The sequence below is a fragment of the Heterocephalus glaber genome, unplaced genomic scaffold, assembly GCF_053883595.1.
Source record: "Heterocephalus glaber isolate CG9 unplaced genomic scaffold, H.glaber_assembly_v1.0 deba00001504, whole genome shotgun sequence".
NCBI classification, from domain to species: domain Eukaryota; kingdom Metazoa; phylum Chordata; class Mammalia; order Rodentia; family Bathyergidae; genus Heterocephalus; species Heterocephalus glaber.
In genome coordinates this window covers 16060097-17213529 of record NW_028258324.1, presented here as the reverse complement: position 1 = coordinate 17213529, position 1153433 = coordinate 16060097, and the positions used below count along the sequence as shown (strand labels likewise).

Genomic DNA, 1153433 nt, shown 5'->3' with positions numbered 1-1153433 from the left:
TTTCTCATCTGTCAAGTCTGACTAATGGTGTTTAACCAGTTTGATTTAGGGGTTATTGTGCAGCCCAAAGGAGAGAGAATCTGCAGAATGTCTTTGAGATATATCTTTGTGATCACATGAATTTGTATTTTTAATCTTTTACCACTGGAATATGCAGCTTACTTCTGCTGTTCCCAAGGAGGATTTCTGGATTTAGTGTGAGCAGCTGGGCTGTGTAATTTAGGGGACTGTTATTTGGGGTCTGAAGGCCATGGTCCTGGTTGTGGACAGCTCACTGAGCATGCTGAAGTCCCAGAATGGCCAAGCTCTGTGCACTCATTACCCCTGACATTTGCCGACCTTGACATACTTGCTTACAGAAGTTTCGAGAATTGAGAAACAAGCCTCTTTTGGATGAGTGTCAAAGCTTTTTATTTTCATTCTTTTTTTCTTTGAGCTGCTAGGAAACTTTCTTCTTCATTAACAGTGTCACATAGAGAGCTTGTATGCCGCAGGCTTTGATCTGAAACTGTTTAAAGTGAAAGCAGCTGCTTTTGCTGAGCGATCTTACTCCCAGGTCCCCTGAGAATGCAATGGATAATGAAACTCAAACAATTGGACCAGTGCTCTGCTGGTAGAGATGCCCTGCCTGCCTCAGCAAATGTGGGGCTGTTAAAAGCCTTGCTCCTCACAGCTTCTCCAAAAGGTTCTCTCTGTCTCCAGCTGCCCCCTCCCAGTTGTTAGAAGCTTCTGAGACCCAAAATGTCCACATGAACTTGAATTCTTCCCCCTTGCTATTAGATGCTTTTAGACCTTCATTGTTCTCTCATTTCTTCCCTATGTCCACTCCGCTCTCAGTGGTTCAGATAGCACCTCGCAGGTACAGTACTTTCCAGCTACCTGCTGACCCCCAAGTGACTTAGTCTGCTGGGCTCTGGATCCATGTTTTCCCTAATGGGTCATTTAGTTTTAGCAGACTCTGCCATGTTGAACACCATCAGGTCCAAAGTGAAAGTCATCCAGCCACTGCGCTAGTTTCTCGCCCAGCTTTGGTATTTCTTTTTTCTTTACTTTTCTTCTTTTTTTTGGTACTGGGGATCAAACTCGGGTCCTTGCGCTTGTGCAGCATGCTGCGAAACCACTGAGCTAAATCCCCAGCCCCTCTTCTTCTTCTTTTTTGAGACAAGGTCTTGTGATGTAGTCCAGGCTGGCCTTGAACTTACTCTGTAGCCCAGGCTGGCCTCAAACTCAGGACAGTCCTCCTGCCTCAACCTCCTGAGTGCTGGGATTACAGTTGTGTGCCACCATGCTCACCTTGGCCTTAGTTTTCTTATCTTTCTACTCCATCTTTTTTCCTGGATCTCAGGCGCCAACTTTACCTTTCTCTTTGACTTGCTTTACAGGTCAAGACAACACTCTGTCCTGGTGATTTGTTGATTGATTGCTTCATACAACCAAATTACCAAGGATTCTCTGTCAGGTCCTGTGTAGGTTCCAGGGAGATAGAAAATAGAGTTGCTGTCTCTCGGTCTAGTGCCTGGAACACTGAGGCAGAACAGTTATGCTTCTAGCCCAAGGCTAGATGAATGCTTCTTACACTGTTTTTCTTTTTTGTGCAATTCATTTCTCTGGTAAAAATCCATCATGGCTCTACTGTTTGTACAACAAAATCCAGCTTTAGTCTGGAGCTCTCCTATACAGCAGCAACTAAACCATGTGCAGCTATGGAGCCCCTGAAATATGGCGAGTCTGAATTGAGATAAGTAGCAAATGTTAAGCACATATAGGATTTGAAAGTCGTGGTGTCATTAGATTTTCTTTTAAAAAAATTTTTTTTTATTTTTATTTTTTATTTTTGGTACCGAGGATCGAACTCAGGTCCTTGCGTTTGTGCAGCAGGTGCCGAAACCACTGAGCTAAATCCCCAGCCCAAATTAGATTTTCAATTACTTCTCAAAATTTTGGGGTATATTGGGTTAAATATTGTTAAAGTGATTAAATTTTACTTAGAAAATTTTGATGTGATGTATAAGGATTTTCTAGAGAAATAGGATCAATAAGGTAGAGAGGTAGATACAGATATATAGGGGATTTATTTTTGAATTGGTTCATGTGATTACAGAGACTGAGCTGACCATGAAACTCTCTGTGTGCACCTTGGAGAACCAAGGAAACCAGTGGAGGAATCGAGTCTGAGGCTCAGGCCTGAGAATCCAGGAAGCCACAGGTGTAAGTCCCAGGGTCTGAAGAGCTCAGATTCTAGAATTCTGATGTCCGAGAACAGGAAAAGACAGGGAGATGCTCCAGCTCCAGAAGAGAGATTGAATCACTCTGCCTTCACCATGTTTGTTCTAGCCATCTCTCAGTGGATTGGAGGATGCCTGTTCACATCGGTGAGGGTGGACCTTCTTTACTCAAGTCTGCTGATTACAATGTTAATCTCTTCCAGAAACACCTTCACTAGAATTACATTACCAGGTTCTGGGTATCCCTTAACCCAGTCAAGATATAAAATTAACCATCACACATGGCTATTAGAAAGCCCAGATTTACATTCATGGCTTTCATTATGTTTTCATTGTCAGCACAGGCCTATAGAATATGAAGTTTCCCATATCTTACCCCTCATGACTTAACATATATTATCTCATGTCATCCTCACAACAGGCAGGTGTAGTTTGAATTATACCATTTACCAATAAGAAAATTGAAGTTCAGTGAGGTGTGGGAGACTAAGTAACATATGCCCGAAATCCCACAAGCCTCAGGAGAGTCCTGCATTGCACCATATCCATGTTGTCTACACATCATGGTACTATTGACCCTCTCTACCATTTCCCAGTGGATATGATACAGAAAGAGGGCAATAAAATCGTAAAACCATGGTCAGACAAACCTGATTCTGGAGGAAGACTGACTGTGGAGTATTTTATGTAGAATGACATGTCCAGTGAGCTTTAGAAGCTAGTCTGCTTCAGAGATTTTATGATGAGCATTGTTAGCCTCCCACCACACTGGAGCTGGAGAAATCAGCCAGTAAAATGACTTTGTCTAGGGAAGAAGGAGCCCAGCATGGTGAGCTGGGCCCTTGGTGTCTCCCTGAACAAGCTAATCTAGCTGATGGTTGGCATGTGTCTGGTGAATATGGACAGGGCTACTTGGGTCCCTGCTAGTAGCCAACCACTTTAGTGTTGGGAAGCACAATGTAGCTTTCAGGAGAAGCAGATCAACCAGGGTCACTTTGCAAGGTTTGGAGCTTCTGCATTAGACGGTGGGTGACAGGAAACAGTGAAATTTGAAGCATTACGGTTCATGTGGCATCATCTGTTCCCATTGGCCCCGGAGATTTGGGGTTTCCTAAGGTGCTTGGGCTGTCCTTAGTTGTCTGTTGAGGTATGGGGAGTGGAAGGAGGAGAGCTGAACAGTGACTCAGTGTCTGGAAGCTCAGTTCGTCTAGAACCCATGAAGATATTCCTGATTCCAGTAGATCCTGGTGTGGATCCAGAAGCTTTTGGATTCCAGGGCTTTTGCCTTTTATTTGATTAGAGGGCAACATCTTAGTTTTGAAAGATTATCTGCTTTCAAAAAACCACCTGCTCAAAATTAATTTTTGAGTTGGTCTAACCCCAAAAGCTTTTGGGATGAACTGCTCTCTAGCATACTTGCCACATCTCTGGGTCAGATGGTTTTCTCTCCACTTTCTCTTCTCTCCTTTTCCTTTCTCTCCTTTCTGCTCTCTCACTAGCAAATCTTTTCCACTAAAGGAGATCATTTGTTGGAAAAAATTCCATGATATGGGCTTGTCCAGTCCCCCTGCCTGGTCATAAACTCTACCATATTTATGCTCAAATGATTATAATCTGGTGATTGAGTGAACTCACAGTCACATTCTCTCTCCTCTTTGAGGACTATTTCCAGCCAATGTCAAATCTGAGCTCACTCATTGGGCCAGTTGCTATGATAAGGTACAAAATTATTTTAGTGTTAGTTGGAGTCAAGTTGAGAATGTAAGATTTTAAAAAATCACATGTTCTCATCACAGTCACAGCTTCTCATTCCACAGCCATTTTTTTATTAAGCATTTGTCTGGCTCGTTTGCAAGTCAACAACTTACAGAATATCTACAGTGGTTCCATTTAGCTGGATAATAATACAGGATCTCTATTTTGAAACTCTGTATCTTTGCTATTTTTATGTGTAATTTTCATGTGTTATAATTCAATCATTTATAGTATACAGTTTGATGGTTTTTAGTATATTCAAAGATATGTCCAATCACTACCATATCAATTTTAGAAAATCATCCTAAGCACATAAAGAAACACCACAGCTATTAGCACTAACTTCCCATTTTCTCCAATGCTCTCATCTACTCACCACTAATCTATTTTCTACCAATGCATTTGCCTATTCTGGACATGCTGTATAAAAGGAACAATTAATATGTGATCTTTTGTGACTAGCTTTTTTCACTTAGCTTAATATGTTCAAGCGTCAACCATGTATGAATATATATTGGCACTAAGTTTTGTTTTATTGTCAAATGTTATTTCATTATGTGGCTGTGTCTCATTTTACTTATCCATTCTTCAGCTGATGAACATTTGTTTTTCTCATTTGGCTATTATAAATAATGCTGCTATTCACATTTGTGTACAAATTTTTTGTATCAACACATTTCAGTTCTCCTGCATATATACCTAGGAATGACATTGCCATCACAGGTAACTTTACCCCTTTGAAAAACTGCCAGACTATTTTCCAAAGTGGCTGTTCAATTTTTACATTCCCATAAACACTATATGAGGGTTCTGGTTTCTCTACATCCTTATAAACACTTGTTATTATTTGTCTTTTTCATTTTAGCCACCTTGGTGGTTGTGAAATGGTTATTTCATTGTGATGTAGATTTGAATTTCTTCAATAGATAATGATGCTGAGAATATGACACTAATTGGCCATTGATACATCTTCTTTGAAGAATTGTTTATTTGGATCCTTTGCCTATATTAAAATTAGGTTATTTGTCCTTTTGTTGTTGAATTTTAATATTGAATGTTGTATCTACATATATATATATCTACATATATATAGTGTTACACATAGATTAGATACAAGTTTAGAGTATATATACAAGTTTTAGAGTACTGATACTCTATTAGATGGTTCGAAAAATTAATTTTAGCTTTTTATCTTTATTAACCTCACATTTTTTCTTAAAATTTGTTATTTGTTTAAAATTACTTGAGCTAGATGTTTAGTTCATATTTTAATTTTTAATATTTTGTTTAATAACTTGAATATTTATTTATTTTTTTGGTACCATACCTTGTGCTTATGAGGCAGGTGCCAGAACCACTGAGCTAAATCCCCATAATAACTTAAATATTTGAATATTTCTCTGAGCATTATTTTAGTTCTGTCTTCTAGGTGCTGCTATGTAATGATTTAATATAATTTGTTAAAATTCTAAAAATTCCATTTTTCGTTCTCTTTTTGGGCTAGGGATGAAGGGTTAAAATTTTCAAATTCTTCATCTCTTGTTTTCTGATTTTGTTATTCATTTCTAGTTTTATAATTATTGTGATCAGAGAATATTGAGTGTTCATTTCTCTGTGTTAGAATGTATTGCCTTTTCCTTTGTGACTCACATTATGTTGGTTTCATATGTATCCCATATTTTAGGTGACATATATATGTATACATAATATATACATATATATGTAAACATAATATATGCATCTACGTATGCATAATATATGTAAACATAATATATATGTATATATAATTTTTTTCTATGCTAAGGCTCCAATCCAGAGCTTGTACATGCTAGACAAGTGCTCTACCACTGAGTTACAACCCCAGCCCACAGATCTATTGAATATTTATGCTATTTATATAATCTATATGTTGATTTAATATCTTTATTCAGTTTATCATAATTGGAGAGAATAAAATCTCCTTATCCTTCAACTGTTTTCTTTCAGCCTATTTCTCCTTGGAGCTGATATAATTAGTTTTTTGACTGATGCTTTTATGTCTCTTATTGCATAGATATTCATATTTGTTATATATTCATTGTAGTTTGCACTCTCTAACCTTATAAAAAGTGCTCCTCTTTGTATTATTTAATGCTGTATGCTCTGAGTTTAACCTTGTCTTGTATTTAGATAATGCCCTCTGCTTTTTTTTTTGCTGTTGATTTGCATTTTTCTGTTATCTTTGCCCATTCTTTTATTTCTAGTTTTCCCGAATCACTTTGTGTTTTGTGTTATCTCTTGTGTATAAATTAGGATTTCCCTTTGTTTTGTAATAAAATCTGAGATATATTTGTTAAATAGATAATTAATTCCATTTACATTTATTAAAATAGTAGATATATTTGACCTTAGCTAATATTATTTTATGGCGTTTTCTTTTTTACTGTTTTTCAGTAAGTCTTTATATTATAAACTTTCTTTGACTTTTACAACAATGGTAGTTCTGATAGAAAGATCTGTATTTTTGTTTTCATGCCAATCATATTTTTATGCAATACTGTTTTCTATTTTTGATAGTATCAACTAGTATAATTTTTTATAAATGAAAATCTTTTTTTCATTCAATATTAGTTGCCTTAATTTCTACCACTGTCTTGTTAAAGATGCTTGTACCCACTTCTTACTTGGTTTGTTGGTTTTGAATCATAGTCTTTTGCCCCCACTATTAGAAATGCAACAATATACCATTGTATCTACCTCTTCTTTTTCTTTTTCTCACTTCTTTTGCCCTTTTTTCTTTTTCTCACCTCTTTTCCCCTTTTAATTTTTCATGAGTTATATTATTTATACATTGTCAGGACACACAGCATTTACACTGTATCTGCCACCTCCAACCTTTGCTTTATTTAAACTTAGTTTTGTTGGGCTGGGGATTTAGCTCAGTGGTGCTGCCGCCTGCCTCGCAAGTGCAAAGTCTGGAGTTCCATCCCTGGTACCAAAACAAAAACTTAGTTTTGCAATTATAGTGTATAGTGCCCATCACCTATCTTTTTGCTGCCTTTATTTCCTCCGTTATCTTTTAGTTGGCTGATGTTTAAGTTTTTTAGATTCCTCTGGAAAGGCTCATGGGACAATATTACATAAATTGAAATATTTCAAAACAGCAGCTGTGTTTACTTTCTGAAGGACATTCTTTGCTGAATATGTAACCATTGGCTTGTAAGTCACTTTCTTTGGCTATCTTACAGGTGTAAAGTACAATATTTTCTTGTTTTGCATATTGCTTTTGAGAAATCTGAGACATGTCTGAATTTCCCCCAATTTAATGGCTCATGTCTTTGCTTGGATAGCCAGAGAGAATTCTTTTTCTCCCTCCCTTCCTGGTCCCTCCTTCCCACACTCTATCCTTTCTTTCTTTCTGCAGCTTCAAAGGATGTATCCTATTGCTGGCTGTTTTGACTGGATTTTCTTTGCCTGTGGCATGCTCCTTTAATATGTAGGGTCAAATCTTCTTTTTATTTACTCAGTTTCATGGTTTCAGTTTTATACTCTAACTATGTGCATGTTGGATTTACTCTGACTATAATTTTCTCTCTAATCTCCTTTAAATTTATCTTATTTCATTTTAGTTTGGTTGCTTTTCTTGTCTCTGTCCTTTATATCCTTTGCTGTTTTCTGTAGCGTATAATCTACCTTACATTTTCCAATGTTGGCTTCATTTCTCTCATCGTTTTTACTTTTTGTCAACCGCTTTCTAGAATTTTGTTAGTTCAAAGTTCATTTCTTCCTATTGTCTTGCTACATCTTCCCTGAATTCTGAATTTCTATTTTGTGGTATTTTAAAGATGTGGCTACTTCATTACTTTTTAAAAAAATTCATGGTGACATGTTTATGTCAATGTTTTTCTTGCTTCCTAGTAACTTTTTGATGAATGTTGTTCATTTATTGGTAAATTCTGCAACTTTCTTCACATTTTTAACCTTATATAACTTTATATATATGCTACACCAGTTCACTTTTTAAAAAATCACTTTCATTAGCTTGCTGAATATTTTTCATCTCCAGCTATCTACATATGATTTCTGATGGAATGCTTTACAACCCAGACTGTCCTTTTTCCTCATTGACAAAAAATGTCTGATTTGTAGAAATAAGTGTCATTCTTTGTTATTCTTCCTCTTTTTCTTTGGACTCCAGGGAACTCCACCTATGAGTTCTGGTTCCTTCCATCCCTGAACTTCATTGCAAATAGAATATATAACTTGTACACTTCAGGGTGAGGCCTGGCCTTCAGGAGATTTCCCTTGCCTCACCTCAGATCTGCCATCAGTGGTTCTCTCACGCGTCCATATTCCTTCCTTTTTCTTTCTTCCCATGGAGTTTCTTTCTGAGTGCAGCTGATTTTGTCAAACTTTAAGCATATTTTGAAGCCTGCAGATTTTATCTGGTTCCTACTTTCACTGAAGGTAGAGTTTGTGAAATTTTTTTTCAATTTCCCTTGCTCCCGCCATGTGATTTTATGGAGAAGAAGGGCACGTAGGTAGTATATGTAACCATGTTTATTCTGGAAGCTCTGACTGGTTTTAATACTGTTGTGGATTTTTTTCCTGCTGTGAAACACTGAAGGACTGAGTTTGAGAGTTCTTAGAAGAGTTTTTTTTTTTTTCTGACAATGATATAGGAAATTTTAGCTTGTTCTGAGATAAAACATTAAGCACTAAACTTTTCCATTTGGTCTGTTTTGGAAAGAAGTCCTTCTAAACACTAATGTATTTCTTGCTTTTTTGGATTTAAAGAACCAGCTCTGTGTGGACTATTGGAGGCTACGGGAGACTGGGGGTTATTATGACAACATTGTACTAAAATGTAGTTATTCCATTAAAAGAGTAGAGGATGTCCACCTCTGTATGAAGAGGTTTTAAAATGTTGTAAGGTTTTTTTGTTGGTGTTGTTGTTGTTGTTGATACATAACTCCTCCCCTTTTTTTGTTTTGTGAGTAGATTTTCTTTAGGCTCCCTTTCTTGTACCCATTACAGTGTTTGCCTGTTATGATCATGCTTAGAGTTTAGTGAAGACTCAGAATCCTGACAAAGAAGATTGCTGGAATTCTTTATAAAGTAAAAGTAAGTACACCTTGACCATGGGATGTGGGACTATCCCCAAAATAAAATACATCCAGTGCACAGACCCCATAATGTCTGCTTTAATTGCTTGGGAATTTTGTTTCTTGGATCTCAGCAACACCGGGACCAGGAAAAGATGTTGAATTTCTGGCAAGTCAGGTGCTTTTTTAGTTTTGACTTTATATATGTTTAGTAATATTATTGTGACATTATGAGTGTAATTTAAAATGCCATATAACCTCTTTTCTCTGGGAGTATAATGGAAAATGCTAAAGAAATCCTTGCTACAGCCTCCTCTTGCCTTGCAGAGAAGGGAGTTTTGTGTTCTCAGTGCCCAGTTGTCCTAGTGTGGGGTGGTGGTGGGGGGGAGGCGCAGACGTTTGCTATGCAGGTGGAGTACATAGGAAAGGTTCTAAAGTTGTTAAGTGCAAGCTGCAAGATTCTAAGATTAATTGTGCTTCACTCTCCAGTGGGATTAGTGTATTATAAATCATAGAAGCATATCCCATCAATCTGGTGCCTGGATGCAGAGAACATGATAACCCCTAGCTCAGCAGAAACGTACGTTCCATCCATTATGGTGTCTCTCCTGGAATAAACCATGCGCTTCTCAGATAGAGGCAGGGCAATGGACAGCATTTAAAAGGCATCTTTGAGATAGTGTGGTTTCTCTTACAACAGGGAAACCACTTCTATGGCTTCTTGTTTTTTTTTTTTTCCTATAACAGTAACATTAAACAGGATATGTTCAGAGAAATGTTTTCTGGGGCACTTAGGATCTGCTTATCCCTTGGGTAAGTTCTCTGGGGTGTACAAAAGAAAGAAAATAGATGATCCCTAGTCTCAATGAAACTTCTGTTTACCTGGGGAGAAAAGACATACTCATTTGAATAGTGTGACTTTGATGCCAATAGCTAGTGTTTATGAAGCACTTATTGTATGCATACTAATAGACTATCCTAAGAGATAGAACATACTGCAAAATACATGCTGGAAGGCTCATAGAAAGAAGAGCTACCTGCTGGCCAGAGTAGTCTGGCGGGTCCCTACAGAAGGCAGGCCTGTGCCTGGCCACATTGGGGGAAGGCATTAGAGGGGTGAGACAGGTGCCTCTTTTCCCAGCATTGTATGTAGACTGCATGAGAGAGGTGAGGTTAAAGAAGCAGTGAATGAATGCAAGAGAAAAGGCTTAAAAATAGCCAGCAAAACCAGACTGAGCCAGGGTCTCTTGATGTGTCCCTCTGTGTCTTTCCATGCCTCCTCTGTCCTCAGAGCCAGCTTCATTCCGATTTGGGGCAGTCTGCTTTGTGGAAGGTTCCTGGAACCTCTCAGCAAGGAGAGTGGGGAAGTGGATGATGGAGAGGCGGGTCCTGTGGGTTACACTGAGAAGGTCAGTTGAATAGACTGTGCCAGCTGGGTTGTGTGTGTGGGTGCTTCCAGAGCCCAAGTTAGTTTACCAACATCTGTCAGGGAGATGAAATGGTATGGCTGAGTTGCTTTTAGAAGGCAGGGTCTGGTCAGAAGAGGCAGGTCACTGGAGGTGTGACCCGGAAGGGTTTATTTCCCTTCTCAACTCCTCCCTTCACTCCCCACTTGTGGACTGTCTTGCTGTGACCAGCTCTTCTCTGCTATGTTCCTCTGCGTGCCATCCTACCTTGGAGCCAGCCAACTATGGACTGAAATGTGAGCAAAGACAAACCTCTCCTCATTAAAGTTGTGGACATTGGGTATTAAGTCCCGGAGAGGAGTAAAGTGACTAAGACAGAGCCATTATGCTAAACCAGGCGGCCAGGGCCTCTCTGTTGAGGTGGCAGTTGAGCAAGCACTGATGAGGAAAAGGATGCTTTGTGTGGCTTTCTGGAGTCAGGGCAGAGGAACAGCTAGAGCATAGGTTCTCTGCAGAAGTGTGCTAAGTGTGTTCAAGGAACCGTAGGAAGGTTGCAGAGGTATTAACCTGTTAACATCAGGCCTTGTCCCCAAGGCAAGCTTTCCATTTAAGAGGATCTCTTAGGCTGTTGTGTGGAGATCTGACATTAGAAAGGTGAGAGTGGAAACGGAAAATCAACTGAAGGAGAGTGCAGTGGTCCAGGGAAGAGGGCACCTTGCCCAGCATGGGGGCATGCCAGGGTAGATGAGAGAAAAGTGGCTAGAATATGTATATACTTAAAAGATAAGATAAACAAGCTTGCTGATGATTTGGATAAGGATGTAGAGAAGAAAGAGGTCAAGGTGACTAGAAGGATTTTGGTCTGAGTCACTAGCAAAGCTGATTTGTAGATCAAAATACAAGCATGAATTTCAAGGGGGAGTGTGAAAGTTGCTACTTCAAAGGCAGGTTTAGGTCACTAAGGGAGTGAGTCTAGAGAGAAGAAATAAAGCTTGAAGCTTGAGACCTGGGGCTTCCATTGTTTAGAGATTGAGGAGATGAGAAGGATCTCATGAAGGAAGTTGAGGGGGGTCAGCCAGCGAGATAGGAAAAATAAGCAGCATGTGCTGCCTTGGAAGGGAAGAGGGTTTCAAAGAGGAGGGAATGGTGGCTTCTGTCAAATGCTGCAGAAAGGCCAACGGAGGTGAAGACCAGAGGTCCCTGGGGACTCTCCACAGCAGGTTTGATGGGTGATGGGGAAAGACCCGGATGAAGTGGGCTTCAGAGAGGATGTGAGGAGGAAAGTGGAGACAGCTATGAGTGTTACCTCTCCATGGAGTTTTGCCACACAGTGTGGCAGAGGGATGAGGCTGCCCTTGGGTTGGGTAGGGGGGTCAAGGGACGATACTTCTAAGATGAGAGAAAAGCAATAGGTTTATTAGAAAGATCCTGTACAGAGGGGAAATAATGACACAGGAGTCAGAGACAGCTACAGGGACGATGACCTCTAGCAAGTGAAAGGGTGTGGAATGTGGTGACCAAGTGGGCAGGAGGTGGCAGTTTCCTCCTGTACAGGAGGGCAGGTGGGTAGGAGGCCTGGGGTGACAGCAGAGGAGCCATCTTCTGATGGCATCAAATTTGTCTGTGAATTGAGGAGCTGGGTCTACAGCTGCGTGTGAGGATGGAGGAGGAGGGATAGGGAGAGAGGAGGAGGAGCAAGGTGGCTGCCTCAGGTCAGGAGAGGACACCAAGGGGGCAGGTGGCATGAATACAGGGCAGCACTGAGAGCCTCTGGAGGAGGTGAACTTAGGAGCAATCCAGTCAAAATGTCTCAAGATAGCATTTATATGGTGAATCAGATATGGGGCTTATTAAACCAGGAGGGGGACATTTTTGAAGGATTCCCATTGCTCTCAGTGTCCTGCTGTGTGTAGGAGTCTACTTCTAACAAGCAGCCTCTAGTCACAGCTCAATGAGCCAGGGGCCTTAGGGGACTTCACACAGACTTTAGTTTTAGCTGGACAGACATGCTGAAAGGTATAGAAAAGGTACACATGCAGTGTTTTTTTCTTTTCATCGTCACATAAGAATTTGGGTCACAGCTGAGTGGGCTGACACATTAGAGCCCATTAGGGCACAAGGAGGTGGCCACCAGAGTGGAGAGGAAGGAGGGCCAGATGCAGGCATCTGTATGGGTAATGGCTAGAGGGAAGACATTGGGAAAGGGACTTTGTGGGGCTGAAAGTTATGCTGCCACCTTTCCAGTGGGTTACACAATTCCAGCAAGCACTATCTCAATGTATTTTATGTTTTCTTCTTGAGTCAGTTCAACTTGTGTATCTTCTATGACAACTCTTTTTCTGCTTCAAGCCATATTCACTCTCCATTCTCTGAATTCCTCGAATAACTATAGAGTAAGGTGGCCAGATTTAACTCTATACAATGTCCCATTTAATATTACACATAACATGTACTAATAATTATTGTTTATCTGAAATTCAAATTTAGTTAGTCATCCTGTATTTTACCTGCAGCTCAATTAGAGTTGGAAACAAGCATCCATTCAACAAGACTTTTTAGAGAAAGGACATTTGAGAGCCTTTACTGGACACTGGGGAATGGGATTTTGTCCTTTGAGCTTGGAGTTGCTGTAAGCTGATCAGATCTGCATTTAGACCTCCAGCCAAACAGGAGCATGGAAAAATGTTACAAAAATTTCAGTTTAGATAAACTCTTCTAGTCTTTGCAGTTATTATTTGCAATGATACATTTACAGAAAAACTTTTAATTTCAGCATACATGAAAAATTTGTGATTTATTTTCATTTAATTCTATAATTTTCAACTTTAATGATAAATGGGGAAGAGGTATCATTATCTTTTCAATGCTTAGGAGATCCAAAAGTCTTCATTACAACTCATCTGCCTATGAGGAGTTTGTCACCTGTTATTAATATCATCATCATCATCAACATCATCATCATCATCATCATTATCGCCATCAATAAGACATGGCAGCTGTACGGCTAAGGTGGGAGGATGCCACGGTTAAAAGCATATGCATCCTGGCTGTACCAGTCACTGCTTTGGGAAGCTATATAATCTCTCTGTGCTACTGTTTTCCCACTAGCAAAATAAAATATAATAATATCTACTTCAGAGAGATTGGTGAGGAGGTTAAAGAGTTACAACATGCAACGTTTTTATTGCAGTGCTTAACACATGGTAAGTGCTACAGAAGTGTTGACTAGAAATTATTTTAAAATTATTTTTAAACATATGTTGTATGGGCTGCTGTGGGAGCTCAGAAAAGTGAGTGGCCTAGAGAGCAGTCCTGTATTCCTATATGTCCCTGCCTCCATCTTCATCTACATCCTTAGTCCCCTCAGCTTCTCCTTACATGGGTGAACAGAGGTTCTGTAAACATGTGTTGTTGGGTCTACAGACACTATTGCCAATGTAAAAGATGTTCCTGACATTTATAGATGATGTTTTCCCAGGTCAGTGAGTTCCACATACTCTAGGCACCAATAATCGCACTATTCCTGACTCATTTGTAGAGACTAAGGAGAATGAATTTAATTCAGGATATCTGAGGTGAACTGTATAAATACCCTAGAAATTCGAGCAAACTGACACCTCATTTGACATCCACACCCCGGTGTACATTACAATGTGTCATAATAATAGTAGTTACAATTGATGGAGCATTTAATAAGTGATGAATATTGCTTTACTTACTTAATACACATGCACTATCTGATTTCCCAAACCTTTCTGAGGGCTGGGTGTTATTCCAGACAAGGAAGTGGAGGTGTAGAGTGTTTAGAAAATTGCCTGAAGTCACTTACATCAATTAGTTGTCTTGAGCTGAAGTTCAAGATTGTCATATTTTACAATCCATGCTCAAAATGAATAAACATGCTTCTCAAAAAACTAGTGGAGAAGAGAGTAGAGATGAAGACTAAATGGTTAATTCATTTGTCCCAGTGCAGCATCTGTGGAGCTGCAAGGCACAAAGTCTGCCCCCTGGGGGGAACACAGTCACACAGAGCTGGGGGTAAGAGGATGCACTGGGTGCTCGAGCACAGGGGCTCCTAAAGCACCCAGGTTACACAGGAAGCATAATCAGTGGTACTAAGGTCCCAAGGAAGGCATCACAGAGGAGGTGACATCCTACAGAATTGTGCAGACCAAGTAAGAGAAAAGTGCTTATTTAGGTCTTTAAATAGATTTTCAATTACTATCACTTTGCCTTGATTACATGGAAAAGAAGGAAACATATTCTTGAGGGCCTACTAGATACAAAGCTCTGTACAGGGCACTATTATAGAGTGGGTAGCTTCCTGACAACCGTCTGAGGTGGCTACTCTAATTTCCATGAGACATACAAGAAAATCCAGACTCAGAGTGGTCGAGACTTGTTGAAAGTAAAAATTAGCATGCATTCAACAAGTCCACTTATCTATTTACTCACTCAGGAACTTGTTGAACATTTACCCTGTACTGGGCAATGTGCTTGGTGCTGAATAACAATGGGGCAATCAAGGAGAAATAGATGTGTTGCCTTGAGTTTACCATCTAGTGGGGGAGATGAATAGTAATTAAATTACATGTGTGTATATGTGTGTCCTTGTGTGTATGTGGGTGTGTATGTATATGTATATATATGTATGTCTTTGCTTTATATATATTATATACTTTATATATACATATATATACTTTATATATATACATATATATGCACACTGTTTTTTTGGTAAAAGCCTCCTCTGAGAAGAAATCTTGGTGGTGGTGACTGGGGAGCACCCTTGAGTGTCCTCTGGCCTCCCCTCCACAGGCCCATGCCTAGGTACAGGAGGAGGGCTGTCTGTGGAAACCTTTGGTGCAGCTCCACTGAGCACTTGGGCATCTGTGCTCTGTGTCTGCGGGACCACTGTGGGGAAGCAGAGCAGAGGGGAGGACCCTGGAGGACTGCACAGGGTGAATGAGAACACTACTCACATATGCTTTTGTGATGCCTTCTGTAGGTGTGGTAGAGGGAGGTTTAAGTGCCTGTAGATCTATGTGGGGGCAAAACCTGATCAGAGAAAGTTTAGTGTCTTTATTCTAGTGATAATTTTAGTCTGATCTTTTCAGGGGTCAGTGCTAGGGGATACAGGCTTCTAGGAGGTGAAGTAGCCTGCCATGTTGATTGGGAGCATGGTACCACGGAGTTGGGCAGACAACGCCCTTGTGGCAAAAGGTGGTTCTGGGAGGGTTCCATGCACAGCAGCCTCTGCTGAGTGCAAGAAGTAAGCACTGGGCTTCAGGAAGGCTCAAAGATAGGCTCAACATTTCCTAAGATCAACTTTTTTCTCTTAGCAATCTGAGAGGGGCTAAACCCAGAAAATATGTTATTCATATTTTTTCAGTATAGGAGTTTTGATTATAAGCCGCAGAAACAGATCTTGTCTAATATAACCAATTTATGGAGAAGTCTCAATTCTGGATTATAGCCACCAAATGTTTTATTTCCTCCACTGCACCTGTGCTTTTTGAACTTTAATGTGCGCATGACCTGCAGGAAGTCCTGCAGGTGCTGATTCAGCAGTCTGGGCTGCAGCCGAGATGGTGATTTTTTGACAAGCTAATGCCGCTGGTCTGCAGACTGTACTTGGAGTAGTGAGGAAATCTACCTGTGGGATCATCCCAGCCCATCTGTCACTCTGACAACGTGGCCTTTGCTCTCTTTAGTAACTTTCTTACACTCGAAGGTTGTACTCTTTCTGGAAGTCAAAGCTTATTTCTGTTCATTATTGAAAAAATTTCAGCTCTTACAAAGAATTGTTCAAAAAGTTTGAGACTGAAAGTTTTTCGATAATGAACAGAAATAAGCTTTGACTTCCAGAAAGAATACAACCTTCTAGTGTAAGAAAGTTACTGAAGAGAACAAATAAATAGGACAGACTTGTGTAAATACCAAATAGTTTCTCTGGTGTGAGAAACTGAAAGTGTAAATAAGGATCAAAAGGCATAATAGATGTTGTGAAATAGGAAGAAAAGGTCCAAAGGGGAAGGGGAAGTGGGAGGGGTTGGGGAAAAGAAAGAAGGGAATGGAATTAATATGAGAAAATGAAAAAGTGGAAGCAAAAAGTCATTGTAAATAGGGAGGGATAGGGGAATGGGGAAAAATAAGAACCAAGATAGAACTGTGATCCTGCTGCCTCTTTAATGGAGAAGGGTGTGTAGGGGCTGGTCCAGAGATACATCCTCATTTCACTAAGTGCATCTGCTCAGGTCCTCAGAGACAGGGGAGAGAGGTGGGGATGCGAAGGCTGCCCCTTGTCTCCTTCATGTCAGCCGTGGGAAGTGTCATGGGCTCCAATCTGCTTCAGACTGCTCCTTAGCTTGGGTCCTTTGCTGGTTATCTCTCTTATGCTGCAGTGTGGGGTTCTGAGGCAGTGGTCACCAAGATCCCTTAGGAACTTGCCAGGCTTGCAGCACTACCTCCCTTTAGCTCCTGGAAGTGAAACCCCACTGCCTTTTTGCCAGGCTGAGTGTTGTCTCACATGGCCCTGGAACCACCTGTCTTATTGGTGTGGCATCAGTCTTTCTTCTTGAGCTGGATCCTCGCTGTGAGGTTGGGTTATGGGATAGCCATTTCTACTTCTCCCATTGGTGAAAAACCTTTCTGAGAAGAAGTACAGTGCTTGGGTATTTTTCCTGGGATAGCAGGCATCTCACTGCAGCCTTCCAGTACTAGATGGGAAGAGGAAACCGTGGATGAGATTCTCTTTGCCCACCCCATGTCTCGTTCTGTTCTTCAGATCCACTCCCTTCTCTTTCCAGAATAATCCCTGGAATTCAATCAATACATGTGGCTCAAGGCTTATTTTTCTTTTTGACATTTTTCTTTCAAGATGAACTGATTCCCGAGAAAACAGGGCCAGGAAAGGGGTGAGTCTTACCACATGGTCCTTGTAGTGCTGGTTCTGATGGCTTTTATTTGTTGATGGCTTTCTCTTTGCCTCATGGTACTCAGAATAGGATAGATGTTTGGAAGCAAATTTCTCCTTAGTTCAATGAATTGCATTCCACAAGGTAGCAATGTTCTCTTTCCACCCATGGACAGAACCCGGGCTGCTGGGCACAGCAGCTAACCGAGGTAGGCATTTTTGATACCCTGTTGTGTTTTGGGCTGTCAGTTGCTCTCTTTCTACAGCAAGTGGCATCATGGTTGTCACCTTGGTCTCTCAACCGGAAACCCTCACATATTTATCTGGAAAGACCACAAACCTGGGCCATTAAAGAGCAGACAGATCTTTGTATTGTGAAAGCTCACGATTAATATTTTATGGGGAAAGGATTAATAAAACATCATGCAATTAGCTGCTTCCCTTCAGCAATCACATCTCATTAAGGGTAGGAGGAAGCAGCCAACAGGGCTCCTTGGCAAGCATCAGGCTGGGCTCTGACTTGCGGTGCACGCTTCTGGTTTAGGAGAGTGACAGCCCCCATTCTGCCTTATTTGATGAAGAATTTTCTCCTATAAATGGCATGATAAATAGGGTCTGCTCTCAGCGGGTGACATGATCTGTATCCTAGCATTTTCCACTAATTTATTCATTGATGTTGTGCTCTATATCCTACTGTGCAGTGGTTAGTATTTCCACCTCCACAGATTTTCATTTTCCCTCAAAACTAACCGGTTTACTTGCTCTGCTCTGTTTAGGCTTCTAGCCCGTGAATATACCACTGAGTAAGTTCTGCCTTCTGTGGTCCCTTCCTAGACATCATTCTCTGCCCTTCAAAGCTGTACAAAGTGACCCCATTTTCCTTCACCCTTCATGAAGAACCACATGGAAAAGGCAGAGATGAGAGCCATTAAGATGGTGTCAACACTTCCTCAGCTGAGCTAATGAAAGTCACTCAAACCTCATCTTTCTCAGCTAAGCCTTTCCCCTTCTCCTCTTATCATGTTTTTTTTTTTTTTAATCTGAAGTATAGTAGTTGGCAGAGAACAGTGGGTTTATATTTGAATCTGAAGTTTAACAGAAGCTCACAGGTAGTTATGGGCAGGTGGCCTCATCTTTCCAAGCCTCAGGTTCTTGTTGTTTGAGTAGGATCACAGAATCTATGACATGGTGTGCCATAAGGAGTCAAGCAACACACTTTATTTATTTATTTATTTAGTTAGTTAGTTAAATTCTTTTATTGGTACATTTTAGGTATACAACACAATTACATTTCTCATTGGGAATTGTACCTTTACATAATACATCCTGGTTCTTATTTTTTCCCCATTCCTAGCCCTCCCTTCATGCCCTCTACTCTCCCCTATTTACAAAGACTTTATTTCCATTTTTCCCATTTCTCATCATTTTTCCTTTCCTTTCTTTCCTTTCCCCTGCTCCTCCCACTACCCCTACCTCTTTGGACCTTTTCTTCCTATTTTACATTATCAATTATTCATTCTAATCATTGGTACATTTTAGGTATACAATATAATGACATTCATCATTGGAAATTTGCACCTTTACCTAGTCTCTCGGTTCTTATTTTTCCCCCTTGCCCAGCCCTCCCTTCAAGCCCTCCAGTCCTCCCTATTTACAAAGATTTTGTTCCTATTTTTCCATTTTCTCATATTAATTCCATTCCCTTCTATCCTTTCCCCTAGCCCTCCCACTTCCTTCCCCTTTGCTCCTTATCTTCCTATTTCACATTACCTATTATATGTTTTAGTCCTTATTTATACGTTTAGTTTCTCACACCAGGGAAACTATTCAGTATTTACACATGTGTGTCCTATTTATTTCACTTAAGAGTATCACCTCAATGTGCATCCATTTAGCTATAAATGTCTCTAATTTCTCATTTTTTATGGCTCAGTAGTACTCCATTTTATAAAAAAACCACAGTTTCTTTATCCAGTCTCCAGTTGATGGGCATTTGGGCTGTTTCCAAGTTTTAGCTATCACAAACTGTGCTGCTATGAACATGGGTGCACATATATCACTGTGGTATGATTCTTTTAATTCTTTGGGGAAGATCCCCAGCAGGGGAATAGCGGGGTCAAATGGGACTTCCAGTCCTAGTTCTTTGAGGTATCTCCATACTGATTTCCACAGTGGTTGCACCAGTCTACACTCCCACCAGCAGTGGAGCAGGGTTCCTCTTTCCCCACAGCCCTGCCAGCATTTGTTATTGGTTAATTTCATGATAGCAGCCATTCTTTCTGGAGTGAAGTGGAATCTCAGTGTTGTTTTCATTTGCATCTCTCGAATGACCAGTGATGTTGAACATTTTTTCATATATTTATTTGCTATTTCTACTTCTTTGCCTGAGAAATGTCTGTTCATTTCAGATGCCCATTTTCAGATTGGGTCTTTAAATTTGGGAGGTCTGATCTTTTTAAGTTCTTTATAGATTCGAGATAGTAGACCTTTGTCTGACGAAGAGCAGGTGAAGATTTTTTTCCCACATTGTGGGTTGTCTCTTCACACTTCTGGTGGTTTCTCTTGCTGTGCAGAAGCCTTTTAATAAGAAGAGATCCCACTTGTTGATTGTTTGTGCTAGTACATGGCCAACTGAGGTTTTGTTCATAGAATCTTTTCCAATACTGATGTCTTCTAGAGTTCTACCTAACCTCTATTCCAACTGGTTCAGAGTTTCTATTTGAATATTTAGATCTTTAATCCATTTTGATTTTAGTTTAGTGCATGGTGAGAGATATAGATCTAGTTTTAATCTTTGGCAAGTTGAAACTGAATTTTTCCATCACCATTTATTAAAGAGGCTATCTTTCCTTCAGTGAGGGTATTTGGCTCCTGTATCAAAGGTGAGATGGCTGAGTGTGTCTGGTGTTGTTTCTGCATCTTCTAATCTGTTCCACTGGTCCTCAGGTCTGTTTCTTTGCCAGTACCATGCTGTTTTTATCACAGTAGCTTTGTAGTACAGTTGCAAGATGGGGATTGTGATACCCCCTGCCATGTCTCTGTTACCTAGAATTGCTTTTGCTATTCTGGGTCTCTTCTTGCTCCAAATGAATTTTTGGATTGTTTTCTCAAGGTCCATGAAGTATGCTGCTGGGATCTCCATTGGAATTGCATTGAATCTATATAGCAGTTTTGGAAGTATGGCCATTTTCACTATATTAATTCTTCCTACCCAGGAGCAGGGGATGTCTGTCCATTTTCTGATATCATCTTCAATCTCTCTTTTCAGAATGCTATAGTTTTCAGAGAAGAGGTCTTTGATTTCTTTTGTTAGGATGATTCCTAGGTATTTCAGTTTTTTGGATGCTATTGTGAAAGGAATTATTTGCCCCATTTCTCTCTCAGTGAGTCTGTTTTTTGTGTACAGAAAAGCTATTGAGTTTTGTGTGTTGACTGTGTATCCAGCTATTCTACTGAATTTGGTTATTAAGTCTAGAAGACTTTTGGTGGAGTTCTTGAGGTCTTCTATATAGAGTATCATGTCATCTACAAATAATGACAATTTGACTTCTTCATTACCTATCTTTATTCCTTTTATTTCTTTCTCTGGTTTAATTGCTGTGGCTAATGTTTACAGAACTATATTGAACAGGAGAAGTGATACTTATCTTGTTCCTGATTTGAGTGTGAAGGATTTCAGTTTTTGACCATTTAGTATGATATTGGCTGTTGGTTTTTCATAGATGGCTTTTATCAGTTTGAGGTAGAGACCATCTATTCCAATTTTTTGTAGGGTTTTTATCATAAATGCATGTTGGATTTTGTCAAACGCTTTTTCTGTGTCTATGGAGATAATCATATGGTTTTTGTCCTTGGCTCTATTGATATAGTGTATTACATTGATTGATTTTCATATATTGAACCATCCCTGCATCCCTGGGATGAATCCCACTTGATCAGGGTGTATGATCTTCTTGATGATCTTCTGCATTCTGTTTGCCATTATCTTATTAAGGATTTTTGCATCTATGTTCATTAGTGAGATTGGCCTATAGTTCTCCTTTTCAGTTGGGTCTTTCTCTGCTTTGGGGATCAAGGTGATGCTTGCTTCCAGGAATGAATTTGGGAGTATTGCTTCCCTTTCAATTTCATTGAAGAGTTTAAATAGTAGTGGCAGCAGTTCCTCTCTAAATGTCTTGTAGAATCCAGCAGTGAAGCCATCAGGGCCCGGGCTTTTCTTGTTGATACGTTTTTAATTACATTTTCAATTTCATTTGTTGATATTGAGTTGTTCAGAATTTTTAGGTCTCCTTCGTTCAACTTTGGTAATTCATATGCATCAAGGAATCTGTCTATTTCTTCTGTGTTTTCCATCTTATTGCTGTATAGGTCCTGGAAGTAGGTATTGATGATCCTCTGGATTTCTACTGGGTCTTTTGTAACTTCACCCTTTTCATTCTTAATTGCATGGATTTGGGCTTTTTCTTTCCTTTTTTTTGATAAGGTTGGCTAAGGGTTTGTCAATTTTGTTGATTCTTTTGAAGAACCAACTCTTGGCTTCATTGATTTTTTTGTATCATTCTCTTGGTCTCCATTGCATTGATTTCTGCTCTGATCTTTATAATTTCCTCCCTTGTATGAGGTATGGGGTTGTTTAATTGGGCTCGTTCTGTTTTCCTAATATGCATATTCACTGCTATGAATTTCCCTCATAAGACTGCTTTCATTGTGCCCCATAGATTCCGATATGTTGTATTGTCATTGTCATTTAATTGAAGGAACTGTCTGATTTCTTCTTTAATTTCCTCTGTGACCCATTGGTTATTCAGAAATGTATTGTTCAATTTCCCCATGTTTATGAAATTTTTCCAGTTTCTTTTGCTATGGATCTCCAATTTCATCACACTATGGTCTGATAATATACAGGGGATAACTTCAATTCCTTTGCACTTACTTAAACATGTTCTATGTGTGAGTATGTGGTCTATTTTGGAGAATGACCTATGTGCAGCTGAGAAGAATGTGTATTCTGATTTTGTGGGGTGGAACACTCTGTAAACATCTTTTAAGTTCATTTGTTCAAGAGTTCGATTGAGTTCTAATATTTCATTGCTTACTTTTTGTCTAGTTGATCTATCTATTTGTGACAATGGGGTGTGCTGAGTTCCCCCACTACAATAGTGTTAGTGCATATATGACTTTTCATGACCGTTAGTATTTGTTTTATATAGTTGGGTGCACTAGTGTTTGGTTCATAGATATTTAAGATTGTCATGTGTTCCTCTTGAACTGTTCCCTTTACAAGGATGTAGTGTCCTTCTTCATCTCTCTTCATCAGTGTTGGTTTGAAATCTACTTGATCTGCCAAGAGGATAGCTACTCCTGCTTTTTTTCGGGTTCCTGTCGCATGCAGTATTGTTTTCCACCCCTTAACTTTCAGTCTATGAGTTTCCTTTTGAATGAAGTGTGTTTCTTGTATGCAGCATATTGTTGGAGTTTGCTTCTTGACCCATTCTGCCAGTCTATTTCTTTTGATTGGTGAATTGAGACCATTAACGTTGATGGTTATAACTGAAAGGTATTGACTTGTCATTGCCATGACTTTTTCTTTTTGTTGGGTTCTCCCCCTTTACATTTAATTTCTTGTCATACCAGATGGGTTCATTCTGCTTTGCTTCCTGGGGTTGTGATCCTCAATGTCTGTTCCTAGGATATTGTGTAAAATTTTTGGAGTGCTGGTTTGGTATTCATGAAATTCCTAAGGTGCTCTTTGTCATGAAAGTATCTTATTTCTCCATCCATTTTGAAAGATAGTTTTGCAGAGTACATCAATCTGGGTTGGAGGCTGTTTTCTTTTAGGGCTTGGAATATGTCACTCCAAGGTCTTCTTGCCTTGATGGTTTGTGTTGAGAAGTCTGCTGTGATTCTGATGGGCTTTCTTTTGTATGTGATTTGTTTCTTTTCTCTGACTGCTTGGAGAACTTTGTTCTTCTGTTGTGTTTCTGGAATCTTAACAATTATATGCCTATGTGAAGATTTCTTTTGATCAAGGCTATTTGGAGTCCTATATGCCTCACTTATCTGTATGTCAAGCTGTTTTCCTCTGCTTGGGAAGTTTTCTGCCATTACTTCTGTGATGAGCTTTTTCATGTCATCTGCACTCTCTCCTGTTTCTTCATTGACTCTAATCAGTCTGATGTTATTCTTCTTTGCATTGTCTAGCAGCTGCTGGATTGATTTCTCATCTTCCCATATAATTTTGAAGCAATTTTTCTTTTCCTGGTCATTAATTTCCATCTTATCTTCTATATCTGAAATTCTGTCCTCATATTGGCTCATTCTGTTGTGTAGACTTTCAATGGAGTTTTTCATCTTCTGGAAATCTGTTTGCATCTGTTTTATGGATTCCATTTGTTTCTTATGTTGGGATTCCATCATGTTCCTCAGCTCCTCTCTAGATTTATTAATCATGTCTTGCACTGGGAGCACAATTTCTCCTGGTATCTGGGAAATTATTTCTGATTTCCTTTTTTCCAGATCCCCTTTTGTTGCCAGTTCAGTGGGCCCAGGTCATTGAGTATCAGAGTGCTCCATCTCATTTCCCTTTGGGGTTGCTGTAGGTAATCTGCAAGTCTAGTTTTGAGATTTATTTATGTGTTTTCTCATTTGAACTGGGGGTATGGGGTGGGGGTGCTGTTGGCCCCCACAAGGCTCACCTCCTCTGAGCTGGCAGAGGTGGGGCAGGGGCTGGGAGTGGTGGTAGGGATGGTGGCCACGAAGCCCCTTCCTCTGGACCAGGAGCAGTGGCATGGAGGCTCAGAAGCCCCTACTTCTGGGCTGGGAGTGGCGGGATGGATGACAGCCTGGAAATCCCTTCCTCTGGGTCGGGAGTGACAGGATTAATGATGGCCCCAAAGCCCTTTCTTCTGGGCTGGGAGTGGCAGGAGGGATGGTGGCTGGGATGCCCCTTCCTCTGGACTAGAAGCAGTAGGAGGGCAGCTCAGAAGCCCCTACCTCTGGACTGCAGGAACACACTTTATTGGGGGGAAGCTGTGCTTGTTAAATTTGGGCAATTTTGGGTAGCACCGAAGGTTCTGGGCTGAGTGACCAGCTCTTCTAGCCCCTAAGGCATGGCTTTTCCTGGTGTGCAGTGAACTAGCAGTTTTCTCCATGACATGCTGTCATCTTCAGTGGTATCTCTGCCTGTCTCACACTATCTCTGCTTCCAATCTGATGTCCTTGTGTGCAGCTGTGGGTTGGTCAAGGTTCAGCATGTTGACGTGGTCCCATGGTCTCTGGAGGCAGAGCTGACAGCACATTCTGATTTCCCTCAGCTTGCATTAACTCACACCCTCCTGAGAAGGCTGGGATCATGAAGTCCAATTAGACATGTGGGATAAAAAACATCAGGCTGGGATGTCTCACCTGGCAGCTTGACAGTTTACCCATGTGCCAAGCCACCTTCTCTAAACCTCTCAGGGTTGGAGAGAAAAAAAGAGGGCCTCAGCGACAGCATCTTTAGAGCCAAAGTGGCAGAGGAGGGGACACTCTCATTCATTTTGTTAGATCTACCATTCAGGTCATCTGCGCCATGTTGTTCCTGATATCCTAAAATAAACAGATGGAAAGAGAATTGTCTTTATGATTGCTTCCACTCACCAGCCTACCTCCTCTCTGTGGACCACAGGGAGAGGGGGAGTGAAAGTGAGGGGAACAAGAGTCAGAGAGTCATTAGGAAGGTTAATTTGATTTGGATCAGATTGTGGTGGTGGTCCGAAAAGAAGGTGGAGAGTTTCGGCTAAGTGCCCTCCCATCCCATGCCAGTGGAGTTGGAATCATTCGACAGTTTTAATAAAAGATATGATGCAGGGCCGGGGATTTAGCTCAGTGGTTCCGATGTCTGCCTTGCAAGTGCAAAGTCTCAAGTTCAATCCCCAGCAACTCCCCCCCCCAAAAAAAGACATGATGCAAGTTGGTAAGGTCACTGTAGGGAACTCTGTTAGTGCCTTATCCAAATACTTTCTTCATGCTCGTGTCCCATTCCCAGCTGCTGCGAATATTTGCTGCTACCAACTCACAGCTATCTCCCTTTCCAAAGAATTGTCCTTGGTCAAATTATTGCTGATCTTCCCTGCCTGAAAAATGATGTCTTCCTCCTTCCTGGCCCCAAGTCAAAGGCTAATAGTCACAGGGAAGTAATCTACCCTGTCCCAAGGTGGGGCCATCTCTTGGTCAATTATATTCTTGAACTTACCTGAAAGATCAAGCTTAGTACAGATCCTTGCTGAATTTCTTCCTCTGCCTCATCTTACTTCTCTTATCTCCCAGTAAATCCCTCAAACAAGAACCCCCATCTCAGGTTCTGTTTCTGGGAAACCTGACCCAAGACAGTCATTATGCACAGAACCGTGAGGACCCAGTGCTCAGGAGATGGGTAGGAGGCTCTGCCATGGCTCTGGCATAAGTGAACAAGGTTGTGATCTGGCGAGGAGGCAGTGAGAAAAGAAAGGAAGAAAGATGTACCAGAGCTATCAAGATGGAAGACCTACAGGACCCCATACCTGGCTGAGTAAGGGGGTGAGAGAGGAAGCAGATGGGCCTGGTTATTCAAGTTGAGATGAACAAGAGCACAGGTGGTGAGACCACTGATGAACAGAAAAGAGAAGTTTTCCTTTTCCCTCTTCTGTCTCTGTGAATGGCAACCACCTCTAGCTGACTTCTCCCTTCCTGCTGGGCCGGCACTGCTGCTCTGCCCATGGCTGCTCTACGCAGCCCGGCAGAGTCTGTTCTTCATGTATGCCTCATCTTTCCAGACAGATGTTGATTTCTGTATTCAGGGACTGTGTTGTAGTCTCTGTGGGAGCTCCATGTATGTTTTGCAGGTATAAAAGGAATTTAAAAAGTGTGTATTGGTTGCTATGATGGCTCTCAAAGCCCCTCAGAACACTGATGAGACATAACAGTACTGCCTGACTGGGCAGAGGGCTTCACAATCAATCATGTCATTACTTACAGATCTCTGTTTCTGAATCATTCACTTACTTCTTTTTCTTATCAACTTTATTGAGAAATAATCTATGTAAGAAAAACTACATTTGTTTAAAGCATATAATTCGATAAGTTTTGTCAGTTATTACATCTGTAAAACTATCACCCACGCACAAAGCAAAAAACCATTTTCATCACCTTCTTAGAACTTCTTTGCATTCCATCCCTTCCTACTCCTACTGGGCTCAAACAAACACTCATCTATTTTTTTCACTATAAATCATTTGTATTATATGAAATGAGAATAGGTTGCATTTTGTAACAGTGGAATTATATAGTATACATTTTTTAATGATTTTGAGATTCACGTATTCACATATGTTACGTATGTGAGTAGTTCATTACTTTTTTAATTAAAATTTTTATTTTGACATGATTGTAGAGTCACATGTTGTTGTAAGAAATAACACAGCAACTGTGTATACTGTACCCAGTTCCCCCACTGGTAACATTTTCCAAAAACAGAATATGTTATCAAAACCAAGATACTGAAAATGATACAGTCAATCAATCACAAGGAAATAAATCCCTCATGTTGCCTTTTTCTAGCCACACCTATGTTGCTTTTTGGCTGAATTCTTTCACTTAGATATGTATTTTAAGTTATTTCATATCTTTCATGGCTTGATAATTTTTTCTATGTGTGCTGAGTAATGTTCCATTGTCTCGAAATACCACAGTTTATGTGTCCATTCACCTACTAAAGGATATCATTGTTGCTTCCAAGTTTGGGCAATTATATATAAAGCTGTTATAAACATCTGTGTGTAGTTTGTGTGTGTGTGTATGATTTGGATAAATGCCAAGGAGCTTTATTGGTGGATCGTATGATATTTACTAACTTTTGTTACATGCTGCCAAACTGTCTTCCAGAGTGGTTGTATCATCTTGCTTTCCCACCAGTAAGGAACGAGAGCTCTCATGGCTCCACATCCCCATGAGCATTTGGTTGTTAGTATTCCAGATTTGGTCAGACTGATAGATGTGTAGATAGATGTATTTTAATTTGCATTTCTCTGGTAACATTTGATGTGAAACATCATTTCATATGCTTATTTGCTATATATGTATCTTGTTTGGTGAGGTGTTTGTTAAGATCTCAAAACCACTTTTTAATTAAATTGTTTTTGTTCATACTGTTGAATTTTAAGAGTTCTTTGTATATCTTGAGTCTTTTGTAAGATATGCATTTTACAAATATTTGCTCCTAGTATGTGACATGTCTTTTTCTCATAACAATATGATTTACTGAGCAATATTTTTAATGAAGTCCAATCTATCATTTCTTTCATGGATTATGTCTTTAATGTTATATCTAAAAAGTCATTTAAAAACCTACAAGCATCTAGATTTTCTCCTAGGAATTTTATAGTTTTTACAATTAAGTCTGTGATCTATTTCAGCAGTCTCCAACTTTTTTGCCACCAGGGACTGGTTTCATATAATACAACTTTTCTACAGACTGGGGCGAGTGATGGGTGGAGGGATAGGGATGGTTTGGGGATAATTCAAGCACATTCCTCTTAATGTGCACTTTTTTCTATTACATTGTGGTATATAATGAAATAATTTTACAACACACCATAATGTCAAATCAGTGGGAGCTCTGAGCTTGTTTTTCTGCAACTAGATGGTCCCAGCTGGGGGTGATGGGAGACAGTGAGACCAGATGTGTGTTGCTTATGTCCTGGCTACTCTGTTATCTCATTTTGGTTGCTGCCACTGCTTAAAACCCTGCCTCACTGGAAATCGAAGCCGACTTTTCAGGGAATCTCTGGATATTCTGCCTTGACTTTAATCCAGAATATATTGAGATTTGAAGTTGTCTCAAACATACTTTTAAGCCCACCATCATTTGCTATCTCAAGCAGTTGATTCTCCTTTATGATGGACAAATTTGCTCATGTGGCTTATTTTATTTTATTTTTTTAGTTCTTTTATTGGTACATTTTAGGTATACAATTCATTTACATTTATCATTGGGTGTTTGCACCTGTACATGATATATATTGGTTCTTATTTTTTTCCCCATTATCTATGCGCCCTTCACCCCCTCTCCCCTTCCTATTTACATAGATTTCATTTCCATTTTTTTCTTTACTCATAGTTGTTCCTTTCCCCTTCCCCTCCCTTCACTCCTTTGTCACTGGACCTTTTTTCCTATTTCAAATTATCAATTATTCATTTAAATCATTTTAACCCTTGTTTATCAGTTTCTCACACTAGTGAAACTATTTGGTATTTACACATGTGTGTCCTATTTATTTCACTTAAGAGTATGGCCTCGACTCTTAAGTGAAATAAATAGGACACACAGGTATAAATACTGAATAGTTTCTCTGGTGTGAGAAACTGAAAGTGTAAATAAGGACTAAAATGTATAATAGGTAATGTGAAATAGGAAGAAAAGGGGCAAAGGGGAAGGAAGTGGGAGGGCTAGAGGAAAGGATAGAAGGGAATGGGATTAATATGAGAAAATGGAAAAATAGGAACAAAATCTTTGTAAATAGGGAGGACTGGAGGGCTTGAAGGGAGGGCTGGGCAAGGGTGAAAAATAAGAACCAAGAGAGACTAGGTAAAGGTGCAAATTTCCAATGATGAATGTCATTATATTGTATACCTAAAATGTACCAATGATTAGAATGAATAATCGATAATGTAAAATGGGAAGAAAAGGTCCAAAGGGGTAGGGGTAGTGGGAGGGGCAAGGGAAAGGAAAGAAGGGAAAGGAAAAATGCTGAGAAATGGAAAAAATGGAAATAAAGTCTTTGTAAATAGGGAAGGGTGGAGGGCATGAAGGGAGGGCTAGGAATGGGGAAAAAATAAGAACCAAGATGCATTATGTAAAGGTACAAGTTCCCAATGCGAAATGTAACTGTGTTGTATACCTACAATGTACCAATAAAAGAATTTAATAAAAACAGGAAAAAAAAAGAGTATGGCCTCGATATGCATCCATTTAGCTGTAAATGACTCTAGTTTTTCATTCTTTATGGCTGAGTAGTACTCCATTTTATAAAAAAACCACATTTTCTTTATCCAGTTTCCAGTTGATGGGTACTTGGGCTGCTTCCAAGCTTTAGCTATTACAAACTGCCGCTATGAACATGGGTGCACATATATCACTGTGGTGTGATTTTTCAAAATTCTTTTGGGAAGATACCCAGGAGGGGAATAGCTGGGTCAAATGGGACCTCTAGTCCTAGTTCTTTGAGGTATCTCCATACTGACTTCCACAGTGGTTGCACCAGTCTGCACTCCCACCAGGAACAGAGAAGGGTTCCTTTCTCCCCACAACCCCGCTAGCGATTGTTATTTGTTGATTTCTTGATAACAGCCATTCTTTCTGGGGTGAGGTGGAATCTGTGTTGTTTTCATCTGCATCTCTCAAATGATGAGTGATGTTGAACATTTTTTCATATATTTGCTGCTTTTACTTCTTTGTCTGAGAAATATCTATTCATTTCAGATGCCCATTTTTGAATTGGATCTTTGAATTTGGGGGGTCTGATTTTTTTCAATTCTTTATATATTCTAGATAGTAGTCCTTTGTCTGAGGTACAGCTGCTAAAAAATTTTTCCCATATTGTAGGTTGTCTGTTAGCTCTGTTGGTGGTTTCTTTTGCAGTGCAGAAGCTTTCTAATAAGATGAGATCCCAGTTGTTGTTTCTTTCAGCTAGTTCCTGAGGTTTTGTTTATAAAGTCTTTTCCTATGCCAGTGTCTTCAAGAGTTCTACCTAACTTATCTTCCAGCAAGTGTTTCTGTCTTAATATTTAGATCTTTAATCCACTTCGATTTTAGTTTAGTGCATGGTGATAGGTATGGGTCTAGTTTTAATCTTTGGCAGGTTGAAATCCAGTTTTTCCAACACCATTTATTAAGTAGGCTATCTTTCCTCCAATGAGGGTGGTTGGCTCCTTTGTCAAAGATGAGGTGGCTGAGCATGTCTGGTGTTGTATCTGCATCTTCTGATCTATTCCACTGATCCTCAGGTCTGTTCCTTTGCCAGTACCATGCTGATTTTATCACAGTAGCTTTGTAGTATAGTTTCAAGTTGGGGATTGTGATACCCCAGCCATGTCTCTGTTGCTTAGAATTGCTCAGGGCCGGGGATTTAGCTCAGTGGTTTCACTGCCTGCTGCGCAAGCTCAAGGACCTGAGTTTGATCCCCGGTACCAAAAAAGAAAAAAATTCTAGAATTGCTTTAGCTATTCTAGGTGTCTTATGGTTCCAAATGAATTTTTGGATTGTTTTCTCTAGTTCTGTGAAGTATATTGTTGGAATTTCAATTGGCATTGCAGTGAATCTATATAGTAGTTTTGGAAGTATGGCCATTTTCACTATATTGGTTCTTCCTACCCAGGAGCAAGGGATGTCTTTCCATTTTCTTGTATCCTCTTCGATCTCTTTTTTCAGAGTGCTGTAGTTTTCAGTGTAAAGATCTTTTGCTTCCTTTGTTAGGTTGATTCCTAGATATTTCATTTTTTTGGATGCTATTGTAAAAGGAATTGTTTCCCTAATTATTCTCTCAGTGAGTCTGTTATTTGTGTACAAGAAGGCTATTGTTTTTTGAGTGTTGACCTTGTATCCAGCTACTCTACTGAATCTGTCAATTAAGTGTAGAAGTCTTCTGGTGGAGTTTTTAGGCCTTCTATGTAAAGTATCATATTGTCAACAAATAAAGACAGTTTAACTTCTTCTTTTCCTATCTTTAGTCCTTTTATTTCTTTCTCTTTTCTAATTGCTGTGGCTACTGTTTCCAGATCTATATTGAACAGGAGTGGTGATAGTGGGCATCCTTGTCTTGTTCCTGATTTTAGTGTGAAAGTTTTCACTTTTTGATGATTTAGTATGATGTTGGCTGTTGGTTTTTCATAGATAGCCTTAATCAGGTTAAGATAAAGGCCTTCTATTCCAATTTTCTGTAGGGTTTTTATCATGAATGGGTGCTGGATTTTTTGAATGCTTTTTCTGCATCTATTGAGATGATCATATGGTTTTTGTCCTTGGCTCTGCTAATATGGTGTATCACATTTATTAATTTACGAATGTTGAACCATCCTTGCATCCCTGGGATAAATCCGACTTGGTCAGGGTGTATGATCTTCTTGATGACCCTCTGTATTCTGTTTGCCAGTATCTTGTTGAGAATTTTTGCATCTATGTTCATTAGGGAGGTTGCCCTGTAGTTCTCTTTTTGGGTTGGGTCTTTCCCTGGTTTTGGAATCAAAGTAACACTTGCTTTCAGGAGTGAATTTGGAAGTATTGCTTCCCTTTCAATTTCCTTGATGAGTTTAAAGAGTAATGGCATTAGTTCTTCTTTAAATGTCTTGTAAAATTCAGCAGTGAAGCCATCCAGACCTGGGCTTTTCTTTGTTGGTAAATTTTTTATTACATTTTCAATTTCACTCATTGTACTTGGGGTGTTTAGAATTTCTATATCTTCTTCATTTAACTTTGGCAATTCATATGTATCTAGGAATCTGCTCATTTCTTCTGTGTTTTCCATTTTATTGGAGTAGAGGTTCTTGAAGTAGGTATTGTTGATCCTCTGGATTTCTGTTGGATCTGTTGTGACTTCACCTTTTTCATTCTTAAGTGCATGTATTTGTGCCTTTTCTTTCCTTGTTTTGATAAATTTGGCTAAAGATTTATTGATTTTATTTATTCTTTCAAAAAACCAACTCTTTGATTCATTGATTTTTTTGTATTGTTCTCCTAGTCTCCAGTGCATTGATTTCTGCTTGGATCTTTATAATTTCCTCTCTTGTGCGAGCTTTGGATTCATTATGCTCTTTTTCTAGGAGCTTGAGGCTCTGCATCAGGTTATTTATCTGAGTTTTCTCTGTTTTCCTAATATGGGCATTCACTGCTATGAATTTCCCCTGTAGAACTGCTTTCATTGTGTCCCATAGATTCCTGTATGTTGTACTGGCTTTTTCATTTACTTGTAGAAACTGTTTAATTTCTTCTTTAATTATTTCTGTGACCCATTGGTTGTTCAAGAGGGTGTTATTCAGTTTCCATGTGTTCGTTAGGGTTTTGCTGTTTCTTATGTTATCGATCTCCAATTTTATTGCACTATGGTCTGATAATATACAGAGGGTAACTTCAATTCTTTTACATTTACTTAGATATGTCCTATGAGCGAGCATGTGGTCTATTTTGGAGAATGACCCATGTGCAGCCAAAAAGAATGTGTATTCCAATTTTGTGGAGTGGAACACTCTGTAAACATCTATTAAGTCCATTTTTTCAATAACTTGGTTCAGTTCTAGAATTTCCTTGTTAATTTTTTGTCTAGATGATCTGTCTATTTGTGATAGTGGGGTATTGAGGTGCCCCACTACAATTGTGTTAGTGTTTATTTGTTTTTTCATGTCTATTAATAGTTGTTTTCTTTTGTTGGGGGCATTTGTATTTAGTGCATATATATTTAGGATTGTAATCTCTTCCTCTTGGATTGTTCCCTTCACAAGGATGTAGTGACCATCTTTGTCTCTCTTAATTAGTTTTGGTTTGAAATCTACTTTTTCTGCAAATAAGATTGCTGCCCTTGCTTTCTTCTGGGTTCCTGTGGCATGGAGAACTGTTTTCCATCCTTTTACTTTCAGTCTATGAGTTTCTTTTTGAGTTAGGTGTGTTTCTTGTATATAGTATATTGTTGGATTTTCCTTTTTAATCCATTCTGCCAGTCTATTTCTTTTGATTGGTGAATTGAGACCATTAACATTGATGGCTATAATTGATAGATATTGATTTATCTTTGTCATGATGTTTTACTTTTGTTGGCTCTTTTATTTCTTATTTTTTCTCCCTTTCCCTTTAGTGTCTTACCTTGCCTGGTGACTTCCCTCTGTTGGTCCTCATGGAGTTGTGAACTTCATCACTTTTTTCTAGGATATTATTTAGAATTTCTTGTAGTGCTGGTTTGGTGTTCATGAAATTTCTCAGGTGTTCTTTATCTTGGAAGTATTTAATTCCCCATCGATTTTGAAAGATAATTTTGCAGGATACAACAGTTTAGGTTGGAAGTTATTTTCTTCTTGGGCTTGAAATACTTCACTCCAGGCTCTCCTTGATTTCAGGGTTTGTGTTGAGAAGTCTGGTGTGATTCTGATGGGCTTTCCTTCGTAGGTGATTTGTTTCTTTTCTCTAACTGCTTATAGGATTTTGCTTTTCTGTTGAGTTTCTGGGATCTTGACTATTATATGTCTACATGTAGATTTTTTTTTGATTGTGGCTAGTTGGAGTTCTATATGATTCACTTATCTGTATGTCCAATTCTCTACCTCTATCTGGGAAGTTTTCCACTATTACTTCTGGGAAAAGTTTTTTAATGTTAATTGTGCTTTCTCCTGTTTTTTCATGGACTCCTATCATTCTTATGTTGTTCTTCTTTGCATCATCTAGCAGTTGTTGGATTGATTTCTCATGGTCCCTTACTATTTTTAAGAAATCTCTATTTTCATGGTCTCTAACTGTGATCCTGTCTTGTATATCTGATATTCTATCTTCAGATTCCCTTAATCTTCTGTGGATACTTTCAATGGAGTTTTTGGTCTCCTGAATATCTGTTTGAATGTTTCATGGATTCCATTTCTTTCTTATATTGGGCGATCATGGTTTCCATTTCTTTCTTATGCTGGGTATTCATGGCTTCCAGCATGTTTCTGAGCTCATCTATTTTTTTTATCTGTTTCTGTTCTAGATCCTCTAATCATGTCTTTCACTCTGCTCACCATCTCTGTAGATATCTGGGAGATTATTTCTGCTTTGAATTTTTCTAGAGGCTCATTTATCTGTTTTGTTACTTCCTGTGCTATCAGTTCAGGGTATCCAGGTGGTTGGTTATGGGACTTTTCCATCTCATTTCCCCCAGGATTTACCCTTGGTGGGGTGGAAGTCTGAGTTTGTGCCTTGCTTAAATGTCTTCTCATTTTTGTTTTTGGTACTGTCCTTGGCTTAACTCCTGGGTTGATAGTTTGAAATTGCTTATTGTAGGTATCTTTGTTGCTTGTAATTAGAACTCTTATGGAATGATTGCTTCTCAGAGGCATCTTCCAGATATAGCTGGTCTTTAAGTTTTGAGTCTCTAATGACTCTAAGGTTATCTCATTTTCCTTATACTAGGAAGATTCATTGACTAGATACATACCAACACCTTAGCCCAAGTGATACAATCAGCAACAGAATTGCATCAAGTACATCTTTGAAAATGACATTTTGTGGTAGTTATTAATCTATCACCTTTGGCTGTGTGAATTAAATCAAGATCGAGGACATATGTTTATAGTGAATAAACTCTTCAATATAACAACTTTACCCTTTGGGATGGGGAGTTAGAAGGGGTTGGGGAGGGAGGGATAGATGGGATGAAGGATAGGGGAAGGTTAGCAGTGTGGCCAGAGGACACAGGTGAGAAGGAAAAAGAGAATAATAGGAAAATAAAGAAGAACTCTGAATGAGGACCAAAACAGGGACAGAAAGGGAAGATGAACAATGTGGGAGAGCAAGAGAGTGAGTGTAAGAGAGAGAGAAAGGAAAGAGAAAAGAAAGAAGAAAATAAAAGAAAAAAAGGAGAGAAAAACAAATATTTGCAAAGAGTAGGGGAAAAAAATTAAAGATAAGAGGAGCAAAAGAAAAGAAAAGAGAAAAAACCAAAGTAATAAAACCAATTTTGGGAATAAAAAAGAACCATGAAGATGAAAAGCCTCTTTTAGGGTATGTCTCTGCTGTCACAATAGATAACGTGCGTTGCAGTGTGCAGATATAAGTCAATGAGTCTCAGCAAGCTAGTCGCAGACTCATGAGATTCAGGCAGATTTCTGGCTGCATGTCCCAAGCTGAGCTCCCTGTCCTCCTGTAGGGTTGAACTCTGCAGAGTTGTATTGCAAGCTCCAGCTGCCCTTCCCCTGAAGATAGTCCCTGTCCTGATGGGAGGTGAAGATGACTCCAACTTACTCAGTACAGTGGTCTGGTGGTGTGGCGTCTTCTGCGTCTTTGTAGTGTGTAACCAGGTGGCTGTACAGAGGAGCCGGGGGCAGGGTTGTCCAGTGGATTGCTGCTGGGCCACAATCTGATTCTCTGATTCGTTGCATTCTGCGCGACTCCCGATGTTGTTACGGCGTCCGCAGACCTGCCTGTCTGCAGCGGGCTGATTCCGCACGTTCTGCGCAACTCCTCATGTGGCTTATTCACAAATGGGTTGCAGATCCATTCCTTCCCAGTTTGGGGGACTTTTGTGGTCGGGAAGTAATGTTCAAACTCTTTGGAAGCTGATATAGCTCATCGTATACCAGCTGGGAGAAAGAATGCCCTGGCTTAGTCTCTTTCAAAAATCTCTGCTAGTGTTTGAAACGTCAAAAATCCTAATGTTCACTTGTTGCCCCCAGAATGCCAGTTTGGCTTGGAATGCAGCTACTTTATTTGCCAACTAAAGCCCAGTTGTTATTTTCTCCTAAAGTAACAGATTGAGTTCGCTGAGCAGGTTGAATATGTCACATGAGTAAGGAAAGTTTTGTGATCCATTCAGTGTCACTGCAATGTGCTGCCAGTAGTGATTTTTCTAAAAGAAATCTCTGGAGTGGCTCTCATAACTCAAAAAATCTGGTCAGTGACCTACCTATAGAAAGAAATGTCATTTCTGTTTATAAGGCAAGACGTGTGCTCTGCATCCATCTCCTCACAGAACAGATGTATGAACAGATGTGAGTTAAGGGCATGTACTTGAATATAGTTAATAATTTTAATCATATCCTGCAAAATGTTGTTAAATTCAGGTGACACTGTTTGGCAGCATTTCTTTATGGATGACACAATGCGTAGACTCAGATTCAGAAGCAACCTCTTTGATCTGAATAATGAAACCAAAAGTCGTCTAGCCATGGCAGCCGTGTGTTCGTGCACATATTGTCAATCTCTGGTAATTTGTTATAGGTGCCTCAACTGATTAAGATAAAAATATTCAGCCTTCTTATCATAATGGAATATATCTCCATTTAGTTAGTTCTTATTTGATTTCCTTCATCAGAGTTGTGTAGTTTTTTCCATATAGGTCTTGTAATATTGTTTTAGATTTATACCTAAATGTTTTATTTTACTTTTGGGTGCTAATGTCAGTGAGATTGTGTTTTAACTTTCAAATTCCACCTGTTCATTTCTGGGATATAGAAAAATGATTAAGTTTTGAATATTATATTAACCTCGTATCTTGCAGCCTTATTATAATCTAATTGTTTAGTAGTTTCATGAGGTTTTTTTTTTTGTAATTTCCTTTGGATTTTCTACATAGATGATTTTATCATTGACAAACAGTTTCATTTCTTCTTTCCCCATCTGTGTAACTTTTATTTCTCTTAGTTTTTAAGTTTTTATTTTTACTACAACATGTTTGCCATACATCATGATTACTTTTATCATGGGCAGTTCATATATGTACATAACATATTTTAATTCTTTTTATGCCCCCCCTTCATCTCTTGGTTCCCTTTGCATTTGCAAATCATCTATCTCCATGTTTCCTTTCTTACCTTATTATTAAAACTTCCACTATGATGTTGAAAAGCAGTGGAAGAGAGAGAAATTATTACCTTGGTCCTTATCTAAGTAAGAATCCTTACAGGTTTTTGCCATTAAATATGATGTTGGCTGTAGAATATTTGAGATATTTATCAATTGAGAATATTTCCCTCCATTCCTTGTTTTTTGAAAGTTTTTATCCTGGAGGGTGTTGGGTACTTTATCAAATTCTTTTTTGCATCTATTGATATAATCATGTGGGCTTTCTTCAGCCTGATGGTATGATGGGTTCCATTAATTGAATTTTTTTTTTCTTGTACTGGGGATTGAACTCAGTACTTTGTGTTTGCAAGGCAGGCGTGGTGCCACCGAGCTAAATCCCCAGCCCCCATTTATTGAATTTTTAACATTGAACCAGACTTACACACCTGAGATAAATTTCACTTGGCCACAGTGCAAAATTGTTTTTATAAATTGTTTGTTCAACTTATTAATATCATGTTGAGGATTATTGCATCCATGTTCTTGAGAGATATTGGTCTATAGTTTTCTTATAATGTTTTTTTTTTGGTATTGGGTAGTGCTAGTCTCATTGAGTTAGGAAGTATTTTCTCTGCTTTCTTTGAAATAGAATGTAGAGGGTAAGTATAAGTTCTTCCCCAAATATTGATAGAATTCACCAGTAAACACATTTGAACCTAGTGCTTTATGTTTGGAAAGTCATTAATTATGGATTTAATTTCATTAGTAGATGTAGACCTGTTTAGAAGAGCTATTCTCATGTGAAAGAAATTGAGTCATTTCATCCAGGTTGTCAAATTTATAGGCAAAGAATTGCTTATCCTTCTAATCTCCATGGGATTTGTAGTAATGTATGAGTACCTTCTGCATTCATGATAAAATTTTGTCCTTTCTCCTTTTAAATTTTGTCCTAAGTTATCCCAACTAGGGGTTTACTGATTTTATTGGTCTTTTCATAGATCCAGTTTTTAGTTTGATTGTTTTTTTTCTATTGATTTTCTTTTTTTTTTCAATTTTACTGATTTCTGCTCTAATTTTAATCATGTATTTTCTTCCACCTAATTTGAATTTCATTTGTTTTTCTTTCTTATAATTTCCTAAAATGATTGATTTTAGATCTTTGTTTCTAATATATGCAGTGTTATAAATTTCCCTGCAAGCACTGTTTTTATAGCATCCTATCAATTTTGATAAGTTGTGTTTTCATTTTCATTTAGTTAAAAATATTTTAAGATTTCTCTTGAGATATCTTCAACTCATGCCCTATTTAATGTGTGTTGTTTAATCTCCAAGCATTTTAAGATATTACATCTTCCTATTTATTTTTTGTTTAATTTCATTGTAGTCAGAGCATACAATGTTTGATTTCTATTTTTAAAAATTTGTTAAATTGTGCTTTGTGGCATGGAATATGATCTATTGTGGTGACTGTCCCATATGAATTTAGAAGAAAGTGTGTTCTGCTGTTTTGGATGAATAGAATGTAGAGATCCATTTTATCCAATTGACTAATGGTTTTGTTGAATTCCAACCTATGTCCTTATTGATTTTCTTCCTACTGGGCATGATAATTCTGATAGAGCTATGTTTTTTTTTGTTACTGTTATTGTTATTTATTATTTATTTTTTGCTTTTTTCCCCCGGTACTGGGGATTAAGCCCAGGGCCTTCACATTGAATTGCAGCCCCAGCCCTTTTATTAGTTTTTAAATTTCTGAGACAAGGTTTTGCTAAGTTGCTAAATTGCCAGGCTGAGCTCAAACTCGTGATCCTCCTGTCTTGGCCTCCCAGAGTACTGGGATTACACAGGTGTGCCACCACTCCTGGCTGATAGAGGGGTGTTTAAGTTTCCAAGTACAATAATGGATTCACCTGTTTCTCCTTGCAGTTCTATTGATTTTGGCCTCTTGTATTTGATACTATGTTGCTAAGTCATATATATTAAGGACTGTTACATCTTCCTGGAGAATTAACCCTTATGTCATTATGTAATGCCTCTCTTTTACTGATAATCTTCCTTGCTGTGAAGCCTGCTCTATCTGAAGTTAATGTAGCTACTATTGCTTTCTTTTGATTAACTTTAGTGTGGTTTATCTTTATCTGTGCATTTACTTTTAATCTATATGTGACTTTATACGTAAAGTGGGTTTCTTGTAGAGAACATAAAAGTATGCCTTGTTTTTTGATCCATTTTAACAGTCTTTGTCTTTTAAATGATTTAAATCATTTGATGTTCAAAATGATTACTAATATAGTTGGATTAATATCTATTATATTTTTTCACTCTTTGTTCCCATTTTTGTCTTCCACTCTCCACTCTCTTTTGCCCCTTTGTCATTTTTATTGAGCTTTTTAAAATTTATTTTTTTTCTCAACATTAAAATATCTCACTCCATTCTCTTCTTGCTTGCAAGGCTTCTGAATTTTAGATGTAATTCTAATCTTTTTTCTAGGGAAGGTGTTTTTCTCCTCTCTGGATTCTTTCAGGATATAAAAACTTATCTCTGGTTTTCTGTAGTGTGAAAGTGATATGCTTAACTGCATATTTTTCTGATGTTCATCCTGCTTGGTATTCTTTGAGTTTCCTGGATCTGTGATCAGTTGTCTGACATTAATTTTGGGGAAAATTTCAGATATTATTGTATAACTATTCTCTTCCTTTCTCCTTGTATTTTCACTATGTGTATGTTTCACCTTTTGTAGTTTTTGGATATTTTATTCTATTTTCTTTCAGTTTTCTTTCTTTGCTTTTCTGTTTTGAAGGCTTCTATTGAGCTAGCCTCAAACTTTAGAGGTTCTTTCCTCAGCTGCATCCTGTCTGTTAATAAATTCATTAAAGGCATTCTTCATCTCTTTTACAGTGTTTTGATCTGTAATACTTCTTTTTGGGTTTTAGAATCCGCATCTCTCGGTTTACACAGTCCATCTGTTCCTGTGTGCTATTTCATCCACGAGAACATGGGGTATCTTAATCATAATTGTTGTAAATTTCTGGTCTGCTAATTCCAATATACCTGCAGTACCAGCCACATTGTTTTGATGTCTTCAATCTACATTTTTTCCCTTCAGTATGTCCTATAAGTTTTTAGACACAATGCACTGGATAAAAGGAACTTCTGTAAATGCACCTTTTGTCACGTGGTGATAAGGAGTAGCGGGAGGCCAAATGTGTTGTAGTCCTTTGATTAGGTCTCAGCTCTTCAGTGAGCCTGTGCACTGGATTGTGAACTTTAAAAGTGCTGCTCATTCCTCCTTCCTTAGGTAGAACAGGATGGCTAGAGTTCTAGTTGGATATTCTTCTGGGTAAATCAGGCCCTGACAACCCCCCAGATTAGGCTAAATAATTTCTCCTGAGAACAGGTCTTGTTAAGAGGAACAGAACGCTCACATATTTAAAAATAGTTCCTTTCTGAGCCTGCTGCAGACAGGCAGGTCTGTGCACGCCCTACCGAGGTCCTGAGTCACCTGGAAGACACCGAATCACCCCGCTACAGACAGGCAGCCACCTGATTCCACACTACAAAGACGCAGAGGACACTAGACTACCAGACCAAGGTACTGAGTCCCACTGTTCCCGGCCCAGAGGTAGGGGCTTCAGAGCCATCGTCCCACTGCTCCTGGTCCAGAGGAAGGGGCTTCCCAGTCACCATCCCTCCCGCTGCTCCCAGCCCAGAGGAAAGGGCTTTTGGGCCACCTTCTGTCCTGGTGCTCCTGGCCCAGAGGAAGAGGCTTCCAGGCCACCATCCCACCCACTGCTCCCGGCCCAGAGGTAGGGGCTTCTGAGCCACCATCCCACTGCTCCTGGTCCAGAGGAAGGGGATTCCTGGCCACCATCCCTCCCGCTGCTCCCAGCCCACAGGAAAGGGCTTTTGGGTCACCATGCCTACCTCGGCTCCTGGCCCCTGTCCCACCTCACACAGCTCAGAGGAGGTAATTCGTGCAGGTGCTAACAGCCCCCAAACCCAGTCAAAATGCGAAAACATGTAAATAAGTCTCAAAACCAGACTTCCAGATCACCTACAGCAACCCCAAAGGGAAATGAGATGGAACACTCTGATACTCAACAACCTGGACCCACTGAACTGGCAACAAAAGGGGATCTGGGAAAAATGAAATGAGAAATAATTGCTCAGATAACAGGAGAAATTGTGCCCCTAGTGCAAGACATGATTAATAAATCTAGAGAGGAGCTGAGGAACATGATGGAATCCCAACATAAGAAACAAATGGAATCCATAAAACAGATGCAAATAGATTTCCAGGACATGAAAAACTCCATTGAAAGTCTACACAGCAGAATGAGCCAATGTGAGGACAGAATTTCAGATAGAGAAGATAAGATTGCAGTTAGTGACCAGGAAAAGAAAAATTGCTTCAAAATTATAAGGGAACATGAGAAATCAATCCAGCAGCTGCTAGATGATGCCAAAAAGAATAACATAAGGCTGATTGGGCTCAATGAAGAAACAGGAGAGAGTGCAGATGACATAAAAAAATCTCTTCACAGAAATATGGCAGAAAACTTCCCAAACAGGGGAAAAGAGCTTGACATACAGATAAGTGAGGCATATAGGACCCCAAATAGCCTTGATCAAAAGAAATCTACACATAGGCATATAATTGTTAAGATTCCAGAAACACAACAGAAGAACAAAGTTCTCCAAGCAGTCAGAGAAAAGAAACAAATCACATACAAAGGAGAGCCCATCAGAATCACAGCAGACTTCTCAACACAAACCATCAAGGCAAGAAGAGCTCAGAGTGACATATTCCAAGCCCTAAAAGAAAACAGCCTCCAACCCAGATTGATGTACCCTGCAAAACTATCTTTCAAAATGGATGGAGAAATAAGATACTTTCATGACAAAGAGCACCTTAGGAACTTCGTGAATACCAAACCAGCATCCAAAGAATTTTACACAGTAGCCTAGGAACAGACATTGAGGATCACAACCACAGGAAGCAAAGCAGAATGAACCCATCTGGCATGACAAGAAATTAAATGTAAAGGGGGAGAACCCAACAAAAAGAAAAAGTCATGGCAATGACAAGTCAATACCTTTCAGTTATAACCATCAACATTAATGGTCTCAATTCACCAATCAAAAGAAATAGACTGGCAGAATGGGTCAAGAAGCAAACTCCAACAATATGCTGCATACAAGAAACACACTTCATTCAAAAGGAAACTCATAGACTGAAAGTTAAGGGGTGGAAAACAATACTGCATGCGACAGGAACCTGAAAAAAAGCAGGAGTAGCTATCCTCTTGGCAGATCAAGTAGATTTCAAACCAACACTGATGAAGAGAGATGAAGAAGGACACTACATCCTTGTAAAGGGAAGAATCCAGGAGGAAGAGACGACAATCATAAATATCTATGCACCAAACACTAGTGCACCCAGCTATATAAAACAAATACTAACACACATGAAAAGTCATATATGCACTAATACAATTGTAGTGGGGGACCTCAACACCCCACTGTCACAAATAGATCAACTAGACTAAAAATAAGTAATGAAATACTAGAACTCAATCAAAATCTTGAACAAATGAACTTAACAGATGTTTACAGAGTGTTCCACCCCACAAAATCAGAATACACATTCTTCTCAGCTGCACATGGGTCATTCTCCAAAATAGATCACATACTCACACATAGAACATGTTTAAGTAAGTGCAAAGGAATTGAAGTTATCCCCTGTATATTATCAGACCATAGTGCGATGAAATTGGAGATCCATAGCAAAAGAAACTCAAAAAATTTCATAAACACGTGGAAATTGAACAACACACTTCTGAATAACCAATGGGTCACAGAGGAAATTAAAGAAGAAATCAGACAGTTCCTTCAATTAAGTGACAATGACAGTACAACATATTGGAATCTATGGGACACAATGAAAGCAGTCTTACAAGGGAAATTCATAGCAGTGAATACACATATTAGGAAAACAGAACGAGCTCAATTAAACAACCTGATGCTGACACTCAAGCTTCTAGAAAAAGAAGAGCAGGACAACCCCAAAGCGCATACAAGGGAGGAAATTATAAAGATCAGAGCAGAAATCAATGCAATGGAGACCAAGAGAATGATACAAAAAAATCAATGAAGCCAAGAGTTGGTTTTTTGAAAGAATCAACAAAATTGACAAACCTTTAGCCAATCTTTTCAGAAAAAGGAAAGGAATGGCCCAAATCCATGCAATTAGGAATGAAAAGGGTGAAATTACAGCAGACCCAGCAGAAATCCAGAGGATCATCAATACCTACTTCCAGAATTTATATGCCAATAAGATGGACAACACAGAAGAAATGGACAGATTCCTAGATACATATGAATTACCAAAGTTGAAAGAAGACCTAAAAATTCTGAACAATCCAATATCAACCAATGAAATTGAAAATGTAATTAAAAACTTATCAACTAAGAAAAGCCCAGGCCCTGATGGCTTCACTGCTGAATTCTACAAGACCTTTAGAGAGGAACTGCTGCCACTACTGTTTAAACTCTTCAATGAAATTGAAAGGGAAGCAATACTCCCAAATTCATTCCTGGAAGCAAGCATCACCTTGATCCCCAAAGCAGAGAAAGACCCAACTGAAAAGGAGAACTATAGGCCAATCTCACTAATGAACACAGATGCAAAAATCCTTAATAAGATACTGGCAAACAGAATGCAGAAGATGGTCAAGAAGATCATACACCCTGATCAAGTGGGATTCATCCCAGGGATGCAGGGATGGTTCAATATACAAAAATCAGTCAATGTAATACACTATATCAATAGAGCCAAGGACAAAAACCATATGATTATCTCCATAGATGCAGAAAAAGCATTTGACAAAATCCAACATGCATTTATGATAAAAACCCTACAAAAAATTGGAATAGATGGTCTCTACCTCAAACTGATAGAAGCCATCTATGAAAAACCAACAGCCAATATCATACTAAATGGTCAAAAACTGAAATCCTTCACACTCAAATCAGGAACAAGACAAGGATGTCCACTATCACCACTCTTGTTCAATATAGTTCTGGAAACATTAGCCACGGCAATTAGACAAGAGAAAGAAATAAAAGGAATAAAGATAGGTAATGAAGAAGTCAAATTGTCATTATTTGTAGATGACATGATACTCTATATAGAAGACCTCAAGAACTCCACCAAAAGTCTTCTAGACTTAATAACCAAATTCAGTCAAGTAGCTGGTTACAAGGTCAACACACAAAAATCAATAGCTTTCCTCTACACCAATGACAGACTCACTGAGAGAGAAATAGGGCAAATAATTCCTTTCACAATAGCATCCAAAAAACTGAAATACCTAGGAATCATCCTAACAAAAGAAATCAAAGACCTCTTCTCTGAAAACTATGGCACTCTGAAAAGAGAGATTGAAGATGATATCAGAAAATGGACAGACATCCCCTGCTCCTGGGTAGGAAGGATTAATATAGTGAAAATGGCCATACTTCCCAAACTGCTGTATCGATTTAATGCAATTCCAATTGAGATCCCAGCAGCATACTTCACAGACCTCGAGAAAGCAATCCAAAAATTCATTTGGAGCAAGAAGAGACCCAGAATAGCAAAAGCAATTCTAGGTAACAGAGACATGGCAGGGGTATCACATTCCCCAACCTGCAACTATACTACAAAGCTACTGTGATAAAAACAGCATGGTACTCGCAAAGAAACAGACTTGAGGACCAGTGGAACAGATTAGAAGATGCAGAAACAACACCAGACACACTCAGCCATCTCATCTTTGACAAAGGAGCCAAACACCCTCACTGGAGGAAAGATAGCCTCTTTAATAAATGGTGATGGAAAAATTGGTCTTTAACTTGCCAAAGATTAAAAGTAGACATGTATCTCTCACCATGCACTAAACTAAAATCAAAATGGATTAAAGATCTAAATATTAAAATAGAAACTCTGAACCAGTTGGAATAGAGGTTAGGTAGAACTCTAGAAGACATCAGTATTGGAAAAGATTCTATGAACAAAACCTAGTTGGCCATGTACTAGCACAAACAATCAACAAGTGGGATCTCTTCTTATTAAAAGGCTTTTGCACAGCAAGAGAAACCACCAGCAGTTTGAAGAGACAACCTACAATGTGGGAAAAAAATCTTCACCTGCTCTTCCTCAGACAAAGGTCTACTATCTCGAATCTATAAAGAACTTAAAAAGATCAGACCTCCCAAATTTAAAGACCCAATCCAAAAACGGGCATCTGAAATGAACAGACATTTCTCAGACAAAGAAATAGAAATAGCAAATAAATACATGAAAAAATGTTCAACATCACTGGTCATTCAAGAGATGCAAATGAAAACAATGCTGAGATTCCACTTCACTCCAGAAAGAATGGCTGCTATCATGAAATCAACCAATAACAAATGCTGGCGGGGCTGTGGGGAAAGAGGATCCCTGCTCCACTGCTGGTGGGAATGTAGACTGGTGCAAGCACTGTGGAAATCAGTATGGAGATACCTCAAAGAACTAGGACTGGAAGTCCCATTTGACCCTGCTATTCCACTGCTGGGGATCTTCCCCAAAGAATTAAAATATCATAGCACAGTGATATATGTGCACCCATGTTCATAGCAGCACAGTTTGTGATAGCTAAAACTTGGAAACAGCCCAAATGCCCATCAACTGGAGACTGGATAAAGAAAATGTGGGTTTTTTTTTTATAAAATGGAGTACTACTCAGCCATAAAAAACGATTAATTAGAAACATTTATAGCTAAGTGGATGCACATTGAGGCGATACTCTTAAGTGAAATAAATAGGACACACATGTGTAAATACTGAGTAGTTTCTCTGGTGTGAGAAACTGAAAGTGTAAGTAAGGACTAAATGTATAATAGGTCATGTGAAATAGGGAGAAAAGGGGCAAAGGGGAAGGAAGTGGGAGGGCTAGGGGAAAGGATAGAAGGGAATGGGATTAATATGAGAAAATGGAAAAATAGGAACAAAATTTTTGTAAATAGGGAGGAATGGAGGGGTTGAAGGGAGGGCTGGGCAAGGGTGAAAAACAAGAACCAAGAGAGACTATGTAAAGGTGCAAATTTCCAACGATGAATGTCATTATATTGTATACCTAAAATGTACCAATGATTAGAATGAATAGTCGAAAATGTAAAATAGGAATAAAAGGTCCAAAGGGGTAGGGGTAGTGGGAGGGGCAGGGGGAAGGAAAGAAGGGAAAGGAAAAAATGCTGAGAAATGGAAAAAATGGAAAAAAAGTCTTTGTAAATAGGGAAGGGTGGGCTAGGAATGGGAAAATATAAGAACCAAGATGCATTATGTAAAGGTACAATTCCCAATGAGAAATGTAATTGTGTTGTATACCTACAAGGTACCAATAAAAGAATTTAATACAAAAAACATAGTTCCTTTCCTTATTACCTTGCTGGAAGCATGCAGGGATTGTTCTCTGATATTCACTATGAGAACCCTGTAGAACTCCAGAATGTAACTGACAAAAATGTGGGGACTGTCTCTTCGCTAAGTCTATGAATTTTCAGTCCATCAGAACTGCCCACACTGTCTCCAGGAATTCATTAATCACAGTTCAGGTTTTTCTACCCTGGAACTAGTTCCCACAGAGGTTTCTGCTTGTGGATTTCTGCCCTTTTAAGTTGTGATTCTCTACTCACTTGTCCGTCGCTCCAGTTTTGGGTCAACAGTTTTTTCCCCCCTGTAATTTCAGTTGTTACAGGGCCATGAAGAATTGTTGATTTCAATTTGTTACAGTTTTTGCTCGTTGTAACGAAGTGGCAACTTCCAAGCTTCTGGTGTGCTAGAGAAAGATTCAGAAGTTTCATACCTGCTCTTTAGCCCCTGGAGATCACTAATTTGTATTTTATTTCTATCTTATTTAAACAATTTTATATTTGTGGAATAATTTGTGTTAACAGCATGAACTTTTTCTGAGAATCCATTGTTGTGTTTTTGTTTTAAGGTAGGATCTCATTATGTGGCCCAAACTGGCCTTGAACTCAACCGTATTCCTGCTTCAGCTTCCCAAATAATTTGGATTACAAAATGCCTCTCTTTCCCCACTCAGTGTTTCGCAGAAAGCTATTCAGCTTGTTGCTTTTATCAACAATTCATTGCTTTTTATTGTTGAGTAATATTCCATGACATGGCTGTGTTATAGTTTGGGTCTGTGCCCATTGAAAGACATCTGGTTCCCTCTAGTGTTTGGTATTAAAAAAGAAAAGATGTTATAGACATTGATGCACAAGTTTTGTGATCATAAGATTTCATTTTTCTGGGATAAATTATCAGGAGTGGAATTTCTGGGTCTTATGGCAGTTGCATGTTTGGTTTTTCCAGAGTGGCCATACCATTTTACATTCCCACAAGAAATGTGTGAATGATTCAGTTTCTCTATATCCAAGATAGTCTTTGATGTTATCATTATTTTTTGAATTTAGCCATTGCAATGGTTGTGTAGTGATATATCTTTGTGGTTATAATTTGCATTTCTCTAGTGATTAATGATTTTAAATATCTTTTATGTGCTTATTTCATTTTCATAAATTCTTGAGTGAAATGTCCTTTCTTTCAGGTCTTTCCTATTTTTAATTTTGATTTATTTTTTACTGTTGCTTTCAATATTTTTAATATCATCAATAGTAGTCCTTTGTTGGATTTATTATTTGCAAATATTTTCTCCCAGACTAGAACTTTTCCCCTTTTCATTTTCTTCACAGGGTCTTCACAGAGCAAAAGTTTTAAATTGTACTGAAGTCTAATTTATCAAATTTTTCCTTTCTGGGTTATGGTTTCTGCTCTTATTCTTTTTTCCTAAAAGTTTCATAATTTTATATTTTACGTTTAAGTTCACTATGATAAATTTTGAATTAACTCATTAATTTTTATATGAGACTTGGGTCCAGGTGGGTTTTTTTGCCTATAGGTGTCTAATTTCTTTGGTACTATTTGTTAAAAGAATATTTTTCTCCATTGAAAAGTTACTTTTATACTTTAAAAAAAATCAGATCTTTTCAGCTATTTGTGTTGCTCTATTTCTGGATTCTCGGTTCTGCTCCATTCATCTGTGAGAGTATTTCTTCGATAGTCTTGAGTTCTGTACTACATAATAAATCATACAATCAGGTAGATGGATTTCTTCCACTTTCTTTTCCTTTTCCAAGATTGTTTTAGCTGCATATTTCCTGTAACTCACCATGTACGTTTTGTAATTATCTAGTTTATATATACAAAAAAATTCCAGGATTTTGATAGGAATTATATTAATCCTGTATATCAATTTGCGAGACTCATCCTCCTTACTATGTTGAATCTTTCAATTCATGAACACAAAATGTCTTTGTTGCTCCATTTATTTAGATCTTCTATTCCTTTCTTCATTGTTTTGTAGTTTTCAGTATAAGTGTCTTTTGTAGGTGTTTTAAATCTGCACCCAAGGTTTTTTATTTTTAGTGATTATAAATGAGTATTTTATTTGTACAGTTAGTATCCATTTATTTATGACTAGCACAAAGAAATACATTTGATTTTTGTATGTTTACCCTGTGTCCTACCACATTGCTGAACTCACTAATGAGGAGATTTTTTTTTAAAAAAGATTATTTGGGGGAGACATAGTTTACCCTTGATCCAGAGCACCTTGGAGGTGGTGAGTGAAATTATTCAGGTCTGCAATAAAAATGGTTTCCAATAAAACTACATTACAAAATAATGGGAAATAAATCAAATTTAAGGAGTAAAAAAGTTGAAGAGACAGATTTTGAAGAATCTGTGGTGAAAAAAAATAGAGAACTGACATACAATGAATGTGAAGGTAGAGTATATCCTGAAGGGCAAAGAATTTATAGATGCTAACCAAACTTTGAAAGTTAAAGAAAATTTATATTGCTCAGAGTTCATCAAAGTACTCTTTAATTCTCAAAAAGCTGGAATGAAAAAGATGGTATAAAAAGAAAATATCTGATGTTAGCAAGTCACAGAAGGGAAGAGGTACTGCTGACAAACTAAGAGGCCTTCCCAGAGCACTTGATCCTGAATAAATAATTGGTGCCACAGATAGCAGTGAGGAATCGTTGCTTCCCATGAAACAGAAAGACTAAGATGAGGCAGACTTGGTGCAGGCAAAAGAGGCAAATATTAAGTGTCTTCAAATTATATTCTCTTTTCATGAAGGGACACTAACTTAGTATTCTTTTCCAGAACATGAAGCTCAATAGTTGTTTGCATTGATGCATATAGAAAATCTGCATCTTGGCTTTTGATTTACTAGTGTGAAGAAGTAACTACATTTTAATTAAAATTGATTTTGATATGTTGGTTTCAAAAGTGGTATCAGTTTTTTTCCCCATCAATAATACTGGTTACTTTGAACAATTAAAATAGAAGCTTTCTGTAGTAGCTTCCTTTATGAGAAAAGACCATTTGGTACTGTGGTATATTTCCTCTGCCTTAGAGAACAGGTCTAAATTTTGGGGAAAATTTCCATTCATTTATTACTCAACCAGAATTTGTTTTTAATTCATGTACTTAAAGACCATCCTGGGCTCTCTGTCTCTGTCTCTGTCTGTCTCTGACTCCCCCACTCCTGCCGCCATGTGATATGCACATATAAATGGCTTTTCTTTTGATGTTCACCAAAACAAAAACCATGTATGGCAAGCCTATGTTTCTGAAATGCCATTATTCTGAGCAATCTAAGCAATAAATCAAGTTAAAATTTTCCTTAAGGAAAAATTTTTCCTTAAGTCATAACCTTTCAAATTAAATAAATGGTTCTGCAATTTGATAATTTAAAGCAGCCAGATCACAATCCATATCTATACCTATGTCATATAAGTGTAACAGTTTAAAGATTCCTGTAAGGAAAAATTTTATCACTAGTAACATCCTCCCCACTCAGATGAGGAAACTAGACTAATCCTGGTATGTTTTAATTAGCTAAGCAAGACTTACTTAAATGGACATTTGAAGACACCTGTAGTAAGTCTTTCCTTTATTCTTTTGCAGCAATGGGGATCGAACTTAGCACCTTTCACACAATAGGCAAACTCTCTATCACTGAGCTACTTCCACAGCCCAAGTCTTTCTTTTCAAAAACTTAAGATCTATGTGCTATTTGACTAGAAGATCATGATAAGACTAAGCTCGTGGAAGCCTAACCAGCTGGTTAGAGATGTTGGCCATTCAGGACTTGCTGGCATAAGTGGCTGAAAAACTTCTATAATCTGAATTATTGAACTGCATATTTTTTCTTACCCCAAATTCATTCTTTATGTGTAGACTCAGTCTTTTCAGTATTTGGGTTACTGGTTTGGCAGAAACCAAGAAAATGACAGTAATCAGAATGTTACTTAACTATATATTGTTTACTTTGTTATAAATACTGGTGAATAATGGTCAATGAATAGTTTTATATTCCTTTAAAAAACTTTTTTGGTATTTTCTACATTGACAATTATATTATCTACAAACATGGAGAGTTTTATCTTTTCATTTATCATCTGTATGGCTTTCATTTCTTTTATTTATCTTATTGCACTGTCAGGAACAGCCAGCACCATGCTGAGTAAGTGGTGAGGTGGGCAAACTTGCATTGCTCTGAATCTTGGGGAATCACTCAGTTTTGCATGCTTAAATATAATGTCTTATACTTATAATGTATAGGCTTTTTTTTGGATAAATGCTCTTTTTAAAGAATGTTCTCTTTATGTTTGCAAAGAGATTTAAAAACATTACAATTAATAGGTATTGAATTATATCAAATTTATTCTCTGCATCAATTTATATGGTAATATAATTTTTTCCTTTAGTCTCTTCAAATGATGGATTACATTGATTGAGTTTTGAATACTGAAGCAGTCTTCAGTCCCTGGAATAATTTCCATTTGTTTATGGCATATGATTTTTCTTATATATTTGAAGACGATTTGCTAATTATTTTGTTTAGGAAAATTTTTTTTTGAGACACTGTCTTGCTTTGTAGTTTAGGTTGGTCTTGCTCTCACTATGTAGCCCAAGCTGGCCTCCGACTCAAGATGATCCTTCTGCCTCAGCCTCTCCAATGCTAGGATTATAGGCATGGGCCACCACACCTGGGTTGTTTAAGACTTTTGTGTCTCTGTTCATCATGGATTTTGGCTCATGACTTACTTTTCTTGTATCATCTTTATCATCTTTTAGAATTAGGGTAATACTAGCATTACAAAATAAATCTGAGAATATTTACTCCTCTTCTATCTTCTGAAAGACTTTTATTATTTCTCTCACTACTTTCAAAATTTTTTCACTTTCTCAAAGTTTGATTATGATGTACCTTGGTTTAATTTCTTTGTATTTATCTTCTCTGGGGCTTGTCCATCTTTTACAAACTACAATGGTACCTCAGTTCACAAACTTCTTTCTATGATTCTGGTTGCAACTGAATTGGATGAGAACTGAATCAAATTTAATGGTTAGGTTCATTGTTAACCTTTTCAGGAAATTTGATTCCATTTAGAAAATTTTCGGCACGCGCTACCAAGGTCCGGAGTCATGCGGAACACGCCGAATCAGCCCGCACCCCGGCAACAATCCACTGGACAACCCCGCCCTGCTCCTCTGTACAGCCACCTGGTTCCACGCTACAAAGACGCAGAGGACACCGGACCACCAGACCACGGTACTGAGTCCCACTGCTCCCGGCCCAGAAGTAGGGGCTTCTGAGCCACCATCCCACTGCTCCTGGACCAGAGGAAGGGGGTTCCAGGCCACCATCCCTCCCGCTGCTCCCGGCCTCGTCCCACCTCTCCCAGCTCAGAGGAGGTAATCCGTGCAGGCGCTAACAGCCCCCTCCCAAGTCGAAATGAGAAAACACGTAAATAAGTCTCAAAACCAGACTTCCAGATCACCTACAGCAACCCCAAAGGGAAATGAGATGGAACACTCTGATACTCAACCACCTGGACACTGAACTGGCAACAAAAGAGGACCTGGAAAAAATGAAATCAGAAATAATTACTCAGATAACAGGAGAAATTGTGACCCTAGTGCAAGACATGATTTTTTTTTTCAATATTAGATAATTTATTTTTATTTATTTATTTTTTTATTAAATTCTTTTATTGGTACATTGTAGGTATACAACACAATTACATTTCTCATTGGGAATTGTACCTTTACATAATGCATCTTGGTTCTTATTTTTTCCCCATTCCTAGCCCTCCCTTCACCCCCTCCACCTATCCCTATTTACAAAGACTTTATTTCCATTTCTTCCATTTCTCATCATTTTTTCCTTTCCCTTCTTTCCTTTCCCCTGCCCCTCCCACTACCCCTACCCCTTTGGACCGTTGCTTCCTATTTTACATTATCGATTATTCATTCTAATCATTGGTACATTTTAGGTATACAATATAATGACATACATCATTGGAAATTTGGACCTTTACATAGTCTCTCTTGGTTCTTATTTTTCACCCTTGCCCAACCCTCCCTACAACCCTTCCATTCCTATCTATTTACAAAGACTTTGTTCGTATTTTTCCATTTTCTCATTTTTTTTGTATTAAATTCTTTTATTGGTACATTGTAGGTATACAACACAATTACATTTCTCATTGGGAATTGTACCTTTACATAATGCATCTTGGTTCTTATTTTTTCCCCATTCCTAGCCTTCCCTTCACGCCCTCCACCCTTCCCTATTTACAAAGACTTTATTTCCATTTTTTCCATTTCTCATCATTTTTTCCTTTCCCTTCTTTCCTTTCCCCTGTGCCTCCCAATACCCCTACCCCTTTGGACCTTTTCTTCCTATTTTACATTATCGATTATTCATTCTAATCATTGGTACATTTTAGGTATACAATATAATGACATTCATCATTGGAAATTTGCACCTTTACATAGTCTCTCTTGGTTCTTATTTTTCACCCTTGCCCAGCCCTCCCTTCAACCCCTCCAGCCCTCCCTATTTACAAAGATTTTGTTCCTATTTTTCCATTTTCTCATATTAATCCCATTCCCTTCTATCCTTTCCCTTAGCCCTCCCACTTTCTTTCCCTTTGCTCCTTTTCTTCCTATTTCACATGACCTATTATACATTTAGTCCTTATTTACACTTTCAGTTTCTCACACAAGAGAAACTATTCAGTATTTACATATCTGTGTCCTATTTATTTCACTTAAGAGTATTGCCTCAATGTGCATCCACTTAGCTATAAATGTCTCTAGTTTCTCATTTTTCATGGCAGAGTAGTACTCCATTTTATATAAAAACCACATTTTCTTTATCCAGTCTCCAGTTGATGGGCATTTGGGCTGTTTCCAAGTTTTAGCTATCACAAACTGTGCTGCTATGAACATGGGTGCACATACATCACTGTGGTATGCTTCTTTTAATTCTTTGGGGAAGATCCCCAGCAGTGGAATAGCAAGGTCAAATGGGACTTCCAGTCCTAGTTCTTTGAGGTATCTCCATACTGATTTCCACAGTGCTTGCACCAGTCTACACTCCCACCAGCAGTGGAGCAGAGTTCCTCTTTCCCCACAGCCCCGCCAGCATTTGTTATTGGTTGATTTCATGATAGCAGCCATTCTTTCTGGAGTGAAGTGGAATCTCAGCATTGTTTTCATTTGCATCTCTCGAATGACCAGTGATGTTGAACATTTTTTCATGTATTTATTTGCTATTTCTACTTCTTTGTCTGAGAAATGTCTGTTCATTTCAGATGCCCATTTTTGGATTGGGTCTTTAAATTTGGGAGGTCTGATCTTTTTAAGTTCTTTATAGATTCGAGATAGTAGACCTTTGTCTGACGAAGAGCAGGTGAAGATTTTTTTCCCACATTGTGGGTTGTCTCTTCACACTTCTGGTGGTTTCTCTTGCTGTGCAGAAGCCTTTTAATAAGAAGAGATCCCATTTGTTGATTGTTTGTGCTAGTTCATGGGCAACTGAGGTTTTATTCATAAAATCTTTTCCTACACCAATGTCTTCAAGGGTTCTACCTAACCTCTGTTCCAACTGGTTCAGAGTTTCTATTTTAATATTTAGATCTTTAATCCATTTTGATTTTAGTTTAGTGCATGGTGAGAGATACAGGTCTAGTTTTAATCTTTGGCAAGTTGAAGCCCAATTTTTCCAGCACCATTTATTAAAGAGGCTATGTTTCCTCCAGTGAGGGTGTTTGGCTCCTTTGTCGAGGATGAGATGGCTGAGTGTGTCTGGTGTTGTTTCTGCATCTTCTAATCTGTTCCACTGGTCCTCAAGTCTGTTTCTTTGCCAGTACCATGCTGTTTTTATCACAGTAGCTTTGTAGTATAGTTGCAGGTTGGGGATTGTGATACCCCCTGCCATGTCTCTGTTACCTAGAATTGCTTTTGCTATTCTGGGTCTCTTCTTGCTCCAAATGAATTTTTGGATTGCTTTCTCGAGGTCTATGAAGTATGCTGCTGGGATCTCCATTGGAATTGCATTAAATCGATACAGCAGTTTGGGAAGTATGGCCATTTTCACTATATTAATCCTTCCTACCCAGGAGCAGGGGATGTCTGTCCATTTTCTGATATCATCTTCAATCTCTCTTTTCAGAGTGCCATAGTTTTCAGAGAAGAGGTCTTTGATTTCTTTTGTTAGGATGATTCCTAGGTATTTCAGTTTTTTGGATGCTATTGTGAAAGGAATTATTTGCCCTATTTCTCTCTCAGTGAGTCTGTCATTGGTGTAGAGGAAAGCTATTGATTTTTGTGTGTTGACCTTGTAACCAGCTACTTGACTGAATTTGGTTATTAAGTCTAGAAGACTTTTGGTGGAGTTCTTGAGGTCTTCTATATAGAGTATCATGTCATCTGCAAATAATGACAATTTGACTTCTTCATTTCCTATCTTTATTCCTTTTATTTCTTTCTCTTGTCTAATTGCCATGGCTAATTTTCCAGAACTATATTGAACAAGAGTGGTGATAGTGGACGTCCTTGTCTTGTTCCTGATTTGAGTGTGAAGGATTTCAGTTTTTGACCATTTAGTATGATATTGGCTGTTGGTTTTTCATAGATGGCTTCTATCAGTTTGAGGTAGAGACCATCTATTCCAATTTTTTTGTAGGGTTTTTATCATAAATGCATGTTGGATTTTGTCAAATGCTTTTTCTGCATCTATGGAGATAATCATATGGTTTTTGTCCTTGGCTCTATTGATACAGTGTATTACATTGATTGATTTTTGTATATTGAACCATCCCTGCATCCCTGGGATGAATCCCACTTGATCAGGGTGTATGATCTTCTTGATGATCTTCTGCATTCTATTTGCCATTATCTTATTAAGGATTTTTGCATCTATGTTCATTAGTGAGATTGGCCTATAGTTCTCCTTTTCGGTTGAGTCTTTCTCTGCTTGGGGATCAAGGTGATGGTTGCTTCCAGGAATGAATTTGGGAGTATTGCTTCCCTTTCAATTTCATTGAAGAGTTTAAACAGTAGTGGCAGCAGTTCCTCTCTAAATGTCTTGTAGAATTCAGCAGTGAAGCCATCAGAGCCTGGGCTTTTTTTAGGTGATAAATTTTTAATTACATTTTCAATTTCATTGGTTGATATTGGATTGTTCAGAATTTCTAGGTCTTCTTCGTTCACCTTTGGTAATTCATATGTATCTAGGAATCTGTCCATTTCTTCTGTGTTGTCCATCTTATTGGCATATAGGTTCTGGAAGTAGGTATTAATGATCCTCTGGATTTCTGCTGGGTCTTTTGTAATTTCACCCTTTTCATTCCTAATTGCATGGATTTGGGCCTTTCCTTTCCTTTTTCTGACAAGGTTGGCTAAAGGTTTGTCAATTTTGTTGATTCTTTCCAAGAACCAACTCTTGGCTTTATTGATTCTTTGTATGGTTCTCTTAGTCTCCATTGCATTGATTTCTCCTCTGATCTTTATAATTTCCTCCCTTGTATGAGCTTTGGGGTTGTCCTGCTCTTCTTTTTCTAGAAGCTTGAGTGTCAGCATCAGGTTGTTTAATTGGGCTCATTCTGTTTTCCTAATATGCATATTCACTGCTATGAATTTCCCTTGTAAGACTGCTTTCATTGTCCCATAGATTCCAATATGTTGTCCTGTCATTGTCATTTAATTGAAGGAACTGTCTGATTTCTTCTTTAATTTCCTCTGTGACCCATTGGTTATTCAGAAGTGTGTTGTTCAATTTCCACGTGTTTATGAAATTTTTTGAGTTTCTTTTGCTATGGATCTCCAATTTCATCGCACTATCGTCTGATAATATACAGAGGATAACTTGAATTCCTTTGCACTTACTTAAACATGTTCTATGTGTGAGTATGTGGTCTATTTTTGAGAATGACCCATGTGAAGCTGAGAAGAATGTGTATTCTGATTTTGTGGGGTGGAACACTCTGTAAACATCTGTTAAGTTCATTTGTTCAAGATTTCGATTGAGTTCTAGTATTTCGTTACTTATTTTTAGTCTAGTTGATCTATGTATTTGTGACAGTGGGGTGTTGAGGTCCCCCACTACAATTGTATTAGTGCATATATGACTTTTCATGTGTGTTAGTATTTGTTTTATATAGCTGGGTGCACTAGTGTTTGGTGCATAGATATTTATGATTGTCGTCTCTTCCTCTTGAATTGTTCCCTTTACAAGGATGTAGTGTCCTTCTTCATCTCCCTTAATCAGTGTTGGTTTGAAATCTACTTGATCTGCAAAGAGGATAGCTTCTCCTGCTTTTTTTTGGGTTCCTCTCCCATGGAGTATTGTTTTCCACCCCTTAACTTTCAGTCTATGAGTTTCCTTTTGAATGAAGTGTGTTTCTTGTATGCAGCATATTGTTGGAGTTTGCTTCTTGACCCATTCTGCCAGTCTATTTTTTTTGATTGGTGAATTCAGACTATTAATGTTGATGACTATAACTGAAATGTACTGACTTGTCATTGCCATGACTTTTTCTTTTTGTTGGGTTCTCCCCCTTTACATTTAATTTCTTGTCATGCCAGATGGGTTCATTCTGCTTTGCTTCCTGTGGTTGTGATCCTCAATGTCCGTTCCTAGGCTACTGTGTAAAATTTTTTGGAGTGCTGGTTTGGTATTCACGAAGTTCCTAAGGTGCTCTTTGTCATGAAAGTATCTTATTTCTCCATCCATTTTGAAAGATAGTTTTGCAGGGTACATCAATCTGGGTTGGAGGCTGTTTTCTTTTAGGGCTTGGAATATGTCACTCTGAGCTCTTCTTGCCTTGATGGTTTGTGTTGAGAAGTCTGCTGTGATTCTGATGGGCTTTCCTTTGTATGTGATTTGTTTCTTTTCTCTGACTGCTTGGAGAACTTTGTTCTTCTGTTGTGTTTCTGGAATCTTAACAATTATATGCCTATGTGTAGATTTCTTTTGATCAAGGCTATTTGGAGTCCTATATGCCTCACTTATCTGTATGTCAAGCTGTTTTCCTCTGCTTGGGAAGTTTTCTGCCATTATTTCTGTGAAGAGATTTTTTATGTCATCTGCACTCTCTCCTGTTTCTTCATTGAGCCCAATCAGTCTCATGTTATTCTTTTTGGCATCATCTAGCAGCTGCTGGATTGATTTCTCATGTTCCCTTATAATTTTGAAGCAATTTTTCTTTTCCTGGTCACTAACTGCAATCTTATCTTCTATATCTGAAATTCTGTCCTCACATTGGCTCATTCTGCTGTGTAGACTTTCAATGGAGTTTTTCATGTCCTGGAAATCTATTTGCATCTGTTTTATGGATTCCATTTGTTTCTTATGTTGGGATTCCATCATGTTCCTGAGCTCCTCTCTAGATTTATTAATCATGTCTTGCACTAGGGGCACAATTTCTCCTGTTATCTGAGCAATTATTTCTCATTTCATTTTTCCCAGATCCCCTTTTGTTGCCAGTTCAGTGGGTCCAGGTGGTTGAGTATCAGAGTGTTCCATCTCATTTCCCTTTGGGGTTGCTGTAGGTGATCTGGAAGTCTGGTTTTGAGACTTATTTATGTGTTTTCTCATTTCAACTGGGCCAAGGGGCTGTTAGCACCTGCATGGATTACCTCCTCTGAGCTGGGAGAGGTGGGACAGGGGCCGGGAGCAGCGGTAGGGATGGTAACCCAAAAGCCCTTTCCTGTGGGCTAGGAGCAGCGGGAGGGATGGTGGCCAGGAAACCCCTTCCTCTGGACCAGGAGCAGTGTGATGGTGACTCAGAAGCCCCTCCCTCTGGGCCAGGAGCAGTGGGTGGGACGTTGACCTGAAAGCCCCTTCCTCTGTGCCAGGAGCAGCTGGACAGAAGGTGGCCCAAAAGCCCTTTCCTTTGGGCTGGGAGCAGCGAAAGGGATGGTGACCAGGAAGCCCCTTCCTCTGGACCAGGAGCAGTGGTACAGTGGCTCAGAAGCCCCTAACTCTGGGCCAGGAGGAGCAGGACTCAGTACCTCGGTCTGGTGGCCTGGTGTCCTCTGCGTCTTTGTAGTGTGGAACCAGGTCTCTGCCTGTCTGCAGCGGGGTGGCCCGCCATCTTGCCATCTTCTGTGGGACTCTTGACCTTGGTAGGCCGTGTACAGACCTGCCTGTCCGCATCGGGCGGACTGGGTGTGTTCTGTGTGACTCAGGACCTCGGTAGGGCGTGGGCAGACCTACCTGGGTGGTTCTTGATATGGACTCATGGATTATGCTGCCATGGGATTCAGGCCCTTGGCTGGATTCTTTGGTCTGTAGCACACAGACAGATCTTTCACACTCTTCTGCATTTGACTTTTTGGATGAATATTATAAAATAATCCTATAAATTATGTGTCTTGTATTAAATGTATTCCCTTGCAAATCCTGACTACAACAGAGAATTAAAGGAGCAGGGATGGGAGGGGAAGGGAAAGGAAAGGGATTTTAAAAAAATAAACAAGATGTATTATGTAAATGTACCCCGTCCCCAAGATAACTATAAAATGGATGTACTGCAAACATGTACTAATAAAAATAAAAAATTGATAAAGTATAATTTAAGAATCCTTGTACTTAAATAGGATAGGCTAAAACCATTGCACCCTAATTTGGAAAGTTTGTTACATAATCACAGTGGGGAAGGAAGACTATCGCTGTCATTCTTTTGTTTAAAGCCCCTTTGTTTAGCAATCCTATCTATGTAATGTTTTGCTATGTATGTAGTTTATATCAAGAGGAATTTGTACTTGGCTTTTACCTCAGGACTTTTAATTTTTGTTTTATAAAAAGTATTAGAGACACTTGTTTTTCTGACTCTCAAGGCAAAAAGAAGTTGTAACTGGAGTTTGCTTTGAATCCATAAAGTTGCTCAAAGAAAATAATAAAAAGGTCACGACACTCAAATTCCCGTTTTCCCAGGAGAGTTTGTCAGACTTGAGGAAATTCAGCTGTAAATTACACGCAGCTCCTTCACCACTGGCTTTTGTCACTAAGGGGGAAGTGTCAGATCTGGTGGCAAGGACTTTTAGATTAGTGACTATTCTGTAATTTAGGGGAAGAGTTGGGCAGAATGCAGGTAATAAAAAGATATACTTAAGCTTTGCACTTGACAGACTTCAAAGACATGTGAAATCCCTTGGCCAGTCTCTGTCTTATAGAGTTTTGCAAACTTCCATTTTATTTTAATTAAAAAGAATTGAAGTACCATTTAGTCCTGGGAAAAAAAAGTGGCTTCAGGGTGAGGGTCCCTAAAGCATTAGACATATCTAACCCTCAGAAGGATTTCATTTCCTCCTTGGGGTCCTTCCTGAGGCAACACTTTCTTTTCGTGATCCTCAGGGTGACCTCAAGTTTCAAGAAGTGCCATAATGAGCTTTAGGAGGAAAGAATTTCAGAAAACCTACATTCATGCTTTTTTTTTTTTTTTTTGCACTAAGCAGCTCACTAAAGGGTCCCCAGACAGCATGGCTCAAGCCCCTTGGTACAATGTCAGTGTCGTCTATGGATAAAATCTTCCCCTCTCCCCAAGGGTCAGAGTGCCAAGCAGGAGCCTGGTCCTGAGAGGGGAATTCTTGCAGTGGTCTTGGGGCAGAAAGAATTATAAACTAATGTCTCAAAGTCAGTATCAACACCAACAGCATGGTGCAGGTGCTTAATAGACAATCAGGAGCCAGGCTGCAGGTGGAAAAAATGAAAGTGGTTCAGGACTAAAATGGGGTGGTCCTAGGTGGTTCCTGGCAATCAGTGCCCTTGAAGTTAGCATTTGTTGGATATAGAGAAGTAAAACAGATAAGGGTGCAGGACTGACGAAGACAGACATGTTAATTGGTCCTAAAGTTACAGGACACAGTCTGCCACTATTGAAGAGGTTTCTTTGGCACTTTATTTCCTTTCTTTTTTGCTAGAGTTGTGGCCATAGAATTAGTCATAAAGAAATATTTTTCAGTTTGTCAACTTTTTCTTTTTTATAACTATAAATATTATTTAAAAATCTTTTATTTTTCCATTAAATTGCTAAGTGATAAAAACAAAACAACCAATGAAAATTTGGAAAGCACAAAAAAGAATTGGGAGGAAAATTAAAATGCACCAGTGATCACACCTCCTGGAAGTAGCTACTGCTGGTATTTTAGTGAACTTCCTTCCAGTCTTTCTTTGCTAAACTAAGCAGCTCTTTCATGTTAGATTCATTTATTTAAGAATATGGAATGAGGCTTACATTGTGTTCAAATCTGTTAAACACATGGTGAGGAGAAAGATGACAGAATCTTTGTCCTTCCTTGGTGACCTGAGCTGAAGGTCAGGGGAGACAAACATGAGCAAAGTGACTAAGATTCATGGGAGAAAATAAGGTAAAAAAGGGCAAGGACTCTTGGGCATATCAAGAGTTGCAATTTTAAAAACAGTCACTAGGGAAAGTCTCCTCCAGATGGTGTTGCTCACTTGGATGATGTAGTTTATTTGAATGGACACCTAAGGTTGTGAGGATGCTATACACATATATAGAGTAATGGGGAATAGCAGTGCAAAGGCCCTGAGGTGGGAGTGTGTATGGTCTGTGAGAAGTTTCAAAGGGGCCAGTGTGCCTGGTGCAGAGTGTGAGGAGGGGGCAAAAGACACAGTCAGAGAAGAAGCAGCCAACTGAAGCAACTTTGACTTTTATTCTGGACATGATGAAAAGCTCATGGAGCATTTTGAATGGAGGAGGCATGTGACTTGACTTACATTTACTAAAACTGCTCTGGTTACAGGGTACATGTGTATGGAGATGAGAAAAGCAGTTGATAGATCAGAGAAGAGGCTGCGGTGATAATCCACAGGGGAGAGAATGGTAGCATGCTCCAAGTGACAGCACTAGAATGATGACAAGTATTGGGTTTGAAGGTATAAGTGACAGAGTGTGGTCATGAACTAGATGTGGGATGTGAAAGAAGGAGAAATTGGCAGTGACTTGGTACGTGTGGCCTGACCAATTGGAGAGGAGCCATGACCATTGATTAAACCCACAAGGTCTCTAGTAGGCTCCTGTTTTGGGGGTGCTGCTGATTTTTGTTTGTTTGTTTGGTTTTTGGTACCAGGGATCGAACTTGGGTCTTTGCGCTTGCAAGGTAGGTGGTGGAACCACTGAGCTAAATTCCTGGCCCTGGCCCTGCTGATTTTGAGATGCCTATTAGGATTCCAAATAGAGGTGCTGAGCAGGCAGTTAGGCATTGAGTCTTGAGTTTAGGCACAAGGTCAATGCTGTACATGTAATTTGGGGAATCATCATCAGTGTGTAGGTGGGGTGAAAAGTCATGAGATCAGATAAAGTCATTAAGAGATTGATACAGTTAGAGAAGTGGAAGATCCAAGGATTAAAACATGGGGAAGGCTGCAGTTACAAGGTCAGGGAGTTGAGGAATCAGAAAAAGAGACTGCAAGATAGGAGAATACCAAGGAAACCCAGGGTCAAATGGGCAAATGAGGGGTTGTTGAAGGAGAAGGGACAATGGAATGATCAAGTGTTCAAATACTGAAGATAGGCCATATAGCCTAGGTGCAGGGTATGTGGAGAGGAGGAATGTGCTTGTGTGAGAGGTGGGCTTTTTAAAAAGACTATAATGTGGAGAATGAAGGGTAGAACATTTCAAAAAGTGGCTATTTGAAAAAAATCAAGAGAACTGAAAGTGCATGTTTTCATTGGAGTGTCAAGTAGTTCTGGGTACAGTTTGGGAGATGTTAGGAGATAAGGCTGGAAACCACCAGAGAGCCTTTAAATGCTCTGCTAAGGAAGAGGAAAGAAGGATGAGATGATCATATTTTAACACTGACCAATAATCAATGAAATGTTAATTTTTGTGACAAAACAACCAGGTCAGCATTCTTGTTTCCACTTTACAGGTGTACAGTGAAATTAGAGTAAAGTAACTTGTCTTGCACCTTACAACTTATAAGTCATTGAGCCTGAATTCCACCTTTGCTATTTTCAAGTACTCATGCTGCTATCCTGGGAGATTTAATTGGTGGTGTCAGAACTAGGGAGGGATGCATTTTGGAGCAATGGAGCAGTGGTTGGGTAGGTACTGGAGGCAGTGTGGGGCATGGGATTGGGGCAGCCATGCTCTTTGAAATCACTTCACATGGGTGAGCATTTGCACTGTTTACTTGCACTTTGAATAGTGGCCGTGTATTTTCAACCAGGTCAGCCATGCCAGCTAGGTGAACTATACCAGTGAGGTGAGCCACACCATCTGGAGCAGGGAGCACATGCTGGGGTGTTGTTGGAGAAAACTTCAGAAACATTGCCCTTAGTAGAAGTACCCTGTTAGTGGGCCAACATTATTTGGTCAACATGTGGGGCATGTTTCACCGAATGGAGCATCTGATACCATTTAGTCAAAAGACTTGGGAGAGCAAAGCTCATAACAACCCAATTAAAAGAAGCTGCTCTGCTTCTCATGCAAGTCTAAGGAGATCTATTTTTAAGTCAATGTCATTACAGTGACTCAGTGGGGAAGCATAATTCTCTGAGCATCTTCTGCACTAAGACCTTATTATGATGATGGGTGTAAAGAAATATCTGTGAGATGTGCACATCCGAGGACAGCGAGAACCCCAGACCATGACATGTCCAATGAACTGTTTAATTGGAAAGGATTTTACCGGAGACAGTGGCTGACTTTCTGGCTCTCCAGTTATGATGGGAAGTTATGTAGTGTCGATCATCATCAATGCTGCCCACAACTGCACATTCTGCCCAATGGCAGAATGAAATCATATAAATGCAAATTATCCTGTAATTAAAGAGGAATGAGGCAAGAGGCAAAACATTTAGCTGAGTATGGCCTTCAGAGTCCTCCACTGCCTTTGAGAATCCAGCAGGCTCTTAGGGTTCTCTTTGAACTAATCCTCTTCCATGGTGGATGGGAGCAGGAGGTTAGTGAGGAGGACTTTCAGAATGGTTGTAGGGGAGCTGGCAAAATGCCACTGCCCAGGCAGTCACTCGTTGGGTGTCAGGCCTATGGGAGTCTCACTTCTCATGCCGGGGCAAGAGCAGGCTCTTGCTGTCTACTGTTTCTCCATACCACTGCTTATTACCATATTTTAGGGACCCAGCACTAGGCTGTTATGGAAAAGGAAGAGAGAACAGGAGTGTTCTTCAGATAGAGAGGAAATACTTCTAAGATGGTTGTCATTAGCTGTAATCACATCTATTTTTAAATTTAATTTTAAAAGTAGTTCCAAAGTGAAATGAAAATACTGTATAAACACCTGAAAACTCCTTTCTACTTTAGGTCTTGTCCAATTCTCCTTAACTTCTAGCTTTAAACCAGAAACCAGTATTAGTGTTCTCAATGTCTTTTTCAGAGTGCCTTTGTGCTTAAATAAGCAGATATTAAGATATACTCTAATTTACCCTCATTTTTGTGTAGAAGGTCACATACTTTATGTGCTAACTGCTTTTTCATCTATGTCATGAAGCCCTTTCCATACCAGTACATAGAAACATCCTAATCCTTTTTCACAGCTGCTCAGTATTCTGTGGGTGAACCATATTTCACTGATCTCATGTTCATGGGCATTTAATTTATTCTTAGTATTTTGCTACTACAAAAAAATGCCAGTGACTGGCCTGTCTGCTTTCTCACTGGATTCTCTTTTTTCCTTTTTTCTTTTTACCTTTTCCAGTACTGGAGATCAAAATCAGGACCTTGTGCTTGCAAGGCAGGTGCAGCGCCACTGTGCTAAATCCCTGGCTCTCATTGGATTCTTAGCTCTGTGAGGGCTATGGTATCACTTTGGTATTCAAAACATATACTACAGTCCCTAATGTATAGTAGATGCTCAGTACATGGAATTTAGTTAACTCAAACAATTCCATATCATTAGCCATAATGAACATGGCTACCATCCTCCAATAGCTGTTTAGTTAGCTGCCCATATATAGTGATTTCAGGAAGCCTGGTTAAGACTTGCATTCCCTCCTCCACCCAACTCGAAGGCTTTTATATTATTTTTACTTCTTGCTGTTACTCTTGTTAAATGGCAAACGTTCTACCTTTCTGTTGCATCACTCACCTCTTTTTTTTTTTTTTTTTGCTACCAGGGATCGAACTCAGGACCTTGCACTTGAGAGGCAGGCATGACACCACTGAGTTAAATCCCTAGCCCATTCACCTCTTACTAGGAGTCTTTGGACCTCTCTCCATACATTCTGCCATTTTCAGTTAGCATGAGACACAAGTCTTGGGATCCTGAGAGACAGATACTTACAACTGCAGCCCCAAATCATAACTGGCTCACATTCATGCTGACAGATGAGTGCTTACCCAGTTGGTCAGGGACCCAGAAACTCAAACTTAGATAGTGTGTTTGTCTACTCTCTTTTGCTGTGACAAAATATTGAAGAAAAACAAAGGAGGAAAAGGTTATTTTGCATTATACTTTCAGAAGCTCCAGTCCATGGTTGGCTGGCTCCATTATTTTTAGGCCTGTGGTAAGGCAGAAACATCATAGTGGAAGGGTGTGATATAAATAAGCTACTCACTTCTGAGGGTAGAGAGGGAGAAGGAGGGCGATGACGAAGAGGAGGAGAAGGAGGAGGAGGAGAGAGAACAACAGAGACTAGTAGACAAGAGGAAGGGAATAAGAGGGAGGAGGGAAGGTAAGGGAGGATGAAAATGATCAAAGTATGTTATAGAGATGTACTCATTATTCTGTAAACCAACAGGCATTAATATAAGAGAAAACTGATATAGCTATATTAAAATCACATAACGATTGAAATGATAAAAAGGCCATTTCATAGTGAGAGGCTACATTTCAGTTTAAATATCTCTGTAAAAGATTCTGAATTTTAGCCAGGTTAGTGAGCTATTTTCTTAGAACAGCTGTCTTGTTTTTGAGAAATGTATTTTTCCTTTTATCTCTCATCTCTCTCATTTAATATCATTCATTTATTATAAAGTACTTTATCATTTATTTTCTTGTAAAACTTCTTTGCAAAAATAATAAAATCAATTTTAAAGAATTGTCTATAATTCCACCCTCCTAATAAAACTTCCTTCTTTTTACTTTGTCCCTCCATAGTCCTGGTCCACAAGCATGTGCAGTTTAGGTATTTGAGTTTACAGCCTGGACTAAAATTTTGTGGTTTTTTTGTCCACTTATACTAGCAAAACACCTTGTTTATGTTGCATATAACTATGGCAAGTTGTCTCAATTTCAAAACTATTGACATTTTACACCGGATTTTCTTTATTAGTGCATGTTTGCAGCACATAGTGATGAATTCATTGTGGGGAGTTGGTACATGTACAAAACACATTTTAATTCTTTTTTCCTTTCCCTCATCTTCCTTCCTTTCTCTCCATCTTGAGATCCCTTTCCCACTTACAATAGATATATCACCTTGTTTCCTCTAATCCATCCACTTTTTGCTTTTTAAAATTATTTATACATTGGGTTTCTCATATAAGACAAACCATGAAATATTTAAACTTGTGCATCTGATTTATTTCACTTAAGTTTATAGTCTCAAAGAGCATCTTTGTTCTTACAAACAACTCAAATTCATCCTTCTTTATGGCAGAGTAGTACTTCATTGTGTATAAATAGCACATTTTATTTATCCATTCATCTGTTGATGGACATATAGGCTGCTTCCAAGATTTAGCTATTGTGAGTTGTGCTGCTATAAATATAGGTGTGCATGTGTCACTGAAATACGATGTCTTTAGCTCTTTCAGGAAGATACCTAGAAGAAGAATAGCTGGGTTGAATAGAATTTCTGTTTTTAGTTTTTTGAGAAATCTCCACACTGACTTCCATAGTTTTTGTACTAGTTTACATTCCCATTCCATGTAGAAAGATTCCTTTTTCCTCACAGTTTTGTCAGCATTTGTTATCATTTGATTTCATGATGATAGCCATTCTTTCTACAGTAAGATGAAATCTGTATTGTTTTTATTTGCATTTCTCTAATGGCCAGAGAAGTTGAACATTTTTAATGTATTTATTGGCCATTTGTACTTCTTCTGAGAAGCACTTATTCATTTTAATCAACCATTTTTGATTGGGTCTTTTTAAAATTAATTAATTAATTAATTAGGTACCGGGGATCGAACTTGGGTCCTTGCTCTTGCAGGGCAGGCAGCGGAACCACTGAGCTAAATCCCTGGCCTGGGTCTTTTATTTTTGGTGCTCTAATGTTTTTAGTTCTTTGTATATTTTAGATATTAGTCCTCTCTATGAGAGGTAAGTAGCAAAATTTTTTCCCATTCTGTAGTTTGTCTCTTTAATCTATTGGTTGTTTCCTTTGAAGTATAGAAAATTTTTTAATTTGATAAAGTCCCATTTGGTCATTCTTGGTGTTATTTCTTGTGCAATTGGGGTTTTGCTCAAAAAGTTTTTTCCTATGCCTGTATCTTCAAGAATTGTATCTATTTTGTCTTCCAGCAGATTGTTTCTGTTTAACCATTTAGATCTTCGATCCATTTTTATTTTATTTTAATACAGCATGAAATATGTGGATCTAGATTCATTCTTCTGCATGTAGATAACCAATTTTCCAACCATGATTTTTAAAAGAGCCTGTCCTTTCTTCAGCATATATTATTGGTTCCTTTGTCTAAAATCACATGGCTGAATGTACCTGGGGTTTCTGCATCCTCTGTTCTGTTCCATCGATCCACATGTCTGTTTGTCTCACTATAGCTTTGGTAATATAATTTAAAATCTGGCATTGTGATGCCTCCTGCTTCGCTCTTGTTCCCCAGAGTTGTTTTTTGGTATACTGGGTCTCTTTTAATTTCATAATTTTAGGATTGGTTTTTTCTAGTTCTTTGAGGAATGTTTTTGGTATTTTGATTGGGATTGCCTTCAATCTCCTTTTTCAGATTATTGTTGTTTTCATTATAGAGGTCTTTCATACCCTTGATTAGGTTTATCCCTATTAATTTTTCTTGGTGTTATTGTGAATGTCTTGTTTTCCTCATTTCTTTCTCAGTGGGTTCATTATTGGTGTACAGAAACATTACTGTTTTTTTGTGTGTTGATTTTGTACCTTGCTACATTGCTGAATTTTGTTATTAGTTCATGAGTTTTTTGGTGGATTTTTGGGATCTTCTTTTAAAGGATCATGCCATCTCCAAATAAAGTTTGTTTGACGTCTTCCTTCCTGTACGTATCCTTTTAATCTCTTTCTCTTGTCTGATTGCCCTAGCTAAATTTTCCAGTAGTATGCTGAACAGGAGTGATGACAGTGGACATCTTTGTCTTGTTCCTGATTTTAGAAGGAAAGCTTTCAGCTTTTCCCCATTTAATATGATGTTGGCAGTAGTATTATCATAAGTGGCTTTTATCAGATTGAGATAAGGTCCTATTTTCTTTGGAGATTTTCTCTCTCTCTTTTTTTTTTTTTTTTGGTACTGGGGATCGAACTCGGGTCCTTCCACTTGCGAGGCAGGCGGCGGAACCACTGAGCTAAATCCCCAGCTAGAGATTTTCTCTTTTTTAAAATTTTTTTATTAAATTCTTTTATTGGTACATTGTAGGTATACAACACAATTACATTTCTCATTGGGAATTGTACCTTTATATAATGCATCTTGGTTCTTATTTTTTCCCCATTCCTAGCCCTCCCTTCACCCCCTCCACCCTTCTCTATTTACAAAGACTTTATTTCCATTTTTTCCATTTCTCAGCATTTTTCCTTTCCCTTCTTTCCTTTCCCCTGTGCCTCCCACTACCCCTACCCCTTTGGACCTTTTCTTCCTATTTTACATTATCGATTATTCATTCTAATCATTGGTACATTTTAGGTATACAATATAATGACATTCATCATTGGAAATTTGCACCTTTACATAGTCACTCTGGGTTGTTTTTCACCCTTGCCCAGCCCTCCCTTCAACCCATCCAGCCCTCCCTATTTACAAAAATTTTGTTCCTATTTTTCCATTTTCTCATATTAATCCCATTCCCTTCTATCCTTTCCCTTAGTCCTCCCACTTCCTTCCCCTTTGCCCGTTTTCTTCCTATTTCACATAACCTATTATACATTTAGTCCTTATTTACACTTTCAGTTTCTCACACCAGAGAAACTATTTGGTATTTACACATGTGTGTCCTATTTATTTCACTTAAGAGTATTGCCTCAATGTGCATCCACTTAGCTATAAATGTTTCTAATTAATCATTTTTTATGGCTGAGTAGTACTCCATTTTATATAAAAACCACATTTTCTTTATCCAGTCTCCAGTTGATGGGCATTTGGGCTGTTTCCAAGTTTTAGCTATCACAAACTGTGCTGCTATGAACATGGGTGCACATATATCACTGTGGTATGATTCTTTTAATTCTTTGGGGAAGATCCCCAGCAGTGGAATAGCAAGGTCAAATGGGACTTCCAGTCCTAGTTCTTTGAGGTATCTACATACTGATTTCCACAGTGCTTGCACCAGTCTACACTCCCACCAGCAGTGGAGCAGAGTTCCTCTTTCCCCACAGCCCCGCCAGCATTTGGTATTGGTTGATTTCATGATAGCAGCCATTCTTTCTGGAGTGAAGTGGAATCTCAGCATTTTTTTCATTTGCATCTCTCGAATGACCAGTGATGTTGAACATTTTTTCATGTATTTATTTGTTATTTCTACTTCTTTGTCTGGGAAATGTCTGTTCATTTCAGATGCCCATTTTTGGATTGGGTCTTTAAATTTGGGAGGTCTGATCTTTTTAATTTCTTTATAGATTCAAGATAGTAGACATTTGTCTGAGGAAGAGCAGGTGAAGATTTTTTCCCACATTGTGGATTGTCTCTTCACACTGCTGGTGGTTTCTCTTGCTGTGCAGAAGCTTTTTAATAAGAAGAGATCCCATTTGTTGATTGTTTGTGCTAGTTCATGGGCAACTGAGGTTTTATTCATAAAATCTTTTCCTACACCAATGTCTTCAAGGGTTCTACCTAACCTCTGTTCCAACTGGTTCAGAGTTTCTATTTTAATATTTAGATCTTTAATCCATTTTGATTTTAGTTTAGTGCATGGTGAGAGATATAGGTCTAGTTTTAATCTTTGGCAAGTTGAAGCCCAATTTTTCCAGCACCATTTATTAAAGAGGCTATGTTTCCTCCAGTGAGGGTGTTTGGCTCCTTTGTCAAAGATGAGATGGCTAAGTGTGTCTGGAGTTCTTTCTGCATCTTCTAATCTGTTCCACTGGTCCTCAAGCCTGTTTCTTTTCCAGTACCATGCTGTTTTTATCACAGTAGCTTTGTAGTATAGTTGCAGGTTGGGGATTGTGATACCCCCTGCCATGTCTCTGTTACCTAGAATTGCTTTTGCTATTCTGGGTCTCTTCTTGCTCCAAATGAATTTTTGGATTGTTTTCTTGAGGTCTATGAAGTATGCTGCTGGGATCTCCATTGGAATTGCATTAAATCTATATAGCAGTTTTGGAAGTATGGCCATTTTCACTATATTAATCCTTCCTAGCCAGGAGCAGGGGATGTCTGTCCATTTTCTGATATCATCTTCAATCTCTCTTTTCAGAGTGCCATAGTTTTCAGAGAAGAGGTCTTTGATTTATTTTGTTAGGATGATTCCTAGGTATTTCAGCTTTTTGGATGCTATTGTGAAAGGAATTATTTGCCCTATTTCTCTCTCAGTGAGTCTGTCATTGGTGTAGAGGAAAGCTATTGATTTTTGTGTGTTGACCTTGTAACCAGCTACTTGACTGAATTTGGTTATTAAGTGTTGAAGACTTTTGGTGGAGTTCTTGGGGTCTTCTATATAGAGTATCATGTCATCTACAAATAATGACAATTTGACTTCTTCATTTCCTATCTTTATTCCTTTTATTTCTTTCTCTTGTCTAATTGCCGTGGCTAATTTTCCAGAGCTATATTGAACAAGAGTGGTGATAGTGGACATCCTTGTCTTGTTCCTGATTTGAGTGTGAAGGATTTCAGTTTTTGACCATTTAGTATGATATTGGCTGTTGGTTTTTCATAGATGGCTTCTATCAGTTTGAAGTAGAGACCATCTATTCCAATTTTTTGTAGGGTTTTTATCATAAATGAATGTTGGATTTTGTCAAATTCTTTTTCTGCATCTTTGGAGACAATAATATCATTTTTGTCCTTGGCTCGATTGATATAGTGTATTACATTGATTGATTTGTGTATATTGAACCATCCCTGCATCCCCGGGATGAATCCCACTTGATCAGGGTGTATGATCTTCTTGATGATCTTCTGCATTCTGTTTGCCAGTATCTTATTAAGGATTTTTGCATCTATGTTCATTAGTGAGATTGGCCTATAGTTCTCTTTTTGGGTTGGGTCTTTCTCTGCTTTGGGGATCAAGGTGATGGTTGCTTCCAGGAATGAATTTGGGAGTATTGCTTCCCTTTCAATTTCATTGAAGAGTTTAAACAGTAGTGGCAGCAGTTCCTCTCTAAATGTCTTATAGAATTCAGCAGTGAAGCCATCAGGGCCTGGGCTTTTCTTAGTTGATAAGTTTTTAATTACATTTTCAATTTCATTGGTTGATATTGGGTTGTTCAGAATTTTTAGGTCTTCTTCGTTCAACTTTGGTAATTCATATGTATCTAGGAATCTGTTCCTTTCTTCTGTGTTGTCCATCTTATTAGCGTATAGGTTCTGGAAGTAGGTATTGATGATCATCTGGATTTCTGCTGGGTCTGTTGTAATTTCACCCTTTCCATTCCTAATTGCATGGATTTGGGCCTTTTCTTTCCTTTTTCTGACAAGGTTGGCTAAAGGTTTGTCAATTTTGTTGATTCTTTCAAAAAACCAACTCTTGGCTTCATTGATTTTTTTTTGTATGGTTCTCTTAGTCTCCATTGCATTGATTTCTCCTCTGATCTTTATAATTTCTTCCCTTGTATGAGCTTTGGGGTTGTCCTGTTCTTCTTTTTCTAGAAGCTTGAGGTTCAGCATCAGGTTGTTTAATTGGGCTCATTCTGTTTTCCTAATATGTGTATTCACTGCTATGAATTTCCCTCCTAAGACTGCTTTCATTGTGTCCCATAGATTCCGATATGTTGTATTGTCATTGTCATTTAATTGAAGGAACTGTCTGATTTCTTCTTTAATTTCCTCTGTGACCCATTGGTTATTCAGAAGTGTGTTGTTCAATTTCCACGTGTTTATGAAATTGTTTGAGTTTCTTTTGCTATGGATCTCCAATTTCATCGCATTATGGTTTGATAATATACAGGGGATAACGTCAATTCCTTTGCACTTACTTAAACATGTTCTATGTGTGAGTATGTCGTCTATTTTGGAGAATGACCCATGTGCAGTTGAGAAGAATGTGTATTCTGATTTTGTGGGGTGGAACACTCTGTAAACATCTGTTAAGTTCATTTGTTCAAGATTTCGATTGAGTTCTAGTATTTCGTTACTTATTTTTAGTCTAGTTGATCTACCTATTTGTGACAGTGGGGTGTTGAGGTCCCCCACTACTATTGTATTAGTGCACATATGGCTTTTCATGCCCATTAGTATTTGTTTTATATAGTTGGGTGCACTAGTGTTTGGTGCATAGACATTCATGATTGTCGTCTCTTCCTCTTGGATTCTTCCCTTTACAAGGATGTAGTGTCCTTCTTCATCTCTCTTCATCAGTGTTGGTTTGAAATCTACTTGATCTGCCAAGAGGATAGCTACTCCTGCTTATTTTCGGGTTCCTGTCACATGCAGTATTGTTTTCCACCCTTTAACTATCAGTCTATGAGTTTCCTTTTGAATGAAGTGTGTTTCTTGTATGCAGCATATTGTTGGATTTTGCTTCTTGACCCATTCTGCCAGTCTATTTTTTTTGATTGGTGAATTCAGACTATTAATGTTGATGACTATAACTGAAATGTACTGACTTGTCATTGCCATGACTTTTTCTTTTTGTTGGGTTCTCCCCCTTTACATTTAATTTCTTGTCATACCAGATGGGTTCATTCTGCTTTGCTTCCTGGGGTTGTGATCCTCAATGTCTGTTCCTAGGCTATTGTGTAAAATTCTTTGGAGTGCTGGTTTGGTATTCACGAAGTTCCTAAGGTGCTCTTTGTCATGAAAGTGTCTTATTTCTCCATCCATTTTGAAAGATAGTTTTGCAGGGTACATCAATCTGGGTTGGAGGCTGTTTTCTTTTAGGGCTTGGAATATGTCACTCCAAGGTCTTCTTGCCTTGATGGTTTGTGTTGAGAAGTCTGCTGTGATTCTGATGGGCTCTCCTTTGTATGTGATTTGTTTCTTTTCTCTGACTGCTTGGAGAACTTTGTTCTTCTGTTGTGTTTCTGGAATCTTAACAATTATATGCCTATGTGTAGATTTCTTTTGATCAAGGCTATTTGGAGTCCTATATGCCTCACTTATCTGTATGTCAAGCTCTTTTCCCCTGCTTGGGGAGTTTTCTGCCATTATTTCTGTGAAGAGATTTTTTATGTCATCTGCACTCTCTCCTGTTTCTTCATTGAGCCCAATCAGTCTTATGTTATTCTTTTTGGCATCATCTAGCAGCTGCTGGATTGATTTCTCATGTTCCCTTATAATTTTGAAGCAATTTTTCTTTTCCTGGTCACTAATTGCAATCTTATCTTCTCTATCTGAAATTCTGTCCTCACATTGGCTCATTCTGCTGTGTAGACTTTCAATGGAGTTTTTCATGTCCTGGAAATCTATTTGCATCTGTTTTATGGATTCCATTTGTTTCTTATGTTGGGATTCCATCATGTTCCTGAGCTCCTCTCTAGATTTATTAATCATGTCTTGCACTAGGGGCACAATTTCTCCTGTTATCTGAGCAATTATTTCTGATTTCATTTTTTCCAGATCCCCTTTTGTTGCCAGTTCAGTGGGTCCAGGTGGGTGAGTATCAGAGTGTTCCATCTCATTTCCCTTTGGGGTTCCTGTAGGTGTTCTGGAAGTCTGGTTTTGAGACTTATTTACGTGTTTTCTCATTTCGACTGGGGCTGGGGGCTGTTAGCACCTGCATGGATTACCTCCTCTGAGCTCGGAGAGGTGGGACAGGGGCCGGCAGCAGCGTTAGGGATGGTGACCCAAAAGCCCTTTCCTGTGGGCTGGGAGTAGCGGGAGGGATGGTGGCCAGGAAACCCCTTCCTCTGGACCAGGAGCAGTGGGATGCTGGCTCAGAAGCCCTTCCCTATGGGCCGGGAGTAGTGGGAAGGGTGGTGTCCTGGAAGCCCCTTCCTCTGGGCCAGGAGCAGCAGGACAGAAGGTTGCCCAAAACCCCTTTCTTCTGGGCTGGGAGCAGCAGGAGGGATGGTGACCGGGAAGCCCCTTCCTCTGGACCAGGAGCAGTGGGACGATGGCTCAGAAGCCCCTACCTCTGGGCCGGGAACAGCGGGACTCAGTACCTTGGTCTGGTGGTCTGGTGTCCTCTGCGCCTTGGTAATGTGGAATCAGGTGGCTGCCTGTCCGCAGTGGGGTGATTCGGTGTCTTCTGCGTGACTCAGGACCTCGGTAGGGAGTGCACAGACCTGCCTGTCTGCCGAGATTTTCTCTTTTTATCATGAATTCATGTTGGGTTTGTCAAAGACTTTTTCTGCATTTGTTGAGATAATCATTTGACTTTTGTCCTTGCTTCTGTTAACGTGATGCCTCAGATAATTATTTGTTTTGAAGAGTTGTTCAGAGAATGATCGGATGCAATGTAACATTCCTGGTCTCTTTACATTAGATCATGATAGGATCCAATCCCCCCGGTGTGATAGTCAAAAATGCCCCTAGACATTGCTAAATGTTCCCTGGGAGGTAAAGTTGTCCCTGGTTCAGAATCACTGAATTCTGAGAATCATTTTTATTCACTGCTTAACGTTATATACATTTAATTGATGACTCATACTTCACCAAATTAGGTATTATTTCTGAACATCTATGTTTCTTCCAACATTTCACCATTCTAAATTCTACTACAAAAAGCATTCTTATAGCCAGTTTTATATTTTAGACTATTTATTTCCTTCATACTCCCGTCATGGAAGAGGAGATAGGAGTTATAGGGCATCTAACCATCCTACTGGAGCCTTTAAGAAGAGTGGTTCTCAGATTGGAAACTTGGGTTTTCTATGGTCTCATGCTCTGAATTAGTCTCATCCAATTTAAATTATCTGAATCATTTAGGACCTAGCTATGTCACTGAGAAAAGTGCTTAGTGACTTATACATTTTGGTTGACAAATTAGTTACCTGAGCTATAAATTACTGCAATGATCCATAAATCAGATCTATATTATATAAATCAAAGGACACTGACATTAGATGGGAATTTAAGAATACTAATTTATAAAATGCATTATGATAGATTGGTCCATGCAATATAGAAAAACTGTGATGCATCCATCAATGGCTCTTCACCTGAGACAGTCAATGCCCAGATTGGCAGGGAGGGTTCCAGGAAGTAATTAAATGCCCACAGACTTTGCATGGAAGGGGAATGTGCAAAAAAAATTAGTGGTTCCTGAAAAAGAAAGAGATTGCTGATGCATATTTTAAGTTTTAAGGCATTTCTAATGTGTAGTTTTTCTTTTTTTTCCAAAGTGTTTGATGTCAGAGAGTGTAGGAGTTTAAACATGGGTTTGGAAAGTAGGCAAGGTTTTCCCTGTCTCTTGTGCATGCTGCTTCTCCTCCTGTTCACTCTGCTACTTTATATTCATTTCCAGTTCTCATTTGTATGACCCTTCCTCAGGGGCACCTGTCCTCATATCCCCAGTGGCTCAGCCATGGGCTCCCATCACTCCCAGTTCTCTTTCATGGCTTATGTCTAGATTTTCATTCATGCTCCAGAGGGAAATAACACTGTCTGTTTTGTCCTTTTCCATGTTTCTAGCACCTAGTGCATTGCCTAATGCAGGAGTGTTTCTGGAATGAACAGGAGATAGGAGGGTCCCACAGCTGGGGTCTGGGGCCTGGGGGCTACAGCCCTGTCCCTGGCAGATGCCAGATCAGTGATGCATAGGGCAGTAGTTTCTAAACAACCTTAGCTGTTTTATGAAAACTTATTAAAGGCTCTAAGGAAAGAAGCATATTTAATTTCCCTCTAGGAGCGCCAAGGTGCTTCATTACCATAATGAAGGCTTTTCAGGGACTTCTAGTTAAAAATGTTAAATGGTTTTAAACTGATGTCAGGGGTTCCAGAGGGGAGGACGGTATTTGGGTTGTGAATTTTTCTGGATCTGACCACCCTGACCACTTCAGATTTATTAGGTGTCTTAGGGCTCCCCACACTGTACAAGGTGATGCCAGAGACACAAGCTTCACTGTCCTTTTCCAGGAAGAGATCACATCTCCTTGGGAATATACATTCTTACCTTCAACTGGAATCTTAGAGCTCTCTGGCCTACAAAACAAGATTTATTTTTCTCCAACTATAGCCTTCAAATACGGTCTGTTGATTTCCTTTTCCTAGCCCTCAACTACACCTCAGGCAGATCCTGTAATTTGTGACTTCTTTAGCTATAGCAATGGTCATGTTGATGGTTGAGACATTCAAGCAGCAAAAGGCCTTTTCCAGACAAATTGCAACTGCAACCTCTCTTCTGTCGAAAGCTCCTCCCTCCCACCCTCAGGCCTGATCTGTGTGATTCAGTTCCTTTTGTATTCTCTCTTCACCTTCAAGATCTTACAGGGGTGAGCAAGGGTAGAATTAGAAGAAATGGGTCAAAGTCCCTTTACTTGCAGGCTCTGCTGATCTGATTGTCTCTCTGTTCATAGGGGCTGGCCATGACCAGTTATCTCCAGTGCCAGGCAGGAATATGCACACTCTTTCAGGTACATGTTGGGGCTTTTGGAAACCTGTCAGAGGGGTCTCCTCCCTGACAAGGTTCCTGATCTCCAGTTGAAGCACTCCCTGCATGACCTCTTGTGCCCTTCATGCCCACATCCTGTCTATACAGTCTTTCCTTGCTGGGATTCCTTGGGCTATGGGAGGTGCACCCTGTCCTGCCACACTCTGTGGTTCTCACCTCATGGACTTCTCTCCTCAGTGTTCTACCTTCAGAACTGGTGAGACCAAGGAAATGATGGCTCCTCTCCTGTAATGTTCAGGCAACCCTTGTTCAGGCCCCCACAATAGTCTTCCTGCAACTGGGTCCACCTTGGGGTAAGGTGGAGATTTCTGCAGTGCAGCAAACACCCGGCTGGAGAAGGATGTCCTGCTCCTTTGCTGCAACATCCTCCACATCTGAGCGGTTTCCCAAGAGTCTTCCTGGCCCAGGTCAGACAGGGGAATTCACCTCCCCTTTCACAGCCATGTTCCCCAAGGACTCTCTCCCCCATAAATGGCCTCCTTTGACCTTCTAGTCTGTTTAGGGAGGCAAGTGGGTGGGGTCATGGTTGCTAGACCACTTGGTTCTTTTTTAACTAGCATCTTGGTGCTCTCTTTATAATTGGGTACATTTAACTCTGGCAACCCTCAGCCATGGGGATGATTCTGAGCCAAGCAAGAAAATTTTGTTTACCTTCTGTTCATGCACAGATGGATGGATGGCATAAGATAAGACTGGCAATGGATTAAACTTGGGGGTCTCTGCTCTGCTCAGCAGGTGGTCAGAGATGAGAAAAGATAGCAGGGCTGGGAGTATGGGAATGCTAGAGGTGGAGTCTGGGCTGAGCCTTGAAGAATTTTATTTTAAACTTAAATTATTGTGATGTGAAAGTAATACATGTTTCCTATTAAAAACAACTGCAAAATAAAATCCTTTTCTCCACTCTCTCTTCCCCAGAATGACCTTCCATAACAATTTTCTCTGTAGCCTCCCAAAGTTTATTTTATGTACACACAACACAAATAAAATACATTTTTTCAAGAGCATCCTATGTGTACTGGCTTCAGGGATTTTGAACATTCATTCATCTAATATTTGTATGCTCCTGGGGCTTGGTGTGACACTGTATTAGTCACCAAGGGGAAGAGGAGATAAGGAATATTGTCCCGAGGCGGAGGAACAGGGCTTCTGGAAATGGTTGTGCAGGCTGCACTGTGTCCATGGGTGCCAGAAGGAGGGGTCTTCTGGGATTGATTACCAGCCCATGTCCTGCAGGGATCCAAGGAATGGGTGCTGAAGGGATAGAGGCCTTTTCCTAATCACAATGAAAGAATTGGCTCTGTGAGAAAGTTTTAGGTTTGCTGAGGAAACAGAAGGAACAGAGCAGTGGAATGGTGGAGGGAGGCCTGAGTGTGACCCCTGCTGCTGTGTGTAGAAGTGTGTGTGTGTGTGTGTGTGTGTGTGCGCGCGTAATATGAAAAGGCTAGAGAACTGCATACCAACAGCATTAACTGTGGGGCCAGTGCCTATGGGGACCTAGAGCGCATAGAGCTGACACACCTGAAATAAATGGAACAAATGCCAGGGTGCAGGGTACAGCTGGTGTTATAGATGTTGAACTTCTTTCTGTGGACATGCTCTTGCAGGCTTTCCAAAGGTCAACATCACTCTGCTGTCTAAACCTTCACTGCTCTGTCTTCCATTATCTTCAGGGGAAAGAAATCTCAAACTTCTTTGGAGGGCACTGTATTAGTTATTTTGCCGTCACTGGGATGGACAAAGGACTCAACCCCTGCAACTGAAGGGAGAAGAGGTTTATTTTGGCTTACAGTTGCAGTGGGTTCAATCCATGGTCAGTTGGCTCCAAGGCAGAAATGCCATGATAGATGACATAGTGAAGGAAAGCTGCCACTGCATAGCAGCCACAAAGCAGAGAGAGAGAGAGAGAGAGAGGAGAGAGAGGGAGAGAGAGAGAGAGAGAGAGAGAGAGAGATTCCAGATTACATCCCCAGTGATCTGCCCCCTTCAGCCAGGGCCACCTCCAGACATGATCCTTTTGGGGGACATTTTGGATCTAAACCATAACAGACACATAGGGAGGGATCTTTGAGATCTGATCCTTGCCCATTGCTCCTGCCACATTTCCTGACCCGTGAGTACTTCCACACTCTCCTCATATATGGAGCCACTAAGAATCCCCCCAAGAAACTGTCTTGGCTCTGTTGTCTTGGTCTTGGCACATGCTGGTCTTTCAGTCTGGTGTCCTTCTGTGCCCATTTGTAGCCTTCTCCAGCTTCCCTTCTCTCTTCCAGACTAGCCCTTTCTTGGCTCCAACCCAATGTGATGCTTGAATGGCCTGGGAATTTCCTTCCAAAGACTACTGTCACTGTCACTCTTCTTTCATTTGGTGGTGACATGCACTCTCTGACTCTGGCATTGACTTCTGAAGCTTCACAGGCAGACATCAAAGAGGAGAGGAGGTCCAGGTAACTCAGCCCAGCTCTAAGAGCAGGAGGCCCCAGGAAAGACATATTGTATCTTTGTGCAAATTAAACTTTACATGCAGCGACAAACCATTACATGCTCTGCTGAGGTAGAAAATGGCATTTTTCTCTAAGCTCTGTTATGTTTGAAAGTTATTTGAATAATAGTATACTTGCACATCCAAATCAATTCTTTGTTAGAATAACTCTGTACTTTTGAAACACAGTCTTTCAGGACACACATGTTTAATCTCAATGGAATGTCATCCATTTGCTACCATCATTCAGCTTCAGTGTTCAACTGCAGTTGGAATTAATATGAATGAGCTCCTAATTGTGTTTTTTGAACCAAAATCTAGAAAGAAAGTTAAAAATTTGCCTCAAAAAGGAAATATAGATGGTTCATTCTTGGTACCCTGGAAATCCTGAGATTGCCAAGCAGTTTAGGCCTTGTGAACCAGTGTTCACTATGTGAATGATGTATGGATTTTCCTTCCTCAGGAAGGTGGATGATGAAAAATAGTGACCTGTTGCTTGCACAGAGTCCTTCCATGTGCCCCTGCTGCCTCTATCTTTTGCTCTGTGAAATCCATAATGTGCTTTCCATTCTAATGGGCGTTCCAACCCAAACAGTAAAAACCTATCAAGCCAGGGCAAGGGGAGCTACTGCTTGTATCCAATTGTGTTGACTTCCCACTAACATGCTTTTTCTACCTTGCTCTCCGCTTCCTTTGATAGAGGATATAAGGAACTGATTGGTGAAACTTTCTATGGTATTTATGGTAGCTTGTTGGTGAGGATATTGTCCACTAAATCAGCAAGTCCTATTTGAAGAACCATATGAAAAATTGAAGTCTTGAATATGAGAAAGGCATTGTTTCATCCGAGAAACTACTATGCTTAATTTTTTTTGTGTGGACAGATTCAATTTTGTAATTAATAGTTCTTCTTTAGCTGCCAGGAGACTCAAAGCATATTTACAGTCCAGCTTTTTATCATCAGATGACCTTGTGAGCCCCAAATTTATGTATACTGTCTTTTAATTCACCTTTCTATTTTATTTATATGTCTTTCTAATTTTATTGGATTTGTATTTATATTCCTATCTTTAGTTCTAGCTCTTTCTATCACACAGAATGATTTGAACCAAACAGGGCACTTGCAGGAGACAGGTATTTATATGTGTTTATTCTTTCCTACCACTGTCCTATCAAACCTGCACTGTGGGCCATTCTTTCTTGCACCTTGGATGAAATCACCATGAAGTTTTATCATCATTCTTGTCACTGTTAGGGAAAACCATCCTAGTTTACTTTCAGTTGCAAATACAATCTCATCTTTTCAAAATTTCTTTAAGTTGGCACAAATACTCATCTCATCTTACTAGTTGCATTGTCCACTCCTGAGTAGTAACCGAAAGTTAGCATTACTTTAAGATTAAACTTTTTGAGCTTCAAGTCTTCTGTAGGATGGGAAACCATGAAGAGTGGGGAGCTGTGGATACAAGCTGGGATAAAAATATGGCTAATGTTTAAATTAAAAAAAATTATAGTAAGAAAACACATTTCCATTGATCTCCCTCAACGTACTCCTCCTCACTTTGAACACACTTATTCCATCATTCTTGGCACTTCCTACAGCAGTTCTGAAAGTCTTCTTTTGTGGGTATCTTTTCATGCTTGCCTGGATGTCCTGATTCAAGGCATGTACATCAGTTTTTGTCAAATAAAAACATTATGGTGTATCCTTATCCATCTTAGTCAACAGATCTGGCATCATGTGACTTCTGGCTATCCCTCGCAGTCAAAATGACCATAACAGGTAAATATTTTGAATCAATTCAGGACATTGAAACAGCCAAGAAAGCTTGTCAAAAGACACTCATGAAAGAGCACTTCCAGTACTGCTTCAGAAAGTGGCAAGAACAATGGGATTGATGTGTTTGACCTGAGAGGAATATTTTAAGGTGGATTAATGATAATGTGTTCTTTACTGTAATAAATGTTTTAAAAATTTAAATATTCACCGTATATTTTGATCATACCTTGTATAGTCAGTGCCTAGAGTCAGCCTCTCTCTTTCCATGAGTGGCTCCTCTAGCCACAGGCTTCTTCCCAGACCACTTCTTGTGTTTCCAAGTAGGGCAGAAGATGGCGAATGAGACCTCTTATCTGATGGGGTTCCTTGTCTGAAGATAGAGAGTGATCTTGGATTTTTCAAAGTAGTACACACAGTTTGTACCTCTGCTCCACTTCAAGGGTTGGCAGTTTGCTCTAGCTATTTTGGTCAACACTAACACAATTCTCTATACCTAGGCATCCCAACTGCTTCTGTACTAGTCACACACCAAAGGCACAGGTCACATCCTATGAATGGTTCTTGCAATGTGCTTTTGGATTTTTCCAACTTCACAGTTTGGCTGTGAGCCAGTTTATCATCCAGGAAAGATGAGCCCTTGATGCACTTGAGGAGAGTTTGGTAAAGGGACTGTGGACAGAGTGATGACAGGATGAGGACAAAATACAGTGAGGCTTCTAGATACTAGCCCCATTTCCTGAAAAGGATGGGAGCCAGAACAATGTACTATTATAAAAGACAGGCCCTTGGATATGTGTGGTGGCTATGAGGAACCAACTAGAGCAGTGACCAGGCAGGCATGTGTATGTTAAATTATGTCCTAGTAATTTTGGAGTTCAAACTTTTGGTACCTATGAAAGTGACTTTACTGGAAGTAGGGTCTTTGTAGATGTAATGAAGATAAGAGAACATCATATTGGATTAAGGTGGCTTCTGGTCAAATATAACTGGCATTCTTATAAGAAAAGTAAAAGAAACAGTCTGAAGACTCAGAAAGAACAATATGTACAAATAGGGGCAGAGATTGGAGTGACACATCTACAGATGGAGGATTGCAAGCAGCCACCAGAAGCCAGGAGAGGGGCATGGGACAGGCTCTGCCTCAGAGCCTTCAATAGGAGCCAACCATAATGACATGTTGATTTCAGATTTCTCTTTTCCAAAGCTGTGACAGAATACATTTCTGTTGTTTTAAGCTATCCCAGTCTGTATCCCAGGCCTAGGAAACTAATACAGGGCGGGGAAGAAAAATTCCTATGCTCCCTTCTTCTTCTCTCATGATGGTGCCTATTATTGAACAGACCCAACTAGAAGCCAGAGAGCAAAGATATCTCAGGAGGTATGGTACCTAGAGGTTAACCCTTGGCTACAATTCAGGGTGGAGATATGGTAGGTGGTGGCAGGTAGTGGATTCCATCTTCTTCAAGTTCTGATCCAGAAATGGGAAGGGGTCAACCCTGGAGCCACAGGGGAAAATGTTGCTTTGGCCCCTATTTTCTGCCCTTTATATCTGGCTCTGTTGAGAGCACAAGCAACCTCTGAACACAGCTGGCTCCTCAAAACTGTGTCTTGGATCAGAACTTGACCTTCCTTGGAGAACAACAGTATGATAAATTGCTGAGAAGTGCTATGTATATGCTGAGGAAGAAGATAATGTACAAGTTAAAAGGCTGGGGAGCTATAAACATGAAAAACTGTTCAACCTAATTTGTAAGCAGACCAATTCAACTCAATGTAACACAGAGATGAATTAAATTGCCACCCTTTAGTTTTGGCATAGATGGAAGAGACCGCTTGTGAAGGTGGGGGATGTTAACCTACTGTTATTTAACAAATACTTTTGATCATCAATTTAGGAAGAGAAAAGATTTATTTTGGCTCACAGATTTGGAGGTTTCAAATTAGCAATGATTGGCCTCATTGCTATTGGGCCTCTGGGGTATGTGTGTGTGTGTGTGTGTGTGCATGTTGGGGGTGGAGGTAACATTTCATAGCGAGTGTGAGGCAGAGGGATACCATGTACCTCATGGCCAGGTGCAAAAGAGAGAAAGAAGAAGAGATCGAGGTCACACAATCCTCTTTGAGGGCATCCTTCCAATGGACCTAAAATCTCCCACAGGCCCTGCCTCCTAGAGTCCCACAATCTTCCAATAGAGCCAAACTGGGGACCAAATCTTTAATAAATGGACCTTTGAGGGACAATGTAGGTCTAAATTATACAGCAGAAAAGTGTTTTTCCCTTCAGTACTGCTTTCAGGGCAGGCACCCAGTAGGTGCTTATAATTTCCTTTCTTTAGGCTCAACTCCTCCCCATCTGGGCTTGTAAAAACTGAGACACTGAAGACCTAGGGCTCAGCACTGGTGGTCAGTATGTGCAGTGTTCTCTGCACAGATTAATCAGTCGAATTTCTCATAGTAGAGCTAGTTCTGGCCTAGGTACATGTACAGCTGAGTATGCTAGGCATGAACACTCCCAGATTTTCCACCAGTACAGCTGGAGATCTGCTTTATATTTCTGAGATATGCTTTTTATTTCTGCCTTTTAAAAAGTTCTCATGAGAATCTGCAATTTAGCAACTGACATGTTTGTGGGGGTTATTTGTTCTCCCTACACCCTCACAGAGGTGTTGGGAGGAAAAAAAAGGGCAGAACCATGCCATGAAATGGGAAATACAAAGAACACTGACAGGAAAGTAGATTCTAGCTCTTACGTGGCAGTCTGGCTGTGTTAGCTGTTAGCACAGGTCATGCACAGTGTGGACAGGGTTTGACGACCCTGGCTTTAGGGAGAGGTTTGAAGGAAAGTCTCTTAAAAGAGTCAAATAAAGATCTCAAAGCTTCCTCCATTTCCTGTATCTAGGTGGCCTTGGAAGAGTCCTTTGAATGCCCTCTATTTCTTCTGGTTTTGTTAGCTGGGAAAGATCTATTTCAAAATCCTCCATCTTTGTAGTCCCAGTTCCTGTGTATTGTGCTGTTTTGATCTCAAGGTGTATGGCCAGTGGGGGCCAGGGCTGGGGTAAGAATTGTGCCTTTCCAGCTCCCTACATTACATGTGCATGAGGTTAGGCCCTACTCCAAATTTCTACCCAATGTGTTTTCAAAACCTTGGCACCTGTGGAGGAATTGAGTTTTCTGAATTGCCATTAACACTGACCTTTTCAAAAAAGTCCAGAAAGGTGCAAAGAGGATTTGTCTCTCAATTTCAACCCTGTAAACTTCAGCTTGAGAATTGCATTTGGGGAGCTTGTTCGTCTTAAGCCTATTACAGAAATAATACAGCTACATAATTGCGGGAGGAAAATGAAATTTTATTCTCTATCTGTGATGGCGTTGGGGGAAAATAGAAGCACATAGGAAATTCTCTACTTAGGAAAAATAACTAGAACCTCCCCAAAGGCTATGTAATTTAGTTGTGTGGGTCTTTGGAAAAAACAGACTATTTATCTTAAGCCCCAAAAGAAGTGTCTTTATGGAGAGATTATGCTATAAAAATTTATTTTAAGGAGTTAAAGAACATCGGTTTTTTTTACCACCTATTAATCAGATTTTGTTTGATGTTACTTTGGTTTCTCTTTAGTTATGGGTAATTATTTTAAGATAGCTGATTGCTTGCTATAAAGATTGGATTTTTATGTTATAAAAATATTTCAAATGATCCGTTGGCCTTAAGGCTGTTGGGGAAGCCTGGGACTTCTCCTGCAGGCAAATTGCTTTAAAGTTGATTGGGCTTGGCCTGAGCTGTGACAGAGAAGAATGAAAATGGGGCAGCTTAGGAGGTTTGGTTCCCAGGCAGACTGTTCTTCACATGTGGTGGAGATTTTAAAGGTGGCAGCAGATTGGGCTGAATCTCTGGATGGTGTGCAGGACCAGACCACTTTGGCGGAGACCCAAGGTCACACAGCTTGCTGGAGAGGGACCCTGTGCTCCATCCCACAGCATCTGCTCCTTAGGCTTCTCCACAGCTTCCTCCTGCCCAGAGCCCCAGAGACAGCCATGCCAAGAAGAAAAATCCTTACAGGCCTCAACATTTTTCTCTGGGAGAAATAATGCCCCTCATTTTCCCAAAGTAAAATATCAAGGCAGATTGAAAGGTAAACAGAGAAGGACATGGTGACATGTACAGGGAGACCTATATGGCATAGACGGAGGTGACCTAGCATCAGGCTGATCTTACGTACATGTGGTAGGAACCTCAAACAAGTCAGATAGGTGTTCCAGGTCTCTGTTTTCTCACCCGTTCAGTGGGAGAAACAAGCACGCTTGCCGCCATAGGGCTGTTATGAGAAGCCAATGAGGTGCTGCACGTAGAGTTCAGCCCAGGGTGTGGCACTCAGTGCATGCCATTATCACTGTTTGTTCAATGAAGCAATAACCTCCATTTCAGATCTATGTGTTGTGATGATTAAATGAGTAAATTAAGTATGATACTTAACATAGTGTCAGGCACACAACAAGCTCTCAACATAGTCATTACAGTTTGGATCTTAAAAGTTCCCAAAGGCCCATGTACTGAAAGCTTGGTCCCCAGTTATTGAGAGTGGGTCAGAGCCTGCTGAAGGTGAGGCTTAGTGGAAGAAAGTTAGGTCACTGGAGGCATGTCCCTGAAGGGGATAGCCCTGTTCTTTCTTTCTTTGCTTCCTGGCTATCCATGGTGAGCAACTTTGTGCTACAATGTGCTCCCTGCCATGATGTTCTGCATCCATAGAGGTCCAAAGTGATGGGACCAAGTGACCATGGACTGAAACCATGAACCAAGGTAAATCTTTCTCCTTTTTAGTGGTTTATCTCAGTTTTTTATAAATCACTGCAACAGAAATTAGACTAGCATAATAAAGTAACCATTAGCATTAAGTGTCAGCAGTTTTGACTGGGAAGATACTTGATCAGGTCCTTGTCCACCTTCCTGACCTCATTTCTACCCACTCTTGTCCTTGTTCATAGTGCTCCATCACACTGGCCTCTGTCTATTCCCCTGACTCTCCAAGTCTACTCTTCTGATGTATCTGCACCTCCTTTTGATGGCTCTTTTTCATCACTCATGCATCAAGTCTAAAGTCATCTGCAGAGAAGCCACTTGGGCTACAGAGTCTCTACTGCCAACCTGTCCTCCTTTGACCCCTTCTTGGCTATTGTCTTGGCACCGTGGAGCATGAACCATTGATTCATTTGTTTCTCCTCCTAGTAGACTGGAAGTTCCATGAGAACAGGGATCTCCCTTATCCACTCCTGACCCCCGGGGCACAGGACAGTGCCTGGCACAGATTAGATACTCAAAAATTACCTTTTTCACCTTCACTCTGTTGAAGTCACCATTGAGAGCCCCCCATCCATTTTAGAGTCAATATCTTGGTGCTTTGAGAATGTTCAGTATTCCTAAGAATAAGCCACCAGCATGAGAAGAAACCTCCCCAAAGAATAAAGAAGCTGAATCTGTAAGTAGGATTTGGGGCAACTGAGCTGGATACATGAGGGAGCTCTGTCTTCTAGAAAGGAGGTGGTGGCAGCAAAATTTTCAGGGGTACCCTACTGCTCAGGGAGAGAGGTGAGAAAGACTCTTACTTACTTCCTCAGGGTTGAGTGCTACACACGTTGCTTCACACAGCAGGACCATGGAAGGGCCTGTGGCCTGGAGTCCAGCTCCCAGGGATGAAGGAGGGAAAGATGTGCAGAGGCCCACATTCAGCTGTGGAAGGGCAGTGCATGGGCTCCAGCAGTGGCTCAGTCTAGAAGGTACAGGTGGCTTTGGGGATAACAATGGATGTGAGAGACAGGAGAGAAGGGGACAGTGTTTAAGGTGGCGAGAACTGGCTGAAGTAGAGGATTTAGAGGAGAGCAGGATGCATTTCTGTGTCTAACCAGTGTAACAAATCTATCATTCCATCATTCTATTCATCCATCCAAATACAGTATTCTTTTTCCTTCCTCCCTCCTTCCTTCTGTCATTTTTCTTTGCGTATTTCCCTTTCCTTCCTTCTATCTATCATTTAGGCTAAGAGCTGCATAGAAATGGGAGAAGTGACCTGCTGGTTGTTGAGGTGCAAAGAAATGGCAAGTTCTCAATGACCTCACAGACACACTGGGGAGGAGACAGACAGGAACAAGCTGGAGCATGAGATATGTTTCTAAAATTTTTTTTTAAAATGTGCTTCTTCCTCAGCCCCCCCCCCCCCGCCATTCAGTAAGTTCACACTGATTCTATTGCATAATAATAGTCAGCAGCCACAGTGTGGCCTGGGGGAGCTTTGTGAGCCTGGGCCCCTGGACGTAGAAGTGCACACTCTGAGTTCCCTGGCAGACTCATCCATTGGCTCAAGCAATGCAGACAGGTCCAGAGTCAGAAGCAGGATGCTGGATTCTGGGCAACAAGAGCAAGACAGGAGGGATTATGATACTGGACTTATATTACAAAACTACAGCAGTTAAAACAGCATAGTGCCAGCACAAAAAAATAGGCACATTGACTAATGGAATAAAACAGAGGATGCAGAAAAATACCCCTTCAGATACATAATTTTAGACAAAGGGGCCCATACTATATGCTGGAGAAAAAGACAGACTTTTAAACAAATAGTTTTGGGAAAACTGGTTGTCCACATGCAGAAGAATGAATTTAGATCTATATGTCTCACCCTGCACTAAAATAAAAATGGATCAAAAACCTATATATAAAGCAGAAACTCTGAATCTGTTGGAAGAAAAAAAATTGATTAAACTCTTAAAGGCAAAGACATGGGTTAGGACTTTCTGAACAGAACCCCAATTGTACAAGAAATAATACCAATAATCCACAAATGGGGTTATATCAAATTAAAAATTTCTGTACAGCAAAGGAAACGAGTAAAGAGATAATCAACAGAATGGGGAAAAAGTTATGTCAGCTACTCCTCAGACAGAGGACTAGTATCTAGAATATAGAAAGAACTAAAAAAATTAGACTCCTCATAATAGATCCAATCAAAAATGGGCAATTGAAATGAATAGACACTTCTCAGAAGAAGAAATACAAATGGCCAATAAACACATGAAAACATGTTCGGCATAGGGCTGGAGGTGTAGCTCAGTCACACAGTGCTTGCCTAGCATGGGTGTGGCCATAAGTTCTATCCCCAGCACCACAAAAAACTGTTCAGCACCTTTGACCATTAGGAATATGCAAATCAACAGAACCCTGACATTCAACTTACTGCAGTAAGAATGGCTATTATTATTAAGAACTCAAAAAACAATAAATGCTGGTGAGGTTGTGGGAAAAAAGGACTCCTTCAACATTGTAGGTGGAAATGTGGAATAGTAAAACCATTTTGGAAATCAGTATGGTGATTCCTCAAAAGAAGAAAAATAGAGTGTCTTAGTCACTTTCTTGTTGCTGAGACACTGTACTGGGCAGCTGCAACTTAAAGGAGGAAATGTCTATTTTAGCTCATGTTTCAGTATGATTGGTGGGCTCCAAAGAAGAAACAGCATGGCAGAGAGGCCTGGTGGAGGACGGCTACTCATATCATGGCACCCAGGAAGCAGAGATGAGCTGGGAAGGGAGACATAACCTTTTGGGTCATGACCCACCTCTTGGGACCAGGCCCACCTCCTAACAGCAAGTCAATGATAACACTTCTGTAATCCAGTCACCTCCCAAAGTTCCCAGCTATAATCATGTGAGACTTTAAGGGGACACCTAGATATTAACCATAACATAGATATTCCATTTGACCCAGCTATACCTTTCCTGGTTATCATCCTAAGAGAGGAAGTCATCGTACCACAGTGATACATGCTTTCCCATGTTTATAGTAGCATGACTCATAATAGCTAAATCATGGAAGTGGCTCCTGTTGAGGCCCCGACATCCTCAAGTCCCCCTTGTCAGAGCCAGGCAAGAGTGACAGCCCCACAGCCATTGCAGTGGAAGCAATGAGTCTGTGGTCTTTCCAGAGGAAGATTTTCTTTCCTTTCCCAGTGTGCTTCCCTGGGAAACAAAGAACCTCCAGGGGGAGCTGAGGGTCTGGGGGATGAGATGGGACAAGCTGTAATGGATAGAGTGGGGGAAACACTGTGATTAAACAACCATTACATAGTTGATGATGCCAGTATTTCCATCAACAAAGACATCACAGAGCAAACTCTTGAGGCATACTGTGTTTCATTTATACAAGTTTACCATGAGGAACTGATTGAAGCTTGCAGTGGATTGGTGCTGCTGGGTTACCTTAGTATCTTCCTGGAGAAACTCTGTACAAGTTACTCTTCTTGCTAACAAACACTGCATATCTTTTGACTACCTACTTGGGAATAAAAAGACCACACTGTCAAGGAGCATTGCCCTTCCTGGAGAAATCCCTGTCTTTCCTGAGATACATGGGTGTGCTCACCGGGAGACTCATCACAGGTCTTCCTGGGCCCACAGTTGCTGTTGAGGCTCCCCTATGTGGGCATAACTACCAGCAGGGGACTCTGATATCTCCCCAAGGAGGGAGGTACAATCATATGAGTCCTCTTTCCACCCTCACCAGGGGGTGCTATTTTCTAATGCTTTCAAAGCATTTACCAAATATGCACATATATTAAAGGTAGAGTAGAGTAGTTTAGAAAACAAAACACATAGATAGTGAGGCCAAGGCCTGAGTTTGAATACTGGAAATATCTTCCCTAGTAGCTAGGTGATCTTGGCAGTTATGGTGGATAGATTGGCCCTCCATAGATAGAATCTATGTCCTAATCCAGGTAACCTTTGAATATGCTGTTTTAGGTCTCTGGAGATGAAGTTAAAAATCTTGTGATGAGATTATACCGGAATATCCAGGTAGATTCATGTAATCACAAAGGTCCTTATAAGAAGGAGGTAGAGTTAGACAGGTGAGGTGATGATGGAAGCAGAGGAGGGGTGGGGGAGGAAGAAAGAAAGAGAGACAGGTGCTGTACTATTGGCTTGCTGGCTTTGAAGCTGGAGGAAGGGGCTCTGAGCCAAGGGAAGGCGAAAAAGGCAAGAATATACAGTCTTCCTTGGAGCCACTGAGGACACTGGCCCTGCTGACATTTTGATTTTAGCAGAGAACCCTTTAGCTTTCTGACCTCCAAAACTACACATAATAAATTTATGTAGCTTTAAGCTACAGCATTTGTGGTACTTTGTCATAGCAGCAGTAGGAAACCCACCCGGGCATGCTGCTTTCCTTTTTTTTTTTTAGCTTCATTTCCCTCATTTGTAAGAAAAGAACAGAAGATCAGGTAGGAATTGCTTTGCCTGCAAGGCCATCATGTGTGAAATGCTGCAGAGAATTTGCAGTGGTCAGGGAAGTGGGAAGAGAGGCGAAGCCGCAGAAAAAGGCCGGTCAATGCTGCTCTAGCCATTGTGGTGAAGCTCTCACACCCCTACCTTTAATAAATTTCAATCCATTGTGGATCAATACTTTTGTAATGTACAATAAAAAGGCATCATTATAAAAATGAAATAAAGACTCACAACATCCAAACCCTGTATTTTTATTATTACTTTCAGTAGTCAGAAGATGGTTCTGTGTAACTGCTCTGAAAATGTCTCCACTGTCACTTCGTGAGGGCATCTCACTTTCCATGGGTGGGCAACAGTCTGGTGACCAGCCCTGGCCCCAGCTCCACTCTGAGCCTGCAGTTATGTTCTCATAGCCTGGGAAAGCCAAGGGGTTGACAGAGGAGGCAAAGGCCAGACCGAATTTTGAAGCATGAATAGGGGTTTACCAGAAAGAAAAGAGCAATCAAATGGTGAAAAGCACCAGGACAAAGGGCATGTTATACCCCATTGTGAGCTTGCGGGACAGTGTCTTTGATAGACAGTCTGATGAAATTTGACCTGTTCTAGAACCTCAATAAAGTGGAGAATAAAGCATTCTATGGACTTAGAGGTGAGAATGAGGACAGAAGAAATAAAAAGGAGACAAATCAAGATTTTTAAAATTGTACTTAAGAAAAATGGTAGCTTCAAGACAAGTTTTTTTTCTGCTTCTAGAGGCCAACCTAGCTTGTGATCCTCCTCCTTCTGTCCTTACAGAAAATAGTGTTAAATTCCTAAAGGCCATTTTATAATAGCTGGGAAATCCCTGGGCACTGGACCCGATCCTTTTCACCTGCAAATTTCGTTTCCTCCAGCATAGGAAGCAGCTGTGTTGGCAACAGCGTATCTCAACTTCAAACAGCATATCTCAAATACATGTAGATGGCTTGCACTGTAGCCTGACAGACAGTGAGAAGGCATGTCCTAGATCACCTGTCTTGAAGACACCCTTTAAATGTGCCTGACCCCAGCTTGTCATGTGTTACCATTTCTCTGGGCACACTCCATTCTTTGAGTACATCCTAATTCTCTATCTCTAATAAGCCTTCTCATGTCTCTTTTTTTACAAGCTGAAAACTCTTTTTCCATGATGAGAGTCAGCAAACCTATAAACTTTTAAAAAAGTTTTTTAAAAGTTAAAAGGGTGAGATAGGTTCTTTATTTCAGCCATGGAGACCTCACAGATGCAACCTGGTGAGAATGGGATTGGGTGGGGTCGGTAGGGTAAACCCTAGCAGAAGAATTTGTCCTCCTGCCTAAAAACTGTAGCTGACATTCAGAGGGCTCCCCCTCCCCCAAACCTCCTTCTGTGGTTTGTGGTGAGATCCAATGATCACAGGAAATGAAGGAAATTTTCAGACCACAAGAAGAATCAGTGAAGTGAAGATTACACTTTCTAGAGAAAGTCCTAATTTATCCAAGGGAACTAACTTGTTCCTGCTCAAAATTTTTATTATGAGAATGTCCTAGATATTTTTTCAGGTAGCCACAGAACCATCACATTTGATAAGGCTCTGTTCCGTAATAGTAAAACAACAAAAATGAACAAGAAACACTTGTAGTGAAAAGCAAACTGACAACAATATCAAGAAAACAACCACCCAACCCAACTGTACAACCAAGAATCTTCCTTAACAACTTCCTTTACAACTTCCTTCTAGGACACATATAAAATACAGAGGAGCAGGGTCTTGCAAGTATTAATTGCTCTTCACATGTTAGCTAATGTGACTTTTGTCCTCTAAGATGCAGATCATATCCCACGGTTTGGCTTGGCAGGAACTGTGGCTTCTTGGAGCAGGCAGAACAGTTGTAGCCTTGGGAGCAGGTGCAGAGTTGGGATTCAAGTTGTTTGATGGGCCCGACTGGATATTCCATTGTGGATGTGACAGCCAAGGAGGATTACCCAGACACCTCCCAGGTGCCTCTTCAATCTGTTTTCTCTGTTGACCCAGTTAGAGGGAAGACTTCCAGACAAGGATGTAAGAAGTGACAGTATCTGCCTTTGTTGGGTGGCAATCATGGCTTCATTGGACTGTGGATTCCTCAGGGCCAGTGGCCTTGATGGTCCCTAGGGAAGGATGAGTGCTCAGTCAGCCCTGTAGAGGCTCACTACAGCCCTGTAGAAGAGATTCCCTATAGAGACCAGTTCACAGTCCCTGAGAAGAACATGGATATGGTAGAAAGAGGTGGACAGGAGGAGGACCCAGTACTAGGTCTGTGGTCTCTCTGAGCCTCTCTGGATCTCTCCGATCTTCCTGACTTCCCAGAATTTCAGTAAAAATCAACTGAGGTGATTGAAAATGGTCTCAAGGAGGAAAGCTACATAAAGGTGACTCTGGAGTTATACAGGTTAAGTATATAACATGTCTGTCATTTGACATGAATCTGGTGGTGTGACTGTGGATCAGGGTTTTGCTTTCTGACCTGAGTGTTTTCTATAGAAAGAGCATTTCTTTTGGAGTCATAGAAATTCAAGTTTAATTTTCTACTTTTACATTTTGAGTGCTCACTATTTCTTAAGCCCTGTGCTAAGCACCTCCTATAATACTACAATATCCCTGTGCATTGGCTGGCCCCAGACCAGCAGAGCTAAGTACTGGCTAGTACGGGAGGATGATGATAGAGTTGGACTGTCAAATGAGACCACCTGGGTTGTGTCCTTGCCCTGCTAACCAGCTGTGTGACCAGGGTTCCTGTCTGCACACCTGTGAATAGAAAGACTAAGGGTTAGAGGGTCGTTCTCTGGCTATCTGGAAAATATGTGGGACTCAAGGATGACAGGAAGGGGTAAAAGCCTAATTTCTTTTTATTGTTGGCAATATTTATCTGATATTTATTTACTGATTTATAATTGTGATAAAATAAGCATACCATCTTACTCATTGTTAAGTGTACAATTCAGAAGTATGAGAGTCACATACTTGTGCAGTTTCCAAAGTTTCTTTCATCTTACAGTACTGAAACACTGTACTCATTAAACAGTGACTACTCTGTCCTTTCCCCAGTCCCCAGCAACCACTTTTGGGCTTTCTGCCTCTGCGACTCTTGGTACTTCATGTAGAATAATACAGTACTTGTCTATTTGTGACTGGGTTGTATCATTTAACATAATGTCCACAACGTTCATCCAGACTGCATCCACGTAAGAATTTCCTTATTGTTTAAGGAAGAATAATATTCCAAGGTATGTAAACCACATTTTGTTTATTCATTCATCTATTAACAGACACTTGGCTTGCTTCCACATTTAGGTTATTGTGAATAATGCTGCTATTGTTGCAGAAATCTCGGAAAGAAATACACAGAGACACAGAATTCAGATAAAATAATAAAATTTCTTCTCGCCAGTGGACAGGAATACCCGAAACCAGTCTGGTCAATATCCGCACCCTTTGTTCAGCTTTTCCCTTTTTATATCCTTTTTAGCAATTATCTCATCCCTAGTGGTCTTTGATATGTAAATACAATTCCAGTTCCTATTTACAAGTCACAGACATAAGACAGACCATATACATTGTAAATTCACCCTGGCACAGTAACTTTGTTAGGTTAATGAAATTACTGGTTAGAGTCAGATAGTCTTCACCTTAAACAAGGAGTTACAGGAAAAACACATCTTTTTTTTGTTTTTGTATTAAATTCTTTTATTGGTACATTGTAGGTACACAACACAATTACATTCCTCATTGGGAATTGTACCTTTACATAATGCATCTTGGTTCTTATTTTGTCCCCATTCCTACCCCTCCTTTCACGCCCTCCACCCTTCCCTATTTACAAAGACTTTATTTCCATTTTTTCCATTTTTTCCTTTCCCTTCTTTCCTTTCCCCTGCCCCTCCCACTACCCCTACTCCTTTGGACCTTTTCTTCCTATTTTACATTATCGATTATTCATTCTAATCATTGGTACATTTTAGGTAAACAATATAATGACATCCATCATTGGAAATTTGCACCTTTACATAGTCTCTCTTGGTTCTTATTTTTCACCCTTGCCCAGCCCTCCCTTCAACCCCTCCAGTCCTCCCTATTTACAAAGATTTTATTCCTATTTTTCCATTTTCTCATATTAATCCCATTCCCTTCTATCCTTTCCCCTAGCCCTCCCACTTCCTTCCCCTTTGCCCCTTTTCTTCCTATTTCACATGACCTATTATACATTTAGTCCTTATTTACACTTTCAGTTTCTCACACCAGAGAAACTATTCAGTATTTACACATGTGTGTCCTATTAATTTCACTTAAGAGTATTGCCTCAATGTGCATCCACTTAGCTGTAAATGTCTCTAATTTCTCATTTTTTATGGCTGAGTAGTACTCCATTTTATAAAAAAATCACATTTTCTTTATCCAGTCTCCAGTTGATGGGCATTTGGGCTGTTTCCAAGTTTTAGCTATCACAAACTGTGCTGCTATGAACACGGGTGCACATATATCACTGTGGTATGATTCTTTTAATTCTTTGGGGAAGATCCCCAGCAGTGGAATAGTGGGGTCAAATGGGACTTCCAGTCCTAGTTCTTTGAGGTATCTCCATACTGATTTCCACAGTGCTTGCACCAGTCTACACTCCCACCAGCAGTGGAGCAGAGTTCCTCTTTCCCCACAGCCCTGCCAGCATTTGTTATTGGTTGATTTCATGATAGCAGCCATTCTTTCTGGAGTGAAGTGGAATCTCAGCGTTGTTTTCATTTGCATCTCTTGAATGACCAGTGATGTTGAACATTTTTTCATGTATTTATTTACTATTTCTACTTCCTTGTCTGAGAAATGTCTGTTCATTTCAGATGCCCATTTTTGGATTGGGTCTTTAAATTTGGAAGGTCTGATCTTTTTAAGTTCTTTATAGATTCGAGATAGTAGACCTTTGTGTGAGGAAGAGCAGGTGAAGATTTTTTCCCACATTGTGGGTTGTCTCTTCACACTGCTGGTGGTTTCTCTTGCTGTGGAGAAGCTTTTTAATAAGAAGAGATCCCATTTGTTGATTGTGGTAGTTCACGGGCAACTGAGGTTTTATTCACAAAATCTTTTCCTACACCGATGACTTCAAGGGTTCTACCTAACCTCTGTTCCAACTGGTTCAGAGTTTCTATTTTAATATTTAGATCTTTAATCCATTTTGATTTTAGTTTAGTGCATGGTGAGAGATACAGGTCTAGTTTTAATCTTTGGCAAGTTGAAGCCCAATTTTTCCAGCACCATTTATTAAAGAGGCTATGTTTCCTCCAGTGAGGGTGTTTGGCTCCTTTGTCAAAGATGAGGTGGCTGAGTGTGTGTGATGTTCTTTCTGCATCTTCTAATCTGTTCCATTGGTCCTCAAGTCCGTTTCTTTGCCAGTACTATGCTGTTTTTATCACAGTAGCTTTGTAGTATAGTTGCAGGTTGGGGATTGTGATACCCCCTGCCATGTCTCTGTTACCTAGAATTGCTTTTGCTATTCTGGGTCTCTTCTTGCTCCAAATGAATTTTTGGATTGTTTTCTTGAGGTCTATGAAGTATGCTGCTGGGATGTCAAATGGAATTGCATTAAATCTATATAGCAGTTTTGGAATATGGGCATTTTCACTATATTAATCCTTCCTAGCCAGGAGCAGGGGATGTCTGTCCATTTTCTGATATCATCTTCAATCTCTCTTTTCAGAATGCTATAGTTTTCAGAGAAGAGGTCTTTGATTTCTTTTGTTAGGATGATTCCTAGGTATTTCAGTTTTTTGGATGCTATTGTGAAAGGAATTATTTGCCCTATTTCTCTCTCAGTGAGTCTGTCATTGGTGTAGAGGAAAGCTATTGATTTTTGTGTGTTGACCTTGTAACCAGCTACTTGACTGAATTTGGTTATTAAGTGTAGAAGACTTTTGGTGGAGTTCTTGGGGTCTTCTACATAGAGTATCATGTCATCTGCAAATAATGACAATTTGACTTCTTCATTACCTATCTTTATTCCTTTTATTTCTTTCTCTGGTCTAATTGCCGTGGCTAATGTTTCCAGAACTATACTGAACAAGAGTGGTGATAGTGGACATCCTTGTCTTGTTCCTGATTTTAGTGTGAAGGATTTCAGTTGTGACCATTTAGTATGATATTGGCTGTTGGTTTTTCATAGATAGCTTCTATCAGTTTGAGGTAGAGACCATCTATTCCAATTTTTTTGTAGGGTTTTTATCATAAACGCATGTTGGATTTTGTCAAATGCTTTTTCTGCATCTATGGAGAGAATCATATGGTTTTTGTCCTTGGCTCTATTGATATAGTGTATTACATTGATTGATTTTCGTATATTGAACCATCCCTGCATCCCTGGGATGAATCCCACTTGATCAGGGTGTATGATCTTCTTGATGATCTTCTGCATTCTGTTTGCCAGTATCTTATTAAGGATTTTTGCATCTATGTTCATTAGTGAGATTGGCCTATAGTTCTCTTTTTCAGTTGGGTCTTTCTCTGCTTTGGGGATCAAGGTGATGCTAGCTTCCAGGAATGAATTTGGGAGTATTGCTTCCCTTTCAATTTCATTGAAGAGTTTAAACAGTAGTGGCAGCAGTTCCTCTCTAAATGTCTTGTAGAATTCAGCAGTGAAGCCATCAGGGCCTGGGCTTTTCTTAGTTGATAAGTTTTTAATTACATTTTCAATTTCATTGGTCGATATTAGGTTGTTCAGAATTTTTAGGTCTTCTTCGTTCAACTTTGGTAATTCATATGTATCTAGGAATCTGTCCATTTCTTCTGTGTTGTCCATCTTATTGGCGTATAGTTTCTGGAAGTAGGTATTGATGATCCTCTGGATTTCTGCTGGGTCTGTTGTAATTTCACCCTTTCCATTCCTAATTGCATGGATTTGGGCCTTTTCTTTCCTTTTTCTGACAAGGTTGGCTAAAGGTTTGTCAATTTTGTTGATTCTTTCAAAAAACCAACTCTTGGCTTCATTGATTTTTTTTGTATGGTTCTCTTAGTCTCCATTGCATTGATTTCTCCTCTGATCTTTATAATTTCCTCCCTTGTATGAGCTTTGGGGTTGTCCTGCTCTTCTTTTTCTAGAAGCTTGAGGTTCAGCATCAGGTTGTTTAATTGGGCTCATTCTGTTTTCCTAATGTGTGTATTCACTGCTATGAATTTCCCTTGTAAGACTGCTTTCATTGTGTCCCATAGATTCCGATATGTTGTATTGTCATTGTCATTTAGTTGAAGGAACTGTCTGATTTCTTCTTTAATTTCCTCTGTGACCCATTGGTTATTCAGAAGTGTGTTGTTCAATTTCCACGTGTTTATGAAATTGTTTGAGTTTCTTTTGCTATGGATCTCCAATTTCATTGCACTATGGTCTGATAATATACAGGGGATAACTTCAATTCCTTTGCACTTACTTAAACATGTTCTATGTGTGAGTATGTGGTCTCTTTTGGAGAATGACCCATGTGCAGCTGAGAAGAATGTGTATTCTGATTTTGTGAGGTGGAAGACTCTGTAAACATCTGTTAAGTTCATTTGTTCAAGAGTTCTATTGAGTTCTAGTATTACATTACGTATTTTTAGTCTAGTTGATCTATTTGTGACAGTGGGGTGTTGAGGTCCCCCACTACAATTGTATTAGTGCATATACGACTTTTTATGTCCGTTAGTATTTGTTTTATATAGTTGGGTGCACTAGTGTTTGGTGCATAGATATTTATGATTGTTGTCTCTTCCTCTTGGATTCTTCCCTTTACAAGGATGTAGTGTCCTTCTTCATCTCTCTTAATCAGTGTTGGTTTGAAATCTACTTGATCTGCCAAGAGGATAGCTACTCCTGCTTTTTTTCAGGTTCCTGTTGCATGCAGTATTGTTTTCCACCCTTTCACGTTCAGTCTATGAGTTTCCTTTTGAATTAAGTGTGTTTCTTGTATGCGGCATATTGTTGGATTTTGCTTCTTGACCCATTCTGCCAGTCTATTTCTTTTGATTGGTGAATTGAGACCATTAATGTTGATGGTTATAACTGAAAGGTATTGACTTGTCATTGCCATGACTTTTTCTTTTTGTTGCGTTCTCCCCCTTTACATTTAATTTCTTGTCATGCCAGATGGGTTCATTCTGCTTTGCTTCCTGGGGTTGTGATCCTTAATGTCTGTTCTTAGGCTATTGTGTAAAATTCTTTGGAGTGCTGGTTTGGTATTCCCGAAGTTCCTAAGGTGCTCTTTGTCATGAAAGTATCTTATTTCTCCATCCATTTTGAAAGATAGTTTTTCAGGGTACATCAATCTGGGTTGGAGGCTGTTTTCTTTTAGGGCTTGGAATATGTCACTCCAAGCTCTTCTTGCCTTGATGGTTTGTGTTGAGAAGTCTGCTGTGATTCTGATGGGCTTTCCTTTGTATGTGATTTGTTTCTTTTCTCTGACTGCTTGGAGAACTTTGTTCTTCTGTTGTGTTTCTGGAATCTTAACAATTATATGCCTATGTGTAGATTTTTTTTTGATCAAGGCTATTTGGAGTCCTACATGCCTCACTTATTTGTATGTCAAGCTCTTTTCCCCTGCTTGGGAAGTTTTCTACCATTATTTCTGTGAAGAGATTTTTTTATGTCATGTCCACTCTCTCCTGTTTCTTCACTGAGCCCAATCAGTCTTATGTTATTCTTTTTTTGCATCATCTAGCAGCTGCTGGATTGATTTCTCATGTTCTCTTATTATTTTGAAGCAATTTTTCTTTTCCTGGTCATTAATTGCAATCTTATCTTCTCTATCTGAAATTCTGTCCTCACATTGGCTCATTCTGCTGTGTAGACTTTCAGTGGAGTTTTTCATGTCCTGGAAATCTATTTGCATCTGTTTTATGGATTCCATTTGTTTCTTATGCTGGGATTCCAACATGTTCCTGAGCTCCTCTCTAGATTTATTAATCATGTCTTGCACTAGGGGCACAATTTCTCCTGTTATCTGAGAAATTATTTCTGATTTCATTTTTTCCAGATCCCCTTTTGTTGCCAGTTCAGTGAGTCCAGGTTGTTGAGTATCAGAGTGTTCCATCTCATTTCCCTTTGGGGTTGCTGTAGGTGATCTGGAAGTCTGGTTTTGAGACTTATTTACATGTTTTCTCATTTTGACTGGGCCAAGGGGCTGTTAGCGCCTGCATGGATTACCTCCTCTGAGCTGGGTGAGATGAGCCCGGGGCAGGGAGCAGTGGTATGGATGGTGACCCTAAAGCCCTTTCCTGTGGGCTGGGAGCAGCGGGAGGGATGATGGCCTGGAAGCCCCTTCCTCTGGACCAGGGGCAGTGGGATGGTGGCTCAGAATCCCCTCCCTCTGGGCTGGGAGTGGTGGGAGGTTTGGTGGCCTGGAAGCCCCTTCCTCTGGGCCAGGAGCAGTGGGACAGAAGGTGGCCCAAAAGCCCTTTCCTGTGGTCTGGGAGCAGCAGAAGGAATGGTGACCGGGAAACCTCTTCCTCTGGACCAGAAGAAGTGGGACGATGGCTCAGAAGTCCCTACCTCTGGGCCGGGAACAGCGGGACTCAGTACCTTGGTCTGGTGGTCCAGTGTCTCCTGCGTCTTTGTAGTGTGGAACCAGGTGGCTGCCTGTCTGCAGCAGGGCGATTCGGTGTCCTCTGCGTGACTCCAGGAAAAGCAAATCTTAAAAGAACACATTACTTATTTTGCTTCCACAACTACCTTAATATTCAATCTATTAAGTTATCTAAAACTTTTCCATGTCACTATAAACTTCTCTTTGAGATTCTGCTTTGAATTCTTATGAGTTTATACCTAGAAGTGAAATTGTAGGGCCGTATGGTGATTCTATCTGTAAGTTTTTGAGGAACCACCATACTGTTTTGCATGGTGGGTGCATGGCTTTACATTCCTACCAGCAACACACATAGGTTTTTGGCTTCTCTATATTCTCACTAACACTTATTTTCTTCTTCTTCTTTTTTTTTTGGTTATCGTAGCCATCTTAATGGATACAAGGTAGTATCATATTTTGGGTTTGGTTTGCATTTTTTAATGGTTAGTGGTGTTGACAGTATTTTTATGTGTTTCTGGGCCTTTTGTGTATCTTCTTTGGACAAATGTTTATTAAGGTCCTTTGCCCGAATAAGGTGTTTGTTGCTGTTTAGTTGTAGAAATACATAATTTTATTTTCTTTATCAGTTCTTTTTTTTTCAATTCAAGCCAAATTTACCAATTCAGAATATAAAGAAGACTTTATTTCCCCAAGCATTGCAAAACAAATTCACACTTTCTGTTCATGGATTATCTTATTTAATCTTCATGGCAATCTATGAAGTTATTGCTATTACCTTAACTTTAAGGATGAAGAGACTAAGGCCCCTAGGCTTCATTGTCCTTGACCAGGCTCACAAGTTGTAACTGGCAAAGCCATCAGGGCTTTCACCTAGGTGCTTCAGAGTCCAGAACCTGAGCTTTGAAACCACTCCTGTCTGCCCTTTGGCCTCTTTAGAGATCCCAGGGTGACTTCTCATATGAATGACACATTCCACACCCTCCAGATAGTGGCTGGTCATTGATGTGACCCAAGTATGCAACTCTTGACATATCAGATCCTAGGTACTGGATCAGAAATGTGACATGCATTTAACATGTACTAGCTGAATACCTACTAGGTTTCAGAGATTATACTGGATTTGGGGTTCCAAGATAAATAAAACTCACTTCTTCTCAAGGTGCACACTTCCAGTGGAGGAAACAAATTCAAAAGGCATGTGAAATTAGACATTTTGTCAAACATTATTCTGGGTGTATATGCAAAGGTGTCTTTGGATGAGATTCACATCTGAATCAGAGAGCAGAGTACAGAAGATTGCCTTCCCTAATCAGAAAGGGCCTTATTCACTTACAGTCCTGAAGGGAACAGAAATGTTGTCCTTTCCTTGAATAAGAGGGACTCCTGCCTGACTGCCTAGAGCTGGCGCACTGGGGCTTTCCTGCACTGGATAAAACAACTGCTTTTTGTGGGTCTCAAGCTTGCCAGCATTCAGACTAGAACTATACCATCATCTTTCCTGGGTCTTCAGTTTCCAGATTGCAGATCCTGAGGTTTCCAGTCTCTACAGTCATATGAGACAACCCCTTATTATAAATCTCTCTCTGTATATGTGGGCACACACATAGTGTTGGGTCTCTTTTTCTAGAGAACTCTGACTAATGCAGCAGAGTTATGAATTCAAGTGATCAGAGCAGTTGCAGAGATCTAAATACTCTGTCACAGGGCTTTACCAAACCAGGCAAGTGGGCCTAGGAGTCCTCAGGATACATGGCCTCCTCCCTGGTTTTGAACAGTCCTGGAAGGACAGTACTATCCTGGCCAGGCAAATTCCAGTAACCCTGGAGCCCATAGTGTTCAGGGCTTTAAGGGGCATTGCCAGGTATATGGCCTTGTTCATCCAGAAATAGTGCCTTGGGCACACTTTGTGGGGTGAACCCTGTTCTAGGAATATAATACAGTCATGAGAATGCAGATTCACCAGTTGCTTTTCCTGTGGACCCACAGTATAGCAAGGATGGGAGAGCAGGTAATAAGGAAATAGTGATAAATTGCATGAAGGTTATCAATTAGATATTGTGTTGGCAGTAATATTAGGTGAGATGCATATTCCAGGAAGAAGGAAGAGCTGGGGAAAGATGGGCACAGGAAAGACAGTGACCTGCTGAGGCAGGATTGTCCAAGGTGAAACTGGACAGCCAGATTAGTTCCCTCACTAGTGATATAGAAAAGTTTTAAATAACTTAATAGATTGAATATTAAGGTAGTTGTAGAAGCAAAATAAGTAATGTGTTCTTTTAAGATTTGCTTTTCCTGTATCTCCTTGTTTAAGGTGAAGATTATCTGACTCTAACCAGTAACTTCATTAACCTAACAAATTTACCATGCCGGGGCGAATTTACAATGTATATGGTCTGTCTTGTGTCTGTGACTTGTAAATAGGAACTGGAATTGTATTTACATATCAAAGACTGCTAGGGATGAGATAATGGCTAAAAAGGATATAAAAAGGGAAATGCTGAACAAAGGGGGCATGGATATTGACCAGACTGGTTTCTGGCGTTCCTGTCTGCTTGCAAGAAGAAATTTTATTACTTTATCTGAATTCTGGGTCTCTGTGTATTTCTTTCTGAGATTTCTACAACACTAGGAATGGCCTCTTGGCCATGGGAACGAGTTTAGATTTTATTGCAGGTGAGAGAGGAGGTCTCTGGAGGGGTTTGAGTAGGAGAACATTGTGATTAATTGTGGAGTAAAATGTCCCTCTTTTGCAGCTGTACAGGTAAGAGATGACCCGAACTAGGATGAGGACAAGAGAAAGGCACAGGCATGAACAGGTGTGTGGTATGCTTCAAAGGCAGAGGCAAGAGGGATTGCAGGCACCTACTGGGGGAAGGAAAGAAAGAATGGACATAAAGAGGTGGTGGCCCAGCTGTCTTTGAGGTCAGCAGATTGTGGTCAGTGATGGTACTTGCCACAGAAAGGGAAAAGCTGATAGGTTTTGAGCTGAGGCTTGTTTTGGCCAGTCCCTCCAATTCATCTCAGCATTGGGTTAACACTCTTTAATTTCCTCTTTCACTGTCCCACCAGCTGGACCACAGCTGGATCTGAAAGCCCTTCAGATTACCAAGGAAACACAGGACGGTTGCATGCATCCCTCCTCTTCAGCCCTGCCTACCATTCAGGGCACATTGCTGGGGTAGGTTACTCCTTGGTTCCTGGGCAGAGGTCAGTTCCTGGCCTGGGTGGGAATGGGCAAGTGGATATACTCTTGCTTCCTCATACCCTGCCCCATTGTTCTGGTCTTTCCCCTTCTCCAAGGACTGTCTTCAGGCAACACCACACATAGGCTTTTCTGACAGCTTCTCCTGTCTTAGCCTCCCCTCTGTGGTGCCCACAGCCTCTGGTTAATATAATAATCGTCCCTTTACTTGACAGTCATGCTGCATGAGCTGATGATTTTCTGGAGGGCAGGGTCTATATTCTCTTCCCAGCCCCCTAGCCCAGGGGCCTCAGTCATTGTTTGAACAGAATTAGCAAAATGAATCCATTGTTGGTCACAGCAGCAACAGATTGGGAATAGAAATTTGACTTTTCCAGAAGCTTCTGGCTTCCCCCCCATAAACCACACTTCATGCAGCAGCAGAACAATGATAATAGACTCTAACTTTACTTTCATTTCCCTGATTAGGAAAACCTTGTTTAGAATTAAGGGAGTAAATGAGGTGCTGTGACTGTTCCTTGAATAAAGACCAAAATTTGCTTGAACTTAAGTGATAAGTATTTTACTTTTATGACATGTTTGACATTTTATTCAAAGCTGAATAAATTACCTGTTCCTATAGTACAGACTTGGTGTTGAACTAAAATTCAAATGTTCTCGTGCTAATGGGAAAAGTCTGTAGGCTTTAATCACAGCTTGTGATTCAGCCTGATTGACAGTGTTTCCTTTTTTTAAAGTCCCTATTTTTCAAGTGAAATGAATGACCCCTTTTTCATTTTGCTCCTATAATAGGAAATGTTCTCATTGTGGAAAGAAATCTCTACAAGCAGCTGATGAAACAGTAAAGTGCCACTGCTGTGCCTGAGTGGAGTTATCATCCATGGGGAGCACCAGCTCATAAGGTGTACAATGCTGAGTGTGTTTTCCTGGATTGTGGTGCTGAGAGGCAATTTGTTCATCATCTGGGGAGATAAGCATTCAACATCATTGTCCTTCCTCCTCCAAAGGAACCCTTTGTTTTCATGTTAGTTTTGCTCTTCTTCACGCCAGCCATTCCATCTCCTTCAAGTGCAAGAGGACCTTGTGGGAAGAACCTCAGGGAATGTTGCTCAGTCCAGCCTGGGAAATGAAGGCAGGCAGCATGACTAGAGGCATCCTGCAGAGCTGCCCTAAGCCAGGGAGGCATTACTCTGTGCCATTTGATCTTGTTTCTCTCATTGTTTTTCTGCCTTTCTATGGTGCAGCCTTCTTGGTTCCCCAGTTCTCAGGGTGGAACATGATCACTGCTACCAGCTTTCAAATTTACATGCTGCAGACTAGACACTAGCCAGAATCTGACCTCTTTCTCCATCCAAACACAGTGTTCTTCCTGGGCCCAGTTCCTGGAAAGCAGGAGTGGGCTGTACTATCACATGCAGCTTCTGCTGCAAACCTCTGAGTGGGGTGAGGGATGGTCAGTTGCCAGAAAAGTGTAGTACACAGATGATCCAACAGGTGTTTGTGGCATTGATTCAGCTCCACAGATTCACTCCACAAATGGATGACAAGCTCAGAGACTCCTTCTTTGTTGGAACTCACCTTCTAACAATGAGATCTGAAAATAAGTATTAATGAAAAAGGGATTACGGAAGACAGAGAACATGTATTTCTAATTATGTAGAGCTGCAGTCAGACATAGGTCCCAAACACTTGTTACTTATTCTTAGAACTTGTGCTGCCGAATTATCTTGAGGATGCCAACCCTTCCCCCCAAACCTGGTTCCCTTTTCCCTCTTCAGATTTGTTCCTCTATAGGCAATGTCTACCATGGATCTGGGGCCTCTACCCTCACTGTTGGAGCTGCTGACCCTCAAAAACATTGTTCATATATATTTTACAGATATGGAATTGAGGCTCAGAGAGGCTGAACAATTTGCTGAAATCAAACAGAGGATTGAGAACTGGCATTCACATTTTTATATCTCTAAAATATTATTTCATCACATCACACTGTTCCATCCATGTAGAAACACATCTCAAGACCAAGTTGTTAGTAAGGAGAAGACAGAGGGAGAGTGATAAAAACAATGGGCCTGCAATGAGAAAAGTAGAGACACATGGATGGACCAGTGTCTCGCCCACAGCCCAGATGTGCTGGGCAGTGGATTGAGTTACCAAGGCTGAAGGACATGCCCAGAGATGGCTTGTGAGAGATAAGGTTTATTAAGAGATTAACACAAAAGGATAGTGTTCATTGAGACTGACTAGCAGAAAAGGATAGTCTGGTGGTGGTAAACTGGTCAGGACAGTTACCAGAAGGCCCAGGGATAGTGGGTCAGAAAGGGAATTCTCTTGAGCAAATTTGAAGTATTGTGGAATTGCTGGACTACAACACTGCATGACATTTTTCCATACTCAGTTATTACAGGGAGAGGGTTTTATAGATTAAACTACATAACAGTGAGATCATTTGTTGCTTTATTCTCTTGTATGTCTAGCATTCTGAGGAGCTTAGCATGTGGGCAGGATGCAGTTTCTACAGATGACACTAGTTGTCCCAATTCTCAATGCCCTCAGGCAATTCTTATCTGGACATTCTGGTCCCTGCCACTTACAATGTCCCCTTGACTTGGCAAGAGTCTTAGGAACACAAAAGGGTGCTAAATGCCCTAGTTTTTCTCAGGGATGATATACTCCACCTGCCATGTGCTTGAATGCCCTTATGATCTTATCACACTTGTTTTTTGCAATGTCCCTCAAGCAGCACATCAAGATGTACAGTGCAACCAAATCCCACGGTGACAGTACGGAGAGAAACAAATCATAGTAATCCCAATTATACAAGCATACAAACTGGATGAAACTTTCCCTCAAGTAGCAGGAAGAAATTGCTACTAATTGGAAATAAGATCAAACCTGTTTATCTATAGCGGTAATGTGAGTTTGTAATGTATACAAATTAGAGACATATTATGAATATTTATAAATATATATAATTTTATTTTGCAAGTGCCCAGTTACCTCCTTGTGTTGCTGTGAGCTGCCCTAGACCATCAAATACAATATGCCTTAGCAAAGGCTTAGTCATATTTATTTGTTTCTATACAAAGTGAAGGATATATATTTGGTGTCATCAAAAGAAGGTGAATTTGAGTTCAAGCTCATAGAGCAATTGTCCAGCTGTGTGTGTGAGCAGAGGATATTACTCCAGCTTCACATTTCTGTCTGTTGCATCAGTGCAGCTGGTTGTATATGTCATGGGAGGACAGTAGAGGAGGACAAAGACAGCTCACTGTATACTCAAAATCAATTTTAGTTTTCCAGGATTATCATCATACACCAAGCTTTTTGTTGTCTTTGGTCTATAAGATTGTTTTCAATGTGAATATTTTGAGATCTGTATTCTCCATTGGTAGTTCTGTGGGATAAGGCTCAAATTGGCTCAGGATGAACTTAGGATATTCCTTGTGATAATTATTATCAGGCACTCAGGCAGAAGAATCCTTCCTTTATAACCTCCTGGCTTTCATTTTTGGGAGGACTGACACAAGGGACAACTCTTGTTCTTTCCTTATACCTCTTCTTGTCTGAGAGTCTTTCAGAAGGCATTGCTGAGAAATCATCCAGTAGTTATGTTCTTCATTTGTTCCTCATTTCTGGATTGTTGTTCTGTTGTTGGTCTTATCTGGTCCCATATTAGAGAGGAAGTGACTGACAGTTGAGAGTTGGTGCCACAACCTTTTTACTCACATTTAAGCAACAGAGGTAGAAGGAGTAGCTCTTAGGCTAAGCTCAGCTAGAGTCCATTGTTAAGTTAATTTTATCTGTTCTTGTGATGGCTAATAACTCCAAACATTGAATCAGATTTCTTTGTTAGGAATTATACTTCTATAGGATGTTTAAATGATAACAGTCACCAAGTTTTCAAGGAAAATATAGAGCAAAACTAACAAGAGCAAGACAAATTCAGTTTGTATAACAGTTTTGAACCAAGAAGCATAGTTTTTTGTTATCCTAATTTTTTTATTATTTATTTATTTATTTATTTCCCCATTAACATTATTGGTACATTTTAGGTATAAAATACAGTTACATTCATCATTGGGATCTTGTACCATTACATGAGTCTCTTGGTTCTTATTATTTTTCCCCTTCCCTTGCCCTCCCTTCACCCCCTCCACCCTTCTCTATTTGCAAAGACCTTGTTTCCATTGTTTTCCTGTTCTCATATTTTTTCCTTTCCCTTTTTTCCCTTCCCCTACCCCTCCAAATTCCCCTGCTCTTTTAGACCTTTTCTTCCTGTTACACAATATCAGTTATACATTTTTAAAATTACAATATTAAGATCTAGGAGACATTACCACAGATTTTACAGAATTTAAAAGGATATAGAAAGCATATTTCAAAAATCTGGTTTGAAATAAATTTGACAACTTCTAAGAAGCACCTTGGAAGACAAATTAATGAAACTAACTCTGGAGGAAATATAAAATATGAATAGCACTTATTAAAGAAAGTATATTCCTAGCTTGAAAATCTACCTATATGACAATAGCAGGCTCATAAACATTTTAACTGATAAATTATATCAAACAATTAAAGCAGAAAAAAGAAGGAACACTTCTCCCCTCATTTTAGGAACTCAACAATGTGCTAATCCTAAAACTGGATAAAGATAATAGAAGAAAAAAGTATGAACATAGATAGAAATTTGTTTAACAAAACAAACTATTGGAAGTCAGATCTGGCAGGATGTAGAAAGTAGTTTTATTATAGGGATGACAGTGTTGGTTCAACATTGGAAGATCCATCCCCAAAAGTCATCATTTTAACAGAGGAAAGGAGAAAGCCATATGATCTTGTCACTAGTTGGAGAAAAAGTATTGGACTAAATTCTACAGCTGTTCATGGTAAAAGCCATCAGGAGACTAGAGGTAGAACAGAAACTTCTCAACAGATCAAAGACATGTACTCCATACTTTCAACAAAAACTCCTATGAATGGAGACGATACAATGCTTTCTCCCTAAAGTGGGGAACAAGGGCATATATGCTTACTCTTCATCTGTCCATTAGACTTTGAGACATAGGTCTAAACCAAAATAGTCTGGCAATAAAATGACACAACTAGGATAGGATTGGCATGGCAGAAGCAAAATCTTTATATGTAGATGAAATGATCATCTACAGAGAAAATACTAAGAAATCTCTAGGAGCCCCTAGAACTTGTACTTGAATTTAGCAGGATTAGAAAACACAAGGTATATATAAAAATTCAGGTCTGTGTGTACTTACTATATATGAAGAATTAGATATTGAAATTTAAAAGTTATGTAGGAGTACAAAGGACCTAGAAAAGTTAAAAAAAAAAACAAAAACAAAAACAGTGTTGGAAAACATTTAGTACCTAATTTTAAGACTTCTTCTAAAGCTACAGTAATCAAGGCAGTGTTGGTGTAAGGAAAGACATATAGATCATTTGAATAAAACAGATAATCTAGAAATAGAACCACACATATACGGTCCACTGAGTTTTGAAAGATTATTTAACATTAGCATTTTATAGAATATAAACTCAATTCAAGAGCCGAGGAAGAGACAGTGTCTTAAGCAAACGGTACTAGAACACCTGGTATCCGTATATAAAAAATTAACCTCAACCCCTTTTTTTCCATACATGAAAATAACTTGAAGGGTTTCAAGAACCTAAATAAGAAAGCCTAAAAGTATAAAACTTTAAGAAGAAATTATAAGGGAAAATATTTATGAATTCAGGGTAGGCAAGAACTACCTAGGATACAAAATACATGATATATAAAAGAAAAAAATTGATAAATGAGATTCCATCAAAATTTAGAACTTTAAATGACATCATTAAAATGAAAAGTAGTCCTTAAACAGACCATATTTACAATGCATATAACCTATGACCAGAATATATAAAGAATTCTTAGAGCTCATTAATAGACAACTCAATTAAAATGTAGACATAAGAAGATGATAAATAGCCAGTATAGCACAAGGAATGGTGTGCAATTCTAGAATCAGAAAAATACTATTCAGTACAATAATAAGATTGAATTATACACTCATTAGGGAGATGAAGTCAAAAATTTTGAAAGCCTTGTCATGACTTTTTCTTTTTGTTGGATTTCCCCCTTTGCATTTAATTTGTCATGCCCAATGAATTCATTCTGCTGGGTTTCCTGGGGTTGTGCGCCTCATTGTCTTTTCCTAGGGTATTGTCTAAAATTTTTTGGAGTACCAGTTCGGTATTCATGAAGTTCCTGAGGTGCTCTTTATCATGAAAGTATCTTATTTCTCCATCAATTTTGAAAGATAGTTTTGCTGGGTCCATCAATCTGGGTTGGAGGGTGTTTTCCTTTAGGGCTTGAAATACATCACTCCAAGCTCTTCTTGCCTTGAGGGTTTGTGTTGAGAAGTCTGCTGTGATTCTGATGGGCTTTCCTTTGTATGTGATTTGTTTCTTTTCTCTCACTGCTTATAGAATTTTATTCTTCTGTTGGATTTCTGGAATCTTAACTATTATATGCCTATGTGTTGATTTTTTTTTTTTTATTAAGGCTAGCTGGAGTCCTATGTGCCTCACTTATCTGTATGTTAAGTTCTTTTCCCCCGCTTGGGAAGTTTTCTGCCATCACTTCTGTGAACAGTTTTTTTATGTCATCTGCACTCTCTCCTCTTTATTCATTGACTCCAATCAGTCTTATGTTATTCTTCTTTGCATCATCTAGCAGCTACTGGATTGATTTCTTGTGTTCCCTTACAATTTTAAAGCAATTTTTCTTTTCCTCCTCATTAATTGCAATCTTATCTTCTATATGTGAAATTCTATCCTCACATTTGTTCATTCTCCTGCGCAGACTTTTGATGGAGTTTTTAATCTCTTGGAAATCTGTTTGTATCTGTTTTATGGATTCCATTTGTTTCCTATGTTGGGATTCCATCATGCTCCTCAGATCCTCTATTTTTTTTATCTGTGTCTTCTCTCGATTTATTAATCATGTCTTGCACAGCACTGTGGAAATCAGTATGGAGATACATCAAAGAACTAGGACTGGAAGTCCCATTTGACCCCGCTATTCCACTGCTGGGGATCTTCCCCAAAGAATTAAAAGAATCATACCACAGTAATATATGTGCACCCGTGTTCATAGCAGTGCAGTTTGTAATAGCTAAAACTTGGAAACAGCCCAAACGCCCACCAACTGGAGACTGGATAAAGAAAATGTGGTTTTTTAATAAAATGGAGTACTACTCAGCCATAAAAAATGAGAAATTAGAGACATTTATAGCTAAGTGGATGCACATTGAGGCAATACTCTTAAGTGAAATAAATAGGACACACATGTGTAAATACTGAATAGTTTCTCTGGTGTGAGAAACTGAAAGTGTAAGTAAGGACTAAATGTATAATAGGTAATGTGAAATAGGAAGAAAAGGGGCAAAGGGGAAGGAAGTGGGAGGGCTAGGGGAAAGGATAGAAGGGAATGGGATTAATATGAGAAAATGCAAAAATAGGAACAAAATCTTTGTAAATAGGGGGGACTGGAGGGGTTGAAGGGAGGGCTGGGCAATGGTGAAAAATAAGAACCAAGAGAGACTATTGAAAGGTGCAAATTTCCAATGATGAATGTCATTATATTGTTTACCTAAAATGTACCAATGATTAGAATGAATAGTCGAAAATGTAAAATAGGAAGAAAAGGTCCAAAGGAGTAGGGGCAGTGGGAGGGGCAGGGGAAAGGAAAGAAGGGAAAGGAAAAAATGGAAAAAATGGAAATAAAGTCTCTGTAAATAGGGAAGGGTGGAAGGCCTGAAGGGAGGGCTAGGAATGGGGAAAAAATAAGAACCAAGATGCATTATATAAAGATACAATTCCCAATGAGAAATGTAATTGTGTTGTATACCTACAATGTACCAATAAAATAATTTAATACAAAAAAAAAATCATGTCTTGCACCATGAGCAAAATCTTTGCTGTCATCTGAGTAATTATTTCTGATTTCATTTTTCCCAGATCCTCTTGTTGCCAGTTCAGAGAGTCTAGGTGGTTGAGTATCAGAGTGTTCCATCTCGTTTCCCTTTGGGGTTGCTGCAGGTGATCTGGAAGTCTGTTTTTGAGGCTTGTTTATGTGTCTTCTCATTTCCACGGGGGAGGGGGGTGCTTCTGGCTCCCGTGTGGCTCACCTTCTCTGCCCTAGGAGCTTGGGATGGCAGCGGGGGAGCTTCCTTCTGGGTGCTGGGACTGGCTAAGCTTCTCTGCCCTAGGAGCCTGGGACGGCAGCGGGGGAGCTTCCTTCCGGGTGCTGGGACCCGCTGAGCTTCACTCTGTTATCCTAATTTTTAGCATAGATAACCAAAGAAAAAATTATCTGCAGTACTTGTTAGAGTCTTTTCCATGAATCTGTGAATGCTTCAGAGAAGAATCAGACCTGTGGATGCAGAAGACTTGAAACAGCCGTAGCTAGAATTTTGTTAAGAATTCAGCAATTGATGAGACATTTGTTATTTTATTTTGTGCAACATTTTAAGATAATGATCATGACTGACAACATTATTGGCTCTCCTTTGCTTACAGATATATTCCCCAGGTGACTAGTATCTAATACTTTAAATTATCAGAATGGCACTGCCTTTAACAGTTTTACAGAGATTTATATCACTGGCAAAAAAATAAAGACTAGCCTCAGACTTTTTACAAGTTTAGGAAATGGTGATAATGACCACAAACAGACTTATCTGATGTGTCAGTAAATACATATTCAGTCAAAGCAAACATGTATGCCACGTTTTACATAGTAGGAATGTCTTTTTAAACATTAATTTTATTGGTACATTTAGGTATACAATATAATGACATTCATGATTGGAAATTTGTACCTTTACATAATATATCTTGGTTCTTATATTTTCCCCATTCCCCACACCCCCTTCAACCCTTTCACCCCTTTCCATTTACGAAGACTGTTTCCATTTTTCCCTTTTCTCATATTAATTCCATTCCTTTCTTTCCTTTCCCTAACCCCTCCCCCTTTCTCTTCACCTTCCCCTTTGGACCTTTTCTTCCTATTTCACATTACCTATTATACCTTTGGTCCTTATTTACACTCAGTTTTTCACACCAGAGAAACCATTTGGTATTTACACACATCTGTCCTAGTTATTTCACTTAAGAATATCACCTCAATGTGCATCCATTTAGCTATAAATGTCTCTAATTTCTCATTTTTTATGGCTGAGTAGTACTCCATTTTATAAAAAACCCACATTTTCTTTATCCAGTCTCCAGTTCATGGGCATTTGGGCTGTTTCCAAGTTTTAGCTATCACAAACTGTGCTGCTATGAACATGGGTGCACATATATCACTGTGGTATGATTCTTTTAATTCTTTGGGGAAGATCCCCAGCAGTGGAATAGTGGGGTCAAATGGGACTTCCAGTCCTAGTTCTTTGAGGTATCTCCATACTGATTTCCACAGTGGTTGCACCAGTCTACACTCCCACCAGCAGTGGAGCAGGGTTCCTCTTTCCCCAGAGCCCCGCCAACATTTGTTATTGGTTGATTTCATGATAGCAGCCATTCTTTCTGGGGTAAGGTGGAAATGACAAGGTTTCCCCCACATAAGCAAAAACTAATAAGAACAGCAGAAAACATGAGAAATTATTTTGATAAGATCTTTGTTTCCCACGGCAATACTTATAAATTTTATTCACAGAAGATCAATTTTAAGCATAGAGGATTAGATTCTGGTTTCACATATGCGCAAAAATTTGATTTTTAGAAAACTCTTACTGTTTTAGAAAACTCAAAAAAATCTTTTTGTTATGACCCACTTAACATACAAATTTTCTTTCATAAGTTTCATCTTCCACAAACCTTCCTCAACTTAATGTAACCGTCTGAATTTTCCCTCCTTACCTGTTCTTTTTTTTTTGGAACCCTGCAGTCATTTTACTTCAGGACAAAACCTTATTTTGCCATACAAAATCCTTCCTTACCAAAAACACATCCTCATATGTATAACTCTCTACATTTCCTCTGTTCTACTTACTGGCTCCCTTCTGTTACATGCTTGCAGCTCCTTGGATTTTAAAAAGACCTTTGTCATTTTTGTTCTCCTTTTGGCCTCAGAGACACTATGTTTCTGTTAAGTTGTTTTGTCCACAGTCCAAGGTGCTGGGGTAGTGGAGCTGGCTTCTCAGAGACCAAAGAAAATATTCATAGGTGGTTTGTGAGAGACATGGTTTGTGAAAATATTAAAAGAAAATGATAAGGTTTGCTTAGACTTATTGATTTAGTAGCAGAAAGAACATATATATTGAAGTCTTCACTGACCTGGAGTGACAAAAACCATCTTAGCACAAGCAGAGAGCAGCAGAAGAGAGAAGTAACCCTGCAATTGCAGTTTAAGAGCTATCCCAAAGCTATTCACAAGAAGTGTTTTAGACACATTATCTTACTTTCTTCAATACTGGGACACAAAACCAAACACCCACAACTAAAAGAAGGAAAAGTTTATTTTGGCTCAGTTTGTAGAGGTTTCAGTACCTAGTGGGCTGGCTCCAAGGTAGGGTGGCATGGCAGAGGGGCATCACAGAGAAAAAAGTGCCTTCATAGCTTGATAGCAGGAAGCAGAGAGAGAGAGAGAGAGAGATCAAGGGAGATGGGAGGGAGTTAAATCCTTCCAGGCCACACCCTCAGTGACCCACCTCCTCTGACCAGGCTTCACCTCCCAAATCACACTTAGCTATTAACTCATCAGTGGACTAGCTCTCAGATGAGTATCATGCCTCCATGATCCAATCACCTCCTAAAAGCCTCACTATAAGCACATGAGAATTTGGGAGGATATCTAGATACAAACAGTAACACATGTCAACTAAACAAAAAATCAACTTAAATGATACAATCCAAAAGCACATTTATTGATCAGTCAAGCTGTGCTCTATTGGGTTCTTGTTAACTCCTCACAGGCTGCCAAGAAGGCTTGTTACCCTTCCCTGGTACCCTGAGACAGGAGTCAACCCCAGCCTTAGCACCACCATGACCCAGCACAAAATGGATGCAGCCTGTCCTACTGTCAAATTGGCTTGGGGTCAGGCTCCAGCTTGAGTTCAGTCTGGTGGTCCAGACCCTCCTCCTCCATCTCAATCTTCCTGGAGGGAAGAGAGGGAAGAGAGGGAATCCTCTCCCAGCATTATCACTCTAATAGGTTTCTCCCAGCTTTTATTTCTCCTGCAATTATTTGGCATAGGCTTGAGCTTGGAGCTCAGCTTCTGCTGTCATGAAGAGAGACCACCACATGATCGTTGTGATCATGTATGATCATGTATGATCATACATGAATGCAGTGGTTTCCAAACATCCATAATAGCCACCCCCTACACCTGAAAGTGGATGGCCTTTCCAGGATTTCTCTCACAGCTTTTATCCTTCTTTTAATCCTCTCTAGCTTGCCAGTTGTCTTGTCCACAGCCCAAGGTGCTGGAGCAGTGGTGTAGGTTGCTCAGAGACCAAAGAAAATACTCATAGATGGTTTGTGAGAGACACGGTTTGTGAAAATATTTAAAGAAAATGATAAATTATTTAGACCTGTTGATTTACTAGCAGAAAAGGACACAGAGTCCCGTGGCGGCAGGGTAGACAGGACAGTTTTCATAAGGCCTAGGAGCAATGAACTAGACAAAGAAATAATTAGAGAGAACTTCAAGTGTCCAGTGGAGGTCACAGGACTACAATACTCCATGGTGTCCCGTTCCACACTCAGTTATTGCAGGGAGGTGGTTTTGAGATTAAGCTACATAGCAATGCCATAATTAATTGCTTTGTTCCATTGTATGACCAACATTCTGAGAAGTGGCTGACAGCATAGAATAGGAGCAGAAAGGCAATTTCTGCAGAAAACACTAGTTTTCCCAGTTCCCGGTGTCACTCAGATAATTCTTATCCAGATATTCTGGTCTCTGTTCGTAATGTCCTCTTGACTTTGCAAGAGTCTTAGAAGCATGAAAGAGGCATGTCAGTGACATGGTGCTAAATGCTCTAGTTATTTTAAGGATGATTCAACCATTCCTGCTGGAATTCCTAGCTGCTAGAACCCCAAATTGGCGACAAACCCCATTCCATGCCTTGAGTGAGCTTATATTCTGCATTGGATCCATAAATTCTCAGGGGTCTGATGTGTCCATTTTCTCCCTGCTGCTCATATTCTTGGGCCTGGGGATGCTTTCTCTATGTGGCATAGCAGCAATTGAGATGTGGAGAGACATTCATGTGATTAGTTAACTCCCTGACCCTAAGTAAATCCTGTACACATGAAGCTTTCACTAATATAAATGTAGCAGCCATATAGACAGTCTAAGTGTGAGTTATGTTATCTGCTCTGGGTTCACAGAGGGCCTCCTTCCTTTTCATCAGGCAGTCCCTGACTGAATCCCTGAGATCTGCAGTAGTACAGCCCACCAGCCTGCCAGGCCCTTAAGGGAGGAGTTTTCCTGCTTTACTATTTACCATTGTTTCTCCAGTCCAGAGCACACATGGCTTCAGGAGCTGGATACATGTGTCCAGAAGAGATGCTTCCAAACAAAGGACCTTGAGACCACAGGGTGGCGCCATTGTTCCAGCCAAAGACTAAGTAGCTCGTTGAGAGGAGACAGCATGGGGCTTAGCTTTTGAATCCAAACTCCCGGATATAGCTGTTGGGCTCCAATCTCAACGCAGCGATATGTTCTCATCTCATAACATGGGGATTAACAACACCATTGTAGCTAATTTGAATGAGGAAAATCTCTTTCAGAAAGCAGAATTCCAAGATTGTTCTTTCCTGCAGGTGGCTAAGAAGGGCCCAGCATGTTGGTAGGGACCAGTTTTGTACAAAGTGGCAGAAAGCTGCAGGCTGGTCTGCCCACACAGCAGCCCATGGCCAGTCTGTTTACAGAACTCGAGGAGTGAGCCCAGCATTCCACCCCTGTGCACCATCTTGGTGGCTGTCACAAAGGCAGCTGGGGACAAGTGGATGAAGAGCCCCTAGCCTGAATTTCCGTCACTCCTTCCCTAGCACTGTTTGCACCAAGCTCTGTACTTTTCCCCATGAGTACCTGTTCCACTCCTTTCTCCAAGAGCCAGTTCTCAGAAGGGCCTTTTGTGTACCTCCTGTCTCTATGATCAAGAGCTCTGAATTCTGGATTCTTCTTGACCAAGGGACACTGAGGAAGATGACTGTGACCCACGTTTTCTGTACCTGTTGTTTCTTGACTACTCATTGTAGTGGTGATTTCCTTGGGTTAAACTCTATTCCTTGAGTGTGTGGTATTTCTTCACATAGCAAGTACTCAGTAGATATTTATGGGTGTTGGAGAGCATAGTAAAACATATTGCTCCATATTCAAAGGGCTGGGAGATGTTTAATAGCAAACATAAAAAGGAAGAGTATGTGGACCATTACTCTTGTTCTCAGACAGCTAAAGATTATGACTTTAGATCATAATCTATAAACTAGCAGTGTGACTTTGTTAATATTATTATTAGAAATAACATTAACAATAGGCACATTTATTGGGTGTCTTATATATAGTAGTCATTGTGCCATGCATTTTACATATGTACTTCATCCAGTTTTCCCAACAAACCTAGGAAGTGTTATTTCCATTTTCCATTTGGAGAGAAGTAAGATTCAGGAAGATTAAGTGACCCGCTCAAATTTCTAAGTTAGTGCTGGCTGAGCTCTGTGGGATTGGAAACCCAAGCTGCTTTCCCGGATCCATGCCTACAGGGATTAGACCCCATGGTGGGCCCTGGGCTTCTGCAGAGGTGCCCTTAATCAGTTCTGACTCCTCAAGGGCTCTGCAATGTGGCTGAAGGAGCAGCAGTTTAAGGGTGGCCAGAAGCAAGCATCCTGGAAACCTGGATTGAAGTGAGTTCCTCACATTCTCTTTCAGTAAGAATCAAACAAGACCTGAGGTAAAATGCACTTGTGCAGCAGAACACGTGCAAAGAAGGTGGCATTGTCTATTTGGTTGACATGGGGGACTTGCCTGTTCTCAGATATCTGCCTCTCTGACCTGTTATTGAGCCTCTAATGTCACTATTCGTCCTTATTTTCTTTGAGTTTAAACTTTTTCAGTCTCAACATCCTTCTTGATTCATCCAACTTAGCAAAGGATGAGTTGAGAGCCATCTGGAAGGAGGATGAGTACCTGGAAGTGGCAGGGGACTGGTCTGGTCCTTTGTCTCCTTAGCTGCTGATGTAGCCAGAAGGCAGGCAGAAAGTCACAGAAGGGGTCCCTGGAAGGAGGAGGCAGAGACAGAGACAGAGACAAAGAGAATCAAGCTTTCAAATTTGGACAGCAAAGAATTCAGGACCCTGTTTTTCACCTGTTCTGTATACCCTGTCTCCTTGAAGCTGCTACTTCTGCAGCTGGGGTCCTAGATGCCCCGTGTGTTCAGCAAACATAGCAGATGTTGCTAACAGTAAGAGATGGAAGACAGAGAAGAGTCCTCAACAAAACTTTCACCCAGCTGGAGATACTGACAATGAAAATGTATTTTCTAGGGAAGGAAATCGCTGGCTCGACACTGAATATTTCCCTGGTGAGGAAAAAAGCTAAAAGGGCCTCATCAGCTTCCAGCATGAGCAGTAGGAGGCTCCCAGTCACTTTTCTGTAAGGACAAGATCTTTCATCTTATTATTAAAAATTAGGCTGGGGCTCCAAGGCCTCAGAAGAGTGAATTACTAATATCCTTCTCTCCTGAGAACAAATTGATGTGGAAGAAAGGAAGAAGAGGATTGAAATGTGAGGATGCCAAGCACCTGAAGAGAGCAGGCAGGTGGCAAGGCAAGCCAAGGCATCTGGGAAGTCTGCACTTTTGGTGATTTATTTAATGACTGTGTTATGAGTTGGCCTTCTTTATACAGGTCTGTAGTGTGTTTGCTATTTCTCAGGATATAACCAGGAATATTTAGAATCTTTCTAAGTTGCTTTCCTAGAGTGGCTCCAAATTTGGGTGGCTCTGTTTGGTTTAAGAAAGTCACGTAGAATTTCTCTGAACTGGATTGAAGATAATGGCATTCAAAGGTGTCCAGGCTCTAATTGCTAGAACCCATGATACTGTTGATGGGAAAAGAGCCTGTGCAGATGAGTGTGTCTTGAGATAGGAATGTTATCCTGGTGGCCACTAAATGTAATCACAATTTCCATATAGGAAGAAGGGAAAAGAAGTCAGAACACAGGAAGGTCAAGCAGAATCAGAGCCAGAATCAGAAGATGCTGATTTTGAACATGGAGGAAAGGACGAGGATCCAAGGACAGCAGCTGTAGAAGCCGGACAAAGCAGGAAAGAAAGTCTCTATTAGAGCTCTGGAGAGAGTGTGGCCCTGTCAATACTTTGAGTTTATCCAGTGAAATCATTGTTGACTTCTGACTCCTGGAACTATAAGAAAATAAATGTGTGTTATTGTAAGCCATCACATTTGTAGAAATTTATTATAGCAGCCATAGGAAGCTATAGGTCAGGGTAAGAATTTTCATCCCTGGGTTCCTGGTCTATAAGGAACTTTGAAGTTAAGAGCTATTTTAGTCAGGCTCTCCAGAAAGACAGAACTCATGGGAAACATAGAGAGAGAGAGCTGAGAATAGATTTATTAGGGGGTTTCTCATTCAGTTATGGAGACTGAGAAGTCCCCTGATAGACCATCTGCAGGATGGAGAATCAGGGGATCTGACTGTGTGGCTCAGTCTAAGTCCAAACGCCATAGAACCAAGAAAGCTGATGGCATAACTCTAAAACCTTGGCAAAGGCCTGATAGCCCAGGGGTCAGGGCCCAAAAGCCAGAGAACCTGAAATTCTGACATGAAAGGTAGGAGAATAAGGTGTCCCCAGAGGGAGGGGTGAGGAGGGAAAATTAATTTTTCTCCATCTGTTTGTTCTCTTTAGGCCTTCAGCTGATTGGATGGTACTCGTCCACATTGAAAAAAGATTTTCCCCACTCATTCCACCAACTCAGAGACCAATCTCCTGCGGAAACACCCACAACAACACACCTGGGAGACCCAGTCATTGCAATTGAAAAAAAAACCCACCTTAATCCAGTCAAAGATACCCCAATTCAACCATCACAGGAGGTGTGAGGAGACCCACAGGCATGTTGCATGCTAACCATGCTCAATAGTATTTCCTTCTATGCTTAGTCAGCAGTGGACTGGAGTAGTAGGAACCAAATGGGTTTGAGTTCAGAGAAACCTAAGTCCAATTCCTGGTGCTTCAGTGGACTGACCTTGAGAGTGTTCCCTGAACTCTTGACTTCTGTGGCCACATCCTAAAAGAGAGAGAAGAATACAGGCTTCTGTGAACAGTAAATGAAATAAGGGCTGTGATAAGTCCTCACTAGCTCAGTGCCCAGTCCACTCATTGTAAATCCCTCTTTCTTTTCCCCATAGATACACACACACACACACACACACACACACACACACACAAAACAATGATTTTTTTGTTAACTGATGAGATAATTGAGAATTAGTTTAAAAAAATCAAAAGTCTAGACTATTTTAGAAAAAAGCCCAACAATTTCATTTTACAGATAGAGAAACTTGTTAATGTGGTAACTTGCCTAGGATCAAATTACAACTCAGAGGATGGCCATATCAGGTTCTGCCAGTTGAGTGCTCTATACCATTAGCAAGATATACTACTATATGATCTAATACTCCTTTTCCACATATCAATGACCAGAACATATGACTCATTCTTTGTCCTTTAGCTTTCTTCCCTCCCACAGGTGGGAGGAGACAAAGCCAAGGATTAGGCACAGAGAGAAAAATAAAAAAGTGTTCTTAAATAAACTTGGTGTGAACTTTATTGACATTAGGAAGAAGACTGGATTCTTAGTGATGTAATCTACTGTAGCACATGGGATAATGATGTGTAAAAGCATAGCCCTGATGATCCTGATAGTACAAATGCTTCATTTTTCTTGACTATAGCTGATGTTTTTTTAGGGGGGTACCGGGATTGAGCTCAGGACCTTGCACTTGCCAGGCAAGTGCTGCCACTGAGCTACATCCCCGGCCCAGCCCTGTAGCTGATTTTCTTTATGCAGACCAAAAAAAGAAAGAAAGAAAATGAAAAGAAAACTCCCTGATTCTGTAGGATCTAAACTGATGGGCTTGCATGCTCATGAGTGAGGGGGTGTGGATAAGCATGTGTGTGCTTATGCCCACGAGACCTGGCATGTATGCCAGGTTGTCCTCTATTAGCTTGGATCAGAGAGTTTCAGAAAGCAGAGCCAAGACAAAGGTTTGCCTGCAGTTCAGTTCTTTTGATAAGTGATTGCAGGGAACAGAAGTGGGGGACTGATAGAAGAGGAACAGAGGAGGTGGGAGAGCCAGTCCAAGGATGTGTCATCAAATTGGTCTCTGCTGGGTTTCACTATGCTGGAACTCCCTGTAGCATTCTCCAGTATGTGTCTTAGAATGTCTACTTACAGGATGGGAGAAAGGGGCATTATTATTATTATTATTATTATTATTATTATTATTATTATTATTGTGGGCACAATAACCTTTTCTTTCCTAGGTTTGCTTATGCTTCAGAGTGGATGTTGAGTTGGGATGTTGAATGCCCCCCCTAAAGAACCATATTTTAAAGGCATGATCCAGAGAAGTATTGGAAGATGGTGGATGCTTTAGGAAGTGTAGCCAAATGGAAGGTCATTAGATCACTGGAGGCATGGCCTTGAGGAGGACTGTGAGATCCTGGTCTTGTTCTCTTCATCCCTTTTGCTTCCTGACTCTGGATATGAGGACTCTGCTCTACCATGTGCTTCACACCATTGCCATTCCACAATCCCCCAGAGGCTCAAATCAATGGATCCACCTAGTCTTGGACTGAAACTTCCAAAACCATGAGCCAAAATAAACTTTTAAAAAATACATTATTTATGAGGTGTGATTGAAAAGTATGGTTAATATTTTTAAATTATTACAGTAGAAGACACATTGTCATTTATCCCCCTCAAAATACTTTCCCTTGGTTCCAAAGCATTTATTCCATCATTATTGTCACTTTCTGAAGCTGTTTTGGAAGTCCTCTTTCATGAGTGTCTTTAGTTGTGATGTGGCTACTTTGATGTCATTTGACTTTGGGGAGGAGGCAGAAGCCTCATGGTGCCATATCTGGTGAATAAGGTGAATGAGGACACTCTTTAATGTTTTCATTTCATAGAAATTGCCATAAACATTTTGAATCAATTCAAGACATTAAGACAGCCATAAAAAGACATTCAAGAAAGAGGATTTCCAGAAAGCTTCAGAAAGTGGCAAGATCAATAAGGTAAGTGTGTTCAAAGCATGGGGGAGTATTCTGGGAGGAATTAATGGAAATGTGTCTTTTACTGTAAAAATTTTTTAAAATTTAAACATTCACTGTAATGTTTGATCTCACCACCTGTATCAGGTATTTCATTACTGCAACACAAAGATGACTAATACAGAGGATGACCATGTTGCCATGGGAGTTTCATAGGCAGAGGGTGGGAAAGAAAGGGGCCAGAAAGAAGGAAATACTGAGAGACAGAGAAAAATCAAGAGGGAAGCAAGAGCTTTCTGAATATGTTTTCTTGCAATGACTTCAGTAAATAAAAAGCAAGGAATAAAAGGAAGGCTAACAGGATGTGAAATGAGGCACATGCCATGTCTGATACATTCTCTTACCAGAACATTATTTTTTTACTGTTGAAACCTCAATCTTATGATATTATTAAAAGCATCTTCCATGCAATGGAGACCATTAGAGACCTGATGGGTTTTGTCCAAACCCAGGGCACAGTTTAGGACCTTTCCAAGCTAAGTGTCATATTAAAAGAGTGATATTGACCCAGGATCTCTGATTTATCATAGGCTTCACTGGACAAAGACAGGAGGAGATGAACATAATGTGAATTCCTGTCATAGCTCAGTGGGGATGCTGGCTGATGCCAACCAGGTGGGGGTTAGAACTGCCTTCAGCTCCTCAACTTATAAGAATCAGCACACACTTCTCAGAACCTGATTCTTCATTAACAAGAAGAAGATAATAGTAACTTGCCCAGAGGACTGATGGAGGAGTCACAGGATAGAATGAACGTACACAGTCTACTTAGCCCAGTGTTTAATATGGTTGCAGTGAGAAGCTTGCTTTCCTGTGGGAGGATATGAGCCCAGGAGATGACTGGGTGCTATGCTGATGTCTATGCTAGAGGCAAGCAAGGTGGAGGATGAGTGGAAATGTCTTAGCTACTTTTCTCATTGCTGGGGTGAAATACCTGACACCTACAAGTTAAGGGAGGAAAGGTTTCTTAGTTCACAGTTTGTAGAGGTTTCAGTTTATAATTGGTTGGCTCAAGGTAGGGTGGCATGGCAGATGGGCATCCCAGAGGAGAAAGAGTTCATGGAAAGGGATGCAGCAGGCAGCAGTCTGCCTTCTTTCTGCCCCTTTATATTCCATCCCAGTTGCAAGCTTATTGATTGGTTCCACCCATACCCAAGGTGGGGCACCACTGATTCCAGTACCATACCTTAATCCACATTCACATACCCTAATACTTTGGGGGGATATCTAGATACAAGCCATAGTAGAAGGCTTTCTAGAGAAATAAATTGGTGGTATAAATATACAAGAAAAGATGGAGTAAAAATGAGCAATTTTGAGCAAGCATTAGAATTAGAAACAAGTTCAGAAGTCTAAATGCTGAGGAGTAAACCAAACAAGGGAGAAGCCCTGTCCACACAAGAGAAGGTTTGAAGTAACAGACAAACACACTGTGTTTCTAAATGGGAAGAGACAATAGTTAAAATATGGCATTTCTTCTCAAATTACTGTATAAATTTAGTAATTCACATTCATTGTTAGTGTAAAATTCATTGCTACCCCTCATTATTGGAAATAAATTTGTCAGTATTTGCTATATCATATCTTTTGACCAAGAAATTCAATTATACATGTGTACCTTTCAGCAATACTTAAATGAACACAATATGTTGAAGATTCATTGTAATAGTGCGTATGAGTAGAAATTAGAAATCTTACTATTCTACATTAGGGAATGATCACTTCATATTATGGAATGCAATGCAATGGCAAATGAAGCTTTTGATAACATATGTTCACAGACAGGGAGGTGTTCTAAGACATTGAGCCATAGAATAATATGTAGAGTATGATTCCAATAATGTAGAAAATGTGGCCATATATATGTGCACAAAATGGAGAAATGGGCCTGGGAGGACACTGGTGGGAATTATATGTTAAACAGGGACTTAATGCTTTCTTTCAAATAAAAGAATATTAGATTTCAAACCAACACTGATTAAGAGAGACAAGGAAGGACACTACATCTTTGTAAAGGGAACAATCCAAGAGGAAGAGATGACAGTCATAAATATCTATGCACCAAACACCAGTGCACCCAACTATATAAAACAAATACTAACAGACATGAAAAGTCATATATGCACTAATACAATTGTAGTGGGGGACCTCAACACCCCGCTGTCACAAATAGATAGATCAACTAGACTAAAAATAAGTAATGAAATACTAGAACTCAATTGAACTCTTGAACAAATGAAGTTAACAGATATTTACAGAGTGTTCCACCCCACAAAATCAGAATACACATTCTTCTCAGCTGCACATGGGTCATTCTCCAAAATAGATCACATACTCACACATAGAACATGTTTAAGTAGGTACAAAGGAATTGAAGTTATCCCCTGTATATTATCAGACCATAGTGTGATGAAATTGGAGATCCATAGCAAAAGAAACTCAAAAAATTTCATAAACACGTGGAAATTGAACAACACACTTCTGAATAACCAATGGGTCACAGAGGAAATTAAAGAAGAAATCAGACAGTTCCTTCAATTAAATGACAATGACAATACAAAATATCAGAATCTATGGGACACAATGAAAGCAGTCTTCTGAGGGAAATTTATAGTAGTGAATACACATATTAGGAAAACAGAACGAGCCCAATTAAACAACCTGATGCTGAACCTTAAGCTTCTAGAAAAAGAAGAGCAGGACAACCCCAAAGCTCATACAAGGGAGGAAATTATAAAGATCAGAGGAGAAATCAATGCAATGGAGACTAAGAGAATGATACAAAAAAATCAATGAAGCCAAGAGTTGGTTCTTTGAAAGAACCAACAAAATTGACAAACCCTTAGCCAACCTTGTCAGAAAAAGGAAAGAAAAGGCCCAAATCCATTCAATTAGGAAAGAAAGGGGTGAAATTACAAGAGACCCAGCAGAAATCCAGAGGATCATCAATACCTACTTCCAGAACCTATACGCCAATAAGATGGACAACACAGAAGAAATGGACAGATTCCTAGATACATATGAATTACCAAAGTTGAACGAAGAAGACCTAAAAATTCTGAACAACTCAATATCAACCAATGAAATTGAAAATGTAAATAAAAACTTATCAACTAAGAAAAGCCCAGGCCCTGATGGCTTCACTGCTGAATTCTACAAGACATTTAGAGAGGAACTGCTGCCACTACTGTTTAAACTCTTCAGTGAAATTGAAAGGGAAGCAATACTCCCAAATTCATTCCTGGAAGCAAGCATCACCTTGATCCCCAAAGCAGAGAAAGACCCAACTGAAAAAGAGAACTATAGGCCAATCTCACTAATGAACATAGATGCAAAAATCCTTAATAAGATACTGGCAAATAGAATGCAGAAGATCATCAAGAAGATCATACACCTTGATCAAGTGGGATTCATCCCAGGGATGCAGGGATGGTTCAATATATGAAAATCAATCAATGTAATACACTATATCAATAGAGCCAAGGACAAAAAGCATATGATTATCTCCATAGATCCAGAAAAAGCATTTGACAAAATCCAACATGCGTTTATGATAAAAACCCTACAAAAAATTGGAATAGATGGTCTCTACCTCAAACTGATAGAAGCCATTTATGAAAAACCAACAGCCAATATCATACTAAATGGTCAAAAACTGAAATCCTTCACACTCAAATCAGGAACAAGACAAGGATGTCCAGTATCACTTCTCCTGTTCAATATAGTTCTGGAAACATTAGCCACGGCAATTAGACAAGAGAAAGAAATAAAAGGAATAAAGATAGGTAATGAAGAAGTCAAATTGTCATTATTTGCAGATGACATGATACTCTATATAGAAGACCCCAAGAACTCCACCAAAAGCCTTCTAGACTTAATAACCAAATTCAGTCAAGTAGCTGGTTACAAGGTCAACACACAAAAATCAATAGCTTTCCTCTACACCAATGACAGACTCACTGAGAGAGAAATAGGGCAAATAATTCCTTTCACAATAGCATCCAAAAAGCTGAAATACCTAGGAATCATCCTAACAAAAGAAATCAAAGACCTCTTCTCTGAAAACTATGGCACTCTGAAAAGAGAGATTGAAGATGATATCAGAAAATGGACAGACATCCCTTGCTCCTGGGTAGGAAGGATTAATATAGTGAAAATGCCCATACTTCCAAAACTGCTATATAGATTCAATGCAATTCCAATTGAGATCCCAGCAGCATACTTCATGGACCTTGAGAAAACAATCCAAAAATTCATTTGGAACAAGAAGAGACCCAGAATAGCAAAAGCAATTCTAGGTAACAGAGACATGGCAGGGGGTATCACTATCCCCAACCTGCAATTATACTACAAAGCTACTGTGATAAAAAACAGCATGGTACTGGCAAAGAAACAGACCTGAGGACCAGTGGAACAGGTTAGAAGATGCAGAAACAACGCCAGACACACTCAGCCATCTCATCTTCGATAAAGAAGCCAAACACCCTCACTGGAGGAAACATAGCCTCTTTAATAAATGGTGCTGGAAAAACTGGGCTTCAACTTGCCAAAGATTAAAACTACACCTATATCTCTCACCATACACTAAACTAAAATCAAAATGGATTAAAGATCTAAATATTAAAATAAAAACTCTGAACCAGTTGGAACAGACATTAAGTAGAACCCTTGAAGACATTGGTGTAGGAAAAGATTTTATGAACAAAACCTCAGTTGCCCGTGAACTAGCACAAACAATCAACAAGTGGGATCTCTTCTTATTAAAAGGCTTCTGCACAGCAAGAGAAACCACCAGAAGTGTGAAGAGACAACCCACAATGTGGAAAAAAATCTTCACCTGCTCTTCCTCAGACAAAGGTCTACTATCTCGAATCTATAAAGAATTTAAAAAGATCAGACCTCCCAAATTTAAAGACCCAATCCGAAAATGGGCATCTGAAATGAACAGACACTTCTCAGGCAAAGAAGTAGAAATAGCAAATAAATACATGAAAAAATGTTCAACATCACTGGTCATTCAAGAGATGCAAATGAAAACAACGCTGAGATTCCACTTCACTCCAGAAAGAATGGCTGCTATCAAGAAATCATCCAATAACAAATGCTGGTGGGGCTGTGGGGAAAGAGGAACCCTGCTCCACTGCTGGTGGGAGTGTAGATTGGTGCAAGCACTGTGGAAATCAGTATGGAGATACCTCAAAGAACTAGGACTGGAAATCCCATTTGACCCCGCTATTCCACTGCTGGGGATCTTCCCCAAAGAATTAAAAGAATCATACCACAATGATATATGTGCACCCATGTTCATAGGAGCACAGTTTGTAATTGCTAAAACTTGGAAACAGCTCAAATGCCCATCAACTGGAGACTGGATAAAGAAAATGTGTTTTTTAAATAAAATGGAGTACTACTCAGCCATAAAAAATGAGAAATTAGAGACATTTATAGCTAAGTGGATGCACATTGAGGTGATACTGTTAAGTGAAATAAATAGGACACACATGTATAAATACCGAATAGTTTCTCTGGTGTGAGAAACTGAAAGTGTAAATAAGGACTAAATGTATAATAGGTAATGTGAAATAGGAAGAAAAGGGGCAAAGGGGAAGGAAGTGGGAGGGCTATGGGAAAGGATAAAAGGGAATGGGATTAATATGAGAAAATGGAAAAATAGGAATAAAATCTTTGTAAGTAGGGAGGAATGGAGGGGTTGTAGGGAGGGCTGGGCAAGGGTGAAAAATAAGAACCAAGAGAGACTATGTAAAGGTGCAAATTTCCAATGATGAATGTCATTATATTGTATACCTAAAATGTACCAATGATTAGAATGAATAATCGAAAATGTAAAATGGGAAGAAAAGGTCCAAAGGGGTAGGCATAGTGTGAGGGGCAGGGTAAAGGAAAGAAGGGAAAGGAAAAATGCTGAGAAATGGAAAAAATGGAAATAAAGTCTTTGTAAATAGGGAAGGGTGGAGGGGGTGAAGGAATGGCTAAGAATGGGGACAAAATAAGAACCAAGATGCATTATGTAAAGGTACAATTCCCGATGAGAAATGTAATTGTGTTGTATACTTACAATGTACCAATAAAAGAATTTAATAAAAAAAAAAGAATACTGTGTTAAAGAATAGATGAAAATGAATGAAATATATTTTCTTAACAGGAATAGTCCCAAGATAGTTTTGATATGTAATTGTTCCAAAATTTGATTCTTAGCCGATACTACTAGTTTTATGAAAACAGCATAGTCATCGAGCAAAAGCCTAAATGAAGTTATTCATTTCTATTTTTCTTGACTTATGACTTAAGATTTAAAATATAGTTTTTAGTCATGATCATTGAATACTGACTTTTTCAATTTTCTTTATTTTTAGATTAATATCCCTATTCATATAAAAATCAATGTTTGGGTGACATTAAGGTTTTATGTTTTTTAATTCCTTGGTCATCCATATTTTTTTTCTTTTTACATAAATAATACTTGAATGCACTTTTGATTTCCAGTTTTACTTTACATCCCATCTTACCATTTAAATTTGTTACATAGCCTTTTAGTTATGCTCACACTCCTGTGAGTCATTTTCTTAGTTGATGGAGTCCACAGTCACAACTGGGATTTCAATGCCAAATGCCCCTTCTGTAATGACAGAGTCATTGACTAGTTCCTTATGTTCATAGTGGTGGGAGTTCAGGAGCTTCCTCAAGCCTCCAAATAGTCTTTCCTCCCTTTCTGCCCTCCTCTCTCAGGCCATGCTGAAGAGCTGGAGTCTGATGCACCCTGAGGAGCTTAGAGTTTTCCATTTTCTAGGGACCAACAGAACAAACAAGGCTTTCTCTTCCTAGCATTGCCAAGACTTGCTTCCATGGTCCATCTTATTATTCTCTTTCCAGGAAGCAGGTAGATGGGAAGGAAAGAAAGCTGAAAGAAAAAGAAACACTCCTTCTACCATGCTGTGGAATGTGAATTTGAGGATGAGCATGAATTTGCCACATGGATGAGTGGGGGCCAGTCTAGGCAGAGAGGGTGGTCAGAGAAGGAACAAATAGGGAGGGCAGGAGCCACACAGCTCCAGTGCTGGACAGCACCATTGAGTGGAGCCTTGTTGGAACCATCTTAGCTTCAGAGGTTGCTCTTTGCCTCAGTTTCTTGACCTATAAAATGAGGATAATAATAGTGTATACTTTACAAGGTTATTGTAAGGGTTGAATCAATTAACATTTGCAAAGTGCTTTAAACAGTGCCTGGTGAGTGGTATGGGCCATGTCAGCGTATGCGTTATGCACAAGCTATGGTCTTTAATGGGTAGAGCAATTTCCTTAAATATAATTTATCTGTTTTTTATTTTCCTTAGATTTTTATTTCAGTTCACAGAGAGAAAGGAATCTCACAACTCTGTAAGTTTAAATAACATAATGGTTTGATTTCAGAAACAGTCTCTGTTATCCTGTCCTGGCCAAAAGCTTTTTGGCAGTTGGGTTCATTTGATCCGATAAAAGGTTGGGTGGCCTCTGAGCATAGTTTCTCTTAGCTGTTTTTCCCTCAGGTTGGAAGAAATCAATGATGGCTGGCCATCAGAGGGCCCTTGGTTGGCTCCGTTAACTTGTCAAAAAGCTCTACTATGGAGGGAAGCCGTGCTTTAGGACCAAAGCTCCCCCCAATGTCCAGCTTCCCACCTCTGTAGACTCTGGAGGGGCTGGGTGGTTGGGGACGGTGTCGGGGAGAAGTGAAGTCTGCCAGCATGAGCGTGCTGGGAAACCAGCTCTGAGGGCTGAAAGCTTTGGTTTACAGTGTTTTGTGATTACTGTAGTGTAAAATACTCCCCCAATTTAAGACTACCAACAATAGGTTGGAAGTGAGGGCCACAGTCAGCTCTCACAAGCTACTCATAGCTACTCCCATACCAAAGAGGCTGAGCAAGTGAGGCTGGGAATGTGGAGGAAAAGCAGGAGAGAATTTGCATGAGCTGAGCATCTCCTGAGTATGTTCTGAGCTGGGTGCTTTGCAGACATGATCTCATTTGATCTTTGCAATGACATTGTGAGTCAGCTAACTTCAATCTCAATTTCATATGAGGAGGCAGAGCCTCAGAAGAGTTAAGTAACACACACACACAAGGTGACAGTCAATAGTGGTAAAAGGATAGTGACTCTTGGAATTGAAAGCACCAGAGAATGCTAATAAAAAGTTATAGGGAATGTTGTGGGGTGAATCTATTTTAACTTTATCCTGCCACTCTCACATGAAAATCTTTGATTTAAGGGCTTGGAGGAAGTTTTTATCTAGCTCAACCCCTCACCAAGCAGATGAGGGATGCGAACTAGAACACTTAATTTTAGCATAAAATGGTGTTAATGTGAAAACACATGCATGCTGCAGATAGTGAGGAAGGTGTGCTGTTCTTGAGGGATAAAGAGCCTGAGAGGAGGTGGTTTTACTCTCCCAGACCCATGCCCTTTGGGCAAAATACAAGGGCACCAATGCCCTAAGTCTAGGTAAAAGAGAATAATTCCTGGAACCAGGATTTTGGACAAGCCCTTAGAGAACTATGCAACTTTTCTACTCTCCCTGGTCTTTCCCATGGACTCCGGGGACACAAATTAAAGCTCAAGGACAGGGACACTCCTTGGGCATGCTGATAACTTCAAGTCTCTGGGCAGACTATTCCTTTAGGGCACACACTCCATGGTGTCCATCTAAGAAGGGCCACTTTTTGTGTTTGTGTATGGTAATACAGATTGAACCCAGGGCTGTCACACTGAACTATACACTTGGCCCTTTTTAAATCTTTTATTCTGAGAAAGAATGACTGCTATTATGAAATCAACCAATAAAAAATGCTGGTGAGGCTGTGGGGAAAGAGTAACCCTTCTCCACTGTTGGTGGGAGTGCAGACTGGTGCAACTACTCTGGAAATCAGTATGGAGATACCTCAAACAACTGGGATTGGAAATTCCATTTGACTCAGATACTTCCCTACTGGGTATCTTCCCAAAAGAATTAAAAGAATCATACCACAGTGATATATGTGCACCCATGTTCATAGCGGCACAGTTTGTAATAGCTAAAACTTGGAAACAGCCCAATTGCCCATCACCTGGAGACTGGATAAAGAAAATGTTTTTTTTTTTTTTTAAATGAAATGAAGTACTACTCAGCCATAAAGAATGAAAGATTATATAGCTAAATGGATGCAAATTGAGGTGATACTCTTAAGTGAAATGAATAGGACACACATGTGTAAATACCGAATAGTTTCTCTGGTGTGAGAAACTGAAAATCTAAATAAGGATCAAAAGGCATAATAGATAATGTGAAATAGGAAGAAAAAGTCTGAAGGGGAAGGGGAAGTGGGAGGGGTTGGGAAAAGGAAAGAAGGGAATGGAATTAATATGAGAAAATGAAAAAACGGAAACAAAGTCTTTGTAAATAGAGGGGGTGGAGGGGTTGAAGGGAGGGCAAGAGAATGGGGAGAAAATAAGAACTAAGATAGATTATGTAAAGGTTCAAATTTCCAATGATGAATGTCATTATATTGTATACCTAAAATGTACCAATAAAATTAGTAAAAAAATTTCTTTTGGTACTGGGGATAGAACTCAGGACCTTCCACTTGTGAGGCAGGTGGGAAAAACGTTTTTTATTCTGAGACAGGATCTCACTGTCACTAAATTGCCTAGGCTGGGCACAATCTTGTGATCCTCCTACCTTAACCTCCCAGAGTGCTGGGATTGTAGGCATGTTCCACCCCAGAGGGCCATGATCAGGCTTTGTCTATAAGGCAGAAACAGAGTGAGGACACTTCAAACCCATTGTCCATCCTGCTTTGACTCCTCTGATGGTGTGATTAGTTAGGACCACGTTATACGGGGTGGTATTTAGTAGGGGGAGGGTGCTATGTCTCAGTCTGCAGGCATGCTTCTCTGCTCACACCTGGGACCAAGGGCAGTGGGCTCTCTCTCCTTACCTGTAGCTCATGTGCAAGTTCACTAAGGAAAGGGATGCTTCTTCAGCATTGGGCCACTGCAGTCTTTTCTCCAACCCAGACAGGTGGGGAGGTGGGTGAGTAAATTCAGAATCACTTTTCAGAACTGGAACATTATACTGGAGGCATAAAATAGGGCTCAGTGGTGATGAATAGAATTTGTTATTTTCCTACCATACTGTCTTCTGGGGGTATTGTATATCCTATAAAATGTGCTGTTGTGTTACACAACGCTCATATACTCATTCATTCTGTTTATGCATTTGTCAACAAGTACTTTTGGGCCAGGAATCTGCTGGACTCTTAAAGAGCCCATGCCTTTCGCTCTTCTCTTTATGCTCCATAGGCCCTGATTTGTAGCTGGTCATCCACAATTATGGTCTGTCTTGGGCTTTAGCTTCTGGGGTCGATTGGAGTTAACCAGACCTGCTAGGGTCTTCAGATACTCAGTTGCAGGCTCTGCACCTCTGGGGCCAGACTTCACTCCTCAACCATTGCAAATGTTATACTGAACCATGAATCTCTGGGATTTCAAAAGATTCCAGCTTAATGACCCAGCTCTGGCTTGTGTCTATAAAAGTCATGGAACCTTAGCTAAGCCAGTCAGCACAGGTGGCTGAGAGATCCACAGAGAAATGGGGTGTCAGAGCTGCAGAGAGGACAGAGCACAGCTGCTTCTGCTGTGGGAGTCCTAAGGGTCTGAGCCAATGCAGCAGGGAGGGACTAGTACTCAGGCCTTAGTGATGGATGGATGATCCTCATTGTCCCCAAAGGCAGAACAAAGAGCTGGGACTTTGCTGGATGGAGCCAGTGGTCAATTCTTTTCCAGTGAAAGGGCAACTTGTCCGAGTGAAAAGAAAGGAATTGTCAGCATGTGAAGTCTTCAGCTTCTTGAGGTAGAATTGGTCAGGAAGTGGCTGTCTGGGGAACCCTGAAGCTCAGGCTGAACTGAGGGGTCTACAGACCTAAGTTCAAACTTTGGCTTGGCCACTCTGATTTTATAACCTTGGATAAACATATAATCTCTGAATTTTAGTTGTCTTTTCTTTATAATGGGGATCAGGAAAACCTTCCTAATGGGGCTGTTGTGAAGACTTAAGTGGTATTTTTGACACAGGGCAGGGACTTAGTAAGTGGTGGTCTTTCTCTTCTCATCCTAATGTGACCATGTTTCTGTGCTAGCTGGTCTCCAAAGATGGCTGTGTTAGTCAGCTTTTCATTGCTGTGACAAAATATCTGAGAAGAATGAAAGAGAAAAGATTTATTTTGGTTCATGGTTTCAGTTCATAATCAGTTGGATCCATTGTGTTTAGGCTTTTGGTGGGGCAGAGACATCATGGAGGAAAGCATGACAGAGGAGATGTACCACCTCATTGTAGCCAGGAAGCCGGGAAGGTGAGGGGTGTGTGTGTGTGTGTGTGTGTGAGAGAGAGAGAGAGAGAGAGAGAGAGAGAGAGAGAGAGAGAGAGAGAGAGGAAGAAGAAGAAGGAGGAGGAGGAGGAGGAAGAGGAGGAGAAGGAGGAGAAGAAAAGAAAAGAAGGTGGTGAAGAAAAGGAAGAGAAAGGGGAAAAAGGAGAAGAAAAGAGAAGAGAAAAAGAGAAGAGATGAGAAGAGAGAGAAGTGGGGAGAGTCAAAGAGTAAGGTGCCAGAGATGAGATGTAATCCTCAAAATCATATCCCCATGACTCATTCCTTTGAGTCATGCCTCACCTCCCAATAGCCCATTCAGCTATGAACTCATCAGTGGGTTAACCCTATGTAACCAGGGTTAACCCACTGATGAGGTTAGCACCTTTTAAATCTGATCACTTCCCCAAAGCCCCATGTCTTAATGTTGCTGTATTGGGAAAGAAGCCTTTCATACAATGAACATTGGAGGGGACATTTTAAATCTAAACCATAACAATGGCTCTCATAAGCCAATCCTCCTGACATTCACACTCTTGGATGTGGCCTGGCACAAACCAACAGAATGCAGGGGTAGAGATATTGTATGATTTCCAAGGCTAGGTTACCAAGAGCTGAAGCTCTGCATCTTCTACTGGGCCTTTTGGAAAGCTTGCTCTTAGAATGTCCCTTCTTATAACCAAGCTATCATGATCACATGAAGAGATCAATAGCCCCAGTTAAACTTTTAGGCAACATCCAGTCTCAACTGCGAGCCATGTGAGCATGCCATCTTGGATGTCCAGTCCAGCTGAGCTTTAGATGCTTCCAGCCCCTACCACTATGATTATTATCCGCTAGAGACCACAAGTGAGAACTGTGCTTGCCTGCCCCTTTATCAGTTGGTCACTGGCCCCATGAGGATGGTAATGTAGTCTCTCCATGTCTCTGAGTAAAGCAGCTCCTGTTAGCCATAGACAATTCTTCCAGGATTCAAGATTTTCAGTACTGAACCTGAAGAGTTCTGGGTAAACTGGAGTGAGCTGTCTACACTATCTGATATTGAAGGGGACCTAAGTGGGGGACCAACACTATTTACTGTATTGACTGGGGATCTTGATGTGTGAAAACTACCCCTAATAATGGAGGCGCAATGATTACTGCTGAAAAGACATGGTACCTGTCCTTAGGGACCTGTAGTCTAGCTGGCAAGACCTACAAACATGATCATGACTGCACTGAGTGGAAAGAAGCTCTGGGGGCCTTGGGGATTCAAGAAAGGGACACTTACCCATTATGCTGGGTGGAGTTTGGGGGCCACAGAGCTTTCCCAGAAGAAGATGCCCAGTAAGGATCCAAAAGCTATGAGGGACTTAGCCAGCTGAAGAAGTCGAGAGAGAAAAGGAAGAGTGATATTCTAATCAGGATACAGAGGTAAAAGACAGAAACTCAGTTACACTAAGGAAAAATGGAATCACCAAGCAGGGACCCAGAGGTGCTTCATATATTTGCTACCTAACATTGAGAAACAAATTATCCAACACTGTGACTCAAAACAACAAGCGTTTATTATCTTACAATTTCTGAGGGTCAGGATTTAGGAGCAGCTTAGCTGGGTGGTCCTGGATCATGGTCTCCCTGGGAGTTTTGGGTAAGACATAGTCTCTGTGGCATCTGAAGGCTTGGCTAGAGCTGGAGGTTCTATTTTGGAAGTGGCTCAGTCACATGGCTATGGGCAAGCCACTTCAGTTCTTTTCTGATTAGTATAAAGGAGGCCTTGGCTTTTTACCAAGTGGGTCCTTCTACAGGACTGCTTGCATGTTCTCTGATATGGCAGCTGTCTTAACCCAGAGCAAGTTATCTGAGAGAGAGAGAGAGCAGGCCAGAAGTAGCAAAGCCTTTCGCACCCACTCTCAAAAGTACCACTCTGTAATTTCCACCCCATTTTGTTAATTAGGAACATATCACTAAATGTAGCCTACACATAGGGAAGGGGAATCAGGTTCCACCTGTTGAAGGGAAGAGTGTGAAATATTTTGTGGGCATATTTTAAATTCACCATACCTTAGGTTTGACTGGGCCCAGGGACAAAATGAGGTGTCATTCTCTCTCTCCCTTCCTCTCGCTTTCTCTTCTGCTTCTTTTTCTGCTTTAGCTCCCAGAGCCAACAGATCACTTTACACTGGCACAAAGAAGAGAGACTGGCTTCTGGATTCCTGTCTTATATTAGCCTGGCTCCCTGATCAAAAGGTTAAGGCCTAACCTTCTTCATTTAGTGAAATCACAAGGAAAGGCCCTGATTGGCCTCATTTCAATCACATGGTCATGCCTATATCAATGTTTTTTGTTTGTTTTTTTTACCAAAGGAAAGTAGTTCTCTGATTGGCTGAACTTGGCTCATGTGTCCATTCTTATGTTGGGAAACAATAAATGTTGTTCATTGGTTCCTCAGGAGGAACATGTTAATGCTGAGGAAGAAAGGTTTTTTTTCCCCCAGACCACAGTTTCTCTTATATGAGATGGAGGCAGCGGACAACTCCTGTATAGGTGACAGGTAAAGAGTGTAATGCTTCCATGCTAGCCAACTTGGGAGAACTTGAATGTTGGTTGGTCGGAAGGAGCTGGAGGCAGCAGTCAGACAGGCTAAAGAGAAACTTTATGATCCTGGAAACCTCCCATGTCCCACCAAGTGTATTAGTCAGCTTTCTTGTTGCTGGGATAAAATATCTGACACCTGTATGTATTAAAGGAGGGAAGGCTTCTTGGTCTCACAGTTTCAGAGGTATCAGTCCATGGACAGCTGGCTCCAAAGCAGAAACATCATAGTGGAAGGACATGGTAAAGATGAGCTGCTCAATTCCTGGTTAGTAGCTGGGAAGCAGAGAGCAAGGGAAGAGGCCAGAGAGGGAAGGAGTCAGGGACCAGACATAGCTCTGAAGGTGACACCCCAATGACCCACCCAGACACAATTGTAAGTGTGCTGTAATAATCTCCTAGTCATCTCTCAAGTCAATCAAGATTAATGGTCACATCTAGGAACCAGTATCTGTCTTGAAACAACTGGCGTTAGAACAAGGGTGTGGTGTGATCATCTCTATTTGTAGAGAGATTATTAATAATTTAGACAATAGTTTAGAGGTTGGATTGGAGGAGGCTGATTGGAGATAAGAATGCTGGCTCAGAAACTATTTCAATGATACATCTAAAAAAACTTTCAGTAAGAATTTTAGATGTCATGTGTAGTAGAATTTTAGTTATTCTTATTGGGATTTTGGAAGAAGATTCTGGGTAGGAGAAATTTTTTAAAATTTTATTTTATTGGTACATTTTATACAATATAATGACATTCATCATTGGAAATTGCACCTTTACATAATCTCTCTTGGTTCTTATTTTTCACCCTTCCCCTGCCCTCCCTTCAACCCCTCCATCCCTCCATATTTACAAAGACTTTGCTTCCATTTTTTCATTTTCTCATATTAATTCCATTCTCTTCTTTACTTTCCCCTACCCACATTCCCCTCCCCTTTGCCACTTTTCTTCCTATTTCACATTATCTATTATACCTTTTATTCCTTGTTTACATTTTCAGTTTCTCACAACAGAGAAACTATTTGGTATTTATACATGTGTGCTCTATTTATTTCACATAAGTATATCACCTTAATGTGCATCCATTTAGATATAAATGTCTCTAATTTCTCATTTTTATGGCTGAGTAGTATGCCATTTTATAAAAAAACCACATTTTCTTTATCCAGTCTCCATTTGATGGGCATTTAGGCTGTTTCCAAGTTTTAGGTATTGCAAACTGTGCTGCTATGGATATGGGTGTGCATATATCACTGTGGTATGATTTCTTTAATTCTTTGGGGAAGATACCCAGCAGGGGAATACCTGAGTCAAATGGAACTTCCAATCCTAGTTCTTTGAGGTATCTCCATACTAATTTCCATAGTGGTTGCACCAGTCTACACTCCCACCAGCAGTGGAGCAGTGTTCCTGTTTCCTTACAGCCCTGCCAGCATTTGTTATTGGTTGATTTCTTGATAGCAGCCATTCTTTCTGGGTTGAGGTGGAATCTCAGCCTTGTTTTCATTTGCATCTCTCGAATGACCAGTGATATTGAACATTTTTTCATGTATTTATTTGGTATTTCTACTTCTTTGTCTGAGAAATGTCTGTTCATTTCAGATGCCCATTTTTGGATTGAGTCTTTAAATTTGGGAGGTCTGATTTTTTTCGGTTCTTTATAGATTTGAGATAGTAGACCTTTGTTGGAGGGACAGCTGGTGAAAATTTTTTCCCGCATTGTAGGTTGTCTCTTCACACTGCTGGTGGTTTCTCTTGCTGTGCAGAAGCTTTTTAGTAAGAAGAGATCCCATTTGTTGATTGTTTGTGCTAGTTCACAGGCAACTGAGGTTTTGTTCATAAAATCTTTTCCTACACCAATCCCTTCAAGAGTTCTACCTAACCTCTGTTTCAGCTGGTTCAGCATTTCTGTTTTAATATTTAGATCTTTAATCCACTTTGATTTTAGTTTAGTGCATGGTGAGAGATATAGATCTAGTTTTAATCTTTGGCAAGTTGAAGCCCAATTTTTCCAGCACCATTTATTAAAGAGGCTATCTTTCCTCCAATGAGGGTGGTTGGCTCCTTTGTTGAAAATGAGGTGGCTGAATGTTTCTGGAGTTGTTTCTGCATCTTCTAATCTGTTTCACTGGTCTTCAGGTCTGTTTTTTGCCAGTACTATGCTGTTTTTATCACAGTAGCTTTGTCATACATTTTCAAGTTGGGGATTGTGATACCCCCTGCCATGTCTCTGTTACCTAGAATTGCTTTTGCTATTCTGGGTCTCTTCTTGTTCCAAATGAATTTTTGGATTGTTTTCTCAAGGTCCATGAAGTATGCTGCTGGAATTTCAATTGGGATTGCACTGAATCTGTATAGCAGTTTTGGAAGTATGGCCATTTTCAATATGTTGATCCTTCCTACCCAGGAGCAAGGGACATCTTTCCATTTTCTGATATCCTCTTCAATCTCTCTTTTCAGAGTGCTATAGTTTTCAGAGAAGAGGTCTTTGATTTCTTTCATTAGGTTGATTCCTAGGTATTTCAGTTTTTTGGATGCTATTGTGAAAGGAATTGTTTGCCCTATTTCTCTCTCAGTGAGTCTGTCATTGGTGTAGAGGAAAGCTATTGATTTTTGTGTGTTGACCTTGTATCCAACTACTTGACTGAATTTGGTTATTAAGTCTAGAAGGCTTTTGGTGGAGTTCTTGGGGTCTTCTATATAGAATATAATATCATCTGAAAATAATGACAATTTGACTTCTTCGTTTCCTATTTTTTATTCCTTTTATTTCTTTCTCTTGTCTAATTGCTGTGGCTAATGTTTCCAAAAGTATATTGAACAGGAGAGGTGATACTGGACATCCTTATCTTGTACCTGATTTGAGTGTGAAGGATTTCAGTTTTTGACCATTTAGTATCATATTGACTGTTGGCTTTTCATAGATAGCTTTTATCAGATTGAGGTAGAGACCATCTGTTCCAATTTTTTTGTAGGGTTTTTATCATGAATGGGTGTTGGATTTTGTCAAATGCCTTTTCTACATCTATTGAGATGATCATATGGTTTTTGTCCTTGACTCTGTTTATATAGCATATTATGTTGATTGATTTGCATATGTTGAACCAACCCTGAATCCCTGGGATGAATCCCAATTGGTCAGGGTGTATGATCTTCTTGATGATCTTCTGCATTCTATTTGCCAGTATCTTATTAAGGATTTTTGCATCTATGTTCATTAGTAAGATTGGCCTATAGTTCTCTTTTCTGGTTGGGTCTTTTTCTGCTTTGGGGATCAAGGTGATGTTTGCTTCCAGGAATGAATTCAGGAGTATTGCTCCCTTTCAATTTCATTGAAGAATATAAACAGTAATGACAGTACTTCCTCTCTAAATGTCTTGTACAATTCAGCACTGAAGCCATCAAGACTTGGGCTTTTCTTAGTTGGTAAGTTTTTAATTACATTTTCAATTTCACTGATTGTAATTGGGGTGTTTAGAATTTTTGTGTCTTCTTCATTCATCTTTGGTAATTTATATGTATCTAGAAATCTGATCATTTCTTCTGTGTTTTCCATTTTATTAGAGTACAGGTTTTAGAAGTAGGTATTGATGATCCTCTGGATTTCTGCTGGGTCCATTGTAATTTCATCCTTTTCATTCCTAATTGCATGGATTTGGGGCATTTCTTTCCTTTTTCTGATAAGGTTGGCTAAGGGTTTGTTGATTTTTTAAATTTTTTCGAAGAACCAACTCTTGGCTTCACTGATTTTTTTGTATCATTCTCTTAGTCTCCATTGCATTGATTTCTGCTCTGATCATTATAATTTCCTCCCTTGTATGAGCTTTGGGTTTGTCCTGCTCTTCTTTTTCTAGAAGCTTGAGGTTCAGCGTGAGGTTGTTTAGTTGGGCTCGCTCTGTTTTTGTATTCTAGAGCCTCTAATCATGTCTTTCACTCTGCTCACCATCTCTGTAGTTATCTGGGAGATTATTTCTGTTTTGAATTTTTCTAGATCCTCATTCATCTATTTTGCTACTTCCTGTGCTATCAGTTCAGGCTGTCCAGGTGTTTGATTATCAGACTTTTCCACCTTGTTTCCCCCAGAATTTCCCTTTTGTGGGGTGGAATTCACCTTATCTAAATGTTTTCTCATTTTTTGTTTTTGTTACTGTCCTTGGTTTAGTTCCTGGGTTAATACTTTGAAGTTGCTTATTGTAAGCATCTTTGTTGATGTATTTAGAACCCTTATGGAATGATTGCTTCTCAGAGGTGTCTTCCAGATATAGCTAACCTTTAGGTTTTGAGTCTCTAATGGCGCTGAGGCTGTCTCATTTTCATTGTACCAGGAAGGACAACTGATTAGATCAATCACAATACCTTAGCCCAAGTGATACAATTAGCAACACAATAGCATTGAGTACCTCTTAGAAAATGGCAATTTGTGGTCGTTATTAATCTATCACATTTAACTGTGTGAATTAAATCAAAATCAAGGACCAACCCAGCATATGTTTATAGTGAATAAACTCTTCAATATGGCAACTTTACCCTTTGGAATGGGGAGTTAGAAGGAGTTGGGGAGGGAGGGATAGGTAGGTAGAAGGATAGGGGAAGGTGAGCAGTGAGGCCAGAGGACACAGGTGAGAGAAGGAAAGAAAAGAAGAATAAAGAAGAAATATGAATTAGGGCCAGAATAGGAACACAAAGGGAGATGAAGAACAATGTGGGTCAGCAAGGGAGAGAAAGAGAGAGAGAGAGAAAAGAAAAAAGAGAAAAATAAAAAATTTTAAAAGAGTAGATAAAGAAGGAAAAAAATTAAAAAGAAGAGCAAATCCCTTTTGTTGCTTTTGCTGTCTCAGCCCACAATGAACTGATGTTTCTCCTCTGCCAATGACCCTCTGCCATGTGCCACTCTGCCTTGGAGCCAAGCAACTATGGACTGAAACTTCTGTGAACTATAGGCCTCCATTCCACCATTCCTAGGGCAAAGGAGGTGAGCCGTGTGGGCACCAGCAGCCCTCCCCCCCGACTCTGGAAATGAGAAGGCACATAAACAAGCCTCAAAAACAGACTTCCAGATCACCTACAGCAACCCCAAAGGGAAATGAGATGGAACACTCTGATACTGAACCACCTGGATTCCCTGAACTAGCAATGAAAGAGGATCTGGAAAAAATGAAATCAGAAATAATTTCTAATATAACAGCAAAGATTGTGCCCATAGTGCCAGATGTGATTAATAAATATAGAGAGGACACTGGTAAAAAAATAGACAATCTGAGGAACATGATGGAATTCCAACATAGGAAACAAATGGATTCCATAAAACAGATGCAAACAGATTTCCAGGAGATTAAAAGCTCCACTGAAAGTCTGCGCAGCAGAATGAACCAATGTGAGGACAGAATTGCAGATATAGAAAATAAGATGGCAATTAGTGACCAGGAAAAGAAAAATTGCTTTAAAATTGTAATGCACCACAAGAAAGCAATCTAGCAGCTGCTAGATGATGCAAAGAAGAATAATATAAGACTGATTGGAGTCAACGAAGAAACAGGAGAGAGTGCAGATGACATTAAAAAACTGTTCACAGAAGTAATGGCAGAAAACTTCCCAAGCAGGGGAAAAGAGCTTGACATACAGATAAGTGAGGCATATAGAATTCCAACTAGCCTTGATAAAAAAAAATCTACACATAGGCATATAATAGTTAGGATTCCAGAAACCCAACAGAAAAACAAAATCCTATAGGCAGTTAGAGAAAAGAAACAAACCACATACAAAGGAAAACCTATCAGAATCACAGCAGACTTCTCAATGCAAACCCTCAAGGCAAGAAGAGCTTGGAGTGATGTATTTCAAGCTCTAAAGGAAAACAGCTTCCAACCCAGATTGATGTACCCTGCAAAACTATCTTTTAAAATTGTGGAGAAATAAGATACTTTCATGATAAAGAGCACCTTAGGAACTTCATGAATACCAAACCAGCACTCCAAAAAATTTTAGACAATATCCTAGGAAAAGACAATGAGGATCACGACCCCAGGAAGCCCAGCAGAATGAATCCATTGGGTGTGACAAATTAAACTCAAAGGGGGAGAATCCAACAAAAAGAAAAAGTCATGGAAAGTCTTTTAAAACTTTAAACTTCATCTCCCTAATGAGTGTATAACTCAATCTTGTTATTGTACTGATTAGTATTTTTCTGATTCCAGTGTTGCACACCTTTCCTTGTGCCATACTGGCTATTTATCACCTTGTGTCTATTTTTTAATTGGGTTGTTTATTAATGAGCTATAGGAGTTCTTTATATATTCTGGTCATAGTTTATATGCATTGTAAATACGGCCTGTTTAAGGACTACTTTTCATTTTTTTTTGGTACCAGGGTCAAACTTGCTTGTGCTTGCACAGCAGGCAGTGAAACCACTGAGCTAAATCCCTGGCCCCGACTACTTTTCATTTTAACAATGTCATTTAAAGTTCTAAATTTTGATGGAATCTCATTTATCAATTTTTTTCTTTTATACATCATGTTTTTTGTATCCTAGGAAGTTCTGGCCTACCCTAAATTCATTGACATTTTCCCTTATAATTTCTCCTTAAAGTTTTATAGTTTTACTCTTTCATATTTAGGTTCATAGATCCTTTCAAGTTCTTTTTATGTATGGAAATAAAGGGTTGAGGTTAATTTTTTATATATGGAAAAAAATAAGAGCAAAAACCATAGTGGTAATTTTGAAAATAACAAATAAAAGATAAAAATGAATGGACTCCTTCAGGGTATGGCTCTTCTGTCACAATAGACAAGGTGGGTAGAAGTGTGCAGTTATAAGTTAATGATTCTCAGTAAGCCAATCACAGACCTGTGAGATTCAGGCAGATTTCTGGCTGCAAGTCCCAACTTGAGCTCCCTGTCCTCCTGCAGGGTTGAACTGTGCAAGGTTCTATTGCAGGTTCCAGCTGCTTTTTGCCTGGAGATAGTCCAGGTTCTGATGGGAGGTGATGATCCTTCTAACTTACCAATTAAGGTGGTCTGGTGTGCCTTTACTGCAGAAATTCTCTTCACTTTTCCAGTGGGCTTCAGTTATCATCAGCGAGCCCAAGAGAGGCACTCTCTCTCTTGTTCACTTTCGCAGTTCAGGACAATGGCCTTTATGTCCCCCTGTGCCTCTGTAGCGTGGAATGAGGTAGCTGCACAGCCAAGGGGCCAGAGGTGTGTGTGTGTGGAGGGGAGCTGGCACTGTTGTTCTTGGTGCCCTTCGGCTCCAAGGGTGGCTGGGGGGGTGCCCGAGGGGTCCTTACAAGCCCTTGGTCACCAAGTGGGCGTAGCCAGCTGGGCAGAGCTGGGCTCAGTCCTGAGCGCTCTGCTCCCTGCACACCTCTCACTCTGTTTTTCTAATATGAGTATTCACTGCTATGAATTTCCCTTGTAAGACTGCTTTCATTGTGTCCCATACATTCCAATATGTTGTATTGTCATTGTCATTTAATTGAAGGAACTGTCTGATTTCTTCTTTAATTTCGTCTGTGACCCATTGGTTATTCAGAAGTGTGTTTTTCAGTTTCCATGTGTTTATGAAATCCTTGTGGTTTCTTTTGCTACTGATCTCCAATTTCATTGCATGGTGGTCTGATAATATACAGGGGATAACGTCAATTCCTTTGCACTTACCTAAATATGTTCTATGAGTGAGTATGTGGCCTGTTTTGGAAAACGACCCATGTGCAGCTGAAAAGAATGTGTATTCTGATTTTGTGGGGTGGAACACTCTGTAAACATCTGTTAAGTTCATTTGTTCAAGAGTTTGATTGAGTTCTAGTATATCATTGCTTGTTTTTTGTCTAGTTGATCTATCTATTTGTGACAGTGAGGTATTGAGGTCCTCCACTACTATTGTATTAGTGCTTATATGATTTTTCATGTCCATTAGCATTTGTTTTATATAGTTGGGTGCACTAGTGTTTGGTGCATAGATATTTATGATTGTCATCTCTTCCTCTTGGATTCTTCCCTTTACAAGGATGTAGTGTCCTTCTTTGTCTCTCTTAATCAGTGTGGGTTTGAAATCCACTTGATCTGCAAAGAAGATAGCTACTCCTGCTTTTTTCCGGGTTCCTGTTGCATTGAATATTGTTTTCCACCCTTTAAATTTCAGTCTATGAATTCCTTTTTGAATTAAGTGTGTTTCTTATATGCAGCATATTGTTGGATCTTGCTTCTTGACCCATTCTGCCAGTCTATTTCTTTTGGTTGGTGAGTTGAGACCATGAACATTGATGGTTATAACTTGTATGTATTGACTTACCATTGTCATGACTTTTTGTTGGATTCTCCCCCTTTGCTTTTAATTTCTTGTCGTGCCTGGTGGATTCATTCTGCTGGGCTCCCTGGGGTTGTGATCCTCATTGTCTTTTCCTGGATATCGTCTAAAATATTTTGGAGTGCTGGTTTTGTATTTATGAAGTTCCTAAGGTGCTCTTTGTCATGAAAATATCTCATTTCTTGGGTAGGAGAAATTTTTTGGCCTCCTCATCAAGGCTTTTTAAAAGAAATTTCTTGACTGTTCTTGTTAAGTCCTTCCCTTGTGTCCCTCATTTACTCAATCAATGTTTATGAGGCACTTAGATATGGCAATAGTTAAGCCAAAGAACTGAATTTCTAATGATAAAATAGCAAATGTTGTAAGGTAGGTAAGTAGGTAAGTAGGGAAAATATTTTTGGGTAAAAAGAATGATTACTTCCTCATTCTATGCACAAAACTGCCTTATCCCATGATAATTAAACACAAAGGATCTCTGCTTTTTGCATCTTTTCAAATTTCTTCCTCACGGTGCTTACTGTTATGCCATCCTATATGAGCACTGAGGACCTGGATGTTTGAGTGGACAGGGTTTGACACCTGTCACACCAGCAGCAGCAGCGATAGCAATTTAAAACATTGTAGGCACTGTTCCAGGTGCTCTGCACATATTATCTCATTTGATTCTCACAACAGCTCCAAAAGATGAGTACTCTTATTATTCCCATTTATGCAGCTGGGAAAGCAGAGGCTTAAAGAAGTCAAGCAAACTGTTTCAAGTCACACACTAGGAAGTGGTGGTTTAGAACCCAGGCAGTATGATTGCTGCTGTGTGGCTGTACCTGCTCTGCCATGCTGTCTCAGTAAGCACCAGAAGGTAAGGCAAGAGCACCAGCCTTGGGTGCACACTTGCCAGTGTGGGAGGGATGAGGCATCTGCATGTGCTCAATGGAGCTAGCAGATGGATACTGTTATGAGCCCTTTCCTCGGGGACATTATATTCTCTATGAATCCCCAGGCAGGGTCAGGATTTTTGCTTTTTCATTTCCCGGGGAAACATCTTATAAGAAGAAGCAAATAAAATCTTGTAAAAAAAAAAAACCCAAACCAAAACTCAAAGACAAAAACCCTCAACAACAAAAATAACAACAGAAATCAATGCAGCATCTTAGAATGGGAGAACATAGCAATATGGGGCACAGTTTTCTCTCCATCATTATATAGGTGCTGGTGCACTGAGAAGAACCTCTGAAAATGTCCTTGAGTAGGATCTTGGAAAAGCCCCATCCCAGTGTGGCCCTTAGGAATGCAATTCTCTGGTATCTCTAGCTCTCCTTCTCCTGGGGTGTGACCAGGTTGCTCCTGCCTCAAACCCTTTCATGTAGATGTGCCAAGTGATTTGTGTTGGACCCAGCTGACTTCTTAAAAGGTAGTATACAATTCTCCATGCTCCTTCCCTGAGCCATGGTGCCCAGCAAGGCTGCAAATGGCCCATGTTCTCAGAGTGTGTCTCGGAGCAGCAAAGTCCCAGCCAATGTGTGGCAGAAATTTTCCAGGAAAGAGTAACATATTTCTTATCTTACAGCATTGATTTGGGGATTTTGGTTCTCAGATCTACCATGCCATGGCTGATGCATCAAGTCCGTGCCGCCAAGAGTCCTGTGTTCCTCTGCTGAAGGAATTACCTTTGGTTTTTATTTGCAGTTTGGCTAAAAGGTCATTCAAGGGAGACCATATAGGTGGGTTTTGACATATTGCTTCCCTCAACATCGTACTAAGTGGGCTTGCTGGGTAGCTCAGAGACAGAGTACTGGCCTAGCATGTAAAGGCCCTGGGTTTGATCCCCAGCACCAAAAACATCACATAAACCAAAGTAGATTAAAAATGGAATATCAAAACAAGAATCATAATGGCACTTGTTAGAGATGCATAAAAATTTAACTTTTCAAAAAGTTTCTGCATTTATCATACTTTTAACCCAGAATAATGACAAAACAATATGTAGCAGATTCCATTTTTCAAAGATGGCCTTGACAATGTCTGTCATCCTATACAAGCTTCTGCGGTGTGGCCTTGTCACTTGCCCATCAAGAGGTGGAGTTGGGTTCTCCACCCTTGAGTTTGTATGGGCTAGGGTTACTTTGACCAAAAGAACATTCCCAGAAGTCCTCTGGCTCCAGTTGTGGAAAAAGCCCATCTTTGGAGGCCAGCTTCTGTTTCCTGTCTGCCCCATGGTAGGGGCAACCTCCATATAAGAAGCCTGACTACTCTGAGACCTTATATTAAGAGGAAGCCAAGTGTCATGTTTAGGCTATGGGGTATGATGCCATCATGGAAGTGAATCCTCCAGACCCAAGGCCCCAGCTAATGCCACATGAGAACAGATGAAGCAGTTCTCTGAGTCCTTCCCAAGTCACTGACCCACATAAACACAGCAAAATAGTCGTTTTAGCCAGTATGCTTTGTGGTAGTGTTATACAGCAATAGACAAAATATTAAACAACAGTAACACTTTCTTATTTTAAAGATAGGGAAATTGATGCTTACAGGCAGTAAATCATTTTCTTGGGATCCTAGTGCTTCTTGGAAGACTAGGAAGAACTAGAACACAGCTGTTGTGATTAGCACCATAACTCAGGGTTCTCCCACAACAGATCATATCCTGACACATAGAATGCTTGGGGTATATCCTAGAGAAGATCCACAGGAGAGGGAAATAAAGCCAATTGAGTCTGAGGGCCTTGATTAAGGTCATACAGCAAGTCTGGGCCACTGACCAGACAAGAATCCTACCTTCTGACTCCAGGGTCCAGTTCTCTTCGCTGCAGAGTTCTGACTCCTCCAATATGTAAAACAGGAAGAGCTAAGCTGCTTGAACAATTAAAGTGTGCTTTTGTTGCTTTTGTTTCTTAGCAATACTCTATAAATGCAAGCCATAATTCTCAGGAGGATATTAAATAAAAAACTATAAAATGCCTCATTGCCACAGGCTGAACATTTGAAGGGAAATTTTCTGAAGAATATACTGTATTGTTAGAGCAAAGGGAACAAGGGACAGGAGAAGGCTTGGGGTCCGTTTCTATTTCAGAAGCCCCCTATCCACAGAAAGTCCTGGCTTAGACCCATCACTAATCATTTGCTTTCTTCCAATAGAAACCATAACAGGAATCTCTTTACAGACATGCTTAATTTATCATATACAGACAGTTTTCCAAGTTAAAGATGAACTGGGTCTCCTAGGGGACTATGGGGGGACTGGAGGGCATGGCACTTTTCACTCTTTCTCGCTCTGCCATCTTTTCACTGCCAGCTCCTGTACTCTCCACTTTTGCCCATAAAGGTGCACTCAGGCTCTTACTAGTGGGTTCCCTCCACCTGCCAGAGAGCATTTGGAGCATGATTCTATTAGAATGATTCCAACCCTCAAAGTTCTGTGGTGTCCACTTGACATACATAAGAATCTCGCACATCCTCACCCTACCAGATGGTGACAGTGCAGCCTGCCCAACTTGGTCTCATCTCTGTCCTGAAATGATGAGCATTGTATGCTAGGTTCTGCATTCATAATTTTCCAGACAGGGATCAAACATGAGTCAAACTCCCAGAGGAAATGAGGAAGGTGTCTGAAGAATTCTTTTCATTACATGTGTTAGCTATTGACACAATAACACTTTCTGACAGACTACCCCCAAATGCAGACACATGTAGCAGTAGGCATTGTTCCTCACCCTCATAGCTGAAGTTCAATAGATGCACGCTGGTCTTGCTGGGCAGCTTGGCTGCAAGTGGTAGTGGTTCCAGGTGGTCTGAGCTCCTGACTGTTAGGCTTGGATTTGCTCCATGTGTGTTCCTTCTAGGTCAAAGGTAATGGAGAATCATCTGCCAGGGGGAAAGCAACACCCAGGAGGTGACAGAAGTACAAGGGAACAAACCACATTGTATGCACGCCTTACCTCTGAGTGCACCTTATCTGCTTATAGCTCATTGGCCAGAGCAAGTCTCAAGACTGAGTCCAAAGGGCAGGGATGAAGAGGTTCACAATGGAGCCAGAGCAAGTCCCATGAGCAAGCTCAACATTAATGGGGTGGGAAAACACTCCCATGGAGATGGCTGGTGGGAGGGAACATTTTCTCAAAAGAATCTAGTTTTCATAGTCACCAAGATGGGATTCAGTTTCTGCAGCCCCACTTCTAAGCATCCCAATCTCTGGGCGATTCTTCTCCTCCTTCCTTCAGGGGGACACTCCCCCCCCCCCAAGACAAAGAAAGGGAGGAGAACTGACTCTCCCTCATGTTCAGTGAACTCTGTTTAATGAATCGTCTTCTCAAGTATAACCAGGGTGGGGCAGTAGTCACTGGGTGGCTTTGCTGAATTTCAGCAAGTCCTGTATGGATGTCAGGATTTTGATAGTGTGTGTGTACATTATTTTCTGTTCTCAGCTTTTGAACTTTAGCTAAGCAAAGAAAGATTCCCAGAAAAAGTCTTTTCTGTAGGATTCTGCTATAATTCCTTTTACATTATCTGTCACCCCCATATCGATTAGTGGATATCTTTCCATGAAAAATTGAAAGGACATCTTAAGGTCAAAACAGAGACGACAGCAGTCCCTGGGATGTACACTCAGTAGCAGCAGTTGGTGCCTGTCCCTGAGACAAACTAACATAGAGTGAAGGGATGAAAAAGACGTTCACTCAGATGCCCAGCTGCCACTTAATGGGAGGAGTGAACTATCAATTGTGATTGCATCCAGAGTCCCTGAATGTATCATGTGCACCATGGAACATATGCCCTTACATTTACTGTTGATAAAGGTTGTATCCAAGCCTCCATGTTGCTGTTTGTATGACTTTTTGAGTAATTCTATTATATTGTTAAGAACTTTAAAATATTTTCAACATTACTTTTCTGATTATTAAATAAATGCATTGTCTTTTGAAAGAAGAGGAAAACCATAAAAATACAGGAAAAGATTTACTCATAATCCCACCATCTAGGAGCTTATAGAACAGATGTTGGTGTTTTGGATTTGATACAAATACAGTTGACCCTCTTATCAACAGGTTCTGCATCTGAAGATAGAAAATGTTAAAAAAAATGCATCTGTACAGAACAGGCATGAATTTTTTCTTGCCATTATTCCTTAGATACTACAGTATAACTGATTTATATAGCATTTATATTAGGTATTCTACATAACTTAGAGATGATTTAAAATATGTAGTGGGGCCTGGGCATGGAAGCGCACACCTGCAACCCCAGTACTCTGGGAGGCAGAGGCAGGAGGATCACAAGTTCAATTGCCTGGGCAATTTATCAACGTAGTGAGACCCTGCTTCTGTATAAAACAGTTAAACAGGCTGGGGATGAAGCTTCATGCAAAGACCTTGGGTTAAATATCCAGTACCTCAAAAGGAAAGTATATGAGAGGATGTTACATACAGATACTATGCAATTTGTAGAAGGGACTTGAGCATCCACAGATCCTGGTTTCTGTGGGGAGTGTGGACTGGGGCTGGCTGGTTGGGTGGGTCCTGTATCTACCACCCTATAGATAGGCAAGAAGCCACTGTACTTTTGGTGGGTCTGCAGTACTGAAGAACCACCTGTGTTGAATGTTTCCTGAATTATGGGCACCTCAGGTGATCAGCCATTTACAAAGCAAGGAAGAAAAAGAAGTGACAAACTTGTTCACTTTCAAGACAATAGCCTATAGAAGCTTCAGTAGAGAGAGGGGAGAGTATGGGAGAATCACAGGCTTGGAACCAGAGGAGCAATGCTTGGGGATGAAGGACAGGGCTTGGGAAAAAAACTAATTCATTCAAACTCTTGTTTTGAGGCATCTCTGCTCATTACTATTGTTAAGCTCATTACTATTGTTAAAGTTCTTCCTGTTTCCATTGGCTAAAGCATAGGACACCGAAACATTTTAAACTTGCCATTTTGAGTGAGTAATGGCATGGGTACAAACTGAAATAGGCTCCCCAAATTTGAACATCAAGTAAAGTTATTTTTAAAATGTAATTTTAGCTTCTGTGACTTTGAGAGAGTGAGATAAAATAAAAAGGAAAGGTGAAGAAACTCAACCCAGGCCTTTCTCTTCGTTCTGAGAGTTGATATATGGTAAGTCCCCAAGTGGCCATGTGCAGTGCCTGTGACCTAGGAGCCCAAGAGATGAGGTTTACTTGCTAGAGTTAAGTAAAAGAACCCTTGGATATGGAATGATTTGCTCTGCTTAAACCATGCTCTAAAGGTTTCCACTTTATATCAGCTGTGACAGGACGCAGGTTGCTCTGACATTGCCTAGGCAACCCTCTGTCACAGATGCCCATCCTGGACAGGGGCCAGGGAGAGGCGGCTGGACACAGCAGGGATTTCTGACCCTGTCAAGTTTGAGGGTCTCCTGAAATGTCAACATATTCCTGGTATCCCCATGGGTGGAAGCTTGTGCTTTTAGTGACTCTTTGCATTTTGCATCTGTTCATTACCATAGCAGTTTCCTACCGCTGAAAAACACAAGCTTTCTTGTGGTATAAATGCTGTGGTTTTCTGTCTGCACTCGGGCTGTGCAGGCTGATTCCTGAGGCTCTTTGGTTGCTCTCTGGCTCACATGTTCAGTCTCCCTAGGTTGAGAGATATCTGTAAACTGTTATGATAGAGATGGTGACAGGCCTCCCTAGGCTGCCCTGGAAAAAAGGCAGAGGCTACCTTTACTTGGATCTCAGTGCAAAAATAATGAGCTCAGAGATAGGCCAGTTCCCTTGAGTGCAAGGCCTCCTAATTGATCTTGGAAGCACTAGATGATTTCAGCGGAACAAGTTGGGACTAAGGGCTCCTCGACACCGCTGAAGTCCTGGGCAAAATCTTGTGTGTACTATATGTCCTTTCCTCCAGGGCCTGTCTTTATTCCAGAGTCTCAGGAGAGTCAGGAACTAGGCAATAGTTCAGAACTCTGACTTGAAAGAGGCAGCCACTTGAAGATTTCTAGCTAGAAAGATGGCATCACTAGGATTATCACTGGGACTGATCTCATAATAGGGCATCTGCAGCAGGCTAGGCCCTGAGCTGTGGGCTATGTTCTCATTATTCACTTGGATTTTCCTGTCCCCTTTTACAGAGAGAAGCCCTGAGGCCAAGAGAGTATAGATGTATTGATAAGCTCAAAGTCCTACAGAGATAGCAGAGACACGCACACAGGCTGGGAGTTGGGAGCTGACATCACTGCTGTCTTTGGGCACCAGCCTAGGAAGGTGACAGTCAGTGCCCTCCTGGGATCCCAGAAATGCTCCAGGGACTTTCTACCTTGCTGTTTCTGGGGAGCCAGAAGAAAGATCCCATTTTTGTAAGCAGAGACCAATTCAGGAAGAAATCTGCTCCTCATGGACAAGGGGTGATGGGAGGCCCCTTCACACCAGCAGACACCAGAAGCACTGAGATTCTGCTGAGGGAAGCTGACTTTTTTATTTCTCCAAGCCAGAGCTGATCACTTTTATCCACACTAGTCTTGTGCCTTATTTTAAACAGGGAAGAAAACATTGTAGTCAGGGGCACTGAAGGCCTGACCATGAACATCGGTGGCCTTTCTCTTACTGTTCCTGTGTGAAAATGGATGCTAAAACTCACTAGTGAGGGGAGGCAGCAATACAGGGGACAGAAAAGAGATTGGAGGAAGACAAGAAGTGTGCAAGAAAGGCCACAGGTTCAGGAGCACGGAGCAATGGGGAGGGGCAGTTGTCTTACCTTTGTCCCCTTGGCAGTCTCCCTGATGTCCCCAGCATTGGTACAGTGCCCAGCACTTAGTGCTGCCGAGAACGGCAGAGTCTTTTAGCTGAGCTTGATCCCAATCTTATATTAATAAAGGGTGGAGAGGAAGCACTTGGCCAGGGACAGAATCCCTACTCCAACTAATTTAAGCTACAAAAGAGGACCAGAGAGGATAGAGTTAGCTCCTTTTTGTGGAACCAAGACTATGGCCAGGCCCCCCGCCGCCCCTCACCTGAGCTCCTCTGCTTCGGACCTTCATTCTCCTGGACTAGCTGTGGGGCAGTGCACGTGGAGCCATCCCGTCACAGCCTGCAGGGCACAAGCTCTTGGCTGTTTACAAGTGGGGTCTCGTCGGGGTAGACATTTAACCTTTCTGCACCTCAGTTTCCCCATTAGCAAAATGGAGAAAAATGTGTCAACCTCATTGGGCTGTTGGGAGAATTAAATGAGCTGATATGTATAAAGTGCTTGGTACAGTGCCTGGAACAGAGTTATAAGTGTTAGCTACTACTGTGTACTCACTACTGTAATTCACTTCCAGCTCAGTCATCAAGATAGGATCCTCATAAGCCACAGGATAAATCTGAGATCTGTTTTTCTCTGACCTTTACAGTGGAAGCACCTAACAGCCCCTTCCAGGCCTCATTCATTCATACACATGACATGTGAGTTCAGGCCCTGCACCCTGGTTCAGGCTGTCCCCCTACCATGCACGCCCACATCCTGTTTCTCCATTCCTCTAATTCCCTTCATTGTGCACAGCCCCAGTTACGTTCCACTCCTTCCATAAGACTTGGCTCAGATGCCAAAGCCTACAGAGGGGGAGACCTGATTTTACCTCTACCATTTCCAGCACATAAGCCTGTGGAGGGCAGAGCTGCTTTATCTGCTCCAGATGCTGAGAGCTAGGCTGGTGCAGCACTTGGTCAATTTGTATTGAGTGAATTTGTTGTCAGAGAGAAACTTCTCACGTCTGGCTTTATTAAGATGAAAGACTCTCTTAATTATGGTTTTCTTGGAAGAAAAAAGAATCAAAGGCATAAGCCCTGAAACAGCTACAGTTTTATATAGAAAGCATTATTTCTGAGCTAAATGATTTTTTTCCTGAAGGAAAATTTAGAAATTATAGCTCCTGGTGGAATTAAAGGAATGGAAATGAAGCCATGCACAGATTCACAGCATCTGAAGAACTCTGTTTTGAACCTATTTTGTTAACTTCTATAACTCAGTATAAACAACTCAAGCTTCTGAGCCCAGTTGAGCTTTGCAGTAACACATGGCCCTCGGGCAGATCTACAAATTGCCTTTCCTTCCTAGATTTAGTTAGATATTTGCCTTAGAATGTGGTAGTTTCTCTGAGAATGTCTATACAACCTGATTCTTTTGGTTTTTCATTGGCAGAGAAATTCCTTGATTTAAACCAAAAAGGTCTCACAGATCATTTGGAAGTAGGGGGGACAGGAAAATGTCCCATTCCTCCCTCTTTCAGTGGGCCAACCCTGCCTTCTTTCTCCTCTGCCCTTCTGTGGCAAGTGTCAAAGTGGCTCAGTGGCTTTGGATGTGTGTGTGGGTGAGTCCAAATATATGTTCTTCACTGGGGAAGAGGGGCCAAGTGCCGCAGCTGGCTATGGCTATGGACTAAGCAGGGCAGGTTGTAAATGCTTCCTCCCATCACCTTGGAGTCATGCTATCTTCTAGTCTCCTGTGTATCCCCCTTGCCCCATCTAGGAGGTCCCTTTTCTTTTCTCCTAGGCTTCCAGATTAAATTCAGGCACTTCTTATATTATCAATTAGACATATATGGAGTGGAATCAGATTCATTTTATTCATTTTGGAGTGGAGCAACTGTGCAAACGATAGGAACAGTTTAATCGATAGCAAAATTTCCCCCACAAACCCTGCTTCTCATGGTCTCAAAAGACGAAGGTATTGTATGTTAATTCTGAGTTTAACTACTCAAATCAGTGAGCACTTTCTGAGTCCTCTGTGCCTGATTCCTCCTTTTTTCCTGCCTTCCTGTCTTTTTCAAGCTGCCTCCTCCTCATGGAATTCTCCTTTGGCCCCTTCCATGTCTAATTACTAACTCTGGTCCTAACACAGCCAGGAATCAACTTCCAAAAACTTGTGTCACAATCTAGAGGTCTCTAGTGCTTGTTAACTTGGTCAAGAGCTTCTCATTAGAATCACCCAAAGGCTTTCAGAAGACTCACATATCCAGGCCCCTGTCCTGTAGACTCTGATCAGGGAATCGAAGCTCTGTATTTTTAAAGGCTCCATAAGTGATTTTAGTGCTCACCTGGGTTGAGAATAGAGGCCATGTCACATACTCCAGTGCCTACTTGGTCTTAAGTTGTTCTTGCAGTTGTTTTGTGTTCAGAAAGCAACCTGAACACAGAAGTTTTATGCCTTTCTGGTCTACCCTGTGCAGCCTAGCTAAGTTCAGGGCACTCCATATCTTTCGCATTCTAACACAGTCATACCCATTGAAGTTTCCCAGCTTGATGTACTCAGCTCAGGGCTAGCCTTTGAGCTCCAGTCTTTTTTTTTTTTTTCACCAGTCTTGTGTAGTCATGCTGACTATGAAGTTGGAACTCTGTCCCAATCTGCCTTTGTACACCCACCTATGATGCTGAAGCTGGAATTCTACAGATGTCATCTTTCCTTTGCCCACTGGCCTTGTTCGGTTGTACTACCAGAGGATTCCAGAGATATCCTGGCAGCCTGGAGGCGGAGAAGGAAGTCTTCTGTTCAACACTCTGGATGGTATCAATGCAGCTACAGTCTTTCTGGGCAGTGGCAGTACAGCTCTGGCTGTCAGTTTTCTGCTTTCCCTCTACATTCCTAGAAGTGACCCCTTGGAATCCCCTCATGTACACTAGTGCCTGCCAGGCAGTGGCCCCTCCTCAGAGATCTGACTCCCAGCTCAGAGCCCCTTCTCAACAGTATTTGCCTCTAACAATCCCACCCTTTATCTTTTCTCCATTTCCCCATTCCTAGGGGTGATAGTGGCTTCCTAAAGTTGGTCTCTTTGTTATCCAAATCTGTCCTCAGTCCTCCAATACCTATTTAATGCATCTCCAATATTCAATTCTATCTGTTAAAATAACTGGTGGGTGGCTGGAGGTATCACAATCTCCAACTTGAAACTATACTACAAAGCTACTGTGATAAAAACAGCATGGTACTGGCAAAGAAATAGACATGAGAATCAGTGGAATAGATTAGAAGATGCAGAAACAATTCAAGACATACTCAGCCACCTCATCTTTGACAAAGGAGCCAACCACCCTCATTGGAGGAAAGATAGCCTATTTAATAAATGGTGTTGGAAAAACTGGATTTCAACCTGCTGAAGATTAAAACTAGACCCATACCTATCACCATGCACTAAACTAAGATTGAAGTGGATTAAAGATCTAAATATTAAGACAGAAATACTAAACTTGCTAGAAGATAAGTTACGTAGAATTCTTGAGGACATTGGCATAGGAAAAGCCTTTATGAACAAAACCTCAGTAGCACAGGAACTAGCACAAAGAATCAACAACTAGGATCTCATCTTATTAAAAAGCTTCTGCTCACACCCTACCAAGGTCCCCAGTCCCGTGGAACACACGCCGAATCACCGCACTGCAGACAGGCAGGTCTGCCCATGCCCTGCCAAGTTCCTGAGTCCCACAGAACACACTGAATCAGCCCGCTGCAAACAGGCAGGTCTGTGCACACCCTACCGAGGTCCTGAGTCATGCGGAAGATGCCGAATCACCCCGCTGCAGACAGCCAGGTCTGCCCACACCCTACCGAGGTCCCCAGTCCTGCGGAACACAGGCCGAATCATCCTGCTGCAGACAGGCAGGTCTGTGCACGCCCTACCGAGGTCCTGAGTCGCGTGGAAGACACTGAATCACCCCACTGCAGACAGGCAGCCACCTGATTCCACACTACAAAGACACAGAGGAAACCAGACCACCAGAACAAGGTACTGAGTCCCACTGTTCCCAGCCCAGAGGTAGCAGCTTCTGACCTGTTGTCCCACTGCTCCTGGCCCAGAGGAAGGAGCTTCCCAGTCACCATCTCTCCTGCTGCTCCTAGCCCAGAGGAAAGGGCTTTTGGGCCATCTTCTGTCGCACTGCTCCTGGCCCAGAGGAAGGGGTTTCCTGGCCACCATCCCTCCTGCTACTCCCAGCCCACAGGAAAGGGCTTTTGGGTCACCATCCCCAGCTCTGCTCCCCGCCCCTGGCCCACCTCACCCAGCTCAGATGAGGTAATCCGTGCAGGTGCTAACAGCCCCCTGCCCCAGTCGAAATGAGAAAACACATAAATAGGTCTCAAAACCAGACTTCCAGATCACCTACAGCAACCCCAAAGGGAAATGAGATGGAACACTCTGATATGCAACCACCTGGACCCACTGAACTGGCAACAAAAGGGGATCTGGAAAAAATAAATCAGAAATAATTTCTCAGATAACAGAGGAATAGTGCCCCTAGTGCAAGACATGATTAATAAATCTAGAGAGGAGCTGAGGAACATGATGGAATCCCAACATAAGAAACAAATGGAATCCATAAAACAGATACAAATAGATTTCCAGGACATGAAAAACTCCACTGAAAGTCTACACAGCAGAATGAGCCAATGTGAGGACAGAATTTCAGATACAGAAGATAAGATTGCAATTAGTGACCAGGAAAAAGAAAAATTGCTTCAAAATTATAAGAGAACATGAGAAATCAATCCAGCAGCTGCTAGATGATGCAAAGAAGAATAACATAAGACTGATTGGGCTCAATGAAGAAACAGGAGAGAGTACAGATGACATAAAAAAATCTCTTCACAGAAATAATGGTAGAAAACTTCCCAAGCAGGGGAAAAGAGCTTGACATACACATAAGTGAGCCATATAGGACTCCAAATAGCCTTGATCAAAAAAAATCTACACATAGGCATATAATTGTTAAGATTCCAGAAACACAACAGAAGAACAAAGTTCTCCAAGCAGTCAGAGAAAAGAAACAAATCACATACAAAGGAAAGCCCATCAGAATCACAGCAGACTTCTCAACACAAACCATCAAGGCAAGAAGAGCTTGGAGTGACATATTCCAAGCCCTAAAAGAAAACAGCCTCCAACCCAGATTGATGTACTCTGCAAAACTATCTTTCAAAATGGATGGAGAAATAAGATACTTTCATGACAAAGAGCACCTTAGGAACTTCGTGAATACCAAACCAGCACTCCAAAGAATTTTACACAATAGCCTAGGAACAGACATTGAGGATCACAACCCCAGGAAGCAAAGCAGAATGAACCCATCTGGCATGACAAGAAATTAAATGTAAAGGAGGAGAACCCAACAAAAAGAAAAAGTCATGGCAATGACAAGTCAATACGTTTCAGTTATAACCAGCAACAATAATGGTCTCAATTCACCAATCAAAAGAAATAGGCTGGCAGAATGGGTCAAGAAGCAAAATCCAACAATATACTGCATACAAGAAACACACTGAATTCAAAGGGAAATCCATAGACTGAAAGTCAAAGGGTGGAAAACAATACTGCATGCAACAGGAACCCGGAAAAAAGCAGGAGTAGCTATCCTCAGTGCAGATCAAGAAGATTTCAAACCAACACTGATGAAGAGAGATGGAGAAGGACACTACATCCTTGTAAAGGGAAGAATCCAAGAGGAAGAGACGACGATCATAAATATCTATGCACCAAACACTAGTGTGGCCAATTATATAAAACAAATACTAATGGACATGAAAAGTCATATATGCATTAATACAATTGTAGTGGGGGACCTCAACACACCACTGTCACAAATAGATAGATCAACTAGACTAAAAATAAGTAATGAAATACTAGAACTCAATTGAACTCTTGAACAAATGAACTTAACAGATGTCTACAGAGTCTTCCACCCCACAAAATCACAATACACATTCTTCTCAGCTGCACATGGGTCTTTCTCCAAAAGAGACCACATACTCACACATAGAACATGTTTAAGTAAGTGCAAAGGAATTGAAGTTATCCCCTGTATATTATCAGACCATAGTGTGATGAAATTGGAGATCCATAGCAAAAGAAACTCAAAATATTTCATAACACATGGAAATTGAACAACACACTTCTGAATAACCAATGGGTCACAGAGGAAATTAAAGAAGAAATCAGACAGTTTCTTCAATTAAATGACAATGACAATACAACATATCGGAATCTATGGGACACAATGAAAGCAGTCTTACAAGGGAAATTCATAGCAGTGAATACACATATTAGGAAAACAGAACGAGCCCAATTAAACAACCTGATGCTGAAACTCAAGCTTTTAGAAAAAGAAGAGCAGGACAACCCCAAAGCTCATACAAGGGAGGAAACTATAAAGATCAGAGGAGAAATCAATGCAATGGAGACTAAGGGAATGATACAAAAAATCAATGAAGCCAAGAGTTGGTTCTTGGAAAGAATCAACAAAATTGACAAACCTTTAGCCAACCTTGTCAGAAAAAGGAAAGGAAAGGCCCAAATCCATGCAATTAGGAATGAAAAGGGTGAAATTACAACAGACCCAGCAGAAATCCAGAGGATCATCAATACCTACTTCCAGAACCTATACGCCAATAAGATGGACAACACAGAAGAAATGGACAGATTCCTAGATACATATGAATTACCAAAGTTGAACGAAGAAGACCTAAAAATTCTGAACAACCCAATATCAACCAATGAAACTGAAAATGTAAATAAAAACTTATTAACTAAGAAAAGCCCAGGCCCTGATGGCTTCACTGCTGAATTCTACAAGACATTTAGAGAGGAATTGCTGCCACTGCTGTTTAAACTCTTCAGTGAAATTGAAAGGGAAGCAATACTCCCAAATTCATTTCTGGAAGCAAGCATCACCTTGATCCCCAAAGCAGAGAAAGACCCAACTGAAAAAGAGAACTATAGACCAAACTCACTAATGAACATAGATGCAAAAATCCTTAATAAGATACTGGCAAACAGAATGCAGAAGATCATCAAGAAGATCATACACCCTGATCAAGTGGGATTCATCCCAGGGATGCAGGGATGGTTCAATATATGAAAATCAATCAATGTAATACACTATATCAATAAAGCCAAGGACAAAAAGCATATGATTATCTCCATAGATGCAGAAAAAGCATTTGACAAAATCCAACATGCATTTATGATAAAAACCCTACAAAAAATAGGAATAGATGGTCTCTACCTCAATCTGATAGAAGCCATCTATGAAAAACCAACAGCCAATATCATACTAAATGGTCAAAAACTGAAATCCTTCACACTCAAATCAGGAACAAGACAAGGATGTCCACTATCACCACTCTTGTTCAATATAGTTCTGGAAACATTAGCCACGGCAATTAGACAAGAGAAAGAAATAAAAGGAATAAAGATAGGTAATGAAGGAGTCAAATTGTCATTATTTGCAGATGACATGATACTCTATATAGAAGACCCCAAGAACTCCACCAAAAGTCTTCTAGACTTAATAACCAAATTCAGTCAAGTAGCTGGTTACAAGGTCAACACACAAAAATCAATAGCTTTCCTCTACACCAATGACAGACTCACTGAGAAATAGGGCAAATAATTCTTTTCACAATAGCATCCAAAAAACTGAAATACCTAGGAATCATCCTAACAAAAGAAATCAAAGACCTCTTCTCTGAAAACTATGGCACTCTGAAAAGAGAGATTGAAGATGATATCAGAAAATGGACAGACATCCCCTGCTCCTGGGTAGGAAGGATTAATATAGTGAAAATGGCCATACTTCCAAAACTGCTATATAGATTTAATGCAATTCCATTTGACATCCCAGCAGCATACTTCATGGACCTTGAGAAAACAATCCAAAAATTCATTTGGAGCAAGAAGAGACCCAGAATAGCAAAAGCAATTCTAGGTAACAGAGATATGGCAGGGAGTATTACAATCCCCAACCTGCAACTATACTACAAAGCTACTGTGATAAAAACAGCATGGCACTGGCAAAGAAACAGACTTGAGGCCCAGTGGAACAGATTAGAAGATGCAGAAACAATGCCAGACACACTCAGCCATCTCATCTTCAACAAAGGAGCCAAACACCCTGACTGGAGGAAAGATAGCCTCTTTAATAAATGGTGCTGGAAAAATTGGGCTTCAACTTGCCAAAGATTAAAACTAGACCTATATTTCTCACCATGCACTAAACTAAAATCAAAATGGATTAAAGATCTAAATATTAAAATAGAAACTTTGAACCAGTTGGAACAGAGGTTAGGTAGAACCCTTGAAGTCTTCGGTGTAGGAAAAGATTTTATGAACAAAACCTCAGTTGCCCATCAACTAGCAAAAACAATCAACAAATGGCATTTCTTCATAATAAAAAGTTTCTGCGCAGCAAGAGAAACCACCAGCAGTGTGAAGAGACAACCCGCAATGTGGAAAAAAATCTTCACCTGCTCTTCCTCAGACAAAGGTCTACTATCTCGAATCTACAAAGAACTTAAAAAGATCAGACCTCCCAAATTTAAAGACCCAATCCGAAAATGGGCATCTGAAATGAACAGACATTTCTCAGACAAGGAAGTAGAAACAGCAAATAAATACATGAAAAAATGTTCAACATCACTGGTCATTCAAGAGATGCAAATGAAAACAATGCTGAGATTCCACTTCACTCCAGAAAGAATGGCTGCTATCATGAAATCAACCAATAACAAATGCTGGCGGGGCTGTGGGGAAAGAGGAACCCTGTTCCACTGCTGGTGGGAGTGTAGACTGGTGCAAGCACTGTGGAAATCAGTATGGAGATACCTCAAAGAACTAGGACTGGAAGTCCCATTTGACCCGCTATTCCACTGCTGGGGATCTTCCCCAAAGAATTAAAAGAATCATACCACAGTGATATATGTGCACCCTTGTTCATAGCAGCACAGTTTGTAACAGCTAAAACTTGGAAACAGCCCAAATTCCCATGAACTGGAGACTGGATAAAGAAAATGTGGTTTTTTTAAAAAAAATAAAATGGAGTACTACTGAGCCATAAAAAATGAGAAATTAGAGACATTTATAGCTAAGTGGATGCACATTGAGGCAATACTCTTAAGTGAAATAAATAGGACACACATGAATAAATACCGAATAGTTTCTCTGGTGTGAGAAACTGAAAGTGTAAATAAGGACTAAATGTATAATAGGTCATGTGAAATAGGAAGAAAAGGCTCAAAGGGGAAGGAAGTGGGAGGGCTAGGGGAAAAGATAGAAGGGAATGGGATTAATATGAGAAAATGGAAAAATAAGAACAAAATCTTTGTAAATAGGGAGGACTGGAGGGGTTGAAGGGAGGGCTGGGCAAGGGTGAAAAATAAGAACCAAGAGAGACTATGTAAAGGTGCAAATTTCCAATGATGATTGTCATTATATTGTATACCTAAAATGTACCAATTATTAGAATGAATAATCGAAAATGTAAAATAGGAAGAAAAGGTCCAAAGGGGTAGGGGTAGTGGGAGGGGCACGGGAAAGAAAGAAGGGAAGGGAAAAAATGATGAGAAATGGAAAAAATGGAAATAAAGTCTTTGTAAAGAGGGACGGGTGGAGGGCGTGAAGGGAGGGCTCGGAATGGGGAAAAAATATGAACCAAGATGCATTGTATAAATGTACAATTACCAGTGAGAAATGTAATTGTATTGTATACCTACAATGTACCAATAAAAGAATTTAATACAAAAAGAAAAAAAAAAAAGCTTCTACCCTGCAAGAGAAACCATCAACAGAGCTAAGAGACAACCTACAGTGTGAAAAAAAAAACTTTAGCTGCTGTACCGCAGACAAAGGACTACTATTTAGAATATATAAAGAACAGAAAAAAATCAGACCTCCAAATTTAAAGACCCAATTCAAAAATGAGCATCTGAAAGGAACAGACATTTCTCAGACAAAGAAGTAAAAGCAGCAAATAAACATATGAAAAAATGTTCAACATCACTGTTCATTTGAGTGATGCAGATGAAAACAGCACTGAGGTTCCACCTCATGCCAGAAATAATGGCTGCTATCAAGAAATCAACCAATTACAAATGCTGGGGAGGCTGTAGGGGGAAAAGAACCCTTCTCCATTGTTGGTGGGAGTGCAGACTGGTGCAACCACTGTGGAAATCAGTATGGAGATCCCTCAAAGAACTAGGACTAGAGGTACCATTTGACCCAGCTATTCCCCTGCTGGGGATCTTCCCCAAAGAATTAAAAGAATCATACCACAGTGATATATGTGCACCCATGTTTATCGTGAAACAGGTTATAATAGCTAAAGCTTGGAAACAGCCCAAGTGCCCATCAACTGGAAACTGGATAAAGAAGGTGTGGTTTTTTAAAAAATAAAATGGAGTAGTACTCAGCCATAAAGAACAAGAAACTAGAGACATTTATACCTATGTGGATGCATATTGAGGCCATACTCTTTAAGTGAAATAAATAGGAAACACACGTGTAAATCCTGAATAGTATCTCTAGTGTGAGAAACTGAAAGTGTAAATAAGGATTAAAATGAATATTTGATCATTTGAAATAGGAAGAAAAGGTCCAAAGGGGTAGGGGAAGTGGGAGGGGAAGGGAAAAGGAAAGAAGGGAAAGGAAAAATTATGAGAAAAGGAAAAAATGGAAACAAAGTATTTGTAAATAGGGAAGGGCACGTGGGTAATGGGGAAAAAATAAGAACCAAGCTACATCATGTACAGGTACAAGCACCCAATGATAAATGTAAACATATTATATACCTAAAATGTACCAATAAAAGAATTTAAGGAAAAAAATAACTGGTGGGGTTTCAGTTTCTTGACTCCATCAACTGATGTATTATTCATACGCCACCATTAGATTCTATTGAGCTGTCCCTCAAGGATTTCACACTTCATGCACCTAAAGCACTGTGGAGTTTTCCTGAAACTTGCTTGTTTTCCCCTATCTGCTTGCAAGATCTACCCAGTACTTATGGCTGAACATTGGGCATCACACTTGATTTCTCTCTCTTGTTCATTCACACTCAAGCCATTGGTTAGAGAGGGCTGTCAGTTCTACCATGAATCCCTTTGCAGCCTGGCTAACCATGCTATTTCTAGCAACCCTCCTGCCTTTTCTCTTGGCCCTCACATCTTATTTTCCACAGAAGCAAAAGCAATTTTATTGAAGATAAATATGCTTGTGACATTGCCTTGTGTTACCTCCTCCCTGAGCTTCCTGGGGTGCTCACCCTCTGTGATGGCCTACCAGTCCTGTCGGAGACATTTGTATATTCCTTGTTTCTTGTACTCCAGGCTCCCAGTGGTGTAGATTTTTGAACCTGCCAAGTCTTTTTCTGCTTCAGGGTCTTAGCATCTGCTACCTTTCTGTCCCGAATCCTTTTTACTTCTGCATATATGTGCTGGCTCCTTCTCATTCTTGAGGAAGTGGCTTTAAGGTCACCTTTCTGGGGAGTCCTTCACTGACACCCTCTTCAGAATTGAAATTTCCCAGCTCCATGCTGCTTTCCTTGCTAAGATTTCTTCTCATTTTCAGTCACTGTGTGTTTTTACCTTTTTTTACACGATCTGTTCCACCCGTTAGACTGCAAGATCTGTGGGGCAGGGACTGGGTTGGTTTGATTCACTGCTGTGTTCCCACGGGTCTCATTATCGATGTACTAATGAAAGAATGAATCTAGAATGGATATCAAAAGAAAAAAAGAGGGGCAAGAAAACAGCCATTAATGTAACTAGCAGGTGTTCTACCACACTGAGAGATATTCTGAAGTCTCTGCCACTAATTATCTGTTCCTTAGCTATAGATTCTTTTCTAAAGAAAAGTTATTAGGGTTGTTGAGCTATGTGGATATACAGAGGGGTATATGGTGGGGTATATTTGTAAATTTATATCTACCAGGCTCCTGGTTATATTTAGCATACCTATACAGGTACCTATATACATATATGTCTTCAACCTCAAGGACAGTCCTGAGATTGGGGTTTCCATGTGACTCACAACTTCAGAGACCAAACAATGGGCAGGGGTGTCTGTGCTGTTTAGAAATCCCTGTTAGAGGGATGAGAAATCTGAGTTTTAGGAAAGGTGCACAGCTTTGAGTGGCAAGGCCAAAGTGCGTGCTTTAATGCCAGAGCTCCTTTCCATTACTGTGTATTATGCCTCTTTCCAACAAGGAGACTAAAATAAATTTAAAAAAAAAATTTTTTTTCAGTACCAGGAATCAAACTCAGGACCTTGCACTTGCCAGTCAGGCTCAGCACCACTGAGCTACATCCCTGGCTCTCTTTTTCTTTTTTTTTTGAATCAACAAAAATTTCAAAAGGCTAGTATTAGTTTCAGCCAGTGTTATAGTCAGAAGAACAAAGTAAGCCAGGCATGGTAGCACATGCTTCTAATCCCAGCACTTGAAAGGGTGAGGCTAGAGGATCACCTCTAGTTTGAGGCCAGCCTAGGCTACACAGGACCAGCCTAAAGTACAAAGTGAGGCCTGTCTCAAAAAAATAAATAAATAAGAGAAGAATCAAGTGGTATATGTGGGAAAGCAGCATGGTCTTTAGGGTTGCCTGTCACCTGCTTTGCATCATGGGACTTTTAGTGTGACCCAGCCAAGGGTCAGCAGGCCAGTGTCCTTCTGTTGCCAGGCAGTTGGAGCAGAACCCAGTGAACTGTACTCTACCCAAGCAGTTATGCTCTTCGGTTGTCAGGAGAGCTGCAGGATGCTCCTTAATTTATCTTTTTTGCCCTTCAAATAAGGAAACTATTGACTCATTTCTAATCTCACCTCTTCTGGACAAAGGTGTTTTGATATCTGTAAGACAAAATGGAATCAACTCCTTTTAATAGAGGACAGCAGACTTCCCTATCATTCAGGGTAACGGCCAAAGAACTTTCTCTTATCAACAAGAACAAGTCACCAGCTATTATGGAAATATTCTCCAAGTTCCAGAAAGCAGCTGAAGAGGCTAACATGGAAAAGAAGAGAAGTAACACTGAAAATCTCCCCCAGCACTTTAGACAGGGAACCCTGACTGTGTTAAAGAAGAAGTGGGAGAACCCAGCACCTGGAGCAGAGCTGCACACAGACCCAGTTGGAAACAGCAGCTCTGAGATTAGGCACAGAGTCGACCACCCTCCTGGCGAAGTGACAAGCAACTCCACTTCTGGAGCTGGAGCTGATCACGAGGGACAGACCCAGCCCAGACCTAGATTTGGATCCCATCCTGATCCAGGTATTCAGCGTTGGTATTCAGCCTTGGTATCAGCCTGAGGATAGTGAAGATCTTAAAGACCACACACCCGAAAGCGAAAACATGGAAAATTGTCTGGGAGATTCCAGACATGAAGTTGAGAAATCTGAAATCAGTGAAAACACAGAAGCTCCAAGGACAATAGAGAAATACAATGTCCCACTGAACAGGCTTAAGATGATGTTTGAGAAAGGTGAACCAACTCAAACCAAGATTCTTGGACCCCAAAGCCGGAATGCAGGTAGACGAAGGATCTCTGAAAACAGCTATCCTCTGGGTGACCTGGAAATAGGCTCAGGCCATTTGCCATTCTCTGCATTCAACTTGGAGAAAAATGGGAGTAGGCGAAATCTGGAACTCCCACACCTCTCAGAAGCCTCCATACAGGATCAAATGGCCAAGTACCAGGCAGCTGTGTCCACACAAAGTAGTTCAATCAGCTATACAAATGAGTTGAAAGTCAGTGGTGGTGAAATCAGAACTCATAAATTGGAACAAAAGGAGAATATGCCCCCAGGTCCTGAGGTCTGTGCCTCCCATCAGGCATCAGAAAAGATTTCTGCAACTGAGAATAGACTGGCAGTCTGTTCCACCCATGCTGAAGATGACTCCTGTAATTCTCAGGTTAACAGCGAGGTGCAGCAACCTGTGTACCCCAAGCTGCTGAGTCCAGATGCCAGAGCCTCCACCCTTTCTGAAAGCTCTCCTACCAAAGCAGTGAAGAAGTTTCAGGCACCTGCAAGAGAAACCTGTGTTGAATGTCGGAAGACAGTCTACCCCATGGAGCGTCTCCTGGCCAACCAACAAGTGTTTCACATCAGCTGCTTCCGTTGCTCCTATTGCAACAACAAACTTAGTCTAGGAACATACACATCTATACATGGGAGAATCTATTGTAAGCCTCATTTCAATCAACTCTTTAAATCTAAAAGCAACTATGATGAAGGCTTTGGGCATAGACCACACAAGGATCTGTGGGCAAGCAAAAATGAAAATGAGGAGACCTTGGAGAAACCAGCCCAAATTCCAAGTGCAGGGGAGATGTCCCAGAGCCCAGGGGTGGAAGATGCACCCATTGCCAAGGTGGGTGTGCTGGCTGCAAGTATGGAAGCCAAGGCCTCCTCTCAGCCAGAAAAGGAAGACAAGCCAGCTGAAACCAAGAAGCTAAAGGCCACCTGGCCTCCCCCAACTAAATTTAGCAGTTCTGGAAGTACCTTGGAGGAAGGAATCAAAGTATCTAAACTCAAATGGCTTCCTGAGGACAAAGTCAGCAAGCCAGAAGCTCCTGAGGATGTAGATCTGGATCTGAAGAAGCTAAGACAATCTTCTTCGCTGAAGGAAAGAAGCTGCCCCTTCACTGTGGCAGCTTCTTTTCGAACCTCTTCTGTCAAGAGCCCCCCAAATTTGTCCCCACCTATCAGGAAAGGTTGGAGCATGTCAGACCAGAATGAGGAGTTTGTAGGAGGGATAGAAGCAGAAAGAAAACAAATGGAAAGTGCCAAGGTTCCTGAGAAGAATGGGAGCATGGACAAAATGACCTGGCAAAATAAGGTGCCTAAAAGAGGAGAGGCAGGGAGAAGAAGTAAGGAAATTCATAGCTTTGAGATGGGGAGTGAGAATCTCGTAGAAAATGGTGCAAACCTAGATGATGATTATAGCAACCTCCTCAAAGAACAGTCTCCAGTAGAACCCAAGTCTCCAAATTTGTCCAGCTTTGCAGATAACACCTTCAGTAAAGAATACACTACTCAGGATCAGAAACCACAGGATATGGGATTCTGGGAGGGAGAAGAAGTCAAAGAGCTGTCTGTAGAAGAACAGATAAAGAGAAATAGGTACTATGATGAGGATGAGGATGAAGAATGACAAACTGCAAGAGTGCTGGGTCTTAAATTCATCTTAGTATTAGTGAGTCACTGCCCTTTATCAAAGTGATGCAAGAAACAGCAATCCTAACATGAACTGTCATTTTTGTGGAAGCAACTTTGGAAATGAATTTCTGCTACCACAAACAAACAAAACCGTAGGCAGTAAACCAGTTCTAAGTGCAAAAGATAACATTACTTAAATCTTCCATTTTATCCATGATGATATAAATAGGTGCTTATAAATAGGGAGATATTCCAACTGATATAATCCAGATTCCACTGTATTCCCAAAAGATATTAAAGTAGATAGATGATTAGTAGTGCATTTTTACATTGTGGAAGTAAGAGAACATACAGAAGGGATTTAAGGGTCTAAACATTATGACTGAATGCACTTTAGTATAAAGGGCACAGTTTGTATATTTTTAAATGAATACCAATTTAATTTTTTAGTATTCAACTGTTAAGAGATCAAGTATTTAGTCTTATAAGATTTTTTAGGTTAATTTTCTTACTATGATTACATAGAGAATTTATTGCTTTGCATACTATTCTTTACATCTTGAACTGAATTACTGAGGTATAATATAGCCACCTTTTCATAGCACCTTTTGAGACAATTGAAGAACCAACCTACAAGCTTTGGTGCTTGGGGAGATCCACTGTCTCCCAAATATGCTATGGTATTTGCCAATGAGTTTAACTACACCCCAAGTGATTGCTTTCTTTTTTGTGGTGTCTGTGCTTCTCACAATTTATTGAAGGTTGCAATATTTTTGTAATGCCTTTGGATCTTTATTCACCATGCTCCATGTTAGAGCATAGTGAGTTCAAAGGAAGAGTAAGGGAAAGAAATGCCTTCACCCACTTAAGCTCAGATCTCCAAACCTTATTTCACTTCTGATAGCCCCTTTTTGAGACACTAATTTTTAAATACTTGTCAGTTCTGAAGTGTATTGATTTTTATGGCAGACTGTATTCCCAGAGGGAAATCAAACCAGCAATAGGCCTTTTTATTGGGATAGTTTTCTTTAGTATTAAGGCTGGGAACATATGAGCTTGAGTACATTTGTTGTACATAATTGATATTCCAAATTGTGTGCAGGGGAGGAAGAGGTGTGTACTGCATTCATAGAGATTTAGCTTTGATATTTTTTAGAGATGTAAAATAATGTTTTCTTACTGTCTTGCTTAGTCTGGGACATTTTTATTCAATAAAGCTTTTAATTTACATTAAAAAAAGAAATGCCTGTTACATTTGATAGAATTTGAAGAATCCAGCTTGAAGGCAGGTTTCTGTGTTCTCTAGAGAGGCAAGAGCAGGGTGCTACACCTTACTTAATTCTGGTCTAATCCTTACTGGTGCCATGAGTAGGTGTGATCATTATAATGCACTTTCATGCACTGAAAGTTTTTTAAATTTAATTTCATTTTAATTTTTTTTGAACTTACAAATCAACTTTTATTCTGAGGAACTGACTATACAGTGTCTAAAGAGAAAGTCATATGGGTAAGCAGCCTACTCTTTCTTCCACCTCACTTGTGTGTATGTGCATAGGAATTCGTGGGAGAGAAGGTCAGTAAATGGATGATGTTATCACGGAGCAGGCTGAGGGGAGCCAGGTCCAGGGACCTGGGAACCATTTGCTTTCGGAATCCCTGGAGCTGGAGGAGGGCTGTCCCCAGCTTCCTGTTTCCCCCCACAGGGGGCACTGCCCCCAAGTGGAGAGGGGGAAGATGAGGTGGGAGGAACTGCAGAAGGATGGGAGGGAGGGCCTCCTTTGCCATCTCCTGTTGGGGTCAGTGAGACCACGATGTATTTCTGGACGCTGTGCTGGGGGGTGCAGTGGAGGCGGTGGAGACCAGCTTGACAATGGGGTGCATGCTGGGGATTGTGGTAGTGACAGGAGAGGTAGTGGTGGAGCCTGAGCCAGGGGCTCAGGTACTGAGGGACAGGACTTGCTGGGTGGATGAGGTGCTGGAGGACGATGACACTACAATAAACTTGGTTGGAGGAGGGGAAGGCTGAGGTGGGGCAGCAGCTTGTGCAGACACCAGTGTCTGGACCGGCAGTGCGATGGAGCCAGGGACCTTTAGCAAGCCGGGGTCCGAGGGCCAGACTGAGGGGCCTGAGAGAGTGTCAGCGTGGGTCGGGGCTGTGTGATGGTCATTGTAGCCCTGCTGACCTACTGTGCCTGCAGAGCAGCCTGGCCCTGGGCCTTGACCACATGGGAGCAGAGGAGGGGCCCAAGGGACCCAAATTCTGCCCGATAGGCATCCTGATTGTCGGGCAGGGGGTGCAGCTTAGCCAGTACAGGTGCACAGTATTTCAGAAGGAGGCTCTGCACATGGTCAGCTCCAATTTGGTCGATGTTGCCCAGCACTGGGTCATCCAGGATGCTTCGGATCCGCTCCCCCTCCTGCTGCAGCCATGGCAGAATCAGAGTTTTAATCACATCATGTCTCAGCTCTGCCAGGCCTACAATGGAGCCATAACAAGTTGTCTAGGGAGTCTTCTCATCCACCCAGCTCTTAGTAAAGGTCTTTGTGATCCGGGACTGGATGTTGTTAGTGGTTGTGCTGAAATGCTTGCAGACCTGGGCCACTAGGCGGGCAGCAAAGTCCCGCAGCACCCAGTGACTGTCTATGTCCATGTCAGGTCACAGGCACAGGTGTCTGCTCACAATGCAGGTCATCACGGCTGGAATCAGCTCATGCACATATTTTTCTAGATACAATGTAGGGTTGTCCATCAGTGCCTTCACCATGCGCATCAGATAGATGAGCAGGGCCAGGTTATTCTGAGCCACATTGACGCAGACCCTCTCGGAGATGAAGGTACTGAACCTCGGCAGCATCTGATAGAGCCCTGGGTCTGTGGCAATGCTCTGCAGAGCTTCCACTCTCTCAGCCTTACAGGACCCCACATAGGCTTCAGTGATCTCCTTGTAGTACAGCTGCTGCTGTACAGAGAGTTCATGGATACTGTGAGGCTTCAGGTGCAAAGAGGCCCCCTCCAGCAATCGTGGTGCCTTCTTCTCTTTCCTTTTGCTGTCAGCTGGGGTGGCCCCTTGACCTTTGCCTTTCAGGGGTCCATCTTTCTCCTGGCCTGGCTTTGCTGACTTCAGGGGTTCTGTGGCCTCGACCTTCTGCTGCTCTTTGGGAGCTGGGGGTGGATTCTCAGGTATAGCTGGCTGGCAGCCTTCCATGCTCAGCCAATGAGCTTTGAGGCAGACATCTAGAGGCATCTGAGGCAGAGGGATATTGATGATGTCACTTAGATCAACCTCCTTCTCCTCATAGAAGTAGAGCTCTCAGCCCCCACCAGATGCAAAACGGAAAGGAATGAATTCCTGAGCATGGAAGCCATAGAGTGGCTCAACATTCTCCAGTTTCAGTGCATAGTCAATATCACTGGTGGTGAGCTTCTGTCGCTTTCCCATGTGCATGAACTTGAGAGCATCCTGTGCAATCTCTTTGATTCGGTAGCTGACCTCATCTGTCAACAGCTGGCAGGTTTCCTCCTGAATCTGAGCAATGACCATTGATTCAGCCACGACCTTCATGGACTTAGAAGGCAACACAGTATTGCTGAGCTTCAGCTTCTTCTCCTCAGCCATGCTGGAGTGCCTCCTCCTCTCCCTGGAAGGATGTGGCCCCAGGGTGGGGTGATGGAGACCCACTGCCAAAGCGCTGCTCATCCGGCGCTCGGCGCCATCTCCAATTTCATTTTAGTTTATCAGTAGTAAAATCCCTGCTGGCATGTCATTTAATTTGCTCCCCATGCTAATGATGATTCTGAAGCTTTTTACAGAAATGATTATATGGTAATATCAAATCTGATAGTGGATTCAAGCTATCATTTATAGTAATGGGATCATAACAAAGCTCCCTGGGGTAACTGTTCTTGTAATACTGTAATATAGCCAGGGGTCTACGGTTCCTCATTTGCTCAGGAGCACAGAGGGAGTGAGGAGAAGAGGGAAGGCATATAGTCTTTATGGCCCAGAGGCATACTGCAGAACAAGGGGTGAAAGTTATGGAAAGATACATTTAGGCTCAATAATTAGGAAGAGCATTCTTACAGTGCTGGTTAAACTTACTACTGAAATAGATTGTGTGGTAAGGTATGAGCTCCCCATCAATGAGTGACTTACTCAAATACCCAGAGCAAGTAAGCATTAAAATGCATACCCAAGGGACCCAACTGTAGAGTCCTCTTTTTAATACCCAAGGGATGATGTTTGCCATACCCAACACCACAGACTGCTGAGCCTCTGCTGGACCTGAGCTGAAGGAAACATACAGATTTCCTGACTGTATCTTAGTTTCATCAACATGGACAAAGAGCAGGCCAGGAGGTCATGATGTCAGGCATTTCTTTTTATTAGGTCTCAGAAGACTCCTGCTGGAAAACTTAGTCCTGGGAACTTTCATCTACAACCTCCTTGGAGAATGCGGTGAGAAAAATGCAATACATAGGTACGTATATGTATGTATCTTCTTTTTGGTGTATCTTGGAGGGGGCTCCGCAGGGGCTCAGAAGCGATTCTGGAGGGCAGACTGAATATTTTTCAGGAGGCCCCACTTAGCTCGGTTCTTCCCATGCCCATCTGGTGTCACCACCTGCAATGAGAAACAAAAAGCTGTGCTACTAGCCACAAAGGAGCTGGGGCTCCCAGGAGCCCAGTGCGCTCCTGCTAGAACAGAACTGTACACATCATCTCCTTAACTCCTTACAGCATCCACAGGAGGCCACTGCTCTCAACCCTGCTTGAGAGAGGAAGAAACCTCAGCACCGAGGCGGTCACAGCTTTGACAAAGACCCGAAGCTGGTATGTGGAGGGGTTGTGATGCCATGGACCAGGTCCTGCTTCCCTTAAGGCAGCTCAGCACTTGCTCAGTATGTGAGTGCTGAGGACTGGCAGGCTGGACCCAGGTGGGTGTCACCACAGAGTACCCCCTGGATCTTCCTCCATCCTCTGGCACTTGTTTCTTTCATAGCTCTTGTCAGTTGTAAGTTTCAGGTGCTAAGTTTGACTTTCTTTCCAGACTGAGAATACCTTGAAGGGGGTGGGAGGATGATTGTCTCTCATCTATATAGTTCCAATACTACTAGTTATGGTAAAGAGAATGTTCTTAGAAGAGTAGACAAAAGATGAATAGGCTATAAATTATAAGTCAAATGTTTCCCTTTGGTACAGGCAGGAATCAATGGATGCTCAGTAGTACGCAGGAAAGGCAAATTGCACTGGGCATGAGGGCCAGGCAGGATCCAATTAGAAATCTCACCAACTCCACTGAGATGTGGGGCTCCATGTCTAACCTGGAAGGTGGTGCATTTTTCCATGTCTCTGGTCTGGCAGCATTCTCATTCTTTCCAAGTACACATTTGCTACAGAGGCATTTATGGAGTGAAGTTGGAACTCAGGAATGGAGGAGTTCTGAGGGCCAGTGGGCTCTGTCCAGAGGAATGGGGACTTGCAGGGCAGATAGGAGAAGATGGAGTTGGGACGGTGAAGAGGAATGTTTCCATGAAGCACAAAGTCTCTATGTATAAAATTTTTAACCTTTTATTTTTATATACAAAGGGAAAGGACAAAAATATAGATACTCACTAGCATTATGCGGTCTACTTTTATAAAATTAGTTTTGGTTTCAGAGAAAACAAAGCTGCATGCAAGGTAAAGGTCATATTATATAGTTGACAGATTGCCTAGTTCCTAGGTAAAAATGGAGATAATGCATAGCTGTAACCCTGACAGGAAACATAAACAACATATATACACCGAGCTACCAGGGGGCAATGAACAAAGGGTAATAATGGTATGAGGGCCTAAGAACTGAATTACAGAGAATAGAGAATTTGAGTACCTCAAACTATAGCCAGGACTTTGAAAGAAAAAGACCATGTGTGACATGTGAATGAGCCAGGGAGGTTGAGGTGTGTGTACAAACAAGGTCATCAGATAAACAGAGGACAGAAGAAGCAAAAAAGACAGAACTTGATAGTAAAGAAATGGACATGATAGCTGATATCCATTCCCTTGCCTCAGGTGCCCCAAGTTTCCCAGGCTCAGATTGCTTTCCAAATGAATTCTACCAAACTTCTAAGATAGAGCTGCTCCAGAAAATGGAGATGAGAAAAAGCATTCCATATTCTTTTATTAAACTAGTGAAATATTGGTTTCAGAAGTAGGTAAAAGCAATATAAGCAAAACATTATAAGCCCAGTTCACTTATGATCATAAACATAATAATTTAAAATAAAAAATGAACTAGCTGAAATAGTTATTAGAGACAGTATTAAAAAATAACACATGGACAATCACATAGGGTTTATTTCATGAATTCAAGTAGAGTGTAGTATCAGAAAATCATTGTGGGCTGGGGATATAGCTCAGTGGTAGAATATATGCTTAGCATGTATAAAGCCCTGGGTTTAATCCCTAGCACTCCCAAATCAGTTATTGTAATTAACTTTATTAATAATAGCCTAAAGGAGAAAAATCATATGATTATCTCAGATAATGCAAAAAAGTTAATAAGGTTTATTATTTATGCATAAGCTCTCAGAAACCTAGAAGTAGAAGGAAATTTCCTTAATGTAATAAGTAGTATACACAACAAAAACTAAATAGAAAATAACTCAGTAGAGAAACTTAAAGATCAGGAATATGACAAGAATATCCACTATCACTGTTACCATTTTATGTATAACTGAAGGTCCCACCCAAAGCAATTAGGGAAGAAAAACATAAGTTCAAGGACTATAAGGAGGGCAGGGGGATGTAGCTCAGTGGCACTGCACCGGCCTGACAAACGCAAGGTCCTGAGTTTGCTCCCTGGTACAAAAAAGAAAAAAAGATTGTATGGAAAGATATAAAACAATAATTTAAAGTGGTATATGTCTGGAAAAACAAGCATAGTCAACAGATTGACTCTCAGAATAATAAGAGAGGTTTTGTTCTGTCCCATGTAGTATTTTTTATTATTTATTTTTATGAAAAATAAAACAAATTTTCATAACAAAATAATGAGAATAATAATAGTTAATACACAGGGTATCATCATTTTCAAAGTAGTTAGAATTAAGATGAATCTACAAACAACAAATCTTTATTCTAAACAAGGAATCCATTAGAAAATAATAATAAAATACAAAACAACATTCTTAAAATCAATAAAGTCTGCAAACTATTTATTTTTATTGGATATATGAAGGTGTGCCAAATGATGTTTTGATACACATATATGAAGTGAAATGACTACTACAATAAAAAAGATTGGTGTATCATCATCCCACATAATTACTGTGTGTGTGTGTGTAAAGAGCACTTAAAATCTTGGCAAATTTTTAGTATACAATACTATGTGCTCATGCTGTTTATTAGATCTCTAAAGTATAATACTTTAACCAAGAAGGCATGGTAACTCTATAGAAAAACTTAAAAACCCTGGTAAAAAAAAGGATAAAATACTTTTAATAAATGCTCAAACATATTTCAAATACATCAATTATCTCTTAATTAAAGACTCAATGACTTCCTCAAATTCTGTCTGCATTTTAAAGAAAATTAAATTTACTTACTCCAAAAGTTATATGGAGCAATAAATCTGCATGATTATCTACACAGAACCTAAGATAGAAAAAGGGCTAATGTAGATACTTACCTTAGCAGTTCTTCAAGACAAAGCACAAAGCTAGGATTGCAACAGCAAAACTAGTGTGGTAGTGACAAAGGGACAGACACTGTTATGGCTTATGTTTAGATGTCCCCCTAAAGCCTCATGTGATCATGAGCAGTGATTTTTCAGAGGTGGCTGGATCTAGAGTGTGTGATGCCAGGATTGATTCATGGTGCAGTGCTAGACTCAAGGGCACTAGGATTAAGGGTGTGAGTGCTACCTGCCCTAAGTAGTCTGGATAAGATAAAAGGGGCAGAAAGATGCTATTAAGGTCCCTTGTTGCTTTGTTACCATTTGTATGCCATGAACTGTTTGCCCCTCTGCCATGTGCTACCTGACCTTGGAGCCAACCAATTATGGACTGAAACCTCTACAAACTGTGAACTAAATAAACCTTTCCTCCTTTAACTTTGGGTATTGGGTATTTTTGTCTCAGTGACAACAGAAAAGTAACTAAGACAGACACACAGACCAATGGGACACCAACACACAGATCACTGCATAGACCAGCGGTGTACCCATAAATACATAGAAACTTAGGATAAGATTAAAGCAGCACCTTTGTTATATACTAATAAAGAAAAGATATTGCTTGGTAGATGGCATTGGGAAAACTGGCTCACCTGATGGCAAAATAGGTACATCTCTATGTGATATTCAAAGGTAGAATCTAAATTTGAAAGGTGAAACTAAATTTTTATAAAAGATTAGATGGAAGATTATCTTTGTGATCTAAGTTGAAGAAATAACTTTTAAAACAAAGCTTTAGGAAGTCAAAACATAGAGAAAAATAATTGATGACTTTGATTGGATCAAAATTGAAGATCTCCACTATTTCATGAAGTACTGTACACTATGAACAGAGATAATAAATGTCAGAAGGGGAGAAGATATTAGCAATGTATAAAACCATTATCTAGAATATATAAGGACATGCTGAAAATTACTTAGGAAGAGAAAAATACAGTAGAATAACAGACAAATGATGTTAACAGGAAATTCTTAAAACTTATGAGTATATGAAATGAAATTTAAAACAATAAAAATATATCAGTTCATAACTATTAGGTTAGCAAGATAGAAAGATAGATTTCACTGAATATAGGTGAATGTTAGAAGATAAGGGCCATCATTTATTCCTTATGGAAGTATTCACAGATGTGATCAAATTCAGTGTACACCTTCTCTATGACCTGGCAGTTTCACTCCTGGTGTATATCTGATATGGGCTGAATTGTGTCCCTCCAAAGTTTGTATGTTGAAATCCTAAGCCCCAGGAGCTCAGAATGTAAATCTATATTAGGAGATAGAGCCTTTAAAGAGGTGATAACATTAAAACAAGGCCATGAGGGTGAGCTCTAATCCAACCTGACTGGTGTAAGAAGAGGAAATTCAGTCCCTGAGATCCCAGGGATGTGTGTGCATGAGGACACATAAGAGGTGGTGTCTGTAAGCCAAGGGGTGACACCTTGGGAGAAATAAACCCTGCTGGCACAGAGATCTTGGACTTCCAACTCCATAGATGTGAGGAAATAAATTTCTATTGTTTTTGTGGACCACTCTGTAACATGTTGTTATGGCAGCCCTAGCAGACTTTACAATAACCCAGAGAAACTTTCACACCCCCATTCCATCAACAAGGTGCCATAGTTAAGGCTGCTCACAACAGCGTTATTGGAGGTCACCTGGGTGCCCATGAAGGGACAAAAATGCCCATAATAGCTTGGGTAGATTATAAGAATACACAATTTAGTGAAAAAATGGGCAAGAAGCAAAGGAAACTATGTAAGGCAACACTGTTTGTGTAAACTAATAACATTGAAAACAATATACATTATTTAAGAACACATTAAAACAAAAGGATACACATGAAATATATTAGAAGGGACGTCAAAAAGGGAATATATAAACAAGAACAGGACCTTACACAGATTGGGGTTGATAATGGACATAAACTGAGGTGTATCATTAATTAAATCCTCTGGTTGTGAGGTTAAAAAAGCCGGGTCCAGCCCGCTGCAGACAGGCAGGTTTGCTTACGCCCTACCGAGGTCCCAAGTCATGCTGAACACGCCGAATCAGCCCGGTGCAGACAGGCAGGCCTGTGTATGCCCTACCGAGGTCCCGAGTCACGTGGAAGACACCAAATCAGCCTGCTGCAGACAGGCAGATTGGCCCACGCCCGACTGAGGTTCTGAGTCGAACTGAACATGCCGAATCAGCCCACGCTCTGGCAACAATCCACTGGACCCCCCACTCCCCTGTACAGCCAACTGGTTCCACACTACAAAGACTCAGAGGACACTGGACAACCAGACCATGGTACTGAGTCCCGCTGCTCCCGGCCCAGAGGTAGGGGCTTCTGAGCCGTCATCCCACTGCTCCTGGTCCAGAGGAAGGGGCTTCCCAGTCACCATTCCTCCCTCTGCTCCCAGCCCAGAGGAAAGGGCTTTTGGGCCACCTACTGTCCTGCTGCTCCTGGCCCAGAGGAAGGGGCTTCCAGGCCACCATCCCTCCCACCGCTCCGGGCCCAGAGGTAGGGGCTTCTGAGGCACCATCCCACTGCTTCTGGTCCAGAGGAAGGGGCTTCCAGGCCACTATCCCTCCCGCTGCTCCCAGCCCACAGGAAAGGGCTTTTGGGTCACCATCCCCAGCTCTGCTCCCCGCCCCTGGCCCACCTCTCCCAGCTCAGAGGAGGTAATTCGTGCAGATGCTAACATCCCCCTGCCCCAATTGAAATGAGAAAACATGGAAATAAGTCTCCAAACCAGACTTCCAGATCACCTACAGCAACCCCAAAGGGAAATGAGATGGAGCACTCTGATACTCAACAACCTGGACCCACTGAACTGGCAGCAAAAGGGGATCTGGAAAAAATGAAATCAGAAATAATTTCTCAGATAACAGAAGAAATTGCGCCCCTAATGCAAGACATGATTAATAAATCTAGAGAGGAGCTGAGGAACATGATGGAATCCCAACATAAGAAACAAATGGAATCCATAAAACAGATGCAAATAGATTTCCAGGACATGAAAAACTCCCTTGAAAGTCTACACAGCAGACTGAGCCAATGTGAGGACAGAATTTCAGATATAGAAGATAAGATTGCAATTAGTGACCAGGAAAAGAAAAATTGCTTCAAAATTATAAGGGGACATGAGAAATCAATCCAGCAGCTCCTAGATGATGGAAAGAAGAATAACATAAGACTGATTGGGCTCAATGAAGAAACAGGAGAGAGTGCAGATGACATAAAAAAATCTCTTCACAGAAATAATGGCAGAAATCTTCCCAAGCAGGGGAAAAGAGCTTGACATACAGATAAGTGAGGCATATAGGACTCCAAATAGCCTTGATCAAAAAAAATCTTCACATAGGCATATAATTGTTAAGATTCCAGACACACAACAGAAGAACAAAGTTCTCCAAGCAGTCAGAGAAAAGAAACAAATCACATACAAAGGAAAGCCCATCAGAATCACAGCAGACTTCTCAACACAAACCATCAAGGCAAGAAGAGCTTGGAGTGACATATTCCAAGCCCTAAAAGAAAACAGCCTCCAACTCAGATTGATGTACCTGCAAAACTATCTTTCAAAATGGATGGAGAAATAAGATACTTTCATGACAAAGAGCACCTTAGGAACTTCGTGAATACCAAACCAGCACTCCAAAGAATTTTACACAATAGCCTAGGAACAGACATTGAGGATCACAACCCCAGGAAGCAAAGCAGAATGAACCCATCTGGCATGACAAAAAATTAAATGGAAAGGGGGAGAACCCAACAAAAAGAAAAAGTCATGGCAATGACAAGTCAATACGTTTCAGTTATAATCATCAATGTTAATGGTCTCAATTCACCAATCAAAAGAAATAGACTGGCAGAATGGGTCAAGAAGCAAACTCCAACAATATGCTGCATATAAGAAGCACACTTAATTCAAAAGGAATCTCATAGACTGAAAGTGAAAGGGTGGAAAACAATACTGCATGCGACAGGAACCCGAAAAAAAGCAGGAGTAGCTCTCCTCTTTGCAGATCAAGTACATTTCAAACCAACACTGATTAAGAGAGACAAAGTAGGACACTACATCCTTGTAAAGGGAAGAATCCAAGAGGAAGAGATGACAATCATAAATATCTATGCACCAAACACCAGTGTGCCCAACTATATAAAACAAATACTAACGGGCATGAAAAGCCATATATGCACTAATACAATTGTAGTGGGGGACCTCAACACCCCACTGTCACGAATAGATAGATCAACTAGACTAAAAATAAGTAATGAAATACTAGAACTCAATCGAACTCTTGAACAAATGAACTTAACAGATGTTTACAGAGTCTTCCACCCCACAAAATCACAATACACATTCTTCTCAGCTGCACATGGGTCATTCTCCAAAAGAGACCACATACTCACACATGGAACATGTTTAAGTGCAAAGGAATTGAAGTTATCCCCTGTATATTATCAGACCATAGTGTGATGAAATTGGAGATCCAGAGCAAAAGAAACTCAAAAAATTTCATAAACACGTGGAAATTGAACAACACACTTCTGAATAACCAATGGGTCACAGAGGAAATTAAAGAAGAAATCAGACAGTTCCTTCAACTAAATGACAATGACAATACAACATATCAGAATCTATGGGACACAATGAAAGCAGTCTTACAAGGGAAATTCATAGCAGTGAATACACATACTAGGAAAACAGAACGAGCCCAATTAAACAACCTGATGCTGAACCTCAAGCTTGTAGAAAAAGAAGAGCAGGACAACCCCAAAGCTCATACAAGGGAGGAAATTATAAAGATCAGAGGAGAAATCAATGCAATGGAGACTAAGAGAATGATACAAAAAAATCAATGAAGCCAAGAGTTGGTTCTTTGAAAGAATCAACAAAATTGACAAACCCTTAGCCAACCTTATCAGCAAAAGGAAAGAAAAAGCCCAAATCCATTCAATTAGGAATGAAAAGGGTGAAATTACAAGAGACCCAGCAGAAATCCAGAGGATCATCAATACCTACTTCCAGAACCAAATGCCAATAAGATAGACAACACAGAAAAAATGGACAGAATTTCTAGATACATATGAATTACCAAAGTTGAATGAAGAAGACCTAAAAATTCTGAACAATCCAATATCAACCAATGAAATTGAAAATGTAATTAAAAACTTATCAACTAAGAAAAGCCCAGGCCCTGATGGCTTCACTGCTGAATTCTTCAAGACATTTAGATAGGAACTGCTGCCCCTACTGTTTAAACTCTTCAATGAAATTGAAAGAGAAGCAATACTCCCAAATTCATTCCTGGAAGCAAGCATCACCTTGATCCCCAAGCAGAGAAAGACTCAACCAAAAAGGAGAACTATAGGCCAATCTCACTAATGAACATAGATGCAAAAATCCTTAATAAGATAATGGCAAACAGAATGCAGAAGATCATCAAGCAGATCATATGCCCTGATCAAGTGGGATTCATCCCAGGGATGCAGGGATGGTTCAATATACGAAAATCAATCAATGTAATACACTATATCAATAAAGCCAAGGACAAAAAGCATATGATTATCTCCATAGATGCAGAAAAAGCATTTGACAAAATCCAACATGCATTTATGATAAAAACCCTACAAAAAATTGGATTAGATGGTCTCTACCTCAAACTGATAAAAGCCATTTATGAAAAACCAACAGTCAGTATCATGCTAAATGGTCAAAAACTGAAATCCTTCACACTAAAATCAGGAACAAGACAAGGATGTCCACTATCACCACTCTTGTTCAATATAGTTCTGGAAACATTAGTCATGGCAATTAGACAAGAGAAAGAAATAAAAGGAATAAAGATAGGTAATGAAGAAGTCAAATTCTCATTATTTGCAAATGACATGATACTCTATATAGAAGTCCCCAAGAACACTACCAAAAGTCTTCTAGACTTAATAACCAAATTCAGTCAAGTAGCTGGTTACAAGATCACCACACAAAAATCAATAGCTTTCCTCTACACCAATGACAGACTCACTGAGAGAGAAATAGGGCAAATAATTCTTTTCACAATAGCATCCAAAAAACAGAAATACCTAGGAATCAACCTAACAAGAGAAATCAAAGACCTCTTCTCTGAAAACTATGGCACTCTGAAAAGAGAGATTGAAGATGATATCAGAAAATGGACAGACATCCCCTGCTCCTGGGTAAGAAGGTTTAATGTAGTGAAAATGGTCATACTTCCAAAACTGCTATATAGATTTAATGCAATTCCAATTGAGATTCCAGCAACATACTTCATGGAGCTTGAGAAAACAATCCAAAAATTCATTTGGAGCAAGAAGAGACCCAGAATAGCAAAAGCAATTCTAGGTAACAGAGACATGGCAGGGGGTATCACACTCCCCAACCTCCAACTATACTACAAAGCTACTGTGATAAAAACAGCATGGTACTGGCAAAGAAACAGACCTGAGGACCAGTAGAACAGATTAGAAGATACAGAAACAACACCAGGCACAGTCAACCATCTCATCTTCGATAAAGGATCCAAACACCCTCACTGGAGGAAAGATAGTCTCTTTAATAAATGGTGCTGGAAAAATTGGGCTTCAACTTGCCAAAGATTAAAACTAGATTTATATCTCTCACCCTGCACTAAACTAAAATCAAAATGGATTAAAGATCTAAATATTAAAATAGTAACTCTGAACCTGTTGGAATAGAGGTTAGGTAGAACCCTTGAAGACATTGGTGTAGGAAAAGATTTTATGAACAAAACCTCAGTTGCCCGTGAACTAGCACAAACAATCAACAAGTGGGATCTCTTCTTATTAAAAGGCTTCTGCACAGCAAGAGAAACCACCAGAAGTGTGAAGAGACAACCCACAATGTGGGGAAATATCTTCACCTGCTCTTCTTCAGACAAAGTTCTACTATCTTGAATCTATAAAGAACTTAAAAAGATCAGACCTCCCAAATTTAAAGACCCAATCCAAAAATGGGCATCTGAAATGAACAGACATTTCTCTGACAAGGAAGTAGAAATAGCAAATAAATACACGAAAAAATGTTCAACATCACTGGTCATTTGAGAGATGCAAATGAAAACAATGCTGAGATTCCACTTCACTCCAGAAAGAATGGCTGTTATCATGAAATCAACCAATAACAAATGCTGGCGGGGCTGTGGGGAAAGAGGAACCCTGCTCCACTGCTGGTGGGAGTGTAGACTGGTGCAACCACTGTGGAAATCAGTATGGAGATACCTTAAAGAACTAGGACTGGAAGTCCCATTTGACCCCGTTATTCCAGTGCTGGGGATCTTCCCCAAAGAATTAAAAGAATCATACCACAGTGATATATGTGCACCCGAGTTCATAATGGCACAGTTTGTAATAGCTAAAACTTGGAAACAGCCCAAATGCCCATCAACTGGAGACTGGATAAAGAAAATGTGTGTTTTAAAAAAAATAAAATGGAGTACTACTGAGCCATAAAAAATGAGAAATTAGAGACATTTATAGCTAAGTGGATGCACATTGAGGCAATACTCTGAAGTGAAATACATAGGACACACATGTATAAATACCGAATAGTTTCTCTGGTGTGAGAAACTGAAAGTGTAAACAAGGACTAAATGTATAATAGGTAATGTGAAATAGGAAGAAAAGGGGCAAAGGAGAAGGAAGTGGGAGGGCTAGGGGAAAGGATAGAAGGGAATGGGATTAATATGAGAAATTGAAAAATAGGAACAAAATCTTTGTAAATAGGGAGGGCTGGAGGGGTTGAAGGGAGGGCTGGGCAAGGGTGAAAAATAAGAACCAAGAGAGACTATGTAAAGGTGCAAATTTCCGATGATGAGTGTCATTATATTGTATACCTAAAATGTACCAATGATTAGAATGAATAATCGATAATGTAAAATAGGAAGAAAAGGTCCAAAGGGGTAGGGGTAGTGGGAGGGGGCAGGGGAAAGGAAAGAAGGGAAAGGAAAAATGCTGAGAAATGGAAAAAAATGGAAATAAAGTCTTTGTAAATAGGGAAGGGTGGAAGGGGCGAAGGGAGGGCTAGGAATGGGGAAAAAATAAGAACCAAGATGCATTATGTAAAGGTACAATTTCCAATGAAAAATGTAATTGTGCTGTATACCTACAATGTACCAAAAAAAGAATCTAATAAAAATAAAAAAAAAAGAATTGAATTGAAAAAAGCCAGGTCCACTTTGATCCTAAGTGATATTTGCTCCAAGGTTCCATATTATTTGCAGGGTGTGTAGAGAGAAACTGGTGAAGTTCTAATTACATGAAGGGTAGCAGCTTTTCAGAAAACAATAAACCCAATGGAGATAAAGAATACAAAGCATTTATGTTTCAGTTCAGGGCTTGGAGCCACTGCCAGTATGTGGGTGGCCATAGGGCTAGTTCTTCAGAATGTGGAATAGCAGTGGTCACTCAGGTTGCCCCCCAGCCTCAGCTCCTGAAGATGGATGGCTCAGCCTGAAGAGAGGGTCTGCAGCAGGGAGCGAGGAAGAGCAGAGGGGGATTGTGTGATGGCCAGGCAGCCCTGCTGTGTGGCTGGGCTTCAGTGGGGGCGTGGGCTGAGCAGGGGGACAACAGCACTGTAGAGACCTAGGGTGGCTGCACTACTTTTGATTACACAGACATACAGGGGCTGGTGGACAGAGCAAGGCTTTAAGAGGATGAGTAGGGCTAGGCATTTCTGTATTTTCTGACAAGCTATAGAGAATACTTCAGAAAAGTACCAGCTTGTGACTATTGTTGAGCCTGAATTTTTACCTACAAATTTAATATAATCCAGAACATCCAGTTTACAGATTATGGTCAGCAGAATAATGTCTACTTCCTAATCCCAGAACATTTGAAAATGTTATGTTTTATGGCAAGAGGCAATTAAGGTTGCCAGTCAGCTGGTCTTGAGGTAGGGGGGTGGTCCTGAGTCATGAGGTGGGCCCCATGTAATCATAAAGATCCCTCTGCATGGAAGGTACAGGCAGAAGAGATGGCAGCCCAAGGACTCAGCCCAATGTTGCTGGCTTTGCAGGGGCTGCAAGAAGGTCCCATAAATCAAAGAATACAAGTGGCTTCTAGAACCTGGAAAAGGTAAGGAAATGGATTCTTTCTTAGACCCTCCAGAAGGAATACAGCATTGCTGGTACTGTGATTTTTCCCAGTGAGACCCCTTTTGGACTTCTGAGCTCCAGAACTATAAGGCAATAAATATTTTGTGTTGTTTAAGACACTAATTTGTTATGGAAGCAAAGAAAAACCAACACTCAGATTGTCATGAGATGACTTCAAGGAAGTTGGCTGAAATTTGAAGTGAGAGAGAGAGACAGTGGGCCAAAGTAAGGGGACCATAATGAGAAACAGGAATGGTGGCCATCAGGTGTGCTGAGGGTCAGAAGAAGATCAGGAAGGGAAAGTGAAGTCAGAGGGTACCTTTCCTAAGAACATGTCTTTCTATCCCTTCAAAATTGGCAAGTAGGCTCTTTGCTGCTAGAGGCTCCCAGCTGGGGATTGTGAGCAAAGAGGGATGAAGACCAATGTGATGTCCACCCTCATGGAGCTTGCAACACAGTGTAGTTGGGATTTGGAGCCAGGTACATGAGCCAAGATGGAACACTTTCCTAAATGCATGATATTCCCTCTCTCTCTCTCTCTCTCTCTCTCTCTCTCTCTCTCTCTCTCTCAAACAAAAACCCCCTAAAACTTCAGTTCTCCCTACTGCTGGCTGGGTTTCACATAATTCTCCTGGTGTGCGGCATTATGACTCCAGAGCTGAGACCAGATTGCTCCAGACTTGGATGCATCTGAGTATGATGCAGAGGGACAAAGAATTCTGGCTTTAGCTATAGATTTGGGTTTCAACATAATCTCTCCCTCATGTGATGTGAGACCACTTTCACCCTCCGAGCATTAGTTTCCTATTCTGTAAAATCTAGGCAATAACTCCTTCCTTTCTGGGTGGTTGGAACGATGAGTGATAATGAATAGCATCTGGCATAGAGCTGACCTTCAAATGGGACCTTTGAAAAGCCTTAATTTTCTTGATACATGTTCTCTACTCCAGAGAAAATCTCTTAAAATCAACAAGTCTTAGACTTAACGCAAATCAAATATAAAAGGTGTTATTTCACTTCTTTTACAAAAGTACACATGATGGAAATATTGCATTTTGGATAAGAAATGATTCTGGTGCCTTACTGCAGCATTTAAATGAAATGCAATGCCAGCCTAGCACTGATGCCAAAGGAAAAAAAAAATCTCGATTTTATAGAAGGGAGCTAAAGTCATTACTTTTATGAAGCTTTATAAATGTCATTCAAACACACCATCTTATTTTCATTTGCTATTGAAGCCTTTACTTATGCAAATGATGACAAATGTTAAGGAAATCAGTGTTTCCTCTGGAATGCTAATATAACCACAAAGAAGGGAGGAAGAATTTCTTCTGAAGGGAAAATCTATACTGCAGCTCCTTGAGTCAGATAAAAATGAAACTTCCAGAAAACCTCATTAATTAGGGCTCTGCTCATTTAGATATTGTGTTATAAGCAAAGGGCCTGGAATGTATTTCCTTCTCTTACAGGGAGGGCAAATTAATCGCACAAACAAAATTTTAGAGAATGATATTTCTTGACTGATTGCATAAAACACTTGGCTTTCAGGCTTCTTGTGGTACTTTATAATTATTAATTTTATTTATCAATTTATTTCTTCACTCTTTAATTTAGATATCCATTCATATATTCATTTGATTGGTCCCATTTCCTCTCATCTCTCCATTCAATAATCATTAAAAATCTGCTATATACAAACTGCTGGGGTAAGCACTGTGGGAGAAAGATGAGCTGTGAATTTTTTTCTCAAGGAGTCTACAAAGTGAGAGAGCAACAAAGCATCCCCCCAGGGTGAATGGCAGACTGATAACACACTTCTGTCTCTCTACCCAGTGCTGATCATCTAGAAATGACAGAAGGTGCATTTAACAAAATTAATAACAGCACTGAGTGCCCTTCATGGGCAAGATGTGTCTGAGGGATTTCTAAAAAGATGGAATTTGGTAAAAGGAAAAATTCACAGTTAAGAAGACACACTGCAAAATGTGTTAGCAGCTGTTGGCATTCCATGTTCTGAAGGAAATGGTGCCAAGAACCAGAGGACTCAGGGGCAATTGACCAACAACAGGATGGTAGCTGAGGTACAGCAGGAGGAGTGGCCAAGTAGGCCTTCCAATACTAGCCAGTGTCTGACCTCTGTGAGAGGGAAGGGTATGCATGAGGGTGCTGGGTTCCAGAAGCAGAGCATGGCCCCCAGGAACTGGCCATTAGGATGGAGTAGTCTCATCTCACAGACTGGCTACCCAGCGAATAATCCTGCCCTACCCCACCTTCTGCTTTCCCCTTGTCACTAGAGGGAGTGAGAGGACATATCAGATTCTTATCCTCAAACATTTTACCAGGGAGACAAACAATGTAGCTAATCAGATGTTGGTATTGGAGTTAAAATTACACATGAAGGCTGCAAGCTGATTTTAGAGGAGCAGAAACTAAAGGCTAGTCAAAATTGGTGCAGATTCAAAGAGAAACAGAGATGGGAGGGAGGAGAGAGAGAGAGAGAGAGAGAGAGAGAGAGAGAGAGAGAGAAAGAGAGAGAGAAGTGTTATGAGATCCCTGTCAGCTGATCTGATACCCGTGGGTATCAGATCAGCTGACAGGGATCTCATAACACCCCCCCCCCATACATTTTCCCTTTTCAAAAGCTGAAATGAATGGACTTGTCCTTTTGACTTCTAAAGAATCCTTGATTGAGACATAATCTACTCTGATTCCAAAGAATACCATCATAGTTATACAGTATGATAGCTCTAGGCAGTCTTAATATTTTTCTTCTCTTTCTCCTTTTAATATCAATAAAATTACATTGACAAGTGTGTGACCCCCTGGGTATATAAAGAAGAACCAGCCTTGTATCACGAAGAAGAAAGAAAGAATCTATTTTCTTTTTTGGAGCCTACCTGACATGTTCAGTGGCTATTCCTTAATTTTCAGATAAAAATTATTTGTATAAAGAGATCTTAAATAGTATGTGGAATATACTTATACTAAAATTTTTATTTGTTGTTTGTGAGAAATTCAAACTTAAGTGGTTATCATATTTTTATTTGTTAAACTTGCATTATCTTTGCCTGAGGATATGATCCCCTTTTTACTTTTTCTTACATTATAATTATTTCTTATTTTCTCATACAAAAATTTACTAGACCCTGAGAACCTTGAAAATAAGGATTATGCTTTATTTTCTTCTCAATCTCTGCATCCTAACACTTCCTAACAAGGCCTAGAACAAATATAATTTTTTAAATAAAGCACAACTTGACAACTCTCAGGTTGTATTTGCAAAGTGTGCTGGAGGGCAGGAGCCTTGTCTTTGGTCCTGTGTTATCCAATTTTCTGGGTGGAGAGGGAGAGTTCCTATGGGTTCTGTGATCCTATGATAATCTTAACAGAGTTGCACCCAGAATCTTTCAAGAAAATCTGTTGAAGAAACAATGTGCACAGTACCTTGCAAACGTCACTCCATTGGCCAGGACCGTTGTCATTGATAGCTCTCACTTTAAACATATACTCAGTATTGGGGGTGAGGTTGTGTAGCTCCAGACTCTGCTGCATTATGTCCTGAATTTGTCCACAGAGCTCTGTCTGCACATTGTTAGGAGGAGTAGTAACAAGTTCATAGAATTCCATCTCAAAAGAGTCCACGTCTTCTGCTGGGCATGTCCAGTAGACCTATGGAAGAAATAAACATGCTGGTTTGGGACTAGTACACCCTGCTCAGCTCTCTTCCTGTGAAGACTTATGCTGTGTCTTTCTGGGGGTCAAGTTTAAACTGACCACATCCCCTGTTGCTGTTGAGGTCTTTGAGTCATAGTCTGTGCAACAGTAGAGTAAGGACGTGTGAAAAGTCCTGGTGTGATGCTTTTGATGGACTCCAGGAGCAGAAGAGTGCTCCTCTGGGCTCTGTTACTCTTGCTCAACCTGGAGGTGACAACTGTCCTTCCAACATCACTAGCAAAAGTAGCTATGCTTTACTGAATACCTATTGTGCATCATACTTATCTTAGTCATTACCATCCCTAGTTCATGTAATCCTCACAGACTGGAAGACAGATTGTACTATCTTTTTCACAGGATCCTAAGGGACACTGTTAGCAAATTCCAGTGGAACCACAGAATACTTGAAGGTGAGAAAAGTATCTATTCCAACTCTGATTGGAAGGAAATATCCAAAGAGATGAAATGACTTATCCAATAATGGGAGATATATGTTCAGACCCAAAGCATAAAATATCAACTTCTAGGAAGGGATATATTAATAAGCCTCAATTAGCAGAGGGTGTCTGGCACATAACTATTTTATAACACTTGTCTTTGTAAACGTCACCATGTAATGATTAAGTTTTAATAAACATAAAGCTTATGAGAATAAAGTTAATTTATAAGTGTATAAATTTTACAAACAAATTTTTTTTTTGTACCAGGGATCCAACTTGGGTCCTTGCGCTTGTGAGGCAGGTGGTGGAACCACTGAGCTAAATTCCTGTCCCCAAACAAATTTTTAAAATAATAAAATTTGAATTTTTTTCTGGTTATCAAAATAAGAATACTCACTGTAACATAGTTAGAAAATACAGAAAAATTATAAGGGAAGAAAATAAACCACTCACAACCCTGGAATCTAGTTAATTCATTATTATTTCTTTTCAATTTTGGAGTACACATAAACATACAGATACATATAATTTGGATTATGCTACTCTGATTTCTTTTGTCTTTCACATATTTTCATATATTTTCTTTACTATATTTTATGTATTTTACATATTATTAAAAATTCAGAAGTGTACTATCTTAAAAAAAACTGCCCCATAAATAATTTATCTTATAGTTGAACATTTAGGTTGTTTCTAATTTTATACTCTCATAAATAAATGCTGCAATGGATACATTTGGGTCTGAATCTTCATCTGAATTTTTAACCATTTTTAAAGGAAGGAATTTCTAGAAATAAAACTCAGTTTAAAATTTCTAGAATCTTTACAATACACATTAATAATTTATAAGGTTAACTTTAAAAAGGAATAACTTTAACAGGAATACCCCGGTTCACAAAGGCTTCTGTTTGCAAACAAAAGCATTTGGCAAAATTTTGCTTACTTTGTTCACAGACTCTGCATAGGGTGACAAACACAACCACAGCCATCTTCCCCTCCCATACACAAACACAGCTATCTTCCTCAAAATCATAAAACAAATTAAGTTTGTAAACTGAGGTACCACTTGTATTTTCTGTGCCAAATATCCTAAAGATTTGAGAGAGATATCAACACAGACATGTCTTTTGCATTACTGAGCATTATGATTCCTCAGACCCTAAAATAGGGACCAATGATATTTTTATACCAACTGTTACTGTATGACAGTAGGTTAGGTGTCCTCTCTTGATAATCAATGACTTGACTGGACTGTTTTGTGGAGGCCTCTTTCTTGAGTTTATCCAGGAACAACTAGTAGGTGCCATTGGGTAAATTTTCCCAGGCCCAAGTATAGGCCAGATACCACCAGTGCTTTCACTTTAGAATAGGGAGCTGTCAACTCCCTACAAAGTCTGGATTGATACAGAGATGAGACCCTGCTGTCATCCGTGACCTGATGTTACTTACACTGTGGGCCTTGCTGGTTTGGTATCATTTTGTGTCAACTGCTCAGTCATGGCCATCTCTTAAGTGAAGGTCAGGGAAACCTCACTGGGTCTGACAGCTTCTGTGCAGTCATTCTTGGTGTCAGTTATAGACTTCAAAACACAGATTACCACATTTCAGGTGAATGAGGAAGTGAAACTTGGCCTGTGTCTAGTCTTCATTTTTTTCTTTGTTTCTAGGTAAACCCTTTAGACCAAAGTGTGATCTATAGATAACAACATTAAAAGTTTGTGAGAAGACTAAACCTACTAAAACAGATTCCGCATTTTAACAAGATCTCCAGGTGTCGGGAGCAATGCTACATAATTTTAGGGTAAAATCATTTGGTTAGCCTAGTTCTCTTGCCTACAGCCCAGCTACGGAATAACTCCATTTTGGCCTCCAGTCACAACTGAGACCTCAATGATCTGGCGATGCTGTGATTCTCCAGGACAAGAAACATCCTGGGAGCTGAAAACATCCTGGGAGAACAAACATCTACTCAGTTCCTCATTGTTCTTGGATTGTTACATCTTGTTTTCCCAGGATGTACTGAACTCTCTGCAAGTCATTTGTTACATTTGTTTCTCCCCATGTACTGAATAAAAGGTGCAGTAAACTGGGGGCTTTTGTCTTTGCCGCCCAGAGCAGCACTGATGAGACCCAATGCTCAGTTTCTTCTCAGTCTCATTTTTCTATCTTTCCTGTAATTTGCCTTGTGCTGCCATGGCTCGCAGGAGACTAGGGCTTACTGCAGAGGTTCTGGTAACATCCCCTTCCCCATTCCCTATATCCAGGTATACATTGATGTTTGAGAATCACTAGTTTAGGCTCCAAAGGTGCTAACACTTTGGGGATTATGAATCATATTCTTAGATTATGGGGCTCTGTCACAAGGAAGCAGGCCATAGGCTGGCTTGGAAGGTGGTCCTTCAGGAACCCCAGAGGAACAAGACATACTCTAATGGAATATGTAGTTATATGTTAATCTTTATGTCTCTCAGTTTTACAAGGTATCTCATAAGCAATTCAATTGATGTACAGCTGGACTTGAAAGATCATTTGTCCATTTTAGATTATGAAGGCCAAAAGGGAATCATTTCTCTTGAGGTCAGGTTACAGAATCTGTAGAGATTTACGAGACCTCACTCTGCACCTTTCCCCTCCAAAAAAAAAAAAAAAAGTGACTCTAGGAGGTAAGAATTGGAATTATGTTGTGGATTATCCTTCCAATTTTTTCAAATCACAAAGTCTATATATTTTCTTTGGGAAGAAGGAATCAATAGCTGATAGGTAACTGAGTTTGCATTTCTAATTCTATAGTCTATATTCTATTACAAGCATTCCTTTGAGAAACATTACATTCTCAAAGCAGTCTCTTCAAATTTCTTTGGTTCCAATGTGGTTCCCTTTGGGTTATGGGTGGGATATTCAGATGTGTTTGTGAGGATAAGTTAAGTATGTTGACTAGTTTAAGCCAATCTTGGGTAACTGAAGGCTTTCAGTGGGCTGACCACAAAGTGTCCAGAGGAGCAGGTTTAAGTGACCAGATTCTAGAGGTCAAATAAGTTTGATCAACCTTTTATGACTACTCACTTCCATTCTCTGACCTGTTTCCACCTCTTTCTTACCTTGACGGCTGTTGGATATACCAAAGTCTGGTAGATTACAACTGGCCCTGGGGTGCTCACAGAGGCTTCATTGAATGAGTACCAGTTGTGGAAGCTGTTGCTGTCCTGAACAAGCTGGTTTTCTGCCTCAGTGGTCCGGTAGGTGTAGAAGCCATCTGTGGGTTTGGCAGGTGCAGCTGACTGGGGTCTTCCATATGCCTTCAGGCCCATCTTGGCCTTCTCACTGGCAGTGTTGAAAGACAACAAGGAGGAGCTTCGTTGGCATATCTGCTGGTTGCCAAAGCTGTGGGGGCTGAATGTGACCTTCTTGGCAATCATCATTTCTGAGTGGCTGGGATAGGGAGAGGGCAGCAAGTCCCCTGAGGAGCGCATCTTCTTGGGTTCTGTGGGGAAGAGCTTATGGATGGCACTGGAGAGCTCAGCAAAATCCAAGGGCATGCAGTGCGAGGAGTGGAGCCGTAGGTGGGGGTCAGGCCTGTAGGTGCTCTGGATGCCGTCCTCAATCCTGTCTACAAGAATCTTGGCTGACTGCAGGAATGCCACTTGGCCTGTCTCCTTCAGTGCTTCCTTCGAATAGGCGATTAGGCCATCCATTTCATTCACTTTCAGGTTTGTGATGTACACATATTTTTCTATCTCCTTCTGCCTGGACACTTCCAGATTCTCTATCTGTTCCATGATGTTCTTCTCTTTCTCATGAAGGATGCTGCGCAGCTTGAGAAATCCATTTCTGATCTCTTTTCGCTTTGTCTCCTTGGCAGCTTTAAAGTTGTTTTTTAAAATGTTGAATTCCATTAGGTCATTATCAATTTCATATCGGACTGTAAAACAACCACATTAATTATGGTTACAATTTTCATCTCCCCAGATGTCAAAACAATAGAAACTGGAGCAAATTATATTGGGATCCATGGAAGTGAGTGGAGAGGGAGGGAAGGCACTTGTAGGTGGGCAAAACAAGCCAGCATAAGTTTACAAAACAAATTTCCTTCTCTCTCTCCCTTCCTCTTCCTCTCAAACTTCCCTCAGGTATAACCCAGCTTGCTTTCCTGACGTACTTCTGTTGTGTAATGGTGACCATTGTGGCCTCAGATCTGAGGGTGAAAGTTTATGGCCCCTCTTGACATTAATTTTCACCACACTTCACTTGTTCGCAAGTTGGACTGAAGATGAAATGAAAGGTAAGGTTTCACAGAGGTAGGAAAAGAACTAAACTTCAGATGATTTCTTCTAAATGATGCCTTGCCCAAGAATTCTATTTTTTGGGGGGGGGTACTGGGGATTGAACTCAAGACCTTATGCTTGCAAGGCAGGCAGTAGCACAACTGAGCTAAATCCCAGCCCTCAAGAATTCTTGCCATACAAAATCTACCCCTACACATGCGTGTCCTATTTATTTCACTTAAGAGTATGGCCTCAATGTGCATCCATTTAGCTATGTCTGTAGTTTCTCATTCTTTATGGCTGAGTAGTACTCCATTTTATAAAAAAAATTTTCTTTATCCAGTCTCCAGTTGATGGGGACTTGGGCTGTTTCCAAGCTTGAGCTATTACAGACTGTGCCACTATAAACATGGTTGCACATATATTGCTGTGGTACGATTCTTTTAAGGATCAAAATGTTTACTGGATAATGTGAAATAGGAAGAAAAGGTCCAAAAGGAAACGGGAAGTGGGAGGTGTAGAGGAAAGGAAAGAAGGGAAAGGAATAAATATGACAAAAGTAAAAATTGGAAACAAAGTCTTTGTAAATAGGGAGGGGTGGAGGGGTTGAAGGGAGGTCAGGGGAATGGGGAAAAAAATAACCAAGAGAGATTATGTAAAGGTAAAAATTCCCAATGATGCATGTCATCATATTGTATACCTAAAATGTACCAATAAACTTAATGAATAACAAAATCCCCTAAATACCATATGGTATCTCATTTGAGTACAGCAAAATACAAACAAGGATCTCAGTAGAAGTTAACTAGAAGGAGACAAAGGGATGGATCTCTTTCAAATGGGAAGGGTGAGACTAAGAGATCAAGAGTGGAGAGTGAGGGGGAGCGGAAGGGGAAATGAGTAGAATAAAGGTGCAATGTTCAGGAACCTAATAACCTCATTGAACGTACCATTATATGCCATAAGCATAAGTTAAGATTAATAATATCAATAAGAATGACAATGAGAAAAGGGGAACTTAGAGGAGGAGGAGGGAGGGAAGGGGAAGAGATGGGGAAAGGGACTTAAAAAAGGAAGCAAGTTTTATTGTGTATGTGTACCCACTCCCCAAGATGACTGTAAAATGCACGTACTGCAAACACATACTGACAAAGGAAAAAAAAAGAGAATCTAGCCCAAGCAAGAATGGGAAATCAGAACAGTTATCCTTCACTAAGGCAGCTCTCAAATATCTGTTTTCCTCAACTGGGTGTCTTTCTTGGTAGCTCAGCCATGTTCCCTCTCTTGCCTTTCCCCTATGTCTTCCCAAGAAAGGATCCATTGCTCCCCTTGAAGGAGAACCAACTCACCCAGGGTCCTCTCACATGCTATTTGGAGTTTAAGTTCACTTAAACTCACCTTAGAGTCCTATGTATGCTGCATGCCAGTTGAGGTATTGGGGATACAAGCAGGAGGAATATGAGGAGGTTTCTATGCTTCAGCACTCACAAATCCATCAGTGTTGCAACTGGAGGGTGCTGTGGCAAGGGAAGTACCTGGCATGTCTCTGTCACTCAACACCTTTATTAGCTTTAAGGGGTTTTAGGTACTAGGCAGCAATTTAAAGATCATCAATTTTTGATAGCAAATACTATAGTTAAGATCCTCCCCATGGAAGGTCAAGGCTGCAGTGAACTGATGAGTTTTAAATTTTACCAAATTTAATTCAAGAGTGAGGATGATCAAATAGTTTTGCACTTGATTCTTAACATTACCCTTGGTCCACAGAAAGCTGGTCTTCTATGGATAGTGGCTATGGTAATAATGAGGTGCATTTGAGTAAAAGAAACCTAGGGTCCTGTCAGACCATGAGAAAAGGCATCACAACTACCTTGGTTACCACTGTGACCAGTGTGTATAGGCAAAAGGTGCTTTGTTTTCTAGCATTTTGGAGGTCAATACCAGCAATATCATTTTTTTTGCCTTTTCTGTAATGACTCCATTTCCTTTGCCCATCTCTTCCTTCACAATGGCCTTGAGGCAATGCAGGTTGGAGAATAACAGGAAAGTATTAGTTTGCAATTTCAGCTTAGCTGTAAGGTTCTCCCTGATCTCCCCCATATGCAAGCACGTTGTGACTTACGGCCGCTGAAATTCCATGTTACACATTATTATCTCTGACTGTTCAACAGTTACCCACTGCTAAAGAAATTTGGAGAGAAAAATTCTAGCTTTGTTAGAGATTAGTTAAGCTTATGTACAGCAAAGTCCTGAGAGATAGAATCAGAATTTTTCAGACAAGGGAGAAGAGGCAGTGCCAGGAAAGGAGAAAAGAAAGAAGGGGCCAGAAGCACTCTCACTCCAAAACCTTATAAGTAGGATGGCTTAGCAAGAGTTGACCTTAGAACAAAGTCAAATCAAGGTATTCTTCAGATAATATACTAAAAACTAGCTACTATTTATTATTAACTAGATCCATATATTATGAACCAGGTCTTTATATTATCATATATTATATTATATGCATCTTTCTGTATAATAAAAAACTATTACAGGAAACTGAAGTTCAGAGAGGTGAATTCACCGCCCAGAGTCACATGCTCAGTACATGGGAGAAACCAGACCCTGTCCCTGAATTTAACATCAAGGCCTAAATTTCTTAATTTCTCCAGCTGTGGTTCTCAGTTCTCTATGAGTGCTGGAATCACTTGAGTAGTTTGTAAAAAAATGTTTTCTTGGCTTGATGTGCTGAGATTTTGAATCAGTTGGCCTGAGATGGGCTCAGGCATCCAGATGAGGCAGTTTTCAGCTAGGTTTAGAATCAAATCCAGGAAATCTCCTGAGCATCTTTGCTAAAACTTCAGATGCTGATGCAATAGGCTAGATGGGCTGACATTCTGCATTTCTAACTAGGTGATACTAGCAATCTAACTAGGTGATACTAACATCTTTGGACCACATTTTGAGTGGCAGGGAGCCACATTTCTGAACTCTTAATCTAGTTCTCAATCTTTGCTACACATTAGAATCACAAGGGGGAACTTTAAAAAAAAATCCATTGATCAGCCTGTGCCTCTGTAGTAATGGAAGAGGGGCATAGGTTGTTAGTAAGGTTCCCAAACTGAATCTTCTATCAAGGTTTATTTCTCAGTGTATGTTCTCAGACCACCAACTTCTAAATATCTAGGGATATGTTCAAAATGAACATTTATGACGCCTCCCTAGAAAGTGCTGAAGAACAAGTTTGAAGTATAGTTTAAAGTATTATTTTTGTTCCTTTAGGAATGAAGAACAGGGTAAGTTCTTTACCTATATCAGATAGCTAATTTACCAGTAGCTCTGCTCTCCTCCCAAGTGCTAGACAGTCCTGAAATTTATAGTGGTGTTGTGCCTCAACTCTGACCAGAAGTTTGCTATCTGAACTTTAAGTGCCCTGGGTCCTGAGAAAACTATCCTAGGTCTCTCCTTTGTTGACACCCAGATTCCCTACAGCTGTATGGGAGCCACAGCAGGCTCTAGGTAGCAGCTCCTTCCCTATGCTGAAGCCCAAGAATCCATCTAAGTCCTGGCCTGGGCAGGCAGTGAGTATTATCTTAAAATGACCCTATAGGAGCCAACAGATCTAATTGTCTTCTTGGTGATATGCCTCAAACAGAGTTTCTTCAATATGAGGCTTCCTTGGTGGTGGCTCCAAAATGGAATAATTTTCCATTCATACTGTTTCCAGGTATGTGGCAGTTGAGAAAATCAAGGTATTCCTGAAATATCTAGGCTGGTGAGAAGTCGCAGGTGACATGAAAATTAGCAGTCTTGTTTCTGGTCATATCTCTACATCCAATGGGAGCTTTCTGGGCAGCTCAGGGAAAAGCTGCCTCCTTCCTCTGTCTGGGAATGTCTGTATGACAGAGACTGTAGTATCTGACAAAGGTAAGGGGCTGTCTGGAGCTGGTGGACCTTGCTTGGCCACTGACAGTGGGCCATTCCTTAAGGACATGGACCATGGGTGGTATAGTTTTGCACCCCTCATGGCTCTATTTTTAAATTCTGGTTATCATTTAGCACAGAGTACTTGTGAAATGAATGCTGTGCAATTAATATGGGCATTGGAGTCAGATAGCCTAGATCTGGTGCTTACCAGCTGCTGCCTTGTGCTTGTTATTTCTTTGAACCACAGTTCTTGTATCCATGGAGGCAATTTTAAGGCCTATACTGTAGAATTATTGAGATTGGATGTATGAGATTGGATATAATGTGTTTCAAAGGCCTGTATAGAGTTGGCTTTTATATAAGGTGCTATTCTTGGAAGTGAAGGGCCTTAAAAGGATCCCTAGGGTCCTCCTGTCTATCCAGGTGGAATCACATACAGAAATTATAGAGCCTTTTATTGAACTCCTTGAAATATTATTGTACTTGGTTCCATCATAGAGACCAGGGTCTATTTCCCTTATAGAACTATAACTTTATTATATGTAGCCAATATAAACAAATATGAACAGGCATATGGAGGAAACACAAGTTGTTGGCCAGAATGTTATTAGCTATTCCTGAGTTTTCCTGTTATGTGTTTGTTGTGAGTTCATTTAATTTATTCTGTAAAACTTTGGGGAAGAAAGCTCATGAAGGAAAAATTTTAAATTGGGATGACTTTTGGTATTAACTTAATCTTTTTTGGCTGAAAATTGGACAGGGTGGGTGGGTGGGTGGGTGGGAGATCCAACTTCAGGACAAAACACCTTAGAAATGTTCACAGAACTTCAGGAAACTAGAGAATCAACTTAATTTCCAAAGAGGAAAATGAAGCCAGAGGACTTGGAGATTATAGAATCTTTATGCACTTACATGCCAGATCTTTTTTTTTTTTTTTTGCATGCTTTACATAGAGTAACTCATTTAGGGTTCACAACAGTAAATGAGAGAGTTACTTCTATTATCTCCATTGTACAGAAGAGGAAACCAAGGCACAGGGAAGCTAAATGGCTGGTGGCAGCAGCCAGTGTGAACACAGCCACAGTGACCACAGGCCACCGGGGAGTTCGGTGTTTCCCAGGGCACTATTGCTCTGGTGGGCAAAGGTAAGGCTGTCATTAATAGATGGTTCCAAGGCACCTTCCCTATCAGTTCCTGAACCAGGAGCTACTCTGGAGGGGAGAGACACACACACACTAGCACCAGGACCTGCTTTGAACTTGGCGATGGCGCTGAAGAGTGCGGCAGACCTCTCGGAGCAGGCGTCGATGAGGCTGACGGTGTCGTGGCTGCTGTGGAAAGCCATCTTGCAGAAGGTGCAGAGCAGCTGGTTGTCGCTGCGGCAGTACTCGCTGATGCGGCTGGACGGGTGGTGGATGCACATCTTCTCGTCCTGGTCCTCGGCGCTGGTGTCCACAAAGACGTGGTCCTGCATGGCGATGTCCGAGTGGAAGGCCTTGAGGCACTCGTTGCACAGGTTGAGGCGGCAGGTGATGCAGCGCTTGTAGGCGATGCGCTGGTTGCGGCAGACCTGGCAGAGGATGGGCCCAGAGGAGCGGTCGAAGCGCCACTTCAGGAAGCCGTGCTCCTGCATGTAGCGCTTGGTGAGGCGGCCGCGCAGGTAGTTCTCGGGCAGCCGCATCTTGTGGGTATAGGGCATGCAGTGCGAACGGTTGCAAACCGGGCAAATGAGGATGAAAAAATTCTCGGTGACTTCGGCCTGTTTTTGCAAGCGCCGCAGGCACTTTTCGCACAGGCTGTGGTTGCAGGGAAGCATAAACGAGTGCAGGCGCAGCCGGTTGCACATGGGGCAGCTGAGGTGGTCGACCAGATGGCTGTTCGCTGGTATCGACTTCAAGTTATCCACCTGAGTATCGCTGCTCCCCACATGCAGAGTGGTCTTGGACCTGCAGGGAGAAGGAAACAGGAGAGCTTGCTCTGTCTCTCAGGCATGCCAGTGGGATGGGGGAAGATATGGGCTCCTGCCAGGGTGCCTGGCTTCTAAGCTGCCTCCTTCATCGTTTAACTGGGTAACCTCTCTGCCCATTCCTCATGCAATTGGTGCCCATGCCACAGAGTTTTTTGAGAATAAAATTAATTTAATAACTCTAAGGACTGAAAGCACTCCTTGGAAGAGATCTGCAACTGCTAGATGCAATTTTCCAGTAAGAGTAAAGCAGCAGACTGGAGCAGTGATCTGGGCCTTGGTGTTCCTTTGATTATCGGTAATGTCATGAAACACCCACATCAGACACCCACAAGGGCACTGTGATTGTGATGGATCCAAACAGAGCAGAACTGTTTCATAATGTTGGAACTCAGACAAGAACATTGTGCAAATCACAAAAATGACCACTCTCTCATATGGATCAATAGAAATGACTGTCACTAGTTCCTCTCCCCCATGGGCACCTCACCTCCATTGCAGATTCTGGCTCACTCATTCTGTTCTTCCCATCCTCTGTTAAGATAATCCTCATGTTCTCACCTACTACCAGCCAAATCCTATCGTAATTCATTGATGCTTTCTTATCCAGGCACTTCCCACTGGAACAACAACAAGTTGCCACTTGTTGAAACAAGTCAATAAACCCGAGCTTGCTCAACTGCGAGTGTGTTCTTGATGGGTTGTGCCTAGGGGGCATCAACATTATTATTACTGAACACAAGAAGGAACACAGAGGAAGGTGATTAAGAGTATTTCCCAGGACACCAGGAGGTCGATACCTGAGCCAAGTCTAGAACCCACCCATATGATCTCACTCCCAGACCAACAGGTAATGATTGGTACATGTCATTGAGAAGAGTTTCTTAACCTCCCTCATATCAGTTCCTTTATCTTTAAATCAAAGCTCACAATTTGACTGACTTCATGAGGTTTTTTTATAAAACCTAAATGAGCTAATCCATGCTAAGTGCTTAGCTGTGGGCAGATCATAAGCATTGAACAAGTGTGCCCCTATAATTACTCTGTCTGCTACTAGCAATGTATGTCCATAGGAGAGGAAGATTCCACAGTAGAGGAAAATAGTGGTCAAGTCCATGAAGGCATGTACCTCTGTTGGGGTATGTGTGCTGAGATTTGTCTAGTATCTGAGCTTGATTTCCTATATTTATCTGTAAGAACAATGAAGTGAGAAAATTAAGTTTATGGTCTAAAAAGTTACAACTAGGGCAAAAGTGGTTTATGAAAATAAATGAATTGGCTCTGAGAATGGAGGTGTAAACAGATGCATGACCTGTGGCTATTTCTGTCTTTTTTCTGTTCACAGCAATGTTTATGTATGTTTATGTATGTTTATGTGCTAACACTGGGCTGTATTCTCTTTTGCCTTTGCCTTTCCCTATATCTCTGTCTCCTTCCCTATTCTCTTGGCAAGGGACCTATGTCTCAGAGTCCAGCCCCTCAAAGAAGCTCTCAAACATACTGTAATGAGTGGTGCTGCGGTGACAGTTTCCCTCCGGTAGACTCAAGCACATGGAAATCTCATCCCGTGGTGGTGGTGAACCTATGGCACATGTGCTGCAGTGGGTTGTTTGTTATCATTGAAAGCTCTAAAAGGTTCACTGTCACGGCCCTAGGATTTGGGATGCTGGGCCAAACTCTTCTCTTTGTTTCCTCTCTGCTTTTCAGCCTTCTCCATGGGGCTGAAGGGCCACCTGGAGGTATAGGTCTGCTAGATATGTGGTAGCTGGATGAAGTTCCTTTAGTTTGGCAGAAATGTAAGACTCTGAGAATCAGTGTGTACCATAAAGGGAGATGTGGTGAGAAATCAGAAAGGGAAGGAGGGAAGAAAGGAGAGGTTGTGGAAGGGAAAGAGCAAACATAGGTTTGATCAGAGGTCAAAGTAAGCTGTGGTAGAGATGAGAAAGGAAATAACAAAAAGAATGAGGCTGAGATGATGAGTGAGACTAGAGTGATGGAAGCTGCTGGTCAGAAGAGGGGAGCAGAAGCACAGAAAGCAAAAGGGAGGCCAGTTGGAAGTTAAGCTCCAGTATGCCAGAGCTGGAATTTGCAATACTCCCCGCTGCTAAGACTCAGGTGTGAAATGGGCATTCAAAGGGGCCTTGGTTCTATGTCAGAGAAGTCAGCAAGCCCAGCAGCCTTGTCTTCTTGCTGGGTATCTTGTCAGATTCAGGCCTATTTTCTTTGTATCTGGGTTCTCACTTGGCTGGCAAGGTTCCCAGATTCCCTCCTTGTCCACTCTAGGCCATTGTGTGTATTAGAATCACCTGAAGGTGGCAGAGCTTTTACTATTTTGATGCACAGTTTGTACTTTTAGACTAATAAAAATCATAGTGTTTAGGGGTGGGGACAGGCATTAGAATATTTTAAAGATTTCCAAGTGATATCAATGCACAACAAAGTCTGGGAGCCACTGACGCCTGAAACGTCTTCCCAGAGCTCCAATTTCATCCTTACCCAGCTGAAAGAGACTCAGTGGCTCTTTGTGGCTGGCGCACAGAGAATGGGGCAGTGGAGAGAAGATTCACACCTTAAAATTTCTAAACTTGCATTCAGCATCTGTAACTTCTTTCTTATGCAGACAGCATAAGAGGGCTATGGGTAGTGATAACAGTTATTAGACATCTGCTAAGTGCTTAATTGTGAGGTAGATCATATTCTTCCCCAGAATCCAAACCTTTGCTCACAGAATTGCTTTTCCATCCTTGAAAGCCTTCAAACCTGCCTCCCATTGTTCTCTGTCCTAATCTTGTCATCTGGAAGTGCTAAGTTATGTTTTTTCTTCCTCTGAGAAATCTATCTGTACTATACCAGACTCCCTTTGTGTATGTCATAAGAAAACTAGTTTGGTAGAGCAGGAAGAGGATATGCAGTGACTGACAAAGAGGGTTACTGCCACAAATGAGTAATTAAGAGCCTACCTGCTATGATTTCTGGATGGGGAAGGAGAGAAGGCCAGCAAGAGTTCATGGATGTCTAGGTCTAGGTATTTATATAAATTGCCAGGGTCAAAAGTGGCCCGTAGAAGTTCTCACTTTTTCAATAAACATTTCAGATAGCAGAAGTTCATAGGAAGGAGGAGAACAATTTATATTGTTCAGATTCCAAAGCACATACATTAATCCTCATACCTAACCTATGATGGAAAGTATCATTGTCTCCATTTTTTAGTATATAACATTTTAAATTTATGAGCACAGATTCTGCACTCAAATCCTGACTGCATCTTATGAAATCTGTGATCCTGGGTAACTTAACCTCAAGACTCAGTTTCCTCAGGGCTACCTTGGGCACAGGATGAGGGTGAAGTGGGGTTATGCATGCAGCACGTGGCAAGTTGCTTACACACTAAGTATAAGCTCTCACTATCTGATAAAGTCTTAAGAGTTGGGGTTCAGGAGGGTTCATTTCCATAGTTAATGGAGCTTGAGTTTGGAACTCAGGGTCTAGACATGGCTTTTTAGGATAATCTTTTTTTTTTTGGTACTGGGGATAGAACTCGGGACCTTGTGATTGCAAGCCAGGCAGTGGAACCACTGAGCTGAATCCCCAGCCCTTTTTAGGATAATCTTAATTGCTACAAAATTCTTGGACTCTCTTTCAAATAAAGAGGTGGACTCAGAGAGGCACTGGCCAGTTCTGGGGACCCCACAGCTGGCATGAAGTCCCCAGTTTTCCTGAGCCAATGTGGTCCCATCTTGAGTGCCAGGTACTTACGAGGTGCGGATGCTCTTGAGGCAGCCCTTGTGGAATATGATGGTGGCATTGCGGCAGCAGCGGCTCTCGTAGTAGTAGCACGTGATGTTACTGCTGGCCGTGCAGCAGCACTTGCAGTTGGGATCATTGGCCCAGGAGCAGCAGCACCAGTGGCAGTTGGGGTTCTCTGCACAGGTACAATGGCAGAACTGGCAGTTACGCTCATCCTTGTAAGGGCAGGGGAAGCAGGTGCAGTTCCGTTCCGAGGTGAAGATGAACTTGCAGCACAGGCAGGAGCACAAATGAGGACAACATCTTTGCCATGTACAGCATGGGGAGCAAACACACATAGCAGTCTCCATGATGTCTATATGATTGCCACTTGGTCCCCGGGGCTCTGGACACCTCCTATACCAGAGTTCTGTGGTCAGTTCTCAATGGAGGGGCCACTCTTTCTGCTGGTGAGGCCTTCAGCTTGGGGGTTGCAGGAAGTTGGCTGCAACCAACTCAGCCAACCACCTGTGAGGCCTTCACAGGTGATGTCCCTACTAGCAAGCTCATGGGCTGGCATTTACATATATCTGCTTGAGGGCATTTGCTTATGCCACAATCCCTGTCTCCCTAGAGACATTTGCTTATGTCACAATCCCTGTCACCTAGAGAAGGTGACTCCTGGGAGCAGTGACACAGGTAAGTTGATGCCTGTGCTAGTGGTGGTGAACCTATGGCACACGTGCCACAGTAGGTTTCTAGTTATCATTGAAAACTCTAGAAGTTTTGCCATCATTGGTCTGTACTTTCATGGGACCAGCTCCAGAGCAATATGATGCAATATGGACCTTGGACCTTTGTCACTTGTCACCTTTCAGGTTATGGGACTGGTTTTATAAGATATTTCTTTTTGCTTGATGCTTTGACTGGAATTTGGCAGGTTGACTAGAGCCTATGTCTTCATTGACTGAAAGACTGAGTTATGTTTAATTAGAAAAGTAGATTCACATGGTTTTCCTCTTTGTGGATTTTTTCTGCACGGTTATAACTCTTTATTTGATGAACAAACCATAGCACTTACAAATAATAGTCACGTCACATTTAAAGAGATATCACCATTTGGGAAAGGAATTAAAGGAACAAACAGTATAGGTTCACTTAGGTACTTCTTTCAGTAATCATTGATCTTTTTTTTTCCTTTTAAATTCTTTTATTGGTACATCTCAGGTATACAATACGTTTACATTTATCACTGGGTGCTTGTACCTGAACATGATGAATCTTGGTTCTTGTTTTTTTCTCCATTCACTGTGTGCCCTTCATCCCCTCCACCCTTCCCTATTTACATAGATTTTGTTTCCATTTTTTTTCTTTTCTCATAATTTTTCCTTTCCCTTCTTCCCTTTCCCCTTCCCCTCCCACAACCCCTACACCTTTGGACATTTTCCTATTTCACATTGTCAGTTATTCATTTTAATCCTTATTTACACTTTCAGTTTCTCACACTAGAGAAACTATTTGGTATTTACACATGTGTGTCCTATTTATTTCACTTAAGAGTATGGCCTCAATATGCATCCATTTAGCTATAAATGTCTCTAGCTTCTCATTCCTTTTTTTTTTCTTAAATTCTTTTATTGGTACATTGTAGGTATACAACACAATTACATTTCTCATTGGGAATTGTACCTTTACATAATGCATCTTGGTTCTTATTTTGTCCCCATTCCTAGCCCTCCCTTCACCCCCTCCACCCTTCCCTATTTACAAAGACTTTTTTCCATTTTTTCCATTTCTCAACATTTTTCCTTTCCCTTCTTTCCTTTCCCCTGCCAGTCCCACTACCCCTACCCCTTTGGACTTTTTATTACTATTTTACATTATCGATTATTCATCCTGATCATTGGTACATTTTAGGTATACAATATAATGACATTTATCATTGGAGATTTGCACCTTTACATAGTCTCTCTTGGTTCTTATTTTTCACCCTTGCCCAGCCCTCCCTTCAACTCCTCCATTCTTCCCTATTTACAAAGATTTTGTTCCTATATTTCCATTTTCTCATATTAATCCCATTCCCTTTTATCCTTTCCCATAGCCCTCCCACTTCCTTCCCCTTTGCCCCTTTTCTTCCTATTTCACATTACCTATTATACATTTTAGTCCTTATTTACACTTTCAGTTTCTCACAACAGAGAAACTATTTGGTATTTATATATGTGTGTCCTATTTATTTCACTTAAGAGTATTGCCTCAATGTGCATCCACTTAGCTATAAATGTCTCTAATTTCTCATTTTTTATGGCTGAGTAGTATACTCCATTTCATAAAAAAAAAACACATTTTCTTTATCCAGCCTCCAGTTGATGGGCATTTGGGCTATTTCCAAGTTTTAGCTATCACAAACTGTGGTGCTATGAACATGGGTGCACATATATCACTGTGGTATGATTCTTTTAACTCTTTGGGCAAGAACCCAGCAGTGGAATAGTGGGGTCAAATGGGACTTCCAGTCCTAGCTCTTCGAGGTACCTCCATAATGATTTCCACAGTGGTTGCACCAGCCTACACTCCCACCAGCAGTGGAGCAAGGTTCCTCTTTCCCCACAGCCCTGCCAGCATTTGTTATTGGTTGATTTCATAGCAGCCATTCTTTCTGGTGTGAGGTGGAAGCTCAGCGATGTTTTCATTTGCATCTCTCGAATGACCAGTGATGTTGAACATTTTTTCATGTATTTATTTGCTATTTCTACTTCCTTGTCTGAGAAATGTCTGTTCAATTCAGATGCCCATTTTCGGAATGAGTCTTCAAATTTGGGAGGTCTGATCTTTTTAAGTTCTTTGTAGATTCGAGATAGTAGACCTTTGTCTAAGGAAAAAGAGGTGAAGATTTTTTCCCACATTGTGAGTTGTTTCTTCACACTGCCTGTGGTTTCTCTTGCTGTGCAAATAGCTTCTCATTCTTTATGGCTGAGTAGTACTCCATGTTATAAACAAACCACATCTTCTTTATCCAGTTTCCAGGTGATGGGCACTTAGGCTGTTTCCAAGATTCAGCTATTGCAAACTGTGCTGCTATAAACATAGGCACACATATATCGCTGTGGTATGATTCCTTTAATTCTTTGGGGAAGACAACCAGCAGGGGAATAGCTGGATCAAATGGGACCCCTAGTCTAGTTCTTTGAGGTATCACTATACTGAATTCCACAGTGGTTGCACCAATCTACACTCTCAACAACAATGGAGAAGGGTTCCTTACAGACCACACCCCTGCCAGCATTTGTTATTGGTTGATTTCTTAATAGCAGCCATTCTTTCTGGAGTAAGGTGGAATCTCAGTGTTGTTTTCATCTGCATCTCTTGAATGACCAGTGATGTTGAACATTTTTGCATATATTTATTTGCTGCCTTTACTTCTTTGTCTGAGAAATGTCTGTTCATTTCAGATGCCCATTTTTGAATTGAGTCTTTGAATTTGGGGGGTCTGATTTTTTGCAGTTCTTTATATATTTTCGATGGTAGACCTTTGAGGTACAGCTGCTAAAATTTTCTTCCCACATTGTTGGTTGTCTCTTAGCTCTGCTGGTGATTTCTCTTGTAGTGCAGAAGCTTTTTAATAAGATGAGATCACAGTTGTTGATTCTTTGTGCTAGCTACCGTGCCACTGAGGATTTGTTCATAAAGTCTTTTCCTATGCCAATGTCATCAAGAGTGCTACCTAACTTATCTTTCAGCAAGTTTAGTGTTTCTGGCTTAATATTTAGATATTTAATCCATTTTGATCTTAGTTTAGTGCATGGTGATAGGTATGGGTCTAGTTTTAATCTTTGGCAGGTTGAAATCCAGTTTTTCCAACACCATTTATTAAAGAGGCTATCTTTCCTCCAGTGAGGGTGGTTGACTCCTTTGTCAAAGATGAGGTGGCTGAGTATGTCTGGAGTTGTTTCTGCATCTTCTAATCTATTCCACTCATCCTCAGGTCTGTTTCACTGCCAGTACCATGCTGTTTTTATCACAGTAGCTTTGTAGTATAGTTTCAAGTTGGGGATTGTGATACCCCTAGCCATATCTCTGTTGGATAGAATTGCTTTTGGTATTGTAGGTTTCTTCTGCTTCCAAATTAATTTTTGGATTGTTTTCTCTAGTTCTGTGAAGTATATTGTTGGAATTTCAATCGGCATTGCATTAAATCTATATAGTAGTTTTGGAAGTATGACCATTTTTATTAAATTGGTTCTTCTTACCCAGGAATAAGAGATATCTTTCAATTTTCTTATATTCTCTTTGATCTCCTTTTCCACAGTGCTGTAGTTTTCAGTGTAGAGGTCTTTTGCTTCCTTTGTTCGGTTGATTCCTAGATATTTCATTTTTTTTAGATGCCATTGTAAAAGGAATTATTTCCCGAATTTCTCTCTCAATGAGTCTGCTGTTTGTGTATAAGAAGACTATTGTTTTTTGAATGTTGACCTTGTATCCAGCTATTCTACTGAATCTGTCAATTAGGTCTAGGAGACATTTGACCAAGTTTTCTGGGTCTTTTATATAAAGTATCATATCATCAGCAAATAACAACAGTTTCACTTCTTCCTTTCCTATCTTTATTCCTTTTATTTCTTTCTCTTTTCTAATTGCTATGGCTAATGTTTCCAGAACAATATTGAAAAGGAGTGGTGACAATGGGCATCCTTGTCTTGTTCCTGATTTTAGTGTGAAAGTTTTCAGTTTTTGACCATTTAGTATGATATTGGCTGTTGGTTTTTCATAGATAGCTTTAATCAGGTTAAGATAAAGACCTTCTATTCCAATTTTTCTGTAGCATTTTTATCATGAATGGGTGTTGGATTTTGTCAAATGCCTTTTCTGCATCTATTGAGATGATCATATGGTTTTTGTCCTTGACTCTGTTAATATAGTGTATTACATTTATTGATTTACAAATGTTGAACCATCCTTTCATTCCTGGGATAAATCTGACTTGGTCAGGGTGTATGATCTTCTTGATGACCCCCTGTATTCTGTCTGCCAGTATCTTGTTGAGGATTTTTGCATCTATGTTCATTAGGGAGATTGGTCTGTAGTTCTCTTTTAGGGTTGGGTCTTTCTCTGGTATTGGGATCAAAGTAACACTTGCTTCCAGGAATGAATTTGGAAGCCTTGCTTCCCTTTCAATCCTTGATGAGTTTAAAGAATAATGGTGATAGTTCTTCTTTAAATGTCTTGTAGAATTCAGCAGTAAAGCCATCAGGACCTGGGCTTTTCTTTGTTGGTAAATTTTTATTACAGTTTCAATTTCACTCACTGTAATTGGGGTGTTTAGAATTTTTATGTCTTCTTCATTTAACTTTGGCAATTCGTATGTTTCTAGGAATCTTTCTGTTTCTTCTGTGTTTTCCATTTTATTAGAGTACAGGTTCTCAAAGTAGGTATTGATGATCCCTGGATTTCTGCTGGATCTGTTGTGACTTCCCTTTTTCATTCTTAATTGCATGGATTTGAGTCTTTTCTTTCCTTTTTTGATAAGGTTGGCTAAAGGTTCATCGATTTTATTTATTCTTTCAAAAAACTGACTCTTTGATTCATTAATTTTTTGTATTGTTCTCTTAGTCTCCATTGCATTGATTTCTGCTCCAATCTTTATAATTTCCTTTCTTGTACGAGCTTTGGGTTTGTTGTGCTCTTCTTTTTCTGGGATCTGGAGGTTCTCTATTAGGTTATTTATCTGAGTTCTCTCTGTTTTCCTAATATGGGCATTCACTGCTATGAATTTCCCACATATAACTGCTTTCATTGTGTCCCATAGATTCCTGTATGTTGTACTGGCATTATCATTTACTTGTGGAAACTGTCTAATTTCTTCTTTAATTTCCTCTGTGACCCATTGATTGTTCAGGAGGGTGTTATTCAATTTCCATGTGTTTGTGGGAGTTTTGCAGTTTCTTATGTTATTGATCTCCAATTGTATTGCACAATGGTCTGATAATATACAGGGGATAACTTCAATTCTTTTACATTTACTTAGACATGTCCTATGAGCTAGCATGTGATCTATTTTGGAGAATGATGCATGTGCAGCTGAAAAGAATGTGTATTCTGATTTTGTGGGGTGGAACACTCTATAAACATCTATTAAGTCCATTTGTTCAATAGCTTGGTTCAGTTCTAGAATTTCATTGTTATTTTTTTTCTAGATGATCTATCTATTTGTGATAGAGGGGTATTGAGTTCCCCAGCTACAATTGTATTAGTGCTTATTTGGTTTTTCATGTCCATTAATATTTATTTTGTATAGTTGGGGGCATTTGTATTTGGTGCATATATATTTAGGATTGTCTTCTCTTCCTCTTGGATTGTTCCCTTCACATGGATGTAGTGACCATCTTTGTCTCTCTTAATTAGTTTTGGTTTGAAATCTACTTTGTCTGCAAATCAGATTGCTATGCCTGGTTTTTACTGGGTTCCTGTTGCATGGAGAGCTCTTTTCCATCCTTTTACTTTCAGTCTATGAATTTCTTTTTAAGTTAGGTATATGCCTTATATATAGCATATTGCTGGGGTATGCTTCTTAATCCATTCTGTCAGTCTATTTCTTTTGATTGGTGAATTGAGGCCATTAACATTGTTAGTTATAATTGAGAGATATTGACTCATCCTGGTCATGGTGTTTTACTGTTGTTGGCTCTTTTATCTCTTATTTTCCCCCTTTCCTGTTAGTGGCTTCCCTCTGTTGGGCTTCATGGAGTTGTGACCTTCATTGTCTTTTTCTAGGATATTGCTTAAAATTGTTTGAAGTGCTGGTTTGGTGTTCATTAAATTTCTCAGGTGTTCTTTATTGTGGAAGTTTCTAATTTCCCCATTGATTTTGAAAGATAATTTTGCAGGATACCATAGTCTAGGCTGGAAGTTATTTTCTTTTAGGGCTTGAAATACTTCACTCCAGGGTCTCCTTGGTTTGAGGGTTTGTGTTGAGAAATCTGCAGTGATTCTGATGGGATTTTCTTTGTAGATGATTTGTTTCTTTTCTCTAACGGCCTGTAGAATTTTGTTCTTCTGTTGGGTTTCTGGGATCTTGACAATTATATGTCGAGGAGTAGAATTTTTTTGATCACGGCTGGTTGGAGTTCTATATGCCTCACTTATCTGTACCTCTGTCTGGGAAGTTTTCCACTATTATTTCTGTGAACAGTTTGTTTTCTGTCAATTGTACTTTCTCCTGTTTTTTCGTGGACTCCTATCAGTCTCCTGTTATTCTTCTTTGCATCATCTAGCGGCTGTTGGATTGATTTCTCATGGTCCCTTACTATCTTTAAGAAATCCCTATTTTCATGGTCCTTAACCTCAATCCTGTCTTCTATATCTGATATTCTGTCTTCAGATTCTCTTAGTCTGCTCTGCATGCTTTCAATGGAGTTTTTAATCTCCTGAATATCTGTTTGAATCTGTTTCATGGATTCCATTTCTTTCTTATGTTGGGCCATCATGTTTTCCATTTCTTTCTTATGCTGGGCATTTATGGCTTCCAGCATGTTTCTCATCTCATCTATTTTCTTATGTTTCTGCTCTAGAGCTTGTAATCATGTGTTTCATTCTGCTCACCATGTCTGTATTTATCTGGGAGATTATTTCTGCTTTGAATTTTTCTAGAGCCTCATTCATCTGCTTTGTTCCTTCCTGTGCTATCAGTTCAGGGTGTCCAAGTGGTTGCTTGTCAGACTTTTCCACCTCATTTCCCCCAGAATTTCCTTTTTGTGGTGTGAAAGCCTGCGTTTGTGCCTTGCTTAAGTGTGCTCTCATTTTTGTTTTTGGTACTGTCCTTGGTTTAATTCCTGGGTTGATATTTCAAAATTGCTTAATGTCGGTATCTTTATTGCTTGTGTTTAGAACCCTTGTGGAATGATTGCTTTCCAGAGGTGTCTTCTAGATACAGCTGGTGTTTGGCTATTTTATTTTCCTTATACCAGCTAGGAAAATGACTCTGAGACTATTTCATTTTCCTTATACCAGGAAGGAAAACTAATTAGATCAATCACAACATGTTAGCCCAAAAGACACAGTCAGCAATACCATAGCATCAAACACAGCTTAGAAAATAACAATTTGTGGTAGTTATTAATCTATCAATTTTACCTATGTGAGTTAAATTAAAACCGAAGACCAACTTAACATAAGTTGATAATGAATAAGCTCTTCAATATAGTATCTTTCCCCTTTGGGTGGGGAGTTAAAAGGAGTTGCGAAGGGAGGGACAGGTAGAAAGAACAGGTAAGGTTAGCGGTGAGGCCCGAAGACACAGAAAGATCACACAAACTCTAAGAAGTTGTTAAAGGCAAGAGAAAATGACAGAATGAAAGAACAAAGATGTGAATAGAATCACCTAACAGCAACAGGGAGGCTAGATACCAAATTTACTTTCCTTTAAACCTAATGATAATCAAGAGAAGGAAAAAGAGAACAGAAAAACAATAAGGGAGAAATTCGAATTCAGTGCAGAAAGGAACAAATGGGGAGATGAGGAGCAATGTGGGACAGTAAGAGAATGAGTGAGAGAGAGGGAAAAAAGATAAAAGAAAGAATAGAAAGAAAAGCAAAACTTTGAAGAGTAGAAAGTAAAATTTAAGAATTGAAATTAGGAGAAAAAAAATTTTTTTTTCTTTTTTGAAAATAGCACTAGAAATTATGGGCCTCCTTCAGGGTATGTCTCTGCTGTCACAGTAGGCAACGTAGGAATCCCTGTGCATATAGGAGTCCACGAGTCTCAGCAAGCCAGCAGCAGACCAAGTACAGTGGTCTGATGTGCCTTTATTGTAGGGATTCTCTTTACTTTTCCGCTGAGCTTCAATTTTCATCGAGGAGCCTGAGATGTCCTCTTTCTGTTACTAACTTCTGCTCTATCTTGTGGCGCTCAAGGCAAGGGTCTTTATAATCTCCTGTGCCTCTGTAGTGTGGGACCAGGTAGCAGAAAAGCCAGAAGGCCAGAGGTGCACGGGGGTGGGGGGGATTGGGCCTTGAAGGGCGCCCACTCGGCTAAGGGGACCTCACAGTGGCATGGGCGGGGCCTGGGACAGCTGCGGAGCTTCCTGCTGCTCCTCTCAGTTAGCCTGTCCAGCTTAGAGAGCATTGGATGGGGGTTGGGGTGCAAGACGCCCCCTGGACCTCAACGTGTCTTTTTATTCTTGAGTTTTAAGAACTATATAATCTGGATCCTAGATACCAAATGCACATTTAAAAATTATTTTCTCTGGCCGGGGATTTAGCTCAGTGGTTTCGCCGCCTGCTGTGCAACTGCAAGGACTGGAGTTTGATCCCCATACAAAAAAAAAAAAAAATATTTTCTCCATTCTCTGTGTTGCCTTTTCATTTTAAATAGTGTCCTTTTGTAGGGGCAGGGATATGTAGATGAGAAAACAAAATAGGGGCCTCTTTAGGTCTTACAGCTAATCCTGACTAGACTAGATGAAGTTAAAAACAGACTACTGGAAAAATTCGCCTGGGAAGCAAGTCAGGGACAGGTGTAGAGAAAGAGAAAAAAATCAGGTAAAGAAAGGCACCAAATTGCTAAACGTCTTCTAACACTGTTTTTGTTTTTGTTTTTGGCTTTTCTGGTTCCTTTGTACTCCTACATAACTTTTAAATTTCAATATCCAGTTCTTCATTTATAGCAATACACAGGCCTGAATTTTTATATAGACCTTGTGTTTTCTAATCCTGCTAAATTCAAGTACAAGTTCTAGGGGCTCCTAGAGATTTCTTAGTATTTTCTCTGTAGATGGTCATTTCATCTACATATAAAGATTTTGCTTCTGCTGTGCCAATCCTATCCTAGTTGTCTCATTTTATTGCCAGACTATTGTGGTTTAGACCTATATTTCAAAGTCTAATAGACAGATGAAGAGTAGGCATATATGCCCATGTTCCCCACTTTAGGGAGAAAGCATTGTATCATCTCCATAGAAGGAGTTTTTTTGGAAGTATGGAGTACGTGTCTTTGATTTGTTGAGAAGGTTCTGTTCTACTTCTAGGCTCCTGATAGCTTTTACCATGAACAGCTGTAGAATTTAGTCCAATACTTTTTCTCTAACTAGTGACCGGATCATATGGCTTTCTCCTTTCCTCTGTTAAAATGATGACTTTTGGGGGTGGATCTTCCAATGCTGAGCCAACACTGCCATCCCTATAACAAAACCACTTTCTACATCCTGCCAGATCTGACTAACAATAGTTTGTTTTGTTAAACAAATTTCTATGTATGTTCATACTTTTTCTTCTACTATCTTTAACCAGTTTTAGGATTAGCACAATGTTGAGTTCCTAAAATGAGGGGAGAAGTGTTCCTTCTTTTTTCTGCTTTGTTTGATGTAATTTATCGGTTAAAATGTATATGACCCTGTTGTTGTCATATAGGTAGGTTTTCAAGCTAGGAATATACTTTCTTTAATAGGTGCTATTCAAATTTTATATTTCCTCCAGAGTTAGTTTCATTAATTTGTCTTCCAAGGTCCTTCTTAGAAGTTGTCAAATTTATTTCAAAAAAGATTTTTGTTATATGCTTTCTATATCCTTTTAAATTCTGTAAAATCTGTGGTAATGTCTCCTAGATCTTAATATTGTAATTTTAAAAATGTATAACTGATATTGTGTAATAGGAATAAAAAGTCTGAAAGAGCAGGGGAATTTGGAGGGGTAGGGGAAGGGAAAAAAGGGAAAGGAAAAAATATGAGAAGAGAAAAAAATGGAAACAAGGTCTTTGCAAATAGGGAAGGCTGGAAGGGATGAAGGGAGGGCAAGGGAAGGGGAAAAAAATAAGACCCAAGATACTCATGTAAAGGTACAAGATCCCAATGATGAGTGCAACTGTATTTTATATCGAAAATGTACCAATAAACTTAATGGGGGAAAAAAAAAGAAAACGCATCAGACAATTTTTCTTTTCCCGAAGTGCATATACATTTTTTGGCAGGCTCTTTATATCTAAAGGAAGTAATATTAATATGTTGAAGAGTCATCTCTACTCCCATGTTTATTGCAGTCTTATTCACAGTTGCCAAGAACTGGTGGAAGAAAGAAAAGGAAAGATAAAAAGGACTGTAAACAAACTCTGAACTGACTGGTTAAGGAATAAACAAAATGTAGTACATGTATGCCATGGAATACTATTCACTCATAAAACAATGAAATTCTGTCATTCATGACAATAGACTAGAATTGGAGATCATTAAGTTAAATAAGCCAGGCACAGAGAGATAAATACTGCATGATCTCACTGTAATGTGGATCGCCTACACATTGAGAGTGCAGTGGTTTTTATGGCTTGTTTTTAGATCGCCCCCAAAGCCTCATGCAGATGAAATGGAGCTTACTTTTTCAGAGGTGGCTAAATCTAGTGTGTGATGCTGGGATTAAGGGCATGTGATGACTAACCACTACACTTGAGTGATTGATTTAGCACTACTCTAATCCTGGTAGTCTGGATACTGCCTCATACAGTTTATGATGGCTATTATAAAAAAAATAAGCAAGTAAAACTCAGAAGATAACAAATGTTGGTGAGGATGTGGGATAAAGGGAACATTATGCTGTTGGTGGTAATTGCTGTCACTATGGAAAACAATGTAGAGTTTCTTGAAAAATTTAAAAATAGAACCATTGTATGAACTGGCAATCCCATGTTGGAGTATTTGTCAAAGAAACAGAAATAAAGATCTCAAAGAAATATCTACATTCTCATATTCAGTGGAGCATTATTTACAACTGGCAAGACATAGAATAAATCTTTATGTCAATCATTAGATGAATGGATAAAAAAAATATCACCCAGAACTATTATTCAGCTTTACAAAGAAGGAAATCCTGGTATTTAAAACATGAGTGAGCCTGAGGGAGATGACAAGTGTAATAAGCCAGACACAGAAGGAACAAATACTACATGATATAATTTCTATGACGAACCTCAGAAGTCTCACAAAAGCAGAGCTTGGAATGGTGGTTATCAGTGGCTGAGGGAAAAGGAAAACAGAATCATTAAATGACATTGTTTCAGTTATAAAATATGGGTAAGTCTTTGAGATCTACTGTACACCAAGAGAAAAACTCAAATAGACCAAATTGCACATGGGAATTTAATGTGTAATCTAGACAACATCTCAAAGTAATGACGTAAAAGATAGGGATTTAGTATGTCAGGTTAGGAAAGTTGGGTTGCTTTATGTAAAAGAATGGATCTATTCCTCATACTATACACCAAGATAAATTCTTCAGGGATTGGAGATTTAAATGTGATAAAAGATGAAATCATACAGGTAGTAGAAGAAAACATGGATTAACTGGTTTATAGCCTGGGATTGGAGAAAACTTTCATAATTATGACACACAATTTAAAAGCAACAAAGAGAAAAAGGTTGATAATTTTACTGTGGGAGATTGCAATGTTAATTATACCCAAAGAAGGCTGTAAGTAGTGCAGGGTGTAAAGCGTCAACCCCAATATTGGTTTATTTATAGAAGTGAGTCCAGCCAAAGCCTACATACCAAGATCAGAGTAACTTGCACCCAGATTATGTTCCCACAATTAAAACCTTCTTAACTAGAAGGACAATGTTCTAATTACAACCATATATTGTCTTTATTCTATTCCTAATTTAAGAATGCTTTGTCTTGTCCTTTACTAGCCTTGCCTCCATTAGTTTCCCTAGAAATTACATTATTGCATGCCCTTGTGTGTAGTCCCACCCTCAAACATAGCTTACCTTTTCCCCAGTTGATTACTTATAAAAATCAGTGGCTTAGATGGACCAGTGCCTTTGCTGAATGAGCAGCATTGTTCATCCCGGGTACCCAGTTTCTCTGTCTCTTTAAGTTCTGTCTTTTAGTTTTTTCTTCAGCCTGGAGTTGTACACTGAGCAGGAGACTGGAACCTACTGCAGAGGTTTCTGGTAATGTTTCAGGGGTTTCCAGTATTTTACAATGTAAAAATAATTTAAAGAATAAAACAAAGAAAAACAAAGCTCTCAAAATTATCAACCCCACTAACAATGTAGAAAGACAATGGATAAATTGGAAAAAAAAATCTATAACTTATAGGAAAATATTTGATGCCTAGAAATTTTCTAAAAATTTCAGTGGAAAATATTGTCTTTTATAGAAAAATATGGTAACAATAGGAAGATTTTAGAGAAAAATTGTAAATAGATTGCAACCATATATAATTTTGCTCATAATAAAAGAAATGCAAAATAACACTACACTGAGATACCAGTTTTCACCCATTAAATTCTCCTAAATTCCTCCCAAACTAAGAGTGTAATTTCTTGACAAACCTCTCAGGAGGAAGTCTTCTAAGAATGTTAAATGGCACAACTCTATAGAGGGGAATTTGACATAACTCTCAAAATAACATTTACCTGTTGACTGAATAACACAATTTCAAAGAATGTCTCCCAAATATAACTGACAAAAATACTTACTCTTGGACTTAAACATTAACATTTTTTTAATAGATGTGATAATTGTTGATGTTTATGAGGTACAATGTGATATTTCAATACATGTATACAACATGTATTGATCAAATCACAGTGTTTAATGTTTCCATCTTCTTATCAGTACTTTGTGATTGGAGTCTTTGAGTTCTTTCTAGCTATTCATAAAATCCATAATAGTTACTATAAATTATAATAATTACAACTGCGTTGTTAAACCCTAGAACTTATTCCTTCTATGTTTTGAAACACATTATCCAATCTCTTTCTATCCTCTCTCTCAGCCTCTGTGAATCACCATTCTACATTGATATTGATATTTTTTATCATTCATATATGAGACAGACCATGCAGTATTTATCTTATTGTGTCTGAATTATTTCACTTAACAAATAACTTCTAATTTTATTAATTCCACTGCAAGTGATTGGTTATAAGTTTTTATGGCTGAACAACATTCCATCATATACACATAACACATTTTCCTTATGGATATCTAGATTGATTCCATATTTTGACTATTGTAAACAATGTAGTAATAAACATGGGGATACAGATAGTTATTTGAAATACTGATTTCATTTCCTTTGGATATACAGCCAGGAGTAGGATAGCTGGTTTGTGTAGTAGATTTACTTTTAGTTTTTTGAGGAACCTCCATATTGTTCACTAGATGGTTGTACTCATTTATATTCCCACCAATAGTGTATAAGAGTTCCCTTTCCTGTACAAGCATTTATTAGCTTTCCTCATAAGAATTTATTAGCTTTTATCTTTTTTATAATGGCTATCTTAATTGAGGTGAGATGATATCTCATTGTGGTTTTGATTTGCATTACTCCAATGACTAATGATGTTGATCATTTTTTTTTCAGAAATTTGTTGGCTATTTGAATTTCTTCTTTTGTGAAGTATCTATTTGTATCCTTTCCTTGTTTTTTTTGGATTATTTTTTGGATTGTTTGAATTCCTTATACATTATTGAACTCTTTATTAGATGAATAGTTTGCAAGATTTTTTTTTCCAGTTTGCAGGTTGTATCTTCATTCCTCATTGTTGTTCTCACTGTGTAGAAGCTTCTTAGTTTGATATAATCCTATTTTTCTATTTTCCTTTTGTTTCCTATGTTTTGGGGCCTCATCAGAATCAAAATTGCCTTTACTGGAATGTTTTCTCTGTTTTCTTCTAGTAGGTTTCATAGTTTCAGATCTTACATTAAGTGTTATATCCAGTTTGAATTGATTTTTTTTTAATATGGTGAGACTAGGAGTCATGTTCTAATTTCCTATATGTGAATATGAAGTTTTCCAAGCTCCATGTAGACAATTAATTACAGCACTATTTATAATAGCTCAAAAACTAGAGACACTCTAAATATCCATCAATAGGAACTGATGACATAAATAAGGTACATCCATACAATGATGCCTAGCGTACCAATTGCAAGAATGAGAAAGACTATGTCTACAGTTCTAGACTGATTCTTAAGTTATATTACTGAGAAAAAAAAGCAAAGAGTAGAAATGTGTAAATAATATATTTCCTTTTATTTAAGGAAAGGCTTTGATCTTTGATTCATATTTTATATGATATGGAAGATAAATGAAATGTTTAGATTTATGAGACAGAACAGGAACAAGATGGATGGGACTATGTATCTTAATATGTAAATTGCTTTTAAAACATTTAATTATTTTATGTAAGTATAAGACAAAAGTAAACTAGTAATCTAAAAATTGAAGCAAAATTAAATGAACTTAACTATAAAATGAGTTGATGACACACCCATACAAAAGAAATTATTTCACATTCACTTAAAGCGTAATAGTTTGACTATACTTCCTCAGTTTCATTTGTTTGTCCTTAAGGACAAATAAATCAAACCAAAGTTAAAATAATAATTTCTTTCAGTAACCATATTGTTTTGGGTAGTTTGTTGCTGTTATTGAGAAAACATTGTATGTGTATTGTACAACAAAGCAGATGAGAAATTATGTTGAGGTTCATGAGACTCAGAACTTCTGGCACAGAGGAAAAGGCATAGAGGACCCTTCACTGAAGTTAAACCTCATCATCTTGAATCAGAAATATCAAATCAACTTATGTTGTATCTTGCCTAGATAAAAAAAATTCCTAGTTCTGGCCACAGCAAAAGCCCTGAGGCCATGACTTACCCAATATGATGAGACCTTTCGTCCCCCTAGACTGTGATTTCTAAATATCACTAAAAGGAGATAGAATTCATTGGAAGAAGCAGTGACTCCAGATGTGGGCAGGAAATGTATAAAAAAAATGTGTTTAGCTCTACATTTTATGACACTGAATGGGTCCCATCTGGAATCAGTGCAGCTTTGCTAGACGATATAGGACAGAAATGACAACATGCCATCAGGGCAGGGTCAGATGCGACAGCACAGGAGGGAGGGAATGAGACCCAGTACATGGGTATGGTGATGTTGTGGTGCACTGCCCAGGTACCATGGTAAATTGAGACCTCATTCCTCCAATTGCCTGGGGTGTTGGCTGCTCACAGTTCACAGCTGGGTCTTTCTCTGGGAACTGCTTTCAGTGGAGAAGGTTTGCCTTGCCCAAGATTATGCCTATTCAGAGAACAGCCCTGCCTAAATTGAGACAACTTTAAATAACCACACCCATTAAAGCAGTTCTTTTGGATTGGGTGAGGTTTGCAGCTGAAATTGTATTACAATTCAGTTTTCCTCCCTTTCCAGTTCTGTTTGTCTCACTCCTCAAGAGCAGTCCCTAATAAACCACCTGTGCACAAACCTCAACCTCATACTCTGTTTCTTGTGGAATCTGGACTAAACAAATGGGTATGGGAGCAATTTGGTTTGTACATCCCATTGCCCATATGAGGCGTTGTCTTTATTTCCTCCCATGGGAATAGCTTCCAGGGGTTTTAGTGAGGGACATGTTCAGTTACAAGAATGGACTACATTCAGAGAAGCTCACAGTATGGATTCCCAGTAGGTATTTATGGTACATCCACTGTCCTCCCAGACCAGGTGTACTTTAATTACTAGAGGTCATTTTTACCATAAGCAATGTTGCCTGGTAACATATCTGACTTTCCACCTTTATTAGTTTCCAGGGGAACACAGCTAGAAAGTTAACCCAAGGTCATTTTCCTTAGAGAAAGAGAATGAGTTTTGTTAACTCTTTTTTCACATTTAAAGACCCATGAGTTCATAAAAATAATGGACACAAAACAAAAATCTCAACAACCCTCATTTAGGAATACTAGAAAACGAACTCATTATTTTGAAACCTGGTAAATAAAGGGAAATGACAATTTATCTAAACTTTGTAATACATACTGTGCCTGAGGATAATGAATGACTTGATAAAAGGAATGTTTTCTTTATAGAAATATTCCAGCTAGCTAATAAATGAAGAAAGATAGAATTAAGATATCACTCTTTTGCAGCTTCTACTGAAAAGATGATTGTAAGACTTAATCATTAGTGATGGCTGATAGCACCACAGGGAGACAACTAGACATTCTGTGCCCCCTGATGGAAGGGCACAGAATGATATAAAATATTCTTGCAGAAAATTCTAAGTTGAGTCTGATCAAGCTTCTAGCTCTAAATACCAGTTTATAGTGAAAGAGGAATATGTTAAATGATACTGTCGTGATTAAATGTTCAAAATCCAGACTGTGGAAAACTGTATATGACAAATGAGACAGATGACTTGGTTTTTTCAACAAAGATGTTAAAAGAAGGAAGGGGAGGGGGAGAGGGACAGAGAAAAAAGGAGGGGCAGAGGTGTGGGGGGATTTATGTATCTAAAGAAATGTAAGAGACAAAGTGCATATTAACCAATTGCAATGCATGCACTTTATTTAGATCTTGATTCTAACAGCCTGTAAAAAATCATGATTCAATTGAAGAAATTTCAAAACTGACTGAAGGCCATATAATAGGAAGAAATGATTATTAATTATTAGATGTTTTAGTGCCCCTTATCTAGAATGTTTGGGATCACAAGTGTTTCGGATTTTGGCTTTTGAACATTTTGGAATAGTTACATCTACATAATGAGATATCTTGGGGATGAAATCTAAGTCTAAACAAGAAATTCACTTATGCTTCATATACATTCTATATACATTGCCTGAACATAATTTTATCCAATATTTTTAATGATCTTGTTCATAAAACAAAGTTTTATGGTATAGAATTCCGTTTGTAGAATCATATTGGTGCTCAAAATGTTTCAAATTCTAGAGCATTTCAGATTTAGGATTTTTGGATTAGGGATATTCAACCTACAATGGTGCTGCAGTTGTTATTTAAAAGAGTTCTCAACTTTTAGAGATACAGACAATTAAGTTACAGATAAAATAATGTTTTTCCCCCCCGCAAAAGAATCTGTACTATGGGAAGTTGGTAATGGATTAAATGAAACCAGGTTGGGCATGAATTAGTATTTGCTGAAGCTGGGCAGTAGGTAGATAGAGTTCAATATACCCTTTTCTTTAATGTTATATGTATGAAAATTCTCATTATAACAACTAGGAAATATATACATTTACTTTTTAATGTAATAATTGCAATCCAGGGAATCTATCCATAGGGATCATTTCTATAAAAATATTTAACATAGCAATACTAACTAAAAGGAAAAAATGCTTAAAGTAAACTGAGTACTCAATAATGACATATGATTAAATAAATTGTGGTATATTCATGTCATACAGTCATTAAAAAGAATAATTTAGATCCAAAAAATTCACTGGGAGGAGTTTGCAGGAGCATTTCAGAGTGAAAAAACCAAGATGCACATATATAAGTCTGTGACCCTAGTTTTAAAAAATAAAAAACCCTACATGTATATATGCATAATGAGGGTGCCCCACAGGTTGTTAGGATGGGTTTCTTGGAGTTGGAGGAGTGAGAAAGTGTTTTGGTGGGATGGTGGGTAGATGAGATCGAAAAACTACATACGTGAAAAGAAGCTGTGGTATGGCCTGCGTTCTACTGGTATTGTGGGTGGTGTGTTAGTTGCCTTTCCATTGTGGGACAAAATATGTGACATGCACAACTTAAATGAGAAGAGGTTTAGTTTGGCTCATGGTTTCAGAGAGTTCAGCCCATGATTAGCTGGTCCAAAGGTAGAAACATCATGGTGGAAGACTGAGGTGTAGGAAAGTTGCTCACTTTATGGCAGCCAGGAAACAGATAGCAAGGCAAAGAATTGGAGAAGAGATAAACCCTACAAAAACACACCTCCAGTTACTTACTTCTTGCAACTGGCCCAACCTCCTAACATCTCATTCACCTAAATAAACTCATCAGTGGGTTAACGTCCTCTTTATTCAGTCACCTCACTAGACTCCACCTCTAAACTGTTACATTGGGGATCAAGCCTTTAATATATGAGCCTTTGAGGTACTTTTTAAACCATAATAGGCTGTATGATCACAGTACAGGCTGTGGGGTCAGGTTGTCCAGCTCTGCCCCTTCCCAGTGGTGGGTGACACGGTGAAGGGTTCAGCTATCTTTGTGGGGCACTTACTGTGTACTCCACCTGGACAGACAGCTAATGATACACAAGCGAAGAGGCCACTCTTGCCCCATAGAAGCTGTCCTGCTAAGGTCAACATTGTATGCACAGGATGGTACAGGCTTGTTGCTTGACTTTAGAAGCCTCAGATTCCTCATCCATAAGATGGGTTCATAGGGCTATTATGAGGATTAAACATGTGCCACGCGGATGCAACTGCAGCCTCTTGGGCCACACTTCTCTCATCATAAGGACCAAACCAGCATGCTATTACTGTCTCTAAGGGTAGGAGGATGGGTTACAGGAATGGGTAAGATGAGGTGGGCAGAAGTCAGGGAAAAGAAAGTCTGAGAGCGAAGGCATAGGAGAGTAAGGTAGGATCTTATAATGGTTTCTTAAGAACACATAAGGAAGGAGGTAAATTTATTCATTTATTCAACAATTCAACAGCATTCATTTAATACTTACTATCTTGTACATCATTAAACAAAATTGTCTTGGCTATAATACAGAAGGTGGTGATAGACAACACACATTGAGAAGAAAAAAAGTAAACATGTAGTATGCTAGAAGGTTCCACTGAGAAAAGAAAAAACAGAGCTGGCAAAGTGCATGTTTGCTCGGGAAACTGTAACAATGTCCCACTGACAGACAGGTTTGCACTGAAAAGATATATTCTCCCGGAGACTGGAAGTCTGAGAGCAAGGTGTTGGCAGGACCATGCTTTCTCCTCTTGAGACTCTGGGGAAAGATCTGTTCTGAGCTCCTCTCTCAGCACCTGGCAGTTGTTGGTTTGTGGCAGCACAATTCCAATCTTCTCATGGTGCTCTCCCAGTGGGCACATTCATCTCGGTATGCAAATTTCCCCCTTTTAGGACACCAGTACTGTATTCCAGTGTGATCTTATTTTAAGTGATTTCATCTGCCATGACCCTATTTTCAAATAAAATCTCAATCTAAGGCACCAAGTCTTGAACTTCTACATATGAATTCACATAAAAAGAGAGATTGAAGTAGGGAGAGGGCTGCAATGTTAAATAGGGAATTTAGGGTGGACCTGATTGAGGAGGTGACACTGGAGTGAAGGCTTGCAGGAGTTAAGGAGCGGGTCATGGAGACACCTAGGGAAAAGCACTCCAGGAAGAGGGGCAGCCAATGCAAAGGTACTGAGGCAGGAGTGTGTTTGGTTCCCCTAGCAGAAAGCCAGTGTGGCTGAGGTAAAAAGAGAATGAGGAAACACACCAGGTAGTCAGAATCTGGATCAGACTGTGTGGTTCCTGGAGGCTTGTGAAGGACTTTGGCATTTACTTGGAAGCATAATGAGGATTTATTAAAGGTTCTGAGGGAGTAGAATTAAGATGTGGCTTATGTTGTGAGAAGGGAATCAGTAGTGTTTAGTTGGAGGATGCACTGAGAGTGGATGGGAAAGCCATTAGAAAGCTTGGTCTGTGATATACGTGAGAGAGGACTGAGACAGGAGAGCGTGGAAAGAAACCTGGGGCAACATCCTGTGTAGAGAAGTAGGGTGGCATCTTGTACTCAAGAGAGGGCCTGGGTTTAGAAGTCTGAGCAGGGTACCCAGCCTCTGTAAATATGTGTAATTTAAATGCTCTCTTATTGGTTATTTAAAGAATCTAGTGAAATACTTGATGGACAAAAGGCTCCCAACAAAGGTCAGTTTCTTCTTTTGATTTTCCATCCTCCTGTGCATCCATCCCTCACTTCTCAGTTCCTAATCAGTCAGTTTGATGTCTGCCTGCTCTTTAATCCTTAAAGAGTATGAACTGGTACTGACTTGAAGTAATGTACTATGAATGGTCATCTGAGGATGCCTAGGTTTTTAGGCAGTGTCTCAGGACCCTGGAAAGGGTAAAGCAGATGCTAAATGGAGAAACTCCAAGATATCGCTGCTCGTTTCCCCACCTGTATCCCTGACTCATACGGAAAAGAATTATAGCTATGGTTTGTGCCTGGGGGTTTATTAAATAATTTTATATTTTTTAAAAGTCCCATGTCTTTAAGTATTTACCATCTGAGATATTTTTACAACTAAAAATGTGGACCTGTAGTGGTAGAATTTTAGGAAATGGTCCTGCTTGGTTTTGCCGCATGTACTTCATATATTTTTCAAATAATGCCAATCACAGTAACTAATATTATTGAGGGCTAAAGTTGCCCTGGTTTAGGATTCTGCCTAGGAAATTGTAAAACATAAAGCTATGTATGGTCACAATTATAGATTCATAAAGCCATAGAATGTTAGAGATTACAATGCTCAATCTAATTTCAACCTCCCTTTATTAACAAATTAATGAGAGAAGTGTTGACTTCTTCAGGGGCATCCAAGAACAACTTGGCCTAGAATCTAAGTGACTCTAATCTAATCTGTGTTCTAGGCCCCTGAGTTTTCCATTGTATTCTGCTGGAAGGCAGATGTCCTCAGACTATGATAAGGAGTGCCATGGAGCAGCTGTTAGAATGAAGGATAGACAGAAAGCCTGTACTAAAGACATTTGCTGTGACATTTACCATTTCTGGGAGTTCAGGTTTACAAGCTCCACCACATTTAAGAGCCTTTTAAGCTCACTAATTGCTCATTTATCTGATGTTACAAAAACAGTCCCTACAGATACAGACTGACAGGTAAATAGCTTGTTGAAAATTTATTTAAAATAATAAACTAACATAATGCATCTTCTCTGAAGAGAATTATTAAAGGCACAGGAACGCTCCACAGTTTATAGCAATATTTCTTCTGTAGTCACTATTGGCTGCAACCTCCTAATTTTCTTGGGGAGTATTTCATTCCTTGATCCATGAATTACTGTGCTGTAAGTAAAGTTGGCAGGTCCTGTGGGGGCAAGTAGATCAGAGCAGTTTGGTGAAGGTTATAGAAATCATTTCAGGGGTTGATTAGATCTGGTGAAAATTCTAACTCTGTCTCTTAGATCTGCCCTATTTGGGCAAGCACTTAAGTACGCTCACTCTGCCTGTTTTCTCTTCAGTCAAATGGGAATTATAATATGTACCTCATTGAATGGTTGTGAGAATTAAGTGGATTATATGTGTGTAGCATCTTATTCTGTGCCTGTCTTCTTATAAGTGCTTATAGTGAGCTTCAATATTGTAGAGAGGCAGAATAGAGCACAGGCTTGCCCTCCAGGTGTAGTGCTTGCACCAACACCCTCTGGGGTGCACACTGGTGTGGCTTTAGATTCCACCAAGCTGGGATTAAGTTTCACTTATGTAGTTTTGGATGAATCACTTAATTTTTCAAAGTTGCTCATCTGTGAAATAGGGAGAATGATGATAAGAGTACCTACTTCCTGGGTCAGTTTTACATATAAATGAACTGCTAGTGAGTTCTTACACAATGTTGGGCAGATGACTAAAATTTTTATTATGACTTTCTAGAAACTGCAATAAGGTCGAGGTAAAGCAAAACCAAACCAAACCAAAACAAACCGCCATTTTGTTTGGAATAAGGAAAGGTATTTGTATGTGTCTACCTAAAAGTAATGCATTAAGGCGGGGATTTAGCTCAGTGGTTCCACCGCCTGCCTGGCAAATGCAAGGACCCGAGTTCGATCCCTGGTACCAAAATAAAAAGTAATGTGTTAGATAATGTCACATGTATGTTATAACGCTCAATCCTATTAGTGATTAACACACTGTTTGGGGACTGAGGAAGAGGTGAGGAGAGAGAGGACTGGCATGTTGGCTTGAGCATGCCCTCAAGTAAGAACTGCACCAGCAGGGCTAGAATGGACATTAGGAGTCATCTGCTCCAGCCTTCTGTTCACACGAGGATACTCTCCAAGCTATGTTTTCCAGCTCCTTTGTGTACTCTTTTGACAACGGGAAACTTTGTTGTCTGCCCAAGGAAGTCTGTTTCATTTCAGCCTGGAAGATCTCTAGCTATTGGGAAGTTCTTGAACTAATATGTGGTAATCCCTCAAGAAAATAGTTACTTGCTCACTATGTACCAGGGTTAAGACTAGGTTCTTTGAAATATTGCTTTCATTTTACAAAATCATTTTTAATTGATTTCTTATTGACCAACCAATTTTGGAGGGCATTTGTACTCCCAGTTGGTGAGCCAAAGTATTTTCTATGACATATACACATGTTTAGTTTACAATAAGAGATTTTTTAATTTCACAGGAAAATGAGTATTTTCTTGATTAAATCAAGAAAACAGACTATTTATTTTGTATTAGCTCCAAGCTACACTCAAAATCTTAAATTCCCTCTGTGCTAACTTTTTGAAAGGGAGCATCAGCCTTGATGTGACAGTCTTGAGTTTTCTTAACAACAGCTGGTCAACGTCATTAACTTGAACAATCTGAGTCTTTGCTAGCCCTCAAGACCCACCTTTTTAGGGTAGAAGAGTTCCATATCAGATATGGGCACTCCCTGCTGCTACTCAGTCTTCGCTGGAGAGTCAGCATTAATCATCGCGGGCAAAATAATAATCCACTTATTTGCCTGTTCAACCACTAGCAAGCAGAGTCCAATAGGACCAGGTCTCAATCTTGACTTTCAATTTAATGGAACCATTGTGTTGTCCAGTGGCAAGACTTTTCTTTTGGGGTTTAAGATTTTTTAAGGTAGTGTAACTTTGAAGGTACAGGGATAAGAAGTATAAATTCTTTAAGTGGATCATCCTGGGAAATAATGAGAGGGCTTTTTTTTTGCTACTTTTTTATTCCCTGAGCCATGGACATGAATTATAGAGGACATGGTACCATCTAATGGATGTGGGTTCAATAGCATCCTTTAGGATCGTCCTTCAACCCTGCAGGGACTGTTTCTCACCTGGCTCTGTAAGAGTCCTCAGCAGGGCATTCTATGATTCTATCAGTCTAACTGCTTCTAGGTGATGGGATATGCTGTAAGGCCAGTTGAAATTCTATGAGAATAAGCCAGTTTTTTATTTCTTTGGATGTGAAAATGAATTATTTGGTTAGAAGCAATGTTGCAAGGGATAGTAAGACAACGAATAAACATTTCATAAGCTTATGGATGGCTGTGGGCAGAGTAGGCTGATCCATATTCAGTAGAAAGGTCTATTTCAGAGAACACAAATTGTTGTTCCTCTGTGATTGTAATCAGTCCACTACCATGTAACTGGTTGGTTCCCAGGGAATGGCATCACACTGGACTTTCAGCACTAATATCTATTGTGGGAAAGTGATACTCAGCAGTGGTGGTAGGCAGATGAGACTCAATGAAGGGAGATCTTTTTGGAGCTCATTCATAGCCTCTGTCCTGTCACTATATTCAGGGGCCTATCGCACAACCTCTGTTGTGGATACAAAAGAGGCTTCCTGACAGCAACAGATTTCATTTTGTCCACTCAATTATGATAACTTCTTGTGAATGAACAATCACACATAACAGAGATATGCACAATTTGTGCCCATTTTGAGAGATCCGTCCTCCAGACCTCCTTGTAGTCAATCACCTTTTTCTCCAAACATTGACCTTACAGCCAAACCATAATCTACTGCTGATGGATCAATGCAGACCTAAATTTCTGGTAATCTTACCCAGAAAAAGTAGATGACAAAATATACCATGTAGTGATCTGAGTATGGGGAAGATCTCCCTTCATTACTATCTTTGGAGATACTCTTGGCTGGGGTTAATTTTAGCTTCTGCAAGTATTTCATGTGGTAGCATCTGTGAATCAGACTTAAGTTTTTATTTCTTGACAGCTGGTCAAAAAGATTTTCCATGATGGTGAAGATTTGGGGTGAGGGAGAGATGACACAGGAAACTCAGCTACTTGCTCATGCAATTTACTTGTGCTCACAGGATTTTCTAAAAATAAGTTTTGTGCACAGCATTTTACTGCATGATGGAGCTGGTCTTGTGGCTTTTTGGATCAAATGCTACCAAGTTCATGAATAACAGCTTCTATCTGCTCCTTTGTTGTTTTGTACTCAGGTATTCAGTCTCTCCTAGGCTATTAGCCAAAAGTTGTTTCTCAAGAAGCTTAATGGTTAACTTCATAGAGAGGTCATGGACTTGATCCCAAGCCCTTGGATCTTGTGCTATGATCTTCCTTTGGGAGAATATCAGTGCCACATGATCTAATTGGCAGAACAATTTGAACTTCTCTGGACCTCCTAAAGCCTTCATTTACCTCTTCTGTCACATAAAACTGGGGGTGGGGGTGGTGTCATGTGAGCTATTCAGTAAATAGTTCAGAAGAACAACTCAAATGTATATATTGCCATCAAAATTCAAGAGGCTTATATAACGTCAGATCTTTTTCATTCTGGTGGGCAATGCATGACAAAGAATCTACTTTTATCTTGGAGGATGTATCCTAACAAAGTCTCAGACCACTAGGTCCCCAGAAATTGTATAAGTTAGTTTGTTTCTTGGTTTTTATGGCATTTATTTATTATCTACTAGGCTTTATAGTAGTAGGTATTTTCTATTTCCTTTTCATCCTGTCCAATCAGCCTGAATGTCATTTGTATAATGGATCAGTGTAATGTTTTGTAGAATGTTGTGAGGATTAAGTCCCTGTGGCTAGATTATGACAGAAAGCAAGAGAGTTAATATAGGTTTGAAGCAAGGTGGAGAAGGTATATTGCTGGCTCTAACAAGAGAGCAAAGGACTTCTTTAGGAAAGGAGGGGAAAGAGAGATAGAGAGAGAGGAGAGAGAGTTGTTAGATTAATAATTAGGTTAATGGTTGCCTTGCACAGGTGCCAAGGACCATATTGGTTTAGTCCATTAAAAACTTAGTATATTTAGAACATCACCTGATCAAGTTCATAAAAAATCTAAGATCCATTCATCTTCCCTATGGGCCAAACAAGTGAGTTAAGTGAGGAATTACCACTCCTACATTGATAGTGTTTGAATCACTGGTTCCCGATGGGATTCAGTGTTTCTTTTGCATAAACTATTCTGGCAGAGAGAGAAGTCCCAGGGGCTCCACTTGGCTTTTCCTACCATATTGGTAACCACTGTACAGTTCAGGGAGTCAGTGTGGGGATTCTGACAGTTGCTGAATATATCTATGCTAATTATACATCCAGACAATGGGGATAACCATAGGGTGAGCTTGTAGATCTACTAGAAATACTAGGAGATATTTTCAGGGCAAAACTATCACTAGGTCTTCATAAGTATTAAATACTGCACCACAATGGTTGAATTATTAATCTCAATTTATAGTCAATATCAAGTAATTCCAAATGTTCTACATATTTTCCTTCCATTGCAAAGCTCCCCTAATAAAAGGCCACCAGTCTTTTTGGGCAAGGATTGTGGAAAGATTTACAATGCATATTTGTAGGTATGTGGCAGCAATCTTCTGCAAGAGACTGGACCTTGCTTTCAAGGAGCTTTGAGTTTAGGAACTGACAAAGAGTATAACTTCCCAAAAGGCAATACACCAGGCTTCTTTTTACCACATTAGAGTGTTTCCATTTATGTAGGTACAGTAATTCTTTATTATGCTGTCAACCTATTTTATTGCCATAATCAATTAGCCATTACCAAACTTCCCCCAGAGTCAAAACATTCTGATAGTCACTTTGTTTCCATTTTCCAGTATGTTAATTATACCAACCTTACCTGTGGCATTTAAATTCTAACTTTTGGCCTCTGCTACATCTAGATCCCTTTACAGTAGTACCTCCTTTCATGAATGCTTTTGTTTGCAAAAAATTTGGTTCAGGGGCTGAGGATTTAGCTCAGTGGTTCTGCTGCCCGCGTCGCAAGCACAAGGACCTGAGTTCAATCCTGGTACCAAAATAAATGAAAGAAAGAAAGAAAGAAAGAGGAAAGGATCTGCTTGCTCCAGCTTGCTCCACCAGCTTGCCACCAGGACAGGGTGAGGAGAACCACCCCCCCGCCCCGGGCAGGCCCACCAACCGATGGCTTGGCCAAATGGAGCTGGGTGGGGCCGAGAGGGGCCCAGCGGTTGCAGCAGGCCCACCAGCCCACGGCTTGGCCATGTGGATGCCTCCAACAACCCCCCATCCTTGGCCTCTGGCCTTTTGGCTGTGCAGCTACTTGGTTACACACTGCAGAGGCACAGGGGGACATAAAAGCCATTGTCCTGAGCTCCAGAAGTGAACAACAGAGAGAGCACCTGTCTCAGGCTCCCAATGAAAACAAGCCCACTGGAAAAGTGAAGGGAATCTCTGCAATAAAGGCACACCAGACCACTGTGATTGGTAAGTTGGAGGGATCATCAGTTCCCATTGGAAACTGGACTTTCTTCAGGGGAAAAGCAGCTGAAACCTGCAGTAGAAACTTGTGGAGTGCAACTCTGCAGGAGGACAGGGAGCTCAACTTGGAACTTGCAACCAGAAATCTGCCTGAATCTCACGGGTCTGGGACTAGCTCACTGAGACTCATTGACTTATAACTGCACACTGCTGCTCACATTGTCTATTGTGACAGCAGAGACATACCCTGAAGGAGGCCCTTTATTTTTTAAAGGTGATAGATTAATAACTACTTCAAATTGTCATTCTCTTAAGAGGTATTTGATGCTATGGTGCTGCTGATTGTATGACTTGGGCTAAGGTGTTGTGATTGATCTAAACAGTTTTCCTTCCTGGGATAATGAAAATGAGATAGCCTCAGAGTCATTAGAGACTCAAAACCTAAAGACCAGCTATATCTGGAAGACACCTCTGAGAAGCAATCATTCCATAAAGGTTTTAAATACATCAACAAAGATACTTACAATAAACAACTTCAAAATATCAACCCAGGAACTAAACCAAGGACAGGACCAAAAACAAAAGTAAGAAGACATTTAAGCAAGTCACAAACCCAGACTTCTACCCCACAAAAGGGATATTCTGTGGGAAATGAGGTGGAAAAGTTTGATAACCAACCACCTGGACACCCTGAACTGATAGCACAGGAAGTAACAAAGCAGATACATGAGGCTCTAGAAAAATTCAGAGCAGAAATAGTCTCCCAGATAACTACAGAGATGGTGAGCAGAGTGAAAGACATGATTAGAGGCTCTAGAACAGGAACTGATTAAAAAAAAGATGAGCTCAAAAACATGATGGAAGCTATGAATGCCCAGCATAAGAAAGAAATGGAAATCATGATAGCCCAACATAAGAAAGAAATGGGATCCATGAAACAGATTCACAGATATTCAGGAGATTAAAAATCCATTGAAAGCATGCAGAGCAGATTAAGAGAATCTGAAGATAGAATATCAGATATAGAAGACAGGATTGCAGTGAAGGACCATGAAAACAGAGATTCCTTAAAAATAGTAAGGGACTATGAGAAATCAATCCAACAGCTGCTAGATGATGCAGAGAATAACATAAGACTGGTAGGAGTCCACAAGAAAACAGAAGAAAGTACAATTGACATAAAAAAACTGTTCTCAAAAGTAATAGTAGAAAACTTCCCAGACAGAGGTGGAGAATTGGACATACAGATAAGTGAGGCATATAGAACTCCACCCAGCCATGATCAAAAAAATCTATACCTAGACATATAATAGTCAAGATCCCAGAAACCCAACAGAAGAACAAAATCCTACAGGCAGTTAGAGAAAAGAAACAAATCACCTACAAAGGAAAGCCCATCAGAATCACAGCAGACTTCTCAACACAAACCCTCAAATCAAGGAGAGCCTGGAGTGAAGTATTTTGAGCCCTAAAAGAAAATAACTTCCAACCTAGATTATTGTATCCTGCAAAATTATCTTTCAAAATTGATGGGGAAATTAGATACTTTCACGACAAAGAACACCTGAGAAATTTCATGAACACCAAACCAGCACTCCAAACAATTCTAAGCAATATTCTAGAAAAAGGCAATGAGGGTCACAACTCCATGAGGGTCAACAGAGGGAACCTACCAGACAAAGTAAGAAACTAAAGGGAAAGGGGGAAAAAGAAATGAGACAACAACTGTAAAACATCATGACAAGGATGAGTCAATATCTCTCAATTATACCTATCAATGTTAATGGCCTCAATTCACCAATCAAAAGAAGTAGACTGACAGAATGGATTAAGAAGCAAAATCGAGCAATATGCTGTATACAAGAAACACACCTAACTCAAAAAGAATTTCATCGACTGAAAGTAAAAGGATGGAAAATGGCTCTCCACACAACAGGAACCCAGAAAAAAGCAGGTATAGCAATCTTATTTGCAGACAAAGTAGATTTCAAATGAAAACTAATTAAGAGAGACAAAGATGGTCACTACATCCTTGTGAAGGGAACAGTCCAAGAGGAAGAGATGACAATCCTAATTATATATGCACCAAATACGAATGCCCCCAACTATACAAAACAAATATTAATGGACATGAAAAACTAAATAAGCAATAATACAATTCTAGTGGGGGACCTCAACACCCCACTATCACAAATAGACAGATCGTCTAGACAAAAAATTAACAATGAAATTCTAGAACTGAACCAAGCTATTGAACAAATGGACTTAATAGATATTTACAGAGTGTTCCACCCCACAAAATCAGAATACACATTCTTTTCAGGTACACATGGGTCATTCTCCAAAATAGAACACATGCTAGCTCATAGGACATGTCTAAGTCAATGTAAAAGAATTGAAATTACCCCCTGTATATTATCAGACCATAGTGCAATAAAATTGGAGATCAATAAAATGAGAAACTGCAAAACTCCCATAAACACATGGAAATTGAATAACACCCTCTTGAACAACCAATGGGTCACAGAGGAAATTAAAGAAGAAATTAGACAATTTCTACAAGTAAATGATAATGCCAGTACAACATACAGGAATCTATGAGACACAATGAAAGCAGTTATATGTGGGAAGTTCATAGCAGTGAATGCCCATATTAGGAAAACAGAGAGAACTCAAATAAATGACCTAATGCAGAACCTCAAACTCCTAGAAAAAGAAGAGAATAACAAATCCAAAGCCCACACAAGAGAGGAAATTATGAAGATCTGAGCAGAAATCAATGCAATGGAGACTAAGAGAATGATACAAAAAATTAATGAATCAAGGAGTTGGTTTTTTGAAAGAATAAATAAAATCAATAAATCTTTAGCCAACTTTATCAAAAAAAGGAAAGAAAAGACTCAAATCCATGCAATTAAGAACGAAAAAGGGGAAGTCACAACAGATCTAGCAGAAAACCGGAGGATCATCAATACCTACTTTGAGAACCTGTACTCTAATAAAATGGAAAACACAGAAGAAATGGACAGATTCCTAGATACATAAGAATTGCCAAAATTAAATGAAGAAGATATAAAAATTCTAAACACCCCAAGTACAATGAGTGAAATTGAAAATGTAATAAAAAATTTACCAACAAAGAAAAGCCCAGGTCCTGATGGCTTTACTGCTGAATTCTACAAGACATTTAAAGAAGAACTAACACCATTACTCTTTAAACACATCAAGGAAATTGAAAGGGAAGCAAGCCTTCCAAACTCATTCCAGGAAGCAAGTGTGACCTGATTCCAAAACCAGGGAAAGACCCAACCCAAAAAGAGAACTACAGACCAATTTCCCTAATGAACATAGATGCAAAAATCCTCAACAAGATACTGGCAAACAGAATATAGCGGGTCATCAAAAAGATCATACACCCTGACCAAGTTGGATTTATCCCAGGGATGCAAGGATGGTTCAACATTCATAAATCAATAAATGTAATACACTATATTAACAGAGTCAAGGACAAAAACCATATGATCATCTCAATAGATGCAGAAAAAGCATTTGACAAAATCCAACACCCATTCATGATAAAAACCCTACACAAAATTGGATTAGAAGGACTTTATCTCAACCTGATTAAGGCTATCTATGAAAAACCAACAGCCAACATCATACTAAATTGTCAAAAACTTAAAACTTTCACACTAAAATCAGGAACAAGACAAGGATGCCCACTATCACCACTCCTGTTCAATATAGTTCTGGAAACAGCCACAACAATTAGAAAAGAGAAAGAAATAAAAGGGATGAAGATAGGAAAAGAAGAAGTTAAACTGTCATTATTTGCTAATGATAGAAGACCCAAAAAACTCTACTAAAAGACTTCTAGACTTAATTGACAGATTCAGTAGAGAAGCTGGATATAAGGTCAATACTCAAAAAACAATAGCCTTCTTATACACAAATAGCAGACTCACTGAGAGAGAAATTCGGGAAATAATTCCTTTTACAATAGCATCCAAAAAAATAACATATCTAGGAATCAATCTAACAAAGGAAGCAAAAGACCTCCACACTGAAAACTACAGCACCCTGAAAATGGAGATTGAGGAGGATATAAGAAAATGGAAAGATATCCCTTGTTCCTGGGTAGGAAGAATCAATATAGTGAAAATGGCCATACTTCCAAAACTGCTATATAGATTTAATGCAATGCCGATTGAAATTAAAACAATATATTTCACAGACCTAGAGAAAACAATCCAAAAATTCATTTGGAACCAGAAGAGACCTAGAATAGCAGAAGCAATTGTGGGCAACAGAGACATGGCTGGGGGTAACACAATATCCAACTTGAAGCTATACTACAAAACTACTGTGATAAAAACAGCATGGTACTGGCAAAGAAACAGACCTGAGGATGAGTGGAATAGATTAGAAGATGCAGAAACAACTTCACACATACTCAGCCACCTCATCTTTGACAAAGGAGCCAACCACCCTCATTGGAGGAAAGATAGCCTATTTAATAAATGGTGTTGGAAAAACTGGATTTCAACCTGTCAGAGATTAAAACTAGACCCATATCTATCACCATGCACTAAACTAAGATCAAAGTAGATTAAAGATCTAAATATTAAGACAGAAACACTAAACTTGCTGGAAGATAAGTTAGGTAGAACTGTTGAAGATATTGGCATAGGAAAAGACTTTATGAACAAAACCTCAGTAGCATGGGAACTAGCAGAAAGAATCAACAACTGGGATTTCATCTTATTAAAAGCTATAAATGTCTCTAATTTCTCATTTTTTATGGCTGAGTAGTACTCCATTTTATAAAAAAAACACATTTTCTTTATCCAGTCTCCAGTTGATGGGCATTTGGGCTGTTTCCAAGTTTTAGCTATTACAAACTGTGCTGCTATGAACATGGGTGCACATATATCACTGTGGTATGATTCTTTTAATTCTTTGGGGAAGATCCCCAGCAGCGAGATAGCACGGTCAAATGGGACTTCCAGTCCTAGTTCTTTGAGGTATCTCCATACTGATTTCCACAGTGCTTGCACCAGTCTACATTCCCACCAGCAGTGGAGCAGGGATCCTCTTTCCCCACAGCCCTGCCAGCATTTGTTATTGGTTGATTTCTTGATAGCAGCCACTCTTTCTGGGGTGAGGCAGAATCTCAGAGTTGTTTTCATCTGCATCTCTCTAATGACCAGTGATGTTGAACATTTTTTCATATATTTATTTGCTGCTTTTACTTCTTTGTCTGAGAAATGTCTGTTCATTTCAGATGCCCATTTTTGGATTGGATCTTTGAATTTGGGAGGTCTGACTTTTTTCAGTTCTTTATACATTCAAGATAGTAGCCCTTTGTCTGAGTTACAGCTGCTAAAAATTTTTTCCCACATTGTAGGTTGTCTGTTAGCTCTGTTGGTGGTTTCTCTTGTAGTGCAGAAGCTTTATTTATTGACATTTATAGCTAAGTGGATGCACATTGAGGCAATACTCTTAAGTGAAATAAATAAGACACACATGTGCAAATACTGAATAGTTTCTCTGGTGTGAGAAACTGAAAGTGTAAATAAGGACCAAATGTATAATAGTTAATGTGAAATAGGAAGAAAAGGGGCAAAGGGGAAGGAAGTGGGAGGGCTAGGGGAAAGGATAGAAGGAAATGGGATTAATATGAGAAAATGGAAAAATAGGAACAAAATCTTTGTAAATAGGGAGGAATGGAGGGGTTGAAGGGAGGGCTGGGCAAGGGTGAAAAATTAGAACCAAGGGAGCCTATGTAAAGGTGCAAATTTCCAATGATGAATGTCATTATATTGTATACCTAAAATATACCAATGATTAGAATGAATAATCGGAAATGTAAAATAGGAAGAAAAGGTCCAAAGGGGTAGGGGTAGTGTGAGGGGCAGGGGAAAGGAAAGAAGGGAAAGGAAAAATGATGAGAACTGGAAAAAATGGAAATGAAGTTTTTGTAAATAAGGAAGGGTGGAGGGTGTGAAGGGAGGGCTAGGAATGGGGAAAATATAAGAACCAAGATGCATTATATAAAGGTACGATTCCCAGTGAGAAATGTAATTATGTTGTATACCTACAATGTACCAATAAAAGAATTTAATAGAAAAAAAAGATGAAGTCAGATTGTCATTATTTGTAAATGACATGATACTGTATATAGAATACCACAAGAACTCCACCAAAAGTCTTCTAGACTTAATAACCAAATTCAGTCAAGTAGCTGGTTACAAGATCAACACACAAAAATCAATAGCTTTCCTCTACACGAAAGACAGACTCACTGAGAGAGAAATAGGGCAAACAATTCTTTTCACAGTAGCATCCAAACAACTGAAATACCTAGGAATCAACCTAAGGAGAGACATCAAAGACCTCTTCTCTGAAAACTATAGCACTCTGAAAAGAGAGATTGAAGAGGATATCAGAAAATGGACAGACATCCCCTGCTCCTGGGTAGGAAGGATTAATATAGTGAAAATGGCCATACTTCCAAAACTGCTATATAGATTCAGTGCAATTCCAATTGAGATCCCAGCAGCATACTTCATGGACCTTGAGAAAACAATCCAAAAATTCATTTGGAGCAAGAAGAGACCCAGAATAGCAAAAGCAATTCTAGGTAACAGAGATATGGCAGGGGGTATCACAATCCCCAACCTGTAGTTCTACTACTAAGCTACTGTGATAAAAACAGCATGGTACTGGCAAAGAAACAGACCTGAGGACCAGTGGAACAGAATAGAAGATGCAGAAACAATGCCAGACACACTCAGCCATCTCATCTTTGATAAAGGAGCCGAACACCCTCACTGGAGGAAAGATAGCCTCTTTAATAAATGGTGCTGGAAAAATTGGGCCTCAACTTGCCAAAGATTATAACTAGAACTATATCTATCACCATGCACTAAACTAAAATAAAAATGGATTAAAGATCTAAATATTAAAATAGAAACTCTGAACCAGTTGGAACAGATGTTAGGTAGAACTCTTGAAGACATTGGTGTAGGAAAAGATTTTATGAACAAAACCTCAGTTGCCCATGAACTAGCACAAACAATCAACAAATGGGATCTCTTCTTATTAAAAAGCTTCTGCACAGCAAGAGAAACCACCAGAAGTGTGAAGAGACAACCCACAATGTGGGAAAAAAATCCTCACCTGCTCTTTCTCAGACAAAGGTCTACTATCTGGAATCTATAAAGAATTAAAAAGATCAGACCTCCCAAATTTAAAGACCCAATCCGAAAATGGGCATCTGAAATGAACAGACATTTCTCAGACAAAGAAGTAGAAATAGCAAATAAATACTTGAAAAAATGTTCAACATCACTGGTCATTTGAGAGATGCAAATGAAAACAACGCTGAGATTCCACTTCACACCAGAAAGAATGGCTGCTATCATGAAATCAACCAATAACAAATGCTGGCGCGGCTGTGGGGAAAGAGGAACCCTGCTCCACTGCTGGTTGTAGTGTAGACTGGTGCAAGCACTGTGGAAATCAGTATGGAGATACCTCAAGGTTCTAGGACTGGAAGTCCCATTTGACCCCACTATCCCACTGCTGGGGATCTTCCCCAAAGAATTAAAAGAATCATACCACAGTGATATATGTGTGCCCATGTTCATAGCAGCACAGTTTGTAATAGCTAAAACTTGGAAACAGCCCAAATGCCCATCAACTGGAGACTGGATAAAGAAAATGTGTTTTTTTTATAAAATGGAGTACTACTCAGCCATAAAAAATGAGAAATTAGAGACATTTATAGTTAAGTGGAGGCACATTGAGGCCATACTCTTAAGTGAAATAAATAGGACACTCATGTATAAATACTGAATAGTTTCTCTGGTGTGAGAAACTGAAAGTGTAAATAAGGACTAAATGTATAATAGGTCATGTGAAATAGGAAGAAAAGGGGCAAAGGGGAAGGAAGTGGGAGGGCTAGGGGAAAGGATAGATGGGAATGGGATTAATATGAGAAAATGGAAAAATAGGAACAAAATCTTTGTAAATAGGGAGGAATGGAGGGGTTGAAGGGAGGGCTGGGCAAGGGTGAAAAAGAAGAACCAAGAGAGACTATGTAAAGGTGCAAATTTCCAATGAAGAATGTGATTATATTGTATATGTAAAATGTACCAGTGATTAGAATGAATAATCAAAAATGTAAAATAGGAAGAAAAGGTCCAAAGGGGTAGGGGTAGTGTGAGGGGCAGGGGAAAGGAAAGAAGGGAAAGGAAAAAATGCTGAGAAATGGAAAAAATGGAAATAAAGTCTTTGTAAATAGGGAAAGGTGGAGGGAGTGAAGGGAGGGCTAGGAATGGGGAAAAAATAAGAACCAAGATGCATTATGTAAAGGTACAATTCCCAATGAGAAATGTAATTGTGTTGTATACCTAAAATGTACCAATAAAAGAATTTAACTAAAAATAACAAATAAAAAATAAAATAATAAATTAAATTTTTGTCAAATAATTTTCTTCTACTGAGACAAGTAATACTTTTTATTTTCTTAATTTATTAGTGAGATGATCTGAGTTTTCTTAGCAGGAATTTATTTTAAAATTACAAATCAATGTCTTCAGTAGTTATGGACCAACTCATTTTATATTGACACTTGTCAGTTATTGCAGGTTGTGTTAAAAACATTTTCTAACTTGTTCAACATATTGACATAGTTATTCATAATAATCTCATTTTTAAAAATGTTTGTAAGATCTGTAATGCAGGGCTGGGGATTTAGCTCAGTGGTTCTGGCACTTCTCTCACAAGTGCAAGGTCCCGAGTTCGATCTCTGGTACCAAAAAAAAAAAAAAAAAATCTGTAATGATATTCCTACTTGGATTTTTAATATTGGAAACATGTATTTTTTTTCTCTTTGTTCTTAGTGGAGGTTTTAAATTTATTATTGCTTTCAAAAACCAATTCTTTAAAAATTTTTCTTTATTACATATTTTCTATTTTATTAGTTTCCATTCTTATTTTTATTATAACTTTTCTTCTACTTTGCCATGTAATAACCTGAGTTAGTTTGCTTATTGTTTTCTAGCTTGTACAATGGAAGGTTAGATTTTTCATTTTAAAAGCTTCTTCATTTTTAATGTGAACATTTGAAACTATGTGTTTCTTGATCATTGCTTATGTAGCTGTATCCCATTAATGTTCACCTATTATCATTACTATTAATATTTTAATCTTGTGATTTCTCTTTTGACTCAAGTTATTAGAAATGTATCAATTTATAATGGTCATTGTTTTTCTAGATATATTGGTATTAATTTCTAATTTAATTTTATGGTGATAAAAAATATACTCTATAAGCTTTCAATCTTTCCTAATGTTGCAAGTCTTGTTTTGTCACCCACCACTCTGAGAGAAGACCACATTGTAAGTGTGAGGGTGAGATAGGTTGCATTTTGGCCACAACAATGTCTCCCACCCCATATTTTTGTCTTAAAATGTGAACCTGCTATTTCATTCCCCCTCTCCTTTGTGCATTCTTGGGGACAGATTTTAAGATATTAGGGGGGTTTTGGGCCTAAAATCTTTTATTGGTACATTTTAGGTATACAATATGTTTATATTTATCAATGGGTGCTTGTACCTGTACATGAGGCATCTTGGTTCTTTTTTTTTCCCCATTCCCTGTGCTCCCTTCCCTATTTACAGACTTTGTTTCCATTTTTTCCTTTTCTCATAATTTTTCCTTTCCCTTCTTTCTTTTCCCCTTCCCCTCCCACTTCCCATACCCCTTTGGACCTTTTCCTCCTATTTCAAATTATCAATTACTCATTTTAATAAGATATTAGTTTTATCTGCATCTTAAATATTATTAGAATTCATTTGTAAAATCTCTGGCTGAAGTATTTTGAATGGATGGGAGACATTGATAGGGTAGCTTTTGACATAATTTTTAGTTTCTGTCATAATTTCTCTCTCTTATTTTGCCAGTCTGGGAATTTTATATTTTACTTTGAAAATTCATACATTTCACTCATATTTTCAGAGTTACACATTGCTGAGTGAAATGTCCTATTATGTGTCTTTAAATTTCCTTTGCATCTGTGTCTTTTTACTTATTCTTGATTTTATAATTTTGTATTTTTTTCTTATTCTTGGCTAGGCTAACTAATGACATATTAGTTGCATTGATTTATTTCTCCAAACAATTTGCTCTTAAAACGTTTATTATTTGTTGATTATCATTTCATTTTTTGAGTTTATATTTTTCACAAAATATTTTTTCTTTTTCTTTTGATTTTTATGTTAAATGGTTTGTATTTACATTTTATTTAGGCTGAGAATATTAATTTTCCCCTCATCAAAATTTTAAAGGTATCAGTTCTAATTTCTAATGTTATGGTTTTTAATAAGATATTTAACAATTACAATGTATCTATTGATTTTGACCTGATAGTAAATTAGGAGAGAAGCTTTCCTCCTCTTTCTGTTTGCTTCTTCTTTATTGCTTTATTATATTGTAATTTTAGAATGTGATTTATATTATAAGAGCTTGAAATTTATGCCTAAGTGATGTTAATTTTTGTACATGCACCATAACAATCTAGATAGTTTTTGTTATATTGTTGACATATTTTAGCTCCTTATTCATATTCTTCATCCGTCAGAGAGATAAGAAGTACATTGAAGCCTCTTATTACTTTTATGTTTTTGTCAGTTTCCTTTTGTATTTCCAGTGGTTTTACTTTACACTTGATCTCAGCCAATAGGCCGAGAAGCGATTTCAGTGGTTTTACATTAAAAATGTTGATGCTTTGTTATTTGATTCCTAATAGTTGATGATTGTATTATCTCTATGATTTTCAGCTTCTGTTATCATAAAGTGGCTGCTTCTATCCCCATGCAATGCTTTTATCTTGGATTCAACTTTGTCTAATAACAGCATCACAATTCCTGTCTTATCTCCATTCAAATTTCTTTTCCAGGTTAGCAAACTGGTTTAAAAAAATAGAAGTGGTGTGGCTGCCCATTTCCCTTTTAGTCCTGCCTGCATTATTTCTCCTTGTCATGGAGGAAGAACTTCCTACAGCTGTCCTTGCTTCTCTCCTTGCCCACTGAAACTCAGTATTTCTATCTCTTCCAGGTGAGAGCCCTTGGGATTCCTTTTTTTTTGTTCTTTACTGAGTTTTTTAAGCGTTGAGGATGTAGTCATCAATAAGATGCATATTCTGAATCCATTTTTTCCCTGAATTGCTTTATTACAATGCACACAAAAGCAGAAGCAGCAGAAATATGTAAAAGGAGTCTATGAACATATAGGAAAAATAGGTGAAAGAAATTACTTGAACATGGAGTGCTAATTACATGTCTTAAAGCCCTCTCGCTTCAGTGGAGACAGAGGAAGAATTCATGGTACAGAGCAATAGGAGTTGAAATTGATGCAGTTTCTGCTCTACGTAGATGGATGTCATGGGAGCCAGACAAGGGGTACCTCCTCAACTCACTGATGTAGAGCAGAAGGTGCATGTGAGGAGCTGTGGCCCCTTAGGAGGTGACATGAGCCTGCATATAGGGCAATAGGTGTTAGCAAAGCAAAAGGAAAGGGACATGTGGATGCTGTTATTAAAGCCATGAAAGTAGATATTTACATTCCCACTTCACAGAGAAAGTAGTTGAATTTCAAAAGACATAATTAGCCAAGGAAACAGTAGGTGGTGTAGTCAAGACTTGAATCTTGGTCTTTTTGTCCTCAAAGTCTATGCTATCACCCCGCTGCCAGTGTCACTTGCCCAAATATAAGTCCTCAGTGGTGTCCCATTTCCTCATCTTCATATATTTGCATTCCTAGTTTTTACAGTTTCCCTGCAATGACAGAGCTTTCACACAGCTCTGTAAAAGACTGATGATAATTAGTGTCAGCTACTTTATTTCCAAAGACATTTGTATTTTAATGATAAAAGTCAGAAACTAAGAATACCACTTACAGCAGAGAGATTTTATCCTTTGTTCAGAAAAGGAGGTTCTGAGATTATCTTACCAGAGCCTAGATGTTTCTACCACTTGATATGAATGAAATGCTGGGTTTATTCTGAACATCTCTCCTTTTCTTTAGTTTTCTATTCTTAGTGTCTTTGTGCTCACACTAATCCCCAAATCCTTCATACAGAGGTGTTTCTGACCAATTTCCTCTGTGACTGAAGACATGGAAAGGAAGCTCTGAGAGAGAATACAGGCTGTGGTAGATAAGAACAAAACTTTGCTCCCATTTACAGGTTTCTGAAGCTATTCCTTCTCATATCTCAGTTCCTTCTTCATTTCCAGGTCTTGTGGGGATGCCTCTTTCTTGGAATTCTGGGCCTTCTTTGAATGAAAGGAGTTTCCAGGATGATTGGTTTGCTAGCATCAGGAGGAGGCTGTCAGGGATCTCAGGTGCTTCCTAAGCTCTTTCCATACATTCATGCTGCCCCTTTCAGTGCATACCTCTACAACCCTTTGCAGTGGGAGACTCAGAAACTGTAAGTATGATTGTTTATCGCTCCAGAAGTCTAAAATTGAGGACCACAGAGAAGAACTTTTCTTTGTGTTTAGTCTGTTTTCTGCTTCAGGGATACAGGTTACCTTGCTAAGAGCCTGGTCAGTGAGAACCACCATGCTTATTGGGATTTTATCCTGTAGCTCAGGTTTTAGTGATCTCAGCTTATTTACCATTGATTGGCAATTGTGTATTCACTCTAGAGATTCCAGTTCCAATGACTGTTGCTTTGAAATCCAGGGATTTCCAGTTGTTAATATTCTGTCTGTGTGCATTCATTCAATCAATCAAACACACACATGGAATCCAGGGAAGCTAGGGTCCAGGATGTGTTAGATATTTTAGGAAACATAGAAATAGAAGCCCATTAACATATAACTTGGTTTATACTTTTACCTTCATTGAGTATGTTTTCAAAATTTAAAATCAGAGTACATGGTGGGAGATTCATGGCTTTCTGTCTTACCTTGCAGTAAAAGAATACCGGGTCAAAACTTACTTAAGCTGGAAATATCTTTTTTTTAACCCATTTAACTCCAAAGTCCAGTGTTAAAATGATTTTAGGTACACCTGGGTCTAAGAGCTCAAATATCGTTCTCAAGTTCAGTTTCTATTCATTGCTCTCTCAGCATCAGCCTCAAGTGCCACATAGTAACATGATGCTAACAACAGGCTACATTCTGTTCTCCTTCAGATTTAAAATGAGATACTTGTTTCTCTCCCAGAAGTCTTGGCAGCATCTTAGTGACTTTGCTTGAGTCATATGACTATCATATGTGGCCAGGAAGATGCAGTGTGCTGATTGGCTTAAATCAGTTACACAGTCACCCTCAGAGCTGAGGATGGCCTGAAGATGGACTCAGAGTACATGGACTATGGGAAGAAGGGGTTCCAGAGGGAGACTGGGTTAAGTTACCAGCACAATGGCAATGGATGGTGGGAGGCAAAAGCTCCAGATACTCTCCACACTCTGTTTGGCCAAACGTTTCTGACATCTGGATGTAAAACCTGATTAGAAGAAGTAAGATGATACCAGTGCATTGCTATTTCTAGGAAATACTTTTTTTTTGGCAATGATAAGTCTGTCACAGAAAATCAGTGATTTATGGTCACTGAACCACTACTTCGGCCTTTATAGTCTTTATAATTATTTTGTCATATCTCCCAGAGGAAACAAACAGAGAAAAAATAGTGGGTTACTCAGTCTAGATACTGTTGGCAATTTTTAGAGATACTGTTTTGAAAACCTATTTATTATATGTGCTGAGAAACTATAAATTTCTTTCAACATTTTTTAGAGAAATGTGAAGTACTCTGGAGGCTGTCAACAAAATGTCAAGTCAATCCACTGACAGCGAAAGGAAGAGACATTATGTTTCACATTAGCTTACATCCTGTCAGAATTTCAGCAGCTGAACTGAAGAAGGGGATGGGAGAGGGCAAAGAGATGAAATGCTGAGTAAGACCCTTACTAACGGCTTCAGTGGAAGAGATGCCAGCCTTATCATTGTAATTTTAAGGAAAATAACCACAGCTTCAAAGACATGCCTCTGCTTGCATAGCAAAACTTGTAGATGGCAAAGAGATATCAACACAAATTTCTTTGGGCATCTTTTATGAAATGACTATGGATAGCCAACTGATTCCTCAAAATCTTTACAAGTTTCCAAGAGGCAAACAAAATTATTAATTATAAAATATTCATTTCTGTTTTTGTACATATTTTAGGAAAGAACTGGACAGTGAAGTTGCATCAGGACAGTGATCTGGTGGTGTTGCAGGGAGAGAACTATATTACACAGATTAGAAAACAAGGCAATGGAGGATTGGATGTAAGTAATTTGAAGCCATTAAAAACAAGAGTTTACAAGGAAATTTCTCTTCCAGTTGATGAAACTCACTGATAGCTAGGGGAAGTATTTGGGCAAAATCATTAAATGCACAGCCATGGTAAGCATTCAGAGAATTAAAATGGATCCATTAAATCTTGGGTGGCTTTTGCCTTGGGGCCTTAAGTGGTAAAATCAGTATGGTGGAAGGTTTTTTTTTTCATTTCATTTTTGTAAATTAAATTCACATGATGTGTATTTTTTTGGAAGTATTTTGTGCCAAAAGTCCATCAGTCATTCCAATGTCCTATGATCATCTGAGGGTCAAGCTTGGGGGCTTACATGGTCAAGGAGGAAGTAAGAAGCAGGAGAGGCTGGTGGTCTCTGATTCAAAGCTGTAAGGGCCAGTGTGACAACTGCTCTTCATCTCTCTCTCCTTCTTCCTCTCATGCTTCATTTGCTTATATGTAAAGGTCAGTGTACTTTCTTCCTGGAAATTGCTTCATTCAGAAAGGTCTAGGTCAGTGATGGAGAAACTTTTAGAGATCAAGTGTCCAAACGGTGAGAAACTTTTAGAGATCAAGTGTCCAAACTGTAACCCAAAACTCACTTATTTATCGCAAAGTGCCAACACTGCAATTAGAAGAAAACAACTCATACACTTGGCTCACATGCCAACTGAGAGGGATCTGTGTGCCCACTGTGGCATACATGTCATAGGTGGCATACATGTCAGGTTCGCCACCACTGGACTAGGCTAAAATGGGAAACTCTGCTCTTGATATTAGAAAATCTTTCCTCAATTTTTAGATGTTTTCTCTTGGGATTACCTTTTGTCTCCTTGGAGAATCAAGCTCTAGAAAGGAAGTCTCCTATGTGGCTTTGGTATAGTTGCTTCTCTCTCAGGTAAAAGATCCCTCCACATGGTCTACCCTAGCTTCCTGGAGGGCTAGAGTTGAATTGGGGCCAGGATTTTCTCATGCGAATACACATGCTATCTTTATAGGATACTGCTCCTGGGATATATGAATCCTATGAGGGAGGGTGGGGAAGCAGGAACAAGTGGCTATACAGAAGTAGATCTAAAATTTTAATACCCTTGTTTCAGAAAAATTCAATCTTTCCATCCATCATGGCTTACTTATGTAGAAATTACACCCAGGTCAGTCTGATATCAAAGCTCATGTCTTTTTGCCTAAACCTTTGCCACTCAGTAGGACCGAGAGAATTTAGAAAGTGAAGATATGGAGCAAGAGGAAACAGGAGAGGGCATAAGAATGAGAACAGGCATAAGGGTGAGATAACACTGGGTGTACTAGGGTAGAAAATGGGAGGGTGACTGAGACTTCTGGTACTGGGACAGAGTGGTGTTCATGGAAAAGTCATGGTGGAAAAATGGCAAATGGAAAGGGGCTCTATGTTTGGGATATGTAGCAGTAGTGTCAAGGGCAAAAGCCTGGTGGTTGCTGTGGTCACCAGATCAGTTAGTCTGCCTCGGATCCTTCATAGACAAGCCCATCCAGAGGGTTCCATCTCTATTATAGCCACTGAGAATATTGTTCTGTTGGCTCCCTCTGCTGTCTTTGTACATTGCATGTCCAGTGGTTGAGGAGGTACAGCCTCAGTTCCCTGCCTTGGTGTGGTCAGTTGGAGGGAGTTGAGAGAACAAAGGTTCCTGAAGTATAGTCCCCATAGCCAAATTATGGCCCAATTAAGGTCTTTATGTTGAGTCACAAGTGAGGGAGGGAGGGAGGGATCCTGAGTGAGGGAGAGATGCTAGAAATTGAGGAAGGTGAGTTTAGGAAGAAAAAGGGCTCCTTGTTAGTTGGTTTATGTCACAAATGTGCAAAGAAGGCTCCTGGAGTTGAGACTACATGCTGGATAAACAAGTGGGGAAGAGGATTTCCATAAAATAAATTGCCTCAACCTCTCACTCTCCAATTATCTTTATCACTTTTGGGGATAGTATGGCAGAATGCATTTGGTGTCCAAGTAATGGAAAAGAGAAAAGCAAACTGGTTAAAGCAGTGACTCATCTGGCTGATGTGTCCAGAGGTAGAGAGCACAGACCTTCGGTGCAGTCTGACAGTGCTCTGGTTCCATTTCTCTGCCATTTGTTCTGCTCTGCTGACTTGGGGGTCTGCTATGATCCCAGGCTGCTCCACACACTGCTCATTCAGAGTGAGAGAGCTTCCGTTTTTCAAACCATCACAGGTCCTGAGTTTCATCCTAATTGGACCAGTTACACTGGTGAAGAAAAGGGGTTACCCTGAAGGGGTTTGGGGCCCAAGGTCAGGAATGGGGTGATCTATCCATCTCAGTCAGATCTTGCCCCTGCTACACAGTGTAGTGTGCAGTGGTCAGAGACAGTCATTGGAGGGAGAGGGCAGCAACAATGTCCTCTCCAAGGTTGACTGTTTTCTCACTAGAGCACAGAATAAGTGTACCCATTCTGTGGAAAGTATGTGGATGAGGAAAAAATATGTTTACTTCAGCATTAAAGACCCAGAGCCACGTCTGGATTGGGTATGGCATTGCAAAGGAAATGCCATACAATGCAGCACCTATCATTCTTTTTGAGATGAATGCATTATAAACATACTACTAGAAATTCATATTAAATAGTAGTAGGCAGGTGGGCCTGGTGGCACAGGCCTGTGACCTCAGCACTTTGGGAGGGAGAGGCAAGAGGATTGCAAGTTCAAGTTCAGCCTGGGAAACTCAGTGAGATTCCGTTTCAGAATAAAAAATAAAAAATGGACTGGTAGTGCAGTATGAAAGCCCTAGGTTCCATCCCCAGTACCACACACACACACACACACACACACACACACACACACACACACACACGTGATAGGCACTGGGTATGGTAGTGCACATCTCTAATCTCAGGTACTTAGGAGGCTGTGGCAGGAGGATCTCAAGTTTGAGGCCAATGTGGGCAATTTAGTAAGACCCTGTTTTAAAATACAATGACCAGGCCTGGGAATGTAGCTCAGTGGTAGAGCACTCGCCCAGCACGAGACCCTGGGTTTGATCCCCAGAACTGTAAAACAATGAAAATAATAATATCCTCAAATGTTGTTTATAAATGTACTTACCACTTGCTGAAGACAAGATATTATTTAGGTATATAATATTTAACTGGGCGTTTGAGTTGAATAATAAAAATGTAGTATGAAAATGAATTATTTAAATAACTCTTCCTTATTTTTTCTTTCATTTGTTTGCTTTCAACAGAAAGACAAGGGTTGGAAATTCATCTGCATTTTCTTAACCTTGTCACAAAATAGAAATAGATTGATATATAGAGAAGGGGGAGAGAGGGAGGGATAAAAGGAGGAAAGGAGGAGAGAGAGAGAGGGAGAGAGAAAGAGAGAGATTTCTTCCCTTTTGATTGGACACAAAGGAGTTGATGCTAGCAAGTTACTGATACAAACCACAGTACATTCTCTCCGTGTAAAGTTACTTGGAGAAGTACCATGCCCTTCTTGCTCTTTTTGTATCTTGATGGTGAATTGACTCAAGTGGGCCTGCTCATTGCAACAGTCCCAGCAGAAGGGAGGGAGGGCTGCCACACCCTGGCCCCTTCCGGGTGTTGGAGGGACTCAGGGCCTCTGCAGATGTACAGAGAGGCTTCTTTGATGTCTGCAGAACTGAAAATGAGAAGAGTATGAGATGGTTGGATTTTTACATCCCCTTGGTTCAGTGTTCAAGCTTTTGAGATATAATCATCACCAGCAATGACAGAACAACAAAGAGACAGGTCTGAGCAGGTCCTGGGGTCAGAACAGCTCAAGGAATCATCCAGACTAGCGTTTTTTAGTTTGTGGCTTTGGTCCTGGTCAGGGCCAGGACTCTATGGAAGCATCTGGCACCCTAAGGGTGTGCCCCGCTCTCTCAGGGACTGAAATTGCATTTTAAATTGGAAACTTAAAAAGAGAAAAAAAATTTGGTGCTGCTATCTAGACTTACTTGATTAAAAGAAGTCTCAGAACACAATATTACCCTTTCTTTGGTATGACGACTCTATTTTGTTTATTTTAGTTTTTCCCTCTTGTTTCACAAGCCCACTACAGTTACCTTATTCTCTAGATGCTTATTTTAGAATATTTTATGTGCATACTTGCAATCCATCTTCCACATGTTTATTCAGATAAGTCTATTCTTAAAAATATATAATGCAGTGTGTTTTAATTTACATAAATTGTTCTGTGCTATAGAGCTCATTTTGTTGTTTACCTTTTCTACTTAGTATATTTTGTAGATGTATCCATGTTGCTGCATAAAAATTGAATCCATTTTCATTCTTCCTCCAGGATATCATTCTATTATAGGTAAATGCCACAATTATTTTTCCAGACAGAGGTAAAACTGGGCTGTTTTCTTTTCTTGCTGTCACAAACAATCCAGTGCTAAACATTACTGTGTGTTTCTCTTTGTCCTTGGGCTTTCTTGCATGTAAGTACCAAAGCATGGACTGCTTTCTGTCACTCATGCCTGCTAGATTGACTTCAAATGCAGGACCATTTACTCTTCTCTCAGCCAGGTACTAGATAATCATTGTTTAATTTTTGTTGATAATTTTGTATTTTACTGCAACATCAGCTCTTTTGTGTCTCAGACACAACCTGTAGGCAACCAGAAAGCTATGAATGTTGAGATTATTGGGTAAAAGACAGTGTGTTTTTCGTGTACATTTCTCTGGTTACCAGTAATGTTGAGAATTTCTTCATATGCGCACTAGCAATTTGGGGTTCACTATATCATTTATCTACTTTAAAAGTAGGAAACTTAAACCTACAAAGACTTCTTATCTTCCTTATATTTTAGAGGAAATAAAAGACAGAGGTAATGTAAACTATAATTTGTTTAACCATTGTCTTATTCCAGTTTGAGATAAAGCAGCAGATTGGTTTATTATTTGAAAACTTGTCAATTTACTTCACCAGACTAACATAAACAATTTCTTCGTCTTATTAGAGGCAGAAAAACATTTGACAAAATGGCACTTCTTAATGAAAACTCTCAGAAGACTAAGGATAAAATAGAATTTCCTCAACTTGATAGAATGTTTATGAAAAACCTGCAGTTAACTTCATACTCAATGGTAAAAGACTGAATTATTTCCTCCTCTCCACTTTAGAAGACAAGGGAATAATAGCCACTCCTGAAGTCACAGCCAGTGCAATAAGGCAGGAAAAAGAAATGAGTCACAGGTTGGGAAAGAAGAAGTAAAACTGTCTTCACAAATGACAACTGTCTCTATAGGAAATTTTAAGAAATCTATACAGAGACCTATTAGTACTGTGCTTGTAGAACATAAGGTCAATGCAAAAATAAATTGTATTTCTATATGCTAGCAGCAAAACCTTCAGAATTGAGGTTAAAAATACCATCTAAAATAGCATCAAAATATAAAATTGTTTAGAGAAATCAAAACATATCTAGGGGAAAATACAAAAATCTGTATATACATAATATATTTTCAGTATACTCCAGAATCATTACTGGAAAATGTTTAAGAGGTTCAAGAAATGGAGTAATATATTCTGTTCATGAATTTGAAGATTTAATATTGTTAAGATATCAGTTCTTCTGAAATTGCTTTATAGAGCCGATGCAATCTCAAGTAAAATCTTAACAACAATCTTTAAAATTCAGAATCTTATTCTACAGTTTCCCTAGAAATGCAAAGAACATAGACTAGAAATCCATTTATGCACAAGAGTAATAGTGGAAGACTCCTGGCACCTGATATCCGACTTAAAGGCATAGAGATAGCATATAAATCAATGGAATAAAGTCTAGAAATAGACCCATACATAATCATAAGTCTATGTCAACAAAGTGCAATAATAATTCAGTATAGAAAGGCTAGTCTTTTCAACAAATGTAGCTAAATCAATTGGATAGTTGGATTAAAAAAGAACTTTAATGCCAATCATATCATATACTAAAGTTAATCCTAAATGGATTATACTTTCATATGAAAGTTAAACCTATAAAACTTATACAAATAAGTAGAAGAGAAAATCTTTATAACCTTGGCTTAAGTAAAGATTACTTAGATAAAACATGAAAAACAGAAATTATAAAAAGTAAAACAATTGATACATTGGACTTAAAGAAAACCAAAATCTTTTTGTCCTTTAAAAACTCTAAAGAAAATGAGGATCTAAGCCTCAAACTAGGAAAAAAATATATTTCAGCTATATTTTGGCTAAAACCTTGTATCTAGAATACATAAATGACTCCCAAAACTTAGTAACCCAAAACTAAACAACCCAAGTAATAAATATACAAAAAATTCATAAGACTTTACCAAAGAACATAGATCTCTCTCTCTCTTTCTCTCTCTCTCTACACACACACACACACACACACACACACACACACACACTATATATATATACATATATATATATATGTATATATATATATGGCAAATAAGCATGTGGAAAAATGCTTAACGTTACCATAAAGGAAATTCAAAGGAAAATCTTTGCAAGATATCACATTAACATGATCAGATTTAAAAAGGCTGACAATATCAAGTGTTAAAGAGAATGTGGAAAAACTCTTGTACATTGTTAGGGGGAGAGTAAAATGATATAGACATTTTGGAATATGATAGTTTCTTATAAAGTTCAATATACACCTACCATATGCTGAAGCTATTCTAATTCTAGATACTTATCCTAGGGAAATGAAAACTTACACCAGATAAAAGTTTGCACATGAATCTTCATAAGCAGCTTTACTCAACATAAAGAAAGACTGGAAACAATCCACGTAGGGACAGGTGAATGGATAAGTAAATTGTGATATCCTGATACAATAGAATACTTCTTAGCAATGAAAAGGGTGTGGTAGTGCCTGTCTGTAATCCCAATTCTCACGGGGCTGAGACAAATTTAGTGAGATCCTGCCTCAAAATCGATCAACCAATCAATCAATCAATCAATCAATCATCTTTGGCTGTAGTTCAATGGCAGACTGCCTCTGGGTTCAGTATCCAGTAATAGACAAACACACACACACACACGCACTCATAAGGATCAGCTTAACAATATGTGTAATGATATAGATGAATCTTAAATGTATCACCTTAAGTGAAAAAAGCCAGACTCCAAAGACTATATACTCTATGCTTTTATTTTATCACATTCTAGAAAAAGCAAAACTGTAGTGACTGGAGGCAAATGTATCAGGATATCATAGTTCACTTATCCATTCACTTGTTCCTATGTGGGTTGTTTCCAGTCTTTATGTTGAATAAGGCTGCTTATGAAGATTCATGTGCAAACTTTTACCTGGAGTAAGTTTTCATTTCCCTAGAGTAAGTATCTAGAATTAGAATAGCTTCAGCATAAGTCAGGAGGTTGCATCAACCCAGGAAGTTGGGGTGAGGCCAAAGGGAACTTTTGGGGACAATAATCTATATTTTGAGTGTAGTGATTACAAGATCATACTCAACTTGTCAATAGTCTTCAAACTATATGCTTTGAAATAGGTCACTTTTTGTATGTAAGTTAGACTCCAGAAAATATCCTTTAGAAACTTGAAATGTCTGGTGTTGTGTTGGTCACAAAGTTCTCATGCTATTGCGCAGTGGGTCAGGTATCAGGCTGTTTGGGGGCCTAGATGAGGACACTTTGTAGAGTATGATTAAGAGAGGGAAGCAGCCTGGGTTGCAGAAGGCACCTGTGGGTGATGTCAAATTTCTTGCTATTGGAGAGCCCTTTGGTATCCTGAGACACACTTTTCAGCACATAGGTGAAGCTTCCAACTCCTAGCTGGTGTGGAGCAGCAGGCCCAAAAGAAGTTTAAGAAAATGAGAAGAAAAATATCAGTATTACTGTGGAGGAGAGACAACAGCGTTCTGGAAGTCAGGCCTGACTTGGCTTCTCAGGGCAGGCTGAGCCAGTCCTCTGTTAACCGCCAAGGCTGCGCTGTGATGTCAGTTTGTTCTAATTTCCAGGACCTCACAGCCTAGGAAGAAAAGCAGGCATAGACATAGACAATTACTATTCATGCATCTGGCAAGTGCTGTGATATAAGGCAGTAAGTACACATGACAGTAGCAGGGCTGGGGTTCTCTTGAGTATCAGCGACTTCATCTGTTAAATATGCGTAATAACAATAGCAACCTCCCAAGATCATTGTGAGAAATTAATATCATATTTTAAAATGTGTTCTCAGACTATATATTACACATATTGCATAATCAATGGCATGTTTCTTATCCCTACTAGGCCCCAGCTGAGTTTAGGCCCTTTTTTTTTAACCAAATGGAGCATGGCTTATGTCTGAACAAACTAATCATTATAATAGCTACCAGGTGCTGTGCAAACATTATATAATTTAATCCTCATAAACATCATGCAGGATCCATACCGTTAGCCCCATTTTACCCAGGAGAAGAGTGAGGCTCCTGAAAGTTATAGAACTTGTCAAAAGTCACCCAGCCAGTGAACACTGGCGTTAGTGGAAGACGCTTAGAAAGCCAGAATTCCTTTCATTTTCTTTTGTTTCTTTAGACTTATGCTAGCTTGGCAGTACTTGTGTTATCACAAAGGACAAAAAACCCAAACTTCTATAGTAGCCAGGCAGGTAATGTAAAATGGGCAAGATCTGAAGAGCAGAACTTTGGGCAAGCAGAGACTGTGGGGAGCTGTGTGGCAGGGAATGTTCCTGGTTTAAAGATACCGGCAGCTCCCCAGCTCCAGCCATGATTTGACAAGCAGAACTGCCAGCTCTCTTGTGTGGCCAGCTCCCCTGATTTTCCAAGTGAGGCAGAAATCTGAATTTAAAGGTGAACCGAAGAATGAAATATCCTGATTTTCATTGTCAAATAGTTTTAAAATTAATAAAAATTTTGCATAGGTCTAACTAAAAACATAATGGGTTATATTTACCCATTGCATAAAATTATATAGGTTGCAGCATCTAGCCTATATAATTTTCTTTTAGGAGAAAGCTAAGAACCAATAGGGAATTTTGCTATAGGCCAAATTCTATGATTTGGCACATTGTATCAGATTTTTGGATGACATGCTACTTTAAGCCATCTTGCTCAATAATATGTGAAACTGCTAGCTACTGTAACAGATGGAGCTGGGCTTCTTTTTATAATTTGAAATTAAATATATAAATAACAGATACATAAAAACATAAAATTGTACTTATTTCTATAATACCATGTGATGTTTTGATGCAGGTGTATACCTTGCATAGCATACATGATAAACACCTCTATCTCTTCAAATATTTTTCATTTTTATGGTGAGAATTTTGGAAATTCTTCTATATTTTTTCAGTGCATTATTATTATAGTTCCCCTACTGTGAAGTGTAATACCAGGACTTATTTCTCCTAAAAAGGAAGACCCAATGGCCAAACTTCCGCATTCCTCCCTTCCCTCTACTCTCCTTAACCTCTCATAAATACCATTTTACTCTCAACTTCCACAAGATCATCTATTTTAGATTCCATATATGAGTAAGATTATGAGATACTTGTCTTTCTGTACCTTGTCTCTCTTAACATAACGACCTCCAGTTTTATCTATGTTGTTGCAAATGACAGCATTTCATTAATTTCTATGGTGAATAATTTTCCATATCCACTGTAAATAGTGCTGCAGTAAACATAAGAGTACAGATGTTTTTTGACATACTGATTTCATTTGCCATGGATGTATGCCTAGCTGTGGAAATGCTGGATGATATAGTAGTTCTATTTTTAATTTTTAAGGAATCTCTGTATTGTTTTCCACAGTAGCTGTACTAATTTACATTCTCACCAACTGTGTATAAGAGTGTCTTTTTCTCTACATTCTCACCAGTACTTGTTATTTTTTATTTTTTTGGTAACAGTCTAACTGGAATCAAATATTATCTCATTGTCATTCTGATTTGCACTTCTCTGATGATTAGTTATGCAAAGCATTTTCTGATATATTGGTTGGCCATTTGTGTATTCTCCATTGAGAAATATCTATTTGGATCTATTGGCCAATTTTAATCAGAATTATTTTGCTATTGAGTTTCTCACAAATTCTGGATATTAACTACTCAGATGTATAGTTGCAAATATTTTCTTTCATTTGGTAGATTGTCTTTTTTCTCTGTTGATTGCTTCCTTTAATGTGCAGAAACTTTTCAGTTTGACGTAATCCTACTTGTCTGTTTTTACTTTTGTTTCTTGTGTTTTGGGGGTCTTATCCACAAAATCCTACTAATCCCAATGTTCCAAACCATTTCTATGTTTTCTCTAATTAGTTTTATAGTTTCATGTCTTGAATTTAAATATTTAATGCATTTTGAATTAATTTTGTAACTGGTAAGAGATAGAGCTCTAGTTTCATTCTTCAGCATGTGACCATCCAACTTTTCCAAATAGCACTGCTTATTGAAGAACTTGTCTTATTCCCAGTGCACATTCTTATTTTTGTTTTCTAATTGCTTTATTTTTTTAAACTGTATATCCTTTTATTGGTACATTTTAGGTATACAATATAATAACATTCATCATTGGAAATTTGCACCTCTACATACTCTCTTGGTTCTTAATTTTTCCCCTTCCCCTGCCCTCCCTTCAACCCCTCCATCCCTCCCTATTTACAAAGAATTTCTTTCCATTTTTTTCATTTTCTCATACTGATTCCATTCCCTTCTTTCCTTTCTCCTACCTCTGCCACATTTCCTACCTCTCCCACATTTCCTTCCCCTTTGCCCCTTTTCTTCATATTTCACATTATCTATTATACATTTTAGTATAATAGATATTTATTTACACTTTAAGTTTCTCACACTAGACAAACTATTCGGTATTTACACATGTGTGTCCTATTTATTTCACTTAAGAGTATCACCTCAATGTGCATCCATTTATCAATAAATGTCTATAATTTCTCATTTTTATGGCTGAGTAGTACTCTATTTTATTAAGAAAACACATTTTCTTTACCCAGTCTCCAGTTGATGGGTAATTGGGTTGTTTCCAAGTTTTAGCTATTACAAACTGTGCTGCTATGAACATGAGTACACATATATCACGGTGGCATGATTCTTTTAATTCTTTTGGGAAGATCCCCAGCAGTGGAATAGTGGGGTCAAATGGGACTTCCAGTCCTAGTTCTTTGAGGTATCTCCATACTGATTTCCACAGTGCTTGCACCAGTCTACACTCCCACCAGCAGTGGAGCAGAGTTCCTCTTTCCCCACAGCCCTGCCAGCATTTATTATTGTTTGATTTCTTGATAGCAGCCATTCTTTCTGGAGTGAGGTGGAATCTCAGTGTTTTCATTTGCATTTCTCAAATGACCAGTGATGTTGAACATTTTTTCATATGTTTATTTGTTATTTCTACTTCTTTGTGTAAGAACTGTCCATTTCAGATGCCCATTTTTGGATTGGATCTTTAAATTTGGGAGGTCTGATTTTTTTCAGTTCTTTATAGATTTGAAATAGTAGACCTTTGTCTGAGGGACAGCTGGTGAAAATTTTTTCCCACATTGTGGGTTGTCTCTTCACATTGTTGGTGATTTCTCTTGCTGTGCAGAAACTTTTTAATAAGGAGAGATCCCACGTGTTGATTGTTTGTGCTAGTTCACAGGAAACTGAGATTTTGTTCATAAAATCTTTTCCTACACCAATGTCTTTAAGAGTTCTACCTAACCTGTGCTCCAGCCGGTTCAGCATTTGTTTCAATATTTAGATCTTTAATCTATTTAGATTTTAGTTTAGTGCATGGTGAGAGATATAGGTCTAGTTTTAATCTTTGGCAAGTTGAAATCCAATTTTTCCAGCACCATTTATTAAAGAGTCTATCTTTCCTCCAGTGAGGGTGGCTCCTTTGTCAAAGATGAGGTGGCTGAGTTGTTTCTGCATCTTCTAATCTGTTCCACTGGTCCTCAGGTCTGTTTCTTTGCCAGTACCATGCTGTTTTTATCACAGTAGCTTTCTAGTACAGTTTCAAGTTGGGGATTGTAATACCCCCTGCCATATCTCTGTTACCTAGGATTGCTTTTGCTATTCTGGGTCTTTTCTTGTTCCAAATGAATTTTTGGATTGTTTTCTCAAGCTCCATGAAGTATGCTGCTGGGATTTCAATTGAGATTGCACTGAATCTATATAGCAGTTTTCAAAGTATGGCCATTTTCACTATATTAATCCTTCCTACCCAGGAGCAGGGGATGTCTGTCCATTTTCTGATATCATCTTCAATCTCTCTTTTCAAAGTCCTATAGTTTTCAGAGAAGAGGTCTTTGATTTCTTTTGTTAGGTTGATTACTAGGTATTTCAGTTTTTTGGATGCTATTTTGAAAGGAATTGTTTAACCTATTTCCCTCTCAGTGAGTCTGTCATTGGTGTAGAGGAAAGCTATTGATTTTTGTGTGTTGACCTTGTTTCCAGCTACATTTCTGAATTTGGTTATTAAGTCTAGAAGACTTTTGGTGGAGTTCTTGGGGTCTTCTATATAGAGTATCGTGTCATCTGCAAATAATGACAATTTGACTTCTTCATTTCCTGTCTTTATTCCTTTTATTTCTTTCTCTTGTCTAATTGCCGTGGCTAATGTTTCCAAAACTATATTGAACAGGAGTCGTGATAGTGGACATCCCTGTCTTGTTCCTGATTTTAGTGTGAAGGATTTCAGGTTTTGACCATTTAGTATGATACTGGATATTGGGTTTTCATAGATGGCTTTTATCAGATTGAGATAGAGACCATCTATTCCAATTTTGTGTAGGGTTTTTTTTTTTATCATAAATGCATGTTGGATTTTGTCAAATACTTTTTCTGCATCTATTGAGATGATCATATGGTTTTTGTCCTTGGCCCTATTGATATAGTGCATTACATTTATTGGTTTGCATATATTGAAGCATCCCTGGATCCCTGGGATAAATCCCACTTGGTCAGGGTGTATGATGTTCTTAGTGATCTTCTGCATTCTATTTGCCAGTACCTTATTAAGGATTTTTGCATCTATGTTCATTAGTGAGATTGGCCTATAGTTCTCTTTTTCAGTTGTGTCTTTCTCTGCTTTGGGGCTCAAGGTGATGCTTGCTTCCAGGAATGAATTTGGGAGTATTGCTTCCCTTTCAATTTCACTGAAGAGTTTAAACAGTAGTGGCAATAGTCCTTCCCTAAATGTCTTATAGAATGCAGCGGTGAAGCCATCAGGACCTGGGCTTTTCTTAGTTTGTAAGTTTTTAATTATGTTTTCAATTTCATTGATTGATACTGGGTTGTTTAGAGCTTTTAGGTCTTCTTCGTTCAACTTTGGTAATTCATATGCATCTAGGAATCTGTCCATTTCTTCTGTATTGTCCATCTTATTGGCATATAGGTTCTCGAAGTAGGTATTGATGATCCTCTGGATTTCTGCTGGGTCTGTTGTAATTTCACCCTTTTCATTCCTAATTGCATGGATTTGGGCCTTTTCTCTCCTTTTTTTTGATAAGGTTGGCTAAGGGTTTGTCAATTTTGTTTATTCTTTCAAAGAACCAACTCTTGGCTTCATTTTCCCAGTGCACATTCTTAACACCTGTGTTGAAGATGAGTTGGCGTAAATATGTGGGTTTACTTATAGATTTTATCTTTGTTTCATTGGCTGGTGTATCTTTTTTATGTTAATACCATGATCTTCTTATTTCTGGTATATTTTGAAGTGAAGAAGTGTAATGCTTTCTTTTTGTTCTTTTAGATCAAGATTGCCCTCACTCTGAAGGCTTTTCTGTGGCTCTCTATGAATTCTAGAATTTTTGTCTAGTTCTATGAAGAATGTCATTGTTATTTTGATTGCGATTGAGTTGAATCTATAGATCATTTTGTGTAGTATAGACATTTTTATGATATTTATTCTTCCATTCCATGAACATAAATACCTTTCAATTGCTTGGTGCACTTATAAATTTCTTTCATCAGTGTTTTATCGTTTTCAGTGGTGTGGTACTTCACCATTTGATTAAAATTACTCCTAGCTTTTTAAACAAACAAAAAGCTTTTGTACATGATACTGCTTTCTTGGTTTTTTCAAATAATTTCTATTGGTGTATAGAAATGCTACTAACTATTCTATGTTCACTCTGTGCCTTGCAACAAGTTTGCTGAACTCACTCATTAGTTCTAATAGTGTATTTTAGAGAGTCTTTGCAGGGTTTTATATGATCATGCCATCTGCAAACAGTGAACATTTGGCTTTCTCTAGTCCAATTCATATGCCCTTTATTTCTTTCTCTTGCCTGATTGCTCTGGTTGTAACTCCCAGTACTATATTGAACAAAAATGGTAAAAGTTGGCACCAAGGATCTTATACTCAGGAAAGACATCCTATAAAAATGAAGGAGAGAAGAAAACATGCCCAGTGAAACAAAAATTTGAGTGAATGTCACCACCCAACCCATCTTACAAGAAGGGAGTTCTTCAAACTGAAAAGAAAGACACTAGTAAGAAGAAAACATTGGAAGATATGAAACTCCCTGTAAGAGAACTATCTAGACAAGTTCAGCATGTTCTCATATTGTAAACAGGATGCATAAACCATTAATATTTTAGTATGAAGATAAACCAAAAATAATAATTACATCGTCATGTTAAGAGATGATATACAAAGATATAATGGGACAATAGAAATTAGAAATTGGAGAGGACAGAGTACATGGATAACATTTTAAAATTAGCATTTTCATTTTTATTTTCTTTTCCTCCATTTATGACAAATATTATGTTGTCATTTCAGAAAAACTTATTATAACTACAAGATAATTTTTGTGAGCCTCATGGTAACCATTAGGCAAAATATACTAAAGGTTAAGAGTTGTCTTTTATATTGACAAAAAATTAATAGGCAAGAATCAAAACCTTAGTAGGAAAAGATACTTATTCACAAGGAAGACTATAAAAGAGGGAGAAAGAAAGGAACTACAGTGTACTAGAAAACAAATAACAAAATGATACTGGTAAGATCTTACTTAATGATAATTGCCTGAAATGTAAATGTAATAAATTCTCCAATTAAAAGACAGAGAGACTAAACAGATTTAAAAAATACCAACTATAGGCTACTTATAAGAAACTTATTTCACCTCTAAAGATATGCATAGACTAGAAGGTAAAAGGATGAAAAAAGACATTCATAAAAATAGAACCCAAAAGAAAGCAAGAAAAGCCCTATTTAGAATATACTTTAAGATAAGAATTGTAGAAAGAAACAAGGAAAGTCATTTTTTTCTAGACTTTATTTTTATTTTTTTGAGATGTTTCTGCCTTTTTTTGATATTGGCACTTATAAACATCTCTCTTAGTATTGTTTTTTTGGGTGCAGGCATTATTATTTTTTACTTTTTAATTTTGTATTAAATTCTTTTATTGGTACATTGTAGGTATACAGCACAATTACATTTCTCATTGGGAATTGTACCTTTACATGATGCATCTTGGTTCTTCTTTTGTCCCCATTCCTAGCCCTCCCTTCACCCCCTCCACCCTTCCTTATTTACAAAGACTTCATTTCCATTTTTTCCATTTCTCATCATTTTTCCTTTCCCTTCTTTCCTTTCCACTGCCCTTCCCACTACACCTACCCCTTTGGACCTTTTCTTCCTATTTTACATTATGGATTATTCATTCTCATCATTGGTACATTTTAGGTATACAATATAATGACATTCATCATTGGAAATTTGCACCTTTACATAGTCTCTCTTGGTTCTTATTTTTCACCCTTGCCCAGCCCTCCCTTCAACCCCTCCATTCCTCCCTATTTACAAAGATTTTATTCCTATTTTTCCATTTTCTCATATTAATCCCATTCCCTTCTATCCTTTCCCCTAGCCCTCCCACTTCCTTCCCCTTTGCCCCTTTTCTTCCTATTTCACATGACCTATTATACATTTAGTCCTTATTTACACTTTCAGTTTCCCACACCAGAGAAACTATTTGGTATTTATTCATGTGTGTCCTATTTACTTCACTTAAGAGTATTGCCTCAATGTGCATCCACTTAGCTATAAATGTCTCTAATTTCTCGTTTTTTATGGATGAGTAGTACTATATATTTTTTTTAACAAACCACATTTTCTTTATCCAGGCTCCAGTTGATGGGCATTTGGACTGTTTCCAAGTTTTAGCTATTACAAACTGTGCTGCTATGAACATGGGCACACATATATCACTGTGGTATGATTCTTTTAATTCTTTGGGGAAGATTCCCAGCAGTGGAATAGCGGGATCAAATGGGACTTCCAGTCCTAGTTCTTTGAGGTATCTCCATACTGATTTCCAAAGTGCTTTCACCAGTCTACACTCCCACCAGCAGTGGAGCAGGGTTCCTCTTTCCCCACAGCCCCGCCAGCATTTGTTATTGGTTGATTTCCTGATAGCAGCCATTCTTTCTGGAGTGAAGTGGAATCTCAGCGTTGTTTTCATTTGCATCTCTCGAATGACCAGTGATGTTGAACATTTTTTCATGTATTTATTTGCTATTTCTACTTCTTTGTCTGAGAAATGTCTGTTCATTTCAGATGCCCATTTTCGGATTGGGTCTTTAAATTTGGGAGGTCTGATCTTTTTAAGTTCTTTATAGATTCGAGATAGTAGACCTTTGTCTGAGGAAGAGTGGGTGAAGATTTTTTCCCACATTGTGGGTTGTCTCTTCACACTTCTGGTGGTTTCTCTTGTTGTACAGAAGCCTTTTAGTAAGAAGAGATCCCATTTGTTGATTGTTTGTGCTAGTTCATGGGCAACTGAAGTTTTGTTCATAAAATCTTTTCGTGCACCAATGTCTTCAAGGGTTCTACTAACCTTTGTTCCAACTGGTTCAGAGTTTCTATTTTAATATTTAGATCTTTAATCCATTTTTATTTTAGTTTTGTGCATGGTGAGAGATACAGGTCTAGTTTTAATCTTTGGCAAGTTGAAGCCCAAGTTTTCCAGCACCATTCATTAAAGAGGCTGTCTTTCTTCCAGTCAGGGTGTTTGGCTCCTTTGTCGAAGATGAGATGGCTGAGTGTGTCTGGCATTGTTTCTGCATCTTCTAATCTGTTCTACTGGTCCTCAAGTCTGTTTCTTTGCCAGTACCATGCTGTTTTTATCACAGTAGCTTTGTAGTATAGTTGCAGACTGGGGATTGTGATACCCCCTGCCATGTCTCTGTTACCTAGAAATGCTTTTGCTATTCTGCGTCTTTTCTTGTTCCAAATGAATTTTTGGATTGTTTTCTCAAGCTCCATGAAGTATGCTGCTGGGATCTCAATTGGAATTGCATTAAATCTATATAGCAGTTTTGGAAGTATGGCCATTTTCACTATATTAATCCTTCCTACCCAGGAGCAGGGGATGTCTGTCCATTTTCTGATATCATCTTCAATCTCTCTTTTCAGAGTGCTATAGTTTTCAGAGAAGAGATCTTTGATGTCTTTCCTTAGGTTGATTCCTAGGTATTTCAGTTTTTTGGATGCTATTGTGAAAGGAATTATTTGCCCTATTTCTCTCTCAGTGAGTCTGTCATTCATGTCGAGGAAAGCTATTGATTTTTGTGTGTTGATCTTGTAACCAGCTACTTGACTGAATTTGGTTATTAAGTCTAGAAGACTTTTGGTGGAGTTCTTGGGGTCTTCTATATAGAGTATCATGTCATCTGCAAATAATGACAATTTGACTTCTTCATTATCTATCTTTATTCCTTTTATTTGTTTCTCTTGTCTAATTGCTGTGGCTAATGTTTCCAGAACTATATTGAACAAGAGTGGTGATAATGGACATCCTTGTCTTGTTCCTGATTTGAGTGTGAAGGATTTCAGTTTTGACCATTTAGTATGATATTGCCTGTTGGTTTTTCATAGATGGCTTCTATCAGTTTGAAGTAGAGACCATCGATTCCAATTTTTGTAGGTTTTTCATCATAAATGCATGTTGGATTTTGTCAAATGCTTTTTCTGTGTCTATGGAGAGAATCATATGGTTTTTGTCCTTAGCTCTATTGATATAGTGTATTACATTGATTGATTTGCTTATATTGAACCATCCCTGCATCCCTGGGATGAATCCCACTTGATCAGGGTGTATGATCTTCTCCATGATCTTCTGCATTCTGTTTGCCAGTATCTTATTAAGGATTTTTGCATCTATGTTCATTAGTGAGATTGGCCTATAGTTCTCTTTTTCAGTTGGGTCTTTCTCTGCTTTGGGGCTCAAGGTGATGCTTGCTTCCAGGAATGAATTTGGGAGTATTGCTTCCCTTTCAATTTCATTGAAGAGTTTAAAGAGTAGTGGCAGCAGTTCCTCTCTAAATGTCTTGTAGAATTCAGCAGTGAAGCCATCAGGGCCTGGGCTTTTCTTAGTTGATAAGTTTTTAATTACATTTTCAATTTCATTGGTTGATATTAGGTTGTTCAAAATTTTTAGGTCTTCTTTCAACTTTGGTAATTCATATGTATCTAGGAATCTGTCCATTTCTTCTGTGTTGTCCATCTTATTGGCATATAAATTCTGGAAGTAGGTATTGATAATCCTCTGGATTTCTGCTGGGTCTTTTGTAATTTCACCCTTTTCATTCCTAATTGCATGCATTTGGGCCTTTTCTTTCCTTTTTCTGACAAGGTTGGCTAAAGGTTTGTCAATTTTGTTGATTCTTTCAAAAAACCAACTCTTGGCTTCATTGATTTTTTTTGTATGGTTCTCTTAGTTTCCATTGCATTGATTTCTCCTCTGATCTTTATAATTTCCTCCCTTGTATGAGCTTTGGGGTTGTCCTGCTCTTCTTTTTCTAGAAGCTTGAGGTTCAGCATCAGGTTGTTTAATTGGGCTCATTCTGTTTTCCTAATATGCATATTCACTGCTATGAATTTCCCTCATAAGACTGCTTTCATTGTGTCCCATAGATTCCAATATGTTGTATTGTCATTGTCATTTAATTGAAGGAATTATCTGATTTCTTCTTTAATTTCCTCTGTGACCCATTGGTTATTCAGAAGTGTGTTGTTCAATTTCCACCTGTTTATGAAATTTTTTGAGTTTCTTTTGCTATGGATCTCCAATTTCATTGCACTATGGTCTGATAATATACAGGGGACAACTTCTATTCCTTTGCCCTTACTTAAACATGTTCTATGTGTGAGTATGTGGTCTATTTTGGAGAATGACCCATGTGCAGCTGAGAAGAATGTGTATTCTGATTTTGTGGGGTGGAAAACTCTGTAAACATCTGTTAAGATCATTTGTTCAAGAGTTTGATTGAGTTCTAGTATTTCATTACTTATTTTTAGTCTAGTTGATCTATCTATTTGTGACAGTGGGGCGTTGAGGTCTCCCACTACAATTGTATTAGTGCATATATGACTTTTCCTGTCCGTTAGTATTTGTTTTATATAGTTGGGTGCACTAGTGTTTGGTGCATAGATATTTATGATTGTCATCTCTTCCTCTTGGATTCTTCCCTTTACAAGGATGTAGTGTCCTTCTTCATCTCTCTTCAACAGTGTTAGTTTGAAATCTACTTGATCTGCAATGAGGATAGCTACTCCTGCTTTTTTTGGGGTTCCTGTCACATGGAGTATTGTTTTCCACCCTTTCACTTTCAGTCTATGAGCTTCCTTTTGAATTGAGTGTGTTTCTTGTATGCAGCATATTGTTAGATTTTGCTTCTTGACCCATTCTGCTAGTCTATTTCTTTTGATTGGTGAATTGAGACCATTAATGTTGATGGTTATAACTGACACGTATTGACTTGTCATTGCCATGACTTTTTCTTTTTGTTGGGTTCTCCCCCTTTATATTTAATTTCTTGTCATGCCAGATGGGTTCATTCTGCTTTGCTTCCTGGGGTTGTGATCCTCAATGTCTGTTCCTAGGCTATTGTGTAAAATTCTTTGGAGTGCTGGTTTGGTATTCACAAAGTTCCTAAGGTGCTCTTTGTCATGAAAGTATCTTATTTCTCCATCCATTTTGAAAGATAGTTTTGCAGGGTACATCAATCTGGGTTGGAGGCTGTTTTCTTTTAGGGCTTGGAATATGTCACTCCAAGCTCTTCTTGCCTTGACGGTTTGTGTTGAGAAGTCTGCTGTGATTCTGATAGGCTTTCCTTTGTATGTGTTTTGTTTCTTTTCTCTGACGGCTTGGAGAACTTTGTTCTTCTGTTGTGTTTCTGGAATCTTAACAATTATGTGCCTATGTGTAGATGTTTTTGATCAAGGCTATTTGGAATCCTATATGCCTCACTTATCTGTATGTCAAGCTCTTTTCCCCTGCTTGGGAGGTTTTCTGCCATTATTTCTGTGAAAAGATTTTTTTATGTCATCTGCACTCTCTCCTGTTTCTTCATTGAGCCCAATCAGTCTTATGTTATTCTTCTTTGCATCATCTAGGAGCTGCTGGATTGATTTCTCATGTTCCCTTGTAATTTTGAAGCAATTTTTCTTTTCCTGGTCACTAATTGCAATCTTATCTTCTGTATCTGAAATTCTGTCCTCACATTGGCTCATTCTGCTGTGTAGACTTTCAGTGGAGTTTTTCATGTCCTGGAAATCTATTTGCATCTGTTTTATGGATTCCATTTGTTTCTTATGTTGGGATTCCATCATGTTCCTCAGCTCCTCTCTAGATTTATTAATCATGTCTTGCACTAGGGGCACAATTTCTCCTGTTATCTGAGAAATTATTTCTGATTTCATTTTTTCCAGATCCCCTTTTGTTGCCAGTTCAGTGGGTCCAGGTGGTTGAGTATCAGAGTGTTCCATCTCATTTCCCTTTGGGGTTGCTGTAGGTGATCTGGAAGTCTGGTTTTGAGACTCATTTATGTGTCTTCTCATTTCGACTGGGGCAGGGGGCTGTTAGCACCTGCATGGATTACCTCCTCTGAGCTGGGTGAGGTAGGATAGGGGCCGGGAGCAGTGGTAGGGATGGTGACCCAAAAGCCCTTTCCTGTGGGCTGGGAGCAGTGGGAGTGATGATGGCCTGGAAGCACCTTCCTCTGGACCAGAAGCAGTGGGATGGCAGCTCAGAAGCCCATCCCTCTGGGCTGGGAGCGGTGGGAGGGTTGGTGGCCTGGAAGCCCCTTCCTCTGGGCCAGTAGTGGCAGGACAGAAGGTGGCCCAATAACCCTCTCCTCTGGGCTGGGAGCAGCAGGAGGGATGGTGACCAGGAAGCCCCTTCCTCTGGACCAGGAGCCGTGGGATAGTAGCTCAGAAGCCCCTACCTCTGGGCCAGGAACATTGGGACTCAGTACCTTAGTCTGGTGGTCTGGTGTCCTCTGCATCTTTGTAGTGTGGAACCAGGTGGCTGCCTGTCTGCAAAGGGGTGATTTGGTGTCTTCCGTGCAACTCAGTACCTCGCTTGGGCATGCACAGCCCTTCTTGTGTTCCGCGGACTGATGGGTTGCAGGCATTATTGCTATAAATGTCTCTCAATACTTCTTTTCCTTTATGCCATAGGCTTTGGTTATGTTTTGTTTCCATTTTCATTTGTTTTAAGAAAGGTTGAGGTAAGAAGATTTTAGCAGCTGTACCTCAGACAAAGGTCTACTATTGAGACTAAATAAAGAACTGAAAAAAAATCAGATCCCCCCAAATTCAAAGACCCAATTCAAAAATGGGCATCCGAAATGAACAGACATTTCTCAGACAAAGAAGTAAAAACAGCAAATAAATATATGAAAAAATGTTCAACATCACTGGTCATTCGAGAGATGCAGATGAAAACAACACTGAGATTCCACCTCACCCCACAAAGAATGGCTTCTATCAAGAAATCAACCAATAACAAATGCTGGCGGGGGTGTGGAGAGAAAGGAACCCTTCTCCATTGTTGGTGGGAGTGCAGACTGGTGCAACCACTGTGGAAATCAGTATTAAGATACCTCAAAGAACTAGGACTGGAAGTCCCATTTGACCCAGCTATTCCCCTACTGGGTATCTTCCCCAAAGAATTAAAGGAATTGTACCACATCGATATATGTGCACCTATGTTTATAGTGGCACAGTTTGTAATAGCTAAAGGCTGGAAATAGCCCAAGTGCCCATCAACTGGAAACTGGATAAAGAAGATGTGGGTTTTTTTTTTTTTTAAATAAAATGAAGTACTACTCAGCCATAAAGAATGAGAAACTAGAGTAATTTATAGCTAAATGGTTGCATATTGAGGCCATACTCTTAAGTGAAATAAATAGGACACACATGTGTAAATACTGAATAGTTTCTCTAGTGTGAGAAACTGAAAGTGTAAATAAGGATGAAAATGATTAAAATGAATAATTGATAATTTGAAATAGGAAAAGGTCCAAAGGTGTAGGGGTGGTGGGAGGGGAAGGGGAAAAAGAAGAAGGGAAAGGAAAAATTATGAGAAAGAAAAAAAATGGAAACAAAGTCTATGTAAATAGGGAAGGGTAGAGAGGGTGGAGGGCCATAGGTAATGGGGGAAAAAATAAGAACTAAAATACATCATGTTCTGGTACAAACACCCAATGATAAATGTAAATGTATTGTATACCTAAAATGTACCAATTAATATATAAATTAAAAAAAAGAAAAGTTGAAATTTCTTCATTTCTTCCTCAATGGATTCGTTGTTGAATAGTATGTTGTTTAGTATCTATGTGTTTGTATAGTTTCCAAAGTTTTCTTGTTATTCATTTCGAGTTTTATTATATTATATGGTTGGAAAAACATACTTGATACAATTGTAATTTAAAAAAATTTGTTGAGGCTTCTTTTGTGGCCTACCATATGGTCTATCCTGGAGAATGTTCCATGTTGATTTTCTGTCCATTGGTGTCTAATTTTGAAAGTAGGTGTTAAAGTCCACTACCATTGTTGTGTTGGATTCTATTTTTCCTTTTAGATCTGTTTTTATTAAATTTATGTGTTGAAGTGCTCTGATTTTGAGCATGTATATATTTACAATCATTATTTCCTCTTGCTGTATACTTGACCTGCTTGAAACTGGGTATTTGTATTTTTCTTCTTCTTTAACATTTTCAAGTTCCTCTTAAACCTCAGTAACTGGAATATTTTTCCTTTAATACTGTCCCAAAGTTTCCATCAGATTTCTTCATTCCTTTTCATTTCTTTTTCTTTTGTTAACTTTTGACTATATACTTTCAAATATCCTACCTTCAAGCTCACTGATCCTTTCTTCTGTTTGATCTATTCTGCTACTGATACTTTCTATGCTGTTTTTCACCTAATTTAGTGTACTTTTCAACTCAAAATGTCTCTTTAACTTTTAAAAAAATTACTTCAATCTCTCTGTTAAGTTTCTCTAATAAAGTACTAAATTGTTTCTCCATGTTTTCTTGAAGTTCATTGAGCTTCCTGAAAACAGCTATTTTAAATTATTGAATTTGGGTGTACTGGTTGCTATATGGTTTATGTCTAGTGCCTTGTTTGTTAGATGAAGTCACGGTTGCCTGAAAGTTCTTGATGCTTATTGTCATAATGACACCTGCACATTGAATAATTAAGTATTTATTCTAGTCTTTGCAATGTAGCTGTTTGTGCTTGTCCTTCTACACATTCTAAGCAGATGTTTACTCTCTGAGCCTGTCATCATTGTCAATATTTAAGCTTGGTAGTATGCTAAGTCCAAGTTTGCTTCTAGTCCATAATTTTTGTTTCAGTGCAAGAGGGTGCTCAGCCCAAGTTTGTCCCAAATCTTCAGTTGGTATGTTGTTCAGGATGGACTGAAAGAGTGCCTCAAAAAGTTATCCATCTCATCAAGACTTCACCTAAGGCAGAGGCAGGTCCCAAGTGCTTTGTTCACATTCATTATTTTATAGTCAGGTTTCAGGGATTCTGCCTGGCACTGAGCCTCACCATGGAAAATCTGGCCTTATGTTTACCTCTTTTCTCTTCTTCCAATGGGACAATGCCTCCCTCCATGTTGTGTTGCCTGGGGTTGAGGGAGAAATGTAGTGGGTAGTCCCACGGCCAGTAACACTACAATGTTGGGTTATATCCAGAGGGGCTGGGGTTATTTTGGAGTCTGCAGCAGTGATGATCTGGGTTGTGATCAGCTGACCTGCATTTGAGGATTACATTACACGCAAGTGCAGAGGAACTGAAACACAACCCATCAAAATCAATAGGAAATAAGAAAATGCAAGTGTTAACTTGTCTTTCAGATTCTGCAGACCTAATAAAATAGCTTTCAAGGGAATGGCTGCAAGAGGAGTCATATACTCTCACTTGGAACAACTTCATTAATCAGTATTGGCCTTGGGTTCAAGGTACAAAAGCTGAAGACATCACTAAAACTTCAGATTTAGTGAATGAAGATTTTTATCTGGCTACAGATCTATTAGTAATGCTAGGCAAAAGGACAGGAAGTCTTGACTTGTGTATTATGAGCCAGAGAAACCTTCATTTGTTAGTTCAGACTTTAAATGGGAAAAATGGCTGCCTGCAAAACTGTAGGTTCTGTGGAAGAGCAAGTCATAGTCCTTCTTTGGATCCATTGCTACTGCTCAGAATCCAATCTGTGTCCTGCTATACAGTTTTAGGTGGTTCTGCAAGATCAGGGATGGGAATCTGTGCTGAAGGGCTGCAGATGTAGCTTCTAGCCCTGGACAGTTCCTGAGATGTTAGGGATATGAAGTAGCTACTTCTGCCTTTGGCATCCTTATCTAATAAATAGAGTTTTCTGGATGAGCTTTTCTTACTACATATGTGGCGTCATACTTGGTTGCTGTTACATATGTCAATAATTCTGTAATATCATTATTTATTTTATTTTACTTATTTTTTAAGATATCATTATTTATAGAGAGAATTAAGTGTTTTTCTCTGGCATGGTTGTTCTTAATTTGCTTTTTATTAGTAATAGTATGAGAAATATTTCTTTTATTGTAACACTTTAGTTGTAGAGAGCTATGTAAATGTTTAGAGCTATTGTTACATTTGGAATCATTTAATCAAATTTCTTTTATACATGTTTCATCTAGCGATATATGCTTAAATATTTTTATATAACATTTTAAAATTAGACAGGTTAGTCTTTTGTGTAATTTTTACTTTTTGAGGCATCTCCTTTGTCTTGTTTTCTTTAATATTTCTAAGATTTTAGTCAAATCAAATTGATGTGCCCTCAGAGGAATTGGCTAAAGCATCTTTAAAATGCCCAAAACAGGCAAAATAGAAAAATAATGGGAATGAAACAATGCTTTAAAGGAACTACAGGGGCCTCACTGCATATGAAGAACCACATGCATATGAATATTTATAAAATGTGGTCACCTGCTGCCTGCCTGGTGGGGGAATCCACATAGTGAAATCAGGCTCTGTTTTTCAGCCAAAATCCTTTAGACACTTCAACAGGCCACTGGGTAATTGAGTCTCTCAGTCTCTGCCCATCCTTCTTTCGTGCATAGAAATGGTACTAAGGATAGAAGCAAGAAAGAACTTGCAACGGGATCCTGTCTCCTTGACTTTCATATGGAAAAATGATGCTTCTCCTTATCAGCTAGTATACTTCTTAGTAATGGAAACTATAAATATTGCACAGAATATACTTCCCTTTTTGTTTTAGCCACTTGGAATAGCCTATCAAACCATCTGACCTTAATTAAATAAAAGCCTATGTGACATGCATTTTTAGGAATTCCGGCTTCAACACCATGTCTAATGATTGCTAGTCCATTTCTCAAATCCTATTTGGAAAGAAAATAGAAATATAAATAAAAGAAAGATGATATTTTGGAAGAAGAATGGTTGAGATGTAGATGAGCCAGAGGGGTTGTGCATTTAAAATTTGTGATGAGGAGGGGAATGAGTTTTGAATATTGAAGGAAATGTAGAGAAGAGGGTGACAGCAGGAGTATGAAATTACAGATAGGATCAAAGTTTGAGAGGATGAGAGAAAAGACACTGTGCTGAAGTCAGAGTCCTGAAGAGGGTCGTTCAGGAGGAGAAGGCTGGGTCTCAGCTTTGCCCCAGGGCAGCCTCATTCCCACATCTTATTTAGTTAGCAATCTTTTGTCTTGTTTATATAGGTACTTTTCAGATTTTTCTTTGTCTTTTTTGCTACAACATGCAAATTTTGGATTCATTTTTATTTATCTTTTGTGTACTCAGAGCAACCTTTTACTATAAGAACTTAAGTTTGTCTTAAATCCCGGAAAGTGTTTCATTTTAATCTCTTCAGATGCTGCTTCCTCATTATTTTTCATATCCCTTAACTGCTCTTTCTGATATTTTTATCTTTAGTATAGCTCTCTTCTGGGTCACTTCTGAATCAGTTTTATCCTGTGACCAATATACAATATATATATATCACCAATTGAGTTTATTTCTATAATATATTTAATTTCAAGATTTGTAATCTGTTTTTAATAGCTTTTTAAAATTTCTTCTTGATTTACTCCTACTTTCTGTCCTTTTTGTTGCTACTCTCACATTACTTAAAGTCGTGTCAAGTTATTTATAATTTTACTTTTGTCTAGAGTGCCTTCCTGTTTGGTCATTAGCTTGTTTTTTGTCTTTGCTTGCATATGATTTTCTAATGTGTTTTGGAATTTTGGTTTGCAGGCTTATCTTAAAAGGGAGGACTTGCTCTACTTCTCTATCTAAACACACACACACTATTTCAGTTAGGATACATTTTACTTCATGTAAGAGGAAACCTAACCAATAATGAATTTATTATTTACTTCCAGGATATAGAGGCTGAATGTTCCAGAGCTTACTGAGAGGTCCAACGATGTCAGAATCCCAAACAAGTAGAAGAGATCTTTTCCTGCACAGTTGCAAGAATCTGTCTCAGCTTCAGGCATTCTGTCATTGCCTCAAAGGTACGCATAAAATGGAAAGTTTTGCCACAAAATGCCTTTTTGTCTGGAAGAAAACCTTCTCTAGAGGATTCAGACAAGGCTCTCTAACCCGGCATTCAACACATGCATTTCCCATGCATGCTGCAGAAAGAAAATTCTCAGACATCTCAGACTAATTGAGAGCTTAGCAAGACAGCAGTTCCAGTATCTACTCACCAATTTTGATTTCTCTTCTATTTTGTATCCACAGACACAGTCATCTTAATGTTGAACTTGGCTGTGATATTATCAGTTTCTTTTTATATTTCACCTGTTATTACTATGTGCTCAGGTTGGAGAAAAATGGCCTTTCTAATGATGTACTTACAGTACTATCTAGATCCATCCATTACTGTTTTAAATTATGGGATATGAGTCATATAATGGGTAAGGGACTAAACTCAATCAACCAAAGGAAAGTTTACCTGTCTTGAAGGAAGTAGGCCAGAGGGCTAAGGAAAAGGGCACCTTTTGCAACCCTTCTGGAGATGTGAGGCACAAGTGAAGTTCAAAGCAATAACACACAAATAAACATTTTCAAAAAGATATATAGTCACCTTTATCAGATGTACCAGCACAATGAGTTTATTAATATGGGGAAGTGGTTGGTTACAGGGATAGCTTTTGTAGCCTGGAAATACTTTCCATGTGATATTAAAAATTCAATCTCCAAAGCAGGGATTTTTATTTGGTAAAATCTGAATTAGAGTTATTGTAGCAGTTGTAGAGAGTACCGATACTTAGTCTTGGTTATTCTTTATATTAATTAACTGGAGTGTGATTTAATCCTTGGAAGCAACAGGAGTGAGGTATCACCACCTTGACCCACAGAACCTTTTTGCTTGATGGATGGAAGCTTCATGTCTATCCCATTAGGCACAGAGTGGAGAGGGGTATTGGTTGGCATATTTTACAGATTAGTTACAATAGCAAGCAAATAACACATTTTGCTTTAACTACAACTATTTATTCATCATTGGCTTTTCTAGGCTGGCTGGACCAGTTTTTGAGCAGAGATGGGGTTGTTTCAAAGCCCTTCTTTGAAAGCCTTTATTTTCAGGACCCATTTTCCCCTCTTTGTTCTAAGGAAAAAGAAAGGGTTCTATATGATTTGTTTACTAGCAGTTTTTTCAAGGGTTTGGTTCAGCATCTCAAAGGCCTTGTTTCAGAATCTTTTTCTTTCTACTTTTTTCTTTCCAAAAAGAAGGGGGCATATGGAGAAAATTTTAGTTTTATGTATTTGCCAATGAAGTTTTCCTTAAGGGTATTAGAGGGCAGCTTCTAGGAGGGCATTGCCAGGTCTCTCCCAGGTTCTTGTCAGCTGCTATTCAAGAAGAAAAGGGCTGTAGCCTGTGGCTTTTTTCTGCACCTTCCATGTCATTGTTCCCTACCCTTACTCTGGGGTCCAGCCTTATAGCTGTTCAGCTTCTTCTAGCTGCTTGCACAGGTCCCATCTCAGCCTCTGACCATTTCCACCCTCATGTCCATAGTTTTGTGGCCTGCTGGCCTGGTTTGAGGCTGGTCAAGGACTGTCTCAAGCCCTAAACTCCTCTGTGTGCACCCGGTATGCCACACCTGATCTCCTCACCTTTCACCTAAGAAAGTGGCCTTTGAAGGCATCACCTAGCTGCAAGGTTGCTCTCCTTCCAGTAAGTTGAGCTCAAAGCTGTTAAGGTTCTGTCTCCTGCAGCAGCACATGGACTCTCAGCCTCTACGTGTCCTTTGCCACTTTTAGAGAACTATTATTGTGTGCAGCAACTCAGCTTGTGCCAGGAAGAGGGGGCTATTGTGTTAATTGCATGAACATCATGGGGATCACAATAGATGTTGGCAAAAACAAAACACCAGTTTATTTAGCTTTAAAACTATAAGTAGACCAGGGCATATGGAAAGGAAGAGGGCATATGGAAAACTATTCAACAATGGGAAAGGGGGGCGTGTCTTTGTCATAGTGCTTTAGGGAGCCTGCTATACTCTAGAGCAGGGTAGGGAACAGTATGGCCCATGAGCCAGATTTAGGGTGTTACCTGTTCTTATAAACGACTCAAACATGATCACATTCATTTACACATTTTCTATTGCTACTTTCATGCCAGAGCCCAGTGGTGGCAACAGAGATTATATGGCCTGTAGTCCAAAATGTTTATCATATGATCCTTTGCAATATAAGTTGACCAATTCCTGGTCTCCAGTCTTTTGAGTGAAAAGACTTAAGCCTTCTTGCAAAGCTCTGAGAGATTAAAGAAGTCCTAAGGTCTGTCTGTCATCCTTTATATCTGTTCTGGTTCTTATATTCATATACCAATATAATTCTAAATGCATTTAACTTTGCTTGTGTATGACAGGCAAGTTTTTTGTGCTCCATTAATCCTTTTTAATAAGAAAGGACAGAATTTGTAGTCATCTAAAGAAGATATTGCACAATTAGGAAAAATTAAATAGTTGTGATCATTCGCATAGTCACAAAACTTTTTGGGTGTAGCATTATTTGCTTTAGTGCCATCTTACTAGACATAGCAAGGTCATTTAAATCCCTTGACTGCTCATCATAGCACATTTAGACATGCTCAGAGCTCCTTGGTGGTCTCAATGTCAGGGAAGTCAAGCAGAGCTGTGGATGCTGGAATTGCTGTCAGCCCAAGCCAGTCCAGAAGAACCTCTACATTAGAAGAATAGGTTGTGCCTCCCTTCGTTGCAGGGTTTCTGCCCAGTTTGCCCCTGTTACCAGGTGCAGCAGCCAAAGCAGTAGAGGGCAGCAAACATTTATACTGAGTCATTTACACTGGTCATTTACACTGAGTGCCATTCAACAAGTATGCTGCACCCAAGAAGTTTCCAAGCACTTGTATGCAGGAAACTGACTTTCCTTTACAACTTCCAGAGCATTTTCAGTGATTGGTGTGCAGCTCTCAGGGGACTGAAAAATTACTTAAGGCAAACATGTAGGCAGATGTCCTTTTAATGGTTAATAGCCTACAGCAAAGATTAATTATCTATGAGAATGTACCTGTGTTTGACCTTGCTATTTACTATGTAGAAGAGCCCAGACATTATGAAATTACATGCTAATTTCTAGTTCTATTTAATAGTAAATGCCCCCATCCCTCCCCCTCCGGTTATGGTTTTACTAACTTGTTGGAGTATAACTGATTTTGTATCTGGCCTAGTGATCTTTTCTTCTTTATCCTTCTTTTTCTTTTCCTTCTCTTTTTCCCTCGTGTTCTTCTTTTCTCCTCATCCTCTCTCTTCTCCCCCTCTCCTTTCCCCTTTCTCTTCTTTCCTCTCCTTCTCCTTCTTCTCCTCCCCCCTTCCTCCTCCTCCTTCTCCTTAGTAAACTTTTGTGAAATGCCTTTTATTGATGGATTATAAAAATCTGCTCATCACATACTCTTAGAAGGAGCTCTACCATCATACTTGGTGTACTTCTGGTGAAAATAAGCCCAACCCTATCATATCAAGTTTCTCCTCCTTTAATACACTCTAACAATCCCATTGGCCCAAGTAATCACAACCAATCAAGGGCAAGGGAGGAGATAGAAGTGAATATTAGCTGAACAAATACCCAAAATGTTACAATGGATTATCTTGGGCACTTCCTTAGCAGAACCCATCGTAGTGCACCCATTGTCACATTCTTACAAAAAATAAAAGCAGCAAAGTACTACATTTATATGTAAAAGCATGTAAACTATTTCTCAGAAAAAATGCTGATGACAAACATCAACTTTGTGAGCATGATGCTAGGTTGGCTGAGCACAGTGGGGCTTTAGTAAGTAAACCCAGCAGATCCAGATTATTATAATGGCATAATCCTAAAGGGAATAACATATGTAAAATTTACTTATATTTAGTGGAACTGGGAATGAAACCCAGGCTTTTGTACTGAGCTATATCCCCAGCCCATTGTATTTTTTTTTTTTATTTTGAAGACAGTCTCGCTAAGTTTCTTTTCTTTTTTTGGCACCAGGGATCGAACTTGGGACCTTGCACTTGTGAGGCAGGTGGTGGAACCACTGAGCTAAATCCCTGGCCCAGCTTGCTAAGTTTCTAAGCTGCCCAGGCTGGGCTGGAACTTTTGATCCTCCTATGTTAGCTTGTCAAAGAGCTGGGATTACAGGTGTGTGTCACCATGCTTTTTTTTTTTTGTTAAATAAATGCCATGGTTATAACTTTGTAGAGAAATAAAATACAGTTATAAGGCTGCTCACAAAAGACTAAGCATACAATTATTGCAAAGACATCTATGCTAGGGGAAAAAGATTGAATCAGACAGAAGTGTGAGATAACAGTGTATGGGCTGTGGTCCACACTCAGTTTTTGTAAATAAAGTTTTATTGGCACATAGACACATACATTCCTTTATGTGCAGTCTATGTCTGCTTTTTTAAAAATTAAATTCTTTTACTGGTACATTGTAAGTATACAACACAATTACATTTCTCATTGGGAATTGTACCTTTACATAATGCATCTTGGTTCTTACTTTTTCCCCATTCCTAGCCCTCCCTTCAGGCCTTCCACCCTTCCCTATTTACAAAGACTTTATTTCCATTTTTTCCATTTCTCAACATTTTTCCTTTCCCTTCTTTCTTTTCCCCTGCCCCTCACACTACCCCTACCCCTTTGGACCTTTTCTTCCTATTTTACATTATGGATTATTCATTCTAATCATTGGTACATTTTAGGTATACAATATAATGACATTCATCATTGGAAATTTGCACCTTTACATAGTCTCTCTTGGTTCTTATTTTTCACCCTTGCCCAGCCCTCCCTTCAACCACTCCATTCCTCCCTATTTACAAAGATTTTATTCCTATTTTTCCATTTTCTCATATTAATCCCATTCCCTTCTATCCTTTCCCCTAGCCCTCCCACTTCCTTCCCCTTTGCCCCTTTTCTTCCTATTTCACATGACCTATTATACATTTAGTCCTTATTTACACTTTCAGTTTCCCACACCAGAGAAACTATTCGGTATTTATTCATGTGTGTCCTATTTATTTCACTTAAGAGTATTGCCTCAATGTGCATCCACTTAGCTATAAATGTCTCTAACTTCTCATTTTTTATGGATGAGTAGTACTATATTTTTTTTAAAAAAACCACATTTTCTTTATCCAGGCTCCAGTTGATGGGCATTTGGACTGTTTCCAAGTTTTAGCTATTACAAACTGTGCTGCTATGAACATGGGCACACATATATCACTGTGGTATGATTCTTTTAATTCTTTGGGGAAGATCCCCAGCAGTGGAATAGCGGGATCAAATGGGACTTCCAGTCCTAGTTCTTTGAGGTATCTCCATACTGATTTCCCCAGTGCTTGCACCAGTCTACACTCCCACCACCAGTGGAGCAGGGTTCCTCTTTCCCCACAGCCCCGCCAGTATTTGTTATTTGGTTGATTTCCTGATAGCAGCCATTCTTTCTGGAGTGAAGTGGAATCTCAGCGTTGTTTTCATTTGCATCTCTCGAATGACCAGTGATGTTGAACATTTTTTCATGTATTTATTTGCTATTTCTACTTCTTTGTCTGAGAAATGTCTGTTCATTTCAGATGCCCATTTTCGGATTGGGTCTTTAAATTTGGGAGGTCTGATCTTTTTAAGTTCTTTATAGATTCGAGATAGTAGACCTTTGTCTGAGGAAGAGCAGGTGAAGATATTTCCCCATATTGTGGGTTGCCTCTTGACACTGCTGGTGATTTCTCTTGCTGTGCAGAAGCCTTTTAGTAAGAAGAGATCCCACTTGTTGATTGTGCTAGTTCACGGGCAACTGAGGTTTTGTTCATAAAATCTTTTCCTGCACCAATGTCTTCAAGGGTTCTACCTAACCTTTGTTCCAACTGGTTCAGAGTTTCTATTTTAATATTTAGATCTTTAATCCATTTTGATTAGTGCATGGTGAGAGATACAGGTCTAGTTTTAATCTTTGGCAAGTTGAAGCCCAATTTTTCCAGCACCATTTATTAAAGAGGCTATCTTTCTTCCAGTGAGGGTATTTGGCTCCTTTGTTGAAGATGAGATGGCTGAGTGTGTCTGGCATTGTTTCTGCATCTTCTAATCTGTTCCACTGGTCCTCAAGTCTGTTTCTTTGCCAGTACCATGCTGTTTTTATCACAGTAGCTTTGTAGTATAGTTGCAGACTGGGGATTGTGATATCCCCTGCCATGTCTCTGTTACCTAGAATTGCTTTTGCTATTCTGGGTCTTTTCTTGTTCCAAATGAATTTTTGGATTGTTTTCTCGAGGTCTACAAAGTATGCTGCTGGGATCTCAATTGGAATTACATTAAATCTATATAGCAGTTTTAGAAGTATGGCCATTTTCACTATATTAATCCTTCCTACCCAGGGGATGCAGGGGATTTCTGTCCATTTTGTGATATCATCTTCAATCTCTCTTTTCAGAGTGCCATAGTTTTCAGAGAAGAGGTCTTTGATTTCTTTTTTTAGGATGATTCCTAGGTATTTCAGTTTTTTGGATGCTATTGTGAAAGCAATTATTTGCACTATTTCTCTCTCAGTGAGTCTGCCTTTCGTGTAGAGGAAAGCTATTGATTTTTGTGTGTTGATCTTGTAATCAGCTACTTGACTGAATGTGGTTATTAAGTCTAGAAGACTTTTGGTGGAGTTCTTGGGGTCTTCTATATAGAGTATCATGTCATCTACAAATAATGACAATTTGACTTCTTCATTACCTATCTTTATTCCTTTTATTTCTTTCTCTTGTCTAATTGCTGTGGCTAATGTTTCCAGAACTATATTGAACAGGAGAAGTGATACTGGACATCCTTGTCTTGTTCCTGATTTGAGTGTGAAGGATTTCAGTTTTTGACCATTTAGTATGATATTGACTGTTGGTTTTTCATAGATGGCTTCTATCAGTTTGAGGTAGAGACCATCTATTCCAATTTTTTGTAGGGTTTTTATCATAAATGCATGTTGGATTTTGTCAAATGCTTTTTCTGCATCTATGGAGAGAATCATATGGTTTTTGTCCTTGGCTCTATTGATACAGTGTATTATATTGATTGATTTTCGTATATTGAACCATCCCTGCATCCCTGGGATGAATCCCACTTGATCAGGTTGTATGATCTGCTTGATGATCTTCTGCATTCTGTTTGCCATTATCTTATTAAGGATTTTTGAATCTATGTTCATTAGTGAGATTGGCCTATAGTTCTCTTTTTCAGCTGGGTCTTTCTCTGCTGTGGGGATCAAGGTGATGCTAGCTTCCAGGAATGAATTTGGGAGTATTGCTTCCCTTTCAATTTCATTGAAGAGTTTAAAGAGTAGTGGCAGCAGTTCCTCTCTAAATGTCTTGTAGAATTCAGCAGTGAAGCCATCAGGGCCTGGGCTTTTCTTAGTTGATAAGTTTTTAATTACATTTTCAGTTTCATTGGTTGATATTGGGTTGTTCAGAATTTTTAGGTCTACTTCATTCAACTTTGGAAATTCATATGTATGTAGGAATCTGTCCATTTCTTCTGTGTTGTCCATCTTATTAGCATATAGGTTCTCGAAGTAGGTATTGATGATCCTCTGGATTTCTGCTGGGTCTGTTGTAATTTCACCCTTTTCATTCCTAATTGCATGGATTTGGGCCTTTTCTTTCCTTTTTCTGACAAGGTTGGCTAAAGGTTTGTCAATTTTGTTGATTCTTTCAAAGAACCAACTCTTGGCTTCATTGATTTTTTGTATTGTTCTCTTAGCCTCCATTGCATTGATTTCTGCTCTGATCTTTATAATTTCCTCCCTTGTATGAGCTTTGGGGTTGTCCTGCTCTTCTTTTTCTAGAAGCTTGAGTGTCAGCATCAGGTTGTTTAATTGAGCTCGTTCTGTTTTCCTAATATGCCTATTCACTGCTATGAATTTCCCTCGTTAAGACTGCTTTCTTTGTGTCCCACAGATTCCGATACATTGTATTGTGATTGTCATTTAATTGAAGGAACTATCTGATTTCTTCTTTAATTTCCTCTGTGACCCATTGGTTATTCAGAAGTGTGTTGTTCAATTTCCATGTGTTTATGAAATTTTTTCAGTTTTTTTTGCTATGGATCTCCAATTTCATTGCACTATGGTCTGATAACGTACAGGGGATAACTTCAATTCCTTTGCACTTATTTAAACATGTTCTATGTGTGAGTATGTGGTCTTTTTTTGAGACTGACCCATGTGCAGCTGAGAAGAATGTGTATTGTGATTTTGTGGGGTGGAAGACTCTGTAAACATCTGCTAAGTTCATTTGTTCAAGGGTTTGATTGAGTTCTAGTATTTCATTACTTATTTTTAGTCTAGTTGATCTACTATTTGTGACAGTGGGGTGTTGAGGTTCCCCCACCACAATTGTATTAGTGCATATATGACTTTTCATGTCCATTAGTATTTTTTTATATAGATGTGCGCACTAGTGTTTGGTGCATAGATATTTATGATTGTCATCTCTTCCTCTTGGATTCTTCCCTTTACAGGGATTTAGTGTCCTTCTTCATCTCTCTTAATCAGTGTTGGTTTGAAATCTCCTTGATCTGCCAAGAGGATAGCTAGTCCTGCTTTTTTTCAGGTTCCTGTCGCATGAAGTTTTGTTTTCCACCCTTTCACTTTCAGTCTATGAGCTTCCTTTTGAATTAAGTGTGTTTCTTGTATGCAGCATATTGTTAGATTTTGCTTCTTGACCCATTCTGCTAGTCTATTTCTTTTGATTGGTGAATTGAGACCATTAATGTTGATGGTTATAACTGACACGTATTGACTTGTCATTGCCATGACTTTTTCTTTTTGTTGGGTTCTCCCCCTTTACATTTAATTTCTTGTCATGCCAGATGGGTTCATTCTGCTTTGCTTCCTGGGGTTGTGATCCTCAGTGTCTGTTCCTAGGCTATTGTGTAAAATTCTTTGGAGTGCTGGTTTGGTATTCACGAAGTTCCTAAGGTGCTCTTTGTCATGAAAGTATCTTATTTCTCCATCCATTTTGAAAGATAGTTTTGCAGGGTACATCAATCTGGGTTGGAGGCTGTTTTCTTTTAGGGCTTGGAATATGTCACTCCAAGCTCTTCTTGCCTTGACGGTTTGTGTTGAGAAGTCTGCTGTGATTCTGATAGGCTTTCCTTTGTATGTGTTTTGTTTCTTTTCTCTGACGGCTTGGAGAACTTTGTTCTTCTGTTGTGTTTCTGGAATCTTAACAATTATGTGCCTATGTGTAGATGTTTTTGATCAAGGCTATTTGGAATCCTATATGCCTCACTTATCTGTATGTCAAGCTCTTTTCCCCTGCTTGGGAGGTTTTCTGCCATTATTTCTGTGAAAAGATTTTTTTATGTCATCTGCACTCTCTCCTGTTTCTTCATTGAGCCCAATCAGTCTTATGTTATTCTTCTTTGCATCATCTAGGAGCTGCTGGATTGATTTCTCATGTTCCCTTGTAATTTTGAAGCAATTTTTCTTTTCCTGGTCACTAATTGCAATCTTATCTTCTGTATCTGAAATTCTGTCCTCACATTGGCTCATTCTGCTGTGTAGACTTTCAATGGAGTTTTTCATGTCCTGGAAATCTATTTGCATCTGTTTTATGGATTCCATTTGTTTCTTATGTTGGGATTCCATCATGTTCCTCAGCTCCTCTCTAGATTTATTAATCATGTCTTGCACTAGGGGCACAATTTCTCCTGTTATCTGAGAAATTATTTCTGATTTCATTTTTTCCAGATCCCCTTTTGTTGCCAGTTCAGTGGGTCCAGGTGGTTGAGTATCAGAGTGTTCCATCTCATTTCCCTTTGGGGTTGCTGTAGGTGATCTGGAAGTCTGGTTTTGAGACTTATTTATGTGTCTTCTCATTTCGACTGGGGCAGGGGGCTGTTAGCACCTGCACGGATTACCTCCTCTGAGCTGGGTGAGGTAGGATAGGGGCCGGGAGCAGTGGTAGGGATGGTGACCCAAAAGCCCTTTCCTGTGGGCTGGGAGCAGCGGGAGGGATGGTGGCCTGGAAGCCTCTTCCTCTGGACCAGGAGCAGTGGGATGGTGGCTCAGAAGCCCCTACCTCTGGGCTGGGAGTGGTGGGAGGTATGGTGGCCCAGAAGTCCCTTCCTCTAGGCTAGGAGCAGGGGGACAGAAGGTGGCCCAAAAGCCCTTTCCTCTGGGCTGGGTGCAGCGGGAGGGATGGTGATCAGGAAGCACCTTCCTCTGGACCAGGTGCAGTGGGACAATGGCTCAGAAACCCCTACCTCTGGGCCATGAGCAGCGGGACTCAGTACCTTGGTCTGGTGGTCTGGTGTCCTCTGTGTCTTTGTAGTATGAGGGAACCAGGTGGCTGCCTGTCTGCAGCGGGGTGATTTCGCATTTTCCTCATGACTCGGGACCTCGGTAGGGCGTGCACAGACTTGCCTGTCTGCAGTGGGCTAATTCAGCATGTTCCGTGTGACTGGGGACCTCAGTAAGGTATGCACAGACCTGACTGTCTGCAGAGGGCTGATTGGGCATGTTCCTTGCGACTGGGGACCTCAGTAGGGCGTGGCTTTGTCTGCTTTTGTGTCCAATGCAGATTAACTATTCATTGCAGAGATTTCAGGGCTCAGGAAGCCTACAGTATATATTCTGACTTTTCACAGAAAGTGCTTGTACTGGTGCAAGACCCTTGGTGCAGAAGAATGCCACAGTTGTGATTTGTGTCTACTCTTTTTTTTTTTTTGGTATCAGAGATCGAACTTGGGACCTTGTGCTTGGGAGGCAGGCAGTGGAACCAGAGTTAAATCCCCAGCCCTATTTGTGTCTACTCTTGAGCTGTCTCTGATATCACGTAAGGTACAGGTGACAGTGAGGTGCTGGTGGAGTGGCAAGGATGGCAGACTGCCATTTCTGAGAGCCCAGCCTTCTTCAGGACTGCAGAGTGAACTCTAGCAGAAACCCTGCGAAGGGACGTACTGAGAGTTTTTTCTTCCTTTTTTCTTCTCAGGCTTTGTAGGAAAAAAGTTGTGTGGGAGAAAATGTTCTGAGTGCTCCCATCCCCCACCAAAGGGAAACATTTACCTTCATCACACACTGCGTACTGAAAACAAAGGATGTTTATTTGCGAATGTGAAAAATTCACTTTGCAGTAGTAACGACAGGAACATGCTTTGTTAGGCTGCTTTCTCCCCACTGACATTGCCAAGATTAAAAATAGCTGTTTGGTTTGTCCTTCAGCCCTGTATTGAAATGGAGCCTCCAAGCCCGTTCTCCATAGCTTCATGCTTAATGAAGCATAATTTGTATTAATAGCAGCTATTAAATCTAGAGTGCTTAATAGGAATTCAGAGTGGAGGCCCTGAGTCACCAGGCTCCTCAAATGTGGTCCCCTGAGAGCTGAGCTCAGGTCTCAACACTAGCAGCAATGAATCTTGGGCCTGCTAAGTGGAAGCAGCTGTGGTTGGACAGGAAGAGGAAGAGAAGGAGGGAGGCAGGGCTCAAAACTTCAGACTCAGCAAGGTCTTTTCACTGACTCCCAGTCCTGCAAAGTTGTCTGTCCCTCAGTCATGTGACAGCTGCATTCCAGGATTGACAGTGTTGGGGGCTAGAGTGTATGTGAGCTACTGAAAGGGGATTGGTCCTTGGGGCTTCTATCTAGGACCTTGCTGTCTTGAACAAAGAACTTGAAAAGACATGCAGAAAAGGCACCAAGGCTGTGGATTTATTGAAGAAGAAAGAAATTACACTCCCACAGGGAAGGCATGGGCTGGTGAAGGCCCACAACTGCTCCAAGGATAAAAAGAAAAGGAACCTTTGTGTTCAAAATACCTGGATTGGTCACACCTTATGTATATACAGCACTGGGGCAATTCTCCCGTGAAGAAAATCTCTTGGTCTCACGTCAGATGTAAATGAAGGATCAGATCAGAACAGTGCCTTTCCCTTGGTCCTGCTTAGATGTAAATGAATGATTGGGAATAGTGCTTTCTGATTGGTCCACTGAACAGCACAAGATTCAAATGAAGGATTGGAAATAGTGCTTTTTGATTGGTTCTGTAAACAGTGCTCAAGAGCTATAAGTCTGGAGACACTTGGGTTCTGTTTTCTGCACATCTTCTCTCTTTAGAAAACACCTTGCTCAACTGGTTAGTCCTTGGCATTTTATGATTTGTGACATATTTTGCCAAGTGGGTTTTCCAGTTTGCCCCAATCCTAACCTCCTACCTCATATAGACTCAGCAATTTTGCAGATTTGTTCTGTCTTAGTTATTTTCTACTTGGTGAGGCAGAATATCTGATACTCACAAATTTAACAAGGAAAGGTTTATTTTGGCTCACAGTCTGTAGAGGTTTCAGTCCATAGTCTGCTGGTTCCAAGGCAGGGCAGCATGGCAGAGGAAAGACAGCTCATGGCATGGCAGCAGGAAGCAGACAGCAATAAGGTGAAAGAAAGGAGACAGACCCTTCCAGACCACTCCCCCATTGACCCACCTCTTCCCATCATGCTTTACTTCCTAATATCACATTTAGCTATAAACTCTTCAGTAGGCTAATCTATTATCACACCTACACAATCCAATTATCTCCCCAAAGCCCCACATATGAGCACATGAGGCTTTGGAGGGACATCTAGATATAAAGATTAACATGCACACAAATATAGGTTCTGCTGTGCGAACTGACTTTGGTCTCTTAAGCTCTCTGAACATCAGTTTTCTTGTATGAAGAATGGATAGAAAAGAGAATAATATAATGGGCATTGCTATGAAGAATAATAAAGACACAGAAATGAACATTTGATGTTGGCTCTGCACCTGTTTTCCCATTCTTTTCTACAACTAGCTCTATTTTACATATAATCTGGAAGGATTTTTTTGGTAGAAAATTATTTTGGATTTCAAAATAGCTCTTTTTAGACCTTCATTAGTAAATATTTGTCTGACTTGTTTTCCCTGGATTGGTACTCCCCTGTTCAAATTCTGCCTCTATCCCTCACTCTGCCCCAAGAGAACTAAATGTGGCAGGAGAAAATATTCTTTTCTCATCTTTGACTCCCATTGCTTATTTGTAGGACTCTAAATAGGCATGGGATCACTGTTATTTTATAATCAATTAAACATTTCAGACATAGGATCTTGTTTCAGCATTACCAGCAACATGGCCTTGGAAAATTAGTCAGCCTGGATCCCAGTATCCACATCTGCAAAATGGGGTTAATAATAGACCATCCTCATAGGTTGTTGAGAGAATTAACCTTAAAAGTAAAGCACATAGGCAGTGCCTGGACCCTATATTTACTTTCACTACAGCAGGAAAAACTGAGCCACCTTCAGTGTGTCACCAGGTGCTTATCCGGACAGTTGTACACTTGAGGCGAAAATGTCTTCTCTGACTGGGCTGTGGGTCTGGTCCACATGATGGATGTCTGGTAACATACATTGCTTCTGCTCAGCACTTGAGGAGGGGGAGACAGAACAGATCATGAACACTCAAAGATGTTATTGAGTTGGGCAGGGTGCCTTTGGAAGGTACCATTTGAGGAGCCATTGCAACCGTGCCCCAGGCTCATTTAAATGTGCCTAGGAGAAAATGTCTTTCACAATTTACTGAAGCCCTGAAGCAAGAGGATAATAACAGCCCTTCCCTTGCCTTGAACTCAGGCAGCCAATAGTAAAATACACAGTTTGGAGACCTGGCCACACTGAAGCAATTGGAGCCTGAGAATCCTTACTAAGCATTACTTGTCCTGGGAACTGGGACTTGCAAACCAACAGGCCTATAAACTGTGTGCAGAGTGGGGACATGCAACATGCTCAGGAGATTGTTCATTTCTATGATGGTGGCTCAACTGCAACCACCAAATCATGAGATGGGATTGCTTTTCAAACTCATGGAATGCTCAGTACTTTTGGACTGTGGCTGACCATGGATAACTGAAAATGTAGAAAGAGAAACCATAGATAATGAAGGATCACTCTAATTCTCTTTTTAAGGCTGACTTATATTCCATTACACACACATACACCTTCCCATATGTGGTATGATAAAAAAATACTGTGAATGTTTAAATTTTAAAAATTATTACAGTAAGACATATTAATCCCCCTCAAAATATTCATGTTGGACACATTTATCCTATCATTCTTGCCACTTTCTGAATTGGTTCTGGAAGTCCTCTTTCATGTGTGTCTTTAGTTGTACTGTTATGGCTGCCTCCATATCCCAAATCAATTCAAAACACTTACCTGTCATGATCATTTTGACTTTGGGGAAGAGCCAGAAATTGCATGGTTCCATATCCGGTGACTAAGGTGGATGAGGACACTACATAGTAGATTTACATGCTTGCCTTTCCATTGGATGATACTGTGCAGCAGTATTCACTGTGTTTTTGATCACATGCCTCCTAAAGACACTCAAGAAAGAGGCCTTTCAGAATTGCCTTAAAAAGTGGCAAGAATGATGGGATAGTGTGTTTGATGTGAGTGGCAATATTTTGAGGGGGATTAATGACAATGTGTTTTTTAATGTAATAATTTTTTTAAACATTCACTGTATATCTCTGTGTGTGTGTGTGGGTGTGTGTGTGTAATTTTGTTTATCCATTATCCCTTGATTTTTTTATTGTAGTAAGAATGAGTAAAATGTAGAAGAAAGAATGGAGTAAAGTGAGACCTATATTCTTACCAAAATTTTATATATTCAATATAGCACTATTAACTATAGATACAATGTAGTTAACATATATGTAGAAATTACTCATCTTGCATAACTGCAACTTTATACCTGCTGAATAGATGCACTAAACTGCCCCTTTCCCCAGCCTGTAGCAATTACCACTCTACTCACTCTCTCTTTCCATGAGTTTGTTTAGATACTTCACTTCAGTGGAATGATGACAGTACTTGTCCTTCTGTGACTGGATTATTTCATGCCATATGTCCTTTAACCTTCATCCATGCTGTTGCACATGACAGGATTTTCTTCTTTTATAAGGCTGAATATTATTCCATCCTGCCACACTTTGTTTATCTCTTCATCTTTAAGTAGATGCATAAGTTGTTGCATATATTGGCTATTATGAATGAATCCTGCAATGTGCACATCAAGTGCAATAGTCTGTCAATTTTATGACTTCAATTATATATATGTGTGTGTGTGCACTATTCTTTTGATTAACATACATTGATTATACATTTTAGTGAGAACCAGTACAATATTTCAACACATCCATATTGTGTGCACTGATCAAATAAGGGTAATTAGCATTTCCCTTTCTTTGTCATTTCTTTATATTGGGAGCCTTCAAGTTCCTCAATTCTAGCTCTTCACAAAAGATATACTAGGTTGCTCTGAGTTGTAGTCATCCTTGTGTGATTTGGAACATCAGGACTTCTTCTGTATTTTAGTGTCCCTTACCCAACTTTTCTTTATCTGCACTCTCCTCTACCTTGCATACTCTTTCCAATCTCCATTTATCACTATTCCACATTCTGGTTGACTATTGTTTAGCTTTTACATATGAGAGAACATGCAGTATTTATCTTTCTGTATCTGACTTATTTCACTGGCTTATTTCATAATGTCCTCCAATTCCATCCATTTTGTGCAGGGAACAGGATTTCATTCCTTTTATGGATGGATAGTATTCCCCTGTGATCTGTACCACCTTTTCTTTATCCATTTATTCATTGATGGGCATACAAGTTGATTCCATATCTTGGCTATTGTGAACAGTGCCACAGTAAACATGGCTGTGCAGGTATCTTTTTGATATGCTATTTCATTTCCTTGAATATATAACTGGAAATGGGAGAGATAGATCATATGATACATCTATGATGGTTATATTAATTTTAAGTCCTACCAACAATATATAAGTATTCCCTTTTCTTCACATCCTCACTAGCGTTTGTTAATTTTTTTTTATCTTTAATAACAAACTGTCTAGTTACATTTCTTCCCCAAACCACAAACTTGGTAGTTACTGAGTCCCTAGGCAACATATTCAAAGCTGAGAAGATTAAAAATTTAAAAACAAATAAAATAAGACCTCAGGTCCAATTAAGAGAGCCCTGCTACATACAGGCCTATCTATACCAGTGATACTGGTTGACTCTGGAGGCTGGAAGACATCCTAAATAACCCCATGTGGAATAGTTATTTCAAGTAGCCTTTTCCCAGTTTCCAACTTCTGAGTAAAGATAATATTTTGTTAATTCTATTTCAGAAAACTTTTTGCAAGTTGTTTTATTTACAATGCCAACTTTTAAAAGCTCACTAATGTCAACTGGACAATAAATTAGGAAGAAATCACTTTACAAAAAGAGAGAAAAGCTCAAAATGTCAACTTTCTACAGAGAACCCACAGTTTTGTTTTATTCAGAGTATTTGCTCAGACCAGAAGAAATTCAGCCATTGGTTTGGAATCTGTACTGAAACTACACATGCAATGAAAACAATATTATGCTAGTACAACTGATTTGCTGCTGCATTTGTCTACTGTTTGTTTAATATTAATAATTATAAACAGAGCAGTGCAACTAGTATTTGGAACAATCCTTATAGTGTTACAGTGTCAGGCACAATGTTTCACTTCTCTTCACACCACTAGTTCTCCTTGCGTACCTGGGCTTCTTCCTCTTCAGTAAAGTCATTTTTGATATTGAAGGTCTTAGGAATCTCCTCAGGAGTTTTCTCCTTGATCATATTGGCATCAGTCTTGCATGTAACATCAAGCAAACCTTTGATGTCTAGGTAGTTTGCTGCCAGAATAAGTTCAAAAAGGGTTCCTTGGTCAACTTTTAGGAATTCTTGGTCCCAAACAGGGGTATCATCTGTTAGCTTTTCTTTGTTCTCATCATCCTCAGGAGGAGGAGGGTCATCTTTGTGATGGATACACCATTGAGCAATCTTTTTTAATATTGCTGCATTAACATTTGGTAGAGGAACTGGGTCATCATCTCCTTCATCATCCATTCCCAAATCTTCCAACATGGTCTTGATTGTCACAGACTGTTTGGCAATTTCAACATCAACTTCAAATATCTCTCCATCAGAACTATGCAACTTAATTGAAGCCATGGTGCTTGGTCTCTAGAGGACGGTGGGCCCGAGGTAGACATGAGCAAGTAGCTGAGCCCACATGCAGGAGGACGGCGGCAGACGAAGCCACTAAGCATTTGTAGTAGTCATTCTAACTGGGACAAGATAATATCTCACTGTAGTTTTGATTTGCATTACCCTGCCATCTAATGATATGGAACATTTTTTCATACATTTTTGGCCATCTATTTGTCTTCTTTTGAGAAGTATCTATTCATGTCATTTGTGGATCTTAATATTGGATTTGTTGTTGTGGTTCTTAAAGTTTTTTGAGTTGCTTATATATTCTGACTATTAATTATTGTCAAGTGGTTAGCAAATATTTTCTTCTATAGATCATGCCTTCATTTGGTTGATTGTTTCTTTTGATGTGCAGAAGCTTTTTAGTTTGATATAATCCACTTGCCTGGTTTTGGTTTTGTTTCCTATGCTTCTGAGATATCATGCACAAAATCCAATTGCTCATTCCAAAGCCCATCACATGATCATGAGGACACAGTGTCAGGAACAGTTTCTCACTGAATGAGGATGTTGTCGGGGCCCCTGTTGGGGCCTTAGGAAAAGCTGAGCAAGTGAAGAGCACTGAAGCTCAAACATCCTCAGGTTGAAGGAGAATTGAAGGAGAATCCACCTCTATCCCTGACCATAGAGAACTCATGGTAGATGAGGCTGGAAGAGAGAGGCTGGTGGACAGGCAATAGCAGGATGAGATGATGAGGCTCTGTTAGAGGGAAGATTAGAAGAACAGGTTGCTAGGCCAGTTTAGAGGGCAGGGAAAGTATCTTTGGGAAGTGGTACACAGGCCCAAAGAAGAATAATGACTAGGGCTTAGGTAGATGAACCAGAAGAGAAAGGCATTCCAGACTCAGAGCACATTATGAACAATCATCCAGAGGTAAAGGAGCACACTAAAGCCACGGGTACACAAGGAGTTCTGTATAGCTGGAGCTCAGATACCAAGAAGAGGAGTGGAGAGAAAACAGGCTCAATAAAAAGTAGGGACAAAACCACAACAGTGCCAAAAGGGGCTGAAAAGCATGGTGGTGCAGGCAGCAGTGGTGGTTGCCACTGGCCAGTGCTGGTTACAGTAAACATCATTCAAGATGTCCAGCAAAGGGAGCGGCACAGATGGTAGAACAGACTTAGCTAATGGAAGCTGGTCTAGCAGTCCAGAGGGGATGTCTGGGGCAGAAGAGGGGAGGGAGACATCCTCAGGCATTGGAGTAGAGGCCTCAAACCTGAGTTTGACTGGAGGTGAAGATGCGCCAACTGTACCAGTGCAGAAAGTCATAGCACAGACAGGAGAGCTCAGGTAAAGAAAAGGACTCTGACCGGTTGGAGTACACTGGTCATTACTCCATCAATGATGAAAGCTAAGTTCATGACAGCTGTGAGGAAGAGGAAGAAGAGGAGGAAGAAGGACATCCTTGGCACTCTGTACAGTGCTAGTGGGCCAGTGTGACCAGGACTCATCAAATGATGAGCAGGCCCTGGAAGACTGGATGTCCTCAAAGACAACAGTTCTGCTGCGACCTCACTGGCAAGCCCTCTTACCCTTTGGGAGTGCCCACTTTGTGTATGAGGTGTGTGGAGCCAGAGTCTTTGTACAGCATTTATGCTTATAGCATGGGGTTGAGGGTCACACTGGTTGTGTCAACACAACACCCTGCACTTTAACCAGCGTGGCACCTGGCTGGCCAGTGGCAGCTATGACCCAAAGGTGGTGCTGCGGGATTGGGTGTGACGGCAGCCAGTGCTCGACTTTGAGAGTGGTCACAAAAGTGATGTTTTGCAGACCAAGATCCTTCCCAACAGTGGAGATTCCACCCTGGCCATGTGTGCCAGGGAAGGACAAGTTTGGGTAGCAGAACTGTCTGCCACACAGTGCTGCAAGAACATGAAGCATGTGGCACACAAAGAAGCATTCCACTGGTTGTCCCTGGAACCAGACTTTTTCTGTCTGCAGGTGAAGATTCAGTTGTCTTCACCAAGATTGGCCAGCTTTGAAACTGGTGGTGACAAAAGAAAAAGAGAAGAAAGTGGGACTGTATACAATCTTTGTGAATCCCGCTAATACCCATCAGTATGCAGAAGGTGGATGAGATCAGTTTGTAAGAATTTATGACCAGAAGAAAATTTATGAGAATGAGAGCAATGGAATACTCAATAAATTCTGGCCTCATCACTTGGTGAACAGTGAGTCCAAAGCAAACATCACCTGTCTTGTGTACAGCCACAATGGGACAGAGCTCCTGGCCAGTTACAATGATGAAGACATTTACCTCTTCAACTTCTCTCACAGTGATGGGGCCCAATATGTTAAGGGCCACAGGAATAATGCCACAATAAAAGGTGTCAATTTCTAAGGCCCCAAGAGTGAGTTTGTGGTGGGCAGTAGTGACTGCAGGCACATCTTCCTCTGGGAGAAATCATCCTGCCGTATCATCCAGGTCATGGCAGGAGGCAAGGGAAGTGTGGTAAACTGTCTTTAGCTCCACTCTCACCTGCCTGTGCTGGCAACCAGTGGCCTAGACCACAATGTGAAGATCTGGGCACCCACAGCTGAAGCTTGCACGGAGCTGACAGGGTTAAAGGATGTGATTAGGAAGAACAAGCGAGAGCATGATGAAGATAGTTTGCACCACATTGACCTGTTCGATGGCCACATGCTCTGGTTCCTTATGCATCACCTGAGGCAGAGTTGTCACCATAACCAGTGCTGGACAGAACCTGGGGTTGGGGCCAGAGATGTGGTCTCTCACGAGTCTCCCAGCTCCTCAGACACTTCGGATGAGGAGGAGGGCCCAGACTGGGGCCAATGGATGCCATCCTGAGGCTTCACACCTAGGAGGGGTGGGCTGGGGCTGCCAACTAGATCCCACCTGGGCACCCCTTTCCTGTCCCAGGCCCTTGCATTCAACAGAAATACACTTTGGTCCTTTTGTTTAGATAAAAGAAAGGCATCTCTGGAGGACAGACCAGAGAGAAATGAATGAACCAACAGAGAGCACCTAGGGGAGGGAGTTGAGCCCTGGAGTGGGGTTTTGTGTTGAGATGCATAGGACTCAGCAGAAATTGCCTCTCTGCAGCCTTTTTTCTGGGGAGAGAGAGAGAGAGCCTGTTTTGCTAACTTGTTTAGGATAGGGAATGGGGCTTCTTTTTCTGTATAATCTCCCTTGTTTCTGTGTGGGGCGTGGGGGGAACAACTGGTTGTTCAGTACCAAGGGGCCAGAGAGGAGGGTAGGAGGTAGGAGTGCCATTCTCTCTTTGGTTTAGGTTTTATACCTTTTTTTGTTTTTAAAGAATTCTATGACAGTTTCATCGCCCCTACCCCTGCAGCCACCCCACCCCAGGATCCTGTATTTTCCAGAAGTCCTTAGAGTCCCTAACCATCCCACACTCTTCACTGTCCTCTCCACTCCAGTTATTCTCCATACTTTCACAGTGTTTTGCGCTTGACTACGTATCCTTCACTCTCTTCTCATCGTCCCATCTGCCCCTAAATAGGGCTGGTGAGAGAGGTTGAGGAAGTGGTGGGAGCGGCAGGGGTGGAGGAAGAATAGGAAGGATGTTACCTCTTATGTTATTTTTTTTAAAAAAGGTTACTTGGTGGCAGTAATCTCCCTGTTTCTACCACTGTTAGAGGCCTAATTTTATATCTATAAATATATCAAAAAGCAAGTCAAACTTAGATGTACAAGTTATATTACTGTCAAAGTTTAAATGCCTATATATTCTCTATGAATGCAATAAAGGGACTTAAAGGAAGAATGAGCAAGAGTACTGATGCAGAGGCCACACCTGGCTCATCTTCTCCTTTACAAATGGTCAGTAAAGCGCCAGGCTTACCCATAGGTGTCAAAGGCTCAAGAATGGAAGAATCCTCACTTCTTCCCTTCCCTGTCTTTGTGGAAGAGTTGGGAAAAACAAGAAATTCAACTCTGTCTCAGATCTCCCAGCTTTCCTTAAGTCTTGTGGGAAGCTCCCAGGATGGCTCTTTTAACCAGAGGCTGGCCTGTTTATAAAGCACTTCAGGAAGGGCACTGCCATAGCAGACTCTTTCTTGGTACTGTGTGTGATAGAAGGCACACACTCTTTTTCCTTTAGATGCTTGATTTTTTTTAATGCTATCCAGTTCAACCCACTAGCACCCTTCCTAATGAAAGACTGAAAGGAAGAACTTCCACTGTATGACTTTATGCTTGTCAATTTCTTGATATCTTGAGATTGAGGACAAGTCAATAATTTAAGAATTGATTCTGGTGGCTGGGGCTTGAATAGTTGTTTTTATTACTGGTCAGTGTGTTTGAAAGTCCCGGTTGAATTCTTGGTCTTAAATGCTCTTGCTGCTTTTTTTTTTTTGCAGACTGTAGTGTGTTTAAGGGCTCTGTAACATGTCTGGGGCAACTCTGCAGGCCTGCGATGCCCACTGTCCGGGGGACTGGCAGCTGGACCTCAAGGCCCTCATGGGGTAGTGACAGGAATTCCGTCAGCCCCAGGTGGGACCAGGGCACGGGTCTGGGATGCGACGGATGGCAGGTGGAGGGGTCCTCCTGGCTGTGATGCTGTGCCCAGCCTGGCACTAACCATGGGTCTATCACAACAGCAGGACAGCCCTGGGCTCTCTGCTCAGTCTCCACCGCGGGCGCCGTCCTCAGAGCTCATTGTGCCCTGTCCTGGAGACCCTGCTGGACAGGTCCTGTAAATGCCTCTTCACCTTGTAGCCCAGCTCCTTGGTCCTCTCCTCCAGCAGGGTGTACTTCTCCCTGTTGTGGCTGACGTGCTCCTGGTGGCCGATGGGCTCCATGTGCTTCAGCTTCTTGTGCGAGATCTCCTGCTGCTTCTGGTAGTGGTTGTGCTTCTCAACCTTGGCTTCGAAGTGCTTGAGCTCCTCCTTCGTGTGACCCCCGCACCCAGGCCGGCCTGGATTTGAAGCCCCACTGTCACCATGGAGCGGAAGAGCCAGGTGCACAGGGACTCTTTGCAGCCTCTCGGCCGCCTTCCTCTCAGCCCCCAGTGGCCCGGTCACGGCAGTCGCCCAGGCAGCGCCCGGCATGGGCAGCACATACACGTGGTCCCCCCGGAAGGACTCCAGCTCCTTCTTGGTGAAGTTGGCGGTCTGGGCCAGGTCCCACAGGTCGATCACCCGCGGCTCCTCGAACTCTGCGGCGGGGCCCTAGCCCTGGTGGCTGACCTTGTGCAGGCGGTCAAAGCCCCGGTTGATGCTCTGCAGCTTCTCCTTGAGCTCCCTGTGCTTCCCGTACAGGGCGTCGCCCTTGCCGAGGCTCAGGTCCACGGGGCCGACGTCGTTGCTGTAGGCCTCTTCGGTCCTGCTCAGCGTGTCCAGCAGCACGTTGTACTCTTGGACCTTGGCTTTGTGGTGCAGGAACTCCCGCCACAGCTTGTCCAACTCTTCACTGGAGAACTTCCCCGAGCTCTTCGCCTTGTGCCACAGCTTCTCCAGCCGGGGGGGGATCGTCCAGCCCGTCGTCCTGCATGTTGTCGGCCAGCGCGTTGCTGTGCACCACCTGCGTGTCCTTTCTCCCGTCCAGCCCGTACCTGGCCAGGAGGACGTTGAGATTTCGGACGAGCAGGGCTTCCCTCTCCCCATCCTCGTCCAGCCCTTCCACCTTCAGCTTCTTCCAGTTAAGCTCGTCCCGCTCTTGCATCTTCAGGTCAGCGTGCAGCTCGGCCAGCTTCACAGGAGAGAGATGGAGCCTCCGGGCCTTCTCCCACTGCTGGTTCAGCTTCTCCATGCGGAACTCCTCCCCTGGCTTGTGGGACGCGGGTGGCAGCGGATCCAATCAGGAATTCTGCATCCTGGGAAAGTTGGATTCTACTAACCCAGACCAAGAAAGAGGAGGAGGAAAGAGAAGAATATAGTATTCCCAGACACTTCCTCCTCCTGCCCCTTTTTCTTAGCAGCTTTCAGACCAGGTGCTAGTTACTATACTTCCATCCTGAGATAGAAATGTGTAGTGATTGAGGGTCTGTGTCCCTAGTGGGGTGAAGTAAGCTAAAAACCATGCACTCTGGAATTTGTTGTATTTTCCCAGTAATCCCCCCCGCCCAAAAAAATCCCACAATAGCCTGAGTACCATGCTAAAGGGATTGTATCCTGTGGAATGGAGAGGGATTGAAAAAAATGCAGATGTGGTTAGCATTTAGAGAGCTTACTTGAAGCAGTGGTGAATTGGACAAGAACAGGGTAAAATGGGCTGGTGCAGTACTGTGAGTAAGTAGGTGTGTATCAGAAGCCACGAGCATAAGGAAATACCTAGTAAGTAGAGGGGGAAAAACCTTGGATGAGTGGGAATTTCCAAGGATAACAGTTCAGCTGTCTGAGTTGACAGTGATGTGGAGAGAGAGGGCAGAGGAAGAGGAGCAAGTTTGGAGGAAGATGATGAGCTAGGACACCTGAGAGGAGATGCCCCATGAGGACCAGATCCCTGTAGCCTCCTGAGGGATCTATCATGTGGAGAAAGTTTGGAGTCAGTGAAGCCAGACAGGCACAGACTCTTCAGGAGAAAGTGTGGCATAAAAAGGGTTGAGGACATGAAACCAAACCCTGAGACATAGTACATGAAAGGCAAAGAAGAGGAGGAGAATGCAGAGGAGACCAGGAGAAGTGGTCAAACCATAGGGGAAATATCAGTCTCCAGGACAGTTTGCCTGAATTTGGCCATGGTCTGAGAGCAGGATAGAATTGGGCAGAGCTTTCAATGAACACTTGGTGTGGGTGAAGCCCAAATAACAACAAGCATGTTTTACATTTTATAGTTCCAAGTAGTTTTCCATATTGACATCATCTGATTATTATGCTGGTAATTTGGAGGGAGAAACAACTTCCATTCTCTTTTTATTTTTCCTCAGAAGAACTTGAAGACATACAAAATCATGACTTTCAGTATCTACTATAGGCCTTCCATACAACTAGTACAGAACATATTCAAATACAAAATACTGGGATTTTTTTTTTTTTTTTTGCCTAAAGTTACCCTACAGCTCTTTGTCTCTGCAGCCTGAAATATAAACCTAGCTTTGCATATTCAGGCGCAATAACAAATGTTATTTAGCTCTTATTCTAGATAGTTTTGTGAACTCTCTTTAAGTGAATGAAGATGTTATTTACCTCAGTTAGCCAGAGAAATGCTATATAGTTTATCATCATAAAGACCTCCCACTCATTGTTCATAGCTGCCATGGACTGACTCACAGCTGCTCATGGACTCAGGCTGTCAGAAGGTCCACCATGTGGAAACTGTGGCTTGGAACACTTGGCTTTTCTCAGCAAGGAAAAGAAAGACACTGTGTCACATCTTCAGCTCTCCAAAGCTTTGTCTCAGAAGGTAATCATACCACTTTGATCCTCAGCACTCAGAGCAGGACTAGCCATGCAGCTACTTCTCAATGCAGGGAGGACTTCACTTGCCGTCTGCAAATGGTGGGTGGTATTCATGTCAGACAAGCCAGAGTTCCAAAAGCCAAGTGAGGTGCTGAGAAAACAAACAAATTAACGATACCTTTACAATTAATATTAAAAAGTACTACTGAAATACATCTTTTGAAAATTATCTCAACCAAGTAAAAATGAAAATACATCAATATAATTTTCCAATGCCTGGTTTTAGCAGAAATAATTTATTTTTAACTCATTTATATTTTGGGATACTGTTTGCAGTATTAGTTGTAATGCCACATTGACATTAGATTTATAAGTTTTCCAATGCATTAAGACTAACTAGACTTAAAAAAAAAAGACTAACTAGACTTTTTATTGCTATTTTTATATGAAAATAAGTAGAAGAAATTAAGAAAATCACAGTCATAAAAAGTTTTATTTGCTTTGCCTTTGCTGTAAAACTTAATTTTGGCATAATTAAAATGTGTCATGATATATTTCTATCCTTGCTTATTATAGTAACCACACAAAGATTAAAGAGATAAAACATAGTCATTTATGAGGAATTGAGTTTCAGCACAAACTTAATTTGCCAATAGATATTTTTCCTTTTCCAATTCACAAGAAAATTACTAGACTATGAATTGTTAAATTTCAAGTTTTAGTATACAATACAATTTTTATTTCTTTTGAACTAAAAGCATTCAATAAAAAGTTCCTAAATTTGGAATTATCAATCTTTTAGAGAAAATAAAGCTCATAAGTAAGCTTTGTTTTCTTGTAAGAAAAGTCAGGAAATAGTTTTATTCTTTTTTTAAAATTTAGAATCCACCATTTCATAGTCATGATTAAAAATTAGTTTTCCCCCTTATTTTTAAAGAAATACTTTTAGCTCTATAAGAACTTTTCATGTTATTATATGTTTTTCTTAAGCCCCAGTTATTATACCTAGCTTAATTTTAGAATGGTACCAGCTTTCATAGCTATATATTACTTCCTTTTTGAAAGATTGTATTTAAAAATAAAATTAGTAAGTAAAGCATAGTTTAATCATAACAGGATCTGATATCATGTGTTTGAATTTCCCTTGGAGTTGATAAAAGTTGTAAGTTGTAGTTTTAAACAAAGAATCACATATGTTTTATTTCTCAATCAGGAGCTATTTGTATCTCAGGTGGACTTTTTAAAAGAAGCATTTGAAAAATTTTTTTCAATGGGGATTTAGATTTTTAATTATATATTTTGTATTGGATATTGAGAAGAAACTTTTACTTATCAATCTTTCCACTTACAATCTCTGGTTATCATTTTAAAACTATAAACTTAAATCATTCCACAGTAATGTGTTGAATTTTTTACAGGCATATGTTAAATTATAGAGCACCAAGTTTACAGCTTTTTAAAAAGAAAACACAAGTACTTGTATTTGAAAAGTGCAGAAAGATTAATATGGTATTAGGAATCCATTCCTCTGCAAACCAACTAACTTGCCTAATGGATAAGCAGAAGGTAAGAGGAGTGGTGGGCAGTAGAGAGTCCAGGCTCTGACTCTGGTTTAGCAAAGGCACCAGAAACCCATTCACATCTTTCCATTTTGTTACCCTCAATGCTCAGACTTTCTGTCTCAGACTTGGCGCCTTTTGGTTACACAGTGGCGCTGCCTTCAAATCCTCTCATCAAAGTTCCAGGCAAGAACAAAGAAGGAGGTGAAAGGCCCAAGAGCCTACCTCTTAACAAAGCTTTCTAATTCAGAGGACATCTTCTTCCAGGGTCTCCCATCTATATCTCTGATCGGAACAGAGAAAAGTGGCCTTGCCTAGCAGCAAAGGCAGTTGGGAGGCTGAAGAGTAAGCTAGAAAGAGGAATGGCTACCGAATAGGCAGTTGATTAGTAGAGACATCTCACAAACTCAACATTAGTTAAAATAAAGTCACTTACATAATGAAAAAATTAACATATACATATTCTAGTGTATAAACAATATTAAATGTTAAATGTAATTAGCCTCCCCTTTCTATTTTACCTCTCATAAAGACAGCCATATTAAAGTATTTTTTTCAGCTTCATTTTTTATAATTTTCTACATCTGACAGCGGGTTATACAGCTCCTTAGCCCTTGAAAGTCTTTGGTTACAGTCTACATAAAAAAGGGAAGTTTCTTTTTGTTAAATTTTGGAGTAAAAGCAGGCAGATGTAAACAGTTCTAACATAGGATATGCACAGGCCTTAGCAATACACCCAAGCATTTGCTACGGTTACTAGATGATGGAATGCTTTGCTCTACAATGTGATTTAGTTTCTTTTGAGCTTGCTCATGTCAAACCCAAAACAAGTGTTCTGATCTGCAGGCATCTCCTTTAAGGTTTCCCTCCCCAAGCTCTGCCATCTTCCACAGAGGATTCCAAGGCCACATGGTAATCCACACCCAGTGGCAGAGAGGAGAGAGCTGGAGGACAAAAAAAGTCACATAACTGGTGCTTGAAAACAAGATTTCCGCACTCTATCAGTAGCCACTGTTCCAAAGGCCTTGAGTGGAAGGGCCACTTGGGGCAGATACTCACATGTCCTGAGTCAGGGCTGGCCAGTCCTAGAGCTGGGTGATGTGATGGAGAGCTCCAGAGAGTAGGGCTCAAGAGCCAATGGAGCTCTAGATCTTTCTAGAGGCAAGTGGTGTGCTGTTCTTTCTAACCTGTGGTTAATATGAGGGCCTTGCCATCTCTGTAGACAACCAGATAGCCTGAACCAGCATCATTTCACCATTTAAAATTATTCAATTGTTATTATTGGTAGTAATAGTACTAGCTTGGACCTCAGATATGACGGGATTTATTTAATGACTCCTTTGGCTCACGTCATGCTGTCATCACTGGTCTCTGCTCAAGGCCCCTTTCCCACTCCTGTACCCACCTTCCTCACACAGGCAATCAATCCATCAGTGTGATGACGTACTGTATGTTCTTTTAGAGATATACATTCCTGATAACACATATACTCTTGTGTGCATCTATTATTAATTTGCATCGATACTACTATGTCAGAGATGGTAGAGGTTAGTGTGAAGAGAATTCACTGGGACACCTATGTGCTCCAGAATCAACTCTCAGGAAGAAGAGAGGGAAGGAGGTTTGGGCATGCGGAGGAGCTGGGTGGTGAGGGGAATCATGGTGGGCTCCCACACATCTGACTGCTGGTTATACAAACCCCTCCCCCTTAAAAAATCTTTGATTACATTTTATATAAAATGGGGAGGGCTCTTTTGGTTAAATTATGAGTAAAAGCAGGCAGATATTTAAAAAAATCCAAACAACAACAAAAAGCAGGCATATGTAAACAGATCTAATACAGGAAATGCAGTGGCCTTATCACATAAACCCAAGTATTTACAACAGTTACTAGATGATGAAATGTTTTGTGCAATAACATGATTTAATTCCTTTTGAGTGATTGGCCTGACAGAGTTGCTGTAACTTAATGCAAGGGACCAGTTATTAGAAATGGGCTAGGGCCGGCGATTTAGCTCAGTGGTTTCGCCACCTGCTGCGCAAGTGCAAGGACCCAAGTTCGATCCCCAGTGCCAAAAAAAAAAGAGAAAGAAATGGGCTGCCCTGGTGGGATGACCTGGAGACATTCTTGAGGGAGCTCAGATACATTTTCAGAGGGAGAGTCAGCTGACAACCATTAGTGGCCACACTTCCAGGAATGGGGATGAGTGTCTCAGTCCTGGAAGAAGCCACAGATGGGAAGCACAGTGAATTTCCAGTCTATGTGTGAGTCAAGTCTCTTATTTTCCTCTTCTGCTTCACATGCCACCATATTTGTTCACTGTCCATTTCCCCAGGGGATCTCAGTTCCTTGGTAGGGCAATTCATACTACAACAGACATGCCTTGTGCACATGCATATGACAGAGCTGCTTTGGGATTGTTCAAAGGGCCTTTCTGGGCGCCAGTAATGCTTGCTCCAGAGCATGGCCTTCCAGCCCTGCATATATCCCCCTCGCCCGCTGCAGTACATAGGGTTTCTGGACCCCACCATGGGGGGCGCTATCCAGATCTCCAGTTGTGACCAATTTGATGGGTCTGTGATGTCTGATTTTGGTTTAAATTTGCACTTCTACAATTACAAATTAGTTTGAGAATATCTTCATGTGTTTTTAGTCTCTTGAATCTCCTCTTCTGTGAGTTGTCTGTTTTCTTTGTCAGTATTTCAATTGGGTTTTGAAAAAAGTATTTCTGACTCTCTTTTTAGTCAATAAATAAACATTCCATATAGATTTTGCTAGTGATATCAAAAGAATTTAAGCAACCCTCTCGGACTGTGGAGTCTCTATCAGAATATTTTGAGTTTTAACCTAGCTACATTTCTCTCTCTCTCTCTCTCTCTTTCTCTCTCTCTCTCTCTCACACACACAACATATATATATATATACACACACACAATGCTGTTTATAAAGAAATATTTTTGAAGAAATTATCACTTTGATTATATAACAATCTGTCTAGTGAGGTTTTAACTGAAGATTTCTTTGTAGTGGCTCATTTTAAAAAAAAACTTTGTGTATATATGTGTGTACACGTATATGTGCAAGTGCCTACTATAAATCTTTTTTACTTTGGTTTTTATTTGTTTTTTCTTTTTTTTGGTACTGGGGATCAAACTTGGGACCTTGCGCTTGCGAGGCAGGCGGCAGAACCACTGAGCTAAATCCCGGGCCCTCTTTTTTTTTTTCTGAATTGACAGAAACTTCTACTTTCTACTCTTTCTGTGTTACAACTCCCATTTTATAGTCAGTTAAGTCTATCAGGGAACTTGAGAAGGTAGGAGGGCTGATTTTGCTAACTTCTCTCCCTTTCCTTTGGCTCTCTCCACCCTCCCTTCTTTCCCTCCCTCCCTCTGTCTTTCTCTGGTATATTAATTAGTTGAAGTAAGAGTTCCAGAAATCAGAGTTTTTCCATTTGAGGGATGGTTTTAATGTGCAAGATTTTATCTAAAACAGATTTAATTTGAGAAAAATATTTTCCTCCTCAAATCAGTGAAGCCCTTAGCCATAGGATGTGCACACAAACTGCACCAGTCTCCTGGGCAGGCACAACCTCGAGCTGTTTTTTCCTACTTCATCTCTCAGGATGAAAGCACTCCCAATCTAGTCCATGTCAGCTCTCCCCAGGGTGTGTTTATGTCAGAGGAAGAATACATTCTTACAGTCACCTATCTTGGGTTAAGATTTTCAGTGTGTACAGGTCTAATCTGAGGGTCCTTATTGCAGAAGCCCAAGTTGTCTATGATAGGCTGACATTGCAGACTGAGCGTGCTCAACTCTCCCCCAGGAAAATTTGGGAGTTCAACCCTAGGCAGCACAGTTTTCAAAGTATTACACTTCTAGCTGAGAAAATAAATTTAAGGTAGCATCCCCCAGGGGAGACCCACTCCTTGACATCACCTTTATCCTTGGATCTAGACACAATATTTACTTTTTCATGCCTGAATGAGTTGAAAAAATCTGGCAGCAGAACGGGTGCATACATGCTGGACACACACATCCCCACACAAACAAACAAAAGCTGCTCATCGCTGAAACCCCTCACCAATTTTCTATTAGTGAGAAGTTTGTCTCAGTGCCCCACTGTCAAACACAGTTTGTGAGCAAGAGGCACCTTCTAGTGGGGGAACCTCCTTCAAGTTGTGTTTGGGTCAAAATATGTTAGAAATAAGCATCAGTGATTGTGTTCCAGATACTGTTGAGCTGGCGGGGGGGGGGGGGGAGGGGAGAGCACACAGAGGGCCTTTTCTGACCACGGCACTCTCCTACCAAGTGACAGAGTTGATATAATTTTATAACGTGAACATTTACTTCATTATTCAGCCACAGAAAAAAAATCCACAGTGCAGTTTTTCCAGTTTTTAAACATGGTTGGTCAGAGGAGGCTTGTGGCTACTTATCACCTGTGCTGTACATTTTCAGAGAGAAGCCTACTTCTTGTGATGACTACAGCCCATGCCTAGCTCAGTCTAATGGACATGTGTTGAGATCTGGATGCACAGTCCCATGCAGGCAAGCATGGTAAGCACATGTCTGTGGCATGGGGTGGTGGGCAGCTTATTGCATGGGAGTGGTGACAGGTGTTGGGCAGGGGCATGCTGGTGATCTTGAAATCAAGGAGCTCTCTTGGATCCTGAGTGGGGAGCAGCAGAGGATTGAGTGATAAAAGCTGAGCCCATATGGGAGTTGATTGTCTCCATGCCTGTTCCACACACTCAGGTGCTCATTCCAGCTGGGACAGACAGTTCAGGAGGAATCATGGGGAGATTTTAGAGTGAAAGTCTTTGTATTAGTAACTTTCCCACTGTTGGGACAAATACCTGATGCCCACAACTAAAAGGAGGACAGGTAGTAGTTACAGGACTCAGTCTATGGTCAGCTGGGTCCAAGGCAGAAAGGACGTGGTTGAAGACCGTGGCAGAGGAGAGCTGCTCATCCGATGGCAACCAGGAAGCAGAGGGAGAGGGAAAGAACAGAGAGGAGGTAGAGACAAGAATACACTTTCCCAGGCCACGCCCCCAGTGACCCATCTCCAACTAGGACCCCCTTCCTAATAGCACTTTCAGTTGTGAACTCATCAGTAGATGAATCCATGGAGGAGCATAGCCCACCATGATCCAAACACTATCCAAACACATGAGACATTTTGGGACATTTTTGATCTAAACTGTAATAGTCTTAGACAAAACAATGGAGTGTGAAAGGCAAAGATCCTTCTGGATCATCAGCCCATATGCTTCTCATGCCCCAGTTATTTCTGCTGAGAAGGCCCTGCTGGAGGTATTTCAGGAAGCTCAGGCTCTCCATCATCCCAATGATCCTGAGAACAATCTCATATTCCTCCACAAGTGCCTGTTGCCTTCAACTAATTCAAGATGACCTTTTCTTTTGCAGCTATGAATATTCATGTCTCCTTTCTCTTTCTCCCTCAACTTGCTCATCACCTGTTTAGAAAACCTATGGTTTTCCTGATTATGGCAACTTACTCTAACACGGATGCTCGTAGCTCCAGATGTGCCTCCTTTATAAATGCAGTTATGCACTTATTTACAAGATCATTTAATAATTATTCCTCTCTTCCACTAGACATGAGCTCAGGGAAAGCAGGGACCTGGTACTTAGTAGAGGGTATGTCTGGTTTATAGGCGGCATTGAGTCCGGAGTTGTGGAAATCTTTAGGCAGTGATAGTAAGTGAATGAATGAAGGCACCCCATTGCTCTGTGCCTGCTGAACCCCTATAGGTTTTCGGGACATGGAGCTGGACAGAGACAGTAGGGATTGTTTTCTGGTTTTTTTTCTCTCAGAGAGAAAATCCATTTGCCTTGTTTCTAAGAGAGTTTTTCCCATAGTTTCCTCTCCTGCTGGTTTAGTCTCTCCTTGGCTTACAGTATTTTCTTTTATACTTTTGCAATTTATTTTTATTTTATTTTTGGAATTTATTTTTGGAATTATTGCTGTGGTGCTAGGCCTTTTCAGTTTCTGTCTGATGTGTATTTTGGGACTGGTTTTAGCCCAAGGTGCTCAGAAGGAAAACGGCACCTATTGCTGAGCTCTGCCACCTGCACACTTTGCTTTTTCACTTTTTCAAAAACATCATCTTACTCTTAGAGGCTGGATATTCCCTGCTGCTGTGGGTAGGCATTTGGCTCCACCATATGAGCACAGTATTCAGAGCACCACATCTGTGGTGGAATCTAGGCTCTGCTCACCTGCTGTGTGACTTTGGAGAGGAGACCTAAACTGTCTAGACTTGCTTTCTTCTAAAATAGGAGTGAAGAGTCTTTCCATATGGGGTTATTGGAAGGATTAGATTGGAAAATATCATTGCAGTCTTGATTCAAACAAATCCTCAGTAAATCTTTCTAAATCCTCTCTCTCTCTCTCTCTCTCTCCCCCTCTCTTATAGATGTAATCCATGGCATCACACATGTAAGGCAACTGCTCTTCCACTATTTATATTCCCAGCTCTTTTTTAAAATTGCATTTTGAGGCAAATTCTTGCTAAGTTGCATAGGCTGGCCTAGAACTTGTCATCCTCTTGCTTCAGCCTCCTGACTGGTTGGATTATAGATGGTGCCACAATCTCAGATCTTTTCTTCTCTTCCTGAAAAAAGCCTATATTGAGGAGATGGCAAGTCCACCCATGAGAATCTCATCTAGGCTAGACATAAGAACCAGTCAGTGAATGAATGAAATCACTCAATGTGTGACTAAAGGAAGGTCTGAGTGGTGGAAGGTAGGACTCCCACTATCTATTACTAGGGGATATTGAAAAAGCAGTGGTGACAGTTTTTATGTAGTGAGTTCCCAAAGGGCTGGACATTGTTGCACACACTTGACAGAAATCATCTCATTTAATTATTAGCAGAGCCCTTTTTTTTTTTTTTTTAAACAGGGTCTTGCTGTGTAGTTCAAGCTGGCTTTGAACTCACTATGTAGCCCAGGCTGCCCTCAGACTCACAGCATTCCTCCTGCCTTAGCCTTCAAAGAGCTGGGATTATAGGCATGTGCCACCACAGCTGGCTATCCGTAGAGACCCTTAAGAAAGGCAAATTGTCACCAATTTTCAAATGAGGAAATGAAAGCTCAGCAGGATCATTACATAACATTGGTGCCACAACTAGTAAGTGGCTTTACTAAGGTACCATGAAAACCAAAGGCTGTAGATAGGTATGTGTCCATAGATAAGTGCATTACAGTTGTATGCATGTGATACTTATTCATGTATGTGAGCATGTAGTGTTTGTCCTAAGAAAGCAGTAGAACCCAGGCCTTGATTATGTGATTATTGAATGACTGTAAATGTTGATTGTAATGAGTAAAGGCAGAGAGAAGGGTAGAACAGGAAGATAGTTTTGACAATGTAAACTTGGGAAAGGGAACACAAAGTCAGTGGACACTTAAGTCTTCTGTGCTCACCTTCTTGTCCTTTAGAGAAGAGAGCAGTGGGATGAGGGTTCTGAGCAAGGTTAGAGGGCTGTGCTCATGGATTCAGGAGCCAATGCTGGTACATCCTGGGGCATGTGTGGCAATCTGAAATGTGACCCAGGTGAAAATTTTCCTAGTGGCTCAATGGTGACAGTACTGACAACTCACAGGACATAGACACCCACTTCTGGATGACCTGCAGCAGGCTGTCTTGAAGTGCTGTGTGGGTTAAAGATACCAGTTTGGGTTGGAAGGTTTCTGGGTAATGCTGACCCCTGGCATCATGCTGCCTCATATTATTGGCTTCATTTTTTCATGTTTAGCAGGGGGTATAAATGTACTCATCCAATAACATTTCTTTGAGGTTAGAATGAAATGATGGATATAAAACACAGCATAGTTCCTGGCACTTGGTTAGTTCTTAAAAATTATGTAGACTAGTAATGATTTCCATGACCTTACAGCAGAATACATTTCAAAGCTTTAGTCCACTCAACTCTATTTTAAGATCACTGCAAAAACAGACATTGTTTGAAAGGTTTGCACCTTGGTTTACTTTGCTAACGTGCTCTGATAAATTTAGTGGGATTGACGTCCAGTTGTGATCCTCCAGTGTCACTGCTCTGCTGAGCAGGGCCAGTCCCAGGGGCCCTCACACCCATGCTTTGGCACCTTCTAATCATTGAGCCTCTCCATTCTTGGCCTCACAGATTTTTTTTGGCCTTTGCAGTGGGTGGTCAAGCCTTGGGCGTGTGAGGCATACTCAAGAATATGAGAGCAGGTGGGCTTGAAGGGAAATGAAGCAGCCTCTTCATCCTGAGAGTTATATCTCGGTTAATCTAATTGCCTGGTTCATCATGGTTGTTCCAATGAGATAATGACAAGAGGAAGAACCTTGCATCTTGGCTTCAAGCCCTTGTCTCCAGCTTAAGGCAATAATTCTAGAAAAATTTTAGATTGAATCCTGCTCCTAAAGGTGTTTAATGAGGTAAAGTGTTCTACAGCTAAATTAGTTGGAAGAACACTCACATATTCTCTAGATGTTTCATAGTATGCATTCTGAGGATTCCTGGAGTAAAAGAAAACTGTTCAGTACATTATTTTCAAATACAGGACTTTATCATGGAACTTAAAAAACTAGCATCAGTTAAGGAATAGCCTATGGAATGTGTACTCCATACAGTAAACATTAGGATATCCAGACCCAAGGAATTATTGGAGCACAGGTGGGGACTCACTTGTCATATCTTCCTACCCCTTTTCTTCTGGTGAAGATTCTCTGTGTCTTCTTCGATGAATGCTCCTCCTCATTTGTCTCCTAAATACATACGTGCTTCTGACGGGATGGAAGGAGGCAAAGGGAGGGCTGTCCAACATGGACCATAGTCCCAGGCACACCATGGGAAGCATCCTGAGACAGGTTGGCCAAAACAGTGCCTAACCAAGACTTCAATTGGTACTGAGGAAAATGAGCCCCTTCCTTTCCTGATGGATAGCAGAGATGTAAGCCTGGCAGCTGCCAGCTGGCACAGATCTCACCTAGTAGGGAAACTGGTCAGGAAGAATCAGCCAATATGCAAGACATGAGGGGCACCTAGTTGGTTTCTAATAAATTATATATAGTAATAATATGGAAATATAAACATATTGATAGTGTATATATATAATTATATGGTCATAGTAACTATAGGTAATTCAATTATATTAATATAATTTTCCGATATGTACTTACATTTATATAATATATATATATGTTTACATGTTATGATTATGTATACAATTATAGCTTGCTGGTATTAATATATATTATAAATAATGTATATTATAATTAATGTATACTTACTCTAAGAATGTAATATAGATGATTACATAAGTACAACTATATAAGTATACAAAAACTGTATAATAAAATATTGTAATTTAACATATTCTAACATATAGTATATAGATAGAAAATAAGTAATTCCACATAATTATATATAATATACCATTATATGTAAAATATACAAATTATACAAATGTAAGTGTACAGTTATAATTAATACATCATATGTAACTAATATATATTAGCTCCTTTAGCAAGTGCTAATAGTTTTATCTTATTTGTAAATACAAAATATAGAATATAGAAATATACAACTGTAAATACAGTTACATGGAATTATGACATATATATCATCACATCAGCAAGGCCTAGGCTTCCAGTCATCAGTGAAGCACAGCCACACCCAAACGCTTCTCAATCTTGGGTGACAAGAGCCAGGCCGATAAATCCTTTTCCTTAGCCTCGTCCAGCTGGCCTCCATGAGACTACTGATGAGCAGGGTGGCTTCTGTAGAGACCTGCTTGTCCACTGAGCTGCACACTTGTCCAGCTTGGTCTCAGATATGCCTGCTGATTCCAGAGAGGATTTTAAGATTCATTAAAGTATGCAAAAGGTCAGCACATAGGAGCACAGCAGGTCAGGCCTCTTCTGAGAATTCTCTGTCCTTTAGGTGGGGACCTGAGATGGCACTCGACTTCTCTCTGAAGGGCCTCATTTCCTATCTCCCAATACTGTGCTCCTTTCACTCCTCTCCATTCCTGACCCCTGGCTGTGTCTCACTTCTCCATCCTGAAAATCCTGAAGGTAGCTGCATGGTTGGTGCTGGAGGAGAAGCAACGTGGTTACTTGCTGTCTTTTCCTCCATCCGGGCTCTGGCACGTAGCCAACCTAGAGCACTCACTCTTCATTCTTGCTCCTCCCCTGCCACATACTCAGTCTTCAGTGACCAAGCCTAGCTTCATGGAGCCAGCAGCCCCTCCTCAAGTGAGTTTGCAGTTACTGGGGATTTGAGGCAGGAATGAATGTAGCAGAGTGTCAGACCTGGTGAGTGGTGAGGCTTTGATGCACGCTGTGAGCCTTCCCAGGGCAAGGCTGAGACTAGGAAGGTGGCAGCTCTATCCCTTCATGTTGAAAGGAGCTCTTGGGTTTCTTTTTGAGACTTGTCCCATAAATAGTGGTGTATTCCAGATCTGGCCAACAAAAAGCATGGTTAGCTTTTCTTTCAACTCTGAGTGCAGTAAAGTCAGATTTAGTAACTTGGAGAACTTACTCCACAGGAGTCAACACGTATTACAGATTTGGCCTCCCCACTCTCACAGGTGGTTGCTGACTGTGTACCAGCATGTCACTGCCCAGAAACCTGGTCACCTGGCTATACCACTGGGAACTCACATGACCAATATTTGCTTTCTTCATCATTGTCCTTCTGCCCCTGTACAGTGGCATTTAAGAGAACTCTTCACCCACAAGCTCAAAAAACCCAAATTGAAGAGTTGGGATGATTTGTTTTTCTGGTTAGTCAGAGTCATCCGGTCCACAGTAGTACAATCTAGAGCCATGTGTCTGTGTATTGAACTCAGCCTATCCATACATTTTATTTGGCCCACACAGAATTTGTTTATAAAATGTGAATTAGCTGCTTACATTTAACAACTAGTAGATTTTGGCAAGGGCAAGGCCCTGAGTCTGATTCCTGGTACCAAAAAACAAAAACAAACAAACAAAAACCTAGTAGATTTCACATGAGAACACGTGTGTCTGATTGTTCTTAGCAGAACGCAGAAGATCTGGCAATCGGCAACCATCCTTGCTCTGGAACAATGAGCTGAAGCAGAGAAGGAACTCCCACTCTGGACTCAGCATGCACTTTTCTCTGCATCCTAGGCCAGCCAGACAGCCGTGGTCACTTGCACTGCCTGCCTTAGCTGTGCAGGCGTTTGGGTTTGTTTTAGAACATGTCCTGTATCCTGCCTTCTCCCCCTTCCATGTGGGGCACTTAAAAATAATGCAGGGCATGCTTCAGCGTACAGAGCATGGTAGGGTTACATTCCATTGGGAAGTCAAGCAGGGCTCCTCTGATAAATAGTTCTGCAAGTCAGAGTGGGGCCTTCATTTAGGAATAAGATTTCTATGGCCTAAGGTGGGAAAGGATGGATGCTGTTCTGGCAAGAGAAGCAGTAGTGGCAGCAGCACAGAGACAGGACTATCTGCCAGGTGCTTTGGGAGAACAAGTCCTGGGCTTCATGCTAGCCAATTGGACTATAAAAGGATTAAACCTTAGGCTGGGGGTGGGTCATGAAGACTTTGGATTTGAGGTTTTATCCATTTAAATGAATTCTTTCTTATCCCTGGCTTTTTACATGAGAATGAATGCAGTTAGGATCATGATAAAACTTATCCCTAGCCCAGGTCTTTGATCTGTAACTTAAAAATTTGTTTTTATTATTATTTATCAGTGTTTGTCATGAACCCATATTCCAGCCAACCAAATATGAAATGCTATATTCAAACCAGCCAAATTGGGACTTTTTCAGATTAAATAGTTTAGCTCATTTGCCACTGGGGCAAGGGAACCCCTACAGACAAGGGCTCTTCTTTGAATGTGTAAGTCTCCATGGCGTGCTGTGTGGGAGGTTCCTTTCAGGGGGGCTCTGGCCATGTCAGCCTCATGGTGTATACAATCTGAGAGCAAAGAGCAGGAAGGGAGGTCACTGTGGTGACTACATAGTGAGGGGATATTTTTGAGAAACAAGAGAGATACAGAAAGCAAATGAAGAGCTTGTTTTACAGACAGCAAGAACATGAGCCTGGATTGTTTTGGGAGTAAGAGTGGTAAGAAATGTCAAGGGTCTGGTAGTAAGCCACTACCTTGAGGTCTAGGGAAGTCCAAGGATTAGTGTGTGTGTGTGTGTGTGTGTGTGTGTGTGTGTGTGTGTATGTTTGTGTGCCAATGGAAGTTACCAAGGTGAGGTATGGAAAGACTACTTAACACACCAAGCCTTCTTGTGCTTTTTGTTGATTCTGTGGGATGTAAAAGAAAAACATTCTGCATGATAAATAATGCTGTCTTAACATTAGGCAGAAAACGTCCTCTCCAGATGTGAATGATCTGTGTACTCAGGAGTAGATCTTGACCAACCACTTGGGATAGGAGGATGGGGCTAGGTTTTGGCGGGAGACCAGGAAATGAAGAGAAGTTGATAAAGCTGCTATTCCAAGAGACAGGGAAAAGCACTATTTTTACATCCATCTGAGAAGGATGGAGAGAGACAAGAGGGCGGGCAGATGGCACAGGCTGGGGAAGGTGGCCAAAAGGAGTTTGAAAAGCAAGAACACCCATTGTGCCATGCAGCTGTTCAACATGTCATGTGCAGAGAGACTTCTGTATGACCCCAGCACTCCTCTAAGAACATCTTTCTTGAATTTTCCCACCTTACCTCTGATACTCAGCAGAGGGTAGTGCTTAACCTTGGCCCACCGTGAACCAGGAGAAAGAGGCCATGGTAACTGTAACATGCAGAATCTGAAGGAAGCACTCCAAATCTTCACTAGATATGGATGGTGAGGGCAGCCATGGGCTTCAGGGAAAAGGTGGCCCCGGGATTTGGATATAAGAACAGTTCAGTTTGGAGCAGCAGGAGGGGCCAGGCTAGGGAAGGGGCCAGGCTGTGCTCCATCTCACTTACCCACAGACAGTGCTCTGGAGTCCTCTGGGTCTCATTTTTTCATAGTTAATAGTAAAAATGATCTACTTCGAGGATTAACTAGGTCACAAGCAGCGCACCCGCACTTTGTAAGTGCTCACTAAATGCCCCGTATAATTAGAGTTCTCTTTGTACTAGTCTCCAGTGAAAATGCTGCCACTCTGGGTGTAACAGAGTGCCTTTGCTGAGGCTTGATAGGGCCCGGTCTTTCATGTCACCACTGTCACATACTACATGTCACTCTTGTCCAGGAATGGATTTAAGAGTACTGATTCAAAGCAGTTCTTGGTATCTTACCTCATCAAAACGTCCGAAAAATAAAAACTCTCAGAGGCCATCTTTACTGTGAAATTCTAAAATCATATTTATTCACCAATTCACAGAAGTGTCATAATGATCACCAACATGAATCAGTTTGTAGGCATTTACAAGCCAAGGCTGAAAATAAATATCTGTCTGTGTTAAATAGGCATTTAACAAATTACTCAGAAACTGCAAGAATCATAATTGTTAGAAATTTAAAGTTTGTGATTCAAACATGGATAAGATCACAGTCATGGGGAGAAGCTCAACAGACTCCTAGATGGTTCTTATTTTCTTCCTATATCTGTATGTACGTGTGGCCCCTCAGCACCCCCCCCCCCACACACTGCCTGGGTTTGAATTGGGTATCGTAGCCCCACTCTGCAGGGCCCAGGGTGCCCAGGGGTGGGGAGGGGAAGGGCGCTTTTTCTGATGCTCCACAGCTGGGCCACCTTGTCCGCTAAGACAAGAGCTCTTCTAAAGGTATATTTAATTTTCTATGGATTCATAGTCTTTCTAATGAGATATCCCACAGTTTGCATTGTATCGCACTCATACACATATGATAGTATATTTAGCAAATAAACACATTTTCTAGACTAAAAAGATCCATTTTCTGAGACAGCTCAAGGAACTGAGAAGTTACCATGTGTCAGGTTCACGCGAGCCCAGGCCGAGGGAAAACCACCCAAAGGGGAGACGCTTCAGTGATGGGCAGGAGCTTCCCAGGAGGGAGCAGTCACTGGAGGCCACTCCGTAAAATGAGGTCCCACTTCTTCTTCTCTACTGGGAGAACACCACCGAGGCACCAGCAGCAGAGAGCACACTGCTTTACCTCAGACCTTTCCCACACACTTTGGTTGAGGATCTAGGGATAATCAGGCTTCTAACTGGTGGTGGCATCTAAAGAGATGGGAGGAGGGAAGGGCTGAGATCAGAAAACCGTAGACCTAGTAGACTGGCTGAACCTAGAGGCTTTATGTTTAGTTCCAGAACAATACCCAAAAATGACAAACTTAACAGCATTTTGCCAAGTGTTTAGGAAATGGCAGAGATAATAGGAGGAAAGCCCCTGGACCCCTATCCTGCAGGAATAGCATGTTGGGTGTTATTCAGAAGTGGTCTAAGTGTGCAAATACCCACTGTGTGCAACATCCCATCCCTGTGCACTACTAGAGAGACAGACCCAGTGCCTGCAGCTGGCTGAGTATGCATGGAATTTGAATTCACAAAGGCTCTCCTCAGCAGATGGGGCACATGGCTGCCCTTCTCCTCTGTGGCTCACTCATTTTGGCCTACAGCGATATTACTCAGTCTCCACCAAGTAGTGACAAGCTGGACCCTTCGTTTCCAAATGTTTATCAAACTCCTGCTATGTCCTAGGCATTGTTCTCCATGCTTTGAGAGCTAAAAGCAAATAACAAGAAGAAAAATATATAACATCCAATCTAGTGCTTCTAAAAAATGTACAATGTTTTGGAACCATTGATCTCTTTATTCCATATCTTACTTCTGTGGTATAGATATGTATATGACATATGTATAAGTATGTGCATATATGTGTGTACACACACATATATATTATCATCTGTCCTTATCCTAGTTATCTCTGATATTTTATATTTAATACCTTAATTTCTCTAATTAATGTCCTACCAAATCATTCTGACTGTCCTTCTTGCACACATTATAATGTCTATGCCAATACAACAACAAACCCAACTTGAATATCTATAGATTTCCTGGAAAACAACCAAACCCTACCTACAATTTCTTTTCCAAACTCACCAACTGGATTTCCCCAATCTTCTGTCAGGCCTGTCCAGCTCTAGGCATCAATAACCTTTTTTGGAAGCCACTGGGGTCAGGCTGAAAGCAATCAGGTGGATTGATCCATCATGACTAGCTCAAGTGAGAACTGAAATCACCTTCCAATTGGTGTGACTCCTACTGTGGCCATATAACCAGATTTATCCATAATTTATTTGAAACTTTGAGTAATGCTTTAAATATAGAGCTGTAGTCTAGCTCCCTAAGTGATGAGCTGTTTCTGTTGTTGCCACTCCTATCCAATTTTCCCATTCCCTTTCAAACTCTGAGTTACCTTCTCCTTCCTTATCTCTTCTATTACTCTTTGAGTGATCGGCACTAGGTGTCCTCTCTAACTGCCTCCCCTCCAGAAACTTTTGCCTTATTTCTACCACCTAAAGTGTGGCTCTTTTGAATCCTACATGCCATTGGCTCCTCGGTAGATACATAAGGGAGCTGGGGGTTGGGTGGGGATGGGTGCCAGATCATTGTGCTTCATGTTGTCTCTGGCCTCCAAAGATGTATGTACACATCATACTTTTATCTGTGCTCCAAAGGCACAAACCAGCCCCTCATGCCCAAGGGCCTAAGGAATCCTTCCATAGGGCAGAGGCTGCTTCTGCATGCCTTCCCTGCCCTTTCCCATAGGGGTGTTGGAGTCTGTGGCTGAGACCTGTGGGTTGGTTTTCTACTTCTGCGAATAGAAGGGTTCATTTTGCTGACAGCTCTCTTTCTACTGGAGAAAAAAAATCCCCAATATTTGTGTGTGTGTGTGTGTGTGTGTGTGTGTGTATGTGTGTGTGTGTGTCCTTTTTCTGTTCTCAAATACTCAGTGAAAAGGGTCCAGGTAACAAAGATGCATTTCAGGATAGAGGGAAAAAGACATTAAAGCCAACATGTCCCTGTTGTCGGTGATTAATATACAATGCCTGTGTTCTGGCCCCTCTCAAGTCTGTTGGTCTTTTTTCGTTAGACTATGGCTAACTGAGCTTCATGTTGATGAATCTCCTCTGCAGTAAATCTGATAAAAGGGACTGGAGAGCAGTATGGGTCTGGGGTCTTTAACAAATTAAGGCATTCTTTCTTCAGCTGGGATGCTGCCCATGACCCTTAGAGTGGAGCAGAGCTCATCAAGGCCTGTGTATCCTTGCTTCTTAGCAGATTCCTTTCCTGCTCATAGCTAGGTGGGGCCACTTTCCCAACAAGCACACTCCTATCCTCCTTCCATTTGAAGAGAAGAAATTTTGTCATCTGTCAACTGCATTTTCTTTCCTCCTCCATATGATTTTATAAAGAATTTTTTTTTTTCAGTAGCAGGCGCGGCGCCATTGAACTCAATCCCTGGTGATTTTATAAAGAATCTTGACTTACAGAGAGAGAGAGAGAGAGAGAGAGAGAGAGGGAGAGAGAGAGAAGAGGGGAAACGGGAGAGGGGAGAGGGCAGAAGAGAGAGGATGAAGAGTCTTTTTCCATTAAGATATCCTAAGTTTTCAAACCAAGTCAATTCTTGGAAGTCAAATGATCTCTGAGAGTCCATCCAATCCAATGTTTGTGGAGCCTATGCTATGGGCCAGGTGCTGTGCTTGGCACCGAGAATGTTGGGATAGATTAATTATTATTTTTGCTTTGGGGAGGTGACAAGCAGAGATGGAGAGTGTTGAGCATCCATGCTAGCCTCACTCACAGGACCATGTTTTTCAGGGGCCCCATCAGGCAGGTGGGAAGGAAGAACTGTGATTCATTTCATTCAGCTCAAAGATCTTGTGGAGTGGGGCCCTGCTGTGGTGATAGTGCAGAGGTGCCAGCTCCTCTCTGCTCTTCAGAATGAGAGGACTGCTCTAGGCAGGATCCAGGAGACACCTAGCCTGGTAATAGGATGAAGTTCTCTCCCCTGTTTCTGACAGATGAAGTGTAAGTGGCTGCTCATGCCTGCCTGCTGATCCACATTATGACTCATCTCTGCTCTGCCTTCCCATGAATGCCCCCACTACCCACTTGGGGTCCTGGCTGGATCTGAGTTCCTGACCCTCAGGCCACAATGTCTCTCCACCCTGCCTAACCCAACTCCAGTGCAGATCTGCCAACAAGAACAGGGCTCAGCCCACTTCCAGAACTGCCTCCCCATCATTTGCCATGTTGTCCCATAGGAGGCTTTTGCAATAAGTGACTAAGATGAATGCACAAAATTGTTTTAAGTCTTGGAAGAGAAATACGTCACCAGAGAATTCACTCAGGGAGGCTGGACTGTAAAGAAAAACTCTATCTGGTTTCTGCTATGCTTTCTCAGAGGCAAATGTCTAGCAAGTCTTTCTCTTTTTCTCCTTTCTTTCTTTTTCTTTTCTTTCTTTCTTTCTCTCTCTCTTTCCTTCTCTCTTTCCTTCCTTCCTTCCTTCCTTCCTTCCTTCTCTTTCAGCAGATTCTAACTTCTTGAAATGAGTTGTTCTCAATATGATTCCTGTGTTGGTCTCAGGAGATTGGCTGGGCATCTGATCAGAAGTCATTTTTCCAAGCTGGGCTGGAGAAATGGAGGTTTCCCCTGGGGTATTTGGGGCATTCACTGAGGAGACTGCTGGGACAACCAGATGTGTCTTTGAGCAGGACAGCATCTGGGTTTGTAGGAACTTGACAGCAAGGTTCTCCTGGACCACATGCTGCACTCTTTCCCCATCTGTCCTTCCTCTGTGCTCTGGACAGATTGGGAACCACAGTTAAGTGAAAATGACTAATAAAGCACTAATGAGTTCTTCCCACAGGTTTTTGGACCTTCACAGAGTTTAAGCCATAAATTAGTGATTGGCAGACCTCGGGCATCTGGTAGGTTGGAGATCAGGCATTGGCGGCACCTGGCACTTATATAGGCCTTGAAAATGAGGGTGTCTAGACAGACTCACATTGTAGATAAAGCTGCAGTTTTGTTTTTGGTTATTGGTTTTCTACTTTTAGTAACATGAATTATTGCTTTTTCAAGAAAAGCTATCTATTCCCCATCTAATTTAGTGTTTGAATTGTGATGCTTCGTGTCCCAAGTCCCATTACAAATGGACAGTGCTGTGATATCCTGGCAGTGTCCTTGAATGACCCTGTTCACTCTCTACCAGGTTCTACCAGGTCCTCTCAATGCATCACTAGCACACAGGATTTGAGCAAAGCAGTCCCTCTTGTGGTCTTGGGTCATAGCTGCAATGTTATTTCTCCATTCAATACAGCCTTTAAGGTGCCTGCTCAGTGGACAGGAGATTGGCAGGTGGCCTCCCTAGGTGTAAGTGGCCTCACTAAAACCTCTCCTGGGATGTTTCCTTCTAGGACAGAAAGGGAACATGGGTAAGAATTGTTTCATACTTGAAGAGAGGAGAGGGATTAGAACTAAGACCAATGCTCCCTGAAACCAGTGCTCCATGAGTATAAACTGGAGTCAAGAAAGCCCTCGTGGTAGAGTTGGTGATGTGTGTTCTGCTAACCCCCTACTCCGATTTGCCATTACTGTACCAGTGATTGGTTATTTTACCTTCTTTGTTAATAGCAGCTCCTCCTAATGCAGATTAAGCCATTCTCATCCTCCATATTAATGGTTCTCAAACTTCAGCATGCCTCAGAACCTCATTAAAGGAAAAATTCCTGGACCCTCACCTCCTCTCTGATTCAGTAGGTCTGGAGTGGGCTTTGTGAATCTGTGTTTCTCACTGGTTCTCAGACCACACCTGGAGAATCACAGCTCTGCAGCATCTACAAGTCCTCCAGAGTAGATCTCCTTTCACCTGTCAGCTCTGAGGGTTGCTTCATATCAGCCAGGTCAAGCCTTTAATCTTGACTGACATTAGCACTCCCTACCTGGATCACCCTAACTTGCAAGGTCTGCCTGGCTGCTATTCTTATTTAAGAACTTCCTCTGGCTCAGTCATCAATCATGTTTCTTCTTCTCAGTGGGTAGGAGACCGGCTCCTTTCTACATGTGAACTGAATCAGGCTTGGGTACCATTAGGGGAAATGGAGGGAAACATTACTCACATCTCTAGAGCTCTCCTCAGTCTGCCTCAGTAAGGAGTATCAGTATCCTTGGAATCACTGATTAGATAAGTTATCCCATCTCCTCAACCTCAAACTTTTCCCCCTTAGCAGTCCTGACTGCTTGTGGACAGCCTCCAGCTCTGAGAAGAAAAGATCCTCACAGCTCACAAGACCAAGAGATCCTCATAGGCTGGGCTCTGTATCATTTGCTCTCCCTCCCTCGTTCCTGGCAGGACGCCTGGAGCACACGCGGGTGCCCAGTAAGGACTTGCTGAATGACATCGAACGTGGCTGCAAACACAGACTCCCATCTGTTCACTGACTGCATACAAGAACTGTCTGATTGCTTTCTGGGGTGCTGGTGGAGGTAACTTCTGTCTCATTCATCTCCCTGGGACAAAGTGAAGCTTGGCTCCTAATCTGCAGACCCTGTAAAGCCAACTCTCCTTTTCCAGTTGGTTCCCAAAGGAAAACTATAGCAAGATCTGTGGAGCAGATATAGAATAAATTCATGAAGTAAAACAAATCAAGTCAGGGAAATGAGGATGCTGGAGTAGACTTCAAAACTTTCACTGCTCATTTCCTTTGCCTTTAGCTGGACAACGGAAAGTGGTTACATGAAAATTAAATTGTGCCAAGGGCTTTGGCTTGTCAGCCTTGATAAATGCCGGATGCAGATAGAGAATGGTGTGCCATCCCCAGCCTGCCAGGGCACATTGCAGGAGGCTTAGGAGTCCCAGAGGCCAGAAGATTATTATATGTGAACATCATGTACTTTCTACTGACAAATTCTTTCAAAGAATTAGACATACTCCCTTACTTTTTGGTAAAACCTATTTGGTTAATTTAAATGAGACAATGATTAAGAAAAAAATGCTGCTTTTCTTCCTCCTGCTAATATTGAGTCATAGAGCCAAGAAAACTGCTAATTTTAAAGTGTGCTGGCTTGTGCTCTTGGCTGATTATGTTGCTATTGATTCGAACAGTCACAAGTCTTTAGGATCATTTTTAGATCCATGGCATGCGCAGAGCTGAAATGAAAATCAGTCTGAGATAATGAACACTCCTGCTTAGAAATCCTCATGTGCTCAGCCGTGCTGGGAAGATGCTCGGCCTGGGGAGTTAACATTTGCCTCAGTGGAGTTAGTGCTCAGTAGTAGTAAGTACCTTGGATCCAAGGCCTTCAACCCTTAGGAATATTCATCTGAATTTGTCAGTTCAAAAATAATAAGTGTTTTTGTTTTGTTTTGTTTTTGTTTCTCCTGGAGCATGAACTTCTAAAAGCAGTTAATGAAGAACTATGGAGTTCTCTTTCTGTTCAATTTGGAAGCAAAGACTATTAAGTTGTTGATGAAAAGACTGAGATAGTAGTTTGCTTTCTTCTAGGAAAGGGAAGGTTTTTCTCCTTCCATATATGCTGCAGCCCGAAGACCACATCTGGTCATCTCATTGACCACTAGTTTTCATATGGCCTGTGGGCTAAAAAAAGGTTTTCATGATTTTGAGTATTTGGAAATAAAAACCAAAAGAATAAAAACAATCATGACATGAAAATTATATGAATTTAGATTGCCTACTTTTCCATTGTCCATAAATAAAGTTTTATTGGTGCATGGATAAATAAAGTTTCACAGGAACATTCATTTGTTTATGTGTTGTCTGTGGTTGCTTTCATGCTACTAGGCAGAATCTAGAACTTGCAACAGAAACCACATGGCTTGAAAGCTCAAATACTTACTATTTGGCCTTTTGCAGATAAAGTTTGCTGATCTCTGACACACAGGAGTGGAGAACATTGTTTTTCAGCAGGAGCCCCCCTCCTGGAGAATCCATGTTACAGGGATAACTTTTGTTAAATATGGAGGGGTTTGGTCTAAACTTTGCATGACAGAATGATTAAGTAAATTCAAGACAGTGGTAATGAAAAGGGAGCCCATGAAATTTCATTTTTGTATCTAGAAGAATTTGGGCCCTGGCCAGATTTAGAGCATTTGATTAAATCTGTCAGAATATACTTTAAGTGTTCCATAAGACAGTTCACCAACTAGTTGATTACTTTTACTCCACTGGGCAACTCATTATGTCCTGGTCTTTCTCAATCTCACCCTCCTTTCTCTCCTTTTACCTGCTGTCTGAGTCACCTGAGAGGTTTCATCCTTGTTTTCTAGCTCAGAATAGACTGGTGGCATCATTCACTTAGTACGGACAGCAGTGTACTTGTTGGTGGCCAACCCAGTCAGCTCCTCCTCATGGGTCTGAGACTGTATCTGCCTGGCTGCTGACATCTGAATGAGAGGTCACAGTGTGCCAAGGCCATCTGATAATCGTCTTGCTGCCCAAAATGCCAGCACACACAGACTGGAAAATGCCAGACTGATTAAAGATATTTTTTCATCTATGGCCAGAATATCAGCCACAGGGAAAATTATATTACCAACCACTCTCCTGGATACTTCCTGAAGCTTCTGTCAGTCCTATATGACCTCTGCCATCTTGTTAGCCTGTGGTAATGAATAGGGTACTAGGAACAGGAAAAATGCCTGTTGACCCAGAAAAATCTTTCAAGTGCCTCATCTTTGGAGTTGGCATGCACAGTAGCCTCTTGCAGCAAAAGTAGAGGGAAAGGGCTCTGCTTTGTTGTTGCCACCGTTTCTTTGAGTCCAGTCTCCAAATGCTTCTTCAATGATACAACCTTTCTGCCTTATCCAAGTGTCACTTTCATCTGCCACCCCAACCCAAACACATATAGGTTTCCCAATGCTCCAAACAGCCTATCCCATCATAAAACAGTGATAAGAGACAGCGTAAGGATACAAGAAATGCCCTTCCCATCCAATCAAGCTGGAAACACAGAGTGGAAAGAAAAGTGCTCTCAGAAACCCTAGACTTAAATATTTACAACCAAAACCTAATGCAAAAAGGATTTAGTTTTAAACATGTAAAGTCTTCCTTTTTCTGCCATAATTTTGATAGAATTCAGGAGTATCTAAATGCCTGACTGAAGAACCTCTTTTTATTGAAATAGTGGGTTGTACAGCCTGACCAATCCTGCAGGTTTTTTCACTATGAGTGTGGAGACATGGCCTGATAGAAATGGCATATGTGATTGGGATAATTCACAAGAAATGTGTTTATTTCCTGTCAATGAATAGACGCTCTCAAGCTTCTTCCATTGTTATTCTTAAGGGAAAAGAGCACTGCTTGAGTTGTGAACATGTCCCTCTTCTTCCCATGACTTCTCCTCTCCCTTCCTCTGCCTGTACTGTATAATTTCTAGGCTTGCTTCTATGCCCCTTCTATGGTGATCAAGTCCTGTGTAGGGAGGGGCTTATCTCATTCAGCGATATCCAATTCCCACAGCTTCTGGTAGAATTCTTCGCATAAAGTAGCTGCTTAGAATGCCTGTTAAGTACATCAGTATGAACATGAAGTAGAATACCAGATCAAGTGGAGGGTGGGAACCTAGTCTTATCTATATCTCTGAACAACTATGAACAAGACACTGAATCTCTGAGCCCTAGTTTACTCATCACAAAAATGTGTCTAACAATGGATGTGTCAAATATTTCACAGGATTATTGGGAAATTCAGGAGGGAAAGGATGCAAAAACACTTCAGGAATGGAAAGAGCTGTCTAAGGTAGCTCTTGCCAGCAGAAGGGTGCAAAGGCCGCTTGTGGATCCTTACTGAGTGGAGGTTGGACTAGAGGACATTGGTAGTGGTCCCCTTACTTAAATTCTTGGACTGGATGACACAGAAAAGACACTGAGCAGAGGCTGAACTTTCTGTTGAACTTGCATGCCATTGGCTGGGGACTAGCTTTGTGCCTGTGCCAAACCAGTATGGGATGGTCTTGGGGTGGAATGGGAGAATGAGGACAGCTTGTACATTCTAGGACAAAGAGGAAGCCAAGACATTTGAAATAAGCATGTCCTTACAGCCTCACTGAAGACCTGTAATAGCCTTAATTCTTGCCTGCTATTCTCTTGGCCACAAAGATCACCCACTAGTTAGTTACTATAGCAACAATTCTCTTCACAAGGTGTCCATGTTAGAATGGAGATGGAAAAGACTTCCTTATTGAAAAAAGAAGAAAGAAAAAGAAATTGGGGTTTTGAATATATTTGCCCTCTATTCCTCCTTTTATGAGAAAAGGAAAGAAACAAGTGCCATTGTTACAAATGCGCTTCAAATTCCTAACAGATTTCCAAACTTTCATCTTGGACTTGTGGAATTCATATAGGTTCTAATACATTTGAGAAGGGCATGTTTTCTTAAGAGTAAAACATTGTAGGGCCAGGGATGTAGCTCAGGGGTGTCACACTTGCCTGGGAAGCGCAAGATCCTGAGTTCGATCCTTGGTTCCAAGGGGAAAAACAAAAAGTAAAACATTGTAACCCAAGAGATAAGGGAGCATGAGGTGAGGTTGTGAGAGCCTTATCAACCTTGGGGCTGCCTTGGTCCTGGGATGCCCAGCCTCCCTCACCTGTCTCCCAGCTCTGCATCCTCTATGAGGCCCTACTGTGTCATCCATCAGCCCTTCTTTCTACTCCTGGCTGTGACCCTGGTGTGGCTGTCACCAGGGCAGTGCCTGGTGGAATGCTTCCTGACATCTGGTAGTTTTGTGTGGTGAATACCCCGGGAAGGGCAGCCACATGGGTCTCAGTGCTTCTCAGGTAGGCAGGCTCCTTTGGCTGAGGATAGGCTCTGGTTGTGGCCAGTGACCAATCCTTGGTTTTGTATTTGTCATGTCAATATATGTAGCCTCATAAAGAAGCAAAGGGGAAGGCTCTCCAAGCTGGGAAGTATGTGTGTGTGTATCTTTCCCTGTAAACTCAATTCTGCCTTGACAGGGGCTTTCCATTCAAGCATGTGGCCCTAAGACCCTAATGCATGAAGTTCTACCTCCTTCCTTGTAAAAAGGAACCTACAGAGTGAGCATAGGGGGGACCTGCTGCTATGAGTGGAGAGAGATGCACAATGGGAGTTGGAGCCCAAGGGCCTCAGGAGAGCTGAGCCTGGGGAGGTTAATGACCTAAAGGTGGACCTTGTCCTTCACAGAAAAGAGGAAGGTGTTCAGAACTCTGCAGAGTGACTCACAGGATGCTGGGTGAACCCAGGGCAGGAGGAGTTGTCGCTACAGGACAAAGTACACCCCGAAGTCCCCACTGATGATGACACAGAGCTTCGGGGAGCTGCCCCCCACACAGGCTCGAGGAAGCTGCAGAGGCCTCCCCGAGCTGTCACGGAGAGGTGAGTGTGATAGGGTCAGGCAGACGCTGGGGCGGGCGGGCTTCACAAAAGGGACACGTGGGCTGGGCAGTGGACCTGCAGGCACTAGTAGGGCAGGGTGGAGTCATCCCACTCCAGCTGGGCTTGCCTGGTGCCGCTCTGCCCGTGTCTGCCTCTGCCCATCTCTTCCTCCTCCTCCCCTTCACTGTTGTCCTCGCTGCTGCTGGAGCTGATGTCCTCCTCTGCTTCTTCCTCCTCCTCTTCTCCCTCAGTCTCATCTTCCCCGTGTCCTGGTTCTACATGTTTCTGGATGTCAGGAAGAGAAAGAAAATACTCATCAGAGGCTGAACAGAGCTCACTTTGAAACTCAGTTTTCACCATCAACGAAACATTTAGGCCCTCTTGGGATTCCTTTCTCTTAATGCTGACTTCCTGGGCCGGGAGATAGACTTTCTGGAAAGGTCTTCTGGTGAAAGGAAAGGCAGCAAGTTACAGAGAAGGGCTTGATTTAGGAGAAAACTCAAAGACGTGAACTCAAGGTAAAATATTTGTACCTGATAGGGTGGCCATTTAAGCCAATACTATTAGTCATTTTGGAATTTTTCAGGCCCAGGCTTGTTTGCTGGCCTTTCTGGAGCCTATCTAAATGGAACTTTCTAATCTCTAAGTGTTTGCTTCCTAGTAAAAGAATGACATTTAATCTTATACTTCTTTTCCAGGTGAAAACATAATGTCCCTGTGAGCAGAAAGCCCTCGCAGCCAAGACTCCAGTGTTCTGTCCCTTGAAAATATTCCTTTGGAAAAGAAGAACTTCACAGTTGTGCTCTCTATGCCTGCCCATTGAACCCTGACTTGTGTCCTCAAACTGTATCCTACCTTTTCCAGTCCCATTCTACCCTCTTCTAGTTTTTTAGTGTTTCCAGCAAAATCATTTTTCTAGGTTTATGTTTCAAGTTGGGGAGTGAGGGCATAAAAGATGTGTCTCTTTGCTTGGCTATACTCCCTTACTAAAATGGCTTCTATTTTACCTTTTCCTCCTTCATAATAAACCAAGTCTTTAAGGCTTCCCTTAGGTCAAACTACCCCAGGGCTGTTTCTTCCCCAAAGGTTCTTTTTACTCAAGCCTCCCTAACTCCCAACACTATCAGGCTGACCCCTGTTAGGCTTGATACTGCCTGGTCCTCAGCCTGCTCTTCATTTTCCATACTCAAGGTTCAGGTGTTTGAGGATGGAAATGTTGGTGTCTCCACAGTGGTGAGCTCAGCACTGTACCTACAGCACATGCTTAGAGAAAATGAGACATATTGGTGATCTGGCTTTGAAATCAGAGGATGAGACCAGCTGAGGGAGAACTGGGACCAGGCTAGAATGATCCTGGTTATTTCCCAATGACTGATCTCCCCCTGCTTCCTTAAGCTTGTGTCTGCCATTACTCAGTGCCTGTGGGCAAAGAGCACGATGTCCATGACTTTCCTTGATAGTCAGTTTCCAAGAAGGTGCCTTGCAAATCGTGGGTGGCTTCCAGGAGCTATTGGATAACTGAAAAGATATAAACTTTAGAATTACAGTCTTGAGTTTGAATACTGGTGGTGTGTATTTGAGCACTTCTCTCAGTTGGTTCCTACCTTGGTAAATGAGGATGACGACTCCTAGTTCACAGGTTGTTGGCATATATACAGCACACTGTACAGTCTGGCATAATGGGGGCTTAAGAAGTGGTAAGTGTTGCTTGCATTTTTGTTTCAACCTAAACTGAGCCTTGAAGTGAGCTCTGTATGCTATATGGAGTAAAGCCATCTCATTTGCACTGTTAATAAAGATTTCAATACTGAGTTCCGAAGTGTTGGTCAGCTCTGAACTATGCAGGAGGCAAGGAATAAGATACCACATGGCTGCTTGCTTTAAGAAATTTCTGGTTTTGTTCATGGGGTGAGAGCAATTCACACATTTTTAATCACGGAATGTAGTCGATGGGAAAATATGGTCTGTTCATGTTGAGAAGGTTGCAGAAGCTTAGAGACAGGAAGATAGTGATGGACTAGGAGGGCCTAAGATGGACTGAGAGGGGTGCTGGAGAAGGCTTTCACACAGGAAGAATTGAGCTGGGTAGAGGGAGACGCACCCCACCCTGACCCCCCAGCCCAACATGAGGATCACCTCCATGGGGTTGACGGTGATAGTCAGTGCAGAATCATCCCAATCCATTTCGGCCTCCTTGGCAGCCTCAGTCTCTTGGATGAAGTGCTGGTGGGCAATCCGAACTCGGTACACACCCATGGCCACAACAAACACTAGCATGCACACGGAGATGATGATGACAACCGTGGCGATGCTTGGGACCACTGGAACAAGGAAGGAACCCACATGACATGATGAACAAAGCTTTACCTCATTCTTATGATGACACATGAACAAAATATCCACGTGAAGGATAAAATCTGCCTTTCCACTTCCCAGCGGTAGGACTTAGGGTCAGCACCTCAGCTTGCCTAGGTCACACTTTCATCCTCTATATAATAGATCTAATAATTCTTATTTACAGGTAATTGTGAGGAATAAATAAAATAATCTATTTTAGTTTCTGCATAAGCACAGAGTGGGTGTTCAGCAAATGCATATTCTCTTCTATCTCTGGATTTTCCCCTCAAACAATAGGAGAGATCCCACTGAAAGCCTGGCATTGTAAAGTGTAGTAGGAACAGACACAAATGCCATATTTGATGACATAATACAACAAGTACCAAAACAGAAGTATGAGTAGAAGACTTGGCAATAGGGTCCACATGTGTGTATATAAGGGGTCTGTGGAAAGCTTCATACAGGACATGACTATGTCCTGGGCCTGAAAGAACTGTCTCTAATGTGCTGGCCATTTGTATCATGTGTAACTTCTTGCTTAGTTCACTGATTCCCTGTTGAAGCTAAAAGTGCCTCAGAGGCAGGGCTTATGCCTTCTCCTTTGCAGAATCCCCTCAGTTCTGAGCACCGATGGCTGCTGCAACATATCTGTCTCTTTAGTGGATAATCTTGAATCACAATGACCACCTGTATCCTGAGATCCTTCCTCTTAGATGCCCTACCTGAAGTGCGCTGGATGCTACTCCGGGATTCAGGGTGATGGGCAGACTGGAGGAAAGGAGGCTGCACGATAAGGTGGTTGACATGCTCCTTGTCTGGTACTCTGACTTCATGTAGCACACTGACCTGGAAAGAGCAAGGAGAGGTGCTATTGACCAGGAGTGCCAGGCAGGCCAGCTGAAATAGCTCTCTTGAAAGAGTGAGTGAATGAACAGGTGAGGCAGGGCTTCCCTAACAATGGCAGGACTCACTCACCTCCAAGTTGAACTCATTGCTAGTGTAGCGCCCATTGAGTTCTGAACACTTGATTCGGAACCGCCTGCCCTCAAGGGAGCTCGGGTGCCAGTTGCGGTAGTAGATGTGACGCAGCACCTGCTCGTAGCAGCTCATGGAGCCCACACCTGTGCCAAGAGATCATGCTATCATCAGGTGGAACAGGAAGAAAAGGAAAAGGAGATGGGGGAGTCAGGCTAGGGCTATTGGGGCTTGGGAGTTTTGTGCAGTAGTAGCTTGAGTAGTTTATGGGTAGATTTTGTGTAAAAGCTGCAGTTCTAAGGAGCCAATTAAATTGATCCACAGGATTTCCATACAGACGGGGGTCTCTGACTGGAATGTTTGTCCTCAATCTGCCACATTGTGTAATATTTTCTGAGATCAAACATTATAACAGAAGCTTCTACAGATTTCCCTAAGAGTGGAGATGTAGGCCGGTCCCCCAAATGCTGGAGGAACTCTCCAAAGTCTAGAAACCTATGTCCTGAGATCAAGGGTCTCTGATGACTGGGGATTCACACTGCACTGCTGCAGGTGCCATTGTATTCAAAGCTCCTGGAGAAGGCCATGCTGAGAGGACACCGCTGGGTAGAGGGACCTTACCATAGATGGAGTAGCCTGCAGTAGAGTTTGTGGCATCCAGATGCCTTTGGTGGAGCTCACTGTGGTTGAGTTCCAAGCACTCCTGTCTCGGGTCCAGGTCCCCTCCAAGCACCAGAATGTCACAAAAATCCAAGTTGTGAAGCATTTCTTCTAAGACTGATGATTTGGGGGCTGTGGGAAGGTAGATGCGTGGGAAACAGACATGAAGAGCAACTTAGAAAATAGTCCTCGCTCATCACCTGTCTCCTCTGTTACTACACCCAGGTTAAAGTCAAGAGAAGATGACTGCAATCCTGAATACCATGCCCACTGCTAAAATGTCAGGCAGCCCTGAGGCTGGGTGGCATGAATTAGTGGGAAGAGTATGAATACTACAGTCAAAAGATATGACCTTAACTGCGTGTGGTGGTGCATGCCTGTAACCCCAGCTCTGTGGCAGGCTGAGGCAGGAAGATTTTGAGTTTGAGCCCAGCCTGGACAACTTAGCTACTTCATGAGATTCTGTCTCAAAAATAAAAAATAGAAGGGCTGGGGATGTAGCTCAATGCAAAGTGAATAGGCTCTGGGTTCAATCCTCAGTGTTGCTTACAAAAAAAAAGAAGGCTATGAATTTGAACACAGACCTGCTACTGAGAAGCTACAAAAATCCCATTTTCTAACCTACAGAGAGAGCAAGTCTCGAGAGTATTGAAAACACTGTTCCATTCCGGGTAAATGTATCATAAGCAACAGCTCTCACTTAGTGGAGAGCTAAGTGGCCTCCCATCATGCGCTCATAGCTTTCTTCTGTGGTCACTGTGTGTATCTGTGTCCCCATCAGGCTCTGGAGCTCTCAAGGGCAGAGGCACCTGAGCAAATCCTTAGTGCCTGACACAGGAGTTGCCATGGAGCAGTTATCACTGTACATTGCTCAAGTACAGCTGGATCATTAATTAATAACTAATTAAGTCAACACGATAGAACCAATAATTAACTAATAATTGATACACTAGTTAATATGCTCCCAGGAAGGCATATTAGCAAGTTGGTCGATGTAATGGTCTTTGCCTGATTTATAACTCCAAATTTCTGAAAGGAATGTCTGAGTATTAGAATGTTGGGCAGAGTTGAGCAATCCTAAATTAAAATCTCATCCTCAAGATGCAGGTTTTGGTATTTACGTGGTGTGTGGTATATGCCAGGTACTGTGCAAATACAATCCTAATGGACAGACATTACAGAGGGTACTATAATTATTCCCATCTCACCAATGGGGAAGTGGAAGTTAACAGGAAAGTGAGGTGCCCAACGCTGCATAGAAAGTGAGAGGAGGAGCCAGGAGAGAAATCACTTTTTCTAATATCAGAGTTTGGACACTTGTGATCTCTAGGCCTGTGATCTTCCAATGTTCTTGATCATGAACCTCTTTATTGAAAGATTTGTGCACCAAGATTATTTACATAAGTATATTTACTTATTTATAAAGTGGACTGAATATATCTTTTGCATTGTAAAACAATTATGAAAATAAAAATTTAAAAGGACTCAAGAATGTGAGAATTATCTTAAATAATTAGTTTATTTTGTTTAGCTTTTTCAGTGATACCAAAATACTTTGGCTCTCATTATATACTATTATAAATAATTTCTATATGCTTAATTTTAACTGTTTATCAACCACAATTGTTTCCTGCATCATTAGCAAGATCTAAAAACACAATAATATAAACTAAACACAAGGTCTGTCTGTCATTAACAGTAGCATAAGTGTAATTTCAGATGAGCTTCATGTAGTGCTTGGGGGTTTGTCAGATTCTCCTTAGGAGGCGTTAAATCACTTTGCTCCTATCTTCTGATGTGACTGACAGAGCTAGTACTAGGTAGGGACATGTCCTGGCTGCCTTTCCTCATTCTTCTCTTCACTTGTGCTATGGTACTATCTTCCATCTACAGGTTTCTTGATTCCACTGTGTTGAAGGGGCTGCTGGGCTCAGGAATCCAGAAGCAAATCAGCCATGGTTGAGCCCTCAGGGAGCTCCTGTCTGGTTTCATAGACAAGCAATCATCACAAAGGGCTGAAAAATGTTGTGCGCTAGAGGGAAGCAGCAGAGCTACAGAGGGCAGAGCAGGAGACCAGCCCAGCCTGGGGGTCAGGTGGTGGTAGGCAGAGCCTTCTGGAGATGGCATTGAAGGCAGAGAGGTTTGCCCCATTAAAGGGAGATGGAAAAGGAAGGAAAAGGACCTTCCAGGCAGAGAGGAGAAAAAGTATGGACTAGCACAGGCTTGAGAGAGGATGTATGTGTGTGTATATGTGTGTAGATGTGTATATGGAAGTGTGTGTGCATGTGCATGAGTGTGTGTGTGTGCATGAGTGTGTGTCTGTCTTTGCAACTGAGATAACAGAAAGAGCAAATCATTGGGCACAGAAGATGGTGCTGGAGCCAGTCACTGAGATCCAGTAGCAAATGCCACTAGCCTGCTTGTTTAAGATACCCATAATAATAATTATCCCAACAACAATAAGAGGGAAATTTAAATAATACTAATAATAGCTCCCAGGCACTTGCTCATGTGATCTGCATGCACCTCTCATAAATAGAAGGTGAAGTGTGGACCCAGATAATTGCTTTCTCTGTATTCCCCATATGCTGGTATCAGATGAAGCAATTCCAGATGCTCCTGGGCTGCAACCATGGAGGTCAACGGGGCTTCCTTTTTCCATCTGATTGTAGCCACAAATGAGAGTGGGGAAGCAGGAAGATCACACGTCCTAATTCACCTTGGGGTGTAATTAGGAAACCGCCCTGCCCAGATAGGTGGTGAAACACCATTTATTTTTATAAGCTCAGGAGGGCTGCCTCTCAAGTGCCCTACTAACTAGGGACCAGTGTGGTTTAAGGCAGTGGGTAATTAGGATTATTATAGAAGCAGATATTTAGGGACTTAGGTCTACTGGCCCAGCACATCATTAGCAATGGCTTTTGGAGGGGGTGAAGGCAAGTCGAAAGTGTTTTCTTAGAAGAGGTAGCAAAGAACAATTTTCAAATGGACATTTCCTCCTCTTTTCCCTCTTCCTCTCCTTTCCTTCCTCTTCCCCCAGCATCTCCTGTGGCTTTCAGTGTAACTGTTTCTCCTTGGCAGATAATTTAAATTACTGTTTCCCTAAGCAACCCTTCCAAAAATGAAACTGTTAGAAATAACAACTTGAAAATTTCCAGAGAGCTTAGAGTAATATTGCTGAATGAGACCTACCTTTTGCTGTGTATACATTAAGAAGTATCTATATTTTGTTCTTTATGTACCTTTTAGCTTTTCTTTTGATGATCAAGATAATATATGCTCAATATATGACATTTATTTGCAATTGCAGAAGAGGGAAGGGAAGCAGAAACAGATGATTGGCTTTGCCTATCCTTCTCAGAGAATAGCACTGTAGCATTAGGCATCTTTCCTTTTTGGCTTTTTTCTTCTTACATAGTTGAGCTCATGCTGTATGTAGATACTATGTATTTATGCATCTCACTTTTTTTCACTTTAGAAAAAAATGTCTTCCTTTTGACCATGTATCACTTATATGTGTACATCCTAATTTGGTAAGCTATCTATTGCTCTGCTGTTGTTCATTTTGATTGTTCCAGCTTTGCTTGTTTTGCTGTTATATATTACCCTGTCACAGAAAACAATGCTATTGTCCCCTGTATGATTTGCATTGCTGTAAGAAGTTAAGGCACACCTTTCCCACAACCCCCACCTGTACCTGTGGTTTTCATGTCCCCAGTGGCCTCAGGTTTGGCAAAGGTGCTCACAATTTTGATATCCTGGAAGAGGACCACACCTCTGGCACTTTCGAATTGGGCAGCTTGTCTCCATAGGTGATCTGTGCCCTGCAAAGTGATCTGGGGCTCCATGGCTTGCAGGACCATCACATAGGCATCCACATCGGGGATGCTGATGCACACGTCTTCCCCAAAGCACCTGGGAAGACAGCTTCAGTCACCACACTGGGAAGCAAAGGGTTAAGCTGTCTGCAACCTAGCCTCAGGACAAGGAGTTGCCACTTCTAGTCCTGGACAAAGCATTCTGACTGCTATGAGTCTCTGAGGATGTCAAGAGAGCTTTGGATTTAAAGCCACATTATAATCCAAACTACTAGTGATGTAGGGACTTAAAAGACTGGCTCCTGGAAGGAATGGGAATTTTGTATGTGAGTAACAAGTAAAGTTAAAGCTTTCATTATCTTTTAATAAAGCAATCAATGACAACATTAATTAGATAGCAACTGGTTGTTATGTCCATTAGTATTTGGTAAGCAAATTGTTGTCTAACTGGTTGGTTACTATCTTTCTAAATGAGACTTCAGGGGTAAACTCTCCTGCCACAGTGTATACACTGTGTCACTAAGGGAGAATCACACCAGTGTGACTCCTCTAGGGGCAGGGGCACAGTTCCATTGCAATTACCCTCCTTTCCCCTAGTACAAGGCCAAAAAAGCATCCAGAGGCAGCAGTGATATGACAACAAGAACAAAGCCTGAGAAGTTAGCCAAGGATCCACGGCCTAGCTCTGCCACTCCTGAGCTGGCAGACAGAGGGTGGACAGGAGGTGGACAGAGGGTGCTCAATCGCTGTGAATCTCAGTCTCTTCATCTATAAAATGGGATAATAATAATTTTACACTAAGGTGGGCATGGTAGTGCATGCCTGCAATCCCAGCACTTGGAAGGCTGAGGCAGGAGGATTGCTGCGAGTTCAAGGCCAGCCTAGGCTACACAGTGAGTTCAAAGCCAGTGTGAACTACATAATGAGAATGTCTCATCCTCCCCCGCCAAAAAAATTACTCTATAGTAGTAAGGATTAAGACTCCAGAAAAGAAGCTATCCAGTGCCCACATCACGATTTCAGTTCAGTAAAGGTTAGTTGATCTGACTGTGTCATCAGAACTCCTTGGACCCATGTGTCAGTGATACATTCCACTGTCATTGAGGCCAACACTGGGGATGGGAAACCTTGGGCCAAACAGGCACGGTGGGAATTCTGGCTGCATCACTCTGGGGGCAGCTGTCATCTTGCATGCTTTGGGATGGTCAGAGGGAAGGAGTCTGGGGGGGTCTTGTGCTGAGCCTCCTCATCCTCTTTTGTGGAGTGGACAAGATGCAGGACCTGTGGTGGGTTCCTGCTTGCAGATTTGTGTTACCTCAGCCATACCAACCCCAGTGGGCTCCACTTCCCTTGAAGCTTACAGAAGCCTGGTCTCAAAGCTGGGCACTGGCCAGTCTATCACCTTTCTTTGCTCTAACGTGGAGCTAACTCAGAAGTGCCTGTTCCTTACATCTAGGCTTCTGAAAGTGGGAGCGCCCCTTCCATTGCCCTGTGGAATATAACTGTCCTTGCTGGCACCTCTCCCAGGACTCAGCCGTGTGGCAGTAAACAGATACATCTTTCCCAGGCTGTTCCTCTCTTTCTGAGTTTTCCTGTTCTAGGTACCTGGGGACTCCACCTCCTGAGGTCTTTCTGGCGTTCCCTTCCTAGCAGTCTTCCCAGGCAGCAGCTGTGGCTAGAAAATGATGTGATAGCCCAGTGGGTGAATTATATTGAGGCTTTAGTAGTAATCTCATCTCCTTAGCTCAACTCTGTTCCCTGGGAACAAGAACCAGGCCCTCTCTTTCTCTGGCTTACGTACAGTATTTAGGAACTCTGTAAAGTTGGGTTGGATAGTTTAATTCAGTTTAATAAACATTTCTCAAGCACCTATCCTCTTTGCACCAGGTGGTATGCCCTTAAATTAGGCTGACTCAAGGCCAGCTTTTAAAGAATCTATAGAATTCTCAAACAGAATAAAACAGAGAACGGTATATTTGAGCTGGACAGACATCACAACATTTTCCTTAAGAAAGCCAAAAGGGAACACAAATTTATTCTGGCATCTTTCTTAGGATAACAGTGAAGTCCAGTTCAATCCTGCTTTGTAAGGGAGATTTCCCAGTGAGTTATCCCTGCTGCCTCAGGCAGAGCCTAGGCTGACTGACATCTACTCACTGGACTTTGGAGGAGACTCTGAGGCGTCGCACGCCTGCTGTCGGGAACTGCCTGGAGTTGATGTAGGAGACCTTCTGTAGGGCACGGTTGACGTTCCCAATGTCATCTCCTTCCATCACTAGGATAGACTGTGAGGGGTTGAAGTGATACTGGAAGACAAAAGTGGGTATTGCAGGAGAGAATGGTGAGTGATAGACAAGAGTTCCCTGGAAGCTCTACAGCCCCATGAAAAGGCCACCAAGGCCACCACAGAAATATCCAGAACATCTGCCAGTGAAGCAGTTGTGCACACAAATAACCATTTCTAATCTTTCAAACAATTCCTGCTACTCTGTAGTGGACATCTGGACCTTCCACGTGAGTTTTTCCGAGGTAATATTGGTAATATTGGCCTGAGTCACAGAATGGAATTCTGAAAGCCCAGTCACAGTGTTCTTGATGCCCAGGCCTTACTAAGGGTAGTTCAGGCTCTGTGCGACCCAGCTAGTTTGTACCAGTAACTTTCAGCCCTTGGACTGCCTACTCCTTGATCTAATATCCTCAATACTCGGGTGCTGGCTCCTTTTGCTGTTCTTGTGTTTGGGCTTGAACTACTCCCTAATTCATCCTGAACTTTACTTCCTTTACCTTCCCATGATGCATACTTTTCGCTTTCAACCTTGGAGCTCAGTTTTTCAGTTACTGTCTTTCCTCCTCTGCAGATTTCACCTATCCCATGAGCCTTATTCATCTTCTCCTTACCTGTGGGTTCATTATCTACCCACTGCATCCTGAGCCCCTGGTATCCCATTCTTGGGAAAGGCTTATGTGCTTATCATACTCCTTACTGAGGTTCCTCAAGCTGATACAGACCTTTGTTCCTTCCTGTGTCCCCCTAGCATTTAGTCTTCTTTGAATGAACGTGAAAAACTGTGAGTTACTAATCCCGACACCCTTCTGTTTCGTAATTATTTAGAATTATTATCAATAAAGTGGCAAGAACATATATATGGATTCAGACTATATATTCACAGTTTATGTCATAGGTAAGGGGAGTAGACATATTTTCATTTTATTTTACCTGACAACAATGATTTACTTTTCTGAATAGATAGTATTATACACATAATTCAAATGTATGTATGTGCAAAGTGAAAAAATGCCCTCTTATTCCTCTTGCCATCCATCCAGTTTCCACAATCCAATCCCACAGGTAATCACTCACTATCATATTAATTTCTTGTGGAAAATTGCATTATTTTACATAATTAGTGGTTTCTTCTCCTAGTGGGAGGTTCATATGTGCCTGCCCTATTGTCAACAGGCTTGACAATGTGACTTGTGTTACCTTTCCCCGCAGGATAGATGTGGGATAATCTAGTCTCATTTCCCTCCACTTCATTGATCTGCAGCATACTAGGCGGAAGCCACAACTCACCTCTCTGCCTGGGTTAAGCCGCTAAGGCTAAGCCATTGACATTTTGGAGTCATTATCGCAATAGCATAACCTGTCTGGAGGAAGTCAGCCTTTCACAGCCATGATTCTTACTTCTCCAAGGCTATATGGGATCTTTGAAAGGCTTTGTGGAATGTCACATTCCAGCTCAAGTACAAACTCCAGATACAACCTTGGATCCAAAGTCATATCCTCCATCTATACTTCACTTAAAATAATGGAGAAATTAATATCCACCTATCTGAGGTTTAAGTGACAATACAGTTGAGTATCCCTTCTCTGGAATCCTTAGGACCAGAAGTGTTTCAGATTTGAAATATTTTGGATTTTGGAATATTTGCCAATTTATACATAATGAGATACCTTGAGGGTGGAACCCAAGTTTAAACATGAAATTCCCTTATGTTTCATACATACCTTATAGAAATGGTCTGAAGGTCATGTTTTACAATATTTTTAATGTACCTGTATGTTGACTATGATCTGTCACATGAAGCCAGGTGTGGCTCAAAAAGTCAAAATTTTGGGTTCTGGAGTCTTTTGTATTTCAGATTTCCAGGTTAGGGACACCCAATTTGTGTAACATTTCTAGCATTTACAAGGTGTTCAGCATAGGATACCTTTGGTTATAATTTGAACACTGCAATTCTGTCTGAGCTGAGTCTTTGCTTGTGGGGGTGCCCCTGCCTTCTCTATGATATAGTTCCCTCTTCCCACTCAAAGCCCTGGTAGGGTCTTTCTGAGCCATGATTTCTGGTCACAAGCACCATTCTCTTTTGCTAGATTTGGGAGCACCCAGGCATATGCATCACTGTCAGCCTGTGGGTTGGTGTCTAGCCACAGATGCCTCACTTGTGTAAGGTGCTCAGCCCTGGAGCTGTCACATGTTAGTGAGCCATAATTAGTTCTAAGGTGTTTTGCAAGTCACCACTTTCAGACTTGAGAAAATTCAGTGTCATTCTTCTAAAGACACCATTTATTGCTGCTTGGCGTGACCAGCCAGAACAAGCGGGGGAGCCAAGCAGCGTGAAGCCCCCCTGCTCCGTCCTGGGCCCCGCCCATGCCACAGTGAGGTCTGAGGCACAGCTTGGAGCCCCGGCCCCATTCAGTGCTATGCTTAGAGGCATGGGCACCTGCAAGGTCCAGTCCCACTCCCACCACCCCCCGCCTCTGGCCTTCTGGCTCTTCTGCAACCTGGTGCCACACTACAGAGGCACAGGGGATTATAAAGGCCCTTGTCCTGAGCGCCACAAGATAGAGCAGAAGTTAGTAACAGAAAGAGGGCTTCTCAGGCTCCTTGATGAAAACTGAAGCTCTGCGGAAAAGTAAAGAGAATCTCTACAATAAAGGCACATCAGACCACCATACTTGGTAAGTTGGAGAGATCATCCATCACCTGGGACCATTACCTCCCATCAAAACCTGCACTATCTTCAGGGGAAGGGAAACTGGAACCTGCAGTAGAACTCTGCAGAGTTCAACCCTGCAGGAGGACAGGGAGCTCAACTTGTAACTAGCAGCCAGAAATCTGCCTGAATCTCACAGGTCTGCTGCTGGCTTGCTGAGACTCATTGACTTGTATATGCACATGGATGCCTACATTGTCTACTGTGACAGCAGAGGCATACCCTGAAGGAGGTCCATCATTTTTATTTTTTGCTATTTGCAAAAAAGAAAAAAAATTTTTTCTCTTAAATTCTTAATTTTTACTTTTTTCTACTCTTTTCAAATTTTTACTTTTCTTTCTTTTCTTTCTTTTATCCTTCTCTCTCTCACTCTCCCCCCGCATTGCTGTCCCACATTGCTCTTCATCTCCCTATTTGTTCCTTTCTGCACTGAATTCAGATTTCTTATTTATTTTTCTTTTCTTCTCTTTTTCCTTCTCTTGATTATCATTAGTTTTAAAGGAAAGTAAATACAGTATCTAGCCTCCCTATTGCTGTTAGGTGATTCCGTTCACATCTTTGTTCTTTCATTCTGCTTTTTCCTCTTGCCTTTAACAATTTCTTAGAGTTTGTATGATCTTCCTTTGTCTTCTGGCCTCACTGCTAATCTTTCCTGATCTTTCTACCTGTCCCTCCCTCCCCAACTCCTTTTAACTCCCCACCCGAAAGGGGAAAGATGCTATATTGAAGAGTTTATTCACTATAAACATTTATTGGGTTGGTCCTCAGTTTTGATTTAATTCACATAGTTAAATGTGATAGATTAATAACTACCACAAATTGCCATTTTCTAAGCTGCACTTGATGCTATGGTATTGCTGATTGTATCATTTGGGCTAACATGTTGTGATTGACCTAATCAGTTTTCCTTCCTGGTATAATGAAAATAAAATATCCTCAGAGTCATTAGAGTCTCAAAACCTAAACACAAGCTATATCTGGAAGACACCTCTGAAAAGCAATCATTCCATAAGGGTTTTAAACACAAGCAGCAAAGATACCTACATTAAGCAATTTTGAAATATCAAACCAGGAATTAAACCAAGGACAGTACCAAAAACAAAAATGAGAAGACATTTAAACAAGGCACAAAGGCAGGCTTCCACCCCACAAAAGGGAAATTCTGGGGGAAATGAGGTGGAAAAGTTTGATAATCAACCACCTGGACACCCTGAACTGATAGCACAGGAAGTACAAAGCAGGATGCATGAGGCTCTAGAAAAATTCAAAGTAGAAGTAATCTCCCAGATAAATGCAGAGATGGTAAACAGAGTGAAAGACATGATTAGATTATCTAGAGCAGAAACAGATAAGAAAATAGATGAGATCAGAAACATGCTGGAAGCCATGAATGCCCAGAATAAGAAAGAAATGGAAACCATGATCACCCAACATAAGAAATGGAATCCATGAAACAGATTCAAACAGATATTCAAGAGATTAAAAACTCCATTGAAAGCAAGCAGAGCAGACTAAGAGAATCTGAAGACAGAATATCAGATATAGAAGACAGGATTGTGGTTAAGGACCATGAAAACAGAGATTTCTTATAGATAGTAAGGGAACATGAGAAATCAATCCAATAGCTGTTAGATGATGCAAAGAAGAATAACTTAAGACTTATAGGAGTCCATGAAAAAACAGGAGAAAGTACAATTGATATAAAACAAACTGTTCACAGAAGCAAAAGTAGAAAACTTCCCAGACAGAGGTGGAGAATTACACATACAGATAAGTGAGGGATATAGAACTCCAACTAGCCATGACCAAAAAAAATTTACACCTAGACATAATAGTCAAGATCCCAGAAATCCAACAGAAGAACAAAATTCTACAGGCAGTTAGAGAAAAGAAACAAATCACCTACAAAGGAAAGCCCATCAGAATCACAGCAGATTTCTCCATACAAACCCTCAAATCAAGGAGAGCCTGGAGTGAAGTATTTCAAGCCCTAAAAGTATTTCCAACCTAGACTGTTGTATCCTGCAAAATTATCTTTCAAAATCGATGGGGAAAATAGATACTTTCACGACAAAGAACACCTGAGAAATTTCATGAACACCAAACCAACACTCCAAACAATTTTAAGCAATATCCTAGAAAAAGACAATGAAGGTCACAACTCCATGAGGCCCAACAGAGAAAAGCCACTAGGCAAGGTAAGACACTAAAGGGAAAGGGGGGAGAAAATAAGAAATAAAAGAGCCAACAACAGTAAAACATCATGACAAGGATGAGTCAATATCTCTCAATTATAACTATCAATGTCAGTGGCCTCAACTCACCAACCAAAAGAAATAGACTGACAGAATGGATTAAGAAGCAAAACCCAGCAATATGCTGTATACAAGAAACACACCTAACTCAAAAGGAAATTCATAGATTGAAAGTAAAAGGATGGAAAAGAGCTCTCCATGTGACAGGAACCCAGAAAAAAGCAGAGGTAGCAATCTTATTTGCAAAGTAGATTTCAAACCAAAACTAATTAAGAGAGACAAAGATGGTCAGTACATCCTTGTGAAGGGAACAATCCAAGAGGAAGAGATGACAATCCTAAATATATATGCACCAAATATGAATGCCCCCAACTATACAAAACAAATATTAATGGACATGAAAAACCAGATAAGCACTAATACAATTGTAGTGGGGGACCTCAACACCCCACTATCACAAGTAGACAGATCATCTAGAAAAAAATTAACAATGAAATTCTAGAACTTAACCAAGCTTTTGAACAAATGGACTTAATAGATGTTTACAGAATGTTCCACCCCACAAAATCAGAATACACATTCTTTTCAGGTACACACGGGTCATTCTCCAAAATAGACCACATGCTAGCTCATAGGACATGTCTAAGAAAATGTAAAAGAATTGAAGTTATCCCCTGTATATTATCAGACCATAGTGCAATAAAATTGGAGATCAATAACATAAGAAACCTTAAAACTCCCACAAACACCTGAAAATTGCATAACACCCTCCTGAACAACCAATGGGTCACAGAGGAAATTAAAGAAGAAATTAGATAATTTCTACAAGTAAATGATAATGCCAGTACAACATACAGGAATCTGTGGGACACAATGAGAGCAGTTCTACATGGGAAATTCATAGCAGTGAATGGCCATATTAGGACAACAGAGAGAATGGAGATAAATAACCTAATGCAGAACCTCAAGCTCCTAGAAAAAGAAGAGAATAACAAACCCAAAGCTCATACAAGAAAGGAAATTTTAAAAATCTGAGCAGAAATCAATGCAATGGAGACTAAAAGAATGATACAAAAAATTAATGAATCAAAGAGTTGGTTTTTTGAAAGAATAAATAAAATTGATAAACCTTTAGCCAACCTTATCAAAAAAAGGAAAGAAAAGGCTCAAATCCATGCAATTAAGAATGAAAAAGGTGAAGCCACAACAGATCCAGCAGAAATCCAGAGGATCATCAATACCTACTTTGAGAACCTGTACTGTAATAAAATGGAAAACACAGAAGAAATGGACAGATTCCTAGATACATACAAATTGCCAAAGTTAAATGAAGAAGATATAGAAATTCTAAACACTCCAATTACAATGAGTGAAATTGAAAACGTAATAAAAAATTTACCAAGAAAGAAAAGCCCAGGCCCTTATGGCTTCACTGTGGAATTCTACAAGACATTTAAAGAAGAACTATCACTATTACTCTTTTAACTCATCAAGGAAATTGAAAGGGAAGCAATACTTCCAAATTCATTCCTGGAAGCAAGTGTTACTTTGATTCCAAAACCAGGGAAAGACTCAACCCAAAAAGAGAACTACAGACCAATCTCCCTAATGAACATATACGCAAAAATCCTCAACAAGACACTGGCAAACAAAATACAGAGGGTCATCAAGAAGATCACACACTCCGACCAAGTCGGATTTATCCCAGGGATGCAAGGATGGTTCAATATCCATAAATCAATAAATGTAACATGCTATGTCAACAGAGTCAAGGACAAAAACCATATGATCATCTCAATAGATGCTGAAAAGGCATTTGACAAAATCCAACACTCATTCATAATAAAAACCCTTCAGAAAATTGGAATAGAAGGTCTTTATCTCAACCTGATTAAGACTATGAAAAACCAACAGCCAACATCATACTAAATGGTCAAAAACTGAAAACTTTCAAGCTAAAATCAGGAACAAGACAAGGATGCCCACTAGCACTACTCCTGTTCAATATTATTCTGGACACATTAGCCATAACAATTAGAAAAGACAAAGAAATAAAAGGAATAAAGGTAGGAAAGGAAGAAGTGAAACTGTCATTATTTGCTGATGATATGATACTTTACATAGAAGACCCAAAAAACTTGGTCAAAAGTCTTCTAGACCTAAATGACAGATTCAGTAGAGTAGCTGGATACAAGGTCAACACTCAAAAAACAATAGCCTTCTTATATGCAAATAGCAGACTCATTGAGAGAGAAATTTGGGAAATAATTTCCTTTACGATAGCATCTCAAAAAATGAAATATCTAGGAATCAACCTAACAAAGGAAGCAAAAGAACTCTACACTGAAAACTACAGCACCCTGAAAATGGAGATCGAGGAGGATAAAAGAAAATGGAAAGATATCCCTTGTTCCTGGGTAGGAAGAACCAGTATAGTGAACATAGCCATACTTCCAAAACTGCTATATAGATTTAATGCAATGCTGATTGAAATTCCAACAATATACTTCACAGAATTAGAGAAAACAATCGAAAAATTCATTTGGAAGCAGAAGAAACCTAGAATACCAAAAGCAGTTCTAGGCAACAGAGACATAGCTGGGGGTATCACAATCCCCAACTTGAAACTATACTGCAAAGCTACTGTGATAAAAACATCATGGTACTGGCAGTGAAACAGACCTGAGGATCAGTGGAATAGATTAGAAGATGCAGAAACAACTCCAGACATACTCAGCCACCTCATCTTTGACAAAGGAGCCAACCACCCTCATTGGAGAAAAGATAATCTCTTTAATAAATGGTGTTGGAAAAACTGGATTTCAACCTGACAAAGATTAAAATGACTCATACCTATCACCATGCACTATACTAAGATTGAAGTGGATTAAAGATCTAAACATTAAGACAGAAACACTTAACTTGCTGGAAGATAAATTATGTAGAACTCTTGATGACATTGGCATAGGAAAAGATTTTATGAACAAATCTTCAGTAGCACGGGAGTTAGCACAATGAATCAACAACTGGGATTTCATCTGATTAAAAAGCTTCTGCACTGCAAGAGAAACTACCAGCAGTGCTAAGAGACTACCTACAATGCGGGAAAAAATATTTAGCAGCTGTACCTCAGAGAAAGATCTACTATCGAGAATATACAAAGAAGTAAAAAAAATCAGACCCCTCCAAATTCAAAGACCCAATTCAAAATGGGCATCTGAAATGAACAGATATTTCTCAGATGAAGAAGTAAAAGCAGCAAGTAAATATGTGAAAAAATGTTCAACATCACTGGTCATTTGAGAGATGCAGATGAAAACAACACTGAGATTCCACCTCACTCTAGAAAGAATGGCTGCTATCAAGAAATCAACCAATAACAAATGCTGGCAGGGATGTTGAGAGAAAGGAACCCTTCTCCATTGTTGGTGGGAATGCAGACTGGTGCGACCACTGTGGAAATCAATATGGAGATGCCTCAAAGAACTAGGGCTACAGGCCCCATTTGACCCAGCTATTCCTCTACTGTGTATCTTCCCCAAAGAATTAATAGAATCATACAGTGATATATGTGCACTTATGTTCATAGCGGCACAGTTTATAGTAGCTAAAGCTTGGAAACAGCCGAAGTGCCCATTGACTCGAAACTGGATAAAGAAGATGTGGTTCTTTTTATAAAATGGAGTACTACTCAGCCATAAAGAATGAGAAACTAGAGACATTTATAGCTAAATGGATGCATATTGCGATACTCTTAAGTGAAATAAATAGGACGCACATGTGTAAATTCTGAATAGTTTCTCTAGTGTGAGAAACTGAAAGTGTAAATAAGGATGAAAATGATTAAAATGAATAATTGATTAATTTGCAATAGGAAAAGGTCCAAAGGGGTAGGGGTGGTGAGAAGGGAAGGGGAAAGGGAAGAAAGGAAAGGAAAAATTATGAGAAAGAAAAAAAAATGGAAACAAAGTCTATGTAACTAGGGAAGGGTGGAGTGGGTGAAGGGCGCACAGATAATGGGGGAAAACATAAGAACTAAGACACATCATATTCAGGTACAAACACCCAATGATAAATGTAAACATATTGTATACCTAAAATGTACCAATAAATATATTTTTAAAAAAGACACCATTTATGTTCAAAAATAGTTTTCTGCTGCCACTTGCTCCCTTCTCCTCTGCACCATTCCTCCAATGGCCGAATCTCATGGTGCTCTTGCTGTCTGTGTGCATCCTGCAGCTGGGGTTGACTGCCTTTCCCCCAGGATTGCCACAGGGTCTAGCACACAAGAAGCACAAGATAGATGATGAGCCTTGCAGAAGAGGCTGATCTCTTGAGTGTGCATGAGTGACGAACAGGAAAATCATGCTGTTTCGGAGGGTTGACTGGCAGTGTCTCATGGCAACCAGTGGCGGGTGCATTCCCACTGCAGCCACTTGGCGAAAACACAGGTTAAGAAATGTGCCAGATCTCCAGTTAATACTCTGATCTGGATGTTAGAGCATCCAGTGGGCTATCACAGGGCACAAAGGTAGGTGCTGGCCTACCCATCAACACAGTTCTTGCAGGTTCAATAAAGTTGAACCTCAAAAGTTGGTTCTCACATTTTTCCAACTGCAGTATCCCTGCATGGTGTATGAGTTTGTGGTTACACAGAACATGTGTCTGTACAGGCAGACACAGAGGCAGGAGATCATGGCATGCTTGGTGGCTGGAGAAAACAGTGGAAGGTAACAGTGCTCATTCACCCATGGGAAGCTGTGTTGTGGTGAAAGTGAGCCAAGGAAGTGCTGGACAGATGGTTCTTGCGGAATGGTCATCTTTTCTACAGCTCAGCTGTTGTCTCCAGCCACCTAGCAGGCTGGGCTATTGAAGTCCTTGCCCAAAGTCTTGGATACCTGTTCCTTGTGGGTAGGCTGGTCATGGCTCTTTAGGCATCTTGCCATTCTCTTGGGAACCTGCCACGTGCCAGCCCCTCTGGGCTGGATCGAGTCAAAAACTGGCAATTTAGAGGCTCTGTTGCTACAAAAGGACCTGTGATTTGCTAAGAGCCTACTAAGTTTAGTTTTTATATCACATGAGAAAAATAAGTGCATTGTATGCAAGAGGGATTAGAGCTTAAAGGATTAAAATATCCCAGGAGTGTCTTGTTCTAGAATCTTTACTGTTTCTCGCTCTTTCACATTGGGAAGATTACAATGGCAGGGATTGTGTGAAAAAATCAGAAAAGGTATTCTTTAGGTATGTGGATATTCCACAGTACCTGTTATGGATTCAAGAGAGCAGCCACCACAGCCATTTAAAGACTTGAGACATGCTGGAGAATATTCAGAAACAGGTGTGATCTAGAGGAGGAAAAGTAATTCCAGGAAGCTGTTCCAGGGCTATGAGCAGATGCAAGTAATTCCTTAATCGCAGGAGGGCCTCACTTCTTTAGACTATCCAGAGAACTGGGAGGAGGCCAGTTACCTGGCAAATAAAATGATAGTCATAACTCAGGACAGGAAGGATAAATGCAGGTGGAAAGAAGTTAGTTTAAATAATTTTCAAGAGTATCTTCTAATCTGAGTTGCTAGGGTGGAGGGAAGAGCATGGATTTATCTTGGACAAGTCCCTGAGCCCCAGTCCCCTTATTTTTGAAATGAGGTCATAATATTTAATTTGTTTTGAGAAGCAGGGATAATGAATGTAAAATAGCCCCCAGTGGGTGTTCTGTAAATTGTGTGTCTTATTAACTTCTCACACAGTGCTCCAGTTCTCACCAGCTGTGCCCTAGGGATAGAAAAGGATCCTTTGCAGTGACTTGGTTGCGAATAGGTGGTATCCTGAAAAGCCAAATTAGCCTCCCCCAGCCCCCACACATTCTTGTACCATGTATTTTAGCATCTCCCCTTTTCAGAGGCTGTACCTACTCAGTGGAAATTGCTACACTTCTTAATTTGTAATTCTAAAAACACATGGCTTTTCAGGCCAGCATCTTTGGTTTATTGCTGCTCTATGGTGCCTTGAACTCTGCAGCTGTGGTCCCATGGGTTGTGCAGAGCAGAGCAGGTGCACTTGGAGGCAAGGAGCAAACCCAAAATCAGTAAAAGAGAAGAGGTTTGGAGGACAAGCTCTGCATTAGCGGATGGATAAAGCCCCAAGAAGACAACACATACAGTAGGTCAAGACCATCCTTTCCAATATGGGCTGGTCTTGTGAGTTTCCTTCAATGGCAGGTGATTAGCTATTGAGTGTATGCGCACTCAGATACACTCAGAGTGTATCTGAGCCATGTTAAACAATGATTTGCAAAGACCCATTGCCTTGCCATGCCTTCTACATTCCTTCCATCTTCCCCCTTTGATCCAGTGTCCACAGTGAACACCCCAAACCCTACGTCATCAAGAGCATGCTCCCTGCTTCAGCCTTCAATGACTCCCAGATACTGACACTAAATATAAACACCTAACATGGTTAAGAGGCCCCATAATATGGCCTCTGCTACCTCTCTGGTCCCTCTTGCTAACCTTCCCTCTTATAATTTGGGCACTTATAACCCTGGCCTTATGGAAGTCCCAGTGCTCACTGTGATGGACCTCACCCTCCCGCCATTGCTCATATTTCTGGATCTTCCTGGAATGACTGCCCTCTTTCCCACTTCCCTTGCCTTTTTCCAGGTTGGTTCCAACCTAATCTTACATATTCTGCTCAGGCCTCATCTCCTCCAAGGAGCCTTCCCTGACTGACATTTACCTGAATCTGGAGCTCTGGCACATGACAGCCCAGCTTCAAGTCCTGGCTCTGCCCATTCCTAACTTGCAGATCTTAGGGGAATTTCCTTTCTCCTTCAGTCTTCAATTCCTGATGTGTAAAACTGGAATTTTGTCAAGGGGATATTCCTGGCAGTAATGCGCATTGAATGTTTAGACCAGTGCCTGGCACTTGGGAGACCCTCAGAAAAAGTCAGTGCTTGTCATCATTGTAGCAGTCATCAAGCATAATCACAAATGTCCACTTGGGCCACTGAGTTCCCTGAAGACAGCAGACTGGAACACTCATTTTCATATTCTAGAACCCAGCCCAGAACTGAATACATGAAGGTCCATGCTGAAGTTACTGCAATATAATGCACAGTACGAGTGCTCAGAACACCATTAACCCCTCCAAAGCTATACGGTGTCAGAGCCTGGCAAGCAGGAGGTCCTGCAGGGGATTTCTGTTGGAGAGGACTCCCTGTCCAGGAGAGGCAAGGCCAGGGCAGGACTGCAAGGTACAACTCCATGGCAGCACTGGTTGGGGATGTGCTGCAGGCTGGGCAACTTCTACTGTAGTCAACCTCCCTCGGGGAATGGTCAAGAAAGGTGACTGTCACAGTTCTGTGGAGGAAGTGCTAGATCCACCCCCAGGAGGCAGAGGACAGTGAGTGAGTTGTTCAGCTTTCAAAGAGGAGCTGAGGAATTGCTTTCCCACAGTGAGGACCGTGATGATTGAGCAAGGTCTCTGATGATGTTGACCCTTCTCTACATTCAGGACCCCAGAAACTCAGTACCAGCAGGAGCTCTTTACATCCAGGTGAAGCAAGAAAATACCCTGGCTCCCAGGGAGATGCTTTCTGAGGCCATAGTTGGTCACATCCTTTCGCGCTCTGCTCAGAAGGAGCTTTTCTCAGAATATACCTTTGATTCTCAGGGACAATGAAAATCTTGAATCTGTTCACGTTCCTTTTGACTGCCAGAGATTGCTTAGAGCATAATCTGTGCCTCACTGTAACTGTACAAGACCCCATGACCTCCTTACCTGCTTTCCAAGTCTACCTCACCTCAGTCTTTTCTTTCCTTTCTAGCTTGTATTTTACAGAGTCCTAACTTCTTATTTGTTTTTCATGCTTTGGCAATGTATTCTTGAATGCTGCTCCAGTTCCTTCAGGCAAATAAACAAAGCAACAAACCAACCCACAAGCAAATGAGGTACAATTTCCTCAGGCAGACATTCTGTATGTGCCGAATGTCGTATGTGATTGGACACAAGGACTAGACCTAGGAGTTTCAGGAGATGGCAGCACACATCCAACCTGGAAGTCAGGGTCACTACCTTCCCTCCATGGCAGCACCTTTGCTGTGGTGCTATTTCTGTGTAGTGTTACAGAAACAAATATTTCCTGGCGTGCTTGGGTACTGGGTAGCCTCGGTCTCATACATCAGTGTCTCATCGGGTGACACCAGCTCTTTCCTTACCTTTATTCCTTGCCCGAGGCTTTCCAAAGAATTAATATCCAGCCCCTCTTTGCAGGCCTGCAAGCAGGAAATCACCTTTTGGCTTTCCATTTTCCCAGGGCGGATGGTAAGACTGGCCAGGCTGCCATGGAAGAATTGCGCAAATCGTGGTTTGGCAACTTCGCCTCCTGAAAGAAAAAGAAGCACTGTCACTTACCTTGAGGATACTGGGTAGGAATTATGTTGAGGTTCCAGCTGGCCATTGGGCCAAGGTCACACTAACTGTGTCCCATAAACCTGAAGGAGTGCGTGTGTGCTTGGGGAAGTCTTGAGTCCTGTGGGAACCCCAGTCCACTATCACCCACATGCAAGTGTTCAGAGTGTTATGTTGCAAACCCTTCCTGGCAGCCACATCTTTCCATCTTCTCCCTGGTTTCCAAGTCAGGCCTCCCCTGAGGTCCTATTGCAGGAGGCTCCTCCAGGCAGCCTTTCTCACTGGCTTTACTCTCCACCTCTGGACAGTCTACATACACAAAACTTGTCTGGATCTTATGTGAATATTTGTTCAGAAAGGAAGCAGAACAAGGAAGAAATAGGGAGCTGGACTGCCTTACAGCTTTGCTAGTTTCCTGGAAACATTTCTGTAAGCTCCATGAGCCTCTTTGGCTTACAGGACACACTCTGGGTTTTGCATCTTGTTTCCCTAGGCCAGTGATGGCAAGTCTATTAAAGGATGAGTGCCCAAGCTGCAAACCAAAACCCAATTATTTATCAGAAAGTGCCAGCACTGCAATTAAACCTGCATATTGAGGTTTTAGTTTCGAAAAAAAAATAACTCATACGTTTGGCTCGCATGCCAAAAGAGAGGGCTCTGCATGCCCCGTTCTGGGATGTGTGTCATAGGTTCACCAGCACTGCCGTAGGCTGTCTCAGCTAAGGAGTTCCTATGGCTTCCCAAGCATTCTGTGGTTTGGTAGCAGAGTGTGCTGCATGGGGACACCCCTGTGAGTGGCTTCTCCAGCTCCCTGGAGAGCAAGTTTCCAGCAAGCAACACCATGGAGGCCTTTCTGCCCTTTAGTGAGTCTTGCTGTGCCAACAAAACTTAGACTTCAGTGTATGGAAGGCAGGCTCTCCCTGGGGCGCTCCTCTCATCCCTGGAGGTAGTGAATAATCCTCACATGCACTATTTTTATATTCCTTAGAGTTCTCTTTACTAGAGAGTAACTCCTTGCTGCTACAATCCCCTGTTAGATTTAGTACTGCTTTATGATTTCCTGTTGAAATGAATCTGGACTCTCTCCCTTGATTGCATCAAGACTGATGTACCACATATCTTCATTTATCCTTGTTCCTCCTCACAATGAGACTCCTCCTACACTGCCTCCCTGTGGCTCAGATTAAGAAAATTTTAGTTTCTTTCCCAGGCCCCTTAAACTCCCTATCTCCAGTTGCTCACTGAAATCTTTCCCAGATCCCCTGTCTACCATGTCCTCTCCTACCCTGAAACCCTTCCCCACCACACCCTGTCTCTGCCCTGAGCTCTGCTGTGCCCTCTCCCTGCCTTAAGCCTTGGGCTGGGGATGGTTGATTTTAATGTATCCCCCACCACTTGGCTGGTAGGAAAATGATTTACATGTATGTGTATTATGCCCTCAACAGCCTAAAATTGAGTTTTTCAACCTTGGCTATGTTTGTCAATCATCTGGGGATCTTTAAAAAGATAAGCTGATGCCTGGTGCTTGGTCCCACCCTTAGAGATTCTGATTTAATTGGTATAGGACATTTTAAAAGCTTCTTAGGTGAATCAGATGTAAAGCCAAGGTCAATAACCATTGAGCTTTAAGCTTCTTGAGGTTTTGCATACTCCTCATGTTTTCTGTCTCCTTGATGCCACTCGCAGGCTTACCATTCACACGCTGTTATAATTTATTAGTTTAAGTCTCTGTCGCTCTCTCTCCTGGATAGCAAGGATTACTCATGCATTATTCATTTTAATGAAGACAATACTGAGCAAGTATTAGGGGCTGAGGGTTGCACCAGGCACTTTGCAAACATTGACTCATTTATTCTTCCCAACAACGCTTGGTCTCTTCTATCCTCTTGGCATCCTGCACTCTGCCTGGTACACCACAGATATTTTATAATTGGCTGCTGAATTGAAGGAAGTGGTAAGTTGAATACTAGCAGATCAGAGGTTCTTATGACTGTCTCACCAACATCAGTCTCCTTCTTTCTGTCTTGCTAAGGCAGCCTAGAATACTAGGGAACTGACTCAGTCTCCAGGAGCAGGCTCTATTTAATTTAAGCTAATTAGTATATGTCATCCCTGTTGCTCCAGGGACGGATTCGAGGGTGGAGCTGAAACTCAGTACCAAGAAGCCATCAGCACATGGCATTCAATAAGCCATAGAAATTGGTCCAGGAATAATAATGGGACCAAGTGTAGGCTAATGTTATGAGAGTTGCTGACTGGCAAAACAACACAAAAACAACTTTCCACTTTTCTCTCCAGAAAGTTTGCAAACTCTTGCTGTCTTTCCCTGGAGATCATTAAGATGGAAGGCCAAGGGCCACAAGAGCCTTCTTGCCCTTAGACTGGGGACAACAAGGGCAGTTCAGGGAGGAAGGCAGAGCCAGGTGAGTCACGGCAGGATTGAGCAGAACCAGTGGACATCCTCACTGCTGTGCTTTGGGATGTATTCCGCTGTGGGAGTCATTCATCTATCTTCATGGGTTAAGCAATTTTGAGTCAAAATGCTGTTTGTTGCTTGATAGCCAAAGATTCATTCTGGAAATGAATGATGTCTCTTTTGAGACATTTAGGAATTTTGAATGATGTCTCTTTTGAGACATTTGGGAATTTTAAATAGATTTGGCTTTGAGGAATGGCCTGAGATGGTCCATCGCAACAGGGAAGCCAATTTAAGGTGTCTAATCTAGGACCTCAAAGCCCCCATGGATAAAGTGCTCCTCCAAGCCATTAGCATGTCCCTGCCCCAGCAAAGGGGTATCTTTGTTGACCTGCAGAGAGAGAGCACGAGTGTGGGTGTGGATAGGTGCTCCTCTCCAGGCTCCCAGATGGCCTCTCCCTTGTTTTGTCCTTATCTTGGAATAGCAGATCCATCAACTATCATTTATTGGGCATTAAATACATACCCAATCCCATGTGAAGTACTAAACATACATATTTCATTGAATTGTCATAAAGCCCCTGGGAAGTAAGTACTCATTCTGTATTTATAGATGGGTGAATTTAGTGTTAAAGGGGGAAGTAAGTGGCCAAAGGCCACATTACAGGAAGTTGTAAAGTGTATGTCCCTGTAATGTGTGTATATCCATCCATGCACAGCACCAAGTAGGTGTCCTGGTGGTGCTGGCCAGCCAGCCTGGTCCAAAGTGAGGCTATGATCTTTCATCCACCCCTCCTCCACTTCTCACTTAGCAGCTCCATCCTCTAGGGCCACACTTTGTGACTTTTTGGATGTTATGACATTTTCCAAAACACATTCATGTTTTGTATTTTTTATTCAAAATGTGATGCCCTCTATTTATTAGTGACAAGGCTCCAGGAAATCAATTCAATTAGCATTTTGCAATGGTAGGCCAGCATAAAATATGAAATATATGTGCATCCAGTGGTGGTTGTGATGTGGGATTCTAAAAAATAATATATAACATTGAAAACTTTCTGTTTAATATCTAGGGTATCTACATAGACTGCATGGCTCCTATATTAACATTTAAAATAAGAATAGTTATGAATCACTTTAAGAAAGCAAATAAAACCCAATTTCTTCCACAAAGTACTTTCTTTAATTGTTTGCAAATGTGATTTTGGATTCCTGAGGCTAGATTGACACCCATTTTAAAAGCATTTTCTGTATGCCTAGTATTCTTAGATACAGCTAATTACAAAATGTGGAACATGTTCTTCAGAAGCTTATTTTGAATTGAGAGAATGAAGTAGAGACACTGGTGAAGTAAAGTAAAAATATAAGAATAAATTGCTAGTATAATAAATATTCTAAGGCAATGCATGATTTATTTTCAAATATGTGAAATAGGTTAGAGGGAGAAAATAGCCACCATTTGTTAGGTCTGAATGTGGCAGGTTTCTTCATATGCTATGTTATTTATTCCTTAAGTGGTGGGGCAGCAACTTGGAGGTCTTAGCCTTTTTTTTTTTCTTCTGTATTTCTCTCATCTCACTTCCATTTAAACACACCTCTGGTCTGCCATAGGAAGGAACACAATGAAGTGTAAGCTGTGTTTCTCCACTGTGGTTTCCAGAAGCCTAAACCCTTAGGAGGGCAGGGAAGACCAAGGAATAGATCCACAGTGGGGGAAGAATAGAGGAAAAGAATCTGGCTCCTCCAGATGAGGTGGGGGCGAGGGTGGCAAGGAGGAGGTAGAGAGGTTATGATATCAGAGCTGCAGAGTGAAGGCACCTGAAGCAATTTCCTGGGCAAGGGTGTATGCTGCCCTGGGATAGCTGGGCAGATAGACCACAGATGGATTTACAGAGAAAGAATGAGGAGCAGTAGAAGTTTTAGTGTACCCCAAAGAAGGCAAGGAAATACCAGGTCAGCTGCCAGATCTGAAGGACCATTAATGACCGAGGGCTGCCAAAAACGGTAGTCACTATTTCAACGGGATGCTTGTGAGGGAAGGTGCCTTGGGCTCTTCAATACCCTAGCACTATACAACACCCTCTTTTTCTCTTTGTGAATTGAGATTCTCACCTGCTGTATTTAGAACTGCTTTTATAGAGCACAAGTTTTGATAACATTTGTAGGGCCTCCTAGCCAGATGTGAGTGAAGCCAAACTTCAAATTCAGGTCTTTCCCAAGCCTTTGTTCTGCACATCACATAATGAGATGTGTCCAGGGAGGGTCAAGGAGGGTTTCTCAAAGAGGGACAGATTGGGACTGACCTGACACTGGGGACAATGCCTGACCACAGTGGGCTCTGTAGACACCAAATGGTCTCAGCAGTGACTCCCAATGATTAGTGTCAAGTTTCTGAGAGACATAATTATCTTGAACAACAGAAGTGCCGTTGGCCCTCTCTATCCACAGGTTCCATGTCCACAGATTCAACAAGTCACAGATCGAAAACATTTTAAAATATTTTTTTCTTTTCATCAACCTTCTTTTTTCTTGTTGTCATTTTCTAAACAATACAGTATAAAAACTATTGCGTAGACTTTATAATATATTAGGTACAGTAAGTAGTACAGAGATAACCTGAAGTATAAGGCAGGGTGTGTATAGGTTTTGTGCATATACTATAATGTTTTATACATGAAGCTTGAGCCTCTCTGAATTTTGGAATCTGCAGAGTGTCTGAACCAATGCCCTGTAGATACTGAGGGCCAATTATATTTTGCAAACATGATTTAATGTACCCTGTCTAAGCTTAAGCCAGAGCTTGGATTGGAAAACAAAGAGCTACATATCCATCCATTCCTCATCTCCCCAGCTTTCTTTCATCTCAGAGGTGGAGCCTCATTACTATAAATGCAGCCTTCGAATCAGTAAAATTCATTTTGCTCTAAGCATAATTTGAAGTAAATTATCTACGGAATGTGAATGTATGAAGTCTTCTGCCTCTACAAGGTGTATTCAGGGCATCGCTCCTGATGTTTTCTGCTGTCATTCTCACTGCTATTTAGTCTAAGAAACACACAGGAAAGAGTGGGGGCCATGTTCTCTCTTGCTTGAGTTGGATACTGCTCTGTGCAAGGTTGCTGGATGGGGATACCCCTCAATGAACACAATTTCATGGATGGTTGGGTGTCAATTTTGAGCAATGCAAATGGCAAGACTCTCTGAAACCTTGCTTTCTCTTATTTCTTCATTTCAGTGATGTAGACACCCATGGAACACAAAGCCTAAGTGAAGTGTGTAATAGACCCCCATAAGCTGCCGCTTTAAAAACTCTGTCCACATAACCTCTAGGGATGCTCATGTACCTGTAGGTCACAGGTGATTGCCGAGAAAAATGATCTGTCATCATGGCTGGCCATGATGCATTCTCAGCAGGCTTTCTCAGCCCTTTCACTTTTATGTGCCATGTTCCCTGCTTTCCCAGTAAACATTTTTATGATATTATAGTGAGCAAAACATACAAGTTAGGGATTACCTCAAACATAAACACTCTGGAGTTGGGGGCCTAAATTCATGGAGTTGTAAAGTCCCTCATACATCATCACAATATTGCTTTCATTGTCCTGATGAAAGAATTGAGAGTCTGAGAGAGACAAGACTGTCTTCAAAGACATGGGGCAGATGAACAACAATTGTGAGTTGTAAGGGTGTGCAGTTCCCCTCTACTGACTCCATAGTCATCATCTGCACCCCAAACCACGATGTCTTATGAGCCTGTAGTTTTGTTTTGTTTTTTGATACCAGAGATCAAACTCAGGATCTTGTGCTTTCCAGGCAGGAGTGGTGTCACTGAGCTAAATCCCCAGCTTAGCTTGAAGTTATTTTTTAGCCTCAGCTTGACTTTGTCTAATCTGTGGGGAAATACTAAAAAAGTTTGGGCAAATGATTTGACCTTAGATCCCAGAATCCTCTGGATTTCCTGACTTGGTTGTCAAGGTTTCTCAGGCTACTTACTTGTGTGCATCCCCGTTGCACAACTATACATTCAAATTTCAGCTCTATGTGACCCTTGGTGGTGTACTTATCTTCTTTAAGTCCTAGTTTCCTCATATGAAAAATGGGGTTATCATTATACCTACCTATATAGCATAGGGTAGTTGTGAGTCAGAAAGGAGAGCCTGACTCAGTACATTGACTGGTATAGCCAGCAAGTGAAATGTGGGGACAGGTACAGTGGTAGCAAGGTGCCCAGGAACCCTGAGATGAGATGTGCCATGTGAGTTTCCTGTTTATTTTATTCAGTGGTCTTTTTCCTCCTGCAGCATGTCTCTAGGGGACACTGAAATTATATTTTTTGCTTTAAGACTGTCCTCAAACTCTTCAAGTAATATAATATTCATAATAAGAAACAAAGTTAGAGTTATAACTTAAACTTTTTCCAGACATGATTCACTGAAATTTAAACCAGATTCCACCTCTGTTGTCTTTAAGTCAATTGCACTCCTATGTCAAATTGACTCCAAGGCTTATAACAATCTTTTCTTGATTTTGAAGCTGCATAATTCTGAATTCAGACACTCTGTTAGGCACCTGTTTGTGTCATATTGGGGCACATACCTTGATCAAAACAGCCTCACAGCTAGATTGTAGTACAGCGATTGCAGTACTTTTTCCAGGTCCTGGAATCTGAGAATAGGGAGGAGCTAAGGATCTTTGACAACAGACAGTCCTTACCCCGTGCAAACTCTCAACTGAGTAGGGGGTGGAGATCTGCATTAATAACTCCAAGGGGATGTTTCCCAAAGGATGCCCCAGGAACACTGGTTTACAGAGTAAGTTCCATGGTGAAATAATGCTGAGAAACATGAGCTGAGTAGTGTCAAAGAGATTGCTTTCTTAGGGTGCCTCAGAGAGCTTTTAATAAGCCAAGGCCCATCATGACTCCTGAATGTGGTGGAATGGGGATGGTTTATGCTGTGCTTTCCAACCTTGACCTTGACCCCTTTATGAAAGGGGGATCCTGTGGAATTGGAGCTTCATGAAATCCTCCCTAGGAAATGCTGTCGGAATGTAAGGCAGACTATGATAGTATGCACCTCTTTCTCCCAACAGCAGAGACCCTAGGGAGGTAGGGTAATTTTGAAACAGACTTTATTGTGAGAAATCTGAACTAAATTAGACCAAGCTTATTAAGTGCTAGCATGTATTCCAAATGTCTGCAATAATGCCAGTGTCTGGCAGAAAAATGACCTGAAAACAAACAACAGATCCCAGAGCCACATGTGGCTCCCCTTCCTCTATCTGAGAATCATGAGCTATTGATAACTACAACTCTCAGGGTGTATGTGTGTGGGGGGGCTATTTCTGTGTTTTTATCCCTTCTGGGCCATTTCTATTCTTTCCTTTGACTCTTCCCAAAAGCTACAGTGGGGGTTCCTTGCCTGTCCCTTACCAATTTTTGAGTTTTAGAAACTTGCCATCTCAATTTCATGCTGCCTCAGTAGGAGTAAGATTCAGCAAGAACAGGATCTAGGGTACATGTAAGAACAGTGGATGTCATCACCATGAGTAGGCAAGGCTTCTTATGAAGGCCAGGGTCCTGAATATGGGAGGAGAGTCCCTGGGCAGGGACAGGAATGAGATGGTCACAAGGAGTAGAGCCATAGGTAAGGAACTCTGTAATGAGATCCACCAAAAATAGATGGGCATCAGACAAGGAGCAGGATGGTGTCTTCTTAGGCATGTATGGAATGGTGCTTCTTCAAATATGTTTGGCTATTTCAGTAAAAGAACTCCTGCCCAGACAATCTAACACAAACTAGGTAAAACAAGCTTCTCTTCTCAGAGTGGGGAGAGTTGTACTGGACTGCTGAGCAGCATTTCCTAGAGACCATAGGACTCCTCAAGCCAGTGGCCTGCCATGATCAACATCCTTGCTAATTCACTTCCTTGCACTGCTGGCTTATAGTACCTGGGTGGTTAGGTCCAAAGACAAAGCAGGTGTGAGTATACAATTTTTATTCTTGATGTGCAGAACTTGAACTTTTGTTGTTAGAAATTGGATGAGTAAGAAATTTGAGGAAAAAGAGGTCAGTTTTCTAAGTGATACCTTCTCCCACTGTGACCTGCTATAGTTTGAGTTTGTCCTCCACAGGTTCTTGGGGTACAAGTTTAGCCTCTAGAGAGGCAGTATTGCCAGGAGAGGGGAACTTTAAGTTGTGGACCTTTGTGGGTGGTCATAGGATGGGTCCCTCCCTGTTTTCTGGTTTTCTGTCTCACTTTGTGATCTCTCACGTTTGCACGTGTCTCATCATTGTGATAAAGTCCACCATGAAGTCACGTAGCTTGGCGGGGCATAAGAGCCAGCACAATGCTGTTTGGACCTTCAGCCTCTCAAAATGTGAGTTAAATAAACTTCATTTCTTAGAAGAAGTTAAACTGTCATTATTTGCTGATGATATGATACTCTACATAAAAGACCCAAAAAAACTCTGCCAAAAGACTTCTAAATTGATAGATTGAGTAGAGTAGCTCGATACAAGGTCAACAGTTAAAAAACAATAGCCTTCTTGTACACAAGTAACAGACTGACTGAAAGAGAAATTAGGGAAACAATTCCTTTCACAATAGCATCCAAAAAAAGAAATAGCTAGGAATCAATCTAACAAAGGAAGCAGAAGACCTCTACACTGAAAACTACAGCACCCTGAAAATGGAGATCGAGGAGGATAAAAGAAAATGGAAAGATATCCCTTGTTCCTGGGTAGGAAGAACCAATATAGTGAAAATGGCCATACTTCCAAAACTACTATATAGATTCAATGCGATGCTGATTGAAATTCCAACAATATATTTCACAGGACTAGAAAAAACAACCCAAAAATTCATTTGGAATAAGAAGAGACCTAGAATAGCAAAAGCAATTCTAGGCAATAGAGACATGGCTGGGGGTATCACAATCCCCAACTTGAAACTATACTACAAAGCTACTGTGATAAAAACAGCATGGTACTGGCAGAGAAACAGACATGAGGATCAGTGGAATAGGTTAGAAGATGCAGAAACAACTCTAGACATACTCAGCCACCTCATCTTTGACAAAGGAGCCAACCATCCTCATTGGAGGAAAGACAGCCTCTTTAATAAATGGTGTTGGAAAAACTAGATTTCAACCTGACAAAGATTAAAACTAGACCCAGATCTATTACCATGCACTAAACTAAGATCGAAGTGGATTAAAGATCTAAATATTAAGTCAGAAACACTAAACTTGCTGGAAAATAAATTAGGTAGAACTCTTGAAGACACTGGCATAGGAAAAGACTTTATGAACAAAACCTCAGCAGCATGGGAACTAGCACAAAGAATCAACAACTGTGATCTCATCTTATTAAAAAGCTTCTGAACTGCAAGAGAAACCACCAACAGAGCTAAGAGACAACCTACAATATGGGAAAAAAATTTTAGCAGCTGTAACTCAAACAAAGGACTACTATCTAGAATATATAAAGAATTGAAAAAAATCAGACCCCCCCCCAAATTTAAAGACCCAATCCAAAAATGGGCATCTGAAATGAACAGACATTTCTCAGACAAAGATGTAAAAGCAGCAAATAAAAATATGAAAAAATGTTCAACATCACTGGTCATTGAGAGATGCAGATGAACACAGCACTGAGATTCCACCTCATCCCAGAAAGAATAGCTGCTATCAAGAAATCAACCAATAACAAATGCTGGCAGGGTTATGGGGAGAAAGGAACATTGTTGGTGGGGGTGAAGACTGGTCCAACCACTGTGGAAATCAGTATGGAGATACCTCAAAGAACTAGGACTAGAGGTCCCATTTGACCCAGCTATTCCCCTCCTGGGTATCTTCCCAAAAGAATTGAAAACATCATACCATAGTGATATATGTGCATCCATGTTTATAGTGGCACAGTTTGTAATAGCTAAAGCTTGGAAGCAGCCCAAGTGCCCATCAACTGGAAACTGGATAAGGAAGATGTGGTTTTGTTTTTTATAAAATGGAGTACTACTCAGCCATAAAGAATGAGAAACTAGAGACATTTATACCTAGGTGGGTGCATATTGAGGCCATACTCTTAAGTGAAATAAACAGGACACACATGTGTAAATACCAAATAGTTTTCTGGTTTGAGAAACAGAAAGTGTAAATAAGGATTAAAATGGACTAAAATGAATAATTGAAAATGTGAAATAGGAAGAAAAGGTCTAAAGGGGTAGAGGAAGTGGGAGGGGAAGGGGAAAGGAAAGAAGGGAAAGGAAAAATTATGAGAAAAGGAAAAAATGGAAACAAGGTATTTATAAATAGGGAAGGGTGGAGGGGGTGAAGGGAGGACAGGAAATGGGGAAAAAATAAGAACCAAGATATATCCTGAAAAGGTGCAAGTACCCAATGATAAATGCAAATATATTGTAAGGTACATCTTTATTTTACTGCATACCTAATTTAACTGTATACCTAAAAGGATTTAAGGAAAAAAATTTCCTTTCTTTATGAAGAACTCAGACTCAGGTACCTTATTATTATTACTTTTTAATTCTTTTATTGGTACATTTTAGGTATACAACACAATTACATTTCTCATTGGGAATTGTACCTTTACGTGATGCATCTTGGTTCTCATTTTTTCCCCAATCCTAGCCCTCCCTTCACCCCCTCCACCCTTCCGTATTTACAAAGACTTTAATTCCATTTTTTCTATTTCTCATCATTTTTCCTTTCCCTTCTTTCCTTTCCCCTGCCCCTCCCACTACCCCCACCCCCTTGGACCTTTTCTTCCTATTTTGTATTATCAATTATTCATTCTAATCATTGGTACATTTTAGGTAAACAATATAATGACATTCACAGTTGGAAATTTGCACCTTTACATAGTCTCTCTTGGTTCTTATTTTTCACCCTTGCCCAGCCCTCCCTTCAAACCCACCATCCCTCCCTATTTACAAAGATTTTGCTCCTATTTTTCCATTTTCTCATATTAATTCAGTACCCTTCTTTCCTTCCCCCTACCCCTCCCACTTCCTTCCCCTTTGCCCCTTTTCTTCCTATTTCACATTAACTATTATACATTTGGTCCTTATTTACACTTTCAGTTTCTCACACCAGAGAAACTATTCAGTATTTGCACATGTGTGTCCTATTTATTTCACTTAAGAGTATCACCTCAATGTGCATCCATTTAGCTATAAATGTCTCTAATTTCTCATTTTTTATGGCTGAGTAGTACTCTATTTTATTAAAAAACCCACATTTTCTTTATCCAGTCTCCAGTTGGTGGACATTTGGGCTGTTTCCAAGTTTTAGCTATTACAAACTGTGCTGCTATGAACATGGGTGCACATATATCACTGTGGTATGATTCTTTTAAATCCTTGGGGAAGATCCCCAGCAGTGGAATAGAGGGGTCAAATGGGACTTGCAGTCCTAGTTCTTTGAGGTATCTCCATACTGATTTCCACAGTGCTTGCACCAGTCTACACTCCCACCAGCAGTGGAGCAGGGTTCCTCTTTCCCCACAGCCCCACCAGCATTTGTTATTTGGTTGATTTCATGATAGCAGCCATTCTTTCTGGGGTGAGGTGGAATCTCAGCGTTGTTTTCATTTGCATCTCTCAAATGACCAGTGATGTTGAACATTTTTTCATGTATTTATTTGCTATTTCTACTTCCTTGTCTGAAAAATGTCTGTTCATTTCAGATGCCCATGTTTGGATTGGGTCTTTAAATTTGGAAGGTCTGATCTTTTTAAGTTCTTTATAGATTCGAGATAGTAGACCTTTGTCTGAGGAAGAGCAGGTGAAGATTTTTTTCCCACATTGTGGATTGTCTCTTCACACGGCTGATGGTTCTCTTGGTATGCAGAAGCTTTTTAATAAGAAGAGATCCCACTTGATTTTTTGTGCTAGTTCATGGGCAACTGAGGTTTGGTTCATAAAGTCTTTTCCTATGCCAATGTCTTCAAGAGTTCTACCTAACCTCTGTTCCAACTGGTTCAGAGTTTCTATTTTAATATTTAGATCTTTAATCCATTTTGATTTTAGTTTAGTGTATGTCGAGAGATATAGGTCTAGTTTTAATCTTTGACAAGTTGAAACCCAATTTTTCCAGCACCATTTATTAAAGAGGCTATCTTTCCTCCAGTGAGGGTGTTTGGCTCCTTTATTGAAGGTGAGATGGCTGAGTGTGTCTGGTGTTGTTTCTGCATCTTCTAATCTGTTCCACTGGTCCTCAGGTCTGTTTCTTTGCCAGTACCATGCAAAGAAACAGTAGCTTAGTAGTAGAATTACAGGTTGGGGATTGTGATATCTCCTGCCATGTCTCTGTTACCTAGAAATGCTTTTGCTGTTCTGGGTCTCTTCTTGTTCCAAATGAATTTTTGGATTGTTTTCTCGAGGTCCATGAAGTATGCTGCTGGGATCTCAATTGGAATTGCATTCAATCTATATAGCAGTTTTGGAAGTATGGCCATTTTCACTATATTAATCCTTCTTACCCAGGAGCAGGGGATGTCTGTCCATTTTCTGATATCATCTTCAATCTCTCTTTTCAGAGTGCTGTAGTTTTCAGAGAAGAAGTCTTTGATTTCTTTCATTAGGTTGATTCCTAGGTATTTCAGTTTTTTGGATGCTATTTTGAAAGGAATTGTTTGCCCTATTTCTCTCTCAGTGAGTCTGTCATTCATGTAGAGGAAAGCTATTGATTTTTGTGTGTTGAACTTGTAACCAGCTACTTGACTGAATTTGGTTATTAAGTCTAGAAGACTTTTGGTGGAGTTCTTGGGGTTTTCTATATAGAGTATCATGTCATCTCCAAATATTGACAGTTTGACTTCTTCATTTCCTGTCTTTATTCCTTTTATTTCTTTCTCTTGTCTAATTGCTGTGGCTAATGTTTCCAAAACTATATTGAACAGGAGTCATGATAATGGACATCCTTGTCTTGTTCCTGATTTTAGTATGAAGGATTTCAGTTTTTGACCATTTAGTATGATATTGGCTGTTGGTTTTTCACAGATGGCTTCTATCAGTTTGAGGTAGAGACCACCTATTCCAATTTTTTGTAGGGTTTTTATCATAAATGCATGTTGGATTTTGTCAAATGCTTTTTCTGCATTTATGGAGACAATCATATGGCTTTTGTCCTTGGCTCTATTGATATAGTGTATTACATTGATTGATTTGCATATGTTGAACCATCCCTGCATCCCTGGGATGAATCCCACTTGAACAGGGTGTATGATCGTCTTGATGATCTTCTGCATTCTGTTTGCCAGTATCTTATTAAGGATTTTTGCATCTATGTTCATTAGTGAGATTGGCCTATAGTTCTCCTTTTCGGTTGGGTATTTCTCTGCTTTGGGGAGCAAGGTGATGCTTGCTTCCAGGAATGAATTCAGGAGTATTGCTTCCTTTTCAATTTCATTGAAGAGTTTAAGCAGTAGTGGCAGTAGTTTCTCTCTAAATGTCTTGTAGAATTCAGCAGTGAAGCCATCAGGGCCCGGGCTTTTCTTAGGTGATAAGTTTTTAATTACATTTTCAATTTCATTGGTTGATATTGAGTTGTTTAGAATTTTTAGGTCTTCTTCGTTCAACTTTGGTAATTCATATGTATCTAGGAATCTGTCCATTTCTTCTGTGTTGTCCTTCTTATTGGCATATAGGTTCTGGAAGTAGGTCTTGATGATCCTCTGGATTTCTGGGTTTGTTGTAATTTCAGCCTTTTCTTTCCCAATTGCATGGATTTGGGCCTTTTCTTTCCTTTTTCTGATAAGGTTGGCTAAGGGTTTGTCAATTTTGTTGATTCTTTCCAAGAACCAACTCTTGGCTTCATTGATTTTTTGTATCATTCTCCTAGTCTCCATTACATTGATTTCTCCTCTGATCTTTATAATTTCCTCCCTTGTATGAGCTTTGGGGTTTTCCTGCTCTTCTTTTTCTAGAAGCTTGAGGTTCAGCATCAGGTTGTTTAATTGCACTCCTTCTGTTTTCCTAATATGCATATTCACTGCTATGTATTTCCCTCGTAAGACTGCTTTCATTGTGTCCCATAGATTCTGATATGTTGTATTGTCATTGTCATTTAATTGAAGGAACTGTCTGATTTCTTCTTTAATTTCCTCTGTGACCCATTGGTTATTCAGAAGTATGTTGTTCAATTTCTACCTGTTTATGGAATTTTTCCAGTTTCTTTTGCTATGGATCTCCAATTTCATCGCACTATTGTCTGATAATATACAGGGGATAACTTCAATTCCTTTGCACTTACTTAAACATGTTCTATGTGTGAGTATGTGGTCTATTTTGGAGAACAACCCATGTGCAGCTGAGAAGAATGTGTATTCTGATTTTGTGGGGTGGAAGACTCTGTAAACATCTGTTAAATTCATTTGTTCAAGAGTTCGATTGAGTTCTAGTATTTCATTACTTATTTTTAGTCTAGTTGATCTATCTATTTGTGACAATGGGGTGTTGAGGTCCCCTACTACAATTGTATTAGTGCATATATGACTTTTCATGTCCATTAGTATTTGTTTTATATAGTTGGGCACACTAGTGTTTGGTGCAGAGATATTTATGACTGTCATCTCTTCCTCTTGGATTCTTCCCTTTACAAGGATATAGTGTCCTTCCTTGTCTCTCTTAATCAGTGTTGGTTTGAAATCTACTTGATCTGCAAAGAGGATAGCTACTCCTGCTTCTTTGAGGGGTTTCCCATCACATGGAGTATTGTTTTCCACCCTTTCACTTTCAGTCTATGAGTTTCCTTTTGAATTAAGTGTGTTTCTTGTATGCAGAATATTGTTGGATTTTGCTTCTTGACCCATTCTGGCAGTCTATTTCTTTTGATTGGTGAATTGAGACCATTAACGTTGGTGGTTATAACTGAAACGTATTGACTTGTCATTGCCATGACTTTTTCTTTTTGTTGGATTCTCCCCCTTTACATTTAATTTCTTGTCGTGGCAGATGAGTTCATTCTGCTTTGCTTCCTGGGGTTGTGATCTTCAATGTCTGTTCCTCGGATATTGTGTAAAATTCTTTGAGTGCTGGTTTTTTCATTCAGGAAGTTCCCTAGGTGCTCTTTGTCATGAAAGTATCTTATTTCTCCATCCATTTTGAAAGACAGTTTTGCAGGGTACATCAATCTGGGTTGGAGGCTGTTTTCTTTTAGGGTTTGGAATATGTCACTCCAAGCTCTTCTTGCCTTGATGGTTTGTGTTGAGAAGTCTGCTGTGATTCTGATAGGCTTTCCTTTGTATGTGATTTGTTTCTTTTCTCTAACTGCTTGTAGAACTTTGTTCTTCTGTTGAGTTTCTGGAATCTTAACAATTATATGCCTATGTGTAGTTTTTTTTGATCAAGGCTATTTGGAGTCCTATATGCCTCACTTATCTGTATGTAAAGTTCTTTTCCCCTGCTTGGGAAGTTTTCTGCCATTACTTCTGCCAAGAGTTTTTTTATGTCATCTACACTCTCTCTTGTTTCTTCATTGATTCCAATCAGTCTTATGTTATTCTTCTTTGCATCATCTAGCAGCTGCTGGATTGATTTCTCATGTTCCCTTATAATTTTGAAGCAATTTTTCTTTTCCTGGTCACTAATTGCAATCTTATCTTCTGTATCTGAAATTCTGTCCTCACATTGGCTCATTCTGCTGTGTAGACTTTCAATGGAGTTTTTCATGTCCTGAAAATCTATTTGCATCTGTTTTATGGATTCCATTTGTTTCTTATGTTGGGATTCCATCATGTTCCTCAGCTCCTCTCTAGATTTATTAATCATGTCTTTCACTAGGGGCACAATTTCTCCTGTTATCTGAGAAATTATTTCTGATTTCGTTTTCTCCAGATCCCCTTTTGCTGCCAGTTCAGTGGGTCCAGGTGATTGAGTATCAGAGTGTTCCATCTCATTTCCCTTTGCGATTGCTGTAGGTGATCTGGAAGTCTGGTTTTGAGACTTATTTATGTGTTTTCTCATTTTGACTGGGGGGGCAGGGGTGGTGCTGTTGGTGTCCATGTGGCTCACCTCCTCTGAGCTGGGAGAGGTGGGCCAGGGGGCTCAGAGTGTCTGTAGGAATGGTGGCCCAGAAGCCCCTTCCTCTGGACCAGGAGCAGTGGGACGGTGGCTCAGAAGCCCCTACCTCTGGGCAGGAATTCTTTAAATGCTGAGAACTTGATTAGCTCCAGTACAGTGGTCTGGTGGTCCGGTGTCCTCTGTGTCTTTTTAGTGTAAAACCAAGTAGCTGTACAGAGAAGAGGCCAAAGGAGCAGGGAGGGTAGGTCCAGTGGATTGCTGCCGGGGCGCAGGCTGATTTGGTGTTTTCAGTGTGACTGGCAACCTTGGGACCACGTCCGAAGACCTGCCTGTCTGCAGCGGGCTGATTCGGTGTTTTCCGCATGACTCCTCAGGTACTTTATTGGAGTAACAGAAAAATACAATAATACATAACCCATAGAGAAACAAGGATCCTGGTATTTGAGCAGATGCAGCCATGTCTGAATCAGCACAGGGTGGGCTTGGCTGTGAGAGAGGGTCTCATTCCATCCTGAGAGTACTATGCCACCCTGGACACAGAAATGATGGTATTATAGATAGATGAGCTAAGTAGAAATGTTATAGGCAGTCAGATAGGGCTTGGTCCTCGAGAGGGTCAGGATAAAGGTGAAGCTTACCACAGCTGCACTGGAGACACATTGGCTGTAAACCAGGCCTCAAGATAAGGACACAATGATCAGACTTACATACTTCCTTAAAGAACAAACACTGGGCCTAAAGAAGTCTAGATAGATATCAACCACCCTGCTGGGTGACCAGAGACCCCTGGACCCACCACTTCCTAGGAGAATCTTTGTTCTTTCCATCCACGCTTGTTACATGACTTGTTTCCCAATTGGACGACCATTACCTACGTGGCTATACTTCCTTATTGGATGTTCATGGCTGTGGCCCATGTTGCACCCACGTGGGTTCCACCCTATAAAACTCCTCTATAAAGTGGGGTTCCCCAGGCTACCCGCTCTGGACTCCTTCTGTCCCTCAGGAGCTTTTTTATCAATGAATATCTTCCTACTCTTAACCTCCATTGTTCCTAGGACTCATTCTTCGATTTCTAGAGAACAAGAACTCGATGGATCATACAGTTAACAGGCTGGGAGATATCATATTTCATATTTCATTTCTGATATTATTTCCTGTAACAATGGCAATGTGGTGTGCATCAGCCACACAAAAGAAGGAGAGCTCTCTTGTGATGCAACTCCTATTCTGGCTGCAAATGTCTATCTCCACAATTATAAGACACTACATGCTCTAGGCTTACTGGCAACATTTCTTAAGTGTAAATGAAGCCTCATTTTTTTAATTACTGGAAAAATACCAACAAAAATGAAGTTCCACTGAACTGGCTTTCAAATTCGCTAACAGGACACAGTAGTCTAATTGGGGTTGCAGAACAGTGCCCAGCAGCAGTGCTGAAGCTAACTCCCAGGAGAGCCCAGCAAGCAGCTGCTATCAAATCATCTTCCATTCCCACTGTTAAACTCAGATTGGAAATTTCACAAATGAGAGCTTGTTCCCTTGCCAACTTCAAAAGCACCTGAAAAGCTCCCCACAACTGCAGGACCAAAAGCAATTAGAGTTTCACTCAGAGAGCTTATCCTATGCATATAAGTTAGGTGGCAGAAGGTTTAGGAACATGTGAAGATAAGGGCTGTATTGCAGGCCATTAATTTCACAGTGCTGCACCTTATTGAAAGATCTTTTGATGCACCTATTCCAGACAAAAGTGTGGCTTCAAGAAGGATGTAGGCATCAAAAATTCAAACTCCTTACGAAGGTGTTATGATGTCCCAGGGTTTAGTCTGTACTCCTTCCAGCCTCTTCTCCATTCCTTCTGGGCCATGAATGTTCTAATGGTAGGAACCCTGAGCGTGACCAGGCCAAGCTTCTCTGTTGTTGACTTGAGAAATCTTACTCATCCTATAGAGTATTTTTTAAAGATTTTACAGAATTTTTTTTCATCTGCTGAAACTTTGCAGATATGCTATCAGTCTTCTCAGGGAAGACGCCCAAATCTATATGGCTGAAAAGACTGCACATTCAGGTTCCTGCCCTACATTTCAAGGCCCACTTTCCAAAGCCTAGCTTAGGACTGACTATTCTCCAGTTCACCAACTTTCTTTCTGACTCTTATATGGACCTGGTAGGACAGGGTCCATGTGTGAGGTTCAGTCCTTGGAGAGGGGGTATAGTCAGGATATCCTTCTCCTTAAGAGTGAGGAAAGTGGGCCGGGGATTTAGCTCAGTGGTTTCACAGACTGCTGTGCAAGTGCAAGGACCCAAGTTCGATCCCCAGTACCAAAAAAAAAAAAAAAAAAAAAAAAGTGAGGAAAGCTGAGACCACAGAAGCTAGAGCATGCTGATGCTTTGCAGACCTTCTGAAGTGTTGTGTTCAAATGAATGAAAAGAGGAGGGGATGGAGGAGAGGCCAGGAGATATTTAAAAATCTACACAATCATTTCAATAAAACATGCCAAGCATACTTGATGTGCTCAGAACCTAATCCTTATCGTAACTCCATGTGGTAGATTATACTCTTATTTTACAGAAAACAAAGTTAAAGCTCAGAGAAGTTAAGGATCCTACAAGGTCCACATAACTAGTAGTGGCAGAGATGAGATTTGACTCAAACTCAAACTTTTCTGACTCCAAAGCCTAAATTATTTTCACTGCTCCTTGGATGGTCACTTAAGGGCATATATAGCAAGAGGAATGCAGTATTTTTGTTTTTCTTTAACCACAAGGTTGTTGGAGTCTCAAAAGGTTAAGGATTTATTGCATTTGTATCAGTACACATCAGCTCTTGCCTTTTTCCGAACACATAATTACACCAAAAAAATGATCACCTAACAACATGGAGCAATGAGCCACAGTGAAGAAAGTATAGGTATTGGAGACCTGGGATTGGAAAATTTTAGTTGGGTGAATTTGAGTAAGCTACTTTACTTCTCAGAGCCTGGCCTTACTTGTCTACAAATTGGGACTAATCACACTTTCTCACAGGATTGTTAACACCTCTATGTATATGAAAGGCCTCTTTGAAACAGTAGCTCTTAAAGCTTCTACCAAGGAATGACATAAAGCAGTTCCATACACAGTTAAGTAGGCAAAATAAGACACATGACTATACCCGCCCCCAAGGAAGAGCAGTCCTATACTTGTGAACACACTAGTGCTCATTCTTTCTACCAAATAAACACCCATGTGGGCTTTATATATTTGAAATATTTTTTGTGGAATGGCTTTTAAGTAAACTGCAAACATATATTAGGACTGGTATTTAGGGAGTGGCAATGCCCTCATCAGATGTGGCGATAGTGGAGAAGGAAACATCTCCCAGTGAATGGAGTCAAGGGCCACAAATAATATTCTCCATCTTCATGTCATCTGCCTAAATGGATTTCTGAACTGCTATGGGTCAAGACTGCTGTATTTCTAGTTTTCCCTCCTTATCAGCAGAAGTGCTTTTTTGGTTATTCTGTCTCATTCCATTGTTTTATAGTGGTGTGTGTGTGTGTGTGTGTGTGTGTGTGTGTGTGTGTGTGTGTGCTGAAAGGAGCTATCCTGGTTGTGGTGGCAGCAAGTGATTTGTCCTAACAGTGTGCAGGTCTCCAGATCAAGTGGAGCCACATGTCCACCTGCCCTAGAGTTTCCTTGGGATCTCCCACTGAGGAACAGGTCACTATGAGTCATTCAGATGAGATGCTTGGATCCAGCAATAGGTGGGACTTTCGTGTTGTCTTACTTAGGAAGAGTGGGTGCATTGCTTATGTAAGCAGGAGAATCAACAAATATTTGTCAATGGTGTGTACAAACTCTTGTCTATCAATATTATTTGTTCATAAAATATTTTGAATATTTCTTCCAGATATCCTTGCAGATATCACTTTCCAGCAATGTTGAAGTTAGCTGTAGCCATATTACTTGCTTTGGCCAATAAAATGTGAATAAAAATGATTGGCATCTCTGGTAGGTGGAAGATTTAGGAACTTGTGCACAATTTCCTGTGCTTTCTTTTCCTATTTCTGAATACCCCAAAACATGGCTGTTCTGTTTGCTTGGGTCCTACACTGAAGAGAAAATAGAGAAGAACCTCTATTGATTTGCAGTGACTATGAAATGAGAATTATTTTAATTAACTTATAACTGGGACTTGTTTGTTTCTGCAGCACAACTTAGCCTACTCTAAATTGCTCAAGGATTATCTTAATTGTTTATACAACCACTTTATATTTCTCCACTCTGGGAAGTAGGCATAAGGCAGGGTAATGGTACTTGTAGCTGGCCTTGCAGAGGTGGGCAGGTTTCTGTTGCAGGCTGGGCCTACAGGAATCCAGATGTAGTTTCTGAGGTCCTGTAGGGAAGAATCACAGTAGGGTTCATGGGATGTCATGACTGGGGCCCTCTTTCCTTGTGGGCATTCTTCAGGTATGTCCAATAATATCCATAGTAATATCGGGCTAGGGCAGTGAGCCACACCAAGAGACAGCATTCTTGCACAGCTGTGTTTAATGGTTCATGATTTCTGTGCAACCTCTAAATCGGAAACTTGCTGTACCAATTAAGTTTATGGTCTTCTGCTAGGTGACACAATCTCCTTTCCAGATATCCTGGAAAAGGCTGGTGTACTGTAGAAACTCTCATTTATTGAAATTCTTAATGAGCATTTCACTATAACATGATAAATGCCAGACATCAAGTAGATGGCCTCAGCTCATGAGCATCTTCTCTTCTTTCACCTTTATCTCCTTCCTGGGTTTTGCATCCTCAGTGCTTGTCAGCAGCACTACATACCCTTCCATCGTCTATCCATGCCCATAAGTCATCCTTTGTCTAACCAGAGGGGCCTGTGTTTTCCTTAGTTTGCTCTCAGGTCACCTGGTCCTCAGCAGACATATTCTTACACAAGTGCCCCTCCAAATTCACAGTGTGGTGGTGAAGCTTGATTGTGTCAACTTCATTGGCTTGGTAGCCGCCCATGGGATTGGTGGAGCACAATTCTGGGTATGTCTGGGTGGGTTATGAAAGCATAACCCTGGGTATTATCTATGATCCCTGGCCTTTTCCTCTTTGGTGCTGTTCCCCTGCTCTGCTTCCTGCCAGGAGGCAGGTTTCCTTCACCATGCTCTTCCACCATGCTTTTTTCTGCTTTGGAGCCAGCCAGCTAACCATGGAATTAACCTTGTGAAACCATGAGGCAAACAAATCTCTCCTCCTTTAAGTTGTGGTTGCCAGGTATTGTGTCTCACAAATTTAACTAATGCACACAAGTTTTGTGGATGGAAAAAAATGTTTGAAAAAATTGTATGGAACACTTACAGACTTTTTGTCATCATTACCTAAACAATATAACAATGATTTATGTAGTATTTATGTTGTATGAAGTGTAATAAGAAATCCAGGGATTAAAATACACAAGAAAATGTACATAGGTTGAACACAAGTACTGCAATATTTCAAGTATACTTGAGCATCTATAGACTTTGGTATCCACATGAGGTACTGAGAGCAATCCCCTGGGAATACTGAGGGATAATTGCACTGTAGCTCACTTCTTTTAGTCTCCTGTAATGAATGATTCAAGTCACAAATCTTGGAAGTTTTCACAGAATCTATCAACATAAGATTGGGTCAGATTTCAAATTACTATTCTGCTTATTTGGGAGCATCTTTCTTTCCCTCTGCTCTTTCATTATGTTAAAAAAAAAAAAAAACACTCTTAACTCTTTAGGGACCTGAAACAAAGACTCTCCTGGTCTGTGTGAGAGACAGAAAGGTTATGTGCAGTCATAGAAAGCTCATTTTCTTGCTTTCAGAAAGGAGGTAGGCCTGGATTTGGGGATTGGGTGTCTAGGGATATGTTCTAGGGCTGAGGTGACCTTGAGAGTAGCCTCCTTCCCTGTGGGCAGATTGCTTCCCACAACCCTGGGCATTCTTGAACCCCATGAACAGAGGGTTATGGGCTTGGAGAACTTGCATGGGGATAAAGGGAGATTTTTGGTTTCTGACCATCCTTGCATGCACCAGAGCCAATTAGCAATTTTAACACAATATTCACATTCAGCCTTTTCTCCATACAATCCCTGTTTGGAACCAGATAAAATTTCAGAATAGTGAATGGCATTAGCAACTCAGAAACAACCATGGCACTACACATGTTGATTGAAATAAAAATCTAGCCAAGTATTTCATTATTATACAGGTTTAGTGTCTGTATTGGTACTTATAAGTCCTGTTTTATTAGTAAGTGCTGGCAACTTGTTTTGGGCTAACTCTCATACCACATGGTTTTCCTTTTTCTCTATGAGCATCTTTCCTAGACTGTACACAGAGGAGGGAGAAAGGTTCCATGTAAGGTTACCTTGCCAACAAGCACCGACAGTAAGCTGCATGGCAATGTGAGATGGATGAATGGGCCAGTCATTGGTCACCAAGTATGGTTCATATGTCGCTCCATCCATGTAGAGGGTGACCACAGGAAACTCCACATTGATGACATAGTAATGCCACTCTTTGTCACAAATCTAATGAAAAGAAAGGGAAGCAACACTTAAAATCAAATATGCAATGCAACATCATACTTTTTAATTCTAATTACAAAATGAGAGAAGAGATTTTCAGGTCAAAATTATTATTACTGAGAATATAAAGAACATAATGATTGACATATACTGAGGTTATAGAAGCTCATTGTCAAACATGATAAGAAATTGCTTCTGGTGTTTCTGAGAATCTAATCATCAGGTAAATATATCACCCTTCAGAATTCAGAGGATTGACTTCAGGACCTCCTGTGGATACCAAAGTCTGTAGATTCTCAAGTTCCTCATATGGAATAGCATATATTTTCATATAAACTGTGTATATCCTCCCATATACTTTAGGTCATCTTTACTTGTAATACATAACACAATGTAAATATTATGCAAATTGTTGTTATGTATTGTTTACAGAATGATGACCAGAAAAAAACGTCTCTTCTTATTTAGTGCAAGTCTTTCTTTCTTTCTTTTCTTTCTTTCTTTCTTTCTTTCTTTCTTTCTTTCTTTCTTTCTTTCTTTCTTTCTTTCTTTCTTTCTCTCTCTCTCTCTCTCTCTCTCTCTCTCTCTCTCTCTCTCTCTCTCTCTCTCTCTCTCTCTCTCTCTCTCCCCCTTTATTTTTCTTTCTTTCCTTCTTTCGTAGTGGGGATTGAACCCAGGGCCTTTGCACTGAGCTCCATTGCCATAAATTTTTTATTTTTTATTTTGAGACAGGGTCTTGCTAAGTCAATAAATAGGTTGACTCCACAGATGTAGAAACTGCAAATACAGAGTGCCAACTGTAGGCAGATTATCTTGGTCACAGAATTACCAGCTCTCTAGGCTGACAAGTGTTTGGTAAATAGGTAGTAGCAATGTCGGCTTAAAATTCTTTGAATAAAATTCTCCTAGTTCTTTAGCAGAGAAAAAAGTTCAGTTGGAATAATTTTCCTAAGTTTGGGGCTAGATATGGCTATAGATCAGGTATAAGATTGGAAATAGAAATAAAGATGAAGATAAGGGAGGGCAAGAGGAAAGAAAAGAGAAAGGGAGAGAAGAAAATGGAAGAGGAAAGAATGAGGCACTAGAAAGGAGTAAGAGGGAAGGCCATGAAAGAGAAAGACAAAGAAGGAATTGGATCCCCTAATTCTTTATCTATTTAAAGGCCTACTGAGGAGCTGGTATAATCTCATGGACCTTTCAATTCAAACAAAATAACTTCCAGTGGAGATAGTCTTCTCAGTAGGACTCAGTTCCTCCCTGCTTTGTACCTGAAAAGGAAGAAAAAGACCACAAAAGGAAGCTCCTGAGTTGGATTTGGTGGAGGCCATTCAGTCACACATGTCCTCTCATAGTAACCCATGACTTCTACTCGTAGGGCTTGGAAACAGCCTTGGTGGGTTGGTGAGAGATGTTGGTTAGAGATGTCTGTAGAGGGTGGAATCACAATCCATGACCTCAAGAGAATGATTTATACACCATGATCCAAAATAGGAGTGAACCCTGGCATGTCTCAAGACAAGAAACAAGAAGCTTAAGAGGTAGCAAGACTGGAGATAGTGTCAGCAGGCTCTGATTCCCTGAGTGTGCGCCTTGGAGACACACTGGGCTCTCTCCTTTACACTCCCTCTGGACTCCCTCTGTGCCCCATGGAGTCTTCCTCTGAAATGTCTCTCATCTGTATCACCTCCATGGCTCCTGCTGTCTTTTGCAGAGCAGACAAATGAGTTCTGTGTGAAGGTGACCCCAAGGTGAGGGCATCAAAGCCCTCTCTATATCCCATTCTGGATTAAATGTGCTGCTTCTCATGAATAGATAACACCAACAGGGATGCTAAATGATCTTTTTCCTTTCATTTTGAAATAAGACTTTTTTCCTTAATGCTCTTTTTATATTGTCCTGTCTCATGTCTCAGAAAATTACTCCTTTTGAAGACCATTAGCCTGATAAAGTCTGATGAATATTTTATGGGACTTTGGAGGGTAAATTGAAGGGGTCCAGGCAGGTCAGTCCAAAGTCTTGTAATACTTAGTGAGAAGCCCAGCCTCAGTTTATATTCCTCTCCTACTGAATGTCTTGGACCACACCCTGGTTGGGTGCAGGGTTGATGAGCTGGGCCTATGACTTGGGAGGGATGACCTGGCTCCTAGAGGTGAAACAAAGCAAGACCTGGAGACAGATTGTAGGGCTGAGGGAAGACTGAGGGGACTATTTGAATAGACTATTGAGAATATTTCAACAGAGTTCCCAATTAAGGAGGCCCACTGTGCCTTGGACTTGGAGTTTACAGTTGAGGGTAGTCAAGCAGCAGGGGAAGCCTGGAATATGGTTCACATACTGGGGATGTTCCCAGAGGCATCTGGAAGCCTGTGGTCAGGCCCCAAGTGACAGTGAGGTGCCTCTAAAAATACCGCATGCTCTGCAGATTGATTGTACACACAGCACCAAGAGGCAGCCAGGTGGCACCTGAGGGGTCTCCTACCCTGGCCCCGTCACCACTCTCATAGCACTGGCCGCCTTCTCCATGTGATTAAAAGGGTGGCCGTGTTTCGGCTGATTCTACAGTGCTCTGCATCTGTCCGAGTTGGATGGAGAATGGCTCTCTGGCTTTCTTTATTTTCCCTGTTAGAAAAGACAAAAAATTCCAAGGAAAAAATAATAATTTCATTTCTTAAGAGCGGCCTAACTTTTCAATAGTACAGCTGTTTCTTAGGCATTTTTCCTTCAGGTTTGCTGAATTATGTTTCATTGATCAGAAACTTCCAGAGTCCCACGTCAAACAGCGACCCTGCACATTGAGCTGAACTTCCTGGGGAGAGGGGTCCGTTCTCGTTAGCATATCCAAGGCTCCCAGCAGCCTCCAAGTATTGTCCTACAATAACTTTCAGCCTTGCTGGAAGATGGAACATTTTTATTTATAGCATTCCTATAAACATCCTGTGAAGAACAACAGTTGGGAAAGGTCTATATGGATCACACTGTATAACAGTTCCAAAGTTTGCATGGATTTTTAACATCAGCTTTAAAATACATTCAAAAACTTTATTTGAAATGGCTATGTAAGATGAATAAGCTGCAAAATACTTAGCTACTCCCTTATTACCAGATATTAATTATCTACCAGTTCTGACAAATGATGCTGTCATAAATTTCTTATTCATAAATCTATTTGAATTTCTGATTATAATCATTGGAAAGATCCTGGAAATGGAATTACTGGGTCAAAGGTTGTAGCTATTTATAAGGCTCTTGCTACATATTGTCACTGTTTTTCTGCAAAAGATTGTGCTTATTTATATTCCTACTCACAGGATATAAGAGCGCTCATGAATTTACTCTTGCCATAGTAAGTACTAGAGAAAAAAAATCAATGCAGTACTAGAAATTTTAAAGGGGATCTATTTTGATCTCGGTTTAATATGAATTACAAAAGATGGCAAGATTTATATTCTCTGAAATCAAATGCAGGGTGTTGTGGGTGTGAAGAGCAGTCTGAGCCAAGATTCGGAGTCAGGGAGCTGCCTCATGAGCCCCTAATAAGCATCCCACAACCCTTTATTTTGTGCAGAGCTTAGGCCTCTAGACTTCTGCCACCAAATAACCTAATGCCAGCAGCTAAAGGAAATGCCTAATTAGGGTTTCACAAATGTGGATCTATGGTCAGAAAGAGACCTGAATTGACCCTGTGCCAGAATTGCAGGGACAAACTGTAATTGAAAAATGATCAGGCCAGGAGGCAACAAAAATATGTCAATGTATGCATTCATAGTTCAACCAGAACAGGAGGAAACTGGACAAAGTGACCTTTCCTGGGGAAAGAGAGGAACTTTAATTCTTAACTGCCTGTGAATCACTGTTGAACCCAACTGGCACCAAGCATTTCTCAGCCCATCCCCTGAGATGACACTTATGGCCTTACCCAGACCAAAGACTCTTTGTTCTCTGCATATTTGCAAATGTGTTTTTATGTTAGGTAGCTGTATCTGCTATTTAGCTGGTGAGTGAGTCAGAGGCCAGAGATCCGAAAAACAATTTGGGGAAGGGTAACAAGGACAATGCCAAAGGAGGTCTGAATTAGGAGTGGGCTGGCATTCTAAGGTGAGCTTGGGCCAGGGAACTCTTTCATGGGATGAACAAAGACCAGATGAAAGGTTATCTGCATAGCTGCTGACAGCTTGATTCAAATGCCATAGAAAGGGACTGATTGGAAGTTCTGATTTGGTTTCTCCAAGAGTCAAATATTTTTGAATGTAACCACCAACACAAGGTCATTCACCTACCAACTACTATGTATCAATTGCTATGTCTGCTAGACACTTAAAGAGATACAGCGCTACTCATGTTTATAGTGGCACAGTTTGTAATAGCTAGATCTTGGAAACAGCCCAAATGCCCATCAGCTGGTGACTGGATAAAAAAGATGTGTTGTTTTTAAATAAAATGGAGTACTACTCAGCCATACAGAATGTAAAGTAGAGACATTTAGAGCTAAATGGATGTGCATTCAGGTGATACTCTTAAGTGAAATAAATAGGACACACATGTGTAAATACCAAATAGTTTCTCTGGTATGAGAAACTGAAAGTGTAAATAAGGATCAAAATGAATAATTGTTAATGTGAAATAGGAAGCAAAGGTCCAAAGGGGTAGGCGAAGTGGGAGGGGTAGGGGAAAGGAAAGAAGGGAAAGGAAAAGACATGAGAAAAAATGGAAACAAAGCCTTTGTAAATAGGGAAGGGTGGAGGGGTTGAAGGGAGGGCAGGGGAATGAGGAAAAAATAAGAACCAAGATATATCATGTACAGGTACAAGCACCGAATGATAAATGTAAGTGTACTGTACACCTAAAATGTACCAATAAAAGAATTTAAGAGAGAGAAAAAAAACAAGAACCAAGATATATCACGTACAGGTACAAATTCCCAATGATGAATGTGATCATAATGTATACCTAAAATGTACCAATAAACTTATGGGGAAAAAAGAGATACAGTGTTTATGAGATATGTTCTTTGCCTACAAAATTTTCACTCTAATGCGGGGGGCATGGTGTACCAAATCTACAAAATATTCAAATGTAATAGGAATTGACATAGGTGTTGTAGCCTAGGTGTAATGCACTGTGAGTTCCCAGGCAATGGTGGAATTTGTTCTAGCTGGGAGAAGGTAGAAGTTAGGGTGACAATTGAAGGACTGTTAAGATTTCATTAGGAATAGATAGTGAAGAATAAATTCCAAGCTATTGAAGCAGCTACCTCTCACTCATTTGCTTTTTCTATTGCTAAAAGTACCAGGTTTGGGGGCATATGGAAAATCACTCATACATTCATTCTGCAGACATTTACTATAGTATATATATTTAGAGAACAATAGCAAAAAGAAAGCTGCCTTTATGGAGCTTTCAGTCTAGTCATGGTATTGATAAAAATGTGTATAACACATTGTGACTCACAGCTGTCACAAATTTGTCAAGATGCCAGGTTAATGAGGTGGAGGAGGAAGGGATGTGTGATGCACCTGGAAGGAGAGAAGAAGCAAAGACACGGAGCTGAGGAGGCCAGTCAGGAGGGGTTTGGGAAAGGTGAGGAGTATGAGATAAGGCTGCAAGGATAGCTTTGGAACTGAGGACTGAGGACTTGGGTCGGTTTTATTCCAAGGCTGGTAATAGGCCTGGAGGTCTCTGGGTGGGAGGAAGGGAGGGTAGTCATAACAACAATCAATCTTAGAGTATACTTTTCAATTTGAAGCAGGATTTCATATTCTTCCTTATGCTATTCAGTCCTCATGCAACCTTCTAAAGTAGGAAGACTGCTTCTGATCCAGGTAGACTTTTGAAAAACAAAAACAAAGAAATGACATGGTTTTTTATCTCTAGGAACTTACAGTCTTATTGGGAGTTAGAAGTAACGCACAGGCCACATGGGCTTCCACATTTGGTCTCTCATCTATTGGTTTCACACACAACCAGTGGTTCAGCTTCACATATTACCAAATCTTGGGCAAAGACTTAGCTCCTGAGTAGTGGACTTGGATCTCAGATCTTCCCAGGATGGCCCCAACAGGATGTTTTGAAGACACTTGAAATTCATTGTGCCCCAAGTTGAGTCCCCTCTACACCAGCCTAACTTGCTCTTTCTCCTGTGTTCCTGTCTCACAATGTTCCCTCATAAGATCTCTCATCCAAGCCACACTACTGGGCATTGGTTTAGACTTCTCTCATTCCCCTTCCCTCCAGTTACTCTTCTGCCAAGTTCTGATGTGTCTTCGGTCTTGGTCACTCTCCCATCTCTACCTTCACTCCTTCTCAACACTTGCAATGCATTCTACAGAGGGCAAATGCATAGATGAAGGGGTAGCTGATTGAGAAAGGGTATGTGGGACAGGCTAGTGTAAAGTGGAAGGCATCTGAGCAGAGCAGAGGGCCACTTGGGGCAGTGGGATGGCGAGAGAGCTTTGGTGTGAGTGTGAGTCAGGAGACATCAGCATTCCACTAGTGACTGGCTGCCCTGGGGCTGGAGGCAGCCACAGAATAAGACAAAGTAGCAAAAGGAGAATACAGGAGGGAGTAGTGCAGGCCAACTCTGGAGTAATGGGTTGAGTATCACACCTTCTTTATGAACTTCTGGGGAATCCTATTCTGGACTTTGGGGAAATCATCTTTGTACTACTTTGTTGTCTCATCTATGCAGTGAGAATAATGACAACAGCACTGACTCATAGAGTTGTTGTGCCCATTAAACAAAAGCGTCTACAATGCTCAGCACATATTCCCAATATTTCCTTTTCCAAATACACTGAGGTGCTGGCAATATGTAACAGTAACAGTAACAACTGAAAAGATAAAGCAAGAGAGCTAGAAAGAGAACACTTTAGGTAACAAATGCAAAGGAACCAAAGCTGTACCTGGGAGTTGCCACTGATGGTTGCTGGGAGAGTGTGGCCCACTTGGCCAGTGGGAATTTCAGAGCTGTTGAGGAAAGAGGAGTGGACCCCTAGGGTCCCTGCACAAAGAGCATCTGGACTTTAATGTCTGCCTAAAGCTTGCACCTGTGAGGGGATTGCCTGTAGCCTGGTTATTGGGGACAAGGTAAGCACCAAACCTGGCATAGCGGAAGCTAGCCAAGCACCACTCTCAGGCCTGCTCTGTGCATGGGCATAAGTTGAAACGCACACAGCTAACATGGTACGGAGGCCCTAAGCTCAAAACTAGTGTAAAATGCACCAATGAAGTCTTTAGGCCTTTGGCAAAGACAAACTCGAAACCACTACATATAGATACACTTAGAATTTAGGGCTTCAGAAAGCCAATTCCTATTAGAGAAAATTCCACGTAAAAAATTACACAACAAAGAAGAAGAAATTCTTTGCATTTGTCAGAAAAAGGCATGACAAGTTATCAAACTGATGTAACAGGATCTATAAAAAATGGAGCAATGGAAAGGGAATGGAAGAAGACAGGGTTGAAAAGAACCAAATAAAAATTCCAGGAATGAAAGACACAGTTCTTGAAGCAAACAAAATCAACAAATAGGATAAACAGAGATGAGAACACTGTTGACAGAAGTAGTGAAAGGAAAGGCAGATGAGATTATATAGAAAAATAAAAATATTGATGAAGTTAAGACATATAGATTTTACAGATGAAAGAATGATCAATTTCAGCAAACATCCTGAAAGGCATGTGTAGCTGAAGATAAGGCTGTGTTCTAGAAGGCTTGTGTACCACATTGTTATGTTATTTTATTTTAGTGCCTTGCATTCTGGGAAGTCATCCTTCAGCAGTCTTATCCCACATTACATTCAGATGGTAATGGTTAATAGTTCTGCATAAGTCACTGTTCCTCAGAATGTGTTTGAAGGGTTGGTCAAAACTGACATTTCTTTCATGCAATGGAGAGCAGTATAATCAAGGTCTTGAAACTGTGCAAACCAGACTCTCATTACGGATTCGCAAGGTCCTTTGGACTCAGGCCATTGTCTTGAAATATTAGAAAACTGAGGTTTTGGTCAGAGCGAAGATTAGCTGCCTGCCAAGGCCAAGATGCTACTCTTATTTGCAAATCTGTTTAAGATCCTCCCAGGAGGTTGCCTGCACTTCTGAGTAGTCAGGAAGACAGTGTGTGTTCTGTGAAGGTGATTGTGACAGTTCAGAAAGCACCTGCTGAGCTTCCTGTCAAAAGGCCAAGGCTGACTCAGGGGTGTGGAGCCAGGGAGCAGGAAACAGAAAAGGCAGCCTGTGATAGAGACCACCGTACTTGAGCAACATTTAGGCAAATCCCCGAAATAAGCCTGAAAACTGTCCTTGTAATTTGTGTTTGGAGCACATAAATTAAGTTGTTCAACACCCAGGACTTAAACTCCTCCATGGGAAGAGAAAGCACACCTCTTTATCACACACTGATGTGTGCTGGGCACCCTGGCACCATGATCTGATGTCTGCATAATCAGTTGGTTTATTTTCTGTTGTCAGCGTCTTTAAGCAGTGTCAGGCCTCCATTCCCCACTGCTGAGTGACACCCATGGCAGATCCCTAAATATTTCCAGTCATTATTTTCATGTAAGAAGAAATCTACTGCATTCAGTCTCTTATCTAATTCAAAGCTTCTCCCTCACCAGCTTGGGGCTAGTCTGCAACTTCTTCAAAGCCCCAAGAAGGAAGGGTTGACAGGTTGGGGTGGAAGCCAAAGCCAAAGTAGAGGAGAAAATCTACTCTCACTGAAGCTTGGGTTGTGCATTCCCAGTGCTTGGTCTCATCTTCCAGGGCAGGAGTGAGAAGGAGGGATGGGTATCCAAGGGAGATAAGGGCTTCATTAATTCTCAATTGGGGACATGTTCTTCTCAGGCCCTTTCAGGCTACTTTTCCCAACTGGGATTCTGTAAACTGCTGCGTTGTAAGATGTACCATGAACAAAGCAGTCCAGGGTCAAAACTCTTAGGGAAAGCTGCATTCAACACAATCCAACAGGTTTTTCTCAGCAGGATTCCGAGCAGCAGAGGTCCTGGCCCAGAGGCATCAGAGCATTCTCCAGGAACTTAAGAATGCAGATTTCCCAGGTCTACTACAGAGGCACATGATCAGAATCTCCAGAGCTGGCATCTGGCAGTCTGTGCTTCACCACACCCTCTGGGTGTCTCTGGTGTGGCTAAGGCTGAGAACTGAGCTCAGGGAACATAATGCAGTAAGGTCTGGAAGAAAGAGGGCTGTGTACCAACATTTTGGACTTTATTTGCTTTGTCTTCCTGCTGAACACCTATGACTATTATCTGGAATAAAAATTCCCAAAGACACATGCTGTGAAATTCATTCAGGGAACCATTATGTTTCAGGTACTGCTGGGCATTGGGCATGTGACAGAGAGCTAAGAAGATTCCAGCCCATCCCCTCCCACTTCCCAGTACTGTACATGCGATTGTCTGACTGATTGTCTTTCCGCACCATCCCCTGTCCCACCTGAAGCTGCCTTGCCTTGGCCCACACGTTCTTCTTTTGAGAATTCCTCTCACCCCCAAAGGAAAATGCTTCTCTTAAGCCTCCAAAACTTGTTCTTCCTCCCAGGCTTTTGCTTTCAGGATGAGCCACAGAATTCACCTGGGGATATTTCCTCATGAATTTCCTGAGCCAGATGACATCTGTCAGGGCTCTGGGGCACAGATTCAGATGCGCAGAGGCACTGCCTAACTGCTGGAAGTTGTAAGCATCCATGTACAGAAAGGGTTCAATATTTTAACAGACCACGAAGCACATGTCTTAAATTTGGCAATTAGGAAAGGGAGTATTTCTCCTCAGGTGTTCCTTCCCTGAGTATAAGCAATTGCACTAAGACTAAAGCCAAGCATGCACTCCAACCAGGAAAGGTTCTGGAAGTGAGTCATTTTAGGATGGGGCAAGACGGGTGGAGTCCTACCCATGGGTCCTCCCCTTGCTGCAGAAGACTCAGCTTCTCATGGTACAAGGGACACGGCAGCTACTCAACCATTAGTGTTTATTGACAGACAGACTGATTGAGTGCACAAACAATTACCAGAGGAGCCAGAAACACTGGAAGAGGTTCCTCTAGAAAAGAGGAGCAGATGGAGCCTATTCATGGACCCAAGGTAAGGCCATATATGGGACAAGTACTTGGAATTCTAGCAAACTTGCCAGTGCCTTCTGTCTAAGAAAATAGTGCAGAAGCCCTCAGTAGAACCAGAAGGTTTAAGACCAAAGACCAGAGCTGTGGAGGGGAAGGAAGGAGGGAAGGCACACATCATCAGGAATGGGTGAGTCTCAGTGGGACCCTGGCTAGGGAGGGTGACTGGATCTCTTCCCTAGGCTCTGGCTTTGATGGATGTCCTGGGGGTTCTGATACCTTCTGCATGTCCCTGTCGAGGCAGTGGCTGTCAGCAAGTTGGCTCCAGGAAAGTTTCAACTCTGCTACTCATTTGCCTGGTACTGGGCCAAGTTTCTGAAACTTACCAAATGTCAGTTTCTTCATCTGTAAAATGGGTATAGCCCATTGTGCAGGAAGATCGGATCAATAGGCATTTGTTGGTACCAGTAATAGATCAGCATTGTGCTAGGTTCTGAGTGTACAAAATGAGCAAGAACACAGTTTCTTCCCTTCAGGAGGATTAGGAAATAAAGTACTCACATAATGGTCTACATTATGTTGCAAGAAATCCTTTGGGTGGATGTACAAGTTTCCAAGGGGAGATTAGACCTAGCTTTGGAGATCGTGAAGGAAAGGAAAAGGGTAAATGGCCAATGGGACCAGGGCATTCGAGGCAGAGGGCAGGCTTGAGTATGAGGGCAGAGGACCTGGAAGAGCAGACGCCAGGGAGCCATCACCCATCTTCCACTCCTGTTGCTACCAGCACAAGCTTAGGTCTACCTCAACCTCCTTCCCAGCTCAGCCCAGACTCTGCCCTGCCCCAGACGTGTGGAGATGCCTATTCTGACCTAGCATAGGGATACAATAAACTTCTATGTGGAGGCTCTGAAGCCAGACCTCCCTGATTCAAAATCTGATTGAATCTCTTGCTGGCTATGTGAACGCAAGGGGAATCACCTTCCCTCTCTGTGCCTCAGTTCCTTCATCTAAAAATGGATATGATAATAAAAATAGCTGTCTCATGGGGTTGTGAAAATTAGTGGAGTTAATAGATGCAAAATATTCTGAACACTTCTTTGAGTGCTAAAAAGGGTAGGTGTTACTATTGGTGTTTGTTCATTCCTCAGCTCATGGCCCTGTATGACTTACACTGTTCCTGGCATGAGCCCATTGTTGTCCTCCAGCTCAGTCCAAGAGAGCTCCCTCTCCTGGTGCGCCTCACACACTACATGGACCACTTCCACTGCACCAGCCTGCACCATCCGCTGCCATTATTAATGGCAATGACACTGGCTCTTTTCCATTAATGAAATAATACTTTATTATTTTAAGAGACTGCGTACTATTATCCCATTTTCTTCTCAGTCCCCCTAAGAGGACAAGTGTGTGAATATTATAAGTTTAAAAAAAAAAAAGGCCTGCAAAAGTGCAATGGTTTCATCAAAGGCAGGTTCGGGGGTGGGGATGCCTGGGAACAGAGCGCAACTCTCCCAAATTCTAGATGACTTTTATTTCTTGGCTGGTTTTCCAACCAATGCAGTAAGCATGAAAACCAAATCAACACTAATCATCAAATACAGCACGGAAGAGAATAGGTCAGCACTCTGAGCTAGGAACACGTGTCCTAATTTCTCACTCTAGCACAGTTCTTATTTCAGATTCATGACTGTAGAATTGGCCTAAGTGTTTGCTTTGTTTTGATGGCAAGATTGCCTATATGGTTTTTTTACTTTTATTTTTATTATACTACATGTTTGTGGTACATAATGAATACATTCATGGTGGGAAGTTGGTACATATATATAGCACACTTAATTCTTTCACATCCCCTTTCCCTCTCCTTCCGCCCTCCACACTCTCTATCTCTTACTCCCTTCCCATTTGCAAAACAACTATCTCCCTATTTTAAGTGATATACCTTTTATTTTGCTCTTTCATTGATTTATACTTTGCATTGAAATGCATTAAATGTGATTGCATTAAATTTATATATCTGTTATGTGAGAAACCACATGATATTTAAGCCTGTGCATCTGATATATTTTACTATGGTCTCAAGGTGGATCCATGTTCCTATAAATGACTCAAATTTATCCTTATTGTAGTAGAGTAGTACTTCATTGTGTATAAATACCACATTTTCTCTATCCATTCATCTGCAGATGGACACATAGGGGCCTTCCAAGATTTAGATATTATGAATTGTGCTGCCATGGACAAGAGTATGCATGTGTCACTATAATGTGAAGTCTTTAATTCTTTTGGGAAGACTCTTAGAAGGAGAATAGCTGGGTTAAATGGTATTTCTAGTGTTCTTTTGACTCTCCATACTGATGTCCACAGTGGTTGTACTAGTTTACTCTCCCACCAATAATTTAGAAGGGTTCCTTTTCCCCCACAGACTCTCCAGCATTTGATTTCTTGATGATAGTTATCATTCTGGAGTAAGATAGAATCTCAGTGTTATTTTAATATGCATTTCTCTAATGGTGGCAATGTTGAACATTTTTTTCAGGTATTTATTGGCCATTTGTATTTTTTCTTCTGAGAAGTGTCTATTCATTTCAGTTGGCCATTTTTTGATTGGGTCTTTTCTTTTGAAGGGTCTTTTTTTTAGTTCTTTATATATTTTAATATTTGCTCTATTTTCAAGGTATAGCTGGCAAATTTTTTCCTCATTCTATAGGTTGTCTTGTCATTATGTTGGTTGTTTCCTTTGCTGTGCAGAAGCTTTTTATCATGCCATAATTCCATTTGTTGATTCTTGATGTTATTTCTTGTGGAATTAGGGTTCTATTCAGAAAGTCCTTGCCTATGCCTATCCCTTCAATAGTTTTGCCTATTTTATCTTCCCGGAGGTTAAGTGTTTCTGTTTTAATATTTAGATCTTTAATCAATTTGCTTTTACTGTAGTGCATAGTGAGAGGCATGTGTCTAGATTCAATCTTTAGCATGTGACTAGCCAGTTTTCCTAGTACCTTTTGCTAAAGAGCCTGTCTTTCCTTCAATGCATGTTTTTGGCCCCTTTGTCAAAGATTAGAGGGCTGAATATGTCTGGGGTTGTTTCTGCATCCTCTATTTTGATCTATTCGTCCACACGTCTGTTTTGTGCCAGTACTTAGCTGTTTTTATCACTGTAGCTTTGTAATATTACTAGAAATCCAGGATTTTGATGCCTCCTGCCTGTTTTCATTGGCCAGGATTACTGTTGTTATTCTGGGTCTCTTCTGGTTCCATATGAATTTTAGAATTGTTTTCTCTAGTTCTGTGAGGAATGCTGATGGTATTTTGATTGGGATTGGGTTAAATTTATGTATCTGTTTTGGATGATGGCCATTTTGAAAGTTTATCTTCCTCGGATATTCTGAGTACATTTCTAATTTTCAAGTATGCTTTTCCTCCCTATGGTCATATATGTGTATATTATATGTATGATCCGTTTGTTTTCTCAAGTGCCCTGATTTTTAGATTTGCCTGCCCCCTCAGTGACAGCCTTTGCATTTTGACAGGGGTCTTAGGTATTCATATCCCAGTGCACATCAAGAGATAACTTCAGGCACTGGTGCATGCCAATTAGATATGCAAAGAGAAACATTGGAGGCTGGAGGTGACACTACCACCCAACACCTCCATGGGGCAATTTTGCTAGTGAGGAGAGCTGCCTTGCACAAAGGCTGGGCTAATTATCTTCCAATACTCCCCAGAACCCCAGCTCATAGAGGTGCTCAGCAACTATGTGGGCCTTTGCTTCTTAGCTTACAGTTCCTTGGTTTTCAGCCCTGAAAAAGAAAGAAAAGAATGCCCAAGCCAAAGACATCCTCCCATACCCTTGGTCCGTGGCTGACAATGTAATTACAAGATCCAGTCAGACTAATTAAATATTAGGGACCTTGAAGACATAATGTAATTAAAGGCCACATCACTGCTGAGTTCCAGAAAGGTATGTTGTTTTTGTCGTAGTCAGTAGAGGGGGCTATGAGTCATGCAGTTCAAAAAGCAAACCTCAAGACCAAGGGAATTGGAAGAAAGAGAAGGATTTAGAGATGGCAAACTGTAAGGGATCAATTTTGGGTTGATGGAGCTGCTTTGTTTTTCAGAGTCCAGCAAGTAAATAAATGAATAGATCAGGTTTCTTTATCATATTCTATAACTGAGCCACAGCTGGTTAAGAGTTGAGTTCTTTGAAGATTAAACAAGGCAAACCAGGTAATGCAGGTTTGGACCCATAGTAAATATGTTTTTTAAAAAGCTATTATTGTGGGCCAGGGATTTAGCTCAGTGGTGCTGCCACCTGCTTCATAAGCACAAGGTCTTGAGTTTGATCCCCGGTACCAAACAACCAAACAAACACACAAGCTATTATTGTGACATAATGATTGTTAATTGTTTAGTTTAGTGCAAAGAACTTTTACAATGCCTGAAATTGTGCTCAGTGTTAGAGATTTCAATGGCATGCTGTCCTTCTACCATTTTGGGGTTCTGATGACAAATGTAACCAGGCTGAAAAGAAATGCCTTGGCTTGAGATGTTGAGTTAAAGGCTACCATGTTTTTTGCAGAGGTGATGACAACAGCCAGAGGCTCTGATGATCTGTCCTCAAGTACCCATTTTTGCCACTCTTGGGGTCACCTTGGGAATAAAAGAGGAGTGCCTTGAGGGTACATGGCTTATTGGAGAGACCAGATTAGCTCACTGCAAATAATTTTTGTATTTTATTTATATTTTGACCCATCCAAGTCAGACTGAATATGGCTTGTGAGGATAAAAATCAATACAAGATTTTTTAAAGTCAGGAAATAGAAGCTACAGAAGGAAAATGTGGGTAGGAAAGTCTGTCACACACTTCTGTGAGTCCCCTCAGGCCTTGGTGCCCTTTGGGACAGGGAAGGTTTGGGAATGACCATTTGCTATTCCAACTTTCTTCACTGCAAATAATTCCACATGGTACACCCAGCCACTGTCCAGTGGTAGACTTCCCAAGGCACAACCAGCAGCACTTCACACCATGGTAGGGCTCCCTAGTTGTCTTTGGGGGTACTGCAGAACTTGTACTCATGCCACCCAGATATACAAGGGAGGTAATACTCTGGAGGCAAATCTTGGGTCAATGTAGGATGATGCCTGTACAAAGACTCTTCTTATTCCCTCCCCTCACATCAGACGTAATAGTTAATTATTTTTAGCTAATAATTGCTTTGAAGGGTAATCAGCCAAGCTTGATGACAAATAATGTCCAGCTTGTTAACGTACTTCTCTGTATACCTTCCTCATTCCCTTCTCCCTTCCAATTCCTCCCTTCATCTTCCTGGGCTTGCATTTCTTGCTGTAAAAGAGAAACTCATAAATTTTTGTGTCAGGCTTTGCTTTCTCAGGACCCAGAGTAAGCCACAAAGTTAAGAAGACACCTCAGAGGAAGTATGTATGGGTTTTGCCCTAAATATATGCTAAAAGTATCTGCATTCTTTAGCAAAGGGGCAGACAGTGATCCTAAGCTTTATTAAAGCCCACGCAAAGATAAAAATTGACCTCATTTTAGCATGTCCATAAAATGAAAAGATACTTGTTTCTAAAGAGGAACACAACTTTTCTTGTATAGAGTCTAGACAGAAATCTCTTTGTGGATCTTCAAAAGAGGGTCTTCTGTGATGTATAAAACATTGTCCTGAACATTCTTTCTTAATCTAATAATGGGTTTGGGGGCCTGATTCTCATAACATCCTTAGTGAGGTCTGAAAGGTTAGCATGAAGGTGCACCCTTGTAAGAGGAGGATTTTAGAGAGATGAGCAGTTCAGGAGCTGTGTGACTTTCCACAAGGCATTCAATTCTCTGGGCCTCTGGGCACTCAGCTGTAACACAAGGTAGTGATTCTTCTTCACCAGCTGTGTGATGATTAAAAGAGTGAATGTTTCTAGGAATATGGATATTACATGCCATAAACGTAAACTAAGATTGATAATATCAGTAAGAATAAAAAGGTGGAGAGAGGAATTAGAGAAGGAAGGAGGGGGGCAGGAGAAATGGGGATTAAAAAAAGAAACAAGCTGTATTATGTACATGTACCAACACCCCATGATGATTGTAAAATACATGTACTGCAAATATGTACTAATAAATAAGTAATAAATTAAACAATTAAAAAAGAGTGAAGGTAGGCAGTGTCTATAGCAGATCCTGGCAGAGGGAGGCTTAATGTTTGTTCCTTTGACCCTACTCTTCCTCTTTTTGTTACATTATGACTTGGTAATGTCACCTAGCCCCTGATATGATAGGGCAGGAGCTTTGCTAAGTGTTTTTTGTTTTGACCCCCACAGACCCTAGTCTAATGTTTAATATAAAGCAGCTATACACAGTAGGTGTTGCTGACAAAATATTTGACTGAAGAAGCAAACTTGCTCTTATGTTGTCTGCCTAATGCTACCATTGCTGCCATTACAAGAACAGCATGACTGAGATTCCAAAGGAACACTGTCATGCATGTAAATGATTCCTCACCATCCTAAACAATAAAACAGATTTAATTAAAAACACTGCATAAACATCCTTTCAAAACCTTGTCCCAAACCTCTATTCCTTTAACAGACTCTCAATTTGCTGACTTGAATGTGATTTTTGCTGAAACCTCTGAATGGCAAATCACATTTTCATCCCAAAGTGTCAGAGATAAAACCATGTGAGATAAAGGAATAATTAAAGGCCAAAGAGGTAAACCCAGCCAGGAGTGCAATGGAAAAACATAAGCAAGGAAATGATGTTCACAGACTTCTTTTTATTTCCTTTTGTTGATTAAACCAAAGGTCTTGGTTGTAAATTAGAAACTTGTTCTCTTGCAACATTAATCTATGTCTTAAATATTAGAAGTGTAGGGTTGATAGTGATAATTCAATCTGTTGGTGAATGTCCTTGGCAAAGATGAGTAAAGTTTCTCAGACTCTTTGTGGAATATTCCTTACATGGTGGGAGGTCCCCGCCTCCAATGGAGGCAGTTTGTCTACAGATTCCTAAACTCAGGAGAAGGGAACATCCAACCATCCATCCATCCACCCATCATATGCTTATTGAATCCCTACTACAAGTACCTACTGCTAAGCACTACTTTCACCTTGAGTGATACACAATAAGAAAGACAAGGTTCCTCTTATGGACAAAAACAAATTGCTTACATAAATAGAGTTATAGAATACAAAAACCAGGGTTGTCTATACTGATATTGATTCAACCAAATTTCCTTGAGCAAAGTGCAAAAGGCCTAGGTTTCTGGTTGCTGAGGAAAGCGACTTTGATTTTCTGGAAGAATGAGGCCACTTTTGATGTAGTTCTGTGGTGTACAGCATGAAATCCACAACACAGTAACACTCAGAAAATGTGTGTTCAATGACAAGAATCTACTATTCTCAAGAACAGAAAAAAACTAGACCCCCCAAAACAAAAGAACCAATTGAAAAATTGGCAAATGAACCAAATAGACACTTCTCAAAAGAAGTATAAATGATCAATAAATAAATGAACAAATGCTCGTGAGCCCTTAGGAAAATGCAAAACAAAATAACACTGAGGTTCCCTCTTACTCCAGTCAGAAGAGCTACCATCAAGGACTTAAGAAACAACAAATGAGGGAAGATGTGGAGAAAGAAGAATACTTTTGCAGCTTTGATGGGAATGGAAATTGGTATAACCACTATGGCAATCAGTATGGAGATTCCCTAGAAATCTAAAAATAGAAATTCCATTTGACCAAGTTATACCTCTCCTGGGCTTTTCCTAAAAGAGTTAAAGATATCATACTATAAAGGTATGTGTGTACCTATATTTATATCACCACAATTCACAACTGCCAAACTATGGAAGCAGACTAGATCCCCAGCCATAGACAAATGGATAAAAAACGTGGTATATTTACACAGTGGAGTATTATTTAGCCATAAAAAGAATATATTTGGATCATTTTAGGAAAATGAATGGAACAGGAGACCAGACCATAATGTGAAGTAAAATAAACTGGATGCAGAAGGTTATTACATGGTTTCTTTTATATGAGATACCCAAAATATAAATGAGTTAAAGAGTAAAAAAAATGGAGAGATAGTGAGAAACAGGGAGATGGATTTCTTGGAGATGGTGAAGGGGAGTAGGGGTAGAGGAGGGAGGGGGAAGAAAGGGCATTGAAAATTTTATATATATATATATATTTCACAAAATGAATGTAATAATCATGTATCACAAACATTTATCAACTAAAAAAGAACAAGAGCAATACTTTATTTACCTTTTCATAGAACACTACAGAGTAGGTTTTAATTCATTCAAGTAGAATTTTCTGGGATCTATTTGTTTATTGAACTGTGTTCATGTCTTTTAGTGAACACGTGTACATGTTTGTGTTGGTTAGACAACTAGGAATAAAAATGTTGTGTCTGTTTTAGATATTGCTAAATAGTTTTTTAAAGTGGCTATACCAGTTTCTGTTCCAACAAGCAATGCAGAAGACTTCCAATTGCTCTGCATTCCTCCAAACCCTTGGTATTGTCTTTTGTTTCTGTTCGGTTTCTTTCTTGTTTTAGACATTCTGGTTGATGCTTAATGTATGTCATTGTGGATTTAAAATCTGCATTCTCCAGGTGTCTAATAAAATTGAGTACCTTTTCATGTGTTTACTGGCCATTTGAATAACTTCTTCCATAAAGTATTTGTTTGGGTCTTTTGGAGGCTCAGGATTTTTGTGTGCTTTGTTGTATTCTCTGGCTCCAGAATAATGCCTGTCAGGTGGTGGGCACTCAAAGTAAGCAACTGTTCATAAATAAATAAGCAAATTCCATACCTCTTCTGCTCTCATCTTCTTAATACTTTTCTTTAAATTGACTCATTTTTCCTTAGCTGATAAAATAATTTTGTAGATATGAAGTCATAATTTAATATGCATTACAGTTTTTCTTAAACTCATTAAAATAAATGGATAACTTAAAAATTTAAAAGTCCATTCATGACTTTATAATATCTCTCCCATAATGTCATTGGTGATATCTTAATAGTCCCCAAATCAAATAAATTGTTTTCCTTGAAACATTCACGTGTTCAAGACATGTTAGCTATGATCGACTTTGTAAGCAAACCAGGGTAAGGGTGAGCTGAGATCTGGGAAACTGTGTGTTCTGGTCCTAGTGGTTTTCTACATCACTGGGGAGAGCAGCCCAGTGGACAGATGGCTGGAAGGGTGCCAGGCTGGAGAGACCACGGAGACAGGGAGACACAGATTAACACTTGACTCTGGTTGTGACATGCAGTGTGTTTTTCAGGATTTTCAGTGACTGATTGTGCTTTATTCTGCAGATAAAAAGCCTTAAGCATATTAAGGACAAATGAATCGTAGGGGGTTAAGACTCTGTAAAATCTTATTAAATAAACAGGCTTTCAGTGTCCTGATTCTCTCTCCCCAGATAAGCTTTGCTAGATGAATGAAGAGATGGAACAGCCCCAAGTAATAAAGTGTAATGAGAAGCCTTACAGGCTTGGCTCTGCTTAATGGGCTTTAACATGAATACTCTCTGACTACCCATGAGCCAGTATTGGACATCACAGCCAGGCAGGCTAGTCCACGGGAACTTTAGGATGTGTGAGGTCTCCTTCTGGTCCCCGAGCAGATGATGGTGTCAATGTCCAGCTGTGATGCTGCTCTGTGAACAGACCGCCCATTACCAAAAGGTGGGAAGTCACAGAATCCTGCTTTGAAGCCATGACCTTACACAGAACATGGTCCTCAGGGATAGGCCTCATTCTGAACTGGTCCTGAGCAAATGGCAGTGAGGATGAGCACTTTCTCTGGAATGAGTCAGTGGGTTGCTCCTAGTCTGGGTGGCAACTGATTCTGTGGTGTTGTCACTACTGCTGCTGGGGAGGGGTAAAACACACACAGGCCCAGAGAGAGAGGAGAGGAGGGACTTCAAGTTCAGTCCCAACTCTAGTAGGAAGGGATCCTTAGTTCCCATGGAGATTAAAAGTCCCCTCCCATTTCCATGGGGGTAAAATAATGTGTAGAGATGAAGATGGATGTGGAGCTCATGGGGTCCACAGAGCATCCAGTTAGACAGGCTGCTATACCTTCCAGGGTGCTGGACTGAGCAGCAGAAGAAAGCAAAGCCTGGGAAAAATGACTTCAATCATTGGTAACTTTAGACTGCATTGAATCAGCACTCAAACAAAGGCCAGACCCTCTGCAGCCGTAACAAGGCTCTCAAGGCAGGAACTGAAAAGCCCAGGGTGGTCATCATGAGAGGAGAGCAGCCTGTGATGTCAGGGCTGTCTCCAGGGCACAAGGGACACTCTGCTGGACACTTGGGGAAGGCTCCTCACCACCTTAATGGACAGAACTGGAGTCAGAAAGCTCCACTACGTGTGATGTGCTGTCTGAACACATTCAGTCCTCCCAACCCTGTGGAGTAAATGACATTTTCCAAGTGGGGCCATTGAGGCAGAGTGAATTGAAGCCATCCAGCTCGTAAGGACAGAGCTGTGATTCAAGCCTATATGTCAGGTCCCACAATCTATGAGCTCAACTAAGCCAGGCTGCCATTCCTAACCAAGTACACCAGAGGGGATGGCCTCTTATTCCATGAATCCTCGAATTCTAGAATCCTCCAGGACATGCTAGAATTAATTAAACAAAGACTCTGATCTCCAGTATGGGACAAAACAAGGTAAAAAATAATGAAAATTATTAAACAGTGTAATTTAGTGATTGTATTGTATGAATTAGGTTCTTTACGCCTCCATCTAGTGCTTGTATGACCCATTTTATAGATGAGGCCATGAGGGCTTGGAGGGGTCCAGTGATAGTCACAAGTTCCCACTGCCAGAGGGTGGTCATGGTGACATATGAACTTAAGATTTTCTGCTCAAAGCCTATGCTTTTGCTTCTACATACTTTTGTTTGTCTTCATAAAGCTTTGTATTTTCTCTAAGTATACCACATGTGCCACTGTCCTTCCTTTTCCAGGATTATTTAAACATGAAACCTTGTCTGTCTCCTGAGAAGAGACTGCTAGCTTCAGAATGATCCCTGGCAAGCCTGTGAGCTAATTTATACTTGCCCCCAGGAGCATATTCATTATGCACTTTTGCTAGACCTTGGTATTCTCATTAAAGCAAAAATAAAAATCAATTTTCTGCTTTACTTGTTAAAATTCTGTGTGTGTGTGTGTGTGTGTGTGTGTGTGTGTGTGTGTTACTGGAGATTGAATCCAGAGCCTTCATACTGATCTACATCCCTAGTCCTTTTTTTTTTTTTTTAAACGTCCTCTCATCAAGTTGCAAAGGTACCCATGCTGGGTGCAAACTTGCAGTCTTCCTGCCTCAGCCTCCCAGTGTACTGGGATTACAGGGATTTTTAACTTTTAAAATTTATGTATTTCCATTGTCACTTTCTTTAAGTCCTGGTGTGGGCTTTGCACTCCTACCGACTGATGAACAATATGTCTGGGGCCCTGGATCCCTACTTTCCTGGCAAGATAATGTTAACTTGGTTGAATCTCAGGTTTTCTATATTCTGGCCAGTGGATCTAGGGCCATTTGAGTTTTAAACTCTCCATGCCTGGTTAACTCACATCTGAGTAATGGGTTAATGATGCTTGGCAGGAATTAACTGAAACACTGAGGTGAGGATGTGTAGACTGCATAGAAAGGTCCACAGCTTGCATTCCTCACAAGCTTTATGGATTCTCCTTTAGAGCCAAGACAACGTCAAATTCATCCTGTATCCTTGGAATGGGTCAGCATGTGGTGTTTAAAAGTTTTTGGTCCCATCTCTGCTGCTCAATCTAACACTTCCTCCCTCTCCAGAGTAGCTAAGGTGACCCTTCCCAGTCAGTCTTCTGTATTTCCCTCTCTTCCAGTTCTCTTTATGCTACTGTAATTGTCTCACACCAAGCCTTAAGCTTGAGGGCCAAGGTTGAGCCTCATCCATTGTCATGGCACCTGGCAAAGTCTCTGTCACACAGTAGCCCTCAGACATGCTGCTTTTTCCATTTAAGTTATCTTCTTCTTTATTTTTTTTTGGTACCAGAGATCAAACTCAGGATGGACCTTGCGCTTGAGAGGCAGGTGGCAGCACGACTGAGCTAAATCCCTGGCCCCATTTGTTATTTTCCACTGTAATAGAAAATAAGACCTAGGTAGAGATACAAAATAAGTACAGAACCTCATGAACTAATGTAGAGTGGACATCATTATAGTCACACTCAGACCAAGAAGTAGAAGCCTAACAGCTCTGCAGGAGCCCCTTCCCTGTGCCCTCTCCCGTTCACAACCTCACCCTCCTCCTAGAAGGACTCACAGTCCTGGTTCTGCAGCCTTCACTGCTCCACCGGTTCAGCATTTACGTTTGTATCCTCAGATACTATAGTTAAATTTTGTTCACTAAAATTGTACTCATGCTTTTCAGATCTACAGATTCCTCCACTATCACTTTTTTTCTGTATAATTTATCTGTTGAAGAACCAAGAACCTTTGACCAATAATTTCCCAGTCTGGATCTTGTTATTTGCACATTCATGTAGAGTTCAAAATGTTCTTCCGTTCTAGTATTTCCTGCAAATAGGCAAATGGATTTAGATTCACCTTGTTTACTCTTTTTCCCCAAGCCCCAAACTAGTTAGTTTTTCAATAAGCACTAGTTTCTTTTGGGGGAATTGTATTTTAAGACCACAACCTGGATAATGAAATCAGGAACCTGTTATAGTTCTTGGCCCCACTATATGCCCTGCTCTCAACAGGTCAGTGCTGGCTATGGAGCAGCTGCTGACAAAAAAGCATGTGTTCCATGAATTCAGCAGCAGGATAGTGTTTATTCCATCCACTTCTACTATCTATCTTCTGTCTATCACCTCTCTATATTGTCTATCTACTATGTATCATTTATTTATGTCATCTATCTCTACAGATATATGCACATGTGTGTGCATTAACTGTTCTGGCCTAACAAAATACTTCCATGGATCAAATGTTCTGCTGTCATTACCTCAACAATCTTTTTTACACTTATTATGATCATTAAATTCTTACAATTACCTATGAGGAGTTTATAATTATCCTCATTTTATGGATGAGGAAGTGGAGGCTCAGAGAGGTGAAGTGACTCACTCAAGGTCACACAAATAATGAGGGACAGAGCTAAGCTACCAACTCAGAATTTGAGAGACTCCAAAGCCTATGCACATGCCTTTCATTGGTCCTTGATAAATGAAGACTTGTCCCTGAAGTCTAAGTTTATTTTAAATTTGATCTTGTTCAAGACTTAGTGAAGAATGAGCAGCTGAGTGAATGAGTGACTTCACGGGGCAGAGTGAACATAACCTAGCTCTGTGTGTGATCCCATTAAAGAATTCTTTTTCTTCTTCTCTGGGTTCCCAACATGACACATTTTTGCTGGATATGACAGAGGGATATTTTTAGTATTCTGAAATAAACCTGAAGGTATATTTTTACTCTTGGCTTATAAGGTTCATTTTATTCATATGTTTCCAGATGGAAAAATAAGTGGATGATATCAGATAATTTGTTAAGTAATTCAAGCTCCAATTCACATTGATATGCCAATTATGGGCTCACTTTTTACTGGAATCTAAATAATAGGTATAAGAGTCTCTCTTTGCTTTGTGCCCACATGGCCATAGTTTGGTTGTATTTGTGACTGTAAAAAAACCCCTCTGTCAAGGGTGCCTGGATGGAAATGTTTGCAGCCCTTTGAACAGAATCAGACCACAGGAGAGGCTGATGTCAAATTCTTGGTTTCTGGGCTTTTAAGCAGAAGGAGAGGGATGCTCAGCATCTAAACCTTCATGTCATGGCAAGGAGGCACAAGTCAAGCTTTCCTACTGGGCAGGGGAGCCCTCTTTGCTGAAGAGAAGGCAGACATGTGGATTCATGGACTTAAACACAAGGAGGGGCCTAGTCCTTTGTGTTCATCTTTGGACCCAGAGTCAGGACACTGTTGGAACAAATGCCAACTCATCCCCACTGTTAAAGAGGAAAGAAGGCCAAACTATGGCTGTGTTTAATTAGCATAGACTATGATAAGGAAATTGACTGGAAACAGATTTGGCTCTTGATAAGAAAATGACCAAATGCCTGATGGTAAGCAACAAGGATTCAAAGTAATTCCCCAATAAATATGGGAAACCTGTAGTGCTAATGAGCGATGTTTTCTGAAATCTAGTGGACACTCTAATTCATGATATTACTTATGATCTCCCTTCACACCTCTAAATTATGGCTCAAGCCATCACTTTCACAGACACTTTCCTTGGCTCACTTCCACAGGCAGCACAGACCATGTGAATAAAATGTTATCCCTCTGTTTATAAAGGGAAGAGGACTTCAACCCACTCAGGCCATCTTAACCTTCTGGAGCCTTCACAGGGTTCGAACAGAGACAAGATTGCTATCTCTGCACACAGTCCTGAGAGAAGTGTACTCAACACTCCTAGGGCACTCTCTAAATCCCTTAGACTTACATCCATCATCATTCTTCTTTACTTTCTCAGCCTGAGACCTCATTATTTTCACCCCAGCTTCCCTAGAATCTTGTTTCACAGCTGATAAAAACCCTTACATCCTCAAGTACTGTGCCTAACTCTCAGTTCAGGCTTAGGAGGTGAGATGGTTCTTCCAATCATCATTCATTTCCCCTTCAGAACATTCTCCTTCAGTAACGTCTAGAAATTCCCAGTTCAATTTGTGCCTTCCTAGTTGTGGGCCATGCACCATAGATATGCTTTGCACCTATTACCACCTGCCCTTTTGTCTGTCTGTATGAACAAACCTACCATCCCTTAAACTTGGGATTTTTTGCCTGAGCTTTAGCCACACAGACTCAAACCTTCAGGAGGCTTTTCTTAATATTTTTATCATATCCTAGTGTATTTATAATTAACATCATAACACTTCACATAAGATATAGGAATCTTATTTAACATTCTATCATTTATCCTATTTGTTCTATTATTTCTTTACATCTATTCACATTGTATGTCCCCCATTTCACTGGTGTAGTGATTGCATTTATAGTAACAGTCATACAAAAATTTAAGAAGGAAGAAAATTTACTCATATATTTACTCACATATTCACTATTTCCAGTACTCTTCTCTCCTTACTATGGGTTTCTCCTTCAATATCATTTCCTTTCTACCTGAAGAACTTTCTTTGTAATTATTTTGTCTTTTGGTTTCCAAAGTTTTCAGTAAAATGTTGGTTGTTATTCACATTATTCTATTCCCATATGTAATATATCCTTTATTCTCAGTGATTTCAAAATTTTCTTTCATTTTTGATTTCAAAAGGTTAAGAATAATATGAATAGGTTTTGTTTTCCTTGTATTTACTTAACCTGTAGCTTGCTAATCTTAGTCAATCTTTACAGTGTTATTTTGCATTGTATTTGAAAAATTGTCTGTCATTACTGCTCAATTCTTTCATGACTCATGTACTTCCTTTTCTTCTGTGGCCTTTTTAAGATTTTTCTCTTTCATTCTCTTCTGTTTTAAACCTATCCTTTTCTTGTAGGCATTGTATTTTCCACTCTAGATTTAACATTTAGTAGTTTCCATTTCCACATTCTTTTCTTCAATTCATTCATTAGGACATTTTTTACATTTTAAATTTTAAAACATATTTCATGAAGCTGCGTTGAACTTATTTTCTGTTAATTCCAACACCTGTGTCATCACAGTGTCTGTTTCTCTTCAATGATTTTACTTTGGAATTTAAGTTATATTTTCTTGTTTTCTCGTGTCTAATATTTTTATTACACATTGGACATTGAGTGATACGTACTCAAGACACAGAATTCTGTTATTATTCTCTGAGATTGTTAATTTTTAAAAAATTACTAGATGATCACATGCACTTGTGGATGTTTGGCTTTGTATTTTACAAGGGTATTTTTTTTGGGTTTCTCCTTAGTCCTGGACCAGTCCTTTAATCCTGGCACATAGCCTTTCTTTTAAGATGTATCTCTCCTGACATTTTAATGGAAAATTCTCAATATTTGCCTAACCCTTCTTACTTGGAGGAATTCCAAAATTTGCCTCCTTGGCAGTGCACAGTGGCTAAAATATCTGCTCAGTTTTTCCCCCGTATTTTCCAGTAGAGCTTTTCACTGGGCTTTTGGAGTTTTCCCTATGCTTACACGGTTCAGGGTACAGTCAAAGACCTGAGGGATTTTAGGGGAGTTTGTGTTCAGATTTTGGTTCCTTCCTGCTTCTCTATCATTTCTGGTATTACCCTCTCATTTTCTAGCAACTGCAGCACCACTTAAAGCCTCTAACACCCCCCGCTCAAAGAATGTAGCTCTCTGTCCTTCCTTTTTTTCCTTCTTATTCTTCCTCTCTCTTTCTTAAATTCTTATTTTTAATAGTGTTATTGAGGTGCGATTTAACACACCACAAAAATCACTCTTGTGAGTGTGCAACTCAACAGTTTTTAATAAATTTATTGAGTTGTACAATTATAACCACAATATAGTTTTAGAGCACTTCCATTACCAAAAATGTCTATGTCCATTTTCAGTTGACTTTTGCCCTGACCTCAAGGCCTAGGCACCATGGACCAGCTTTTTGTCTCTATATAATTACCTGTAATGGACATTTCATGTAAATGAAGTCATAAAATATGTTGTTTTTGTGTCTAGGTTCTTTCATGTAGCATGATGTCTTTAATACTCAACCATGTTTCTGTGTAAATCAATAATTCATTCATTTTTTAATTGTTGAACAGCATTCTATGTACAGATATCCAATCAGTTATTTATAGGATAGCTTGTTGTTTTCTGGAAGTTATCTTTTGCAATATTTCCCAGATGATATGCAGTCAAACTCCTACTGGTGAAACTAGGGCCCAGTGTTTGAGAACCAAGTATAAAAGATGATATAATTTCATTTAGATACTTTTTAAAAATTAAGAAGCTTTATTGAACACATCTTTGTGTTAGACACTGTAGTGGTGGAAATGTACCAGTGAACAAATAAATATAATAAAGTGTGAAAGCTACAGTGATAAAAGTCTTTTCTGCCCATACCCTTTATGGAAGTAAGGTCAATTTTCTATTGAGAAAGAAGTATAGGAACGTCTTAATCCAAGATGTGGCCCTTGAGTAGCACATTGAAAGACACATAGGTCATTGGCTAGCCAGATAGTGGAAATGACTTGCCTGGCCATGAAGCATTGTTCTTTTATTTGCAGGTGGGGCAGACAAGTTCAAGTTCACAGAGAATGTTGTCCAGTGTTCACAGGCACACTCTGACTCTGCTATTGGGTAATGTATGGTAGCAAATCATTCCTGTGAGTTTCTACTTAGATCAACAAATGAAGAAATATAGTGAAGGCTTGATGGATATGCAGGTTCTGCCAAGCTAGGCAAACCTCAACAAGATAATTTTTAAAAAGAAATGGAAAGCAAATGGAGCTTTAGAGAATAGTGGACTTGATCCAACACTTCTGATAAATTACTTAGCTTTTTAGTCTTAATTTCAATTTTTATAAAATGGTGTTAAAATTTGATTTCAAATTAACTCTGTGACTTAACATAAACCAAGAATTTAAGGATTGGAACACAACAGCCTCTTTAAAAATGCTCATCTCACTTTTTTCTCTCACACATGTAATGTGTTACTAATTATTCACCATTCTTGCACCAAAGGCCACAGGGAATTAATGCAATCACAAAGGTTGTCTTTTGACTCCGATTTCTACTGCCTTAAGAAAGCTACCATCTTCTAAGTAGCCAAGGGATGCAGTGGCTGCTTCATAATGAAGCCTTTCTTCTTTCTAAATATGCCCTGATTGTCAAGGTGATGGAGGAGGTTCATTATTTAGAGGCATAATTAAAGGGCACTTCCTTTAGCTAAACTAATGAACAGTAAGTGCAGCAATATTTGCATGTTCAGACATTAAGGATGGAAACAGATGACTCCTAGGAGATTGGGAGGCAGTGGGGAAGGTAGAACAAATTAATCTTGCTGCTGGGCCTCTAGGGTTACTGATTTTCAAGTCTTCCTCAAAAGAGTGGTCTTCTCTCTAAAGTCAGCTTCATTGTCTTCTCTGGTTGTATGGAAAGAATGACTGTCTCATCACCATGTCTCAGGAGCAAGCTTCAAAAAAGGGCCAAACATTATTACTGAAAAACTGAGCTTGGAATCCATTCCTGGGTGGACATCTATTCTAAACACTTAGGTACTAGCTTGGATATCATCTCATTCTTATCATCTTGGATATTTACTAAGGTTGTAAGTTCTCCCATGTCAACAATGGTTCCTTTGGGCCGGGGATTTACCTCAGTGGTTCCGCTGCCTGCCTCATAAGCACAAGGACCCAAGTTCAATCCCCAGTACCAAAAAAGAAAAGAAAAGAAAAAATAAGAATGGTTCCTTTTACTCTCTCATGTCAAGAATGTAATTTTTAAGGTCATGTTCAGGATCCTTCCATTTGTCAGATCAGAGCTATGGAAAGCAGCTCTGCTTCTTCTTCTTTATTCCCAACAAGGTTGTTATTTCTAAATTGAGTGGGTGTTTTTTTTTTTTTTTTTTTGTACCGGGGATCGAACTCGGGTCCTTGCTGTTGCCCAGCAGATGGCGAAACCACTGAGCTAAATCCCCGGCTGTTATTTCTAAATTGAAAACTTTTGATAGCATCCAAAGACAGTGTCCAACATGACATATGAACTGAAGTAATGCTAGTTCCAAGTCTTCTCACTGCCTAGTGACCATTGCCTGACCTCCTGTCTCCTAAGTACAGGGGATTAGCATGAAAATTGACCACTTTATACTAGCATTCAATTTTGCTAATTTCTTGCCTTTCTGCGGTGTGGGAGTGAAGGAAGAAAATATCTTTCATATAACAAAAGCAAATATTTTGGTTCCATGTCAGGGAGTTATCTCTCCCCTCTCCCACTGGTACCAGCTCCTGAAAGAAAACTAAAAAGAGCACAGCATAGCTAGTGCAGTGACTGGAACCATGCTGTCTCCAATGGGACCACCCTGGGGCTCAGGCAACTCAATTCATTATTGAAAAGGTTATTTGCTTTACTGAGCATTTTTAATTGTGTTGACATTTTTTCTCTTTTAACAGCAAAATAACATTCTGTTTAGTGTTGACATTATTTCCTGTTTTTTAACACTTAGTTTAAATATGTATTAAGGGATATCTACTGAAAACATGTATTCATTGCCTCTGAGCAGATGTTCAAGCTAAAACACAAATAATGATTTCACAGGAGTAAAAGGAATTGCTGAGCAGGTGCTTGTCAGGGGAAGAGAGACAGAGATGAGCCAGGTCTGCCAACAAAGGCAGAAAAAGACTAATATAATGAGCACCTTTGATCAAATAGAGCTTCACAGTTATATAGCCTCAGACTTCAAGACAGGAAGAGCAAGCAGAGGGCAAGGAGAGTGTGGCAGGGAAGAGAATGCATCCCTGTAACTGTACTTTGAAGACAAGTTAAAGAAAATTCTCTGAGCAAAATGGAAATCCACGAAAGCCCCATGAAACCAGGTCTTCAAGCAAATGGCTCAGAATACCTGACATATAAGCCTATGGAAACCGTCAGTGTATTTGTGCAGTCTGTTTCCCCAAGAAGATGCAAAGGGAATTACGTACTTGTCAGATTTTCCTATTGGTTGGGTCTGCAATAAGCTCCACCAGCATTTGGAAACACTGTTCTGGACTTCACTAAACTGTTTTTACTTTGTGTTATTCACTTCTCCTTTGTGTGTTGGTGACTTCCTCTTTTTCAACCTAGTTCTTCCTCTAGAACTCTGCAGGAGTCTCTGGCTTGCCAGTAATGACAGTAGTTAGTTTTCACTAACTGCCTCCTGGTGATCTGAAACTTCACTTGTGCTCCAGGGCTGACTAGAACCCAGAGTTCATTTGGGAGGTGATTCCAGGAAGAAGGAATGATTCAACAGGGAGACTGAGTTAAGGATGGAAGAAAAGCTAGTACAAGGGAACTGCTGATATCATTGCCATGGCAGTGGAGGCTTCTTCCACTGAGACCCCTGAGAAAATGAAAGGTGCTGCCCAGAATTGCTCCCCACCTTCAGGATTGGTTGCTTCTGCACCCCTTTGGGTTGAGGGGTGCTCCTAGATGCAATAACACTACCATATTTTTGGGCCATGCTTATTGGAACCAAGCAGGCTCCTCAACTTTGGTTGTGACCCTAGGGTAGCAAGAAGGGCACAGTGGTATGCGGTGTGCACTGCAGAAGGGATTATCTGGCCCAAGTGGATTTTTGTGCTTCATGGGAAAAGCAGATATTATTTAGAGAATTTAACGCTCAGATCACCTTGGTTAAGTGAGGAGATGCTGTCAAGAAAAAGAAGATTTTCTAGCCTTGGTTTAGCATTTCCAGCATCAAATACAGGGCACATAGTGAGTCTTCCCTAATGGCAAAAGTCTCCTTTTCCGCTTCCAGCTGATGAGGATGCTAAACACCTGAGGCTAGAAGAAGACTATAGCTCACAGAGGAAGAGACACAACAGAAAATCTGTAATGGAGGTAGGCAGACACTCCAATGAGTACAGCCAGAATGCATTCTCTGTACGAACATGGGGACCTTGCCCTGAGGCTGGTGAGGAAGCAGGCCTAGTGAGAAGCCAGGAACAAGCAATGAATGGGGTTAATACCAGGTGGCCTTCTCCTCCCTCCTTCCTAGGGTCACTCCTTGAAGGGGAGAGACTCTGTGGAGACCTGAGGCTGAAGTACATTACACTAGTGTTCAGAGGAGACTATGATTCTATTTGGAAACCCTGGCCCAGGGTCACTTCAGTGAGGTGTGGGAAGACTAGACATGGTTTGATTTATGAGGCGGAGGCCCCTCCAAGGCTCATAAGTGATATATTAGTTGCCTATTGCTGCTATAACAAATGACCACAAACTTTGTAGCTTAAAACAACACAGATTTATTATCTTATAGTTTGGGAGGTCAGAAGTCTGAAATGAGTTTCACTGGATTAAAATCAAGGTATCAGTAGGAGCATATTCCTTTTGGAGGTTCTAAGAAGGAACCTGTTTCTTTCCGTTTCCTAGTTTTTAGAGACTGCCATATTCCTTGGCTCACGGCCTCCTATCACTCCATATCATATCACATCACATGTGATCACATCACGTTGGCTGTCCACTTCCACCTTTTCTTCTCCTTCTCTGGCTCTAACCCTCCTCCTACCTCCTCTCTTATAAAGATGTTTGTCATTACATTGGGCCAATAAGAATGTGCCAGGCTAATTTCTCCATCTGAAGATCCATGTAAGACAACTTATTCACAGGTTTCAGAGATTATGAGGTGGACATTTTGGAGGACATAATTCTGTCTGCCACTAGTGGCTAACAGGGACTCCAGAGATGCCAGGTGATATGCATGGCAGAGAGGTAGTGAGAGGCAGCTGTGCATGCATCAAGGACTCTGGGCATCATGAAAGGCTGAGTGGAAGGGGCTTCAAGAAGAAGGGAACATAACTTGGGCAATAGGTTGTAGTGGTGGGTGCCAGCACCATCTCTCAAAGAAAACATCATGGGCAGATTACGTCAGCAGCCACCTTTCCAAGAGAGCAGACCACCAAGCCACTACACAGTCCCTGCCTGAGAAGGCCCTGAGGTATGTCCCTCAGGGTCTGAGCACACATCTCTGTCAGTATCAGGAAGCTATGGAAGCCACCTCTCCTCAAAGGGCCAGAAGTTCTCTCAGAGACAGAAGGGCACAGGGAGGGGGTCTGAGAGGACTGGAGACTCCCCTGGGGACCCATGTATATAATAGAGAAGTAAACAATCTCGGTGTGCTTTGCACATGTAAATGAGAATCATTGTGTTTGGATCCTCCCCACATATATTATTGATTCAAAAACCCTGCAAGTTGACATCTTAGAAAAAGTCATTTGACTTAAAACAGAGAAAAAAGAGGTTCTGAGCATATGTCCCTCTTTGTTTAGTACATCTGATCCTAAAGGAAAGCAGGTCTCCCTGCAGACAGTATACAGGCAGGGACTCTTAGCAGGGTGGCTGCATTACATAAGAGACATAGCCAACATATCAAAGAGTTTGTTTTTAACAGCAGAATTAGAGTGCTGACAATGCCCAATTATTTTGCTCATTAAGGTGACTGGTCTGGACTGGACTGACCATTCTCTAATTAACTCCTTGGCACTTGGCTATAATAATGATTGAACTAACCTATTTGACCCCCAGTATGACTGAATGGGCAGATGCAAGTAAACTGACTTTGGATCAATCTAACACTCCTTTTTTTTTGTCTCCCCAAGAATAAAGGATTTAGTTACTTTTATCTTCCAGGAGCTTCAATATTCTGTGTAAATAAGAAGAGCTCCACAAGCAAAGGCTTTGACGTAAGACAAATGTGCTCACATCTTGACTCAGGAAAAAGTTGGGCTGATGACTTACATTTTCCTTTGTGGAGTAGGAGAAAGATCACATGGGTTGAAGGGACTCTGCACACACATCTGCTCTCTCCCTCTGGGTGTGGGGCTGTTGGGGACCAGACATGCTCCCTACTCCGGGGATTCTAACATTTTCTATGGGGTGGGTCATCGGGCTGGGAGAATGTGAAGCATTACCGAAAAAGAAGAGCCTCTGGTAGGAAGATCCAAATCTCTCAAAAAACACACATTATTATGTGGTCTTCTTTTATCAAAATAATAGTTTTCTCGATCAGCAGTCCTGAAGTGCCAACCACAGAATAAAGAGGGATTGCAGAATATTTAGTTGAGTGTAATGTTATTCTTTTTCATGAGAAAACATTAAAAATTGAGATGTTTTACAGGAAAATCTGATTTCCAACTTCTGGACAATTGGAAGTGCAACACTGGGCTTGGATTCTTGTATGGCCTAGAGCTGTGGGGCAGCTGAATCTTTCATTCACTCAGCCAGGTGTCTGGCATCACATAGTCAGGCATCTTCACTCATTCTCGCTACATCTCCTGGTGGCCCACAGTGACTAGAGTCAGGCTCCTGCAGGAGAATGCTACTGAGAATACATTGCCCAGGGCAGAGTCATGTTTGTCTTCTCCCTATTTCCCATGCTTATTGTGCATCCTGGCACTGAGGACAACGACCAACTAAATGAATCTGACTTGTGCGCTTTGTGTTCATTGAAGTTTTTCAGAGATGCATGTTTTCCCTCCTATGAATGGGAAGCACCTATGCTCTTGCGGGTTAATTGCAGCTGTCACTTGAGCTGCATCTTCCACTATATGGGAAATGCTATTTAACACCAGCAGGATTCCATCTCAGCACCAGCAGGTCCAAAGAGAAGATCATGAGAATTTGCAGCACTGAGTCAATCATACCCGAATCATATTAAACCCAAGAGGGGATACAGATTAATAAACCTTTTCTGTGTGTTCTGGAAGCAGAGTGATCTTCTTTGGTCCTGTCTGGGTGTGCACACGACTGACTAACTGTAGGCTCAAGGGATTTGCATTAGCAGATCATAAGTAGAAATCCTACGGGAATGATGCTCTTGTTCTTGCAATCCTTTTGGTGAGATGCACTGGATTGTCAGGAGCATTTCCTGGAGCTACCTGGTAATGGATGGTTATTCTGTGGACCCAGCAAGGGGCTTCTAAAGTGTGGGCTGAAAAGGGGATGAAAGCACACAGTGTCTCTGGGGCAACTGCCTCACTCACTGGACCACTGCAGGTAAGTTGTGTGGAAACCATAGCATATCCTACGTCTTGGTTTCAAGGCCTTGAGGAGCTAACTCTTCAAACACCTGTCTAGTGCTGGGTTCCCTGGTATGGATACAGGAACAGGAAGTGGGACAGTGTTTCTACAACCCCTGCCACTGGCCCCAATGAATGGCCTGGATTGAGTTGTATTTGTCTAAACTTGGTAAGTGTGATAAATGTCATACTAGCGTTCTTCACATTTGCTCATCTTGAACAGTCACAGTCTCCTATTGAATAACAGATGCTTTAACTGTGGCTCATTTCTTTGGAGATAATGATTCAACTCAATAATGTAAAAAGTTACCTTTGATTTAATTCTCACCCTTTCCCCCACTCTTAGGTTCCAACACTTTCAAAGTCTTTTTCTTCCACCCCATGTCTGTACCTGGTCTGCTCACTGTCTGCCCTCTTGGATGCCTGGTCCTGCACTGGGAAGTTCTACACTTCACTGAGATGTCCCTCCTTAGGTTTCTCATGCTCTTAATCCTAGGTCTCCATCAGGTGTCTCTTCACAGTTTCCTATATCTGGTCCCTGCCTTCTGCCCCAGAAGCTATTGCAGAGACTGTAAACTGTTTGTGTTTGTGCTTGCTTGACCCGTAGATACTTCTAGAGTCTAGAGGCTCCTATTTCATCTGCTGATTCCAGGTACCCAGCCCAGGACCTCACATATAGTTTGTGTCCAGAATAAGCCGCTGAGTTCAAAAATAAATGAGTGCCATCAGGCATTAAAAGAGATACGATGCTTCTAGAATTTCTAAGTGATCCAGGAGTTTAAATACCACAATTTATTAGATCAGCTGAGTCCTTTTTGGCCAAGGCCTGTTCTAGATTCTCTACAATAAATCCAGCTCAGTCTTTGAAATAAGATATCAAGATCAAAGATAAACAGTATTTGAGAGATAGAAAGTAAACATGGTAAAGTTTTAAAATGCTCCATCAATTGAATCTAAAATAGACAGGCAGGAAACCAGAAGGTAGACTCTTGGAAATGGGTAAGGAGACCAAGGGAGGGGGAATAAAAGGGATTAAAATTACCAAGAGCCAAACATAGCATAAATGCCTACAATCCCAGAACTCTACAAGGCTGAGTCACAAGAATAATAAGTTTGAGCCTAGAATGAGCAACTTTGCAACTTAGCAAAACTGTCTCAAAAATTTTCCTGGAAAGAGATGGAGATACGTTCCTCAATGTGAAGGCCCTGGGTTTAGTCTTCAGTACCCCAAAAAACAAAACAAAAATAAATATCAAGATACGTCATATGCATTTACTAATGTACCAATTTCCCCAATCTAGCATTACTATTTTGTATGACAAATGTGCACTAAAAAAGAAAAAGAAAAGAAAGATTAATTGGGTACCATGATGTTTTAAAGATCTTTAGATTTTTTTCTCTTTCTCTCTTGTAGTGGTTAAGGTGGATTGCTAACTTGATTGCCTTGGGAGCTGCTCAGAGAACTGGTGGAACACACTTCTGAGTGTGTCTGGGTGGGTCATAGGTCTATGTCTGGCCACCTGCCTTTTCCTCTCTGTCATTGGTACTGTTCCTCTGCTCTGCTTTCTGACCACCACGAACTAGGCCTCTCTGCTCTGCCATGCCTTTCCACCATGATACTTCTGCCTTGGAGATAGCTGGCCATGGACTGAATCCCCTGAAAATGTAAGCCTTTAAATTATGGATACTGGGTATTTTTTCCCTAGCAATAGGAAAGCTAACTAATACACTTATCTACTTCCCTCCTTCCCTGCCTCACTTTATCTCTCTTTTCTTTTGATCTCAAGGTTCATTCACTGTTAGACAAACATTTACTAAGCATCAAGTACATGCTCATGGCTACAACATACACTTAACAGTTGGACATGAGCAAAACACAGTCTTGCCCTCTAGGGTTCAGTTCAAAGCAAGCAGACAGGTGAGTAACTATACTACAGTAAGTACTGGGATGGAGTTCTACATGGAGTCTGATGAGTGGAGGGAAAGGAAAACCCCCTGAAGGGTAGCCAGGATGTTTTCCCCAGGAGGAGGCTTCACCAGGTATGTATATTGTAAGTAACAAGTGATTTATATCCAAAAAACTTCTGGTAAGATTCTGACCACTCAGGGAGTTGGGTAAAGAGAAAGATCAATTCAGACTACTGAATTTCTAGCACGTGCAGTATGGAAGTCTCTACCCTATGCTCCTATACCCTACTCATTATGGCTTTCTTCAGAGGGATGGAAACTCTCTGGGTGGGCTGGGGCTTCTGATCATCAACAGGCTCCTTTTCTCTTCTCTTCTCTTCCCTTCCCTTCCCTTCCCTTCCCTTCCCTTCCCTTCCCTTCCCTTCTCTCTTCTCTTCTCTTCTCTTCTCTTCTCTTCTCTTCTCTTCTTTCCTTTCCTTTTACTTCCTTTCCCTCCCTCTCTCCTTCCTTCCTTTCATCATGCTAAGGATTGAACCTAGGGCCTTGTGCATAGGAGGGAAGTGCTCTGCCACTGAGCTATTAACCTCCAAAGATAGTCTTTATTAAAAATATTAATTTATTCAGACATGCTATGAACTAAATTGTGTGCTCCCAAAACTCACCTTGAAACAGTAACCACCAATACATTTGGAGATAGGGCTTTTAGGAGGCAGTTGAGGTTAAATGAGATCATAAAGTAGGGTTTTGGTTTGACAGCCCTGATTCCTTGTAAGAAGAAGACCAAATACCAGAGCGCCCCCACCATCTGTCTCTGTCTTGTGAGGACACAGTGCTAAGGAGGTCCTCCAAAAGTCAGGAAAAGAGCCCTCACCAGGAAATGAGTTTGTAGGTACCTTGATCTTGGATTTCCCAGCCTCCTTCATTGTGCAGAAATAAATTTCTTTTGTTTAAGCCACTCAGCCTGAAGCATTTTGTTATGGCCTCCTGTGCTAAGGCAGAGTTGAAGACAGACCTTTAGCAAAATGAAGATTTGACAATTTCACAGTTTCCTCAAAACTACAAATATTTTGTATTTCACTGACAATTATGGTCTACAAATTTTAACTTTAAAAATGTTTAAGTTTTAAATTAGCACGTGCTCACCACAGAAACAGGATAGCATAATGGAAAGGCCAGGTGCTGGTTGTGTTTTGCCGTGTGACCCTGGGAAAGTCACTGGGCCTGAGTCTCTTGCCTCACAATGCCCATTGGGAAGGCCTGCAGCAGAGCTGAGGTTGGCCTCACACATACAGTGTTCCTAGCACAGAACAGCCACTCTCTGGTAAGTGAATGTCAATGAGACCAGAATAGTCTGGGAGATGTTCAGTGAATTTCAGCCCCTCCTTAAACTCACTAGTTTAGGAGCAAATCTCAGATTTGCTAGATTTACTATGTATTTATATGTACAACCAGAATTCATTGTCTATTTTCAATTTCAAACTCTGTGACTTCATTTTTCTATCTCTGTGCTTCTCAATCCCATCTCAAAAAACGCTGCAGGGTATCTATAATTATCTTCACCAATATGGCAATGTTCATATTAAAATAGCCCTCATGATATGGAATTTATTTTAGTTCACTTCACTTTGTATTATTTATTTTAAAACATCTCATAAAAGCCATCTGGCCCTTTAGGACATAGCTGTGAGGTTGCTGAGAAATCATATAAACAATGTCAAGATTTTACCATTACTGCGAGAACTAGAATTCTTAACTTAGAGGAACACAGACAAATGCAGATGCCATCTTTTCAGAATTCTGGGATCCAGCAGGAGAGGATTTATGGGAGTGGGCTCGGCAATGTCCCTCAAACATCTCCTGAGCTTGGCATCCTTGATCCTGTTACGCTGCCTGGAGTTCCACTGGTGAGGACTCGCCAGGGTCACTGAATCTTGCTTTAAAGAGTGTACATTTCTACTTCTATGAGGATGAAAGCACTCACTGAAACTCAGTGTGAATTAATTCTGAGACCCATCCCACTGGAGGGCTGGGGATTTAGGAAGAGGATGGGTTAGAGATGGAGAAACAAGAAGACAGAAAGGACAGGATAAAGAAACATTCAGCTCCAGTCAAGATGTCTCAGATAGTGCACATGATGGGCTTTAAGGAAGAAAAAGCAGACTGACAACCCCAGAAATACCCAGTTCAGGATATGGGTGAGACAGAATAAAAGCCAAACAAGGTTCTGGGGTCCCCAGACAGTAAGGAAGGGTCATAAAATGAGTATTATTTCATCTGTTTGCTTAAGCAGCATTCATTCTACACTCCTACTATTGGCTGCTGGACTCTCTCTCTTTTGATATTTTAAAACCATTTTTAAAGAAATGAATCTGGCCCCTTGAAAATCTAAGTGAAGACCAACTCTAGGTTTGCTGCATAGACTCTTCTGCAGTGGCACAGCCACCCAGAGAAGTGAGAGCTCCCTCCACAGCCTTAGGATTGAACAGTCCTCAGAAACACACCCTTTAGGACTCTGGATTTAAACCACACACTTCATGTGTCATTGACAAGTGTGATGCAGTGGCCCCTTTGATCAAAAGTCATGAGGCTCTGGAGATGATCTGATTTTGCACTTCAGAAAAGAACACTCATTGCTCATGGTGCTCTGTCACTGACTTCAAAGTACACAGGTCCTTGAAGTGCTCACAAAGATCATGGAGGGGCCTGGGGACCAGGAAAAGCAGCTTCTCATGAGCTCCACACTGAGCAAAACAGACGAGATGCACATGGGCAGGTCCACTGACCCTGCCAGTCTTGGTTGGCAAATGTGGACCTCCTCCCACCAACTGACTTTAAGGAAGTCGGTTCCATCCTGACTTTAAGAGACTGTGTACCCTTCTGAGAGGATTTTTCCAAAACTCAATGAGTGATCAGAACTCGAAGTGCCTACCGGCCCCGTCCCTGCAGGAACATGCCAGCCCCCTGCAGAGCTGTGAGTGCAGGAGGTGCACCAAGAGCCTCACCTGGTCCAGCTTCCAGTGGAACTCTGCAGGGCGAAAGGTGTCGGCCTGGTCAAAGTCCTTCCTCAAGAGGAAGACGAGGCGGCAGTTGTGCACATATAGGGCATAGTGGTGCCGGTTCATTTCTGAAAGGCAAAGAGGAAGGACTTGGGGAGTGAGAAAATCCCTGTCAGTCTCTGCCAGAGGTCTTCCTGCTATCTTGCCTAGCACATCTCAAAGGATAAAGAAACAGGCACTCTGGTTTTCTCCTTCACAAGTGGTCTGATGAATGCTCTGGAACACACCTCATGGGGTTCACTGAAATGGAAGAAGAGGACTCAGGAGAGCCCACAGCAAAACTGCTGCTGAGAAGCCACCTGGGCTTTAACATTGACCTTCTATTCAGGTCCTGCATCAGACCCAGGGTAAAGTTATTCAGGTTGACAAGCTTTTTTTGTGGTGACAAACATTTCCAAGAGGCTTGAGTGTGCTCTCTGCCGTTGCCGTCAGCTGATCTGGACTCCTGTAGCATAGCTGGTTCCTGTTAGAGTTCTGAGGTTTTGTTTTATTTCATCGGGCTGACAACAGTGATCACAGAGTACCTGGGCCTTTGTCTACCTAACCTGTGTTAAGAGGAACTGTCTTGCTTTTAGCTGCAGGGAAGACGAGATAGATTGATTTTTCAGCAGTAGACATAATTTTCTAACTCTCCAAAGAAATGAACAAACATCTTCTCCCCATGCCCAGCAATCAATGAAGGGGACATTTTCTCCTCTGACATAAAAACTTTCTTTCCTGCCTAAGAAATCTTATGTCATGGCTATAGCTATGATGCCACCAACAGGCAGAAGAGGAGCTGTTCTTTGACCAATACTTAGAGAACTCATATGTTATTATGTTGTAGTGCACAGGAAAATATACCAGGAAGGACTAGATTCAGACAGACTTTGGATGAAGCTGTATCATTGAGTGATGTTGGGAAAGTTATTTGCCCTCTCAGAGCCTTGGTTTCCTTAAATGCATCATGACAGTGATGCTGGGCTATCCTAATGTAGCCTAAGAATAGGATATTGTGATCATTTCCCATATATCCTCTCTAAACCTTACCTATGTTACATGAGTTGTAAGTATATGCTGTATTTTATGTGCATAAGTATATATAGGTTATATGCATATGTTGTGTACATATCAATGTATAAGTTTTAGTATATATATTGTATAAGTTGTGGTGTGTAACTGAGAGATTTGGAGTGGCTACAGCCATATTTGTCAACCTAAAATTGATACACATGTGGGCACAAATCTGAGAAAGGGCACAGAAAAGGAGCCAGGGCCTTTACCACACCTTAACTTTAGGATGACTTTTTGAAACCATGATAGCTCTGGATGTGTTCATCTACAAGAACCCTACATTCCCTGAATTCTTTTGCTTTTTCAGTTTTCCAATATCAGTTTAATTTGGACTTCCCATTCCCTGTAATGGAAAGCATCTTAATTGATACAATGAGGAAATGCGGGTAAAGCATATGCCCAGAACAGATGCTCAATGACTGTTAGTGTTATAAAGACCATCCCTCTGCCTCATGACCACGGCAACATGGCAAAGCAGTGTCAGATGCTGTGTTCATGTATGCATTACAGTCCTCCAAAATGTAACCCAAGAGAGGCAGGAAAGGGGATGGTCAGTTGCCAAGCATGGCAAGACTGGCCTGGGCCACTGTCTGAGTGAGCACTCTTAGCCTGTGGCTAGGCAAAACACTCTGACCTGGTTATGAGGAGTCTATCAAAAATTTCTTATCTCTCTCGTAATTGTTTATCTGATTTTCTGTAATTTCTGTTAATAACTGTAAAGAAAATACAGAAAGAAAGAATTTTTGCCTTTATTAGTTTTACATGCATTCAGGAGAGGTTAGAGGTGAGGAGGTGGACCAGGAAGAACGAAAAAATAGATTGCCCTCTGCCAAAGCATCTTCTAGCCTAGGAGATTTCTCCCTCTCTCTGCCTTTTTGTTGCTCTGGATTCCTAGAGTCAACGTACACACCAAGAAGCATCTGGAGCTCAGCTAATAGGCAGTGAGAGTGAGGTTCACACCCTTTCTCTATAACAATATCAATCCTTCCGAGTGGTTTTCTGCCACTTCCAGGGTATAGGCGCACCCTTTTCTTTCCCAGCAGACACAGCAATCATCCTAGCACTTTCCACCAGACTGAAACCTCTGCCATTCTACCTGGTACTCACTGGATCAGGTTGGTCCTCTCTCTTGGAAAGCCCAATAGGGAGGTAGCTAGCTCTGTGTGTAGCCACTTATCATTCATTGTTTTTCCACTGAACTCAGAGGGAGCAAGAGAAGGCTGCCTGCCAGGAGCAGAAGACTCAAGTATCAGGAACAGATGTGTGGGCAGGAGGATTATGGAGATAGGGTGGAAACTGAGGAGGGATCAGGAAAGACAACAGGAAGAAGCATTGTTCGCACAGGGAGTGGAAAGGTAAGGGCTAACGAAAGTTGGGTTGGAGTAGGCACAAGTGTCCCACATGGCAGAGACACCGCTATGTGTTCCCTTAGCATGTTCCCTTTGTTCCCAGACACATAGCTAAATGCATTTCACAGCCTCCCATGGTTATTGGGGGTGATGTGACCAAGCTTTGGCAAGTGGAAGGTGATTAGATATAAAACATGTCGCCTACTGTTCTGATCAATAAAAGCTTTCTGCACTCAAATGTATTCTAACCTTCTCTTCAGTGGCTGAGAACAGCAGTCACAAAGGCTGCAAAGGTTCTTGGTCTCAGAATGCCTGGGCAAAGCAGAGCTTCCCCACCCTGCAGACTCAGGGCCACTGGGCAATGATGCATGAGGGGACACTTTGATGAGAGAGTGTCAGCCACTGAGACTTTAGTTTTTTGGTAGCAAGGAGAGTGGCTTTCTCTTTCTCTTTCTCTCTGTTGCAATCAGCCATTGCTGACTAGTCAATTCTGTTATCCAACTATTTATAAATTACTTTGTAATGGACAAGAATTAATGAGTTTTATTTGTAACGAAGAGAAATTAATGCGATTTTCATGAAGGAAAAATTCAACATTTTACCTTAATAGCTTTCTTACTATTTATATTCTTTGATTTAATAATTCAACTTCCAGTCGGAAAACAATCAGAAATATCCAAAAATTATATATCAGAATACTCACTACAGCATTTTTTCATTTGCATTTAAAAGGAGACAATTTAAATATCCCACAAAAAGTAGCAAGTTAAATGGAATATTATAGGTCCACATGGCAGAGCTTTAAACTGCCATACAATTCACATTTTCAAGAATATCTTATCACATATAGAAATGATCTGGATAGTTATATAAAGAAAGCAGATAATAGTGTCACGTGTATTATAAAAATAGATTCAAATTGTGAGAATATTCCACTATATGTAGAAATAAAATAATATTTTAATGAAACACACTGTTATCAAATGAGATCTCAAGCATTCAGATTTTAGGTGTCTTTTGTATTTTTATACAGTTCTGTGTTTTTTTGTACACCTCATATAAAGATGTGTTGCCTTTACAACTGGAAAACATTTATGATATAAAACAAATCCTAATAAGTCTTCAGTTTATTCCCAATTTTAAAATTTTTATTTAGGATAAGGATATAGTTATAGACATTTTTTAAAGCCAGAGAAGTTTAAAAAAATCTTTCCACCTCTCTGTCCCAGTCTTGAGGTAAGTGTGATTTTCTATAAGGCCTGAGCTGCAGAGCCCCAGGTCTTGCTGGGTGGGAGCACTCAGTGCCTGTAGCTGGGCTGCAGTGATGACAGGAGGCATTGCTGTCTGAAGCACAGTGTTCAGCTGTGGCTGCCTGTAGCACCCCCCTGAGTTTTGGATTTATGGAACTAGGGTGGGGTCCTGGCATCTACATAGTCTTACAAATGCATTCGTTTATTCTAACCAGACCTTTGAGACAATAGTCTGGCCCTGGAGCTTCTGATAAGCAGTCCTAGCCGGGGATTTAGCTCAGTGGTTTCGCCGCCTGCCCTGATAAGCAGTCCTAGGTCCAAGCCTGCTGTTTTTGGTAACCGGCTATGTTATCCTGGGGCCATTATTCGACCATCCACGTTCCTCTATAAGAAGGAACATTTATATCTGTCTGCTGTGCCTGCTAGGGCTACTTGATACATCTCAGAAAGGACTGTGTGTGTGGCCACCGACCACAGCTTCACGTTTGTCTACACAGTGCTAAGCTGTTGCTTCATCATGACTTTGGCTCTAGAACCATTTTGCGCCTGTACCACAAGTGCTGCCAGGGCCACAGTATAAAGACTGGACCCAAACCTCTGTGCCACCTCAGGAAATCTATGAAGGTCCCAGAGAAAAACTGTTGTTGGCACCAACTCCTCCTACACAGACTTGTGACTAGGGGAAAGCTAGGTAACTGTATCTCAGTTCGTCTTCCAGAAAATACATTGTTTATTGTAAAGCTCAATTGAAGTAGATAACTTGGAGGCTCTTGTAGCACCATAAAGTAGAATAATACTAGAATTAGTAATAATAATAATAATAATAATAATGGTACTGTCAACATCAGGTAAATTAATAGAGTGCTAAGATCTGGCACTTCTAAGTGATTTTATACTTTATTTCATGTTTATTGTCCTTGTTTTACACATGGAGAAACTGAGGCTCAAGGAGATTAGCAGTTCCTCCAAGGCTACACCTTATGGGGTGGTCTAGCTGAGCTGGGAACTTCGGCTGTCTGAGAGCAGAGGCTGAGCTCTTAGGCATCCTTCCATATCATCAGCTGTTAAGAATAAGTGGTTATTATTTATTGTAGGTATTTTAACAAAAGTTGTATTTGAAATGGGAAACTGAAATTATAATTAAAGATAGAGTTGCAATTTTCCATATGATCTCAGAATATTTGCATGTGTGTGATGTGGGGGTGTAGTGATAAGAGCACAGGGCTTGAGCTAAGCTGACATTCCAGTTCTGATCCCTACTGCATGTATGAGTATTTGGGACATATTACTTAACCTCTTAAGGATGTTTTCATATCCTTAAGATGAGAAACCCAATAATACTTGTATAAAATGGTAAAGGCATGAGAAACTGTTTAGAATAGTAATAGCTAACATCAATCACATGTTCAATGTGCCAGGCACTGTTCCAAGCACTTCATGTATATTAAGTCATTTAATCCTCATAAAAACCCTATGAGGAAGATAATACTATAATACCCATTTTATAGACTGGGAAAGTGAAACACAGAGAGGTTAAACAACTTGCCAAAGGTCACATAGTTAATAGGTGGTGGAGCACTTTTAACCATAAACCTGAGAACTGCCTGACCCAGAATTAGCACACTGACAATGCCAAAGAACTATTAGCTGTTCCTAAGACATATGGTGGTGATTTTCGTATTATGACTCTAAGTTAGCAGGACTCTTATTTAAAAGAAGTCTTTTGGAAATCTTTAATTATATATTAAAGGTGGAGTTTCTTTGTTGAAGTACAGGTGAAAATTTCTCTTCCACCCCTGGCTCATCTATAGTAGCCCTGAGGTACTTCTAGGGATGCTGCCTTTCTGAGAAGCCCAGTTTGAAGACCCTGATTCCTGCTCTTGCACTCACTGCATCTGTATCTGTATTTCCCCTCTTTCTTGCTCCTTTTTACCACAAACCCAGCAAATCAGAAGTCAGAAAACCAGAGACCAGAATATATTCCCCCCTCCACACATTCCCATTTCCCTCACCCCTCCTCCATGTGAACAGTTGGGACACAGGGGCTGTGCTAGAGACTCACCAGTTTTATCTGAGTTGCAGAGGATGGTTTCCTTCTCAGCCCTCACACCGGGGCTGGGGCCATGTTTCATCCACATGGTGATGGTGAACTGGTCCGTCAGGTTCTTAGGCACAATTCCATCTGGAATCTTGGCACCCTGTCTGCCATCAAACTTAAAGATCATCTCACTGCTGTCCACCAGCAGTCCTGAAGTCCAGTTGGTGGCAGTGCTGGGAGATGGCAAGAGGTCGATGATGCCAGAGGAGGCTCCTATAGGGGGCAGGAACAGAAAGCACAAAGGCTCATTCCTCTAGTCTAAGTAATTGGGAAAAGAGGTGCCACACACCATTCCACTCTGAATTGCTTCTAACTTACAAATAAAAATGATGCATGTGGCAAGTTGGGGTGTGACCAACTATTATATACGGAAAAAGTGTTGGATGAGTTTAGAGGGTTAGTAGAACCCTGGAGACTTTTATTAGAAAGTTCCTGGAGTTTGATGAGCTGGGTGGATTCGTTCATGTACTTACCCATTCATTAACCTTTCAAGCTTTTATTGAGCACTAAGCATGTGCCAAAACCCCTGCTAGGTGCTGGTCACATGAAGCGAAATCAGACACAATCCTTGATCTGCAGAAACTCAGAGCCAACATGTTGAGCTGCTGTTATCAGGACTGTGAATGGGGGAAAGTTCTAGATCTTTATCCCACAGGAAAGAGTGTGAGCCACTTTGTAATCACACTGTTTTATAACCATATGCTGAGGCCAAATGGTACTGTGTGGATAATATGGGTTCTGAAGTCAGCAACACTTGAGTTTGACACCCGGTAGCATGACTTGCTAGCTTTGTAACACTTGTGACTCTATTTCCTCTCCCTGGTGTCTGGGGACTAAATGATAATGCATGTCATCTTGCAGCAGCATGCTTGCCACAAAGTGAGTGTTCACTCATGTTTGCTCTAACTATCATTAGCATTATTATTATTTCTGGTACCACTGTTATTTTCCAGGGTAAGGTACAGGGACTTACCCTGAAACAGTGAAAGTGTATGGGCAGATTACTGTTGGCGGAGCATCCTGGGGCAGCTCTCTGGACCATAGGCTGAGGTGAGAGGGAGTAGCTGGCTAGGCAGAGAGGCCTGGACTGCCCTGCTTGGAGGATGTCAGGCCCTGTCACTCTCTATAGAGGCTGTAATGCAGAGCTCTTGATCCCGATCCCTACAGAGGCACAGCTCCCTATGGAGGCACAGCTCAGCCATTCAGGGAGGAGGAAGGGCTGGGAGCTTGCTGCTATGTTCAACTAATAAGAACTGGAGGGTCTTAGGTGTGCTGGGGGCTGGTGTGTGGGGCTATTTACTGACATGGTACTACCAGCTAGTTATAAACTCTGATGCGAGGAATGGTTTTGTGTACTATCTGCTGCTTGTCACATTTAATTTTTGACTTTACAGCAGAGCCTCATTTCACCTAGGGTTTGAATTTCAAGGACAGCCACCACACAAAAAAATCTCCTGCAATTAAAATGACCCTTGAAAGCACGTACAGAAGATATTTAATGACAAACACCCTTTCCCCACCTCAGTTAGTGCCCTCCATAGGTATTTGTAGTAAAGCCATTGATTGAGATGGTATCAAAGAGAAACTTGTGAGTGGTCTGGGAATGGGAGATACAGGGTACTATGGAAAAAGTTCATTTCTCTAGCACCTATATAATAATATTATGACAGTAACTTCTTTCACCCACAAATACATTGGGTCTGACGGAAGGATTTGTCCAGTATGAAGACAGCCAGTGATTGGGACACACAGAGTGTGTGTTGGTTCCTGAAATCTGGGGTGGGCATAGAGATGCAGGTTTCCTGTTCAGGGCTCCTGATTTCTAGTTCAAGCCAGCAGTGTTAATATTGTCTAGCAGACCAAGACAGAGGTCTACACGTGGCATCTGCTGAGGTCTGCTGTACCATCAGGGAGCAGCCAGGACTCCACACAAGGTGCCCGGAGGACAGCTTGACAGGGCATGAAACTCCTTCGTGTGAGCATCCTTCTTTTGGTGAAGGACTTGGCTGTGCCTATAGAATTCACATAGCAGGTAACACTTTAGAGTATGAAGGAAATGATCAAAAATTTGGCCCCAAACAGGTTTGGATAAAAAGATAATAGGTACAGACCAAGGCCTAGCAGAGGGTGGTAGGAGAGAAGTCAAAGGAAGGTTGGGAGACAAAACTGGTTATAGAGTAACTCAGCTTGGCCAGGGATATCCTATGAATGTAGTTTACATTTACAGAGCTTTGCTTTTAACCTTTTTATAATTTTAACTACTATTTTATTAGAAACTATTTATTGGACAACGAGTACATGCCAGATTGAATTTAGTAAGTACTTTCCATGCTCCTTTCCAGTTACTCGAGTGGCTAATACTACTAAGATTTCAGTTTATAGACAAGAAACCCCAGGCTGTGTGAGTCCAGGATCACATTCAGCTAGTGAGTGGGCCCATCACCAGGCCATTCTATCCCCAAAGCCCAGGCTGCACACTGCACCACTTCAGTTGAGTTTGGAGAGAGAGAGCTTATCTTATAGCTTCCTGTGCATTTTGTAAACATAGAAACTGAGGCATAGGTAAGGGGACACTACTGGATCAAGACTGCACAATCACACAGCTAGCTAGAGGCAGGTGCTGCTCTCAGACACCCAGCTCATGTTTTTTATCCCACATAGTAGCCTCCACTCAGCTGACCTGCCAAGCGCAACCCAGTCGCCTGGCATGGCACCTCCACATTCAGATCGCTCCTCCCATGTTGAAGACATCCTGTGCCCTGGCAAAGTCATTGACGTGGGGCCCCCCTGTCTTCCTTGTGGAGGGGGAATGACAGGCCACCCTTCCTATTCTACAGATGTTTCTGCCAGAAAGCATGAAGCTGCATTTAGCCAGATGGTGCACACTTTCACAAATTTAACAGACTGTATTTCATTTCTTTGTACACTTAAACTGAGAAAGATTTACTTTCTCTCAGAGTTCTGTCTCTTCTCTCTGAGGGATCCCACAGGAAAGCAGAGGGTAAACAGAATGCATCACTTGCAGAGATGGTATGGCATCATCTGCACATCAAGATGTATTTATAATTCTCCTTAGGAATTCTCTGTGACAGTCCCTGGAGCCCTTAGTGGCTGAGAATTCATGTTGATCTGGTGCATAGCAGCAGCAGCTGGAGTGCTGGTGGCTTTGAACAAGAGGGAGGTTCTGATTTCAGGGGCTCTGCCAGGGTGGAGGAGCTGCTCTGAGACAGAAAGCAGACAGACACAGGAGGAAATGAGGCAGATTTGAGGACCTACTATGGGGCCTAGGGGTGGTGGTTGTTGTCTGAACTTAGTTTATGGGTTTACATTCTGGTCTGGGTGATTTGATCTTGGTTAGGGCAGACAGTGTCCTTAGCACTTCAAGATAGGCCTGTGGCAGAGATGAATGACATGGAGCCCTCCAGATCCACCACAGGACATGGGCAGGAGTGGGTGTAAGTGGGAAGGTCTCAAGGAGAGGAACCATTGTAATTGAGGAACAGGGCTCAGTTTGACAGTGTTCCCTCCATGAAAAATACATATGGTGAGCATGGCAGTTGTGCAACATCATTTCTACATTATTTCAATAAATGTTTATGCAATTTTCAAGCTTAGCCAGGCATTGTCATGTGAGTGCAGCCACAAATCACAGAGAAATGGCTCTGCTTTGGGGGACCCAGTAAGGCTTTTGCGCTCTAGAAGGAGCAGTACAGTGGGTACAGCAGTTCAGTAGTAGGGAGAAGCCAGGAAGGGACTCTACAAAAGTTTTATGGACTACCAGTCCTGTGAGATGGAAGAAGATATCTATTCACAACATAATTCTCTGGCCCATGGTATCATCTTGGTCAAATGATCAATGAAATATGAGTGTGAGTGATGTGTCATATCAGGGCAGAGGCTGGAGTAGCTAGTGCATGGCTCACCATGTGTCTCTTCCATCTGCCCTGAGTGTTTTAGACAGAGACTGCTCCATTAGCCTGGGTCCCGGTAGGGAGCCAACATGGAGTACAGCTATAGACAATTGAAGGACATGTAGTAGGAATGATAAACCTTTGTTATTTTAAGTCAATGAGGTTATGAGAGCATTTGTTACTGCAGCATAACCTTTCTTATCCTGACTCATTATTGGTGTAAGTGATTAATATCAACAGCTACAATTCTCATTTCTCTATTTGCATTCCAGAAATACTGGCAAGGAGGATTTGCTGATATCTTTTCATGATTTCAAAAACTGTTGGACCTACAATCAGACTATCATTCCATCTCTAGAATCTTGAATAGGAGGTATTCCCTTGAGGTCTTGGAACCACAAATTTGAATTTCTAAGTGAAGAAAGTTGGGCTATGGATGAAAGGTGACCAGAGAGATTCTCTGGGCAGGGCTGTGGATACCTACCCAGTTGCTGACCAGATTGGGCAAGGCCACTGCAGGAAAAATCCTCCTTCCTAATAGAGGAGGGCATGTAGTATGGTCATTGCTAAATGACTTCCAAGAAATAAGTATATCCAGAAAGAGGCCCTCTGATTACAATCGTCATCCCTGAATCATGGTATGCAGCTCTTTGCTGACACAATTAGTGATTTAGTCTGAATTCCAGCATGTGTTCCCCTGTTTTCCTTCAGCTCTGATCATGGAAGCAGTGGCCATGACTAAGGGGCTAATTTTCTTACTCCTAGAAGCCCCAGAACTTTGACAGTATCTTGGAGACATTCACGATAGCGTCCTGGGCTTTTGCTCTTCTGAGGGTATCAAAGCCTCTGATAGTTATTCTTAGAACAAGTTCTTTTAAACTGCAAGTTATACTAGAAAACTACTTACTTTCAGAGTTCCTAAAAAAATTGCACCGAAACTTTTTAATATATCTGTCTTCCCCAGGAGACTGAACTGCTAAGTAGTTTTATTAATCTCTATATTATTTCAAGAATTAGTGGGCTGGGGATTTAGCTCAGTGGTTCCATCACCTGCTTCACAAGTGCAACAACCCGAGTTTGATCCCCGGTACCAAAAAAAAAAAAAAAAAAAAGAATTAGTTCAGCATTTGGACAGGCAACCAATAGTTGCTGAAGTAAAATTATATGACTGAATGGATATATATGTCCTCTATGAAAATCTCTTGGCTAATAAGTGTATATATCCCACAGACAACTTAAGGTCTGGTCGCTTGTACTGCTCTGACATATGAAGCACTTGATTTTAATGGCACCCACACACTTTGTGGCTTTTCCTTCAACAGGAATTTTCCTGGAAGTCTTTGCTCACAAACAGAGCAGCTGCACTGGCATTGTGTGCAGGAAGTAGTGGCCAGCTGCCAGGAGCCCTGTGGTCACTGGAGAAGCAGACCCCGACTGTGGTGCTACAAAGGGCACAAACATTACAAGGTACTTTTCTATTTCCTGTAATGAGCAGTGATGTAGGGTCATTGAAGTGGACCTTTTCTTGGATAGTTGTTAATGTCAAGTTTAATTTGGCTGAGAGGTATCCCTGAAGGATTCTTCATGCTTTTCATACTCTACGCAGCACTGTGACAATTCCCCTCTGGAAAGCCTGGTTCTGAGATGATAGGTTCTTCACTTATGTCCCTGAATTTGAAACAAGTCACAGGTAGTTGGCCAACTTCTCCAAGAAGCCTGGGTTTGTATAAAGTTAGGGCAGTGAGAACAATCTTAGGTTACATTTGGTCCACATGTAAAGGAGACACAGGCTCAGGGCCCTCCATTGGCTTTGTCTACAGCCAAATGGAAGTGTTTCCAAGTATTAATCTCAGGAAGCAATATTTCTGACATGCAGACCCAAATAAGCCATTTCAAGGCTGCTGCATCTGCTCAACCTTTCTCATGGTAGGTCTGATACCCACTATTGTTTGCTTTCCCCTTAAACAGTGTTGATTCTCTTGCTGCCTTTCATGAGTTGACTCTACCACAGGAGGAATTAGCAGGCAGTGACCAGGTTACTGAACAGCTACAGCATCATAGAAAGAGCTCCAGAACTGTAGCCACCACAGAAACACTGCAGGGCAGACCCCTGCTATACATAGAAATAGGTGACCAGTGATTGCAGGGAAGAACATTTGGGAGGAGAAGAGAAGAGAAGAGAACAGAAGAGATCATCTTGTGGTGGAAAACATGATCACAGGCTTGGGGATGAGAACAAACCCAACAGAGAGACCAAAGCGGAGGACAAACCAGGCTATAACAATGGATGAGGTGGGGGAAGACAGATCATTAGGAGGGCTAAGAGGCAGGGTAAACTTTGGCACTCACACCTGTGTAAGGTGTGATTGTCATAACTGTGCCCTATATCTGCTCTCATTTCTGAATTTCTAGTTTTGGTTTACCCTCATCCAGGTAGATGCTTAACTAGAATCTGCTTAGATTCCTTCTTTCTCACTCTTGACAGCTAATCAATCATTAAACTTCGCTGATTTTGCCTCTTAAATCTGTCTTAAATTCATCCCTACTGCCACTCCCCTGGTTCAGAACTCATTATCTCTTGCTTAGACTATGGCAATAACTTCCTAATTGGTCTCCCTGTTTCCCTCAAAAGTCAATACAGATTTGTAGGATGAAAAATGCATGAATGCTGAGGCTTAAAGTGTCATGGCTGCTCTCTAGTTGGGAAGCATAGCAAGAAGCTTTTCCTTCATCCCATGAATACACACAGAAGCTTGTCTCTAAAACCCACGGTGCCCACAGGAGTCAGTGATTTGTGACCCAAGATCCATCTTGGGAGACATCCAGCCTGCATTTTCCTCTGAGTTTGGAAAGAGCCTGGGCTCTGGGGTTTCACTTCTTTGCTTCTGCCCTTTTTCCCTGGGCTCTCACCAGTGCAAATCAAGAGTCATTCTCCTGACATGAGGCTAGACTGGCCTGGCCACTAGAGCTACTGGGACAAGGTTCCCAGAAATGTGGTGGGCAATGCTACTAGGAAGGTCATCAGAGAGGAACCAGATTTTTCTCACTCAAAAGGCAGCTCCCAGCATCAGATTAAGTTTCACCTTGCAAGGAAGCTGAGTTAGCCTGCTTTTCTGCAAGGCCAGGCTGGCAGCCCAGATGGAGTGTGCTCTGAGAAAACACCACACACAATTTGGCTCAGAAGCATCTTCCCTTAGAACATCCTTCTTACCCTCTGTATCTCCTATCTCTCTGCAGAAACATTCAAAATCACATCACAAGCCAGTGGCCTTGGGCCTATCTGATCTTTAACAAGCTGATTCCATCATCTCCTTCTAACCTGGAGGAGTTTAGGAAATGACTCTAACCCACAGTGGCATGGGGTTGGGTTGACTCATAATCCAGGTACTACATGGGAAATGAAATGGGATATTCATTCAAAGTAAGAGATCGTCTTAGATAGCATCTGTGCATGCAGAGGGAAGGAGAGGACTGGAGGCAGTTTTCTGAATATTGCAGTTACCTTATATCGATTTTTATGAGGTGTTTTTTTGTAATATTGGAGTTGTGGTGTTTTCTCCAGGCAGCTACCTGGTTCCTGAAGGGTCTGTATGCCCACAGGCCTTCCCTGTCAGCCTGGTGACATGGTGAATAGGATGTGATGACACCCAATCGATTTATTTTGGTTCTAAAGCTTTTACATGGTTATTTGTGAAAGAGCAGTGTCAGTGAAAGGGTATGAGTGAGGGAGAAAACTACCCCAAAGATAATAGGGGTGGGGATCTTTCCAGGGACAGCAGGCTACATTATGCATTGTGGAGTTTCCCTTTCTTCTTGAGGAGGTGCAGTTACCTCCAGATACAGTTCCAACATAGGAGTAATCCCTATACTAAGCTCCCATGGCATGGTTTGGGAGTTAAATATGAATCCTTGCATATTCTTGAAGAGAATAAGGAAGCAATGAGCTGTGCACAGGTGTGAGATGAAGGGGGCCCGTCAGCAGTCTGGCTCACCCAGCCTGTGGGGCCATCCCCACCTCATAGGATGCACATCCTCTCCTTCTACAGATTCCCTGGAGAGTTGTATTCTAGCTCCCGGGACCTGGCTGGCCCATGCAGTTGCTGAGCTAAAGACTTAACTGCAAGTCCTGGCTGTCATTTTCTGTCTGTGTAAACTTAAACAAGTTATTTCATACTCCGGACTCTAAAGTTTCCATCTCTAAAATGGAATGAATAACATCCTGCCCATAGTGAAGGGGCAGTGTTTTTTTTTTTTAACTCAATTAAAAAACACACACAGGGCTTGGGGTTTAGCTCAGTGGTGCTGCCACCTGCCTAGCAAGCACAAGATCCTGAATTCAATCCCTGATACCAAAAACACAAAAACAAAAAACAAAACAAAAACAAAAAACCACACATAAAGAAACTCACAACAGGCTTTAAATAAAACTAGGCTTTCCTCACACTCATCTTTCATAGCATCCTCCATTAGCTTGGTTTCCTAATTCCTGACCTGCAAAAAGCCCCCCAAGCACACATGAGTATCTTACTCTCCCACTCCCACCCCCACCCAAGCCCCTTGCTGCTGTGGATAGCCAGACCTTCCTTCACTGGCATGTGACCTAAGCAGTTGCACAGGGTCCCAAGCTTAGCTGTAGGCATTTGGTTTAATGCTTTGCTCTTTCCAAATTTTTAATAATTTTTGAACAAGAGTTCTACATTTTTTTTTTCGGTGAGCCTTGGAAATTAGGTACCTGGCCAGGTGGAGTGGAGAACAACCCCTTCCCCAAGTGCCTGACAGTGCTCTTCATACTGGCCCTGGCCAGGTGGTTCTCTATAGCAGAGCAAAAGGGAGTGTGCTTGCCTTTTGGCTCTGAGCTAGGTGTTTTTAAACATGCTGTGCTCTTTGATTCCTCTTTTACTAATGAAGAGCAGAGATTTCACCTTTCTACTTGACCAAGGCCACACAGCTAACAAATAGTCTGAATCAGCCCTGATGCCAAAAGCTAGGCTGTCTCATTCTTTGCTATAAGTAAACATCTACCCAAGAGTGGCATACACTGATGAAAGTGGGGAGGGGTGATTATTTCCTAATATAATAAGAGATCCTTTTTGGTATATATCATTTAACAGCAATTCATTCAACAAATCCTAACCAGGAAAACCTACCACATAATTTCTGAAGGGATCTCTCGGAGTATGTCTCCCGGTCACAGCCCTTCCCAATGTAGTTGGTCTGCAGCTCTGCGGTGACCTGGAGAGAGGACACAGCTCCATCGCACGTCTCCAGGTGGATGCTGGGGAATAAGGGCAGACTCCCCGAACCAGGCTGGTACTCAATCCTCTTGGTCCAGTCTGAATAAACAAGGAGATAATGAAAAGTAAATGAGATGTGGTCAGTCCTACCAGAACACCTGTTTCGAAAATGTGAATGGGTTCCAATAAATTATTTGTCTCAACAAATATATTAAGGAACAGTTTGAGGATTATGGAAATTTTGTATTTACTGATATAAGATTTTGACCCTGAGATAGACTATGCAAATACAGAAAGCTACACCCAGCTGAACTGAGCCCCATAGGAATATACAACACACAAAAGTGCACATCTCAAATATTTACCAGTTTCTTAGTTCACCATGTACTATGCAAGAAATAGAACGAGGTACAACCCTCAAAAGCACCACCAGTGATGAATCAAAAAGGGAGAAAAAGAAAATGTTAGCACAGTTTTACACAAGTGCTACAATGAATATGGTGCTTGACCTTTATTTGCTGGTGGAAGTGGAGCTGGCAGGGTTGCAGCTGCTGTGTTGTTGTGGAGGGTAAGGAGGTTCTCGGGAACAGGTAGAAAGTTGTGACTGCAGGTGTGGATGTGTCCATTTCCATCAGCAAATATCAAGTCTGCTCAAGGTCAGGTGCCATACTGCAGTGCTTGCATAAAACTGCTGTCTGTCTTTTCCCCTTTTTATACATCAATGGTGACATTTTTGAGTGCTGTGCTTCTCTCCCTATCCCCTCCACTTTGCCTCACTTGATGATTTTCAGAAACACATATGTCATATTTTAAAACAGAAGCAAGCATAGTCATTTGAGGATGAGATGAGATCACAAAGCAGGGTGCAAGGATACTCAAACAGTCAGGGCTTTGACTTGCTGAGGTAGGGCTGATGATCTTATCATCAGTTTTCTGTGGAAAATTAATTGGAAGACAATAAACCATAGGAGAGAAACAAAGGCACAATGAAAATGGCACCATACAAGAACAGTGCAATGAACAAAAATAAACACTAAGAGTGTGTGCGCACAGGAATGGATTTGATACATAAAAGCAGCAATGACTGAGAGTCAGAGACATCCAAGGTGATGCACAGAGCCTGGTAATGCATGCTTATTGACAACATGGGCACTGCATGCTTGGCAAGGATGTGGTTCTGAGAGGCTGTGCAACTGCCCTCAGCCAGACTTGAGTGTGAAACAGTGAATGGAGCCATCAAGGAATGTAGTTATGAGTACTATCCATTTACAGACCCCAGGTGTTTGTCACATACAACATTGCCATCAGCAACCTTTGGCCAAATTAGAATTGAAAATGTATAAAATTGCCTGTTCTCACCCATGAGAAACTCAGTAAGTCTTGCATTTGTGGGACTCTGTGTCAGTCTGAAGCCACCAGGAGCCTGTGCATACTCCCAGCGGGCCACTGGCAACCATCATGGTGATCCCAGTCCCGTGGAGAAGGCTGAGCTTAGGGAACAGCCAGAACAACCACTTATTTGGGGATTCCGTGTGCCAGGTTTTCCTTGGAGTACCAAGGGACATAGCAGCAAACAGGTGAGGAACCAGGAGAAAGAGCTAGGTAGTGAATAGGCCTGTGTTCTCCTATTATAAGAGAGTAAGTGCAGCAGAAGGTGAGAGACAGGGGACACTTCAGATGCAGAGTCCACATCTGTACTGAAGTCTGAATGCCAAAGATGAACTTGCTCCCAGGAAGCCTTGGAGAAGCACAGACCACAGCGATCTTGGTTTGACCCTAGGAGGGCAGGAAGTTCGTGGGCAGGTTACTGAAGGCCTCCAAGCCTCAGGCACCATATCAGTAAAATAAGGACCATAGCACTGACCTCACAGAGTTGGAATGAGGATAGAGTGTGACAGTGGATTCTGGGTACATAGCAGGTACCTGATCAATGTCATCCCATGACAAGGAAGAGGGGAATGCCTCCCTGTGCTGCACCCCTGCCATGTTCCAGATAAATATATAATCTGGGTTTAAGTCTGAGCCCCTTTGTCTTATGGCTGCACTTTTGGGGGTTTTTCAGAGTATGCATGAGCAGAGTTTGCACATCATGGTTGTGAGGTTCATCCCTAGGGAACTTACAAAGGAAGGATGTTTGGATGAGTGTGACTGCACATGAAAGGAGAATATACCTGATCACAGCCCCCAGGAGTTGAGGCCTGGTCACTAGGCCATCACCTCCTGCAGGATGAAAGCATGGCCCCAAGTTTCACCCTTAGTACAAACCACTGAAGCAAAGGAAGGCTTCTTGTCAGGTGTATCTGAAAGTCACTGGGCCACAAGCAGTTGTCCACAGCCAGCCAGGTGTGTAGCATCCTAGGTACAAATTATTCATGCCTGTGTGCATTTGATCATGCTGTTCCTTCTACATGGAGTTTCCTTTTCTTTCACCTTCCCTCTTGTCACCTCCTCCATGCAGTACTTCTTCAGTCTGAGTAAGTGTACTCTGTGCCCCCACAGCATGGGCAACATTAGACTGCAGCAGTAGACCCAAGCTTTGGGATGACTCCGAATCCCTATCATGCTGCATGGTCCCTGGCATAAAGTAGATGCTCACTGGCTTGCAGTACAAAGTGTGAATAAATCATATAACATATGATAGTGAGAATATCCATTCATGTGCCTATCTCCCTCAGTAACTGTAGACTCCTTCACAACAGGGATTGTGATGTTTGCTTTTGAACCCTCTATAACATCAGAATGCACAAAATACTTGCAGGCGGATCTGTGGAGCCCCAGCCACCTCACCCTGACTGCTGCCCACCCACCCCTCCTTGAGCTGCAGATAGAATCCAGGCTTGTTTGCAGCTCCTCTGCACTGACCCTATCTACCACCTTCAATTTACAGATCCATCCATCCTCATAGAAGCACACAACATGTTCAGTTGTCTTTGTTCTTGAGAAGGTGATTGGTCCAAAACTGAATATGGTGTTCTGCTTCCCAATAACAAGAGATAGCACCAAGGAGGGAGCCTATTCTCCTCCCCACTCCAGGATCATTCACTTTCTATAGTGTTGCAAATTAATAAATGGGGAGCCTCAGTGTGAGCCCCAAAGAACTAGCCCTTACTTTTAGCCAGTAAGAGCCCTGTCACAATATCTGTTCTAGTTGGTCACAGGGTAGGGAGGTCTTGTCCCTGAAGACACCCAAGACACTCTTGGTATTGATTCCCTTTATTCCATAGGCTCTGTAATCATTTCTTTTGAATCTATATATTTTGGTAGGTATTTCTGATGCAAAATTCCATCTCAAATCTCTTTCAAGAAGAGTGCAAACTAACCAGCATCCAGCAAGTAAATCACAACAGGAAAGCCTGTGAAAGCACAATCCTGCAGTTTCCATCCTCTGGCCACGCTTGGCTGGGGGTAGGGTCCTCTCTGCCTTCAGGGAGAAATCAGGTGTGGAGGAGCTTTATTCCTAAAGCTGCCAGTTACTTTGGTGACCCCTTGAGGCTTGTTTTTGAGGGTTATGAGGCACTGGCAAAATTGCCACTATATAGTAAAAAAAAAAAAAAAAATCAATGAAGCTTTCTGAGCACAATGTCCTTGAGAGAGTAGGAAGTGTACACAAACACCTTCCACTTTTCCAGAAGGAATTTGAGTGGGGATTAAGAGAGCAAGAGGCAAACCACCTAATTCAGCCCCTTGCACATGAAATGTCTATTCCTCTTCATTTTCAGGAGGCTAAGACAGCAAGGTAGTCATAGGTATGACTTTGAAATTCAGCAGACTGGGATATAAATCTCAGACTTAGCACTCACTGTAAAATTTTTGGCAAATCATTTAGCCTCCTGGAGTCTCAGTTTCTTCTTCTGTAAAATGTATACCTACCACCAAGATTTTGGGGGAGGGGAGATTAAATGAATGGTCATTTCAGCACCAAACATAAAGAACATGTTCAATAGATGTTATTTTAAAATGATCATTTATTAAATAATACTAATTTCAAGAAATAACAAATGTTAAGCACCTACAACATTATCAAGCATTTTATATCTACTCTTTTGTTTAATCCTCTGAGGCTCCAGTGAAGGGGTATTACTACCATAATTGTACAAATAATAAAACCATAGCTGAGTTATTGTGACTTGGCTAAAGTAACACAACTCTTTTACAAAAGCTCTTCTATCTGGGGATTTTTCAGAACCAAGAACAACTATAACTCATACAGATTCCCTTTTGAATATTCAATTCACACTAACTTTTTTAAAAGGATAATCCTGATGTTGATAGATGATAAGGAGTGTGGTTGGTCTCATCACTGCCTGGCTTTGAGTGCAATTTGTAGGGACTGGAGCTTTGCTTTGATGCTTAAGTCCCCAGTGATTTGGACTTGAACCTCAGTTCCCCCAAATGCAGTTTTATAAACTTGTCAAAGCAATTGTCATCTCATAGCCTCCATTGTCTTGTCTGCAGATTCCAGATAATTTCCTCTGTTCCTAGGCTTGTCTTGAGCATTAAAGGAGATAACAGAGGCTGAGGGCCTGTGAGAGTGAACTCCCCATGAAGCCACGTGTGATGGTTGACTGATTGCGTCAACTTGAGTAAGAAACACCCACCTAAATTGGCTCAGCATAACTCTGAATGTGGGAGATCCACCTTAGGGAGGATTATCCCCAGAATGGTATAAAAGGGAAAGGAAGAAGGAAGAATTGCTTCTCTTCCTTCAGAGGAGCTCCAGTCTTTGCTTTCACCTTGGACATAGTCTCCTGGGTTCCAGAGCAGATTCTTCAGCCTCCAGTACCATCTGCAGCCTTCTGGCATAAACCCTTCAGCCCTCACATGAGACACTATAATGAGCTCTAGGCCTTCAACGGGATCCTTCGGATCCTCAGTGCACAGACAGGCCTTTTGCACTCTTCCATACCTGACTCTGTGGGTGGCCATTGTAAGCCAATCTTGTCAATTCTCATATATCTGTATAGCTTGTATTAAATGATATACCACATTAAGGAACATCCTAGCTGGGCCTAGTGGCACATGAGCAATTTCAGCGCTCTAAGAGGCTGACACAGAAGGAGCATAGGTTTGAAGCCAACCTTTCAACTTAGTGGCTTAGCAAGACCTTATCTTAAAATAAAATAAAATAAAATAAAATAAAATGGGCTAGCATGTAGCTCAGTGCAAAGGGCTTGGATTCAATTGCTAGTACTTCTAAAAAAAATTTCCTTGGTTCACAAGCTTCCCAAACTTCACTAAACTACCCTGCTTGGAAAGAAAATCTTCATAATTTATAAAAGGTTCAGAGACTAATTTATGAATCATGGTTTGATTTTTTTCTTAAGTGAACAGAAAGGAAACAGACTGCCTGCTGTTTTAATAATCAGGCCTAAATTGCCCTGTAAGTATTCCTGAAAAAGCAAATATTAGAATGCCATTGGGATTTAAGGGTCTTCTTTGTGGATTAAGAATTTAGAAACATGATGATTTTATTATAACTCCTGCTAAATTTGGGGGAACGTATGTTTTCTTATCAGGAGAATACTAACAACTCGGAACTTTCATATTAGCTGCCTAGAGGTGGATAAAAAGCTAATCTGAGACTTCTGGACAGCGCAGGCTTTGGGGGCTCACATAATTCAAGATATTCAGGTTTGTTGTTCCAATTCTGCAGGATGAAAGGGATGAAAGGAAAAGATGTAGGCATGTCAAAGACTCTTCATTCCTTAACCATGCTCTTCCTGACCTCAGCTTTTAGCAGCTGAAGAAGCATTAGGGTTTCTAGGAAATTACTGGATTTACATAAGGTGGGTGGCTGGATATTGGGATGCTGAGAGATGGGGATGGGAAAGGGGTCCCCTGAGCATGAGCTCCTCAAGAAGCTGACATTCTAATCAGGTCATGCAGGCATCAACCATCTGACAGCTCTCTAGCCTTTCTGTAAAGGATGGGTAGCTTTGATGTGAGTACCCAGATTCTTCCCCTTCTGCTGGAAGAAGCTAAGGTAGTGTCATTGTTCAGCAGGGAGCACATCATCTTTACTGGCTATCAAGTGCATCCAAGTTGGGGTGGGCTGGTTAGGAATAAGAGATGAATTGTAGAGGTAAGTGGAAGTTAGAGGGTATATGCTGGCTAAGAGATTTGGATTTCAAGTCAGGACCAGGCCAGAGCCATAAATAGGTGTTTAGTGAGGGCATTAAATATCCAGACTGAGCTTTGGAATGGTCAGTCAACACCTGAGTTCTGCCTACTGTTCATTTAGAGCTGCAGAGCACTCCTGATAGCCACCCATTGATCAATCTACCATATGCAGGTTGTTGCTTCTGATAGGACCATGCAAAGGGATGCTCCGTTTAGTTAATTCAATTCATTTCAATTCAAGAGTGTTAACTCTGTAGCTGGACAGACTCCAGTGTGAGCTCTGGCTCTGCTGCTTGTTGGTTGTGTGGTCTAGAATAAATTACAGAGCTTCTCTGAGCATCAGAAAAATGAAGATAACCTAAGTCTACATTGCAGAGGTGCTCTGGCAATTGGAGGGGGCTCCATGCTTGGATTATTGGATTGCTATCACTGTTATTGTACGTTCTTAATAATTTCAGAACAAAGGATCCATATTTCCATTTACACTGGGACCAATGAATTATGGAGCTGGTCTTGCCTTGCCAATTGACTGACCTTGGGCATGTTTCTTAACCTCTCTGAGCCTCATCTGCAGAATGGGAATATTCATTAATTATCACAGAGGGAGGCCTCACTACAGGACCACTAGGAACTAGGGCTTTGGGGTCAGTCCTGGGTGTGGATATCAGCCCCGCTCCTTAGTATCATGTTCTGCAAGTCATCTCCTTTCCTGTCAGTTTATGGATGCAAACCCTTATTTCAGAGTCATTTATAGGGTTTACATGAGTTAACAAATGCAACCTACTTAGCCCTGTGCCTGACACATAATAGGCACATACATTTTGAGCATTAAATTATTTGGCATTGTCTTTTCCAATTAAAAACAATTACACACAGGCACCATTTAAAAAGAAACAAATACAAACTCTGAACTCAATTACAAATACAAGGAATCTCCTCTCTTCCTTTATTACTGACCCTTTTCCATTTACCATATTTTATTTTCACCACTGCATTTTATTACCTTTTAATTCTATTACAAAGAGATAATTAACTACAAAAGCAAAAGTGGGAGGGGATGGATCTGCCTGTATCCCTATCTTTGGTTCAGCCTTCATCCCATTGTTCTTACTATTCCCTCTGCCTGGAGTCTAGTCCCTGCCCTTCCTGTGGCTGACCCTTCCCTCCCTTCAGCCATCTCCTGGGTAGCTGTAAAGGAGGCCTTCTCAGGCTCACCTTGATGAAGAGTCTGCCCCAGGCCCCTCCATCATACACTCTCCCCCAGATTATTTACTGATGTGTTTATGTCCCATTCCCACTCTGGAGCAGGACTTGTCCTATGAATGTAATAGTGAGTCTGATCTTGCTAGGGTCAGGCATCACCTCTTTAAAGCCTGTGATAATCCTCTCCTTCCTCACACCCTGGTTCCAAGCCCTCCAGTGGGGCCGTGGGCTCAGCAGCCAAAGCTGAAGTGAACGATATGGTGTTCAGGAACCAGGACAGCTTTCTACCTTGCTTTCTCAACCCTTCAGCCCTGAAGACCCTCAGCTCCCCAACAGAACATGTCTGAAAGGATCAGTGCCGTAAATGTGCAGAAAGGTGCATCAGGCAGTTTAGAGCAGTTCTTCTGAAAGATAATTCTCCCACAGGGGAAATCATTAACTCAACCAACTAGGGTACTTTCTCTCAGATTTATAGAAACGCTTCTCTCTTATGTCCAATAAACATGAGCATTTTCCAGGCGATTTTCTTATCTTGAGACAAATGTATTATTGGTATTAGATGGAGCAGCTGTTCTTTAAGACTCTTTACTTTTATGCCTTTGAAAAGCCTCTACAATGGAAAAGAATAGTTTTTCATGCACATTTTCAGTCTTTTTTAAAAGATCGCTTATGTATACTTTTCATACTCTAGTTATATAAATCTCTTTAATCTAATGGTTGTAAGGTTCAAAACTGATTTATTTAAGTAAAGGGACCTTGACTGTAGGTGGTACTAGAGTGAAGGACTTTCCATTCCAGTGAACACTTTACCATAGGAACCAAATTCTCACCTCTTCAGAAAATACAGCCCAAATGCTGAGTCTGCTGAATGCATGGAGACCCTCATGTCTATGTGTGTGTGAGGGGGAAGGCAGCTCCCTCCCATTGCTGGGGCTGGGGTAAGCCATTAAAACTGTTAAAAGATGCTTGGCAAAATGTGTCTTGGGCCTCAAAATACCTATAGACTTTGGCCTGATAGAAGCACTCCTGAGAAGCTAAGTTAAAACTTAAACAATTACTTTTGTACTATATTCATTAATATATTAAAAAGAAAACTGGGGGCCAGGGATTTAACTCAGTGGTTCCACCACCTGCCTCACAAGTGCGAGGTCCCGAGTTTGATCCCTGGTACAAAAAAAAAAAAAAAAAAAGAAAAGAAAAGAAAACCAGAGCCAGGCTAGCTCCTGACAGTCACACAGCCACACCTAACTACAAGGACATGGTCAATCTGAATATGCCTCTTAGGGAATATTCTGGCCATGGAGGGGCAGTGTGCTGTTGTGAAGTGGGGAAATGAACATGACATAAAGTTAAGTGGAAAAAGAACACAAAGTTCAAATGACTGAATGATGAGAGAAAACTCTATTATAATGTTGATAATAGTGCATTATTAGATTATAGGGGATTTTTATTGTGATTTTTATTCTGCCATTGTTTATCGTTTCAAAGGAGGACAAACTATAACTAAAAGCGTTAGTGGCCTAACTGCCACCCCAACAGAATGCAGAGCTCATCTAATTCACCTGAAAAACATCTTTTTCCCTTTCCAGAAGGAACTTGCCTGGGCAAAGAGCCATAGCTTCCCCTGTCAAAAGGGAAGTGTGACTCCTGCCCACACAATACACATAGAGTTATTTGGTGTTTAGTGAGGCCAGTGTTATAACCCACAGAAGCTAAAAGCTAAAGAGCAAAAGCCTTGGAGACCAAGAAAGGGGACAACACGGTGTTAACATTACTTCTGGGCCTGTGGTCTGAGGGAAGGGCTGATTCCCCGGGAAGCCCAGGGAAGGTGGGAATTTCAGTACATGTGAGGCTGACATTACCCAAACCTCCCATGCAAATGAAAACAACACTGAGATTCCACCTCACTCCAGAAAGAATGGCTGCTATCATGAAATCAACCAGTAACAAATGCTGGCGGGGCTGTGGGGAAAGAGGAACCCTGCTCCACTGCTGGTGGGAGTGTAGACTGGTGCAACCACTGTGGAAATCAGTATGGAGATACCTCAAAGAACTAGGATTGGAAGTCCCATTTGACCCAGCTATTCTCCTGCTGGGTATCTTCGCCAAAGAATTAAAAGAATCATACCAGAGTGATATATGTGTACCCATGTTCATAGCTGCACAATTTGTAATAGCTAAAACTTGGAAGCAGCCCAATTGCCCATCAACTGGAGACCTGGATAAAGAAAATGTGGCTTTTTTTAACAAAGTGGAGTACTAGTCAGCCATAAAGAATGAGAAATTAGAGATATTTATAGCTAAATGGATGCACATTGAGGTGATACTCTTAAGTGAAATAAATAGGACACACAGGCATAAATACCGAATAGTTCTCTGGTGTGAGAAACTGAGAGTGTAAATAAGGCCTAAAAGGTATAATAGATAATGTGAAATAGGAAGAAAAGGTGCAAAGGGGAAGGGGAAGTGGGAGGGGTAGGGGAAAGGAAAGAAGGAAATGGAATTAATATGAGAAAATCAAAAAATGGAAACAAACTCTTTGTAAATAGGGAGGGATGGAGGGGTTGAAGGGAGGGCAGGGGAAAGGGAAAAATAAGAACCAAGAGAGATTATGTAAAGGTGCAAATTTCCAATGATGAATGTCATTGTATTGTATACCTAAAATGCACCAATAGAATAAAATTAAAGAAAAAAAAACAAACCAAAAACTTCCCAGCGGTAGGAAGGGCCCTTCCTAACCTCACCTGCCTGTGTGACCCAGGGATACAGAGTCTCAGGTCAGAGACAGATCCTGGAGTTGGGAGATGCAGAGGGGAATCAAAGCTGTCCCAGCTTCTGTCTTTAAAATAAGACCAACCAAACAATTCACTTGTCTTGAACCTTGAGGTGAGTTTACTCAGCGTTGATATCCACCAACCATGCTATTAGCAATGAGTCCCCAGAGGGAACTAGGTTTGAGAGGCTCCAGATGGTGGGTGTTCTGAAGGTACCTGGGCCATGGGGACAAAGGCTGGCTGGCTCCATGAGAAGGCAGGGTTATGGTTTGTCTCTCAAAGGCTTGAATGTCAGAAGCTTGGTCTCCAATGTAGCAGCACTGAGAGAGGTAGGGCCTAATGGGAGGTGATTAGGACATGGGAGTAATGATTTTCCTTGGAGAGAGATTGGGCTAGGTCTTGAGGGAGTGAGTCAGGCCTTGTAGGACTGGGTGAGTTACCGTGAGAGTGGTTTGATAAAAGGGAGATCTGCTTCTCCTCCCTCTCTCTCACACATGTGCTCCTCTTGCACATACTACTTCCATTTCTGCTTTCTACCATGTTGCAATGCAGCATGAGGACCTCACCAGAAGCCAAGTAGATGCTGGCACCTTGTTCTTAGACTCCAGAACTGTCAGCTGAAGTGAACCATTTTTCTACACAAGTTACCCAACTTCAACTATTTTGTTATACCAACACAGAATAGAATAAGATAGGGAGGGCGAAGTGACCCTCCCTGCCGAGGCCTTCCTACCTTATCACCTTGGGCCAGGAGAACTCTGGTTATTATGCCTCACAGAATTTCTCTGTCCACATTAGAAACAAACAACTTGCTCCAGCCTCCTGACTCCTATCAGTAATAAGATATATGATGTTGAGGGGAGTAGAGGTAAACAGATCCCCAGGAATTATAGTCATAAAGGACCAAGCTGTCTTAGGGATACTTCTCCCTGCTCCTTCCCATCCTGCCCTTCTCCACCCACTCAGGGAACTTGGATAATTGCATTCATCTTTAGGTTTCAGCTCTGGTGTTGGCTCCTCTGTCTTTCTGATGCTGCTCAGGCATCCTGCTCTCTGGTATCCTAGCCTGGACTTGGCTGGTGACTGCTCTTGTACTAGAGTAATCTGTTCACTCTCCTACCCTTACTGCACCCCTCCAGTTCATGGTAGCCAGGGACTCATCACTGGCCTGGGAAAGAATAGCCCTGGGTGAGTTTCTTCAGTAGAATGGAAGCTTTGGCAGCTTCTCAGTTAGGCCCAGAACCACAGCCCCACCTCTGCATGATTAGGTTGGGCTCAGGGCTCCACTTCAGAAATGGCACTGTGTTGGTCATGTGTTGTGCAACATACATGAATCCCAGGCTCTGAGGCAGACCTCAGCTAACTCAGAACTCCCAATCCTGTCCTTCTAAACATGAGTCATGTGAGAGAAATATGGGAGAAGGGGGCTGTTAGGCTCACTTCAGAGAAAAGAACAATAAGGCAAGGAAGATAGGAACTGTGGGTCATGCTCATTGTGAGAATCCATATCTCACTGCTGTACAGATCAGATTGGTGTCCAGGATGGCTGGCCTGCCCAGCTTTTGGTAATGCAGAGCTGGAAGGAAGCTTCTATTTCATAGATCCTCTGCCAGGCCTCTCATAAATCCTGGCATTCATCTGAGGATAGGACTAGCAGGAGGCTCACTTTCTCACTAAGATGTCTGAGGGTGAAATGACCCACCCAAGGTCATACAACCAGTAATAGCACTCAGAGGCTAGTCAGGCTCCCCATGCTACCTTAGTGGCTTCTAGTTATTCACTTCCCTATCCATTTCTTTCATTGCTAGTATTAGTTTGCTCTTTCCTACACGCCAAGCACAGTTCTTCCCCAGGACAACCTTCCAGGATAGTTACTGTTAACAGCCTCATCTTGCAGATGCTACATCCAAGGGTTCAGAGAAGCTAAGTAACTTGTTCAATGTCCTTGGGCCAAGGTGTGGTGGGCTCTGGACTTGAACTCATGTCTTTCTGGCTTCAGAACTTGCACAGTAAAGCCCTATGTGCTGCAAACTCCCTGGAGGAGACATCCTAAGGACTGGAAATCTTTTAAAGAGTGAACAGTGGAGTAAGTCAGTTGACTGCCTGTGGCTTGGGGCAGAGTCAGATCCATGGAGAGATGAGGTAGAGTGTGGGGACCCGACTTTGGCCGTGGTTCCCCCTTTCAGCATCTGCGAGTTCTTGGACATGGCTTGCCTTCTTTGTGGATCCCAGGAGGTCATCTAAAAAGGCTGAGACATAGATGGCCCTGTTTTCCTGGCTGAATGGCAGGTCCTGGTGGTGGGCCTGTGTGCAAGCAGTAACATCACCCCCATGTGCGCCATCCTGAAGGTCACATCTTCTCTGAAGACTGTTTTGTCCAAGTACAAAGGGGTAAGGTTTTAACTGCAGAATTTCTCTATAAACAACTTCCTTCCAATGCACTCAGAATATGGCAGTGCTTTCCTTTGCTTTGAAGGATATTGTAGGTGACTGAGCAAGAGCTCCATGTTTGCAGGGTGATGAAATGGCCTGGATATTACTAACTCTGTGGCGAGAGTCTTAACTTTAGTGTCCTCATCTGTAAAATGGGAAGATAGCACTGAGGGTTGGGCAAAGGCCAAATGAGAGAATGCATGCAATACCCTTGGATGGTGCCTGGCAAACAAATAGTAAGTGCTTAAACAGAGGTGACTATTATTATTATTATTATTACTATTATTATTATTATTATTATTACTTAGTACTGTTTGCATTGTTAGCACTTTGTTCACACACTTGTCCTCCTCAGGGTTAAGATTATCGAACACAGAAAGTCCCCAAGGTCCACTTCCCTCTAGGCCCAGGGGAGCCAGGCATGGGCATGGTGATCTTACAGGTCTTTAAGCACATTAAGGTACTGCTGAGTAGGTAAATCAGCATTCTGCATAGAGCCATTTGCTGCACCCTAATGATCAGCTGTGTCAGGCATGTCAAAACAGGCCATTATTCACAGAGGAACACCCCATGAGGCTCGCTTGTTCTCCTGGTAGCTCAGAGCAATCCTGGAGCTCATGGTCACTGTGCTGCATCCAATGCAGTTCAGCCACTGCCAATTATTTGAGAAGGAGAAATGTTCCATTGTGATTTTAAAAATCAGAATAAAAGGACTAAAGAAAAAGAGCTTGTGCATACTGAGCCCCACCTCATAAGGTTCTGAGCAAGGCATTCTACTAGCAGCCTTGCACACCCCCGCCCCCAAGAAGGCATTTTACTCTGTTTACATTTAGGGACACCTAAGCTAGAAGCAGTGGCTCTCATAAGTGAGTTACAGCTGAGCTGGTACTGAAACCTGGGTTCCTGCCCCCCAGAACTGTGCTGTTTCTACCCCACTGTCTCTTTTAAGCACTTTCAATCTTAAATGTCTCAGTCTTAAGCACTAAGATTCCAGACATGATCTCAGGCCACCAACCTCAGTCATTTCTATGGGTTTAAATGTGTGTGCCTGTGTGTGTTCATTTATATGGTAGCATCTCTTTTCCCAGTTTTAATCATAGCATTATTTGCATAATGATTTAAATTTTGCACAGTATCTTTATATTGGAAGCTCTTAGGCTCTTAACATTCATACAAAATAGTTTAGGCAAGGATTATGATTCTTAATTTATTGTTGAGGAAACCAAAGGCTCTCCTTATCTTCTCTGGCCCACAAGGTAGCCACAGGCCACTTCAGATTCAGCAGACAGTAGCTGAGAGGTGGGCAGTCTGAAAGTGTGGGCTGAATTTTGAAGGAGTTGCTAGACCATCTTGATTAAGGAAATGTATATACTGGAAGGCACAGAGAGGCATAAGAATTGATGTTGCGGTTACCTCTTGGTTGTTTCATAGACAGTGTTTCATTGACTCTAGCTACCTTTGCCAGGCAAGTCTCACCATCACCTTATAGAAAAAGTAACAGGTAGTTCATTGCCTATGGGTACCCAGATCATGTCTTTCTTCTAAACAATTTTGTGAGATAGCCTTATGTAAATTGGTAACACGCCCCTTTGGAAATTCCCAAATCCTTTTTCAGTCTTCCTTCTTATTCTTAATGCCGCAGTGTCTCAGTGTCTCCTGGATTGGACAGACATGAATCTGAATTCCATTTTTGCCATTTTACAACTGTGAGATTTGGGTTTAGTCACTCGATCTCTCTTTAACCTTAGTTTTCTTTGTAAAATTGGCTAAAATTGCTTATCTCACAAGGTTGTTCCTGTCCTCAATGTGGTTTGCTTGCTTTTATATTTATACACCATGACTCTGTCCAAATATGTCCACTTGATACCCCAGTCATTCTAGACAGTGCTAAGTAATCCAAGACATGACTTCCTACTAAGGTGTCAATAGACCATAGGAGCTTTATATCGTGGTCAACAAAACTTGTAAAGGGCCAGAAATAAAATATTTAGGCCTTGAGGTCCATATGGTCTCTGTTACAACTACTCAGCTGCACTGCTGGAGGGCAGGCAGAGACAAAATATAAAGGAGTGTGTGTGGCTACATTCCAGGGAGACTTTACTAGTACCAAGACTTGAATTTCTTGTAATGTTTGTGTTCTATGAAATAGTGCCTTTTGATTTTTTTCAACCATTTTAGATGTAAAATGCATTTTTGGGGCTCACATCTGTACAAAAACAAGTGGTTCACTAGATTTGCCTGTAGGCTATACTTTGCTGACTCCTGGCTTGATACATTACTCTTGCAAGAGGTATTTCCATTTTAAGTGGGGATTATTTATTAAAATACAAAGTTGGTACTGTAAAGATGGAATCTTAGATACCTAGCAGGGCACTGGAAAGGCAAGGAGTCCTCCTTTAGTATATCTTTCCAGGGTTGTCCTGTGCAACACCCTGCAAGGGTCACATTGTCATTCAATCCTCTGATAGATGCAGCTCTGCTGTCTGAGCCCTGCCCAATTCTGTATCCCTAGGCCAATATGGGCATCCTACTGGGCTTACATTCTTGATTTGAAATCAATGCTTTCATGCAGTAAAACCTAAGCCAGATTTTTAGTTTTCTCAATCAATAATTAATCTGACTTTTGGACAGGCAGAGGGAAGCCAGCTGACTCCTGGGGCCTGGGATTTTTTTCTCCTTGTCAGGGTGGCAGGATGTAGACAGCTGCAGAAGAGACTGCAACATACGTTTGACAAGGCTTAGCAGGAGCCTTGTCTACCTGACACACATGACTGCTAACTTTGTCCCCTTGCCCGTGGTGTTTCATGATATTTGCCTGCAAATCTAACCTCCTTTGGTGCCCAGCACCTTAAGATGATTTTGGAATAAATACTTGACTTTAGATACTTTTATGAAGTATGCCACTTAAAGGGGGACTCAGTAATAATCATTCTTTGCAGCTGGTCTCCCTATACCCAATCTTCACTTTTCAGCCATAGTCTATGTGGTTGGCAAAGGAATTCCTAAGGTCCTCCCTAACCATGCTAAGATATGAAAGTCTCTGGTTCCCCCATTGGTAAAGAAGCTCTCCCTCCATGATCTGGTCCCCTTTAGTCAGTCCAATCTTCTTCTCCCATACCCTACCACGATGAACTCTCCCCTACCTCCCTAGCCCCTGTTCCCTAGTCTATAACATGCTTCCCCTCAGTGCTGAAGACTTCTTTCTTTTAGTTCAGATCTAGGCACATCTCCCATCAGGGCCCTTCCCTGGTGTGAGTTCAGTGTCTCATTTGTGTTCCCATAGGTCCCTTACACCATGGCCTCTATCCTCAGTATAATCACCATCTCTTCTGTGCTGTGAGTCCTGGCAGGTCATATTTGTCCCAGTACACCCAGCCTTCAGCACACAGAGGGCTTTCTATACTGAGGAAGCACATTCACTCCAAGAATATTTCCCACGGTGTATGTGTATGCCAATTTCAGTTCTCTCTCACAATGCAAACAACTTGGGGAAAATTAACCTCAACCAAGCATCTTCATGATGCTCTTTTCAACACAAAAGGGTTAGATATTCTCTAAGTGTCTCTGTAAATATTTTCTGCACGATTTTCTTACTCAAAATGAAGTCTATGGACTGGCAGGATCCAGAACTACCATAGATATATTAAATTGGGATCTGCATTTTACCCAGACCTCTCAGTGATTCATGTGCATATTCAGGTTTGAGAAACATTCCCCTGAAGGATACTATCCTTCCTTCCTCACAATGGCCTCATGGCTGAAATGGTGGAACATTTTACAATTTGATGCACCTGAAGAACCATTCAAAACCCAAAGAATAGGAAGAAAGTGTATCAGTTATGTAGCTGCATCTCCTTTCATTTTTATGTTAAATAGGTTGCCTCACTGTGAAGGTAAAGGGAACGGCAGTTGGCCTGATCCATGGGGAACTCTTCCAATGGTGTTGGATGAATGCTGGACAGGGAGGTATAATTAGTTGCTTTAAATCATGCTCCAGGATGAGGTGAGCACTGCTCCCACCAGTCCCCAAGGATGCTCCACCCCTGCAGTTTGCTAGTCCACATATGGGTGCAGATCTTGCTGCATGTGCTCATAGCACACACAGGCCAGGGTGGCACAGTTTTACCATTTGGCAAGAGGGAAACACACTGAGAAGATGGCAATCCAGAGACCTGGCAGGAGATGCAGGACACAAGCCTTTATTCACCATGTGGACTGCTGCAGGTGTACCTCTCTCCTGGTTCCTAGTATAATCTTTCATCTCCATGACTTACAAGTGTCTCTAACCACACCATGAACTCTCACATCTCAGGAGAAAGCAAAGATGTGGTTTATGCTTTGAGGCCCCTCATCTCCCCTGTCCAGGTGAGAATGGGATTATTCCCTTTAGCACAGTTCCACCTAACCCTCAAGAGTGAGCTGAACCTTACTGCCTGTTCAGAATTACAATCTCAGAATATGGCAGAGCAGACAAAATTCACGTAAGAGCAAGATGTACAAACCCAGCACACTGGGTTCATTTTGAATCCAAAACCTTCCTTCCTCCTCTTGCTGCCAGCTTAGCTCCTCAAAACCCGTCCTCTGCCCACTGGTGACTAGTGCTAGCTAGCAAGTAAGCTTTTGGTTTATACTTCTCTGGTGATGTCAGAGGTGGAGAGAAGTATGGCTCTGCCCTCAGGGAGCCCACATCCCTTCTGAGGCATCACTGGAGTCGGGGAGCAGGTTCCTATGGGCCTGGGGAGGAAGGCTCAGCCATGAGCAGGGCTCTTGATACAGAAGCTGCTGGAGCAAAGCCTGGGTGAGGTATGGATTGGGTACACTCTGAGGGAGACAGGAGGCTCCGGACATGATGGATTGCTTTCACTGTACTGCAGTCCCCTCCAGCCTGAAGGGAAATGATTTCAAATAGGTACAAGAATTCAAACTGCCAAACTGTATTTGCTTGGTGACTTGAATTGCTTGTGAGAAGTCACCTTGGGAGGGCTCTCTGTTCTTCTGAGGAACTACAGGGAATCTCATCTGGAACAGGCATACAGACCTTCTCAGCTGAGTCTGGGGGCTTGAGACTCATTTCCCTGTGCTTACATCTCAGCCATCTACCTGCCCTACCCTCGACCTCTCTGACCTCTCTAATCTTACTTCCCACATCTCTCCAGTCACAATCCTGTCTGCAGCCAGACAGCTTTCCTCATACTGTTCTCTGGGTCCCTAAATGGCCTCCTCTCTTGATACTCCCCTTCCACCTACAAGGTGCAGTATTTATTCCACATCTGCTCCAAGAAAATCAACCCTTCCTTCAAGGGCACCTGCAGGTCTCTCACAGAAAGGGGCAGCCTTCCTCATCTGCAGGTAGCAAAGAGACCAGTAAGCCATGGCTCCTCCTAGTTTGCTATACAAAGCTGGAAGAAGGGACCAAACATGAGACACACATCTGGGTCTGGTATAGTCAGTTCTTCCCCAGAGAAAGCTACACTTCCAGCTAAGAGGGTGCAGGCCGAACACACATAGAAGAGCGAGCAACACCAGGATGGGAGGGTTAGAAGTGAGGGTGCCCCAGTGGAGGAATAAAGTGGACCAGTGTGCTGGAAGGAAGAGAGAAGGCTCCTCTTCAGCTCTGGACTCTGGAGCATAAATGGCAAGAAATCACTCTGCCCACTGCTATGTGTATGAGAGAGCCTGATGAGCCTAAGATCTAAAAACCTGCTTAGGCAATGGCTGGGTAGGGACTTAATGATTGTACACAGGGCTAAGAGAGAGGGGAGAGGTCTCAATGGAGAATCCATTGGCAGCTTTTGCCACCACAGATTGGCCAGCTAGAACAAGGAAGCCACCATGAAGTAGTTATTCTGGTGCTGTACATGGCTTAAATCACTCTGCTTGACATGATGTTGGGAATTTTCATTTTCCTCTTTTCTTTGTTCCACAGAAAGGTACATTTTTTAAACCAAGGTATCACTGCCCATTCATTTATCTGTTCAACACCACCAGTGCCTGCATTATGTCTTGTCCTGGGCTGGACGTCCGCAGGCACTGGCTCCCTAGAAGCACTGTCAGGAGCTGCCCATGGATGGCACTGTCCACTGTAGAGAAAGTGCTCAATACATTCTTCACAGTAAGAGTTAAATGTTAAGACCAGGTTTTGTCTTTGCATACAGTTAATGTTGTATTCACATAGATCTGCAAGTACATATTCTGTAAGGAAATTACATTTAAATACAGGTGTAAACATGCAATCCCAAATTTGAGGGTGCCTCAATTTTCAAAGACTGAAAAAAATGGGATCATTCTCTAGATATGGCTTTGTCTTTTGCTTTCTCCACTTAAAATTCCACTCTGAGCATGTTTTATGCTTAGAAAGCATACATATCTTTCTCATCTTTTTCTTCAAAGGCCAGACCTTTACTGCTAATCTTTTTAAGTTAAAATTAAACAAAATGAATTTGTCTTTATTCAGATAGCTTTTTATTCATTCATTCATTCATTCATTCAGTGACTACTCCTTAGTACCTCCTTTTGGTGTCATATTGTGGCAAGCTAGAGAAATTCAGTGGTGAATAACACAGAATTCTGCCTTCTAGATCCTTAAATCTTGCGAATGATATGCCAGGAAGGAACACTTTGAAAGCTGCCTGGTGAGTGGAGGGATCCCAGATAGCTTGCCAGACACAGGTGACTTGCTTTGTACTTGACCAGCCTGATCCTGATATATTGGATTAGGAATGAGTGCCTGACCAGGGACCCTAAGGTGCCCGCCTGATAAAAATGTGGCTGGGCTGGGGATTTAGCTCAGTGGCACCATGCCTGCTTTGCAAGCGCAAGGTCCTGAGTTTGATCCCCAGTACCAAAAAAAAAAAAAAGAATGTGGCTGACTCTCATAGACTCTTTCTAGGGTAATTTAAGTGTGTGGAGGGGGGGTGGAGGGGAGGGGACAAGAAAGAAGAGGAGAGGAGGGGAGGAGAGGGGAAAGGAGGGGTGGGTAGGGGAGGGAATATGAATAAGAGGGGCTCTGAAACTTAAAGACAGATCAAGAGAAGGCAATAAACACAAAACACAGTGGGGAGGGATGCACAAAGCACTGTCACTGTGAGCTAAGAAGAGTTATGAGTAAGCAGCAGTGTGCACCATCATGACACGCAGAGGAGACAAGTAGTCTGGCACAAAAACAAAGGCACAGAGATAAACAGTAGTGTCTCTTCTCAGCTACCGGAATGGTGTCACCACTGGAGCCATTATTATTCCAAAGACCACCTAATTCTCTACAAGATCCGTCTATGCAATTGTCCCTGACTTCCTTACCTACCCTCAGATCAACAACAGACTCTGCCAACTAAGGATGACTTGAACACGTTCTCTGTTGGGAAAACTCCACCTCCACTGGAAGCCATTGTTTCTCTGTGCCTTCAGTCAACCTTTTTAAGACCCCTAACCTAGAGGCTGGATTCTGGATGTTCCTCCTCTGCTGGTATGTGATCTGTTCATGCACAAGAAACATAATGACCGTCCCAGATGTTGGGCAGTGGTGTACAACTCGCAATGCATCGACTAGGCTGAGCACCCTTGGCGAAAGTAAATAGTCACTGCCAGTTTCTCCAAAGCATTGTGGTATAATTACTTATTAATTTAAAGACATCATGAGATTTGAGAAAGGGAGCACTGATGTTAGACTAGTTGCCTCTGACATTCTCAACTGTGAAATGGAGATGATATATCAATAAGAGATGTGAGAACAAACAGGTATGCTATTTCTTGCAGCAAAATGACTAACTTTAAAAATTCCTCTGGTTATGTGTTGTGATGATTTGCAGACATGCCTAGCAGCCTGTACACACAGAGCCAAGCTCTGCCTTCACACAAGACAGATAAAGGCAGCCCACCTTGCCATCCAGGCTTGCAAACGGGCTTCACGTCCACCTGCACCAGCGTATCCTGAGCAGCAGGTTTCTGTCCACAGTCGTAGGCTGTCACTAGGATCTCATACTGGCGCTGCCTGTCATAGCTCAGCTTCTCAGTGTTCCTGATGTTGCCTGAGGAAGAGAGGCATTCAGAATCATCTCAAGGCTAGTCACTTTTTCAAAATCCCTTCTCTACTCCATCACCTTTAAAAGGATGAAATGGCCCCTTTCTCTATTTTTTTTTTGCAAAAACAAGGGCAAAAAGGAATATAACCTCTACCTGTGGCCTGCGTACACTTTAGTGGTCAATTCCTGGACCATTGGCTGGAGCAACCTTGCTGTGCAATGGGATGATGGGAGTTCTGAGTAAATTATGGAATCCAAAAGACCTGTGCTTAAAGAAATGTCTCCAGGAAACTCCTTCCTAAAGTGCACTCATGTAGCCTTGTCCCTGATGTAGGGCACAGAGAGCTCATCTGCCATGAAATTTCTTGGAAAAAGACAGAATTCAGAAAATATTCTGATACACATTTTTTAGCATCTGGGCTTGTTGCCAGGAATGTTCACTGCCTCTTCTCACATTATTTTCCTACTAAATAGGAAGTGAAATCAATAAGAAAACATGTGACCTCCCTTCCAAAAGCTACACCAAGTAACAGATTCCTTGCCCTGAGGAAGAAGGCATTTTTCTTCTCCAGGAAAGAACAAACAATTTTTTTAGAGCCATTTTTATGTTTTTGTTTCTGTGGGTTCGATATGATTCATACATAAATATTTGGTAATTAATGAGCAAAATATTGTCTATTTTTGCTGGACTACAATATTGATTTGAAAGAATGAATAAAGACTCAAAGCTCACTTAACATTTTTAAGTTTTTTATTCCAAGAGATTAAAGTTTTCCTTTGATGAAAATAATTTCATTCTTGCTTTATATAATTACTTTTGATGGAGGAATTGACAGAAAATTAAAACTCAAGTGTTATCTTTTAACAGAAATGAAGAAAATGGAAATTAAAAACACAAAATAGATCAATAAAAATCAACAAACATAGTATAAGAATTGTAAACTTAGATTTACTTTCATATTTTATCAAAGCAAAAAGATTACCTGAGTGAATTTTCTTCCATTCCAACTGAGGTAAATTGTTCATGTAATTAAAGACAGTGTGAGCTAAAACAAAACTGTTTGGAAAACTGGAAAAGCCGAATAATGCTTTCAACATTGGAAAAGCTGATCCACCACTCACCTGAAACAGTACTCTGGGCTGGAAGACAAGCAGGGGTTACAAATAGGAGTATGTCAGGGTGAAGTTTCGGCTGGTTAATCATGAGGTCAGAATACAAAGTCACCCACGACATCCAACCAAGAATTAGAATAATCTACTCTGGCTGTCTGTTCTGGACCATTTCTAAGAATGCAACTAACATCTATTGATCTGAGGTAGCATTTACTTCAACAAAGTCTGACAAAAATCTCAATAAAAATAGGTTTTATGTATTTCTGGCTTTGTCTCTGGTGTTCAAAATCTCTTTCATTTTGTCCTAATATTTGTTTTCTTCTCAATTCAAGGCCTGCACAGGTCTGGAGTGGCTGGAAATTGGGTTGGTAACACTCTCCATGGATTGTGTTAACAAACTTGTTCATGGTTATAGTCAACACAGGGGAGGAATTTTTTCAGGTGGAAGCGCTTTAATATAACCATGAGAAGTATGTTTCAGCAACATCAGATTGAATTTTGAACAAAATTTTTAACTTTCTCTTTCTCTAAAGTTAAATGGCTCTCAAAAGATCCCCTTCTTAGAAGAGGAAGGCTTGGGTTTACAATCCATGCGACACTAAGTAGACCAAACACTATTGATTGTGGAAGAAAAACAAACACGCAAACTGAATCTTCGGCTCAATTTGTTGCAGTTCCACTTCCATAACAAGTCTTAATGAAATTGACTGAGAAACTAATTTACTTTCTCCACCACTACCAACTTCCTACACGTGAAAATAGGTTTCAAAGCACAGAATTTAAAGCATTAGGTCAGAAATAAGAATATAATATTGTGAGCAGTTGTTTGTGGGAAGGGGTCGTGTTTGTATAAGACACTAATTTAAAACCGTTTGAAAGCCCAGAGAAAGCCATCTCTTTCGTTTCTGTTGCATTTACATCCTTTTCTCCTACATTTAAATGTGCCTTCTCAAGAGACCTGCACCTACAGTCAATTTAGGTGAGCTGCAGCCTGGTTCCCAGGCTTCTATGGTCAGGTCCAAACGACATCTGGGAAATTAATCCTTATAGAACAATCAGTACCTACCTAGTGTAGCAATGAAGGTTTGTGTTTTTCTTTTAACCCAGGAAGCACGGGAGGGAGTGGGAGTGATGAGGTAAGCACACTGACCAACACCCGCTTTCTGGTGGAATTTGAATGGAAACATTCTGGAAGGCTCCTTGGCAATCTATATCAGTCACTTTGAAATTGCTCTTTCAATGTAATTCTTCATGTAAAAACTGATTCAAGGAAATGATAAAACTGCAACTGAATAGTAGCTGTTCAAATGTGTCCATCTAAGTGTTATGTATGCATTGAAATATAGTCTGATAAGGAGAAGAGGTAAATATAGAATGTTAATATTAAGATGAAATATTGTTCAGCCTAAAATGGGGATTATGAAATTATTTTGGAGTGGGGAAAGTATATATAATTGAATTTTAAGTGAAAAGGGGGAAGGAAAAGAAAACAAGGCAGTGTGGTTTTAATTTTATTTAGGAATTTCATGGAAAACCTGTTGGAAATATGGTAAACTCTTAATAGTGGTTTTCTTTGGCAAAATGATGTGTGATTTATTTCCTTCTCCATACTTTTGTGTGCTTTCCAAAGTTCACACACAGGGCTTATCTTACTGGCTGAGGTTGGGAGCTAGCCAGTGAGCAGCCAGCGAGTCCTTGTGAAAGTAAAATGCTATTTGAAAGCTGGAAAAATCTGCCAAGTGGTAATTGGGTGTCACTGTGTCACCGAGAACCCTGCTGTTTCCTCTGCTGACATTCCCTCACATTGTGGCTTGTGGCATACATACACTCTAGTGAGCACACTGTTTGCATTAGTTCAGGTAACAATGATACCACACGGGTACAATAATTAATTCATATTTTATTGATTAGGAGCTTCAAGTAATTTGTCAAAGACCACACACATACACACACACACACACACACACACACACACACAGAATGACAAATGTAGGCTTAGACAAACTTTGTGGGTTTTCTTCACATATTTATTAAGGTATGATTGACAAATAAAAATTGTATATACAATGTGTGTATGATGTGGTGTTTTAATCTAAATGTGTGCTATGCTGTACTGTAATGACTGTCATGATAAAGCTATGTAATCATATGTATTTGCTCACAGTTCTCTGTGTGTGTGTGTGTTTGCGTTGTATGTTACAAGAATACTTGGGAGCTACTCTCAGCAAATTTCAAAAATACATTGTTATCTAGTTTCTAGGTTTGTATTAGGTAGCCAGCACTTACTAATTTTTTATCTGAATGTATCCTTTCACTAATATTTCCCCTTCTTTCTCATCCTCAAATTCTTGCTAACCACCATTCTATTTCATATTAGCATGAGTTCAAACTTTCTTTTTGGATCTATGTATAATTGAGATTCTGCAGCTCTTGTCTTTTAGTGTCTGACTTATTTCACTAAATATAATGTCCTCTGGATTTGTTCAATTTGTTGCAAATGGCAGAATTTCCTTTGTTTTTTTAGGCCTGAGTAGAAGTGAATTTTTCTATATGTGTGTATATGTGTATCCTCCCATGATTTTTGTATCTACTTATCTGTCTGTGGACACAGTTTGTTTCCATGTCTGGTCTGTTAAGAATTACGCCGCAGTGATTATGGGAACACAGATGTTTCAAGATAGAAATTTTATTTCCTGGGATATACACTCAGGAGTGAAATTACAAGGTTATATATTAGTTCTATTTTTAAGTTTTTGAGGAACTTTCATATTGTTTCCCATAATGGCTATAGCAATTTACATAACAAATAACAATGAACAAGAGCTTCCCTTTTTCCAAATCGCATTGGTACTTGCTATCTGTTGGCATTTTGATAAAAACCATCCTAATAGTTGTGAGGTGATATTTCATTGAGGTTGATTTGTATTTCACTCATGGTTAATAATATTGAGCATTATTTCTATACTTGTTGACCATTTGTACATCTTCTTTGGAAAAATGCCTATTCGAGTCTTTTGCCTATTTTTAAATTAGATTATTTATTTTGTTGATTTTTCTTTTGTTGTGCAAAAGCTTTTTCAGTTTGATGAAGCCCATTTAAAATGTTGTTGCTTTTCTTACCTGTTGTTTTGGTATCAGATCATTGACAAAAAATCACTTCCAAGGAAAATGTGAAGAAGTTTCCCCTTAGGTTTTCTCTTAGGAGTTTTATGGTTGCACTTCTTATGTTAAGACTTAAATCCATTTTGAGTTGATTTTTGTGTAAGAATCCTATTTCTTTTATTTTTAATTTTTTAATCCAGGTTTTCCCAGCATTGCTTATTAACGAGCCTATCCTTTCTCCATTGCATATTCTTGGTGGCTTTGTTAAACATTAGCTAACTGTATACAGGTAAATTTTATTCTGGGTTCTCCATTCTCTTCTGTCAGTCTGTCTGTCTGTTTTTATACTGGTATTATACTGTTTTGATTTCTATAGTTTTGTAATATAGTTGGAAATCAGAATGTGTCATGCCTCCAGGTTTGTTCTTAAGATTGCTTTTGCTATCCAAGGTCTTTTGTAGTTTCACATAAATTTTAGAATGTTTTTCTGTTATTCTGAAAACTACTATTAGAATTTTGATAGGGATTGCACTTTAGGTGGTATGGACATTTTAACAATATTACTCCTTCCAATCTATGAACATGATAACTCATGTTCATGTTCCTTCCATAATTTATGCCTTCTAAAATTTCTTAATCAATGTTTAGTGTTTTAAATATACAGACATTTCACTTCCTTGGTTAAATCTATTCCTAAGTATTTTATTCTTTTTGATGATATTGTAAATGGGATTGCTTTCTTGATTTCCTTTTTGAACACTTTTCTGTTAGAAACACGATTGATTTTAATATGTCTATTTTGTATACTGCAACTTTACTGAATGCATTTATTAGTTCTAATAATTTTTTGGTGGAGTCTTTAGGAAAAAAAATATATAATCTCCATTCATCTCCTGAAGACACTTAGTAAGGAGAAGAAATTTTCATTTTTAGTTAGAAGTAGATTGTTTTAGGGTAACTTTTTAACAGTGAACACTTAGGTTTGTTTTATCATGTTTTTAGCTTTTTTGGGAAGATACCTAGGAGGACAGCAAATGGACCATATATATATATATATACTCATGGCATCATCAAACAGAGTCATTTTCATTCTTTCTTCCTGATTTTCATCACTTTCATTTCTTTCTCTTGTTTGTTTTGACTAGGACTCCCAGCACCATAAATAGAAGTGGCAAGAGGGGGCATTCTGGTCTTGTTTTTGATCTTAAAGAAAAAGCTTTACATTTTTTACTATTGAGTATTGTGTTAACCTTGAGTATGTGCTATATCCCTTTATTGTGTTGAGGTGCATTACTTTTCTATTTAATTTGTTGATAGTTTTTACTATGAAAGAATATTGAATTTCGTCAACCAGTTTTTCTGTGTTTTGAGATGATCATGTGGTGTTTGTTTTCCATTCTGTTACAGTGATATATCATATTTATTTGATTTTGTATGGGTGAAACTTCTTTGCACCCCAGGGATAAATCCTACTTAATATAGCATGATTCTTTTGATGTACTGTTTAATTTGGATTGTTAGTATTTTTTAGTATTATTTTTACTTCTCCATTATTATTAAGGATATTGGCCTATAATTTTCTTTTCTTGTAATGTCCTTGTCTCACTTTGGCATCAGGGTTATGCCAGCCTTGTAAAATGATTTGTAAAGTATTCTACTCTCTTCAGTTTTTTAGAAGACTTTGAGAAACATTGATATTTTTTAAATGTTTGCATGAATTCAGCTGTGAAGCCATCAGGTCCAGGGCTTTTCATGGATGGCAGATTATGTTATCCAATTGGTTGGTATATAATTGTTCTTAGCAATCTTTTATGATCCTTTGCATTTCTATGGTATTGGTTGTGATGTCTTCTCTTTCATTTCTGAATTTGAGTTCTCTCACTTTTGTCTTAGTTTAGCTGAAGGTGTGTCGTTTTTGCTTATCATTTCAAAACACCCAAGTCATCACTGATTTTTTTTCCTATTATTTTTCTTGTCTTTGCTTCATTTCTTTCTCTTCTGACCATTGTTATATCTTCTGTCTACTAATTTTATTGCTCTTTTTTTCAGTTCCTTGAAGTGTAACATAAGTCATTTACTTGAGTTTTTTTTCCCTTTTTAATGTAAGCCTTCACTTTTAAAATTGTTCTTTACTACATCTTAGGATTTGTATATTGGATTTCCATTTTCATCGCTTGAAGACATTTTTTTAATTTCCATTTTGATTTCTTCTTCAACTCATTGATTGTTCAGGTGCACTTGTATAATTTCTACATATTTGTGAATTTTCTTGCTCCAGATTTCCTTCTGTTGTTGCTCTCTAGTTTCATACTATTGTGATTGTAAAAGACAGTTGGCGTGCTTTCAGTGTTCGTAAATTTCAAGGCTTGTTTTATGGCCTAACATGAGCACTGTCTTACTTTCTCCTTGCTGGGATACAATACCCGACACCAACAATTTAAGGGAGGAAAGGTTTATTTTGGCTCACAGTTTGAAAAGGTTTCAGTCCATACATGGCTGACTTCAAGGCGGGGCAGTATGGCAGAGGGGCATGGCAGAGGAAGCTTGTTCATTGCAGGGCAGGGAGAGGCAGAGAGAGATCAAGGGAGGAGGGAAGGTAATAGACTCTTCCAGGACATGCCCCCAGTGACCCATCATCTCCTCCAAGGAGGCTTCACCTCCCAAATCACATTTAGCTATAAACTAAGTAGCTAATCCACTGATTTGTATCACACACCTATGATCCAATCACTTCTGAAACTTCCACCTATGAGCACATGAGGATTTGGGGGTCATCTAGATATAAACCATAACAAGTATGTTTCATGCCTGCTGTGTATTCTGCTGCTATGTGATGAATTGTGATTTACATGTCTACTAGTTTCATTTGGTCTGAAGTATAATTCTTGTACAGTGTTTCCGTATTGATTTTCTGTCCAAGTAATCTATCCATTGTTGAAAGTAGGGTAATGAAGTACCCTGCCACTATAGCATCATTTTCTATTTCTCCCTTCAGGGGTGTTAGTATTTACTTTATATATTCAGATGCTCCAAAGTTCAATGTATGCATGCATGTTTATAACTGTTAGAGCTCTTTGAACTGATCCCTTTATCATTATGTAATGATCTTCTTTGTCTCTCATTTTCTAAGTCCAGTTTTTACTCATTCAGTCATTTTGCATCATTTGATTAGGGATTTAGCTCATTTACTTTTAAAGTAATTTTTTTAAAGCAAAACATTTATTGGTACATTTTAAAGTAATTTTAATAGGTCACGATTTACTATTGTCATTTTATTGTTTTCTACTTTTGCAGATCTTTCACTCCGTTCTTCCCTTTTTATTTTATTCTTTTGTTATTTGATGATTTTCTGTAGTAGTATAATTTGACTCTTTTCTTTTGTGTACGTGTGTTTACTTTCTGGTTACCATGAGACTTACCTGAAATATCTTACAGTTATACCAGTTTATTTGAAGCTGCCTATTTTATGTTTCAGTTGTCACAGTTTACATGTTTTTAAATTCTGTATCAATTAACACATTATTTTAGCTATAGCCATTTTTAGTGCTTTTGTCCTTCAACCTTGAAAATAGACTTTTAAATGATTTACATACCACTATTACAGAATTAGAATACTAAATTTCATATATACTTATCTTCACAAGTGAATTTTATACTTTCATATGTTTTCATATTACCCATTTGCATTCTTTTGTTTCAGCCTGAAAAATTTCCATTAGCATTTCTTGTAAAGACAGATCAAGTTGTGATGAGCTCCCTTAGCTTTTGCACGTCTGAGAAGGCTGAAAGACAATTTGTCAGGTTATGTATTCTTGGTTGGCGGATTGTTGTTTTGTCACTTTGAATATAACATCTGATTCTCTCCTGGATTGTAAGGCTTCTGCTGAACAATCCAAGATAATTTATTGAGGCTCCCATGTACATGATATGTTTTTCTCTTGCTGCTTTCTAAAGTCTCTGAGTCTGGATTGTATGTGTGTGTTCCTTTATTTTGGTTTGGGGGTTCAACCCAGTGCCTCACACAGGTAAAGCATACACTATACTACTGAGATACACACTCAGCTCTTGACCCTTTGATTATAATGTGTCATGTTGGAGTTTTGAGTTAGATATGATTAGTGAATTTTGAGTTTCATATACCTGGATGTCCAGATCTTTCCAAATATTTGGGAATTTTTTAGCCATTATTTCTTTATTAGTACTAACATATTCATTGTACAAATTAATGGGGTTCACTGTGATGTTTTTATTCGTGCAAATAGCTCACAATGAGGTCAATCTACCCTTCTTGTGCACTTGACCCTCTTTTCTCTCCCCCAGTACCCTTCATAGTTCTTAGAAGCTCCTTTTAATTTTTTTTCTATCTCCACCTCACCCTTCTTTTCTAGTGACTACTACTCTACTCTATACTGCTATAAGTTTGATTTACTGGTCATGTGGTATTTGTCTTTCTATGCCTAGCTTGTGTCAGTCAACGTAATCTCTCCAGAAGCTCTTCAGTGAATAAAGTAAACACAGTACATTTATACTACTTTGCCTTAAAAACTACTATCATTTGCAGCAACATGAATGGGACTGGATGTCATTATTTCTTTTCTTTTTTTTTTTTTTTTCTGTTGATACTGGGGATTGAACTTGGGACCTTTTGCTTGCAAAGCAGGTAGCGGAACCATTGAACTAAATCCCCGGCCCCTAACAGTCATTATTTTTTTAAATTTATATATATATTTATTGGTACATGTTAGGTATAAAATACATTTACATTTATCATTGGGTGTTTTTACCAGAACATGATGTATCTTAGTTTTTATTTTTTCTCCCATTACTTGTGCACCCTTCACCCCCTCCACCCTTCCCTATTTACACAGTTCGATTCCATTTTTTTTCTTTCTCATAATTTTTCCTTTCCCTTTTTCCCTTTCCCCCAGTCATTATTTCTTAAGAAGTATTCTACCACTTTCTGTCTTCTCCATCTCCATTCATGATCCAAATAACTTTTGTGATGGTGCTTTATAAATCTTATAGCATTTCTTCATTTCTTCTCATTCAGTTTTCTTTTTCTCTGTTTTGACTGGACAATTTCATGATCTATCTTTCAGTTTACTTATTCTTTTTCCTATTTGATTGAGTCTGTTATTGAAGATTTCTGTTGAAGTTTTGAGTTCAGTAGTTTTGTTCTTTGATTCCAATGTCTCTGATTCTTTTTTACATTCTATATCTCTTTGTGGATATTCTTATTTTGTCCTTGTATTATTTGCCTGATTTAGTAAAATTGCTCATGCATGCTTTCTTGTAGCTCATTGAGCTTATTTAGAAAGAACTCCTTATCAGACAATTTGTACCTCTCTGGTTCATCTGCATTGGTTACTGGCAGCTAATTATGTTCCTTTGGCCATGTCCCATTTCCCTTTCCCTTTGTGGTTCTTATAGCACTGTGTAGGTATCTGAGAATGTGAAAAAGCAGTCACCTCTTGTGTACTTTGTAGACTGGCTTTGGTAAGGAAAAACATTCACCTGTGTGGTTGAAGAAGAACTCTAAGAGAGCACTGTGGCACTATGCCTTGTGGCTAGCATGGGGAGACTTCGTATCAGCAATGAGGGGATGGTGTCTTTTTGGTTCAGGAAACATGGGTCTGGAACATCAGCAACAGTGTGTACCTTGGTGTGGCAAGGACTATGGGAGGTCTAGGGTACCTGAGAGAGCTGTTGATGATTTCAGTGGTGTCCCAGGGTACAATGACAAGGGACTGATGCAGTGGGGGCTGAGGCCAGTGGTTTGCATGCACCTGGATACAGGCATGCACATGGTGATAAGGGCTGTTTCAGGGCTAACTGTGGGGACACAGGTGCTCTGTATGTGTGTGTGTGTGTGTGTGTGTGTGTGTGTGTGTACAACTAGAGGACTCAAGGCTCATAGTGCACATGTAAAGTTGGAGGAGTCAGCTGTAGGAATCCAGTGGTGGTGGTGGGGGACAGCAATAGATTAGGCCAGCTGCATATATGTGCACTGCTGTGAGATTCAAGCTGGTGATGTGTATGTATGCAGTTTCAGAGACTATCTGTGGGTGCAAATGGGGGAGTGTGGCAAGCGATGGAGTAAGTGATGGAGTGGTGGGGCTGGCTTCATGATTGTGTGAAGCTGTAAGGACCAGCTGTGGGCAGATGGGTCTGTGGCTGTCCAGGGTAGGAGTTGGTAGGTCCACGTGCATGCACAGCTGCTGAGACTATAGCTAGTAGTATGCACGTGTATGGCTAGGGGACCAGCTGTTAATGTATGCATGGCAGTAGATGCTACTGAGCGACAGCTATTTATTCAAGTGCCTAGAAACTGCAAAAGTTAAAAAAAAAGTGGGGTTTTTAAGTGGTGAAATCTGAGAGTGTCTGCTGCTGAGTTCCAGTCCCCATATTGCAACAAGTGTGGCAAGGTATTAGGGGAAGTTCTTTGTGCCTTAGGACTCAGTTTTTCCGTTTGTCCAATAGAAACAGAGATCCAGGCTCCGCTTATCTCAGAGAGCCTGGCCAAGTGCAGATGGGTGCCTATATGGCATCTGAAATGGATTAGAAACTTTACCAGAGGATGTAAGGTCTCAAGTCACAGTCACATGCCCATAATTTCAACCTAGAAATCCATGGAAAGTGAATAAACCTCATGTCCCAATCACTCAGACAAATATCTAATAATCACAGCACTATTATAGAGCACTCCCCATATGGCAAGTACCCTGAAAACATTATCCCCACACATTGCTTCTCCTTGAGGCATCACAACCACAGAATGAAGTGGGGACTATCATTGTCTGGATTTCATGGAAGTGGAATTCAAAGGGAAGGAGTTGAGTCTCTAAAGACAGGTCAAACTGACTCCACATAATGTCTTCTGCTCTTCCTTACTTCCCTCACAAGCAAAGAGCTTGCCAGGTTGGATGGACAAGGAGGCATCTACCTAAAGCCACAAAGCAAAGGACATGGGAAACCTAGGCCTCAATGAGCAGACCCCAAATTCAGCTGCACTTTCCCTGATATGCATGTATGCAAAGAACTCCTCCAAGAAGCTAAGGTCATCCAGAGAGGTGATGGATAAGGGCTAATTGGCAGCTCATTAGAATGGAAGATGCTGCTGTGTCTAACCCTAGGTCCTGCCTTCATTACTTGGAAAATTGTTTTTGGAAACCTCACTGTTGGGGCCCACACTCCCCAGAAGTGCCTACTCTCCTCTTCATCTTATGTTGTAAACCAAAGTTGGAGGCAGAGGCCTGGCAAAAGCCCATTACTCACTTTTAATGAGACAGCCAGGGAAATAAATTGGCATATGTTAGTGAAATGGCTCATCAAGGTGAGTAATTATCTTCATGGCTGGGACAGTTTACCCTAGATGAAAGAATTTGCATATCATTTCTCACTGGGCTCTGGTTCTTCAGAATAGGGCAGGAGGCCAAGTGGAACTTGACCACTGATCACAGATATCTCCACTTATCTGGTCTTGCAACTCACTGTGGAATCATCACTTCCCAAATCTCAATGCTTTCATGGGGATAGACTGCACATAGAAGAATGGAACTCCCTCCAAAAAAACCCACAAAGCAGTTGTTTTCTATTTTATAGAGGGGTGTGTGTGTGTGTGTGTGTGTGTGTGTGTGGTGGGGACGGGTCGGGTATTTCACAGGATCTGGGAAAAACTATTAGGGAGTGATTCTGACAGACTGTACTAAGTAAAATTATTTTCTCGTTTCTGAAGCAAATTTTAACTGAAGTTCAGTATATCCTCCTTTATTTTCTTGTGCACTGATTTTGTGCCCGGTACAATCAGCATCTAGTGATGTCTAGGTATGGAATTTTCATTCTCAGGTCTTTTAGCCTTTTATGAGGAAACTACTGTGTTACTATTTTTTCTGTCTTATAAATATGTTTGTCTTCCAGAACAGAACATCAGCTACTTCTGGTTAGGGATGAGGGTGTCTCCTTGGCCCCCGCCCCAGATGGAATCTGCTATAGTTCTTAGGATACAGATTATAGCATAGAGTAAGTTTCGCTATGGCCTCAACATAGAGAAGCATTCCTAAAGATCTGTAGGCAAGTTACTGATGCTATTTCTCTCGCGATATTGGCTACTTTTTTTTTTTTTTTTTTTTGCCTAACTCTGGTTCATGGTATGCTTTGCGCATGAATTTCACCCTTGATTCCCTGGACTCTCTTTATTTTCACTAGACGGTAAACTCCATGTGATTAGGCCTACATCCCTTTGGAATTTCATTCTGTCTCCATTCCAAGTGTCTAGAACCATGCCTAATACACAGTAAATATTTAGAAACACTCAGTAAATAATTACAGAGTGCATTAATTTCAGGTCTTGCAGCTTTTGCATCTTTGTGTGGAACTTAAATGTAATTTGAAACAAGATGGGAAAAATATACACATTAACACTAATAATTAAAAATATATCTGACAAACATCATTTCATCATACTCAAAGTACGGAAAATTATATTCAAAAATGGGTTCAGTTGATTGGGACTGTGGTTGTGGTGTTTACACCATGAGTTCCATATTAATGGTGATGGAGAAATATCCAAATGCCTTTATAGGACTGATTTCAGTTTAGTTCAATTTGGAATCAAGGTTCTCATTAGGGCTGAAATTCTCAAAAGGGACACTGCCAAGGGCTTAAAAGTTTCCTGAATGTATCTGTGGTTTGGAAGGTGGTTCAAAATCCCCATCTGCTCTGATAGAATTTCTTTGGAAGATGAAGGCAGATTTTTGTGGTAGAGTCATGACATAACTTGTCATATAGGAAAGGGATCTAGATATGGTCAAAGGATGCCAAGAGTCACATCTGGATGATAAGTGGAAAATTCTGCCAGAAGATTAACCCTCTTCAGCATACAGAGGTGTAGCATTGTGAATTCAATAGACTATATTCAGTGAGTAGGTTTTTGAGATTTCCTAAGGAATATTTTAGATCTGGTAGTGCTGTTGAGGGCCATTTCTTTGAGTGCAGGACTGAGTTCTGGGTCAGGAGCCTAGATCAAGAGTCTCAAGAGAGGCAAGTACATTCAGAAGCTCTACATGGTCTCAGACTTACGCTGATTTCCCTGATCCTAGTGGGATTCTCTCAGGACACTCACCATTTCTGTCGATGGCAAAAGGCACGTCTGTTGTGACGATTTCATAGTTGCAAATCTGGCTGTACTGAGGGGAGCAGTCCTCATCTATGGCTTCCACCTGCAGTATGCTGTCATAGATCTTGCCCTCTGTTACAATGGCTTTATAGGCTGGCTCTTTGAAGGTGGGAGCAAACTCATTGACATCCTTTACCTGGATATGGACCACGGCCCTGGATCACACATTGAAAAGAAAAGATGATGGTAAAGATAGAATCCTACCATCTTTTCATACCTCTGTGGGGCGCTGACTCAGCCCAAGGTCAAATGTGTGGAAAACCCACAAGCCATTCAGGCCACAGACTCCTACCTGTTCTCTGACCTTCCGTCTTACCCACCTTTTTTTCTCTTCAACTTCTCTTTCTCTATTGTTTCATCCATTCACTCACTGCCCTATTCAGTAACGATTTAACTTCTCTTATTCTATGACAGAATCTGAGACAGACACCATAAAGGGGAAAGCAGAGACAACTCACAGTGAGAAGTATTGTAGCAGAATAAAGCACACAGGGAAAAATCCCAACTGGAGCTGCTGGAAGGGTCTGGCTTACGAGAGAAGTCATAGAAGAAGTGACACATGAACTCAGTCCTGAAGGTGGCCTAGGAAGTATCTTCCAGCAAGGACCAGTGGGTAGACTCTTCCTGGACTAGAATATAGACTGTCCAGATTTCTGCAGGGACCTAGGGAACTGGGAAGACTTGGGTCAAGGATGGGGCATGAAGATACCTAAATGTTAGCCCATGGATGCAATGAGTGGAGGTGGTGGGCCAGGGTGGGACTGGGGCTCCAGGGAGCTATGATGGGCCACTCACTTGTGTGACTTCTTCCAGGCTGTCTCCCGGGGCCCGGCGCCACAGTCATAGGCTTGGATGATGAACGTGTACTCCTTCTGCAGCTCACAGTCAATGGGACTCCTGGCGCGGAGCCGGCCCTCCCCGGACGTCTTATTGAGCACCACAGCCTCGAAGGGCAGCTCCTGGCCATGGATCTTGAAAGCACAGATTTCTCCTGCAGAAGGATGTAAGGCAGTGAGTGGGAGCCCTGGGAATTGCCAGATTGAAGATACTACCTTTACTGGGCCAGATTCATAGACCCAAAACTCCAAGCAATTTCCTTCATAAACAGAATTTTCAAGCCAGAATTGTTGGTCTCCAGAGATCCACACCAACATGTTCATTTCATGAAGAGTAAAATAGAAATGAAATGTCACCCATTAGATGTATCCTGGTGGGGAAAAAGATGAGTCATCGTTCTGGAGAGCTGGCTGATTTTCCCAGTTTTCCCGGCAGATTTCCCACTTGTCCTTTGCTTAGTGTGGAATTAGGGAACTTGCCTACAGTCAAATGACAAATGACTGCAGAGGGAAGGACTAAAACAAAATGCCAAGGCTTTTCACATCCCTTTGTCCTGTGACAACATTCCCAGCACTTGAAACTGTGGTGCGTGAACCAGGAACATAAGCATCACCGGGAGCTTGTCAGAAATACAGAATTCCAGAACCCAACCCGACCTCCTGGACCAGAGTGTTCATTTTACCAGGATCTCCAGGAGATTATTAGAGCAGCATTGCTCTCCTCTTTGCTTTACTAGTGTTTTAAACAGTTCACATCACTGCAGCTGAATTCCTTCCACCTCTCCAACCATTATTTCTCTCCACCTACTCCTTCCCAGTGGTGACAGAGCAGCCACTCAGAGTGGCAATTTTCTCTCTTGAAATAGCGGAGGTGAGTCTATGTGAGTTCAGGATTCCCTGTGGAGCCTAAAAAGCTAACCTTTTAAAGAGCTAAACATGTTGTGAAATTAATGCATTTCTCCCCTTCAGCTAGGTTAATGCTTATTATAACTATTTCTCTGCATTAACTAATAAGGCCATGTGAACACCTCTTTTTTCCTGCATTGATGGATATTTATTTCTTGAACCCTGACTGCAAGCAAACCATTTAGTGAATGCCTTGTGCTAAAAATTTGAGACATATCTTGTTCCTGTATTGAAAGAGTTTACAGACTTGTTGGAGAGATGACATACAGATGTTCAGAGAGACAATTCCTCGCAAAAGGGCTAAGAGAGCATAATGTGATATGGGCAAGACAGAGATTGGCTATGGGCTGCTTGGGGAGTAAACAGAGGCTTAAACTGAGAGTCCAGACCCGCATTCCAGGATTGCCACTTACTAACTGATAGGTTTAAACCAAATGAGATTGCTTTTCTGGGCCTTAACTGTGTCATCTGTGAGATGGTCTGGGAGATGGTGTTGAGGAGGAGGGCATCGGGACCATGAGATGCCTCAACCTTTGGCGGACACTGCCCAGCTATACTTCCTGGACCAGAGAGAGGCAAGCAAAGCACTTAGGGTGCTACCGGAGGTCTTGTTCTCAAGGTGTCCCAAGTGCTTGCTTGCCTCACCCTAGTCCAGGTCCTATCCAACTATTTATATGAACTGACACTATGAGGAGAGGGGATAACATGATTGCATGCCTGCTTGGGCGTGTGGAGCTTTGTACCAGTATCAGTGGTCTCATTTGACCTTTGAAACAAATCAGTAAGATGGATGTTTATACGAAGTTATACATAACTACAAGACAGAGGAGGAGGAGGAGGAGGAGGGCGCAGCGGAGGAGAAGAAACATGACCGAGGAGATGAATTACTTGCACAAGATCACAAAGCTAAAGTTGGGTATTAAACCCAGGTATGGCTAATGTCGGAAAACCATGGGCTTTCTACTTTACCACACCATCTCCAGACAGTTCTGTAACTTCAAAGGGGACCACTCGGGGTTGTTTCCAAGAACATTCAATATTCCAATTTAAGTCTTGCTCAGAGAGAAATCCCGCATTTTACATATAGAAAGCATGCCCTGATCTCTCACTAACAATGTTTTCTAAGATGTTCAATCAATGCCAATCTTACCTTTAGGCTTTTATTTTATTACTATTTCTTCAATCTTCAATTTCATTATGACATTCTATTTTCACTACCTCTCCTCCCGGTTATTTCTCTAATGTAGTTGTAGACTGATGGACAAGACAGACAAGTTGTGGAGCAGGTTCTAACAAGAACATTGGTGTTGCTCAGGAGCACTGGGCATTTCAGTCCTGCCCATTCTTACCAGGCTAGTTCTGTAGCCTTCAGGGCAGGAGAACAGGTTTCATCTGATCCTCAGTTTTAATTTCTTCTCTGAATTAGCTGGGATTGAACATACTAGCTTCTGAAGTGCCTTCCTTGTGATTTTATTCCAAGATCAATGCCAATGTGAGAATATTACATTGTCCCCAGACTGGTTCTGGGGCATTCTTTGGAGTGCCCAACTACTTCTATGATTATAAGGCTAATCAGACCATTTCTCTTTAAAGAGCCAAATTAAACCTAAAATAGATCAGGGTAATTTTTTATTGGAAAAATCTGATCACAAGCAAGGCTGTTCTCAAGACTCAGGAATCCTTAAGAAGAGAAAGGAGAGGAGGGGAAAGGAGAAAGTGAAGGAAGAGGAGGAGCAATGGATGACTTCAAGGTCACAAATTTCTATCTAGCTCTAACATTTTTTCAGAGCCAGCTACTGGGCCTAGAGATACAAAGATAAATGACTTCGGCTTCTTAAAATATAAGGATCATATATTCTCAAGTACTTCTTATTTAGTCATAAAGGCAGACAAGCAAACAAGGGCAATGCTGTGCTCACTCATTTTTCACCAGTTCAAACTGAAACAGGATTCAGCACCCCTAGAATAAAACCTAAAATTCATGTTACTCTTGTTTATTCCACTTTACACCTGAAACTTGTATTTCTGCTGCAACAACATTCACTTGTTAAATTATCCTTTCATTGACATAGTAAATATTTATTAGGAACTACATACTGGACACTGGTGGAGCAATCATGAACAAAGCCAGACCCATACCTTGCCTACAAGTTACTTGCAGTCCAGTGGGGGAAGGAAATAAGCAAATATGTAAATGAAGAGTGGTGACTGTGGTGTGTACATTGATGGAGAGTTACTTTGGGCCCAGAATGATCTGGCCTGGTGTGAAGGCTGGACCAAGATAACAGGAAGAGAACGAAAAGACACTCAGGGCACAGGGAAGAATCACATACCTTCAGTAGGAAGGAACACAGTGAGACTGTAGGGTCCAGCATGGCAGGAGTCAAGGCCATGGAGAAGGGGCCAACTTCATGGGTGTGCAACCCTAAAGCTATAAGTCTCTTGTTCTGAAGGGCCCTGAATGTGGTTTAAATATATGCTGCCTAATTTGAAATTTTCAGTACTTTTATCTGTGATCTTGTGTTTGTGCATGAAGTCTTCTGAGACAATGGAGCATGTCACGAGCAGAGGAGTCAAGCACAATATGTTTCATGCCCACTGTGTTTTGTTGTCCCATCTACACATAGCATTCTGGATGTCCATGAGCATAGAATAGTGGTAGGCCTAAAACACATGGGAGTTCAGCGGGTCTCAGAGAAGAAGCAGGTAAGCATTTATGTTTTTGACTGAGCTGGTCACCGACAGCTCCAAAGGGATCTGCTTTCAGTTTGAACCAAAATTGTTCTGCATGCAGAAAGAAGGCAGTGGTGCTGTGTGAGACATGATCAGCCTAAGAACTCTGCTGTCTTTTTCATTTACTTTCCTGTTTGATCCAATCACTCATACTGAAAATGATGGCAGAAAGGGAAAGATAAGAAAATCCACAGATCTTTTTCTTTCCTTGTGGCCCTTACTATCAGCGAGCCCATGATAGAAAGTGTTGGAATAATGTGCACATGCGAAGAAGTGAAATAAAAACAGCTGAGTCTGTGTGCATATACATATATACACACACATACACATACATGAACTGTAAAATACAAAGTCTGTAATTTTAATGATCCTACATACCATTTAAATGCTTATATTTTCATTTAAAATGGATATTACCTAATATAGAGACAAATGATAAAATTCAGGCTGATCATTTAAACTTTGAATTTTTCTTTAATTAAAACTACATCAAATACAAAATTTAAAATACCACAAGTTGAAAGAGAGAACAAAAGAGGGGTGGACACAGAATGGAGTCCTGGGAAGAAAAATATTTAAAATTTCAGTTCTCACTTCAGGGTATGACACTTTGGGCTATCTTGATTTTTTTTTTGTTTTTTTTTTTTTTGTACTGGAGGATCGAACTCATTGCAAGGCAGGTGGCGGCATCACTGAGCTAAATCCCCTCCCCCAGGGTTACCTTGATTTTTTGTGAGAGCTGTCACTATAATTTATTATTACTAATAAAGCACAGCAGTGGGAAGAATGATGCATTTAAAAATTAGGGGAAAAAAGCAAGCCTAATGGTTTCTAGATACCGCTATCAAAATAACACCATCAAAATCTTGCTTTCCAGCATGCTTTCTTGGATATGAGCTGCTGTGCCAGGACTTGTGTGTGGGACACGTACAGGTGAGCAAATATGTCAGGCCAGCAATGGGCCAGGGAGGAAATAGGCTACTGGGCCTCTGGGAGCCATCTTGCACTCACTGTGGCCTAAGGTGGCTGAACTCAGCTTCGACAAGAGCCCCTCTCAGGGCCAGACTCCAAGAGCAGCCCCTGAAGTGCCAGATGGGTATGACACTCCAACTCTTCAGCTCCCCATCTGTCTCCTCAGTCTACCTTCTCCTCAGCAGCATCGCACCTCTTCAGATACCAGCAAGAATCACTGTAGTTGTCTCTTTAGGCCTCACATAAGATTGGGGGTGGTGTCTTTAAACTGATTTTCAGAATATATTTTGCTTCTACTGTTGAAAATCCTTGAACAAAAAATTGTATTGATTCCATTTTTCAGGTGAGAAAATATAATCTTAAAGATATTAAGTGGCTTATTTTAGGTCAAACTTTTTCTAGCAGGACAGCTCCCCCAAAGTCAACATGACCATCACATTACACTATGTTATTTGACCTTTTCACTGTGATAACATTTGCACTGATTATATACTAGGAATGGCAAGTAAGTGTCAATAACTAAGTAGCACTTAACTGAATTTTTCACTACAACATATTTAGCTTTTTTGAAAGCCAGTTTTACTTAACAATGACTTAATCTCAACCCTCAAATTCATGTCTTTTTAATATTCTGCCTCCTGTGGCAATGTCTCTAGGAAAAGCATTTTTATGAATTGAGTTAGTAGTAAGCTAAATCAGAAACTCTTCATGGACGGCTATTTCTGACTTGAAAGAATGATTGACAGATAAACTGTGTTTATTCAAACTTTGAGCGTGTGGCAGACATTTTTGAAGTAAGCCTGCTACTTCAAGGAAAATAACTTAGTATTTGGTGCCAATGATAAAATCTGAGCTTTTGATTTTGGAAAACTTGTGCCTACCACAGTGAGTTTAACAGGTTATCAATATTCTAATATTTTCCTGATGAAATGGCTAGTGATATTGATGAATGTAATTTTTTTATATTGTATAATGAGATAAGTCAAGTTTTTTTTTTTTTTCAGTACTGGGGATTAGACTCAGGGCTGTCACATTTAGTTACGTCCCCAGCCCTTTTTGTATTTTTTATTTTTAAATAGAGTCTTGCTAAGTCACTAGATTTTCCATGCTGGGCTCAAACTTTGACCCTTCTGGCTCAGTCTCCCAGTGCTGTGACAACTTTTGAATGATCTACCTAACAATGACCTAATATATAACCAAGGGCCAATGAAATGTGACACAGTCACATATGGATAAAAGATTCAAAGTGCAAGATAGACCACTGTTTTTTAATGTAGCCATGTGCAATGGATTGAATATTTATATTTCTCCAAATTCATATGTTGAAATCCTAAACTCTAGGGTGATAGTATTAGGAGGTGGGGGTCTTTGGGGTTTGATTAGTTTGTAGGGGCAGAACCCTCATCTTGCTCATCAACTTGATTGGATTAGGTTATGCCTAAGAAGGTTAGTAAGGTATACTTCTGGGTGTGTCTGTGAGGGTCTTTTGAGAAGCGGTGGGCATATAGGACAGCAAACTGAGTGGGGGCACTTGCCCTGAATGTGAGCAGCATTATCTGACAGGGTGGAGGCCCAGATGGAACAAAATAGGAAGAGGGAGGTAACATGCTGGCACATGCTCTACCATTCTTCTTTCCTTGCTACCATGACATAGGCAGCTCTCCTCCACCACATGCTCCCCAACATTATGATTCAGTCTCAATATAAGCCTAGAAGCAGCAGAGCAAGTGACTACCTACTGAAATCTCTGAAACTGTGACCCCAAATAAATTTTCCTTTTTAAGCTTTGATTCTCAGGTGTTTTGTTACAGCAATGAAAAGCTGATTAACATAGTGCCTTATAAAAGAGGCTCTAGAGAGATGATTGCCCCTTCTGCCTGTAAGATTACAGGGAAAATGTACATTTTTGAAGAAATGGAAACTTGATAGACACTAAATCTTCCAGCACTTTGATCTTGGTCTTCACAGCTTTCATAAATTAAGTTTAAGAACAGACTAGTGAATTGGTAAGGCATAAATTTCTGTTTCTCTAAGATACACAGTTTATGGTATTTTGTTATAGTAGCCCAGGTAGACTGAGACACAATGTATACATTAATATAACTTCAGATTCTTTATTTTGTCTAGCTTTTAAGAAACTATTCCTTGTGGAGATCTGGTATAGTTATGAGAATACTATCTATAATTAACAGAAAAGATTATTAAAACACTTCCTTTTCTAGCTACATCGCTGGGTGAGGTCATATTTTCTTCACATCTTATCATAAACAACATATCACAACAGATTGAAGGCAGAAGCAGATATGAGGATCTAGCTATCTTCCATTGAGCTAGGCATTAAGGAGATTCCAAGACCTGGCTCAGTGGTTTGTGTCTATAGTCTTAGCTATTAAGGAGGTAGGAAGATCACTTGAGCCCAGAAGTTTGAGACCATCCTGAGCAGTATAGGGAAACCTCATCTCAAAACAACAACAACAACAAAAAGCCACAAAAATATTAGCTATATCTTTGATCTTACTAATTCATGTTTGCTTGGAAGATATATTTTTGTCAAATCTTGTTATTTATGTGAACATGTAATAAGTTTATTATTTTTAAGTGAATTAATGTAAGTTTCAATGCTTCTCAGTTTTAATTTCTAATACAGTAACTATTGATAGATAATCCATGTAAAGGAAAGCTCTTAAGGGACCTGCTTAATGTTTAAGAGGGTAAAAAGATGATAGGAACAAAACTCTTGGGACCGCTATTCTTATAATTTACCAATCATATTGTACACTCACCCTGTTTTTGATACTCAAAACATGACCATCACCTGTAGACAACTCCTATTCGTAGAGCAGCCCAGTCTGCTTTGTATCTCATAGCTGGGGCATTTGATGCAAGAATATCTAGGCACACTTTTACATCCATGTAATACAGTGCTGATGGTGGGGAACTTTGTTTCCACATGTTCATCCAAATCTGGGGCCAAGCAGGCTGGATTGGAATTCTAGCTCTGTGATTAACTACTTATGTGACCTTGGGCAAGTCACTTAGTATATTGTGCCTGTTTTCACATCTGTAAACTGGGATGATATTAATCATATTTACCTCATAGAGTTGGGAAGATTGAATCAATTGATATACACAATGTACTTAGAGCCTGGCATGCAATAAGTGCAATAGAATAGTTAGCTCATCAATGTCATTATATTGACGAAAGTCACACACTGTGACAAACTTCCTGCTTCTGTTTGAGAACTGGAGAGGCTGAATGTGTAGCTCATTTCGCCCTCACAGTGTGTGTCACATGTGTCAATCAAAAACAGTCTGGCTCCTTGAAACACTTTGCACCTACAAGCCACAGCTCACATGCATATTTTTCCTGAATGTCAGTGGCCAATGACAACATTCCATATCTTTGCATACTCTCATTCAGGGTCAGTAGTGCTCCATGGGGGAGTATAACATGGAGAATATTTTTGTTGACTGTTCTTTCTCATCTCGATGCCTGGGGTTTACTAATAGCCTTTACAGGGCAAGAGCCAGGGGTGGTAAATATCCTTCCCTAAGCATACCAGTCCTATATCACCAGGAGCTATCTTACCCCTAGACAGTCAGAATGTCCCCTTCAATGACTCTGTGCTGCAAACATGAAGTTAGTCTCCTTGGAGCCGTCCCCTAGCCTGGCCCACGCTCCCAGGTTGAAGGAAAAAGACAGGCCTTGTGAAGCCCTCTACTCTGGACGGGGGAGGTCCCTCCAGATGGATGTTGACACCATCTGCTTTCAGCTGCACACCATGTCCTCCCTAGTATACACTTCGCAGATGGTCAACAATGACCACAGCACCAGATGGTTGGTCCGAGGAAGTTTTTCAAGTGTGCTATTCGCCTCTACATAACGTCTGTTGCTTCAAATATAACAAAAAGGAAAAGCACATGTGCTCTTCTCATCAACAGGTAGACATGCCCCAAATAGCAAATTTGGGCTGAATGTATGAATCTATAGAGAAAAAAAAAGAATCTAACCATCCCCCTACTCCAGATAAAAATCTTTAAAAGCAGAAAATAAAGGGAAAATTTTGCTGGGTTGTCTCTTTGAGTCCCTCACACAGGTCAGGGCACTGGGAGATGCGTGGCCAGGCCTTGCATTGATTCTCATCTTGGTTCTTCTCAGCTATATGACCGTGAATCATTCCCAAGTTCCTTTTCATTACAGATGGAAATACTAATCATGCCTAATCCAGAAAGTACCATGAGGTTACAATGACTCAGTGTAGAACAGCTTTGGGAATCATAAAGTCTATCAGCTTTTTATTATTACAGTTATAATAAATCCTGTCTTCCAGCCCTTTAAGCAGCTCCATACATATTGTCACCCCACTGTCATTCCCATTAGAAACCAAAGGGAGGAGGTGAGTATCAGTGTTTATCACTTTCTGTCTTAGAACTGAGCAAACTAAAACATATACCTTTTTTTTTAAATAAAAGTCATTTTCCTAAAGCTTTGTGCTGAGATCAAAATCATCCTCTTTTTAGAATGTTAACATAGCACAGTTCTAAGTTTCTGGAAAAGACAAAGCATTTTTCCATTTACAGCAATATTTGTTGAATGAATGACTGATTTAACAATTAATACATATGCTGGGGGATGTGGAGAGGTTCCTGTGGCTTAGCTAGTCCTAATTAGGTCAAGCAGAGCTCGAGCAGATGTTGAATGGTCATTTGGTCTTCCTGGTGCCCAGTGATTCTGGAGGTAAAGAACTTCAGGTATAAAAACAGTGTATTCACTCAGTAGGCGAATCTTCCTTGAGTATAAAGAATGTAATAAGAAAATAATATTAATTTATAGGATTCACTATTGCTGACATTTATTGTTTATTTAGGGCCACAGAACACAGTGATGACACTTTATACCTCCATACACAGTGACACAGCTGGCTAGAGACTGGAGACTTAGTAGATGAAGCAGAAACCAACTATGTCTTTGCAGACAGGAGGAGTCAGGCAAGCAAATAGTCAGTCCAATGACATGCTACAAAGGCTGTAATAAGTGTCTTTCCTGGGTGTTGTGACAGCAGAGATGATGATGAATTAACCTCTCCTCCTAATACTTCCTGAATCAGATGCTTGCTGTCCTATCACCGCTACATAGGAATCCTGTGACTGCAGGTAGGAAGGACTTCAGCCTAATCAACTCCACTGAGACAAACCTTGTGCCATGGACATTGTCATGCCTCTCTCTATGGTGGTGTTTCAGCCCTTCTACTCAAAGGCATTGCAGATGATGTAGGTCAATACCCCAAAGTCTGGTAAACCTAGACTCAAACTCTGACTTCCCACTTGTCATCTTTGCAACCTTGATAAAGAACCTCCCCAGACCTCCACTTCCCCATCTGTTTAACAGGAATAAAACCATCTTCTTGATTATAATTGAACTTTTTTTTTAATCTGAGAATTTTCTATGGCAGGAGCTAGGTTCAGTAATGGGTATAGAGTTATTTAATTTAGCTCTCATAACAGTTTTATGCGGATGCTAGCTAGCAGCAGAACAGAACAGATAGGTTTTTCTCCTGGTCTGCTGTTTTCCTTTACCTATGCTATTGATTGCTAGACTCCTGCTCCTTCACTGGTCGGTCCTGAGAAGTCTGCAAGTCTGGTCAGATGTAGTTGAATACAAGGAGGAGGAGGAAGCCTTGAATAAGACGATGACTGAGCCTGTGATGGCAACATTTGTTAAGCAAGTATGTTTTAAGACCTGTGTCTTGAAAATTACAGTCTTGGGCCCAATTAAAAAATGAGGATAAACACCCTGTCAAATAAAGTTAGAAAGTCTTACTGGAAAAAAAAAAATGAAGGGATCTTGTTTACTCACAGCTCTTGGGCCACCATTAAGCCACATCTGCTCCAGGACCATTTCCTAGAATGTAGCTCCCTTAAGGATTATTTGTCCTTTAGGAAAATAATGGATCTTGAAACACCTTGGGGAGTGAAAAAGTCCTGGACAAAAATAATGGCCCCATATTCCTGTGCTATTATGTATCTCCATCAACAAACAGTTTGTAAGGATCTACTCCATGGAGGGAGGGAGTTTTGGAGGGTGCTGAGGTTCCCAGAATCCTATAACTCTGTCCTTGTCCTTCTGGGGATATAGTTGTGTTTCGGAAATAGAAGCTATGCCTAGGACCAAATGACAAGGGTGTTTGAAGTTAATGAGTGCCAATGAGTCCAGAAGATATAGGGGCTTCCCACTTAAGTAGAGCAAGACTTAGGACTCATGTAGAATGGGTCAGAATCATGCAGAGCGATGAAATCTTTGGAATCTCTTCCTGTGTCCTTTTTTCTCCATGTCTAAACAGAGGCTGACAGAGGGCCTCAACACTGAACCACCTACAATTTACCTCAGGGCATTGTTTGTCCTATCCCTTAAAAACAAAATTTTGTCTTCTACTTCATTCTATACTATCTTTAAGAACTCAGGGAGAGGAAGAGTTTTCCTTCAAGGATATTTGTAAAATATTCTGTATCTGTATTCCAGTGTGGAAGCTACCAATCACAATGTGGTTCGTCAGTGTTTGAAATGTGTCTAGTGTGGCCAAGGAGCTAGATTTTACATTTTATTTAATTTTTGTTCTTTTAAATTGAGAACAGATATTACATTCATTTACTGGAAAATTATTTAGTATATTTGGTATATGAATCAGTTGTTTTTAAACTATAGATTATATGAAATCTAAATACAAATCAAGTATTCCTGATGAAAATTTAGAGTCCACAGTGTCTTGTAAGTATAAAATATATACAATATTTGCTAAATTTTCAAAATGAAGAACAGAATGAAAAACTTTTCATAAATTATTTTTATTTGATAACATGTTGAAGTGATAATATTGGATATTTGGGGTGAATAGTTTACTAAAATCAGTTGTATTATTTCTCTTTATCTTTACAATGTAGTTACTAGAAAACACACAAGTATGTACATGACTTGAATTATGTTTCTGCCAGACAGTCCTGCTCTACATAATTAATAGTATACATTATTAAAGACTGATTTTCCCATAGAAATAAATAAAGAGCAGGGAGGATGCATTCCACAATTATAGTTATTCTACTTTTATGCTGATCTTTATTTTTTGGCATTATTCTTAATATTTAGAATAATACTCCCTCTTGAAAGAACAGCCTGTTTGACCTTCCTCAGACATGAGTCACATTTAACTTCGATTTTCAAGCTGCTGATTTTCAGGCTTTGAATTAGTCATGCCTCTTAATGGTTGCTTAGATGGCATTATTGTAGAACACAAAAATATTTTAAAATGTTAACAACATTTAACATTAAAGTGGTACACTGGTAACTTGAGAGATCAGATCTATGTTCTGAGAAGTGGCTTTCACTAAACTATAAGCTAAGGTGGAAGGAAGTCTTTTGGCAATAGGACTCTTGTTTATTACTCAGTTACCAGAATTGAAACTAGGTAAATCTTTATAAATGAAATTTTATTACTCTAAAATAAAATAGATGTAATAATATTATATTAAACTTTTAATAATAAAATAATTTAATGAAATATGCATATATTGCATATCAAGTCATATTCTATCACTATTTTGATCGCATTACTTCTAACTAGAATAATTCATATTCACACAAAATGTCATGCACTGTGCACATTTAAAGGAAATGGGAGGCTAGAAGCAAGTAAGGGTCTTGGGGAATTCTGTATCCGATGTGGATATGTAAACTCTTAACACAGGAACCTGCCCATGTAGCACTGTAAACCTGGAAAAATACCCATCCTTCCCCCAAATACCTATGGGCTCTGGAGAGTGATTAAAAATAGAATTTAGAGGGAAACTGAAACTTTCAGGAAATCACTAGTAATGGATGAATTTTCTGATGTGATCTTCGTCCTGAGGGCAGCTGCAATTCTGTGACTCAGGTTGGCTAAAACTTTCATAGGAAGCCTGCTGTCTTTATAGCTTGGTGGATAAAATTGCTAGACTGTTAGAGAGGGATCAGGGAGAGGGGCAGGTTAGGAGGAGAAAGCTAGGATTCTCTATTTAAACTCAATCCAAGTCTCTGGCTGGCCTCAGAAGTCTGCAGGTGGGAGGCACACCACAGGCCCTTTGAACTATGGTCTCAATTAGATGTCACCACAGGCAAGAGACCGCTGGCAGTCTGAGTTTAAGAAATTAGTGATTCATTGAAAGAAAATACCAACAATTTTTGAAGGAATATAGCAATCCACAATCTTCCCAACATAACACTGAAACTGCCCAGAGTACAATCCAAACATTGTTGACATACTAAGGGCCAGGAAAAAGGGACACTTTCCTAAGGAAAAAGAAAAGAGGCCAACCCCAAGATAGATTAGGTATTCGAATTCTCTAATGAATGGATAAAATAAGCTTTTATTTGTGTGCTCAAAGCACAAAAAGCAAACTTGGGCAAAGTTAAAGGGAGAAATAGACAATTCCATTATCATAATAGGATCATTTTAACATCACTATTTCTGAAAGTAATAGAACTAGACAAAAAATCAATAAGGTTATAGATAATGTGACACTTTCAATCATATTGTTATAGGTATAGATGATATAGATATAACAATATATTCAACTATAGAATGCTCATTCACTTTATATGTTCATAATGATTGTAAGCTGAGTCATAAAACAAATCTCAATTTGCAAGATTGAAAATATACAGAGTATGTTCTCTTACCACAATAGAAATAAACCAAAGATAAACATTAAATAAGAAAAAATCTAGAGAAACTCCAGATATTTGAGAATTAATACACATCTCAAAACATGGATCAAAAAAATTGAAGGGGAAATTAGAAAACAATTGCAAGTGAACACACAGTAATATGAACACCGCATATCAAACTTTGTGGGATCCAGTGAAATCTGTGCTTAGAGAGAAATAGATTGGTTTAAAAGCATGTTTTAAAGGATGAGTAATCAAAATCGAGAAGCTAGAAAAAAAGCAAAGTAAGCCTAAAGTAAATAAATGAAAAATAACCTTATTATATTTAAATCACATATTAAAGAATTTAAATGTTATAGTGTACATAATGTATTGAGATGTTAGTAAGCATATATGTATTTGCTTAGGACATATATATATATATATCTTTTATACAGAAAACTATAGATTTAAATTTAGGTGGTTTCACTGGTGAATTCTGTTATATATTCAAAGACCATATAATACTAATCATACGTAATATATTTTTAGAAAATAGAAGAGAAAGAGATGGTTCTTTGTTTTAAACTATTTTTAAGTGGTTAACATTACTCTGATACCAAAACCATACAAATATTAAAAGTAAAGAAAATTAAAGACCTGTTTGTCATGAACATAAACGCATAAATCTTTAAACATATGTAGCAGATTTAATACTCTATAAAAAGATCAAGATCAAAAATGGAGTCAATCAATATCATTCACCATATTAAGAAGAGAAAGGAGAAAAATTAAAATCATTTCAATAGATGCCAAAAAGAATTGCCAAAATTCAATACCTGTATGTAATATAAGCTAGTAAACTAGCAAGAGAATTTATTCAAACTGGTAAAGGGCATATAAGAGAAAAATAGAGTTAACATCATACTAGTAATGAAATATTAAATCCTTCCTTCCTAATAGGATCAAGGCAGGATGCCTGCTCTCACCATTAAATAGTTCTTGAGTGCTATGCCAATGGCTTTAGAGCAACCCTTTTTGCAAGTAGCAAGTTTTCTATCACACCAATGAAGAGATGGAGGCACAGAGTGGCTAAGAAACTTGACCAATGGTCACAAAACGATTATAAGCCAAGGCGTAAATTCAGCTTTCCCTGACTTTAGAGTCCTTCTTTTAATTACAACTGTTCTCTTGGCAATAAAGTCATCATTATTTCCGGAATCTAGAGGCCAGTGAAGCCTCTGTGCCTGGCTATTTCCTCACACTCTCCCTTCCTACAGGCCCCAGGGCAAAAGTAACCTCTGATGCTTGTTCACCAAGGACTAAGCAGATCCAGGCTAGTTTGTGGTTTCTAGGAAGTGCTAGAAAGACAGCTGCCTGATTTACACTGCTCCATCAAAGGCGCCATGCTATTTGTTAATAGAAATACTCAAATTACAATGGTGTTTAGCAACTAAAAGTGAGCCTAATTTGCTCATTTTCATTATTTAGAGGCAGTTAATTAAAAACCCAGCAGATATTTATGTTGCTGCTTTCACATCACCAGTGATTTCTTGCTGCTGTGCTTTCACAGCATTACAGTTTTATGACTTAACATGGCCTAGTGTGAGTTTCTTATAGTTATGTCTCCCATTAGTTTAATTTCAAACAAGACAATAAACCACTGTAAGATTTCTGCCACTGTGGGCGAAGTGTGAGGAGTGATCTTGATGCTTGACTTTGTGAAACTGCAGATATGGCTCAATTGCACAGTGGTGGATGGGCCCTTCCAGAGGGAGAGTGTGTGTCCAAGTGTTACGCCGCCCCGAAGCAGGAATTCTGCACCAGAGGCCTGTGCTGCCATTTCACCACCTTCTGATGGGAGAGAAGGAATTGCTATGCCAGCAAGTGGCTCATGCCAACTGTGACATCTCTCAGAAAGTGAGGCTTTTAGTTTTTGCCATGTAAATTTTGCAACTTACTCTATAAAGTATTTAAATATCTTTTAGTATGAAATTAAATCTGCATCTTTGAGTGCCATGTTTATCTGGTAATTCTGCACCTTCTTGAAGAGGGCTACTTCAAGCAGAGAGAAGTCCTGCTTTGGAATTGCTGGTGGAAGGCTAAATATCAGCTAGCCAGTAGACAATGAATGAGCAAGATTTTTAGTTTGGAAATTAAGAAAGAGCAAAACACATCAAAACAAGATGGATTGTTCAATTTATCTGCACATAGCACCCTAGGTGGAAGCAGAAAGGCTTGCAAGCTGCCCAGTTGAGGAAATAATAAGCAACTATTAGGGTTATCCATAGTCTTTGTTGCCAAAAAGTGAGCCTTCCTTCTGGGCCCAATGGTGCATGTCTGTAATCTCAGTTACATGAGAGGCTGAGGCAGGATTGTGAGTTTGAGGCCAGTCTGGAAAGGGAAAGCACCATCCTACCTCTCTTAGTCAATTATCAGAGAATTCTCCTCTATATCTAGCAGAAGAACTCCTACACAAGCTTCGGAACACAGGTTAGTCATGCTTCTACTCCAGCTTCTCAAGGTGAGGTGGGCACTCCCTCCTTGTGCTCCACTATTCCCTATGCTTTCCTTCTGCTCTGCACCTTCTTGCTGCACTGCCAATTATGTCCCCACATCTCCTTTCAATTTAGAGTTCCCCGAGGCAAGAGTCTGTACTTGTTCATCTCTCTGACTTCCCTGCCTAGTTTAAAGCTTGGCTTCACATTGGAGCTCTGGGAATTTTTGTTGTGTCTCAGAGAAACTAAGGCTCAATAGTTCCATAAGAAGCATGGTATAATGGTTAAGATAAGACCAGAGTCTTTGGAATCAAAATGACTTGGCTTCAAGGACCTGCTCCAAAATTACTACTCGAGACATTGGTTAAGGTGCATTTTATTTTCTACCATCAATTTTCTCTTCTATAAAATGGGAATCATGACATTTTCTACTATATAGGGCTATTTTGGAATTTAAAATTGACAAGGAAAAGTGACTAAAGTACTGTGTTAAATGCTGACAAGAGCCAGTACATGCCTGTAATCCCAGCACTCTGGAAGGCTGAATTGGGAAAATTCCAAGTTCAAGCCCAGCCAGGGCAACTTGCTAAGAGACCCTGTCTCTAAGAAAGTAAATAGATAAGTAACTGTTTTTTTAAAAAAATGCCTGGGGATGTAGCTCACTGTGAAGGCTCTGGGTTTAATCCCCAACATCCCCCACTCCCCAAATGCTGACATAGAGAAAGCACACAATAAATGCTGGCAATTACTAATGTTATTGGCGGCACCTTCATGCCATAGCTAAAACTCAGTTTCTTCTGATTTTGATCTCATAGGGCAGAAAGACCCTAAAAGCAGGTCACCTTCATGTGTCCAACAGACCCAACAAGGCCATCACTAGAATCCTGCCTCTTCCCTTCTTGGCAGCTGTCAACCCTCAGCTTCTTTAGCCACCCTCATGGCAAGGTCTGTCTGGCCCACACCCTCAGGTTCCTGCTCATCTCTGGAACCCTGTGCAATGAGATGTCTCTGGTGGTCCCTAGGTATCAGGGCCCCTCTCAGGAATGGCATCTTCCCTCAGCTCGGGGTTGCTGGCTTGGTGCTTGCAACCTAGTGACCCAGCTGGATGCAAAGCTTAATCCTCAAATTGATCACCAGTCCTGCCTGACCTGGTCTCTCATTTTGCCAATAAAACTTCTGCTGTGGTGTTCAATTATAGAAGAGTCAGATGAGGCACATAGCAACAAAATGACTTGTTCAAGGTCACATGGGGACCTGCCCTCTTGTTTCCCTGGCTCTGGTGCTCACTGTGCAACCAGCAACCTTTTTTTGGTAAAGGCCCTGAGATGGATGAACAACTGTGAGTGTATGAGACTTCTTATTTCCACTCCCTGATAAGTCTCACTGTAGTCCATATGCTGTACTAAAGTTCTCAAATGCTCAGGTGGGGAACCCCAATGGGGCACAAACATATTTTAAATGTTTAATTCAAGTTAAGGCCAGTGTCAGGAAAATCCATATTTTGAGCTGCAGAAGAAAGAGGAATGGCAGTCCAATCAATATTACAGAAGTATATGGACTCTTTTACTGTTCTATCAATTCCTGGGGCTAATATGTCAGCATCTTAGGGGACAGTTTCATAGTTTAAAGCAAAAGTTCAGAAGTCCACTGCCTGTCCAGCATGACTCCCACGTGCATCCCTGTCCAGGTGAGTGGGAGGTGAGTGGGCTTCCCTTCCACAGAGACCAAGGGACCTCTGGGTGCCTCTCATCAAGGCCAAGAATGCTCAATTGATAATAAGTAGCTCCAAGGTGGCCGGATAATTTTTCATGTCCTTGTCATCAATACCGCCTGCAAAACCCTCACAGAAAGCATGCAGATTAAAATGTTAAATCAAACTCAGAAGAGAAATTTGAAAATCAATTTTAGGTTCCTGTAGAAAAGGCCAGGGAGGATAATTAGGATTCACAGCTCCCAGATTCAGCTGCTTCATTTTCTAATTCTGGAGCAAAACACACACACAGACACACATACACACACACACACACACACCCCCCAAAAACCAAACAACCCCAAAGAACAATTATTTTCCAAAAAATATGCTGGAGAAAGAATGAAGTGGTGGATATAAGCGTGCTTCCTGTGCTGAGAACCAGGATTGCTACAGCATTCCCAGTTCAGGGGCATGCACTCCAGCCTGCTGGCCTATCCACAAACTACTCCCAACAACTCTCTCATTTCTGTTTCATGTACCTTTTTTGTTTTTTTACTTTTGTTGATAACATAAAGCCAATGCAAATATAAAAGGTTGGTCACTTCCAACTTTACAGTAAATAACTTCAAAGAACTGTAAATTACCCAAGCCCTGGATGTCAGGAGCTAATGCCTTCTAAATGTAACCCATTTCTAGCAAGAGCTGAACTCTGCTTTGACATTTTCCTTTGCTGCTCACAGATATTTGTATTATAGGTACTTTGTTCTGGTTTTAATTTGCCTATTGTGATTCACATGGACCAACAACACTAATAGGATGCTTCATTTACCCCCTGGACCAATGTAAGATAAATTACAGCCTTATGAGCCATTACATTGTATAGTAAATACTCTTAAGCTACTTCTTACTTTCCATGCAAAATATCTGGGCATGTGGCTCACTTTTTAGGCTTCTTAGAAGTGGAATTCCTCTTTCTTTCTATGTGGGGGGTATTTGAAGAAGATCCAAGAGGATTAAATTCCCTGGCTTCTAGCAGGGAAGGTCACATGATTATACTTCCTGGTGAGATCCAAAATTCTGCATAACCTAGAAAAATGAAATAGAATCATTTTTGTGTCTCCTTGGAGTTGCCTATTTTTTTATTGATTGGGAGTCTGAGAGCCTGTATTGCCTGTTTCTGCACAAATTTATCGGCAGTAGTTTTTCATTCTATTCCTTCATGGCAAACAGAATTTGGCCCAGAGCTTTCATGATAAACTTAGAATTCAATCACTTATATCTTTTGTCACTTTTTCTTATAGCCAATAACTCTCGTGAATAGGATATTAGGAATAATCAGCATCTGTTATATACCAGGCACTGTGAAAGAGGCCAAAGAAACATGATTCCATCCCTAGCCTTCAAGCTGTCTCCTTAGGAAAGGGAGCTGGATGCACATAACATCCCTGAGCTGAAGAACCCATTTCACCTGGGTTCTTCACCATTCATTTTGCTTGAATGTTATATAGCAGATAACTCCCTCAACATTAGAATTGGATTTTCTTCATTTCCCTTCTTAAGGAATAGACTCATACTATACCCACAGAGCACATGTAAAGTATGCTTGAATGCTTGAAGTTTATGCAGAGAAGGGCAGCCTCTGTGTTCCCTTGTTTGACCTCACTTTACCTTGGAAAGCAGTTATTGCAGGGTTACTGCCATTCTCTGAATGTTTATTTCCCCCAAGATTCATTTGTTTAAGCCTAATCCTCAATATTGATGGTAGAAAGAGGGAAACCCTTTAGGAAATGACCAGATCATGAAGGCAGAACCTCATGGATGGGATTATGACCCTTATAAAAGATTCCTCAGGAATCTTGCTTGTGGCTTCTAAGTTTTAAGGGCACAGCAAGAAGTCAGCAGTCTGACAGATGATGGCCCTCATCAGCATCTGGCCATGCCAGCGCCCTGGTCTTTAATCTTCTAGCCTCCTGAAGTATGAGAAATAAATTTCCATCATTTATAAATTTCTGAGTTTATGGTGTTTTTGTTAGAGCAGTCCTAACAAACTTAGATAGTTATCCTATTAGCCTGAACCCCCAAAATTTAAGAGCTTAGGCACTGCACACAGATGTAACATTGGCACTGGATTCAGAGGTGTTTATCAACTTCCAAGGAAATGAATTGAATTCCTTGACAAATAACACTGATTTAAATAGGACTCAGTTGAAAGCATGGCCTATGAATTTTTCATTTTCCCTTGTTTTGAGCTTCTGTAGATATCATGGGCCCATACATCTGCAGAAATAGTGACTATTTCCATCCATTAGATATCCATGGAATAGTCCTAGCACCTGTAAAAGTGAAAAAGAAAGGGGATCTGAACATACTGAGGGAGGGATCTGTGACATGAAAAGAAATGGAGTGGTAAGTTTGAATACATCATACTTTCCAATTGCAGACTTTCTGGACTGACCCTCAATGTATTCTTTTCTTTGTAGTATTTAGCAGGCATCATGGCAAAATGGCTTCTGTGAGTTTGTTTTGAAATGGCAAGTCTCAACTCACTGAGAGAGAAATAGGGCAAACAATTCCTTTCACAATAGCATCCAAGAAACTGAAATACCTAGGAATCAACCTAACAAAAGAAATCAAAGACCTCTTCTCTGAAAACTATAGCACTCTGAAAAGAGAGATTGAAGACAATATCAGAAAATGGAAAGGCATCCCTTGCTCCTGGGTAGGAAGGAGAATACAGGTTCAATGCAATCCCAATTGAAATTCCAGCAGCATACTTCACGGACCTTGAGAAAACAATCCAAAAATACATTTGGAACAAGAAGAGACCCAGAATAGCAAAAACAATTCTAGGCAACAGAGACATGGCAGGGGGTACCACAATCCCAATATGAAACTGTACTACAAAGCTACTGTGATAAAAACAGCATGGTACTGGCAAAGAAACAGACCTGAGGACCAGTGGAACAGATTAGAAAATGCAGAAACAACTCCAGACACACTCAGCCACCTCATCTTTGACAAAGGAGCCAAACACCTTCACTGGAGGAGAGATAGTCTCTTTAATAAGTGGTGCTGAAAAAATTGGGTTTCAACTTGCCAAAGATTAAAACTAGACATATTTCTCACCATGCACTAAACTAAAATCAAAATGGATTAAAGATCTAAATATTAAAACAGAAATGCTGAACCAGGTGGAACAGAGGTTAGGTAGAACTCTTGAAGACATTGGTGTAGGAAAAGATTTTATGAACAAAACTTCACTTGCCTGTGAACTAGCACAAAAAACCAACACGTAGGATCTCTTCTTATTAAAAAGCTTCTGCGCAGCAAGATAAACGACCAACAATGTGAAAAGACAACCCACAATGTGGGAAAAAATTTTCATCTGCTGTTCCTCAGACAAAGGTCTACTATCTGGAATCTATAAAGAACTTAAAAAAAATCAGACCTTCCAAATTTAAAGACTCAATCTGAAAATGGAAATCTGAAATGAACAGACATTTCTCAGACAAAGAAGTAGAAATAGCAAATAAACATATGAAAAAATGTGCAACATCACTGGTCATTCGAGAGATGCAAATGAAAACAATGCTGAGATTCCATCTCATTCCAGAAAGAATGGCTGCTATCACGAAATCAACCAATTACAAATTCTGGCAGGGCTGTGGGGGAAAGAGGAAGCCTGCTCCACTGCTAGTGGGAGTGTAGACTGGTTCAACCACGGTGGAAATCAGTATGCAGATATCTCAAAGAACTAGGACTGGAAGTCTGATTTGACCCAGCTATTCCCCTGCTGGGGATCTTCCCCAAAGAATTAAAAGAATCATACCTCAGTAATATATGTCCACCCATGTTCATAGCAGCACAATTTGTAATAGCTAAAACTTGGAAGCAGCCTAATTTCCCATCAAATGGAGAATGGGTAAAGAAAATATTTTTTTTAATAAAAAGGAGTACTACTCAGCCATAAAAAATGAGAAACTAGAGACATTTATTGCTAAATGGATGCACACTGAGGCGATACTCTTAAGTGAAATAAATAGGACACACGTGTGTAAATACTGAATAGTTTCTCTAGTGTGAGAAACTGAAAGTGTAAATAAGAACTAAAAGTTATAATAGATAATGTGAAATAGGAAGAAAAGGGGCAGAGGGGAATGGGAAGTGGGAGGGGTAGGGGAAAGGAAAGAAGGTAATGGAAATAATATGAGATAATGAAAAAATGGAAGCAAAGTATTTGTAAATAGGGAAGGATGGAGGGGTTAAAGGGAGGGCATGGGAAGGGGGAAAAATAAGAATGAAGAGAGATTACGTAAAGGTGCAAATTTCCAATGATAAATGTCATTATATTGTATACCTAAAATGTACCAATAAAACTAATTAAAAAATTAAAATAAAACATTATACTATATATTCCTGGAGAATTGAATGTAAAGATGCAGTAATTTTAGGAGACATATCTTATTTTTATTCTACAACTCAAGATCTACTTGTAAAAATTGAACAATGAATGATACTCTGTTTTGTAATCTGAGTAACATGTTTTATCATGTGTGTTAATGGAAAACTGTTATTTTATTATCAAGTGGGACTTCAAAATGTCATTTGTATTAGTTCATTAACTCTATTAAAAGTTTTTTATTTCAACTGAAAAAAATGGCAAGTCTCAATTGTAGGGTTCAGCAAACTTTGATACAATTCCAGCCTGTGTCCAGCATTGTGCTCTTAGAGGGCACACCTAGCTGGTCAGCCTAGGAGCCTCAGCTCAAAGCTTCTGCCTTGTGGAGTCAGGGCTGTAGCGTCAGTGTGGCTGACTCAGGCCAGACCATCACCTGGGTGGAGTAACAAAGTGGCTGGTAAGTGGAACAATGGGAAGTCACATCTAGGATGAGCTTGGTATCAATCAGCCTATTAGCTTTTTATGCATTGCTTCATTTAGACCTTCTGATGACCACAAGAATTAGGAGCTCTTTTTCCTCTCAATTTATAGAGTGCAACATGGCTGAAATTCAAAAAGGTTATGTGATTTCTAAGGCTGCACAGTGGTGGTCAACTGTGGGAACTGCTACGGGTTGAACTGCGTACACCAGAAAATAATATGTTGAGCCCCTAACTTTAAAACGGGATCTTATTTGGAAAAAGCCTTTACCAGGCAGTCAAGTTAAACTGAAGCCATTAGGGTAGGCTGTAATCTGGTATGCCTTTTGTGTTTATCAGAAAGGGAGATAGGGACATAGGGAGACAAGCCCGGAAGGAAGATGGAGTGAAGGCACACAGGGAGATGATGGCCTCGTGAACGGACTGAATCAACACCCACTGTGCTGCCACCACTGAAGCTAGAGAAGACAAGGAAAGATCTCCTCTGGAGCCATCAGAGCCTCTGTTAATACCTTGATTTCAGACTTTAAACTTTCAGAACAATGAGACAAGAGATAATAAACTTCTGTTGTATTAAGCCACTCAGTCTTCAGTGTTTTCTTATGGCAGCATCAGCAAACTAATACAGACACCACACCAGAGGCAGATGCAGTTTGCTTTCTGAGTTGCAAAACCTGTAACTATACATTTTCCTCAGCTGCCCATCAGATCTGTCTGGGTCCAAGGCAAGTGTCATGGAAGAAGAAAAGGAAGAGAAGACCCTAGAAGGCACACAGGCCTAGGAGTAGATTGTGAGATACCCCCTCCACCCTCAGTCTGTGTGAGAGCAGATGGCTCTGGCAGACAGTTCAGCTCAAAGCATGCTTGCTAAATGCATGAGGAATTATGTATCAGAGTTGGTCAAGGAAGCCTGATTAGTGGGACATAGAAAAGGGGTCATTGTGGTGTCTGAAATCAGCAGCAAAGACACTGCAGAGATTGCTGAAGGTGGTTAAACAGACTTCATGCCTCTGACAAGTTTTCTTAAGAGGATATGAAAATAATCATTGTTATTATTCCCAAAACATGGAGGAATTGCGAATTTAAAAAAAGGAAATTCTCAAGTACTTTAATAAAAGTGCTATAAATAAATCTGTTATTATTTCATTGTTATATGCTCTCCCTTGAGGGGCCAATATGATAAGCATTCCAATTTACACCTAGTTGGACAGTCTTAGATCACACATGGACACATTATTTGCTATTTTCAGGAAACAGTGGGAGCTCTTCCTTCCCCTCCGGCCCCCATAACAGAGGGCTGATTCTGAGGGAGTCTCCTGACTGCCACACACATGCACTTCCTACTGTCCCTCACAAACAATGTTGGCCAGAGCCAGCACTGTCAAAACTACTGAGTGGTCTGTTCCACAGACCACTGTCTGACTGGGGTCATTCAACAAGCAAAAGATTGTTCTTACACTAACAAATCTCCCCCTGGTGGTGCATGAAACTCTACTAAGAAAGTCCATGTCTGTGGGTTCAGCATCATCCTCATTGATATTTGTTGGTTTCATTTTTGTTTTATTTTCAGTTTTTATATTTACTTCCAGTAGATAAAGTTTAGAAATACAAAAAGGCAAAAAAGAATAGTAATCCTACTTCTGGGAGGTGATCAACAATAACTTTTAGCCATATTTATTTCCAATCTTTTTCAGTGAACTTTTTTTAAAAAACAGTAGAGATTATGCCTTATATGTAATTCTGCATCTTGTATCTTTATTTAATATTATAAGAACATTTTCCTAAGTTATGATCCCTTATAAGCATTACATTTATGGTTTTATAATATTCTTTTCCATAAATATGTGTATTTAACCTGTATTCAAAGTGTTGAAATATAGATTGTTTCCAACTTTATACAATTATAAGTAGCACTAAGATGGACTTTTCCATATATTTAAAAAATTTCATTGACAAAATAATGATGAATTCCTAAAAGTGGATACATTGGATATGAACATTTTAAAGTTCATGCTATGCTTTGATATTTTACTTAAAAGTGAAGACTCCCATTTCTGCCTTCCCAGTAAAAGAATACACTGTCCAAAGCACCACGACTCTAATGTCAACCTTCAGAGAAATGGAGCAAACCTTCCCATTCTAGAGCCAGTAGTCCCATAATCCCTGACTGGATGATCTTCCCTTGATCTATAGAAACAACAATGAATTACTCTAGTGAGACACGGTTTCTTCCCTCCCTTTCCAGCAACTTCCAGAATGATGTGACCTCCCTGGTATCAGTCTTCCATAACACTGAGAGTGCATTCAGCTCAACATGGCCCAGAGGTCGTTTCCTTTTTTTTTCTTGGATCCAGTTGGTATGCAAGACTTTCAGCAGAGAAACAAAAGGTGCTTGCTTGCTAAGCAAGATGATTTCAGCTCCTCCTGGCAACCACCCAGCAAGAACTCAAGGGAAGGGGACTCATCTGTGCCTTTTCATTCTCCAGGATGCTGGGGTACTTTGGAAGTTTTCAATTAGCACCTCTCTCACCAGACAGCAGGTTCTGAATGGAGTAGTGTGCTATCACAGGGGAGGCCCAGCTGCTAACGTAATGCTAACAGTGACAATAGCTGAAGACTTCAGCCCTTGAGCACATTTCAGAGAAGAGCAGACAGGCTGGGGCTATGATTTAAGTGAATTGATGGCTGTAGAAAGAGAGAAAGGATGGGTGGGAAAGCCATAAAGAACTGAGCATTCACTATACGTCAAAGACTAGAAGTGGCATTTCATACACATTAGCATACTTAATCCTGGCTACACTGAGCTATTTTTGCTAAATTCTAGAGAAAAATAAATTGAAACTCAGAAAGGTTATGTGACCCATCTAAAGCTACACAGACGTTGGGTAACCCTATTCCCATGCACATACTTCTGGGTGTCAGTCCAAAGAAGTGCTTCCTACTGGTTCTGCACAGGCTCTCTGTTGTTTTCCCCATAGCCAAGTTCAGATGAGCAGTAGGATTCCAGTGCCACAGTGGTGGGAAACCTATGGCATACATGCTGCAGCTGGCTGTTTGTTATCATTGAAAGTTCTAAAAGGTGCGTCATCACTGGCCTAGGTTCTCAGGTCTCTGGCAAATGAATATCACAGCCCAACAATAAGTAAACAAACAAATTTACTGCGTTTTGAATTCTACCTTTCCTAGTGCCAGCAATACTCTTCTGTTTTTTTAAAGGGGCTCCATTAATTAAGGAAGGCTGTGATCCTTGGCTCCACAGAAACTAAGGTTCTAAAGTGCCTGAAACATAATAAATATGTGGAGGTATTACTTCTCTCTCTCCAGTAGGGTCAGATAGCTTTGTTCATTCATCAAATATTAACTGAGCATCTACTGTGTGTTATCTGGAACAGATGATAAATGGAGTATCAGCACATGATACAGATACAGATGCAGATGCAGATACAGATACAGATACAGATACAGATACAGATACAGATACAGATACAGATACAGATACAGATATCACTACCTGGAAATCTTCTGAGCTTTAGCCAGTTTCTATACGGACCTAGTGCCAGGAGAAAGGAGTAAGGGAGCACTCATGACAAATTCATGTCTCTTTCCTTGACTCTATCTGGCAGGAAGATGGCTACTGCCTGCTTTCAAACCTCATCAAGACAAGTTTACAAAATAGTGATACAAAGCAGTTTATGGTCTTTTCATTTTACTTCCATTCAAAGAATTTTAGGGAAATGCTACAAATCACATGGTGGATTATTTCAACTAAACCTGGATACTTTGTCCTGTTGGCAAATTTGCCAAAGGTGATTGTACAGTTAGATAAGACCTTGGATTTAGAATGCAAATTCTCAAAGGTGTAAAGGGAACAACACTTTTGTTCCAACATTTTACAACAACATCTTGCTTTGGGAGGAGGCTTTGAAATTATAGGCAGCTGTGTACCAGATTATGTAACTAAATATTTATAAAGTGAAAAGAAATAGAGGGACAGTACAGAAAGGAGGGAGTCTTCGGGAGGGGGCTGTGATACTGCTGAAGGAAATACACATCCAACCTGCCCATCAGCAGCCTTTGTTAGGAACCTGCCTGCAACAGCCTGGAAGGAACACCCTTAGGTATCACTTGCCATCCTGCCACCTACAGCTGGTGGAGTGGGGAGAGGGTTGGGAGCTGAAACTGAACCAAATATAATTGGCCAATCAGATCTTCTCTCCCTGGTATTTGGAACTGGCTAACAGTGAAGAAGTCAGCCAGATAGTAATGGGTCCTGGGTTGCAAGGTATGAAGAAGAAGTTATGGTGAAGCCAGGCTTTAGGAGAGCAACCCTTGACTACTTGGAGAGCACCTGAAGCATAAGAGTAGAGAGGAGTCCAAGTGAGAGACAGATGGGATCATATTGTGGACAAAGAATTTCCACTTCTGACATTTGCATACTCTTTTTGCATTTTGTCTTTTTGACATCTGCACCCTCCCCATAACCCTTCACTGTTAGCAAGAGTAACCTGCTCTTTTGTTTCTAAACACTGGACAATGCACACAGCTGGTCTCCTCATGACTCTGCCTCAGACTGTTCTGTAATTAAAGACCATAAAAGACAATAAAGTAACAGTGAGCTATCAACAAAAAGATGAATCAAAGAAAAAGTCATTTAAAACAGCATAAAAGGCAAATAACAAGGCTAAAATAAAAACCAGTAATATAAAAATAAAGCTCAAAATAAAAGCTGAAGTTGATGAGAGAACTAGATAAAATATAAGCCATAGATAAAACTAAAAGTGAGATAAAAAGAATCATTAAATCATACATCAGCTGAGGACAATTAAAATACAAGAAACAAAACAGCAAAGTGAATACTGAAAGAATATAATCTACAAACTATAAAAGTAGGATAATCAGTCAATAAAACAAAATAAAAAAGAAGTCAGCTCATCTGGCCTTGAGACATGTGCCTAAGGCCAAGTACCCAGAAGCCAAGGGTGTCATGGCCTTTCCAGCCAAGTTGGTCACCACTGGTGACCACCATACCTGTCATCCCATAGGAACAGGACCCCAGGCAAATGTCCTGTGGGTAGTGATCTCAGGGGTGAGAGAGTAGGACTTCCTGCAGGGCAGGCACAGGAAGAGACAGGTGCTGGGAGCTGTCAAGGCCCAGGGACGAGGGCATGTGTCAGGACCCTGCAGGGCAGCTGGACAGAAGGGTCGGGAGGCTGAGTGGTCCGGAAGAGGAAAGCCCTGAGGGCATGTGAGATGTCAAGTCTGTCTGGGAGGGCTCCAGAAAGTTCTGGAAGGTGTAAAGGGCCCATTTTAGCACTCTGGTGTGAGCACATTAAGAAGATAAATTCCACCTTGCTCTCCAAAGAGATGATTACATCTTTCTGACATTCCAGCTGTCAGAGCCTCACATGTGACATGTATGTAGGTCAGTGTGATTGTTCCTTTGCCCTAAAATAGAGCTCTGTCCCTCCTGAGTACTGATTGCCAGTGTCCTTTGCCCTTAGAGAGCTCTTTCCCCTAAAGACAGACTCTGCAATCTGGACTCGTAGTCCCACAGCCAGAACCCAGGGACGACTGAGAGATTGGTTCTGGGCTTTTGGGCCCTACTTCTGCTCAAAGTGACAGACAGCACATCAGAGAGCAGCAATCAGAGTAGACCTTTTGTGGGAGTGCAGTGAAGCAGAAATCTGATCATTTTCCACTTGAAAATAGAGTTGTTAACTTTGGGCATGTATTTTTATGCCTGGTGGTCATTTAAGAAGCAGTAGGGGGGAACAGGTCATCTTTCCTAGTGACTGAGCAATAGCTTCTCCCAAAAACAAGAAACAACAATCCTCAGAGTTCTAATGTGATTGTTTCTTCTATTAGCAATGTTGGAATAGAGTGTGCATTGAAGTGTGCTTCTGTTCCTTAATGGTGTTAATGTACACCAGTTTTCCCTTTGTTGTTGTTTCTGTTTTTTGGTACCGGGGATTGAACTCGGGTCCTTGCACTTGAGCAGCAGGTGGCAAAACCACTGAGCTAAATCCCTGGCCCACTAGTTTCCCTTTTATGGCACCTCTGCCTTTGGAAAGTGACCCTAAATCCTCTAATGTCATTAAGTTAGCAAAATGTGTACTCGAGTGTCTACCACTTCTTAACTACTTAGTTCTTCACTCTTTCTTTCCCCTAAGTTTGCCCTTACAATTTTTTTTAAAAAGGATAAATAATTTGAACTAAAATGTAAATGGCTGAATAATGTTTATTAGGTAGTCTATGTCCACAGGCAGTCATTTATTCGCTCATTCAATTATTTAAAAATAATCAGTACTGATTTCGGTAGGCATTGGGAATGAGGGCAAAAAGTAAAAGATAAATCCTGACCATGAGAAGATCAAGTGGGAGAGGCATAAACAGAAAGAGGAAATTACTCTTCTGGATGATATACTGTGAAAGAGGACACACCAAGATTTTGGGGAGTGGACAAAGGGCACTTTGGCCATCTCAGGTGCAGAGACTGCCCACCCAAGGAAGTGTCACTTAACTAAGAAGGTGGGTAAAGGTACTCCAGCAAACCAAATAACATGAACCAAGTCTAGAAAGCATGACAGCATGCTCTGCATGGAAAGTTGCACAGTCAGTGAGATTAAAGCATTACTTTAGAGACATGACTGGAGGTGAGACCAGGAGGAATGTAGGAGCTAAGCAGAAATGTTCCCAGGATGGTCTGAGGAGAATGAATTTCATCCTGGAAACTATGAGGAGCTTTGCAGGCAGGGACAAAGACAAGAGTTTCCAAGTGTTGAATTCCAGGCAGAGCAACTGCCAACTGATCCCTTGCTACTCTCTCCCAGCTCTGGTCAGGTTTAGGGTCAGCTTCCTATACACTCATCCTAGTCTTTGAAGGTGGTCCTGGTCCATCCAGAGCTTCAACAAGCTCTGTTGTTTTACAGGAGTTACTGGCTTGGTCTTTCTGACCTGCCATATCCATCATGAAACATCAAGGTATTGATGGGCTCTGCCCAGGTAGGAAGAGATGGACATTTCAAGTGTGGTCCTAGGATGAGGCTCAGTTTCAGACAGCATGCCCACTTACTGGTGCTGATTATCCTAAAGTGCCCTCAACATGTACCTTTTGAATACACATCGCCTATTGTTGAACAAGAACTAGTTTTTACGGATAACTCTGAAATTAATGAATGTGTGGCCTTAAGCTAGTCCCATAATCTTCCCCGAGTTGTAGTTCCATGGCTGAATGTAAGGATCTAATTCCCTTTCAGAGTTTCTTTAGGAGGGATTGGATGGGGTAAAGAGTATCGAGTCTGACTCTATGGGACTCATTGGCCCAGGCATAGACTTCCCCCTACAGAGGGCTGATTACAGGAAGGTTCCAGGGACAGTCATTGAGCAGCCAATGATAAGGTTGAAGTATGCATTAGTTCTCTGGAGCTGCTATAACAAATTACTTCAAGTCAGTTGCTTTAAACAGCAGAAGTATTTCGACTAAGTCCTGGAAGCTAGAAATCTGAGATCAAGCAAGATTAGCAGGGTTCATTCCTTCTGGTGGCTGTGAGGGAGAATCTGTCCCATGCCTCTGTCCCAGTTTCTGGGGTTTCCTGGTGCTCACCCTGATCTCTGTGTCATCTTCACATAGGGTCTTCCCTGTGTGCATACCTGTGTCCAAATTTCCCTACTTTCTAAGGATATCAGTCAGTCATTTGGATTAGGAGTCCAGCCGACTCCAGCATTATCTTAACTGATTATATCTGTAACAACCCTATTTCAAAGGAAGGTCATGTTCCGAGGCACTTAGAGTTAGGACTTCAGTGTATGGATTTCAGGAGACCAATAACAGGGAGGGACATGAGACACTCTGGGAACCACAGAGCTTCATATTGTCTGTAGCCCACATCACGCCAGTGCTGGGGACAGACATTATGCTGTGGACATATTGTATGTTCTTAGTACTGTTATAGGATCCCATTTGCGTCAAAGACTGGTGAAGCCTGGGGAAACTGGCCTATGTATACAAATTCCTGACATGTATCCCATGTTTATTACATGTCAGTTTCTTGTGTCACCCCCTGCTCACCCAACCCCCATCTTTCTGTGTCCCAGCTGAGCAGGTCCTCTCCTTAGTCCTCTGTAGATTTTTGGAAACAACATTCTAGCACCATGTCTCCCCAGCCTAGCATCATTCCTTAGCTAATTGCATCCCTAAGCCCCTTGGCTTTCCAAAGACCTTTCAGGTCCCTGCCTCTAGAGGTAGCTGCTGGGACCTCTGGAGGGCCTGCTTCACCTGGCTCCCTTAATCCTTTAGCAGCTTCTGTGCCAGAGGAATTGCCAGTGAAATATGTCACCTCTGAGAAGTGAGAAAATTTCTGCAGAAGGTGTTTGCCAGAAAGACAGCAAAAGGTGTTGTTTTTGCTTAGCAGGTGTTTAAATTTTTATGAGACACAAACTTTGTGGAAATCACAGGCCTTCACATAAGTGTTTGATATCTGGAGTCACCATGCTTTCCTGACTGAGTCACTGGAGACGGGTGTAGTGTGCAGGTTCCTTGGTGTGTGTGTGTGTGTGTGTGCGCATGTGTGTGTGCTGAGATTCTCAGAGTATGCTTGTGGGTCCAGTATGCTTGTGGGTATGCTTGTGAGTCCAGTATGGTCCACTGGAAAAAGCTGTGCAGTCCCAGAAGACAACTCAACCTTGAAATATATGTTTGTTCTTCTGCAGGCCTGAACAGCTGCCTTTTGGCAGCTGTGTACTTCCCACTTGAGTTCCAGTCTAAACTGCTTGGGTCAGGGCATGCTGAGTTCTCTCAGGCCAAACCCAACACAGTAACCATGTTCTAGAACTGTCAAATCAGTGTCCACCAGTGGCAACTCCGACTGGTGACATGACCCCACAGCTCCGTAGAAGTAATCCTACCAACTCCAGAATGGTTAAGTTCTTTTACATTTTGATATTCAGCAAGTGCAAGTGTACGTTTGTAACAAAAAGTGAGTCCCAGAAATAACTGGTGGTGGTTGGAGGCCTCCTGTCTGCTCTGCATCCTGCTATCCATAGCACCACCATCTGTGTCCATCTAGGAGCATGATCCTCCAGTCTGTAATTAAGGGTTTTAATTCCTGGTAAATAATACAGGACTACAGGTATAGATAAGTGAAGAGGGCTGAGTGAAAGATGAAAGCTAGCGGAGTGGACTGGGGTCACAGGAGCACTAATGTTAAACCCAAAGTGGATAGGCTATTATTTAGCTCCAGCTGATGCGGCCAAGCAGGAAGTGAGGGCTTGTGTTGTCAGATCTTCAGGTTGTATTGGAAAATTATTACATGAAATCTCCAGAATTTTCAATGCTGAAAGCTAATTAACTTTTTGGAGATATGAAAACAAAGCCAAACCATAATAGGCAATGTGACTCAAACCTCTCAACTGATTGGAATCCATTTTGGGGTCTAGTGAATAGCAAGTGAATTGCCCAAGTGGGGTTCCATTGATGTACAGACCTCCTGGGGTGAACGGGCACAGATAGCTTACACTGACCCTAAACTGAATTTGTGACACATCAGAGGCAGGAAAGCCCTATAGTTGGCCTTCCTTTACTGTGTGCTACGAAAGCCCAGTAGCAAGGTCATTAAGACCTGGGAGATGAAACTATCTCTCACTTTCACAGTGTTGACTTATGATGGCACCTAGTGAATTTTCCACAAGACAATTAAGTAGTAAGCTGTAACAACTAAAGTGCCTAAGATCCAATTCATGAATTTGCTAAGTGTTCTTTTTCGTCAAAACAAACTCATGTGTTGCTAAGTAACAGTGCAGCCACTATATAGCTAGACATTCATTCACTTATTTAAAATTAGCTCCTGAGTCTCTGCTTAAAGTGGACACTGTGACCTAGAGGGACAGCAAGCTCTTCCCTCAAGGAGTCTGTACAGTCCTAGAGGAGAAAAGTAAACAGTTAAAATGTCTGAACTCTGCACTGTGAGAGAGGTCATCTAACCAGATTCTGAGGGAAAGATTCTTTGCCTTTCTAATTGCTTTTATTTCAAAGCCTACCCAGAACACTGAGAAAACTTATGCATGATGATGCTATAAAAATAATTTTGAAGTTGCCCTGCCAAATGAATAGCAGGCTTTGGGCACTCTGCAAGAAGAGGGCTCAGCACTAAAGCCTTTATGCAATGGACTCTGCCTACTCCTCCTGCTGAAACACCCACCAGGGCCTCTGCCTCAGTCTATATTGGCCTATTCATGTGGTGGGTTTCTCTTTACTTCCTCTAAGTGCAATTTCTCTGTGCCAGAGTCCCATGAAATCACAGGAGAGGTGAGGGAGAGACTCGAGTGTAGAAAAATCATTGAGGATTCAGCAAGCCAGGGACACAAATACCACCCCTGAGGGATCCACTTAACAGAGCTTTTGGCTCTCGGTCAAGGCACTTCCAACCTGCACTGGTCAGGTAGGAGGGCACCAGAGAAGTGGGTAACTTGCATCTCACTCCTTCCCCTGAGCTGGCTTCTCTGGATGAACCAACAATAAGCCAGTGGCCAGGAGTCTGTTGATGGTGCTTGCTGTTTAAGCCCTGGTGAAGGCACAGAGGATGGGGAGGGTTCTGAGGGAAAAACAGAGTCTGATGGACATTCTACTAGTCCTTTAATATCCACCAAGGCCACTTTATCTTGGAGTCCTCCCTGGCTACCACGATCCCAGGCCTTTTTAGGTTTTCCTCTTCTATACTTCCAGAGCTCTGGGACTGGCTCATTTTAGGCTCTCTGTAAAGGTGTGTTGAACAAGTATCTGCATGTACACTTATCTCTTGGTATCCCTACTGGATTGGTTCCAGGACACTCAGAAGATACCAAAATCCATGGATGTTCAAGTTCTTTATTATACAATAGCATAGTGTTTGCATATAACCTACACATCTGTAGATCACTTATAAAGTCCAATACAATTTAAATGTTATGTGAATAGCTGTACTATATTATTTAGGGAATAGGATGTGAAAAGAAAATGTAAGTGTTCTCCAACAACTTGGACAATGGGCTTCATATGTTTATGATATTCTATCTTAATTAGGATTTCTATTTCAATTGAGATTTCTCCAAAACTGCTTACCTGGAAGTTTCTGATGCCCTCCTTGGCTCAGATTTAGGGGCCTAGAGGGGAAGTTTGTTTCCCTCTTCCTACCCAGAGACATAACATGGGCTTTGTCTGCCTCCTCCTGAGCCAGTCCATTCCTATGACAGCTCTGTTCATGGAGATCCACTGTGCTCCAGGTCCTGGGCTGAGAAATGAAGTAAGGCTTACCTAATGTAAGCAAACATCACCACAAGGAGCTACTACTATTCTCATATTTTTTTTTTTTGGTACTGGGGATCGAACTTGGGACCTTGCACTTGAGAGGCAGGTGGTGGAACCACTGAGCTAAATCCCTGGCCCTATTCTCATTTTACAAATGAAGAAGTTGAGGCCCAAGGAGGATCCCCACAAGATCCAGTGATACAGACTTAATAAGAGCAAAAGCCAGGATTGAAATCAGAACTTTAAGGACCTTGTGCATTAAAAATGCTATGGAGCCCCACAACCTTCATAATTCAAAATATAAACAAATAGTACAAGACAGAAATGCAAAACTCTGGTAGATATTTGAAGTAAAATAGTTTCCAAGTTTTATGGTCCTAAAGTTATAGATAGTGAATTTTTTTGTGTGCCCTCTAAGATTTCCCTCAGTGTACCTATGGGCTCCCCACCACTGGCTGGGAGGGCTGGTACCCAGGGGCGGGCTCAGCATGAGTTCTTCATAGCTTGAGTTCTGTTAGCTGGCTATAGCAGGCCATCCTTCTGGGCCCCCCTGGGGTTGGCTCATCCTTCTCTGCTGTGGGTGCTGCCCAAGCCCCGCCCAGTGCTGGTACTCTGGTTTGCCTTCGAGAGCACCCACCTCATTCCCTTGCACAGGGCTCTTGCTCCTGGGGTCCTCTGTGCTTCTGTCTAACATCAGCCCCAAGGGGTTGGTCTACTGCCCATGCATTTTAAGTGTTTTGCTTTTAATTCACATACTTTTTTTCTATGCATGTGATGTTTACTTTCTTAAATGTTCTCTTAAGGAAAACCAAATCCTGTCTCTTGCCCTTCCACAGTAGCTCACAATCAATTCCAGGAGAAATGAAATAATGAGACTGATGGCTCCAGACCAGGCTCTGCCTACACGTGGAGTCTAGCATTCTCACACCCAGATGGTGTCTCTGTTCACCCAGCAAGGCTTTTCCAGCATGAATTTTAAATAGTGGTTTCTAGGAGGGGAAGGGAAATGGGAACACGGTGACCATACATCCCATAGGTCAGCACGATCAGGGAACACACTCATGTGCCTCTCTGATGCCAGCAGACTGCCTGGCAGGCAGCACAGCAAAGGGATTGTGCTGACCCCTCCTGAGTAAACTTGTCTTTGGCAGCTGTGTGTGCAGAGGGAACCTTCAGGTTCGAGGAGTTCCAGCCTCTTTCTGGGAGTCACAATGAGGAGCTGTCCTGGGCATGATCTCCAGGGAAGCAGAATACACACTCCTGGGGGAAACACTTTTTCCAGGCCCAAGGGATGGACTTACATCTTGTTTCCTCTTTAAACATTCCCAGGCCCTTGGCGAAGCTCAGTGAATCACAAATAAGAAACATTTTCTTTCAAATATGCATCTCTCTGCTCCCATTTATCTCCAAAGCACCAGGCCTTGAACAGAGCATGGCATGCTGCAGGCCCTCAGTGAGGACTGAGAGAACAAATGAAAGAACAGTCCTAGGTGCAGATTTTGAGTCCTGACTCTGGCCTTTATCACTGTCTGGCCTGGTATCAGTCCTTCTACCTCCCAGGGTCTCTGTTCCCCTCACATAAACCTGCTATAGAAAATCATGCCAGCCCCATTGTTCTCCCTGGGCTGTGGGAAGGACATGAGATAATACATAGAGATAAAGGGCTCTGTAAATAAGATTGTTTATTTATTGATTGGTTTCTAAAACTGCCTAAGTCATATCCTATTTTGAAGATACTAAGACTTTTCTGCTTTGGGGACCCTGTGAGGGGTCTCTTTGAAGAAAGTATTTAAAATGGGAAGATCTTTCTCTACCATGTCATCTCAGCTTAATTCAGAGCCGTCCATCAGAACTGGGGCTGCCCTGGCTCCAGACACTCAAACATCCCCCATCTCTATATCAACATTGAACAAGCTTTCAGCTCTACCTATTTCAGGGAGCAGTATGCATGATCAAGTTCATGTATTAATCCCTTTCTCCAGGCAATCTGTTTTGCAGAGATTTCCTTGGTCTTCCTAACTGGACCTTAACGGTCAGCTCTCTACTTGGAACAGGTTCTTCTCTCCACTGTTTTGCTGTTATCTTACACTCTTTGTTCAGGGCTGAGCTAGCAGCTCACCTCCTTCAGGAGCCAATCCCTTGGCATCCTCAACTTTGGATTAAGTGCTCCTCCTAGGTGATCCCTTAGCCCTTGGGCTTCCTGAGCATTGGACCTTGTTGTAACTGCTGTTTTTATTTGCCTACCCCATTGGACTATAAATGCTGTAAGAGCAAGGCTCTTGTCTCCCTTATTCACTACTGTGACTGCATTGGATAGTTACACCAGTGTCTACCGTGAGGCCTGGACAACTGTGGGCCCTCAATCAATGTTGAATGGATGGATGGCTGAATGAATGAATGAATGAATGAATTTCACTTAGGTTGTAATCTAATTTTCCTCAAAGGTAAGTGATAGTGTGACATGTGAATTGAGGACTTTCGTGCCTTTCCCAAGGTCAGGCTCTGCATCTGTTCTGGCTCTCTGCCTGCATCGTTATTCCCCATCTTGAGATTGGACCCTTCACTGTTTTTTTCTCGAAAAAATTTTTTTGGTACTGGGAATTGAACTTAGGACCTTGCACTTGCCAGGCAGGTGCAGTGCCACTGAGCTACATCCCCGGCCCTGTTTTTTTTCTCAACTACAGTCATTAGCCTCTTACTCCCTGCCCTGCCCTGTTTCCTTCCCTGGCCCCCTGGACACGGGACCCTGTTCCTCAGTTCCACATCTTCACCCACCTTCAGACAAGCAGTGGCCTCATAGATACATGCTTTAAGGTGGTCACCAGAGGGTCAGATGAGAGATCAAACACCACACAACAAGAAAGTTATGATTCTAGGGACCACAGGCAGTTTCCATGGTAACTAGGATCCTGTCAAACTCCTGTTAGCAGCAGAACATACAGATGGAGCCCTTTGATAGTCTAGGACAGAAACCATCAAACCCCAGGACCCTGGCCTGAGGCCTTTAGGACAGAGAGAGCAGTCAATACCACTAAACCTCTGGGAATTCCCTCCTAGACCTTCACAGGGAACTCTGGGTGAGTGTATCTGATGCTTAAGACTGCCTGTTTCACACCACAATAACAAAGTCCACTCCTTGGAATTGACTTATGGGAATGGATAAGGCGGGTGACTGAAAATGTGCTCCTGGAGACCTAAAATCAGGACTTAGGAAAGAAAAGCACACAAAGAAGGACATTACAGGGACATTCACTGATAATCACATATGGGGTATAGGTGACCCTGTGCCAGGCATGGGGAATGGAGCTGAGGTCCTGTAGTTTACCCCTTAACAGTATGCAGGTGTGAGGGCATGGGAGCTTCCAGCTAGCTAGGGACATGGAGCTGGTGAGCATCAGGACCAGTCTGATTCTCTCAGTCAGGGTTTCTGCCTCTAATCTCTCCTCATTTCTCAAGTTTGGATATTGCCAGAGTGACCCACTTGCTCTCCTACCCTCTAGGTCCCCTCTCTTTACTTCATCCCTTATCAGATGGCTTCTGTGAAAGTTAACTTGAATCTTATTCCCTGTAGGGTTAAAGTCGTGGGTGACTGATCACTGTCCTCAGGATAATGTCCCAAGCAAACTAGTACCCACTATCCCATTGTTACCCACTACCCTACCTCTGCCCAGAGGAGCTCTGCTTGGGTGGAAGGTGAGGCGGGGAGAGACACAAGTGAAGGCACAGCCTAAGTGCTCCTTAGATCCTTCTGACTGTCAGGCATTTCCACTATCAGCTTCTAGCAAGCCTAGTATTGTTTGAAAATCAGACAATTTTATCTGTTCACTTTTTCTTGCAGCTTCGCTGAGGTATTTATATGCACTAAAATCTACCCAATGTAAGTGTACATATGTTTTTCATATCTCTTAGATAGATTTATACAGGAATGGGGTTTCTGGATCATTTGTGAAGTCTACGTTGAACTTTAAAAAATTTGTAGTATGTGTGTATACTAATCATATTCATCTTGAGGAGTTGGTATATAAACATATTACAGCATGAAGTGATTGTATGATTTTCTTTCCTCCATCCTCTCTTCCTTTCCCTTGGATGTAAAAGGGTTGCCATTGCTTCACATCCTTCCTGACTGGGTTGTTATTTTCTGCCCCCTCACATACCCTCATCTGTGCTCAGGGGCTTGAAGTAATAGCTTGCCATGGTTTTAATTTGCATTTTCCTAATGACTAAAGGTGTGGAGTACTGTTTCATGTGATTTCCGGACATGTGTCTATCTTCTCTGGAAAAGTTTCTACTCAAATCTTTAGCACGTTTTAAAAGTTGGGTTGTCTATTCTCTTACTATTCAGTTGAAAAGATTCTGTATATATTCTGCATTCAAATACCTTATCTGGTGTATGATTTGCAGATATCTGTGCCCTGTTTGGGGGCCTGTGGTTCATTTTTTCATTTTCTTAATAGTGTACTTTGATGCACAAGTTTTTAGTTTTGATAAAATCTACTATATTGATTTGATGAATCAAACCTAAAATTTTTGTGTCATATCTAAGAGTTCCTTGCTTAACACATGCTCATGAAGAACTTACTGTTTTATATACATACACAGTTGTATACATGTTTTATACACAGCTTTATTTTTTAATGTAAGTTAATTAATGGTCTCTTTTGAGTTAGTTTTTGTGTCTTTTGTGAAGTAAGGACTTAGGTCAGTCATTACAATGACAAATATACAAATTTCTTTGCACTGTTTGTTGAAGACTACTTTTCCCCCATTGCTTGGCATCTGTATTGAAAAATCGCTTGATCACAAGTATAAGGATTTATTTGTAGATTCTTAATTCTGTTCTATTTATCTGTATTTTTATCTTTAAACCAGTATTCCACCATTCTAATTACTGTAGATTTATAGGAAGTTTTGAAATCACAAAGTCTAAGATTTTCAACTTTGTTCTTCCTTTTAAAAATTGTTTTGACTATTTCGGATTCTTCCATTTCCAGTCAGTTTGTGAGTTTCTTCAAAAAATCCTTATGGGAATTTGATATGGATTATCTTGAATATATAGGTGAATTTGTGAAGAACTGCCATTATGGTAACATGGACTCTTCCAATTCATGAAATACGATTGATTCTAGTTATTTAGATGTTTCTTATGTTTTCTAATGAATTTTTTGTAGCTTTCAGTGGACAAGTCTTGTACTTCTTTTGTTAAATATATTCCTAGACATTTTATTATTTTTGATACTATTTCAAATATATTTGTTTTCTTAATTTCACTTTCAGATTGTTCACTGCTAGTGAAAGTATACAGTTGACTTTTATATACTGTTTTTATATCTGTAACTGTGCTGAATTTGTTTATTAGTTTCATTAGAATTCTGTTGATTTTTGAAGAATTTTTCACATTCAGGTTCATGCTATTGTAAATAAAGACAGCTTCTTGTTTTTTCTTTCTTAGTTTTAACGTCTTTCATATTTTCTTCTTTTCCGGCCTTATTTTATTGTCTAGAAACACCAGCTCAATGGTGAATCGGAGTGTGGGGAGTGGGGAGTGGATATCTTTACTTTATCCTATACTGGGGAGAAAGCTTTCTATCTTACACCATTAAGTATGATTAGCTATAGATTTTTTTTGTTAACTATTTTTAGAGGTTAAAGAAGCTCTTCTATTCTTACTTTGAGTGGTTATATTTTGCATATGATTTTTTTCTACTTCTTTTGAGATGACTGTGTCTGTATGTGTGTTTGTCCTTTTCAACTTACTCATTTGATAAGATGGTGTGTTATATTGATTATTGAATATGAATCAAATTTTTGGTTCCTGCGATAAAGCCAACTTATCATGTATGATTCACTATTTTTGCATGTTGCTGGATTTGATTTGTTAATATTTTGTGGAGAATTTTTGACTCCACATTCATGGGAGATACTGGTCTATGGTTTTCTTGTAACACTACTGTCTGATGTTAGTATCAGGGTAATACTGATCCTAAAAAAAGTATTTCCTAGGGCTGGGGATTTAGTTCAGTGGTTCCGGCACCTGCCTTGCAAGTGCAAGGTCCCAAGTTTGATTCCCGGTACCAAAAAATTAAAAAAAAAAAAGTATTTCCTCCTCCTCTGTTTCTTGGAAGAGTTTTTTCTGAAGGATTGGCGTTATTTAGTCTTTAAATATAGCTTAGAATTGACAAGCAAAGGCATCTGGGCCTGAATTTTTCCTTGTGAGAAAATTTCTAGTTACCAATTCAATTTTACCAATTCAATTTATTGCTTACTAAGTTCTGTTCATATTTTTTGTTTCCTTTTGAGTCAATTTTAATTACCTATGTCTTTCTAAGGGTTATTCCATTTCATCAAAACTGTCCTGGGGGTGGGTGCTATAGAATTGTTCTTATTCCCTGAGTTTGTTATTTGCTTTTAGTCAGTTTCCAGAATCCTAAAATGTTTTTTTTTGTGTGTGTGTGTGTTTGTGTGTGTGTGTGTGTGTGTGTGTGTGTGTGTGAGAGCTCCTTTAGCTGTCGTGTTCTTTTTTATGGAGAGGACATGCTGCACTCTCCACTCTACTGTTTCTGAAGTGACACTGTTCTCTCGTGGGTTTGACATGTGGTAGAGACTGTGTAGATGACTTCTTCAGTCATTTGAGTTTCTATTCAGTTGAAAACTCCTCTGAGAAGGATTTCTTGGCTGCTCTCATCTCAAAAGCCTCTCCTCCTCTTCCCTAGGTACTTATGACCACATCAACCAGTTTTATTTCAGCACAGTGCTTATCATCACATTGATTTTTCTATTTATTCAGTCACTTTCTCACTTATTTATTGTCCATCTTTGACTCCATGCCCACCTGATCCTCCTTCTAAGCTGTCATACCATGAGAAGAGAAGCTTTCTTTATGCCTGTGGCTCATGAGAAAACCTGAGAAATGAATATCTGTGCATTAATGACTGAAGAAATAAAGGGATCATGAAAAGAAGCATCACAGGAGGATATAACCCCCACACATGGATAGACTGATTTCCAGGGCAGTAGTTTTCCAGTGTATACTCCTAAATTAAAAATGTGTTTCCAGGGTGGGAGTGGAGGAAATGTTTTGGGGAGAAAATAATCTCCTGAGCTTCTAGGGTCTGTAGAGAGCTGGTTGACATTTATTGCACATTTCCAAGCCTCTCTTGCAGTTAGGTTGGGACAAAGTGACTAATTCTGGCTATGAGGATATAATTGGAAGTGAAAATATTATATCATTACTATCATAACTCAGCAAATAGATATTATTGTCCCTGTGTAAGCATAAGGCTGGTGAGTGTTAGAGGTTAAGCACTGTGATCAAGCTCATCCAATAGACCAGAGGTGGAGCCTTCCTTCTAAACCTAGTTCAATGTATTTGAGATCCTTCTGTGTTTTCACTGCTCTGGGCACCTTACACAGGGGTAATTATGTCATTAAGCTATTATAAACAATTAACACCATAGATGGCTTTTTGTGAGCTAGGCAGAAAATCAAAAGCCCCATTCCTTTTTCTTTTTCCTTTCTTAATGTGAGTACACTTAATGTTTAGCATCAGTACAGACCTGGCTAACTTTCAAAATTATTTTTATGCTGACTCAATTAAAATTTAGGGCAGAAGAGCCAGTTAAGCATAGAAATGATCTCATTATATGATACAAAGAGTTTAGATTGAAGTCTTCTATGTAAGTATTTCAAATGTTTTTGCTCATTCATTCACTCACCCACTCAACATTTTTCCTGATTTGATTTCTTCTAGCAGGGGCATTGATGTGAGGTGACTTAACCATTCCCCAAGAGCTTAGAGTCTAAAGGGGGAGCCATAACTAAAGTCTTCATGCCAGCAAATGAACTGCTTTCTGCTTCTGGCAATGATCTGCGGGATAGAGGTTGTGAGTGGGTCTGTAGGTGATCACAGGCTCACACAGGCACCTTTGGACAATGGGCTTATTGCTCTGGGTGTCGATGTCTGAATGATCAGAAAAGGGTTTAGACACTGACCCTTCTCGGGAGAGTGATTTACCCATGGCCTCTGCTCACCTGCATATCCCATACACCTTGGTGTATACATAATGAAGTCTCTAATATTCTATGACCTCTATGGTATCGTCACCTACAAACCAAAAAGGTGGACCAAAATCAACCTTTTCCTCCCCAGGTGCACATCATCGGGGCATTTAATAACCACCCCATGCTGTTATCCCACCCAGACTAACAGAATCAAACTATGGAAACCAGGGCTTTAGAGTAAGGAAGTAGAGTTGGCAATAGAGGACTGACTTCTATAAATGCTTACTGGTGATGCCAATGAGCTGCCAGGTTGACAACTATAATAATATTAATCTAGAGTAATCTCTTGGGACCTTTCTAGCTCTGTGCAGATTCAAATATGCAAGAAAGGGTCACGGTATCAAATCTCATTTCCATGGCTGAAAGGCATTTCTAATACCTTGATTTGAGAATGCCTTATGGTTTTTAAGTGCTTTGGTATTCATTAAGGGAATAGTTTTTAAATACTAATAGTAAGGTAGATATTTTAGGAATTTTATGCACGAAAAATTTTCTACAAGAAAAATTTTCCCAAAAAAGGATAGTTTAGTCTCTCTCCCAAGGCCTCCTGCTATTTAGCCACGTGCTGGAACAATAACCTAGACAGGTTGCTGATCCCAGCCCAGAGCCCCCTTCAGGAGGTCGCATTGCTCTGCAAAGATGGGAAACTTCCAGAAAGTTTTCCAAGAAGAGATGCAGGGGATTGACCATGTCTCCCTGACACTCCTGATAGACCAGAAAATCAGGCTTCACAGAATTTCAGGCAGAGCAGACCCATCAGCTATCTTTGACACACAGAGTGTGGGGAGCCCTGGCCTGCCCAGTGGGCACTGTGCCAGCTGTCAGCTGTGATGGGGGATCAAAGACAGTTTAACCCCGATGACATGGCATGAGCAGCCTTCCTCAGCATCAGCCTGGCTTTGTGCTGTAACAGGAAGAAACGTTCTTTCCAGGGCACTTCATACTTAACCCTTCACTATTGGATAATAAGCTGTCAGAATCCATAGAAGAGTCTGCATTTCTGCCATGTAATCCAGAAATCTATCATTTTCTCCTAAGTATTAAGTTGTTGAGGCTGGTCAGCTCAGCACTGGCCTACACAGCTCTGATGGAGAAGTCTGAGCCTTAAGAGCACTCTGGTGATTTTGGCTATGCCAAAAAATAATGACGTCTAGATGCCCCCTGCCCGTAACCTCATTTTAAAGGCATGTTGAGAAAGCACAATATGAGTAGATGGTAGCATCTCTGCTCAGTTATCACCCCTGCAAGCAGTATCCTGTCCAGGGCTCAGTGTCTCTCTCACTCTCCTTTCTCCCTAGCATAAGAGGCCATCATGAATCAAGAAATCCAGTGTTACAACAGTAATAAAAGTCCCTATACTGAGTTGGCACATTTCTGGGACACCCATGTGTGCTGTCAGGGTAAGGAAGGGGTGCATAGCAACAAGACAGCCCCTGTCTGGGGCCTTGGCCTGCTCCCTGGGGTGCCCATGAGTTCTCATTTTGTCTTTAGGAAGCACAGAGGGAGTCATTCAACCCCACAGCCAAGCTCTGGGGAGGGTGCCCTGAAATTCTCATACTTGAGGGAGGCAGTCTGATTTTGTGTTTGGGATCTTCTGTGTCCCCTACCCCAACCTTAGGATTTGAGTTCCAGGGACTCTGGGGCTCTGTGCTTACACCAGATTCTGCTGCTCTCTAGGCCACTTAGGCTCTCTGACAGGGCCTCCTGAGCACTGAGAATATATGGCTGAGTGCAGGATGCCACACCCATTCTCAGCCAAGGCCTGTTCCAGCTGTGATCAAGAGGCTGCTATCCTGAACCACATCTGGGTCCCTGGGAGGCTGGATGTGTGCTCACCGAGACACCAACCCACCATGCTCCTCTGAGGGTTTGTCCAGCTTTCCACTACAGATGGACTTCTAGGGAGTTGTTCTGCTGGGATGGAGGAGAGGAGAATTCCAGGTTGTGGCATCCTCTCTCTCCCAAGCCGCTGTGAGCCTCTCCATATCTAGATATGAAGGAATAACAGGTATGCAATGTCTTTCTTAAACAAGAAATGCTATTCTAAGATATATAATTCTCATACCCAGGCACAGTTCAACACAATGAATCTTTTTGTAGAACACCTCAGACTTGTACAACAGCTTATCCGCTCTTCTGACAACATAGTGAGCACTAGCAGCAGTGTCTTCCCCCAAACATCTAATTCTAGATCTCACAATGTAGGGGACCAGGCCTCATCTTTTTTTAAAGATACCTCCTGGAGTATGGCACAGGGAAAAGTGAAGGAAGGTGCCAAAGAATTGCCCCTCTCTCTGAAGAGTGTCCTTTAACAGGTGGGATGGACTGAGGAGGTGAGGTGCAGCTTTCTCCAGAAATGCTGCCTTGTAAGGCAAAAGTTGATCCGGTAGCCATGAAAACAGAGATGGAAACCCAGAGAGAAGGAGTGAGAAAGCAAAGTTTCTATTCAATTCTCTCTTATACAGATGGGAATTAGAAGGGGTGGCTTTTTGTGTGCCTGATTCCTACCAACTAAGAGCCAAGCCTACTGCTTGTTCTCCAGCTCCACATTATAACCCAGACATCCCTGTAGCTGCCTACAGGCTGGGGCTGCATTGTTTGGGAAGGGTCTCGTCCCTTATGTGACTTGGGAAATGTTCAAGGAGGGGAGACAGGGAAGATTGTGGAACAGGCAGACATTGTCTTACCAACAGCATCACTTGGCAACTTGTCAATTTGTCAAGGTGGGTCTAAAGTCAACATGTGTGCAATCACAAATAGAGCAGCACAGAAATAATGTCCATGTGATGGGTATAAAGGTACCCATCAAATGATAGTTAAGAGATGTAGAGTTTCTTTGCAACTCACCATCAAGAAAGGATAAAAGTTTAAGGTGATGGAAATGCCATTTACCCTGAGTTGATTACTACCCAATATGTGAATGAATCAAAACATCACATTATACTTTATAAATATTTACAAGTATTGTGTGTCAATTTTTTAAAAAGCTGAACACATTCAACAGCTTTGCGAATTAGGAGGTGGTGGGAGTGCATTATTCTGCCTATCCCAAATGTCTAATTCATCAGTTTTGTTTGATTATCCAAATCAAATTCATTTTATCAAAGTTTTAGAAAAAGGATATAGAGTATCTTTAACCATAATATACAGACTCTTTTTTTTTTGGTACCAGGGATTGAACTCAGAACCTTGCGCTTGTGAGGTAGGTGGCCGAACCACTGAGCTAAATCCCCGGCCCCTACAGAACCTTACAAAGCTAGGTACACAAACAGGAGCCTCATGCCCAGACGGGGGTATAGAGTCCTCGGGACAATGAAAGTTCCACTCCACTCTGTGCACTTTGGGGTGATATGGGCACATGGAGACAGGTGTGGTTAGGGGTGAGAAGCTCTACTCCCATTTTCAGGAGGGCCTTTCATAAATCACCTTCTCCATCCCTTCTTCCGAAGACCCTTCAAGGCTATGTGACTAGGTGCTTTCCAAATGCAAAATGCCACTGCAAAATAAGCCAGCACATTTCTGAGTGATTAGTGTGTGAAGATAGAAGGTGACTGAATAGCAGGCTGATTTCCCAGGATGAATGCTTTCTAGTAGGTTCAGCCTTTAAACCTGCCTTAGGTGCCATCACACAGTTCAGCATTTCTGCAGTCTAATGTGACCTCAGCAATTTGGTGCTTTCCCTCTGCCAAGATCACAAAGTAGTCTGCTTGACTGAATCCAGGCAGAGGCAGACAGCACCACATTTGTGTCATTACTCTCTGGGTATTACTATTTGGAAATGAAAAAGAAATATGTAAATGGCCCAGAGTAAATATTATCATTATTTATTAATATTTTATTCTGGTCATGTGAGTAAGCTTGAGAATTGCTAACTGGGGTAGATATTACTGGCAATTTGAGGTGAGGGAGAGATTGCTTTGTGAAAAGAGGGCGTCTGGCTGAAGATACCAGGAGTTGGGTAGAAAGATGGATTCCCGGCTGAAGGAGATAACTGGTCCCAGTTAGGAAAAGAATTCCAGTAATACACATTATTTTAAAGAGCAGCTCTGGGTAAGCACAGGAGAGTGCTGACATGAGCATCAGTGAAGGAGGCTACTACTGTGTACTTAGAGAATCTTAGAGGTCTTAATGAAAATGTAGGAATCATTGCTACTTAGTGCATCCATTGTTGAAATGCAAATGTGGCTACTAACTCAAGCATCTTTCTCTAAGTACACTAGTTGGGTCGTTTTCACAAGGTAATTGTCTCTCAAATGCATATAGTTCATAAATTGCTACCAAGGTAGATAGGGATGAGAGGATTTTTAATGGGAATTCCATTAAACTCTGGGCTTTTGAGCCTAGCAGGACATGGAGGAAAAGAATGAGCTGTTTTAGGACAAAGTCTCTAGGACCCAGGATCATAAATGAGAAGGAAATGAGCAACAGGAGTGTCCAATATACCTTTGTGATCTCACCACCTTGGCTTTTCCAATGAATGATTATGGGTTCATCTGTAGCTGGAGGACCTTCCTTTAGCTTTGATTGATGAGAAAGAATAATGACAATTTGGCATTTGAAGCTATCACTGATTGAATACTGGGCCAAAGATCGTGTCTTTTGACTGTCACAGCAATCTCTAGTAGGTCCAGTTATTACTTTTATTTATGAAGTAGGAAAACCAAGGTTTAATAAGATAAGCTCAGGCTTCTCAGCTCACTAACTAGAGTTAGATCCAGGTCTATCTCTCTCTCCTTTGTCCAGGTATGTTACTCAGGGACACTTAACACAGGTTACAAAAAAAGTGGATTTCTTCCTTAATCTTCACCTCTCTCTGTAATGCTAATATATTCATATTAGTACTCTAGGAAATTTTTATTGCTTATAACTTCCCAAATACAGTGTGTGAGCTCAAGCCTTGATGCCCTTATATTTGCTGTTTTTGGTTTAAATTTATTAGGAAAAAATATCAAAACTTATAAATAAATTAAACAGATGATTACATGACCTTTTAGGGTCACAGTAAGGAGGCCATCAGAATTCCATAGTTTGCAGGCCAAATACTGCCAACTACCTGTTTCTGTAAATAAAGTTTTATTTAAACACAGCCATTATTTTAATTTTATTTAGGACTGCACTTGTGCTGCAGTGGCTGAAGAGAATAGCTATGCCAGAGGCCTAATGGACAGCAAGGTTCAAGATCTCCACTATGTAAACCACAAAGTTTAAGATACATACTACGAGGGAAATAGTTGCCTCCCCTACTCTGGGGGAACATGACAGTATTTTATTTGCTGTTTACTATTGATAAGGACTCAGATATTTGGTATTCTGTTAAGGTTAGTGCTGAACTTGTAATTCTGACAAAGAGAAATGTTGGTAGAAGAGACTCTTAAAAGTTGCAGTTTTATTGCTCCGCAAGATGACCCAGCTTTATATCTAACTGAGCTATCTCTTCTCAGCATTCCTTTTATCTCACTAAATTATAAAATTACCAATTTCTCTTTTGTACTGATTTTGTCATCCTGCTGGTTGCCTCATTGAAAAGTTAAATAAAACTGCAATGTAGTCTCTGTTCTCTCTCTCTCTCTCCCTCTCTCTCTGTCTACCCCCCATCTTTCACACACATATATTTTGTGACTTTATTTCGACAAGCTCCTTTATCCACTTTCCATCATATTTTACTACTTAGCCAGTTGTCCCCTCTCTTGATGGCATCCTATCATCCTGTCCTCATTACAGACTTCTCTGTATCGGAGACATCCTGAGTACCTTTTCCCTGATGCTAATTCTCTCAGTTTGTGAGTGAGGCAAGGGATGCTGAGCAAACAAGAGTGATTTCTACATAAAGATCTGAGAGGAAAAAGAGCTCAGACAAGTACTGAGAGGTGGGGGTATGGACTGGTGCTGTGGATCTAGTGCTTGGTAAAACACCAAATTGGCCTTTTGACCACTGTACTCATGATTTTTCTCCATCTCAAGAGTCTAATCTCAAACTCTCCAGAACTCTTGAGAGCATCAAGCTCCAGTGGCCACAGCAAAGCTGTGTGTTAGAGGGAGAAATCTGTAGTGGGCTTCTTAGTTTCTACAGAATACATATCTGCACTTGAAAGTTTATTTTGCATGGGTGAAAATCCTCTAGCTATTATTATCTCCTGAGATTAGTGTGGATTTCTGGCAGGTAGTGTTCTTGGCATCATTAAAGACTTAGGTTGCTGAGATGTGCTCCTCTCCACCTTTAAAAGTTATCTTTCTTCTGTTCACATCCACCCTAACCTGCCACCAAGGCAAGAAACAAAACCATACTTGCTGTCACAGCCAGCTCATTTTCCCTGGGGCCTATTGGATATGTGGTATAAGAAGAAAAATTTCATTAGCCCTCTGCCTCTGCCTGACTCCTGCTCTTTCTGGACTTCAGACAAAGTTTCAAAAACTGTTGTTCAAATGATCCCTTCAGTGTGTGAGAGATGTCACCAAGGCAAGAAGCAGGGAATTCAGAGAAGGATTTGGAGAGAGATACCATGATGCTAGGTGCTGCCTCTGCTCAGAAATCAGCAAGCAGCACAGGGAAACAGGTGGATGCTCACTCTTCCCAACCACATGCCTTTTCAGTCTTGTTAGAGAAAACTATTCATGGAACCAAGGTGGAAAATTAGTGAGCACAGGGTAAATAGGTATCCATTGCCATCAGTTTTGGTTCGGGTTACTTTGCAATTAGATTCAAACACTTAGACTTTCAAATGTTTGAGCAACCATTTCAAAGTCTTTGTAGATTTGTAGATTTCAGATCTGGTCATGCAGAGCCCTATGCTTGCTGCTGCAGTCATAGATTGGGGTCCCACTGGAATGTCAACCACTGTCTTGGTGAATCTACAGGACTGTGGAGAAAGTGAACAGCACGAGTTTCTCAAATAGATAAATGGATTGTTCCTATTGCAATGGGATTTTCATTTTACGAAAGGAACATGGGATTTTTTTTTCTACACTGAATTCCATCTATACATTTTAAAAGTAATTGGGTTCTGACTCAACAACAAAGCAGAGCACAAACATGGTGTAAAGTGAAGGAAACACAGTTCAACCACAGTAATAACTGGCATTCAGTCTTGAAAAAATCACTAGGACCCTAATTGCGCCAGAATAAGGGCCTGGTAGAATAGAGAAGTGACTAGCTAGGCTGCAGGGATTACACCCTTCATGCAGGGATGTGTCTTCAACACAGGGAGACCATTCAGAAAGGAATTCTCTCCATACAGGTCAAAAAGCTGCAAGGCCGGCCTCACATATTAGGCAGATTAGATGCATATGTGGTGTGACTTGGAGCATAATGTAAAGGTCTTCCTGTGTGAAATTATGTCACCTGCTACTGACATAATAGAGAGAAGTCAGTCCTTAGAAACCTTTCAAATGGATTCTTTGAAAGAAAGAAAAACAGAGAAGCGCATACTGAGATGCCTATGATGACTAGGTTATCCTTTCTGGAGAGCAGATAGGTACTGCTGCAGGTGGAGGGCAGGGGGGCTCAGCCTCGATACAAGGACAAAGGAGAACGCAAGGATACTAAATATAGTCTTTGTTGATCTACACAAGTTAGAGCAAGAGAAATCCCTTTGAACTTGAGACAGATGTGTTAAAAAATTAAAAAATTTAGTTTGTGGTCCTAGGACACAAACTGCAGAGTTCAGCTTTGCAAATCTAGGAAACCAAGCTCAAACACACCTCCAGTGACATCTCATTCTTTTTTTCTATCCAAGTGAAAGCATGAATTCACCAGAGTACCCTTCCTACTGAGCCAATATTAAGCCTCAGAATAGTGTATGTGTGCACGCACATGCATGTGTGTATGTATAACATGGGGCCTTCATATTGAGCTATATTCCAGGCTACCCATCTATCTATCTATCTATCTATCTATCTATCTATCTATCTATCTATCTATCTATTTACTTACTTATATTTTGAGGCAAGGTCTCACTTTCTTAACCCAGTTCTCCAGGGTGTCAGAATTAGTTGATTGGACTTAGCTCTTGGGCCAAAATCTATTTTCCTTTCTTGTTCAAAAGGAATAAAGAATTTCCAACTATAAATTCTGCAAATGTAGCCTATTTATACTTTCTTCCTTGAAGAGGCAGTACATAGTAGTATATTCTCAATATACAGTAGATCTGTGAGTCTGAAAGAAAGTCCACGTGAAAACAATAACATTCAATCAACCCATTAATAATTCCTGAGTGTGAGATGAAAGAATGCATCACCTGGAGATCATGAAAGCATATTTTCTATGATTTCTCACACTCTGTTGTCTCTGGAAGAGAAATGATCCACTGAGGCCTTATCCGCACAGATCTCCAGCCATGCTTAGCAAGAAGAAAATGTTGTAGTTTTGATTTTAATGATGAATCAGATATTTGCCTTACCAAAAAAGGCAGAATCTTAGGGTGTTCCTATGTCCATAGCAGGTGACTTTGCTCAATCTCTGATTTAGGCTTTTGGAGAAATGACTTGAGCTCACTTATGTGGTGCACTTTGGAGCATCTCTTTGCCAGTAGCATCTACACAAAATCACAGCAGCTCCATGTTTCACTTGTCTTGCAAAACCTGCTCAGGGATTTCATTTCACTTTGCACCACTAGGAATGACCTAAACTCTCCTGTTTATTAAGAAAAGGTTGAAGAGCAAATATACTTTTTAAATTGCTGGTCTAGTTAGGAGATGTTACTCAATGTTTCAGTCAATGTTGTTTTGTGCAAAAAACAAAAAAGAAAAATAATTCTGTCCCAAATGTTTGTGACTCTTAGAAGAAAACAATCTGAGTTCCTTTTAAGGAAATAAAACAAATTTTTAGTTGGGTTGTTGAAATCCCTCTCAGGAGAGAAAATTTAAAAAAAAACAAAGGTTAGCTGTGTCTGATGGTGCACGCCCACAATCCTAGCACTCTGGGAGACTGAGGCAGGAAAATTGCAAGTTTGAACCCAGCTTGGGCAACTTAATGACTTAGTGAGACACTTTCTCAAAATTTTATAAAAAGGGCGGGAAAATATGCTTCAGTGCAAAGGTCCTAGGTTTAATACTCAGTAGCATAAAAAAAAAAAACTAGAAGAAAAGAAAAGTATGATGGGCTAAGATACCATTTCACAGAAGTTTATGCTGTCATTTCTGGTGGGGTAAGTGCATTCCAGATTCTGGCACATCACTGCATGCTGCTTATATTTTGCTTAGTATCTATATCTATAATTCTCACAGCCAAATTAAGGTCATTCCCATGTCATTTTTTGTAGGGGGGCATATGACTTATTGAGAGATGAAGTCATTGCCCAGGAATCACTGCGGAGAAGGATGCTTGCTGTACAGGGACTCAAAAGAAGTTTTCAGCCTCTATTTTTGATAAATAAAGACTGGTGATGCCTCTGTTTAGAACTTCTGCATGTTTGACTCTTTATCTCAATTTGCTTACTTAATTTTCTTAATTCAATCCCATAATTCTATCTCCTCTGTTCAAATGATTTGTGCCATTAGGGGACACTTCCTGGGAGATCTGAATGGGCAGAACTGAGCAGTTAGGTACTGAAGAGTTTGTGGATCCGTGGGGTATGGTGGGGTGAGGTGGGGAGCAGGGGCTGGACTCTGGGCCACTAAATATAACATGGGGTGCCAAGTAAACACCGTATTTATCTCACATCTTTTTACTCTAGCTCCCTGTAGTCCTTAAATGAAAACACTCAAAAGAAATTTATTTGAGCCATTATATGTGGGATTACTGCATGGATTTAGTTAGAAGAGATTCTAAATTTGAATAATTGGTATGATATCTTATTGTATGAATTTTACAGCCAGTTCAACTGGCACGAAATAAACACCTTTGAAATGATGAGAATCATCTGAATGTTTGCACGCCTAGCGGAATTAGAGATGGCACAAGAAGAGATAGCAGGGTTTGGGGCTCTGCCATTCCTGCCATTTCTCATATTCTGAGTATTGATTTGGAAGAGGCTTCTGAGTCTCTCCATGCACTTGTTTGGATGAAAACCCAGCCTGGGAAACCATGCGTGGTTTCAGTAAGCTGAGATGATGGGCTATTATATCTAAGAGTACCATACTGAACCAGCAAATACAGATAATTGAGTTACCTTCAGAATGATCATTCACAGTGAAAGGCTTTGGATTTCTTTAAATGAGGAGCAGCTGTGACTTTAAAGTACCACCCAGCAAACATATAAATTTCCATTTCCAGCCCCATTGTGAAGAAACTGAAATCTGGAGTGGGTTGAAAACAGCCAACAAGTCTGTTCCTCCTCCCTCCCTCTTGCCTCTGGAAAAATCCAAACAGAGTTGAATGGCAGCCACACATGCTACAGCACTTAAACACATTGCACAGCCTCCTGCTCCATGTTCCCTTTACCACAAAATCCACACATGAACACAGTGACAGATCCTTTATGAAAGAGCCAATGCTTCTCTGTTTTGAATCCCATAAAATTTCTATTGGGGAGCAAACTGGCAGGAAAACAGAACTACTACTCATGTAAAGCAAAATTCAGGGAACAAAAGGCAAAAAAGGGCCAATGAAGATAAGACGCCATTCAGAACAGAGCCTAAGCCACATGGTCTACACTAATTTCCCAGTCTTGACATGCCCTGAAAGCAGATGGCATTTGTTGGACACAGTCACATGTGCCCAGACGGCTTGCACAGTTCATTCCAAATGGCCTGACACTTGGAAATGCCAAAGTCCCATTTATTTCTATGTTTCTGCAGAGCTGTCATTGTAGAGAGGCCTGAAACCCTTTACCCAACACCACTAATACCAAATGCATTCACTCTTCAAGTCCTCTGAGACCTGTGCTGCATGCTGCAAAAATAAGAGTGAATAAAATATCATACAATATTCATGCAGTGACAGGGGAGGTAGACAGATGCATTTACTTTGTGCAGTATAGTGGGGTCCATGTGGGCAGACTATTAAGTGATCTGGAAGAGAGAAAAGGAAGCTAAGTATGTTATCAGAGAAGATGTCCCAGAGGAAGTGGTCACTGGTGGAATCTTGAAAAATGAATAGGAATTAGTCAGAAACAGGTTGTTTGATATAAAAGGGGAGGGATCAGAGGCCAGAGAGAGCATGGCATTTATAGAAAAAGTACTGGATGTGACACTTTAGATTGCTGTTTAGAAAGTATTCATGTGCTCTGCTTCTGTGCCAGGGATTGGCCTCCTGGCATGTAACTGGGCTCCTTGATTTTGGGCTGGGAAGATGCCTTGTTTGGGTCATTGGTATGTTAGTGAACAAGAATACCATATATTGGAAAGTTCTAGACCCTCAAACACTGAGGTGTGTAGAGCAGACACAGATTGGATCTCAGCTGAGCTCAGCACAAAGAGCCAAAATTCAAAAGATAATGGAATGTTAATTAACTGTTTATTATTGCATATCAGTGAGCTCTGGGTGGTTTGTTACACAAGATTACTGAAAATATAGCACACTGATACTCTGAGCAAGGCAGAGAATGGGAGGAGAGGAAATGGGAGAAGGAAAGAACTGTTCTACCCAACTAGAAACAAACACAGCAAAGAACTAAAGGGAGGAAGAAGTGGCCCTGAGACATTGCTTTTTTCAGACACTCACCTTTGCCTGTAATGTCATTTAAGCACATAGCAGCTGCTAAATAGACAGTTAAATGATCAAACTAAGGAGTCCTAAGCCAGGAAATAGGACATGCATATATCAGCATCAAAATACTCCTTACAACACTGGATTACATAGGGCAAAATTTCAGCTTTGCACACAGCCTAAAAACTCTTTCAGGTTAGCAGAACAATCACATAAATTTAAAGTAACCAGAACTTGGATAAATATGAAAGATGAGTCAAGATTCATAAATTATATTTTATCTAAACATTCCAGGCTCGAGAAAAATCATACAAGCCTTTACTATAGATAATATTTGGTTCAATAAAGTGCCCAGTTACTGAGATCATAAATATGCATTCAGTCATTTATTAAGTACCCAGTATGCATTCTACATTGGCAGATCCTGGAAGATAAAAGCTAACTCTTTAAAATAGTCCTTTAGAAATAAAGATGTACATGCAATTTTATTTCAAGTATACCAACACCACAATTCTTTTTGAGCTAAGCTTACATGAACCAGTGATGTGGCTTTTGCCTTGAAATGAATTTTCCCTTGAGTGAAATGGAGTTACCTATTCTTAAGGCCTCTACATTTGGAAGCCAAAAGGTTCTCAGAATTACTGAACGTATTTAAAGAAAATATACCAAACACCAGCATCTTTCTCTTCTAGCACAGCTGGAGAATAATTTTCATTTTAATCTCACAAGGTTCTATGGGGGAATCTGTGTGCTCAATGAATGAAGAGCAGAGAGCCAGGGCCATGGAATAAGGTGAGGGACACCTGGAACACCCTACAGAAAGGCAACATCAGGGAGGGGACTGGGACACATGCCACAGCTGCAAATTCTGTTCCATGTCAAGGACACTCCCTTAATCCCAGCATCACACACTCTAAGTCCAGCCACCTCTAAAAAGCCCCACCTATACCCACATGAGGCTTTGGAGGGACATCTAGACACAAGCCACAACAAGGGCTGTGGCCAGAACTTGTACTCAAAGCTTCCTCAGGCCATCTGGGCTTCTTCACCACATGGCAGCCTCAGAGCACTCAGGTACTCACATGCTTTGTACAAGGTGACCATGATCCTTCTCCCATTTGGGAGGGCTTGTGACCATAGAAGAAGAGATACCATGTGAATTCCAAGGCTTGATCATAAAAGGCCATACAGTTTCTACGTGGTTCTTCTGTAATGGAAGCTTGTGGAGCCCAAGACACCTGTGAGGATCTGAATGCCTAAGGGTGGGTAGCCTGGATAAAAATATAAGGGGCAGGAAGACAGCTGCAACTGTCTCTTGTCTCTTGTTGCTTGTTGCTTGGGTGCTTTTGCTTCTTTCTTCCTGCTATGAACTGTTTCTCCCCTGTGATGCCCCTCTGCCAGGCCACCCTGCCTTGGAGCCAGCCAATTATGGACTGAAACCTCTAAAAACTGTGAACTAAATAAACCTTTCCTTCTTTAACTTTGGGTATTGGACATTTTGTCTCAGCAATGAGAAAAGTAACTAAGACAGCCCTGGTTTAGCTCCAGTGCACAGCAAGCATCAGGCATATAAATGATGAGAACTTTGGATGATTCTAGGTCCCAGGCATCAGTTTACCCCAGCCTTTGTATATTCCCAGTGAGGGTCCCAGAAGCAAGGGTTGGTCATCTGGTCATCTCCAGTGCGCTCCTTCCAAAGTCTGCAGGATACAGACATGGTAGCTGCTTTACCTCACTTAAGTTTGGGACAGGAGTGTGATGGCAACAACTTCCCTCATTTCTTCTTGTACCTGCTGTAGTTAGTGCTAAGCAGGACATCTACCCTACATAGGCAGGAAATGCCCCCAACATCCACTCCTCAAGTGAAAACAAAAGCACATAAAAGTGACATAGATATGTTGAACTACACATGACCTGGAAAGATGCTCATCTCTTTAAAATAGTGGTTCTCAACTGAGTGTAATTTTTCTCCCTAAGGAAATTTGACAATATCAGGAGACATTCTTTATTACCAAACTTGGAGTTTTGCTTCTATCATCTAGGGGAGGGGAGAGGAATGCTGTTAAACATCCTGCAACAGAGAATTATCCCATCCCCAATGTCAATAGTGTCAAGGTTGAGAAACCACTTCAGAAAACAGCAAGCAGTCAGAGCTTGGTAATTTGTTAAGAATGTTCTGTTTTACAGAAGAGTGTTACCTGGAGCCAGGAAGACAAGGCTATGACAAGATGTGATTGAAAACCCTTTTACTCTTTTTCAGCTATTAAATAAATGAAGCAGCATTCTCAGGCTATCTCAGAGTATCCTCCTACACACACACACACACACACACACACACACACACCACCCTCTCTGTGCCTGCCTTCTGCATTAGGTTCCCTTTAAAGCAGGACAATTAGCCACTTGTTCTTAGATTCACTCTGGAAGACTGCATCTTGGAAAACTATGGATATTCAATAAGGATAGTGAATTTCAGGACAGTACATTTGCTGCAGGTAGCCAGGAGCACACCATTACTATCTAATTCTGGCACATAACTCACTATCTATCTTTGCCAAATGCTGTTGGAGCTGTGGGGAGGTGGGACTGCTATGATTCGCTCATTTATCCCCTAGTAATTTAACGCAATGAGTCCCTCCCAGTGCTGCATGTTTTCAGTGGAAGGAAGTGTGGGACAGGCTGTTCTAAAACTCCCTGGATGTTTTCAGGTGGCAGATAAAAACCTTCATCAAGATTTATGTCCTGTTTACCTCCAGCAGTGAGGAGAAAACATGGCTGAAAGTCCCCTTCACTTGTACAGTGAGGGCAGAGCCTCCCTGGATGATTTATGGGTCTGCTCATGTGCGTGATATCTCCCGAAGTTACCCTGCATGATACACCCTTGATGGGGTAAGCAACGTGGGGCTGGGTGCCAGGACACTCAGCCAAAACCCAGGATAGGGACCAGACAAATTGCCAACAGAGACTTCTGAAGGAGGGCTTTAAAATAGCCTTGAAAACAGGCCCAGGACAAAATGTTAAACATGGATAAAAGTCCTATGAGACATCCATTTTTTTCTAAAATGAATATAGTTTTTTTCTCCCGTCAAATAATAGAAAAGAATTAAAAGATAATAAGTCTATTACATGGAAAAGGCAGGGGGAGGAAGTTTGTTTCCGGCAAAGAAACCTAACAAACACTGCCCCAGCCAGGGGTCAAGGTCACACCAGCAGTGGTCAGTAAGTCAGGTACCTTGAGAGGATGCAATGATCAAGTCACTTTACCTCTGTGGTCCTCCTCCACCAACCCCACCATCCCAGTCTTAATCATGAGAAAACCATGAAGCAAACCTCAATTCAGAAGCATTCTCCAAATGACCTGGCTAGTTATACTTCAAAACTGTCAAGGTCATTGAAAATAAAGTACTGTTACAGCCCAGAGGAGTCTAAGGAGACTTGATGACTACTTGTAATGTAGTATCCTGAATGAGATTCTGACTCAGAAAGAGGACTTAGTTAAAAATTAAGGAAATCTGAATGAAGTGCCACTTGAGTTAATAATGATGTATCAATATTTGTTCATTCACTTTATCAAACGTACTCTGTTGACATGAGACGTTGAGAATGGGTATATGGGAATACGGTTGATGGAAATTCTATGTACTACCATTTGAAATTTTTCTGTAAATCAAAAACTGTTCTTTAACAATTTTTTTTAAAAGATGTGCATTGTTTTGCATACCTATAATTTCAGCACTCAGGAGGCTGAGGTAGGAGGATTGCCATGAATTTGAGGCCAGCCTGGGCTGCATAGTGAGTTCAAAGCCAGCCTGAACTACATAGTGAGACCTTGCCTCAAAAAGAAAGGTTTTAAACAACAAAAGGAAATAAAAATCATCCATAATACTATTAACAAGGTTTACAGCCATCTGTTTGCATTTATAATCATTCTATATGCATACATAATTTAATTATTTTAACCAAAACCAGAATTATCCTATACTTAGAGTTATTGAACCCCAGCATATCTTACTACTATGTTCCATATCCAGGAGAAGGTGAAATGTGCATAATAAATATATTAGAACCTTTGAAGCTCAGCTGTACTTCACAAATTAGCCTTTGCCAAGAAAAAATACTTATTTCAGGAGGACATCTGTTAGACAAGAACTAGTTCACACCAAATTTTAAAGGATACGTTCAATCTCATTGGAGAAGGAGTAGAAGAGCCCCAGCTTGTACCAGCAACATCACAGAAATCCTGTGAGATTGACTCAGTCGCCCCCATTTTCAGGAAAGGAAACTGAGTTGCTGAGAAATATCTGTGCCTTGCCCAAGTCATATACCACTTGGTACGTGGTACAGCAGTGGCTGAACCTAAGTACAACTCACAAACTTGGGCTTTCCCTTCTGCACAATGTAGCACTACAGTTGGGCCAGGTCAAGCTTCTAGATACCAGGAGACCTGAGCTAAGTGGGTTTATGAATATCCACAGTTCCACTCCCAGAACAACATTCATTAACCATATAATGTGTAATTGTTTTTACAGTCTGAATATCTGAGTGGTACAATAGCTTTACGTGTACCTTGGGGAACCTCAGGGTAAATGCAATTCAGCTAAGGTCTAAAGGGTCTAGGGCTCTGTTTACAGACCCCCAGCTCTGTGGAAGCAGGATGCCAGGCGGGGTGAAAGATTCTGGGTTCCTAACCCCAGAGATCTCATTAAGTAGGTTTAGTTTATGATGTGGGAATTGGTTTCTTTTAAAATTTCCCAGGTGATGCTAATGCACAGAATTGCAAACCACTAAGATGGTTGGTCCCTTTTAGCTTTAACATTCTAAGAGTAATTGATTAACAAATCAAATCCCTGTAATTACTCTTTACAAATCTCACTATAATTCCAAAGGGCTTCTTGTGGTCTTCTTAATATCTTTTCCTTGGAGAGTGGTTTGAGGAGTGCACAAAAGAAAAGGAGAGAAGAGAGAGAGAGAGAGAGAGAGAGAGAGAGAGAGAGAGAGAGAGAGAGATTCTTCTGGCCTCTACATAGAACACTGGTCATAGGGGGCCATTTGCTTCTTGGGATTTCAAAAGAGCAAAAATAGTCCAAATGGGAACAACATTACTGTGATCCTTCAATCCAACCCTTATGGCACAGGCAAGGTACAAAGCTCCAAGGGCCTTTTTCAGACCTGGACTGTCCACTTTTAGTTTAAAGAGCAGATGGTATGGCTGTCAGTCATGTCTGTGGACACAGGGCAGCTTGGCTGAGATGAGCCACTGCATAGTGAGACACATTTTTGCATGTGTAGGACTGTGTCAGGGGGCCAGAATCCTCATCACTGCCCCCTACCTCATTAGATAGAGTCCATAAAGCTCACCCCACTGTCTGTCAGGAGAAAGCAGACAAGCTCAGTGCACATTAGTTTAAGATAGCAACTGTTGAAGCCATGGGGGATGGGAGTGGGGGTAGGGAATGCAGCATCTGTACACAGAGCACTTTCAGGCCTGGAGGAAGGAATGATCCACACTTCCCCTTCTGTTCTACAATGTGTGTGGTCCCCTGGTCTCAGGCAGGAAAAGCCAGTTGGGGACTAGTACTCAGACCTACGCAGTAAAGGGCACTAGCTTTCATACAGTTATCAGACAAGTTCACAGTGTCCCCCAAAATATGGTCCCCATGAACAAGTACCTGACAATTATGAAAGAGGATCTCTTACTGTGTCAGTGCAGATAGGGATACATTACTTAATTTCTTCTGAAGAGAGAGAAAAAGAGAGACATGGAGAGAAAGAAGTAAGAAAAGCAGGTGGAAAATCAGGAACTCCTACTACCCAGAGGCCTGAAGTCAATGATTGTCTCTGTCACAATTTCTACATGTCTCTTAAAATCCAGACTGTGAGTTTCCCTTTCACATTTACTGACTTAGAAGCTCTGGAAATTTGCACTTTCAAGAATTTGGGGTTGAGAGCTCAGACTCTGGAATACAGAGTACAACCTATATTCCCTGGCTTGTACACTTGTGCAAGAGAGCTTCTCTGTCTATAAAATGAGCATCATTTGAGTTCCACCTGGATAAGTCTGCCTTGTGCTATTATATATGAACTAATTAACTTATAAGAGAAAAGGTTTATTAGCTCCCAGTGCTGGAGGTTCTAGTCCACAAACAGGTGGACCAGTGAGCCTCCAATTCCTGTGCCAGATGGCAATGCAGGGAGTATGCATGGTGCAGCAACTGCTCACCTCATGTCCAGGAGGCAAGTAAGTAAGTAAGTAAGAAATAAATAAATAAATAAATAAATAAATAAATAAATGGACTAGGCAGGATTCCATAATTCTCCTGAAGGCAAACCCCCAGTGACTTAAGGACCTTCCATAAGGTTCCACCTCTTAAAGTTTCTGTCACCTCCACATAGGCCTACCCTAGAGACAGTCTTTAAACATGGGACTTTGGGGAATACTCTTCCAAATCAGAGCACTGCTCCATGTGGAAGTTACTCCATGTGGAGAGTCATACCAGTTAACATATGCAAATCCCTTCAACTACTGCTAGACCAGGAGTAAGAGCCCAATCAGTACTTGAGGGATTCTGAAAGGTAAGTGCTGATTAAAGGTCAACTAATGGAGTTCCAGGCTCCCCAACACCCTAGAAAGGATTCATTAGTTGCAGGCCCATTCCAGGGCTCAGGAAATCAGACTGAAAGCAATTATCTTCATCTCAGAGAAGGCAGTCCCTCCAGCTGAGTGATAACCATGAACTGTGATATCCTACAGCATCCACTTTTCCCTGTAGATTCAGGCATTAAGGCAAAACCCTGACTGCCATGAGTTGAATTGTGACCCCTAAAAGAAAGATGGACTCCTTAGAGTCTGTAAATGTGAATCTACTTGGAGATAGGGTCTTTGTAGATGATGGAGTTAAAGGTGGTCCCTAATCCAATATGATTGGAAATTTGAACACAGAAAAAGACACACTCAGAGGGAAGACAATGTGATGACACAGAATTTCATCTACAAGTCAAGGAACCCCTGAGGTCAACAGGAGCTAGGAGAGTCCTTAGAATAGATTCTCCCTCACAGCCCTCAGAAGGAACCAATCTTCCTGACGCTTTGATGTTGGACTTCCAGGTTGCAGAACCATGAGACAATAAATTTCAATTGTTTAAGCCATTTAGTTTCTGTTTGTTTCAGCAGCCCTAGAAAATTAATTATTCATAGGCAGTAACTGGTGCTTTAGAATTAGACTCTGAAATTTCAAATTTCAGAATTTCTGAAACATGGATCCTAAATCTAGTCTGCTAAGCACCGACTGGGGCGATGGCCCCTTGAGAGACAACAGCAATGTTATTGATTGGGAGAAGGCAGCTGCAACCTTCTTTCCACTGTTCATGCTCTCAAGCAAGAAGGAGGTCATGAGAATTGTAAGGACCATTAGCCCCTCCCTCATCTGTGAGAAGCTGTGCAATTTAGTTCATGTTGACTGAGGAGTGCTCAGTAGCCTGTTAGACCATAGTCCAGTGAGTGCTGACAATGAAAGCCTTTGGCAGCCAATTCTCTGCAGCACAATTCATACATACCAGCAGCAAGTGGTTCCATGAAAGAAAACATAAGAACCCTCCCACCCCCCACCCCAAACTTCAGCTTTTGACACATCGAAAGCAGTTGGTGTTTAACAAAATCCTGGCATGTCTACTCTGGCTCTGGCAGGCTGATGGAAGCTGGGGCACTGTGTGCTTGGCAGAAGGTCAGTTCCCAACCCCATCTCAGTTAAGCGGGGGCTCAGTGCCAGGCAGCACTCCCCTGGGTGCTGAGCAGTGGGGAGCTCAGCCATGCCACTGAACTTGCCATACTTCCAGGTGTACTGAAGAGGCTGCCCCCAAGGAGATCCTGACAACTAGAAAGGAGGAGATCTAAGCTGCCTAGAATGGCTCTCAACATCTTCTGTGATTCCTTTGTGGCTGAGGCTTAACCTCATCTCCTTTTCTCTACTCACATGCTGGGTTTCAGCAATGCTGGGCTACTAGTTGCTCCACCTGAATTCAAATCCTGTCTGCCACATTTCTACTTTGTGAGCTCAGTTTCCACCACTGAAAAATGAAAACATAAATATCAGACTTTCTGTGATGATTATAAGGATTCTAAAGGACCTCACAGTGCCCAACACATAATCAGCACTTGGTGGTAGCTATTAATCACCCTTAGCTCATGCATCAATAGTTGAACTTACTGGTATTCAATTTGCAAATAACTGCCAATTGGCAACAGATTCACCCATAATCAAAAGAGCAGTGATTGCCTCCTTTAACTTTGTTACTGCATTACATCCAAAGTTTTTTAGTGCCTAGTTTAAGATAGAGGCTAGTGTGGCCTGGATTCCCAGTTCTGAGAGGAGATGAGTTTCAGTAGCACTAGAGGTCAGAAGAGAGGAACCACCGTGGGACTCTGATCCCTCATTACACACACACACACACACACACACACACACACACACACACGCACACACGGTCATAGTCAAATGTTTTATTAGTTCATTTTGCCCTTCTTCTGAGAAAGACGGACTTCTTTAAGCTTCCAGGCCCAATATGAAAGATGTATGATTAAATTAATATCAGCACTGCAGGAACATCAATCATCTGAAAAAATCCTTTTAAAATACTTGTACTCTCCCTTCTGTCTTTATTAGAAATAATGGTCATCAGTGGGAAATGCAATCTCAAAGCTTTCCAGTCTGATTCATCCTATCTTTAACTGTCTTTGAGATGTTGGTTGTTTTAACCCAGGTGCAACCAGAGAAGGCTTCTGTATTTTAACACATTGTAGACTTGGGACCTGTGTGGGAAGAGAAGGCCTCAGAACTGAGGGTGGCACTAAACCCTCTGATTCAGGTCAGAGAAGAGCCATTTCAAACTGCAATGACTTTTTGTCTTTCATATATTCTGAGCAAGAGCACACAGCTCTGAATTTCCTCAAAAATTTCTCTCCTACTTACTGCCTTCCATAATTGATTTTTTCTAAGAATGAAAAGTTGAACTGAAGCTTGTATTTTTCTAACTATTACTACCAAAATGGTACATGATTTTTAAATAATGAATAATTTTGTGCTTTTACTCCATTTTCTGTCACCAGATGGGTCATCAATCCTGAAGTTCCTGGGTGGCCAGATACAGGCTGGGAAGCCTTTTCCGCACTTGGATTTTAATCAAGAAAAGGATGCAACTTATTATCCACTGAGCCAGAGCTGCAGCATTATTTTCCCAATTAGCCAATGAAGATTCCCTGACTTTTCAGCCACCATGGAGCAACCTTCAGCCAAAGAATGCCTGGTCAAGGTAAAGAGCTGGTCATTCTTTTGAGAAGGCACACAGCCCTTCCTCTATGGGAATCTGTATCCTCCTAGATTTAGCCACCTCCCGGGGGGACTCTGGGCCTGTGTCTGCCTACCTGAAAAGAAGTAATAAACGGTAACCAGGATGGTACATTCTTGGGGCTCTGGAGTATATAAAAGACTGATATCCAAGATCAGCTTTCAGACTGCCAGCTTGACTTTAAGCTTGTTGCAACTGGATTCACATGCAACTTCTGCCTGTTGACAGTCGGCCCAAATTCCAGGGCTCATCTGACTGCCCTCTTCTGATACCCCTACCCCCTCAGCAAATACCTTAGCAATCCTTTAAGGCTCCCCTTACCTGCTACCTCCTCCATGAAGCTTTCTTTCTTATTCTAGATGATGCAGCCATCCTTCCCTCAGCCTGGCAGAATCTCCCTTCATTCTGACAAGCAGCAGAACACACTGCGAGTCTTCTTGTTCTTGGTCCTTCCAACATGGCTGTGAAGGTCTAGGGACCTGGTCCTTCTGTTTGTGCCTCCCCAGCCTAGCCTAGGGCCTGACACGGAGCCGGTCTGCATGTTCTCCAGCTGTACACAGAGTGTTAAATGTGCACATAGCACATAGCAGAAACTTTCAGTTGGGCAATGACAAATGAAGCCACCAGACTGGTTTTTTGCATTTTAATGCATTGGAGCTTCCATACATCCTCCATTTATTCAGGTCACACTCATGGAATGAGTCATTTCTCAATGGCTAGAGTGGGTGATGGGTTTTGCTCCTTCTAGAAAGCTTTTCTTTGATGAATGATAAGCAACAACTTTGTGATAATACTCCTTCTTTTGGAGCAGCATTTGGATGCTTTTCCAACGCACCTGTTAAGGCAATATCTAATTCTGGCTGTGATGCTCTTCCAGGAATTGGAGCATTTGCATTTTGCAGATGAGGAAACTGAAGCTGAGAAGTTAAGCAGCTATACTCAAGGTCAAATAGAGAGCTAAGATAAAGTCAAAATGAAGCTTCTTCTCTCTGCCTTATTCTGTTGCTCCTTCTACAACACCAGCCTGCCTTCCCTTGATCAAAAGGACATATCATCTAGACATAAAATCCATGTGTAATATGTTTTTACATTTTACCAGCCTTTTATCTGAGCTTCTCCTTAACAGCCTTAACAGCAGGCTGTTTGTGGAGCTGCCAGTATTTCTGAGGCCAGTGTTTCAGCCCTAAAACAGTCTGTAAGGCCTGGGCTAATTAACTCACCAACTACTTCTCTGATTATGTGCAGAAACATTCTTTGTCTTCCTCTCAGTAATATCCATACATAACGAAGTTTCAAATTAACTCATCAAAAATATCATTGTTTGTCTCCTCTCTGCCTTGTACCTTAGTTGCTGTGAGGATAATGAAGTTGAATAAAGATGACATACCTAATGTAGTAGGGTCCAAGGCGGTAGTGGAGAATTCTACGGGTATTAGAAGGAAGGGATCTGGATGGTGGAAGAGAGGAAGCAGAGGGGTGATGAGAATAAAATTGTGTCAGAACATCAGGCCTGGGCTCTGGGAGAGCTTATATAGTTTGCTAAGACATTTGGGCTTTATTTTATAGATAATGTAGAAACATACAATCATGAACTCTTGTAATATGAGATCTAGGAGGAATCTCAGAGATAATTTGGTCTGTGAATCCATTTTACAGATGGACACACTGGGACTCTGAGAGAGGGTATAACTTAACAAAAGTAACATGGTGAGTTATTGGCAAAGGAAATGGTTATCGACAGTTCTGATTCAGGAAGTCCATTGGTAGAAGTGGATCAGCCTGCAGGGAGAGGGAGGAAGTGGACAATGCTGATATGCCTTGACATGGAGCCTGTGCACTTACAAAGAGGGTGACAGAAAGGGGTGAAAAGAAACCCACAAAGGAGAGACAGGTGGAGGAAACGATCGAACATCCACTGCGCTCCATCCTGGGTCTCACTCAGAGTCAGGCTCTGTGCTAAACATTTTCTGCTGCATTGTCTCCTTTAATTGTTTTAATGACCCAGTAAGGAAAGGTTCATGAACTCCTCTGAGAAGCAGATTTAAGGTTTGGGAAAGTTTGATAACTTTCCTAATCCTGCACGAACTTGGTTCTGAATGAATGTCAATAAGATATCAAAACCCAATCTCTTTCTGCTCAGCTGAGTCTTCTTAAATTTATCAAAGTCCTTCTAAGATTCTGAGGAAAAGAACAAGGATTGAACTCTGCCACCCAGCCCCCCTACTAGTCAATTGCTTGCTTTTCCTGTTCTTCTTCCTTCCTGTCTGCCAGTTTTCAGGGCAAAAGGACTCTTGGTACAGATTTTCCTACTGGAAAAGAAAATTGAATTCCCTTTGGAGATGTGTAGATCCGAAAACTCAGCATCCAATCTGTTAAAGGGATGGGAGTCAGCAGAGGTCATCACAGACACTGAACTCCTTCATTGACTCAGTATCTTCCACATTTGAAAGACCAAGATTAGGTCCACAACACTTCTCATCCATTCATTATGGCAAAGTGTTCATCAAAGCCAAATGAAACACCCATGTTCCTATGAAGTAATATACACAGATTCTGAAAAAAAATCATTATATTTCTATTACTTGTAAAATAAAAGAAAGTGCAAAGCCCTTGTTGACTACCTGGCATGTCTTCCTGATCCATGCAGGATTGAGTATAAGCAGTGGGCCTTCCCCTAGAACAAGCTTTATTTTTCCTTGACACTCAGCTTCATATCTTTTCCCTGACTCTAATTTTATAGCAACACTAAACAGCCTCGTGTACATTTCTTGTCTCTGTCTCTGCACCTGTGGATCCCCCTTGGACTGTCCTCTACATTTCCCTCCCTCCCCTTTACCTAGATAACTCAAGCTATAACCTGTCACTGCCTCCATGAAGTTAAGACTGTCCTCCAGGCTGAGGGAGGGACCTTGTACCTGCTCTCAGAGCCCTCCATTCCCTCTGCACTTCTCTCAGTCACCGTGCTGTCTTTGCCTCTCTGCTTATTTTGTTCTTCTCCTAGAACAGGGATAGGACCGATTAGTGTCTACAGACCCAGAGCTAAGCTATTCTAGAAGAATCAACATACAAATAAATGAACAAATGGATGGATTTCAACAAGCACCATACTGGTTTGGAAAGAAGAAACACAAGTATGTGTAGAAGCTTATTAGAATCACTGGAAACTTAAAGAATAAATACTGAAGAACGTGGACACACCTTTAGGAGAAAAGGAAGGGAATGGGTCAGAAGTAAAAATGTCATATGGGGCATGAGAGAGAGACTCTCTGCTTTGCTTTATTACACTATTAGGGTCTATGGATAAAAGTAGTCAGACATAGGGCAGAAGTCAAAGCAACTGAAGACCCCAGTTGTCCTATCTGATGCCTTTGAGTGGACTGGAAAAAGATGTTCCAATTTGAAGCTGTGGGCCTGAGGCAATGGTCAGTACCTTTGTATTACTAAAAAGAGACTTCCTTTGGTAGATGCAGCCCAGCACTTGAGGATGTAGCTTGGTGGCACCGCAAGTGTTGAATTTTAAGCCTCAGAGTTAAATGCCTTCCATAATGTCCAACTGCACAAGCCATATGCAGTTGCCTGACCTTGGGAGTCCTGGTAAGATGTGTAGGAAACAAGGACAACTGGAGCCAAATTTTTCTCATACCTCTATTTTAGAGATATATGGTCTCTTCTTGGTGCTGCAGATGGAATGCAGGGCCCAGGGTAAGTGCCCTACCACTGATCTACACCCTTAGGCACCCCTACTTGGCCTTTTTTTTCAGGCCCCAAGATCCAAAATCCACTTTCCCCCCCAGAAATCCTTTTCATAACTGTGAGCCCATATCTTGGTGAGGGTTCCTCTGCAAGGAGAGCCTAAGACAAGAATTTAGATCACCTGATTTATTTGGGAGGCAATCTCAAGAACCCAGACTGAGGGGCAAGAAGTAGTCAGGTACAGAAGCGAGTTGGTTACTGCTGTGGATAAACTGGAGTCCAGTCATGTAGGGGATACTTTGAAGAAACACATGGAATGTACATTAACATTTTCTTTCCAAAAGACCAGCAGTTAGGATATTTATTGACTACCTCCATCTCTCACCATAAATTAATGGGAGTTGCCTGCAAGAGCAGTGCCTTCCTTGAGCTTTTGGGTGGCATCTGAATGTGAGCTGAGAGAACTCAAATAGGTGTGGAGATGCTGCCCATGTGTATTAACCTCTCCACCAGAGTTGCACTGAAATCAAGCGGACTGAAGGGATCTGACATGGGCATGGAAAGTATCTGTTATAGCTTAACCACAGGCCAAATCACACACTGAGAATCTCCTTGCATGAATAGTGCAGGAAGAGGAACAGTAGATGTTGCTGAAAGGCTTGACTCTTGGCCATTGATTTCTCTTGCGAAAGTCAGCATCATAGTACTCCAAAAAAGGCACCACCATCCATACAAATAATCAAGGTGCTGGCACTGCATTGCTCTGGTTCTTGGGGGCAGGATGGATACTCAGGACCATTCCTCTCTGAACAGTGGGAAAAGCTCAGCTCTGGCTCTTGGGTAACATTAAATTACTTACATTTAATATTTTTTGGCAGGCACAACGACATAAGCTGCAGTCTTCAGCATCTATTAGAAATGAAGGAACATTTATATTTTAGTGGCACCCTGTCATAGATTCCCCATGACCATTTTGCTGGGGTCATGCCATGAATACAGGAAGTCAGATGAGAGGCCATTGATCAGAGCTTGGATGTTAACCCCATAAATATGGCCCAGAGTGCTTATGCCTATAAAATCAGAGGAAAGAGTGACTTTTTATGAGGTTGAGCTGAACTTCATTTTTAATTCAAGGTGTGAGTCACATATCTTTAGAAGACAAACCTGAATCCCTTCACTAAGGGTTTGGAATTGATCTGTGGATTACCTAGTTCATTAAGACACAGATGTGGTGAGGAGGCATCAACCAGAGGGGAAGGCAGAAAATCCCAGAATCAGCCACTTCTGCCCCGTCAGGAACCAAATCATACGGTCAAAAGATACAGGACAGAAGAGGACTTGTAGATGATTTATTCTAAATCTACTGCTGATACAAGGAGGAGAAACTGAGGCCCCCAAAAGAAGCAAATTAAAGTCATACATCAAATTGATGGAGAAACCAAGGCTAGAATTTAGATCCTGACTTTTCACTTAGTTTTGCTTTGAAATATCTCACATTAACTGTCTTCAGTAGAAAACACTGCACAGTGTTGATGAGAAGCTTAGTGAACACATGCTATACGTCAGTCATTATTCTAAGACACTTCAGTAAATTAACTGATTAAATGCTCTCAAAGACCCTATGAGGAAGACCTGCCATATATTTTATTTTACTTGTGAGGAAATTAAAGTTGAAAGAGGTTATGTAACTTGCCCCAAGTCATTCAGTGACAGGGCCAGAGCTTGAAGACTTTGGCTCCAGAGCCCAAGTCTTATCCTCTCTTTGTGCTGCTTCTCTTACAATTCTCCTCATCTTGTGTTTCAGAGCAACCTCCCCACCTAGAAAAAAGTATGAAGAGCTCTTTTTTTTTATATAAAGCACTCTATTCTCATCTACCCAACATGTTTGTGCTGAACTCTTTGAGGGCTTCTCTTGAGCCATACTGGGGAAAAAGAGGCATGGAAATCATGGGAAGATGCTTCACACATGATTCTGAAACCCCCATGTATTTTGGTAAGGCAGCAAGGCAGGCACTACAGGAAGGAGTCTGTGTGGACTGGGAAGCTTACTGGGCTTCTGCATGGAAAGCGAGTCTGCCACTGGTTTTGAAGAATGAATAGGATTTGGCTAAAGGAAAGGGTCTGTGTGCTGATCTTCTTGGTGTGTGGTGCCTTGCTAGGAATTGTGGAGAGAAGTTCAACAGACAGACACAAATTTTATTTACTTCCTAAAATGGCAGGAAATATCTGTCTGCTCTGGTTTGTGAGCTGAGTCCAGCTCTGGGAACTTCCTACACTAGGGATGTTGAAGATAACTAGCTCCCTTCTGAAGAATTTAAACCAGAGTAAGGCTGGTGTACGTGGAAGAAGGCAGAATGATTGCCTATCACTACTGGCAGAGCATCTCTCTGTTATTCCTGTGAGCATCTGGAATGCTCCTGGTCTGTGGGAGTGAAGGACAATTGGCTTGACTTGCTGAGACTCCAGGTCTCCCACCCCACAGCTCAGCTTTTAATTAGTTTTCATGTTGGTTTAACTAAACCAGTGGCTAAAAATCTTTGAAAACTAGTCAGATATCACCACATTACACTGAATTCTTCAGACTCCACAGTATTCTAGGAATGAGTGGCAATGAAGCAAACACTTAGTGAATACATAGTACTTATTTTAATTAATTCCAACAAAAACATTAGGAGGTAGGTTTTGCAGTTCCATTCACTTTATAGATTAGGAATCTGAGGTTCATGTATGTGAAGTGACTTGCTCACCATAGCACACTTGTTTGCTGGTGGGGCCAGGAGTTGGGCATAGTGTTCTCTGCCTAATGCCAAAGCCCATGTTCTCTTGAGTCATTTGGCAGCACAAAAATAATTTCCCCCAATTCCCTTTTCCAAAGTTTGAGAATAGGTATAAGAAATATCTGGCTAGTGCCCTGGTGAGATCAATATTCCAAACCTGAGTCCAGCAGGACACTGATTCTATCTAGGTACAAGATGGCTTTGGGCCCCTCTCAGACATGACAGTGCTTCATAAACTGCAGGTTGCTAGGGCAACAGGGGCAGATTATGTGTTTGGAGTTATTCTCTCTTATTGTCTTTGTGGAGTATGGGATAATGACTATGAAGAACAATAAGAGTATTTGTTACCATAGTGCCTAGCTGAGAATCAGATTTTGATTGAGTAGTAGTAAGCCTGGGTTCAGCTAAAATTATTCTCAGTTTTCTCCCTCAAGAATTAGCCCTGGCTCATTCAGCTTGTGTGTGTGTGTGTGTGTATGTGTGTGTGTGTGTGTGTGTGTGTGTGTGACTGTCTGTCTGTCTCTCTCTCTGTGTATCTGTGCATGGATGTGCACAGGTTTCTATGGGTTAGATTTCTCTCCTTTTTATTCTGTGTACTTTCCTTCATTGCTTTAATGATAGTGACCTGTTTACCTAGAGCTACATGCAGAATCACTTTAATGAGGTATGTTTTTTTTCCCTGTGCAATAGATAACTTGATTGTATTTTTCAGTTATTCTTCAGGGCAAACAGTTTGTATTAATCTTAGCAAGGATGGATAAAAGGTCAGGTTTAAAGCAGTTTGCATCCAGAAAGTCAAGCTTTCATTCTTAAAAGAGATGTCTAAAGCCAGTGTGGTTGTAGAGGGCACTTTGGAAAATGTGTTACCAAACTGCCCAGATTATAAAGAGAGCTTTGCCTGACAGTGCAGCAGCAGAAAAAAAAAAAGGCTGTAGATTTTACCCAGGTCCAGACCCAAGCTATTTCTTGAGTCCTTCCTCATTGGCATAATATCATGACATTAGACCATGGCCAGCACGATGGCAAATCCTTCCTGGATGAAAGTGACATCTGTGGAGAAAGTGTGGTAACTTGAAGAATCCTGTCTCTCAGGTCCTTGGGTCTTCAGAAAAAATCTCATTTGGAGGAGTAAACCACAGCCTCGAATCTCATATCTGTCCTGTATTAATATGGAAACCTCCAAATTCCTTAACTAAGTAAAGCTGATATTCTTCTGAAAAATCAGAAAAAGCTGGGATGACGACATGATATTGTGTATAAGAAACACCAACATATTCTAGGTTCTCTTTCCCTTGGTTTCATGAAAGAATTAGGTAATTCACAGCCTTGGATAGCCACAAAAACTAATGGGAACAATGATCTCTGGAAACTTAAGGGACAGACATGAAAGGGCTGTGAAGAATTTGCCTGTCGGGATCCTTCCTTTTCCTGTCTTGCCTCTCTCACATCCAGAAGTCTTCCCTATTGGTAGGCAAATGACTAATCCATGAGCTGCTGCTGACAGTGACATAAAGAGTATTCCTATAAAAGGAAAGTGTGCTGAGGAAACTTTAAGAAACTAAGGACTATCCAAGGCTCAAACGAATCAAGCTATTATGGTGGCATTTCAGGTACAGTGCCAGGCAGCAGGGGAGACACATGGAAGATGAAATCCTGACAGTGATCGCAATACACTTAACTGGCACTTCTTGTCTCTAATACTTCATCAGGGGCAGGACTGTGAAAGCAAAGATAAATGTTTAGCTTCTGAAAAATTTTGATCCATGCATTATGGTCAAGGTATCTAGAGAAGGGGGCTATGCATGAGCAACCTACACACAGTGCAGTAAACTATGTGGTCCGTTTACATATCATACCAGTCTGCTGGGGACTTTCTTCATACTTTCCTATTTACCTTGTCAAACTTTTCATTTCAGAGCCATCTTCAATTGCTTTGTAATCAAAAGTAAATCTTTTAATAAGGATACATGTAAATCCTCTTTAATTTGTCTCAGATATGAACTGTGATTTCCCAAATCATAAGCATTTTGTGACACATTTGCAGTCCCAGGAAAGTCCCCTAACATGCACTTCTGGGGGTGCCATCCCCACAGTATCACTTCTGGTTTATGTAGCCCATTCTCAGGGCAAAAAGGTTCTCTCCCTCATCTCCCACTCATTTCAACAATCTGCTTAAAATGCATGAGATGCAGGGATTTTCACACACAGTCTGGCCTGCTTCGCCACACTGATTTGGATAGAATAGAAAGATATAAATATACATGTAGATCCATGCCAAGAAGGCAGTCTTTGCAGTCAGGCTAAGCACCATTATTTTTAAAAATTGTTTTTCTCCCTGTTAAAGGAGTAAACATGTAGATTACAGAAATTTTAGGTCATTGCAAGAAAAGAAAAAGGAAAATCAATTGACCAGCTTTCCAAAATCTTAGAAAAATTGTTGTCAAAATTTTGGCCTAGTTTCTTGTCGCAGATTTCCCCCCTACATATAATTTCATTTTGTACATACATTTACTTTTCTTGGTGGAAAAAATTTGGTGTATATGCATCTTTGTACTATCCATTCAACATTGCATAGTAACATTTTTACATGACACTTAAAATATTATTTTAATGCCGTAGAAGTAGAAGATTCGTAACTACACTATGACTAAACAATGAAGTTGTTTCTTTTTTACTTTCTTTTAGAAATTACACTAGAGTAAACAGCTTTCTACATAGAGAATAAATAATGCTCAGCATTATAATATTTGAATGACTGAGCTCTTCATCACCTGTTTTTGTTCAGTAACAACATTTTAAGGAAGGCCTAGTGTGTACATATTTTTCAAAATGGTATGGAAGAGATTTGGCGGTATAACACCATGTCCCTATCCTTGAGCCTTTTTGAAGAGGTGTGGCAAATAGTTTTACCTGTCCTGCCCAGCCCTCTGAGTTCTACTCCTCACCTTTGAGAAAGGATTTCAGTCTGTTGACCTCAGGACAGCTCTACTTTTGGGTGTGGCTCTGAACATGGTTGGGTGAGAATGTGATAGTGCGAATGGCTGCATCCATTTTGTGAAGAAAAATAAGAGACTAGTCTTGAACAAAGCCAACCCTGGAACCTAGATCCCTGGCAATGTTGCTGAGCTGCTTATTCAATTCATCTTCATGTCATCCTATCACCACATTTCTTATTAAATAAGAAAATGTATTTCCCCATTCTTCTAGTTGGGTTTACTTTTCTGTTACATGCAGCAGAAAGTATTTTAACTGATACAATAAAAGCAACGTACATAGGAATAGTGGCTACCATTTATGAAGTCCAGCACAGCCTTTAGTTTTAATCAGACAGTAATTCCCTCTACGGAACAAATGAAGAGACTGATGTCAGAGACACTATGCAACTTATCCCAAATCTCAGAACTAGGATTGGAAACTGTATTTGTCTTAGTCTCTAGAGCTTTTTGGCTAGAGTAAAGAGTGTCAAGTACATTATTTACGAAGCTGAAATAGAACCCAAGTCTCCCAACAAGTGGCCCAGACCCTTCCTCTAAAGCCTGGGCATCAGTGCTGGGAAGAACCCAGCAAGCCCACTGCTGGGGAAGCCTGCTCAAGGAGAGGCACTTCCCTCCCTGATTTTCTGTCTTTGGTACCCACTATTTAATGTTATTATTTTCTCAAGCACAGCATCTACCCTGTGGTGCTGTTAACACATATAATACAACAGAGAAAGAATTACTAATATTTATGGGTATAATAACGTCCCATCCAAAAAAGGGCATAGATCAGATCATTAGAGAAAATCAACCCAGCATGAGGTGTACTTTTTATCTCTCCCTTAGATTTTAATTCAGATAATGTACATGATTTTCTGGGGGTGAGAAACTTCTGCTTAGAGAAACAGGATTTTGCATGGCAGGGATGCTGGTTTGCAAAGAAGGGATTTCTTTTTTGATTCATTGATTCCATCAGAACTTTGTAACTCAGAAATCCCTTGAAGGCTTTACAACCAGGACTCAGAGATTCCAGGAATGATAGTATTCTGATGAATGTGGGAGTCTGAGATACTCTGGGCCTCCTTTTTCACATACTCTGTCTCTTTTACAACCTGCAGTTTGGGAAACCTTTTGGTTACTGTATTTTTTAAGGTTCAACAAGAAGTAATAACAAAGGAGTTATTCTGAAAGACTCAGCTCATTGCCACCTGCTCTGAGAGTTTCCCTGACCACCCCTAACCCTCAGGTCGGTCTGAGGTTTCTCCTGGACACTGCGATCCCCACTCAGCATCTGTCACTCTGTATTGGATCTGGCTGTGTTCTTGTCTGTTTCCTCCACCATATTCTGAGGTTCTTTAAGCAGAAACTGCATCATATTTGTGTTTGCATCTCCAGTCCTCAGCATGGAGCTTGCCATCTGGGTAGGTTCTCAATACATAGTGATTCAATGACTCCTAAATGGCATACAGGAAAATGATTCAGTGTTGGTTCTTATCTTAGGGTTCAGGCTGAGAATTTGCTGCCAAGCTACCTGAGATTCTGGGTGAGGTAGCCTGATGGAAACCAGCAATGTGTGACTGAGTCTGGGGAAAGCCCCAGCCTCTCCCCAACATGCAGTTCACTAGAAAAGGCCTTGTTCTGGAACTCACCTACAACTAATGCTCCGTGTCTGAGAATGGTGTCAGCTGTGTGCTACAGGGGTTTCCTTCTCCTGCAGGTCTGGGGCCGGGAAAAAGGGAGCCGCAGAGGACAGTGGAAGATAACAGTGAAGTTCCTGGGCCTGCCCTACAGCTAAATATTAATTAAGACTTGCTGAGATTTGAATGTGCCCTTTGAAACTCATGTGAAATTTGTCATTGCTGCCCAGCATGGTGACACACACCTGCTCTCTCAGCACTCATGAAGCTGAGGCAGGAGAATTGTTGAGAGTTTGAGGCCACCCTGAGCTGCACGGTGAGTTCAAGTCTAGGCTGAACTGTATAGTGAGACAGTCTCAAAACTAAAAACAAAAACAAAAAATTTGCCATGTAACAGTGTTGAGTGGGACACTGAAGAGGTGAGTAATACGTAGAAGTGCCACCATCATGAGTAGATTAATGCCATTATTTAAGGATAATGTTATAAGAGTTATAAAAGCAGGAGTCTGTCCATCTGTCTCTCTCTTTTTAACATGCACACACATACATATGGTGCCTTTTGCCCTGTTATGACTTAGCAAAAAGGCCCTCACCAGCTATAGCCCCTGGATCTTGGACTTCCAAGCCTCCAGAACTATAAGACAAATCAATTTCTATTTTTTATAAAGTACCCTGCCTTGGCTATTCTGTTATAGCAGCAGGAAGTGAGCCAAGGTAAGGCCACTGTACTCGAGTGCCACTCTTGAACTACACAAGATGGCAGCCTTCCAGTCCTCCTTCCCTTGGAGCCTGGATTCCCAAGGAGGCTGGGAGCAGGGAAGGCACTTTAAGCACCCATCTCTTTGGGACAGTAAAATAGCAGAAGTGAGGAAAAGCATATATATCAGAACTCTTTTCATGGAGAATAGTCTGATAACCTCCAAGAGTGGTGTGGGACCTAGGAACCATGCATAGCTTCTGACTGACTGCCTTCTTGGGAAGATGACTCAGTTATCAAGGGCTGCAGCTTCTCAGTGGGACAGGCAATGCCTTGGCTCTTTCCCTGCACTTATCTTTACTTCTAAAATGTGCAGCAAAAATGTAAGCATCATCAGCTTGGAGGAGTTAGTTACGTTAGCACACTTCTGCTGAGGAAGGTGGTGGCTTGAGCAAGAATCCACACCTAAGGGTACAGGAAGCAAGTGAAGAAGGACACAGTGCCAAGACTGGACAAACACAGGTCAGGAAAAGGAGGAACCAGGTGTGGGGCTGAGGGACATTCTCGTCTATGAGGAAATTACCTAGGTTTGGCTGATCCAGCAGGGTTGGATAGAAAGTAGAGGCAGGCTGAGAGGCTTCCACATAAACTAGACTTCCTCTGAGAGCCTGAAGATTTGGAGGCTCCTCAGACAGAGCCTTTGTAACCTCCTCCTCCTCAAGGGCCCAACTCCCCTATTCTAGGAACAAGCTGTCCTCCGCCCTAGTGGACCCATATGCCAAAGGAAGCTACCCCTTTTCGCAGTAATTTGCATTGTCTTTTACCCTTTGTAAACAAGCCCTTTGATTTTAGCCCAACACTCCTGAAGATAAGAGAATATTCTTTGATATATATATACATACATACATATATATATTTGTAGAATGTTGCTCCTGGCTCCCAGTAAAACATTGAGCTTAGATCCTATTTTCTGTCACTTCTGTTCACCTTCTATCAAACTAACAAGAAAACAGAACCTGGGCTCTTAGGAACAGCATCTTTCCTGCTTCTGCCACCTAGTTCAACATTTCTAGAGCTGCCTGAGACTGCATTTGCTTCCCCCAAAATGCTCCTTTCCTCCTTTTAACATTGGTCCTGTATAATCCAAATGGTAAGTACCCTGCCCCCCACACACTCACAACTGCCCAGCTGCAAGTGGGACCCGCTTTGTACCACTTGGCTCTCAATAACATCACTAGCCCAAGGTGTCTGCTCAGTGCCACTAGAGGCAAAGTGTACCCTGGAGCATGTGGCACCCACATCTGGTATTTGCCAAATCATGACTATCTTTTGTCATTCTATCATTTGCTTTATCGATCCTGCCATTCTCTCTCCTCCTTTAAGAGAAGGTAGTTAGGTTGTAACTTTAACTTTTGTGGCCAGGAAGGAGACTCCTTTCTCTGTGCTCTTCCTTACTCAGTTTCCCCATTTTCTACCTGGAAGCTACAAATGTGGGGTCAACCCTGACAAGGACTATAAGCTCAGAGTCTGTGATGTCCCCATGTGGCCATTGCCCTGGTAACCCCATTCCACCAGAGGAAGTTTTGGGTTCTCAGAGTCTTATGCTGAATTGTACCACACAGGGTTTCTGAAGGGATCTTGGCCTTAGAGCTCTCCAAGCAGCTGAGCTGAGGGAAGGCATGATGCATGGTTGCCCAAGTCTGTTTTGAACATACTTCATGCTCTATGATGACACTTCAGATGTGAACGTATCTCATGGTGGGACAAGGACATTTGCTTAGGACACTGCCACATGACATTGAGAGACTATGAATATTGCACTTGCAGTAAAATGGAGAAACCATAAAGCAGCCATGAAGAGTTTACAGTGAGAGTGGCCTTTTCTCTGAGGTGACTGAGTCACCACTTCTCCAAAGCCTCAGCAGAATGGCATGCCTGGAGCATGCTTCAAAAGAGCAGAGTGAGTATGATTTGAAACAGAGATAGGCAGAAAATCCTAGAAGGGTCAGCACTTTTGCTTATTATTGGAGTGATCTGCAATCATGCTAAGGCACATTCTTGAGACTTTCCATATGCAATCTTCTTACTCTTCGTGACAAAACTTCATCATGGTACTTGTGGTGGATGCTGTTACTGGATGCTTTCCCTGCATCCATTTTCTTTCCCACTTCATAACTGGATCCTAATTTGCTTTGTAATCAGCCCATCCCTAACTTCACAGGAGCAGCTTGATTACTTAAGAAGCAAATCAGTGCACACCATTCCCCTTGTCCATTGTCACTTGCCTGGGAGGAGATGTACAACTATATTTCAGACAGACTGAGAATAGGGACACATAAGCCATGGTTGGGGAATGGCTTTTGTCACTGTCTCATGCTGGTTCAGAACAGAGGCACATAGAACAAGTGCCACTTGAGACTACTTTGGGATCTCAGGGGAACTACCCTTACTTAGTGTGGTACCCATGCTAAGACAAAGACAGCATATGGACAAGAAGACAAGGGTCCTTGATGTCATCACTGAGCTGCTGGATCTTCCCTCTAGGTATCTTGTGAAACAATACATTTTCTTAACTCTTAATTTAGGGTAAGTTAGAACTACTCTTACACTCAGAAAAATCCTAAATGATCTAAGACTATTATTATCCTCATTTTACTGATGAGGAAATGGGCTTGAGACTAATTAACTTGCCCAAGGCCATACAGTTAGTAAACAGTGTAAAATCCAAAGATGACTTGGCTCCAATGTCCAAACTCTCGATTGCTCTGACATACAAGTTCCTAAAATACTATGCAGAAATTCTACAGTTCACTCTCATTGAAGGGAAATTGAAGGGAGCAAATATTGTCCCCTAAGAACTCAGAGGATAAATTGCTTTGCAAGATAGATTACTTTAAAAAATTATTTTAAAGTTCAAATCTTCCACTTTAGTTTCTTCAGATTCTACCTCAATTTTTAACTCAGTGCTAGGTACAGAGTAGGCACCACATACATTTATTAAATGACAACCTAGGGACCCCAGCAAGAAGTGATGGCTCTGAAAGGGACCCTCAGGTTTCTGGATCCTTTCTTGCCTCACAGAAACTCCCTGAGACTCCAGAATGTGGAGACATTCATGCCAAGGTCTGTTCATTCAATAGTTTTAAGGAAATAATCACCTTCCAGTCATGGCAAAGTTTTTACAATTAATCATTACTATTTAGGTCATGACCTGAGATCTGAGAGGCTCTTGATAATCTCCTAGGAACAGACATCCTGGAGTGGACCCTCAGTAGCTGCTCTGCCATGCTAGGCACCATGAGCCAGCTTCTCCATAAACACAGCCTCCTGCCACTACCCTTTCTTTGAAAACCCATCTGGGCTTCCTGATCTACCTGCTCTGAACCTGACACTGCTCTTTGCTCTCCCACAGCCTTTAGAATTTATCTCACCTCTTAGCTTTCCAGGTCTCTCTTAGTCAATGGGACACATGCCAGCCTCTGATAAAGGTATCTTGAATTATGTGGGTAGAACCACTCTTGCAAGACTGCTCCAGAGTTGACAGAGTGCAGGTGTTAAGACCCTGGACTTTGGAGTCAGCCCTCATGGCTCCATCACTTACAATGCAGGGCATGACAGGTCACCTATTTCTCTGCATCTCACTGTCATCATCTAAGATTGGAGGAGGCATCATTTCCCCCTATATGGAGATAAATATGCAGTGCCCAAGGCAGCAAAGTAATGAATGAGTTGCACAACTCCAGAGGGCATTAATGATAGGATACATAGCCTGCACATGGGCACAAAGTGGTCCTGGATTTCATGTAGCGAGCAATTAATACATAATCTTATCTGCACCAAGGGATTCAGTCTATAAAAGCCTTGATTACAAGAGTTACAAAACTATAAAAGGCACCATGAATCTTTCTACAGAGCTAAGCAGGTATGATTGTGAGGAAGGAGAACACAATTATATCTTTAATATAAATTTCAACATGGACTCATTTCTTTAATGACTGTACATTGATTCAGGTAATGGTGGCAAAGCCTTACAGGATTCAAAGAGTGAGTCAAGTCTCAAGATTTTTCATGTATTTTGAGTCTTAATAGTCCTGAGAAAATATAGGCAGATAGATTTTCTGTTTTGCATGTGAGGAACACAAAGTATGGAGAGGTTGGTGACTCCTGACATAGCTGGTCATTGTCGTGTCTGATACTGAAATTAGGGGTCTGTTGCCACCAGGCAAAGGGGAATTTTCCAGAAAGTGAAGCAGACTAGGGAAAAGTGAGGGCTCTCCTTTGGGGAGACAGGCCGGCCTGGGAGGCTGCCAGAAAGGCCTGGCTTTTAAGGCTACAGCCCCACCTACTTCCCTGATCTGTGCAGGTGTGGTGGGATCAGGAGGCTGTGGCTTCCAACTGCATGAGGCAACTTAGTAAATAGATGAGCCCTCCCAGAAGACTCCCTGAACTAGTACCACCTACACTTTCAAAGTATGATGCCAGAAGTGACAATCCTGTTTATAACTGAGCTATCTGGTCCTGTCAATACTTCTCCCATTTAATTCATGGAGTTGTCTTTGGTTGGTTTATTTATTTGTTTTGGTTTCATTTCTTTTTTTGAAGCTCAGCTTTATTATAAAGAATTGTTCTTCCTAATTGGGGAAATCATCAAAATGTTCAAATGGCAATATTTCTAATAATTCACTTTACTGTGACTCCTCCTAACATCAAGAACTTATATTCTTGATTTCCTGGAATCATCTTTTAAGTGAGACAGTTTCCCCCATCAGCTTCCTGACAGGCTACCCTACATTATTTCACCACAGGTTTTTTTGTATTCACAGTGAGTTTAAAACTTTGAGTATGATGGAATTAATATGAGGTGTCTCTTAAAAAGTGGAGTGGTGTAACAATTTAGTAATGTCTTCACTAACTATCTGCAATGAAATATCAGCTTCACAAACACAGTGACAGATAAGATTACCATTCACCTCCGAGGCCATTACAGCTTCTGATTCCACATGACTATTACCCTTGGGAAATGTGTGAGCCCTTCTGTCAGTCATGCCCAGGTTTGCATTGAAGTTTGCATTGAGTGCTTGTTTGTGCCCCATACCACTCTGAGAAATGAGAGACAGTTCTTGGCCTTAAGGAACTGACATACCAGCACAATTAACCAACAATTAAAATGTCATGCAGTAGAGAGACAAAATGTTTGGCAGAGACACTAGTTGATATTGAGAAAAGACAATGGCAGGGGTGTGAAAGGGGTCCAAGGAAAGCTGGGAAATAACTGCCAGGGATATAGGCACCGTTTAGCAAGTGATTACTTGTGTTAGCACCATGCTAGGCATCTGAAATATGCTACTGAGATTAGACATGATTACAACTCTGAGATGAGCCGAGCTCACTTAAGCTCAAACAGTGCCATTGTTGAAACAGGCATGCCCTTGGTTCTCCTCTAAGGACTTGCGATTTGGGGTTCCTTCCTTGATGATCTCAGGTGAGCTTGGAATCCCATTCCCTGTGCTTCTTCATGTGTGGGGCTTCCTTCCCTCATGCCATTGCTCACATTGAATTGTCATCATATGTTAATTTGTCAGTTCCCCATCTGGGCTGCTAAGAATATGTCTGGCTTTCATTTATCACCATATCCGTGACACCTAGAGTGGAGCCTGGCACAGAGCTGGCCCTCAGCAAATACTAACCAAATGAGAAGTAGAGGCTTCCACTTGCCCCAGAACCAGACCAGGGGTAGACACACCCTCTTGGAAGCTTTGGCACTAAGCTCCCCACCTCCCTTATCCATGCCCCAGGGACAGAAGCCTCTGCAGACAATTTTTATCCTTCTACCCCTCTCTACCTGACCCTGTACCGCAACAAGCCCATACCACACGCTCCAGAAACTGATTATAACAGGTGGGATGTGATCTTGCTGAATGATACCTGCCCTGCTTGGGATTATTACTCAGAAGTGGCAGTTAGTCTCTGTGGAAGCAAAATTGATAGGAGCCCTCGTCTTGCAGAAATGGCCATTCAGTGGAACCTCCTCTGCAGGACACTTGAATCTTTTAATATTCCTTCACTAACTGAAAATCAGTTTTGTAACTAAAGGACCCAAGAGAGGGAACAATGGAAGGTCTCACATTTGGCACATGTAGAAGGCAAAAAACCCCCCACAGCAGTGAGAAGATAATAGCATCCACATGAACAAATAAACATTTTCATAATTTGCCTACTAATTAAAACAGCAAATACAATCAAATCCAATTAACAGGGATTGGTCTGTGGGGTTTTAAATCAGAGGAGCCTGGATGATTGCTCTGGAGTTATTAATTAGGCCTGACTTGAATTCTTCCAACCAAACTCTCTTGGCATCCTCCTTTCTCAATTACAGGATTCATGCTTGACTCAGCGATCACAGGTATGGAGCTGGCTTGAAGGGCCTATGTCAAGAGTCTCCCATCACATTCCACATGCTTTTATTTTCTTGCAGTAGAGATGGATTCCTAGCTTCTGAATCTGGTGATGTGATTCTAGGTCAGACTCTAGGACTCTAGGACAATGGTGGTGAAACTATGGCATGTGTACCGCAGTGGGCTGCTTGTATCACTGAAAGCTCTGCTATTGTGTTTTTCTTTTAAGACAAAAGATGTTAATGTATGAGTTGTTTTTCCTAAGCTAAAACCTCAGTATTCAGGTTTAATTGCAGTGTTGGCACTTTGCAATAAATAATTGGGTTTTGGGTTGAAGTCTGGGCACTCCGTCTTCAAAGGTTCACCGTCACTGCTCTAGAATGTTAGTGAAAGCCATCCACCCTGATCCTTACCCCTTCTCTTGTTGGAAGTTGTAACAAGGAAAGCATAGTGGAAAGTGTGTTTGGATAAAACAAAGTAGTTTAACTAAAGTATCTGTGCTCTACATCTTCCCCATTCATCCTGGCTCTGCTCAGAAAGTGTCCATAATTTTTAGAACACTCTAATAATTTCCTTGGCATAGACTGGAAAGTGGTCTAACTGCCTCACCCACCTGATGTCACAGGAACTTCATTCAGCCATGGGCTCTCTCAGGGATCTTTCCTCAATGCTTTGTACCAGAGCGCGGCCATGGCTAGAGCAGGGGGCCCTGCCCTGAGGAACATAGGCTGGTTTCCTTCAGGGAGATAGATATTTACAGATGTTCACAGAGATGGTTACTCCACTGCCCCTGGGGTCAAGCTGGGCACAGCACCAACAAGGGAGCCTGATGTAACACAAACAGGGAGGGGTAGGAACTATAGCCAATGGAAAAACATAATGATAGTTGTGGCCTGAGTTCTTGGGTTTACTCAAATGTTGGGAATCCAGATTATTAAGCAATGGTCCATTTTTGTTATTGTTTATTTTATGTTTTAAGATTGAATTATCTAACATACACACATACATGCAAGATGATGGGTCAGGGTATGACAGAAGCAGAAAGGAGTGTCTTTCTACCTCTAAACCCACAGGGTATGGGACACAGAAAGCATCTTGACAATGAGCAGCTCTTGTCCAATTCAGGAGGGTGGGACAGGTAGCAGGCACAAGAAACAACAAGTACAAAGTTACAGGTTCAAAGGGATTAATTGATGTCTTCCAAGGCCAAGGATCTTGGCATTTAAACCATGACCACAGAAGCATTTATAAGGCAGCAAGAAAAGGGGACCATTTGTCAGGAGGCCTAGAGTCTCTCACCTGTGTTCAAAAGTATTTGTCCTTGAATTAAACTTACGAGACTTTATCTCTGCCTATCCTTCCCCTAAGAGCTCAGGTTTGAGATAGCTAGTTAGTTTCTCAAATAGAAGCTGAAGATAAGAACAAAATACTTCATAGGTTTGTTGCAATGACTCCATGAGATGATATGTGGGAAATGTCCAGGGCTTGCTGCTGCTTATGTATGCCCTACAGGTAGCAGCATTAATTGTTTCCAAACACCCCAGAGGACCCAAGCACACCCTTTCCTTGTACCACCCTTTACTAACGCACTCTACTCCCCTGGCCCTGTCTGTGGCCACTCAAGAACTGGGACCGGGTGAGTAAAAGAGCAAAAAGGACCTGTCCTTTCTACTTTGAACTGCCTCCTTCTTTTTAGACTGACTGACATTGCCTTCTGAAAGGCCACAGGACCAATGGCAGGCAGAGTTGCTGGTGCACTGGCTGTGATTTGGAGATCAGTGCACTGTGCTTTGTGTCGCAAAGCCATTATGTTGTCTTGACTTTTTACCAATGACACACTTCACTTTGTGGGTGTAGAAGTAGCTTCTGAGTAGCTGCTATAGATGCACTTAAAAGCTGTAAAAGCTTGGCTGTCAATCTCTGAGTCGTCTCACTCCTGGAATCATTACGCCCCTTTGTTACAACTTTATAACCCATTTGTGCTTCTTCCAAAGTACTGACTGCAGCTGCCACCTCCTTCAGGTACTCTTGGGTGTCTCTATTCTTGGCCTCTCTCAGCAGTAATTTGTCATATAATTCAAAATGACACTGAGCTCTACTGAATGGCCATCTTATCTATGGAGCCTTTCATAAGGCCCCTCCCCAAGTAGAAAGGATTGCTCCTCTTCTGGCCTCCTGTCAGGGCCTGAAAGCTATTTGAGGAATGGAAGGAGCAACACACTTTGGAGTTATAAAGCTCTCCATCCAGCATTACCTTGTTGTGTCATCCTGGCCTGGCAAGTCTCTCTGAGTCTCAATTTCCTTATCTGTAAAAAGAAGGAACATTCTCTAATTTCCAGGGTTAACTGGAAGATTCAGCAGCATGAAATGCCTGGCATCTGATGTGTATCTGGGTTCCATGGAGAGCTGTGAGACCATGTGTCACACTTATTCTCCTGGCTCTTCTGTTAGAGTTCTAGGACCTTGAATTGCCCATTATTTGATTCACTGAATGTAATTGCCTGAATTTTATCTCTCCCCAGAATCCCTGCAATCCTTCTTTAAAATGTTTCTTTTACAATAAAAAAGAAATTAATAAATATACTAATAACACAAAATCCAAGTTGCTCAGGATTAGGGTGGGGACCTTTGGAGGAAAGCTAACAAATAATCCAATGGTTGAAAATGTCAACCCTTGAAAGGTTTTGCTCTCAATTTTCAAAAAAATGCAAATTTTCATCTCTTTTTCTCCTGTTTAAACATTTTTACATTCTAAAACTAAGGCAAACCAAATTGTGTTTTTTTGAAAACTCCCAAATTTTCCTTGACCCCAATTAACTACCATCTCATCATGGTTTTATAGAGTTAACCTCACTGTTGATCGCAACATCCCAGCTTATCTTGGGTCCTAAAAATACTAACACCAAGACAGGAGGAGAGACCCAGAAGAAGTGTCCAGCCTGTGTGTTTCTCATTATTTTTTTTCTTTTTAAAATTTTTAAAAATTTTAAATAACTTTATTATCAAACACACACACATACCAAAAATTAAAACCATTCAAAGAAGAACAATGCAAGGGGAAAAAAACTACAAATAATATTCAAATACAGTAGAACTCAACCAAAACAAAACTGAAAAGCACTTCAGCATTTTTCCATATAACTTAAAAAAGCATCTCAAGCACCAACAAGACACCAGAGGATGTGATTTGTTTCAGAAAGATCCCCAAAACCAACACTGAACAAATAATGATCTGGAAAAAAACTCCAGTTAGTTAGCAGACTCCACATAAGCCAAACTTCTCCCTAATTTAAATTTCGATACAGTCATATGACACCTGATGGAAACACGATCCGAGAAATATGTTATTAGGCAATTTCATCCATGTGTATCCTTATTTACACTCTCAGTTTCTCACACTAGAGATAGTATTCAGTATTTACACATGAGTCCTATTTATTTCACTTAAGAGGATGGCCTCAATATGCGTCTATTTAGCTATAAATGTCTTTCGTTTCTTGTTCTTTATGGCTGAGTAGTACTCCATTTTATAAAAAAACCCCACATCTTCTTTATCCAGTTTCCAGTTGATGGGCACTTGGGCTGTTTCCAAGCTCTCGCTATTATGAACTGTGCCACTATAAACATGGGTGCACATATATCGCTGTGGTATGATTCTTTTAATTCTTTTGGGAAGATACCTAGCAGGGGAATAGCTGGGTCAAATGGGACTTCTAAGCCTAGTTCTTTGAGGTATGTCCGCACTGATTTCCATAGTGGTCGCACCAGTCTGCACTCCCATCAACAATGGAGAAGGGTTCCTTTCTCACCACACCCCCACCAGCATTTGTTATTGGTTGATTTCTTAATTGCAGCCATTCTTTGTGGGGTGAGGTGGAATCTCAGTGTTGTTTTCATCTGCATCTCTCGAATGACCAGTGATGTTGAACATTTTTTCATATGTTTATCTGCTGCTTTTACTTCTTTGTCTGAGAAATGTCTATTCATTTCAGATGCCCATTTTTGAACTGGGTCTTTGAATTTGGGGTGTCTGATTTTTTTCAGTTCTTTATATATTCTAGATAGTAGTCCTTTGTCTAAGGTACAGTTGCTGAAAATTTTTTTCCACATTGTAGGTTGTCTCTTAGCTCTGTTCGTGGTTTCTCTTACAGTGCAGAAGCTTTTTAATAAGATAAGATCCCAGTTGTTGATTCTTTGTGCAAGTTCCCATGTCACTGAGGTTTTGTTCATAAAGTCTTTTCCTATGCCAATATCTTCAAGAGTTCTGACATCGTCCAGCAAATTTAGTGTTTCTGTCCTAATATTTAAATCTTTAATCCACTTCTATCTTAATTAAGTGCATGGCATTAGACATGGGTCAAGTTTTAATCTTTGGCAGGTTGAAATCCAGTTTTTCCGACACCATTTATTAAATAGGCTATCTTTCCTCCAATGAGGGTGGTTGGCTCCTTTGTCAAAGATGTTTCTCATCATTTTAAAGGAGGGCTTACTTAGACATTTCTTGCTTGCTTCAAATGCAGTGATTCCTTCAAAGGAACTCAGTTCAGACTACAGAAAGAGTTGTAAATTGAAAGTGAAAAGCATGGCTGTCAAAACAGCTTGCTTTTTTCCCTGGGGTAAAACTACTGGAAGAAGAAGAAAACAAAAGAAAAAAGTCTGACTCCTAACATGTGATGAGGATGGAGCAGGTCAAGGACCAAGACAACTCAGTCTCCAGGCTGCAGCTCCTCAAGCCAGCCATCACCAAGAGAGGCCCTTACCACACAGCACTCAGGCACACCAAGAGCCCAGGGAGAGGAAGGCGCTTATTTTGTAAAACTGGGAATCCAGTTTGTAAAGAATCCCCACCTAGCTATCTGAAGCCAATTACCTGTTAGCAAAAGTAGCCCAGAGCGAACAGCTTCCAGGAGGAGATGTGAGCTTTTCGTCTTAATGAAACTCTTGGCTCTCTCATTAAAAATAAATGCCGGCATTGCTTCTAAACATTTGGGGACGACATCCACGTATGGCAGGAAGAAAGGGAAAGCGCGCTGTGAGCGCTGATGCACTACAGACCTCAGAGCCAGGTTTAATTGGATTACCTCTAATTAGGTGACTCTACTGGGAAGTGAAGAATACTGAGAATGCAGTCATAAAGAAAGGACAGAAGGATCCTTGTAATTGGAGACAACTGGTGATAAGGCATCTCGCTGCCTGGGTGCTTTGTTAGCAAAACTTTGTTCCTCTGCCCGCCCATCTACCAATGCCAGAGTGGAAACCCTGGACACAGTCTGGGCACACTTCCTAGCCAGGTGACGTGTGCAAGTCACTCAACTTCCTGGGTCTTGATTTCTGCCTTAGCTGGGTGGTTAAAATGACACTTACCTTCCTTGGTTGTCAGAAAGATGACATGAGTTACCACTTATGAAACCGTCAGAATAGTGCCTTGAACCTAGGAAGCGCTCATAAATCCTAGCTATTAGGGTTAACTCTCACACTCATCATCTATTCATTCAAACAGCATTTCTTAGGTATTTTCAACATTACCAATTTAAAGCCAGGTAAATCTACTGATTGGAGCATGGAGTCAACAGCTTCCTGTTACTTTAAAATAAAGACTCCTTTGACGTCCAGCCACGTTTGTGGAAGATGAACCTGTTCTTTCCTCCCTCTTCTTTAGCAGAACTGGCCTTTCTTCAGTTTCTGACGAGCCATACTGCACCCACCTTCCTTGAGACCCTTGCCCAGGCTACTCTCACAGCCTGGGATGCTCCCGGAGGGAAGAGTCTGTTTTCATTTGTTCTTGAACCCAAAATATCTAACACAGAGTCTGATTTGCACTTGGTGCATAGTTAATAGTCATTGAACTAATGAATAAATTAATTAAAATTTAGAAATATTAATACATATGAGAGTGGATAATGCTAATCAATATTTATTTAGTGCTTGCTCTGTACCAGACACAGTTCTTAGAAATTTTCTTGTAATACAGCAGAGCTATTTTATCTTGAATGGAATGAAGTGGAAAGGAGAGGAATGGAATGAATCAGAAGAGAATACATGAGGAATGGCTGGGCTAGGCTAAACTAGATGATCCTAGCTTAGGTATATAAGGGAAGGAGACCTGTCAAGAAACCACAGAAATTAGTAATTTAAGCTCCAGGATGGAGGAGAGCAGACGGCTCTCGGGCAGCCAGAAGTGGCATTCCAATTGTGTTTGCAGATATGAAGGCCTCAAGAGGGCCGGGGATTTAGCTCAGTTGTTCCGTGGCCTGCCTCGCAAGCTCAAGGTCCCGAGTTCGATCCCTGGTATCAAAAAAAAAAAAAAAAAAATTAAAAAAAAATTAAGAGGAGACCAAATACTGAAAGGGGGGCTAAAAGGCCAGTGGGAATTGTCTGAAAGAAGTATGTGGGGCTTTTCAAGAAAGGGGAAGGACTGAGGGGACCTAGGAAATGGAGCTAGAGTGTGAGACCAGGCCAGAGGGAGGGTTCAGGGAGAGGCAGGGTGAGAGTGGGAGGTGGGCAGGGCTGGAAAACTTGGAGGGGGGTGGCTGTGGGCCAGCCAGAGTGCTCCCTGAAGGCTTTAGAATAGACAGCCTGATCTGAGGTTCCTAAATACATCTCTGGTGCAGCACTATGTCTAGATGGAATGAGACCCACCAGGAGATAGGAAGGAAAGTCAGGAGACTGCTTCAGTAGCCCAGGGGACAGTTGTTCAGACTTGAGCTTCTGTAATAGTACAGTAAGGGAAGGGGGGCTGGATTAAAAGAAGATGGAGAAGGAAAGGGAGAAGAGGGAAGGCTGGGACTCCAAGACCAGACCTCCTCTGAGAGTGTTACAGGGCAGACAAGGGCCCAGAAGGATGAGTAGGCAACAAGCAGTGAGAGTGAGAGGTGTCAGTCCCATAAAACTCCAAGACTTCAGTCTTAGGAGAATTGGGGGGGCGGTGCTTGCATGTGCGGGTAGGGTGGGGAGTATACAACTGAGGCCTGTGAAGGTGGAAGGACAGGACCAGGCACCAAAGCAGGATGCAGACATTAAGATACCACAGTGTAGGAAAGGACAAGGGTTAAGGGAAGACCTGGTCATGGTAGGGTGGCTATGGTGGCTGCCTGATTCTTCCAGCTGTGACCTGAAACCCTTGCCAATTGTGAGACCGTATTGTGTCCCACAAGTCTGCTAGAAACCCTGGTCTTTGTGTCCTAATGGGTCTTTCTTGTCACCACCTGTGCCCTCCCTAATATCGTGAGGACATTGGTAAGACTAGGCTCTACCACTTCACCCACAGCCCCATGGGGCAGCTGCCTCTCTGCCTTCTTTAGTTACCCAATGTCTTTCTCATCTTCTGTTTTAGAAAGAACCAACTCCTCAAAGCAGTTCCCAGGGGTGACCAATGCCTGGCAGGCCTGTATAACCCAGCCCTGCATCATCTGGGACCACTTCCTGGACTAGGTACAGCAGGTGGATCAGACATCTTCCCCTCACCTGTATGTCCCAACCAACAGCTCTTCACAGGTGTATGAACCATCCTCCTACTCAGCCTTCAGTTTTGTCTAAGGAGGTCTTCTCAGAGAAGCTTTCCCTTGTCCTGCTCAGCCAGGACAGCCAGTCACATGTTCCTAGAACTTGGTATTTCTGTTTCTCTCACTTGTCAGGATTGTCATTCAAGTAATTATTTGTATGTAATCACTATGTACCACAAACATGTACTAATAAAACAACCCAAAAAATCTCAAATAATTAGTTGTATAATCATGGCTTTAATGATGACTCCTCTGCCTGACTTTAAGTCCTACAAGATTAGGAAGCAGGGAAAACAGAGCCAAGCACATAGCATCTCCCCAATAAATACTACACTTGTGCAATAAACAAACGAATGAACAACTGATACAACCATGACTCCAAGATTGCACAGCTATAAAAAAGTTAAATCAGGATTGAAATCACCTGTTCTGCTGAGGGTTCAGGCTGGACCAGTTAGGAAATTATTCCTAATGGAGAATTTGTCCCTGTATGTACAGTAGAGCTGCCCTCAGGGAGGTGGAGGGATGGGGAAGATGTCTAACATGTCGGTGAAAGTCAGTTTTCAAAGAATCCTGGATAGCGCAGCATAAAACTGGAGTGAAGATTGTGCTTCTGAAATGTTAAACATGGTTTAATAATTTGGCATTGTATGATGAGAGGTTTCTGTCAACATCGAACATACAGCACTCCAGCTGGCTGAGAAATGAAAAGGGGTGGTTTTGAAAAATTCACAGGTTCTCTTGGGAAAGGCCAACTAATCTGATTTTAATGCCTCACACAATGCTTTGGAATTGTACTCATTCACTTCGAAATGCGCTCACTAGAATTAACTAGGTGGTGTCTCCCAGAGGAGATGCAGAATCCTCCATAAACACCACACATTTATTTATTAGAATGGATAGTGCATTCCAGGAGGGATTTCAGAGGATTTATGACAATCAAGATCATTTATGGAGAGCTCACCTTCTCCCTCACCTGCACTTCTCCTTCCTCAGTACCGAACAACCCTGTCTGAACTGATGACCCTCACACCTGCACCATGTTTATGTGACTTGCCTGGGTCTCAACTTCTCTAGCAGAGCTGGCCTGGGAGACTGAGGCTCTTTCTGTGTGGTTCTGGGGTTGATACTTGCAGTGGATTAATTAATGGTCAACTTAAGCGGGAATGCCCAGCTAAACTGAGCCAGCCTGGCTCCAGGCATGGAAGACCCACCTGCAGATTGATGCCTGAATGGCATAAAAGGAGAATAAGAGGGGAAGATTGCATGCTGCTGATTTTCCTGAAGAAAGTGCTTTCTGGAAATTTTTCTTCAAAGGAGTTTTGGCTGTTGTCTTCCTTCAGGAGAGCATCAGTCCTCATCTTCATCTTGGACCTCACCTCCTGGCTTGGAGTGCAGATCTCTCAGCCTTCTGGCACAGATCCTTTACCCTGCTAGCACAGACTTTCCAGCTTCCACCACTGGCCCTTGGTCCTTTCTGGTGCAAATCTCTGATAGGGACTTGCATGAGACATTGTCATGGGCTCCAAGACCTTGACTGGATCCTTCAGGTCTCCAGAGTGCAGACAGACGTTTGCACTCTTCTACATCTGACCCTAGTAAGCATCGACTAATATGATCCCAGTCCTATCAGTGTTCCAGAAATGAGGAGTCAGTGGCTTTCTGTAGATGCTAAGAGCCAATTCTAAACTGACTGGCCACCTCCTTGAATACACTTTCAGAAAGAGCCTGGAAGAGAGTTGACAGGCTCAGAGCTCAGCACGTGTAAGCAAAGTCTACCATGGTGTAAAGAGTTGCACCTTCCACATTTCAGAAGAGCCTCATACTGAGGCCTGCTGCCCCATCTGCAAAGGTTACACCTTTGGACCCAGTTAAGTGTGTACTGCAGAGGAAGCTTCACCCTACAAGTCTCAGTGTTAAATGCAAACACAGTAATGTGCCGTGGTGTTGATTCAGCATATATCAGAAGGCTGAAATGTAGAAATAGCCAAGACCCCTCTGCTCACAAAAATGGTAGAAGGCAGAACATTCACAAACTAAGGTTCAGTGGTCCAGCCCTTTTAGGAAAGTTGATTTCAACAAGATAGAAGGAATGGTAGGAGGGATAAACAGGAGGAAACAACCATCCAATTAAAAAAAATTCAGTCAGAAAATATGGTATAAGCACTGTGTGCCATGTCCTGAGTAAGAAGGTACAACTCCATACACAGGACTAAGCTAGGTCCATAAAATTTTTGAGCATTTACTATGTACCACATACTTTATGGCAAACCCTGAGAGGAACATTTATAGACTATGAATCACCATTTTCGGTTTATATAGAGTGGGGAGATGATACATGGATATAGGAACTATCTGGAACACAGCTCACTTCCCTACTAAAGGGAACAGAAGCAGGGATCAGGAATCTCCACGAAGAAGAGTCAGGAGGGTAAACGGGCTGGCACTGGTCTACAGAATTGGCAGCCAGTAGCTAGTAAATGAGTTGGGAAATGTTTTAAGGGTGATGAGTTGAGTTACTCAGGGTTGTTCATGTAGAAATAACAAAATTTTTAAAAGGAAATAAAAATAAAAAATAAAATGTGCTCCAGATCACTAGATATCTGATGTGTTAAAACAAACTGCCTGAATAAGTAGAAAACTACTTCAGTAACCGAGACGTAATTCCCCAGGAAAACCACATTATGTGAGTGCTGAAACCAGAGCCTCCAAGCAGGGGTGGGACTGACTCGAACACTCAGAGTGAACCAGGGAAACATGCTCTATAAGCATATCAGGGGTAGGACAAAGAGGAAGGCCAGGGCAAACACTGAGAAGCAGCTACCTTGTGGCAAGCCCTATCCTTTTTACATTCATTTTCCCTAATTCTCGAATCCTGAAAAACAGCTTCTGTGTCTTACTTCCATGTTCAGAGGTAGAACCTGGAGCTCAGTGTTAAAACTTTCTTAGGTCTACAAAGTGGTGGAGCCAGAACCAGCTCACCATAAAATATGAGGTTTCCCCTAAACTGCCGTCCTCTTAGAGCAATGATGGTGGAGAAGGATTACATCTTCTCTAATGAGGGAGGTGACTTTGTAACCAAGGGAAACAACAAGGGAGTGAGTCTTCACGACATGGAACTGATTGATCCAAAGGCTGCATGTGCACAGGCCTGTCCTGTGCCATCATGTTTAACATTAGCACAGTGGTGGCCCTATGGGAACAAAAGTGGTGGCAGAATGTGTGCTGGGAGTATATGTGGCAAGGGCAATCTGGAGTATACCGAGCCTTGAAAGGTGCATAGGATGTGGATATGTACAGAAAGGAAGACAAGTTTCTGTGGGAGTGCAGGAGAACAGCATGAGCCTCCTCCAGGGTTGTGGATGAATAGTATACATGCCCTGTTCTTGCTCAGAGGAAAGAGATAAATATTTCAGAATACTACTCCTTCCCTGATTATAAAAGTAACATATATTTACTGTAAAAATCCTTGAAAAGGCAGGGAAGTCTAAAAACAGAATTAAAAAGGTATCCATCATTTTTGGGATCTATCCTGACAGAGTTTGTTCCATGCCCTTTGAAAAAATAAAGCGCATTCACAATTGGATTGCATATACATGGTATATACCATGTCATTGCTCTTTTTTTTAACTTAACAAAATACTGAGAGTATTTTGTTCTCCTAATATGTTTTTGAACAATCTGGATTTCACGACTGGACAGTGCTCTGTTATGGGTCTCCCGAGTTCTTTTTTGGTCCTGTGAACATGTCAACCTGTGCTAGAGAATGAAGACTATGGCTGTTTGGGATGAAAAGGGGAGTTCACTAAGGCTTCCTAGTTCTTCTTGGTACTCAAGGCTCTGGGGACTTTCTCCTGCTGCCTGAACATGTTCACTATCTTTCCATGGTGTGAATGGCCTCACTGGGACTGAGGTAAAAGGAAAAAAGCACTACTTTCCTTTTAGAGGTAAAAGATCAGAAATGCTTCTACCCCTACCATGCTATAAATGCAGTATTTTATGGATTTTAGAAGACACTATCTAGAGATAATGAAATTTAAAGGAAACAGTTTCAGATTTCTGGAAGTACTAAGAAATGTGATTTCTAATTCAGCTGCATGTTGGGAATGAGCACTTTCAGGCTATTAATATGTAAAGACCCTGTCTTGTGTGGTGACAGCTTGACTCTATTTACAGGACCCATGACACAGGCTGGAGGATCCCCAGAGTGAGAGAGAAAGGGAGAAAGAAGACAGGAAGCACCATTATACTGTGTGTGTGTGTGTGTGTGTGTGTGTGTGCGCGCGTGTGCGTTTGTATGTCTGATAGCTAACCTGATTTTATCCTCCAGGGAGAAGGAAACTATCATGCATAGCTCACCTCTCACATGACATGCAGGACAGTGGACAAGTGCTGTAGGTTATTTTACTTTGGATTTACAACAGTAGGTAAGGAGTAATTGCCAGCTTTATCTACTGGAGGAGACAGAAAAGCTGAGCATTTTACCCAAGATGACACAGTTAGAAAATGGTGGGGTTAGGGTAGGACTCTGATCAGCCTGATCAAAACTCAGCTTTCTTTCCACTATACACCTCTTCCCTCCCACACTGATTCAATGAGAAAAGATATTTCTTCAATGTCTCCATCACCACCCAAGCCCCCAGAGTCATCAGCCATGTTCAAAGGTCAAGCACCGTGTTATGGATGGAATTTCTATGTCAAAACCCTATCCCCTAATATTACTGTATTTGGAAGAGGAATCAATAGGAAGGTAATTAGATTAGATGAGATAATGAGGGTGTGGTCCCCTGATGGGGTTTACCAAACAATCATGTGCTGCATAATGATGCTTCCTTCCGAAGGATCACATATACAATGTGGTCTCATAAGGTTATAATGGAGCTGAGAAATTGCTTCCTTCCCGAAAGAAGTAGCCATTATAACTGCAAAGTAAAACGTATTAGTTGTGTTTATGTTGATACTGGTATAAACACACCTACTGCTCTGCTAGTCATAAAAGTACAGCACAACAAAAAGTATAGCACATATAATTATGTACAGTACTTAACACTTGATAATAAACTGGTTTATGTATGTACTACACATTTTATCATTACTTTAGAGTACATTCCTCCTACTTATAAAAAATTTTACTGTAAAACAGTATGTCCTGCCTGTCACAGTAGCAGTAGTTTTATACATCTTAAGTTCACAGTATCTCTTGATTGCATCTTCTTACACTTGATCTGATCTCATGTTGTTTTGTTCAGGGTGGCCTTAGGAGCAATACAACACCATATACATACACTATGTAGATCAGGTACCTAGTAGGCTATCTCATCTCAGTTTGTGAAAGCACAGTTTACCATGTTACACAATGACATGACTGCCTAATGACACATTTCTCATTATCGTTAAGCACTGCATGAGTGCATTTTGTTATGGCAGTCTGATTAAAACACAGGCACTCAGAGATCCACTATCTGCAAAGGATTCTGTTTGGAGCTTAACCTAGCATTTTATATCATCAGTGATGAGGAAGAAACAAAAAGGGTTTCTAGGTTAGCTACAGTTATCAGAAGACTCAAATAAATGAAGTTCATATAGGTATAGCCAGCAGTTCTTTCATCTTTCCACTGCAAATTTCTGAGATAACCACTTTGCATATATATATATATATATATATATATATATATATATATCCTTTCCTGAGTTTTATATATATTGTCTCATTTAATCCATATAAGCATGCTACTGAGTAAACTTTCTGATGCCATTTCAAAGACAAAGCAAAAGAGACTCAGCAAAAGTAGCTTGCTTTAGAATCATAGGGAAAAATGGCACTGCTGTGAAATTCATTTTCCCCAAGCCTGCAGACTCTTAAAATGTCAAAGCCACAGATCTTGTGCTGTGAACAGTGGCCCCATTGAAGCTCAGAGTGAGAGTCATGGTCACAGCTGGTCTCATGTATGTGGCTAGAACAGGTTGACACCTCCTGAGACACAGGGGCAATGTCTACCTCCTACTGTAGGGCCCCTAGGCTACTGGAGCCAGGTCACAATGACAGAGGTCAAGCTGGGACACTGCATGGTCCCTTCAGGCTCAAACTTATTCTGAAATGTTTTACAGGGATTTCTAGAAATTACCATCACTTCATTTGCCCCAAATGAGCTGGGTACATTTTAAACTTTGGAAGTAAAAAGAGATTAGCAAAGTGTAGAGACCTCAAAATTGGGAGGATGCTATTATGCTATTATACTTGGAGAAAATCTTAATGAACTATTTAAACATCATCTCTTTTCACAGGTGAAAACTGTCTGAATAAACTAAGCAACTTATCAAAGACTATGAGGCTGAGCAGTCGCAGAGCTGACACTAAAGCCTGACTTGTTTTGGATTCAAGTCAGTGAAGCAATATCAGAGCAACAACTGGATACCTCAACATCTTGCTGGGGATACAGCAGAGGACGAAGATGCAGCCCTGTGAATGGGAGAGACAACATCTTTGTCTTCTGTGTTCCTGCATGCATAGAGGTGTGCTCGACACAAAAGAAGCACTTAAGAAATACAAGCTGAATGAATCAATGGTGAATCCATGCATATTCTTGGTCACTGTTCCTCTCACAAGCAATCCGCACTTAAACTACCTACCAGAAATATGAATTCATCAAGAATGCTTCAGAATTTCTGGTCATCAGTTCCCCTATGTTTATGTGCATCCCTAACAAGACTGATTGGTCTTTGAAAATAGAGACCTTGATCCTGCTCTTGCCCAATATGCTGTGTGTATTAATAGGGTGGACAGAGCCTGGGCACTCCAAAGTGGCTGAGGCATCACAGACTTGCACCATCTCCAGAGATGACCCACTTTTGGTCCACACCAGAATGCCAGAGTCCTCCTGGAGACACCTGAGCCCACTTGGCTCCACACTGAGAAAGCCCCCTTCCCCATCTCTAGCCCTACCACCTGGCCAACCACAGTGGCACATTCTTCTCTCTGCTCTGCACACCTGCAGGCTCCCCCACTGCACAGTGGGCACAGTGAGGGCAGTGTTTCTATATCCCCAACCACTCCAACATCTACATCAGGGCTTTGCACATGGCAGGTACTCAATAAACTTGTGTTAAACACAGTAAACATTTTAACCACACATGTTTGGCTTGTTTTTAGCCAAGGTTTATTGGCCTTTGAGAGTAAATGCTTTGAAGACCATATTTTTCAAAGAGCTCCTACGCAAACCCAGAATTAATAAGCATCTAAATTACAAATCTCTCCATGTAGAACAAATTGGATTTCTTTTCATTAATAGCAAGGAAGCAGAAAACAAGCCCAATCCCTAGGGAGGTAAATGAACATAGTTATTCACCATTTTCTCTCTCATTCTTTTTTTTCCACCTATAAACCCATCTTTATTCAATTATATAGCTCATAAATATGGCCCCTGTATGTCAGCACAGTTACAAGTTGTCTCCAATGTCAGGGCCAGCCTTGCAATAACAGAGTCACAGCTTTGGTTCTAGGATTTTTTTAAAGGAAGCATAAACCAACCAAAACTAGCAAAATTTGACCAAGCCCCAAATGATAACAGTATTCCAAATATTAAGATGAGGCCCTGGTGGCTTTGTAATCGAATAAATGTTAATGTTGTTCAGTTAGCAACATAAAAACCACCCTGTTGATGACAAACTCCAAACCATGCATAGAATATTTTTATATTCACCTTCTTAAAAACATACTAGCTTTAAATGGAAGACTGGAGTTTTTGCTCAAATCTGCACACCCTCATAGCAAAGACTCTTCTCTAAAAAAACACTGTGAGGGGTTCAGAAAATTCCACTTGTGCCTTGAAGTTTCTCTTGTACATTTGCCATTGTCTGAAAGGTAACTGGGCAGGGAGAGGGGTGGGAGCTGCAGCTTGAAAGACTCTGGGCTTCCATGAAAAGCACTTGGTCTCCCTGTCTGCACAGTGGAGGCTGTCATTTTAGCAGATTGTAAATTCTTGAGCTTCTTCTCTCTGCATCAGAAAGTCTCATAGTATAATCCAGGAAATTCTGGGGTTCCCTGTGGCTCTTTGGGGGAACAATCCATGAAGTCAAAACTATTTTCATAATTCTATGAAGACACTTTTTGCTGTTTTTACTAATTCTCTCTAGGCTGTACGGTGAAATTTTACAAAAGCCACATGAGGTATAATAGTGTAACCAAGCAAATGTAAAAGCAGAAATAAGAATCCTGCTGTCTTCTGTTAAGTGAGGCATTAAAAAGATTTGCAGTAACATAAACCAATGCAATTCTTCTCCTTGGATTTGCCTTGTTTTAGAAAATATAGTGACTTCTTAAAATTTTTTTCTTATGTTAACATGTAACGGTTTTGCTCTGATTAATTTCTAAAAATAAGCCAAGTAAGTATTTTCTAAATACAAGGTTTCATTTTTAAAAAGGTTAGGCATTGATGATCCTTAATTGTATGTACCAATTTGATTGAGCCATCAAATGCCTACATTAAACATTTTTTTAGGGGGTGAGTATTTGTGAGGGTGTTTCTGGGTGAATTAGCATTTCAAATGGTGGATTCAACAAAGCAGATTTTCCACCCCAATATAGGTGGATACCATCCAATCTGGTAAGGGCCTGAATAGAACAGGAAGGGGAGGAAGGTTCCTGCTGCCAGTTTGAGCTGGGACGTCAGTCTTCCCCCATCCTTAACTGGGATTGATGCCATCAGCACTTCTTATTTTCCAGCCTTCTGATTCAGACTGGAATCATCCACTGGCTTTTGTGAGTCTTCTGTTTGTAGATAGCAGAGGGGAAACTTTTATCTTCTATAATGGCATCAGCTAATTCCTCATAACAAATCTCTTTCTATGTGTATCTACGTATATTCCAATAGTTATCTATCTATCTATCTATCTATCTATTTAACATCTATCTATGTATCATCTATCTATATTATACTGGTTCTGCAAAGTTCTCTGCAGAACTTTGACTAATACAAATCTACCATGAATAAGTTCTTTATGGTCCTCAATGCTCATTTTTAAGGGTGTAAAGAGGTTCCAAGTTGAAAGCACATAAGACCCCTAATCTAGAACACCCCTCAGCCCTTCATGGGCCTGGGCTGCTCCTTCAGACTCATATCCTAGACACCTTCTGAAAGAAGCCCTTCAGAGTCCCTGCTTTCTGTGCTGGCTCTAGAACAGAGGGCCTGCCTGTTTCCCATCCAGTTGGGATCCTTTTGTATTGCGTCCTGGAGCAATTCAGCAGGGCTTGCTGCTGGAGGGAGTATCTGACATTAGACTGTCAAAAAGTGACAGGAAGGGAAAAAGTCAGCATCTAAGCCTACTAGACTAGGGTATAGGGGAGGATAGTCAGGGCCCAGCATGTGCTGGGTGCTCATTATGTGAACTGAATGCTCCCTTCATGAGATACAAGGCAACACCCCCACCCCCGCCCATTTGACTGAGGTATATCCCCAGCCCTTTTAATTAATTAATTAATTAATTAATTTACTTTTATTTTGAGACTAGGTCTTGCTAAGTCACTAAGTTGCCTAGGCAGGCCTTAAACTTGGAATCCATGGCCTCAGCATCCCAGAGAAAGTCTCTTTATCTTAAAGGAGCTGCGTCTATTTCCATTCAGCCATTCACAGATACTGATCTAAACCTTTTTCCCAGCCCAGCTTTTGCTCTGGCCTGAAGGCCCTTCTTTGCCTCCCAGTATTATTCTCATTCTTTAGTCCAGCTCCAGAGGGGGTTCTCTCCTGGGTGCCCTCATGGGTCTCTACTGGCTTGCCTCTTCACTCCAACTGTGTAGCCTATTTCCCATTTTCTCTAGGTCCTGCCTTCTATTCTGGTTTCTTGTGTGTTCTGCACCACTCCTCATTCCATCTGCTGCCCCACTGGGCAGTGAGCTCCTGGAGGAAATGCATTGAGCTTTGTGGGCCAAATAAGGATTTGTGAATGAATGAACAGCCTAATGAGTCTCCCTGTGTGTTCCTGGGCAAGTTATCTCCCCTCCCTGGGTTTCAGTTTCCTCATGGATGAAACCTGGCCATTGACCATGGCCTCCCAGTGGGAGGTAGGAGGGCTTCCAGCCCTACCTTCTTAGTCAGTCAGTTTTTTCTGCTCTGCACAGCCAGTTCCTGGCCCAGACCTCCCTCCATAGGCCAGACACACTACAAGCAGCTTCCCCCTGCTGGTCTCTATTGTGGCCCTTAGAGGTCTTCAGCATTTCTTCATGCTTACTGAAGCTTTGTGCTTCTGTTTGTCACTGCTACACTGTCAGCTTCTTGAAGGCTCATAGGCCAAAAATAATAATAATAATATTATCGTTGTTGTTTCTTTCCATCTAATGAATACTATATTCCAGGCATGTTTAAAAATCTTTACAAAGATAATTTTCTTAAATATTCATGAGTCCAATGAACTATTATATACACTTTTACAAATGAACTACATTTGACTCACTTTGTAGATCAGGAAGCTGAGGTTTAGAGATATTAATTGACTTGACTAAGATTATACAGCCTGTATATCTCAGGACCAGATATTGTGTGTAGGCCTGCTTAAATTAACACCAAAGCCAGAGCCTTTACATCACACCATGTCTTAGTATAAAGTCTAGCACATAATAGAAGCTCAGAAAATTGTTCATGAATGAATGAATGAATGGATAGTACATGGAGTCATGGAGATAGAACTTGAAAGCCCACATATTGTCTTACATGGTCAAAATAAGATAATTTGCATAGAGAAACATAACTTCCCAGAGCCTCTTTTTTACCAGCTAATATTCTACCAGTCACAATGCTGTACATTTCGGATCAGCAAACTAAAGCTACAGGCAAATCTAGTCTTTACACCCATTTTTATATGGCCTGTGAGCAAAGATAGAAGGAATCTAAAGCAAGACTCTAGTCTTTCAGAATAGTTGCTCAAATTGCCTGTTGGCTTGCAAAGTCTAAAATAATGGTTATCTGGCCTTTTACAGAAAAACAAGTTTGCTGACCCCTACTATATGCACTGATTATTTCACAAGCTCTTTGTGGGAATCAAGCAAATTGTGTTGGTGGAAATCTTTTGAAAGGGAAGATGTAGTTACAGATGCACTCATTTGTCTATTCATTACTAGTATTAGCTATAATTTTGAAGCCAAAGGTAACCATTTTTTCCAAAGTCCTTTGTGCCTATTTCCAAGCAATGAGCATGAGATTCATGTCCTCAGCACCCACACTGGCCACACATTTTCTGTGTAGGATTGACTCTCAGAGCCAATGCAGAGAGCACTTCAAGGACTGAGGCTGGCTGACTAAACACCAAAATGGCCTAAAATACTTGGCAAATAAATGAGTTGAATTGTGTCTAAATGTTTCTTAATTAGTAGAAAAATTCATAAGGAGTTAATTACTTTTAGTAATTCCCAGAGACCTCTTCATAGATAAGCAGCTAGAGAAACCAAATTTCACCTGAAGGGAATCAAGCACACTTTGGAATGGCTCCCAAAGTCCAGAGCTCATCTGTCTGTCCAACTATCTGTTTGTCCAACCATCCATTTGGCAGAGTGGATGGAGCAGAGGCCAACTGCAGTGTGGGCTTGATCGCTCCTTCTGGCTAAGACGTTACTTTCCTTTAACTTTTTTCTTGATCTTGGGGTTCTAAACCTATAAATATAATTTTTATATTTTTCTTCTACACATAATGAGAAATTCCTCTACATAACAAGGAATTAATGGAAAAGTGGTCAGTATGATCCAGCCTGTTCTATGATTTTAAACAATAAAAAATAGCATACATGGGAGAGAGGATCAGAGCCAAAACTCATCAAATTGGCTGTTTTCATTTTATTAATTCAGCATCCAACCATTCAACTAATATCTATTAAGCTCCTATTATGAGTCAGACACAACATGAAAATTCAAAAATTTCTAGAGAAAATAAATTAAAAGGCAAATACATTAAAAAATTGTATTATATATAATGAACAAAGGATTATCATTAATTTATAAAGAACTTTTATGAATCATAAGAAAATGATGAGTATTCCAATCAAAGTAGAAAAGATTTGAATTATGCAATTCATTTAAAAAAAGATCAAGTGAGCTGTAAATATTTGAAAAGATGCTCAACTTTGCTAATACTCAAAGAAATGCAGATTAGAATCCTGTTTTCTGCTTTAGCAATGTAGGAAAGGTGTGATAATGTCTAATGTGGGCAGAACTGTGAGGGAATTATGAGACTATGAATTTGTTCATTTTCTTAGAGGGCAATTTAACAGTATCTGTCAACATTTTAAATCTACCTACGCCATCTCTATTAACTTTCCATAGGATGGCTTTTTGGGAAACAGTGATTTTGAAGGTCCTCTTCAGAAATAAATACGTAAGGACTTCCAGACAACTTGAGAATCGAAGAGGCAAGAACAAGGACATGGCTCTCCAGGTGTTAGGACAGTTTGAGAAACTGTAGTTTGTGGATGTGTGAAAGGACAAATGGTCAGGAGAACACCATGGAGAACTCATAAATAAGTCTAGTACAAAAGCTGCATTGAAAGTTAGAATGAGACAGGGTAGAGAGAACTTGGGGCAGTTGCAGAACTCCCCAAGAAAGAGTAAATCCAGATCTTTATATTGCTTTTAAAACCAAAATAAATTTCAGATAGATCAAAGATTTATATGCAAATAACACTAGTCCATAAATGTTGGACAAAGATGTGGGTAAATATTTTTCTAATACTGAGGTAAGAAAGGCAGAAGAGAAAGGAAAGTCTATGATAAACAAGGTTGAAAGATAAATTTTAAAACCATGGAAAGTAATTTTTGAGATGGACAAAAGCCTGAAATTCCAAATATGAAAACTGATTTTAAAGCTACAAGGAAAAGTTCAATGTCTCAACAATAGATAAAAATATACAATTTTAGAAGAAATATGAATAGTTAATATGCATAAAATTAGGATAACATGATCATTCTCACTTATAATAAAATGCATAAAAATCAATTATCACTGTTTCCTAGAGCATTGGTAAAACACTATGTATGAAAGCAGAATTTGGTAGAGATTTTTAGAGAGGAAGAGGGAAGGAACTGTGTACTGAATGTTTGTGTCCTTTTCAAAATTTGTATTTTTGAAATCCTAAACTTCAATGTGACAATGTTTAGGTGGTGGAGCTTTTGGGAGGGAAACATGCCGTGAAGATAGAACCCTTGCAAGCAGGATCTGTGCCCATATAAAGGGTACCCCAGAGAGTTCTCATGCCCTCTTTCTGCCATGTGTGGATATACGAAGAAGGCAGCAGTTTGCAACCTGAAAGCACATCTTCAGCAGAAGCCAATCATGCTGGCATCCTGATTGCAGACTTCCAGCCTTTAGAACTGTGAAAAATGAATTCTGTTCTTAATAAGCTGCTCTGTCTCTGGTACTTTGTTACAGCAGCCCCAGCTTACTAAGGTAGAAGAGCAAGGGGAAGAGACAGAAAGTGAATGACAGGGGCTTGACATATTTACACGTAGTGGGGGGTGAAACTTAGTCCTCTTGTGTCATGCAGTTCCCGTCTACCCATTGGCAGAAAAGCATAAGGACAGTAGCCCAATAGCTATCTGCAAGCACTATCATGAGAAATAAGATGGAATAATGGTGGCACTGCTTGACTATAATATGCTTTGCATAGGGAGGAATTATAGCTGTTCTATTGCTGGGGAAGGAGTAACTAAGGATCAGGATTTTCGCAAGTTCCTACCATAATGACTTTATTCTTGCTTCATTAACAAATAAGCTTATTTCAGCCTCAGAGCATTTGTATCTGCTGTGTTCTTTCCTTCTTCATCTCCTGCCTTGCACTCAGATTCCTGCTCCAGAGAGGACTCCTGGAAACAGACCTGAACCAGTCTCTCCGGTGGGAATAGCTGCTTTATTGTGTCAAACCTGCTTGACACATTTGGCTGTGTGGAAAGATGTGGCTTCTCCAAGATTTCAGTTTCTCTGATAACGCCTATGGACCCATCACGTGACAGCAATACTCCACTGAACACATTCAAGATTGTTTTGTTGTTGTTGTTGTTTTGTTTTGTTTCTTTGTCTTTTTCAGGACAGGTTCTTATTTTGTATTTCAGGCTGGTCTTGAACTTATGGCGAGCCTCCTGTCTCAGCCTCCTGGGTGCTGGGATTACAGGCGTGTATGACCACACCCAACTAAGTACTCACAAGGTTTGAGACACACTTCCACGCCTTTTGCATTTAGTTCTCACAACAACTTGGTGAGGGACTACTATTATTATTTCCATTTCACAAGTGAGGAAATCAAGACACAGAGAGATCTCAGGACTTGTTTGTCTCTAGTTAGTGGTGGAGTTGAAATGAAAACACACAGATTCTGAACCAGTCACAGTTGGTCCTTTGTGTACAGCTAATGGCCTGGGTGGGTGACAAGATCTACATCTGTGCCCGTGTTCACAGGATGTACGCCTGCATTTCCATGTCTATCCTAGACTGTCTCAAAAAATATTTCTGGATCTTCTAGCCACAGGAAACAATAGTGCTTTTTCTGTCTTCCTTTTAAGAGATGGCCATGTAACTTGCTTTGCCCAACAAATCAAGAGTAGAAGTAACAAGTGTCATTTCTTGACAGCAGCCTCAGGAGCTGGGGAGCAATTTGCCACCTTTCCCATGACTTCAGTGGTGGAGGCCACATCAACCTGGAGCCCCACGTGTAACAGACTTGAAGCAAAACCCATTATAGTTACGTAGCATGAGAGAGAAATAAACTTTTATTAATTTAAAAGGTTAATACTTTAGCCCATTATGACTATTAAGGTTTTACTTAACTTGCATAATTACTCAATAAGTTTAGGCATTTCCTCTGTTCACCAGCCTAAACTGAGACAGAGAGGCTATGGGACTTCATGGTCACAGTAAATGGTCGAATCCGTATTTCTCATTTTATAGACAGCATTCCATTTTCTACATGTAACACATTGTACTGCCATCCAAAAACCACACGTTAGAAGGTATCATAGAGATCTCAAAGTCCAATTTCCCCACGGGAGGGTGGGTACATGGAGGCTCAAGGGCAGTGGTTCACATGAAACATAAAGGAACTCTGGGTTTTCTGACATTTAGGCTTATGTTCTTCCCATGATTCTGGTTTGTACCTCATGACTTGAGATGTGAACATCAATGCTTGGGTCCAACAAGCCCGAAATCATATTGTAAGGGTGCCTCAGCACCTCTGTGCCTATCATTTAGTAAATGTAATCCTCTCAACTCCTCCTCTTCTTCATCCACTCCGTCATCAAAGTTCTCAGGTGTCTTCCACCTAAATACCTCTTGATTGCATCCTTTCCCCCATTCCCTCAAGCCACCATCCTCACAGGGCAACTCAGCCCCTTGATCGTCTCTCTGATTTATCCAATGGTGAGCATCTGGGAGAGGTGGATGGAGGAGACAGGCCCCCTGCCACTGAGTTGTCTCTTCCATACACTACCTGTGCATAAGGAGGGACCTAAGGAGGGGCTCTCACTAGTGCCTGCCCCATGCTGCCCCTCTCCTCCTTTCATCAGCATCCATCTCTTGGTCTACATCGAGACCCTACCTGCTTATCAACCTGTGAACCATCTTCACATACCTCTTCACAACCCATTTATTCCAGGAAAGTGTAGTGATTTTCTCTCCTTAGGACTCTGCCAGTACAAATGGACTGAAATCCTATTGTTAAACAAAAAGAAGGAGGAGCAATCATGCTTGCTTCCGGTTCTCTTTGTTGGGCTTCTCTATTCCTGTGTGTGCCATTTGAGCTCTGAGCTCTAATAGCTTTTATCTCATATCTGCTCTAAGCCAAAGGAGACAGTTTTCTAACTGTTTGGACACTGAGGACACAGGTGATTCCAGACCAACCAACCAGAGGCTTGGCCTCATTCTTTTGCTAAATAACTAAACATTCTCGTAGCCTCCCAAAGTTGAAATCTGTGATTTACTCAGTAATTAACTACTATTTGAAATGCTCCCTGCAATGTTTAAAGCACAAGGGCACACATTATCTTGTGTAGTTCCCCCAGTAACCCTGTGAGGAATATTTCGTTATTCTCACATTCATTTGACAAATGATGGAAGTAAGCCTAAGAGAGGTTAGGTAACTTGCTTAGTGTCACTTGACTAATAAAGGTTTAAAAGTTGATTTACATCTGTGTTTTTGACTCTGCATTTGGCATGATCCTCTGCTCTGGGCAGTAATCCTAATTAGCACTCAGAAATGCTGGGGTAAGTAGAGATGAATGATGCTGGGTATGGGGTGGGGAGTCCATTTGTTCATTTGCACCTCTTGCAGTACACAAATAATTGAGGACACAGTAGTATTAGAGTCAGGTAACATTTCTACACCTGGGATGGGGGTTCTTTAGTAGGGCAAAGAAAAAAGCAACATATGTCAGTAACATAAACTAGGAATCAGAGAGCATCTTAACTGGAGGAGATCCTTGGGTAAGATATTCATAAAGCAAGGAAGCAAGTGACTGACATGGGAAGAATGAAGCAGCAGAACTTAGGACAGGGAGCAACATGTGCAAGACGCTCCTGTTGGATGAATGGAGGGATGTTGAAGGTCTAAGTGTTATTAGAATGGAAAAGAGTGGTGAGAAAAGAGCTCAGGAGGCAGGTCTCTGACAGGACATGAGGGGTAGGTGGGCCATGGAGGGAGATACTGTCTTTTGGGTTTTTTTTAACCACAAAGACATTAAAAGGTTTTTGAATTAAATAAGAGAAAAAGATGATCTGGGCATTGCTTCTTAAAGATCCTTTAGGTCAGTGGAAAATGCACTGAAGAAAAGACAAGAAGGCAGCGGGAAGACCAGTGAGAACATCATGGGTCCTCTGGGTGGCAGAGGCCATGGCTCTGTAGATCTTGGAGAGGGGCACCAATGTGAGATATATGGAGGTTTCCCCCCAAAAAAGTAGATACATACTTTAGCAGTTCAGCGTACTAATAAATGTCTGGAAGCTAATGGCCAGCACTCAGAAAACCTCTTGTAATTGTAGAGGCCAATAGTAACTTGTATTAATCTCATGATGTCCCAATAAATTTAGTATTAAAATATTTATACAAGTTTTTCTTTTCCTGTTATACACATTTTTTTGTCAGAGTCTGTACTTTGTACCTGCAAGTGGTAAAATTTGTACTTTGGCATAGATGGGCAGAGAGGAATTAAAGATGATTCTGAGATGGAGGGGCTGGAAGCTCATCTTTTTAGGTGGGTAAGACTAAGACCCAATCATTTGAGATGGGAAGAGGGGACAAGGTCTGCTATTGATATAGGGATCAAGGTGTCTGTGAGGCAATGCAGTAGAAATGTCAAACAGGCAGAGAAATATGCAGGTCTGGAGTTTACAGGACGTCTGGTCTAGAGAGGGTAGAAGTTGCCAGTGTATAGATGGGACCAAGAGATAATTTTGAGAGGAAAGATAAAAACAATGAATAAAAGATTCTCCAGTATATGTCTGTGTGGTGGAGGATAAAGAATATCAAAAGTAACTGAGAAGCAAGTTCCAAAATGACAACTGCAGGACAAAATCTAGAAAGAAAAGTCTTTCAAAGAGAAAGAGGCAGTCAACATTGTCAAGTAATATGAGAGGACCACCAGGGAGTGGGAAGGGAAGCATTTATCTGATTTAGTTTCATGTCTTTTTCTGGTGACCTTGACAAAAGCAACTTTAGCCACAAGTTAGGGAGGGAGGACAGACTGGAAAGGAGTGAGGAGTAATGAAGGAGGAGGTGGGGCCAGCAGTACAGGTAACTTGTTGGAGATTAATACCTGCTAACACATAGTGAAAGCCCTCCATAAGTCAGGCCTTCTATATGCCTTGCAAGGATTCACTGATCCAACTCTTTCACAACATTATGAGACAAGTATTAATAGTGGTTCCTTTTTGAAGACCAGAAAACTGGGGTACAGAAAGATGAGTGATGTTTAGCTGGGAAGAATGGCAGAGACTTCTGATGTAGCTAATGGTGATGTGAAAATGAGAGCAATTGTTAAGTTTTTGTTTTTGTTTCTAGTATTAGGTAGTTGATCCTGTTTGTAAGAATGATCCACTAGAGAGGGGCTTGACAATGAGAGTATTCTTGCAAATCAGTGAAGGATTGGGCCAGAGGCACAAGGATACTTCTACTAAAGGATGGAGATTAAGGGAGATGTATTCTGACAGCTTCTATTTGCCTGAAAAAGTTTGGGGTGTCATCACCAGAGAGAGGCTAATGAAGGCTCTAGGACAAAGGAAGAAGTGGGAATTGGAATACTTGCTTATATAGTGAGTTATGCACTCCACACTCCAGAGAGGACAATGAACCAGCACTCTGGAAGTTCACAGCCAAGCACAAGCTTTTCCCTGTCAGTCGCAGTTGGGCTCCAGTATGTTTGGTTGTGCTTTTGTGTATTCCCACCATAGACTTCGAACTTTTGAGAAAGCATGGAGATTTCCTTTTCTTTTCTCCTCCCTCCTTCTCTTCATTTGCAGGACTCTCTCTGCCTGACCCTCAATCCCATCTCAAAGGCCACCTCTTCCAAGAGAACTGAACTGATCTTCAACAGTGACATCAGAAAATTCCACCCTGTGCTCTGTAGCACTTTGCCTCTGACTTCCATATTAATTCTCACATCAGATGGGAACTCCCCTGAAGGCAGGGCTCTGACCTCTTACTCACCTCTGAAGCTCTCTGTATTACCAGTCCACCCTGCCCCTATTCCAGGGCTGAGTACAGATCCTGGATCATGGGATGTGTTCCCTAAATGACTACAGAATAAACTCAATCACATACCAAATCAGCATCAAACATTTTATAAAAATGTGCATTTCAATGCAGTTCTAAAATCTATCACCTAAAAATGCAAAGACGTAATGAAGATCTTTTCTAATGCCTATTAGTAAAACTAGAGCTCTAAAGGGAATTTTAATCCTTATTTCTCTACCTTTTACATAAAATTTGTTTTAAAAGTCTTAAAAGTAGCTGTTCAGTGACCTGTAGACTGTTCAATGACACTTCTGAGATGATTTTACTTGCCTCCCAACCCCCCTTTCTACTTTGAAAACACAATGTTGCCTGACTCAATATGAAACTATGTCATCATTCTATATATGAGGATCCTGGTAAAATATTATGTTTTGGGTTTTAAAATCTTGTCTGATATTTAAGAAATATGTCTGTGAGACTTTTGACAAGGTTATCTTTTAGTTCATGATCAAGTTGGCAGGGATATGATTTTGGAAAGGCAACAATGGCTCAACTCTGTGTCTTCAAACAGATGTACCTTGGAGGGAAGCATGCATTCATTTACTCATTCATTCATTCACTCATTCATTCATTCAGCAAATGCTAATTTGCTCAGAGTATGTCAGCTTCTGTCTGTGAAAAAGGAAGGGTATAAAGTTTTGTTAAAGTATTTGTCCTTGACTCTGAGGAAAAGAAGGCGCCACAGATGGGCCTGGAACAAGACAGGGTTCCACTGCTTCTGTCATGGGTGGGATTGTGCAGTGGAATTAGGCTATGACTGCACGGTGCTCTGATCTTTCAGTTTCAGTCTCTCTCTGGTCAGTCACCTACAGAGATTACCTAGGTACTGAAAAGACTCCAATTTCTAAAAGTACAGCTGAATAGAGGTTAAAAAGCTATAAAACAGACTTTGGATCAGTCTTGCTGGGTTTGAATCCTAGAATCCCTGCTTTCTAAATGTGTGAGCTTGGACAAATAACTGAAGAGCTCTGTGCCTCACTTACCTCACTTATTTAATGGGACTACTAATACAGCTTATTTCAGAGTGCTTAAGATTGAAGGATTGGATACAGGTGACACCTTAGAACCATGCTTAGTGCACAGAGTATATTAGCTCTACCTGAGCTACCTAACACTGTGTGGGATCTTGTGGGTCCACAGTGGATCACCATGGACCTATCTTCAGGGAGCAGCTGTGGAGGCCCTAGAGCATTTCAGCACTGTGATTGGGACAGCAGTGAGCACCAGCTGCCAACCCAGGTGAGGAGGGACAGAATGAAGGGGTTTCCGGATGAAAGTGTTTGGGAAGGTGGCCCAGAAAAATGGACCAGTATGAAAGCTGGATAGAAAGATTTCAACTCATTCAGTGAACTGGGGAGAACGGCACAGGTTGCTTGTAATTGGCTGAGTGTTCTCCACTTATAGATTAATTCATTAGTGTCCAAGCCTGGTTCACAGTCATTTTCATATAAACCCTTGGGAAGGCATTAATGGGACCTTTCTGGGCCAAGATGATAACATCATAAGAGGTTAGTCAGTGGTGTTGGTCAGAAGCAGGAGATACTACCTGGAGCATGGTGAGAAGAAAGATAATCAAAACATTCGATCTGCATCTCCTCAAGCCAAGATACAAACCTCAGGAATTATATCTTGCACTTGGGAATCTGAATTCTGCAAAAGTACCAGGGGAATTGAAGGCTCTTCATCAGATATGCTATAATATCAAGCAGCACTGCCCAAAACTCTAAAACGTCTAGGAATGGTGATCTGTAACTGCAATAGAATCTCACAACAGCTGAACATCTGAGAAGATCCCAGGACATCAACCACCACTTCTTACTGCTAAGGGTTTTGGGTAAAGAGAAACACCTAAGGGGAAAGATGTCTGGACTCTACTCGAATTTCAGCATATGCCTGAGTGTGGAGACTTTTTCTCTATCTCTTCTACCTCTTTCCTTGCTTCCATTTCTTCTTCCTTCCATTCCCCCCTCCTTTATTACTTTAATAAATATTTTACTTTTATTTTAGTTCATGTTTTATGTGTTAATGATTAAACAAAGATAACAACAGGCACACATTTGGAAGGCAAACTGCCCCCACCCATGTCTGACCTTGCATGGCCTGCTTGGCCAGGACTGGTTTTTCAGACTAAGGCTATAACTCATCTACTGACAAGCAGGCATGATCAGAGAGAAGCTGGTTGAGTTGAAAATTTAAGCTAAAATCGCCTTGATAAGCATAAGGTGGTCTTCTCCTCCAACTCAAATCCATCTTGCAAGGTGAGAAATGGAGTCTTTTGAGGTTTTGGAATGTTATTTAGCTCCATCAGTTGGAGGGGCACAGATAAATTAAGAGGAACATGGGTTTAGGGATCAGGTTGAATTCTAACTCTGCCCATCACTTACATGTGTGGTTCTGGGTCACTGAATATCTGCGAGCCTCATTTTAGAATTTGTAACATGGAATTTAATACCCTTCTCACTGCACCGTGTGTAAATTTCCTTTTACTTAGAAACATGTTTACTCAACCTCCACTATTGTTAGAATATCCCTGTACATTAACTAGACAACCTTTCCTTTTAAAAAAACACTTCAATAAGTTCTAATTAAAGTACAGGAAACTGCACACATTTGAAGGGCACAGTTTGACCAGCTTGGGCAGATGTGTATGTGGTGAAAGCATCTCTACAGCCCAGATAACTAGCATTTTCCCTACCCTCAAAAACTTCCTCACACCCTTTTACATTCCACCCCTCCTTCTACTCTCTAGGCAGCTACCAATCTGCTTTCTGTCTTTAGTTTACATTTTCTAGACTTTTATATAAATGGAATCATATAGAATACCTTTTATAATTTTTTAAGTCTGGGTTCTTTTACTCAGGATAACTATTTTGAGATCTACCTATGTTATTGTGTATCAATAGTTTACTGCTTTGTATTGCTAACTAATATTTCATTACCTAAAGTTTTAAGCTGTTGAGACCTTCCTTACCAGATCATATAATATCCACCCAAATTAGAAACCAGAAGATCTTTTCATCTCTGCTTCCCAGAAACTTTTGCTCACTGTTATGTTCCACATTGACACATGCTATCTGCTCCTCAGCTGGGCTGGTAAGGCCCTTTAGCATCTGGTCTGTGGATTGAGCAAGCCTCTCTCCCCTCCCCTGCCTTGCCTGATTCCTCACTGCAGCCCATCACCTGCACTTCCTGGGATCTCTCCAGCATTTGTGCACTTGCTACTGCTGTTCCACAGCCTGGAGCACGCTCTCACCTCCCATTCTTACAAAGTCTGCTCACCCTCTGCTCCAGGACCTCCACTGCTCCCCCAGCTCCCTGAGGCCCTCATTCCCACATTCGTAACTATGTGAAGTTTGGGATGCACTTGCTCCCTTCAGTGAACAACTTCTTTACACAGAGGGTCCCATCTATGCCAGCCTCCGCTGCACCCCAAGCTCCTGCTTTATCCCTGCTTCTCTGATATAAACTGGGGGCATCTATAGGGTCCACCTACACCCACTGCAAGTGTGAGGAAATAACAAGCTCAGAAGCAACCAGAGCTGAAGCCAGTGGATAAGGAAAGCCTCTTTCACCCTTCAGATCGACAGCTTAGAAGCCCAGTTTATACACATGACCAGTGGTCACAAATGGCTACTTAAAAATTAAAATTAATTAAAGGAGTAAATAAAGGTGTCAACATTCCAACACCACTGCAGCTAGTGAGTACAATATTGGAAAGCACAGAGAACATTTTCAGCATCACAGAAAATCCTATCAGACAACTCTGTCCTACATGGCTCCCTGGAAAAGCCCAGGGAAACTGAGTCACAGTTGTCCCCAGTGGTGACCAGCTAGAAACCACACCTTTATGTAAGTTTTTCTTCCTTCTCTGTCACACCCCATCCAGTCTCCCAATCCTCTTTCCTGGAATAAACCCACAAGGAAGCCTTTATTTCTGGCTAGCTTTCTGGAGTGAGGTGGGAAGTTGGGGTGACAGCCTAGGACAGGGAATCCCTCCTAAGTCCCAGCCTCTGTCTCTGGTGCCGGCTCTGCCTGTCCCCATCTCCACTGTCAGAATGAGCAGGTCGGGGATGTGCCAGTTGCTGCCAACGCAGGAAACACAGGCTGTTGATGGAGGAGTTTTCACACTGAGCAGTGTAACCTGAGGATTACAGAGAACAAAGCCTGAACGAGCCGCTTTAGCCAAGGGTTTGTCTTGACTTTGAGAGAGGATTCGTGCTGCTGGAGCATTTTTTGTCACAGAAAACAGGCACCCGAGGCCAGGCACTTTCTGATGGAGTGGCTTTTAAGCTAGGAAATCCACAGTGACAGCACACAGAGCTGGCTGGAGGACACCATCGCACAGTCCCCTGCCACTTGTGAAGAATGTGATTTTCTTAGAAAAGAAACCACAGTTACGTTTTCTTTAGGACTCTATCAATATTCCATATGTGGAACAGCCTTGCAATTGGCTGTTTTACCTTAAAGATTGGTTAAGGGTGATAGTGTTTTGACATCTTTTCAATTCAGTTCAGTTTGACAGGTAATTATGGAGAGCCTAGCCTGGTGTTTATAGGCCACCAATAAATTACAAGTTCAATTTATTGCTTCATTTAAAAAATCTAGCAGAATTTATATTTTAAAAAATATATGTAATTCTTCATTTTGACAAAACCTTACTGGTTTCCATATGTTGTTGCTGGATCTTTGGAGTAAAGGCTTATTTCAATAATAAATATCTTACTGCTTTCTCTTAAAAAAAAAACCCTGCTCTTTTGGATGACCATTTTATTTGGTCAATAATTGCACCAATTCCTGCCAAAAGCATATACTAGATGCTCAAGGTGGAATTTAGCTGCTTCCAATTTCTAATTAGCCTGTATGTCCTTTATATTTGGTGCTTCTAACGAGAATTAAAGCAAAGTAACTCATTGAAGAAAGGCAAGTCATGCAGAAAATGCCAATATCAATTTCCTAAACAAGTCATAACTTAAATGCCACCCACCCAGTTCCTGGCTCTAAGCTTTATAGGGAGAAGCAATCAAAGAAACTGATCAGGCAAGGCACATTATCAATTAAAGGGAGAAGTAAAAGGAAAAAAGAACACATTAAATAAATTGGAAAAACGAATTCTAACCAAGGCTTGATATTTTCAGCCTGAGGAGGAAAGACTTTTTCATTAGAGCTCATCTTTTCTCGGTCATAATTGAGCAACCCTTAGCACTTAGGAGCCGTGGTCTCAGGACTGAGAAGGAGGATATGTCTGGGGGCCAGGAGGAGGAGGTCGCTGGCTGCAAGGCTGGCCCCATCTTTTGGCTGATCTTATACTTATCTCCAACCCCTTCTTGACATACATGTTCCTCCTCTGCAAAACAGTGGTGAAATAATCAGCCCTGTGGACTCTATGAGTTCACTTTGTAGGTTGATCCAGATTGGGGGCTGCAAGTGAAGCATTAATCAATCACCTGTTCTGGGTACCCACAACTGATGCACAAATATGACTGAACAGGTGCACCAGTATGTGCACGTGTGTGTGTGGGGGGGTAGCCTAAAACAGTATAAAGTCCCTAGTTCTCTGAAAGAAGATGGAATGTGAGGAGATAGTAAATACCAAGTTCCAGTTGCTACATACCTTCGGAAGTCTTGGTCAGAGGAGCACATGGGCTGCACTTGACCTGGTAATTTTTGTTTTCTTAAACTGGGTAACAGAAAAGCAATGCTTATCAAATAATTCTTTGAACTTTCTCTCTCTCTCTCTGTGTGTGTGTGTGTGTGTGTGTGTGTGTGTATATATATATATATATATATATATATATATATATATATATGAAGGGCAAAGGAGTAAGCCTCTGCTTGCAACAGGAAAACAGGAGCTTTGATTTAGAAATTGTACCTCACCACCACTTCCACTAAACTGTACCTGTATGTTACTGCTAGATGTGGATAGATGGGGTAGATGGTAGTTTGGTGTTAATAGAGAAAGCTTTTTTGAGGAGTTGATAATCACTCTCCCTTTGCAAATAGGAGCTTGGAGGCTTTTTGTGCAATGGCAAAGTTCATTGTTCAGCTTGGTCAGCATGGGCCCAAAATGGCAAAAGCCAGGATGCTCTCAAAAATTTTGTGTTGTGTGCACTATATGTCAGGATAGGGAGAAAAATCTGAGTTCCTTTTGAACTCAGTGCTAATTTCCAAACTCTGTTTCTCTGGCTACCACCTCCAGGGGCTTTGGCAAATCAGCAAACCACACTATAAGCTGGTTTCCTTGTTATACACAGGATAATAACACCTCTCCAAGTAGATCACACATGGGGTGACAAATGTGAGGAGGGGAAGAATACATGTGCGCACACACACATACCCCTTTCTTTGGTCTGCAGGGTGTTTTAAAAAATTGAATCAGTCACCAGTATTGTATACATGGGAGATTTGTGACTCTCAGTTTTCTGGAGAATGAGAAGAGCCTTTCCACCAGGCCTTTGTCCCCATACCCAGTAGAGTGCAGGGCACTAGGTGCTCTCTAGCCTCCATGCCCCTAGACCCACTACAGCCACTGTGCCACCTGTATGCACCTGGCCACTCAGCGTGAAGGCTCCTCTTAGTGTGTAAGGAGAGTGTATAGAACCGAGCTCAATAGTGCATCTTGGTCAAATTTTCCCTGAGAGTTGCAAAGGGTGCTCCAGGAAGCACCAGAACCAAGTTGTTCTAGAAAGATGAGCCAGGAAGAGTCAGCTCATTTGCTGAGCAGAACATCAGCAAAGTGGGGAGGTTTGAGGTGTATATACACCCTACTTAAATATGTGCATATATACACATGGATACACACACATGTACAGCTTCTAGCTAGTGTGCCTAGGGTCCCCAAAAATCCCACTATTAAATTTCATTTCACTGGGGTTAGCATGGCCAGTTGCTTGACTCCTGTAGGAAATGCCCTGTCATGTATGCTGGTCCTCTTTGCACCAGTTAGTTAAACTGGTAAAGCAATATGTGCCTGGAGGGTTCTTGAGAGGGGTAGATAGCAACCCTACAGCTGGGCTTTCATTCCTTTCATGTCCTCTTCATGCTTCTTGTGGTTTTCAGGCTTCTCTCTCATTCTCTCTTTGATAGCTTCATTTCTGATGGCAATCAGAGGATTCCCTCTAGGATTCTCCTTTCCCTACACAAAACTCAAATCCTGCTGTTTCTAATCAGCTGTGGGTTGAGGAATAGATAACCAACCTTTGCAAATCAAAGATCTTACTTTCCATTAGATCTTAATGAGTGGACTGTGAATGAGAGCCTGGTAACCTGTCCCAAATTTAGGCAATAAGATAACTGGAAGGCTTTTCTTTTTCGTCTTTCCTGAGTTTTTGAAATAAGAAATATAGGCAAAATATCATTGACTATAGAATTCTCAGCCCGCTCCACCATAAGTGAAAAGCTACTTGGCACCAGCTGCCTTGAGGCTGATGTGATAAGGGCAAGTAGAGTATTTGTTTCTGCCTTCATTTCTGAAAGTTTTTGAAAGCCCATGAGCCTGCTGAGGTCAAGAACTCTCTGTTTCCTAGTACCTCACCATGCCCTGCATATTTGTGGCACTGCAGAAATATTTGTTAAAATGAAAAGAATTTGTATATATTATATTTCAGTGCTCATTAATTGAGATTTTAAATATTTAATGATGCATCATGCTTCCCCTTGTGAGGTAGTCTGCACACACAGGGACACATGGGGACCCACATGAACACTTTGACTTTGAGTCTAAAACCAAAACTTGGAGAAACTGAACTCTGGGCACTTTGATCTCTGTGGCATCTAGTATAGACATTTCTAATTGTGTCACTCATGTAATTCTTTCTTACTGAAGCTGGATCCTACCTCAAATCCTTGTCAAAACAATATTCTAGAAGACTCTATCAATTAGTCAGAATTGGCTCTTGAGTGAAAGTTAATTCTCCTCCTAGATCAAGTTCAGTATATCAAAGTTTTACAAAGTTCAGTGTATCAAAGTTCTCATTTTAGACCAAAAATGACCTGAAACATAATAGATCATTTGTACAGATTTTCACAGTATCTAAAGCAGTCCTTCCCCTCCCACTTAGTGTTCCATGAACCCATTCGTCGCTTGGAAGGAGAATCATTGCACATGAAGTCCGTGGGAATCCTGTCTGCCCAATGTGCCATCCTGCACCACCATGCACTGGAATAAACACTAGTGCTACACCTGAAAAAACTCAGATAAATTTATGTGTCTTCTGAGAAATCTTTCAAGGAGGAATTCATCCATAATGCACAGAAGAAAGTCCTTATCATTCTCTTTATCTCTCTCCATTTCTCATAGGTATGGCAGCTGCTTCCCAACTACTTTTCTCATTCTTTTAACTCAAACCTCTTCCAGCCAGCTCTCATTGCCTCATGTGTGTACCTCTCCTTGTACCTTCTGCATATCTCCTACTTGCTTCCACCAGTAATTTTATGCCTGTTTCAATGCAAATAAGTCCAGGCAGACTTTCTTCCCCTCAGTTTCCCACTCACTCATTACCATAATTCTGCACAAAAAGACTCATTACCCAAAATGACAGAGTCAGCATCTTGCTTATGGGGCAGGGGATAGGGAGAGTATGTGTATATTGAAATGGCAATATTTATTTTTTTGTGCACAAATCTTTATGTAAGATTCAGGAATTCCAGAATGTAACCTACTTTGAATATTTCTTCTTCCTTGTTTAACACTTCTCTTTATTTAAGAAAAGACATGGATATTTCAGTTTGAGCTGTTCTTATCTGGCCCAGACCCTGTGCTAGGCCTGAAAGCACAGAGGTGCACCCAGCAAGGCCCCTGGCCGAGGAACAAGCACACCAAACAATAGAGCAAGACATGGAATGATGACTGGTGGGTGATGGTTGCTGGGGGGATAGGGTGAGAATGTGCTGGTGGTTGTTCCCCAGGGCAGCATGATAAAGAAGCAAGTCATCATCTTAGATAAGGGTATTTATAAGGAGTAAAGCATAGGACTATTGGCCCATTTATTCCTTTCTGTATTCCTTTAGCAGTAACTTTACTGAGAACACAACTGTGTAAAAGCTATTTGATAAGTGTCAGGAATACAGGGTACTGACCTGGAGAAGCTCACATCCACTGCAGGTGAGAACTTTCTGCCTAAGCAGAGTCAGAGTTGCATTATCACAGTGATTGACAAGGTGGGTCAATCAGAATTGTGGCTTCGAAGGGCAAATCAGTAATTTCAATAATATAACCATCTGCCCATACCCACAATTGACAATGTTTTCTCCTCCTCTATTTATCTCTTGGCTCATGTAGACTTTCCTAGTTTTACATACCCCAGGCTGCCTTTTCTCAATGAACCAAGGTCTCCAGCAACTTCATCTTCTAAGCCTAAGCCAAGTTTTCAGAAGTCCTGCTTACTTAGCATGACTTGACCACTGTTTTGGGCAACCAAGATCTTCCCAGCCTTCTTCAGCCAGTGGGATTTTACTTGCAGTCCTGAGTATAGGCTCCCTCAGTAGACATTCACGTGGAAGAATGGGACAACTTTGCTGACAACCTCAGAGCACATCCCCATGGGATGAGCCTTACAACAAGTTGTTGAGGGAAGGAAGCCAGACACAAGAGTACCTGCTGCATAATTCTATTTATCTAGAGTCCAAAACAGGCAAATCTGACAGATCTAGTTATAGTATAGATCTAAATGTCCTCTCAAAGTCTCATGTATAAAAAGTGGGGCTTCTGGGGGTGATTTTTTCATTGGAATGCCACACTCATCAGTGGATTAATCCATTGATGAGTTCATAGCTAAATGTGGTATTAGGAAGTGGAGTCTGGTTAGAGGTGGATTATGGGCGAGGTGACCTGGAATGGTTTATTCTTGTCCCTGGCTCATTGCTTCTCTCTCAGTTTCCATGGGGTAAGCAGCTTTCCTCTGTTATGCCCTTCCATCATGCCATTCCTGTTGTAAAGTCAGACAATCATGGACTAAACCCATTAAAACCATGAGCCAAATAAACCTCTCCTCCTTTAAGTTGTGAGTATTGGTTATTTTGTGCCAGACATGGGAAAATTAGTACCAGGAGTGGGGTAATACTGTGCCTATACCTGATTATGTGGTTCAAATGTCTTTGGAACTCATTGGCAAAAGGAGTTTGAAAAAGTTTGAAGATGCTGGCCAGAGAAGCCCCAGAATACTGTAAAATGAGCTTAATGGATGACTCTGGTTCTAGCTCAGAAGACCAGAATGCTGATAGGCATACATACAGTAAAGGCCAGGCTAATTAGGATTTAGATGGAAATGTGGAGTGTATTGCAAACTGGACTAGAGGCCATGTATGTTTAATTATAGGAAAGAATTTTTCTGCATTTTGTGCATATCCTAAGGATTTGTGTGAGGCTGAATTTAAAGGTAACAGACTAATTGATCTGGTGGAGAAAATTTCAAGGCAGCCTAACATTCAGGCTGTGGCATCAGTACTTTCAGCTGCTCTTAACTAAATCTACAGTACTAATAAAGAACAAAGAGCACAGCTAAAGGATTTGAAAAAATTGCAGCTTGGTCAGAAAGGAAATGCCAATAAACTTGGGGCCAAAGAGAGTATGGTTGTTGAAAAGATTAGCATTCAAAAGAAGCCAAGTACTTTGTATCAGGATAATAGGAAAGATGCCTTGAAGGCATTTCAGGAAATGGTCAGACCACACTCATCACACAAAAGGGTATGAAAAGTAAATTCCTTTGAAACATTTTGCTTTGAGAAGAGGCCAAAGGTGTCTTTCTCATTCAGGACTGCCTAGGGAAGTGTTTCCCCAAGTGCAGTCATTCACGTGCTCTGATGCCACTGCAGGTATGGTCCAAGGGGGCCAGGCTACTGCTTGACCCAGTGGCAGACCTTGGCTCTTTCACGTGGTGCTGGCATTTTAAGCATGCCGAATGAAAATTTATGAGGCCATAGAGGCTTCCACCCAGATTTAACAAGAAAGCCTGTGAGGTTTGGCAAAAATGAGTGACAAGGTCACAGTTCCTGCCAGGAGCCTGAGGAAAGGTCATGCCTGAAACTGTGAGAGTGAAGCTAAAGATGTAGTGATGACTGCAGGAAGTTGGAGATGCCAGGAATGTGGAACATCTGCTGAGGAAAACTGCAGGCAGCAAGCAGAGTCAATCTGAGAGAGAGGCCATTTGGGCTCCAACCCTAAAGACCATAGTGAAGAAGCTGTCCAAGCCCTTTGGTACTCACTTCTCACCACAACCTGCTCTGGGTGCTGGTCATGGAGTTAAGGATTTAATGTTTGCCCTACTGGGTTTAAGTCTTCCTTTGGTCTGACTCCTGTCTCCCATACCTCCCTTTTTAAATGGGAATGTTTACCATGTGTGATTGTATTTTGGAAGTATTTAACTTTTGTTTTGACTTTTTTTTTTTGGTATCAGCACCTTGTGCTTGCAGGCATGGTGCCACTGAGCTAAAGCCCCAGCCCCTGTTTTGACTTTTATAGGGGCTCATAGCTAAGAGTTTGCCCTGAGTTTCAGAAGAGGCTTTGGACTTACACTTTTCAGCAATGCTTGAACTGTTAAGATTTTGGTGATTCTTGGAGATTAACTAAATGTATTTTGCATAATGAGATGATCATGAGCTTTTTAGGGGGTAGAGCAGAATTTTATGGTTTAGATCTAAAGTGTTCTCCAGAAGTCTCATGTATGTCTCAAAGGTGGGGAGTGATTGGAGAGTGACTGAATTATGGGGGTGCTATAACCACCAATAGATTAATCCATTGATGAGTTTATGGCTGACTGCACTGTTAGGAGTTGGGGTCCAGTTGGAGGTGGTCACTGGGGGTGTGACCTGGGAGAGTGCATTTTTGTCCCTGGCTCCTCCTCTTTTTGCTTCCTGGTTGCCATGGGGTGAGCAGCTGTCCTCTGTCATGCCCTTCCACCATGTCATTTCTGTCTTGGAGCCAGACAAATATGGACTAAAACCACTAAAACCATGAGCTAAGTAAACCTCTTCTCCTTTAAGTTGTGGGTGTCAGGTATTTTGTCCCAGTGACATGAAAGTGACTAATACAAATGGTGATAGAAATCAGAAGGTAAACTACTGTGGGTATTCTGTGAGTGAATGGGAGCAGCATAGGCTGAAAGTTACAAGTGGGAGCTCCATGGACAGCTGGATATGTTGTATACTTTTATGTGTACAGTAACTACATGATTGTCTGTATGTGTAATAAACACACTGTGTCTATAGAGTTAGTGTACTTTACAATACATAAATTACATCTCAATTTTAAAAAACACATCCTTGTAGCATTGGGAAAGAGGCCACTGTACATGTGCACAGATAAATTCACCTCAATCCACTTCAGTCAACACAGAGTTTCTGGCATTACTCTGAGCCACCCTCCCCGCTGGGTCCTGGGAACATACATGAAGAGGCCCAGTGCTCTTCCTTACACAGTTCAGGGTCTGGTGGGGACACAGCTGTGTAAGCTGCACCATGAGATGACAAGGCAGACTTTGGAGGCCCAGAGACAGTAGCAGGTTGAGTCCTGAGTGTGACTGCCATTGGCCCAGGAAATAAAAGAGAAAGGCCTTCACTGGCAGCAGTGGGGAGTAGCAAGAATCCATTCACAGTCTAGAACATCAGGGAAAGGCAGGCAGAGAGAAGGCAGGGACCAGATGGTGAGGACCATGGCATACCTCAGAATAATACTGTGAGCATCAGCTGGGGCTGTTCCCACATCTCTCATCTCACTATTTAGACTCTGATTGTCCAGGGATCTATGATTTAATGTGATCCAATTTAGAGTCATCAGCCTTGAATAGCAAGTAATGAAGGGGCTCAGGTATGGGTGGTCTCAGATCAACTTCCTCCTGCTCGCAGCCTTATCTCTGCAGGGTGCAGGCAGGTCAGCAGGGAGGAAGGTCTGCAGCGGGGGAGGTGTCTCAGACCCAATGTTTGGTCTTTAAGGAGGACGTCTCCCAGCACTGGCAGGAAGGGCCTGGGCTGCCTGGTTAAGATGCAGGTTAATCCTTCCTCTGAAACCACAGCTATCATAGCCAACAAAGAATTATTACTTGTCTACATGTATTGTTTATTTCCTCTTTCAATAAAGTCTAATGGAACATGGACATTCCTTCATTTCCATTTCTATTAATTGGAGTGTCTTTGAGGTGAATAATAAGACTGTGCAATCAATAGTAATGATGGAACCACCCAGTGCAAACAATATCTTCTCCACCATCTCTCCCTCAACATCTATCTGCTTTATTAAGTGGAAATGTACATTATTTTTTTAAAGAAGTGTACCAGTAGGAGGGACAAATGTGCAAATAATTATTTAAAAAATTAATTGGTGTTATAATTCAATTATGTAGCACACAATGCAGAAAAGTTCTCTTAATTACAATAGAATCAAATAGAACATTCTTCAGCCTTAACCTTGTTATTTTTCAAGGTGAGTTATTACTATCTAAATTCTAGGATTGCTTTCAATAGCCTCTCTTTGCAGCACACATCTGCAGGACCATTCAGAAGGAATCTTTTTGGGACCATATGCAATTGGAGATTGCTGGAGGTTAAAAAGTTAACTGAGGCAGTGTGTGAAAAGTAAGGAACAGGGGCTTTTAGGCTGGGCATCCTTGGGGGAAGTGACTTAACTTTTTATTGTTATCAGACACTAGAGCCAGCCTCCACCTCTGACATTCTCCACTGTTTCCCACGTGTGTGAAGCTATGTCCAAGGAGAGAAGAAAGACGCATGCTTTGCTCTCTGGGTAGAATATGAAAGGCAATCTCTGTATCCAGGTTCAGTCAAGTTTCTCTCCTCAAGGGTTGCTAGTTGGGCAGTGTACTGTAGCTTTACTTATGGTGTGTTTCTGCTTGCAGTGCTCCCTCCCTCAGCCTCTCTAACTCCTATCGTTCAGACCAGCTGCACACCCATAACAGAAAGCTCTCCCTGACTCTCCCATCCGCACTGACCTTAAGGTATGTTCCATTTTCTACTTTACTTTGTGTGGTTTTTGTGCTGCTCTGCTGCTGCCCAAGCTGGAAGCAAGGGTCAACTGCAAGGGACCTAGCATAGTGAGGAGAGCTGCATGGGTTGCACATGAGGAGCCCAGAACCTGCTTGTGAGTTGCCAGACCATCAAAGATCCTGAATCAGATGGCCTCTTACACAAATCTCCCCAGAAGCAGACCCTAAGATTCAGGTTCTTATATAAGTTATTGACTAGGCTTCATTAATAAAGGCTCCCAGGGGAGACCTATAAGGAAGTGTGTTTGGCAGGACAAGGTGGGGTAGTGTTAGGCAGTGTCCCATGGAAGATGGCTTCAGTCTGATCCTGCAGGGGAACTCTAGCATGTAAGTTACAGCTCAGAGTTGTCCCAATCTGGAGGCAAGGGAGTGGAACTTTCATATTTCTCCCTTGAACAGTCATCAGTTAAGGGAATTCTCGGGGCAGGATAGATACCCAGACACCTCCATTCCTGCGTCTACAGACACAAAGAAAGTCCTCCAAATAGAAGACTCAGGGGCTGACTTCTGAAAGCCAGCATCAAAGAGCCAGCCCACCCCTAACCCTCTCTCTACATGGGCAGAGCAAGCCTGCCTCCATGATAGACAATGTAATAGTTTTTAAAGGAAGTCAAAACAGGTCTTAATCTGTTTTACACTAATAATACTGTCAAGATTAGCTGAATGGTTAGATGTGGGGTAGCTTCAGCCAGACTCTGAAGTGCTGTTCAGCCAACTTCAAATGCCCACAGGGGCATGTGAGAAGGTCCAAGATACACTAGGATCCCAAGGATTAAGCCCAGTATCCTCATGCCAAATGTGTCCATAGCAGTTACCTCCAGCGCCATGGTTTGGAGAGTGACCTTGTCCAGGCTCTTGCCCTGAAATTGAGAGGAGGCTGAGCCACAACCTCTGCCCAATACATGTCACTTGACGATGTTGATGGTGAGCTGATGGTGAGTGCACCATCAAACATCCTCTGAGGTTTTGAGAGCTGGTCCAGTCCTGTCTCTCTAGGCATTAAGCCAAACCCCTAAAGAGTTACAGTTAATTGATTCTTTTTAGTGATGTGAACTGATCAACTACAAGATACCTTTCTGTGACTAAATGCTGATACTGAACTTGCTGAAGGCTATTCCAATGCTCTGACATCCTCTACAAGTTGATAGAGTCAGCGGGGTTCCATGAAGAATTGCTCTCATGGTTTTGTGAGGATGCCCTTGTTGGAGTTGAGGGGAGAACAATCAAGCACTAGCACTCATTAGGCACAAACGTCATACCAGGCCCAGGGCTCTGACATAGCAACTCATTTCATCACACAACATCTTACATAGATTTTTTTTCCTCAGCACATTGTTATTACCACTAATTATATGTGGTATAGGAAATATGAATTTCACCGTTATTCTGAGGCTATATATACCTATGAAGCTTTGGTTTCTGAAGCTGAGACTATTGTGAGAATTAATTGAATTTATCATGCAAAATGTAATGTTGAGCATGGCATGGTAGATGAACAATAATTTTAAGCAGGGGGAAATAAATCTACTTCCCAAACCATAGTAATCCAAAGGTGGTGAGTATAATTCAAAGGCAAAGTCATCCTTGAGGAAGTGCTCCCCCAAGAAATGAAGAGGACACTCCTCTCCTCTTAGGTTCTTTGTCTTCATATGAGCATCTCAAAAATGCCTGAGGAAGGAATTGGGGGCACGAGGAGGGGTCTAAAGGTGAAAAGCACCATGCCAATGCATGTAAGAGCCACTTCCTTCAAGATTTCTAAAAATTTAGGTAAGATTAAAAGGAATATGCCAATCACAGACTTTCTTACACATTTGCTGATATTCCCATCTAGTAATCAGCACAATGAAATAAAATATACTCAATATCCAAGTTGAAGCAGTCATTCTAGTTATTATAAGCCAATTGATTGGCCACTGTATTGCACACACACCTTTCCCATGTGGAAATTGTGTTCTCCAAATTTACCCTGCCAGGTGTTCATGGCTGACCTTCACGGCCTGCACACATGGATTGCACTGTTACTCTGTGTCTCATGACAGAAAAAGAGAAACTGAGACCATCAACAATAGGTGACTTGCTGAAGGTCACTGAGCTAGTCTTAGAAGAGCCAGGCTGTGGACCTAGATATAGCTTGTTCAAAACATGCTATGTTTTCTTCTCCATGTCACTCCACAGCCTTTCATGAATCTAAGTAGAACCAATAAAAACAAAGAACTTCATCCTTTATTCAGCTTCAACCTCTCCCCGCTGCATCCTGCCCATCCTGCTCCTTCTAGAATGGCAGAAGGTTGATGGCATTTCCATTGAGAAGCAGCAACAATAGCTTCTCTAAACACTGCTGCTATCATAACTAATGAGAAATAATAAGGAAGGAGATTAGAGGATTTAGAGTTGGTGTCTTCTTGAACTTCTAGAAACTGTGCTCACTGGTTTAGGTAAACACATTGTGCCTCCTCTGAGAACCCACACATATTTGGATGTTTGCATTATATAAGCACATTTAGTTTGAATTTCACAAACTTTAAAACTAGTTAGGTCTAGCAAGTAGCTTCATGTGCTAATGAACACATAGACCTTCGTGATGGTCTAAATGTTTGTGTTCCCCACCCCAAATTTGTATGTTGAAACCTAATAACCAAGGAGATTCTATTAAAAGGTGAGATTTTTGAGAGATGATTATGTCATGAGGATGGGGCTCTGATAAATGGAATCAGTGCCCTTATAAAGAAGCCTGAGAGTATTCATTGGATCCTTTCCTCTTCCACTGTATGAGAACACAGAGTAGCCACCATCTGTGAGAAACAGGCCACAGTGAATCTACTGTTGCTTTCATCTTGGACTTCCCAGACTCCAGAATTGTGAGAAATAAATAATTTGTTTTGTTACAGCAGCCTGAACAGATTAAGACACTTTTCAAAGAAATAAATAATTAACCTGAAGAGGAGGTGGGCAAAAAGAGCATTAACCTGCCAACCACTTGTCCTTTCCTGCGGGGGCATTTGCTGGCATTCTGGCATCTGCTTTTTTGTGTGCCTGGGACCCTGGTGAGCAGAGGTGACCTTTGAGTGATTCAGGGATAAATGATCACCGAATGCACGGTACTCATATTGACACGATTGGAGGCAATGGTGCACCACACCATCAGCTGTTTGTTGATCCAGTGAAAAGTGATGATTCTGCTCCTCAGGAAGGAAATCACCCAGAGACACTGCTGAAGAATTATCTGGCATGTTAGGAAGTAATTCCTCTTAAATGATTACTTTGTTGCAAGACAGTAGTGCAAATTGTCTTTCTGCTAGGATGAGAGGTAGAATGTGGACATCTTACTAGATCTGTTGGAGACCAACAGACACAGGGAGACAGCCACCAGGCCTGCCAGGGGCCCCACACTGCTCTACACCACAGGTTCCAGATTCTACTCTCAGCAACTAGATGGTTATACCTGTGCTTTTCAAGGAAAAGGGAAGCTCCAGCCACTGTTTGGGTTGTAGTGGACTCATCTGGAGATGTTGAGTGTTCCTGTGGCACTTGCTCCTTCCTGGGCCAAAGTTTCTGACTCTAGATCTAGAGACCCACAAAATGGATCCTCCACCCACTGGCACCCCCAGTTCCTATCCTTCCATGCACACACAACTGGGCCTCATGGGAGACAATGCATGTTCTTTACTGACTGACCCAATGTGTGAATCATTTGTGTGGGAGATACTGGGCTTGACACTGGGTCACAGGTGGTCTTTCTTTGTTCCTAGCTTGTTTTAGGGTTGTGAATTCTTCCCTGGTAAGAAGACTGCAAGCAATCCCAACCAAGGATCGTGTCTCATTTTGTCACGAAGTTGGCTGACAAAGTGCACCACTACCATCTTTCATTTAGTCTCCTCACTTCAATAAAGGTCTCAGGCAATTGGGCTCAAGGCAGAGTGGGGTGGAGCCTGGGCTCTGGCCAGTTGTACTTGGGTGTGAGCCTGGCTCTTGCATGAGCTCTAACATATCTCTTGACCTCTCTGAGTGTCCATCTTCTCACTTGTGCCAGGAGTGTCCAAGTATCACTGGTGAGTAAACAAGACAATGAATGAACATCACTTAGTGACCACATAGTTGGCCAAATAGTAAATAGTAAACAACCCTCACTCACTAGGACATTTGTTTAGCTCCAGTCTGAGCTCTTTGCTAATTTCCTTGGAATGTCTATCCATGAACATGGGCTTAATAGCATGCACATCATATACTAGCTTTGAGGCTTAAATGTGTTCCTTCCTGTTTATAGATGTGGATGCCCAGTAAGCATTTGCTTGATTAACTAACTTGTATTCCTTCCTTCTTGTTTTCTTCTCTACCACTTTAGACAACAATAAATCCTCCCAGAATCTTTGAGACATATGTACAACTATGATCACTTTTTTATTAATAAGAAAATTGAAACTCGGATTAAGTGACTGTGTTGGGATCACATAGCTAGTGAAAGATGGGGTTGGGATTTGAATCCAGCAGTTGATGGATGGCTTCTATTAATACCTCTTTAGACTCTGGGGCCAGAAGTACCATGGGGGCATGTGTGGGGAGCTGCATTTCACATAGTCCTAACTTCCTACAATACTTGGTGTGATTCTCCATTAGTTCAAGAATTGGGGAGATGCACATGGAGTTTCACTCATTTCTTCCAGAAAAGATCATCATTTAATTTCCTCCAGTTCTGCCAATGCACCACAAGCTTGGGCCAATCTGCCCCAAATCAGTATTGGCCATTAGATTTCCGTTAATTAATATGAAGTTTAATCTTCTTTGATTACAAATATTGATTGTCGCTGATTTCTCAGCTGTCCCTGCCAGCAGATATGTACCTCAGTTCCAAAACACTCAGGCGCCATTGTGCCAGGAGAAAGGTGAAATGAAACATTAAGCTGGGTTTATGGTCAATTTAATTAATGCAAATGTTCAGCTCGGTTCTTTTGGCCCAATGATGCTTTCCAATAAAGCTACTGGGGATAAACACTTCCTGACTGTTTATTTTCTACATCCTCTTTTCAAAAAATACTTTCTGCAAGAAACTAAGCAATGTATGGCCCAAAGGACATAATTATGTTATAAGCTGTATCCAGGGAAAACCCACCTCTTGCCTAAAACCCTGAAAACAAGTGTTTTTTTTTCTTTAGTAAAGAAGGAGCAAATCTATGAATTGGCAGGCCTAATGGTGGAAGACAGATGTGTGTGTGTGTGTGTGTGTGTGTAGAAAGAGAGAGGAGAAAGCAGAGGAGAAGAGGTAGGGAGGTGATCTGGAATGTTTACCCACTAGTAGTTTTATCTACTAGTATATTTATTAAAGGTTTCTCTAATTGATCAATCAATAAACAAATAGCTATTAAATAACAGTGTTTAAACCTTCTACGGCCCAGAGCTGTAGTATATACATTATCTCTTTTGATTTCTGCTCACAACAATCAAGGTAGGCACACACTATATTTTCCACCCTGCACTTCAGGATACAAGGCTCTGAGAAGTCAAGTGAGTTGCAGAACAAGACACAGCATCAAAGCCAGGATGCCAGCTCTGTGCTCTGCCATGGGGGCACTATGTGCAGTTGTGCATATTGCATCCTCTCTCTTACTGGCCAAGTCAACACCATGGTAGATACTGAGTCAGCCCAGATGCTGGACCTGTTTTCTAGTTTATACGATGACATGTGTCTCTTTGCCAAGCCATGTGGCTGTGGGTGGTGTCTTCCCAGAAGAGCCATCATTCTATAATGTTCTCCAAAAGCCACATGGAGGCATATAGCACCCAAGCTTCTGCCCAACAGATCCATCACTGCATCCATAACACTATAAAGTGCACATGGCTTCTGCTCCAGGACTTCCTGAATTTCCTAAGCAGAAGAACTGAGCTTTAGTTATCTCTATGTTCTCAGTACCCAAAATGTGGTATGTATTGGTGAATGAATTATGGGCAAAAGATCAGTGAAGGAATGCACAGGTGTATATCTTGTGCTCCCTTCTCTACATATTCCCTCGGCCAGCCCTGAATGAGCCTTCACTTTTCGGAAGGCCTGAGCTCTCCAGGATCCCTCCATGTGGGGTCTTATATTCATCTGCACACTTAGGAAATTTCCCTTTACCAGACACTAAGCTAAGTGAGGGCAGCCACTAGGTTGTGCTATGAGCCCTTTCCACATCAAGCTCAGAGTCTGGCACCAAATGCTGTTTCCTTCCTCTTTTATTCTGCCTCTAATTCCTCCTGGATTTTTATGTCATCTGTTTTAAGAAAAGAAATGGTAATCTATGCAACAGAATCTAATGAATGCCAATGCAGGTGTAATTTCATTTCATTAAGTCAATCTAAGAATTGTTCTAGAAATCCAGTCTTCTGGAGTGGTGGCTGAGGTCTCTCTTCTTGTCCTATCCTTCCTGTGTTCTGGCTTTGGAGCCATTCTACAATTTTCACACTACCAAAACTCAGTGCAAATTGAAGCTGAAGTACCAAAAAGACAGCAAAACGTTTCTGCCAGCCAAACTAGAAGTCACTGAGGTGTTTTCCTTATACTTTCAAAGGTTTGCCTATTTCCTAGCCTGGGACACTACAAGACCTCCAAATTTGTGTGAAGGAAGCAACACAGTAATTTAGATGGGCGTCTCTTGAGAAGGCAAGTATTTTCATGGGGGAAAGTATGTGTTCACCTGTTGTCAGCTTCTTTCAGTAATTGCTATTGTCTGAATCTCTTTGCTTTGTGAGGTCCTGCTTTTCTCCTGACGTTCAGCTTGCCCTACAACCCAGAGATTTGCATCAGATCAAGGAAATGAAATCTGTGGGTAGAGATTATTAGACTTGGACAGAGGTGTTTTACATCAGAGACACTTTACAGAGTAGGGTTATATAGCCAGGTTTGCTCCAAAGTCTCCTTTATCTGTATTTGCTTATTTAGCTGAATTCTTATTCTTTTTAAAGCAAAGATACATGGCTCAGGTGGGTGATAGACACTCATAGAAACTTTGGCAGATTGAGAAGAGGAACCAGTGTGATGTAACTGACAGGAAAATACACTTTACCAGAATTATACCCTCAGCCTGATGGCCTGATAGGAATACAGTCCATCTCCATCCATATTAGGATTCCCAGGTAGACTTGGTTTCCAAATCTTGCAGCTCTAGTTTAGGAATAGAAAACATGGGAGTCAGTTGTCCCAGTTTTCTCCATTAGTACTTACGGCAGACACTGTTAATTGATCATAATTCTATTCCTTATTGTGTCAACCTCAGCCTTGGAATTCTTTCCACACAATGTTCCAGACAGTAAGCAACAATCAGAGTTGACACATGAAATACCATAGCTCCCTTCATGCTTGCCATATAAAGAAAAATAATTGGTTAACACTCACATCCAGGTAGAACAACAAGTGAATCTATGGGCTGGGCGTCTATTTAAACTTACTCTGAGGGGTAATAACTCATTAGACTAGTTAAGATCATATGTTGTGAACATGAGTACAAATCTAATTTCTCGGAGCTTTAATGCCTGTCATAAACAAAATGAATACAATCAAAACATAACAGTGGAAATCCAGGCATATTTTCATTTATGCAGTGTCTACTGAAGGCAGAATGACCTTAAAACCCATGATGACCTTTAAGAATAGTTAAATAAACAGGATACTAATGGTGCATCTTCAAATTTCTCTCTCCAGTAGGTGAGGGTTGGAGTTTTCCTTTAGGCAAGCACATATGGTTGCTAAGAAAGGCATTCATTAAACTTAGAAGAAGGAAAGTTGAATGATCCTATCTCAATTTTTAAAGAGTACCAAACTACATTCTTATATTATTAATTTAACACTTGTATTAAGTTTCTGTTATTTTGTATCTCACAGTTGCTATGGAATTTCCTGTCATTTTACTTTATTTCATTTTTTTGCTTATTTATGTTTTGTATTGTTTTAAATCACTTACATGATTAAGAACTTAAGTACTTCCACTCAGGGACCAATATCTTCTCTGCATTCTCTTCTCCCGTCAGAGTGATCATAGGACAACATGGGAGCAGGTGATACAACGTGGAGAGAGACAGAGCAGAAAAGTCAACCCCCACAAGCCAGAACATCTGTTTCCAGGGTTGTGCTACTGAAGGTGTCAGGGGCAGCACAGGGAGGTTTGTGAGGAACACCACCAATCACAGTGGGTCTTGCTATAGCTGTGCCAGAGTAATGTAGGTTTGATGTCTGCATTGGGTATTGCTACCGAGTAAGGGGCTCAAAACCCTAGGGCCTAACCCCTCATTCTCCCAGTGTAGGAACGCTTTCTGAATTTAGCAGCTTGGATCACAGGAGGGAGACTCAGACTGGCCCAAATGCCTTTATCTGCCTAATTTTTCTCAGAGAGAATATCCCTTTGATGAGTAACACTCTGCTGACCTGCAAAATTTCTTCTTTAGGAGTTCCAAATGGGAGTGGGAAGAGTGATGAAAATCTAGCCCTTATCTAAGAAAACTCAAAGCACTGATGGTTTTATTTTTCTTCCTGATAAAAGTGGGTTTTATTTCATAGAAGCAGCAAGAGAATCACTTTTAAAACTCAATGCCAATGGAAAACACAAATTGCACTTAAACTTCTTGATGGGCTTAAGCCATCACAATGATCACTTCTTTTTGACAAAAGCTTGTTTTCTTGAAGGCTGGCCTCATTGGGCCCTTGATGTCCCGTGCACAGTTTTAGCTTAGAACTCTGATCCCAGGGAGTCTAGGCAGTGCTAGAATCTCAGAGCCTTCTCTCCCCTGCTGAGAACCTAGTTCACACCTTCTCTCTCCTATTAGAGTTGAAGTTTCTGGAAATGAGGACTGGCCTTGGGCTCCTCTTCTGGGCTCCCAAAGCCCCTGGCTACACTTATCAGTAGAAATACCTAATATTTGGAACTGCCTTTGCTTCCACATTAGTCTCCCCAACCTGAAGGGTGGTGTATGCATGGTTATCTGAAGCTCCACTGTGTGGGTCTAGTGCCTGACTCTGCCATGGTCTGAGTGAATGTAGGCAAGTTATCAACTCAGTAACTTCCTCTAAATAATGATAACAGCGTTAGGATTCCTCAAAGGGTCATGATGCAAATCAAAGGAACTGACATTAACGCACTACAGCAGTGGTAGCGAACCTATGGCACGTATGCCAAGGTGGGATGTTATCATTGAAAACTCTAAAGGTTCACCATCACTGCGCTACACCAATGGCCATCCAGCACATACTCAACACTTTGTAAGTGTTGGGGGTGAGAGAGAGAGGCATTGATAAAGGACCATATAGTCCGGCACAGAGAAACCTCTCAACAAATGTGTTACACATATGCCTGTACCCTTAGATCTCTCCCACTGGTCTGGCTTTTAATCAATAGCAGTGGTTCAATGAGAATCACCATATTTAAACTTCCTGTAACCCACTGTGCAATTCTCACTCCTCTTCTGTCACATGCTTCAGGGTCACTTATCTTAGTCTTGAAATTCTCTCTGATAGGTTAATGGAAAGCAAAGCAAGAAAATCATCATTAACTACAGCTAATTCTCATTATTTGTAGTAGTTATAGTCTATAAGGTCATTGCAAATGCTGAATGAGCAAATACTCTATCATCAATTCTGGGAAAATACAGGATTAATATATTCAAGGCTCTGGTTATATGTTTGTCAACTGATCATTATATCTTATCTTATGTCACTGTTATGTATTATGTATGACTATGTTTAAAGATATCTTGTACAATATATATTGTCAATTCATTAACATTGAAATCACCACAACAGCACTGCATAAGTCATGCCTGCAGGAAGCTTATCTAACACAAGGTTTTCTCTCTAAGGTACATCACAGCATTCTTTTGCTTATAAACACTAGACAGCACTTCAACCTTCTGCTTGGAGGCCATTTTAAACTGCAAAGCACCAAAGGAATACAAGTTCCATAAATGTAGGACTTATTAGGCAGTGAACAGACAGATTTGCTGTATGAGAGCTTAAAGGAGAGAGCGGAGCCTTGTTTCATTTGATCTCAGCTAAAATCATGCATGTGAGTCAAGTCAAATTTTTACTGCCCTGCACGTGTCCATGAATGATTGTGAAAGAACTACAAGTACTAACACTGGGATCAAAAGTAATTTTATCAAGTAAGAAAACTGGCAAATACAGAATCCACAAATAATGAATATCTACATATCTCTCTATATATTACTATATATGATTTTGCAATAAGGAAAGAAGATACTTATATGGTAATCATAATGAATGCTTGCAGGAAGGACTCCAGCTTCAAATGTTTTTAAACTGCCTGAGTTCACTTTAAAGTGATATTATCAATAAACAGTTAATATGCTTTTTTTTTGTTTAAATAAGGAACAAGTTTTCTGGAAAGAGAATACTTAATTTTAGCCAGTTGTTCCAAGTTAATGGGCAAAGGTGACTTGCAGCCAAAGAAGAAAAAGGGAAGAGGTATAAGGTTGGTTTTTTTTAAAGAATCTATTCTCTGGTGCAAGTAGTAATTGGCTTTATGTAGTGTTTCTGTCTCATTAAGTCTGGTTAATTGGGAATTATTAACAGATGAAGCTACAGAGACTCAGTCTCCCTAGGCCCAGGGATACCCCTTCAGGGCAAGCTGTCTGAGTGAGGAACCACTGCACCCTATGGGGGTGATTCAGAGACTGACTATCCTGTCCACATCTTCCAGCTGGCTGCCTATATACAACCAGGACCAATCCCACTATTCTACACAGCCCTGCTCTCTTCAGCCCAAGCTTCCCATGTCACCTCTAACCACCTGCAATAATCCCCATATGTAGGCTCCATATACTTTCTACCCTGAACCAAATTCATGCTGATCTGAGTCTTTCTACTACTGTTGCCTCTGTGACTCAGAGTTTGTCAGTGCCTTACTCTCTTGTATTCTTTACTTCACCAAATTGTTCCTTCCTCTTTTTATGACTAAGCCAGTGTGTCCTCTGAGGATATCACTTCCCATGCAGTCTTCTCATTGGGAGATTTATTTGCTTATCTATATATCTATTTATTTATGCAAGTATCTCTCGGACAATTCAAACTATTTCCTTTCCTTCTTTCTTCATAAATCCAGGCTTATTTCAAGTTTATCCTACTGAACTTTAAAACCGACCATCCTACAGTTGTTAGTTATTCATCTCCTGTTTTCTGAAGAAGGAAGCTTCTGGCTTAGTGTCTCCATTCTCCATGTTAATATTCTTACAAAGAAACCATCCTACACCCTGGCCTCTTTCTTGACTACTTCCTCCCCCAAAATCTTCATTCTAAGCCAGCCACAACTTTCCATTCTCATGGTCATACCAAAGATGCTGCCATCTCTGACGATCACACTACTTTCGTAATGTAGATAGAAAACCCTCTGCTTTCTCCACACCATCTACCATATTTCCACTTTAGTTGCTTAATAAAACAATTCCTGCCAATCCATGGACCCCTAGAAAGGTCCCAAAATTGTGCCACTATTTCATTCTCCATCTCCAAGATTATTTCTTCACATTCACTTTTACAAGTTAAAGTTCATGATTCACTATTGAAATAATTTCATTTCCAACATTCTTAACTCTCTTCTACCTTTCTTTATTGCTCATATCTTTATCAAGCCAAACACCATCCACAGATACATACTCTCCTCCTCTATGCTTCACCTGAGCAGGTGAGTGTGTGGGGAGCCCTACTGCCATGCTGTATCCTGTGATGAGGAAAGATGTGTCTATTTTTCTGAAAGAGCAGCTATTCACCTTCTCTCCAGTCAGCCCCTCTTGCTTCCACATATCATTTTTTTCATACTCTCCTAGATCATTCCCAGCAGCAAATAACAATTCCTGTAAACATAATATATAGACACAAAGCCCTGTAAAGTTTTTCCTATAACCTTCATTTTCTAAATGGATAAACTGAGCCTGAGGGACATTAAGAAACTTACTGAAGTCATACAGCTATTCAGGAATAACAGGGTGATATTAAAAGCTGAAGTTTTTATAGCATCATACTAACTAACTTGATTGTATGACTGTCTTTGAAGTAACTCTCAATATCAATGATAACTGATAGATCAAACTCTAAAAACATTTTGGTATCTAGGATAAGCCATAAGAAGTATAAGGAGGCCAAGATAAAATTATAAAAAGGATTGATCCCAATGTGTGAGCAATGATATGCTACAGATACCAAATTTGTGTGGTTATCTATTTATCGCAAAAACATATCCATGTGTGTAGTTTACTGTCTCTTCCACCTAAAAAGCCATGATGCCATTTTCATTAGTGAGCAAGTAGGTTCTCTGAATAGGCTTTAAAGTAAAGATAATTACAGAGGCCCCTTCTTGAGTATTCCATGTCATCAGAGGCTTTTATTATTTCTAGCAATCACGTGGCAAATATCAAAATAATGGAAATTTCCAACATATTGTTAAAACTCAAAGAGGTCTTGGATCCCATAGAAAACAGTTGAAAGATATTAAAATGGAATTTCCCACAAAAGATGTTAAAGGAAAGGAGGATATGAGCAAAGAAGAAGTAATGAAATTAACTGTGAGTAGGAAATGTATCCTTGATTCAGCTTTGAACAGAATACATATCACAGCCACAAGTGGGAAATGAGAAACCTCCCATTGAAAACCTGACTTCTCTTTCTTACTGTGACACATGTATAGTTTTTCCAAGAATTTGACTAAAGACAGCTAAAGAAAAAAAAAAGAGAAAAAGACAAATGAATTAGAAATTACTTCATCCATAATCTATGCTCACATGGAGGAAATAATGCTTTCTCAAAAGCTGGGCCATGGATTAACTGTCAAATGAAAAACCTATGTATAAATATTTGACCTAAGCATGAAGTATTAAAGTAATTTCAGCTACATATGTCTATAGAAAGTCAATGCTCAAAGGAATTAGCAAATTGGTAGATGTGATAGCCTTCTTAATCCCAAGGTCTGTTTAAACAACTACTAAAGAGAGCTTAGCATAATAAAAGAGGCTGGAAAGCAAGGAAGAGAGAATGTGTAAAAGAGGAAATTAAAATTGTAATTAAGCACTGGGGAAAGTGCTCAGTCAATAATTAAAGAATAACAAAACAAAGATGAGATAATTTTGCCACCAAAATAGAAAGAAAAGTGCATGCGCGCGCGCACGCGTGTGTCTTTGTGTGTGTGTATGTGTGTGTATGTGATAACAGATAACACAGGATTCTTGAAAGAGAGGATATCTTTGACAGTGTTAATGGGAATGTAAAATGACAAATGTGAAAAGAATATATGTCAAGTGTCTTAAAAATGTAATTGCCTTGGACACAGCTATTTGTTTATGAAGAATTCACTTTAAGGAAAGAATCTGAGATGGAGACTGATATTTTGACATAAAAGTGATCATTGTGCAATAATAGTCATTGCACTCAAAGTGATCATTGTACTACTTTTAATATTTTAAAAATTTATTATTACTATTATCTTTGATAATCCTAATTGTATACATTTGTGGAGTAAACTGTGATATTTAATGTATAAAATATTGAAGGATTAAATTAAGCTAATGAATACATCAATCACCTCATTAATCTATCATTTTTATAATAAGGCATTTGAAATTTACCCTCTATTATTCTAACATATATAAAACATTATTATTGATTAGTCACTCTGTGGTGCAACAGATCTGAAAATCTGTTTCTCTCTTTTATCTGAAACTTTATATACTTTTATCAATAATTCCCCATTTCCTTACTTCCCATCTCACCCTTAGCCTCTGGGAATCATCATTCTATTCTCTACTTCTGTTAAGTTAGACTCGATTATGTTCCACATAGAAATGAAGTCATGTAGTACTTTTCTGGCATATTTCATTTAACATAGTGTTTTCTAGATTCATCCATGTTTTTGCAAATAATGAGATTTCCCCATTTTTAAAAAGCTTATCCATATTCTGTGGTGTATATACTACATTTTCTTTATTTATCTATTGATGGACACTAAGGTTTGTTCTATTTCTTGGCTACTGTGAATAATATTGCAAAGAGGTAAAAGACTTGCGTACTAAAAACTATAAAACATAGAAAATTAAAGAAAATACAAATAAATGGCAAGATATCCCTTGCTCACGGAGTGGAAGACTTAATATTGTGAAAGTGCCCATAACACCCCAAGCAATCTATGGATTTAATATAATCCCTATCAAAACACTAATGCTACTTTTCACCTAAATGAAAAAAAATCAACAAATTCATAGATACCAAATAGTCAAAATAATTTTGAACAAAAATAGAACAAAGTTGGAAGCATCACACTCCCTGATTTCAAAGTATATAATAAAGCAACTGAAATTAAAGCAGCATGGTACTACTCTAAAAATATACATAGACCAATGGAACAGAATAGAAATAAACTCATACATCTATGTTCAGTTGGGTTTTGACCACAGTGTTGAAGACAACGCAGAAAGGACTCTCTTCAATAAATGGTGTCAGGTAAGCTGGATATCCCTATGCAGAACAATGAAATGATACCCTTATCTTAAACCATACATGAAAATCAAGTCAAATGAATTAAAGACTTAAAAACAAGACTTAAAACTAAAATTATTGGAAAAAAAACATTGGGGGATATCACCACACAAAGTGGGTTGAACAATCATTTTTTAAAATAATCTCAAAGCATGACAAACAAGAGTAAAAATTGAAAAATGAGATTATACCAAACTAAAATGCTTTTGCAAAAGGAACAGAAAAGTGAAGAGAAAACTCATAAAATGGGAGAAAATATTTGCAAACCATATATATAATAAGGGATTAATATCCAAAATATATGAGGTCAACTCAACAAGAAAAAAATAACCTGATTGTTGGACTTGAACTGACATTTCTTGAACTGACAGGACTTGAACTGACATTTCTCAAAAGAAGACATACAAATGGTCAGTAAACTATCTGTAGATATGAAAAAATGATCAGTACCACTAGTCTTTAGAGAAATGTAAAGTAAAACCACAATGAAGTATCACCTCACACTGGTTAGACTGATTTCTAACAAAAAGATGAAAGATAAAGATAGTAGAGAATATGCAGAAAAGGGAAATGGTACATATCAGTGGGAATGTAAATTAGCATAGTCATCTTGAACAACAGTATGGAGGCAACTTAAAAATTTAAAACATACCTACCATATCATTCAACAGTCTCACTTCTGGGGATATAGTCAAAGAAAATGAAATTAGTATGTCACATTTCAATATTCTGTACTTTTAATATTTATGTTTATATCAGCAAAGGTTTAGAAACAATCTACAAGTGGAACAACAGGAGAATTGTTAAATTATGACATATATATCTGTCAGAACAGTTTTAAGTCACTTAGAAACACATTTTCAGGACATTTTTAATGACATGAGAATTCTCTAGTATTACATAGGAAGTAATTTTGTACATAGAACGTGACCTCTTAGCAAATAAACACACATATACACTCACATATGCAGCTGGAAATAGGCTAGAATCCTAACAGTGCTTACCACTTCACATTGGTGGGACTACTAGTGATTTTAATTTTCTTCTCTATAAACTGAGCTGTAATGAATTTAAAATACATGAGGATTTCATTATGGTACATATGATCTATAGTAAATCCTTTCAATCATTTCTCCAAGTAATGTTTGTTCTCCAAATAAAAGCCTTTCTTCATTACACAGGCAGACCGTGTTACTGTTCATAATATCTTGTCCACTGGGTCTTGGTTTCCTATTTTTCACATGAAAGTTTTTCCTTATTAAATCATTTTAATCTTTTAAGTGATCCCCAGAGACTTTTCCCCGTGCAGCACATACTGAGGGTTATTTATGAAGAATACACTTGATTATTATAAGGTCTTTCATTACCATGCAGCATATTTGCTTGAAATCTTTGAAATGGAACTGCTGTACCCTTCTTGAACTGTTCCAGTGAGCATTGAACTTATTTTCATGAAAAAAAAATGTATCTTCAAAGGTTGATTAAATGTCTTTCTGGACCACACCCATTGTTTTCAAAAGCTTCCTGTGAATTAACCTTGTTTCCCTAGCAAGATTTGAAAGTGGGAAGTCCAACTTTTAGCACGCAGGCTGGTGTCAGGCATAGAGCCAACACAGTCCTATGTGTGGTTGCTTACGAAGACGTCCATCTGTTGAACTCAAATGTACATAAAACAAACAAAAAGCATTAAGGCATTATAAACTTTGTGCAATGGTTCCTGATGATATTTTAGTTGATGATATGTATTTGGCTGGCTGTATGCTAGACTGATCAAATAGAAGTCTTAATCAGAATGTTTAACCTGGGAACAGCCCAGCTCAAAAGAGAACTCTGAGGCCTTGAGAAACTTTCCTTTCCTAGAATGTCAGGTTCAGTATATGTTTTTCTGGGATGTAAATGGGGATGACAGAAGATGCAAATGCAAACCGGAATCTAATTCTACAGGTTGTAAAGATAAATGATCATTTTGAGGTCTATTCTGTGGCAAGCATAGTAATGGTACTTTTCACATTTTGTCTCATTAAATCTGTACAAATAACCCAGTGAAGTTGGTGAGATGATACCTATTTTAAAAACTTCAGAGAGGTGAATGTCAGATTTCCACTCATATATTGGAATACTTTACAACCAATATAATATACACTTTGCTCTGAGGATTGGTTAGGTAATAAATTTAACAAAACCCCATAGCATTCTGTAAGTTTGCTTCTGGAGATAGCATGCTTCAAAACATAGTTTAAAGTCCACCTGGACCTAAATGGAAGCAGGCATTGGCATGTGGACAAAAGATGCCTCAGTTTCTAGGAAAGGACTGAGGTAAAGAAAGGGGGAAGAGACTGCTCTATGTGTTTTTGAGGAAAGGCTTCTTTTGTCTTCAGCTGACTTACCTGAAATTAACTTGGATCTGGAAATAGTTTTTTTTCATTTCACACTACCCATGATGCTTGTGTCAGAAAAATGTGGGGAAAGGGGATATTAAGGTTGGCAGTGATGTGATTTGTACACACAGAAATCGATTTGCCAGATTCAAGATTTAAAGATCTTAATATTTCAAAATGTTCAAAATGTTCTGGGTTATGTAGATGGAACCAATAATTTCTGTTCTCAAAAGTCACTCTGGAGTTGAAAGCATAGGAAGCAGAACTCTGGATATGTGTTCAGCTTCTAAGACACGTGATCAACAAGCCCTGAACATTCCTATTGCTGCGTCCTCTCACTGAAACTGAAGGTCATAGTCTGTCTTCCCCTATTCATAGGGAGTACATGAGGATACATCTGGAGACTCCTTAAACACTTGAAGCTGAAAAAAATCTCTAAATTCTTCAGCAAATTTAATCACAGTTTTTTTTTCTTAAATTCTTTTATTGGTACATTTTAGGTGTACAATACATTTACATTTATCTTTGGGTGCTTGTACCTGTACATGATGAATCTTGGTTCTTATTTTTTCCCCATTACCTGTGGGCCCTTCACCCCTAAACCCTTCCCTATTTATATACTTTGTTTCCATTTTTTTTTCTTTTCTAATCACAGTCTTTGGAACTTCATGAATAACATGGTTTTTCCCACAAAAAGGTACAAATGCACATATACAAAAATTGTACCTACATTATTTCAGAGAGTTTGTGGAATCCCTGTAGCCATAAAAAACCCTAGATAGAGAACTTGCTCTATAAATTTTCGGGATTGCTCTCCAAAAAGTCCCCTTGGACTGGGGATTTATCTCACTGGTGCTGCCACCTTCCTGGCAAGCACAAGGTCCTGAGTTCGATCCCTGGTACCAAAAAAAAAAGTCCCAAGATCTCCTCATCTTTATAAGTGATGCCTTCTTCTTGCAGGAAGCCCAGAAGACTAATAATTTGAGTATTTCCTATGATGCTTAAGGTTTGCAAGGATCTGAATGCATTGACCTCAGATTTCTCATGTACTTGCAATGAGAGGTGAGAACATTGGAAAGCCTAAATATTTGTAAGTTAGTCCTTCCTTATCTATTTATTATTGCTAAAAAAAGGATGATAAGAAATATGCCCAAATGAGGTAAGGTACCTACAATCTGTACTCCAAGGAATGATCCAAGAAATCAGAACCTGGCTTCCTGACCCCTGTGGAAAGTTATCTAGTTATCTTTAGCAAAGGCTGAAGGTTTGGAGCAGAATCCTGACAGCTCACCCTATCACCGGCCATGTAAGCTCAGAGAGTATCACTGAATCTCACATGTGTCCCAGGATAAAATGCCAACAGTCACACCTGGTGGTGCTTTATCTGAAAGAAAAACAACACAAGGAAGAGCCAAGTGCTTTGGTGGATCCCTGTCTCCTGGGATCTTGAACTTTCTTCATGGTATTAGAAGAATTAAAATCAGATCTCCTTACCATCCAGTTCGGTTTAAGGGAACAGTGTCTGATTCTGGTAGACAAAGAAATCATATTTCCAAGGTACCTTTCTGGCTGTTTTCTGTGTAGTATCAGGAAAGGCTGGAATGCTGACAAGTCTGGGACCCCTGGTTATACTCTCCTTGCCTGCATTGCATTTTTAACTGCTTTGCAGTTAAAAGAACTGCTTTGCATGTTTAAGTGAGTTATAAAAGAGCAATTATACAAACTTGATTATGTAACATCATAAACAAATATAGCTGCTGCCAACACTAATTAAGGAACATCAGATTCTTCTGGTGCCATGTGCCCAGTGGACAGACTCCAATGAAACTGACAGATTTCCTTGGGATGGATAACTCCTCCATTCTACCTCTGAGCTACACAACTGGCAGGGACCCTGCAGGGCTCACCTGCTGATCTTGACTACCACCACCTTACTCTTACTTGTACCTATGACCAGGATTAGCTGATTCTGTCTCTGGAACTGTCCCTGTGAAGCCTTGAATCTCAGTTCTGCCCTTTAGTGCTCTGCCTTGGCTACAGGTGGGGCTCCCACTGTCACCAGCCTGGTGTAACTGGTCTGACTACTTTCACCCCATTGATCAAACTCACACATGAATCTGCTGTCTTCTTAAGTAGAAATGCATGATCAGCTGACAGTGAGGTCTCTTGGTGGAAAGAATGAGGGATGAAGAGCTGACAGCTTTTTCCAGCTACCTCAGTATATCCCTTCAAGACTGAGCTGCCACTAACCTTTCATGACCTACTGCACAGCTGTCCTTTCCACTATTCATGTGGATTTGGGTGACTCAGGGAGCATGTACACAGGCAGTAGGTCTGGGTGGGGCTGAGTCTCTCCATTTGTAGCAGGCTCCAAATGAGGCCCATTCTGCTGAGCTGTGGACCACACTTTGAGTAAAGAAGGTCTCTGGATACTAGTTTAGAATTTTCAACTTTCTTGGATTTCTCAAAATCTTTACACAGGATTCGAATTTTATCCTTGAGCTCCATTGTGGAATCTGCTCTCCATCCCCCTCCCTTCCTCCTCCATCAAACCTGGATTTTGCAGTTGCATTCTGATTGGCCTCTTGACACTGGTTAAATGTCATCCATCACTGCTTTCCTCAATTCTGTTTTCAAACTTTTCTTTGAAAATTAAGCCACATTTTATTGTTACTCTCTTGCTTAAAATTATTCAATGCTTCCCATCATGCTTAGAAAGCAAATATTTTTTGTGTATGTTGTATTGGGGATTGAGCCTAGGACTTTTACACTGAGTTATATCACCAGCCCTTGTTTTAATTTGCATTTCTTATTTTGGGACAGGATCTAGCTAAGTTTCTAAGTTGCCTAGGCTGGGCTCAAACTTGTGATCCTCCTGCCTTGGCCTTCCATAGTACTGGGATTACTGGTGTGTGCACAACCACGCCCAGCTAGAAAGGAAACTTCTTAATATGACATGTATGACTTGTTTTGATCTAGGCTAGTGGCAGTGAACCTATGGCACGTGTGCTGCAGCAAGCTATTTGTATCATCGAAAACTCAGTTATTGTGTTTTTTTGGTAATGTAGCTGTTTTTTCTACACTAAAATCTCCATATTCAGGTTTAATTGCAGTGTTGGCCCTTTTCAATAAGTGAGTTTTGGGTTGCAGTTTGGGTGCTCAGTCTCTAAAGGTTTGCCATTACTGGTGTAGACCCTGTCCTTCACTGCAGCCTCATGCCTCCCCACTGCTGTCTTCCTACCATTGCTTCCCAACAAACACTGCTATTTCTAGCTGCAAGAGGGATGATTGCATCCAGGCTCAAAGCAGGTTGCTCTGCATTTCCAACTGTCTTCCTTCCGGCCTATCCCCTTCTCCACCAGTGTGATCCTCCCCCTTCTTCAGATTCCACTTCCTGCAAATATGTGGACCATTCTTACCTATGGTCTGTTTCCTTTTTTGTTTCCTTTACTGATGGAGCCTCCGGAAGGCAGAGGAACATCTTGTCTGTTATATGCATAATGCACTGTTAACAGCTCAGAACATTGGGGTTTAATGCCAATAAAGTGCTTAGTAAATATTCAAGAAAAGAAAGAAGAAGCAAGCAAGCAAGGAAGGAAGGAAGGTAAAAATGAAGGAAGGAAAGAAGGAAGGGTAAGAGGGAAGGAGAGAAGAAGAAAGAAACTCAGCCACCCTTATTGATTTTCCTCTTCTCCTGCCATCCCATTAGTCACCAAGCTAGAGTAAAGATATTGTCCCCAATCTTCATGAAACATTTTTAGCACTTCCTGCCAAAGATTCTAGGAAAGCAAATTAGCTCATCAGTCAGACTCTTAGTCATGAAACATGCATTTAATACTAAAGCACATTACCAAAGTACAGAAACAGATGCTGAATAAATCATATGGGACATGGCAATTTTTAAATGGAAGAAGACAATTATGATTATTCTATCCAAATTTCTTACAAATGGCATACTCAGTGATTGCCTTCTCCCAGGAAAGATGCCAAAGTTTAGTTTGGTCATGTGACCAGTGAAGTCAATTCATGGACTGTCCCTCTCTCCCTCCTTCCTTCTTCCCTTCCTTACCTTCTTCCCTCCTTCCATCCATTCTTCCTTCCCACATTTTGTCCTCTTTTTCTTCCTCGTTCTATCTTTTGTCACAAAACATGCATTTCATTCCTCCCTTTCTCCCTTCCACAAACAGTGCCTGAATATCTATGGGCTGGACTTAGAGAAAGTCATGCAAAGAAGATGAGGCTGTGGCCCTTGAAACATTCACAGAGAGGACCACACACTCATGAGATCCCCACATGCAAGCAGCCAACATGCTTCGACCAAGCATCACGGCATGGACACATTTCCACCAGACTGTGGGGAAAGGCTCTTCTCGGAATTAGGAATTCGGCTGCTTAAGAAATCCTTTATAATTCCACACTGTCGGTTCTGGATTTATTAAAGGTCACAAAAACCAATATTCTTTTCTACCAGAAAAGCAAGCTCTGAATTAAGGTCTGCCTAAAACTACATTTCATGGTAATGAAGACTGTATTATTAAAATGGATTTTAATTTCACTGTTTTACTCTGAAGTTTGGAAAAAGAGTGATTAATTAAAGAGACTGCTTTTCTTTCTTTTCTCCCCTTGGGTGGGTTTTCACACCCATTTGGTCTAATTATCCCTGGCCAGGGGCCCATCCGATTGCAGTTGAATGCATCTTGATGATCCCAGCATGGAGAAATGTCTGCTTGCTCCTCCAGGGCGCAGACACTCACAGGGAGGGAGTGGCTCTGACACTTCTGGTAAGCCCATCATGTGTAGCATTACATCAAATGATTATGTAAATTTGACTTCTAAGAAGTAATTGAAATAGATTGTTCTCATTTTTCCTCTATGAAAACTTCATGAGACATTAGTTGCAATCCCCCAAAGAGACACAGGCGAATAGTTGTGACTCTCAGCTGTAACTGTGTGACATGGAAATGTTCTCCAGCTTATTCTCAAAGAATCCAGCCCTGTTCCATCAAGAAGCCTGAGCTCTTTGAGAGCACGACCTAATCTGGCTTATTCAGTTTTCCTGACCCCAGTCCTTAGCACAGAGTGGGTGCTGTTAAACACTGTTGAGTGAATATACGATCCCTCAAGGCACGTTTGCTGGTACTGATCATGTGGTGGCTGAATAATGCCTGTCTTTTTTGTACTCTGTTACTCTTGTCTGGCTCTATCTTCACATAGCAAAAATAATTCCCATGTTTCTAATAAGAAATTACACAAGTACATCTGGACAGGGGCACTTGCTAGTTTTTAAATAGACACGACTCTTATCCAGCATCTAAGGTCCCACTGCTCGTCATTCTGCAGGCCACCAGCCAAGATGGAGAGTCTCATTAGTGTTGATGCTGCTTTCAGCTGTGGCTGTGCTAGGGGAGGCTCTCCGGTCACCACCCCAAACTCATACCTTTGCAAAACCTTCCCTGGTATCTCTGAGTTCCTTGTACTACGTATTTCTCTGGCTTGGGACTCATGAATTAAAATAGTTTCCAAAAATGGTAGGTGAAGTGATGATAGCTAAAATTCAGCATGTAATAGAGGACAGAAAGCAGGCTTTCATATCGGATAGCCTGGGGTACAAACTACCTGCCCTTATCAGCCTCCCTAAGACTTAGTGGTCTCATCTATAAATGGAGATAAAAATGTCATAGAGTTAGTAAGAGAATTAAATTAGGTAAAATGTACAAAGTGCCTGCATGGTCCCTGAAACACTGCAGTGTCCACTACGGAAGCCATTTGTGGTTAACCCCAAAGCCCAAGTCATGCCTGTTAGTGAGATCACAAAACATAACCCTTGACATCCCTCCCTACCATTTTCTCCAGAATGCTCCAGCCCTCAGTCAACATATTGCCGGGTAAGTGTTGTGCTGGGTGCAGACCCAAAGCTCAGCTTTGTCAGACTTCTTAAACTCTCCGTTGTGATACTGACTAAACGTTCTTGTGAGAGCTGCAGGGCAAGTGCTCCAGTCAGAACATCTGTCGGTGTTGATTTATCTTCATCTGGACTCAGATTCTCAGCTGGTATTGATTGAACAGAAAAATAACTTCAGAGACTGGATGGTCTCTTTCCAGGCCTTGTTTGTTAGAGTAACACCTTACAAAACTCAGGTGTGACTTGCACTAGGCCGTGTGGCATCTCAGGACGTCTGTGGCTCAGGACCCATAGGGAACCACTGGGGAGAAACAAGGAGGGAATGAGGGGCTCTGATAGGGATCAAGAGACCCATACCCCAGATGTTCCCTTCCTCCTTGTGTCTCTCTTTCTCTCTATAGGTAACCGAACTTAAAAAACAAAAATGAATTCCAAATGTCAGTGCTTAGAGATTATCTAAATCTACTCTTATTTTAAACTGAATAAATGGAGCCTCAAACAATGAAAGTGACTTATCCAGGGTCACATACTTGATCAGTAGAAATGAATTCAAAATCTGACCTCAAAATTTCTACACAGTAGTTCCTCCTATCTCTTATGTGTAGATAAAATTTTTATAATAAAAATAATCCTCAAACATATTACAGAAGCACTGAATTGGAGAAATTCTATAAAGACCCTTCATTCATTTTTTAGTCTTGTACCGGGTGAACTGGTAATAAGTTGTCGCCAGGCCTCAACCCCTACAGATCTTTATTAGCTAATGAGTTCTTCAGTCTCATCTTCCTCTCTGCAGGATGCCAGTCGTCACTCTTGACTGCCGGTAGATATCTTCCTGGGTCCATATTGCTGGAGGTTCTCAGATCGACTGCCACACAAGCCAGGGCACTGAGTGCACTGTGGCCCAGCCTCTTTCCTTGCTGAGGCCTGCTGCCATTTGAAAATAATTCTTAGTCTCCTCTGCTGCTACCCAAAACTGCATCTGTCTTCTATTCCTCCAGGCTTGAGGCTGCTGCCACTCTGCACACCCAGTTGTCTGCTGCCTGTAGGGATCAGGAGAAGGCTCTTTGCTTCTGATGAATGGCACTTCTTCATGGGACTACTAAGAAGTATAGTTTGTGCCTGCACTTCAAAATGGTGCCTTGGGCTTCACTTCTACCTCATTGTTGTGTCTAATGTCAAATCCAGTGCTTTGCTCTACCCAAGGAATGGATATGACAAAAATCTTCCATGCTGCCCCTCAGCGACCCGCAAGATAGGTTTTTGAAGTTTCCCTCCCATGTGCTCAGCTGGTAGATGCCTGGCAGGGAGCAGGTCTGAGCTGTAACTCGTATTTGGAACCACCTACTGCTCTTGCATCCTGCTTGATAAGAGAAGTGACCAGGTAGCTTATTAGCATCACTGTAGGAATTTCTTCCAAGGCATCCTTTTGCCCACTCCATTCCAGGATCAGTTGCATCAGATCCTTTCTGGGTGTGGCCTGGAATCTGTGTTGGAACAGCTGTAGACTAGAGGAAGAGCAGTCCCCTGAGGAGTACTTCTTAACTGGGATGGGGTACTTTCCAGGAAAGCTTCCAGGGTCCTGGGGATGCTCTATATCTTCATCCTTGGAGCACAAGAGGATGAAAATTTTCACTGGGGAAGTCAATGGGTGGAGATGTCATCACTGTCAATGCCCCTTGTTGCCCTCAACTGCAGTATCCTGCCTTTCCCACTCAAAGGATGCCTGCTGGAGGAATGAACAAGCATGCTTCAAACCTGGAAAGGAGCACTGCCACAAAGGAAATAAATCACTTCATTTGGTTTTATTTTAGAGACTTATGTGTTCTGTGTTCTTGAACTTGTTCTTCAAATGAAAGAAATTTATCTAATATGCCAGTTTGAAGGTGTTTTTAGACTTCGATGAAGGGAGATGAATGCTAATGTCATTCTGGGCATTGTAAGAAGGCCAGGGCTTTGTGAAGGTCACCTCTTATTTGTAGGGGGACAAGACAGGAGAATCAGCCATCCAGTTTCCCTGGCATAAACAGATGCCCATGAAACAGAATTTTTAGAGCTATGTCTTTGAAAGTCCCAAGAATACTTGGACAAATTAACCATTCCACCAAAAAGTGCTGCTAATAGTTGATTAAGGTTTCATAGTGATCACAAAGGAGATACAAGATTAAGAATTTGAGGCTTGTGGGATACGATACTACTGACAGCTAAGTCCAGACCTCAAGGTCCATGGCAAAAGCCCTCTCATGCTCAGCTCAGTTTTCTGGAAACCACAACCACTTGATATCCTATCCCTCATCCTTAATTGGAAGAGGAAAGTTCACAAACCTATAAGGCAGAAGTGTTACTTATTTTGTGTTTCTGTTATCAATGGATAATTGTGGCCTGCAGGTATGGAGTATCCGAATCTTGATGATACACTCATCTGTGATTAAGAATTCTTACAATAACTGATAATAGCATAATTAGTCACTTTTTAATAACTTGAAGATTATAGCCCAAGTCCATCTGAATTCATAGCCCATATGCCATGTGTACCATGCTGTGTTTCAGAAGCAAATGAGTATACCTGATATATCGGCAGTCCCCAGACAGCTACTAGAGAGCCCAACATGCCCTAGAATTTCTCCATACTTATTCCTTGCTTTCTACCTGCCCAGTTGTGCCTCTCTTCCTGGTTCTTGGAGTGATTTACTAGCTTGAGATTGTCCGCATTTATTAACAGAATTACAACAGTAGTAATAATAGCACTATGTGTGGGGCATTTTTTTTCTATTCACTTTACAACATTGTTTCATGAAAACTTCATCCTGTAAGGTTGCTTTCATGCCTACTGTACAGTTGAGGATACTGACTTAGAAAAATTAAATAATTTATCAAAGTGTGTTCAGCTACTAAGTGATACCGCCAGGTATCAACTCCATATATATCTGATTCCTTCACTTGGCTCAGATAGGCAATGAAGCAGACGGATCTCTAGAATGTTTCCGTGGACCCCTGGCAGGAAAAATTTCCCCACTGCCCACAAAGAACCATAATTATTTACCAGGAATACCCTCTGATTGAAGGGGCAGGAGATGCATTCAATTAACATTTCATGCAGAGTCAAAATTCATGACTCTCCTGAGGAAAATAATAAAACATCACCTTAATCATAATTAAAAATGATACTCAGCTTCCATCTGATATGCATCTAAATCTATTTTAGTGTTTTTAGTGTGGAAACAGATTCTCCATCAATGTCATTCCTGGCTCATAAATAAGCTAAAGTAAAAGCAAAATAAATTTTAAGTTGGAAGAATTGACATAAATGCATTTTCACAAGTTGTCTTATTTAGTCACAGATTCAGTTTATTGAGTACAAGCTTTCAAAAAAATAGACACATATCTGTACTACACAATAAGAAGTATTTAAGAAAATAAGAAAACCAGTGATACATATGTCTTAACCCAGTCCCACCAGCCATTCCGATTAGAGCAGCAGACAACCAGAAATATTCTTTCTTAGTTCCCTGAAGAACAACAAACAAGTGGGGACTCATAAAGGATGAGGTCACTGTCGAAAGCCACTGAGAATCTCTGAAGTCAGAAAGAGTGGCAACGTTCACAATCGTAATGGGGCGCCCTCCCCACAGAGCTGCCCTGGCTCTGGAGAAGGGAACCGTACATGAAGATTGAGGGCATTTTCAGCTTTTACGTTTGTCAGTTATCCCATTTTTCCTTTCTGGACATTAACGTTCTGTGAGGTGTGGTCTGGGAAAGAGTAAACTTTCTCTCTAGACTGCCCTGTCTGTCCCCTTATTGTCATTCTGATAAACTCACTATTATCCTTCCACAAATCTATTCCAGTCACCTTTTAGGTTAAGCCTTAAACACTCCTCTTTCTTTGCAACTTCAAAGTGTTGTTCATCCATCAGTATTTTGATTATTCACAATTGGGCAATTTCCTTATTTAAATACCAATCTCTCCTCTGAGCCTTGGAACTTTGGGGGATTGAGCTGAGGTTCTTTTCTGTCTGCATTTACCGTGCTTAGCACAATGCCTGGCACAGAAGCAGGTACCTGACCATATTCACAGCATTGAACTAGAATTTAATTTAGTATATCTTACCCCATAATTCATGCCTGCTTTATTTTCTCATAGGCATACTTTTGTCTAGTTATTCCTTCAGAACACATTCCTTGAACACCTACTAAGCCCTCAACTTTCGGGAATAAAAGCCAAATACAAAAATTGCCAGCCCTGCAATACAGAATTGTCATGTCAAAAAAAATGATATGCATGCCAGGACAAGGAGATCAAGGCCTTCCAAAGTGCCTTTCAAGAAAGAAAAGCAGACTGGAGAAGAGGATCTGCTGCTGAGGGGTAAGGGAAGCTTGGGGCATGTCATGCACCATCACTTGCTGCAGAGGCACCTGCACAGTAGCACAGCTAAGTTCTGGGAGGTCTGCAGCAAGCAATGCTGAGGCATTTTCAAATCCTGACATTTCAAAATTTACTAGGCTACATAACTCTTTAAATATATGTATATATATGTATATATATATGATAAAATTAACATTCTGTAAAAGCAACTGTTGTACAATTATTGAAATAAGCATCAAACTGCAATAAACATCAAACTAAAACTGCAAACCTAATAAAATATAAATACAAGTACAGAAGGAAATATGTCTGGGAAGGGATTCAGTAGGACTGATCTCTCCTTTGGATAAGTGAGGACTTGGTCTTAGAGAAAGGCCATTCTCTTACTCTAAAATTTGCATCAATAAACGTTTATTAAGCAGCTATTATGAGTCACACATGAGCTTTGGGGCTAGAGCTATCGACCTGAGCTGTACACTGGACCAAGTGTAAAGTCTAAGCCTGGTGTTTAGTGTGTGTGTGTGTGTGTGTGTGTGTGTGTATGTGCGTGCACACATGCGCACGCGCATGTGCATGTGCACAGTCTAAAATAGGGATCCTTTTCACAAATATCACTAACTATCAGTCAGATAGTTAGTTATAAAGAAGAAACAGAGGAGATGCCATTTCCCGAAGGGAGTCAGGCAGGTCCCACATAACGTAACATCCTAATGGCAGTGATGTGAGTTTTTGACTCCTAATGTAATTTGCTTCCTGCTGACTACCACAAAGCAAAATCTATCCCCAGTAAGGGTTCCTCTCTCTGTCCCCATCCCATCCCTTGCTATGCCACATCAGTCAAGTGTGTGGTTCCAGAGGGGCACACCCAGGTGTAGACAATATCGAGAAGACCTCTGGAACGTGGCTACAATATCCAGGCCTGACAATCCTGTTCCTCTTAGCCAAGTCTGGGCTTGGATATGAGTGCTTCCCCCTTCATGCTCCATGTAGGCATGCTTTCTGTCTGTCTTCTGGCACTTATTATACAAATCTTGCCCCTAACAGGGCAAGAATAGCATGAACATGGACCTCAGTTGCATAAAGAGGGCTAGGTGTGCTCTGTGTTTTACTGGGACTGAATAGTACCGCCTCTGATGTGGCCTTCATCCAAGTTTCTTTTTTCACCTGTGCAATGCAGGGAGATAAACTCAACACAAGGAGCTTATCCAACATGAACCTGCTCCAGAATCACCTGTAAATTATGGAAGAATATAAAATCTGACAAAGTAGATTGGGAACCTAAGATCCTGCATGCGCAGCTGTCTCACAGGGGACACTGAAGCTGCTGTTCCACATACTCTACTCTGAGAAGTAAGACTCCAAGCTCTCTTCCTTCTCCCAGAGTCTGCAGTGCCCAAGTTCTCGGCATTTGTGTTGTAGACCTTGCACATCTACAGTACAGTCATCATGGGTGTTCTTCAGTTGTCAAGCCAAAATAAGTCACTTTCACTGTGTCTTGGCAGCCACCTGGGGAATATTGAGCATCTATGCCACATGCAGTCCTTCGCAGATATGTACGCACAAGTATACATGATATATCTTCTCTACCCTGTGTTCACCTAAACCTTCCTTCATCTGCCAAAGATGGGCAAAGGAAAGCGACATTACCCCGGTGTCTTAGGACACCAGGACCCACTTATGATGAAGCCCACTTCTAGGCACTCATTTGCCCATCCATGGGTTTCTTTCTGGAGTCTGGATTGAAATACTGAGTTTAAAATTAGTCTTTGGATAGTGATATCCTGACTTGAGAAGAGAAAAGCAAAGCACATTTACCCTCATCCTTTACAGATGGGCTTTCATATCCCTCCTGTGTTGCTGTCCTCCTCTGTGGTAGGAAAGGATGTGATATGAGACAGGAGAAGTGCTTTGGCCCCAGGCTATCATTTGGAAAATGTTACTTTAGCAGTCGGCAAACACAAGCTTCTGAGTTTCAGGGAAGAAGCAAAGTGCAGGGGGCTGTGATTGCTTAGCAAGAGTCAGAATTTAACAGTAAGTAAGTCAGAAGAAACAAAACTGGCTGCTGATAAAAAGAAACACACAAAAAGTGCAATAATCAGGTGTAGAGTCTCAAATGAGTGACAATGTAGGTCAGTTCAGGCCCTGCATCCCAAGAAGGTGTGTGTGTGTGGGGGGGTGGTAATATTGCAGTCTCCTAGGCAGAGAATCTCTTGAGGAGTGAGCACATTCCCTGCACAAGCTGTTGGGCAGCCAGGACTCTGTCAGGCCCCATCACCTCTGTGAATGCCATACACAGGCAGTCTGGGGAATGGGAGTTTTGTCCTCTCGTAAAGTTCAGAGTCTCAGGAGCTGTTACCGCTTGATAACAAACTCTATGGGAAGGCAAAGGCAGAGTGTCAAAGCCCTTGAGGCCCATAAAAACACTGTTGACTTCAGCCAAGCGGAGTCAGTTAGGGTGAAGGCTGTGTCCATGCCTCGTATTCGGAAAAGTTAACTCCCAGATTCTGGGAGGCTGGGCACAGGGAATAGATATTCAGACTGAGGTGCCTTGGACCTCCAAAATGGTTCTTAAGTAAAAAATACTCCAGTAGGTGACCCGTGGAAATTGTAGGGCCACCTTTTGTGTTATCTTCAAATGTGCTTCATATTTTTGCTCATATGTCTCCTGAACATGTTTTGGTGGACAGTACTGAAGATGCACTTAAAATGATAACATGTTCTGCATGAGCCTTTCTTAAGGAAAGCTTCAGTGGTTCCTGGATTGGATGAGGCCCAGATTTCTCCCATGTTTATTTATTCACGATATACTGCACAGGTCCCCTGTAGCACATAAGGCAATTATATTAAATAACATATGTGGTTGTTAAAAGTCTAATTTCCTTCCTGACAGGAAGACTCCAGAGACTCCATTTGTCTTGTTCACTGATATATCCCCAGATTCCAGTACCATCTCTGGTACACAAGTGTCCAATGAAAATTTATTCCATGAATGAATAAATGGTGCTAATCAATTGTGCCAGAGAAGACTAGGAAAGCAGGATGAGGGAAAGATGCCTAGGAACAGTTATAGGATATAGGTATGAAAATTTGACCCAAGTGCAGCAACCAACCCTCCTTAGCCCACCTCTTACACATTCATTCATCATATCCAGATTTTTACTAGTGGCCTAGATCATAAGGTCAGTGGATTCATGAGTTTGAAGTCTCCTCTCCTTCATCTATGGCAGATGTTAATATTTATTTTTGCACACAACATTTGATCACTGAACATGGACATATCTTGAGAATGTTAGCCACCAAAGCATTTCCAGCAGGCACTGCCAATTGATTGGGAATGACAGGAGATGTGAAAACCATTTCCCATTCTGAACATAGATGTAGGAATGAGTGAGCAACACAATTTGACAAAGTAGGTATAAGACGCAGCACAAGATGGCACTCTTAGTATTCTTTCTTCCTTTTCTTTTCTTTGTTTTAAGAAGTTTGTTGTCTTGCTACAAATATTGAGAAAACATCAGATAATAACTACAACCCATGTTTTCTAAGTTAATTTTATTGCACTATCATTTTTCATGTTCTTTTACTTTGTCAACAGTTACAATCTCTCATCTCCTGGAATCTCAGTACATTGTAACTTGGTGCCCAGGGATACATGACATTCCTCTCACTCTCAGCCTCCTAGATAGATGATGGTTAGCATGTTATCCAGGAAGAGGAAGGTTCTCTGACGGAGAATACAGTGCTACTTAAGATGTTGGCTTCCTCTTTTGTTCCAGTTCCAGAACCCTTGAATTCCTGCTTTTTCTTCTTGAAGCTGATATATTTCAGTCTTGTTTTCTGGCTAACTCTCTATTCTCCTGCTTTACTAAGAGCAAGGTCAAAGATCATCTACCATTAACCAAGCCCCTGACTCTTGGCTTGTGGGAGCATATCACCCCACAGACAGTGTGGGTGTGATTCGTGTGTGCATCACATTACATCTATATCATTGCTACCACATCTGCCCTCTCAAAACCCTGCTAAAGTAATATTATTATCACATGATCATTTTCAGATGAGAAAATTAGGTTCAGAGAGAGTATGTAACTTGCTCAAGGTCTCTCTGCTGGTAAAAATAGAGCTAGGTGAGGGCTCAAATCTTCTCCCTCTGTTTCCAAGTCACCTTCTTTTCCCCAATGTCATCCAGATTTTCATGGTTATTTTCTTTATTTATGATAATTTTCTCAGTAAGTACTATCATAGAAAGCATGCCTCATCCAGGTGTAATTAAGATAGACCTCCATGGCCAACCCTGAGGCTGGGATTTGGGAAATGCCAAGGGCAGAGATAAGTCCACAGATGGAATAATGTAACTGGGCTCATAGGTATAAGGGCTATTCTATTATCCTTATTATCCTATCCTCTGGAGTAAGATCAAACAAGAAGATAGAATCTCTCTCTCTCTCTCTCTCTCTCTCTCTCAAATATATGAGTGCACATATATACACACAAACATATATGCACAAAAATACATTTATAATTTTATATCTTCTGTACTGAATGTCTTTTTTTTCATACTTTTTTAAATCAGTGATCCCAATCTATAGCCAACTGGTACTCAACAAAAATGCAAAGATCATGCCGGAGATTTAGCTCAGTGGTTTTGCCGCCTGCTGCACAAGCTCAAGGACCTGAGTTTGATCCCTGGTACCAAAAAAAAAAAAAAGATGCAAAGACTATATATTGGGGAAAGAACAGTCTCTTCAAATAAATGGTGCTGAGAAAATTGGATCTGCATATGCAAAACAATGAAACTCGACCCCTTATCATGCACTATATATAAAAATCAACTCATTATTTATTAAAGACCTAAATATAAGGCCTGAAACTATGAAATTACTAGACAAATACATAAGGGAAATGCTTCAGAACATTTAACTGAGCAAGAATTTCTTGAAAAGGATCCAAAAGCATAGGAAACAAAAGCAAAAAGAGATCAATGTGATTGCACCAAACTAAAAAGCTTTGGAACAGCAAATAGAATGATCAATAAGTGAAGAGACAACCTATAGACTAGGAAACAATATTTCCAAATTATATATCTGATGAAGGGTTAATATCTAGATATATAAAAATTCAAAAACTCAATAGAAAAATATCTGATTTTAAAATGGTCAACAGACAGAAATAGACATTCTCAAAAGAAAAGATACACACACGACCAACAGAAATATGAAAAAATTCTCAACATCACCAATCACCAGGAGAATGCAAATGAAAACCACGAAGAGATATTACCTCACTCCAGTTAGAATAGCTATTATCAAATGAGGAAAGATTTTTTTTTTAAAGTGCTGGCAAAGGTGGGTATAAAAGGGGGAATTTACACACTCTTGGTGGGAATGTAAAGTAATATAGCCCTTGTGGAAACAGTAGGAAAGGTCCTCAAAAACTTAAAAAGAAAGAACTACCATATAATCCAGCATTCCAGTGCTGACTATATATCCAACAAAAATGACATCAGTGTGTTGGGCAGATACCTTCCTTCTTATGTTTATTGTAACACTATTCACAATTATCAAGAAATGGAATCACTTAAATATCCATCAACAGATGAATAAAGAAAATGTGGTACGTATACTTGCCGGAATACTATTCATCCATAAAAAGATGAAACTTTGTCATTCTTTACAATATGGGTAGAACTGGAAACTATTATATTAAGTGAGATAAAATAGGTAGAGAGACAAATATTGCATGATCTCACTCATATATGGATTCTAAAAAGATTGCTGTTACAGAAGTTGAGGGTACAAAGGTAGTTACCAAACACTGGGGACACTGGGGACCAGACAATGAGGAGAGCAAGAGTAAGAAAAGTTGATCAATGGGTACTAAGTTATGATCAAATGGGAATAAGAAGCTCTGATATATGATTGCACGGTAGGGTGATAATGCTCTATATTTCAAAATCTAGAAGAAAGGAATTTGAAAGTTATCACCATAAAGAAATGATAGATGGGCAGCACACTGGAGAGAGGTCCAGGGCTGCAGGGAACCCACCCCATCCAGCCCACGCCCATGGGGATGATCCACTTAGGCCACCCCGCCCCCCTCTGGCCTCTTGGCTGTTCTGCCACCTGGTTCCACACTACAAAGACACAGGGGACACCAGACCACCAGACCACCATAGTGGGTAAATTGGAGGGATCATCACCTCCCATCAGAACCTGGACTATCTTCAGGGGAAAGGCAGCTGGAATCTGCAGTACAACCTTGGAGAGTTCAACCCTACAGGAGGACAGGAAGCTCAACTTGGGACTTGCAGCCAGAAATCTGCCTGAATCTCACCAGTCTATAACTGGCTGGCTGAGGCTCATTGACTTATATGTGCACACTGCTGCCCACATTGTCTATTGTGATACCAGACATACCTTGAAGGAGGCCCTTCATTTTCATTTTTATTTTTTATTTCCAAAATTAGTATTGTTGTTTTGGTTTTTTTCTCTCCTCTTTTCTTTATTTTTTTTCTACTCTTTGCAAATTTTTGGTTTTCTCTCCTTATTTTTCTTCTTTCTTTTATCTTCCCTTCCTCTCTCTCTCTTACACTCACTCACTTGCTGTCCCACATTGTCCATCTCCCTTTTTATTCCTGTTCTGGCCCTCATTCTGATTACTTCTTTATTTTTCTATTATTCTCTTTTTCCTTTTCTTGCCTGTGTCCTCTGGCCTCACTGCTAACCTTCCCCTATCCTTCTACCTATCTATCCCTCCCTCCCCAACTCCTTCTAACTCCCTATCCCTAAGGATAAAGTTGTTATATTGAGGAGTTTATTCACTATAAACATATGTTGGGTTGGTCCTTGATTTTGATTTAATTCACACAGTTAAAGGTGATAGATTAATAACGACCACAAAATGTCATTTTCTAAGATGTACTTGATGCAATGGTGTTGCTGATTGTATCACTTGGGCTAAGGTGTTGTTATTGATCTAGTCAGTGGTCCTTCCTGGCATAATGAAAATGAGATAGCCTCAGAGTCATTAGAGACTCAAAACCTAAAGACCAGCTACATCTGGAAGACATCTCTGAGAAGCAATCATTCCATAAGGGTTCTAATTACAAGCAACAAAGATACTTACAATAAACAATTCTGAAGTATCAACCCAGGAATTTAACCTAGGACAGTACCACAAACAAAAAAGAAAAGACATTTAAGCAAGGCACAAACTCAGACTTCCACCCTAGCAAGGGTAAATTCTGGGGGAAAAGAGGTGGAAAAGTCTGATAATCAACAACCTGGACACCCTGAACGGATAGCACAGGAGGTTACAAAACAGATGAATGAGGCTTTAGAAAAATTCAAAGCAGAAATAATCTCCCAGATAATTACAGAGATGGTGAGCAGAGTGAAAGACATGATTAGAGGCTCTAGAACAGAAACAGATAAAAAAAAATAGATGAGCTCAGAACCATGCTGGAAGCCAGGAATGCCCAGCATAAGAAAGAAATGGAAACCATGATCACCCAACATAAGAAAAATGGAATCCATAAAACAGATTCAAACAGATATTCAGGAGATTAAAAACTCCATTGCAAGCATGTAGAGCAGATTAAGGGAATCTGAAGATAGAATATCAGATATAGAAGACAGGATCATGGTTAAGGACCATGAAAACAGAGATTTCTTAAAAATAGTAAAGGACCATGAAAAATCAATCCAACAACTGCTAGAAGATGCAAAGAAGAATAACATTAAGACTGATAGGAGTCCACAAAAAAACTAGAGAAAGTACAATCGACACAAAAAAACACTGTTCACAGAAGTAATAGTGGAAAGCTTCCCAGACAGAGGTAGAGAATTGGACATACAGATAAGTAAGGCATATAGAACTCCAACTAGCCATGATAAAAAAAACTCTACACCTAGACATATAATAGTCAAGATCCCAGAAATCCAACAGAAGAAAAAAAATCCCACAGGCAGTTAGAGAAAAAAAGCAAATCACCTACAAAGGAAGGCCCATCAGAATCACAGCAGACTTCTCAACACAAACCCTCAAGTCAAAGAGAGCCTGGAGTGAAGTATTTCAAGCCCTAAAAGAAAATAACTTCCAACCTAGACTGTTGTATCCTGCAAAATTATCTTTCAAAATCGATGGGGAAATTAGGTACTTCCAAGACAAAGAACACCTGAGAAATTTCATGGACACCAAATCAGCACTACAAGCAATTTCAAACAATATCCTTGAAAAAAATAATGAAGGTCACAACTCCATGAGGCCCAACAGAAGGAAGCCACCAGGCAAGGTAAGAAACTAAAGGCAAAGGGGGGGCGGGGAGAGCCAACAAAAGTAAAACATCATGACAAGGATGAATCAATATCTATCAATTATAACATCAAAGTTAATGGCCTCAATTCACCAACCAAAAGAAATAGACTGGCAGAATGGGTCAAGAAGCAAAATCCAACAATATGCTGCATACAAGAAACACACTTAAATCAAAGGGAAACCCATAGACTGAAAGTCAAAGGGTGGAAAACAATACTGCATGCAACAGGAACCTTAAAAAAAGCAGAAGTAGCTATCCTCTTTGCAGATCAAGTAGATTTCAAACCAACACTGATTAAGAGAGACAAAGAAGGACACTACATCCTTGTAAAGGGAAGAATCCAAGAGGAAGAGATGACAATCATAAATATCTATGCACCAAACACTAGTGCATCCAACTATATAAAACAAATACTAATGGACATGAAAAGTCATATATGCACTAATACAATTGTAGTGAGGGACCTCAACACCACACTGTCACAAATAGATAGATCAACTAGACTAAAAATAAGTAATGAAATACTAGACCTCAATTGAACTCTTGAACAAATGAACTTAACAGATGTTTACAGAGTCTTCCACCCCACAAAATCGGAATAGATATTCTTCTCAGCTGCACATGGGTCATTCGCCAAAATAGACCACATACTCACACATAGAACATGTTTAAGTAAGTGCAAAGGAATTGAAGTTATCCCCTGTATATTATCAGACCATAGTGTGATGAAATTGGAGATCCAGAGCAAAAGAAACTCAAAAAATTTCATAAACATGTGGAAATTGAACAACACACTTCTGAATAACCAATGGGTCACAGAGGAAATTAAAGAAGAAATCAGGCAGTTCCTTCAATTAAATGACAATGACAATACAACATATCGGAATCTATGGGACACAATGAAAGCAGTCTTACGAGGGAAATTCACAGCAGTGAATACGCGTATTAGGAAAACAGAGTGAGCCCAATTAAACAACCTGATGCTGAATCTCAAGCTTCTAGAAAAAGAAGAGCAGGACAACCCCAGAGCTCATACAAGGGAGGAAATTATAAAGATCAGAGGAGAAATCAATGCAATGGAGACTAAGAGAATGATACAAAAAAATCAATGAAGCCAAGAGTTGGTTCTTCGAAAGAATCAACAACATTGACAAAGCTTTAGCCAACCTTGTCAGAAAAAGGAAAGCAAAGGCCCAAATCCATGCAATTAGGAATGAAAAGGGTGAAATTACAGCAGACCCAGCAGGAATCCAGAGGATCATCAATACCTACTTCCAGAACCTATACGCCCATAAGATGGACAACACAGAAGAAATGGACAGATTCCTAGATACATATGAATTACCAAAGTTGAACGAAGAAGACCTAAAAATTCTGAACAACCCAATATCAACCAATGAAATTGAAAATGTAATTAAAAACTTATCACCTAAGAAAAGCCTGGGCCCTGATGGCTTCACTGCTGAATTCTACAAGATATTTAGAGAGGAACTGCTGCCATTACTGTTTAAACTCTTCAATGAAATTGACAGGGAAGCAATATTCCCAAATTCATTCCTGGAAGCAAGCATCACCTTGATCCCCAAAGCAAAGAAAGACCCAACTGAAAAAGAGAACTATAGGCCAATCTCACTCATGAACATAGATGCAAAAATCTTTAATAAGATAATGGCAAACAGAATGCAGAAGATCATCAAGAAGATCATACACCCTGATCAAGTGGGATTCATCCCAGGGACGCAGGGATGGTTCAATATATGAAAATCAATCAATATAATACACTATATCAATAGAGCCAAGGACAAAAACCATATGATTATCTCCATAGACACAGAAAAAACATTTGACAAAATCCAACATACATTCATGATAAAAACCCTACAAAAAATTGGAATAGATGGTCTCTACCTCACACTGATAGAAGCCATCTATGAAAAATCAACAGCCAATATCATACTAAATGGTCAAAAACTGAAATCCTTCACACTCAAATCAGGAACAAGACAAGGATGTCCACTATCACCACTCTTGTTCAATATAGTTCTGGAAACATTAGCCACGGCAATTAGACAAGAGAAAGAAAGAAAAGGAATAAAGATAGGTAATGAAGAAGTCAAATTGTCATTATTTGCAGATGACATGATACTCTATATAGAAGACCCCAAGAACTCCACCAAAAGTCTTCTAGACTTAATAACCAAATTCAGTCAAGTAGCTGGTTACAAGGTCAACACACAAAAATCAATAGCTTTCCTCTACACCAATGACAGAATCACTGAGAGAGAAATAGGGCAAACAATTCCTTGCACAATAGCATCCAAAAAACTGAAATACCTAGGAATCATCCTAACGAAAGAAATCAAACATCTCTTCTCTGAAAACTATGGCACTCTGAAAAGAGAGATTGAAGATGATATCAGAAAATGGACAGACATCCCCTGCTCCTGGGTAGGAAGGATTAATATAGTGAAAATGGCCATACTTCCAAAACTGCTATACAGATTTAATGCAATTCCAATTGAGATCCCAGCAGCATACTTCATAGACCTTGAGAAAACAATCCAAAACTTCATTTGGAACAAGAAGAGACCCAGAATAGCAAAAGCAATTCTAGGTAACAGAGACATGGCAGGGGGTATCATAATCCCCAACCTGGAACTCTACTACAAAGCTACTGTGATAAAAACAGCATGGTACTGGCAAAGAAACAGACTTGAGGACCAGTGGAACAGATTAGAAGATGTAGAAACAATGCCAGACACACTCAGCCATCTCATCTTTGATAAAGGAGCCAAACACCCTCACTGGAGGAAACATAGCCTCTTTAATAAATGGTGCTGAAAAAATTGGGCTTCAACTTGCCAAAGATTAAAACTAGACCTATATCTCTCACCATGCACTAAACTAAAATCAAAATGGATTAAAGATCTAAATATTAAAATAGAAACTCTGAACCAGTTGGAACTGAGGTTAGGTAGAACCCTTGAAAACTTTGGGGTAGGAAAAGATTTTATGAACAAAACCTCAGTTGCCCATGAACTAGCACAAACAATCAACAAGTAGGATCTCTTCTTACTAAAAGGCTTCTGCACAGCAAGAGAAACCACCAGCAGTGTGAAGAGACAACCCATAATGTGGGAAAAAATCTTCACCTGCTCTTCCTCAGACAAAGGTCTACTATCTCGAATCTATAAAGAACTTAAAAAGATCAGACCTCTCAAATTTAAAGACCCACCCTGAAAATGGGCATCTGAAACGAACAGACATTTCTCAGACAAAGAAGTAGAAATAGCAAATAAATACATGAAAAAATGTTCAACATCACTGGTCATTTGAGAGATGCAAATGAAAACAACGCTGAGATTCCACTTCACTCCAGAAAGAATGGCTGCTATCATGAAATCAACCAATAACAAATGCTGGCGGGGCTGTGGGGAAAGAGGAACCCTGCTCCACTGCTGGTGGGAGTGTAGACTGGTGCAACCACTGTGGAATCAGTATGGAGATACCTCAGAGAACTAGGACTGGAAGTCCCATTTGACCCCGCTATTCCCCTGCTGGGGATCTTCCCCAAAGAATTAAAAGAATCATACCACAGTGATATATGTGCACCCATGTTCATAGCAGCACAGTTTGTAATAGCTTAAACTTGGAAACAGCCCAAATTCCCATCAACTGGAGCCTGGATAAAGAAAATGTGGGTTTTTTTAATAAAATGGAGTACTACTCAGCCATAAAAAATGAGAAATTAGAGACATTTATAGCTAAGTGGATGCACATTGAGGCAATACTCTTAAGTGAAATAAATAGGACACATATGAATAAATTCCGAATTGTTTCTCTGGTGTTAGAAACTGAAAGTGTAAATAAGGACTAAATGTATAATAGGTAATGTGAAATAGGAAGAAAAGGGGCAAAGGGGAAGGAAGTGGGAGGGCTAGGGGAAAGGATAGAAGGGAATGGGATTAATATGAGAAAATGGAAAAATAGGAACAAAATCTTTGTAAATAGGGAGGACTGGAGGGGTTGAAGAGAGGGCTGGGCAAGGGTGAAAAATAAGAACTAAGAGAGACTATGTAAAGTTTCAAATTTCAAATGATGAAGGTCATTATATTGTATACCTAAAATGTACCAATGATTAGAATGAATAATCGAAAATGTAAAATAGGAAGAAAAGATCCAAAGGGGTAGCGGTAGTGAGAGGGGCAGGGGAAAGGAAAGAAGGGAAAGGAAAAATGATGAGAAATGGAAAAAATGGAAATAAAGTCTTTGTCAATAGGGAAGGGTGGAGGGGGTGAAGGAAGGGCTAGGAATGGGGAAAAAATAAGAACAAAGATACATTATGTAAAGGTACAATTTCCAATGAGAAATGTAATTGTGTTGTATACATACAATGTACCAATAAAAGAATTAAAAAAAAAATAGACTGGCAGAGTGGATTAAGAAGCAAAAGCCAATAATATGCTGTATGTAAGAAACATACCTAACTCAAAAAGAAATTCATAGACTGAAAGTGAAAGGATGGAAAACAGTTCTCCATGTGAAAGGAACCCAGAAAAAAGCAGGGGTAGCAATAGTATTTGCAGACAAAACAGATTTCAAACCAAAACTAATTATGAGAGAAAAAAATGGTCACTACATCCTTGTGAAGGGAACAATCCAAGAGGAACAGATGACAATCATAAATATATATGCACCAAATATGAATGCCCCCAAATTTACAAAACAAATATTAATGGACATGAAAAACCAAATAAGCGCTAATACAATTGTAGTGGGGGACCTCAATACCCCACTATCACAAATAGACAGATCATCTAGACAAAAAACTAACAAGGAAATTCTAGAACTGAACCAAGGTATTGAAAAAATGGACTTAATATATGTTTACAGAGTGTTCCACACCACAAAATCAGAATACACATTCTTTTCAGGTACACATGGGTCATTCTCCAATATAGAACACATGCTAGCTCATAGGACATGTCTAAGTATAAGTAAAAGAATTGAAGTTACCCCCTGTATATTATCATACCATAGTGCAATATAATTGGAGATCAATAACATAAGAAACTGCAAAACCCCCACAAACACATGGAAACTGAATAATACCACCCTGAACAACCAATGGGTCACAGAAGAAATTAAAGAAGAAATTAAACAGTTTCTACAAGTAAATGATAATGCCAGTACCACATACAGGAATCTATGGGACAAAATGAAAGCAGTTCTACACAGGAAATTCATAGCAGTGAATGCCCATATTAGGAAAACAGAGAGAACTCAAATAAATAACCTAATGCAGAACCTGAAGGTCCGAGAAAAAAGAGAGCATAACAAATCCAAAGCTCATACAAGAGAGGAAATTATAAAGATCCAAGCAGAAATCAATGCAATGGAGACTAAGAGAAGAGTAGAAAAAAAATCAATGAATCAAAGAGTTGATTTTTCAAAAGAATAAATAAAATCTATAAACCTTTAGACAACCTTATGAAAAAAAGGAAAGAAAAGGCTCAAATCCATGCAATTAAGAAAGAAAAAGGTGAAATCACAACAGACCCTGCAGAAATCCAGAGGATCATTAATACCTACTTCGAGAACCTGTACTCTAATAAAATGGAAAACACAGAAGAAATGGACAGATTCCTAGATACATACAAAGCACCAAAGTTAAATGAAGAAGATATAGAAATTCTAAACACCCCAATTACAATGAGTAAAATTGAAAATGTAATAAAAATTTATCAACACAGAAAAGCCCACATCCTCATGGCTTCACTAATGAATTCTACAAGATATTTAAAGAAGAACTATTGCCATTATTCTTTAAACTCATCAAGGAAATTAGAAGGGAAGCAAAGCTTCCAAATTCATTCCTGGAAGCAAGTGTTACTTTGATTTCAAAACTAGGGAATGACCCAACCCAAAAAGAGAACTACAGACCAATCTCCCTAATGAACATAGATGCAAAAATCCTCAACAAGATACTGGCAAACAGAATACAGAGGGTCATCAAGTAGATCATACACCCTGATCAAATTGGATTTATCCTAGGGATGCAAGGATGGTTCAACATTCGTAAATCAATAAATGTAATACACTATATTAACAGAGTCAAGGACAAAAACCATATGATCATCTCAATAGATGCAGAAAAAGCATTCAACAAAGTCCAACACCCATTCATGATAAAAAAAAAACCCTACAGAAAATTGGAATAGAAGGTCTTTATTTCAACCTGATTAAGGCTATCTATGAAAAACCAACAGCCAACATCATACTAAATGGTCAAAAACTGAAAACTTTCATGCTAAAAGTAGGAACAAGACAAGGATGCCCACTATCACCACTCCTGTTCAATATAGTTCTGGAAACATTAGTCACAGCAATTAGAAAAGAGAAAGATATAAAAGAAATAAAGATAGGAAAGGAAGAAGTTAAACTGTCATTATTTGCTGATGATATGATACTTTATATAGAAGACCCAAAAAACTCCACTAAAAGACTTCTAGTCTTAATCGATAGATTCAGTAGAGTAGCTGGATACAAGGTCAACACTCAAAAAACAATAGCCTTCTTATTCACAAATAACAGACTCACTGAGTGAGAAATTAGGGAAACAATTCCTTTCACAATAGCATCCAAAAAAATGAAATATCTAGGAATCAATCTAACAAAGGAAGCAAAAGATCTCTACACTGAAAACTATAGCACTCTGAAAAAAGAGATCAAAGAGGATATAAGAAAATGGAAAGATATGTCTTCCTCCTGGGTAGGAAGAACAAATATAGAGAAAATGGCCATACTTACAAAACTACTATACAGATTTAATGCAATGCTGACTGAAATTCCAACAATATACTTCATAGAACAAGAGAAAACAATCCAAAAATTCATTTGGAACCATAAGAGACCTAGAATAGCAAAAGCAGATCTAAGCAAAAGAGACATGGCAGGGGGTATCACAATCCCCAACTTGAAATTATACTACAAAGCTACTGTGATAAAAACAGAATGGCACTGGCAAAAGAACAGACCTGAGGATCAGTGGAATAGATTAGAAGATGCAGAAACAACCCCTGACATACTCAACCACCTCATCTTTGACAAAGGAGCCAACCACCATCATTGGAGGAAAGATAGCCTATGTAATACAAGGTGTTGGAAAAACTGGATTTCAACCTGCCAAAGATTAAAACTAGACCCATACCTATCATCGTGCACTAAAGTAAGATCAACAGGGATTAAAGATCTAAATATTAAAACAGAAACACTAAACTTGTTGGAAGATAAGTTAGGTAGAATTCTTGAAGACATTGGCATAGGAAAAGACTTTATGAACAAAACCTCAGTAGCATGGGGACTAGCACAAAGAATCAACAACTGGGATCGCATCGTATTAAAAAGCTTCTGCACTGCAAGAGAAACTGCCAACAGAGCTAAGAGACAACCTACAATGTACAAAAAAAATTTTAGCAGCTGCACCTCAGACAAAGGACTACTCTCTCAAATATATAAAGAACTTAAAAAAAATCAGACCTCCCAAATTCAAAGACCCAATTCAAAAATGAGCATCTGAAATGAACAGATATTTCTCAGACAAAGAAGTAAAAGGAGCAAATAAACATATGAAAAAATGTTCAACATCACTGGTCATTTGAGAGATGCAGATGAAAACAACACTGAGATTCCACCTTACCCCAGAAAGAATGACTGCTATCAAGAAATCAACCAATAACAAATACTGACAGGGGGGCGGGGGGAGAAAGGAATCCTTCTGTATTGTTGGTGGGAGTGCAGGCTGGTGCAAACACTATGGAAATCATTATGGAGATACCTCAAAGAACTAGGGCTAGAGGTCCCATTTGACCCAGCTATTCCCCTGCTGGGTATCTTCCCAAAAGAATTAAAAGAATCATACCACTGTGATATATGTGCACCTGTGTTTATAGTGGCACAGTTTGTAATAGCTAAAGCTTGGAAACAGCTCGTGTGCCCATCAACTGAAAACTAGATAAAGAAGATGTGGTTTTTTTATAAAATGGAGTACTACTCAACTGTAAAGAACAAGAAACTAGAGTCATTTATAGCTAAATGGATGCATATCAAGGCCATACTTTTAAGTGAAATAAATAGGACACACATGTGTAAATACCAAATAGTTTCTCTAGTGTGAGAAACTGAAAGTGTAAATAAGGGTTAAAATGATTACATTGAATAATTGATAATTTGAAATAGGAAGAAAGGTCCAAAGGGGTAGGCGTGGTGGGAGGGGAAGGGGAAAGGAAAGAAGGGAAAGGAAAAACTATGAGAAAAGAAAAAAAAGTGGAAACAAAATCTATGTAAATAGGGAAGGGTGGTGGGGGTGAAGGGTGCACAGGTAATGGGGAAAAAATAAGAACCAAAATACATCATGTACAGGTACAAGCACCCAATGATAAATGTAAACGTATTGTATACCTAAAATGTAGCAATAAAAGAACTTAAGGAAAAAAAAAGAAACGATAAATGTTTGAAGAGGTTGATATGTTTACTGTGATTTAACATTACACAATATATACATATACCTAAACCTCACATTGTACCTCAGAAGTATATGTTTTTATGTATTAATTAAAAAATTTGTTACAAAAATGAAGTCAGGATATATCTTAGAATTGCTGGTCTCTCACAATCTCTACACAGGCTATAGTTATGATGAAGTTTTCTTTTCCAAGGTGTACACATAACATTTGAAGAATGGCTTTCAGTACTTGGAGAAAGTCTGGGACACAGTCATTGAGCAGTTTTAGGAAATACTGCATTAGCAATGCTTTTTAAGTGATAATGTTTATCTATTTGTTTTTAAAATTCTTTTAATAAGTAGAAAATAAAAATTATATGTACTAAGAAACCCACCATATCCTATGTTAGCTAACAGTATTTTTCTTTTTGTGGTGGTACATAATGAGTTGTGTATCTAGTGTGTATCAAAATTTCCAAGTTCTCTAATTTTGCTTTTCATGCCATCAACTGCGCTGCCACATCCTCACAGCCAGCATCTGACCAGATTGGCAGCAAAAAAACAGATTATCAATGCCTTCCTACAACCCAAGGTGGCAAATATTTGCTAGAGTTTGCTAAGAAAGATGATGAGATGCAGTAGACATTTAAGAAATAGATGGAAATATCCTTTCCATGCGTCATTTTGAGTAACTTCCCTCAGATGAATGACTTCATTTTAGCCGGGCAATCTAACTTTTCTTTTAGAAGTACATCCCTTGTATCTTACAACATGAATGCTGAAAAAAAAAAAAAACCCTCTGGAATTCAAGTCTCATTTTGCCTAAATTATACTATTATTTCTATGTATTACAATTTTCTTTGTAGTCAAACTCAATGGTTTGAGGCATTCTTGAAATAGTTCTTGCAAAGCTGACAGTTTTTCATCACCCCTAACTCAAATGAAAATGGTTTTGACATGATTTTCTGAGAAGGCATAGTGTTTAACAGCAAACACTCTTCATATATTAAGCAGGATTAGTCAGTCTAATTCTAAAAGCATGTCAAAAGGAATATGCTGCCAATAAGTGTTTTAAATTTCTGGCCAAATTTGCTTCTATTATTTTTCCTTTTAATGTCTTAGATGTGAAGGGAAAGTTCCACTTATGAAAATGAAGAGAAACCTCTGATTACCAGTTATTAAACAAGATGCAAGAAAATAGATGAAGTTCAGACTTCTTATTTCTTTTTCCTAGTAGAAATAAAATTCATCAAAAATAGTTGCTTATGGACAGTATAGGATTTTTTCTGCTCTGTGAAGGAAATATTCTTAAAATAGAACATAGAGAACTTTACCTACTTGAAAACCATGCAAAATTCAGCATAGAGAATGAACTTTAATCTCCTTAATGTTCTGGTAAATGGTTCGTGCTCTGAAAACAGAAATTTTCCAGATAGCGCTGAAAAGTCAGATTATATTTCTATTCAATACCAGTACTTGTCACAACTAGAGGCTCTAAAAATCTATCCTTTGGCCCAAAAGGATCAGGAGAAATGTCTTCTGTTGTGAGATCTGAGACAGGAGGCAAGTAGCACTGGAGTTGATGTTTTGAAAAACATCAATGCTTAGCTGTGAGCATATGAATAAGCAGAATGAGACTATGCCTTTGAATACTGGGTAAGATTATGTGCAAACATATGTTGATTTCTTTCCTCTGTAATTGGAAATACTAAATTATCATGTGTAAAAACTTCATTAGATTTTTATTTGATTACAGAAATATTTTTGAGATGGAAGAGCCAAACATTTAAGAATCTGCCTTAAAACACTTGGACAAATTATTCAGTCTCTCAGCATTTCAGTTTCACCATCTATAAAACAAGGATAAAAATTGTATCTAATAGAATTTCACTTCATGTAATGATGAAATAGTAGAAAATTTCTGTCTTATAAAACTGGAACACTGGGGAAAACGTATAAAACAATATTTTTCAGATTGTAAAAGAGGCAGCACCGGATAAGTGAAATAATCATTATGCACCAGCTCACTGTCTAGACAGTTTCCAGGCTACATGACAGGGACAGAGAACCCAACAGAACTCAGCAGTTACCCTAGCTCAAGGCAGGGGTTAAGAAGTCAGTCAGAAGTTCAAGAAGGTTAAGGCATCTATCACTTGTGAGGAAGAGTACCAGAGGGAAAAGGAGACAGACAGAGACAAAGGTGACAGAGATAGAGCTAAAGAGAGAGAGAAGCAGAGGGGGGAAGGTAGGGAGAGAGAGGGAGAAAGAGGGAGAGATGAGAGAGAGAGACAAAGACAGACAGAGACAGAGAGTGAGACAGAAAGAGAGGAAGGGAGGGAGGGAGAGAGAGAGAGATAGAGAAGAAACTCTGGAGATCTATAGTAGGTTTCCCTCAAGTCTTGGAATATTTATCAGAAAATATACATGAGAACTGGGGAAAGAACTAGTGAAAAGAAGAGAAGCAGATAGAAAAATCTCTGGAGTTCATATAGTGCTAGGAATAGTGTCACCATCCAACTAATGGAGAAAAGCCTTGTTAAAAAATGAGGCATGGGGCCCAGGGATTTAGCTCAGTGGTTTCACCGCCTGCTGCCCTGCTGCGCAAGCGCAAGGACCCAAGTTCGATCCCCAGTACCAAAAAAAAAAAAAAAAAAAAAATGAGGCATGGAGTATTGCCTCAGCAGTGGGGCCAAATTATGCCTAAAAAAATAGTTGATTTGACACAATTCCCTCATCTGGTTCCACTTCACAATGCTTATGAGCAATTTCAAAATGATTCCAAATAATTTAAGCACATTCTAGTACAAAATCCCCAAATATTTAAAGGAATACAAAACAATAACAACCAAGCACTAACTCAACAATATAAAATTCACAATGTTCACAATCTATTAACCTGAGAGAGAGAGAGAGAGAGAGAGAGAGAGAGAGAGAGATGACAGAGATGACAGAAGCAGACCCAAATATGACATTGAGGACAGAATCAAGAGGCAAGGATTAAACCAACATTATAAACATATTCCATATGTTCAAAAAGCAAGAGAAAAAGAAGCATGAGCATATAAGGGACGACAAAGAGATATACACATACACACACACACACACATATATATGTACATATCTATCTTCTAAAGATGAATAAGAACAAGATTTGAGATAAAAGAATACCTGATGGGTTGAAGAGAAGATTAGGCATCATACGAGAAAAAATGATAAGCCTGAAAACAAAGCAATAGGAAATATCCAAAATAAAATAAAGAGAGAAAAATGATTAAAAATCACATGGGCAGAATATCAGTGAAGTATAGTACAAATATAAAGCAATCTAATTGGAGTAACATGTAATTGGAGTCTCAAAAAATAGGAAAGGAGATAGAAAATTATTTGAAGAAAGAGTGGTTGGAAATCTAATGAATTTGATGAAAACCATAAATCTGGAAAAAGCTCAGGGAACATCAGATTGGAAAAATGAAGGAAATCCATAAAGTACATCTTAATCAATTTGCTGAAAACCAATATAAAAAATAAAATCAGTAAAAGGGTTCCATATAAAGAAACAAAGATAAGATTTATAGTAGATTTCTCAGGTTTCTTATTAAAAATAACCCAAGTCTGAATATAATAGAGCAGTATCTTTAATCTATAGGTTAAAAGTGGGAACTAACTCTAAGTGCTGTTTTAAAGCTTAAAAGAGGCAATTATTTTTATGTAAATAATTTTAGAATAGATCATAGTATGTGCTATTTATTTGATAAATTTTTTAAAAATTAAATTTACAATTGTAGAGTTCCTTTCCCAAGAAATGCAAACACATTAGGTGTGTGGAGACCTTAGAAACTATAGAAGCTAGAGCAGAGATCTCACGGCCTTGATCCATGGGGCTCAGAGTAGGAGCCACGCTTGCTCAAGGATGCACGATGAGTTTCAGGTGGAAGCAGCTCCAGGACCCCAGCAGCTCATGGGTTCTCTCAACACCATTTGCCCTAGTCACCACTTGTGACCAACTCTTGAATTTCTCCATCCTCATTCCCATTACTTCATTACTGTATCCTCTTGATGTATGTGGATTTTTTCTCAAGCAGTTTATTCTTAATTCTCTTCCTTCCAGGAAACAAAGTTCCCCCATCTTCTTTAAACATCTAGCTCAAAGCAGAGTTTAACCTTGGATGAAGACAAGCCCTGTCCCCACTCTCAGCTTGGGAAGGGATTGGTCTACTCAGTAGGAGAAGGTTTAGAGAGCCCAGGCATGTTCAGGGGCTTCCTCTCAAACCCATACTTCTCCCACATCCACTTGCAAAACACCCCTGGTATCTGGTGGCATAGACAAGGTAGAGAGCAAAGACTGCCCACTGGAGAATAGTGCAAAAGTAAGCCTGATGAAGACCACACTCTCTTCAGTCACAGGAAGGCATAACCCAAGAAAGGATAGCAAGCCAAAAGATTAATTAGAGCCACACAGACCCTCAGGTGGGTCCCCAGAGCTGTGCAGCACTGCACACAGCTTAGTCCCTGATTCGCCAGTTAATAGTGCTATCACCAAGCATGCATCTAAAGTTATCCCCAAACCGATCAATCTGCTTCCATATCCAGTAGCACTTAACCTCTCCTCCACCAACACCATTCTGCTTGAGGAGCTACATGACTGACCAGGAAAGTCTGCATGGAAAGGAAAGGGTGGCAAGGGCTGGTTGGGACCATTAGGGATACATCAGAGGCCAATGACTGGTAACTCTGCTGTCTGTGGAATGGCATGTTAATCAGTCCACTGAGCTGAACTGTGTGCAAAGGGGCACGTGCTGAAAGCATGAAGGACAAAATGAATATATTTCAAGACTACTACGCAAGAAACATTTGTTGTGCTATAATTAATCCCCACAATCACTCTGAAATAGATGAATATCAACATTTTTATGTCAGAGTTGAGAAAATTGGAGCTTAGAGAGTCTGAGTAACAGAAAATTAATGCTGAGGAACTAGGTCAAATGAGCTTCTCTGAGGTCAAATGAGCTTCAGAAAAGAGGAGAGTTCTATGAGTGGGGGGCAGTCCTTCCTGCACAGGGTGGATTTGCTATGGGACCTTACGGGACAGGCAGAAAAGAGGATTTGAGATAGGCACTGGGGGAAATACCAGGGATAAAGCAAAAGGCATCATGCAAATGAATGAGAAGACCCATCCATGAGGACCCTGGATAGGGAAAGCAGAGCAACTTCAGAGCGGGTTGGATGGACGGAGTACCAGCTTTGATCTCATGGAGGCACTGAGATAGGTAGAAGATTTCATGAGCAGGAGTAGCATGAAGGAAAGAAAATTTCAGGGATATGGCTGTGAAACGGAACCTCCAAGTCCAGATCACCTTGAAATTTCTAGCATAAGCCAAACAAAACCATAACAATGGACCTTTATGATGAACTTTAAATAAACTGAGAATGGTGGCACATGCTTGTAATTCCAGCACCATGGGAAGCCAAGGCAGGATTATCACAACTTTGAATCCCATCTGGAGCACTTAGCAAGAACCTGTCTCAAAATAAAAAATAAAAAGTGCTGGGGATATTGTACAGTAGGGAGGCCCAAAGTTCAGCCCCTAGTACAAAAAAAAGTCATCCACTCTCCATTACGACTTGGTAGTTCAATGTTAATTTCATTGATCACACTTCACATTTTATGGAAGAGGAAACTGAAACTCTGAGAAGTTAAGTGCCGTAACATGTTCACATTGAGAGTTGGTAAGTGGCAATTTAGACCTAGGAAAAGGCAGGGATATCCCAGGGCCTGTCCTCAGTGGCCTGACAACTCAAAATGTGGTCTACAGGGCAGTGGCAGCAGTAGCCTCACCCAGGAGCAGCAGTATTTCCATTTGAAGATCTTTTCCTTAATGAATATGAAAGCACTTAGGAAAACATCAAGTATTATCAAAGAAAATGTATTAGGAATGCCTTTCAACCATGGAAATTGGATTTTAGACTGTGACCCTTTCTCGGCTAATGCCTTGCATATTTGAATCTCAGCACAGAGTTGAATGGGACCAAATGCCCTTAAAAAAGGCATTAGAGCAGGTGCCTTCAACCTTTTGGTTGTTAGGGCTATGTTTTAAGCTTTGCAGGCCATATGGTCTTTACCATGACTACTCTGCCACTGTGGCATGAAAGAAGCCATAAGTGATATGTAATTGAGTGAGTGTCATCATATTCCAATAAAACTTTATTTATAAAACCAGATGGTAAGGTGAATATGGCCCTCAAGTCACATTTGGCACCTCCCTTTTCTAGAATACAAACTGTTCCTCTCTGGTAGAGGAACTGTGGAAGGAGAAAATGTGCTTCAAGTGGAATGGATATCCCGTAGGACATCCATGGCACCTGGATGAAAGACATGTTAGTGAGGGCAAGAAAATTTTGGATTCTGGGTGCCTGGGACAAGCATCACAAATTCTAATAGCTTGTAGAAGAGTATCACAATTTACAACAAAAACTTTTTTTTATTTATGTATTAATTGGTACATTTTAGGTATACAATACATTTACACTTATCATAGGGTGTTTGTACCTGAACATGATGTATCTTAGTTCTTATTTTTCCCCCATTACCTATGCACCCTTCACCCCCACCACCCTTCCCTATTTACATAGACTTTGTTTCCATTTTTTTTTCTTTCTCATAATTTTTCCTTTCCTTTCTTCCTCTTCCCCTTCCCCTCCCACCAACCCTCCACCTTTGGACCGTTTCCTATTTCAAATTATCAATTATTCATTTTAATCATTTTCATCCTTATTTACACTTTTAGTTTCTCACACTAGAGATACTATTTGGTATCTACACATGTGTGTCCTATTTATTTCACTTAAAAGTATGGCCTCAATATGCATCCATTACAACAAAAACTTTTTGCTCATCCATATCAAACTCTTGTTAAATTCGCTCTGCAAAGTAGAAGGAACCATCAACTAACATCAATGATTTTTTATCCATTTATCTTTATTGAATGACTGCTATAGGTAGGAGAAATATAAGAATAGTGATGAAGTGTCCTTGTTTTGGAAGAATCATAATTCACAGGGAAGGAAGATATAAACAGCCACATTGGTGCAGTACAGGCTATACTGAAGACAGCCCTGGGAATTGAGTGAGCTTAGAGGAGGACAATTTATACAGATGTTGCAGGGAGTCAGAAGCAGCTTCTAGGAAGTAGGTCAGCCTCTGTTGTGACTTGGAGTCTCAGAAGATACAAAGTCAGCCAAGTAAAGATGAAAGGCAAAGGGATCAATCTGTAAAGAGTGGAGATAAGGAAACACCTGGAACATGGAAGCAATGCAAATGAGGAGCCACAGATTTGAGGGAATGGAGAGTGATAAGGTGAGAAGGACTCTGGGAGATGATTGTCAAAGACACTGACATCATTTGAAAGAGTTGAGTCCAATTCTTCAAGCCATATGGTGGATTGAGGCCTCTTAAACCATGGAGAAATTACATTTGGATTTCCCTTGTATAAAATTAGAGAAGTTTTATTAGTTCACTATAGAAAATGCATGGGCTGAAGGGAGATGGGGCAAAATAGAGGGGAAGCTAGTGAGGAGGCTGTGAATGCCAGCCAAGAGAGAACTGTTTTCCTGAGCTAAACTTGAGATGTGGTGAGAAGGAGGGTAGCATTCAAAAGAACAATCATGGAGATAGAACTAATAAATTTTGATGGGTGTTTGAGATGTCAGTTTTGAGTAAAATAGATATCCATGCTTCTAGCTGAGTGACTGGATTGGTGTTGAATTATTCAGTGTGGTATCCAAACAGGAAGGGGGTAAGGTTTGGAAGAGCAGTAATGAGTTCAGCCTTGGACATGTTTATTCTGGGGAACAGAACAGATCACGGAAGATGTTAATTGGGTGGATACATGGGGTAGAGCTTAGAAAGGAGATGTGGGCAGAAGATAGGGATTCAGAATTTCCATCTGTGGAAAGTATGATCAGACCATGAAAGGGATGAGATCACACACAAAAAATCGCATAGAATAAGAAGAGCAGAGGGTCCAGGAGAAATCCCTGGGGAGATACAGGAAGAGTGGGGAACCAAGAAAGTGAAGGGGAAGTCACCCATGGAGAGAAGGAGGACCAGGATATATTCATTGCTAAGGATGGCTTATCAACTATCTCTTAATGCTTCCAAGCTTCGTAGCTAAACCTGCTTTTTCTAATTTTATAGATAAGGGAACTGAGGATAGGAATCAACTAAGCTGACTAGATTTACCTCATCTGTAAATTTCAGAGATTGCATTGAAACACATATTTGTTTTATTTTTCTGAAGTCTATACACTTCCACTTCATAAACTACATCACAGGCCTCAATAATAAAATTAACATCTGACATTTATGTAGTATGTATTGTGCTCTAGGCACTTGTATTGGTTAGCTTTCCTGTTGCTAAGACAAAATACCTAACACCCGCAACTTACAGGAGAAGTTTAATTTGGCTCATGGTTTCAGTCCAAGCTCAGCTGGCTCCACAGCAGGATCATCGTGGCAGAAGGGTGTTGTAGAGCCATGCTGTTCACTTTATGGTGACCAGGAAGCGAAGCAGAGGGAAAGAGCACCTGACAGAGATACACCCTCCAAAGGCATACCCTCAATGATCCACCTCCATCACCTCCAACAGCACATTCAGCTATAAAGATCAGTGGATTAATCCACTGATGAGTACCATGGCCCTATGATCCTGTCACCTATCCAGGAATCTCTTAATCCAGTCAAATTGACAATCAAGGCCAACTGGCACAATGCCGCTCTAAAAATTTTAACTATATTCACCCATGCAGTGCTTGCAGTAGTCCAATAATATCCACTATCAATAATCTAGTTCCATTATTCTCATTTTTTCAAATGAGAAAACTGAAGTGCAACAAATTGGATGAAGGCCACACAGCTGGAAAGTGCAATTATGAGATTTTAACATGAAGTCTGGCTCCCAAGTCTGTGCTCCTAACCACTAGACTATACAGTTTGAAATGCTTGGTCTACAATCTTCCATTCAGCAAAGGTTAATGAAGTGAGTATTGTGTACCAGGCATTATGTTAGGTGTTGTGACCCAAAAATGAAGTTCCTGTACAAATTGATTGTACAGTTCAGTACAGCTTCTTCATAAAGTTTTCCTCACTGTTTTGAATAATTTCTTTCTTCTCCAGTGCTCACCATGAGATAGGATTGTTATGATGATGAAAAAAGTCTGAATTGGAAGAGGATCTAAAATGTCCCATAGTAAAAAAATAGTTAACCTATTTTTTTTAATGGGAGAAATTTTCCTCTTATTTACTGCCAAGTTTGAGACAACTCACTGGCTTCCACAAGTGCCAGGCCTCACATTGCCAATGAAGTCTCCTGAAACCTATATGGTTCTATGTCTTCATAGTGTTCCATGACACCCATAGGAGACCACAATTCATGAGGATGCTTTGGGAGGGATTAATTCTACAGATATCAGCTTAGTATCATCTGGGGGGTTTAAATGCCATCCAAAGGTGATTTCTGAAATGGCCGTGTCTTAGTCTATTTGGGCTGCAGTTACAAAACACCATAAAATGAGAGATTTATAAACCATAGAAATTGATTTCTCACAGTTCTGGAGGATGGAAAGTCCAATATCAGCAGATTCTAAGTGTGGTAAGTGCCTATTTCTTAGCTCCTGAGATGATCCTTCCTGTTGTACCTTCACACAGTGGAAGGAGCAAGAGTATCCCTGAAACTTTTTAAAATGAGGACACTAATTCCATTTATGAAGACTATGCTTTCATGACCTGGTCACCTCCCAGAGGCTCCACCTCCCAATACCGTCACATTGGGATTAGATTTCAATGTATAAATTGTGATAGGGTAGGGCACAGATATTCAGACCATCCCAAGCTTTATTTACTTTGTGAAGCTAGATTAGCTCTATTTTATCAAAAGTACTTGAGATAGATCTGAAATACTCACAGCTCTGACATATCCCTTTTGCTCTTATGCTGGCTACTCATAGACTATGCTATACTGCCATGCAAATGTGTATTTATGTATTTTTATTAATGCCTGTTTGCAGTACATGATGATTACATTTATCATGGGAAGTTGGTACACGTACATAACACATCTTATTTCTTTTACTGTCCCCTATCCTTTCTATCTCTCCTTGCTCCTTCCAACTCTTGCTCCCTTCCCATTTGCAAAAGCTCTAATTCCATTTTTTTCTTCAATTCTTTTTTTCCATTGCCTTTCTTTCCTCTCCCTCCTCTCTCCCTCCATCTCTTATTTCCTTTTCCATTTGAAAAAGGTCTCCCTCCTTCCTATTATCTATGTTTTATTTTGCTCTTTATATTTTGGGGTTTCTCATATAAAAGAAACCATGTGATATTTAAGCTTGTGTGTCTGATTTATTTTACTTAATATTATGGTCTTAAGGTGTATCCATTTACCTACATTTGTCTTATCCCTGCAATCAATATTTAATGCTCCATACATCATAAAGCACTGCCAAAACCCCTCTTGCCCCTGCTCCTAAGGTCTGTTATCCCATTAGTATCCCATCTATCCATCCATCCATCCATCCGCCATCTACTCCAGCCATCCACTGGCTGAGCATGTACTTTATAATGAGGACAAGGGGATAAATCAGATATATTCCCCAAGTTGCTTCGAGGCTGATAGAGAAGACAAATAGAAAAGCAATAATTTCAGTGTAGTGTTATAGATTCTATAATTGATGTACATCAAAAGCAAACAACAGATTAGGCCAGAGCTTCACATTGTGCTCAGAGTGACAATCATTACAGACTGTGAGGGTGAGAAAAACTAGCTAGCTGGGGGCTTTATTTTCTGTGGGGCAGGAGACAATGCTTCCTTGTTAAGGCTTTACATTTCAGAGAGGAGGAGCTGCATTTCCTTTTTAAGGAAGTATCTTGAGCAGGGGGGCTGAAAAACTGGGTCTGAAGGAGCCCCAGAGGGATTTGTGAAGATGACAGTGGGTAGAAGGTATTTCAAGGCTACCACAGTGAATAGGGCGTGTCCCAGTCCCTCCTTCCCTCACTTGGGTACTTTTTTCCTTATTTGCCTGGATGGTTTCCACTCTCTTGATTAACCGTGCAAGGACATCAGTTTTTGTTTTGTCAAATGAAAGACAATTTAAGAGAAATGTGGCCTGCAGGCCTGAGATGGGACAAAGAGGAGGAGAAGAGAAACCACAGGAACTGGCCACAATGGGAAGACAAAGTATCTCAGATCCCTCAGCAGCTCCAGCCTCTGAGTGACCAGGTTAGAACACAGAAAGCCCAGGGCCACTGCACTGTTAGTGGATTGTGTTATTTTGACACAGAAGCATCAGCATGAGCACTGTTGAGAAATAGTTGGAACACAAGTTGACTAAATGCAGTTTTATACTTTTGAATACACATCATGAGATTCGTGGTTTGCTCTTGTACATACTCTTAGCTTGAGGAATCCTAGGAAAATGAGGAACAACTGGCTCCAGCCCGGGGCTATCCAGACTCCTGCATCTCATGCCAGTGCTCAGGGCTCTGCTATGTTGTGAATTCTGCAGTGGGGTCCAGCTCCTCTCTGGCTACTGGAAGGACCAAAGAGGAGTCTGTACTTTCTAAACACCTAGTCTCTCCCCTCAGGGATCTCTTTCTCTCCTAACATACAAACAGACACACTTCTGCTCCACCCTCTGGGTCAAGTTGTGAGCTTTGATTTCCATCACTGCACAGTTTAGGTCCTATCCAGTATCTGTTCCCCTGAACAGACAGTTATTACAAGTTATTGTTCATATTTCCAAAATACTTTTTCCAACATATTCTGATGAAAAATTTCAAATATGGAGAAAAGTTGAAAGAATTCTGCAGGATGTCCCTGAATCCCCATCTTTTTCACAAGTCTACCTTTTTATCTAGCCATCGAGCCACCTTATTTTCTAAAGTGCTTCTGAATTAAGTATATTTCTAGATTATTTTGCAAAAACGTGAAGTAGTAAGAAATAATGCAGATAAATCTTGTGCACCTTTTACTTAGTTTCTCCAGGGATAACAGCTTGCAAAGCTACAGCACAATATAACAAGCAGGATAATGACATTGGTATAGTAAGATGTAGAATGTTTCTATCACCACAGGATCTCATGTGGTCCCCTTTTATAGCTACATTCACTTTCCTCCTACTTGTCTTCTTAAACTCTGGCAGTCACCAAGTTTTCCACTTCTATAATTCTGAATTTCAAGAATGTTACATAAATGTAATCATGCAGTATGTAGCCTCTTGAGATTGGCACTTTTTTAAAACTCAAGATAATCCTTTGGCTATTCATCCAGGTAGTCGTGTACATCTGCAGTTCACTCCCAACATGTCAGTATCACCCCAGATCCCTAAAGAATTTGTGGAAGGAACATATTTATTTATTTATTTATTTATTTATTTATTTATTTATTTATTGGACAGATGACCCTCTATTTGAAAAATAACACTTCAAATAAATTAAAAGGCATAACCATCAAGGGTTCAAATTGTGAAGAAATAGTTGAAGACCTAGAGAGGCTCCAAGCTGCAGTCGTCTAACCTCAGCCTTTGTCCAATGGCAAAAATACACGCATCTCAGTATGGAACATATTATTTAGAATCTCTCTTTTTTTAAAAAAAAAACCCCAACTTATAGATAGTTCGACGCTCTGTGGTTATTGGCCACAAATGTTTTGAAAACTTTCCAGCATGATTTTTGCATGTGTGAATTTGAGAAGGGCATAAAAACGTCAGTGACTATATTCATCTTGCATGAAATATGTGAACTTTATGCTGCACTAAAACAATAAATTGTCTCTGTAATAAGACATGGGCAATTAAACAAGCAAGAGGAACAATTCATGTAGCTTGAGTTGAATGGAAGCAGTGCAATGGCAGTAATGTAATCACAGTCCAGGAGCCAGAGGAGGGATGTGTACCGAGGAGAGGTGACTATTGGATGTTTCTTTATATAATGTAGAGGGAAAGTGTAATTTAATTTGCAAACAGCAATCTTTAGAAATCAATTAGGAGTTTATTCCAAAGGGGGCAAATGCCAGTGAGAGATTTACGGAATTCTCCACATAAGAATGGAAAATTCACATTTAGCATGCAAACCCTGCTCCCCGCATCTCTGAAGGAAAGACTTCCAGGGAAGGGATATGCTGGTAACCTGGTGGGGCCGAGGTAAAAGGCCCCATCTCTGACCATTGCTTCAAAAGGCAGTCCAGGCACAAGAAAATTAGATCTTTTTTCAGGGATAACAAGTGCCCTTCTATGAAGCAAGCAACAGGTGAGTGAAGTGCGGAGGAGACTTCCCAGTGAGTTCTGTGTAGAGGTGGAAGCCTGTAACCTACAACTGGGAAGATGCAGCCCCAGAAGCCTGGGACTGATGCTCCTTTGCAAGTTTCTATTGAGTTTACCCACAGACACAGAAGCCTGGGGCGATCATAGAGGGGTACATAGGAAGGCTGGTGGGTAATGGCTAGTAGAAAAAGGCCCTGCCCTAGGAAGCAGAGAAGTGCTTCATTATGTCTGTCTCTTCTTTCAGCTACCTGGCTCAGGTACAGACTACCTGGCATTTCTCACTGGACTATGGACTTGTTTTTGCACTAAACTCTAACTCAGATTTTCCTTCACATATTTCTCAGAACAATGGAACACATGTGTGGCCCATGTCTGTAAAGCCTATATGTACATGAATACAAGAACATAGTCTGTGCTAGCAAGGCTTCCCAGAGCTTACTGATTATCAGCACTGCCCAAATCAGTACCTGGTTCACAGTAGGTACTCAATAAATTCTGGTTAAATGCCTAAACATAATAGCTTTTCTTTCTCAGTTCCAGGAATTATGTTAAATGTTTATCGGGCATATCTCATTCAATGCCCAAAGTGATCTTGAGAAATACTTTACAGTTCTACCTCCTTTTTTCAAGAAAACTGAGTATTACAATGATTGAATAATTTGCCCAAAGTCATACTAATAACAGGGGTCAGGCTGGGGATTGATTACAGAGCATGTAATTCCAAAGCCCATGGTGGTAACTGTTCCAATACATTGCATCTAGAAAGGGGTCGATAAGTAAGTATACAAATCCAAAACTCATCCAGGGATCCACTGAGGAGGGAGAAGTAGCCTAAGTGGCTCCACCAAATTACTCCACTCTACAGAGATAAGTGTCTTCTATTGCCCAGAAGTCACACACATTTCTGGACCCTTCGTGGCTGCAGAGGATGAAACATAGTTTTGTGGAAACTTTGTATCACTAAGAAGAGATTCACTTGGGATGCTCAATTTGATCTTTATTCTGTTAAATATGATTTGTTTGGAAAAAGTCATCCCTGTGCACTGTAATATTGGGAATAGAGCAGCCATAAGATCAGGATTGCCATGTGAGGGTGGGAGAGATGAGGCCTTTGCAGCAAATAAGTACTATGACTTTCAAACTAGAAATTAGAAGAATTTGTATTAGCACATTAGATGAAAGCCCAGGACAGGGAGCATCCCAAACTCTCAATGTTCCTAGTTTGTCCATGAGAAACTTTTACCCAGCATTGCAACAGACAGGAGATAGTAAACCTGCCTATGACAGCAGATGTTGACATGGTAAAAAGCCAGGTGCAAAAAGGTGCTCTAGATCCCTCTCTGGAAACTGGAAGTGCATCTCTGAGAAAGTGCTGACTTAGTGCCCCAACACTCAAGGGATCATTCAGCTTCCTTCAAGGATTCATTCACAAAAAGTTCCAGGCCCTGCAAGGGGCTGGCCTAGGTCCTGCTCTGCCTTGCAGAAGGTCTCTCTCAAGTCTCAGCCAAGCAGGACCCTGCCTTGAAGAAAAGCAGTCATTACCAGGGTTAAGAGGCCTGAACATACAAATACTTTAGATGATTGCTGTTATCAGGAATTGGGTTATAAAGCACACTCTAAGCTTTTCCTTTGAGCAACTGATTTCTCCATGCATATTGTGTCTGAGCCCAAGATAAAAACTTTTTGCTGGTTCAAGGTAAGACTTCAGTTCTGACCATTTAGGGGAGTGAGCAGGACATTGCTTAGTTAACAACACCTCACTTCAGCAGAGCATAGTGGTTAGGAAGTCAAGTTTCCGAGTTGTGGGTAGGGGTTGAGTCTTAACTCTGCCGCTTACTAAGTGTGTCTTTGTTGAGTGCGTGATTTTATTTCTCTGGGTCTCAGTTTTCTCACATTAACAATAAGATAAAAATGAGAACATTCATTTCTTACAATCAGGGCAAGAACAGTTGAGAGTAAAATAGTAGTTACTAGAGGCTGGGGAGAGTGAGGGAAAGAGAGATGGAGAGAGATTAATAAATAGCTATCAAATTATAATTACACTGAAGAAACCAGTTCTAGTGTTCTTTCACATAGCATGGTGACTACAGATAATGATAATGTACTCTATAGTACCTCAAAGCTAGAAGAAAGGATTTTGAGTGTTTTCTCCACAAAAAAACCAATGTATGAGGATATATCTGGAAACATCACATGATATCCCAGAAATATCCCAGAAATACGCCCAACTTTTATGTAAATTAAAAGTAAAAGAATAAACTTTTAAAAAGATAGAATAGAGATAAACTATGTAGGTGCAAGGCCTGAAATATGAGTTAATTGCTGTTATTGCTATTCTTGGTCTTGGTCTACACTTCTTTGTCCAAAATTATTGAGGCCAGCTGTGCTCCACAATTCAGATCATTTTGGAATTTAGAAAGATGACAGGGCTTGTGACGTAGCACCTCCTTCAGAGTTGAGGGCACAACTGCATAATCACAAATGTTATTTCGGAGGCTAAACTGGAGCATTTACATTAAGTGATATAAAACTTTTTTCTACCAAATGTGTTTGAGCATCAAACTTATGAAAAGGCTCACTCTTTTCAGAGCCTTCTGAATTTTGGATAAAGGATTGTTGACCTTTCTCTCTAGTGCCTGTGCAATGGAATTTTGTGTCTAACTCAAGGATGATGCCCTTCTTACTTAGGTCCCTCAAGCTTTGTTCCTTACCAACACAGGTTCCAGCAGCAGAAGGTCCCTATCTGGAACTTGTCCAGAGAGCCTCCTAGCTGAGCCTTGGGATGGCTGGTGATTCACAGAAATCAGCTGATGGCATGTCTGGAACCCACTGCCTGATGCCCAGGGCCTGCCCAATTCTGCTTGCTGGCTCCTGATACTGTGTGGGTGATGCCAGGTGCTGCTGCTCCCAGCTTGAACTAGTGATGGATCCTTAATGCCTGCTAGATAATCACAGACATGCAAAAGTTACCTTCATAATCCAAGTGCTTCGTAAGCCAGAAACATGTGCCTGCCTAAAGACTTTCCTAATGAAAATAAAGGGCCAACCTAGGGTGTGGCACTGCCTACTCAAGAAACAACCAGAATAAAGGGTGTCTCTCCCAGGACATGTCTTGTCCAGTGCCTGTGGATGGTCCACTTTGGAGAGGAAATAGATCAGAATTTCAAAATGAATAAAAATACTAATACTGTGAGTTGTCTAAGTTTCCCTCCTAACCTTGGTTTCAGATATGCAATGGTTTGGTTTTATTTTTATTTTTATAATGAGAAAGCTCCCTAGTCAGGCAAACACAAAGCCTCTTTGTGTTGGATCAGCTTGGTGGCACTGATAAACTCAAGCTCCTGGGTCTGCAGTACTGGGGCCCTGTCCGGGCTGCCCTGAATCTTGAGACACAATCTGCTCTGGAGACACCAAGGTCTCATCACAGACCTTGCTGTGGGTCTCACTAGCCAGGCTTTGACAGTGGCGATCATCACCCACTGAAGGACTTGGGTGTCACTAGAAGCCCCAAGGTCTTTTGGAATGAGAATGAGTCACTCAGTGAGCTCCAAGGCAGCCTCTAGGATTACATAAGTCTTAAACATTTGCTACATATTCCAATGGGAGGTTTAGCTGTTAACTTCAGACACATTTTTGAGGAGTGTCTAGAGTGACAACTGAGAATTAAAATCACAGAAGAGCTCTTGAGAATAGCAATCATGACATATATAATCTTTCTGAGTATACCTGGTGCTTTCGTCCATTAGAACCCTCAGATGGTATTAATTTATGCTTTCTGTGATACAAAACATTTTTTTCAGCAACTGGTGAAAGCTCAGTGTTACAGAGGTACAAGAAAGAAGAGAAAGTCTCTCTCCCTGGTTTCTTTGTTGACTGGTGGTGTATGTGAAGGGAGTCTCAGTAAGACACCAAGCTTGTCTGAAGCCAGGGCCTCCCTACCTTCTCACCTGTCCCCTCGTCTCCCATCTATTGAAATTTGGTCCCTCACAGTCTACAAGAGTCCTCAGAACCAGTGCCACAGTTTACATTCTGTTCCTCCTGGCCCCAGTGGCCACATCTATGAATGCAGATAATAATGTTTAACTCACCTGGTGGTTGACAATCCAAGAGTGTGGGCCAAGTAAAGTGCTGGGCACACAGAGACATCTGTGAACTTCTCTCTCCTCTCCTTCTCTGGATGAGGACTGCACTGTCCTCCTCACAGATGCACACAAAATGATATTCAGTTCCTTTCTTTCTCTTTGCCATGTTCATTGGTGTTGGCTTTTGGGTTTTCAATTAGACAGAAAACACCATAGAAACAGGTGCCAACTCTGCTCTTGCATCTGCTCAGGATGCTCAAAGACATTTTGATTGAATCAAATGGAAATGTCTCTTGGTGAATTTGCGTCTGAATGCATGGAGAATCTCTTTCGTGGGTTATGGAGGTAATAATAATAGACGTGGAAGCGGTGCTTGCTATGCTGTCCACACAGGGTTGCCTGATTTCTAAGCTAAAGGTATCTAGACCACTTTAAGACTGAAAGTAGGAACTGTTGGCAAACTAACTATGGGGTTCGGGTGGGAAAAAGGTGAAAATCCACCAGTGGTTCTGACAATACCCACAATTTGATTCTCCTTGGGATCTTCCACTCCCTGCCTCACTGCATTTGGACTAGTGACCTAACACCACAATGAGCCGCTTAAGGTTAGGAACACTTGCCAGCCAGAAGGTGCGCGGCATCCGCCAGGGGGCGCTGTAGGCAGCTAAAACCAGATTTCTGAGAAGTCTAGCCATGGGGCCGCAAAGCACCTGAACTTGTAGACGCTGAAAGCTGAATGGATGCATTTGATTGTTTTCATCTAGATGTTACTTTGCTGACAGCAGGGAAAGTATGAGAGGCAGGATAGAGTAGCAGTTCCCAGAACAACATCCGGAGCTTGTCTGCATGGGTTTGAAGCCAGTCTTGTCTAATTACAGTTGTTGACAATATAATCTACACCCCTTCTTCTTTCATTTCCTTGTCTATAAAATACAGAAAATAACAGTTCCTACTCCCCCTGTGGCCAGAGTGACCTGGAATGAGCAGAAATGATGGTAATGATACTGTCCCACCACCTGATATGGTTGGTCCACAGGGAGGAGTCAGTGTCAACCAAGAAGCTTGGAAGAAGCAGCACTTCCAAGAATATTCCTGCTCTGAGACTCCCCTTCACAAATGGCTCTCTGCCCCACCAAAGCTGAATCCACAGCTGCCTGAAAGAGTGGGGGATTATAGATGCACCAGGGGGCAGGCTTCCCACTTCATTTACCCATCTCTGGAACACCAAGATAGGGCTTGCTGTGAATAGTGAGCAGCAAACCATAAAACATTAAAAAATACATCAAGAAAAAGAACTCTGGAAACAAGATCACGCCTAGATAAAATGCTACCTTGTTTTCTTAAGAAGCTTTGAATTCTCTGAATGAAGGAACTGTGGTTTGAAAGGTTACCTGCCCGCAGGAAATCCGGAGCTTTTAAAGCCCTGGGCTTTAATTAAAACTCACTCATGCACAACTAATGTGTGAGCCCTGAGGTCCCCTGTATGCTCTCAGGGAAGGCAGGTCGGAGAGGGTCTTTGATGAGAAACTCTAAAGCATTCAGCTGTGTATGTGGGATCCACTCTGCCCTTCTTCCCCATTCCCTGTGAAAAGCTATACACCCTACTCTTCAAACATTAATATAATAGGCACCCAAATGTCCATTATCCTAGAAGTTTCCATGTAATGGTCACTGTAGTACTATCAAGTGGGCCATGATTGGAGCCAATACATTAATCGAATTAAAATAGATTCCCAATTATTAAAATACAATTTAAAAATTTATAGCAAAACCAGTATGTGAATCTTGGTGAGAATCTTTCACAGCCAGATGGAATTCTATGCTGTCCAGGCTGAGTTCCCCTCCACCCACACTGGGTCACCTCTGCTTGTGTTGTTTACTGAGATGGCTCAAATGGCTGCATCACTTGATCCTGACTCCCATAACTGTTTGTGAGGCTGTTTTTATAGTCTTGTCCTCCCAAGACTCTACATCCCCTGTTATTAGAAACAACTACAACTCATCATTTGTCTCAATAGGTTCTGCCCCAGATACTATCTTTGCTCCAGGTTTCATGGGCTTGAGTCATTTTATAAGGTACTGTGGGCTAAACTGGCTCATAGACATGCTTTCTTGACCTACTCAGTGTTTCAGAAATTGTAAACAAGTTGTTGTATAAAGCTCAAGAGGTTTTTACATGTCAACTCAGATTCCTCTTTAAGAATAAGAATATCTAGTTTATGGGCAAACATTCCAAAAAGGCCACTATTTTCGGACTTCTACCTTTAGGGAGAGCTGAGCCTCCTCACTCTTCCATAATCCCAGCACTTACTTTCATCTTTACCTCCACTTGCCCCAGGGATGGAGCTTTCCAACTCAAGGTGGAGGGATACAATTAGTGATCATAAAAGTGACCTTTTTAGTGCCTAGGAGAAATGCCCCAGACCTCTGACAGTGTGGGGTCAGGGGGACAGGGGGACAGGGGAGTTTATTGTTTGGGGGGAGTTTATATCTTTGCTTACATAGTATGGATATGAATACAGACAAAACAATTGCAAGTCCTGTGGCTCAGGAGAGTCTGGTTCCTAATACTGGAGTCTCTCGGTTAATAGCAATACTTATACCTAACAAGGACTGGGTAATTTCTGGTGACAGGAGCATGAAAACAAAACCACTGTGTCTTACCAATGATAATTGTTATATTTTCACATCCATATTTATTCAGTTGTGTTTTTTTACTTCCTGAATTTTAGCCCCTTAATTAGTATTTGGAAAATTACTACAAGGCTCTATTCTTGATCATTCTGCCATTGGGGCTGATAAATGAATCTGTTCGTGTGTGTTGAGTCAGCAGATGAAGGTTTTGGAGAGAATCCTGTTTGTTTCCAGGCCACATGAGTTGCTAATGTGCTTCTTAGTTGAGGGAGATTTGGTTTTGTTTCTTCCTTTCTGTTGTAAGAACTTTTCAAATTCAAAGTCATAATATCCAAGCTTCCCCTGCACTCGATATTTCTTGAACATTTTTATTTTCTTGCCCAACCATAGGTGCCCTAGCTTTCTAAGGCAAATGCACCTCTTTCTCATTTACATGCTGCAGACTGGGAGAAAAGCATCTGGAAGAGGCACAGAGATTATCACAATCTTAGAATAAGGCAAGGGTTGGTTTACTTAATGCATTTTCCTTTTTCCTATTTTTGTCAGGTACATAGTAATTAACAAAACTTTTCTTTTATGGTAACTGTTGAATAGCAACCAGTTTTTCTTGGATCTCAGAAGACCATGGAGCAGGTGCCTCTGTGAATTGAATGAAGATGAATATAATAAGAAAAGCTGTTTCCTAGGGCAGGTTACAGCTCTGGGGACAGCCATCCAGGAGTGTAGTTGCTTAGTTACCTTGTCAAATTCTTCTTGATTGGAGAAAACATCCCTGATCATGTCATATAATTGCTTCTAGAGGAGTGAAGTAAGAACCTGTGCTTTACAAAATAACCTTTGCTCTAAGGTTAGAAAATTGGTCAGTGTAACAGGGCTCAGACAGAGCTAGCTCCTATAGTGAAGTCAGCCAACTTCAGCTTGAGCATTGTCTCCTTTCACAAGAAAGTGACAGTTAGGAAACTGAACCCTGGAGTCACACCACTGGGATTAAATCCTGGCTGACCATTTTACTGGAAGTGTGACCTTGGATGAGTTGCTTCTCTGGATCATGGTTTTCTCACCTGTAAAATGTACACAAGGATAGTATCTACTGTTTGGGGCTTTGTAAGGATTAAATGAGTTACCATGTATAAATCATTTATAACAGAGCCAGGCATATAATAAATTCTTAAATGTGTCCTATTATCTGTAGGACTATCCTTTGCTGCATTACCACCTCTTTCCCCAGATTTTCCTACCTGGGTTTGGATTCACTGTCTGGGCACATTCTTCCCACTTCACTTCCATTACCACCAGCTTCTAGTATCTGGATAGAATTTGGAAGTTCACAGTATGCTTTTCTACTCTTAGTCTCAAGTAGTCTTCATAGCTACCCAGAGTATTATCCCCAACTTGCCTGGTGGTTTGGGGCAATCCACCCTCATTTTCTCTCTTTTGTGCCTTCCTCTGAGCCATAGACCCCCAAGACATGGGGACTGGTTTACTTAGAATCTAACCAGAAACTGACATATTTTCTGGTTTTTGTAAGGGTAAAAGTGGAGAGGTGCATGTAGAGGAATGTGAAGGGGAGGAAATGCAGAGAGCTTGTTTCTCCCATGCCAATGGGAGAAGGCAGGCATCTGGCTCCCCAGAAGGAGGCAGATGACAAAGAATGAGACCAGAGGCATCAGGGAATCCTCCCGAGAATCCCCCCACATTGGCACAGCAGTTTCTGACCTCACAAACACTGGCGTGGGATTGTGTTTCCTGCATCTTCTCTGCTCCTCTAAAGACCTTGATCCTCTAATTCCTTCTATGAAATCCCTTCCCATCTGGAAGACCAAGAGTGTTTTCTATTTTCCTAACAAAAGCCAGACCAGTACAACTACTTTATATTAGGTAACACATGTGGACATCTTACTATATGCTACCCACTCTTTTAAGCATTTCATGTAAATTAACATATTTAACCCTTACAACCACGTGTCCTGAAAGAGAGCATGATTCCCTGGATATTAAAGATAAGGAACCTAGGGCATGGAGAGCTTACTTGTGCATGATTATTACTATGCCCTACTTATTTCATTTACCACATTTTGCTACATGTGTAGCCTTGTGTGAAATGCTGGAAAGAGCAAGGAGGCTCAGGTTTTCTCAGAGTTACACAACTTATCCAAAGCTAGAAGGATTCCCACTCCTTTTCAACTTTATATTCAATGTTTCTTTCTCTAAAACCTTTGGTCGCTCTTGTAGGGACACACTATCTTGGGAATCAATGACAAATTAATTGCTACAATTAAGGATATCTGACTAACAAGTTATCTGCCTCCTGTTCTATATGCTTGTTTCAATTGATCAAGGAGACTGCTTTATTCCAAAGTATAACACTGACATGGTTGGTCTCAAGGGCCAGGGATAGTATGGTATTATCATGTAGGTCAGAAGTAAAGGAATAGGGAGGAGAGAGAAAAAAGGAAGAAAAATGGGAAAGGCAAGTGGCAGAAGAGGAACAAAGAGTAAGGAAAAAGGACAAGGCAGCAGAAGGCAGGAGGAAGGCAATGCTGTAGACTATTTCTCACCATCAAACTACACATAAGAGTACAGGCAGCAGGGGCTGGGGATTTAACTCAGTGGTTCTGCCACCTGCCTCGAAATTGCAAGGTCCCAAGCTTGATCCCCAGCACCAAAAAAAAAAAAAAAAAGAGAGAGGACAGGCAGCAAACAACCTTTCTACCTCCTATTTTTACCAGGGATCAACTTGTCTGCCTTTACAGGAACTAAGTGCAGTTACTAAAATATTCATCCCCTTGCCCTAGATTTACATCATAATGCACAATCTATAAGCGTTAGTTATTTTGGTTGCTTGATAAAAATTTGATACATTCTGATTAACACATACATAATAAATAGTCTAATTTTATTATGTTGTATAAAGACTTAAAAAATATATTGAGTCTGTGCTTTTCCTAAGTGTGAAGAAACAGATAAGACTCCAGACAAAGAAAGATTGCTTTCATTAAATGATGCAGTTATTGAATTCATCTCCCGTTCTGTGCTCCCCTTCTTCTGAAAGCTGGCTGCCCTGTGAAATCACGGGGTGGAAATTTTCCCCAGATCTCTGGAAGCTATTCTTGAACATACTAGTTAAACAATTAGGAGGTTCTCTGTTAGAAGTCTGCAAGCAGTGAGGATGTGTTAGAAGTCAGACAGGCTGACTAGCATCAGGCGGATGCTATTCTGAGATAATGCAAACTCTGGCCCAGGGCTGTCTGTGGCGGGGCGGGGGGGGGCATATTGAAGCTAAAAAAATATTGATCACTTACTCTGCGCTAGGTATTTTAAAAAGCAGTCAAAATGAGTGGGCATACTCATCCTTTTAGAAAAGGAAACATATAGATAAGGAAACTGAGGCTTGCCTAACCTTATCTAAGGTAGAGCAAGAATGGTTGCCATGGGGATGCCTTACACTCATTGCTCCTTATTTTAGATTAGAACTATAAACCAAACTACCAGGCCAATGGAACTTTTCAGATCACTGAATCTTGAATGAATTAGCTCCAGGACTGAAATTAAACCTGTTTTCAACCTTCTATGAGGCCTGTAAGCTCCCTCTGCTCTCATCTGCTTCCAGTAAGTCTTTTGCTGTAGTGGGCCTGGGTTTGTTATTGTTGCTCGAAACCTAAGTGTATTGACTGATATACACAGCAGGGCTGTACTTAGGCCCCAATATTGCTGAAGTCAATACACTACACCATGCTAACTTTCTAAGGAAAATGAAATTCCACTCTCTTGTTAACCCTGTCAAGGGGCCTTGCATTCCACATCGCCTATTCTATTCCTAGAACAGGTGAGTGAAGGTAGAACCAGGCATCTTCCTGTATGCAGCAAAGAGTACAAGAGCTTGATCACAATAGCTGCTCCTCAGCGTGGCACTCCCAACTAAAATCCTGAAGCATTTCAGGCCCTGCCTTTGTGCCCAGGACTGTGGGGCCAGACACTGCTCACTTTGGTAAGAATTAGCAGGCACGGATGGGGCCTGTTACAGCTTGTATCTAGATGTTGGTTGTCCACCCCCCACCCCCCACCCCCGCCCTGCAAGCCTCATGCACTGCTCGTGGGTGGGACTTTTGGGAGGTGGCTGGATCATGAGTATCTGATGCTGGATTAGGGTGTGTGATACTGGGATTAAAAGCATATGGTGACTAAACTGGTTTGGCATAGATATGGTTGTGAATAATGGAAGGCCTGCTCTGGGTGTGGATGGTAGCCTAGATGGAATAAAAGAGAAAGAGAGCCTGCTTCTTGCTACTTTGCTGCCTCCTGCCTGCTTTACCATGCACAGTTTCCCCTCTGCAAAGTACCTCTACTATGCCACTCTGCCTTGGAGCTAACTGACTATAGACTAACTAAAACCTCTACTGTGAACTAAAAATAAATCTATAAGCTGAAATAAACCTTTCTTCCTTTAACTTTTGGTATTGGGTATTTTGTCTCAACAGTGAGAAAAGTAACTTAAGCAGGGCCCTAGCTTCTTTAGGACTATGTTGTTCTATAGGTCACACCAAGCATTATGACTTATGTCTAGATGTCCCTCCAAAGCCTCATGCAGCCATAGGTGGGGCTTTTCAGAGGTGGCTGGATCTGAAGTGTGTGATGTTGAGATCAAGGGTGTGTGATTACTAAATTACTGTACTGATTGGTTTAGCGTCATTCTGGGTAGGATTAAGGGTGGTCCACCTGACTACTCACTCTAAGGGCAGGAAGCCTGGATAAGATATAAAGGACAGAAAGAGGGTTGCTGGTTGTCACTTGTGGCTTCCTTGTGACTTTGTTGCCTTCTATCAGCAATGAACTATTTTTCCTCTGTGATACCTCTCTGCCATGCCACCCTGCTTTGGAGCCAGCCAACTATTAAATGAAACTGCTACAAACTGTGAGCTAAATAAACCTTTCCTCCTTTAACTTTGGGTATTGGGTATTTTTGTCTCAGCAATGAGAAAAAGTAACCAATACACCAGGCAAATGATCATGTGGAGGGATTATGTATTCTAGCCCTTTTACTCACTGGCATTGTCCCTGGGCCCACAGGATCCCCTTGTTGCTCCCCAAGTCTTGCCCAGGCTTATATTCCAGAACAGTCCTCACTCCAGTTAATCCAGTGCCTATTACCAGTATGATTCAAATCTACTGCTGTTTCTTTTCTTGAGTGCTTGCCTTACAGATAGTAAAGCAAAAGTATAGTGGCCAGGTTGAGGGTTATGATAATCCTAAAATACCCAGGGCTATTTAGACATCCAATGTCCTACATTCCATCATTCTATCCTGACACCTTAGGAGATTTTTCAAACTCAGGTTCATCAGCTGTGCGGATGTTAATGCAGTCTAGAAGCCAAATCACAAAGAGTTTAACAAAGGATTGACAAGAATGGTTGGTGGGAACATAGCAGTCCCTTGTCACAGAGGAGGAGATAAGAGAAGAGGTTCTGAATACAAAGCTCAGAAAGACTGGGAGTGGAAAAGAAAAGGTTGCGGTTTAAGAGCAAACAAATGTCCTATTTGGATCTTCTTTCTGTGGTAGTGACCATCTTGTTCTTTAAGTGTCCAAGCAGTAGTGTGTGATGTCTGCCCAGGGAGGCTATTGGAAGGACCCCAGGCTCTAGGGAATACAATCATCTCATATGATTTCCAGAGTCTCTTTTCTCTTTCCAGGATCACAATGTAGTTAAATATTGATGGACAATAGGGGAATGACTAAATAAACTGATCCATCCACATTCTGAAATCTTGACAGCCCCTTAAAAAGGATAAATTAGAGCTATGGGCACTAACACAGGAACAAGTTTACAACATGTTGTAAATTTGAAGAAGCAAGCTGCAGACAGATATTTCCAAATCATCCTAAGGTATTTCCACATCATATTATATATTTTCTTCTATTGATATGTGGATACATGAATACAAACATACAAAAACACAGGTTAGGAAAAGTAACTCTAAATATAGGGGAGGATCTTGGGACTGGAAATGGTAACCAGAGAGGTATTTAGCTTCATCTGCAATGCTTCTTTTCCTTTTTTTTTCTTTAACAAGGAGAATATATGCAAATATTATACCTAGCATTTAAAATGAAAGGAAAAGTGCTGATGGCTATGAGACTATTTGAAGTTTAATTGCTTGATAATTGGTTTGTTCATTCACCAATATTCATCAAGCACCTGGGCACCCTATGTTGCTTGAGGGGACAGGATGTGGGGGGAAGACAGTTCCCTTCAGGGAGCTTAGAGAAGAGAGCAGAGATCACAATGGAGTATGAAGGGAGCTGTGAGGAAGCACAGGACCCTGAAAGGAGGCAGGGTCCCAGAGCCTAATGGCTAACATCTGGAGGCTTAGGGTGAGGGATGAGTATTCCAGGTTTAAGCAACAATATGCGGCAAGGTCTAGGGCGAACAGAAACACAGTCTGCTTGGGAAAATCAAGTAAGTTATTACAGCTACTGGGAAGTAGTCCAAGATGAAGCTAAAAATCTAGGCAGAATGTATGCAAGAGTGAGCCTTGTGGGCCATGTTAAAGGGTATGCACTTTAGTCTAAAAGCACTGACGAACTACAAGCCAATGAGAGGTTTGTGGTGTTATCTCAGCCAGCTGGAGGATTTTCATGGGCTGGAAGGCTTGGGGTGGTAAGAACACAGCCTATAAGCCCTCCACTTGTATACATCCGGTCTTGATTTCACTCACAGAAACAATAGAATCAACTTGTAATTATCTACATGCAGATTAATTGCCTTGTGGATTACCTGTGGCAAATGAAAAATGTTAATCCTGAACTGATTTTACATTCTTACTTAGAACACTGATGGTTGCCTTTCTGTCATTAGTCACCAGTTCCCCAAAGTCTGCAAAGTCATTTTAACACTGGATGGAGCCAGACCAAATTCAGAAGGTAATTCTCTGCCAAAAATGATTAACATAGTGCATCAGAAAGCCAAGTGTAGATGACTGCACATTCAGGGGAAAGTTCCTGCAAGCACCCATTGTGTCCCGGAAACCTAATATACCCCCACGTATTAGAATCAGCACAACACACTCTGAGGTGCAACTGCCTTTGAATCTGGGCTCCTCATTAGATCTGTGGTGTTTGGCAGGTTATCTGATCTCTAGGCATCTGCTTTGCTGTCTGATGTTTAATACAGATGATACAGGGGAATCCTATGCAGCTTTAGACTCAAAAGTCAGCAGGTATCCTGAGAATTAAAAGCAAGCACAGTCAAAATTACACTTGAAAAAGAAAAACTTAAATCTTCTTTAAATTGTGAGCACTAGGCCCTTGGAAGCACCAAAATATTCATTTTTTTTTCTTTTACCATATTTTACTAATTCAACAGAGGTTAAAGTTTACTTTGAAGAGTTTGGGAAGAAAAAGTAACTAGGGTAGGGGGTGGGTCTTGTTGAAGATTTCTCAGTATTGAAAATAGGTTTATTTCAAGTAAGTTAAATGTGTATTACAATTCCACTCCATTTTACTACTGAAAATATTATAACTACCTAAATTTTTTAATGTTGGGATAAATGGATATGTTTACAATGTTTACAACAAAGGTGACAATGAAGATATACATATACACTGTGGGTATATGAATTATTAAGCATACATCAGATGATTTAGGGTCTTTCTTTATGTCTTTTGATCATGGATAATTGAGAACTGATTACTTGTCCCTGCCAGAGGTGGAAATTTCTTTATAATGATCTAATCTAAAGAGCTCAGTTTGTGAGTAGGAAACTGAAGCCAAGAAAGGGAATGATTCACCAAAATCACACTGGTAAGGAGCACAAAGCTAGGATTAGGTTCTAACTCTGCTCCAGCCAGTATAGGGTTTCTTATGTTCCACCTCACTGACCCTCCTCAGGAACCTGGCTCTGTCTGTCCAAGTATGAGACACACCATACCTCCTATTACCAATCTCAAGTCTGTAAAATCTTTTTTTTAAAAATCATGCTAACATTAAAGTGGGAAGCAGATACTTTGGGTACTCTTCATGGAATACTTGAAGAAAGAAAAAAGGAAATGCTATTATAAATTGGAGACTCAATGTTTCCTAAGAAGCTGACAAAATGCTGAATTATCCTCAGCTTTATGGCCAAATAGGTACCACCACAACCCTTCCCCAAATACTCACCTCAGGAGTTTTAAGTAAGTTTCTCTAGCGACTTTCTTCCCTCAGACTCACTGCACAGACAGGGGCCATGAAGATCTACCCAGGATGAAACATCCAGGAGAAAATCATCCTTCCCCAGAGTTGGTACAGGGAACAGACAAGACACAGTGTGCTTCCCCACAGTGAATTATCCAACCAAAACAGAAGCAGCTTGATGTTTCTCTGAGCCTAAGTTTCTTCAGCTCCAATAAGTATGTGATTTCCCTAAGGATTATGGGAAAAAAACTGAAAATTGCTCTCAGACTTCAAGAGTCTGTAGCAGGTGGGAGTGTATCTTGCCTGCAGGCTTCGAAGCATATTTGTTGGCAGCTCACTGGTACCAAACACCTGCCTGAAAGTATGTATTACTTCCAGATGTCTCTTAGCAACCAGATGGACAGCATGTTCCAGTGATTGCCATTTTTATTGGCCTGAACACTAAGTCTTTTCTTCAAGTCTCACTTCCTCACAAATATTCATGGGGTATGCAACTTGGTGGATTTAGGAAGAGGGTTGAATCCTGGCCTTTACTATCACAAAGAGCAAGTTCCTGAGCCTCAGTTGGTCATCTGTGAAGTGGGGACAATGGCAGCAACCTCCGAGAAGTAGTGATGCATGTAAGGTTCTGATAAATGAGGTGACAATGAAGGTGTACAGTGGAGAGTAGATTTTTTTCAGAAGAGCCAGGTAAGGTTCTGTCTTGCTCATCATTGTATCATGAGGATTCAGTATATGGCTAGGACTCAATAAATATGAATAAGGGAGCAAATGCATGAGTGCCTGAATGGCCTCTGATTTTAGCCTTGTATGTACTTAGAAAAGCCCTTGAAATCTATGCTTATAGAATTCAATTAATTAAGTTTTTACAATGAACATGAAGTTAGAGCCACAGAAAAGTTGAATCACTAAAAGGTCCTCTTCTGCCACCTCCTGAGCAGAGCTCATCCCCTTCACTGTGCCAGCCTCCCCAGGTTGGAGCCCATGGGCAGGAACAATGCACAGGCCAGGTGGTGTAACTTACCAAGCTCTGAGTCACTGAGTGATGGGGCTCTGCATCCTCAGAGTGCAAGCTGGAGGATGAAGCAGCAGCACAGATGGTGCTGCACTTTGGCAAGATCTGCTCTGGCTTCCCAAGCCCCTGACTAGCAGCAACTGGCATGACCTCTCTTAGCAGCTATGGAATGGATAAAGCCACAGGAAGGATCACTATTCCCCAAAGCACTGAAATTTGGCCTTGGCAATTAACCCACTTCTAGAATTGACAGAAAGGACTATTTCCCACCTATGAAATGGAAATGAAACAATCTATTCATGGCCACCAATGCTATGTGATCCTCCCCACCTGAAGGTCTAAGGAAGTGAGAGTCTATTTATTCCTAGTCTTACTTCAGTCCAGAAATGTACATTCAATATGCACCCAAATACTGACCTATATTTTCTCTACTTGGTGAAACCTGGTTTGAGCAGCCAGAATGTTGCCCCAACTTTCCTCCCCTGCTTCCGCTGACAAGCACCACCATGCACACAGTATGACCTCTGGCTCTATAGGGAAGCTGGGACCCCCAGGTTTTGAAATGTGAGAGAAATATGGATGTGGAGCCCGAAGCATGGGAGGAACACTGTCTTCTCTAAATAAATGTTTCTCATAGGAAGGTGCTATGATAGTGGCAACAACATTAAGGGACTTGGGGGACTTCAGCTAGGAACTATGCTACACACTGCTTCTTTGCAGACTATGAAATAACTAGAAAGTGCTGGTGCAAGTTGGGGGCAGGGTATTCAGTAACAGTTAAGATCTACTACTGAGCCCTTGCTATGTGCTCGGTATGGTGATAGTACTTTATAAATATTGACACATTTTATTCTCTCAAGCATCTCTTGATTAGGACACGGAAGTCACATAACTCACTCAAAGTTACATGGCCTTTATATGGCACAACTGGGTTAAAAGACAACAAATAATATGAGAACAAAGTAGGATGAACCAGAAGAGATGAGTGAAATAAAAAGGATCATGACAGAACCTAAAAATGCAGCATCAGAATTAAAACTCACACTGGTAACACATGTGCAAAATGAAAACTGAGAACTGAGTCAGTGAAACAAAAAATAAAATAAAAAGACATCACTGAAGGTGGAGAAACATCAAAGCAATAAATAGCAGTGTCAGAACACATCATCCTGAGGATGAGGGCCCTAAGCATTATCTGTATTTGTGGGGGACAGAATCAGTAAACAATGATGTGGTAAATTTCCCTTGCCTAGAATAAAAGAAAAAAATCATAATTGTAAGATTTTTAAATCTCATCATATTCCATAAACAAAAGAAAATCAGTGAAAACAGCCACCTAAATTTACTAAATTGAAGGTTAATAAAAATTATTTTTGAGACAATCAGTGAACTATTGTTATTAAAAAAAAAAAAAAAGTTAAGTTGGAGCCTCAGCTTTAATCCTACAGCAAGACAATTTTCAATAGTTTAGTGATTTAATTTATAAATGAGCCATATGTAACCTTGGGGAAAAGCCATATTAACATTGTTTGAACTTTTAGTATATGTACTGCCAAAGCAAGCACATCATTTGAATTTTTGAATGGAGAACTTTTTTTGATTTGCTTACAATAAAAAGTGATAGAAAAAATTCACTGAAGAATACACACACAGAGATTAGAGTAATATAATTTAAAATTTATATCCAAAGTATCTAGTGAAAATTTAAAAGCACAAAAGAGAAATACTTTTTTTGCCAAAAATATGGGTTACTAGAGGAAGCTAGATGTATACATTTTTGAATTTTAATAGAGACAATAATCACTTCAATTATACATATACAGTACATGAATATGAAATTTGCAAAATAAGAAACACATATACCCCATAACCATTCTGGAGTATCCATTGTCCCCAATATCCAACAAAATGCAAAATAAAATGTGGTAGCAATTTTGCTTATCACAATGACAAAATGGGAGAAAAGCAGTTCTTTCTTTAACTGTTAATAAGCCAGTTTCTTTTGGGAAGCCAGTTCTGCATGGGTACCCTAAACACTACATACATTTCACCCAGCAATTCAACTCCTAAGAATTTATCCCATGCAATATTCAAGCAAGAGTACCAAGATGTATGAAGGAGGATTTTCACAAAGCACAAGATGCTCTATCTACCCTGTCCTTGCTGATCATGATTATTTCTAAAACCACTGTGAACATCAACCTCACAAGGTGTTTTGAACTTGTGAATTTGTGAAGCATGTTAACAAACGTCATCTTAATTTTTAAAGCAACTTCCTGAGGAAGGCATTATTATTATTATTATTGTTATTATCCTCATTTAATGACAATGAAAGACAAAAAAGGTAAGTCAAATGTAGCCTGAGTTAAAGGTCAGTTAAAGGAAAGTTCTCTCTGATATCTGAAATTGTGCCATTAAGGCTGAAAATATGTTAGAATGGAAAAGGTGAATCATTTACACTAACTCCATTCTCTTACAAATTAAAGACTTGGCATTTGAAGAGAGGTTATTTCCTACAAAGTTTCACAAGGTGATCCTGGGACACACTTCCTCTCGCACCAACTCACTGTAAAGTGGACACATGGCAGGACCCACAGACCTACTCTCAAAGTTCTTTACTGTCTGAGAGCTTATTAGGCAAAACCAAGGCACTTTAGAATCTGGAAATGGGACAGGTGACAAGGCAGTTCTGATAAAGAAAGAGGTTAAGGAAGATCTGAAGAAAAGTCTCAGAATCTCCCTGACTGTCCACACTCACCCTGTAGTGCTCTGAACACACAGGCACCTGGGCGGATATAAGGGAGGAATACAGGAGAAACAGGGAACTAATACTAACTGCTTCACCTGCCACACAGGTCAGACCAGCTCTGCTTCTCCTGGAGTAATAATTCCAGGCTCAGGCAGGTGGTCAGAACTGTGCTGTAGATCCCACACCTGCCATTTGAGGTACAAAGGCATCCACTGGCTTCTGAGCATTGTCAGGCGAAGAACCGTGGACAGTGTTCCTTGGAAAAACAGTCAGACCCTCCCTAACCAAAGATTCTAACAGGGCCAGTACAAATATCTCCCTGGATACCTGGGAAGCTTCACCGAGAGATTTTTAACCTGGGCTCAGCCTCTCTCCTGAGCTGCTCCAAATCCACTTGGCAGCACATTTATCAGATACTTCATTATTTAAAAGAGGAAGCCCTGAAGAGTTGGCTTGGGGAACGAGTTCAGCTCTGGAAGATAAGAGCCCATTTGGTTTTCACATGTCAGGTGTCCTCATTTTTGATAAGAGCAGATGGGCATTAAGGAAGCCAGGCCCCTCCTGGAGCACTTCTAGCTCATTTCCTGCTGCCTGGGGCTGCAATTCCTTGATCAGTTCCTTTAGGACCACTTTGCCAGATCCCAGCCCTGCCACTCTTCCTTGGCTCCTGCCCCCAAGTCAGGGAGGCCTAGGGAGGAGCCCCATAGGGCCAGACTGATCTGATCTGTGAGAGCCCTGTCCTTGTCCCAGCTTCTGTCCCCTGCTAAGCCTGAATCTGCACTACAGCGGAGGAAGTACTAGCTTTCTGGGCTCTGGCTTGGACTCTCTTACCTACCCTGACTCTAGTACTAGATAGCATGCCCTCCTGCTCCCATGAACAGACTAATTTGGAGTTGTTTACAGCTCTGAATCCCAGTAGGAGTATTTCCACAGGCAGAAATTTGTTACTAATACAAGTGAATGTTCTAAAGGTAGTGGATGGTTTCTTTTTAATAATTTTAGTAGGAGTGGATTCAAGGTTATATCTATAATAAACCCCCTTCCTCCTGTGCATTCAGTATATTTTCTTTGTAGGTAGAGAAAAGAAAGCTCCCAGCACCCAGGGTCATTGTGCATGCTCTGGCTGTGCCCATGAGAGTGTGCTGCTCACATGAACTTCATCAGCTGTGTGGCAGCCTAGGGCTGATGGAGTGTAATGGGGGGGTTGGAGATTTGTGAGGTATGGCTGTTTGCATGGATGGGCAGTAAGAGCCCCTTAGGGGCAGCAGCCTTGCCTTAGTGGCCTTGGTCTCACAGCAGGTGCTCGGTCACCATGGAGTGGCAGAAGGCAGTGTTTAGATCGATGGGCTCATTAGCTGACCAAGACCTGTAACTGCACGTGCACTAAAGATGCTCCAACAGTAGCTGACCTGTCCTCAGTCCTGCTTACCTCCTCTGATTTCCCCAGCCCTACCTGCTCCCAGCCTCAGCTTAATATATCTCCCATAGTCTCACCTTTCACCACTCATGGAGCACCTGGAAGTTGCCTTGCTCTGAACTCCTGCCTCAAGGTGTGAATAACATGTTTGTTGAACATTATCACCTTTTCAGGCACTTTGTGCCTTCCTGCCTAAACTGTCCTGCCTTATAGGTAGACACCGTGCCTTCTGCCCTGTTGAATGTATGTCTCACTTTCACCATGGAGAACTCAATATCAGCTCAGTAAGTATTTGACCTGAGTTGACAAATAGATATACACTATAGGTATAACAATAAAGAAATAAATCCTATGGAATTTGGCTGAAAGACACTGGCAATTATCTTTGGATATTGTGTGATCTTAGACAAATTACTCGGTTTGATTTCCTTAGCTTTATGGTACAAGATAACAAGGTTTACCTCATCATGAGTAGAACAAGGGTCACAGTGCAGATGATGCCTGTCCTTTGCTCATGTGTCTCCTGCTCCCGTCTTGTTCCCATTTCCCTTCTGTTTCCTGACTCCTCTACTCTCTTTCAGTATATGTGCTGCCGAAGCGAGCACTCTACTTCCTTTCAGATTTTAAGCCTTTTAACTATGATTAGCAGGTCAACAACATCAGAAGTCCATCAGTGTCTTGTCATTTGGGAATGCCAGTCTCCTCCCACTGTCCTCGTATAGCCATAATATGGCAGCAGGCAGGCCCCACTAATCACAACCACCACTGGGACTGGACTGAGTGCCTCAGGGGACAGTGCTAGGAGAATTAGAATAACACCCTCTTTGGCAATTCCAAAAAACTCAGTTAGTCCATGTGGCCCTTCCAATGGGGTACCTCAACAATCCAGTTCCTCACTAAGGCACACGTGGGTGTATGTGGCGTACCAGGCTGAGCATCACACTGTTACCTTTAGTCCTAGGTTCCACCCCACCCGCACATTCTGTCCTTGACTGTGAAGTCTTTGTTTTACAGCCAACCAGCCCAAGTTAACATAAAACCACACATGCAAATAATTCGAATTATTACTCTACTGAGCAATAATTTCCATAGTAATTATTCTACATAGGTCCATTAGCTAACACTACCTTCACATCTGAGGTAAGCATGGTGATTGCTGTCACTTTATAGATGACAGCACAAGGTACAGAGATGTGAGTATCTTGCATGAGGTTCAAGAGGAGGAAACAGCTTCATAGCCTGAGCTCCCAATAGCACCATATCAATCTCTTGCCATCATGGCTTCTTGGATGGTCCAAATACCAACATCTACCACCTGTGAGCACCTTCCATGTGTCAGATTTTATTTAATATATCATTATTTCTATATTCTAGAAAGAGAAATTAGAGATTTGAAAGATCAAGTGGCCTACGAGCTTAGAGACAGAAATCGGTGAAGCAGGAACTGAGTTGGGCCTTTCTGAAAACATGCCACACTGCAAGGCAAAGAGCACTTTTCCTTTGGATATGATTGTAAGAGGTTGTCTCCTCACAGGAGGTCCTAGATGCCTTGTCCTAGCAGAGACCCTAAAGGGGGATTTCTCCCATGTTTGTTCCTCTTCTAGCATCTACCAGTGAGACAGAACTTTGAATTTACTTTTTCCCCCTCTAAGTCCTATGTCAAGTAAAATCTTGCAGTCTCCCCTCCTCTTCGTCCTCCTCTTCTTCCATCTTTGTGCATAACACCATTCATTACTACTTGGAATCCCTCCAAGACAAGCGCTGCCAAGAGAAGCCACTGTCTTGTCTGAAAAGTCCATTAGGCTGTCAGGCTTCCTAACAAATCAATCAGGCACCAGGAGACCTTTCAAAATGATATCATTTGCCATTCAGGCAGAAACAAATAGCTATCCCAGGTGAGCTGCAGAGGCATGGGCCATGTGCCAAATTGCACTGAGGCCTCAGGAAAGGAGCTAATGTTTCCCACCAACAAATGGCATGGAGTGCGCTTATTTCTCCCATCTTAAAAAATAAAAACAAATATTCACACTTTCTCTTGACTCCTCTTACCCCACCAGTAAACATACCATTTCTTTGTTCGCCTTTACAGTCACACTCCTCAAAAGAGAATTTGTCCCAATTCACTATTTCTCTCTTCTCATTTTCTACTGAACCACTTCTAATCAGATTTCCATTCACATTTCCCCTGAAACTTCTTTTCCGTGTCACCACTGACATCTAAGATGCCTGAACTGCAATGGTTCTTTCACAGCCCTCACCTTACTTATCAATAGCCCTTGTTCAGTCTTTGTCTTTATCAGAGCATATGAACTATCATTACAACAAGATCTCAGTGGCTTAAATAATAGTTTATTTCTCACCCTGGGAGAGTACTGCTTTATGTGGTCACTCAGGGATTAAGTCTTTCCACCTAGAGGATCATCTAGGGTCACAGAATCTTCCAGTGCTGTAAGGGGGCCAGAACCCTTCACTTCCACCCCCTCCCCTGCACTGTCCATAACTCAGTCACATGGATGCACCTGACTATAAGGGAGTGTGCATGATGTAGTCTGATTATGTGTGGAAAGAGGCTCTTGGATGGTGAACGTCTCGTTAGTCCCCCACACTCCTTCCATACTCTCTTCACCCTCTTGGTTCTCCTTCTCAGTGAGCCAAAAACTATGTCCCCTAGCTGTACACCAAAGGCTACATTTATTAAGGGTAGGAGTGAGACATAGGGAATAAACAACAGATAAACAAATAAGTAAATTATATAGTAGGTTAGATTTTTTTTAAATGAGAAGGGTAAAAACCAGGGAAAGAGAGATTGGAAGTGTCAGGGTAAACTGGCAGTGCACATGACATGGAACTAAGCTTTGCAGGAAATGAGGGTGTGTGTCCAGGGCCTAGGCAGGATGTTCCCAGCAGGGCAATGTGCAGTGTAAAGGTCCTATTGTTTAGAGAAGAGCTGGAGGTCAGAGAGTTGCAAAGTGGGTGGGGGAGATCAAGCAGGGCTGAGACTTGGTGAGACTTGAGCCTTTCCTTTGAGAAAAAGGGCAGTCACTGTAGAGTTCAGCAGAAGTCAGACCTGACCTGACTCACATTCTGGCAGGACCTCTTTGTGTCCACTGTGTGGAGATTCAGTTGTTGGGGGCAAGGATGGAACCAGGGAGGCCAGCGATGCAGCCACTGCAGCAGTGCAGCTAAGCACACTGGTGGCTTAGTCAACAGGGCACCACTAATTTGTTTATCTGTTGTTTATTCTGTGACTCACTCATACCCCTGATAAATGTAGCCTTTGGTATTCAGCTAGGGGACATAGTTTTTGGCTCACTGACATATCCCAAAGTTCTAGAACACAGTTCAGCATAAAGTAAGTATAGGTTTTATTCTCAGTGATCTAGCTTTTCATTTGGCAGCTAACTTGGCTTCGTGCTAGGATAAGAGATTGGCCTTCCTTCATGGCACTCACACTGGGGATGAACACAGTTTTAACCCCTTAGCAGTCCAATCATTTAAATACAGGATGACCAAAAATTGCACATTTTTTCATTAATTTTTATAATAGAACAGGAAATATATCATGACAATTTTATCAAATTTATTCATTACAAGAATTGACTCATTGAAATGACACCTGCCTGAGCAACACTTGGGATAGTCAGTATGTAAACAAACTCATCACCCAAGTGATGCTTGGGTAAACTGTTAAGTGGTTAAAGTCATGCTATCAAGGTCCAGTAAACCAAGTATTAAGTGATGTTTCACTTTTGATAGAAAGAGAAGACAAGGAAAGATGCCGGTGAGTAGGTGACACTTAAGCCAGGACTGAAAAAGGGCTAGGTGGTTAAAGAAGAGGCAGATAGGAAGAAAAAGCATCCCTGATAAAGCCCAGTTAGTGAAGGAGTCGATAGTATTTGTTAATTTCATTTAAATCATTGAGAAATTCTGTTTTTAATTTTTTAAATGTTTCATTATATATATCCTTAAGAGATTGAGGAAGAACTCTGATGCCTTAAAATGGAAAAAAATTCTAACATAATAACAGGATCTTGAATATTGAAATGGCCTTGTTAACATTCCAGATGTTTTTTACATCCATGATATATTTTCGTTTTCTACTACCATCTTGTAGATAAAAAAAGCATAGTATTAGCACTGCCATCTCACAGATTTAGAAATAAACTTGAAAATGTTGTATGGCTGGGTGACCACTGCCAGGGATGCTAACCTTGTTATTAAGCATGAGCTCCATCTCTTTCCTCCTAAGATTTTCCGCTACATTTGGAGGTCATTATCAGGAGTTTAAGGATGAGGCTTTTGGAATGGTTTAAGGGCTCCATTAATCCCTTGAAACTTATGTAAAAATTTCCAAGCATTATTCAGGGCATTAAGTTCTGTATCTTTCATTAGATGTCAAAGGGAGTATGATTTTAAAAAGTGTACAAACTATTGCATAATACCACAACCAAGGCTATTTGGAAAGACCAAGGAAATCTCGGCTTTCATACAGACTCCTTGAGTAGAAGTGACTTTGTGGCCTGGACTAATGGCTTCCTAGGAGGTACCTGGAAACAGAGCCACCAGCTGCTCCCATCCTAGCATAAATAATAACTTCCAGCCAGAATCTGAAATCTATTTGTGCACAGTGTAGTGCCTCTAAATGTAAAAGACCTTTGCAATTTCTAACAGCCACTGCCTGACTTAGATTAAATATCACTAAAGTCTAATTGGATAATTTCTAGAAGCAAACTCTACTGAGTCTACCTAGTGGCCAGATGCGGTTATTTAGTTTGTTCATTCCAGTGGTTCCCAACTTTGGAGAACATTAGATTAATCCAGGGTGCTTGTTAGCTATGTAGCTATCCAGAACTCACCCCAGGCCCAGGGTGAGTTCCAGACAAGGCAGCTATGTTCAGTCAAGTGTTGGGAGCAGAGTTGGGATAGACACAGGATGGAAGAAAAGGTTTCCTGTGTGTCCCTCCAACTCCTAAGGACAATAATCATCTGGACAGTGACCTCGGTATCCCCAAGTTTGATAAGCACTCCAGCTGATTCTCATCAGCACAAAGGACTCCTTGAGGGATTCTGATCATGTATCAGAATTGCCTAGATTGTCGCAAAACAATTCTGATTCCTAGGTCCATCTGGAACTACTGAAACAAATTCTCTAAAGAAGAATCTTAAAAATATGATTTTTGTGAAGCTCCCTGGGTGATTAAGACCCTCAGACAAGATAACTATCAATGTTTAGATAAATGGTAGTCTGATAGAGCAAGTTTTTCTCTTCCCTTTAGGATCACCCCAGCCTCCCTTACCCATGCCCATGAGACTGTGTTAGAATAAATCAGACACAGTATTCTGCCTGCTTAGGCACTAAGGAGGCTGGGACTCACAGGATGAGTAGCCCATGACAACATAGTTTGCACATCCCAGATTGATTTTCTATTTCTGATCCTACCCTTGTGGGGAGTTGAGAGAAAGCAAGGAAGTTAATGTCTGGATGGGAGAGAAGAAGATAGCCCCTGTATATATGGACTCTGATCCAAGTCTTGGAGAATTCAACCTGGGACTCAGAATCAGATCCTGTTGGGAGCTGAATCAGAAAAGTTACCTAAAGCCCCCATGTCTCAGTTCATTTATCTATAAAGAGGGAATATATCAATTGTAGTCTCATAGGATGTTCAGAACAGAAGCAAACTTCAGCCCAGGAGCTACATTTAGCCCTTTTTTTTTTTTTAATAGCTGGTGGGCAAAGAAGTTTTTTTCTTTTTTACCTTTTCAGTGTTTATATTAATTAGCCATACAATATCGATGGTGTTGCCTCTTGCCCTGCAAAGCCTAAAATATCGACTATTGGATCCTGTAAGAAAAAGTTTTACTGGGCCCTGGTTTAGAGACTTCAGTAAAATAATCATCTAAAGGGCCTGGCATATACTACCTGCTATTATCTTCAAGAGCTCAGAATACCCCCTGGCTAACAGTCAGCAACCTCATCCCTGTGTCCAGAAACTGAATATGCTAACAAAGCTCAAAGATCCAGCTCCATGGGAGAGTGCAGCTCAGTCACTCCTTTGTTTGGGCCAAGTGAGAACCTGGACAGAGAGAGCCTCCTGGTGTACAGAAATTGTAAGATAGTCAATGGGTGTTAGGCTATTAAATCTGTGAGGCTTTGTTTTGCAGCAAGAGAAAATTTATAGAGGTGTTCAATTGCCAAAACCTGGCCATTCTCATCTTTTCCATGATACCAACATCACTGGCAATATCATAGCTTCGTCCCACTCTTAGCTTATGATGATACCAACACATCACAAAGTACCCAGCTGGGCCATCCCATGGAGACAGTGATTGGCTGGTTCAGAATGGGCTACTTAATTATGATAAGAAGTCAACATTCTAAATGACCAAAAACTAAGACCCAGATTAATGTAATATGGAGAATTTTTTCTCTTGAAGAATTATCTATCTATCTACCTATCTATCTTATTATTGCCTTCCAAAAACTTTCCATTTCTTTTGTTTAAAACGTGGGCGCAATCCATAGGGACTTTCAAGACTACTTCAAGAACCATGAATGAAATTTGACAGTTTCCTAGGAGCCATACAGTATGAAAGCCAGAGGCATCTGAAAGGTCATTCAGTCAAATCTACCCCTTTGAGAAAACTGAAGAAAATACATGAGAAAACTGAAGCTCCAAGAGAGAGAATAATTTTTCCAAGAACATGCTCTGAATGAAGTACAGACTAGATGCTGAAATGGAGGTCTCTGCTTTTTAAACCAGGATTTGTCAATCTCAACACCATCGACATTTGGAGCTGGATAACTCCTCAGTGTGGAGGCTGTTCTGCACACTATAGGATGTTTAACAGTATCCTTGGTCTTTTCTCACTAAGACAACCAAGTGCTATCTCTGGCCATCATTGAATGTCTTCTTAGAGGCACGATCACTCTGGTTGAAAACCCAGATCCAGGAATCTGAACAATGAAGGACAACAATCTATGGGAAATCTGGATTTAACATTTACCTAATTCTGTGATTTCAGCAAGTCACTTAATCTTTTTGAGTACAAGGTTTATTTTTAAACCAAAAATACTACCACGTTTCTAAGTTCATGTTATCGGTGAATATAAATGAAATTATGTATAAAAGTTTCTTGGTACAGTGCCAGACACACAGAGGACTGGCAGTGGCTGATATTTTTACTATTTTTATGAGATTCAATAACCTGACACAGGGTCCAGCCTTTCTGTATCCAGTAAGATCTTTCTCCTCTCTGTATTGTGCTGTAAATGCCACTGAACAATCATTTCACGGTGGGGACAGCTACCTCGGTAGCAGTGAGCTGAGACTGTGGCCTTCTCACATTTGGAGGAAAACGGGAATGCTAGAAAGTCAGTCAGGGCTGTATTTTCCCAGGCAGGGAAACAAACTATATGCTATTTGTTTGTTTTTGTCATGTCTTTAGGCTTCCTTATCTCCAGCTGCAGAATTTTGCAAAGTAAAATTCAATTAGTATTTATCATCCTTTCTCTAGCTGTGTAAGTCAACTGCTTTTATTGCTGAAATTCATAAAAATGTGGAATTGCCAAACACCTCTGAAGACTTAAAGGTTTCAAGATGGAAAAGGCCCGAGTATAAGAGGAGTATGAAAGTAATATTTTATAACAAAATAACCATCTGGCTGTTGTGATCAGACTGTGTTATACAAACATAAACAAAAACTACAATTCTGGAGATTTTAAACTTTGCCTTCACCATGAAGCCTGCATGTACAGAAGCACAATGCTGTAAAATACATGAGAGCAGCATGATTTGCTCAGCTTGTCCTTCATTTCTTGCCCCCACTGTGGTGTGTGAATACTGGTTGAGCAAAGGTTGAAGGTACCTGTGCCTCTTTACTTTTTTTTTTTTTTTGTACTGGGATTCAAACTCAGGACCTTGTGGTTGCAAGGTAGGTGGCAGAACCACTGAGCTAATTCACCAACCTATGCCTCTTCAGAGTCATGATTGACTGTCTCCTACCTACTCTGATGACCAACCAGGGTCAAAGGCTGAAGACTTCTTGGGTTGAACCCTGTTTCATTTCTTCCTGAAAATGGTGACTGGTACCCATTTTATCCAGCTTCTTCCAGCAACTTTTGTTGGATCAGGCAAGCATGTGCTCCTGACCGCCACTACCATCTTTAGGGCCTATCTAGGCAACAACAACTCATGCCGTTGGCCGACATCTGGTCTCATCCTTCCTGTTTCCTTAGCTTTCATTAGGATTTTTGCCCCACCTTCTCCTTCAATGAGATCTGGGAAATCTCTGCCATCTCTAAGAACAGCTAGCAGCTAAGACAGGATGCCTTGATGCCAGAATCTAATGTGGCTAAGAGATACCTACTCTCTCTCTTCTACTGTCATATGAGCCAGTGTACTTGCCCCAAGTATTCTTAAACAACAAAAATTGATGTCTTGGGATTTCTCAGGTAATCCACCTAGGAGTGACTATAAGAACTACAGCCCACATAGAATGCTGTCCATAGAGTCAAATCTATTTCTGAAACTGCTTCTCCATCATGACACCTACTGTAAAAGAATATTTCCTTTGCTCATGTAAGCCCCCTGATAGAAGCCCTTGTCTGTCACATTCACCACTATGGTTCACATGTAGCACACATTCAATAGTTACTTAATAATTTATTATGAATGAATAAATATGGGACAGGGCAAACACCCCTCTTTGGAGTGTGCAATCTTCAAAGTGTACCAAACCCACAATACCTAGGCAGCTTCAACCAGAGGTCACACACTGGTAGCTGAGGCCAAACTCAGCCCAGCAGTGTAGTTTAACTTGTCCATGGTCTATACACTACTTTAGAGATGAAACTGAATTGGTTACTTTTTAAAAAACAAATATTTTGAATATTCAACAAAAACTGGATCTGGGCTTCTTTTAGAAAATGACAATATCTATAAGCCTTGGAATTACCTTTTTAGATGAAAATATTAGACTCAAATTTTTTTTTTTTGACACTGGAGGTCGAACTCAGGACCTTGCACTTGCAAGGCAAGTGGTGGAACCACTGAGCTAAATCTTCAGCCCTTCAAAATATTTTTTTAACTAAGTCTAACTAAAAACCTTGGGCATGATATCTAAAACAAATATGAGAAGATTTTGTAAGATGGAGATAGTAAGGTAGGCTGGTTAGGATCCCTGGGACTTGAGAAATGACATAGGGTAAGTTCCATAAATATATGGAGATGAAGAAGATAGAAGCTTAGAGACGCAAAAAGAAAAAAAGAAAAAAAAAGTTGCTCTCTGTAGTCAAAGGACGTGAAGTGGGGGCAGCCGAGCAACACAGTCAATTTTCAGGCAATAGCCTCTCTGCTCAGATATTAAGTAAGGAACTGTGGTCTCACTTCTACCCAAGCTAGCAAAGACTGCATAAGGAACATAGATTTCTTCCCTCCTAAGGCTATAATGAGGTGCCCACACCTGGTACAATGCTATCAGAGAAGGTCGTTAGGGAGGTAGAACTTTCATCTGCAATGATCAATAATGAAGATCCTCCTTTGTGTCAGTTGGGACAACATGTGGAGTGTTGAAGTCTACCCTCAGTCACCAGTGAGAAGGAGCTGTATTCCCTCTTCCCTGGAGAGGTGTAAAAAAAAATTTAGAGGAAAATCAGGATTGTCCCCATTGTCCAGCTGTAATGAAGCCACCTGCAATATTGCTGGAGACCACATGAGAAGTCGTAACTTCCATTCTCACCCAGAATTAAAGAATAGAACTCCTGTCCTCAGGTGTCAGTGAAAGTGAAGTAGCAATCTTGGAATTCTACCTCTAGTTAGCAGTAGTGAGATAGTGACTCTTGTTCCCTTGCTGAAGCAAATGTCAGAGAAAGTGTATTAAAATAAAAGATTTTTGTACGTCCTTTGTATGTTCTATATATTAGTCCTTTATCTGAGGGACTACTGACTAAAATTTTTTCCCATTCTGTGGGTTGTCTGTCTCTTCACTCTGTTGGTGGTTTCTTTTACAATGCAAAAACTTTTTAATAATTTAAAGACCCAATCCAAAAATGGGCATCTGAAATAAATAGACACTTCTCAGATGAAGAAGTAGAAACAGCAAATAAATATAGGAAAATATGTTCAACAACACAGGTAATCTGAGAGCTGCAAATTAAAACAATGCTGAGATTCCACCTCACTCCAGAAAGAATGGCTTCTATCAAGAAATCAACCAATAACAAATGCTGGAGGGGTTGTGGGGAAAAAGGAACCATTCTCCACTTTTAGTGGGAGTGTGGACATTTGCAACCACTATGGAAATCTGTGTGGCGATTCCTCAAAAACTAGGATTAGAGGTCCCACCGCTCCTGGCCCAGAGGAAGGGGCTTCTAAGCTGCCATCCCACTGCTCCCAGCTCGGAGGAACAGGCTTCCGGGGTCGCTGTCTGTCCCAGTGCTCCCAGCAGAGAAGAAGGAGCTTCTGGGCCGCCTTCCCACTGCTCCCAACTTAGAAGAGGTGAGCCACGCAGGTGCCAACAGCACCCCCTGCACAGGTCGAAATGAGAAGACACATAAACAAGTCTCAAAACCAGACTTCCAGATCATCTACAGCAATCCTAAAGGGAAATGTGATGGAACACTCTGATACTCAACCACCTGGACTCCCTGAACTGGCAACAAAAGAGGATCTGGAAAAAAATGAAATCAGAAATAATTTCTCAGATAACAGCAGAGATTGTGCTCCTAGTGCAAGACATGACTAATAAATCTAGAGAGGAGCTCAGGAACATGATGGAATCCCAATGTAGGAAACAAATGGAATCCATAAAACAGATGCAAACAGATTTCCAGGAGATGAAAAACTCCATTGAAAGTCTACACAGCAGAATGAGCCAATGTGAGGACAGAATTTCAGATATAGAAGATAAGATTGCAATTAGTGACCAGGAAAAGAAAAATTGCTTCAAAATTGTAAGGGACAATGAGGAATCAATCCAGCAGCTGCTGGATAATGCAAAGAAGAATAACAGAGACATGGCAGGGGGTTTTACAACCCCCAACTTAAAACTATACTACAAAGCCACTGTGATAAAAACAGCATGGTACTGGCAAAGAAACAGACCTGAGGACCAGATAAACAGAGTAGAAGATGCAGAAACAACTCCAGACACACTCAGCCACCTCATCTTTGACAAAGGAGCCAAACACCCTTGCTGGAGGAAAGATAGCCTCTTTAATAAATGGTGCTGGAGAAATTGGGTTTCAACTTGCCAAAGGCTAAAACCAGACCTATATCTCTCACCATGCACTCAACTAAAATCAAAATGGATTAAAGATCTAAATATTAAAATAGAAATGCTGAACTGGCTGGAACAGAGGTTAGGTAGAACTCTTGAAGACATTGGTGTAGGAAAACATGTTATGAACAAAACCTCAGTTGCCCATGAACTAGCACAAACAATCAACAAGTGGGATCTCTTCTTATTAAAAAGCTTCTGCACAGCAAGAGAAACCACCAGCAGAGTGAAGAGACAACCCACAATGTGGGAAAAAATCTTCACCTGCTTTTCCTTAGACAATGGTCTACTATCTCGAAGCTATAAAGAACTTAAAAAAATCAGACCTCCCAAATTTAAAGACCCAATCTGAAAATAGGCATCTGGAATGAATAGACATTTCTCAGACAAACAAGAAGAAATAGGAAATAAACATATGAAAATGTGTTCAACATCACTGGTCATTTGAGAGATGCAAATGAAAACAATGCTGAGATTCCACCTCACCCCAGAAAGAATGGCTGCTATCAAGAAATCAACCAATAACAAAAGCTCACGGGGCTGTGGGGAAAGAGGAATCTGCTCCACTGCTGGTGGGAATGTAGACTGGTGCAACCACTGTGGAAATCAGTATGGAGACACCTCAAAGAACTAGGACTGCATGTCCTATTTGACTCAGCTATTCCCCTGCTGGAGATCTTCCCCAAAGAATTAAAAGAATCATACAACAGTGATATATGTGCACCATATTCATAGCAGCACAATTTGTAATTGCTAAAACTTGGAAACAGCCCAAATGCCCATCAACTGGAGACTTCATAAAGAAAATTTTTTTAATAAAATGGAGTACTTCTCAGGCATTAAAAATGAGAAATTAGAGACATTTATAGCTAAATGGATGCATTTTGAGGCGATTCTCTTAAGTGAAATAGATACGACACACATGTATAAATACCAAATAGTTTCTCTAGTGTGAGAAACTGAAAGTGTAAATAAGGACTAAAAAGTATAATAGATAATGTGAAATAGGAAGAAAAGGGGCAAAGGGGAAGGGGAAGTGGGAGGGGGAGGGGAAAGGAAAGAAGGGAATGGAATTAATATGAGAAAAAGGAAAAATGGAAACAAAGTCTTTGTAAATAGGGATGGGTGGAGGGGTTAAAGGGAGGGCAGGGGAAGGGGGAAAAATAAGAACTATGAAAGATTATGTAAAGGTGCAAATTTCCAATGATGAATGTCATTATATTGTATACCTAAAATGTAGCAATGATTAGAATGAATAATTGATAATGTGAAATAGGAAGAAAAGTTCCAAAGGAGTAGGGGAATTGGGAGGGGCAGGGGAAAGGAAAGAAAGGAAAGGAAAAATGATGAGAAATGGAAAAAATGGAAATAAAGTCTTTATAAATAGGGAAGGGTGGAGGGGGTGAAGGAAGGGCTAGGAATGGGGAAAAAATTTAAGAACCAAGATGCATCATGTAAAGGTACAATTCCCAATGAGAAATATAAATGTGTTGTATACCTAAAATTACCAATAAAAGAATTTTAAAAATAGTAAAAATAAAAATAGAATAAAATGAAAACTAGGATTAGAGGTCCCATTTGACCCAGCTATTTCCCTTCTGGGTATCTTCCCAAAAGAACGAAAAGCATCACCCGACAATGATATATGCATATCCATTGTTTATAGCGACACAGTTTGTAATAGCTAAATCTTGGAAACAGCCCAAATGCCCATCAACTGATGAATGGATAAAAAAGATTTTTTACATAATAGAGTATTACTCTGACATAAAAAAGATAAACTTGAGATATTCATACCTAAATGGATGCAATTTGAGACTATACTCTTAAGTGAAATAAATCAGACACACATGTGTAAATATCACATTGTCTCTGGAGTGAGAAACTAAAAAGGTACATAAGAACCAGAATGTATATAAGATTATATGAAATAGGAAGAAACTGTTCAAAAGGAAAGGGAAACTGTGAAGGGGGGAGGGGAAAAAAGGAAGGAAAAGAAAAAAATCAGAATAGAAGGAAAATGGAAACAAAGCTTTTGTAAATAAGGAGGGGAAAAGGATTGAGGGAGAGGGTATTGGGTGAAAAAGAGGAATCAAGATATACCATGTATCAGTACAAATTCCTTTTGATGAATGTGACCATTATGTATATTTAAATTGTATCAATAAAATTAATTTTTTTAAAAACCCAGAAGATTTAAATAAGATACAGTCTCAGAACATAATACAGAATTTTTCACCTTTCAGTAGAAAATCACTCATTATTCTAAGAACCAGAAAGATCTCAAATTGAGTGAAAAAATGCAATAATGGGTGCTACAATTTCCACAATAGAGATATTAGAATTATTTATCTGCTGTAAACTGTTTATGCTCCCTCCTCACTCATATGTTGCAACCTAATCTATAGTACAATGATATCCGAAGGTGAGCCTTTGGGAAGTAATTAAGCCATGAAGGAGGAGCCCTGAGATTAAGGTCCTTATGAAAGGGACCTCAGAGAGAGTCCTTGTCCCTTCTGCCGTGTGAAGCCATAGTGAGAAGACAGCTTACTTTGAACCAGGAACTGGATACACATCAGACGCCAAGTCTGACAGTGCCTTGATCTCAGACTTCCCAGCCTCTAAAAGTGAGAGAAATAAATTCCTTTTGTTTGTGAGTTATCTATAAGTTAGAGTATTCTGTGTTAGTCATTTAAATGAACTAAGACACTGACAAACATTTGAAATCAGCCATGATAAAAATATTTTAATAGTCAATTGTAAATGCTCATAAACCAAAAGAAAAAGTAGAAACCCCAAACATAGAACTGGAAAACTTCAGGTAAAACATAGAAGATGTAAAGAAGAATACAATTTAAATTTCAGAACTAGAACATACAGTAATTTAAGAATCTCAGTGGATGGACTCATCAGTAAAGTGAAGGAAAGAACCGGTGCACTGAAAGAGAGGAAAACAGAAATACACAGTGTGAACAACAGAGGGGAAATAGCCTCTAAGCAAATCCTCAGGAACCTGCAGGACTATAACAAAAGATCTAACACTTACCGGAGTCCTGAAGGAGAAGGAAGAGAACTGTGCTGAAAAAATACACAAAACTACTCATCACATTTGGCAAAAGACATACACGTATAGGTTCAAGAAATTTAGTGCACATGCAAGATATCCTTACAGAAGTTCATGCCAAGGTATCATAATTACACTTCTGAAAATAAAAGGCACAGAAAAATTTAAATGAGTCAGAACAACAGCTTAAGTGTAGAAGGGAAAGCAGTCAGAATGACAGTGAGTTTCTCATTAGAAATGGAGAGCACCAGAATGAAGGGGACAATATTTTCCAGGTGCCAAAAGAAAAGAATTGGCAGCCCAGAATTCTCCACCTAGAAAAAATATTCTTTACAAATTAAAGGAAATTCAAAACATTCTCAGACAAAGGAAACCTAAGAGAATTGTCATCAGCAGATGTATTCTGAAGAATGAGTAAAAGAAGTTTTCAAAACAGAAAGGAAGCTGTGAAAGAAGGAAAAGTGGAACTCAAGAAAGAAGACAAGTAAAAATGTCTTGTAACAGCTCCTTACTGAATTTTCTAAACTATATTTGACACATGAAAGAAAAACTATAATACTGTTCGATGTGGCTGTAAACAAATATAGTACATATCTGTAAGAAAATTCTATTATAACAGAGGAGGGGAAAGGGCTGTAAAACAGATGAGGTTTTTATACTTCATTTTAACTGACAAAATTACAACACCAGTAAACTGTGACAAGTTATGTATAGATGATACTTGGAGCACCCTCTAAAAAAGTTATACTATTTAAACACACTACATTTAATCAAAATGGAATTCTAAGACAGGTTCAAGTAATTTTCAGGCAAGTAGTAAAAGACAATAGAAACACAACAAAACATATATACATACACAAACACAAACAATTAATGAAATGGCAAGTATACATAATTACAGTTAATGCAAATCATCTGAAATGAATTAAAAGACAAACATTAAACGAAAGATTTTATACTTTGTGTATAAGAAACTTATTTCAAATAGAATAGTAGAGGCAGATTGAGAATAAAAGAATGAAACAAAGATATATTATGCAAATATTATTCAAAGGAAAGCATAGTGCAATATTGGATGAAACAAACCAGAGCAAAAAAATTATTAAAGATAAAAACTGATATGATATAATTATTAAACTGTCAATCCACCAGGAAGATATACCAACCTAAATATAGATGTAATGAACAAGAGATCTAAAAAATATGTGAGGCAAAAAGCGATAGAACTAAAAGAAGAAATAAGCTCATAATAGTTGAAGACTTCTCAGCCATTCATAGAACTAGATAGAAAATCATCTAGAACATAAAAAAGTCTCAACAAAACACTTACTAACAGGATCTAGTAGACATATATAGAACACTTGACCCAACAAAAGCAGAGCATACATTTATTTCAAGTGCTCACAGTGTACTTATGAGACAGTCCCTATTCTGGATAATAAAACAAGCCTCATAAAATTGATACTGTATAAAGTGTTCTCTATGACCACAATAGATAACAGAAAGATCCCTGAACATTTAAAAACTTTGCAACATACTTTGAAATAACTTATGAGTCAAAGAGCAAGTCTAAATGGAAATAACTAATACATCAAATTAAATAAAAATAAAATATCAAAATTTGTGGAACAGATAAAAGTAGCGCTGAGAGGGAAATTTTATAGCATTAAATGTATGTTTTTTGAAAAAAGAAACAGATCAGTAATGTAAATTCCCCCTTTAAAAGCCTATGTAAAGAAGAGCAAAATAAACCCAAACAAGAAGAATTAATAAAATAATGAGTAAGAATAAATGTCAATGAAATAATAACATTAAAATATTAGAGAGAATAAATGAAATAAAGACTAGTTTCTTTGAAAATATTGATGAAATTTTTAAAAAGCTTCCAGTAAGTCTGACCTAAACAAGGAGAAAAAAACAAAACAAATTATAATATCAGAAATAAACCAGTGGTTTATTACAGATTCTCTAGGAATTACAGGGTCACTAAAAACAATTTTACATGCATAGATTTGTCAACTTAAACAAAATGACTGATTCGTTAAAAAATACAACCTACTGCTACTAACCCAATATGAAACATATAAGTTGAAGCGTCCTATTAAGGAAATTGAATTCATGCAAAAGTGTCCCAGAATTTTTAATGGAAAATTTCACTGGAGAATTTTACCAACCATTTAAAGAATTAACACCAATTCTACACGATGTCTTTCAGAATATAAGAGAAAACATTTCCCAAATTATTTTATGAAATAATATTACCTTGTTATATACAATTGGACAATAACAATGCAAACAACAAGAACGGAAACAAAAAAGCTACAGATTATATCTTTCATGGATATGGACCAAAATATCCTGAAAAAATATTAGCAAATAGAACTCAGCAGCCTGTAAAAATAATTAGACACTATGACTAAATGGAGTTTACTTCAGAGTTGCAAAGTTGGTTCAATATTTGAAAATCAATCAATGTTATCACCATATTACCAAAATAATAAAGAAAAATAATATGTTCATATCAATGGATGCAGGGAAAAAATTTGATAAAATCAACAAACATTTATGATAAAAACAGAAGCCAAGAAATAGAGAAGAAATTGATAAAGGCCAGCTACAAAACTTCTACAAGTAACATTAATTTACTAATGAAAGACTAAATGCTTTCCCCTGAGACTGGAAACAAGGCAAAACAAAGTCTCTCATCACTTTTATTCAATAGCACACTAATGTTCTAGTAAGGAAATAATGGAAATAAAACCCAACAGATCTAAAAATATGAAATAAAATTATCCTAATTACAGATGACTTGGTTGTAGAAAATTCTAAAGAGTAGTACTCCATTTTATAAAAAAACAAAAACAAAACAAACAAAACGTCTTTATCCAGACTCCAGTTGATGGCAATTGGGATGTTTCCAAGCTTTAGCTACTACAAACTGTGCCACTATAAACATAGGTGAGCATATGTCACTGTGGTATGATTCTTTTAATTCTTTTGGGAAGATACCAAGTAAGGGAATAGCTGGGTTGAATGGGACCTCTAGGCCTAGTTCTTTGAAGTATCTCCATACTGATTTCCACAGTGGTTGCACCAGTCTGCATTCCCACCAACAATGGAGAAGGGTTCCTTTTTCCCCACAACCCCGCCGGCATCTGTTATTGGTTGATTTCATTCTTTCTGGGGTGAGGTAGACTCTCAGCATTGTTTTCATCTGCATCTCTTGAATGACCAGCAAAGTTGAACATTTTTTCATGTTTATTTGCTGCTTAACGAGAAACTGGAGACATTTATAGCTAAGTGGATGCACATTTAGGCCACACTCTTAAGTGAAATAAATAAGACACATGTAAATACTGAATAGTTTCTCTGGTGTGAAAAACTAAAAGTGTAAATAAGAATCAAAATGTATAATTGATATCGTGAAATAGGAAGAAAAGGTCTAAAGGAGTAGGGGAAATGGGAGGGCTAGGGAAAAAGAAAGAAGGGAAAAGAAAAATTATGAGAAAAGGAAAAAATGGAGACAAAGTCTTTGTAAATAGGGAAGGGTGGAGGGGGTGAAGGGAGGGCAGGGGAATGGGGAAAAAATAAGAACCAAGATACATCATGTATAGGTACAAGATCCTAGTGATAAATGCAACTGTATTGTATACCTAAAATGTACCAATAAACTTAATGGGGTGGGAAAAGGCATTAAAAAAAGAAAGAAAGAAAATTCTAAAGAATCCACCAAAAAAATTTTTCCTAGAGCTACTGACTTGAATTAGGTTGCATAATACAAAATATAAAAACATATACCTTAAAGTCATTTGTTTTTTGGTTTGTTTTGTTTTTTTCCGGTACCAGCAATTGAACGCAGGACTTTGGTTTGCCAGGCAGGCGCTACACCACTGAGCTACATCCTTGGCAATCATTTGTTTTTCTATGTACTAGTAATGAACACATGAACAAAAAGTTAAAGACATATAATTTATAGTCATTTAAAGGTGAAATACTTATGTATAAATCTAAAATAATATTTTTAGATGTATGTTTAAAATTAAACAGCGCTAATGAAAGAAATCCATAAAAATCTAAATAAATGGAGGCTTATGCAGGGAGCGCCAGTGGCAGAGGTTGAGACCAGACAGCCCATGTGACACAGCCAGGCCATCACAGGTGCAGCGGGTGGGGGGCACCACTTCAGCGAGGCAGGTCCGTGCAGGTGGCTTCCCCGCAAACTGACAGAGGACAGGGAGCAGTGGCCGGGAGGAGGGACACAGGAGACAGACTGCGGCAGGGCAGGCTGCAGTGATTGTTGTATCTGGGACTCCCTTTTTCATCATTGTCGAGAGAAAAATACACAAAGAGGGAAAGAGTTAAAGGGTCTTTTTTGTTTAATGCATACAGGGCAAAGAGTACAAAGCCTTGTAATGCACAGCCTGGTGGGACGAGGAGCAGAGCTTTGGCTAATGTGCCCTTACCTCCCAGACTTTTTTTCTCTTTTCTTCCTTGTCCTATTAGTATCTTTAATGTGCAGAAAGGATCCCTGCTACAGTAGGATTCAACTTTCCATTAAGAAATGCAGAAGAAATTGTTCCAAATCATACAGAATGTGAGATACTTTACAAATACTTAAAATGTTTTAAGCAAAAAAAGGTATAGTATTATTAAAAAATAAGCTGAGATTAGCAAATGAAAATATATTTTTTAGATCATGATACACACTGTATTTCTCACTGTGTATGATCATTTTATTATGAAAAAAAATTTTCATAGAATAGCTTGTATATTTTCTATATTAATATCTACTTGTATTATATTAAACAATTTTTAAGTGAAGAAATGCAGAATTGTGTTTTAATGAAGTCCATAACCACCCAAGCCAACCATGGCAAAGGACGTCATTTGCCACGGCACTCAGCTGGAACTTAGCTAAATAAAAATAATTTTTTAAACTTTGTAGATCATATTGAAGTTCGCTTAATAGGCCCTCTCTCAAAACCTTTGAAAGGATGGCTCCTAAAAAAGTAATTAGTTTATATAGACTGTCAAGGTTCATGGGGGACAGCTGGCCTTGATGCCTCATCTGTGATTACAGGCAGCTACAAGATAATAAAATCAAACTTTGAACTCACGCCAAGGTATTCCCCAATCTCACCCTGAGTACTCTGCCAAGCAGCATGAACTATAAATGGCTGCTTGTACTCCTGTCCTTTGATTTGGAATCTCAGACAAGTCTAAACCATTTAGGACTTGCATTCATAGGCCCCAAATTCCTATTAAAGTAAAACCACTTACCTTACAAATTCAAGTTCATAGTTAATATTTGTGGTGGGCTCCCACTCCAGACTTATTTAATATGGCCCTATAGGAAGCCAAAGCCACGACTTCTCGAGAAGAGATCTGAATTGGTACTAACTTCTCTCAGCTTGGACACTAAATGGTCCAATCACTGATGGTTGGAGCTGATTTTTCAATCATTGATTTTGCTGTGTTGACTACCAATTACAGCTTCTTAGGATTTTCTCAATGTTTTCAAGTTCTCTGTTCATTTTTCTCTATACTGTGCACGTATCTGAGATTTCTTGGACCCTGTATTATCCTGTTGTCCAGACAATACCCCAGGTCCTCTTCATATAGTAACTAAGTTAACAGATGGTTTTCATTAGGCTCCTTTGATTTTCAGAAACAGAGACATGCTCATCTCAGAAGACAGAGTTGGAGGTACACATGAAACAAGGAGATGATTTCATGGCAATGTAGGATCATCAGAACATCTGGACCACTTGGGAGTTGAGAGTTGCCTTCAGGGCCTACTTTGGTGCTCTTCCCTACAGATATATCTGCTTTCCTCTAGGACCAGCTTCCCTCTCCTCCCTCTGCAAAACCAGTAATCATAACTTTGATTTACACGTATCATGGAAACCTTATCTGCAACCTCACCCCTTAGCTGCTCAGCACTCAATAGCCAATTCGTTTCTTTTGATCTTTTCAATCCAGGTGCCATATCACAGGTTGTTCCCAGCCCATTTACTGGCCACCGTGAGTCATGCGCCCATTCTGAATTGAGTCCAATTTCAGCTGTGCAGGATTTTTTGTGGCTTGGAATTTGGCCACCAGAAGTAGTGAACGAGAAAACACCATAAACATATTTATAGCATACTTGGAATGATATACATTTGGAATTTCTGATAGTCCAGAATATCTTCAAGCTTGGTATTTCATGGATCTACTAAATTGCTTTCCCAACAGAAAAAAAAGACACATTTTTTTTTTCTTTTTGTCTTTCCCAAATTGTTCCATGAGGTGACCTCACTTTGCTGTTGCAGGTTGAGCCTATTGTCTTTCACTGCAGCTGGACAGAGTCTTGGACACTGATATGGAGACAACTGAAGCTAACAGTCCCCTCAGGACTTGAATTCAGTATCCTTACCTCAGGATCAACTGATGACTCCTGTTGATACACCACACTTGGGATTGATAAGAAGTAAGTGATGATGAAGGAGAGGACTGGTTAACAAAGAACAGCAGGAAACAACAGATGGGGGACCATCCCCAACCCTTGGGGACAAAGTCTCCCTCAAAATGAAGGGAACTTTGCAACATTTTTCCCAACAGGTTATCAGAATTGTTAGTTGTTGCCTTTTGCTTCCCCTTCTTTTCTAGTGGCGTGCTTATTGAGGTTTTCCTTCCTCTAGCGGGTTTGTGTGCGATGATAACTTATTTTTTTAGTTCACAGTTCTCTGGATCAAGATTTGCTGTATACAGTCCTTATGAAAGTAACACAAGCTGAATGCTGTGATTACATATAATTTCTGAGTGACCTAGGATAGGGATGAGCCTATTTTGCATGAGGAAGTGATGTGAATAGTTGTGGTATACAAACTGACTGACAGAACAATCATATTGATGATTCTAAGGTCACTTTCATGCTCTTTGGTAGTCCACCTCTACACTCACTCCAGGAGTGCTTGCTTATGATGTGCTTGCTTTTAGCCAGTGTGATAGTAACAAACTTGTCATAAGAAGCTGCTTGCAAAAGTGCATATGCATTTCTGCACCTTTTATTCCTCTGCTATTATGATAGGGATATGCTCAGGCTAGGCTGCTGGAAGAATATATGGAGGAAAACAATGTTATCCCAACCAAGAGCACCCTAAACCAACCAACCTACAGCCTCCCCCCCCTGGCTGCCTGCAGACATCTGCACAACCCCAAGTAGAAGCTGACCTGGCTTAGATTAGCAGAGCTGCCCAATCAGTAGGAGACAAATGAAAGAGAGTTTATGGCCTGTTTGATATGGTCCTACATTTTGGTGTGGCTGTTACACAGCACTACTTAACTGAAACATCTGGGTTGGAATTACAACTTCAACACTACTGTGTTCTGGGCATATTATATAATCTGGTTTGACCTCAGTCTCTTCTGTAAAACAGAGATAATGAGAATGCCCATTTCAGAGAATTGTTGTAAAAATTAAATGATGCAGTTTTTATAATATTGTAACAGATATGTAGTAACAATAAATGTTAGCTAGTTTTCAGTGCTGTTGTGTGCAAGTTGCTTTCTGTACAAGGACCAAGGACGTAGGACCAAGGGGACAAATAGGAGCTGACAGCACCTCTTTCTCCACTTGCCAAGCTGTGTGTTGTGGAGTGGGACAGTGGCCATCTGTAAGAAGGAGCACCTGTTTCCAATTTTCACAGTCACCATATGTACTGGCAGCAGCCCTGCGATTATTTTTTATTTTATAGTTCACTTTTGATCTTGTTTTAGTATACTATTGTCACTAACTCAAGTTCCAAGAAAACACAAAATTCCTACATTTAAGTGCTTCTGTCAAGCTCCTTCTTAGGGCCACTGCTCAAACATTCTACCCCATGATTCTACACCTCTCTTACTAAAGTGACCAACTCACTCTGGTCTATCAAGACCTTTCTGGTTTTAGCACTAAGAGTTCTGTATCCCAGGAAGCTTCCAGTTGCCAGAAAACTAGGGAGGAGCTTTCTCTCCCAGGAGTGCCTTTTCCTCTTCAACCTTATTATTGGAAAATGGTCTACAAGTATTCACTGGTCATTTCCTAAACATGAGTTTGCCTTAGAAGAGGAACCACACAGAGTCTTCTCATTGAGAAGGTCCAGGGGCCCTGAGTCAGGGTCACAGGTGGATGGATGTGACAGCTCTGCCAGCCCCTTTCTTCACCTCCTAATGCCAGTCAGACCATGGAGCCCAGCCCCTCTGCCATCTTCTCCCTTGGCTGACCACCTGCCCCTGTCCTATGTCCTAACAGTTGGCTCTGAGTCCCTCATCCAGGTCCCCATGGGGGAGGCTCCTTCAGCTTCCCTTTGAATCCTTCTTGCCCTCACCACTCACCCCTGCCCACTAGCATGGGAGGAGCTTGGTGTGATCATACTCATGGTGTCTGTAGCTCTGCCAATATGTTGTCTTCAGCCAGGCCCCATACAGAGGACCTGGAAATCAAGTTTAAGTTTAGAACATAAGAGTGGAGAAGAGAACTGGTGAGTTGGGCTACCCTAGATTCACCAAGGCTGAGCTGCCACACAGTAAAAACATACATGGCCTTCAACACGAGAGAATAAAAAAAAAAAAAACAGAAAAAGGCCAAGTGGCAGAGGCGCCAGAGACAGGCAGCCTAAGGGACACTGTGAGCAAATGGGTGGGGAAAGAAAATAAGAATTTATGAGAGGGAAAGTTTGGAAGGATTTGTTACAAGGGAGAGAAAATGATCATGGCAAAGACCTCCAACAAATGGGCAACAGAGAGTCTGTGGAGACTCTTACTTTTCATTCGGCTAGCATCTCTGCCTTAGAAAAGGGGACATCCACCGTTTCTATGGCAGGAGAAATGGTGCTTTTTAAAGATTGTTATATATTTAACAATTGGTAATAGAGTAGTGAAGTCTGTTTGGGGAAATTGGTAATGTTTTATTTCCTTCTCAGCAAGGCAATGGATTTGTGTCCTAGATTCCTGGGCTGGAGGATTATGTGAATGGCCCCAGACCACCCAGCAGAGCTGAGATCTGCCTTCTGATTGCTGGCCATCAGGCACTGGTAGACAGGAGGGAGGAACAAAAAGTGTGAAAAGGAAAAACTGAAGTGAATGCAGAGCCTCTGGTGAGCATGGGCAAGAGAGGTTCCAAATATACCCTTCAAACCCCTATCAATCATTGTCAAGGCTGGACGCTGCCAAGCTAGCAGGAAAAAGAGAATAAAGGAACAGAGCCAAAATGGGTACTTTAATTTCAGAGTGATGGATGCATCTTCCCCCAGTCGGCCTGGCAGGCCTCCAACAGCCACAGATTCAAATCCATGAGTATGGCCACTGTAAAGGCCTTGCTGCCCCTGCAGGGTACAGATGGACCCTCATTATCATCCTCTCCAGAGATCATAAGCATGAACTTGAATAAAACTTCTAGCTTGCTTAATGGCTAATGCCCTCATGCCTCAGCCTCAATTGTTTTCAGCTTTAGAGCAACTTCTGGATGTCTTAGATGAATTCTTAAGTCACTTTTTGCCCACCACTAAAAGCCTTTAGATGGAAGTTACTGTAATAAGGGTGGAGAGCTTGTCAAAGGAAGGGAAGCCTTGAGTCTGGGGACTTGGGGCTGGGCACTCCCCTACAGAGACGAACTGGTATGGGGATGTAATCTCCCTTCTTACTTTCCCATCTAACCTGAGCCTCTCTCTCCAGCTGACATGAAATTGGCCAATCACAGATTATATCAGTGAAAACATCTGAGCACACAATCTCAGTCTGTCACTGAAAGAAGAACACATCTGTTTTATTTTTGTTTTAAACCACAAAAATAAAACTCAGACTCTATGCTTGTTTAAGAATGTCATTTCAAACAAAACTGACCATGGAAGAATTAGGTGGTTTTTTTTTAATGGTAAATAATTGTAAACAACCTAAGTATTAAAAAAATAGGGTAAAAGTTAAATAAATTGTGGTGTGTTTATGTGATGTATAGCTGGGTTGGCACTTAAGTAATATTTTTAATAAATTTTAATTAGTTTAGAAAATGTCTGAGAATGGTGAAAAGAAAGACTCAGAACTATATATACAATGGCCCAAATTAATTAAAAATAGTTATATATAAATTTGAGTCCATCAATGTTTTAAGAACAGGTACATGTCATTTTAGTCTTTTTCTTTATAATGATTTTCATATGTCCTTAGATGAACAGATACTAGTTCATGTTTTCCTGACTTACTATAGATTCCAACTCTGTGGGGTCCCAGGCAGTAAGTAGCGAAATTGTGGATTTCAGATAGGTCTGAACCTGATTCTCCACAGGAGACTGAGGCTAAGGGACTGCAGAGTGTGGGCGGCCTGCTCTCTGGCCCTCTTGACTAGCACTCCATCAAACCAGCATGGGTACAAAGGCACCTCTACTGTGAGGCTGCGGAGGTGGCTCCTCTGCTTCCAAGACTGTAGCTCGGAGACTATAGGACAGGATGGACCCAACAACCTGGGTCCCCTGCAGGCAGCCCTGTGAGTATGAGGTGAGGAACTCTCTGGCCATGGTGATTCCCCTGTGTGCCATTTGGTGTTCATTAACAGGTCTCTTTTATGGTTTTTGCTGGCTTCATAACTACCTATACACTTAATTTATTTAGATTTTTCTTTAAATTGGAATTTTAAAAAAACAAATGAATTTACTTAGAAAATTCCTGAAATGAATACCCAGCAATGCTTGCATCAAAAAAGTAACCGACATAAAATAAAATAAAATAAAATAAAATAGAATGTTATTAAAATTCTAGCTTGATGCTGTTACTTGCTCCTGTTTTGTCAAAAATGTAGATACTGTTAGAGAGGTGCTGAAGATGTCTTGAACCTCCAAATTTGTGCCTTTCTCCCTGACACAATCAGATTGAAAGAAAACTTAAAGAAAAAGGACTTAGTACAAGATCAGCATTCTTTAATGCTACACTGGAACACCATGCTCTTCCAATGCCAATGAGATATGTCTCCCACACTGGGAAAGTGGCAGAGGAGAAGGCATGACCTGGAGTATGGAACTGAATGACAGGGATGATCAGTACGACCTGGATGACCTTGAAAAGTTCACAAAATTTCCCTAATTCTCAGTGTTCTCATTTGTGAAACAGAATCATGATAACTGACCTCCCTGTTGCACAAGTTGGTGAAGATGGATGCAATTTTAATGTGTTCAGTGTGTGTATTGGTGTGTGTAATAAAAAGGCATTAGTTTGTGATATTCTGAATGCATATCTTGTAAATAATAGATTATACTACAGGGATAAATTACAAATAGTATGCAAGGAAATTCATTGCCAACTAAACATATTTATTTATAGAGTTGTACTATGCAATTTTCAAACTACTTTCTCTGACATTACTTAACTGATTATTCCTATTCTACCACCTAACCAAATAATTGAGGAAGTTTGGTTTAATGGTACAAGTTGGTCAATATGTCTATCAAGCTTTAGAAGAACTCCAAACTTACTTTTCTCCTTTCTTTAGCATCACCAACATCACAGTTTATAAATACATCACTATAATTAACCTAACAGAAACCAAACATTTGTGATTTATTGGTAATAAGAAGAGTTATAGTTAGTCTGCTGAACTCTCATCATTACTATTGCTATGACTATCACAATTGTGATTTATAGGGTACTTTTGGGCTGCCAGAGGGAATTCTAGGCATTTTGGCTTAATATTTTTTGGCTTAATATTTTATTTAATTAAAATAGTAGTCCCAGGAGTTGGTACCAAAATAACCCCCCCTTTGAACTTCTCTCTCTCTCTCTTTTTTTTTTTTTCGGTACCAGGGATTGAACTCAGGACCTTCTGCTTTCAACACAGACAATGGAACCACTGAGCTAAATCCCAGCCCCTTGAACTTCTCTCTTAAAGGAGTTCAGTGACTTATCTGAAACTATAAAGCTAATAAGTGGCAGAATGTAAGTGATGTTGGTCTGCTAAGTGAAATACGCCAGCAAAGAGAGACATATTACATGATCTCACTCATATGTGGAATCTAAAAATGTTTATCTTATAGAAGTAGAGAATATAATAGTGGTTACCAGAGGCTAGGAGTTAAGGAGTGAGAAATGGGAAGATGCTGGTCAGAGGACACATAATTGCAGTAAGATAGAAGGAATAAATTTCAATAGATGTATTAGCAAGTTAACAAGGCAGTTAACAAGGATTTATTGTATTCTTGACAATATAGAATGAATGTTATGTCCTAAGGCAGAAAAATGATAACTATGCAAAGTAATCCATGTGGTAATTAGCTAGGTTTAACATTCAACAATGTCTTTCTATATATGTACCGCAAAACATCATGTTGTATGTGATAAAAACATACAATATTATTTGACCATTTAAAAATAATAAAATTAAAGTTTTAAAAAAGTCTTCTCCTCTTACCATAAGACCCATGGTTAGAGACAGATGCGGTGGCAGATACTCATATTCCCAGTACTTGGGAGGCTGAAACAGGAGGACTGAGAGTTGAAAGCCTACTGGAGTATATAGACGGACCCTATCTCAAAACAAACAAATAAATACACTCTGGATATATGGAACCCTGAAGGGGTCTTTACCATCAGTCAGCCACAGAGCCTGAGCCATGAACAAGGCACCTAGCAGGCCCAGACAGGAGGCAGGCAGAAAGGCAAGTATACAGGCAGATGAATATAGAAAAAAGAGTAGTCCATGCTGTAACCAGCACTGTAACCAGCTAATCACGCTACGCCAAACCAGCTCCCAGGCAATTTTCTGAGTAGCTTCAGAGAATTACCCAGCCTGAGAAGCCAGCCAATTATACCTGATCATTCTCTGCATCCCTGTCCTTACAAAAGACAAGTCCAGACTGGCCCAGTGTAGACAAATGAGCAGTTCTATTATCTCTGAAAGGCAATGTAATTTCCTTCAAATTTTAAAGTCTCCATAGTTTTCTAACAGGCCTCAGTGGGGCACATGTAGAAATTAATAAGTTCACATTGTCCCCAGCTTGCTTTTATTACTATTTTTTGTCAGGATTTTCATTATTACTCAAGGATTTTTCTGTTCTGATTCTTTAAGAAGGTCAATTCTACAGAGCTCGTACTCTGAGATGAAAACTGAGTCAAAGCTAATGGACTTGACTGAAGTCTAAGGGAAGTTTTCCTGACCCAGTGGGACAGGGACCCAAAGGCAGGGTCACAGGGACAGGGAACTCAGGGCAGGCAGAGGGAAGCCCAGGTACCATTTCTGTCCATGCAGGCTTGCTCTGGGATGCCAGGCCAGTTGCTTACTGGGTTTCAGCCGGGTGTCTCCTTTAGCAAATTAACAGGGAGGCAGGTCAGGAGAAGGAAACTCTAATTTATTACCTTCAATATATTTGAATCATTGCAACATAATCATAGACATTCTTTAAATTTTATCAATACAATGTTGAAAAGCTTATATTACTTTACACATAATGATAGGGAGGCTACTATGATCAGCTAGCTCTTTTACCATACCGGCACTAAATCGTATCATTGGAATGAATCACATATGGAACAGGGAACATGGACTCATTGTATGAATATGATTACAGATTCACACAACTTTGCTGGAAAGCAATGTAGCATGATTCAGAAAATGTTAAAATGCTTGCCCAATTAATTCCAATTCTGACAATCCATCCAAACAACAGAATCTAAAATGTGGGCTTTGGTTTAAATGAAAAGAAATGAAAATAGACAGATTGCCCATCAGTCAGAGAATGATAATCTATCGAATACCCATTAAGTACATAATCACGTAGTCATTTAATCAGCTGTAGGATAACATTAAATAAAATAGTGTATTTTCATTATTTGGTGGAAAAATAAATTAAATATTACTATAAATTAAATTGGTTTATTTTTACAGTATTATGATAAATCAATAAAATATGTATATTAAATTTAATATTAAATATGAGGTATGATTACAAGTCTTTTAAAAAGAGTAGAAAAATGACTGAAAGGAAATACAATGTAATGTTCAAAGATGCCTTCTCTGGTGGCAGGAAAACCTACACTTTGTGCTTTTTGGATACTTAATTATTTTTTCCACATTTTTTGTAATCAGTGTTTATTATTGCCATAATCAGGAGATACATCATAAAAACTATGTTATCTCCCTGAATTCTGCATTTATGTACACAATACACTTGCAATTTTTATTAAAGGAAAACCACTTGGGAGCGTATATGATTCTAAATGATATTTACCAGAGCCTATGTGTAGAACATTTTTCCTTTAAAAAGTTTTAAAGGTGGGGGTGGGGGAGATAAGAGAAACAAGATCAAGCAAAAGCAATATAGCAGGAACTGTCTTCCAAAGAGCTTATAGTTCACCTTGTGAGCTAAATAAAGACCCCAGGAAAGGGGTGGGGAACTGACCCATAATACATGAACAGTTGATAAGGGGGGACTAAAAGCTCCAGTGATGGTGCTGGCAGATATGAGTTTTTCAATTTTATGAGAATGATAGGGATCTGAAATAAATCTTTAGTATTTTCTTTTTAAGATAAATGTTTTAAAATAAATGCCTGCAGCATGGATGAATGGCTAGTACCTGTTTCCTGTCTCAGGGCTGATCATAAATAACATTGAGAAAAAATAGCTTTGACCATTCTAAAAAGCATCTTTATTTTTTATTGTTAAAAGCTTGGAAGATTATATTTTGATGAATTAAGTTCAATTTTTTAAGGCGACTGCAAAGGCCAGGTGGAGTATAGAAATTGTCTTTAGTTGTAATAACTTCCCAGAGCTCAGCTTATAAGCAAACCATAGTTTCAAGATGTGCCTGAATGACCACGGGTACTTCCAATGGTCAGAATAAGATCCAAGTTCAAAGGCACTTGGTAGGTTTATGATTTAGGAAGTCATTTGGTAAATCTCCAGGTGAAATTTAATTGTTCTTCAGCACTAAAACCAAAACCGTTAAGTAATGTTTTGTAAATTCAAACTTTCAAATATCAGATTTGCTTAACATGTTTTTGTTCTGTTTTCCTATTCTGTTTTACATGTTATAGAGCTTGTAACTTTACTATAGACTGTAGTTTTCCTGCTCACTATTGACTAAGAACAGGGCTACATGAAAGGTAGGCATATTGAATAGTCAGACACATACCTCATCTTTTAAAGTATTAGCTTCACTGAACAGAAATAACTTAATTACATCCATTCATTTCCCTTAAATTTGTCATCAGTTTACTGTATTTGAAAGAGGGTTCACACATTTGACAGAAAGTTGTATGTGAGGCCCTGCTTAATGCAAAGGCCTCTGCCCACAAGCTGTGAAAGAGGGCTTGAGGGAATTCAGAGCACATGCTTAGTCTAAAGAGGGAAGCTATGGCTTAGCTCTATATTTCTGGTCTGGTTCATCAAGATGAAGAATCCTGAGTTTTTATGTAAAAATCTCAATTTCTAAACATCATATCTATGTTTTTAAAGCACACAGTACCTATCAAATTAAACATTTCCATGACCCAACATTTTTGCTAATATTTGCTTAAATATCTCATTTCCAGAGGTTGTTCAGAAGTGTTGATTAATCCCATCAGCTCCCAGTTATGTCTAAGGGATGATTTGGAGTATTCCTAGCCTGCATAGGTTTGAGGAAGATAACTCATTTTTGTGGAAAAGATGGCATGAGATTTTTGCTTCCAACTGGCATTTTTTTGTACAGAAACTTTGAGGATATCCAGAAGATGTATGGAAATGCTCCAACTCTAAACACCATAGAAGTCACAGTCAGGTGCCCTTGGTTGTCATCATTCTACATAAAATAAAGATAAACCCTTCTTCTGAGAGTTGAGAGCATCCCCCCACGTACTGCAAGGACGCTTATGGGTTTATCTTCACATAACACTGAATTTAACCCACCCTGTCACTCCTTACTTTATAATGCTCCATAATGAAAAAAGGGCCTTCACAGAGCTTATCTCTTAAAAGTGCAAAAGAACCATTTCTTTTCTGCCCAAGTAGCTCATAATGTAGCAGACAAACTGTCAGAAGAAATAGACTTCATCATAGTGAAAACCTCTGCCTGGCACCCATCTATCATAAAGCAATCTTCTAGAAGTCTTGAAAACATTCATTAATTTTCTGTCTTTCTCCTGACAGTTATAAAATGTTAACAGTGTTACTCATGATGCAGGCATCTTCAGAAATTCTCTGTCCAATCCCTCCTATGCTTGCCTTCACCCAGCCTCTTGTCTTTGCCATATCTATGAAAACACGTGACGTAGCAGTATGCTGCACATACAGCTTCTGGGACATGGCCCTTGCAGGAAGTCAGGGGAAAAAGCAGTGGCTGTCTTGATGACAGTGAGAAAGTTCTGTAGTCACAGATGCGGAGGACAAACTTGTTCTGTCTTCTGCTTGCCTCTCCAAAAGCCCTACCCACATGTAAGCTCCAGGGCATGACCCTTACTCTTAGCAAATATTTCCTCATTGTTTTTATTTCCCTTTCATTTTTGCCAATCTACCAAGTTATAAGTATACACCTATACATGATATGTAGGTGGGGGGACAGTGGATCACACATTATATCATATCTATGGATCATCTATCTAGAGAAGAAATGGCCCCGGTGGCTTTACTAGTCCAAGCTTTCCAACTCCAAGGGCCACTTCAGAAAGGGCACTTTCAGAAAAACAAGAAACAAGGGGTCCTGTATTGGAGGCACCCTGATGGATAAAGGCCACAGGGAGATACAGAATCCACACCCAAAATAAGAAAAGGCTCACAGCATTTAATTCATAGGCTGACCTAAGACATACACAAGTGGTGACAATAGCTATAATGCCCTAGTCTGGGCTTTGTGAGTCTCCAAAGTGAGTCAAGCCTTCATCCTACCTGCAAAAGGAACCGGTGCATCTTTATCCAATGCTACGAGTGGTGGGTCCAAAATGACTGTGTCATTGTTCTCAGTTATGACTCCATGATACGAAGTTTCAATCCATGGCTTGTGCTTGTTGACTACAAAACAACAGAAAAAAAGAACAACATGTAAATAACTAACCTCTAATAGTATTATTAATATCGAACATTTTCCCAGTCACAGGCTCTCTCATCCAACAACCCTAGAGCATATTAACCCATTTAATAACCTGAGAAACTTCAAAGACTTGCAGAGAGAGGCCAACAACTCACTGCAAGCATACATAAGGTAAGGGGTAGTACAAAGATGAAAACATGATTTTTGTCTCTAAGACCATAGGTCTTTCACCTCACCAAAATCCTGTTATTTCTATTTCTGGACACCCAATGTAGATAGATATTGTTAAACTGGTTATAAATTTAAATTTTCAAACGTTACTATCTATGAATGGATATTTTAGAATTAAAGTTCATTACCAATCAAAAAACTAGAAGGTATGGCTATGTGTGCTGGGATTTCTGAACTTCATCTAATTGGATACCTCCTTAGGAGCTGTCACTGCATTTTATACACATGCATACATAAATATATGAATAAACACCAATATGTATGTAAGTTTGCAACAAACACTTGAATATTTTCTGGTCATTTGAAGATTATCTAAATGGTCTAAATTACCTGCAACTTTACTGTTCAATAATTGACTAGCTGAATGCTGTATCATCTAATGATCAATTAATATACTTAAAACAATTCCAACATATGTTACAGGTTGAATTATGTCTGCCCATATTGGGAGCCATCCTACAGAATTTTGGGGAAAAATCATTTCACGATTAAATTATGATTAAGCCTAGTCTTCTTGCCTACAGGCCAGCTATGACATGTCAAAACATAACTCTGTTTTTGCCTCCAGTCACAGCTGAGACCTCAATGGTTCCATGATGCTGTGACACACAAGGGAAAAATTACATTAGCTAAAGACATCCTGGTTCTCTGAGAACCATGTAGTGAGAGAAAGGTTTCACCTTGGGAGGGACAAATTCCTTATCAGCTTAACTCATCCCACCTGCTGTTTTAAGAACATCTTTGCTCATCTTATTGTCATAATCAAAATAAGCTTCTCATAGACCTAAGATCCTCATCAGCATAAGGTCCTCAGCAGCATAGGATTACCACTGGCCTCTGACACATCTGATACTCCCTCTGATTGATAAGATCTTTGTCAATTTAGGATTATCGCCACCCCCTGAGTCATCTGTTACTTCTTATGAACCCAATAAATAGTGGTAAGCTCATGGTACCTTGTCTTTGCTGCCCAGAGCAGTACTGATCAGGCCCAGAACGCAGCTTCTTCTCTAAGTCTCATTTCCTGTCTTTATTCTTTAATTTTCCTTGTGCTGTCATGTCTCACAGGAGACTAGGACCCACTGCAAGGTTCTGGTAACATCTCCTCTCCCTGTTCCCTACATGCTCCTAAAGAATATACATTGGAATAGAACCTCAGGACTTCAGAATTTGACTGTGTTCAGAGATAGAGTCTTCACAGAGATAATCAAGTTAAAATGAGGCCTTGAATAGGCCCCCATCAAACATGACTGATATTCTTATGAAAATGGGAAATCTGGACACAAGAGACAGATAGGCACACAGGAAGAACACTATAAGAAGAGTGGAGTGGTGCTGCCACAAGCCATGAAACTACCAGGAGTTGGGCCAGGAGCTCAGAACAGATCCTCCCCTAGAATATTCAGAGTATGGACCTACACAACACCTTGATTTTAGACTTTAGCCCTTTGGAAGCGTAAAGCCATACATTTCTGTTTTTCTAAGACACTCAATTTATAGTGCTTTTAATGATTGCCCTATCGAATGAGTATACTATGCTTATAGCCAACAGGTACTCATCATGGGTAGATAATTGAAATAAGACTTGTATCAGGATTTGGAGTAATTTTCCTTTATGGGTATCATATCCGTTCACATCCATTTTCTTCCCATTCTGTCTCCTTGGTATGTTTCATCTGATTTTGTTCTAGCCCAAGTGAGCCCTCTCTGGATTGCTGCAGTGGCCTTCTGTCTGGTCTCCCAGTTGGAAGTCTTAGCCCCTTTCAGTCCATATTCCCCGCTAATATCAAGAGTAATCTTTCTAAAATATTAATCTGAATACTCAACTAGTGAGTTTCTTGGTCTCTCTTTTTAATCCCCCTACATCCTCACAGAAGTGTAAGTGCAGAGTAGATGCTTTACAAATAAAGTAACATGTTCAAGGAAGCCCCTAAAATAATTCAAGTTGTCCTAGTGCCAACCCCCACCCTGTGTCTCACAGTTTCAAAGATGTGGCTCCATATGTAATCTCCCCCAGCAACCTGTGGGGTAGGTGTGATCATTACAAAATGATGAGGAAACTACTTCCATGAGGTGTGACTTCCCAAGACCATTACATGTTTAGTAATGCCTAGGAAAACTAAAACTTCATATTTCAAGATATCCAAAACATATACAAAAATACACACACCATACATACATATTGCGGTATAGATAACACTGTATATATCGTATTACAAAGTTTTCAACAGCAAGGGCAAGGTAGGAGCTTATAGAACTGGCAGCAGCTCTGTTGCAGAAGCTACTGTCCTGTCCCTTCCCATTACCCTTCAAAAGGCCAGTTAGGAGCTTATCCCAAGATTATTGGTAACCTCAACTCGGGCTCTCTTCCATCTCCTTCTAACCCATTCCCCAGCAATCACAAACAGACTGAGTGGCAGTCTGATGGGTCAGGGACATATCTCGGCCCCTGAAACCCATTTTTGCTGGTTGAAACAGGCCCAGGATGGACAGCAGTTCTGCCCACTGCAGGTGTGCATGGGGCAACAGTTTCATCCATTCTTGAATTTTGGCATTCAGACTGGTGCTTCATTATGGACCCTGGAAGAATTACAGCCACTCTGGGCTGTCCCCACACCCCTTTGCTCTTTTGTTAGCCATCAACACAAATGCAATGTAAATAATTTGCAGCTGTTGGGAGAAACAATTAATCTCTTTTCCCTGTAATTAAACCTAGGGGCCTATTCATTAGAAATGTGTACAGAGCATATGCCAAGAGCTAGCCCAGAGGTTCAGATTCATTGTACATGAACTCAGAGATACCATTCTTGCTTTTAGCCTTGGCTTAGCTGTTTCTAGCTGGTTCTATGTGAGCTGAGGCAGCCTCTCAGAGTTTCAAGTCCCTTAATTATAAATAGAGGTAATGACATTACTCACATGTCTGTCCAGTCACTCAGATGTCTTGTGCTGGACCCACAGCCTTTGCCCTTTCATTACTTAGACTCAGCACTCGCCACTGAGCAATGACAATATCTGCTGGAAAGATCATTTTTGGACAGCCTTAAAGTGGAGGCTGCACCCTCATCAGTGGAGGAGGGTTGATTTCCTTATATCCATAGGCCTGCCACCCTTTACTTCTCTTGCTGCTATGGTTAGTTGAGCATCTATTGCATATAAAGTATTTTATATACACAGATGCATTAATCCTTACAGTAATCCCATTAGATAAGACTTTAAATCTCATTTTGCAATTAAGAACTTGAGGTTCAAAGGAGATTCAATGTTCTTGTTTTGGAAAATAAGAATGCTAACATCCTTAAAATTTTCTTACTTCTCTTCTACATTCCCTCAGACCTACCTGGACTTTTGCTTTGTCAAGGTTGAGAAACATTTGTATTTTGATGTGTAAACAAAATTAACTCTATGCTTTGTTTATAGGCCAAATCCTCAGCTTTGCAAACTGATAAGGTAAACATATATTACTTTGACTGTGAGGGGATTGTCCATGGCTGAGCCATGTATTGTACAAGGATTACATTTTCTTCTCAGTGGTTCAGTGGTCCTTCCAAGCACAGATTCCTTGGATCCAGAGCTATTGGATTCTTTATTTTGTTTTGGGTTTTTTTTGGTATCGGGAATCACCATTGGATTCTTTAGTCTTTCAGTCCACCAAATGTCTGAGTCACACTCCATTTTGGCCAGAATCATACTTGGAAGCAGCCTCCTTTGTATACCTTTCTGTTTTCTGAACTTAATGATGGCCTTTTTAAAAATTGAATAATGAAACACAGGATTTCTCCACAGCTCAACTGTATTTTAGCTTTTTAATCATTCTATCTAGTACTCATTTTGCATTTGTAAAATGGGGATATTTATTTCTCATGACTCTGTAACAATCACAGGAATTAACATAGGCAAATCTAGGACCTTGTGCAGAATATACATTCAAATACTCTCTTTTTTTTTTTTTTTTGGTACCAGGGATCGAACTCTGGTCCTTGTGCTTGTGAGGCAGGCAGCAGAACCACTGAGCTAAATCCCCAGCCCTTGTATTCAAACACTCTTATGCCACCTTATCCCATTCCATGCTGTTGAGTGCCTGAGGAGTAGCCTCACAGCACCATCCATTCCACGGCTATTTATGTAACATCTAAATGCATAGAAAATACTATTCTAAGCATTGAGGTAAAATGAAGGGTGAAGGCCTTTGAAAAACAGCATTTGACAAAATTCAGTATTCACTTTTAATTAAAACCATTAGGAAATGAGTAGTATAAGGGAATTACTCAATCTGGTTAAAAAAAACTTTATAAAGATATCATACATAAAGGTAAGAAAGTGAATGCATTTTCCCTTAAGAGCAAGAAGAATCCAAGGGTGCCCACTCCCACCACTTCTACTCTCATTGTTCTGGAATATCTACTTAATGCAATAAAGCAGAAAAAATGTTGGTTTGGAAAGGAAAAACTAAAATTGTTCTTTATTCATAGAGAACATGATAATTTTTAAAATATTATAGAACAAAAATGCTGGTAGAACTTATAAGAACATTTAAGAAGATCACAGAATGGAAAATAAATGTATAAATTCAATGATGTGTCTATTACTAGCAATGAACAATTTAAAATTTAAATTAAAATACTATTACATAGCATTAAAAACTATGGCATACTTAATGAGGACTTTCACAAATGGCATGCAAGATCTGTACATTGAAAAGTTCAAGACACTCTGAAAGAACTTAAAGACTTGAGAAGTCTTCAGGAAAAGATAAACAGTACTTGTTTGGTAGACTCAATATAATTAAGGGCTGGGGATTTAGCTCAGTGGTTCCAGTGCCTGCCTTGCAACCACAAGGTCCAAGTTTGATCCCTGGTACAAAAAAAAAGACTCAATATAGTTAACGTGTAGATTTTTTCCCCAAATTGCTTTACACATAGAAGGCAATCCCAATCAAAATACCAGCAGGATTTTTTAAAAGAATAAGCTAATGAAATATTTATATGAAAATTAAAAAGACCTGACATAGCCAAACTAACTTTGAAAAACAAGAACAAAGTTGAAAGACCTGAAGTATATGATTTTTTTTTTTTTATGCGGGGATCGAACTTGGGACCTTGCACTTGTGAGGCAGGCAATAGAACCACTGAGCTAAATCCCTGGCTATGCAGTATCTGATTTGAAGACATTGCAAAGCTACCTTCAGCAAGACAGTATGGTCCTGACATAAAGATAGACATGTAGACCAACAGAAAAATAGAGTCCAGGCATACATACATGTGGTCAATTCATATTTGACAAAGTTTTCAAGACAAGTAAATAGGAGGAAGGAGAATCTTTAAATTAAATGTTGCTGTAAAAATTTAGATATCCACATGCAAAAAATAAGCTTCAATCCTATTGTACACCATTCACAAAATTACCATCTCTGAGTGGGTTGTAATTCTAAATATAGGAGTTAAAATCATAATCAAATACCTTCAAAAAACCTTGAAAAGAAAGCATAAAGGAAAATCTTAGTGTCTTTGAATTAGGCACAATTTTAATTAAAAGAGGCAAAAAAGTATGCATGATACAGTATAACACTGATATCAGAAAACTTTATAAAATTATAAATTTCTATTCTTTGAAAAAAACAGACTTGCAGAAACTTGCAAACACATTTTACAAGACTTGTATCAAGATTTATCAGTAACTCTTAGAATTCAACAAGACAAATAATCTGATAAAAATGAGCAATCATTGAATAGACTCATCATCAAAATAAATATATAATCCACAAGTAAGAGCACAAATACTCAACCTCAGTATTCACTGGAGATACATACATTAAAGTTACAGTGGTATATACCACCACTCTACCACTTGAATATCTAAAATAGGAGTGACAGCTGGACATGGTGCCACACCCAGGTACTCCAGAGGCTGAGGCAGGAGGATTGCTGATTCCAATCCAACCTTGAAAATTTAGGAAACTCATCTCAAATAAACAAACAAACAAACAAAGCAGATAATTAAATAAGATTAACAATACAAAGTTCTGATGAAACAAGTGGAACTCTTGTGCACTATTAATAAAAATGTAAAATAAGTTTCCCTTTGGAAACAGCGTAGTAGGTTTTTTTTTTTAAATGACTCAACAATTCCATTCCTAGGGTCCACTTCCAAGAAATTAAAACATAACTGTATAAAAGATTAATATGAATGTGATTAACATAAAACCTTTATTCAGAATAATGATGTACTGGAAACTAAAATGGCCATCAACTAGTGGGTGCATAAACAAATTATAGTATATCTGGATAATGGACACCTACTCAACAATAAAAAAAAGATCAAGTGCTGATCTGCATAACAAAAAAGGGTGAATATCCAAAGCATTTCCCAGTGAACAAAAGTGAAAACAGTCTGGCACAAAAGACTAATGCCATTTGAAGCCATTTGTGTAATATTCTAGAAAATCAAAAAAGTATAGGAATAGATAGGGCTTCATTCTCTAGGGTGACATCTGATTGCAAAGGGGCAGAAGGGAACTTCCCAGGATCAAGGAACTCTTATGCATCTTGACTCTGGTAGCAGTTACCCTTCTTTGTGTCTGCATTTGTCAAAACTTACCTGACTGCATACTTTAAAAAGGTGAATCTTATGTGTAAATTTTGCCTTAATAAATATGAAGCAAGAATCTTAATCCTTAAAAGAACTGCTGTACTAGAGGGAAACCCACAATATCCATCATGGTAAGAACTGGATAAGAAGAGAAGAAGAGTCCTGTGGAAAAAGACAGCAGAAATACTGACCTACAGTAATCCAGGATTGTTTCATAGAGAAAGTATATTCTAAGTCACCAGCAGTAAGATTCAAATGAGAATAAAGGATGCATTTTTCTCCGTGCAGAAAAATGTAGATGTGCAAAGCACCTAGTATGTCATGGGGAAAATGTGAATAGTTAGGTTTGGCCAGAGAGCTAAGTTTGAGTAGGCAAGATCAGCACAAGCCTGGACTGATAGGCGCCATTCACGTCACTCAGGGCCTACCCACAAGCACAGAAATCAGCCAGGGGCTACTTCTAAACTCTGGCTTCTTGGGATGCTGGACCCCACCTCCTGTTCAGAAAGAAGCAGAAGGTGTTGATGCTTGTGGCTTGCCTATTTCTTATTTAGTTCCCTGCAGTGTCTTTTTGTTGTAACAGGCCAGTCAGCTCACACTGCACTCTATTTACACTGCTTCACTCCAGAAGAGCTAACCTTTGACCCGTTATTGTAAATAACTGATAAGGCAATGTCCCTGCTTGCTGCATGCCCCCTCTGGAGGCTCAGCTCTGTTATATCATGCCCTTTTAGGACCACTTCTGGCCTCTGTCTTGTCTCTTCCCTATGATGTTTCAGCCACTGGGAAATGTCTGTGTCTTTCACTCATGCAGAGGAAACACCAGTGTGATATTTCTGCTCCATTTACAGAGAAATTAGGTCTTGCCACCCAATGCGCCTTTAACTAGAACACAGGAGCACCTCTCAGGAGAGCTCCTTGGCACTCTCCTCTCCGCTTCCACTCCTGATAAAAAGTGTGTTAATGCTTGATACAAGCCGCAGCAGAGCTTTATGGTAGATGATTTACGCTTTGATTCTTCCTGCTTTCATCCTAAGCTTCACCCTTCTGGTCACTGCTAGTTTCTGAATCTTCAGAACTCCAGTACCAATCCCTGGGTATAAGTAATCTATGAATAAAAATATGCTTTCCTGATTTCCAAATGCTTTAGGTAGATTAACCACACTGTAGTAAACATATTATTCTAATAATCAAGTTGGTCTTTTGCCTGCCACGTTCAAATTCCCCTTCTGACCTGATCCCCTGGTACAGCTGCTTAACCAGGCTGGATGTTTGGACCCACAGGGAAATTGATGGGTGGCATAGGCTGGGGCAGCCTATTGTATCTTGAAACTTTCATTTATGAGACCCAGAAACTACCATTTGTTCAGGAATTGGCACTTGAGACCTTAACACATATGTTTCTAAGATGTGGGGGTGGGTGATCATGCAGTGATACCTCAATGTTTAGGAGGAGCAGAAAAGCAATAAAATCAGAGAAAGCCTATCTGCTAGAAGATGCAGATCTTGAAAGTAGACATGCAGAGAGAACAGCTGTACCACTTCTTCTTTGCTCCTCTTCTGCTTTCCAGCCCTATGCCCTTTTACCCTTCACGACCTCATTAGCCTGCTGTGGAGTATGTGAAGTTGCCAAGTGAAGGAAGCCCTTCAGTAGATCTTCCCCAACCACTAGCTTTCAAAATTGTAGTAATAGTGTGAGGGGTGTCTGTTCTTGCAATAAAATGATTCCTAACTACAATAACTAAAATCACATTTTTAAAGTCTTTCTTCCTTGCTTTAGAGTGTGGGTTGGGTAGGACCCCTGTCTAGGCAAATCTGTCCCTGAACTTCCAAGCCAAGGATCCTTCAGCTGCTCTCCTTGGGATGAAACGAGGCCACCTCAGGCCCCCAGCTTCCTTAATCACTCATGCTTTTTGCCTTCATGTGTATCTTCCTATCCCTTTCTTCATATTTGTTATCCTGGACTCTGCCTGTTCATTTAAGCCCCACTTCCCCAGTTGCTCCTTCTCTGTCTCCGTGCCATCCTGCATTCCTGCTGTCATGCCACAGGCTTTCTACATCAGTACTAGCTATTTCCCTGTTCCTCTCCCCCAAGGAACTGTGTGCCTTCTTGAGGGACAGGCAGTATCGCAGACACGAGGATGTCTATAGTTCTTAACACCACACCCAGCACACGATAAGTCATTAGCAAAAAGGGTGAGTATGCCCCTGCCTTCCTGGCACCTCCAATGCCTTAAGCAATTAGCAATGCCTTGATTCTGATGAGTTCCTATACTAAATTCAAACAATGTATATTGCTTGCTAGAGGTACCAATTAGAGTTTTAAATACAAATCTCATGTGTGTGACTCACACAAAAATTCACAGATCAGGCTTATTTATGCTGTTTTAATTGCATTGAAATTATTTGTGGAAAAGATCACTGAATGATTAATCTTTAACTGCTTGATAGGTGCTTTCAGTGAGAGCAGAGCATTGCTTTCCTTCTCTTATTTCCCTTCCTTCCTTCCTTCCTTCCTCTCTTCTCCTCTCCCTGTCCCTTCCTCTCCCTTCCCTCCTCTTCTTCCTCTTCTTCCTCCTCCTTCTCCTTCTCCTTCTCTCTTACCACCATTCCTCTTTTATTCTTTTCTTCCCATCCACAAATACTCTGTTGTTTAGAGTGTGTGTTCTGAATGTTTTTAAATAAGTATCAGCAGCCTGAGATAAATCACATGCTGATATATCGTTGAGTACAGGTATGTGGCCAGGAGTAGGCTAGGAAGAACTGTGAGCTAGGGTACCATGTTGTCCTACAAAAGTGAAGTTTTAAGTTTTCTCTATATAAGTCATCTGCACAAAGGCAGGTGGTCAAAGCTAACCCTGTGACAGACCCTAAGGTTATGTACAAAGGGTGCTGAGCTTAATTTCAAAGTGCAAATGCTATATGCCAAGAGGATGTCTTAGCCAAGTCCTCCAACCTTCCCCAGTCTCCACTCTCCTTTGTAAACAGGAAGTCACACCAGTGCCACAGGGTTATTGAGAGGAGGATAAAGTAGGACTCTGAATGACAGCTGACTCAGTAATGATGAGCACCTCACAAGTCCTTAGCAAAAGCTCTACAAATCTGAACCACAACGTCTCCAGGTTGGAGTTCAGGCAACAAATCTGCCATTCAGATAAAGACCTAGCAGAGCCCTAATCTTAAAGCCCCAGGACTGGAAAAATTAGACTGATTTTGTGCAGAAGGTTGGGAACCATTCAGGAAGAAATCATTTAGTATAAAGAGGGGGAAAGTCTGTGGCTGTTTAATGTGCTCATTCAGTTGCTGGAGCCAAATTTATTTTTTCCCACAAAATGTCTTACCCACTGAACAACATTATTCAACTGAAGTGTACACTAAATTGTTACATCTATAATTCTACAAGATTGTTATTACTTCAATATCTCATACTTCACTGCATTTTAAACATCTTTAACCCCTAGATCCAGCCCTTGAATGACTGTGGAATTTGTGCTACTGAAGGTAACCATCTAAAACTCTTCAGTAATTGTCATTGTCAGACTAGAATCATTGCATAGCTGATCAGGAGCCACCACCCCTGAGGGCCTACTATGTGCCACATTATAGTCAGGTTGTCACTAAATCCTCACAGGCAGCCTTGTGATAAAGCAGTGCTGGCTCCACTTCACACTCTACTCTCCACAGTCATTCTTCCCCAACCAGAAGGATTCCAGCTGCTGAGCATTTGTTTCCACCTCCTGTGGCTGAACCCTGGGGCCAAGTGTCCGGTGGAGCACAAGGAAACAACAGAGTTCTTAGGAGCAGTCAGGATTCTCCAGAGAAAGGGAACCGATAGGATATGTCTATACCTATATACTGTGTGCCTGTGTCTATGCATACACTTATACAAATGCAAAGAGAGAATGAGATTTCAAGGAATGGGCTCAGGGATCATGCAATTGTGGGGCTAGCAAACCTAAAATCTATAGGGCAGGCCTGAAGGCTAAAACCTCAGGCAGGAGTCCATGCTGATCTTAAGGCAGCATTTCTTCTTTTCTAGGGAACCTTAGTTTTTGCTATTAAAGTCTTCCAACTGATGAACAAGGCCCACCTACTTCATTGAAAGTAATCTCTTACTTAAGATTATAGATGTGAACAACACTTAACATACTTTAATAGTAGTATTTATGTTAGTGTTTGATTAAAGAACTGGCTACTATAGCCTAGCCAAGTTGAGCTATCATAAAGTAATTATTATACCCATCATTCAGCTTTTTAAAATGTTACATTTAAACCTAGTGACATTTGATGAGACAGTGAAAAGTCCTCTTCAGGTAGAAACACCGTATTTTTTTCTCTATTGGAAAACTAATAAATCCTCTGTGGCTTATGTTACCAACTTTGTTCTAGAAAGTAGCAAATGTGTGACACATTTTTATTGTGAATTCTATTTCATGCCTTAGATCCCAAGGTGTTCAGAACAATGGACGGCAATTATCTGGCTTATAGTATTCACTATAAAATGCTAGCCTGCATCTCAATGCTTTGGAAAGAAACCATTGGCAGCCCGATTTCACATCTTATTTATGAACTCTTATCTGCATTTCCTCAGCTCTGGCTCCTCCTTGGGAGGTGAAGAATATTGGAAGTAGAGGCTAGCTAAAACCATACTTCCTGCCCTCAGCCTCCACACCGTCACAATGAACCTGCAAGGCAAATACTCAAGTCAGTCTCATGATCAGTTCTGAGAACAACGTGGAGATAAGAAGCTGCCTATTTCCATCCAAATGTCTGCACTTCTGACTGCTCAGCTCAGCTCAGATCCCACAGGGTCAGGACCTTTGGTGATCCCTTCCTCCTCCAGTTCATACCTGAGACTAAATTAGGTCCTTCCCCTGGTCTTCTAGGACAGCAAGCATTATACTGGATGTAAATATCCTTTGTGTCTTTCTTCTACCAGATGGTGGGGCAAGATACTAGGTCTTTTGTGTCCATATCCCTAACCTAGCACAATAGTTTTCAAAATATGGTCAGGTGCCCTTGGGGGTTCCAAAGACCTTTTCAGGGATTCACAAGATGAAAACTATTTTTGTAAAAGTACTAAGATACTATTTGCTCTCCTTGCTTTCAGTCTCTCTGGAGGAGTTTTCCAAAGGAATGTGATACTGCAATAGATTGAAAATAGAGTAGATAAGAGAAGCCAGCTACCCTATGTTAAGCCAGATATTAGCGACATTTGCAAAAATGTAAAACAATGTCACCCCCCATTTCATAAACTTTTGATAATATAGTTATTTTAATAAAAATTCTGTCACTGATTATATATTATGGATTTATTGCTATGTTAACTGAATTTATAAATATTTTAAAATTGTATAAGTTGTAGTTATAAACACAGTACAATGAATAGAAAAAATATATAACCCACAAAAACAAAAGTTTTTGGGGATTGTTAGTAAAATTTCAGAATGGTAAAGTGTTCTGAGACCAAAAACTTTGAATATATCCCGGCAGAGGTCTTGAAACAAAGTGCAAACTATTCCCATAGGAAGAGAGAAAAAAGGGCAGAGAGGAGGGAGGGAAAGAAAGGATATCAAAGTCAGTAGAAAGAAACTCACATAATCCATTCTTCAATTCAACTGGGGGAAAGTGGATCAGTGCAGTGACAAGATCAGTTTCATTTGGGGTTCTGATTGCAAAGATTAGCCAACTGGTGACTGAATGGCTTCCTCTACCATTCCTCAGATGCTGTGTAAGTTATGGAACCTCAGGTTCTTTTAGGAAATGGAAGAGGAATGCCTTCCTTGTTGGTGGGAGCGCATGCTGTCAGGAAAATACTTGTCTGAAATCATACTGCTTACATCTCTTGCAACCTGGTTGAAGAAATTGCCATGAAAAGAAATAAACATCATAAATCATTCCAACAAAAGGCATCAAATGTTGAAAGCATCATGATGTATTTCTGATATAAATTTGGCCTCGGAATTCTCAGTGTTTGAGAGGCAACCATTGTATCTCAAAAGAGAAATCATGATCTTGGCCAATATTAAGGGTGTTGAAAGTGTCAATTTCTCATAGAGTAAAACAGAACAGGTATTTACCAGCCGAAAGAGCCTCTCAAGGCCCAGGATATCTTCCTTAAAATTGATGCCTGCAAAACTATTTTGTTTTTAAGAAGGATATTTATTTCTCAGCAGTGATATCTCCCTCCTTTGAACCTTTCCAGGAACCCAACTTACATCACACTGTATCCTCTCCAAAGGGCAGGGAGAGACCCCCTTGCTGCCCAACTGCCAATGGGCAGGGTTAATAGAGCCCTTCCACCTGTAGTGCTGGCAGGGCATCTTAGTCCTACATGAGGCAGACAACAAGAGGAGATTAAACATGCAGAGATTTTGTTAAAGAAAATGTTGGGTAAGAGAAGAGGATGGATTCAGAAATGGCTGGTAAGAGGTTAGACCTCAATGCAGGTATCACCCCAGTGGAGGAGAAAGAAAAAGAAGGTTAGGTGGAAGTCTCCTAGACTGGCATGTAATTTAAGTAAGACTTGCCAAAGCCAAGGCCTGTCAGTGTTCTGAAGTCAGAATTTACAGTCAGAGGAATCTTAGCATCCCTCAGTAGCCCCAACCTTGGTCATCAGCTGGGAACAAATAAAGGAGCTATGGTATTTAAATGCCTATCCCTTCTTACACTCCTTGGAGTGGTAGTCTACAGAGATACTTTCTCAGGGAGGAAGCACAGAGTACCTACTCATGTCCTCAGGCTCCTTAAAGTTAGCTTTAAAAAAATTTGCCAAATACTAAACACCCATGTATTTATTCAGTAAATACTTATTGAGAACCTATGCTATGCAAAGTAAAAAAAAAAAGCATATTTTTGGAACTATCTAAGGATACTTAAATTTCAATTGAAACATTTTGGAACAAGTGGACAAATTGTCCTCTTCTCATTTCCATGGCAGACATGAGTCATCAATCCCACTTGAGCTTGAACAGAACTTTTCTTACTGTGGTGTTTCTGGTAGTCTCTTCCAATCAGTAAGATCAGACTTATTTGTTATCATCATTCCAGGACAAGTGGTGGATAGTGGAGTGGGAAAGACTGGAATGTGAAGAACATTATATACTCAAAGTAAGTGTCTATGCTGAGAAAGTAGGACAAGAACAACAAGATTGTCCCCAGCGAGGTTCACAATAAATGTAACTTAATGTGAAAAAAATAATAGAAAGCATAGCTAAGGATATAAAGCTTAATTTCTTACCCTTATATCTTGGGCCTAATGAACTTGGAGATCATTTGTGATGCAGATTGTGATCTCAAGGCAGTGAACTGTCACAACTATCTTGGAATTTGGGAATCCACTGACTGGTTGTTCTATGACTGTAGGTAGAAGCCAGCTAAAAGTGGGCATTCATCATGCCAGCTAAGAATGGCCACTCATCGAATATGTACTTAACTAGAATGAAAGGTCATTTGAGTATTATCATCTAGGGTTTTCTAATGTAACAAACAGGACTTCTGGGTGTACTTAGCATACCTTAAATTCCTGGCTTTGGAAGAAAAGAAGGACAAGAATGTTCAACTTTTAAAATGTAAATTAATCTGCTCTTTTCTTAAAGATGAGCCCCTGACCAGATATAATTTATTATCCCCATTCAAATATTCAGGAAATGTCTTACTTATTGTTGTCAATTGGGAACAGGAGCCATTTTTTAATTTTATCCCCAGACCTTCTCCTTGCCTCATGGGCACTGGATCAGAAAATGGCACCATCATTGCTGCACAAGCCCAAAACCTAGGAGGCACCTCGATCTTTGCCTTTTTCTGGTCAACAGTCCTTCCACAACCTTCATAATTCATCAGAAAGTTCTGCCAGTTCCACACCAACATACAGTAGAATGTACAATTTATTTTTGACCCATCTGTCAATAGTCCATGCCCAGCCAAAACTATTTCCTGCCTTAACCTCTGCAATTTGCTTCCACATCTTCTCTCTTATCTCCTATATTCCCTTTCTATAGCGATTTCAGAGCGATAGTTCAAGAAAACATCCAATCATAAACCAGGCCAGGGCAACTTCTAGTTGGACCCTCTCAAGGCCCACCACATTTACAGTAAAGTTCAAACTTCTTCCCATGGTCTTTTAGACCTATTGCTGACTTACCTCCCACTGCAGTTTTTGCCCACTATAGCTGAGACACAGTATTTTCCTTCTCAGTTATCAAATTCAGCCATTTTAGTCCTGCCATGGGGTATCTACAGTAGCTGTTCCTAGAATGCTACTCACATGAACTCCTAGTCATATGACCCCCTAGTCACATGACCACCTCCTTCTCATCATCACTGTCCATTGCTGAAACCGCGAAGAATCTTTTCCTGAATACTCCATCTAAAGTATCTCCCTGCTGCCCCACAACTATTACACCTTTGTTCTTTTTGTCCTAAAGATTACTCCTGAAATTACCTTTTTTAAGTCTTGATATTTTTATTACCTGTGTTATATGTGAGGAATGAAAGTCCTAAGAATAGGTGCCTTGTCTGTTTTTCCCATCACTTTTTCTCAAAAGCTCAGACAGTGCCTGGCCCATGGTAGTACTAAAAAATATATGCCAAGACAGAAAATGAACTAGTGTCCCTCATGACTGTCAGGGAAATCAGGAACTTTTCTCTGACACCAGCTCTCTTCTTATACACCAGTAGGTTCCCTCTTGAAGTCCCTTACTCACTAATGTTCATCTCCCCAGCTTCCATCAGGATCCTCTGTTTCCCTCTCTCTTCTATTCCCAAGGCATCAGTCTTGATCAGCTCAGAAACTCTCCATGCTAATGCTCTTGTTTTCCATAGAGAATTTGAGTAGTCCAAAGACCCTTTACCCTCAAAATTATCTGCTTTCCAAAAAATGAATCCAGAAGCAAGGTGATCATTTTGAGAATGGCCTCTTTGATTCACCTGTGCCTTGATTTCCTTTTTAACACCCCCCTAACATACACACGGGTGAACCCAACGCCCATAGCTCTTTCCACACCATTGAGTGCCCAAGGTGGTAGAGAACAGTTACCAGAACCTGCAGCAGCATGCAGCAGCAGCCTGCTCTGTGTTGCCACTGGACAGAATGCCAAAGCTCCAAACCAGAGTTTATGCCACATTCCCATCCCAGAGAAATGGCTCCAGCCTTGAAGAGTCAAAGGGAATCGTGCTCATGCTTTTGTATAGGGTAAATTGTGGTTTTCTTAAACTTCCTTGCAGCCTCTTGCATTCTCTGTGCCAGTGGGTACACCTGATCTTTCACCTTTCTGTCTTTATAAAGGAGCCTCTGCCTTCACAGGCTGTGGGACCCAGAAGGGAGCTGAGAGAAACCATGCAGGCAATAAGTGCCAGCAGCCCCTCCCTCAACAATGGAAGCTAAGACCTCAACCCTTCCTGAACTGTAGTTTAACAAGCTGCACACAATGCCCTGGCACATAACTCCAAAATCCCCATAAAACAAGCTCTTTGAAATGCTATGCAAACTAGGCAGGCATCCAAGCTCTGCAGCCAAAATGGCTACAGTCACAGGTAAATTAAGCTTCTTTTTGGAGCATTTGGGCTGAAGTTAATGTATGTGGGGACTGACCTAGGCTTCAGGGCCTGTTCTTGAGCTTGTATATAGCAGGTTCTTTAAATATCGCTAAGATTATGAGGAGTTATACTATGGGTATGCAGATTATATCCAACTCCACTGAGACAGAGTGGATAAAATAGGATTTACTATATACAAGGAGAGGGGACTACCTGTAAAGCAGAACTCTGTGAGTTTTATGCTTAATCCTAAGATAGGCAATTGAAGAAAGCAAAGGCTTCATCCCAACTAGAAATAACTTTCAAAATAGCTTCTACCCACAAATAGGGCTGAGCTACCGGACTGTCAACACTGATTTCACCATACACAGTGTAGTCCACAAGCAACAATTTCATTTAACAAATATTTACTTAATGCAATGCATAGCTCCTGTGTGTATGGGGGGGTGTATACATGTGTGTCGCTATATCAGTTATCGGAGGTGCAGAATTAATAATTATACTAATTATACTAAGTAATTACACTAATAATTACAATCAAGGTAAGTGCTAAGGAGAAGGACAGGATCCTAAAAAGGGAAGAGAACTAACTGAGGGTAGTAGAGGGGGCACCTTTTAAAAGTGGCCCATGAGTTACGATCTGACAGTTAAGAGGAAAGATGCTCTATGAAAAATCCATGGGGAAAGACTAAGAGAGGCAGGTACACAGTCCATTTTAGAAAGCACTATAAAGAGATGGTCTTATGCACAGTGCAAGGGAGACTAGGAATGGCTTCTGCCTGGAGAAGCATCCAAGGACATGTTCCAAAATTCAGAATTCTATATAATTTAGATCTACTGGATCCTGCATGATATTTGGGTAGGCAGAGAAGCAATGGAGGGTCAAAAACCTGGCAGTCCATCTAGCCTCCTCACTTCTCGCTCATCTAGCAATTCATTGCTCACTGTGTCCCTACATTACCCCTCATAAAATATCTCTTTTTGGAATTGGCTTTACATCCCCGCTACCTAGGCAAGGTCTCCATCATTGTCCTTGGGCAACTGAGCTAGAAACACAAATCCTCCTGGAGCTGTTTATATTTGTAAATGACTTCTTGAAAAGGATCTTATTGCTTCTGTCTTCTGAGGTAAAGTAGCCAAGTGTTGCCCCAGAATGAATTTATCAAGCACCAGCCAAAAAGAGAGGCCCAGGGCAGGCAGAGGCCCTGCACTGTGAAAATCTAATGTCTGAGACATTACCATAAGGAAAGTAGCTCTTTGAAAAGAATGAGCTGCTGGGAGTGCCATGTAAAATTAGATCAATGTTCTATTTGACTTTGCTATTTCCTTTCTTCTGGTGTTGTTATTATTGATATCCTCTGTGGCTTGGGCAACTATCCTGTGTGCCGGCAACTGTACTGTGTTGTAGCAGGTTGGGTGCCCTGGGAAGAAGACTCTGAGACTCTGAGATTGAGTTTGCTATTCAGGATGCTCATGTCAGAGTGATCAAGTCAAATGGGATGGAAATCTGTGAGGAAGAAAGAAAGGAAGTAGGAAGGGTAGAGGGAGAAGGGGAGCTGGGATGCAGCCCAATGACAGCCTCAGTGAATCCCAGGATGCTCTAGGGTTTGCAGGCCCTTTCTCCGTATTCCTGATTTGGAAGGGCCTTTATTTTCTTACATTCTTTCTTCCTCGTATGGAGATCCCAGTAAGGGGCTTCACTTTGGGCAAAGCACCTCTCTGAAGGTGAAGCAATGCCTGGAGGGGTTGATGCCCAAAAGCTGTGAAAACCAATATTTCTTGATCATCTGTAACAACTAATACATTATGAAGGGGAAATCTGGGTAGCACATCTCCCGGTCTACAATACACTTTGAAAACTAACATAAACCCAGAGGTGTAGATAGTATCTCCACTTTACAGTTAAGAAGCTGAGGCTTGGCAAGAGTTGCTTATGACTAAAGTCCAATAGCTGGGTTTCCACTTAGTTCTGATTCAACAATTTGTCAATTCCACAATTTATGCTTCTAGTACTGTGTAGTGCTCACTCATTCTGAGCAAGTGAGTAGGAATTCACACCCTGCCCCCCATGACTTAACATGAAATAACTAAGATGACAAAAAGAAGAGATAGTACATTATGTAAAGTGAGGTGAGCACACACTGTACCTTCCCATTTTGGGTAGGGATTCCTTATCTTACGCTACATTCAGGAACCCCAGAGATAGTACCAAGGCTAAGACTTGTGGATGTGGTTGTCAAATTTCATAAATGTGGATATCTAATTTAGGAAACAAAAATACAAAATCCGCAGTTAAATTTAAACAAGAATTAACTTCTTTGGTATAAGTATGTCTGTACAATAATTGGGACATGCTTCTACAAAAAGACCACTTGCTCTTTACCTGACATTTGAACCAACTGTATGATCTGTATTTTATGTGGCAACCCTACTTCGTCTCTGGAGGGGGATTTCCATGACAGTAAATGTACTTCAGACCAAACCCTTCTCCACTCTGTTGTCTGAGATCCTATTAGCTGCACCTAACTTTCTCATTGCATGGTTACAGCTAGTGCTTAGTGTGCTGGTATCCCTGGAAAGTGAGTGCCTGAGCTAACTTACTCACCCTGGGTGGGACACTGAAGAAGGTTTTGGATTTAAATTGGGAGGTAGAAAGGCCAGAAAGGGGCATATTTGATGGGATGAAGAGCTCAGAGAAGGAAGAGAAGGCCAGACCAATGGTGTGAGGGCCTAGCAGGTATCTCCACTTTGCCCAGCTGGGCTCCATAAAGAGGAACCTCTTGTCTTTTAGGATTGCTCAGAGGTTCATGAGAAATCCTTTCTCCAGCCCATCACCCACAATAACTCTCTGACTACTGGCAGCCTGCTGTATCCATGGACTATTCGTGGACCACTGAGAGCTCTGGTGGTCCAGTGCCACTGCATCTGGAACAGGTCAAGTTTTGCAAAAGCCTCAGCTTTCCATCAGAGTCTCATCCTGAAATTTGCCTAGAGTCTGAGATTTCTTAGTAGCTCTTTTATAGGAAACCGTGTGTAGACAATCAAAATGCAATCACATGTGACCTGAACTTCTTCCATTTCTCCCAATGTTCCAGATGAACCATTCCTTTTTATTACCCAGAGATTCATAAAAATTCATAAGTGAATGTAGCAGCTTAAATAGTTTTCTTTTAGGAGTTTGGCACTAAATACATTAAATGAATTCCCTCAGCCCTTGGACAAGAAGCCATTAGATATGGACTATTACTTGCATTATCATTACATTAGTAGGCCATTATGAAAAATAAAAGTTCTAATCAGCATGAACATTTATAAAGTGCCATGATAGGGAATATGCCAGACTGGGCTGTCTCAAACATCCAAACTAACCATAGTGAGTAATGACTTTGAACACAAAAAGAGGGTGAACACAAAGAATCATTTTAACAAATCCCACTCAAAGTCTTTAGCAATTAAAGGCCTCAGAGATAAAGGAGAGGTCCACCTCCATCTCTTTAGCTAAGTAAGGGTTTTCTGAACTCTCCTTGGTGCCACATGACAATACTCAATGTCTTTACCTTGGTCACTCAGCTTCCAGCTGGAATGAAGGATCCTCTAAGGTCCCTGAGGTCCCTGAGGTCCTCCAGAGGTGACTCAGAGGCTGCAGGCCTGATAAGGAGCAGTCGCATGAGCAGTGTGATAGGCCCTTCACCCCACCTCATTCCTGTATGTTTACTGCAGTCTTCTTTATGAGTTATAGACAATCTAGAATGAGCTACATTCACTTCTCCCAGATTTACCTTCAAAGACAAACCAGGCAGTTACTAACACAGGTGATTTTAAAGTGACAAAGCTACTTACTTGTCATGTTGGTTACCCTTTCAGATTCATGGAATACAGGTCAATCATAGGCACCAGACACCAGTCCTTAGCCAATGGCTGGAGAAAGTGAGACAATTATTCTGGACTATTCACCAACACATTGAGTCAGTGGGAAGAGGTTAGCTGCAAGCAGTTTGGCCAATGATGCAGCAGAAAGTGACTAATTCCTGAAAATAAGGGCCACCCTCAAGATCGAGGCCTGAATTTGTGGCTGGAGGCAAGGTGCAAATAAGATGAGCAAGAAGAAGGTAGTTTATCTCTGAAAAAAGCCTGGCAGGTCCTTCCATCCTGTTCTCAGCTTCTCTCCCTGACTTCTTGGGGCAGGTAGCCCACTCCCCAGAAGCTCCTAGGTCCTGCACTGACTCCTGTCTAAACACACAGAAGTACTCTTATTGCACTTCTTTGTTTCCACCTGTTTAACCGTGAGCTCTGCTGTGCAATGGGAGAGTCCATACCAACTGTCTTATATATCCGCTTATCCATTCACTCACTCAATAACTGATTCACTCAACAGATTGAGAGTCAACATGTTCTTTTCACAGCCTCAGGTGCTCACATTGTCTCTGTATATCCAGCACTTGAAACAGCTTGGGACCACATGTGCATTAACTAAATGTTGACAAATAAAAGCATGGAAGACTGGGGACTTGTTCCACAAACAGGACTGTGATACTCGATGCCCCTTTTGTTAGAGGATGGGAGGAGAATTTGTAGGGGGAAAGATGGGATGGTGATATGGTGATTAGTCCTCAGATTCTGAACTGACACAAGTATCCCAACCAGCCAGAAATGTCTGGTCCATCCTAAAGCATGAAAATTCTTTTATTTCCAGCACCACTACTTTTTTGGATAAAAGATGTTTTTTCCTGTGTACTGCTATTAAGTATTTATTAGATCACTTTTGCCACTCTTCAGGTGCAACAAGTTTTTGTTTCCCCTAATTGTTCTTCCTCTGAATTGCCTACATGCTTTATTTAGGAAGGCTTAAGTAGCCTCTGGCAGAGGTCTCTGTCTCTGGAGCCCTGGCCAATACACCGCAACTTTCAGCTTGCTTCTTTGGATGCTGCTGCGCTCGCTTGCTTGGTCTGAGCTACCTAGTATCCAGCCCTCCTGCTTTTCAACATGCTTGGCTGAGGTTTTGTTTTTATTTTTGTTTTGCTATTCCCATAATATCTTTTTTCCTAATAAAAGCTACCTGTGTTGAGCACCGCATTTTAACTAGTCAAATTTCCCTCCCTTACCGCGTATTCAGCACCTTTAGGGCATCCTAGCTATTATAAGTTATTATATGCTTACTTGAACACACTAAATTCCACTTGTTTCCAGCTTTGTTGACTTCCATTTCTGTAACACAGCCCGGGCCCTTCCATAAATAGTTTTACAACAGGATTTCTAAATCAACAGGGACCACAGGGAATTCAGTCTCACCAGAGGGTGACAGATGGGCCCAGGGTGTCCTGGACAAAGGTCTTCCCAGAAGTGTTCTGTGGCTCCAAGTACTTGTTGCCTCATATCCAAATCCATCCAACAGATGCCCAGGAATGAGGCAAGCTTCTTGTGGAAAAGTGCTTTGAAATGGCGGGGCCATTGTGGAGGCTGGGCAATCTCACTCCTGGGCAATGATTTTCATGGCCAGAATGTTCTGCAATACCATCTGTCCCACATGGGTGGGAAGTGTCAGCAAGATCATTTTGCGGCCTCCAGGAATGGCATTCTTTGAACCAAAGAAACTCTCCTGTGCCTAGAATAGGTTCTGGAATCTTGCCTGGAACTTGTTAAACTGCAGAAGGCTGAGCAGAATATGCAGATGAAGCTGGCGATGTGTGAGAATATGCCAGGAGGACCCGGGGGCTGGGGGGCCAGGGAAGCCCTGAGCATGAGCTCAGCTAGTAGAAAGTGTAGTTACTGGGCATAGGGGTGCAAGCTTGCAATCCCAGCACTCAAAGGGCCGATGCTGGGGGATCACCACAAGTTTGAGGCCAGCCTGAGCTACACAGTAAGTTCAAAACCTGCTTGAACTATGTGGTAAGACCCTGTCTCTCTCCCCACAAAAGTGAAGCTGTATTTTCCAATCCCACTAGTGTCTGCTGTTATAGCTGAAAAAGATTTCTTCTAAGCAGCCCTCTGGGAGCCTATATACTTCTTCCAATGATGCAGCATTGCTGAAACCATTCAGGGGGCTTCTCTCTGAGAACCATGGTCATTTCAACAAATACTATAGAGAGCCGACACGTGCTGGTAAAAGAAGTTTCACTCATTTCTCACCAAAACTCTACGCCTTTAGGGATCATTTTATCCCTTATGCACATGAAGAGATATTGGGCTCAGAGATGATGATTTCCCCTGGCTTCTTTGATCCTATGAGCCAGAGGAGGAAACTGAAATCAGGGCTTTCTGGTAGCATATCCTGAATTCTTTTTACCTGCCCATGCTTCCTATCCATAGCTACCTACAGCCATTGAGTAAATACTTACAGAGGTGACAGCATGTGGGATGTGCTGTGCCAGAAGCTGGGCAGTAAAGGGTTTAGTAAGATCTAAATATATGATCTAATAGCTAGTCCAGTGTGGAGACAACCCCATAAGTAGACTGCTGCAACACAGTAAAAGGTCCAGGGGGTAGACAAGGGACAGCAAGGGCAGGAATTATCTAGTTAAGGAGAAATCATAGGTGTCCACCTCTTTTACAGAAGATAATAAGTTACAAAGGCCCTAAACAAGAGAAATTGATGCAGGTAGAAGACAAATCACATGTAAAGACCTAAAGGCAGGAGAGTGAGTGAGCAAAAATGGTCACTAGAATGACCTGGATTTCAGATGTAAGGTGGTAGGAGATAGGGGTATAAAGAGGGGCCCTAAGTACTTCTGCTATAGTAAGAATGTGTGTTCAGCCACTTAGGGGAACAGATTTTATCATCATCCCTCATTTAGAAGCCCACTTACATCAACAGGAGTTATATCTGTCTTCATTCTCCACAATTTTTACCTGTCATCATAAGTAATGGTGGAAATTCAGTTCTTCAGTAATCCCTGTTGACAAACATCAAGTTCCCTAATCTTCAGTTTGACTGAGTTTGATGCCTTTCAGGTGATTCAGGAGGTTCTTGCCAGCCCATCTCTCTGACTAGCCTCAGCCTGAGAAAGATGATCTTGAAAGCTCCTGTTAATTTTATCTGGCTGGAGCACAGGGGAGCACGTTTAGCTCAAAGAGACATCTCTTAAGTTGTCAATCATGGTATCATTTGCCTTAAAAGTGTTTAGTCTCTACCAAGCGGAAGCTGACAGACAGCACTAAGGCCTTTTGTGGGTGAGACAACATACAACATGCTAATTAGCTCAGCACCCTCCAAGTGCTCTCACCGGGATGGAAAGCTGCAATCATAACACGTCTTTCTGTGCACTTCTCTCAATGCTTCAGGCAAAGAAGTTTGCTATCATAGCATCAAAGTTCCTACACAAATGATTACGCAAGTTCCTCTCTGGAGCCTGTACTGCATATAGGTGGACCCAGAAAAATTACTCTAAAATTGACAGAATGAGGTGATGGTTAATTTCATATATCAACCTCACCAGGCTAAGGGATGCTCAGATACTTGGAACACCTTTATTGCTGTGTGTGTGTGTGCGGGGGGTTGAAGTAAGTTAGTACTTGGATTATTATTGTAGAGTAACTAAAGAAGATCCACCTTCAACATTTTAAACAAGCATCATCCAATCACTTGGTGACCCCAACAGAAAATAAAGGCAGAAGGACAAATTCATTCTCTCTGTGTGAGGTGAGATATCTAACTCCCCCCTCAGACATTAGTGCTTCTGATCTTGGACCTTTGGACTTATGCTCACACACTCACAACCTAGTTCTCAGGGCTTCAGAGTCCCTGGGAGTTACACCATCAGCTCCCCTGGCTTTCAGGCTTTTGACTTGGACTGAATTACATCACCAGTTTCCATGGTTCTCCAGTTTGCAGATGGCAAGAATGTAGGACTTCCAGGACTCCATAATTATGTGAGTTAATTTCAGTAATAAAATTCTTTGTGTGTATGTGCGTGTGTGTGTGTGTGTGTATGTGTGTGTGTGTACTAATGGGATGAACATATATCATGTGGGTTGTTCCTTTAGAGCACACTGAACTATATTAGTGGAGTGAAGTGCAGTGAGCATGAGCCCAAGGGGCTCTAGGAAATGCTCTTCATCCAGCCAGTAGAAAGGCTCAGGAAGGCTTCACAGAGGTGCTGAGGATCATTGTAGCCAAAGAGGAGTGGAGGAGATTCCAAGAAAGAATTGAGCCTGTCTGGCAGAAATCTCTATATTCATGTAAATGATTGTATATATTCATTATGATTATCATACTTGTTCTAACAGCAGCTGCTGTTGCAGGTTGCACTGTGTATGCCAGGCACTGTGTTGGACGCTTGCACACAATCTGTTAACATAGCAAGCAGAAAGTCCTGCTGTGGCGAGGATTTTACTCTCCCCATCAGACAGATGATAACATAGGGCTCTCAGAACTCACTGTCATAGCACTGATAGAGTAGAGGTGCTTTCAACTTTAGGTCTATTTCCTTTGCCTTACTTGTTCATGTTAAATTTTTCTGCAACATCCTAATGTCCTTTCAAAGGGATCACTGTTGCCGACTCCTTATGAATGGAATGGAACAAGCATTATTATTCTTATTTTACAGCTGAAGAAACTGAGGTCCAAGTAAATAGGTACTTATTACTGTAGATCAAATGGGCTAAGTCAGGTTCAAGGTGCCATCTTCCTCTCAGACCTTTTACACAGCTCACAGAGGGCCCAGCATGAATTAAACCTCCCATTTCATGAGCATGAATGCCCAGAGGAGAAAACAAAGGATAATTATCATTACATGAAAGGGAATTTTAAAGCAAGAAAAGAAATGATCACAGGAAGCCAAGCACATAACTTGGTGCCTGGTGAGCACAGGGAACAGCTGCTAACATACACACTGTCAATGCATGCCCACCTCCATGTCTTCTGTTTCTTGGTGAATTTGTCCTTCAGGTTTGGGGTTCAGAATAGGTTTCCACATCTACCTGGCTTCATTCAGCCTCCCACTCAACACTCCTCCCTTAATGTGCTACCTTAGGGCACTTGGAAGGTGTGTACCTGCCTGATGTGGACTGTGACTCTGGTAAGACCCTCTTCACTGAGCACAGGCCTGGTGGCTAAATGGGGCCTCAACTTTCCTGGCCCTGATAAAACTCAGACAGGTAGACTAGCATGGAAAAGGAACTGTGGAAAGCAGTGCAGTGGGATGACAAAGGATTTTTTAATTTTTATTTTTTTTCCTGATCTGTTCTGTCTCCTTTTGCAGGGTTCATTGTTTTCCTTGCAAGCACATAGGTCTTGAGAGAAATCTGGTAGCTGGCATTTTGCATATTTGTAGTATTTGTAGCATGAGTCCTATTGGATCATTTTGTCCCTATGGACAGATGTCAGGTCTCAGAGAATTACACAAGGGAAAAAATATTTAGAGAAAGGCCAGCTCTTGAGTAGGGGATTTCTTACTGAAGAGCTCTTGTCTTGCTGCATTGACTGCTGAGATTCTATGTGTGTTACAGGCATATGTTGTATATTTTTTGTGAGCTCCTCTTCCTTTGCAAGGTCTTTAAAGAAGTAAACAAATCAACAAAGGTCTATTGTAATAGACAAGGCAAAAAATTTTTTGAATCACTCAGACATGGGTTGAATTCCAACCCTGACACAGCTTACTCTGAAAACTTACACAACCATTCTGACACTGCTCCCTCACCTAAAAGACAGAAGAGTAGGGAAGCAGTGTCTGATCTGCTGATATCATCTGCTTCATAGAACTGGGTGAGAATTAAGTGAGAAAAGGCTGAGGGAATGCTTCATAAACTGCAAAGCATTATGCAAATATTAGCAGAATCATTATAACACTATTATTGCTTTTTTGTGGTTGGCAAGTTATGTTGTGCCGTATACATTGAAACCAAATCATTACTACCCCTAGCACTACAATTCCTGGAATAGATAGTCTCTGATATCAAGAGCCTAAGGTCTAGGAGGAAGATATCTGCAACCAGAGGATATAGAGTGTTGGGTGCTGAACTACCGAGAAGAAAGCTCAGAGCAAAAGCTATGGGCTGCAGAGGAGAGGTGCCTAATCAAGTCTATGGTCCAAAAGGCTTTGTGGAGGAAGTGAGCTATGCTCAGAAGGATATGAAAGAATGATGCAAGTCGGGAGGCTGGGGATCATAAGAACCTGACAGGAAAGAAAATCATACATAATGAAACAGAGCCAAAATACTATCAAACGTGGTATATGAGGAACTCCTGTAATTTAATATTTGCAAAAAGTCTCAGCTCCTTGTCTAAGTAGTTTCACATCATTGGGCTCTTGAGTCCTGCTGAGAGGGCGACAGGAGAAAGATGAGATTTTTCTTGACTTTTGCTTACAGAATGCATCTTGTCAATAGTTCTCTATTCATAACAAAGCAACATATCTCCAGTAGCAAGCCCAGGTCCTGGCACATAGCTGATTATTAATAAACATGAAATGAATAAATACATCTCCAACTTTCAATATAATCTCAAGGTAGCAGGCTGTGATTATAATAAAAATAACCAGAGTATCAAACTTTCCTACATGTTTAGCTATTTCAATTACAGACTCACTAAAGCTATCACTTCAGCGATCTGCCATATTTTCTGCCACCCATTCTTTACAATCCCTACCCAAGGTTAAACTCAGTTATGCTGCTCCATCTCTCCATTCACTGCTTAAAACACAGAGTAAGAACAGCTGTCATTCATTGCTTCTTGCCAGAATTGTGCTCAGAGAGTTCTTTTAAGTTTGCCCACCAAATTCTGACAACTCTACGGGGAAGTGGAGAGTCACAGTGTTTTACAGATGAAGAAGCCAAAGTTCAGAGAAGTCAAGTTATTTTCCCAAAGTTATACAGATGGTTAATGAATATAGTCGAGATTCCAGCTCAAGTCTCTTTGACCCCTAAATCTGAGCTCTTTGATACACCTTTGTTCACACTTGTACCTGGCTGAAATTCAGAGGAATATTATCAAAGATCCAATGATAATAGTTACACCAAAAGTAGCATAAGACTGTCACCTGACTTAATCCATACAATAATGCTTTGCAGATAAAAATCATTGTCCTCATTTTACAGATATGGATCTTGATGTTGAGAAATATTAGGTACTGTCAGGTAAAAGGGCCGAAGACCAAGACCAGATCAGGCCACAACAAGCCTTTATTAGGGGAATAGATCTGCCGGGCTATCTCTGAACAAAGGAGAGACAAAAGCAATATGGCCGGGGCAGGGAGAGTCTTTTATAGAGACTGGGGTGGGGTTTGTAGGGGCTGAGGTGGGGTTGAATGAGGTGGTGACTAGGGAATGGAGGAGCCCGTGATGTCACTAGATGGTAGGAGGTGAGCGAGTATTAGGTTACTTTCTAGGTGGGAACAGGGGCATACTGGGAAGAAGGGTTTATTCTTTGGTGGGAGCAACCATCTTGGCATGATGTCACACAGGGGAAGGGGCAAGGCACAATAGGAAGAGGGCAGCTACTATACATAATAGGTGCTGAGGTGGTGGGAGACCTATCATTTGATGCCTCTTCGCATTGTGCTCATATTTCCTGGATACCTACCCGTGTCTAAAAAGATCAAGCCTTTTATGTTACATTTGATTGCCTTAAGTTGTCCAGTGTCCTTGTTGAGGCTATCAGTTCTCTTTATTTTTAAATATATCTAGGAGGCCTCCAAAAACTGAGAGATACAGGAATAAAACTGTCCTTTACACAACTATTCCATGGCTTTGCTGGAACTATCAACCTAAAATGTGTGTTTTCATGGCCTTGAATTTAAAGGAGAAGTCAGGTTCATAGTAACACTACACTCATCGGTATGTTGGCCTCCAAAAGACATTTGCTCAGTTACATACACCTTTTATATTCCAAAAAAAAAAAAGGATTATAAAGATTATATAAATTGTGTTTATCACTTTTCCACTCATTCTCTAAGAGCAAGGACATGACACAGGGGCCCTTAGATCAGGAGCTATGATCTCTTCCATAACAGTCTCTTACTTCTATAACAAATGAGCCCCTAAACATCCAGCTGTCTCTGTAAAACCTATGTAAATAATGAATTAAAAAATTACATGTCAAATGAAAAAAATTAAAGCTCAATGGGCCAGAGAGATATGTCCCCCAAGGTACTAATCAATGGTGGGGTACGTGTGGTTCCTGGAGCTCATGGCTCCCCTGGCTATTACTACTCTTGGGACCCCTCAGTATTATCTGTTTAATTCTCTGTTTTGGACTGTGCCTGGTTCGCTGTTTTCAAAATTTCTTGCAGGAACGATTGAGGGCATTCACCAATCAGACAGTCATGGAGCTCATCATGGCAGGGTACCAGCCAGTACGACAAAAGGAAGAGGTCCCCACTTGCCATGGGCCTCATCAGATCCAGGTCTAGCCCCGATCTTCGCCCCTTGTCAGCAGGAAGCAGCTCCAGAAGAGACCTTCGTCCAAATATCATAAAACAAAAGCCTGGAATGATAGGTCTCCCACCACCTCAGCAGCTATTATGTATAGTAGCTGCCCTCTTCCTATCATGCCTTGCCCCCTCCCCTGTGTGGCATCATGCCAAGATGGTTGCTCCCACCAAAGAATAAACCCTTCTTCCCAGTATGCCCCTGTTCCCACCTAGAAAGTAACCTAATACTCGCTCACCTCCTACCATCTAGTGACATCACGGGCTCCTCCATTCCCTAGTCACCACCTCATTCAACCCCACCTCAGCCCCTACAAACCGCACCCCAGTCTCTATAAAAGACTCTCCCTGCCCCGGCCATATTGCTTTTGTCTCTCCTTTGTTCAGAGATAGCCTGGCAGATCTATTCCCCTAACAAAGGCTTGTTGTGGCCTGGTCTGGTCTTGGTCTTCGGCCCTTTTACCTGACAGGTACTTTTCTCTGAAGCACAGTAAAGTTGTAGAGTTAATTTTGCCTAATTCTAAAGCCTGTCCTTTTACCACAATACCATATTAGCAGCATAGGCAACTACCAACACAGCAAGAATCCAGAGAGAGATTTGTCTATTGTCTTCAATAGGAATCCAAGTTCCCATTGGGGCAGGATGACTGAGGGTGACATATATTTTTAATTATTAGAAAGTTTTTATCCATGTAAAATCATTTCAGTGAAGCTATGGCTGATAGGCATACTCAACCTCACTCTATTTAAGAAGTTCTGAAGGAACTACTTATTAAGAATGAAAGTGACCCTTACTCTACCCTCCTGCATCTAAAAGCTTCAAATCTTCCTAAATCCTAGATAAATAATGACTTGCTCATATTAACGCTCCAAGATAGAAATCTAAATCTCCTAGGTATATATCTGTATTCACCAATGTTCTCAGAATGAAAAGCAGAAACATCATTTACTTTGGAGTTACAAAATTTCAGAAATTAAAGTTTAAGCAGTTTTCTAAAATGGAAAGGCCCCAGACATGAAGGGACCCACAGAACCTGTACCTGTAAAACAATGGCTGAGCCATAAACTCAAATTTCAGTGTCATAAAATGTTTTCAGGAGATTAACTTTTCCATTTATCAAAAGAACCAAGTGTGATTGTTCCATGCGTATGCTCTATAGTTCTGCTCTCAGGGGATGATAAGGCAAGTGCCAGAGGCATCCCATATGTCTTGGTTGTATCTGCTCTTATTTCATTCTTAAGTCCTTCGGTTGCATTTCTTTGATATTCCTAGAAGTTTAAGAGGTCCTGAATTTCTCCTATTCAATTTAGTTTGTTTGTGGATACTGCAAGAATACAAACACAGCAGCAGTGCTATTCTGGATCCATCTCATTCTCCATTCAGCTCCAGATCCTACCTTTGAGGATGGTCACAAGGGGGAAAAGTGATGGAAACTTGCCAGAGTTTCTCAAAGTGTGGGCTACAATAGAAGGGTAGGATGATATTAGAGGCATAAAGAAAGTTTCAGAATCAATAAGTTTGGAGACAATGGATGAAACAAAATGAAACAACTATGTTTACTAGGGTCTCAGAGCCTTTGATATGCCAGTGTCCGGTTCATAACCCCGAAAGATGACTAGCATACCCTGCATCCCTTTAAGAAGCCTCACTCTGGACTACTGTGTAGAATAACCTCTTGAAAACACTATCTAAACTTTTCTTGGGGCCAGGATTTAGCTCAGTGACACCACGCCTGCCTCTCAATTGCAAGTTCCTGAGTTCCATCCCTAGTAACTCCCCCACCAAAAAAAAAAGCCTTTCTTAAACCCAGTTTTGTTTGCAAAGTGAATCAAATCCTGGGAAAAGGACAGCTATGTGTTCTCCACTATCCACCATCCAATTTTCTTTTTACAAGCCAATTTAGGATATTTCTCACAATCCATCATGTAGGAGGTCGCTACATGTATTTTGGAGCTTTTGATGAATATGATGTCCCCTGATGGATTACAAGAATGGCAGCTCATGTATCTTTACTGCTAAGTGACAATTGTTCCTGTCCCTAGTCCTGCTCTACAGTGATGATCAGTATTGGACGCTGTAGTGCCTGGAGGCTTCTGACTGTATTGGGAGAAATCTCTAATGAGAATGCTTAGCAAGTGTCCAGTTATGTTCTCCTGAGCTAAGGACCAAGTGATAACTCCTTTGGCCCAAAGAGACCTTATTAAAAATCCAAGCTTTCTCAGCTTGGGCACAGACTAGGTTTCTATGGAAACATCATTTTACAGGGAATGTCTTAATTTAGCTCTTCAGCCTGTTTGAATGGCCTTGAGAGCCCTGTTCATGGCTGCTTCTCCCAAGAAGATAGTTGGGTGGTGTGGAAGCTAGGGAATAGTCTTGACTTACAGAGAAGAGTTTCCCTGTTTAATGCCTGCTGGAGAGCAGAGTCAGCCAAGCAAGAGATGGACAGATTCTGGCAGCACAGAGCTCTGCAACTCCATTGTCAGGATTTATTTTATGTCTAGAAAGGAAACATCCAGTTCAGGGTAGAAGCATGTAAGAAAGACTTGGGAAAGGGAAGTGGATAAAGGCATGTGCAGTGCTTACCATTATGTCATAAACTGATAAATAGAGAAGCTAGGATACAGAGGATGCGAAGTTATATCCTGGAAGTCCCACAAGTAAGTGATGGGGTTGGGATTAGGACAATTTCAAGTCATTTGATCATTTGACAATAACTACAACCTGTTACACAAGGAGCATGAGAAGAAGAGACATTTCACCTAACCTCTGACACCTCCCCCTAGGTCCAAAGTATAGTCGAAATGTCCTATTTCCTGCAAGGTGGGCTGTAGCTATTTTATTAAGAAAGATAGACACTACACTCTCGTATCCAGAGAGAATGGCCCAGATTTTATAACCTCTGTGGAATGCTTTATTCCTGTGTCTCCAGGTTTTCCAATACTGTGTAATGTGATTGGCCTCCCATCAACACTGTGAATTCCTTACAATCTGGCCATGAAGGCAGGCTCCTGGCTGCCTGCCTCCTCCATTCTCCAAGAGTCAACCTTCAGGAATGAGGGCGATACCTGGGCCTCCCCCCAAATATAATCGCGTTGTTGGTTTACCAAGTTTCATCTGTCCCTGGGTCTCTCTGGAGACTCTTTGTGTACAAACACAAGCAGCCTGGGTATGGATCAGAATCTTGTCCATAATTCCACTGAAGAATCAGGCCTCTGTGTAGTTTTTTTTTTTTTTTGGTACCGGGGATCAAACTCAGGTCCTTGCGGTTGCGCAGCAGGTGGCAAAACCACTAAGCTAAATCCCCGGCCCCTCTGTGTAGTTTTAAAGTCATACCTATTTCATGAAGCATTTTAAAAGCACATTTCATTGCCATTTAAAAATCCTTAAGATGAAAACATTTTCCAAAGGCATTGAAAACACCTTTCAAAGAAAGATCTTAGGAGGTTATTAGGGTAGATGGAGATTTTGCTATCTCCATAAAGACATAAATGTAATGATGAAGGAGTAGGTCTTTTCTAAATGTAGATATTCATTGAGTTGCTCCAATAAGAACTGTTTTGGATGCATTCATAACATATTTTCACTTTAAGAAATGTACAATTGTTTAAAAATAATTTATTTCCTTCAAGCACTTACACTTTCACATACCATCTCATTTAATCCTCAAGACATCCTTATAGAAATTTTCTTTCAAGCAGAAAACTTGGCCTCAGATGCACTAAATAATTGCCTACCTCTAGAAGTAGCAGAGCTGGAACCAGAATTGGGTTCACAAAAGCCCATAGCCCATATACCTGCTCCTACTCAACCCTTTCTCTCCATTCCATTTTTGTAGTGCAGAATAATTTTCTTTTCTTGCCTGGGGACATGATGTTAGCCTACAAAGTATTTTTAAGAGATTTATACAACCCAAGTGAAGTTACCTGTATTAGCTTAAAAATATAAAACAGAAAGTACATTTGGATCTACCTATTATTCACCTTCCAACATAGAAAAAGGAGTTAATTATTTAAGTGCTATCAGTAAAATCATAGAAATCAGAGGAAGGCATTTCCCCTGAAAGTAAGGAATCTTTTACATTCTTTCTCTCTTGTTAAACTTCAAACCAACATGATGAGTTATGTGAACTCGCCATCCAGAATAGCGATATGTATCATAATTGCAGCTCTCCATGTGAGCTATCTATCAGAAACCTTAATGTAATTGCCAGACTGAATCCTAATTCATCTCAGAGAGAAGCTTATTACTTTGGGGGTATTGTATCACCTGCTTTTAAATCACATGAAAGTATAGCTGCAGTGATCTATTTAGTGTTCAACATTTTAAATGTCGCCACTTGTGTCTACATTAATTCCCTATCTGCCAGCCAGTTCAGACAAGATAGTGGTCAATTGCAGGACAGTTTTAGGCCCCTCTCTGTGCAAGCATTTCTACCTGTTTCTTTCCTTTCCATCCATTTTCCCTTATGTGGCTGCCAGAGTGCAAGTGCAAAACTGTATGCTTCATGATCAGCCAAAAAGTGTGGATGACATCCCATCCCCAAAGGATAACCTCATCATTCAGACATGGCCTGTCTGTCCTGCCTCATCTCACACCACTGCCATTCTCAAGCAGAAGCAGAATTACAGGGCACACTGGAAGTAGAGATCAGGCTAGAAATAAGCTGACTTATTCAGGCCAGCCTGCTGCCTCCAAGGGGCTATGGATTTTCATTCTAAGTGTGAACTTGAGTCTTGACAAGTGGTCTCAGAATACAAGAAAAGAACAAAACAATCATGAAAGAGAAAGTGATCAATACAGAAGATCATGTTCAACATACACATGATTTGTATCCAAGAAAAAAAGCATCAATGTAGAATACATACTGTAGGAGCAACAAATAAAGATATAAAAAAAAGAAATTGGCTGAACCAAAAATGACCTGAGAAAATCATTGTGCTAAAAAAAATCCTTGAAGAAACTCACTCTGTGAGATGTAAAATTTTGTGTTTGAAAGGAAAAAATATGGTTTAGTAAGTATCCAAGTGGAAGTAATAAAATGGGCTTGTTGCTGAGGAAAGAGTCCATCTGTCCTTAGAATTCTCCTTTGGTATACTAAGTACCATGCATAGACTGATGAAGTTTTGAGGGACAAAACGGTTGTGAAAGAATGCAAATATGACAGCCAAGCTGTCCTTCATTTATGAAGGTAGTGGAACGATTATCTTCTTTCTTTAACCACTCAGAAACCAAAGCTCTGATATGCTTGTCTGGTGGAAGTATAAAAGAGGGCCAAGGGTATGAACTCAGTCCAATCCAATCAGAAAATTAAAAGCTCAGAAATAAAAGGACTATCACTCAGAAGCCAGTTATACATGGATTCTAAACATTGCTTTGAATTGGGACAAAAGAATTGCAAATGTCTAATAAACTTCTTGAAAAAATGCAAAATATAACAATGGAATCTACACGTGGCAAAGCACAGCCATTTCCTTGTCCCCTGTGAGAGCTTCTAGGATCCATCAGAATTGGTCAGGGTCCTTTTCCCTCTTGCATCCCCCAGGGCTTCTCTATCAAAGCACTCATCCTAGTGCTGTATGTTAAACTTCGTTTGTGTTGTCTTTGCCATTAGAAGAATGTGAGCCCATAAAAATCAGAAAATGTTCTGTTTGGGTCTTTCTCCAATATAGTGGCATATAGTTTCTAACTATAAATATTTATTTAAAAACAGATGAGGAAAACTTGAATGTTCTTTCATTAGGCCCCACATAAACTTCCCTAAGAACATAATTTCTGATTCCTCAGTCAGGACTTCAAGGAAGCTTTCTTAGAATTTTTATTTAATAGCCATTCTGAGCATCAGCAAAACCCTCAGTGTCTCCCTAAAAGTCAGTTGTATGCATGTTACACAGTGAGCTGCCTAATACCTTATTACAGTGCGACTGCAGAGGGCCAATCAAGCACTGTGGTTCCTACCACCACTCTGAGCTTATTGTTGCCATGAGGCAGAAGTGGAAACCAGTTCCCAGAGGTGGTGGAATATTTCCACCTTCATATGGACACAATGGGACAGAGTTTGACTGGATCTCTCTGACTGTTAAGTTCATGCTGTCACCTCTTTCTGGCTTTTGTCCTCTCCTGAATCTGCACACCTGTGTCAGAGACAGTCACACAGTGACACACAGGAGTTATCTCCTGAACGTCATCAGGCTAAATTCAGCGTCCATTGTGCCAGGCACCTCCCCACAGCTGTGGACAGTATGCTGTGGACAGAATTCATGTTCACTATACATTAGGCACTTTAGTTTACCAGGAGAATGCTGTGTCCCCTTGATGAATGGGGTCCTGGTCGCATTTACATGCGAGGGGGGGTCAGAGAAAGGGCTTCCTGTGCATGATAAGGGGCAGTGTGATGCATCGCTCACAGTGTCAGCATGCAGAAGTCAGGGGTGATGAATGGGGCTGCAGGAGAAAGGGCTCCTGGAGGCTCCAAGCTTCAACACACCAGCCTCAGCTGATGTGGTGCCTGATAAGGGGTTCAAGACTCTGGTGCATTGAGGATCCAGTCCCTCATACATTCATCAATGTGTCAACAATTTACTGAGCACCTTGTCTGAACCAGGAGCTTGCTAGAGGCTGCAAAGGTAGAAGGAAGATGCAGTCTGTATCTTTAACTTGCCTTCTACCAATGAAAGCCTCAACTACTGAGCACTTACTTTGTAGGAGACACTTCACATGCACTTTCTCATTGAATCTTCACATTTCAATGGGGTAGTACAATCTTCATTTCAAGAATAGGAAACCCAAGACCAAGAAGGATTAACCCACCACTCCAAGGCCATTACAGGTAAATAATTAAAGAATCTGGGTTTGAAACTCGGTTTGTTTGATCTCAATGTCAGAGTTAGTAATTGTCCTTCAGTTATGCAGACAATACAGGGTAGTAAGAAGGAGTTCCAATGTGTCAGACAATCTGTGTTTGTCTATTTTTATTATCCTGACAAATTGGGGCTACACCAGCCTTCTTTGCCCTGTTCTGAAACTTCTTCTAAGTCTATAATTAGTTCAAAATAAAAGTTTAAAAAGTAGGTGATAAGAATGAACTCAATGAGACAAGCACTTATTAAACCCACAAACTGGGCTCAGCTCTGTGCTATATCAGGGGAAACTGAGACCACTCACTTTACAGGATCTCAGCATTACAATTTGTTTCTTCTTAGGTAGGATAAGTTTCATGTCCCTTAAAACGTCCACACTCTCAGCCTCCTAACTGTGGAAGCACAGTGTACTCTTCCCCACTGAGATGAGAAATTTATGCATCTCATCAGGGCCTCTGATCTCACCAGTGAAATTCAAGGGACTCAGTCAGCTCCATCCTCTTCCACTGCCAAGATTTCTGAGCTGGATGTCACTCATCTGCCCCTCCAGATTGACCTTTCCTCCTCCACCCAGATCTGTTCCCCAGAGGCCTTATGAATCACATCCTAGAGCTCCCTTACTTCAGGGTGGATTCAGCCATGGGGAACACTTTTGCAAGGAAGGAAAGAAGAAAGCTCAGGGATGTTAAATTTCCCAGCTCCTTCCCCATAGTATCACTCCAACATAGCTGATTCCTTCCACCAAAGGAAAGCCACATTCCTGTCAAGTCACCCTCCCTGGCCAGGCCTGTCATTAGGGTACCTAATGACTCTCTGTCCTATATCCCACCTGTATCCTATATCTAACCCCAGAGTACCACACTACCACTTGGAGTCTACAACCTCCTGCCCACTCTTTTGTAAACAACACCTATATGAACCTCTCCTCCCACTACCAAGTTGAACCTGCCAGTTTTCCACCAGGGTGCTGGCATCTTTTGAGAGCAGAAACCATATTCAGTGCCTTATTTTGTTACCCTGTGGACTAAGCCACAGTGCAGAGGCAGTCACCAGTGTGTGGGGATTGTCTGATGATTGGCTGTGTCCTCACTTACCCATAAATTGGCCTTATAGAAAATTTACTTATGTGTATAAGTTTTTGCAAATGAAATTTCTGTTTTAATTGGGAGAACTTAATATTTCTTAACCTATTTTTGGGACCCACATCTTTTAAGAAATCTGATGAAAGCTCAACCTAGAAAATTATATAAATGGCATATCTTTATAAACATTTGCATAAATTTTCAGGTAGTTCATAAACCACAGGTTAAAAACCCCTGAAATAATGCCTTAGCAAAGAATCTTCTCATGATATGAGTACTTGCTTCCTGATTTGAAGACACAGTCAATTCTAAAGGCTTTGCTGTTATAATTATTGTTATTAAAGTACAGATTGTACTTGGATTATAAGTCAGTATGGTATTACCATGATTTTTGTATTTTATGTCATTCCTCCATCAACCATTTAAACATTATTATTAAGCTCATAAATTACATAAGAGAAAAATAATAACAGGAATACATACAACCCCATAACTGTTCCTACTGCTTTACAAATATGAACTCATTTAATGCTCACAGCAATCCCACAAGGACAGACTTATTCACATGCTCCCCTACATGCCTCCAGGCCTTGAGGTTAGCCTGGCTCTCTCTGTCTATGAGGATCAGGGACATCATCTTGATTATGAAATTCCACTCTGGAGGTAGGTAAGAGCCATGGCTCCTGACAGTCCTCTCATTCTGCTTTCACAGGACCTTGTTCTTAGTTCTTCCCTGGCTTAGCCACAGCATGAAAGTCACCTTGCCCTCAGAGCAGTGATTTTCAATATCCCACAAGTGTGACACACTTGACTCAGGATGCAGACAGCAACACACTAGTAATAATAATGTGGCCTCAAATGCATAAGCCTCCTTATGTACTGGACTAGCCCTGTGCCCAGAGCTTTGTAAGTATTATACCTCATAACCTTATAATGGTTCTCGAATGTCTATTGCTTTTATTCAAGTTTATTGGGTTTCATGGTGGTGGATGTTAATTTTTCTACATAATTGAAATACAGAGTTTGGGATCTGGATTTGGGAAGGTGCTCTTCTGGATTCCAAAACTCATCCTCTGCCTTCTTTATCCAAGAACTCTAGCCCTTTTGAGGCACATCTTCATACCAATGCCATCTGCCAACTTCCCAGTCACTTCCACTCCACCATTTACCAATGGCTTCAGGCCTGGTCCACAGTCTTGCTCCTCATCCACTCCAGCAGCTTCACTGTTTTTGTTTCTGAGACAGGATCTCGCTTTGTTTTCTAGGCTGGTCCTGAATTCCTGGGCTCAAGTGATCCTCCCACTTCAGCATCCCTGGTAGCTGGGATTATGGGTGTGCCATAATCCAGCTCTGCCATCTCTATTTTGGTGGGCTAAACATCCATGGGAATTGTCTCCACACAACCTAACTCTTTGATCACCCCAACCCAACAGTATTTTCTCTCCTACCTTGGGTGCTCCTTAGGCCATATGTCATCACTAACCTCTGAACCACTTACACATCTCTTCTGAAATCCTCTACTTCTGACCGCTTCCACTGGTCCCTTCTCTACCTCACTCTGCATAAATGTGCTAGCATCCTTTCATGCCCCCAGGGCTCTCCAGTGTCTTGGCCCCTGACATTTTCATTCCCTTCCTAGCAGTCACAGCCTATGTTCTGGTTTCTGGCTTTTGTCACTTAGTCCAGCACCACAATCCCTCCTTTGAAAAGCTGCTCACTTCTCTTGGTTCTTGCTCTCCTTCCTTCTCTCCAGGAATTACTCCAATCTTAGCTGCACCCAAATCTTTCCTTTCTGTGGTTCTGCTCCATGTAAATGTGTCTAGAGAACTCCATGTAAACAGTGTGAAGTGGGCTCATTGTGCATGGGCAAACCCAATCTCAAGTGGGCCCTCAGCACTGCACACAATCTATGATGACTGCTCAGTGAATTCATTCTGTCTGCCATGAAGTGATGATGCCACACCTTCCCCTCTCTTTCCTGTAACCTCTGACACTCCTTCCACTGCTCAGTCTCAGCTGGTAACTCTCTCCCTCTTCACAAAGAAAAATGAAATCAGAGAACTACCTCACATTGCCACCTCTAAATTCTCCACCTCACTGGCATCTGCCTTCTGCCTCATGGTAGCAGCCCCTCCCTGTTCTTAAGGCCTTCCCCATTCCTTGTCCTTTAGCTATGTCCCTTCTGCCTCTCACAGATTTGGCTTCTGTATTGCCTTCTCTTTTCTCTCAGAGGTGAGCACGCCTCAAAAGTGACCCTCTGAAACATGTCCTCACCTCTAACTCCACTTCCTCTTTTAGCCACCATCTACTGTCACACTTCTGATCACTGCAGTCTTCCTCAAATGATCTGGCAAGTGTCATCTCTCCCTCCACCCACTCCAACTGAGCTCTGTCCCCACCTTTCTCCTGAGACCACTTCTACCATGGCTATGAGTCTCCAGTCTATGCTAAAGCCAACGGTTCTCAGGCCTCATCTTATTCACTGAGACACCACCATCTCTGAGTTTCCATGTTACCGTACTCCCCTGGATTTCTCCTGCTTCATGGCTGTGGCTGACACTCTTCTCAGCTCTTTGACTACTCTAGACTCAGCATTCTCTTCTCCTCTCCCTTCCTCCTCCCTCTCTCTCTCTCTCTGTCTCTCTATTTGTCTCTGTCTCCTCCTCATCATCCTCCTCCTTTTCCTCTCCTTCTCCTTTTCCTTCTCCTTCTCCTTCTTCTTCTTCTTGTTCTCCTTCTCCTTCCCCCCCGCCCCTGCCTCAGTGATGAAGCTAGAAGCCAATCTTCTGCTAGCCAGGAGAGGCCTCACCAGAAACCTAACCATACTAGCACCTGGATCTTAGACTTCCAGCCACCAGAACTACTAGGACCCTGTCAGTGGTTTTGTGTTTCTTTGTCCTGGCAGTGTGAATGGAGACACTCACTAGCATGTGAAGTTAACCAGGAAAAGGAAGCCTGGTTCTTCTGCTCACTGAGATTTCTCACATGCCCTAGAATAGTGCTTTGCATGCAAAGGCAATCAAGGGAGCTCTATTGCCTGAGTGGCTCCTTCAGTGCTATCCTACCATCTGCAGGGCTCGTTGGTATGTTGTCCTCTTCAAAAGCATCTTCAGACTTGCAATCAGGGTAACAGTTTAGAAGTGGGCCCTTAGAAAGTCATTGGGCTATGGGAGCTCTGCACTCCAGATGGAATTAGTGCCTTATTCAAGGGTTGGAGGGGAACAGACCCTTTTACTTTTCTGCTCTTCCACCACAGAAGGACACAGCATATGTCCCCTCCAGAGTGTGCAGCAACAGGACACCACTTTAGAAGTAGAGGGTGGCACTTATTAGACAGTAAATCTGCCAGGGCCTTGATCTTGGAGTTCTCTGCCAGTAGAACTGTGAGAACTAAATCCCTTATTATTTATAAATTACTCAGTCTCAACTGTTTTGTTACAGCAGCACAGACTAAGGTGCTTGTGAATTGACTGTCTCTACAATACTCCAAGACAAGATCACCAAACTTTGGTCCAATGGCCACATCTACCTTGTGGCGTCATACATCTTATGGGCTAAAAAAATTATTTTCTTACACTTTTGAAGGGATGAAAAGAGGAAGAGAAAGACGACAAAAAAGACCACATGCCAGTGGCTGCACACCCACTGCTTCTCCACCCTCACACAGATGCTTTCCCATGTGACCCCAGTGATGCACACCCTCTCCCAGCACCATTAGTACCACCTTTCCAGTCCATTAGGGGAGCTAATGTGTGCACAGAAGAGTGCTTGAGAGGTTTCTTCATAGGAATTTTCTAAGAATCCATTTCTGGGGAGTAAGAATATTCTGTATTAACTAATAAAATAATTATATTGTGAATCAGGAGTCCGTGATTCCGCTAACATGATTCCATTAGCAGTTATCGCCACTTCTCACTGTTTAGCTTTTTAAAAAAAATTTTATTGGTACATTTTATTGGTACACTTTAGGTATACAATTAGTTTACATTTATCATTGGGCGTTTGTACCTGTACATGATGTACCTTGGTTCTTATTTTTTCCCCATTACCTGTGCGCCCATCACCCCCTCCACTCTTCCCTATTTACTTAGATTTCATTTCCATTTTTTTTCTTTTCTCATAGTTTTTCCTTTCCCTCTTTTCCTTGCCCCTTTCCCTCCCTTCACTCCTTCATCTTTGGACTTTTTTTCCTATTTCAAATTATCAATTATTCATTTTAATCATTTTAACTCTTGTTTACACTATCAGTTTCTCACACTAGTGAAACTATTCAGTATTTACATATGTGTGTCCTATTTATTTCACTTAAGAGTATGGCCTCAATGTGCATCCATTTAGCTATAAATGACTCTAGTTTTTCATTCTTTATGGCTGAGTAGTACTCCATTTTATTAAAAAAACACATTTTCTTTATCCAGTCTCCAGTTGATGGGCACTTGGGCTGCTTCCAAGCTTTAGCTATTACAAACTGTGCTGCTATGAACAAGGGTGCACATATATCACTGTGGTATGATTCTTTTAATTCTTTGGGGAAGATACCCAGCAAAGGAATAGCTGGGTCAAATGGGACCTCTAGTCCTAGTTCTTTGAGGTATCTCCATACTGATTTCCACAGTGGTTGCACCAGTCTGCACTCCCACCAGCAATGGAGAAGGGTTCCTTTCTCCCCACAACCCTGCCAGCATTTGTTATTGGTTGATTTCTTGATAGCAGCCATTCTTTGTGGGGTGAGGTGGAATCTGTGTTGTTTTCATCTGCATCTCTGGAATGACCAGTGATGTTGAACGTTTTTTCATATATTTGCTTGCTGCTTTTACTTCCTTGTCTGAGAAATGTCTGTTCATTTCAGATGCCCATTTTTGAATTGGGTCTTTGAATTTGGAGGGTCTGATTTTTTTCAGTTCTTTATATATTCTAGATAGTAGTCCTTTGTCTGAGGTCCAGCTGCTAAATTTTTTTTTCCCATATTGTAGGTTGTCTGTTAGCTCTGATGGTGGTTTCTCTTGCAGTGCAGAAGCTTTTTAATAAGATGAGATCCCAGTTGTTGATTCTTTGTGCTAGTTCCCCTGATGCTGAGGTTTTGTTCATGAAGTCTTTTCCTATGCCAATGTCTTCAAGAGTTCTACCTAACTTATCTTCCAGCAAGTTTAGTGTCTCTGTCTTAATATTTATATCTTTAATCCACTTCAATCTTAGTTTAGTGCATGGTGATATGTATGGGTCTAGTGTCAATCTTTGGCAGGTTGAAATTCAGTTTTTCCAACACCATTTATTAAAGAGGCTATCTATCCTCCAATGATGGTGGTTGGCTCCTTTGTCAAAGATGAGGTGGCTAAGCATGTCTGGAGTTGTTTCTGCATCTTCTAATCTATTCCACTGATCCTCAGGTCTGTTCCTTTGCCAGTACTATGCAGATTTTATCACAGTAGCTTTGTAGTATAGTTTCAAGTTGAGGATTGTGATACCCCCAGCCATGTCTCTGTTGCTTAGAATTGCTTTAGCTATTCTAGGTCTCTTATGGTTCCAAATGAAGTTTTGCATTGTTTTCTCTAGTTCTGTGAAGTACACTGTTGGAATTTCAATTGGCATTGCAGTGAATCTATATAGTAGTTTTGGAAGTATGGCCATTTTCACTATATTGGTTCTTCCTACCTAGGAGCAAGGGATGTCTTTCAATTTTCTTGTATCCTCTTTGATCTCTTTTTTCAGATGCTGTAGTTTTCAGTGTAGAGGTCTTTTGCTTTCTTTGTTAGATTGATTCCTAGATATTTCATTTTTTTGGATGCTATTGTAAAAGGAATTGTTTCAAGAATTTCTTTCTGAGTGAGTCTGTTATTTGTGTACAAGAAGGCTATTGTTTTTTGAGTGTTGACCTTGTATCCAGCTACTCTACTGAATCTGTCAATTAAGTCTAGAAGTCTTTTGGTAGAGTTTTTTGGGTCTTCTATGTAAAGTATCACATCGTCAGCAAATAATGACAGTTTAACTTCTTCTTTTCCTATCTTCATTCCTTTTATTTCTTTCTCTTTCCTAATTGCTGTGGCTAATGTTTCCAGAATTATATTGAACAAGAGTGGTGATAGTAGACATCCTTGTCCTGTTCCTGATTTTAGCATGAAAGTTTTCACTTTTTGACCATTTAGTATGATGTTGGCTGTTGGTTTTTCATAGATAGCCTTAATCAGGTTGAGATAAAGACCTTCTATTCCAATTTTCTGTAAAGTTTTTATCATGAATGGGTGCTGGATTTTGTCGAATGTTTTTTTGCATCTATGGAGATGATCGTATGGTTTTTGTCCTTGACTCTGTTAATATGGTGTATTACATTTATTGATTTACAAATGTTGAACCATCGTTGCATCCCTGGGATAAACCCAATTTGGTCAGGGTGTATGATCTTCTTGATGACCCTCTGTATTCTGTTTGCCAGTATCTTGTTGAGGATTTTTGCATCTATGTTCATTAGGGAGATTGGTCTGTAGTTCTCTTTTTGGGTTGGGTCTTTCCCTGGTTTTGGAATCAAAGTAACACTTGCTTCCAGGAATGAATTTGGAAGCTTTGCTTCCCTTCTAATTTCCTTGATGAGTTTAAAGAATAATGGCAATAGTTCTTCTTTAAATGTCTTGTAGAATTCAGCAGTGAAGCCATCAGGACCTGGGCTTTTCTTTGTTGGTAAATATTTTATTACATTTTTCAGTTTCACTCATTGTAATTGGGGTGTTTAGAATGTCTATATCTTCTTCATTTAACTTTGGCAATTCATATGTTTCTAGGAATCTGCCCATTTCTTCTGTGTTTTCCATTTTATTGGAGTACATGTTCTTGACGTAGGTACTCATGATCCTCTGGATTTCTGTTGGATCTGTTGTGACTTCACCTTTTTCATTCTCAATTGCATGGATTTGTGCCTTTTCTTTCCTTTTTTTTATAAGGTTGGGTAAAGGTTTATCAATTTTATTTACTCTTTCAAAAAACCAACTCTTTGATCAATTGATTTTTTGTATTGTTCTCTTAGTCTCCAGTGCATTGATTTCTGCTCAGATCTTTATAATTTCCTCTCTTGTACAAGCTTTGGATTCATTATGCTCTTTTTTTTCTAGGAGCTTGAGGTTCTGCATTAGGTTATGTATCTGAGTTTTCTCTGTTTTCCTAATATGGCCATTCACTGCTATGAATTTCCCATGTAGAACTGCTTTCATTGTGTCCCATAGATTCCTGTACATTGTACTGGCATTTTCATCTACTTGTAGAAACTGTTTAATTTCTTCTTTAATTACTTCTGCGACCCATTGGTTGTTCAAGAAGGTGTTATTCAGTTTCCATGAGTTTGTTGGGGTTTTGCAGTTTCTTATGTTATTGATCTCCAATTTTATTGCACTATGGTATGATAATACACAGGGGGTAACTTCAATTCTTTTACATTTACTTAGACTTATCCTATGAGCTAGCATATGGTCTATTCTGGATAATGACCCATGTACAGCTGTAAAGAATGTGTATTCTGATTTTGTGGTGTGGAACACTATGTAAACATATATTAAGTCCATTTTTTAAATAAGTTGGTTCACTTGTAGAATTTCCTCATTAATTTTTTGTCTAGATGATCTGTCTATTTGTGATAGTGGGGTATTGAGGTCCCCCACTACAAATGTATTAATGCTTATTTGGTTTTTCATGTCCATTAATATTTGTTTTGTAAATTTGGGGGCATTCATATTTGGTGCATATATATTTATGATTGTCATCTGTTCCTCTTCGATTGTTTCCTTCACAAGGATGTAGTGACCATCTTTGTTTCTCTTAATTAGTTTTGGTTTGAAATCTACTTTGTCTGCAAATAAGATTGCTACCCCTACTTTCTTCTGGGTCCCTGTGGCATGGAGAACTTTTTTCCATCCTTTTACTTTCAGTCTATGAGTTTCTTTTTGAGTTAGGTGTGTTTCTTGTATACAGCATATTGTTGCATTTTCCTTTTTAATCCATTCTGCCAGTGTATTTCTTTTGATTGGTGAATTGAGACCATTAACATTGATGGTTGTAATTGATAGATACTGATTTATCCTTATCATGATGTTTTACTTTTGTTGGCTTTTTTATTTCTTATTTTTCCCCTTTCCCTTTAGTGTCTTACCTTGCCTGGTGGCTTCCCTCTGTTGGGCCTCATGGAGTTGTGACCTTCATTGCTTTTTTCTAGGATATTGTTTAGAATTGCTTGTAGTGCTGGTTTGGTGTTCATGAAATTTCTCAGGTGTTCTTTGTCTTGGAAGTATCTAATTTCCCCATCGATTTTGAAAGATAATTTTGCAGGATACAACAGTCTAGGTTGGAAGTTATTTTCTTTTAGGGCTTGAAATACTTCACTCCAGGCTCTCCTTGATTTGAGGGTTTGTGTTGAGAAGTCCACTGTGATTCTGATGGGCTTTCCTTTGTAGGTGATTTGTCTCTTTTCTCTAACTGCTTGTAGGATTTTGTTTTTCTGTTGGGTTTCTGGGATCTTGACTATTACATGTCTACATGTAGATTTTTTTTATCATGGCTAGTTGGTGTTCTATATGCCTCACTTATCTGTATGTCCAATTCTCTACCTCTGTCTGGGAAGTTTTCCACTATTACTTCTGTGAACAGTTTTTTTTTATGTCAATTGTGCTTTCTCCTGTTTTTTCAAGGACTCCTATCAGTCTTATGTTATTCTTCTTTGCATCATCTAGCAGTTGTTGGATTGATTTCTTGTGGTCCCTTACTATTTTTAAGAAATCTCTATTTTCATGGTCTCTAACCGCAATCCTGTCTTCTATATCTGATATTCTATCTTCAGATTCCCTTAATCTGCTGTGGATACTTTCAATGGAGTTTTTGATCTCCTGAATATCTGTTTGAATCTGTTTCATGGATTCCATTTCTTTCTTATGTTGAGCGATCATGGTTTCCATTTCTTTCTTATGCTGGGCATTCTTGGCTTCCAGCATGGTTCTGAGCTCATCTATTTTTTTAACTGTTTGTGTTCTAGATCCTCTAATCATGTCTTTCACTCTGCTCACCATCTTTGTGGATATCTGGGAGATTATTTCTGCTTTGAATTTTTCTAGAGCCTCATTCATCTGTTTTGTTACTTCCTGTGCTGTCAGTTCAGGGTCTCCAGGTGGTTGGTTATGGGACTTTTCCATCTCATTTCCCCCAGGATTTACCTTGGTAGGGTGGAAGTCTGAGTTTGTGCTTTGCTTAAATGTCTTCTCATTTTTGTTTTTGGTACTGTCCTTGGTTTAACCCCTGGGTTGATAATTTGAAATTGCTTATTGTAGGTATCTTTGTTGCTTGTAATTAGAACCCTTATGGAATGATTGTTTCTTAGAGGTGTTTTTCAGATATAGCTGGTCTTTAAGTTTTGAGTCTCTAATGACTATAAGGCTATCTCATTTTCCTTATAGTAGGAAGATTCATTGACTACATCAATAACAACACCTTAGCCCTAGTGATACAATCAGCAACACCATTGCATCAAGTACATCTTTGAAAATGACATTTTCATTTTGGTAGTTATTAATCTACCACCTTTAGCTGTGTGAATTAAATCAAGATCGAGGACCAGCCCAACATATAGTGAATAAACTCTTCAATATAACAACTTTACCCTTTGGGATGGGGAGTTAGAAGGGGTTGAGGAGGGATAGATGGGAAGAAGGATAGGGGAAGGTTGGCAGTGTGGTCAGAGGACACAGGTGGGAAGGAGAAAGAGAATAATAGGAAAATAAAGAAGAACTCCAAATGAGGACCAAAACAGGGACAGAAAGGGAAGATGAACAATGTGGGAGAGCAAGAGAGTGAGTGTAAGAGAGAGAGAAAGGAAAGAGAAAAGATAGAAGAAAAGAAAAGAAAAAAAAGGAGAGAAAAACAAATATTTGCAAAGAGTAGGGAAAAAAATTAAAGATAAGAGGAGCAAAAGAAAAGAGAAAAAAACCAAAATAACAAAACTAATTTTGGGAATAAAAAATAACCATGAAGATGAAGGGCCTCTTTCAGGGTATGTCTCTGCTGTCACAATAGATAACGTGGGTTGCAGTGTGCAGATATAAGTCAATGAGTCTCAGCAAGCTAGTCGCAGACCCATGAGATTCAGGCAGATTTCTGGCTGCATGTCCCAAGTTGAGCTCCCTGTCGTCCCATAGGGTTGAACTTCGCAGAGTTGTATTGCAGGTTCCAGCTGCCCTTCCCCTGAAGATAGTCTGGGTCCTGATGGGAGGTGAAGATGACTCCAACTTACGCAGTACAGTGGTCTGGTGGTGTGGTGTCCTCTGCGTCTTTGTAGTGTGGAACCAGGTGGCTGTACAGAGGAGCGGGGGGGTGGGGGGTGGGGTGGGGCTGTGTATCCAGTGGATTGCTGCCAGGGCACGGGCTGATTCCGCACATTCCGCAAGACTTGCAATGTTGCTACAGCGTCCGCAGACCCGCCTGTCTGCAGCGGGCTGATTCGGCACGTTCCATGCGACTGGTGACGTTGGTACGGCGTCTGCAGACCTGCCTATCTCTGTTTAGCTTTTATTGTGGACCAAATGTTCTTCCCCTCACCTCCATCCACTGCATCCTCCCAGCTTTGAAGTTAAGAGGGGCCATCCAGACTTGTCTCCTTATAAATGCTAAACCCACACAGATAATAGATTCATACTGCAAAGGACGCATTGGCAAACTCATGTAGCAGGGAGCAGCATCCTCCAGCTGCAAAACATGCACTGAAAGCTGGTGTGTGCCCATGGAAACCAGAACTGTGGTCATGCCCAAGTGCTTTTCTGAAGGCTACACAATTGTAGGACAACCATAGAGGGAACCATAGATTGGCTTCCCTCTGCTTCTGATTGGATCAAAACAGTAATTAAGGACTTGTTCATGATAGTCATTTGTTTACTCCCCTTAAAGCTATTATTGGTGTCACCTTCAAATGCCAGACTTGTGTTTTTTCCTGTGGTTTAGATTCAGTGAAACTGGCTTTCAGGAGATGGAGTCAACAAACCAGAACCTTCCTGTGCTTGCCCACTTGTGTGTCGGTAGCCTTGTCTTTGTTATGGATACCTAGGCCTTGGAGGCCATGCTATGCATGGCCCCAATGACACAGGGCCATAGTATGGCTCAATGAATCCACTAAACAGTGTCCAAGTCATGTCTCATGCTTTCTTTCCTGATCACAGAACAACACCCGCAGCAGTAGCCTTCTATCAACACTTGTGCTGAGGAAAATGGGACTGAGAATTTGGTGGGGGAAGTTGGGCCTCAATGCCTCATGGCTCTTGGTTCTTGGGGTCTGAGGCCCAGTTTAGATTATTGTTGGACTCCTCTTGTCCTCATGGCCTTCTTCATCTCTGCATCCCTATAAGATGTCCTTCCTAGAAAGGGAGAATCTTGTTCTTTGTAGAGGGTATGCAAGGTTTTGGGGTTGGCACCTTCACTCTGCCTCTGTAAAGCCTCTCTCCACCCTGCCCCTCCACTCAGGGTCTAAGAGGCCAGTGTGTCTGGCCTGAATCAGCAGGTTTCCTTGCATTTTGTTTCTGGTTGGACCTGACCATCAGGACATCCTAGGAAGTCTAGGGTATTATGGCTCCAGCTGTCTTCCTGAGTTGTAACCTGAGCTGGCTATGTCCCTCAACCAAAGGCCACAGTTCTGTCAAGACCCCAGTCTTCAAGATCCTGCAGCCTCTCCCTCATTCCCTTGTCACTTGTAGCCTGGAGGGCCAATACTTCACTTGTGAAAGGAAGTTCCCTGAAGAAGCCACATCTATATTGAAGATTCTGCACCCTGTTTGATCTTGACTGACCAGAGCATCTTAATTGTGGAGATAGTATGGTACAATTCAAAAACCAAAGTTATCTGAGGCTACCTTTAGGTCACCTTTAATAGTCATTTACTACCAACCTCTGTATCTGACCTATCATCTGCCTAACTACTAGATGAAACTTCAGATGAGTTGCTAACATTGACAGACAGACCTCTAGCCCCCACCAACCCTATAGCTAAGAATGTGATAACATCTGAATCCTATAAAAGATTCCCCTCTTGTGCCCTGCAGTAGCCCATCTACTTGATGCTCCCACAAATGTAATTAGTAAATGCATTGATCTGTGACTTTCTTTTATTCTGTGACTATAAAAGTTCACACAATTTCTTCCACAGTGGACCAGGCCATTCTAGGTAACTCAGATCAGTGTTCCCAGGCCACAGCACTCCTATTTGGCACAGAAGCTGTTTTCTTATTTCCTTTTAAGCAGATTTGTTATTCTATGTTGAGATACCATTACTACCCCTGAGACACCATCTTATTTCTTAGGGTTTCCTTAGCTCCTAGCACCTTTATTAAACTCTCAAACTTACTATACTGGCTATATAATTGGTTTACCATGGATATCCTGAGTGATAAGATGCTTTTGCTTGATTTTCAGCTGGTGGGTACTTACAAAATGCTTAAAGGAGGAGAGTGGAAATATGCATGTATTTGGCTGCCAGGGTATTTAGTGGTGGGAGTAAGGGATGTCTAATGATTAGCAAATCACAGGACAGTCCTCTACTTGTACCAATTCTCCAGCCCAGAAGGCACATGCCACTCCTTCTGGGAATAATTCACAGCCCACCGAGGAAGCCCTGAAGACACTAATTCCACCACACTTAGAAAATCAAAGCATAGGAAGCCTCCATCCAGCACCCACATGGCAGTTGAGAACACTACCCAAGTCCAATCATTTCCATGTTACTGCTCTCTATGAGACATAAGACACCCTGCTGCCACCCATTCATTCTAGCAATCAACTGTGCTCTAATTAATGGCTTACATTAACTGAGCATGTACTAGGTGTTGCTTGCTTTAGATCATTACTTGACTAATGATGTCTTGTCTATATTTCTTGCCAGCCCAGCAGGGGTAAAGGGAGGAGATAAGGCTGTTCTCTCCTTCCACTCCCCAGGCACAGAGCAGGGCTGAGCACACAATTTCTCATTACTAATTACTGATTGACCTCGGTTGACTTTCTCTGGGATTCTGCTGTGTGGGGCCCATGAAATCATATCAAGTCTTTCTGCTTCTAGTCCAGGTGAAAGACATTTGGAGAAGCAGGCAATTGGGAAAGGATGAAATATGATAATTATGTGTCATGACTTTGAACTGTGACATACTCACCCCTACTTCCCAAGCAAACATTTTGCCCTTTTGAGGCTCCTTGGCTGGTGGGGAGCTGTCTCTCTCTCTGTCTCTCTCTCTGTCTCTCTCTCTCTCTCTCTCTCTCTCTCTCTCTCTCTCTCTCTCTCTCTCTCTCTCTCTCTCTCCCTCTGTCCCTCTCTCCCTCCTTTCCTCCCAGTTTCCTACTCTACTAAATTTGGGGCTGGGACCTCTAGGGCCTCTTCCTCACCTTCAGCCTTGCCACCCTGCTCTCTGTGTATTAGGAATGCTAGAGCAACACTGGAGGAATTGATAACAAATGAAGTGATGATAACAGGAACAACTGCCACTTGGGGAGTCCCTTTCCACTCCAAACATGACATATATATTTCTGTCTTAGCGAGAATGTATTGTCTCTATTTTAGGGACAAAGAAACTGAGTCTCAAAGAAGTTAAATAACTTAGTGTCTGTAATTCCAGTCCAGGATTATCTGGAATTCAACCCTGTTCCCTTCTACCCAGGAAAAGCCTCCTAACAGAAGCCATTCCTAGGCCTACTGCCCCTCAGTCTCTTTACCTAACTCCATCTTCCAAGAGTGGGCTCAGTTGGATCCCCATAAATGAAGCCAGTTACGTTCCTTCTAGCCACTATTACTATAAGAGGGAACTCATCATTTCCTTCTCAAGGCTTAGTCATGCCGAAGTTCTCCAAAGAATTACACTCTGATATAGCTCAAGAAATATTAGCAATGATAGGACCAAACCATGAAGCCTTGGTTTCCTCTGGGATTGGGAATTTTTCCCATCATTCTCCTTGCCTAAATGTCCTACTTTTGTTGTCTTTCAATCCTAGCAGACGACCTGTGCAGAACAGCAGCTACAACAAAAATTACTTTCTCACAGTTTTGGAGGCTAAAAGTCCAAGATCAAGGGATCAGTAGGTGTGTTTTTTCTGAAGTCTCTATTCATGGCTTGCAGATGTCACCTCTTCACTGTGCCCTCACATAGTCTTCCCTCTATGTGTGTATCTGTGTTTAATCTCATCTTCTTATAGAGCCCCAGGCCTCAGATTAGGGTCCATTCCCATCACTTCATTTATCTTAACTACCTGCTATGGTTTATATGCTCAAACATAGTCACTTCTGAAGAACTGGGATTTAGGACTTTAACCTAAGAATTTTGGAGAGAAAGAGCTCCGTCCATAACATGACGTAAGAAGGATGCAAGTAGCAACAAAGTACCTGATTACATGTTTATTTAGAGACGAAGGGACCAAGTTTAAGAAACACAGAATCCAACTGGGACACCCAAGTCCTAGACCTGACTGCACTGAGGAAAGTCATTTTGCCTCCCTGGTTTTTCCATTTGTGTAATGGGCATAATTGCTCTGTCCCTGGTATCCTGGCAATGTTTTGCTGAATCTACAAGTTTGTAGCTGTGAAAGTTTCATGAGCAACTGAAAGAATCTATGCAACTGATACTAAACTTCTCATTAAAAGGAAAAGAAGCAGACAATGAAAAGCATTGTTTATAGAAAACTGATCTTTGCTGACCCTCCCTACCCCAATCAGAGGCCTGCTGCTTCAGTTAGCTCACTGCCACAGGGACTAGCATTTGTGGGAACATGACATGGGCTGGGGCTGGGTCAAAAGATGGGTCTTCCTTACCTCCCCACTCCCTGGCAGGGAGGTCTGTTAGCCATGTTTCAGGGGAGAAAAAGCAGGCTTAGGAAGGCCCAATGGTGAAGTGAACATGCAGAACCCTGGGCTGTCTGACTCCAGAACCTGTGCTCTTGCCCTGTGTGCTAGACAGAGCCCTGGCTATAACCACTGAAGCACTGATCAGGACAGGACACAATGTTCATCACTGAGGAGGTCACAGGCTACAAAGAGGTCTCCATGACAGACAGAGGAGGAGGTCAGTCTTCATCAAGAAGTGGCAGGAGGGGGAGCGAGGGGGGGAAACAGGCTGAAAAGAAGCACAGGAAGTAGTATGTTGCATATAGGGCCACACTGACAAAACTCCCTTCCTGACGGAACCATGCAGCAGGAGGAAGAGGTTCTAGACCACTAACCAAAAGCATAGTACTCATGTTTCAAAAGAGGTAAGGTGGAAGATTATGAAAACTAGGTCTGGAAAGCTGGATGCAAATACTCAATGGAATAGATGAGGTGGTGACTTCTGAGTCAGAAGGGACTCAGCCATCACTGTGGGTCCTCTGTCTACAAGCACACCCATTAAAGCTCTCTTTTGATTAGGCAGAAGGTTGAAAGGAGTCTGGTTTTCCCAGGCCGGAGCCTCTGTGATAAACTTAGGTAGTATAGGGACCTTGTGATGTGGAGCACTGGTGCAAAAGAGTAAGGCTTGTAAGGTTCCTAGGGGTGACATTTAAGGAAATTTACTTCTGGTATAGCACACTATGGAATTGACCTGACAGAGAGTCAGTGAGCTGGTGTGTGACGAGGGTCCTCTCTGATCTCACCATCGTCTGGACCCTTCTGGGGGTGGGGGTGGGGGTGGGGGCGGGGGCGGGGGCGGGGAAGTCAGCCCCATTCACTTCATGGTCAGCTCGTGTTCCTGTAAGGAGAAGGCCAGTCTAACTTATAACCTAGCCACATGCCCTTTCTAGCTCTGAGCAGGCCTTGGGTCAGAGGCAGGGATGTCCAGCTAGAGTTTAATAACATTATTTAATTTCACTGTATTTACTTTTATAGATTTATTGCAAATGATATTAGTTTTCCATTTGTAATCAAAATAGTGTTTTTCTTAAATTTGACTAAGTTTTCTTTTCAAGAAGTTTCTCTGAAGAAATATATTAAATCAATAATACACCAGAGGATACAGAGATGAAACAAAACTTGGGAGGTGGAATGTGTCTGATTAAAGTTGGGAGACACTAGATTTTCCCGCACCAGGCAGGATGGTCAGGGAGGATGGGGATAGGCCATCTCCCCTCTGCCAGTGCTCCACACGCTGACCACTGAACCCAGAAGCTGCTTCTGCCCAGGACTGTGGAACACGGGCTCCCACTTCTAGCAAGAACACCGAGTCCCGTTCCGGTGATCTCCCAGGATGTCTCAGTGTGTGATGAGCCCTCTCTGGGATCACTTCAGCTAGCTCTTCGGTCTGTGAGTCTTTTTCCACAGTCGCAGGAGCCCCTTTTTATTCCCTGAATACTGGGGAGTTTCTTTTCAGGGAGAACAACAGAATGGGGACAATTTTGGAAAAGGCTTGCTTAACGTTTCAGTCCATCCATGGGGCATGCATGACATCTTGGTGATCCCTGAAGAAAGCTCTGTTGCCTTCATTTGAGAAGAATACCCAACACACACACGAAAGGTTTCTGGCCCAGGAAGCTTTTGCCCTGCATGGGAAGGGATCAGAAAGACAAGCTGGTTTGGGTAGAAAATATAATTAGAAATGGTGCCTTTTCCAGCCTGCCCTTTCCAGGCGACCTTCTGCTCACATTTGCCTGCTCAGCCCCCTGCCAATAAGGAGAAGGAGGGAGGGCTCTTTCTAGTCCTGGTAAGCCAGAGGTTTGAGTGACGGGCTGGGAAATATGTGCCCCCTCCATGCACAGACCCTCCAAGCAAGGAATAGGCTGGCCTGTATTTCGTGATTTTAAAGTTTTGATATTGTAAACATTCACATAGAGAAAATCTATGCATGTTTTAAGGAAATGTTCCACACCCTACTATGGTATCCTTTAATCTGGGAGATAAAGACCGAATCCCAGAATGAGATTAAATAGGCTTAGGGGGTGAAGAATGAGGTGCAGTTGTCAGACCCACCTCTTACTTGCTCACAGCAGGTGATTTAGAATAAGCCTTGGAGGTTCAGTTTCCTTGACCGGGAAATGGAGGAGTGCTTCTGCCTTTCCTATAATCATCAGAAAGCACATCAGAAATAAAGGGATGTTGGGCAAACAAAAGGCCTTGCTACAGTGAAGGAAGAGAGATGCTACACCAGCACTGGAGAGTGCTGGGAAAAGTAGAGGTGTAAGTCACATCAGGGCAGGAGAGGGAAACTGCCTCGGCTGTCCTGAGAAGTTCCCAGTGATGGTGCCTAGGAAAACTGCCATCAGGAATCAGAGAATGTTATCTACGTCAATGATGGAGGATTTGTCAGCAGAGGGTGAAGGTCATGTGTAGCTGGGATGGTGAAAACAGTATCCCTCCATTTGTTGTTCATCATTATCTTTGTTTAACCAATAAAATTTAGGTGATGTACCTACTGTGTCTCAGGCACCAGGACAGGAAATGCTAGAAGAATTATAGCCTTAAATATAAATTGTCATTTATATTTATGATATAAACTTAAAATACATGACCTGCCTAACCTTCAAAGGAAAGCACTTATTCCATTGCTCAAGCCAATCATGTAATCGGATGGGTCTGCTCAGGGTAGGTTGTAAACTTCTGCAAGCCACCGCAGATCCCCAGAGCACCATAGTCCCTAACCTGACTGTACAATTCTCCCCTGGAGCGCAGTTTTCCCATAGTTATGAATCACTTCTAATATTCACATCATTTATTCATAGTAGTATCACACATACACATTTGCTTTATTGACTTTATGTTTGATATGAATCTTTTTGCTTAAGCTGGTAGTCCTACATCACCATCAATTAGTTTCATAATTTTGCACTATCCCTACCTGCCTCAGTTTTCTTGCCTGTGAAATAGGAATGATCATGCCCAACTTAACTTGGAGAGTTAATAAGAAGGTAAATAAAATTTTTCTGAGGAAGACTTGAAAAATTTAATACAAGACATAGAATCATGTAACCAAATCCCTAAACCCTACAGCTCCATCTATGTGAATGTCATAGATAACTGGCAAGAACAGGAGTTGGAGAGAGTGTCACTTGTGCTAAGAGCAGAAGAGGAGATGAGAAGCGCACTCTAGGCGGAGCACTGAAAGGTCACTGTGCTGAGATAGGAACTCGGCGGGTGTCACATGAGAACTCCTGGCTGTGGCTACTTGGAAGCAGCTCTCAGGCTTAAACTGTGGTGAAGATGAGAGCCCAGTAGTAACAGGAAGTAAGCTGGGGTCTGCAAAGCGTCCTTGGGCACTCTGCGGTCTGCTCTAGGTCTCCACCAAACTGAGATACACAGCTTGGGTTGCCACTGTGTGCCCTAAATTCAACATCAATTGGGCACACTGATGTGATAGTAAACTGGTTCCATAGAAATATCAATTTTTAGTGTTTGCTGATTCCCATGGTATAAAAATCCCAACCGTGGCCAATCCAATGATTTAGCAATTGATTTTAAAAAGTAAGAATAATTAACAATCGGTTCCCAGGTACCAGCTCCAGCAGACTCCTGAAGCAGCCATAGAAGGATGGGTTTGGCTTCTTAGAGCCTCTCCAGGAAATTACTACAAACAGATTATGAGCCATTTTCTGTAATAAGCATTCACACTTCAGTTGAGTTAAATGGAAATCAGCTGCAAAGGGATTTTTACAGTGTGCTTTTCTCATGCTATGTCTCTACAGGCCTGTTTGCAAAGTACAGACACATTTTCAAATTTACTCTCATAATGTCGACAGGCAGGATTTGCCTAGACACTACAGGGCAGACTTCCTGTCTTCCTCAAACCACAGTGCTTACTGGGTCAGCTTACTGAGCTCAGCACAGCTTTATCTGTCTTGCATTTTCCCTGGACTCTATGCATCTGTGACAGCCCAGAGGGGAGAGTGATTCCAGCCTTCAGACTGAGCGTCCATATTTGATGCTGGGACAAACAACTCTTTCCTGTTTACTGAGTTCATGAAGGAAATTATGGCACTGAGCATAAAGTACTGCACTTGGCTGTCTGCACCTGCACCTCTTGCTCACTGAGATGCCCCACTCCTGGGGATTAGAAGGCTCTTTGTGATTGCAGGCTTTAAAAATGTATATTCGATTCTTGGAGATGTAGGGGGAAAGTAATTATTTGGAGTGTAATGAAAAACACTTTTAATATTTGTTCATCTTCTCTGTAACCTCACTTTATCTGTGATTTCAAAAGCAAAACGAGCTCTCAAAATAGCAATGTTCTTGAAATCTCTTAGAAAACAAGTAGTTAAAGGAAACTTCCTCTTTTCTTTGTCGTCTTCTCACAGAAGAGAACTATTCCATCGGGATGGCCTTTTTCTCTTCTTCTTAAGCAGGAATGGAATGCAAACTCTAGTTTGAAAAAACAAAACAAAACACTGGATTCAGTCAAATGAAAAAGTCCTTCCATTTCTTTCACTGGGTTTTCAACTGAGTCACAGCAGAGACACTTGGCATCTTCTTACATGCCATGTATTTTTCTGTTGCAACAGTTTTAGAGTGCAGGCCCCAGGCCCAGACTTTGAGTTTGAAGCTCAGTCTGCAATTCCCTAGCTGAGTGGCCTTAGGCAAGTCCTTTGTACTTCTGCATACCTGTTTCCTCATCTGTAGAGGGAATGCACCTTCTGGGTGCATTCTAAGGAGTAGACGTAACCACATATACGAAGCCTTTGGCACAGTGGCTTAGATGGCAAGTAGGTGCTCAATTAGTGATGATGATGACACCAACTGCTCCAAACATACACACACCTTGTCTTTTCAGCTGTATTTTGACTTCATGAAGGCATTGGGTCATTTTTTCTCCTCTTAGCAGATCTAGGAACACATGGGACATAGACACAAAGCCAGCCCTTATAGACTGATATGCTGTCGAACCACTAGGTAGGAGTGAGAAGGAGAGGTTGCCACCAGATAAGAAGGACACTCTCACAGAGGACAGAGGGTGCCTCTCTATGGAAATGAGGGGATTTGTTAAGAAGAAAAATCATGGCTTAAAATGAACAGGGAGCCAGCTTCTCCACCACGTGGTTTCAGAGGTAGTGTCCAGGTAGTTCCTATTTAAGGGATCCATCCCTGGTGGCTCATGTTTCCACTGGAGCGATCACCTCCCTGATGTGGATAAGAAAGATGAGGCCTCTCTGAACCTACCTCCATGAGTTCTCTAGCATGGCCTAGAGGTCCCTGGCTAGAGAAGATGAACAATGACACATAATTTAATAGAGATAGGGCAGGCAAGAATCCACCTGTGGAGCAGGAAAGGGGCTGTGTCTGTGGGGATCCAGGCAAAATTCAATGACCAAGAGAGATGTCACTCCCAGGCCCAGGACTACTGATCAGTAATAGAAATACTGCCCCTCCCCAGAATGACAGTCATGAAGCCCAAGAAATGAGAAGCATGAAGTGAGATCAACTAAACTTTGGGTACTCAGCTTCTTCTCCAGAGCACAACAGGAGAATAGGATAGAGGAGCCCAGGGTCCCTCTGGGAACACAATCTGAGCAATCCACACTGGAGGTTGTGTTTCCACAACCTGGAAACTGTACACTGGCCCTGGAATCATACTTGCCTACTTTTCTTTTCTGGGAGCCAATTAAAAGCCTGTTTTGATCTGGGGCTATGAAGAGAACAAGAGGAGAAGCTAACACCCTACTTTCCAGAGGCTGGGAGACAGGGCTCCCAAGTGGCAGCTGCAAGTCACCCAGAGGTTGAGATGCAGCAGAGAGAAGTCAGGACTGGGAAGGAAACACCCAAGCTCTTACTACTCATTATATGCCTGTGGGGTCTTGGACCTTGAGGAGCCTTAGCTTTCCTTGAGCTATAATAAGAATGAAGATAGTAGTGACCCCAGTGTTTGCAGCAACACATCTACTGCCCAACAGAATTATTTTAGACCATCCATAGTTGGGTTTTTCTCCTCTAATAATAAAAAGCAAATGAAAGAACTTCTGAAGGAACAGCCAAGTGAAAAGTCCTGACCTCAGAATCCAAGTTCTATCCTTACTAAAAATGTGTAGACATTAATTAATTCAGTAACATAATGCCCCACGGGATTTAATGTTTATATAACCTCCTTTGCTTTTGTCAAAATACTACTCTCCAAATACCCTCTGATGTTTCTCTTATAGAGGGGCTCATTCTTGATCTTTGGAATTTCCTGAGTTAATGACTGGGGAGTGAGCATTTCTTTAAGGAAAGGTTTCATCATTTCAACATCTATTTGGAAAACAAACAGTTCATTCTGATTAAAAACCCAAGGAAGTACTGACCCATATAAATAGACATAAGCCTCAAAATTAAAAGAAAACAGAAAATTCAATGTGAAATCTAAATATGAAGGTAGAATTGTTCCAAAATTTATAGAATGTTATGATGAGCATAGCATTTAAGGAAGGAAATATTTTAGCAAAACCTGGTAGAACACTGGCAGAGCTCTTAACAAATTCCTTTTCCCTTATTGGTGGAGATAACATGCCCCAGAGTGGAGCAAGATTTCCCGTAGGCCACATGATGTTGGTTGCAAAGCTGTAACTGAAGTATGACCCCCTGACTAGAACATACCATGTGCAGTTCTTTCCTGTCACCTTGGCACTGAGTGATCATTTGGTCTCATCTCTGTGTGTCTTTAAAATTCTTTTGTTTGAAATAGTGAGTCTTTCTACCAATCCAGGGAATTCCTTCATTTCCTTAAGAATTCCCCAAGCTTTACTAAAGCTCTCTACAGAGTTCAGTGCTTTAGTAGAGCACAGACACTGTGGGGACTTTCTTAAACTCAAAAATAGCTTTGCAAATATCAATTAATGGTCTTTTCATAAAAACAATTCTGTCTCTCTCCACATCCATTGTGGCCCCCAGAGCTAAAAGGAGAGGAGAATCTCCATTTAGTTCTACCCAATTATTCACTTTTTCAGTTCACAACAAATAAAGGATCTAAAGTACATGAATCCAGACACTGTTTCTCTCATGCATGAGCCTCAGAATTGTCCAGGGAACTAGGCAAAGACACTGAATACAGCCAGCCTGCACTGGGGCTCCTGGCACTGCCAGGAATGGAATGTGATTCTCCACAGTAACACCTGGATCCTTGGAGCATAGAGTGCCGCCCTTTGGACAAGAGTCCCACTCTAGGGAAGGATCAATGGTTCAGGTGGTCTCCTATTATCTTTGAGCTAAGAAGAGAAAGAAGTCATTTCCATGTGTAATATGATGAGACCCATGAAAGACCCAATGACCACAACTAACTTGTTAAGCCACAAACCACAATGCCTGGGATTCCACTATTAGAATTCCACCCACCCCAGTCTCTAAGCCTGAATATGAGCTCAACCATATCCCAACTGCCTGGCTTGAGCAAGATATTTGAACTCTCAGGGCCACATTTTTCTACATTTTAAAAATGGGATTTTGATCCCATAGAGCTTCCCCAAGGATGAGCCCACTCTTTGGTTGAAGGGCTGCCCTTTTGTGACTCATCATCTCTAATGATTGTGTACAAAGAGGGGACACAGTTAACATATTCAGATGTATGGTCTTTACAAGAAGAGATGGGACTCCTAGCTGTAGGAACTGCATTGAGTTGATAGGAGAAGGAAGTACACAGAAATGGAAGGCTGTAGTGAGGCAGAGAGGGTGGATTCAGCCCTTAGGCCACAGTGGTAATTTTTTCAGGTTCCCCAGGCTCCATGCATCCTTTAAGAGCTTTCCTCTGATGGCTTGGGTAAGTTATGATGGCGACTTTGAATTCTAAGCATATAGCTGCACATAACACCATATTAAGTACTGAGGTTCAATACTCTAAAGAACAAGCATATTTTATGCCAAATACACTCTGATTTCCCCACACAGATTATATGACTTAATGTTTGAGATGGCCAATGTCATTTCCTGGGTTGGATTACATAGTGGTTTGCACAATTATTAGGAGAATAGACATTAAAATTTCAGAAGAAGATGCTATTTGAAAATTTAATTTCTATATTTTCTATGAATAGGAGAGGGGTAGATAATGCCAGGAACAAAACAAGCCATCTTTCTTGAGGTGGTCCCTTGTCAACTCTTCACTGTTCCAGCATAGTAACATGAGGAGAACAATGGACTTGACCAGCCTGATCACCTGTGTTGCCTCCTGGCTGCCCCAGAAAAGTCCTTTAGCTGTCTTGAGTCTTCTTTTTCTTAGCTATCAAATTAGAAGATGGACACCCATTTCCCCACAAGAATTGAACAGCTGGGGAGAACTAAATAATTCCATTAGCCCCCAAGTAGAACAGTGAGTCTAACTCCTCAACTCTCCTGTTGAGCCCAAGATGAGGAGGTAAGGAACCAAACTCTTCTCTGCCTGTGGACTTCACTGACTCCTCAGGAAGGGGGAGCCACTGGCTAATGAGACAAGCAGAGTTGTTTCCTTCTGATAGCAATGGTTTAGACATAGTTGTGGTCACAATATGACCTTCCCCTTTGAGAAGGAATATACAGATGTCCAATCCAAAAGTCTTGTGCTTAAAGGACGAGGTAAATCTGTAGTCAGCTAGGGGTGAAATGGCAGGAAACCCTTTCTGAAAACACACCCTGGCAAAACTCTTCCTGAGAGCTTTTCTTGGGTGTCAAAGAGCAACAGGGACATCAGGATCTTCCCCTGCAACTCAGAGAAAGCCTGGAGGAGGAGGGTGGATGAAGGGGAAGGGACAACTGGTGTTGGCAAGGAAGGATGAGGAAGATTTGAGAAGTGGATGAAAATTTAAAAAGCCCAAAGGAGAAGCTACTCTAAACAGAGACAGCACAGAGCCAGAGAAGGTCAAGGGGGCTTCTTAAGCAGATGCTATCACAAAACTTCATATTGTTGGGGGAGTTCCCAGCGTCCTCTGCAGAGATTTGTATTTAGAGGGACCTCTAGTCTGTCCTTTTATCAGCTGTACCAGCGTTCAGCAAAAGATTTCACCAGATTGGTAGGTCATTAAGCATAACCTTCATTATCAATGCCCCAAAGTCATAAAGATGCGTCGAACACTGACAGGTTGTCAGGTCATTAACTGAATGATTACTTACAAAGTGAGTTCCCATTCAAATGTTCCCCCTGTTGCTTAACACTAGTGTTGAGGGAAAGGCTCAACACCTGAGTTAGCATGAGGAGCACATAGGTACAATTATAATTTTTGTGTAATACTATAAGATAAAATTAACATGCTTTCATAATTTTAATTATAGTTTTCATACAAAATTCTAAAAACCTACCATGAAATTTTGCTATCTTGACTTTATGAAGATTTTTTTAAATGGCCTTGCTTCTGTATAAATTATATTTAAAGAATAAGGGCCTTGCACAATGTCCAGCCTGGTACGGTGGAGATGCAATTGAGCTTCCTGCCTCCTTTCACACCATCCCAGAGTGAGACCCAGTCTCCTGGAAAGGGCCACCTGCCTAAAATTCCAGAGGAAATGGGCACTGTGGTGCTGTGGGCAGCTCCAACCCCAGGCATGGAGAAGTATATGGAATGTGGAGAGAAACTAAGAGCCCCCCACTGAGTTCCAGGGAGGCAATCCTCTGAGAAGACTGAAAAGTGGATGTCTGCTCTGTGGGATCCATGCTAAGGACCAGATACAATGCTGTACTCACTGGCCAATGGGAAGAAAACCCTTCTGGGTTCAATTTGCCCCTCCCAGGTGAATTCCAGCAGGTTCTGCAAAGGTTTCCTGAGACTGGCTCTCAGGGGAACCACAGGTTAAGATTGATGCAGGTCACTTAGAAGGGCCTTTCTCCAAAACAGATGGATCCTGTTAAGTAGTTAGAGAACTTACATATCTGGAAGGTGTTTCGTTCAGGGTAAGGCTGTTTGCAAAGGGAAGCAGAAGAATAAAACTAGATATTTAAAGAGTGCTCTGACAATACAAGGCTCCCTCAACTGTCTACTACATACATAGCTATTTGAAAAGAAAAGAATCATCACTCATTTTTCCCACAGCAGTTAACCATATTCTGTAGGTAAAACCAGGCCACACCTCCACCATGGACTCGAAAGACCAGACAGGGGTTGATTCGTACATCAAAAGAGAGTGGGCCCTCCACTCAGGCCCCACCACCTTCTCAGTGACTTAGCCTCATTGGTGCTCAAAGGAGGCTCTGTGAGTGTTATACAGCTCCACACTAACCCATGATGGCCCTCTCAGGGCTGGTTTAGAAGCCAGGAAACTAGAGAATGCAGGCACTGAGGGTAAGATGCCTGTCTTCCATACAGGACATAGGAAGCCAAGTGTCTCTAAGGCCTGCTGCATCTTACAGTCTTGAGTAAGCCAGGGTGTCCTGGGGTCTGGTGAAGCAGCATTACACTCATCCTTACATTCCTGGGTAATATGCATGCATCATGGAAGAAGCCTGGCACAGATTAGATGCTCAATAAATGTTTCCCCAATGAATGACTAAGAAATTTGCCTGGTATAGGTGCTCAGAGCCTAGGAGTTGGAAGCCAACCTTTTCATTACACTCTAAACAGGAGAGAGGATACAAAGCTGAACAGCTGGCAAGAAAATGTTTATCACTCTTACTGTATAAGTGTCTGCAGCCCAGGAGAGGGGCAGAAAATTTATTATCTAGTTACTAGTTACATACAACTGCAAAGATGGTTGTCATGTGCTGACTTTGTAATGTACGAGTGAGGAATTAGGAATCTGTTAAGGTGTGATGTCTTCATTTTAGGCACTATGTTGCCCCCAGGCATGAGCTTGGATGGAAACCTTGGTGTGCAACTAGGGTCTGCTCTAGCATGGTTATTATAAGTCACATGACTGCACATTGTCAGTAACTTTGGCAACATAACTAACATTGGAGAATACAGAGCATTTAAAAACAACGCATCTTGGGCCAGGGATTTTGCTCAGTGGTTCCACCGCCTGTCTCGAAAGCGGAAGAACCCCAGTTCGATCCCTGGTACCAAAAAAAAACAGAAAAAAGAAAAACAATGCATCTTAAGAAAAAAAAATTTAAAGAAATAAACCTCTGGATAACTTGGTACCTCCCTTGTTAATTATTAATTGATATTTATCACTGTTTAATGTAAACCTGGAAATATCTCAAGACTTGAACAGAACACTTCTTTCTAAGTCAGCCCAGTCCTTATTCTGGAATACAATTCCTATTATGTTACCACTAGGAATTCAAGTTTTGCTATTTTGTTTTCTGTTTCTCAGCAAGTTTCTCATCCCATCCAATTTTGGGTTTTTCATTAATTATGAATAGCTACTCTTTCTGAAGTAAATTCATTAGTGCTTTGGTATAAACTAGAATTATTATATTTTGTACAATTGTCACAACTATAATGTCAGCCCAAAGAATTCCACCTGACTGTTAGCCAGTGGGTCTGGGAGGGAAAGGCAAGAAAAGTAGAAGTTTCCTCCCAGTTAGGTGTTGCTTCATTGGCACCAAGGAAAGGATCCTAGGTCTTTCTGACATTTGTCCTGAGAAAAGAATCAAAACTTCTGCTGCTGGCAGCTCTTTCCTAGAAAAGAACAATGACCTTCTAAGTGTGGGTAGTATACTTCACAGAGTTATCTCTTGCTCCAATGTCCTTGCACTGCTGCTCGGTGAAGAGGAGGCAGGTGGGAGGGACTGTCTTTGGGAGAATCTAGGTCATCCTTCCAAGGGTGCTATTTGACCCTTATCACCACTGGAGTCAGCAGAGGGAAAGATATCCTTACTTACCCCATGATAGGGAATTGTAAAAACTGGCAATATTTGATTAAAGCTATACAATTCCTTCCATCCTGGCTAAATTTACCAGCTTTTAATGTGAACAGGTGTTTCCTTGTTCCCTGATAAGAACAACGTGAAGATAACATTGTAATCAGTTTCACAGTTCCCCCTTTCTTTATCAATCGTCCTCCAGTTCTCTGGAGATCAGAATACCACTTTTTCAATTACTGACAGGCATTGTTCTCTACTGTGGTATAACTCTTGCATTGTGATTTCTTTCTTTGTGCATTTATCTTCTTTCCCAACTAGTCTAGAAGCTCTTTGAGAGTCCACCTGGAGCTCAGTACACAGTAGGTCCTCTAAAAATGCCTGTTACACTGAGTGCGATTCTCAAGTACTTCAGCAAGACCATAGAAAATCAGGAAAAGATAATATATCACTCCTAGAAATTGATTTTGTATTTTATCTTTGACAATCTCGACATGACTAAGCATATCAGCCAGTTTAAACTTAGTTATATTATGAATAGAATTCTGAGATCTCAGCTAAAATGCTACCTTCAAATGCATCCTGAAAAATACATAAATGTATAACTCACTTATCCATACTGCTAATGGAAAGATAAATGTATGATCTCTAAATGAAGCTGCAAAAAGCCTGTGATGACAGAATTTGAGGCACTATGATAGATGTGGGAGTTTGAGAGAAAATTGAGGCTATAGCTCCCTGTCTCCTCTGAAAGCATTGTGTGGGAGGTGGCTATTGCCTCTTCCCATTCACAGGAGGCAGCTGGTGCATCATTCATTCAGTTTTTCAGGCAAGAGTACAGCAGGAAGGTGTGTTAGCTTTCCGTTACTCAAACACCTGAGATGATCATCTTAGGAAGGGAAACTGTTTTGGTCACAGTTTTGGAGGTTCCAGGCTATGATCAGGCAGGCCAACTCTTCTTAGGTCTGTGGGTTGCAGGGGCAGTGCCTCATGGTGGGAACGTGTGGTAGGGGAAAAGTCACTTACCTAAATTAATGAAAGACAGGAAGCAGAAAGGGCTGGGGTCCCACTCTTCCCTTCAATGTCATGCCCCCAATGACTCCCTAGGCTCTCCCTTTTAAATGCTTCACTTCCAGCCCTACAGGTAGCACCACAGCTGGGGACCAAACTTTTGAAACATGGACCTTTTTGGGACACTTATCTAAACCATACAGAAAACTATGCAAAAGTTAGCAATCCCTGGCTTGGCTGAAATTACAGACAGACCAGTACCTCATCAAAAGAGGATATTTCTAAATATTCTAGTCAGCTGCTGCAAACCCATAGACTAAGCTGTAACAAATGTCCAGGCATTGAGGCTCAGGAGGGTCTTCTTCAAGGGAATATTAAAATAGGACTAGCTGCTGTCTTTCATGGAGCAGCTCTTCTACGGGCAATGTGCTGAGTTTTATATGTTATTTCAACTTCTCACAACAGAAATAGATATGATAACCATATTCAATAGATAGGGAAACTCAGAATAAGAGTAAATTGTTTATTATACAACTTTTGGACATGGGGTAGTAGATCCCAAACTGTCTCATTCCAATTCTCCCACTGGTCATTTTGTGACTCTTCTACCTTTTCAAATGACACTCTGAAGACCACAGTCAGAACTTTCTTTCCAAGTACAGTACTTCTTCTTCTTCTTTTTTTTTTTTTTTTTTTTGGTACCAGGGATTGAACTCAGGATGTTGTACTTGTGAAGCAGGTGGCAGAACCACTGAGCTAAATCCCCAGCCCTTCCAAGTACAGTACTTCTATCATCACCTCAGTGGAACTGAGATTTCTCTTCCAGTCCTTAATATAAATATCAGTATGAGGGCCAGGGATTTAGCTGAGTGATTCCACTGCCAGCCTTGCAAGCACAAGGTCCTGAGTTTGATCCCTGGTACCAAAAAAATAATAATAATAATCAGTATGAATGTGAAATAACAAATGATTAACTGACTTTCAATTGAATGTTTTTGTCTATATAAGAAATTAATCCCTTCTTATGGGAAATGTTGCTGGTAAGATTTTTCAGGTTTCTACTTGAAATCAGGGGCAAGGTTATCAGCAATCCCTTTATCTGCCCCCTACCCTGCTTTCCAAAAGCCTGAAGTGGCCTGCTCAGTTCCTAAAGAAACTAAGGCAATGAGCTTTTTGTTGACTGAAATAATGCCTAAGAATAGTAAATTTCTTGTCCCCAAATCATGGACTGCTTATCTATGGATTGCTTACAAATATCAAGATGATCCACAATTTCTTACTTACAGAACATGCTCTTAACTCACCCCCTCTAAGAGTCAACAGAGTATGTGAATCTGTCCCTCCTCTTCACAGATGGCCCAAGATTAAGTAGCTGTTCAGGCTCAGATTGGACCAAGAGAGGATAGCTGTATACAGGAAGCCAAATGGATGCCCAGCAATCTTTATGTGACATGCACAGTCTAATTTGAAAAGAGAACCCAGAGAGATTGCCTATATCATTAAGAATCTGAACAGGATTCAGGAAGGTTACCAGTGAGTTATGGATACATGATAAGAAAGAGTACAGATCCAGAGTGTGGCAGAGATGTTCACCAAACATCCATGTGCTCTCCTTCATGCTTTAGTGTGCCTCACAACTCAGTTGGGGACACGTGACCAATTGCAGCCACTGGCTTACAAGCAGAACCAAGTGATTTCACTTCTGGCCATTGTAATCCACAGCAGTTGTGTCCTTTTATCATTTTGTCCCCTTCTTTGGCCACATATTACAGACAACATAGCTATAAGATGCAAGCAGTCCAAACCCTCAAAGCATGCCTTAGGAGAATGCTATCTGAGAAAGCAAACAAACTACACCATGCTTTGCAAGAGTGGCAAAGTTTTATTGCATTATACCTTTGATATTTGGGGGGTTGTTCATTATGCAGTGTAAATTGATCTATTCTGACTAGTAGTCCACAGGGTCACAGCCATTATAGGCCTCATGCAAGGATGGGACCTGGAAGAAAGAGAAAGACACAGATGCACAAAGAAAATAAGAGTGAGAGAGATAGGCATAGGAGTTGATCAACTTTGGAGCAATTTCAGAATATGTCCAATATGATGCCTGATGGTGGTTCCACTGTTTCTTAATTCCTATGAGATGCACATAAAATTGTGTACATGTACATTGGCACGCTGGAATAATTTAGTACTATTATTACTATTATGTGATGAAGGATTAATAAAATGTCAAACCAAGGTAAGTCTGTGGCCAGCACAAAACAATGCAGTCTATTGCTGGGGAATGGAGTTGAGGAGGGCAGGAGCACACAGGAACTCACACCTACCAAGTGAGTGCCTAGTGTCTACCAGGAATATTGCTTCATTTTATTTTAATAAAAATTCTAAGCCAAGTGTGGTGGCACATGCCTGTATTTCCAGCACTCAGGAGGCTGAGGCAGAAGGATCACTGTGAGTTCAAGGCCATCCTGGGCTACATAATAAGTTCAAGGCAAGCCTGAAGTACATAGTGAGATCCTGTCTCACAAAACAAAAACTAACAAACAAAAAAACCCAACAAAGACAAACAAACTCTAATAGTAAAGTAGATATTATAATGTCGCTTTACAAATGAAAATCTGACAAAGTGGTTAAATAACATGCAACTAATAATCCCTGACATCACTGGTGAAGCCAGGTTTGACCCCAGTGCACCAGCTGCCCTTTTCCTACCAGGCTCCCCTACAATCCACCTCTTTTCTTTTGCCTTCCACAAAGACCTGCAGTGAGGCATCCTGACCACAAGGGGCATCACAAAAGCAACCAATAAAGACTGCCTTGGCTTCCTCTCTAGGAGTGTAAGGGACCCAAGATCAAAGTACAAGCGTGGCTGTACACCCACACGTGGGCATAGGTACCATTAGACACTTAATTACTTCAGGCTTTATGATATATTGTTTACAGCAACTTCAGGCTGTCTCTGCTCTCCCACTGTGACAGCCCACCCCGACTATGCATATGCATGGCATTGACATTACCTTCCACCCACAGGCAAGGCTGTGTATCCCCACAACCCACCTGGATCCTTATTGGTCAGTATGTAGGGCTGGCTAACTATAAATACATTTAAGAAAGAAAAAAAGTAAAACCTTTCAGTGACTGAAAATTTGCATTTTCCTATTATAAGGTCATGTTTTGAATTTTAAGATAATTTTACAATTTTCAGTCTTTCTGTTCTATCTTTGGTTTACAAGTGAATATTCAAAGGAACACTTAAAATCCTTTTCTTTGGCTTAAGCAAAAGATACCCACATTGATCATTGCCTGATGCTAATAAGCGAAGGAGAAGGTAGCATTGCCACAGGGACACAGATGGCAACTATAAAAACTTGGTGCAGTCTGCAGACAGCCCACGGGCTTGGGAAGGGGACAAAGTCCACATTTCAGGGTGATGTAAGGGAGGAGAAGACAGGACAAAGGTCCCATGTCAAGTCCTGAAAGGAGTGAAGTCACAGCAAAGGAGGAGAGCAACCACCAGGGACAGGAAAGAGGACTAGAGGAAGAGATGGGATGTGATGTAGGATTTTAGAAAGAATGACAAAGAGGCATGTACACAAGTGTGCCTAAGGGAGATAGGAGCAAAAACACTCTGTGTGCCCTCCCAAGAGGGAGGAGACAGGAGGTGGCAAAGAAGCCAGAAGTACCAGCCTGTAAATAGGCTTCTGCAAGAGGTAATAATTTGTTGCCAGAGAAATTAGTTTTCCAGGGTAGTGTGCTACTACCTCAGGAGCATCTCCTGACAGGGTGACCCACAGCCTGACTCAGTCTCCTAAATCCAACTTTGGCTCCGTCTTTATCTTATCCCTGAACCTGTGGCTGCTATTTTTTGCAGAGTTGGCAAATAGATTCCATCTGCTATGCCAGCTCTAATTGAATCCACACCATCACATGAAGAGGAATTCTGTAGCAGAAACACATCCAACTAAAAAAGCACCTCATTTTCCATTGCTCATGGAAGAGGATGTGGAACCTAGTTCTTGTCAGTGAGCTGGAAGCAGCATTTTGGTGGGAATAGTGAGTTTAACAGTGATTGCTCAAAAGATATGTCCATGTCTGGGACTTTGTGAATGTAGCCTTGTTTAGAAAAAGGATCTAGAAATGCAATCACCTTAGATTACCCAAATGGGCCCTAAGTCTAATGAGACAAGTATCCTTGTAAGACATGCATCAAGGAGGGGTCCATGGAGAAGAGGAGAAGGCCATGTGAAGATGGAAGCAGAGACTGGAGTGATGCAGCCACAAGCCAAGGAATATCTGGAGCCACTAGAATCTAAAAGAGGTGAGGAAGATTGTCCCCTACAGTCATCGGGACCCCAGCCCTGCTGATACCTTCATTTCAGCCTCTTGATCTCCAGAACTGTGAGAGAATAAGTTTCTGAAGTTTTAAGCCACCCAGTTCAAGGTAATTTGTTACAGCAGCCTCAGGAAACTAATACAGAATGATTTCCAGGAGAGTTCCTTAAAAGCTGGCAGACAACCACTCTACACTCTTTGCTTACTAAAATCTACCCAACAGAACAAGGATAAGCTTGTCTGGGGCATGTGTGGACTAGCAGATTCTTGTGTCCTTTGGACTGTGGCATTAGCACATCTATCACTAGGCTGTCTGTCTTGACATACAACCCTCGTTGCCTCAGGTATCCACGTATGATCTCAACTTTAGCATGGTCCTGTCCTGGATTTACAAATCGGCTGGAGAGAGTCTGCTTTATTCCCTTTAATATAACAGTGCAGTTAATTTTAACTCTCATCTCTGCTTCTGAGAGGACACTCAAATTCCTAATACTTTCACATAGAATAATACTAGTAATAATAATTTTAGGAGCACAAAACCTCAGTCATTCAGGCCCCCTGGAATAAGAGGTTTTGAAGCCAAATGGGAGGAAGACAAAGGACTTCACATCTCTTAGGAAACTGTGAACTATATTCAGAAGAAGTACATGCCTTTGAGTATTCAGTAACTGCCTCCAATCCAAGGGAATGAATAAAATCTCCAGCAAATTTTTTTTACTACCTTCAAAATTGTAAATATGCAATGTCTATACATTTCCAAACAAACACATTCTGATTAAGTCATTAATGTCACTTTATTGCCCTTTCTCCCTCTCCCTCAGTCTTGGTGAAGGATTTAACGTCAAACAATTCAGCAGTGACAGCTGGAGAGAAATCAGCTTTGAGATTTCTCATTAAAAGTAATGCTGTGTTAGTAGCCAAATACTTGGAAATGTGAAATGTTAAAACTTAATGGTGTGGAAAAGGTTTATTCTAACTTTGCAGATTGTACCATCTTTGCAGAAGTTGGTAGAAAATAACAACTCGGCATGTGGAGGGTCTGGTGTAGCTGTACAGATTGATGGGAGCTTGCAGAAGTAGGTATCCACTAGTGTGCAGTAGATATCCACCTGAGCTGCGATACTTAACGTGGTTTGCCTTGCATGTTCTTAAAACGTCTGATTAGCTCTCACACGTGCACAAGATGAAATAGCTCTTGGGTCTCTGCTTCTTCACTCTACACTCTCACCATTATCGGCCAATGTGCTGAAGAGACAAATTTATTCGGCTTGTATTATCTCCCCAGTGTTGTTTTCAGGAATATTCTCTCCGATATCTTATATCACTGCACTGTGTGAACCATTTAGAAAATTCATTTCTCTGAAAGGAATAGCAGGAAATAAAGTTTCATTGTATTTTAGATGGAGAACAAAAATATGAGGACTCATATCCAATGTAATCAAAGCTGCCCATTTGCATTTTGAGGAAATAATTACATTCTTTATCTCTTGACCTTAAATCACTTTCTGAAAACCTCAACCACCTGTGACAATAAAAATGTACAACTACACAAATTACGCAATGGATCCCATCCATAGATTTTAATACCAGTACCTCCCACCCCTGTAACAGTACTACAAGGGAACAGATTGGGAAAGAGTGGGTATATGTGAGCTCTTTGGGCCACCCCATCCATTACTTCTCTAAAATTCAAAAGCATGTGGAATGGGACCAATAAGACTTAATGTATAACTACATATCCATTTGAGTAATTTTTGTAATTTTATCTAAAATGTCATATTATTATGCCTTATGCCCACAACTTGATTGTAAGGTACTACAGGGCATATAGTAAAGGCTGAAGAAAACAAACTGCTATATCATTGTGATGATGGTAATTCCCAGAGGATTAGCAGTCCCTAAGCAAAGGTGGGAGGTGTTTCAGCTAAGAAGCAGAAAGTCTGAACCAGTGAGGTGCAGTATCCCCAGTTTACAGGCAGGATGGAGTGAAAAAGGGAATGCTGAGTTAGACACAGTTGCCCCAGTGCCGCAGCCCCCCCACTCCTACTCCGTGACCTTGGATAAGACATTCAAATCCTCCGAAACTCATCATCTTTGTGTGTGAAGTGAAAGCCATGCCATAATGTGACTATTATTATAGTAGAAAAATGTATGTAAAGTTCTTGGCATATTAGAGATATTTAAGAAGTGTGCATTCATTTGAAGCAATAATTCTATAATATTGCAATCAACTTTGGAGCTGGGAGGAGTCAGAGCTCAGCTGTCCAACCCTCCTCTCAAAAATGAAGAAACCGAGTTTCTGAGAAAGCAGCTGGGCCACCCAAATGTATCAGAAGCTGGACTGCTCATGGTTAATGGTATAGCAAGGGTGAGGACCCCCTCAGACTATGGTGCTAACTACCCCCCTACTGCCTCTTTCCCTTCATGTCTCTCCAAACAGTACTTCAAGTCCAAGAGCGATGAGAACTGGCCCTTGGTTTCTTATCTTCCTTAGACTTAGAGACCACAGATTCTTTGTGAGATAGGGTGAGATCAACTCTGAATCAAGAGCCTGGAGTGACTGCCAGGCTTTCATTAAGGGCCACATTTAACTGGGTATTTTCAAAGGAGACTTTGGTATATCTCTATCTGCACAACCGCATATGGCCAGCTCATGTTTCTAGCTGATATGATCCTGGCCTGTTACCTAGAGAACTTCCCCTATACAGCTCTAAAAAGAAGCCATAGAAATGGGGACCATGTGACTAAAACACTAAAGAAGAGGAAAGTTCTGCTTCCCACGGCTCTCTCCCAGCACCCCACCACCAGTGCCGCCAAATCAACCGTCGAACTTCATCCCTTCTAGCGATAAGATACCACAAGCCTTTGATAGTAATTGGATTATCAGGAAACTTCCTGGGAACCCTGGGAAACTTCTTAGCAAAATATGACTTTCATTAGATAGTGTTGGCTTGAGAAAGAAAGGACAAGGAGCTAAAAGTGCTGTTCAGAGAGTTGGACCTGGAAGAAAAATGAGATTTTAAGAGTAAGAAGGTATGAGGATGATGAAGCAGAGAACCCTGAAACTGGGCTTTGTGGTCATTTTCGAAAATCAAATTACATTCCCTTAGAATCTTTTCTCTGAGAAAGGCACTTTTGCTCTTCCAGGAATCTGACTAAATCATCCAGTGTCCTTAAATCTCCTCTTCTGCCCATTTTGCTTTATCTCCTAGAAGAGCAGCTCTACACAACTGCACGCCTGTTAGAAACAAGAGCTCATCAGACACACTAACAGCAGCCCACTCACCAGCAGAGTAACTCAATTACGTCCAAGTCCTCAGGTTAATTTATAGGGTTTGGAGGGGCTGTCACTGTCCTTGGAAAACACATGGCACTACAGGGACACCAGCATGCTCCCAAGACCCCAGGTGTTCTCTTCCAGTCAATCACTCTGCTCTCCCATTCTGGGCAGAAATGTGACTGATAAAGTACAGAGGCAAAATTTCCACATAGTTTATGAAAACTGGATGTATTTGTAGATAAAGTGAAATAGTATTAATAGTCTTGCAAAGGCCTGATACAAATTGTTACGTGAGGTAGGGAATACATGTTACTCGTTCCCATTAGCTGATGTTAGCGCGAGTATAATAATGATAAACAGGCAACTGATTGCTCCAGTTCTCCACTAATGGTACTGGGTTTTCCTGTGTTAAACACCCATAGACAATATCCCTGTTAACTTGAGACAGGTAACAGTTAAGTAATTTTTAATTTTGGATGTTTGGTTTGAGGAAATTGAATAATGTCAGGCAATATGGAGCATAAACATATGGTCATGTCCACTTCTTGTCAAGAGTTCTAGTGACCAGCCTTTGCATGTGATAGTAATTCATGGAGACCTTTCAGAGCAAAAGTCAATGCTTCAAGCTTATCTATTCTACCACTCCATTAATATTTCTCCATCATTATTGCACCTAACCCTTAAACATCCTGAATAGGGGAATAGTTATAGCATGCTATTGGGAAGGAGGCTGAAATAATCAGGAAGGGACAGAAAAGTCTGCCTAAGGTTAAGGATCCCGATACTTTTCATAATGTAAGGACATCATCACACAGTTACTAAAATCTGCTCAAGATTTTATTATGACTCTTAGTCTTTTCAAATTACATCAGAACCTCAAAAGGCCATCAATAGTCCTGCTGGCTCCGGCAATGACTATGAAAATGGAAGCTTGGGCTGCTGCAGGACTGTTCCTGTATTACAATGGCACTCACGCAAAGTTAGTTCGCTACAAGTGAAACCTGCCACCAAGGAGAAAGCAGTGTGTTCAAGAGACTCTGAAATTGCCAATTTCCATATTAAAGGGAGCCTCCTGACAGTAAAGGTCTCTGGCCCATAAGTGAGGCAAGTATGTCTGCTTTGTCCAGTGTTTATCTGCCATTGCGGCTGCAGACTAAAGGATATAGTATTAATATTGCATACCCTCGAGCTACTTAATTTAGGCACTTATGTTGTTGTATTTTTAAATTAGAAAGTTTTGAACACTTAGCATTTCATTTGCTAATGTTTTACCCCCTTTCTTCCCTACAGAGGCTCCCAAACCATTTGAAATAAAAATTCATTTCCTTGAATACACTGAGTTGATGCTAATTAAAATGCCTGTGAGAATTAAAGGAATCAGCTAGCCCCAGGAAAATATAAGGTCAATTTTATTTTTCAAAGGGCAAGGAGAGAAATTAAAATATCCTTAATTCAAATCATAAATTTGGTAGAGTTTGAAGAGACTTTACAGCTCCTCTAAGGAAAATTAGAGAAAGGGTATGGTCTCCAAGGTCAGACAGACATGGGTTTGCTGTTTGGCTCTGCCCCATCCTGAGTCTGTGACCTCAGACAAGTACACTTGCCCCCCTGCACACACACACACACACACACACACACACACTGCCCATTCCACTGAACCAGCCTGAGAAGAAGATGCCCTATCAGGGGAGGCCTAACTGCCAAACTCATGCATCAAATGCTTCTGCTTGGCATTGGGAACTGGGTTTGGTGTCTCTTAAAGCAGGAATATTAGTGATAAAATATAGAATCAAATCTCTGTTAATGAGAGAATTTTTTGATTTCTCATATGGAACAGATAGGCTGGTTTCAGACACTACTACACACTGTCAGGCGTGAGATTTTTTAATTTTAGATTTCCCACCCCAGGGCAGTGTTCTGGTATTTCCTTCATGTGCATATTACCTTCAAGGGTTCTTGCCATGTCTGCACACTGAATATATATATATATATATATATATATATATATACATATATATATTTTTTTTTTTTTTTGGTACCAGGGATAGAACTCAGAACCTTGCACTTGCAAGGCAGGTGGCAGAACCACTGAGCTAAATTCCCGGCCCCTGAATATATTTTTATTTACTCGTTATTTACTTGATTTTGAATAAACTCATTTTACTGTCTTATCCTTAAAATATAATGACTTCTTTTTGCTAAATAAAAGGTTTAACATGCTAATTATATATTATATTATATATTTTATATATAATATATGTAATTATATATTTATATGCAATGAAATAAATACCAACTGCAAGTAAGCTACGTTCACTTTGTTTGAAAATATTTCTCTAGAAGAGCCTCAGAGTGGAGCATCACTATGGTCCCCTCACCCAAGATGGTGAGAGCTGTGAAGAGCAGTGGACACTGAGGCAGAACTCACCCCACTTTGCCAACCCACAGTCACTGGCACTGGAGGACACTGGGATTTCATACTGAAGAATAGGAAATTCAGGACCCAGAAGGGATCAGAGAGACACTGTTATTTAAGGATGAGAGGCAAGGGGAAAAATGGGGACTGGAGTACAAGTGGGGAAAGAGATTAAAAGGGAGACTATTTGGGGACAGAGCAACGCAGCAAGGACACCTGAAGGCTAAGGCACGCATGAAGTATAACCCCTGCCTGGACGACCTGATGCCTCTCTATATTACTTCAAAACTCATTTACTTGACTTTTAGTAGACTCAAGTTTTCTTCACCTTGATTAATATTGCCTGTGAAACAAGGGCTCAGGAAGTGAAAACAGCAGGCCACCACTCAGCCTTCACCTGAAGAAGACTGGGCTGTGCTGTGGTGAAAGGCCAGGTCTTCAAGCCCCCCCACCCCTCTCTCTCTCTCCCCCCTCCCCTCCCCCCTCCCTTCCTCTGTACCTTCCATTCCAACAGCTCTGTACCTTCCATTTCAACACCTTGAATAATGAAGGGCTTAAGTCCTCATTGGAGTCCAAATAGAATACACATATTTTGAGGGAGGAGGGATCTGGTGACCTACAGAGGAACCCAGCAGAGCCCACCTACCCTCCTTCCTGGTCTTTGGCCACCTGGCCAGTGTGATCAGAGGTTGACCCTGCCAAGTAGCACACAGTGGGATGCAGGGTGGAGTGGAGGCCCTCGGGACACTCCTGGATCCCTTCTCTGGGGGTATGATTGAAGGTGGTGAGCACTCAGTGAGCTTCCCTACTTCATGCAACTCTCTCTTGCTCCAATTAGCTAGACCCAGGAATGAGGCTGGAAGGCAAGGATCACGTATAGGCCATCTGACACCCAGCGCCCTGCTCTGTGTGAAGTCACTTCACTGTCAGCCAGCCCCAGACGTAGACCTAACAGCCTGGGCACACTGTAGTGCCTGTGATGCAGTGGGGCAGCTGCTCTGCCTCCCACTTCCACCACTGGGTGTGACACTCACCTCTCTGAGGCTTGATTCCCAGAATAAAAATAATAGCTTCTCCTCTGAGGCTCCAAGTGGGGAGGAAAGGATGTTTGTAAACACCAAGTACATGTTAAGTGAGCTCCAGCTTCCTGCCAGGCATCATGCAGTACTGTGTGCCCAGGGCTCTGAGCAAAACAGAGCCATTGGTGTCATCCCTACCCTCTGTCTTAAGTCTCATTTTTCTGTTGCTGTGACAGAACACCTGAGACTAGATGATTTATAAGAAATAGAGTTTCATTTTGGTTCATAGTTTTGGAGCCTGAGAAGTCAAAAGCTTGGCACAAACATCTGCTTAGCTTCTGATGAAAGCCTCCTGCAGTTTCAACTCACTGCAGAAATCAGGAGTATGCATGTGTGAATGATAAGAGGGGAGCAACTCCCTAGATAGCTAACTATTCTGGAGGGAAAGGTTTTAATCCACTCATGAGGGATCAGCCCAGTGACCCAAACACTCTCCACTAGGCTTCCCCTCCCTACCCTGACACTTGGGGCACCAAACTGCAATGTGAGTTTTGGTGAAGACAAACCATGAAAACCACAGCATCCTCTCAAGAAGCTCAAGCTATTCCTCTTCTTGGTATCTTCCCCAAAGAGCTAAAGACATCATTTTACAGTGATGCATGCATACTCATGTTTATAACAGCAAAGTTCATAATAGATAAATATTTGAAGCAGCCTGTATTTCCATCAACAGTTAAATGGACAAAGAAAATATTGACTTTACACACAATGGAGTACTACTCACTCGGCCATAAAGAAAGACAAACTTGAGTCATCTGTAGAGAAACGGATGCATAATATTAAGTGAAATAAATTGGACACACATGGTTAAATATCATCTAGTTTTTTTCTGACACGAGAAATCTAAACTATAAATAAAGAGCAAAATCAGAGATAGCTAATGGGGAGATAGCTTTTTCTCAAATTGGAAGGGGATCAAGACATGGGAGGAGGAGGGAGGGAGAGGAAGGAAAGGGGATGAGAAAAGGAATTAAGATGTGTTATGTACGTGTACCGATTCCACATAAGGAACGGAATCACTATGTAATGAAACATGTACTCATTAAAAATACAAACTGGAAAAAAGAAGCTCAATCTTCTTGGCAGCATTACTTAGCTTGTCCAAAACTATGTTCTCAAGTGACAATTGGGAAGAATCCTTGGTGACTCGAACAGTGAGACAGCATCCCAGCTCTACATGTCTCCAAATATGGCCAGGATGTTGGCACACACCACACTCTCAGGGGTCTCAAAGTCTCCTCAAGGAGCCAGGTTTCAAATCCCTCCAACAGCCTTCTCTGAGGACAGACCTCAGTAGTGCTACTGATCCCATGGGCCAAGGGGGAAGCCCAGGATATGCTGGTGATTTTGAGACACAGCCAGGCTTGAATTACAGATTCTGTGTTTATTCAACTAACATTTCCTGAGCACCTAGTTCATTCTGGGTATTGGGTGGGGACTGGGAATACCAAGATGAATGGAGGAAATTAGACACAGTAAATTGCAATATTGTGTGGTGAGATAATAAAGGTAAACACAGGAGTCTGTTGTTCTCCATTCATAATAAAACTTTAAAACACAATATACTTGTTAAGCACATCATCAACAGAATCCCTAGTGAGATACTCTTGATTTTGTGTTTGTTTCTGAGGCTTTGTGCTTGGCTCTTAGGAGCCACAGAAAGCCTGGAGTCATACATGATCCATGCTTGTTGCATTTCCACATCAAGACACAAGGAAATGTTTTCTATTTCCTGAGTGGTTTCATAAACTAACATCATAGAGAAGTGCAGCAAGTCACCATAAACAGTTTCAAAATATCTCCAAACTGTAAACAAATTTTGGTATGAAATGGCTAAGCTTTTCTATAACACACTGCCCAGGCAATTTCTTGTGTTTTCTAGGAATTCCATGCCCCAGTGAAAGTTGAACCCTAGCCAGTAGGCCAGAAATGTGAAAAACCTATTCACTGGCATAGTTTCTTGAAAGCCAACAGTTTATAGGTACTTTTAGGGAATGGGTTTCCAGGAAACCAACTGTCTTTCATCACAGAATTCTCACCAATTTGCTACAATTCAAGAGTCTGTTCAATCTCATCACCAAGGCATGCTCTTCAGCCTAGCATCATGGCTTTGAGTCTGTCTCCACTTTCCCAGACCCTCAGTGCAATCTACTGTTCACCATAGGGGACCAACATGAAAATCAAACACTGACTACCACTGGCCATCGTGTTTAGTGTTTGTGCACAACCATCCTCACAATGGCTTCAAAGGTCATTATCCCACCATTAAAATCAAGAAGTAGGAACCAGCTTTGGGGGGTCAAAAGCTTGCCCACAGTGACACAACTGATGACAGAGTCATACTGGTTCTACTACCAGTCACTAGAAGAAGCATATCATTCCTAAGCATTTTCTACCCATATCAGCCTCCACACATTCAGCACTCCCCACTGTTAGGCTCAGGCTCTCTCTCCCTAATCTGGTATGGGAAGGCCTCCAACTTTCTACCACAAAGCTGTTCCATTCCCCTCACCAGCATCCTGTTCTGCCTGCCCCCATGCCACCCTCATTCCTTATCTTTATGCGCAGTCTGCTTCTGAGTCTGGATTTCTAGCTTCAGACATAGCACTCTATACTGCATTTTCCCTGTCAAAAAACACATTCAGTCTCACTACTTCCAAGAAGTGGCCAGTGTGGCCCATTCCTCCCTTTGCACTATTCCTTAATTATTTTCTGTGGCTTAGTGTTTTTTCTCCAGTAACACTTACATTTGCAGAGCAGTTGGTCATGACTTCATCTTCTACCTAACATATGCCAGACATCAGTAAGCACTTGAAGTGCTAATACACTGATAATACCTTTGTTTGTCTCATTGATTCTGGATGGAGTAGATTGATATAAAGAAGCTGAAAAGGAAGATCATCAAAATGCAGCACCCTTTAAAATATTGGGGTTAGGGATGGGGATTTAGCTCAGTGGTTCAGCCGCCTGCCTCGCAAGCACAAGGACCCAAGTTCAATCCCTGGTACCAAAAAAAAAAAAAAAAAAAAAAAACTTGATACCTTTCATGTTCATAGCAGCAGAGTTTGTGATAGCTAAAACTTGGACACAGCCCAAACGCCCATCAACTGGAGACTGGATAAAGAAAATGTGGGGTTTTTTTTTTTAATGGAGTACTACTCAGCCATAAAAAATGAGAAATTAGAGACATTTATAGCTAAGTGGATGCACATTGAGGCAATACTCTTAAGTGAAATAAATAGGACACACATATATAAATACTGAATAGTGTCTCGGGTGTGAGAAACTGAAAGTGTAAATAAGGACTAAAATGTATAATAGATAATGTGAAATAGGAAGAAAAGGGGCAAAGGGGAAGGAAGTGGGAGGGGTAGGGGAAAGGAAAGAAGGGAATGGAATTAATATGAGAAAATGGAAAACTAGGAAAAAAATCTTTGTAAATAGGGAGGAATGGAGGGGTTGAAGGGAGGGCTGGGCAAGGGTGAAAAATAAGAACCAAAAGAGATTATGTAAAGGTGCAAATTTCCAATGATGAATGTCATTATATTGTATACCTAAAATGTACCAATGATTAGAATGAATAATCGGTAATGCAAAATAGGAAGAAAAGGTCCAAAGGGGTAGGGGTAGTGGGAGGGGCTGGGGAAAGGAAAGAAGAGAAAGGAAAAATGATGAGAAATGGAAAAAATGGAAATAAAGTCTTTGTAAATAGGGAAGGGTGGAAGGGGTGAAGGGAGGGCTAGGAATGGGGAAAAAATAAGAACCAAGATGCATCATGTAAAGGTACAAGTTCCCAATGAGAAATGTAATTGTGTTGTATACCTAAAATGTACCAATAAAAGAATTTAACAACAACAACAAAAATGTTGGGCTTATTCTTCTTTCAATGCCTTTGGTGCCCAGGGCCTACTGAGCTAATAGGTTCCTTTTTTCATTGTGCAGATACAGTGTACCCCTGAGACAGTGCCCTGCTGAAGAAGTCATGGTTTGACCACAGACTCCAAGGACTGAACTGGGCCAGAGGGATCTTCAGGTGTTCAATCAGGGTACTTAGAAGCCATAACATTCAAGGACAAATCAGAACCTTGGCTAAGAAGGGAAGTCAAAAGTTAAACTTGAATGAGCAGAAGAACAAGTTGGATTTCTGGAGGGCTACACACAGCAAAAGAAGCCCCAAGTTAGAATCCCAAGTGATTGGAACAAGTGAAACACGAAAGTAAGATGAGTGCACTGAGACCAGAGCTCCCTTAGCTCAGTTACTTGCATTCTGGTGGTGTCCTACACAAAGAGCCCCTAAGCTGAGAGGTCTCTGGGAAGCTGAGACATAAACTAAAAGATTGAGCAAGTAGGAGAATGGAACAAGAAAGTCCATGACATTCTGCTTCCATCTTTTGCCTCATCTTTTTTACTGTAAGTTGTGAAGCCTCTTCCCAGAAAGACTAGGGAGAAGCCCAGGGAAGATGCATGGGATCACTACACCCACTGTACAGGTCATGTCATCAAGGACTGAAGATCTCCCAGGAGTGGCAGTGAAGTGGAAGGACTTTGGGTCAGAGTGATGGGAGAAAACAAAGGTGGTCCTGAGAGCCACCATGGAGAGCTATGGAAAACAGGCTTGCTTTGTTTTCCTGCAGTTATAATTCTGTGAAGTTCAGCTCAAATGACCTTAAATGTCAGTGTAAACTTGGTAGCCATAAATTTGAAATCAGGTGGGGGTACGAGATTGTAGCTCAGCTAAATTGGACATTGAAAATATAAGACTTGCAGAAAAAATACTTCCTATAACAAGTTATGGTGTGTCTAGGTGTCACGTAAAAGTCAACCTTGATTTATGTGCTCTGCACAGGAATAAAGGAGACTCTGGATTACAAACTGTGTCTGGAACTCATTGTCTGGCCATTATCAGAACAAATCTCATTCTTAGATAATGGACATCTGTTAAATCTTCCACTGTTAATAGAAAATATTGCCTATAGGATGCAGGCTTTTATGATAGTACATCTCTTCTGTGATAAAAGTGTTCTAAATCTTATTTTAACCAAGTGATTGTATTTGCATCTTGGTTTGCTAAGGGGAAAAAGAAAAATGAGCCACAAAAGAATCCAATGTGCTAGAGATGTCATAGCATAATGAAGGAAAACTCCTGCCATGAGCCTTTGATGGAGCTCACAGAAAGAGCATCTCCAACTCCCAAAGTACACACTCCTCACCCAGCATTATGAGACCCATAGAAACATGATCTTACTCTGAGCTTATGATACTGTGGCCCTTGCAACTTACATTCTAACCATGCCAACATTTTGGAAAACCCCAAACATTCCAGACACTCCTGTATCTCTCTGCCTTGCTACATACTGCTTCCTCTCCCCTGAACTCCTCTCTGTGCTAAAAACAATTTATCTCTCCTGGTTAAATCAAAGCCCGTCTCTCTGAGAAGCCTTCAGAGATACATTTCTCCCATCTCAGACTGACTTATGTATCTTTTGGGGGACTCCATAGAACCGAATTATTAACTCTATATCAGCCTCAAGTTTACCACTTAGGTGTGTTTACTTTTTCATTTTCCCTGCTTGATTTTGAAAGTGCATTCCTCAAAAACAGTTGGTCTGTCTGATTTACCTCTTTATACACAATCACGTAGCTCAGAGATGGTTGGAGGCATGAAGTGATGGATAGGTGGATCGTCAAGTAAAAGGATGGAATCATCCAAAGTGAAAGATGCTGGGAGGGAGGGAGGAACTTGACTCTTTCAATGTAGGATGCTGAGAAATACCTACCAAGCAAGGGAGTATTACAAATTTACCTAGAATATTAAAAATACATATTATATATGAAGAACAGAACAGCTATGATTCATATTCTAACCTTTAATCAGCTCATTCGTCCAATTCTTCACTCACATCTCTACCTGGACTCTGTCCTAATCTCAAAAACTTGTCTGTGATCTATTGAGGAAACTTAATCTGAGATCAGGGTCTCCCTTCTACCTCTATTCTTAAGATCCACAAAGGCAAATCACAACTCCATTCTTTCTGGTTTAAGGCACTGAGATCTGAGCCAATGCTTCACCCCAAATCCTGCCTCAGATATTAGCTCTGACCCTCTTCACTCCTCTTAAAAACTCTTCTCCTAAGACACAAAACATTTTTCTTGAGACAGAGTCTCACTATATAGTTCAGGCTGAACTTGAACTCACTATGTAGCACAGGTTGGCCTCAAATTCATGACGATCCTCATGCCTCAGCCTCCCAAGTGCTGGGAAAACAGATGTACACCACCAGGCCTGGCGAAGACAGAAAGTCTTAAAATAATCTCTTCTAGGTTAAATTCAGGTTGTGCAATTTATAAGCTGAAAAATTACAGGCACTGTATCCCATTTTTCTAAAATGTGGTGTTCCTAATGTAAAATGAGGATGGTCACCGTGCCAATCTAAAAAAGATGTCATAAGGAATAAATGAAACAATGAATGAGAAGCTCTTTGCATGTACATCATACACAATGACCACTTCAACGTGGCATCAGAATCTGTCAAAGACAGCTGTGGAATAGTGAGAATGATACTGCTGTCTGAAGATGAGGCAATGGTAGCAGCCCTGACTTTGACACATGGAGAAAGCATGGATCAAAAAACACAGGATGTAAGATGCACAGTGGTGCTCAGGAAAACTGGAGGAAATATCTTCAGGAGAAAGGTTATACGCACATAGAAAATAGAGGTGAGCCTAAGAACAAAAGTGAACTTAGTCATGACAAATACATTCGATGAACTTCAATTCCTTCATTGAGTGAACGATCAGACGTCATGCATTAATAATTACAATCTGAGCCAATATTTGTTATATTTACTATCTGCCAGATAGTCTAAACTTCACATATGTGTGTGTATTAGATGATTCAATATACAAAACAGTCTTATATGGTAGGTGCTATTGATATCCTCAATCTATAGATGAAGATACTGAAGCATAACGAGCAGAGCCCACTATAGAAAGTATGAGTGCTAGGATCTGAATTGATGAAGTCCAGCCCCAAAGCCTGTGTCTCATGCACTACAGCATGCATGCTAGCCCTCTGCCATCCCACTCCTATTGCAGACATTGCTAACTCAACATCTATTGTCACTGAACAATGACAGGGCCTTAACACTTTTCTTAAGATAGAACTTCAGAAAGACCACATTAAACCTGTTGGCACTGTTACACTAGAGGAAATCCCTTTGTCATTACTGTCATTAGCACAATATGTCCAAATGACCATAAGTTAGTCAGTAATTTCTATCACTACATTTTTATGAATTAGATGGAAAAGTGGTCCCAAATAGATGGTGAGCATGTAAGCCTGAACTCTTCATACCTCTCAGTAATAAGTCAATGTTCATCTAGAAGGGATCTCCAGGAGTTTCCATGAGTGGTCTGAACTTCAGGACTTGCAGGAAGAACTAAAGCATAGGATCTGATGATTGTACAACATGTCACACAGAAGGTTATCATTCAAACTTTCCAAGATTACGTATTTCCAGGAATCTGCAGGCACGGCTTTTAGTCTATAGAAATAGTCGTATTGAGTCTGTGTTTGCCCAGGTCTGTGGGAGATGCTGGGAATGATAATGAAAGGAGGGGCACAGGAGGAGGAAGATTCCCTGGCCAGGATGTTGAGAGTAGTTGTATGATCAATGACACCTGAAACTCACCCAATAAACTCAAGCACCTTCCCCCAGAAAATTAGCTCTGTCTGCTTTCTGATCATAGTAAGTTACCTGCAAAGAACCTGGATCCTCATGAAAGGTGTCCATAGCCCAGTGGGCCCCACTCCGCTTCGAGGTGAGTGTGGGCCTCAGTAGGTAGGACTGTGAGCAGAAGAATTGGAAAAATATTCCTAGTGTTGTCAAATATCTGCTTATACTACAGCCTTGCCTACATGGATATGATGAGAAAAGTAAATGGGTCTAAAGTTGGTCAGTAAGAGTGCCAGCGTGACACAGAGAAGCTTTCTGCTTGCTGGCAGGAAAAGCTTCTTGTGAAAACAGAAACAAAATGCTTCCAACCACCATATTTCTTTCAGCACAACAATGCAACAGCAATGACACCCATCTGCTTGTTGATTTCTTTTATAAGGCAGGAAATGAGGTGTCCACAGAGACCCTGGATGAATAATGCATACATCTACAAACAAAATCAACCCTCAATTAAATGTACCAGTGGAGGAAAGCTGCAAGAATCTAAAATATCTGACAATCCTAGAAATGTTTTCTTTTTCTCTATAAATGTTAGAAAGGTAAGTGATGGGAGATTCAGCCATACACACACACTGGGCACAATGTCTTGAAGTGCACATCTTGTGTATACACAACATGTATATCCATAAACACAAACTTGCACATATGCACACACACACCCATGGTCATACACACACATTCACACACGGGTTGGTTAAGTCCTGATTCAAAGAGTAAGTGGTATTCCTTAGAAGGGTACTGCATTCCCTGTCGCTGGAGGTGGGTAATCAGGAGTAGAAAATGCTTGTTGTGTATAATGGAAAATGGATTCATTTGTCTGCTCAGATAAATACCTTTAGGTTTCCTCAAACTCTTAGAATTTGTGGTTTCAGAATTTGCTCAAACTCAGCAATAGGTTGTATCCTACATCAGTGTGTCTTAAGCCATGCAGTACATCTGAGCACCCTCAAATATTGTCTCCTTAAACCTGTGAATTGAGTAAAATAACCATTAAAAACAGTAGCACATTCTGTTTCAGTTGTCTGTGGACTTGGCTTCTGACAGACGTTAGCAGATCCTTAGCTATGGTGGGAAATTGGATTTTGTCAGGAAGCTGTAATACATATGAATGGACATTTATCCATATACACCCTTACTCTTCACCTTCATGAAACTCCATAGAATTAGAGGACTTGTCAGAGCTCACATGGCTGGTTAAAGGGTTTGTTGAATATGATAATAGCTCCCTATTTTCTGCCCAGTATTTTGTCCATTTCTTTGAGTGGGTAAGAAAGAACATTATACATATTTATTTAATATTGTTACTCAACCGTGGCCTCACATACATGCCTCTCTGCCTGTCAATCAACAGCATGGGGTAGTAATGCTGCAAGTATGCAATGGTGCATTTCAGGCAAGCAGAAAGACAAAGGTGATGCTGCTATGCTGATTCACTGAAGTGTGATCCCCAGTCTTCTGGGATCATATACAGCATCATGAAATGTCAACATTCACAGATCAAGAGAACTTATGTCTTCTCTTTGATAAGAGTTTTCGAAAAGCAATGAAAAATGGCTTTTACTGATCTCTGGTTTATCTGTCACATCAAAAATATAAGTATCAAGAGTCTACCTTTGATGCTTACTGAGTGGAAGCAGAAGATCAAAGTTAACTGTTCAATAAAAGAAAGAGACAACACCCCAAAAGATGGCTGAGTTGAGGATACATGGTGTGGATGTTCTCACTTCCGTGTATTGCCTGTGGCTGTCACTTGCCCAAAGATGCCTTGTAGACAGTGCTACCACCAGAACTGTTTGGTGTCAATGTGCATAGGGTCATCCACAGCATAGCGGGAGATCCACAGCATAGCAGGTCACCTTGGATGGGAACGCCCATCTGGACTGAGTCAGCGAGGTTCTGGGGAATAGTAAATGGCGAATAGGAAGGGAGGATTGTGTGCTGACTTCCCTCAGGGAAGCTTCACCTGTTCTCTTCAGCTGAGCTCAGGTCTTGGCTGAGGATGGCTGTTGTTCTCTAGAGAGGAGCTCTGGTCCTCACCCTCACCTTGAGCATTGTCTCCTGGCCTTTGGCACAGAAACTTTGGCTGGAAGCTCTGGTCTTTGTTTTTGCCTTTGGTGTCATCTCCTTGTTCTCTGCATGGATTCTTTGGCTTCCAACATTGGAAGCCAACATTCCTTTTAGCCTGCCAGTGCAGTCTCTAGCCTCTGACGCCAGCCCTTGGACTTTCTGACACAGATCCTTCAGTCTTCCATTGAGGATTCCTCAGCTTCCTGGTTCGGACTTGCACAGGATGTTGCTGTGGCTCTAGGCCTTTGGCTGGACTTGCATGGGACATTGCCATGGGTTCCAGCCCTTTGGCCTAAATCATGTGGGACATTGCCATTGGATCCAAGCCCTTGTCTGGATTCCTCAGATCTCTAGCCCACAGACAGATCTCTTGCACTCTTCTCCATTTGACTCTGTGGGAAAATATCATGTTACTCTTGTAAATTTCTGTGTCCTGCACTGAATCTGTTCTCCTGCAAAACACTGATTACACCAAAGCCACAATAGCTTACAAAAATCACCGGATACAATGTCTATCAATCACAAGTTTCCATGAGGAAGTTAATATTTCAATTAAGAGCTTCCAGAGTTTAACAGTCCAAGGCAAGGGAAAGATTTATCTAGGCAAAGGAAATAGCATGTATAAAGGGCCTGATGTAGAAATAAGGGTGCTGTCCATGACTGTACCCATTTGGAAAGTGCAGTTTTCTACGTGCTCTTGGATGTCAAGATCTGTGCTTGTTATTGATACAAAGATCAGGAGTATATAAAAGATAACCATGAGTTAATTGCAGCCAAGAACTATGTCCAATTCTTCCTCATTCCCCAGCACCTAACATAGCTCCTGGCAGAGGTTAAGCCTCAGAATGAGTGACAGTAGGAAACTATGGTGGATCATGAGGAGATTCATAGATTGAGCTAAAAGATCTGAAGTGGTGCTAAAGAGTAATAAGGTTACTCCAGAAAAGGGATAGTGGCGAATCAAGGCTTGAAGGCAGTCAAATGAGTAGGATGTGAGAGGAACTAGAAATCAAGTCATCTTCTTGAGAGGGCTGTGTTAGAGGTTTACAGATATAAAAAGGGCTGGGTATAAAGGCTGTTAAAATCCAGGGTGGACCCAACTAATTCTGAGCCCAGAAATAAGGTACAGTGGAGATACGTCCATTCCAAAGATGTACTGGGAAGCCTCTTTTGACTGCCACATGCAAAGCAAAACCCAGAAGGATGGCTTGGCCTAGATTCTCCATAGGTAAGCCCCAATCTGAAAAGCAAGCACATGCTCATCACCCCCCTGCCAGCACTCAATGCAGCGCGCAGCCCTCTGAGGTCAAGGAATAAGAGAGAAGGCAAAGGACAATACCAGCCATTGGAGAGGAGCCTAGAGCAGTCAAGTAACTTTGGAAGAAGAATTGCAGAACATAGCAGAATGGATTACATTCCTGCAAAACTCTCCCGCCCCAGGGCACAGAGCAATACTCAGGACAGTTGTGCTGCTTCTCCCTGGGCATCCACCTGCTGTGATTCAGGATCTGTCCTTGGTGCTCTCCCGCTGCTCCATTTAGGTGATTTAGTCATTGCAGCACTCCTAATAGGTTTGTGGTCTCCAAACAGCAGGAAAGAAGTGCCCTGCTTGACATGAACTCCAGGTAGGTGGAGGGTGGTAAGTAGTGGAGGGGGTTAGAGTTATTCAAGTAAATAAGGCAATAGCTAGTTATAGCTGCATTTTATATAAAAATAATAACAAATAGGTAAGCTAGATCCAGAGGGGGTTAGCAACTTGCTGAAGGTCAAACGGCTATTAAGTTGCAGAATTTGATAATTTAACCCCAAGCTCTCTCTGGTCTCCAGAGTAAAATGAAGACTAAATTCAGTCAATCAGAATAACCAAGACTTATTCTGCCCCAGCCACAGGCTTTAGGTAGCTCAGGAGATGGCATGTTATCAGGACACAGCCTGGAAAAGGAAAGGGGAAGGAGAGAAGTGAGTAGAAAACAGAAGCAGAAGAGGGGGGCAGGGAAGAGGGTGAGGAATTTGCCAGTGTAACCTATCAGCGCCTCAGGCTGCAGTATAGAAACCCAGCAATTTCCTCTCTGGATTTCCCACTAAATAAAATAAATCTCTCTGCCTCATGTCAGAATTTGCATTTTCAATCTGATTCATGGAGAAAGCATTGGCAGGTAATCTTTATCCGTTTCAAGTGTTTAACTTTTTACACAGAATACTAATGACAAACATGCAAAAGAGAAGAAACATCAACCTTGGCACTAAGAAATTAATCTTTCAACACAAAGAAACAAATAAAATTTCTCAATGCTTTCAATACTTTGTACTCTTTCTCTCTCTTTTCTTTATTGTTCATTTTTAGTAGTGTCTTGAGATTTGTGAGGGATTTGCCCTAAAGAGGAAAAAAAGACAAATTGACAAATTCCACTATAGTACAAAATTTCCCCCACTGAATGTCTGTTTTCTTGCAGAGATCCATTTCTTCCTCACACATCTTTAACTTTTGTTCTATTCTGTCATCAACAGAAGCATCTTCCTTTCATCTGGAGGCCCATTTTCCACAAAGAAATGGTGGATTTGTCCCTCTCCAGAGTTACTGTGCATGCTCTAGAGTTGAGGATGCCAGGACACCAGCAGGCCATTGTCTCTGTAACAGTAACTCACTTCCACACACAGCCTTCTCGTAGTCCCTGAATCAAATTTGTGTTTGAGGAGACTAGTCTCATGGTATCTCTCTTCAGTACTCCTGTAGAGGTGAGGAAAAGGAGCCCAGAGTGTTAGGTGTCCCATAGATGGAAGAAGCAGAAGGAGAAATGAAGTCATCACCCTTACGTCCTCATTCTTGTAACAATGTGCTTGTCTCATTCTTGAGCCAAACTATGGAGACTGTCTAGCCCATGTGACCTTACAGAGTTCCTGACTCTGGGAGTGGAAGGACTGATTGCAGGGTGTCTAGGGTACTCGGTGGTTCCTGAAGTCCTCACCTATGAGAGAAGCACAGACACAGCCAAGAAGCTCCACCTGTGGAAGTCTGTGAAGTGGAAGAACCCTGGACAGAATGCAAATAGTAGAGAAAAGTGGTGGCTCCTCAGAGACTGCAAGTGCAGTCAGCTGGAAGAGTATTTGTCATGATGGCAAGAGACGCATGGACCTGGGGAAGCAGGTTGAGTTGGAATGAATAGGAGCCCAAACAAGAGGTTGAGACACATCGTGCATCAAAAGAAAAGCCTAGGAACTGGGCACCTGGCTGCTACCTTCCCACATTCATTCAAATAATCTTCCTGTAGGAATCTACTATCTGGCAGCCACCCCATGAAGGTTTTGGAGGCTCTACGATGAAGAGGACACAGCTTTGCAATGTTGGGATTTACCTAAAGATCTAAGTAACCAATAAACATAGTAGAATGAGTTACATAGGTTTGGGGTTAGGGTTAGGGTTAGAGGCCCAACTGCTGTCAGATTCCAAAGGAAGGGCTCTCACTGGGCTTTGAAAGGAAGGAGAATAAAGAGGGTGTTTCAGGTACCAATATCCTCTCTCCACCATGATGCAGTAGCAACATCCTGAGACTGGAGTGTGAACTCTGACTCACTCTTGCTGTGTAACTTAAGAGAAAATCAGCTACTGGAAGAGAACTGCTAGGAGGGGAAATGTACAGGAAAGATCAAGGAGCAGGAATCCAGAGTGAGCTGTGGGCACAGGACTTCAGACTCACAATTACTCTGGCTTAAGTATCACCTGTAGCTGATCAGAATGCATCTTTTGCTCAAGTTTGTTTCTAGTAAGTTCCATATGTTCTATAAGATATGGATAAAATGCCTTACATGTTTAAACTATGAAGATCATGTGTATAGAAGCACATTTGCCTCAAAGTTAGTGTGTGTTCATTTGTTTGCTACCAAATAATCAAACTTATATTCACTGGGCCACTTAATAAGTAAAACATGAAACCATCAGAATTTTTCCACCTTTTAAAAAAACAGTTATCAGAAGCTTATTTCGGACATCAATCAGTCAATCAATGCACATTTACATTTCTCCTTCTCATTCACCCTGGTATGTTTTTCTGCAATTCCCATAATATATGATCCTACCACATCTGATTGGATATTCTCAGAGCTGGTCATCTTCTGTAAGAACTTTTTTGTGTCTCTTGGAGAGAATTAAGTTATCTCCTAAAATGTTGACATGAATGTGATTATTGCAATGCACCAGATTGAAAGGGTTACATACACAGCACAACTCTATCTTGGCCTTTGGCTCAGAGATCATTGAACTGAGTGACTACAATGACATATGATACGCCAAGATAATGATAGCATCTAAACACCACAATCGTGATTGGATGAGTAGCTGATTTTTACTAGGCACCATGTTCAACACATTTATGGGTATGCATAATGCTATTTAAACCTCATAGCAAGTCTGGCTTAGGAGAGCCTATTTCACAAACAAAAAAAATTGCAAATGGTCATGCAGCTGATAACAGAGCAGAAACAGGATTCAGTAACAAGGCTTTGTGACATAAAAAAATTACACTCTATCCACTAGCATTCCTAAGGGCTTCTCTTTACAAAAATGTACTCATTTCTCAGTCTTCATTTTCAAAGACTATGAAATAGAATTAACCAACTGAACATGACTGCTGCGTCTGCCAGAAAGCTTCATTCCTCCTACCTTTTTTTCCAACTTATGAACTAAAAAGAAAAGGATCCAGTTCAAAACCAATTCAATAAAAACCATCCGAGACATAAATGATTGCATTTATTATCACAACTCTGTTATCACTATTGATTTTTCCCTGCACTATTTCCCCTTTCTTTGCTGTCTTTATAGTCCACTAGCAGTAGGAAAGCTTACCATTTACCCCACAGACAGCTCTCATAGATCACCATGCTGTCACACTTGTCCTCTTTTGTGTGTGACCACAGTAATTCTAGGCTGTGGCACAGCTTTTCACCTATCAGTCATCGAGGCCTCCTCTTGGAGACATACTCATTACATGCAGCTCCCTAGACAGGCTGCTGTCAGCTTTGTACTCCCTGACTAAAGTTACCTTAATTTGGGGATGTGACCAGCCATATATCACACTTTGGTTCCATGTTAACAAAAATAAGCTTCAGTTCTGCTCCAACTATCTCTTCTAAACCACAGTGACCAAATAGTGTACAGCTCTAGTTTCCAGTGTAATCAATCAATCAACCAGTTAGTTCAGTGCTTCCGTGCTTACCACCTTGTTGAAGAAGTCTGCCAAGCCCATCCACAAATTTAAGAATTAGAGTTGATCATAGGGGAGCTGCTGCTAGCATCTTCTAACACTTATCTGAAACAGGATGGAGTAGGGCCCTGGGATGTAGCTCAGTAGTAGAGCCCTTGCTACATATATGCATGGCCCTGGGTTTGATTCCTCATATCAGGGAGAAAAAAAGCATATGGGGCTGAGAGGGTTCTTTAAGTCCAGAGTATGGAGCTAAAGTAGACTGGAGAAACCCCTAAATGGCCCCATGACACATGTAATTCTCTGCTTCCCCTCTTAACTTTCCCTCCAGCCTGTTACTCAAAATTAAGCTTCTCGGTTGACTCTTTACAGGACCACCAATCCCAGCAACTCCTTACAGGTGGTTCCTTTCCCTCCCATTCCAACCACTTTCCCAAAGATAGAACTGCAAGGTGTAATAATCACAATGAGTTCAGAATTATATTCCAGGACAGTTCACATGTAAATTGTCAAGCCGTTCAATGTAACAGAGGAGCAAGTCATTTCAAATGCTATTAGCTACTAGTAGGTGGGCAATTGTTACTGAATGAAAGGACAAAAGAGGAAGGACTTTGTGGGCAATAAGTAGAAGAGTAATTTAGATCTGAGCCCTTTCATACTACAAATTTAAAGCACTCTGTAAATGAAAAGAAAGTGGACAAAACCCCTGCCAGTGCAGGCATGATGGAGACGCCAGTCAAAAGGCATTAGACACTACTAAGGAGGTGTCTCTCGTATCTCTTATACTTGCAAATGTCTGCAATAGACATTCTGTTCCAAGATCAGCAGAAATAACTGGAGCACTGGAGATGGCAGTGGAGCTCTTAGACTTTTTGAAAACCTTGTCTTAAGGAAGGCGTTTTGAGCAGGTACTAGACAGAAAGACTGAGAATCTTAAAATGTGCGTGAGAGCACTATGATGAGAAAACAATCTGCCCAGTGTGATATGTATGAAATCTAGGAGGGCTGAGTGCAGATGGGTGTTATCCTGGCTAGGAATGAAGGTACAGTCAATCACCGGCAGCAATCTGCTAAGAAAGAGCAGGCCCAGGGTAGAGCTAGGACCAGGAATCCAACTATGGACATCAAAGAAAATTTCAGACTCATGGTGAGGGTCTTCCATGCATCATCTGTTTATCAGAATCCATCTTCTGTTTAAGTTTGCTTCTGATAAGTTCTATATGCTTTCCATTTGACGGAGAGAATTGATCCTTTTCCACTCATTTTAGAGTGAGTTGTCCTGGTAGGTATTATAGAAACTGTAATCCAAGCATTAAATTCTGGAAAGACAGACTAGAGAAGGTGAGTAAACAGCAGCTACCAAGTGTAGTGCCTGGCTAGGTCTGGTGGGCTGTGCAGAGTGCTTGGAGCTGTAAGGCCATGGATGCAGCAACTGTGGTCTCCATTTTCACGGTGTTCTTATCCTCCAAGGTGTCCTGAGACAAGCTGGGGCCAAAGAGAGCAATAAAAATGTAGAAAATAATTCACGCTGCATAGGCTAAGTACCAAGTAAATCATCCTGGCATTCACTGCTATACAGTTCTTAGGCAGCACAGTGTAGCCAAAGGGTCAGGGGAGACTTCAGAGGGGAGCTGTGCCTTGAGGGCTGAAAAAAATCTCAGCTTGGAAATGTGATCGTTATGTATGGCAAACATGTACTGATAACTTTTTTTAAAAATTTCAACTTGTGAGAAGGCAGTCACTGACAATTCATCTCCACACAAGCTCCATGTGAGCAGGGATATTAATCTGCTCTGTTCACCACACATTCTTGGAAGAGTGCCTGGCACAAGGGCTCTCAATAAATATTTGTTAAATTAATACACAAAGTGGTGTTTACTGAACTCCTACTATGTATCAGCTATTGGTGTACAAAGATAAATAGGAATCTTTAGCTAAGGTAGCTTCTAGTCCAAGGGAAGAGACAGAAGAGGACATAAATGAATTCAATTTAGTCAGTTAGATGATGTCAGGAAGCTGTGTTCTGGACACGCACAGCCATCAGGCCTGGGAGTATTCTTCTAGTTTGGCTTTGTGTCTTTTATCCAGAAGAGAAGACACAGGGTCCTCACATTATGCCTTCATAAATGAGGTACAAAGGGGTTCAGGGCTAGTGAAACACTCATAAGCAGTTTAGATGCAATTGGCTGTAAGATTGTTCACTGTAGCACTGTTTGTAACAGAAAATAATGAAAAGAAAAAACAAAATTATTGGCTAAATAAAAGATGGTACATTCATATAATGAAATACAATGCAGCCATGAACACAATACTAGAATATGTATTGACACAGAAATATGTCTCTGATGCTGTATATAGTTTTTTGAAAATATAAGAGTCAAAAGAAATGTACATGGTACAATTCATTTTTGTGTATATAAAATCTTCTTTAAGAAAAGCCTGAAAAAATGTACTCAAGAAATTCAAAGTGATTTTCTACAAATACTGCAATTACAGGAGAACCTCTCTCTTCTTCTCTTTCATCCTTTCTTGCAAGTTAACTACTCTTATCCAGAATAAGCATATATTATTTTGTAAAAGAAAATGTTATTTTAATTAAAACAGTCTCTTCTCCATATACACTCTGAACAAACACAATAAACTAAACTGCCCACCTAGCTCATGTGAAGTATGTGAAGACCAGAGACCATGAAAGGCCATCTTCCCTAGAGATAGTCCTGGTGCTGGATCACTGTCACCATGCTGGCCCCAGCCCTGGGCCATTTGTGCATGGGGCACTAAACTGCCCCACTTAAAGCCTTGAAAGAACTGACACCTGGCAGGTTAGATCCTTAACATTCAGAACACCTGTATTAGCCTCTCTCGTTTTCTCCTTATAAAACATACCCTCATGCAAGCTCAAATGACCTCATTATAAAATGGAAGGCTCCAGAAACCCGAGTATTTATTTATTATTTATTGATGATCTCTGAAAGGACAAGTACAGAAGCAAATTCTCTTTCTGGCTGCCTTGAATAATTTGACAGCAAAGACATTATCTCCAGGAGGGCAGAGAAAAACATGCTGGGGGACAATGCAATAATGAAAACCTGTGTGCCAAAGAATGGCCAGAGTCTTTATTTTTCCCTTTAATATTTGCTAAGAAGGAACTACCCAGATAGGCTGGTTTTATGATAGGAATCATCAAAGTGCCATTTGCCAGCAGGTCTGGCCATCAGCTGGAGTGTGGGGGGTTGGCAGTGGCATTCATCAGTGGCTCATATGACATGCCACTCACATCCCAAGGCAAGACCTTCCCTCCAAGTGATTTTTGCAACTCTATAATCTTCTCTCTCTCTTTTTTCTGCTTTAACTAGGGGAGTACTAGTTCTTGCAGTGGGTGACTGAAGCAAGGAGAGCCAATGATCAGAGCATGTAGTTTGTCAAGAGTCTCCCAGGAAACCTGGGGGTAGCCTTTTTAATTAGTAAAAATGAACACAAAACAAGTATGGAAATAAACTAAATGTCTGGCAATAGATGAGTAGATGAACAATGGTATATTCCTACACTGGAATATTATTCAGCCCTAAAAGAGAAGAAATCCTTCCATATGCAATATGATAAATATTAAAGACATTATGCTAAGTGAAATAAACCAATATGAGAACAAATGTTTTATGATTCCACTTATGTGAGCTATAGTAACTACTCAAACTCACAGAAGCAGAAGGCAGAATGGTGATTACCAGGAGTGGGTGAAATGAGGACATGGAAAGTCCTAATCAGGGTGTATACTGGTCAAGTGTCAGTAATGCAAAATGATTAAATTCTAGAGATCTGCTGTGTAAAATTGGGCCTATAGTTAACAGTGTTATGTTGAACGCAAACATTTATCAATAAGGTTGCTCTCATATTTAATGGTGTACCAATTTTTTAAAAAGGAGAACAAAACAGGTATCAGAGTGGTAACTGCAGGGCCAGAGAAGTTGGTGCCCACATGAATGATGAAAATGTGGCTCCCCCCAGGCCCTCCACCAACACTATTATTTTCACTTGGTCACATCCCTAGTGACTATGGAATGGGGCAGGTGGTGGCATAATGAGCACAAAGCAAGTGTGGGTCCATGGAGAGTGAGCCCCTAACTAGAGAAGCCATGGACTGTACTTTGATGTGGGTAGGAATCCCCATCAGATCCTATGAGAGGCTTAAATGGGCAACAGGACCTAAATGATCTGAAAGAAGATTGCATCTCATGTTTCCAAGTTCAAGCTCCAGAGTAGCCTATCTCTGTAACCAAGTACAGTAGCTTTATGACCTTGTACAAATTGTTAACTTCTCTGTAACTCTATTTCCTCATCTGTAAAATGGAGATAATAATGATGTCTCCTTCATAAGGTCGTTGTGTGCATTAAAAGATATTGGTGCCAAGTATATGCTCAGATACCTTGAGTATTACTGAATAGTAATGTTATTTTGTATGCATCTATTAACATGACTTAATGTACCAATTTGGGTGGGGAGGCAGTACTGCCTTCCTGGAAACAGGCCTGGATATGGAGTATCCCTCACCCCTCCACCCTTAGTCACTTACTAAGCACCTTCTATGAGCTAGGACAACTGCCCTTCCCACCAGGATGTCAAGGTGCTTTCCACAAGGGAGGGGCACCTTTCATCAAGGCCCGGCCAATGGACACCCCAAAGCAGTGGCCCATTCACCATCCCACTAAGGTGGCAGATAATTCCGGGAAGAATTATCTCCCACACTAAAGTACTGAAGAATGAAGATAAAAGTGGATGATAATAGCTCTGAGCAGCAGAAGTGAGCAATTTTTCAAAAGTAAACATTTTACCTAAGGAAAATCAGATGTCAAGTGGAAAGTGGAAAAACAAAACAAAACAAACAGCAGCAAGTTGTAGCTTTGACTTCAGTTTTTCCTGACGAGTATTATGATGCTGTCATGCCCGGGGTCAGGTATGGTGGAGGATAGCCAGGCAGCAGCACCAGTGAATGGGCCTCCAGGAGCAGAGGGCAGGGCCTATGCCTTTCCTGAGCCAGCAGGGAGCAGTCTGCTTTCTTTCGGGGTTGGGTCTGTGTGGACTGAGTCCAGAGATTTTCAGGCAAGTTCTGCCAACCCCAAGGACCATAAATCACAGAAATGGAAAACAGGAGCAAGAAATAAAACCTTTGGCTTCCTGGAAACTGTCAGCCACTTTCTTTTGGGTGTAAATAACCACAGTTAAACCAAATGCCCTTTGTACTTTTCCATATGGAAGTGCATGGAAACATCTGATGTAAGGATTTAAATTGCTCTCCATCCAAATCTACTTAACCAAACAGAACTTAGCTCTTGTGATTTTAAGGAGAGACCAGGGGCACCTATCCCACTCCTACCCCACCATATCCCTGGTCCACTGAGAGAGTTTTAAAGTTATATGGCATCATGGAGGTGGAGTAGGGCTGTCAATTAAGCATGGCAGAAGGGGTAGGTAGCCCACTTCTGTCTCCCACTGTCCTGCAAGCCCCCAGCAGTCATCCAATGAGCAAGTGACTGAACCTGGATTTGAACCTATGTTGGCCCAGGTCCAACACTCAGGTGCATTTTCAACAAGCACACATGATAACTGGCCCAGCCCATGTAGCAAACATGGCTGTTGTTGGGAGTTGAGATGATTTTCAACCTTTTTCTCTGTAATTTTAATTTCACCTTATATAGAATAGTCTGGTGGTGAGGAATTTAGCTGTTTGTTCTGCATTGCATTTTGGTGATATTTCAGGAGTAAAAGAACAAACACCATTTTTTGGAGTGGTCTGGGTAGCTGTCTTGTAACCAGGAAATGCTTATAGTTTCAGCACCCATTTGTGTCTTTGTTCACAAGAGTCACTGCACAAGGAGAACAAGTGACATTGTGGCAGTTTGTGGAGACAAAGGTTTTAGAGTAATTTGAAAACAGAAAAATGAGAGGGGAAATTGAGTCCTCCAGTAGAATAAGCAGGTAACTGAACTTAAATACCCTCTCTGGCAGTCTGTGCCTTGGTTCGTTAACAGTAAGCATGGCACTAAATACCCTAGGAAGAATGTTTCTGTTCTCAATTCCAGGGATAATTAGATTAAATACTATTTAACTCACATTTCAATAAGCCACAATGCTAACTTTATCTTCAAATAAACAGGGTAGCTTCACAGAATTATCAGTGACAGCTCATTAAAATTGGCTTTTGAAGATTTTGATTAATCATGGATCTGAATATATAAAACTATCAAGCAAAGCATAAATGCATTAATATAATTTCAAAGCCCATTTCCATAAATAGGCCTTCCCTTCACTAGTATTATTGAACTAAAACTATATCTTTTATATGTAAAATTGAATCTGTTTCCCCTTCCCACCATTAATACAACATTCACCATTTAGTTTCAATGGAACACATCATACATTTTACAAAATTAATATTGCTAGATTGCATTTTATTTGTATCTGTTTGTAGGTAGCTAATACATTTCTTTTTATTCACAGAACTATAAGAACTATAAATATATGAAGTTTATACTTAGTTTAATACTTACACATATTAGACAAACAGCAGAATAAAATTAATTAAATTTAACAGTAAGGGTCTCTGATAATTTCTTTTTCCTTTAAGTGGAATCAATACATTACTCAGATTTGAGCAACTCTGACATAACAAAACCCTACTGGTGTATGTGTAGGTTGTTTCCCGTAATTTTACTAACACAAGCAATGAGCAATTAAATCTCTTTTCTAAGTATCTTTCTGCATTTGAGCATGCCTGTATGATAACTTTCAAATATGGCAATGTTAGGTCAAACTGTTGATGAATTTACAATGTTCACCAGTGCTGTAAAATTGCCCTCCAACAAGATTGCAATTATTCATTCCAAACAAGGCCTGGGACGTCTAATTCCACATACTCTCGACACTTTTTTCTTTTTAATTTTAATTTTTATTAATACATATTAGTACACGTTGGAGATACATAATGATTATATTTATTGTGAGGAGTTGGTATGTTTTTGATATCTCTGCCAATGTCTGACAGTTGCTTTAATTTACATTTTTAATAAAGAAAATTTTGAGGCTTTTTTTCATTAAGTTATTGAGGCTTTTTAAAGTCTGTTTACTCAGTATTTTTCAGTTCTTTATTGTAAGTGGATGAATTACTTGATCATGCCCTTTGCTGATTTTGTACCAGATTATTAAATTATTTTCTTATTGATTTGTTGGTTCTCTTTGCATATCATCTCTTTATCTCTCATGTGGGGGATACTTTCATTTTTCTTTCTTTCTAGGTTCTGTACGGTAAATTTGCTCAATAAGCTTTAAAATTCTTCATAGTTTTTGTCTCCTTCTACACTTTTTTATAATTTCATTGTTTATTATTAAATATTGTATTCATCTAGATAGAAAGGATTAGGAAAATATTGAGATATTTTCCTTTTCACATATATCAACATAGTTTATTTAATAATCTTTCTTTTCTGTTAATTTTAAATTATCAGGTCAATGTGCCACAGCTCCAAGCGCAGAGGAGGCTTCTGAGTCAGTGTGCCACATCTTCCAGTGCACAGTAGGAGGCTTGGAGGCCAACCTACTAATGCTCCCACCACAGAGGAGGTGAGCTGAGCTGGCACCAGCAGCACACCACCCCCCCTACCCCATCGTAATGAGAAGACACTTAAGCCTCAGAACCAGACTTCCAGATCACCTACAGCAACTTCAAAGGGAAACAAGATGGAACACTCTGATACTCAACCACCTGGACTCCCTGACCTAGTAACAAAAGAGGATCTGGAAAAAATGAAATCAGAAATAATTTCTCACATAACAGCAGAGATTGTGCCCATAATGCAAGATATGATTAATAAATCTAGAGAGAACATAGGTAAAAAAATAGAGGGGCTGAGGAACATGATGGAATCCCAAAACAGGAAACAAATGGAATCCATAAAAGAGATGCAAATAGATTTCCAGGAGATGAAACACTCCATTGAAAGTCTACACAGAAGAATGAAGCAATGTGAGGACAGAATTTCAGATATAGAAGATAAGATTGCAATTAGTAACCAGGAAAAGAAAAATTTCTTTAAAATTGTAAGGGACCATGAGAAATCACTCCAGCAGCTGCTAGACAATGCAAAGAGGAATAATATAAGACTGATTGGAGTCGATGAAGAAAGAGGAGAGAGTGCAGATGACATAAAAAAACTGTTCAAAGAAGTGATGGCAGAAAACTTCCCAAGGAGGGGAAAAGAATTTGACATACAGATAAGAGAAGCATATAGAACTCTAACTAGCCTTGATCAAAAAAATGTCCACATAGGCATATAAGCATTAAGATTCCAGAAACCCAACAGAAGAACAAAGTTCTCCAAGCAGTTGGAGAAAAGAAACAAATCACATACAAAGGAAAGCCCATCAGAATCACAACAGACTTCTCAATGCAAACCCTCAAGGCAAGAAGAGCTTGGAGTGACATATTCCAAGCCCTAAAAGAAAACAGCCTCCAACCCAGATTGATGTACCCTGCAAAACTATCTTTCAAAATGGATGGAGAAATAAGATACTTTCATGACAAAGAGCACCTTAGGAACCTTATAAATAGCAAACAAGCACTCCAAAAAATTTTAGACAAAATCCTAGGAAAATATAATGAGGATCACAACTCCAGGAAGCCCAGCAGAAGGAATCCACCAGGCAGGACAAGAAATTAAAAGCAAACGGGGAGATTCCAACAAAAAAAAAGGTCATGACAATAACTCAATACGTAGAAGTTATACCCATCAATGTTAATGGTCTCAAATCACCAATCAAAACAAATAGACTGGCAGAATGGGTCAAGAAGCAAGATCCAACAATATGCTGCATACAAGAAACAACACATAATTCAAAAAGACACTCATAGATGGAAAGTTCAAGGGTGGAAAACAATACTCCATGTGACAGGAAACTGAAAAAAAGCAGGAGTAGTAATCCTCTTTGCAGACCAAGTGGATTTCAAACCCACATTGATTAAGAGAGGAAAAGAAGGACACTACATCCTCATAAAGGGAGCATTCCAAGAGAAAAAGATGACAATCATAAATATCTATGCACCAAATACTAGTGCACCCAACTATATAAAATAAATATTAACAGACATGAAAAATCAAATAAGGACTAATACAATAGTAGTGGAGGACCTCAATACCCCATTGTCACAAATAGATAGATCAACTAGACAAAAAACAAGGAACAACATATTGGAACTCAATCAAACTCTTGAAAAAATTAACTTAACAGATGTTTATAGAGTGTTCCACCCAACAAAATCAGAATGCACATTCTTTTCAGCTGAACATGGGCCATTCTCCAAAATAGACTACATACTCGCTCATAGAACGTATTTAGGTAAGTGCAAAGGAATTAAAGTTATCCCCTGTATATTATCAGACCATAGTGTGATGAAATTGGAGATCAATAGCAAAAGAAACTTAAAAAATTTCATAAACACATGGAAATTGAACAACACACTTCTGAATAACCAATGGGTCACAGAGGAAATTAAGGAAGAAATCAGACAGTTCCTTCAATTAAATGACAATGACAATACAACATATCGGAATCTATGGGACACAATGAAAGCAGTCTTACAAGGGAAATTCATAGCAGTAAATACACATATTAGGAAAACAAAACAAGCCCAATTAAACAACCTGATGCTGAACCTCAAGTTTCTAGAAAAAGAAGAGCAGGACAAACCTGAAGCCCATAGAAAGGAGGAAATTATAAAGATCAAAGCAAAAATCAATGCAAAGGAGACTAAGAGAACAATACAAAAAAATCAATGAAGCCAAGAGTTGGTTCTCGGAAAGAATCAACAAAATTGACAAACCCTTAGCCAACCTTGTCAGAAAAAGGAAAGAAAAGGCCCAAACCTATGCAATTAGGAATGCAAAGAATGAAATTACAAGGGACCCAGCAGAAATCCAGAGGATCATCAATACTTACTTCAAGAATCTATATGCCAATAAGATGGAAAACACAGAAGAAATGGACAGATTCCTAGATACATATGAATTACCAAAGTTGAATGAAGAAGACCTAAAAATTCTAAACAACCCAATATCAATCAATGATATTGAAAACATAGTTAAAAACTTACCAACTAAGAAAAGCCCGGGTCTTGATGGCTTCACTGCTGAATTCTAGAAGACATTTAGAGAGGAACTACTGCCACTACTGTTTAACCTCTTCAATGAAATTGAAAGGGAAGCAATACTCCCAAATTCATTCCTGGAAGCAAGTATCACTTTGATCCCCAAAGCAGAGGAGAAAGACCCAACTGAAAAAGAGAACTTTAGATCAATCTCCCTAATGAACATAGATGCAAAAATCCTTAATAAGATACTGGCAAATAGAATGCAGAAGATCATGAAGGAGATCATACACCCTGACCAAGTGGGATATAGCCCAGGGATGCAGGGATGGTTCAACAAATGCAAGTCAATCAATGTAATACACTGTATCAATAGAGCCAAGGTCAAAAACCATATGATCATCTCAATAGATGCAGAAAAAGCATTTGACAAAATCCAACATGCATTTATGATAAAAACCCTACAAAAAATTGGAATAGACGGTCTCTACTTCAATCTGATAAAAGCCATCTATGAAAAACCAACAGCCAATATCATACTAAATGGTCAAAAACTGAAATCCTTCACACTAAAATCAGGAACAAGACAAGGATGTCCACTATCACCACTCCTGTTCAATATAGTTTTGGAAACATCAGCCATGACAATTAGACAAGAGAAAGAAATAAAAGGAATAAAAAGATAGGAAATGAAGTCAAATTGTCATTACTTGCAGATGACATGATACTCTATATAGAAGACCCCAAGAACTCCACCAAAAGTCTTCTAGACTTAATAACCAAATTCAATCAAGTAGCTGGTTACAAGGTCAACACAGAAAAATCAATAGCTTTCCTCTACAAGAACAACAGACTCACGGAGAGGGAAATAGGGCAAACAATTCCTTTCAAAATAGTATCCAAAAAACTGAAATACCTAGGATTCACCCTAACAAAACAAATCAAAGGCCTCTTCTCTGAAAATTATAGCACTTTGAAAAGAGAGATTGAAGACGATATCAGAAAATGGAAAGACATCCCTTGTTCCTAGGTAGGAATAATCAACACAGTGAAAATTGCCATACTTCCAAAACTGTGATATAGATTCAATCCAATCCTAATTGAAATCCCAGCAGCATACTTCATGGACCTTGAGAAAACAATATAAAAATTCATTTGGATCAAGAAGAGACCCAGAATAGCAAAAGCAATTCTAGGTAACAGAGACATGGCAGGGGATATTGCAACCTCCAACTTGAAACTATACTACAAAGCCACTGTGATAAAAAACTGCATGGTACTGGCAAAGAAACAGACATGAGGACCAGTGGAACAGATTGAAGATGCAGAAACAACTCTAGACACACTCAGCCACCTCATCTTTGACAAAGGAGCCAAACACCCTTGCTGGAGGAAAGATAGCCTCTTTAATAAATGGTACTGGAGAAATTGGCTTTCAACTTGCCAAAGACTAAAACTAGACCTATATCCCTCACTATGCACTCAACTAAAATCAAAATGGATTAAAGATCTAAATATTAAAATAGAAATGCCAGCTGGAACACAGATTAGGTAGAACTCTTGAAGACACTGGTATAGGAAAAGATTTTATGAACAAAACCTCAGTTGCCCATGAACTAGCACAAACAATCAACAAGTGGGATCTCTTCTTACTAACAAGCTTCTGCACAGCAAGAGAAACCACCAGCAGTGTGAAGAGACAACCCACAATGTGGGAAAAAATGTTCACCAGCGGTCCCTCAAACAAAGGTCTACTATCTCAAATCTATAAAGAATTTTAAAAAGCAGACCTCCCAAATTAAAAGACCTAATCCAAAAATGGGCATCTGAAATGAACAGAGACATTTCTCAAACGAAGAAGTAGAAATGACAAATAAACATATGAAAACATGTTCAACATCACTGGTCATTAGAGAGATGCAAATGAAAACAATACTAAGATTCCACCTCACCCCAGAAAGAATGCTGCTATCAAGAAATCAACCAATAACAAATGCTGGCAGGGCTGTGGGGAAACAGGAACCCTGCTCCACTGCTATTGGGAGTGTAGACTGGTGCAACCAGTGTGGAAATCAGTATGGAGATACCTCAAAGAACTAGGACTGGAAGTCCCATTTAACCCAGCTATTCCCCTGCTGGGTATCTTCCCAAAAGAATTAAAAGAATCATACCACAGTGATACATGTGGACTTATATTCATAGCAGCACAGTGTGTAATAGCTAAAACTTGGAAACAGCCCAAATGCCCATCAATTGGAGACTGGGTAAAGAAAATGTGTTTTTTTTATAAAATGGAGTACTACTCAGCCATAAAAAATGAGAAATTAGAGACATTTATAGCTAAATGGATGCACATTGAGGTGATACTCTTAAGTGAAATAAATAGGACACACATGTGTAAATACCAAGTAATTTCTCTAGTGTGAGAAACTGAAAGAGTAAATAAAAACTAAAAGGTATAATAGATAATGTGAAATAGGAAGAAAAGGGGCAAAGGGGAAGGGGAAGTGTAAGGGGTAGGGGACAGGAAAGAAGGGAACGGAATTAATATGAGAAAATGAAAAAAAGGAAACAAAGTCTTTGTAAATAGGGAGGGATGGAGGGGTTGAAGGGAGGGTAGGGGAAGGGGGAAAAAATAAGAACCTAGAGGATATGTAGAGGTGCAAATTTCCAATCATGAATGTCATTATATTGTATACCTAAAATGTACCCATAAAATAAAACTTTAAAAAAAATAAATAAATTATCATATACTAGATATGAATTCTTCCAATATTTAAAACTCTTTCTTGACTCTTCTGCTGCATTGGATTATTATACTATTTTCCTGTGCCAATACCAAACCACTGTATAAGTGCTCAAATTTGTGAGGCTAATTTGTCCACATCAATCTTTTCTCATGTTTTCACAGATCTTTTCATAGGTTTAATTTTCTGGATTAGAAGTCTGTAAATTTTCCCTTAAGGAAGAGCTAGTAAATACTTTAGACTTTTTGTGAGACATGTGATCTCCATAGTAACTACTGTACTTTGCTGTTGTAGTCAAAAAACAGCCACAGACCATATGTAACCAACTGTGTTTGACCGCGTGTTATTAAAACTTTATTGACAAAAAAGTAACAGTAGGCTGGATTTGAGGACGATACAGATTGATGAGCCCCATGCCTAATGAACCCTATTATCATTTTTCAAACTTTCCCCGCCCAAACACTTACAGTATTTTGGACTACTGCCTGAGATTGCTTAGAATTTAATGGTTAATAGTGAGAGAATTAACATTTTTAAATGTTGAATCTTACCATCCAAAAAAAATTCTTTCTGCTTTTCCCTAGCTTGATTTGTACCCCAATAAGATTTTCAAGTTTTCTTATAGCTCTTACACATTTCTTGTTAAGCTTAGTGTGAGTTATCTTATCTGTTTATTATTGTACATGGAATCATTTGTTTCCATTGATTTTATTCAAGATGCCCATAGGTCAGGGTTCAAGTTTAGTACAAGGCTTATAACCAAGTCTCTAGTCATCCCCTGGGTGGATAGAGATCCCATGGTATCTGCATGCCCTCTGACATTGCATGCAACAGTTGTGAAGAAGTGTGTTTTGCTGGAAAGAGAGTTTAGACCTTTCATCAGAATTTCAGGATTACTATCCATTCCTCTAAGTATGAGATCTCCAAATATAATGGATAAAGGCAAGAACTTTTGCATTGAAATGGAATCCAGGTATAGGTGATGAGGAATATACTGACTCCTGGGCTAAGGAGATTGAGCTCCACCACCCTGATCAAGCTCTCCAATACCAGGAGTGATAACCAGTTTAGGAAGGGATTTCCCTCTGTTGTCCCTGGGGGCAGTGCTGCCTGAGGGATGAGGGGTCCCACAAGGCCACCAGCGGGGAGTTGCTTTCCGTGCTTCCTCAGCATCACAGCAGTCTATACTTAGGGGAGGTCTGTCTTGGCCTTCACATTAATCGGGTCTAAGTTCCTTGCTGCACCCAGGATGATCCACATATCCAAGTAAGTGCAGTACTTGCTCAGCTGGTACAGTCTGTGCCAACCACAGAACCTCAGTCCAGCTTGGCTGGGTGTACACTGACAAGGAAGGTTATGTCTTCATATTGCAAAGGGCTGGGATGTACTGAAATGAGTATGGGATAACCCTGAGATATTAGGCCAGATTTAAGCTTGAATTTCACTCTTGGAAGAGGAAAACTCTTTGATAGCTCTCAAGTTTTGCTTTCCTCATCTGAAAGTTGTGACCTAAAGAAAAGGGATGAAAGGTAAACAGTATTTACTATGTGGCAGGAGAAAGATTCCTCCAAAAGCCCTGTGGGAGATCATATTATCATTGCCAAAGAGCACACAGTGGTGAAGTCACAGGCTTGAAGTGGCAAGTGTGAAATTTGAACTCAGCAGCGTGAGTTAAACCCAGGCACCAAATCTCTGTCACCTGCATGCCCAGCTTGCAAAGTGCTTCAAACATGTAATTTATAATTTCCCCACAATGGGCCTATGGTTGATGTTCAGGAAATGGTAGTTGCATTTTTCTAAAGAAGAAATTTCCTGCCCATCAGAAATTGCGCTTCTACCAATTGGCCATTACATTAAGAGTTGGCTATATCTTCATATCTCCTTCAGGAACTGGCCATTCCATCCAGATTACTCCAAAAGTTAATGCTGTAGCTGATACCTGCCCAGAAGTCAAGCTGTCACATGACAAATTTCAATTCAACTAGACATTGCTCTTTAGTGGAAAGACAAAGCATATGACTACAAAATACATCTCAAATCCAAGGACTCAGAGCTTCATTTTAATCATCTGGGTAGAAGAAAGAAGGCAAAGCATGGGCAAACTGCCCATGAGCAAACTGCCCATGTAGGTCTTAGGGCAATCTACTGTGTGTCAAGCACTGTCCCAGGAACCTTGAAGCATCTGTTCAGCCAAGCCTCTTAGCAACTCTGATAAGTTTCCTCAATTCTATTAATAGATAAAGATTCTGGGGCCCAAAGACACTGAGAGAATTGTCTGGATTTCTGGAGTGGATAAGTGATAGATCTGGGATTCAAAAGCAGCAACACTGGGTCCTTTCCACCAAACTGCAGTGCCATCTTCCACCTAGGCTACAATATGTCCCAGTAAGAGTGACATATGTCCAGGAAAAATTCTGCCTCCTTCATAACTGAACCAAGTCTGGCTCTGCTCATTACAAGTCTCTGCTTTCTGTTAAACAACCACCGAAGGAGTATCTGGATTTAACTGTTTGCCACTTCCCTGGACTTGAAAGTCCTGGAGTAATAGAGCTGTGTTCACAGAGCTGGGCATACAGCCGATGGAGTTTCATAGAAATAGTGCCAAGACCATACTGGCACAAGACTTGCCAACAAGGCAGAGCCTCCATGTCAACCAAAGAGAAGGTTACCTAATGTACATTGTTATTCTTTATTCCTTTTGAGGATGGCAGTGAGATAAATTGAGGGATGGGTTATTTTGAAAACCCCATTACTGGAAGCCAATGAGGCAAAGATACAAACATTAAAATGATGGAAGCTACCTCATATCTCCCAGGAAACTGTGCCCTTCCCAAAATCACCACTCACAGGGGAGACCTGGTAGTCAGAGGGGGTGGCAATTTGCAGTCTAAGTACTTAATAATCAGACACATTCATATTTATATCCTGGTACCACCTCTTTACTATGTGTGCCCTCTGGAAATCTTTGAACTTTTGATACTCCGTCTTCTCCCTAAACTGGACACAATAACTACTTTACTAGACTGTCTTGCAATTTAAATGAGATCATTTATGGAGCATGCTTAACACAATGTAGGGCTCAGTGTGATGGTCCTCCTCAGAGGTAGAGCAACATTGTGGATACATAACTGTGAGGCCAGGATGCCACTTTCTGCCTGGGACTGTTTGAAGAAGACAGACTGAACTGCCTCTAAACTGAGATATGTATCTCAGCAAGAATTTTATAGTTTTAGATAATTATATCAATAACTTATTTTTTTAAACTAAAGAGATAAAGAACCAAATGTTCTTCAGTTCCAACCCATGCTACTGTGGCACACATGATGCTCAGAATGTCTCTGCTAGTTAGTACATTACAGCACCTACCTGCATACCCCCAACCCCCTTACCAGGAGAAGGCTGAGGTCAGAGAGCTTGTTTAATATCAACCCCAGGACCTTTTCTGTGTGAGTAAGACTCCTTCCCTGTTAATCCTACCTTACTTTGTATAATCAATCTATCACTGGAGTCACAATGACTGGGGATGGGCGAAGGTCAAAGGTCACACTTCTCCTTCCCTAAGATTGATGAAATCCATTTCAGGCATCTCTTGCTCTGACTAAAATACACTGATGATAGATGACCAAATTCCTTAACATGTAGATGGAAGTTACAGAGACAACTGGTGATCATCACAGAAAAGGGACAACATTGTTTTCTGAGGCCTAAACATCCGTGAGTGTCTGAGTGAAGAGCAATGCAGCTGATGTATTAAAAGGGATCTAATAGTCATAGGCATCATAGAAAATGTAGGCCAACAGCCTGCTGCTTTTGTTTACTATGTCAGGAGCCTCAGCAGAGATCCTTACATCCTACACATAAAGTGCCAAGGCTGTAAAATGGGTTTAGTGTCCTGACAAGCACCAGCCCCTCCTGTAGATTCCTATTCTTTTGTGATGAAAACATTCTTGCACATAAAGCTTGATGCCTTTGACCATAATCCCCTTTCTTTCTACAGTTAGGAATATCCTAGAAATCAGTCACACTTCGGAGTTAATATCGAGTCTCGGTCTTCTCTCACAGGACCATGTGTTTCCTAGGCCTCTCCTCTCCTTATGGAGCAAAAGGTGGGCCTATGCATTGAATTTTAGGTGTTGGAGAGAGATGGGAAGAAAAATATCCCTGGTGAAAGCTATGTAACCTGCTTATGAGAAGAGAAAGTGGGAGACTGTTTCTGCAGCTCACATTGGTTCCTACAGTCAGGCCCCAGCTAGGGAGTGCCCAAAGGCACTGTGGGAGGCAGGAAGGGACATTTCACAAAACATTCTGTCTGTACTTGTGGCTGTCTGGAAAATAGTATGAAGATGGAGTAGAAAAGTCAAGGACCTTATAGTAAAGGTATAAATCTCACCTTCTAACTGAAAGCCACCTTCTAGCTGAAAGACAACAGGCAAATATTCAACTGCATAATGCTTCAGTTACCAACTGAACAGGGCTCATATGTGCACACCAATTGGCAGTGAGTGTTATATGGGATGTTGAATGTAAAATGTGTGGTGGGTCATAAGAACTTGATAGCCATTAGATCCTTTCTCTCTCCACCATGGTTGAAAAAAATAATATTAATCCTTCCATGAGATCATAAAAAGAAGCCAAATGGGGTCTAATTTATTCCCACCTATCGTTTTATTGCTCACTGGGTCAGGTGCCTCCTATTTCCAAGGCTGTATTTGCCAACAGTATCGTTTAAACAAATAAAATAAAGCAAGATGATGCATTTTATGGTTCCTAGGAATTGGATTTCTAAAACCCAAGCATCTTCTGACCTACTGGTCCAGAGAGTTTATGAAGTTTATGGAGGTCAGTTAAGACTGGCTATTGACCTGGAAAAAACCATGAATCTGCCTCCTAGGGCATCTGCCCCCCACCCCAGGGCTAACACATTCACCTAAAGTTTCGAAGTTACTGACGTAGTATCTGCAGGATTCAACTTTCTGACTAAGATAAGAGTAGTTCTCACTCTAGTTACAACTTAAATTGTATTGGAATAAGTGCCCAAACTTTCTAAACCATTTCCCATTAATAATTACAAGCTGCCCAGGGGTAGGTAATGGTGATGGACTCTCTCCCTGGCTGACCATGAAGATGAAACGTGGGATGGAGAGGGCAAGACCCGAGCCTCAAGCGGAGGACACTGTGGTTTGGTCTCCAAACTCAGTGTGTCCAGACTCTGGCTCACCTGACATCACCTCCCACACACTAGCCTCAGCCCTGATTTGACTTCATTCTGATCTTCTTGTGCTTTGGCCTTGTCCAATTTATTGTCTTGCTCAATCCAGATCCACTCATCTGCTCCAGTAAAATCATAAGTTTGTTTTGATCCTTCTCTGAAACTCATTTCTTTTTGATTTGAGATAATTCATTAAACATAATTTTAAATTGTGCCCATGGCTATTAACCAAGTTAACTTTTGAATTAAATGTGATAGTGTGCATTTTCTCTGAATGCCATACATGTCAGAGACTTTACACTGTAGCAGCCTACAGCTGTATTTGTTAACCTTTTATAATTTTATCCAATCTATTCCATATCCTTATCCAACCTATTCCATATCCTTATCCAACCTATTCCATTCTTTAGTTATATTCTCTTTTTCTTTTTCTTTTTTTTTTTAAATTTTCTCTTTTTCATCTTTAGTCTTGTGTACTTGTGCTTTCATTTTCTTGATTATATCTAAGGCAAGAATGTTCATTTTATTGCTTTTTTTATACAATGAGTGTTAGACTCACTTTTAAATTCTAATATTTCTCTGTGTCCTAATAATTAATTTACATTATATTTGTGGTTTATTCATTTCTAATTTTCTCTGATTCCTCTTTTCTAACTTCTTATGTTGATTATTTTTTTCTATTTTAAATCTTTCTCACTGATTATTAAAGCATTTAAAGCTATGGATTTGCTTCCAGTACAGCTTTGGTCACTTCCCAGAAGTTCTGGTATATAACACTGCTCTATTAATATCTCGTAATTATGGTTTTGATTTTCATTTGTATCCAAAGGTCATTTTTTAAAGCTATGTTTTTTTCTTTTTTGAGTGATTAGGTTTTATTTTGCATTGATTCTAACTGTAAGTACCAAAACATGATCCTTCACAGGTAGGGAAGACATTTTGTTGCACTTTAAAAAGAGCAAGAGTTTGAAGCATGTTGCAGTGAAGGAACTAGCCTAAATAATTTGATGAAATTAGCAATGAAACCAAAAAGGTGGAGGGTGGTGAGAGTCAAAGCCTTTTGCATAAGTGGATGCTCCTCTATATGTTTGTTCAGTAAAAGGCATTGCACAATTGGTGGTCTTTTCAAGGTCTACGGAGGGAAGCATTTTGGGAGAGTTTAATGTTCTTAGCTAGAACAGAGTATGCAGGTAGCCTCTGTCTGGCTGAGACAGTACCTCCCCAGCACCCTTTACTCCCTGTTCATACTGGTTGATGGGCAGGGGAATCAGGTGGTCAGTAGTCAGTGTTGCATTTTTCAGATTAGATCTGGAGGAACAGGAGCAAAAGTCCCTACAGAGTCGTCTGGGATTGAACATGAGCCATCCAGGTGTAAGAACAACACCCAGAGGTCCACCAGCCATATCCAGGGAGTTCAAATGGCCACACAGCTCTAGGGTGACACTCCATAATCATGACATGCAATTTCATGAAATAGTTAGCATCCCCTTTCATATGTTAACAAAGTGAAGTAAGAAAGATGAAGGAACTTCCCTAGGTCAAAGTGCATGTTCTCTCCTAGAAAAGGGTGACAAGATCCTGCAGGAGGACATGGTGGGGATTCAGATGTTACTGTTTCAAGGGGGCATTTAACAGGGTTGCTTAGTGATGGACTTGTGGGATTCTGCCAGGATACATTTATATATTTAACCTGGAAATGTTTTCTTTGTCACAGTCTTTTCATATGTGTCTCCTGCTCTCTATGATGAGGGGTGAATTTTTCTGCTTCTCAGTGTGGTTGTGAGATTTGAGCCCTAGAGCTATAATATGGACCAAAGCTTTAGGGCGGTGGGTGATAGATTAGCAAGGACTGGGACCAGGACTCTATTCCTTGCCCTTTTTAGCATTTGGATCCCAAGTGGGAGATGGTGGCCCACCTTGTGCAGATGCATTCAAGTGCTGGCACTGGAAAGCCAAGGAGACCCTGTAGTCCAGGATTTCTACACAGCCATCAGGGAAGACCTTCCAACATAGGTGGAAAACACAGCAATATGGAATTTTCCTCACTTGTACATAGTCAACAACTCCCAGCATTCCTATATGACTTAGGACTTTGTGACCAATAGAAATCACAGATATTTAAGTTGACCCAGGAGTCTCAGAATTTCATTTTTATTAATCATCTCTTCACATTGCACCCACATTATACCCAGAAATACCAATTATCTTGTCACTTAATGTGTTAATAAGTGTGTATGTGTTTGTACAAGGTCACAAATTTTAAGCATTCTGATAACTATATTTCAATAATTGCCTTTATCACCCAATGTAGTTTTTTTAGTCTTTAAATACAACATTATTCAGAGAAGGAGTTCATAGGCTCCACCAGACTGCTACACAGAACCCTGTTACAAAAATATGTTAAGAACCTTGGTTGTAGACAATGAAACAGGCTAGAGAAAAGCGACTCACCCAAGGTCACACAGCAGAGTGAGTAAAGAACCCAAGTCTTGTGCTATTAGCAAAGGTAGGGAGATAAAGAGGGGCAGGTGGGACCATGGAGCTGAGTCAGGCATGTGATGATCCACAACTGCTGTGGGTGCAGTTGTGCCTCTGTCAGGATAAGGGAAGGGGAGAAGCAAAGCCATCCTGAACAGCTGGCATCCCTTAGCCAGGCAGGCCTCAGGGCAAAGACTACAAATATTTATTATTTGTTTTCCTGCAGTCTGCTCACATGAAACCTAGTAATAGATTAAACAATCCTCCAGTGGCCACGTGAGGCTTGATTTGTCTTCACACTTAAAACCCACATCATACAAGTGCGTTCTTTATAATTGTATTTGAGCAGCTCAGGGAAATAACAGAATACCTCAGTATATCTTGCAGGGGTGGACATGCTTGACTGTAGAATGGGAACTCCTCAACTCAGAGTATGGTCCTTTCACTGCTACCTAGGACTTGCTGAGATCAACGGCTTAGAACCAAAAATGTGCTCATCAGAGAAGAATGTCCATGTGTTTAGAAGGACTCGCATCATCATGCCCAGCATTTTGCAACCTGGGTGCCCAGAGCTCCACAGCCCATGCTCATCATCCCCCCTGGCCTTCCCTGCTACCTACCTGACTCATTCCACTCCTGCTGAGCACCCCTAATCCCCAGAAATCCTTCTCTACACTCCTTTATCACCACTGCTATGAATCCTAATAACAATAATAATAAGACAGTAGCAATTCCTGCAGCTTTCAGGCAGAAACTCTCAATCTATAAGGAGGCTTCATCCTAAATTACCATTTCAAGTATTGTGTGATCTACGTCAGGCGAGGTGAGCATAGGCTTCTGTGGTACCTGGAAGAATCGATATTTCAGTTGAGTCTAGAAGAAGACATGTGGGAGCAAAAGGGGTTTCAGGCATAGGGAACAGCACATACAAGGCACCATGGCCAAAAGGCTGTGTGACCCTGGAAGACCATGGCAGGATTTTGTATCTGCCTGGTACAGAATGCAACTGCAACCTGTCCTGGTCAGGCTGGGACAGCCTGAGTGGGCTTTCTCAGAGGGGCAGAGTTTTCCTTGGTCTTAAAGCCTGGTAGCAGTTCTGATAGGCAAGGGGAAATAGATAAGGTGTCCTTGGAAGGGGATCCAGTGCAGAAGATAGTGGGGCAGGAGACTCGGCACCTCTATCTCTAGAACACCTGCCCCAAGCTTGGAAAGGAGCAGAGATGCTGGACCTAGAAAGGACTCCTACCTGGAAAGTCAGGACCTGGAAAATGGAAAGGGAGTAAAAAAATTGAGATTCTGCAATGCTGGGCTGTTTGATTTAATCTTTTCTTCTCATTGACACAACATTATAGAGCCTGAGGCCTAAATGGATTTGGAAATCTGCATTAGCAACTGACCAATGGTCCAAATAAAGGAAATGTGTCCTCCATATGTTTCTATTTATCTGCTTGCCTTTCAATTCCTCTTCTCTGAGTCTTTACCTACCAGACTTATGGCAAAATAGTATTTGATCCAGAAAAGCTCACTTTGAGAAAATGATCAACGTGAGCATTGCCATATGAATTGAGAAGGCTGCAGTCTTTGAAGATTAAGAGCAATCAGAAAAGCATTAGGGAACTCTGCTTCTTGGGCCCCAGGCTGATTAAATAGTGTCTCCTGCTTCCCTCTGCTCAGGGCTGCCCTCTTCCAGAGCCTTGATGCCATCTGTTATGGCTTAGATCTAAAGTGCCCCCCCAAGCCCTCTTGTACTTGGAAAGTGAGTGGATCATGGGGTTACTATCATCATCAGTGGATTAATTTACTAATGAGTTCATAGCTGACTTGCTGCCAGGAGGGGGCATGCCTGGTGAGAGGGAAGTCATTGGGGATATAATCTGGAAAGGTGTCTCTCCCTCATCAGCTCGTCCCTTCCCTCACTGCTTCTTCACTGCCATGGGTCGAGCACCTTTTCCTCTGCTATCACCTTCTGCCATCCTGTTTCTACTTTGAAGTGAGCTGACTACGGACTGAAACCATGAGCCAAAATAAATGTCTCTTCCTTTAAATTGTGGGTGTCAGATATCTTGTCCCAGAGATAGGAAAGTGACTTAAGATCTTTGCTTATGGTCCCTACCCCCACATTACCCTCTCTAGGTGCCAACTCATTGAGGGCCGGCATCATCATTCCTCTTTCTTCAGGTGCCCTGGTATAGGATCCAGCCCTAAAAGATGCTCAGGAAATGATGAATGAATGAAAGAAACAGTGCATCCTGAAACACAGACCCAGAATAGCACCCATGTGTATGAAGTCCAGTTGTTTCCCTTTGTTACCTACCACTGTTATTAGCATGTTATCCTTTGGGTCAACCACAGCCTACTGCCCTGGATCAAGAGTAACTCCAGGTCCCACACGAGGCTTCCCACTAATGAGGGACTCAGATGCCAAAGGACATGCTGTAACTGTCAGATATAAAACCTCCCCTGGCCAGGTCTCCATTAGGCCCCATGGTTCTGGTTAGTCATCTCATTTGGCTCCCCCATGCCAGGTGAGGCTCAGGACACTTAGCCAGAGAGTAGAAGAGCCAGGACTGCCCTTGAGGCCCAGGGCTTTCTCTAGACTCTATGCATTACACATACCTGGGAAAGCCAAGATGGCCCCTGCCCTTGTAGAATTTATGTGTAAGAGGACTTCAGTGACTGTATTTAAGCACCTCTCCCACAGTTTGGTAGTTGGTAGAAAGGCAGGCCTGGTTATGGTCATGGGAAATTTTCCTCCCCTGAGCCCACCCCATCCACAAACCCTTCATCCAATGACAGCACATCACACCAGACACTCACCACCAAAGCCTATCTGAAAGACTGGCCTTTCGGCTTCCACAACAGCACGTGTATTATGCCCTGGGCACAGGTGATTGGCACAGACAAGGCAAAACAGTACAGCAAAGAATGAAGCCAAGCCTCTACTGGATTCTTCCTGGATACCAGGAGCCCTGCTCAACTATTATAAACCTGGTGTTTAATTCTCCCAAGAGCCCATAAACAGGTCTCATTATTCTCACTTTTCAGATGAGGAAACAGGCTCAGAAAGATTAAGCAATATATTAAAGCCCACTGAGCTGGCCAGTGGCGGGGCTAAGGTGTGACGCAAGTCCCCTCTCTTGTAAACATGCAGCCCTCTTGGCTTTCCCAGTGACCAAACAGCTCCCACCTAGGCCCTGTCACCTCCACTCTGCCCCACACCAACCCCACATGTCTTACTAGCCACCTTTCAAACAGTGCCTAGATGTACAGCCCTGGCTTTTAAGGTCCCCAGGGGCAGTCTTAACTCATACTTCTGTATTTCTCTTCTGTTCCCCAAGGTCCAGCTCAAAAAATATTATCTAGGACAGCTAGTCTAAACTTTGATGGGAATTATTGGTCCTTTTGAGTATCTAATAGGAGGACCATGCCTCCCAAGGAAAAATAAACCAGTGCAAATACTTTTCACAATTAGCACTCCATTTCTGGACTTTGCCATTTCTAGCTGTTGCCCTGAAGACCACTACTGTAGAAGGCAAATCTCACTGCTGTTCCTTCATTCCTTAATCATAGGATGCATTTTTGTGTCTCCCTTTCTCAAGTTTGCTCCTGTCACTTCTTCCATCCACAATGCTTCCTCCATTCTCATTTATAAAATCCTAAAGAGATTTTAGTGACTGATCGAAACCTATTTCCAATATCACTGGGCTAGACACAAACTCTTCCTGGAGCCCTTCACCCACAGCTACCCACATGGGATCTCTGCATCCCTCTACCTAGAATTTAGGACCATATCTCATTTCTGCCTACCCAATTTGGTATTGGCTTAGTCAATTCACCACCTTCCCTTCACCTAGCAGAGTTCAGTAGGTTTCAGACATATCATTATCATTTTTTCAGTTTTGAGAAATAGAAAAATGGAAACAGACATCTTTATTTCTAAATGAAAGTTTCCAGGATGCTAACAAATGGACTTTTCATCTGTGTTCCACTAATAAGGCCTTGCAGTGGGTAAAACTTTAGTAGACATAAACTTAGGAAAATTATCTCTTGCCTTTATCATTTGTTAAAAATGCAAGCATTAGTTCCCACTTGTTACCACAGTTACTAAGTTCCCATTTAAATCTCAATTTCTCTAGTAATGGTAACCTAGTTTATAGGGATCTATGATTTTGAAATAAGGTCAGATCCCGATAATTAGTTTTGATCCATATTTTGTCTCTGATAATTATCCTATAGCCACAGTGATAATTGGGCTGGCATATTTTAAGAAAGCAAGGTACTCTTCATTTGCTCTGATCTTGTCTCTGCTTTGTTAAGAGGTTGTTAAAGTAAGAACTATAACATGGAAGAAAAATGAATGCAGTTTCTCTTGAGGATGCAATTAAAAGAGAATGTAAATATGACTAATGAGGCGATTAGCTTTTCTAGAAATCTTATGCAAGAAAATCAATTGCTGGGATATAACATGTCTATGCTCAGATAGTTAGTTTGGTGGCATCAGTGACCAAAGGGATCTACAGAGAAAGGACACTTACTGTCCGCGAAGGCCAGAGAAGCCAGGGTTTATGAAAAGTGCCCATTTCTTTCCAGCATGCTCTGGCCAGCTGTGAAACATGTGCTGCTGCAAATGCTCCCAGCAGGACTGCCTCATGTGCACTGCTTTCGGTGGTTCTGGTCAATGTGACACCACTAGAATGGTATTAATTTAAGGGTCAGGAGAGCTGGGCTCAAGTCTCAGCTCCGTCAGTTACAGCTGAATGCATTGGATTATTCACACTATCTCCCTGGGCCTCAGTTTTTTCACCTGTGAATGGGATGTCATGGCTTGTATCTAGGGGTTGCCCCAAAGCCTCATGTGATCATAGGTGGGGCTTTTTCAGAAGTGTCTGGACAGCTGGGGATTTAGCTCAGTGGCACCACCTTGCAAGCGCAAAGTCCTGAGTTTGATCCCCAGTACCAAAAAGAAGTGGCTGGATCTACGGTATACGATACTGGGATTGATTCAAGATGCAATGCTAGGATTAAGGACACAAAGATTAAGAGTGTGGGTGCTACCTGCCTTAAAGATGGGTACACTTGATAAGATATAAGAGACAGAAAGTGACTTGTTGCTTGCTTTTGCTGTCCTCTGCCCACCATAAACTGTTTCTCCTTTGTGATGCCCCTCTTCCATGCCACCCTGCCGTGGAGCCAGCTGATTATGGACTGAAACCTCTACAAACTACAAACTGAAATAAACCTTTTCTCCTTTAATTTTGGATGTTGGGTATTTTGTCTCAACAAGGAGAAAAGTAACTAAGACATGGGGATACTGACACCTACCTCATGGAATAGTTAGGATCACATGAACTAATTCAAGTCAACTGCCTGTGACAGAGAATATGCCAGAGAGATCCAGGGAAATTGCTACTGAAGCTGTGGAATGTGGAGAATATGAGAAATCTTTCATTCCAGGAAGAGACTTTAGCATGACACAGAAGGTTCTAGGAAGAGGGACTCAAGAGGCAGGATGTGGGGCTGTAGTGATGCACATGTGTGATTCCAGAGGATTGCAAGTTCAAGGCAAGCCTGGGCAAGTTAGTGAAAGTCTGTCTCAAAATAATTTTTTTTTTTGTACCAGGGATCAAACTCGGGTCCTTGCACTTGCGAGGCAGGTGGTGGAACCACTGAGATAAATCCCTGGCCCCAAAATAAAAATTTTTAAGAGGCTGGGGATGTAGCTCAGGGGAAAGGCCCTAGTTCAATCTGAAAAAAAAATAAAAGAGTCAGAATGCTAGGCCCTGCTCTGCCCTCCAAATCCAAGCCATGTGATGTTGGGCACTGGTATCACGCTTTCAATATCTATAAAGTGATGCATTTCACTAAACAGCCCCAGAGGCATGTTCTAGGAATCTAGCATTGTTCAACACTATAAACAATATTCATATTTTCACTGATATTTTGTTACTAAATAGCTTGAATTCCTCCAAATATGACCTACTACCAACCTAGTCCTTTAGTTCCACACCTGTAGGTGGCCATAAATACACTGCCACAAGGAAGACCAGCTTGTATCCCTGAAAGGCCTCCAAGTTTTATAAAGCTCCTCTCTCCTCTTTCTGAGTTTACTTGCAGCAGCTCCTCCCTACTCCTCCAGTGTATATCTAGGCACACTTGTTGAACCCATTGTTTCCTGAGCCAGGCTCCACACCCAAGTTGAGGATATAGAGCTCATTCCTGTTCTCATGAAGACTGGACTCCAACTGGGTGGGGACACAGCAGAAAGAGATAAAGCCAATCCAGAGAGAAACAGAGAGGTACTCCTGGCCCCAAGCACCTAACCCACAGTAGTGCTGGAAGGAGGATTAGGAAGGCTTTCTGGAAAAGGTGATGCTTGAGTTGAGCCTTCATTTTCCAACCATTCATCCAACTAGCAGTCAGCAACTACATGAACCCTCAAGTTATGACTGGCCTGACATACGAGCAACTTGGGTTATGACTGGAATTTTTGTTTTAACTTAGAAACAAAGTACTGAGTTAAAACCTGAATGTGGGCCACTTGTGCTTCCAGATGGTCTCAAATACAGATGTAATCCTTAAAGAGTTCTGGAAGGACCATTACAACATCCTTTCCTGTGTGGAGTTAATTGAGAAATGCTGGCCCAACGTCTCTCTAAGGACACTGAGATCTGCCTGGAAGATAGTCTGGCTAAAATTATACAGGAGAGAGACCTGAAGACAATGAACCAACGTGAGTTACAACCAGCCTTCAGGAACAAATTGATTTTGAAGTCAAGGGTCCACTGTATTTATTAGTCATCTCTTGTGTACCAGGCACTGTGTTAGGTGCTGTGTCTAAATAGTTCAATCTCAAAAGATAAAACATGTTGCCCTATGATGGTGACTCAAAACTAGGTGAAAAGCTAGGGCCTCCTCAAGGGACAGGGGGCCCTTCCAAGCCAAGGTTTAAGCAAACAAGATAAGCTGAGTAGGAAAATGGTTTCCAGACCCTGCTATCCATCTCTGGGAAAGGAAGCAGCAGGTGAGGCAATGGAACAAAATTCTGAGGTGGGGAAAAAAGATGAAAATGGAAGTTTTACACATCACTGAGCTGCCTTCCTATCTAGAGGGAAAACCCAACATTAATAAAACAGAAGACCTTCAACAATATCAAAGCCAATATTTCTGTCAGGCTCAGAAACAACAGTACATAAACCTACAGGCGTATCCCAGGTGTGTTCCAGAAATAGCCCTGTTCCCATGAAGTTGGGTAGAAATCAAATTTGGGGTGAACTTGTTCCTGCCACCCATGTCCAGTGAAGCTGCCTCTGTCACTGAGGAACTGTACAGGAGAGTTGCCTCTGCTTATGTCAGCTTCAAGTGTTCTCCTCAATTCCCCTGCTTCCCTCTTCCCATCCCAAACAGGGTCACTCTGGATAGTCAAGTAAGCAGTGTCAACAAACTCTTAACTGCGCAAAAAAAGTGCCCAGTAAGTTGACCTCATCTAACAAAAATATTTGTCCCTTTTCTTCTCCCCAGTACCAGGGATTGAACCCAGCACATTCCCAATGAGCGATAGGCAGGGTCTCACTAAGTTGACCAAGATGCGCTGGAACTTGTGATCCTCCCTCCTCAGAGCGCTGGGATTACAAGTGTCACCATAACCAGCTCAAATTTGTCCATTAACATACACATGCACACACACACACACACACACACACACACACAAACACACACACACACACACACATACACACAAATCCTTGGGCAGTAGCTTTTTTTACAGATGAGTCCACCTGCTTTCTGTGTATTAGTCAATAGGTGGGACATTTTCTCCTCACCTGTACCAGCTAATGGCCTGTGGCAGAAATAGTGAGTAGATGGGTATGTACTTCAGTAGATGATTTCCATGGCCATGAGCAAAATTAGCAGTATCCGATAGATCTAGTTTGAAAGTCATCTCTACCCTATATCAAATGCATGGCCTTGAACCCTTTTCAGCATCCATCAGAGGGAAAAAAGAATGCCTTTTTCTTAGGGTTATAACAAGGATAAATCAAAGTGACAGCCTAAAATTCTGGGCCTTGAAAAGGTCTCCTTGGTCTGCTCCCTCTCCTTAGACCTGATCCCTTTGGAAGGCCCATCTCAATCTTGCCTGCTCCAGGAAGCCCTTCCTGACCACATGGGTCGCCAAGGATCTCTCCATCCCATAAGACCCATGGTACTGTTTGTCACCACCAACCTCTTGACCTTGGTCACTCACTACCTTGCTCTGTGAAAGATAAATGTCTGTGCAGCAGCCACCTGAGAACTGAGTGTGGTGACCTCTGCATGTTGAGCTTGAGCCTAACTCAGAGAATGCAGTTGGTAAATATGTACTTGTTGATGGGGCATTCACAACCCCAAAAGACTCCTTGCACCTGCTGTCTCCATCAAGTGCAAAGTCTTTACCTGGCCCAACTCACTTCATCCCTGCAGTAACCCTATGAGGTAGGTGTTACTGGATCCACATCACAGACGATAAAACTCAGGCCCATGGATGTGAGCCAGGAGTATCCCCCAAAGTCCCACTGCTTAGAGGAGCAGGGATAGAGACAGAACCATGGAGGAGGGAGGGACACTGGAGAGAGGGAGAACAAGACAGTGTGGGAAGACAGACAGCAGAGAGTCAGGCAAAACCTGCCTCCTCTGTTGTAAGCCTGTTGAGAGCCAGCCCTGGACAGCCCTCTGTACACATCCCTTCTTGTCATGTTCACTGCCACACTGGAAGCGTCTGATGCCCTTGAGACTTACTGTGACCTTTCATTTATCGTGCCAATGAAAGTGAGAGAGAGAGTAACTGTGGCTCTGACCTCTGTCCCCACTCAGCTGACCAGCAAGTATATCCTCACACACAATCCAGTAACTCCAAAGAACCAGAACTGGAAATAGATTGCTTTCTTCTAATAAAATTTACAATGTATACAAATTCAATTACATCATCCTGAAGGCCGACAGTGGCTGGAGGGGCCAAGGTCACTTCCACACATCCATTACCAGAGTGCAAAGAGCCAGGGACATAAAATTACCTCTACCCAGGCCGAGGATTTAACTCAGTGGTTCCGCCTCCTGCCTCTCAAGCACAAGGTCCTGAGTTCAATCCCCAGTACCAAAAGAAAAAAAAAATTACCTCTACCCAGAACCCAGAAGGTGGCAGGAGCAGCGTAGAGCTGCTGGCTAGGAGGGGTGCCTCTTGCACAGCAGGATGCTTGTTTCCAAACCTCCTGTCCTCCTGACACGCAGGAGTGACAGAGGCCAAGTGGACACACTGGGCATTCTGAATGCCAGTCCTGCCATGGGAGGGGCTCTATGTTCATCTCTGCAAGTCCATGGTCAGCTGTGCTTTCCTGATGCCAGTCTCTCCCTGCGCTGTGCAGGGGTTGGACAAACAACAGACTCTTCATACCCAAACTACTACATGCTATTTAATCCTCCCAAAATCCTCCCTGTATAGATGTGGAGCTGCCAGAGAAGGAAAGAGGCTTGGAGAGGATGAGTAACATGTCCAAGGCCACACAGCCTTTGAACTGATAAGCTATTGGCCAATAGACCCATGTTTGTTGGTCTCCAGAGCCCACAAAACAAACGCATCTTTTCACACTGACCAGTGGAGCACAGAAGGTTTGCCTATAGGAAAAAAGAATGGGTAAACTTCAAAAAAAAAAATCTCAGAAGGACATTTCAGAGTGGCGGGAGGTACAGTTGGCTAGAAATAAACACTGTGTTTTAAACAAGTGACCCCAAGAATTTCTATGCTTGGCAAGTCTGGTAAGAATAGGCTTATAAAAATAAATCTATAACGGTGATGAGAAGCAGTTTGAACCTTGCAATTGACTGACTGAGTTTTGAGCCTGGGTCTCACTAAGTTGCTAAATTGCTCAGTCTCGGGTCGAACTTCTGATCTTCTTGCCTCAGTTTCCCAGAGTGCTAGAATTATAGACATGACTTACCACACCTGACTTCTATGATAATTTAATAGCAGAAGTATTTGAAGAAAATATTGGCCCTTTGTACAGGCTCACCCAGCTAGGCCTGGAGAGGGATCAACAAACTTCAGTTCTCCATCCCCAGAGGGCATTTGACCTCAACCAAGAAGAAACTCTCAGAGCCTCTAATTCCATTAAGACAACGGGCCTTGGTGTGGCTTCTGGGCCACATTTCTGGGCCTCCAGCATTTCCTGGAGACCTGTTAGAAATGCACATTGCCAGGCCCAGCCCTTATTCACTGAATCACCAGTTCTGGACAGGAGACCAGAGATCTGTGTTTTCCAAGCCCTCAAGGTGATTCCCATGCAGCTCAGTGGGATCAGAGCAACCCCTACCCTGAGGCAGTGGTGCTCATGTCCAGGGGCACATTTCCATCACCTGAAGGATTTTTACAAATACCTTGAACCCAGCACATCCCAAACCAATGGCATTACCCTCTCTGATATAAATGAGCTGAGACCCAGGCCTCAATAACATTTGAGGCTTCTCAGGTTATTCCAGGCACAGCCAAGTTGAAAGTCACTGCTCTACAGTCCCCACATGGAGTGGACAGCCTGGAGTATGACCACAGATAAAGAAAGATGAGTGGATTTCCCCTATTCATGGCCTCTTGCAGCCACATTCAGCTCTGTTTCTCCTTCCCATTTCTGTGCCTGCTCAGCAGAGCCCCACAGATATAGGCGAGGGATGAACAAATGGAGAAAGCTGTTCAGGAAGACTCATAAAATGGATCAGGAATGGACTGAAGGCAGGAAGGGTTTCGGCTTGGATTTTAATGGGCTCTATAAAAGTGTGTGATATTTCATCCAAGTCTGATTGTTTCTCATTCATCAGAAAAGGTCCTGAAAGTCTGCAAACTTGTGCAAATTGCACATGCCACAAGATTGACGACTTCTCCCGACAGCTTCTCCCTGAAGCAATTTGCTGCTAAAATCCCAGTTCTACCAAGGACCTTGAAGCTATTCACACCATCAGCCAGGTCTGGGATTTGAGTGGGCAGTGGAGGCCATATTTCCTGTTCTCTTGTAGGTGAAGGAGAGCCTGAGCACAGGCAGAGGTGGCTCCAGAGCCCAGCCAGGGAGTGTCAGAGGCTGGGCTGCATCCAGACAGCCTCCCAAGGTGCCCTCATGTGTCCTTTTGCTGTGGTTACTTAAGTGCTATGTTTCTTTCTTTTGGTCCTGAAATTTCATATCCTGGTTCACTTCAGCTTGTCCTTCAAAACCTCAACTATAACAATAAGAATGGCCACTTGACAGCATGTTCAAGCCTGGGTCTTGTACAATATCACCCTCCAGACCATCCTCCACCATCCTCCAGTGCCCCTCTCTCCAAATCCCTGAGGCCAAACCTTGCTCTTCAGGGGGGGTTATATCTGCACCTGCTAGCTTCTCTTATCCTTTCCCCTTCATCTTGAGTTTGTTAGGGGCTTCCATTTTGCAAGACCTGGATGCCTCCCTATTCCTTCTGGGTGTCCCCTGACCTCACCCACACCTTTAAACTCTGTGTGATTGCTGTGTTTATAGGTCAAATAGTTGCAAGTATCACAGTTTAACCTAGTAAACAATGCTTTCCTTAAACTCTCTCCAACCACCCACTGTGAGTGGGCTTGTTTCAAGCACAATCACGAAGCAGGCTTAGAGAACCACTGCTCTCCAAACACAGACAAGGAACAGAGAGAGACTCAGAGCCTCAGGGAATTGTCCAAGGTCATCTAGTGTATGGCTAAGAAAATAATACTGATGGGTTGAGAGTTTACTATGTATCAGGCACTATGCTGAGAAATTCCTACACATCAATTCATCTAATCTTTAAAACTCTGGAACAGGGACTGATAATTATGTCCATTTTACCAGAGAAGAAACTGAGGCCTTTTATTTTATTTTACTATTAGTCAGGTGTGTCAGGAGCAATTCTATATAATTGGGGGGGGGATCATTTCACAATTAAATTACAATTAGGCCTAGTTTTCCTGCCTGCAGGCTGTCTACGACATGTTGAGACATAACTCCATTTTTCCTCTGGTAACAGCTAAGAATTCAATGGTCTCAGGATGCTGTGATGCTCAAGGGCAAGATATCAGCTGAAGACATCCTAGGTCTTTGAGAACCAAGTAGGAAGATTTCACCTGGGGAGGGACAAATTCCTTATCAGCTTAACTTATCCCACCTACTGTTGTAAGAATATTTCTGATCATCTTACTGTCTTAATCAGTGTAAGTTCCTCATTGACCTAAGATCTGCATCAGCATAAGTTCCTGGTCATCCTAAAATTGTGGTTGCCTTCTGAGTCATCTGTTGCTCCCTATGAACCCAATAAAAAGTGTGGCAAGCTCAGGGTCCTTCGTCTTTGCTGCTCAGAGCAGCATTATCAGGCCCAAAGTTCAGCTTCTTCTCTCGTCTCCTTTCCTGTATCGTTTCCTGTCTTTATCCATTAATTCGCCTTGTGCTCTGGTGGCTTATAGGAGACCAGTTCTCACAGAAGGGGTTCTGGTAATGTTCCCTTTCCCTGTTCCCTACACAGGTGCTTACTTTGGTCAAACCCAACCAGAAGCAACAGGAAGGTAAGATCAGATGAAGCAGTCTGTGGGGGTCAGGTGCAGATTGGAATAAGGAAAGGAGAAGAGGGACAAGAGAAGAATAACAAGTGACTGTGTTTTCTGCTAAAATAAAAGACATTCTGCCTACACTGGTCACCTTTTGAGGGGCCATTGAGGTCACAAGGTTTGTGCTGGGGCATGATCCACCCCTTGTTCCTATGACCTTATTAAGCTCTTGTCCAGCCTCTGGGACCTCGATGTGCATCTCTTGAAACAATGTGGTTCACAGGAAACAGACTAGGCCCAGTTCAAGTACCTTCTAACCACACTGCCCCCTGCAGGATCAGGATCCTCCCTGTGAGGGACTTTTATACCCCCTCATATAAGCCAAGAAGATGAAATAAAGATAGCATAGGAAAAAGATGTGGTCCCTAATAAGCATCTAATAAATGGCAGGTTTTCTTCCTTTGTTCTGGAAACATTTCCAATCTGGAGATTATAATTGGTGGTTTCAAAGGGGAAGTTAAAACTGTTTATCACACATTGATTTTCTGTGCCTGAGAATAGAAAATCCACCTTAAAAAATGGCTTTCTTGATTTTACTGTTAAATTCCAAGATTTCCTTGGCAATAGCCTTCAGGAAGACAAAGAAATCAGTCAAAGGCCACCCAAAAGGGCATGAGAGTTGGAGGGAATTTATTTTCCTTCTCTGGATCTTGTCCCCAGTGGAGACAGTTTCCCAGCCTCAGGCAAAATTCACTCCTTTCTTTCCACTCTGTCGGGCCCCTCTGATGGTTGCTTTGACTGGAAGTTCTAATCAGTGCCACTTGCAAGTCCACCCAAAGAGACAGGGTCCCGTGAGGAAGGACAGGCACAAGCATTGCTTCTTGAGGTGGGATAGTGAGTAAAGCTGGCCACACTAGGAGGAAGCAAGGATAGTGAAGCTAGGAACAGGCTCGGGAACAGGAAGAGGATGTCTGGGCAAGTAGCAAGCTGGGCAGGTTAGAGTCTGGTCTTTCCCCCTGGAGAGCAGCCACAGCTTTAGCACAAATGAGTGGAAATTTTGTTGGTTTCTGGAGCCTCTAACTCAGGAGGCCCCCAGAGGAGAGGCTCAGCAAGGCCTCACCAGCAGACGAAGAGAGGACCAGGGGCGGGGGGGGAGACAGAGGGAAGATTATGGAGCCTAAAGCACTTAACCCAACTTCACGCGCAGCTCCTCTACTCATTAGCTGTGTGAGCTATGCAATGCATTTAGCCTGTCTTTGCCTCAGTTTCCTCATTTGTAAAATGAGAATGATAATAACCATATTTGCCCAATAGGGATATTGTGAAGATTAAATCAGTATACAAAAAAATACATGTAACAGTGCTTGGCCCTCAGTGAGTGCTACTTTGATGAGCACCATTATTGTTAGCAGGACCATCATCTCAGAGGGCCATCTTGTATGTGAGTGGACTTCAGGAAATCCTTCAGTCACACAACAGTCAGCACTGGTTGCTGCCATGTCCCTGAAATCTGATTGCAGACCATTGAGTCACTCATTCATTCATTCCACTTGGAACTATACCATACTTCCCAAACTATGGCCCAAGTACAGCTACAGCATACAAGTTGAGAGTGGGAAAGGTTTAATTTTAAGAATCATGCATTTAAGATATCCCCTTATATCAATATTTAAGTAAAGAAACAGCAGCGTCCATTTAAATAATTATGACATTTTAGCCATAGTTATATTCCTTTTCCTCACTTCCTTAGCCATATTCCTCCCTCTTCACTTCTCCCCTCAGTCACCATAGAAACAATGTCTTGGTCATTTTTATACTTCATATTTTAATTTTCATATCCATGCATTTCTTTATTTCTTTGTATCATTATTTAAGGCAAGTTATAATCATTTCCCACTTACAGTGGTGACACAAAATTTCCTCTTTAAATTAACTTACATTAGAAGTGAGTTAAAGGAAAATGTTATGTAAATGAAAAGCACAAATAGAAAAGTTTTTTGTGTGATGAAGTCCCATTTGTCAATTTTTGCTTTTGTTGCCTGTGCTGCTAGAGTCATATACAAAAAAAACCCCAAAAAACCTTTTCCCAAAACAACATTCTAAAGCATTTCCCCCATGTTTTCTCCTTAGTTGTTTTATAGTTTCAGATCTTCGGTTTAAGTCTTTGATCCATTTTGAGTTGATTTTTGTATATGGTGAGAAATGGAAGTCTAGTTTTATTCTTTTGTCATGGACATTCAGTTTTCCCAGCATAGTTTCGGGGTGGGGGGTGGGGGGTTTCAGGGATCAAACTCAGGACCTTGTGCTTGCAAGTCAGGTGGTGGCACCACTGAGCTAAATCCCCTGCCCCCCACATAGTTTCTTGAAAAAAATTGTCCTTTCTCTAGTGTACATTCTTGCAGCTTTTGTTGAAAATCAATTGGCTGTAATCATTTGGATATATTTCTGGGTTCCATTATTCGCTGTGTCAGTTTTATGTTAGTATCATGCTGTTTAGGTTGCTACAACTTCATAGTATGTTTTGAGGTCAGATAATGTGACATCTCCCACTTTGTTCTTTTTGCTCAAGGTTGCTTTGGATATTTGGAATCTTTCATGGTTCTTAACAAATTTTAGGAGTATTTTTAATGTATATTATAGTTAGAAAAAACAAACTACATTTACGTTTCAATACTGACAGGTAGTAAAGACATACAATTGAATGAATAAAAGAATTATAGATCAGTATATATTTTGTTGCATCATTTATGGAAAATGTAAAATATAAAATATATGCAAAATATTACTAATGATATTTTTCATTATGACATGTATCTATGTATAAAACTATACAAAACTAAGTAGAAGTCTTGGTGTTTCTTTTAGAAGATAAAGAGAAAAGACAAAAGAAGAGACTTTGACCAAGATTGATGGTCAAAAGGGACATAAATTTACTAAAAATATCAATTCCTCTTTTTCTTTTTAAAAAGAGATGAAATAAATGAAAATAAATGATATAACATTAAAACCCTGATAAAATCAATGTAAATATTTACTAAATGTTCTTGTCATTTTTTTTATTTTACAAATTTCACAACATAAATGGCAAGGGACACACCAACTCATGAATGAAACAATAAATGTATCATATCCACACAAGGGAATACCACTTGATAATAACAACAAATGGAGCACTGACACATGGTCGAGCATGGTGAACTGAGACAACACTGTGCAAACTGGAAAAGGCCAGACTCAAAAGCTCACATAGTGCCTGATTTCATTTATATGAAATATCCAAGGTACCATGACCCTGTCTTAAAATTAAAAAGAAAAAAAGGGTGGAAACGTTGCTCAGTGTGAAGACTAGATTAAGTCCCCAGCACTGAGGAAACAAGTACTAAAATTATGGTGATGGTCGCACTAGTCTTGTGAATATACTACAAAATGTAGAATACTCGTTAAGTGGTTGAATTGTGTGTGGTCTGTGAATTCTATCTCAATAAAGATGATAAATATGAGACATTGTATATTAAAATAAAGACCTAAGGATGGGCTATAAATGGAGCAGGGGAGAGGGATCATGAGTAACTGAGGCAGCCAGCCCCTCTATGGTCCTCACAAAAGTTTGTTGTAGCCACTTTGCATCAGCTATTGCTGGGGATGTGGCAGACACAGAGGAGATTCGGGCAGACAAGGTCCCTGCCTCTATGCAGGCTGAGAGAAGCAATGCCCTGATGGCTTAAAATGACACAGATACACATCAAAGATTCAGAAGAGCTGGTCAAGCTCAGAAGGTGCAGAAAATGCACTTCAGGCAGATGGAGTACATAAAGTGTAAAAACAAAAGAGGTAGAGACTTCACTGTGGAAAGCTGAGTCAGAAGGATCATAAGTTTGAACCCAGCTTGGGCAACTTAATGACTCAGTGAAACCCTGCTTCAAGAATAAAAATAAATAAATAGGCCTGGGGAAATAGCTCCTTGTGAAGGCCCTGGCTTCAATCCCTGATACTGCAGGAAAAATAAAAAGAGATGGAGACTTTGAGAACTGCAGGGAATCTGTGCAGGATGTACAGACTGAAAGGGGATGAGTCCAAAGTGATGGTCAGGGGCACAGAGAATCATGGACTCTCCCTGAGGAAACTTCTCCAGAGCCCCAGTCCCCACCTCTCCTCCTGCACTGCACCCTCTCCATAGTGCACAAAGGAAAGAAACTTCATTTCCTTTGGGACTTTCTTCCAGGTCCCCTCTAAGGCAGGGCTGAGTCCTCCTGCCCTGATATCATGGACATGGAGAGAACAGAGCCTCTAGAAGTCTCCTCTGCTGACCTCTCTCCTGTCACAAAGGGGAAACCTGTGTGCATAAACCAAAGAGTCAGGAGTGCGGCATAGTTGGCTACCTCAGCCCTGCCTGCATGTGGCCAAAAGAGTCCAGATGTGGTCTTAGAAAGTGACTCTAAATAAACTTGCTTCAAGTCAGTTGATTAAAGTTGTATATCTCAAGATGATAAAAATGAGCAGTTGTGTGGCCCCATTGCTCTCCAGATTTAATGTGATAAATGAAAGGGGTAATGTCCTGTAGGGAGAGCTCACAGAAGCTCTGGTGGAAGGCATCTCCAATCTTTGTTATTGTGCTGCTTCTCCATTTGGGCTGCCAGATTTGGAGGGCGCTTATTTCCTTCATTTATCACCACTGTCAGCAACACGAGTTGGATGTCAAAGTCCCATTTTCTTTCCTCATCCTCCCATCATATCAGACATGACTGATTCACTGTTGCTCCGCCTAACAGCTAGATCTGCACACTCCACCTTGTAATCGTGAAAAATACTCTCTTCTTTTCAACAGTGCTGTCACTAGGCTTCATAATCAACAGCCTCCATACCAAGACTTTATTGTTTTTCTCTTGCCACTGGGTTCAAACTAAGAAGGGGTAAAGACACATTTCTAAAGAAGTGTTCCATTTTCTTTAATCTCTTCAAATTGCTTAGCTACTCCAACTTTCTTTTTACCAATAGGAAAAGCCACCAGCATTGAACAAAATATTCAGACCCCTGGAAAGAGCAGGATAAGGTGGGCTCAGGCTGCCTAGAGAGGAATACTAACAGGTCCACATGAAGGACATTAGTCATTGACCTTCCTCTTCCCATTGCCCAGGCAAAGAAACAGCAGATGAAAATTCCGCCAAGGTGGGGGATTTGCTTCTTCCTATATACACACCATATAACCATAAAGATAGATGATAGATAAATCTATAGATAGATAGATGATAGATAGATAGATAGATAGATAGATAGATAGATAGATACATACATACATACATACATACATACATACATACATACATAGATTTGGCACCAAGGACTGAATCCAGGGCCTCATGTGTGCTAAGCACTCACCCTATCACTGAGCTATACTCTTGGCCCCAGTTTGACTATATTTAATCTATGGAATACATAATCTGGATCCTGAAAAGTCCCCCCATCACCACTTTCTTTCGCACACTATTATCCTGAGAATATTGAGCAGAACCACAGGGCTATGTTTTGATAATGGATGCCAAACAGGAGCTAAATAGCTCATAGATTGAGTAGTACTGTTTCAGGGTGAGAACTGGCCCAACCATATATAGGGGGTCATTATAAAAAAGACACCAACAAGATGAGAGAAGGAGAGAGAGAGAGAAAAGAGGAAGAGAAGGAGAGAGAAAGAGAGAGAGAGAGAGAGAGAGAAAGAGAAGCCACTATAGAAAACAGCTGATATGCAAAATTTGGGAGAACCAGACCAGGTGAATTCAATGCATTGTAGCTTCAGCAGCTCAGTGAGCAATGTTATAAACTATGTAAGCTCATCTGCTATAAGGCCTGGCTTATAGAAGATGAATAATGAATTTTACTATGTGAAATGGTGTTTAATACACAACTTTGATTTCTTAAAATAGTTTAATATAACAGAAGAGTTGAATTTATCTAATGTAAAATAATTTAAGCATAGTCGAATATTTTTGATACTTACGAGTTGCCTTTACAATTTGTATTGTTTAATTCATCTATTTATGTTTATTTAATACTTTAAATCCTTTTTAGTGCATATATTTACACACAGTGATGCAGAAATCTACACACATAAAACAAGACTTTCCCCCAGAGCCTGGAATCTCAGCCCTCAAGTTGTTTTCAGCCCCACAAATTACCTGATGGCAGTGGAGAGACATCAGGGTACTATTGTGTGTGAGGAAATGAATAGTGTTTTTAAGAAAGGCCCGAAATCTGAATTAGCTGTAGGAATGTCATGCGTGGTTATGAAATAAAATAAAAACTAATTTATTTTCAAATAGTTCCTCATGCTTTAAGTGACTAGTATTAATAAAACAAGCATAATTATGCAAATGAAGGAAGTACAAACTGGAAATATTAAAGTGTTAGGAACAGAGAATCAGTTCAAGAGGCTAACAGTGGAACAGTGTTAAAAGCAGGGGAGGAAAGAAATTTGACAAAATGTAATAAAGCCTACAAAAGGGCATTATCCACTTGACTCAGAAATTCCACCATTTAGGAATTTGATTTTAAAAAATTCATAGGGACATACTATCACCAGAGCCACATTTATAAAAGAGAAAATAGAATCAAAATATCCAGGAAAGGAAAAAGATTCAGTAAAAAAATATCCAAGCAAACTATAGACTATACACAACCCCTGAATGAATGAATGAATGAATGAATGAGGTTCCAAATCAAAATTAGCCCTTAATAAGAGAAAGTCAATGTCTAGGAAATAGCACAATCAGATATCCAGGGCTAATTGACTCAGACTGTCATGATCAATGAATTTAAGAGAAGGAATTCATTGAGATAAATCAATGTGAACACATATGCATTTTCACTTAAAACAGGTTGAACTGTGTGAAACTGGCACTATTAGATCACCTTGATAACATGGCAATTTCATACAGTTCAATCTAATCCATTTTTTCCTAGTGCTATCCCATAAAAAACTATAAACAATGAAAATCTCAGTAGCAACAAACACCACTAGTAGCTAAGAAACATTTTCTAATAAAAGGGAAAAAGACTCCTTAGAGAAAGGTCTAGTTCCAGGTCTAGGATAGAAGATAAATAAGATGAGCCTAGCGTATCTTATCACAAAAGAAACCAAGGAGGCCATCAAAAACTATGGAATTATGTCTCCGAGAACACAGATGCCAGCTTAAGGAGGCTTCCACTGAATAAAAATGGGGCAATTTGAGTCTTAACAATAATGTTAACTGAAATAGACTGAACACATCAGATGTGATGAAGTCCATAAATTCATAAGTCACAAAGCGCACATTAGTTGCCTTTGAGCAAGAAAGAAAAAAGGTAAAATCTGTTTTGAAAACCAACAACCACGTAATTAATGAAGGGCAGTTTATTTTAATAGAAGCATTTCAGCTAATAAGTACAGAGGAAAATAAAATTGGATGATCACTATTCTGCAGCCACTAATTAAATAATGAATTAGACAACAACCGTTAATGACTATCAACATCATAAAAATAAAGAAAATTGGATATTATGTACCATCTGGAGGAACTATGCTATATTGCATATGATGCCATTCCCCCCAAAACTGCAACCAAGACCCTAGCAAAGACTGTAGGAGCTACCTATCACTCTACAGGATTTAGAGAGCAGAGGAGAGTGTTGGCCTATACCACAGCAATGCACTCTCAGATTATGGGAACTCTATGGGGAAAAATAACAGACAAGCTGAAATAAAATAAAATAAAACATGTTTAGGAAAGACTTTACATAAAAATATACTTCAGAGACATACCAGGCAATTGTAATTTATGGATTTTATTTGGAACAAGATTCGAACAAACTATCAAAAAATTTTATAAACCAACTGGGCAAAATTGAACAGTGACTAAGTGTTTCTTCAGATTGGATTACTATTATTAATTTTAGGGGTGAAGTAATGACATTGTGAGTGTGTATTTAATAAAAAAAAAGCCCCTTATCTCATAGACATCCAGGTTCATATACTTATGGAAGTGATCTAATGCTAAAAGTTACTCCAAAGTAGCTCCATGGAAGAAGAGAGAGTGACAAATGAGTCAAAATTGTTCAGCCTGGATGATAGATACTGAAAGGCTTATTACAGTGTTCTGTTTCTTCTTATGCATGTTTGAAATTCTCTGGGCTCAAAAATTTTTTAAAATTGAAAATAATAATTAAGAATAAAATGCCCTTGATACATTCTTTTCAGCAAAAAAAGGATGCCACAAAATGGCATGTACTGTATGATTCTAATTCAGTACATAAAAACAGTTGTATATGTAAGAGAAAAGGTGAAAATTATACACTCAAAATGCAAACTGTAATTAATTCAGGGTTTAGGGATTATGTAAGACTCTTATTTTCTTTATATATTTCTGATTTTATACTTTATAATTATCAAATGTGTTTTAATCAAAAAATTGTATTTCTTTTTACATCTAGCAGTATACAAAACATTCAAGGATTAAACTTAACATACTCCCATCTGAAATAAGTATAATCTAAACAAATAGGTCAGAAATTAATGACAATATGCTAAATATTGGAAACATTTTAATGAGTGGCAGATGATTTGCCTTTTGTCTGATATTCAGGGTCCTGTAAAACCATCCAACATCTGCATTAATTTGATCAGAATAGTAGGGGTGGCCAGAGTGCTCAATATGATACTGTGATGATGCTGAGATGCTCAATATGATGCTGTGATTCAGGCACTGACAACATGTTCCTGAGGCACAATTGAGATGAAAAGTGGAATTTTAAAACAAAAGTTCAAATGTTTCTCCATTTCCTGACTTATGGCCAGACTTCAAAGCTTTTACTTACATGTCTGTATGATGAGCAAGTACCCCAGGACGTCATTTATGTCAACTTACTTCAAACAAAAGTATCAACTAGAAAAGATACAAATGAACATCGTCCCACTCTTCAGAGCAAACACTTGACAAGGCCATGGGGTTCTTCTAGGCTTGAGCCAAGCTGTCTTAGAACTAGTCCTAATTAAAGACAGCATAAATCACTCTGGATTTGGGGCTGGGTTATAACTGTCTTAGTTAATGGAATGGAAACAGTTCTTAAAATGTGAGACAGAGTGTAAGTAGAATGTATGAGATCACTCATGCTTTGGAAGGTGAGTGCTCAACCACTCACTCACCAAATATCATCCATCATCTGGCCGATGTTGAATCCTAATCCAGGCACTGGGAAACAAGGAAGGATGGACAAGTGAACATGGCTCTCTCCTTCAAAGAGCTCACAGCTTACTGAGAGAGACTGGCTTTATTCAAATACAGGCACGATGTATAAGTGGCAATGAATGCCATAGAGAAAAAAAGAGGCTGGATTGTGAGCATATGACAGGGCCCTAGCACAATACTGGTGGTGAGAGGGGGCCTATCCAAGCTGAAATGTGAAGGTGGAGAAGTAGCACACATTCCCTGAACATCTGAGGAGGTAAGTTGAGGAGAAAATGTACCAGGCAGAAAAGAGTTGTCCTATGGTGGTACTTTCCAGAGACAAGAAAACAAGTATGCCCCAGATGATGAGCTTGGGATGAGGTTAGAGGCATAGGCAAAAGGAAGATCTTGCAGCCCCTTAAAAGCCATATTGAAACCTGTGGTATTAAGTCAATGAAGTACTTCAGGCAGATGACTGACAAAATAGTAATAATTGCTAATACCTCTGAACATTTCTACAAATCAAGTGGTGCTCTGGAGTCTATATGCATACTCTCATTTAATTAGCCCAACAACCCTATAAGACAAGCACTGCTGTTATCCTAGATCAGTGATGGAGAACCTTTTAGAATCAAGTGCCCAAACTACAACCCCAAACCCACTGATTTATCCTAAAGTGCCAACACTGCAATCAAACACAAATACTGAGGTTTTAGTTTAGAAAAAAACCAACTCATACATTAACATCTTCTGTCTTAGAAGAAAAACAATAACACGTATGTCATAGGTTCTCCACCACTGTCCTAGATGGAGTGGGAAAGCAGAGGGAGCTCAAAGGGCATATACAAGTTCTGACAACTATTAAGATTTCAAATGCATTCAAAAGCTGACCCTAAAGTTCTCTCTCCAACAGTCCATGATGCCCCATCACCTTTTTGTGCCCACACTGGCTGTCATGTTGGTAATGGATTTCCTAGACAGGGTGGGAAGAAAACCAATCTAAAAGGCTACTGCAGTCATCCATTTCCTATTGTCTCATCTAATTTGCACACAGCTTGCAGAACCATGAAGACAGACATTCCAACTCATGAGCTATCATATAATTAGTGATTCCCTTGATAAGGTACCACAGGGATCCCCAGGTCCTCTTCCAGTCTTGGGACTAATCAGAATTCCTAAGGACATAGAGATTAAATAAAAATTCCTTAGCTGGTATAAGTCACTGAGATGACCCTTTCCCTGTTCCTTACTCTCCTGGACCCTACGGAGGCCAGAATTCCAGCTAAAGGAGATGCTATGATGAAGAAGAAGGCAGGGCAGGCTCCCCTAAGCCTGTGCGTCCTCTGACAGGGGTGCATTGCCCTCACGGAATGCCTATGGCAGAGAGGATCAGCTCCAAGGAAACAGCACATGGGAAGACAAGCCCCATTTCATGCTTTGATTCCAGTGTGGCATTTGAGGGTCCTGTGGCCTCTGGGATTTTATTTTCTCTTCCTCTGATAGGATGATGACATTGCTGTTCTAGGTGAATGACTGAAATAGGAGAATTCCCACTCAACGCCTTCCCATTGCACCAGTCTGCTCCCACTGCCATAGACACTGTCTATGAAAATCATATGCTCTTTACCTCACTGCATATAACTTCTATTTAAGGATTCATTCAGTTGCCTCAGGCCATCACCAAGAAAATTACTTATTAATTTCTATGCACTGCAGAGCTGTCTCTAAAACAAACAGGGAGTTGACTCTGGATTGTCAGTGTTAACCCAATGTACTTGTTTTGTGCTTTCTGTCAGAGCCTAGAAATCTTTCACACACACACACACACACACACACATATATATATATACACACACACACGCACATACATATATATATACATACACATACATATATATATATATATACACACACACATACAGTTGATCACATTTACAAAATGCAAATTTACTCAACAGTAATTGAAAACGTTCATTGGTGAAGTCCTGAAAGTTTGGACCCTCTCAAACTGTCCAATGAGAGATATTTTCTCCCACATTTTATAGTAAGGCTAATTATTTCAACCTCCTCCTGTGTAAAAATGAACAACAACTCAGGAGATAAATGAGCTGTAGCCTTTTGATCTTCTTCCTTTTAAGAATTTGAAGAGTAATATGGACCTTCTCCCCAGAAAAATGTGTAAATTTTACCCATATGTGCACACTAGCACACAGAAAAGATCATTTGGTGTATGCATAATAATTTCAGATGTTTCCTAGCCCACTGAGTCTGGAAACCCTGAAGAATATCTGCCTCTCCTTTTTGTTCCAGTCCATTAATTTGTTTATTAAACTGATGGCTGCCTGTTTCATTAGTGATATTCGTACTGAGTGAAGGTGTGAAAGTAGAGTGCAGAATGATGTGGTATTTGGGTTTACTTCTCTGCTCCCAAGCTCAATTATCAGGTGTCTTGCACACGTATTTAAAATGTGCTAACAGCCTGTGGAGGGGACAATTAGCTAACTGTTCCATTGTAAAGGGGAGAAAAGAGACCTGTCTTGTATCCAAAGCAAGGCAGCCAAAGAAAAAGGCACTTTCTTGTCTGAAGCCAGCTCCTGGGACATAGTAGGTGCTTAATAAAATTTATTTGAGTATTATTATGAAGTTATTGCCTTTGGGAGGCAGAGAAGCTAATTCCTTTCTGCTCCCCTGATGAGTTAGGTTGACCCTGTCACCACGCAATGTCCCTTCAGTCCATGCAGGAGTATCGTGCACTTTTCCTGTTCTCTTAAGATGTTTCAGAGGCATATTGTAATGTTTATGTGCTGACTACTATGTGCCAGTCCTATTTCTTTTTTAATATTGAAACAACTCTCTAAAGTAGATAATCATATTCCAGCTTTAAAAATAAGAAAATCGAAGCTAAGAAAGGTGAAGAGCCTCAGATTGGCTTATTGACTGACAACCGGTTCAGCCAGCTTCCACGGGGACTATCCCACTCCAATGTCCTTGTTCTATCCCAAAGGCCAGGCTGCCTCTGCCATTACTTCAGCACTTTTCACATTGCTCACACACCAATTCATTTCCCACAAACCAACCCAGAGGGGTATTTTGTTACCCTCAATTGCTATTTTGTAAGTGGAAACTTGAGGGGCAGTGAGACCAGGAGATTTGCCCAAGGTCACATAGAAGCCCGTAGCAGCTGTGTGGCTAGAAGCTACTGTAGGCCCCACCCCCATGCCTGAGGCCCAGTTGGCAGTAAGAGGTGCACACCTCTGCAGCCCCGTGACAGCTTTGGGCCACCCAGTAGAAGTACTCATTGGCCCCAGGATCTAGTTTTGGTGGGTACAAAGGGGTGCAGGAGGATAAGAATACATTTTAGGCAGACTCATAAAGACTACATGTAAATATATTTTAACAATTAATTTTTCTGTATGAATACCTTTATGGGACTGCTCTCCCCAGTAAGCAGATTCATTTTGCACAGATATAATTTTGATGACTAGTCCATGCAAATTCTCCAGGACAGCATCTTCTTTCTGTCTCAAGAAGATCAAGGAGTCCCTCCTGCTTCTACTTGTGTTTCAAATGGGCACAGACAGTGTGTCACAGTATCCTCAGTGATGCAGAGCATTAGGACTGGTGAGCAGTTTGGAGATCCTAGAGTGTAACCTCTTTATTTTAAACAAGGATCCTGGAGTCCAAAGAAAGGATACACTTGTCCAAGGTAACATAACCAACTGTGCAGTGGTTAAGGGCATTCTGATTGCCTTGCTTGAATCCCACCTTGCCTCTTACTAACTCTGTGACTTTGGACAGATTATTTCAAGCATAGTGATGAGCTCTTGGGGACATAAGAATCACAGATCATGCAGCTCAGCTACCTGATTTCTTCCCAAAACCAGCTCTGGATAGCCTACCGCATTGAATTGTAGCAGTGGGGACCCAGCTCTAACAAAGAGCTTTTGATTCTGTTCTCTCCACTACACCATGTTCCATCTCATGTATGCTTCCCTGTTGTCAAGAAATGCCAGGAATAAGAAAAGCACAATATTCTTCCACATCAAACCTATGCAGAAGAGAACTCCACAGTGTCTCCTAAATATAGGAAGATGTTTACTTATCTGAGTCTATTTAGTTCCTGGAGTTAGATAACAATGAAGGAGTTGGCTAACTAGGGCTACCATCCCTATCTCAAAACATTTACTCAAACCTATTAATCGCCTGCATTTGGACAAAGAGAATTTAAATAGTGAGGACTGACCCTCTGAAATACTCCCAAGTGTCTACCGTGAATTGGATAACAAATATCTTACCCACTCCAGGGATGCAGTGGTTATTTTTCCCCAGTTCTTGAGAACTTCACATTGTTTCTCAGTAACAAAGACCCAAGATGAAACAAGACTCTTCCCTCCAGGTTCCCCATGTGAGTTCAGTTTGATTCATATCATAACCAACAGAAACAAAGTGTGACCCTACCTTGGCTTCTTGGGAATGCTGCTGCCAGTCTTTCAACTGGACTTATTTAAGTCCTTTAAAAAATGAGAAGTGTACGTGATGTCTTCGGCCGAAGCGTATGTTACCTGGCATTTTCAAGACTTCCCATGAGCAGTAAGAGCAAAAATACCCGATGTCAAAGAAGGTACTTCTCTCCAACAGCGGGGCTGACAGGAAAAAAAGGGAAAGAAATGGGCCCATTTGTCTAGGGCTCCTTTTTCCCTCAGACTAATTTATGCTTCGGCAAGCTGTTACACAGTTTCTCTGACTTTAATAATGTAACCCACCAAAGGGAATTCAGGGCGGAAGATGCAATTTATCTGCCATTTTGGATACTTAGTGAAAATGTTGCTGGGCATGCATTTTTTAATTAAGAATTCCAAAACTGTATTAAGGGATCTTGGTTTCAGTTAAATTATCTCCAGTGATGTGACAGAGCCATTTTTCTTGTTTAGGGACTGTGCAGGGGTGAGGAAAAGCACTGCATCAGGTACCTGAGTAGCCTTGTGTCCTTCCCACCCTGGGGCTTTGTCCTCAGGGTTAAAACCCAGGGGCTACAAGTTCTCTACCATCTCTCTCCATCCTGATATTCTTGGGTCTTCCTGGATAGGTGTCCTGCACTCGCTAAAGAACAAGGAAAATGGGGGCTGTTGTGGTGAGCCATACACTCCCCATTTCTTTCTGTCCAGTTCTTAGCCTCCTTATGATGCAGCTCATCATGTAGCCAATGTTGGAAGAGTCAATAACAGGGAAAGAAAAAGGATAGGGCATTTAGGGACAGCTATTCTGGGCCTATATTGTACCTCATACCAGAAGTAGACTAGTGAGGAAGCTACCTAACTCTTCCCTGTATGTAAAGGGTATAATATTTTTCATCTCACAAGATGGCTACAAAGGAGGATGTGTCATGGGGTATGTGAGGTGCCTATTACAGCAGCTGGCACATAGCAAGCTCTCCAGATAGGTAACAGACTGTGGTCCAGTCTGCTGTTCTTTCCAGCACACAGTTGCTGACAGTTCTTGGTACTACAAAATGTAGGGGCAGGAGGGATGCTTTAGCTAGCACTAAACTAAAAAAACTGGAAAACACAAGGCCAAGGAGAAATGCTAAGGGAACCAGCTGAAACTGTGACCTCTTGAAAATAGCTTATTGAACTCAGCTTCTCAAGATGGATGTCTGCTGCATTCTGGCACCTTTGAAATTCACGGATGTCTCTGACTTGGGTCTTTGGAGATCTCCATGTTTGCCTAATTACAGGAAGCAGAAGGATTAGCAGCTGGAGTGTGGAAGTAAGACGAAAGCCTAGAACAGTGATGGCAAACCTGTTTGAGCTTTCAGTGATATCAACACCCTGCTGCGGCACAAGTGCTCTGGGTTACCACCACTGTTCTAGAGGGGTCTGAGGGAAGATTAATGGTACCAACGAAGACATGAAAATATCCCCAAACTCTAAAACCTTGGGGAAATGAAACTTAAAATTTACAAAATTTTAGATATTTGTATATGAGAATTTCTTGTCTCCATGTGCTTTGTCTTCTGAAAATTTCTTATATGTAGATAACCCAAAACCCAAATTCCCCAGCAAGTTTTTAATTCACTGAGTCAAAAGTTTTGGGGAGATTGTTCTGAAGGCTTCTTTGTGCTTTTTATGAACTTACTTCAAATTTAAATGTGAAAGCTAAGAATGCCACACGTGGGACACAGGCCTTGCAGGCAGAGCCAGACATCCTCATGGGGTGCTCAGTTCTCCCCCAGCATCCTTTACAGATCTAAATTTAAATGTTAATTTAAGAACACAGACATACCATGTGTGTATCAGACTTTCAGTCACAAAACCCATTAACTTTGCTACCTTTAAAAATGTGGGGAAAAAAAGGAAACACTCAGAAAGTATGTAATTGGTTTATCTTCAAAAGTCCTCCACTTATTCCAGACAGCCCCTACTCTGGCTCCAGGCAGGCTGAAATTTAGCATGTATTGGATTCGAAGGAAGAGAATGTTCTGGAGCCTATGAGAGTTTTTGACGAAGACCAGAAGAAGAGGAAATAGACACAGTTTTAGGACAAAACTTATCAACATGAATATAGAAGTGCTCCCATCAAATCCATGGGGCAATTCCAAGACAAGGCCTTGGTGTGGCCAGAAGACATCACTCACTCCGTGCCCTTCACACTACTCTCCTCCATAGCTTCCCAGACAGAAACCCCAGTTTGGCACAGTCCACTTTTATCACTCTTGCCCTTGCCTCATGCCCCCTACGCCCCCTTGTGTTTCTCACAGGGGCAGACCCAGGTCCCTCCTTCCCTGCCTGGTACACATAAGGAGTCTCCTGCTGAGCTACACTATGGCCAAGCTGCTTCGGCACTGTCAGTGTGGGGCATAGGATTGAGGGTCAGTGTGCCCTCCAAGTCAAGGAGTCACACATCGGTGTAGCTCTCCCTCATCCTGTCCTTCTGACCTCCATGTTCACAGAATATTCATCTTGCTTACATCCGCTCTTTAAAAGGGAACCTGGGAGACTCACTAAGGGAGGACATCCGGGGACCATGACAGCCCTGAGTGGAGAGGCTTCTCCCCTCCACCCCCACATCTACTCCATGGTAGCTCCTTATCCTTGCTGTCGTAGCTGGCACTCGTCCCATCATTGCAATTCCCTCACCCACTCTGGTAGCCACCCACAACTGTGCCCTAGATTTTTATTTCTGTCTTTGTGTTTGAAATGTACGATGATCTTGGCATGAAATAGTACCCAGTTGCTCTGCAGTACTTGCATCTTAATATAGGAGCTCCTCCTTTCCCTTCTCTCCCCGATATCCACTCAGAGTCCCTGATTCACGTCCACAATGAACCACCAGAGAGGTGCCCTGGGGTCTGGGAGTCTGCTTGAAGGGAAATAAGCAGCCCTCGTGAGTGAAATATTAGGAAGAGATCACCAGGCCCTCGGTCCTGCTCAAGTGACCAAAAGGCTATGGAATTTTTGCTTCCAATCTTTATCCCAGACAGGATAAGAAGGAGGGGACAGAGGAGTCCAAAGTCCCTTCTCCTGTGCAAGCCTACGGACTGCTGGGGATGGGCAGCAGGGCCCTGAGAACAGAATTAGCTTCCATACCAGAAAAAGGACCATCCTTCCCAGCAGCTGCCTCCCTGCTACAGTGCCAGGAAATCAGAGAATCCCGGTGATCATCATCATGGTTTGCAGACAGCTTGCAAACTTGAGGAGTCTCCTAAATCAGAGTAGCCATCAGTTCCCACACCTGCTCTGAGCCCAGCACAGCCTCAGGTTCTTGAAGTTATCATTCCCTTTTGCATAGCACACCTGGGAGGGTGACAGAACTACCACACTTCACACAAAGAAACTACAGTTCAGAGAGGATAAGCAACTGGCCTGACAGTTATCCAGCAAGTCATTGGCAACTCAGTGTTCCCAGTCAGGAGCAGTGCTGTGGCTTCTGATCTTAACAACAGAGTGAGCAGCCACCTATTCTGTCCCCTCCTTCTTGTCCAGTCTGAGATAAAGACTGTAAACAAAATTCCCACAGCCCTAGGTTTTGTTAGCAAAGTATGAGCTACGCCATCATCATTCACTGTGCCTACCATGGGGTCTGAAGGCGTAAGTGGCCAGGCTAGTCACCCATGGGCCAACTCCAGACTTCAACGCAAGCTCTTGGGGAGAGGAACCACATGAACTGAGGAATGCAAATGCCAATGGTGGAATCTGCACTAATTACTGGGGCTGCAGTAACAATCATCACAAACCAGGTGGCTTGAAATAAGAGGATTTATCCTCCAACTCTTCTGATGGCCAGTGGTCTGAAATCCAAGTATTGATGGGGCCATATGCCCTCTGATGGCATTAGAGAGGATAAATCCTTGCCTCTTCCAGCTTTTGGTGGTTTCTGATATTTCTTGGCTTGGGGCTGCCTGCGCTGTCACACAGTCTGATCCCTGTGCTTCTGTGTGCCCTCCCTGCTCTTATAAAAACACTAGTCACTGAATTGAGGGCTCACCTCAAGCCTGTCTCATCCTACCTAGCTGCATCTACAAGGATCATTTTCATAGACAAGGCTACATGCTAAAGTTCTGAGTGGACGGGAATTTGGGAAGACACCACTCAACCCACTACAATGTCAAAGGCAGGGCCATTTCTTCCATCTTTCCACTGTGTCCTGTGGGTCAGTTAGGCTCTGCTGAAGCCCACAGACTGATGGCTATGAGAGAAGGACTGATACTTGTTTTGCAAAGTCACTGAATTATGTAGCTTAAAGGGAAGTCACCTCTAGCCCCAGATCTATGCTGTGATTCCAATGGCCCTAATTCCTGGAGCTCCATTCAGTGCGGTAAGGCTATCTACCCACAGTGGCTGTCTGTCTGGTAGAGCTCCTGTGGTCACTCTCACAGTTCCAGCTCAGGATCCTGGGCTGCCAACAAGGAGGAAACAAAGGTGGCTCCCAAGGTATAAGCAGTGACTCATGGAGAGGCCTCTGAGCTAGGGGCCACAGCCCCCCTATGGGCCCTGTGGTCTGTGAAACAAGAAGCAGCTCTTCGATCTGACATCTGTGCAGTGAGAACAGTGAGCCAGTGGAGAGGGGAAGGTCTTGTTGATGAATAGGGTAGCACACCCAACCCATTTGCCCTGTGGTGGTGTCACCTTGCAGGGACCAGAACAACTGAAGAGTAGGGTCAAGCCCTGTCTTCCTCTGTTCCTCTGACAAATCCAACCAGAAATAAGTAACAGCTCAGTTCCTCAGCCCTGCAACATTCTGTGTCACAGGGAAGCAGAGAAAAGATGAGACTTTCTGGTAAGGCACATTTTTTTGTCCATTTAGTTTTTCTCTATATTCTGAGCCTTGGGACACAGTTAGCAGATACACACTCCACATAGTACAGACAGGGTTCAGTGATGTATTTGCAAGCACGTCCATATACTATTTATTTTACCTACTGAAATATCATTTCTGTCTAGGAAAGATATTGGGTATGGTCAGCTTTTATGCTGTGGGCACTTTCCCCCTTAACAAAACCTTTCCCTATAAATCTACAGTCCACAGCCTGACTTCAGAAAACACTTTAATAGTCCCCAACTCCAATGTTTTCCATAGCAATATATCCTCATGTCAGGAACACTGAAGTGCTGAGGCTTGAATTTATCAAACAAAACTCATCAATGCCCTGCGAGTGGGGTCAGGAACTTCATCTCCTCCTGCCCCACTGCAGGGAGGTGGGTGGGGGCTAAGGGGAGATATTGGTGAGCAGACAGGCCGACCAAAGCACCCATCACTCCCATCCCCAGCAGGCACTGCCGCGGCTGGAGGGAAGGGGATGGGGGATTATCTTCACCATTACTGGCAGCAACCACAGGACCTTGACCATCTTCACTCCACCTTCAGTTCCCATAATGCCCACACAGTTCCAAGCATCATTTCCTCATATGACCCCCTAGGAGCTGCTCCCTCCCTCTCTCACTCTGTTCCTATCACTATAAAGCAAGTCCAAGCCTTGCATAGGGCACCCAGCAAGACAGGTTTGACTCCAGACTTTAGAGAGGATGACAGTGCATGTCACGTCAAATACTTGAATCTTCCTTGGATCTCTCTAGCCATCCACTGCTTTATCTCTCTCTCTTCCTTCCTTGCATCACTCTTGGGGATAATTTAACTCCTTCCTCATCATCCATCACCCCTTCAGAGGGAGATCAGAAATTATGAGCTGTAACATTAACACCAGCAAAATTCTTGCACTATTGTGCTAACTTGTGTTTGCTCCTTCGGTTCATCTCTACAGATGGGAAGGCTTGGGCTCAGGCAGGGTATGCAGGCAGGGCATGCAACTGACTGAAATTCATTGAGCTGGACAAGAGACTGTGTCAGGATCTGACCCTGATACCACCAAACCTCTGCTTAGGAACAAATAAGCTGAGGAAATTTTAATGTGCCTAAGGTAGTAAATGAAAACCGTACTGCTTGAATAAAATTGGGTTCACATTCATACAAACAAAAACTAGAGAGCTAAAGAAATTAGATTGAAGAAACAGCCAGTTTCCTGACCATGGAGAACCTAGGCAAGTTACCAGCCCTCCAGGGCTTCAATTTCCCATCCACAAAACGTTAGGAAATGACTATGGCTTTTTCCCATACTACACATCCTAGTCTAGTTCAAATAAATGCACAATTAATCACTATGGTTTATCTTGAAGGGTCAAATCCTTGGCATTGGGTATACTCCTTTAACAAAAATGGTAGCAACTACTGTGCTATTTAATGAGCATCATGTGCTTAATCTGCAGTACCTTGAGTCTTCAGACAATCTACAAGAATAGGATAACCATCCCATGATATGACTGCCAAAACTGAAGCTCAAAGAGACTCAGCAAACGTCTTGAGGCTATGAGCTGAGACTTGAGACTACCCATACCTCTCAAATCCATAGCTCGTGAGACTCAAAACTGACCATTGGCCGCGCCATAGAGTTGGCTGTGTATATGTGTAGGAGCAGCCCAGCTCCTGCCTGCAGTCTGAGGCACAGGGTGTCTCCTAGTGACAGCCTCCACAAGGGCCAGCCAGAGGCTGCCTGGGGGCTACAGAAAACCCATTCCACATCCTCGATATTATCCAGGAAAAAGAAAACCTGGCTTCACTGGGAATCAGCACACTCACCTGGTGTGGGTCCTGTGGCTCAGTCCAGGGCTCTGGTAGGAGGGCAGAACACTTCCCAGGCTGCCCATGTGTGTGCAGAGTAGTCACAGATACACCCCAGCAGCTTAGGCCAAGAGACACTCACCTGTGCAACACTCTGCCTACAGGCTCAGACTTCATAATATCTTATTATGTAGTGATAGCCACAAAGCAGCTGTCATTTAATGACGGCTGTTGGTGGGTCAGGAGGGTTGCTAAGGGCTTTACATTTATACTGCCTCACTATGTCCTCCACATTCTATGACATAGGTCATTCTTTATCCCTGTATTGCAGATGAGAAGACTGAAAACAAGATTGGCTCTGTGCTATGGTTTGAGTGTTGCTCTCAAATTTCACGGGATAAAATTTTAATCTGCAAATTCACATGTGAAGGGCATTTGTAAGCGGGGCCTTTGAGAGGCAATTAGGATTGGCTAAGTCTTCAGGGCCCAAGGATGGGACTGCCAGCTCTATAAGAAGACTGGGTTAGCACACGTACTGTGTCTCACCACTTCATGCCCTCAGCCACACTACGATGCTGCAAGAAGGTCCTTGTCAGATGCTGCTGCCAGAACTTTGAGCTAAATAAACCTCTGTTCTTTATAAAATACCCAGTTTGTGGTATTCAGTTACAGCAACAGGAAATGGACCAAGATATTATGTCACAGGGTCAGCAGAGCTGGGGTGCAAACCCAGGCAGTCTCATTTCAGAGGCTGAGCACCTAACTTCCACTTGATTGCTTCAAAGCTGCTCAAGTCCCCCCTGAGGTCCCCTTGGGCTGTAGAGAAGGAAGAGGGTGGCACTGAGACCTGCAGAGCCTGGATCTAAGCCTGGCGTCAGGTGGAGGCCACACTGGGGCTCAGTGCTTCCAGCCCAATTGCCTCACTCTTCTCCAACTCCAGTCTCCTGTGGAGAGGCACCAGGGCCTGAGATGAGCAGAGCCATAGCATCTAGGGAGAGCCTCCTGGTAAACAGAAGCTCCCATGGGCTCATGGCTGCCACAAAGGCACCTGCTGCTAGATAGAGCTCCTCCTGGGGCAGCAGGATGGGCCCCAGCACTGAGAGCTGTGCCTGCAGGTCCACTACCTAGGCTCTGCTGAGGTAATAGGGAGGCAATTCCCCCTTGTGAGGGATGTAGAACAGCTCCACCCTTGGAGTAGCTTTTGCTCTCCTTTCTTCTTTTACAAATGGAGAGGTGAGCTCTGAAAGAGCAAAGGCTGTCAGGGCCAAACAGCAATTTGTTATGACTCAAGAAAAGCACTGTACCTGTGTGTTTGAGAGATCCCCATCTGTTCTGGATGTGTTTTTACTTCAGCCTCATGCATACACTCTGCGCTGCCTACTTTCCATCTCTCAGTCTCCCTGTTTTGACTGGAAATAAGGCAAAAATATCTTCCACTCATCCTCTCTACCCTCAGTGTCACTCACTTGACTGAAGCAGCAGCCCCTCTTTTTGTGGTCCCCACCAGGACAGGAACCTCCACCTGTAAGACAACGTCTTCCCACTGTCCAGAGCCTGGTTCCCCTTCCCTATATGGGAGATCTGTAAAACTAACACATTGAATTTGGGTGATGGTGTTCAGAGCCAAGGTGGGAGGACCAGGGGGTCAGGAGGGAGCAACCTCCTAGGAAACGTGCCTCCCAGTGGAGAGGAGAGGTCTCCAAGGAATGTGGAGCCTTTCTCCCCACATTGCCTCACTTTCCTCACACACCCAGCACCTTTCCTATAATGGAGAGGTAATGGTGGGCACTGAAAGCTCCACTCATGGGCGGATCTCCGGCAGGGGAATGAGCTCCACTCATTGCATGTCATGGTGAGATTCCAGCTCTGGGGCTGCCTGAAGAGGTCCAGAACTTAGTTCTGTCGGGCCAGCTAGGCAGCATACTGAGAACAACACTGTCTAAGATTCCAAAAGCCACACAAACATTTGCCTTATTTTGCAAGAGGGACCAACACTGTCAAGTGCCACCCCCACTTCCAACTGGTTCTCCACACAGCAGCACCACAGTCCTTCTGACAGAAGTCACTCTGCTTCAGGGGCCCTGCATGGTGCTCTCAGCACATCCAGCATGGCCCACGAAAGCCTTCCCCAATGGCCTCTCTCTAACTCACTGGGCAGTTTTGCCTCTCGCTGTGCCACAGCCCCAGCCTCTGCTTCGGCCTCACAATGCTGTGCTTGCCCTGGCTGCCAAGTGGTAAGGCACTCTCTGGGGCAGATGCCCTCTCCCTTGCTCACTCTTCCTTGCAGGCACTTTCTGCACATCATACATAAGCTTGTCCTGCCAACCACCTCATGACATTGTATCGAGACTTTCTCTGTCTGTCCCTCCTGATAGTCCTCTGGGAGTGGAGGCTGCACACAGTTCAGCTCTGAAACTATCATCACAGAGGCTAGAGCCCAAGGACAAACAGCCTGGTAAGCATCGGGACTTTATAAGATCTATAATTAACCTAGAAAATCAATCACATTTTAAATGATGCTTCTCAATTTTCCCGACTTTAATCATTTGATTTATTTAAAAATCTCATTTACAAATGACTTTGAGCTCTTTTGCTACTACAGTAGAAACAAAAGACCATTGTATTAGTTCAGGGAAAACAACCTCTTGCTCACAAAAGCTGATCAGTCCACTATAGCCTGTCTTCCTCCACTCTCGCTTGCATTTGTAGCAAAAAGAGCTCAGAATGTATGTAGCAAGATGGGGAGCTGCTGGAAGGAGCCAAGCCACAGGGACACAGGTCGAGAAGACTGAGGGACAGCACACTGCTTGTACAGGAGGAGCAGTTCTCCCAGTGAGGCTCATCCGCACACAGGGCTGGCTCAGGCCCTCTGTGGCCTGTACTGCTTTCCCTTGTGCCAGCAAGTTGCCCACCTCCCAAAGTCATCTGGGAGAGTAAGAGGCCATGGGCAGAGGATCTGGGGGCTGCAATACCTGTGTGCTTCTCTCTTCTCCTTCAGTGATCTGTGGGACATCATAGCACTCCCCAGCCACAAGCAACTCTCCATTCCCACCACTCCCCCGTGACTCTGCTTCCCCAGACTGGACCCAGAGTTCCCAATAGAATCTTGTATTTCTCCCCCAAACAGCCTGGCCTGTGTTAGGTTCCCCCAGCACATTTCCACTGTTCCAGGTGTTCCGCCAGAACTGCTGTCCCCAGTCCCAGTCAGCCTGCTCCCTGGCTTGGCAAATCTCATGTCCGCTCTGGTCTTTAATTTTCTTACCCTCAGCGTCTCTCTCACTCTCTCTCTCTGTCTCTGTCTCTCTGTCTCTGTCTCTGTCTCTCTCTCTCTCTCTCTCACTTTATTAGAGTATGTTATTTATAAACAATGGTGAGGTTTATTTTGGGAAAATTGTGCATTCTTTTAACATACCTTGATAAATTTATTTTTAAATATTTTTTATTAGTATGTGTTTGCAGTACATAATGAATAAACTTACCATGGGGAGTTGGTACATGCACATAACACAACATAATTTTTTTTTGGTCCTCTACCTCCCTATCCTTCCCTGTTCCTTCCAACTATCGGTCCCCTTCCCATTTCCATTTTTTTTTTTCAATTTTTTCCATCCCCTTTCCTCCTTTTTATCTCTTGTTCTCCTGATTTGAGAAAGATCTCCCTACTTCCTGTTATTTATCTTTTATTTTAGAGCTTTATTTATATTTTGGGTTTCTCACATAAGAGAAACCATGTGATATTTAAACTTGTGTGTCAAGATTTTTTTTTTTTTTACTTAATATCATGGTCTCAAGGTACATCTATTTACCTATGAATGCTTCAAATTTATCCTTCTTTATGGAAGAATAGTACTCAATTGGATATAAATACCACATTTCCTTTATCCATTCATCAACTGATGGACATATAGGCTGTTCACATGATTTAGCTATAAAATATGCTGTTATAAACATAGATATATATGTACTACTATAATATGATAACTTTAACTCATTCAGGAAGATACCTGGAAGAGTAATAGCTGGGTAGAATAGAATTTCTATTTTTAGTTTTTTGAGTAATCTCCATACTGATTTCCATAGTGGTTGTACTAGTTTTTATTCCCTTCAATGATGTAGAAAAGATTCCTTTTACCCTGCAGCCTTGCCATCATGTGTTATTTTTTGATTTCTTTTTTTTTTTTGTATTAAATTCTTTTATTGGTACCTTGTAGGTATACAACACAATTACATTTCTCATTGGGAATTGTACCTTTACATAATGCATCTTGGTTCTTATTTTTTCCCCATTCCTAGCCCTCCCTTCACACCCTCCACCCTTCCCTATTTACAAAGACTTTATTCCATTTTTTCCATTATTTCTTGATGACAGCCATTCTTTCTGGAATAAGATAGAATCTCAGTGCTTTTGAAAAATTGCATTCCTCTATTAGCCAACGATGTTGAACATTTTTTCATTTATTACTGGCCATTTATACTTCTTTTTTTTGTATTAAATTCTTTTATTGGTACATTGTAGGTATACAACACAATTACACTTCTCATTGGGAATTGTACCTTTACGTAATGCATCTTGGTTCTTATTGTTTCCCCATTCCTAGCCCTCCCTTCACGCCCTCTTCCCTTCTCTATTTACAAAGACTTTATTTCCATTTTTTCCATTTCTCATCATTTTTCCTTGCCCTTCATTCCTTTTCCCTGCCCCTCCCACTACCCTTACCCCTTTGGAACTTTTCTTCCTATTTTACATTATCGATTATTCATTCTAATCATTGGTACATTTTAGGTATACAATATAATGACATTCATCATTGGAAATTTGCACCTTTACATAGGCTTTCTTGGTTCTTATTTTTCACCCTTGCCCAGCCCTCCCTTCAACTCCTCCAGTCCTCCCTATTTACAAAGATTTTGTTCCTATTTTTCCATTTTCTCATATTAATCCCATTCCCTTCTATCCTTTCCCCTAGCCCTCCCACTTCCTTCCCCTTTGCCCCTTTTCTTCCTATTTCACATTACCTATTACACATTTAGTCCTTATTTACACTTTCAGTTTCTCACACCAGAGAAACTATTCGGTATTTACACATCTGTGTCCCATTTATTTCACTTAAGAGTATTGCCTCAATGTGCATCCACTTAACTATAAATGTCTCTAATTTCTCATTTTTTATGGCTGAGTAGTACTCCATTTTATTTAAAAAAACACATTTTCTTTATCCAGTCTCCAGTTTATGGGCATTTGGGTTGTTTCCAAGTTTTAGCTATTAAAAACTGCGCTGCTATGAACATGGGCACACATATATCACTGTGGTATGATTCTTTTAATTCTTTGGGGAAGATCCCCAGCAGGGGAATAGTGGGGTCAAATGGGACTTCCAGACCTAGTTCTTTGAGGTATCTCCATACTGATTTCCACAGTGCTTGCACCAGTCTACACTCCCACCAGCAGGGGAGCAGGGTTCCTCTTTCCCCACAGCCCCGCCAGCATTTGTTATTGGTTCATTTCATGATAGCAGCCATTCTTTCTGGAGTGAAGTGGAATCTCAGCATTGTTTTCATTTGCATCTCTCGAATGACCAGTGATGTTGAACATTTTTTCATGTATTTATTTGCTATTTCCACTTCTTTGTCTGAGAAATGTCTGTTCATTTCAGATGCCCATTTTTGGATTGGGTCTTCAAATTTGGGAGGTCTGATCTTTTTAAGTTCTTTATAGATTCCAGATAGCAGGCCTTTGTCTGAGAAAGAGCAGGTGAAGATTTTTTCCCACATTGTGGGCTGTCTCTTTACACTGCTGGTGGTTTCTCTTGCTATGCAGAAGCCTTTTAATAAGAAAAGATCCCATTTGTTGATTGTTAGTGCTAGTTCATGGGCAACTGAGGTTTTGTTCATAAAATCTTTTCCTACACCGATGTCTTTGAGGGGTCTACCTAATCTCTGATCCAACTGGTTCAGAGTTTCTATTTGAATATTTAGATCTTTAATCCATTTTGATTTTAGTTTAGTGCATGGTGAGAGATACAGGTCTAGTTTTAATCTTTGGCAAGTTGAAGCCCAATTTTTCCAGCACCATTTATTAAAGAGGCTATCTTTCCTCCAGTGAGGATGTTGGCTCCTTTGTCGAAGATGAGATGGCTGAGTGTGTCTGGAGTTGTTTCTGCAACTTCTAATCTGTTCCACTGGTCCTCAGGTCTGTTTCTTTGCCAGTACCATGCTGTTTTTATCACAGTAGCTTTGTAGTATAGTTGCAGGTTGGGGATTGTGATACCCCCTGCCATGTCTCTGACACCTAGAATTGCTTTTGCTATTCTGGGTCTCTTCTTGTTCCAAATGAATTTTTGGATTGTTTTCTCGAGGTCTATGAAGTATGCTGCTGGGATCTCAACTGGAATTGCATTAAATCTATATAGCAGTTTTAGAAGTATGGGCATTTTCACTATATTAATCCTTCCTACCCAGGAGGAGGGGATGTCTGTCCATTTTCTGATATCATCTTCAATCTCTCTTTTCAGAGTGCCATAGTTTTCAGAGAAGAGGTCTTTGATTTCTTTCGTTAGGATGATTCCTAGGTATTTCAGTTTTTTGGATGCTATTGTGAAAGGAATTATTTGCCCTATTTCTCTCTCAGTGAGTCTGTCATTGGTGTAGAGGAAAGCTATTGATTTTTGTGTGTTGACTTTGTAACCAGCTACTTGACTGAATTTGGTTATTAAGTCTAGAAGGCTTTTGGTGGAGTTCTTAGGGTCTTCTATATAGAGTATCATGTCATCTGCAAATAATGACAATTTGACTTCTTCATTACCTATCTTTATTCCTTTTATTTCTTTCTCTTGTCTAATTGGCGTGGCTAATGTTTCCAGAACTATATTGAACAAGAGTGGTGATAGTGGACATCCTTGTCTTGTTCCTAATTTGAGTGTGAAGGATTTCAGTTTTTGACCATTTAGTAGGATATTGGCTGTTGGTTTTTCATAGATGGCTTCTATCAGTTTGAGGTAGAGACCATCTATTCCAATTTTTTGTAGGGTTTTTATCCTAAATGCATGTTGGATTTTGTCAAATGCTTTTTCTGCATCTATGGAGATAATCATATGGTTTTTGTCCTTGGCTCTATTGATATAGTGTATTACATTGATTGATTTACATATATTGAACCATCCCTGCATCCCTGGGATGAATCCCACTTGATCAGGATGTATGATCTTCTTGATGGTCTTCTGCATTGTTTGCCATTATCTTATTAAGGACTTTTGTATCTATGTTCATTAGTGAGATTGGCCTATAGTTCTCTTTTTCACTTGGGTCTTTCTCTGCTTTGGGGATCAAGGTGATGCTTGCTTCCAGGAATGAATTTGGGAGTATTGCTTCCCTTTCAATTTCAATGAAGAGTTTAAACAGTAGTGGCAGCAGTTCCTCTCTAAATGTCTTGTAGAATTCAGCAGTGAAGCCATCAGGGCCTGGGCTTTTCTTAGTTGATAAGTTTTTAATTACATTGTCAATTTCATTGGTTGATATTGGGTTGTTCAGAATTTTTAGGTCTTCTTCGTTCAACTTTGGTAATTCATATGTATCTAGGAATCTGTCCATTTCTTCTGTGTTGTCCATCTTACTGGCATATAGGTTCTGGAAGTAGGTATTGATGATCCTCTGGATTTCTGCTGGGTCTGTTGTAATTTCACCCTTTTCATTCCTAATTGCATGGATTTGGGCCTTTTCTTTCCTTTTTCTGACAAGGTTGGCTAAAGGTTTATCAATTTTCTGGTTCTTTTGAAGAACCAACTCTTGGCTTCATTGATTTTTTTGTATCGTTCTCTTAGTCTCCATTGCATTGATTTCTCCTCTGATCTTTATAATTTCCTCCCTTGTATGAGCTTTGGGGTTGTCCTGCTCTTCTTTTTCTAGAAACTTCAGGTTCAGCATCAGGTTGTTTAATTGGGCTCATTCTGTTCCCTAATATGCATATTCACTGCTATGAATTTCCCTCATAAGACTGCTTTTATTGTGTCCCATAGATTCTGATATGTTGTACTGTCATTGTCATTTAATTGAAGGAACTGTCTGATTTCTTCTTTAATTTCCTCTGTGACCCATTGGTTATTCAGAAGTGTGTTGTTCAATTTCCATGTGTTTATGAAATTTTTTGAGTTTCTTTTGCTATGGATCTCCAATTTCATCACACTATGATCCAATAATATACAGGGGATAACTTCAATTCCTTTGCACTTACTTAAACATGTCTATTTTGGAGAATGACCCATGTGCAGCTGAGAAGAATGTGTATTCTGATTTTGTGGGGTGGAAGACCCTGTAAACATCTGTTAAGTTCATTTGTTCAAGAGTTCGATTGAGTTCTAGTATTTCATTACTTATTGTTTGTCTAGTTGATCTATCTATTTGTGACAGTGGGGTGTTGAGGTCCCCCACTACAATTTTATTAGTGCATATATGACTTTTCCTGTCCGTTAGTATTTGTTTTATATAGTTGGGTGCACTAGTGTTTGGTGCATAGATATTTATGATTGTCATCTCTTCCTCTTGGATTCTTCCCTTTACAAGGATGTAGTGTCCTTCTTTGTCTCTTTTAGTCAGTGTTGGTTTGAAACCTACTTGATCTGCCAAGAGGATAGCTACTCCTGCTTTTTTTTCAGTTTCCCATCACATGGAGTATTGTTTTCCACCCTTTCACTTTCAGTCTATGAGTTTCATTTTGAATTAAGTGTGTTTCTTGTATGCAGCATATTGTTGGATTTTGCTTCTTGCCCCATTCTGCCAGTCTATTTCTTTTGATTGGTGAATTGAGACTATTAACGTTGATGGTTATAACTAAAACGTACTGACTTGTCATTGTCATGACTTTTTCTTTTTGCTGGGTTCTCCCCCTTTACATTTAATTTCTTGTCATGCCAGATGGGTTCATTCTGCTTTGCTTCCTGGGGTTGTGATCCTCAATGTCTGTTCCTAGGCTATTGTGTAAAATTCTTTGGAGTGCTGGTTTGGTATTCACGAAGTTCCTAAGGTGCTCTTTGTCATGAAAGTATCTTATTTCTCCATCCATTTTGAAAGATAGTTTTGCAGGGTATGTCAATCTGGGTTGGAGGCTGTTTTCTTTTAGGGCTTGGAATATGTCACTCCAAGCTCTTCTTGCCTTGATGGTTTGTGTTGACATGTCTGCTGTGATTCTGGTGGGCTTTCCTTTGTATGTGATTTGTTTCTTTTCTCCAACTGCTTGGAGAACTTTGTTCTTCTGTTGTTTCTGGAATCTTAACAATTATATGCCTATGAGTAGATTTTTTTTGATCAAGGCTATTTGGAGTCCTATATGCCTCACTTATCTGTATGTCAAGTTCTTTTCCCCTGCTTGGGAAGTTTTCTGCCATTATTTCTGTGAAGAGATTTTTTATGTCATCTGCACTCTCTCCTGTTTCTTCATTGACTCCAATCAGTCTTATGTTATTCTTTTTGGCATCATCTAGCAGCTGCTGGATTGATTTCTCATGTTCCCTTATAATTTTGAAGCAATTTTTCTTTTCCTGGTCACTAATTACAATCTTATCTTGTATATCTGAAATTCTGTCCTCACATAGACTCATTCTGCTGTGTAGACTTTCAATGGAGTTTTTCATGTTCTGGAAATCTATTTGAATCTGTTTTATGGATTCCATTTGTTTCTCATGTTGGGATACCATCATGTTCCTGAACTCCTCTCTAGATTTATTAATCATGTCTTGCACTAGGGGCACAATTTATTAATCATGTCTTGCACTAGGGGCACAATTTCTCCTGTTATCTGAGAAATTATTTCTGATTTCATTTTTTTCAGATCCCCTTTTGTTGCCAGTTCAGTGGGTCCAGGTGGTTGAGTATCTGAGTGTTCTATCTCATTTCCCTTTGGGGTTGCTGTAGGTGATCTGGAAGTCTGGTTTTGAGACTTATTTACGTGTTTTCTCATTTTGACTGGGGCAGGGGGTCTGTTAGCTCCTGCACGGATTACCTCCTCTGAGCTAGGCGAGGTGGGACAGGGGCCAGGAGCAGCAGTAGGGATGGTGACTCAAACGCCCTTTCCTGTGGGCTGGGAGCAGCAGGAGGGATGGTGGCCAGGAAGACCCTTCCTCTGGACCAGGAGCTGTGGGATGGTGGCTCAGAAGTCCCTCCCTCTGGGCTGGAAGCAGTGGGAGGGATGGTGGCCTGGAAGCCCCTTCCTCTGGATCAGGAGCAGCGGGACAGAAGGTGGCCCAAAAGCCCTTTCCTCTGGGCTGGGAGCAGCGGGAGAGATGGTAAATGGGAAGCCCCTTCCTCTGGACCAGGAGCAGTGGGATGGCGGTTCAGAAGCCCCTACCTCTGGGCCGGGAACAGCAGGACTCAGTACCTTGGTCTGGTGGTCTGGTGTCCTCTGTGTCTTTGTAGTGTGGAACCAGGTGGCTGCCTGTCTGCAGTGGGGTGATTCAGTGTCTTCCCTGGCCATTTATACTTCTTCTGAGAAGTGTCTATTCATTTCAATTGCCCATTTGGGGGATCTTTATTTTTTTGAGGGGATCTAGCTTTTCAGTTCTTTATATATTCTAGATGTTAGTTCTCTGTCTGAGGAACAGCTGGTAAAGATTTTTTTTTCCATTCTGCAGATTGTCTCTTCAGTCTTGTGGTTGTTTTATTTGCCTATGCATAAGATTTTTAATTTGATACATTCCTATCTGTTGATTCTCGGTATTATTTCTTGTCCTTGGGGTTCTGTTCAGAAAGTTCTTGCCTACCTATGCCTTCAAGAGTTGTACCTGTTTTATCTTCCAGAAGATTGTTTCTGTTTTAGCACTTAGATTTTTGATCCATTTTCATTTTAGTTTGTAAATGCATGATGAGATGGGTTTTGACTAAGTCTTTTGCATGTAAATATCCAATTTTCCCAGCACTATTCATTAAAAAGACTATCTTTCCTTCAGCATATTTTTTGGCCCCTTTGTCAAAGATCAAATAGCTGAATGTGCCTGCAGTTATTTCTGCTTCTATTCCGTTCCACTGATCTACATGGCTGTTTTTGTGCCAGTGCAATACTGTTTTATCACTGAAGATTTGTAATGTAACTTCAAATCTGGGTTTGTAATGCCTCCTCTTTGGTTTTGTTACTCAAGATTACTTCTGCTCTTCTGGGTCTCTCCTACTTCTATATGAATTTTTGAATTGTTTTTTCTAGATCTATGAGGAATCCTGTTGGTATTTTGATTGGTATTGTGTTAAATCTATACATCTGTTTTGGAAGTATGGCCATTTTAAATCCCAACCACTCTCTTCCTTTTTGACTCCCTCCACTAATCTCCTTCCTTCTCTCCAGAAGTCCACGTTCTAGTTTCCTGCCATCCTGGTTTTATTTTACGTACATTTTTATTTTTTCCAATTTTTCATGTATAAAAAACCATGCAATATTTAACTTCCTAAATCATGTTATTCCACTTAATAGTTAACAATTTGATCTTCTTATCATTCTGCAACTCAACACTCTAATTTGAACAAATGTATTAACAATAGAAAAATCCTTATTGGGCAGCCATCTCATCTGGAATTTAACAGAGATTTTCTTGCCTTAAACCCCAAGGAAACACATCTCTTTCTTTTGGGTGGAACATCAGAGACAATGGCATGCAGGTGATAAAATTTCATACCTGAGAAGAGATAGGGTTTCCTGGTGCCCACAAATCATCTCAACATAGATATGTATACTTCCATAGTTATCCTGGAGCATGGATTTAAAAAACAGCCCCAATACACATAGACACATTTGCACATACACAACCCAAGAGGGCCATGTTACAAAGTCAGGTATATACCATGACTCTTCCTCTGCCAAAAGTTTTTTTATAGAACAGGGCTTGCTGGTGTCCAACAGCTGAGCACAGGGTGAAGCAGGCCTGGCTCATCACACTGGTGCAGTAAACACATAATGCAGTCACATGCATACATTCACCTGGTGGTCATGACCTGCTTTCTGGCCCTTACTGGCACATAGATGACATGAGAATCCAATTCTCCCAGGGATGTATGGCAGAGTAAGGCCTCACTGGAATCCCCAGATCCCTCAGCCCAGAGGAGCATGAATGAACACAAGGGCAGTAACTCAGAGTACTTAAGAGTACAAAATAACATCATGGCACTCAGGAGCCTGGGGATCATCTAGGCAGCCAACAGCGATGCTTCCCCTGTGGGTGGAGACTTGGAGAAACCACAACTCCAGGAAGCATTTGGGGCATCAGATGGGTGAAACAGCAAGCCTCCCATAATAAAAGTTATTATCTCACAGGAGAGCAGTCTTTTCTCCGATTTCTATCTAAACACTAGGTAAAAAGGAGTGTTGGGTTGAGAAGGGAGCACACAAGCATTTAAGTCATTTATAGTTTACATTTTTATGGCACAGCAGAGATCAGCATCCATTTTCCAACTGCAATTAGTAGACAGAGCAGTCTGCCAAGACTCCATGTAAATTGTGCCTATTAAAAGAGTCCACACCATGCAATGATTGATCAACACTAAGGATTTATTTACTGAGCTAACAGCGATTTTTACTTTTGCCATTACCCAGGGTGATCCATAACAATTTAGATAATGTACCCAGACAGATGCATTTATAACCTGGTGTCAGAGTCCTGTCTTTAGGCTGGTCAGGCCGGGGGAGGAGGAGTTGCTGTTGCTGGTCAGGGCAGGGAGCGTGGGTGGGGCCTGAGGACTTCCAGGACAGGGCCTACACTGCACCCAAGGGAAGGCATGGGGACCGAGCTGCTGCCTGTCCTCAACAGCACACTGGTCCTGTGGGTAGGCAGGTTTCCCTCACTCTGCTCATCTGTCAGTGGGGATGAGATGGCTGTATTTTACGGGGGGGGGGGGGGGGGCAGGGAGGACTTGTGAAGCCAAGATGAGATACAGGATGGTAGGCTGTAGAGATGCCATTGTTCACTGTCAGCATATATTTGTGCATGCAGAAGGGTTCTTGAGTGCACGCACACAGAAAATCCCCTCTCGCATGAACAATAAGCCTCTTTCCTTTTTAACAGGGTCTTCTCACAATCTCCTTGTTTTCTTTTCTTGGCTGGCACCAGATGGTATTTAACACTTTGCTGAGTTCTGGTGACAGGTGCTGAATGTTCCCTTCTCAGCACAACCAGTCTACTCTGTGTGCCTGTAGGCTCCTGGGTGACAGACCCTGGCAGGAGCACATGCGGGGAAGATGGTCCTGGTGGCTGTCCCATGGGAAATGTCTCCGCATAAACACAGATGAGCTCTGCACACTCCATAGGGTTTCAACAACCACCCCCTCACATATATCAGTTGTTTCCATCTCCCAAATCTCTGCTCCCTGGGAAGCTCCCTCAGTGTGTCTGACAGGCCCCTTCCATTGTAACACAATGCCCAGAAAACTCATCTCTTCCTGATCAACTGCCCCCAAACTTCTGCACCATCTGCTAGAAGCATCCCTTATGTACCCACACTGTTTGAGAACAGACTCACCCTGACTCCCTCCTCCAGCCCTCATGCACTAGGTCCTGCTTTCTAAGGGCTCTCTTGCCTAAATAACACTGGCCCTTCCTCTCCCTCCTCACTACTGCTACCAAATCCATCATTCCCCACCTCGTTAAGTACCCTGGTGTCCCTACCCCCAATCTCCCCACTCACCACAGGAACTTCCCTAGCATCTTTCTAAACACAAACCCAATTGTTTCCTTTCTCTGTATTACATTCTTCAGTTAATCCTGCCAAAATTAGGCTGAGGCTCAAACTGCTTTGCCTTGGAATATGTCTGACAGATATTTCTTAAAAGACTCAACTATGCCATCTGTATTAGTCTGGGTCCTGCAGAGGAAACAGAACCAATAGGGTGGGGTGGGGAATGGAGAGATTTTAAAGAGTTGGCCCCTGTAATTATGGGGCCCAGGGAAAAGGAGATTTTGCAGTTCAAGTCCATAGGCCAGCCGCTGGCAGAAGTCCTTGTTTGAGGGAGGTCAGTATTTATTCTATTCTAGCTTCCCATTGGTTGGATAAAGCCCACCCACACTGTGGAGGGTCATTTGCTTCAAAGTCCACTGATTTAAATGTTACTCACATTTAGAAAATACAGAGATCCAGAATAACGTTTGACATGGGGATTTAGCTCAGTGGTTCCACTGCCTGCCTCAAAAGGGCAAGGTCCTGAGTTCGATCTCCGGTACCAAAACAAACAAACAAATACCTATTTAATTCAGAATAACATTTGACCAATATCTGAGCACTCTGCCTCAGCCAAGTTGATGCAAATAAACCATAATATCACCTCCTTTCTGTAATAACAGTTAAGGTTTTGGGAACAAGCAGGACTTGTCTCCTTCCTAGGGACCAGGGGAGATTCCTCTGAGTAGCTCCAGGCAGAGGAAACTTCAGAGCTGGAGAGACACCAAGATCATCTCATTGGAGCTGTACATGGAACAATGGGAAGAGAGAGGCCCAGAAAGGGCAATTAAATGGGAAGGCAATGTGTGCTGTGTATCAATTCAGTAAGTATTTAAAATATGAGTAACATTAAAGGTAGAAGCTGAGGGTCTCCTACTGTGTGACACTCATCAATGAGTACAACTTGTCCTCTCAACTTGTAATGACTTCAATTCATGACATTTTGACTTTATGATGGTACAAGAGCAGTGAACACTCAGAAACCACACTTAAAACTTTTGTTTTTCCCATGCTAGCACTATGTGGTATGATACTATCTTGTGATACTGCACAGTAGAAATAATTCACAGCTCCCCAGTCAGCCGTGCAATCAATAGGGTAAACAACCATTACAAGACAGTACACTGTGTCGCTCAGCTAGGACATTTAGTAGGGCAGGTGTGCATTTCAACTTATGATACCTTCAATTTATAATAGGTTACTGGGATATAACCCCAAAGTAAGTTGAGGAGTGCCTGGGTTTATCATTGAGCAGAACCCAATGCCTACTGAATATCAGGCCCCATGCTGTGCATCTGACAGAGTGTGTGGGCAGTGGACAGGGCTGAGGCTCCGATTAGGCAGAGCCTAAAGGCAGAAATCTAGTGGAAAGAGGGCCTCTCCTGAAGTTATGTTTCTCTGGCTAGCACATAACCACTACTTCGATTGTCTCCTTATCTGGAGTTATCTGGGGTAAAGAATGAAGATGATGAAGGGATCGAGCCTCTAAGCCCCTCCCCAACTTGGAAGTGCCACTGCTTACACACAAACAGGGTACTCTGGAGACAAAGAGCACAGGGTACATGTTGAAATGTTTGCTCAAAACCATGGAGACAGTAAGTGGGAGCCCAGCCTGCAAACTGTGCCAGCTCACAGACTATCCTCCTCCTCCTCCCATCACCCTCCCACACTCCTCCCCAGAGATCCACCCATGCACACTGAGCCTCTGGCCCTCAGTAAATCCAGGGAAACAGGGTTTGCTGCTCCACCCTAGAGAACGGGCTGCAGGCCTCGACAAGGCCAAGCCTATAACTTAACTGATCAAAAGCCTTCCCAGCTACTTATTACAGCCAGTCCCTTGCAAATAAGAGGGACTCCCATCAGTAAAAATGGCTACAAATGTTGCTGTTCCCAGAGTTATGGCAAAATGTGTCCCCTCAGACCTGTGAACTCATGTAGAGAAGTGTCACATTACAACTGCAAGTGGGTTTTCATCTGGGAATAGGTGACTATGAATGGAAGCATTATGCCAGGCTACAAGCATCTTCCAGACACATATGCAGCAACCACAGCCAATCGCTCAGACGTTACCATGGGAAATAAAGAAAAGATGATGACAACTTCTTTTTCTTAAAAAAAAGTGAAGAAAAGGATGCCCTGAAGTTAGATTTTGTAATTTTAGATCCATTTCTCAGCCTTAAAAAGCATATCACTCTACTGCTTCCTTCCTTCCTTAAAATACAAAAAAGCAAAAATAGACTATACTCAGTCTGGTCTCCAAAGGCACCAAAATGGTATCTCCCTCCTCCAATCAGAGTTATTTAGGAAAAGCAATCTCTGGCATATTACATGTGCACATAAATACTCCAGGGCAAGGCCGTAGAGTGGCTCCCAGGAGCTGGCATGGGATCCCTTCTCAGAACAATTATGTGTCACCTGCAGGCAGAAGGAAAGGTCTGAGTTAGACTACGACCGGTCTTTACTTGTGCAGTAGGCTTGAATAATGAATATACTCCCATCTCCTTCCCCCATGTGGCCTCAAGAAAACCACCACCTCCCGCTCCATTCTGGAAAGGAATCACTCTACCTGGATGACCCAGGGATGATGGGTACTACTGTCTGCCACAGCCCTACCCCCCACACTGCCTCCAACCCATCTGGGCTGCACTGCATTCACTGCCCTATGTGTGTATAGGATGATGCAGGGAAAGTTGGCCCCACTTGGGCACCTGGAATTCTGCAGAGGGAGACTGATGTTGAGATCACACACTCAACACTTCCACAAATCAGTGACAGGAATGTTACCTTGTCTTCCCTCTACCTGGGTCTAACCTTCTCCAGGCCATCTTCTGACCTGCAGCTGTGTCTATCAAACTCATTCTCCTTGCCTTCAAAACTCCAGTGGCTGCTTCTCTTACCAGCACTTCCCACCCTTCCCACAGTACAGCATGCACAAAAAGCCATGGACTCTGTATGGGGCAGCCACTTAAATAGGAGGCTGTCCATGTCTGCCAGAACACAATATTAAACTGAAAAAGACACCTTTCATGAGAGTGCTCTAGGTATAAGTAGTGTTCCTTGCCACTCTATTCTATTCAATTCTAGTCCAACTATCCACTCCTCCTCCAACTTATTTTATTCCATTTTTTAAAAATGTGATCATAGTCTATTAAGTTGAATGTGTAACTAATCAGTGGGTCCTGAATCAGAGTTTGAAAATCTCTAGTCTGCAGATTTCTTGGGCTAGGACCTTGAGGAGTCACATGTCCAGCCGTAGCCCTTTCACTTCTTGACAGCCTCCTTTACTCCAGTAATCTTCCAATCCTGAAGCTCTTAAAAAGTTCAAGTCCTCACCATGCCCACACCTTTGCATTAACTCCACCTTGTCTAGGAGTCCTCTCTGCTTCCACACTGGGGAACAACCTAAGCCCCTGAAACAGTGTCCACCACTGTACTGCCTGGCCACTCTCAGTGCTGGGAGACCTTCGGGGATGTGACATGTCCTTCTCAGTTCTGTTCCTAGAAGGCCAGCACACACTGGCACATATACTGGGCAGTGTTGCTGAGCAGGTATCAAGTACAGAGCTCAAAAAGAAAGTCAAGCACAATGATGGGTATCAGAGGTCAAGTGGTGAGAATGGTGGAGCAGTCACTGCAAGCAAGTTTCTGCCACGATCGCCCCTCCCTGACCAACACAATTACTGCCACAATCACATCAGCAGCTGCTTTCGGCAGACAGTTCATAGTGGCCCCTAGGTCCCACCTCCACACTCTTGTTCTTAAGCTATTCATGGACAGAGAGCCAAACTTACCGTGTCCACAACTGATGGCATCTGCCCACCCAAACCTGCCCCTTGCATCATTCTCAAAGGTGGGGAGACAGAAATCCCATCTTCCATCGCTCAGCCCAAACCTCGGCAGCCTCCTGGCCCTTTCTCTCACGCTCTTCTTCGAATCTGTTGGGAAACTGTGTTGACTTCACCTCCAGGATACCCCAGAATTTGGCTTTGGTTCTCCCAAGCCTCCACTCTACAAACTTCCTCTTTCTCAGATGACTGCCACAGCCTCCCTGTCAGTCTGTGTTCCTGCTTCCCCACCTCCTCCCAGCTCAAAACCCTCACAGTGTTAGGCCAATCCACACACCATTTCTACACATCTGGGACAGCACACCCTGGACTCTTCTTGAGGATGTTTATGTACAAACATCCTTGAAAGACACAGAGATAATATATCCTCCTGGACAGAGGGCAGATTGTTTCCTGAATAGGATAAAGATGTTGTCTTATTCTAGGGCAAAGTTGGGGAGATTTGCTAATGGTTCCTAGTAAGATTGGGGATTTCCTAACCTAGGAGTTCCTCTGCTGCTCCGAACACCTCCATGGGCCTTGAGGTACAAGAGGAATGAATGTGAACAAGAGGCTCACACCACCCACTGTGCTGAAGTCAACAAAGTCCTTGTCTCTTCCTGACTAGCCACTGTGAAACTGCAGCAGGCTAACTTGCTGCCTCCCAAGCAGACCTTTCTGCACAGCTGCCAACATGCTAATTTTATATCTAAACCAGACCAAGTCTCTCTTCTACTCAAAATCCTATATTTACCCCCTGCTTATACAGGGTAAAAGCCAAGTCCACACAGTGGACACAATGCATGCCTGACTTGTACCTCGCACCTGGCCCTACCTTCTGCTCCTCTTCTCGTCCCTCACTCTGTCCAGCCATACTGCCTACTCTAGATTCTTCAGACACACCAGGCACACACCCTACCGCAGACCACCCCTGCTGTTCCTTCAGCTGGATGCTCTTCCTTGTATCTATGTGGCTCACCCTTCTCCTCCTTCAGGTATCTACTCAAGGTCATTTTCTCACTGAGACTATCCTGAACCCCTGTCTAAAATCACATTCTCCTTATACTTCTAATCACTGGGTCCCAAAGGAAGGTGTGCTCCCACCTATCCAGGTGCTTCACCAAGTCTGGCCTTTTCGAATAGGTTTAGTCACTCACCACCATTGTCACACTAAGCAACACTGACCAGTCCCAGCCCCATCCCAGGAACAAGGGACAGATGGGCCAGGTGCAGACACGAAGGCTCAGCTGTAACCGGAGGAAAGAGCACCAGGATCACAACAGTGATCAGGAGAAAGCTTTCCATTCAGGAGGAGGCTAGAATATGAAAAGCAAGGAGTGACTGGCTTCTGTTAGTATAAATGTCAGCATCCCCTGGGACTGCAGAAAAACTTAGGGTAGGAAGTACAGGGCTGAGTTCCAGCCAGTGAGCTGGAAGAAGAGTCAGGTTACAGGAAGTTGAGCACTCAAGGCACATGTGGAAACTGTGCCACCTCCAGCACGGGCTCGTGAAGTCTAAGAGTCAGCTCATTTCTTCAACTGGTATATTTTCTGCTGCATCTTATACTCTTTTCAGTTACAGTTCTGAATTTGGTGATTTTAATAGGCACGCTCTGCTATTTATGTTTCTGATTATTTTTAGAGTTTTGCAATTAAATTCTCTTAAATTAAAACTCGAGACCTAAGCATTGGATTGTCAGTAGTGTATCATGCTGTGTTCATATACGCAGTTTATATATTTGGGTTGCAAAAGCCTCAGAAAAAGGATATTTCAATATTTGGCACCAAACAACCTTGTTTCCACATCACCCACATATCTCCATGTCACCATGCACTGGCTTCTATTCCCACACCCTCAGAGACAGCCTCCAGATCCCTGGGAGCCCAAAGTTGGGAGAAGCAGAAAGACTCTCCAGCACTGTGAAGTGGAGAGAAAGCAGGAACTAGCCACACTCAGCTCTATCTGCCCCTTCCCCGAGACGAACTCAGCTCCACTTGCCCCTGTGCTACCTCTGGCAGTGCCCACCTTGCCAGCTCCTCCAAAGTCCCTTTGCTCCTCTCAGAAGCCCTTGCATATCTTGAGCACAATCACAGTCTCAGGTTTTCTCCAGTGAGGTACACAATGGCTCTCACGTCTCCACTCTGGAGAGTAATGCAAGTAAATATTTTCTCATCTTCTTTAAGACAGAAAAAGTCTCAACACCAAAACAAAGAGTAAATCAAGCCTTCTAATTAGCAGGATACAGATCTCCCAAAAGATAGAAGCCAAAAATCAAAGAAAAAAATGTAGGTTTCTGACCATAACCATTACCTTTACTCATTTAACAAATATTTATGGGAAGATTCATCTTAATTGGTTGAAAAGCCAGTGACAGGATCCCTGTGTTCCTGGATCATAAGAGATCAGAAACAAGCACTGTGGAGGCCATAGGATAGCAGCAATTAATAATACAAACCCAGTCAAAGGACGGGTAAGGAAAGCCTTTCTCTGAGTGTCATGTTTAAATTGAAACTGAAGGACCGTCAAACTGGAGCCTCAAGAAAAATTTCTGGGCCAGGCCACAGCAAAGTGAAAACCCACTGTTGAGTCAGCAATTCCTTTACCAGCAGCTCAGAAATAAAGGTGCATTTTTGCGGAAGGGATATAAACGGATTCTACATTTTATTTTGTACGTTGAAAATAAAAACCTATGCAAATCTTTCCAAATGATTCAGATAAGCACGCAAGGAAATACGGACTTTGTTGCAGCAATGTTTATAACAACAGAAACTTGCAACAGAAAAAAAATAACAGCAAGATAGGTCAAGCTCTTGCTGCTGAAAAAAATGTTTAAAAATGATGTAAACATACATTTATTGATGTGGAAGATGTACATATCTACGAAAAACAAGCAGGTCTCAAAGAACACCATAGGATGATTTCATGTATTGAGCACAAAATAGAAAATCAATAAAAATTTGCTGAATGAATAGCAAATAAATATATTTGAATAGATAAACACCAAACAAAATGTTCACATTCATTATTTCTGGGTGATTGGATTATTGGTGATTTAAAATTGTTTTCTGGATCTGCATATCTGATCTGGTTTTTTCATTGTATAATGCACGTGAATTACTCGCACAGTAAAAAGGAATATATAAAAAACAAATCTATCCAAAGCAAGCAATGACTTACCATGGTCAGTATTAAAGGGCAACACTTATAATTAGAAAATAGAACTTCAGGAAGGAACAGAAAATAATGGGGCTGGGTAAGTACACTAGATGGGAAATATTTTTCAAAAAAATTGAGGGTGAATAATCCTTTCTTCAATGCCACAGCAAAAATTTATTTAACACAAGTCCACTGCACATTATTCAGTTATCTGTAAGAGAGCACATTAGTTAAATATTTGTAAAAGAAAACATTTACAATGATGCAAAATTGAAGTCAACAAGGTTTATGTCTATGTGATGCCAAAAGATTACACTAAAACGGTTTATGTGTGCCAAACATCTAAATATTTGAGAAAATCTGCAAAATAAATGCCATTTGGATCAATTTATAGGGTGACTGATTGCATAATCCATGTTTCTCCAATGTTTTATTTAGCATAATAGAGATTGTGGCCTTGAGCAATCAGGCCAATAGCTGGGCACAAACCTAGCCAGGTCCATCGATGCCATCACTAAAAGCGTGTGCTGGGCAAATAACACTACTGACTCTCTGATGTCCTTTTGAGGCCAAATTATAATCCTCTGATTGTTCATATCATTAGGAAAATTCTGTTAACTTTGAAACTCTGGAAGCTCTGACAGAAGCAAAGCACTGGCTCTGATCCTGGCAGATCTAAGAAATCATACAGCAGGTGCTATGAAGAGCTGGCCAAATGTTGGGAACGGGGCCCTGGGGGACCTCCACAAATTGCAAGAACAGCTGCCTGTATCCAATATGGCTTCTCAGGACCCACACAAGCAGTGTAGCTCACACCTTCCTGAGGCTGTCTGACACACCATGCTGCAGACTTCCCACATATAGAAGGCATTCACAGTAAGTTGAAGAGGTCAGAAAAGCAGACTACAGAAGCAGGAGGGGACCTGGGCCTGGGAATACCTACCAAAGAGAAAAGGATGATGAGGAACATGGCCACACGAGCCACTGAAGTGACCTAGGCCTTAGCTCCTGAGGACAATTGAGAGTTATGGCTGTTATTTTGCAAAAGCATGGAACATTTGTGGAATAAACTCAAGGACGTAGGAAAGAAGAGAGGCCATGACCCCATAGAACAATGCTCCAAAGGTACTCACCCCATGCTGGAATCAGCTGTTTGCATGTGTTTAGTGGCCCCTGGAATGTGAATGCCTGAAGCTGGTACCTCATCTTACTAGGCTTGGCATCTCTGCACCCAGCACAGTCTAGCCAAGAGTCTTTACTCAGTAACCACTGGAAGTTAAATACATTGAGTAATGAACACATACACTAGCAAAACTATGTCTAGGTTCTAAATTGGCACATGCTGTGAAAGTCACAAACGATTCAAGTTATCCTCAGGAAATCCCTTAAATTTCCTAGAAGGTACATACCAGACAGTACCTCTCCTCTACAATGGACAGGTCATTGTTTCTAAGCTAGAGGAGGCAGCTACATGGTTCATGGAGGTATCATGCTGCACAGTCTCACACGTATGCACACAAACAACTACCACACAGAACACACTCAGCATTGCAAGTGTACCATGGTAGGTACTGTGTGTGAGAACCCAGACCCACTGAAAAGAGTGCAGGCTGACCTCCCTCTGCCCCCTTGCATGTTAACTCTGGGGGTCTGCTTGACCTGAATGGCATTGTGGATGAAATCTCAAGAATTATTTAAACTGTTCTTTTCTACTCTTTTCTTTCATACGGTACTCTTTTTAATTTTAATTTTTATTTTTATAGTACACGTTTGCAGTAAATAATGATTACATTCATTGTAGGGAGTTGGTACGTGTACATAACACATCTTAATTCTTCTTTCATCCTTTTCCCTTCCCTCTTCCCCCACTTTGTCCATCTCTTGGTCCCCTTCCTTATCCTTTGCAAAACAGCACAAATTAGTGAACTAGTTTGTGGGACTCAACTGTGTCCCTTTTATTGGATTACTGCAAACATAAAAGGAAACAGGAATGGGATGGGGAAGGGGGGAAAGCTGCCCCACCAGATTGCAGCACTGGCTGGCAGCCCCCATTGGCACTACATATTCTTGTGCTACCACCCCAGGTGCCAGCACATCTGCCTCTTCTGCTGGCCAGAGCCCTTCCTCCATACCGTCTAATCAGATCTTGACCTAGGCTTCCACCATTATTCAGTGTGCCTACTCCTAGACATACACTGGGGTTTCTGAGTACTACTGCTTCTTTAGCAAGCCCAACAACTTGGAGAACTGATTCCTGCAAGACAGACATTCATGTAATTTTCAGATCCTTTGTGGTTGATAGAGGAAGAAGGACTTATTGCCAAGCCAAACAGGACTATGTTAGCAGAAGTACACATGGATGTACAGTTCCTTATTATTACCAGTGCTGTGCCATGCCATATTAGAGCCTGAAGCAAAAGAAGAAAACTCAGAAACATTAATTGTGTATTGATTTAAAATGTTGATGTTTTTTAATCATAGATTTTTATATTAATCTTGCTTTTCTAAAACATTGCATTAAATATTATTTATCTTGACTTCTGAGGTGTTTATATTTCTGATGTCTATTTAAATTTTACAAATGAGATAAGAGCCTCAGTCATTTCATCCTACTTTCTACGGATAGAGATACTATTAATTGAGTGACAATCACATACCAGACACTGGACTTCAAAAAATCATACAGAAGACTCACAATACTTTTACCAGTAGTGAAGAATAGTCTCATTTGAGAAACGGGAAAAATGAAGTGCAGTAAGTACATGGCATAGGAAGTATCACAACAGCTGGAATGAGGTGGTGAGAACACACATTCAGGAGACCGTGAAGAGGAACATACCTGGTTAGAAAACACCAGCCTACTGTGGATCTTATTTAGGACAGAAGTGACGTGGTATCTTAGTTACTTTTCTCTCATTGCTGAGACAAAATATCTGACATCCAAAGTTAAAGGAGGAAAAGTTTACTTAGCTCACAGTCTGTAGAGGTTTCAGTCCATAATTGGCTGGCTTTGAGGCAGGGTGGCATGGTGGACGGGCTTTGCAGATGAGAAACAGTTCATGGCGAACAGAAGGCAGCAAAGCAACAAGAGATGACCACAGCTCTTTCCCTTATATCATTTCCAGGCTACTAAGGCAGGTAGCACTCACACCCCTAATCCTAGTGCCCTTGATCCTAGCACTTGCACCATGAGTCAGTCCCAGCATCACACGCTCTAGACCAGGCCACCTCTGAAAAATCCCCACTTGTGACTGCATGAGGCTTTAAGGGGACATCTAGTCACAAGCCCTAACATGTGGGCATTCATGATGAAGCACTATACAGGTATATAGCGAGACTGAGAGTAGATTTCAGAGCTCCTCACGAGTTGTTCTAAGGGATTTGGAAAGGGCTGTGCAGCTCAACCACATACCTGAGAATTTGCATAGAGACTAAGGAAGGCTTCCTTGCTAAAGGATTCACACACTGGTGAGTATTTTAAAAACCAGGATTTGAATTTTTCATAAGATTATTTTAAATTTGTGGGAGGAAAAATTATTGTGAAATCTGTAGCCAAAAGTATTTTTTTCTTGCAATCTAATTTTCTCAGAAAGAATAAAACAAAGTATCTCACACATACAAAAATGTCTAATTTGATTTAAAGCCCTGTGTCAGCTTCTTCATCTGTTCATAAATATCACATCCCCATTAACACCCAGGGGTCCATGGAAACCCCACTGAGAAACCACAGAGCCTCAACATGCATTGAACCGACAGCTGTATTTTTTTTTCAAGAATGTGTGTGCTATGTTGAATATCAATCAACTCTGGCTCCCCCAAACATAATTCTGCTAATATTAACAGTAGTATAAATGAATTGAGATACTGTTAACTCTTAGGCTAGATTCAATATCCAATGTTGTTCAGACTAAGCTGTCAACATTAGAGACCGCTGGTTACCAACATTCTGTTATGTGTGGGTGGGAATCTTTCCACGATGCTGTTTATTGTTTCATTTTTGCTTTGTCACTGTTAGTGACACCCTACGTCAGGTGACAGCTGCACTGGCCAAAGTCCAGAAGTAGACAGAAGATATATCCCAGGTCAAGATCTACTTCTCCCACTTGAAATGACATTAACTTTTCTTGCATTAGACTTTTCTCTAGCAACTGTTAGTATCACAACATTTAATGCTTAATTAAATATTGCCACATCTTGTTAAGAACTGTAAAATTTTGGTCTCCTCAGGTAGAATTAGCTTTTAATAACAGGAATTTTGCTTTATTTACATGCAGATGTTTGTTTTAGGGGTGAGCACATACAAGGCTTTCAGGTAAGAGGCTTATTGGAGCCAAAGGGACACACAGATAAAGGCAGATGGGGCCCTCTGCATAGGTCCTGATGCGTGGAGAGTGAGAGTAGACTGAGGGGCCTGGTAGGAGAATTTTGAGCCGTCTTAGGAAATGTTTCCAGAGGCTGAATCAATACCACAGGTGAAGCAAGGTGGAGATCATCACACCACAAGTACAAATGGAGAGATTGAACACAGGGCAACTAGTAGTCCCAGCACAAGCTTGGAGGATCTGGAGTGAAGAGAGGACACAACCTAGTCTAGGTATGTGGCTAGGTCTGAGATGGCACCTGACATGAGAGTGATGGAGGCCTCCTGATAGCCACCAAATCCTGGACTCAGTCCTTCCTCAGTTCACTGTCACGAACTTCTCCCATTCCCAGGGTATTATCTTGTGCTTAGCTCCTTCACTATTGAGTAACCAGGCTCCACAGAAGCTCTACTTTCCCCAGCCTTTTCAGTATACAGGTCAAGGTAAGGTTACCCTGCTCCTTTCCCTAGCACTCTACAGGGATGAGTGAAAAATGCTGTGAATGTTTAAATTTTTAAAAAACTTATTACACTAAAAGACACATTGTCAAAAACAATGGAAGAAGTGTGCTCAAAGCAAGGAGTATTTTGAAGGTTATTAATGGCAAAATGTCTTTTACTGTAATACATTTTTCAAATGCTCATGTTTTATGAGCACCCCATATTAATCAACTGTTTGTGGCAATTTCTGTCAAATAAAAATATGTGTGTTCTCATCCACCTCATTCATTGGATCTGGCACTGTGCAACTTCTGACTCTTCTCCAAAGTCAAAATGAACATGCATGAAAGTTAAATGTTTTGAATTGATTCAAGAATCAAGGCAGAAACAACAGTGCAACTAAAGACACTCACAAAAGAGGAATTCCAGAACTGCTTCAGAAAATGGCAAGAATAATGTGATAATTAGGCTTGAATTGGGGGAGAGGTATTTTGAGGTGGATTAATGGTAATGTATCTTTTACTGTAATAATTTTTCAAACTTCGAACATTCACTGTATTTTTATTACACTTCATATAATGGCCAGAGGAGATCAAGGGTACCTGATAAACAATATTTATAAATCATAAACATTGGTCTCAACACACCAATACAAGAGGCATATTATAGGATCAATATGTGAAGAATGGTGCAACAGTGTTGGTTATAGGATAGAGAGACACTTGTTTATGATTTTTTGTTGCCTTATTCAGTAACCAATAAATACCATAAAGCCTGCTATGGTTTATATTCAAATGCCCCCCAAAAATCCTCATGTACTAGATGTGGCTTTAGGGAGGTGATTGGATCATGGGGCAATAATACTCATCAGTGGCTTAGTTCACTGATGAGTTTATAACAAACATGATGTTGGGAGGTGGAGCCCGGCTAGAGGAAGTAGGTCACTGGGGGCAAGGTCTGGAAGGAGATAGCTCGTGTCTCTCTTCTCTTGATCTCTCTCGCTCTGCTTCCTGATGCCATGCCTTTAGCTGTTTCTCTTCTGCCATGCTGCCCTGACTTGGAGCCAACTGACTATGAACTAAAACCTCTATAAACAATGAGCCAAAATAAACTTTTCCTCCTTTAAGTTGTGGGCATCAGTTGCTGTGTCTCAGTAATTGTCAAATGTAATTAAGAAAGAGCCCCAGCAAACAAATCCAACACACTTTATTGTAGAATGGGCAAAGTTAATAAATACTTATTTATCACAAGAAATCCCTCACATTGGATTTTACCTACATTGATTACAGGGGTTGGAAACCACATCTTCCTGATTAGAAATCTGTCTCCTCCAAATTTCTCTCCCTGATGAAGAACTCCGTTATGTTAGTGAATTGCTGGAAGTCCAAAAGTGGCAGGGAACTAGCTCCCTCAGGGCCCCAGCATCAGAAAAATACTACCCAAATATTCCTAGAAATTTATGCTCCTTGCTATCCCTGAAAATGACTGTTGTAGTGATTACTGTATGAGGATTTCCTTTCGAAATCCAGATGGCTGGAATTGGATTGGCATGCCTTCTCCCACATTTCACCTCATTGATGTCTGCAGGACTTCTGGAGGACTCTACAGATGGCACCTGCCATAATGAAAATCAAGGTCAGACTAGTCATCTGTTTACATTGGAAAAGTCACCTTCAAACTGATTAGCTCTCTCTCTCTCTTATTTTAATTTTGTGAATAACCAAGAGGGCTACATATTAATGAAGGTGCTTAATTAATTAAATGGTGTCAGAGAAATTGCAATTACGGCTATTTGACTACAAAAACTTCAAAGAAGCCATGAGCACTAAAAGTTATGCTGTGTGTGCAAAATATGTGTGTATTTTTTATGGAATTGAGGTAGGAGTTTTCTCATTTTAACTGCCTAAGAGAGGGAAGGAAGAGGTCTCTGGTAAAAAAGAAAACTAACACCTCTGTGTTTTTTTATATGCAATGCCCAGTACATATTAAAAAAATATTACTGAACATGTGCAGAAGTAGGAAAATATTGACCAGTAATCAATGGAAGAAAGATTATAAAAACAGAACCACAAATGATCCAGATATTAAAGCTGACACGTAAAAACTTTAAAATGAAAGTGAATAACATGTTCAAGAAAAGAAAGGAAAAACAAAATGGATGAAAAGGTGAAGAATTACAGCAGAAACTGGAACTTATAAAGAGTTTTTAAATGCATTTTGGAACTGAAATATGCAATGTATCAAATTGAGATCTTAAGAGTATTTAATGAAAAAATGGACAGTGCAGGAAACAAGTTTAGTATATAGTCATAAAATCCATAAAGTGAAGAGAGACAAAAGAGTTTAAGAAAAAGAAGAAGTAGCAGAGGTGATATGTGAGAAAAGGCCACATTTCTAATGTATATACAATTCAAATTGTACTATTTTGACCACAGACAGACCTGAGTTGAAACTCAGCTTCCTCACTTACTATATGAGTAAGTGGTGTTCTTAGTAAGTAGCCTAACTCTTCTGAGTTTCAGTTTCTGCATAAACAAAATAGAAACAAATAATCCACTTTTAAAATGAGGCAGAATTTTGAAGTATCATATGTGTACATCTGTGGGGGATTGCCCTACTGACTATGTCCAAAGCAGGATGTGAGCAGTGCAGGCTGTAAAGACTTAAAAGTATAAATAAGGATCAAAATGTATAATTGATAATGTGAAATAGGAAGAAAAGGTCTAAAGGGGTAGGGGCAGTGGGGGGGGGTAGGTGAAAGGAAAAAGGGAAAAGAAAAAATATGAGAAAAGAAAAAAATGGAAACAAAGTTTTGTAAATAGGGAAGGGTGGAGGGATTGAAGGGAGGGCAGGGAAATGGGGAAAAAATAAGAACCAAGATACATCATGTAAAGGTACAAGTACCCAATGATGAATGTAACTGTACTGTATGCCTAAAATGTACCAATAAACTTTCCATGTTTTTCTTTTCTCATACTTTTTCCTTTCCCTTCTTTCTTTCCCCTTCCCCTCACTCTTCCCCTACCCTTTTGAACCTTTTCTTTCTATTTCAAATTATCAATTTGAAAATCATTTTAATCTTTATTACACTTTCAGTTTCTCATACCAGACAAACTATTTGGTATGTATACATGTGTGTCCTACTTATTTCACTTAAGAGTATGGCCACAATATGCATCCATTTAGCTATAAATATCTCTACTTTCTTGTTCCTTATGGCTGAGTAGTACTCCACTTTATTAAAAAAAAAAAAAAAAAAAAAAGACACATCTTCTTAATCCAGTTTCCAGTTGATGGGCACTTGGGCTGTTTCCAAGCTTTAGCTACTACAAACGGTGCCTCTATAAACATGGGTGTACATATATCGCTGTGGTATGATTCTTTTAATTCTTTTGGGAAGATACCCAGCAGGGGAATAGCTAGGTCAAATGGGACCTCTAGTCCTCATTCTTTGAGGTAACTCCATACTGATTTCCACAGTGGTTGCACCAGTCTGCACTCCCAACAATGGAGAAGTGTTCCTTTCTCTCCACACCCCCACCAGCATTTGTTATTGGTTGATTTCTTGATAGCAGCCATTTTTTCTGGGGTAAGGTGGAATCTCAGTTTTGTTTTCATCTGCATCTCTTGAATGACCAGTGATGTTGAACATTTTTTCATATGTTTGTTACTTTTACTTCTTTGTCTGAGAAATGTCTGTTCATTTCAGATGCCCATTTTTGAATTGGGTCTTTGAATTTGAGGAGTCTTATTTTTTTAAATTCTTTATATATTCTAGATAGTAGTCCTTTGTCTGAGGTACAGCTGCTAAAAATTTTTTCCCACATTGTAGGTTGTCTGTTAGCTCTGTTGCTGGTTTCCTTGCAGTGCAGAAGCTTTTTAATATGATGGGATCCCAGTTGTTGATTCTTTGTGCTAGTTCCCGTGCTACTGAGGTTTTGTTCATAAAGTCTTTTCCTATGCCAATGTCTTCAAGAGTTCTACCTAACTTATCTTCCAGGAAGTTTAGTTTTTCTGTTTTAATGTTTAGATCTTTAATCCATTTCCATCTTAGTGTAGTGCATGGTAATAGATATGGGTCTAGTTTTAATCTTTGGCAGGTTGAAATCCAGTTTTTCCAACACCATTTATTAAATAGGCTGTCTTTCCTCCAGTGAGGGTGGTTGGCTCTTTTGTCAAAGATGAGGGGGCTGAGTATGTCTGGAGTTGATTCTGCATCTTCTAATCTATTCCACTGATCTTCAAGTCTGTTTCTTTGTCAGTACAATGCTGTTTTTATCACAGAAGCTTTGTCGTATAGTTTCAAGTTGGGGATTGTGATACCCCCTGCCATGTCTCTGTTGCCTAGAATTGCTTTTGCTAATCTAGGTCTCTTCTTGTTCCAAATGAATTTTGGATTGTTTTCTCTAGTTCTGTGAAGTATATTGTTGGAATTTCAATCACCATTGCATTAAATCTATATAGCAGTTTTGGAAGTATGGGCTTTTTCACTATATTGGTTCTTGTTACTCAGGAGCAGAGGATATCTTCCTATTTTCTTATATCCTCTTCAATCTCTTTTTAAAGAGTGCTGTAGTTTTCAGTGTAGAGGTATTTGGCTTTCTTTGTTAGATTGAGTCCTAGATATTTCATTTTTTTGGATGATATTGTGAAAGGAGTTGTTTCCCTAATTTCTCTCTCAGTGAGTCTGTTATTTGTGTACAACAAGGCTATTGTTTTTTGAGTGTTGACCTTGTATCCAGCTACTCTACTGAATCATTCAATTAAGTCTAGAAGTCTTTTGGCAGAGTTTTTTGGGTATTCTATGTAAAGTACCATATCATCAGCAAATAATGACAGTTTAACTTCTTCCTTTCCTATCTTTACTGCTTTTATTTCTTTCTCTTGACTAATTGCTGTGGCTAATTTTTCCAGAACTATATTGAACAGGAGTGGTGATAGTGGACATCCTTGTCTTGTTCCTGATTTTACCATAAAGGTTTTCAATTTTGACCATTTAGTATGATGTTGGCTGTTGGTTTTTCATAGATAGCCTTAATCAGGTTGAGATAAAGACCTTCTATTCCAATTTTCTGTAGGGTTTTTATCATGAATAGGTGTTGAATTTTGTCAAATGCTTTTTCTGCATCTATTGAAATGACTACATGGTTTTTGCCCTTGGCTCTGTTAATATAGTGTATTACATTTATTGATTTACATATGTTGAACCATACTTGCATTGCTGGGATAAATCTGACTTGGTCAGGGTGTATGATGTTCTTGATGACTCTCTGTATTCTGTTTGCCAGTATCTTGTTGAGGATTTTTGCATCTATGTTCATTAGGGAGATTGGCCTGTAGTTGTCTTTTTTGGTTGGGTCTTTCCCTGGTTTGGGAATCAAAGTAACACTTGCTTCCAGGAATGAATTTGAAAGTATTGCTTTCCTTTCAATTTCATTAAAGAGTTTAAAGAATAATGACAATAGTTCATCTCTAAATGTCCTGTAGAATTCAGCAGTGAAACCATCAGGACCTGGGATTTTCTTTGTTGGTAAATTTTTAATTATGTTTTCAATTTCACTGATTGTAATTGGAGTGTTTAGAATTTTTATATCTTCATTTAACTTTGGCAATTCATATGTATCTAGGAATCTGTCCATTTCTTCTGGGTTTTCCATTTTATTAGAGTAGAGGTTCTCAAAGTAGGTATTGATGATCTTCTGGATTTCTGCTGGATCTGTTGTGATTTCACCTTTTTTGTTCGTAATTGCACAGATTTGAGCCTTTCCTTTACTTCTTTTGATAAGGTCGGCTAAGGGTTTATCAATTTTATTTATTCTTTCAAAAAATCAACCCTTCAATTCATTGATGTTTTTTGTATCATTCTCTTAGTCTCCATTGCATTGATTTCTGCTCTGATCTTTATAATTTCCTCTCATGTATGAGCATTGTGTTTTTCATGTTCTTCTTTTTCTAGGAGCTTGAGTTTCAGTATTAGGTTGTTCATTCAAGCTCTCTGTTTTCCTAATATGAGCATTCACTGCTATGAATTTCCCACGTAGAACTGCTTTCATTGTGTCCCATAGATTCCTGTATGTTGTACTGGAATTATCATTTACTTGTAGAAACTGTCTAATTTCTTCTTTAATTTCCTCTGTGATCTATTGGTTGTTCAGGAGAGTGTTATTCAATTTTCATGTGTTTGTGGGAGTTTTGCGGTTTCTTATGCTAGTAATTTCCAATTTCATTGCACTATGGTCTGATAATATACAGGGGGTAACTTCAATTCTTTTGCATTTATTTAAACATGTCCTATGAGCTAGCATGTGGTCTATTTTGCAGAATGACCCATGTGCAGCCGAAAAGAATGCACATTCTGATTTTGTGGGGTGGAACACTGTAGACATCTATTAAGTACATTTGTTCAAAAGCTTAGCTCAGTTCTAGAATTTTGTTGTTGATTTTTTGTCTACATGATCTGTCTATTTGTGACAGTGGGGTATTGAGGTCCCCCACTACAATTGTATTAGTGCTTATTTGATTTTTCATGTCCATTAATATTTGTTTTGTATAGTTGGGTGCATTCGTATTTGGTGCATATATATTTAGGATTGTCATCTCTTCCTCTTGGATTATCCCCTTCATAAGGATGTAGTGATCATCTTCGTCTCTCTTCATTAGTTTTAGTTTGAAATCTACTTTGTCTGCAAATAAGGTTGCTACCCCTGCTTTTTGGGGGGTTCCTGTCACATGGAGAGCAGTTTTTCATCTTTTTACTTTCAGTCTATGAATGTCTTTTTGAAATAGGTGTGTTTCTTGTATACAGTATATTGTTGATTTTGCTTCTTAATCCATTCTGCCTTTTTCTTTTGATTGGTGAATTGAGGCCATTAACATTGATAGTTATATTTCATAGATATTGACTTTTACTTTTGTTGGCTCTTTTATTTTCTATTTTACCTGCTTTCCCTTTAGTTTCTTACCTTGCCTGGTGGCTTCCCTCTGTTGGGACTCATGGAGTTGTGACCTTCATTGTCTTTTTCTCTGATATGTTTAGAATTGTTTGGAGTACTGGTTTGGTATTCATGAAATTTCTCAGGTGTTCCTTGTTGTGGAAGTATCTAATTTCTCCATCAATTTTGAAAGATAATTTTGCAAGATACAACAGTCTAGGTTGGAAGTTATTTTCTTTTAGGACTTGAAATACTTCACTCCAGGTTCTCCTTAACTTGAGGGTCTGTGTTGAGAAGTCTGCTGTGATTCTGATGGGCTTTCCTTTGTATGTGATTTGTTTCTTTTCTTTAATTGTTTGTAGGATTCTGTTCTTCTGTTGCATTTGTGGGATCTTGACTATTATATGTCTAGGATTAGTTTTTTTTTATTGTGGCTAGTTGGAGTTCTATATGCCTCACTCATGTGTATGTCCAAATCTCTACCTCTGTCTGGGTAGTTTTCTACTATTACTTCTATGACCAGTTTTTTTTATGTCATTTGTACTTTCTCCTGCTTTTCTGTAGACTCCCATCAGTCTTATGTTATTCTTCTTCGCATCACCTAGCAGATGCTGGCTTGATTTCTCATGGTCCCTTACTATTTTGAAGAAATCTCTGTTTTCATGGTCATTATCTGCAATCTTGTCTTCTATATCTGATATTCTATCTTCACATTCACTCAATCTATTGTGAATACTTTCAGTGAAGTTTTTTATCTTCTGGATATCTGTTTGAATCTGTTCCATGGATTCCATTTCTTTTCTATGTTGGGTGATCATGGTTTCTATTTCTTTCTTATGCTGGGCATTCATTGCTTCCAGTATGGTTCTGAGCTCATCTATTTTTTTAATCTGTTTCTGTTCTAGAGCCTCTAATCATGTTTTTCTCTCTGCTCACCATCTCTGTAGTTATCTGGGAAATTATCTCTGTTCTGAATTTTTCTAGAGCCTCACTCATCTGTTTTGTTATTTCCTGTGCTATCAGTTCAAGGTGTCCAGGTTGTTGATTATCATATTTTTCCACCTTGTTTCCCCCAGAATTTGCCTTTGGTGAGCTGGAAGACTGTGTTTGTGTCCTGGCAAGGTGTCTTCTCATTTTTAATTCTGTTGTTGGTGCTGTTTTTTGCTTTAATTCCTCGGCTGATACTCCAATATTTCTTATTTTGGGTATCTTTATTACTGGTGTTTAGAGCCCCTATGGAGTGATTGCTTCTCAGAGATATCTTCCAGATATAGATGGACTTTTTAGGCTTTGAGTCTCTAATGACTCTTAGGCAATCTCATTTTCAGTATACCAGGGAGAACAACTGATTAGACCAATCACAACACCTTAGCCCTATTGACACAATCAGCATGAAACACAGCTTAGAAAATGACAATTTGTGGTAGCAGTTAATCTGTCACCTTTAACTGCTTGAGCTAGATCAAAATCTAGGGCCAGCCCAAAATATGTTTGTAGTAAGTAAACCCTTCAATATGACAAATTTACCCTTTGGGATAAGGATTTAGCAGGGGTTGGGGGGAGGGAGGAGTAGAGAAATAGATGGAGAGGGAAAGGTTAGAGGTGAAACTAGAGGACATGGGAAGATCACACAAATTCTGGGGATCTATTGAAGACAGGAGGGGAAGACAGAGCAAAAGAACAGAGACAAGTACAGGACAAACTGATAACAATAGGGAAGCTAGAAATTGTATTCACCTTCCTATAAAAGTGACAGTTGAGAGGACAGAGAGAGGAAAAAAAATTCAGAATGGGATAGGAACAGGAACAAAGAGTGAGAGAAATACTGAGCCAGAAGGGATAGAGAGCAAGAAAAAGAAAAGAAAGGGGAAAAAAAAAATATATATATATACATATATATACACACATATACATATATATATGTGTGTGTGTGTGTATGTGTGTGTGTGTGTATATATATATATATATATATATATATATATATATATAAAACAAAACAAACAAACAAAAAGGTCTCCCTCAGGATATGTCTCTGCTGTCCTGGTAGGCAATGTGGGCAGCAGTGTGTGGGTCTAAGTCAATTAGTCTCAGCAAGCCAGCTGTAGTCTACTGAGATTCAGGCTGATTTCTGGCTGCAAAGTCCAAGCTGAGGTCACTGACCTCCTGCAGGATTAAACTCTGCAAGGTTCTACTGCAGGTTCCAGCTGTCCCCCCTTCTCTGGGAGTCTGGGTTTCTATGGGAGGTGCTGATCTCACCAACTTACCAACCATGATGGTCCAGTGTGCTTTTATTGAAGATTTTTTCTTCACTTTCCCAGTGGGCTTCAATTTTCATTGAGGAGCATCAGAAAGGCCCTCTCTATTGTTCACTTCTGCTCTATCCTCTGGGGCTCATAACCATGGCCTTTATGTTCCCCCTGGTGCCTCTGCTGTGCAGATTCATTAGATGCCATGTGGCAAGGCACGGCATCTGCGCTGTGTGGTCCAGCAGGGTGTGGGCTGCTGGCATCCACGTGACCACGGTCTCCAGCGGGGCATGAGATGTGGAGAATTTGGATCACTCAAACATTAATCTTTTGGAAACACACAATGGTACAGTTGCTGTGGGATAACATTTCGGCAGTTTGTAAAGTTGCAGAGTGCCAGGTCTAGCCAGACAACCTCTGACCTATGCACTCAGACAACTTCTGCCTGTACCAATGAACTTAATGAAAAAAAAAAAGAGTTAACCCCACAATTGGCTTGTTTTGAGAAATGAATCTGGCCAAAGTCTATGTGCCAAGGTCAGAGTGACTCTTATCAAAATCCTGTTCCCAGAGTTAAAACTTTCTTTACTAAAAAGACAAGGTTAATTATTAACCACAACCTATATTTTGTCTGTTCTGTTTCTAATTCAAGAATGCTTTGTCTTTTCCTTTACAAGCCTGGCTTGCATCAGTAACGTGTCCATAGAAAGTACACGTCCTCTCACATAACCCCTTTGCCTCAATCCAACTATGATATCATCAATAAATATTGACAGCTCTGGGTGTTCAAGGCCTTTGTTTATTCAGCTTTGCTTACATGAGCATTGGTCGTCCTGTCTCCCATATATGTTTCTTAACTCTGTCTCTAAGTCTTTCTTCTCACCATGCATCGTAGCACTGAGCAGGAGATTGGAATCCATCTGAGGGGTCTCTGATATGCGTCTTTCAGTCATTCTTGCCACCCAATCAGCTCTTTCTTCTTACCAGCCCCAGAATTGAGACAAATGCCAATTCTAAAATTAAGGCCCCTAATACTAGACTTGTAGGCTCACAAGCTTTTGGTCAACATAAAAGATGAAGATTCGTGGAACAACTTTTCCTGTCACCTGGAGTAAATGAGGGATGGTACAGGATAGAAACTAAAGAATGAAAAATAATGTCATCCAAGGAGGGATAAGATAGAAAACCTGGGCTGTTAACTAGACAACACCATCCTCTGCCAACACCCAAGGTCACATATAAATAGCTCAGCTTTTAAGGATGCTTCTACTTGCCGTTATCTAAAGATGATCCCTTGACACTATGAGATCTTCCATCTGACCTCCTCCATTTGGGAAGCCCCTGTTGTACAGATCAAGACATGAGGTAACGATTCCAGTATTCAATGTATTATTCACAGTTATATTAGTTATTTGTTATTTTGACTTCTTATATATATATATTATCATTTATAGCTAATTTTTAATGAGTGTTTATTATGAACCAGGCATTTGTGTTAACATTGCACATGTATGTTAATTCATTTATAACCTCCAAAGAAAAGTATTAGCTAAGTATCTTCTTATTATAACCCAGATTATAATGTTCTTTGTCAACTCTAAAGTACTATCTAAGGGATGCACAATACCTGTGAGTGTAACTATCCATTTGGAGCCTTTTATACTTGGCCTGATTTAAATACAAACAACAACTGCTGAGGCTCAGTCCCTCATTTACAAATGAAGTTCTCCTCCTAGCCATCAAGAGCCTCAAGATGTTAACTTCACTGCTGCGAAGCTTCAAAGAGATGATTATCTGAAGTGCCCATCACAGTGATAAGCAACTGTCAACATTCATTAGTCACACCATCTCTCTCCTTTCATTTGTGTGACAACAGAGACGTCAGGGGGAGAAAAAGGAAAAAGGGAAAATCTGAGATTTAAAATGTTGCCTACATATAAATCAACAAAGAATGAAACTTGGTAACAGCTACTCTTAACATTGCATTTTTTTCATATACTTAGTAAAGTTAAACAAATAACAAAGTGTTTGTCTTCAATTTGGATACCCTACCACTGTACACTAGAGCATTAGTTCTCACTAGGATATACTAAAAATGATATTTTAATCAGTCCACCCCATCAGGGAAATCTGAGGCACCAGAACAGCTGTCCCATCTCTGAACAAGTGGGTAATCACAGGCACACCCCAGTCAAGGCTCAGATGCACTCTTAAAGAGCTGTACAGGTAAAAGAACAGCCTAGGGGCCTAAGGCAGGCAGGCTAGGATGCTGGATCTATTCCCTACCTCCAAGTTCCCCAGGAGTCAGGATCAGAAACTTCAGGATATCTCAGGCCATCACTACAGAGTTTGCACAAGTGGCTGATACTTAGAAGACGCACATTCCCAAAGGGCTGCCATGAAGAGCACCATATCTGTCCCCAGGCAGAGCAGACCATGAGGACAGGCAGACATAATGGGATCATTAGAAGGTTTAGAACTAAAAAATTACAACATCCAGGAGGAAAGGAAAGCTGAGTCTGACACCCCTGCTCTTCCTTTTAAAGGTAATCTCATTTTAACTTGGCCCCAAGGTTTCCAAAAACCTATTTAGATCTCATATAGCCTCTGCATGTGACTAGAATATAAGTCAGGAAATCAGCTGAACAAATGAGGTCGCCAACTTCCAAGTCTATTTTGAGCCAGGCCAGAGCAGGACATGGGACCCTGACAAGAAGGGCCATGTGGTTCCTGAAGCTAGAAGGGAGATCATCAATATCCTAGTTTGGCCTTGATTTAGGGAAGGTGACCACTCTTCACCAAGCTCTAGCCTTGCACCAAACATCAAATGCTGAACTGCACACTTTACAGAACCCTCCCAGAATCTGCATGATGTGAATACTATTATCCCAAGTTTAATAAAGGAAACTGAAGGTGGGATGTAGAGGACTACTCATTGGTAAGGACAAGGATGTAGATCCCAGTCTATCTGATTCTTTAGTTCTTCCAGGCTTGGTTCTTATACAACTTCCTGTTCTGATTATTGAGATACTGCTCTGGACCACATACTACACTTGACCCTCTAAAAGAGGACTTTGTTTTGATCTTCCTGAGAGAATTTCCAATAGCTTCTCTGGGAATAGAAAAGAATACCTGGTCAGACCAAGCATCCATTAAGGCTGTTTCTCATCCAATGCTGTACGTACCTTTGATTGGCAAGGAGAAAGCAAGTGAAATGTGTGCAGGATCGTGAGGAAACTGTAAATTCCATATCTCTCACTCAGAGAGATATACCGCATTCATGGAAAGAAAGTTTTAGTGATCAGAGAAATGTTGGTGTTCTCCAAATTGGCCTACAAATTTGATGCAATATCATTCAGAACAATTCATTTTTCAATTGACTCAACAGATTGATTCTAAATGCATGTTTGAAAAGAAATAGACAAACCACAGCTATGTCATTTCTGGAAAGAGGATGCAGTGGAGAAACTTGTTCTAACACAAAGGTGTGGAATGATTAAGACAACACTGTTGATAGAGGACTGAAAAAAGATAGCCAAGAAACCAGAGAAGAGAGCCCAGGATGATGTAATAGTGTAATAGAAAGTTCAGTTAATTAGCTTATAATTAGGCTTATATATAAGCTTATAAGGGGCAGCCTAAGATAGAGTTGGCTTGATACACAGAAAACAGCACATATATACAGTTAAGAGCTAACTCAAGGCATGCAGCTAGGTAAACTTAAAAATGTGAAAGCAAACACAGATAAAGGATAAAAAATTAGGATAAAAATGAGCAGATAAGAATCCTTCCTCCCAGGAATGAGACTTAGGGAGAATATGCTAAGTTAGTTACCAGCTCCTCTCTACTACCTCCATGCTAGACTTGGAGTAACTTAAAAATGCAGAGTAACTGGTTTCCTTTAAACTCCATTTCCTTTGAACTTAGACAGCTGAGTAATTTTTTTATACCTTATAACCACAGAGCTACCTGTTTAAAACAAGTTTCCATGCTGTTTATCTATGCAAGATCAAAGCAAAGAAAGAACCTAGGAAAGCTCCACTTGTGGATACCCACCAAGAGCTATTTTTTTCTTCCTCTTACTTCCAATAAACACTCCTCTAAATTCCCTCTTTTTGTGATTTCATTCTTTACTTCTTTACATTCTTTTCAATCTGAGACAAGTTCAGATTTGTTGAAATTAGCTGTTTCAAAGAGATCCTCATATATGTGAAATTGAATGCATGAAAGAAACATAATCAATACAGAAGAAAAAAAGGACAACTCCATCTTCGAAATTGGAAAATTTGGTATTCCATGTATAGAATTTGCAAATGGATCTCTCACTCATTTCATTCATAAAAATAATCAACTGTGTGTATGTGTTTCTTAACTTGCCATAGAAAAACATTTCTTAAACAAGACTCAGAAAATTCTAGCCGAGAAAGAAAAGATTGATGCATTTGAGCTCATTAAAATTAAAAACTTCTTTTCTTCAAATGTAATTCATCAGGTCAGTTGGTATACATCTATAATCCCAGCTACTCAGGAGGCTGAGGGAGGAGGATTTTAATTTAGAGGCCAGCCTGGACAACTTACAGAGATCCCTTCTCAAACTGTTTTTAAAAGGGGGGCTTGCAATATAACTCAGTAGTAGAACACTTGCCTATCACGCATGAGGGCCTGGATTCAATTCCCAGAGCCATGGGGAAAAAAAGACTCATAGAAAGGGCCTAGACAAGCTACAACCTAAAAAAGACATCAAGAAATAAGTAAAGCTCATACACGAAAGGAAATTATAAAGATCTGAGCAGAAATCAATGCAATGGAGACTAAAAGAATGATACAAAAAATTAATGAATCAAAGAGTTGGTGTTTTGAAAGAATAAATAAAATCGATAAACCTTTAGCCAACCTTATCAAAAAAGGAAAGAAAAGGCTCAAATCCATGCAATTAAGAATGAAAAAGGTGAAGCCACAACAGATCCAGCAGAAATCCAGAGGAACAATACCTACTTTGAGAACCTGTACTCTAATAAAATGGAAAACACAGAAGAAATGGACAGAATCCTAGATACATATGAATTGCCAAAGTTAAATGAAGAATATGTAGAAATTCTAAACACCCCAATAACAATGAGTGAAATTGAAAATATAATAAAAAATTTACCAACAAAGAAAATCCCAGGTCCTGATGGCTTCACTGTGGAATTCTACAAGACATTTAAAGAAGAACTATCACCATTACTCTTTAAACTCATCAAGGAAATTGAAAGGGAAGCAAGTGTTACTTTGATTCCAAAACCAGGGAAAGACCCAACTCAAAAAGGGAACTACAGACCAATCTCCCTAATGAACACAGATGCAAAAATCCTCAAGAAGATACTGGCAAACAGAATACAGAGTGTCATCAAGAAGATCATACACCCTGACCAAGTCGGATTTATCCCAGGGATCCAAGGATGCTTCAACATCTGTAAATCAATAAGTGTAATTCACTATATTAACAGAGTCAAGGACAAAAACCTTATTATCATTGCAATAGATGCAGAAAAGGCATTTGACAAAATCCAGCACCCATTCATGATAAAAACACTTCAGAAAATTGGAATAGAAAGTCTTTATCTCAACCTGGTTAAGGCTATCTATGAAAAACCAACAGCCAACATCATACTAAATCGTCAAAAACTGAAAACTTTCATGCTACAATCAGGAACAAGACAAGGATGCCCACTATCACCACTCCTGTTCAATATTGTTCTGGAAACATTAGCCATAGCAAGTAGAAAAGAGAAAGAAATAAAAGGAATAAAGACAGGAAAGGAAGAAGTGAAACTGTCATTATTTGCTGATGATATGATACTTTACATAGAAGACCCAAAAAACTTGGTCAAAAGTCTTCTAGACCTAATTGACAGATTCAGCAGAGTAGCTGGATACAAGGTCAACACTCAAAAAACAATAGCCTTCTTATATGCAAATAGACTCATTGAGAGAGAAATTCGGGAAATAATTCCTTTTACAATAGCATCTAAAAAATGAAATATATAGGAATCAACCTAACAAAGGAAGCAAAAGACCTCTACACTGAAAACTACAGCACTTTGAAAAAGGAGATCAAAGAGGATACAAGAAAATGGAAAGATATCCCTAGTTCCTGGGTAGGAAGAATCAATATAGTAAAAATGGCCATACTTCCAAAGCTACTATATAGATTTAATGCACTGCTGATTGAAATTCCAAAAATATACTTCACAGAACTAGAGACAACAATCGAAAAATTCATTTGGAATCAGAAGAAACCTAGAATACCAAAAGCAATTCTAGGCAACAAAGACATGGCTGGGGGTATCACAATCCCCAACGTGAAACTATACTACAAAGCTACTGTGATAAAAACAGCACGGTACTGGCAAGAAACAGACCTGAGGATCAGTGGAATAGATTAGAAGATGCAGAAACAACTCCAGACATACTCAGCCGCTTCACCTTTGACAAAGGAGCCAACCACCCTCACTGGAGGAAAGATAGCCTATTTAATAAATGGTGTTGGAAAAACTGGATTTCAACCTGCCAAAGATTAAAACTAGACCCATACCTATCACCATACACTAAACTGAGATTGAAGTGGATTAAAGATCTAAATATTAAGACAGAAATACTAAATCTGCTGGAAGATAAGTTATGTAGAACTCTTAATGACACTGGCATAGGAAAAGACTTTATGAACAAAACCTCAGTAGCAAGGGAACTAGCAGAAAGAATCAACAACTGGGATCTCATCTTATTAAAAAGCTTATGCACTGTAACAGAAACCACAAACAGAGCTAAGAGACAATCTACAATGTGGGAAAAAAATTTTAGCAGCTGTACATCAGACAAAGGACTACTATCTAGAATATATAAAGAACTGAAAAAAATCAGACCCCTCAAATTCAAAGACCCTATTCAAAAACGGGCATCTGAAATGAACAGACATTTCTCAGACAAAGAAGTAAAAGCAGCAAATAAATACATGAAAAAATGTTCAACATCACTGGTCATTTGAGAGATGCAGATGAAAACAACACTGAGATTCCACCTGACCCCAGAAAGAATGGCTGCTATCAAGAAATCAACCAATAACAAATGCTAGCAGGGGTGTGGAGAGAAAGGAACCTTTCTCCATTGTTGTTGGGAGTGCAGACTGGTGCAACCACTGTGGAAATCAGTATGGAGATACCTCAAAGAACTAGGACTAGGGGTCCCATTTGACCCAGCTATTCCCCTGCTGGGTATCTTCCCCAAAGAATTAAAAGAATCATACCACATCGATATATGTGCACCTATGTTTATAGCGGCACTGTTTGTAATAGCCAAAGCTTGGAAACAGCCCAAGTGCCCATCAACTGGAAACTGGATTAAGATGTGGTTTTTTCATAAAAAGGAGTACTAGTAAGCCATAAAGAAAGAGAAACTAGAAACATTCATAGCTAAATGGATGCACATTGAGGCCATACTCTTAAGTGAAATAAATAGGACACATGTGTAAATACTGAATAGTTTCTCTAGTGTGAGAAACTGGAAGTGTAAATAAGGATGAAAATGATTAAAATGAATAATTGCTAATTTGCAATAGGACAAGGTCCAAAGGTGTACGGGTGGCGGGAGGGGAAGGGGAAAGGAAAGAAGGGAAAGGAAAAATTATGAAAAAAGAAAAAAATGAAAACAAAGTCTATGTAAATAGGGAAGGGTGGAGGGGGTGAAAGGTGCACAGGTAATGGGGGAAAACATAAGAACTAAGATTCCTCATGTTCAGGTACAAGCACCCAGTGATAAATATAAACATATTATATACCTAAAATGTACCAATAAAAAATTAAAAAGAAAAAAGAAGTGACCAATAAAAGTAAGCATCAAAAAATGTATTTTTAAAAACCTAAAAATGTTGAAAAAATAAAAAACATAAAAGCAACAGATATGAACAGGAATCTTCACAGCAAAGGAAACTCTAGATCCACTAACACATAAAGAAATGCTACACCTTACTAGTAATCAGGAAATTGAAAAACCAAGATATGAGATTTCATTCAATTGGAAAACTGAGAAGTCAGAAAATACTCAAAGGTTGAGAGAATGCGGTTTAACATAATATTTTATACATTGCCTGGATGAGTATAAAATGATGAGTATAAAATGATGCAAATGCTTTGAAAAATAGTTTGGCATCACTCTGCTCATTTGTACAGCCAGTTACTTCAAAGCCCAGTAGCAGCAGAATGGACAAATAAAGTGCGGATGCTTCACACACTGGAATATTATACAGATACACACAGAAACATCTAAAATTTGACTGGGGAAAAAGTTCCAGAAGGCAGTATCCAGTAAGATACTGTTTATAAAATTTTATACAAGTAAAATTAAACAACTTGAGGTTGAGTATTACATGTGATAAAAATGTCATTAAAGCAAGGAGCTAATAATCACAATCTTCAACATCATGATCCTCTGTGATAGATAGGATACAGAAGAAGCAAATGGGAAGAAAAAAGTCACTGGCAAGATAATAGTTTTGGTTTGACTTGATATTTATTATACTTTTGACAAATAAGAGGACCAACAATAGTAGTATATAATGACAACATTAAAATTATTCAAATTCTGTACATGTAAGGTCTAATAAAAATTCTGGAATTTATATGCAGTTGAATATTGACAATGGTCAAAACAATGCCATTTATAAAAAGTACCTGTCTACTGGGCCTAGGATTTTGCTCAGTGCTTCCGCCGCCTCCCTCGAATGTGAAAGGCCCCGAATTCAGTTCCCAGTACGAAAAAAACAAAACTACCTGTCTACTGGCCACACAGCTGCAGACTGAAAACCTACATCTGGATACTTTCCAACCCCCCTTTATATCTGAACACAGACAGGTAGTAGGTAAATATGCAACTCCCTTAACACTACAATCTACTTTTTTATCATGACCACAACAGACATCAGTAATGGACCTGCTAAAGCTTCAAACCCCTTTTCCAGTCTCCCCATCGCTGCCTTCGATCAGGTATGCAGAACAGTGAAGCTCGATCACAGAAGCTCAGTCAGGATCTCCAGAACAGCAGAGAGAGGAAGAAGTCCAGGGATCCTAGGCAAGGGAGAGGGGAAACACTGACTGATGTAACAGCACGCAAAGTCTGTGACATGCTGTGTGGCTCCCTGGGTGATAAAGCCCCGAGCACTCCCTGCTGTGCAGTGGCTCCCTGACTGTATTGTTTCTTGAAAGAGAAAATCAGGATAGACAACAGCATATTTAACTTGACATGTGGGAAATGTGCTATTCCACAATGTATGGAAGCTGAAAATGGAAAACAATTTCCCAAAGAAATGTCTCTGTTCATGGATGACAGGGTCATTTGGGGACCCAGAGGGAAAATTGTGTGTTGAGAGCTCAGGAAAGAAATGTGATTCCTCCATTGCATCCTTGGATGCTCACTTCAGGCAGATTCTCAGCCTGACAGATGATGCCAAAGGAGATTTGAGGGCATGGCAGAAATCAGTCCCCTCCAAATTTTCAAGTGGCTTTTCAAAGCCAGAAACACCACTCAGAACAGGCACCTCAGCAAATGTCACAGCAATAAATGCAGTGATACCAGTGATATATGATTCTTTCTTTTGGTTCAAAGCCAAAGTCCTTGAGACTGAGGTCCATATCATTTAGGAAGGACATCATGATTCTAAGGGAGGAAAGAAGGGGAAGAAATAAAAAGGAGAGGATTGTCTTTTCCTTGCAAACTCCTTAGTGGCAGAGGAAACTCTACAGTACCCTCACTGTCTGCAGTGTATGGCACAATAGTATATACTTATGAAATGATGTTGATTTATTAATCAATTTCTCCAATCCAAGAGACTCATCTGAGCAACAAGGAGTATGCAGAGGAAGGATGCACCTGGAATTATGTATCACGTAATCATTGCATAGGAGCAGAGGCCAGGAGTGGGAGTTAGCAAAGGAGAGGCAAAGGGAGCAGTCTTCTCAGGGAACTGTGTAGTCTGGAAGGTTTTGGTTGCAGCCCAGGACCTTGGATAGGGCAGAATAATAAAATCATTAAGACCTCACCAAAAAAACCTGTCTACACACAGGAACAATAAAGATAGAACAGCACAAGTGGTACTTCCGGGCAGTAGAGTGAGCACAAAATCAGAAACTGGGAAATCTAAAGGAAGGGATAGTGCCTCAGTTTTCTCATCTGTCAAATGAGCATAATACCTGCCAAGGTTATATAATTGAGGGATTTTGATGTGGAAGGATGCCAAAATAAAACCATAGGTATTCTTACTTTCCTTGGGAAAACCACTGACCACACTCAGTTTGCACAAGTGATCATATCACCAGTCCAGGTATCAGATAAAGGAGTCTGGTCCATAAGCCTCAATCCTAAAACTGATATCAAAGCTGTTGTAAAGTTCTTTTTAATGAAACCTGAAATCCAGTGGATTACCTCAAGTTGTCAGGGGCTACCACTTGCAGAGAAAGAGTGAAGAGGAAAGCAGAGTTGAAGGATGAAGAAGGCTATGTATCAATAATATTCCTTAATCATCCAGATTCAGCCAGGATGGAATTCCATACTAGACTTTTCACTGTGAGACCTATAAATTTTTTCTCTGTTTGTTTTAGCCAGTTTGGGTCAGGTTTTCTATCACTTGTATCTGAAATAATCCCACTCACTCCTCAGGGACCTAACAGAGCATGGCACATGGTGTACATTCAATAAATATGAAATTATTGAAACCCCAGCCTTCTGAAGTTCAACTTAGCCTCACGCTATGCTTCTTGGGAGAAAGAAAATCTCCCTATTTGATTTGGATGGCTGATCTCATTGCAACAACATTTTGGTTCCTCAGGAACTGCTATAAGGAGAAGCTTATTGTCTTCTAACTTTTGGAAGAGCACTTCTAATTAAAGCAATATTAAACAGTAATAACTGTCTTATAGTTTTATAGCAAAGCCCATGATCACATAAATAAGCATTTTATATCCAATTAACATTTTATATTTATTCAATCCTAAAACAATTTAGCATTTTTATTAATCAAATAAAATAGCATTTAATAGATATGGTTGTTTTACTTTCTGAAATTAGCCACATATAAAATAACACTTCATCCAATTATGCAATATATTGCCCCCAAAGAACAGTATGTGCTCACTAGGATTTCCATCAGTATGATGCCCATATTAACCTAAAGAGTGTAAATCCTACACCTTCTAAAAGCCTTTCATTTGCATAATACTCTCATAATTTCTGCTATAGCCATATAACACCTGTATTATTATTTACTTAAAATGTTTCTTTAAATAGACCCATTTTGTTCATTTAAATACTTTTATTTTTTAAAAGAAACTTTGTGTCATGAATTTGACATGCTAGCTATGCTTTAAGATGCTATCAAAATAAAGACATGACTATTAATATAAAAGGAGTCCATCTCTGAACCCCTCTGAAATTACCATGCATACCAACAATTATAGTCAGGACACATTTGGGGGACACATGTGAGTTAAATCAACCCAGTAGAAACTTCCAGGGCATACTGTTCAATGCTTTCCTGAGCCTACCTGTGTCAAATAGCATCTACTCGTATCATCTAATACTGAACACCCCAGGGTGGAACCCCCACCGCTACCTACCAAGGAGCCTTCTTCCTCTTCATTAAGCAATTACTTGTCTATTGACAGACGAGGAACTTGGCAGTAAAAAGTTAAAACTATCTTTCACATGTTGGATGACCTCTTTAATCTTGTGGGAAATTGCATTTTAATCAGTAAATGCATTTCTGAAGATGTCAGACAATTGAAAACAGGTACCTTTCAAGACTCGGGGATAAATATGAAGGAGGATGAATTGTACAAGCACATAAATCTGCAAACTATCTTATGTATTTGCTTTTAAAGCTGCTTTTTGTTTTCTCAGCATGGGTCCTAATATTCCACAGAGTCCTCTATGTATCTTACCACATAGCATATTGTGGCAGCTGTCTGGCCTTCTTTACTGTATTTTATCAGCTCTACATTCTGAACCAAAATTATTGATATTCAGGTACAATTCTTAAGACTAGTAATGCTCCTTAGTAAACACTTGAGTGACTTCATTTAGAGTATTTAAAATGTCTAATTATAATAATGATGAATGTTAATAATAACAGCACAATGGTTATTAAAATGACATGAGCTTTCCAATGCATGTAAGCAACAAAAGAGTTTACAGGATGCAAACAAAGAATGGCTTATTTTCATTTACCAGTTCAAGGGTGAGCACAGTTTATAGTTCAGCTATTTTGTTTTGAAACCATGTTGATTTTTTAAGGAAAGAAAAGGAGAATCAGATGACTTCTAGTTTTTTGCATGAAGTGCACACTTTTAAAACCTTCGCATCACACTTTCAAAACTGCTAATTCAATTTCACATGAAGTGCACTGTTGTTGGCAAGGTTCTTTTAGAAAGGAGGGAGTTTAGGAGTGCCATACTAATAGTTTGGGTTGGAGAGACCTCAGAGAGATTTGTAGGGAGATTTGCCAAGTGGAGGATGGGGAAAGGCACCTGGCATTTATCAGCACCCCAGATGCAGTAGCCTCAGTGCAGAACTGTTGAATATCTGAATATGTCATTTCATTTGATTCCCACATGCTCCTTTTAGGGTTAAGAACTCAGGGAGGTGCCTACTGTGAAGGGCCAAGAAGACAGCCTCATCCCCAGCAAGGGGGATGAAGGTGGGCAGGCAAAGAGCCCTGCCACACCCAGAGGGATGGAGAGGAGGAAAGTGAAGAGGGAGCTAAGGGCACAAGCCCTGTGTGCAGAGCAGCAAAAAAGAAAAAGAAAAGAAAAGAAAACATGTAGAAGGGATAGATAGCCACAGAAAAGCAAGGGAAGGGAACAACAGCAGCTTTATGGTGTGGGGAGAACAATAACCAGAAGAGAACGTGTCTGTGATGGAGAAGGCGCACACTGCTCTTCAGGTGCCAAAGTGGGGCCTTGGCACTGCAAAGGTGTGTGCTGGGCCAGTGTGGACACAGGAGGAGGCTCTGATAGGAGTGGCAACATCACAACCGGAACTTCAGCAGGATCCTGGATCCATATCGGCCGCTCTTGACCATGCTTCACCTGTGACACCTAGGCTGGCTATCGTTCGTCTGTCTCAAAGAGGGCTGTGAAACCTAAATGACAGGAATCAGCGTGCTCCCCAAGCTGTAGAGCACATGAGGGGGGTTGCTCCTGGGTAGAGGGCTTTTCCTCCCCCTCCCTGAGGAGGGAGTGTGCTTGAACTCCAGTGCACATTACACACACAAGACCTATCATTCTCTCCATGCAAAATTATGTGTTATAATTCTTAATCTCCTAATAATATGTGTTCATACAAAAATTTCCAAACTCAGGCAGACCCCACCAGCTATCAGTGGACTTTTATTTGTAAAAGGGAATCCTTGGCTCCCCAGTGTTCAACCCCTACCAAGTTTTGTGTTGTCTTTTTACAACTTTCCTGGCTCTGATATCCCTCTACTCCATGTTTTCTACCACACTATCAACTTTCCTTTCCTGAAAGACAGTGTGCTCTACCCAGTATGCCCACAACCTCCAAATGTCTATTACTCTTAATGTTCCCATGAAGACTCAATAACCTCTGGGGTAAGGGCTGCCTCTTATTCATCTTTGCATCTTACTTGCTCTGGCAGAGCAAGATGTACATGTTCGGCGCAACTCAATAAACATCTGACAAGCACAAACTAACTATATTACTGATGCTTAACAAACACTGTGGAATATGGGCCCAAAGGTCACCATATTTGGGGACTGTCTTCACTATGTTGGGGATTTGCTCTCAACACTGTATGTTAAAATTCTATCCAGCTGTATATTGGCCATCTTTGTGAATGTGCAAGGGGTGGTCAAAATAAATGGTGAATATTTAAACTTTTTAAAGTTATTACAGTAAAAGACACACTGCCATTAATCCATCTCAAAAATATTTCCCATCACTTCAAACATATTTATTCTATGGTTCTTATCATTTTCTGAAGCAGTTCTGGATGTCCTCTTGTATGAGGTTCTTTATGAGACGTGACCAAACATACAGTGAATACTGCCTCCCAGTGCCATCCAACAGCAAGGCAGGCTCATACAACATCATAGCATGTCCTCATCCACCCTATTCACAGGACCTGGCACCATGCAACTCTGGCTCTTCCTCAAAGTGAAAATGACCATGACTGCTGGCCATTTGAATCAGTTCAGGGCAGCACAGCTAAAGACAAAGGAGGATTCCCAGAAAGGCTTCAGATAATGGAAAGAAAGATGAGACAAGTGTGTCTGAAGTGTGTGGGAGGAGGGGGAGTGAAGAGGCTTAATGGCAATGTATGTTTTACTGTAATAAATAGTTTTAAAATTCATACATTCACTGCAGTTTTCAATCATACCTTGTGGTGTGACATTTTTTTCTTGTTTCTGTATTATTTCATTTTAATGGATGAAATACAGAGTCTAATTGGGCCCAACAAGGTGAAGGAAATGTTTGAGACTCAGGCAGTAGAGCTGCATGGGACTGCAAGACAGGAGTTGTATCAGCTCCATCTTCACTTAGTAAATGCCCCTAGGTCCCAAAATCAGCATTCCCATTAAGATTTCTTTAGAAAAATGCCAATTTCACAACACTAATAAAACTAGAAAAGCTGAAAAATATCTAGCATTGGGCTTCCCAAATGGTCTTCTCTCTGTTTATAAGAATTTAGCTGTCTTTATTGCCTGTAAGAACCACTTTATGAGAATTCAGCTGTTCCTTGTGAGAACAGCTTCCCTCTTCTTCCTTTTCACTGCAGTTCTATATATATTTTCTAGACCATAATCAAAACCAGCCTATTAAAATTATTTTGATTCCTGTAGCTCAGAGGTTGAATTCACTAGGGGGTTGATGACTAACCTACTGCCCCCAGGTGTGCAAATTGGTTTGTTTTTTTATCTGGAGCTTCAAAAAGTCTCACCTGGATGATCGGGGTACTGGAGGCAAGAAATCTGGAAAACTTGTACCACTGGAGGTGGATAAATCCCACTGCCAGCCACAATGTCCCTGTGCTGTTTGCTGGTGTTAAAGAAGTACTTTGACTTCTTTGTTTAGTATCTCTTTATTTACAAAATAGGAGCTCCAAATTAGGACACAAGTGTCGGGAGCAATGCTACATAATTTTAGGGAAAAATCATTTGATTAGGCCTAGTTCTCCTGTCTACAGGCCAGCTATGGCATTTTGAGACATAATTCCATTTTGGCCCCGGGTCACAACTGAGACCTCAATGATCTGGTGATGCTGTGATGCTCCAGGACAAGATTACACCAGCTGAAGACATCCTGGGAGGAACAAACTCTTCATCTACTCAGTTCCTCATTGTTCTTGGACTGTTACACTTTGTTTATCCCGATGTTACTGAACTCTCTGTAAGTCATTTGTTACACCTTGTTTATCCTGATGTACTGAACTCTCTGCAAATCATTTGTTACATCTGTTTCTCCTGATGTACTGAATAAAAGGTGTAGCAACCTGGGGGATTTCATCTTTGCCGCCCAGAGCAGCACTGATCAGACCCAAAGCTCAGCTTCTTCTCAAAGTCTCATTTTTCTTTCTTTCCTGTATAAGTTAATTCGCCTTGTGCTGCTGTGGCTTGCAGGAGACTAGGACTTACTGCAGAGGTTCTAGTAACGTCCCCTTTCCCTGTTCCCTACACACAAGGGCAAGCAGCTTTTAGAAAGAGACCCAGATGGTGAGAAAGGTCAGATTGCTTACCTGCAAGATGGAACTGCTGAATAAACAGTCACCTGGTTGCCTTAATGGCTTCAGTTGCCACCCACTTTTTCCTGATGTAGATGATACAACAATTAGCATTTCAAATATAAAGATTTGCCCATTTCTAATATTCTTTTCTCATGGTAACTTCCTATGACTTTAAATACTGAATACAGAGTATAAACATTTAAAAACCATTTTATACATCCTACCAAAGCACCCTGTCACCAACAGCAAGGGCCTAGCACCAGGCATGGCCATTATATTTTCACATTGTATAAGCAGAAAGGAAAAATCAGACATATTTTCAGTTTCCATTAACTGGACTGTTAAAAATACTTGACTCTCCAAAAGAAAAAGAAATCATCAGTGTAACTTATCTCCTTAACAGTAAATCAATTAATGTAGCAAAGGGAATTTTTCAAACAGCATCAACCTGGATAAGAGATATGTATGATCCATCTGTAAGTCAAGGGGTATACATAAGAATAGTCTCTGAAGATGATCAAGCAGTATCTTTCCTGACAACGCTGTCCTTCAGGAATTTCTGCCACCTCTCAAGTATGGCCTAGTAATGCCACAGTACAGCCAGCCCCCAAGTGTGAGTGGATTGCTATTGACAAACCCAGCTCTCTCGTGCTTTGTGTTCTGGTTCCAGAGCTAAGTGAAGCCATGAGAGACCACCTGTCCTTATAGCTAGAGGAGAGGAAACACTGAATTGTCAGCTAGTGGCATGACTAAACATTCAGGCAATACAGAAATACATGATTTCATTTTTAAAATGCATAATGAGCTGGGGAAACCCTCACCAAGAGCAACAGAAAATTAAACGTAGGTTCTAATCAGTCTAGGCTGAAGCAGAAAGAAAACCTGAGTATTTCCTAGTAGATATTACATTAGTACCACTAGTGTAAGCATATACTGCAAGATGGTAGCAGGGTTAGACTAAACAAATGCTCTCCCCATAGTATGCTGGTCCCTGTGTCACATGAAGGAAAATGGTGGTCAAAGGCTGCCTGCAGAAGTGCAGACACTCAAAGATTAGAAGCCCAGCTCTACCACTTACATTGGACAAGATACTGGCTTCCTTGGAGTCAAGATCCGAAGGCAGGAGTGAAAATTAATGAGATAATAGAGCATAATACCTCTACCACAGAAGACATGCCATAAGTAGCTGTTATTATTAATAATTATAGTAATGATTCACAACAAATACCTTTATGTGCATGTAACCTCTAAAATTTTCAATAATTCTGGAACTTCCTGTATAAAATTCAATTTTATTCTCAGAAACTCAGACAAATCATGTAAATATGACTGCATTTTCTCAATAATACCATATGCATAATTATGAAACATATCTGACCTATCCTCAAAGACAGAATGACTAGAGAAGAGAGATACTAAGAAGCTTGGAAAGATATGAAGTGCTAAGAAGCATCAGGAATTATCATCTCCAGCTACACTTGGACAACAAGGCCTGAGTCTGCCATGTCCAATATGGTAGCCAGTAACCATATTAGGGTATTTTAATTTAAGTTAATTAAAATTATGAAGTGATATTTAAATATCCCATTCCATAGTTGCATTGGCTACATTTCAAGTGTAGATGTTGCTGCTGTGGCCTTACTGAACGGTACAAATGTGGAATATTATCACCATCCCAAGACACCTACTCTTTAGCACTGCAGCCTGGATAACATAAACTAGTCCTGGTGACAGTAGGGCCCTAAACACAGACTCCACAGGAATTTTACAGCCACCAACATTCCATTACTCTCCTTTCTTCAGCTTTATCTATAAGTCTCGGTATTTAAATAGACTTCAGTGACAGCTACAGACCACTTTGATAAACTCATACAAGCAATGGATTCTCCAGAAAAAAAAATGCACATGAGAACATAAATAATCACACACACACACACACACACACACACACACACACACACACACACTTTTTAAAACAATGTCAGAATATCAAGATATTCAGACCCATGAACCCCTCAGCTTGAAAACTCAATCTCAGCACCAACACGGAAGGCCTGTGTATCAAGGGATCCACTGGCACAAAGTTGGGAAGAATATCTGAGAAGGTGTACAAAAGAACAAAGCTCAAATGCTTTTTCTGTTTCTGTTGCACTTCAGTCTATTCCAGGCATTCTTCTCTTATCTTTCACTTAGAAACAGTCCACTCCCCAGTGGTGTCCCCAGTGCTAGGCTCAGCTCACCCCACTCTGCCTGTTGAATTTGGATTTTAGGCTAAGTACAATGGGAAGCCATTGAATGATTTTAAGTGGCTTTAGCTGTGGAGTTAGAGAACACTGGCAGGCTGTGACACATGTTGGAGCTGAAGCTGATGACATTGTTGCTGGTTTGCATGTAATAGGTAAAGAAAGACTTACTGGCTGAAGTAGCTGTGGTGTACATATGAAAAACAACAGATTTTCTGGGGATTAACGGTAGAGAATGTGGGACAAGTATTCTGTTTTGACCTTTAAGATATTTACCTGGAGTCCAAGTGGAAAAATCAGGCAAAGAATAGGTGATATGAGACTGGAGTCAGAGGGATATCTTTTGGAAATTTCATTTTACAGATAGTATTGGAAACATCTCATCACAGAACAATAGAATATCCAGGGAGCTGACATGAAAAGACATGAGGGCTGACAGGATAGACCAAAAAGCAAGAAGAGAAGGGAGGCCATTAGAAAGGAGGGGTATGGGAACTAGGCAACCATGGGATTTGGTGCCCAGCAGCAACGAGGAGGCTGTGTTTCAAAGAGGAAAGTGTGGTCACCTTTATTGAATGCTGCTGAAATATCCGGTCATTTAAAAATGGAGAAGGATGAGGTGGAGAGGTAGTGAATAAAGCATAGTTCAACTGGCTTGTGGCTACAGAAGCCAGACTGGAACTGGATGAGGGGAAAATAAGAGCTGAGAAAGTGACTAGGTACATCTTTTTGGTAATGTCCTTCCTTCTTGGAGCAGTAACATTGGTGACAGTCCTTGGTTGTGAGGGACACTGACAATTTGCAGCCTCTCTGACCATAATCATCATGAAAAATATCCTCTGGAGTAAGAACCCAAGCTCTAGTGAAGATTCGATTTACCTGTCCTTTCAGTTACCATGCAGTGGGTGTCTGCAACAGCTCATCTCCACTGCCTTCTCAAACACATTTCTCTCTATATTCCTGTTTCCGCTCTCCTACAATTAATATTTTCAAATTATCATTGTTGTAAATAAGTCAATACTTGGTTAATTAAATGTGGGTCGATTTATGGGCTGACATCAATAGGTTTTTACCTTTGGTTCCAAACCAAGAGAGAAAAATAAATGCAATGAAGGAAGACCATTTGGAGAGGTTGAATCAAATTACAAATGATTAAGAAATAAAATCACTTTATTCATTTTTAGATGCATTGGACTTCTGGATTTTAATGTCATGTTATGGCAAACATACAAAGTTAATAGCACAAATTGGGTAAGCCCCCATTTAGAATGTGAAGTACTTTGCAAAAAGTAAAACATGGTATACAGTATCTTTGAAGTTGATTTTAAGTATGTTAAAAATTATGTATCGATTATCACATAGTTCAATACTATAACATAGTAAAAGTGGCATTTTTGTTCTCCAAGAAATTTAAATGATATGGTATTTAAAGATTTAACCAAAAACAGACTTTGCATATATAAATTCATAAAATCGAATGAAGAACAGTTTTAGAGATGTGAAATAATTTCACCTATCTCCAAAGTTTATGATATAATGGTATGTAGATTTTCATGGCTATGGGTTAAAACAGGATTATTTCAATACTTTGTAATGAATATACAAGTCAAGTCATGACGGTGAATTAAGGTAAAAGCTCATTTCTCTCTTAGGAGTGCTTTCAGGTATATTTCTCCAGATGAAACCCCCAGTTTAAAACCTTATTTTCTAATTAAGATTTTAATGTAGTTAGATTGTATTAAATCAATTCAAAACGAACTTCCCATCATTTTTTCCTTAGTCCACTGCTTTTGTAAACAAATTTCCACATGAGTGACTGCTTATTAACACATAGGTAATCAGGTCTCATTTATCAAAACATGTAGATATACCATGACAAAGCCAGCCCCAAATCCTTCCATTATCAGTGGAGAAAAATACCAAATTGGAGACAAGCTTTTGATGGGATAATATAAATCTCTCAGGTTTTTGTTTGTTGCTGTGTTTCTAAGGTCTCAGTGACTGCTTTGGGTGCTGTTCATTAAGAAGCACCTTCTGCCCGGGCAGACACAGACACACACAGGGGTTGGGGGAGAAATGCCTCCAATCAGCCTGGGATCTCCATTAGTCCACCTATCTCAAAGTTACCTAGTCATATCTAAATCCTGTTAATTTTATTGAGTGAGTCCTTAGTGATTTTTCTATTATATCCCTATTGTATGTTGCTTCACAAGCTACCAAAAAAGCAGGTTGGAGAGTTTAGCCATGAGCTAGCTCTCCACAGGAGGACTCTCAGTAGCAATGGACCTCTAAATGAGCCCCTACTCACAAGCAGGTTTGGTTTTGAATCCCATCTCCAGTGTGTGCCTTGCTCTGGTGCAAAACTTTCTAGATCCATGAATATTTTTAAGTTGCAGATGGTAAATGAAAATGTCTGAGTTGTTAAAAAGACCTAGCATCTCAACAATTATGAATCAGTAGAAATTAAGTTCCCACTGAAGCAATTTGATACCAATGGTGTTACCTTTACTACAGGTGTTACCTGTGAACATTTTGTAACTAAAACAATTAAGAAGTTTTAATGTTAATATAGGATGCTATCATTCAAAATATAAATATATTAAAATTAATATTAAAAGATGTCTGGAACATGTTAATGGAGCATATGTTAAGCTCATTTGGTCAACAATAATCTAGGAGTAAATTAATAATATTTGAAAGTACAAAAATTCAACCAAAAACAAGCACATAAACAGGCAAGAAATTCATAATTTGAGTAACCCTTATGTAAAATGCTTAGGACCAGAAGTGTTTCAGAATTCAGATTTTTTGTTATTCTGGGATATTTGCATATACATAATGAATTATCTTGGGGGGAAGAATAAAGTCTAAACATGAAATTCATTTATATTTTATATACACTTTATACATATAGCATGATGGTAATTTCATCAACATTTTTTAATGACTTGTTCATGAACAAAAGTTTCATGGTATAAAATTTTCTCCTTTTAAATGTCATGATAATGCTCAAAATCTTTCAGATTTGGGTGTATTTGGGATTTTGCTCAACTTACAGTATATTTAATTTGCTAATGAATACTGACTTCACTTAGGAAAAGCTGCCCACAGTAAATGTAGCTTCTTCTGAACAGCAAATAAATTATTATTGGCTGAATTAGTGAGCTCCTCATCTCTTAGATCTACTATCCCTTGCTCTGCCAATAGAGAGAAAGGAACACACAAATCACGGTAGCTCTCTGGCCCAACCACATTTGAATTCTAAGGACAGATGTTGACCAGTAAAAGAAGGAGAGCCAGGGTGAGGTAGCCTTGAAACCCAGATTGTCTTCTCTACCTGTGGTTTCCAGGTGGCAAATCCACTTTTTCACTTGCATACCTTGCAGTGTGAACCCAAAGAAGACAGAAGCTCTCGGGACCATGAGTGGCCCAAAGTCAATGTGGATAACTGAAAGAAGCAAAGATTCTTTCTGAAAAGGCAACCATCTTATTTCACAAAATGGCCAAACAGTGTTTAGCAGCTAATTGAAATTGATTTAGTGAATGCAAGAATGGTTTGGAAACCTGAACTCTTTTTGTTCCTTTGATTTAGTCTGCCTAACCTCTCTCAGCATTTAATCCTAATTAGATAGAGTCAGAAAATTGAACTGGCAGACATAGTCATTGACATTTAATTAATGTCTGGCATACCATTTACTGAAGAAGAAAGTCAAAGTACTGGAGGCATAGCCATTCTGAAGTGTAGACAATGATAAAACACAAAGTCAGTACTTTCAAAGGGCATCAGTGCCTCAAGTAGACTCATGCTCTTTTATGTGATGGTTCACTCTTGACCCTGCAAAAAGGCTTAAATCTAGGACTGATATCCCACCTGTTTCCCCACTGCCTACAACAGAGCTAAGAATGTAGTGATATGTAAATAGATTTGTTAAATATCACTACAATTTCACAAAGAGGGCAATTTGGGAGCAGGGCATGCATTACTTCCCATACACATGGATAAATCTTCTCAAAAAGTCAGTTGAGAGAATGACATTTTCCAAAAAATGTGAAAGAAAAAAGATGATGCCTCTGAGACACATCAGTAAAACCCACAGATATGCAGATAACCCATAACTTAGCTTTGATTTGCCCAATCAAGCCCATACTTAAAACTCCAGACTGCAGGGAATTATCTGCCTCTTGCTCCATAATGCCACACACCATATAATCTGGGCACCTGGATGAAAGTTATAAGAGGAAACTAAGAAGGCTGTGCATTATGCTGAATGTCAGTGTGGCCATTTCCTGACTGTGGTCACTTGACTCTGTGGATGTGTCTAATATGCAGGCACAGGTGTTAAGTCTCTATATCCTATAGTGCCTGGAAGTGCTCTGCTCTCAGTGGGGTACAATTCATTCAACAAGTGTCTACTAAGTGCCTACTGTGTGGTGGCACTGCTCTGGGCTGTGGATAAATCATAGGATCAAAATGACAGAATGACAGATGCTTTTGTGGCAGTTATATCCTGCAAGGGAAGATCAACAAATGGCTATATAATATGGCATAGAAATGGCAGTACTATGAGGAAATAAAGCAGAAGGGGATAGACAGCAATGTGCAGGGAGAGGCAGTCCTATTTTACATAATATCATCCTGGAGTGCTTTTCTAATGAACTTGTATTTAAGTAGAGAACTAAATGAAGTGAAGGAGAAAGGCACATGGCTATCTGGGAGAACAGTCCAGCAGGGAACACCAAGCTTAAAGGCCCAAGGCAGGAGCAAGCATCAAGTGGCCATGGAACTGCAGGAAGGATAGTGTACATGAAGCAGAGAAATGGGAGACAATAAAGTGAATAAAGAGAAATGAAGCCAGGGGGTGGACCTACATAAAGCTGCCAATCATTGTGAGGACAGCAGATTCTATTTCCAGTGCCCTGTGCAGACATTAGAGACAAGATCAGCATTTTCAGACTTTAGGAGAACAAATGGGAGCTGGAAAGCTATTAGGAAGCTGGTGCCTGTCATCCAGGTGAGTAATGATGGTGACCTTGATGAGAGTGGTAACAGTGCAGGAAAAGAAGCAGGTAAGTTCTGCAGGATTTCTTAGAAGACTAGACAGAGTAAGAGAAACAGTGAAGAGCCAAATATGACCGATTGCAGGATGACTTGAACAAATGAATGAATGTAAATGCTATTTACTGAGATGAGAAACACCAATTGGGGGATGAGTTTGAGAGAGGTGCAAACCACCAGTTTAGTTTCGGAACATAAATATCATCTGATCAAGATGACACTGGTGGGCCAGGGATTTAGCTCAGTGGTTTCGCCGCTTGCTGCGCAAGCGCAAGAACCCGAGTTCAATCCCCGGCACAAAAAAAAAAAAAAAAAAAAGATGACACTGGTGATGATGGTAGGAATATAGTAAAAGGCAAGGTGAAGAGCTCATCTCACTTTGCAAAAATTAAAAAGAAGTTCTCACAGAACCAAGTAAGAAGTCTCTGGAGCTCTGTATAGATCTAATCTTTGGCCAGAAATAGACCAAAAAGTTATTTTGAGTTACACGAGGAGGGAAATATAAAAAATAAATAAATAAACGTCAGAGCTCTGTATAGAAATCTAGTCTTTGGCAAAATTTGGACCAAAGTTATTTTGAGTTCCATGAAAAAGAAAATGTAGAAAATAAATGACTACAGAATTGCCCTACATTTACCTTGGACACCCTCCATGAGCACAGACAGCTAGATCTCAAGGGATTTGCTGTGCTGAGGAGGCAGGGATGCCAATGTGTAAAGCACAGGAGCCCCTAGTCACTGCAGACTGGCCCGGTACCCTGGCTTTTTATGGTGGGTCAGAAGTCACCAGTGCAGAGTCTCTTAAGACAGACACTCAGGTGCTCCCAGCGCTAGGCTGTGTCTCCAGCATGGGGCACACACCCTGGGCATGAGCAAGGGGGTCTACTGGGCATTTTTGAATATTTTCCTTGTATTAAATTTGTAGTTACTTTTTATCAAACTTCTACGTATACACAGTTAAAAGGGTTAAATAGTTCCATAGGGCTTATTGCAAAACAAACACAAAACAGCAGTCATTCTGAATCTTCCCTCTGCCACATTTCCCACTTCTTATCGGTAACTTCTTTTGACTCTATTAGCCGTTTCTCTCTTTATTTACCTCCATATTGCTAACATACTTATATTGCTACATCCATTTCACCATTAAACATTATTGACTGACTATCCACTTGGGATGGTGGAGCCTGACATGTTCTCCCTCCCCACCATTCAGCCAACTTACACATACATGTGCACATGCATACACTGCATACACGTCATCCCTGTGCTCCCCTTAGAGCCAGCGATGTTACCCGGAAGTCACATCAGCATGCGGCGTTTGTGTGAGTATAACCATGCAGGTGCTTTTCACAGCTAAGTTCCAGAGATGATTATAGTCCTGCCTACCCTTTTCTGACAACATTTTGTGTTTTTAAACTTTTTACTCATCATCTTAATTTCTGTCTTTCCTGTTTCCGAGGTACATCCTACGCAACGATAATACAACTAAGCTGAATCTGAACTGCCATCATGAGCTTCACATGTTCATTCACCTATCTTTGCCTCATTCACTCACATTTTAGGGACTTGTTAGTGAGGAGAGAGATAGCATCCCCATAGCAACATTTCACAAACATGTTTATAGGCATCCCAGGAGAGAAGAGTTTTATCATCAACAAGGCTGGGAGACGCGGAATGTAGCACCTGGCAGTAGCAGGTGCTTGGTTTTGCTGGACTCAACATTTTTTTAACTATTGAAATGATGAGCCCAGAATCCCTTTTTTTCTACTCTTGGTTCTGTTAAGACAAAATGTCACTTTTGTTCCTCCCTGTACTTTAGTGTTTGCACATGATATGAGGTTCCTCAGAAGCAGAGGCCGTTATCTGGGGGCCTTCCTCACCACCACCCCTCTCCCACTGTCAAAATGAGAAATAACAGTTCCTTCTCATGTCACTACATGTCTGAGAAACAGGCCACCAAGGGAAACATTAAGAACATGCTGAGCAGAGAACATGGGAAAATAACCTCAATTCTAGAGCTATATTTTTTTCAGCAGGTAAAGAACATGAAATAAAGTGACTGACCTCTGCCCTGGCCAGTGTGCAGAGGCAAATGCAGTCTTGCTGTGCCAGGCACAGCTTTCATGCAATGCCTGTGTTGCCTTGTTAGCTATTTCCCACCCCACCCCTGGCCACTGGGCCACACTGACCTGGTAGAAAGTCAGCCCAAGGCAAAGAGAGCCCCTGAATGGCTACAAACCATGTGAACTGGAAAGATGCTGGCACAGAATTGGTGATTCTGATGCCAAAACACCTCATCTAGAAGGTTCCTTGGATATTCATGAGGGAAGAGGAAAAAAGATACAGACACAAAAATCCACACTAACTGACACTATTTTTGACTAATATTATCATTTTACTCAAACGAGTCTGAGATCTGGGTGAACAAAAGAGCAGAGGGCAGCATGGTGAAGATCAAATGTCTGTAGGGGGCCAGCCACAATGTGTTCCTGCTCATGGTGTTCTGCCACCAGGAGCTGCTTTGCCTGTGGCTTCTTCCTTCTTTCTCCTTGCTCCTGTCCCTTCCTCCATATTCCTCTTTCTGGCCTATCCAAACCTGCAGTCAGCTTGTTTGTAGGGTTGGAACCATTGCCCAGCCAGCCTTTTGGAGGAAGGGATGTATTAGGAATCAGACCACAGGACCTGGGAACATTGCAGGAAACAGCAGAGGAAACACTGCGCACTTACCTACAAATCAGCCTGCAGGGAGGGAGGTTTTGTCCTCACCAATTCCTATTTGCAAGCAGAATGGCTGCTGTCCTCCCAGTCCCAAACCCAGGTGCAACTGGCTAATGAAGGAAGAGAGACAGACGGAGAGGCGGGCACTTCATCATTGGAGGTCTCTAAAGAAGCAGACTGATTATCTGCCTTCTAGGAAGTTTGATTACAACAGAGAGTTCTAGGTCTCTAATTTGCCAACACACATTCATGCACATATACACACACATGCACAGACACACACTGATATACACATAGCACTACACAAATATCCTCAGGGAATCAACCTTCGGCATGCATGTTTAGCACCTTTATAGCACAGATGTGGAAGAGGCTTGAAAAGTGAGTGCATGCTGAGCCAGAACTGCAGGCCATGGTCCTTTCTTCTGACCCAGCTCTTCCCTTCTGGGTTTACTTGGCACAGGAAAGAAAGGTAGGGAGATTAACCTTGGGCAGAATCCATTTGAACCCTTGCTCTACTACTTACTGACTAAGCATCCTTGGGAAAATTGTTTAACCATCTTGGTCCTCAGTTTCACTTGTCTTTATACTGAGGAGAATCTACTTTATTCCTGAATTCATGAGACCTCCATATGTGCAGCACCTGGCCCAGTGCCTTGCATGTAGCAGCTGCTTCCTTAAGTGGCAGATGTTAGTAATTCTTCCCTTAACATTCAGAGCTGTGGCAAATTTAAAAGGCTCTGCTCATGCTGGAAAAATCCCTGGGTGGATCCAGAGAAGGGGGTCAAGGTACACAAGCAAAGAAGCTAAGGTCACTGTTACATGGGAAGGATTCTGATGCCCAGAGCAGCAGTGGAGGCTCTTCCCATAGGCTACAGGTGGGTCTGCAGGTTATGACTATTCTGCAAAGGCATTTGGTGACAATATCCCTGACCAATACTGAAACATCAGTGGTTTGTACACAGCCATGATGTGCCCACAGGGGTCATGGTAAATCAATTAGTTGTATTTTTAAGCCTTTAATTTGAAAAAGTCAGATTAATGCTACCTGCAAGCCTCAGTCTCTCTGATCTAGTCCCCACCTCCTGGCTACATTATGAGAATTATGAAAAGTACAGTTTCGAAGGTCCTTTGCCCAGTGCCAGGCATGTTGTAATGGCTCAGTGAAATCTTGTGCTTATGATGGCTCGTGTTCGGAGGCAGCTGTTGCAATGACTGCGGCTGTGATTCAGCCCTCTCCTCAAAGACTGAACAGAGGAGTCTCCATACAAAAGATTATAGCCATTCTGGCTCACCTAACTGTGCCCTTTCTGCAGAAAGGTGACAGGGAAGTTATCCGTGCACTGGAAAAGCACTCTCAGTCCCACTGTATCCACCTTGTCTGTGTGATGGGACACATATATGACCAAGACCCTCATCTTCATGGAACTGCGCTCCTAAAAGCTGGAGGATAGTCATTTCTCCTCCACGTGTGTCTAAGCCAAACATCACAAGTTCTTTCTCGGAACCAAGATCTACTGAATTTTATTTTGTGATGTGTCCATCGGCCCTTCGATCCTAATAAAGTTGAATGACGTCTATTCACACTCCTTTTCCAAATGTGCAGCTAAGATCAGGAAAAATGTATTCACTCTTTCACTCAGACTTACTGAGCATGAACTCTGGGCTGCTTCGGGGAGACAGTGATGCATGAGAAATGTGGTCTCTGCCCTGATTGCACCATCTCCCACTTTGGCCAAGGTGCTTTCTTGGCAGCAGACTTCCTCAGCCCCATTCCCACTCTGGTTATACGTACAGGGTGTGTTTCTTCCCCTGTTAGAGCTCCTGGAAGCCACAGCTCTCCAAGTAAGGCTCAGAGGTAGAGGCTATCACTCTTATCGCTTGCTGTGAGGCATTTCAGAATGCACTTCCTCACTCTGAATCTCAGCCTCCTGCCTGTAAAGGGAGATGCACAGCAACCCTGCAGGGATGTTTCAAGATTACATGAGAGTGAGCATGAGGGAGAGGTGCTCAGGATAAGGCAGGATCCCCACCACACCTTCTCCTTAGAACTCTGCAATCCTGGCCAGCCCAGAAGAAGCCCCTCCTCAGTTTGTCTCTCCAAGACAGCATCCTAGGCCTCTGCTCAGGGCCAGAGGGCTGACAGCATGCCAACACCCCTCTGGCCTGATAGCCTGGAATAAATTATGGTGCAAAACATTAGCCTCTTTAGCAGGAAACCAACCATTGATTTCATATATAATTTGGAAAGAGAAGAATATTATTGTACTTTGTTTTCCTATGGCTATTATCCCCATAAGAGCTCATTTCTACCTCTTAACAGGGATTTACTTGGACTGATGAATTGGTTAAAAACCTTACTGCCCAATTTCAATTTACTCAGTTCGACATACACTGTAAAACATTCAGTAAGAGAATAAATTGTCCACTGCAGCTCCCTGAAGAATGCTGCTGTCCTTCTTCAGAAACCCTAACTCTCCTCAGCAGGGCTTGAGGGAAGTCACACATTGACCTCCAGAGGACCAGGGAACATGGTCCAAATGGACCCTGGGGTATCATTCCCAGAGCAAGGCAACCTACAGCATATATTGGACCATATCCCAGTGTGAGCTGTAGTGCAGGTAGGTTTGTATGGCTGATAGTGTGGGGATCCTTTGATTGAGTCCAGGGGACACACGATTTTAGTTTTTCACCCCATGACCCCATTCCCCATCTGGTTCTCAGAGGACAACCAACATCATCTTGAGGGCTCAAAGCATGCAGCTGCACCCTGACATTTCAAGGTCTCCCCAGAATGTTCAGATCAAAATCACTCTCTCTCTCCCATACATACAAGCACCTTGGGCTTGAGTGGAACTGAAAAATTGGCAATTTGAGACCAGTTGTTGTAGATAATTCTTTTTTTTTCTTTTGATACCAGGGATGGAACTCAGGACCTTGCACGTGAGAGGCAGGTAGTGGAACCACTGAGCTAAATTCCCAGCCCTGTTGTAGATAATTCAGCAGCTTCTACACCAAGACTTCACAAATTCTAAGCTAAACTCTTCCTCTTCACATAACCACAAGCCCCACCCAACCCTTCCCAGAACCCAGCCAGAGTGGGCAATATCAACTTCCTCAAACTTTCTCACCCAGGCAGGGCCCAGAATTTACATACCTAGCCTCCTTCCCAGGGGCTCCTTGTTCCTAAGGATGAGTCCTTTCACTCTACCACCACTCACTCCCCCAACACCTTGTCTTTAGATCAGACAGATCCTCTTAAAGGCATACTCTGAAACAAGCCCTTCTGTTCATGCCCAAGTGTCTAAGTTCTGATCACTAACCAGAGCTAGCTACTAAAAAGGATGTGGCTGGAACTTAGTGGTTGGGAAGACAAGCCACCCTGCTTTGCCTCTCAGCCACATTACTCCCTAAAATTCAGCTGCTCATGGAGCTGTGGCTCCTCAGCAATGAAGGAAACCTAGCCTAAGTGAAGGAGGTGCCTGGCTCATGGCACATCATCACTGCCAGAGCCCACCTGAGGTGCAGCTCTCAAGATCAAGGCCCCTTGGCTTCAAGGCCTCTCTCTAAGCATCCTTTAGGAAAGTCTTCTGAAGCCTGAATAAGAATCAGTGTCCTTCCCAATAGCCTGACCAAGAATCTAATTATCCAACATCTTTCTCATATATAACTCTGTGCAGGAAACTTTTCTATTTGTCAAGGAAGACTAAAGGAATAATTAATTTCTAACAATACAGATGTATGGACAAAAGTCCCAGCAAAAATCACTGGGGGGCAAGTTGAAATTTTCATTCATTCCTTTTTTAATCTAGGCATTCCTTCAATAAATACTGAGAGCTACCACGGCCAGGCAGGCAGGCCCCCACATTCCTCACCACACAGCCCCTCCACTGTGGGAACTGCCGTGGCATTCAGATGTCACTGGTGACAATTCACTGAGTGCTGGACCTTCTGCTAAGGGCTTTTATAGATGACCTCATATAATCCATACACACCTTTGAATAACTTGGTTTACCCTCATTTGACTAATGAGGAAAACGAAGCTCTAAGAAACTGGGTGATGTTTTCAGTAAATGACAGAGCTGGATCCCCAGACCCATTCTTTACTCTCTGCTAGATTTTACATTTACAAGGGACTCAAATCCTCTGACAGGTGCTCATAATAACATCATTACTTCCTACAAGCAGCCTCTGTCTACAGCCTGGGGAAAGGGACTAAAATGTTTCTAGGAGTCATGCAAAAAGAATAAATGAGGACTCACAAAATTGTGCAACCTCATCTCCCAGGGCCCATCAAACCCTCTCTTCTAAGAAGTCTTTTCAGACTCAGAGTATCCCTGACTCTCCTCAGAACCTGTGATCAGATTCTGAGACTATCAGAGACTGCAGTTTGCAGTGGGTCTGTATGCCTAATGTCATAAACAGAATTGAGGCACATCTAGATCAAATCCTGTCTCTTTTTCTCCTGCTTTCACTCCACTGCCTGCTAATTGAGAGGTTCACTCCTGTCTATCCCTCTGTAAGTGCTCCTTGGCTTGGTCTGCACCCTGTAGCCATGCATGGGCTCAGAATCCAGTGCATTTGACTGATTGTCAAGAAACTGCTACTTTTCTGAGTGAACCTGGGCTCACTCACACCTAAACCCTACCCTATTTAACAACTCCTCTCACTTGGGAAGCCTGGAGCAAGCCATACCTCCTTCAGGAAGTGTGTGCGCTCTCCACCCTCCACTTCAGCCCACCAACTATGGCCCACCCCTTCATGTAACTCCAGCACTGAGTCCAGGATCTAGCATGGAGAAGCACTCATAAATGATTGTTGAATAAATTTTGTTGAATACACCAGAATGATACAACAGCCTCAGGCTCAAATAGATATTTCATTATCTGGTGAGGAATTAAAAGATGCCAACTCATCTTTAAAATAATTGACTGTTCTTTTATGAGGCTTCTCATCTCATTTCTCTCCAGCCCAGCATTGCACTGAAGCTCTTCAATATCCCTCATAATCAGAGGTACGATTTAATCTATAAGTATTTCGTTTAACAGTACTAAGACCTCAGTTCTTCAGTGGTCATTCTTTTCTCTGGCATTAGGAAGGACTGCTAACAGCTATTCAGTCCTGAGAAAAGCAAATGAATGCAAGGAAGAAAGCCTGTTAATTCTAAACCATAATCTTCCCTTTGATTGATTTCCTTAAGGCAAAACTTTATTATTAAAAGCAGTATTGACTACTGAGGTTTTTACAAAGATGATAAGCCCTCTATGACATTGGACAATGCACTGAAGGGGGCAAAGGACAAGTGTACAATGGGTCTGGTCATCATTCCTGTAGCTTTTCTGGAAGATGAATCCTATCGTCGTACCAAGAGCTATTTTTAAAGTGTGCAACCTCTCCTGGCCACTGGCCCATCAAGACTTGAGACTTGAGAGAGTCCCCAGTTACCATTGGAAACAACAGCATCAGTACCTAATCCACTCCTTCCAAGTGGAATACCAGGAGGCAGGCTCAGGTGGGAGCCCGCATGAGCCTCCTTGGGGTGAGGACCCATATGGCCAAAGGCAGTTCTGCCCAGGATGAACAAGAAGTGACAGAGCCAGGGCTAGAAGGACCAGTGGGTGTGGTGCTGGGAGAGACTAAGAGTTAAAGCAGGAGGCAATGATTTATGTGGTTGACAACAGGAAGTCCCCGAAGACTCTCCAACTGGCAGTGACATGACCTCGGATGTTCTCTAGAAAAGTCATCTAGATGTGGCCCATGAGAGGTACCCCAGGTCTAGTGTAGAAATAAAATGATAGAATAGGTGGTGTGGGATGGGAAATCAAATAGGAAGTGGATACAACTTTCCCAGGAATCAAGAACTGACTCAGGGTAGGGTAGTGAGACTAGAAATAGTAAGAGCTATTGAGAAGGCAGAAGGGACTTGACTTAGCTGCAACTGACAATGCAGGAGACTTTGCTTTTTGTAACAACCCTGACAATTACTAGTTAGGTGATATTGGACAAGTCACATGACCCTCCATGCCTTAGCATCCCACTCTGGTAATGAGGAATAATAAGACCTCCCGTGACCATCTAATAGTCTGGCTCTGAATCTCGAATGAGATAATGCTTGTGTACACAGGGATAAGGAAACGTTATATAGAAAGTCCTACAGTTTTATGATGTTACTGATACTTTGCATGTTCTTTTTACTTTCCTAAGCTCTTAACTTGGAAGTCTATGCTGCCATATGAGAAAAAGGTGTTAATAATGATGCTTTTTATAGATGAAAGTTATGAACAAATAAAAAGAGTTTATGTCGTTTGCGGTTGCTGGGGAACAGACTTATCAACATGAATTTAAGTTAAAATGTCAATAATTTTTATTGGAGTTTCTTAAAATATATGTAATTTCTTTTTATAGCCCCCTGCCCTTATTTTATGAAGCAATATATTCTACATGCAATATATTCTATATATTAAGTTTCTGGACTACTGAAAGACCCAAACTAACCAGAACACAGTCATTGTCTTAGTCCACTTGTGCTGCTGTAACAGAATACCATAGACTGGGTAATTTATAAATAGAAATTTATGTCTCAGAAGTGGAGAAGTCCCAGGTGAAGGCCACAGCATCTTGTGTCCAGTGGGAGCTGTTTTACTGCTTTCTCACATATCAGATGGCAGAAAAGCCAAAAAAAAAAAAAAAAGGAGAAAAAGAAAAAACAGGACAAACACCGTATCTTTACATGGCAGAAGAGCAAAAGAGAGTAATCTCACTCCCATGATCTCTTTTTAACAGCAGTATTAACCCATTATGACAGAAACCACCTCCCATGAGGCCCCTCTTCCCAACACTGTTGCACTGAGAATTGTTTCCATCACATAAAATTTGGGAGACACATCCAGACTAGCGCAGTCATGAAAAAGTTACATTTCAACTTCCTTCCTAAGAAAAAAGAAAGATGGTGGTCATGAGACTCATAATGCTTATGCTGAGATTTCTGCATCAATTATATTTCTTAAAACTTGGGGGACAGATGAAAGGGACTGCAGAAGACAACAGATTTGAAGACACATTGTCAATTAGTTCCAAAATTAAATACCTAGTATATATATTCTAGAGTTCTAAGGAAATGTGGTCCTTGGAACTATGGAATCCCAGCTAATTCTGCCCTCCAGTTTACTTTGTGGCCTCTGGCATGAGTGCTAAGTTTTCAGAGTCCCCACATGTTCAAGAGACACATATGCCATCCAGCTGGAGTCTCAAAAGGATTTCTCAACTAATTTTAGACCAAATAACCAATTCCTATGTATTTTGATTGTATCAAATATTTAATTATATTTGCTGCTATACATATGTCACATATGCATTATAAGTGTGTGTGTATTGGTGAACATGTTTGTGTATATACATCCTTATTTTCTCTTAACAGTCAACTAGAATCAATGCCCATTTTATAGGAGAGGAATTTATATAACTTGCCAAGGGACATCCAGCATGGATCCTGTGTTACAAAATTCTTCAACATCCATAACATCCTGCACTCACTCTTCCTTTTTCGGAGAACCTAGGTAGGTGTCCCAAGAGGTATGAATCATCTCACGTGGTCCCTTTCATTACAACAGAGCTGGCAGGATCACTTGGTGCATTGGCTTGCTGACAAGTGCATAGTTTCTGCCTGAAGACTATCATGTGTAAATAATAGTACAGATATGTAAAAACATGAAGCTCTTTCATCATTTTTAAGTATGTATTTTCCATGACTTCAAACACATCCAGAACACAGTTGAAATATTTTATTCCTGGGAAACTCAGAGTTCTCATTTTCAGGAAAAGAATAAATTGGCAACCACTTAAAATAACAAAACAGTTTTTCTAGAACAGAAGGGAAGACAGAAAAGCAATATAGCCTTGGAAACAAAATCATACAGAAAAAAACAGTGAGGTTTTCAGAGACACTTGGGGTATTTTCCTGTACTTGCTTTATATCCTACACACCAAACCCCCTTGGCTTGCTCCCGAAGGACAAACATGGCAGGCAGCCATGACCATTCCCCAGTCATTCTTCCTCAGAAACCCGGATGTTACTGCGTGAAGCTGGACAATGACGGTGCCCATTGCTTGGCAACTTCTTATTGATCTCACCCAGTGTCCAGGATTGAAGGTGGAAGCATATTCAATTGGATTAACCATATCCTGATGGATGCGGGTTTTATAAGACAAGGCCACCTTTTAGACTGCTATTTGGGCAGTCAAGAAAGAAAGCAGAAGGTGGTAAGATGCCTCTCTCACGCTCATAAATGTACCTCTGAAATGACTTTATTGCCTTGATCTCAAAATCTGTTTTGGTCATCCATCATCCTTGTGGCCTCCATGTCAGTCTCTGGCTTCTGCCATGATCAGAGGCAGGTGTTCCAGAGCATTGGCCTGGCAGCCAAACTCCTGAGGCCCTGTGCCAGAGATGGCAAAAATTTGCCCCAGTGAGCTACAGGTTTCCTCTACCCCAATATCCTTACACATATCTGTGCCCCCACATTCCTGTTTCTGAAGTATACTCTGGTTTCCCAGTGGAGACAGCCTCAAACCTGATAGCACAGTGGGGTACTGACTCTGCCTCACTCTTGTGAGACTACTCGTCGGTCCCTGAACTTCTGGTTTGGGTCATGCCTGATTTTGTTTTTTGTACCGGAACTCAGGACCTTGCAATTACAAGGCAGGTGCAGTGCTGCTGAGCTAAACCCCCAGCCCTGGGTCCTGCCTGATTTTTAAAGTTCCAAAAATTGTTCAGCTACAAGCCTGACTCTGGGCACTGTCCCTTCATTCATACAGTCCTTTGAAAACCACCTGTGCCTCTGAGGATTGCAATAGTTGACTTCAACTATCTCACACTAGCAGGAGAGACAAGCAAATATACAGTCATGAGACTACCAGGTGGTATATGCTCCAAGAGAGACCACACCACAGTGCTATGAAAACAGAGAGGAGGTGAAGAGGCTCCAAACTCAAATACCAGCACCCAGGGTGGGCTTTCTGAAAGGCATGAGGCCTAAATCAGGTCTGAAAATGAACAGAGATTACAATTTGGGTGGGAGAGCTGGAGAAAACAAAAAGCTATCCCAGGCAGAGGAAATGATATTAACAAAAGCAGGAGATAACAACCCTCAAGGGATATATATAGGAAGTCCAAATAGCCATGGGGCCACAGGGCAAGAGCTAGATCATTAAGGACCACAGAAGGATGTTAAGGAGCTTTGGGTCTCTACTTAATGTGACTGGAATAACTGGAGGGATTTAAACAAGAGATTTGGGTTTGAGGCTGATTTCTCTGGCTGCAGAGTAAATTGCAGATGATGCAAAGAGAGCAGGACCAGTGAACCTGTCAGGAGCTGCTGGAGCCCAGGTCTTCCTCCATCATTTAGTCAGTAAGTCAGACCCAGGGCACCCCATCCATTACAGCCAGGCAAGTTAAGTAGAAGACAACAGGAAGCTAGAGAGGCACTACACCCAAGATAGTCAGGATGATTAGGCCTTGGTAAGATAAGCAGGAGCCAGAAATCAAGGGCTAACAAGAACCAGATGGACAATTAAGTCCAGGTATATAACAAGCAAGGTAAGAAGCAAGGTGATGGATGACCACTATGACAACTTATGCTCCTATCTGGAAAATATTTTTTCCTTATCAATTTGTTCTTTGAATGAACATTTTAGATAGAATGGCTGAGAGGCACCTGCAGACATACACTTGCTATGTGCCTCGACTCCTCATAGGCCCATTTCTAGTTTAAGTAAGCTTGTTTTAGTCCTATAGGTTGACCTTAGTTTGACTTGGAATGGTCCAAGCCTCAGTCAGTTTTTGGTATAGAAACTCCTAGACAAAGAGTCCCTGGGCCACCCACTTTTAGGTTCCCTCCAGAGCTATTTTTCTCTTAATAAACATCCCTCCTGTCTACCTCCTTTGTCCTTATTTTCATTCTTCACTGACCTACATTGTGCCATTCTATATCCACTAGTTAGTTTCTTCTCTGGACCCTTTCCCCAACTCTTCAGTGCCTGCTTTGCTCAACGATGAAGTTCCAATGCACTCCAGAGAAAATAGAGGAGCGCTACCAGATGGACCAGTCACTACAGCACTACCCAAAAGACTGACACAGCAAACTGATTTTTAAGGAGAGAAAGGCATGGGCTTGATGTGGCAAGTGAGGGGACATGTCTCAATATTCCTGGAGCACACAGGAGCTTCAGGAGGATGTCAGAGGCTTTTAGAATAAGAGGCTGGGTGAGGGTTCTGGGCCCCTGAACAAAGGAAGGACAGGTCACAGGATCGAAAGAATCCAGGGTTTGGTGCCATACCTGATTCTCAAGAGGAATGAGCCAACCCTGAGGTTGACACCCTGAGGGAGGAATGAGTAGGTACTCCATCCTCAAAGAAAATAAAAGTGGTTCTCTGATACCGTGTAATGGAGGAAGATACCCTGCCTCACAGCTGGGTAGGCCATTGCTACTACCCACTGATGCCCAGAGGGGAGGCCCCAAGACCTCGCCCCTGAAGCCCCAAGTATAAAGGATGTCTCCCCAGTAGTGCACCTGAAAAAGCATAAGAATACAGACAAACCCACTTGGCTTCTGCCTCTAGAGCTGCTCAGAACCCAAGGCTTGCTCAAAAGTACAAATTCCCCCCTCCCACCCTTAACCTCCCTTCTGGACCACTGCAAAGGTTGTAGGACAGAATGCCTGATATACCAAGTCAGAAAAGTTGGTTCAGACAGCTTTGTTGTCAAAGGATCAATCAATGCCAATCCTCCACCCTCAAAACCACTGCCTGCAAACAGTCTTGGACAAATGATAGAGGCTTTGATTAATTCCTTTAAACAGCCTTTGAACAGAACTGAGGGAAGGCATTTTCTTCACCAAATGACACCATGTAAACTTTCTGGGGACTAGGAGAGGATTGCACGAAAATCAAAAGCACATTAAATGAAATCGCTGAAAAAGAAAAAGCCTCCCAAACTATAAAATATCAACCACAGCGGTATTGTCTGAAGTCTGCCGTCAAGATGAATGGGGGTGCCTGGGAGAAACATCAGCTGGTATTTGTCAACTCGCTGTTCTGAAGGACAAAGCAGGTCATTCCCCAATTGAAAAGAAGTGAGACAACTGCTATGGGCCACAGACATGTGGCTGGGAGGTAAAATTAAAACTACTGGAAATAGCATTGTATATCACTGGCAAAATGCCTTTCTCTTTTATTTAAACAATAATAAAAACAAGGGAAGAAAAATATTTGCAGAAAGGTTTGGGGTTGCACAGCCCCTGGTTTCCTGGGAAAAGCTCAGTGCCTTGGGTACAAGCTTATCTCACTCCCTCCAACAGCCAGCCCAGCTCCAGAAACGTGGATCTTTGGTCCAACTCCTCAGCCCTCCCCTGAGCTCCTCTAAGGCTCTTCCAACCCTGTCCTTCCAGCTCATACTTTGAGGTCCATCTCAGACGTGGTTTCTACCTTGCAGTTTCCTCTGACTTTGACAACTGGGTTAGAACACCAACAAGTGCCGGTACTATGTCCCATACCCATCTTATCTGATCATACGTTTTCCTAAATGAAATAAGCCCTTCACATATCCTACCTGACACCAGTACTAACTTTCAGTATGGCCCAGGCTGGACCACATTGTAATTATTCACACTGCTCTCTGGCTACTGGACCAGAAGGTCCTTAAGGGCACTTCCTGCATGGCTCTGTCTCTGAGACAGAAGACCTGGTCAGCACCCATAAATACTAAGATGAGCTGCCACCCCTGAATCTGTGGTCTGAGACATTTCATAGTGCTCTATAGGGGCAAAATTGTTAGAACGTGAGTATTTCTTAAATTTTTGGAACAATCTATAAACAGAGACAATATTACTGCGGTTGATATTTTATAATTTTGGAGGCTTTTTCTTTTTCAGTGATTTCATTTAATGTGTTTTTTATTTATGTGCAATCCTCTCCTAGTCCCCAGAAAGTTTACATGGTGTCATTTGGTGGACACCTGATTCTCAAGAGGAATGAATCAACCCTGAAGTTGAGTATCTGGAAAGGGGTATAGTCACTATAAAAAGAAAATACTGAGACAGAAAGGATGCTGTGAGCCAAGAAAATCAGGGAACTCCTGACCTAAGGTGAGGTAAGCACAGAGGACAGGAGAAGCTGCTCCCATGCCTGCCCTGCCAATGCCATCCCAGCCCACCCTCAGTGCCACTGTGCCCATCTACCCAGTTCACTCCAACACCCACTGAGCTCCTTCTGTGTGCCAAGGGCTGTGCTCAGCACTGGGTAAGGTCCTGCTCTGGCATCCAGCTGAACAGCTAGATAAGATGCTGCCAGAAAGAACTCTATGACAGACTCTACAGAGTCACACAAACCACAGCACCATTGCCCTTCCCACAGGTCCTCCAGACATGACCACAGTTCCGAACAGAAAACTGGTGTCCAAAAAATTCAAAGCCAAAGCCACTTTTACTTTGGGAATCAACAAGCAAAAAGCCCCAAAGAAAAGATCAGACCAGACCAGCATGGACACAGTAACAATTTCTGCCTATCTTCCTCACTCCTAAATATCCCAAGGTGCTGGGATGCAGGGCCCCCAAGGCAGGTCATGTGTGAACTCCTTCCACGTTTCCCACTCATCACCACCTTTCTCATTCTTCACATTAGAAGGGCAACTGGGGATAAATGAGGAAAGGGTGTGATAGGCAGAACAGGACTAGATCATTTCATCATAAAGTGCCGTAAAGAGAAAGAAGGCGAGTTTAAGCAGGATGCTCAGACCAAAGACTGTACAGACCTGAGCCTGCTCCTCTGAGGAATACAGGGAGGAGTATGGAGGTATCTGGGGCAGAACTAAGGCTACAGACCCTGTGTGAGGAACAGAGGTTGAGAAAACCCTTGTGGGCAGAGTCCCTCTTGGTTACTCCCAGCTGAATATTTAAAAGTGTGTGGCCAGGGGTTCCTACCATCCTCCTCCCCGTTATCATCTTTGATAAAGGAACCAGTGCAATAGTCAATGAGTCAAAAATAATTTAGCATGTAATAATAATGCTTTATCCTGGGATGTGATCACTAGTAACAGGAGATGCTAGTTAGTCAAACATACAGCTACCATAATACCCATTCCTTTCTTAGGTATTTACTCAAGAGAAATGAAAGCATATGTTCACTAAAGACTTACACTTGAGTGTTCATAGCAGCCTTATTTGGAATAGCAAAAAAAAACCCCAAGTGGTCATCACCTGGACAGATAAATTATGGTACATCCATACAGTTGAGTACTATTTATCAATAAAAAGGAATGAATTATGAATACATGCAATTAGGCTGAGTAAGAGAACCCAGACAAAAGGAACAATGTTTAATTCCATTTATATAAAATTTTAGGAAATGCAAACTATATTTTAATTATACTTGTAAAACAGTAAAGAATGATCTAAAAGGATACAGATATGACTTTATACTGAGGGATATCTCTTAGAAAGCAGTTTGGCAATAAGTACCAGGAAACTTAAAATGTTCTATGCCTTGATACTTCCTTCAAAACTGTATCCCAAGGACGTAAAATGAAATACAAAACTTTCACTGCAGGATTATTTATAATGGAAATCACTAATATATCTGACCAAAAAATGCCTCAAATAAATCATGGTATACTCACATATTGAAATATCATGTAACCATTAAAGGCAATGCTTACAAGGAGTTTTTAATAACCATGAAAAATACTTATGTGATAATGTTATATGAAAAACACTAAGATATAAACTGCATGTATGCTATGAATTAAATTATGTAACAATATGCACAAAAAAATATCTGAAATACTTTTAGGATTATCTCTGAGTGATAGAGGGTATTTTTTATTAATTTTTTAATTATTATTTAATTATTAATTTTTTAATGCAAATTTTAAAATGTTACCATTCCTAACGTATTTCCTAAATTTTCTACAACGGGAATATATTTTTCAAATTATAAAATAAATAAATAATATTGAAAGAAATTCTCTCATCTTTCTTGTTTCTTTAAAAAGCAAGGCTGTTAAGGATAAGAACCAGATTGTATTCTCTTAATCCTTGCATTTATGAAAATATAGAAATGTCCTCTCTGTCACTCTATAGCTTGAACCCACATTCCTTTTTCTACTTTTAAACAACCTAGAGAACCAACTGATTGACAGCATACATTGTGACCTAATTTCTTGTGTATTTCATTGAAACCCTATTTCTGTCTACATTTCAATTATCAGTCCCCCAAAGGCAAAAGTAGTGGTTTTTTCCTTTGCTTATTCCTGCCATTTCACTTTGCAACAATATGCAGGAAAGAACTAAGGACACGGGAATACATGCACATGCACACACATGTGCACACACACAGACACACTGATGACATAAATGAATAATAACATGTTCTTATAACATCTCCATTTGTTTTTTTTAACCAAAGCCTCATCAAAATAACAGCCCAGGGTGGTGAGTGAATGATTAGGTTGATGGTACTTTGGCCCCATTTTAGGAAGAGGAAAATGAGATCAAAGCACTAATTTGCTAAACTAATTTCAGGAGTTTTTCTCTGATTTTCCCAGTGTGAACAGCAAACAGACAAAAACATTGGGTTCTATGGTCACTCAGCTTCCATTGTGCCTTTGAGTTGCATCAGGACCTCCTCATCTCTGTACATCCAGTGCTTAAAACAAGCATCTGGCAAATTATTGTTGAGTAATTTCTAGCATAAAAAAGATTACTAAATTGGCAAAGAAATAGCTAGGCATTTAATCCTGTTTTCTCTGATGTAACATATATCCAAGAGAATCTTCAGTTTTTCAAGACTAACTTAATAATTTCTTAAAGATATGACCCTCCAACCTATTGTTCATGAGTCTTTGCAGCTGCACCAAATGACTGACACACTGAGGAGATCCTGATCTCTTATTTCAAGTCCCCCAGCCCTATTCCCAGCCCATAGACATAAAGGTGAATAGCATCCTGGATTCTTTCATAGTCATGATTACAGAGCCTATCAAGCAAACTTAAAAATTCAGAATGCTACAAAGAATGAAGTGATGGAAGCACGGAAGGAAAGGACCACAGAAGCAAATGTCAAAAGTGAGTAGGTGAGGACTGACCACTGGGAGTGAGAGGCCAGTGTTAGCCCTGGGAGAAGAGATGAGGGTGAAGAGAATGGAGCTCATGTCCTCCAGAATCAACACCAAGAACATTCAATCTTCAGCACTCTTGAGAGCCACAGGAAACTACCCAAGCTTCAACGGGTAATGTGCTCAGATCTGATGAACAATGCCTAGAAGGGAGAAGATACTAAAACTACAATGAAACATCTTGACAGTCCACGGGAGGAACAATGGGGTCTGAGCTAGTACAGTCTGAGTTGTGTCCTATTATCTCACAAAAGCCAGTTGTACATAAAATTCCCTAGTACATGTTTAGTAACATCATGTTGGTAACCTGAAACCAGCCACAATGACAGAATTTGCCCTTAAAAAGTTGGCAAGTATCCTAAGTCCACTGCCTCCTGTCATCTGATTTTTAAACATTTACACATGTACATGAGGCACAGAGTTTAAGTAAAGTGGAAAGTACAGTAACCTCCTGTTATTTTCAGTCTGGATTCAGGATGGACTGAGCTCCATTCCATGAGATGGATAACAGAGGAGAATAAGCTGATGAGGGATCAAAGGTGAGCTCAGCCAAGGGCACTTGGAGATTGAGAGATCTGCAAGACAAGCCAAATAACATGCTTGAGGGCAGTGGCATTCTGTGTCAGAAGCTAGGGGATAGTTCTCTGCTACATAGAAAGGCTGTATTTAAAGTCATGAGTACAAACAAGTAAAATCTAATTCTTTTTGGTACTGGGGATGGAACCCAGGACCTCATGTTTGCCAGGCAGATGCTGTGCTGCTGAGCTACATCCCTGGCAACAAGTAGAATCTAAAAGAGGAGTTGGCAGCACAGGAATGACTGAGACTCTGCAGAACCCAACATATAAAGAATTTTCAGAGAAAATGACTGGCAAAAGAGATTGCGGCAAATTCAACAGGTAAAGGGAAAGGTGGGGTGGGGATATCAAGAGATGAGGAAAGATAAAGAGTCAACAAATAGGGAGAGATACACTGTCTAATCCCACAGACCAGAAAGAATCTCTATGCATAGGATCAAAAGGATCACTGGTTACCCTAACTGGATTCGATATACAGAAGTGGCAATTTGGAGAAGAGACATAGTGCCTCCCCAGTACCAGTTTAATCTTGTGATGCTGTATTATTGTACCAGTCAGGCCCCAAACAGGAAAATAGCAACTACTCTAAATACTTAAAAGAAAGGAAATATAACACCAAGAAATCAATTAACCAAGTAATGGAGAACAAGAAGGTAAAGACCAAATGGCAAGACAGGAAGCCACTACTACCCTCAGGCTGAAAGGTTAGAAGGACCAAGAAGGGTCACCACAGCCATGGAGGTAGGGACCACACAGCAGATCTGAAAACCTGGTACTTTCTTTGCAGTAGAGGTCTGAGAAAAGTCAGTACATTGTGCCAGGAAGTAGACCTACAGAGAAGGAGAGATAGGCCCTGACAGAGAGCTCACCTAATGAGGAGAGAGAGGAACATGCTTTAGCTCCCTCCTACCCTGCAGTCTTTCACCAATCCCTCACCTTAGCTATACCTGTGCAAAAGCAAGTTGGCCAGGGACCTGGAGAATGAAGTTCCCTACCACAGAGAGCAAAGAGCATCATAAACATAGGGACAGGCAAACAAATGACACAACCATTTAGCACATTTCTTCAGAGCTGAGACACCATCAATTTAAGACCCATCCTGATTTCAGAGATACTAACATTTGAAAAACACAGCCCACAAGGGATGAAGTATGTTCTACCTATGGAGACATGATCAGATGGCACAATGCCTCACAGCATATCTTTTTTTCCAAGATATTATATTTATTTTGCTTGAGATTGTTGTCTAACCCTGAGTCTACAGAACACACACCAGCCTCTTGGAAGGAGCACTGAGCTGCTCCATGTGTTTCTCTGCAGGTTCCTAATTGTTCTTCCTTCCTTAATGCTCACTCCCCCACCCACCTGCAGCATCGTGGCCAGCCACACGCTCATGTCCATCATGTTATCATGGACTGAAATCAAATTTACTATTTTATTCACTAATACTAAACCACATTCTACAACAGAGTTCTGTATCTTGTACATGAATACACATTATGCCAAAAGAGAAAAGTAATTACTGAGACAGGTGAATAGAGAAATATGAAGATTAGAAAGTTAGAGCTGGGGGGAAAGTGAGCACTCATAAATCACTGGCCCTCTCCTGGACAAGGGTGGCACCTGCATGATGTGGCTGATGAGCTCTGCCAAGAGTGGCCAGCTACATCCCTGATCCTTGGGGCAGTCCTGCTCCCCCAAGATACTAGGAGATGCCAATTTAGGCTAAGTGTTCTGGTGGTCAGAACCCTGTGCAGGGACAATGGTCATCCAAACTGCAAGTCACACAGGAGCTGGGATTTTCTCTGACCAGCTTTTTGACTAAAGTTGGTCCCAGGCCCTTCTTGTAAAGAAGGGTAAGCAGCCAGGTGTCCTGGCTAAACCCTCTCTTTCTAACAGCCTGGCTTCATCTTCAGCGTAGATCAATATCAAACAAGGGGGCCCTCACCACCGCTTTCACGCCGGCAGTAAATTGGCATGAAAACAGAATCAGAAAAACAGGGCAAGTGCTTGCCTCTGATGAGGGTGACAGGTGGGCTCCCATGGTGATTCAGAGACTGAGTGCCTGAGAATATTTCCTGCACCAGCCCAGCTCAAGCAGTGCTAGGCCATGGGGCCCAACATTACAAAGGCCTGCTTCGCCAGGCCTTCAACGGGGTCCCTCATAAGCAGGCTGGTCTGACTGAACTTATGCCCAAAATGGCTCATACCCTCTCCCTGGCTTGGACAATATCTTTAGACAATATCTTTTCCCCTCTCTGACTTCATAGCCTTTCAGCACAGTCCCACATGCTTCAAACCCATCTCATTGAATCATTTTGTGCATTCATTTCTCTGCTCACACAATCAGTAGGTACCAGGTGCTGAGGCACAAGGTTGTATTAAAATATGAGCCTTCCCATTTCCCAGAGCATACTAATCTGAGGGCTTTTCACATGATAGATAAGAGTAAAGATGTCATGCCTGTATTTGAGGTATGTACAGGTTAGATTCAAGGCATAGTTGTGGAAGAATGATAAAGTTTTATTTAAAAAACTACTGAAGAGGAAAGTATTGAGAGGAGATTGGATCTCTCCCTACCAGTTGGGATCTGGGATGGAGAGTGAGGGTAGGGGAAATGAGGGCATCCTAGGTCCTGAAAGAGGAAGTGGTGGCACTGTTTGGAGGGGTGAAACACGCGGCTCCTTCCCTAGCTCTAAGTGTCAGGTACGGTGGAGATACAGTGGGAGAGCTGGGCAGTCCCAAGGCCTGGAGGGCCCCTGCTCAGAGCACTCCCTGCTTCAACACATCCACCACTCTGATGCCAGCCTCACTCAGTGCGTGTGTTCCCCTGCTGCACAGCATCATCATTTCATACTTTAATCTGTCATCTTGTTAGTTTCCCCATCAACATATGGATCATCTTGAGGGCAAACAACTATCTTTCAGATAGACAACATTTTGCCAAACCCAGGAGTGAGGGGCAGACAGCCTTGGCAAGGTTAGGTTTGGCAAGAGCATTATTCTAGCCTAAGCAATTCCTGAGTCAAAGGGACACTTATCAGCAAAACCAACTATGTAATTTTTTCAATTAAGATATTTAGCTTTTCAGGGAATCCTATTACTGGTGAATGATAATCAGCATTGTGCTCAGTTTTTGTAATGTAAATTATGCATATATCCAGCAGCTTTAACCTGTCAGAGCCATTCACAACATTCTTTCCGGGGTTTTCTTCCTATTTGCTTCACAGTTATTGCTTTTTAACGGGAAAAAAGTATCCATTCCAAATGGGACATCCCTTTAGTAGACCTCCTGTGTTTTAATTTCAATACCAAAACCTCAACATAAGCTGGAACAAAATTTCCTTTGGAGAATAAAACATAAGCTACAATGCCTTTCTCTGTCCACCCAAGCCCAGCAAGTATGGTTTGTAAGACAGTCAATCGCTAGGCTGGGCCCCAGGAAAGACATGGTGGCCTCACTCTCAGCCCCAGTCTTCTTTTCCAGGGGACTCACATTGCCCAGGAAGGAAACAGAAGACACATATTTGCCCTCAGTGAGTACAGAATGAAATTGAGGAAAATGATTAATGCATAATAAATAGAAAACACAATTCGAGAAAGTGGTACCAGGTAGGAGGCTACACATCACAGCAACATGAAGATCACAGGCTCTGAAGCTGACAATCTGCATTCAAGCTCTAATCCCAGCACTTTAGAATTTAATGAAGCTCTCTCAGACTCTCTCTCCTCCACTGTAAAATGGGTAAGGCAAGAAAATCACCTCCCAGTGTCCCAGTGAGGATGACATTAATAGATGTATGTAAATATAGAATACACTATCCTGTGGTAAGCGCTTATCAAGGTTTAGGTAGAGAGCAACTTAATGAAGTTGGGTAACTACCCTCAAGATCTTATCATGCCCTGACCCCCTGCTTCCCTCCAGCCTTTTGGTTTAACCTCCTACAGCAATCTGTCTTTGCACCAGAGTTCCCACTGTGTGTGTTTTCTACCTTACAGTTGTGATTGGGGAGTATTGTCCAGGAAATGAGTGTCCTCTCTTGCTGCACCGAGACCACTCTACCTAAGGCCAAGGTCAGAAGTAAAGAATTAAGGAGAAAATACAGGCATCTGGTGGGCACAACTGTGATGATGAGAAGGATCTGGATTTACATGAATTGGGAAAGGTATCTAGATACATTCACAAGAAGCACTGTAGTTTCTGCTTTGTGCACTGAGTTCCTGAGCTGCCAGTCAAGAAATATGACCACCCTGAGGACTTTATACAGTCAAGGAGCGGAACCACTGGTGAAGACTATGCACAGGACCTGATTTGAAGCCACAGCAAGGCCTAGTCTTTGAGACACCCTAGCCATCTGAAGAAAGTTCCAGATGATTCCAACCCCTACTCAGCCAAGGCCATAAATATCACAGAGTGGAGATTAGCTAAGACCCTACTCCTTGTCTGTATCCCAGGGCTTCAGGATCTAGGACATCATAAAATAGTTGCTGCTTTGCAGCATTAAATTGTGGGTGATTTTCAAGACAGCAATAGATAAGTGAAACACCAGCCTCTGTACTCTAAGTTTTTATATCCTTAAGCTTACTTCATCTTTACAATAGCTTGCTAAGCTTGAATTTATAATACCCATTTTAGAGATGAGAATTTAAGTCTCAAAGGAGTTACACAATTTTTTCAAGATACTATAGCTTCTAAATGGCATATTTAGGAATCAAATATCCATCACAAACCATCCATCACTCAGCCACCCAAAATTAAAAGAACATCTAAGATAAATCAGATGTTGAACTCAGTACCTGAAAATAATCATTTACATATATGGTATAAACTTATAACACTCACCTCCAAAATAAAGTCATTTGGCTGTCAAAAAAAATAAAAAAATACTAAATCCCATCCACTTGAGTGGGGCCATGTGATCAAGCTGAAGCTAATGAGCTAATTCACATCCACCACTTCTCTGACAAGGCTCAGTGCATTAAGTCTTTCTGACAAAGAGTAAAATTTGTATCAATCAGATTTTCAGTGCCTTACGTGAAATATTAGAATGACCACAGTAATTTAGACTGATGGGCAATCTGGGCTGGATGTAGCAGAGAGATTTTTAGTTCTGCTGGCTATTCCACACCAGCAAAGGAAGTCCTGATGACACAGGTAACTGCTTTGCAAATTCACTAATAGGTGCTCTGAGAAAATGCTGAAAATAGACTCTCAAGAAATCTGGCTATGATCAGAGGTGCCAGATGTTCCCCCAGACACTTGGATTACATAAGTTGCAGGCATCCAGCCTGATTCAATTCATTTCACCGCCAGAGAATGAGTGCCTGTCTTTTTCCTTCTTGGGGAAGGAGCAGGGCCAACCCTTCCCTTAAGGAATCATCAGAGTCCTGGTCCACAGGAAAATCACCACCACCAGTCTAGTATCTACCCCCACGGCAGCACATTGCATAGAGTATCCATTCCAGCCAAGTCTCCTAACCCCAGGAGGACAGGGAACACACTCATAGGCCTAACTGTTGCACCTGGGCATCAACAGGTCCATGAAGGGAGACACTAATCAGAGAAAGAGTCCCCCAAATGTCCCACAAAGCTCCACAGCTGTCAAGTGAATCTGAATGAATGTCTGAAGGAACCCAGTGCTCTGATCTGATGAGTGAACTGCACAGGAGGCTGCAGAAGACGCATGGAAGGACTCTCTGTAAACAGCCTCTTTGGCTCAGCCCTCCCTTGGTCTGGGTTCCCTCAGAAGCAGGCCCTGAGATAAGCACCTAGTAAAGCCACTTGGGAAGCAATCTCAGAAAGTCCAAACAGAAGTGGGGAAGTAAGTCAGGAAGGGAAGAAGGGCAGGAAAGGATGGAAGCAAGTTACCACTGTGGGCAAGTGGAGCTTCTGTCAGTCATTGATAAGGAGGACTCCTGGAAGTGTTAATTACCTGGAATTTATGACCCACCATGAGTGCAAGAAGATTCTAGTGGCCAGAGAAAACCTACCAGTGAAGGTCTGCTTCTGATGGAAGTTGGCCTGCACACATGAAAAGAATGTAAGCAGAGGAGACATGAAGAGGGCACTGACAGCATCTGTTACAGCCACCCTCTGCCCACTTACACTCTACATACTCTTAGGGTACCTGTGGTCTTTATGCAACTACACCATATTGAGCCTGGTGAATATGCATCTGGGATGGGGAAGGGGATCAAGACCAGCTGTAAGGCCCATCCTGAAGTTCACATCCTCTTTGGGCCCTAACTTCTATGTCACTAATAGCAGGTTCCATACAGTTCAACATCATTCCACTCCTCCAGCTCAACCCAGTGGGGTGGTGGTTAGGATTGGCCCTTTCCCAACCTCAGTTGGTTATGGATAGAATATGGGGCTGTTCCCTACCTGGCTTTGAGACCACGTTTTGGTATAGGGAGGTCCTCTCCTGAAATTTCTGGTAAAAAAAAAGAAAGAAAGAAAAACCCAGTACCCCATAAAAGAATCACATCCCAGGACTGTCTGAGAGTAGCCTTGACCTTAATCACTGTCCAAGAGCATCATATTAGGAACTTGATATCTATTTAGGGCATTTACTTCTGGGAGGGTGAAATGGGAAATGAATAGGTAGTGAAGACCTGAATTTATCCTGAAATGCCAAAGACTTGTTGGAACATGACGCTAGCCATCTGTTTCACTCCTCCTGATTTTTTTAGACATACTTTTGTCTGGCTGTCAGAGGTATTTCATACAACCCCAGGCCTTAATTGCCATCATTTTCACTTTGGGCACCTCAACCATTTCAAGGAAATCAGGGTGCACATTCCTAAAAAAGTTTAAAAGCATTCCTCTTTCTAAAAAATCTCAAAGAAACCAATGTAGGTGGCAGAGTTGGGAGAAAGGAGTGGTGGAGAAGGAAGCAGTTTGTAAATCGAGTCAAATGGTGGGTGTGAGAACTTTTCTGTCCACCCCAGCTCTTCTCTCTTCCACACAAGCATGGCCTGGGCGGAAGCCAGGAGGAAAGCCACTTTTCAATTCACAGCTGACTGTCCATTATAATTGAAAATATGGTAACGCATAAGAGATTATGTTGATTTTAGAATCAGAATATCAAACAGGTCTTTTCATTTCAGAAATACATAGATCCTTCAGTGCCCTGGAGTTACTGTTAGGCTGAAATTTTTATAAACTCAACTTCAAGTCAAATATTACAGAACTACCAAATGTCACCAAACCACTTACTAAAGGGATATACTATCCCCCATTAAATCAAACTATTAAACGTATTTTAGGATGATGTTATGTCTGCCCTCTACTACACCGTCAAGTTCCTCTTTTCCAATGAGTAACAACTGCCTTAAAGATATTCCAGTCTGATTCCACAGCTCTTCATTCCCTTTTGATTACAAAACTTAGTCCAGGTCATTTTTAAACTTCAGTCTCATATCTGACCCAAAAGCCATCTACTCTGGACTGAATGAGGTCTGCTCTTCCCTGCTGCCCCTACCTTACCAGTTTTTTATCCCAGGGAGAAGCAGAAAATAGTTGAAGGGAAAATTCAAGAACTACCTTCATATCCCACTGGGCAAAGTGGTGGTCCTGCCTTCAATTCTTCCAGATGATGTTCTAGCACATGGATTGTGGGCTCCATATGGTCTCCCAACAGGTCTTACTAGTTGTGGGTGCAACTTCTTTTTCTCTGAAAGGTCTACTGTGAATTCTGATCACTTGTTTCAAATGGCCATCAGCTGGTTGCATTTTCCCCGTATAGGTCACCAGAAAGACTATAGTTCCAAATATTGTATACTCATTAAGGTAATTTCAGCTTGCAAACACATATGTATGCATACACACACACACAAACACACAGGGTGTCTAGGTACCTGTCTGCCTGAACATCCCCTAGCATGCCATCTAGAGCTCCAAAGTTCTCTTCTTCACACCAGTGGCATAAGAGTGGATCAGCTGAATATTCTTTCCATCTTTAATAACCTTGGTTTCCAGGAACACCATCATCCTATGAATTGAAGACAGAGTGTGTCTTATCTTGTTCTAAACCAGAAGTATTTTGCCAGTTCTAAAAGTCACATCACCACCATACTGCCACAATATCTGAATCACCAATACAGCACACTTGGATATGTTTATTGGTGGCTGCTGAATTCAGTGATTTACATCATGTCACTGTTGAATTCACAGAAAGCATTTCACTACTTCTTCTAGTATAGTTGGGCAAAAGTATTTACATGTTGGAATACATATTATTTTACTATACATTATTTCCTTTTAATTCCTTTATATTTCAGTTAAGACATTGTATTGATTTGTTAAATTATTTATATAAATAGGAAACAGTATCAGTAAATTTCATTTCAGCATAAAAATGGTGACACTATAGAATATGTGTTGCAAAACTGGGCTATTGGTTCCATGATCCTTTCTGTTTATTTCCCTGTTACCTATCCTAAGGCTTTGGTAAAACCTGTTTAATCCAACTTCTAGCCTTGATCTCTTAAGGGAAATGTTACTACCATTTGAGGCAGCATTACGGGAAGAAGGGTAAATTCTCTCTGATCTGGGCCCAGGCTCAGCCTATATGAGGAAAGGCAGCATTATTGAGAGAAACATTTTGCCCCTACATGAAAGGAATTTCAAGGGCAGAATCAGAGCTACTAGAAACCTACCCATCATCACAGCCCATAGCCATCACAATCCATAGCCCATTCTTCCAGAGACCACGCCTCAGGAGATATCCCTCCCAACATCAGCTTCAAAAGACCTCGATTTTGCTTTGGGTAAGAAAGGGGTATTTCCCTCTATATAGTCTCAAAAGTTTAATGCTCAGGACTGAACCAATGTATTCTTAGATCCAGAAGTAAATGTTCTTACTTCAGAGAAATTACCATTTGTTCATTTTTGTGGACTGTATACACAACCTGGAAATCTCAGCACAGCCAGAGATCAGTGCCTCCTCTTGCTTCCCGACGCATAAGATATGGGCTTCGAAATCCACAGCCCTCTTCACATGAGGCCATTGCACTTTAATTGATGACAAAACTTTTCTAATTAAAAACCTCATCCTTGCCTCTACACATACATGCATCGGAGATTATAAATTGCAAATCATTTTTAATGGCCTGTTTAAAAAATGAAGCATGCTTCATTCACTTAGGACTCATAGGTCTGGAGTTTAATGGAATGCTGATGGGAACAAGGAGGATTTGAGGTGCAACATGGGAGAATGTCAGATCTGCATAGGTCGACAGTTACAACTAAATTCCCATCAATTCATGACAGAAGATATTCTCCCAAAGTGTGGAGTAATCAATGCTACAGAGTAAAGTAATATGACTATGGGACTTCACTAATGGCAATATTAATTTACATTAGTTATCCAAGAAAGGTCCACCCTCTGGAAAAAGACTCCATAATAATCAGCCACAGAGGTTTAAGGCCCTGGGCTATCTACCTTCCCCTTCTCCAACTCTGTCTTATACCCTACAGGTCCTCTATTCCCAGCCTCTGTCATCACCCGTCCTTGAATGTACTTGCTTAAGAACTTGACTGCTCCTAATCTTCCTGATTCAAAAGCCCTAGTCATGTGTGTGTACACTGAAGAGCTGGCACTGAGGATCCCAGTGCATGAAGGAGAAGGAGAAATCAAGAAAAATTCCATACCAGCCTTGCATCCCCCCACAAGGCACAGAGCTGGGTTAGGGAGCTCCATCCATCACTTATCTACATGCTCTATGTAAGACTATGTCTGGGCACACTGAAGTGAGAAGTTAGTCTAGTGAAGGGGAGACAGATGAGCAATGGTGAAACAATCAGTAAGAGCCATCAGGGAGGTCTCTATAGGAACCAAGTAAAAAAGAGGAGAAGAGGACACCTCTTCCAGCCTTCCTGCTGCCAGGGATATCATCCCAGAAGAGGCACCAGCAGCATGAAGGGAGCCTACCAAGTGGTCAGGCAAAGCACACAGCAGGCCAAACAAACTGTCCAGATGAATGGGCTCAAAGTTCCCAGAAATCACCTTAGTACAGAGGAGAGGGAAGGGTAATGTGTGCATCTCCTCCCACAGCCATAGAAGCTGTCCAGACCAAGCACAAAGTTGTCCCATACCAGGATTCTAACTGAGAAGACATTCAAGACTCATCCACAGCCGGTATTCAGCACAGACAGGAGCCCAGTTTCCTGAGACTCTGTGGCCAGCCAGTCCCAGCTGATAATCTATGGTATGTCTTAAAAACTCATCCCTAGGGGGGAGCACACAATTTGGGCACAGAGGCTTCTATCACTGATAAATGGTTTCAGCACTATGACAGAGACCTACCTACCTCACATGTCCACTCACATTACCCCAGGCAGTGTGCCATGCTGCCGAACATTCTACAATGTGAGACTACTTAACCATGTAGGAAAGCAATGCCCTTTATTTTCATTTATTTATTTATTTATTTATTTATTTATTTATTTATTTATTGGTACCCAGGATCGAACTCGGGACCTTGCACTTGTGAGGCAGGTGGTGGAACCACTGAGCTAAATCCCCGGCCCAACCAGTGCCCTTTTTTTAATGCAAACATTGCAAGATGAGATCATATATTGTGTCTTATTACCAGAGTCTTTGTGAAAGTCAGAGACATTTTCTGTCTGATAAGATGATGTAAGTAGAGCTTGAAGACCTGGAGTCCTAAGACTCAGGTTCAAAGCAGTAGCAGCTCCAAATTTTCTAGGGAGAATGCCATTTGGTTGGAAGTGATTTGTTTTAAAGTTGTAGCTCATAGCAGGTCCTGTCATTAGTATGACTGGCTGGTTCTGGTCAATAAACACAGCAATATTTTCTGAAAATGGTTTTACTTACAATTTCTACTGGACTGAGAAAACACAAATTGTAAAGCAAGGATGATCATGATTTTCATTATTATTGGTAATATTTGAAGGAGTGGCTTCCAGGGAGCGGCCAATCCCCACCTCCAAAAATCAGCCCTTAGAATCACAAAGACAAGAAAAGAGAAACCCCAGAGGCTGGGGGCGGAATAGATAATGCAACATGGAGAAGCAGGGGAGCCAGATGGGTGCTGAAGGCGGATGCAACAACTCTGCCAAACCTGCCCTTCTTCCGCGGTGGGTTTTGGGACAAGGTGCTGGGAAATATTTAAAAGCAGAAGTCCAAGGAACGCAAGATCTTCAACCAAAGATTCCTACCTAGTCCCCTCCTTTCCCCAGGAAGGCTGGAATTTAACTTCTGGAATATCTGGGTGGGGTGAGGCAGGAAGTTGTTTAAAAATGGAAAAGATACAAGCACAAAAATATATGCTTTATTTATGACTTCTAGTTCAGCCATGAGTAAATCACTAAAAGATCTTAAATATAATTGTAAAGTTAATAGTCAAGCAGGATATGACCATCTTGACATTTGTGATTATGGTGTTTTCCTTTGGAAAGCTAAGAAGGTAAAATCTAGGTTTTAGTTGTGACTCCTTTTTCTTAGATTAAGAATGAGCTTAACCTTTCTTTTCTGCTCTAAAGGACAACTCACACTTCCACAAGCAAGGAAAAAAAATACCAAAAAGAAAGAAAACTCTTAAAATACCATGAATTACAAGTGCAATTCTTCATTCTGTCCTGTCTACCTTCATCTATGTGAGTTTCCTTAGTGTACCTGTCTTGGCTATAAACCTGGATTCTTAATCCCTTCCAGGAAGCAGTGTAGAGGGGAGAAGCTGGGGCAATTTGAAGCAAAAAGACACAGGCTGAGAAGAGCCAAGAGCTCAGGGGAGGAGACTCCAGGTCTGTGTGGGCCTCATGTGGCCTCACGCATTGCCTGAGAAGAGCAAAGTCACTGGTTTTCTAACTCCAGAGGCAGGAGGAAGAATCTCCACACTTTCCTAAGCTTTTCATGTCTAACCGTTAGTGATCCATCCTTTTGGGTTAACCACGGTCCTTAATGTGATAGACACCATTAATTATAGGGCAGGCTGTTATAGAAGGAGCACTGTATTCTAAAGGGGACTGGTTCATGGGCTATGGTGTAAATTAGCTCCCAGGAGAGCCCTTGTGAGTATGAGAACTTAAAGGAACAGAAAGAGTTGGAAACATGAAAATTTAGATTCTCAAGATACCAAATATGTGTCCACTCAAGCTGAGAAAATGCCTTAGAGTCTTCTCCCATGAGTGTTCACATGTTTTTATATTGCAAGACCCCTTCCATTCCTTCTCTTTATCCATGTGCATATCTATCTCCCCGAGTCTTCTGTGACGACAGAAAGTGCTCCAAATAGGCATGGTCCTGTAGGCAATGGGGTACTCCTCCTGACATGCTAGAGCAAAAGACTCAGATCTTCACTCAGGAAACATTCTGAGAAGCAGGCTTTCAGGCTTATGGATAGCAAGTCTTTCCTCTCGCCAGTCCTTCTCCCCATCCCAGCAGGCTTCTGTTCCTTGCCAGGTAGGCCAGAGGAGTGACCCCAGAGGAGAAGCTTAAGTTGAATCCCCACCTCCCTATGGCTCCTTGTTTGTTCTCTATAAGCATCCCAAAGTCTTGTTCAAGAACGCCAGTACATTCTCAGAGTCCAAATGAAAAAGGGGTAAAGATGAGCAGCAACTGGCCCAAGGAAAAGATGACCATCTGAATGTCTGAGTGGGGCACTAAGTGTGGCCATCTGCACCCATTTGAAGACATCCTCTCCTCCACCAAACAGAGAGATGGGAATGCTGGGGTGCATTTTCCTAAATAAAGCAGAAGTTTCTTTAAAGCATTTGGCCTAAGCATCAGGCAAAATGTGTCTCTGCTTCAGGTTTGGAGTGGAATGCTTAATGTTTCCTGGCAGCATGAGAGAGAAAGTGTGAATCCCTACCCATGTTCTCAAGCTATATAAGTCCAGATAAACTGTATTGCTGCAGAGGAAATCATAAATAATACATCGTAGGACAAGGATTTCAATATTTTTGAAGGGTTTCATTTCTCCTCACTTTCAACTTTGATATATGTACTTATTTAACAAGGGTCTGGGGAGGGTTAATTGAATTAATATATGTAAAGCACTTTGAGTTTGAAAAGAATACGCAATATAAATGGAAGTGTCACTAAAAAGGTTAATCTAATTTACATCTAACACTTTCAGTTCATGATGTTAATGAACTATATCCTTTTAGAGAGTGATTAATTTATAGAAATGTGATTATTTTTCCTAATGCTATATATGGGTCAGCTTTTCCCATTACTATATCTAAATTTATGAGAGAATTCAGCATTTTATAAATTAAAATAATAAATCAAATGTTCCTGTAATGATTATATTTCATTAATTACAAAAAGACGTGCATTAGATTAACATTTATCTGTTTTAATTAATTTGCTGCAATGCAGGTACCCAAGCAAATTGGGAAATGACACAGCAACTTGACATAATATTAACAGTTTTGACTGATTCTGAAAATTCATGGTTCTGCAACCATTGCCTTCATCGCACAACTATAGTGACCACCAGCTATGTGACACATGCAGGCTGGATATCAAAGAACTAAAAAGGGACACAACACTTAATCCAAACTTTGAAAAGTATATTGAACAAATGTGTGAGGCAGTTTAAAGAGAAAAGGATGCTAGGTGTTGTTTTGGGAGTTGGAGTGTCAGAATCTGAAAACAGACTTCTTAAATATGATCACTTTATTTTCTTAGGCACTTTCTCCTTTCAAAAGGTTTTCAGAGCCACCTCTGAATGGATATTCAAAACTTCTTGGGTGAAGGAAGGAGATGCAGTGGGATCCTTCCTGCCTAAGGAAAAAATAATACCCAAAGAGGCTGAGCAATTTGCCTGAGCTTTATAGCTCAGTGGATCCAGGCCACATGAGTTTGATACCATGGCCATTATTTGATACTGCACAGTGACTTCCTGGTCAGATTTGATTGAGAGCTGTGTATTTATTTAACTGCATAGTACAACAGTTATGGAAATACAACATGGAAGAAGTCATAAAAATGATGTTTATTTAAAAATCAGCAATCTTCACATGACAAATCAATGCAGTGATTCCAAGGGAATAAGTCAAATTTTAGCCATTTAAGCATTCTCAGAAGTAATGAGAACAACATTCACCACCTCTTTGAGTGTGAATTCCCACGGCATCTGCTGGGCCTGACTCCTTCACACATTTTGATTTGCTCAATGGTCTCCGGACTCATCTACAGACTGGAGTATTTTAAACCCTTACAAAGTGAAAGCTGCAAGCTAATTCTGGAGGATAGCCAAATCGCTTAAAAGGAAAGGCCAGAGCAGAACCTCCTCCCCAGGACCAGAGGCAGGAAGTGGCCGTGCCCAGGATAAGTGGGAATCTGTAGAGTCCCACAGGGTTTGACGCTGGTGTGGGTAGCAGTACCTTACACAGGGTCCCTCCCTCAGCACTCTGTGCCCACTCTGAGCCTTGGACAGTGCTGGGCACTGGTATCACATTGATGAGCAGGGTGCTTCCCCTTCATGGACTCCCAGTCCCCCTGGGGAGACAGGGAGCCAATAGGCTCTCTGAGGAGCAAACAAGTGGTGGGTGGAGTATAGAGGAGGAAGGGCCTCACTTGGGAGTGGCACCATCAGAAGAAGCAGCACAGTATGGAGGGGGCATTTCTCCACCTTGGCTGGGCATCAGAAACACTGGAGAGCTTTAAACAAAATCCCAGATCCAGCCTCGGAGAAACCACAACAGAATCTCCAGGGGTGGCAGTTCCACACAACTGTATTATATTAGAACTCTCTCAAGTGCCTCTGCTGTGCATCTGAGAGCCCCTGGCACAGTGGACAAGAGGAGAACTCTGAAACTAGACTTCGGATTCAAATCCCAGCTCTACTGCTTGAGTAGCTGAGGGAACTGAGTAAGTAGCTCAGGCTTACTTGGCTCAGTTTCCTCACCTTCAAAATGGGGATAATAAGGGAACCCATCTCATCACTCAGACACAAGGGCTGAAGAAGTTAATAACCATTAAGCACTCAGAACAGTGCTTGGCACATAGTAAATTTTGGAAGATAGAGGCATTTAGTCATTTGGAAATTTCTTTCAGCCTCATTTAAAGGAGAGGAAGCTAGATAAGAAACCCAAGGAAAAATTATTAACAGACTTTCAGGGCAGGCCGGAAAGTTTGGACTCTATCTTGAGAGGGCTGGATCTCCCCTGGTAGCATGTCAGCAGAGGTGTGGCACCTCCTCAAAGAAGGTAGCTGGGCCTTATGTACTCCTGCCTCCAAGAAGGTTTGGGTGCCAAGGGTGAAACCCGAAGCTCTCTGCAGACATCTCCTGTGCCAGCCTTTGCTCCAGGAGTGTCTGAGCTCCTTATCAAGGTAACAGTAGAAATGGAAGAGCTGGAAGTGAAAACTTTGGTGTCCTCATCTAAAAGTAAGAAGGGCTGGCAAATGATGGGAGCACTCTAGGGGTAATAGCAAAGGAACAAGGTGAAAGAATATGATTACACATTCTGAGGTGATGACCATGATGCCTGAGGAAGGGGAGAGGCCAGGACTTTGGGATATTGTGCTCTTTGTACACTGGGCACCACAAGCAGTACTCTGTGAAGGACAGGAAGTGCAGGTATCTTCTGGAGTATTCAGCTACTCGCAACTTCCTGAGAGACCATAGCATGGATGATGAGGACAGAATTCATGATGAATGGGATTTCCTGTAGGCCTGGCACAAATGGGGTTTGTGTTGGCAACAGTGTGATGGACACAGGGAGAGAATCTAGTACTTTCATTTGCAAAAGCAGTAGCAATGAGGAGAAAGGACAGGTTCTAGATCTTTCTGAGTAGAATCAAAAAGACATGATGAAAGATTGTGTTGATGGGTATGGAGGAATAAACAGGCTGGAGGATTCTTTTCACCCAAATAGAGGTGAGCAGTAGATTATCAGAGGGAAGACAAGAGTTTGGATTGGAATACGTGGGGCTAGTGAGGTACCCTGGAGGATCTAAAAGGGACAGACAATGAATAAGTTTTGAGTGGACAGAATGAACTTAAAGTAACTAAGGCAAAAAATTATTAGTCAGGATCAGAAATAACCCTGGGGAGGACTGAGGTGAGCAGAAGATACACCGGGCTGGGGACAAGCGAGTACCTAAGGAGGTACTGGAGACAAGATGCCTAACCTAACATGAGAAAAGTGCTAAATAGTGAGAGAAGTGGGCCTCAGATGGCCATCATCCAAGAAGACACCCGACTTGCCATACTGGCAGCAACCACCGGGAAGTCTGACCCCTAGGTCTAATTCCTGCTCTACTGTTGGATGCCCTAGGATGTCCATTTTCCAACCTATAAAATGAGTATTTGTGAAAAACACAACCCACATATATAAACTCTTGCCATGACATTAAAAGAAAAGCTACCTTGGTGAGCAGTCAGATATCTGTTTCTCCTTCTGAACTATCTCCTCCCTTGCTGCCACACACAACTGTCAGCATTGTCTCTTCATTCTCCCAGTGTCCAGCCAGTCAATATGCTTGAAAGTGCTCCTGGAATCCTTTATTAACCTGCCTGGCCCAAAAGGAATCAGAAGATGACAATGCATATTCCAAATGAACAATCAGAACAGAACTTCGGGCACATTGCCAGTTGGCTGGGGCTGTCCTTCTGGTGCAGGACACTCCCTGAAATGCATCAGTGCAGACATCTGCCTTCTCTGCTTGAGGCCAGGCATGCAGGAGGTGAGGAGGGCTTCATGATGCCCAGATGATAAGAGACAAACCATGCTCACTTCAAATCCAGGACTCGGAGTGAGGCTTCCAGAGAAGCTGACTTTTGCAGCAGTTTTGAAGTAAAATTCTAACAATATTCCCAGACACAGGTGATGCCTCCTGGACCAGCAGGGCCACTCAGACCTCACTCAGAGCCTTCCTTGTTCAGACAGCGAATCACTGTTGTACGTAACCCCATGTGAGGTGGGAATCCCAGGTCTGCCATGCTGTTCTAGGTTTAGAACTTCCATTTCTTCACTTTCTTTATTTTTCTCAATTTTAGTTTTTATTAGTACATATTAGCGGTACATAATGATCACATTCCTCACAGGGAGTTGGTACATGTACATGATACATTTCAATTCTTTTTATTTCTCTTCCTCTCCCCTCCCTCTCTCCTCTCTCAAAAAAACAAAACAAGAAATTCTATTTGACTCAGCTATTCCCCTTCTAGGCATCTTCCTGAAAGAGTTAAAGATGTCATATTACAGTGACACACTCATACCTATGTTTATAGCAGCACAACTCACAATAGCTAAATCTTGGAAGCAGCCTGTATGTCCGTCAGCAGATGAATGTGGTATTTATGTACAAGAGTACTATTCTGTCATAAAGAAGGATACACTTGAATCATCCATGGGAAAATGGATGCAACTTGAAGCCCTAATGTTAAGTGAAATAAATCAGAAATACAAGCTTACATATTACATGGTTTATCTTACATGAGCAACAGGAAATATAAATAAAGAACCTCAATTTCGCCATCTCTGAGCTATAAGGCCCTGAGCAAGGCACATTCCTTCTAGCAGTCTTTCTTACTCTGCAAACATGGAATATTAGTTTTACCTCCTTCTTACAGTTAGTGTGAAGGTCAAACCAGTTGTCTCATGTGAGGTGCTTCAGAACAGTGCCTGGAACATGGGATATATTCAATAAACATTCACTGTTTCATTAGCTCCGAAGCTATAGACAGAAATATATTTGATGCTGGCTCAGCTCCTTCCCTGATTCTGCTTGTGTAACAATCGCAAGCGTTCTCACTTCCTTGCCTTTACCTGTCCTGTTGCCTCCCTCACCTGTGTACCGAATGCCTACTCACCCAGCAGTACCCCTCTCACTTTCTCCACCTGAGTACCTAACCTTCTAACCCTCTTCTCTCTCTCTCTCTCTCTCTCTCTCTCTCTCTCTCTCTCTCTGTTTCTCTGAACAGAGTCTTGCTATATAGTCAAGCTGGCCTTGAACTCACTGTTTGTAGCTTAGGCTGACCTTAATGTCCAAGTACTTATGATCTTCCTGCCTCGGCCTTCTTAGAGTCACTAGTCTCTGGTAATTTTTTTCCCCTTTCTTACAAGACCTTTTAGGGTCTATGATACAAACTCTACTATCTTCCTACAAGTTACTAGGTTCTGCGATAGTTCATGGTCATATGTGATGTCTGCCCAATACAATATGAGCTCTTTGATATTTGGAACTCACTTTATCTTTTTGCTCCCCTTCAGAATGAGGGCTGAGAAGTAACTAGTGATTGATAAAACTAAAGAACAGGGCTGAGCACGGGTGCTGATGGGCCTAACTCCCGTCCCAGGCATTCTCTTCTGACCAGTGCCCACTCCTGCATCCCGACTGTGTCTTCCTCACAGCTCACAGTGGGATCCTCTGTCCTATTTGGTGCCAGCATTGTTGGCTCAACACTCTTTCCCCAGCTCAGCCCTCCCCATGGCCCATCCTCAAAGCATGTCCTTCCACAGGAATCACTTCCACCAGGTCCAATTAGTGGTAGGCTGCACAACAAAAAATAGAGTAATCATCTGTCTCAAGCTGTTATTTCTTTATCCTAGTTGGGGTTGCCCTCTTTCATGTAAACATAGAGCATCACAAATGCTATAAATGTCATAAAAGAGAGAATCCTTCTGACCACAGGCTGGGAGGCAAGTGCCAACGGGGCAGGCAATCTCTATACCCACTCCTCCAGAATCCAGAACCTCCCACACCTCTGGTGCTGCCACATGGAGACATGGTTGTTTGTTGGTTTATTTATTTATATAGCTAACACTGCTGACCCTTTCTCTGAGCTGGGCCTGCATTAAGTTCCATTTGAGATAGCTAAGATGGCAACCTTGGCTTCAAAGGCATTCACAGGCCAGTGGAAAAAAGCAGATGTTTTCATAAACAATTTAAACCAAATATGTGTGTGCATGTGAATTTATAAGTGATACTTCCAGACATACACAGAGAAAGAGGGGGAAACATCGAGAGACAGAGAAACAAAGAGAAAAGAGTTTGAGCTAAGAAAGATATGTGCAAAGCTATTGAATTGCCAAAAAAAGAAAGTTCAACAAATCTCAAGACAGTGGAATCAAATGTTACGTGGTTAACAATTACAGTTGTTATATAGTTAGAGACTTTCACATACCACAAACTAAGCTAGGTGTTTCTAAGTACTATCATGACAACATAACTTGCAAGGTAGATCTCCATATCCCCATTTTATACACAAGGAAATTGAGACTCAAATAGTTAAACTTATACCAGATCATGTGTTGAAGTGATAGAGTTAGGATTGGAACCCAAGTTTCTCTGACAACTAAGCCCAAACTTTGCTTCATACTGCACAGCAGAAAAATCTAAAGTATCTAGGTCAAGAAATGCATTCACTGAGCAAATACTATTGATGGCTCAGCTCATATCTCACAGCCAGGCCCTTAGATAGAGCACAGCCATAGTGTAGCTCCAGCTCTCAGGGCCACAGACCAGCCCTGGAGTCAGGCAAGGAAACACACATATGCCACGGGGAGAGGCACTGTCATCTGGCATTGACCAGCCCAGAAGGTTCCCGGGGAAAAGCCATGTCCAAGTCTGACCACATCTTGAGTTACAATGGGAATTAAGCAGAGACAGATGATCTTCTAATCAGAACCTGGGGCCCAGGGCAGAGAAAGGGTTAGTCCAGAAATCACAGGTGATTGAGGGTGACTACAGGTCAGAGTGCAGCCTTTGATGCATACCGAATACCATCGCGGAGGGATTCTTGACATTTGCATTTCAGCTAGAGAAATAACTCTGCCATACCCCTAGGAGACGTGTGCTATTTGGCCAAGACAATTAAGCACATTCACCACAATTCCATTCCACCTATGGCTCTACCAGAAATTCTGCAATGTGAAATCTGGAATATTCAAGGACGATTTTTTAATGTGTGGGAGGGAGGATGAAGCTGCTGCTCTGAGCAAGAACACTGGTTCTGTAGATGAAAGCAAGACCTTCCTCCCTCACTTGACCTCCATGCCCTTTATACATAACAGCCTGGACCCTCATGCTGCTGTGGGGAGGACCACAGGGGCGCCTGGGTCACTTGGAGGTACAGCTCAGCTTCTCTGGGATCCTCAGATCTGCTTTCAAGCCAAAGGGACAGAATATCCAATAAACAAGTCAGGGGACACAGGCATGGTGGTCCTTATTCTCACCACAGTGCTGCATGCTCTAGCTGAAGCTCTTGGGAGGTCATGTACTCACTCTCAGATTCTGTTTCTTCGCATATGAAAGGGGCTATCAATTAAAGGCTCTGCGTGTGTTGTAAGAGTGAGAGAAATGAAATCCCATGCAACGGGAGAAGCATGGTTCTTGTTACACTCTAAGGAAGGGTTCCACACATAGCAGTAACTGCAACTGCACTATTGTTGTTGTTACCCTTCTAATCTGTGCTCGCTTCTCCCTATTACCAAAAGCTGCTTTTGTGAACTTATTCTCCCCAGCCCATCTCCCTTGCCTGTGTCACTATCACTTAGTATTCTACTTTGGACAAATTCTGTCTGCTGTCATTCTCTTAAAATTTCCACTTAAAATTTTCTCTCCAACTTGATCAAAAGGTCACTGAAGAAGAACAAGGATGGAAGGGGCCAGAGGATGTCTTCTGCAGTCTGCTCAAGAAGCTTCCAGAGAACCAGGCCAGGCTCTGGGCACACAGGTAAGTATCACAATAATTGATGGTCTGCTCTAAAGGATTGTCCTAAACAACCCCTAGGCCTGAAAATTGAGAACTGAAAAGTCATCGTGTACCAGGTCCTTGAGATCGTGAGACCACTGCTATTCTGGCAAATTTTGCACAAATCTTCAGGTACTTGCCTAGATTGCATGTTTTTCTTTATCTTGAATAAGACATATCTTTCTAAGCCCCAGAGACTTCTTGGGTCCAAACTGCCATCCCAGCTTTGTTCATAGAGCACATGCATGTAATCTGATCTGTTCAAGGAATTCATGAGGTATTTGTCTTTTTTGAATAGCCCAGATACAAGGGGTGAAGAGAAAGGGTAATAACTACCTGTCCAGGATATTATTTCTGAAATTGGCAATATGTTTGCAGGGAAAATGAACCGATCGTATGAAAACTCCAAACAGTTGTCTGAGATTAGCTACTGGATCTCCTATAGCAAGAATCAAGAAACATAAAGACAGAGGATGCTGTGAACCACAAACATGACATCTTATGCCAGCCCAAAGCTGGGAGCATACACCTTGAAAGAGCTCTCCAGGGGACACATTCAAGTCTGCCAACCAGCTTGGTGCCATGTCTCCCAATTTTCTTCTATAGGGATACAGAAGCATATAGAAGGAAAAAAACTATTTTTATTCAATCTACTTCACATGCTTTCCTGAGGGGTGTGTGTGTGTGTGTTTGTGTGTGATGGGACTAATGATATGAACCTTAAAAATAACAAAGTTGGAGGCAGGATGCATTATATCAAAAGCATATAGCTTTATTATCTCAAGTGTTCTTAAGAGATTGTATGATTTAGAAATGTAAAATTCAACTGCATTTTAATAAAGTCAGTCCTGTAAATACTAACTAAAGTATAATAATAAAATGTCTCTGTGGTGATCAAACATGCATTTATCTTTTTAAAAAGCAGCAAAAGATGCTCTTTGCAGCCTCCCAGTGGTTGGAAGGGGGAAGAAGAGAGCGAACAGGAGGAATTCAGACTGAACTCTCACTCCGCAGAGTCAGTGAACTTTTTACACTGGAAAGACAAATGGCTGGTTTTTAACCAGGAAGTTGATACGTTCTAAGAGAGAAAGATGAAAGATGTTAATTAAAATGTACATAATCATTCACAAAAAAATGCATCATTGAGAGCCTGGAGTTTTTTCTTTTTTCAACGTTCTCTTTCTTTCATCTTTCACCTTTCCCTTCTGACCTAAGAGCTCAGCAATGTGGCCTGCACACAGGGTCTTCTTCCCCAAAGACTTCTCCCCTGGCCTTCACCTGCTGCAAGCGCTCGCTCTCTCACTCTCTCTCTCTCTCTTTCTCTCTCTCCTTTGAAGAATCTGCTTATAAATATGCTATTTGCTCTGCTACAAAGTGATGGAAAATCGCACCCCCTCCCCCATGTAATTTGGCTGCTTTACAAAGTGTTTTCATTAGAGAAGGAGGGTAAAAGGTTTGGAAGCTCATTGTATTTTATTCTATTTTCACCAAAACAGCCTCTCAGATTGGTCCCTTTGTATCAGCGACTCCTTTACCACACCAATCTTAAGATATTTTCATAATGAGTTTTTCCGTTGTCTTTCAAAAACTAAGAAGAAAAGAAAATGCCTGTCAACCAGGAGGAAAAGGCTGGAACGAAACAGGATGCTTGCTTATAAAGTCTTGAAAATTATGTCACTAATAATATATATGCGGATATTGCAAACAGAAACTCCTCTATTCTTATCACTCCCAAATTACAGAAGAGGTAGTTCCTAAAGCCCAGACTAGGCAACTGTCCGCCTCTGGATCTCTCCACCCACCAGGGGTAACTCCACCTGGTCTGCATACCCTTGCCTGAGCTACCGGTAAACCGTAGTTCAAAGCCAGCCTCTGAATTAGGTCGCGCTAATAGGCAGCTGTTTTCCCACAGGCGCAAACCCCTCGCTCTCAGATGCTCTCCAGCCAAGGTTCCAAGGACCACCCTTATTGTCACCGTGCAGATCTGGCTACAGCCCACAAACCAAACGCACGCCCTTCTTGTCAACAGCGCAGAGAATCAACAAGTTATCTCTAGGCTGAGCGCTCCAGCTTGGATCTGCTACAGTCGCCCCTGCGCCCACCGTCACCACCACCCTCACCCAGGCCTGCCTCCCCAAGCCTCCTCATCCCCAGCTAGCACGTGATTTGTCTCAGACCCGCCCTCCAGGCACCCTCATCCCAGCGCTCCTCCCGGCGCTCCAAGGCAGCTGTCAAAGTCCGGGGATCTCCAGCTTCTAAGCCAGCCTGACAGCCCCGGGCGTTCTTTGGGATCTAGCTTTTTTTCTGGGTAGAAGGGCGGGGAGGTCTAGATCTTCAAACCCACGGAGTGAACGAGGGAGTGGTGTCAGGTTCTGTGCCTCGGACCTCAGGAGCCTCAGCGGAGTTGGAGAGGCAGTGGGGAGCATCATATCGCGCACTTGGTCCAGACTGCTGCCCACGGGGGGGGGGGGGGGGGGGCGTTCCCAGGGGAGCCAGAGCTGTCCTCTGGGAGCCAACCGAGTGCTAAGCGGCGCTTCCCTGGAGCCTGCAAGTTTCCATTCCTTCTTCGACCTGGGAGAACAGCCACAGCTCGGCTCGCTCCGGAGATACTGTGTTGAGCCTTCCCCCGGGCACGAGAGACACAGGCTCTTTCTCCCCCCGGCTACGCCAGCGCCCCGCTCCCGCTGCCCCTGGGACGCAATCCTTGACACGGCACAGACCGCCCCCAAAGTTGTCTGGACTCCCCAGACCTCGCTTTCTCCTCAGTCCCTGGACCCCACCCAGGGGCTGGGCCTGCAGCACGGAGCGCTGAGTTGGGGATCCGTGGGCGCACAGAGGCCAGAGCAGCTGCGGTGAGGGAGGGCGGGCAGTTCCAGCCGGAGCCTGGATCTCACCCGTCCGCACCCTCTCGCCGCCCCGCCTGCCTCCTGCGAGCGGAGGAAACTTCCCCAGCACCCACCTTTGGCCGCAAGGAGGCGGCGCCGCCGGCTGTCCCCGCGGCTGTCCCCGCTGCCGTCGCCGCTCCCCACGGCCAGCGCCAGCAGTAGCGGCACCCAGCACAGCCTCCCGGGCAGCATCCTCGCTGCCGAAGCCGCCTTCGAGCTGCCGCCGCCGCCTACTTCCCGCGCCGGCTCTCGCCTCCCGGTGTCCCCGAGCCACGGGCCCCTTTCGGCGCCGCCGGGTGCGCCTCGGTGCCCTCGCCGCCGCCGCCGCCGCCACGCTCGGCCTCCAGTGCCCTCTGCCGCGCCGCGCGCTCGCCAGCAGCAGCCGCGCTCACTGGCGCGGACCCAGAGCGGCTCCGGCGCTCACCCCGAGACGGTCCTTGACGTCACGAAGGGAGGGAGGTGGCTCGTGCATATTCATGAGACGCGGACACGGCGCCGGGCTCCGCGCTTCGTGCCCGGCGACTCAAGCCCCCAACTTTCCTCACCCCACCCACCACGCCGAGCACTACCCAGTCCTCCTGCCTCAGTCGGGGGAGCTAGCTCCCAAAGGAGTCTCGTGGGTGGCTTCAGGGAGCCCTCTGGCCCTGGAGCCCCTCACCAGCTCTCCTAACAGCTGCTGCAAGGATGACGGGCTGCTCTAGAAAGTGATCGCCCGGGGCCTGAGGGTCGTCTAGGGGGGAAAGGGGACCGGACCCTGCTCTGCCTGCCCTTTGAATTGAGATCCGGGCGAAGGGACGGGCGGGCTTTGCTGTGGGTCCTACCCTTGGCTAGGTCAGTGGACGCTCTCTGCCTCCTGGTCTGGGGAGGGCGCCAGGCGCACACCAGTGCTGGAACTGCTAGGAGTTGTCGCGCAGGGAACAGCGATTTGGACCTGGTTGACAGAGGCCAGGCTCTGCACCATCTCGAAGAAGCAGGGCAGCAGGGATTCTCAGGGGTTGATAGACCCGCTGAATCAGAAAAGGTAAATTTGGGTCTCAGTTGGGACCACATTTAAACTTCCCTGCAAGAAGTCAGCATCTTTCTGTTGTCACTGCATCTCCAAGAGCAGGACACTTAATGTTGGGCCTCCTAAAATCTTATGCCAGACAGTATTGTCAGATCTCTGAGTGCGGGGACCAGGCACATCTTGGCATCCTCAACCACCCCCAGTCACAAAAAGATCACAAAGCTACTCAGAATAAATCCTTGACCATATTTACATATATGTAGAACCAATGACATATCAAGTTTCATAAGAAGTTACTTTGGAAATGAGGTAAATGGGGAAATATAGAAACAAATAAAATTTATTTATTCATCTATTTTGCATTGACTCAAAGTGTTTCCTAAGCGCCTAAGAGGGTTGTCTTGTCCTGCCAGTAAGAATTAGATTAGTAGGCAATGGAAACAGTCAACTCAAAGTCTGTGTTCTCCCTCTAAGAAGCAAGAGAGGGCTGTAAAAGCAATTACAATCCCTTGTAAATGTAATGGTCCTGCATGTTCTTTATGTTGCTAGATGCCAGTGTATACAAATCAATTAACAAAATGTATGCATTGCAACAGTGACTCAACAGCATCATATAGGTAATAAGTATACTGTGGGGTACTCAACAAAACCATAAAATCTATTAACAGCCCTGGGGCTGCTCAGCCTCCTGTACCACTCTGGAAGCACACCCAGAGCGTGCAGTTACAAAAGCAAACTTCAGCATTTCAGCCACCAACGGGTGCTTAAGGACAACCACAAATCACAATGGCTGCATGACCAGGAAAGATTCATCACCTCACTTTTCCTTTAACTTACAATTCAACATCTGTGCTATATTCTTGTCTCACACATGAGGACACGGAGGCTCAAGGATGTTAAGCTACTTCTTTGCCCAAGGTCAAAGAGCTAGCAAGTGCCCCAGGCCAACACGGAGACCTTGCCTTTCTTGGATTTTGTTACCATTATCCAGAAAGGGCGCCATGAAGAGGTAGAACCTGACCCAGGCAAAATCAGGGAAGCCAGTAAATGGAGAAGGATCATAAATTTGATTCATTTGCTTCCATTTACATTCATCTAATTCCTTATCAGCTCCCCCTTGATTTTCTCTAATAAGTAGACCTACCTTACTGACTTGTCTGTACTATCCCTGATGTCATTAAACTGGGGCAAACATTTTACATGAAATTTCAATTCAGACCAAAGAGTGAGAAGGGGGAAAATAGAGCTAAATGGAAAATAGTTTCAAGTAGTAGAACACCAGAAATGAACACAGCAGAGAAAAACACCAGGGGGCAGACCTGTGTTCAACAGGCAGAAAGTTGTCAGCCTCCATCTTTTCCTCTACAGATGAGGTTAAGAACAATGCATATCGAGGTAGATCAAGTGCACTAATGACACTATTTGTTATGCCTCCCTGAATCTATTTACTATGGAGGTGCCCTCCCACCCCAACTTAGAACTTGGCTGTGTGATTTACTTTGGCCAGTGGTACAGTAGAATGCATGTTTTCTCTTTCTTTTGCATGCCACTGCCATGAGAACAAACCCAGGCTGAACCTGCAGGAAGGTAAGAGACCACATGAAGGAGAGCTGAGATGGCCCATTTGGCCATGGCCACTTTAAATTGGTCAGTACCAACTGACCCACTAGTGGGCAACAGATACATGAGCAAGCCCACCCAGCCAAGATCAGCCAAGCCTGGCCCACCTCAGAATTGCTCATTTGACTCAAGATAAATACTAAATGGTTGTTGCATTAAGGCACTATATTTGGGGGGTGTCTCAGTCACTTTCTCATCACCCGAACCTTAACTTAAAGGAGGACACCTACAACTTTAAGGAGGAGAGAATAATTTTGGCTCACAGTTGTAAAGGGCTCAATCTTTATGTGGTTGGCCAGCTCCAAGGCAGAAATGTCATGGTAGAAGGGCCTGGGCAGAGGAAGATTGCTTGTGTCATGGAAGTCAGGAAGCAGAAGAGAAAGGAAGAGCCAGGAAGGGAGATATGCACTTCTAGGTCAAGCCCCCATTGACCTGCCTCTGACCAATACATAACCTCCTAACCAATAAATAACCTGCCTCTAATAAATAAATAACCTCCTATCTGCAAGTAAGCTAAGAATTCATCAGTGGACTAATCCGCTGCTGAGTATAATGCCCCATGATCCAATCACCTTCCAAATACTTTAAGTTTTGGGGGGACAACCAGACCTAAACCGTAACAGAGGGAATTGATTAAGCAGTGTGACATCTGATATATCAGGGTCATTACAAGAAGCAAATTAGAAAATATGGATGAAACACTCAGTATGTTGTATATAGCCAATGTTCAATAAATGTAAAAAATGTAAAAATGTCTTCTTTTTTTTTTTTTTTTTTGGTACCAGAGATCGAACTCAGGTCCTTGCACTTGTGCAGCCGGTGACGAAACCACTGAGCTAAATCCCCGGCCTTGTCTTCTTCTTATTCCTACTTCTCAAGTGTGAAATTCCAATCACAACCCTGAATTGGTTCACTTGGGGAAAAGGTGACAATGACCTTGCTTAGAGGGAAAGCAATGAAGTTCAGCATTAGAGATACTCAAGCCACAAGAGCTTCAAGTCCACGCCATTTGTGTGGAGCACTTCTGCATTGTCTGCCAGGCCACTGCAGATGCAAAAAATCAGATCAAGCACCTAGAAGTTAATGAATCTCCACTCACACATTGGCTTTGGAGGTTGTATATTCCATGCCTCTTTTCATCCTTTCAACAAAAGGTGTGATTTGCCCTACTTTATTATAATCAAATTACGGGCTCAGAAAGTTTGGGTAACTAATCCACATTCACATAATTGTGCAGAATATCAATTCACCTCTGCCAAATTTCATTTTTGCCCCACATAGGATTGTTTGGGGAGAGGCATGGAAGATAAATAAACAATAAATTTTTTTAAAAAAATTTATCCTTCATTGCTTCTGAATAATGACCATTTAAGTAGCTAATTATCAAATTTGTATTTGATAGTTACAAAAATGGAGACACAAATTTCTAAATTTGTTAAATTTGCACTCCTTATTCTTGACTCTTATAGAATGTTCGTTTAAAGGCCTGTTCAAAAACTGGTGAGCCGGATGATGTAAGGTCACTGTCAGCCCCAAATTCAGGTCTCTACCTGCAAGGTAATAATGAATCTCAAGCAATTTATCTGGGTCAATAGTTTTTAATAAATAAATAACTCCTCCATTCCACAAAAAAGAGCCTAACAGGAACAGGTCTCTCATAAGCACAATCAGTCCCTCTCATTTTCACCAGGGTCATTAATGGTTTGCCCAATTAAGCACCAAAACACAGCCCCTGAATAATTTAAGCTGCAATAAATGAAGAAAATAAATAAATTATACCTACTTGTGGAAACTTATTTTTTAATAGAAAACTAAACTGAGGCTTTCTGCAAGACCCAAATTTAATTCTACTAAGTGTACTTAGATTTTTTTAAAAAGCTTGAAAAGATAATACTAAAAGAATAGAAGCCATTTATTGTTCCCCTGTCCCACACTGACAAGTAACACTAGGCCTTCGTGACCTGGGAGCCACTGGGTGAGTTACAGAATTTTCAACATTGCTTTCAGAAGTTTGGTGCTAGGACAGATATTGCTGCTGCTGCTGCCACCAAGGCATTGTTTTGTTTGTTTGTTTATTTGTTTAGCTTTGTTTTGTTAAGTTTAAGCATTCTTTTCAGAACGGAATCAGAAAACCTTGTTCAAAACCAAATCTAGTTCATGTTCTACATTGTTAACTTAAGCCTCAGTGTTTTGTGTTAGGCAAGGAAGAATTCCCTGACCAAAAACCTAAGATGTCTAATTACAGCAAGGCATCATTCCCAGACACTCTCCTGCACTTTCCTTAGATCTTTATACCCTGTGGTATTTTTTGTGAAAAGAGCCGTAAAATTCAGTGACACTTCTCCCATAGGGAGATGGAATCTCTTGGTGAGTATGAACAGCCTTAAACCTGAGCAAAGCCTCTACCAATAGATTATGGTAGCAGTCATGCTATGTGATTTCTCAGACTAGATTATAACAGCAATGCAGCTTCTGCTTCTTTACCAGAATACTCACATTTAAAAGTCAGAGCCATCATGTAAGAAGTCCACCTACCTGAGGCCACTATGATGGGAGGATCACAGGCCATGTGGAAAGGCTACGTGTAGATGTGGTTCCCAGCCCTACATACCTAAGTGCAACATTTAAGTCATCCCACAACCTCCAGATAATTCCATCAACCCCACCACGCAGATGTTCAGATCTTCCTAGCTGAACCCTTGGACATCATGGAACAAAGTCAAGCTATTTCTACTATGCCTTCCCTGAGTTCCTGACCCCCAGAATCCATGAATGTAATCAAATGGTTGTTTATGCTACTGAAAGGGATGGTTTTAAATGCCTCAAGATTAACTAGGATATACTTATTCTCATTTGTTTCCTACAACACAGACTGGGAAAAGGAAAGTATGTTGAGGTAAGTTATATGTAATTAGTCCCATTTTCTAACTCAAATATTGAGACTTGTAGAGGCCAAGAAAACAAATCAGTAGAGCTTAGTGGAAAGAGAATGACTTCTACAATCACACAGGCCTAGGTTCCAAACCTAGCTCTGCTGTTTTGTAACTATATTTGTCTCAAGAAAACTCCTTACTCTGTTTGAATCTCAGTTTCCTTCTCTACAAACCAGAATTAAGGAACAAAGATTGGTTGTAGAATTAAGTGAAATGTAAACTGCTAAATTCTTTCCCTGACAGATGATAGGAGCACAGTAAATACAGTACTGATAGTTGTAATGGGCATTCACCTGGGGCTACACATGTTGTTGGTGGCCATTCTCCTAACTTAGTATTTGGTGTTTTCTTTCCAGGTGAAATGTAAACAGATAGAGACACACAAGGAGACACACTAGACCTAGCTGCACCAGCAGCCCCTTTGCCAGCAATGCCATAGGAAGCAGCAGCCATGTCCCCAACCAGAGCACTTCAGATGTGTTATGTGTACCTATATCCATTTGCTTTGTCATTCCAGGTCTTTGCTCCACTGAAGATGGATGAGAAGGAACTTGACATTTACTGAGCATCTACTATGAGCCAAGCATTGTACATTTTACCTCATCCAATTCTCCAAAAATTTAGAGAGGAAATTTATCATTCCCATTGGGCATCTAGAGGAATTGAGGCTTAAAGAGATTTAGTGACTTGCTCGATAACATTAAGGTATATACTTCTGTAATAAAGGAGCTGAGATTTGAACTAAAGTGTGTCTGACTCTGAAGCAATGTTTTTCCAGCTAAGCAAGGTAATGTGTCCAGCTTCCACATGGCTAAATGTAAGGTTTATATAAAGATTAAGTGGGCTGCCCTCATTCCTCCTGACTATAATCACAGTCCAAGTGTTATAGGGCAGTGCTTACATTTCAATGTTCTTTCCCAGATTAGAGTCCTGTCTCCCCTTCTTTCTGCCAGTACTGACAGTTCTTCCATGAGGCTGTTTCTTACTCTTTCTTTCCTTTCTCTTCCTACAGTCTTTAACTTAGCCCCATGTCCTATCTCCTGGCCCATTTCTTCCATATGTGGTTTTCATGTAACCAGCTGCTCAAGCATCAGTACCTGCTCTTCTTCACTGCTTGGACAGTCTTCATGGCTCCCCATGACCTATAGAATAAAGTCAAAACTCCTTAACCAGAATTGAAGGCCCTCACCAGCCTGGACTCAATGTCCATTGATAACCTGACTGCTGTGACTCCATTGTGTGTGTGTACTCTGCTCCAGCCAGGTGTCATCGTTGTTATCAAAGGGGACCATGCCAGTCTTGCTTCTACCTCTTTGCTCACTCTATATCTTCTCTCATGAGCTAGATTTGAACCCTCATTCATGTTTTAAAGTTCTAACCCCTCAGTACTTCATAATGTAACTGCGTTTGAAGATACAGTTTCTTCAAACGTAATTAAATTAAAATTAGGTCATTAGGACTGGTCCTAATCCAATATGACCAGTGTCCTTAGAAGAAGACAAAAGTTAGGCATGCAGGTTTAACAGAGGGAAGTCCATGTGAAGACATGGAGAGAAGATGGTCATCTACAAGTCAAGGAGAGAAGCTTTAAAAGAAACCAAACTTGCCAACGCTTGCTCTCAGACTCCTAATCTCCAAAATTGTGAGGAAATAAGTTGTGTATGCCACTTGGTCTCTGGTTCCTTATTATGGCAGCTCTGCAAACTCAGCCATCTACCCACAGCTTCTCTCTTTCCCCTGAAACATCTCACTCCATGCCACCTCCAGCAGAAGTCTTCCCCACCTCTCCAGAACATGTTTGTCTTAAAAATCCTCAAGTGGCTCCCCATCACATTTCAGATAAAAGACAAACATTTATGTCTAACTGACAAAATCCTACCTCATTGGCTTCTGCCTGCTTCTTGACCATGCTTTCCTCGCGCACTTGTGTTTGTTCTTTTGAACATACAGGTTCTTTTCTGTCCCAGGTTTGAACCACTTCCTGGAACTGTACTTCCCTCTTATCACATGGCATTCAGGTCCCATTCTGAATGTCACCTCTTCAGGTAACACTTGGTCACTCTCTGTATCATTGCTATCTTTCAATTCTCTGACTCACTCCTTCCTGATATTCTCTTCTGAATCTACTTATAAATGCTCATTAATTTCTAGTATCCTCCCAGTAGAAAATAAACTATAAGAGAGAAGCAACTTGGATGCCTGGCACATAGATGTGGATGATTATTTGTTGAATGAATGAATGGGTGCCTTCTCTGAACAGAACATCATTTCTCCATCATGCTTTTTTGACTGTTTTACCAAATATTCTATGGTAAAACTACTTAAATATATACTCTTCTTATAAAAATCTAGAATTTATATTTGCATGTAGCTTGAGCATGATACTGAAAAGTTCTTACTGGGGAGGTAGAATGCTGAGTGAAACAGCATTGTTTGGATAGCATTTGCATTTTCTGCATGAGGAAATGTAAGCAGAGGGTTTGCATCACTGGCTTAATGTCACATGGTCTGGACTAGATTCTCCTTCTCTTGAGTTCTGGTCCCAGCTCTTTCTCTTCACTGCATTCTGCTAGATAGTGAGGGTCAATAGCATATAAACACCAGTGCTCCAAATGCCTGAAGCTGACTGGAGTCACAAAATGCCTTCCACACAAAATGCCCCCATGAGAAGTTCCCTGTGAAACAGAGGTAAAGGGATAAATATTCATTTTCTTCCCCAGTTCAAATAAAGAATCTGTCTGTGCCTGCTCTTCAGAGCCTCCCAGTCTGAGGATGACAACCTGACCAGCCAGACTGCTCTGAGGAAACTGTTTCACCTAAGTAATTTTAAAATTTTATATTTTTCAATTTCTTAGTATTTAAGATAATTTTTCCAGGTTGGCATACTTATGTGTAATGAATCATGTGTCCAAAGGGGACAGGATATATTATATCACCTTATACGATGTTCTATCACATCTAGGAATGTCAGAAAGCAATGTAGAGTGGATGGCCCATGATAAATGGTATGTATTTGCCAGCAGAGGAACTGAAGGACATTAAAAGCTTGATGTCATGCCTAAATGGCAAAGTGTGGCTCCATTCCTGCTTTAGTTCATGAGTAACTGAATATTAGAAGCTGACTTTATTGTAAAAGATATCCAGCTATTTTTTGGATTTAGAGCTTGTGAATGAATACTCTTAAATCAGACCACTAAACCCCAAACTGAATAACATTTCCTTAAAATTGGTCTACAGTCTGATTTAATACTGCAGCTACCAGGGGGATGGCGTAGAATTTTCAAAGAGCAGCTACACAAACAATGATTCAGGATTTTGAAGATTTATATAATACAATTCACATACCTGAATGTGAAATTTTGTACTTGCAAAGAAAGATTAAGACTTCTATTAAACTCTCCACAGAAATTGATTAGGTACCTATATCTTTAAAGTGTTTAAAACAGGTCTGTAATTAATAAATTCTTTTAAGCCAAGCTGTTATTCAAGAGCGAATAAGAAATAAAGACATTTTCACACAGCCAACCAACAAGCCCCTATGGAAGGAAACTGTAAGATCAAAGAAGTAATAGTGAACAATAAAAAATATATTGAACAATCTAAAGAAGATCTAAACAACATGATAAAAATAATAATTAAGATAATGAGTGGCCTTGATGGCATATAATCATAATAGCAACAAAATACTGGACAAAAATAGCATGGATACTATAATGGCATGACCAGGATTAAAATAGTCTAGACTCTATGTATTGTTCAAAAGGAGAGTGGAGACACAGAATAGTTGTAGTCTGCTCTTGCAAGTGTTCTTAAATTTTTTGAGAATAAAGTATTAAAGATTAGATATAGAACAAAACATTCCAAAAAATTAAGGAGATTAAGGTACATGAAATGAAACTTGATCCATCGAATAAATGATAATAATAGAATAAAAAGGAAGAATAGAAAGGGCAGATTTATTTCAATAAAATAAATTTCTATGATAATCCAAACATACCATTACTAAATAGAAAAAATAAAACATCTTTTATAGATATTTCAAAGTTATAAATTTTTGGTTTTGTTTTTGTAGTACTGGGGGTTGAACCCAGGACCTTTATTCTGAGCTACATCCCCAGGTCCATTTTTTATTTTATTTTAAGACAGGATCTCGCTAAGTCAGTAGTAAATTGTTCAGGTTGTCCTTGAACTTGTGACCCTCCTGCCCTAACCTCTCAGAGTGCTAGGATTATAGTCGTGTGCCACCAAATCTAGTTCAAAATCATATAGTTTTTAATGTTGACATATGCTATTTGTAAGTGACATATTTAAATTATGAGGGCACAAAATGTTAAAATTTATAATATGTAGAGGTCTGTGCCTATTTATACTTATACGTGTACATGTGTAACTACACACACACACACCTGTATATCTCCTAATTTGTGTTTTTTTAAAATTTCCAGATAAAATAGAATTTAAGGCAAAAACATATTACTAAAAATAATGAGAGTCACTATAAAAAGGTAAATTGTTCAATTTTCCTGAAAGTAATTTTCATCTTCCATGTACTTAATAACATGATCTTAAATATATAAAGCAAAAATGTATACAGACTAAAAGACTCAAATGAACAATTACAATAAAAGACACTAATGTACTTCATTTTGCAATTTCTAGGTTAAACCAATGAAGTTTAGTAAGAATGGAGAAAATTTGAGCAATGCTATTAGTAATTCTGCTCAAATAGGCAAATTTAAGTGCAACTATTAAGAATTAAAGGCAACAATTTAATTTTCAGGCATAGTTGGATATTTGCAAAGCAAGTTCCAACAAATAGCAAGGAACCTTATACCATGTAAACAATATTTTTATTACCATCATCCTAAGATAAAATAAAATGTTAAAGGTTTTAAAAGGCTCACATTTTTGGAAATTCAAAAGAATGTCTTACAAATGGTTCATGGAGCAAAGAGAAAGTGAAAATAGAAATTTAAAAAAAGACCTAAACAATAGTGAGAATACTAGATATTAACACTTTAAAAAAGAAGCTAAAGTAGTACTTAGAAATAATAGCCTTTAGTGCTTATCTTGGAAAGAAGAGAATCTAGAGATTTTTCAGTTGAGCACCCAACACAAAAAGTTAGAAAACGTACTTAGAAATAGTACTTAGACTGTGTGATACACAGAAATAATAAGTGGAAATGGAACAGATAGAAAGCCCAGGGATAGACATACTCGTTTATAGAAACAATCTGTGTTTAGAAGTAAATGGCAGCAAGGATGGGATACTCAATCAATAATGATACAAGAATTCCAGGTAAAAGACAGTCTTCAATCTGAAAAGTGAGAAATTATAAATTTTAGAAGACAGTTTCAGAGAACATTTTTTATGATTTATGGGTGAGGAATAATTTCTTAAACACAAAATGCGTAATTATGAATAAGAATATCAATAAATTCAATACATTGAAATTAAGAACTCGTGTTCATCATTTTGACACCAAAAATAAAGTGAAATATGAAGCCATGAAGTTAGGATGGATATTTGTAGCCCTTATAACCGGCAAAGAATTTGTCCTAGGCTATATGAGGAACTTCTATAAATCAAATATGGAATTTAGAAAACAGGGAAGTTAATAAACTGGTAATACAGAAAAAAAATCTGAAAGGCAAATAAACACACAAAAGGATGCTCAATATTACAGGTTGTCAGTGAAGTAGAAATTAAAACCAAAATCAAAAAAATATCATTTCACACTTATCAAATTAGAAAAAAACTTTAAAGTCTAAAAATAGCATATATTGCTGAGAATGAAAGAACAGTGGGAATATTCATGCACTGTTAGTGGGAAAATAATTGGCACAACTATTTTAGAAATCATTACAGGGAATCTACTAAAACTGAATACACATACACTCTATGGTCTAGAATATTAGTTTTGCAGGGCTGCTGTAACTAATCATCACAAACTGGCTGAATGAAAGCAATAAATCTATTCTGTCACAGTTGTGGAAGGTAGAAATCTACAGTTAAGGTGTTGCTGGTGTCTTGGTCTTTGAAGTCTCTAAGGGAGGATCTTTCCTTGCATCTTCCAACTGCTGGTAGCCATGGGTGTTCCTGGACTTGAACCAGCTTAACTCCAATTCTGTCTCCATCCACTTGGAATATTCTCCCTTCTTTTGTGTGTCTTCACACAACCATCATAACCCAGTTCTACTGGATTAGTAGCCCACCCTACACCAGTATGGCTTCATCTTGACTAAATATATCTGCAATGACTCTTTCCAAACAAGGTAATATTCTGAGGTGCGACTTTTTGAGGAGGCAAAATTCCACCCATGAACATCCAGCCATAATTGCTGATTTCATAATTTTTTAAACATACACAAGCATACAAGAACATGCATATTAATGTTCATTGCAACATTTTCATAATTATGAAAATAGAAAAATATAAATATCCTCCAACAGAAGACAAACTCGTTTATATTTACTTTACAGAATATTATGCAGTAGTTAAACTAAACAGAACTCATACCAAATGGAAAAATCAAAATAAATGATGATAAACAAAATATAATTTGGAAATTTCCTTTTTTTAGCAGTATGACTGATTAGGTATTAAAGTAATAGACAAAACAACAGCTTTAAACACATACTGAGCTGATGCAAAATAAGGATTCTGCAAAATCTCAAAAAAAGTGAAATAAGGAACACTTGGAAAAATGTGAACACCAAACGTGGATTTACCCTGAGGGGTTTCACCAACCTGTAGAAAGCATTACATAGAATCTACTAAAATCAAATATACACATACTCTGTGGTTTGTGTGACAAGGGCCCGGCATATGAAGTTTACAACTGAAAGTCTATGTTCCACCCAGGAAACAGTAATTTTACCTTGAGAGTGAATGTGAAACAAAGCAGTCACATATAAAGAAACAGAAAGAGAACTTGTCTAAACTCTCGCTCTGAAATGATGAAAAAATATCTCCCCTGAGCATTCGTAACCATAAATGAGCTCTTTCATGCATTTGTGGATTTAAAATAAAGTTAATGTTGGTTGTGCATTCCAAAACTATTGAAGCAGAAAATTGAAAATAAAGTCCAAGGTAGTGGTACCTAGAGGTGACAGAAACAAATATATACACTGAGAATTAAAACTTCAAAGAACTGCCATAAAATTTGAGTTAACTAAACTTCATGAATTAAAAAACTACATATACGTATACATGAATCTGAACCAGCAGAAACAACAGATAACATAAACAGATATATAAAAGTATCAGATATTGAAATTTAGAGATATAAAAATCTAAATAATTATGTTTAACATATCTAAAGAAATAAGAGAAACTTGAAAAGATCAATAGAATAGAAGGGAACATTAATGACTACCCAAGCAGATTTTAGAAAGAATAAAATACAACTTCAGAAATAAAAATGTAGTTATTTGAAATAAAAAACCAAGCTGGACAAACTAATTAACAAATCATATGTAGCTGAGAAGAGAAGTTTTACACCACAAAATGGACTTAAATAATTATCCAAAGTCCAGGTCAGAATAGTGAGATTTTAAAATATGAAAGGTTAAAAAATATGAATGATAGAGGAAGTATCCCATATAATTGGTATTCCAGAAGACATATGAGGAGACAATATAAAAATAGATCATTTCTGAGAATATCCCGGAGTTGTTGAGACCCAGAGTCTCAACCACAGACATTCTAATAATTTTCAAATGTGAAACCTGAGAATCCAGTAGTAAAAGAAAGCACCCAGAGAGGTCACTGACAAAGAACAATCTGATGGAGACTGCTACGTTAACAATGGGAACCAAAATGCCATGTGCTGAAAGAAGATAACTTTCAAGCTATACCTCAATGCCCAGAAAAATTATCTTTCAAAAATGAAAATGAAATAAAATCATTTTTCAGGCCAAAAAATGTGAAGTGAAACAGTTTATTTCTAGAATTAATCTCATAACAAAAACTGTGAAAGAGTAAAGGAAACAATCCCAGTGGATCTCTGAGTTGCGGGAAGTGATGTGGTGGACAGAATAATGCCCTCAAAGTTAACCCCATCATGATCCTTGGAGCCTGTGAATATACTACTTTCCATGGCAAAGGAGAATTAAGTTTCCAAGTAGAATTCAGGCTGTCAATCAGCTGATCTTAAAACAGGGAGGTTTTCCTGAATTATCTGGGTGGACCCAATGTAATCATAAATGTCTTTCAATGTGGAAAAAAGACAGATGAGGAAGCCAGAGAGAAAAAAAGCACGAGAAGATTTGGCCCAAAATACTGCCTTTTAGACAGAGGAAGAGGGCAATTAGTCAAAGAATGTGGGTACTTTTTCCAAGCTAGAAAGGGGGAAAAATGGATTATCCCCAAGAGCTTCCAGAAAGAAATGCAGCTCTGCCAATGCCTTAGTTTCATACCAGTGAGACTCATTTTAGACTTCTAAGTTACAGCACTGTAAAATAATAATTTTTTTGATTTAGACTAAATTTTTGGTAAATATTTACAACAGCAATAAAAACTAATACAGATAGGGAGTAAATATATTGATAAATATGTTTAAAGATAAATAAGTATTAACAATATAAAATGACTATCAATTTTGAGGGAAATAAGATACATTTTAAATATTGGGTTAAAATGGCACACATTTTGTAGAAAATATATTGGTTAAGGTCTTGTCAGGAGATAGAAACCTCACAATGATTTTAACAAGGAAAATGTAATATAGTTACTAACAGGGAATGAAATATTATGAAATTGGCTAGTAAGACGTGAAGAGACTTATAGATAATATAGGTATAGCATACATAGGAAACAACTATTTCTTCTTGTGTGGCAGTGCCCAAGGAAGAGTTTTCATCTCTCTCTAGGCTGAATGCAAAAATCCTCAGAAAAGGCAAAGCTTGACTCATTGGCTGGAATAGAATCATTGAATTGAACTATTGGTGCTTCAATCCATCCTTTAGAACAGATACCAAAAGAAGCTATAACCAAGGAGCTATGAAGCCTCAGAAATCAGGAAGTACTGAAGGAAGTTGGTGGCTGCTGTTGGAGCAGGGATTGGAAAGGCCAACCTACTGTATGCAGATTTAGTCATAGTGGTCCCAGGGCTGTTGCGTTGGATGAAAATGAGATGTAGGAGATACTAAACTCTGTGGTAATTTGTTAAGTAGGCATATTAAAATAACAGTGAACCACTGAAAAAAGTAAACAGAGATGCAACTTTCAAACAAGCATCAGAGAAAAGTGACATTAGAAAAAGAAAACCAACACTAGTAACAACTGAATCAATCCAAAGGAGGCAAGAAAAGAGAATGGAAACAGAAATAATGGAATAAATGCAAAGCACATAGTTAGAAGGTAGATATAAATACAGATTTTTTAAAATGTAAATTGAATTTCTACTTCACTGAAAGACAAAGCTTGCCTAAATTCAGAAAAAAATCCTGCTGTAGGTTGATTTCAATAGGTATAACTAAAACACACTGTCTAAAACATAAGGATTTAGTAAAATGAAATTCAAAGAATATATAACTAGATACCAAACAAATGCTAACCAAGAGGAAAATTAGCTATATTACTATCCACAAAATAGACTTTCTGGTAAAAGTCACTACATAGGGCCGGGGATTTAGCTCAGTGGTTTTGCCACCTGCCCCACAAGTGCAAGGACCCGAGTTCGATCCCTGGTACCAAAAAAAGGAAAAAAAAAAGTCACTACATAAATATCAATTTTTCAGTTCACAAAGAAGATAATGTAATTCTAAACTTTAGGCTCTTAAATAATGGTGTCTCAAAATACATAAAGCATAAATTTAATAGAACTAAAGAAGTACAAATATTTCCTATTCATAGAGTATCATTTTTATAAACTTCTTTCAGAAACTGACATTAAGAAAACTAGAAATAAGTAATATAGAAGATTTGAGTTGCAAAATTAATAAAATGAATAAAATTGATATTATAGCACAATGCACTGAACAATTAGAGAATATGCATTCTTTTCAAGCACACAGGAATTACCTCTATTAGGCAATACAGTCAATAAAAATTAAATTCAAAAGACTAACATATACTCCATGTAAATACACAGAAGCAAGTAATACAGCAAAGAAAGAAAAATAACATTAAATTTTCATATTTTTGAAATTTAAAGACAACTAAAAGAATCATAAATAAAAGAATGAAACACATTTGAATTGCATGACTGAAAAAACATATTATATGTCAAACCTTTTTGGTACAACTAAATCATTGCTTAAAGGGAATTGGGGCCTCAATGCTTAAATTAGAAAATTCAAATTTATTCACATTTACTGAGGGAAGCATTCAACATAAGAACTCAATAAAAGGACATTAAAATGACTCCATAAATAAGTAAAATAAAATAGTATAGTAATAGTAAAATAGGAATAGTAAAGATGAAAAGATGAATGAAATAAAAAGGAAACAAAAGATCAATAAAGATAAAGTTCAAATATTGTTTGAAAATACGATTGAGATATGCAAAACTCTGGCATATTGACTTAGGAAAAATGCAAAATACCTAAACTTCATTAGAAGTGAAAAGATGTATGTTCTACAAACAATGAAAATATAATTAGATAATATTATGAATGTATGCTGGTAAAATTTTTAAATGAAATAAATAAATAAATTCCAAAAATTAAAAAATTAAATAAACTCTAAAAAATACATTTCCTTTCAAAATGTCAATGCTATAAAAATATTTTCAGCAGGCTTGAGACTTATTCTACAATAAACAAAAGTAAGAAGGAATGAAAACTGTAAAATGATATTTTACTGGAGCCTAGGTCAATGAAAATAATTTAAACCCATGAGACTTGAAATATTAGAGGAAATATGAATGTAGACTATATGTTAGATAATAGAGTTAAATCAATGTCAAGTCACCTAAGAATAGTAGTAGGAAAACACTTCATAGTACAATGAAATTCTGCATTTAAGGATAAATGTCATAACTAACTGTTAAGTGGTTCAGGAAAAAAAAAATATATATATAGGTACAGTTATCTCTGTGTATGAGAGAGATAAAAGAGATGAGAGATGGAAAACGTAAAAGAAAAAGAGTTCAAATAACCAGGAGAACATAAATGTGGCAACATCTGAGCAATTAGTGAATCTAGATGAAAAGTATGGAAGTATTCATTACTATCTATGAAACTTTTCAGAAAGTTTGAAAAGTTTCAAAATAATTAAAACACAGATTAATTATATAAATATTATACATAATCAAATAAAATAAAGTATTATTAAGAATACTGGCTCAATATAGTAATTGACCCAGTAATTTTAATCTTACCTTTTGGAAAACACCTGGCCTATATAATTTTCAGTGAACACTTTAATAAATTTTGAGAAACTGGTAATTCCAATCTTATGGAAAATTTCCTAAAGAATAGATACAGAAAGAATGACTTCAAATTCTTTTTGAATTTACATAATCTTGATGACCAAATTTGACAAAGGCAATATGGAAAAAAAGTTAAAATGCAAACTTACTCATCAATTTAAATGAAAATACTTCTCTCACCCAGAAAAAAAATTATCAATCTGACTTAACTTATTGAAAAATTAGGGTTTATCTCAGAAATGCAAGGTTCACTTAATTTTAGAAAATAGAGTAATGTAATTTACCACATTAACATAGTTAAAGAATTAAATGAAATGCTAATTTAAAAGATGTAGAAAGGTGTTTTAAAATCCAGTATATATTCATGATTTTTAAAAAGTCTCAGAAAACTTAGATGGGAACTCCCTCACCCTTATATGATGAATATACGTATATCTGCATGTGTGTCTACAAATATATGTGCACTATATATAAATCTGTTGCATATATTATATATTAATATTAATATTGTATTAATATCACATTTAATTGTGAAACTTTGAAAAGTTTTCCCTCTGTTACTGGGAATAAGCAAATATGCCATTCTTACTACTTTTGTTCAGCTTTGCATTAGAGGACTTAGTAAGCATGATTTTAAAAAAAGATAGAAAGATAAGGTATACAGATTGACCAAGAAAAAGAGACATTGCTTACAGATTACATGATTGTAAATGTATAAAGTAAAATACCTATAAATAGACAGAATCAATAAGAGCCTCCAGCAAGATTACTGAAAACAAAAAGCAAAAATCATTTGCCTTTCTATATACTAGCCACAAATAATTAAAAATGAAAAAATTTTAAAACATCAAAAATATGAAATAAGTAGGAATAAATATTAAAAGAAGGTCTGCAGGGTCAGTCTCTCAAAACACCCTAAGTATTATTTATTTTAAAGAAAAATAATAACTCTGCAATAATCCCATGTCAATTCAATGAAATCCTGGTAAGAACCCAAAATGAATTCTTTGTTTTGTGGAGCTTTATAAATTTATCTAAACTGTATTCATAAATATGAAAGAAGAAAAAAACAAGACATTCTTGAAAGAACAGGTTATGGCATAAAGGGAAGAGTATGAGTCTTTCGGAGGCCAGGAGTGGAATGTTATGGCTTGTATCTAGAGGCCTCTTAGAAGCCCCCATTCGTTCATAGGTGGGGAGTTTCAAAAGTGGCTGGATTAAGGTGTGTGACCCTGGGATTAAGGATATGATGTTGGGATTAAGAGTGTGATGCTGGAATTAAGGTTGCCCTACCCTGGGGGTGGGTGGCACCACCCAAAAGACAGGGAGCCTAGGTAGAATAGAAAGGGATAGAAAGAAGCTGCTTTGCTACTTTGCTGCTGGCTGCCTTCTGCCTGCCCTGCTTTGCCATGTACAATTTCTTGGACACAATACCATTTCAGTAAATTGTGTTAGGACTTTGGATATCCACAGAGGAAAACCTGGCCTAGTGGACATTTTCCTTCGAGAAAGGACCCTAAAGACATGAATGCTTATCCATCAAGGAGATAAGTAATGAAGTGAGCTGAATGAGAAAAAACACCTGATGAAGGCGATGGGCAAACAGGCTAGAGTGTCATTGGAGCAAGTAAGGGAGAGGAAGCTTAGAGAGGAAAAAGTCTATGGCAGTTCTCTAAAGAGGAAAATTTTTCTTAACAATCTATTATCCTCCACCCAAAACTCTCCTTCAGGCAGGGCTTAGCTAGATGGGCTATGCGTGCACACTGTGACATGTGTGCCTTCTTCACGGAAGCCGGGCTTTGCCATCAAGCAAGAAGAGGGAGAGAAAATGCCCATGGAATTCCAAGGGAAAATCTGTGCACACAAGGACGCCTGAGGAGACTGAGGGAAGAACTGGAAGAAGATTGTGTAGAAGTGAGTATATCAACATGGCTTTACAACCTCAGAAAAATAAAACTCTACTCTCTAAAAAAAAATCTAGTAATTTCATGTGCAGTGTTACCTCAGTATTCCTCCTTAATTTGTTCTAAAACAGTGCCAAAACCAATGAGTACCAAATGAATTTTTCCCCTAAGGAATCATGTAATTAGATATACGATAATCTGTGACTGTTCCCCAGGTCTTTCACATTTTACTGGATTAATAGCTGCCTTTTATTGGGCTGATATAAGCCTTCTAGGTTTCTTGGTATCACTCTTAACAATGATTAGTACTTAAAATGCATAAAAGATCAAGAAGCTAAGGATACACATGCAGGAGCTCTGCACTGTTCACCAGCTACCCTGACTGATGAGTACTGAAACAGCTTTTCCTCCTCAAAATGCAATGAGTGCTGGGTTTAGTGAGTTCTGAAGCTGACGAGTACCGAGGTACAACTGTACACTGAAAACTCTACATGAAAACAAACCTATAATGTTCCTAGAAAAGAATATAGAATGACATTTTGTGACCTTAAGGGAGGGGACTTTTTAAAAGAAATGAAAAATACACACTACTCATAAAAGGAAATAGTAACTGTGCGTACATTAAGTTTAAAATATTTACCTATTTGTCCAGTACCATAAAGAGAGCAGTAATAGAAGTCACCTATTTTTTATGTATCTAAGTGACTAAGGTCTAATAGCCTCAATACATGAAGACTCTTACTAATTTATAACAAGAATAACAACCGTCACATTGTGCCAATTAAAAGTCTGATTAGCAGACCTCCCAAATTTAAAGACCCAATCCAAAAATGGACATCTGAAATGAACAGACATTTCTCAGACAAAGAAGTAGAAATAGCAAATAAATACATGAAAAAATGTTCAACATCACTGGTCATTCGAGAGATGCAAATGAAAACAACACTGAGATTCCACTTCACTCCAGAAAGAATGGCTGCTATCATGAAATCAACCAATAACAAATGCTGGCGGGGCTGTGGGGAAAGAGGAACCCTACTCCACTGCTGGTGGGAGTGTAGACTGGTGCAACCACTGTGGAAATCAGTATGGAGATACCTCAAAGAACTAGGACTGGAAGTCCCATTTGACCCTGCTATTCCACTGCTGGGGATCTTCCTCAAAGAATTAAAAGAATCATACCACAGTGATATATGTGCACCCACGTTCATAGCAGCGCAGTTTGTAATAGCTCAAACTTGGAAAAAGCCCAAATGCCCATCAACTGGAGACTGGATCAAGAAAATGTGGGGTTTTTTTATAAAATGGAGTACTACTCAGCCATAAAAAATGAGAAATTAGAGACATTTATAGCTAAGTGGATGCACATTGAGGCAATACTCGTAAGTGAAATAAATAGGACACACATGTGTAAATACCGAATAGTTTCTCTGGTGTGAGAAACTGAAAGTGTAAATAAGGACTAAATGTATAATAGGTAATGTGAAATAGGAAGAAAAGGGGCAAAGGAGAAGGAAGTGGGAGGGCTAGGGGAAAGGATAGAAGGGAATGGGATTAATATGAGAAAATGGAAAAATAGGAACAAAATCTTTGTAAATAGGGAGGACTGGAGGCGTTGAAGGGAGGGCTGGGCAAGGGTGAAAAATAAGAACCAAGAGAGACTATGTAAAGGTGCAAATTTCCAATGATGAATGTCATTATATTGTATACCTAAAATGTACCAATGATTAGAATGAATAATCGATAATGTAAAATAGGAAGAAAATGTCCAAAGGGGTAGGGGTAGTGGGAGGGGCAGGGGAAAGGAAAAAAAGGAAAGGAAAAAATTCTGAGAAATGGAAAAAATGGAAATAAAGTCTTTGTAAATAGGGAAGGGTGGAGGGTGTGAAGGGAGGGCTAGGAATGGGGAAAAAATAAGAACCAAGATGCATTATATAAAGGTACAATTCCCAATGAGAAATGTAAAAAAAAAAAAAAAAAAAAAAAATGTCTGATTAGCAAATGTTGGTAAGAATTTAGAACAGTGGGAACTATTTTACTCTACTAGTGAAAGTGGAAATTGCTACAGTTCTTTGACAACACTACCCTACATAGTAAAATTTAAGATACATATACAGGGACCCAACAGTAACACTCCTAGAATTCTTAGTTCCACCTTAACTGGAAACACAGTAGAATAAATAAATCAATTATGATCCTCTTTCAATAGAATACAAAAAGTAAGCAAACTACAGCTGCACATTGAACAAATGGCTGAATTTTACAAACAATGTTGAGTAAAAGAAGGCAGACACAATCACCTGACTATATGTGATATCATTCCACTTATATAAAATGTAACATAGGCAAAAGTAAGTTATTTTTTGGATGCAAATTTACACAGTAAATCTATAAGGGAAAGTACAGAAATGATTATGCTAAAGTCAAAATAGGCCGTTACCTCTGGAATTTAAGCCCCATGAGGGCAGAGTCCAAGTCTTGTTATGTCTCTCTTCCACATCAAGCACAAGCCAGACACACAATTTGCACTCAAGAAACTTTTAGTTGGATGTGACTGTGTTTGCAGTATGTTATTAAAGTTTAATTGTTGATTATTCTGTGTTTTAAATGTATCTCCATTCCGGGTGATGGTTCCAGACAGGGCAATCATAAACCTGCCCCTGCTGGTCACAACTCCCTCCTCCAGTAGTTGTCATGCTTTTTAGGCAACACTGTATTTTAGGAAATGAACACTTACAAAGAAAAAACCTCAGATTTTTCCCACTGGATTCTTGAATGGGAGGGGGAAGGCAAGAAAAGAGACAATAACAAAAGAGTGGTGGGCACTAAAGAATTGTTAATGATTAAATATACCATATCTCTTGTGAAAATGAGTTACTTTGTAACAAGGATCTTCAGCTTTTTAGCTAGGTGCTCATGGAAGGAGATTGTGTGAAATTGCATGGCCAGGATGAGGAACAGGGGAGAGACTTACTAGAGATTCCAAACCTTACCACTTTTACTTATGACTTCTTTTTATACGAAATGTGCTATTCTCACAGGCCTTCAACACTCTCCTTCTCCAGTGTACACAGCTGAGCCTAGGTAAGCTGGAGGGGGCGGGGGGGCAGGGGTTAGGCATCCTAAGCAAGAGAGTGAAGGGCATCATCCATGGAAACAGATGGCCACCAAAGAAGATATTTTATCTCAAAAGGAGGAGAGGGATGACATCTCTCTCCAGCTTTCTGTTTGCTGGGACACAATACCCAACACACAAAATAAAGGAAAAGTTTAATTTGACTCACAGTTTCATGGGATTCAGTCCATGGTCAGCTAGCTCCAAGGCAGAAACATCATGGCAGAGGAGTGTGGTGAAGTTAAGCTGCCTAGTTCACAGTAGCCAGGAAGTTGAGCAGAGAAATTGAGGAAAGGGAAAGGGAACAGATATGGTACCCAAGGTCACACCTCCATGACCCACCCAAACACACCCAGAAGTGTGCTCCACCAATCCTCCAGGTGAATTCCAAAATCGATCAAGTTGACACTCTACCCTACTGGCCACAGGACAGCACCCCCCTGGAAGCACAGGATTTGAGGGATTTGGAGAGGTAAACTGAGCTGAACATGAGCTGAACTACCAGTTGTTGACTGTTTATTTCTCTAGTGCTGGCCAGGAGCTTGTAGCAGAATCTTGGTCAAATATTCCTGCCTGTTGCCAGCTGTTGCCCACAGGGAAATTAGTGAAGAGATGCAAAACATTAGAATTTTTAAGGGAAATGGTGCTTCATAAGGCTGCTGTGGTGATGGCAGCAATGACTTGCCAGGAGTCTCCAAGGGGACACTAAATATAGAAGACAGGAATCAAGGCCACAAAGGCCAGCTACCCCTTTGCTGGCCAAATGCCTCCTTACACTGCCAGCCCAAAGGCCTGGGTCTGGTGTCATGCAGGGACTCAGCAGGTTCTGGGTCTCCCAGGCAGCTGACTTTGATCACACTTTGGGCCAGCACAAAATGACAGGAGGGCCCTGTTTCTCTCTAAAAGATTGCCTTCCCTAGGACTCAGGGGACAAAGGTGGCCAGAATGCTGCAAGTGGGTGATCACAAATGAGACAAACAGGCTTGTAAAAGCCTCTTTGCCAAATATATCTCAAAGGGTATTTGAGACAACTGTGGGTGGCTCTGCAGGACACAGATGTGGAAGCATGGGATGAGGACCATCAAAAAACCAACATCCCTGAGGCCTCATTTGTCACTTTCAGGTCGGGGAGCAAGTGTGGACCTGTTTCTGATTTAGTCTCTGCCTTGTCACTCTCTAGGGGAGAGATTCCAAGACCAGCATGTTCAGCATTTGTGTTTGTGCAGCTGTGCTCTGGCTTCTGTCACCCAGGTCATGGGAGAGACTTCCAGCCTAGACAGGACTCCCCACAGAGCAGAGAGCCTCCAGGCAATATTTTACAGGCAAATCCTAACCAATTCAGATAGGGAACCAGGGCCCCCAGCTTTTATACCTGGGCTAACTCTGAGGAAGAGCACTTCATCTCTCCACTCCATGATTCCAGACTCCAGAGCTGGTAGCTAGACTAGACTCAACATGTACACAAAGCTATGAAGAAAGAGATCGACCAGGAGTGGTGATACATGTCTTTAATCCTGAAGACTGAGGCAGGAAGATCACAAATTCAAACACAACTTGGGCAAGAGGCAATTTAGCATCTTAGCAAGACCCTGACTCAAAATTAAATAATAAATAAATAAACAAATGCTCATGTAGCTCATTGTGAAGGCTCTGGATTCAATCCCAGTACTTAAGAGAAAAATAATACCAAGAAAGCAAGCAAGCAAGGAAAAAGAAAAGGAGGAAAAGGGGAGAGAGAAAAGAAAAAAAGGAAAGGAGATTAACTTTTCCTGCCAGATTTAATTAAATGGTGGAAATATAATGACTAGAGTCCAAGATAGGCGGCTTCTCACATCACCAAAGAGAGCAGTCACTGCCACTTGGAAGCACGTCACTGCAATCATAGCAGAAACAAAGGTAGTAGTGTAGCACTGAGAAGCCAACCTAGGGTTAACTCTAAAATTGCTGCCTTTCAAGCATGTACTTCATCACGCTTAAACTTGGATTTATTTCCTCCTAGGGCATTTACACAGACGGGATGGCACTGGTTGGAGGCAGGGGAAGCCTCTCCTGGCAGCACTGTGTAGAGGAGGAAGGAGTGGGATGGAGTAGGTGTCACGAATCACCAGCAGGTGGTTTGAGTCAATTCAAGCCCAAGCCCCTCCTCCAGATCACCTCTACTCTGCTGGAGCCCAGGTGGTGACCCCAGCTGGAAAGAAAACTCTAAATCTCATGCCTGTTCAAAGATTAAAGTGAAAAATGTGCTTCCATGGATGAGCAATGGGTTTGAGAGAAGCACAGAATTTTCCCTTCTAATAAAATTGAAATGAACTATTGTTGAGTGAAATGAAAATGATTTTCTGAAAAGGGATGAATCTGATAGTTCTGACCAATGGAACAAGGTCCAAATATCTCGCACAGAATAGAGTGCATAGCTACATCCTGGAAAAACTGATAACTCAAAATAAGGGTATGAGAATTATGGACAAGCTGTGCTCCTGTGGCCTGGAGAGAGATCTCCAAATTAAACTGCCAGATGCTGGCCATGCTTGAGGAAGTATCTTATTTGGCCATTTCCGCACAAGCCCTTGGTGGTAGGTACTTTGGAATCCATTCTGTGTTTCTGTCCTCAGACCATGTTGTGCTTTGCAGGCCACTGAGCACCTCCATTTGCCCAATACTTCCTGGCCTGGCATGGCAGAGTTCTCTGTGCCCTGCCAGCCTGGCCAAGTCCAGCTTGGCCAGAGCTGTGCCAAGCTTGGCACTTTGCCAGTCTCCAGGCTCTCCACCCTACCAACTGTGGAGCCCTGGCTGGCCTCGTGTCCAGTGCTCTCCCTGTGCCATTTGGCAGCATGGACAGAAATTCAAGTGCACAAATCAGCAATGTATACAGCTGGCCTCTTCCTCTACCTAACAAAGAGGCAATAATGGTTCACTCCAAAGAATACTGAAGAAGACATATGTGGGAAATCTTTTCTCCTACTGGAGAGCTTTTGATTTTCAAAAGAAATTTAAAATTGATACTGAATTACAAGTGTCTGCTATAGGAAGTAATAGGAAGATGACTGATAAGCTATTGATGAGCGAATGATATCATAGATATTGCAAAGTCTCTTAGATTTACATATACAAAACTTCCAAAGAATTTTAAACTCCAAGAAAATTTAATCCCTTTGACCTTAAAATACTCACCACATGTACATAGATACACACAGGTACACACACAGACTCATATACACTTTTTTTCCAGGATACACAAGCATCATAAAAACAGAATAAATGTACTGATGTGAAAATAAACACGATTCAGTTCTACTACTTAATCATGTATGAAGACAGCTTTAATAGAAACACAAAATATTATGATCATCTGCTCTTATAGATTAACCTTCTAGGTTTCATAGGAGTTTACCTTACCTGGACTTGGGACACAGAGCCAGTGGATGGCTTATACACAGCCTCCCTTCTGGGCATGGTTATAACACCCCACTCTGGGGTGGTAAATCACAAGTTCCTGGTTGCAAGATATTTTTCAAATGAATTCAGCAAGCCTTAATCAAGCTTCTTGCTATGCCTCAACCCTAAGCTAGGCTAAGTTGTGGACAGGATAAAAGACAGTCTACCTACCGCCTTCCCTACCCTGGGTCAGGGTGGACTGCTCACTTCAGCTAGAGGAGAGGCTGAGCCAGGCTGTGAGCAAATGTTCCTGGATCCAGTGCAAAGTTGAGCTTTGGGATGTTCAAGCATTTAGGGTTTGTGTCTACAGGGAAGAACTATCTGGTATTCACCAGTGCATGAGGTAAGTTAAATTATAGACAATATAGAAATGCAGGACAATTTAAAAACCCCAATCCAAAGGCCGAAGGAAGAGGAAAATTGAGACTGGGCTGAACTTGGTCTGAGTAGACATCAGATTGCAGTTTGGAAGTCAAACAGAAAGAATTAAAAATGCAATGCATTTTCTGGCTAAGATGGCCCATGGATCTTTCAATTCATCATCTTTCATTTCCAGAGGGCAATTTCTCCATGGTGCTAATGACCCAGGGATGCCAGCCCTCTTCATTGTCATAGTGGATGATTTCATTTGTGATAAAGACCTCAAGCTCCAGAGTAGATATGTTTGGGATTAATTTAAACTCTAACACACTTCTAAACCTCCACTTGGTCATCTATAAAGGAGGATAATAAACATAATTCTGTTTTGATAGGGATGAGGCAAGGAGGGACTGAGATCACTTAAGCACACAGTCTGGCTTATGAACAGCCTTTAGGACACATTACCTAGCCTTTCATTCATTTCTTCAACAAATACATATGAAGTGGCTACTATACCTGTGCCAAGCCCCATGCTCTGTGCTACACAGAAATAAGCCTAAAAGAATAACAGTCCTTTGCAAACTGATAAGCCGTGAGGACAGAGATGAGAAAGGAAATGACAGTTCTACCACAGAGAGCACATGATACAAAAGAGTAAGTCAGAGGCAGTGGGGCCGTAGAGGAGTGTTCCTGGAACCTGGTTGGGGACAGGCAAGGCTTTTGGAGAGTCTGACTCCTGGTGTGCTTTAAAAATGGAAGAAAAGCTAACTTAATGAAGAGAAAGATGAGAGATGAGAAGGGATGCTTGGGGAGAGGGCCTTGCATGAGCAGAATTGGGAAGGTGATGAGCCAGCAAGACTGTGCTGAGAGAGGCTCGACAGTCAGCTCAGAGATGGGGGCAGTGTTCACGGAGAGGCCTGCATGGGGCTGAGCTGGAGAGCTGGGCAAAAGATGGAGTTTTGTAGGTGTCCCTAAAAGGCATGGCCTCTCCCTGGAAGCAGGAAGGAGTTACTGGAGGGCTTTGCATTCTTGAAGGACTGCTCTGATATTGAGATGACCCCCGTGCGCTAACACACACACACACACACACACACACACACACACACACACCAAGGGAGAGGGCAAAGGAAGGCAGAATGGCTAGGAATCTGGCAGCAATTCAGAGAGCAGTGGAGTCCAGAGATAATTAGGAAGCAACATTGGCAGAACTCAGAGGTGGGGTGTTTTTAGACTGTGGATGGAGAAATCCAGGCCTAGCTTTGGAGCCTGAGTGAAAGGTGGTATCCACCTCCGAAACATATCATGCAAAGGGAAAGCAGGTTAAGGAAAGGAGGGTGAAGAACTTGGATTTGGGGCAAGTGGGCTGGACTGGTGTAAAGGACCAGAAGTGAGGTATCAGAAAAAAGAAAGATGAGGTAGCATTGGCAGTGGAAGCTGAAGACCCTGGCTGGGCAGATGAAGCGCACAAGCAAGAAGAGCTCAAGTCTGGCTCCTCTTGGGACTCCTGTGCGTGCCTCACCCTCTTCCATCTCATTCAGGCCCCAGCTGAGGCTGTGTGCAGCAATGTGAGAGTATGATGACCTTTCTATGTTTTGCAGATGTTGCTAGTGCCATTATAACAATACCTTCACCCGTCCTCTCACCTCCCATCTCTGCCCTCAAACGCATTCTCCTCCTCCCTGTTCCTGCAGACTGACCTTTCTAAAAGGCTACCTAAACCAGATTACTTTCTTGCTTAATAAACGTCAATGGCTCCCTATTGCCTTCAGGATTCAAGTAAACGTCTTCAGCATGGTGGTTTAATAACTTTCTGCTCACATAGTGTCTACATGTTTTTGAACAGCTGAATGGGAAAAGGAACAAGAATTGTCAGCCATCTGGATATTTTAGAATGGGCAGAGATGATCTCAGAATTATCCATTGTGCTCAAAATTCTTCAGTATCCATTCTATTGGGTAATTCCTAGGCCCCATATATTGCCAGAGTGTCCTAGATTTCAAAAACAGGAGGCTTTTAGATAACTTCCTACCTTGGACAAAGCGTTTATTGTGCGGCCTCTTTCTCTAATCTCCTCCCTTATCACATCTACTCCATCCCTCAGAGAAGTGCATATAACCTCAGGTCTCCGGTGCATCCTTTCTGATACTTGGGGACTTTTACACATGCCTTCCCTTTCTTTTCTCTGTCCCTGATGTCCTTTACCTTTTGTTTTGTTGATGGTTCTTTTATTGATAAATAATTGGTTTTCTTTTTCTTTTTATATTTTAAATATTATTAGTATCTATGAATTTTACAAAATATTGGAGTTTGATGGTTATAATATATTACGTCCATTCACTTTATATTCTTTTTGCCAGACTAATTACTATTCATTATTTAGGATTCATCTTAAGAATTACCTCTTCCAGAACCATCCAGAAACCTTTTCCAATGCCTCTGATTAGGTTTCTATCTTTTGTACTCCCACACCAAGGACACCTTTGCTCTGTCATATTACATCCACACTGGTTGTCTCTGCTTCCTCCTCTAGCCAATGAGTTCTTCAGGGCCAGGGGCTGCACCTTATTCATCTGTGGATCACGGCCATCAGCACAGACACTCAGGGATAAGCACCCTGTATTAGATCTACTTTCTGTGAAAATGCAAGACAAAGTTTGTTTCTCCATCATCAGGTTCATGTAGATGCCAGACAACTAAATGCTCAACGCTGCTTCCTCCAAAGAGTCAACAAGCCTGCAGCATTAGGGTTTGTAGGCATGGAGATTCATTAACACACCAAGAGGGCATCACTGTAGGAAAGATGTTTGCCATAGTGTGGCAGGAATGGGATTATAAACTGGAGCAAGTAGCCTTTGGGGAGTAGTACCATTTAATTGTTATATCTTGCTGTCTCCATTATTCTAAGAAGCTGGGATAAAAAATGAATATAAAACAGTTAAGTCATTCCCCAAACGAAACAGTTTAAGAAATGACTTTCTTTTTAGACAGCGCCTACATGGTTTCTAAACAACTGAATGGAAAATTAAAACCTAAGTCAGTTGCTCAGTTAATTTTGGCTGGGTAGGAATGGTCTCAGAATCTCCCAGAATCTTCAGCTTTTACAATCTTGTAGGTGACACCCTGGCCCCATAGAGCCCCATATACCTCAGAGTTCTGCCATTTAAGAATGAGAAAGAATCTTAGAGACCATTTCAAATATCAAAAAAATAGTGTCCAGGCACACTTGTAAGTACTTGTGCACTATATCCAACTAAGTGCACATCTAAGATTAAAGTAACCGGAGAGCATTCAAGAAGGTCAAGGGATTAAAAATGTATTCTCCCATGAAAACTGGGCATGAAGTCCTTCTCTCCAGGAACTCTAAGTCCTAATGGGGAAACAGATCATTTAAATGTAATAACAAGAAAAGTATAGGAAGCTGTTAGGGCTAGAAGCGGTGGCAGCTAACCCAAAATGAGGGGGGGAATCATACCTGGCCTCTTTGGATGGAAATCTGTGGACTGGCAGCTCAGGTATGAGTTAACCAGGTAGAGACGGTAGGGGTAGGGTGGTACAGTGTCCTAGGCAAAAGAAATGACTTACACAAAAGCCTTGAGGTAAGAATTTATGGTGTACTTTGGAAATAAATACTTCTGAAGAGGTATACAGTGAATTTGGAGATAAAATGGAGAGTATTAAAAGGGGAAAGGAAGCCAAGATCAAATTTTGAAGTACTTTGTAGAGTAGAAGTAGTACATAATAATAATAGAAACTTAGATATTTTCCTGAGATCCATGGGGAGAAATTAGAGGGGAGGGAAATGATCATACACTGCTTGATCACTGGCTGCAGAGGGAGACAGGACTGAAAAACCAGTAGAAAGTGACAACCAGGCAAGAAATGAACTACAGTAGGGGCACTAGAAATGAGAAAAGCCAAATAGAACAAAGTCACTTGAACATACTTAAAAAGCACTCTTGAGAGCTCTTGGTTGTTGATTGCTGTGAGAGTAGGAAGAGGAAGAAGTCAGGGATGCTATCAGGTTCTGATTTGGAGGACTGGATGATGGCATTCACTGAACAGAAAACACCCAAGAGGAGGCACCTGTCCCTAGACTAACACAGAGATCATGAGGAAAGTGTCATTTACTGAGCACTTATTGTATGCTAGGAGGTAAGATCAGTGCTGTTCATCCCATTACCACACAATCCTCACTACAACTGTACTAGTATTATGCTTAAATAGGAATAAAAGGCCAATGCACAGAAATATGTATTTTCCCCAAAGCCTCCCAACTAATGCGTGGCTGAGCCAAGATTCAAATATAAGGCTGGGGAGAAATCAACAAGTACTGTTAAGTTTGAAATGCTAATTGAATCACACAAATTGAATAGTAGCCAAAGTCTAGGTTTCAAAAGAGAAGTTCACCAGGGTGTTCCAAAGATCAAGGTGAGAAATAGTTTCAAGAAAGGGAGTGATTGACAATGCAAACCCTGCTGAGAGATCAAGGCAAGCACTGAAAATAGATCACTGGGCTTGGCAACATGGAAGTTCTTGATCTCAACAAAAGTATAATTGGTAAAGTGGTGGATACAAAAGCTATTTGGGGTGGGCTTGAAAAATAGGAGGGGAGTAAAAGATGGCAGTGTATACAAACTCAAAAGAGATTGCTTACAAAGGGGAGCAGTAGAGAGGAGTACGGGGCCAAGTCAGATCCTGTTTAAATAGTATTTGATATACTCATATATAGATGAGAAGGATTCAGTCTAGAAAAATGTTTCGGTGTTACAGGAAAGGGAGAATAGAAAACTATATGAAAAGATTTCTTGATGCAGTCTGCACATAGGTGGAGTAGGTGGCCTGAGGTGCAGGAATAAATGTGTCTGTTGTTACAGGAGGGAGAACATTTGGACACAAGTGCAGATGGGTTGATGGATGTGGGAAATTGAAGACGTTTTCTCTTTACATCTTCTGTTCTTAAGATAAGAGTAAGAAGATGCTGGACCATCAATAAAAGCAAGAAATCATGAAACAGTTGCCCAGAACTGGGGATCTGCTTGAGATCTGTGATGATAAATTTAAAATGAAACCCAACATTTTCCTCCATTCATGCCTAGTTTCTTAGGTGCAGGTGTACAGTGGGTGGAAAGTCGGACTTACCCAGTAGGATTTAAGTTTCCAGGAAAGTATAATGAAAGGAAAAGAAAACAAGAGTGTATAAAAGAGAAACTATGGTGATCAAACAGAAGTTTGGAAATTCAGGAAGCAGAGTGTTGCATGGTGGAAATGTGGCAGAAAGGTTAGGGATTCCAGTGAACTCAAAAAGTGCTAGAGTGAAAGTACTAACCAAATTAGAAAATCCAGTGGTCAGAGTTTGCTATGCTCAAAGGAAAGATTTTTGAGGTTGCAGCAATTACAAATGACAGTCTCTGGTGTGTCAATGGGAATGGTGACTGAGGCGGAGTGGAGGAAGGAATCATTGAAAATGAGGCAGTTAAGTAACTGAGAGGTCAGGAAGGTGCATGACTCATCTCCATGAGTGCTGAATCACACACATAAAAATGATAGTAAGAGTAGAGGAGAAGTTACAGTGAGCCAGGTACTAAAATATTTGATGATGAATACCTGAAGAAGAGTAAGAGGACGGTACATAATTACAAACAAACAGGGTTAAGGGGTTTATAATCCAATGATGTACAAGTCAAAAAGGAATAGAGTCTTGTCTAAGAGGAAGAAGAAATGCTCATTAGGAAATTACAATAAGGAACAAGGAGCACACCTACTTCACATGTACTAATTTTTAAAAGGGGGGTCTGAAAGAGAAAAGATAGCCTCCATTTGCAAAGGCTGCTGAGGAAGCCATGTCCTTGGGGAGGAGTCAGGTGTCTGTGAGACCAAGAAGGTGGAGGAATCGTTCAGAGAAGAGGTGAGGAGACATACACATTGCCAAAAGCACATGAGAGGCGGGTAGAGTGTTGGTCAGTGCGGAGCTGTGCAGAGCTGTGTGGATGAGGTAAGAAACTCACTGACTATAGCCTACAATGATGGAAGGCCTGGTGGACTAATTCTGGTTCTCTCTCAGCACTGCTGTGGCCTAAGTTCCCCTTGGGGTGCACTGAACTTGATATACCTGCAGGGCATTGAAGCCATTAAAGTCTAGTGGGCTATAAGAGCTACAGGTCTGAGACTGAAAAGAGAGAGCCAAGGTAGAAATTCAGATCTGGGAGTGGGGAGCCGAGAGCCTACAGATCACTGTTGCAGCCCTGGCAATGCATGAGACTATCCAAGGGCAGGGAGCCTGTGAGATGAGAAAAGGATGTGGCACAGGATTCCCAGTAACACCAATCCTTAAGAGATGACAGAGATGAGAAAAACAACACGGGAGACAGAAGGAACCTTCAGAGGAGATGGAGGAAGACTCAAAAGGCATGGGACTGTGCAGTTTGAGGGAAAAGGACCGTGACAAATGCTGCAGAGAGGTTGGCTAAGGTAAGCACTGAAAACTTTCCATTGGATTTAGCAATAATGACCCACTGATGCCCTTGATTCAGCAGCTCTGTGCAAGAGGAGACCAGAATACAATGGGTTGAGGTGTGAGTGGAAAGTCACCCCACCCCTGTGCCTCCGCTCAGCTAAGGCACTGTGGACAGCCTTCTACAAATCTCCATTGTTCAACCTAGAAATAGAGATATGAATACTGGTCTTACAGGGATGTTGTGATTAGGTAAAATTAATAAGCTTAGTATGGCTGGCAAAGAGTAGGTATGCTATAAATAGTGATTATGGTAAACACAATAGATATTGTTGTTGCTTGCCTATAAAGGATCTGAAAAATAAGATTGTAGCAAGAATGGGATGTAGAGTCAGTAGAATTTTTTGTTCTTATTTTTAGCATGGAATGCAGTCGCTGAAGCAGATAGAAAATATAGTTGTAAATAGTGAGGACAACTGGCCCTTGTTGAAATGAACCCATGACCTTGGCTGTATCAGCCCCTGTTATAAAGAACAGAGCTTACTTGAAAATCCTCAAATGCATTTGGAAAAGCCTTGAAGGGTCCCAGAAAGTGTGGGTATTCGGAAACTTCAAGAATTGCCATCCACAGCTTAAATAGGGCTTATCACTCCAGCTATAATATGCTTTCTGGAATGAAATGTTGTTGATTATACACCCAGGCTATGATTTTCTGATTTGTGCAACAATATCTCTCTGGAAGGAAGCTAGATTGTCATGCATTGAATTCCTAATCCAATGCCTAATTTTGTCCAAGGTACTGTAAATCTTGATGTGTTACCTGAAGGGAAACCTTCGATTTCTGAAAAATGAATATTATAGAGTTTTCTATGACCCAGAGAGACTTGTGCAGCAGGCGCGAGCCGCACAATATGGATTTTTGCCAGCCGCATTAAGATGCTGAATATAGAAAACAGCAAGTACTGATCCTAACCAACTGTCACCTGTGTCCTGCGGCCCCCCAACCTTCAGCAAACTCAACTTCAGAATCTCAGAATTTGCACCAGAAGTCTACTGTAAAAATTAAATGCAGAAGGGTTAATTGTGAATGTAAATGTCACTAGGGCATTTTTTGATCAATGATCTAAAGTGTTTGTAGGAGAATCATCCAAACTTCATCCCCCTCTCCAGGCCTGAGAATAAAGGAAGGGCAAGCAGAAAGACTACAGGCAGCTTAGAAGAGTGCCAGAAACAAGACTCTCACAGAACTTTCAAACTCAGCTCAGTTCACCTCCCAAGGGAAGTCATCCTTGATATCCCTAAGCTCCATGCAATGAGAGGAATGAGGCAGGAGGCAAGGCAGGTGGGTGCTTCTTCTTCAGTCTCTCAAGCCAGGCCTGGAGGCAGTGGGTTGTCAGTCTCCAGAGCTTTAACTTCTGGAGCTGTTACTTATTGAAGGCTGTAGAATCTCTCTGCAGGAACAGGGTGATGGGCTCCAGCCTGGTGAGCAAGGCCATGCACATGAAGCTGTGTTCCCTGGCCATTCCCAAAGGACAGAGGAAGAGCCATTTATCCATATCAGCAGTGTGACTAAGAGTTTACTGGAAAATAAGGAAACTTTAGTAATGGTGTGGTATCTGCCAATTATAAGGGCCCCAGAGGAGTTTTTTGAAAATATTACATTGATGGGCTGATTTTTTTTTTTGATGGGTTGATTCTATTTATGATCTGAATCATTTCTTTAAATGATTAAAATTTTAAAGAAATGATATGAATCATTTCTTTAAAAAAATTTTTTCATTAGCATGTTTGTAATACACTATGACTGCATTCATTATAGAAGTAGGCAAGTGTACATAATGTATGTAATATACATAATGTACATAATTTTATTCCCCTGCTTCTCCCTTCTCTCCTTTCCCTGCCTCTCCAGATCTCCTTTCCTTTTACCAAACATCCATCTCCCTATTTCCTATTGTCTATCTTGTCTTTTGCTCTTTAAATTATTTGCACTTTGGGTGTCTCATCTAACAGAAATCACATGATTATTAAGCTTGTGTGTCTGATTTATCTCACTTAATATTATGGTCTCAAGCTGCATCCATTTTCCTACCAATGACTCAAATTTATCCTTCTTTATGGCAGAGTGGTATTTCATTGTGTATATATACCACATTTTATTCATCTATTCACCTGTTGATGGATACATAGACTGCTTCCATGATCTAGCCTTTATGAGTTGTGCTGCTATAAACATAGTTATGCAGGTATCAGTGAAGTATGATGTCTTTAATTCTTTCTGTAAACTAGTAAAGCCATTATGGAGATTCTTCAAAAAGCTAAAACTAGAAATTCCATTTGACCCAGATATTCTCCTTCTAGTTATCTTCCCAAATCACCTCTTGCCCCCTGCATCATTATTACCTTGCCTTTTTGCCCATTCCTCCAAACTGTTGGAGAAGAAAGAGATAGGAAGTTGAATTGGTATAAATCCAAAAAGAGACATGACAGTCTAGACTGGTTCCCAAGAAGTGAAGAGTTTTGAGAATAAATATGAAGGAAGGGCCTTCCACATAGTAGAAGTTTGAATAAATGGGCAGTCCTCTGACCTATGGAATAGGAACAGAGCTAATCAGTCTGCAGTAAGAGGTAGGAGACAGAATGGAAGGGAATTTAGGACCATATTTTAGGAGTATGTGAATCCCAGATCAAGGACTATCGATAGAATACAATAGGTAGTGGGAGCCAGTGAGAAGGTTCTGGAGCAGAGAGGGATTAATAAAAGTTGTTACTTACAAAACATACCTGTCCTTGTTTACATTAAAATAACTCTCTTAAGTATCCATTGTTTGAATACCAAGCATTTTTTAGCGTTAGTTGTCTGGGAAAATGTTATTAATACATACGGCTTTTTTTCATGGATAATAGAATAAGATAATCTGACTATATTTTCTATCATGAATAGCACATTTATTTAAGAAATTTGTAACTGAATTTTTATGGAATTTATCACAATGCACTAGGCACTGTGAAGATACAAGGTGTGGAATCAGATGTCTGCCCTCCAGAAGGTAGAGACCAAGAGGAAAAATTAAGTAACTATCCAATAATACAAATATATGATTTAGGCAAGACTCTTGTGGTCTTATGTAGCAGACATTTGTTCAGATTAGCTAACACCAAAGAAAGACATAAGCCATGGAAATATTTGTTGCAAAGATACAGTCATGACTCAAGGGCCCCAGACAGAGGGAGAGCAGCTGGCTCTCAGAGGGCTGGCATGAGGAAGCTCTCCCAGACCCTGCCTGCCACCCTATTTCTCTCTCTTGGCCAATACTTTGTGCTACACAGATCACACAGCTGCTCCCATGATGCCCTGCTTCCACCCATACCTCAGGACCTCACTTGCAAACAATGCCTCTGAAGCCCCACACAGAATTCTCAGGACAGAGAAAGAACACAGCTTGGTTGGCTGCCTGTCCTCATCCAATCCAATCAGTGATGGGGAAGATGCATGGAGATGGTCATACAGTGCACACAACTCTGGAGGCTCTCCTCATGGCTGGGGGTGGCAGTGTTAGAACAAGAGGTGTTTATGAACAGACAGCCCAAGATATGCCTTCCTGGACTATATGGTCTCAGGAGCTTCCAAGGCAAGTGATCTGGGAATTAAGAGGAGGATCGAGTTGCTCACGGTTGAGGGATTCTTGGAAGCTTTCCTGAGGGAAGGGACTTGAGCTGTGCAAGCATCATGAGGCTGGGGCTGTGAGGTACAAGGGAGGGCTTTCTAACTAAAGGAAAAACATTCATTGCAAAAGACAGATTGGTAAGGAGAAGGCTTCACCATGTCCAACAGGTGTGGCTTCATCTCTTCAGAAAGGACTAAAACGTTCATATGCAGGCTGCTAATTTCTGCAATGATGTAAAATCTTAAAAGACTGAAACCTGGAAAGGACTTCAGGAGGTAACAGCTTTGACACAAAACTTTTGCATCCTTCACTGGAAGCCGTATAAAACATCTGAGGAACATAGTCAGCAGGAGCAGGCTCCGTGGGTGCAGGTTCCTTGCTATAGCACATTCCTCAGTGATGACTGTGCCAGCCCCTAAGCCAACTGTGGGAGGCCCTCCAAGGCTCCAGGCTGCCCCAGGCATCAGCTCCCAGAAGCCCATTCTTTCCAAGGGCAGCTTCTAAGACAGTATGTCCCAAGCACAGAGGAGAGGAAGTACAAATTCAGATGCTATCATAGTCCCTCATGCCAGAAGGTTGGATCATATACTCACAGACCTGAAGACACTTGAAAGTTATGGTGGACAGGGACCTAGAAGAGACTGTAGACAGCCTCCAGGACAAACCTAAGAACCTAAGTCCTGGTCCTATAACTGTGCTTAGGGCCATGTTATCCAGACTCCTTGTCCAGTTCTCCTTCCATTATGCCTTCCTATATGTCTATGACTCAGCCTTGCTGGAGGTGACCTTGTGTAGCTGGGCAGGTGTTTGGTGTCAACTATGACCAACATCCGTAGTATGTGATGCTTGTTTTGGTTCCTCCCATTCAATCTCCACACATGTTCCCATGTTAGTGAGGGCTCCTTCATTCATTTCTTTCTCCTACTGTGTGTCTAGCAGTACATGGAAATCATATATCAAGATAGATGGCCACTGTTTTCATGGAGAGCTTAGGCAATGAGAGCACAAATACACATGGCAGAAATTAAATACACAGAACTCAGAAACACAGAATAAAGGTTAAGATAGATAAGTGCTGTGAAAGAAACCGTCAAAGTTCAACCTACAAAAGAAGTGGGAGGATTTCCTTAGATGATCTTGCACTAGTAAATTGTCCCTCCACCCTTCCTAAGGAAATAACACTTAGGTGAGACCTAACCAACAAGAACCTGGGCATTGAAAGAGTCAAGGCTGAGAGCTCAGCATGTCCAAAGGCCCTGAAGTCAATATGAGTTTGTTGTGTTGAGGTCAAACCTGATGATTCAGGGAGGGCACAAGTGCAAATCCTGTAAGCCTGTTGAGATATCATAGGTGCTGGATTTTTTTTTTTTTTTTACAAATTGAAATAGAAAGACTATAAAGGTATCTAAGCAGGGGCAGGTTATGAGACTATTTCAATTTTAAGAAGAAATTTCTGGCAACTCTGTGAAGAATAGATAAGAGGAGTCAAAAAGAGAGACCTAAGTATAACAGAGCATGGCAGGAAGATGACAGGTTCAATCCAAGCCTGGGCAAATCAGTGATTTAACAAGACTGTGTCTCAAAATTTTTTTTTTTAATTTAAAGGGCTGAGGAACTAGCTCTGTGTGATGGCCCTGGATTCAATCCTCAGTACTGGAGGAAAAAAAATAAGAAGGGAAGATGGGAGGGAGGTGGGGAGAGAGGAAAGAAGAAGGAAGGAAAGAAGGAAACAAGGAAGCAAAGGCTTTTTCTTTGTCTGCTGTGCCTGTCTCTCTCTCTCTCTCTCTCTCTCTCTCTCTCTCTCTCTCCAACTACCTCCTTTTACATTTCTTCTTTCTCTCTGCTTCTCTTCACCAATGACTAAATGCAGCTGTTTCCATTCAGTCATTATAATATTTTCCAACTCACATGTCTAATAAAGACTGACCACCCATCCTCAATTCCAATTCCAAATACCTGGGGCGAGAAGATCTTACTGGGTCAGCTCCGGTCAAATATTCATTCCTACTTCAATTCTTCTGTGGCCTGGAAGGCAAGACCAGGTAAGTGTCAAGTAGATTAAAAATAATTATATTCTACTGATCAACAGAACAATAAGGTCCTGGCAAACTGAAGGGAGGAAGGGGGGGGATTATATATTCACTATTTGGAAATATTATAAATATATACCTACAAATACCAGTAAAACCAAGCAGAATAACAAAGCTTAACAAAGTTGTTGGTTTTAACAGTAACCTCAAAAATTAGTATAATTTTTTAATACAAGTAATCACCTACTAGTGAACATAATTTTTAAAAAGACAATTCACGATAGCCACGAAAACATAAAATGTATAGACTAAAAAACAGCTCCAGAGAGCAAAACTTAAAGTTTTAATAGATAAGAATATGTGTATATATCATGACCTGAATAAATGGAGAGATATTTCAAGGCCATGCACAGTACCACTTACTATTATAAGAATATCAATTCTTACCAAATTAGTCTATAAATAACAACGCAATTCCAAACAAGCTTCTACCTGCAGTTTAAAGGAACTTGATGAATGTTCTTTGTAATTTACATGGAAGTAGGAGAACTAAAAGCACCCTCTGAGATAACCCTGGGCCTTCACATATGGTGATTGATGTCAGCTGTGGACAAAGCAGGAAAGCTAAGACCCTTTTGAAGCACCCTGAGCCACAGAGCATCACTGCAGCAGCCCTTTGCTTTGCAAATTGAGGCACAGAAAAGGGGAGAAGTATCTCCTGAAGTACAGAAAGATATCTTGGGGCTGGAGTCCACAGTAGACTCCCCACAGCAGAAAAGCTCATGTGGCCCAAGAAGTCAGCAGATGAGCTGTAAAGTATAACATGATGCCCAGGGCCTTGCATCCCCAAGCTTCTGGAGAGGAAATCTTATTTCTACCAGCACAATCAAATTAAAAGTGCAAGAAAGCCCCAGCTGCACTGTATTTCAAATTAACTCACCCCCCCCCACACACACTAGTACCCAGGAGATGAAGGAGTATGCCTTTCCTGGAGGAGAAAACTGTTTACCTCAGTCCCTACTATTTTGTTTTACACTACATCTGCAATGCAGTTCTTCAAACTGTGAGACACAGGAGCAATTAGGACAATGCGGAGGCATGGTGGATGGTCAAGAGAGGAAGCAGGAAAACATTTATTGAAAAATTAATTTCTCAACAAATTAGGAATTGAAAATGTGTTTGTTTTCTATTGCTACTATAACAAACTTGGTGGCTAAAACAACACAAATTTATTTCTTAAAGTTCTAGAGGTTGGGAGTCCAAGATGGACTAAAATCAGGGTGTTGGTAGGGCTTTGTTCCTTTCCGGAGGCTCGGGGGAGGGGGGAGATTTGTTACCTTGTACTACATTCCCAGTTTTTAGAGGTCACCCACATTCATGGTTCTTGGCTGTCTCCCTCCATCTTCAAAGACAAGAATGTTGGATCTCACTGATCATTTTTTCCTGCAATGACATCCCACTCGGACTTCCTTCTTCTGTCTCCTTCCACTTTTAAGGTTCCTCTTGATTACATTGGCCCCATCCAGATAACCTAGGTTAAACTGCTAATTTAAGGTCATATGACTAGCAACTTTAATTCCTTTTTGCTGTGTCATTTAACATATTTGCAGACTCCTACAATTAGGATGCGGACATCTTTTGAAAGGCTATTATTTTACCTATGATAGAAGGGAATGTTCTTGATTTAATACAAGGTACTGGTGAAAAACATGCAGTTAAAAAATCACATATGATGGCAGAACATTGAATTTTCCCCCAAAGAACAGTTTAAAAATTTATTTTCTCACTGCTTCTGTAAAATACTGTACTGGAAATCCTACTTAGTACAATAAGGGGGAAAAAAAGCATAAAAATTTGAAAGGAAGAAGAAAAACTGTCTCTATTCAGAAATTACATAATTTTGTACATAGAAAACATTATAGAGTCTCTTAAATTTATTTTATTTATTTATTTTTTATTTTTTTGGTACCAGGGGCCAAACTCTGGTCCTTATGCTTGTGCGGCAGGCAGCAAAACCACTGAGCTAAATCCCCGGCCCAAGGCTCTTTAATTTAGTAGGTGACTTTAGCATGGTTGAAAGATATAAGATCAATAGGGAATAGTTAATTATATTTTCACTCTGAGAGGCTGAGGCAGGAAGATTGAAAGTTTAAGCCTAGCCTGGACAACTTAGCAACTTAGCAAGACTTTGTCTCAAAAATAAGCATAAACATAAAAAGGGAGTAAAGGATGAAGCTCAGTGAAAAGGCCCTGAGTTCGATCCCCAATAATGCAAAAGTAAATAAATATTTTATATTAACATTAGCAATTGGAAAATGAAATTTTAGAAGGCATCTACAATAGTGTTAAATACATAGGATGAATCTAATAAGACATGCAAGACCTCTATATTATAAACTGTAAAACAATTCTAGGGGAAATTTTAAAAGTAACAAATAAATGGAAAAATAACACCATATCTATAGATTATAATACTTAAAATTGGCAAAATTGTCCATTCTTCCTAACTTGACTTACAGATTTGGTGCAATCCACATCAACATTTCTAAAAGGCTTAAAAAAAAATAAAAAGGGTAACTCTAAAATATATATGGAAATGTATAGGATTTAGACCAGTCAAAACAATTTGGAAAAATGACAAAGTAGAAATGCTTACACTAACTGATTCAAACCTACTTTGAAGTTACAGGAATCACGACAGTCTTTTATTGGGAAAAGTACACCAATGGCACAGAATAGAAAATCCACAAATATGCCCAAGTGTGTATTGATTTCTATCAAAGCACCAAGGTAATTCAATGGGGAAAGGAAAGTCTTTTTAAGAGTGTGGTGAAACAAGTTGATATTTCTGTGAAAGGGAATTTGAACCTTGAAATTAATCTCAATCTATATGCATGCACACACACAAACACACACAAATCATTTGAGAGATATTGTAGATCTAAATGTAAAAGCTAGATTCATAAACTTTCTTGAATAAAATAAAACATAGGAGAATGTCTGCGATAATGGATGCAGATAATGGATAAAGATTTTCTAACTAGAACTCAAAAAGAAATAACCATAATAAAATAAAGAAAATTGATAAATTAGTCTCCTAAAATTTTAAAATTTATACTGATACAAAGCACCATTAAGAAAATGAAAAAAAGATAAGCTATCACTGCAAAAATATTCTTATTTATCTAACAAAAGCTTATATAAATGGATTAATATATTTTAAAAATGGATTTAAGGGTAAGGAGTGCTGAGAAGTCCTTTATGTCAAGCATAAAAAAAAAATAAATCCAAGAGAAACATAGGTCACAAGACCTAAAGAGTCACTTCAAGAGAGATTAGCCATAAACACACACACAAATGTTCAATATCATTGATCATCAGGGAAATGCAAACTAAAACCAGTAAGATATATCTCACACCCACTAGAATAGCTTCTACTTCCAATACTGTCAATACGAAATGATGGGGAGGATGTAGAGCAACTAGAACTCTGAAACATTGCTAGTGAAATGTAAACTACAACAATGATTTTGAAGAATGGCTTGACAGACTTTTATAGTTAATATAATCCTACCATAACACCCAGGAATCTTTTTCCTACGTATCTACCAAAGAAAAGTTAAAAATATTTCAACAGTGGCATTTATAATAACATTATATATAACATTGAAAAATTGAAAGCAATACAAATGTCTATCAACAGGGAAATGAAAATAAGCTACTCAGCAATAAAAGAATAAAACACTAATATTGCAACAACAATGATGAATCCTAAAAACAATGGATCTAAAGAATGTGAAATATCTAATTCCATTTATATGAATTTCTAAATCAGACAAACCAACCTATGGAAGTAGTAAACAGAAAATGATTATGGTGAAAGAGGGGTTGACAGAAGATCACAAGAAAACCTCTGGAGTGATAAAAATATTCTGGATTTTAAGGTTGTCTCAGTATTTTTATACTTCCATATAAATTATTGACATATAATTTGAAACATAAGCATGAAAAGATCATAAGTGTTCCGTATAATAAACTTGGAACCATATATAACTTTTGATGTAAGTTAGACCTCAACAATTTCTATAGAGGAAATAAAAATCTGTAGTTAAATTAGACACACTTAAAAAAAGAGGAGGAGATATTTGTTTACCAGCAATAAAATATACCATGAAGCCACAATAATAAAAAAAAGTCTGGTATTAGTCTACAAACAGAATGAGATCGATAGAACAGAACAGAAAGGCCAAAAATGACTTGTTATTGTTATTATTATATGATAATATGGCACTACAAATCAAATAAAGTATTGTTTATAGCAGTGTGAGAAAAACTGAAGCACAAGAAAAATAAGCGGAATCCTCATCTATAATTATTGCAATTCAAATGGATAAACTAAATGTGTAAGTAAAGTATCTGAAATGATTAGAATTGATACACATTGGAATGTGGAACAATGTATTGTAGAAAAGTATTCCCTAAATAATACTTCAAAAGCACAAACTACCTAGCAGAAAATAGGTGGGTTCAGTCCTATCAAAAGTAAGTATTTTTTAGTTCAATGAAAGACATTGGAAAATGTTAATAAACGTATTCGTAGCATCTAATACCAACCAGAAATTTATTATTAAGAAACTCTTGGAAGTCAAAAGGAAAGTACACAGCAATCCCAAATTAAAAATATACAAAAAATGTGATTTAAAAATTTATAGAAAAGGAAACTCAAAGGCCTAATAAGCATATGAAGAGATATTCATACTCTCTAGTAATCAAAGAAATGCTAATTAAATAACAAAGAGCTTAGAACTCAGTAGACTGGTAAAACTGAAAAACTGGATAATCCCAAGTGCTGCAAGGAAGGCAGGGGGCTGACAATTTCTGTGTGGTGCTGGTGGGAATGGTGCAGGCATTCTGGAAACCAGTGTGGTGGTCCTTAGCTGTACACCCCAAGAAATTTCCACACAAGCCCAAAGGGGACAATTAAGGAAATGTTCAGATGTTTCAGGTTGCAGGGGACTGGACGAGTTTTCTAAGTAATACGTGGTGGATGTTCACTGACGCAAATATACTAGTTAAAGGATCAAATATCTACCCAGCAATGAGAATGGACTTGGAAAAAGAGAGATCATTAAAGTAAGAAAGAAAATGAACTATATGATGTAAAATCACATAGGCAAATTTAAAATGTCAGTGTACAGAGCGACAATATGGCATTTGCAACAGGATACACGTTACGCACTTCAGAATGATTGGTGGAGAATGGAAGTCAAAGAGGAATGTGAAGACAATGGAGAAAACAAAATAAATAAAATACAAGGGGCCTTGCATGGACCAAAGGTGATCATGATCCTCAAACCAATGAAGAGTACTAATAACAACCAATGCTCAAAAATTAGTGGTAGGAATTCTCTCTCAGTGGAAGGAGGACAATTATCCACAAAGGAGAATGTAGACTGGCAAGTTACTAGGATACACAGGCCCCATGGTATACCAAATGATTACAAAGGAAGATGTACATCTAGATTTTTTTAAAGAAGAAATTGAATTTCAGAGAAGCTAATCAACTTGGCCAAGGTCACAGTTTCTGAGAGGCAGTGCCAGAATTTGGGCTTACTATCAAAGAGTCATTGCTTGACGGCCACCACTGTGGCCTAGGCCATCATTTCTCACCTGGACTGTTGCCATCGACTCCTCACTGGATGCCCTCCCATGCTCCTGCAGACCATTCACACAGCAGCCAGAGTAGCTACTTAGAAATGCACATTAGACCTTGCCACTTCCCAGCTCCCCGACTTTCAAGGCTGTCTCAGTCCCATAACTTTTCAAATGAAATCCAAAGTACCTACATGTTCTGCAAACCCCCAGATGCCTGGACACAAGTGCTCATTTCTGATCATGCTCCATCTGACTCTCTCAGCTTAGCCATATTGAACTTCTTGCTGTTTATTAAACATTCCCAGAACATTTCAGCCTTGGGGCTTTGGCAGTAGCATTCACCTCCATGGAGGAGAGAGTTTCTACATCACTTCCCTTAGGCTTTTGCACAAATGTTACCTACTAAGAAAGACTTTCCCTGGTCACCTTATCTCTAATGAACTGTCATCTACCTTACTCATTTTTTAATGTCTCACCTTATCCTTAACCAACAGCATAGATAACAGAAAAAATATATATATTTTTACTTTTATTTATTGAGCATTTTTTAATCTCCTACATTAGAATGAAAGCAAGACCCCACTCTAATCTGTATGCTCTGCCTAATGCCAGACTCATGGTATCCTCATTCAGTGGATTTGGATGATTACTGGGTGTTTGAGTCCAAAATCCATGTTCTTCCGTCTAAGGAATTACCCATGGATTCCAAACAAAACTGAAGTCAGCAGTAAAGTTCAAATGTTGCCCTTGGGTAGGAAGCAGGTATGTGGATCAGAGAGAGGAAATTCCAGAATCTGATGGGCATAAACAAGGCTGGGAGTAGGATAAAGTACTGGCAAACACTAAGATTTCAATGTCAAGGCTCTCTGACCTTTCATTTCTTTCTCCAGGAAAGATGAAAACAAAACTGTCCAACCAGTTTCTTCACCCTCAGATCAGCCATAGGCTCGGGACTTGTTCTTATGAGCTTCAAGGGAGAGAGATTTCACAACTCTTAGAAAACCCCTTTCCCAAGTCTAATGACCACCTAATGATCACAAGAAATCCATTCTTATTATAGGCATAAATTTCTCTGCTGCAACTTTATTTCACTTTCTCCAAAAAATACACTAAATAATTGAGAAATAAAAGAGTCAAATGCTATGAAAATGTAACACATTTACATAACCCAAATAGGAGATTTCCCCCTGGGTTGTAATTATTCCTCTCTTGTTAATCCCATCTAGCTCTTAGAATCTGACTCTTAGGGCTGAGCCTGGCAATCAGCTTCCATAAAAACACCACTTACTGTATGTCTCTTCTAAGAGACACTATTGACAGGATCATTAAGAGGAGAGATTTCTTGGTGGGAAGGAGAGCAAATCATTTCTCAAGGAATTTATTGCCCTTCTGCTAAAAACACATCTGCAACCTATTTTCACCCCCATTGAGTGCTGACATTAGGAGCCTTGGAAAAACTCTGGCCTAGAAATAAAATGCACACTGGCCTCCAAAAGGAGGTAAGTATTTACATTGCAGCACCTCCTGCAATGCCATCCTCATGGACTTGCTCTTTAAATTAAGCAGAGCTCCTTCCAGTTCTGCATCTAAAATGTCAGGAGCTGAAGATGAGACACAAATTACTACTGTGGCTTTTGCTGCATGAATTCAGTTATCTCACTTCAAGGACCTATGCCCCTCCACATGTACAACCTGATTTTCTTGCAGTAGCCGTCATCAGTCATATCAGCTTGTGTTGTAATAACACTGTATAACAACCTATCACAAAACCAGTGTCTACAGAAATAAGAGTTTGTTGCTTGTATGGCTGAGATCAGTTGTGTGTTGATCTTGTTTGGGCTTGCTCACATTTCTGAGGGCCATTTGGCAACGTGTTAACTCAGGCTGGCCTCTGCTAAGGCAACTGATTTAACTGTTCCATGTGTCTGTAACATCCTGGGTATGTTCTCACATCAATTTTAGAGCAAAAAGAAAGGACGTAAACACATACAAAGCATCTTGAGTTCTAGTGACAGAAATGGCATGCTATCACTTCTGCCTCTTTCTATTGGCTAACGTAAGTCACATGACGGAGACCAAAATTAGAGTGGGAAATTTTTCACAGTATTATCACGCTATCCAATTGGTTTAGGAGACACTGGCTTTCTTCCTCTAGAGTGTGTCCACTACTCGGGACTTGACAATAAGATCTTAGCCCACCTCTCCCTCTAGCTGAAGCTTATTGTTTAAGCCAAAGAGAGTCACACTTGAGACTTCAGGTTAATCATTTTTTATTATTACACCAGAGATTATAACATACACCCACAACTTCTTAGTTTATACTTCTGCCAGCTCTGGTGATTAAAGGAATTTAGAGCACTATAACCCATTTTGGCCCCTTCTGCTTTGGGGTTTTCATTGCCTTATGTTTTAATTTTAAATATTTTAAATTCACAAGTCATCATTATCATTTAATATAGTCAATATTCATTTACATTCACTCACATATAAATGGTTCCTGGCTTAACGATGGCTTGACAATATTTCTCAAATTTACAATGGTGTGAAAACAATATATGTCTAGTAGAACCTGTCCTACTAATTTAGAATTAAGATCTTTTCCCAGGCTAATGATATACGATATGGCACTCTCTTGCAATGTTAGACAGTGGCCCTGAACTGCAGCTCCCAGTGAGCCAGACACTCACAAGGGCAAACAACTGATATTCTACAGTTTACTATGTTGCTAAGCTATGATGTCCAAAATGTTAGACGTTTTAAATATGTTTTTGACCTGTGATGGGTTTATTAGGATATAACATGATAATAAATTGAAGAGCAACATACTGTGTACACTCTTTACTACTTTAATAATTTTTATTAATCTATCTTCAAGTTCACATTTCCCTGGTATCTTCATTTTGTTTTCAAGTACACTCAGTACATTTTTAATATCAGATATTGTGTCTTTTTAGTTTTAAGTTTTTCACTTTTTATGGTTTCTACTTCTCTGACAGATTTTTCCATTCTTTTATTTATTGAGCATATTTTTTATTTACTTCATTGAGCATAGTTACATAGTTTCAGTAGCTGCTTTACAGTTCTTGTTTGTTAATTCAGATATCTAGATCATCTCATAGCTTATTCCTATTGTCTTTTCTCCTGAGACTAAGTCACATTTCTTTCTCTTCATATACTGAGTAAATTTGAATACTATATTCAACATTTGAATCATATGATGTGAAGACTCTGTATTCTGTTATGATCCTCTGAAGAGTGCACATTTTTGTTTCAGCAAAAAATTGGCTTAGATTCAAATTGAAGACTCTGTGTCTGGGGTAGCTCAAGTCTCATTTATTCTTTTATTCTTAGCTGGGCTATTTTAAGTTCCAAACCAGTCACTCCTTTTATGTTTCAACTCTTTAGAACCTTCTCTTTTTGGTTCCCTATTTAATGCTTCAATATTTATTTATTCAGTGTATTTTTCTACAATTTATAGTTGTTTTCCATGAGACAGTTGAGTTGACAGGAATGTATTGGCTCATTTTCTATATATTTAATCTTTACATTATTTTGAATTTCTTCCTTCAGCTGTTTCTGCCCAAGATAATTTTAATCCTGCTGAAAAATTCCCTTTAGTAGTTTCTTTAGTGTAGACCTTGTGATAGTGGTTATTTCTTTTAGTTGTAATTTCTCTTAAAATTCCCCTTTTCAACTTTATATTTGAAGAATATTTTCTAGGGTATTGAATTCTAGATTTGTCCTTATTTTCTTTCATCACCTTAAACATGCCATTCCATTTTCTTCTGGATTTAAATCTACTATAATGTGTCTAGGTATTGTGTTTTTTGTGAATATCTTGCTTAAAGTTTGTAGAATTTCTTTCATCTTTGACTTTGTAGTTTTCATCATTTTTAACAATTTTTACTCATTTGAACTTCAGATATTTGCTTCTCTATGTGTCTCTTTATACTCCTTCTCAGATTCAATTTGCATCCATGTGAGACCTTTTCAGTATCATTTCTATTTTTTATGCTCTGTGTGTGTGCATGGGTGCATGTGTGTTTATTCTTTTGTCTCTCCATGCTTCAGTCTGGCTATATTCTTCTGACTTATCTTCTATTTCATTATTTTTGTTTCGTTTTTTGTCTAATCTAACCAAATGCTAATCTCACCAAATAACCAATTATTGAGTTCTTTGTTATTATATTTTCACTCCTACAATTTCCATTTGATGTTTTTATGTATTGTTTTCAGTTCTATGCCACAATTATTCATCTTCTCTTTTACTTTTAAAACATACTAATCATAGTTTAATGCCTCAATAACTTGATATCCTACAGGTATGTTGTATTGTAAAGTTTTAGACCTTGAATATCATTTTTATTTTTATAGTCATTTTATTTTTGCCTTTTCCTGTGCCAGATATTTTGTGTGAATAATTTAAGCAATAATTTGAAGCACTGGATAATTTTATATTTCATGAAAAATAATTTATTCTATCAGACATTTAGTAAGGGCACCGATTACCTTAATCCAGACAGAAATTGAGATGATTCGTCACTGATCTTATGTCTTTGTGCATGATGGCCTATGTTTAGTTAACCTTTATTCCTCGATGTTTACTTCTAGGAGTCCTAAGCAAAAGCCTGGAGTATTTACCAGTCTTTTCCCTCATCTTAGGTCCTGATTTCACATTCTTGTCCCCAACGTCAATCCTCATCAGACTTATTAAAGCTCTGCTGTCTTTCTCAGATTCTATTTGGTCTTTCACATTGGCAAACACTTCCAGGAGAACAACAGTGGGCAGGTAGGCTTACCTTTACCATTTCTCTATAATCTTGGACCTTGAAGTCCTCCATGACCTAGTAACTTTTCAACACTTTCGAAAAAGTGTTTTAATACATCTTTTGTCTAGTTTTTTAACTTGTTCTTAGTAAAAGAGCTTTTCTGAAGAAAAAGCTAGTTCTCATTGGCAGAACTAGATATTTAAAGTTCCCTTTTCTTCTGAATTGAAGTTATGAAAATGTAAATCTAGAGCTTTTGGCAGCCGAATTAGCAGCTTGAGGACAGAGGCTGCCTAAGAATTATGCTCTCTGTTTGTTACATTACAAGCTGATGGAAGTTAGGCACAGTTTCATACACAAAATAGCTCATATGAGGATTCAGTTAATATTTTTATGGGTGAATAAATGAATGATCAATCCAATTTCTGTCCTCAATGAGCCTACCATGAGATATGATGTATGGGGCAGAAGGAGGGAACCTACACACATAGCAAGTAGGAGGTATGAAGTACCATGAGGTGGGTGAGGGGTACTGAGAAAGTACTCTGAAAGTGTGGGAAGGCACCATCTGTTATTGGCATAGTCCACATCCTTACTTGGCTTCTTGCCCTGCCTCTCTTCCCTCAGGAATGACCTTTATGCAGGGCTGAGAAGCTAGGGAATAAGTAGGTCCAGATCTTTAGGTTCCAACATCCCAACCTAATTCCATGTAAACATTCCTACTGCTTGCTACTGTTTTATATCACTAAGGTGCCTTCTGATCCTGGAATTACCCAAGGCAGGGAAAAATCGAGGTCAGCAGTTCTCCATGTTTAGTACCTGGACTAGGAACATCAGCATCACCTGAGAACTTGCAAGAAATGCAAATTACAGCTGCCACCTCAGAGTTAATAATTTAAAAACTATCATGTGGACCTGGGACCTGGTAACCTGTGTCTAAAGAGCCCTCCAGGTGCTTCTGGTACACTCTAAAATGTGAAAGCCATTGCTTTATGCCATGTTTTCTCTTAATGTCCTCTCTTTTTGTGGCTTTCTGCTTCTAGTACCTGAAAGTCTGATAGCCACCTGTGGCCTGTTGGTGGCCTAGTGCGATCTATGAGGTGAAATACAGAACAGCTCAGGCAGGGGTCATGGGAGTGGCAGGGGCAGGGCATGGGTAGTATAATTCTGTTTAGCCAAAGGGTATTTAGAAGAAAGTAGGGGACTTGAGGAATAAGGGCTACTGAACTGTCTCCTAAAACTCTGACACTGGAATAATGAAAAGCCAAATTATCCTCATTTCTGGATTGAACCAAGTAAAGAACTTTACATATTGTTCCTATTTTATATTCTTATATACATAAAATATAAGACCATATACAAAAAGTAGTAAAATTGGAGCAAGAAGTTGTCATTTCTCAAAAACTACGCACTGCCTGCAGCATCAGTCCCTGACCCAGAGCGCCTGAAGAGGAGGAGGTGAGGTGATCCACACCACATCTGAGGAAGAAACCCTGGAATAACTGTCCCTCAAAGGCCCGCTCACCCTCCCTCTGATCCAGAGCAAGGTCCAGCTGAGCCTCTCTCCTCACTTTCCTAGAACTTCACTGTACCTCTTTAGTCACACTCCCCTGCAGCATGCTAGGCCACTCAGACTGAGAGAAGGGCAAAGTCTCCTCAGTCCCACACAGGAGCCTAAGGAAGGGAATTTCAGATGGGAATGCAGACTGCATTGTGGTTCTGCTTTAGGTGTAGCTGCCTCTTTGAAAGAGCCTTCTTAATCCTGACTCAGCTACTGAGCACCCACTTCACACAAGGGCAGGTTCTTGGAGAGGTTGTACTTGGATCAGATTTCATTTGTTGTCCAAAAATCACTTCAGAAGCTGGAGGAGAACTGAGTGTTTTGCTTTTTATGCTGTTTATTAGAGCTGGACTCAGTCTTACATTGTCACACATCTATGAATCCTGGCCGTGACCAAGGTTCTGAATTCATGTACAGACTCTTCTCTGGGGAGACCACCCCAAACCTCCCCCTCATCAGACTTGGCCTGAATGTCTTCGGAGATGTTCTGCTAGAGCTCCCTTTTCTCCTCAAGCCCTGTGTCTCCCACACTTTAGTGTGGCCACCCATTAGGGAAGCACTTTGGGGTGATTCAGGGGCTGGAAGGCTCATAGTGCCCAGCACCTCCCCAAATGATCTCTAAGCAGTTACCCATCTGGAGGGAGACTAGATAATACCTACCACACAAGGGCTGCTTCAAAAACTAATCCAACATAGCACACAAAGGGCCTGAGGACTCTCAACACAGTTATTTTACTTAACAAATGTTATTATTCTGTTTGTTTTGTTCCAGATATAGTTTTAGGTATTTCATGAACAGTTACACTTTTGATCTTCATTAGTAACCTCGAAGCACAAATACTATTATTATTCTAATGTATATATGAAGGAATTAATGCACAGAGGATCCAAGCAACTTGTCCACTATCACATGCTAGTGAGTGGCAGAGCCAGGACCCACATCTGTTCTCTCAACCCTCCCTCCCACTTCATACATGCACCAGGGTCTTTCTCACTCCTGTGTCTTCACTAGATCTCTCTCTACCACCTGAAACACTGTCTTTGTTATTCTCTATTCAGGTCCTCCTTGAGTTTCTGATCTCAGCTTAAACTTCACTTTCTGTGTTTGGCCTTCCTAAACTATCCAATCAGAAATTGTTTCCATCTGCATCTATGTATCTCAGTTACCTATCCTTTTCCATCATAGCACTTCATATAGAAATTAACCAATGATCAACTGCATGGTTTCACTGGTTACCAAATAAATACAAATTTAAACATATCTAAGATTCCTTCTACATTTTGCAAACTGGAAAAATTAAGCAAATGTTGAGACGTAAGTTTGGCAAAATAGAATTGGATATTCTTAAACTTGGAGAGAGAATCAACTAGTAAATCTTCCCACGTGGTGATTTGGCAAATGTGTAGTCCTTTGACCTAGACATTATGAAATGGACAAAATGAATTACAATGATTCTGTGCAATGGTATATCTAAGATTTTACACACACACACACACACACACAAACACACATACACACACACACACACTCATTCCATGGTTTCTTTGAGGGATTGGTTCCAGGACCCCCTGCAGATGCTAAAATCTCTTGTGAATTGTATTGTTTAGGGAATATTGATGATAAAAACCGTATGTGTCCAGTATAGATGCAATTATCTTTTTTCAAGCATTTTTAATCCACAGTTATTAAGTCCACAGACATAGAACTCATAGATACAGATGGCTGTCTACATGTGTGTATAATATATATAGATAGATACATATATATATAGAATGATTTCCTGCCCCTTTCCTTGCCTATATTTTTTTCTATAGTGAGCTGTATTATTCATTTAATTTAAACTTCACTACAATATGACCAGAGTGCAGCTATCTCTATTATGCTAAAATATTATGCATAATATTTTCTGAAGTGTTTTTTTCACAGTGGACTTTAAAGTGCCTATACTCTTTGCCTGGCACTGCTGGCTAAAGCTGACATCAAAATTATAACCCTCCCAGGTTCATTACTACAAACTCCTGCATTACTACAAACAACCATTTAATTCAGAAAACTGCTCAGGAAACTGGAGCAACACTGCCTTATCTCCACCCGGCTCCCTGGTGCCACCTGGAGATGCAGCCTCTGGTGCACACTTGCACCTGGGTTGTGATTCCATTCCCAGCTGCAAGAACCTAAAAAGAAGGGAGGCTAGTAGATCTTCCTCGAAAGGATTCCCTGCCCCTGAACTGCCACTGGCTCCACCTTGAAAGGAGGTACCCTGCACAGAATGCATCAAGGAGGTCATTATTCAAAGGCACCCTGTGGCAAAACCATTTGACAAAGTGAGCAAGCTGATTGTAGGGTGAATAATCACTCTAGTGTTTGAGTTTCACTCAAGAATTGTTAACAGTACATTGTAAACATCATTCATGTTAATACTGTTTTTCTCAATCCTTTATTTTTAGAATGAAACATTCCTCACCAGTCCCTGGTCCAAAACTTGTACACACCTGAAAAAAAAAACGTATCTCGTGAACAAATGTTTCCAAAATCTAGATTGCCTTTCATTTGACCTTAAGGGCTTGGCCGACTTCTCTAGGCTTCAGTGTAATAGGTTCTTCTGAAACAAAGGAGCCTGATATCAGGATAGAAATCAAATCTGGGGCCCATGTGATCACTGACAAGTGCCTGATGATGAGTGGAAATGGGCCTCATGGTCCCAAAACTCTCTTCTCCCTCCGTTCCCCATCCTGTCCCTGTTCCTGTACCTTCCTGGTTAATTTTTGTCTTCTTCATCAGTTTGACAACTTTGAATTAATCCCACTAGGGTGAGATTCCCCACTCCTCCTTGTGGTCTGTCTTTCTAGGCCATGCTGTTTGTAGCAAAGGTTACACTTATTATACCTCAATGAAATAAATAATTTAACATGCAGTGTCTAATGCTCTATACCTTAACATTATTTTAGCAAATAAAAAGTCTTCTTTTGGCTAATATCTGTATAACATGTGTTTCCATCTTTTCTAAGTTTTCTACATTAATTTATTTTTTGACACACTGTAGAAAAATGAATTTTATACTTTTTAATTTTAGTCACAATAGTCCTTTTATTTTACAAGGTAAGTTGAATTTGTTTTCATGTCATTCGTAACATTTTTAAATTGTTTTTCCTATCAATTTTTTCTTTTTTCTGAACTTCTCCCCAAACACACACACACACTCACACACACACACAAACATACATGTGCACACATGTGCAGACACTGGTTTGACTTTTTTTTTCTTTTTACCATCCCTTTTACCTCCTTTACTGATCTGATGGTTATAATTTCTGTTGTTTGAGTGGTTGCTCAAAAACTTTAACATATAACTTTAATTGTGTATATTTTCTAACAAAGTATAAAGTTTGGGGAGGGTTTACGTTATTTCCTTCTTCTGATCTTCATAGAATCATCTTCAGGGTTGATTGTGCATAGACTTTTGCTCTACCTCTGTTGAGGATATGAGAGAGGAGAAGGGAACGGGGCTGGGGTCCAGCCAATGTTGTTAGAACTATTTGTGATAATCATTCACATTTCTTTCATTTTTCCACAATTAAAATTTTTCGTCTTTTTTTACCTTTCTTTTTAAACTATATGTTTATTGTTAAATAATTTTCAAACAATATAGAAAAGTGGAAAGGAGAAAATAAATATTACCAAAACTATTTTCCACCCTGAAATAACTAACCTGGGTGAGCATCCAGTCATGTATTCCTGTATGCAAATACACATTTATACAATTTCATATGTGAACTTTTTCATAAATAGACCATATATTCATTTTCTAAATTGACAATTTTTATTAAACTCTTCAGGTTTTGCTTACTTCTCCCCTACTCTAATAATACATCTTATATAGCCAATATGTTAAAAGCCTAACATCTTTTCCTTCCTTTTTCTGGGTTCATTTCATTGTACATAGATAAATGAGATCAGAAGAAGGAAAGATTAAATATATGGGCAAACAAACAATATATAGAATTTCAGCCAGTGTTTATTTTATGAAACTGGAATTACATTACTTTTACTTCTCTGAAGTGTACTTTACAATTCATCATATAAATCACCCACTTTACAATTCATCATACAAATTGTTTGTAGTCACCTGCAATAGACCTAGCTCATCCTTCGTAGGTTTTTTTTGTGGGATTCTCATACATACACAAAAGACATGAGATGAGTATAATGAATGCCCATGTATTCACCACCCAGCTTCAACAATTATCAATATGTACATTTTTGCAAATCTTGTTCTATTAATCCCTCCTGTAGAAAGCAAAATAATGCACACCCCAACTGTAAACCCACTTTCACCCGGCAAAAATGTCCACAACTTAATCTTCTGTGAATATGTTATGGCAAAAGAGATTTTGCAGATATGCTTAAATTTAAATACTTTGAGAGATTGTTCTGGGTTACGAATGGGTCCAACCCAATCATGTGGGTCCCTAAAATTAGAGAACTCTTCATGACTTGACAAGTTAGAGAGGAGGTAACTATGGAAGAGTGACCTGAGAAATGAAACCTTGCTGGTGTTAAAGACGGGGGAAGGGTCTTTATATATAACCAGGCATTTATAATCTGGAAAAGGCAAGGAAATAGATTCTCCTCAACTTCCCAGCGAAGAGCACATCCTTGCCAATACCTTGCTTTTAGATTAGTGAAACCTACTCAGATTTCTAACTCACAGAACTTCAAGATAATAAATATGTGGTTCTTTTAGGCTACTGAGTTAGTGGTAATTTGTTATAGCAGCAAGAACAATGACAAAATAACAAAACATATTCTTTCCCTGTATCTCTGTCTCTCTGTCTCTGTCTGCCTCTTTGCCCCCCCACCCCCACCCCCACCCCCACCCCCACCCCGCCGCCCTGCACCGCCATCTTTCTGGTGAAGACCTAAATATTTTATAGGAAATTTAAAATATCATAGCATTTTATCCACAAATATTTCATCACATAGTTAAACAGCACCCATGTAACTTACAAAATAAATAATTGTTTAATGTCAAGTCATGAAAGATTATGGGCTCAGAATTTCTGTATTGTCTAAAAAGTCTCTTTTATATTTAGTACACTTAATCAGGTTCTAAAGATCTTCAAATTATATTTGATTGATATATTTCTATTATCTTTTAATTCATGATATCTTCCCCTTTTTTCTTTTAAGTTCCTTTTTTTTATGTCTACAAAGAGACATATTCAGTAGGATTTATATTCTGAATTAAACTAACCACATCCTCAAGATTTCAATTAACATGTACTTCTGTCTCTTGCATTTCCTTTAAACCAGCAAATTGGAGCTAGAGCCTTGACATGATTTAGGCTCAACTCCTTTTGCTTCTTTTTGCATTACATCTGGTTGTTGTACTTCCGATGACATGGAGAGGGATTAATGGTTCCCATGTTGTCAGCCAACCCATCCATTATAGAGTTTCTCAAAGCCCTTCACCCATTGATATTAAGAACAAATTGCCTAAGTCAATTATTTCATTAACAATATTTGAGAGTCCTTAAAGTTAACTTTCATATATTTAATGCATTTTATTATTTTGCAATTCTTATTATTTTAATGCTCAAGTTTTCCCACTTCAGCCAATGCTTGATGACTGTGTTCTTTTGACAGGCTCCATTAGTCTTTGATAGCTTCCTTCTAGTGTGAAGTGCCACTTGGAGACTACAAACTGCGTGAGGAAGTTTAACTTGCTCTTTTAAAACTAAGTGATAGTTCATGATCTGAGAGCCAGATATTACAGGTGAACTCACTCAACTGCATTTTCGTCTTGTTAGAACATTTCTTATGCTGAGGACTATCTCTGCTACCTCCCCTGGACCTATCACAGATAGATTTGGAAGGCAGAGATGTGATTGTTGTCATTGCTTCTCTTACCCTGCTGTAGTCACAAGGGCTGCTAACATGAAGCAGCTGTGCTAGGAATCCCAGTGACATGCCTAGCTACATGGAGAGCAGAAGACAGGACACAGGCAGTCATTAGCTGCTTCAGATCATGAATACTACAGTGCATCTTGTATCCAGAAATTGTGGCTGCAACTTCCTGAATCACTAGCTGTACTGGACACCTTTTTCTAGGTTACACTATTTTAAAAAACATTTAATGGTTAAAGACAAAGAGTGTGTGACTGTTAAATCTGATATGTCAACTTAATTAAGGAATGCCTAGCAGACAAGTACAGCATACTCCTACGTGTGCTTGCATGGATTGTGGAGGCATGGGCTTGTCCACTGTCTATGGTCCCTCACCTATTCTTCTCTGGCACTGTTCCCCTGCTCTGCTTCCTAGCCTCCATGAATTAAGACGCTTTGCTCTTTTATGCCTTTCTGCCATGATGTTTCAGCTTTAGGACCAAATTAAATCTCTCCTTTAAATTGTGGGTGTTGGGTATTGTGTCCTCTAAGAGAAAGCTGACTAATACAGAGGGATTTCTTCCTGATGTTGCACACTGACTATGGGTTTGATTTGCCTTACTCCTGTGTCTTCATTAGTCTAGAATCTAGGCTGAAGGAGCAGCCTCTTATCATCATTATTGTAGAATGAAAAGCCACATGGCAGCGCCTTACCTAGGCACTTGGATCTTTTATTAGGAGTGCATACACATCAGTCTCACTTACATTTCACTGGTCAAACCAAATCATGTGGGAAAATTTTTTGTGAATGGAGTGGAGAAATATAAGCCTCTTATAAGTAAGGGGAGAAAGTCATTAAGAACAATAAACAATCTACTGCCATTGCTGATTTGCCAGAGAGAGAAGCAGTGATGCTTGGTGGGCCAGTCTTATTCAGTAGTCCTAGAAACTCACCTTGGTCACTGTTAGAAATGCAACCTTATTCTACTTATGTGGAACTAAAAAGGACTGTGCACCTCTACATCAACTCACTTTCTTTTCAATTTAATTGTAACTAAACTCTGCAGTCATACTATGGGTATATCACAGTTTACTCATTCCACATTAATAGATATTTCTTTTGCTTCCAGGTTTGTTTTTTTTCTATTAAATATAATAGTGCAATGAAATCCTTTAAACTATATACTTAAGTGTTTATCTGCATTGTTATGTGATAGATTTCAGGATCAGAAATTCCACTGTCAAAGAATATAAATATTCTTAATTTCAATAGTGTTTCCAAATTTCTCTATTAAAAATTAATCATTGTGTTCACTTTTCTTCTATATATTTATCAGTGATGTATAATATAACTCCTTAGTAATTTTGTGAATCTGGTAGGTGGTGAATGTGTTATTTTTTAGGGCCTTTAATTTACATGTCTCTGACTATTAGTGAGGGTAGGTATCTCTTTCCATTTTTTACAGTTTTATTGACATATAATTGACATGATAAAATTCACTTGTAACTATATAATTGGATGATTATAATAAATTTATAGATTTGTGCAGCTATTACAATAATCTAATTTTAGAACTTGTTCTTTACTCCAAAATGTTTCTTTGTGCTTATTTGTAATGGATCTGTGATGGTTTACATCTAAAATGTTCCCCAAAACTCTCATGTGGTTGGAAGGTGACTGGACCATAGGGCTTCTATACTTATCAGTAGATTCATCAGTTGATGAATTCAGTAGCTATATGGCTTGTGTCTAGATGTCCCCTCAAAGCCTCATGGGATCATAGGTGGGACTTTGCAGAGCTGGCTGGATTTGTGGCATGTGATACTGGGATTAAGGATGTGTGGCACTAAATTAGTCCAGTGATTAGAATTAGCATAGCTCTGGGTTTGGCTGAATGGACTTACTGAAAAAGGAAGCCCTGCCCTGGGTGTGGGTGGCACCAACCATTAGGCTTGTAACCTGGAAGGAATATAATGAAACAGAAATGAGGCAGGCTCACTGCTTGCTGCTTTTTTGCCTCCTGCCTGCTCTACCATGAGCTGTTTTTCCTCTGCAATGTCCCTCTGCCATGCCACTCTACCTTGCAGCCAGCTGATTATAGACTGAAACCTCTTCAAACTGTGATCTCAAATAAACCTTTTTTCCCTGAACTTGTATTTTGCCTCAGTGATGAAAAGTAAGTAGGACACTGACTGCACTGTTAGGAGATGGGGCCTGGTCAGAAAAAGTAGATCCCTGGGGTGTGACCTAGCATGGGTGTATTCTTGTCTACAGCCTCTCTCTCAACTCTCTCTCTCTCTCTCTCTCTCTCCATCCTGGATATCATGGATTGAACAGCTTTTCTTCATCATGCCCTTCCATCATGCCCTTCCTGCTGTGGAGCCAGATGCCCACGGACTGAAACTGTGCGCCAAAATAAACCTGTCTTCCTTTAAATTGTGAGTGTTGGGTATTTTGTCCCAGTGCCTGGAAAGTGGCTATGAAAGGATCCTTCTCTCATTCTCAGCTCCAGGCAACCAGTGATCTGCTTTCTGTTGAAATAGATTTTCCTTTTTAGGACATTTTCTGTAAGTACAGTTATATAACATAGTCTCTTGTGTTTGGCTTCTTTCACTTAGCATTGCATTTTAAAAGTTCATCTATGTTATAACATGTATCAGAATACCATTTTTCCATTGATGAATAATATTTCATTGTACAGATAAATTATATTTTGCTTCTCTATTCACCAGTGTCCAGTAGGATTGTTTCTATTTGGGCCATTATAAATAATGGTGCTATGAAAATTTATGTACACATTCTTTTGTGGGTATATATTTCATTTCTCCTGGATTCATATGTTGAAGTGGAATTGTCCAGTCATATGAGAAGTTCATGTTTAATTTTTTTAAACTATCAAACTATTTTCTCAAAGTGGCTATACCAATTTACTTTCCCACCAGCAACATATGAGGATTTCTATTATCCACATTGCCTTCAGCATTTGGCTTTGTTATTTTGATTACAGTTTTTCTAGTGTGTATGAAATTATAGCTCATTGTGGTTTAAAATTTAATTTCTCTAATTACTAATGGTGATGCTCACCTTTTCACGTGAGCATTAGTCATTCATCTATCTTCTTTGGTAAAATATCTATTCAATCTTTTGCCTATTTTAAAATTTGGTTGCTTGTCTTATTGAGTTGCAAGTGTTCTTTACATATTTTGGGTATAAAACCTTTACATGATTTTAAAATATTTTCACCATTGTGATTAAGCTGCTGGTATTCCTGCCCTACCTCACTCCAATAGAACCCCTTCTCCTAAATTTAGGGGAAGGGACATGAGGAATAAAGCAGTCCCAGGAGAATACTGCAAACCCCCACTGTTCTTACCTGAAGCTCTGCAGTTTTGACAAGAATAAACACTTCAGCGTTCTATTTCCAGATCTTTGGAATGGTTGTTTTTAACAATGTTTTCCAGTTGGTGTATGCGTGTGTGTGTGTGTGTGTGTGTGTGTGTGTGTGTGTGTGTGTGTGTTGAATAGAGCAGTTACAATTTCTTCACTCCACGGTTTCAGAAGCTACTAAACATCATTTTAATGTTTATGACAAATTAGAATTGGCTTTCTTTCTCAGCACCTCCAGCAAGTGCTAGGATTGGGTTTCATTGTCCAGGATTGGGACTGGGTCATGCATCATCCCTGAACCACTTGCAGTGGTCAGGGAAATGCAATGTTCTGATTGGCCAAGCCTGAGCCCCATGCCTGCCCCACAGTGGAGGGCGGAATCACTGCTACATACAGAGTGCAGCCTGAGAGTGGAGAATAATGGTAATCCAGAAGTGAAAGGAGCTGATTTTCCCTGAAAGAGAGCATGATACAGGTTGCAAAAGCAGCCAGTATCCACCACAGGCTCATGGATCCATGTGTGAAGCCATGGGCCAGTGGCCTACCACTTTCAGAAAGACCATGTCTGACTATGTACCCTCAGTGACTTCTTACTAAGAACACCAGAGAAGTGAAGCTTCTTTGAGGACATTGAAATCCCACTTTGGACAGGCACAGATTATAGAGCCCACTAAAATTTCATCCAGTCTTTCCTAGGTTATGGGTTCCTATACCTAAAAACTTAGAGTTCTAAATTTCTCTCTTATTTTACATTCTTCTTATGTCTCTTGTGCCTTCTTTTCAGCAGTTTTAAGATTCCTTATATTCCTCCTATCCTAAAGATATCTCTCTTCTCTCTGTTCTCTATCTCTGTCTCTGTCTCTCTGTCTCTCTGTCTCTCTCTTTCTATTATCAGCATCTATTTACCAAGCACCCACAACTGTCAGGCTCTGTGCACTGTTACAGTTCCAAAAACAAAGATGTATTAACTACACTCCCTTCACTCAAGTTTACAATGTCTTTGCCAGAAAGAATCTATCATTCATTGCAAAGCTTAGCACGAGAATGTAACATGTAAGCTGCACCATGAGTGATGCCAACAGTGTAGGCTATGGTTTATTTCAGGCTGGCCTTTTGCACAATAAGCTGAAAGCTTCTGCAGTTCCAGGGTGGTGGGAAGCTCCAGAATACCTTGCTCTATCCAGGACTACAAATTTATCACTTCATCTTTTTGCATTTCCTGAAATTCCCAAAACTTGAGAATCACTAGTATACTAGACACCAAGCACTTACAGTGGAGAGTTAATTAGCTCCAAAATTTGCTTTCTTCTTAAAATGGAAAATCATTTATCAACCTAAATGAGAGATGCCAGTTTTACTGTGTGAGGGACAAGAGTAGGGACTAGAGCAGGGATCCATATCAGGATCTATGTTAAGACTCTGCATAGGGTTCTGCAGAAGACATTATGTACCTATGATGCAGGATAAAGTGAGTACAGAGGAGAAGAAAGACCCAGCTGGGGAGGAACCTCCAAACCCTGATTTCATACATTTCAGTTCTGTGCCAAGTACCATTCAGAATTCTATCCATCCATCAGCCCTTAGGTTTCTTCCTCCTTTCTTTCCTCTTTCACTCAATCACCAGCTAATGAGCAGTAGTTTCTATGTGATTTATTCAGTGACCTAGACAAGACTTTTAGACTTTTGTTGGAGTCTAAAAATTGTGCAATTCATGTGATGGAGTGTGGCCAATGACACAGGCTGGTGAGTAACTGCGAAGAAAAGCAAAATCTTCCTTTTCATCATGGGCTCCTTGCCAACATAGTGAATTATCACAAGGACAAGCCAAGTGCAGAAACACTCCTTTTGGGGAGGGGGAAATGGAGAGAATTATTCATGCTATGGAAATTTCGAGACTGAAAAAAGAGAGCTTACAAAAGGAGGGATTACACACTAGATGTGGAGGAGAAAACTACCTCACCTTTGAGTGTGAAATTAGTTTACCTTCATTAAGATGCCAACCCCATTAAAACTGTAAATATAGCAACCTGATTATTTAAGAGAAAAAACACTAATTTTCAAGTTTGTGCTATTTCTAGCAATTCCAATCTGCTATGCAGGAAATGTGAGAGTGCTGATAATTAAGGAACACTATGTTAGGCAATGATAACACACCGCCTCTGGATCTCAGCTCACAATACTTTGTAAATGGAACAGAATCAGATTTGATACTGCTAAAATGTCAAAAATACATGTTAGCAATCCTCTTCTTTCAATACAATTCAGAAATCCTTAACTTCATGCTACAATTCTGGTGTCAGTGTTCCTTGTCACAAAGTAGAGAATGTGAATTCAAGATAATTATTACAAAGAAATATCAAAAAGCCACAAGCTGAAATAATTTACAAACCACTTCTGCCCATGCTTTTTATCACCTCCCTGAATAAACTACACAGTCTACAGCCATGAGAGAGAGGGAAAGGAATTGGCTGAATTCCTTAGACACCTTCAAGACTAAACATCAGAAAATGAACCCGTGATTATCTTTACCTGTCTCTCTACCCACCTCCCAGACCTTTGGAAATCACTCAAGCACCAATCTTGCTGGATTTCCAGATTCCTGGTCTTATGTCAATCTCCTTAACGTATATCAACATTGCCCACTGCTCCAACTCCAGGTTCTATTTCAGATCTTCCCCTTCTTTTGAGGTCATTTCTTATCTCTGGGTCTGGGCCCCCTACCTGCTCTCTGAGTGAGCTATCTAAAACACAAATGTGGTCATATTCTTCCCCTGCTTAGAGACTCTGCGGATGTTCCCCCTGAGCCCTAGGTACAAGCTCCACTGCTTTACCATAGCTGTATGGTCTTTCGTGATCTGCACTTGCTCATCTCTCTGGGTGGAGGTGTACCCCACACCTCTGCTACCTACAACCTCAAGTTCATGCCCACATCAGAAGCACCAAGTCATGTAGTGTTCCCATGTATTCCATGCTGGTCTGGCTGCATGCTTTCATTCATGGCAGCCTCATTCACCACCTTCATCTTGAGCGTGACATCCATCCTTAACTTCCCACACATGGAGGCACCTCCTCCAGAAAGCTCACAGAGAGGAATGGCTGAGCTTCCTCTGGAATTTTTCACCTCTCCACTAGTCACTGCATATTTTTGTTTACCTTTCTTTCACCTCTGATAGCTGGAAGATCCCTCAAGGCAGGGTCTATAGCTCATTCATCTTCTTACCCCCAGTACAAAAAGCAGCAAATCAGGGTTGTAAGAATCCATAAGTCAGTGGTGAACTCTGCTCAAATTCAGATTCTATGGGGGATAAAAGCCGCCTCCTTTAATCCCTGAAAATCCTTTGTTAAAGTATCAGAAGAAAAGATTCAAACATTTATGTAAATATTCCATAAAATTACAAAATCATGGACTACATATTTACCTACATCTAATATATAGTCGATGTTCTATAAGTCACGTGGTAATTACATAAAAGTGTCCTTTTTATGTTTTGAGATACACCTTGCTTTTTCATTCAATAATACATTTTTGGATTTATCAATGTTGATACACTAACACTCTAACTTATTCATTTCTACAGTGGCTGCTGTGATGTGTTATGTTGTGTGAGTATGCCACGTCTTATATATTTACGAGTGTTAAATTTTCTTGGTGAATTATTTGATCAATATGTAAGGTCTTATTTTATACCTAATAATTCTCTCTCCATTAAATTCAATGTTCTCATATTAGAAATGCCACATAGCTTTCATTTTTTTAAAAATGTATTTATACCTATAGCTTATCTACCTCATTGTGTGCAAATATTCTGTGACTTTGTATTAAGAGTGTCTTTATTAAAACAAGAAATGGCTTTATTTATATTATTTATAACTGTGATATTAATTATTGTTTTATCATTTTTGATAGGCAATTCTAAACTTATGAATGCTGGTACATTTAGATTTAATTATTACAAGGTAATTTTAATTTTATTTGCTTTTTTGCTTCCTATAATATTTTTTCCTTTTTTTCCCCTTCTTGCCTTTTGTTGAATTCATAAATGTTTAACTTTTCCTTATTCTTTCCTTTTTCTCCTTAGCTGGCTTGGGAGCTATAGACTACTTTTGTCGTGTTTACTTTTTATTCTTCTAAAATATAAATATACAATTCATATATAATGCAATTTACCGATTTAAAGCATAGGAGTCAACACTTTTTAATGTACTAATAGAATTGTGTAACCATCACCCCTATCAATTTCAGAACATCTCATCATCTGAAAAAGAAACTCCACACCTATTAGCAGCCCCTTTTCAGTTCTCCTTGACCCCTCTACTTTAGCCATAGACAACCCAAATCTACTTTCTGTCTCTATAGATTTGCCTATGCTGTACATTTCTTATAAATGGAATCATATACCAAGTAATCTTTTGTGACTGGCTACTTATAGTGAGCATAATGTTTTCAAGGTTCATCAGTACTGTAGCATGTATCAGGACTTCATTCCTTTTAGTTGCCAAATAATATTTCATTGTGTGGATATACTATGTGTTATTTGTTCATTCATCACCTGATGAGCAGTTGGATTGTTTCCACATTTTGCCTATTATGAGAAATGCTATAAATATCCACATACAAACCATTTGCATGGACACATACTTTCATGTTTCTTGGGTATATATCCAGAAGTAGAGTTTCTAGGCAGCTCTATGTTTAATCTGCGTATCAACTGCTGGAGTGTTTCCAAAATGGCTGTACCATTTTACATTACATTTGCAGTGCGTGAGGCCTCTGGTTTTGCTAGAATACTTGCCAACATTTGTAATTATCTACCTTTTACTACAACCACTCTAGTGGGTGCAAAGTAGTACCTCACTGTGGTTTTTATTTGCATTTTTCTGATGGTTGATGTTGCTAAGTATCTTTGCTTGTTTTTTCGGACATTTGAATGTATGTTCTTTAGACACATTTCTATTCAGATCCTTTGCCAATTTTAAGTGGGTAATTGTTTATCTAATTTTTGAATTGTAGGAGCTTTTTGTATAATAAAGATATAAGTCCCTTAAGCAGCATATGATTAGCAAAAATTTCTCTATTTCTGTGGGTTGTCTTTTTTTCTTAATGGTGTGTTTTGAAGCCCAAAGGTTTATAAGTTTGGTGATTTTCAATCTATCTATTTATTCTTGTTTGTGCTTTTGGTGTCATATCTAAGAAATTATTGCCTAATCTAGGGTTAGGAAAATTTTATACCTATGTTTTTTGCTTTAGTTTTTTAATATGCGTACATAATTGCGCTATTATTTCCTTTATCCTTTTTTTCTTTTTTCTTTTTGGTATTGGGGATCAAACTCGGGACTTTTCGTTTGTGAGTCAGGTGCTGGAACCACTGAGCTAAATCCCTGGTCTCTTTTATCCTCTTTTTCTGAAAAGTAACACATTTCATAATCTGTCCATTTTTAAAAATTTTCTTTATTACAGTATTGTTTTTGTGATAGTTACAAATGAATTGAAGTCCAAGTATTGAATTATTTCTTCAACAATTCTCAGTCTAAAATTGTTTCCATTAATATTTTTATTTTGACATTCTATTTGTTTATATTTCTTGGATTTCAATTTGTTTTTAATACATCCATTAATCCTATTTTATTGTGGCTATTTAATTTCATAAATTTCTATTTTACTCATAGATAGAATTTCCTTGTGTCTGTGAGCATCCTAGACCTACATTTCATTATGTAATTTTCACATTATCTTTTACTTTAAATTTCATCTGGAGTGGATTTAGCTCATGATTGTCAATCTTCCTTAACATCAGATTTTCCCATTAGGTTTTAGCAGTCTTATTTACATGATTACCTTGAGGAAGATTTATGTTTTTTAAATCTTTTTCTCTGAATTCATCTCCTACCCAGAACCAAAGCTTGTCCTAGATGCTCACAATCTGTTTCCCGTGGTGATATTTTTGCCATTTCCAAACTGTCAGGGAGACAAAGAGCAGGTTGACTTGGGCCCTCCTTGTGTCTGCATCCCTGTAACCACCTCTACAGCAGGCAGCTTTACATCACACATTACTCCAAGGCCTAGGGCTTCTTATATCAATTTTATTTTCTCTTTTTCTATCTAACAAGAAGACTGAGGCTCAAAGACATTAAGATATTTGCTCAAGGTCACATAGCTGATAAGTTATGAGGCTTGGATTTAAACTTAGTTTTCTGACTCCAAAGTTCAGGTTCTAAAAGAAGATGGCAGTAGGTGATGTTCTCCATACTGCTCCTGCCATCCCAATCAGAGACCAAATCCACAGCCTTAGAAAAGCAGGCATTGCCTCTGAGGGTAGTTGTTCATTCCTTTAAATGAATCAAGTGTCAGGTAGTCACTGCTCCCTGGAGGCAGATTGATGAGTCCAGAAAAAAGCCTTTTATGTTAGAGTGACACGGTTTCAAATCCTAGCTCTGCTTGTTACTTTCAGGGTAATTTGGACAAATAATGACACATTTCTGAGTCTGAACCCCTGGTTGCAAGGTGAGGTAGTAATGTTCATTTTCGTGGGTCATGGCAGGGATGCTATGAGTTGATTCATGTATGGAGTAGGTACACCATGATGGTGGCACCTGTTTCCTTCCTGTGAATATTGTCAGTTTTGCACAGAGTGTTAAGTATTGCAGGAAGCACATTTTGTTTCCTCCGGCCCTGAAATCTGAAGAAAGGACTTGCCAGGAAAATCCAAAGCATAGCATATCAGACTTTGAGACATCTGCTCTGTGACACATTTCCCTGTTGATCAGGGCCAAGGAGATAGGCCAGAGGGGTCAGCAAAGGAAAGCAAAGCCAGGGCTCATGAAGGACACCTTTCTAGTCCTTATGGGAGAACATCTCCCAGTGCTAACCTGTGGTAGCCCAGAGATACAGAGGCAATACCTCTGGGTGACAGTCCCACAGGCTGATAAAAACTCAGGAGAATGAACTCGTTTCAAAGGAAATAAGAGTAAATCAGAGATTTGGGATTTTCCTGAGTAGTACAATTTTTGGACACAGTTCAAACACCAAAAATAGATTAAAATAAAACTTATGCCCTGGGTCAGGCAAATACTTCTTGGTTATGACACCAAAAATCACCATAAAGAAGTAATAAATTAAGATTCACTAAGATTATAAGCTTCTACTGATATTGTTAAAAGAATTAGGAGGCAAGCTAAAGATCAGGAGAAAATATTTGCAAATCACATATCTAAGTAAATCATGTATCTATAATATATAAATAATTTTTTAATTTTAACAAGAAGAAAATAAGCAACACAACATTTAAAAATAGACAAAATATTTTAACAGGTACTCAAGAAGATATATAGATTGCACATAAACATGAAAAGAAACTCAACATCATTAATCATTAGGGAAATGCACAATGAAAATATGATTAAATACCACTGCACACCTATTAAAATGGATAAAATGGAAAGTTCTCACTTTAGCAAGCATTGGTGAGAAAACAATTCTACATTGCTCATGGGATTGTAAAATGAAAGAATCTCTTTGGACAATAGATTGACAAGTTTCCTAAAAAGTCAAACTTATCACATCAACCAGCTTCTGAGTGTTTATCCAAGAGAGCAGAAAGCAAGTTTTCATGGAAGGATTTTCACTTAAATATTCATAACAGACTTATTGGTAAAGGCTTCAAATTAGAAGTGATCCAAATGTTCATTAAAAGTTGAATGGATAACAAATTGTGGTATGTCCATATAGTGAAATAATACATAAAAATAAAATTTTAAAAAATTCAAGATATACAAGACATGAAAAAATCCCACCAAATTATGCTGTGTGAAAGATGTCACACATAAAAAAGTATATAATGTATAGCTTCATTTACACAAAATTCCAGGAAATGTGAACCAATGTGTAATGACAGAAAATAGAGAAATGGTTGCCTAGAGACAGGTGTGCTGGAGGCAAGTATTACAAAAAAGCACAGTGAAAAATTTGAGGGTGATTGTGATAATAAGAATGTACATGAGTGTATATATGGAAAACTTCTCTAATTTTACATCTTAAATATATGAAGTTTATTGTATCCAATTACACCTCAATAAAGCCACTCAAAACGAGGAGGGAAAGGAGAGAAGATGAGAGGGGAGGAGGGGGAAGAGTTATTCTGATCTATTGACTAATCCCTCCAGGACACTAGCAAAAGTTTCAAAGTATGGGAATATTTTCTCAAATTTGGAAATTTTTATTGGAAACTCAAAAATACATAGGGTATTTCAATAGTTTTTATAAGTTTAAGAGATTTTTGAATATTAGTATATGGAAAGGATCTGGAGTTGTTGATAGAGCTACCACTGAGCCTATCCTTCTCTCTTTTTCTAGTTCTAGTCATTTTCCTGGCCATCTAGCTGTACACAAGTAAATATGGCTTCTCTGCCCAGGATGGTGTCATTATAAACATTCTGCTCCTTGCCTCCATTCTTGTCCCTGGTCCTGCTCACTCGGCTTCCTGAAATCTTGGCTGTGCTGACCATCCTTGGCCTTCTTCAGCCCTGAAGTCTGCTGGATGCATTTTGTCCTCTGGCCCACCACTCTTGGTCACCCATATGGTTTATTGGTCTGAGCCACAGTGGTTTAGGATTCTAACACTGACCAGACTCACCAGATTTCTCTATGTAGGGACAGAGGCTAGCACTGGGGATAATGGTTCAGACTGTCTTCATCTGGATTATTTTCTTACTTGTAGATAACATCACAGATTAGATCTGGTTAACAACATAGATTCTTTAGGCCCAAGTGTGGAACAGTGAGATCTGCAGGACCTGAGTTGGGAGGTCATGGAGATAATCTGGATTGCTTTCAGCTTGCATTGCAAATGTGGTTTCTTGAGTTTTGATTTTTCTGTATGAGATTTTTAAAGAAGTATTGACCTTCTTCTTTGATAAGTTTTTGAGATTGCCTAGATCTCAAAGACAACAAAGAAGAATCTATTTATTCTTCCAGGATGAACTCAAATCTTCTCTCCAAATACATATTTCAATCCTATCCAGCAAGCTGAAAGCTCTGTTACTTGTATTTAATGAAAGTCATGGTCAAGATTTGGAACCTAAAGCTCTGGCCAATTTACTTCCCACATGTGCTTGTAGGTCCTCCAAACTAAATAGCAGAATGACCATTTCAGGAAAATTCACTTCAGAAAAGTGCTGCTTCTCACCTAGTCTTCTGTTTAGGGAGTAGGATGAGGAATGGGAATCATTTGGGACCCCTCTTACCCCTCTGACTTTAGCTTTATACAAGAGGCTGGACCAGCTATGTTGTTCCTTCCTCAATTCCCCGTTCTGCTTCTGTGGAGATAATGTCCATTCAGCAGAAAACATCCTCAGATCTTTCTCCCCAGTGTTAAAATAATAGAAAAATAATGAACTTGACCTGTGTTCCCCCCACCATTTGTGGCCATATTCCCTTATCTCATTCTACCTCCCTGGGGAAAAATATGATAGTCCCTTAGGGTTTTTATTCTTTCTGGGTTTTGTCAGCCCTGGGAATGGAGTGGGAGCTGAGTCAACAGTTGGAGGGTGATTACAGTCACAAACTGGGAAACTAAAATATTAAGCAACATCAAGTAGGAATTTTGAGAAGACAATAATCTGAGCCCACACTGCTGATACCCTCTGTCACCAGATTCCCTGCACAAATAAATACAAGGAAGCAAAGGAGAATTAAGATAGGAGTATCCCTGATGCTTAATTCTAAAGAGGAGCTTCAGCTTTCAAGGGGCTCAGGCAATGTGGCTGCAGGTTCCAAGGGCCCAGGCATTGTGTGCATGGACAACTTCTATTCTGCGGGATTTGCTTCTATCACCTGGAGGGCCTATCACCCAGTGACAAGGGAGGTGGGAACCTTCATGGCAAAGCATGATGTGAAACATTTGACCACCCACACATACACAGGCCCAGTATGCTGAGCAGCCAGCTCCCAAAGGCACAATTGCTGTGACCCAGTCTTTGCCCTTAGCAGTAAGAGAAAACCACATCACTCATTTCCATCTTCTTGCCCTTCAGTCCACTGCTGCTTGAGAGTCCTGCCAGCCTGACCTGGGCACACACTAGAGGAAGCCAGACACGCCCCCCCCCAGTAGTCCTAGGCGTGGAGTGAATGACCACAAGTTAACGGACTTTACAGTATGAAGGAAGACCAGGCAAAGCACCAGACGTCTTCTTAATGAGGAAACTTTAATCAAAGAAACAGATAAAAGCTAAATAAAACTCTGCATAAAATGCACAGATATGCAAGAGGAGGTTAAGTAAATTTTTCTAATCTGAATTGAAAATTTCAGTTGCAGTACTAAAAAGATAGAATTGAGTCAATTAAAAACTAAGTGAGTAATCTAAAACATCACATAGAATTATCTTTACCACACAAGTGTGAAAAATACAAAGAAAGAACAAATGAAAAGAATGAGACATGGAGGATGGATCTAGGTGATATAATATTCAAAAATGCAATAATTTCATGAGGAAATAAATGAACAGACTGAGGAGAAGCAGAAGTATAACTACAAGAAGGAAAAGCTCTGAATTGGCAAAGATATAAATTTTCAAATTAAAAAAGCATGTATAGTGTCAGCTAGGAATAGCAAGGGGAAAAAAACATTTTACCCAGTAAAATTTCTGTACTCTGAGAATAAAGACATTTGCTTCAAACAATGAGAAATGACTACTTTCAACAGCGAGAGGATCAAATCAGCAAAAGATTTCATATTTGCAACTCCAGCAACTTAAAAACAGTGGGGAAAACATATTTACTTTTTAGTGAAAAGCATTGTGATCCAAAAATCTTACACTTTGCAATAAAATATTCATGTGGGAAGAGAAAGTTTCCACCACAAGAAGATTTTTAATGTATGGCGTACTTCCAAATATACTTTGTCAGTAAATTACTTAAAGGAGAATTAAAATAAAAAATCAAAATAAGATCTCAAAATTGAATGAAATATTTAAAGCGTAAGAGTCAGTGAAACAAATATTTATTAAGTCCTTATTTTGTTCAGGACACAGAGGTACTAAGTGTTAGGAAGAAGATTAAGTGTTAATGAGGACAGGGACTGGTGGGCTATTGCTGCTTTGGCAGAGTCAGGAATGAATTTTGAGCTGGGAATTGAATATGAGAAGAAGGCAACCTTGAAGACCACTAGAAGAGGCTTCTGAGCAAAAGAAACACAGTCTGAAAAATCAATAAGCTTGATGTGTCCAGGTTATTCAGAAAGAAAACTACAACATTACTGGATATAAGAAACATGAATAGCCATGGTGTTAGTGTGGCAAATACCAACTCACGGAATCCAAGCTCTTCCTCCTATCCAGAGCATATAGCTAGACCACTAGACTGCATCTCCAGCCCCTTTGGGAGTTGGATGTGGCTAACTAGCCAGTGGAATGTGAACAGACGTGACATTCATTTCTACCCATAAAAACCACCCATATGCACTTTTCCCTGAGCATCTTCCCCTCCAGGGACATGGAAATGACTCCCAGGGTGACATTGAAAGAGAGCCACATGTTGAAGATGACAATCTGTATCCCTAGATGACTGTGTTTGGAGCAACTTTACCAATCTATTCACCTACCTCAATGCCATTATATGAGCAAGAAATAAACATCTATGTGCATTGAACCATTGTTGAGTACTGGGCAAATTTATTACAGTAGTTAGTGTATTCTGACCATTACAGGTCAGCAGGGTCTTGCAGGACCATAGAGTAGTTTGAATTTCTTTCCAAGTTAACAGGAAGAGGTGGGTGAGGAGGTGAGGAGAATTTAAGAAAGGAAAGACACAATCAGTTCTATACTCTAGGAACTAGGATGGGACTCCTGATCAATCAAGAGGCCAATATTCTAGTCAAGGAGAGAGTTGATTATAGCTTGGATGGGAGTTTTGGAAATGGAGAGAGTGTGATTGCATTTGGAAAATTCTTGGAAGTAGGATTGATGCACTGGAAATGGAAAATATGAAAGAGGAATAAAAGATGGCTCCTGAGTTTGAGGTAATTTACTAAGATGGGAACAACTGCAATAGGGATCAAATATGTCAAGTGAAAACTTCAGCTTTTTGCTTGTTCTGAGGGATATGAATCTGGAGTCACCAACAGTAAGTTAAGGTCAAAGCAAAGACAATGAGAGGCACTAAAGTGTGTATGTGTTTGAATGCTAGGCTCCCTTAGAGGGAGAGTGTTGGTAGAGAAGATAGAGCAGAGCCCAGGACTCTGTAGAATTCTGAGTGCTGGTTGGTGAGGAGAAGCCAGCACTAGAGATTGAGAAGCATGCCATCAGAGGAGGAGAAAAGCCCACTGACTCCCAGGCTTGGTGGGATTTTTCTAGCTATTTTGCATACTGCATATAAGTGAGGGATTCACAGATAGTTGCTTTTAAGTAATTAAGCCTTTTCTAGTCACGAACATGATCTGTAATGTATTTGCTTCCCATAGCTGCCATAGTGAATTGGTGGCTTAAAACAACAGAACTTTATTCTTACAGTTCTGGAAGCCATAAATCTGAAGTCAAGGTTACAGCACCATTTGATCCTTCTCTGGGCTCTGAGAAGGAATCTGTGCCATGCCTCTCCTAGTTTCTGGTGTGTTATTTAGGTTGTGTATTCATCACTCTAAGCTCTGCCTCTGTCTTCACAATGTCCTTTTCTCTTTATGATTCTGTGCCTTTTTACCCCTTCAGTTTTAAGGAGTTGGCATTGGCATTGGAGCTTATCCCAATCCAGGTGATCACATCTCTGGTTCTTTAATTTGATTGTATCTGCAGAGATCCCTTTTTCCAAATAAGGCCTTATTTATAGATTCCAGATGGGCTTATCTTTGGGGGAGGGTATTCAAGAAGGCAGGTGAGTTCAAAAGAGAAATAGGCTCTTGGTTCAGACTCTGGAACCTATGTTGTATGAGGAAGGAAAGTAGATCATGCAGGAGAATGTGATGGGAAGTGAAGAGTGGTAAGGTGACATTGCAATAGCTGACAGAGTTCAATATTGAGGATGCCAAAGTGTGGAGAATAGGGACTTGAGTGGGTGATTGGGGTGTCTCTTATTAAACTTCACTGAGGGAGAGGAGGACAGGGGACTCCAAGACCAGGGTGTGAGCTAGGCCAGCGACATGGTGATGAAGCCGCCAGTGTGAAAGTGGGTGAAAAAGGAGAGATGTGACTCAGGTGCTTCAGACACCAGTGACTGAGGAACAGCAGCACTAAGAGGCCAGGCCAGCAGGTAGGACTAACCAGGTGAGAGTTATGGCTAACTTGGAACTGGCAAAGGTAAAGGGATTGCCAACCACAGTATCAGGGACTGAAAGAGACGGAAAATTCTATAATGGACAGATTCCTAAATACATACATATGAATTAAAGCTGAATCAAGAAGATATAAAAATTCTAAATAATTCAATATCATTGAATGAAATTGAAGAAGTAATTAAAAACCTACCAACAGAGAAAAGCCAGATCTTCAAGGATTCGCTGCTGAATATTATAAGAAATTTACAGAAGATCTAATGCCACTACTCTTCAGACTCTTTAATGAAATTAAAAGGGAACCAATACTCCCAAAATCATTCCTAGAAGGAAGCATTACCCTGATATCAAAATCAGAGAAGGACTCAACCAAAATAGAGAACTACAGGCCAATCTCCCTAATGAACATAGACACAAAATAAGATACTGGCAAAAAGAATGTAGCGAATCATCAAGAAGATTATTCACCATGACCAAGTAAGATTCATTCTAAGGATTCAGGGATGGTTCAACATACACAAATCAATAAATGTAATAAGCCATATCAACAGAACCAAGGACAAAAACTACGTGATCATCTCAATAGACGGAGGAAAAGCACTTGACAAAATCCAACACCTATTCATGATAAAAACCCTACATAAAATTGAAATAGATGGTCCTTATTTTAATCTGATAAAATCATCTATGACGAATCAACAGTCAACATCATACTAAATGGTCAAAAACTGAAAACTTTCACTCTAAAATCAGAAACAAGACATGGATGTTCACTATCGTCACTCTTATTCAATATAGTTCTGGAAACATTGGCTAGAGAAATTAGACAAGAGAAATAAATAAAACAAATAAGAACAGAAAAGAAGAAGTTAAATTATCATTATTTGCAGATGACATGATCCTCTACATTGAAGACCCCAGAAACTCCACCAAAAGACTTCTAGATTTAATAACCAAATTCAGCAGCATAGCTGGATACAAAGTCAACACTAAAAAATCAATAGCATTCCTGTACATAAATAACAAACTAACTGAGAGAGAAATTAAGAAAACCACACCTTTCACAATAGCTTTGAAAAACAATGAAATACTTAGGAATCAATCTAACGAAGGAAGTAAAAGACCTTTACTTTTAAAACTACAGTACTCTGAAAAAAAGAGTTAGAAAAGGATATCAAAAAATAGAAAGATATCCCTTGCTCTTGGGTAAGAAGAATCAATATAGTAAAAATGGCCATACTTCCAAAATTGTTATTCAGATTCAATGCAATCCCAATCAAAATACCAATAGCATACCTCATAGAATTAGAGAAAAAAATATTAAAATTCATTTGGAAGCAGAAGAGACCTAGAACAGCAAAAGCAATTCTGGGCAATAAAGGCAAAGCAGAGGACATCACAACCCCTGACTTGAAACTATACTACAAAGCTACTGTGATAAAAACAGCATGGTACTGGCAACAAACAGACATGAAGATCAATGGAGCAGATTAAAAGATACAGAAACAACTCCAGACACAGTCAGCCCCCTTGTCTTTGACAAATGGGCCAAACACCTTCATAGGAAGAAAAATAGCCTCTTTAATAAATGGTGCTCAAACACTGGCTTTCCACATGTCGAAGATTAAATCAAGACCCATATCTCTCACTATGCACTAATTAAAATGGAAATGTATCAAAGACCTAAATATTAAAACAGAAACACTAAATCTATTGGAAGATAGAAGAGGTAGAACTCAGGAAAATAAAGATGTAGGCAAAGACTTTATAAACAAAACCCCAATAACACAGGAAATAATACAAAGAATCAACAAGTGGGATCTCATCATGTTGAAGAGCTTTTGAACAGCAAAAGAAACCACTAACAGAGTGAAGAGACAACCCACAGAGTGGGAAAAAAATTTGCCAGTTGTTCCTCAGACAAAGTGCTAAATTCTAGAATATATGAAAAGCTAAAAAAAAAAAAATCAAACCCCTCCCAAATTTAAAGACCCAATTCAGAAAAGGCATCTGAAATGAATAGACATTTCTCAGGTGAAGTACAAATGACAAATAAATATATGAAAAAATTTTCAACCTCATTGGTCATTTGAGAGGTGCAAATTAAAACAACACTCCAGCAAGAAATCAACAAATAACAAATACTTAAAGGGAAAAAAGAAACCCTTCTCCACTGTTGGTGGGAGTGTAGATTTGTGTACTGTAGAAATCAGTGTGGAGATTCCTCCAAAAATTAGAACCAGAGGTTCCACTTGACCCCCCCTTCCTGGTATCTTCCCAAAAGAATTAAAAGCATCATACTTCATTGATATATGCACACCCATGTTTATAGCAGCATGGTTTGTAATAGCTAAATCTTAGAATTGGACCAAATGCCCATCAACAGATGAATGGACAAAGATGTGGTATTTTTACAACAGAGGTATTATACAATAGAGTACTACTCTGCTATAAAGGATAAACTTGAGGCATTTATAGGTAAATGAATGCACCTTGAGATTATACTCTTAAGTGAAATAAGTGGGACACACATGTTTAAATACCGTTTTTTTTCCTCTGGTGTGAGAAACCGAAAGTGTAAATAAGAACCAAAATGTATAATAGATATTAGGAAATGAGAAGAAAATGTTCAAATAGGAAGGGGAACAGAAGATATGAGGGGGAGAAGGAGAAAAAAGAGAAGGAAAAATGGAAATAAAGCTTTTGTAAATAAGGAGTAGAAGAGGGGATGAAAGAAGGGGAGAGAATGGGGAAAAAAAGAATCAAGATATATCATGTACAGGTACAAATTCCCTATGATGAATATGATCACTGTGTATATCTACAATGAATGAATTAAGAAACACTTCAAAGAAAAAAATTTAAAAGTTGGAACCAAAGCTTCAAAGGATTCGAACAAAACTCAAGAGCTGGTGGGAGAATGCCAGGGGGAAAGAAGTACCAGAACCCCAAAAGCTTCCTTTTGGTGCATGGGGTATGGCTGGAATTGGATGGAATAAAAACTACACTAAAAGTTCTCCTCTTGGGACACTTCATATTTAATAGGTTGACAAAGAAATACAGACTTGAATATACTCATCAAACTATACGTAAGGACCCATCATAAGCAGAAACATCTAGAAAAGCTTCCAAACTAGCAGTAGCCAAATAACAAAATTAAAGTCTCTCTCATTGCAGCAAATCTGATGAGAAAAAAAATGTAAATAATCATGCATAAATGTACAAAAACATAAAATAAGGCAAAACATGTCCTTTATTTTGATTATAGTAACTGTGTTTAATGTTTCTATTATAATAACAATGAAAAAAATCATTAAGCAATCATTAAATCAATCATGGTGCTGGGTTTTTTCATGGGTGTACAATTGCACACTCTAGAGATATGCATTTCATTGTACATCAATTATACCACAATAAAGTTGCTTTCAAAACAAAACAACAAAGATTCTAAGATTGGTAAAATCAAACTTCACATTTATGTTCCATGCCTCCACTGAAAAATGATGGCAGAAGTTTAAAAAGAGGAATGTGAAATGCAAATAAACAGAAAACAGGGATGGAAACATGTATGTCATATAAAGTGAATCTGGGGATTAACCACAGTGTAACACAGTTAATTTATAAAGTGACAACTCTTAGAAATATAAAAGATAGGCAGTCCACAATTGAGTTAAGAAATATTCAAGTCAGGTAGATAAATAGAAAGAAAAACTATAGAGAACTTGACCAATAGTTAACAAACTTAACACACATACACCTGTTACTTCATACTCAATAAACAGAAAATGTAAATTCTTTTTATATTAACTGAAGCAATTCTAGAAGCCCTTTTGAGTGAGCTTTTATGAGGTGTGATAAAAAAATATGGTAAATGCTACTGTCCAGAGTCGTGCGGAAGACGCCGAATCACCCCGCTGCAGACAGGCAGGTCTGCCCTTGCCCTACCGAGGTCCTGAGTCGCACAGAACAGGCTGAATCAGCCCGCTGAAGACAGGCAGGTCTGTCCACGCCCTATCAAGGTCCTGAGTCCAACAGAACATGCCAAATCAGCCCTCTGCAGACAGGCAGGTCTGCCCATGCCCTACCGAAGTCCCCAGTTGCGCGGAATATGCCGAATCAGCCTGCTGCACACAGGTAGGTCTGTGCACATCCTACCGAGGTCCTGAGTCACACGGAAGACACTGAATCACCCCGCTGCAGACACTGAATCACCCCGCTGCAGACAGGCAGCTACCTGGATCCACACTACAAAGATACAGAGGACACCAGACCACCAGACCAAGGTGCTAACAGCACCCCGCCCCACTCGAAATGAGAAAACACATAAATAAGTCTCAAAACTAGACTTCCAGATCACCTACAGCAACCACAAAGGGAAATGAGATGAACTATTCTGATACTCAACCACCTGGACCCACTGAACTGGCAACAAAAGGGGATCTGGAAAAAATGAAATCAGAAATAATTTCTCAGATAACAGGAGAAATTGTGTCCCTAGTGCAAGACATGATTAATAAATCTAGAGAGGAGCTGAGGAACATGATGGAATCCCAACATAAGAAACAAATGGAATCCATAAAACAGATGCAAATAGATTTCTAGGACATGAAAAACTCCATTGAAAGTCTACACAGCAGAATGAGCCAATGTGAGGACAGAATTTCAGATATAGAAGATAAGATTGGAATTAGTGACCAGGAAAATAAAAATTGCTTCAAAATTATAAGGGAACATGAGAAATCAATCCAGCAGCTGCTAGATGATGCCAAAAAGAATAACAAGACTGATTGGGCTCAATGAAGAAACAGGAGAGAGTGCAGATGACATAAAAAATCTATTCACAGAAATAATGGCAGAAAACTTCCCAAGCAGGGGAAAAGAACTTGACATACAGATAAGTGAGGCATATAGGAATCCAAATAGCCTTGATCAAAAAAAATCTACTCATAGGCATATAATTGTTAAGATTCCAGAAACACAACAGAAGAACAAAGTTCTCCAAGCAGTCAGAGAAAAGAAACAAATCACATACAAAGGAAAGCCCATCAGAATCACAGCAGACATGTTAACACAAACCATCAAGGCAAGAAGAGCTTGGAGTGACATATTCCAAGCCCTAAAAGAAAACAGCCTCCAACCCAGATTGATGTACCCTGCAAAACTATCTTTCAAAATGGATGGAGAAATAAGATACTTTCATGACAAAGAGCACCTTAGGAACTTCATGAATGCCAAATCAGCACTCCAAAGAATTTTACACAATATCCTAGGAACAGACATTGAGGATCACAACCCCAGGAAGCAAAGCAGAATGAACCCATCTGGCATGACAAGAAATTAAATGTAAAGGGGGAGAACCCAACAAAAAGAAAAAGTCATGGCAATGACAAGTCAATACGTTTCAGTTATAACCATCAATGTTAATGGTCTCAATTCACCAATCAAAAGAAATAGACTGGCAGAATGGGGCAAGAAGCAAAATCCAACAATATGCTGCATACAAGAAACACACTTAATTCAAAATGAAACTCATAGACTGAAAGTTAAAGGGTGGAAAACAATACTCCATGTGATGGGAAACTGAAAAAAAAGCAGGAGTAGCTATCCTCTTGGCAGATCAAGTAGGTTTCAAACCAACACTGACTAAAAGAGACAAAGAAGGACACTACATCCTTGTAAAGGGAAGAATCCAAGAGGAAGAGATGACAATCATAAATATCTATGCACCAAACACTAGTGCACCCAACTATATAAAACAAATACTAACGGACAGGAAAAGTCATATATGCACTAATAAAATTGTAGTGGGGGACCTCAACACCCCACTGTCACAAATAGATAGATCAACTAGACAAACAATAAGTAATGAAATACTAGAACTCAATCGAACTCTTGAACAAATGAACTTAACAGATGTTTACAGGGTCTTCCACCCCACAAAATCAGAATACACATTCTTCTCAGCTGCACATGGGTCATTCTCCAAAATAGACCACATACTCACACATAGAACATGTTTAAGTAAGTGCAAAGGAATTGAAGTTATCCCCTGTATATTATTGGATCATAGTGCGATGAAATTGGAGATCCATAGCAAAAGAAACTCAAAAAATTTCATAAACACATGGAAATTGAACAACACACTTCTGAATAACCAATGGGTCACAGAGGAAATTAAAGAAGAAATCAGACAGTTCCTTCAATTAAATGACAATGACAGTACAACATATCAGAATCTATGGGACACAATAAAAGCAGTCTTATGAGGGAAATTCATAGCAGTGAATGTGCATATTAGGGAACAGAACGAGCCCAATTAAACAACCTGATGCTGAACCTGAAGTTTCTAGAAAAAGAAGAGCAGGACGACCCCAAAGCTCATACAAGGGAGGAAATTATAAAGATCAGAGGAGAAATCAATGCAATGGAGACTAAGAGAACGATACAAAAAAATCAATGAAGCCAAGAGTTGGTTCTTCAAAAGAACCAGAAAATTGATAAACCTTTAGCCAACCTTGTCAGAAAAAGGAAAGAAAAGGCCCAAATCCATGCAATTAGGAATGAAAAGGGTGAAATTACAACAGACCCAGCAGAAATCCAGAGGATCATCAATACCTACTTCCAGAACCTATATGCCAGTAAGATGGACAACACAGAAGAAATGGACAGATTCCTAGATACATATGAATTACCAAAGTTGAACGAAGAAGACCTAAAAATTCTGAACAACCCAATATCAACCAATGAAATTGAAAATGTCATTAAAAACTTATCAACTAAGAAAAGCCCAGGCCCTGATGGCTTCACTGCTGAATTCTACAAGACATTTAGAGAGGAACTGCTGCCACTACTGTTTAAACTCTTCATTGAAATTGAAAGGGAAGCAATACTCCCAAATTCATTCCTGGAAGCAAGCATCACCTTGATCCCCAAAGCAGAGAAAGACCCAAGTGAAAAAGAGAACTATAGGCCAATCTCACTAATGAACATAGATACAAAAGTCCTTAATAAGATAATGGCAAACAATGCAGAAGACCATCAAGAAGATCATACATCCTGATCAACTGGGATTCATCCCAGGGATGCAGGGATGGTTCAATATATGTAAATCAATCAATGTAATACACTATATCAATAGAGCCAAGGACAAAAACCATATGATTATCTCCATAGATGCAGAAAAAGCATTTGACAAAATCCAACATGCATTTAGGATAAAAACCCTACAGAAAATTGGAATAGATGGTCTCTACCTCAAACTGATAGAAGCCATCTATGAAAAACCAACAGCCAATATCATACTAAATGGTCAAAAACTGAAATCCTTCACACTCAAATCAGGAACAAGACAAGGATGTCCACTATCACCACTCTTGTTCAATATAGTTCTGGAAACATTAGCCATGGCAATTAGACAAGAGAAAGAAATAAAAGGAATAAAGATAGGTAATGAAGAAGTCAAATTGTGATTATTTGCAGATGACATGATACTCTATATAGAAGACCCCAAGAACTCCACCAAAAGTCTTCTAGACTTAATAACCAAATTCAGTCAAGTAGCTGGTTACAAGGTCAACACACAAAAATCAATAGCTTTCCTCTACACCAATGACAGACTCACTGAGAGAGAAACAGGGCAAAGAATTCCTTTCACAATACCATCCAAACAACTGAAATACCTAGGAATCATCCTAATGAAAGAAATCAAAGACCTCTTCTCTGAATATTATGGCACTCTGAAAAGAGAGATTGAAGATGATATCAGAAAATGGACAGACATCCCCTCCTCCTGGGTAGGAAGGATTACTATAGTGAAAATGGCCATCCTTCCAAAACTGCTATATAGATTTAATGCAATTCCAATTGAGATCCCAGCAGCATACTTCATAGACCTCAAGAAAACAATCCAAAAATTCATTTGGAACAAGAGACCCAGAATAGCAAAAGCAATTCTAGGTGACAGAGACATGGCAGGGGGTATCACAATCCCCAACCTGCAACTATATTACAAAGCTACTGTGATAAAAACAGCATGGTACTGGAAAGAAACAGACCTGAGGACCAGTGGAACAGATTAGAAGATGCAGAAACAATGCCAGACACACTCAGCCATCTCATCTTCGATAAAGGAGCCAAACACCCTCACTGGAGGAAAGATAGCCTCTTTAATAAATGGTGCTGGAAAAATTGGGCTTCAACTTGCCAAAGATTAAAACTAGACCTGTTATCTCTCACCACGCACTAAACTAAAATCAAAATGGATTAAAGATCTAAATATTCAAATAGAAACTCTGAACCAGTTGGAAAAGAGATTAGGTAGAACCCTTGAAGACATCGGTGTAGGAAAAGATTTTATGAAGAAAACCTCAGTTGCCCGTGAACTAGCACAAACAATCAACAAATGGGATCTCTTCTTATTAAAAGGCTTCTGCACAGCAAGAGAAACCACCAGCAGTGTGAAGAGACAACCCACAATGTGGGAAAAAATCTTCACCTGCTCTTCCTCAAAGGTCTACTATCTCAAATCTATAAAGAATTTAAAAAGATCAGACCTCCCAAATTTAAAGACCCAATCAGAAAATGGGCATCTGAATGAACAGACATTTCTCAGACAAAGAAGTAGAAATACCAAATAAATACATGAAAAAATATTCAACATCACTGGTCATTCGAGAGATGCAGATGAAAACAAGACTGAGATTCTACTTCACTCCAGAAAGAATGGCTGCTATCATGAAATCAACCAATAACAAATGCTGGCGGGGCTGTGGGGAAAGAGGAACCCTGCTCCCCTGCTGGTGGGAGTGTAGACTGGTGCAACCACTGTGGAAATCAGTATGGAGATACCTCAAAGAACTAGGACTGGAAGTCCCATTTGACCCCACTATTCCACTGCTGGGGATCTTCCCCAAAGAATTAAAAGAATCATACCACAGTGATATATGTGCACCCACGTTCATAGCAGCGCAGTTTGTAATAGCTAAAACTTGGAAACAGCCCAAATTCCCATCAACTGAAGACTGGATAACGAAAATGTGTTTTTTTTATAAAATGGAGTACTATTCAGCCATAAAAAATGAGAAATTAGAGACATTTATAGCTAAGTGAATGCACATTGAGGTGATACTCTTAAGTGAAATAAATAGGACACAGATGTGTAAATACCGAATAGTTTCTCTGGTGTGAGAAACTGAAAGTGTAAATAAGGACTAAATGTATAATAGGTCATGTGAAATAGGAAGAAAAGGAGCAAAGGGGAAGGAAGTGGGAGGTCTAGGGGAAAGGATAGAAGGGAATGGGATTAATATGAGAAAATGGAAAAATAGGAACAAAATCTTTGTAAATAGGGAGGACTGGAGGAGTTGAAGGGAGGGTTGGGAAAGGGTGAAAAAGAAGAACCAAGAGAGACTGTGTAAAGGTGCAAATTTCCAATGATGAATGTCATTATATTGTATACCTAAAATGTACCAATGATTAGAATGAATAATCAATAATGTAAAACAGGAAGAAAATGTCCAAAGGGGTAGGGGTAGTGGGAGGGGCAGGGAAAAGGAATGAAGGGCAAGGAAAAATGCTGAGAAATGGAAAAAATGGAAATAAAGTCTTTGTAAATAGGGAAGGGTGGAGGGTGTGAAGGGAGGGCTAGGAATGGGGAAAAAATAAGAACCAAGATGCATTATGTAAAGGTACAATTCCCAATGAGAATGTAATCATGTTGTATACCTACAATGTACCAATAAAAGAATTTAATACAAAAAAAAATGCTACTGTCCAGTGCCACGCAACTGGAAGGCAGGCTTATAAAAATATTATAATGAGACCTTATCCACTTAATTCACTGAATCTGGTACATTGTGTCTTCTGGCTCTCCCTCAAACTCAAAATGACCATGAAAAATAAACATTTTTGAATCAATTCAAGACATCAAGGCAGCCATGACAGGACAACTAAAGACATAAAGGAGAACTTAGAATTGCTTCAGAAAGTAGCAAGAATGGTAGGATAAGTGTGTTTGAAGTTTCATGAAGGGGAATTAATTCAATGTATCTTTTCTGTAATACATTTTTTAAAAAATAATTTCAACATTCACTGTATTTTTTTTATCACACCAGCTATAGCCTTAGAATTCTGATCATGAATGAGGAACCAAAAGAAATCTCAGCTACTTTCAAAACAAATCGAAATCATACAATAAAATTAGAAGACATCAAGAAGAACCTTATCAGGGCTGGGGATTTAGCTCAGTGGTTCCACCACCTGCCTCACAAGCTCAAGGTCATGAGTTCAATCCCTGGCACCACCAAAAAATAAAACAAAAACCTTGTCCAGAAAAAGTAAACAAATTTAAAAAACCCATTTGGAAAGTTTGAAAACTCTCTTCCCAATAATCTGTGAATTAAAGAAAAAAATCAAAGCTGGAATTCTAAGTCAAAATAAAAATTGGTAAAATTGTGTATTAAAACTTATATGAATCAGCCAAATACTTATACTTAATAGAAATATTCCTTAATGCTATGTAAGGAAACAAAGAACATTTTAAATGATGGGGTAAATATTCAATTTAAGATTAAAAAGTACAAAATACTATGAAAAGAAATAGAAATAAATAATAAAAGCAAAAATCATTGGAGTTTAAAACCCTGGGTTTATAAAGAAACAAAATAAAAACTTTGTTATTCAAAAAAAGCTTTAAAACAATGGTAATGCTATGCTTTGACAAGAGAAAAATATAAATTATATCAGGAATTATTTTAAAAGATAATAATTATGAACAATGAGAAGATTTTTAAATTTAATGCACTATGCCAGCTATTTTCCAAATCTAGAGGCAGTAGATAGTGTCTAAGAAAATACTGATTTCCAAAATTGACTCTAAAAGAAATAGAAAGCTTAAGCAGATTGAGCACCAGACCAAAAGTTATGTGATTTTTACATATATCTCTACGAAAAAACACTTGGCACATTTAGAATGTGTAGTGTAGTAGTTACAAGAAGAGATTTGGCTCCAATCCTTGCTCAGTTTGTCACTGTAATATGGTTGCCAGTTTGTCACTTTAGTATGGCTGCCAAATTGAGCAAAGAAAAATATAGTACCCCCAGTTAAATGTGAATTTCAGTTAAGTAACAAATAATATTTTAATATAACACTCCTGTGTAATATGTAAGACATAGTTGTGCTACAAAAAAAAAAAGTCATTCATTGTTTATCTGAAATATGAATTTAACTGGGCTGGCAATTCTGGATTTTAGGCACATTACCTAACTTTTCTGTGTCTGTTTTCTCATCTGTAAAATGGGGGTGGTGGTAATGATGATAAATATCTATCTCATAAGGATAATGGAGAATTAACTCTTAGGGAAAATATGTCAAATAGCAAGCATGACATAACTGTTAGTCATGTTAGTAACGTCCCTGTTTTCCCCTCCCTCCTGTCTCCTACCCTTTCTTTTTCAACAAAGTATGTATTGAACTCTTGTAAGAGTTGGCCCTAAGCTAGATAGTGGGGCAGGCACAAAGACTGGAAGCATCTCTTCCTTCTTCCCACTGCCACCGCAGCACACATATACCCAAAATCCATATTAGAAGCAGTTCTAGCTAACCACACAATAATGGAGCTTCTTCCCCTTTAGACAACAGGACAGGAACAGCACCACAGTGCCTATGTCATCCAAGACACTGTGCCCACACTTGGAGGCTGGAGGATCTCAATCCTGCCCATGGTTGTATGTCTGACATTTATAACTTTGGAATCTACAGTGCATGGCTATAACCAGGTGGCTTTCCCTTCCAGACTCAGCTTAAACCAAGGTGTTTAAAGAAGGTAAGACGTAAGACGTGTAGGCCCGCGTCCATCATACTGCTTGTACTACTAGGTACTTCTTATACTAAAAGCATGACTGTGATAAGCGAGTCTCGAGTATTTTGGCTGACACACAGCCTTTTTCCTTGGGTTAATTGTTGTGCTTTCCATCCTCTGGTAAGAAACAGTAATTGAGGCCTTCTGGCTGCTTTTGTTTCAACATCCCACTGTGTATCCAGGTCTCAGAAACCAAACAAAAGCACTGCCTGCTCTTGCAGCTCAGGTCCTCCATTCAGCCTTTGTCCTTCAGCAGCTCAGGGGTGCCCACACCTGTTTCACCCCAGCTCACTCCACCTCCAGGCACACCCTGCAGCACACCCCATGGCACTGTTGAAAGTGTTTGCCCTACCTTGTCTCCCTCTGTAGGCCACATACCCCTTTGGTCCTTTGGAAGGCTGGTCTTGTTTCCTCAAAATTCCTTTTCTTCTTCAGTCTCTTCTCCCTTACCTTATTTTCATTCACTTCTGTATTCTACCTCCAGCTCTTTACTTTTGCTCCCATCAAACTCAATCCTAAGAGATAATCAGATTTTTTTTACACTTCAAAGTGAACATTAAGGACCCTGCCCTTGGGTAGTGGAAGGAAAGGTTTGATTTCTGTTTGAAGGAAAAGAATAATCTGCTGAGCTCCTACTGTGTGCCAGACACTAGGCTAAGTCCCTTTTCATGCATTTTCTCATTTAGTTTGCTGATAATGTGGTGAACCAGATGTCAGTGTCTGCATTTTACAAATTCAGAAACAAGGTTCAGAGAGTTTAAGTATCGTACACAAGGTTATATATAAGTAAGTGGCAGAGTGGGGATTTAAATTCAAGTCTTCTTAACTCCAAATTCAATATCTTTTCCAATGTCCTACAATGATTTCCAACTTGTAGAAAGTGTACATTAATATTTATAAATGTGTGTGTGTGTTTTCAGATTTTTAATGGCACCTGGGTCTGAATCATTTCTGCTTTCTTCCCTTCACAGCTCTTCCCTGCTTCTTCCTGCTCTAAACTGAGTTGCTAATCTTTTCACCCTGTCTATTCCATCCCATGGTCATTCCAGCCCAGAGACCACAGGAGTTCAGGAATTGCAAGGTTGCCTGCTGCTTTCTGCTGCTATGCATAACAGATTCCCGGAAAAAAGTCCAAGTCCAGGTGGTGTCTTGTTTTCTCTGAAAGCACAGGCCATCCATGAATGGGAAGCACCCAGCCTGGTGTCCCCCAGCCTTGACTTTGCCCCACAAATACCAGCACCCAGCACCATGGCTATATGCTTGCCACATGCCAAGCCTGTCTCTCTCTTCTTTCCTTTTATTTTTACTTCTTCTTTTCTCCTCCCATTCTATTCCTCACACTCTTCCTCTCTTTACTCCATTTTCCCCTGTTTCTCCTTCCTCTCCTTCCCTCCATCTTAGTTGTCAGGCTGCCAAATAAAGATCCAATCTAGATTAGGTAGCTGAAACAACAGCAATTTATTTTCTTGCAGATCTGGAAGCTGAAAGTCCAAGATTAAGATGCCAGCAGGTTTGGTCTCCTCAGAGGTCTCTCTCTTTAGTTTGCAGCTATCTTGTCCCTGTCTTTCCATTCTCTCTATATCCATCAGTGCACATATTTTCTCTGTTCATAAGCTCCATACACGAGTCCTCTGGGTTGAGGGGCCACCCTAATGACATTATTTTTAACTTAATTATTTTTAAGGACCCTATCTCCAAACACAATCATTTTTTGAGGCACTGAGGGTTAGGGTTTCAACATTTGAACTTGGAGTCAGGGACACAGTTTGGTCAATGCCCTTACCTCCACACATACTCAATTAAAAGACAAATGCTAAGTTGAGGCTGAAGTTGCACTTACCTTACTGGGGATTCCTGTCTCCCAGGTATTCTCAGGAAGAGAAACTCAAGTGTCTCAGCCATCTGCTCCTTTTTAATGAAGAGAAGCAATGAGTACCTGTCAAAAGCTAGGCCAGGGAGCACTTCCAGGAGTGCAGAGGAAGGGAATCTTGGGGCTGATGCATTGCTCACTTGTGAGAGTGAGAAGGTTGAGAAGAGAGTATGAGACTTGGGACTAAAGCCAACCTGTCCTACTCTACTGGTTTCATGGTTGAGCCACTTTAACAAATGGAGTCCACATCACATTCATAGTCTTCAAAACCTCAACAGAGTAGTTTTTCACATTGTGTTTTCAGTTCAATGGTTATCTAAGAATATTAACATAAGTTCGTCCTGAAATATCAAGATGCTCACCCAGATGCAAAAATAGCCATGCCATTTTCATACTTACATTTGTGTTCATCTCTACAACTGTGTTAGTGCCAAAGAACACTACTTTAAGAGCTCAGAGCCAAAGAGAAAATAACATATTTGAATTCTATGCATAAATATAATGTTTATGCAATGTGAAGGCCAGATAATGTCATAGCACAAGATATGAATTAGAGTTGAAGTTACTTAGTTGCTAGAATAAAGAAAAGAGATACGAAAATTAAATCATTATACCCCACAATTAAAAACCTAAAGTTAGGAGATAGTCACACACTTAAATCCATCATTCATTATTGTATTAGTCACTTTATCATTGCTGGGACAAAATACAAGATACTGGCAACTTAAAGGAGAGTTTTATTTTGGATCATGGTTTCAAATGATTCAATCCATGATTGGTTTGCTCCGAGGAAGAAATAGCATGTGGAAGGGCATGGTAGAATACATTTGCTGACCCCATGGAAGCTAGGAACCAGAAAGAGAGGGAGGACAGGAAGGAACAAGAATATACCTGTGCAGGTCATGCCCCCAGTGACTTAGCTCCAACCAGGCCCCATCTCCTAACAACACACTAAGCCATGAATTCATCAATGGATTAATCCACTAATAGTACAGTGCTCTCCATGATCTTTCAATTGCCTATCTGTGAACACACGAGATTGTTGAGGGACATTTTATATCTAAACCATGACATTATGCCCCTTGCCTCCAAAAGGCTCATGTCCATCACATTGTATGAAATGTATTTAGTCTATCTCTAAGAGTTATCAAAGTTTTAACATTTCCAGCATTGCTGAAAAGTCCAAGCCCAAAATCTCCTCCGAGACCCCAAGCAAACTCTTAGCTGGGACTCTGTGAATTTTTTTTTAAAATACAGTAAAACACTTCCAACATACAATAGTGCAGAGTGAACATTCCTGTTACAAAAGGGATCAATAGGGGAATAGAAAGAAATTGGACCAAAGCAAATCCAAAACCAAGCAAGGCAAACATTAAATCTTATAGCACCTGAGGCAGGTTGTGGTAAAATATGAGCTACAAAGGGCTTGAGCAGTCCTTCCCCTGTGGCTTGCTGGTTACAGACCACATAGCCTCTCTTGGTCAGGTTCCATTCACTACCTATAGTTTTCCTCAGCTGATGCTCCATATTCTTGGCATCTCCAACTTCCTGGATTCCTTACTGCATCTTCAGCTTCACTCACAATTTCATGCATCACCATCTCAGAGGCACATTGCCTGTCCTCCCAGGCCTTCATTTGAAAGTGGGCAGAAGCTTCCATAACCCAATAACTCTTGCATTCTGCATGCCTATAAAACCAGCACCACCTGGAAGATGCCAAGCGATAGCCTGGCCCATTTGGATCAAGGCATCAGAAGGCTCTTAGTGGCTGAATTCAGGAAAACATTTCCCTAGGCAGCTCTGAATGAGCAGGGCACCCAGTGGAGTCTCTTCTCAAATCAAAGTCTTTCAAAGGAATTTACCCTTTTACACATATGAGCCTATCAAGGGTGAAGTCTGGCCAATTCCTGAGATGTCTTCAAGTCATCTTTTCTGTTGTCCTGATGCAAAGTACTTGGCTTCTTTTTAATGATATTCATTTCAGCAACAAAACTATCCTGGGCCAAACTTTACAGGCACTTTTTTTCTGATGAAATTCAAACTTTTCACATCTTTTGGCTTTACTATTTGTTCCTGATTCTTACTATAGATCTAGCTAAAAGCAGCAAGTAGTGCTCATGGCTGAAACCTGAATATGGGACTGCCTTGAAATTTTCTCCAGCAGATCAATTAGTCTGCTACCTTTAAATTCAGCCACACACAAAATCTTAGAACATAAACAAGATGCAGACAAATTCTTTTCCAGAAGAAACTTCATAGCCTCTAGTTGAGTTTCCAATGCAGTCCTCATTCCTCTCTGAAACCTCATGAGCCTAGTTTTTACTGTCTGTATTCTTAACAGCATTCTAGTCTTCAGAGTTCCAACCAGAATCAAGCATCAAGCTCAACTTATAGCATCATAAAGCTTCTCTAGTCAATATATCTAAACCATTCCAAACTCTATCAGCAAACCAGTTTTCCAAAGGCTTCTAAAAACATATGTCAGGTAGAATCACAGCAATGACACAATTAAAAACCTGAAGTTAGGAGATAGCCATATATTTAAATCCACTATCCATCATACTAAAATAATGATACTTTTAATTTTATTCTTTTTAACCAAATTTTAATTGGTTTAAATTTATTAATTTTTTGTTTTTATAATACTATAAGAATTTGAATGTAATGTTTGTTTTCACACATTTAAGAAACACATTAAACAATTTCAAACTTCAACTTTCCAATTAGTGATGGAAAACTGACTAATACACCCATGAACGGCATGTATGTAAGGGACACACTTTGCAAAGACTCTTCTAAAATGTGTGGAGAAACTATGTAGCTGTTATCTGGTTATAACTGTTTTCAAATGTTCTATAAAAGTCTATGTGCTTCTCCAAAGTGATCTTTTCTCTTAACGACTAAGTGGATAATCAGGGCTGGAGTGGGAAAAGTTCATTTCAAATGATCATACACATACCAGGAAGAACTAACATGCTGAGATTGTTGCACAGACTAGGATGGAGAAGGTATCCTCTCATCCTAAATCTGAAGTTGTCCTGATGCCCCTCCTCTTACAGCCCCAGCACAGACAGGTCTCTACAGCACCTCCACAGTCTCCCAGTCTCTTCAGAGGTGCCAGCTTTAGAGACAGATGAAATAGCAACAATACTGGTAAATAGCTGTCATTGAGACTTTAAGTGGCCCACTTTTTAGTCTTTAAGTTAAGCATCACCTCCATCTCAGGAGCTAAGGAAAATGAAGCAGAGAGGTTGATTAACTTATCTATGTTCACATGACTAGATGCAGCCAGGATTCAAACTCCAGTAAATCTGATGAAAACCATTGTTCCCTCTTGATTTCCCTTTTATCTGTAAATAACTTAATTGCTCTTTTCATTTGGTGATGATCTGGACTCCACTTGCAACTAATGTGACTATGAAAGGCAAACACAAATCTGAATCTGAAAACTTGTAAATCTTAACTTTAAATTGTAACCTCAGAAAGGGTTAAAAGTCAAAGCCATTTAAATTCTGAAATGCTAAAGAGTTTAAAAGCCAAACAGGAGTCTGTTCTTACCCTTTGAAAGGTCTTTTGTTTCAAGAGCGTCTCTGCTCTCTGGGTAGCATTTGTGCCAGCAATCTCCCTTGTGTGAAAAGCACAGGGTTCTTGTGAGACCAGTAAACCAAATATTTTTGTGCCTGAAATCTCCTCTGAAGAACACAGGCCCTCCTGGTCCTCTGATTACACTTGATGGTACAAGATAAAGTAAAAAAGAAAGCTTCATAATGATGATGCACTGCTTACTGCTGCAACCATAAGGAAAGAAAAACTCACCATGGCCTAATTCACACGACAGGCAGCAACAACCCAATTTCATTCCAAGGTAGAGACATTATTAACTTGTGACACAACCTAGGAGCCAGGCAGCTGCAAAATAATGCTTCAGTTTAAAAAAAAGAAAAAGAAAAAAGAAAATAAAACTCTCTAGAACATACTGCTGATAAAATGTTTACACTCAGTTTAACAAATTTTATAGTAATAATGTTTTAAAAATGTGTTCCTCATGAAAGGCTTTGCGACACTGAATACAAATAAAGAAATAATGAGTTTGAAATTGCAAACAGATTATCTCTGTCCTGGAGTTGATGGTATCAGCACATTACCTACCCTCACTAAGCCCATAGGCACAGATTTGCCACGTGACTCTCCCAGCAGTCCAATAAATTGCATTTTGGCTGCCTCCATGAGTCACATGATTACCACTGGATGGCTCCGATGTCTGGAGGCACCATGGCAGCAGACCAGACTCCTCTAACCACACACACAAAACAATAACCAAAACATCCTAGCAATTCCATAGCTGGCCACGTGAGTACCATGGAAACAAGAGAAACTGAGGAAATGGCACAACTCCCTGACAAGTCTCAGAGAGTTTGGCACAAAATAAATCTGAAATGTGAGAAATGCCAGCTTTGTAGAGAAGCAGAGATGCTATTTTAACGCAGAGAAACACAGTAAAACTTCTAAGCATGATGAAGATGCTAAAAGTGAGAATATTTTAATTAGCCTTTCCTGTAGGAACTGCAGACAATAGGAAACACCTGTGTCAGTGAGGCTTTCTCTCCCATTGGCGCTGGACACACAAAAAGGAAAGTTCAATTTAATTGTCTATTATAACTCAAGCTGATATTCCTGATATTCCTACCCAAGCTCCATAACACAGCATGCCCCTGGCTGGTAAGGAAGGCAGGAAGGTGACAAGGAGTGGCATAAGAGAAAGCAGAGAAATCTTATCAGGTGCACAGAACACAGCCACTAAAGTGAAGGGAGAAACCAGGCACCAGGTACAACCTACACAGCTTGGTTCACCCCAAACTTTCCCAGCATTAGCAATGAAAGTCCATGTCATAGGAGACCTCACAGTCCCTGGCAAATGGTAGGACTAGGGCACCCTATTTGGACAGAAACAGATTCTGCAGGGTCAGTAGCCAACCCTGAATGAAACCAAAGGTAGGCAAATCATGCAAGGCTGGAAAGGAGCAAGAAGCCCAGCAGAGGCTATGCTGGCAATGAATGTGGAAGACTTGCAGAAATGCAGTCAGAGACACATGGCACAGAGAGTCTGGAGGGAAAATGTGGATGGCCTGGGGCAGCTCTGGACCACAGGGAGCCACAGATGTGAATAGGACAGGCTGGAACAGGACAAGTCCAGTGACACACTGGCTCTCCAGAGCTCCTTACAACACTTGGTGATGGTGAACAGAACCCACTCATGCTTCACTTTTCATAGTTTATATAATGGACTATGATAAGGGTATTGACTTTTCCCCTCCGGGTATGAGCTGGGTTCAATCATACTTAATGCCTTCTTTTACCCACCTCACAAAGTCCTTAATTAAAGAACCCCTCTTAACCATGGCATAGGTGAATGCCTCAGCGGAGCAGACTTGGCTTCACTATAGTAACATTCAGGGTTAAATTCTATGTTAATTACCCTTGCTCTACCCCTGCCTCCTCCTCTGTTACAGAGTTCTGTCTTACAAGGCTCCTGCAACCTGAATGTGATCCACACTATACAGATTAGATTTCACAGCAACAGGCAAAGCAACAGTGGCAGGGTTTAGGGAGCGGCAAAAGTGACTCCTTCACAGATCAAAGTGTGAGTTTAAACCAGGCAGGGTGGTACATGCCTGTAATTCCAGCTACTCAGGAAGCTGAGGCAGGAGGATGCTTAAACCCAGGAATTTGAGGCCAAACTTGGCAACATAGCATGACCCTGAAAATAAAGAAATAAATAAATACAAAAATAAAGTGTGGGTCATCATTCATTTTGGACAGAAGCCATAATGTAAACTTTTCAGCCGTGATATAAAATTACCTTTAAAAATTGAAAGGGGTTTGACCACCACATAACCTCATCTTGTTATTATACAAAAGCAAATATTAATTATTGTCAGGATTCTAGATGGAGCTTATTCCTCTCATCCCTTCTGCCTTTATTATTGGCGGGCAAGGAACAGCGTGGAGGACGCTAGCTAGGAAGAGACCTAAGGATGTTTTACTTATGGATCAGATGAGAACACAAACACCCTTACAGTACAAGAGCCCCCAGATAAACTGGGCTAAAGAGGATACTTTCCTTCATTTCCTTCCCTGGACTTGAAGACCACAGGCCCTGAGAAGCTGAACAAAGAGAACAGAGGATGCGGGTTGGTCTCCTGACAAGCAGGGCTTATCTGGTGTTTCCCTGCTGTGTGAAGACCAAAGAGAGAGTATTTAGGGTTGCTGTGTATGGCTGCACAGTTTATGCACTGCACAAAAGCACCCCCAAGAGAACAAGACAAACTGGGGCCTGGTCCAAGCTTACTCACCAAGCATCCTACAAAAGCAAAGGGGGTACTTTGTCCTGTCTAACTATCTACTCACCCACCCTGTCTGCCTGGCTGCCTGGATGGGGCTTCACTTTCACACTCACAGAAGCACCCTAAAGGTTAGCTTGCATCTGTGAGCAGTTCTCTCAGTGCTCCCACTACACTTCCTAGTCAGCACTTGGCCTGCTGATGGTCACAGGTCCACCATCCTTGTAAGGACCAAGTTAGCAGATGCCAAACAAGGAGAAGCTTTTTCTCTGTGGAAGCTAGAGCAGGTAGGATTAGCATTCGGCCCTAATTCTACCCAGGTTTTGTCTACTTATCTAACTGGACCAAGGTGCCTGAGCTGTGGGCAGCCAGAGAACGCCAATCCTTGGAAGAGGCGGAGGCCAGCCTGGAAGCTCTGCCCTCACCCCTGACCACCCTGCCACCCTCCCTAACCAGGGCCATAGGGTGGGGGGTTCAGCTGTTACCTCCAGGAGCCTCTGAAATGGCGAGAACAAGGCATTAAAAAATAATCACTCTAAGTCCGTCCCCATGTACCCTAGGTCAAAAATTCATTCTGATTTTATTTCTCATCTCAAATTTCAAGCTACAGTGTCCAATATAGCTCAGCAGAGGAAGATGGGCCACAAACACCACATGACAGCATAAAAATACCCCCAGCATCACAACACCAGCAATCCAAAAATAACCCTAATTTGTACACTGTGGACCCTCCCTATTATTAAATTCTACAAGACAAAGCAAAGTTGAGAGCCAGAGCTTTTTCCTTTTGCAAATTAAAATCCAAAGAAATCCGAAGCCCTTCCCTGAGACTTGCATGCTCCACCCTCGAGACTTCCCAAAGAGCCTCCCAGCTGGAGCCTGGGTGTCTCCCTGGAGCAGCTGCTCTCCCTGTGTCTCCCTGGGATGGGTGTGGCACCCAAAGCAACAAGGAGGTTACATTTATCCAATCCTAAGGCCCTCCTGTGTCCCACTTTGCAAGAGTATGAAAGCCAGTAGGATATACAAGAATATTTCGGCCCCAGCCCCAAACCCACAAAATTTAGCCCAGCAACAGTGTATTCTCAGAACCCATGTTTTGGTTGCCAGCCATGGGACATAGCAGATGCTTGGTAACATCTGGGGGAAGGAAATGGGGAAAACAAATGTAAGACACAGAAAGAAAATATTCCTTCTTTCAGACTCACCAGAAATGATACGGCTGGCATTTACCTGGGTACAGCCCCAGCTCCACTCTTTCTTATTTGAGGTTCCATCATTTCAGCACCTAACCCATATTTGTAAAGCCTGCTAGTTCCCATTTTTCCTTTGAAGCTTGTGCTCTTGGAGTCTTGGGTCTGCTTCACATGATGAGTGTCCTTGCTGTTTCTCCTCATGAGCGGGACCTGGCCATGCCGAAGGTGTGTTAGCTCTGCTCTTCTCACATCTCCACCCTTCTCTGTCATCAGCATCCCATGGTATTCTGGGCCTGTTCCATGTTTGCCTCTGCTCTGCCTGCTGCCCAGGCCTCAAAAGTCTTGTCTATCAGAGTAGTATGTTTCTTCCTAGTTTTTTGCCTTAGTTGCAGGAAGACCAGGAACTGCGGCCACAGCTCATGTTCTCGAGGTCATCTCTTTGTGCTCTAGGCACCTTTCCAGAATCTCACCTCTCCTCTTCCAATCTTCCTGTCTGTCCTTCCATCCCTGCAGCAGTGAGGTAGTCATTAATATTCTCTTTCTGTCTTGATACATCCCTGATTCTTATGACACTAAGTTTTAAAATGTATAACCTGCCTATACCATGTATAGGGTAGTATCATATAATATTGTTTCCTGGATCTTGGTACTTTCCTTTATTTTCCATTTTCTTTGCCTTGGATCCAAATATATATGGTCCTAACCTTCAGTTGCATTTGTCAGGAATGATCTCCCACAACAAGAGAGAAGACCAAAAAGACAAAGGCCAAAGAATCTATTATCCAAACATATCTTGCCTATCTTTGCTGTTCCAGCAAACCTATTCCCACTAGCATATGTGTTGCTACAGGGATTCATCCTACAGCTAGCTATGAATGTCCTAGCTAGAGCTGCCCTGGATTTTGGGATATAGCAGTGAACAAAAAAAGACCCTGCACACCAGAAGATTTTACTGTGCTTCTAGCTTCACCACTTAACAATAGATGTTTACAATACCAGATGTTGGAGACCCACCCAAAATCTAACCTGGACTTCACTCAGCAATGATTTTCCTACCTAGCTTCTTTAGCTTCCCTTCCAGTCCAAACTCCACACATTTTCCTTACACATGTCAAAACTTATGCCAGGCCTGCTGTCTCACTCATGGTAAGTGTTTCACCTTGAAATTTGCCGTAATATGCCTGAATTCTCTCAGGATTATTCAAACCTACCCTTCTCAAAGGTATGCAAGCTGCCTTTAACCTCTCCTTGTACAACCATCCCTGTCTTCAAGCACAGCTCCCCCATTGCTTTTACCATGAACTCTTTCCAGCTAAAGATTTAATTTCCTTCTGAGGCATAATATGGGTAATAATTTCATCTAATTTTCTGGCATCTCAATCTAGAAAAGTGGGATATACTTTGTCTAACTAGAGTCTCTGTGCCCCTTTACCTACTCATGGATTAAAATTGCCACTGCCCTGAGGAAAACCCTACATTTAAGCTGCTTGAACACTCTAGATTGCTGAGACTGTATGCAAAGAGTAATCCAAAGCCAGTTTGAGAGCATAGAGAAGGAGGTGATTTTAGAAGCCCACAAAACAGACACAGGGATCCCAAGGTGGCCCACAAATGTCCTTCTTGGTCTTGGATGAAGTTTAATACCAGACGAAAGAAAGGAAGGTGGGGGAGGGGGTAGGAAAAGGAGGGAAGGAATGAAAGAGAAAGAAAGGAAAGAAGGAAAGAGAAAAAGAAAGAAAGAAAGAAAGAAAGAAAGAAAGAAAGAAAGAAAGAAAGAAAGAAAGAAAGAAAGAAAGGGAGAGAGAGAGAAAAGAAGACAGAAGAGGAAAAAAAGAGCAAGAGGGAGAGTGTTATGTGAGACATGTGAGCCTGTACCTTCCACCAATGTCTATACTTTGGCCTAACAATCCAGAGATACCAAGGCCTACCTCATTCTCTAGCTCTCATACTCCAATGTGGAGTATGGACATTTTTTGGAAAGTTAGAATCCCAAGCTTCTCATACCAATTTTCATCTACAATGCCAATGGTGACTTCAGTCTGAGTTGCTATATCCCACATCAGCCAAAAGCCATGGGTTCCCTATCAGCTCATGTCCAATTTCAATCAAGATAGGATACGCTATGTTTCAGTAAAAAAAAAACCCTCAAAACCTCAGTAGTCAAATACATGCTTATTCCTCATTTACACTGCCTTTCTTCTTTTTAGGCAGAACTTCCCTATATTGCCTAAAATGGCCTTGAACTTGCAATCCTTCTGTCTTACCCTCCTGAGTAGCTAGGATTACAGAGATGCACCTCCGTACCTGGCTAATACTACATTTATGTCACAGGATGTCTCGGGATAAAAGGGGTGTTTTGGCTATATTTTCTTTCATTTGGGACCTTGACAGAAGGAAGGTCTATCTGTGTTCTTCTTCAGTCATAAAATTATTTTCACAGCCACCATTATTTATATTCCTAGGAGAAAGATAAATTGCACTTAGAAGAGCAGCTTGGTCCTGGCTTCATCACTTAATAACTGTGTAGTAAAGTACCAGTCACTTCTCCTTTCTGGGCTTCAGTTTCCTCATCTGTAAAATAAAGAGATGAGATCACAAACAGTCTCTTAGAGCAGCTTACATCTCAAAATGTCAATATTTTTTCTACCCTGAAAGGGAAAGGGAACTAACGATTACTGGGTATCAGTTCTCACAAATACTCTGCAAAGTACAGTTATTCTCATTAAAGGTATAGGAAAACAGGCTTAGAGGAGTTAACTCCTCAAGATCACATATAATTGGTAATAAATTCGAGATTTGAACCCAAGACTGTCAGATTCCAAAGATATTCTTTTTGTTGTGTTTCACACACTATTGTACATTATATATACAGAGAGGGAGGGTAGAGAGAAACAAATTGAATGAAAAGCCATGCCTCATGGGGTAGCCTTGGTGGGTAAAACAGCCTATGGTATTTTCACCATTCAATTTAACTTATTAACTGCTACATCCTGGACAAGGTGCTGGATATAGAAATACCAACTATGTCTAGAAGAGTAGGGAATGCATTTATCAGAGAAATAGAAAACACTTTCAGAGGGAGGGATTTATTGCAAGAGATTAAAAATTCTTATAAAACTGATGAGAGAGCTGGCAAAGTAATGATAATGGAAAATGGATGCAGGTTTTTGTGAGACCAAGTAAAATAAACACTCAAAGGTTTTATCCACCACTACATCTATCTACCATTCCTAGAAGCAGATAATGATTTATTCTTCTCTTTTGCCTTCCAAATCTTATATACTAGTCTCTTATTTAAGGAATTTAAACTGGAGCTTTGACTTGCCTTGTTTCAAAGGAGCTCCTATTTGAAAATCACAGACACCACTCCTTGTTCTGCTGGCAAATAAGCATAGGTAATGTAGCTGCTAAACTTCCAGCCCTTATGACCCAAGGACAAGCCTAGAAAGTCAGAGAAGCTGTTGAGTAGCAGCCCACAACAGCCAGTATAGCACCCCAGTTCTAACTGGAAGGGCTGGGAAAGTCTCCTGAAGGGTGACAGCTGGGTCTTGAAATCAGATAGGAAAAGAGAAGGGTCCTCCAGAAGGAGTAAAAACAGAGGAATATTAGGTTACAGAATTCAATCACAGCACGCAGTGACAGGTAATAGGACTGGGCTCTGGCTAGACAGGTAAGTAAAAATGACAAGATTCTAGAGGGCTTAAGATGCCACACTAAGGAGCTTGGATTTATCTAATAAATAATGGAAAACCATTTTTTAAGGAAGAAAGTGATAGACTGTGGTACCTTAAAAAGATCCCACTGTTTGTGTTTAAAGGGTTGGGAGGAAATAGGGATACCAATGAGGTGACAAGTGCCAGATGGTGCAGGTTTGACTATAGCAGTGACCATAGAAATGAGGATAAGAGGGCAGGCTAAGGGGACAGTATAAAGGTAAGGCTGAGTGATGAGAGAGAGGGAGAGAGAGAGAGATCAGGATCAGCCAGGCTTCTAGCTTGGCTGATGGGAGCATGGTGGGACCATTCACTGAAGCATGAACTTAGAAGAAGGAACATGTTTGGGGGTAAGGGAGAGAGAGATTGCTGAGTTTGGTTCTACACAAGTTGAGGGTGAAGTGCCCGGGTGATGAGAAAGGTAGCACCAATAAGGTGTGAGCTGACATCCTGCCAGAGGTGAGACCCTGAGCTCTTGTAGGAGCTCTAGATTCAATGGGCCCTGAAAGTCTATGATTTCAGAGGACCCTTGAATATGGAAATCTTGGGGAATATTCAAATCTCACTTGAGGCAAATGTTTCAATTCTACACTGTCTCTGAGCAAAAGATCCCTGGAGGCCTTCAAAAGCATAAAGGAAATGCCCCTAAAGGCAGGCTAAAAAGCACAGGGGGAGAGGTGAAAGCTCTTCTGTTGTTTAAGCTTGACAAAAGGCCTGGGGGTTAGGTTTAAGACAAGAAACCTGCTTAAACTGGGGCACTGGAGTATTTCAAAGATAAGGCTCAAGCCTTGGTCAGCCAGAATGCACTCGGGCTGGGCTGAAGGCTCACTGTGCTAGATGAGCAGTAAGAATCTACTTAAGCACTGGTGTGGGATGGAATGGACATTTCTCCCCCTTTGCCTGAACTCACTGGGTCTCCCATGTCCCAGGAGACCCTCATTCCCACACTCGGACAGCTGGTCCCCTAGATGGTGAAGATGTGCTCCTCCAGCCTTCCCCAAGGAAGCTTCTCATAAGGCTTAGAGAACCTATCTCAAGATATCCTAGAGCAGTCCCAGTAGCTTCACTCAGGCTTAACTACCAAGCACCTGTTAGTAGGAAGAAAAAGGGACCTAACCTCAAGCCATGTCAGTTTCACTTTCTCCATCAAAACCTACCCACCTACCTAGTTCTGTGCTCCCCATCACCTCCGGACTCCTAATCTTGTTTGCTTTGTGTTATTTTTTATTTATTCCATGATATTTCTAATTTTGTGTCATAATATATAATTTAGGTCTTTATTACATTTATTATTTATTGTCTGTCCTACCCTACTATCATGTAAACCCCTTGAGGGAAATGTTATGCAACTATTTGATTCCTGATGCACACATTTGCCTGGTGCATTGTGAGCTCTCAATATATATTTGTTGAATGGATGCATGAATTAAACATACTCTCAGTCTACAGCATTTTAGAAAGAACATGACTAATCTTGGCTTTTTAAAAAATTCAAATGAGACTAAAGAGACATTTGCATTATTTCATATTCAAAACCGACTGTTGACACATTTAATCTTGCTAAACCCGTCAAGTGTGGTGGCTTTCTCCTGCCAGTGGGGTTACATAATCTTCCAGGCAAGCTAAGCTTCACACATTGCAGCTGTGGGGTGATAATTGCAAAGGGGTATCTCTGAAGGACTAAAGAAGATAGGCCATCTGCTGCAGTGTCCAGGACAGCCAGGGGTGAGGATGTTGGGCCCGTTGTGATGCCTCACCTGCCAATTAGCTACCCCCATGCTGGTTAAGTGGCCCTTCAGGTTTGGCCAGCTGGAGCAAGGATGGAATGGAAAGGTCACTGCCATAGTGACCCTATAATTGTCCTGTGCTGGAGTCACAGACACTGGATGAATGTTGGCATGCCCTACAGAAGAAGGGGAAGGAAAGTTGTTTCCATATTCTCACTTTACAAGCCTGAAGGGAAGGATAGGAATATTCATGGTAGCAGCCAATTGGGTGCTCTGCCTTCTATGGCAGGCTGTGATGGTGCCACCAGCACCTGAACATACCATGCGGTCTCACCTCTACGCTTTCGTACATGCTGACAGTTTCAACACCTGAAATGTGCTTCTCCCTCCTGATGACCTGATCACACCTTTTTACTCTTCAACATCCTGCAAGATCTCACCTCTTCCATGTCATTTTCCTGGCCAACTCCCAACAAAATGTGCTTAATCTGATCTACTTTAATAATAATAATAATAATAATAGGGCTGGGGATTTAGCTCAGTGGCTCCACCGCCTGCTTTGCAAACACAGGGTCCTGAGTTCAATCCCCGGGACCAAAAAAAAAGAACAACAACAACAAATAATAATAATAATAAGGATGATGATGATGAAGAAGAAACTAAAAACTGTCAAGCACTTACTATCCTTACCTTATAGATGAAGAAACTGAGGCACAGAGAGCCTAAGTACCCATGATGTCAGCTTTAGGAAAGTGCTCTCTACTCAAATTACCTCTTCCACCTGAGAGCTAATTTTATAATTAGTAGCTTTTTGTAGGACAAAGATTGAGAGCTCTTTTGCAATGAAATGTCTTCAATAGAAAATTCCTAGAGTAACTACCACATAGGTAAGAAAAGTAGTTTAGATTTTAGGCTCATGATTTTACTCTCTTCCCCATTATGTATGTATCAGCTGTGTGACCCTGGAAAAGTTGCTAAATTTCTGAGACTCTATTTTCCTCTACATACCATGGAAATAGAATTGAGCCACCCTGAGGATTAAATGAGAAAATTTTTGTAAAGGGCTTGGTACACCATGAACATTCAATGTATGTTGCCTGCCATTACTTTATTGAGAGCTTATTTCTTCTCTTTTCCCAGTGTCTCTAGCAGAGAGCAAGGCTTTGCAGGGTGGGGAAAGGGTGGTTTGAATGAGAGGTGAAAGGAAGAAATGACTTCATAATCTAGGTTTCTGCTCCACAAAAAGTCTGACATGGGATGGAAGACAACAGAGGAGTCTCCTGAGGACACTGATCACATAAAAGAGACACCAGAAGGAGCAGAATACCATAGAACACAGTGAGATAGTGCAGGCAGAAGCTTGGCCAGCTTCAGAGGTGTGCAGTCGTGCTTGGGCTTTCTAAGGAATGGAGGCATCTTCCAAAGCCTCTGGGACTGTCAGCTTTTGCTCCAAGGCAAGCTGCAGACCAGAGAAAATTATCTACTTCAGCAGTCAGCAGTCACTGGGGCCTGAAACACCAGTCACAGGCAAGGAGAACTTCTCTGCTCCCACTTCCAGGGCCCAGGGGGTGGTGTCCTTTCCCTTGAGGAGAATGTTCTTCCAAGAGACAATCTGACCACAAGGCCAGAGAGGAGGCGGATGGGACCAGAGGCATTGCCCCATCTGTTATATAAGGTCTCTATGATACATCTCCTCTCAGAACTTTTGAGTCTGAAATGGGGGCAGTGTACCTACTAGGCATCCTGCATACAGTAATAGCTTCATCATAAAGGAAAAAAGAGACACCTCAGGTTCAAAGAACTTAATGTCTTGCCCAATGTCACACCTGGACCTGTCTCCAAGGATCTCCAAAGCACTTTCCCTCCTCCAGTATGGCTCAGCACATCACCAGATGTTTGCTGCCATGCAGCTTGTCATTTTCAGGTGTGGAAGCTAAACAAATAAGGTGCTTCTCTTTTTCCTAGGGATACTATGAGCTTTGAGCTAAATTTAGGCATCACTTCCTCTTCTTCTGATTTCCTGGTGTGATTGCCTCTTCCCTTCTTTTATGTACTTTCAGCAAACTGTTTTTAAAATCTTTGTCTTAACTCCCCTAATTCAGGAGTAAGCTGCCTCAGATCTTTATAGCAATAGAGAACAAATAATTTTAAAATATTTACATTTAAACTTAGCGTCTACAAGACTGCTTGATTCAGAAAAGGTGTGTTTCAGGGAGCATGATGTTCTAATTAATAAACTATTCTGATGAATAGAAGGATGAGCAGGCTCAGCTTACAAGCGGAGGGGGAGGCTGGCAGCCCACATGGAGTGATCTGAGGGGTGTACAGAAGCCTGTCATCTGTGAGACCTGCTGTACCACAGTTAGAGTTTCATCCTTTAGCTTAAGACTTGTTATACTTGAAATCCCTCCAGAAATATAGAAAATGCAACAGAGAAAGTGTCACACACCAGTTGCTCTCAGATGTGGCCACCTTGATGAACCTTATAATCAGCTCCTTTCCTCAGGATATGGTTGACAAGGATAGGGCTGCCCCAAAAGGTTCATGGAAGCATCAAGCACTGCGGTATCTGCTAGCACCTAGGAAAGATACCACAGTACCTCTCTAATGGCTGCCATGTTAGTTCTCAGGTCTTCAGTCAACTGCTTCTCCAGCAACCACCCCACCTCCTCTAGTCCCTCCTGGTTTTTGACCCCAGTGCTCAGGGTTCCTGCAACTGTCAAGGGGATGACATTTGCCCTTACCATCTCAGCTACCCTGTCCAGCCCACAGAAGCCCTAGATGTCTGTTCTGAAGCTGCCCTAGCAGTGTCACTGCCCCCTCAGCCTGTCCCTCCAGAGCTGTGCCACTCTCCAGAATCTCCCCTTAACCTCCATCCAACAGTAGCTTGGGTTCCCCTGGTGCTCTGCTTTCAGCCAAGTGACAAAAAGGGAGCAAAGTGATAGTGTAATGTACACTAGAAATTGCCTGATGCCTAACATCTTACCATGTTAACTGGAGTGGGGCCGGGAAGGGAGTAGGAATGGCAGTAGATGTGGCTCAACCCTCCCACCTGACCATTCAACATAAACTCTCACCTCTCCTTTCACCCAGTTACTCAGGTCAAAGCAGAGCACCTACTTCCTCTCCACAGCCTCCTAGCCAGTCTCTCACTTTCCCCTGGCCAGAAACCATCAGTACTCTACACAGGTCGATTCAAGTGATCCACACTAGAGCATGCCCTACCTCCTGACCAAATCCCTCCCCAGCTTCCTATTCATCTCTGTCCCTGTTTACAAGGCCTTGGGGTTCTGGCCCCTGTCTCCCTCTCTGATCTCATACTGTTCTCTACCTCAGGTTCACCCTGGCCCCACTGGACTGTTTTACTTTTTAACCTGCTAATTTCAGTCTTGCCCTAGGATTTTCACCTTTCTCATTTCCCTTGCCTGAGCTGCACCCATGGCTGCTCTTTGTTGTCATGGAGTCATCTCTCTCTAGAGAAGTCTTTGCTGACCACAGCTCTTCATAGGCCCTGTCACCACACCCTGCTGCACTGTTGTCAGAACACATATTATTTCCTAATATGGTCCTATGTATTTATTGCCTGTCTCTTCCAGTAGAATGTAAAGTCAGTACCCCCAGAACACAGTGTTCTCTCTTGTGCAATGGATATAATGGAAAGAAATGAGCTCTAGGTTGGGTCGGACAGTCCTGGATCTGAATCCTAGCATGTGCTTCACAATCTCAGGAAAGTCTTTTAATCTCTCCAGGCCTGTGTTTTTCTATTTAAGAAATTAAGAACAGAGTATCTCATAGGCTGCTAGGGAATTAGATAAATTGAGAGCTGTACGGGCCCTAGACACATGTAGACACCAACAGATGGTCACCTCCCTCACCTCCTGCTCCTTTGCAGGACATGGGAGCTATTGTTTTCAAACCTGGTTATCATGGAAAGGTGCTTGCCTGGATAAGCAAGACCATAGAACGAAGTCCAATGCATGGGATTACAGATGCATAGAGAACTAAATAGGGTCCTTCCAAACTTCATGTCCACCTGGAACCTCACAGTTTGATCTTACTTGGAGATAGGTTTGTTTCAGGTATAATTAAGGATCAAGGTGAGATCATATTGGGTTAGGATGGACCTAGGATCCAATGAATGTCTTAATAAGAGATAGGAAAAGGACATAGAGAAGACGCTCCTGTGATGACGGAGGCAGATTGAGGCAATGTATCTGTATGCCGAAGGTTGCTGGAAGCCAAAGAAGGTAGGAGAGGCAAGGAAGAATTCTCCCTCAGAGCCTCCAGAAAGAAGCAAGCCTGTAGACACCTCAATTCCAGACTTCTGTCCTCCTGAACTGTGAAAGAATAAACTGCTGTTGTTTAACCCCCCCAGTGTGTGATACTTGTCGTGGCAGTCCTAGGTAGCTAGTGCAAGACCGGAGAGAACTAAATATATTTGCAAAAGGAAGAGCACATTGGCTTTAGCTCCTGCATGACACTTCCAGGCCTCTGCAGCAACTGTGATCTCCTCTGTTTTGTAGATGAATCTTCAAGAGGCTACCTGGCTTACTTGTGGGGACACAACTGAAGCAAAATAGTGGGAGAAGGAAGGTTGGCTCTATGTTTTGTCCCAGCCTCCTGTTTTGACTCAGCAGTTAGAAGGTAGAATTCCTAATATTCACTCAGCAAACACATGTATGCTGCCTGCTGCTCACCAGCCCACATGCTGGCACTCCAGGAACCCGGAGGAGTGGGGGGTGGAGGACAACCCTGCTCTCACAAATGTTCCCTGGGGAAGCAGCAGAGCAGACAGAAACATGGAGCTGCCCTGGCTTGGGCAAAAAGACAAGTGGTTAAAGCTGCTCTGTGGTCAGAGGAGTGGGGAGGACTGCAGTGTCTGAAGCAGCACAGGAAGGTGACACTGACAGACTATGGGGCCCTGGGTCTGCCACAGCCTCTCTCACGGCCTTAGCAGTATAAAAATAAAGTTAGATTTAATACCATCTTTTTGCTTAATAAATATTTGCTTGCCGAAATGGCTCCCAAATTGTGTAAGGGCCTCTCTGTTTCCTCTTTTAGTGTCATTATTAAATGTCAGTTATCAAACACAAAGCTATTTTGTTTGCTGTTCTGAGTTATGTGACTGTACATTGAAATGAAATCTGTTCAATGTTTCCTCATTAAACATATTTTGGGGGATAATTGGAATAAAGTTTATTTTTTAAGTTGGTCCTTTAAAAACAAGGTTGGGGGCTGGGGATTTAGCTCAGTGGTTCTGGAGCCTGCCTCACAAGCGTAAGGTCCTGAGTTCCATCCCCAGTATCAAAAAAAGAACAAACAAAAACCAAGGTTGGATTTAGCATCCCTGGGGTCCTCCCAGTGTAGACATCTGGTTTTCTAAGGGCATCACAGTCAGGTACACTGTAATGGAGCCCTACTCTCTTCTGCAGATGCACAGTGCTGTGCTTCCCTTGCTTCTGAGCTCCATGTGGCTGCATACTAGAAGAGAGCTCTCAGGGCCATCAAAACCCAGATTTGAGGCACTTCTACACATGGAAGCCCAGGCTGAGTTCTCTGAAGTTAATTCCTCATCTGGGCTAAAGAGCTAATTGGACTGAGTTTCTGGAATAATTACCGCAGCAGGAATAATTGGCTTCCCGAGGAAGCCCTCCGCAGTAGACTCTCAGCAGCCTTTTTCCCTACTTGGTCCCTTCTGAATGGGTGGGGTGTGTGGATGGTCTGAAAATCAGGAGAGGTAGCCACCTCCTCTGGCCTTGCTTTTCTAAGTTCCCCACATCCCCATCTCTGGAGCTGCAGCCTCTCAAGCTATTGAACATCTTTCATGAACAAAGCCTTTTGCCAGGCCTTGGGAGTGATAACCAGGTGCAGAGAAAAAGTCTTCACTAACTCAGCCAATCTCTGCCTTCAAGTGATGCATTGTAAACAGCTGATTGTCCTTTTCTGCCTCCACCAATGGGAGACATGAAGAAAGGTCCTTCCAGGCCCTCTTTGACAAAGATTAGGTGAGTTTGGGGGAGGATAGCTTTTTTTTCTTGTCCACCATCATCACTCTAGGTGTCACAGCTTAGGAGTGTCTTGACCTGTGGAGAGCAGAGTGTCAACTAGGGTAGGGAGGATGCAGATTTCACTCCTGCCTTTGCATCCACAACAGCCTTTGACAGGTACTGGTGATGGTCCTCATGGCTAACATGGCTTCTCAGTTGGGACCATGTCCTCTGTTCCTGCATAAAACAGGCTAAAGCTTCTGTGGAATCACTGTTTGCCCCTATTGACAGAACTCCATGTATGAGATTCATCCTGCTTCTGCTGTTTTGACTGGAGCTTCATAACTCCTCCCCTTCACTCTTCATGGAAGCTTTTTCTAGTCTTAGGGTGTGTGTGTGTGTCCAGCTGGATGGGGAGAAGAATGAAACTCCCCTAGAATGCAAAGTTTGGCTTTTTGTCTGGGCTTGAATTTTTAATTTCCAAGCCAAAAATTTGACATCACTGCTCCCTTTTGTACACTGAGGCCCTAGGTTCCCTGGACAATGTGATTTCAATTAATTTGCTTGGTCAGGAGTAAAAGGATCAGGGTACAAAAAAGTAAAATTAGAATATGTTTGTTAAAACAAAATGCTATTTTACCACACAATGTAATCTGGAATTAATATATACAATTCACCATACTACAAGGCATAGCTAATTAATGCAAAGATATTTATTGAGCATATATTATATACTTTATGCCAAGTAACAATGCTGGGGTCTTGAGGGAATGTAAAACGATGCTTCAAAGATAAATAAGAGGATTTCTACTCTCAGAAAATCTACTAAAGGCAATAAAATGCAGAGACATTACTACAATTCAAGATGGGATATAAAGACAATAAGATAAATTATAGAGTATTTGTAGGGAATAAAAGCATACTAGGAAAAGCAGTTTAAATATGGTAGGGAAGATGGGTGATCTGATCCCTACCTAGAAAACTCAGTATAGTACATTGAAGAGCCATTAAAACCAACAAGTGAGTTTAGGAAGGTGATTGGGTACAATAGCACACAACAACCAGGAGCTTTTCTCTACATCTACAATAGCCAGTTACAAAATATCATGGGAGGAAATACCTTATTCATGTCTGCAACCAAAATTGTATAAGCCTAGGGATAAATCTAATGAGAAATGTGCAAGACCTGCTTGAATAAAGCCATAAAACTTTACCAAAGGATATAAAAAGAAGTTAGTAAATGGAAAGATGCCTTATGCTGTTATATTGAAAGGTTTAATGTTGCAAAAATAACAATTCTCAAGTTAATTTGCTATTCAATATAGTTCCACTCAAAAATCTAATGGATTGATTTTGGAATATAATGAATACCTGGTAAGTGTAACCTGGACAAAAAATATAAGCAAAAAATGAAGAAAAGTATTGAAAAAATGCAAATGTAAGGGGGGAAAAGAGAGTGATGATATTCTTTACAACATATTAAAACATACTTTAAAGCTAAAGTTATTAAAACAGTACAATATTCATGCAGGACTAGATAAATAGATTAAGACAGGGAGCATACAATGTTCCAGAAACAGACTTCATATATATATATATATATATATATATATATATGAATTTAATATGGGATAAAACAGGCATTTAACTGAAAGAATAAACTACTTTAATAAATGGCATTGTCCTTGAACTCTCCCTTTCTCCCTTGAGACAGGAACAATGAAGAGAGGACTCAGCTTTAGAGTCAGAGAAAATTGGGTTTTAATCTTATCTTTATCTACTATAACTCTATCACACTAACCAAGCTTCTTCACCTCTTTGTGCTTTCCTTTAAACGGGGAGAGATCAATCCCTGTCCCTCTATCTCACTTGGTGACAATAACAAATGAGATGACCTGTATATAAACAGTTTGTGTGTTGTAATTCTCAGGATCCTAGGAATAAAGTCTCTGGGGATTAAAAAAATACATCTTCATATGTCTAAAGGCTAAAATTTTGAAATGTCACTATTACAATCATCTTCCCTTACCTCATGGTCTTAGTCCACGACATAGTATAAATCGCTGAGAAGCAGCTCTTTAAGTAATTGCCAGCGAGTGATCCCTGAGACAGAAGGATTTTGACAGCATGCTTGAATGGGTAAGATAAGCATGAGCTATTCAGCAGAGGACAAGCCCAAGGTCAAAAACTGGGAAAACTAAAGACTACTTCTACAACCTTCCAAGAATTTCAGCAAGCCAACTCCTCAGGTTTCATAAAGAATACTATTGTGTATTTAGTTCCCTATAGTCCACTTCCTCCTCCCTCCTCTCTCTACTCCAGTTTCCTTTACCCATATGCTCTGAAGTAGCTTCAGCCAGTGGGAGACATTAGTGAAAGACTGGAAGGTGGGAAGAGTGAAGAAATCAGGGAATTTCTCCTTGTCTTGTATTCCCTCTCTCAGTGTCTCAGTAAGGACTAGCAGCAATGATGCTTTGTCCCTGTGATTCTAGGTCTGGAGTAACAAACTCTTCCTTTATCATCCCCCATACCCCTGGATGGGTCCCATCATGCTTCCAAATCCAGCTTGATGGGCCTGGCTTCTGAACTCTCCTCCCTTTGTACCTCCAGCACTAAAACCACAGCAGTTTCTCATGGTTGCCAACCTCTGTGGTTCCTCACTGTTCCACAGTTTTGGCTTCTCCACTCTTTCATCACAGTATTTATGTGGCCCTGTGTTAAATTTCTTTATTTAAAAGATGTAGAGTTATTTCTATTTTCTTGAATGGTAGTCGGCTTCCTGGGGCAAACATTAAATACTTATACTAATGTCTGATACCTTTATTGAGTATCTACAAGCACCAAACATTGTGCTAAGGGCTTTAGATCATTTCATTTTCTCATACAATCAAGCTGGTAAGGTAGGCACATTATTACTAATATTACAGAGGACAGAAACTGAGGTTTACATGCAAAATGGAAGACCTACCTTTATCAGCAGAGAGTTTTCATTTCGGAGTAGGTAGCTGATTCTGAAAGCAAAGAGAGACCCAGGTCAGTCCACAAAACCCTGCACTCCAAAGCAATGTCCTTCATGTTTCAGGGGCTCCAAGGTGCTATGCACCTCAGCTGAGCCCAGTTTTGTCAGGTCCATCTGAATTACAACCTCACTGGGACCTCTACACATGGCTACAGCCCTTTCTAGCTATTTCTTCAGCTGAACTGAGCAGTGGAATGACTGCTGAACCTTCCCCCGAGCTCCTTCCTTGTGAGAAAGCACAGCCATGACTAGTAGATCATTATCCATCCTTCTCTATCCAATGCCTCTCTTGTAGCTTTGATGAAGAGGACTAGACGTAGTCACCTCAGCCATTTTCCAGTCACAGAATCTTTCATCACCAGTCTTTGCTAAAAATTAGAATAGTGGGGCCTTTTCCTACCTCAATTTAGTCTTGATCATTTTGCAGAGAAAATATGAGGTGTTACTCAGACTACACAGAAAAACCTACAAATTGCTCCTCTTTGTCCTAACGCTTCTCTGAAACATTACTTTCCTCATCATTCTCCCATTACTCCCACAACTTTCTCTTATTTTCTTAATATCCTTCCAAGGTAACTCATTGAAAACCCATAAAGGCTGATTTCTGGAAGGTCTTCTCTCTGCCTGGGCTCTCTCCTTCCAATTTGAGGAAGGTAATTATTGTTTTCTCATGTCTTCCTAGGTACAGCCCACCTCTTTGTCACATCTTAAGGTAAGGAGATTTTGAAACAAATACACAAAACGTCACTTGATTCTTTCCTAATTTGTGTGCCTATCCCTTTCTAGAGAGCCCCATATCTCACCTGCTCTGTAGAAATATTTAATTTACTTCAGTTGTCTAAAGCTGAGGGGGTGGAAGGGTAAGAAAGAGAGACAGAGAGGGAAAGAGAAACAGCAACAGAGTTGGTAAAACACAAACAGAACCTTTGTTTCCTGGAAGAAAGAAGTGTCCAATATGTTGCATCAATAGGTTTTAAAACAAGAAACTAAGCAGCCAAAAGTTTATCTTCTGTTCAGGATAAGCATAACCATTTTTCCATTACTCTAAGGCCAGGGGTGTGGGCTTTGGTTAATTATCGGGCTTCTTATAAACTAGAAGTCATTCATATCTGGACGTATGAAGATCCAGCTGAATAAAAGACTCAATAGTGCTTCCCTTTTTTATTTCTATTCACTTTCAAAAGCAGTTAAGCAGAGTAATTTGAACAATGGAAGAAATTAACTTTAATATAACTTTTTGTCATGTCAAGGAATATTTTTGTAAAGGAAGACAATTGGCAGTGAGATATCAGAAATGTGAGGCTTTCTCTTCAACCATCAGTCATCAGTCTCCAAGCGCTGTTGTAAGCATTTACTCTGCACTGGGCCCTAGCAGAAGACAAGAAGTGATTGACTTAATTTCTCTGCCCTCAGAAACTTCTTTGGGATTTAGGAGATCTGGCTCAGAAGGACCACACTTTGATCCTAAAATCCTCTCCTTGAATTTTTCCTTACTCGCTTAGGCTGTGAACAGCAAAGTGTGGTTACATGAAGGGCCTAGGAAGCCTTCTAGGAGACAGAGCACTGGATACAAAGAGCAGTGTGGTTTCAGGATAGAGAGCCAGCTTGGGAGCAGGGAAGGATTGGGGGAAATTCTGATCCTAGCCTGATTCTGAGCTCTAGTTCCTTTCAAGGAGAGAACTCACTCAGAAGTCTAGGCAAAGGGGAGCTTTAAAAAGAAGTACGTAAAGGGCCAGGGATTTAGCTCAGTGGCACTGCATCTGCCTCAAAAACACAAGGTCTTGAGTTCAATCTCCAGTACTGCCAAAAAAAAAAGCATGTATTTGTTAAAACTCTTTGATTGTAAATATTAGAAGCTTGCCGAGGTTGGATTAAGCAGGAAATTAGAATTTATTTTAAAGATATGAATGGATTCACAGAATCCAAGGATAAAGCAGCCAGCAACCAGAAAGACCTAACCCAGGAATTGAAAAATAACAGAAGTCCGAAAACTATTTTCACTCCATCTCCCATCTCAGCTTCTCTCAACATGGGAGACACTGTTTCTCGGGAAACTGAGTACTTCTCTACATGTGGCTCCAGGTGAAATGGCAGCTTGAGGTCATATGGTACCATTCTAGCCCCCAAGACTCTCTTAATTCTACATCTCTGTGGAAGCTTGGCACTCAGGTCACCCAAGGGGAAGGGTCATTTGGCAGCAGTGCAATGGCCATAGTGCCAACAAGACAGATTATGTGGCACAGTCAAGACCTCTGCAGTGAGCTGTGGAGGCACCTGATACTTTACTTGACAAATCAAGGTCATTTTGAGCACAAAAGCATCAGAAACATGGGGACCATGCGAGGGTTTGGGTAGGGGTAGGGGGCCTTACTGTCCACTGTGGTTGTGGAGAAAGACAGCCTGCTGAGCACAGAAGCCTTTTCATCTTATGTACATGTGCCACAGTGGGTGGCATTAAGGGGATAGCCACAGGAATTGCAGATTATGTCCACACCACTCAAAGAGAAGGCAGCAGAGCAACTTCAGGAGGGAGATTGGTAGCAACTGGAGGGGCTGAAGCTGCTGCAGAGCGGTGGGACAGAACAAACAAATTCATCTTACCTTCCAGCTGATGTGACCTCAGAAATGCGATCATATATGCATGTAAGATGGCTACCACTACAGGCAGTGTGGGAAACATTTGAGACCTGGGATTCCTCCGAGGGAACAGAGGGCTTTCAGGAAAACAGCAAAGGCTGGGAAGGGCTTTTATATTTCAGAATGTTTAAACACTTTCACTACAGGAAATGTAAACCATTTGCTAAAGCTGACAGAATAATGATCCCTCTTTACACAGCTCATACTCAACCCCAACAATCACCAACTCAAGGCCAATCCTGCCCCACCCCACACTCCAACCCCCCCCCCTTACTACTGGGAAGCACATCCTGGATTTCATATCACTTCATCTACAAACATTTCAATATTATTTCCCACATTCTTAGGATATTTTTAAAACATCCACAATTCCATCATTATATCTTTAAAACCCCAGTAGTGCTTTAATATAATTAAATAATTAATCTATGTTTAAAGGCTCAATTATTTCATAACATTTTATGACATTTTATGTGCTGTGTGCTTGATGAGGATCCAAATAAGATCCATAGATTATTAGCAGTATATTTTAAAAATCACTTTTGATCTACAAGCTTCTTCTTCATTCATCTCTTTCATTTTTCATTCTTTAAAACATTAATGAACCCAAGTCATTTCCCATAGAGTCAATTATGTCCTGGATTTTTAAAATTGTACTTACATGGTATAGTTTAATATGTTTTCCTGCTCTCTATATATCCTATTAATTTCTAATTAAATCTAGTTGCATGTTCAGATTCAGGTTTGTTTGTTTGTTTGTTTGGCAAGATAATTTTATGAATGATAGTTTATTCTGTCATCAAAGGACACATATATCTTGCTGGGTGTGGAAGTGTGTGCCTGTAGTCTCAGCTACTTGGGAGGCTGAGGCAGGAGAATCACAAATTCAAGACCAGCTTGGGCAAACATAGAGAGACCCTGTCTGGAAAAAAAAAAAAAAGAACCAAATATATCTGCTTTCTCACTTTTGCAATTTTGACAGTTATTGATACCTAGTGCCTTGGTCCATTAATTCATTAGGGGTTACAAAATGCTGGCATCTTATTTCTATCATTTCCTCTTTGTTAGGATGTATCAAATCAGAGAAATTCATCCTCATCTACTATTTGATTTTCCAACTCACAAATGAAAAGAGGATTCCATCTCTTTATTTTCAAAATAATGACTAAACAATGAGGTAGTTCCCAAGACCTTCACTTATCCATTACTAGGTAACAAACAACCCCAAAACTTAACAGCTTCAAACAATGAGTGCTTATTATTCCACATAATTCTGTAAATCAAGCTTGCTCAGTTCAGTTGTTCTACTTCATGTGGTGTCAGTTGGGACTGGGTCATCCATGATACTTCATCACTCACTTGCCTGGCACCCAGGCTGTGAGAGCTGGTAGCTTGTTGGAATAGCTCCTCACCCTGTATAGCTAAACTGGGCTTCCTCATAGCATGGTGGTTTCCAGGTGCCCAGGCCTTTGATGTGACACCTAAGTTTGCGGCGGGGGGGGGGAATATGCAGACCTACTAAGTCTCAGCTCCAGAAGTTACAGTGTCATTCCCACCCCATTCCATTGGTGGACATAGGAATAGAGCCTGCCCAGATTCAAGGAGAGGAAACACAGATTCCACTTTTCCAGAGGAGTGGTAAAAAGTTTACAACTATCTTTACATCACTATATCTAGCATCCTTCAAAGGTCATCCATTAGGATTTCTTTTGTTCTTTCTTTCTTCTTTTATTGTTTGGTTTAATCCATTGCAGTTATTATACTTATTGATGCTCAAATTGTTTCATGCTTGGCCAGTGGGAGATTACTTCCATTTTCTTATGAGTCTTTTAACACCATCTCAGTTGATTCATTATTTCCTTGATTTCTGGTATAACAAGATGTCCCAGGTTTATCTGATATAGTCCCTGCTGCAGACAGAGTTGGATATTTCCCCTGAAATGATACTTGGAGACCTTTTAGAAAGAAGTGGCATTTCAAGCTCACAGTCTGAGTCACAGGTGTGCTCATTGCTATTACTTGGTCATTACTTCAGGATCTTTTCCTGGGAGAAAACTAAAAGAGGTGACTTTCAAATATCTTATTTCTAACCATCTTTCTTTGATTTACTATAGCGTTGATACATCTGCTTGATGACTCGCAGGGCATTGGATTGTTCCCTATGGTTAGAATGATGCCTGACACATCTCAGCTCCACCCTCGCCATTTGAAGGTGACTTTCAGACTTCTACATGTTTTTCTTCTAAGAAGAGTCCTCAGCTATAGCTCACAAGATTATTGTACTTTAACTCAACTATAGCCTGGAAATCTTGATCTTTTTAGGTATCCTTCTTTATCAGTTTTCATGGTATGTATTTAAAAATTTTTCATCTTTAGTGTCCTTTCCCACCAACATCGCCCTCATTGTGAGATGAGCCATCAACTTTTTACCCAAATAACCTAGAGTCAAAAGACTCAATCCCTCACATTTCCAACATCCACCTAAAAACCTAATTCTATTTATATCCATCTTTTCCCTCTTTCCTTTCTGTTTCTGTGCTGAGTGTGTGAGCCATTCAAAAGGCTCATCCAATGAAGCCTCCCATGTAGATGTAACTTGAGGCTCACCACAGAAGGGTGCAATTGACCACCTTTTCCTCTCTGTGTGTCTGTTCCCAATTGACTTGAAGGAATCCGTGGAGTCCTATGTTGACCCAATTAGAAGAACTCTGAGAAATAGACTCTGGTTGCCAGGGAAATAGAAGTTCTTGTTTTCTTACTTTGGATAACAAGATGTGTGAATGTGAGCTTTGATGTATTCAATCTTCTAAATAAGAATAACCTAGGAGAGGATGAAGGCGACACTCAGTGAATGGCAGAGTAGAAAAAATATTACTACTGCATATTTTCACTGATGTAATCCAAGAAGCTTCCTTTATTGAACAAACCAGTTTTTGTTCACTTTTCCATTAATGGAATCCAAACATCCTAACCACTATAGACTTTCAATTCTCCAGACAATTATATTATTTTCTTGTATTTGGACAGCAGTTTATAGTCAAGGAACTGGCATTGACCTTATGTGTCCAGGAGCAGCCAGGTGATGCTGCCTTTATCTTATGTTAAGGAAGAGGGGATGATTGAGTGTATTACTTTTTTTTTTGATACTGAGGATTAAACTCTGGATCTTGTGCTTTCGAGGCAGGCGGTGGAACCACTGAGCTAAATCCCTGGCCCAAGTGTATTACTTTTTTATTGTGGTGAAATATATTTAACTTGAAGTTTACCACTTCAACTATTTAAATGTACAATTTAGTAGCATTAAGTGCATTAACACTCTTAGGTAACTGTCACCACCATCCATTTTCAGACTACATTCATCTTCCCCAACTAAAACTCTGTACCCATTAAACAAAAACTCCCCATTCTCCCCTCCCACTGGCCCTGGCAACCACCATTCTTTCTTATGTCTCTATAAACTTGACTACTGCAAGTACCTCAAATTAGTGAAATCATACAATATTTGCCCTTTTGTAACTGACTTACTTCATTTAGCATAAGATCTTCAAGATTCATCCACGTTGTATTATATTGCATATATAATCACATTTTGTTTATCAACTCATGCATCAGTGGACATTTGAATTGTTTCTACTTTTTGGCTATTGTGAAAATGCTGCTATGAGCACAGGGGTACAAATATCTAATTCAAGTCCTTGCATTCCATTCTTTTGAGAAGCAACTCCAGAATTCACTTTTGGAATTCAATACCAGAAATGAAATTGCTGAATCATATGAATAGCAATTGCAGAATGCTGAATCATATGGTAAATCTATGTTTAATTCTTTAAAAACTGCCATACTGTTTTTCACAACAGCTGCAATGCACAAGAATTCTGATTTCTCCACATCTTCAACGATTGTTATTTTTCACTTGTATAGCATGGGTTTTTTAATAGAGCCATCCCAATAGGTGTGAAATATGCATTTTTATTCCATCATTAATAGTCTACCCACCAGGCAAGTAAGGGTACCTGGGGAGGTCAGAATGTAGGTATCTGTTAGTTATTCTCTAGGAGCACAAAGATGGGACCCCTAACTCAGCATGGATAAGATAAATAGGGTCACTCAACAAATGTTTGTTGAAAGAATGAGTGAGCAATAAAACAAAAACAAAATCAAAATCTAGAAAACTCAGCTGAGGATCTGGGAAAGTGAAGTAGGTGGAGACTGATGACTGGATATAAGATAGAAACTACAAAGATAAGAGATGAGTACAGGGACAAAAGTTAGAGTCACTCTCCAGAAAACTTTCTCAAGACACCTGGTTCTGGCACTGTAAATCCCTTCCGCATAATTTTACCTAGTGGTCTGCCTTTCTGTTTATCTAGAAGTCTCTTTGTTTATCTTTAAAATCCCAAGCCACCTGCACTATGGTACTATAGTCAGGATGTCAGTGACTGGCATGCTTTCGTCTACACCAACAATGTGTGCTGCTGTGAATCCACAAGCACAGGAGTTCCTTTAAGTGTATGTCATCTCAGGCTTCACTGAAGAATTGCTTCACAAGAGACTGGAACTTAGCACACTCGGCGGAAAGCAGCCATGGAGTGTTTTGCTCAGTCTGTGAGACTAGAGATCCATACTGCTCTCTTTGGAAAGAGCCTGGGTTGTTAAATTCTGAGAAATTTCAGTAGCATCAGGAAGGCATGAACATGTCTGGAAGTTTTGCTTCGCCCAGGCTGGAAAGGCAATCAGATATTTATCTAAAGCTTGTCCAAACCACTTTGGTCTGGACACAAGCCTGGAAATCTCCTGAGGCAGCCTCTTTCTGATGTGTGCTTTTCTCTCCTTCTAGTGAGGCTGGAAATAGCAAACAGACAACAATGCAACACCTGTGATGATGTGATTTTTTCTCTCAGATAAACGGACCATGAGAGGCACTGAGGCACTGCTATCTTCTTATTCTGGAAGCCTTGGAAGACATTTCCCTCACATCTTGCTCCTCCCACCAGTTTCTTCCCAAGGCCATTGCTGAATCCTCATTCTTCTCTCCTGCACCCACCACATTGTGATTGACAGTGCACCCTGACAGCCAGAAGAATTTCCCAGGGGTATGTAGGCACTCCGTCTGTTCTCCTGCAGGAAGAAAGAAGTGATTTCTACATTCAATATCAAAGATTCTCAGATATCCAGTGAATTATTTTTCTGTAATATGTATCTTTCTTGCCCAGGTGGCCTCACTGGAGAATTCTGCCTAACATGTTAGGAAGAAATAATATTGATTACAAAAACGGTCCCAGAAAATTGAAGAGTCAGCAATAAAATAGGAACAAACAATAAGCATGAATCTTGAAAGCATTATGCCAAGAGAAAGAAGCCAGGCATGCAAACTCCCTCCATGTAATTCCATTTATGTGACATTTTAAAAAAGACAGAATTAAGGAGATAGAAGTCAAATCCAAAGTATCACTGACATTTTTAAAAAGAAGAGAACTTTGGCATCAGAGCATTAAATTTTCATTTATTTAAAACTAACTTTAAAAACACATTTAACACTTACTGTTAAATATATATATTAATGTATAAATACACATTTCTCTTCTATTGTTGCCATGTTATCATGTCATCCCCAAAGTCAGGAAGAATAGCTTCTCAGCTGGTTCCTGCCTCTAGCTGCTTTCACTCTCATCACTTGTGTCTAAGGCCATCCATCTCCCCCAGACTCTGCTTTGTGCACAGGCACAATGACTTAGTCAAGCCCAGGGATAGGAGCTGGGCCTCAGGAAACTTACACCTCACAGGCACTGAGGAGACTCATGTTCTGAATGAGTAGTGGACCTGAGAGTAAAGAGATTTTTCTAAAATGATAGAGATGCTGTGAGATAATGGATGTAAGATTTGAGTACATAGTGAGGCTTTAACAGATATAAACTAATATTGGTACTTGTATAAGTAATTGTATTCATTGTAATTCCTATTAACACACTTGGCTTTCCTGTGTTGTTAGGCACCACTTACTGGAAATAAAGTAACCTAGCCCCAGTCATCTTCCTCCATGCAGACATAGAAAAGAGACAGGAAGGATTCTTGCATTGCATATTGAAGCATGAACCCCCTCAAGTTATAGTCAATTTCTTCTTCCAACATAGATTTTGGTGTCTTCTCTTTTGTGTCCAGGAAATGCCAGCATTAGTCTGGTTTGTTTCAATTACTCAACAAATATTTACTGGGCACCTGATATACATCAAAGCTCTCTGAGGATACAGCTATGGATATAGCCATGAAAAAACCCAGACAAGAGGAGACAGAGCTGGTGAGGACCCCCAGGCTTGCCCACCAGTCTCCAGTTTGGCCTTGCACTCTGGCAGAGCAGGTGGGGGCTGAGTGTGCCCTACTCAGTCCAGCTAGCTCCACCCACTTTTGACCAGGAGACCCAGTTGGTGAGGACTCCTGGGGCTTGCCCACAAGCCTCCAGCTTGGCCACGTGGGTGCCTACAACAGCCCCCCCACCCCCGCCTCTTGACTGTACAGCTACTTGGATACACACTACAGGGGCACAGGGGAACATAAAGGCCATTGTCCTGAGCTGCAGAAATGAACAACAGAGAGAGGGCCTCTCTCAGGCTCCTTGATGATGACTGAAGGCCACTGGAAAAGCGAAGAGAATCTCTGCAATAAAGGCATAGCAGACCACCGTGCTTGGTAAATTGGAGGGATCATCCCCTCCCATCGGAACCTGGACTATCTTCAGGGGAAAGGCAGCTGGAACCTGCAATAGAACCTTGCAGAGTTCAACCCTGCAAGAGGGCAGGGAGCTCAACTTGGGACTTGCAGCCAACTGAATCTCATGAGTCTGTGAATGGCTTACTGACACTCATTAACTTATAACTGCACACTGCTGCCCATGTTGTCTATTGTGACATCAGAGACATACCCTGAAGGAGGCCCTTCATTTTTACCTTTTATTTGTTATTTTCAAAATTATCACTATTTTTTTGCTCTTATTTTTAATTTTTTTCTTCTTTGTTACTCTTTCAAAATTTTTTTTCTCTTTTACCTTTCTTTCCTTTCCCTCTCTCTCTGCCTCACTCCCTTACTGTCCCACATTGTTCTTCATCTCCCTTTACATTCCTGTTCTGCCCCTAATTTGTATTTCTTCTTTATCTTTCTTTTCTTCTCTTTCCTTCCCGAACTGTGCCCTCTGGCCTCACTGCTAACCTTCCCCTATCCTTCTACTTATGTATTCCTCCCTCCCGAACTACTTCTAACTCCCCATCCTGAAAGGTAAAGTTGTTATATTGAAGAGTTTATTCACTATAAACATATGTTTGGGTGGTCCTTGATTTCGATTTAATTCACACAATTAAAGGTGATAGAATAATAACTACCACAAATTGTCATTTTCTAAGAGGTACTTGATACTATAGTGTTGCTGATTGTATCACTTGGGGTAAGGTGTTTGATTGATCTAATCAGTTGTCCTTCCTGGTATAATGAAAATGAGACAGCCTCAGAGCCATTAGAGACTCAAAATCAAAAGACCAGCTATATCTGGAAAACACCTCTGAGAAGCAACCATTCCATAAGTGTTCTAAATACATCAACAAAGATACTTACAATAAACAACTTCAAAGTATCAACCCAGGAACTAAACCAAGGACAGTACCAAAAACAAAAATGAGAAAACATTTAAGTAAGACACAAACTCAGACTTCCACCCCACAAAACGCAAATTCTGGGGGAAATGAGGTGGAAAAGTCTGATAATCAACCACATGGACACCCTGAACTGATAGCACAGGAAGTAACAAAACAGATGAATGAGGCTCTAGAAAAATTCAAAACAGAAATAATTTCCCAGGTAACTACAGAGATGGCGAGCAGAGTGAAACACATGATTAGAGACTCTAGAACAGAAATAGATAAAAAAAATAGATGAGCTCAGGACCATGCTGGAAGCCATGAATGCCCAGCATAGGAAAGAAATGGAAACCATGATTGCCCAACACAAGAAAGAAATGGAACCCATGAAACAGATTCAAACACATATTCAGGAGATTAAAAACTCCATTGAAAGCATGCAGAGCAGATTAAGGGAATCTGAAGATAGAATATCAGATATAGAGGAAAGGATTGCAGACAGTGCCCATGAAAACAGGGACTTCTTCAAAATAGTAAGGGACCACAAGAACTCAATCCAGTAACTGCTAGATGAGGCAAAGAAGAATAACATAGACTGATAGAAGTCCATGAAAAAACAGCAGAAAGTATAAATGACATAAAAAAATGTTCACAGAAGTAATAGTTGAAAACTTCCTAAATAGAGGTGGAGAATTGGACATACAGATAAGTGAGACATATAGAACTCCAACTATCCATGATCAAAAAAAATCTACATCTAGGCATACAATAGTCAAGATCCCAGAAACCCAACAGAAGAACAAAATCCTACAGGCAGTTAGAGAAAAGAAACAAATCACCTACAAAAGAAAGCCAATCAGAATCACAGCAGACTTCTCCACACAAACCCTCCAGTCAAGGAGAGCCTGGAGTGAAGTATTTCAAGCCCTAAAAGAAAATAACTTCTAACCTAGACTGTTGTATCCTGAAAAATTATCTTTCAAAATCGATGGGGAAATCAGATACTTCCAAGACAAAGAACATCTGAGAAATTTCATGAACATCACACCAGCACTCCAAACAATTCTAAACAATATCCTAGAAAAAGATAATGATGGTCAGAACTCCATGAGGCCCAGCAGAGAGAAGCCACCAGGCAAGGTAAGAAACTAAAGGGAAAGGGGAGAAAATTAGAAATAAAAGAGCCAACAACCGCAAAACATCATGACAAGGATGAGTCAATATCTATGAATTTTAACCATCAATGTTAATGCCCTCAATTCACCAGTCAAAAGAAATAGACTGGCAGAATGGATTAAGAAACAATATCCAACAATATGCTGTATACGAGAAACACACCTAACACAAAAGGAAATTCACAGACTGAAAGTAAAAGGATGGAAAACAGTTCTCCATGTGAAAGGAACCCAGAGAAAAGCAGGGGTAGCAGTCTTATTTGCAGACAAAGTAGATTTCAAACCAAAACTAATTAAGTGAGACAAAGATGGTCACTACATCCTTGTGAAGGGAACAATCCAAGAGGAAGAGATGACAATCATAAATATATATGCACCAAATATGAATGCCCCCAACTATACAAAACAAATATTAATGGACATGAAAAATCAAATAAGCACTAATACAACTGTAGTGGGGGAACTCAATACCCCACTGTCACAAATAGACAAATCATCTAGACAAAAAATTAACAACAAAATTCTAGAACTGAACCAAGCTATTGAACAAATGGACTTAATAGATGTTTGTAGAGTGTTCCAGCCCACAAAACCAGAATTCACATTCTTTTTGGCTGCACATGGGTCATTCTCCAAAATAGACCACATGCTAGCTCATAGGACATGTCTAAGTAAATGCAAAAGAATTGAAGTTACCCCCTGTATATTATCAGACCATAGTGTAATAAAATTGGGGCTCAATAACACAGGAAACTGCAAAACACCCACATACACATGGAAATTGAATAACACCCTCCTGAACAACCAATGGGTCACAGAGGAAATTAAAGAAGAAATTGGAAAGTTTCTACAAGTAAATGATAATGCCAGTACAACATACAGGAATCTATGGGACACAATGAAAGCAGTTCTAGGAGGGAAATTCATAGCCATGAATGCCCATTTTAGGAAAACAGAGAGAACTCAGATAAACAGCCTAATGCAGAAACTCAAGCTCCTAGAAAATGAAGAGGATAACAAACACAAAGCTCATACATGAGAGGAAATTATAAAGATCAGAGCAGAAATCAATATAATGGAGACAGAATGATACAAAAAATTAATGAATCAGAGTTGGTTTTTCAAAATAAATAAAATCGATAAACCTTTAGCCAAACTTATCAAAAAGAAAAGGAAAGAAAAGGCTCAGATCCATGCAATCAAGAATGAAAAAGGTGAAGTCACAACAGATCCAGCAGAAATCCAGAGGATCATCAATACCTACTTTGAGAAACTGTACTCTAATAAAATGGAAAACACAGAAGAAATGGACAGATTCCTAGGTACATACGAATTGCCAAAGTTAAATGAAGAAGATATAGAAATTCTAAACACCCCAATTAAAATGAGTGAAATTGAAAATGTAATAAAAACATTAACCAGCAAAGAAAACCCCAGGTCCTGATCGCTTCACTGCCGAATTCTTCAAGACATTTAAAGAACTATCACCATTACTCTTTAAAGTCATCAAGGAAATTGAAAGGGAAGCAAGGCTTCCAAATTCATTCCTGGAAGCAAGTGCTACTTTGATTCGAAAACCAGGGAAAGACCCAACCCAAAATATAACTACAGACCAATCTCCCTAATGAACATAGATGCAAAAATCCTCAACAAGATACTGGCAAACAGAATACAGAGAGTCATCAAGAAGATCACACTCCCTGACCAAGTTGGATTTATCCCAGGGATCCAAGGATGCTTCAACATACATAAATCAATAAATGTAATACACTATAGTAACAGAGCCAAAGACAAAAACCATATGATCATTTCAATAGATGCAGAAAAGGCATTTGACAAAATCCAACATCCGTTCATGATGAAAAAACCTACAGAAATTTGTAATAGAAGGTCTTTATCTCAACTTGATTAAGGCTATCTATGAAAAACCAACAACCAACATCATACTAATGGTCAAAAATGGAAAACTTTCACGCTAAAATCAGGAACAAAACAAGGATCCCCACTATCACCACTCCTGTTCAAAATAGTTCTGGAAACATTAGCCACAGCAGTTAGAAAAGAGAAAGAAATAAAAGAAATAAAGATAGGAAAGGAAGAAGTTAAACTGTCATTATTTGCTGATGATATGATATGCTACATAGAAGACCCAAAAAACTCGGTCAAAAGACTTCTAGCCCTAATTGATAGATTTAGTAGAACTGCTGGATATAAGGTCTACACTCAAAAAACAATAGCCCTCTTATACACATATAACAGACTCACTGAAGGAGAAATTCAGGAAACAGTTCCTTTTACAATAGCATCCAAAAAAATGAAATATCTAGGAATCAATCTAACAAAGGAAGCAAAAGGCCTCTACACTGAAAACTACAGCACTCTGAAAAAGGAGATTGAGGACGATATAATAAAATGGAAAGATATCCCTTGTTCCTGGGTAGGAAGAACCAATATAGTGAAAATGGCCATATTTCCAAAACTGCTATATAGATTTAATGCAATTCCAATTGAAATTCCAACAATATACTTCACGGAACTAGAGACAACAGTCCAAAAATTCATTTGGAACCAGAAGAGACCTAGAATAGCAAAAGCAATTTTAGGCAACAGAGACATGGCAGGCACAATCCTCAACTTGAAACTATACTACAAAGCTACTGTGATACAAACAGCATGGTACTGGCAAAGAATCAGACCTGAAGATCAGTGGAATAGATTAGAAGATGCAGAAACAATTCCAGACATACTTAGCCATCTCATCTTTGACAAAGGGGCCAACCACCCTCATTGGAGGAAAGATAGCTTATTTAATAAATGGTGTTGGAAAAACTGGATTTCAACCTGCCAAAGATTAACACTGGACCCATACCTATCACCATGCACTAAACTAAGATTGAAGTGGATCTAAATATTAAGACAGAAACACTAAACTTGCTGGAAGATAAGTTAGGTAGAACTCTTGAAGACATTGGCATAGGAAAAGGCTTTATGAACAAAACCTCAGTAGTAAGGGAACTAGCACAAAGAATCAACAACTGGGATCCCATTTTATTAAAAAGTTTCTGCACTGCAATAGAAACCACCAACAGAACTAAGAGACAAGCTACAATGTGTGAAAAAAAACTTTAGCAGCTGTACCTCTGACAAAAGTCTACTATCTAGAATATATAAAGCATTGAAAAAAATCAGAACCCCCAGATTCAAAGACCCAATTCAAAAATGGGCACCTGAAATGAAAAGACATTTCTCAGACAAAGAAGTAAAAGCAGCACATAAATATATGAAAAAATGTTCAACATCACTGGTCATTGGAGAGATGCAAATGAAAACAACTCTGAGATTCCACCTCACCCGAGAAAGAGTGGCTGCTATCAAGAAATTGACCAATAACAAATGTTGGCAGGAGTGTGGGCCAAAAGGAACCCTTCTCCACTGCTGGTAGGAGTGCAGACTGGTGCAACCACTGTGGAAATCAGTATGGAGATACCTCAAAGAACTAGGACTACAGGTCCCATTTGACCCAGCTATTCCCTTGCTGGGTATCTTCCCCCAAAGAATTAAAAGTATCATACCACAGCGATATATGTGCACCCATGTTATAGGGGCATAGTTTGTAATAGCTTAAGTTTGGAAACAACCCAAATGCCCATCAACTGGAAACTTGATAAAGAAGATGTGGTTCTTTTATAAAATGGAGTACTATTCAGCCATAAAGAATGAGAAACTAGAGACATTTATAGCTAAATGGATGCATATTGAGGTCATACTCTTAAGTGAAATAAATAGGACACACATGTGTAAATGCCGAATAGTTTCTCTAGTGTGAGAAACTGGAAGTATAAATAAGGATTAAAACGATTAAAACAAATAATTGATAATTTGAAATAGGAAAATGTCCAAGGTTGTAGGGGTGGTGGGAGGTGAAGGGGAAAGGAACGATGGAAAATGAAAAATTATGGGAAAAGGAAAAAATGGAAACAAAATCTATGTAAATAGGGAACGGTGGAGGGAGTGAAGGGTGCACAGGTAATGGGGAACAAAATAAAACCAAGATACATCATGTACAGGTACAAGCACCCAATGATAAATGTAAACGTATTCTATATGTAAAATGTACCAAAGAATTTAAAAAAAGAAAAAAAAAGAAAAAAAAGATAAACCCCAGACAAAACTCTCTACCTTGCTGCTTTTGAATTCTAGCCCAAGGTGACCTATATAAAAGAAATACTAGCTTCACACCATCAGTCACTCTGCTGAAAAGGAGGTAAAGGGCTATAGGGCATCTCTTTATTTTTGAGTGTAGAAATTCTCCAGTATTAGATAGAGTGGTATCCTAAATATCCAGAGGGAAAAGCCTAGGAGAAATTCCAACCTGAGCAGTGGGATGAAACTAAAGAATAATTTGACTCATTAAAGGGAATAAAATTGAGGTGCTTATACAAATTTCATAACCCAACTCCATACTTTAAGAGAAATATAGAAAAGTTTTGTGTGTGCAGAACAAAACAAACAGGTAAAATAACTAAAAATAATGGCTCATGAGGAATAAAGTCAAACCCAGAACAAGGGATGTGATATCTTTTTTCAGGTATTTGAAGGTCCCATTGCAAAAAAGGTATAATGTTTGTCCTATATAATCCTAGAAAGTAGGAGCTACAAAGAGACATATTTTGGCTCACAATCAAGAAGTAGCTTTTTACTATCATGATAGTCTTAATATGGAATGAGCTGCCTCAGTTTGGGGTGAGTTTCCTATCTCTTCAGGTGTTGGAAATACCATGGACAGGTTCCTGTTTGTCTTGAGTGGGAAACCCCTTAAACACAAACCTCCCAGCAGTCACACCATGTACCTACTATATACAAAGCCCAGGATCATAGTGCATAATTACCCAACAGTGTGTTCAATATGGTAATAAAAGGAAGCACAGGACTGAGGAAGCCCAGCACCTAGTTCTACATAGGGCTTAGGAAAAGTTTCTTGTAGGAGGAAAAGTGAGATTAAACAGAAATCAAAGCAGCAATCAAGGGCCAGCAAAGTGTTGGACCAAATTAGTGGCTTGCACCATGGTCTCTAACAGTACCCATATAGATTCATGATGGTCTTCCTTGGGATAAGACTATATGATTGGAGTTCTAGACACTTCTCCTACCTCAACCAAAGCAGTGAATTTTAATCTATTATACAATCTCAGGAATGCACTTAAAATTTCCAATCAAGTACTCTGTATCTAAAAATATATCAGAAAATATAAAGCTAGTAAACCATACCCCAAAGCCTGTTCCTCCTAAGCTAGAGTGTGCTTTTGAGAGCTTGTACCTCCACACTGGAAGAATGGAGGCCGTGTAGACTGACTGGGAGAGGTCCTGTGAGCTTCAGATTCAGCCAGGCCTCCTTATTTCTACTATTTGGCCATGCTAGTGAGTGCTGGAATGATGGAATGAAATCTGAAAGATCCGAGTTAATTTCTTTTCCAAGATTAACCCTGTGACTTTAGAGGATAGATAAGGACCAACATATCTGAAGTGCTAAGCTATAGTATGGTTTTCTGAGCAGGCACTAATCCTTGTGGGGAAGATGCTTCAGCACCAAGGACAGCACCCTCGGGCTTTCCTCAACAGAAGCAGGAGAGGCCAGCTTCCTCCACTGTGACCGCTCTACCCTCCTAAGGACTGATCTTCCACCTCTCCAGTTATGGAAATCCTGGTTCTACATTTAGCTTTCTTTTGGTCTCTGTCTCAGTAGCAAATCAGACTCTGTTCAGCTTAATCATTTCCCTTTTAATTTAAGTGATCCCTTTGATTCAGAAATATAATTAGACTTAATAGCATGCTAAATATAAAGGTGCACCACTCACCTCCAGAACATGATAAATGAGAAAAGAACTGAAGGAGGAGCCTTAATATTTCTGCACTCTCCACTAAATGCCAATAAAGCAATCAATAAACCTCACTTGAGGGAGATGGTCTTTTGATGGAGTAGGAAGGGTTTGAAAGAAGGAATCTCTGCACAGGTGAAGGTGAAAGTTTATCACCCAGTCTAAATAGCATAGGACACATTCTCCTTTGTTATAGAAGGTAGTCCTGTGTGCTTGGAAAATTTGAGTCAATTCCATAATGATGGTGCTGAAGCAGAGGCACTGTCCCTACCTTGGGGGACTAGAGGGTCATAGGTGTACCTTTGACAACATTTACTTTCATATATCATGGGGATACATTGTGAGATAGTATGATGGGCACTTAGATCTGTGCTCAAAAGTTCTGCAATAGGACAATAACAGCCAGACACTTTAATTCTCCAAACTTCAGTTTTCCCAAAATCAAAATGAATATAATATCCTTCTTCCCTAGAGAACTGTTAAGAAGATTAAATGAGATAGCTTGCATGAAAACACCTAGCTTGGCACTGATGCATAGTAGGTATTGAGTAATATTAGATGCTGCCTTGTGTACTTGCAAAGAATTGATTCTTTGCAGAGTGAATTGATATGGCTTCTAAGTGGCTTATTAATGACTGTCTAGAAAGCATGAGCCTCTCTCTCCATCTGCTCACTCTCTGAAAAGGTAGACAGACATGTTTGTGCCAGGTTCTGAGCACAGTGTAATCTAAACTGGCCCTTGGCAACATCAACTGCACATGCTCTAGTGAAGTCAGAAACAGGTCAGTAAGTTTTGCGTAGGGGTCCTCAATGCCTCTTCCTAACCACTGATTTCTCAATTACAAAGGAAATGAGCCTGAAAAATGTCTATAGCTTAATCATTAAAGGTACTTTTGCTGAAAACCAAAATCCATAGCTTTTCCTTCTTTAACTAGAAAGTGATGGTTAAGCATTTACAACACTGAGCATTGGACTCAATCTCTTCAGCAATGATTTGTATTAATTACTCATTATGTGCCAAGCATGGCTCCTGGGGGCCTTGGACCTTTGTCTAGTATAGTGCACTCCTTGTTCTAGGAGGCTTGTCTCAAGTGTCCTAAACTTATGTAAACTTGGAACGCTCTGGGGGAAGAGGAGGTTAAGAATGGAAAGACATGATGCTGTAAGACCATTTTCATGGAACACATTTTAGAAATCATCATCCTACACTGACTTGCAGGAGCCCGCATTTCACAAATTTAAGCTTCAGAAAGAGGAAGTGAAGCAATGACAAAGAGCACTGATTTAATCAAATGTATTTCTCCCTGGAAAAAGATGGCATTTAGAAGCCTTGAGGCGTAGGGCCTCATCTGATGGAAGAGCAGAACACAGGCCCATCTGTCACTGAAGTCCACCATCAGGGGACTATTGAAATCCTATTGAGGATTTCATATGCACCAGCATCCTGGAAGTGCACAGTGAGAGCAGATGCTGGCCAATCTCTGTTAGTTTTCTGGGCAGTCTAGGGGTCCTATAGGAGTCCTTATCAGGAAAATGCCTCCTGAGGCATTTACAACCTCCTGGGAAGCCTCTTTATCAGAAAAATTCATTGCTGTTCAGAGGGGATTTCTGAGATGTGCAATTCAGTGTGGAAGTGAAGCTCTGGTGTCTCTGTGTTTATCATTGCCTAATGTCTTGTCTGTCTTCCTCACTAGATTCTGCACTTCCACCCTGCAGACTTCCTGCTATTTATAGGTCAGTTGCATCTGTGTCCTGTGGGCAAAGCCCAGTGGGGAAACTGCCAATGGGCTTATTTTACAAATATGAGAAGCTGTTCATTTCTGGCCACTTCAAGGTTTTCAGCACCCTTTAAACAGGTCTTTCCTGGAACAAGGGCTGATCCTTGCTCCAGTGATCAGTCACCCCTGCTTCTTTGAGCTGGGGGTTCAGGAAAAGCTCCATGAGCCATGCAGACACCATGGTAGAGCCATCTAGGATGATTCTCCTCTGCAGCAGATGCACTAATGGGTATAAATGTGGACAAGTGTTTCATGAGTTTTCCACAAAACAGGGTGAATCAGGCAAATGGCACCCTTCTATCTAACTCCACTATGCAGTGTTGACACACATGACTAGAATTTAAGTGTGTGAATTTTGGAACATATTGTTTGTGTTCATTACCCAAATTTGTACCAAGAACAACCTAGAGCAAATTATTTAATCTCTCTGTGTCTCTATCTTATCTGCAAAATAGGGAAAACAATAAATCAATCAATTGGTTAACCACACTTAATGCACTTAGAACAGCTCTGAGCACTTAATAAGCTTGCCATACTCACTACTCTCCATGGAGGCTTTCATGGAGAATTTCTGGTACATTTTCCCATCTAGGACATAACTCAGGCATAGCAGATTTTAACTGCTTAGAAACCACTTGATTAAAGAACTCAGTTCAGAAAGGCAAGTGTTAAGCTGTAGACACTGAACAAGGTATAATGAGGTTTGTAGGTATAGCAGGCCAGAGAGCTTAGCTCAGGAAGGAAGGGTCATACACAGCACTTGAGAAATGAAGAGTAGATGATCACAGTCATCCCAGATCCACTCTAACCAGGGGCTTTGCTGCTAAGAGCACCAAATGATTCTCTGCTTATCCCAAGTGATAATATTTAATGGAAACATAGTTATGTTTCTGGGTAGCTCTACCTCCAGATGTACCTTTCAGCTACTTTCATCCTTCTTCACTACCCACCCATGAATCCCATCTTCCAACCTCTCTCATCTGGGCTATTGTCACTCTCTCCCCTTATCCACTCTGCTTCCTCAATACTCAGTACTAACATGACCTTTGAGCTGCACAGATGATATCAGGCGACTCTCTCAGGCCCCTACCCACAATTCAGCAGTTCCCTCTCCTTCTCTTTCCCCAGGCTCCCTGCCCTTCCACTGTACACTCAAGTCTGCATGATCCTGCACAATGCCCGCTAGGCCAGAGTCTCCCTGCTGTCTTTACCTGGGTCTCCCAAGGCCTTCTCTCACTGTTCTCCCAGGTTAAATCTAACTTCCCAATTACACTCATCTCTTGAATCTCTTGCTTTTCATTCTTGATATGTGTCAGTTAGTCTATATTTATTAATGTGATTATATATCTGTATACTCTGTCTCTAAAAGCACAGATCATGTCTGTCCTATTTACCATTATAATCACAATGCTGAGCTCAGTTCAATAGATGTTGGTTGAATGAGTAAAATCAAATATGATCTCTAAAATCAGGGGCAGCCAGCAGAGGAAGCTTCTGGAACTCTAGGCATCACAGCAAGAAGCACCCCAAAACTCCATTCAATGGGTGGAGCTGCTTTTGGGGTAAACCTAATATTAAAGGAGATTATTGGACTTGTCACATCATGTTATTCAGGGGGGCCTTTGCAGAGATTAAAAACTGGTGGTTTGAAAGCCCAGACATGTTTTCTTTTGCTTACATTATTAGTAATTCTTTAAAAATTGCTTTAGTAAGCAGAGTTTCAGATTTTTTGAAAAGCTAGAAGACCCAGAAAACTACAAGGTCACATTTCCACATGGCAGTAACCCACTGGAGATATTAATTTCCCTCTTCTGAAGTGCCTGTATGAGCTCTCTAGCTCCCACCATGCTCTTGCCTGCCTTCCTGGTCACAGGGGGTACCTGAGTTTGCTAACTGGGGCGGTTGTAGCTGAAGACACTGATACATCACTGATAGTGAAAGGTCTAGCTCCTTTGAGGCGCTTCTTCTCAAAGGTGGACCCACAACTTTCCCTGATTTTAACTTGTGGGCTGATCATGACAGGGAATGGGAAGCCCCTATTTTGTAGCTCTTAATGCAATGGTGGGCCCAGGGGTTGTTTTGTAATCAGTCATGCCTTAGTTTCTCCATCTGAGAAGAGAGACTACTTTCCTCACAAAGCAATAGAGGATCCCAGCCCTAGCTTTGTCCCACAATGCCAGCCCTGCTCATCACCTCCAACTTGTTACTCTAGCTCTATAGGCCCTCCTCTCTGTTTCCATCTTGCTGTCATGCAAACCTTGCTTAGAGGAATGAAGGGCTCATGGCAGGATGACAAATGGCACTGTTACTGTTTTCCAGCAAGTGGCAGCTCTCCTGCCTCCTCAGGTGATGCTATGGATGAGGCCACATCTCATCCTTGAGCAAGACTGCCTATTCTATCTTGTGCTCATGCTGGGGCTCCCTCGAAGTATTTCATTGACAGCTTGTGCATACCATGGAGAACCCAATTAATTCAGCTTAACTGGTACCCAGAGTTAATTGAGTGATTCTGATTAGAAGAGCCCCCATGCCATGCCATGTGTTCCAACCACCACTACATACAGACATCCAAATTCTTCACTTCCTATATCACATGTCCTTATCAGTAGGGCCTCGTGATAGGCAGAGTAGTCTTCACTTTCCCATTATTCTGGGATGGGCTCAGTGACTTGCTTTGGTCAGTGTGTTGTCAACAGGTTTTGTACAAATAGAGGATGGCAATGTACACAAGTGGCTGGTTTTGATTCCTTGTGCTTTTGCCATTACCATGAGAAGAGCACACCCTGGCTGGCCCACTGGTTCCAAGAGGATGAGAGCATGAGAAACCCAGACCATCTACAGTCTTGAGCCATATCTTCCAGAGCCTGGCCCAGGCCAAGTGAGGGCAACCAACCCCCTACCCAGCTGACCTACAGTTGCAGGAGGGAGAATAATTTATTTTAACTCACCAAGTTTGGGAATACTTTATCACACCAGAAGCTAGCATATACATATCACAATGTTGGGTTTTTTGAATCCTCCTTTTTTCTCTGCCTATTCATTGGTGCATAGAAGGTCACTTCCTCAGCCTGGCCTGGGTAATTAGCTGGTCTTGTAATCACAGATGGAGAACAAGAGCTGCCTAGGATAGATGCTTCTGTCCTGCTCGTGTAGATGTCCTGCTTCCTTGGTTCCTCCAAGGAAGGCTGGAAAGGTTCACTTGAGCTCTGATTTTATGCTTACATGGTTTTTTTTCCACTCCTTTTTTTCCTTTGGTGCAATGGGCAAAACCCAGTTGCCACCTCCTCATACCTCAGCTTATTACATCAGAGTAGGTGTAAAGGAATAAGCTCATGGTTGCCTCCATCACTTCTTGCAGTGTGTCTTTGGACACAATACTCAGAATACTCACAATGCTCCCAGTTTGTGTTCTGTAAACAGGCTCACAATGCCTCCCAGCTCTGCCACTTCCAAGACCTTGGAGAAATTGTTTAGCTTCCCTATGCCTCAATTTTCTTACCTGTAATTGTACCTGTTTCATAACTTTGTTGCAAGAATTAAATTGTTTAGAACACATAAATTTCTTAGGAGAGTGTCTGACCAATAGGAAACTCTCCATATTGTTGTGAGGATCTTAAAAATTATATGGTACATTACAAGGGAGGAAATTATAAAGATCAGAGCAGAAATCAATTCAATGGACAATAAGAAAATGATACAAAAAACTAAGGAAGCCAAGAGTTGGTTCTTTGAAAGAATAAACAAAATTGACAAACCCTTAGCCAATCTTATCAGAAAAAAGGAAAGAAAAGGCCCAAATCCATGCAATTAGGAATGAAAAGGGTGAAATTACAATGGACCCAGCAGAAATCCAGAGGATCATCAACACCTACTTCCAGAACCTATACTCCAATAAGATGGAAAACACAGAAGAAATGGACAGATTCCTAGATATGTATGAATTACCAAAGTTAAACAAAGAAGACTGAAAAATTCTAAACAACCCAGTATCAACCAAAGAAATTGAAAATGTAATTAAAAACTTACCAACTAAGAAAAGCCCAGGTTCTGATGGCTTCACTGCTGAATTCTATAAGACATTTAGAGAGGAATTACCGCCACTACTGTTTAAACTCCTCAATGAAATTGAAAGGGAAACAATACTCCGAAATTCATTCCTGGAAGCAAGCATCACCTTGATCCCCAAAGCAGAGAAAAACCCAATCCCAAAAGAGAACTATAGGCCAATCTCACTAATGAACATAGATGCAAAAATCTTGAATAAGATACTGCCAAATGAATGCAGAAGATCATCAAGAAGATCGTACACCCTGCCCAAGTGGGATTAATCCCAGGGATGCAGGGATGGTTCAATATACACAAATCAATAAATGTAATACACTACATCAATAGAGCCAAGGACAAAAATCATATGATTATCTCCATAGATGCAGAAAAAGCATTTGACACACAGCACCCGGAAGGAAGCACCCCGCCTCCATCCCAGGCTCCTGGGGCAGAGAAGCTCAGCCGCTCCCAGCACCTGGAAGGAAGCACCCTGCCTCCATCCCAAGCTCCTAGGGCAGAGAAGCTGAGCCGGTCCCAGAACCCGGAAGGAAGCTCCCCTGCTGCCATCCCAAGCTCCTAGGGCAGAGAAGGTGAGCCTCATGGGCGCCAGAAGCACCTCCCCACCCCGTGGAAATGAGAAGACACATAAACAAGCCTCAAAAATAGACTTCCAGGTCACCTACAGCAACCCCAAATGGAAACAAGATAGAACAATCTAATACTCAACCACCTGGACTCCCTGAACTGGCAACAAAAGAGGATCTGGGAAAAAAGAAATCAAAAATAATTATTCAGATAACAGCAAAGATTTTGCTCATGGTGCAAGATATGATTAATAAATCTAGAGAGGACACAGATAAAAAAATAGAGGATCTGAGGAATATGATGAAATCCCAACATAGGAAACAAATGGAATCCATAAAACAGATACAAACAGATTTCCAAGAGATTAAAAACTCCATCAAAAGTATGCACAGCAGAATGAACCAATGTGAGAATAGAATTTCACATATCAGAAATAAGATTGCAGTTAGTGAGGAGGAAAAGAAAAATTGCTTTAAAATTGTAAAGGAACATGAGAAATCAATCCAGCAGCTGCTAGATGCTGCAAAGAAGAATAACATAAGACTGACTGGAGTCAATGCAGAAAGAGGAGAGAGTGCAGATGACATAAAAAAAATGTTCACAGAAGTGATGGCAGAAACCTTCCCAAGGAGGGGAAAAGAACTTGACATACAGATAAGTGAGGCATATAGGACTCCAGCTAGCCTTAATAAAAATAAAATCTACACAAAGGCATGTAATAGTTAGGATTCCAGAAATCCAACAGAAGAACAAAATTCTACAAGCAGTGAGAGAAAAGAAACAAATCACATACAAAGGAAAGCCCATCAGAATCACAGCAGACTTCTCAATGCAAACCCTCAAGGCAAGAAGAGCTTGGAGTGATTGATTTCAAGCCATAAAGGAAAACAGCCTCCAACCCAGATTGATATACCCTGCAAAACTATCTTTCAAAATGGATGGAGAAATAAGATACTTTCATGACAAAGAGCACCTCAGGAACTTCATGAATACCAAACCGGCACTCCAAAAAATTTTAGACAATACCCTAGGAAAAAACAATGAGGATCACAACCCCAGGAAACCCCGCAGAATGAATCTATTGGGCGTGATAAATTAAATGCAAAGGGGGAGAATCCAACAAAAAGAAAAAGTCATGACAAGGCTTTTAAAACTTTTAACTTCATCTCCCTAATGAGTGTATAATTCAATCTTATTATTATACTGATTGTATTTTTCTGATTCTAGAGTTGTACACCATTCCTTGTGCTATACTGGCTATTTATCATCTTCTTATGTCTACATTTTAATTGGGTTGTCTATTAGTGAACTCTAAGGATTCTTTATATGTTCTGGTCATAGGTTATATATATTGTAAATATGGTCTGTTTAAGGACTACTTTTCATTTTAATGATGTCATTTAAAGTTCTAAATTGCAATGGAATCCCATTTATCAGTTTTTTTCTTTTATACATCATGTTTTTTGTATCCTAGGTAGTTCTTGCCTGCCCTGAATTCATAAATATTTTCCCTTATAATTTCTTCTTAAAGTTTTATACTTTTAGGCTTTCTTATTTAGGTCATAGATCCCTTCAAGTTATTTTCATGTATGGCAAAAAAGGGTTGAGGTTAATTTTTTATATACGGATACCAGGTGTTCTAGTGCCCTTTGCTGAAAACACTCTCTCTTCCTCAGCTCTTGAATTGAGTTTATATTCTATAAATTGCTAATGTTAAGTAATCTTTCAAAACTCAGTGGACCATATATGTGTGGTTCTATTTCTAGATTCTCTGTTTTATTCAAATGATCTATATGTCTTTCCTTACACCAACACTGCCTTGATTACTGTAGCTTCAGAAGAAGTCTTAAAATTAGGTACTAAACATCTTCCAACACTGTTTTTGTTTTTGTTTTTAACTTTTCTAGGTCCTTTGTACTCCTACATAACTTTTAAATTTCAATATCAAATTCTTCATTTATAGCAAGTACACACAGACCTGAATTTTTATATATACCTTGTGTTTTTTAATCCTGCTAAATTCAAGTACAAGTTCTAGGGGCTCCTAGAGATTTCTTAGTATTTTCTCTGTAGATGATCATTTCATCTACATATAAAGATTTTGCTTCTGCCCTGCCAATCCTATCCTAGTTGTATCATTTTATTACCAGACTATTTTGGTGGGGACTAGGTTTCAAAGTTTAATGGACAGATAAAGAGTAAGTATATCTGCCCTTGTTCCCCACCTTAAGGAGAAAGCATTGTATCTTCTCCATTTATATAAGGCCTTCTCGCTGGAAGTATGGAGTACATGTCTTTAATCTGTTGGGAAGTTTCTATTCTACTTCTAGGCTCCTGATAGCTTTTACCATGAACAGCTGTAGAATTTAGTCCAATGCTTTTTCTCCAACTAGTGACAGGATCATATAGCTTTTTCCTTTCCTCTGTTAAAATGATGACTTTTGGGGGTGGATCTTCCAATGCTGAACCAACACTGCCATCCCTATAACAAAACCACTTTCTACATCCTGCCAGATCTGACTTCCAATAGTTTGTTTTGTTAAACAAATTTCTATCTATGTTCATACTTTTTCCCTCTATTATCTTTATCCAGTTTTAGGATCAGCACAATGTTGAGTTCCTAAAATGAGGGGAGAAGTATTCCTTTTTTCTGCTTTAATTGTTTGATATAATTTATCAGTTAAAATGTTTATGAGCCTGCTGTTGTCATATACAAAGGTTTTCAAGCTAGGAATATACTTTCTTTAATAGGTGCTATTCAAATTTTATATTTCCTCCAGAGTTAGTTTCATTAATTTGTCTTCCAAGGTACTTCTTAGAAGTTGTCAAATTTATTTCAAAACCGATTTTTGTAATATGCTTTCTATATCCTTTTAAATTCTGTAAAATCTATGGTAATATCTCCTAGTTCTTAATATTGTAATTTTAAAAATGTATAACTGATATTGTGTAACAGGAAGAAAAGGTCTAGAAGAGCAGGGGAATTGGGAGGGGTAGGGGAAGGGAAAAAAGGGAAAGGAAAAAATATGAAAAGAGGAAAAAAATGGAAACTAGCTCTTCGCAAATAGGGAAGGGTGGAGGGGGTGACGGGAGGGCAAGGGAAGGGGAAAAAAATAAGAACTAAGATACTCATGTAAAGGTACAAGATCCCAGTGATGAATGTAACTGTATTTTATACCAAAAATGTACCAATAAACTTAATAGGAGAAAAAAAAAGAAGGAAAACAAAAAAAAAGAAAAAGAATTTGACAAAATCCAACACACATTTGTTAAAAACCCTACAAAAAATTAGAATAGATGGTCTCTACCTCAATCTGATAAAAGCCATCTATGAAAAACCAACAGCCAGTATCATAGTAAATGGTCAAAAACTGGGCTTCAATTTGCCAAAGATTAAAACTGGACCTGTATCTCTCACCATGCACTAAACTAAAATCAAAATGGATTAAAGATCTAAATATTAAAATAGAAATGCTGAATTGGCTGAAACAGAGGTTAGGTAGAACTCTTGAAGACATTGGTATAGGAAAAGATTTTATGAACAAAATCTCAGTTGCCTGTGAACTAGCACAAACAATCAACAAGTGGGATCTCTTCTTATTAAAAAGCTTCTGCACAGCAAGAGAAACCACCAGCAGTGTGAAGAGACAGCTCATAATATGGGAAAAAATCTTCACCTGCTGTTCCTCAGACAAAGGTCTACTATCTAGAATCTATAAAGAACTTTAGAAAATCAGACCTCCCAAATTAAAAGACCCAATCTGAAAATGGGCATCTGAAATGAACAGACATTGCTCACACAAAGAAGTAGAAATAGCAAATAAACATATGAAAAAATGTTCAATATCACTGGTCATTCAAGAGATGCAAATGAAAACAACACTGAGATTCCACCTCACTCCAGAAAGAATGACTGCTATTGTGAAATCAACCAATAGAAAATGCTGGGGAGGATGTGTGGAAAGAGGAACACTGCTCCACTGCTGGTGGGAAAGTAGACTGGTGCAAGCAATGTGGAAATCAGTATGGAGATACCTCAAAGAACTAGGACTGGAAGTCCCATTTGACCCAGCTATTCCCCTGCTGGGTATCTTCCCCAAGAATTAAAAGAATTATACCACAGTGTTATATGTGCACCCATGTTCATAGCCGCACAATTTGTAATAGCTAAAACTTAGAAGCAGCCCAAATGCCCATCAACTGGAAACTGGATAAAAAAAAATTTTAAAAATAAAATGGAGTACTACTCAGCCATAAAAAATGAGAAATTAGAGACATTTATAGCTAAATGGATGCACATTAAGGTGACACTCTTAAGTGAAATAAACAGGACACATATGTGTAAATACCAAATAGTTTCTCTGGTGTGAGAAACTGAAAATGTAAATAAGGACTGAAAGTTATAATATATAATGTGAGATAGGAAGAAAATGGGCAAAGGGGAAGGGGAAGTGGAAGGGGTAGGGGAAAAGGAAACAAGGGAATGGAATTAATATGAGAAAATGAAAAAATGGAAACAAAATCTTTGTAAATAGGGAGGGACTAAAGGGTTGAAGGGGAAGGGAGGGCAGGGGAAGGGTGAAAAATAAGAACCAAGAGAGATTATGTAAAGGTGCAAATTTCCAATGATGAATGTCATTATATTGTATACCTGAAACGTACTGATAAAATAAAATTTAAAAAAATTAGATGATACATATGAAAAATCCAGGACAATTCTAAACATGCAGTAAGTAAGTATATAACAAAGGTTAGCTCTCCCCTCCCTGAACTTTAGTCAACACTAGACTAGGTTACAACTCTGAACAGGCAAGACCCAAACTATAATCAAGGTCACTTTCATCAGACCTCAAATAAGAACTACACACTTTTTGGCCAAGATTTGCTGGTTCTTATCTTTAATTTAGGAGTCTCTCTTGGCCTTCAAAATGCCTGTGGGAAAACCTGGAAGCCCTCAAAATTCACATGTTTAAAATGGATTCACTATCATTACCCTTTTTTCTTCCTTATCCTGCTCTTCTTTGGGACCCTAGACACAGTTGATGGCACTTCTTGGAGATCCATCTAGAGAAAAGGAAGCCTCCCTTGACACTTCCCATCCTCCCACCTGATATTTAATTAGTTCCCAAGGCCTGTCATTTCTTCTTAAGTAGGACACATCTGTCCATGCTCAATATCTACTGTCCCAGGAGACAGCCCCTTCAGTTTATAGTCAGAATGATCATGATCCTTCCAGATCATACACAGGTCCCTGTTGGCCTTTCCCATCACCTACAGTCCAAGTTCTTCCACTGAGTATACGTTGCCTTACTGTCTTTTGATCTACGTAAATTGTACCTTTTTCCCAAAAGCAAACTACTCCAAGTTCCTCATTTAATCCATGATGTCTCAGCCCTACAATGTTACTTATACTACTCCCCTGGTATGGATCACCTTTCACACCAGCCATCGTTCTAGACAACACCCCAGTGATTCCCATCTCCTGGTCTTCATGTCCTTGTAGAGTCCTTTTCCATACAGGATAGAGTTGATTTGTATACAGAGTAAGTGTGTGATTCCAGAGGCCAATTCTTAAAAAACACTGCAAATTCTGCCTTGCTATCATATTACTCACTCAAGTGAACCAGTGGTCATACTGTGAGGACTCTCCAGCAGCCCTATGGAGAAGACACCAAGCAAGGAACTGAGGCTTCCTACCAACAGCCCTGAGGGAGCCAATGTGGATGCATATCCTCAGCTCTGGGCAAGGCTTCCAGATGCTACCCTAGCTGACATCTTGACTGCAACCTTATCTGAGGACCCAACTCAGAATCGACTCACTAAGCTGCTCTTGAATTCCTAACTCCACAGGAAACTATGTGGGATAATAAATGTTCACTGTTGTTTTAATCCACTGAGTTTTGGGATAATCTATTGCATAGTCACAGACAACTAATACACTACCCTCTGTCTCTGCTTCTTATGTGTCCCCCAGAGTCCGGTCAGCCATAAGTTCCTAAAGGAAGCTATTTCTGGCCATTCTGAGATGTTAGGCATCCACACTTGTGCTCAAAGCATCTGCCAATGACACCTCCCATAATGTAATTTCCTCTTGTCTTTCTTTTCTACTAGACTCAGGATGCTTTAGAGCAGTGCCTGGACCTTAACTTTAATCCCTTTCATTTTCCAACACAGAGTTGATCTATTTGCCTCTGATGAATAAATGGGAGGAGGAGGCCAGTTACAGAAGGAACTTGGAGTGGACTGGAATTCTGTCACTCCCATCCCAGTGCTGTCTTCCTACTTTCAATGTTCCCTCTAGAATTTGTATCTCTTCATTTCCAGTCAAGAAGTAGCTATTGGGAAAATCTGCTTTTCTCTTCCCATCACAATTGCATCTGATCTCCCTCATTCAGACTCCACTCTACCCAATTAGGAGACCCTGGAGCACAGCCCCACCAGGAGACCCAGGCCCTTCCTAGAGAAGCTTGTTGCCTTCCCCACTCTGCAGGTTGTCTCTTCTTCACCCTTCATGGATGGACCAGGGAAAACATTTTCCCAGAAACCTTCACCCGTTGCACCTCTGCTGGACTTTGAAATGACCCCTCAGCTAACCTTCTGGCTGTTGTAACTGAAAGATACAAATGAGATAGCCAAACATCCTCCCACGTGGGGCCCATGCATGACATTCAGGCCTCCAGCCAGGGCAGAGCCACATGCAAGCAGCTCTCTGGGTCCTGAGCCCCCAGTAGTCCTCAGATGTTATCTGAGAAGGCCTGGACTGATGGAGGCAGTCCGTCCTTGCTTAAGTTAAAACACTAAAAGGGTCCAGCTAAACACAATGCTCAGAAAGAGGTTATTTCAAATGCATAATTAAGAAAAACATCCATCTGGAGGATAAATTCAAAAGTATTTCTTTCTTTCTTTCCTTTTTTTCTCTTCCTTTCTTTCACTTTCTTTCTTTCTTTCTTTTTCTTCCTTTCTCTCTGCCTTTCTTTCTTTTACTTTCTTCCTTCTTCCTTTCTTTCCCTTGCTTCTTTTTTCTTTCTCTTTCTTCCTTTCTTCCTTTTTCTGTTTTTAATCAACACGTAGTAATTGTACATATTTATGGGTACAGTGTGATATTTAAATATATGTATACAATATGCAATGATCAGATTAGAGTAATTGCATATCTATCACTTCTTTATCATTTACTTGTGTTTAGAACATTCAAAATCCTCTGTGGTAGTTATTTTGAAATAGTCAATCAATTGTTGTCAACCACAGTTGACAACAGCTCCTACTGAGCTATTGAACATTAGAAGTTACTCCTCCTATTCCACTGCACCCCCATGCTCACTGAGGGTCATTCTCCTTATGGCTCCCCTGGTGGTTTCCTCTCAGCATTCCCATGGTGTGGGTCTCTGCAGAACCTCCTTGCTGGTCTTTTAGTTTTTGTGCTCAACTCCACCAATAAGCAGCCAGAGAGACACTGCTTCTAACTTCTAGTGCCCTGGGATTGAAGTCCAAATTCTCAATCTAAGGACAGGACCATCATAGTCTGCTTAGCCTGATCTCTCCACATCATCTCTTCTACTCCCTATTTCTTAATCACCCTTTCCTCTCTCTTTGGATGTCCTCTGTGTCCATTCTCCCTTCTGTATTCACATGGTTGTGCCCAGCATGTGGTTATGACAAGAATATGGGGCTGTTTGCACTCAGGCCCATGCCCTGTGTCCTTTTCTTGAAGTGAACATAATACTGCTTTGTCCAAACATGTTCATGTCTCCTCATGGCCTATGAAATGTACTGTTGTGTACAAAAGAGAGCTGTTATTACCTGTTTTCTGCCAGGTGTTGTCAGAGCTGCATTTCTCCTGGAGGCTCCAGGAGTTAACAATCCCTTTGCTTTCTCTAGCTTCTAGTATCCAGGTGCATTTCTGGCTCCTGGCCTCTTCTTCCATCTTCAAAGCTAGCAGCATAGCATCTTCTAGTTTCATTCTTTCTGCTTCTATAACTTCTGACTTTAAGTTTTCTGTATCTCTTTTATAAGATTTTTTTTGTGAATACCCTGGGCCAAGATAGAAAATCCAGATTCATCTCATACTGTAACCAGCACTGCAAAATGAAACTTTAAAAGTTACATTTTTACTTTTAAAGATAAGCAACTTCTCCAAACTTCCTCCTGCTGAGCACATAACCAACACCCCCCCACACCCTGCCCTGCCAACTCTCTTCAGCCCTAAAGAAGTGACAGAATATGCAGATGCTGACTCCAAGAGGATAGATTCTGCTTTTCTTTCCACCATAAAGAGGAAGATGAGCTGAAGATGGCTGAAAGTAATAAAGCAAGTGTGGTGATCTGCATTATCTCTGTGCTCCCCCTACCCTCTGTTTCTTACAATAAAAGATCCTTGCACACCGGTGTATGGTGAGTTAGTGATTTGAGGCAAATGGGACCCACTATCTCCTCAGAGGCAGCTTTGAATTAATTCTTTACCTTTTTAACCAAAATAAATGGCCTCCTTTGATTTGGTTGCAGTGAGCAAATGAACCTATGCATATGAACCTAAGTGGCCACTAACAATATGAAGGTCTTGAACTTACTCCCATCTGCAAAGCCCTTTTTGCAGATAAAAGTAAAATGTTTACAGGTTCTGGGGATTAAGAACCAGACGTTTTTCAAGAGCCATCATTCTGACAACTGCACAGCCTAATTCAAATTTTCTATTGTAGTGGGAAATCTACCCATCCTGATTATTTTGGGTGTAAAAAAATTTTATAGGGCGGTCTGCTCAGCCCGCTGGAGAAAGAGGTCCCAGGCCACCACCCCGTTCAATCTGCTCCATCCAATCTGTGCCATGCACAGCAGAGGAGACCAGCCAGAAGGTGAGGACCCCTCACCCCTAAGCCATGTTGGCTTAGCCACGTGGTCGCCTATAGGACACCCACTCCCACCCTCGCCTGCGGCCTCCAGGTTGTACCGCTACCTAGTTCCACACTACAAAGACACAGGGGACACCAGACGACCATACTTGGTAAGTTGGAACGATCATCACCTCCCATCGGAAGCTGGACTATCTTTGGGGAAAGGGCAGCTGGAACCTGCAGTACAAACTTGCAGAGTTCAACCCTACAGGAGGACAGGGAGATCACCTTGGGACTTGCATCCAGGAATCAGCCTGAATCCTACGGGTCTGTGACTGGCTTGCTGAGACTTACTGACTTATATCTGCACACTGCTGCCCACTTTGTCTATTGTAACAGCAGAGACATACCCTGAAGGAGGCCCTTCATTTTTATTTTTTATTTGTTATTTTCAAAATTATTATTATTGGTTTTTTTCCTCTTATTTTTAATTTTTTTTCAAATATTTATTTTTCTCTTCTTTTTATTTCTTTCTTTTCTCTTTGCTTTCTATCTCTCTCACACTCACTCTCTTGCTGTCCCACATTGTTCTTCATCTCCCTTTTTCTTCCTATTCTGGCTCTAATTTGGATTTCTTCTTTATTTTTCTTTTATTCTGTTTTTCCTTCTTTTGCCTGGGTACTCTGGCCTCACTGCTAACCTTCCACTATCTTTCTACCTATCCCTCCCTCCGCAACTCCTTTAACCACCCATCCCAAAGGGTAAAGTTGCTATATTGAAGAGTTAATGCACTATAAACATATATTGGATTGTTCCTCGATTTTGACTTAATTCACACGGTTAAACATGATTGATTAATAACTTTCACAAATTGTAATTTTCTAAGATGTACTTGATGCTATGGTGTAGCTTATTGTATCACTTGGGCTAAGGTGCTTTGATTGATCTAATAGTTGTCCTTCCTAGAATAATGAAAATGAGACATCCTCAGAGTCATTAGAGACTCAGAACCTAAAGACCAGCTATATCTGGAAGGCACCTCTGAGAAGCAATCATTCCATAAAGGTTCTAATGACATCAACAAAGATACTTACAATAAGTAATTTCAAAGTATTAACCCAGGAATTATGCCAAGAACAGTACCAAAAACAAAAATGAGAAGACATTTAAGTAAGGCACAAACTCAGACTTCCACCCCTCCAAGGGCAAATTCTGGGGGAAATGAGGTGGAAAAGTCTGATAATCAACCACATGGACACCCTGAACTGATAGCACAGGAAGTAACAAAACAGATGAATGAGGCTCTAGAAAAATTCAAAACAGAAATAATTTCCCAGATAACTACAGAGATGGTGAGCAGAGTGAAACACATGATTAGAGACTCTAGAACAGAAATAGATAAAAAAATAGATGAGCTCAGGACCATGCTGGAAGCCATGAATGCCCAGCATAAGAAAGAAATGGAAACCATGAAACAGATTCAAACACATATTCAGGAGATTAAAAACTCCATTGAAAGCATGCAGAGCAGATTAAGGGAATCTGAAGATAGAATATCAGATATAGAGGAAAGGATTGCAGATAGTGCCCATGAAAACAGGGATTTCTTCAAAATAGTAAGGGACCACAAGAACTCAATCCAGCAACTGCTAGATTATGCAAAGAAGAATAATATAAGACTGATAGGAGTCCACGAAAAAACAAGAGAATGTACAATTAACATAAAAATCTATTCACAGAAGTAATAGTCAAAAACTTCCCAAATATAGGTGGAGAATTGGACATTTGGATAACTAAGGCATATAGAACTCCAACTAGCCATGATCAAAAAAAATCCACACCTAGACATATAATAGTCAAGATCCCAGAAACCCAACAGAAGAACAAAATCCTACAGGCAGTTAGAGAAAAGAAACAAATCACCTACAAAAGAAAGTCAATCAGAATCACAGCAGACTTCTCCACACAAACCCTCCAGTCAAGGAGAGCCTGGAGTGAAGTATTTCAAGCCCTAAAAGAAAATAACTTCTAACCTAGACTGTTGTATCCTGAAAAATTATCTTTCAAAATCGATGGGGAAATTAGATACTTCCAAGACAAAGAACATCTGAGAAATTTCATGAACATCACACCAGCACTCCAAACAATTCTAAACAATATCCTAGAAAAAGATAATGATGGTCAGAACTCCATGAGGCCCAGCAGAGAGAAGCCACCAGGCAAGGTAAGAAACTAAAGGGAAAGGGGAGAAAATTAGAAATAAAAGAGCCAACAACCGCAAAACATCATGACAAGGATGAGTCAATATCTATGAATTTTAACCATCAATGTCAATGCCCTCAATTCACCAGTCAAAAGAAATAGACTGGCAGAATGGATTAAGAAACAATATCCAACAATATGCTGTATACGAGAAACACACCTAACACAAAAGGAAATTCACAGACTGAAAGTAAAAGGATGGAAAACAGTTCTCCATGTGAAAGGAACCCAGAGAAAAGCAGGGGTAGTAGTCTTATTTACAGACAAAATAGATTTCAAACCAAAACTAATTAAGTGAGACAAAGATGGTCACTACATCCTTGTGAAGGGAACAATCCAAGAGGAAGAGATGACAATCATAAATATATATGCACCAAATACGAATGCCCCCAACTATACAAAACAAATATTAATGGACATGAAAAATCAAATAAGCACTAATACAACTGTAGTGGGGGAACTCAATACCCCACTGTCACAAATAGACAAATCATCTAGACAAAAAATTAACAACAAAATTCTAGAACTGAACCAAGCTATTGAACAAATGGACTTAGTAGATGTTTGTAGAATGTTCCAGCCCACAAAACCAGAATTCACATTCTTTTTGGCTGCACATGGGTCATTCTCCAAAATAGACCACATGCTAGCTCATAGGACATGTCTAAGTAAATGCAAAAGAATTGAAGTTACCCCCTGTATATTATCAGACCATAGTGTAATAAAATTGGGGCTCAATAACACAGGAAACTGCAAAACACCCACATACACATGGAAATTGAATAACACCCTCCTGAACAACCAATGGGTCACAGAGGAAATTAAAGAAGAAATTGGAAAGTTTCTACAAGTAAATGATAATGCCAGTACAACATACAGGAATCTATGGGACACAATGAAAGCAGTTCTAGGAGGGAAATTCATAGCCATGAATGCCCATTTTAGGAAAACAGAGAGAACTCAGATAAACAGCCTAATGCAGAAACTCAAGCTCCTAGAAAATGAAGAGGATAACAAACACAAAGCTCATACATGAGAGGAAATTATAAAGATCAGAGCAGAAATCAATATAATGGAGACAGAATGATACAAAAAATTAATGAATCAGAGTTGGTTTTTCAAAATAAATAAAATCGATAAACCTTTAGCCAAACTTATCAAAAAAAAAAAAAAAAGGAAAGAAAAGGCTCAGATCCATGCAATCAAGAATGAAAAAGGTGAAGTCACCACAGACACAGCAGAAATCTAGAGGATCATCAATACTTACTTCGAGACCCTGTACTCTAATAAAATGGAAAACACAGAAGATACGGACTGATTCCTAGGTACATATGAATTGCCAATGTTAAATGAAGAACGTATAGAAATTCTAAACACGCCAATTACAATGAGTGAAATTGAAAACATAATTGAAAATTAACCAGCAAAGAAAACCCCAGGTCCTGATGGCTTCACTGCTGAATTCTACAAGACATTTAAAGAAGAACTATCACCATTACTCTTTAAAGTCAACAGGGAAATTGAAAGGGAAGCAAGGCTTCCAAATTCATTCCTGGAAGCAAGTGTTACTTTGATTCCAAAACCAGGGAAAGATCCAACCCAAAAGACAGCTACAGACCAATCTCCCTAATGAACATAGATGCAAAAACCCTCAAAAAAGATACTGGCAAACAGAATACAGAGGGTCATCAAGAAGATCATACACCCTGACCAAGTCAGATTTATCCCAGGGATGCAAGGATGCTTCAATATACATAAATCAATAAATGTAATACTCTATATTAACAGAGCCAAGGACAAAAACCACATGATCATCTCAATAGATGCAGAAAAGGCATTTGACAAAATCCAACACCCATTCATGATAAAAAAAAAAAAAATCTACAGAAAATTGGAATAGAAGTCTTTATCTCAACCTGATTAAGGCTATCTATGAAAAACCAACAACCAACCTCATACTAAATGGTCAAAAACTGAAAATGTTTAAACTAAAGTCAGGAACAAGACAAGGATGCCCACTATCATCACTCCTGCTCAATATAGTTCTGGAAACATTAGCCACAGCAATTAGAAAAGAGAAAGAAATAAAAGGAATTAAGACAGGAAAGGCAGAAGTTAAACTGTCATTTGTTGGTGATATGATACTTTGCATAGAAGACCCAAAAACTCCACCAAAAGACTTCTAGTCTTAATTGACAGATTCAGTAGAGTAGCTGGATATAAGGTCAACACTCAAAAAACAATAGCCCTCTTATACACAAATAACAGACTCACTGAGAGAGAAATTAGGGAAACAGCTCCTTTTACAATAGCATCCAAAAAATGAACTATCTAGGAATCAGTCTAACAACGGAAGCAAAAGACACTGCAAACTATAGCACTCTGACAAAGGAGATCGAGGAGCATATAGGAAAATGGAAAGACATCCCTTGTTCCTGGGTAGGAAGAACCAATATACTGAAAATAGCGATACTTCCAAAACTACTATATAGATTTAATGCAATGCCAATTGAAATTCCAACAATATACTTCACAGAACTAGAGAAAACAATCCAAAAATTCATTTGGATCCAGAAGAGACCTAAAATAGCAAAAGCAATTTTAGGCAACAGAGACGTGGCAGGGGGTATCACAATCCCCAACTTGAAACTATACTACAAAGCTACTGTGATACAAACAGCATGGTACTGGCAAAGAAACAGACCCAAGGATCAGTGGAATAGATTAGAAGATGCAGAAACAACTCCAGACATACTTAGCCACCTCATCTTTGACAAAGGAGACACCACCCTCATTTGAGGAAAGATAGCTCATTTAATAAATGGTGTTAGAGAAACTGGATTTCAACCTGACAAAGACTAAAACTAGACCCACACCTATCACCATGCACTAAACTAAGATCAAAGCGGATTAAAGATCTAAGGATTAAGACAGAAACACTAAACTTGCTGGAAGATAAGTTAGGTAGAACTCTCAAAGACATTGGCATAGGAGAAGACTTTGTGAACAAATCTTCAGTAGCACGAGAACTAGCACAAAGAATCAACAACTCGGATCTCATCTTATTAAAAACCTTCTGTACTGCAAGGAAACCACCAACAGAGCTAAGAAACAACCTGCAATGTGGGAAAAACATTTTAGCATCTGTACCTTAGCCAAAGGACTACTATCTAGAATATATAAAGAACTGAATAAAATCAGACCTCCCAAATTTAAGACCCAATTCAAAAATGGGCACCTCAAGTCAACAGACATTTCTCAGACAAAGAATAAAAGCAGCAAATAAACATATGAAAAAATGTTCAATATCACTGGTCCTTTGAGAGATGCAGATGAAAACTACACTGAGATTACACCTCACCCCAGAAAGAATGGCTGCTATCAAGAAATCAACCAATAACAAATGCTGGGGGGGTGGGTAAGAAAGGAACCCTTCTCCATTGTTGGTGGGAGTGCAGACTGGTGCATCCACTGTGGAAATCAGTATAGAGAAAACTCAAAGAACTAAGACTAGGGGTCACATTTGACCCAGCTATTCCCCTGCTGGGTATCTTCCCCAAAGAATTAAAAGAATCATACCACAGCGGTACATGTGCAGCCATGTTTAAAGCAGCACAGTTTGTGATAGCTAAAGCTTGGAAACAGCCCTATTGGTCATCAACTGGAAAATGGATAAAAAAGATATGGTTCAATGTGGGAAAAAATCTTCACCTGCTCTTCCTCAGACAAAGGTCTGCTATCTAGAATCTATAAAGAACTCAAAAAGATCAGCCCTCCCAAGTTTAAAGACCCAATCCAAAAAGGGGCATCTGAAATGAGCAGACTTTACTCAGACAAAGAAGTAGAAATAGCAAATAAACATAGGAAAAAATGTTCAACATCACTGGTCATTCGAGAAATGCAAATGAAAACAACACTGAGATTCCATCTCACCCCAGAAAGAATGGCTACTATCATGAAATCAACCAATAACAAATGCTGGCGGGGCTGTGGGGAAAGAGGAACCCTGCTCCACTGCTGGTGGGAGTGTAGACTGGTACAACCACTGTGGAAATCAGTATGGAGATACCTCAAAGAACTAGGACTAGAGGTCCCATTTGACCCAGCTATTCCCCTGCTGGGGATCTTCCCCAAAGAATTAAAAGAATCATACCACAGTGATATGTGTGATACCCATGATATGTGATACCCATGATATGTGATACCCATGTTCATAGCAGCACAATTTGTATTAGCTAAAACTTGGAAATAGCCCAAATGCCCATCAAATGGAGACTGGATAAAGAAAATGTGTTTTTTAAAAAATAAAATGGAGTACTACTCAGCCATAAAAAAGGAGAAATTAGAGACATTTATAGCTAAGTGGGTGCACATTGAGGTGATACTCTTAAGTGAAATAAATAGGACACACATGTATAAATACCGAATAGTTTCTCTGGTGTGAGAAACTGAAAGTGTAAATAAGGACTAAAATGTGTAATAGGTAATGTGAAATAGGAAGAAAAGGGGCAAAGGGGAAGGAAGTGGGAGGGATGGGGGAAAGTATAGAAGGGAATGGGATTAATATGAGAAAATGGAAAAATAGGAACAAAATCTTTGCAAATAGGGAGGAATGGAGGGGTTGAAGGGAGGGCTGGGCAAGGGTGAAAAATAAGAACCAAGAGAGATTATGTAAAGGTGCAAATTTCCAATGATGAATGTCATTATATTGTATACCTAAAATGTACCAATGATTAGAATGAATAATCATTAATCCAAAATAGGAAGAAAAGGTCCAAAGGGTTAGGGGTAGTGGGAGGGGCAGGGGAAAGGAAAGAAGGGAAAGGAAAAATGCTGAGAAATGGAAAAAATGGAAATAAAGTCTTTGTAAATAGGGAAGGGTGGAGGGGGTGAAGGGAGGGCTAGGATGGGAGAAAATAAGAACCAAGATGCATTATGTAAAGGTACAATTCCCAATGAGAACTGTAATTGTGTTGTATACCTACAATGTACCAATAAAAGAATTTAACAACAACAACAAGAAAACACTCATTCTTATAGATTGGCTTTGTTGGAAGTGGGAGTGGAGTGGAGGGATGGTAACAGCTGGCATTTATTAAGTGCTAACTATGTGCCAGGCACTGTACTAGGTGCTGTATCTCTGTTAACTACTCTTTGTCATCTAGATACTGTTATTTTTATTCCAAAGGGGGAAGTGAGGACAGAACAGTCAATCAACCTGTCCAAGATGGAAAGCTCTGAGTTGGACAGGTTGGGATTTAGTTCTAGGCAGCCCTGAGCTGTGCAACCTATACTGAATTGGTGCCTTCTTCTTATGTTAAAGGTGGAGAAATTAGAAAAAAGTTTTATTCTTCCAAACACTAGAGCAGAGGTATCAAAAATCTCTCTGACCTCTGGGATTGCGTTGGGGGACAAGAGAGAGAAATTTGGAATAATAAGAAGAAAACTCATTAGGCTTGCAAATGACTTCCATAATGCCTGGAGTCACCTCATTAAGGGATGTGGTTGTTTGGGCAAACATTGCCATGATCTATGTTCTGTGGCCTTAGTATGAGTAATTAACTTCTGATTTTCTTCTAGAGGCCAGGATGGAGTAAGCACTTTGTGTATGGTATCTGCTATGGTTTAAATATGTCCCTCAAATTCAAATGTTGGAAACTTACACCCCAGTGCAACAGGGTTGGAAGGTATGACCTAATGAAAGGTGATTGGTCTATGGAGGTGAAGTTCTCACCAGTGGACTAATAAAGTTATCACTGGAGTGGGTCAGTTATCGAAAGAGCAGGTTGTTATAAAAGCAAGCCAAAGCTCTTGTGGTTTCTCTTTCATTCACCTTCCTCTCCTCTTTTCTACCATGTTTCCATCATGCAGAATGAAAGCCCTTGCCAAAAACTGCAACTGTGACTTCAGACTTCCTTATCTCCAGAACTGTGAGCTAACTAAGCTGCTTTCCTATTAAGTCACATAATAAGTCTGTGCTATTCTGTTATGGTAACAGAAACCAGAGTAAGATAGAATCTTATTTAATCTTTTTATCATTTCTTTACGGTCAATATAACACCATTTACCAAAGGGTAATGTTGGTTAGGAAAATTAATGAGGAAGGATTCAAATCTGGGTAAGTGGTAAACCTTGTCTAATGTTCTTTGCATGACCTCATGCCCCCCTTTCTTATCTGCACCACCAATACTGTTTAAAATATTCAACCTGTTGGCCCACAAAATCTGCTCCTAAGAATTTGTTTCTGGCTGGGGATTTAGCTCAGTGGTTTCGCCACCCACTGCACAAGCGCAAGGACCGGAGTTCGATCCCCGGTACCAAAAAAAAAAAAAAGAATCTGTTCCTGGAAAACAGTCACATAGATATACGAATGTTTATTGTAATCTCATTTACAATAGCAAATTTAAAAAGTAGTAGGACAGAATAACCAAGACTCATCTAATAAAATCTAGCTAATGTTTTCGAAATAGGCATATATAAGCATGAAAAATTTTCCAGTTGTATAAGACAAAAATAAATCAAGTTTTGAGATAAAGCTATATGGGTCAGTGTGTAAACACACAATTTATGTGGTTCAAACTAATAGGAAGAAAATCAGATAGATGGACACCAAAATGTTAGTTGTGGTTATCTATTCATGTTGATCTCAAAATGATTTTGGCCTTAATTGTTTGTGATTTTTGTGGTTAATTTTTTTCTACATGCATCTCTTTTGCTCAGAGAAAACTATTAAAATAGATGCAAATAATTAGAAATATAAAAAGACTATTTTGACATTTATTCTTGAAGAGAATACTTGGCCTCTCAGATGTTATGATCTTAGAATAGACTTTAAAAAAAACAATCCAGTTTCAGTGGTTAAATTGAGAACTCATGACAAAAAAAATTGAACAGTTGGGGAAATTGATTTGTGAGATGACTTTTTTTTCTTTTTGGAAACATTTGAGCTCTGAGTTATCAATCAAATTATGTGCAACCTTTAAGGTAGTGAAGTCACTTGACCAACTTAAAACTGCATGAGATGGATACGGCACCAGATTAAAACTAAGCCCTTCCCTGTGAAGAAGTAGTCACTGGCTGTTAACTGCAAGCCAACTAACCTGAGGTACCATGGGATCTAAAGTCAAGGTTGGCATGATGATCCAATATATGTCTACAACAAGAATGATTACAAAACATGAAGCCAGGATTTTATTTTTATTTCTCTTAAGGTCAGACGTTTATTAGCTTAAGAGAGTCTTGAAACTTAGTCATGGGAAAATATAAGATGAACAGAAATATTTGCTGGGAAAGCCAAGCACATTATTAAATATCTATCAGCAATAATGCTTGCAATGCAAAGGAAGCAAATATGCTCTTGGCAATAGAATGTCAAAGAAACTTGAGTATATGATTTTTGTTATTGTGCTTCTATATTGTACACATTTGCTGTGGTCTTCAGCCTGGACACAAAGGGCACCGTAGTTTTAATTCTCAACTCAGACTGGAGGATCCTTGTGGCAGAGAAGTGAGAAAAGTTCTCCAGAGCTCTGCCTTTCCTTTGTTTACAATGACTGACTCTTGTTCTTGGCTTTCCTCGCAGTTAAGTTTTTTAAGTTAAAAGTTTTTCCTTCCTTGGTAAATGTTAGTTCCTCAAGGACAGAAACCATTGTTGACACAATTCTATGCACATCACATACATATTGAGGGAAAATGGGGTTAATTATTTAGAAATCATTATATGCTTTTCACCCTCTCCTCATAAACAAGGTTTCTCAGCAGCCATCCATGATGGGGAGGTGAGGGGGCAGTAAAAACAGCATACAGGGACATCCCTTTTAAATAAGAGCTAGAAGTCAAAATCTCACTCTTGGTGAATAAAATAAAAGGAAAATAAAACAGGTGAAAGAAGCATAAGGTGAGTAGTCTGTTCTGAGCTCTCTCCCCGCTCAGGAAGAATTGCAGGTGGGCTAAGGGCAAGCTAAAAACGGGACTTTTGTCCTGCTTGCGGTACAAGGATCAGGGGGCCACAAGCAAGCATGGGGAGATCAATAGACTCCAAGTGGCAGCTCAGCAAGCCAAAAGGAAGAAAACTCAAATTAGCGCTCACTACCAACTGCATTCAGCTTCTGGGTAATGGAAGAGACCAAGTGTGGCTGAATGGAGTCAAATTTCATTTTCTGGCCACTCAGACTCATCATAAGTTTTCACTTTGCCTAGGAGCCCCTCCCAGCTCGCCTCAGCGTCCCAGGCCATGCCCATCTGGCCTCTGGCATCCTTCTTTTGCTTGGGCTAAATCCAATCAGAGCATCAAGGGTGACCCCGCCATTATCCCAGCTTCTCTGCTCTATCAAATTCAGTCCAGGAGACATCCCTGCCAGAGGCTAGAAGGTCAGTAGCTTACACTGGCTCCCTCTATCACCATCCCTGGGGCACTGAGGCTGAACATCCTCTTCGCCTCCCAGGAAGTCTTTAATTCACCTCAGGTGGACACCAGGTAGTTGGCTTGTATCAAAGTACAGCAATCACTCTTCTGGGAAAAGAAGCAAAAACATTGCATTCCAACACACACACACACACACACACACACACACACATATCCTCTCAATTGACCCAAAAGAATAAAAATTAAGCATCACACTTATCATCCCTCCACTATTGCTGCAGGAATCAACTTTGCTCCCCAGATATTTATAATTTGCGGAATGTAATGCAACTGCCTGGTTCAAACATGGCTCTGAGACTCAAGATATGTTTTGTCTCAAAACCTGTTACCAAGACAGAAGCTTGTTCTGTCAGGGACAGGGACAGAGACAGAATTTATATCATCTTCCTTCCATCCACCCCTTACGATTCATGGTCATTGAATTCATGCATTTTATCCACACATCCAAACTTTCATCCTATTATCAAGCAGGCACTCCCTATGTGCCAAAAATTGTGCTCATAAATGGAGGAGTAGGCAAATGAAATGACAGTAAATGACAAGACATGCCCAAGATTTAAATGAGTTTCACAGACGGTACTGTTAGACAGGAGGACAAGATTCAACCCCTCCAGCAGCAAACAACCTGGAGTGGGTTAAATGGGGGGCCCCCAAAATATATTTCATATTCATGTCTTAATCCTAGATCCTGTAATCTTACCTTATATGGCAGAAAACATGATTAAGTTAAGGATCTTCAGAAAAGAAGCTCATCCTGGGTTATCTGAGTGAGATCAAAATGTAATCATATACAGCCTTGTAAAAGAGACACATGGAAAAGACACAGGAAAGGAGGAGGAAATATAACCATGGAGGCAGAGATTGAAGTGAAACAGCCATAAGACAAGAAACATCTGGAGCCATCAGAAGCCAGGAGTGGCAAGAAAGGATTCCCCCTTGGACCCTCCAAAGGAAGTATGGCCCTGCTAACATTTTGATTTCAGACCATTAGACTCTAGAACTTTTCAGACCATAAATTTGTGTTGTTTTGAGCCATTTGTTTTGTGGTAATTTGTTATAGGAGTCTAATATACCATCTAATAAAGGATATTTCACAGCATTTCTGTGGGTCTTTGAGGACTGGGGCCAGGGGTTTTTCTCAGATCTCTCACTGGAAAAGAGCCCAGGAGTCCTTCCTGAGGGTGGATGTAAAGTTTAAGAATAGTTCCAGCGGGTCAGATGAAACTTTGTAATATGTAGAACTCTGGAGGGAAGGAATTCTCTCCCTATCTTTGCTCAAGAATTACTCCAAAATGTTTTTACTGAGTGTACTATCTCAGTTCCAGACACCATTTATCCCCTCTCCCCAAAGATTCACTAATCTGTGTCTCCTCATGTCATAGAAACTCAGGTGGAGGAAGCCAGTGGATACTCCTGCAGTGGATGGTGTTCAGCATGACTTTAGGTGAACTTACCATGAGGTTATTCCAATTCAAAGCTACTGCTTCTGGGAGGGCAGCTGGCACAGATTAGTGGGCATCTAGTTGGTCACTTCCAGGTGTGTGCTGGAGAAAAAATGCACTCCACAGGGCGAGACTTTCATCTTCTGAGGGAGTGAGGACTTCCCCCTGGGGTCCAGTTGGAAATTACACTTGCTTAATTTAATTTTGACTTTGTTGATGAATAGATACTAAGGTGCATTAGTCAGATTTCCATCACTATAAAAATACCTGAAATAATCTCACCATAGAAAAAGGTTTATTTTGGTACACAGCTTCAGAAGCTTCAATCCAAGATTGGTTGGTCCCATTTTTGGGGCCTGTGGTAGCTCATCATGGCCGGAGCTTATGGTGGAGAAAATCTACCTACCTAAAGGTATGGAGGCAAAAAAAGAGGGAAAAAGGAACAGGCCAGAATCTCACAATCACTTTCAAAAGTGCATTCCCAATGACCTAAAGACCTCCAACTAAGCTCCACCTCTTAAAGTTTAAGCATTTACCATATGGATCTTTGAGGGACATTTGTCTGAGCCATATCATAAGATATGTTTATCGAGCAATTTGAGATCCCACTGGTAGAGTAGCGTATTTCAATATTGTGTGTTAATATAAAGGAAGTAAGATACAGACCTCAAGGACCAGGACTGCTACATTACATGTGACTATAAGTCATGTTCTTTTTACTTCCAGAATCACATTTTTGTGAATAGAAGCCTCTGAAATTGTGCAAGCTGAAGGGCAGTCATGGACATCCAGGACAGCTCGCAGAGCTGTTGGAAACCACAGAATGATCACTCTATGCCAGGAAGGGATAGAAGCAAGGTGCTCTGTGGTTAGCTCAAGTCAGTGGAGAGGGCAGGGAAATATTCTTGGGAAACAGAGGACTCAGCTGACATGTAGGAGGGGTGCTGCAGGATGTCGGGGCTCACTATTGCATTACTCTCTGACTTTCACTCAGTGCTATTTTAGACTCATCCATAATTTTTAAATAATAAAATCCCTATAACTACTCACCCAGGAACATGCTCTGTGAAGTTGCCTATGTGGGACATAGCTTAATTGCAAATTAATTTGTGTACCTGGGAGAATCTGTACTTGGGATTTTTGATTTGGGGACATATGGGGAAAGCTCTTTACTTTCTGGGCCCACAATATGTTAATATGCATGGTGTGTGCCCTCTGCCTGGCAGTCCCCCCCCCAAGCCTCTCCTTGTACCTCATTTCAACTGCTGCAGAGCCGTCTGCTTTCGACTTTGAGGTGTTTCCCTGGGACTCCCAAGGATTTCACAGAGGCCATGTGGCCTATACTTTAAGACAGTTCATCCCACACAGACTCTCTAAGCTTTGTGAAAACCAAGCCAACTGCTTTTATGTTTTGCAATAAGAGATAAGCCAGGAAAACTTGGTTTCATTTATATATAAATTCTTGTTCAATTTCTGTCTGAGCAAAAGAGGCTCCTGTGAAATAGGAGGATTTCCACCACCAAAAGAAGGGTTTATCCAAGGCCACCAGAGACAGTGGGGTCATCCTCGAGAACTACATCTGTTTTCCCTAGTACTCAACTTCAGAGCCAGGGAAGGGAAGGAGGGAAAGGGAAAGTGAATAGCCAGGTCACAGCCAGTGCTATGAGGAGGCTGAACACACAGGCATGAGAAATGGGTCAGAGCAGATGTTCAGAACTGTAGCTGCAAACACTAGGAACCTCACTAAAGATGCCAGATGGCTCCACTAAAATACCTGAAATGCCTAATAAAAAATGTGTGAGTTTCAAAATATATGTGTAACTGATTTAGAGAGTTTATTGAGAGTTGATATTTTCCTGCCTTGACTTTGTGTTGTATTTGGATGACATTTTTACTCTTTCTTTTTTCATACCAACATTTTATTTAGAAAATTCTAATTCTGAGAATACATCATGGCAGGCCAGAAGCAGAAATGCTCATGAACCATTCAGAAGACATTCAGCAGGATTTACAGATGCTTGAAAACTGGCAACAAACAGCAACGACAAAAATGGCAACTTGAAGGAGAAGACCACCAATTAAATTACAGTATTTTCCCAAAAGAGTAAAGCCATCATATTACAGTGAAATATGTATATACATGTTTATAGCAGCACAATGTAAAATTGCTAAATCTGGGAAACAGCCTATATGCTCATCAATAGATGAATGGATAAAGAAAATGTGATATATATATATTATATATATAATATATATATGGAATAAAGAAGGATAAATTTGAGTTACTTGTAGGAAAGTGGATGGATCTTGAGGCCATAATCCTAAGTGAAATAAATCAGACACAAAAGTAAAAAAAAATCACATGGTTTCTCTTACATAAGAAATGAGAAACCCAAAATATAATTTTTTAAAATTTTTATTAGCACATGTTTAGTGTACATAATAATTACATTCATCATGGGGACTTAGTACCTATATATATAATCCATCAGAGGAAAATAAAAGAGAAATTGTAGAAAACAGTGAGGTAGACTTTGTGAAAATGGGAAGGGGACCAGGGAGAAAGGGGAAAGGAAAAGGCAAGAGAAAGGGGAAGTAAAAATGATCAAGATGCCATATGTATATGTACTAATTCCCCAAGGTTAATATAATTATGCATTGAAAAGATATGCCAACAACAAAAAAATGTATTTTCTTTGTTTTAGAAAGAATCATTTTTATTAAACAGTGCTGAAACAATTGAACATTCATATACAAGAATTAATATAGACAAATAACTTAGATCTTATATAAAATTAATTCAAAGTAAATCACAGTTCTAAGTGTAAAACCTAAAACTATAAAACTGCTAGAAGGAAACTGGAAAAAATTTGTGTGATCTTGGGTTTATTAAAGCATGACATCAAAAATATGGTCCTAAGAATAAAATAAAAGTATGGTTCATAAAAGTAAAAATTTTGATAAATTTGACTTTATAAGTTTTTTTGTGGTTTTTTTTTTTTGAGATACAGTCTTGCTTTGTAGTTCAGGCTGGTCTTGAACTCACTATGTATACCAGGTTGGCCTGGGATTTGGGCTAATCCTCATGGCCCAGGTTCCCAAGGACTGGAATTACAGTTATAAATTTTTAAAACATCTGCTCTTCAAAAGATACTTTCAGAATACATCAGCCTAGGTTGGAGGTTATTTTCTTTTAGGGCTTGAAATACCTCACTCCAAGCTCTTCTTGACTTGAGGGTTTGTGTTGAAAAGTCTGCTGTGATTCTGATGGGCTTTCCTTTGTATGTGATTTGTTTCTTTTCTCTAACTGCTTGTAGTATTTTATTCTTCTGTTGGGTTTCTGGAATCTTGATTATTATATGTTTAGGTGTAGATTATTTTTTATCATGGTTAGTTGGGGTCCTACATGCCTCACTTAGCTTTATGTCAAGTTCTTTCATTCTGTTTGGGAAGTTTTTTGTCGTTAATTCTGTGAACAGGTTTTTATGTGATTTATACTTTTTCCTGCTTTTTTTGTGGATTCCTATCAGTCTTATATTATTTTTCTTTGTGTCATCTAGGAGCTGCTGGATTGATTTCTCATGGTCCCTTACTATTTTTAAGAGATCTCTCTTTTCATGGTCACTGACTATAATCCTTTCTTTTATATCTGAAATTCTGTCTTCACATTGGCTCATTCTGCTGTGAATGCTTTCAATAGAGTTTTCAGTCTCCTGAATATCTGTTTGAATCTGTTTCATGGATTCCATTTCTTTCCTATGTTGGGCATTCATGGCTTCCATCATGGTCTTGAGCTCATCTATTTTTTTTTTTTTATCTGTTTCTGTTCTAGAGTCTCTAATCATGTCATTCATTCTGTTCACCATCTCTGCAATTATCTGGGAAATTATTTCTGTTTTGAATTTTTCTAGGGCCTCTTTCACCTATTTTGTTACTTCCTGTGCTATCAGTTCAGGGTATCCAGGTGGTCAATTATCAGACTTTTCTACCTCGTCTCCCCCAGAATTTGCCTTTGGTGAGGTGGAAGTCTGGGTTTGAGCCTTATTTAGGTGTCTTCTCATTTCTATTTTTGTTGTTGGTACTGTTTTTGGTTTAATTCCTGGGTTGATAAATAAATATTGCTTTTTGTAAGTATCTTTGTTGCTTGTAGTTAGAACCCTTATGGAATGATTGCTTCTCAGAGATGTCTTCCAGATATAGCTGGTCTTCAGGTTTTGAATCTCTAATGACTCTTAGGCAATCTCATTTTCAGTATACCAGAAAGGACAACTGATTAGATCAATCACAACACCTTAGCCCAAGTGAAACAATCAGCAGCAACAATAGCATCAAGCACAGCTTAGAAAATGACAATTTGTGGTAATCTATCACCTTTAACCATGTGAATTAAATCAAAATCGAGGACCAGCTCAAAATATGTTTACAGTGAATAAACTCTTCAATATAGCAACTTTACCCTTCAGGATGTGGGCTTAAAAGGAGTTGGGGAGGGAGGGATGGGTAGGTGGATAGGGAAAGGTTAGAAGTGAGGCCAGAGGGCACAGGAAGTTCACACAAACTCTAGGAATCTGTTGAGGACAAGAGGAAAAGACAGAATAAAAGAACAAAGATAAGAACAGAACAACCTGACAGCAATAGGGAAACTAGAAACTGTATTCTCTTTCCTTTAAAACTAATGACAATTGAGACAAGGAAAAAGAGAGAAAAAAAGAAAAAGAAAGAAAAAAGAATTCTGAATTAGGACAGTAACATGAACAGAAAGAGAGATGAAGAACAAGGTGGGAGAGAGAGCAAGAGAGAGAGAGAAAGAAAAGAAAAGGCAAAAAGAAAAAAGAATAAATTTGAAAAGAGAAAATAATTAAAAATAAGAAAAATAACTTTGAAAATAAAAATAAAAGGCCTCCTTCAGGGTATGTCTCTGCTGTCACAAAAGACAATGTGGGCCCCAGTGTGCAGATGTAAGTCAATGAGTCTCTGCAAGCCAGAACCAGTCCCCTGAGTTTCAGGGTGATTTCTGGCTGCAAGGCCCAAGCTGAGCTCCCTGACCTCTTGCAGGGTTGAAATCTGCAAGGTTCTACTGGAGATTCTAACTGCCCTTCGCCTGAAGATACTCCAGGTTCTGATGGGAGGTGGTTATCCCTCCAACTTACCAGCTACAGGGGTCTGGTGTGCCTTTACTGCAGAGATTTTCTTCACTTTTCCAATGGGCTTCAATTTTCATCAAGGAGCCTGAGAGAGGCTATTTTTCTGTTGTTCCCTTCTTCTCTATCTTCTGGAGCTCAGAACAATGGACTTTATGACCCCCTGCACCTCTACTATGTGGATCTAGGTACCAGCGCAGGGTGGCCCAGGCACGGGGCAGGTGGTGCTGCTGGCACCCAAGTGGTTCTGCTCCTCTGGGCTCGGGATGGTTAATGTATTATTTTCAAAAAAGAAAATATTAATCCTACAGAAAATAAAACAAATAGTGTTAGAAAATCCCATCTATATCTGGGGCATAATTTTATTACACTTAATCTCATGCATTCTCTCTCTCTCTCTCTTTCTCCCCCCTCACCCTCTTTTCTCAGATGACTTGCTTTAAACTATTCAAAAGTAGGTACAGACACCAGGGCATTTGACCAGCAAAAACATATCTATTGTTTTAAGTTCTTGAAAACTTCATTTCATTACCAAATGCATATTTTCAACAAGACCACAACTCACTTATAAAGACTCTACATCCAATGTGTTGCATGCTTTGGCCCATGGAGTATTGACTAGAAAATTTTCACAAAGTATAATTTGAAACAGAACATTAAATGGTTTTAGATATACTGAAAGAGTAGATTTTCTTTTAAAAAGAATACTGTATATACAAATATCAAACTATCAATCAAATCTTCAGAGATGCAGTGGGTGTAAACAACAACAATGTCCCTGTCTCCAGGAGGTTCAGGAGCCTGAGAAGGCCTGGTGCAGTGAGAGTACATGGTCAGAGTGGGGATCAGGGCTTGTTCCTTCTGCGTGATGCCATGGTGACACAGTGGGGCAAGTGAGCTCCAGGAGAACTGGTGCATGGCTGCATGCAAAGACCGAAAAGATGACAAAGCTGACAGAGAAAAGAGCTAGATGTAAAGTGGTTCAGTGACTGCAGCAATGCTACTGATTGTTACAATAGTCATCATAGCTGGAGCACTTACCTGCCCCAGGGCCTCACTGCAGACTGTCCACACACCAGCTTACTTAATCTCAACATCTCCTGGAAGTAGACTGGAAGTTGATTATATTGCCCTCATTTTGAAGTTAAGAAAATGACCAAATTCAGAATATGTGTCAGATTGCTAACAGAAATTATTCTGAAATCAGTTTGGTCAAAACAGAAAAATGCATCACTCATATAACTGGAATAACCAGTGGTTTGTACCACACTATACCACTGGTCAAGGCCAATGTGAAGGGGCCCTACAGTGGGTGCCAGCAGAGGTGAGGCCATTCTCAGGGAGGCCTAATAAAGATGAGGGTCAAGAAAAGAGGAAGAGAGAACCTGGGAATATCTGGGAGTCCAGATCAGGCACTCTGGCCAAAAATAGTCTACTGTCAGAGAACAGGTCACCCACAAGAACCTTCTTCTGAGGGGATAGGCTGAGTCCCTTTGTTGATCATGCTTCTGCCATGGGATAATTACTGTGGGGCTCAACAAGGCTCTTGAAAGCCTAAGGAAGTATTTGAACTCTAGACTTCTAAGCCTATTTCTGTGTTACAAAGAAGTAGGCATGGCAAGGGCTCTATTAGTCTGTTTTCTGTTACTATAATGAAATACCTGAGGTTGGATGACTTATAAAAAAAAAGAGCTTTACTTTGGCTAACAATTCTGGCCCAAGGTAGAAAGCCACATCTTGTGTTGGCTAGAGGTCCCTCTGCCCATATTCCTCAGGAACCCATGGAAGATGTGGGTCCCTGGAGGGAGACACAAGTTAGGAGTCTGCTATGTTTGGATATGGTTTAAACCCCAGTGTTCATGTGTTGAAATTCAATCCCCAATGTAAAGTACTAAGAGGGTGGAAACTTAATCTGACTATGGTGTCTAGAGGTGAGGCCTTTGGGAGGTGATTAGAATTATGAGGAAGAGCTCTCATGATGGAATATAAGAAAGGGAAAGAGATCAACAGACCCAAACATGAGCTCTCCCTGTCTCTCATCATGTAATTCCTTGTACCACCTTGGGATGGTACACAAAAGGATGTAGTATGTGTCAGTACTATACCATTTTATATAAGAGTCTTGAGCATCCACAGACTTTGGTAAAAAGGGAGTGACCTGAGACCAATCCCAGTCAGACACCAATGGTTGATGGTACTACAGACTTGGGTGGCTTAAACAGCAGAAATGTATTTCTCACATTTCTGGAGACTAGAAGTCCAAGATCAAGGTGTCTGAAGGGTAGGTTTCTCCTGAGTCTTCTTTCTTTGTCTTGCAGATAGTCACCTTCTCACTGTATCCTCACAAGGTATTTTCTCTGTGCACACACATCCTGATGTCTCTTCTTCTTTTTATAAGGACACCACACATAATGGAGTAGGGATATCTCCTTATGTCCTCATTTAACCTTGGCTACCTATCCAATAGTCCCATAATTCAAATACAGCCACATTGGTTATTGGAGACTCAACATGTGAGTTGGGGGGGGGGGGCGGGACAGAAGGCCATAATTCACTCTATAAAAGTCACTGCTTCAGGGGCTTTCCTGGCCGCACCATTCCACCCTGTTTCTACCTTTTAATCTGGCCAAGAGACAATGCCAGAGGCAGGCCTCAGAATATGCATGTCCACCTGCACCAGCATCCAGCCAGACATGTAATAGACACTGCAGCCAGGCAAGAGAGCCACATGAGTCTCCTCCCTCCTGGGCATTTCTATCAGAGCCTGGAGCCTCACAAAGTCAGGTTTTTGTTTCTCTCTTCCATTTAATTAAAGAGTGAGGCATGCGAGTGCTTTCTCAAGTTTAATGACTATTCTTAGCACCATCCAGCAAATGACTTCTTAAATTGAAGACCAGAAAGCACTCAATTTTCTGGATATTTACTGTCACATCTACAGCAACACAGCTGCCACTGAGCATGTGATTCCCAAGGCTCATGCTGAGATGGGAGGCAAGGCCAGTCTCATAGAAGCACTGAGACCTCCAAATGAAAATAACAACTGCCTATGGCTCTCTGGAGCTGGCAAGTCCATGGTCATTGGCCCAAGGCCTCCTGCTTCTATTCCAACCTAATGTGACCTGCCAGATAACACCATGAACAGCCACCTTCTAGGGAGACAGGAAAGAGACATCTGATCCTGGAACAGAGTGAACACCTCCTTCTGGTGAAAAGTTCATCAGGAAACAGTGCCTGGTTCTGTCCTTGTTCTGAAAAAAGGTAAAATGTTTCCTTGGAGAAGAAATTGGAAGGCATATAAAACATAAAGTGAGTGTTTGCTCTCAGTAGGAGGATTTGGGTAGAGAAGAAAAGCTAGACTGAGAAGTTAGACCTTGTGTGAACATGGGAAACCTATGCTTCACTCCTGGATTTGCTTTTAGCTGGCTGGAGAAACAGGATTCATGGGAGAACACACTGCCAGTGTCTCTACTGGTGGAGAGATGCCTGGGGCCAGCTCCTCTAGAAGGATGCTTTAAACTATTCCTTTCTTCCCCTCTGTGGCATGGAACATTTTCTCCAGCAGTTGAGAATGATCAGAAACCCTAAAATTCTAGGCTACAGCCATAGTTCTGGAAGGAAGCAGAATTCACAGAGTGGTCTGAAGACTCCAATAATTAGTATTTTGGCATCAAGCTGACAGAGATATCTTCCACTTAGCGGGCTCCAGGACACAGACAAGATGAGAGCTCACATCCCAGAAAAGTGCAAAACTGCTCTGCTAGCCTGACACCAACAGCAAAGATCAGCTTATCTGCCCTCAGCCCAACACCTGTTCCCTGCAGTTACTCCTCAGCTTGAAATTTTGCAGCTTCTCTTGTGTGGCTGTCATGGCCCTAGAAGACAGAGGCCCATGAACATCTACTCGTGGTACTATGCTTTCCACCACTGAAGTTCTCACCAACCAAGATGATCCAGCCCTTTCAGGCCTGTTGGTCGTGCCACATGCTGTTCCTTCTTCCGGGAAATCTCTCCTTCCCACCCTACCTCACTACTGACAGGCAGACTCCTGCTTTGAGAACGCCCTGTTTCAGAACCCCTGGAAGCTCTCAAAGATAATAACCGTATCTCCCCTATGCAGGGTTGACCACTGTGCCAGCAATGCTCACTTATTGATCATTTGTTAAGTGAATGAATAGCAATGTACCAGTTTTCTGTTGCTGTGTTAATAAATTACTACAATGTGAGTAATTACTACAACTTGAGTAATTACTACAGCAATTTGAGCAGCTTAAAACAACTCATATTTATTATCTCAGTTTCTGTGGGTCAGGAATCTGAGCACAGCCCAGCTGATTTCTCTGCTCAGGCTCCACAAGACTGAGGTCAAGGTCAGGCAGACTGTGTTCTTGACCTGGGGTCCTCTCGGTAGCTGATATGGTTGTGTGGGATTCAATTCCTGTGGTTATGGGACTGAGGCCTCTGTTCCTACAGGTCACTTGCATTTTCCTTCCCTGTTAGGGAATCACCACCTTGCACATTCACAAGCATCAGGAGAGTTGCCCTCCCTCTCCTCTGCTAAAAACAGCTTTACATGATATCATCGTATGACCAAGGGAGTTATATCACATCACCTTTGCAATGGGAAGGACATCTCATTTCCACCTTCTACAGGTCAGAAGAAAGATACAGACTGTGCCCACACCCAAGGGGAGGGAATTGTAGAAGAACAGGACTCATCAGGTCACCTTAGGGTGCTCTGCCACAGTCCACAACTCAAAATGAAAAATTATATTTTTTTAAACCTCACATTTATTGAGCACTTATACAATATGCCAGGCACTACTCTACACTCTCTTCAAGCTTTATCTAATGAATAAATTAAGCAGAGAGAGACCCTGGATTATCTGTCTGGATACCATGATGTAGAAGAAAAGGACAATGGAAGGAGTGACAAAGCAATGTCCCCTGTCAAAAACATCTCCCACCCAGTCACACAGTGACATAACTCTAAATTACCTGACCATCTATCTTTGCTCACATTCTAGAAACCAGCTCTGGTCCTGTGATCAAGCCCTCTCTGACCTCAGTCCTCTCTGCCTAACATGGAATCTCAGAACTCCAAATGCAGACTGTCTACTCAGCAGACATGCTGCCCAACCCAGGCTCCACCCTTCCCTGTAGCTGCAGGCATTGAAAACCACTTGCTCCTTGGTTGTCTGTCCTCATGCCCTGGTTCTTTCTTTGTCTCTCTTATTTTCTCTGATCATTTTTTGGCCAAAGATCTGTACCCAGTCCTGTGAACCTCTCATCCTACACACCATGCACCTGCTCTTATGCACCCCTATGGACACAGCTGATGCCTGGCTTTGACCTTCATGCCCTGCCAATGAGTCATGTGCTCATCCTCCACCCCAACTTCCTATGGAACTGCAAGCCCACAGATCCTATGGGACATCCCCCGGCCTCTCAGTTCAGCATGATAAAATTAAATTTATCAGTTTTCCCCCGAATCTGCTCCTTCTACTCTTTCTAATTACCCAACCCAGTACTCTGGCTTACCTCTCATTCTGAAATGTCCCCTTCTCCCACAACCAAGTATATCCCACCCGGTTCTTCTGATTCTACCTGTGCAACATTTCTCAATCCTCCCCTTCTCTGCTCCCACACTGTCCTTCACCTTCCAATCCAGTCTACCTCCTGTGTGGTACATCTTGCACCCCATCCATCTCTTTTCCAGAACCCTGCCATCTAACTACACTGAGACATCTTTGATTTCCTGTGGGGACAATTTTTCTCTCCCCATAGAACTTTACCCACTGGATTGATTTCCCTCTCTTCGCTTCTCTTTGACAAGCTAACTACTACTCGTCTGCTAGGGCTCTGTTAGATGCCACCTCATCCAGACCATCCTGGGCTTCTTCTGACACACTAGGTTGTCTTATTTAGGGTTTCCAAACCCTTCTGCTATTTCTCCAGAATCATTGTCACAGTGTTCCGGCATCGTCTGTTTACTCATCTGGTCTGTGAATTCCTCAAAGGCAAGATCTCTATGTCCCCAGGGCCTGAATCATAGTGAACAGTGGTAAATGTGGGCTGGCAGGGTTAACATATGAGTCACCTGCCACCCACCTACAACTCCAGCTGTCCCTTGTCCATTTTGCCTGCACCCTACCCCCATCGAATTTGTCTGAAGACTATGTCATGCTATTCCTGGCCCAGGGCCTGAGGCTGTGACCCCTGCTTGCCTGTGTCCATTTCAAAGATATTGATTTCACTTGGCTCTAAGGGTATTGGACACAGGGAGTTTTCTGAAAGAGGTTAAATAGACACATATCTCCTTTCCCAGCCCCCACCAAACACATACCCATGGCTGTCTGTGTCTACAGCATTCATGTGTCAGGGTGCTCCTGGGGAGTTCTTAGAATCTATTGCTAACAAGAATTTACCTGCTCCATTTTGGAGCTCAGTCTGAACCTCCAAACTCTTACAGCTTCTTCTGCCCCAGCTGAGCATAGTGGATGACCCAGCCTCATGCTGAGTACTGTAGGAAACAAGACATGAAGAATTTAACAAGATTAAAGCTAAAAGACAAACTGTAACCTGTTAGAAATATTTGGAATTCATGTCACAGGCAAGAGGCTAATTTCCTAGTATACAATGAGCCTCTAGAAATCCGTAAGAAAAAAAGACCAAAACAAACTCCCCAAAAGAGGGTAAATTCTAGAAATAGTTTAGATAAAAATGGCTATGAACGTTTAAAATGGTGCTTGGTCTCACTTATTTTTTTAAAGTGCAAAATAGATTGGCATTTTCACGTATTGGATTGGCAAAGATCAAAAGGTTTGTTCGCACATTTTGCTGATGAAGGTGTGAATACAGACATTCTAGCACTCCAGGTAGGAGTAGAAATTGGCAGGCCCATCATGGAAAGCAGATTAGACATATGTGTCAAAATTGGAAATACCGACAGCAATTCCTCTTTTAGGAATCTACTCTAAGTGTACACATGCACACAAACAAAATAATGCATTCCAAAATTATTTGCTGCAGAATTGTTTTTAGTAGCAGAAGACTGGAAAATTTAAATGCCCATCAAGAGCAGATTGGGTGAAATAAATTATGACTTATGCATGCAAGGAAAGATATACAACTTCAAAACAATGACAAAGGAAGTTCTCCAGGATAGGTTTTATATTGTATGCACATGTATAAATATTTGTATATTTGCATATGTAGATACACATGTATACACACTCACATATTTGCTTATGTCGTGCATAACATATCTGTGGGAGATGGGGGAGGGGAGGATTTTTTTCATTTCCTGTCTCAGTGTCTTGCTTCCAGATTTGTACCAGTCTGATCACCCCACATCCCTGGCTGAGGCTTTCTCCTGAGGAGGAGATTTTGCCATCCACTGACCATACAGATGTCTGGTGGGAAAGGCAGACAGGTAGGATGGAGGTTGGCTACCTGGGTACAGATGACAAGCCTGGCTTTCAAGGCTGCCCTTGCTTTATGTTGGTGTTTCACCCACTGCTTCTGCTTCTCTCATTCTATACAAACACTTCAGTGGCTTCCTGCATGGGTCTAACTGTCCACCATAACTGTGTTCAATACTCCACCTCCAACACAGCCTTTTCTCCTAAGCAGACCCATCCCCAGTACACACTCATGTACCTCACATCTGCAGGATATGGATCAGGTCCCAGATCAAAAGCCTGAGCACTGCTGTCAGCAACACCCTTCCCCTCATCCCCACTTCCTATCCAGCACCAACCTGCAGCTTCTACTTCATTCCCACTCTCAGAGGTATCCTTCCTGCTCCACCCCATGCCACTACCCAGATCCCTGCCTCCTGCCTTCTGCCTCAACCACTCTATCAGCCTATTAGTTCTTCCTGTTTCCAAGTCCCTCCTTTTCAAGCCACCCTTCACTTGGCCACCAAATATTTCTAAGGTTCAAAGTTAACTAGTGAACTAAAGTGAAAGCCCCTACATAAATTCTTTTCATTGCTCCCCATATCCTTTAGACTATAGTGAGTCCACCCATATGTCATTCAAGGCAGTCTGTGATGGGACTTCCTTCCATTTCTACAACAGACACACACACACACACACACACACACAGGTCCACAACAATCTCACCCATGAAATGGTGTTTACTGAGTCCCTGCTTTATGCCAGGCAACATTTTCAGCTGGGGCTACAACAATGAACAAGACAGTTTCCAAGACAAACTCCTTTCTCTGAAAGGGCAAGAGGCAAAATTCAAAATAAACCATCTATAGAGCAAAAAAGGTGTATTCAAATTTGACAAATGCTATAAGGAAATTACAGGCTGATATGTTAGCATACAAATGCATGGGGGCTTGCAGGAGACATTCTTTACACAGCAATCGGGGAAGGCGTTTTGAGGAGGTGACCTGTGAGCTGAGCACTAATCATATCAAGTGTCTCAAAATGCTAGTAGTGCTGCTAGTTCTTCACACTGCTTTTTGCCTGTTATCTGTAATTTACCTGGAGTATCCCCTCCCCTTCTCCAATGACCTAGTCCTTATTCATCCTCAAGACCCAAGTAAGATGTCAACTCAGCCAGGAGGTCTTTTTTGATGCCCAGCTGGACCGGACACATCTCTACTGCATTCATACAGCCATGCTGCACCTCTCTATCATACATGTGGCCCCACAGTCTACTTTCCTATGTACTTGGCAGTCTCCTCAATGGATGGCAGCTACTTCAGGACCAAATGAGATTATGCAGAGCCCAGAGCACTGGCCAGAAGAGTTTGGCCTTTCCAAGAAAAGGTCCTGATGTAAGAGCTGAAGCTACAGGGTAGCAAAATGAAAGAGAAACAGATTTCCATTTTCACTGCTTTCAACAGCTCACTGTAATGGCTAAAAGGAAAATTCACTTCATGAACTCTGCATCTGAATGTGCTTAAAAGATAAATATTTTTGAAACAGAGATGCTACCCTTTCTACCTTGGATTTGGAAACATCAAAGCCTTTCTTTCATGTCAGTTTAAAAGATTTACAAGGCTGGTTCCTTGCTGAGTCTCTGGGTAGATGTTCCCTACAAATGCATTAATGAGTGATAAAGAAACCTCACAGGAGCATGGGAAGCATTGCCACCAGGAACTGGAGCACTATTTCATCATGACCCTCACTAGGGGCAAAGACTGATTCCTGAGGCCACCATGCACAGAGGTTCCATGTGGAAGTTCTTGCACAAGCTTTACAAGCAGCATCTTGATTTTTTTTAAACCATGGGAGCTTCGGGTTGGGGGAGATTTGGACAGCAGGCACTAGAAATCCCAGATATGTCATAAGTGCCAGGAACCCAACTCAGCCTGGCTGATACAAAAAGGACGATATGGATTCATAAAGCCTCTAAGTTTAGCAGTATGCTTGACTGTAGACTTGACCAGACTCAAGCTCAGCCAGGCCTTCAGGACCCCGGTGCTCTAGCCTTCAGCCCCGCTGTCCCTGCTTTCTCCCTACAGGAGCCAGGCCCCATGGCTCCAAACTTCTATCAACCAGCACAGAGCTAAAGAAGAGCACTAATTCCAGCACTAAGTCTGATTGGTCAGTTTAAGACCACATTATAACCTCCAAAACAGGAAGGTTGTGTTGGCTCAAGCCCAGCACTTGGCTTGAGAGTTTGGAGTAGTTCCTCAAAGAATGTCACATCAACATCACCTTATTCTAGAGATCTAGGAGCTAGGCCAGCAAAGGTAATAGATGACCACTGTGCTGGACAGATCACTGCACCTCCCTGGGATTCAATTTCCTCATCTGTAATACAAGCAATTGGCCTAGCCTGGATAATCGCTAAAATCCTCTGAAATATCCCAATGATGTAAGATGAAAGCTAAAACAGAGTTAAAAAAACAAAAACGTTTTAGTTAATCAGAGCTATTTTACCGGGGGTGTTGAGGTTTCAGGGAAGTGGTAAAGAGATGTCAGAAAGGACAACCATGCCCCCTCTACAGCCCCCACAGAACCAAACCCAGCCGAGGTCTGACTCCAAAGGCCAGTTGGTGTGTGACTCCTTCCTCACCTACTCCTCATTCATTTCACAGGTTCTGCCCACACCCAGTTTCTCTAGGCCCAGACCAGTGGTTTTCACCTGGGAACAATTTTGCTTCCTGAAGACATTTGGTAATAGCTGTAAACATTTTTGATTGTTATGTATAGAAGGATGAAGAGAAGAGGCTGAAGGGAACTGGCATCTAACTGGAAGATGCCAGGGATGCTTCCAAATATCCTGGAATATCCCATGCAGGTCCCCAGCAAAGAATGATCTGACCTAAAATGTTAATAGTGCTGAGGCTGAGATCCCCAGGACCAGAAGGAATCGTTCTGGAGCACCTGCCTTGTTCACCTAGGCCTGCACTCTGCAGAGGTGGTAATCAGGGCTGTGATTTATACAGAGCTACAACAAAGGAAGGCCATTGTGCTTGTAGCATGGAAAATAGCTTTGAGATGGCCATGAGAGGAGGGAAAGGAGGCATTTGGGAGTACAGTCTGGAGGAGAGTAGGGCTGGCTTCATGGCATGTGATTTGTGCACACAGGACCCCACATGTGAAGGGGCCCATTCTTGGTTTAATGTTTTCCTGTCACTATTGTGAAATTCTCAATATTTACTTAACTAGATGGCCGTCATTTTAATTTTGTCCTTGAACCTGAAAATTAGGTAGCCATCCCTGGATAAAAGCTAATAAGGATCTGAATCAGGGTGGTAGCAATGAGAACACGGGGCCCACCCTCTCATTAGAAAAGCACCATCCACTTTTCTAGCACCCTGTAATTGTGGGCATTGGCAAGTTCTAAGAACAGGGGTAGGGTGCGGAAATTTGTTTACTGTAGGTCTAGTAAAATCCTACAACAATCCAATAGGTCTACTCCAATCTTGTTAGATTGTGAAGAGGCCCAGAGGCCAGGGAAATACATAGCTTTCCTGCAGCCAAGCTGAATGATGCTTGCCCACCTGGCATATTTGGGAGGAAGTAAGAAGGAACCTACGTAATACCTATATAAGCAATGGGAAAGCAATGAGAAGAACTAACACATTTCTTCCAAGAGCCATAGCCTGAATGCAGTGACAACACTGGAGCTACTCCAGAAGGCAGGCTGGAGGCCAGGACTTGGGCAGATCAATAATCTCTGGGCCTTCAGGGCACCCTATAGGGTAGCTACCATGAACACAGCTAAGGGCACCAAAGTACCCATTCACGTTACCACTGTTAACTCTGTGACTCTGAGGATTTTATTTAATCTGAGACCATTTTTATAAAATGGAAAACCAATAGCACCATTCACATGGATGGGCTGAGTAAAGCAAATGAATATTACACTTGGGGAACCCTTAGCAGAATGCCGGTCCTTGAGTGAGTTGCTTAGCCTCCCTAAGCTAGTAGGCTGAGCCATGAATTAGAGACACAACTGAGCCATTATATTGTAGTATGTCTGAGATGATTAAGCAGACAACTCACTGAGTATGTATCTGGTGTGTATGTCTTGTTTTCACCATTGCCTGGGCTCCCTGACTGAGCCATTTGCCCTGAGGCTGATCTCCATGAAGAAACTGCTCCCACTGGGAAGACATCAGAAGAAGTGCTAGTCCTGCGCATGAGGAAAACTCCACCTCTATCCTAGGTCCCTGAATGAAGCTGTGTGCCTCCATCTGTGCTCCATAGCAGGGCATATATGGTTTCCTCAATCTTTTCTTTAGTGACACCCAAAGGGACCCTCAGTCCCTATTCAGAACCCTCTTCTCTTTACTGCAATCCACATTCTTCTTAATTCTAGTGTTCTGGAGTGTGGATATGTATTTGTGCCTTTATGAGCTTGTACTTGTGTTGAAAGAGACATTTTTTTAAATGACCCATGGTGAATACACAGATTCCCTGGAAACTTCTGTGCCGAGCAGAAGACCACTGAGGAAGCATGAGCTCTGCTCCTCCCTCCCCATTCCTTAAGAGACAGCTCAGGATTTCTGACCATTCCTTTCCTTTTGGACATGTCCCATCTTGAATGTATGCATGAAATTTTGAGCTAAATTGTGAAATAATAAAACTTCTCTGTGGCATCTTTAGAGGTTATTATTAAATACAGAAGGCAATTTCTTTTTTTTTTTCAGAAGGCAATTTCTAATACTCTCACCAGGGAAACAGGTAAAAGATCTGAATCATCCACAAGAAGACAACATGAGCAGCCTCAAAGGGCTCCACTGTAGTTCTTCTAGAGTTACTCATGCCCTGCTATAGAGGACTGCCTGGAAAGTTAACTGGTGACATCTTACGGATGATAATTTCAACAACAGCCACAGTTTTGAGCACCTGCTATTCACCAGACACCATGCCACATCAAAAGCAACCTGGTTAATCGTGATCCTCCTAAGATTCCCACAGTAGAGTGAAGTAGCAAAACCACAGCTGTGGAGGGAGAAAACTGAGTGAGCAGGTGTCTCTGCCCCCACCACCTGAGTGGGCTTGGGAAGATCACTAAAGTTTCTGGGGCTCAGTTTCCTCCCCCATAGTTGAGGAATGATGGTGCCTGCCTCCCTTGCTCTAGAGCTATGCTAGACACTGGCTTTTATGGTTCATGAGAGTTGATTCTACTCATCTCTTCCTCACTCTGTTCAGTGATGTCAACTTGGCAGGTTATAATTAATCATGGTGAAAACACTTACACCATAGAAATTAGCAAACTGCAAATCAAGGCTTGATTTTTTTAGAGAGCCGGTTGTTAAACATTTATTAGCACACTGCTGCCTATCTAATATGCATAGAAACATAGGGAAATAGTGGCTTTACAGCTCTTCACACAATTCCTGGCACATGAAAAGTGTTTAGTTTGTGACCATACTGATGATTCCCATTTTCATATGAGAAGTGGTTCTCAGAGCAAGTGTATACTTTGCCCTTGGCCACAGGAGTGGGAGGTGGTAGAGACAAGTCTGGTTTGTCTTGTACCCCTGCTTTTCCCTACTACTCTGCAAGCCTTTCAGACAGGTATTGGAGTGAGGGGACAAAACCTGTCAAACAACTTGTTGACCACCAAATGGAGAGGCAGGGGTAGAAAAGGAAGAGAAGGTTAGAGCAGATCTGGAAGGAAAACAGGAGTTGGGGAGGTCAAGAAGCCTTTCCAGGTGAGGAACTAAGTGATCGGAGGCACAGGGATAGGAATGGGTGTGGGGACCATGAGCTCTGTCTCTCTCCTGAGAAAGCATCCAAGCCCAGCGAAACCCTCCCTCTTTTACAGTTCTCTTGGTGTTAGCAGATTTCTGGGACTTGCAGCAGTCAGACTAGTTTTGCACTGCCCCCTGCTTAGCAAGGCTGTCCTCTTAAAAGTCACTGCCATGTACTCATCCTTCTTGGAGTCTCCCAAACAGCTGTAATTGTTCCAAACTGCTCTTCCACATCCTATTTTGTACCATTTGGTTAGAACACAATTTGAATTAAATAAAATATTGCCCAATTATACTGAATGGTAAGTAGCAAAAGGGTTTTTTAAAAAGTAAAATCAGCATTTTTATTAGTCACAGTAACATCTGTAAGGATTATCACTGTCATCTACTTAATTCTCCCTATGAGGTAGGTATCACCATGCTCACTTGACTCAAAGGACAAGATCAGATCAGGTACGTTCAGGATGGTATGGCTGTACTCACTTGACTCATAAGGAAAGTTAAGGCACAGAAAAATTCAGTGACTTAGCCAAGGCACTTTATCTAAGGTGACCATGCAAGACTCAAACCCAAGTCTGCTAGACACAAAGTTTCCTATTCTTTACCACAAGCCACCCATTCTTCTTCTGTGGGCTGTTTTATGATACATTTTGCTTCCTGGCAACAGCCCTGGCTGCTTCTTCCCTCCAGGACAACTGTGAAAAGCCCAGAATGCACATCTGGTCAAGCATTGCTCTAACAAAGAGCTATTTCTGAAAGGCACCTTAGGACCAGGAGCATCACCTCCAGGCAATGCCTCGTGGAGCAGATGACACCTGTGTTCTTGCTCACTGTATTGGTTGGGATTTAGTCCTGATGAACCTGGGAGTAGTAGACTCTTCAGAGCTGCCAGATCCAAGCAGCCACCTTAGTGATTTGGAACAATGGCTGCTAAGACAGAGCAGGAGAGGGGAGCATGTCAGCCTGGTCAGGGCAGGCATCCCAGGCTTGCTTCTGCAGTCATTCCAGATAAGCAATCAGAGGACAAGAGCTGAGAGATAACAAGCAGATGCCCACAGGCTCCTCTGGTCACCAGGCAGCTGGGCCTAATGAAAAGCCCACGTGTCCAGAATAGGGAGGTGGTTTCTCCTCCTGACTACTAATGTGGGCTACGTAACCATAAGCGAAGCATTCACCCACAGGTCTCAGGCTCCCCTACCAGGTCTACCACATGCAGCCAGGTTTGTAATATTAAATAGAGCTTTTCTGCTTTTCCAGGAAGCATCTTCTGAAGTTCCAAAGAATTTGCTCAAATATTTTGGTTATCAACATGACATATGAGCATTGTAAGAACTCTGGAAAAAACATAAAAAGAAAAAACAAAACCATAATCCCACTATTCAAAAATATGTATTTTAAATTTTATTCTATCATGTTATACATATGTAAATGAATGAAATATCTTTATATTTTTCTTTTTCATTTAATATTATATGAAAAGAATTTCATGTCTTCAAAACATATTGGTAAGCATGATTTCATAGTCTATAAAATATTCCTGCATATGCAGGTACCCATCTACGTAATTCTTCCTCCACCACTGAACATTTAGAAGGCTTCTGATATTTGGTATTATAAATTGTGGTGCGTGAACATCTTTGTTCATAAAGCTTTTTCTTCCTCACCTCTGATCAATGCCTTAGACAGATTTCTAGAAACATAACCATCTGGTCATAGGGTAGCAACATGTTTCAAGCTCCTGTGGCATACAGAAATGTGGCAGCAATGTTCATTGCCATCAGCAGTGTGGGACAAGCCAGTCTCGCATAGCTGGGTAGTCAGTCTATTATCTTCTGCTTTAGAAGTCTAGCTATTCTGGCTCAGATAAAAGAGATTCTTGTTGCTGCTTCTTTCAAATTTTTTAAATTACTTGTTAGATATTCCACTCATTCTCATGGTAGGTTTAATTCTGCTTTGCAGAATTGTTTATTTTCCAATACATAAACCTGTATCTTCTATTTAATCTCCTCCTCCGAGACAAGGCCTGAGTTGACAGGGCTACACTGCACCAAAATTCCTTCTCTTGCCTGAGTTTTAATGTTTCCATATGTTCCCATTTATTTTCCCACTTCTGCCTGCCTATCTTGTTTTTCCTCTGCTGGCTCAGGATAATAAAAGGCTTCCAGGTTGACTTCACATTGTAGGATTTGGTAATCAGGACAGTGTATTCTGGTGGCTTATTGGTCTTCTTCCCTCACTGCATGGTAAGCATCTTGAGGTGTTCTCTGCATACAGAAACTCCCACCACAGCAGACATAGCCTCTACCTTCCCCTGTGTCAACGAGCATTGGCCCATTATAGTACTGTCCAACCCCAGACCCCCACCAGAAGAACAAGTTAGAAATGTTTCTACTTTCCCCCAGTTCCTAGCCATTCAGGACAATATATGGGATAGGAGAGACTGGCAAAAGGGGACTGGGTGTGTGCACAGTACAAGCCAGATTCTGGGGCTTTCTCCAGTGGGGCTCCCTGCCCTCAAGCTGCCATCCTTCTCTATGCCTGGACTACAAATAAATCCCCCATTGGCAGGCTTCTCCCCAGTGGCTGGTGCCGACATCAGGACAGTTCAGGGGACATGAGGAGCAGAGAGCCCCAAATTACCTCAGATGCAGGCCTCTCTGCCATCCAACCTCACCATCCACAATACTGATGTTTGGATTCCTCCCAACTAACTGGTCAGAAGTCATTAAGAGAAAAGAAAGAACTTTTGTCAACCAAGATCTGTAAGATCCAACCGACAAAGGTGGTTCTGTACAAGAAAAGGCTGCACCACTAGTCTTGCCACCCCTTTTTAGAACTAAGTAGAGTGCTTTGGAATTAACAATTAGATCATTTCTAAATGCCATGAAATTAACTTTTTCTCTTCGGCTATTGTCTTCAAAGTTTATTTCCAGATTTTGTGGACTATGACTGGGGATGAAAATATAAAAATAATTCCGTGATCAATTTCTATTAGAAAAATTTTGTTTAAAATATTGAATCAGACTCTTAAATGAAATAAATAGGACACATGTGTGTAAATACTGAATAGTTTCTCTAGTGTGAAAAACTGAAAGTGTAGTTAAGGACTGAAAAGTATACTATATAATGTGAAATAGGAAGAAAAGGGGCAAAGGGGAAGGGGAAGTGGGAGGGGTAGGGGAAAGGAAAGAAAGGAATGGAATTAATATGAGAAAATGAAAAAATGGAAACAAAGTCTTTGTAAATAGGGAGGGGTGGAGAGGTTGAAGGGAGGGCAGGGGACGGGGAAAAAATAAGAATCAAGATGGATTATGTAAAGGTGCAAATTTCCAATGATGAATGTCATCATATGTATAACCTAAAACGTACCAATAAAATTAATTTTTAAAAATCTTCTTTTTTAAAACAAATAATGTTGCACTACCCATAATGTGCAGTGAAAATGCTGCAATACTGTGTCTTGACAGTTGATCTGCACTTGCTAACCTTCTGTTTTACATGATGTATTACATATGGTGTGTACTCCATAAATATCCCCCCCCCAAAAAAATGTATTGAATCGGTTCACTACCCACAAGACCGCCTAGAGATTTTGATACACTCATATATGTTGTAAATATTCAAGAAGAGGGTAGTGAATGTGTTCCTCAAACATCTGTGACTTCTAAGCTCTTTATTGGAGTATCTTACAGAAGAACAAGGGATCAGCAGAGCATGCCTAGGAAGATCTTCACCCTTCAGCCTTATATTTCCCTCTGCCTACGTGTGTACTGTATCTCCCAGAAGGAGCACGTGGCAGGAGAAGCTCTGGCCAGTCTCTCCCTGAATCAATATTGCCTCTCTCCTAGTGCCAGAACAGGATTTGGTGCTAAATCTGCTGATGCAGTATAGGGCAGGGTTGGCAAACTTTTTTTGTAAAGAGCCAGAGGTTAAATATTTTAGATTTTGTAAGCCAGAGAGTGTATTGCAAATACTCATCTCTGCTGCTGTCGATAGCTATAGATAATATGCAAACAAACAGACAGAGCTGTGGTCTAATAAAACTTTTGTACAAAACTGCATCATGGGCCACATTTGGCATATGATGGCCCATAGTTTGGTAATCCTTGTTGTAGGGCATCTCAGACTGGGGAGGAAGGGCCTCTGGGTCCTGAGTGTTAAGATGTAAGTCACGAGGGCCAAGTCATGACAGCCCTGGCAGGGGTGACTCACTCTCAGATGAGAAAGCTCCATCCAAAGCTACCATGGTTCACCTGATGGGGAAATATCACGTGCCTTCTCAGCTTTGAGGCTCAGAGGGCATGGCCACCCCACAGCTCAGTGATGTCGGTGTGATCATAGAAATCCTATAAAACTCAAAACTCCCAAGGGAAGCCACATGAGGCCTTGTGTGAAATCCCCAGCATTCCTGAAGAAGTAGATTTATTTAGGTGAACTGAGGGTCAGTAGCCTCATCTGAACCAGGATGCTTAACTGGAGAGCAGCTGCTGCAGCCTCAGGCAAAAAAGTGGGGCTGAGTGTCTACTGGCATTCCATGTGGCGTTCTTCTCTCCTGGGCTAACAGTAGGGGAACGCATGGGGAATTCAAGGACTGTCAGCAATGCAAACCCTGAAGCACTGGGGCACACAGACTGAACAGGCTTCCAAGTTTGCAACACAAACAGCTATTCTCTGTAAGTCTGGGCCTCATCTTCCAACCTGTGATGGAGAAGACCATGCAGTTCCATCACTTAGGATCAAAATCTTTGTCAGCAGTGTGAGAGGTAAGTGAGGAGGGGTGCAGATGCAGGGAAAATCAGCTAGGACAGTTTCTTGAAGGACACAGAGGACCCACTCCCCCAGAAATCAGCACCAAACACCTGCCCCAGAGCTAGACACCATTACTTCCATAGGGGATGCCCAGCAGAACCTGCCTGATCATTACCTTACCTATACCCTAGAGCAGATTTCATGATGACTGTGCACCCCGTGTTTCCCTGAATTAAAGACCCAGTTAAAGCAATTTCTCCATATTTACCATGAGTCCTAATTTGTAACCTGGAAAATGCACAACAGTGACTATATTTGGGGAAATAACTATGATGGCCTAGGGTGTCGAAAAGAATTTGGGAGCTAGTTCTGTATAGAGGAGGCTAATTGGTAGGTCCAAGTTGGAAGATGCTGAAATATAGAGCTTCCTGGATCATCTCAGGAATCAAGATATTGCTGAACAATTCTTTGTATGGATAGACAGGGTGATTGTGGCAGAGTGTCAACAGCATCTATGATAATTGTCTAAGTTATAAGTCAAGTTTGCAGGCCAGAACCAATTGTGAGCCAAGAACTTCACAATGAACCACAGAGAAATAAAACCAAATCATGTCAAAGAGACCTTTCCATGCCCTCTTCAACAGTCAGGTATTAGTAAGTATGTGTGCAGGGAAGCCCTCTATGTGAGATAGGTACCAGAGAACTTACCCTGGAGATTCAAACATGTGATCTGCTTGAGGAATCAAGCACTCAAGTATGGAAAGCACATAATAATGTAAAAGTCTACTGATACAACAAAATTTTTTAAAAGCACCATTAGGCTGCATTCAGGCCAATGGACCTGAATAAGGATGTTCTCTTTTTAAAACAGACATGGCAGACAGAAAGGGAAGAAGAATGAGTTTTGGCAAAGTCAGGGAAAGTTTTGTGGAGAGTTTTCTATATGCTTCAGCTGGAAGAGACCTTCAGGATTATCGATTCAAGGATACAATCATTAAACATGTGTCTTCTCTCCCAGCCATGGTAGGCACCACTAATCGACCATTAAATTCTTTTCTACTGTGCCCAGAAATCCACTGGTCTAAAAAGGCACAGCTAATTGACCAAAAAATGGCACACAAAATGAAATCTTCTATCATTGGGCTTTCAATGATAGAGGAGACAGAGAAAGTAAGTAAATCAAGCAACCAGAGTCTCATCAAGGAGGACAAAGCGAGCCAAAACTAGAGCCAAGGCTCCTGCTCCCAATCCTGGCTCTGACCTTGACATTGGGCAGAGGCTCTCAGCTTCCCAGTGTGTATCGTATGCTGGAAACTCTGGGAGAATCCCCTTTCTTGGGCCACCAGACCTCACCCTCAACAGAAACCCAGACTCTGAGAAGTCCTGGGGGAGTTCTCAAGATCAAGGAAGGATGCCCCTCCAGGGGTGGCAACTTCCTGCCTAGCATCATCTTGAGTGAGAGGTGTGGGGCCAAAGAGAAAAGGGCGCTCCTTCCTGGAGAGACATGGATACATACCAAGTGCAGAGGCACAGCAGTGCCATGGCCCTAACTAATCTTAACATGGGTTGGAATTTGCTGTGAGCAGCGGGAGGATGTACCTGTTCCAGCTGCTGAACATTGGCTGCTCATGGCTCATACTGTCCCTTTCATCAGAGAATCACCCTCAGCCCTGTCCAGAAGGTCACCTCTCCCATCCACCCATCACAAAATGAGTGTCCACTCTTCTTTTGGCAGTCCCATAGAGGAGTTAACTAGGTCCAAGTAGGTTGATTTTGTAGCCTCACATTTATTGAGTCAGTGTCTGTAATACGTAGCAATGCATAAGAATCAGATTGGAAGAGAGGGGCCTCTTCACAAATAGGCTTTCAAGTCTCCTGCATTGGAAGAGTGAAGAGTAATAGTGCAGTAAAAATGTAGCCACACAGGAGAATGTCCTCAGGTCAAGGGCTGGCTGCCTGAGGTTCCCTCCTTAAAGATTAGACACCCAACTTGCAGACTTTGAGGCCATCCAGCCTCATCTCACCCTTCTTTCTCCTCTGCTGTTTATGCCCCAAACGCAAGGAATTTATAGGACTCCGTATTTCTTCCTACCTCTAGACCTTCAAAGAAACTGCTCCCTCTGCATGGAAAACTCCAGCCTTCCTTTCAACCCAGTTAATCCCACTTCACATCTCACTGTAAGGGGCCTTCCCCAAATCCTCTCCCCATATCAGCCTAGACCCCACCCTGAAAAGGCACCTATGTGATTCCGTATGTGACAATTTGCCTCCTGCCTGCCTTCCCATTGGCTGAAAGCTGCCCCGAGGCACAGAGTCTGTCTAGTTTTGCTCCATGTTTTTAGCCAAGTGTATGGGCTAAGTAAACAGTCACAACTGTTTGGTCAAGTGGCTTTGCCATTGTGCCACTGTCCTTGCATGTCTGGAGCAGCCTGTACCATTCCTCCAAATATTTAATGTGTATGTGCCATACACCAGGCCAAGCAGGTGATGGGCATATCAGGATGAATCAGCCATCTGTGCACACCTTCTCATATGTGTAGGATTGTGTATGTTTGACTTGAGGATACCAAGGACTTTCATGATAGCCTCTTTGGAGTTCCAGAGGCTGATACATGCCAACCTTTGAATCTGACATAGGGACGGGAAGCATTTTCATTGAGAGGTAAGGTAATGTATCCATCCCCCATGACATACCTCCTCCAACTCTCCATTCCCCTATCACAAAAAATAAAAATAAAAGTAACTAGAACATGACTGTGGTTGTGCTGGGAAGCTTGGAAGAAACCAGCAAATGTGTCTTGGTGAAATGTTCTTCCCTTTATATTGGGCACAGACTAGGACTTGCTTGAACACCTATGGGAAATCCAAAGCCAAGTGCCAAAAATTGTTCAAGATTCTTCCTGCTTGCTTGCTTTAATTTTAAGTTTTCTTAGACTATGCCCCCCATCAAGGTATTGGTAAAGTAAATACACAGTGCTGGTCTTATCCAAGTCATTTTACTAATGGAAGGTATCTAAATCACTCTCATATCTCATATCACTTTATAGCTTTTGACCACTTGCCCTAAATTAGATCAATCTTTTCCAAATAGAAAAGAAGCATTGTGGCTAAGTCTGATGGTAAGAAACAAAGGTTGTGGTACCCCTCTGCCCAGGAAGGGCTGAAGCTGAACCTCTGAGAAGACTTGGCGAGGACGCGGGACTCTGGTGGACCTATGTGTGCAAGCACCTCCACCCACCAAGAACCAAGAATGGCATCCTGTGAAAAGCTGACTGCCGAGGCTGCCAGGAATATAAAGCCATGGCAGCTGAGGAATTAGAGAGTGGGCAGGGAGATAGCTCAGATGGCCCAGCCAAAGCTGGCCTTCTGGGAAGGCAGAGGAGGCGACTGCCTTTGTGGTCAGAAGTGGGAGTACAAAGGGAAAGCCCCCTCTTAACAAATGCCTGTCTCTGTCTTGTGTCCAAGCCCAAAATTTCTTATATATACCTTCTGGGGTAAGGCTCCCAGAGACCTTATGTAAACATTATAATGTAGCACTCCAGGAGAAGCCCTTGTACTCTGGTAAACCAAAGATGCATCAAAGGACTACACAGATAAAACACCTAGGGAGATTTTTGAAAGCTGGGACCTAGGCCAATTACAAGAGAATCTCTGGGGCAAGGACTCAGGTGTGAGCAATTGTTTAACACTTCAAATGTTTCCTATGTGCAGTGAGGAGAGAGTCCCTACACCCACTCTTTGGTAAGGATTAGATTCTCAGGTAAGCAAAGAGATGGTGCACAGATATAGAGGAACCAGCAAGACGCCATATGCCCAGAAGACACCGCTGAACCTCATCTGCACAGCAGGCAGGTGAGGGGCGCTTTACTGTCCTCACATCTGCAGGAGCAACTCTGGAGAGCAGAAGTGAAGCAGTAGAGTAGGAGCCAACATCAGCAGGATTGCAGGATCCTGCTCTGTCGCTAGAGGTGTCCAACAAGGAATAACAAGCACTGGGGCTGGGGATGTTTAAGAGTCAACTGTAGCTGTCCGAATACAGGGGCACAGTGTTCCCTGGGTGCCAGTTTCTATCCAGTAAGTTGTTTAACCCGTAAGTACTTTGATATTTTTCAGCTGCTTTTTACTGATTTTTTAACTGAATTCCCTCGTGGCCTGAGAGTAGACATTGTAGGATTTCTATTCTTTTAAAATGTAAGGTCTGTTTTATTGCCCAGAGTGTAGTCTATCTTGGTTCCATGTGAGCTTAAGAAGAATGTGTATTTTCTTGTTGGATGAATTAGCCTGTAGATGTCCATTATAGCTGGTTGACTGATAGTGCTGTTGAGTTTGACTGTGTCCTTACTGGTTTTCTGCCTGCTGGATCTGTTCCTATCTGATAGAAGGGTGTTGAAGTGCAATACTTTGATGCTATAAGAGCAGGTTCATCTATGCCTTCCTATCAGTTTGTACCTGACATATTTTTGCACTGATGTTAGGTGAATACATGGCAAGGATTGTTATATCTCCTTGAAAAATTGACCTCTTAATCATTATGTAATGCCCTTTTTAGCCTTGATCATCATCCTTGCTGTGAAGTCTATCTGAAATTAATACAACTATGCCTGCTTCCTTTTTAGTTATGATAAAATAACATGGTATACCTTTTTATATCTGTTTACTTTTCATCTATATGTGTCCTTATACTTCAAATAGATTTCTTATAAACAAAACATGGCTGGATCTGGTGTTTTGATTCACTCATCTCTTAATTGATGCATTTAGAACATTGACATTCAAAGTGATTACTTATAGCTGAAATTATATTTATCATATATGTTTGTTTTCTATTTGTTACTCTTTGGGGTCATGCTTTTTCTGCTGTTTGTGTTTTTAATTTATATAATTCCATTTTTCTTCTCTCTTAACATATTAATTGTACCTTATTTTTTCAACTTTTTTAGTGGTTCACATGAACTTTACAGTATACTTTACAACTGATCCAAGTTTGCTTTCAAATAACACTAAGCTGCTTCCTAGATAATGCAAGTAACTTATATTAAAAAAAATCAGAAATCCTCTCTCTCATCCCTTGTATCATGATGGTCATTCATTTCACATTTCACAGTTGTCTATTAATCAGCTAAGTATAGTGAAAGGCTTTATTTTACTTTCATTTATTTCTTTCCCATATTCCCCCTTTATGTAAATACAATTTTCTCACCAACATAATTTTCCTTCTCTCTAAATAAATCCTTTTTAACATTTTTCTTGCAAGACAACTGTCCTGGTAAAAACCTCCCTCAATCTGGTTTTTTTTTTTTTTTTTGGTCTAACACTATTTTTTTTTCTAATAGAAAACTGCATGTTTACTATATATAAACTGATGGCTTTGAACATATGCATATACTCATATAACCACCACCACACTCAAAGTAATAAACATATTCATCACCTCCAAAAGCTTTCTTCTGTCACTTTGTGTGTGTATGTGTATGTGTGTGCCTGAGTATCTCATTATGTAGTAAGAACATTGAGATCTACTCTCTTAAATTTCCAAGTATACAATTCATATTATTGACACTATATTATACAGACGATTTCTAGAATTTATGCATCTTAAATAACTGAAACTTTACACTAATTAAACAATTCATCATCTCTCTATTCCCTCAGCTCCTGAAAACTACCATTCAACTCTCTGCTTCTCTGAGTTTGATTATTTAAGATGTCTCACATATGTGTGATCATGCAGTATTTGTCCTTCTCTGACTGGGGTTGTTTTACATAGCATAATGTTCTCTGAGTTTCTCCATGTTGTATGTGGCAGGATTTCCTTTATTAAGGCTAAACATTATTCTGTAAACACATGTTCTTTGTCTATTGATCTGTGATAGATTTTGAGCTTGTTTTCCTATCTTGGTTATTGAAAATAATGTCAAAATGAATTTGGAAATGCAGATATCTCTTTAAGATTTTGAATTCCATTTCTTAGAATATGTATCAAGAAATGAGATTGCTGAGTCATATGACAGGTAGTTATAGTTTTAGATTTTTGAGGAAATCCCATTTTGCTTTCCATAGTGGCTCCACCACATTATATTTCTACCTACTATACCGCAATTTCTCCACATCCTCTCCCAACACTTACCTTTATTTTTCTAATAACAGCCCTCCTAACGGATGTGAGGTGATAATCTCTCATGGTGGTTTTGATTACATTTCCCTGATGATTAGCAATATAGAGTACCTTTTCATTTACCAGTTGGTCAGTCATATCTTTCCTTTGGGGAAATGGCTACTCCAGTCTTTTTTTCAAATAGCCAAAGTAATTTTGAGGAAGAAGCACAAGCTAGAGGCCTCACAGTTCCTAATTTCAAACATATCATAAAGCTGCAATAATTAAAGCACTCTGATTCTGACATCAATGCAGGCATAGAGACACATGGAACAGCACAGAGAGCCAAGAGTAACCACCCCATATATGGTCGAATGATCTTCTACCAGTGTCCCAAGCTTACACAATATGTTGTAGCATCCTTATATCCCCAGGATAAAGCTGACCTGCTTATGATGTATGATCTTTTTCATGATTTGTTGCATTCTGTTTTTAAGTATCATGTTGAAGATTTTTGTATCTATGATTATCAATGATATTGGTTCTCCTTTTTCTTTCTGGTACCAGGGATGGAACTCAGGACCTTGTGCCTGCCATCTTTTTTTTTTTTTGTCCTTGTCCAGTATTGGTATCAGAATAATGCTGGCTTGAGGAGTGAGTTTGGCAGTGTCCCTTCCCTTTAAACTCATCGAAGAGTTTGAGAAGTATTGGTGTTAGTTCTTCTCTGAAGTTCTGGTAAAATTCAGTAGTGAATCAGTCAGGTCATAGGCTTTTCTTAGTTGGTAGAATTTTCATTAATGCCTCAATTTCAGTGCCTTTTATTGGTATATTCAGAGTTTTTATATCTTATTGGTTCAATTTTGGTAAGCCAAAGGTGTCCAGGTATTTATCCACTTCTTCTAGATTCTCCAATTTATTGGAATATAAGTTTTCAAAATAGTTTCTTAGAATTCTCTGGATTTCAGTGGTATCTGTTGTGATTTTCCTTTTTTAATTTCAAATTGCATTAATTTGGGTCTTCTCTTTCCTTCTTTTGGTAAGTTTGGTTAAGGGTTCATCAATCTTACTTATCCTTTCAAAGAACTGTGATTTATTGATCTTTTGTAATTTGTTCAGTCCCAATTTCATTGATTTCAATTTCATTGATTGTTTTGACCTTTACAATTTTTTTTCTTCAAGTTTTGGATTTGGACTATCTTGTTTCTCCAGGAACTTAAGATACATTATTAGGTTATTTATTTGGTAATGTTCTATTTCTCAAATGTGGGCCTGAAGAGCTATAAATTTCCCTCTTAGAACTGCTTTCATTGTGTCCCACAGATTTTGGTATGTTGTATTGACATTGTTGTTTAATTCTAAGAATTTTTAAATTTCTTTCCTAATTTTGTCTGTGACCCATTGGTTATTCAAATGTATGATTTAATCGCCATATGCTGGCATAGTTTCTGTGGTTTTTCTTGATACTGATTCCTAGTTTTATTCCATTGTGATCTGATAGGATACATGAGATTACTTAAATTTTTTCATATTTATTTCAATACCCTTTATGGCCAAAAATTTACTTTATTTTGGAAAACATTCCATGGGCTGCTACAAACAATGTACATTTTGTTTTGTTAGATCAAACACTCTGTAGATATTTGTTAGATCCATTTGTTCAATGGTGTGGTTCAATCCTGATATCTCTTTTTTGAGTGTTTCCTCGTTTGACCTCTATATTTGTGAGAGTGGAGTGTTAAAGTACCCTACTGTTATTGTATTTGTGTACCTATCCTTTTTAGTCAGAAAGTTTTTGTTTTATGAACTTGAGTGTGCCAACACTCAATTATAATTGTTGTCTCTTCCTGTGGAATTGTTCCTGTTACCAATAGTACTGACCTTCTCCATCTCTTCTGATCATTTTTGGTCTTAAGTACACTTTGTATGAAATTAGTATGGCTACTCCTGCTTGTATGCAGGCCCTGGATCCATGGTGTATCACTTTCCTTCCATTCATTTTCAGTCTATGTCTTTCATCTTATCTGTACAGAGATAATTTTACTTTTTCTTTTCCAATCTGGAAGACTTTTGTTCTTTTTTTTTTTTTGCCAAATATCTGTAGCTAGGACTCCAGTACTATGTTGAAAAGAAGTGGTAAAAGTAGCATCCTCGATTTGCTTCTGATCTTGGTGAAAAACCATTGAACATGATAGCTGTGGCTTGATATAAATGGTATTTATTATGCTGAGGTTAATTCTTTATCTATGAGCTCCAATTCTTTAGCACACAATACTGTTGAATTTTTCAGATGCTTTCTCAGCATCTATTGAGAGGTTCATATAAATTTTATGCTTCATTCTGTTTATGTAGTGCACCACATTAGTTGATTTGCATGTGTCGAACCACCCTGACATCACAGGGAAAAATCCATTTGATCATGATGTATAATATTTTATGTGCTGTTGAGTTTGGTTTATTCATACATGTTAAGGATTTTTCCATCAATATTTATTGGGGGTATTAGTCTGAAGTTTTCTTGTAATGTCTTTGGCTTTGGTATAAGTATAATGTTGGCCTCATAAAAATGAGTCTGGAAATATTCCCTAAATTTCAATTTTTGGGGGATACTTTGAGAAGGATTGGTATCAATTCTTTAAATATCTGGCAGAATTGTCAAAGATAGATAAGCAGCAAGAGAAAATCAATTCATAATGTACAAAGGAGACCTCTCCCTGATACAAGGTTACAAGTACATTTCTCTGCAGAAGCTTTTATAGGTCAAAAAGAAGTATGATGGTACATTCAAAGTCCCTAAAGAAAAAACTGCCAGCCAAGAGTACCATTTCCAAAAAACTCCTTCAAAATGAAGGAAAGATATAGACTTTCCCAGACAAACAAAACCCGAGGGTGTTCATTCCCACCAGACCTACCTGACAAGAAATGCAAGAGGAAGTCCTAGTTGAGTGAAACTAAATAAAATGGGCACATATGAAAGTATAAGACTTACTAGTGTTGGTAAATACACAGACAAATGTAGAATACTGTTATGGTGGCACATAAGTCACTTGTAATTTTAATATAAAAGGTAAAAGACAAAAGTACTAAGAATAAAATCTATACAATTAGTTAATAAAGATATAAAAATAAATAAATTGTGACATAAATAACTTCAAATGTAAGAGAAAGCATAAGTGTAACATTTTTGTATGTAATTGAAGTTTTTGATTTAAAATACACTAGAAGATATTTTCTTGTAATCCTCCTGATAACCACAAAGAAAAAAACCTACACAGAAAAGCAAAAAGTAAAGAATCAAAGCATAACAATACAAAAAATATCAACAAAAGACAAGGAAAACTGCATAAAAGAAGAGAAAAGAACTATAAGACAGAAAGCACTTAACAAAATAACAATAGTAAGTTCTTCTCTATAAATAGTTACCTAAAATAAATGGATTAAGCTCCTCAATCAAAAGACAAAGAGTAACAGAGTAAAAATAAGGCTCAACTATATGCTGCCTACAGGAAACCAACTTTGTACATAGACTGAAAGTCAAGTGATTGAAAAAAAAATTCTACGCAAATGGTAAACAAAAGGGAGTAGAAATGACTCTACTTATATTAGACAAAATAGACTTTAAGTCAAAAACTGGCACCAGAGAAAAAGAAGGGAATTATATAATGCTAAAAGTATCGATTCATCAGGAAGACATAACAATTATAAATGTGTATATCCCTAACAAAAAGCACTTAATACATAAAACAAATATCATATATTCACAGAACTAAATGAAGATATATAAAGCAATACAATAATAGAAAGAGACTTTAATACCCCAATTTCAGGAATCGATAGAGTACCCACTCAGAAAAACAATAAGGAGACAGCAGGGTGAAAAAACACTACAGACAAAATGGACCTAATAGACATATACAGAACATTCCACAGAAATTATCAGAATATATATTCTTCTGGAATGCACATGATACATTTTTCAAGATAGATCCCATCTTAGGTGACAAAATGAGCCCAAACTAAGAAGATTAGCAATATGGTATAAAACTAGAGATCAATAGCAAGGAAATCAGAAAAAATCACAAATGTACAGAAATCAAACAATACACTACTAAGCAAGCAATGGGTCAAAGAAGAACTAAAAAAAGAAATTATAAATTATATGGAGACAAAACAAAATCAAAATACAGCATTTCAAAACATATAGAATACAGCAAAAACATTACTGAGAAAGAAGTTTATGGTGCTAAATACATCTAAAAAGATGAAAGAACTCAAATAAAAAACCCAACTCTGAAATTTAAGAAACTGGAGAAAGAAGAAAAAAAACTTAAAACTAACCTTAAAATTAGCAGAAGGAAGAAACAACAAAGATCACAACAAAAATAAATGAAATAGAGTAGAGGAAAACAATAGAAAAATCAATGGAGCTAAAAAAAAGTTGGGGGGTTTTGGCAAGGGTACACAAAATGACAGCTTTTAGCTATAATCAGTTATGAAGTGAAGAGAGAAATCTCAAACAAAATCATAATAAAAGAAGAAACATTATGACTGATACCACAGATAGAAACAAGATCATAAATACTGCTATGAACAATTATATACCAACAAATTGGATAATGTAGGATAGAAAAATACAGGAACATACAATGGACCAAAACTGACTAATAAAGAAATAAAAACAGTGCTGTGTAAAGAAATCCTCTCAATTTTTGTTTGTCTAAGAAAGTACTATTTATCCTTTACTTTTAAAGAATAACTTCACAGAGTACAGGAAACTAGGTTGGTGGAGTTTTTTTCTCCCAAAACTAAGTACTTCATTCTCTTCTTACTTGCATTCTCTCCCCACCCCTCTCTTTTTCTTTCCCTCTCTCTGTTTCTCTCTCCCTTCCTCCTTCTTGCCTTGTATATATTTAAACTATACAACATGATTTTTATAAACTTGGTGAACTAGTTACTCTAATCAAGCAAATTAACAGATACATCAGCTCTCATAATTATCCTTTCTTATGAGTGCTAAGAGCACCCAAAACATTATCTTTTAGGAAATTTCCAGTATACTATTCAATATTTCCATTACAGCCCTCATGTTGTAGATTGGATCTCTAGCTTTAATCATCTTATATCTACAACTTTGTACTCTTTAATTGTATCTCCCACCATTTCATTATATTATTCAACTCACATGGTTTCTGAGCATAAGTTGGAATGAAATATAATTCTTACTTTTACTCATCGAAGAATCCTCTCTCTTTAAGTTGTTTTTATTTTTTTTCCTTTGGTATGTCTTGTAATCTGGCCTACTCAGTAAAATAGGTCTTCAGTAGTGTAGTGGTGAGTTCTGGGGGAGAAGAAGTGCATCATAATTTCATGACTATGTCTCAGTCCTTAGTGAACCTCGCCTCTGGACTGAAAGCCTCAGACATATTTCACAGCTTCCCCTCCGTCTGATGGAACAGGATAGCTAGAGGAGTCTGGAGCTGAGTGAGGCCACATGTAAGGCCACAAAGGGCTGCAGTTCCCTGTGTCACTTTGGCTCTGCTAAAATTCAAGCAGGTTTGATTTTGGTGAAAGAGTTTTTCCTGAAAGTTTTTCTTTAGGAAGAACAGACTGTGGCTCTGTTCAAAGTGATTTCTTTCCAGACCTCCTGCCAGAAACATGAGGCGTCTTTCCTCTAATATCCAATGTGAGAACATGGTAGAGCTCCAGGATCTGGAATTCACAAAATATCAGAGCCCTATATTACTGAGTCCCCTTGGAGATTTTATTCTCTCAGATTTGTCCGCATTGAGCCCCCAGCAACTCATCAATTATGCTCTCACTTGTTCCCTCAGAGACTTGTGCCTATGAGTAAATTGTGATTCTGTATTCATTTGTTGGTTTTTCCAATTTTGGAGTCAGCATCTGGTCCTGTAACATTGCTTCTCCACATATCCAAGAAGAATTGTTGATTTTGCAATTTTTTCAGCTTTTCACTTGTTAGTACAAGGTGGTGACTTCCAGCCTTCTTGAATGCTGGACTGAAAACCAGAAGGCACGAAAGTATTCTGGAAAAGAAGCCTCACATCTCCAGCTCCTTCAAAGCTCCTGAGAAGGAGATATTGAAAAGAAAGGCTCTTGGTGATTGGTTTTCAGGGGTTTGGGAAGGTCTGATAGGGTCAGGACTCACAGCTGGCCAGAATGTGATGGCCTAAAACTCAGGCCCCTATTGTCCAGAGAAAAACCGCAATGTAAATCTTGCAATGAAGGCATCTGCATTAGGCAAGAAGTTCTTTAATTTCCTCTCTGAAGGCAGAGTCTCACTGTACAGTCAGCTTCATTTTCTGTCACTCAGACAGGCAGCAATGAAATAGTGCTCAGAAAAATTATATTCCCAGCTAGTTCAGAGAGTGCTTAGCTCATGAAGCATGCACACAATTACTACTTCATAAAAGTTTGATAAATGAGATTCAAAATATACAGCTACTTACTCTGAACAATGTAGGGGGTTTCTTCCGGAGGTCATTTTGGATAATGAAAAACACGATTAATGAGTTTGATTGGAGGATTCATTAATGGTAGAGAATGTTTAGAAATTGAAAACAAGCGTCTTTGCCTGGGAGTGTCAAGCAAGAAAGTCACCTCAGCTGAATGTCCAGGCCCCTGTGCTTTCAGGGTATCTGGCTACTGGGCTGTGCTCAGCTATTTGTGACCTCCTGGAAGTCCTTGGGCAAATCCTAGCCCCTTTTTCTGCTTTACTTTCCCCAGAGGGGGAGAAGCAGTCATAAAATTCCTTAATTCTTAGATATTGGTTCTGGGGCTAAAATTTTTTGCAAAAACCAGTCCTGTGGGTTTGAACCACAGATAGCCTACTGCCTAGTAGGACACCCAGGACAAAATTAATGATAGTTGGTGAATTTCCATCCAGATATCTGGTTTCTGAATACTATAGAGAGGGAAGCATTAGGAGAATAGAACAGCTTCCATTTTAAATAGTCATTCCAAACTTCCAATGCAAAGAAAATCATAAGTGTATGGATTAATCTGAAACTGTGTGCAAATGTGTACTTGTGTTTATGAGTGTGTGTTTTATAAGTGTTTATGCATAAGTGTGTAAGTGTGGATGTAAATTGATAGATGTGTGAGAGCTGATGTTTCTGCATATATGTAGGTATGTGAGCAGGTATGTGAGCATGTTGTGAACATATGATGGTGTGCATGTACCAGTTTGCTTGAATGAGTGCTCATGTGTGCATACTCAGGCACATGTGCTTGTTAAGTGCACAAATGTGTGCACATGAGAGTGTGCATGTACATTTGTGGATGTGGTCTACTCAGAGTATGTGCAGGCACTTGCATATGTGCACCATTTTCAAGGTGTCCTGCCTTTCTTTCACTCCCTCAGAAGTGTGCCTTACCCTCTGCTGGTCTACTCTGCCAGAGTCTCTCTCTTTATATGATCACCTTTGTACAAAGTTAACCCCAAGAAGTGGGCTAATAATGCAGCCTGAAGGTGTATGTACAGCAATTTGTAAAAGCCTTTAAAAGCAAATTGTTTTAAGCAGAAGACTATAGCATTACACAGCAGTACTATGCTTAACCTATTTGCATTTTGTTAAAAGAGAAGTAATAGATTCTGCAGAAGAGAAGACACACTGTGCCCCAGAACTGAAGAGCCTGTCAGCTGTGAGAAAACAGCAGTTTATATTTAGAGAAGGGACCAATTATTTCCATTGTACAAGCAACTACATTATTAACCCATAAAAGCTTTCACTCCTAAAAATGCCTAAGCATTTTATTAAGACCTAGATATTTTTGACCTGAGTCCATTCCAGATTTAAGTACCAAAAATAAACAAATGCATTCAGCTGGATGAACTAAGGGCATATGATTGGAAGCATCCTCTCTTTCCCTTGCATCTGAAAAAGTGTGTGCAAATACTGGTCCAGTCCTCTCCACCTGCCTGGGTTTATAAATGCTTCTATCAAGGGAGAATTTGGCACTCTGGAACTGAGAAGAGTCAGGTCAGATAAGGTTATTCCAAGCACATGAGAAAATGTACCAATAAACTCAGAGGATGAAGGAAAATTCCCTGAATTCCAAGTTCCAGCATGCTACCTGGACATAGTAGGTGCTTGAAATGCAGTTTTATAAGTAAACTCAACACATATATGAGTGAATGAATCAATAGATCAATTGATAAAATTGTGTTATGGAAGAAAAGTAAGGCACTTCTTCCTGGTTTTCAGACAGTTTTCATTAAGATGAATACTGCCAAATGATGCTTTTATCCTTAAGTTTGCATGAGACCCAAAAATTACAGGTTTCTCAGAAGAAACTCCAAAAGCAAAGTAATGGCTTTCAGACTCTACTATCTTTACCAGTTCAAAGGACCAAATGCCATGGGTATGTCTGGAGTATAGTGGTTCCTGTAGCTGTAGTGACTGTTCAGATCATTTTGATGATACCTGAAATATCTCAAACCAGGTTGATTCAGCCAATTTTTATTGAACACAAAGATCAGAAGTTAGGATATTTGTAAGAAAGATCAGACCTGCTCCTTACTGTAGAGTACCTTGAGTTCTTACTCAGAACCTGTTACCTCTTGGTTAACACAAAATTCTTTTAAACTGCAAGCTATCCTCTTAGAGGCCCCAGTGCTCAACACTTTAAGTTAGAAAGTAGATTTTTAGAGATAGACATAGTGATACTGACAAGAAATGATATCAGTGATTAAAAAGGAAAGGGAGCAAGTCTGTACACTATTAAATAGGAATCTCTAGGATATATTAAGTATAAAAGGCAAGGTTAAAAAATGTATAGTATGTACCAACTACCTATGAAAGGAGGATTTATAAGTATATAAAATATATTTGCTTATATTAACAGTAGATCAGTGCTGGACTTATTTAAACATACCTTGCTTTGTAGATTTAATTTTGAAGCTCTGTAAATATTTTACATAAGCATAAGACAAAATTAAATTTTAGAGAAATAATCCCTAAAACTCAAAAGCAAAATGAAATAAGTGAACTTAACTCCATATTCAGTAGGTAGAATAATCACACAGGGCAGAATTATTCCACAGAATTTTAAAATACCATAATGTGATTCCACATCTATTCCTAATGGAATATACAATAAGGATAAAAAAACTGCAAAATGTTCTTAAATTCATCTTTAATGTTTAAATTATAGAGTTCATAGTGGTGTTTGTATTGTTATTCTTAGACTGTTGTATGTGTGTGTGTTGTACAATAAAGCACATGAGTAATTATGTGGTGACAGTGAAAAATGATATTTTCAGTAAGGAAGAAAAGCCCTATAGACGTAAAATCAATGAGGTTAAGTAAAATTCTATAACTCTAAATCTGAATTGGCAGCAGCAGCATTAATTTGCCATATATTTAATCTTAAATATGTATAAATATGTGCACACAGCCCTTTTGTACTCTTTCACACTTGATTCTGCAGGTGGCCATTATAAGTCTAAATTGTAAATCCTTATATTTATATATCTTGCATTAAATCTGTTTCTATAGTGAGCACTGACTGATCACTAACCAAGGGGAGGGAATTTGAATTTCAATAATAATAATCAGATATGTTTAAATCCGTGAGTTCATAAAAATAAAAAAGAAACTGGTCATCACTGGAAGCCACAAACTAACCAACTAATTATCTTAAAAACTGGTGAAGAGAAGGGAAATAATTAAGCATTTATCTTGCTTTTCTAAATGAACTATCCCTCAGGGTAACTGCAGATGATGAAGAGAATTATCTATTTATAGATATATTCTAGCTAATAAACAAAGGCAGCATGACAGAATTAGTGTATCAACATCGTGCCAACTCTAATAAATTAATGGATGTAGACAATCAGCATCAATGTCTGCCAACATCACAGAGACAACCAAACACCCCATACTTCCTAATGCAAGCACATAGCACCACTTGTGAAGTAGTCTTGCCAAAAACAAACAAAAAAATTCCTAACTTGAACATAATCATGCTTCTAGACCTAACTACTAATTTGCAAGAAGTACAGGTAACAGAAGAACTTGTTAAACTACACCACATGAACTCAGTTAGCAAAATCCAATCAAGATAATCTCACCAGGAAAAATGACCCAGATAAGACTCTCCAACAAAGGAATTGCAAAGGAAAAAGAAAAACAAAAACACTTGGTGGGGGGGGGGCCTATGGATTAATAATGAATTAAGAATTATATCAATCATCACCATATATGAACCTTATTTATATCCTAATTCAAAAAAATTGTTAAAAATGTGTAAAGCATTCAGAGAAATTTGCGTGAAGTCTGGTTATTTAAGAAATTTAAGGAGTTTTGCTACTTTTGATATGATAATGGTATTGTGGCTATGAATACTTTTTAAAGCCCCTTTCTTATAGTGGCATAGTCTGAAATGATATGTAGCTGGAAATGATATATGCTGAAATTCACTCTAAAATAACTTGGAGTGGAGTGGGAAGGATGAGGGTCAAAAGTATAGAGGAAAAAAGACTAGCTATGAATTGATTATTGAAGCTGGATGATGGATAAATGGAGGTTTGTTATACTATGTACTCTGCTTTTGTATGTTTAAAACTTCCCATAATGAAAAAGAAAAATAACAACTGAGGGCCCCATAGAGATTGGAGAGAGAGAGAGAGAGAGAGAGAGAGAGAGAGAGAGCACATTTTTGATAAAAGGATGAACCACAAAAGTTCCACATATCTGAAAATGTTCAACTGTAAAAGACTTTAGTCCCTAAAACCACTATAAATGAAACTTTACTAAATTTTTATGTTTATTATAAAAATGCCATTTTCATAGTTGTCCCTAGCTCTTAGGCAACTTCATTATATGCTTTTGAATATGATGTTCTCAGTATCTCTATGAGGTTGCCATTATTACTCTTATTTTATAGGTGAAAATGTTCAATCCTGGAGATATAAATGACTTATCCAAGCCACACGGCTGGTGGAATCTGGGACAACAGACTGGATCTCCCACCCTACTCCCTACAGAGAAGTTGGGTTTCTATCTGCCTATGTTGATATCTATGTTGACATCTTGTTGCTGAGACAAAATACTTGACATCCAAAGTTAAAGGAGGAAAGTTTTATTTAGCTCCAGTTTGTAGGGGTTTCAGTCCATAGTTGGCTGCCTCCAAGGCAGCAGAGGGGCAGCCAAGAGGAGAAACAGTTCTCAACAGGGAGAAGGCAGCAAAGCAGTGAATCCACAGCAACCAAGCCTGCCTGTACATTTTATCCAGGTTTCTCACCCTTTGGGTGGTGCCACCACACCCAGGGTGGGGTACCCTTATCCCAGCATCACAAATCCTAGATCCAGCCACCACCCAAAACCCCACCTATGGCTCCAAGAGGCTTTGGGGAGACATCTAGATTCAAGCCAGAGCAGTTGGCTTTTCTTTGGGAAGGACATCAGTGGCCTTTAAGAAATACATCAAGATGTGTCATGTGCATGTACCAAATGCCCACAATGAATGTAAATGTTGTATGTCATAAACATAATCTATAAATAATAATAATAATAATAGCAATAATAATAAAAGTGGGGAAAGAAGATCCAGAGAGAGGGAGTGGGTGAGGAAGAAAATGGGAATACAAAAGAATCAAGACGTGTTATACACAAGTACCTACTCCTTAAAATGAATGCAAACTCCATGTATTATAAACATGTACTAATAAAATAAAATTTAAATAAACACATCAGGTTTCCCCCTTGAAAATATGACACCTTTGTCTCCAAAATAGCACATGAAGTATGAAGCAAGCAAACCCCTCACTTTTCCTTGACTCGTGTCCCAGGACACCCACTTGTTCATTCAGCATACTGTTGCTGTCTAATGTGTTCTGATTGTATTATGGATATTGAATGATGCTTCCATTAGTGTTTGGGACTTCCTTGTACCCCCTAGATGGAAATACTTAGTTTCAGGTGGTGGCTCTCAGTGCCTAAAGAGTCTTGTTTCCGCTCATTGCATAGTGTGGTACCATGAAGCCTTATTTCTGCCATAGCAGGTAAATATTCCCTTATTTGGACTAAGTTAACATAGCTCCTTTGGACTTCAGTCATAAGAATGGAAGATTTTCTGAAGTTTACTGGAAATTGGGTGCTGCAGTTTCAATGTGTACCTCAAATAACATGTGTTGGAAGCTTACTTTCCAGTGCAACAGTATTGGGAGGTGGGGTCTTTAAGAGGTGACGGCAGTAGGACTTTGCTCTCATGAGTGGATCAATGCTGTTATCAAGGGACTGGGTTCCTTATAAAAGAATGAGTTTAACCCCCTTTTATTTCTCCCTCATTCTCTCTTTGTTCTTCCACCTTGTGCTGCCTTCTGAGGTGTTATACACGACGCAGCAGAAAAGCCCTGCTATGAGCACCTTGGCACTGGATTTGCCAGCCTCCAGAACCATGACAAATGAATTTCAATTTATAAGTTACCCAAGTATTCTGTTTTAGTAGCAAAAAAAAAAAATGAACTAAGACATTGTGACTGAAGAATTTGCACTAAAAAGCAACCAGATGGACTGAGCATCTTGATGCAACATACAAAGCAAACTACGAGCTGAGAAGGCTGTCTACATTGTGTCACCCTACCTGCCCAGTGATGTGACATTAGAGGCCCCATAAGACAGGGTCAGACATTTGAGAGTTTTGTGGTACTCTGTATCAGTCTCTCCATCTTGTAAACCACACAGTCTCCATTTTAAAGGTGAGGATGATAGCATTCACCAAAGCCATTTTTTTTATTCATAGGGTGGCCTGGAATTGCTGATGTCACTACAGTGCTGTGATAGGAACTGGACCACCTCAGAACAAGGACCACAGGAATAACAGTCTGCAATCAGCAGTTGCTGACTACATGCTGGGCATGGTTTTCTCACATTAATCCTCACAGAGACTACAAAGCAAAGCAACATAGTGAACCTATTTACAACAGAGAGCACAGATGCACGCAGGTGAAGGAAGTAAATTGTCCAAGCACCCAGCCAGCAGGCGGCAGAAGCAGGACTAGACCCCAGGATCAGACCGATGCCACAGCCGTGCCCTTAACCATTTGCTACACTGCCTTTCTATCTTTGAAGCCTACTACAAAGCTAACATGTGCTAATTCCTCAATCAATATTTTAAGTGAATAAAGAAATAAATGAAAGAATGAATGATTAGTAGTCCCTGACTTCATATGGAAGGATGTGCATGTTGATGGTGAAGTAATTGCTCAGCACTCTAACCAGTCTTGTGTATTCAACTTTTGTCTTCTCTGCTGTTGTATTGGAGATGCCTAGAATTTTGTAAATAACTTTTTAAATCTTAATATGATAATAATACATGTTTGTAGTAGAAAATTAGAAAACTGCAGAGAAGTATAAAGAAAAAAATAAAAATCATCTATAATCCAACTTTCCAAAGACAGGCTCTGCTGACATTTGGGTGTATTTCATCCCCCTTCCCCAAAAAAGAGAGAGCTAAAAAAAGAGAAACTCTTGAATAGTCTAAGAACTGAAGTGGTCTTCACTGTTATCTTAATTATTTTTCTCATAGCTGGGACAATGGAACATGACAGTGAGATCAAGAAATCCATGGTTTGGCAAACCCAACAGCCAATGTTAATGCAGACTTAAGTTTAAGAACCTCTGCTTTAAAATATGGTAGTCAGGGAATCAAGGGATTGGTACCAGTCACACCTGCTATTGGACCTTGGGCTTGAGCAATGAAGGAAGCCCTTATCGAGGAGGTGATATTTAGCTACTGTTCAAAGAGGTCCTCTATAGAAAGAGGAGAAATGAGGAGCACGGGAGTAGTAGGCTTGAGAATTTGGACAAGAGATGAACACCTCCCTAACTGTATCTGGGGTGGCACAGCCAGAACATGAGGAAGTCCTTCACACCCTCGCCTTCAGCCCCCAACCCCGTCACCACCAGTCAATAGCTGTCAATGGTGATTACTGTAAAAAGACAGGAAATGCTGACTGGGCAGAAAGAGAATGAGAGGTACAGGCAGTAAGGAGCCAGAGGTGGTGGGGAGGTGAGGCCTAGAGCCAAGGAGCAGGCCCCCCACTGACTGTCCTGGCCCCTTGAGTCATCCTCCATGTTCTTTGCTTCTGCTAGGATGCTTAACCTGCACCCCAGGACAACATGGCCCTGAATACAGCACAGAAAGACCAGAGCATGGGTCCATGGAAGGCTGCCACACAGGATGGACAACCTCAGGGGTGGGAGGTGGTGTACAATATACCCTGGGGGTCTTGCTGGCCCTGGAACAGCTTTCCCTCGGTCAGTTATTTCTCATCCCCTGCTCTGCTCTGCAGACTCTGCATTTTTCAGGCCCCTACTTCAGAGGGCTTCAGGCTCAACCAGCAAGAGCACAGGAGGAAGTGAAGCCAGGGTACTTATTCTTTGCTGACTCTGTTTCCAGTGGCCTCTCCAGCTATGATTGACCATCTTTGGAGTCATACCTCCAGTGAAGGCTCCAGCAGACTTCTTCCCTTTGTCCCTTTTCCCCCAACCTGGTCGATGCTTGGGGCTGCCTCCTACTGATAATGCTGCTACTGTATGAAATTTCCTCCACTTAGCCACATGGTAGGTATAGGCTCTTTCCCTGCTGGCCCCTGTCTGACCAATGCCACCTGCCCTGCCTGCCTCCCGCATCCTCCCTCAACACCCTGTGATTTTGAAGCTCTCTGAGGCATCCAGTTCTCACCCCACACCTGAGGTCCTCCCAGCTTCACTTCCATCTGCTCTTATCTGCCCAAGAAGAAAGCCTCCCTAGCCCAGGGCCATGCCCTATGACTCTGACCTTGCCTGATCCTGTGCCTTCTTCCCTGCTTCACCTTGCTGTGTTATAGGAAAGTCCTCCTCCCTTCACTGTTTGCTGTTTGGTGGGAACATCCCTGCCCCCACTTCAGTAAACTTCCCTGCTCTTGCCACCCCTCTCTCTGAGGCTGCAGAAGTCTTCTAAACTCCTGTCTATCTACACATGGCATAAGAATATCTACAAAGGATTTCCACAGGTCTGATTCCCAGTCTTGTGAGGGTAAGACCAAGACATTCCAGACCTCTGCTTTCCCCACAGCACCCAGCACAGATCCTTCCATAGACTAGAGACCACTAGATATATCCTAAATGATCCTCCAGCCTCCCACCTTGCCATCTCTCCCTCTACACTGTGGTCTAGTGGTCCCATGAAAGTGTCATAGGAATGGCTTTCCTCTATGCATCCCTCAAAATACCTGCTGCCTCAGGATAGAGGTTATGCTCCTCAGCATGGCCTACAACCCTGCTTGACATAGTTGGGCTTACAGTGGGTGCCCCAGATTGGTCGAAAATTGAACCAGGGAAGGGAGAGGTGACAGCATCTTCCTCTCTTTCTGACTGGGTCCCTGACCCACATTTTCTACACCCATGCTCAGCACTGAACACATAATAATCACAATCTTATTCTTTGATGAACTCTTCAAAGAATGTGGCAGGGAGACTGAGGTAGACCCAGACTGAAATCAAAACTCTACCACTCCCCAGTCTCCTCACTTCTCCAAGCTTTGATTTCCTCTTCTACAATATGGGCACCTTCCCCAAAGAAGGTCAAGGTAACTGATCAGGGCCTTCCTAGAATACTGCCAGTGCCAGGCAAGCAAACGCTGTTTCGTTGTTACTCAATATGTGCTTTAGGAAATAGTTGCTGATAGAATGAATAGTTCATATTTGCTTGTGGAGTAGCTTTTGCCACCTCTGTTTTAGTCAAAATGATTGATTAAACTGTTCCAAGGTTACTTTGCTAACAAAGTGAAGAACTAACCCTAAACTCAGCACTGTGATCCAGAAGTGGCAGTCTCAAGACTCCTTGCCTACCTGAATCCTTTGCCCTTGAGGAATTGGGTGTATCCATCTCCTGAGAAGGCAGGCCTTTACCTATGCTATCTAAATCTCTGCTGCTCTCTGTCACACACTATCATTGTAAACTTCCAGCTTTCGTCTTCCCTGAATAGTATTAGAACGCTCCCTACAAAGACCCCCCCAGCTCATCAGCAGCCTCAGATCCTGCCCAGGAGCACAAGTTAGCCTCCTTTGATTGGGAATGAAAATGTCCTGGTGGTGACAACACCATAGTAGAAACACCCATCCCACTTGATTCTCTGAGCCACTGATGTCCTAGTTCTGTCTCCCCATGGGTTGCTCAAACCTGAGGGCAAGAGATGCCGGAACATGGAGCAGAATCTCCCTGGTTTCTGAGAACTGAGTGCTGGTTGAAATGAAGAGGTCTGTGGAGTCATCCTCGGAGAGTCAGAAGTTTCTCTTCATAAGAAACCTCAAGTGGACAAGTATTCAGGAAGTAGCTAGAGTATGCCAGGAACTGACAGAACTGAGACCATGGATTTTTTGAACAATATTTTTTCAGCTCTGTATTGTCAGGTCCTTGTGCAATGTCTGTGCTCAGCAGAGCTTAGGAACAAAGAAGGAAAAGAAGAGAAAGGAGTAAAGGAGGAAGCAGAGTTCCTTCTGTGAGCAGGATCTGGGATCCAGAGAAGGATAAGAAGTGGGGCCTGCTCTTCAGGGACTACTGTCCTAAAGCATCCTACTGCTGAGATGTAACAGCCCTGAGATGGTCTGTCTCTATCCCAACCCTCAACTCTCCGGGGGCAGGTCCTCCAACTCTCCTTTGAGCCAGAGCTCTGAGTACACCTCTGAAGTCAACAGGCCAGATTGGAGTGGGAGACCAAGCTCAAACAAAGGGAAGGTGAAGCATGGACTCAGCCAAGGGAGAGTCTGACATCCAGGGCTGCTTAACCCCGAGATGGGAGGGAAGACACTCAAATAACAAGTACCCCCAGATAGTGGCATCCTGAGGTCTTCCTGGAGGGAGTTAGCCTGGAGCGAAGTCTGGAGGATTGGGTGGGGTTATCGGAGTGGAGTAAAAAGGACAGGAGCTTGCGGGGGGGGGGGGGGGGGGCGGCGACATAATGGCTATGTCAGGAGACACAAAGAAGACAATTACTCTAGCCAAAAAGTCTTCTAGGAGCTCTTAAAAAATGTTAGTAAGTATATAGAACAGTAGTAGTAAGTATCAATAAAACTTGGCAAAGACAATATGATTGCCCTTTGCTGTTTTATCTCTTGCTCTTCTACCCTGAGCCTTGTTCCATTGTCATAATGTACCTCTTAGCCACCATTTGGCAATCCCTGGTCAATTGCTTCTCATGTTCTCCTTGCCAACCATTTCACACATGTCCCTTGCTCTCAGCCCATGACCTTGTCTCCTGCTTTACACAGACATGGAGATCCTCCAGGAAGCTTGCTTCTTTAGCTGGGTTAGATGCCTCCTGCTGGTTGCCATGATGCCATAGGCAGGAACTCCTGTTTACAAGACTGCCCTTCTTATTTTGGAGCATCCTACCTCTAGAGCACTGGTGTGAGCCTTTTTCATCCCAGTCTCCTTGGGCCCAGCATATAGTCTAGACCACAGTAAGTGCTTTAGGATATAGTTGCTGATAGAATGAATGGTTCATATTTGCTTATGGAGTAGCTTTTATCACTTCTGTTTTAATCCAAATGATTGATTAAACTGCCCAAGATTACCCTGCCAGCAAAATGCAGAACTAACCCTAAACTCCACATTGTGATCCAGACTTGCTACTCTCAAGACCCTATGCTTCTCCCAAAGGGAGGCCACTTATGCCCCTAACATGGGTCAGCCCACCATCTAGCCAAGAGGATCCCATGTGTTCTGTTGCCCAAGGCTTCACAACAGCAGAGAGGGAGGTCACCATGACAACCATTTCTGATCTGTACGTCCGCTTGCCTGCTGGTCAGTCTCAGATGGCACGGGTGAAGGGACATGTCTGGAGAAGCTGCTGGGGTGGAGAGTGGCCAGTGTGGCTCTCTGACTTCCTGTTCGTGCATGTTGCTATCTCCTCATACCGTGTGCTCATCTGGTGACCTCTGTTTGTCTGGAGGTTACCATAATTAGTGGACTGGACCTGGCTTCACTTTACATGCAAGCTCACAGCTCACATCTAATGAATCAGCTCCATTATAGTGTTTTCCTGGCACACATGTCCATGCTGTGCAACCATTCACTCTCTAAGGATATGCTGAGGGGCTGTCCTGTGCCACTCAATAACTGGGGCATGAACTGTCAACAGCGACACAGAGAAAAGGATGCAACACTTCCCTCACTTCACCCTCTCTTACAGATGCAGTTCTCAGGCAACAGGGACTGCAAAAGGTGTGTGTTTTCAGCCTACATAGGTGTCAGTGCTTAAAGCCCTTTTCTCTCAGATGCTTCAAAAGCACCCTCCCATCCAGCTTTGTCACCTTCCATCACTGCCCCACTGCTCATCTCTGCACTTGAGTCTCGAGCCAGCTCCCTATGTCCCAGCCACTTTGCTACTAAGTCCCTGTGTGCTTGCCACTCCCCCACACCTGGAATACCTCTTCTCCCTGACCTGCTCTGCCCCATGCATAAAAATCATCACATTAGGTACCGTGTATTGATAACAGGTATTATATTGCTACAAAAAAAATCTCCTTCACCGTACCCATTCTACAGACTAAAAGACTGAGCTTTAGAAAAGTTGCATAACATGCCCATGGTCACACAGCTAACAAGTGGCAGAGCTAGGATTGACCTAACATCTCTACATATCTAATGTTCTTAGAGGTTTGACAGTTGGATGCTAGACCCTCATCTCTCAGGATTCAGTTTGTTCTTTCCCTCCTCTCCGAGGTCACTTCTGATCTCTGTAGAATCTTCCAACCTTCTCCAGCCAGACCCCTAGCAGGGCACCTGAATGCTGCAGAGCACCTTACCTCCCCCAGCCTGGGAGCTCCACAAGACAGTGAAGGACTCAGATCTCAGCACCCCTAAGACATCCTGAAATGTCTGTATGTGTCTAGTACCTTGTTTTTTTTAAATTTTATTTCATCGGTACATTTTAGCTATGCAATATAATGACATTCATCATTGGAAATATGCACCATTACATACTCTCTTGGTTCTTATTTTTCCCCTTCCCCTGCCCTCCCTTCAACCCCTCCATCCCTCCCTATTTACAAAGACTTTGTTTCCATTTTTTTCATTTTCTCATATTAATTCCACTCCCTTCTTTCCTTTCCCCTACCCTTCCCACTTCCCCTTCCCCTTTGCCCCTTTTTTTCCTATTTCACATTACCTATTATAACTTTTAGCCCTTATTTACACTTTCAACTTCTCACACTAGAGAAATTATTCAATATTTACAATGTGTGTCCTATTTATTTCACTTAAGAGTATGGCCTCAATGTGCATCCATTTAGCTATAAATGGCTCTAATTTCTCATGTTTTATGGCTGAGTAGTACTCCATTTTATTTTTTAAAAAACACATTTTCTTTATCCAGTCTCCATTTGATGGGCATTTGGGCTATTTCCAAGTTTTAGCTAATACAAATTGTGCTGCTTTGAACATGGGTGCACATATATCACTGTGGTATGATTCTTTTAATTCTTTGGGGAAGATCCCCAGCAGTGGAATAGCAGGGTCAAATGGGACTTCCAGTCCTAGTTCTTTGAGGTATCTCCATACTGATTTCCACAGTGGTTGCACCAGTCTACACTCCCACCAGCAGTGGAGCAGGGCTCCTCTTTCCCCACAGCCCCGCCAGCATTTGTTATTGGTTGATTTCATGATAGCAGCCATTCTTTCTGGGGTGAGGTGGAATCTCAGTGTTGTTTTCATTTGCATTTCTCAAATGACCAGTGATGTTGAACATTTTTTCCTATGTTTATTTGCTATTTCTACTTCTTTGTCTGAGTAAAGTCTGCTCATTTCAGATGCCCATTTTTAGATTGGGTCTTTAAATTTGAGAGGTCTGATTTTTTAAGTTCTTTATAGATTCAAGATAGTAGACCTTTGTCTGAGGAAGAGCAGGTGAAGATTTTTTCCCACATTGTGGGTTGTCTCTTCACTCTGTTGGTAGTTTCTCTTGCTGTGCAGAAGCTTTTTAATAAGGTTCCACTTGTTGATTGTTTGTGCCAGTATCACACTAAATGGTCAAAAACTGAAATCCTTCACTCTAAAATCAGGAACAAAATAAGAATGTCCACTATCATCACTCTTGTTCAATATAGTTCTGGAAACATTAGCCACAGCAATTAGAAAAGAGAAAGAAACAAAAGGAATAAAGGTAGGAAATGAAGAGGTCAAATTGTCATTATTTGCAGATGACATGATACTCTACATAGAAGACCCCAAGAACTTCACCAAAAGTCTTCTAGACTTAATAACCAAATTCAGTAGAGTAGCTGGATACAAGATCAACACAAAAAAATCAATAGCTTTCCTCTACACGAACAATAGACTCACTGAACCAGAAATAGTGCAAACAGTTCCTTTCACAATAGTACCTTGTTTTTAAATGAGCCATGTGACAAAGACAGCTCAAGCCTTAGTAAATGCAAAGGGTGACAGAAACCAAAACACATTCTTCCTTCTTTCATCATCACCATGCCTGACATACTTTTGAGTTTCCAAGATTTATATTCAAAAGGCTAGCAATTTTCTCTTGGACGGTTTTCCTTCACTACAGCTGCACCAACCTCATATGACATATAGTGCCTGTGCCAGAGGCTGGTTGGTAGTGGCTTCCGGGCACACGGCTAGACAACATATCCCACCTGCTTGAAGATAGGTATGGCTGTGACTGAGTGACATATGACTGGGTTATGCCTCATTCCAGGCCAAGCACACCCGAAACCCTGTAAACACATATTGCATTTAAATATCAGCTCTCATGAGTTTAATTTTTATGAAGATCCAAGTGTGTTCCCTGACCCAAAGGAAGCTTTTTCTTCACATGGAGATGAGGTCCGTATCTTTCTCTGCTGGGCCTTCACACAGGTCTTTTTTCTTGGAAGTGAAACTCCCTGGATTCCTTCAATAAGTGTCACCACTGTTAACTGAGGGTGAAGGGCATGCTTCTTATTGTCACCATGTCATAGGAAAACATGTTTCCAGTCATAGTCCTTTTCCTCCATCATCTGCTCCATTCATGGGGAAAGAGAAAGGACCTCTGAGGTAATCTCAGCTGAGGATGGGGCCAGGGAGGTCAGAAAAACCCTGCTGACTGAGTGTATCTGGTCCTGGAAAGTGTGCTCACATCTTCACCTAAAATAATCTGCACACAGTGATCTCTTGGTACCATCTGTCCTTACAGAGGGAAGGACAGGCAGCAGACATGGGGCTGAGCAGATTGCTTCCCACTCCCTGCTCTTCTAGTCCTCACACGTTTCTCCTTAGAGTGGTTTCCAGACTACATTCTAGTTGTCTCTATTCTTACCTCCCACCCCATGGTAGAGTGAGCATCTGGAAGGAAGGATTCTGCCTTGTCATCTCCACATTGCCTATTCTTAAATCTCATCAATTTCCAGAAAAACTTGTTGAGTGAATGAAAATATGCCAAAGTGAAGATCCCCCATTCTACACTGTCCCCAGTGGTCCCCAGCTGGGGACTCCTTCATGTCTCTTCATGTTCCCTAAACAAACTCAGATCACTGAGGAAAGAAAGAATTACAGAGTCCTTATGAGTTCTCTCCCAGCTTCATGTCCCATTTCAAGGATCTAAGATTAAGCAGGTCAAACTGCACCAACAGAACACCTGCTATGTCCAGCACCAAGCTGGGTATAAAGGAAGATCTTCACTCAGCAGAGAACAGGTCCAAAGGTACAGAGCAGAGCAGCCTAGTTGGAGACTGTGTTAAGGCAGCTACAGAATTTTCAGACTCCAGAGCAAAATGAAAATAAGGGCCTTGGCTGTGAGCAAAGAAGTCAATCACATCTTCTCACAGACCTGCTGTGGGAAGAAATGCACATTTTCTGGTCCTTTTGAAATAGGACCTCCAGGGGTGGGTGAGTTATTGTTCTAATGCTCTCCAGGTGACACTCACTTGTGACAACCCCTGGACTAGACCTAGCAGTGTTTGTAGGCCATTGACACAATGATACCAGAGATCTCCCAGGTCACAGTGATCTCAGAGGTCACTCAACAACAGAGGCAGCACAAAATAGTGTTCAGAGTAGAGACTGAAGAGCCAAGCTGAGTTTGAGCCCTAGTTCTGCCATGGCTTAGTTGTGTGTCTTTGGGTGACTTGGCAAACATTTCATTCCCCATCTGTCAGATGGTAATAATCATACCTCCCAGGGTGGCTGTGGTAATCAAATGAGTTGGAACTTATAAAGTGCTTGGAAGAGTGCCTCACACATGGTAAGTGCTCTGTGAATGTTTGTTAATCAAAATTAATAAAATAATGGTGGAAGTAGATATTGATCAAACACTATAGACCTGGCAGCAGGCTATGCTTATGGTGGTGATCTCACTTGACTGCCATGCAGGCATTGCTTCTCCTCTCATTCTTTTTGCAATAAAGAGTCTTGAGGAGTGAGTCCAAAAGTTCAAACAGAAATTAAATTCTGAGTCCACCACACACTGGCCCTTTGCCTTTGACTCTGTCGCCAAACTCATAGAGCCTCACTTCTGCCCTCCCTGCAGTGGTAACTAAAATTTTTATCTAATTTGGTTGCAGTGAGGATAAAAGCAATTACACACAGTAGGCCCTTAATCCATATTGGCCCTTATGTGGTAACATATGCCCTGCTACCCAGTCTATGAATAGGGTGGCCTGTTAGCCCACCAGCTGCCATGGCATTTGGAGAATGATGTTAGTCTACCACAGTCTCAGCACACAGCTGCCAGGAAACCTTTAACAGTGCCCATCTCCTTCCTGCCCTTCTAATAGAGAGAAAGGTCTTCCCATCATTCCCAGCCTCTTCTAGTCGAAACAGCCAGGGATGATAGCCTGGGGTCTCCCTGTTTCTTGGCCATTTGCTGTTTTTCTCTTTGAGGAAAGCATATAAATATTCAAAGAACACTGGCATTTAGATGCCCTACAATTTAAAGACCTATTTAAAATTAAGCATGCTGAATAAAAGGCCTTTATGAGGTGTTCTAAACCTCTATAAAATACCATCACCGACACCTCAGTGAGTGGGTTATTTGCAGCTTCATAAACAGGGCTACATGGAGGATGTCTTAGGCACACTTGGCTTTGTTTCCATTCCTTCTCATAAATGTGGGCCAGGCCATCAGAATAGTGTTTATGAGCTTAGCAGAAGGCAACAAGCCCATCCTCGGACTGGGAATCCACTACAGAATTATGTCCTGGGGTACAGGTAATCCCTAAGTAAGAGGAAAGCAAACCAACTCAGAGTTAGTAAATCCCACACGTAAATTTGCAAAGTCCTACCTCTGCCATGCCTGAGTTTTCACTGGTCTGGTGTTGACCATCCCAGATGATATGCAAGCTCCCTTGTATATATCCCATAGGGGCCTCATGTGGCTGTGAAGGGCTGAGAATCCCATGCTCCAGCAGCTCTTGGGCCAATATCTGCCCAGGGTGACCTTCTGACCACCTCCACTGAAGCCCTTTCATTGCTTTCCCACAGAGAATTGCATACATGCATACATAATTTCATTGCATAAATAGCAAGAATTTCATACATACATACCCTGGGCTGGTGTCAATTTCTTGGTTTTTATATGGTATTGCAGTTACAGTAAGAGGCGACCATTGAAAGGAATTAGGTAAAGGAGACAAGACCTCTCTATACTGCCTCTGGAACTTCTTACAAGTCTATAGTTGTTTCTAAATAAAAAGTTAAGATACATTCTGAGGGTGTTCTGGTCTGCTTAGTGAAAGGCACACCACATGCTAAGCTGTCACTATGTGCCATGGGGAGCCAATTCCTAAAAGAGTTTGGGTGATTTAGGTTTTTGTAAACTGATCCCGAAGTTTAAACTCGGGAGGGAAATTTGATTCACTAGCATTTGTTAAAGGATACTAAGTATCCTGCTCTTTGTTAGATTGTTAAATTTGTTACTTAAAATAATTTAACAATTATTATAGTTACCACCAGCATTATGTTACAGAGAATGCTGTGTTCTATACTATACTATGGCCTATAATCTTCACACAGGCTAGTTTCTTGGTCAGCACTTAACAAAACATTCATTGACTGGTTGACTTATTCAATACTGTTTTTCATATATGTCTTGATTGATTTTAATTCAAAAAACAGCTCAATAAACAAATGACTATTGAGCAACTATTATGAAATATTTGGATCTCAACAAGTACGTACTAAAACTAATGATGTGCTCAACATACTGGGATTCAAACAAGTAATTCTAACCAAAGCCAAGCTGTGCCAACCATAATAACAGGGGTCAGGAGCACTTACTCTATGTTGTCTAATACAGCAACTCTGTGTGGTAGGTACTATCATCATCATCTACATTCCCATGCCCTAGATATAGAAGTAGGGAAAAGAATGAACTCACCCAAGGTTGTAGAATGGTACAGTTGGGACTCAAATCCCACAGCATAGTCTCAGTGTCTGGATTTTTGATCTACACTATACTGCCTCTTTCTAAGAGACATAACCAAAAAGCATACAAAGTGTTATGGGATCCCCTAGGAATAAACAATCCACTCTGAATTGAAGGATGAGAGGTTTCCCAGAGGAAGTGACATCTGAGCTGAGTACTGAAGGGGAAGGCATGAGTGAGGAAGCACAGCTGAAGAGAAAGCTTGCCAGGTAGAGTGAGACACCTGTGTATAATGATCAGTGGCTCTGGTTTCTCCCTGGCACTGATTCCCTCAGACTGTGTGGTGACACCTGTATTCCAAAGTCCTGGGAACTCAGGTCCCAAGTGACCAAATGTTCACAGTCAGTGTGGCCTGGCCTTTGTTTTTCAAACTCTACATAGGATGCACTTATGTCATAGAAATGTGCAGAATAGTTTTCTAGACAGCATAGTTCCCTGCCCTATTCCTCTGGGCTTTGATGGTCTTCTGGTTCCCAAACGCAGCAAGGATACCTTTAAAAATACAGAAGGAAAAAGGTTGGCCCTTGGAGAAGGGTGCAAGAGACGATGAATTCTGTTTGGAAGCCCCGGTGTTCAGATCAGTGTTCAGACTTCAAAGATTTCATAATCATAGCATTCAGATAAGCATTTAGATACAATTTTTTTTAATTCTAAGAAAAAAAACACATGAATTTCATCCTCTTAACAAATTTCTAAGTATTCAGTATTGTTTACTATAAGCACATTGTTGTATAGCAAATCTCCAGGACTTTTCCATCTTGCATGATTGAAAGTCAGCTAAGAATTTGATGACAGAAGCTTGAATTTCAAGTGGTGGCTAGTAGGTGGTGGTGCTGTCCAAGGTGCTAAAATATTAATACCCGGAGCAGCAGTTTTTCTAGTTAGTCATCAGTATATTCTAGAACAAAAGAGAATCCTACTTACTATCCTATCCAATTATTTTACCAGTGTTGAAAGTCAGATAGAAATCAGAGGGATAAAAACATAAAGGGAAATATATTCTTTAAATAAAATAAACTAGAAAAAAGACACACAGCCATGTTGGAAACTATGGTGTTAAAAAGAAGGGTTGTTTTCCAAAGGAGATATTGTAACCACTGTCTGATGTCCACTGGGCTGGGAGTCCACTGAACTCTAGCCCAAATTCCAGTTCTGCTTCTCAGACAAAAACACCTGCCATTTAACTTCACAAAGGTTAAAAATAAAAATGAAATACTGCATGAGAACGCACTATTGTATCATGAAGGCATTTACACATAAGATATTGTTATTGCTAGTAAAGTAATAAATAGTGCCTCAAGCATTTCCAGGTTAGACAGATTTATTCCTACCAAATAAAAATCTGTTAGGGTTCTGATTCCTCACAAATACTGTAGAATAAAGCACTAAGTCCCCTTTTTATGCAATCAGCAGTGCCTATTAATAAAAAGAAGGCCAGTTCCCCTTTAAAGAACACTCATCCCTGGTGCATCTCGAGTGATAAGACAGAACGTTTGATAATGATCTAATACCGGGACAGGGAATTTACCTTCTCTGAGCCAGAAAATTAGATATCAGACATGGAGCAACATCTCAGGTCAAACCCTGAGAACCTTAGAGATGACCTTAGGTGGAAAGTTATGTCATCCCAATCCCAAGCTTAAAAACATTCATATCACACCCTTAAAAGCAAAATAGTTTTATTCACTCAAAAAAAGTTTATGGAGGCTTTTGAAAATGGTGATTTCCTCTTTGAAATGGGTGATAGGAGTGAGGTTATGAGGCATCTTGAGATTTCATTTGAGGTTTTTAAATATTAGGCCTAAAATTTGCCCAAATAATTTAATAGAATATTAATAGAATATATTAGTGTTGAATTTTAGAAAGATAATGGGATACCTCTTGAGGTAGGAAGTCAAGTTAAGAGCAGGTATCTTGGCAAGGGATAATAAATTCTCAATTAATAGTTAAGGAAGGCCAGGGATTTAGCTCAGTGGTTCTGCCACCTGCCTGGCAAGCGCAAGGCCCTGAGTTCAATCTCCAGTTCCAGAGAAAAAAACAAAAAACAAGCAAATAGTGAAGGAAGATGAAGAGGAAGGTACAGATTCTAGAATTTGATGAAAGGCTCTATTGGTCTTGATTTCTGACCATTAATTGAGAAAGAGAAGGACTTCTAGAATGTTGCCTAGATTTCTGGATGACATTTGATATTGGTGCCATTCACCAGGCTACAGAATATAGGAGAGAGGTCAGGCCTAGGAACAGAGTGCTAGAGATGATGAATCCTATTTGAAGCCCCCAGGGGACAAGACAAGTTCTGGTGGAGTTAGGGCAGGGATGCAGACAGAATTCTCAGATGAACTAAGATTTATCAGTAAGCGGGTGGAAAAATTCCTTTTCTGTCATCATCTGAAAGGTGGTAAGAACTACATGGGAAATGAGAGTGAAGGTTATCCTTTTCAGAAATCTGGACAAAACCCAGAGGGGTTCTGCTTGCTATGCCCCAAACTACCCTCAGATAACACTCTAGTAGGGCAAAGTTTGCAAATGGAGACTTTGATTCCAAGCTATCACTCTATAAATGGTACCTGGGAGGGTGACATCACCCAGAGAATGATGTGATGGGTGATGGGCTACAGAAAGCTCATACCACAAGGGGAGATTTATCTCCCTTGTGGCTTCCAGAGAGGTTTTTCTAACGTACTCTTCCATGTAAATGAACTCGTTCCATTGCATGCAGAAGAAAATTGTAGTAGGCCTGAATTGCCTGGTCCAGTAGCCACTAGTCACATGTGCACTTGATATGTGGTGAGGCCAATGTGAAAACACATCAGACTTCATAATCATAGAAGAAAATGCAAAATGTCGCAGTAATAACCGTTGACAATGATTAAATATTGAAATAATATTTTAGATATATTGTATTATATAATAAAACATATGCAAATTAAAAATAAAAGTTAAAGTGAGAATTTAACCAAGCAGCATGGAGACAGTGAAGAAATCAGAGGCCAGAGTTCAGAGCCTTTGGGACCCCAGAACACAAAGTGGTAAAGAAGGTCTCATGCAATACCAAAAAAGTCTAAGAAGTAGAAAGGAAAGAGTAGCAAGTAAGGTCATGCAGAGCCAGAGGTTAAGTTCCACCAAATTTTCTCATAATGAACAACACCAGGCTTTTCGAGTTCTAAATTCCAAGAGAATGAAAATGGAATGTTTGTTGAAAACTAGCCTTTCTTAGAGGTCTGCTAAGGAGCCAGGGAATTATAAGACACGATTCCCAGCCACAAAAGTCAGTAGAGAACCTGTACTCTATTGATGAAAACTTGATGATTACCAAAACGAGGGTATGGACTTTGAGAGCCATGAGAGATTAGAGAGGGAACAAGAAATAGACAATGTTTAAAGAAGGATTTCTAAAGGGCAGCTTGGCACTTGAAAGGTGGTAAGGTTCTGGGAGGGGGACTGGGAGTCCATGGAACAAAAATGAAAGCCAGAGTGGAAAGGAAAAAGGACCCTGCCTATTGAAGCTTGCTTAGAATCCAGGCTGCATCCTTGCTTACCTCCCCCCTTGCAGCTGTGCTAAGCAACAGGTGGTGCTCTGTACCTTCATCCTTCAGGCAGCTGTGCTTCTAGGCCTTTGCAAATGCTGTGCCTGCCACTGGAAGGCCTACACCCTGCGTACATCTGAGTCCCACCATGCTACAAAGCCCCTGTTGGAAGCATTCTCTGAGGCACGCGCTTGCCCCAGACTGATCAACAGACTGCATCGTCTTGAGGGCAGAAGCTATATCTTATCTATATGTTCCAGCTCCAAACTCAGTAGTATTAAGTTCACAATATCATATTTGTTAAATAAATAATTGAATGTTAACAAGCAGCATGAAACTGGCTGAAAGAGGCAGAGAAGATACCTAGAAGAAATATGTTTTTTCACTGATTCACCAGGTGTTTGAGTTTATAAATTTACTTCACATTATTCCAGTGTAAGACAAACTGACAGATCAATAGATTTTATGGTAGCAGTGTGAGGTCTGAATTAGATTTGGAGAGAAGCAAACATCATCTCTAGATTTAGAATTTTTTTTAGCCTCTTGGCTTTTTAACTATAAAATGCATTTTAATCCAAAGAAGATAGGGTAATCACTTCTAAAATATTGCAACATATCAGTAACAGATCCCCTGGAGCATGAAAGCCTAGCTTATGGGAAAATGAATGTTTCCCTCCTTGACTCTTTGATATTCAGAAAACTATTGGCTTAAGAGAGCTGTAGTTAGCCAGTTGTTGCTTCTTACTTTGCTGAGCTGTGCCACTTTGCACCCAGCCCTGCCAAGAGCATGACAGGGATGGATTCTGGGAGCACCACCTCAGCAGCCATTTCTCAAGTCCTAGCTAGAACTGATTCTCTTTCCCCCACTGCTCTGCCTCATCCTGGTGAAGAAGGCAGGCTCTCCAGCTATGCTTCTTGGGTTCCAAACCTGGTTCCAACACTTTCTACCTAAGGAACCCTGTGGAAATTACTTCACTTTCGTGAGGACTATATTACACCTACCTTGTAGGGCAATCATTCACAATTAGGAACAACTTTACTCCTGTGGGGACATTTGGCAGTGTCTAGAAATGGTTTTGGTTGTTACAACTGGTTGAGGGGATGCAGCTAGTGTGATCAAGTAGATGGAGCTCCAGGGATGCTGTTAAACATCCTATAAAGCACAGGACTCCCTCACCAGCAGCCCAGTCAATGGCATCAAGGTTGAGAAAACCTGCTCAAAGAGATGTCATGAAGCATTCAGTAAGTGTTGGTTCTCCACATTTTGTCATCAAAATCCCATCATTTCCTCAGGTCTCTAGCTTCCTTGTTCAAAAACCTTCCCCTGTATTATATCTTCCAATCCCACCACAAATATCCTTACTAGAGCCTACATCTTTCAACAAGTAGGAACTTCTTCTGTCTTCCCTAACCCCCAACTTGGACCAAAGCTCCTTCATGAGACTGTAAGCACCTCATGCCCAGGACTTGGAGCTGCCTCATATGCATCCTCAGCACCAATCTCAATGCCTGTCTCATAATCAATGCCTATTAATGCCTCACCGAACTACCCAATCATCTGTCCACTTCTGTTCTGATACTTCCCCAAATGATCACTCAAAACTAATGTACAGATGTCTTAGTCAACCTTTCACAAAGTCCAAACCCCATTTCTAACTTCTTTTTCCAGTATCCTACGTGAACCTTTCTCTAAAGCCAGACTACCTTGTTTATTGTCTACAAGCACATCTTGTCTGTTCTCGTCTCTGCACGTTTGGTCAGTGTCCCCTTCCTCAGTACCTTCTCCCTACTCTTTACATGATCAAATCTTCTACTCATTCTTCCAACTCAAATTCCCCTCCTGCCCAAAAGTCTTCCTGATGACCCCAATCCATCAGCCTCCCTCTCTCTTCACCCCTTCCAATTTGAGCTCTCCTTCCACACTTGTTCACCCTGGCATTTTATTTATCTTTCTGAAACTCAGTTTCCTCATCTGTGAACCAGGTATAGATGGGGACTTATATGACACTCAATACCCATAGTTATTTCCAGAACAAGTATCAAACTGTTGAGAAATAAGCCAAAAATTAGAGAAAGAAAGTTTGAGAATGAGGCAAATTTGCACCTTTGAAGTCTACGTCTACAGACATTATTATCATTTGAGTACATCTCCTAGCTTTTCCTTGACTTTGTTTTAAAATTAAACTGGCCAAACTTCGCTCATAAAGTAAGAGGGGAATTCTTTTATTTAATTATTTGGGGTGGGAGGAGATAGGAAAAACCAAATGCTTATTAAAATCTTAGCCTCTTCTCTCCCTGTGTTCCTCGGCCCCAGGCTTTCAGAGGTAAAAGGCTGACCATATGTTCCAATAAGCTTCACCCTCAGAAGCTTTTAGTTTCCATTAATAAATGTAATTGAGAAAAATGAAACGTTTGGATCTCACTTTAATAAGTCAATGAAATGCAAATGAAGAGTGCTGCTGTTGGCAGGTGCCTTTGTCCTGGCAAAGGAGGTACCTCTCCCACCTGCCTGCTTAATTTAGGGGCTCAGGGTGAAGGAGGGGATGGAGCCCTGTACAAAGAAAGCATCTATAGTGAAGTTTGAAGAGAAGCTGAGAAGCCCCACACCCATCTTTGATCTTTATTAGATACAGCACTAAATCCGCTCTTTTTTTGTTTTGTTTTAATGGCACTGAGGATTGAGCACAAGGCCTTCACATTGAGCCACATCACCAGCCCATTTTTAAAAACAAATTTTGTTTTGAGACAGGGTCTTGCTAAATTGTTAAGTTGCCCAGGTTGGGCTCAAACTTGTGCTCCTCCTGCCTCAGCCCCCCATAACTCATTCTTATCCACTATTGGCTCCTCTCTTGGAGTTCACTCTTAACATTGTCAATTGAGACTAATTCTTTCCCTAGTTTGGGAGCATTTAAATTTGAGTGGTGAGTAGCAATATGAGGAGCTTTTTTTTTTTTTTTTTTGAGTTTTATACTTTTTTTTCTATTGAGTTTATTGGTAAATTTTAGGTATATAATACAGTTACATTCATTATTGGGATCTTGTACCTTTACATGATATATCTTGGTTCTTACTTTTTATAATTAAATAACAGTCACATGCTTACTCAGAGACCTCAGCCTTAAACTGTCACAGCTGAAATGTAATGGATACAAGTGGAAAAGAAGTTCTTGACCTCAGATCTTCCTGTCTAACCTGGGAGTCAATCCCACAGTGCAAAGGCCTCAGAGAGGAGTCAAGGAGTAGTCTTAGTGCCTGGAAACATGCAGGGAGGTTGACAGCTGCCACAGGGGCCAGCTGCAATGCTTGCTGAGAGGTGGGGTTCTTTCATTTACATGCTGCAAACACAGTGTACCATGCCTGCCAACCAGGGTGATGGTGAGTACTTGACTCCTCTGAGAGCTGATGTCTCCTGGATTCTCTGAGGTTAATCCACTGGTTTTGCTATGTGGAGGGTAGGTTGGAAATATTTATGAAATTTAACATACACTCAGCAATCAGCACACTCAGCAATCCCAGCTTAGATACTTAGCATATAAGCATATTGACATGGGGAAAGTAGAATATGTACAAAGACATTTATAGCTGCATCATTCATAACAAATAATCAGAAACAATCTAAATGTCCACCAAAAGAAGAATGGTTAAACAACTTAGCACAGCTGTGAAAAAGAGGCCAGTGAGTATACAAAATGAAAAGCTATTTGACATGTTTTGTTAAATAAAAAAAGCAAGATGCAGGGTGCTGTATGGAGGAAAATGTTGCTCTGAATATCTATCTGTTTCTAAATGCACACATTCTCTAGAATCACACACAAGAAGCCAGTAATGGAGGATGGCTTAGGGGAGAAGAAATAGATGGAACAAAGATTGGAAAGATGGCTTGCTTTTCTTTGTGTTTCTTATTTGTATCTGTGCCAAATATGTATTTTCAAAGAATAACAAAGCAAAAAGGAACAAAGCAAGGTTTGTTTGTTTGGGTTTTTATTAGTTAGACAAAGGCATGGATCCTAATCCTTCCACGTACCTGGATAGGCTGGGCTGTCTAACCTCACAGATACTTGATTTCTTTGATTTCCACAATAACAGGATAAGTAGTATCGGCCATGTTAGATTGTTTTGAGGTATGAAAGATACAGTAGCCCATGCTGAAAGCTCAGTAAGTTGTAGCTACTGCCATCTTCACAATCATTAACACTGCAGCAAGTGAAGAGCTCTTTCCTTGGCCACAGACTGATCCCTAGCACTGGCCAAGAACTGACCCCAGCCTTGAACTCAAACTATACTCCAAGTCTTTTTCAGATAACCCCTGTCCATGAATCCAATTATTGCCATGATGGGTGTGACCTAAGTAGAACCCACAGGAGAAGCAGCAAAACAGTGTGGTGTTGGGTTTGAGACATAGGCAGGATGACCCCAGATTCAAGGCTCTCCAGTGTAACTCCCCTTACTGCTGACAGGAGTATAAATTGGTTCAGCACTTCACAAAACTCTTAGGCATTATTGACTAAGAAAAACATAAACCTACCCTATAACCAGCTATTTCATTTCTTAATATCTACTCAACAAAAATAAGTACATATGTCCTCGCAAGGACCTGTACAAGAATGTGTGCTGATAGCAGCTTCATTTGCAACAGCCACAAACTGATAAAAATCAAAATAGTTATCATTTTAGGAATAAACAATTATAGTATATTCATGCAATGGAAAACTCCAATATTAAGAAGAAAGAATACCAGTCAGGTACAGTGGCACATGCCTTTAAGCTCGGCACTCTGGAAGGCTGAGGCAGGAAGATAGCAAATTTGAGCCCAGCCTGAACATCTTAGTGACTTATGGAGACCCTGTCTCAAAATAAAAAATTAAAAAGCATAAAAGCCTTGGGTTCATTCCCCAGTACTACAGAAGGAGGGGAAAGAGAAGAAGGAGATAGAGAGGAGGAGGAGGAGGAGGAGGAGGAGGAGGGACTACCCAATACAGCATAGACAAATCACATGGACACAAGAAGCCAGACACAAAGGTGAAGATATAATATGAATTAAACAACTGGCAAAACTTATCAATGGCTACAGAATTCAGAATAGTGATTATCTTGGGAGACCAGGTACTAGTGGGAAGTGGTACAAAGGAAACCTCTGGGTGTTAGAAATGCCCATTATCTTGACTGTGCACACATGGGTGTATCTACCTAATTAGTAGCCATTAATATGTGTACTTGAGATGTGCGCATTCTATACAGCTTATTGTATGGATTATACCTCAAATATAAAGGAAATGACTGATGATAAAGATCTTTCTTCATTGTTTTCACACCCTTTTCCCCTGGTCAGAAAGTCCATCTTGTTACCTAAAGTGCCTCTGGCACCTGGCTGTACTCACATTTCCTATCCAGGAAAAACACTCCTCCTTGAAAGCCTACCTTGCTCTCCACATGTCACAGGCGACAGTGTGCTGTGTGTCGCTCCTCTACTCTCCCTGGGCTTTCTATACATGGGATTTGGGCATCCTGTGTCCTTTTGCAGCAAGGACAGAGGACAGCATATTGCTCTTTATCAAGAAAGCCTACTGCCCAAAATGGACACTGAGTGCCTCCAATCAGCTCAGAAGCATAAATTCACCTACAACTTCAAGGAGGGACTTTTTGCTATTTATTTGCTGTCATAAACAGAGAGAAACAGATGGAAATCAGAATTACTAATGCTCCCATCTGAGGCCCTTAAAGGCTCTTGGCTTCTACTTCCGAGCTCCCTCTGCTGGTCCTCAGGAAAATGCATCTACTTGGCCTTTATCCGCTCCAGACAGAACTGGCCTAGGAAGGGTTTTGCATAAAGGAAAGCCAGCCTTCCCAATGTCCTCCTTCTCTCCTGTCTCCTCCCTGGAGTCCAGGAAGACTTGATTAACTGGTCCAGCAAGAGAGGCAGGAGGCTGCGGGAAGAGAGAGGTGGTTTTGAACTTGACTACCACCTTCCCAAACACACACACACACACACACACACACACACACACACACACACAGTGCTTCTGAAGACACCAGTTCCTCAAAGAGAGACTCAGAATGTTTATTCACAGAGAAGTTTTCCCAAGAAATACAGGAAATCACCCAAAATATTGCCTTCAATGCCCTAGTTTACAGAGTTGAAGGGTGGAAAAGAGGTGATCTCTAAAGCCAGGGTTATAAGCTGCTTAAAATAAATGCATCTATTTCCATCTTTAAGCCCCTTCCAGGGAATCTTGCCTCTTAGGAATTCTCAGAACTTTTTTTATCTAGAGAAAGCTAGGAGATTTGTGAACTATGTCTAACTGAAGATAGGCGCCTGCTTTTGTTCCAACCTAAGGCTTCCGAATTCCCTACTGTGTCATTAAACCCACTTGAGGTGTAATTATAGCTCCTTTGCCCACTGACCCCTGGGAGTGGGGGAATGGGAAGCAAGAAAGGGAATGCACTGTTTTTAGACTCCTTGGCATTTTCCTAATAACAGCTATTTAAAGCCTTGTCAAGCTAACCTAAGGCTGCAATCTTGTCAGAAATATGTCTTTTTATTTTTATTTTTCCAATTCCAACAGTTGCTTGGATTTAGGTAAAACTTATAAGTCCTCAACGAATGTTTGAACTGACAAAGAAAATAGGAGCATCAATACGCAGAGCAAAGCCCACCTCTGCTCTGGTTTCTGTCTGGGCTGACAGCCAGGATTGCTCACATCTTCAGTATTTGTTCAAATACATCTCCAGAATGTATTTGTTCAGATCCACAGGACCTGGTAGGGCAAAGAGCAAACATCACAATAGCCTAGACCCTGAAGCAATAGACTTGAAAACATCTGGCTGATTGTTTAAAATGTTGTCCAAATAATAATGCCTATCATTTGTCTAGAACAAACAGGCTTGGGCCGAGGATTTAGCTCAGTGGTTCCAGCGCCTGCCTCTCAAGTGCAAGGTCCCAAGTTTGATCCCCAGTACCAAAAAAAAAAAAAATTAAAACAACCAGGCTTCATATCGGATACACTTTGGACTGACATGATGGTGGAGAGGTCTGTGTCCAATGTTCCCAAGGGCTTTTCCTGGGCCACACAAGAGACCCTTCCTGACTCCACTCCACACTGCCATCTTGAACTCAAGGAAGCATCTACCATGCAAAACAGGATGACAAGAAAGCTGCCCTAATTTGTTGAAAAGGTGAGTCTGTCATCCAAAGAACAATCTGGGGGAACAGACTATGTAGAAAAGCAAGCAGCCAGGAACCCACTGGAAAGATACCCCTGAATTCCTTCATACACATCATCACACTTGATCTGCCATCAGCACTGAGCTTACTGTAAATGCTTGTCCCATTCAGTGAACTAGGGGTGCCTAAGAGGAGAAACTGGCAGGCTTGATGCTCAGAGCCGGTACTGTGCAGCCTCAGAGGCAGGACAGGAGCTAGCAAGAGGAAGCAGAGGAGGACTCTTGGGCAGAGGAGTCTGATGAAAAAGCAACTGCTATCTGGGAGATGGGGCATGGTCAAGAAGGGTGCTGAATAAGAAGTGAAATACTTGCTTGACAGGACTGCCACCAGGCAGCACTTCCCAGCCTTCATTCTGAGCCTCCTACGTTGTTAATATTGCTATGCCCAAGAGAAAAAGGGTTAAGTGGCCACTGATATTTGGGAGATGCTTACTTGAAATTAAATGGGTTTCTTTCAGCAAATATCTGAGAACCTTTAATGTGTAAGTGAAGATTATAGTTTTTGATTATAGTTTATGCAACCTGTTATATCTTACATTCCCCCCTTTGCCTCAGAACATTTCATGGGTTATTCAGTTGCATCATTCCCTTGTTATTTGCGTCAAGTTGGATGTTTTGTTTCCCAGAATCCTCTTCTATGTGTGATTTCAAGTTCAAGTTTGTTGAAAGAAGAATTTACATGAAACTTGGGGAGTGGAAGTAAAACAATAATCATTTCTCTCTGAAGCTCTCTCCAGGTCAAAGATGGTGAAAGAGTGACACAGAGGTGTCTAACATGTTCCAGTACCTTCTCCATCACTACCTGCTTAGTGCTTCTTTCCAATTTCTAGCCCTAACCACCATTAGAAGGTCAAACTCACCAATAGATGCTTGTGTACCACAGAGGTGGAAGCTATAATGATGCCACCACTTCCTGCATCCCTTCCCATTAATTCTACTTTCACATTGCTACAGTTGGACTTTCCTGACTTCTCATGTCTTCTTTGCAAGCTCCAACTTGCCCATCCATGTCAGCACTTTGGGAGGATGAGTAGTGAATATGATTCACCACCACCCCACCCTTCAGGACTGCATTAGGCTGCTAAAGTGCCATAAAAAGTGCCATAAATTGAGTGGCTTAAGCAGAGATTTATTTCCTCATGGTTCTGGAGCCTGGAAGTCCATGATCAAGAAGTCAGCAGTATTGATTTCTTCTGAGGCCTCTCACTTGGGCTTCTTGTCTTCTCGTCTCCTCTTTGCCTTTGTGTGGTCTTTCCTCTGTATGTGTCTGTGTACTAATAAACTGTTTTCATGAAGGGCCTATCTTAATGACTTCATTTAAACTTACTTGCCTCTTTAAATAACCTATCATCTCCAAATACAGCTGTATTGTAAGGTAAATTTAGAGAAACATAATTCAGCCAATAATATAGACTTTCACATCCCTGGCTCCTCCCACAATTGTAAAAAGTCCAATTCTTATAATAAATTACTTATCCCATGACATACACAGTGGGTCCACTTACCTGAACCCTAACACAGAAATGGTACTAGGATTGTAATGCTGCTGTAAAAAAAGAAAGAAAAGAAAACATGCTTTGGGACCAGATGTCAGACAGTGTTTGAAGTAGTAAGGTCAGGGCATGTCCCAAATTGCGTCCTGCCCACAACCTGCAAAGAGGTAGCAGAGGGCTCTGGCTAGGGGTGGGCTGGAGGGCCTCAGGGTCAAGGATTCAGTAGCCTCCCAGAATCTTCTGGAGCCTCCCACTAGGCCTAATGGCTAAACCCAGAATCTGAAGATGCAAACTTTCCTCAAAAAGCCTGGTCTAGCCAATCAGCAGAACACCAGAGAGGAGTCCCCAACACTAAGGAAACAGCCATCTCCTCCAGACAGCCAGAAACACAAATGAAGCAATTAATGAAGCACCTAAGACTATCTATAATTAACTGTCTCTGTGCATGCCCCTGACAATTCGTGTCTCCCCTCCTCTACATTATGCTGCAGTCAAACCAAACCACTTAAAGTTTCCTGAAAATGTCAGGCTATTTCATGCCTCAAGGCCTTTATCAACTGCTTCTTCCCTGCCAAGAGCCTCACCAGTATAACTGCCTAGCAAATATCTATTCTTTTAAGTTATCTGTTGCTTATTAAGTAGTTTTCATTTGCCAGAAAACATGCAAAGGACTTCAATTTACTCTCTTGACAGCTTGATGACACATTACATGTGCAAGTAAGAAAACCAAGGTCCAAAGAAACTGATTTGCCCAAGTCCACCTAGTTTATGTGTAGTACAATTGGGTTTCAGACTCAGATCATTGTGATCAAGGGCTAGTACCACATATACTCCCGTACATAATATAGACTGGCCCTCTGAAGCCAGGTTTGAGCCAGAGACTGAGGTCACCACATGGTCCTTACCAGCATCATCGTAAGATTTATAGCAATTTGAAGGTGAGCAACCCCATTAAGAGCAATTTGCTAAGCATGGCACTCTTCAGTGTCTGGATGTCCCTGGAAATGCCTTCGCAAGACACAGAAATGCCAGTTAGCATTGGAAGGGGCACTCTCTACCAAGAGACTGCTCCAGCTTATCAAAAGTTCTCACAGTCCCCCCACCACCTTTCAGTGACTCCTGCCTCCTCCAGGGGCAGCCATTCCTCCTGTAGTGGGAGGCATATGAACAAGACCTGAGTTCAGATCCCCACCCACCCACCATACCATCTGCTCTTAGATCCTCACATTGGAGATTAGAGGCCAGCATCTATGTAGTCCAATCTATGTAGTGGCTAAGGCCATGTTTCCCTGCCTTTGCTTTCCAAAACTCAACTGGGACCTTTCCCAAGCTATGCCTAGCTCCATCTTCTCGTCATTTGTTCACAAGACGAGCCATCTGAACTGAGTTGTCTCCATTGCCCGTATACATGATATGTGTATGTGGAGGTGATGTGTGCATCAGTGTGTGCTGGGGGCGGGGGGTGATGTACATACATTATCTCTAATCCTCACTAAAAATCCTGATGGTCAGTGTTATTGACCTGCTTTCTAGAAAGAAGTCCAGCAAGACTAAAGAGCTTGCCTGGAAGCATACAGCTTATGATTATAAGCAAGGAACTGATTCACAGCTGGTTCTGTCAGACTTGAAACCCGAACCCTCTATGAAATCTCATAACTCCATAGACACAGTGTTCTGCAAATCACTTACTCACCCCTCAAGGTCAAACTTGACTGATTTCCCCAGCAAGACCATCCTCACCCCACTCCAGCCACAGCCAACCACTGTTCCACCATGTGCCCACTGTACCTCACTCATTCCTCTAGCTGGGTATGAGCTACATTGTATTGCAGCTGCCTTTTACCTGTTTCCCCACCTCTAACTAGGTCTCTAAAAAGAAAGAGCAAAAGTGGTAAAAAGCTTTCAATGCTGCTGTAGCTTGGACCAGGAATGTCCTCAAAGTGCTCAGATGTTAAAGGATTGGTCCCCAGCTTGGTACAGGATCAGATTCCCTGAAAGCAGAGCCTGACAGGACAATGCATGGAGCTGTAAAAGTGAAGTCAGCGCTGTAAAAGTGAAGTCAAAGCTACAGTGGAGACATAGAAGTGTAAAGCACTAGCAATAAGCCATACCCACTGAGGGAAGGTGCAGGCAGAGCCAGTGGAAAGAGTAGCCACGTAAGCTGCAGCCAGCAAAGCTATGAGGGTGGGGCTCTCCAAGCATCACAAGGTGCCTCAGATGCCAGATGTGGAGCTGTCCGATTTAATGCTTGCCCTGCTAGGTTTCAGTCTGCTTGGTTCGATCCATCATTATTTTCCTATTCCCATCACCTGGAATAGGAATGCTTACTCTATACCTCTCCACTATTATATCTTAGAAGGATATAGTAGGAGTTTTTTCTTTCTTTCTTTCTTTCTTTCTTTCTTTCTTTCTTTTTTTTTCGGTACTGGGGATCAAACTTGGGGCCTTGAGCTTGCAAGGTAGGCAGTAGCACTACTGAATTAAATCCCCAGCCCGAGTTTTTCATTTCCAAATAGTATATATGAGGAAGTCATAGTTAACAGTTGTCTTGAATTTCAGAGGAGACTGGATTTGGACTTTTGAACAGTTCTCGAACATATGGACTGAATGCATGTGAATTGTGAGATGGATATGAACCTTGGGATGAACCTTGGGAGGCAAGGGTAGAATGCTATAATTTAGGATCTGAAATGTCCCCAAAGGCCTATACGCTGAAGGTTCAATTCCAATCTTGGCAGTATTGAGAGGGGGTGGAAAGTTTAAGGCAGGGTATACTGGCAGATCTTCAGATCATTGTGGGCCAGCCTTCCCTCAAAGAGGGTTGTGGACATAATGTGAGCAATTTTGCTCTGCAGCCTACTCCCCAACATGATGTATTGCCTTGCCACTTGTTAAAGCAACAAGCCAGGTAACTAATCGGGACTGAAACTTCCAAAGCTTGAACCAGAATAAACCTTTTCTCTTTATAAGTTGATTACCTAAGTTATTTGTTACAGTAACAGAAAGTTGACTTGCACAATCATCTCTACCCAATATCAGAACACTCTCCCCCCCCCCCCCCGAGATGCAAAGGGTTGAGTCCAGGACTTTTGCACTGTGACAGCCTCAACCCTTTTTTGTTTTATATTTTGGGACTTTAAGACAGTCTTACTAAGTTGCTAAGTTGCCCAGACTGGGCTCAAATTTATGATCCTCCTGCCTCCTAGAGTGCCAGTGAGATACACTGTCACTGGAATGCATTTGCTGTATGCTTTGTCTACTTTGCATGTAAGTTCTTCTACTTTCTTTGTCTCACTTTCACAAAGCCATGCTTTCCTCACTTAAACTTTTAAAGTTGCAAGAGTACATTTTTCTTGGAGGGAAAAGTGACTCCATCAAAAACTTAAATCAGATTCAGTGTCTACCAACATATCAGCCTCTTGGGATGTCAATATAAAAATGTTGAATGAATGAATGATGCTTAATCAAAATGCACTCAAAGGTATTTTTAATCCCAGAATTCTACTTTACCCTAAGAAAATAAGCATAATTTTTAGTTTACAGTTAAGCAAGGATTGACAAATAGCTCGCTCAAGACAAAAAAAAAAAGTTGTCTTGTCCTTTACTCTTTCATTGTTTTTTTCCTTAAATTATTTTATTGGTACATTTTAGGTATACAATACATTTACATTTATCATTGGGTACTAGTACATGTACATGATGTATCTTGGTTCATATTTTTTCCCCAATCCCCTGCCCTGCCTTCAACCCCTGCATCCCACCCTATTTATAAAGACTTTGTTTCTATTTTTTCCTTTTCTCATAATTTTTCCTTTCCCTTCTTTCATTTCCCCTTCCCCTCCCACTTCCCCTACCCTTTTGGACCTTTCTTCCTATTTCAAATTATCAATTATTTGTTTTAATCATTTTAATCCTTATTTACAGTTTCAGTTTCTCACACCAGAGAAACTATTCAGTATTTATACATGTGTGTCCTATTTATTTCACTTAAGAGTATGGCCTGGTCACCATTCCACCACTCCCAGCCCAGAGGAAAGACCTTCGGGCCCACCACTCCACCACTCCCAGCCCAGAGGAAGGGGCTTCTGGGATGCCATACCACCACTGCCAGCCCAGAGGAAGGGGCTTCCAGGCCACCATTGCACTGCTCCCAGCCCAGAGATAGGGGCTTCCTGGCTGCCGATCCACCATTCTCAGCACAGAGGTAGGGGCTTCTGGGCCACTGTTCCACCACTGCCATCCCAGAGGAATGGGATTCTGGGGCACCATTCCACTGCTCCCAAATCAGAGGAAGGGGCTAATGGGTCACTGTTCCACCACTCCCAGCTCAGAGAAGGTGAGCTGCATGGGTTCCAACAGCACTCCAACCCCATTGAAATGAGAAGACACATAAACAAGTCTCAAAACCAGGCTTCCAGATCACCTTAAGCAACCCTAAAGGAAAATGAGATGGAACACTCTGATACTCAACCACCTGGACTCCCTGAACTGGCAATAAAAGAGGATCTGGAAAAAAAGAAATCAGAAATAATTTCACCAAAGATTGTGCTCCTAGTGCAAGACATGCTTACTAAATCTAGAGAAGAGCTGAGGAACATGATGGAATACTAACATAGGAAACAAATAGAATCCATAAGACAGATAAAAACAGATTTCCAGGAGATTAAAAACTCCATTGAAAGTCTACAGAGCCAAATGAGCCAATGTGAGGACAGAATTTCAGATACAGAAGATAAGATTGCTATTAGTGACCAAGAAAAGAAAAATTGCTTAAAATTATAAACATGAGAAATCAATCCAGCAGCTGCTAGATGATGCAAAGAAGAATAACATAAGACGGACTGGAGTCAATGAAGAAAGAGGAGAGAGTACAGATGACATAAAAAAACTGTTCACAGGGCCAGGATTTAGCTCAGTGGTTTCACCACCTGCTGCACAAGAGCAAGGACTGGAGTTTGATCCCTGGTACCAAAAAAAAAACTGTTCACAGAAGTAATGGCAAAAAACTTCCCAAGCAGGGGAAAAGAATTTGACAGACAGGTAAATGAGGCATATAGGGCTCCAAATAGCCTTGATCAAAAAAAAAAAAAATCTACACCTAGAAACCAAACAGAAGAACAAAATTCTACAAGCAGTGAGAGAAAAGAAACAAATCACATACAAAGGAAAGCCCATTAGAATCACAGCAGACTTCTCAATGCAAACCCTCAAAGCAAGAAGAGCTTGGAGTGATGTATTCCAAGCCTTAAAGGAAAACAGCCTCCAACCCAGAGTGATGTATCCTGCAAAACTCTCTTTCAAAATTGATGGAGAAATGAGATATTTTCATAACAAAGAGCACCTTAGGAACTTCATGAATACCAAACCAGCACTCCAAAGAATTTTACACAATATCCTAGGAACAGACAATGAGTATCACAACCCCAGGAAGCACAGCAGAAGAACCCATTGGGCATGACAAGAAATTAAAGGTAAAGGGGGAGAACCCAAAAAAAGAAAAAGTCATGACAATGATAAGTTAATACATTTCAGTTATAACCATCAACGTTAATGGTCTCAATTCACCAATCAAAAGAAATAGAGTGGCAGAATGGGTCAAGAAGCAAAATCCAACAATATGCTGCATACAAGAAACACATAATTAAAAATGAACTCGTAGATTGAAAGTTAAAGGGTGGAAAACAATACTCCATGTGACGGGAACCCCAAAAAAAGCAGGAGTAGCTGTCCTCTTTGCAGATCAAGAGGATTTCAAACCAACACTGATTAAGAGAGACAAAGAAGGACACTACATCCATGTAAAGGGAACAGTCCAGCAGGAAGAGATGACAATCGTAAACATGTATGCACCAAACACTAGTGTACCCAATTATATAAAACAAATATTAATGGATATGAAAAGTCATATATGCACTAATACAATATTAATGGGGGACCTCAATATCCCACTGTTACAAATAGATAGATCAAATAGACAAAAAAATAAGTAATGAAATACTAGAACTCAATCGAACTCTTGAACAACTGAACTTAACAGATGTTTACAGAATGTTCCACCCCAACAATCAGAATACACATCCTTTTCAGCTGCACATGGGTTGTTCTCCAAAATAGACAACATACTTGCTCATAGAACATGTTTAAGTGCAAAGGAATTGAAGTTATCCCCTGTAAATTATCAGATCATAATGTGATAAAATTGGAGATCCAAAGCAAAAGAAACTGCAAAAATTTCATAAACACATGGAAATTGAACAACACACTTCTGAAAAACCAATGGGTCACAGAGGAAATTAAAGAAAAATTCAGACAGTTCCTTCAATTCAATGACAATGACAATACAACATATCGGAATGTGTGGGACACAATGAAAGCAGTCTTACGAGGGAAATTCATAGCAGTGAACACGCATATTAGGAAAACAGAATGAGCCCAATTAAACAATCTGATGCTGAACCTCAAGCTTCTAGAAAAAGAAGAACAGGACAACTCCAAAGCTCATACAAGGGAGGAAATTATAAAGATCAGAGCAGAAATCAATTCAATGGAGACTAGGAGAATGATACAAAAAATTAATGAAGCACAGAGTTGGTTCTTTGAAATAATAAACAAAATTGACAAACCCTTAGTCAAACTTAACAGAAAAAGGAAAGGAAAGGCCCAAATCCATGCAATTAGGAATGAAAAGGGTGAAATTACAACAGACCCAGCAGAAATCCAGAGGATCATCAGTACCTACTTCCAGAACCAATAAGATGGAAAACACAGAAGAAATGGACAGATTCCTAGATACATATGAATTACCAAAGTTGAATGAAGAAGACCTAAAAATTCTAAACAACCAAATATCAACAAAATAAATTGAAAACATAATTATTTACCAACTAAGAAAAGCTCAGGTCCTGATGGTTTCACTGTTGAATTCTACAAGACACTTAGAGAGGAACTACTGCCATTACTGTTTAAACTCTTCAATGAAATTGAAAGGGAAGCAATACTCGCAAATTCATTCCTGGAAGCAAGCATCACCTTGATCCTCA

At 40.7% G+C, this 1153433-nt stretch overlaps 3 protein-coding genes and 4 pseudogenes across 5 annotated transcripts; 2 read left to right on the top strand and 5 right to left on the bottom strand.

Moving 5' to 3' along the window:
- The first annotated feature begins 163764 nt into the window (after positions 1-163764).
- On the top strand, positions 163765-166208 carry LOC101722227 (LIM domain and actin-binding protein 1-like). 2 transcript variants are annotated; one of them, XM_087185965.1, is made up of 2 exons: positions 163765-163929; positions 164213-166208. In XM_087185965.1, exons 1-2 carry the CDS (start codon positions 163765-163767, stop codon positions 166055-166057), a joined length of 2010 nt encoding a protein of 669 aa, XP_087042091.1. In that variant the 3' UTR covers positions 166058-166208. The 2 variants fall into 2 exon arrangements, with proteins under 2 accessions (XP_087042091.1, XP_087042090.1); XM_087185964.1 differs by having other exon boundaries at positions 163765-164186; positions 164218-166200.
- Positions 166209-167656: 1448 nt separating this feature from the next.
- On the bottom strand, positions 167657-169744 carry LOC101721868 (transcription initiation factor TFIID subunit 6 pseudogene; annotated as a pseudogene).
- A 677-nt stretch (positions 169745-170421) lies between these two features.
- On the bottom strand, positions 170422-201517 carry Trim42 (tripartite motif containing 42). The gene is made up of 5 exons (XM_004834346.3): positions 200949-201517; positions 196475-197172; positions 190157-190977; positions 186349-186573; positions 170422-170685 (listed from the first exon to the last, which is right to left on the bottom strand). The coding sequence occupies exons 1-5, from the start codon at positions 201287-201289 to the stop codon at positions 170599-170601; spliced, it is 2172 nt and encodes a 723-aa protein (XP_004834403.2). The 5' UTR covers positions 201290-201517; the 3' UTR covers positions 170422-170598.
- Positions 201518-285816: 84299 nt separating this feature from the next.
- Positions 285817-286349, bottom strand: LOC101721149 (S-phase kinase-associated protein 1 pseudogene; annotated as a pseudogene).
- Positions 286350-287399: 1050 nt separating this feature from the next.
- LOC101720809 (DDB1- and CUL4-associated factor 8 pseudogene) lies at positions 287400-289163 on the top strand (annotated as a pseudogene).
- A 1820-nt stretch (positions 289164-290983) lies between these two features.
- On the bottom strand, positions 290984-292133 carry LOC101725311 (alpha-2-macroglobulin receptor-associated protein pseudogene; annotated as a pseudogene).
- A 20512-nt stretch (positions 292134-312645) lies between these two features.
- Positions 312646-928100, bottom strand: Clstn2 (calsyntenin 2). Of its 2 annotated transcripts, XM_021250694.2 has the most exons (17): positions 927846-928100; positions 684079-684201; positions 454450-454645; positions 453601-453809; positions 440121-440270; positions 419630-419815; positions 410536-410784; positions 404768-404889; positions 365895-366057; positions 342861-343027; positions 329546-329694; positions 327268-327485; positions 323532-323702; positions 322911-323056; positions 322658-322781; positions 321735-321919; positions 312646-319883 (listed from the first exon to the last, which is right to left on the bottom strand). In XM_021250694.2, the coding sequence occupies exons 1-17, from the start codon at positions 927961-927963 to the stop codon at positions 319683-319685; spliced, it is 2877 nt and encodes a 958-aa protein (XP_021106353.1). In that variant the 5' UTR covers positions 927964-928100; the 3' UTR covers positions 312646-319682. The 2 variants fall into 2 exon arrangements, with proteins under 2 accessions (XP_021106353.1, XP_087042361.1); XM_087186235.1 differs by lacking the exons at positions 684079-684201; positions 927846-928100 and adding an exon at positions 517437-517603.
- Between the last annotated feature and the right edge of the window lie 225333 nt (positions 928101-1153433).

Excerpts from the sequence above, each read along its gene's own strand:
- Trim42 (XM_004834346.3), bottom strand. The coding sequence starts at position 201,289 with ATGGAGACTGCTATGTGTGTTTGCTCCCCATGCTGTACATGGCAAAGA. Across the intron at positions 190,978-196,474 it reads CATCGCCAAGTTCAAAGCAG|TCCGATATGAAATTGATAAT; the intron begins GTCCTGGTGCTA and ends GTTGTTTTACAG. Across the intron at positions 186,574-190,156 it reads TATATCCAACAGCCGTCAAG|GTCTACTGGACATGCCCAGC; the intron begins GTAAGAAAGAGG and ends TTTCTTCCATAG.
- LOC101722227 (XM_087185964.1), top strand. The coding sequence starts at position 163,765 with ATGGAATCAACTCCTTTTAATAGAGGACAGCAGACTTCCCTATCATTC. Across the intron at positions 164,187-164,217 it reads GATCCAGGTATTCAGCGTTG|TGAAGATCTTAAAGACCACA; the intron begins GTATTCAGCCTT and ends GCCTGAGGATAG.
- Clstn2 (XM_021250694.2), bottom strand. The coding sequence starts at position 927,963 with ATGCTGCCCGGGAGGCTGTGCTGGGTGCCGCTACTGCTGGCGCTGGCC. Across the intron at positions 343,028-365,894 it reads TGTCGGTGCTTGTTGGCAAG|GAGGCGAAGTTGCCAAACCA; the intron begins GTAACCTTACAT and ends TTTTTCTTTCAG. Across the intron at positions 327,486-329,545 it reads AGAGTCTCCTCCAAAGTCCA|GTGCTTTGGGGAAGACGTGT; the intron begins GTGAGTAGATGT and ends CTGTCTTCCCAG.